This window comes from Schistocerca americana, chromosome 1, assembly GCF_021461395.2.
Source record: "Schistocerca americana isolate TAMUIC-IGC-003095 chromosome 1, iqSchAmer2.1, whole genome shotgun sequence".
Lineage (NCBI taxonomy): Eukaryota > Metazoa > Arthropoda > Insecta > Orthoptera > Acrididae > Schistocerca > Schistocerca americana.
In genome coordinates, this window is record NC_060119.1 from 485504228 (window position 1) to 486657660 (window position 1153433).

The 1153433-nt window shown below is 43.7% G+C and overlaps 1 protein-coding gene, 1 non-coding gene and 1 pseudogene across 3 annotated transcripts; 2 read left to right on the forward strand and 1 right to left on the reverse strand.

The window, feature by feature from the left end:
- Positions 1-131493: 131493 nt before the first annotated feature.
- LOC124604371 (GATA-binding factor C-like) lies at positions 131494-784352 on the forward strand. Of its 2 annotated transcripts, XM_047136473.1 has the most exons (9): positions 131494-131713; positions 351511-351681; positions 351730-352581; positions 402963-403108; positions 667374-667508; positions 774743-775141; positions 780502-780546; positions 781143-781187; positions 782138-784352. In XM_047136473.1, the coding sequence occupies exons 1-9, from the start codon at positions 131686-131688 to the stop codon at positions 782162-782164; spliced, it is 1848 nt and encodes a 615-aa protein (XP_046992429.1). In that variant the 5' UTR covers positions 131494-131685; the 3' UTR covers positions 782165-784352. The 2 variants fall into 2 exon arrangements, with proteins under 2 accessions (XP_046992429.1, XP_046992428.1); XM_047136472.1 differs by lacking the exons at positions 131494-131713; positions 351511-351681 and having other exon boundaries at positions 351788-352581; positions 667383-667508.
- LOC124560635 lies at positions 490819-490936 on the reverse strand (annotated as a pseudogene).
- A 167780-nt stretch (positions 784353-952132) lies between the features above and the next one.
- Trnas-uga lies at positions 952133-952207 on the forward strand. Its single transcript has one exon. It is a non-coding gene; the product is annotated as a tRNA-Ser (tRNA).
- The last annotated feature ends 201226 nt before the right edge of the window (positions 952208-1153433 follow it).

Consider the following 1153433-nt stretch of genomic DNA (forward strand, 5'->3'; position numbering starts at 1 on the left):
TAGAGACCATATTACTTTTAGTCTTATTGATGCCACTACGCTTAAACCCTACGACAGCTTTTTTCACCTTATTACTTTATTTCCTGGCAGCCAGTTTTTAAATAGCAGTTCGTCCATGGAAAAAAAGAAGCTGTGCAGAAGAAATGATTTTAGATTCAATTTAAAACTTGCTTTGCTATATGACAGACCTTTCCTGCTATTGCACAAATGTCTCCATGAGACAATGCAGATTTGTTCACAACCAGGACTCCAACCAGTTATCTCCGAATCGAGACCCTTCACAGAAACGTGCATGAGCGACCTCGGCTACGGAGGAGGGTGCGCTGGTTATTACGCCGTTGATGGTCGTGCGGAATGTTACCAATCAGCACAGTCCATAAAATCTTCTCCAGAAATGTGCGGCTGGTGGGGATACTGCATGCAGCTTTCCTCGTACACTGACAGAATTCCATTCTTATACTTAGAATTTGTTTTGTACACCATAGTTTGAGAACACCGAGACGATTTTAGTAGATTTCAGTGAAGAAAAAGTGCAACTAACCGCCCTTTTTGAGTGAGTTTTTGACTTGGACCCATCGTCAGACGTGAGCGAGGATCTCCGTATAAATTTCGCTTTTTGTCCTATAATATAACAAAATATTAATGATTTTCTTGTTAACAAAAACTCTTATATTATTTGCAAGGTCTTTACATTCTACTTACTACACGAAATGTTTTGCTTCATACATACAGCATACATGTCTGCACGAATGATGTGTGAGATGCTGAACATGAGCGACGCGAAAGGCAAGATTGCTGACACGTGTTTACGTCTGACGTCACGTCAGCTAGCGATTTTATTGGCTGTACCAAATATTTCTTCAACTATGATTGTATATCATGGAAAGATTTTTTTAAATCCTGAATCGGGATGGAAGCAATACATTTAACGTGTTAAAAATGGTGATAACAATCAACAAACCATTTTTCAGCAGTGTTTTCTTTCTGTTTTTGAATAATCAACTAAAATAACTATGACGTAAATATTCCCTCTATCAGTAGAAAATTTGATTTGTATAAGTTTTTATCCTGGGTGCATCCATGAGTGAAACTGGTTTACACTAATCTGTATCTGGCTGTAGAAGTATTCCATTACTGTACTGTCTTGTTCTTTGTTACAGCTAATCAGACCTCTAGCTGATATGACGTCAGATGCGTCTGCCATTCTTTTTCAATGTTCAGGCTATCACACTTCAATAATGCAGGCTCCTGTACTGCAATGGATATGGGAAAAACCTCCCTATAGACCTATATCTCTGACGTCGATCTGTTGTAGAATTTTAGAACATGTTTTTTGCTCGAGTATCATGTCGTTTTTGGAAACCCAGAATCTACTATGTAGGAATCAACATGGATTCCGGAAACAGCGATCGTGTGAGACCCAACTCGCTTTATTTGTTCATGAGCCCCAGAAAATATTAGATACAGGCTCCCAGGTACACTCCTGGAAATTGAAATAAGAACACCGTGAATTCATTGTCCCAGGAAGGGGAAACTTTATTGACACATTCCTGGGGTCAGATACATCACATGATCACACTGACAGAACCACAGGCACATAGACACAGGCAACAGAGCATGCACAATGTCGGCACTAGTACAGTGTATATCCACCTTTCGCAGCAATGCAGGCTGCTATTCTCCCATGGAGACAATCGTAGAGATGGTGGATGTAGTCCTGTGGAACGGCTTGCCATGCCATTTTTACCTGGCGCCTCAGTTGGACCAGCGTTCGTGCTGGACGTGCAGACCGCGTGAGACGACGTTTCATCCAGTCCCAAACATGCTCAATGGGGGACAGATCCGGAGATCTTGCTGGCCAGGGTAGTTGACTTACACCTTCTAGAGCACGTTGGGTGGCACGGGATACATGCGGACGTGCATTGTCCTGTTGGAACAGCAAGTTCCCTTGCCGGTCTAGGAATGGTAGAACGATTGGGTTCGATGACGGTTTGGATGTACCGTGCACTATTCAGTGTCCCCTCGACGATCACCAGTGGTGTACGGCCAGTGTAGGAGATCGCTCCTCACACCATGATGCCGGGTGTTGGCCCTGTGTGCCTCGGTCGTATGCAGTCCTGATTGTGGCGCTCACCTGCACGGCGCCAAACACGCATACGACCATCATTGGCACCAAGGCAGAAGCGACTCTCATCGCTGAAGACGACACGTCTCCATTCGTCCCTCTATTCACGCCTGTCGCGACACCACTGGAGGCGGGCTGCACGATGTTGGGGCGTGAGCGGAAGACGGCCTAACGGTGTGCAGGACCGTAGCCCAGCTTCATGGAGACGGTTGCGAATGGTCCTCGCCGATACCCCAGGAGCAACAGTGTCCCTAATTTGCTGGGAAGTGGCGGTGCGGTCCCCTACGGCACTGCGTAGGATCCTACGGTCTTGGCGTGCATCCGTGCGTCGCTGCGGTCCGGTCCCAGGTCGACGGGCACGTGCACCTTCCGCCGACCACTGGCGACAACATCGATGTACTGTGGAGACCTCACGCCCCACGTGTTGAGCAATTCGGCGGTACGTCCACCCGGCCTCCCGCATGCCCACTATACGCCCTCGCTCAAAGTCCGTCAACTGCACATACGGTTCACGTCCACGCTGTCGCGGCATGCTACCAGTGTTAAAGACTGCGATGGAGCTCCGTATGCCACGGCAAACTGGCTGACACTGACGGCGGCGGTGCACAAATGCTGCGTAGCTAGCGCCATTCGACGGCCAACACCGTGGTTCCTGGTGTGTCCGCTGTGCCGTGCGTGTGATCATTGCTTGTACAGCCCTCTCGCAGTGTCCGGAGCAAGTATGGTGGGTCTGACACACCGGTGTCAATGTGTTCTTTTTTCCATTTCCAGGAGTGTAGATGCTATTTTTCTTGACTTCCGGAAGGCGTTCGATACAGTTCCGCACTGTCGCCTGATAAACAAAGTAAGAGCCTACGGAATATCAGACCAGCTGTGTGGCTGGACTGAAGAGTTTTTAGCAAACAGAACACAGCATGTTGTTATCAGTGGAGAGACGTCTACAGACGTTAAAGTAACCTCTGGCGTGCCACAGGGGAGTGTTATGGGACCATTGCTTTTCACAATACACTCCTGGAAATGGAAAAAAGAACACATTGACACCGGTGTGTCAGACCCACCATACTTGCTCCGGACACTGCGAGAGGGCTGTACAAGCAATGATCACACGCACGGCACAGCGGACACACCAGGAACCGCGGCGTTGGCCGTCGAATGGCGCTAGCTGCGCAGCATTTGTGCACCGCCGCCGTCAGTGTCAGCCAGTTTGCCGTGGCATACGGAGCTCCATCGCAGTCTTTAACACTGGTAGCACGCCGCGACAGCGTGGACATGAACCGAATGTGCAGTTGACGGACTTTGAGCGAGGGCGTATAGTGGGCATGCGGGAGGCCGGGTGGACGTACCGCCGAATTGCTCATCTCGTGGGGCGTGAGGTCTCCACAGTACATCGATGTCGTCGCCAGTGGTCGGCGGAAGGTGCATGCGCCCATCGACCTGGGAGTGGACCGCAGCGACGCACGGATGCACGCCAAGACCGTAGGATCCTACGCAGTGCCGTAGGGGACCGCACCGCCACTTCCCAGCAAATTAGGGACACTGTTGCTCCTGGGGTATCGGCGAGGACCATTCGCAACCGTCTCCATGAAGCTGGGCTACGGTCCCGCACACCGTTAGGCCGTCTTCCGCTCACGCCCCAACATCGTGCAGCCCGCCTCCACTGGTGTCGCGACAGGCGTGAATGGAGGGACGAATGGAGACGTGTCGTCTTCAGCGATGAGATTCGCTTCTGCCTTGGTGCCAATGATGGTCGTATGCGTGTTTGGCGCCGTGCAGGTGAGTGCCACAATCAGGACTGCATACGACCGAGGCACACAGGGCCAACACCCGGCATCATGGTGTGGGGAGCGATCTCCTACACTGGCCGTACACCACTGGTGATCGTCGAGGGGACACTGAATAGTGCACGGTACATCCAAACCGTCATCGAACCCATCGTTCTACCATTCCTAGACCGGCAAGGGAACTTGCTGTTCCAACAGGACAATGCACGTCCGCATGTATCCGGTGCCACCCAACGTGCTCTAGAAGGTGTAAGTCAACTACCCTGGCAATCAAGATCTCCGGATCTGTCCCCCATTGAGCATGTTTGGGACTGGATGAAGCGTCGTCTCACGCGGTCTGCACGCCCAGCACGAACGCTGGTCCAACTGAGGCGCCAGGTGGAAATGGCATGGCAAGCCGTTCCACAGGACTACATCCAGCATCTCTACGATCGTCTCCATGGGAGAATAGCAGCCTGCATTGCTGCGAAAGGTGGATATACACTGTACTAGTGCCGACATTGTGCATGCTTTGTTGCCTGTGTCTATGTGCCTGTGATTCTGTCAGTGTGATCATGTGATGTATCTGACCCCAGGAATGTGTCAATAAAGTTTCCCCTTCCTGGGACAATGAATTCACGGTGTTCTTATTTCAATTTCCAGGAGTGTATATATAAATGACCTAGTAGATAGTGTCGGAAGTTCCATGCGGCTTTTCGCGGATGATGCTGTAGTATACAGAGAAGTTGCAGCATTAGAAAATTGTAGCGAAATGCAGGAAGATCTGCAGCGGATAGGCACTTGGTGCAGGGAGTGGCAACTGTCCCTTAACATAGACAAATGTAATGTATTGCGAATACATAGAAAGAAGGATCCTTTATTGTATGATTATATGATAGCGGAACAAACACTGGTAGCAGTTACTTCTGTAAAATATCTGGGAGTATGCGTGCGGAACGATTTGAAGTGGAATGATCATATAAAATTAATTGTTGGTAGGGCGGGTACCAGGTTGAGATTCATTGGGAGAGTCCTTAGAAAATGTAGTGCATCAACAAAGGAGGTGGCTTACAAAACACTCGTTCGACCTATATTTGAGTATTGCTCATCAGTGTGGGATCCGTACCAGATCGGGTTGACGGAGGAGATAGAGAAGATCCAAAGAAGAGCGGCGCGTTTCGTCACAGGGTTATTTGGTAAGCGTGATAGCGTTACGGAGATGTTTAATAAACTCAAGTGGCAGACTCTGCAAGAGAGGCGCTCTGCATCGCGGTGTAGCTTGCTCGCTAGGTTTCGAGAGGGTGCGTTTCTGGATGAGGTATCGAATATATTGCTTCCCCCTATTTATACCTCCCGAGGAGATCACGAATGTAAAATTAGAGAGATTAGAGCGCGCACGGAGGCTTTCAGACAGTCGTTCTTCCCGCGAACCATACGCGACTGGAACAGGAAAGGGAGGTGATGACAGTGGCACGTAAAGTGCCCTCCACCACACACCGTTGGGTGGCTTGCGGAGTATAAATGTAGATGTAGATGTAAGTGAAATGTGAAGACCTTGTATATAATGTAATAGCTTTTGTAAATAAAATGATAATGAATATTCTGTTATTTTATGCGAGAAAGATGCGTCATTTGTGGGAAAAGTTCTGTTTCATGTTTGACTATGCGCCCAGGCCCTGAACTACACTATTGATTGTGAAAATGTAGAACCCTATGAAATTATCTGAATTACTCCGAAATCAGAGGAAGTGTGGAACCGTAATAAGTGATTAAGATTGCAGCGCTATTCCTTGTGTGACTGGGCAGGTCAATGTTAACGCCACGTTCTATCGGCGCAGAGCCGAAGGGCAATATTAACAAGTCAGTTACATCTAAAAAGTCAGGAAGACTGGTATACGGAAAACGGCTTTTCGGACGGCTGGCACGGTGTATGCTGCTGGAATGTTGATGCGTGTGTAGAACCAGTGAGCAGAAAAGGGTCGTTACACACGACGATCATGACCACAGGGCAAGATGACCGTCATGTTTTTCACATAGCCATAACCGACAGAACAGCTTCCTTCGCAGTTTGACTCGAAGTTAGTGCAACGTAATTGCTGTGGACATTTCTGCATCGGCGGTTCTACGTCGCCTGCTGAGGGCGTCAGCTTATATTGGCCAGAAACCAGCATAGCGTCAGATTACAGACTGCAGTAGATGTGTGAACGGGGTCAGTACCGAGGTGAGTGGCAAATTGTTAGTATTTTCGGAAGAGTTCCGCTTAAGCGTGTCCTACGCTGACGGTTATGTCCATGTTAGCACTGGCGGATTTAAAATTTTTGAGCTTCCTAGGCACCCCGTAATACATGCGCCCCTCCAAAAATATGTTTTAAATAATTACTATATATTTCTTAAATTACAGTTTACTTCTTTCACTATAGCTGTAGTGCTAGACCTATCAACAGTGCTTCTTGAAGTCGAACCAGCAACATTTTTTGTCGAAAATTAGTCTACTCTGCCAAGCGTTTTTAGAAAGTTAGCTTCTCGTTCTCCCTATTCCTTCCCTAATATCCGAAATGCCGTTCCATTTAATGCTGCTCGTTTGGTTTCGTCAATCTTCTTAGAGTTACAGACACACGAAATTGTCAACCAATATCAATGAAACGGAAATACGTTTGTAAATGACAGGTGTTCAGCAGCGCACGCCATACGAACACATAGCTTTTTACTTTAAACACAACGGCGATCAACTGACTACCGAACTGTGCTATGAAATAAAATCTTTAAGACAAGAACGGCAATGCAGAATAATTTAATTTCAGTGCCGCTTCTTTTTCTATTCTTAATAAAACGGAAGTAAGAAATCAACAGCATTCTCGGAATAATGACGTTTGAAAGCTAGTATTGTCGACTGTTGTCCTGCTGGCTTTCTTTAAAACATTATTGAACAATTTTATAAACACCACTTCAGACAGAAATTGACTGTTTCAATTTCCATTCAGTCACCAAGTAAATAACATGTCAAACAAAGCTTGTAAATTGCCGTTCTTATTTAAAGCACCATGTTATTTCACAATATACTCGTAATAATTTTTGTCGTTTGTAAGCGCACTTACTTTAAAACGTAACATGTTAAAACAAATGTTGTGCAAGAAATGCTGCCCTCTAAAGCTTCCTAGGCCCGTGCCTAGTAGGCCCACAGGTGAATGCGCCTCTGAATGTTACAGTCGAGCCGGCTTTAAGTAGATCGCTGACAGCTCGTAACGCTGTTGCCAGCTTTCAACCGCGCAGCGTTAACGGCTATAGGTGAAAACAGTAACCGTCTACGGAGCTGTGTCAACACTGAGGCGCTGTCATAGGGACGTTCGCGAAAGCGCGTTCCATTGTTGGTTGAGGCAGCCCCACGAAACTGCCGCGCCCATCCCACTGCAGCTGCCTGCAATCAACTTACGGCGACTCAACTGTAGACGCTACAGTGGTGAACGCAATCTGACAGACTACATTGTTATGCTACATAGCACACATTGCCAAGTGTGATCTTTCTTCCTACATATCGAGGGCAAAGTGACCAGCAACCGATACGTCAGAGAAGTTTTAGAGCCCCAGGCACTCACTACCTCTCTTGCAGGCAGTTCCCCAGCCCATTTTTCAACAGCGTAATGCCGAATACATGTAGCGTGGAAGCTGCAAGCCTTCTATACAGAGATATTGTCGGTCGCCATCAATTTCGTTCTGTCCGGTTGCATTCATAGTCGATGCTTTGTGGACGCGCCTACAAATCTCATGACAGTGTGTTCCTCAGCAGCACATCTAGGCCATCTTTGGTACCATCCGCGACGTCTTGAGCAGGGGTGACCAAACTGGTCGATCGCGATCGACCTGTCGATCTCGGCTAATAGTATAGTCGATCGTGGCAGGGTAAAACATACATAAGTTTAATATACCTAATAATAATAGTTTATGTAAAAAATTAGTAGAACACACAGCGCAACGTAGTCACCAAGTGCTCTGCACATTATCGCCGTTCCGTCACGTTATTTATCCTCTCTTTCTCGCAGTAGCTTCTTTTGCTTTCGGCACGCCGTGCAAATAGTCGGCAAGCGTGTGGAACGCGGGGTGGAGCTGGTGTCTATGTCAGTCTGTCAGCTGGTGACAGGGACTAGGGGAGTTACGTCAACGACTACCGATGTAAATCGGAATTAGAATCTGCATCGAGTGTTCCATGCTATGGATAAGTCATTGAAGAGAAATGCTCAACGATCTTAAAACGAAGAAAGAAATCCTTCTGGATCCATCAAATACAGGTAGATAATATTTGCCACATTATTTTATTCGGTATATCAGGCGAATTACCCACCTACTAAGTCGGACGGGATTACTTCGGGCTGTTTTGAGATTTTTTCACCATAAACATTCACAGGTTTTGATGGATTGCATTGTCTGTTACAATAGTAGTGGAGTATACGTATCTATAACGAAATCATACCACACAGTACACAGGTTCGTAAAAACCTCCGTTATTTTTACACGAAAATCTTGACAAACTTGCACAGCAATTGTTACAACGCCGTAGGCTACTGATGTAGTTGATAACTGCGGCTATAATACTTTTCAAACGGCGGCAAGAATAGAAAGTTTCCGCTTCATAATACAGCGTGAACTTTCAACAGTCAGACAGTTCTTCGGATAATTACGTAGATAAACAATCGAGCCAACTTAAAACTTGCGGAACACGGGAATTTTCTCGTACTTAAAATAAGCAGCCCGCGGAGGTGACAGCGTCAATTCGTTGCTATGCAGCGGGAGAGAGAAGATAAATCGTCCTGTCCGAAATCCCCCCCCCCCCCCCACCCCCTCCCGCTGCCTGAAACCATCCCGTAAGACCAAAAGCGTAAATAAATAAAAACTTACAAATAATGTTCACGCGCAGACTTTTTGCATTCATTAAGAAAATAAATTTAATGCATATTTAGTAGTAAGATATCCCTACTTTTATTATTATCCATATTATGTTACTGACATTTAATTTTACTTTCGTAGATCCTCGAATAATGTGCTCTAAAGGAATCAAGAAAGTTATTACTTTCACCAAGAACGGGATCTGGACTACTTGTTTACTACGGCGAAGGAAGACTGGTAGCTGCTTTATATTCAATGCATCCTTGATAATATTGAAAAAGGAAATTTACAACGATATTTTAACACAGTTCACAATAAATATCAGACAGACTTAACAGCTAACAGCGAAATAAGAAAGAGTAAACTGCAAGCAGTGAAGTCACAGTTAACAATTTCTATATCTACCTACATCTACATGGATACTCTGCAAATCACATTTAAGTGCCTGGCAGAGGGCTCATCGAACCACCTCCACAACTCTCTATTAATCCAATCTCGTATAGCGCGCGGAAAGAACGAACACCTATATCTTTCCGTACGAGCTCTGATGTCCCTTATTGCATCGTGGTAATCATTTCTCCCTATGTAAGTTGGTATCAACAAAGTATTTTCGCATTCGGAGGAGAAAGCTGATGATTGGAATTTCGTGAGAAGATTCCGGCCCAACGAAAAACTCCTTTCTTTTAATGATGTTCAGCCCAAATCCCGTATCATTTCAATGACACTCTCTCCCATATTTCGTGAAAATACAAAACGCGCTGCCCTTCTTTGAATTTTTTCGATGTACTCTGTCAGTCCTGTCTGGTAAGGATCGCACACCGCGCAGCAGTATTCTAAAAGAGAACGGACAAGTGTAGTGTAGGCAGTCTCCTTAGTAGATACGTTACATTTTCTAAGTGTCCTGCCAATAAAACGCAGTCTTTGGTTAGCCTTCCCCACAACATTTTCTGTGTGTTCCTTCCAATTTAAGTTGTTCGTAATTGTAATTCCTAGGTATTTAATTGAATTTACGGCCTTTATATTTGGCTGATTTATCGTTTTAATCGAAGTTTAACGAATTCCTTTTAGCACTCATGTGGATGACCTCACACTTTTCGTTATTTTGGGTCAACTACCAATTTTCGCACCATTCAGATATCTTTTCTAAGTCGTTTTGCAGTTTGCTTTGATCTTCTGATGACTTAATTAGTCGATAAACGACAGCGTCATCTACAAACAATCGAAGACGGCTGTTCAGATTGTCTCCCAAATCGTTTATATAGATAAAGAACAGCAAAGGACCTATAACACTACCTTGGGGAACGCCAGAAATCACTTCTGTTTTACTCGATGACTTTCCGTCAATTACTGCGAACTGTGACCTCTCTGACAGGAAGTCGATACGGATCTTTCGTCAAGTATGGAGCTAATGTATCAGCATACTCCGAAAGGAACCTAATTGGTATACACACTGGACCAGAAGATTTGCTTTTATTAAGTGATTTAAGTTGGTTCACTACTCCGAGGATATTTACTTCTACGTTACTCTAGGTCAATTGAGCAAAATAAGGCTATAACTCAAGCTTCTCTCCAAGTAAGTTACAGAAGTGCACAAAAGTGCAAACCTTTTTCCGATGGAGAATACGTCAGAGAAATTTTCGAAGTCTCAGATTCGCTGTTCATGAATTTCAAAAATAAAAATGAAATTATGAAAGCTATCATGGTTTACAGCTGTCTCGAAATACTGTGATACGCCATATCGAAACAATAAGTGAAAACATCGAACAACTACAAGGAGACACCGTCCGCTGTGTTGCTTTTACATTACAACTTGACAAGTCAACAGATATCACTGATAGCAGAAAATTACTTATTTTTATTCGGATGGTCTTTGACGATCTGTCGACGAAAGAAGAACTGCTAATTATGATTTCCTTGAAAACAGCTCGTGGCCTTGATATATTCGTGGAATTCAAAGCATATATTTGCAAATTTAAGCCACATTTGTACAAACGCTTATCAGTGACAACTGATGTGGCTCCTGCAATGACCGGTACTCATAATGGTACGAATACTTACTAGACTGCATTAGCTACCACTGCCTAATTCATCAACAAGCAATGGCTAGCAAGGGACTAAACACAAGACATGTAAAGGATATTTGCTTCACGAATTGTTAAATCCATAAAAGGAAAATCTCTCCAAATGCGTCTCATTAAGCGTCAATCAAAATGAGAAGAACCAGATTTGGCATTGCACACAGACATGAGGTGGCTGAGTCAAAGAAAGTTTTTGCAAAGATGTCGAGATCTATTGGACAAAATAATAAAATTTCTTGAAGAGAGAGGTGATGATCACCAACAACTGCGTGATTTAAACTGGCAGTGTGATTTAGAACTTTTAGCAGATTTTACCGTATATCTGAGCACATTTAACTTGGAATTAGAACGCTAGACTAAAACAGTAGCAGAAATGATAAGTTCTATTGCAACATTCCAAAGTCAAACAGCGCCTATGATAGCTGACATCGAGAAGGAAAAATTTCAACTATTCATAAATTTTGAAGTTGGTGGAATTCATCAGTTATCCATTGAATAATTGCATTGATCATAGTGACATCTATGAAATGGCTAAAAATTTGCAGATACGTTTCAAATGAACCACATGATATTGCAAAATGAAATTATTTTTTCTGCGCTGCAATATATTTCTAAAAACAAGGTCATCCATTGGTCTAGCTTTCTGGACACTGGTTTCCAAAGAGGAATATCCAGACTTGAAGAAATGTGTTGAACACCCACATTCGTGTTCCGGTTCAACATATTTATGTGAATCAGCATTTTCCTACTTAAAACCAACAAAAAGTAAACACAGTTATCGCTTGACATACATTGGATTCTTTAACGTAACTACACACCTTACTTTGCTAATCTAGCGGAAGATGCTGACACAGTGCCCACACTAATATGAATAAGTAGTTAGTAAGAATAATTACCAGTTTCATGATTTCCCTCTTAATAAAAGAAAAAGTACTACATAACTGTATACTGAACTATACTGTTTCATTTATAATTTCAAGAAGTGTATATAAGTGGTAGATCGCACAGGGTTTCGTCAGTCAACAGTAGATGATGGGTATAATGTTGGCCAACCCTGCTCCGATTGATGGACGTTGCTGCATCACACCGTACTGAATTCCCAGGGTTAATGCACGCCTACTGTTCCGTAATTTTAATCATTTGTGTATTGTCATGTCCCCAATCTATGGAATAAAATTCATTTTATTCTCACATGTCTCCTTCACAGTGCTAGTGTAGTTACGGCGAAAAAAAAAATCATTCACTCAAGAAGTGTCACTGGTTACAGATTTTTGATCAGAGATACTTGAGACTAGCATTTTTTGCCCAGACAGAAGAATTACTATTTTGCCTCTCTACAACTAACGACAGTGTTTTACCGAGTGAGGTGGCATAGCGGTCGGCACTCTGCATTCACATTCGGTTTAAATCCCGGTCCGGCCAACCAAATTTATGTTTTCTGCGATTTCCCTAATTCGCTCCAGGCAAATGCCGGGACGGTTCCTTTGAAAAGGGCACGGCCGATTTCCTTCCCCAACACTCCCTATCGAAGGGACGTTAAACTGTAGTCTTCTCTCCTTCCTTTTGCTCTGTATTTCACAGAAGCTATACTTCAAAAGATGTTTGCAAATTCTAAACATCTCAGTTTTAAAATCAATGTGGAAAATAATTGTACGTTACTTATAGATTCGCCTTACTAGTGAATTCATGCAACAGTTCTAACTTCACCTCGGCCGGCTTCGTTTCTACGGCAGATTACGATGACTACATTTTTTTCATTGTACGAGAGATATGACCTACATGAATCATTCTTCTACATTGGCTCTTACGTGTCGCCTGCGTATTGCTTTAATTCGTACCGTCGTTGAAGATTCATTAGACACAGGCGATTAAATATTGACAATAATCACAGAATAAATTTCTTCCAGTGCTAGGCGGGAGGGACATTAATTGACAGCAGTGTTCTTCTTCATTCCGTAATTGGTGCCCCGCACAGTTTTCCAGTAATATATGCAGGTGCGGCCGCGGGAGCTGGCGGCAGTCCAATTACGAGGCAGCTGTTTCTGCACTCGCCTGAGTTATTAGCTCTGTCGCGCCGCCGCTGGCGCAAGTACCGGAAGGGAACGGGTTGCCTACTGTCGCCAGCACTCGATAATCACGGAGTGGAGCACTGAAATATTAGCGCGCGGGCCCCGCAGTGCGACGCCACAGCTCGCTGTCATTCCTCACTCTGCCCCCGTGCACGATGCTAGCTGTGCCTGATCCTGTACTGAGGATAAACAGTCGTTATTATTCATTGTCCTTTATGACATTTTCAGGTTTGGCAGGATACATGTGGGCGTTGATGGATGGAGAGCAATAAGCAACTGAAGACTAGAAGAGTCACGACATCTGTTGCAGTAGTACATCAGATGGGCAGTTATCGGACGGAGTCTGTTGTCCGATCCAGTGTACTTTACAGCAGACAAGTCAATGGAGGGGCTATGTGCACCTGACTGGAATTTCACCAAAGTTCCCTCTATTGGCTATTGAAAACAAGACCTTTTTATTTTTACGAAGGACAGTATGTACGTCTGCATCTACCACTCGTAAGCGCGAGAGTAAAAACTGTTGATATCTCTTTTTATGAACCCAAATTTCAGTAACTTTAGCGACGTCGTCATTGCTCGAGATATACGTTGCAGAAAGAACATACACTTTTTTTTCTCCTTTTGAAACGGGAAATCTGCTATTTTCTGAATAAAGTTCTGCACGATGCAGACCTATTTTATTGAACTCCCATAGCAGTCCGTTAACAATCTGTTAAATACCCTCGCACTCATTCAATATACAGGTGTCTAGATACAAGTTTACATCTTTTCTTTGAATCTTTTTTCTCTTCAGTTGATTAATTTGCCAAGGTTCCCTTGCCAATGAACATTACTTAATAACTGACAAAATTCACTCATCAGATTACACAAAAATTTGATGAAAAATGTTGCCAAGTGGTAGCTTAGGTGATGTGTCAAAAGCACTTTATTGTGCAGTTCACGGTATTTTAAAGAAGTTCGAATATTAAGGTATCAGGGATCTTACTGGTAACTGGTATTCATCTCACTAAAAGGATGCAGAGTGTTGCATTCAGAATCTCAGTGTTCGTACTGAACAATACATCACCTTCTGAATCGTGAATAATCATTACAACTGCACTCTTTTTTATGAGTCGTAAGTCTTCTGACTGGTTTGATGCGGCCCGCCACGAATTCCTCACCTACGCTAACCTCGTTATTTCACAGTAGCGCTTGTGCCCTAGTCCTCAGTTATTTGGACTGCAATTGCCTCTAGAACAATGTAGGTTATTCCTAGAGGTCTTGACACATGTTTTTTTCGCACTGACTCTTCTTCAAGTGAGTGGTCTCCATATGCTAGTTTCTCTCCCGATTCTACGGAAGCCCTCCTCATTCCTTATGATAAGTTCACCTAACTTTCAGCTTTCTCCCGTAGCGCATCTCAAAGGCTTCGATTCTCTTCTGTTCTGGTTTTCCCACTCTTCATGATTCACTATCGTACAATGCTGTGTAAGTAGGCTGCTTAGGTTTTTATGTTGGTAACGCCACGTAGCGCTCTACATGAAAGTCACTGACTGTGCTGTGTGAAGTCTCTGGCTGGTTTGCATTGTTCAATATTTGCTATTGTAGTGTTGGGCAGTTGTATGTGAACAGCGCGTAGCGTTGAGCAGTTGGAGGTGAGCCGCCAGCAGTGGTGGATGTGGGGAGAGAGATGGCAGAATTTTGAGCGAGGACGATCTGGACGATCTGGACGTGTGTCCATCAGAAATAGTAAATTTGTAATATTGGATATCGTGAACTGATATACATATGGTGACTTTTGAACATTATTAAGGTAAATACATCGTTTGTTCTCTATCAAAATCTTTGATTTGCTAACTATGCCATCAGTAGTAAGTGCCTTCAGTAGTTAGAATCTTTTATTCAGCTGGCAGTATTGGCGCACGCTGTATTGCAGTAGTTTGAGTAACGAAGGTTTTTGTGAGGTAAGTGATTCATGAAAGGTATAGGTTATTGTTAGTCAGGGCCATTATTTTGTAGGGATTATTGAAAGTCAGATTGCGTTGCGCTAAAAAAATATTGTGTGTCAGTTTAGTGATGATCAGAATAAGTAAAGAAGAGAAATGTCTGAGTACGTTCAGTTTTGCTCAGCTGTTTGAAAATCAAATGACGTAAGAGATTTATCAGCACAGTAATTCATACATTTTTCGAAGGGGATGTTTCAGCTGTCTTCCCAACGTGTTGGGTCTTGCCCTCGTCTCGTATAGAGTGCCTAAGGGATGCTGCGTTCTCGGAATGCTATACAACAATGTAAGTAAATAACCTTAGTAGTTTTATTTCTATAAAACAGATCTGACAATACTTAACTTGGGGATTTTGCAAGGAGTAGTTGCATGTGGTGGGCGATATGAAAACAAGTAATGTTCGTCGCTATAGATAAAGTCCAAACAAGCAATAGATATGGATCGTAGCACTCTCCTCTAGGCCGCGCTAATGCTGTCCAATAATGACCCCTACTGAGCACTAGTGTCCGCGTACGGATCCGATATGAGCGGCCGAGGCGGGCAGGAGCGGCGCTTGTATTTAGTTCTTGCAGATGTCTCTCCCGTCGTGACACGGTCCTTGTCAGCGCACCATTGGCCGACGTCGTTTCACCGCCTTTTCTGGTCTTCCGTTCCTCGCCTTCATTTCGGCGCTTGTGATTACGCCAGAACACAATGTACTCATATATTCTCAGGAATTTCTTCCTTTGCCCCTTAGGGGTCGATACTGGGTCTGCTCTTGTTTTTATTATACAGGTTGTTTCGCAATTCCAGTTGTTGTAAAAGGGACTTAGTACACAAAGCTCTGACAAGGAACCAATGTCAGAAATTGTACTTTTTCTATGTATCATAAGTTTGAAGATCGGACTTCTTTCGAATCTCCCGCTTCACTGCACACACTCACAGCGGAGACAATGTGGTGTTACCTTTGTGCTCTACAGGCGCTGCTCCACTCTCCGATTCTGTTGTTTTCTTCAGAAGGAGTATCTGCGGCGCATTCTTTCATACATGCGGTCCACAAGCCTTCGTGCGCGTCCGTGGAGCACCACAGTAAACTTTCCTAGTTGCGAACATACCAGTTTCCCGCAGCCGTTGTTGTAGTCCGACGAAAATGATATGTGATGGACTGAGACGACCCGGAAAATGTTTGAATACATGCATTGTGCATCTCTACCATTACGTACCGTACCGTGAAGCAGGAGATTTGAGAGTGAAGCAGTTACAGAACTTCTTTAACATCCAAACGACATACTTCTCGGGTTCCTTGAGAAAACTTTCTTTACAAAGATTACCTCTGAAACCCTTGTAGACCCCTGATATACGAATTGTGGATGTTCAGAATATAAATGAGATTCCATCATATATAAAGAAGCAGAAATAGTTCTCTTTGCTGACGATACAGATGGTAAAATCAAGTGCAATGAAGTAAATTCAACACTTGAAAAAGTAGGTAATATTTTCTTGACTCTTAATAACTGGTTCTCCGCAAATGGACTGTCACTGAATTCAGATAAATCGCAACACATACAGTTCAGTACTACACAATACCTTACTATACCACTGGAAATAATGATGAGGGTAAATCAGTAAAACAAAGAGAATGTTCCAAACACTGATGTGTTTATACTTGTAAGAAACCAAACTGGGCGTCACATATTGTAGATCATCTTAAAGGTCTTAGCTCTGAAGTTTTTGCGTTACGGATAACACCACTTCTTGTAGAAGAATGTGTGCAAAAAGTCGACTATCTTTTCCTATTTTCAGTCACTAAAGGCATATGGGGGCATATTCTGGGGTAACTCGTCATTGGGGAAAAAGAGTGTTTTGGACAGAAGCGTTTAATGAGGATAACTTGTGGACTAGAATCTCTTGTCTGCTGCTCCTTAAAACACTTAGGCTTATTGAAAACAGACTCACAGTGCACAAGGTGTCCCAGGAGGAGTGGTCAGTATTCAGGGATATGACAGGAACGATCATTTGAAGCAAACAGCTTCACATAAACATATGCCCTTTTACGAATGGTTTCGAATACAGAACACATTTAATGGTCATTGTTATTCGTATTCTGTATTATAAACTCATATACAACAGTTAATTAACATTACAAAATCCGTACTACAAAGCAGTAATTTTTAGCGCATTATGCATTGCCGTGCACGTCACATTACGACTGTTGTACAATCCACAGTAAATGTTAGAACATTCCACCGTCAATTTCAATACGTTTGTGTACTCTTTGGAGAATATGTATTGCTTGCCGAATGCCACTGCACTTTCCCAAATGAGGGCAGCAGCGTGCCTATCTGTTGTCACGTCAACGTATTGTGCAACACTGATAGCAGTGCTGAGAGTCCGAAATATACCGCACGTAGTCGCTCTGTCCGTATGGATACTTCTCTTGCTGCAGAAAAACACATTTCCTGACAAAAGGTGCGTGACGTAGTCGGATGGTCCTGCACGACTGAGCGAACAATATGTCTGTTTCCAGAATGAGATTTTCGCTCTGCAGCGGAGTGTGCACTGATATGAAACTTCCTGGCATATTAAGACTGTGTGCCGGACCGAGACTCGAACTCGGGATCTTTGCCTTTCGCGGGCAAGTGCTCTACCGCAGGAGAGCTTCTGTAAAGTTTGGAAGGTAGGAGACGAGGTACTGGCAGAAGTAAAGCTGCGAGGACGGGGCGTAGGGCCGTGCTTGGGTAGCTCAGTCGGTAGAGCACTAGCCCGCGAAAGGCAAAGGTCCCGAGTTCAAGTCTCGGTCCGGCGCACAGTTTTAATCTGCCAGGAAGTTTCAATATGTCTGTTCTCTTGGGTGTTAGTTGCGTGGGCCTATTTAAATCCCGTGTGACGTTAAGTATGGTCCCCCTAGCTCCATAGATTATATATTCGCGTGACAATAAGTGGAGACCGACAAAAACGAGCAGCAGTATTGCAGGACGACAAACAGCAGTGTCGATAGGCTTCGAGTCTGCTGCTGTCGAACCCCAGCATGTGTTGGTAGATTTTTCTTCATTTTTCATGAGGCTTAACAGAATCTACTCACAAACAAATAACATTCCAGTAATAGTTCTGAATGATAAACCCCTTGCTTAGTTATGCCGCATACACTGGAGGAGAAAATTGCAACACCTAAAAATAGTTTATGTAGACTAATGAAATTTCTGGAATACATTTATCAAGGTAACATATCTAAGTGATTAACATTGCAAGATCACAGGTTAAAGTAAGCACTAGATGAGCCATTCCAAATGTGAAATGCTGCTACGTTAATAATCGGTATAAACGCCAGACTGTTAAATGCAAGTATGCGAACGTGCATGTATTGTGTTGTAGAGGTGCCAGATGTCAGTTTGTGGGATGGAGTTCCATGCCTGTGCACTTGGTCGGTTAATACAGGGACGGTTAATGCTGTTTGTGGATGATGCTGGAGTTATCATCCGATGATGATGATACGTGCTCGATTGGACACAAATCTGGTGATCGAACAGGCCAAGGCAACATGTCGACACTCTGTAGGGCATGTTAGGTTACAACAGAGGTATGTGGGCGAGCGTCATCTTGTTGGAAATCCCAGTGGAATGCTGTTCATGAATGAGGGCGCAGTAAGTCGAATCACCAGAATGACGTACAAATTTGCAGTCAGGGTGCTTGGAATAACCACGAGAATGCTCCTGCTGTCATATGAAATCGCACCCCAGATCGTAACTCCTGGAGTGAGCCCAGTGTGCCAAGCACGCAGACAGGTTCGTTGCAGGCCCTCAACCGGCCGCCTTCTAACCAACACACGGCCATCATTGGCACCGAGGCAAACCCAGCTGTCTTCAGAAAACACCTCCACCTTCCCCTACAATGAGCTCTCGCTTGCCACCACTGATGCCATAAATGGCGGTGGTTTGGGGTCAGTGGAATGCACAGTACAGAGCATCTAGTTGGAACTGTCCTTGAAGTAATCGATTTGTAACAGTTCATGTGTCACTGCGGGGCCAGTTACTGCTCAAATTGCTGCTGCAGATGCAGTGCGATGCGCCAGAACCATTCGCCGAACACCATGGTCTTTCCTGTCGGTAGTGGCACGCGGCCGTTCGGAGCCTGGTCTTCTTGTGACTGTGCATTCCTGTGACCCCTGCTGTTAGCAATCGTGCACAGTGGCTACATTCATGCCTAGTCTTGTTGCAGTATTGCAGAAGCAACATCCAGATTCTCGTAGCCCTATTACACAAGCTAGTTCAAACTCTATGAAGCGCTGATAATGGCCCTCCACACACCGTCGGGTGGCTTGCGGAGTGTGGATGTAGATGCAGATGTAGATGTAGATGGCGTATTTGTCACCTTAAGGATATTCTTGAGTAGCATCAACTTACCACGTCCGTTCTCTGAGGTAACAACGCTCATGACCGTTACAGTGTGTATTTAATGCAAACCTGATTTGCATATTCATAGAAGCGCTACTAGCACCACTACTCTTATGCAACTGACGCTAAATCTGAACAGACGTCATCTTTTAGATGTAGAAACACACCTACCAATTTTCGTTTATGTCGCCCAAATCCTTGGTGTTGCGATGTTTTTTGTTCGTCAATCTACACTCCTGGAAATGGAAAAAAGAACACATTGACACCGGTGTGTCAGACCCACCATACTTGCTCCGGACACTGCGAGAGGGCTGTACAAGCAATGATCACACGCACGGCACAGCGGACACACCAGGAACCGCGGTGTTGGCCGTCGAATGGCGCTAGCTGCGCAGCATTTGTGCACCGCCGCCGTCAGTGTCAGCCAGTTTGCCGTGGCATACGGAGCTCCATCGCAGTCTTTAACACTGGTAGCATGCCGCGACAGCGTGGACGTGAACCGTATGTGCAGTTGACGGACTTTGAGCGAGGGCGTATAGTGGGCATGCGGGAGGCCGGGTGGACGTACCGCCGAATTGCTCAACACGTGGGGCGTGAGGTCTCCACAGTACATCGATGTTGTCGCCAGTGGTCGGCGGAAGGTGCACGTGCCCGTCGACCTGGGACCGGACCGCAGCGACGCACGGATGCACGCCAAGACCGTAGGATCCTACGCAGTGCCGTAGGGGACCGCACCGCCACTTCCCAGCAAATTAGGGACACTGTTGCTCCTGGGGTATCGGCGAGGACCATTCGCAACCGTCTCCATGAAGCTGGGCTACGGTCCCGCACACCGTTAGGCCGTCTTCCGCTCACGCCCCAACATCGTGCAGCCCGCCTCCAGTGGTGTCGCGACAGGCGTGAATGGAGGGACGAATGGAGACGTGTCGTCTTCAGCGATGAGAGTCGTTTCTGCCTTGGTGCCAATGATGGTCGTATGCGTGTTTGGCGCCGTGCAGGTGAGCGCCACAATCAGGACTGCATACGACCGAGGCACACAGGGCCAACACCCGGCATCATGGTGTGGGGAGCGATCTCCTACACTGGCCGTACACCACTGGTGATCGTCGAAGGGACACTGAATAGTGCACGGTACATCCAAACCGTCATCGAACCCATCGTTCTACCATTCCTAGACCGGCAAGGGAACTTGCTGTTCCATTAGAACAATGCACGTCCGCATGTATCCCGTGCCACCCAACGTGCTCTAGAAGGTGTAAGTCAACTACCCTGGCCAGCAAGATCTCCGGATCTGTCCCCCATTGAGCATGTTTGGGACTGGATGAAGCGTCGTCTCACGGGGTCTGCACGTCCAGCACGAACGCTGGTCCAACTGAGGCGCCAGGTGGAAATGGCATGGCAAGCCGTTCCACAGAACTACATCCAGTATCTCTACGATCGTCTCCATGGGAGAATAGCAGCCTGCATTGCTGCGAAAGATGGATATACACTGTACTAGTGCCGACATTGTGCATGCTCTGTTGCCTGTGTCTATGTGCCTGTGGTTCTGTCAGTGTGATCATGTGATGTATCTGACCCCAGGAATGTGTCAATAAAGTTTCCCCTTCCTGGGACAATGAATTCACGGTGTTCTTATTTCAATTTCCTGGAGTGTATGTACGAGGGGCGTTCAGCAAGTAGTGCAACACATTTTTCTCTCTGCAAGGTTTTGGTTGAAAAAATGTTAAATTTGTTTTGGGACATCATGAAATATTCCCGCTTCAGCCCCTATAGTTTCATGAAGTTCCGACTGTCGGCAGTGCTAGAGGTAGCCTTAAAAATGACGTCTGTAACGGAGTTGCGTTCCAAGCAAAGACTTGCAACTGAGATTCTTGTGGCGGAAAAGCAGAGCATTCCAGATATTCACAGGTGCTTGCCGAATGGCAACGGAGACCTGACACTGAACAAAAGCACGGCGAGTCGTTGGGCGAGGCGTCTGCCATCATCATAACAGGCTCGCGCAAATCTGACCGATATCCCGCTTGCCGGCAGGTCGCACACAGCTGTGACTCCTGGAGTGAAACTGAAGACTTCAGTTTGTTCGTCGCCACAAAAATGCAAACGATCTTCTCCACGACAACGCAAGGCCTCTCACAAGTATGCGCACCTGAGAGCTGCTCACAATACTTCATTAGACTGTTCTTCCTGATCAACCCTGCAGCCCACATCTCGAGCCTTGTGATCTCCATCTGTTTTGCCCAAGAGGAGAAGAATGCTTGCGTGGGAAGCAGTATCTGGATGATGGGAAACTTATTGGTGCAGTGAGAAGTTAGATCCGGCGTCGACCAGTAGAGTGGTACCGTGCGGGCATGCAGGTGGCGGAACGCCGTCGCATTGAACAGACATTATTTTGGAAAAGGTAGTTTTATAGCCAAAAGAGTGGGGAATAATATGTCGCATTCGAGTCCCGAATAAAACCAACCTTCTTTCAGAATAAAATTTGTTGCATTACTTACTGACTGCTCCTCGTGGATTGTAAATCGCGTTGCTCCCGCCCACTTTCGAGCGATTTTGAAATGGAAACCACGTGCATATCGAAGCATGTAGCACATCTCATGCTTATTTAAAGTTTGTGACATACCGCTTTACTGTGCTGCAGTTTTAATAATCAGCTTAGTATAGCTGTCATAGTATGCTGAAAGAGTGTGCAATGTGCGTCTGAATAGTTTGGTGAATGGTCTCGGAATATAAATGTCATAAGAGCTACAAACGAAATACCTCTACTGTTCTACAAAGTACTCGGCATTAGCTACAGAACACTTCCGATATCGGTTGGAAAGCTGTCGCAAATTGTCACGAAACGCTTCTTATGGATTCGCTCGAAGCACGGGGGTCACTCGTTTTTGGTCCCCGCAACGTTTGTGCGTTCAACTTTCTCGCTCAGTGCTAGACTACTGTTCTTCAGACACACTCCTTTTTCTGCATATTTGGACTGTCTGTCTCCTTTTTGCTTCCCCAACTTAAATTAGCCCTGAAAGACTTGGGCTTCAGGGACATTGCGCACGGCCGCAGTGCTTCGAGCGATTCCAAACGAAGCATTTGCTGACTGTTAAAGTCCGCTTTTCAACCGAATTTAGAATTGTTTTGTAGCTAATGGTGATTATTTGAAGGGCAGTATAAGTATTTTGTTTCTGTTTCCGTATTAGATCATTCACCGAACTTCTCAGCGCACCTTGTATTCAGCCGGCCATCTTAACAATCGTTAAAGAGCATTATTCACGTCTTAGCCAAGTCCTTGTCTTGTAGATCCCTCTTCGGAGCCCCCGGGTTACGCATGCTCGCTGAGACGAGATCATTAACCCGGCTGCACACTGCCTGCGACCGGCGTTAATGTTAATGGTGCTCCTAAGCAGCCGTTGGATATGCATCTTGGGACGAGTTTTCGGGGAGCGCACAATCTGGAGAAGTGACGCTGGGTCGGCTGCCCCGCAACCACCTTTTGTCCTCCAGGGCCGGGGCGGGGGAGGAAACAAAAACACGCCGCGCCTATTGACGCTCCAGAGAGCGTAGTCGGTCGCACTGGAAACAGCAGCCGTCACAAGTCAAAGTGTGAACTCTACACGATTCAGTAAAGGATTTCTCAAATCAGTCCGTTAAGCTTGTAATACCCCTGTGTGACTGGCGGCCAGCGTGTTACCCCAGGCTTTTGATCTCATCATCAAGCACACAAATTTTTTCTGCGCCTGTTTCTACGCCTGCTTTACATGCCAGGTGCCGTACGCAGTTTACCTGCTTGTTGATAATGTAGCACGGGAATATTTATGCTCTTGAGCAATTGAATTAGAGATCTCAATCTTTGTCTAAATATATAAATTCGTACATTTACGTATTAATATATCTGTGTCATATCTACAGGGTTGTAGGAAACAGTGTGGAAAGCTTGTAAAGGTGTTGTAGGATAGGTTGTGCTGAGAAATAACTGTTAAGAAAGAAATTCGACACGTTACGCCGTTCCCGAGTTATTTAGCATTGAATTTAGCCAATCAGGTCGTCGTGCGCGCATATTCAAGCAGCCTGCTAGAGGCAGTGTCGCCAGACTTGCTTTCCGTATGGTTTCCTCAAACCGAACAAAGACAGCTTTCGCTCACCTACATTAAATTCTTCACTTCCGAGAAACGCAGATTTTAACTGCTAATGAGCATTTCAGTAAGTGGTAATTTTCGCACCCCAGATTTTTGTGCATTACCGCATTTTAGCGTGTGAAAGTGCTTTAATTTGGGCGCCCAACGACCATATTGATTAACGACAATACGAAATAACTTGGAAACGGCGCAGTGCTTCGAATTTTTTTCTTAACAATTATTTCTCAGCACAACCTCTCCTCCAAATGCCTTACAAGCTTTTCAGAGTGTTTCTGACCACCCTGCATACTCAACAAGCATGGCGGAGGGTACTTCGAATGCTATCGATTTTCTACCCTATTTGATAAGCGTACTGTACAAGGGAAAAATTAACGTCTATATGACTCTGTGCGTGGCATAAACTCACTTATCTGAGTGTCATGTTAGCATAAAGGCCGCGCAGTTTTCTTCAGATACAGGTTCTCTAAATTATGTCAATAAGGTTTCGTGACAACTAGGTCGTCTTTCTTCCAATGATTCCTGTTTACGATTCTGATATACTTTTGTATATCGATCTCTTACTATCCTATTAGCTCGCCTATGAACTGTTTCTATTTCTGTTGTCACGCCTACTTGATAAGAACTCCACACACTCCAGAACGAGTGGCACTGACATCTTGTGTGTCATTTCATTTACAAGCCCTTTACATGTTCCTAGAACCATTTCAATAAACCTGTTTCCCATTCGACACCCCTAATACTGATTTTAGGCGATCATCCCATTTCATATAGCTTCTTAATATTGTCGTTCAATACTAGGGCTGATCCTAAAGGACTGAGACTGATTTGTTTCACGAATGTTTATTTCTCCATTTCAGTGTTTACATGGTCTTTTTCAGAATACTCCCCTCCTACCTGAGTGCACTTTTTATAGCGTTTCTGCAAGTCCTCGAACATATGGAGCAGGCCGTTCTTCGCCAGGCCCTTGACAATCACCTCACTTTTCTTGAGCACTGCTTTGAAGTTCTCGAATGGCTCGAAGCTTTGGCTTTAGTGATGGGACTAAAAAAAATGAATCACAGGTCCCAAGATCAGGACTATGAAGCGGATGTGGTACACTGGTATTCTTGAAGTGGGCAAGAAACTAAATGCCTGATATAAGACGTAAGGCGGTGCATTGTCCTGGTAAAGTCGCCACCCAGTCCGAGAAAGTTCTGGTCGTTTCCTTGCAACGAGCACCCTCAGTTTAGATAACGATGACGTGTAGTATGATACTGCAGTGTGAGGGGTAACTGCATGCTGGTAAATCATTCCATGATAGTCAAAAATATGATCACCGTCACGTCCCCTGCAGGCGGAGCAACTTTCACCTTTATTGGTGTTGGAGAAAATGGTGATTCCACACTATCCTGCCTCGTTTTCCTGTAGGATCATAATGATGTAGCCATAACTCATTATCGGTGATCATAGATTCCTGGAACGTATACCCTCCATCAGCAAAGAGAAGCAGCACTTAGCGGCTAGTCTCCATTCGCACGGCCTTTTGCTCGGAAATTAACGGACGTGTTATCCAACGGGTACTAACAGCGGTCATGTGGAGATGATCACGCATAATCAAAAGATACTGCCGTACGGAATTCTTAACACTTCACTGAGGTTACGTTATGTTATGCGTCGACCCTCACGCACAAGTCGGCCTTCTTTGAAGTCCTTGAACCACGTAAGCACTGTTGCATGAGGTAGTGCATTTTCACCGTACGCTTGCTGCTGGATTTTGGAAGTTCTAATGGCGATGTGGGCCAATGTCCCAGCCGCAGTGGTAACACCGGTTCCCGTCAGATCACCGAAATTAAGCGCTGTCGTGCTGGGCTAGCACTTGGATGGGTGACCATCCGGTCTGCCGAGCACTGTTGACAAGAGGGGTGCACTCAGCCCGTGTGGGGTAAACTGAGGAGCTCCTTGATTGAGATGTAGCGGCTCTGTTCTCTGAAACAGATATACGGCCGGCAGACCGGTGTGGTGACCACATGCCCCTCCATATCCGCATCGGGTGACGCTTGTGGGCTGCGGATGACACGGCGGCCGGTCGGTGCCTTTGGGTCCGCCCGGGCCTGTGGACGGAGTTTACGTTTTACGGTTACAATGGTGGTCTGGTTTAAACGAACACGGTGTCTCTTCCATTGTTTGCTATGCGAAATGGAAAGAGCGTCTACAAAATAAAGCGCTAATACCAACCAACTGATACGACAGTTCTGTCACCTATGGATTTTGTACACAAAAACCGACTCTTTTCAATACTGATAGTACATAAAGGAAACTATCATGGAAGCTACAGTAAAAACATCAGTCTCAGTCTTCGTTGATCAGCCGTCGTACTTACGAGGTAATGTGCTCAAGATGTTCATTGCTAACTTTCTAACTGAACACTTCGTTTTTTTTTCTTTTTATTATAACTATTATTTTTAATTTGTCCACATGTCTAGATTGTTACCGATCACTTCACTGAGTGGACATTGTGCCCAATTTTTTTCTGCATTTCCTTACGATCGTCCGACGACGGTACATACTTGTAGATTGCAGAATCGTCAGCGAACAACGTTTGTGTATTCTGGGAACGTTACACATCCAACCGGGCTCCCTTGCGGCGTATCCGATGCTTCTTACGTTTCTGTGAGACACTGGCCGTGCGGTATGACAGAGTGGGTTCTTTTAGCCAAATAATCACCGACGATGTTGGAGAGAAAGCATTCCTGTCGCCATGGCGAATGAAATAGTTCGGCGCGTCTCATGGGTGGGGTGTCGTTTGTACTTGTACTGGACGTCGGTGAGACAGATTAGACGTGGAAAGGCGGGCGATATGGCCCCATCTGACAGGGGGATATCATGTGCAGCCTCCAGGCTTTCCACTTTCATTCGTCAACCTTCAGAATTTCGATTCGGGAAAAACCGACACAGTAAAATGCTGTACAAAACAACGTCTTTGTGATAGCTAATATACGATTATTCGATATGCCGTCTAAATCACTCGTCAGCTCAGTGCTTTCCAAAAATGAGCAGTAAGTAGCCATACATCTATATCTCTATATCTCTATATCTCTATATCTACATCCGCAGACAGCAAAGTACTGTGAAATTCGTGGAAGATAGTTTTTCCGATAGTAAACCATATCAAAGTTCCACTCGTACATGGGCAGCGGGCAGAACGACTCACATACCTCCGTCCACGTTGTAGTTGGTCTGATGTTGCCTCTGCGGTCTATAGGGGAGTGGTATGTAGAAGGCTGCAGATCGCTAGATTTTTCAGTTAATACTTTTTGTCGAAAGTTTGTGATGAGGTTTTCGAGGGGTAGTTGGCGTCTATCTTTAAGCATCTCTCAATAAGAACCATCTTGTAGCTATGGGATACAGAAACCACGGACGTAAGGCTGCCTGTGTGGTTACAAGAGGACCTGACGCAAATGCTATTGAACACATCTGAGACGCCATGGAGCGACATGTGCAGAACCTGGCCGCAACCGGACCGATTCTCTGTGAGTTGTGAGGGCGGCTGCTAAGCGATCATCGGTAAAGAGAGCTTCCAAACGCTTCCTTACTCTGGTTTAGTTCTCGCCACGGGGCACTGCCATCGTCATCACTGCAAAAGTTGGTGGTTTACCGTAATGGGCAGACTTCATCAGGACTGCGAGCAGTTCATATTTGAAAGAGAAGGTAGACAAGGAGATCCCACAGTAGCGAAAGTATTCTCAGCAGTTCTAGAGTAAATTTTCAGATTCATAAAGAAGGAAAACAAATAGGATTACAGGATAATGTACTAATGAAGCGCACCTGGACCACCTTTGCTTGACTGTTGGCACTGTATTGCTTTCCTTTAACGTAGATAAACTTCAACAGTTGAAAGTTGGCCGTTTCATTCGTAACTTACACTATTTTATTTACAATTCTGACAATTGAGTACCGGCCGAGGTGGCCGAGCGGTTCTAGGCGCTACGGTCTGGAACCGCGCGACCGCTACGGTCGCAGGTTCGAATCCTACCTCGAGCATGGATGTGTGAGATGTCCTTAGGTTAGTTAGGTTTAAGTAGTTCTAAGTTTTATGGGACTGATGACCTCAGAAGTTAAGTCCCATAGTGCTCAGAGCCATTTGAACCATTTTTTGACAATTCAGTTATTTCACGAATCAGTCAACGGAGGTCTACTGAAGAGATGAAGTGTTGAACCTAGTCATCGATCGCGAACGACATAGTTCATCTAAGCGTCAGTCTGTGAGGTGATCAACAAGCATTGTGTGACTTCCAGCTGAGCAGACCAATCAGCTCACAGCCCGCCTAGCGCCAAATTAAGGGCCACCTGCTCAAAGTGACACTTTTTGTACGGGAGAACTGGCGGAATGTCTTGTTTTGAAGTCTGATGGAGCAGTTCCTGCTTACAGTTCTGCGGTGCGGTGGGATGCAACGTGGCAGTGTACTAGCTCAGCACAATTTCAATACAAGGTGATTAATCCCTCACAGAGGTCATGTGGTTCATGCTTAATTATGTAGATGATAGCATATGTCGTCACACTGCCTGCCAATAAATTTTTTCCTATGCTTTGTGCAATGTATAGACTTTGCTTTCTTTCACTTTCTCTCTTGGTGGAGCTCTGTGCCACGTCTTTTCTCAATATTGTTAACGTGCTATCGTGGTTTAGCTCCTTTCGGAGCCAATTATATAGACCTGCATTCAGACGTTGTTTCAAATTAAATTTACTTGCCATTTCGTTCCCTTATCGACTTGCACTTCATTACTGATACACCAGTTTTCGAAGCTGAGCGCACTACTTGCCTTCAGTAATAGTAAAATTATTCCACATTCCTTACTGCAGTTAACACTACAACGTGAGTCTGTGAACGCTGTGCTTCACATTTCTGTGTATGATTTTCAGCATAAAAAGTAGTTGTTGAAGGTGACGCAGCTGGATGAGTCGCAGTTTATTAATCTGATACAGAAAGCGTGCCTATTTTATGTTTTGCATTTGTGTGCTATGATAACATACAGTGTCGACAAGACCATAGCTCAGCACGTGTTGCTGACACATATTCATGGAAAGTGAGATGTTTGTGACGATTAATTATATTCCTGTACATTTGTCTTGATTTTGCTATGCCCACTACAAATCGTCACGCTAAGTAAGGGTTCTCTGCTCCTTGATTGAGATGTAGCGGCTCTGTTCTCTGAAACAGATATACTTTTGTATATCGATCTCTTACTATCCTATTAGCTCGCCTATGAACTGTTTCTATTTCTGTTGTCACGCCTACTTGATAAGAACTCCACACACTCCAGAACGAGTGGCACTGACATCTTGTGTGTCATTTCATTTACAAGCCCTTTACATGTTCCTAGAACCATTTCAATAAACCTGTTTCCCATTCGACACCCCTAATACTGATTTTAGGCGATCATCCCATTTCATATAGCTTCTTAATATTGTCGTTCAATACTAGGGCTGATCCTAAAGGACTGAGACTGATTTGTTTCACGAATGTTTATTTCTCCATTTCAGTGTTTACATGGTCTTTTTCAGAATACTCCCCTCCTACCTGAGTGCACTTTTTATAGCGTTTCTGCAAGTCCTCGAACATATGGAGCAGGCCGTTCTTCGCCAGGCCCTTGACAATCACCTCACTTTTCTTGAGCACTGCTTTGAAGTTCTCGAATGGCTCGAAGCTTTGGCTTTAGTGATGGGACTAAAAAAAATGAATCACAGGTCCCAAGATCAGGACTATGAAGCGGATGTGGTACACTGGTATTCTTGAAGTGGGCAAGAAACTAAATGCCTGATATAAGACGTAAGGCGGTGCATTGTCCTGGTAAAGTCGCCACCCAGTCCGAGAAAGTTCTGGTCGTTTCCTTGCAACGAGCACCCTCAGTTTAGATAACGATGACGTGTAGTATGATACTGCAGTGTGAGGGGTAACTGCATGCTGGTAAATCATTCCATGATAGTCAAAAATATGATCACCGTCACGTCCCCTGCAGGCGGAGCAACTTTCACCTTTATTGGTGTTGGAGAAAATGGTGATTCCACACTATCCTGCCTCGTTTTCCTGTAGGATCATAATGATGTAGCCATAACTCATTATCGGTGATCATAGATTCCTGGAACGTATACCCTCCATCAGCAAAGAGAAGCAGCACTTAGCGGCTAGTCTCCATTCGCACGGCCTTTTGCTCGGAAATTAACGGACGTGTTATCCAACGGGTACTAACAGCGGTCATGTGGAGATGATCACGCATAATCAAAAGATACTGCCGTACGGAATTCTTAACACTTCACTGAGGTTACGTTATGTTATGCGTCGACCCTCACGCACAAGTCGGCCTTCTTTGAAGTCCTTGAACCACGTAAGCACTGTTGCATGAGGTAGTGCATTTTCACCGTACGCTTGCTGCTGGATTTTGGAAGTTCTAATGGCGATGTGGGCCAATGTCCCAGCCGCAGTGGTAACACCGGTTCCCGTCAGATCACCGAAATTAAGCGCTGTCGTGCTGGGCTAGCACTTGGATGGGTGACCATCCGGTCTGCCGAGCACTGTTGACAAGAGGGGTGCACTCAGCCCGTGTGGGGTAAACTGAGGAGCTCCTTGATTGAGATGTAGCGGCTCTGTTCTCTGAAACAGATATACGGCCGGCAGACCGGTGTGGTGACCACATGCCCCTCCATATCCGCATCGGGTGACGCTTGTGGGCTGCGGATGACACGGCGGCCGGTCGGTGCCTTTGGGTCCGCCCGGGCCTGTGGACGGAGTTTACGTTTTACGGTTACAATGGTGGTCTGGTTTAAACGAACACGGTGTCTCTTCCATTGTTTGCTATGCGAAATGGAAAGAGCGTCTACAAAATAAAGCGCTAATACCAACCAACTGATACGACAGTTCTGTCACCTATGGATTTTGTACACAAAAACCGACTCTTTTCAATACTGATAGTACATAAAGGAAACTATCATGGAAGCTACAGTAAAAACATCAGTCTCAGTCTTCGTTGATCAGCCGTCGTACTTACGAGGTAATGTGCTCAAGATGTTCATTGCTAACTTTCTAACTGAACACTTCGTTTTTTTTTCTTTTTATTATAACTATTATTTTTAATTTGTCCACATGTCTAGATTGTTACCGATCACTTCACTGAGTGGACATTGTGCCCAATTTTTTTCTGCATTTCCTTACGATCGTCCGACGACGGTACATACTTGTAGATTGCAGAATCGTCAGCGAACAACGTTTGTGTATTCTGGGAACGTTACACATCCAACCGGGCTCCCTTGCGGCGTATCCGATGCTTCTTACGTTTCTGTGAGACACTGGCCGTGCGGTATGACAGAGTGGGTTCTTTTAGCCAAATAATCACCGACGATGTTGGAGAGAAAGCATTCCTGTCGCCATGGCGAATGAAATAGTTCGGCGCGTCTCATGGGTGGGGTGTCGTTTGTACTTGTACTGGACGTCGGTGAGACAGATTAGACGTGGAAAGGCGGGCGATATGGCCCCATCTGACAGGGGGATATCATGTGCAGCCTCCAGGCTTTCCACTTTCATTCGTCAACCTTCAGAATTTCGATTCGGGAAAAACCGACACAGTAAAATGCTGTACAAAACAACGTCTTTGTGATAGCTAATATACGATTATTCGATATGCCGTCTAAATCACTCGTCAGCTCAGTGCTTTCCAAAAATGAGCAGTAAGTAGCCATACATCTATATCTCTATATCTCTATATCTCTATATCTACATCCGCAGACAGCAAAGTACTGTGAAATTCGTGGAAGATAGTTTTTCCGATAGTAAACCATATCAAAGTTCCACTCGTACATGGGCAGCGGGCAGAACGACTCACATACCTCCGTCCACGTTGTAGTTGGTCTGATGTTGCCTCTGCGGTCTATAGGGGAGTGGTATGTAGAAGGCTGCAGATCGCTAGATTTTTCAGTTAATACTTTTTGTCGAAAGTTTGTGATGAGGTTTTCGAGGGGTAGTTGGCGTCTATCTTTAAGCATCTCTCAATAAGAACCATCTTGTAGCTATGGGATACAGAAACCACGGACGTAAGGCTGCCTGTGTGGTTACAAGAGGACCTGACGCAAATGCTATTGAACACATCTGAGACGCCATGGAGCGACATGTGCAGAACCTGGCCGCAACCGGACCGATTCTCTGTGAGTTGTGAGGGCGGCTGCTAAGCGATCATCGGTAAAGAGAGCTTCCAAACGCTTCCTTACTCTGGTTTAGTTCTCGCCACGGGGCACTGCCATCGTCATCACTGCAAAAGTTGGTGGTTTACCGTAATGGGCAGACTTCATCAGGACTGCGAGCAGTTCATATTTGAAAGAGAAGGTAGACAAGGAGATCCCACAGTAGCGAAAGTATTCTCAGCAGTTCTAGAGTAAATTTTCAGATTCATAAAGAAGGAAAACAAATAGGATTACAGGATAATGTACTAATGAAGCGCACCTGGACCACCTTTGCTTGACTGTTGGCACTGTATTGCTTTCCTTTAACGTAGATAAACTTCAACAGTTGAAAGTTGGCCGTTTCATTCGTAACTTACACTATTTTATTTACAATTCTGACAATTGAGTACCGGCCGAGGTGGCCGAGCGGTTCTAGGCGCTACGGTCTGGAACCGCGCGACCGCTACGGTCGCAGGTTCGAATCCTACCTCGAGCATGGATGTGTGAGATGTCCTTAGGTTAGTTAGGTTTAAGTAGTTCTAAGTTTTATGGGACTGATGACCTCAGAAGTTAAGTCCCATAGTGCTCAGAGCCATTTGAACCATTTTTTGACAATTCAGTTATTTCACGAATCAGTCAACGGAGGTCTACTGAAGAGATGAAGTGTTGAACCTAGTCATCGATCGCGAACGACATAGTTCATCTAAGCGTCAGTCTGTGAGGTGATCAACAAGCATTGTGTGACTTCCAGCTGAGCAGACCAATCAGCTCACAGCCCGCCTAGCGCCAAATTAAGGGCCACCTGCTCAAAGTGACACTTTTTGTACGGGAGAACTGGCGGAATGTCTTGTTTTGAAGTCTGATGGAGCAGTTCCTGCTTACAGTTCTGCGGTGCGGTGGGATGCAACGTGGCAGTGTACTAGCTCAGCACAATTTCAATACAAGGTGATTAATCCCTCACAGAGGTCATGTGGTTCATGCTTAATTATGTAGATGATAGCATATGTCGTCACACTGCCTGCCAATAAATTTTTTCCTATGCTTTGTGCAATGTATAGACTTTGCTTTCTTTCACTTTCTCTCTTGGTGGAGCTCTGTGCCACGTCTTTTCTCAATATTGTTAACGTGCTATCGTGGTTTAGCTCCTTTCGGAGCCAATTATATAGACCTGCATTCAGACGTTGTTTCAAATTAAATTTACTTGCCATTTCGTTCCCTTATCGACTTGCACTTCATTACTGATACACCAGTTTTCGAAGCTGAGCGCACTACTTGCCTTCAGTAATAGTAAAATTATTCCACATTCCTTACTGCAGTTAACACTACAACGTGAGTCTGTGAACGCTGTGCTTCACATTTCTGTGTATGATTTTCAGCATAAAAAGTAGTTGTTGAAGGTGACGCAGCTGGATGAGTCGCAGTTTATTAATCTGATACAGAAAGCGTGCCTATTTTATGTTTTGCATTTGTGTGCTATGATAACATACAGTGTCGACAAGACCATAGCTCAGCACGTGTTGCTGACACATATTCATGGAAAGTGAGATGTTTGTGACGATTAATTATATTCCTGTACATTTGTCTTGATTTTGCTATGCCCACTACAAATCGTCACGCTAAGTAAGGGTTCTCTGCCTAGGTAAAATTTTACTCGTTGAAGCATGGATCTAAACAATGTATATGAAAGCCCACTTATTTTTAATTCGGGGTATATCTGGACTTACTTTCATAAGTAATCCGTGTTTAAGGTGTGTAGTCCTCTTTGAAAATTTCAAAAACCGCTTTATTTATTTTTTCGCTTAAAATGTTCGCTGGGATTTCCTGTTCATCTAAATTGCACCAGAAACGTCGTTACAAGGCGATTTGTGAAAAATTGTATTCGAAAACCATTCACAGTGGGACAAAAGTGGTCGATGTGTAGTCACAACGACGCCTTAACAGAGATCATGAAAGCTATGAACGTGCTCAGATTTGAGATCGGACGAACTTGTTACAGCTTTTGAGCAAGAGCGGAAGAAAAGCGTATCGAGTGAGCAGAGCAGCAGACAGATGCTGCTAAAAGGGTCCGCAGGACCGCCATGGCCACGAAGAAGATGAAGCAGTTCATCCTTTTGTATCTGGAAGAATTGATATATGGTCTAGAGGTCACTGACTAAATATACGTTTAACTCAACTACAAAAAATGTAACCCAAAGCTTTAAACGCTTTTACCTCAAAATCATATTTTTCAAATTGGCGCAAAACATCCTGAGAACGGTACATACGATTTTGATCGGAATTTGACGCTGGAATTTTAAATTGATTTCTCTATCAGCGTAGGTAGCCATTTTGCGATGTATTCAAAAGTCTATTTTTCGGTGCACGCTTTTGTCTCTATTTTCTGCGCTAAGAAAATGACATTTGTTTCAACGTATCACCATTTCCTTAGGAGTTAATACTTTTGAATTATCCTATATAGGCTGACAAAAAAATGGGGTACTGAGAATGACTTATGCAAAATTAGTTTGTTATCGGTCCAATAGGAGAGCTTCGGGGTTTCCCGCCGATGACCAATGTTCCGGCTGCTAGGGATCATTGCGCTTGGTGCAGCGGCTACAGCGTGCGTCTGATGTGGACATAAAAATGATTTCTCTAAGATAAAAGTAAGGAATAAAGCTACGTCTATATCATCAGAGTTCGCATTACTTTTTATTTATGTCACCTATTTTTCATGCGTTCAGATAGGGCTACCGCCCTGTAAATCTTATCAGGAACCTTATTTAATGTATGGAAAAACTTAGTAGTGAAATAAAAAAATAGAACCACATTTAAAAAGACAAAAGTAATGTATCATTATCACATCGAAAAGAAACCTATACAAATTAACAATGAATTTGTAGAACCTATTGTTGATTTCTGGTATTTACAGCAGCTGTAGACAAGTGTTGAGTGGAAAGTAAAGAATATAAGCGTAAGAGTATTATCGCCTGTGAGTACCTCCGTAATATAAAAAGAGTTTACAAAACGAAGTCTCCAACGAACCTAGAATGAAACTGATAAATCGATTTTTTAATTAGGTTAGTTGAAGACTAACAGCCAGTTTGTATTATTAGTTCGTCATAACGACAGTCAAAGATAAACTTTTGATGCGAAAACCGTCCAAACACAGAGAGTTGCTCAGAGAACAATGGTGACATACTTACTGGAAATTATGAGAAACGTCAGGAAAAGAAAAAAATGTGGTAGGGAACAGAGTGGAGCGGAAGAACTGATTACGGTCGTAATGAATAATTTGATTTTTGCAAGACATATAGCTATACGAATGGATAGCAGACAGGCAAGTTCATGACTAGATTCCTTGAAATACGAAAAGACTGAGCCAACGACCTAATATATTGCACTAGAATACATGCAAAAACAACACTAATGCTTGTAAATAAGGACTGTAATATATGGAAAAGTCTAGCGGAGGGCTTAGTCCAGTACTGAATGTAAAATATTATCATACGTGTGCCGGTATATGAAACATATAAGTATTGGCATGAGGGGTATAGTATTAGACATAAACAAGGAAATTAGGCGATGTCAATTACTGAGCGTATTTCACATTTTAAATTCACATTTTAACTCAGAGACATCCACGAGCAATTTTCAAGAGTGGGTATGGCAGTCGACTAATAAGACAAACAGAAATAACATATTCTACATGATGTCAGAATTTAACGAGAAATAAAATATCTCTGAATATAACTGATCATGTAAACTGCCTTTCTAGTATCATCATCTTCATATTGGAGATTGGTTGTTTTAATTATGGATCTTGAACTTCTTAAAGCACCCGCATGGCCTTCTTCACTTCATTCCAATCATTCTGTGTTTACAGTACACAGTGATACAACAGAAGTGATAAACATATCCATACTAACATACAAATGCGAAAGTAACTCTGTTTGTTAGGCGTTGACGACTAAGCCACTGAACCGACTTTGATGAAATTTAGTATGGAGATAGCTTGAACGCTGAGGCAAAACATACGGCTCGTTAGAAAATGTGTAATACAAGATATTCAAATGGTTCAAATGGCTCTGAGCACTATGGGACTTAACATCTGAGGTCATCAGTCCCCTAGGCTTAGAACTACTTAAACCTAACTAACCTAAGGACGTCACACACATCCATGCCCGAGGCAGGATTCGAACCTGCGACCGTAGCAGTCCCACGGTTCCTGACTGCAGCGCCTAGAACCGCACGGCCACAGCGGCCGGCTACAAGATATTTACTGAGCTGAAGAATATAACGTGAAATATGGAAAAACAATTGCTCGTTGAGAAAGCTATTTACCTTTGACTCTTTTATCTTTATGCTTTTAACAGTACTTACACAATCCTCAGTGTGTGTAATCCGTACTTGTAGTATCAGTCACAAGCGCGCAGTTTAGCCGCTGAGAGTCACACGTTTCTTACAGCTTCTGAGACTCTTGAAGACTCACAACAACGACGTCCTTTAATCGCTGTACAAAGAACAAAGATACATCGTGCTTTTCCACGTGGAACGTGGGACTGCGTTTGATTACGATATGCAAGCGCAGCTGCGGGTAACAGGCGGAAACGTGAGGACTGCTGACGTTACTACACTTACGAATGTTATACAATGTGGGCTGCACCGCACTACAAATTATTTTTTTTCGCCAGTTTAACGTTATTTCGTAATTTCAGGAAGTCCACATTTTATTTTAGTACCGTCACCACCACTTATCGTAACTAAACTACCGATAAGCGTCAACAGCTCGTGGTCTTATGGATAGCGTTGCCGACCCTGTTCACGGAGTCCCGGTTCACTTCCCAGCTGGGTCGAATTTTCTCCGTTGGAGACTGGGTATGTGTCTTGCCCTTGTCAACATCAACGCACAACTCGCCGAACTGGCGTCAAATAAAAAAATACTTGCATCAAGCGGCCGATGATCCGGAACGGTGTCACAGCCATAAATATATTTCATTTCATTTAACTGATAAGCGAGCGCTGCTGAGGATAACAGCTAGTAAAGATATAAAGTCATAATTATTTCTATGCTGGCATATTACATGTTCCTGAATAGTGGTCATCTTTTTTGGGACAAAGTAATCGCCGTTAAGACTATAGAGATTTCTCTTTCCCTGATACTGTATCTGTGAAATGTGGAGTTGCTTTAAAAAAAGGAACCAATTTTTAAATGAATGCTCAGCTGCCCTTGTTGATCTTCGAAACTACCGTCCAGTGTCCTTGACATAATTTTTTGTAGAACCTTAGAGCATATTCTGGGCTCAAACGTAATGAGGTATCTGGAACAGAATGACTCCGTTCACATCAGCAAGCAGGGATTCCGAGTACATCAGTCTTATGTACCCGACTCACGCTTTTCTCGCAGGGCATCCTGATAGCAATGGATTCAGGCAGACAGGTAGACGTAGTACTTCTTGATTTCCGAAAACAATCGACTCAGTACCACACCTACGCTTATAATGGAAAGTACGAACTTATGGGGCATCAAGTAACTGAACTGAAGTGGGAAGACGCAGCATGTTATGTTGGCTGAAGAGTAATCAAAAGATGTAGAAGGAACTTCCAGTGTGCCCCAGGAAAATGTTTTAGAACTCTATTAGGTTAGTCACGATCACTGTTATGAAGAATAAGGAACTTCGAGTGTGCCCCATAAAAATGTTTTAGAACTCTATTAGGTTAGTCACGATGACTGTTATGAAGAATACCACCTGAATATTACTCATAACCGCGACTATCGTGCGCATCAACTGAAATCTCAGGTAATGGTAAGCAGTCTTTTCAATGAAAGTAATTATTTACGGTTATTCATGTATTTCATTTGCCAAGGGACATCTAATTGATAAGAAATTTCATCCAGAAAGAAAAATATACTAATAAACATTAGTTCTGATACCTATTGTTTTTAAATTTTCTACAGTGAGTTCTTTCACAAGGATCACAAATAGTTTATGTTACACGCTTTTCGACTCAAAGCATTTGCCCCGTTTAAGGAATTACGCTTACAACTTTATCGAAGGACAGTGAGTAGAGTACACCGATACTTATATTTGGGACACCGATGTCTAGCACCATCTTCTATACAAATTATTATTTATTTTGGGATATCAGTGTTGATGTCAGAACAAACTTTGAATAAGCTCGGAATGGATACGATTGTGGTAAGGAGACTGACCGTGACTTGCCCAGAAGAACCATTATGGCATTCCCCTTAAATGGGCAAGGCAATCGGCGAGAAAACATATCAGAAAAATTGTTCAAATGGCTCTGAGCACTATGGGACTTAACATTTGAGGTCACCAGTCCCCTAGAACTTAGAACTACTTAAACCTAACTAACCTAAAGACATCACACACTTCCATGCCCGAGGCAGGATTCGAACCTGCGACCGTAGCGGTCGCGCGGTTCCGGACTGTAGCGCCTAGAACCGCTCGGCCACTCCGACCGGCCGAAAACATATCGTTGGACGAGTGCTACAACCCAATTCATTCGAGTACAGTGGCTTACCGATTGCATTACTTTACTTTGAATTGCTATGAAGTTTTCCGAGCGCCTCATAGCTATTTCAGGTCTGATAAAAATCGGAAACAGCTATCATGTCTTTGGAGTCTCAGTTTCTGTAATATTGTGAAGGAATGTAGATTCCACACATCACAGAAGTGTTTGTGTTATTTTTTTAGCTAAGAATAAAAACCAGCCGCGGGGAGTTGCCGCATGGTTTGAGGCGCCATGTCACGGAGCGCGCAGCCCCTCCCGCCGGAGGTTCGAATCCTCCCTCGGGCATGGGTGTGTGTGTTGTTCTTAGCATAAGTTAGTTTAAGTAGCGTGTAGGTCTAGGAAGTGATGACCTCAGCAGTTTGATCCCTTAGGAATTCGGACACATTTGAAGAAAAGAAATGGTTCAAATGGCTCTGAGCACTGTGGTCATCTGTCCCCTAGAACTTAGAACTACTTAAACCTAACTAACCTAAGGACGCCACACACATCCATGACCGAGGCAGGATTCGAACCTGCGATCGTAGCGGTCACGCGGTTCCAGACTGAAACGCGTAGAACCGCACGGCCACATCGGCCGGCACATTTGAAGATTTTAGAATTAAAACCAGTGCTCAGCTAATCCTGTTGTCCCTCAAAATTACCGACCAATATTCTTGAGATACATTTTTGTAGAATCTGAGCACATGTTTTGAGTTCAGCCGTAAACAGGTATTTGGAACAGAATGACCTACTCCGTATGAACCTGCATGGATTCCGAAAACATCAGTATGGGAACCCGACTCACACTTGCCTCGCATGACATTCTGATAGCCATTGATCAAACAGACAGGTACGCGCAGTATTTCTTGATTTCCTAACGGAATTTGACTCAATACCACACCTACACTTATTATGGAAAGTACGAACGTAAGGAGCATCAAGTGAAATTTGTGACTGAATTGAGAATTTCTTGGTAGAGAAGACGCAGCATGTTTTTTGTGGAGGAAGAGTCATCAATAGATGTAGAAATAACTTCGAGTGTGCCCCAGGGAAGTGTGCTGGAATCCTTGTAGTTAATGTTGTAAATTAATGACCTTGCAGGCAATATTTTAGTAACCTCAGACTTTTCGCTGATGCTGAAGTAAAATATAATGAGCTACTATCTGGAAAAACTGCACAAATATTCAGCTGATCTTCATAAGATTTTAAAATGAGGAAAAAATTTGCAAATTGCCTTAAATGTTCATTAACCTAAAACCGTGCACATCACAAAACGAAAAAACATAATATCCTATGACTGCAGTACCAACGAGGCACAGCTGGAATCGATCAACTTGTACAAATACCTGGATCTAACACTTCATAGGGACTTGAAATGGAACAATCACGTAGGCTCAGTCGTAGGTGAGGCAGGTCACAGATTTCAGTCCACTGGTAGAATACTACAGAAATTCAATTGATCTACAAAGGAATTTGCTTACAAATGACTTCACCTTGATTATTACACAAGCGTTTAGTTCCTGTACCAAATAACAGTGACAAAGAATACAGAAGATATAAAGAGAAGGGCAGCACCAATGGTCACAGGTCTGTTTGACATGTGAGATCTTAGAGATGCTGGAGGATAAGATAAGATTAGATTAGATTTACTTTCTTTCCAATTGATCCGTAGTGAGGAGGTCCTCCAGGATACAGGACATGACAGAAAAACAATAATACATGACAAATATTTACAACTGAAACAAATAAGCTAATGTACTTTTGTACCTTCCACATGTCCCAAGTGGAATAATCATCATTTTTTAATGAACTTTGATGTGTTGGCAAATGTGCCAACACCTTGTAGATAGAGGAGGCCGAAATGTACGCTATCTAACGCAGACGGGCGTGAATTCTGGAACAGGATAAGCAGTAAATTCTAATAAGAAAGGTATGCAGCTCCTCGAATACTTAACTTTTATTTATCCTTTTTGTTTACAGCATTCTTGATGAAACATTTCATACGATAACTATCAAACTATGTAAGGCTAATGGCGCCTTGCTAGGTCGTAGTCGTGGACTTAGCTGAAGGCTATTCTAACTGTCTCTCGGCAAATGAGAGAAAGCTTCGTCAGTGTAGTCGCTAGCAAAGTCGTCGTACAACTGGGGCGAGTGCTATTCCGTATCTCAAGACCTGCCTTGTGGTGGCGCTCGGTCTGCGATCACACAGTGGCGACACGCGGGTCCGACATGTACTAAATGGACCGCGGCCGATTTAAGCTACCACCTAGCAAGTGTGGTGTCTGGCGGTGACACCGCAAACTTTATACGAAAGAATCATTTTACAAACACTAATGCACTGAATTTTAAATAAAAAAGTTTTTATTTATAAGGTAATAAACATGTAATAGAACTACTACAATGCGTATTTGCAATGAACACATTACTGCACTGAAATGGTGCAGAAATTAGATTGTACTTACACTCTCTCTCTCTCTCTCTCACACACACACACACACATTTATTTACAATGAACACATTACTGCATTGATATGGTGCAGAAGGTTCTACTGAGAAATTCATCAATGGAGTAGCAAGAGTTGGTCACCAATAAATCCTTTAGGCTTCTCTTAAACTGAATTTCATTGATTACATTGATTATAGCGTTTCAACGTGAATGAACAGGAAGAAGCCCTAATAGCTGCTACAATATGCCATTCACATCACAATAATAATGTAGCTGATGTTGACAAGTTGCAGCAGGTAGCCAACAGCATCAAAGTAACTCCCACGCTTCAGAAAGAGTACTTATAGAGTCCTATTTCTCCAGAAATCCATAAAATGTGCTAGTGATTTCATAGATGTAGAGTTTAATATCGAGAAATTGTCAACGAAGACTATCTTACAGGTCTTTTAATTAACTGCACTCATGCGAGCTCCCAACACTATTTTTAACTGTCACCACAGTACTACGAGTTAGAACCTGTTTCGACATATTAGCAGAGCTCTGTTTGGAATTCATGTAAGTAAGACTGCTAGCAACATTATTTCCACGCAATCTGAAACTCTCACAATTTCCACCATAAATGCCTCTCATGATATTGTCCACCTGTGTGTTGTCGCCGCCTGTTACAAGTTCAGTGACTTCCTCAACAGCTAAGACAACAAAGTCCCTGGAATGTAGCACCATCTAACCTCTCCCTGATGTGAGACCTTAACTTTTTCCTTGCACATTGCTTCCTCCTTGCATTTGTGTCTTCAGAATGGCAGGGTGTGCTCCTGTCGAAATATTGGCGGTAGTCGACGACGTCACCCGGCAGCAAACCCGTAAGTTATTTGAACCTTCTCCCTGATGTTCTCTTGTGATTATGTGGTGCATAAACAGCGATAACACTCGCTTCATACCCAGTATTTACTACCATGAATAGATATGGGTTGCTAAAATCATATAAGTGCTTCTGACTTTTTCGTGAGCTTTGTCAGATGGTAACTTTCATCTGGATTATTTGCTTCTACCTACAGTAAGCCCTTAATAAAAATTCGAACTGTGTCGAATTTATCGTATCGCTTTACTGCTATGGGACTTTAAATCCGTCAGCCATGTTCAACGACTAATTTCTCTGGGAATCTGTGTTGTCGTTGCTTATGACGTGTGGAAAACTCTAGACTTGTTCACGATATTATCGGGTGTCAGTGATTTCTTCCTGTGATAGACGCTTAACATCTGAAACTTCAGATGTAAGTTCCTTTTATATCGCTTATATTGTCGCGAACTTTTTCCCGACACAAGAACCTGCCGATTTAAGTAGTGTTAACAGTTGATGTTAATACAACTACTATGAGTGTGAAAGCCTTCATCTCCCGTAGGTCACTGCAATTTCCTTGTACTGATGATGATATTATCCGTATTGCCAACTATTTATCGACTGTTCCGCTATCGAATATACATAGGAAAAATGAAGTACCTATATCTGTGCGAGATCTGTTGTTTCTTATTTTATTACAATAGTCCTATATTCGTCTGTAGTCGGGAGTGAACAAAATATTTTCCTATTTAGCGGAGAAAATTGTTGAATTAAATTTCGTGAAAAGATTTCGTTGGAGCTAAAAACGCTTTTGGTTTAATTATTACCACCCCAACTCGCGTAGCTTATCGGTGACACTCTCTACCCTGTTTTGCTATGTATAAAACGAGGTGTCCTCTTTTGAAATTTTCGATATCCTCCGTCAGTCCTATATGATAAGAATCCCACACGGCGCAGCAGTACTTCAGGAACGGATGGAAAAATGTAAAGAAGGCAATCCCTTCATCAGATTTATTGCACCTTCCAAGCGTTTTACCACTATAACGAAGTCTCTGGCTCGCCTCCCTCACAACATTTTCTGTGTGATGGTCCCAATTTAACAATTTTCGTAATTGTAATGAATAAAAATTTTGCTGAATACGCAGCCTTTAAGTATGTATGATTGAAACGTCCCCTTTGAAAAATTATGAAGGACAGTGGTGATTTTCAAACAGCTGAGCAAGACTGAACGTACTCAGACAGTTGTCTCTTTACTTATTCTGATCATCACTAAACTGGCACACAATATTTTTTAGCGCAACGCAATCTGACTTTCAATCATCCCTACAAAAGAATGGCCCTGACTAACAATAACCTATACCTTCCATGAAACACTTACCTCACAAAAATCTTCGTTACTCGAAATATTGTTATGCAGCGAGCGCCACTACTGCCAGCTAAATAAAAGATTCTAGCAACTGAAGTCACTAACTACTGATAGACATAGTTAGCAAATGAAAGATTTTGCCGGCCGGTGTGGCCGTGCGGTTTTAAGCGCGTCAGTTTGGAACCGCGTGACCGCTACGGTCGCAGGTTCGAATCCAGCCTCGGGCATGGATGTGTGTGATGTCCTTAGGTTAGTTAGGTTTAAGTAGTTCTAAGTTCTAGGGGACTGATGACCTCAGTAGTTAAGTCCCATAGTGCTCAGAGCCATTTTGAAAGATTTTGCTAAAGAACAAACAATGTATTTACCTTAATAGCGTTCAAAAGTCATAATACATATATCAGTTCATGACATCCAGTCTTACAAATTTCCTTTATCTGACGAACACAGGTCCAGTTGGTCCGCTCATAGTAACCTCTCAAAACTCCGCCATCTCTCTCCCCACATCCACCACTGCTGGCGGCTCACCTCCAACTGCCCAACGCTACGCACTGTTCACATGCTACTGCCCAACACTACACAAGCGAATATTCCAACAATGCCAACTAGCCACAGACTGCACACAGCACAGTCAGTGATTTTCATACAGAAAGCTAGATGGCGTTACCAACATAAAAACCTAAACAGCCTACTTACATGATTTATAGCGCAACCGAAATTAAGGGATGTTTTTAAGTGCTCGTATGGAGGACATTCTACTTTTCATTGTTTAGGGTCAAATGCCATTTTTGTTTTATGAAGATACCTTGTCTAAAACATTCTTCACTTCATTTCGATCTTCTGATGACTGTAAACGACGGTACCATCTATGGACAATCTAAGAGGCCTGCTCAGATTGCCTTAAATCGTTTATACATATTGGCTCAAAATACACTAATTTTGATAGCGTTCTACCATTGCCCATTCCAAACCGATAGATAGCTATTTTATTTCTTTTCGCGTAAATAAACCATCTGAAGCCAAATTACAGCAAATGATATTGCTCTTTTGTCACTCATTCCAGGAACGAAATACTTCGTGTTTTGTTAATCGACAACGATGACTACGACACACTACCAGCAGCTCTGCGTTGTCCACCTCGTAAGATTTAAGTCTAAACCTCCCAGACAACCATAGCCCTCGGCATTCGAACCTTCCGCTACGAAATGGGCCGATTATTCGAGAGGACATGCCGACCGCAGGCGCGTCGCTGCGTGGACGGCTCGCTAATGCTCGCTCCCGGGACGAGCGCGGAGGCCTCAGGCGCACGCGGTCGTGTATGCTAATGAGAACCCGTCGGCCGGGGCGCCTCACAGACGGCTCCATTACGATCAGGCGGTCCTAACTGACAGCCACTAGCCTTCGGCAAACACACCTGACACGCCGTCTCCGGAAGGGCTTCCTCGGCCTCAAGGCGGCCAATGACGGAACGCACAGACAGAATTAATCGCCCCTGGCAATACAATATTGACTTCTCTCCTTTGCCGCTGGTTTATCTACATTAACATATTATTACACACACTGAAGCCTACGGACGTCAGTAGCTGCTGTCAGTCACATACAAGAAGCAAATAAGAAATGTGCTGAACAGCGAATTGAAAAAAGGGAACAGAATAGAGAGAAGCAGAAGGCAATGAAGCATAGTTCAGTCGCATTCAAAATAGTGTGCATAGTCCATGACATATTGAAACGTCTTTGTGAAGTCGTTTCATAAGACGCTTGTCGAATTCGGTACAACTTATTCGCTTTACTACCTGATTTTAGCTCAATTCATGAACTCTTCCAGAAAGATTGAGCAATCAAATAAGGCCTATTGAATATTATATGTGTGTTCTAATGTGGGGTTTCGGTTTTGTGTGTGTGTGAGTTGGTCATCGTCTGCTGGGAGCAGACGATGTTGCTTCTCGTTCGAAGGAGAGCACAGGATGACCAACTTAGGTTTCCAATACCTGAACAGAGAGGTTTACCCATCTTAGTCGAAGGCTGTTTTTGTGTGTGAGGTTCAAAGACCTTGTAAAAAATAACTAGACTCACTGATGGCGCTGCAGTCGCGGGATAATTTGAACCTTCGGCTGGACGCCATTATAGTGGTTGTAGTCTGATGTGTTGTGCAGTATTGTTGTTTATGAAGACCCCGATTCAACGTTGTATATTTGTTGGGGCGTACATACAGTATTTGCTACTTGTAATTCTACTCTCTGTACATTCCAATCAAAAGAAGTTCAATGGTGAAGAGTTGTGCAGCAATTAATTGTACAAATAAATTCGAGAAAAGAACGAATATTACATTTCACAGGTATGTGAATATTTTAAGTTGTTTTGTATGTCAGTGCGCTTGCTTAATAAATGTTTTTGTAACACGGTATTAGCATAATGTCTGTGCATCTATTTGCAGGTTTCCTTTCTCAAAACCACACCTGTTACAAAAGTGGTTACACGCTGTCAGGAAGCAAGATTTCCGACCGACAGAATACCATTTTACATGTTCTGATCATTTTGAAGAAAGTTGGCTTATCTGTAGTGTTTTCGTGGTCTAGGTTAGGTTGAAACTTGATAATTTGGTAATGAGTTGCCAAAGCACTATGCCATATATAACGCACTTCTCGTCATAAAATCTAAAGCAAGGTAGAGTCAGAAAATATCTATTAATACAGTGGGCAAATCTTCGAGTATTTTGATGCATTTTGCGTACATCCATCGTAAACGAACTACGAAAAATACTAGGGGTACAGTACATAACTTTTAGCTACAGCAGATTCCATGTAGTACGTAAGATAAATTCATAAACAGTGACTAGTTGCTGTTCGTTCATAAATTAAAAAGTATATTGTAGTAATGTATTTAAATGAGGCATTATGTTTGCGACCTAACTTAAGGGAAGGCATTTTATAACCAAAAGCGATGTATAAACATTCGAACTCCGCGCGTCAGTTTACCATTCTAATGGCCGCCGCCCAGCTATTCAATTTGTCCGCTCTTCACAGTCGACCACTCGTGCGGTTGTGGGGGCCTGGTGAGGTTGGTGACGGAGGGCTACCCCTCTGGTAGCTTCCGCTGCACGGGGGGCTAGGTAATCTGTGAAGAGAAAGGGGCTCTCTTCGGCGAACGCTTGGTGAGTACGGACCGTAGCTTTTAAGGGGGTTTCAGGTGATAGGAAGCAGGTTGAGCCAGGACTTCATTATATTTAACACTTGAAATACTTAAGAACTTCAGCTTGAATGAAGCGTGTGAAGCGAGTTATTTTTCCGAATGTGCAATAATTATATTGCTTTAATTAGGCGATTTTTGGGTGTTTGTGTTAAAAGTGTGGAAGTTGCTTTTGTCTTTGTGTGTCGATTTTGTACCACGTCTTTGGTAATCAATGACCCTTCTGGTCCACAACGGCAGCGCAATAGGCTTTATTTTAACAGTTTGCTTGTTTAATGAGCTATAATTTCTGCAAGAATATGTTCTCTCGTGCGCTTTCTACAAAGCAGCACAACAGTTTGATCCGTAATGCAACACGTGTTCTAGTTCGGCCGTTTGCAAGCAGCAGACGCAGTTAGTATATTAAATAATTATCGCACAGCCTCGTGTATTGTTTAAACCTCTGTCCAGAATAGTGAATGCAAATCTCCCTGAGATACGTTTATGGTATTAATGTAAAGGAGATGATAGTATAATTGTCTCCTACCCCCGTTTACTGTGTTTCTTCTTGCTGTAGTTAAATTGTGCTCTGTTACATTCTCACGTAATTCTTAGCTAAATATTTCTAGTCAGGCACCAGTTACGTGTAGTTAGGATGTGCAACCAAATACTTTGATACAATAAATAATCTTCGAGAAAAATAAATTCTGTGGTGTTGATCTTACCCCTTTACTCCGATTTCCAAACCTGAATTAATCAAGTTGTTTCATGCACGACATGGAGTGCTATTTATCTGGCTACTTAAAGAAATTTGCACACTTGTAATTAAATTATTAAAGTGATTAAACTAATAATTTTCCAGGTCCGTTTTTTTCTAAGTGGTTAGGAAATGCTTTGGCTGGTGGCGACCCTGAATTTCTGAATTTTTATCATTATTGGTGTGAGAGAAGCAGCTCGAAATGTGAGATAACGTATATGGCTCGATGAGAAACGTAAACATAGTAATACGTTACGATATTTTTGCTAAGTTTACATAAGTACCTTGTACTGTCAACGACGGATTATTCTGCAATTCTTCTAACAAGGGAACTTCCCCATCGCACCCCCCTCAGATTTAGTTATAAGTTGGCACAGTGGATAGGCCTTGAAAAACTGAACGCAGATCAATCGAGAAAACAGGAAGAAGTTGTATGGAACTATGAAAAAAATAAGCAAAGTATACGAACTGAGTAGTCTATGCGCATGATAGGCAACATCAAGGAGAATCTATACTCAGGAGCGCCGTGGTCCCGTGGGTTGCGTGAGCAACTGCGCAACGAGAGGTCTTTCCCCCAGTGAAAACTTTAATTTTTTTTTCAGACAATTATTATCTGACGTGTTTTCCTGTGGAGGAATCGGTTGACCTATGACCTTGCGATCAAATGTTTTCGGTTCCCATTGGAGAGGCACGTCCTTTCGTCTACTAATCGCACGGTTTTGCGGTGCGGTCGCAAAACACAGACACTGAACTTATTACATTGAACAGAGACGTCAATGAACGAACGGACAGATCATAACTTTACGAAAATAAAAATAGTAAACTTTTCACTAGAGGGAATGCTTGAACCAAGGACCTCTCGTTCCGCTGCTGCTCACGCTAACCACGGGACCACGGCGCTCCTGAGCTCACACTCTTCTTGATGTTGCCTATCTTACGCATGGACTACTCAGTATGTATATTTTGCTTATTTTTTTCATAGTTTCACACAACTTCTTCCTGTTTTCTCGATTGTTCTGTGTTCAATTTTTCAAGGCCTATCCACTGTGCCAACTTATAACTAATTCTGAGGGGGTCGCGATGGGGAGGTTCCCTTGTAAGGATAGTTATCACACACGTCTGGCTGTCACAAAGTCCTCTTCGTCATCTTTTGCACAGTACACGTATTTCGCAGTCTGTCGTAATAATTAGACGATACTGGGATCACTAGTAGCGCCTAGTTACTTATAAACGGATAATGTTGATGTTTTAACAGACATGCACCGCATTTAATTTTGTGTTCGTATCTATGTTACTGCTCAAGAAAATTCACTTAAAATTGTACAGAGCAATTCCTAATGAATATAGATATTATAGAGGTCTATAACTATTTAGTGCACAGCGATATAGCGATAAGAATGATAGAGAATGCGAAAGAAAGTTCAAAATTTCTGTCGCTGCACGAGCGGAAGTTCGGTTGCGGTGCTAGCACCAAAATGAAAGGTTCACTTTTCTTCATTTGGTCTAGAGTTTCAACAAACATCTACCTGGACGTGGTCGAGCAGTGGCTGACGCCACCCAGCTGGATACGAATCCCATACATTACATCTTTCAGCAACCTACTGCGCTTCCACACTGAGATAGAGAGTTTTGCACATTTTTGAGTCCACGTCTCCGAAGCTGTCTGACAGTCGTATTGCACGTGATGACGCTGTGTTCAGCTCTTGGCCACCTAACCTCCGTAGCTGACACCAGTGTGTTTCCTTTTATGACGTTACGTTAAAGAGCTATAAAGAATGTAAGAAATTTTGAACTTTCTTTTACATTCTCTAGGATCCTTATCGATATGTCGCTAGGCATTGAACAGGTATAGCCGCGTGTAATCGCTATATTCATTTTGAATTGACTTTTATGTTTCCCTGTCCTGCTAGGATTAAAATTTAAACTTCACATTTAGGTTTTCCTACGTCGTTGCTCAATTCGGATTCATCTAGTTATGAAACAGGTAGTATTCCGAGATGGTTAATACGTGTATAAAGACGATTTCTCATACCGTCTGTCTCTTAATGAGTGTACTAGCGGACATACCAAACAACACTATCGTCCCGCAAATCAAACTGCTTATTCTGTCGTTGGTTAGAGAATGATTAATACGCTATCACATGGGGAAAATCGATATTGCAATAACAAGGCATATACCCTAATGGACGAATGAGTATGAAATGAATGAATGTATAAAAGGGTATGTTCAATACAATGTTCGAGGTTGTTGATTTCTCACAGCTTGCGTAGAAATATGATAAAAAGGTCTACACATGGTTGTTCGGACGGCTTCCTATACACAGTGGATCGAAATGGAAGCACCAAGTTTCTCTGTGAAACTGATCTGCGGAAGAGATTTACCCATGTCACACATGTCATTGAAATCACGAGGGGTCTCCATCTGCGGTTTTCCACTCGTCAATCACTTCGCGTGTCTCAAATCTGTAACAGATCTTCCGCTTACCAGATTCTTCGTGAATGATGTCATTAACACTGTCGTCAACGTTAACTCCCCATCTCGCCAGTCTCAGAGACGGTACCCGATTTTGTGCCAACATTTGCTCCACATGCACCTCATCACCTATTTATGTGCTTGTTAATCTGAACGTCGTACTCAAATGACAATTTCCATTCCCTTCTCTGAATCACTCGCAAACATATTTTCTACTTATGTCGTCTTGTTCACTTGCACAAGCACATTTCTTTCCGCTAGCGTTTTTCACAGTTTATATTATTTTATTCCCTCCCATGAACCATGGACCTTGCCGTTGGGGGGGAGGCTTGCGTGCCTCAGCGATACAGATAGCCGTACCGTAGGTGCAACTACAACGGAGGGGTATCTGTTGAGAGGCCAAACAAACGTGTGGTTCCTGAAGAGGGGCAGCAGCCTTTTCAGTAGTTGCAGGGACAACAGTCTGGATGATTGACTGATCTAGCCTTGTATCACTAACCAAAACGGCCTTGCTGTGCTGGTACTGCGAACGGCTGAAAGCAAGGGGAAACTACAGCCGTAATTTTTCCCCAGGGCATCCAGCTTAAATGATGATGGCGTCTTCTTGGGTAAAATATTCAGGAGGTAAAATAGTCCCCCATTCGGATCACCGGGCGGGGACTACTCAAGAGGACGTCGTTATCAGGAGAGAGAAAACTGGCGTTCTACGGATCGGAGCGTGGAATGTCAGATCCCTTAATCGGGCAGGTAGGTTAGAAAATTTAAAAAGGGAAATGGATAGGTTGAAGTTAGATATAGTGGGAATTAGTGACTTTCGGTGGCAGGAGGAACAAGACTTTTGGTCAGGTGAATAGAGGGTTATAAATACAAAATCAAATAGGGGTAATGCAGGAGTAGGTTTAATAATGAATAAAAAAATAGGAGTGCGGGTAAGCTACTACAAACAGCATAGTGAACGCATTATTGTGGCCAAGATAGACACGAAGCCCACGCCTACTACTGTAGTACAAGTTTATATGCGACTATATCTGCAGTTGACGAAGAAATTGATGAAATGTATGATGAAATAGAAGAAATTATTCAGATAGTGAAGGGAGACGAAAATTTAATAGTCATGGGTGACTGGAATTCGATAGAAGGAAAAGGGCAACGTAGTAGGTGAATATGGATTGGTGGTAAGAAATGAAAGAGGAAGCCGCCTGGTAGCATTTTGCACAGAGCGCAACTTAATCATAGCTGACACTTGGTTCAAGAATCATGAAAGAAGGTTGTATACATGGAAGAAGCCTGGAGATACTAGAAGGTGTAAGATAGATTGTATAACGGTAAGACAAAGATTTAGGAACCATGTTTTAAATTGATAAACATTTCCAGGGGCAGATGTGGACTCTGACCACAATCTGTTGATTGTGAACTGTAGGTTAAAACTGAAGAAACTGCAAAAAGGTGGGAATTTAAGGAGATGAGACCTGGATAAACTGACTAAATCAGATGTTGTACAGAGTTTCAGGAAGAGCATAAGGGAACAATTGACAGGAATGTGGGAAAGAAATACAGTAGAAGAAGAATGGGTATCTTTGAGGGATGAAGTAGTGAAGGCAGCAGAGAATCAAGTAGGTAAAAAGACGAGGGCTAGTAGAAATCCTTGGTTAATAAGTCACAGCTGCAAAATACTAACGAGAATTCTTTACAGACGAATGGAAAAACTCGTAGAAGCCGACCTCTCTCTCTCACACACACTCTAATAGGGTGATATAAACACCCACAGAGCTACAGCGGACGTCTCCATAACTATCAAAATAAACAATAGCAAAACAAAACACACAAAATGGCCAGTTATACTTTCCAACACAGAAGTGTAAATGTGTTCGGTGCAGTGAAAGTGCAGTGTGCAAATACTCAACATATACACGTGGAAGACGAAGAAGAATACAATAAACAACAAAAAAAAACCGATGGCAACGAAAAGAATAAAAGCCGTTCATAGTAATAAGTAAAGCACGCCAACTGTTAATGATCATAACAAAGAAAATTCTATTAAAAAAGAACCATATTGTTACAGTGACCACTGAAGATGCTTTAAAATAAAGCGAAACATGTCTGGTGTTAATAAGACTTTTATTGCAGTTGCTAAGGTCGGCAGTTAACCTCTACAACTCGTATACGTGCAACTGCGGAAAAAAAGCGTCCGAAAAACAAAGATGATGACATGTACATAATGTCTATACGTTTCACTAAATTCACGTATCAAATGGTTCAAATGGCACTGAGCGCTGTGGGACTTAACTTCTAAGGTCAACAGTCCCCTAGAACTTAGAACTACTTAAACCTAACTAACCTAACACACATCCATGCCCGAGACAGGATTAGAACCTGCGACCGTAGCGGTCGCGCGGTTCCAGACTGTAGCGCCTAGAACCGCTCGGTCACTCCGGCTGGCAAATTCACGTATCAATTCATCACAATTAAGCTTGTAATACCACAATTTCTCAAGTACAAGTATTGCTGCAGACATATTAATCTCGTCGTCATAAAACGTTAATGCAAGTTCATCGATGCGAGCGTCATTCGGAACCAGGAAGGCCACCCTCAAGACATCAGGGCAATAGCGGATGTGGTCCCAGTTTTGATAAAAGGAAGGCCGCGAACGCAGGCATGTACTGTAAACTAATACTTTATCTAGAATGTTACCCGCCCCTTCCTTTTACAAAAAGACATATACACAATATTTCCTTCTAGAAATGACAAATGCTTAATTTCAATCTGATCTTTAGAATCTTTCTTAGGTTCTAGGCTTGACACCATTCATCCAAAATAGAACAGATTTGCTCCCTGAAACAACTTTTCTGCCTAGCATGCATTTTCTAACGTGGGCCTGTCTTTCATCATATCCAATTCAGCAGATTGCTTAGGTTTACTATACGCGTCATATCTTGGTAGCGTCTGGTTTCCTGTTGGTTCATACGCTCGCCGTGTGCGCCGTCGCGCCCTCCTCGCCCCCCGGCATGTAGACCTATACAGTTCCCTGTGGCCAGGACGTGCTCCGCTGGGGCTCGTAGCGTAAGTGGTGTTTATATTCGCTCTTTGTGTACCATTCTGCATGTCGTGTCCCCGGCTACTCAATGCGTTGTGGTTTTCTGCCCCTTACGTATGGGATGGTGTGAGCTTGCTTTTCTATACTTAATGACCAGACCGCCAAGCACATATGATTATTTTTAGGTGGGTATGACAACTTTCTGTGGATTACTTTATAGCTAGCCTTCCCTTCTTGTCTTGGCATCTGTTAGCAAACGATATTGGAGCTGAAACACTCTGAAAGTGGTCGTGCAGATAATAAATAAATTCTCCTTACAACTGAAGCGGATACTTTGTTGTTGTTGTGGGCTTCAGTCCAGAGACTGGTTTGATGCAGCTCTCCATGCTACTCTATCCTGTGCAAGCTTCTTCATCTCTCAGTACCTACTGCAATCTACATCCTTCTGAATCTGCTTAGTGTATTCATCTCTTGGTCTCCCTCTACGATTTTTACCCTCCACGCTGCCCTCCAATACTAAATTGGCGATCCCTTGATGCCTCACAACATGTCCTACGAACCGATCCCGTCTTCTGGTCAAGTTGTGCCACAAACTTCTCTTCTCCCCAATCCCCAAGCGGATACTTAGCTTACGTATTTTGGTATGCAGTTGGACACTTTTTGCAGCGGGAGTGGGTATTCCGATTCTGTGGGGAAAGTGGCCTGCTCTTCCCGTTTCGTTTCTTCCGGAATGCTAATCTGCTTATTTTGTCACGTACCTAAGTACTTCTGACCTACCTCCACCCAGTTTCTCTGGGAAACAATAACACATTTTTTTTTTTTGGCAAAATGTGAACCTTATATCGCCTGGAAGATGCTGGAAAATGGAAGAAGCGAACTCAACATTATAAATTCAAATGAGAATATGGAGGAAAGTTGTAACTTTCAAAAGAGCTCTGAGAAATGAATATTTTCTCTAAAAGATTTTTTTTATTTTGTGCTGTTTTGTTGATACCTCTTTCTGGAGCTGACAATTTGAACCACTATTAAGAAAAGAAAAGAGGAGATTTTTGGGTGAGGGAAGTGATTTTTAATGTTTCAGTGAAGGGAAATGTTATCTTGTATTTTTAGCTTTCAATAAACTTCGTGTGCAGTTTTAACTCTTGCAACAAATTATTAGAACGTCATGCACTTCTGCTTCGGTCTAAGCCAATAGGAGTTTAAAATTCTTCCGGTCTTGTTCTAAGCACAGTCGTGACCGCCTTTGTGCACTTCGAGCACTCCGAAATATCTGTGCATCTAAGAGCAAGCGCCATGATGAACATGGACGTATAAAACTATCATATAAAAGTCTCTGGATTCTGCTTATGCTCAACCTGGATTCCTTCACACACAAAGATGTGGGGCGAGACACATTGTAGCGTAAATACCTGTTCATATATCATCTTTAACTCGTCTTTTGACTTGTATAGCCAGCCGGGGTGGCCGAGCGGTTCTAGGCGCTACAGTCTGGAACCACGTGACCGCCACGATCGCTGGTTCGAATCCTGCCTCGGGCATGGATGTGTGTGATGTCCTTAGGTTAATTAGGTTTAAGTAGTTCTAAGTTCTAGGTGACTGATGACCTCAGATGTTAAGTCCCATAGGGCTCAGAGCCATTTGAACCATTTGACTTGTTTATATGATGTTGGGTCGGCTGCAAGTGACTGCTGGCCGCTATTGCAAATCCGTGCCTAACAGTAATAAATAACCTATGACCCAAATGTTTGCTCTCACTATCTTTCTGCAAAACCTAGTCTACCTGTTAACAGTACTAGCGACATTTACCGAACATCAGGTAGAACATTCCATTACTGAACGAGTAACATGAAGACCACGTCACGGACTTCCGGCGATCTACCGCCATGCACCCCTTCTTAGAGGCACTAGCAGAGAGGAAATGTAATTTACGCTGTGTAGTTTCATTCGTTCCCACTCGCTTCGACTGCGCATTTTCAGGAAGAGTGTTTTGAATATATATGCTGCTGTTGTGGTCCCCAGACCGAAGACTAGTTGGAGGCAGCTCGTCATCCTGTTCAGGTCTCTTACTCTGTGGATATCGTCATTTCTGAATGTTCTTTGCACTTGTAAGCATCTAATACACCAACTGTTCTTCGTTCAGTGCGCTGTGTATGACGTTAGTACTATTGGAAAAAGAGCATGTGGCCACTGAAAGATATTAATATGTATATTATTATTCATCTATGTAATCAGACATCTACAAAAATTTATACAAAAATCTGTTATAGTCTTTTTCTGTCAGACAATGGCCCAAGGTACCCAAGAAGCCGTACGTAAAGTATATCCATGTCATATCCATGGACGCAGAACTGGTGACGAAGGTAAAACCACCAAAACGTGTATTAGAAAATGTGACTAATAACAGCTATTTGTACTTTCAGATTTTCAGATGAAAATAAATATTGCTATTATTCCCACCCTACCTCCCTCCGTCCACCCCTCCCTCCATCCACACATCCCTCTCTCCCTCCATTCTTCCCTCCCCCTCTCTCCTTCCCCCTCTCTCCCTCTCCCTTCCCCCTCTCTCCTTCTCCCCTCCCTCCCCCCACTCTCTCTCTCTCTCTCTCTCTCTCTCTCTCTCTCTCCCCCTTCCTGTGTGTGTGTGTGTGTGTGTGTGTTTTAACGTCAACCGAGCCACAATACTTCTCAATTTAAGTCACAGAACTTCTCCATCATTTTCTCAGATTGGATTGCTGCTATTGGCGTCTCATGTAGTTCGTACTCATTTTATTGTCGCACTTAAATTGAAAAATCTTCCTATCATCTTATATATGCTGTAAATACTATTAATACAAGATTTTAAACAACCGTGTGATCCCCGTTTCCTTTCTTCCTCCACGGAATTGGGAAGTTCTAACGTATTTCTTACCAGCACCTTCATTAAGTTTCTCTCGCCAATGCATTTACTAATTAACTCCTTATGGCAATTTCAGGAAAAGAAAAATTTTCTATATCATAAGAATCTTTGCTCTTCCTCTCCTTCTAAACACGCAAATCACCCAGTGTGTGAGTGGTAGATGGAAAGTTTTCCTCTTATTTTGAGGTCATAGGGAATTCAAATGCGATTACTGGTATTTTTCCGCAAAAACCACCATAACCTGTTAATTTAGTATGATATTTTGTTTCTAGATTATTTTCGAAGGACTGACCATTTTCTTGTTGAAAAACGTTTAAAAACAATAATAATTTGCATTTTGCCAGAAATGAAACGGTCAAATACTCCATGCTTCAAACATTATATAAGCTTTATCTAAGCGTCCCCCCCCCCCCCCTTACACAGTTCTCGCTGAGGCAGACACCCTATTTCAGTTTCTTTTTCCACCACTGACACATATTTTTACACAGATTGTCTTCCATTCTGTCTCGGTACTAATGTGACTGCACATAACTGAGATTTTAGAGCAGCAAAGCGTCACCAATACAGATGTCGATCCAACCGTTGGGATATAAATCCCATTTGGGCTTTGAAATTCTACTGCTATTATCATGTGGTTTCGGTAAGATCTCCTTTCCGTGCATCGAGTGGGTATTATTACCATTGATGAGAAAGAGTAATTCTTTGGGTTTATTCTAAATGCTCCTGCAATTGACTGACATAAGATTTCCATTTTCCATTTCTGGAAATGTATTCCTCTCGATTAAAAGTGCAGACAACCCACTATTGATAGTGTGGTGCAATGTACCTGATTACTTCTAATTATCTTTCGGCCTACACAGACGACCTCTAAAGCTAAAAAAGCAATGTACAGTCCGTACGTACTGATACCCGAATGCTGTTTGCTGTGCATTGAGCATGCCTCACTGTTAGGGGGACCCTCAGTTCCCAACCTGGTAGCACCAATCTGGAATTCTGCACCCAAGGTCTTGATGGAACTCTCTGAACTTCGGGCTTAAGTCTTCCAGTAGAGGACAGTACAAGGTCATCTTGTCGTCGTCGTCGTCGTCGTTGTTGTTGTTGTTGTTGGTGGTGGTGGTGGTGGCTGGTAGTAGCAATAGTAGTAGTAGTAGTAGTAGTAGTAGTAGTAGTAGGCTCTACTGCGAAGACTGATTTCATGCCTCTCTTGACGCTAGTCTATGCTTTGCAACTACTGAAACTACTTGCTGCAGTCAAGTCTTAATCCCCCTTTACAATTTTTAATGTCTATTACGAAATCATCTATCCTGTAGCCGATCTGAGGGTTGAGGTGTGTGGCTAGGATATCAGAATGACAGACAGAGGAGGATTGAGGCAGGGTAACAGGCCAGTGAAGGCACAGAGAGAAGCTGCTGTGAAAATTTTTATTTTTCGGTGATAGATTAACACTGCGCCGATGTGGCTTGGTGACCACAAACCCACTCCACTGGAACACGGCAGTTAGCTGGGAAGATGAGAGCAGGCGACTTGTCAGCTGGCTGCAAAACACAGCATCCAGCTTTGCTTATGCCTGCACTAGGTGCGTGGCATGCTACTCCATCGCGTGAGCTGCAAACATTAGGTGTCAGTGGCGCATGAAGACGAACAGGAAACTTGTAGAGATAGCCAATTCTGCAATGAGTGACCACATCCAGGTGGCCGCTGCATTAAGTGCAGAGGCACTCCCGCGATGGTGGCAGGAGAGCCACTGCTCCACGGCAGGAATCTGGCTGCCGCTCGAGCGAGTCGGGAAGGCTCGCAATGTTGTGGTAGTAAGCTCGGTGGGCGGACTTAACTGCAGGAAGCAACTGCGACGGAGACCTGTACTCGTGACTGCTGCTGGTAACTCCAGCTTCTTCCTCGTCTGGCGTAGCCCCCATGGCCTAGTGGAACTGCTGGACTGTGAATAAAACAGTAAAAAAATTGACAGCTGTTTATACAAGGTAGCAACGCATCTGCTATGCCAGTGTGCCGCTACTATTCACGTACTCTGCAACACCACTGAAAATCGCTGGTGGAGTAATTCCTTTGCCTGCACTGCAAGAACAATACTGTACCACTGTGCTGGCAGGTTTTACCAAGCAGGCCTGGCCTGTCTCACAGTCATCTAACAACTTGTTTGCAATAACCGAAATGACTCTACCTTGCATTTGATAGCTATCCGCTGATACTACAACACTCCATCAAACATTCCCACAGATACAACCCTAAAATGATATCAGCATTTCTCGTACAGTTTATTCACACCTCAGGATGTGACCTATGTGCTGAACGGTTCTTTTCGTCAAATAATGCCGTAAGTTTTTCTCTTTAAATGCCAACATTTTTCATTAGGCATTATTATGACTGTTATTAATATCGAATGAAACAACTAATTTTGTGTTGTCAGCCACTGTTAGTTTTCCACAACTGGTTTCGAAGGTTTACACCTTCATCAAGTGCATTTATCTTGATTAATATGGGGTGTATGTGTTGTAGTATAAGTTTGAGGTAACCTAGGCCGCCTAGCAAAGAAATAAAAACCACAATTTCAGTACATGGCTCATAGTTTTCGGAGGTCTCTGACTGAAAGGATGGAAACGAAAATATAAATGTGAAAGTAAAATAAATAAAATCAAAATACCGCCACTCATCCTTGGCTCCTTTCCATGTCATGTTACATCACATCTTACTTGTGACTGTCTGCTTGGCTGATCCATGGCGCTGGCTCTTGCAGCGCTACTTCCCTTTCCGTGGTGCAAGTCCATTCTGTTACTATTCTTTTCCCCCTTCCTTTCCATTCGATGGTCTTCTTCATGTCGACTATGCTTGGATTTGGTTTATCCAACATGTTTATCCAACATAGTAACCAACGCATTGTAGGTTGTACCTGCATGTTGGTAGCCCCTGAAAAAACAGGGATTGCACTGTTGGTGCCTGAGCTGGAAACTCACTGCATATGTCAAGGATATGTGGCCATTGTGGTTGGGAATGGGAAATCTGGGCATTCGTTCACCAGCTGTCTCTTGCTGCAGCTGTGTGGCACCAATGGAGAGGGTCCCCATTTGGAGTGTGTGGCATGACTCGGCAAATTAAGTAGCTCCAACTTTGTTCTGCTGGTGACTGTATGGTCCCAGCAGTCTCCTCTGAACAAAAGGATTACTACAGTGTGGATAGATGTGACCCCAAAATGTTTTCTTCCATGTCTATTCTATGGGAGGAATGTACAGCTAAGAGGCCAAGGGAGAAGTACTCCCCATAATACTATTTTTGCTCTAGAACTGATGGGGATTCCTTTCTGGTCAGTAAGCCATTATTGTTTGTAAACATCTTGAGGGTATGTTTGGAAGCTTCGCCTGTGACAAGCTGGGTGACATTCCTATAACTATTACCCCCTTACAAGTCTCAGTACGGTACAGGATATCATCTTCCACCACTACCTCCTTTTACAAACCGAGGACGAGTTAATGCGCCTATTTCGAGTGATGAGGTGTGCATTTTGACCATGGTGTCCAGCTGGGACCAAAGGAGAGTGGGGTTGATAAGGGGCTACCATCTTATCCTTTGAAGGCGATTTGTTGCCTGAAAACGTCCAGGTACTTGTCTATCGATGTGATGTGAAACTATATGAGCTCCCTCCCAGACAGTGCTTCAAATGCATCAGAATCAGACATGTGTCTTCAGGCTGTAATGCCAGCCTCAGCCGTAGGGACTGAGGATGTTAGTTGCACATGGACTCTCCCTGTGCCTCTCCACACAACTGTACCAGCTTTGGTGAGCACTATTTCTCCTGTTCACAGGACTGCATCATCTTCTAAAGAGAAAATAAAATACAAGAATACAAGACTCTTGGCTGACTCAAATATCAGGAGAGTAAGAAGAAATATGATTGTCTGCATTCTGTATATATGACAGTGACGTTTGCTACTACTGTGATTATGTCATCCTCTCCAGTGACAGTACTCTCACCCTTCATCCATTCCATGTCTGAACCTCAGGGCTACGTTACTACACCTGCCCCTCAGCCAGGGAAGCAAAACACTCCTATGGCGACTCTCATGAGGAAGGTGTCCGTCAGGACACTCCCCTCTCAAGATCCTGCTGATCTGCAACCCGATACCAGCCAGTGGCTAACAGAGCCATAGGCTGCTGGTCGTATGCCTTCACATTCCTCCTTTGACCCTGAAGCTAGGGAAGACAGGCCCTTGAGGAAATCAAAATCATCCAAGGTGAAGAGGGACAAAAAGACCTCCAAAATGGAGGAGGTTCCAGTGGTCCCCATGCTACTGGACCCCACATATTCTGCCCAACATATTTCAACTCCTTACTATACCCAATGTCGAGATCCTGTTTGCTGCTGTCCTAACACATTGCCCTAGCATGGCTCCATGGCCAGACTGCTTCCACAGCCAAATGCTCACACACCTATCGAGGGATTGCCAACACCATGTTCTTGCCATTTTCCACCATATCTAGAGTGAGGATGGGTTCTCATTTCAAGGGCGTGAAAGTGTGACTGTCTCAGTACTGACACTGGATAAACACACCCCTTGAGATGACCATCTATCGCCCATTACTATTATTCACGTTCTAAAGTTGTTCAAATGTATGGTAAGCCAGTGACTGTGTTGGTACCTCGAGTCTTGGAGTATTTTGGCTCAATCTCAGGGCAGTTTTCGCAAAAGCCATTATACTACGGACGATTTTGTCTCCCTGGAGTCTATTAACTGGGCATCTTTTGGCTTCCTACACTGAGGTCTGGTGGCCACTGTTCCACAGAATACTGCTGACTAGCGGACTGGCCACGCCCTGGTGTCAAAAATTCCAAAGAACGCACGTGACGTTAGTTCCGCCACTAGTTCGAAATGATTCAAATGGCTCCTAGCACTATGGGTAAAAAAAATGGTTCAAATGGCTCTGAGCACTATGGGACTTAACTTCCGAGGTCATCAGTCCCCTAGAACTTAGAATTACTTAAACCTAACTAACCTAAGGACATCACACACATCCATGCCCAAGGCAGGATTCGAACCTGCGACCCTAGCGGTCGCGCGGCTCCAGATTGTAGCACCTAGAACCGCTCGGCCACTCTGGCCGGCGCCACTAGTTCACAGTAGCTTGTCACATGTGGTTCGCGTTTGCGCTCATACAGCGTAGACTGTAAGTGATACAATGAAGGATGATACGTCATTCTAAAGTAGCGCTGAAGTTTACCGCAAATCAGCAAAGGTTTGATAACTTTTTTATTATTTAATGTACAAATGAGGTCGAGCACTAAAGCTGTAGATCTGTGCGAGACCCTAGGACTGATCTATCCACCTGCTTTGCATTATCATTAATCAATCATACAAAGAAGGCTTCCAACGACTGGATATTATAGCGACTGATGAGTCTTCCGAGCTTTATGGCCCTGTTTGAAGAAACTTTTCGGTGCCTGATGTTTCGTTCAGAGCCGATCTGGGCATCTTCGTAGGTTTTCCTGGCGACGCTGACGAGTCGGACGTCAGAGACAGACATAAATGCTGTGATTATGTGGGCTTTCCCGGCGTAATAAGTCTTGAAAGTCTCTCCGGGTTTTCTGTCGGATCCCAAAATCAACTTGACTCGATATTTCGGCGATCCAAATGGTCGCCATCTTCAGGATCTGTTCTCAGCGGGACTCATCATCAGAAGCAGCATTCTCCTGAAGATGGCGACCAGTTGGATCGCCGAAATATCGAGTCAAGTTAATTTTAGGATCCGGCAGCAAACCCGAAGAGACTTTCAAGACATAAATGCTGTGTACATTGGGTTGGCCGAGTTTACACGTTATCAGCAGAGATAATCTTTTTCAGAGATGAAACTTAACTATCGACTATCGATAAAAACTTATCTATTGATTCTACTAAGTGATAATTTTTGCCTCCGTAGAATCTATAGATAAATTTTTATCCTTTACTGGCGAGAATCGGTAGTTAAGTTTTATCTCTGACAAAGATTATCTTTGCTGATCACTTATAAACTCGACTACGCACACTTTACGCAGCATTTATGTTGCTCTCCGACGTCCAATTCATCTGCCGGCAAGACTCAGCGTCGCCAGGAGCACCTACGACGACGTCCAGCGCAGCTCTGGACGAAACGTCAGGAACCGGAAAGTTTCTTCGACCGCGGCCATACAGCCCTGAAGACTCATAAGCAACTATAATTAATTAAGCTGTGAGATGCACTTTCATGGGATTCTAACTGAAAACTGATAAAAAATCCGACACAAGCCAAGTACACATCCATCAAGGCTTAAGCATTGACGGAAGTCATTATACGCTATATTCATAAAACTTATAATTTTTGTTGTGTGTTTCATTAGTTATATATAAAATTTGTTAGTTTCGCCCATAGCTCGTGAACTGTTGTAGATATCTTAATTTTGAATCGCGAATTAGAAAGAGAAGAAAGATCATTGTTGTAATATTTGACGGCACGAAGGGTATGAACTGTTCTCAAGTACTGCAACGAAGTTTAGCATTTGCTTAAATTTAAATATTGGGCGATCTATTACATGTAGAATTAAATGTAGGATATCGGTTTGGACTAGAATTTGAGAGTGCATCTAATGGCGAAATCAGTATTTCAGCGTTTCTTGTGTATCAAAAGATATAGGTTACACTGGTGAAACTGCGAAACTCGTTTAGTGACGAAGACATGGATTTTCTGTGAAGCGGTAAGCCGAGGCTATCAAACGGGAAAGGCCATCTTCAACGGGGACAGTGTTGAGAACGATCTGCTTGGGGCTAAATGTATATATGAGTCTCAGCTGTGTTCTAGCTGCGCTCGTTTTCGGTCGTCAGTAGCGGGACTTGGAATTATTTCACGGAGGTTCACTGTGGACTTAGAATAATTTGGTATTATTAAGGACTCTGACTATTTTATACTACAAAAGCTGCAGAATTTATGATTTTTTCGCGTGAAGCGGGTTGTGGAATTCTGAATCTGTACAGAGAGGTCTGACTTTGACTCAGTTTGCCTGCGAGATACTTACGTTATTTCATCTACTAATCGACACCTAGGTTATAGCATCATGTGTAGGTTTGACTGTATTTAATTGAGAGTTGGTGTGCTATTTAATTTTCAAATATCGTTTATTTGTGAACAAAGCCTTTCTTTTTCCAGCTGTTTTATTTTATTTTAAATAGTGTTCACTAACTGCTATACTGGGAGCTAGAGTCCCTTTCTAACCACTTAACAGAGTAAATCGTTTCACCAGCTTTCGAATTAATGAGAATAATTTGAAGGCACTAAACTTTATCAGTGAATTATTAAATATTGTGATGCGGCTCCTTGTTTATCGTGTTTTGCCCCTGGGTACAGCTTAGTTACCATTTTTATTGCTGATTAATAGTATCAGGGGCAAATTTACTTCTTTGTTTTAATTATAAAGTGCATTTAAGTGTAAAGTGAGGAACAATCATTCCAAGTTAAGACAACTAGAGCCATCATTTACATAGTCAGTTTTTCAATACGCGTCTTCGACGCCCAGTTCACGTCACTTCCGCACCTTCACCAGCTTAAGCGAACGTGCTGGTCACATTTTAATACTCTTGGCTGCCTCAGTAACATTAGCTGGAGGGCAGACATTCTTGCTGCTTTACAAAACTCTGGTCCTGTTTCATTTAGACTGCGGGAGTCTGGCATATGGCTCGACTTCGTCTTTAGCGTTGTGGATGCTGGACACAGTACACCACTGCGGGGTCTCACTTGTGACAGCTGCCTTTTGGACCAGCCCTGTCAACAGCGGTTGGGTTCCCTCAACTACAGATCGGCGCCAATAACTGCTATTCAGTTATGCAATACGCATTCCCTGCTCCCCTGAGCATCCGAACTACAGCGTCTGTTATACTGGTTGGGAGATCCACCGCCCACAAAAGTGGCCAATGGCTGGAGTCACGAGTGTAGTTCCCATACAGTGTCTCTGCTTTGAACTCCAACGTGCCCCACTGTCGTCTCTTGCCGGCGAGCAATTGTGTACATTTCCATGTTGTATGTCCCGCCCTCAATGCGGTCTCGACCTATCCTTTAGCTCGAAAGACTCTGTTGACTGCTGGGTTTTGCACTGCCTCTTCCTGGCTCTCCCTGACTCATTTGCAATTTCGAAAGTAACATACACTGATGACTCTATGGTCTATGGACAAACAGGTTTTGCCGACACACTTGCAAGATGCAGGGAACAACTCTCGCTGCTGAATAAATGTTATGTATTCACAGCATAATTGGCGACCATCGCTCGAGCCCTCAGTCACATTCGTTCTTGCACCAGCGAAAAGTTCTTGATCAGCAGTGATTCCCTGAGTACCCTTCAGGCTATTGACTACTGCTGCCCTCGGCACCTATTGGTTGTGTCTGTCCAGAATCTCCTTCGCGACCTCCAGTAATCTGGATATTTGATCATTTGATCATCTTTGTCTTGACGCCAAGTCGTATTGAGATCGCAGGGAACATACATGCTGACCAGTTGGCCAAGTTGACTGCCAGAGTGTCAACTTTGGAAATGGGGGTAACAGAACCAGACGTTCGGTCGACGCTGCACCGCCAATTGATGGAAGTTTTGAACACAGATTGGTGTGTCCTGGTTCCTCCGAAAAAACTGTGATAAATGAAGGAGACCACGATAATGTGGCAGTCTTCTCATAATGCTTCTCGCAGAGTATCTTTCGTTCTGCCAGCTTCACATTGGACATATTTGGCTGGTCCATGGCCACAATCTATGATGTGGGGATTTACTCCACTGGTGATGTGGTGCCTGTCTGATGGTAACCCACATCCTACTGCAGTGCCCTAATTCGGCCATCTTATACTGAAACATTAAATGTGCCTGACACGCTACCTCTGGTACTACCGGAGGACGCCAGAGCAGCTGATCTGGTTTTGTTTATCCGTGAAGGGGGTTTCCGTTTCTCTCTGAGAGTCAGGGTACATTGGCCCCGTCGGCTGCTTGAGAGATTGGAATGGTGCCCCATCGCTCCTCAAATCCAGGAAATCCATAGCTGCACATTTTTGGTGGTCCTGCCTGGTTCCTGCCCTTCCCTCCGTTTTAATTCTTATTTTTTATCTTTTATTTGTTTACTGTCTCATCGTCGTTGTTCTCTTTCCTGAGGTTTTATCAACGTCTCTAGGCTGCTAGTTTTCTTGCGATAATGATGAGTAAACACTGACCAGATGCAGAGAGTGTGTGTCCCATTGCCTAACATGTCCCGGGGGCATCGAGCTGCTGTCTAGGCAAAGCAACTACCCACCTTCACCCTCTTACGTTACTCTCTGTTCTACTTCTTTCTTGCCTTATTGAACTCGGTTACAACTGAGTTCATCAGGATTTACCTTGTGTGTCCTCCCTCTCTGAGGATTCTTCACGACCATGTAGTTTGGCCCCTTAACTGCATTAGTGCACCCCACTCCAGTCACATACACAATGACACTTTGTAAACACTGAGGGACCCAAGATGGCTTCTAGGACCCAATAAGTGAAAACAACACACAACAAAACAAAACATTATTTCAGAGGAAATCGCAAACCATTGTGAAGATATTTGATTGCGTAGATGAATAGAATTGTAAGTGTAAATATATCTGGTGCTCGCAGATTCTTTTCTATGAAGTTTACATATCTTAGTACTTTTTATACACTTACACAATCTCGGTGACTTGTTAGAAACACTGTCATAATTGTGTTGCGAAACTGGCAGAATGTATGTGTAAATAACAGTTTACTTCAAAAAGATGGCTCTGAGCACTATGCAACTTAACATCTGAGGTCATCAGTCCCCTAGAACTTAGAACTACTTAAACCTAACTAACCTAAGGACATCACACACATCCATGCCCGAGGCAGGATTCGAACCTGCGACCGTAGCAGTCGCGCGGTTCCGGACTACAGCGCCTAGAACCAACAGTTTACTTATTATTATTATGTTACGTTGGCAGTGTGTTTGTATGTGTGTGTGTGTGTGTGTGTGTGTGTGTGTGTGTGTGTGTGTGTGTGTGTGTGTGTGGCCAGGAATGAGGGGGGGGGGGGGGGGGGAGGGCTGCAAGGAGTGACAGAATTAGTGCAAAGTTTTGATTATGCCAGAGTACCTCCTCATTAGCTATCCAATCTAATCTTCAGCATTCTTCTGTAACATCACATTTTAAAAGCTTCTATTTTTTTCTTGTCTGTCCTGTACATCGTCCACGTTTCACATCAGGGAAAACTTCTCAATATTTAATCAGCCATGAATAAAGTTTTCTTTTTCAAGATAGCTTTTCTTGCGATTGCAAGTTTTCACTTTACATCTTCTTTACTTTTCGCACCGTCAGTTATTCTGATCCACAAATAGCGAGATATGTATAATGCTTCAATTTTCTCTTTCGATAATCTAATTTCCTCAGCATCATACAATTACGGTTGTCTTGCATTTGTTGGTGTTCTTTTTGCAACCTTTTTTCAAAATGCCATCTATATAGACCATCCACATCACGAGCGAGGGCACAGATCCTCACCCCATCGGCCAACCGCAGAAATCAGCTTAGGTTGGCATCGTAAGCCAAGCGACAGTTATCGCAGGTGCAAGACACGCCACGACTTCCAGTTGATAACACCGGACATACTGAGGATCCTTCCTGTCCTAACTGGTCTGTCTCCGAGTGATCCATCACCTGTATATCATTAAAGGCTCCAGTATCGAGCAGTTCGTACTTCGGGCATGGATGTGTGTGATGTCCTCAGGTTAGTTAGGTTTAATTAGTTCTAAGTTCTAGACGACTGATGACCTCAGAAGTTAAGTCGCATAGTGCTCAGAGCCATTTGAACCATTTGAGTTCGTACTTTTTTGCAAGTCTAACCTTGTAGAAAGTGGGTCTCAGTCTCAGCGACAGCTCGACTCGTGCTGATTCAGGCGCCCTGCCAGCAGCAGTGAAGATCTAAAACCTGTTGTTTAGAAGCACAGATGCAGCACCCGAGATGCACGGGCCGTCGCCGAGGTGGCCTCATAGCCGCAGCCCCGGCTGGCGACCTGAAGCATATCGAGAACGGCAAACGCGGCTTGCACGTCTCTATGGAGTGCAGGTAATTCCTCCTGCATCATAGTCCGCAGGCAAAGTTCACTATCCGCTAGAACAGACTAGGCAAGTGAAAGTATCTCAAGATCTGACCTCCCCTAATAAAGCAACTACGGTCATTACAGGCTGCGCAGTAGCAATTTAAAACCTAACAGTCTTACTTATTTGAAATTCTTCTAGTTAACAATAATTCATTACCTCTGTTACCATTGTTTGTTAAACGTCATGCTCATTATCTATCTTCTATTTTTATAATATCCAGACGTTTACAAACGTGCAACTTACATATGAGATAAAAAACCAAATGTATAAAAATTCGTGTTGCGTAGGAACTATTGCTTACGAACTAAAAAACGAAAGCGGTAGTTGACTTTGCTTTCTTAATTGTGTGACGCAGACGCAACACCAATGACTAACTTTGATTTCGCATGCCTGTCCTTCAAACGTTCATGCAACACGTATGCCGTCAACTGCTTCCGATATGACTTTGTTTTCTTATGTAAAAGACGCAGAGATGTTCGTCATTTCTGTTCACTGATGTCCTCCAATTTTAGTTATTTTTCTTTCTTTTGCTATACAGTTCTAAATACCATTTTGAAAACGGCTACTAATGTACAATCATCTTTAATGCCGTTAGTAAATAATCTGTAGCATTTCTGACTTTTAATCGTCGCATAAATGTCAAGTGACAGATAACAGAATAAGTTAGCGTGAAGTTGAGTAACAACTGAATTAACTCTATAGATGGAAAAAAATCGCTGGATGTCATGGGGCACCCGTTAGATTCTCTATAAAATACACTCCTGGAAATGGAAAAAAGAACACATTGACACCGGTGTGTCAGACCCACCATACTTGCTCCGGACACTGCGAGAGGGCTGTACAAGCAATGATCACACGCACGGCACAGCGGACACACCAGGAACCGCGGTGTTGGCCGTCGAATGGCGCTAGCTGCGCAGCATTTGTGCACCGCCGCCGTCAGTGTCAGCCAGTTTGCCGTGGCATACGGAGCTCCATCGCAGTCTTTAACACTGGTAGCATGCCGCGACAGCGTGGACGTGAACCGTATGTGCAGTTGACGGACTTTGAGCGAGGGCGTATAGTGGGCATGCGGGAGGCCGGGTGGACGTACCGCCGAATTGCTCAACACGTGGGGCGTGAGGTCTCCACAGTACATCGATGTTGTCGCCAGTGGTCGGCGGAAGGTGCACGTGCCCGTCGACCTGGGACCGGACCGCAGCGGCGCACGGATGCACGCCAAGACCGTAGGATCCTACGCAGTGCCGTAGGGGACCGCACCGCCACTTCCCAGCAAATTAGGGACACTGTTGCTCCTGGGGTATCGGCGAGGACCATTTGCAACCGTCTCCATGAAGCTGGGCTACGGTCCCGCACACCGTTAGGCCGTCTTCCGCTCACGCCCCAACATCGTGCAGCCCGCCTCCATTGGTGTCGCGACAGGCGTGAATGGAGGGACGAATGGAGACGCGTCGTCTTCAGCGATGAGAGTCGCTTCTGCCTTGGTGCCAATGATGGTCGTATGCGTGTTTGGCGCCGTGCAGGTGAGCGCCACAATCAGGACTGCATACGACCGAGGCACACAGGGCCAACACCCGGCATCATGGTGTGGGGAGCGATCTCCTACACTGGCCGTACACCACTGGTGATCGTCGAGGGGACACTGAATAGTGCACGGTACATCCAAACCGTCATCGAACCCATCGTTCTACCATTCCTAGACCGGCAAGGGAACTTGCTGTTCCAACAGGACAATGCACGTCCGCATGTATCCCGTGCCACCCAACGTGCTCTAGAAGGTGTAAGTCAACTACCCTGGCCAGCAAGATCTCCGGATGTGTCCCCCATTGAGCATGTTTGGGACTGGATGAAGCGTCGTCTCACGCGGTCTGCACGTCCAGCACGAACGCTGGTCCAATTGAGGCGCCAGGTGGAAATGGCATGGCAAGCCGTTCCACAGGACTACATCCAGCATCTCTACGATCGTCTCCATGGGAGAATAGCAGCCTGCATTGCTGCGAAAGGTGGATATACACTGTACTAGTGCCGACATTGTGCATGCTCTGTTGCCTGTGTCTATGTGCCTGTGGTTCTGTCAGTGTGATCATGTGATGTATCTGACCCCAGGAATGTGTCAATAAAGTTTCCCCTTCCTGGGACAATGAATTCACGGTGTTCTTATTTCAATTTCCAGGAGTGTATATGGAAGACGGACACCTCTTTCAGTATCCCTCTATCCTAGATCAATGAAACAGTAGAGAGTACCTTTTGACTGAAGAAGGAGAAAAAGTGCAGAACCTAACAGTTTATAAGAAGTGTTGGAGAGATTGGTCCACAGTATTAATGACCTATTTTAGTTCAGCCAGTTTACCGGAAAATGTTTTGTGTTTTCTGTTATGACTATTTTCCACATAAAATACACACTGATGAGTCAAAACATTATGACCACCTGCCAAATAGCTTGTTTGTCCGTCTCTGGAACGAAATACATCACTGATCGTGCGTATCAAGCATCTGACAGTTTTTTGGTAGGTTTGTGGAGGTATGTGGCATTGGATGTCTACGCACAGGTCATGTAATTCGCGTAAGTAACGGGCCGCTGATTTGCGTACGCAGTGATGGCACCTGATAGTGACCCAGATAGCTTCCAGAGTATTTACATCAGGCGAATTTGATTGCTGAGTCATCGTTGAGTTCACTATAATGCTCCTCAAACCACTGTATTGTATTGTATTGTTTTGTGTTGTATTTTATGGAACTGCGGACCTAGAAACGACGGAGAGGCTTCGTCCCCGCCGTAGTACTCAGTGGTACAAAATCCCCTAATAGACTACAGCAGTCCACTCACCCCACCGCTGCCCCACACCGAACCCAGGGTTATAGTGCGGTTCGGCCCCCTGTGGATAACCCGGGAACGTCTCACAGCAGAGGAGTGTAACCCCAATGCTTGCATGGTAGAGTAATTATGATGTACGCGTACGTGGAGGAAGTGTTTGCTCAGGAATCGCCGACAAAGTGTAACTGCGGCTGAATAAGTGGAACCAGCCCGTATTCGCCCAGGCAGATGGAAAACCGCCTTAAAAGCCATCCACTGACTGCCCGACACACCGGACCTCGACACTAATTGGCCGGACTGATTAGTGCCGGGGACCGGCACGTCTTCCCGCCCGGAAAGCAGTGTTTTAGACGGCAAGGCTATCGGGCGTACCAAACCACTGTAATATGATTCTGGCTCCGAGACACGTACAGGTATAGATGAGATCACCGTCATGGAAGACATCAAGCGTGAAGGGATGTAGGTGGTTCACAGTGTCCACATGTCTTTTTTTCCTACAACAGGACCCATGCAAGCGCACAAGAACGTCTCTCACGGCATAATACTGCTCCCATCAGCGTGCCTTCGTGCCACCGTTCACCTCGATGTCGGTGTTTGTGCAGACGACCATGATCTAGTGAAGCAAAAATGTGATTTACCGAACAGCCGTCACGTTTCCGTTGATGGACCAAAGGGGCTCTGAGCATTATGGGACTTAACATCTGAGGTCATCAGTCCCCTAGAACTTAGAACTACTTAAACCTTACTAACCTAAGGACATCACACACATCCATGCCCGAGGCAGGATTCGAATCTGCGACCGTAGCGGTCGTGGGGTTCCAGACTGAAGCGCCTTGAACCGCTCGGAGTTTCCGTTGATCGACGGTCGAATCCCGATATTCTCTTGCTTAGTGCAATCGTAATTGACCATGTCGTAGGGTCAAAGTGTGAATAAGTATGGGTGCGGAGCTCCAGATTCAACAACGATAAACGGTGTGCTCCGAAACACTTGTACGTGCACCAGTATTGTGCTCTTTCGCCAGAGATGCCACAGATTACCATCTATCCTACTTTACAGAGCAGAAAAGCCTCAGAACCCCTCGTTCTGTGGAAAGTTGTGGACGTCCAACCGTGTAGCACCTAGTGGTAGTTTCACTGTCCTAACACTTTCCGTAAATGCTCACGTGAACATCTGACTAACTTCGCAGTTTTCGAGATACTCGTTCACAGGCTCTGCGTAAAATAATCTGTCCTTCGTCAGAGTCGCTTATCTCAATGGATATCGCAATTTACGGGTGATCCCCCGTCCTTGTCTGCTCCGCTTACGTACTTCTGTTATCGCGTCACGTGCCCGCGGCGCCAAAATGCCGCATCCAACGTCGCAGAGAGCACTGATCATAATGTCTTGGCCGATCTTCAGAAGGATTTAAAACAGGTTCTTCAAGCAGCAGTCCTGGCAGACTTTGCTTGCTCTATTAATTTTCGAGATCGCTGCAACCAACAGGCAGCGAAACTAAGGTTGATGTCGAGTTCGTTCTCTTCCCGAAAGCCTTCGATACAATTTCGCGCAGTAGCCAAGTTAACGAAGTATGTGGTTCCTGGTTTACCGGATGAGATATTTGATTGGACTGACAACGTACGAGTAAAAAGAGCAGAGTATGTCGTTTTTAATAGGGATGGTGTCAGGCGTTGCCAGCATAAATCAGTGAGGTGTGTTATTACCGTTGAAAGCCTGCAGCTGTTGTTTGGTTTAACCCGTGAGTTCCTTAAATACCGTAATTCTGATTTTTATTCACTGAAACGTTACCCTTTTATATGACACCTGACCCTTATGTGAGTAGACGGAATCTCATTAACTGTCAATAAAATTCTTCAAAGTATGAGAAAGCATTCAGTATATAAAATTCTCCAGTGTTTCGGCCTCTATTGCAAATGACATTCGTTACAATAGACACCATGCAGCTATTAACTACACATGTGTAAGACCTTGTAAGTAGGCTGTTTAGGTTTTTATGCTGGAAACGCCACGTAGCACTCTATATCAAAATCACTGGCTATGCTGTGTGCAGTCAGTGGCTGGTTGACATTGTTGGAACATTCGCTATTGTACCGTTGGGCAGTTGGATGTGAACAACGCGTAGCGTTGCGCAGTTGGAGGTGAACCGCCAGCAGTGGTGGATGTGGGGAGAGAGATGGCGGAGTTTTGAGAGCGGATGATCTGGACGTGTATCCATCAGAGACAGTAAATTTGTAAGACTGGATGTCATGAACTGATATATTTTGACTTTTGAACACTATTAAGGTAAATACATTGCTTGTTCTCTATCAAAATCTTTCATTTGCTAACTATGCCTATCAGTAGTTAGTGCCTTCAGTAGTTAGAATTTTTTATTTAGCTGGCAGTATTGGCGCTCGCTGTATTGCAATAATTCCAGTAACGAAGATTTTTGTGAGATAAGTGATTCATGAAAGGTATAGGTTATTGTTAGTCAGGGCCATTCTTTTGTAGGGATTTTTGGAAGTCAGATTGCGTTGCGCTAAAAATATTGTTTGCCAGTTTAGTGTTGATGAGGATACGTAAAGAGAGAAATGTCTGAGTACGTTCAGTTTTGCTCAGCTGTTTGAAAATCAATTCTTTTGAAGTGTACACTCTCGAAATATCAACAGCAAACCCCTCAGTCATGCATACTGGCTGTCTTGTAGCGTATGTCACTAGAGGCTGTAATAACCTCACTTTCAGTACCTATCTCGTGACGAAACACACAGAATTTCGTTGGATTTTCTCGATTTGTTATATTAATACGCCTTTTGAATGGTGGCAGACTTATGATCAGTACTCAGGAATCGGTCGACCAAGTTTGTGGTGTACTATATAGAAGTTATTGTAGCTGTGCAGCGTTTAGATGTATGAAAGAAACATGTTTGTAATGGATATGATGCTGAGTTTTTGCTTAATGGCATCAGGACAACACATTTCATTAAACTGCTCATCACAGACTCACACTTCGACCGCAAAATTTGTGATAGCGACTGGCACTTTCATCTTTTTCACAAGCATCAAAGCAGTGAGTTGTGCGACCTTTACGTTAATAGCCCCGGAAATTGTTCTGCGCGCTGGGAAGTGCGGTCATCGGTAATAACCAGAAGAGCTTCGAAAGCCGCAGGCGGTGACGGAACTGAGGGGAGAAAGTGCAGAGCCCTCGTACAGGGAGATCACGACGCTTTTTAGCGACTGGGATTTGGCAGAAATCGTGATCGGCTGAATCCGGAATCGTTCAGGTTCGGGTCGATAGCATTTTTGTAGCTTAATGGAGCGTAGAAGCGGGTAAAGGTTACTTCGAGGTTACTGATTTGAAGATTGCCCAATACGGATGAAGGTCCGGGTATGTTTTGGGAAGTGTTGTTACCATTTTCGTGGCGGACACGTTTGTGTAAGCAAAATTAAAGCTGATACTTATACACTAAATCTGTGTTTACAAATACTGTACGTGAAAATATTTAAATTACTTTTGAATACATTACGGGAAAGGCAGTGATCAATGTCTTACAAATATTTACTATTAAAACAGTCTTGATCACGATTTATTTATCAAGGTGACCGGTTTCGATCACTACTGTGGTCATCTTCAGACCATTGAGTAGGAACCTCTTTCTGTTGGAGAATCACACAATGATTCTCCAACAGAAAGAGGTTCCTACTCAATGGTCTGAAGATGACCACAGTAGTGGTCGAAACCGGTCACCTTGATAAATAAATCGTGATCAAGACTGTTTTAATAGTAAATATTTGAAAATATTTAGTTTAGAACGAGTATTATATTGCCAAGTCAGTGTGGGCTTGTACCACGCTAATTCTGTGCATGTGAAAGTTGTCTGCATGCTACTGGGTATGCCTTTATAAGACTTTTCATGAGTTATGTGTAGGAATCGTCAGAAGGAGGTTGCCCAAGGTCGCGTAAAAAGAAATGTTAATGGTTTCTGATGTGTTCGACAATGAACTTGAGGAATAATTTGTTATTCACACACTGCAAGAACAGTCATAGCGCCTGAATGAACTAATTCGTAACCAGTCCGTGCCGAGGTGAAGTCTACATGAGCCCGAAATAGAACAATCGTTTGACCACAATCTCCGGGAATTAAACATGTTGTATACAATACTAGGGGTCCGCAGTGAAGTAGCCCGGTAGGTACCAAAGTCCACAGGAACAGCAGTTAACGTCAGCCATTTCTGACTATGTCGCTGTCTGCCTGGTGCCCACATAGGGTGATTTTACTAAATGGGGATAAACTGCAAGAAATGTGAGCTTAGAAGATGAGAAACAAAACAGTCATATGGACAAATGGACAGAAATACGTTCCAATGATGTGCTCTCACTTGACGGAGGAGATAAAACATACCTGACAGCGCCCTGGTTCGAGCACCAGGCAAGTGGCACGCCAGCGAGAGGTGAGCCAGACGATCGTGTGGAACATTCTCCACGACAATTGCCGCTGTCTGCATTACTTACAACGCCTGCGGGCCTTATTACTTGCGGACTTGCGTTCACAGTGTCAGTTTTGTCACTTTAAAATTGAAAACAAAAATACCTTCAATCGTCTATATTATGTATGTAAGTTATTTATGCGATCAGTTTCAGGGTTTCACTACGGTATCTTTAGGCCCCCTGACCAACGTGTAGGAAGAATTCTACCTCACGTGCAGTCGAAATAGGGGCAGCGTTAAGTAATTGGTATCAGTAGACTTCTAGACTCAGCAACACGAGCCTTTCGTCTATCAGTTTCCTGCAGTTTCTCCACACTGAGCAAAATCATCCTGTATTCTGACAATGTGCCTTAGTTTGAGGCCACTGTTTGATGTGGTGGGAGGGTCTCCTAGTGTGGACCACGGTGTAGTGCAGCGATTGCGCGGTGCCTGTATGTGGGTACGAGCGCGAGTTTCCAAAAGTTCAGAGGCAAAAAACGTTTCTTTGGTTAATTTATTTAGTCCCATAGACAGGTTAAAATTTACAGAAACTCGAAATTACTGACTACGGGAATATAGCTGTCAGACTAAGCGGATAACCAGGTGAGCTGAACGTTCTGGTTCCTGAATGCTATTGAATGAATCCTCTACAACGGGAGAAAATGACTGTGTTAATCATTCACATAAGTAAATCTCGTAGTCACTTGCACTGACAGGTGGGAAAGCGCATTATTGAATGAACACAAAAGGAACCCCCATGCCAGGAAGTAATTTTAAAAGGGAAATCAAAATAAACTGAAACCAATTCATAGTCAAATGAGCTCACCATAGTTCCATTACAAATAAGTTAATCTTCATTATCCAGTAACGCGGCGTTTGAGCCAGGTGTGTGCAGATCACGTGTATAAGCACCACCCCTCTAATATACGGTCCGCAAGTACTGTAAGCCTGTCTATATAAATTATTTTTTACCGGTACACAGAAGTTCCGAGTTGTCACGTCCCGTGAGAAAATCATAACTTCGTGAGGACCTCGCATGCGAAGATATCTGTCGATGCCATGACAGTCGAAGTCAGCAGGCAGATAGCCTGACAAAGATATCTTCATGTGTGCATTGGACTAAGAAACTATCGACCTTTGTACGACAAACGAGACGAAAGAGAGATTGTGCAGTGTACAACTGTCTTTCACATACAGTTTATGCATATAACGCTATTATAAGTCTGTGGCTCTCTAACCTTACAGAAAAGGAATTAATTTTGTGATTTACGTATGGAAAAAGTCCATGGCAGTGAGATCCAGCAATCGAACTGGCCATAGAACACGATCTCCACATCCAGTTCAGAGGTAAAGCTTTCTATTATTTAGGTGCTCACAGAAATAAATATCGAAGTTCGATGTTGCATTGTCATGTTAAAACCACATCCTTTCATAAATAACAAGAGATAACGTTCAAACTTTGGCATCACACGACGTATAACCTGTAGCTAACATTAAAGCAAGAGACAGTAAATAAGGTTCTATTAAATGATCTACAACTCGAATCCACAAGTTAACAGAAAATTGCTCTTGGTGACCTGAGAAGAGTGGTGTATGAATTTCCATCACTCCAGACATAGCCAGAGCGACATAGCTAGAGCAGCAGTTGGAATCACCATCACACTGGAAGGACTGTAATGTAGTTTCGTTGGAAATACAACATTCATCATTCATTTCATCCATCTGAGCTGCCACAGAGTCATCTTCACCCTTCAGCTGAGTGCACACTCTCTAGCCTCCGAAGAAACCTCGTATTCCGCTCAGCCACCTGCCTAACCCCATTCCCTGCCCTCTGGGCTAGCCCTCAAAGCACTCATCACTGCTTGTCGCTCCGTGAGATGGCTCCTCATAATGTCATATAGCCCGGTCTCATACTGCACTTACCTGGTTAACTCCAGTATGAAATAGCCCCAGTTTTTGTTGTTATAATTCAGATTGTAGCATAGATGCCTACTTGTACTCGTATCAAAACTAGTGTTTTCTCGTAACGACACCAACGATTGTGACCCATCTCTTATGCCCATGCTTCATCAGTGGTGCTGATACTCGTCCTCCACTTGCCTCTGCATACTACCAACAGTGATTTGCACAACTTCTCGCCAGCCACATCATACCCTATCAAATACTGAACAAACGACCCCAATGAGTGATTCTTTATTCTATTGACCACGTGGATACACGTGATCAGGCCATTTCAACTCTTCCCTGGTTCACTGTGTGTCCATTGTACTTAGTTCTTCGAAGATATTTATGAAGGCAACAAGACAAAATGCAACAGAAATATAAATACAATTGATAAGACAGCTTGTAGTGCAGCGGCGTACCTTCTGTTTTGGGACAGTAGCATATTTAATTATTAGGCAGTTTCTGTCTTATATGTTGCTAATTCCAGACTGAATTTCCCTAAGTGGTTCCAAGGATGGCTGCTGACCTCCGAAAAATTAAACTTGTATGTACTGAAGCAGGACTTTCCACACTAGAGGTCGTATTATGGGCACTAATTCGTATGTAGCTAGTGGGAGGCGCGCATGGTAATTATAACGATAAATAATTACACCCTCGTCACTTCCTATAAATACTTTTATTCTCGCAGGCTATACACAATGAGTGCAGCATAGAGCGCATACTACAGTGAACTGGTCGGGCAAAGACACAGCTGTTCTTGATGCGGTAGGGCAGCGAAATTATTCGCGGGAGGGGGGGGGGGGTATAGCCAGTGGTCCTACGTCCCCACACGTTTCTTCATTAGAGAAGTGTATTCAGTTTGATCACATAACGTGTGGCGATGAATAAGAGCAGTTGATTCGATTACTATGTCAACCACAGATTTCAGAACACTGCCGCGTATTTGTTTGCAATAAGACTCTGTTCGTGAAATATCAGAGTTTGCGTGGATTAAAGCTGCAGTCTTAAATACTAAATTCTGTATTCGCTCATTCGAATCTGTAAATCTGAGCATATTTCTCTGATGGGCAAAGTATAGACTTGACGTTTCATAAAATGCAAATTCCCAGTTAGTAAACTAAGACCGTCGTAACGATAGACGACCAAAACATAATTCCTAACTGCGTGGTATCAATCAGTACACTCACTGATAAAGGGAATACGTGTATCTAGATAACTGCACGTTTTTAAATTTAACCCTGCGTGCAATATAATCACTTAATAGGAAATCTACTTGAGTTACTCTTCACTCTCAAATACTGCCTAGTGGTTAACCTTTTTAACTTCAAAAATACAGAGTCAGTTTCGTGCAGTCTTAAGCCCTTTTTCTGAATGATCAGAGATAATGGTCAGCTAATTTTCGAGTATCACCATTAACAATTATTTTGACTTTGACTTTGAGTATAAGAATGCTCTGATGTATGACCCTCAAAGTAATTTCAGTTGTAACTTGTCATAAAATACCTTCACAAACACGTTTATATTCTTTTAAACACTTTCAACAGTTTTATTACTAAGAACATTATACAATATTTGCCATGAAAACCCTAAAGTCAATATCTAATATATCAAACTATTGGTAGCTCATACAGATACTTACTGATACAAAGCTTAGTCAATAATGCATATAGATCCTCACATCTGGCATTTTTCCACAAGTTTACATTATCGAAACACTGAGCACAGCAGATAGATGTAGCTTGCAGCGCCTTCACCTGTCCCACGGCTCTCAGCTCACTGAAGACTAAATCCTACGACGCCAGCTTCTCGTCGTGTACAGGAGCAGAACACCTCCGGCTGCGCAGTTGCTGCGACCCTCATGAAACAGAAAAGAAGCAGATACATCCGTTGTATAGTTTTCAATAAAATTTGAACATTACTTGAAGAAAAATTTTATTTACTCCTAAAAATTAAAATTTCAAATGCAATTACTGGTACCTACTCTATGTCATTGCTCCGACCAGACTGATAATGATACAACGGAATGACCTATATGATCATGTCAGCCCACATTCAGCACAATGACGTATGTTTCTATCTACTTTAATTCACTATTAAAACTTAACATCGCTAAAGTGATGGTTCATACATTTCTCGTTCGGTCTTGTCAGATATCTGCTTGTGTAATAGCTCTTCTGATACCATGTAATATTTTTAAACTCATTATATTCTTGATATCTTCCATTAGTGAACGCATTTCTCTGGTTCTCTATAAATATGTGCCTCCATGTACAAAGTGAGACGAACTTTGTCGTTCTTTCATTCTTTAATTAGATTATACTTAGGCCTTTATAAATCTACAAACTGCTTTTCGCATTGTATTACTTATTTTCTTTTTTTGCTTCTTTATTTATTTACAATTTAGTACTTTCTCCTGCTATCTACAAAGCACCTATATAGATTTTCAATTTTAATTTAGTCAATTGACAATTACGGAAATTACATTAAGCGTTGTAAGTACTAGCACTGCTTCTGTATAGTTACATTGGTACTTGGGTCTATATTCGTTCCAGTCTCAATGTTCAGCTGTTAGATGTTTGGATATTTACCAAAGTGTTTGTTGGCCTTTTGAATATCGCCTGCTTTACTATTTTCCTGTGTGATTGTAATATTAGATCACATGGCTGAAGTGTATATGATAATTTCCTTCTTAGTACATTTTACAAAATAAGCCATACTCTATTAATTGATATTAAAGTACTATATATATTATTTGGTTTCGCGATTCTACCGCGAACCTAGCTCATGTCTTTGATCTCTAATGACAGCATTTTTTTGTTGTTGCTTTGCTGAGGTTACTAGGTATATTATACTAAACTACGCTTCAAGTAAGTTACCCTCGCAGTCTCTATAAGTAAAAGCAACATGTTTTCCAACTAACTCTTACTTTACGTCTATAACATTATAGACGTTGGCATTTTTTCCCGTTTTAAAATGTATATTTTAGTCACTGCCTTTCATATGTCATTCTCTAAGGTTAGTCGACTGTAATGTATTATATTCTTTCTCTAATATCCATTCACGTAACCTCCTTACTTTTCTCTCCTTAGAGAGTACTAAAAATTTTGTGCTATTATTTTGGATAACGACGCCTGCAGCGTCTACCGACTGCATTGAGCCGCGCGGAGTGGCCGCGCGGTTTGAAGGAGCCATGTCACGGACTGCGCGGCCTCTCCCGCCGGAGGTTCGAGTCCTCAAAAAAATGGCTCCAAGCACTATGGGACATAACACGTGAGTTCATCAGTCCCCTAGACTTAGAACTAATTAAACCTAACTAACCTAAGGGACCAAATTGCTGAGGCCATTGGTTCCTAGACTTACACACTACTTAAAGTAACTTAAACTAACTTATGCTAAGAACAACATACACACCCATGTCCGAGGCAGGATTCGAACCTTCGACCGTAGTAGCAGCGCGGTTCCGGTCTGAAGCGCCTAGAACTGCTCGGCCTCAGCGGCGGGCTTCGAATTCTTCCTCGGGCATGGGTGTGTATGTTGTTCTTAGCATAAGTTAAAGTTACTTTAAGTAGTGTGTAAGTCTAGGGACCAATGACCTCAGCAATTTGGTCCCTTAGGAATCCACACACATTTGAACATTTGACTACTTTGACGGATTTGTATACATATGTTAGAATCTCGTAGTAGAATTACTTTCCAAGAATTAAGTTCTCTAGGCCTCTTCAGTAGTCCTCTAATGGAGCCTATTTCCCTACAAATACCATGCTTCATCAAGAAAGTGCTGACAGAATCTTTTATTTGAGACCTTACTACAATTTATGTGAGTATGCGGCTACAATGAGCAACTTCAGGTCATTTGTGACTAGCGCCATTTTAGTACTTCCTTCACTATTACTACAAGTCTACAAGTTAATGTGTCTTCCATCCCTTTATGACCTGTGTCTATTTCATGATTACCTGAAACTAAACCAATTTCCATTTTACAGTCACTTGAAGTTAAACGACTACTCATTTACTGCAATGCATTTTTTAGTTTCCCATTATTAGTGGAGAACATCTACTTTACAGACTTCATCATGCAGTGATAGTCTGACATTGATACCTAAGTTCTAATGATGATTTACTACATTCACTAAACACTGCATCAAACTGACCACCTACAAAAACTCAACTGCAACTGATAACTAACAATTAATACTATCAATAAAAACGTATAACTTTTATTAATGTAGTCTTCACCACAACAAGCAAATATGATCTCGACAGTCACTCTCTGAATACTTAACAACCGTTCACCAACTGATCTGACTCACTTCGTGTTTTATTATCTGCTGCCTTGTGAGTAACTGCGATAGCTGCTGGCAGTAGTTGACTCTCCAGCAAGATATGGCGGCTTCCCCCACCCCCCCTCTCTCTCTCTCTCTCTCTCTCTCTCTATATATATATATATATATATATATATATATATATATATATATATGGGGGGGGGGGGGGGGGAATTCCTAAGAGGCCAAACTACTGAGGTCATCGGTCCCTAGACTTAAACACAAAATCTCATTCTGGAAACATTTCCCAGGCTGTGGCTAAGCCATGTCTCCGCAATATCCTTTCTTCCAGGAGTGCTATTTCTGCAAGGTTCGCAGAAGAGCTTCTGTGAAATTTCGAAGATAGTAGACGAGGTACTGGCAGAAGTAAAGTTGTGAGAACGGGTCGTGTGTCGTGCTTGGGTAGCTCAGTTGGTAGAGCACTTGACCGCGAAAGGCTTAGGTCCCGTGTTCGATTCTCGGTCCTGCACACAGTTTTAATCTGCCAGGAAGTTCACACACACCGATGTCTGAGGGAGGACTCGAACCTCCGGCGGGAGGGGCCGCGCAATCCGTGACATGCCGCCTCTAACCGCGCGGCTGCCTGAAAGCACTGTAAAGCTACCAACTGTCTCAACACTGCTGGCTGCTATGGAACCAACTCAGAGCGTGGTGATGGCTGGACGTGGAAGGACGCTTTCCCAGTTGATCCTGTAGCGTCACTTGTAAAGAGAAACACCTCTTTGCCCCATTTAAACTGCCACTTCTTCTTTTCGTGTGGCTTCATGGACCACTTCATCTCCATTTCCTCTCTTGCTTCTTCTTCCGTGAAGTTGTCTTCTTTTTCTTTAGTATACCTCTTCTCAGTCCAGACTTTTCGTCTTTTTTAAAATAATTCTCTCTTACTTTTGTGGGTCGTGTCCAAAATTTCCGTCATTTTCACGGTCGCCATGATGTAGTGCAGTGGCGCGATTTTCTATTTTGGAATGTAGAGTAATTAATTGTTTAACAGTGCATGTCATTTCATCAGTTTGAGATTTAATTTAGATACCTGGTTCTGAGGGTCTCACCTAACTGAAGGGTCCCACCCGACTGAAGAATTGCATGTTTATAAATTACAGCGGGATATATCCATTCTAGCAGTCGATTTTTTTGTATTAATTTGTATATTTATTACAGAAGTGCTTTTAGTTTAAGAGTATAACATGTGGCAATTAAGAAGCGCAGTAGATTCGGTTAATATGTCAACCGGAGATAGTAAAATCCTGCTACATATCTGCTTGCAATAAATCTCTGCAGATGCTATATCAGTGTTCACGTAAAATGAAGTTATGGTCTTAAGTCCAGAATTCAATATCGGCTCGTTGGACCCGGTAAATTTCAACACTTTTCGCTGATGGGCAAAGTGTGCAGCTGTCGTTTCATTAAATGGAAATTTTTAATCGGTAAGCTCAGCGTTTCATAACGTTAGACAACCAAACGTAATTCCCAGCTGTTTATCAGTCAGCACACGCACTGATAACGGGAATAATTGTATCTGTCTAACGTCAAAAATTCATTGTTTGTTTCTTGCAGTCATAATTCTGAATGACTAGAGATAGTAGCATGTCAGTTAATTCTTGAGCATCAATTTAATTATTGTTTTGACTTTTTTGCGTCTGATAAATACTCTGTAGAGCCAAAGAAACTGGTGTAGGCGTGCGTATTTAAATACAGAGGTAAAATGGCAGAACATGGCGCTGCGGTGGGCAACTCCTATATAAGACAACAATGTCTGGCGCAGTTGTTAGATCGGTTACTGCTGCTATAATAGCAGGTTATCAAGATTTATAGTGGTCTTATAGTCGGCGCACGAGCTATGGGACACAGCATTTCAGAGGTAGCGATCAAGTGGGGATTTTTCCGTACGACCATTTCACAAGTGTACCGTGAATATCAGGAATCCAGTAAAACATCGAATCTCCGGCATCACTGAGGCCGGAAAAAAATCCTGCAAGAATGGGACCATCGACGACTGGAGAGAAACGTTCAACATGACAGAAGGGCAACCCTTTCGTAAATTGCTGCAAATTTCAATGCTGGGCCATCAACAAGTGTCAGCGTGTGAACCATTCAACAAAACAACATCGATATGGACTTTCGGAGCCGAAGGCTCACTCGTGTACACTTGATGACAGCACGACACAATGTCTTTCGCCTCGCCTGGGCCCGTGGACTGCTGATGACTGGACACGTGTTGCCTGGTCGGACGATTCTCGTTTCAAATTGTATCGAGTGGATGGACGTTTACGTGTATGGAGACAACCTTATGAATCCATTGACCCTGTGTGTCAGCAGGGGACTGTTGAAGATGTTGTAGTCTCTGTAACTGTGTGGGGCGTGTGCAGTTGGGGTGATAATGGACCCCTGATATGTCTAGATATGACTCTGACAGGTGCATCCATTCATGTCCATTGTGCTTTCCGACGGTGTTGGGCAATTCCAGCAGGAAAATGCGACGCCCCACACCTCCAGAATTGCTACAGACTGGCTCCAGTAACGCGCTTCTGAGTGTAAACACTTCCGGTCGCCACAAAACTCTCCAGACATAAACATTATTGAGCATATCTGGGATGCCTTGCAACGTGCTGTTCGGAAGATATCTCCACCCCGTTGTACTCTTACGGATTTAAGGACAGCCCTGTAGGACTCGTGGTGTCTATTCCCACCAGCACGACTTCAGACATTAGTCGAGTCCATGACACGTCGAGTTGCGGCACTTCTGCGTGCTCGCAGGGGCCTTACACGATGTTAAGTAGGGGTATCAGTTTCTTTGGCTCTTCAATCAATAAGAATGCTTTGATACATAAGCCTAAAAGTACTTCCATATGTAACTTTTCATAAAATAGCTTTAAAATCACGATTATATTCATTGAAAAACTTTCAACAGTTTCATTACCGAGAATATTATACGTTCTATTCCACGCAAACTTATTGTAGTGTTTGTGGATGGCATAGATAATGATAGATACAAAGCTCAACCAGTTATGAATATTGATGGTTTCACCTAACTTTCCTTCACTAGTTTACATAATTAAAAACATTGGACATAGCAACTAAATGAAGATTCTGGCATCTTATTCTTCCCCACAGCCATCGTCTCACTGAAGATGAAATCAGACAATGGCAGTGTGTCATGTTTGCCTGCCACTTAATTGAAGCGCCTCTCATGAAATAGGAAACAACCAATTACATGCATTTTGTAGTTTTAATAAAATTTGAATGTTTCTTAGAGAAACATTTCGTTTATAGCCTAACACTTAAGCTTGCTAAGCAATTACCTATAATTACCACATGTCACTGTTGTGATCAGACTCTTAAACAAAACATCTGTATGATGCGAGAAGTCTTTGAATAAGGATACTTGTGAGGTCGTTCACGGTAGTATGAAAATAAATCCGTTAAATTTCTGTTACACGATAAACCACACAAATTTAAAGGCAGTCATTTCAACTAAATACCTAGAAATTACAATTACGAACAACTTTAATTAAGACAGTCACATAGACAATATTATGGGGAAGTCAACCGAAACACTGCGTTTTTTTTTTTTGGCGGAATACTTAGAGGATGCAACCCACCCACTAAAGAGGTTGTGTACACTACACTTGTCCATCCCTTGCTAAAGTACTGCTGCGCCGTATGGGATCCTTACCAGACAGGATTGATGGGGGTATCAAAAAAGTTCAAAGTAGGGCCTCCCGGTTTGTATAACCTGAAGGAGGAAGAGAGAGGAGAGTTTCATGGATTTGATAAGTGAGTTGGAATGACAATCATTGTAACAAAGTCGGTTTTCGTTGTGGCGAGATCTTTTCACGAAATTTTAATCACCCTCTTTCTCCTCTGAATGTGTAGCTGAGTGGTCAGCGTGACGGATTGCCGTCCTCTGGGCCCGGGTTCGATTCCCGGCTGGGTCGGAGATTTTCTCCGCTCAGGGACTGGGTGTTGTGTTGTGTTCATCATCATTTCATCCCCATCCGGCGTGCAGGTCGCCCAATGTGGCGCCGAATGTAATAAGACCTGCGCTATGGCGGCCGGACCTGCCCCGCGAGGGGCCTCCCGGCCAATGACGCCAAACGCTCATTTCCATTTCCTCTGAATGTAAAAATATTTTATTGTCGCCAACTTGCATAGGGAGATATGATCAGTGTAATAAAATAAGAGAAATCAGAGCTTTTACAGAAAGATTTAACTGTTTATTTTTCACTTGCACTGTGAGAGAGTGGAATGGTAGAGAAATTGTGTGAAGATGGTTCGAAGAACCTTCCGCCACGCACTTAAGTGTGAATTGCAAAGTAATCATGTAATCGTACATGCAGCTAATGATACTATGAAATAATATGTATCACCACAGATAGCAGCTTTTAAATTTAAATAAGCTACACACACCTTTGATATTCAAATATGAATACTTCTACCTACTGCGCCTAATTCTGATACTTAGTAACTTGCATTGCACATGTGCTTATCATAATGCATAAATAAAAATTAAAGCAAAGAAATAAATTCGTTATTGACTGATTCCCAGATAAATAAAACAAAAAACTAGTCTAAACACGGGTCATGAGCTAACCCCATATCTGATAAGACACTTTCAATACATTAAATTTACATATTGACATGGGTGCAAGTAATTCAATATCTCATTATTCATTATTAAACTGTCATTAAAATCCCACTACACATCTCGTCCCCACACATAAAATTCTAGCTAGAGATGTCACTCCTCATGTGCCATTTGCTCTTTAGTATCATATTAACAGATCTTATAACCATATGCATCTGTCCATGTGTCAGTAATGAATACCCCCGAAATTTTCACTCATAATCGTAATACACAATATTCTTAATGGAAACTGTACTAGTCAAGTCATTTTCTGTTTACCACTGTAACACCTTTCACATTTACAGCTTTCTAAGTCGTATTACACGACATACACATGCAATCTATCCTATACCATGTGATAACGCCACAAAAAAGAATCAGAACAACAACATTAACACCTGAGACAAAATAAATGTCACACTCTTTGTAGTTGCGCGATCAACTCACCTCCTGTTAACTTCTTTTTTAATATGATCTTTCTTCTTTATACCTAACATCAACTTTTGGAATTCAGTCTTTCATATTACTGTTGCAAGCACATAAATACGAGAAATCCATCCCCAAAATGATGCTCATAGTCAAACCAGGTACCACAAACCAATTAGTAGCAAAACAATTTCCATCAGTCTTAAATTCTGCCGATATTTCATATTTAGCTGCCAGCATACCTCAGCTGATGTTATTATATTTACACTTGCCACAAGTAGTCCCACCAACTCACTGCATCTTATATGTTACCGGAAAGATTGTGATACAACAGACAAACTAATCCCAGACCCTAAAGTATAATATTTTCCACTTCCCCCAATTCCACAGCAACAATAAGTTGAACTTGTACAGCAGAAGCTTTCTTTAACGCAGTTTTCTCCAACGAATTTAATTCAACCGTCTTCCTAACTTTCCTTTTCCTTTCTATAACTCACACGCTCAATCCGTTCATCTCCCTTGGTACTTCCTCCATCCAGTCACTACTGACATTATCCAGAACTATATGAACTCCTCTTTCCAAAAGTACAAGATCCTCTACATATTCTTCAGCCCAAATTTTGTTAACAACATATCTATTACCATTATCAACTCAGATTTCACTAACCAGCTTATCATTTGCACCATTATCATCATGTGCACTCATTGGTAAAGGTACATCATTAATATTTACCTCATTGGCCACTGCATTGTCATTGTTAGCAATACTCTCCAGTTTGAACAGGCTTATACAGATCATCAGCATTACTTCCACTCTTACTCTATTACCCACCGTTGCATATCTAGATAATAGTTCCTTACTAGTAATTTCTTTGCTGTGTACTACATTGCCTCTCAGTTCAATAACAAAATGTATTTCCGCTTCTGGCAACGTCATTACTTCTGTTTCAGAAATCATGTTGCTTGTGATAGATGTCAAACCCACACTGTTTTCATTGTTCTCCGTTTCGATCACATTATTTCTGCTAAACAATTCTCTAACACAATAACTATTTCATTCAATATTTTCATTATTTCTGTTACATTTATTATATTTATATCTTCTGTCCCGTCTGTTGTACCCGTTCCAAGCCTCCCCCTCCTCCACATCTTTTCATTTTCTATAATGGGATCCATATGGCACATACCAATTTCTTTTTTTCCTTGTAATTAGACTGCAATTTATTATAACACTTTCTGGTAGTGTTTCTTGCATAGTTATTAGCCCCCACTGGAGACCCTAACTACCTGTCTTGCTAAATCTTCTCTCTTTTCCCTCCATAATTCCTGTACTCTCCTCCTTGCTCTCTGCTTCTCCAGGCCCACTCCTATGTGCTGTGGCTATTTCTATAATCTCTTCACCAATTACCTGAATTACTGTTATAATAATTAACTATGTGGCGGTTGAGTAAGCAGTGCAACACTTTTTTTCTTGCTCAGTTAAGGTTGAAAATATGCGCAATTTGTTGTGGGACATCACGGAGTATCCCTGCTTCAGCCCCTATAGTTTCATGGAGTCCCAATAGACTGCAACTCTATATGTAGCAATGAAAATGTTTTCTCTGACGGAGGTGCGTTCCAAGCAGAGAGTTGTCGCTGAATTTTTTAGTCGTTGGATGAGATGTCTGTCATCACTGCATCAAGGTCGGACAAACCTGTCCTATCTCTGACGTGGCATCCGGCCGCACACACCTGTCACTCGTGCAATGTTGGAACATGCGGACACTTTCATTCTAGGTAACTGACGGATCGCAATCAAACACTTCGCTGCCCAGCTGGATGTCTATGTTGGTAGTACTGACATACTCGTCCAACAGCTGGGCTACACAAAGGTGTGTATCCACTGGTTTCCTCGCCGCCTAACAAATGCCACAAAGAGTGGTGAAGGACCATCTGTGCGGAACAGCTTGTGTGTTGTGAAACATGGATTCGTCACTTCGACCGGAAACAAGCAGCAATCCATGGAGTGGTGCCACAACACATCTGCTCCGAAGAAAACCTTCAAAGCCACACCCTCAGCCAGTATAATCATTGGCGGTGGTCTTCTGAGACACGAAGGGGTTGTACTGTTTGATATCCTCCCTCCATCATGGCGCAACAATCAGCTCTGAAGTGAATTGTGCTACTATCAGTAAATTGAAGAAGTGTATATAGCTACAAAAATGCAAATAAACATTTCCTTCTCAATGACAACGCAAGGCCTGACACTTGTCTGCGTACAGGACATCATTGGACTGTTCTTCCTCATCCGCCCTACAAGTCAGTTCTCGCACCGTCCGATTTCCTTCTGTCTGGCCTAACGAAGGATGCACTCCGCAGGAAGCAGTACATGGATGACGGGGAGGCTACTGATGAAGAAAGACTTTGGTTCTGGCGTCGACCGGTAGAGAGGTATCATTCAGGTGTACTGGCCCTCCCAAAAGGTGGCGTAATGCCGTCGTATTGAACGGAGATTATGTTGAGAAATAGGGGTTTATAGCAAAACGAGTGGGGAATAATATGGTGTACTGCAATTATGAAATAACCAGCTTGATTTCAGAAAAATGTATTACATCACTAATTGAACACCCGTACTACTGTAATAATTATTATAATTACTACCCCTGTTATAATTTCTGTTATTATTACTATCCCTATGCTCTGTCGACTTTGGACAATACTGCAGAGGCATTTTTACCATTTCAGTAACTTTCAGGAAATCCTCCACAAAATCAATAGCATTGTGAATAATTCTCCATTGCAATGATTCTGGAAGTCTCCTTTTAAAGATAAAAATTTGTGTCAGCACCCCCAGTTGTCCATTTAAATGAATCAATTTATTCAATACTCATGATAATATTCTTTCAGCACTTCTTTCACAATCTGATAATTAGGCTCACCGAAAAAATTGTTTTACTCTTTGAGGTGCTTGGCATGACCCTGGTCTTTGTTTAAAAACATAACGTAAGTTGTATAATTAGTAAATGCCAGAGCTCCTCTTTTCCCTCTCCCTTTACAAAATTTTAACTTAGCAGTATCACACACGAGAGCTATAAAATTATATTTACATCCTTCCAAGAAATCTACTACACAGTACTTATTTTTACCACTGAAACGTTTAGCACTTAGTTTTCTCCCTATGGGATACACCACTAAAATTCCTGCTTTTCCAGCTGGAAGATTGTCTGTAGCTTTTTTTCATTGTATTTATTTTCCTCTCTTTGTTGCTTGTCGTCTCTTATAATTTCTAATTGTTATTTTTACATATACACTCGTAGGCTTTACTTCTGTATTGGTCTCCAATTCATATTTCTTACACCTATGCTCTTGTGCCTCAATTCATCCCTACAAGATTACTTGCATAGCTTACACTTTTGCCAACAGTTCCTTTTCTGCATCCTCAATTCCATTTTCGGTTCTCTCGAATGCTTTAATATTTTCTTCAATTTTATCTCCAATTCCCTTGAACCTACCCTCAAACTGATTGAATTTCCCACTGGCTACATTTATTTTCTCACGGAGCTCTGATGTTTCAAGGCTTCAGTTTCTTTCCTCATAATAGATTTTCATTTCCTCCTTCAACTCATTTGATGCATTTAAGATGCAGGTTCCCTACCGTCCACTGACTTTCCATATCTACTTGTCACTTATACATTTTGGGACTACCTGAATCACTTGCTATACCCTGTAACCCACAATCGCGCAATGTCTTCATAAGCGTCGCTGGCGATTAGAAAAACACAAACCGTAGATGTGACTGTTGTGTGTGCTTTGCTTAATCTTGCCTTCGGTGCACCACCTCTACTGTTCTACATGTAGTGTGATGTGATGCCGCCGTCTGCTGCAGCTACGATGAGAAGCCTATGTCAGTTGCTGTGTCACGATATGCAGCTGCCACTCACGTAATGCTCTCTGGACATGGAACGACATGGTGTATACGCCCGGTGCCTTACGGGTGACGACACACTCTGCTGTCATCCGTCGCGACCATTCGCTGTCTGTGCCAGAGCTGCACTTCTCCGTTCGCGACTTCCCCTTGCTTCTAACTGCCAAAACTACACTGCCAGAACTGCAGCTGCTGCACTACATAAAGCCCTCAAGCTGCCACGCTGCCTATTCCATTACATGTTTGGATTTTTCTTCTATTGAGTCAACCAATCCCGAATTAAAATTCTCAACTAGTCCCAAATACAGTCCTATCCTGGACAGATTCTTGAGTGACAAGGCTCAATACTGACTGAGAACTTTCGTTTGCTGTTCAATCCTGACTGAGGAGTCCAGTTCACGAGCGCTCCTGCCGTTGTATTTGCCATTATCAGTGTGGACAATACCGGACCCAACTTGTTGTCTTAAGATACAATATGGGCCGCCCATGCACTATCGCTTTAAATCTCATACATTGATTACACATCTGATCTTCAAACCCTTTTAAGCGGACAAGTTATGTAATTCTGTATAAATATTTCAAATGACTGAATAAATCCCAGTGGATTAATGATGCTGAAGAACCAGAGTATAATACTCGTAGTTTAAACCAAATAAATGTCTATGTAATCATAAACACATGTGTGAATGATAGCCTAAAATAAATTGCAGATTCAGAACAAAAACAATTAAACAATAATTAATGTATTTGGTGTGAGCAGAGCATGTGGTAGGGGAACAGAACAAGTTTGAGTTGGAACCGATATCATGCCGATTACCATTTCTCCCTCTCTCATCAACCAAATCCTGCGACGAGAGTTATTTCGACTGCTAGTATCCGGTCCAGACTATATACCAGTTAGGTTTCTTTCAGCGTATACTGATACAACCGTTCGCTCGACAAAAGATCAGTATCCAAAGACTTGAAACTTTCGCAGGTCACACCAGTATTCAAGAAAGGTAGTAGGTGTAACCCACTAAATTACGGGCTGATATCATTGACGTCGACATGCAGCAGGATTTTGGAACATATATTGTGTTCGAAAATTATGAATTATCTCGAAGAGAACGGTCTATTGACACACAGTCAACATGAAATTAGAAAACATCGTTCTTGTGAAACACAACTAGCTCTTTACTCAAATAAAGTGTTGAGTGCTATTGACAAGGAATATCAAATTGATTCTGTATTTCTAGATTTCCAGAAGGCTCTGGACACTGTACGAAACAAGCGGCTTGCTGTGAAACTGCGTGCTTATGGAATATCGTCTCAGTTATGGGATTGGATTCGTGATTTCCTGTCCGTAGTAATTGACGGAAAGTCATCGAGGAAACAGGTGTGATTTCTAGCCTTCCCCAGGGCAATGTTATACGCCCTTTGCTGTTCTTTATCTATGTAAAGGTTGTTTGCAGACGGTGCTGTCGTTTTTCGATCAGCAAAGTCATCAGAAGACAAAGAATAATTGCAAAACGATTTAGAAACGATATCTGAATGGTGCGAAAATTGGCAGTTGACCCTAAATAACGATAATGTGTGAGGCCATCCACATAAGTGCTAAAAAAGAATTCGTCAAACTTAGGTTACACGATAAGTCCAGTCAAATCTAAAGGCCGTAAATACAACTAAGTGCCTAGGAATTACAGTTACAAACAACTTGGAAGGAACACATAGAAAATGTTATGGGGGAGGCTAACCAAAGACTGCGTTTTATTGGCAGGACACTTAGAAAATGTAACAGACCTACTAAGGAGACTGCCTACACTACGCTTGTCCATCCACTTTTAGAATACTGTTGCGCGGTGTGGTATCCTTACCAGATAGGATTGACGGAGTACACCGAGAAAGTTCAAAGAAGAGCAGCACGTTCTGTATTATCGCGAAATAAGGGAGAGTGTGTCAGTGAAATTATGCAATATATGGTGTGGACATCATTAAAACAAAGGTGTTTTTCGTTTCGGCAGAATCTTCACACGAAATTTAAATCAACAATTTTCTCCTCCGAATGGGAAAATATTTTATTGACTCCGACCTACAGAGGGAGAAACGATTATCATAAAATAAGGGAAATCAGAGTTCGCAGATATAGGATTTTTCCGCGCGCTGTACGAGATTGGAATAATAGAGAATTATTGTGAAGGTGGTTCGTTGAACCGTCTGCCAGGCACTTAAATGTGATTCGCAGAGTATCGACGTAGAAGTAGAATACATAATTCGCGACCTCTTGGTCGGTAGCTACCGCATTCAGCTATCTTGAGGCACGGAGATGGTCAGTCTTATTGAGATTCACCCGTTATCTGGCAGTGAACAGAATACTAACATCGCATTGTCTGAGCCACGAGAAGAGATAAACCTCACCACTGACATCAGCGCAGACGGAGAGTAATACACTGAAATGAAGGCCACCCCTTTCCAGCCCAACAATGGAGCTCGTGTGTGGCACGGAGAGGTGTTGCTACGAATAAGTACAGAGTGGCCATTGTGGTAAGAGGAGGATTACAGATCTCCGGCGTTCTTCGGCGGCTCTGCATCTATTAGCTCTCGGTTTTAATTCAGCTCGTTAGTACAGGCATAGTGCGCCGGCCGCGTCCGGTTTATCTGGACGCTAATGGCACATTGTTTTTTACAGCCGTCCATCACGAGCGGCGCGCATCTCTGGGCCGAGAGCGAGCGCGTGCGCGTGCCCGTCCTAATGGTTCGGTAAACTCTTTTTGCCCCGCCGCGCCCGCGCCCCGCGGCCGGCGTATGGGTTCTGGGAAGACGATGAAGGCGCGATTGTAGGGACGCGGCAGTCGGCAGATACGGTCTGGAGCGCGGCCGGCCGTCCCCTGATGAACGGCTTGCGGCAGCGGGTCCAGATGATCTGCGCGGCCGCGCCAGATACCGCGCTGCTCGGCTCACCTGCCCGCCACGACCGCCGTATCGGCCCGCGGCTACTGACGTCCCGCGGCGCGAGCCGCCGTCTCGTCTGCTTCTGGCCAGCGCAGCGCAGCGAGGCTCTGCTTGCCGTAACTGATCAATCTCATTCTGCGGTGTGAATCAGCGCCTCCGCGAGAATCAGGGAGGACGGATCCTTCCCCGGCTTCGCACAGGTAGCACTAGGTGGGCAACTTATCTGACTTAGTTATACAGTGTGGTCCATTGATAGTGACCGGGCCAAATATCTCACGAAATAAGCATAAAACGAAAAAACTACAAAGAACGAAACTCGTCTAGCTTGAAGGGGGAAACCAGATGGCGCTATGGTTGGCCCGATAGATGGCCTTGCCATACGTCAAACTGATATCAACTGCGTTTTTTTAAATTAGGAACCCCCATTTTTTACTACATATTCACGTAGTACGTAGGGAAAGAGCAGTTGAACGGAATGGACAGTGTTTTGAAAGGAGGATATGAGATGAACATCAACAAAAGCAAAACGAGGATAATGGAATGTAGTCGAATTAAGTCGGGTGATGCTGAGGGAATTAGATTAGGAAATGAGACTCTTAAAGTAGTAAAGGAGTTTTGCTATTTGGGGAGCAAAATAACTGAAGTTGGTCGAAGTAGAGAGGATATAAAATGTAGACTGGCAATGGCAAGGAAAGCGTTTCTGAGGAAGAGAAATTTGTTAACATCGAGTATATATTCAAGTGTCAGGAAGTCGTTTCTGAAAGTATTTGTATGGAGTGTAGCCATGAATGGAAGTGAAACATGGACGATAAATAGTTTGGACAAGAAGAGAATAGAAGCTTTCGAAATGTGGTGCTACAGAAGAATGCTGCAGATTAGATGGGTAGATCACGTAACTAATGAGAAGGTATTGAATAGGATTGGAGAGAAGAGAAATTTGTGGCACAACTTGACTAGAAGATGGGATCGGTTGGTAGGGCACATTCCGAGGCATCAAGGGATCACAAATTTAGCATTGGAGGGCAGCATGGAGGGTAAACATCGTAGAGGGAGACCAAGAGATGAATACACTAAGCAGATTCAGAAGGATGTAGGTTGCAGTAAGTACTGGGAGATGAAGAAGCTTGCACAGGATAGAGTAGCATGGAGAGCTGCATCAAACCAGTCTCAGGACTGAAGACCACAACAACAAGCAACGTAGGGAAATATGAATGTTTTAGTTGGACCACTCTTTTCGCTTTGTAATAGTCACAAACGTATAAGTACGTGGTATCACGTAACATTCCGCCAGTGCGGACGGTATTTGCTTCGTGATACATTACCCGTGTTAAAATGTACCGTTTACCAATTGCGGAAAAGGTTGATATCGTGTTGATGTATGGCTATTGTGATCAAAATGCCCAACGGCCGTGTGCTATGTATGGTGCTCGGTATCCTGGACGACATCATCCGAGTGTCCAGACCGTTCGCCGGATAGTTATGTTATTTAAGGAAACAGGAAGTGTTCAGCCACATGTGAAACGTCAACCACGACCTGCAACGAATGATGACGCCCAAGTAGGTGTTTTAGCTGCTGTCGCGGCTAATCCGCACATCAGTAGGAACAAATTGCGCGAGAATCGGGAATCTCAAAAACGTCGGTGTTGAGAATGCTACATCAACATCGATTGCACCCGTACTATATTTCTATGCACCCGGAATTGCATGACGACGACTCTGAGCGTCGTGTACAGTGCTGCCACTGGGCACAAGAGAAATTACGGGACGATGACAGATTTTTTGCACGCGTTCTATTTAGCGACGCAGCGTCATTTACCAACAGCGGTAACGTAAACCGGCATAATATGTACTATTGGGCAACGGAAAATCCACGATGGCTACAAGTGGAACATCAGCGACCTTGGTGGGTTAATGTATGGTGCGGCATTATGGGAGGAAGGATAATTGCTGATTTCCTACGTAATGTTCTACCGATGTTACTACAAGATGTTTCACTGCATGACAGAATGGCGATGAGTACTTCCAACATGATGGATGTCCGGCACATAGCTCGCGTGCGGTTGAAGCGGTACTGAGTAGCATATTTCATGACAGGTGGATTGGTCATCGAAGCACCATACCGTGGCCCGCACGTTCACCGGATCTAATGTCCCCGGATTTCTTTCTGTGGGGAAAGTTGAAGAATATTTGTTATCGTGATCCACAGACAACGCCTGACAACACGCGTCAGAGCATTGTCAATGCATGTGCGAACATTAAGGAAGGCGAACTACGCGCTGTGGAGAGGAATGTCGTTGAACGTATTGCCATATGCACTGTGGTTGATGATCATCATTTTGAGCATTTATTGAATTAATGTGGTATTTACAGGTAATAACGCTGTAACAGCATGCTTTCTCAGAAATGATCACAAAGGTACATGTATCACATTGGAACAACCGAAATAAAATGTTCAAACGTACCTACGTTCTGTATTTTAATTAAAAAAAAAAAAAAAAACCTACCTGATACCAACTGTTCGTCTAAAGTTGTGAGCGATATGTTTGTGACTATTACAGCGCCATCTATCACAAAGCGAAAAAAGTGGTCCAACTAAAACATTCATATTTCTTTACGTACTACACGAATATGTAATAAAAATGGGGGTTCCTATTTAAAAGAACGCAGTTGATATCCGTTTGACCTATGGCAGCGGCACCTAGCGGGCCAACCATAGCGCCATCTTGTTTCCCCCTTCAAGGTAGACAAGTTTCGTGCTTTGTAGTTTTTTCTGTGCGGCTGATCCGGCGGAGGTTCGAGTCCTCTCTAGGGCATTGGTGTGTGTGTTTGTCCTTAACGTAATTTAGGTTAAGTAGTGTGTAAGCTTAGGGACTGATGACCTTAGCAGTTAAGTCCCATAAGATTCCACACACATTTGAACATTTTTTTTAGTTTTTCCGTTTGACGATTATTTCGCGAGATATTTGGCCCGGTCACGATCAATGGACCACCCTGTATATACAAACCGTCCTCGTGAATTACACGTTCAAGGTAAAAAAGCCTGCCACAGCTGTAAAATATATTTAATAACCGAAGTATTTCACGATAGGGGTCACAATACACTACCATGGTTAAGCGGTCTTAGCCCCATCATCAGGTATATCTGAAATCTGTAGTAAAAGAAGGTGAACCTACTCCATTAAATAATTAAGAAAATTTAAAAAAGTTAATGATTAACGTTTAGAAATTGAAAAAATCAGATAAAATCATTAGAAAATAGCCTACGTAGCAATAATAACACGTGATGTCCATGCCCAAGCAACTAGTAGGGAGACCTTTACCCGAGGTGGACCGTCGGATAACATCCCAAAGTGTGGCTGCCAAGAACCCCAGTATTCGACTGTGGCCTTGTCCCAAGACTGCCACCGGAATGCGTGTCGTTTATAGAAATAAAGCCACCACAGGACATTATTTTTTATTTATTACCAATTTATAGACCAGTTAAAACAGTTCATACATTTTAGAATTTTCTTTTTTTTATCTTTTTCCAGTTTCCTTTTCTTTTGTTTTATCTACATTTTAAAATAATAATACTTTTCAAAATAACAATAACTTAAGGTTGAAATATAAATAAAATTGTGTTGTTTTTGAAGAAGAATATAATAAGATGATAGGGTAGATGTGAGATTTGTTAGTGCCATCACCGATTGTGACTGACGGTTGTAAGTAGGCTGTTAAGGTTTTTATGTTGGTAACACCACGCAGCGCTCTGTATGAAAATCACTGTGCTGTGTGCAGTCTATAGCTGGTTTGACTCACTGTTGGAATATTCGCTATTGTAGTGTTGGGCAGTTGGATGTGAACAGCGCTTGGCGTTGTGCAGTTGGAGGTGAGCCGCCAGCAGTGGTGGATGTGGAGAGAGAGATGCCAGAGTTTTGAGAACGGACGATCTGGACGTGATGGATGTCATGAATTGATAGATATATATATGACAACTTTTGAACATTATTAAGGTAAATACATTGTTTGTTCTCTATCAAAATCTTTCATTTGCTAACTATGCCTATCGGTAGTTAGTGCCTTCCGTAGTTAGAATCTTTTATTTAGCTGGCAGTATTGGCGCTCGCTGTACTGCAGTAGTTCGAGTAACGAAGATTTTTGTGAGGTGAGTGTTCATGAAAGGTTTAGGTTATTGTTACTCTGGGCCATTCTTTTGTAGGGATTATTGAAACTCAGATTGGGTTGCGGTTAAAAATATTGTGTGTCAGTTTATTGATGATCAGAATAAGTAAAGAGAGAAATGTCTGAGTACGTTCAGTTTTACTCAGCTGTCTCTGTATCAAATAATGTAGAAGTTTACCAACACAGTATTTTATCATTTTTCTAAGGGGACGTTTCACGGTGAATACATCGGAATGGTTTCTTTGAGCTGTTGACCGCTAGTCACACACACACACACACACACACACACACACACACACACACACACAAATTGGTTATTAGTAGTGAAATACTATAGCTAATCCTATGTATTTCTAATCCAATGTATTAATTCTTGGTGCCCATCCGTGTACAGCATTTGGTGATTTCTTGGCTAGATCGCCAGTACCTTACGCTTATTTACTGTCACATCTCGTCTTCCTCCTGTTTCTCTTCACCGTCACTGTTTTCGCTGTCACTGTAACTCCAGGAGATTGTTGTTACATTACATATAGGCACGTCTGTCTTTTTCTGTGGGCAGTACGCGAACAATAGACATACACTACACTTAGACAACACAGAAACAGACATTGATATATTACAATACAGCAATAAGAGACGAAGAACAATGGGCACAGCTAAACGTATTGACAAAGAGTATTTCAAAACCAACGCATGAAGAGTACCAACAGACCGCAGGACATTAGGTAGGAGTCACGCGCTAGCCCAGTGTTAAACTAAGCAACTACATTGCGCTACAAACAGTGCAAATTACCTTACACCTGATATGGTGAAACACAAGAAAACGCTTACATTCGAGGCCAATACTTACCGAACGGTGATACGTCGTGCGTGTACGACCCATGCTGCTGCGGCAAGCAGTCTGAGTGGTAACGCTGCCGTCCGTATTCGTGGTAAACGCCGTGAATGGGGTGCATAACACGGCACGGAGAGGAACCAACCTACAAGCAAGTACGATTACCGAAAAAAATGTGGAAGATATACAGGTGACAACAGAAAGTAATGGCAGTCCAGTACGAGAGAAGTTCGCCTTAACAAGCAAATAAGAAAACACAGCATCACTAATTAGCAAAATACGTGCAGCATAGCAACACACACACCACACGGAATGCTAAAATAAATAATAGCGCAATCCAAAGGGTGAAATACATAAAATTGCCAAAATACTGGTCACTGGCACGAACGTACAGGATGTATCTTACCGATCCAACCTCTCTGACGTTTTATTCTAGTCCAACCTACCTCGTCGCTTTCAGTCTCTTTGCTCGAGATGTCGTTCCATACTAACCCGCTGAGCGCGCAGTTTCCCCTGGTTTGTTATGAGTGAAGTAGCAAAGGGGGGGGGGGGGGGGGGGGGGGCATCACAGAGGGAAGCATTGGTTCAATCTCTTTGTACACCCACTGGATAAAATGTGACTCATGTACATTAATGAATACGCAGAATAGCGTTAACACTTTCCAGCACGTCGAATTCCTGATCGTAGCGTGTGTCGTTGGTTGGTTGATTTAGCGGAGAGGACAAAACAGCGAGGTCATTGGTCCCATCGCATTAGGGTAGGGTGGTCAAGGAAGTTGGCCGCGCCCCTTCAGACGAACCATTCTGGCATTTACCTGAAGCGATTTAGGGAAATCACCGAAAACCTGAATCAGGATGGCCGGCCGAGGGTTTGAACCGTCGTCCTCCCGAATGCGACTCGAGTGAGCTAGCCACTGCGCCACTTCGTTCGGTCTAGCGTGTTTACCAGAGTTTTCGACACGCTGCATGAAACGGGTATTCTTCCAAGTTCTCATTTTTCTTCTGAACGCGTAGTTCAACAACCTGTTCCAGACAAGGCACACATTGTTGAAATGTTGTAGCATAGTCCTACCACCAGCGATCGGCAACTATCTGCGAGTATCAATGTGCCACGAACTCGTGTATGAATATCTTAAAATACATATTTTTTAGCTGATACATTGTACAACACATGCTGTAATGCTTATTGACAGTTCTCCACATGTTTAAACCTGAGAATGTGTTGAATAATACAGATTTAAATAACAATGTAATCAAATGTATCCTGTCTTGGTTACCATTAAAGATAGGATCTAGATCTGTACGAGGTTTTTTTTCTTCAAATGATCATTCTTGTCACATCGCCGAATATTGACCATTCTTTCTGCGACATCCTGTATACAAAACATGACTCATTGTATTTAACATAAGATTATACAACGTAATGAGTGGGTTATGTCAGCGTTTTAAATTTGTAAATTTGATCAATAAGTGTACGAAATAATGAAAACCAAATTTTACATGACTCATTGTATTTAACATAAGATTATACAACGTAATGAGTGGGTTATGTCAGCGTTTTAAATTTGTAAATTTGATCAATAAGTGTACGAAATAATGAAAACCAAATTTTTCTGATCGCTGGAATCATAAGGTGACCAACTTCTAGGAAAGTGCGCCGGTATGCCCATTTCAGACTTTTAGTAATATAAATATGTAACAGATATATACGTAAACGTACCAGTCTACCTGATATGTAGGACAGTTTCTATCACTGGTGTCAGCCGGTGTGCGTCGTTACAACTAGGATCACACAAAAAGTACTGTGCTTATATGTGACAGCGTATTAGAGACTTAGAGTTACTATTAAATTAAATAACTGATTGTGCGGTATCATGTATGTACTGATACGTGTTGTTGTCTTATTGATACGTTTATAGCAAAAGCTTGAATAATAATAAAATTTGTTCTAATACAACAATTTTAAAATTAAACAAATTAAAAAAGGTGTTACTGTTCTGTAGCACAGTAGTTTCATCATTGTGACTTTGTAAATATTAATGAAATGCTTGGTTTGGTTATAATAAAAAAAATTCTAAAGTCAACAATAAAAGACAAGTTTCACACATTTACAATAATGTCACAAAGCTTTCAATTTGATACAACTTTGCACTTTGTCTTTTATTGTACGACGTTACAATCAAGGAAGTTTTGTGTCTTCTTAGATGTAACGGCGGACATCAGCGAACAGTTACTCCTTCCTGTCTTTTAGGTAACATGGTGCATTTACGTATTTATCCGTTTCATATTTTAATTGTAAACAGGTTATGTGATAGAAAATTTTCACTACTAATAAGTATGTAAAACTGTGATGTCTGTCTGACTATCAGGCGAATTTTCATGGGACTTTCGCAGGTAAATTCAGCATAGCGTGGGACACCGGACAGGCTTTAGTTCATCACAAATCAAATCACAAAAAAATATAGTGATTTAAAGTTTTACTGAAAGCGTACGGTCTGCCTGTCTGTTTTCTTGTCTGAACACGCTAATCTATAACATGGGGTTTTCACAAGTAACTTCAGCACAGCTTGGGGCACCGTATAAGCTTTATTTCATCAAAATCGGATCACGAAAAAAGAACCGTAATCGAAAGTTTTATCCACACTAGAATTACGAGGGTCATTCAATAATTAAAGACACAAATTGGTCTGGGGAAGAAATCTGTCACTAGGGCAAGTTTGGTACTTTTATGGCATTAAGTTGGCATCACTGGAATGTGCCCTGATCAGCTGGTGTATCAACATTCTTTTGTTTATAACCTCAAAAATACACTTCAAGATGGCGAGTCCGCTTGAAAGTCCACATTAGTTGAAAAACGTTCTGTTATACGTTTTTTTTTTACTTGCTGAATGCGAGAAACCAGTGAATATATACTGTAGAATGTCTAAAGTTTATAGTGAAGGTTGTATGAATCGAGCAAATTTTTACAAGTGGGTAGAGTAGTTCAAAAATGGTCGCGATTCAGTGACTGACGAACACCGTTCTGGCCGACCAGTTGCAGTTTCAACTCCCTCACTTGAAAGTCGAATTGATGACATTATTCGTGCCGACTGCCGTGTCAGTGTGGAAATGATAGTTGATAAGGTTAAAGTTAGTACTGGTACAGTTCATAACATTATCTGTAACAAGCTGAAGTACTTCAAAATATGTGCAAGATTGGTCCCAAAGGAGACAAGGTTGAGAGTGCGCACAAAGCTAAGGGAACGTTATAAAAGTGAAGGTAAGCACTTCCTCAACAAAATTTTAACTTTTGATGAAACTTGGGTTCACTATTATAAGCTAGAATCAAAAGACAAAGCATGGAGTGGAACCACACCAACTCACCTGTCAAGAAAAAATTCAAAACCCAAGCATCAGCCGGAAAAGTCACGTTCACGGTGTTTTGGGATGCTGAAGGTCCAGCTTTTTGTGATTATCTCGAAGAGCAGCGTACAGTGAACAGCTAATACTATTAGGTTTTGCTTTTAAACAAGGTGAAGCCAGCCATGAGGGAGAGACGTCTTGGATCTCAGAGGAGAGGTGTGATTCTCCAGCAAGACAACGCACGTCCTCATATTGCTTAACTAACCCTTGGAACCATCGACAAAATGGGCTGGGAAGTACTGCCTCATCCCCCTTACAGTCCTGATTCAGCACCTAGTGATTTCCATTTGTTTGGTGCACTGAAGGAGGCATTACGTGGGAAGAGGTTCCAGGACAAAGAGGACATGAAAAAGTTTATGGGAAATTGGTTCAAACAACAAGATAAAGAGTTCTTTGCAGCCGGAATAAAATATCTTGTAGCCCGTTGGAACAAGTGCATAAATGTTCAAGAGGATTATGTTGAAAAATAGAAAAAGTATTGCTTTGTAAAAATAAACGCTCTTTTTTTCTCCAGGCCCATTTGTCTCTTTAATTACTGAACGACCCTCGTATAAATTCGAAAGTAGCTTTATCTGTTACGTTTTCATCACTAACCCGCAGAACTGATTTTGATGAAATTTTGTATGGAGATATCCTAAGCCCTGAGGAAGAATACAAGGTGCTTCAGAAAGTATGCAGTACAAGATACGTATTGATTTGGAGAATAACACGGGAATTACAAAAAGATACTTAGTCTTTGAAAAAGTTATTTACTCTTTGAATTTTGATATTGATCATACACGTGAAAATGCTTCTGTTGGTTAATATGTGCTACGAAGTATGATTCAAAGTAATGAATACAAGGCTTATACAATCTTCAGTGTGTTTGATCCATATTGCGACAGCATTTGTTGCATTATGTAGGTAAATGTTGCGTAGTATATAGTTACTTCAATAGATACGGTCCTGCCCATGTCCCTCTGTGCGCAGTGCTCGGCAGCGATGCTGCACAATGCCGACGCATTGTGCGTTGGGACAGCTTGGGAGAGAGAATGGCGGGTATGCTTACCGGACGGTGGGTAGCTGATGTTACCGCACATACAGTAGCTTACATATTTAGCATCACTCATCACAGCAGAACTACTGATACGCAAGCACAACCGTGCGTAACGTCTAGAAACTAATATTTTTGTTTTTCTTCATCCTACTATTTTAACCTAAAAGAGAGCATAATTCGGCCAAAATCGCCAGTAACAGTTAAGAAAACGCGATATAGACTGCTTCGTTCGTTAAATAATAAAACAGGTCATTGACTTCTCATGCAAAAACTTGCCGCCTTTCTGTTAATTACTTTCTCTGTCTCTTACAAAGTATCCTTCTCCTTCGACGTATGTCCCACTACTGTAGATGCAACTAAGATTCAGATTAATTGCTAAGGAAAAAGGCAAAAATATTTAAATTGCAAACTAAGTATATGACGGACATCTTGGATGCTCTGAAATCTTTAGGAGCAGACTTCAGAAGGATCAACGAAGATTAAAAAATTGAAACATCTTGGAGAAATTATGAAGAAGTAAGTAAATCCTGTACCAAAGGCTAAGACAGTGCGCCAACATTCCAAAGACTTCTACAATTAAAAGCAGTCTTCACAAACGCAAAAAACCACTCATTTCAATAATGTACTCTACGCATCAGACTGCATCGCTGTAGGGCCTACTCGAAGTAGGTGAAACGGACAGAACAGAGAACAAAGTGGAACAAAAGTCCTTCGAAAACTTCTGGAACTGAAAACAGATAAAAAAGGAAAATTTTTACTACTGTTACAAATACTAAAGTAATTCTGTCTGCTACGTTTTCACGGTTAAACTGCTGAACCGATTTTGATGGGATATGAAATGGAGGCACCTTAATGCTGAGGGAGAACTTCGTAGGGATGCAGACAATGCTTATGCGGAGGTCGGAGACTCAGTGTGTTCGCAGAATACTATGTTAGCTGGTGCGCGCGTTTGTGAAATTTTAAAAACAACTGCTACATCACTCGACAAAGCAGGGCAGTTTTGCGGCGAAGTATTGTGGAGATAAAGTAATAAATTCGACGGAAATCCCGAGAAAGTTTTTTAAAACTAACAAATCGGAAAAGCGTTAAAATGTACTAGTAATATTATTTGTTTTACTATGTGTCTCGCGAACGTAAGTCTGGTTTAGCTTGTAGTTCTAAGAGAGCTCGAGCTGCAAAAGTTACTCGAACCCTACAAAAATTGGAACACTCTCACATCCGCGGGAACTTAGATGCAGGACATCATGCGGCCTTGAGAGATTAAGACGCCACCGCGCGAAGTGGCCGCGTGGTTTGAGGCGTCATGCCACGGACTGCGCGGCCCCTCCCGCCGGAGGTTCAAGTCATCCCTCGGGCAGCGGTGTGCGTGTTGTTCTTAGCACAAGTTAGTTTAAGTAGTGTGTCAGTCTAGGAACCGATGACCTAAACAGTTTCGTCCCTTAGGAATTCACATACATTTGAACATTTTTTGAGATTAAGACGCTGAGCGTACTTGTATCTTATAGAACACTCGAAGACTCACAACGACGGCGTCATTTAAACGCTGTACTACAAACAACGAGACATCGTGCTCTTACATGTACAACGTGGGAGACCTTTGGTGAGGCTTTATTTGATTATGATCAATGAACTGTCTACGTTAATCGTCGATTAGTCATCTTAGGGACAATGATGAAACATATAGGCACCGTAATTCGTTGAAATGGACGGAAGAAATGGCTAGTATTTGTTGCTCACGTATTGGACACAGAAATTTTCGCATTTGTAATATCATTGCCGACTAGCCTACTTCATCACCGACACTCATCGTAATGAAACTGTAGATATTCTATCATAGCCGCGGGTAACATCTAGTGTGTAATAAGGAAGAAAAAAGAGCCTTATAAGAAAATCGAAAGACTTCCACACACAATTTTGCAAAAGCAAGCCGCTTTCATTGGACATTAAACAGATGGAGAAAAGCAAACAAACTAAACAAATATTTCAATTATTCAGCAACAAAGCGAATAAAAATAGTTCGATAGTCGAAACAAAATGGTCTCGCGGAATCTTACTCAAACTGTTTCCCTCTGGGAGCCCTTCACGAGCAAATATAGTATGATTCCCCCTTCCAATCCTTTTTATTAATAAAAATAGTCATTTTTATGTTTTCTTTGCCATATTCTCTGTTTTAGAAAATTCAGTTTAGAAGGATTTGACGCAACAGAAACCAATACTACATTAAGTACTATAACTAAAATACGGAACAAATTGTTAACCTTCACCACAGTCTCGCTTATTCAAAATCTATGAGCTGAACAATATTTACAATTCAGCAAACAAGGATTACAACGGCATTAAAAATTTAAATTACTAAGTTCACTGCTATGGATGGGCTTGCTTTTGAGAAGAAAGTTTTTCAATGATGTAATGGCACAAACAGCCATTCGAAGTTCCTTGACTGCGCTTAGCTTTGAACGGTACATCGGCTTCGTAACCGTCAATTATGTTGTTGCCATAGGATCTAAGATCTTCATTGCATTTTGGCTCAACTTTGGGAGTTCCTTGCTGATATATGTGTAGTACTGCGACGAAGACAGTTTATTAAATCTACTCTTCAGTGATGTACCACAAGTAAGATCAGTAAGTTCTTTTTCGTATTTTATGTGTAACCATTATGGTGCAGAAGCATTTTTGGATGTATCGGTAATCCAACTAAAATTTTTCAAAATCACAGCTGAAATACGTTTAGAAATGAAGTTTTAGCGTTGTGAGATGATGCAGAAGGTAGGCTTTTATCTGCATTGGAAGTATCAAGCTTTTATCTCCACTGGAAGTATCGGATTATCTGCGTCCTCTAACAGCGACACTAGAGGAGGGAACTTATCTAGCAAGCAACTTTCCACTCGGTTTTCCCACAGCTCTGATTCCTTTATGAACACTTTCAAATTTTCTTTCCAAGATAGTACTGTTGCCTGATTACTCTGAAGCAAAGCGATAACAATATTTCCGGTCACAAAAGTGTTGGTGAGGTAACCCATTTTCAATAGAAAATCTCCGTTGCTGAAACTGCCAGAGTGTGACTTTTCGCCTTTATGAAACAGGATACAAAACTGATGAGTTCAGACAGGTTTTTTTGGACTTCGCCCCTTGAAAGCCATCGAGAATTACTAAAAAAAAGCACCCATGCCCTAACATAGCACTTTAAAAAGCCTTGAATTTATTGATTTAGTAACGTTATCTATTCCTACAAGCTTTTGCAGCACTTCATGAAGAGGTAGGCTAAATTCTTCAGCGCTCAGAGCCTCTCAATGTATCATACACACGTCCGTACTGCATCAGGAGCTACAGCTTTAACTTTCGCTTACAATCCACCATGAATTCCAGACATTTAGTGAGCTCCATTTCTGCATATTCCAAAGCACTTACCGTATGATATCGCGTTTTGATTTTTAAAAAAATTATTGACCATGTCAAAAAGACTTCGAGCTATTAGATACTCGGCATTATATAAATCTAAATAACGTGTACAATTACCCCCTTCAGTTATAAAGTAGAAGAAACACAACTATAAAAAAAAAATACCAAGTCTTATCAACGAACATATCCATTTAAGCCTATCGCTGTATCTAAATCTCGTTTAAGAATTCGGGTTAAGGGTCGGCACTTCCACTAAAATCTTAAATACCTTGCCATCGGCGGGTTACGGAATACGAAATGCTGTTTGTCGTAATTTGTGACCAATACAGCAATTGTGAATTTATTTGTATCACGTTTTACAAATAGCTCTGAGCACTATAGGACTCAACATCTGAGGTCATAAGTCCCCTAGAACTTAGAACTACTTAAACCTAGCCGGCATGTAGCCATCTACATATCAGAGGCCGGAGTGGCCGTGCGGTTTAGGCGCTTCAGTCTGTAACCGCGAGACCGCTACGGTCGCAAGTTCGAATCCTGCCTCGGGCATGGATGTGTGTGATGTCCTTAGGCTAGTTAGGTTTAATTAGTTCTAAGTTATAGGCGACTGATGACCTCAGAAGTTAAGTTGCATAGTGCTCAGAGCCATTTGAATTTTTTACTTAAACCTAACTAACCTATGGACATCACACACATCCATGCCCGAGGCAGGATTCGAACCTGCAACCGTAGCGGTCGCGCGGTTCCAGACTGAAGCGCTTAGAACTGCTCAGCCACAACGGCCGGCCTTGTTTTACAGTTTTTCACAAACGATATTTCGTTGTTTCATTGCAGTTAGGATTAATTTTGAATCTGTTTTAAGCACCTGACTTTGTGCATTCGGTAGATGTTTACCAGTCGCAGCGCAGCTCGGAAATAATATTGTTTTTGGGTGAGCTGTATTTGTATTGTATTTAGATAATTGCTAGATTTTTTTCTAGGTTTTCTTCACTCCAGTGAAGTAACAATTCTTATCTACTCTCAGAAAAGCATCATTAACAATTTTGTAATAATTTCGTAATGCAACATTTTAAGAAGTTAGCAAATAATTTTGTTTCAGATTTTGCACGTGAAATAGTCTTGCAGTTTCAAATCTAGTGACTATGATTATTCGTACTTCAATTCGTACAAACCTGCCACTGAAGATAATGAGATGAGTTACCTTACGTTTCTGAAAGATGATAATCTTCTCAACATAAAGGCAGTCTTCTCTTGTGTCTAGATTTCCTTGTTCAGACTGCGAAATAGAAGAGAAAGAAGAGAAACTGGAGCTTTTCTAAGTAGATGACTTCAATTTTGTGTGAAATTGCTATCTTGATTATTAACTTGTCAGCTTACAGTATTTCCATTGACCTGCTTATTGACTTTTACATTGTACTAACTAACTTGGTTGATCGCCAAGGGTCGTCTACTCCCGGCTTCTGATGTGCGGTACACGATGCGAAACATCAACTCCGGTCCCGATGGCACACGCCTTCACCACACGAGAGCTGCCGGCCATCTCCCTGGTTTCGCCAGTTCCGGACCGGTCCACGGAATTATTTAACATCAGGTCTTTAGGCCAATCAGACCCAGTTGTCGCCTGCAGCCAGTTTCATTATCCATTTGCCGTTTGCGCTAGTAGCACAGCCGTAAAGCTACTTCCTGCAAGGCCTTTTTCATGTTTCTCTGCAGCGAGTTTTGGAAACACCTCCGTCTTGGGGAAATGACCCGACCTTTAGCTGGCCTATTAGCGCAAGACCATGATCCTTCCCCCATAAAGCGATTCCATCTTAGACATTAGCCAAAGGAAGGGCATACATGTTGCAAGCTTTCTATAAAAAGTCTATAAATGAAAATACTGAACAAACCTTTGTTCAAAAAAAGTTTCTCCTCGTGTAACGTGTGCTTTAGACATAGTATTCAGCTGCTGAGCAATACTGACTGTTGATTGGCCCTGTGTTGCGCGTGTGAACAGTGTCACGGAACAAAACTTTAAACTTAGTGAAGTACTGAATCTGAAATAAGCAAGACTAATCAAATGCCAAAAGTAAATAATTCTGCACTCAGTGAAAACTATTTAACTGAAACTCAATACTGAAGTACATTATGAAAGTTGCGTGGCATGAAATGCTATTTTTGACTAGAAATGTCCACAAAAATGCCGCTCTGCTCAGAAGAGAAACAACTGTCTGAGATGACCTACACTGTTCACTGCAAATTAATCTGCTCGCTTTGTGCAACACTCGATAATTCTAATTACGAACTGTTCCCGCATAAGAATGCGAAGGCGGATCTGCCCTGATGGTCTGCATGTTGTTTTGCATCTGGTGTACTGATGTTCTCGAAAGCAAATAGAAATAAGCAGATGCAGCAGCTAAGGAGAAAATAAACTGCTCACTACAAAATATGTTTTCTGGGTGTCAGAAACAGTCTGTGGCTTCGTGTGGCGTAAGGCGCAAGCCGCGCACGACAAAATATTCAGAATTTTTCTAAGAATGTTGAAGGAGGGTTTTATTTTAAAGGAAATAGTTTCTAAAAAATAAACTCTGATTATTGTCAAAAAAGACTGTATAACATAAGAAGACCCTAACTATTACGAAATTCCCTCAATACACGAATTATAGACATTCCTACCAATTGCGCTATTTATGACTTAATGAAAACAAAGAGATTAAATGTTACTAGTTATCTGAGGGAGAAATATTTCCTTTAATTAACAGTTCTGACAAACAAACATTTCATTCCTACGCATGCGTTGGTTGCCTTGAAAAATTTCTCCAAAATATCTCCTCCCTCAGTAGAATAAACAACGTATGATGAAGAACAAAGTTTTCATTCCCATAGTAAAATATTCTCTATAATTTCTCCCAGATTCACAAACATCAGATCTTCTCTAGAGACTCAGCTGCTCGCTATAAGACACAGTGTCAAGGATCTTATTCACTACTTGTGCAGCGCACTCATCCATCTGTGTCCCAGCACAGTAAAGGTGAATTATTTACAATGGAAGAAAACATACGAAAATCTTAGAAGGCACGGCTAGAAAATGATACGTGACAACATAATTACTCTGGTAAATTAAGGTTTTTGCTAATGCGAAAACCTGTCGCAAGATACAACATGGTAGTGTACCTAGGAATAAATACTCTGTTCATACTTAAAAGTGTTGCAGTTGAGAAAATTTGGTCAGTATTGTATTTAATAATATGTTTGTTCCATTATTACTCTACTTCACACTAATAATAAGAAGACGCACAGGGTGAGTCACAAAGGAATTTACAACTTTGGAATGATTCAGAAATGTACTGAGATAACTTACAGAATCGGTAGATGTGTCATTTTGCTGCAAACAACTTCAATTTTTATTGACATAGTGCATCAGAACCCCATGCTCCCCCCCCCTTCCCCCCCCCCCTCCCCCCCCCCCTTCCTCACCCCCCCCCCCCCCCCTCCCAGGAGTTCCAGCGTATTGCACAGTTAAAATCGCTACTTTTACTTATCCGGAGCGTGTTCGCTTTGTGTTTTGGTTTCATGAAGCGAACTCTGCAACAACTCTTCGGTGTAATTTTCGCACCAAATACGCTAAAGAACCTCCAAGAAGGTCTTGGCGCAAGAACTTTGTTGAGACGGGTTGTTCACTTGACTTGAAGAAGTTCGGTCCTTTCTTCTTCATGGAGAAAACTATCCCTGGTATTATGTCTCTGGATGTGCTTGAAAAAAAATTAATTCTACATATCGATAAAGATGACCGAGACCGAATGGTTTACTACTAATAAGACGGTGCATCATCTCATTTCCTCAGGGAAGTTCGAAGTTTTCTCGTTAATCGCTTCCTAGGTCGGTGGCCAGCTCGCTCCCCAGGCTTGACGTCCCTGGATTTCTTCCTCTCCTCCCCTAACAAACAATTTACCCAACCTGAAAAATCGAATGTACGCTGCCATCGAACAAGTTATGCCAGATTTGCTCCAACGAGTGTGGTAAGGAATTGATTACCGGTGGGATGTTTGCCACACCACAAAAGAGAGTCACATCGAACCCAAATGACGCTTGACATTTTTATGTAAAACTTCGGTTTGTTTGCTACAAAACTACACAGCTACCGATTCTGTAAGTTATGTCAATAAATTTCTCTATCATTCGAAAGTCGTAAAGCCTTTTTTGACTCTCGCTGTATGATCAGAAACCAGTTATAAGTTAAAAACATTTTGAAATTGAAGCCCTTAGCGACCAACACAAATTTCCAATTTCGACATAGCGAAAACTGTTACGACATTGAAGAAGGTAAATTCATTAGCAAATGTCACCTACTCCACGGTAGAAAACCTTTTTCCGCTTCAAGGTACAACAGGGTGCACGACCGCCGAGGTATGGCTTAACTGCCTGTACGTCATGCAACTAGTTTTAAAAATATACAGAATTTTTCTCACCATAAAACTCTGTAACTGAAGAATCGACAATTTCCACCAGATAATTAAAATGTATCATACAGTACTTAGGTATGTATAATTTGTAATATGAAGGCATGCTGCAAAGTAATGCCTTCGAAATTACGTGAAAATTCTTAAGGCTTCCTAAATAAAACAAAGGTTATTAACATTCTACATCTTTATTTTTCATGTTTCTAAGTTTGCAGTCCTCTGTCTCTTGTGGGCTCTGAACTGTATCGTTAACATAGCAATGTGTAACCTATGTCAGTGATTTAGAAATAGCGTGATGAAATCGAGTTTCACGAATTTGAAGAGTTCCTCCACACATGGAGCCCACTACCCTTGCCGGCCAGAGTGGCCGAGCGGTTCTACGCGCTTCAGTCGGGAACCGTGCTGCTGCTACGGTCGCAGGTTCGAATCCTGCCTCGGGTATGGATGTGTGTGACGTCCTTAGGTTAGTTAAGTTTAAGTAGGTCTAAGTTCTAGGGGACTGATGACCTCAGAAGTTAAGTCCCATGGTGCTCAGAGCCATTTTTTGAACCACTACCCTTCAGTGTGACTAGTGGCAGACCACACACGAGCGCTGCAACATACGCAACAATCCGACGCTTCGATTATCCTTCATACTGTCCCAGTATGGCCACATCCGATTTTCATCCGCTTCAAAAACTTAAAGAGCGCCTTCGAGGACTTCACTTTGATAATGATAAGGGGTACAAGCAGAGCTGAAGTTGTAGCCCCGCAACAAAATCAAACATTCTACAGTGACGGTATCAACAAACTGGTCTCTGGTTGGGAGAAATGTGTTCGTCGCCAGAGTGACTATGTTGAGAAACAAAGATGTAGGTATGGAGAATAAAGATGTAGAATGTCAATGACATTTGTTTTATTTAAAAAGCTTCGAGAGTTCTCATATAAAAATATGTATACGTTCCTTTTTAGTATGCCTCATATTTACAAACGCTGCAGAAAACACAGCCTCTTGTGTCACAGCAATAAAAATAGTAAAAAATGCCGGAAACTGCTTATGGTGGTATCCAGTGTGCGTTACTTCATGTGACCCTAACATCAGTTTCTAGTTTGAAGCACGGACCAGAAAACTCCACGAGTTCCTATCTACACAAGCTTCCGGTTACAACACTCACCTCTACCACTGATAACGTATTGGAGTCTCGATTTCGCACTTTGTTCATTTACCTGCATCGACAGACAAAAGCGTGTTGTTGGTCTCAAGAGTGGGATTAATAGCCAGTTTATATAAACCTATAAAAGTAGCGCAGTTCATCAGAAGCTGAATGCTAGTCTTCACGCAGTGTCAGTGTAACCAGTAAGTTCGTTGAAAGGCTGATCTTAAGTTAGGTTTTCTTTCTCGAAGACCACGCATTGTTTTGACGTACCTGTCACTGATTTAATTCTACAGGGTTTTCCCGTAGATAAACTTGACAAATGTTCCTCAAAATTTCTGTAAAATTTTTGATATAAATGACGAACTTTCAGTAGGACCATATGCGTTGGCAAAGCACCGCTATGCTTACTAAACTTCGATCAACAACGCGCACGAGTCAGTGCTATGTGGCGATGTGAGACAGATTTTGAAGAGTAGCTACCGGGGTTAGGACTGAATGCTACTTGCGCGCAGTGCAGTCTTCGGGTTGCTGAAAGCAGGAAACGGAAGAGTGTGAACTGGTGGTACCATCCTGGTCATCGTCGATGTCTGAGTAGAGGATCACAACCAGTAGCGTCACATATTTCTATCATATGCGACGAAGTGGTGTGGTTTGAAAATTAATCAGGGATATTGATGCAAAGTATCTTCGAAAACGACTGTACGCTGCTGCATCGAAGTATTCCAAAGCATAACGAAACTACTCAAACAAACGTTAACTAAGATATTTTTCATTATTTCTGGAGATTGTACGTGTCCTGCAGGACATATGTCAGCCATAAAAATTTATCTTTCGCTGTCTAAGGTTGTTCACGATAGCTGCTGTTACAAAAGGAAAAGTCACAACCCTAGAAAATTGCTATGTAGTGGGGGAAGACCTCTAATGGATCAAAAATTGGTGTGCAAACTGGCAGTTGGCCTCCATCATAATCGAATGTAATGCATTGTGCGTAAACAGACGGGCAGGTCAATTACGCTTCAATTACATGAGAGGCGATCAATCATTGCGAACGAGCACAACTGTAAAATACCTAGAAATATGAGTGTGCGACCGGAGCGATTTAAGATAGAACAACCACGTGAAATTAGGATAAGGAAAAGCAAGTACCAGACGTAGATTCATTGGGAGACCACCAAGGAATTCACTCACTCAGCACAATAGCATCATGGACAAGGTCATAAAACACAAGTGTCAGAGAGGCTGTACGTGTTACAGAGGTTTACAGCTGAAATGTGGACAACGCTTGTTCAAAGAAGAGCCCCCACTGTATCACTCCCTCCCAAACACCTCTAACTAAATGACCCTGGAGACGAAGAATGAGAAATTCGAGCTCATACGACGACTTATCGACAGTCGATTTTCCCGCGCAACTTAGTCGGGAAAGGGGTGAAGCAAAAGTGTTACCTGGGGAATCCTTCGCTACACAACATAGGTGGCTTGCGGGATATCCGTTGTTACTGTGGCTGAACTGAATATCACTACAAACGCGTTTGAGGTTGTATACAAGATCAGTCAAAAAATGTTCAAATGTGTGTGAAATCTTATGGGACTTAACTGCCAAGGTCATCAGTCCCTAAGCGTACACACTACTTAACCTAAATTATCCTAAGGACAAACACACACACCCATGCCCGAGGGAGGACTCGAACCTCCTCCGGGACCAGCCACAAAGATCAGTCAGATTGCAGAGAGTTGCTGTGGTAGAAATACTAGCCTTGTCTGAATTCAGAGTTCTTTTCTTTCCTACCTTAGAAGGGAAATAGCTGTTATGTACTATCAACTCCTAGCTCACATATTTCTGTGCCACGAAAGATCAATTTAGCACCTCCCAGCGTAATTCGAACGAGAACACATTGAAATGTAAAGATATCACCATCCGATCTTGTAGGGGGCATCCTACCAAATAATTTACAACCATCTAAATACTTCCATCATAATCTCCGATAAGATAATAAAGGGTTGATACGTACAGAGTGTTCCAAAAGTAACAATCCATTTTCATGAAACACATGTGTAATATACAAAACGTATCTCTGAAAAACAAGAGCACATACGAGACATTAAAAATCATTGAAGTGGCAACTCTGCATGTCAACACAGACACCATCTCACTCTGTATCCCGGAATACGTTTCGCAGGTTGATCAGGTGTAATGCCGTTTAGCGCCTCCGCAATACGATCACGCTGCTCGTAGAGGGTTCTCATCATATTCGTACACACATGGGACTTGATGTAACCCTACACGAAGAAGTCTAAGGGTGTAAGGTCAGATGACTTCGGAGACAACATATGCGTTGAACCTCTACCCGACCACCGCCCGGGAAATATGCGGTTTAGGTAATATCGAACAATTCAGGGAGCACCGGGACCACGGCTTCGAGGAAGATGGTGCAATGATTACGGCGATGGACTCGCATTCGTGAGATGCTGGCTTCAAATCCTCGTCCGCTCATCCAGATGCAGCCTTTTAGTGGCTCCCTTAAGATCTGTCTAGACGAGTTCCGGCATTATGTCTTCGAAACCGACGCTGCTAATTTCCTTTCCCGTTCCTACCCAACGCGAAATTGTGCCTCTCCTTTAACTGCCACGTCGAAGAGACGTTCAATATTCATCTTTAATGACCAAGGGGCTGTGGGAGTTTCTGTGAAATGGCACTGTTCAGAGAAGGGTCGATACACAGTTTTTTTTAACAGTCACATTTTCCTGCAGGATGTATTAACGATCAAAACAAGAAGAGAGGCTTCTGCAATGTCACGTTCGTAAACCCATCCGTGCTGGGATATGGGCCAGTCTGTCGTATCATTGCCATTTCAGTATAGGATGTGCAGCATGTGGTAACCACATATCCTTCAGCCCTTCTTCGCAGTAAATCACGCACTCTTTCAAATGCACCTGGCAGTATTTGAATTGCGTCACGTGCATTGATCACACGCTACTGTACAGTTTGAACATTGTCACAACCAATAGCAACAGACCTACTGAGTCCCGACACGAATTACTCCGTACACTGGAGTTGTTACTTTCCCAGAAAGACAACGGCTGTTAGTTTGTGCACGATGGGGCACCACCCCGTTTCCTATCGATGGTGCGACAGTACTTCACCTCACCGCGACGTGTCGTAGGTGATTGACTGGCCGTGGAGATTCGGTAGCACAGATTCCACGTGCAAAGGACCTGAATCGGTAGGATTTCTGTCTTTGAGGACGTTTAAAGGCATCAGTTTATTCCAAACTCAACGATAATATACAGACGAAACAGGGTGTGTGCCAGTGCGTGTGACGCAATTTGAATGCAGCCAAGTGCAATTTAAAGGGTGCATCATTCGCTGAGAATAAGGGCTGGACGATGCGTCGTGATGAGTGGTAACCACATACAGCACTGTCTAAAGTATCTGCTTCTAAATAACAGACAGATACGAATGAGGCGACAGATTGGTCCAAATCTCAACAGGGATTGGTTTCCAGACGTGTAATTGTATGAACTTTTCTTCTGGTTTTGACCATCACTATCTCTTGTTGGAAAATATGACACTATTTTTAAAAAAAGCCCTGTAAGCCTACATCCCCTTTTCTCTGAACAGTGCCATTTGGCGGAAGTTTCCATAACTCTTTGGTTAATGTGGATGAGTTTCAACGTCTCATCGACGACGAGGCAATTATAGATGGGACATAATTTTGTACTGCGAAAGAGCGGGAAAGGAAATAAGCAATGTCGTTTTTACATGCTTGAGCTCGGATCTCGTCTAGACAGGTTTTAAGCAAATCATGAAAAATCTGTATTTGGATGACCGGAGTCCCGTTCAGTGCAGTAACTAATGAACCATCTTCATTCGTGCCAAGGTGCCGGACGTTCACTGAAACAGAGGGAATCGTTGGCCTCCTTACACCGCCTAAGAAAAAGCACCGGTCGTCCAGAAAATTACAGAAAGTCATTAGGCAGTAATATTCATTCCGCCAAATTGCTTCTGGGAGCCGTTTTTACTGGTTTAATTAAATTTTATTACTTCTTAGAGAAGCGCCATTAGGACATAATTAGCGAAGCGACGATAAATGGATGCGGCGGTTTTACCTGGTCGTGACTGGATACATTCGCAGTAACGGAAGTTGTCTGCATGGCGTGTCTCGTCGCTGGTCATTTTCGCAATATCTTAACATGAGTAGTAGCATACTTTTTCATCTCTTTCGCTTTGAGAATACAACAAATTTTGCTTCCATAAATTATCCATTATTTTGTAGCAGTTTATTTACAATGAAAGCCAAAACTATTAACAATTTTACCCAACTATAGACTACTACTTTTCACAACTAAACCAAGATTCCGAACTTAATCGAACGAGCTCGTTCATGGTGGAAGCAACTACGCAGATGCTAAGTGCAAAGCCGATGGATGAAATAGAAAGTCGATATTCGGCATTCTTGCTCTTTTTTTACGAAGTCGTATAATTTTCGTGTACAGGATCAGTTTACCACAACAAACATCTAGGAGGAGTAGTACCTTATTTCACACAAGGGACATTAAAGAGCGTATTAACTTGCGAGATTAAGTGCCGTCAACAATGATATTTATTTGGAGAACAAATGATAGCTCCATGAGCTCTTTCGTTTCCATGGTAATGTAAGTTTCTTGGTACATTATTTCTTGTTGAGGATACTACAGGTTTCCCTCGAGGAAGAAAAGTGGTCTGTTATGCGCATCTCGGGAAAACTAACGGGTAAGGGATCCGACAGTAAGCGGTTGAGGCTGAGTACGACTGTCCGCAAGAGACATTGTGGGGGAGTACACCCAATTTACTCACCCCTGGGCTGTTGAATAGTTACATAGGAAGTTACCGGGGAAGCATGAGGCAATCAGTGCCACACGCGTAGTACGTGATTGTTCATCTTTTCAATTGTTATGCAGTGTGTTAGTAAATAAAGGTTAGCTTGGTTGTCACGCTGGTTGCACCCAGCCAAGCCTTACCATTCGGAAGTCTTTAACAATGTAATAGAACTTATTGTGCTCTCCCCTTTATAATATTTTCATTAATTTACCTTCACTACCTTTGCTTTTCTGTTTGACGAATTTTGACTATGGTTTAGCTCAGCCGCTAATAATGATGGTGTCACGTGTTCCAAAATACAGCAATTGTGCTGAGGTTTTCATGTAGAATTACTGTGTTAATGGTTATCCATATGTCAGTGCTCGACCAGCGATAGCATATAAAAAGCTAAATTCCACACGAACAGGCCATGAAGGCCCAACGGTACCGACCGGCCGTCGTGTCATTCTCACCCACAGGCGTCAATGGATGCGGTAATGGAGGGGCGCGTGGTCAGAACACTGCTCTCCCGGCCGTTTTGTCAGTTTACAAGACCGCATCCTCTACTTCTCAATAAAGTAGCTCCTCAGCTTGCCTCACAAGGGCTCAGTGCACTCCGCTTGCCAACAGCGCTCGGCAGACCGGATGGTCACCCATCTTAGTGCTAGCCCAGCCCGACAGCGCTTAACTTCAGTGATCTGACGGGAACCACTGTTACCACTGCGGCAAGGCCGTTGAGAGATAGCCTATAGCCTAACATAATACATATTTGCTGCGGGAACTAGCAATAGAAATTTTCCGTGGCTAGGTGATAGCCTCTCTAGATTGACTTTACGAAGAATGTTGTGAAATAAACACGAAAACTTGACGCACATGAATGTAAGACAAATTTTACATTCTCTCTGACATCATGGTTCAAAAGTGTTACCTTATTGTCTTTCACAGGAGCTTTACTCGAAGAGAACCAAACTCCAGCGATATTTGTGCCGAAGTGTACACCAAACTACGTGTTTGCTTCGTTTTCTTTTTCCATTGAAAGAACACGTTTAAACTTGTTTTTCGACGTCACAGTTTTTACATTCTTATCATCTCAAAATATCCACAGTAATTAAAGTTTTATATGATTTCATGCGTGAGTTATGTTCTTGGAAAAGTTGCAGAGTTTTTTTAGTTATTTTATCTAGACGTCCTATGTGCCGATATCTGCAATAATTATTTTTTTTCGAGTTTCGTGATGTTCATTTCATAAATAACCTGACTTTCCAGAATCTCTTACATACGGTATCACTAGAATTGTCTAACCTCCTCTTGATCCAAATTCGATTTTTCGTTTTCTAATTTTCATTATCCTAAGACGTTGCGCTCCAGTCTGTTCTACTTTCTCCAACTTAACAGTGACCTCTAATGGATTCCATTCCTTATACGGAGTTTCCGGTAAAAGTGCAGTATTACGAAAAAGTGATTTGGCATCGCATTGTGGCGATTATTCCATGTCGTTTAGTGTCTGTGTGTGTGTGTTTTTTTTTTTCATATATATATATATATACTAGCAGAGAAGCCCGGCTGTGCATTCACACCTGTGCCACGTAACGTCTGGCTTTGAGCTTAATGGTCATGACGTCACATCTTCTTGTCGTAAACTGAAGTAATTGTTTACGTACATCCAGCGACATATGCGGATACTGTCTGCGAAATGTGTTGTGAATGAAGTTAGTAGCAAAGAAGTAATAACACTAAACGTCATGCATGATGCGTCAGTTTTTCACGCATCTCAATGCTTATGACGCCATACCTCCTTAAGTACGTGTCGTACAATGATGTAATTTTGCAGTTACATTCAGTGCTATATGTCTATATTTCCCGCAAAATATGTCGCGAATACAGTTAGTAGTAAAGAAGTAATAAAATATAACGTTATATCTCATGTGGCATTTTGCACGAACAGCGGAAAAGCAGTAAGCGATGAACTTTTCTTCCTTTCATCATATAGTAGGGGTTATCAGCGAGAAAAAATTTCGTAAAGGTTTAAAATTATGTGTAACTTTTGTTGCAAGTCGCTATGTGCTGTTATTGGCAAATACTGGATGAATAAAGTCTGCGAATTCACGTGTCACGCGCTACGCTTCTTTTTCATCCCCACCCCTTTGACAGGTAGGCAGATCTTACCCCCAGAGCGATTGTTGCCTGACGGAGAGGTTGGTTAAAGTAGTCTCGTGGTTTAGGGGGCGATGGGAACACACACACACACACACACACACACACACATATATATATATATATATATATATATATATATATATATATATATATATATCCGACCCGGACGTACCTGCCCTGAACAAATTTTTAATCTAAAAACAACGTTGAAATACAGAGCTATTAGACATAGGCCCACCATATGTTCATTCGTCGACTTCAAGAAGGCGTATGACTCAGTCGACCGTAAATCGCTCGTCAACACACTTTTGAGAAAACGGAATTTATGTGTACACTGTTAAACATACAGAATCTCACAACAAAATATGGACGGATAAAAAGAGTTCAACATTTTAAATACCTGGGGGAAATTTTGGAAATCACTGGACTAGAAAAAAAATCTCAAGATACTCGAGCTCAGGAATTAAAGAGAGCCTACGGCCGACACACCAACTTTACAACAAAAAGTGCATGTTTGTGCATGCAAAAATCAGGCACGAAAGCACTGTCATTAAACCCGAGGTGCTACATATTGAGGTGCTACATATTCAGCAGAAACCTTCTCACTCCATAACAAGGTGCTACTACAAAATCTACGAAAAGAAGAAAGAAAGATCATTTGGGAAATCCTTGGACCACGAAAAACTAAAGCTGGATATAGAATGCAAACCAACAAAACTACAGAGCAAGTTTCGAATATTGCTGCTACCATTAGAAAAAGACGCCTTAAATTCTACGGACACATACACAGACTCCCTGAGTATAAACTCTCACGCCAGATATTCACAGCTACTGAAAATCTTAAAGGTATGACATGGGCCGAACAAGTACGAAGAGACCTTACTGATGCTTAACTCACCATTCAGGACCAGCAGACCGTAACATCTACAGAAGAAAAATAAACAAGTGGGAAGTCCAGCCGGAGACAAGAGCCAAAAAGACCGGTACAAAGTGGGCGGATGAAGGAAAGAAAGCCATAAGCGAGAAATTGAAGGCCTCATGGAAAAACGGCAGGAAGAACTGTAGAAGCTCCACGTGACCCAGGAAGGATCTACACCGTATTTATCCTTATTTCACAATTTGGCTAATCATCCGGTAGTAATGTTATAAGGCTTTCCACTGAATAAGTTTTGTGGTGAGATATCTGGGGGCCTGTGATTCAACCCTTTCTACGGCGTATTTAGTTTCTTCTTTAGCTTTAATAAAGAAAGGGAACTAAAGGCGTCATGTTTACACCGAAACTAAAGACAGGGCACCAGCTCAGGCAGGCGAAGGAGAGGAAGGAAATGGTTACTGTACGGTGGTAAAGAATTAAAGAAAGACTCCGACAAAATTTTCATTTAGTGAAATGAGTGACACATCACTTTAAAAGTAGATAAATGGAGAATAATGCCTATAACCAAAAAAAAGAATGCGATAGTAACCAAATATAAGAAGAGTACTTGTGAACATCGTGAGCACGTTACAATGTGTAAGTATTTACGCGTAATAGTAAGATGCGATTTGGAATGGGACGATCACGTAAAATCAGTATTACGAAATAAAAATGGAAGACTTAGATTTATTGGTGGGGTTCTAGGAAAATTCATTCCGTTTGCGAATGAAATTGCGTAAAAGACTCAAGTGCGACTAATTATAGCATAGTGATTGAAATTCTTGCCAAATTGGCATGCCATCAGACATTCAGACACTGGTCGAATTCAGAAACTCGCTGTAAGGAGCGTAACTTTTACGAAGTGTAGCACAAACTGTCAGGGAACTTACAGGGGTATCCTTGGAGAAAAGACGACATATTTCTTGCGAAACCCTGTTGGGTGTGTTCAGAGAATTTGTATTCGACAGAGACAGTGCAATCATTATGTTACCACACCGTATATATTGTGAAAAGGTCATGAGAATAAGGTTAGATAGACTAGGGCACCTAAGAATTATATAGAAATTTAGTTTCTCTCACTCAGTACCTAAATGGAATACGAAACCAAATCGATTATACTGGTGCGATCTACCTTCCGCTATGTCAAGCCTTAACCACTGAGCATTTCCCTCGATTCAGTGAATGCTAGACTACCTGTATCTACATCCACAATCCAAAAGCCACCTAGTGCCACAGTGGCACTATCATTTTCCTACTGTTTTTCTCCAGTCACGAAAGGTGTGGCCGGCCGCAGTGGCCGAGTGGTCCTAGGCGCTTCAGTCTGGAACCACGCGACGGCTACGATCGCAGGTTTGGATCCTGCCTCGAGCATAGATGTCTGTGATGTCCTTAGGTTAGTTAGGTTTAAGTAGTTCTAAGTTCTAGGGGACTGATGACCTCAGATGTTAAGTCCCATAGTACCATTTTTGAACTAAAGGTGTATTGGAAGAAAGATTATCGATAAAATTCTACATTAAGTTCTTCCGATTTTCACACCGTGTGTATTTCACGAGACGTATGTGAGAAGAAGCAATACTGCGTGTTTCTGAATCTTTCCATCGGACATTTAGCAGCGACATATCATGTCGTAGGGGAGCAACTTCTGTTCCAGACAAAATTTTCTCCGAGCGAGGTGGTGCAGTGGTGCATATTGCACCCGCATGCGGGAGGACGGATGGTTCAAACCCGCGTCCGGCCATCCCTATTTAGGTTTTCCGTGATTTCCTTAAATTGCTACAGGTAAATGGCGGGATGGTTCCTTTGAAAGGGCACGGCCGACGCCTTTCTCAAATCGTATGGGACCGATGACCTCGCTGTTTGGTCCCCTCCTCCCTTACCAACCAACCAACAAAATTTTCGCTGAGTCTTCCTGGCTACGCTAATCGTCTTTATGTGTTGCTTACGCTCCTGAGAGGTGGCAGGGCTTAGGCACTCGGCGGCCTAGTAGCCTTGTGTGTTGCCTATTACCCAGTCATCTGCTCCGTGTAAAGCGGAGTAGGCCCTGCAAAAGTAAAGTTCGTTTTTCGCTTCTAAAATATTTTTCGCCGCTTATAGTCATCCTTTATTAATGTACGATTGTTGAAAATCACTGTGTCGATTTACTGGGGTCGATAGTATGCAGCCCATCTGTTTAGCAGACCCTGCTAGTTGGGTGAAATGTTGTCGTCCTAGGACCAATGAATACTAAAGAACGCCTAGCGTCACCAGAAAGCGCCGGCGAAAGCTAAGCTGTTCCCCAACAAGTTATCTGTCACCCCTAGACGTTTGATGCGAAAACTTCGAAACATCCTGTAGTTATCGATTGTTCGAACAGACGATCTTGGCACTGGAGCCGTAATCTTCTCCGTGATGCACAACGTCATTGTTGCAGCGACTGCTACTGGATGTTGTTGAGCATCAGTGTCTTCTAACTCTTGATCTTGATTTTGCATTTTAATCCCTGAAAGTTGAGAAGTAAAAGAGTGAAATAGGTCGTATGTGGCGGAGAGGGTTTAAGAGAGAGATATAACCTCTTTATCACACGCATGTCCCGGTGCGTACTTCCGAAAGCTCGTAGTTCGAGTCAGAGTTTCTTTTTATCTTTCGTTGTTGATAAGTGTCATACCTGCGGTTGACACTTGTTACCGACATTATGTGGTAACAGCTTCACGATGTTGGCGACGTAGATTCGTGCTCGATCTCCTTGCCGGGAGTTAACGGCTGCCCACATCGTCTCTCCCCCCTCCCCACCTCTTTTTTTTATTGCAGGGAGGTCTGTAGGCGTCTCGCTGGCGGAGGCGGCCACCGTTGCGTCCGCTTCCCCCGCTGGTAGGCCGGGCTGGGCGGGCTCGGGCGGCCGCAGGGAGGCGTTGCCCTGGCAACCCGAAGGTGGCCGAAGGCGCGCGGCGGAGGCGGCCGAGCGCGCCGGCTAATGGTCGGGGGGGAGCAGAGCGGCACTCAGTCGTGCGCCATACTCGCTGGTCGCGCGTGGCGTGCGTGCTGTGTGCCCTGCCCTCGCCCAGCGCTCAGCACGGCCAGGGAAAGTGAGACCGCGGCGCAACATCTAGTCACCGGACGCCGTCTCTGCGCCGCGCCGACGTCTGTGAACAGTGCATCTGCATCCCGTGTGTTTGTTCTGTGATCCCCTGTGATAACCGACCAGCGAGCAGTGTCGTGCAACGCCGCTTCTCTCCGGAGAGTTATCGAACACGATAATCGACGTATCCGAGTTCGACGCTTCCGAATTGCCGACTGCGATAAGACATTAATTAACGACCGACGATTACAATGTGCGATAGTGTTGGGACGTGTCATTAATTTATGCTTAAAGGTACGTTTTCTTCAACTACTTTCATGTCTTCCGGTATGTAAATTGCCTTTAGACTTTCACTTGAGACGATGACATTAAAATATGTACAGGATGTGCCCTCCCTCATTTTTTTTTGCTGACTCCTCCCCACCTGTGCGGGCCCCTATTACGTCGAGGCGATGAGCCTATCTGATCGCTGTCGTCTGATTTTACTAACGAAGCTACCCGCGCGCTATCTGGACTCGTTTATCTGTCTCCGTGAGGTCGTCCAACCTGTTTGGTCTGGCCTGCAGACGTAATGAATGACCACCTATTCTCATGGGTGCCTTATGTCCCATGGAAAGAGTTCTCGCGTGCCAGACTTTGCCGTCTTCAGTGAAAATACCACTAGAGACATTCTTCGACAGAGATGACGTACATGGAATTATTTGTTACTTTTCGTATTCAGCGGTCAAACACACGAATGGAAATTCTGCTAATGTCCTGGGGCTTTTAAGTTCATTCTCCAGCTTTGCATTTAGCTGATGTCCAGTTTTTGTCCCGAGAATGAGCTAACGTTCCTATCGTTTGTTCTCTTGACCCACGAAGTCAACTTGCTGAGGAGCACAGTTGTTTGAAACTTGACAGTTAGTTAAGTGCCATAAATTTTACCGAACAATGGTCTTACATCTACATCACTATTCAGATTTGTCTAGTTCGTAATTGTAACCCTTAGGTATTTCGCTGAATCGACAATTTAAAAGTTTGTGTGATTTGTTGTGTGATCGAAACTTAATAGATTTTTTTTAAAATAAGGTGGAGGACCACAGTCTTTATTTTTCAGGGTCAAATGCACTTTCGCACCATACAGATAGCTAGTCTAAATTATTTTGCAATTCGTTTTGATCTTCTGATGACTTTACTAGACGGTAAAAGACAGCATGATCTGCAGATAATCTAAGATTTGTTTTGTTTCAATGCGCTTCAACTTTCCACTGCAAAGCGCGCTGTCTTCTGTAGTTATGCTATTACCTGTACATTGACCTTATGTGCAATGTTTGGAGTCGTCCTCGGGCTACACAGTGGGTACGTAATCACGTACGCGGCGCCGTGGGCGCTGCCTGTAATCTACGGCTATCTGACGGCGTTTATCGCTGGACCACTTGACACCAGATTAACTTGTTTGCCTTCGCGGCTCACCACTGCTTCTGCGGTTACTTCTGCCGCCGCCGAGATTTCCTGCACCGCGTCTCTCGGTAAATATCCTCATGCTTCTTGTAAATGTCTGTTGCGAGTCTTCGCCGCTGCTTTCCTCTTCGCGAAATATATTTCGAGTGTCTTTTGTTAATCGAGTGACATGCTACACAGCAATCTTCACAATGTGTTACGTATCCTGACAAATATTTACACTGCTTCCGTACGGTGCCTGATGGTAGATTTTCGTTAATTTTATGTTCTATCTGTCCTTTAAGTAGACTGAGGTAAAATGATTCACCATTGGTCGAGTGCTGCCTTGACAACGTACAACTTTGGCTTGGCAAATAAAAAAAAGCTACAGACACGTTACAACAATGAGTTGTGTTCGATGTGGTACTTGACGCATCAGAAAGCCAGTATTTCTCAGTATTCGACTGTTCAGAACCACAGGTCTGAGTATTAGCGCCATTCTCGCAAAAATTAATCCCGCTTCTGGTGTACGAGGGGCTTGTGGTACTTGTCGTTATTGCTTTACTGGACAGATATGGCTGTTTGTTCGTCTGAAGTGTTACACTTCGTTGTTGTTGCACATTTCTTGTGATATTGTATGTATTGCACTTCTGTGTTAGTCATCTCCGTAAGCCTAGCGTGTGCGTAGCGAAAACATCGGCTAGTTGCCAACACTTTCACATTCTTTTCGCAGACAGAGTGTTTGCCCAGATAATATCGCCACATCTATTCTTCTCAGATCTACCGCGCTGTCCCACAAACAAATCACAGTATTTTGAAGCTGTTGACAGAATTGGTGGCTTCAGAACTGTTGCACACAGTAATTATGTTGTGTTTAATTGACCACAAATATTTAAATATGATGGAGCTTGCAACTGACTTGGGATTCGTGTTCTAGAATTTAGTACAGTGATATCCAGCCCGTCCCAGTTCAAATAGTTAACTTACAGGTACTTTAACGTCGCCATTTAAGTTAATAAAAATTGAAATGCTTGGTGACAATACATTCAGTCTTCTTCTGGCGTGTATGTGTTTCATTTCAGTTTGAAGTCTCAGGAATATTTTTTACAGAGATCCTTCAAAGAAGGGCGTTCTTTGTGGCGTTCTGTAGGTGTACAAATAGTAAGTCATCGTTTGTGTTGCACGTTGCTTGCTGCCTATGTATCGGTAGATATTTTGATAATCTTCATTAAACATGTGTTGTGTGAAACTTGTCCTTTGTCAGTTGTCTCCGAATTTTTTAAGTTACATGTAAGCATTGAAAACTGCGTTGGGTTCACTTTCTGTATTATTTGCCCCTTGAATGTTATTCTTGTGGTGTTGGTGTCAGAATATAAAATATGAGTGACGGGTGAAAGACGTTCTAGTACTATGAATGTTCTAAATTGACATTATTTGCTTGCTAGAGGATGGAACTTATTGTCGCTAGTGGAATTCATTAGCGTTGTAGACACATACTGGCAGTACTATATATTTAAGTTTTTTTCAATTAATTATACTTTCGGACGACTTCGTTTGAGTACGATAACCGGGCTAGAGCGATGAAGTTGTTAGTGTCCTTCTCAGCATACTTTCTGAATTGAAGGATCGTAAGAGTTTCTGATTTTTAATCCAGTAACTTCCTTGTTGCTGCAATGAGTAAGTTCATGCCACTTCCTTACCACTTAATGAGGCTTATCACTTTAATGTGTGCATAAAGAGAGAGCATAGTTGGTCATGTCTTCTGTTTGAATTTTTTTGCTGTCAAGAGCAGATTATGAGACTTTCGCGAATTTGTTTATTATATTATTCGATAATTTAACCAGCAGAATTATTTGCCACTTGCAGTCCTCGCTGAAGTGACCCACTTGTCGGAATGAAGCAATGATTTACGATAATCGGTATTCGAATACCTGTGTTTCACCTCAGAATAAATCTGTAAACCAAAGTTCAGTAAGTTAATTTAGTCTGGCTCTGCAGTTGATAAACTATTGATACTCCTGCTTCTTAATTTCTCATACGAGTTTTTATACGTGATATGGTAGCAAGTAGCATTTTGGATTTGCATTTTTGCAATTAGGACCACTTCCTTGCCTTGGTATCTCGATGTCTGTTTTTTGATGTTCCACAACATTACGTCTTTGAGGTAAATTTGGTGATTTTTTTGTGCAAATTCATTTGACGGTTTCTCTTCATCCATCCATGTCATTCCAGTTGCAAACTTACGAAATGTCAACTAAATATTTTTTCTCCTTCCAAGGATATGAATGAAGTTTACTGTAGTTTATTCCCTATTTTGTACTTTCGTTGTTTAACATTGCATATCTTGGAGAGCCATAACGTTCATACACGATTTCGAAACAACATAAACTAGACAGATTCAATGTCTATTGTATTATACGAAGGTTTTCTTCCCCCTTCTTTCTAGCTAGAACGTTGTCACAAAATGTTATTTCTTGACATGTGTCCGTGGGGAAGTATTCTACAAATTTTAACTATGGTATCCATCTCCCCCGGTTCTCTTTTTCTCTTCTCGCACTATAAATTGTTTTAGCTGTCCATTGCCTTACTGAACTGTCATTCTGCTCTGGTTGCGTTCCTCTGGACCTCTGGTATTCAGTAGTCTTTCAGTGTAAAGCGTTTTATCATCACTAGATAGATTACCTGTGCGTCATTTACTGTAATGACCTTCTTGGAAAAAAGGTTATATTCCGTTAAAGCAATTTTAGAAAGAATTGCACTATTTATTCGTCTACGCCTAATTTATTTTAAAACATTCAGGCACTATTATTATTCTGTGTATCACCTTTGTTTCTTCCAAAATCACACCGTGACTAAAGCCCTGCATTGATCACTATGGTGAACATTACTTACTGGACAGTGGTCGATACGCCTGTAACTGTTCTGCAGTGTTGTCCACTTCTGACAGTCATGTGGATGCAAGAGTTTTCATGGTACAGGTCGACTTGCATATGGCAGTTCGATCTAATTTTAAGTGTTTAAAAATTATTTACGTTATTTGAATACTTTTCATTTCATCTTCTACTATAACAACGGCTTTTATGCCTGCTTTCTACGTAAAAGTTGACGAATAAGAGACATGCACAGTCACACAAAGCGCAAGTGAAATTCCTTTTATTGAAATATTAAGGCGCCATAAATAGGACGATAAATTAAAAACGCTCCACAATTATTCCAGTGGCAACAAGTTTAACTAAAAAGTGTGATTTATTCTATCTACGGAGTGTTGGGTGGTACCGAAACTGACAAAAACAACACGGTGTAAATAAACTGTTTAAAAAATAAAGATCACTTGAAATAACAGGTGTGCTCCAAAAACAAATATAAAATCTTGATTACATGTTATGTGCGATGGCAGGGATTATGACTTAACATAATGACGGATCTATTCTGATAGTTGACGTTTCTGAGAATTGATGCCACAAAAAATTTTGAACGTATCATCCACAAAAGTAGCATATTTCAGTAATTGCTGCAAACATTCTGCTTGGCACAAGTTGTTATGCTTTAGCAGTCAGATCTCAAACGATGCCTTGTACAACTCGAGAGTATTGCCATTGCAGTAGGCAGATTCGACGTTCGTATGAACTACGATTTTCTGATATTTATTCCATTACTAAGGCAGTCTGGTCCCTTGAAATTTTCTCTACATTATGTCGACATGATCTCAACATTGAAATGATTGTGTGAAAGTACTGTAATTTGGTCTATTTTGTTGCGATTCTTGTATGCAGGAATATTTCACTAAATTAATGGATGTGCGAGAAACAGTAAACGGTACCAGGAGAATTAGCTCTTCAATTTTTTTGAGAAGTCTCTGGTAATACAGGGAATGTTCGGTTTTGTGGAATGGAGCGGTAATAAGAACATGTTTTTGTGTTTTTATTTTGAAAATATTTCTCGTTAATCGTAGTAATGTATGTTCCATTGGATGAGAGAAAATAATATATTTTCTAATTAAAGATTTTGTTGTTGTCACCGGATGCAATTCTGTACGATTCACGCTGAAACTTCGAGCATACGACAGTCAAAATTTTTTTTCTTCCCTCATTGTGTTTCCACAGCACTCTCATAATTAACGTTTTCGTCACAGCTTAGTTCCTAAGCCGCACACGTTAGCAGAAACAGATGAACATCATCGACGTGTCGCAAAATTTATTTAAGATTTCTATCTTGGGTTAAAAATAATGTGACTTCTGCAAAGAAGCCACAGCAAAATACTGTATTTAGCGTAAATTGTTTAATTATTTTCGATATACCCTGATAAACTGTCAAAATTGGAGCTCTGAGCTTATGCCTTTTATGTTACGTTGGTAATCATTTCCTAAAACAATGTTGGAGTAACACCTGCTTTCAAATTATTTGTTGACTAATATTCTGTGTTTCATTTTGTGGTAGAGGAAAAGGCGGGGTACTTGACAGGTAGTATTTGGCGGAATTCTTGAGATACATATTCGATAGTTCCGTCATATTTCCGGTTAAGCGCGTTGGCCGTTTAGGGAATTTAAATAGACTTCACATTGAATACGGGTTTTGCTATATAAGTTTCTAGATTTACAATGAAAGTATTTAAGCATTTCTAAATTTTCAGTGTAGGTTACCAATGCCATAAAAACTCAAGGGAGCCTCGGACAAAGGCGTCCTTACACACGGTACTACTACTAGTAACAATGCAGAACGGGTGCAGATACGTACGTGGTGACCCCTTTCTTGTTTCTAGAATGTTGTGAGCTGTTGTGTGTCTTGCACTATCCCTCCACGGTCTCAAAACACAACAGGAACGACAGACGTGATAATGAAAAAGCAGGAGTCGAATGAAATAGCAACATTCGGAAGAATTTACAGTTCGACTCTGACCGAAGACACTAAATTGATACATTTTGTTTGAGATTTTGTTAAGATTCGATTTCAGTATTCTATTTGCTGGAAGTTTTCGCATTTGTTAAATTACACGCAGGCTGAACGAATATTGTACAGTTTATCATGCAACTGAATCAAACGTTTATTTGAAGCAATGCGTTTCATTTCGAAGCATCAACAGCAATCGAGGTGTCTTGTTACATATAACGTTTGTGTACTATTAGTATTGGGCGTCAGCTTTTTGATACAGCGCAGAATTCGATAGATATAACTAAGTGAAACACGAAAACGATAATTTAGTGACTGGTACCGCTTTGGAATAAAGACTTGAAGCAGTTGTAGAGGATATAGATACACGTTCGTTTGAACTGCCGTGGTAGAGGTAGTAGGATCGCTCGAGAGCATAAGTACATAGTAGTATTCGTGCGCTAAGCCCGGCTGATGACTCCCTTTCGATGCTGTCACCGAGAGACGTAATGATATGGAAGATGATCTTAGGCGTGCTCCCTGCCCAGATTTTAGCCATACAGACCGCTATCTACTTATTTGAAAGCCTCTGTCACCATTTGTGAACACACATTAAAACTGTGCTTAATTGTTTGAATGTTTTCTTCATAATTTCACTTAGTCAGCTCACATACGTTCAATTTAATCCCTCCAAGTACCACAGGTGTCAGTATGACCCCATAAGCACATTGGAAATATATATATCCTTTGTTTTCAAAACTCTTATTTTCATAAAATACGTGACTTCCTCCCTTGAGTCAATTATATCTTTATTCAACTGTACTTTATTCATGATTCATTACACTGAGTACCAGTTGGGGCAATTTAACACCATTCTAAATTTCTTTTTGCTTTTGAATGTGTAATTTACGAAAACAGAATGATGACTGTTGCGATGAACAACTGTAATGTATGTTTTTATGTTAGTTCAGTAAAATAAAGCTTATATATTCCCGGTCAGTTACTCGGGGCTTTATGGCCGCAATGGTACTCAGTGAAACGAAAGAAAATCCTGGTAATAGGAGGGTTGAGAATGTATAAATGATAGTCACAGAAGCGCCATATATGGAAGTCACACTCTTGTCGTAAGCTACTCACAGAAGCGCGACCACCACTTCGCGAGGCAGCTAAGCTAGACCACGAAGGTCAGTTATACCCCACACTTACAGAAACGCGGATCCCGTCACCAACTTCCTCTCTGATGTATATTTGCTTTTCGGCACAAGCGTCGACAAAGCCACTGAAATCACATGTACTTCTCATTCATCGCATTCTTGATATTCAGCCAGTAGTGGATATTTTTAAATGTGGTTTTAACTTTCGAAACAATATGTACCTTCATGTCTGACGGTTCGTTTTTCCATGAGTTTTTATTACAGTTCACGTCATTTGTTTCAGTGGGCGCTTTCCCTCCTACAGTGTTAAACAGCTAGATTTGTTAACCAACCGTGCTGTTTTCCTTTCATGTATTAAACCCGAAAACGCCTATCATTTGATCTATTTATCTGACATGGTTTTACCCTAGTTCATCTTCCAAAGATATATCGCTCTATTACTGTACTTGTAAGTACTGTCCGTAGATGGCCAGAAGTACGCCCTCTTATATGTACAGCACGATTCCACCAACGTCTCGTCACGTGCACGATAACACAAGACAGTCTAGTACGCCACCCCAATGCAGAGCGCGTTAAATGTTCAGGGATATTAATGAACCCTTTTTCTCTTATCTTCCCCATTCTCGATACTGGAAGCAGTGACCGTGATTAAATACACGTACGATTTGTACGTAGACAACCGCCAATAGCTTTACAGTGTCTTTTTCTTGAAATTTATTGGCCCACGGCAAAATTTCGAGCTACTACATGCTCTTCTTCAAATGGCTGGTATTTACAGGCACTTCGCATTACGAAACAAGTGTAGCTAGTCGCCGGGATCGATGCGACACTGTGCACTTCCTGAAGCTGTTAAGTACAGCAGTGTACACCGATCCATTACATACCAATGTCGAAAACAGCAGTTGGGCACACTTGGTTTAACAACATTTTGCGTTTCCTGCAAATTGTACAAAGTTGCAGTCATCCTAGAAATAAGATGTTCCTGTTAAAAAGTAAGTCCGTTTAAATACCTTCGGTGGCTTCAAAGCTATCTGATTGAAGAATAAATAAATCGACGAACCTGTATTTTTGGCACTTTCATTATGCAACAGCCCGTTTCCTTCTAAATGAACGTTTTTGGGTGACCGTGGTGTAGGGGCTAGCGTTGCTGCCTCTGGATCACGGGGTCCCGGATTCGATTCCCGCCCGGGTTGGGAATTTTCTCTGCCCGGGGACTGGGTGTTTGTGTTGTCCTCATCGTTTCATCATCATTTGTGAGAGTGACTAGATTGGATTGTGAAAATAAAAAATTGTCTGTGTAATAATTGTGACTTTGTACGGGCGCTGATGTCCGCGCAGTTGAGCGCCCCACAAACCAATTATCATTATCATCATCATCATCATCATCACCACTGTGCACGTCGTTCTCAGAATGAGCCTTTTAGCGCGGTTTATGGTGATTAGACATTTTCCGGTCATGACACCGGCATATTTCTGTCATTTGTTCCAATTACAAAGACTTGTGCTGAAATTTTCGGTCACCAGACAATGTCCTCTTAGAAAGAAATATAGTGTGACGCACTGAAAGATCGTCCCCCGGTAGCTGAGTGGTCAGCGCGACAGACTGTCAATCCTAAGGGCCCGGGTTCGATTCCCGGCTGGGTCGGAGATTTTCAGTGAGGGACTGGGTGTTGTGTTTTCCTAATCATCATCGTTTCATCCCCATCGACGCGCAAGTAGCCGAAGTGGCGTCAAATCGAAAGACTTGCATCAGGCGAGCGGTTTACCCGACGGGAGGCCCTCGTCACACGACATTATTATTATTTACGTACTAAAAGTACATGAAATATAGCTGTGGTGTTTTTTTTTAATTTAAGAGTTAAGAATAAGATTTTTAAGGAAGACTATATATATATATATATATATATATATATATATATATATATATATATATATATATATATATATATATATAAAGTGGATTAGTTTAAAGCAGCCACTTGGAGTATTATATTTAGAGCATCCTCGAATCCTTTAGAATTATTTATTTGTTAGTCCAGGGGTCATCTCTTTTTCATATAGGATGTGTCTCCTTAATACAACGTAAATAGTTCAGAACATACACACACAGAGAACATAAGTACATTTCCTCCACCAAAACAGTCTTGCCCTGGTTTTTGCGAGTTTATAACTAAAGTATTTCAAACCATTACGTGGCATCATACCCAGAAGAACTTTAATAACTACCACACCGGCTGCGGAAGCGTACGTATATATCTCAATATATACGTATTGTACGAGGGTAGGAGGTCGGTCGAGGCCAAGCTGAAAGAGTTACCACGTCATTTGCTAGAACTGATGTAGGGAGACCTAAATAATGATGTTCGGGCAAGGCAAAGTGCATCCTCCCGAATATGCAGTCAGTGCCTTAACAACTGTACTGCCTCATTCGCCTAGTCCCTGGTTCAGAATGTTACTTCAAATGGTTCAAATGGCTCTGCGCACTATGGGACTTAACTGTTGTGGTCATCAGTCCTCTACAACTTAGAACTACTTAAAGCTAACTAACCTAAGGACATCACACACATCCATGCCGGAGGCAGGATTCGAACCTGCGACCTTAGCGGTCGCGCGGTTCCAGACTGTAGCGCCTAGAACCGCTCTCCGGCGGGCAATGTTACTTCATTCGCCTGTGATTCCTAGACTGCGGATACGTTGCTGTGCCACTTGCATACCTTCCACTCTGTTCCGAAAACTGACTCCAGGCCAGTAAACATGACCCACTGCACGTCTTCATAGTTTCCCTGCAGTCTGTTATAAAAATCATGGGCTACAGAGTTTGTGCAGGATGTAAGGTAGTGTAAAGGTTCGTGTGGCGTGGTTGTGTGCGTGGTGAGTCAGTAGTGGTGCGCGTGCGCTGACGCCGCTCGTGTTCCACAGGTCGGCAGCGGCAGCGGCAGCAGCAACAGCAGCAGCAGAGGGTGGAAGCCGGCAGTCGGCCGCGATGATGCGCGCCTGAGCGCCGAGCAGCGCCGCGCAGCGCCAGGGCTCCGCCATGGACATGACGGCGAGCGAGGCGGGCCACCAGCACCACCGCTGGTACGAGGCGCCGGCGCCGCGCTTCGGCCACCAGGTGTCGCCCGGCGGCGGCGGGGGCGGCGACGACGCGGGGGCGGGCGGCGGGCCGGCGGGCGCCGTGGACGCGGCCGGCAACCTGCTGGGCGGCGCCGAGGACCCCGCCGCCGCCGCGGCCGTCGCCGAGCACGTGTCCTCCTTCCTGCACCACCACCCGGGGCTCGCCGACGGGTCGCACCACCGCAGATACTACCACCAGCAGATGCACTCGCCCTACACCGCCTCCCACGGTGAGTCGCGCCGCCTCTGCCGTCTCCACGCGACAGTGTCAACCTGTGTACTCGCCCAACCACGCACACGTCTCACTCCGAAACTCTTTTTGTGGCTCGGTGTACCCAGGTGACGCTGACCGAATCAGATTAGAAAATTACACACCGAAAATAGTGGAAGAGTTTTGCTACGAGGGCTATCCACAAAGTACATTACGTTTTGGAATTAAAAATAAATAAAGTATTGGAAATTTTTTTTATTATATACAAATGAAAGTCACACTTAAACACTACTTTTCTACATAGTTGCCATTTAAATTAAGGCACTTATCGTAGCGATGGACGAGCTTGGAAATTCCTTCGTCGTAAAATTCGGCCACCTGCGCCTTCAAAAATGGTTCAAATGGCTCTGAGCACTATGGGACTCAACTGCTGAGGTCATTAGTCCCCTAGAACTTAGAACTAGTTAAACCTAACTAACCTAAGGACATCACAAACATCCATGCCCGAGGCAGGATTCGAACCTGCGACCGTAGCGGTCCTGCGGTTCCAGACTGCAGCGCCTTTAACCGCACGGCCACTTCGGCCGGCCCTGCGCCTTCAACCACGTGGTTACCTCTTCTTTTGGGACAGAAAAGGTGTGATTTTTGTGGATTTCCTGGAAAGAGGCACTACAATAAACTCTCAAAGGTACTGCCAAACTCTGCACAACCTCAGAAGAGCAATAAAAAACAAGCGCAGTGGAAAGTTGGGCTCAAGGATCTTGCTGATTCACGACAACGCCCGGGCCCACACGGCAAATGCCACTCGTGAAGTTCTCGAATCTTTTAAGTGGGAGTTGTTTCTTCATCCGCCGTACAGTCCCGACATGGCACCGAGCGACTTCCACTTATTCCCAGCAATGAAGAAGTGGTTGGCTATGCAGCGTTTTGATGACGACGCACGGCTTCAAGAGGAGGTAACCACGTGGTTGAAGGCGCAGGCGGCCGAATTTTACGACGAAGGAATTTCCAAGCTCGTCCATCGCTACGATAAGCGCCTTAATTTAAATGGCAACTATGTAGAAAAGTAGTATTTAAGTGTGGCTTTCATCTGTATATAATAAAAAATTACAATCCTTCATTTATTTTTAATTCCAAAACGTAATGTACTTTGTGGATAGCCCTCCTATTTCAGCAGCAAACTGGCGGCGTTCGAAGTGGAGGTGATACACAACGTACACGGGCAATGAATGACAAGAGCAGCACGATAATTCTTCGTGTTTTGAAATTAGTCTCGCAGAATTTTTTAAATGACATGTGCGCCGTAGAATGCGATATTATAACAGTTACTCCTGTAGCGTTTTCGCCCGCGTCATTCTCAAGCGGTAATCTGCAACCAGTATATGCAGTGAAGTCAGACATTCTACTGACAAAAATCATACGTCCTTCACAGTACATCTACGAAAAATCTGGATTGAGCCTTAAGAGCCGGCCGGAGTGTCCGAGCGGTTCTAGGTGCTACAGTCTCGAACCGCGCGACCGCTACGGTCGCAGGTCGAATCCTGCCTCGGGCATGGATGTGTGTGATCTCCTTAGATTAGTTAGGTTTAAGTAATTCTTAGTTCTAGGGGACTGGTGACCTCAGAAGTTAAGTCTCATAGTGCTCAGAGCCATTTGAACCATTTCTGAGCCTTAAGAATCAACACACGAGTACCTTTTCTTAATTCTGAGTCCAAATATTTCGTGGATGAACTCTGAAACAAGTATGCTTTATGTCAGTGTAATGTCGAACTTTGTATATAGACTGCAGTTTACCCCTTGGAAACGATGTAACGTCCAAATTACAATAGTAAGAAGTACAGTCGATAGCGAACAACATGTCGTTAAAAAATAATAAACAAGAAAACAGTTTCTGAAAAAGATATATTTGTCAACATTGAATATAGATTAAAGTTTTGGGAAGTCTTTTCTGAAAGAATTTTGTTTTTGGAGTGTCGCCTTGTACGGAAGTGAAACGTCGACGATTAGCAGTTCAGACATGGAGGAAACAGAAGTGTTTGAAATGCGACGCTGCACAAGAACGTTGAATATGACATACGTAGATCGAATAACTAATGACGGGGTGCTGAATCGAATTGGGGAAGAAATAAATTTGTGGCGCTAATTGACTAAAAGAAAGGGTCAGTCGGTAGGACACAGCATTACGCACCAAAAAATAGTTTGCTTGCTATTTGAAGGAAGTATGTGAGCTAAAAATGGCAGAGTGTGACCAAAGTTTGAATACAGTAAGTAGCTTCTGATGAATGTAGTTTGCCGTATCTGTGCAGAGATGAAGAGGCCAGCGTAGGGGGGGGGGGGGGGGGGGGCTGCAGAAAAGCCGTCTTCTGGCTGATGACCACAAAAACAACAACAATATACCCAAAAAGGCAACGGCAAAAAATAATTGCGGGCGCAGATTTCCGTGGTCGTCATTTTCAGCAGAGCTTTCCTGTGAATATGACTGCTGCTTTAGGTTATGTACCAACGTTTCGCCCTCTCGTGCAAGTAGTCGAAATGGTATGCTGTATAATACGACGTCGCGAAAGTTTTAATTGTGGATTATTGCTGGAGAACGCAACCAGCCGAAACTACTTTTAAAAATGTTTACTTTAATGCCGTGACCAGATTCTGGCTGTCATGGTCATCTTCAGGACGCTACACTTGTTTAATTAGGGTATTACATTTATCAGAACCATGTCGTCCGCTCAGTTGTTGCATAAGAATATTTGAGAAGTTAGCGGGCCTTTAAATACTGTGGGGATGACTTGGATAATACAGAAAAACATAACAATGCGCATGCAGTTGATTATGCATTGAATGTGAGGGTTATACGTACTAAACTTTGTTGTAGTCAATAGCGTTTTGTTACGTTGGGGTCATTAGGCATTTGTGGGTCGATTTACGAAGTGTTTAATTTTAAACAGAACACACGTACTACACAAACAACTGCCTCACACAGGCACTTCACAGCATTCCTTTTGTCACTTTCCGCCTCACACATGTGCTTTACACGTAAAGTGACGCTAACTTTTCAAACATTGTTATGAAGTACGTTGCTGCTGATGAATTAATGATGTAATTAACCAAGTGTGGCCGTTCGAATATGGGCATGATAGGGCGAAAAGCGGCCATGTATTAAAATAAAACTCTTTAAAAAGTATTTGTGACTGCATTCTCCACTATCAACGCATAATTCAAAAACAGCCAAGGTGGTAAATAGGGTCTAGCATGGGTAAAATAACAAAATTTTACTAACGAAAATGATTGTTTTTGTAGTTTACACTCATCTCTATAAGTAAGTGAGACCTTTCTTACGGTTCGTATAATAAAATAAAATCTTCTCTATAACAACTTGGTTTCTAGGCTGCTGCTTCGGCCTGAATAGCATTTGAGTATTCACAATATTTTGCAATGATGTAGGTAACACGTGTCGTATACAGACTTACATTTATTTAGTGGCGAAACGAGATGGAAATACGAGCGCGCTTCTCTGCTTGACGACGGTCAGAGAACAAAATCTTCTTATGTTTCATGACAAGCGAGAATGACTAATGACTCAGCAGCAGCCGGCCGAAGTGGCCGTGCGGTTAAAGGCGCTGCAGTCTGGAACCGCAAGACCGCTACGGTCGCAGGTTCGAATCCTGCCTCGGGCATGGATGTTTGTGATGTCCTTAGGTTAGTTAGGTTTAACTAGTTCTAAGTTCTAGGGGACTAATGACCTCAGCAGTTGAGTCCCATAGTGCTCAGAGCCATTTTTTTGACTCAGCAGCAGAGATGTATTTTGCTCATGTTAGCGACTAATCGTTTGAAAAATAGACGGGAACGAAAAGGAAGGAAGAAATAGCTCTGTATTACAACCACCAAACCGAATATACTGCGTCATGTCACTCGTAGTGGATGTATCGTATTACATTAGACACACGCTTTTCGTTTCATTTATTTTTAATACACCATAAAAGCCGATTTTTTTACGATCGTTTGTTGGGCGTTCGCAGCAACTGGTGACGTCTAGAATAATAAACAATTATACGTACGACCAAAACGAGACTATTCGGTTGTACTAACTAGTCCTGAACAAATACAGCACTGCACGCACGCAACATTCCAACACAAAAATCCACTACTGACGTTGTTTAATAACTAAGTGGAGTGGAACACTTATGACTAACAGTGAACTGTCACTTGTTTAATCGCGTAGACGAGTCTGACATTCAAGTGCAATCACTACGGATTTTAGCCAACGAGCCGCTGTATACGGAGATACGCATACGCTTCGTAGAACTAGATTTATTTTTTTTAATCATCCGCGACGAATTACGTCTGTATGTGATCTTTGTAGGCAGTACGATAATCGCTATTCATAGAACGCCGGTGTTATTTCCAGCCATTTACATTTTGTTATCAACACAGTGAGTTGCGTTGAAATTACACAAATCCGATAAAATTACGAAGAGACGAGCTATTGTTGTGGCTGTAAATTAGAGATGGTTATAAAATTAATGGTCGAAGAACTGTATGAAATGTATCGCTGATGGCGTTATATGTCCAGTGGTAGCGAATTAAATGCCATTTCTTTTTACCTGGGCGGGTGTGAGTGATGAGCAACTAGATAAAGATGTCTCCAGTTTAACTTTCTTAATGTGGTTTACATTTCTTCAACGTAAAGAGAGTTTTTTGTTCACATTCTATTGTTTTTCATGGAAAATCTTATTTGCTCATATCAGATAGTGCCCTCTGCAGAAAGTGGAACGAGAGTTGTCTAATATACGAGGATCGACGAGAAAAAATGCCGCAAGATACGTATATTGTCACATTGGTCAGAGGTTACAAGTCCGTAAATTTTAGATAGAAATAACTCCAAGGTTGTTTTGTAGCTGTACTGAAATTCCTTCGGTTTATGTGTTACACCAAGTACCATAAACGCGTAGTTAAATGCAAACTCCTGGGCAAGAATGTTCTAAATAAATCATGCATATATCTGTTGCTACTCTAATATATTTGTTTTCGCGCGTTTTGTTTCTCACATCTCGTAGAAAATACAATGATCGTCGTGTAGACCGATACCAATTCTCATACGACAGCTGCTTGTTGGTAGCACTGAGGATAAGCCGATGTACACATTTACACAGTTTGGCGCTGTAGCAAGTGCATCATAGATCTTGCTAACAGGAGTGCTTGTAGTGATATGAGTTTCGAAAATAAATAATTTCTCGCTGTGTCTAATTCTTGGGAGCATTTTAAAGCGCTTCCGTCCAATAATTGTTTCTAACAAAAATTAACTTTACCAGGATACGATATTTTACTTGACAGGGGAGGTGCACTTCAGTGTGATAAGATTAGTTCAAAATTAATGCGGTACATCCACAGTCCCATTTCTGGTAATGGTTTGTAACTTTTGTTGTGGTAGTGCGTGCAGAATGAGGAAAAACCCTTTTTTGGAAACAATATCTGATCACCAACATAGCTCGAAGGAAGCAAACGTTGCTTACGACAACCTGTACATGTTCCTGCAGATTTCTGAATATCTTTTGATGTGATCGAAAATACAGTAATTTTATGTGCGTCGTATGAACTCGGAAAAGGCATTTCGTGTAATGCCTTGGAAATATATTTTTAACAGCTGCAAATAAGGGTAACTTGCTTTTTTTTTGCAGTTTCTACCATTTAGATTCGCACCTTTTTGTAGACTGAAAACTGTTCGACGAACTTAGTAACTCCGGAAGAGAGTTTTACGTAATAAATACAATTCCTTTATGACGTCCGCTGCTACACAGCCGCTGATGTACCTGTGGCAACATTTACACTTCCTCGTTATAAGTGCACTATATTTTCAAATTATCGCTTACCTTATCGGTACGGCATCATTATCTATTTTGGATATTTCTAGTTAAAAGATGTTTTTAATCCGCTAAAGTATCACATACGTCAGCAGTAAAAAGTAGTAGAAATTGTAAAATATTACTCTTCAAGAAACAATGGCTAAAGGCACTATTATTCAACTGCACTTTGAAGTATGTTAAGGAACCGTTGATTTTCAGATGGCCCACCGAGGACAGGTCACATCAAAACATAAAAATTTGTCCGGAAACAAATTTAATTTCGCAGGGTACAATTTCTCCATGAAGTAATACAGGTTTCAGCTGATACCCACTTCACGTTCATCTCTAATGCGAGACGGCGGAGGACTCACCCGTAACCTCTGTAATCAACTCGGCAAATGTCTATTGCATGTCGTGCAGACTTGAGAATAATCAAAGAGGGCCCTGAACATAGTCGTTACTTTTAGTTGTTGCAATCAGTCGAATTGCCTGGTCTGCATGTGCCAGCCTCACCACATATTAAGAGCTGTTCCCGCGGCCTACCGCACGGTGGGAGGCTTTGGTGGGAGAGCTCGCCAAGCAGCATGCAGTGCTATCGCTTGCGAAACTAAAACCACCGGGAATTGTAGATGCAGCACTTCATTGAACGGATTACGCTGCACGTCTCAGTTACGTCACTGGAAAGCATTGCCAACCTAGTGGCGTGGAAAAATGTGTCCTGTACGTACCAAGCATATTTTATTCAGATAATTGTGCCTGTTAGGCGGCTACGTTGATAGAATTGCTTTCTTAATCTTAGTGTGTGACTTTTTGTCGTCATAAAGAGAGCGAGTAACAGGAGATAAAAACACTGTGCGTGTTATGAAAAAGGTGAACGTACTTAGTTCTTTGCGATTGTATAATTACAGTATCAGTCACCATCTGCGAGTGGCTACCGGTGACTGCTTATTACAAGAAACTTCTGTTACGACACACACAGTTTTGGCACCGTGCCAGTATTTATCTTCATTCACAGGTATCGCAAAGTCCGAGGGTCAGCAGCCTTCACCACCAGCTGACTTATCTGCCGCAAACTGCTAACTATACTTCAAATTTACCCAATATCTTACGCCGTGCCCGAAGTGGCACCATAAGAAATCTGTTCTAGTGGTAACTGGCTGCGTTAGGCAAACTGTCTTCAGTAACACGCATCACATGAGGGGGCGAGAATCTGAAACTAGCCAGAATGCATTACGCTGGTAACAAGTGTGAAAAAGATGTGTTTTTACACCGCATTAGACAACAGAAGAGGGACGTGCATAAATGAAATCTGCGAGGAAGCGTTCTATTTGACTCTTCTACGGAAGACGTATTACCGCTGATTGAATATGCCGGTGCGGGGACAGCTTTGCAGTGATGAAAATGGCCCCATGGACACAAACTCCTACCGATCCATTGAACTGCAGTGGATGCCGAAATTGTGTACCGATGTAGATGCTGAGTCCATATTCGAAGAGCGAGATCAAATCCACGTCCAGCGGTTATGGTTCACACACTCACACACACACACACACACACAGACATATATATATATATATATATATATATATATATATACCCGAGGGAGGACCCGAACCTCCGACGGGGGGGAGAGGGGGGGGGGGGGAGGAGCCGTGCGAACTGTGGCAAGGCGCCTAAGATCGCACGGCTACACCCCACGGGGCAGCAACTGCTAAAATTCTATAAGACCGCATGTTATATCTGAATAGAATAGGTCGTTGCAAGTGATTTAAGCTATACTGCTCATTTATGTGATGTTGTGATCTTGTACTGCCACTTCGTAGAAAGCTTGTTTTCAGAGGATTGAGTTAGCAAAATATAAAGTAAAACACGTGTCTCCTGTTTTACCGATTTTGCTTTGATATTTAAATGTTCACGAATAGAAACAACGGTGCTATGTGAGCTGTCGCAGTACAAAGTCCATAGATCTAGTTTAGTATAATAGGAGGAGTCGATGTTATTGCATGCATTAAAACGCACTTTTGGGAACGGCGGCAGTGTATAAGGTGACGTGGAATCCATGTGCTAAGTCAGCACGGACTAAAAGTTGAAGAATGAAAGTGACTGTTCACTACATTATCTAGATCATATATTCAGAAAATTTATCTCCCTCTGAGGAGTATAAAGTCTCCTGCAACAATAACCACAGCTGCCAAATTTTATGATTATCGCGAAGATACGTAGAAGTCTGTTTGAACAGCACTGAAGAGGGTAACAAGCACTTGGAAGACCGAGTCTCTTATAGCGTTTCAGATTACTAAACGTATTTAATACTGTTCAGCTAATTCATTTCTAAAAACTGTCCTCAGATTCTTTTTATCTAGAGATGCTTAAAAGGAAAATTTCGTGTGTCTAAGTCTGCGAATAGCAGGTCTGTACTAAGCTGGCGAATACGACGCCGTGTTAGGAAGTTGCCCTTCCCCTTAGCTGAGGCAGTTGCATTGCACCATGCATTAGTGGTGCAGTTCTCGTTCAGGACTCGTGCTAACAGCTCCACCGGAAAGGAAACGGCCGGTTGGCGTACTGTGCGTCAGCGACCGCGCTCGCGCCTTTGTTCCGACACCTCGACTTTCTTGTAAAAGTGCACTTCACAGCATAGCGTAACCAGCTTGCTGCACGTGGCACTAGCATAACTTACGGCAGTTAACGTAGAACACCTGATTTTCATTAATTTTTTATTTATTTGTATTAATCGACAACGTGTGGCTTTAAAACGAATTAAACTATCGATTTTGTTATGCGGATGAAACCACAAAAATAATTCCGTACACGTATTATGTGCTGAATTTCACTTCGATCGTCGAATTACATTTTTGTTTTTCTGGTGCTATTCATTAATTCTTTTGTAAACAGATTTATTTCATTTTTAAATATGCCGTACGCTATCGTCACGTTGGTTTGATTTATGGCAGAAATTTGCGAGGGCGATTGCCCAATTTAGTCTGTTTGACTAATCGCTGACATTTTGTTTTAGACAACCAAGTCGGGAGCGTTTGTTATGTAGCAGCTGGCAGCAATGTGTGAAGCGTAGGATTAAAAATCTTTACAAATTATAACGCCCAACTGCTGTGTCCTTCACCGCAAAAAAAGAACAGTCCGTCGTTATCGAGGAAGGCTGTTGGTCAACTCACAGAGACGCTCTTGATGCAAGAATCTCTTGATAATCGGTTATCTGAAGTGGCGTCAGCGGCTTGCGCACGTCTTTCGGACTTCAGTTAGATGCAGGTGTTCGTTTTATAATAATTCAGTTTCTGCAGAATCTAGAAGAAAAACGAAAGCGGATGAAAAATCAGGTGGCGATCGATCACTACTCATTCGTTTCTATATAGAATCGTATGGAAATTACTTTAAATTTTGCTATTAGTAATACTGGAACTGTAGGTTGTCTGTGTTTACAGGTAGGGTATTATTCGATTTCCTCCAACAAAACAGGTTAGTTCTCAGTTATGTCAGCGATAGAACACCGTCTTAACTAGGGTTTGTGCTTTGTTGTACAGCAAACTTTGCGAATGGTGCGAGATTAGAGTGTTTTACTAAAATGCAGAATCATGTAACAGGCAGAATGCGACTTCATATATGCCGAACGTAATTTTAAACTGAAACAGACAGGAAGGTGCAGTAGATGTAACGTAAGATAACGATATGATGAAACGTATCATACTGTAACGATTAAGTTCGGACTATGTGGTGGCTCTTCGACCACTAGTGTAGGATGGTCAGGAAAGTATTTTATTGTGATTGCTAGCACCGTCTCTCACACAGTCCGCTCATGGCCGCTTTCTGTTGGTGGGCAAAAAATTGCTTCAACTCGGTTACAAATAATTGTAACAGTATCCTTTGAGTCGAAATACGAGCAACTGTATACTAGCAACAAAGAATTTTATTTAACAATGTTATACCATTCCCACATGTTCGCTCCAGGATTTTCCCGTTTTTGTGTGGCTGTAATGAGATAGTGAAGTATTTTCTTGTATTGTACTCGACATTCGTGCAGATAAATGCCGAAAGATTGGATTACTCAAGCTAAATTGCTCAGATACATGGCGTACCATTTGAGATAGCTTAGTAAGACTTCACATTCACGAGAGAACAAAAACATAGCGTCATAACAGTTCTGTCCATGTTTTTTTCTTATTTTCTTCATTGGTAAAGTGTTTCATTTTGGACTGTTCCTAAGTTTTGTTGTGCCCGCTTACCGTGTGTTTAAATTTAATAGTGGGGTGGAGGTGTGACATTGGAGTATACACTTTCCTCAGCTATTAAGGTGCTAGAGTAAACATATAAAATTCTCTGCGGGTATTCATAATTTCTGTAGGTCTACGAAAAACAATTTTCTATTCCGTTTGTGAAAATCTTTGCTGCCCCACTGGAAAAAAAGATAGATGTTTCCTAGGGGTCAATTTTCCCTTTTATTGTATCTGTTATCCCTCGACAGTAAATGTGAAGCCAAAGTATCGACAGCGGTGATGTACCTCGAGGGGCGGCAGTAATATCTGGAGTTAATTCTTTAGCGCTAATGAGGTCAATGTAAAAGTGATTGACCGTTTCTATTCTGAACATGATTGTATAATAAAAAGTAAATTGAATGGCTAAGAATATCACTCCTTTATAAAATATTCTACCAAGAACTGACGGAACAGCCAGTCAATCAATGGCTAAGTGTTTCAGCAAAGTTAGTACTCTCTCTGACGAACTAATGATTATTGTAATAGAAATTATTAAATCGATGGCAACATCCTGTTTACGCTATCGCATCAAGCACATGAGAATAGGAAGACTCCAATGCTATGCGCAGACTTCCTGCGATCTTTCCTGAGTCTGAATTGTTCAGATTCACACACTCCACGGTTTCAATAGAGATGCCACTGAGATGAATGTGAATTTACCCATGCCAGATAAGCTTATGACATTAGATTAAAGGATGAGGTATGTGGACAGCTTCATATCCGTAAGCTTTCGCCTCAGACTTTCAAACGAATTTCGTATTGTAGTTATTGTGTTGTACTATAAGTTTCTGTGCAACGTACAAGTAAAATTGTGGAAAGAAGCTAGTGGTTCAGAATACCCAATTCTTTACAACGCTTATGTTGATTAAACGTGTCAAATTTGGTATACGATAGTTATTGGAGCAAAGGCGATATACACGGCGTGTATTAATCTGTCGATTATTTATATCTTCGGGAAAGCACAGGACATATTATGACTTTGTAAAGAGTACTCGATGCGCTAGTCTCAGCGTTCGGTTTTTCTTATCATCTCTATTTAATGTTAACAGGAATAATATCTTTCCGCCACTAACCTCTGATCGTTTAAAGCAGATATCCACACTGTGTTCCCTTCTTAGCTGTGGCAATCCCGTACTTTCACTTCACACTGGGGCATTGTGTTCACAGCAAACAGTGCCCCATCTCTGAAATACGGCACCCTGGGAATCCTCACACGAATGATCTGCGAGTCCGTCAACCTTCTCTGATTATGTCGCAGACGGTGGGCATTCTGTCTTGTTTACCGTCCGTCTTTCAATATACGTCACAAGCCCCGATGCCCGTGCGTTGTAGTTGCAGAAGTTCTCCAAAATGATGTTTAGGGGTTGACGCTGCCCATTATCATATCCTAGTCTCATCACGTTCCTGTTTTAGCGGTTGCGGAAGGTCGGCTAGAAAGACAACAAACTGAAATTCAAAAGCTAATTTCTAATGTCTGTTATGACCTTGTTTTCTGTAACTCTTTGTCTTCCGACATCTTTATGTCTAATAGATCGGCTATAAGTGAGGGGGTGAAGTGCAGCACTGCACAAGACACTTGAATGGTATTGGGCACGAGGGAAGATCGAAAAGAACCGTCTCTGGTTGGGTTTTCGTTGGTTACGAAATGTTCTTGCGATAGTCTATATGGGATGATTCGGCTGATTCGCTCTCCTTTCTTCCACTGTTAATATTGTTCCGATTGTATTAACCACTTTGCCGGCAGGACACTAATATTCAAAAAATAATTTCACCTCTCAGATGTTTATTTTACTCCTTAGTTGGCATTTTAGATTATTCCCTGTAGGCAGAAAAACAGCTTGATGTACTCCCCCTCACTAACACTGTTAGGTAGCGCTATCTGAAATAATTAGTTTTACTGCTGCTGTGTCTGATGGGAAGCTGACGTGCTTCCATACAATGCTTTTTCCAATATTTTCGTTTCGGAAGTCACGCAGTAAACAAATTCCAGAGTTTGTGTGGCAGTTTTTGAGATCAATTTTCTGACGGTAATGTCAGAGCATCAAGCGTCGATCGTATTTATTGCACGACGCATTATTTAATTAACAAACAGCTTCCAAAGATCGCCTTAACAATACGTCTTCCACTGTTTCCCATGTAATATATGCGTGTATTAAAGCCGGCCGACGGAGTGGCCGTGCGGTTCTAGTCGCTACAGTCTGGAGCCGAGCGACCGCTACGGTCGCAGGTTCGAATCCTGCCCCGGGCATGGATGTGTGTGATGTCCTTAGGTTAGTTAGGTTTAAGTAGTTCTAAGTTCTAGGGGACTGATGACCTTAAATTTTAAGTCCCATAGTGCTCAGAGCCATTTTTTTGCGTGTATTAAAGTTTATTCAGTGGAAAGAATATATATTAAGCGAAAGACTGCCTTACAGAGTAAACGTGGGCAGAAATTTCCGAAAGAACGTGAAATAATACAATCAATTCTTATAACACGTTGCTTTCTTTCGAAAGTCTGAGCGCATGCCATTACTCATGTAGATCAAATAGTTTGTTCGCAGCTTACTCATTTTATCAGTTGCTGATGGATATTTCCACAGCAGTCAAAGAAATTGTATTAATGGCAACTCCCAAAGTATTTATTTGCAGTTAAACGAGAGGCTAAAAGTGAGCCAAGCGAGAATGTTATCTAAATGCAATAGCAGTTGTTACGTTTTCGTGAGTATCCCCTTGATCAATAAAGGCCGTTAACTGAAGCAGCACTTTTTTTCGACTCCTGGTAGTATGTTCCCTGTGTGTTATACAATATGTGTTTTCGCTTCCTCCATTAAATATGTCATCCGGACGGTTCCGTACGTACATGTTACACACAGTCTGTGAGTTACCCAAGTCCTCTTACTATCCCTAGGACACACACAGACGGAGTTCGTTCTTGAGCTTCAAGCGCAGATGGTATGTTACTCACTCGATAATTTTTCGTCGAAAACATAGCGCTATCGGGCTCGGACAGGTCTGTCTGTCACATCCGATATTCATACACAAATACGTCCGTCCAATCCCTGTCACATACAAAAGTTTCACAAATTACTGCCAGATTAAATTCATAAATTTGTTTATGCTGGTAATTTAAGCTACGTCCCCCTCCTCCTCTCCCCATATTTTTTTTTTTTTTTTTTTTTTTTATCCGCACAGATTCGAAGTCGTGCATTTAGTCAGCTTTCCTCGTTTTTTCACCCCGTCCTGCAAATATGCCTCGTTGCCAAACAAAAGCGAAACACAGTGAGCACAAATATATAAATAAACATACCGAATGTCCTACCGGGGCAGTGTTTCGCAAAGTTCATTGTAGATTCTACCCCTCGACGCGAATTAAAAACATGAAATACAGCCCGGCGCGATCTGGATGTGACACGCGTGGGCGGCAAAAGAGAAGAGCTGCGGCGACAAACATCGCCCAGCTTTATCGTATTTTGCGATATCGGACGCTGTCGCTCTCGGTGTGGTTGTAAACGAGCCGACAATCGTGGCTAATTTCGTTTATTTCTTCTACAAAACGATTAACAGGAGCGTAAAATATCTTGTTGAATACACAGCACTGTTCGCCACTGGATATTTGTGAAAAGTTTGAGAGGGACTGAGACCAACTGCACTGGCGAATAAGAGGGTAAAAAGAGCCATAGGTTAACTTCATTATCGCTGATAACTAATCAACGATTTACGGTAGAGTACCGTCTTCAGTGTCGATGTAACGTGTTAGCGGTCAGAAGCAAACGTGATCTTAGTTATAGGGACGTTAACCTTACTTCATTATTAGTGACCGGAGGAGAAGTGCGAGGATGAAAACTACAATGCGTGTACAAGGGGATGAGTAAATATATAGGGAGACAGTTCACAATAAATCAGTTCCAGCGAAATTTTGTTCTGTTTTTCATAGGTCTAAGTTACATCGGCTGATGGTAGCCCCATGAAAAACAGTGTCTCTTTATACTTGGCGTTACAGTGGTTGGTGATGTAGCCTTTACTAACAAAATGCTCGGAGATGTCGAACAGACTGAGATTTCCCTGTGCTTGGAAGAGTCTCCTTTAGCTGCAGGCCTGGGAGCATTCATTCACTATGACGAAGCCCTGCGAATAATTTAAGACGTTGCGCGTCGTTTATTCATTAGCCACCAGCGCCCTATTGTTTCATTCGTCATATTTTTATAGGAATTTGCCTTTATAACTAAATCTGTAGCTCAAGTGTTGGTCGCAAGCTTTACTAAAATTGCTACACACTCAGTATGAATAAGAGAGGACGTCCAAAAACGTACGCGCGTTTTTGGATAGAAAGTGAAGAATGCAATCAAATCGGCAGAAGGACGTTTGGTAGTTAAGCTAAATCTTTTAAATTATTATTTTTCGGTGCTATAAGTACTCCATTAAGTTATTTTTATACACTGCCATTTTAATGGTGCAATGAAACAGTTTTAGCTCCAGATACATGGCGATTTCCGTGAAATCTTCTCCAGGAGTGCAGGGGGTTGACAGATTAATTATACAAAAGTAACCTTGAAGTGTGAGAAGGTAAGTAACTTATAGAAACGTTTGATACGGCAGTGAATGCAATACATCTTCAAGGTTTATTTCAAATGTTCACCCGGCCGTGGTGACCGAGCGGTTCTAGGCGCTACTGTCTGGAACCGCGCGACCGCTACAGTCGCAGGTTCGAATCCTGCCTCGGGGATGGATGTGTGTGATGTCCTTAGGTTAGTTAGGTTTACGTAGTTCTAAGTTCTAGGGGACTGTTGACCTTAAATTTTAAGTCCCATAGTGCTCAGAGCCATTTGAACCACTCAAATGTTGAGCCGCTATTTCCGTAACACGACAAATGCCTCATCTGTAATCAGTTTCCTACCTGAATAAGCAAGTCTTGATGTGTCGTGACAACTGATTCTGTTATCGGTTGTCGCAGCTCGTCGACGTTTCCCAGCGGCTGTGGAACAAATACTCTGTCCTTAACGTATCCCCGTACACAGAAGTCCACTGCGGTTAAATCAAGTGATCGTGATAGCTAGGATATTGTTGCACCACTTCCAATCCAAATCGGAATAATCCCGCTGAGATGCGCGACAACTTCACGATGATGACGTGATGGCGCGCCATCTTGCTGGGAAATAAATTCTGTGCCCGTATCCTGCTGTAACAGAGGCATTGATGATGTTCAAGCATGTCCAGGTAAGATATTCCATTTACAGTTCGCTCGACTAAAAAGAAAATACAGTAAATCTTGTTACAGCTTACAGCGCAAAAAAACACTTACCTTAGGCGAGTCCTGTATATGTTCGATGATGTGGTGGAGTTTCTGCTCACCTCATATCTGAACATTGTGCCGATCCACTTTACCACATGTATGGAACGTGGCTTCGTCACTGAACACAATTTTATTAAAAAAAATCATCTTCAGTCTGCATTTTCTTAAACATTTCTGTACAAAACTCGGCTCGTTTATCTCTGTCACTTCCTCTTAAAGCTTCCAAAAGAAATAGTAGACGTATTCCTTTGTGAGCTGGCACGTTTAGTTGATTCACTCCGAATGTAGACGACCGAACTTGTTCAAGAGCTGCTCCAGATACTGCAGGCCGACACTGACCAGGCGTCCAATGTGATACACAGTCAGTTTCGGCGAAACGATTGTACCAATTAATATCTGCGAAATTTAGTCCCGAATTGTCTCTGGACTGCAGTAGCGGATTTTGATTCATGAAACCATAAACACAGTGCGAGTGCTCTGCACTTGTTATACGACACCATGATGACTTTTGGAATCACTCATTCGTGCATGCTATCTAGCGGGAACGTAGGGAACTAACAGTTCAGACGGGAATGAGACTTGATGACATACTGCATTCAGCGCTATATCAAACATTTCCGGAAGATGTTTACCATTTTCAGTAAGAAAGGTTACTTCTGTATAACTAATTTATAAACACCATGGGCACGGAATCATATCGACGCGTATATAGAATGCTTCCTATTAAAGCACCTGTAAACTATTAATAATATGGCGGTCTGGCAAACCGCACTCTAATTTTCCAGCAAGACAGCTATACTTACGTTGTTGAGCAATTATTATTATGAGCAGCGTAGACGTTGTGATTGCAGCCATCTCACTGCCTTGTCGTTGCTACCGAAAATGCTAATTTGCACCAAGTAAATTGTTCAAGTAAAAAAAAAAAAAATCTGTAGACTTGATAATTCCATCTCGTCCATTGATAACGACACATAGCACAGACGCCTGCAAACTGGCCGTCATTCATAATGAAAATAATTGCCCATCCTCGGCGAAAGAATAGAAATTGAAGTTCATTACCCTCAAAGTATGATATGAAAATTATTTGTATCTATACAAAGGATCATAACAAAACAAAAACAAAAAGTTTTTATGTACGTATTACTTTTGTCGAGTCGTGTTCTCCGGTATCACTTACTTGGTCCTGCAGAGTATTCACGTATAATGGGGAAGGGTAAAGCAATATCGGAAATACTCCTCGGACGATCCCCGTCCTTCAGAGGCGCTGTCTCCACATGTTGGCGTCTTTCAATAGACTGTTTGTCATACTAATAGCTGAATCTAATTTGCGTCGTCGGAGCAGAAGCGGCGGGCAGCCCGTGTGGTGGCACGGCATCACATTAAGCGGCGCTCGTTGCGTCCTCTCGGAGATTTATGCCCGCCCTCGTCACCGAGCACGCACCGGCTTGTGTCCCGACGGCGCCGATATTAAACCGCTTCCCGTACACCACAATCTGCCTCGTTCGCTTCTCCTCCGTCACGCGAACTGTCTGAATCGTGGCTGATTCCTCTACGGCTCACGCGCCGCAGAAACAGACCTACAGTTCCGTACATTCGTGTTAAAATATATAACTACCGTAATGCTGCCTTCCACTGACTTTTCTTCTCTCATTTCTTTTTTTTTCACTAATAAGAGGCTTCAGCCCGCACTGATTGCTGCTGCTTTTCGTAGAACGTAGGATACTTAAATGAAGGCCATCACAAGTGGAACTAAACTGAGACATTACTTTCAAAGCAAAGCTATAAAAAGAGGTGGTCTGCATGAAACTGTAACACTCCCAATTGTGGGATTCCGACAAGCGTTCGTAGACGGTTCTCTGTCTTGCACGTGGCATAAACTAGTCTTGTCAAAAACCCAGCAACATGCAGATGCGATTACTGAATGAGAAATGCACTGTCTAATCTTTCCTTATGAAACAAAAAAGTAGATGGCGTTACTGCATCCTATGTTGTGCGATTGCACGGAAATGCTTATGATTCGCACATCCTAGCGTGCTGTACACTACATGCCAATCTGACTTTAGTTGCATGCCGCCTTCGTGGTGTTGCGGTTCTGATGGCGAGCACGGTAGGAATACACTAGAGATCCGTACATGTTGCCCTAGAGAGGATCGCGGCAATTAGACTAATAACACTGAGAACAGACGCATATAAGCATTCTTCCAGCGCTCCATACACAAATGGAAAGAGGAAAGTACCCTCTGCCATACGCTTTAAATTGATATTGCGAAATATGGATGTAGGTAGAAGTAGACGTGCAAATAGAGGAAAGGGACGAGCTAAAGAGAAGGCCCTTTGCAAATAAGGCGTCCCATGAGTTTAGAGTAGGCTTCGTGCAAGTACGTAGTAGTATCCGAATAAAATATTCTGTGTACGCCTACTAGAGACTGGACGAGAAGTAGTTAACTAGACAATTTTTTTTTTTTTTTTTTAATTCTGGACACTAGACCGCAAGTATCACGCAATTTTCTTCCGAACACTTATTTGGCAATGGTAGATTAAAACGGGATTTCCAATCGATTGACGTACAGATAACTTACCGACAGTTTTGGAGACTTCCATGAAGCAAAAAAGGGCTGAATAGAGAGAAGGAAACAGGCTTCTAAGAAAAGAGTGCTGAGATTCTGGGTGGATAGGAACATCTTAAACAATGTACAAATCTATAAGTATTATTTATAGTGGTGTCTAATACCAACCGCGCGGAGTGACGGTGCGGTTAGAGGCGCCATGTCACGGATTGCGCGGCCCCTCCCGCCGGAGGTTCGAGTCCTCCCTCGAGCACGGGTGTGTGTGTCGCTCTTAACGTGAGTTATTTTAAGTAGCGTATAAGTGTAGGGACCCATGACCTCAGCAGTTGGGTCCCTTAGGAATTCACATACATTTCTAATGTCTCAACATAAAAGAAATAATATCAAACGGGAGAGCATCGCTAATCAGGATTTTCAGCTCAAATGGAGTGATGCAAGATTAGTTAGACGTAAGCTTCTCACAAACTTCCTGAAGAGAAAAAATAAGGTTTTTCTGTTCTTTATGGTAATTATGTAGCCAAAGAGAAGTAATAGTATGTCACTGACAGGAAAAAGGAGGGGGATAAGGGTTTAAAGTCCCGTTGACAGTGTGGTCATTAGAGACGGTGTACAAGCTCGTCTTGCGAAAGGATGTGGAAGGAAATCGACCGTGCCCTTTGGAAGCGACCACTCCGGTATTTGCCTGGAATGGTTTAGGATCGTGCTACGCGTATCTGAACCTATGTCCTCCGGAATGAGAGTCCAGAGGACTAACCTCTGCGCCACCTCGCTCGGTCACTGAATGAAGCGAACTTCAAATTCTCAGTGCTATTGTAAAACACTGAATCTGTGTTCTGTAATTCATTAAAAGAAAATTCTATTAACTTCATTAGCAGCTTAGTCACTTTCACGCTAACGTATATAAATTTCTGACTTAACATTTCTTGGAATAGTAAAAAATGTAGAGCCGATAACTTCTACTATTCCGGTCATGTTCAAGCTTCCCAATTTTTTTTAAACCGATTTCTTGACTCAGCTACAGGGAGACGGCTTTTCTTTTAAATTGTACATAAATTACAAAGTAAACATATTTCTGTGTCCTTTTTCCCCACTCTCCTGTCTTTGTTTTTTTTTTACTGCCACATTCTGCAGCGCAACTGTAGTAACCAAAAGCAGCGACGCTTGCACGCAGTAAGTAGCCCCCCTGACCTTAACAACAGTCACGGACGTAGGATCTGTCACTTAGATGAGGAGAATTCCAGCACATGCATTCTCTCCCTTTCTTTCTTTCTTTCTTTCTGTGTGCGCGCGCGCGCGCGCACGCGTGTGTGTGTGTGTGTGTGTGTGTGTGTGTGTGTGTGTGTGTATGCGAAAATAGCAGAATATGTATCCATATTAAAATAAGAATATATCGTACGTTGTGAACAATTTAAGGCATCTACCACTGTACTGTTGCCGTGTATGTTATTCCCAAATGGCTCTCAGCTATAACAGGTCCTTTAGAAATTAGAATTCCGATAGAAGATTGAGTTGACAGATGATTCTGGTTTTCGACTCAGGAAAGTTTCTTGCCGAATGCTTAAGAAAGCAATAGGTTACATCTGAAGTCTTCCAAGATATTATACTATTGACGCAATAGTTTCCCTTCCGTCACTTCCTTACGAGGAGCGTGCTCAATAAGCGAGATCACTTATGTATGGAAATAATGTTTAGAATTGCAGTCTCTGGTTCATTTCATTCAATTTTCACTACCGACTGAATTACCTACAAGATACATAAAAGTCTGAAACCAAGGATGAAGTGGAAGAATCATGGATTTCTGGCGAAGAAAACGTGTAAGATCGGGTCCCCGGTCGTTAAATTTTGTCAATTGGTATTCAAAATGACATTTTCCCGTGATTTTTTTTTTTTTTTTTTTTTTTTTTTTTTTTTTTTTTTTTTTTTTTTTTTTTTTTGTAAGGTCACCCTCTCGTCCGTTGTCAATATTAGGGAGATGCTTGGCGGTACGACTTAATCGCACACGCCACTTCTGAATTATGAGACAAGTAAGTTCTATAAGATCCGTCGGCTTTGTAGCTCACATGTTGACTGTCATATTCGTTTTTGTTTGGTTCACTGGTACAGTTGATAATGTCTTACCCATATGGGCGAACTTTACAAATGGCTGAAGACAAAGAATTTTCTAACGCCAATAGGGCGTCTGAGGAAGTATATAAATTATATGAGGCAGAAATATGGAGAAGTGCAAACATGAATATCAAGAAAATAAATACAACGAAAATCTAATACTGGAGATGCATCTTTGGAGTAACGGGAAAGGATCGTGTGAGAAACCAACAAAGAAGAGAGAGAATGGGATCTGAAACTGATGTTACAGAGACAGTTGAAAACTGGGCAAGGTGGTTTGCACAACTCAGAAAAGTGGCTTTGGTGAGTTTACTCCGAACGATTAGTATAGTAGATACCCGCGGGATGAAAAGAAAGAGAACGGTCTATAAACAACTGAAGGGTGGAAGTCTGCGAAGCCATTCTGACACGCCTATGAGCGTGGGACTGGGAAGATCAACAAAGTCATTCTACTGAGAGCACGGCATGGCAGCAGGTGTAACAAACTAGTTTAAACGGTGAGGGGAGTTTGGAGAAAACTAGGTGCGCAGAGTACTCAACTAAGTAAGTAACATCTGTATCTATAATCCAGCTTGTGTTTATTATTTTACGTTAGTAGCAGTTTTGTAGCGGGCAACGGTGATCATGATGTTAGACAGCAGCTGTTCAGTTTCAGCACATTTGCACTGTCCATTTCGCGTTAACAGAGTGCTTTCCTTGTGCCCGGTATTTTACGTAACAGTAGCCGTGCGTCAGTGTGTAATTGTGCCACGGCTCATCTGAGTGGCGAGGTTTCATGTCTGGATCATTGCTGCCGGCTTTCCCGCGCGTTACGATTTGCAGCTGTGCAGGCACTCATACACTATATGCCAGGAGTGCGCTCACGTCATTCGTGAAACAGGCAACTCACATTTCAGAAAACTTTCTTCCTGGTTGCGGTAGATGCAAATCAGCCGTACCAAAAAATCCATTTCAGATAAGTAACAGACGTTCACAAATACTTTAGTCGTGCAAGCGTTTATTTACAGTTAATCACATGGGAAGCGCATAAAATACTGGCATCCATAAATCTGAGAGATGATAATGATTAACTGTATAAAACTTGATGGGTATGGGAAACAGCTCCGTAAGATTTTACTGATATATGATACATTCGCAGGAATGACAGTAAAACATATTTCATGCGTCTCGCGTTAAGGTAGTAAACACTTGCTATTATTTTAACACAATACGTAACTTGGAAAGAGGAATATTATTTTCCGTGCACGGTCTTAGTAAATTAATGATCACTTTGGAACTAATTAATGTTGATGACAACGTGTATTTTTCGACGAAGCTGGATTGCTGCTGATATGATCAATTGTTCTCTCTGACCGAATGAAATCTGACGCTTCTGCTGTGCAATCGAAGTTGCTTTCTGATACACAGCAACAGTGTGATGAGAAGCTTCGCTTCATTCTAAAGTACTCAAATTTCTGAGATCTCCTAGTATATTACTCCCTGTACATAAGTTGCGTAATCGGCGAAACCACAAAACTCTGACTTTTAGAGCTACCTGGAACACTTACGTCTTAATGTATGGAGTTTCAGTTTTATACAAACATTTTGTGGCTGTCTAGATTTGTATGTTCTTTCATGGTTCTAATTTAAGGAATGTGAAAGAAACACAAAGAAACGGGAAATGCGTGAGCGATGTGCAGAGGTTTGCAGCAGTCGAAAGATAGACAGACTCCAGGTGAATATATGAAAGAAGAATCACATACAGTTTAGGTAACGAGACTGCTTCTTGATCCTCTTTGCCAACTAAACTGAAACAAAGCTACAGATTTCTTCCTCTGTCCTTCACCAACTGTACTAGTGTCCCGGTCTCGTATTTTAACCATCTGAGAGATGTTTAAACTGAACGAGAAAACAGTATTTTCTCTCTCCTGTCCTCCCCCCCCCCCCTCTCTCTCTCTCTCTCTCTCTCTCTCTCTCTCTCTCTCTCTCTCTCTCTCTCTCTGTGTGTGTGTGTGTGTGTGTGTGTGTGTGTGTGTGTGTGAAGGTTGAAGCGTTGACCCTATCATTCATTCTGTAATTCACTTATATATATTTTCAAGTAGCCATTTACCTTGGTTATTGATGTGGACCGTTTACTTTTACATAAGACCTGTACAGGCATTAGGTGTGCAATATATTTGTACATTTTTTGGATTTCCTGAAATATTATGTTGCTAACACATTACTTACCCTGCCGCCGCAGCTGTTTATGCCTGTACACAACTGTTTATCTTAACATAAAGTGCAAACTAAGCAATCGTATTAGCAATTGTGCCACTTTTAGCTAACGAACCTAGTACAAAAGAGCACTGTAAATTTAGGACCGCATGTGTACTGTACACCCATAAATGTAACTACGTCCTCGTTGTATAGAGCACTGCCTCTAAAAATGGTCCAAATGGCTCTGAGCACTATGCGACTTTACTGCTGAGGTCATCAGTCACCTAGAACCGAGAACTAATTAAACCTAACTAACCTAAGGACATCACACACATCCATGCCCGAGGCAGGATTCGAACCTGCGACCGTAGCGGTCACTCGGTTCCAGACTGTAGCGCCTAGAACCGCACGCCCACTCCGGCACCGTAAACTCTTGAGAAGAAATGGACAACATAACGGTACAGCCACAGAGGTGTAATAAGGGTAGATGGCGCTAGAGACTTACGCTGTGTATTGTTTTGAAGCCAGTACCACTGTATCGAATGCCTCAAAGAGTACTGTTTACGGCTGCTTTTTATTAATTTCTGTAATGTGCGCGCGACATTTGTTTTGAATAGTAAATGTTACAGCGCTTTGATGAACGGACATGTCAGGAAGGCATTTTAAGACGCTTTCCTGGTCTCAGAGCGTATTTGATTCAGTAATACAATGCAATTAGCCTCGTTAACGTAACTATGTTTTCGTTACATGTTTAGAATAAACAGGAAGAGACTCGTGTAATGTGACAAGACTGATTTCATAATCCAACATTTTCCTGAACACAGAGTGACGAAACTGGTGTTCGGCCTACGGCTCTTCCCGCGAGTATTTAGAGCATATTTCCTATGTTTCTCCGGTCTCCAGTCTTTCTTTCTCAAAGTCCTCAACCAGAGAGCTTTTAATATTTGACTGATAGGAAATCTAAAGCCGAATGACAGAGAGAAAATCACTGTAATAAAAATAATCAGCGCAACTAAAACTCATGTGTATAAAAGAAAATATCGCTTGAACAAGTCAAGTTAAGAATGAAATATGATTCCTTAACACTTAAGACTATAAGCAGAACAATCAGTACACGCATCAATGACGCAAACCAACATTTTTGATCAAACCATGTTTGGGGCTACTGACATGGTGGAAGTTGGCTTTAAGTTTGAGAACTCTTGACAACACTCCATATTATACGACATTATGGGCAGACAGTCTGCCGCTTTTTTCTGTGGTCTTTGGGAAGGGACATTTAGCTAACTACATCGAAAGAGTTCCCTTTTGTGCAGCAGAGGTATACAGACGTCCCTGACAGAAACGCAGCGCATGAATTGAAGTCCATACTGTTTTATGACTAAGAAGTGGACTATGCTTTTAAGTCCAGTCAGGAAGGAAAGGGTTAAAATTTTGTGTTAGTATCGAATATTGTATGACATTGAAGAAGAAAATGAAAGTCCAGAGCAGAAATTTATGTGGAAATATGATGAGCTGCAGGTAAAGTACGAGATAAAGAGACACTGTAAACAACAGCCAAAAAGAAGGCTACAAAAATCTGTTGCTAGAAAAGACAACTTAATGAAACATCTGTTAAGGTACCTAGGAACAGTTAATTGACATTGCCAGAAGTCATAGACGACAAAAACTAGATTTTGTACGATGTCTGAGGGTCACAGATGGTAGAAAAGAATAAAGTAGCAGCAGAGTGGGACGACAGGGTCAAATGATTTAATACGTCGAAAATTTATACACAGCGGTTGCTGAATGAATGATATGAATTCCGGGTCAGTCTCCAACATTTGTCAAAGCAGCAAATCCGTTGAGAAACATACAGCTCCTTCGTCATCGCCGTTGCATTGTGCTATATTTTATGAAGCTTGATACTGTCTGTCACTGATTATGTAATTTGAGTCCGGTAGATGATTATCTTAGCTCCTTTCAGGGGCTTTCGATGTCAGAATCACAGTTACGAAGTTTGGTATAACTTGCCGACAGATTTCGAGTTGCTGCAGGACAATCCGTTACAAAAGACAGTGTGTCTGAATGATATTCAAAATAGGAGAAATTATTGTGTCGTTTCCGTCTGATGCTATTAACTAGCGGTCTCAACTCAGGACGAACTATGTAGATTCCGTAACCAACACATTCCCAGATGTTTATTAGGATCACGCGTTACAACTGAAAACTTTTAAAGATTGCTTCTTTAGCAGGTGTTATGTTTAGTAGTGCAGGCTACAGCGTGAAACAAAAGAAGTTCCTTTGTTGGAGCTGTAGCACTGTCATCATTAGTCGTAGCACATACAAAACGACAAAAAATAGACAACTACTTAGAAAATGTATAAGGTGTAAAGCAAAATTACAAAGCGTATTTTCTTTGTATTTTGGGATAGGCCAATACGTACTGTCTTATAACTCATTTGACAAAAATTCAAGGACTTTCATTACGTAATAGCGCATACTAATTAACCTGCTTGAATGAATGACGTGAGATTCATTGCTTTACAAATGGTAAGGCTTGCACTTTCGTGGTAATATATTTAGTCAAGAGAAAACGGTTAAATACGATTTTTACTTTGAATGTGTAAGACTGGGGTATTCAGCTTTGGTGCAATATTGTATGGAGAGCTCTATAGGACACCTGAAATGAAGTGTCTGATAACGCATAAATTTTACGAGGGACTGAAGTCCACATCGTCTTCTTCCCGCTTTCTCACCTTCGGTATTAGGCCTACAGACCCATTTCCCTTTCGGAGTCACTGAAGTCATTGGTAAAGTAGTATGAGCATTAGTCCTTAATGAATCAATAATAATAATAATAATTATTATTATTATTATTATATAATCGCCAAAATTATTGGCAAATAAATCAGCCAGATGAGTGCTTAATCATTACCGATATGGTACAGCAGACACGTGTGGAAGTGACCATAACAGGCTTATGCTACAACAGAGACTACATTCCACGCACGCAACACACGTAATTTCATTCCAGCCCTTTTATTGATTTATTTGACGCAACTGAAAATTCGTGCTTTTTATTCAACGAAACGCGTTTCTGTTCGGAAAATTTGTGGTAAGCTTCTATGGGACCAAACTGCTGAGGTCATCAGTCCCTAGACTTACACATTACTTAAACTAACATACACTAAGGAACACACACACACACACACACACACACACACACACACACACACACACAAACAAACACACACACACACACACACACACCCATGCCCGAGGGAGGACTCGAATCTCCGACGGGGGGGAGGGGTGGCGGTGGGGGGGGCGCCGCATGTACCATGGGCAAGAGGCCCGGACCGCGCGACTACGCCGCTCGGCTTTCTGTTCGGTTGCGAGAGACTCTCGCAGTACATTCCACAATGGACAACTGCGTTTACATCTAATTAAAAAAAAAAAAGAAAACATGTACCGTTGTTTGTACGGATATGATGGTAGTACTACTATGATCACCTTCTACCGATACATATATACTCGTCAAGCCAATGTACACTGCATGGCGGAGAGTACATCGTACTAATTTTATCGATTTTTTCTCTCATTCTATTTCTCACTGAGCAAAGGGAAAATAATTTTATCGATTTTTTCTCTCATTCTATTTCTCACTGAGCAAAGGGAAAATAACTGCCAAGTTTAGTTCAGTTTTTTCCATGTTCCTTGATCACATTCGCGATGTAGATTAAGTCAATAGGTTTTTACAAATGAGATACCGTATCTCTGAGAAAACAATGCTACATCTGATACTGACCATAAAGTTAACTGTATATTTTTAATCTCTGCATACAACAAAATCTGATAAAAGTAACTCAACCACATACATGGTATGTGCTTATAAATTCATCTGATTTGAAGTAGTTGTCAAATAAACTTGGTTAGCTTTGATTGAAAATGAGGTGGTCATATATGTTTAAAGCTGCGTATTTCCCTCCCTTTCTGTGCAATACTAAGGCTAAATAATGGATGGTGGTGGAAATTTATGTTACCTTTGTGAATGCTACTATTATTTGCAAATAATACTCGATTCTTCAAATTTCGCAAGAGATAAAATGTATTATGAGCGTGTTTTTATCGTGCCAAATTTTTCAAACTGTTACCTTCGTGAAATAAGGGGATGGACAACATATATTACCCTTAAAGCCATCAGTAGCAATGAGATTAGGCCTACTGAGCCTACCAAGTGCTTATTCCTGTGACTGGCTATAGTTTGTTGCTTCTTCCAGTAATGAAGGTTCATGTCATGGTCGTCTACTTTTTGTGTTTCCTGGTACGTCCTTATGGGCATTGCACTACATTTGACGATGTTTTTTTTAGCTGTACACATTTCATTACCATTGCACCTTTAGCAAGAAGTCTGTGATATACCTTCTAGCGATCAAGTGGGAGTTTACAAACTTGATGTTCTTTAGGTTGTAAATTTACTCGAGGTACCATGTGTTATTTCAAGGTTTTCTTGGAAGCAGTCCAGCGCCGAGAAGTTTAGACAGCACTCTTTGTGTAGGCCAGTAGCTTTGTGTACATGGCGGCGAATGATTCACGCCGATGTGTATTATCGATCAGCAGCGCCCACCTCGGACGGACTCGGTAATCCACTCGAAAATTTATGCGGCTCGCGGTACGGCTGGGTACTCTTAACTACGCCGCCCCCGCGCGCGCTCACGGGACAGTAATTTGGAGAGGTGTAATTTAAGTGTCCGCAGAAATCAATAGCGGTGAAAGGGGCGGGGGTGCGAGGCGGCGGGGGCGAGGGTCGGCGCCTGTAATCACACACACACACAAACACACACATACACACACACACACCAAGACGGGAGATAAGCCGTCGTCAAGGTGACACAGGAACATCGCAAGACCGCGGCCGCATGCCCATCAGGCAGCTATCTGTGTGATATCCGCGTGTGGCACTGATAATGCCATAGGCCCTCTACAAGTATCGCATCGCATGCTGCTTGTGTTTCGAAAGCCCGGTCCGGGCTGTTATTAAAGGTCCCTCCCCTCCCCTCCCCACCCCTTCTCCGACCGTCTTAACTGGTCACGACAATTTCAGGCCGATCACGGACGAGACTGTCTGCGTCCTAGTGGCGCACACCGATGCCTTATTTCTAGAACCGTCGACTGAATGTGTTTCCCTGTCGGCCCGACGTGTTCCTTGTCTTTTTAAGTTCGTTCTCTTTTTTAGACTTGTAATACAGGCCTTATTAGGACAGTGTGGCAAGTGTTCTTGAATTTATGACCCATGAGAGTTAGAAAGTCTTAAGTATTTGTTTACGAAGTTATTGTCCTTAGGAAAGAAAGTTACTAAGAAACTTATGTACGATTCTTAGAAGTAAACGTAGGGGTTGGACACCGACATTGTTCAAGGTTTACCTAGAAGGAATAACAAAGAAGTCTACTGCGGAAGACGGAATAATTGCAGTGAATGGAAGGAAAATCATGTCTGTTAGGTTTGTGTAAGATGTAGAATTATTAGCTCAATATTAGAATGTAGTCACTAGCAGATTCAAAGAACTGAAGAAGAGCTCCGAAAACATGGTCTGCTGATGAATGTTGGAAAAACGAAGAAAAGTTGTTTCTCGGCGAAGAAAGGGAGATAATTGCTTTCGGAAAGGAAAAATGTTTGGGATACAGCATAGTAAGCGATACTGGATGAGAAGAACAGGAAGATACTGTAATGGCGACGAGAACATGCTGAAGCAAAAAAAAAAAAAAAAAAAAAAAAAAAAATCTGAGTTGTCCAACACGTAGAAAACGAAAGCGTGTCAATGGTGTTTTGTGGAACAGAGTCTTATACGGTGCTGGAACAGGGAGACATTGAAGAAGCGAAGGCCCACTTTTGGAAACTTCAGAAATGTGAGCGTCTGGTAAGATTGAATGGGTGACTGAGTCACGAGGCTATTAAGATCGCTTCCGATGAACCAGAGTTCCATTTTTAGGAACCGTTGTAGGAAGCTCTGCTGTCCGTCTGTTAAGATCCTTTATTCTCAGGAACAGGTAGGGCGATCAAGTTGAAATTTGTCATACGCTGTCTACTGCCCCCTGGCGGAATAAAAACTGAAGCTTATAATTCAATGGAATCAAAAGACACGGCCATTTCTCTCACTTATTTTGATACTCGCTAATGCTCTCATCCAAAACTACGGATGACCTATCTATATAAATAATTAAATTTGCACGGAACCGGCAGAGCAAGAATTCTACTCGCACTTATTCAGTTTCCTCATCATACAGGAAAAAAGTAAGCAAATAAATAGAAAATATATGTGGAATGATGGCACTAATGATTTACACTTGCAAAACGAAGCCTTTAACTGCTACACTTTCATGGCAAAAGCAGTCCTCCTACCGTGAAATGTTACCCAAACGAGACTAATTCATTAAATAATTGCCGATCAGTACGACAGACGAACACACTGTTGTTACCTCTGTTTGATGTATTTGTGTGTATTTTTGTTCGAGTCGTCTGGGGCACAGCTTTCGGACCTAAACAGCATGTTACCACCCCGTCCTACAAATTACGATTTATCAAGTACTTAATAACTTAAAATTAAATCAAGAATATCCTGTAGACAGCGTTCTCTGTAGTTCCTGTGAGCGCTGCAATGCAGAATTCTTCACGGTGGAAGGGTTAAGTGTCCCGAAAAATGAAAGAGTTTTTTCTTTTTCTTTTAGCGAGGAGCACCGGCTGTTGAAATTGACGGAAGTTTTGTTTCTAAGAGAGGGATCTAATGAATTTATAATGCATTAATTACTTAGCCGACGAAAGACGTCTAGAGGGGAACTTACGGAAGGAAAAACCGGCTTTTGTTCTCAAGCGTTATTGTACATCAAATTATTTATAAAATATTAAAAAGGAGACTTGTTAATAGGTGCTTAATATAGAGGGTAAATGAAAAAGTGTAATAACATTTGTTTTAGAGAGTATTTGTTATCCATAGGAGAGAATTAGAATTCAGCGCTACGTAAGAAGAGCATATGCAGATAATGAAAACACCTTTCAAGCAGGATAAGGTACTAAAAAATCACTCAGGCGCAGGTGATGATAGAACGAAGTAATATAAATTGTCCACCGAAGGACTGAGGCATGAAGTAATGCCAAGATTCTGAGTATAGCATACATGCAGTCCGGAATAACCGCCAAGTCTCACTGCTGCTGCATTCTGGTCCGTATATTTACGCCAAGACCCCTCAGTCATTAGAGGAGATTGCCTCTAACCCGCGGTGCTGTGCGGGGACTTGGAACAGTAATCACCCACAATTCATTCCTAAATACCCTCCCACTAATGGCACAATCGACTAACACCGCTATAGGTCTCGTTACTCGTTCTTCCTTTTTGTTAGACACCGTTCGGCCGTCCCGATGTTTACCCTGAGCTCGTTATGTTCCTCCCTGGTTCGAGGCCCGTAACAATTGTCTTACATCATACGCCCCGCCCGTGACAAGCGAGTAGGCTGGCCAACAGCAGCGCGGCTGTAAAAGCGGATTGCTCCGTAATAGCGTCTCACTGTTATCCGCGTTCCGTGCAGATGCGTATCTGTAGGGTGTATAGGCCGCGTGCCGTATGGCAGCAGCAGTCGCTATGAACAGAGAGCGTAGTGTGTTAAGTCTTCTGGCCCGGTAATTCTTGGGATAAACGAAGCTGGGAGCCAGTAGTCGGTGTAAGTCGATTGCCAGCTGGCCTGCAAGTAAAACCACTCTTTACTTACGAGACGACGGCACGGTCTATGTGCAGTAGCGCATACGTGTTCGCGTTCATGTTACTGAGAAAGTACAACTCCAGCTGCATAACCTTCAGTTGTGTGCGGTTAATTCCGTACACATGTCCTAGCAGCTGTAATCTCAGGAAAGTCGAAGGATATTTTGCTATTGGAATGAAATGCCAGCAATTTCAACTCCGTATTTTGTTAGCATTCCGTCTTATTTTTACACTTCCTTCGAGTTCTACTACTCTAATTTAGATTATACGCGTTTTCCTTGAAGTGCCTTTTTATGCACTGAATAGTCTAACTGGTTTGATGCTGCCTGCCACAACTTCCTCTCCTGTGCAAACCTCTTCATCTCTTTGTACCACTAGCGCTCTACGGCCTCAATTATTTGTTGGATATATTCCAATCTCCGTATTCCTTTAATGTTTTTCCCGCTATAGCTCCCTCTAGTAGCACGGAAGCTACTCTCTTATGACTTAACAATATCCTATCCTCCTGTCCCTGCTTCTCGACGGTGTTTCCTACACGTTCCTCACATCTTCTATTCTGCGGAGGATAACCTCATTTCTTGTGTTTCCGGCCCATCCAGTATTCAATATCTCAGACGCTTCGACTCTGTTCCGGTTTTTTCACTAACAATGATGGACTTCGATACATTGCTGCGCTCCAAACGTACAATCTAAGATTTTTTTTTTTTTCAAATTACGGCCGTTGCTTGATACTAGTAGACCTTTCCCGGCCAGGAACGGCTTGCGATGCTCTGCTTTTAATGTCATCCTTGGTTCGTCCGTCATGATTTATTTTGCTTCCAAGATAGCATAATTCATTCACTTCGTTATTTGATGGTCTCCAGTTCGGATGTTAAATATGTCAGTAAGCAAATTCGTTCTGCTCCTCTTTTCTATTATTCTCTTTTCCTTTTTTTCCCTCATTTCGTATTCTGTACTCACAAGACCCTTGAACTATGCAAGAAAATCGTTGAATGATCTCCTTAGCAGTACCTCGGTCAGCTGGTAATTTACACCTTACTTGTTCAATTATGCGCGCTCCCAAACGATCTACATATTGAAGGGACGCCAAAACTTACCCTCTCCTGCGTTGTTGAAACACAAAGGCCCCCTTGACCCACAAAATATGTATTAATGCAAATGGCGTTTCAAAGCCTGTGCGTTATAACTTCAGGTAGTTCTTGCACTCCTTTCATTAGGTTTCCCTTATTTTTGTACTAGATACAAAATATTCTTTAATTACTACATGTTTCTTGTATCTTCTTACGTAAATTGAAAACGTCTTCTTGAAGACATTTTAATGTAAAATTCTACGTTCACAGAACTAATATTATTTACAGTGACATGCATTTCCACTTGGACAGCACTTTCAGTGAAAATATGGTAACATTTTTCCCTTTTTTGATTTATATGTGTATGTGTTTTTATTGTAAGGAGTCCTACATGTATCTCGAGGAAAGGATATACTTTCATCTTGACAGACTCAGTCCTGAGTGAAGTCGAAAATCTATGGAGATGCTGTACGCACCATTTGCTAAGTGCTAAAAAAACCGTTTTATTAACTGAAAAAAGTAGTGTAAGGAGGGGAGGCGGGGGGGGGGGGGGAGGGGGAGACACTGAGTGATGACGAAGTGTTTATTGTTGTACTGAACAAGGCTGTAGCTAATGAGTAAACTACTATCTCTGACTTACTTTATGACACTAGACGGATAAATTATTGTGCTGGCTGAGAGTGGTAGATATTATGCTATATGTAAAACTGTTTGATAAGCTAAAGCGTAGTATAAGGGGGGGAGGGCAAAAAGTATTCGATTATGTGGCCGATGAAATGAACAGATGTGTCACTGCCTTTGTTACAAATTTATTTTCTGAGTCGGAGCGTATTCTTTCATTAAACGTGGCGAAATACCGATTACCGTCTGGCGTGCAGCTACTCTGGCCAGCTGTAAGCAGTCTCGTGCTGGTAAAGTGCCTATCCACTTCCGAACACTTTTTCGCCGGCGTTCCTGCTTTTTTTCCTGTCTCCAGCTTGTACCCCTTAGTGAGAGACCAGCTCGTTGAAAACCGGTTATTAAAATTAAAGTATATTCTTTCGTGTCTAATTCGTCGGAAGAACGAGAAGGTCGGCCGTCAGGCTGCAGTGGGTAGGTTTCTGGAAGAGGGGTCACGACGAGGGTTGGTCGGAGGCTGGGGGAGGGGCTGGGGGGGGGGTTACTTCCAGTGGCGTCGGCGGCGACGATATCGCGCCACCCATCTCGATGATGACTTTGCGCTAATGGCGGCCTAACTTGGCCGTTCGCCAGCCAAAATTACACGTTCGTTTCACGCTCCGCGCAAATTTGTGTAATTTCCGTGAAGTCCTGCCCGCGATATCACTAAACGCCGGATAGGTCGCAACAGGCCTGTCCCGCGAGATCCGAGCGCGGGTGCAGGCGTGCGATTCCTGCACCGGGCTGACCGTCTGGAACGAGCGTCGCGGTCACCGCGTTAGCTAGCTGCGGTCGGAGCCGACTGACGTCGCTGTGACGCCGTATTTAGCGATTTCGCTCGCCGTAGATACCTGTCCGAAACCAGCGAGCGTAGCCGCGTAATTTACGGCTCAACAACCTCAGGTCCCTAGCCAGGAGATAAAAGATTTGAAGAGTCAGTTCTTGTGTGACGTCTGGCTGCGGCACAGGCGCGGGGGGAGGGGGAGGAGGGAAAAATAGTTAATAAGGCCTCGTTACCGGGCGACTGATGCCGGTTATCAGTTAATGCTCGGCGCGAGCCTCTGGTTCGCCTTGCGCGGCAGCTGCCCGCAACGCACCAATTCTCGCACAAGTCTTCTCCGCGTGACTATCTATTTTTAAATAATTCCTGATCTCAAGAGATCTGGTGTGCATTTCAGTTCTGCAAACCATAATTTCATTCGATACAACGTTATGCTTGTAAATATAAGCGTAACTATTTACATACCAATATTTTACTTGCAATATGATCAGTAGCACAGACAGTTATAGTTGGGATTAAAACATTCTTTCCCTTTGTCCACTATATCATACTTTAGTCTGTGCAGCCATTCTCAAGTTTCTGCAACACGTATCAGATATAATTTAATTACAAAAGCATAAAGCAGGCACTGGTTATTTAGGTGACCGAATAAAAATGAATTTTCGGAGTATTTTAAAAAAAAAAAAAAAAACGGCTCTCAGGACTATGGGACTTAACAGCTGTGGTCATCAGTCCCCTAGAACTTAGAACTACTTAAACCTAACTAACCTAAGGACATCACACACATCCATGCCCGCGGCAGGATTCGAACCTGCGACCGTAGTAGTCGCGCGGGTCCGGACTGCGCGCCTAGAACCGCGAGACCACCGCGGCCGGCGGAGTATTTCCTCTTAAGACATATACTTGGGTTACGATCAGTGTACGACACGAAATTTTAGAAGCAGAATCTTTCTGGCCTGACATACAATAACTTGTGTTTAGTATAAAAAAAAAGAAACTATCTCATACAATAGAATATTGCTACGAAATATGTTAGGCCGACCACTCTCTGCTTTTAAAACGGGGTGATACAGAAAAGTGTGCTAAGTGTAAACCAAGTATGTGCATCTAACAGCTTATACTCCCTTTTTATTCTTTCGACTAAACAACCAATGATTTCTTTATCCTTTTCATGTTAATTTTGTTACATGTCATAATAAAGTCCAGACACTTGAAAATTGCCACAAACCAAAAGTAAATGGTAGTGATAAATATAAAATAAAGAATGATTTAATCCTGACGGTAACGTCGAGTGCGACGAACAGATATCAGCCTTACATATCCTTGCAATCTCAAACATTACCGTTAAACACTGAATTCGTCGATTATTCTAATTGTGTCGTGGGAATTTCTGTTCATTTAACGATCGAGAGTATGAAAGCAAATGTTACCAAAAGCAGAAAAGAAACAAAGAAATTGATAGCTTGATATGTTTTGTTATTTTATTGAAACAACTTATTGCTGAGAAACTTTAATTATTTTATTTTTGCTCCTTTTTAAAAACAATTACGAGAAATTTGGGAGAAATATCGGTATTGATAATATAATGGTTCTCTTCCTAACAGAGTAAAGAAATAACTCATCCCTTCGCTTTTTATTCACGAATGCATCAACTTTGGCGATTTTCGTTTTGTGATATTCAAATTTACGAGGATAGTTCTTTTTTTCTCTACTACAGTAAGTAATCACTGTTCCTTGAGGTCGTAATATCTGTTTATTTACGACCAGTTTTACTTTTTTTTAGGTATTTCAATAAATAAGGGAGAATCTCGTGCCTCATATCAAATTGTAAATAACGCCATGCTGAGGTCGAAAATATTTGTTTGCTAAAGTATAATAAAAAGTAAATATCCTCTTTAAATGTCTAATTAAGGAAATTATGGATGAAAAATAAAAGCGTGACTTGCATTAAAATAATTTACAGCTTTTGTTTTCGATAAAAACTCGACGATTGAGTAAACAGGCAATTGGCGGTCACACAGGCCAGAAACACACTAATATACCAAGCATGGCTGCTAACACCACAGTGATGTACTAAATACGCTACTGTTAGAGATAGTGTGTTCTTCTCTCTCTCCGGTCTGTGACGTGACGTATCCTGAAAATTACAGGGAAAACTATTGTTTGCTGTGGATCCCAAGCTGCTGTGCAGTGTCTCATTATACATATAAATAAAACATTTGCAGGGGTGAAAGAAACATCGTAGTCCAAAAACAAAAAATGTCTTTACAGTGAAGATAATGGTTAATTCGCATTATTCGGAAAAACATCGAGATGGGACAAAGCCGCATGTGATGTCTTAATTAGAACTAGCGATTTTATTGAGAACGACGTTAATTACGGAACAAAAACCTAGAGATGATCATTTGTATCTAGGTGATGGTTATACTTCGACAGTATTAAAACTGCAAAGTACAGAAAGAGACCGATTTCTACATGAGGCAGTATATATATTGGTCCAGTTATTTCGACCATCCCAAATTACTTTTGATCAGAAACAAATTGAAAAATGTATCGAGTAAATATTGTTTAGCTGCCACAGACGCATCAACGACCACGACTGCCATTCGTTTATCTTTGTTCGTTACGAAGATACGAGCAACAATATGTCTATTTTAAATAGGTGTAAAATTTAATCCATTGTAGGATTCACGTAAACATGTCTTTATTAAAGACGTACATGGAACTGACTTCGACTCTTGTATTAGTACGTAATGTAGATACACATCTGACATAATTGGTCCACTTGGTGGAGTTGATAGTAATCAAATGTTAACACTAGAGAAATGCACACCACTCATTCAGTGAACCGTTTAAATTTTCCATCGATAAGTAACATTTATAACTTTTCTTTGCTGACCGGCGGATGTGGCTGAGCGGTTCTAGGCGCTTCAGTTCGGAACCGTGCGACCGCTACGGTCGCAGGTTCGAATCCTGCCTCGGGCATGGATGTGTGTGATGTCCTTAGGTTAGTCAGGTTTAAGTAGTTCTAAGTTCTAGGGGACTGATGACCTCAGATGTTAAGTCCCATAGTGCTCAGAGCCATTTGAACCATTTTTTTCTCTTTGCTCGTGTAAATCGTTCGCACACAAACTCACAACTGAGCACAGTTGACTGAATGGCTCTGAGCACTATGCGTCTTAACTTCTGAGGTCATCAGTCGCCTAGAACTTAGAACTACTTAAACCTAACTAACCTAAGGACATCGCACACATCCATGCCCTAGGCAGGAATCGAACCTGCGACCGTAGCGGTCGCTCGGCTCCAGACTCTTGAACCGCACGGCCACTCCGGCCGCCACAGTTGACTGAATGACCGGTGTTCATTTTCCTTGTGTTTTCATTTGCTTACTATCAGCCTCAGCAAGAGGACGAGTTACGGTACCCCAAGCACGCGGACAGTGTACTGTACTATAGTCTGGAATAATTTCATGTTTACGTGATATCTTTTGAAGAGTTCTTAAGGGGTGGAAATGGATTACCAAATAAAAAAGAGAGGGTGCTATTGAAGAAAGACCTATCTTCGCAACAAATAAAATTAAAAGAATGGCAGTCATTATGATTAATGTGCCCCCCGTAGATAAACAATATTTTCTTGATACTGTTTTTAATTTGCTTCAGGACAGAGTTACCTGAGGCGGTCAAGATAAATGGAATACTCTTTGTTGTCAGAGCGAAACTCGTAGGTTCAGCAGAGGAGTGACGCTGGCCTGTAGCTACTGTGCCAAATCGTGATTTTCACGGAGTAGCTAGTACTTTTGGATACTTCGTTATCGGCGACACCGTGCCCTGCTTTTTCGCTCTGCAACTGCTGCCGTGTTCTGCGAGGCGACTTTGGCGGAGGCGGCGAGCGCCCGCGACCGGAAGCGGCCGTTTACCGGCCCGGGGTGGCGGCCGGAAGGCGCCGGACGCTGCAGCTCGCGGCAGTAACAGCTTCGACAGCTGACGGCCGCCCGGGACAAAGGCCGTTCCAGAATATTGCTAAATAAATTAAATATTGATTAAAGCGCCCTGCACCGTGCGCTGCCCGTCAAAGAGATTAAATTTATATACGGTCGGCCGTCCGGACCGACGTGACTTTCCATCAATTCTTGCTGTCCGTATCGTTGTTCCCTCTTTTTTGCCCCCCATCGCAGAGAGAGCAGGAAAAAACACGTTTTAGAAGTAGCCTTTTTCTTGAGGCGGTACGTCGGAAAATCTTTGCACGTGCTCGCTTCTTTTCACTTGAATGGATTCAACGCTTCGTAGTCGCCCATCACCGAATATCAGATAAGAACGAATAATTCATTGCGGCACACTGAGAAAACTTCGTATTGTAGGTCGTTCAATATTTGCGTAAAATTTCCCACAGGGGATTGTATGTTCACTTCGCTATTTCGTCATTGGAAAGGGCGTTTGTTCCACAGCCGAGAACGAATGCATTGGATCTCTCTACAGTGTTTCGCAGTTTGTCCTCGTAATAATGGATCCAAAACTCTTTTGTTTGTCTAATCAGTTTCCTGTCATTCATTTGTTTTTATATCTCGGAAGCACGAAGGTGAGTGTTAGTTCCCTGAGTAGGCATTGTTCTGGGTATTGAGTTTCTTTTTTGAATTTTATCAGGGAATTGTAAAACATTATAGTAATGTTTTCATTACTTTATATCATAAATTTGCACTCGGCTACAACAAAGTCGTACAAAATCGATTCCATCTCATGTCTTCTCCACATGTATCAGAATTAATTTTTTTATTTAAAATTGCTGCACATTTAAAATACAAACTCGTGGTGGGACGTAAGCCTTTGACCTTCGCTGTACTAGGAATCGATCATACCTTGGCTCCTAGGATTACAGGATTGATACAAACTAGTAAATATTAATTTCACATAGGTCTACATATATCCTTCTCCACTTACATTGTCAATGATAAGTTCTACCCTCATGCTCAGTATAAAAACTAAGGTCAAGACCGTAGCACTAGCGTCCATCAAGATTTTGTTCTGTTGATCGACGAATGGTTAACTTGCTGCTGAAGATATCATTTGACATCAGTATCGGAGAAACGTGGGCCCAGAACACTGCTCTTCCGGCTGTTAATATCGCATTTTGAAACCAGGACTCATACCTATCATTGACTTACCCCCATGATTTGTTATCACGAAACTTTCAAGTCCCAGTTGGAGTTGTTTTTCAAGAACTAATGTTTTATGGTACCTATAATAGAACCTGAGTCTTCCGTATAGCGGTCAGTATGAACAACCTCACAGCATCGTGCCTGATAATTGTAAATATGAACTCGTAATTAATGAAGGGAATACTTGAGTTTATCACATGTTCAGCTGTAATCCAACATACCAGGTGGCTTAGCACTCGTATTAGACAGAAACGGGAGCAGAATCGCAGTCTTGGCATCATGCTTTAGCGAGCACGATCCGTATCTGATAACACTGCTATCGACGGAGCAGCAAACCACATGATAAGGATATGGGGGAGGGTCAATATCCAAATAGTGTAACTTCATAGCTGAGAAGTTTGGTTTGCTTTGTGTACACGTGTGTCTTTGATCACTGTAGATTTGTCACTTGCGTGTGTAGTCGGATGCCCACCACAATGTTATCTCAAACTGGGTGATACACATGCACGCTGTTGGCGTGTGCTGGATTTCTTTGGTGGACTTGAGAAATCAGCGTGGCATTTACCGAAACAGGTGAGCGAAAGCACCTAAATAGTTTATCGCCCAAGCTGATGCTTGTATCAATCCAGCGGTCATTACTTTCGCATGTATTCGATCTGGTTGTGGCCCATAAGATACTAGTACAAGTGAGTGTCAGACTTTACCAGGAGATAACCGCGAAATTACTTTTGTTTAACCATATTCTCTGTCGTGGCGTCTTTGCCTAGCTAAGGGCGACCGTGGAATGGAATGCCCCAGAAAAACGGCAAGCTAGCATTAGGGGAATGAAACTTTGTTGGTGGATGTAGTCGTAAGAGCGTAATTGCAGAGTCGTGACAAAAGGGCGAGTACTCATTTACATAGAACTGTGTGTTGCTGGTGCGATCGATTGAGGCCGCCAGCGGAGGAGCGGAGCGCGGAAACAGTGATTAGGGGCAGTTGTTGTAATGGAGGCTCCAGCGCATGTTTTAGCGACAAGGAGGAAGGGCCTAATTGCGGTCCTCCGCCCGCTCTGGAGAGAGTCCTGGCTACTGCGCAGGATTCTTCATACCGGTGCCGAAATAGGCCGGGAGCACTCGCATCGATGAGGTACACACGTGAAGGACTAATGCGCCTCTCCGTTATTGTAGACAATTCAGACCAGAAATGTCACTTATCTACCCGAGCATAAACCCCAAATAACAAGACTTCGAATCATTTTCTTGTGATAGATCCATCTGCCTTTTGACAATATGTGTTACATATTTACGAACATAGAAAGCTGCTGATACTGCTTAGAAGTAGCAAATGGAGAAAATATCTGCTTTTAGTTTAATCACTGGTTCTTTCGATGCCACTACTGGATGGCTTTTTTTTTCTCAGTATCAGAGCTTTAGAGAGAGTGCCATCAAGAAAACATAAAATTTATCTTTCATTCTACACTTTTCTGAATAATTCTTGTATAGCAAATATATCCCCACTTTAATTTATGAGTTGTATAAAAAATTCGTTTTATCCCAAACTGCCGAGTAAAAAGGGAGCAAAAAGCATAGAGTTTTAGAAAATTATATCCCTGTTACAGTTTTAGAAAATTATATCCGTATACAGGGTAGTCAGAAACAGTCTGAAAAGCCTGTAAGCGTAGAACAGATTGTACTGAGAAATAATTTTAAGAACAAAATTTGATACGTTGCACCGTTACCGAGGTTGTTAGCATTGAAGTTAACCTGTCAGGCAGCTGCGCGCGCAAATTCAAGCGGTCAGCCAGAGACTGAATCGCCAAACGTGTTCTTCGTTTGGTTTCCTAAAACCGAAGACAGCGATACCAAAATTAGACGTGCAACGGTATTAGGAATCGAGCCCGAGCCAAATGCTGAGCAGTCTCGATCGCTGTCATCTACGCTATGAGAACAACTGAGACAAATTATATCTGATGGGACGCTTGAATTCGCGCGCACAACGGCCTGATTGGCTAACTTCTAAGCTACTTAGCACGGAAATGGCGCAATGTATCGGATTTTTTTTCTTATCAATTATTTCCCAGCGCAGCTTACAATGCCATATCCTTACAAAATTTTCACACTATTTCTGACCACCCTACATAATACTTTGACGCACTTTAATTAGCATATTCCCAATTTACTCTATTATCTCGACAGTGTTTTACGAAATTGATGCCGTTACAAATTTCGTTTAGAAACATTTTGCATGTTACTCTGAGGAACACTTACTTGCGTTAAACAAAAAAAAAAATAGGAGAATGGTAAGTCCAACGTCTATCAACAAAGCTAAAAACAATGAAACGGTTTTCTCTAACGCCGTTGCCTGTTGTTCTTTCAGTAATTATCTAAGTATTGAGTCCATAAAGCTGACTGTGGATGAATAAAATGTACTGGTAGCGAGATTATTTCCTTGAAATGTAAATAAAACACGAGCACAGGTACTGATAAGTGTTACGTTATAAGTAGATATGGACTTACCAAGGTTTGGTACATCATTAACGGTCATGCTTACAAAATTAGATTTAAATAACAGAGAATAGCATGTAGCCTGCAATGAAAAGCAGTTGTAAGATTATAAAGAATATGTCATCTTATACCAAAACCACTGTATGTCTGCGGGAAAAAAGCTCAATTCGGCCCTTCCACCTTTGCAAATGACGACAGTGAACTGTCTACAATAACCTCAAATTAGGCAATATAAACAATCTTAAACAGAGAGCCCTATAACTGAAGATTTTAAGGAAACTTTTAATCTGTTTCTTGCGATGAATATAGCTACGCATCTGAAGAAGGTGCGTTAATTTAGTTTTTAATGAAGGAATAATACGAGTAAAACACAGTACCGCTGATACAGCGAATCATGTTGTACATTAAGCGTTCATTTTGAGGTAAACTGTTACTGCAACGCCTTCTCTTGGAACAGTGAGGACAGCGGATAGTGTTGCGGCTAAAGGTGTGGATAAACAAACACGTTGTAGTTGTCACTTGCAAAAGATATGTGGTGAGAAAGCGAGAGTGAGGGGGTGGGGTAGGGATGGAGGGAGGGGAGTAGGTGAACAGAACTGGTGAGGGAAACTGGAGGAGGGATGGTAGGGGACGGAGAAACGGAGGTATATTGAGAAGAAGGAAGGGATTGGTGAAGGTAATAAGAGAGGAGTGGCGCGATGAAGATAAAAGATGTCCATCTGTGATGTCACGATAGATCATTCCTCTGGCACCTCCCTGTAAAAAAGTATTGAACCTGTTTACACATGATAGCACATCACAGCTGTAATGATTACCTTGACTGCAATAGACTTAATTAGGTAACCACATTGGGGACAGCAGCAAGTCGCTGTTTTGTCGTTTCTTTGTGAACTGCAAGATCGTATCTAATGTTATCAGTATGCTGAACACGTAATCCAGCAGGACCTATTTCTAGATGTTGCAGTAGTGGGATCTCTCTAGGAATATAGGCTATATGCACGTCTTTTTTTTTAGCATTTTGACGTGGAAGTAATCGAGTTGAGTCTTCTGCACTAAAGATATACTGCCAGAACCCCATGTCTTGCGATGGGAAAGTTTTCTAAATCCCTCAAAGATGATCAAGATAATGAATTATCTATCAAACCGGCCTACAACCTTGAACCTCAATTGATAGTTGCTCGTTAGTAAAAATGTTTGTCTGAACAGCTTCAGTAACAATTAGTGCATAAGGGCGTGCGACAAACGTATATTTACAAAAAATACACAGTTGGAAAAATAATTTTGCCCCGTTCTATACAGGCTTTTTGTAACTGCACTAAAGTTTGTTTCTGAGGATATAAGTCTTGATCAACGAGTGTTTTTAACTTTTCGGTGTGTTTCTTTTTAGGCCTGGTAATGTTTAAGTAAAACCTTTCATATTTAGTTTTCTTTAATCTTAATTACAGATCTGATGGTGACAGTAACTTTTATATTAAAGACAGCTTTATTCACAAAAATCCTGAATCATAGAGACAGTTAGGAAATTAATATTCCTTATTAGTAACACTATATTTACCATCGACAATAACAGTTGTTTATAAACTCCACGACTTTATTTTCGGCCTTTGGAAATTTTCAAGAGAAATAAAGCAAAAATTTCCTACTCCAGCATATGTCAAAAATGCATAACATTTTCCTAGTGTAACACTTGAAATTGATCGAAGGCCAAAACGTCACTCGTGGTCGATACTTATAAATAATTTTACATTTCGAAATTACAGTTCGATCATCAGTGCTTCAGTGGTGAACTTTTTTGATTTATTTTTCATGTATGTGATAATGAAGAAGCTCACACCATCTATTCACACATATTAACATACAACGTGTCATCTTTGAAAACTGTGCAAGCAGGTACTTGCGTGTTAATATCATAGGAGAATTGCCTTATTGTGATGTTATGTACAAACGAAATCAACAAAATGAGCAAATAATCTCGAAGAAATTTAACATTGACACAGTGAGATAATGTTCAAAATCATTAGATTTAAGAAAGTCTTCGTTCGTAAAAATTTTTATTTTATTTTATAATCGCGTTCGATCTATATCATAAACAGATATGTCTAGAAAAGGAAACATAATATGCAAAGTTAATCAGTGGAAGCATTAATTTAGTGTATGACAGTACTGAAACTGGCATTTACGTGCATAAGATGAGAAGCAGCTAAGAGTCGTCATAGGGCAACATTGCTGTGCTGCTAAACTAGTATATAGAAGGTAAAAACGTGTAGCCCATATAGGTATCCAGAAATCATTAAAAGATATAAATCAAGGTAAAATTCCATAAGAAACGAACGCAAATGCTCCGTATACTGTGCTAGCAGCTGTGGCTTAAGTGACTGAAGAGGGTTGGCCGATAGTTGTTCTCACTGATAATTATGCTGGTACTTTTAGTCTTTCTATACATATCAGACGATGATCATACAGGTAGAAAAAAGTTGAAGAATAAAACATTGTTTTATATTCTACAAATGTTCGCAGATAGGCATCCTTACTAACACTATCTTACCGAAAGTATCCCAAAACCCTAATGTAATGCGGAATTGACGACTAGATGTCACGAGAGGCAGCCCGTCAGTGTAAAAGGAGGCGAGGAATATTGTGTTGTCAGTAGAGAAGCAGGAACAGCAGACTGGACCAGTCAAGATAGCTACTTGGAACGTGGACTACTCATTGGATGTCACCTGAGTGACGAATCCGTGAGGACCGTTCTCAAGTTGTCCAAGTCAAATGTTGATAATGTAATTCTGAAGTGAAAACGCGTAACAAGTGCAGCTAACCCAACAACAAGCAGACGTCTTGTTGCGACAGAGAGGGATAGTAGGGATTTGCGGAGGACGGTCGCAAGTTGCATGAAATCAGGGGAAGGAGTCGCCGTTGAACTCCAAAGCGCTACAAGCATTCCAGCTAGCACAGTGACTGTGCGTGGGAAGTTAAAAAGGAATGGGGTTTAGTGGTCTAGCAGCTCCTCATAAGCCACTCATTTCTGTAGCCGAAGGTAAGCGACGCCTGAAATTGTGAAAAGAGCGACGGCATTGGACAACTGGAAACGATTGATTTGGAGTGATGGTCACACTATAGTCTGTGGCATTTCGATGGAAGGGTTTGGATTTAGCAAATTCCCGGGGAACGCTAGCTGTCATCCTACGTACTGCTAACAGCGAAGTATGGAGGAGGTGGTATTAAGGTATGAGGATGTCTTGTGGTGATGGTGTGGTTTTCTTGTTATGCTTAAGGAAACGCTAGATAAGATAGGATATGGACGCATTTTACAGTATTATGTATTTCGAAAACAAGATAGGAACAATTTGGAGGCGAGGGTTGTTTCTATCAGCATGACAGTTCACTCTGTGATACAGCAGCCGGTCGGGGTGGCCGGGCGGTTCGAGGCGCTACATTCTGGAACCGCGCGACCGCTACGGTCGCAGGTTCGAATCCTGCCTCGGGCATGGATGTGTGTGATGTCCTTAGGTTAGTTAGGTTTAAGTAGTTCTAAGTTCTAGGTGACTGATGACCAGAGAAGTTAAGTTCCATAGTGCTCAGAGCCATTTGAACTTTTTTTTTATACAGCAGCAGTTTATGGACATTAACATTCCTGAAATGTACTGACCTGTGCAGAGTCGCTCCTGACCGCAATGAAACATCTTTGGGATGAGCTAGAACGTGGACTTTGGTCCACATCACAACGTCTAATATTACTACCTTCTCTGGTTGTGGTTCTTGAAGTAGAAAGGGCTGTTGTTCTTCCACAGACATCGACACTTCACTGCAAGTGACTCCAGCAGAGTTCAAGCCGTCATAAAGGCGAAGGGTAGACGCACCTAAAAAATGGTTCAAATGGCTCTGAGGACTATGGGACTAAACATGTGAGGTCATCAGTCCCCTAGAACTTAGAACTGCTTAAACCTAACTAACCTAAGGACACACATCTGTGCCCGAGGCAGGATTCGAACCTGCAACCGTAGCGGTCACGCGGTTCCAGACTGAAGCGCCTAGAACCGCTCGGCCACCAGCGGCCGGCGGACGCACCTCAATGAGTGCCCATTAATAATGTCCAGATACTTTTGATCCAATAGCGCAGTAACTGAAGACCTGATGATGAGACTTCAGAGCGTACATTGGGGTAGTAAAAACGTTATTAAAAAGACAGCAGACGAATTTTATTGTTATGTTTCCACGGATATTTTACAATTCGAATCCTTGCCCGTGCTGCAAAATTTGGGCCCGCCGAGGTGCTGCCGCTTCCCCGCGCATCAAAGGAGGCCCTCTGGCAGCAGTAAACAGGTCGGCCAGCAGCGCAGATAAGGCGTCGCCTGGCCTGAGTAATTATCGCGGATTATTCAGCGCCGCCGGCTGTCCCGCGGCCGCGGGGAGCGCCGGCTTCTTGCAGCGTCGTAGGAAGCGAGAGAGGAAGGAAGAGGGAAGCAGCTAGCGAGCCGCCAGCTGAAATCTAATACGGGCGGCACAGGCACAGGCCGCAGTAGAGCAGCACTCTAGCCAACGCGTGGCCTTTTTTCTTGTCGTCGCGCCGCTATCGGCGACATCTGTGTGCGTCACGCTCATTCATCACACCGCTCCGCATTCCCGGAAGGCGAGTACGTACGCCGTGAGAGCGCCTCTTTGTGTCCCTCCCCCACCAATCCTTGCTGCCACTGCTCGTTCGTTTGTTTGCTCGTCTGTTTGTTTACGCCCGTATTTGCGCGTCTCCTCCGCAGCTGCCTTCGCGCCGCCTGCTGCGCTTTCAGACACAAAATCGTCGTCGTCCTGTGGCGGCTCCCCGCGAGACAGTAGCTGTATACGGTTTCTTCTTTGTGTCAGCTCAGGGCACTCAGTGCCTCGTCTCATGTACAGGTATCAGATACCACGGAACAGAGGTTTCTGTAGAGAAATGGGAGGGGGGGGGGGGGGGGGGGTCAGAAACTGGTGTCCCGTCGGTGTTGTGATATTTACAGTGCAGTAGCTCGTTTGAACTTCGATGATGGGAAGGAATACTGCGAGCCTGTGGAACAGGAATCATCATAGAGTTCCCCTATTGAGGTTTGGAGGAAACTTTATAAAATCTTCATTATTATGGTCACATTGACATGGTGATCTTACGGCATACATACATCTGGGACAACAATTTTCTATATCAGAATAATAAGGCGCTACTGCCTTTGAAGATCGGATTCCCAACTACTATTAAGTATGAAGCATTCCAACCTACTGAAAAAAATGTCTATTAGCTGAGTAGATAAGCGTAAAAGATCTACAAACAGCGAAATTGCTGGTTGGATTCTTCCTAGTGACAACTTGCTTTTCTTTACTTTTCTTTTAATTCAGTATTTATTTTTAAATTGAAATGTTACTCGACACATATTGGATCATAATGTGTTAATAAAATTAAGTATTTTATTTTTATTGCTAGTAGGACGGAAATTCGAGTCTTCACAATATATTAAAATTTTATACAAAATATGAGACATCAAATATAAAATAAAATATTTTTTTTTATTTGTAGAGATTATTGATGAATATATTTTTTCCGTTTTATGGTAAGGCATTTCATTATGTCTGCACTAGGATTTTATTTTCGCTTGATTAGTAACTAAAAATAAATTTATTTTTATTAAAAAATGTGCTTATTATTTTTAATCAACATGTCCATTTGCTAACAAATGTTTAATTTAAATAAATTTAAATAAAGTTGCTACTAACGAGACTAGAAACGGTTCAAATGGCTCTGAGCACTATGGGACTTAACATCTGTGGTCATCAGTCCCCTAGAACTTAGAACTACTTAAACCTAACTAACCTAAGGACATCACACACATCAATGCCCGAGGCAGGATTGGAACCTGCGACCGTAGCGGTCACGCAGTTCCAGACTGAAGCGCCTAGAACCGCACGGCCACACCGGTCGGCAACGAGACTAGAACCAGAGAATTCGTGATTAGTAGACTTTAATGCTACCCATTTTTTAAGCTAGCGACCATTGTGTTGTGTAGTTAGTTAGATACGTAGGTAGTTTGTTTCACGTTCCACGGATAATTTTTCGCGGTAAATCGAACTGATGTGGAGCGAGCCATTTTACATTCACATCCCAAATTAATTTGTAAACGTGGCTACATGCTGAATATTTGTAAGTTTTTTTTATTTTTAATATACAAATGAGAGTTTGTAATTCTTACCCACCACTAATACACACCAAAATATAAAATTCTCTACGGTGTATCAATTCTCAACAACGAACTTTTTCCGTTTGTTTACAAATTTCTGACTTTTTTATCATTAGGTAAGTGATCACACATTATTTGACTGCATTGTACACCACTTCTTGTGCTAAAGACAGTCTTAATGTGGAGTAATGAATGCCACTTCTGCTAATGTTGTTGTAATTATGTACGTTAGTGTTCCTTTGAGCTGTACTGGATTATTTACAACAAATTTCATGAGGCAATAAATATAATATGAAGCAGTAGTCAGAAAGGCCCATTCATTAAACGCATGTCTAGGTGATGCTACTGGGAGCTTGAATTAATTCTCGCTGTTGACGAAGTTAGGGCTTGTAGTCCTACTGCTACAGTATAGCGGACAGCAACAAGAGACCTATTTAACAATAGGACCATTAGTCATTTGGATATGTGCCTGACTTTCGAATGGAATGAAAAGAACATACCTATCCATATTTCGTGCCTTGAACGTGTAGTGTTTTGTTCGTACGAAACACCATTTGCGGGAAAAGTTACTGTATTGCTTTCATATCAAGAAATCTGCTGCGGAAACATATCGTTTGCTTGTGGAAGCGTATGGAGAGCACGCTCTGTAGGAAATAATGCGCAGAGATTGATTTCGACAGTGCAGAGACAAAGATATTGAGGTGACATACGCTCTGGTCGGCGTGCTGTACCAAGCAACCCGATCAAACGGCGAACGCTACGAAAAACGGTTACTCAATTTGAATCACGCACTTTAAGTCAAACGTCAACAACATACTCGCAGACATGATAGTCATTCTGCTTCATGACGATGCCGCACCACATGTTGCAAACAGAGTGAAGGAAATCTTGAACGGACTTCAGAAAGGATGTCTTGCCCCACCGCCATATTCACCAGTTAGTCTTTTCCGATTACCGTTTGTATCGGTCCATGCAGCATGGCCTTTCTGAGCAACACCATATCTTTTAACGATCTCGAAAACTGTCTCCATGAGTGTATCACCTCAAAAGAACCTGATTTTTTTTTTTCGTTGGATACATTTGTTTCACTAAAAGTGGGTAAAGGTTGTAGCTCCCAAAAATACTACTTTCAGTAAATTATCTTGTAACATTCTGTTACAATAAACTTGCGTTTTCTGTACATCAAGCAGCGATAATTAATTAAAGTACCCGATATTTATAGGTTTTGTACTAGAAATCTTACGATTTTTTCGAGTTATTTTGGGACTTACGTCGTACTGCTTTAGCAAGTTAATGTGTGCGCACTGATATCCTTATAGTAAAATGCGCAACTAAAGTGGAAATGAAAGGACTACACGTGTGAAACACGTTCGTGGCAAAATAATACAGTAATAAAAATAATAACAAGTCGCTGGAAACTGTGATTTGAGACAGGTAGTGTCAGTCCAGTCGACGATTTTCTGAATGGTTCGTCGTGATTCTTAATAGTGCACATTACAAGACTAAAAGTGGTGTGACAGTTGGTTAACAGTTGCTTGACTTTTCTTTCCATTTATCACCCAGAATTTGTGGCACATGTGAAAAAAAAGTCGTTGACCAACATATTTCCTTCAATTGTCCTAAGAGATGAAACAATTTCCACGCTCCCCGGTATGTTTAGTGCCAAGATTCTATATTCTTTAGTTTTAGTGAATTAGATGAAAATGTTAACTTTTGCACTGTACAGTAAAAATATTTATTTACTTGCATTAAGATAGGCATCTTGAAGTCGACTTAAGCGAGTCAAAAGATAAGACGGCCTGCATTAAAAAGTTTTTTTTTAATTAAAGCCAGATAGAGCAATTAATTTACTTACGGAACGGATTTATATTTGCAACGTAGAACCTAGCTAACTGCAGGTACCGCGAGAGGAGACGAACGCTGTACGACCCTGAACTTAGTCTGCTGGAGCGTTCGTGACCCGCTAACTGCAGAGTGGAAGTGGACATGCATATGTAAAGAACACAAGCGAGCTCGGACCATTTACATCATGTCGCGCATTGATCGAAAGGATACCGAGGCTCGCGATCTGTTTGCCAATCATGCGGAGGAATGCCGTTCAAACGACCTCAAGGATTTACTTTTGAAGGATGTTCGAATTTCTCTTTTCAAATAGCTAGAGAGGCTGTAAGATCGTTGTATAAATAAATAATTAGCTGTCCTCTAATTTACTGAAACTTGCGACTTTCTCACATACGTACCATATACAATTTAAGAACAAATGTGTTAAGTAGGTGGCCCCTGAAGTAGACGTTATGCAACTTCACATGCCACCAAAAGGAAGCGAACCCTCCACACGTCAGATATCGGTTTCCAAAAAATCTTGAAATGGCTTTAACTCCTTAACTTACCTAATCTGTAGTCACCAAATTATAATTCGAACAATAACTAAACTCTAATTTTTCTATGGCTGCTGAGGTCATTTGTCTTTGGTGTTACATGAGTATACTGTGGGCTAACAAAAATTGCTCTCCTAAAATATATGCAAACACTTTTGCGTAACGTCCGTTGCGCTACAGATTTTTGTATTTTGAAAACAATAAGCGGCTGTTTCTACAATCAGCCGACATAAAAACGGAAAGTAGAAAACCTAAAAGTAGAAATCTATAATACTGTTAGGGAATGTTGCCTTGTAGCGGTAGTGCGGAGTACTACTGCTTTTACATTATGAAGCAAAAAATTCAAAGGTATCCAGAGGAGTACGCTATCATTTTCTAATGTAGAATAAGGCTAGGACAACATTACTTTTTCCTTTGTTCACTCGACTAAAACACACACCAGTTACGTTGACAAATGAGTGAGAGTTGTTGGTATTTAATTCCGTCTCAATCGAGAATTTCTCTTCTTTCTTGGACTGGACTCTTAAGGTAGTCGCACGCCGACATTGAGGGCTCGTTCCGTAAGACTGACTGAAAGAATTTATTAACTCTACTGGATTGTGAAAATCTGCTTCATTCTGGCAACAGACCTATTAGAGAGCAATATCAAACGTAACATTTCTTTAACTTATTCGTAACACTTGTTTAACTTATATAGCGAAATTCTGGCTGTGCAACAATACCCAGGATATCCAAAGGAGTCTCAATCTGAGGGTAATCACGGCATCGTTCTAAACTACCCCTTCAGGATCGTGGATGGCCTATAACCGCTGAGAGGAAATGAAGGAAACAATTGTAGGGATGAGTATCTTTTGTTAGTGTTTTTGCTGACTGCGTTTAATTTTGCATTTAAAAGTATCTTCTGGTCAGCAAATTAATTTGCAGGAAGAAATTTTCCCCGTAAAGTAATTCCAGTGAAAATATCTTTGCATTAAACCCTTATTAAGACTTATGCTACCACAGTTAATTACCAATTGCAATGCGCTTCAAAAACGTTTCATACATTATTCGATGGCGGGTCGTTCTCGACGAGGCAATTTAAGGTTGTAAGAAAAGCAGCAGATCATTGCCCTGAAATATTATTTCATAGTGAAAATAATTGCATCGAAGTAGTAATTTTTTTCGCTGCTGTAATACATGAGCCTCAGATGGTCATTATTTTACACAAATTCAGTACTTTATGCCACACGTGCTATTTATGATCTCTCCTATGCTCCCATTTAGGTCTCGCTAAGGTTTGTAATTCATTACCACACTGCCAGAAGAAGATGAGAAATTAGTCCTCCTACGAAATACGTGAACAAACGGTAATAACAGCTGAAGATAACACAGCAGTCTCTTATTTCAGATTAAATACGTTACATAAATTTTTCTATGTGACTCATAGAACGCGTATTTTACCCTGACATTCATACTTTCTCACGCGTCGTCTTAATACTATTTGAAGCTCCATCCAATACTAAAGGTAGGGCGGAACGTCTGCTCTCTGGTTCTCCATACAGTGTTTAGTCGTAACGCTATTTGATGTTCCGCCGAACGTAAAAAGAGTGTTTGTCTTTTGTTTTTGAGTCCTGTCAAGTAATAGGGAAGCTACTCCGTCTTTTGTGACAGTAACAAATCCACACACACACACGCACACACACACACACACACACACACACACGCACACACACACACGTCACAGCATATCATCTGTCCTTAACCCGCCGCTCCCCTCCCTCCCCCCTCCACCTCCCCCCCCCCTCCACCTCCACCACCTCTTCCAAAGCATTAATATGACCTGGAAACATAGAAATACATGGACATAGAAAGACAGAAAGGAAAATCAGGCGCTTACACAGCCAGAAAAATAATGCAAAAGGCGGTCGCATTCTTCACCATCAACACAAACAACACATAAATAGGGTGAAAGTGAATTTATAGAAACATGCACACGAAAAATATTGTTTGACTGTGCAGTCCGCTGTGGTAATCGTCAAACGCCTGGCTGTAGTAGAACGCGTGGTAATGTCATAGAAGTCAAAAAACGTGAATAATAAAAATAATTTAAATGATGAGAACTATTACTAATCTCTCTAGACCGATTTGTAAGAACAGCCGTAACTGTTAATGTGACCACTGAAGAGGCTTTAAAAGAAAGTGAAAAGCGTCTAGTGCAAATAAGCCACAAAGAAAAACAGAACAACTCAATTAGTTCTCGTTAAAGACAGGGTCTAACGTGTGCAATACGATTGTCTGTTAACGGCGCCTTCCCTGAAACGCTGGCGCCGTGTTTCAGTAAAAGAAGGGGTTTCGTACTGGATTTCACTCTGCTGTTCTTCTGTTTCTTTGTGTTCGACCAGCGCGTACAGCAGTTCGCGCGAGTGGAAGGCGCTCCGCAGAGATCCGCCATGTTGTCGGCGATATTAAGTCGCGCTTTGCCGAGTCTCAGGTGGTGACAGTTGGGCCCTGCCCGATGTCGCGTCGAGACGTCCACAGAGGCGCCTGCGCCGGTGTGGTGTGGAAACAAGTGCGCGGCCAGCGTACAAAGCGGATTATACGGCCGGCCCAGATTAGTGAGCGCTGCGCGGCGCGCGTGTGCCTGCTCGCTGCTGCTGGTGGCCGCTGCGGCGCCATCACTCCCTCATTAGGGCCGCGCTGGATGGCGCCTAATCAGCTGGTACCCGCGACTCTAATACGCGCTCTCGGACGTTCCCACGGGCGTGCGCGAGCACCTCTCACGGCGGGAAAAGCTACGCCCCTGCGTTACACCGCTCGCAACCAACCCGTGCACCACTCCGACAAGCCTACCAAGCCACTGGGGATGGCGGTTATCACTGAAACAACCGGTATTCGGTTTTACCGGTGCCTTTCTCCTCCATTTTTATCTGACTGTTAAAACCGCTGAACAGATCAGGTTTTCGAAAGAACCGATTTTCCGTTTTTTTTCTATTTGCTGTTGAATCCAGTAGTACACGTAGACTTCGAAAAAAAATTAAAATTTTTTTTACTAAGGTGAACAAGTAAGAGATCTCGATAGACACGTGGTTGAAGCTGTGGTAAAATCGCTTTCATTGTCTCCAGCGAAGGTTACGAAGGTGAAGGAGGCAAGCACTGGAACAGCGACAGGGAAAGGTCACAAGCTGATGATTTTGTTACAGCATCACATCAGGTGGTGCCAATTTTTCACACTGAAGCAGCCACAAAATAAAGGGTTCAGTTATTATCACAAGTTTATAGCACACAGGTAAATTTATTACTGTATGATTGACAACTATAATGCCGGCCGGAGTGGCCGTGCGGTTCTAGGCGCTACAGTCTGGAGCCGCGTGACCGCTACGGTCGCAGGCTCGAATCCTGCCTCGGGCATGAATGTGTGTGATGTACTAAGGTTGGTTACGTTTAAGTAGTTCAAAGTTCTAGGGGACTGATGACCTCAGATGTTAAGTCCCATAGTGCTCAGAGCCATTTGATTTTTGACACCTATAATGTCCCATAAGTGACATTTGGGGCCTTTCCTTCTTATATCGTGTCGCAAGTTTGTTGTCATTTCTCCCATTTCTAATCAGTGAATGCCATTGAAGCATAGTGCTTCATTGCTGTCGTACTACGTAAACGAAAATAATAACTACTACTTCCAGGATAGGGATGGCAGCATTCTGCAGTATTATTCATTGTATTTCTTTGTGTTTTGTTTTTTGCGTATTCTTTTCAAGACAGTGCCTGTTCCATCACTAAATGTGCACCACCGTGTGTCGGCATCTTCGACTGAATTTCATGTACAGAAAGATCGTGCGCAAGAGCTGTCATAAACTTTCTTGAATAACGGAAAATCTCATTGTTTGAGATGAAATGTGTCCACCTTGCCTCTCCCAATACATCCTAAAAACTATGACATGTCACTAACATATTTTGTTGTCCACATCGCTGTGTTGAAGAATCTGTGGAGCACTTCCCACGTTAGTGGGGAGCAAAATTTCTACATTTTCAGTAAACTGCACTTCTGTAAAAGGCGGCAACGTCTTTAAGTCTCCAGCAAACATTTATTACTGCCAGGTACTAGCGAGTATCGTTATTCTGACATATAGCATCCTCATTAGAGTGAACACGGAAGTAATTAAATCTTATATGTGTGACTTCTAAGGAAATAACATTGACTTCCTACTTTCAACAAAGTAATTTATTGTTGGAATAAAGTTCTAACAACTTACTGGACATTAACGTGCAGTTTATGTGCATCTCTCTTGGCTATTTACCAGTGTGGGAAATTGATGCGGATGGGTGCTGAATTACTCGCGCATTGCATTGGCTCTCTCTCTGCTAATATGCCGCACTTCGGCGGTTAGATGCGAGAATTATTTTTAACTGTAGTGCTCTGGAAAAATTTTCAGAACCTGTAAAACATGCACCCGAACGAATAAAAACAATTTTTTCAGTATTTTCAGTTGCCGTAAGAATCCTCGGAGATTTCGTGTGGAAAACATCTTTGAGTTTTCATTTTGACGTAGCGATGCAGATACAGGTGAAGGTTATAATGCTGAAACCTTTAACTTCGGAACCAACTGCATTACTTTGTAAACAGTTTTTTAACAATACTACTAAACGTATCCGTCAGCACTGTACGACATCACGAATATGTTAGCGTCTGTGTATCCTGTAATGTTTTTCATGTTTTAAATGCAGTTCGTCATGCGGACGTCATAACTTCCTAACAATGTATAAAAATAGAGCTAGTCTGCGTATCAGATAAACGGGACTTTTATTCGGTACAGAGATTTCGTGCTACCGTATTTCGCAAGGTAACGCTCTGTGCACTGTTCTACGCTAGAAAGCCGTCTATCCATGAGTTGAGAATAAAGTAATCATATCACTCGACAACAGATATATAAGAGTAGGTTACAAGACCAACGTTGGGATTTCGGTGACGTCTGGAGATGAGCCCTACTTGCTGCTGGCTAAATCTGTTTGCAAGTGCAATTCTTAATATTGCTGTGTGACAACGCGGTTTAAGGAGCCTAGCATTCTTTCTCCATGATAAATCGGTTCTAGTAGGTCTACGGAACGTGGAAAACTAGTTATATATGTAAGCAATCCCGCAATTCTAATTACATTACATTAGTAGTTCGTCGTAATGGGTATACTAATTTATTAAACCAGCAACCTGGAAGCTCCGTACATTATTCTACGTAAGCAGGTGGACAAGATAATGTGAATGCTTTTTCTTTAATTTGAACTGGTCTGTAGGACCATGTAGCAATATCATCAGATGTCAGTTACCTTGGAATCTACTTTTCAAACATTCCTATTTCTATACATTTTCTTATCACTCCAACTGCAGTCTTTATAATATTTTGGGAAACTCACAGCAGGACTCAATTTCGTGGAACGAGCGCGAGGTGGCAAATTGGTAAGACACTGGACTCTAAATCGGGAGAATGGTGGACCAAATCGCCGTCTACGTTCTTTATTCAAGTTCTCCGTAATTTCTCTTAATTACCTACGCCGAATGCAGTGACGGCTGTTTGAAAAGAGCTCTGTTGATTTGCCCCCCCCCCCCCCCCTCCTATGTTTGTAACGTCCGCGTCGTGGAAAGAATATCAGGCCCTAATCGTCCTTCTTATTTTCCTTCCAATCCGTGACCTGTTCAGAAGCACAGCTGACCGAAGTGATCCTACGAGCCTGACAGAACTGCTAAAGCGGCCTCCCACAACCTTCCTCTGCAAAACTACTTTTGGGTAATTTTTTCTGCGCAGATTTAGCAAATTTAATAGAAAATTGAATAAAAATGAAGCACTATTAAACACTCATTTCTTGAACTTAGATAATCTATTCTATAAATTAAAAGAGAGTCGAAAGTAGGACATCATCTGTATCTTAATGCTTTAGCAGTTATTTTACATCCCTTTTTGCATCACATATAAAAAAGACTAGATTTTGTCTTTATAATTATTAATAATGAATTAATTACTATTCAAAAACAAAACAAAACTGCTACAATTACGATTTCAGAAAATAAACCACCCAGAAAATTGTTTTTATAACAATTTTATTGGACATTTCCTTGGTTTGAGCGAAGAAATATTTATTGCCACGGGAGCCGAGTTTAGTCACAGTGCTACGTTCTGTCCGCATGACAGCCACGTTCGACTGTCCCTTTCACCAGCATTCGATCTTTATTAGTGTTTTATCTTCCTTAATTTGTGGAAACTGTCTTCACTGGTATTTACAAAATATTTTTAATTTTCGGTGTTTGGATGTGTATCGCTTAACCTATACTTTCAAATTATCCAAATGCTCTTCGGCTTGAAAGCAAGAGTTTCGGTAACTAGTCTGTTGTATCGGCATCGTCTGTATTTTGTTCCAAAACAAGCTGCACGTTTTTCAAGATATGATACAGATGTGTCAGTTGAGTCCTTTCTTGACTGGAAATTAAAAGGTAGATGAAACAGTGTGATACATGCGAGGGTTGCTTTCTATTTGATTAGTCCTATGAAATACTTTCGAGCACTCTGACTGAAACGTTCTCGCCACAGTCTTTATTCGACAGAAGTCGGCAAAAATCTAAAACACAAGATGATCCCTCTCGCTGACGTTTGATGTCCTACAATTCTGTAGCGAAGTAGAAGCAAACTGCTGAAAGGGAGCGATCGGTGAAGGCTGCAGCTGTGTGAACCATGGACACTGTTAACAAATAAACCATGTTATCGATGGATGGCTTTTCGGTAGCTGGGTTGGGTTGTTTTGGGGGAAGAGACCAAACTGCGAGGTCATTATTCTCATCGGTTTAGAGATGGACGGGGAAGGAGATCGGCCGTGCCCTTTCAAAGGAACCATCACGCCATTTACCTGGAGCGATTTAGGGAAATCACGAAAACCTAAATCAGGATGGCCGGACGCGGGGATGAACCGTCGTCCTGCCGAATGCGAGTCCAGTGTGCTAACCACTGCGCCACCTCGCTCGGTTTTCGGTAGTAGTCGCTTCTTTGTGGTGCAGCATTGACGGTATAATACTGTGACAAGATTATTGTGCGGTCCGAGGAGAATTCTTCTTCTCGTAGGTACGAGACAGGAACTGCGACGGGTAGGAGAGCTTGCGTACCTATCTCTGTCAGTTCTTGAACAGTATTTCTTTTTAGAATGAGATTTTCACTCTGCAGCGGAGTGTGCGCTGATACGAAACTTCCTGGCAGATTAAAACTGTGTGCTGGGCCGAGACTCGAACTCGGGACCTTTGCCTTTCGCGGGCAAGTGCTCTACCATCTGAGCTACCTAAGCACGACTCACGCCCCGTCCTCACAGCATTACTTCTGCCAGTACCTCGTCTCCTACATTCCAAACTTTCCAGAAGCTTTCCTACGAATCTTGCACAACCAGCACTCGTGAAAGAAAGGATATTGCGGTGACATAGCTTAGCCACAGCCTGGGAGATGTTTCCAGAATGAGATTTTCACTCTGCAGCGGAGTGTGCGCTGATATGGAACTTCCTGGCAGGAGAGCTCCTGTGAAGTTTGGAAGGTACGAGACGAGGTACTAGCAGAAGTAAAGTTGTGAGGACGGGGCGTGAGTCGTGCTTGGGTAGCTCAGTTGGTAGAGCACTTGCCCGCGAAAGGCAAAGATCCCGAGTTCGAGTCTCGGTCCGGCACACAGTTTTAATCTTCCAGGAAGTTCCAGTATCTCTTTTTCTTTTTTCTTGATCGCCTTTTGCGACCTCTCTGTGCCTGTTCCCCTGGCAGGGGAATATTTCGCCAAACCGTCGGCAGGGCCCTAAGGTGACGATACTACACTGATAGCACACAGGACAGTTGGCAGCAACATATAATCATTGCGTGTTGCTCTACGGTAGAAGATCGACGGAACGAGTTACGCTAGTCGAGTAAATAAACGAACCGAAAGCTCGTTGGACGCCAGTCGTGTAACGGTAGTAAGCAAACTGTTGGCTCCCAGGAGGCACAGAACTTACGCAGTGTGTCTGTGTGTGTGTGTGTGTGTGTGTGTGTGTGTGTGTGTGTGTGTGTGTGTGTGTCCAGCTAGACACACAAACGGAGACGGAAAGTGTGCGCCGGTCCATCGATCGGCCGCTTCTGGTGGCGGCTTCGGCTACCTTGCCAGCGGTTCGGAAAATTGGGATCCGGCCGCAGCCGCGGGCCCTGACAGGGCCGTATCGCGCGCCAGTTTGTCGTGCAATCAGACGGGAGCCGCCAGATAAGCCGACAAACAGCGGCAGCGGTTATAGCGCCGCCCGCGATAAGCATCGGGCCGAATGTGTGCGTATTACCGCTGGGGGTACACAATAATTGGCAGCCGGCTAACGCGGTTATTGAATTCCGCAAGTCAGGTGGGCGAGTGCGGAAGTACTGCTGATAGCGGAAACACCACGAGCGTTGCGCCGACGGCACATTGACGTAAGGAGAGCATTTGTCTAATAACACGTTCTCGCCTTATTTACCGTACCTCGAGCGCTGAAAGGGCTCCGTTGTTTCACGTCTTCAACTCCGAGTAGAATTATCGTAACCTGTCCCTAATTGAAATGTCGATGATGTATGTAAGTTCCGCACAGTACAGTCATGTCTCGCTTGTGCTCGTGTCGTGACAATACAGGCAAATTTTAGGCGGAGCGCCGTTGCTCTTGTATCTGCGCAATAAGCCTCTCCCCGATGTTATTCAATCTGTATATTGAGCAAGCAGTAAAGGAAACAAAAGAAAAATTCGGAGTAGGTATTAAAATCCATGGAGAAGAAATAAAAACTTTGAGGTTCGCCGATGACATTTTAATTCTGTCAGAGACAACAAAGGACTTGGAAGAGCAGTTGAACGGAATGGACAGTGTGTTGAAAGGAAGATATAAGATGAACATCAACAAAAGCAAAATTAGCATCATGGAATGTAGTCGAATTAAGTCGGGTGATGCTGAGGGAATTAGATTAGGAAATGGGGCACTTAAAGTAGTAAAGGAGTTTTGCTATTTGGGGAGCAAAGTAACTGATGATGGTCGAAGTAGAGAGGATACAAAATGTAGACTGGCAATGGCAAGGAAAGCGTTTCTGAAGAAGAGAAATTTGTTAACATCAAGTATAGATTTAAGTCAGGAAATCGTTTCTGAAAGTATTTGTATGGAGTGTAGCCATGTATCGAAGTGAAACATGGACGATAAATAGTCTGGGCAAGAAGACAATAGAAGCTTTCGAAATGTGGTGCTACAGAAGAATGCTGAATATTAGATGGGTAGATCACATAACTAATGAGGAGGTATTGAATAGAATAGGGGAGAAGAGGAGTTTGTGGCACAGCTTGACAAGAAGAAGGGACCGGTTGGTAGGGCATGTTCTGAGGCATCAAGGGATCACAAATTTAGCATTGGAGGGCAGTGTGGAGGGTAAAAATCGTAGAGGGAGACCAATAGATGAATACACTAAGCAGATTCAGAAAGATGTAGGTTGCAGTAAGTACTGAGAGATGAAGAAGCTCGCACAGGATAGACTAGCATGGAGAGCGGCATCAAACCAGTCTCAGGACTGAAGACCACAACAACAACAACAACAACAACAAGCAGCCTATAGGACGAATCAGTCCAAATGAAATTATTCATCATTAGTGTTCCACTTGTATTTCTTACGTTAGTTCACTCCTCTCAACTCTTCAGCAGGACATGGAGAACCGGAAGTCTTTTGTTTCCAAAATATGAGTCGAAATTTCTTAAAAGTATTTCATATTCTATGCGATAACACGTATCGGTTTTCTCCAGGTTCGTGCTAACTGAAGGCAGCAATTACCGGAACTAACCATTTACACATTTAGCACACCACCGAATGTGAAAGTGATCGTAAAAAGGTCTAAGCTTCATTTTTATTAATGCTGCCCTAGCTTCCTCAAGAACCTACTACCTACTATTTTCATTCCGTTACATTTCAGTACCGTAATCTATCCGAATTGAACTTTCTGAAGTCCTCACTTCTGAGTCTAGTAAAATGAATTTAATGTGGTTGTCGCAAACCGTAAAGTTAAATGCGTCTAGTCTTTGAAGGTTCTAGATTGGGTATTTTGTACTCAGGCGACGTCTTCAGACATGTGTAGGAGATACGTGTTTGTGAACTGATTATGTTCCTGTATCAACGCTGACGGCGCTACCCCGGAAAAAAACACATCGTCCTTTCTGACGTCTGTAATGTGGATTTTTCTTCTTATGGAGTTACATGAAACCGGTGGTGTACAGAATCCCAGTGGAAACTGAAGAAGTACACGTTGGTAGCGTCATAACTGCTTGTCACATTGTACAGAATTACGGGGATGTTTGAGTGACGATATTTTATGCGGCATTGTAACGCATTCACGATGACGAGCGTCGCTATAAAGTTGATGTGAGCTTAAGTTGTTGCTGCAAGGCGAATATTGCTTGTGTCAATATAAAACTAAAAATACACACGCCAAAAAATGTTTTGCATCACCTCGGTTCCGAGAGTTCCAGAACCTGTACAGAAAATTGGAATAGAGATCAACATAAACGTCATTTCCGCCCTTTTTATTGCTCATGAAAACCACACATTGCATGTTGTACCACCATACAGCGAGACCTTCAGAGACTGTGATCCAGATTGCTGTACAGACCGGTACCTCTAACACCCAGTAGCACGTCCTCTTGCATTGATGCAGGCCTGTATTCGTCGTTGCATACTATCCACCAGTTCATTAAGGCACTGTTGGTCCAGATTCTCCCACTCCTCAACGGGAATTCGGCGTGGATCACTCAGATTGGTTGGTGGGTCACTTAGTCCATAAACAACTATTTTCAGTATATTCCAGGCATGTTCGATACGGTTCGTGACATGCTGGCCACTCTAGTGGGGCGATGTCGTTATCGTGAATGAAGTCATTCACAAGATGTGCGCGATGGGGGCTCGAATTGTCGTCTATGAAGGCGAATGCCTCGCCAATATGCTGCCGATATGGTTGCACTATCCGTCCGAGGATGGCATTCACGTATCGCACAACCATTACGGTGCCTCCCATGGCCACCAGCGGTGTACGTTGGGCGCACATAATGCCACCCCAAAACATCAGGGAATCTCCACCTTGTTGCACTCGCGGAACAATGTGTCTAAGGCGTTCAGCCTGACCGGGTTGCCTCCAAACACGTCTCCGACGATTGTCTGGTTGAAGGCATATGCGACACTCACCGGTGAAGAGAACGTGATGTTAATGCTGAGCAGTCCATTCGACATGTTCTTGGCCCATCTGCGTAGTGTCGTGGTTAGACCTCGCCATGGACGTCGGGAGTGAAGTTGCGCATCATAGAGCCTATTGGGCACAGTTTGAGTCGTAACACGACGTCCTGTGGCTGCACGAAAAGCATTACTCAACATGGTGGCGTTGCTGTCAGGTTTTCTCCGAGCCATAATCCGTAGGTAGCGGTGATCCACTGCAGTAGCAGCCCTTGGGCGGCCTGAGCGAGCCATGTCATCGACAGTTCCTGTCTCTCTGCATCTCCTCCGAACAACATCGCTTTGGTTCACTCCGAGACGCCCGGCGTTGGGGTGACTCGACATGGCATAGACTCAACAAGTCATTGAAAGTCCCCTGCAGAAATATTGAGCCATGCTCTTTCTACAGCCGTCCACAATTTCGAAAATGGTGCCGGTGCACGATTTTGTGCTCGAACTGGCCTATCGATTATGTCCCACAAATGTTTGACAGGATTCACGTCGGGCGATGTGGGAGGCCAAATCATTGACTCGAATTGTCCAGAATGTTCTTCAAACCAAACACGAAAAATTGTGGTCCGGTGATATGGCGCCTTGTCATTCGTAAAAATTTGATGGTTGTTTGGGTACTCGAAGTCCATGAATGGCTGCAATAGTCTCAAAGTAGCCAAGTAGCCGAACATAACTATTTCCAGTGAATGATCCGTTTGATTGGTGTACCCAGTGCATTCCACATAAACAGAGTAAACACAGCGCACACCATTATGGAGCCACCATCAGCTTGCACAGTGCTCGTTGACAACTTAGGTCCATGGATTGTGTGGTCTCTGCCACACTCGAAACCTACCATCTGCTCTTGCTAACTGAAATGGGGGCTCATCTGACCACGCCACGGTTTTCCAGTCGCATAGGATCTAGCCGATATGGTCACGAGCCCAGACTGCAGGCGATGTCTTGCAGTTAGCAAAGTCACTCGTGTCGGTCGTCTGCTGCAATAGCCCATTAACGCTAAATTTCGTAGCCCTGTCGTACCGGATACGATGGTCGTACGTCCCACATTGATTTCTGCGGTCACTTCACATAGCGTTGCCTGTCCATTAGCACTGACAACTGCTCTCGGTTGTGGTGAGAGGTAATGCACGAAATTTGTTATTTTCGGCACACTATTGAACTGTGGATCTCGAAATATTGAATTCCCTAACGATTTCCATCATGTAATGTCCCATGCGTCTAGCTCCAATTACAAGGGTGAAAAGATCTCTGAACGGAATAGAAAAAAAAGTAATTACATCACTGAAACTTTTTTATTTTTCAATGAAGGCTCCTTTAGATTAATGCAATTGATCCAACGATGTTCCAGTGCCTTGATCCCATCTCGAAGACGAGTTTCTTCCAGGCCTCCAAAATAGTTGTCGACTGCGGCTATCAATTCATCATTTTAATTGAATATTCGTCCACTAAGAATAATTTTCAGTTTTGGGAAGAGACGTAAGTCTGACGGAGCCATACCAGGTGAATAAGACGGGTGTGGCAACAATTCATACCTTATTATTCTATAATTTTGCCATGGCAACGGCACATGTGTGCGGTCGCGCATTGTTTTGATGGAAGATGACTTTCTTCCTTGCTAAACCTGTCCTTTTTTCGCGTATATTTTGTTGCAATTTGTCCAGGAGGTTAACATAGTATTCTCCGGGAACAGTTTGCTCAGTGGGGAGATAATGTACCAACAGAATCCCCTTCGCATCGCAGGACATTGATGTCATGACCTTTCCCGCCGAAGGAATTGTCTTTGATTTCTATGGTGGCGGAGAATCAACATGTTTCCCCAGCATTAAATGTTGGTTTGTCCCTGTAGTATAGTAGTGCACCCAAGTTTCATCTGTGGTCACAAACCGGCGCAAAAAATTTTGTTCGTTTCTGCTAAAATGGGCCAAACATTGTTCCATTATGTCCATTCTCATGCGTTTTTGATCCAGTGTCAATAGTCGTGGCACCCATCTTGCAGATAATTTTTCCATTTCTAATTCTTCAATTAAATGTGATTGCTTTTCAGATGACATCTGGCAAGCATGAGGAATTTCACGCATTTTCAGTCGGCGATCCTCCATGACCATTTTGTGCACTTTTGCAATGTTTCTGGAGTAGTGGCATATCTTGGCCGACCACTGCGCGGATCACCATCTAAGCTCTCCCGACCAAATTTAAATTAATTTGTCCACTTGGCAACTGTTGAATATGAAGGAACAGAGTCTTCCAGTGTATTTTGCAAATCGACATGAATGTCCTTTGCTTTCATACCTTTCTTTACGAAGTACGTAATCACTGCTCGGATCTCGATTTTTTTCCAACGTATCAAATCACTACGCGGGAATCCGCCTCCGTACCGCAGCGGTAGCGTTACCGCCTACTACGCAAGGGGGCCCGGGTTCGATTCCCGGCAGGGGACTGGGTGTTGTGTGTCCTTCATCATCATTAACACGCAAGTCACGAAGTAGCGTCAACTAAAAAGACGTTCAATACGGCGGCTGAACACCGAAGGGATATCCCGGCCAATAAATGCCACACTTTCATTTTCAATACACGAGAACAATAACAGAGCCACATCACCGCCACAACCCTGTTCCAAGAGCACCGACGTGGCACGTGTTTGAAGGCAACAGTCCAATGAATATCACGTGAACAACTCGTTGCGCTAGCGCTGACCTCTCGTGGTGATTCCGGGAACTTTTCAAACCACCCTCCTAGCATTCCGCGATCAAAGTCTGTTAATTCGCGTCGTGCGTCCACAAATACGTCGGAAACCTTTTCGAGCGAATCACTCGAGTACAAATGACAGCTCTGCAACTGCACTGTTCTTTCATACCCCCGTGTTCACGATACTACCACCATCTGTATACAAGCGTATCGCTTTTCACCTCAGTGTGAAATTTTGTGTATATGAACTGCAACACATTTTCGTGGACGAGCTTGGGGAAGCACCCAATAACCTGTCATGATGTGATATCACTGTGGACTTCGTCAGGTTCCGGTTTACTTTCGAACTTCACAAGAGAGTTACATGATCATGTCTTTAGTACAGTTAATTAGTGAATTAATCATCACGTTCTTTATACTCCTGGGAGATATGCTCATTCAGGTCAGTGTCAACTAAGCACGGACCTCTAGCCATATTTAGTTTTAAAAATGAGTAACATGGCTTCTAAGTAGATCGCACAGCATTGTAAACTGGACGGCGGGGACGCGCGTGGCGTTCATTGCGAGCAGGGCTGGCCAGCCATGTTGCCGGCTGATCGATGCGGCGCGCAGCGTCCCGGCGCTACCTGTGGGCGGAGCCAGCGGCCGACGCCGACGCCACGCGGGCCCGCGGCCCCACGTACTCCCACCTCGCACTGCGTTTGCTTTCCCATGCGCGCCAGCGACACCTCTGGAGTGTTAGCTAAGCTTCCGAAAACGCATTGCGTGCAGCCTCAACCTTACTGGTAAGCGGCCAACGGCAGCTCTTGTCCGTAAACGTCGGCGTTTGCACACGACAGCGTCTGAACACAGCGGGAAGTTCTCTGCTAACTGCACGCATTCGCTCCATTACTAGCTTTGTTTATTAACTAATCGCCTGCGCTGTGTATTCCACTAATTCATTATCTGCAGTAGCTTTAGTCTACAAGCCCTCACACTGTGTTATTACGTTTCTGTTTGTTTTAATTTTCAGCATTCCAAATGACGTGATGCAGCCTTCCATATCTTCACATCTCTTACTGATCTTTCCTACTAAACTATAAATATACTGCGTACAACATGCTGATAGCTCGCTTACTCTTCGTCTATTTACAAATAATAATGATAATAATAATTTCGTGTGTCTCAACGGTGGGGTACAAGTGTCTAAATCGAACGCCACTGTAGCGACTCTCATGACCGTAATTTACCCCAGTCATTCAGCCGGGAAAGAGGACCTACTCTGTATTGCAGTATCCGAACCATGTCTCGTTCCAGATGACTCTTCACATCGATGAGAGGTGAGCACTAGACAACGGGGAGATTGAAAATTTCGCTGGTCCTTCCGGGATTCGTCCCGCGACCTCTCGGTTTCAAGCCGCTTCATCTTCTGGTAACCCATTTTTTTTCGTTATTTCATTCTTCGATATACGACACGAACAACAATGGTGATACCTTATGACTCTCTCCTGCATCCTCCATGAAACGAACATCAACTTCTTGATCTTTCACTTTTAATGCTACTGTTATCGACCACGAAAGGGTTTGTGACTTTATTCAGGAGGAACGAAGATCAAATTCTGGTCCTGTCATATGGTTTTCCGTAAATTGTCTCAAACTGAGAAAGTTAGTGCCGATTTTTTTTATGCGGCCGATCGTGTTCCCCATCATAGCCCAATCCCCAATCGCAGCCGGCCGGGGTGGCCTAGCGGTTCTAGGCGCTACAGTCTGGAACCGCGCGACCGCTACGGTCCCAGGTTCCAATCCTGCCTCGGGCATGGATGTGTGTGATGTCCTTAGGTTAGTTAGGTTTAAGTAGTTCTAAGCTCTAGTTAAGTCCCATAGTGCTCAGAGCCATTGGAACCATTTGAACCCAATCGCAGATGTTGTTCCCTCTGATGAGCTTGTCGTGAACGGGACGTCGCACCAGAAACGTCCTTTCTCTTTTTAATAGTTCAGACACTGCTCTTACTCGAGTGTTTGGGGAAATTGATACTCTAATCCCAGCTTGTCTAAGTTGATTTAGTTTTCAAATTATTATTGTACATCAAATTTTCCCAGCTGAAGTAGTTCTTCATCTCCAAGTATCTGCATATTGCCGGGACGTTAAACAGTTACCTACCTTCTTCCCTCCTGCCATCCTTGATTTTTGTTGGCTCTCAGCAGTTCGATGCACCGTGTAATTCTGTCAGAAAGGGTTCCACTAAATTTGATTCATCTTAAATTTCACTCATTTTTGAAGATTACGTATTTCAAGAACTTTGAAATTCTTCGCTTATTAACTGTATGTAGTTTCCGCCGCTGTTTTCAGGAAATTACTTCTACTGTCATAAATTCAAACTGATAAGTAACGGCTTGCTATCGGAATCGAGACCTGTGAACGTTGTTAGCCTTTTCGAAATAGATGTCCACTCTGTTAACATGGCCTCGCCTACATCCCGGCTGGATTCATAATCGCCTTGGCACTCGCGACTCCCTGTCAGCATTTCGCCAAAGCGCGCCCAGATGACTCCCGATCCCCCTCACAAAAGAGCCTCTGCTCGGAGCTTAGCTGGTCGATTAGCAGCGTCAGTCTCTGCTCTTAAGACGGCTGTCTTTTTATTCCATCTGGCGTCGGAATTTCACACGCGCCCGCCTCTCGCTGAAAGCCGCACGCCGACAATGGGACGGCGGGTGGAGGCGTCGCCGTATTGTTACGCGGAGCCGGGTCGCCTGCGATCTGATCGCCCGTCACCGCCTCCTCTGGAATGCCCTCTCGCCTGTCTGCCGGGGCCGGATGCCTTCGCAGACCGCATTCCTTAAGGCTGCTGCGATGTGTCCGAGGATGTCGGGCGATGTCTGTCGGACGTCTTCCCGGCCGGGGTTTGATTATAACAAATATTATGGAAATAATCTTTGCGTATCAGTGGATGAAGGAGCATATGCTTTGATGACCTGGAGCCCGCTGCGTGGTTGTGGCATCTGTGGTGGGTTACGTGAACTGTAATTGTCTAGGGTCCAGGTTGGTCCTGCTGGGGAGGTTAGCGAGAACTGCGTGTTACTGGTCTGCCAGACGCTTTATCCTGTCTGTATGGCAGACTTGAAATATTCAGTATACAACTTCATTTACGAAGAGTGTGGTAGCATTAGCCCACTTAACAGTGTGACGTTCCACTCCATATGACATGGGTGCTGTTCTGGCGTAACCACAAGCGCCGGAACGAAGAGGAAGAACGCAAGACCAGAGATGGAGGTGGGGCGACGTCAGCCAATCGCCCACTGACAAGGACCGCGCCAAGACAGGAGCGACCTTTGCAAGAACTGAATACAAGCGCCGCTCCTGCCAGCCTCGGCCGTACATCTGCGGGAAGTATTCGCCGACTATTAGCACGGCCTAGCAGAGAGTGCTACGAGAACAGTGATCCACAAACTGAGAGAGAGACTTTCCTGAACATTGCATACGTCACAGGACACTGATTTATATTGCCTGTCGCCCATCGCTTGCGACAGCATGTAGTACATTCAAGTTAAGTAGTGTCAACCTGCTTTACTGAAATAAAACTACTAATGTTATTTGATTGAATTGTTGTATAGCATTCCGAGAAGGCAGCATCCCTTCCGCACCCTATACGAGACGAGTGGGCAGGACCCCCCACATCCATACACTGATACTGCCGCGAACGCCTGTCATAAAGTCGCTATATACTCTCCGGAGGAAATCTGGCTCACAATTGTTGTAAGTAGTTCAGGTCCGAGATGGTCCCACATGTGTCCTTCGGGGACAGATCTGGGATCTTTTTAGTCACAATAGTACATCAACATCACGCACACCTTTCATTAATATAAGTGACGAGTGTGCACGAGTATTGCCTTGTGCACCTGAAATCATTCCCTGTGGCTACCCACATCATGGTGCCAGGAGTAACACCGCTGTGCCTCTCTAAAACATTGGAAAAATCGGATCTCTCCCCAGGTCCGGGGTTAGTGCAGAACCATGATTCAACGCTGAACACAACGCGACCTCATTTATCAACAGTCCATGCTTCGTGGTCATCGCACAGCTGCAAACGCAGCCATTGGGACAACAACAGAAACCTATGCATGCAATGGTAATGCTCAAGTCCGGCTGCTGCTAGTCTCCAGCCAGTGATGTGGGATGACACAGAGGTCCAGTAAAAATGGTTCAAATGGCTCTGAGCACTATGGGACTCAACTGCTGAGGTCATTAGTCCCCTAGAACTTAGAACTAGTTAAACCTAACTAACCTAAGGACATCACAAACATCCATGCCCGAGGCAGGATTCGAACCTGCGACCGTAGCGGTCTTGCGGTTCCAGACTGCAGTGCCTTTAACCGCACGGCCACTTCGGCCGGCCAGGGGTCCAGTACTTGCTCTGATTTGCTTGGTGCCCTATACAGCAATACTCTCACGTGACGTTAAGACGTGGGGGGGGGGGGGGGGGGGGGGGTTAGATGGCCGGTTGGCCCTCCGATAGTCCTATCTTGTCTCCTTGAAATGTTTTGTGTATTTGAAAGATGCTCCTCTCCAAAATGATTCCGGTTTCACCTTTAACTTAATTCCTGATAGCCGGCTAAATATGTTACTTACAGGCCGATCGCTACCGACAATAGAGAGGTGCTTATTGAAGGAGTGTAGTGCTGAAATCAACAGCCTGGTTGATGACATTATTTCCATGGCTACTCACAACTTTTAGAATACGTGACAGATTCATTAGTCTCTACAAATAGCCCTTCTGGAGCTAAGTATGTCATGAGTTAACACAGATTTTGTTGTTGACTGAAAGTGGTAATTTTCTTGCAAGTCCTTATTACTGCACCGCATGTAAGACACTTATTGTCTTGCTCTTGTACTATTTAATGCTGTCCATCAGCAAAATTGTGCTTTTATAGCGCTTCTACGTAGTCTTCGTAATCAACGCACGTTTGATGTCCCCGATCAACATAAAATACAGATTAATTTCAGTTGAAAATCACAGTGTTTCACTAATTACAGTCCAACGCATAAAATCTGTTTTTTCCTTTCCAGATATGCCAAATTTGCTCATGCATATGTTAACTTGAAATTCATATCACTTTGCAACGATTAGTACCTCCACATTAATGGAGTTCTGGCCGAGATGATTAATATCCAGAAACACGTAGCAGAATTTAGATCGAAAGCACCCGTGCTATTGTACTCATACTTTTATTACTGAGACAGCGAGCAACGGGTTTGTTTACAAGTAACTCTACAGCCCACAAAAATAATTGTCAAATTTCGTCGCACTCTGACTTTTCATGACGACCCTAGTAGGGAGACGAAAGGTCAACATTTAAAATGCCAGACTGCAATATGTCATTTACAAGTATTTAGCTGTGATTATAGCGATCAAATCAGTTCTTATCTGTATGCTATGATGTAATGCTTATCGATAAGAATGATAAGTTGGTGTTTGTCCTTCAGCTGACGCACAAAGTCCACCGACGGTGACATTTACACAATTTGGTGCAATTGCTGTCGTCAGTATTAAAGATGTACACCTCTCTTTTTTCAAAGGAACAGACACCCTGTCTGTGCGATACGATAAGAAAACTCCTTTACCTTTAACCCCAGCTATTCATTTTGGCTCGCCGTTTCGAGGCTCCGTTGACTCGCCATTTCCTCTTTGAAATTCCGCCTGCCATGCGATTGCGTGCAACAATGATCGCAGCAAAATTTTTGCTTTTTCTCTTAACATATTTTCCGATCTGTTAGATGTGGCGGCCACCTGGGAAAGACGTCAAGATGATTCTTACGTTTAACTGGGTTCCGAAGAATCCCAGAAATATCACTGACACAAAAAGGGGAAAAGCTGAGGTCACCAGTTGTCACTTCTTCTTTGAAGATATGGGTGCCACGTTACTGTGTTTTCGCCTACAGAAAACACACGTTGATTTTATTGTATGGGAAGAGTTTTGAATTGGTTGGCGAGGAAGTTGATTAACTGTATTAGAAGGGAGCGGCAACCATAAAAGAGTAGGAAAACAGATTTTGGCCGTACTGCTCGACAAACGAACGAGTGAACTGGTGAAATAGGCTTCAGCTGGCTAGTAGTCTTATATTACGGTTAAAATAGCACTGCTACTGGCTGACTGCGGTGACAGGGAAGGTGTTGTCGGCGTGCAGCCAGCCACACAAAACTCCACATAGACCTACAGAGAACAGGCCATACAGCGAGCACGTGGCGCTCGGAAAAGAATTATGGTTGGCTGGTGTCTGGACCCTGCAACTCGGCTCTCTCAAATGTCAGTCAGTCACAAGGTTGTTCTTGAGTCTCTGTAATAACAGTAGTTTTGTTTTCGAAAATCAACACTGTGGAATTGTTTTGCCATGGTTTCATTATTCAGCGCATGTAAACATCATTACACGCCTTTTCGATGTTTTTGGTATGTGACAGTGTCTAGATTGACAATCATCTAATCTAAAATATATTAGCTGGGAAGGAGAAAACTATATGAAGATTAGAAGCTGCTAAATTCAAGCATGAAACTGTGAAATCCCCTCAGAGAGTTCGCAAAATACAAATGAAACTTTATTTTTTCCCTGACTGATTCCCATTTTTTTCCGGAACATTATAATAAATGCCGAATACCCTGCATTCCGACACACTATAGTTTACTCCACATTAAATGAGTAGTAGTCCTACACTTAGTAAGAAGCTAGAAATTTTTCTACATCGTGGGTGTCAAATCCATGTCTTGCGAAATTGAACAGGCGACAGTATTTCCGACGCGACTTCTGGTAAAAAAAACTGGCCGCTGTGTATATTATTATCTATGATCTAACGATCATTGGCCACTCCGTCTCTGCTTGGAGGCTCTATGTTACGACAAACACTCCTAAGACATGACAGTAGCCGGCCAGGGTGGCCGGGAGGTTCTAGGCGCTACAGTCTGGAACCGCGCGACCGCTACGGTCGCAGGTTCGAATCCTGCCTCGGGCATGGATGTGTGTGATGTCCTTAGGTTAGTTAGGTTTAAGTAGTTCTAAGTTCTAGGGGACTGATGACCTCAGAAGTTAAGTCCCATAGTGCTTAGAGCCATTTGAACCATTTTTGAACATGACAGTACCACCTGTGGTATAACTATACCTTCCACGCACTGCAGGCTATACATGTTATTGGAACGTCAGTGCACTGGGCGCTATGCATCATCTGGAATAAGGCAAAATTATGTGGTTCGTCGGAGCACATCACACACTTCCAGGCAACTACTGCCCAATTTTTGTTTTGTCTGGCTCGCTGAAGACGTGCAACTTTATATACGACTGTGAGCAATAGCGTTTTACGAGACACCCCACCACAATTGCTCGCTGCACGCTGTTCCCTTCACAATATTTCCTCAGGAACTGTTTGAGATGGAGCTACGTCCACTGACAGCAGCAATTCGTGTCGCGTTTGAAGCTACTTGTCATTTTCAAGACGTGACACTCCGTGCTGGTCCCTGTAGGTTAGGGTCTTTCGACAAACGCTGTTCTTCCGCAGTGTTACATGTCTGTAATTGGGACAAGATTCCTTGAAGACAAGTTGGACAGTCCCCGTTCGTACACCACAATGTGGTCAGGGATGCGTTCAAACACGATAGCTCATTTCTGCCCTTCTGTCACGTCTCCACATCGACCCGCTATCACTGCGCTGATGCCAACAAAACCGGCTGCGATATACACACCATAGTACATGTGGGGACCACATGACCTCTTGACAGCGTTCAAAATTGCTAGTGTGTTCCTTTAAGGAAATGACAAATATTTTGTACTGCAGGATTAATATCGAGAACAGAGGCGGTTATATCACAGTTATAGGGCCACACTGAAAGTCGTAAAGAACGTGTTGTTAAAATTCCAACAGTGTAACAAAAACTACTGCAGGATCGTAATCCACATACCCTGTGTCACATATTGCCACATTGTGACGTTATTAGCGTCTGTCACGTGACCACACGCAGTACATCAAAAATGGCAAACACCAGTGATTAGTTTCGAAAGCGTGCTATCACTGAATTCCTTATTAAAGAGGGGAAATGTGCTATTGGAATTCATCTGAGGTTTCGCTGTATGCTATGTCTGGGGAATCCCCCACTCCTACCTCCTTGACCGGACTACTCTTTCACCCTGTTTTAATCGATTTTAGATTCGGTTTACCTCCTTTCCGCCGCACCCAGCTTTCTATTTTGGGTGTTGCACTTTCTTGACTTGTGAGCAATCTTGACCGTAAGGGATAAGGAGTGGAAAAGCTGTGGGTGGGACGTTTTCTATCGCTTGCAGTGACCCGGGGATACCCAGCTACCGAAGTCCCTATCTCCTTCATCTTGCTTTTGTTACTGATGGTACGAAATATGTCCGTTACGTTTTTTCCCTTCTCGCTTTTACTGTTACGAATCATTACTCTCCCGACTACATCAGAAAACGTTTCGGTGGACGACTCCACTTCCCGATGCACCACTCCTGGATCGAGAGCCCCCTTATCCCCCCTTACTCTCTATCCTTCTCCTTCATTCAACCAACCTCGTGTGAAACTTCAATATGGAGACGTCGGCATGGTCGCTAGCAGTGTTGGGAGATGAGTCAAATATTTCAGAGATCTAAATATGAGTATCCGTGATAGCCTCGTACATGTCACCCTCAAAATGCCTCCGCGGAACGCAGCAAGGAAAGATACTGATTAATTTTCTGCAGGATGGACAAATCATAAACGCCGCCCTCTTTTTGCAGACACTTTTGGAGCGATAAACGGCCTGGGAAGGAGGTCATCCTGCAACAGGATAGCGCGCGTCCTCACACTGTTCGTGTCACTGTGGAGTAGATCAGGACATTTGGGTGGGAGCGTGGGAGCCCCGACTTGGCACTTTGAGAGTGCCATCCTTTCTGTTTTGTTGTGGAACAGATGTAAGGTCAACGCTACGACAGGTCGCAGGATGTTTTGATGGCAATGCGTCGGTGTCTTCGGGAAGTTGGAACAGAGTTAAGTCGTAATAGTACTTTCAAATTTCCATAGTGACCGGGAGAACGGGTGATAGAAAGTACACTGTTCTGCATATCTTAGGGACGAGGTAGATAAAGTGTCATAACATATTAACTACTAGGTGGAAACGAATAGAAGTGCGAGCATATTGCATGAGGTCTCCCAGTCGTGCATAGAAAGCTGGACATATTGGAACACGACCTACTGGTCGTCGGGTCAGCATGCCACAGTCAGCTACAGCTGCAGATGACTGCTACACTGTGCAGCAGTCAAGAAGGGATACATGTGAAACAACGGCTACAGTCTCAGCCACAATTAACGGGACTGCACCGTTTGCGATGGTGCTCAGAGCATAGGGCCTGAACCAATGAAGAGTGGGGTCGCTTGTTCGGATGAGAGCAGACTGATTGATCAGAGATTCAGGACGTACCCCTAAAAAATGGTTCAAATGGCTCTAAGCACCATGGGACTTAACATCTGAGGTCATCAGTCCCCTAGACTTAGAACTACTTAAACCTAACTAACCTAAGGACATCACACACATCTATGCCCGAGGTAGGATTCGAACCTTCCACCGTAGCAGTAGCGTGGTTCCGGACTGAAGCGCCTAGAACCGGTCGACCACAACGACCGGCAGGCCCCCTCCCCACCCCCCATTTACCGATAGGTGGGAAAACCTATTCCACACTGAAACATTGTCGAACAGGACCGTTCCGGTGATCCAAACGTTGCGGTGTGGGTAACATCACATTGTAAGTGCGCACTGGCCTCCAAATCATTGAACACGGCACACTCAAGAGTCAGCATCATTGTGTCACTAAACTCATTTCAAATGTCTTTTCGGCTGTAAATTCAGCTCTGCCTTCATTTTTATGAATGACAACGTACGACCGCATCCAACGGCGGAGTTGGAGGACTTCTTGGAACGAGAGGATAATTGGCGGATGGACTGGTCTACCCGTTCCCCCGACTTGAATCGCATCGAGCACGTGTAGGAAGCGTTGGGGAGCTGTAATGCAGCACGTCGACATGTGCAAACTACCATCCTGCAGTCGTCAGCTGCGCTGATGCGGGAATGGAACGCTCTACCACAAGACCTCCTTGCCAACTTTGCGACCATCATCAGAGCATGCATTGCTCTCCGTGGTGATGACACGCCCTATTAAGAACCATGTTCCACCTTTTTTAATGTCTAAGAGGCCATCATAAACGGCGGCGATTTCATTTGAATTATTGTCTTTCGATAAAAGTGTCGTTACTGTTCGTCACAATGCGTATTTATTTCACTTAGCTTCTGTACAGTACCTTAGAAGTTCTTTTATTTGATGGCCCAAATTTCATCGAGCTGTGTTTCTTGATAATGACACTTCGTGGGAAAACTGCCTTTGTCCTTGAGTTTTGCACACCAGAGTATGTAGAAAAAGAAGATATTCTTAGTTTGTCTAAAAAACAAAAAATTAATATTTTTAAAAATGTTGCCTATTATTTTCGGTGTGGCCCTCGTACAAACTAGTGTGACCTAATAAAAATCGTCCCATTTGTTCCTTTGGTGGATCCAGCGTCGTGGTATCAACAGGGTGACGAACTGAAGTCGCCATACGGCCATTACCTGTACCACGAGGAGGGCTTTCTTTGTGCAGAAGACAGCGCAGTGGGCATAGCGGGGCTGCCGGCGCGACGCCTGCCGATGCTGACTCCCCCTCGTCGGTGCGCGAGCAAGTATGGCGGACAACTGGCCGTCACGGTGCCCCCCACCAGGCCCCCCTTCTTCGTCTTCCTCCTCCTCCTCCTCTTCTTCCTCCCTCCCCCAGCCATCAGCGCGGCAGCGCACGCGGTAAACGAAGGTGAACAAGGATATTGAACACGGCGCATATGCCGGGCTGGGGCTACCCCGACAAGTTCTGGCCCATTACATTAGTGCCTGCAGTACCCGCACACGCGTCCGTCTCTCGCCCACGTCCGCTGAATTACTAATAAGGGTACTTCATTTTAACGACAAGTACCTCACCGCTCAGGGAGCGACACCGAACGACGAAAAAGAGCCCAACAGTTTCTCCTCGCCGCTCAAAAGCAGGTGGGGACGCGGTGCGCGTAATTCTCCGAGGGAATACTCGCCCCTCCCCTTTCACCACTCGTTGTCCGTTTTGTTTTTCCAATACATATTTTTTACTCTTTACCAACCACTCACTTTTTGTATCTCCTTTTTTAGCTTTCCTGTCGTCAATTATCACGACAAACAACCTCTCCAGTTAATATGCGCGAGCCGTTTCCCTTCTATAGCAGCCGAGCTTGCTCGTTCAGAAGCAAGTACATCGGATAAATCCCCCTCTTCGCTGACAAGGCCCGAATGCCAACTTCAGCAGCCGTCAATTGGTCCTGGAAACTACAGAACAATAAACCGATCCCGTGTTTAATTGGTGACACGTCCTTCAGACAGTCACGCCTACTCCTACACGGCACGCGTATTGTTCCCGCACGTGGGTGACAGTGAAGGAGGTAGGATTTAATAGACTCTAACCGCTGGTACACACACAGTGTTAGTAGCTTCTCTCGAGGCCTGAGTTACTGTACTTTCCACTCCCGTGTGGAGCTCCCGTCTGTCGACTGGAGCATAGCTTAGGATAGCTGATCTCTGTCTGGGTTGTGGTATTGTTTCCGACTGGCTAGTTAGTACAGTGAGTCGCCGACTGCTACTCATTCACGTCCCTGTAAATAGGGTCTCCCACTACTCTTCGTAGGACAGACCGTGTGAGCTGGCTTGGTTCACCGCTCAAGAGACAGGGCTTGTATTCAGGCAACAAAGCAGTTTGAATCTCCATTTGGTTATCCTGATTTTCATAAGCGAGAGAGATGGCACAGTGTGAAGACAACAGCGGAGTATTCGGGGCGATGACGATTATACCCCCTTTGGAATCCAGATTCAGGTTTTCCGTAGTTTCCTTGGATGCTTTAAGGCAAATATCGGAGTCTTTCCTTTGAAATGAACACTACTGATTTACTTTCCCATCGTTCTCCAGCTTGGGCTTTTTTCTCCTCATTATCGACTCTGTTGTTGACTTGAAGTTAAACCCTAATCTTCTTCCCTTCCTTTTCTACCGAATCTTATTCTACCCAAAATCACACAGACGTCTGGATGGTGACAGTACCATCATCATTTCATCCACACATTATGTACCTCATTAATTACCGCTCTGTATGTAATATGGATGTATTCTTGACGTTGAAATCATATGGAGTCGATATAGTCCAAAGAAATCATTTAGTACTATGTAGTACATTGAAAGGATAAATCTTTTTCGAAATACCTTTATACTCGTATAAATCGGTACATGGAGCCACTTCTCTCCACTAAAAATTAACGATTCAGCAGCAATTACGCTTTGTAAAAATTTTGGGTCTTCTTTAATCCTTTGCATAAAGGGCAGGCCAGACTGTCTCCTTCTTTCCTTTATTAATGAACAAGCTTCTCGACAGCATTTTTGCGTATACTGTCCTGTTAAAATGTGTCAAATACATTGTCTGTTAACGTAAAAAATTCCAGCAATATCAGGAACACACTATCATTTTATTCTCTTCTTTTCCGAGTCTTAATTTAGTTTGATCATCTTCCTAAGAGACTATGCTTTCAAAAAATCTCTTGCACCATTCAGCTATGTGCAGATGCGACGAACAGCCATCTCCTTCAGCATCTGACTGAGTTTGTTCGTCCGATGCTGATTTGTAAGTTCCAGCTACATGTAAACTCCCCAAGTGCAAGTACATTTCTTCGCGCAGGGTGCTTGATATATTAGCCATTTTCTGTTATCCCGCGTATTGCGTGAGAGGAATATGACTATATGCGTGTATGTTACTATTATGAAGGCTAACTGAGATACAGAACGATGACAGCAGAACAGTTTCATAACGTTAGTTCTCTAAATTTGATCAATGGGTCTCCGCGAGAACGATTTCATCTTTCTTCCACAAATTCCCGTTTAAGTTCCCCGAGCATCTCTCTTACATTTTCGTATGGGTTAGACGGACCAGATTTAATCCTACCGGCTAGATGCTGCTGTCAACTCTACTTGAAAAGCACTCTAAACTCTCCAGCAATACTCTAGACTTGGTCGCGCTGTACACTTGACGTCTTGTATCCAAATTTCTTTACAGATGTGCTGAACGTGCCCCCCCCCCCCCCCCCCCGTCCTTGCATCAAATCTTAATCTTCTATTCGCTAATACTGATTTTTACATGTTCGCTCCGTTTCAAGCTGCTTCTCAGCGTTCCTCCTAAATGTTTAAAGGATAAAACGTGCTCCAGATGTTGGCAAGGAAGTTTTACCTTTGTTTCATGTTCACTCTTAATGGAAAACTTGAAAAAGTGTAACATACAACTCAAGTTTGCAAAGCAACCGCACGCTAATACACTGTCTTATCTGAGGCGTCCAGACACTCATTAGTGGACATTAATATGGAGTCTGTCCATCCTTCGTCTTCATGACGGCTAGAACTCCGTGAGGACACTTACAACAGGTGTCTGAATGCTTGTGTAGGAATGGCAGCCCCTTCTTCCCCAAGAGCCGAAACCAGAGAAGGTAGTGGTGTTAGACGCTGGAGTCTAGAGCAAAGTGAACGTCCTGACTCGTGTCAAAGTCGCCCACTGGGTAGAGGTCGGGACTAAGGGTAGGACATTCCATTTCAGGAATATTATTATCTACAAACCATTGCCTCACAGAGTCTGCTTTATGGCAGGCTGCATTTTCATGCTGATGCAAACGCTCATTATCTTCGAAATGTTCCTCTGCTGTACGCAGTACACAGTCCTGTGAAATATGTTCATATCCTTCCGCATTTCGTGTATCTTAAACTGCATTACCGAGATCATACCATAGCCACGAAAACTATCCGAATAGCGTAACATCACCTCCTCTGTACTTCACTGTCGGCACTATACCTAATGACACCGAGCGAGGTGGCGCAGTGGTTAGACACTGGACTCGCATTCGGGAGGACGACGGTTCAATCCCGCGTCCGGCCATCCTGACTTAGGTTTTCCGTGATTTCCCTAAATTGCTCCAGGCAAATGCCGGCATGGTTCCTTTCAAAGGGCACGGCCGACTTCCTTCCCCGTCCTTCCCTAATCCGATGAGACCGATGACCTCGCTGTCTGGTCTCCTTCCCCAAAACAACCAACCAACCAACCAACCTAATGACAGGTGACGGTCTCCAGGCATTCGCGAAACCCTAATCCTTCCATTTGATTGCCTCAGGGCATACCATTCTTAACCACTCCAAATCAATCATATGTTAGTATCCACTGTCCAGTGGCGTCGCTCTTTGCACCACCTCAAGCGTAGCTCAGCCGCGCGGTCTCAGGCGCCTTGTCACGGTCCGCGCGGCTCCTCTCCGTCGGAGGTTCGAGTCCTCCCTCGGGCATGTGTGTGTGTGTGTGTGTGTGTGTGTGTGTGTGTGTGTGTGTTGTCCTTAGTGTAAGTTAGTTTAAGTTAGATTAAGTAGTGCTTAACCTTGGGGACCGATGACCTCAGCAGTTTGGTCCCATAAGACCTTACAACAAATTTCCAAATTTTTCCGTAGCTCAGCACAGGCTACTGAAATGTGTGGCTTTCAACTGCTCACGCACAGACGTTGTGCTAGTTGGACTGCTGGCAACATTTTGAAACTGATTTCAAGGTACTTTTTATAACTACCCTTTGCAATGCTCGGTAGTCCCTGTCCGTCGGTAGATGAAGTCTACACGGTCTTCATTTGGCTGTGGTTGGCCCTTTGCGTTTCCACGTCACAGTCACATCACCGACTGTAGACTCTGGCAACTGTAGAAGGGTTAAAATATCCCTAATGTGTCCGCCCTGATAGCTGAGTGGTCAGCGTGACGGACTGCCGTCCTACAGGCCCGAGTTCGATGCCCGGCTTGGTCGGAGATCTTCTCCGCTCAGTGCCTGGGCGTTGTCTTCCTCATCATTTCATCCCCATCGAGCGCGCAGGTCACCCAATGTGGCGTCGAATGTAATAAGACCTGCGCCAAGGCGGCCGGACCTGCCCCGCAAGGGGCCTCCCGGCCAATGACGCCAAACGCTCATTTCCATTTTTCCATCCCTAATGGTTTGATTACTCAGGTCTTGCGCACGTTCGAAACCACTGAGCCCTGCTGACCAATCCCTTCTGCTATTACTGCTTCTCCACTGGCAACAAAATACTCCCCATCTCCTTACACACTAATGGGTCCGCCTCTCCTGACATCTAGTGGCGGATTCGCATTTCGATCAGATTATGTACACTACGACAAATACTTCCTTAGTCGTCCGAATTGCTTTGTTTGCATTGTCTCTGTCTTCGTATTTTCCCAAACCATTCTGGAGTTGCCCTACTTGCGGATGACATACCAGACGATTCTAAGAAGCAAAAGATGCAAACTGTAGCAACGAACGAGAGATTGTGTATACTGTTCACCAGGGAACAGAAACTGTCTCAAGTAGTTTCTGAAGCTGCAGATCGCTTTCTGAATCTGATCCCGTGCTGTGGAGATTGATTTCGGTGTACAGGAGTGATTTGATTTACACGGCGGCTTCTGCTTGCAGAAAAAAAGGGGGAGAGAGAGAGAGAGGAGGGGGGGGGGGGGGGGGGAGTACGTGACGAGACAAGAGGCGAGCTGAGGAGTGCGGCCTCGTCGCGAATCCGAGGCGGCGCGCTACCGAATTCCTGCTCCATTCCGACATCCATCTTCCGCTCGCCCGCGCTCTCGCGGAATTAATCCGAATAAATAAGCACTGCCGGCGCTCTCTGCCCGGACATTCCTGCGCCACGGCACCCCCCGTCCCCCTTCCCCTTCTCTCCTCTCCTGCTCACTCACACCCGGCTCCTCCCTCTACAGTGTGAAATGTAAAATATCGCGGAGCGAGCGTCTGCTTCTGTAATCTGTGTATGCGCCCGTGAATAACTGCTGCAAGTATAGGCAGGAAAAATGGGTAACACGGGCTTCCTTACCAGTGTGGCTTTCCGATGTTCATACCACAGGGATGTATCCGCTGTTTCGCTAGAAATTAATGTGAGGTCAGAAATACTACAACAAAAATAGTGAATTAACTTAGCAACTGCATCACGCAATGCACACAGGTACTCATTTTTATTTTCACAATAGATTTCTGCCACAGTCTGACCATTTTCGGACCATTATAGACATATTTAACTACGAGTTTAGCAAATTGTAATGACTAATGAAAATCTTGAAACGCTTAATATTGGTATAATTTGTGGTGTTAAGTATTCATCTGCTTCTGTTTTCCAATATAAACTATCAATACGTTTGAAATCAGGAGAGACGTACACAATCATTGTGACATCCTCCTTCAATAGGGATGGTGTTTACAGATATTTGTCAGTTTGCTCAAAACTAATGATGCCCACAATGAGAAATTACAAATCTTAGCAGGTTTTGTGTTGCCTTCGTTGTCTTTTCGGGTTGTGATTGCTGGAACAGCTTTCGTTAGTTCGAAAAATTATATACAGAGTTTAATTTGGACTGTCCAGACACTCGTGCTCGTAAATAATAAGAGTCCTGAGAAGTTTTTGTATTCTGTACTTCTTTTTCATATTAAACAATCAAACTATTTCGCAACGATAAACCAGCTATCACAGAAATACAACTCCCCACGACTGCAAAAACATGTCTCATTCCCTTATAACAGACTCCACAAAACACACTGTTAAGTCTCTTCCCGCTAAGGGCGAAATAGAACAGAGGCACTGCAATTATAAGCAGAGTGAAAGGAATTAAGTGGGCCGGCCGGAGTGGCCGTGCGGTTCTAGGCGCTACAGTCGCAGGTTCGAATCCTGCCTCGGGCATGGATCATGGATGTGTGTGATGTCCTTAGGTTAGTTAGGTTTAATTAGTTCTAAGTTCTAGGTGACTGATGACCTCAGAAGTTAAGTCGCATTGTGCTCAGAGCCATTTGAACCATTTGAATTAAGTGGTACGCAACGAAAGTATTTAAATTTATTGACACACGTTATTACGTAAATATTACAAAATTTAATGAGAACATTATTGTAAATAACTTCACAAAATTAACGTGGTTATTTTGTTGTTAATTAGCTACAAAATTGTTGAATCCACATAAAACGAAAGCAGTAATTCGCAAAGTATATCGTTTACATAGAGACAGATTTCACAGAGAGCTACTGTTTTATAAATGAAGCGCTCGATACCCACCGGATTCTGACGGTTCTAAATATTCGTTGGACATGATAACATCGTATTAGTTTTATCATTAGGTTATACCAGCATGGAACTTCCGAGATTCTGAACACTTATTGCAGATTCTGAAATGTTGACTTAAATGTGGTCGGATTGTGGGCTAATTCGACTGTCAAAACGAAAATAAATAAATCCATGATGCAATTCCTAACCTTTTTTACAGTTTTTAACATCTCCGACACAAAACATTTCTAAATCAAGTTTCTTAATACTTCTCTTTCTTTCTTACAATAACATTATTTCTTTCATTCACCATAGTTACTACGGAATCTAAACACTACGACTGTAACGTAATAGCGGCTTACGTAGGCAAACGCTCCCCACTCACATAACAGTCGTAAGAAAACGATTTAATAACCCATTAGCAAATTTTCGAGCCAGTAGACGCAAACAGTCAGTTAGGAGGCAATTACAGGATGCTATTTTGCAGACCATGCCACCCCAATGTGTTCTTAAAGTGTAAGGAAACCTTGTGCATCTTGTTGGGTACGATCGCAATGCACATCTCGCACTCTGCTGGACCCTATATCATCGAAACCTCAGTGACAGGATGCATGTCGTCTACGAAGCAGAAGACCTATTTTTGAAATATTCGGACAGATTGAAACTGTAATCTGGACCAGGAGTCGAATTTGAATCCTTGTGTTCAACAGGTCAATGTTTTCATCAAGTGAGCTGTCCAGACTAGTTCCTACTTTCCATACTTCATGGAAGTGCTTCTGCTCACTTTGCTGTAGCAGCACACCTATAAGACAGGATACTCAAGAGAAGGACGCTTTCACTCTGCTACAGAGTGTACACTGTTGTACACTTTCTGGGAGATTAAAGCTATGTACTTGTCACGACTTGTACATGAAACTTTGCCCTTTGCGGGCTGCAAGGAAGTTTTAAAACGGCGCGTACTCCCCTGCAGAGTGAAAATGCTTTCTACAAAACTCTAACACACACGTGTTGCAGGACGTTGAGAATGATGTAAGAAATAAAGAAAACGGCGATTAATGATGATAATTTAACAATGTGTATAGCTGTACGTTAAGCTCGCGAACTGTTCATATTCATCCTTAAGATGAAGAGTAGGAAACGCGCAGAAACGTTGCGACAACATGACACCAGATTCGGTTGATAACCTGCTAAGATTTCCTTAATCAAATTCACCGAAAAGGCCTGCATTCTAATATGTACGTGGTTTCTAAACTGGTGTTTCCTATCTACTGTAATGTACTGTACTGCAACTCAGATCATGCAGAGTACATATGATTACTATAGATTACTGTAAGTATACTGTTTACCCTTTGTCATGAGGAGTAATCGTGCCTTAGTTATAAGTGGATGCCGGACCTGATCTATTAATGGTAAGTGGTATACTTCGTCTATTAAGGCCGTCTAAGACTGAGACCTTATCGAGACTGTCAATAATTTGCGTCGTACGATGAAGACAAAGACAGCAGTTGCGATGGAAATTGCAAACATAGCACCTCATTACCGCTTGCGACAGTCATCTTCAAACTACTGGCAGAAAGTGTAACTTCGAAGCTGAGGGATTTGTTGTACACACACACACACACACACACACACACACACACACACACACACACATTCGACAGAAGGGACAAGCGTCGCTGCACAGTACGCCGCGGTAGGCCCATTACCGTAAATACGTGCCGGTGCCGTTTAATTTTCCGTTTCGATGAATATCGGATTAATACGTGTCTAACAATTGCTCACTTTCCACCAAAGGCGGCAGCAAACAATCAATAGCCATTAAGCGTTACGGGAGAGCTCCCGATGATGGACGGACGGCTAACATGGACTGGAAGCCAGCATTAATCTACTATTCAAGTTGTGCGAACGCAGTGAACAAAACTTAAATCTCACCATCATTTTCTCCGTGAAGCAGAGACATTGAGGGGAAAGTGTAGGAACGGTATTTATTTTGCAGATAAGACCGAAGGGTTTTACAGCGTTACCGATTGGCTTCGATAACGGTAGCTATTCAAAAAGCTTTTATCAAGCTGAGTCTTTAAAAATATTCAGCGCATCGTGGAATCAATACTATCATGAAACTTCTTCGTTCTCACTGTAGAACCATTAGAAATTTATAAAAGACTAATTTCCCTATAAAAGTGAGGCATCTTCTGTTTCAACTTAAATTTTGATTCTTCCACATCCCTCCTGAAGAACGTTCAGAAAATCGATTAGTTCGACAGAACACAGTTACGTTTGATCGACGGAGTGAAGTAGGCAAAGTGGAGAGTGACTTTTTTAAAATATTACTCGGGGAACGAGAGGATTAGAGTAGAACTTCCACCGATCTCAATGCTGTAAGTTGTGGATCAAGGATAGGAAAGGGGGGGAAGAAAAAGATAAGCGTTTAGCGTCCCATCGACAACGTAGTCGCTAGAGACAGCGCACAAGCTCAGATTGTTTAAGGGATGAGAAGGAAATAGGCCGTGCCCTTTCAGAGGTTGAGATCGCTACAACAACTTTCCCGTTTCTACGAGCTTTCGGAGAGAAAATTATGACCCATTGAAGTAGTCCAGGTTTAATTTTATCCCTCTGTAGTTCTGTACCACTACATAAGAATCAATTCTCTTCTTGTAGCCGGCCTGGATGGCCGAGCGGTTCTAGGCGCTACAGTCTGGAACCGCGCGACCGCTACGGTCCCAGGTTCGAATCCTGCCTCGGGCATGGATGTGTGTGATGTCCTTAGGTTAGTTAGGTTTAAGTAGTTCTAAGTTCTAGGGGACTGATGACCTCAGAAGTTAAGTCCCATAGTGCTCAGAGCCATTTGAACCATTTTTTCTTCTTGTAGAAATGTCTGAAACGGCACTTTTGTTAGTAAAGGTCCAACAAAATAATGAATACGAGCTTGCTTCGTTTTGACACAGCGTTGCTAATATTACCGACAGGGAGAAATGCCTGACACGCATACGCCGATAACCAAGAGGCTGTTTTTATATTTAGAGTCACTTTGCGGGAACCAGTATTTGCGGAGGGCAGACCGCCGGCTACCTGGAGTTAAGTCTTCCAGGAATCGGCAGTAAATGTCGAAAGCCCAGGTAAGCCACTGACCGTCGGGAATTTCGTAACGGACGCAGGGAGCGCACGAACACCGTTAGGTTTATTCGCTGGACGCTTTCTCAGAGAGGAATAGATATACGGTGCGTGGCAGTTGTGCCCTGTGTGGAGTGTTCAAGTAAGAAAGGAATAAAATGAGAAATTTTGTCAGTATCGGTAGTTTCAGACAGAGCTCCAATCATACCGCTACATTACATTATGATATGTGTAGCAGATCGTTGTCGGGCTATATTTCAAGGGAATAAAATTAGAGTGAAAGAGCTAATAGCAAACATTAGTGTCGCATGCATCGGTCATCGCACATACTGTGCATGGCGAGAGCAAGCGTAAATACACATCCAGGTACTCGTTGATGTGCGTTAATTCGACTTTAACATTTCCACCGCTCTTCCATACAGCCACAGTAGTTGATGTTGGTTCCTTAGCAGCCTTCCGTCACTGTTCTTCCGCATATCTGCTGCTATATGAAAAACCCTTGTGGCAAAGGACGCGAATGATTTTGTGAAGCATGTTTCGCGTCATCTAACTATTTAAAAAAAAAAATCACCCGATCTTCAGATGGAAGTTGCACGTTATTATATAAATGACTGTACCTGATAATTTCAACATTTACAGTTTTAAAAATTAATTCACATATCAGAGATTAATGTGGAATTGACCTGTTGCTTCTTTTAATGTAAGCATATTAACAAATTATCGATGTTCGAAGAGAATGTTTTTATACGGCTTATCGAATGCTAAGTGTGTAGTTTGAAAATTGTCGGGACTGTCTAACTCATATGTTAAAAGGTCTGCAATAATAATTTATTCTGATTCGTTGGACGCATTTAACTCTGTAATCATATTTTACTCCTGGCTGAGGTTGACGTTTATGTGCTATTTTGTATAAAATTTACATCATTCTACAGGTTCCTAGTTACTAAAAATAACCAGATTTTACTTTCAGTAAGAATTCACATATGTAATCATTGAAACATCATAAACCATCCAGCTATCGTTACAGATATACTTGTTTTTTGCACCTGAGCGGAACGGTTGTTGCGTATTCAGTCCATTTAAAAGGCGTTGATGATAATTCCACTTTTTAGCGAAATACAGTGGTTTTTGCTCATTATTAATTCTGAAATCTGTATATCATAATGAAGAGCGTGGCACAAAACATTTTGTATTCTCCTACACATTGTGTATGCTGTATATTCCATTCAGGGACGCTCTTTAGAAATACGAGTAATGATTATTGTTTACATGATTCAACTCAAGCTGTAGTTAAGCTTACTTTTCCTTCTCAGTTTGTACCGGAGCTAAATGTAGCAAGCTTAAGGAACTACGTAGATGAAACTAAATTTTTTTCTTGTATTTCATAAGAGAATTTCAAAGATGTAACAGGTACCTGTATTCCAAAATATCCTATGTTTTATCAAATAGCGAATTCATTTTTATTTTCGGAAGTAATTAATCTTCAGCTACAAAGAAGTTAGCTAATATTTTTTTAAAAATTGTCATCTTTGACGAAAGTAATTGATGTAATTTAACTTTCGCGTACTTGCTCTGATGTTTGTTAGATACGTCCCAGACGAGTGATTGCATTACCTCGAATATTTCGCCATTGTCGATGTTATGAAATTTGCAGTCTCTGAAAATATGCTGCCTCTAAAATCAGTTCAACAGAAAATGAAGCAGACTAACATATAGATTGGGTCGTAAACAAGCAACGAAGTTGACGCTACTGGCCGTGTGTGTGTGTGTGTGTGTGTGTGTGTGTGTGTGTGTGTGTGTCGCACTATAGCACCCTCGTACAGTGTAGCTCGGTTCTATAAATTTTGCGAGAGTCAGTTTTGCATATGGACCGAGCTGCAGGTAATGCGCTCGCCAGGGCTGCCAAGCTTCGCGAGTGCGGCTCGATAAATATTAGCCGGTGCTATTCCGACTGCCGCACCATATTTTGCACTGCAGCACGCGGAAAAGTTTAACGCGGCCGCGCGTGTATACACGAGGAACACCGTGTTTAAACGTACATCAAACATGTTTAACAACAACAGCTTGCTAATGAGGGTATAAGCATTAACGCCACATTAATAATACTTTGCTGCATCCCAAAGCAATATGGATACCGGTGTTCGTATTTTTTGTTTATTTCGAAACCACGTGAGATCATCACTGGTACTTCCGACATGGATATCTGTCTGCTTTCAGAATGGCCGTAGACGGCGTAAACAAGAAAGAGAACTTTACTGCTTACATTTCTTTCCCCTTGCTGAGCATCATTTCGTGCTACCGAATTGTTTGATACAATGCAAGTGGGACACAAAGATTATGGCCTCGTGTCGTGTTGTAACGGAACATTTTATTTATGTCATTTTGAGAGCTCTCTGTCGTGTCGATTGAGATCTGATCTCTTTGCTCCAGCTGGAAGTAACCTACCTACTATAAGAGGTCGGTACTCAAGACGGAGAGGCTAAAATACACATCGCGGAATAACTTCTATCACATTTAGGTGCTGGACACTAAATTCATGATTTAAAAAAAAAAGAGAGTAGAAAAGACAACCATTGTAACATACGGGCAGGGTATTATTACTAAATAAAATTCTCCTGTCGCATTATTATGTCTGCGTGTAAACACCGACCTGGGGAAACACTATGAGGGTTTTGATAGTTTTCACTAATAGACTGATTCACAAAGAAGATTTGAGTATTTAATGTATTAGCGCTAAGCTAGATAAGTCGTCCGGCTGTAGACACTCATTGGAGATGAAGTTATTTGTAATTGTCTGTACGGTGGTATGTTCATGCTGTTGGCGTACTGTGCATGCAGATCAGGCCATTTCGAACGATAGCTTTATCCAAACGATATTACGCATGCCCCGTAACAGAAACATTTCCATGTGAAGTATAATGTCCTGAAAAATAATCCATATATGTTGCTTCCATGCCGGGGATAGTGACGATTTCGACTGTACATTTTTTTTCTTTTACCGTGGAGCACACGGCTGTTTACATGCTAATTATCCACTGAGCTGTGTTTGTTGTTTACGTCCTCTGAAATCGATTTAAAAGCCTTTTATGGCATTGTTATTGAAATGAATTGCACCCGCAATTATATCTTGTTGTTGTACCACACCATCCTCTAATAAAATAAAGCTAAGACTCAATCTTATATTTTTAAAATGGAGGACCAGCCTCCTTCTGAATCTCTACTAACTTTGGATGAATTTGTATGTATAGGTAGAAGTTTATGGAGGCACGATACTGAAGTTTCTCCACTTCATGTAAACACAGACGAGTGCAACAGGACGTCGACCTGTGCACTGCGTCCAGAAAAGTTTGAGGAAAGGTCCACTTATTCCTTTTCCCAAAATGCTCAACTTGAGTGGTTTAGTAGAAATCCCAACGTCACTTACGTAGTGTTCTACTGCTATCGAAACTTTTGACAGTAGTGTAGCTGTTACCACCGTCAAAACTGTTCCTACTGACAAAACTTTCACTTCCGAAAGTGATCATAATTTGTTTTATTTCATGTCTGACGCAAGCACAATTTCTTTTCCGACCAGCTCTTGAGAAAGTATAATGGAAAATATAAAAACCAACTTATAAACAAGCAATCTAAAAATCAAGTATATTCTACTTGAAAAAGTCTATTTTAAAAATAAGCATAAAGTAAAATATGGTCCATAACTATGGATCAGCATGTGTACATGTAAAGTATGTTGAATGTTTTGTCTCAATAAAGTGCAAGGAGTATGCACGGGTGATCTGTACACAGTTTCTCCTCCCTCCCCTAGAGCTACACGCGTGTGTCCTCCATGTGTAACTTCTACATGTACATCACTACTCTGCATTTCACAATTAACCAGAGGGCTCATGGAACCACCCTCAGAGTATTTCTTTACCGTTAAACTCTCGTAAAGCGCGCAGGAAAAACGAACGGAATATTTCCGCGCGAACTCTGATTTTTCTTCACAACATGAAAACAATTTTCTATACATTTATAATATTGCATTGTCAAGAGGAAGATTCATGAACATTATGAAATTCTATATTAAGTAAGACATACTTCAGAAGGAAAGAGTATGAATCATTAAATAACTCGTGTAATAACAAATAAGAGATTTTGTTTTGATACTGCATATCATGGTTTTTCGTATCAAGACAGAGTACGCATGGTAGAAGAGGGGAAAAACAGAATTTAAACATAAAAATAACAAGAATTAGTCCGCTTTTCTTTCGGCAGCAGGATGTTTACTCTCTTCGTCATTTGGGTGGCGGCGCCGACGCGGCTCGGACAGGGGGGCGCAGCACCTCGCTTCCACCCACGGTCAACTACAGCAGAAATAAATCGCTGAACCTGACTCCTCCGAGCAGATCGCCATACATGTCGATGTAGCCAATTCGTTTTGTTCTGTAAGTGTCAGCCTGGCTCCTTTCATTTTCCAATGTAGATCTCCATTTCATCTAAAACATCGAGTCGCCTGTCTTTCTCTATGTCGTGTATCATTTCCATTTGCTGTTTAAAGATATCTAAGCTAAGTGTCTCATTATCAAAATGAAAACCTAAGTATGTCGTAGCTAGGGTGATCGTTCAAGCTGTTACCCATTATGGATGACGAGTACTTTGAAAGTGGAGGTAGACTGTGCCCGTAGGTAAAGTTCCCGGTTGATTAGGACCTTCGGAGGTGCAAGCAGGCCGCGACTTAATGAACAAGTAGATTCCAGGAATACTGGGCGCAAGTTTCATAGATTTAAATTTATTTTCATTTAGTTTTATTTATTTTTTTTTTTTTTTTACGGGGTGGGGTGGAGGGGGGGGCGGGCAAAATTCACAGTACACAACTTTCAAATGTCCGAACAAGACTACTTTTGGAACATATATAAATGAAAACTACTCCTCATATGAAGTTGACAGCTCAGATACAGCCGGCCGGTGTGGCCGTGCGGCTCTAGGCGCTTCAGTCTGGAACCGCGCGACGGTCGCAGGTTCGAATCCTACCTTGGGCATGGATGTGTGTGATGTCCTTAGGTTAGTTAGGTTTAAGTAGTTCTAAGTTCTAGGGGACTGATGACCACAGATGTTAAGTCCCATAGTGCTCAGAGCCGTTTGAGCCGAGTTCAGATACAGTACTACACATGTAGCAGAAAAATAAGAACAGTACTTCATTGATATCCACACTCTCTGTAGCAGGCCCGTAACTTTTCTTCTCGCACTCGTATAAATCATAACAGATCTATTTCCAAGTTTCGACGCTTTATAAAAGAGGTAGTGCGCAACAATTGAGCCGCTTCTACTCCCACCCCGGCAAGGCTTTCCGGTACCCCCTAGTAACCCCCCATCCATCCCCCCCCCCTCCTCCCACCGCTTTTCGCTCCTTGCCACCGGTAATGTGGCCGTAATTCTGAATCCGAATTAACGACTCCCGGCTCGCACTATTTGCTCGCTTTCGGACCGGCCGGTCCGCAGTTGCTAAATAAATCCGAGCGCCGTCGGGCCTGATGAGCGCCTTAAATTGGTGCCTTAATTACGCGCCCGGCGCGCTATCTGAGTTATCACCTCCACCCCCGACACGGCGCGGCTGGCTATCAGACGGGGCGCCACCCGACCTGTCTCGTGCCGCGTAAATTGCCCGCCGCTATTTTCTTTCCTCGCCGCCCGGGCACGGAAAAGGTCTCCTGCTCCTTGCGTCTCGTCCGTTCTCTCAGCGCCTTAGCGACAACAAATTGAAAAAGACGGGTGTGCGCAGAAAGTGTCCTGACCTGTCCGTTACTCTTTCGTTAAGTTTTTAACATCAAAAGATTTTCTGCTTGCAGTCATGAATTTTCCTGCTTTCGTTTTGGTCATCTGGGGACCACTTCATAGTTTCGGAGTTTTGTAAACTGCGCCCAATGAAATATGCGTCCAGGAATCATTACGCTGTATCAGACGGTCAAGTTAAGACGTTCCAGTGTAATAAAACTGCACTAACAAATGGAAACTTATTCTAGGAGAATCTCTTGCGCAATGTAAGGTACACGGGAAAAAAAAAAAAATCTTGACTGCCAGCAGCAAATCTTATGATATTCAGAAGGAAACAATGCGATTTTTACGCTCGTCGTGATTTTCAGCAAAGTTTTTTTCAGAAATTAGAAAAAATAAAAATCCTATTATAGTTAATTCACCTCTTCTAGACGCGGAATACGTGTATCTCGTCTGTACGAGGGGGAAGTAGCGATTCAGTTTCTTTAAGACCCAGCCAAACTTTCACCGGAGTTACACAACCTAGAGAAAACTTATGCCAGCGTAAAAGGCCAACAATTTTTTATCAGCTCTTCTCGAATAATGTGCTACCTAACGTGATGTCGCATTTTTCTATCATGCCACCATAATACTGCTAAAGTCGATGTACTCATAGCTGATGCTAGTGGAGGAAACAATGAGACGGACACAGGAGTGAAATGAAGAGGGCCTACTAATGCACTATGAATGTATCCGCAAGCAACGCGTAGAACACAAACTAGGTTGGATAGAATGCAGATATGTAACAACCGTAATGTCATATCTCTTGACAATAAATTCAGATAAATATGACGTGTTTGAACTGACGCGTATAGTACATGAAACACTGATCGCTTCTTGGTAAGCTATTCCGTAAATTTTGAAGGACCAGTTTTCACGAGTTCTGTGTTGTTGTAAGTTACGTATGAAGCGTAAACGCAATGTAGTGATAATTAATGAATGACCCTTCTCCTCCTCCTCTTGCTTCTCCGTCCCCCTCCCCACCCACCCCCTCCACATCACCACCCTTTTCCCTCGTATGTCCGTGAAGGGCACATTAATACACGAGTCATTCAGTACTGTAGACGCATTAATGGTCCGCTTCGAAAATTTCCGCCTAGTGTCGAAAGTATACGCTCTACATTGTCGTTTTTGAATATCTCCCGTACAGTTTAGTTCAGTAAGTTTAGAGACGACAGTATTTATTTTCGCTCCTTAACCGGTTCTGTTATATTTAAAACTTACAGGTCATGTAATGGTTTTTCTCTACTAATTTCCCTCCGTCCATTATTCGTAGTTATACCGTATAAGCCCTTTCAACCATTTTGTGAAAAACCTCAATGGCACTGTTTCAACGCTATGTGTTGCAATCGAAGAACAAGTAGTTTCTTATAGGGGAAGACGGACGCGTTAACTTGCTGCTACATCCGAATACCAGTCTCCAATTTTAGCGTAATTTTTTAGGTATATGACAGATAAATATTGTTGGTTTGCGCTAGGATCTGAGTACTCACATATTTCAGCAGCAGTTTGATCATTAGTGCAAATTTGTTTCCTTTTATTAGTAAGATTTTCGTACAGTATGTTGATGCAGCTCAAACGCAGTCACGGTCTATAAAACACACACACACACACACACACACACACACACACACACACACACACACACACACACGGGGGGGGGGAGAGAGAGAGAGAGAGAGAGACGGCGGGGGCGGAGGGGGGGGGAGAAGGGAGAGAGAGGGTAGGTCGGGCGAAAGGCGTGTGATCCGGCCAGTCAAGGACAAATTACTTATACTTGACGGCTGAGAGACGGAATGGCGTAGCGAGTGCATAGCGGCTTGTTATTCCTGACCGTAACCTAGCGGTCTGGATTCACCGGTCAGCGGTCGCTGGCAGTCTTCTGCCCTTGTGTGTACGTACGTTGGCACTCATAGCGAATTCATAGAAGCTGCACCGTCCGGATGCGCGTCTTGAGGTTGTGCAGGCTGCAGCATAACGTTAACTCTGCGGTCACCTCTTGCATGCCCAAATAGAATTTCATAAGGAATTTATGTTTGCTAGATGTTGTTGCTAATTCAAAGAATCAGTCAAAATAAAGACTGGAAACCACAAACGGTTCAAGCAAATAACTGTAACTAGCCTTAATTAATAGGGATGAATGCACTGTGTCACAAGAAACGTTAGGGTGGTCTACTCTCTAAAGATTACTAGTTGTTCACCTGCTAATTAAATGCGATTGCTATACATTCTCATTCTCTCTCTCTCTCTCTCTCTCTCTCTCTCTCTCTCTCTCACACACACACACACACACACACACACACACACACACACACACACTCACACACACAGAGTTACACAAAACGAAAGAAAATCAGGAAAAAGAACACTGTTGATTGATGGATGTGTCAAGAAGTGCTAGCTTCACCTGTAGCATTTTACAGCGCAGTGTATCCCCGAAAGGACAAGAAAAAAACGTGTTTGTGGAAGAACTCGCGCTGCTGTAAATGAAAGTTTGACTAAGAACAGGCGCCTGAGTGTCGGTCTTAGTTATAGTGTCGTAAGAAATATATTACATTTCCTGTATCTTCTTGTACATCAAGTGAAAATTAAATCACTATTAAATCCAGCCATTACGTGTATTTCAAAACAAGGAATCCTAGAACGGACAGTAATCGAGAATGTTGCGTGAAGGCCAAATTCAAGATTTGCGCCCTTGGTATTACGGCCAGCGTATGACACTGTCAATAGCCATGTAAAATGAACTGCACTTTTGTAGTTACTTAATTTACTTAATTTTTTGGCGACAGCCGTTTATAGGAGCCAGTTTGGATCAGAGCGTCCTCAGGTAGAGAGTTTGCTGCATTTCAGTTGCTATAGCAAACAAAAGTTCGAGAAAGTATGATTTGAAGTCTACTTTCGCATCAGTTAAAGTCGATTCTGAGTTCAATATAAACCACGAGCATTACAGAAAAATGTTTTCAAGTATTCTCTATATCACCCCTTTTACTTTGATAAGGACTGTCATGAACCGTTTCCTTCTTCGTGGATTTGGTTTTTACAAACTGTTGCACCTGATGCACTGTTCCGTTGACAGTAGAGATACTGAGGGCTATTCGTGTAGATTTAATCAGAAACTTCCTCGAACTATTGTAGAATAATAGCGTTATTTGTGAAACGTGTGTCAACGTGGATCTCCCTAGGTATGATGTATACATGAACTAAATTTAAGCCCCCGCTCCTTCCTTTTTTCTGCGTGTGAAGGTTAACGTCATGAACTACGTTCACTGCGAAAATATCTTTATTACCACTGGCAGGCAACTCGCTCGGAAGGAGTCTTGTCACGGTCCGCGCGATCTAAGATGTCTTGTCATGGTCCGCGCGGCTCCCCCCGTCTGTGGTTCGAGTCCTCCCTCTGGCATGTGTGTGTGTGTGTGTGTGTGTGTGTGTGTGTGTGTGTGTGTGTGTGTGTGTGTGTGTGTGTGTTGTCTGTAGCGTAAGTTATTTTAAGTTATATTCGGTGATTAAGTAGTGCGTAAGCTTAGGGACCGATAACCTTAGCTGTTTGGTCCCATAAGACCTTACCACAAATTAAAAAAAAAAAGGTTTGGCTGTACCTACTTAGTGTTGCCAGTGCGAAGCCGGGGTAGGTCGGTAGTACCTGTAAATTTGAAAATGACGTACGTATCTCTGTTTACATTAATTTCTATGGATTACAATAAACGGGGAATTTGGTGGTTGGAATATTATTTGTGATCCCTTGATTTTGAGTATACTACTGATGTTCGTATTATTGTTATTGAATATTAATTATAAAAGTCATTATTTATGATTTTCCACGAACAACATGTATTGCGCGCAACGTGAAATTTGTACGTACAGATTTACTTTTAAATTTTTGCCTCTGTTTCCGCTATTTTACTAATTTGACACGGCCAGTGAACAATAAAAAGTAAAATGACAAAGACCAATCAGATCCTTATACAATTTTATCAAATGACATCGTAATAATTATATACGAAGAGCTGTTGTTAAGTGAACATCGACATACCTTTGCGTATCCTGCCCGGACACTTAATCCTTAATATAGTGCACAAGAAAATATATTAGTGACTTATGACTGAGTTTGTCAGATCATCACACGCGAGGAGGTAGCGCAGAAATAGTCGCCGGACAGGCCGTATCTGACAGGGAGGGCAAGGCATCCCGATGCAGATAGTGCTGCAGACCCGTTTACCGTTGAAGAATCCCCGGCGACGTGTGGCAAGGGTATTCCTATTATGATTTCGATTTGGAACAATAAATTTGCTTTTTAGTCGGTCGAGACAGGGCCTTAACAGAGGAGACGGATAAGGAAGAATAATGGAGCTTATCTGCGATCTGTGGGGGCCCGGCCGGCGTGCAGCGAGCGTGGGCCATATATGGCGGCGGGGCGGTAGCGCGGTAGCTACCAGGCTGCCCGGTCCGGCCGCTGCCTCCCTCAGAATAGAACTCTGACGTTTCTGCTATATCTGCGACCTCTCCTATCGGTCGCGGAAACGGAATGAAACATGCACAACCTAAAACACAAAATCGTCCCACGTCCTGATCTCCCGCCAAACCCCAAGGGAAGTTTCGACGTTATTGGACGGATTCTCACCAAACGTAAAGAATTAAGTAGCTGCCTTTGCGATGGAAGTAACGTTGTTTAGATGCCAAGTTCTTTGCAGTGGCTTCCTTCCACGCTGAGTACATAAATACTGGTTTTTAACTTGAAAACCCTTTCACTTGCTGCCGTATAATGTTTATTTACGTTCCAAACGCGCTTAGCCGATTTGCATCAGTGTAGCGGAAGTGCACCCTCTAACGTCTGACCAGAGCAGATGCAGGTTTTGGCAGAACACACGAGTAACTGACAAACCCCTTGAAGATATAAAAGGCGAAAATATTGTACTGCAGTAAGAAAAGGGTATTTCAAGATATAAAACGATCATGTTCTGTATGTTTGTATTCAACTTGCGGTTTGGCGGCTTAGTGCATCTTGTTACGACTTTAGTTAAAAATTTTGTACTTAAAACGCCTTCGTAGCTCTGTCGAAATGGTTCGGACATTGGATTCATATTCTTAAGACTCTATGTCCCAGCCCTGGAAGGTGTCTAACAGTTTCTCTGGACGAACCTCGACTGTTATCGGAACTGTCACGGTCTATATTGTTTCGAAATACACATCGTTACTGTATTCGATATACAGATATTTTAAACATCTAATGAGGTCTAGCAATGCAGTCTGGTTGTAGGGAACGAATAGTAGACCAACAAACAGTAAAATCTGGTTTCAGTGCATTAATAAAAGTGTTCGGCAGGACGTAAAAAAATACGAAGACAGTAATTACGCTGTAAATAGTCGCGAGTACATATCGTGAGTTATCTTGGTGGCAGATAATGGTTAACATCTCGATTACATCAAACCAGTATATATTTAGTGGTAGTACGAACAAACGGTATGAAATGGAACAATCGAGGAAAATCAGTATTAGGGATGGAGAATGGAAGATTTAGAGTTGGTAGAAGCGTTCTGCAAAATAAAATGCATCTGTAAAGGAAATTGCACACAAAATGCTAGTGAGACCAATTCTAAGAGTAGTTCCAATAGTTGAGTACTTACTAAGTAGGCATGACAACCCACAACATAGGACTTCAGAGATGCACTAATAGGATCGTAAGAGGTCGGTTTAGCGGATGCAAAAGTGTAACAGAACTTTTAGGGGAACTTAGACGGGAATCCTTCGAAGAGTGACGTCTCACTGTCGTCTGCTGGCTAAATTCAGAGAACCTACACTCCAACAAGACTGTCCGACCCGTGTGCTGCCGTCATCGCAGATCTCGCATAGGAGTCACGGTATTAGCAATTAGCTTAAAGTCAAAATTCTTGACCACGTATCTAAGGCAGTCTGCTACCTTGCAAGCAAAATACGAGTAACACATGTTGGGCGAAGCAGGGAGGACATAAAAAAGTAGATTATCACATGCAAAGACAGCGTTCCTTGCGGAGAGAAATGTCTAGTATGAAGCATAGGCTTCAGTTTGACGAGGACGCACCTAAGAATGTACATTTCGAGCACAGCATTGTGTGGTAGTGAATTACGGACTGTGGGAACGCAGGGAGAAAGAGAATCTAGGCGTCTGAGATGTGGCACTGTAATTAATGTTAAAAAATACATGGGTTGATAAGAGAAGAAATGAGGTTCTTCGCAGAATCGGCAAGGAAAGGAATATATGGAAAACACTGACAAGAAGAAGGGACAGGCTGATAAGACATCGCTTAAGAAATCAAGGAATGACTTCCATGGTGCTACAGGGAACTACAAAGAGTAGAAGCTGCAAGGGATGACAGAGACTGGAATACATCCAATAAATAATTGAGGATGTAGGGTGCTAGTGCTACTGCGAAATGAAGACGTTGGCACAAGCGAACGAGACGGGCCACATCAAACCAGTCAGTCTGCAGACTGACAACTCTCTACCTCTCCCTCTCTCTCTCCCTCTCTCTCTCCCTCTCTCTCCCCCTCTCTCTCTCCCTCTCTCTCTCCCTCTCTCTCTCCCTCTCTCTCTCCCTCTCCCTCCCTCTCCCTCTCCCCCCTCCCTCCTTTAAAGGATAATACCGGTACAATGTAGGCCTGCTCTTCAGCATGCTCTGAAAAGCTGCGAGTGGATTTTATTGCTAGATGTAGAAGTAAATTCTGCCCCACATGGAGCTAGTGTCACAGAATTTGTGGTAGCTGTGGATCCCGTTGCAACCAAAGTATCTTGGTGGAAGGTGACATTTCAGGGTGTAATAAAAAGCTGCGACTAAACTTTCAGGACGGAATAGCTTTATTTCGGCGTTAGAGCTAATTTCCTACTTTTCTTCATAAACGTATTAATCCGGAAACACACAGAAACAGAACTCAGCACCAATAAAGGATACTTTTTTTACATGAAGTGTTCAAAACGCCTTCTTGGTTACATTTGATTAAAATGTACAGTAAATTGCAATTCTTCGGTTCGCCGCTTAACGTTGACATGTAACTCACTTCATTGCTTGTGTTGACATGTGACTAACTTCGTTACTCTACTAGCATCGATCACTTAGTACCAAATGTTTGGTGTCCATTACGGACACGGTTTCCGCTACCATGCAGCGGAAGCGTACACAGATGCGAAGTTGGCAAATGTCCATTTGCTGTACACATTAGCGAATGGTATTGGAAGTGGTGCTCAGGTTTGTGTCGGTAGACATTTCCAGAAACATAGTGCCCCGACTGGAAGACGTTTTGAAGCAACTGAGCTTTGTGTTATGGATCACAGGACGTTTAAGCCTACTACCCACGGCTGAGGAAGCCTAGAAGGTTGGGGACACCACAACAGGAGGAGGAAATTCTTCATATATTTGACAACAGTCGTAGTGTCACTATAAGACAATTAACTGCAACAAGCCATGTGGACCTCACGACTATCTGGACAGTACTACATGAGGACCTGCTGTAGCTGTAGCAAGTTCGTACAGCTATCAGCAGACGATTTTCCTGCATGGGCACACTTCTGGGAATGGTTCATTCAAAAACGTTTCAACCCTTATTTTAGTGCAAATGTACTATTCACGGGTGAGGCTTCATGGCAAAGTATCTGATTAAAGTATTGAAGAGTTGTACAAACTGAGCTCTAACACTGAAATAAAGCGTTTCCGGACCATTGCCCATACAACGTATTTTCTTTCTTCATGTGTGAGGAATGTTTCCACTCAATGTAGTACTTTCGACACCAAATGTGTAGCAAATAAAAATTTTCAGCGTAAACATTAATGCCTGCCAACGCCAGTGACATACGGAGAGACACCAAACTAGGAATAGTAGTTGAGTATACCTGGCTGGTTGTCACGTCTTGTTAGTGGCTGTCTTGCACCCACCTCCTTAACGTACAGTGGAGTAGAACTGCCGGTGATTTGGAACGCGTTATATGGCTGATTTCTTCGGCAATCGATCTTTCACACCCCTTTAGAATAGTAACCTCGTCCACGACTACATAGTAAACGTTACCCTTTCTTAATAACGCACATCTCTTCAGTCAACGATATGTTGATGACACTGTGCTGAGAGTTAAGTTTCTCCCTATAATAATTCCAGCAATATAACGACCGACCTCGTCGTTACTCTGGCATCCACACCAAATGTTGCCGACTGAATATTTGTGCTATTTGCCAGCCCAGAGAAGGTTTGCTGGGTGTCACCAACGAATTAAAGGCGGTTGTAGTTTGTCCAGTTGGCAAACGGGGTATCAGAAATGAAAGATTAGCTTATTAATGGGCAGAAGTAGAGGAAATTAGTGAGTTTCATCCACGGAAGCACACCGTTCACCAAGAGTTACGTAGGAAAACCGCAAAAAGATGATTCGATGGGGCATTACACCTCCCTCTTACAGCATATGAACTCTGCTTCCCAGTCTCTGTTCTCCGTATGAAATCTCGCCAAAACACCTTTCCAACTCAGGGCGGAGGGAGATCAGAATTGTTTTGCACTCGGCACCGTTTCTTGTAAACGATCTATTGCTGTTAATGACGGCTTCATGCATCACTGTTTTTCCTAAACTAAATTAATTACAAATAGAATAACTACCATTGTCTCTTGAGTAATCTACAGATTGTCTTCGTTGTTCCTTAGCTTCAGTTTTCACAAGTAGCACTGTACAACGAAACTGAAATTAGGGAACCGGTTTTCATTTCATGTGTAACTTCATACGAGTCTTTCTTCTCGCACGTCCCCGCAAGTACAAACTGACTTGCTAGGTCCCGAGTAGTGGCTGTGCTTATTGCATTGATGCAGCAAGTTCTGTGCTTATCGACATCCATTATCTAACAACAGCGTCGCATCACCGTAAAGCGGTGTTCACAAGCGGTCATGGATGGGCAGTTCAAATTGCTGTTACTTTCAGTCCCATATACACTTTAGAAGGTAATTCATAAAGGCAGTGGAATTAAATTAAATCTTCTGTATGCTTGAACTTGAGTTCTTGAAGGCTGGCTGAATGGATGATGTACGGAAACGAAACAAAAAATTTAAAAAACTAGTCTCGAGAATATCAATGATCCGTCCTTAGCGACTTTCATGAGATAATTTTCCGTGGTTATAAATTCCAGAAAATGAATTTCAAGAAATATGGCTCTGTTCTATTTACTACGTGCGGCTTATATTGCTACGCTCGTTTAGGAAGCACATTTTGATCGTCCTTGAGCCGCTTATCTCGAGGAAAATTTATGCTTGTCATTTCTCGTTCGGTAGCTAACTTAATCTCCTCCAAACTTCCAGCAGTTGCTAATCGATAACTCGTAATTTTTTTTTACCGCTTTCTGATCTGTCACTAGATTCTGTGTCGTTTAGTGATGAACACGACATACGATCTGTCGCAGGAGAGCATTTTTCATGTAGGCAGTTACCCCTTTGAGTAAGTATTCATAGCTATGTCACAGGACTATGGAATGTTCACTATATAATTATTATTTATTGTTTGATTTTAATAACATTTTCAAGTTTGATGTAAATGCTTTATTATCTATGAATAACTATATTTTCATCTGTCGGTGTATTTATTTCAGGCACCACCTGCCTGAGACTGAATTTTACAAAGGAGATGACGTTAGGGCACCCTCATGTTCGATATTTTCTCTCTTCAATCCTTCCAGTACCACTGAACATGACTTTTTTTAAACATACTTTGACAGCTGGTTTTACCATTATCGTTCAATCTGACGATGTGGTACGAAGAGAGGTCTATATTTCAGACTGTTCAAAGTGCCTAATATGGACAAAGCAAACAAGACAGCATCATACTCCGATGCTCACATCATTAGCCTTGCTGAATAACGGAACAGTCTGCTTGCAAAACTCAATGAAAAGGCCACTTAAATCTCATGATTAGTGGCCGCCGTAACGCCTAGATGTTCTTACTGTGTGTGGGGGCTTGTATGTGTATATATACACACGAACGTAGGAGCGTGTGCGTAGATATTCGCGTTAGGCGCACAGGCCACGCTGGAAATTGCCCGTATCTTCATTACTCAATTTTCCACTCATTACATTCAGAGTGATATGTATTCGTTAGCACTCCTTGTACGGCGTGGCGTAACGATCTATTGTTGACGCTTGTAACGCCTTGCGCTCACTGATCCTTTCCTCGGCTGGAGGCAGCTCCGAATAGTATCCACGGTGCGATCTAACAGGCTCACTGGCTAACGGCAAGGGACGCAACACAATCCAAATTTGAATCGTACCCGTATGTAGTTGTGTAATCTTATGGAGCCTGCACGATTTTATGACTGCAGACATCTGAAACTAATCGTTCTCAACGTATCGAGAACTATCTGCGTGAGTTTCTTATCAGGATACATAAATAAATAAAGATATATTTCTCAAAATTGTGTTTGGCTATCATTACCATCACCAGAATTTTAAAATGTGTTGTTTGGGCAGAACCTGGTTCACTGACTTTTTTTTAACGGAGTGTTTCATCGTCCTCAGGAGGAACAAATTTGAGATACATTGTGCCAAGACCTGTATAGACTAATAGCGGGATCATCGTACTTTATGCGATTGGCATGCCCACGCTGTTAGAAATTCGTCCCTCACATCTACTTCTGAAGTGTCGCAGGGATCAATTACACCTGTTAGAAGCGACCCGGGTCCAAAGAGGATAATGACGTCTGTAGTGTGTCCGTTAATGTAGCTTCACTTGATTGCATTCTGCAGCTACCGAAACGTGTCATGATACGAATTTGACCCTCCTTTCTGTATGACGACCATCACACTTTACAGATGCCCAAATTTTTCTTTACGAACCTTGAAAAGGCTTATTTTTCACATTAGATTGGCAGCATACCTTTCACGTGCATTGTATCCATATTCACCAGTTTAATATCTGATCGTCACGACGATTTATCTTGCAAGTTAATAATTACACTCGAACGCTGCCTACTTCCGAATACTCTTACATGATAGTAACATTATATTCATTCGCGAGTACTTCGTATCTCTGTCTTCTTCATTAATGTTATTGTCTTGGGAAGATTTTCTTCAGCACCGGATAAATAAGATATAAGTTAAGTAAGAACTGGAACTCAGGGATAAATTTAAGGTATACTTAAATGTTGATTTCGCTATCTCTGCTATTTACGTCATGGGACTGTGGTATAGTCGCTAATACAAACATAACCTGGTGTTTGTCTGAATAATTTACTCATACGTTATGTATCAACCCTGTGAACTACTGCAGTCTAAACAAAGAAGTATGGCATTTGCCGGTTTTTATTCCAGTGGTCAAAAGTAACAATTTTGCCAACTTCGCCTGCCTAGCAGGAGCCCTTGTGCTTATCATCATTCTATAGTAGATGAGATTGGACAGTCTCAGTAAAATTCTTTTATGTAGACTGTCAGGTCACAATGAAAATTTGTGCAGTACGAAGATTAGGTCGGGTTGGAAGAAGGCGCGGAAACCTACTTACTCAACACTGAACAGATTTAGGGAAACAAGTGTTTTGCATTTACGACATTATCTGCTATAAAACATGTCTACTGCTAACGTAAACTCTTGAGGCACACTCAGTGTACCGGCCGGGGTGGCCGAGCGGTTCTAAGCGCTACAGTCTGGAACCGCGCGACCACTACGGTCGCAGGTTCGAATCCTGCATCGGGCATGGATGTGTGTGATGTCCTTAGATTAGTTAGGTTTAAGTAGTTCTAAGTTCTAGGGGACTGATGACCTCAGACGTTAAGTCCCAAAGTGCTCAGAGCCATTTGAACCATTTGAGCACACTCAGTGCGAAACAGGCATTTGATGAGAGTGCAGTGAAATCGCGCCTCTTTGTTATTTAGTCCACCTCTTGCAAATTGAAAATTTGCAACTCTGACATTACTGATACGATAACTTTCAAGAAGCAGTTTAAGAGAAGGGCAAGATCCTGCAGTATCACAGAACGGCTCGTTCTGGGTGAGGGATAAATGGTGCACGTATACATACTGAGGACTGCGACGTTGAGCGAAGTACCTTCTTAACGCTGCGATATTCGGCAACCTAAGCAGCAGACCGAGAAGCAACAAAGCAATCTAAACAGCACACCAGCAAATAGCAGCGGGCAGAGGAAGGCGATAAATTTCGCAGTCGCACATTTCAACGCACTGGGTCGTTGTTCTGCTACTTCTTTTTGGGAGCTACCCCAGTGTCTCTTCTCCGTCTTCTCAATGCCCCAGAAGTCTGGTTTTCCGATTTTGAACGACCGTCCACGGTCGCTGTACCGCTATAATTGGCCGCCATATGTTCACTTCGGAGATCTCGACGACAGCCGACAACTCCGAAAGCGACCAAAGAGCCCAGGCGCGCTGCTCCGCTCTTTATGCAACTGGATCTTTCTGGCGGTCTTCCCTGTTCCATGCTTTTAAACTTGTCAAAACGAAGAGAGGGACACTTTTCCATTATTTCTGTGGCCGGCTCCGCCGCACACGAGTAACTTTTCACCCGTGTACGAGCACCTCTCTTCACTGTGGTACAGGCCTGAATTAAATATCACTTCCCCTCGAAGCGAGTGGTTTGCTGGGAAAATGGGTTAGCCTAGCGTTCACTGCATTGCCTCCATATATCAAGCGCAGCCATTTGCGTTTCTTCTTTTTTACTTGTTTATTTCCTCTGGCTGGCGAGTAGAAAAAAAGAGGCGAAAGAAGTGGTGGGAGAGAAACAAACAAAACGTGGCCGCCTTGTAGGTGTGCTGTTTATTCATGCACCGGAAATGGTATTTGGCTCACGTAGTGCATTATACGGGGCGGGCGAGAACGCGGTCCTAAACGACGCATAACTCACGGCGAGATGGGGACCACAGGGGACTACCGGTGGCGCGGTTACTACCGGCAGAGGCGACCAGAGCAAAATGTCTGGCGAAAAGTGGCCGTGCTAATGTGTCCTCGACACTGCTGCCCGATACAAATACCAGGGGTTCGCCGTGCAATGGTGAACGTCAATAGCAGCGCCTGTTGACTAGCTGCCTCCTTCAGTTGGAAAACGTTACAACAATAACTGCAACGAGGACACTAAAGCGTCCGGGTAGTATACAAATAACTGGGTGGATAAATGAGAGAATTTTGGATCATTGCAATCATGTGACTCGTTCAAAATGACCCATTTTTGCAAGACTACCACGACCTGTAATAGCATTGTTAACTACTTCAGAAGGCGGAACTGCGATGAACAGAGACAACACACAATATTCATTGGCCAAAAGCATAAAGTTGACATTGTTTCGAGAAACTTACAAAACTGTAATGCCCTGGAGAGATAGATGACTAAATTTTCGTGGATACGATAACGAAAAGCAGTCATTGGTAGTATTAAGGAACAGCTACAATGAGAGGAAGCATGTGAAAAGACTATCGTGTATCCCTGTATCTATTAGATTTTTTCATAGGCTATGCAATAGTAAGAAAGAAAATTAGAGCGGAATGGGCGAAAATAATGGAAAAAAATTCCTTCACATTAGGAAATTCATGAACGTAACCTGTATTAAACATTAAGAATCTTGGCTGACGCCCTGGGCAAATATCAACCAGTACACAAGTGACAGTTAAATTTACAAGGCAAGTGAGAGTAAACACGGAGGTAGGAGGGGCAAAAGTAAACCAAGTGAAACAGCACTCCCAGGCGGACAGTACAGTGATAGTTGGCTACGTAACACCGATGTTTATTAAAACAAATAGCGCATACGTCAAAAAAGTATTCAGGAATAAAAATTACTTTTAATGAACACGTTATTTAAAACAGAAACAAGATATAAAGCCATTATGTACTTTTTGATTGATAACGGAAAAATCCGTGGAAACTTGTGTGGAGGTAATTAGAAGGAAGAAAGATTTAGGATTGGAGCAGAGAGACAAAAGCATTTTGCATCTAAAGAAAATCCACTGAGTAAGTACTAAAAGAAATTAATGGAAGAAAAATATTAAGACCACACAGGATAAAAAGTAAAATTATCTGGATGTATAAATAATTACAATGATTTCATTTAGAATACCCTCAAAGGGGAAGTCTTGCAAACAAAATCAAGAAGCGACCCCAGAAAATCCATGCTGTTTAGTGTGAACAGTGGAAGGAATATGGACAGCGACGTTGATGATGAACAGTTCTCATTATAGCTCTTGTTCGCGTCCTAATCCCGTACCATACTGGTATTTTGTGTAATATATACAGTACTGAGATAATTTTCCTAATACTGATAAGTGGAGACGTTGTTTGCCAGGTTGTGCAGTAAAGGTTTCAAGCAGTAATACTGTCTTTTTCGATGGACTGTGATTTAGGAAGTTTGACACATTTTGCCTAAACTTTTCTGTTTGCTCTTCATGTGTTCTGTTTTTCTCATTTGTTGGTGCGTGTGTATTTAGAATAATGTTAACTTTGAAAATTTAAATGTTAGTGTGGAAAGCCATTCATTACTTGATTTAAATTCTGTTATTGAGTTTAATATGGTTTTGTTTACAATAAAATCTGTTCCATTTTCGATACATTTTTCGTAACTCATTTTCCTGTTTTTCAATTAGATATCCTGAATGTCTGAATCGAAGTGATGTTTATGAGTACACCTTGTTTCTTGCAGTGCTGTTATATTTTTCCCCTTTAGAGAACTTGTTAAAGTTTGAAGTTTTCCTGTTCAAAATGGTTCAAATGGCTCTAAGCACTATGGGACTTACCATCTGAGGTCATCAGTCGCCTAGACTTAGAAACTACTTAAACCTAACTAACCTAAGGACATCACACACATCCATGCCCGAGGCAGGATTCGAACCTGCGACAGTAGCAGGCGCGCGGTTCCGGACTGAAGCTCCTAGAACCGATTGTCAATAGCGGCCGGCTTTTCCTGTTTTTAAAAGTGAATTTACATTAAAGGCGTCTAGGTAGCTTATGTTTATGGTTTCATTTTATGAGTTCATTGTTTAAGATAGGTTTCAGAATGTTCCGAGTCATTCCTCGCACAGTGTCATAGACCCGAACGTCTAACTTTTCATTTCCTTGGAAATAGAAGACTGGGTCCTCCCTGGAGTAAATTCTCTTCCAAAATGCATCTCCATTGGTCACACACGCAGCCCGTCACGAATCCCTCTCCTGTGGCAACTTCTCCATGTCAGAATAGCACTCGCAACCTACGTCCACAACTATTTGCAGGATGTATTCCTATCTCTTTCTTGCCCCAAAGGTTTCACGCTCTACAGCTCCATCTAGTACCATGGAGGTTACCGCTTGTGCCTGCCCCTTCTCCACATGTTTCTTTCTTCGCCGATTCTGTGAAGAACTTCATTTCTTATCTTTTTTCGACATTCTTCTGTGGCACCTTATCTCAAGCGGTTCGATTATCTTCTGGTGCGGTTTTCCCACGTTCCATGATTCACTTCCATACAATGCTGTCCTTCAGACGTACATTTTCAGAAATTTATTTCTCAAATTAAGGCCTGCGTTTGATACCAGGAGAATTCTCTTGGCCACGAACGCTATCTTTATCTGTGCTAGTCTGCTTTAACGCCTTCCATTCTTAGCGTGTCATCTCCCTCCTACTTTGCTTCCAAGGTAGCAGAGTTCCGTTACTTCGTGCACATCATGGCCACCGACTCCAAATTTTCATCGCTAATATCATGACGTCTACGTGAGGTATACTCTGTCCGCTCCTCCGTCCTATTTGAGAAGGCCTTGGCAGAACAACGGTGACTCCTTATATCGGGAGCCTTAGGCCGACATTGTTCATTTTTCATTGTGGTTAGGTTCGAACCCGGAAGGCAGGCGGTTTTTAATTGCTTCTCAAAGAAGCTACCTCCTCTTTTTCTGTTCATTTGTTCTTTCGTAGCTTTCTCGTCAGCGGCTCTTTGTGGATGGCGCATGACATTTTTCAAATCCCATCGATGAAAAGCTGACTCAGTTTTTTTTTTTATGACAGAGGATGAAAAGTACCGTGAACGAACACGCTAAGGTATCGTGCAGGCACTCTTACGCCACGAGTACTGTAGAAACCTTCCGTGAAAAATGTCAATGGGATCACCCTGTGGATTCTAGTTTGTTACTCACAGTCTTTCACCGTAGTGAATTGTTTTAGCAAGGCCGCAGTATTCTGCCATTTATATGCACCACTATAACAGATTAGCCTATTTTCAATAAATGACCACTATACCGAGTGGGGTTTTGGGAAAACTGATAACATTTCGACAAAAAGCATCATTACATGTAGGACAAAAATGCAAGCGCACCGGAGTTAAATGTGTTTTCGTCACTTTAATTGGCTCTGAGCACTATGGGACTTAACATTGGAGGTCATCAGTCCCCTAGAACCTAGAACTACTTAAACCTAATTAACCTAATGACATCACACACATCCATGCCCGAGCCAGGATTCGAACCTGCGACCGTAGTGGTCGCGCGGTTCCAAACTGAAGCGCCTAGAACCGCTCGGCCACCAGCGGCCGGCTCACTTTAATTCCGTAAGCAATCGTTGAAAAAGATGCTGTGACCAGGAAGACGGTCCACGTGCTTGCGACGGTAATGCCCGTTAAAAAGTAATCCCGGCTTGGGATGTCGTGGGGATAATCGTGTCCAGCAGTGGACACGAGACACAGCGGCGTGTCAGCGTCCGTCAGCGCACATTACCCTCAGCCGTCGCCGCTGGTTCGGTTTCCCGCTTTTGACGCTGCGGCGTTAATCCGCGAGAGACCGCGCCCCGAGCGGTTTATGTCCCCCGGTCGGGCCGCTTCGCGCTTCAGTGGCCCGCGTTACGGGGTTAATCGTACAGCTTATTGGAGCTGGGCCGGCTCTCGGGGCCTAATGAATTTCACCGACGCGCTTCGATCGCTCTCTTCGCAGCTCTTGCGGCACTCGGGTGCTGGCTCTTCCGCAGACACTAACGCGTTCCCTTTACTAGTACCAGCTGAAATCACGCGTACGCGCTCCACATCAAGTGTGCGTTTGCTGTAAGTCTCGGCCACGAGCGTAATCTTATCTTTCGCCGTTCAGTGTTTTTCCGTATCTCTCAATGCCACGACTGTCGGCAAAGTGACCGTGAGTCTGAAGAGGTTACTTACGAGATAATTTGCAGGTCTTAAAGCCTGCTTTTACTTTGCTATCGATTGTTTTTACTCGTGCCCTTGACTGTGTAATGGAGATAACAGTGGACTCTTAGACAAACTGAACAGAATTTTGATATTTTTTGTCGTAATGTGAATATGTCCACTCGGTCAAAATATCATCACGAGTTTCAAGGATTCAGTTTAACTGGGTCAGCCTTATGCATGCAACTCCTTCTCGTGTCTCCAAGACTTCTGACCCATGTGGCATATATTTCATGGCTCGTGGTGGTAATCGCCGTTCTAATATACTTTTCACATGTATTTCCAATTAACTTCTTAGTCATCTATTACATTGTTTACAGGTTCACCTTTAACTACTTTCTAATATATATACTTGTCTGATTTCAACTGCTTTGTGCATTCTTTCATAACTGTTAGGAATCTCGTTTCTGATGCTGGAATCTTATCCCTCTGTCGTTTTGTAAGTATCTCGGTATCTCGCCTAATTTTTTTGCATAGTTCAGCACGAAGACGATTTCTGAAAGAATGGTTCGTGCATAATTTCCATCAAGAATGTGAAGCTACGAAGCTATGATGGATGTTTTTTTAGAGGTAAATTAATGTTATACGGCTACCCGTGGAGCTTACCGGAAAAGTATAGACCGTAGAGACATCTCATTAGAGTATGTGTTAGTCGTCTGCATGGGGCTCTTACGAAGTCGAAAATGCTGAGATGATAAATACTGACTATGCAAACAGTATTGGGTGTCTGTAGCCAGCAAGGAAGCATTATCGTTAGGTAAAGACTAGTAGAAGACAGGCGTTCCACAAGTTCGCAGGTTTAGGTCACTTGCCGTCTGAGAAGCTCCAAGAAGCAACACAGGGAGGCCGATTTGGGTTTAAACTCTACTCGACGATGTCATTATCGGGATGCTCGTATAGGAAAAAAAGATGAGGAAGGAAAGCGACCGTGTCCATTTCAAAAGAAATATCACACCATTCTTCTTCAGCGTTTCAGAGAAACCACAGGGTAGACGAGGTAGTCAAGGGTCTTAACCCGGCCCATCCCGGAGCGAATTCAGTGTGTTAATCACGACTCCGCTTTGTTCGCCAACTCCGAGAAAATACTACCACTCTGTTTGTATACATTTGCCAAGTGTCGCAAATACAACATTAAATAACCTGCGAAACAAATGTGTAGGTGCCATCAGAGTATTCAGTAGAAAGGAGGACGGAGTGGTTTGTATGCAACTGGTAACCTTTCATTTAATTCTGTGCAAGTATTTGACGATTTAAATGTCGACATTTGAACCGTAGGCAAAACCCTTATTCAAATCAGAACAGTGTGACTCCTAGAGACCAACTGAGTCTTACGACGCAAAACATTGATAGAACGAGAAGTAAAGCTCCAAACATTTACGCAAAAATATTGTAAGTACCGGCGCACTCAGCGTAAGAACGATGCAGGTGGACTAACTGTGGACTGGTAGAGGAATGTGGGGAACAGCAGCAGGCGGCGAGACCCTTAGAAGGTTCCGGTGTATGCCGCTTCTGGTTTCCTTTTTGCCTTCGCGTGGCTATCAATATGACTATAAGAATGGAATTTTTCCTTTTTGTTTAGCGACATTCGTGAACTGTATCAGCAAACCTAGGTCGTTTGGAAAATTAAATTTATAAAAGTATTTACTCGTTTCGACATTGATCAGATGCTTTTCTCGAAATGTTAGCGAGTTACCTACTGCTGTCTGTAATCTAAGGACGACCTGCGGCGTCCTAACCGGTAATATTTTATGTAATAGTGACTACCAAAAATATGTTGAAAACGATTTTATCAGTTACTTTAGTCTCCATACCAAGGGTGAAAAGCCGTTTCTTCCAAAACAAGTCCAGTATGGACTTTCGAGATTTACTAGAGTATAAAAAATGTGTGTATAAAAACAACTAGTTCATTTGCAGCATCTTGTCGCCACTACGTTTTGTTAGGTACGAAACACGGACATTCGATACGGTGGGGTCGAATTTAGCTGTCACCGTAGTAGCTCAGAACCTCAATCTGGAAATCAGTAAATAGGTTCTCGAACTTCGCCAAATTTCAGCTGGTGAGTCACAGACGAGTGTCCTTTACAGACTCAGTATTAACGTGTCTATCCAGTTGGAAATGAGAACACCACCGATCTACGACAGTACAAAAATTGCAAGTTCAGGTCATTTCCAATCCCTTCTTGTTGTTATAATTGGTATCGGCGTCCCATCGAAACTCGCGTGACTTTGTGGGGTTCCTGGCCGTGGCAACGTCTGAAGAAACGGCGGTATATGTTTGCGGTGGAGGAACAGAAGTGTTGCGGGCGTTGTGGTTGAGCGTGAACGAGCTGCCGACCGCAGAGGTAACTCGCCAATCGACCGCACTATTGACACGGTAAGGTGATCCCACTCACTGCCAACACAACACGCAGAGCAAACAGGGCGGCGTTCCGGTGAGCTGCCTCTCCTGCCTGCCCTTGGCGAACGTTGTCTGAAAAAAAGACGTTTCTTTTGACGCGCCAGTGCTTGCACGGTCGTCAGGCTCGAATGCATTCTCCTGATTTATATCGCCCTGACTCCTGCTGCACTTCATGACTTTTTTAGCATCAACACGACAGCGAGAAACAAAATTTACCTGATAGTTACATGATGAAGACGGACCGCAATCCGGCCGGTGTGGCCGAGCGGTTCTAGGCGCTTCAGTCTGGAACCGCCCGACCGCAACGGTCGCAGGTTCGAATCCTGCCTCGGGCATGGATGTGTGTGATGTCCTTAGGTTAGTTAGGTTTAAGTAGTTGTAAGTTCTAGGGGACTGATGACCTCAGATTGTTAAGTCCCATAGTGCTCAGAGCCATTTGAACCATTTGAACGGACCGCAAAATGAACAGGTATATGTTGTGGAGCAGTTCTGTCTTAGCTTACATCTTGAGGAACTTCCACATCGCGAAGATACTGCTACGGTGCTCTCCGCATGAAGTAAATGCCGTGTGTGGGTATTAATTTACTTCAAGAGTCTGTGATACAATACAACATGGTTGAGGAATAAGTTTCTGTTTCGGTAGCCTGCTTTAATTGTTGATACTTGGAGTGTGTCACTATTGTATGCACTTATTTCTTCGGCTACGCAAAATGCGTCGTGAATTAATTTAGTATCAAAGTAGTGATAAATTAAAACGTGATTCGAGCAGCGACAGTTTTACTGCATGAACAGAGAAAATGTAGAAAGCGAAAAACTTGTTTCCTTTCATCATTTTGCGGGAGTTGTCGGCGAGAAAAAGTTTCTTCAAGGTTTGAAATTATGTGTAAAGTGTGTTGCAAGTGATCTCTCTCTCTCAAATAACGTATGCATGAAGTCTGCAGATTCGTACGTCGTCAGCTACGCTACTTTTTCACCACCGTCCCCCGCCCCTTTCATAGGTTCTCAATGATTCTCTCCAGGCGGTAAGTGATATTTGTGCCAAGATGGTTTGCAATAGCTCCAGTGGTTTAGGACATGTGGAACATACATACATATATACGTACATCCATTTTTTTATGTGTGTGGAATATACTGTTACATTTTCGGTCGTAATTTCGTGCCGAAAGACAGGGTGTATAGATCAATGACATCTCTGGTGCTCCATCCCGACTGACGTTGCTCGGGGACTGCAACGTCACCTTCGCTACGGTACCGTTAGGGGGTTGCTTCCACTGTAGAGGAGACCACTGCAGAGGACATCGACTCAGGTCCACCCTGACAGAATGCGGACCTCCAGTGCCGCGAACAAGCTCTCGGGCACTCAGTTGTTATGTGATACCTCACAACGGAAACAGCCTACCAAAACTGTGTAGCCTACGTGTAAAACCGTCAGCAATTGGCTGTAATTATGGAGATGCGACGCCTTCACTCGTTCCCTTTCGCTTGCGTCGATCCTGAGTGATCGTCAAAGGAGACACGAGCACCTGTGACTGGCAGACAATGGGAGGAGGACAGAGTCGAGGGGCAGGTAAAGTGCGGCGGGGTGCGGGGGCGGTAATACCGGCCGGCTCCGGTCAAAGAGGCGACCGGAATGCGGCGCGGCCGGCGCGTGTGTCGGCGGCGACAGCGCTATCGGGTTACAGGGCTCGGATTGCGAGCTACTGTAGCCTGTCGTGGGACCAACTAGCCGGCCGCTCGGATCCACAGCTGCACACTGCGCCGGCGCCCTAGTCCATATGTTTCTACTCGCACTAAACGTTTCGTCACCGTAATGACACTACCCCCGGGTTACGCGTGCAGTTGCTGCGAGGCATTAGAAAACATGTAAATGTATGGAAACCGCCGAAGGGAAGGGCTATCGCACTCCACTATCGAATTGTTAACGCATGCGTTGCGTTGACGCTCGAACATGATACCATTGTATCCTCACTGATTTCATCCCCACTGGTCTACTCTTTTCATTTCCATTCTTTCTTTTTATATTGTCTCTTGTGGCAGGGTTTAAGGGAAGGAGACCACGGGATGTGCTTGGAACATACATAGCCAGCTATTACGCCAAGCTGGAGAGAACAATTTCCGGACATCAGCGCAGTGTATCCCATAGGTCTTTCTCTAAAAAAACTCGATGTTGGCTGGACGGCCGATTCGTCCACGCGCAGCCCTTGAGAGGAAGATCTTCAAATGGACAGCGTCATCGTGAGATCGGATCAAGGCAAGAAATGACGAGCCCTAAATCCAGAAGTAATTAGCACTGTGGGAGATCCAGTTTAATAAATAAAAAATGCGGATAAGTACGAGTAGGGCTGGCGCACAGTGTGTTCCGTACAAACGTAGTTATGTAAAGGATAGTTCATTCATCACGGGAATGGATAATTTCGACAATTTTTGTCTGTTATCGATACTGACAAGTTGTCAAAATAAGTTGCATAAATGCCGGCCCGGGTGGCCGTGCGGTTCTAGGCGCTCCATTCCGGAGCCGCGCTGCTGCTACGGTCGCAGGTTCGAATCCTGCCTCGGGCATGGTTTAAGTAGTTCTAAGTTCTAGGGGACTGATGACCACAGATGTTAAGTCCCATAGTGCTCAGAGCCATGTGAACCATTTTTATATAGGTCCATTTCGAAATCTAGCAATTCATTGCAATACGGACGCCAGCTTGCTAAAAGCCGTGTAACAGGACTTCGCTCTTGGCAGCATTTTTATAGACGACGGACGTGCCTCTGGGACTGCACAACATTGGCTGAGTAACACGTTCCATGGAAGTCCGTTGGTACAACTGGTTAAATAACTAGGCTTGCCGGCCGAAGTGGCCGTGCGGTTAAAGGCGCTGCAGTCTGGAACCGCAAGACCGCTACGGTCGCAGGTTCGAATCCTGCCTCGGGCATGGATGTTCGTGATGTCCTTAGGTTAGTTAGGTTTAACTAGTTCTAAGTTCTCGGGGCCTAATAACCTCAGCAGTTGAGTCCCATAGTGCTCAGAGCCATTTTGAACTAGGCTTGCATACAACCGTCAGCATCGGAATTAATTGTTGGATGTTCTTCTTGCCACAGTTATTTAGTTATAGTAATGAATGAATAAGAATAGTCGTAGCAGGAAACTTTCTTCGCTGATTTGTGGCCTGGAAATAATATAATGAATTTTGTTCACTGATAACAATGTTACACTCTACGCCAAAGCGCAACCATCATCGTAACACGTAACTAGATGTGCAGATTAACTGTTGGAACTTAGATATGTAGACGAGCTGAATTTTTATTCATTGTTTTGTAGATGATAAAGCCTAGTGGTGAGTCTCTTATTCAATAATTAGTTAGCTTATATTATATTCCAAAGTCACCAGTTCCTTGTAACAAGGCCACTAATAATTCACACCCTGTCAAGATGTGGGTTAGTGTGCGAGGGACGTAAAGGAGCTCACACTGTGGAGCAGAATATGTCACAGCGACCCAACCCAGGAAACCCGGCTTACCTCGCAAGGGGTAGCAACGTTGGTCCACCGACTCAGATCCCGCAGTGGTGCTGTTCTCACATACCCCGTGCGAGAATCTCTGGTACAAGTGATCGTACATCACAGTTGAAAAGAACTGTGACAATAAAGGCTTGAGTCAGACCTGGAGGCGTGCTCAAACAGCTTGATGGTTAAGGCGACTGCTCGGGAAAACCAGAAGATCCGCGTTCGAGTCTCGGTCTGCAAAAGATTTTCAGTTCTCACAGTACGTCTATTACAGTACGTTGTACTGTCTGATTGGCTCTGGAGTTACGCGCATGAACATTCCAATTTACTAATATTACCGAAAGTGTCCGTCGTTTTTGATGAAATATCGATATGAGTAGGTATGCTTCCAACTTCATGACTGGTTCTTATTGGCAGAAGACAATTTCGGATTTCTTTGCAGACCCGTATTACAGCCAACTACAGCTCCTCTCTTCACCCAGACATGTTCTTCATCATTTAAATAGTAGAACACTGCATCAGTTACGTTTTCTCATGATTAGCACGACGCGTTTGGAGATTTTATTCCCATTATCAACTGCAAATGTTTATATTGGTGTTTCATACTACGTTTTTGTGTGTGTTGTCCTGTCCTTCCTGTCTTGTAGTGGCCTTTTTATGATTTTACTGCGAAGAGAAAATCTGAAACTGTATTTTGGGTGGGGGACAGTGGGGAAAAGCCATACTGTCGTAATATTTTTGTGCCATATTTTGGTTTCACACGAAGAATTTGGTTTCATATGAGCAAACTGTGAGTATTGGTTGATGTTTGCGTGAGTGTGGATTTCTGCACAGTGAAAAGGGCACAATAATGAGAGAGACAAAAATGCAATTTTCTAACATTAACACGCATAAAAGAATCACAAAACCAAAATTGCAGGGCAAGAGAGGCAGAACACACACGCAAATGTCACATTAGATACCAGGGTAAATATTTACACTTGATAATTAAAAATGTGTTCTCCAGATGCAGCGTGCTATGTATGAAAAAAGAGTAACTGAGGCAGTTATTTATTATTTAAATCATGAACGATACAATTACAGGCCTTCTAAGGACATGTTGTTGATGACATTCCCCCGCCCCCCAACTTCCCGCCATTCCATTAGCAAATTGACGATTATTTTATGCCTGAGGAAGTGTTACATCAGCCGTTCCCTTCTTTCAGTTACGTTGGGCCACATATTCCTCTTCAACACTGTTTATTTTCTGCAAACGCTTGGTTCAAATGGCTCTGAGCACTATGGGACTTAACTGCTGTGGTCATCAGTCCAATAGAACTTAGAACTACTTAAACCTAACTAACCTAAGGACATCACACACATCCATGCCCGAGGCAGGATTCGAACCTGCGACCGTAGCGGTCGCGTGGTTCCAGACTGTAGCGCCTAGAACCGCTCGGCCACTACGGCCGTCTGTAAATGTTTGTATATGGCATTATACCAGCACCGAAAGCTGCTGTAATGAGTATTTATCTATGAACAACCACTTTCGATCAAGTGACCATTTTCAAGTAACGGGTACCATTAAAGAAGTGTTCCTTGACATCATGTATAAAGCTGTAGGTAATGGTACACTCAGGAACATTGAAAATAGCGCACCCATAGGGATGAAAGCTACATACACGAAACTTTGCACATATCTGCTGTGAGATCCGATGAGTAAATGATCCAAGTTTGGTGCCAGTGCGCATGCCCACAGACCCTGCAGTGGCGCTGCAATCGGACAGGGGACTCTGCTTGCCGGCCGAAGTGGCCGTGCGGTTAAAGGCGCTGCAGTCTGGAACCGCAAGACCGCTACGGTCGCAGGTTCGAATCCTGCCTCGGGCATGGATGTTTGTGATGTCCTTAGGTTAGTTAGGTTTAACTAGTTCTAAGTTCTAGGGGACTAATGACCTCAGCAGTTGAGTCCCATAGTGCTCAGAGCCATTTGAACCATTTTTTTGACTCTGCTTAAACGGCTCGTAGTGGACGAAGCATAAATATGAAAATCACATCCCGACTCGGGGAGTACGTCAGTAAGAGCAGAATGCCAGTTAAGTGTGTTAGGCGACAGTTCTCAGAGATGAGCTAGTTTGGAACGGGCCTAACTGTCGGCATGAAAATTGCAGGCTGCTCGACGCACCGTGTGGCTCGCTAGGTCGATCATTCGGAGTGTTCCGTCAGACGATTTTGGGAGCAGTGGACACGGGATGGTACCGAAGTGCGATGTATGGACTCTGAAGAGACCAGGAAGACGATGAGGCGAGAGCATCGAACGATCGTGCGGAAAGCGATCAGCGATTCTACAGTGCCTCTCTCCACGATACAAGCAGATGTGCGGGTGCCAGTTGTTCCGCACACTATTTCCAGACGCCTTGCGGATGCGAATTTGAAGTGCAGGCGCCCTTGTTGTGTGTTGCCGTTAAGACCATCCCATCGGCAGCTTGGTCTACCAAGCCAGCACGACGTAGAGTGTCACTGACTGGGAAAACGTACTGTTTAGTGATGAATCCCGATTCGTTTCGTGGACGGACGATAGCCGGATACGGGTGTAGAGGCAGACTGGTGAACGATTCAGTTCCGTCGACACTGACACACGTCTTACCGCCCGAAGAGTTAATGTAATGATGTGCGTGTTTGTGTGGAGGGAGGGGGGGGGCAGGTTATAGCTTACGAAAGCCGGTCCTCTCTAATTATACGTGGAAACGTTAGCGGCCAACGTTATGTTGATGACTTTCTTCATCCCCAGGCAGGAACTTACGTACACGGTCTACCAGGGGCACTTTTCCAGTAAGATAATGCTCGTCGGCATATAACCCAAGTTGCTGAAGACTTCGCACTTATTCCGACTCTACCACGGCCAGAAGATTTATGGTTCAGTCTGCCTGAGCTCAATGCCGGACCATGCTTCGACAAGTATTGCAGAAAAACGTGTCCAACGCATAATTGATACTGGACTGTGTTCGTCTACTTGTACTTACAATATTTCTTGCTGAAGACTTCGCACTTATTCCGACTCCACCACGGCCAGAAGATTTATGGTTCAGTCTGCCTGAGCTCAATGCCGGACCATGCTTCGACAAGTATTGCAGAAAAACGTGTCCAACGCATAATTGATACTGGACTGTGTTCGTCTACTTGTACTTACAATATTTCTTTAAATGTTGTTTCGATTTTGGGAACAAGTGAATCTCTCGGCTGTGATATTATGTCTAGTAAAATTCATTTTTAAATGATGTTCTCCTCTTGGTGCGTTGTTTTCTGTTTTCAAATGGTTCAAATGGCTCGAACTAGTGAAACCTAACTAACCTAAGGACATTACACACATGCATGCCCGAGGCAGGATTCGAACCTGCGACCTTAGCGGTCTCGCGGTTCCAGACTGCATTTTCTGTGTTCCTCGGTATAATATGTACCTGGCGCAGGCAACCTTCCTTTAAACGTAAGTAGTGGTATGCGTGACTTGAAGGTGGTCAACTGGCCGAAACTGGTTGTTGATAAATGAATATACATTACAGCAGCTTTCGGTACTTTCGTGATGCAGCTGTCTATCTCCTTGGCGTGATTTCCTTCCTCTCCAATTCGATTCAGTATCTCTTCTATAGGAATCCAAATACTTACCTAATCTTCAGCATTGTTCTGTAGCATCATATTTTCCAAGCCCCTCGGCTTAATCCTTACAGTCGTAAATGATGTTTTATTTTCCATAATTTTAAAAAAGCTAGGAGGATGACGTACTGTGAGTGTGTAGTAGTTGGTGATATCTTCCCACGTTGCTACTGATATTGCTACGTCTTAACTACAATCAAGTCAAAATACGAAAAGACCATAGTCAATATAGTAAAACACTAAGCACTGAGCCGGCCGAAGTGGCCGAGCGGTTCTAGGCGCACAGTCTGGAACCACGCGCCCGCTACGGTCGCAGGTTCGTATCCTGCCTCGGGCATGGATGTGTGTGATGTTCTTAGGTTAGTTAGGTTTAAGTAGTTCTAAGTTCTAGGGGACTGATAACCTCAGAATTTAAGTCCCATAGTGCTCAGAGCCATTTGAACTAAGCACTGAACGCGCATTAATTGCGGATCCCAAAGCACAAACAGAACAAAATCCCTCCTGGACGAAGACCCCTGGTATTTACACAAGCATCGACTGTTCTAAAATATGCGAACATTACAAACTTCCGAAATTTCGAGAAAAAAAAATTCTAGAAATAATAATAATAACTAAATAACAAACCTCTGCTGGTGATCGGGTTTGAACTGGCGACCACTAAACGACACTGCGTGCAGCGCAGCTCACGGACATATTTCTGGGGCCAGAATCCCAGTCAATCATAAGACGGCAAAAATATTGGTTCGCAGAAGGCATGCGGTCGGTAAGAAGTGGCCCTGTTCGTGAGGACGTGCTGTGGTGGCCATAGTTTACGATCGGAGCACAACGCGTGCCCGCGAAAACAGCGGGCAGGTCCGCGGCCGCTCGCTAAAAGGACGACTGCGCGCGCTGCAGCTACAGGAACAGGTGTTCGGTAGCCTGCTTTATGGGGACAGCCGCGACACGGCAACAAAGGCGGCCCGGGTAATTTGTCGCGAGGCGAGAGCCGAGCCACGGCAGGCGCGCCGCCTTATGACAGCGCGCGCTTCCATTCCGTCCCGGCCTGCGCCGATCGGCCGCTCCCGATCGGGCTTTGGAATGCGGTATGAGCGCCTCTTTGAATAGCAGAAAGCAGGCGTGCCGTTGCGCCGTCTCGACTCTCACCAGGGGAGGTAGTGCAGCCGCTGAGTCAGCGAACTTGGGTTCAGTGCGAACAGGACACAAATTCCCTATCAAAAGCTGACATTTTGATAACCGTCGGTTAAGGAAAGGCAAACCTACGTTCCTAGCATTTGTAGACTTAGAGAAAGCGCTTGATAATGTTCACTGGAATACTCTCTTTCAAATTCTGAAGGTTCTAATGGTTCTAATGGCTCTCAGCACTATGCGACTTAACTTCTAAGGTCATCAGTCGCCTAGAACTTAGAACTAATTAAACCTAACTAACCTAAGGACATCACACACATCCATGCCCGAGGCAGGATTCGAACCTGCGACCGTAGCGGTCGCTCGGTTCCAGACTGTAGCGCCTAGAACCGCACGGCCACTCCAGCCGGCAAATTCTGAAGGTGGCAGGGGTAAAATACAGGGAGCGAAATGCTATATACAATTTGTACAAAAACCAGATAGCAGTTATAAGAGTCGAGGGACACGAAAGGGAAGCAGTGGTTGGGAAGGGAGTGAGACAGAGTTGCAGCCTCTCCCCGATGTTATTCAATCTGTATACTGAGCAAGCAGTGAAGGAAACAAAAGAAATATTCGGAGTAGGTATTAAAATGCATGGAGAAGAAATAAAAACTTTGAGGTTTGCCGATAACATTACATTTCTGTCAGAGACAGCGAAGGACTTGGAAGAGCAGTTGAACGGAATGGACAGTATCTTGAAAGGAGGGTATAAGATGAACATCAACAAAAGGAAAACGAGGATTATGGAATGTAGTCGAATTAAGTCGGATGATGCTCAGGGAATTAGATTAGGAAATGACAATGTAGTAAAGGAGTTTTGCTATTTGAGGAGCAAAATAACTGATGATGGTCGAAGTAGAGAGGATATAAAATGTAGAGTGGCAATAGCAAGGAAAGTGTTTCTGAAGAAGAGAAATTTGTTAACATCGAGTATTGATTTAAGTGTCAGGAAGTCGTTTCTGAAAGTATTTGTAGGGAGCTTAGCCATTTATGGAAGTGGAACGTGGACGATAAATAGCTTAGACAAGAAGAGAATAGAAGCTTTCGAAATGTGGTGCTACAGAAGAATGCTGAAGATTAGATGGGTAGATCACATAACTAATGAGGAGGTATTGAACAGAATTGGGGAATAGAGGAGTTTGTGGCACAACTTGACTAGAAGAAGGGATCGGTTGGTAGGACATGTTCTGAGGCATCGAGGGATCACCAGTTGTGTACTGGAGGGCAGCGTGGAGGGTAAAAATCGTAGAGGGAGACCAAGAGATGAATACACTAAGCAGATTCAGAATGATGTAGGCTGCAGTAGGTACTGGGAGATGAAGAAACTTGAACATGATAGAGTAGCATGGAGAGCTGCACCAAACCAGTCTCAGGACTGAAGACCACAACATCAACAGCTGTAGTACACTTACGTATAAAGGTTATACCGGGGTATTGTAATTAAAGTGCAGCTGGTGGCGGAATTCCATTACGAACTGTAATTATCATACGGCAGCGAAACTTGTTAGATATGTTAGTTCGTTAATGCGAAACCGATTTGGGCTGGAAAAACAATTAATTCCAACTGTGGCCACCAGTGAAAATCTGGAGCTGTACCGTGTTTGTATGGTAGTGTGACATCCATGCTGTCATTTGACTACCCATAAAGTGAGAGAACATTATGGTGTCGAGAAGACACACAGTGCGCTGTTAGTGAAACTGCTTTATGGGAACGCTAGCAGTTATGGTCCTCTGTTGAATATCGCCGACTGAAAGGGCTGAGGAGGGTTTGAGGAAGTCGGCAATAAAATTTGAAAATACGAATGAATTTGGTGTTGCACCCGTATAAACAATGCGTTCTAACCTGCAATGCGTCGCGCATCGTCACGAGCATTGTCCATCACATGATAACAACACGAAACGTTTTACTGTGTCATCCGTACAAGATCCAGACACTTCAGCAACTCAAACCTCATGAAATGTTGTAAACTTGCTCCTCGATTTCTGGGACGGATCGAAGTTGATGACATGTGGCCAGGCATTATTCTATGGACCGATGAGACACATTTTACACTACAGGGTGCAGCAAATACACAGAACTGCCGAATTTGGGGCACTGTTAAAAAAAGTGTTGTAATCGAAGAGCCATTACACTCTGCGAATGTGACTGTGTGGTGTGAATTCATAAGCACCTTTATTCTCGATCCGTTTCCCTTTGAAAAGAATACATCCAGAAGGCCTGTGTGGTACTTCGAGACGTCTCTGCAAGTAATCGAAACCTCCTTGTACATCATCTTATTCCTGCTTTGCCAGAGCACAACTTTTTTTCATTCAAAATTGTTAATACTAAAATCAACATTATGCTTTTCTCACTTGTTTGAACTTCTCCGGCCAAGTCCCGTTCCTGACCCATTACATTGGAAACATTTGTATACGTCGTTCGTGCGTTCACAGCGCCAGATTTACTCCTGGCGGCAAAACTTGGAACTTTTTTTTTTCAGCGTAGCGTATCTACAGAGTTTCGCTGTCATACGATAATTACACCCCACTCTGGACCTCCATGAGCAGCTGCACTTTAATTATATCCACATACTAATGTAAACAACAACCAGTTGTTTTTTTAATCGTACTTGTGGCTTGTTGCTGATTAAATTATAAAGCTTACAAATCTCTTTTAAGCCGTCTAGATTGAGAGATTCCCTGGGTTCCATAATCAACATAAAGTGAATGTAGGAATGATTTCGTTTGTAAGCCATGGTTGATTTTTTTTTTTTTTGGTTAAATTTTTGTGATAAGTTTCCTTCCTTTGTTTTCCAGTTCTTCTTGTTCACCTCTTTTGATTCGGTGTTAGGTATTCAGATTCGTGAAGTACTTCCGGTTTAATTACTGTTGCGTAGTGTCTAATTTTTGCATGGAACGCTACTGATGCGTTATACATCTGTTTAGGTTGAGTCTGTATGCTAGTTCCATTTTCTTCGAGCTTCCTTTACTTAAGGTGTTACCTAATCCGTTTCATTATATCCATTCTCCATAGTTATGGATTCTCCTGATGTTCCCATGCCGTGTTTGTGTATATTTTTCTCTAATGTGTTTATATTCAATAAATTCCGTCTACTTATACGATATTTGTTTAGTTGCAATTTAGTGAAGTGTTTCTCCTATTAGCTTCGCATCTGTTGTGTCCTTAGAAATTACTGCAGTATTGGCAGTAAAAGCGAGACATTTCACCTCAGATCTTCCTCTTCCTTGTCACAGATGGATTCCTTCATGTTTTTCTCTTGTGGTTTTTTATCCCGTTCTCTGATGACCTTGTCTAGGACCAGACTGAAGAGAATCGGCGACAGTCCATCGTCCTGCCCAACACCTGTGTTCATTCTGAACGTTTCAGAAACTTCTCCTAGAAATTTAACTTTTAAAGTTACGTCTGGAGTGTTTGTTCTACTAATTGCCTGGTGATTTTGTCAAAGCCTGTTTCTTCCAGTGTTAGGAACACTATTTGTCTGCCTACAGAATCGTAGGCTTTTTTGAAAGCAATTAAGGTAACGACTATGTGAAGGTTTCACATGGTTCTGATCCTGGGGATAGCTTTCAAGTTAAAAATTTTCTTTTGGCACGATCTATATATATATATATATATATATATATATTCGGATCACGCGTGGTATTCGCCAGTTGTGTGTTCTGCTAGCTCTTTTGCCTTATTCTGTAGAACAAAAATATTTTGTTAATACAATTTTCAACAAATAATTTCCCTTTTCCCTCTCATGTGCTTTATGTTAAGACTCCATAGCTCATACGTTTTAACACATAATTAGTCCCGTGGCAGAATTATAAGTAATTAGCGATACGTTATGATTTTTTCAACTAGTATTCCATTCGTCGTATGACGTGGGCATAAACCACTAGTGTCACATAGTTCCAGCAGTAGGACGCAGACACACATACTAGGGATATTTCGCGGTCGAACGTTGGCAGGACGCGGTGCCGGGTCGGGGGCCGCCACCGCCGCCTCCACCTGGGCTGCCGGTTCAATTTCCGCACCGGCGGCGCATACATTATAATTACAATAAGACTTTCCTTCTCATTTAGCCGCCTGCATTATTTATACGGCGCGCGGCATATTTTTCACACGTCACGGAGCGGCATTATGCGACCGGTGCGCCGCCTTTTTATACTGTACTATTTTCTGTGTAATTCAGCGCCACCCCCCATACAACGGAGCTTTCTTGCTGCTCTCTTCATTTTGCCCTTCCCTCCGCCCCCCTCCACCTTCCTTTTCACGAATGGTCGCGTAATTGGCACCCCTCCCCGCGCACAGGCGAATGCAGTTGTTACTCTGCGGATAATATCGGGTTGCCGTGAAATTACGCTTCGCTGCGCCTAATTGTGGCAAAAGTGAGACGAAATTTTATACCAGCAAGCTGGCGATTGGCTGCCGGCGGCCGCAAGACAAGAGAGTCCGTTCCGCAGGTGTGAAGCCTATGAGACACAGGCGCTGATGGCGTGTTCCACGCTTTTATCGACGCGGGAGAACATTTTCGTAACTATAGGTCTTCTTCTCTTTTACACTCCAACTTCGTTTTCAACTTCTCTTGTAGCTGTGACTCTTGAATATTATCTCATATGTTTTATTTTCTCGAGGTCAATCATGCAATGGACGTGGCGTAACAAATTACTGTGAAACAGCCACCAGACGCTGCATAGATGAAATATTTAAATCATTTTATTTTCAGTTACTGTTAACAACTTCGAACCCACAGTTCACAGTCAGATGGCTGAGGCAATTTAATGAGAAGGCACCACTCATCGCTTGTTTCGTGCTTTTTCTGCCTAAGGTTAGGTGCCAGGTTTTTTTTCGAAGATTTGAACACAGACGTGGTGCTAAAACATGTGCCGAGTCATTTTTCATTGTAATACGTGTGTTCAGCAGCGTTATGAGTCCAAACAGCTAAATTACGGAGTAACGCACCATGTATGAGCTAGAAACGAAGGATTACCAACAGCCAACGTCTTTGAACATTAAAATTTACTTACAGCAACCTTCAGTTGTCTCTTTCCTTTAATTTATATTAGGCAGAATAGTCACTAATTTTATTTCGTCCATGTAGAGCCGTTTTATGAGATCTGCCGCTGTTTACGATATTGGACAAACCAAAACATTTTTCTGCTGCAGTCATTTGTTACACCTCCGTGTAATACTTCGAGGTTATTCCCATCCTCGTCTTCAGTTGTGTACAGTGCTTTACACGTAGTATATATTTGCTTGCTGCAGCCAGTCGTTTGCCTTGAATGAGGATGAAAATTCCACAAACGCATTATGGAAGGTTAATAAAAAAGGTGACTGAAACAGATCGTTGTTTTAATTTCTTTTGTAACTTAGTTACCTTTTGATAAACAACCGAAATTTTCAAAGAAAATGGCTGCTCAGATTTTTAGCAATACCACGAAATCTCTCAACCATTGAAAGATTTTTGTCGCAGTTTTGGACTGAACAGTGAAAAGTAATCTATTCTCGGCTACCATCAGAGTGATTAGCTTGCTTTTACAGTTTAACCGGCGGATGTTGTTTGACTGGTATAACATTGCGAATTTGCTACTGACATTGAAACGAAAACTTTTAGCTAGATGAACTCCGTAAAACACAGAGACGGATGCCTTTCATTTATCAGCTTAATCACTCTTTTGTGTGATAACTCCACTTGGTCGCTGAAACTAATATTTTAGGTTGTATGATATTCTGAGAATGTACAGTGAATATAGCTCTTGTTCCGTAGGAAATTTAATAGAAGAAATTTACATATGTCAGTCAGTGTTCTTTCTCGTGCAAGTCGATCACCACTCGATTCTCGGCGTAATGAATCGCTCTTTCAGAACAAGGATTCGGCACATCAGTACATCCAGTAATGGTATTAGCCACGCCTGGCCAATAATTCTAAACGCCGCGAGGCAGCAACGTTTGCAAGACCACATTAAGTGACATCTGCTGTCAGCAGCGCTTAGTCGTAACACTCCTCTGATAACGTGTCTCTAAAGACCGTGATTAGATCATCATAATGTTTGTAATCACAGCCGCTGTAGACGCGATCCTCTGGAGATTAGGTATCGCAGTTTTCAGTTTGTAAACACGGAAGGGCGGGTGTGCCACCAACTGCCGTCCCCCCTCACTCACCATTGCGGGTAATGACTGGATACATTGAAAGTGCGTTACGATACTACTTGAGGAATGGCAATTGTTGTTCCACATTTTTTTCTGTCCTCGTTAATTCTATAGAGCAGTACAGACCATAAAATGCTTTGGTTTTTTTTCCGTCTTCAAGAACATCTAGATGCGTCTCTCCTGCAAGAATACCTCCCCTTAACAAAATTCACGCTTGAAGTCTCACACAAAAAGCAAAGTGTCGACCGCTCTCTGGACCGTGCGTTGAGATTTGTCCACAAAGCGAGAGGGACTGACGTCCGCCGCCCTCCACTGGGTTTTACGCCTAACCGATGGCCGTGCTAACGCACAATCGGGGGACCGAATCGACGGCCATTGTGCAAATAGCAGTATTTTTTGGAGCACGCACATCGGCCATAACCTTTTTTTCTTTTTTTATTGGAGAGTGCGTGCACGTTTTTTATTGTTTGTAGCCAGCTAGCGCATTGCTGTTTCAAACAACATTTGGAAGCAGGCGCTATTTCCGAAGTAATAATACTGGGGTCAACTAACATACTTTTTCGACAGTGTAACTATCAAGACGAGCATTTATAAATATGTGCACAGCGAGTATGGCATAAGGAAAGTGACATACTAGCGAAGTGAATGATGTTGATGCATTAAATGCAGTGTTCGTAGCTACATTATTGATCAAAATGTAATATCGATATGAAAGCAAACCTACAAAACACACATACGATTCAGTATTCCGAAGCAAAGTTTCCAACATAGTTAAAAAAAGAGCTGATTATTATGCGGCTTTGTTTATGGTGACGACTTTTTCATCTGGCGGGAAACTGGTGCAATATTTTTTCTAACGAAACTACGCACTTTCTAACGGCGTTGTTGAACGCTAGAATATAATATTGTATATTTGGACACTTGTCAAAGTATACGGTGGAAAATTTCAGAAGTAAGACAGACACATTGGAGTTAATGCGATATTTCCGTTATGGTGTAGGTCAAATTGCACTCTATTGCCCATCTTCGCCTTAATACTCGTACATAGCAGCTTTCTTTTTTTTTTTTTTTTTTAAATTAAATCTGATACTGCATATTTTAACGAGTGTCATAATACTAACTACTGTTTTCCAACATCCTCGACCGAAACTCTTCCGAAGTCTGTAAATACTTTATGAACAGTTACTGATATGCGCGTATGAGACGTGACACGTGTGGGCAACTGCATCTGAAGGATTCACTACGAAAAATATTGTAAATACTCAAGTGTTATCTGCTAATTTGCCCTAGACAGATGAAGTAAAAATGGACGATATGAGTGGCTCTAACAATGCTCACATTTAAACATTTCGTTATTCGACAAGCGAATTTATAACCAGTTCCGTTCTTCAGAACTTCTCTGCAATTACACTTGAAATTGTAAACCATTGTTAACATGAACTACAGAGGATAATTAGTGCCCTCGTTCAATGTACGGGGGCTTTGCATAAGTAATACCATATATTTTTTTCTGAAAGCTGGTGTAACGTATATGCTACCAATATATGCCTATGCTCGTCAGTGAAACTGGACTCGATAAGCAACCTGAGCTATCAGTAATCGAAATCCAACCTGCGTGACACTGTGTGCGTGTTGTATGAGTGTCAGTTTCACTGTCATTGAAGCCCACAACAGATCGTTGCATGATAAAAGTAAAACTAACATCTGGATAATTTATCTGACTGCGTATTTGAATATGAAAAACTACAGGAACAAATCAACCTGTAACAACGAATACCTAAGCTATCTGACTTCGTTTTTGAACAAGAATTTACAAATGATACAGAATCTGGCTTGTGCTACGGAATTTACTGGATTAGAGTAGATGACGTGTTGTGGTGTGTCTGTGTCTCTGTTTTGCACTCACCTCTTCAGACGACTGTCTTTTTCCATGTGGTTTACAGCAATTCGCAGCAGCATCCAGCAGCAGCGCCTAAAGCTTATTCTTACTAAGAATGAATTTAATAAAAAGGAGTTTGCTTGGGTCCTGTTAACTACTACATAACTTGTGAGAAGTGATTTCATAAATTGAGTCTATTTAACACTTCATAAATAACAGACAATGACAATGACATAGGTATCAATAATGGACAAATGTCAGACTAACAAATTATTTCATTTTCAAAGTTACATTAACATTTAACAACCACAGCATTTATATATTAATTAGATGTGGAGAATAATTATTATTATTTGGAGGATAAGGAGGCTTGTTTAACTGGCAAGCAAAACATGGGATTATTGCAGACTCATACTAACAATCACGAGCCTCACCCTGAAATTGCACTTAACGCTATGCTTGCGAATTTTATCTTGAATTCCATCTTCAAGTGTAGTTAAGCCATCCAAGTCTATTCTGGCTATATAAATGAAGTCAGGCCTTGAGTGTGGTAAGATCTGCTATTACCGACTTGAGGGCACCACGTCTTCTGTCTCCGAGCTCTCGACCGACACTATTACTTCCACTCTCGCAGACCGACCTCATCTCAGAATAATGCATAGAATTCGGCTCCCATGTTTCACCCTCAGGTTGTTACTATTGATACCTGAGTGCATACACAATGCAAAGAATAGCATTAAGTTGGCTATATTGTTTTCAATGTAACGGAGAGTTGTGACACACTCCTTACACAGGTTGGCTTCATTCAGGATTCCAGTATATCTTAGTATTCCCCACTCTTCGGCTAAAAACACTACTCTTCACAAAATCAACGTTCAGTGCCATCTTACTGGGAGGAATTACATGCCTGCATGGTACCACTCTACTGGTGGACGTGGGTACCAGCGTTTTGTTGCATCAATGATTTCCCCATCATTCACGTACTGCTTCCCGCGCAATGCATTCTTCATTGGGCAAAACAGAAGGAAGTCGGAAGGTTCGAGATCAGGTTGTAGGGTGGGTGGAAGAAGAGTCCAATGAACGTTTGTGAGCACTACCAAGAGAGACGTCCAGTTGAGCAGCGAAGTGTTTCATGGTGATCCGTTGATCACCTCGAATGAGAGTGTCCGTACGTTCCAACGTTGCAGGCAGCGCAGTTGTGTGCGTTTGGCGGGGACGTGGTAGATACGACTTGTTTGTACACCTTGTTGCGATGGTGAAAGACGCAACACCAAATGAATCACCGTGCTTTTGTTCACTGTCAGGTCTCCGTAGACATTCTGCAGGAGCCTATGAATATCTGCGCTGCCCTGGTTTTCCGCCAAAAGAAACTCAATGGCACTCCTCTGCTTGGAACGCTTGTTCCTTACAGACGCTGTTTTGAAGGCAACGTACGGCGCCGCCACCTATAGGAACTTTATGAAACTATAGGGGCTGAAGCAGGAATGTTCTACGACGACCCATAACAAATTCGACTGAAAAAAAATGTGTTGCATTGTTTACTGAATGCACCTCGTATCATTTTGGTTTCCATTTCAGAAACAACGGTAGCTAATTTTCAGTCACCACTAAATAACAGTTACAGTAAAAGTAAGCTGAGCGGTTTCCCGCCATCGTTTAGACAAATGTCGAGCTAGTCCTCAAATTTCACCTCAGGAAATACCATACACAAACAATTAAAATACTATGACTCACAGAGCAAAGATAACGCTATTCAGAGACAGGTGATACAAATTCCCTTCTTAGGCTAGCTCACGACTTTGGCTACTAGAAGAGCAAACGGTCCCAAGGTCACATCGTGATAAAAGCTGAGAGAGAGACAGAGAGAGAGAAAGAAAGAAAGAAAGAAAGAAAGAAAGAATTTGCATGACGAAATAGACGTAGTAACAGCAGTGATTTTCCACAATCCATTTTTGATGTATTTGATAGCATGTTCACTGTGCGAAACGTGTAATAACCGTCATTGCAGGAACAACGTTAAGTCTGATATCCAGAATTCGTTCCCAAAATATACCTTTTCCTTAAAGATTTTCGAGACTAATGTGCCTTAACCAGTAGCCTCTACCTAATCACAAACACAACTAGCACAAATGATTCAGACGAGCATACAAGGCTATTGGTAGCGGCGGCACAAGAATGCAGATTAATTATATTATTTCTAAAAGCGATAAACGGTGAAGTACTTTCCAAATACGACGATTGCAGTTGTTTTATAACCACTGTTTCACGTGGAACACGTCTGGCTCAAAGCAGAGCGCTAGTGAGTAGGCGCGAACTCGCGCGTGGTCTGCCCCAGGCAGGCATTGGCGCCGCCGCCATTTTGTACGTCAGTCTTGGAGGCGCGCATCGATCTGTGACGGCTGGGGCGTCTTCTGCGGCGGCCACAGGTGGCGGAGCCGCTCCTCCAGCTCTGGGCGTTGCGCGCCCCACCGCATTAGCCAGCGTCGCCAGCAGCGCAAGTTCTGCAGGGAGACACCGAGATGGCTGTCCTCCCTCGGGCATGTGTGTGTGTTGTTGTTTGCATAAGTTAGTTTAAGTAATGTGGAAGTCTAGGAACCGATGACCTCAGCAGTGTGGTCCCTTAGGAATTCATACACATTTGAACAATTTGAACCGAGATAGCTGACGTGTCCGTCTGCAGTGATGTGTGGTGCCACTGCTTTACCGATTGATAAGCAGGCGTAGATAAAGGATTCGGTTCTGGAGGGAGTGAGGAGAAGTGGATAATTTGTTACTGTCCCTGTCCCCATCCCTCCAAAAAATATATCTTGCAGTCCCCTCCACTTTTCAAGGGCTATGGGTGCATAGGACTTCTATAATAAAAATAATCAAATCTATAAAAGCTTCATTCATCTTCTTTTTGCTCAGTTTTATCCCATATCTTGATGGGTTCGTCATGTTGTTCTGCGTTTCACGTTAATAGTAGAGGATGGCCGGATGCCATTCAGTTCCCACCCTTTACCCGATGGGGCTGGATTTACGGCTACAAATGGCCCTGAGCACTATGGGACTTAACATCTGAGGTCATCAGCCCCCTAGACTTAGAACTACTTAAACCTAACTAACCTAAGGACATCACACACATCCATGCGCGAAGCAGGATTCGAACCTGCCACCGTAGCAGCAGCGCGGTTCCGGATTGAAGCGTCTAGAACCGCTCGGCCACAACGGCCAGCGCGGGATTTATATACCACATTTGCTTGCGTCTATTGTTACCACAGGTGCAAGTATGAGAATGTTTTCTAAATGTTGATGATTGTGTAACAGGCTGGACGTGGTTATCAGCGCAGTATCCACTTAGTCAGATGTGGGATACCTCCTAAACACCATATCCGCACTGGCCGGCACACCGACCCTTGTTGTTAATCTGCCGGCCGTATTTAATCGGGGCCCAGTGTGCCTCACCGAATCTGCGTCTCCGTTAATACACCTCAAGTCACCTAATGGTGTGTGGTCGAGGGTACTTCCGATACCACTAACCGATCCCTCCTATCCTGTTCCACTACCGAATGGCGCTTGGGAGGAATGATTGTCGGTAAGCCTATGTATTGATTCTAATTTCTCGAATTTTCTCGTCATAGTCATTACGCGGGATGTATGTGGAAGGAAGTAATATGTTGTCCGACTCTTCCCGAAAAGTTGTCTCTCGAAATTTCAATAGTAAACCTTTCTTGTAACGTCTCCCACTGGAGTTCGTTGGGCGTCTCTGATACATTTTCGCCCCGGCTAAACGATCCCGTGACGAAACCTGTTGCTCTTCGTTCAATCTTCTCCCCTTTTCTATCAGTCTTACCTGGTAACGGTCCCATATTAATGAGCAATACTCATGTGTAGGTTGAACAAGCGCCTTCGTTGACAATGTACATTTCCATAAGATCCTTCCCATGTATCTGTCTGGCGTCTCCTTTTTCTACTACTTGTCTTATAAGGTCATTCCACTTCAGGTCGCTTCCGACAGTAAGTTGCTAACACGTGCAGCTTTCTGGACGGATCAAAATGAATAAAGTGCTTTAATGTAACAGTACTAATTCTCCCATGAAACATTTGACAAAATGCCCTCAAGCCTTCTGTAATTGTGGCCCATTCAGACCAACTCAGATATCTCCTTTGACTCATAATAGTAAAAAAAAAAAAAAAAAAAGTATCTGTGACGTTTATGTTCACATACGTACCCTCAAATTCGTATCCCGACATGGCACAGAGCTCATTCAGTGAGGTATCTGGGGAATTTTGACCACACAGTATATATGTGCCAAGTGTTTGTAGATAAACTTTAGGAGGAGCTCGTTGTCAAATTTAATCTTTCTTGTAAGTAGAACAATTACTAGTTTATACGGTAAGCCTGTGAATAAACGTCATCTCCTTGCTGGAATGTTATCTGCTAGTCAGGTCACAATCTGATAGACGTGGGAATGCCCTCATGCAAGCAAGTGATAAGTATGTTGCATTCAACGTAGCTTGTAGTTTTATATTTACGATTTTAGAGTCTCGAAGTCCTCATGCTCTTTTATTCTCCGAAAGTTAGCCGAGAAATTAAGAAACTGATATATACAAAAGTATAAACGCTTCTCCTATTTTCTCCTCTTCCCTCCATTTTTTCACACCCCTTCCTGTAAGTATTTCGCCTGCAGAGTGTCTGCTGTGCTTGGGAAAGAAAACGACGTCCACGTTAGAAGCAAATTTATTGTGATCAGTACTTTCTCACTGACCCTCAGTCACATGTAACGTTTTCAGGGATTGCTTCAGTATTGCCGACGGAATGCTACAGTATTACCGCAACGATGGGCTTCACTTCTTCTCGAAGCTGAAATTTATGTCGTCGATGAAATTAGAAACGGCCACTAGCTCAGATGAAGGGGAACGAATCATCCGAGCGTTCGCCTGCAGTGATGGCTGAAACATCCGAGCCATCGTCTGCATTGATGGCTGGGAAACAAAGAAAACTTATGTCAATATGTTACAACGGGGATTTTAGAACCTAAGCTGATAAATACGAGGCCAATTCCTTAAAAACAAACTACCTCACTCGAGAGTTTTATTCCATGGATCACTTCCTGCACTGACATACTTAAAATGCTCGCAGACATTGCACCTATAACCAATGTTTATCGGTCTTAATTTTCTTCGTCGATGAAGCTATGCGTATTCTCAGGCAAATGCAGCTAGCTTCGCCGTACGAAGAACGATATATTCTGGTGTCTCTTTTTATCAGTCCTTGCGGACATGGTATGTTCGGAGCAGTAACTGCCCCATCTCCGTTAGCTACACTACACCTCTGTTATGTCCATACCAACTCAAACAAGAAAAGAAAGAAGGAAACACTTTGGTAGCTCGTCTTCCTTCGTTTCACTGACTATGATTGCTGAAAGCTTCTCGGTCCTTTGCAAGATAAATATAGAGATGGCGTATAGAACGGTGATGATCAAATTTCTTCGAAAGAGAAAAAAACAATAGAATTACTATTTCGATGCCTAAAAGACTGATTCGATCTTTCCATGCTGTAAAGTTGAATTGGTGGCCTCTCGAAAGAGCAAAAGGTTTTGTCACGTATTAACTGCAGTTCTCTTTGTTCTTCAGATACGATAATACGGACTATCAAGAGCAAAATGCCTGTTAAGCACTAAGCTATCAAGCGTCCTCGAGATAACGTAACACTGAAGTGGCTCGTAGCCGCGTTCGCTTATCAAGCCGTTATCAGTTTCACAGTGAAACTTTCGTAGACATCGGATTCCGAGCTACATCATTGGTTTCTGATATCAAAATTTTCGGCGTTCATTTTTATGACTAGCAGAAACGACTACTTCACAAGATCAGACTAAAACTCACCTCAACCAGCCAGTACGTCCAACTATACAGAGCAGGATAATTACACACGACGTGATGCAACTCTGCATACTCATGTATAGAGCTTGAAGAAGCAAAGGCGGGTCTAACGAAATTAATGGAATATCGTGATGAACCCGTTGTGGTGAATGTGAATATTTTTACATCACCAATATTCAAGGTACATTTACGGACCCATGCGGAACTCATTAGCAGAATGTAGAATTAATGGCAAGACATAACTTAAAATCACGTAGAATGAACCCGAGACAAGTTTCGTTGCGCAAAATGTTAAAGAACTCTGTTATCACAACACGCGTGGATGTTACTTATCCCCTTCACTTTGTAACAAAGTTGTTGTTGTCCTAAAAAAGTTATTGTTTAAAGTTCCTGGCACGTTGCAACTGACTTAGTGGCTTCCGATCTATGATTGTATGGAGAAATTTTGCTCATTTTGGTTTCCGCTACGTGAACTCGTCCTGTTATTGTGGACACTCTACCATTCGTATTTCATGGGACCCAACAGAAAAATCGAATATTTGAGAGTTACACTTAATGCGAGTTTGGCTGATCAAGGTGGCATAGGAAATAGCTAAATAAGAGTATAAGTTAAGAAATGGTAGTGTAGTTTTATACAAGAAAATAATAGCCAGAAAGCAGATCTGTAACTTTTTATTTTAATACGTCATACAGAATACAGACAGAGCAGTTTCATTCTTTGTTCCATGCTGAAAAAATCGTGTCAACTGTGAAGGTAAAACCTAGGTTGTCAGAAAGTACCGTAGTTTCCTTCAGTTTCTTCTTACAGACTCTACGTTTTGACCTCTCTACTGGGATCTCCTTGAGGATCTTCTGGTGACAACGACCACAAAAATCTGCGGGCTCACGTCATCAACATTTGCAGTTTATTCACAAGTCTTTTTAAAAATGAAGTTACGTGTCTTTGAAAAGTTAATGAGCAATTTCCGACTTGCGTCGGATAATTCAGTGCTGAGACTGACAGCGAATTAATTAATTATGTAATCTGCGAGAGATACGATATGACCTCAGCAATGACGAATCCTCTTCAACAATCGTTCTTCAGCGGGTGGAAACTCACGCTCCCGTATCCGTTTCCTACTTTCTTACGGATATTTTGAGCTATCTCTCTGCTTCTAGATTGCCGACAACGTGGACATCGGAGTACCTAGTCCTTTCGTTAAATCTTTCGTTCTTTCACTCGATATTCCACAAGCTGATTAACCCACTTTTTTTGCTACGAATGTGGAGCAGTTGTACTATTTCGAAAAGATTTTTGCAACTGACTTTGATGTGCTGCGGTAAGTTATGCATTGTTGGGAAAGTAAAAGTGTGACGCCTTGAATGACACAGCAGTTACCTGAACAATTGACGTAAAATTTAGAATTATTGAGTGTCACCGAGCGAGATGGCGCAGTGGTTAGCACACTGGACTCGCATTCGGAAGGACGACGGTTCAATCCCACGTTCGGCCATCCTGATTTAGGTTTTCCGTGAATTCCCTAAATCTCTTCAGGCAAATGCCGGGATGGTTCCTTTGAAAGGGGCACGGCCGACTTCCTGTCCTAATCCGATGAGACCGATGACCTCGCAGTTTGGTCTCCTCCCGCAACCAACCAACCAACCAACCTATTGAGTGTCAGATAGCTCTGACCTCGAATTATGCTGTTTCCTGTGCCCTCTGTAATGGCAGTGGCTTCGACTTATCGAAGATTTATCCAGAAAATTGATTTGTCGGAGCTCGAATTTGCACGGGTCGACTGAACCGGGTGTTTTTGTAATAATAATAATAATAATAATTATTATTATTATTATTATTAGGTTTATAACTGAAGCAGCAACCAGCCACAGGTATGATTTAAAAATATTTCTTTGGATTAAACCATTACTGGTTTCAGAATTTTTACAAAACCATTTTCAGATAGTTGTTTCCTTGCTGGCTACTAGTTTTGTTTCCGTTACTAGTTTGCTGCGGTGCTGTATGCTTCTATGCGACGTAATAGCCCTTTGTTTTTGTTGTGAATTTTGAAATTAACACCATTTGTGGACGAGCACTATGTGAGTGCTGTTCATTTCATTGAAAAACACATTACACTTCACCATTCTTTGTTTAATGGCAGCACACAGGATAAACATCTATAATACGAGGGTCACTGTGTACAGGAGTAACATAAGCAGCGTTTTCAAAGATCTTAACAAAAAACACAGGGCATTTTCGTCTCACATAAGCTTACAGCACTATAATATAATGTCGTGTGATGACGGCCTGCCATCGGGTAGACCGTTCGCCTGGTGCAAGTCTTTAGATTTGACGCCACTTGGGCGACTTGCGCGCCGATGGGGATGAAATGATGATTAGGACAACACAACACTCAGTCCCTGAGCGGAGAAAATCTCCGACCCAGGCGGGAATCGAACCCGGGCCCTTAGGATTGACAGTCTGTCGCGCTGACCACTTTTTTTGTTTTTCTTTTTTTTTCGATCTCATTTTGTTCTATATTGTTCGTTGAATGTGTTCAGGGCGGACGTCCGATGACACCCGTTCAGGTTCTTTGTTGCTCCGTTCTCTAACTTTTTTTGTTACAGAGGGTAGCTAACCCTCTGACCGAGCACGCTGAGCTACCGTGCCGGCTACCAGTCAGCTACCGGGGGCGAACAGCTTACAGCACTGCAGAAAACCAATAATGGATACAAAACGAGACACCAGCAATAAAACAACGAAACATGTAACAAGTACCTGAAAAAAGATTCGTAAAAAAATTCGAAATCGGGCAAGGTTTGATTCAAATAAACATTGTTAGACCGTGCTTGCTGCTGGTTACTGTTTCAATTATAAACCTTGTAGTATTACAGCCACGGTTATCAACATGTCAGATTTCGATAAAAAAAAATTCCTTTTTTTATTGTACGCTTTGCAACGGAGAGTCTATTTATATTTCGAAATTATCAGTGCTGGTTCGACTTACGAAGCGCCTAGGTACTTTTCCAAACACCCCACGCGATCTGATTTACTGTGCCCGACTACGTAACCTCAGCTGAGCATATTCGCCTTGTGATGGATTTGCCTCTAGCGATACCCACGGCACACGAACCGAGGCCTCTGAGGCAGTGGTAGCGTCGTGGACGGGCAGTAAGTTGCGAGCGGCGGCTACCGCGCACGCTGGGCGTTAATGAGAGTGGAATGCACGCGTCCAAGATGGCCGCCGTCCCGTCGCCTCGCGGAATACATTACGGGCGCCGGGCGCGCAGATGCGGCCGGCCGGCGTCCGGAGCCCGCGGCGCCCTTCCGGTGGTCGCCGACGCCGTCTCTTTGGCTGTCGCTGCCACCGCGGCCGCAGCCGCTATAAATAAGGGCGCGCTGCTATTAGGACGCGCCACCCGCCACCCCCCGCCGACGCGTCCCCGCGGTGTAGTTTGCGTATCGTCGCCATCTGAGATGCGGGCTCGCGATAGCCACATGGCCCGGACGCGGCCGACCCCACTGCCGCAACGGCCGGCGGCGCGTCCGTTCCTTTTTCCGCCGTACCGGATCCGACATGTGCACCCCGCCACCGCGCGCTCCGACTTTCGTTAACGGATAAGGCCAATTCTGCCCTCGCCGGGCCGTGAAGCAGGGGTCGCAATAGCGTCTGATTCCTGAAACTGAGCAACGTACGTGCCGACCGTATGATTTTGATCACACAATGTTGGGATACTGTGCTGTTGGAAGGGTGGAAGGCGGAAGAAGGGTGTACATACTGAAGTAGAATCAATGCCCCTTCCTCCCTTCTCTCAACGGTCTTTTATTCTAGGGCGATAAATCGGAAAAAATCTAAATTTCTTCAATTCTGTAAAATTAATATATATTGTAATATCTCTCTACTAATTATCCCTGCACAATTCTATGAGTGAATTACGTTTCCTACTTGACCATCTATATACTCGCAGAATCGATGCGCAAAGTAGTACATTACTATTACTATTCCATGAGCGCATAATTACTCTGTGTGTTGAGAGGACCTCTAGGATCTTCTCCGTGCCGAATAGCCGCATCGAATAATTGTAATTTTGCTATCGAGATTACTGGAAGAAAGAGATTGGAAATATATTGTATGCTAATCAAGAGAATATATACTGAGCATTTCTATCAAAGGTGTGTGTTATATATGTGTTCTCTAATTGGAAATTTGTACGGTGTCGTCGTTTCGTTGGTAATAATAAGGGAACTTCCGATGAATTGGAAACGAACCTGCAATTATTAGATCGAAGAACTCCATTATTTCATCGGTTAATTAAATTCTATCAAAGCAAACTTTCCGCTTGATCTGAGGTTTCCCGACTGACTACGCAACGCAAGAAAACCAAGACATTTTATTTATTCAGGATTACAGATCGCTTCATATCATCGAGACTGCGGACAAGGAGAGTCATCGTCCGATTCTGATTAAACAAGTAAAGCTTAATTATAACTTTCTTGAGCGACTGTGATGACTGTGATATGGCTGCTTATGAATGAGATCATTAAAAAAATAACCGAGCGAGGTGGCGCAGTGGTTAGCACACTGGACTCGCATTCGGGAGGACGACGGTTCAATCCCGTCTCCGGCCATCCTGATTTAGGTTTTCCGTGATTTCCCTAAATCGCTTCACGCAAATGCTGGGATGGTTCCTTTGAAAGGGCACGGCCGATTTCCTTCCCCATCCTTCCCCAACCCGAGCTTGCGCTCCGTCTCTAATGACCTCGTTGTGGACAGGACGTTAAACACTAACCACCACAACCACCACCATTAAAAAATACTCATAACTAAATTTCCTCGTCACCAGAAACCAGTAAAAACACAAAAATTAATTAAAATTATAATATATGAAAAATTAATGTTTTTCCACTTGAGCTTTTTTCTAGCGCCCTTGAATTAACTGAAAAAAATGAGTTTCTTAATCGCGCATACCTTTTTTTGTGTGACGTTCAATGTTAGATTATTAGATGATATTTCTTGTAGCCTTTTCTTCTTTGAAGACAATGTTACGCCGTCCAGCTTACACTTCTTGAACTTCTTGCTTCTCCGAAGTATTACAGGTACCGGTGACATAGATAAAAATAAACAACTAATAAGCGACATTTGCTTATTACTACAAGAATTAATATATTTCACGTAATTAGTGGAACACACAGAAATTCACGTCCTCTCTCTATCAAGGACGGGAAACGACAGACAGTAAAAGTTCGATGAAACATCGGACAGGAGTTTTTCCAAGACATAAGAAAATTAATGTTTATTTTTTTCCCCTCGCCATCTCCACAGGCTTGATTGCTGTGGGCATGCCGCATTTTAATCTTTGCCGTATACTACTTAAGCGAATTAATGGATAAAAATAAAAAGATAAAAATATAGGTTAACCAGCATAAGTCCCAATACAAACTGCGGGACCAACAATAGTACTCTGCTCGAGGATTCGGTGAGGCGCGCCGGTCCTGGGTCGAATCCGCCAGTCCGGCTTGTCTGGACACTCAGGAACTGAATTTCAGGCGGTTCTCCACATCTGATTAGGTGAATATCGGGCCTCAATCCACATCGCTCTTCAGTTACACGACTCGCAAACACTTTCACTTGGGAGAACACTAGACAGACATATGAGAGTACACAAATTTCATCCCGCGAGGTGAGGGGCGAGGCAGTATTGGCGGGGGAGGTGCTGACGAGAGGAAGGACATCGGACCACCTTTTACCACTACCATTGCGAAGTCCAGATTAACATGCAGACCACGTGACGAAACGAGATAAGACGAAGGCAAAGAAGAGGATGATTAAGTCAAATTCAGGAATGATTAGTTTGAACAGTTCCCGGCTGATTTTCTTCCCTATCTGACACGTGTCCCTTCTGTAGTGATCTCGTAATTCGTTTAATAACGTCCACGTTACCACACTTTCTTGAGAAACGCTGTACGCTACGGCTGACATCTCCCGAAGTCAGTGCCACTTACTGGGAACTTTTCAATCCCGTACCTGTATCAGAAGGTCGTAATCATGAATTTCACTTGGCAGCTGTGTGGGGGTGGCCCAGATTATCTGCAGTATTCTGGATCTACTTGACAAGCATTGCAACTAGTCTGTATAATCCAGCTACATTTATATCCGATAATAATATTGTATTAAATGCATATTTATAACCGTTCCAGATCTGTTAACTGTAAAACTATACAGTGATTATATGGGCTAAACTTTATTTCACAGTTTCACACTTTCTTTGAAGTACCGGATGATCAAAAAGTCAGTATAAGTTTGAAAACTGAATAAATCACGGAATAATGTAGATAGATAGGTAAAAATTGACACACATGCTTGGAATGACATGGGGTTTTATTAGAACCAAAAGAAAAGCAAAGTTCACAAAATGTCCGACAGATCACGCTGGACAGCAAAACTGCTACTGTGACGGGTGAGAGGTACGCCGATGTGTTACAGAATCACATCATTCCCAGCCTGGCTGATAAACACCTGCTGGAACGTACGATGTTTATGCAGGATGGCGCTCCACCCCATATTGCTAGAGACGTGAAAGATCTTTTGCGCGCGTCGTTTGGTCATGATCGTGTGCTCAGCCGCCACTTTAGTCATGCTTGGCCTCCCAGGTCCCCAGACCTCAGTCCGTGCGATTATTGGCTTTGGGATTACCTGAAGTCGCAAGTGTATCGTGATGCACCGACATCTCTAGGGATGCTGAAAGACAACATCCGACGCCAATGCCTCACCATAACTCCGGACATGCTTTACAGTGCTGTTCACAACATTATTCTTCGACTACGGTTATTGTTGAGGAATGATGGTGGACATATTGAGAATTTCCTGTAAACAACATCATCTTTGCTTTGTCTTACTTTGTTATGCTAATTATTGCTATTCTGATCAGATGAAGCGCCATCTGTAGGACATTTTTTGAACTTTTGTATGTTTTTGGTTGTAATAAAACCCCATGTCATTACAAGCATGTGTGTCAATTTGTACCTCTCTATCTACATAATTCCATGATTTATTCAGTTTTCAAATTTATACTGACTTTTTGATCACCCGGTATATTTCCGAGCAGCAGGCAACGTATTCGGCAGATACGGGACAATTAATTGGAGATAAATCTTGGTTCGTGGGAGAACCAATTTTGTTGTTTCAGATTGACTACAAAGGAGATTTCTTTAATTTCATTTGACAGTTAACTGTAGATGTCCGTACCTTCTTATATATATTCGGACGCTATTCGAGAGATACCCGCCTCCTAGATTGACCTAACCTCGATAAATCACTCGTATTTGAATACTACATTAGTTTCGTGGTCGAAACATCACATCGGCAACCACAAACGTCCAGTTGGTGAAATTAGTGGAAACCAATGCCCGCGGACGGAGCGCGCGAATTCGCGGTGGGTGAACACGGGGCTCCGTTATTAGCGCTGCCGTGGGGCGGCCCGGTATCTCTGCATCTGCGATGGCCGCCGATAGCTACGGCCGCGGCGGGCTCCCACGCCAGCTGCTGCTACCGTTGCCACAGCTGTGACGTGTGTCCGAGAGCCAGCAGCGCCGCCGCCTCCCTGTGTGCCTTCGTGCACCCTGATTTTACTGTGTCTCGACAGGTTGGTAAGCGCACACAGACTACCTTCTTAACGGCTGGAGAAAAAAACCTGATAATGAGGTCTGAGCAGGGTAGCAGATATCGAATCGAACAAAATTTTCCACAAAACCCTATATCATAAATGCCCCATTGTGGACCTGCGGTCATAAAATGACACCTAATCAGCTTCGAGCGCGTGGAACTTTGTCCGATAAACGAATGTGTGTGGTAATGCGGTTTTGGCTAACTAAGCTGCTGTTGTGTGATGCTGTGGTTATTGCATTGCGCTTGTAAGTAGGCTGTTTATGTTTTCTTATTGGCAACGTTACGTAGTTATTAATAAAAAATAAAAAAAAAACTACGTAACGTTGCCAATAAGAAAACATAAACAGCCTACTTACACGGTTCTTGTAGCATTTGCTTTAATAGCCAAGCTTAATTCAGTAAATAAAACAGATTTCGCGTCCAACGTAACCGGCCATGGATATGACTTCAAAGATTGCCCAGCATTGACAGTTCTAGTGAAGCCGTTCAAAAATGGCTCTGAGCACTATGGGACGTAACATCTATGGTCATCAGTCCCCCCGAATTTAGAACTACTTAAACCTAACTAACCTAAGGACATCACACAACACCCAGCCATCACGAGGCAGAGAAAATCCCTGACCCCGCCGGGAATCGAACCCGGGAACCCGGGCGTGGGAAGCGAGAACGCTACCGCACGACCACGAGCTGCGGGCAAGTGAAGCCGCCATCTTCAGCTAATTTATTACTAAAGGCGTCCTTCAGCATCCGTAGCAGGTATTCATTGCGACCGTGTGAAAATACGAGATTTTCCACATGTTTTGTAGCCTAAGTTTTCGGAAATTAATAATTTCTCTGATTGAGGGCAGAATCTTGTACTAGTTTTGAATGTAAATGAATAAGCTTTATTAGCAGAAGACCTCTTCGCTTGTTATCCAGAAATCACCCAGAACTTAAGAGTTTAATTATTACGTAAGATCATTTATTATTTTATTTTTATTTCTTATATTCTGTTATTTGTCTGAGATATTTCGCGTGGGCTCCGTGCTATCCCAAGCGCGATAAAGCTGTACTTGGCGTCATGACGTTCGAAGTATACAGAGCCGGGAAAGAATCTTCCGCGAGAATCATGGAGTCCAGGAACAATAATGCATATGCTGATGTACTGAAACTCTTTTTTTTTCTTAGTTTGATAAAACTACTTGTAACTAGACGATTAAACTCTGATCACATTTTGTAATTACAAGCACATAAATGGCTTCCTATAAATGAGAGTTAAAGAGTCCAGGTTTCGGTAGAAGTAGAGCTCTTACACAGACAAATGAGGAATTATCAACGGGACGGAGGTTCGCGGACTTCTCTGAGCTGAAGCTTAGCAACGAGGTAATTTATAAATTAACTTAACCTTTGCAAACAGTTGAGTTAAATAAACATACTATCGCTCGTCCACAGCTGACTGGCCTATCGTTTTATGACTGTAAGCTCCGCGAGCAATAGAGGAAATCGTATAAGTGAATGACTCACGATCGAAATTGGAGACCTCGAAGTAGAGTAGCTGAAGGAATTTTGTTATCTTGGAAGCGTAGTAACTCATTACAGACGAAACAAGGCGGACATAAATAGCAGGCTAGCACATTCAAAGAGGGCACTCTTGAACAAAAAAAGCTTACCAGTATCAAAAATCGGCCTTAATTTGAGGAAAAAAAATTGGGAATACACATCTGCAGAACAGCATTGTACGGAAGTGAATCGTAGGCTGTGGGGAACCGGGATAAAGAATGATCTAACAGTTTGAGGAGCGCTGCTAATCAGGTAAGAAATGACGAGGTTGTCCTCAGAATAGGCGAGGAAAGAAATATGTGTAAAATGCTGGCAGGAATAAGGAGCACAGGGATAAGGAACAGGGGTTAGGACATGTATCAAGACGTCGGGGAATCATTTCCGTGATACTGGAGGGAGCTGTAGACGGTAAAAACTGTAGGGGAAGACATTTTGGAATATTTTAACAAATAACTGAAGACGTAATGTGTGTTAGTCTGAGAAGAATAGATTGGCACAGAAGGGCGAGTAGTGCCGGCTGTATCAAACCAGACACAGGACAGAAAAAAAGAAATAACTTCATAACAAAAAAAAAAAAAAAATGGTTCAAATGGCTCTGAGCACTATGGGACTTAACATCTCAGGTCATCAGTCCTCTAGAACTTACAACTACTTAAACCTAACTAACCTAAGGACATCACACACGTCCATGCCCGAGGCGGGATTCGAACCTGCGGCCGTAGCGGTCGCGCGTTTCCAGACTGAAGCGCCTAGAACCGCTCGGCCACCAGCGGCCGGCTAACTTCTTAACACCTTATGGTTATTTGAAATCGTTTGTTCGCTTCGACGTCACTTTTCCGCTCTGTAACTCAATTATCATGCTGTTTTTCCCAAATACAGTCCAGGCACACGGACCAGTAACACTACAATGGATTCGGAATATGTAAAGTTATCAAACCTAAGCTCTGTAGCATTTCTCTTGAGGGGATGCGAGAAAAAGATCTGGTAGTAAGAAGAACGGCTTTTGGACGAATAAAATCCGCTGTGTGTAATCATTCGTCTCCACTTTCTCTCAAATAATAATAATAAAAAAAGGATTAAATATGTGCAGGAACTGCTCCACTCCATTGCTCTACATCGGGTTAAACTTATTTCATATGAACATTTTCGCTTGTCATGAGACACTTGCTGTTCGTTGTGCCATGCAGTTCAACATAGCAGTAAGGTCTGTATTCCGTACATTGTCAGCTGCCAAACACACTTCATGAGCAGTGCTTGAGAAATCCGTGTGGATCCCTCTTTTATATTGAAAATTAGATAACAGTAAATCAGCTATTCTGGCTCAAAATATGTTTTTCACATGAGCGAATTTTACTTTCGAAGTGCCCATTATGCAATCGCATTTATTCAAAATAACTGTTACGTTTAATATATCTGCTGAAAATAATCGCCGTACACCTGTGTCATACACTAAATTAATCAAAATTTTAATGCTGCCTCAGATTCAGTTGATTTATTTTAAGTCTTTTCTTTAACTTTACTTGTCATTCTTATGATTTTTGCAAGTCAGCACTCACAAGCATGACTTACGTTTATTTCTTCTTTATGTTGTCTGAATCTCAGGCAGAATGTTTCTGATTCCTGAAGCCAAGAACCACAGATCTGTTAAAACTAACTATTAATAATCTATTAGCAATGCTGAAAGAAGACACTAAACGAGATATGAATTTAAGATCGGTTATGATTAAATAAATTTTGTAGGCAGGCTGAACGCAGTGATAAGATTTAGCCTACTTTGCTTCCATTTACAGAATTGACGAGTCTTTTTTTTATTATTTTCGGTCTTCGGCTTATGGCACTGACACGTATACGCAACAACCGATTTCAAGTTTCCGTCAGCTCGGTTAAGGATTTTTTCCATTATCTCTTCTGTCCTTGCAGCGATAATTCCTGTGAAATGTTAGTATTACAGGCAATGTCTTTCATTCTCGAGTATTCTTAACAACAGGATTAAAAATTGCCAATCAGCTACGCTTCACTCCCCCCCTCTCCTCCCTTCGTTTTAATAATATTATGTCTAAAATCCAGTTTTTGCACTTTTCGTGTTTTAAATATAAACTACGTTATTGAAAACCCATTAAACAGCGGATATAATTAACTTCCATAACATTTGATGCGAAAGTCCGTGACATTACTTAGAACCGACGTAAGGCGGCAAGTCACTGATTAATTCCTCCATTCAGATATGTATAGTTTGAACGAGTAACCCTGTTTCTAATCAGATCCAGCCTTTCAAAAGTGTAAAACCTCGTCTTTGTTCAACAGTAACTACCTGCAGCTCAGTGCGTCAGTTGTGATGCTTTTAGGCCGCATACATTGATGAAAGACACTGCACATAAGGCGATTCTATTTAACTGTTTTATTTATGTAGCAACCTTGGTAACAAAAGGTGAGATTCTGAAGCCTAGCGATAGCTTAACGAGAAGCTGAAACTTGACACATGTGCTGAAAGTTTAAGATCGTTCCACAAATATTATACCTAATTGATCTTTTCCCTAGTGTACATGAATTCATGAGCTGCATGTATCAGTAATTTCTTATAGCATCAGAGCTCATTCAATTTGTCACAAGATTTTCTCTGCTTTTGGAGCGTCTTCTCTAAAAGCAATAACTGTGTTTTCTTGGAATTAGCGTCCACAAAGGAAAAATTATTCTTTCCCTCAATTTTTTGTTCTGTAGCTGCTATGTAATTTCTGATTTATAACTGGTAAAGTGTCTTCGATCTATCATGTCTAAGCACATAATTATCAGTTCATTTGTACGTGTATGGGACACATTTTGCGTCATATTTTGTGACTTACGTGAATGGGCTATATACTAATGTTTCAAAAGGAAGTCATTGCCATTCTTAAGCGATCAAGTACGGTCATTTTTTAAATTATCGAACAATTCTTAGTGCAATCGATTTGGCGCAGATTCCACACCCTTCCCTCTCCCATCTCTCTCTCTCTCTCTCTCTATCTATCTCTCTCTCTCTCTCTCTCTCTCTCTCTCTCTCTCTCTCTCGTGTTTACGCTTCGGAAAGTACCTCACCTCTTTTTCAGTGTAGTCACATGCTCTCAATCACCTCCAAATATGATGGACTGTAAAAGGCATTTACGCAGTACACTTGAAGGTATACTTCCACAATAATCATAATTCAGCCACCGACAAGACTGGACAATATGCTTATTTTTATTGTGGAATTTGTAGGTAAAGAATAAAGTTTATTGGATTGCCAGGAAGTTTTAATAAAGTTTATTGTATAATATCTAGTTCATTTAATACATTTGACAACTGAAATATCGACAAAATTTGTCACGTTTTTGAAAGCTTTATGTGTTGATATAACAGTGGAAACAACTCTGAGAGTTACTTCATAGTGATGTCATTGTTGTTGTTGTTGTTTGTTGTTGTGGTCTTCAGTCCTGAGACTGGTTTGATGCAGCTCTCCATGCTACTCTATCCTGTGCAAGCTTCTTCATCTCCTAGTACCTACTGCAACCTACATCCTTCTGAATCTGCTTAGTGTATTCATCTCTTAGTCTCCCTCTACGATTTTTACCCTCCACGCTGCCCTCCAATACTAAATTGACGATCCCTTGATGCCTCAGAACGTGTCCTACCAACCGAGCCCTTCTTCTGGTCAAGTTGTGCCACAAACTTCTCTTCTCCCCAATCCTGTTCAATACTTCCTCATTAGTTATGTGATCTACCCATCTAATCTTCAGCATTCTTCTGTAGCACCACATTTCGAAAGCTTCTATTCTCTTCTTGTCCAAACTATTTCTCGTCCATGTTTCACTTCCATACATGGTTACACTCCATACAAATACTTTCAGAAATGACTTCCTGACACTTAAATCTATACTCGATGTTAACAAATTTCTCTTCTTCAGAAACGCTTTCCTTGCCATTGCTAGTCTACATTTTATATCCTCTCTACTTCGACCATCATCAGTTATTTTGCTCCCCAAATAGCAAAACTCCTTTACTACCTTAAGTGTCTCATTTCCTAATCTAATTCCCTCAGCATCACCCGACTTAATTCGACTACATTCCATTATCCTCATTTTGCGTTTGTTGATGTTCATCTTATATCCTCCTTTCAAGACACTGTCCATTCCATTCAACTGCTCTTCCAAGTCCTTTGCTGTCTCTGATAGAATTACAATGTCATCGGCGAACCTCAAAGTTTTTATTTCTTCTCCATGGATTTTGATACCTACTCCGAATTTTTCTTTTGTTTCCTTTACTGCTTGCTCAATATACAGATTGAATAACATCGGGGAGAGGCTACAACCCTGTCTCACTCCCTTCCCAACGACTGCTTCCCTTTCATGTCCCTCGACTGTTATAACTGTCATCTGCTTTCTGTACAAATTGTAAATAGCCTTTCGCTCCCTGTATTTTACCCCTGCCACCTTTAGAATTTGAAACAGAGTATTCCAGTCAACATTGTCAAAAGCTTTCTCTAAGTCTACAAATGCTAGAAATGTAGGTTTGCCTTTCCTTAATCTTTCTTTTAAGATAAGTCGTAAGGTCAGTATTGCCTCACGTGTTCCAGTATTTCTACGGAATCCAAACTGATCTTCCCCGAGGTCGGCTTCTACTAGTTTTTCCATTCGTCTGTAAAGAATTCGTGTTAGTATTTTGCAACTGTGGCTTATTAAACTGATTGTTCGGTAATTTTCGCATCTGTCAACACCTGCTTTCTTTGGGATTGGAATTGTTATATCCTTCTTGAAGTCTGAGGGTATTTCGCCTGTTTCATACATCTTGCTCACCAGATGGTAGAGTTCTGGCAGGACTGGCTCTCCCAAGGCCGTCAGTAGTTCCAATGGAATGTTGTCTACTCCGGGGGCCTTGTTTCGACTCAGTGCTCTGTCAAAGTCTTCACGCAGTATCGTATCTCCCATTTCATCTTCATCTGCATCCTCTTCCATTTCCATAATATTGTCCTCAAGTACATCGCCCTTGTATAGACCCTCTATATACTCCTTCCACCTTTCTGCTTTCCCTTCTTTGCTTAGAACTGGGCTTCCATCTGAGCTCCTGATGTTCATACAAGTGGTTCTCTTATCTCCAAAGGTCTCTTTAATTTTCCTGTAGGCAGTATCTATCTTACCCCTAGGGAGATAAGCCTCTACATCCTTACATGTGTCCTCTAGCCATCCCTGCTTAGCCATTTTGCACTTCCTGTCGATCTCATTTTTGAGACGTTTGTATTCCTTTTTGCCTGCTTCATTTACTGCATTTTTATATTTTCTCCTTTCATCAATTAAATTCAATATTTCTTCTGTTACCCAAGGATTTCTACTAGTCCTCGTCTTTTTACCTACTTGATCCTCTGCTGCCTTCACTACTTCATCCCTCAAAGCTACCCACTCTTCTTCTACTGTATTTCTTTCCCCCATTCCTGTCAATTGTTCCCTTATACTCTCCCTGAAACTCTGTACAACCTCTGGTTCTTTCAGTTTATCCAGATCCCATCTCCTTAAATTCCCACCTTTTTGCAGTTTCTTCAGTTTCAATCTGCAGTTCATAACCAATAGATTGTGGTCAGAGTCCACATCTGCCCCTGGAAATGTCTTACAATTTAAAACCTGGTTTCTAAATCTCTGTCTTACCATTATATAATCTATCTGATACCTTTTAGTATCTCCAGGGTTCTTCCATGTATACAACCTTCTTTCATGATTCTTAAACCAAGTGTTAGCTATGATTAAGTTGTGCTCTGTGCAAAATTCTACCAGGCGGCTTCCTCTTTCATATTCACCTACTATGTTTCCTTCTCTCCCTTTTCCTACACTCGAATTACAGTCACCCATGACTATTAAATTTTCGTCTCCCTTCACTATCTGAATAATTTCTTTTATCTCATCATACATTTCATCAATCTCTTCGTCATCTGCAGAGCTAGTTGGCATATAAACTTGTACTACTGTAGTAGGTGTGGGCTTCGTATCTATCTTGGCCACAATAATGCGTTCACTAAGCTGTTTGTAGTAGCTTACCCGCGTTCCTATTTTCCTATTCATTATTAAACCTACTCCTGCATTACCCCTATTTGACTTTGTGTTTATAACCCTGTAGTCACCTGACCAGAAGTCTTGTTCCTCCTGCCACCGAACTTCACTAATTCCCACTATATCTAACTTTAACCTATCCATTTCCCTTTTCAAATTTTCTAACCTACCTGCCCGATTAAGGGACCTGACATTCCACGCTCCGATCCGTAGAACGCCAGTTTTCTTTCTCCTGATAACGACATCCTCTTGAGTAGTCCCCGCCCGGAGATCCGATTGGGGGACTATTTTAACTCCGGAATATTTTACCCAAGAGGACGCCATCATCATTTAATCATACAGTAAAGCTGCATGCCCTCGGGAAAAATTACGGCCGTAGTTTCCCCTTGCTTTCAGCCGTTCGCAGTACCAGCACAGCAAGGCCGTTTTGGTTTTTGTTACAAGGCCAGATCAGTCAGTCATCCAGACTGTTGCCCTTGCAACTACTGAAAAGGCTGCTGCCCCTCTTCAGGAACCACACGTTTGTCTGGTCTCTCAACAGATACCCCTCCGTTGTGGTTGTACCTACGGTACGGCTATCTGTATCGCTGAGGCACGCAAGCCTCCCCACCAACGGCAAGGTCCATGGTTCATGGGAGGGAGTGACGTCATACTTCAGAACTTTGATAATTTCTTTTTTTAGTGATGTCATACACAAAAGAAATTATCAAAATTCTGAAGTATGCAATATGTTTTAACAAAATTTTTCTTTTATTGAGTGAATTGCAATTACAGATGCAATGTAATTACTACAGATACGCATTTCTCGGGTGCTTAAATAAGAGCTTAAGTGCTGATGACGAAGCTGTGAAATATACATCGCCATAGTAAAAACGCCATTCAAAAGATGTTTGACACATTTTAATATTAAATTTTCAGTTTGTTCCACTGTTTCGATTTTACCAACAATAGCTGCTAAGGCTACCACGAAATGTGTAACATTCACGCTTTCCGCGTAGCTATTATCGGTTTCTCATCAAATCACGAGACGGAAATCGATACGATAGTTCTCTACAAACACGCCGCCTCCGAAACGTGTCGTTACAAAGGATAGGGGGCACGCGCTGTGATTTGGGAAGAGCGTGGCTGCGTCACGCGTCCGCGCCAGACGTGGTACACATTAGGCGAGCGGCCGCTATCTCTCGCTGAGTCGCGCCGACTGTTTGATGATATCTCGGCGTGTAATCGATTTGTAATGACGCGGACGGCGCGTGCTGCCGGCGCTTGCCCACCTGCTTGCTTGCTTGCTTAGCCATTGCGCGGTGAGTCCTTCTCTTCCACCGTTTTTTCCTGCTCTATCCTGCCCGCTCCTCGCTGTTTATTGCTCGTGTGCTTTACTGCCCGCACTTCTTTCTCGTTTTTTATGGCCGCGGCTACACGTTAGCCCTGTATTCCACGCTCGTTTCCTGACTCCAGTTACTTCTGTATGAAATAATCTTCCGCCGCACGCAGGGCGTCGATTGCTTCTGAGTAATTCCAGGGTACGTTAAGTGGTTCGCTACTCTTTCCTGAACATCATGTTGAAAGAGTCTTTTGAATTTACAATTGTTCTTGCGTAACGCGCTTCCTGTTTACTGTCGTGAGTGGTCTGGCAGAAGTGCTGCTTCTTGATGCAAAGTCCCGTCCAACAAGTCCGAGTTTTTCGTGGTTTCTCTAACTAATTTCAGGCGAATGATTGGATTATTGTAACAACTCTTCATCTTTCTTTATCGTTACACAATCTTTTCCGCACCTGTTGTTCTGATCTTGAGTCTGAAGCCTGGTTTGACGCAGCTCTTCGCGCTAGTCTATAATGTGCAATCCTCTTCATCATTACTACTGCAGCCTAGATCCAGTTGAACGTGCTTACTGTATTCATCCCTAGGATTCCCTTTGCAGTTTTTGACCTCCACATTTCCTTCTGATATCCACGTCACGATTTCTTGATGCTAAATGATGTGTCGTTATCAGTCGATGCCTGTTCTAATTATTCTGTGCCACAATGTTTTTTCACGAACACAGGTCACTACCTTATTATTTTGCAGCGCGATCTGAGGCACATTGCCACGGCTCGCGCGACTCCAACCGTCGGAGGTTCGACACTTCGACCATGGGTGTGCGTGGTGTCCTTAGCGTGAGTTAGATTAAGTAATGCGTAAGCCTAGGGACCAATGACCTCAGCAGTTTGGTCCCATAGAAACTTACCAACACCTCATTAGCTACTCGATCTACCCATCTAGTCTTCAGCATTTGTCTGTAGCACTCAATTTCCGAAGCTTATATTCTCCTCTTGTTTGAATTGTTTCACTTCCGCATAAGCTGGGCAAATATCTTCAGAAAAGGCTTTCTAACTATTGACTTTATATATGTGTGGCGACTGTTCTCTCGGAATTAAGGCGAGGACGGCCAATGATCTCTTCGTTGGTGGATGCCTACCACCCTTGAACTCAAGGGAATCGACGAAATGCCGCGAGTAATGAAGGTAATGGGCAAGGGGCACCATACTCGTATTGTGTCGGTAAGTTGAGAAATTGGGTCTGACGGGGGGCGTGCTAAGGTAGTTTCAGCAGCTGTGATGACGACTAAGTCAGGATGGTCAACGCATCTCCCTAGTAAGCCGGAACCTGGCTTCGAAACCTACTCCGGCACAAATTTTCAACCTTCCCCACTGATTTAAATCAGTGCCCACTTGCGGCCAGTGTCTGTAATTTCTTTGTGCCTTATCTTGAATTTATATTGAATGTTAACATAATTCTCTTTTTATGATTTTATTTTCTACATTCTGCGTTTTATATCTTCTCCAGTTCTGCCACGGTACGTTATTTTGCTGGCCACCTATACCAGTATAAACTTTGTGTTCGGAAGAAGGGCGATTCAAATTCCGGCCGGTCTTCCAGATTTAGGTTTTGTGTTGTTTCCCTGAAGGCAAATGACGTAACAGTTCTTTTGAAACGGACGCTTTTCATTTTCTTTCTTGTCCTTCCCGTATCTCTAGCAAGTGTTCTTCTCTAATAAAATCCACGTCACCTTGTAGTTTAACCTATAATCTTCCTCCTTTTTACATTATAAACTTCTTCATTCAGTTTGATATTTCATGCATTCACTTTTCGCCTCATATAATGATACGGTCTATAGTTGAAGAACATTTGTTTCTCTATGACTGTCAAAGTCAGTTTTAGGTGTTATAAATTTATGAAATGGTCTTCAAAATAAGATCAGAATTTAACGCCTTATCTACAGTGAGGCCACTGGAAATTAGGCTCTAACTCATTTAAATCAAGGTGGCGGAAATAACTGGACAAGGAATTCTCGACGGAACCATCCCAGAATTCGCCTATCGCAAAAAGTAAATCTGAATGGTCGGACAGGATTTTCAGTAACCCTTCGTTTGGATGTAGGTCGAATGCATCAACCATTTCGTCTCCTCACTTTGAGACTCTGTCATCGTAGATCGTTCGCTGCTGAGGAGGAAATGATCATGTATATACTCTGCTAGAGTACTGCTGTGTTGTATGGGATCCTTCTCAGATAGGATTGACGGGAGACATCGAGAAAGTTCTAAGAAGCGCAGCTCGTTTTGTACTATCGCGAAACAGGTGAGACATTGTCATACATATGATCAGCTAGTTAGAGTGGCTATTATTAAACTAAACGCGTTTTTTTTTGCTGCGGATAGATCTTTTCACGAAATTTCAATCACTGACTTTCTCCTCTGATTGTGAAAATAGTTTACTCTCGCCAACCTACCTAGGAAGAAATGATCAGCCTAATACAATAAATCACAGCTCTAGCGGAAAGATTTAATTGTTCATTTTTCCCACACACTGTTAGAGAGTGGATCGGTAGAGCAATACTATATAGCTTATTGTAAGAACCATTTTCCAGACACTTAAATGTCAATTGTAGAATAATATGTCAATTGTAGAATGGTATGTCGATGTAGACGTAGATGTAATCATTCTCTACTGGAGCGAGATGTAGAACATTAGAGTGGATGTGGAGATACGAGACAAGGGTCTGAATCTTGGTTTGAAGGAAGATGCTTCAGGCTAACTGGAGTTCAGAGATGCCGAGACGCAGAGGCTATGAAACATTATCGAAAGAAAGTATGACACTCCTATAAAACACAGAATAAGGCATAAAAGATGACTACAGACTACACTTGGTCTGCAGAAGTAATACGGCTCTAATAGATTGGCACGATATAGGTCGCAGGAAATTCCGTACCGTTTCCGCAAAGAATGGATGGTGATAACACGACATGGAACCACATTACAAATCAATCCAAAATTTTTAATCAGAGAAAGCTGATGAAAACTGATGTGGTAGTAACTATGCAGCACCTGAAACGAGTTCTTTCTATGAGAATCACTCCAAAAGCTATCAGAAACATTGCGTAGAGAACCCATTTGATGTGTCGTGCGCACGTGGAGTATGCATCCCGAGTGTTACACAAGTGAATATTAAAACTGGACTCAGCATTTCTACTGATATTTGATTTTACGGCCATTTTTTAATTTTCCGTTGCAAAGCATACTGCGTAACGTGTCACACGCAAACCAAACGTCACGCTATATGTCCGATGTCAGGCGTACAGCAAAGGAAAATAATACTGATGTATGGCCGTTTAGGACTGGGAATCGGAGTGGTTACCTAAGGAGTTAGAAGAAACAGACAAACCTATACTACTTTTATGCCAGCAATGCTTTCGTATATATGCATAAGGGAATGTAATTTTATTGTTTTCGTGCATGTGTGTCCTAAGAAATAGTGTAATTGCATCACCTTTAGCTATACATAGCAAATAATAGACCTACAAATAAATCACACTGCCTAGTAGGGAATACGGTGGAAAAAGCTGCACCTATGCAGAAGTGTAAAAGTGGCGCATGCTACGATTTGAGGCAACACGGAAAAAATATCAAAAAATGGCTCTGAGCACTATGGGACTCAACTGCTGAGGTCATTAGTCCCCTAGAACTCAGAACTAGTTAAACCTAACTAACCTAAGGACATCACAAACATCCATGCCCGAGGCAGGATTCGAACCTGCGACCGTAGCGGTCTTGCGGTTCCAGACTGCAGCGCCTTTAACCGCACGGCCACTTCGGCCGGCGAAAAAATATCCATTAATAGTATTTTGAGTGATGTTCAGTGCTAGCCATAATTTTTTTGCGAACTGCCTTCCGCAAATAAAACTAATCGTCCTAATCTTCATCATGTTTGTCGCCTTTGACCCTGTTTCGCAAACGCAGCAACGCTTACCTTCGTGTTTACGCAGTCCCAAATTTTAAGGTGTGAGCTCTGTGTTTAGAATATTTTCATAATAATTTATTTGTGTTACACAATGAGATGAAATGATTTTTACAACCCAGATGTACGGAAAGGTACAGTTGATTGTGTTTCATGCATGGAAACTGCTTCGTCAGGTAATCCACTTGATTGCTTACTTAGAAATTATACGTTTTTTCCTTGCCTTCCTCACACTGTCACTTCTTCCATTTATAAATTTTGTTTACTTCTGTATTTTAGAAGCGAAGTTTCGAGACAGTTTGAAATTGGGCTCCATCTTTCCAATTTTTGTTTCACGATTCGGCAGTTATCGCGCTTAATACGACAATTTTTGATAAAGAGTATTTGATTCTACTGTTTCTTCAGAATTTCCTCGTCACAAAAAATTCTCGTGAAGGAAAGTTGTCAGTTTGTTTATTGGACGGTGCGTTCGAGATGATGTAGACGAACACTAACGCTGCAGCAGCACTGAACATTAGGTCACGTGTACAATCTTCAAGCTGTTTTTCACACTTCACTTTCGGTAGTTTAATTTAGGTATCAGGCAGTGCCGACGTCAGTGTTCCCTTCTAAAATAACAGAAGAGCTGGACCAGCATTGGAGAAATGCAGGGTTCAACTCCTAATCTGGCTATCCATATCTTTAGTTTCCTTTAGACACTACAGCGGTTGACAAGAATTAGCCTAATAAATAACCTACCTCCATACACTGCTCTATTCCCCTGAATCCGATACACATCTTGGCACAATCAGCCCAGTACGCTGTCAATCTGTCTTCCACTAGATTGGCCCTCTACATACAATCTTCATATTCTTATTTATGTTCCTTTCTAATTCTATTTATTTATTTTGCGTCCTACCACTTATCATCTTCTCCAGTTGTCTTAAATAACATACTCGCTGTGATCCAATGGGATTTTGTGTTTTCTGTTATCTCACTAATGAAAATTGAGTCAAATACCGGGATGGTTCTCTTTGTGAAACCTTATGGCCAACTTCGACCACCATAATTGTCATGACAGCTGTCACTCTATTTATGACGTAACAAGAACGCTTGAGCTCCCTATACAGTTTACCAGACCTCTCAAAGGGGAGTTTGTTCTGCTAGTGCATCACTCTCAGTACTGAGATAAAGACCACTCGTTTGCTCGCTACCCCTGCTATGACAGCTTCTTACAAGACATCAGGATCGTTATCCTCCTCCCATCAACTGGGGAGCCTTGCGTGCCTCGTCGATACATATAGTCATACCGTAGGTGCAACCATAACGGAAGGGTATCTGTTGAGAGGCCAGACAAACGTGTGGTTCTTGAAGAGGGGCAGTAGCCTTTTTAGCAGTTGAAAGGGCAACAGTCTGGGTGATTGACTGATCTGGCCTTGTAACATTAGCCAAAACGGCCTTTCTATGGTTGCACTGTGAAGTGGCGAAAGCAAGGGGAATCTACAAAAAATGGTTCAAATGGCTCTGAGCACTGTGGGACTTAACATCGGAGGTCATCAGTCCCCTAGAACTTAGAACTACTTAAACCTAACTAACCTAAAGACATCACACACATCCATGCCCGAGGCAGGATTCGAACCTGCGACCGTAGCGGTCGCGCGGTTCCAGACTGAAGCGCCTAGAACCGCTCGGCCACTCCGGCTGGCGAGAATCTACAGCCGTAATTTTTGCCGAGGGCATACAGCTTCAACGAGAGCTGCATCAAACCAGTCTCTGGACTGAAGCCCACGACAACAACAACATCATCCTTCGTGTCATTTCAGAGCTGGGAAATTACTCGTTTCCCTTTGTATCACACGGATCACGACACAGACCTCACTCAGGTTCTCTGACGGAGCGTAGCATGTCAGCCGGACTGCAGTGAGAGGTGACCTGATGTCTGTGTTTTCCCGGTGGAACAAGCCCGTAGGGCCCAGGTAGGTTAAGCGGAAAGCCATAAAGGGGCTCCTTCCCCCACTCTGGCACGAACCTCCCTTCTACAACCCCCTACCACAGACAGCAGACTGGAAACGACTGGATTGCAACACTTGCCAGTCGTCCGAAGTCCCGCGCATTCGTGAAATCGGGAAAGCTGCAGCTTCGGTCGCCGTGCTATCTTCAGTCGTCACGACGCTTCTATTGGTCACGAATTAAGGGGGCGTCCCGTTCCACCAGCTCGACACTATAAAGATTGTGCTGATCGATAGCGGCGATCGACATTAAGCTTAACGCGGCGCCGGATCCTGGTGTTCACGGAAAGGTGAGTGAGTGGTGGTAAGCCTGTCAGGTGGTGCAATGTTATTACTCGCGAAAAATGTGTAATAAATAACCAACGTAAAATTAGGGGACAGAGTTTGTCAAGTAGAGATCTCTCGTACTGTCTGGGCCGAGCTTTCGTTCGTACTACTTCTCGCTTGGGGTAAAAAAATTAGATAAAATTGAGAGACACGATTTGATCACAATATTCAGTTTCCTTTTATCATTCTGTTGGTTACATATAATACTTACGTCCTTAACATGAAGAAGCTTGCCTACATCGCTCGGTACATTGTGTTGACGTGACACAAAATTCTAAGGGAATTCTTTCGCGTCAGTTTTTGTGATCCTGTCCCAAAATCTATTTTTTTCATCCATGCTGAGAAATTTCAGTTCGCACGTCTAGGACAGACGTGCTTTCTTGTCGTTAATCTTGTTATTTGTACCCGTGCTTCATCGGCAGAAGGTCACTGAAGAAAAATTAGCATTGCCATCTGTGTGTAATTTGCTGTTCTGAGAGTTTAATATTTTTAACAATTTAAATAATTTGGTTGTGGGGTGTATATGGAGGATCATATCGACACCTGAGTAAGGTACAGTGGTAAGCCTTCAAAAATCACATTTCTACTTCGCACTAGGATGTGGATTAACTTCCCTTGTGACGTTGCATAGTGATACAGAATCTAGCTCATACAGCTGCATGTAACTAAAAACTGTGTACCACAACAACAGACTTACGATCTGTTGAGTGCTGTACGTGTGATAAAAACGTGCCATAAGTCTGCGAGGACGCATCCGCGGACGGTGAGTTAAGGGGACATTAGGTTTGAATATTGTGAAACGTAAGTTAAAGCTATGGGCTGTATTTGGACCTATGTAACCACGTTGAAAGCGAAATTGTAGCAGTTAAAGTATTCACTGATCATTGACATCAAGCGCAACACTATCATTTATCTGCCTTGTCTTTATTTCATAATTCAGTACAGAAATTGAAGTCTCCTTGTAGCATATAGGCGTTACTAAGCGTACCCTCCGTTAGTACGTCGCTACCTGTAGCTTTTCAATTGGTGATGGATCTTACATGAACACATAAAACATATGGATCATGTTCTGTACTTCAGATAAATGACGCGAACAAAAGAAGGCGCGAAGATTAATGGACTCAAAAGTTTAAACGAAATATGTGATAATACGTCAATTTTAGCGATTTTAACTCATACAGTACTTCATGTGCACGAAATGACCACCTTTTTGCTGCTTTTTGTTGATGCAATGAGTGGCATCATCAGCAAACTACTGACCGTTCCGAAATGACAGCACTTAACATCACGTAAGCTGCGGATACACACTAATAACACACGTGCGAGTTGGGAGACTCGAACGTAGTACATCTTTAAATTCTTCATTTATGTGGGTATATTGTCCGTAGTTGCTTCATAATTATTCAATTTAAATTCCGTCTTCACAACGACAAGAAAATTCGCGTTTGTGTCACCAAACTCGCCTCGCTTTATTGAAATAAAATATCATCGGTGGTGGTATTTTTATGAGTGGTTTTCGCTCATATCAGCAAGCGCCGTCTGCTTGGACGTTTTTGAGTTATTCCTTATTTCGGGACTGTTGATTTTTGCCTAATCCCATGTTGCACTATGGTATAAGGCGAAAATAAACAGTGTCAAACATACAAACAGCCGCCGCCCGCTCATCTGAACGGAAACCATGCTATAAAAACAATCACTGACGAGGTTTCATTTCAGTAAAACTAAACGCGTTTGAAGGACAGAAACACGGAAGTTCTTGCAGCTGCAAAGGCGAAATTAAAATACCTTAAGTAACCAGTACGTCGTGTATATTATCTAATCGCTTTAACTAACTTTGATAGTTGCACCTTTGGGAATAATTTTACTGCTGGGACAGCAATAGCCGTTGAAAGACAGACAGAAGGCTGTGCAGAAGCCGGACAAAATAAAAACTCGTCTGCCTGTGACAGAAGGCTAGAGAGTGAGTGACCCTGGGGAACAAAGGAGGACGTTAGGCTGTCCACCCGCGGTGGTAAGCGGCACGGTGAGGGTGGCGGGTAAGGCTGGGAGCTATTGTTAGCCGGCGGTATTTCCCCGAGAGCGCCGAGGGTGAAAGCCAGCAGCCTTCGGGTGAACAGCGACGCCTCTCTGGCGCCAGAACACACCTCTCTGCAGGAAGCTGAGATCTGTTCACAAAGGCACCTACCTGCTGGCGACAAGTCGTCGTGGCAGCGGACGCAACGCGGCCTTAAAGGGGTGTGTCTGCATGCTAGCGACAACCAGCCACGACCACAACCAGTATTCAGTCCGAAAACTAAATATCCTTATTTTCCAGCAGAAGCGAATGCACGAGCGGGGTGTGTGGCGAGGATATGGGGCTGCAGCTCTCCCCAGAACTACACGTGATTTTTCTTAATCTCAGAAGAGTAAGAAAATACAATTTTAAAACTTTCATATAATTGACTTTTATTATCATGGTAGACAACCAATGCAAGAATCAATCGGCAAAAAGTAAACAAGGAGGTAGTTGCACTCTGGAATATTAATGTGTAATTTTTCATAAACTCCATCGTTATTATAGTAAGCAACGAATATAAGATGAAATTTGTAAAAGGTAGACAATCTGTTGCTTTAATTAGGTGGTCTTACTTTGGAACCACTGGAACAGTTTGATATATTTGGAGGCAAATTCGCATTTTTCCTCGGCAAAAATCCGACATCTCGAAACGTTCGCGAACTCATAATCCATTATACAAATTATAGTCCTGAATAACAAGGAAAAATGGCTCTAAAATTTAATCAGTTTCTTATTACAGCTACATACTGCCCCAGTGGCTTTATTTCAATTATATTCACAAAAGCAGTAGTACAAACTCAAATTTACATTACAATACAATAAGTAGATATACTTACTTACACTGTCAACGAACACCTCAATGTGACTATTATTTAATAAAAAAATCAGGTCAGCATCTCCTACAGTCACTTAGCAACATCATCTTACCGGCTGTTGCTTTGAACGCTGTAAATGTCTTCTATAGTGCGCTACATTCGTAGAATTACCTCAGAAGAATTAATGAAAAGGTCGTTTCAGGCAGAAACCACTGGACCTCAGAGGGTTAAGTGACTTGAGATTCACGCACTGCGAAAGTTTATAAACCCAATAATTTTCAGAGCTGTGTGTGATGGTATCTGTCCACAATATTTCTACTAAAATTTGCGAAAGTTCGCGTGGGAAATGTTCCAAGTGATCTCACAGAACGAGTCGTGTAGTAAACAGTACCTCAACATGATAATTAACGTCTCAGTCATAATACAGAGGACGAAAGAGACGAATGTAGTCTATGAAGAGATGGTTAAAATGATAGAGGTGAGGAGAAATGTGAATAGAAGGGCTATGGTAACAAATCTAAACCTCATATCAATACTTAGGACAGAGACATAAGTTGAGAAAGTTGCGGAGGTGCAAAAAAACTAGGATCTTGCCATTTCCGAATATTTTCATTGCCAATGCCTTGTCTGAAAATCTACAGTTCAGGTCTCCAGCCTTTTTTTCAACTTTTTACCTTCCGTTTGTGAGTGAATATTTATGTATATAACAGTGAAAGACGTCCGCGTTTGCTTAAGTTTCGTATGTTTTAATTTTCTTCAAGCTCTGCATTTCTGCAAAATCTTGGAACAAGTTGGGGTTTTTTCACCGATACAAACAGGGACTAGACAGTGGTAGAAAGAAGGTGGTTAACCGGATGCTAAGATGCGATGGGGAAAAATAAGTGGCCCAGAAATGTTTACAATATGATTGATGTAGGATTGACTCTTGTTAATGAATATCACAGATGCTGGTGGGAACGGCTACCGTTGACGACGATGCAGCGCTGTACTATATTTATCAAATTGAGAGACACACGTAGCAGCTCCACCTTAGGGATAGCAGCAATATCGCCTCCAATGTTCTGCTGTAGCTCTAACAATGTGGGAGGATTATTTGGGTATACCTTATATGGGGAGATATAAGGCGATCGATGTGGCCAGGAGGTTGTACTGTCTCTGCTGATCATCCTCTTTTCTCCGAACGCGTCACACATCGTGACAAGTCAATGTGTGCTGTTACTCCGTCTTGCTGAAATATTCAAAAAGTCTTCCACCTTATGTGGGTTGATCCTCATATGATACAAAGAATCTCTCGACATACTGGCTAGCATTAACAGTTTAGTGAAAGTATTGTGTAATGATACGGACAGCAGATTGGTGCACCAAACACTGATCTCGAGATTACGCAATGGCTCTTCAGGATACTCAAAGGGATTATCAGATGCATAATGGCACATGTTTTGTGAGTTCAGATACCTTGATAGGCTGGACCAGGCCTCCTCGGAAGGAATGAAAGATTGAGCACCCAAAAGACCTTCACTCCGAAATCATGGGCTGAAATCTACGAGCGAAAGTTCGTCTGGTCGCTTCAGTTCATGCACAACAGTAAATTTGTAAGAGTAGAGACACAGGTCATTTTTTGATAACTTATCGACACGGCTATCTTCTAATTCCCACTTGCAGAGATAAACGGCACTGAAAAGTTTTCAGAACTGTTCGAGGCTTTCCTTCACTCAGTATTTTCTGGGGTTCGAACTCTTTCCTGATTGGTATCGTCTTGTTATTTTTTCGCTACAGACCCCGTTTCATGCCTTTTGCCACTAAGTCTTGCGTCGTGGATTTTGCTGCAGTTTCTACAAGACTCTTCCAATCTTTAACTTTTACGCAAACAATTTCACACACGTGTTCCACGAATTGTGCTTCACATAAGACTCAACAATGAACATGCGCTGTTTTATACTGAGTACCACTTTGTGTTGTATTCAGATAGTCACTAAGATAATGATACAGCAAAGTACTGCAGACAGAGCATGCGGAAAATGCGCACAAGGCAGACAAGTCACACCCACTGCATCGAAATCAGTTTCCAGCATTTTCTGTGATATGAAGTACCGCTGTTCATTAACAAGGGCCAGTTTCTCATCAGGCTTATAAGTATCTCTCGGGGTAATTTCATTTTTCCATCTCTATATGTAGCTAGAAACGCGAGTTCTAATCGTTGAAAGTGGATTTCAGGTTGAAAACCATTGGATTAACATAAACACACTTATAATAATCTAACCCCAAGGATAATAGTCAAAGTGGGCTACGAATCTAGTCCACTTTTCTTGGAAAATAGCTTCTTGTGAATAAGGTCAAACACTAATGGACTAATATCGTGATCAGATAATTGACACGGACTCTACTATAGGTTTGACCTTATTTTCAGTGCACAACTGTGCACCTACTGCGTCTAGATATACTACTACACTCTTTTTTAATGACCTTGTCGATCAATGTTGATTCTAAGACTTCTTGTGTAAACAATATATGTGGATTGAATTCTATAGTTTGCTTGCGTGGTTTGATTTGTTTTTGGTGCCCTGCCGAATTGGTCCCATTTTTGCGCACAATATTTTGATAACTAGTCGCCTATTTCACATGTTACGAGCGTTGGCATTGTGGGTTCTAGCTGACTAGACTGTGACTCGATGTGCCCGCTACGCTCTATAAAAACACATCTACTTTTCAGTTCCGACGCCTTTGTTAAAAAAAATGGCTCTGAGCACTATGGGACTTAAGATCTAAGGTCATCAGTCCCCTAGAACCTAGAACTACTTAAACCTAATTAACCTATTGACATCACACACATCCATGCCCGAGGCAGGATTCGAACCTGCGACCGTAGCGGTCGCGCGGTTCCAGACTGAAGCGCCTTTAACCGCTTGGCCACACCGGCCGGCCCGCCTTTGTTAAGTACACATCTTGACGGCGGATGCAGATCGACGATTGTTCACGGTGAACTGGACGACAGGAAAGAGCCTATAGGTTCTAACGTTCCACACTGCGTTAATACCCCTGCGGGTGTACTTAGACGGCACCTGTGGGCCGTTAACTAGCGCCCAGACAGTGGTCGACGACCGTCCCTGGATCGGCGGACCATGTTCGACACTTGTTCTCGTTAGCGTGTCGTCCGCTCCGAGGCGCCACTGAGCCGCCAGCCGACGTCTTGATCAGTCCTGCAGCGCTCACTGCTTTTTCTTTCTTTCTTTTGGTCCCTGTTCTTAAAGAGCGTTTTTCTCCGACCGTGTCCGGCGTGTCCGTCGCTTGGAACTCGGGCAGTATATTTCCAGGGACAAAGAGAGAGAGAGAGAGAGAGAGAGAGAGAGAGAGAGAGAGTCGGGAGGGGGGGGGGGGGGGAGGAAGAGGCCCCTGAGAGGCGCTGCGGCAGTACTGAGTCTCTTTTACGTCTGCCCCAAGCTCTTCTTTCTCCTCTCTGAAAGCATGTTCATACATTTTCCCCCTGCTTCTTTGCTATCAGCATTCTCCTTCCCCCTCTCCCGACACTCTCTCCTCTGCCGACCGAGGCAGGACACCGTCCTCATGTTAATTACCGGCGGGTAATTAACAGGGATACCGAGTCATGGCGAACTGTCTCCACGTTCCGGGTCCGCCAGGCGCCGCGGCGAGGGACCAGCTGCCCTGGCCTGAGCATGCGCAGTTCGCAACGCGAAACAAAAAAACAACCCTTCCCCTCTCGGGCGCCTCCCCGTGGTCCCTTCTGCCACCCTTGCCTGCATCCCGCCCTCTGTCTCTTTCCGTCCGTGCGCGAGCCTGCACCTCGCGTCTTCCTCGCTCCGCTTCGCGCATGCTCCTTCTCGACGCAGCATCGATTTCGGCCGGCCGCCGAGACCCACGGGAGAGCAGCGTGCAGGAGGTACGAGCAACGTACACACACACACACGCCGCCGCGCGTACAAACTCTCCCACGCGCACACAAAGAGGTGCGCCGCTGGCGCCCGATGAAAATACACGCGCATTAACATGTCGATACTGGTGACTTAATTTATACGGGTGTGCCGACAGGCCAGCATCGAACCAATATTTAGCTGCGTGGTGTGAGCACCCAGCGTGCGCCGTGCTGTCGCCTGCTTGACAAATATGTCTATCTGGCGGTCACTGAATCGGCGAAATCTATCCAGTTCACAAGCACGGAAAATCTGCTTATTAATTTGACTTGCCGCGGAAACAAGAGGTGGTTGTCATTCTGTTCGCTAGAGCAACCATTACGATTTAGCTCTTCTCTCTCTGTCACAGGTTTGCGCTCGCGTTTCTGTGAGTTTTCGTGTATGTATGCGCGATTTTGGAGGGAGAGGGGATGAGGGGTGAGTGAATAGGTGGAAAGGGAGTACGACTGGGATGTAAGTAGCCAACATGCTGGCAAATAATAATACAATTCTCATTTGGTTTTTAGATTGTGGGCGTGTAAGTAGCCTTTTAATGGAATGAGATTTTCACTCTGCAGCGGAGTGTGCGCTGAAACTAAACGTCCTGGCAGATTAAAACTGTATGCCAGAGCGAGACTCAAACTCGGAACCTTTGCCTTTCGCGGGAAAGTGGTCTGGTAGAGCACTTGCCCGCGAAAGGCAAAGGTCCCGAATTTGAGTCTCGGTCCGGCACACAGTTTTAATCTGCCAGGAAGTTTCAAGTAGCCTGTTAACAGTTGTAGTGAAGGAGGCATAATGTTTCAAAGGAAACTTAGCTACTAGGAAAGATAGACAATGGACTGTAAAAATTATCACCTAGCGAGGCGGTAGGAGACTGAATCAATCTTCTGACTGTCGACATTGAATATAATAGTGGCTATATGACTGCAAGTTTTTGGGTATTCGTTTCCTTTTCGTTCATAACGCGGACGCAAAACCCTTAACTACCTCTCAGGGATAGGATTCGCATTGCTATTCATATTTCACGGAGTACAGTGTGTGACTCACTTTTTTATTTAACATTTGACATTATGCTATTGTTTTTCAGTTAATATCGACTACAATACGTTCTAAGATACACCTGCTGTATTGTATTTGTGTTTAGAGAGGGCAACCACGAGTCGCTATTGCCGTAGAGAGATTTTGTATAATTAAAAGTTTACTTGCGACTCATAAGCTGAAACATAAAGGGTCTGTTTTGCTAGTTCATCAGTGGGAACAGACTATAAAACAGTCTTTGAATGCTCTCCATTCTTGTATTTGTGAAGAAAGTTTTATCTAGTCAAGTGTGCTCAAAAAATTGCCATAACGAAGGATTGACCACTTTCGTAAATTTTTCTCGAACCAAGGATCGAAAGAGTATTTTTTTTCTTTTTAAATCCTTGCAAAACATCAAGGGGCATCAAAGTTCGTAATCTGTTTAGTTAACTATCAGTCTTATTTATAATGATGCTCATTCTGCCCCAGTTTGCACCACCAATCTGTATGTAACGTGATGGAAAGGAGCGTAAGTACAATTTCCTAAATTTCGACTTAAGCCCATATTTGTAATATCCAGACACTGCTACATTTACGAAAGAAGGTATCTACTCTAGCGTTAGCTCATCTTCCACAAATGAAACAGTTTTATTTTATTTTATTTAGCGTATGGCTATACATGCAGCATTAATACATCAAGTGTTAGACATTAAAATCTTATAACAATCATAAATATAATTTATGTTTATATTGGTCAGTTAAAAGGTTATATCGAGGTTTGAGATCCATTCTAGCGCCGATGGGGATGCCTCCAGGAAGTCGGACCAGTTCCCTGCATATGCTCGCAAGGAGCATTCACCATGGATGTGTTGGATCGTCTGTCTAGGGGCACCGCAGTCGCATTCTGGTGACATCGCTCTTCCCCATTTGTGTAGTGAATCCGCACACCTGCCATGTCCAGTACGTATTCGATTTAATGCGGACCATGTTTTCCGTGTTAGTTCCATTCCAGAGATGTTGCAGTTATAGCTCTCAAACCAGGTCTGTAGTTGGTCGTTCGTCTTTTGGTTCCAATTTAGTCTCCATTGTTTCATGTGGTCATAGTTATTATTTTGAAGCTGCTCAGCTGTGCGTATGGGTGGCTTTCTTGATTTCAATCGAGTGTGTCGCAGTTGTGAGAATTCTACGCCCTGCACTTTCCAAGTGCAGATATAGATTTGAATGTTTTCGTTGATCGGTGACACATTGGGGAAATATAGGATTACATATCCCAAGGTTCAGTTTTCAATCACCCATTCAGACTGGGGATTTTTTCTGTCGTTTATCTCTTAATTCATCTATGGCAGTGACTTGTGTACGTGAAAAAATGCCGAATGTCACCCTCGTCTTGTGTCAACTTTAAAATGTGTCTTCCTGTAGTTGACTTTGTACGGAATTTCGAAGGCCGGAGGTAGGCAGAGCATACCATCCACAAAAAGTCCATAACTAGTGAGTTACTGCGGTGTTCAAACAAACCTTCGGACTGTGGAGAGCTTTACCCTTTTAGCTATTGTGAGACTTCTACATCCAATCATAATGTTTCAGGTTGTTTTGTGTGCGAAACTTTTACTCTTCGTCCGCTTCCGCTTCCTCTTCATTCTTCACGTCCTCATCAACATCTTACTATTCTTCTTCTTATTCTTGCTTTTCTTACTGAATTTCAGCAACTCAGCATATCAAGCCCACTGTTGGAATATTTCCTACGAGGCCTTCACAGGGCTGAACACCAGCTCACATCTGCCATATTACTGGCATAGAAGGCCAGCAAGTACACTAGACTGGACTACAGAGGTTGACAGTCAATGTTCACATGTGTTGTTTGTTGTCTAGATTGGTTTTGATGCTTACCATTTTCAATATCCGATATTACGCCATAGCCGATAGCTACATCAGGCATATAATCTGCTGGGGATGATATGTGTCGAAACTTGTCTAGCGGACAAACAATATATATTGCAAATGAAAGTAAATTTCCCTACAGCTCCATTTTAAAATTTTATTTTATTTCTTACTTATTTTTTCCTCATGTAAACTGACTGTACATACACGAGATAAAATCAAAATGAAATTAAAAAAAAAAAAGGTTCAAATGTCTCTGAGCACTATGAGACTTAACTTCGGAGGTCATCAGTCCCCTAGAACTTAGAACTACCTAAACCTAACTAACCTACGGGCATCACACACATCCATGCCCGAGGTAGGATTCGAACCTGCGACCGCAGCGGTCGCGCGGTTCCTGACTGTAGCGCCTAGAGCCGCTCAGCAACTCCGGCCGGTGAAATTTTAAAGAAATGCAGCTATTACGGAACTGTCTTTCGTTAGAATACATAAATAACAGCTGGACCTCTTAAGAATATTGGATACGTAGCCAATATCACGAAAACGAGCAATAAAACTTCTGTCCAAAAAAAGATCCAAGACTGATTTTATTCCCGACGACATTGCTAAGCAGTGGACTTGCGGCCATTAGGTATCAACGTGGTTGCGTCACAAATTGCAATGGACCAAAGAACGGAATATCTCTAAATCAAGTGTTCAAGACAACAGTGGCTGTTTGTCCAATGTAAGAACTTCTGAGGAATATCCCAGCAAGTTGGTGGTGGTGGTGGTGGTGGTGTAGTAGTAGTGCTTGGTGGTGGTGGTGGTGGTGGTGGTGGTGGTGGTGGTGATGATCATCAACAACAACAACAACAACAGCATGACGCCCCCTAGCAGACACGATTTCACTTGGAAACTTCTCATTACTACGCAGATTTCGGTTGACAAATTCTAAAAGTTGTGTCGTTAAGAATAACCATATCAAAGCTTGCAAATGCTGTTAGAAACGAGTAGTGCAGAGTTGGGCAACAGCTGTGGGAGTGGGGAAGCTTTATGTCAGGACTCCCGGCGCGCGCAGGTTCTCGTTAGAACCAAATGACTGGTTCCGAGACGCAGATACAGCAGGACTAACAAGACAGCGGAAAATAATGCACGGCAGCTCTCGCACGTTAGTTGGAGCCCGGGCCGGCCAGTAGCTGGCGACCGGCGGTAAGGCACACCACGGCCCAGCACTGCACACGGTGCTTTGTCTCGGTCCGCTCCGCTCGCAGACTACTTGAACGGTATTCAAATGAGGGGTGGCCGGCGCGCCAGCTATCGGGCGCAGCATCGCTCCTCTGTATTTGTGGAGCCGCCGTGAGTTACCCATTTCCCGCGGCCGCTGCCCGTCGCCATTACTATTATTATCGTTATTACTCCGACCTCTGCAAGTCGCCTCTGCAGCCGCGCATCTCTCCCCTGGGCCGGTGCGCCGCCTCGGAACTCGAGGGCGGGAAAAGAGAACACGAGGAAACCCCAAGAAAGTGTTTATTTTTTTTGCTCTCATTTCTCTAGTATTGCCCCCGCGAGCTTATCGCGGTCCGGCATCTCCGAAAGTGGCGGCCTGAGACGGGAAGTTTTCGAATATTTCTGGCGCGCCCGGACTTCGCCCGTGGCCTGCGTCGCGGGTTGTCCGCCATGCGCCTGACGGCTTGTTACCGCGCTAGTGCGCATGCGCCGACGACGTGTACCCCCGTACAAAATTATGCCCGCTGCTGCTGCTGCTTCTGCCTCTGCTCCTTTGCCCTCCCTTACCGCTCTACGGGACGGGGCGTGGCGAACCGGTGTCGTGGATTCTGATCGTCTGGCCCGATATCGCCGGACGATAATCAGAGGGCACGGGCGCGGGGGTAAAAAAGGAAAAGCTGCGATGGATTTTTCTACTCTTTCCAGCTGTTAACACTTGTATGCGTTATCGCGGCGACGGCGTTTAAGAGATCCCCGGAGTAAAAGGACCGGGTCTTAATTATGACGTCAGCGAAATCGAAGACGCGAGGGCACTCGCTGAAAAACGACTGAGGTAACGTACGGCGTGATCATTAGCGCCCAGCCTATAATCACTTAAAATTAATGCATCGTAAATCAAAGCTTTTCTACCCAGCTGTGGCAGGCGGGAGAAAGAAAAAACATAACGACAGGACGAATACTCGCTGGAATGTGAGTCTGGCATCTGCGCATAGCTCTACGGATATTTTCTGCTATTTTGTATCTGAGTCCGACTGCTCTGAACATAACCTGATACCTTTTCGTTAGATAATTTCCCTTGAAACTTTCGACGCTAGTGGTACTCGATCTGACCCATTCGCTACCCCAGTTCTGAATTCAGTGCGGATATTGCCCTGAATAAAACAGGAGAGAGGTATGAAGAATACAACGTCAGTGATTTGTCGATGCTTCCTTTGGCGTAGTTGTCCTGTGTTTACAACGCTACGTAATTGTCTGCTTCTTGTGAAATGGATGACAACCCTCTTCAAATGTACTGAAATCCTATTACAAGGATGGGGACGCAGACAGATCCAATAATAAGAGCAGTGGTAAGCTTCTAGTGCCTGTGGTATACTTTAAATATCTCAAATTAATATCATGAAGAGATATGAAGCCTGACGAACGTGTGAAGTTGGTAGTAGGGAAGCGAATGAAGACTTAAGTCTGTTGAGATGGTCCGGAAAGTCCGTTGAACCTGTGTATGAAACCAAGCTGTTCTTGAGCAGTGCTCCACGTCTGGACTTCTTTTCAAGCAGACATGAAAGCAGACACTGTTACAAGGATACTGTTTCTGCGTTTAAAAGCGACCAGTTCTCTTGGAGTTGCCGATCATCGATAAATCGATTTGTAGCAGAGTGGCATCTATGGCCGCATGAAATCAAAGTGAATTATTACTAAAAGTAAAAACAGGGCTGATAATTACTATATATACTAAAAATAAAGCGAGTACGGGTCTTGAACCTAGAGGAAACTATACACATCAGTTTTATTAATTTTACACAGTGGAGGGTCATTGGTTTCGAGATATAATATAGTCTTTTGTCATCATGTAAAACTAAAAAAGGTAGAAAAATCAGGTTTATCTTGCTGATAATAAAATGTCTCTTGTGAAAGACCCTCACTGTATTAATTTTACAAAAAAAAAAAAAAAAAAAAAGTCCATAGCTACAGCGGAACTAAATGTAGAAATCATGTCACTGCTATTGCATACAGTTTGCTTAATATATACCGTATTTATTAGTGAACTACTTACAGATCGCAAATTTCCCTTTGGTAATATTAATGTCTTTGTCGTAGCATCTCTGAGGTCAAACTAGGCAACTTGGTACAATTTATAGAGTAGTGATATCGCATTCGGGAGTACCGCGACTCAAAACCACTGTCTGTCTTAATTACTTACGACCGGGATGGTTCCATTGAAAAGGAAACATCCTCTTTCTTTCTCCCATTCTTTCCGATATGGAAGTTAGGCTGGAGCCGTAATGAGATTATCACTGACGGGACATTAAACCTTAATGTTCCTTCCACCCTGATCCACTTTATTAGGCATTTTACATTGAGCGTGTCTGCAGGTACACAAAAGTGTCCAATCTTATTTATTTTTCCGTGCAACGTGAAGCGTTTGTACGGCTAAACGCATGTGTTTCGAAAAAGACTCAGAATTTTTAATGTAAGTAGTTCACTGAAGAAAACGTGTCTCTTCCCAAGCTCTCAGCGGCATTAAGAGATACGGTCACGAACTGTCGACCAACCGCCCTTCTCGTCGCTGCTTTCGTCGTTACATACTAGTCACATTTTGACAGAAGCCTGTCGGTAATAGGCTGAGAGGGTTTATAAAGCAATATCACCAAGATACTATTCAAGAAGACTGTTATTCCGAATTATACATTAACACCTCCCCCCCCCCCCCCCCCATCTCTCCCCCTCTCCCCTCACTCCCTGTGTGTGTGTGTGTGTGTGTGTGTGTGTGTGTGTGTTTGAGTAAAAGAGAAGGACACTCAATCACCATCTTACAGTCAGCATTTTGTTTAGGAAGCAGGACAAACGTGTACAGAGTTGTTCAGATGAACCAGTAGTTTCAGACGCGGAGACGGCTCTTTTTTTAATAAATTGTGTAATTAAAAAGTTGACGTCCCATCTTATGTCCTTCGGTAAGAATTCACCTTACTTTGTTTCCATTTAATAAGGCTTCACAGCAGTCCACTTACAAAATAGTTGTTCTTCAGTTTAGTAATCCTGTCTGGTGCTGAGGACTGGAACTTTTTGAGGATCTTGTCACGTACATGCTGTCGCTGCTGTTTTTGGGACCTCTCTTTCACAGTCGCAGTTTTGCACTAAATATTGGAGATACTCTGTCGTTTGCGACTGTAATAAAACTCTTACTTTGCTGAAACACGTCTCGCTTTATTTTAAAGTGTAACAGTTGTAGCTTTTTACAAAATATGTGCAGTGATATCATAAACAGATCGCACTTCATAAATTACTTTTGCTACTGACTTTTTGATTTCTACGTGAGAAATGAGCTCGCTGAATAGATTTATAAGAAAGACCCTAATTTTTACAGTGATCACTGAAGATTCTTCGAAATAAATCGAAACGACTCTGGCCCAAATACGATTTTCAAAAATGGTTCAAATGCCTCTGAGCACTATGCGACTCAACTTCTGTGGCCATCAGTCGCCTAGAACTTAGAACTAATTAAACCTAACTAACCTAAGGACGTCACACACATCCATGCCCGCGGCAGGATTCGAACCTGCGACCGTAGCGGTCGCTCGGTTCCAGACTGTAGCGCCCAGAACCGCACGGCCACTCCGGCCGGCTAATACGATTTTCATTAGAATCTCAAAAGACGGAACGTCACCAATGTTTCTGGTTCAGTTCTTGTTTACCGTGGCCGCTTTCCTCGGGAGACGTGGACGCACGTGGCCGCGCCCGCACGGCAGCGTGCTCGGTCCCGTTTGATTGGTGGGCGCCGGCCCGTGACACGGCGCTGGCGAAGCAGCGGGGGACGCGCGCTTACTCAGCGCGCGTAATGAAGCGCTGCCCCGCAATGAGCAGGGTTCAACTCGCGCCGCCTCTGATCCGCGCCGCCCGCTGCTACAGCTGCCGCCGGCGAGGTTCGCAGATATGTCGACCGCGCGTCCACTATGCCACCGGCCTACCACTTAAGCCCGCATTGTACTATGCGCGCCCGCCGGCGCAGTCTTGTAGACCGAAAGTGAATATTATACCTGGTGCTTAAACTGCGTTCGTATTGGCAATTTTTAAACGGCAATGGGGAAAAAATGGACTTGAAAAAACGTACGCTATGTGATCATAAGTATCCAGACAACCACTATAATTTATTATTGCCAGATTATAGACTTGTTACCTGATGTACAATCTTCTTTTTTCATCTTTTTACAGTTTTCTTTTCTTTTGTTTTATCTACAACATCTACAAAGAATGATACTTTTCAAAATAACAATAATTTAAGTTTGAAATATAAATAAAATTTTGTTGTTTTTTTAAGAAAAATATAAAAAGAAGATACGATAGATGAGAGATTTGTTAGTACCATCACCGAATGTGACTGACGACGAATAGCTCGGAATGGTTTCTTCGAGCCGTTGTCCGCCAGTCACACACACACACACACACACACACACACACACAAATGGTTATTAGTAGAGAAATGATGTTGCTTATCTTACTTATTACTAATCCTACGTATTAACTACTGTAGGTGCCCATCCATGTACAGTGTTTGGTGTTTTCTTGGCTAGATCGCCAGCACTTTTGCTTATTTACTATCACACCTCAGCTTCCTCCTCCTGTTCATCCTCATTGTCACTATTTTCACTGTCACTGTGGGTATCGCTGTCCATCCTCTGGAGATTGTTGTTACGCTGCACATAGGCATGTCTGTAATGTCATGTCCGCATGTACTCTTCATGTGTTGTTTTAGAAATACTGTTTCTCAGTGCGTTTAATTGTACCCATTGTTCTTCGTCTCTTATTGCTGTGTATGTATCTATGTCTGTATCTCTATAGTGTAGTGCATGTCTATTGTTCGCGTATTGCCCGCAGAAAAAGACAGTGTGTTCTGAGGAACCTTCTTCCCCGCATGTGCATGTAGGTGTCTGCCTCAGACTCACGCGGTTTAAGTGCGTGGAATAAGGTCCGTGTCCGGTTGAGAAACGTACCGTACCGCGACTGGGATCGGGATATCTCATTCTCAACTGCTTCCTTATGTCAGGGAGGAAGTCGTGCAGTCCACGTCCCTTATCACTTACATCCCACTCACCTTGCCATGTATCCAAACGCCAACTTTTAAGGTGACGTATCGTCTCTATCGGCACACCGGTTACTGTGACTACCTTATCTAGTCTCCCCACCTTTAACCAGTACCTTGCAGCTCTGTATTAGATCGTGATATATATGGGGCATATTCCGAGCACCACACACAGTGCATCCGCTTAGGTACAACCACTATAATGCGGCATTGTCCACTAGATGTCACGAGAGGCCCTTCTGTAAAAGTACGCAGGGTGTACTACGCTGTCATTAGAGTACCAGCAGCAGCGTAACAATCACAGCAGAGAAATTTCCAGCCTTTAAACTCCTCACCTCGACTGTTGATGGAAACGCGAGGCCCGCATCTCGTGGTCGTGCGGTAGCGTTCTCGCTTCCCACGCCCGGGTTCCCGGGTTCGATTCCCGGCGGGGTCAGGGATTTTCTCTGCCTCGTGATGGCTGAGTGTTGTGTGCTGTCCTTAGGTTAGTTAGGTTTAAGTAGTTCTAAGTTCTAGGGCACTGATGACCTCAGATGTTAAGTCCCATAGTGCTCAGAGCCATTTTTTTTAAGTCATTGGCACAGCTACGGGATGAGTTAGAACGTCGACTTCGCTACAGACCCTAGCGTCCAACATCACTATCTTCTCTGGTTTCCGCTCTCGAGGAGGAACGGGCAGCGATTCCTCCACAGATATTCGGACCCCTCAAAGAAATGTCCTCATCTGAGTTCAAAGCATCATAAAGGCGAAGGGTAGACACATCTCGCATATTAACGTGCACTAACAAATCTCCAGAAATTTTTTATCAGCTAGTGTATATTATCAACAATCCTAATGTCCAGTGAAGCGCAGTTCGCTTATCCGTCATTATGCAGACGACTGTAAAAGTTAAACTGTAACTTCCTGACAGATAAATCTGCGTGTAGACCAGGATTCGAAGACTGAACCTTGACTCTTACAGGCAGACACAGCTGTTACATCTGCAGTTTCCTCTCTCGCATTAAAACCATTGCCGGTGAGAAACAGAGTTCCGTGTTCGAGTCGCAGTCAGACATACAAGTTAAATCTATTAGGAAGTTTGAATAGAGCACGCACCCCGCAGCAGAGTGAAAATTTCATTCTGAAATTAAAATGAAAAGTTTCGGCAAAGCAAATGCCTACAGAGTGCGGTCTCGAAGCGTGAAATCAGTTTGCTGTAGCCTGAGCTCCTCTATTAGGCAACCTGGATGGGCCATGTGGCCCTCGTGAAAGCATGCTAGGTGCTTACCTTTTTCACTACATTAACTCTCCTTCTACGAATACGGCCGAGAATTACATCTCCTCTTTGTACACTTCGAATGCGTACAGTGGTATTATTAGATACAACCTGATTAAAACCCTGACAGAATTCTGCGTACCAAAGGAATTTGTTAGACATGCAGAGATTTGCTTGCAGGACACGTAAGCTAATTGGGGATAGGCAGTAAAACAACAAAGTTTCCAGGTTAAGACGAGGCGATGTTTTATCACCTGTCCTTTTCAGTTTGGCATTCGGGGAGGAAAGGAGGGGGTCAACCAAGAGAACTTTCGGGGCGTTCAGCTCGACAATGAAAATATTACCTATCTGGCCTCCGCAGACGATATCGGACACAAGAAAAAATTGAAAAGAAGTATTCAGATCCCGGAATTAGTGCTATCGGGGTTTGGGACACAAAATGGCACTTAAAGTACTGGGAACACGTCCACGGAAAGAAAGCTCCATAACTTCCAAAAACTACCAGTGAACTGCATCAGGCATAAGTTGTGAAAGATTCCAAATGTTCCAAATGTCTAGCCTCAGTTTTTACTTAAGTAACACGAATTGAATCAGAGATTAAGGCAAGAGCGCAAGCGGGAAACATTGTTTTGATCTCTAAATCCTCTATTAAAATCTAGAAACATTAGTGAACAAATAAAACTGATGCTGTATAATAACAACATAAGTAATAGCATTGGCATCTATGTAAGTCGTATGCTCTTAGATTGGTTAGTACCTCCAAGCACATATGGAAAGAGCAAGTCATTAATGCTTATTCTCCCCTGAGCAGCAGGTCAGGTGTTGAAGGTTGGACACTTGGATGCAAAACGGTTAGTCTTTACTGACAGGCGTAGTCCATTTAGTGGTGCAGTACGATTACGCCAGAAACATCAGGTCGTAAAGTTTGTGGGAACTCTGTTCCAAGCACAGCAAAGATAAACAACACAATGATGTACGTACGGGTTAAGGCACCTCACACGAAAGTATCTGCATTTACATTCGTTCCACACTGCACATTAAGTTGACTTAAATAATTAACTCATATTGCTCTTCCCAATAGCTGCCGACTAGAGCTTTTGCTTTTTTTCGGTATAATTAGTATGGCACGTTCCATACCTTAACCCCATTTATTTGCACGTCTAATTCTCAATCAGATAAGCGAACCTTCGCGTCGGCACTTGGGAACTGGTTCCATTACGAATGTCGTGCGATATACCAGCGGCCACCTTGTAGGCCACATATCCGGTATTATCAAAGAGAGCTTAAGATGCTTAGATCACAGCTATAATACAAGTTCCATGCGCATCAAACAGTAAGCTTACAGCCATTCTACAGGAACTGAAATGTTAATAAACGTCATTACGTGGCGCATAGGATCACATAGAACCAACCACACTTAACCTAATCCATTTGAGACGTTAGTTGCTAACAATGTTGAATAGAATTCGCGCATACCGCGGTGTCCTTCATTAAAGGCTACAAGTTCTCAAGGATCAATTTCAATATTTACGCTGTCGCTACGTGTTTCGAACACACTCAGTAATTTGATGCTTTGCGTTTTGGTCTGGAACAGTTTGTTGTAAAATGATTCACGTCTGCTCACTGAAGTAAGTGTTACTACACCGAGAATACAGGGTAACACGTTACGAAAATTTTTTATGCCTTTAAGACAGAGAAACTAAGTTCATAGCTCATACAATACGAGTTCGTTAGGCATGGAGCGCTTCGTGAGACGGATAAGGTAGCAACCCGCCGTTGTATTAGAAAGGGAGAATCAGGACATCTTTCGAAACACATTTAGGGAAACCACGTAGAGCCCTAAATCATGTAGCCGGACGCACCGTGACCTAACCGCTGCGCGATCTCGATTAATATAATGATAGCGCCGGCCGCGGTGGTCTCGCGGTTCTAGGCGCGCAGTCCGGAACCGTGCGACTGCTACGGTCGCAGGTTCGAATCCTGCCTCGGGCATGGGTGTGTGTGATGTCCTTAGGTTGGTTAGGATTAAGTAGTTCTCAGTTCTAGGGGACTCATGACCACAGCAGTTGAGTCCCATAGTGCTCAGAGCCATTTTTATAATGATAGCGATGTGAAAACGTGATGATACAATGCAGTCTATGTACGAGGATGAGTGAGGTACTCTCGCTTTCTGTTTAGTTTACAGATGCTTACTCGTAACTAAAACGTCGACGTATGCCTTTCATTCGCTCAGTCCATTCACTGAACTACCTTACAGAATTTCAAGTTTAATTAATTATTATAAGAGAGTCCTCCTCCCCCCCCCCCCCCCCCCCGATCTGCATTTATACACAATGTGATCAAAAGTATCCGGACACTCCCAAAGACATACGTTTTTCATATTAGGTGCATTCTGCACCTACTGCCAGGTACTCCATATCAGCGACCTCAGTAGTCATTAGACATCGCGAGAGAGCTGAAAGGGGCACTCCGTGGAATTCATGGACTTCAAACGTGGTCAGGTGATTGGGCATCACTTGCGTCATACGTCTGTACGCGAGAATTCCACATTGCTAAACATCCGTAGGTCCACTGTATCCGATGTCATAGTGAAATGGAAACGTGAAGGGGTACGGGGGTACGTACAGCACAAAAGCGTACAGGCCGACCTCGTCTGTTGACTGACAGAGACGGCCTACAGTTGAAGAGGGTCGTAATGTGTAATAAGCAGACATCTATCCAGACCATCACACAGGAATTCCAAACTGCATCAGAATATACTGCAAGTACTATGACAGTTAGGCGGGAGGTGAGTAAACTTGGATTTCATGGTCGTGCGGCTGCTCATAAGCCACACATCTCACCGGTAAATGCCAAACGACGCCTCGGCTGGTGTACGGAGCGTTAACATTGGACGATTGAACAGTAGGAAAACGTTGTGTGGAGTAACGAATCTCGGTACACAATGTGGCGATCCAATGGCAGGGTGTGGGTATGGCGGATGCCCGGTGAACGTCATCTGCCAGCGTATGTAGTGCTAACACTAAAATTAGGAGGCAGTGGTGTTATGGTGTGATCGTGTTTTTCATGGAGGGGGCTTGCACCCCTCGTTGTTTTGCGTGTTTTTATCACAACGCAGGCCTACATTGATATTTTAAGCACCTTCTTGCTTCCCACTGCTGAAGATCAATTTGGGGATGACGATTGCATCTTTCAACACGATCGAGCTCCTGTTCATAGTGCACTTCCTGTGGCGGAGTGGTTACACGACAATAGCATCCTTGTAATGGACTGACCTGCAAAGAGTCCTGACCTGAATGCTATAGAACACCTTTGGGATGTTTTTAATGCTGACTTCGTGCCAAGCCTCACCAACCGACATCGATACCTCTGTTCAGTGCAGCACTCCACGATGAATGGGCTGCAATTCTCCAAGAAACCTTCCAGCAGCTGATTGAACATATGCTTGCGGGAGTGCAAGCTGTCATCAAGGCTAAGGGTGAGCCAACACCATATTGAATTCCAGCCATGAACTTGCGATTTTCAGCCAGGTGTCCGGATACTTTTGATCACATAGTATATCTTTATTTGTTTTAACGTCGTTATGGAAAATGGCTTGTAAGCGATAGGCGTCGTTATTTGCAACAGGACGCATACTGAGTTGTGTAAGTTTTGTTGAACTGGATGGGACATGGGTGACCCAGTGGGGAACTCCCAACCGACTGTTGTCTGTATTAGAGCGGACTCCTAACTGCCCCCACCCCGCTTCCCCTGCACTGCGCAGACTCTCCTGAGCGTGCGCTCGTTTGCGTGCGTTTGCCGTCCCGCAGCGGCTGCCACTAAACGGAAACGTCCGTCGATCTCCTCAGGGAAGTCAGATCTGGCGTCATGATAAGCTTGATTGCTACGATTTAGAGCAGCAAGCCCCCCAGAATCGTGTTCCCACGTATGCTCCGACATTGTGCTCTCTTGGCCACCGTGCGGTATGTGTGTCCCACATCTCGCTGTCGTGCTGGTCCTTATTTTTCGCTGAGAGATGAACAGAGAAAGTAGTTGCAGATATCAGATTAAATAAAAGGTAGCTGCGTTTGAATGGCTGTGTGGAAGGAAATTTACCAGACATTAGGAGATTTATGTTTAGCGTAAGTGGCAGTTATGTACGTGCAGAAATCACGAGTGAATTATTAACATGACGTTTAATATGTTTAGAAGTGAAATTGTAACTTTGCTTGTTTCCGCGTACTCTGTAGCGACGAGGCGCAAGGGGCAGTCAAGTGAGACGCGAATACTCGCGACAACCGGCTCATGGAACGGTTCCATTCAAAAGTAATCAGCACACGCGTGAAGACATTTGACCCTGGGAGACGAGACTATCAGTTTCCGTTTTGTAGAACACGGCCGGTCGCTGACGGATCCACAACCGCGTACACTCGCATTTTCTCCTCCGACTGAAACCGATCTCCACACATGTCTTTCTTCAGGCCGCCAGAGTCGTGAAAATCTCACAGTGAAAAGACGGGGCTGTACGGAGGATGTTGCCGTGTTACCCAACCAAAAAGCTGAAGATCAGGCTACGTCAGATTGGCAGTGAGCAGGCGGGCGTTATCGCGCAAAAGGATGATTCCGTCTCACTGCATTCCGACATCCGAGAGCAAACAGAAAAGCCAGCAGTGGAAACGTCCCAGATCTCCTTCATCGAAAAAACCCAAAACTGTTCACAGAAGTTCCGGTAAGGGCACGACGACCTTTTTCGTCGACGACAGGGGCCCTCTGCACGTGCAGACCCTCGAGCTTGGAACCACAATTACAGCACAGTGCTATGAAGACACTTTGCAGAAATTGTGACGCGCCGTAAATTCAAAATGCCGAGGAATGCTGTCGGACAAATCATATTGTTGGACGATAACGCCCTCCTCCACATTGGCAATCGGACGGAGGCTACACTTCAGCGACTTTGCTGGAAAACACTACAGCATCCTCCGTACAGCCCGATTCTATCACCGTGTGATTTTCACGTCTTTGACACCCCGAAGAAAGATATGCGTGGATGTCGCCTTCAGTCGGACGAGGAAGTACAAGAGAGGTACGGTTGTGGATACATCAGTGGCTGATCGCGTTCTATGAAGCAGTAATTGTTCGTCTGGTCTCGTGGTGGAATAAATGTCTTAACGCATATGGTGTGGGTGGAGTGGGTGGGTGTTCTGTTTTCATTTGACTGCCCCTCATACTGAAGCAAAAAAGATACAGGTTTGCATCTAATGGTAAAAATAATACAGGGTGTTACAAAAAGGTACGGCCAAACTTTCAGGACACATTTATTTTCCATGTTAGAGCTCATTTTATTACTTCTCTTCAAATCACATTAATCGTGGAATGTAAACACACAGCAACAGAACGTACCAGCGTGACTTCAAACACTTTGTTACAGGAAATGTTCAAAATGTCCTCCGTTAGCGAGGATACATGCATCCACCCTCCGTCCCATGGAATCCCTGATGCGCTGGTGCAGCCCTGGAGAATGGCGTATTGTATCACAGCCGTCCACAATACGAGCACGAAGAGTCTCTACATTTGGTACCGGGGTTGCGTAGACAAGAACTTTCAAATGCCACCATAAATGAAAGTCAAGAGGGTTGAGGTCAGGAGAGCGTGGAGGCCATGGAATTGGTCCGCCTCTACCATTCCATCGGTCACCAAATCTGTTGTTGAGAAGCGTACGAACACTTCGACTGAAATGTGCAGGAGTTCCATCGTGCGTGAACCACATGTTGTATCGTACTTGTAAAGGTACATGTTCTAGCAGCACAGGTAGAGTATACCGTATGAAATCATGATAACGTGCTCCATTGAGGGTAGGTGGAAGAACATGGGGCCCAATCCAGACATCCAACAATGCCTGCCCAAACGTTCACAGAAAATCTGTGTTGATGACGTGATTGCACAATTGCGTGCGGATTCTCGTCAGCCCACACATGCTGATTGTGAAAATTTACAATTTGATCACGTTGGAGTACATAATGACGAAACTGAAATGAGCTCGAACATGGAAATTAAGCGTTTCCGACACATGTCCACATAACATCTCTTCTTTATTTGTGTGTGAGGAATGTTTCCTGAAAGTTTGGCCGTACCTTTTTGTAACACCCTGTATACGTAACATAACGGCGCCTCCTGAGTTGCTCTTGTGACTTAAAACCGATGTTGAATCTTATTGGCCACTCTCCAGGAGGTAAAAATCTTACTTGGCAGACTCCACCTTCCACCTTTCGCAGTGTAGTGGAACGTGAAATTCCACACCGTGACGGCACTAAACTAGGCAAAATCCTGGGCCATGAATGCTGTCACGTCCCGTTTTGTAAGTAGTAGAAACCCGGAACGCTGGTGCCTCGAAATTCTAGAAGGTGACCTTCGAAGGCGTCGTCGAAGCGTCAGTACAGCTGTGGTACACAATGGCGCTCAGGATAGGTGCCAGTTGGGCAACCGGTGCTTGCCAGTGCGTTCACCACGGAACCTCGGCGCCTGCGTGGCAGGTGGCACGGCTGGGGCGCGAATGAAGCAGTCTGTGTTGGTGTCAGCTCCCGCCCCGTGGGTGGCTGACCGCCCCCCCTGTGGCGCGCGCCCCGCGGGGTGACAAACGGCCTCCCCGGTAGCTCTGAGGGACCGCCGGGGCGTTGCGCCCGATCGCCGAGGGCTGGGGGGCGCCCGGCGCCTCTGGAATTCCGCCCGCGACACCGCCTTTGTCCCGCTGTTACTGATAGAGGGCTGCCAGCCGGTGCCGGAGCACGTCAGTCTTAACGACGCCGGCCGTAAACTGCCGTCTACAGCAGTCTTTCCGAAAGTTTTCATTTGCTATTGAGTTCGTTGTGCCGAAACAATTTCTACAAGCTACTGCTTATATAACTGTGCCGAAACACTGAGATGTCTTCCAAAATAACACTAGTTCTCAGAAGTGAGCAGCTTAGATGATCTAATACAGCTCTTCCCGTCGTATACTGGTGTGCACGTAAGTATCTGCTTGTGGTGTTTCAGTTTCTGGCCGCAACCGACGGCTACTTCTGACTGCTACTGTGAACGCAAAAGATGGTTTCCGGTAGACGAGTATTGTCCAGCCTGGAGATAGTGGGCTGGTCTTCCCTTCATCCGGCTAAATGTGTCGTGGTTTTGCCGACCTTACTGTTTTCAAAAGCGGATGACTTCCACAGGATGGTAGATGGTACCTAATACTCATGAGGAAAGATGCTGCTGACTCTTTAGGAAGCAGTACGATACAGTAAGTACTATGGACGCTAAAAGGAAGTGGCAAGTTGATGTGCCTACATTCTGCTCTGTGGGCTGATTGATCGAAAGGTCTGCATGTTACAATAATTTCGTGGACCGATTCTGGAGCTCGCGTAGTCAGCCGGCAGCCGTCACGAGAGTAGGACTGAGGTGGTCGGGCCTCTGGGGCAGAACTGAGGTTTTGAAAGTGTTACGTGTATTAAGCTGAAAGAGTGAGCAATCCTTAGTGATCAGTAACGTTGTTTCACGGTTCTTTGAGAAATGTAATTAGGCGAACAGACGTCTGTTGTTACACAGTCACATTAATGTAACCACCGCCTATGTTCGACTTCAGCGTGAAATAACCAGTCACAGACGGCCTGTTGCAGCACTTGCAGTGGCGGGTTTACAAAGCGTGTAGAACATATGTGGAAAACAGTGAAGTCGTGGTCGTAATGTGGAAACGGGGAGACTTACCTGTTATCCAAAGGGGCATGATCATCGGCTTTCAGGAAAAAGGATGGAAGCATTTCCGAAACGGCTAAATTTAAAAACTATTCGCCTGCCGTCGTCGGTAAAGGATGCCGTGCATGGAAAAATGATGCAATTCAAAACAGACATCAAGGGAAGTATGGTTCACCATTGGGTGTAGATGACAGATGGAGGGGGGGAGGAGCCCCCCGCCTCTGCCCCTCCAAACCTTGCTCCCCTTCCCTAATGCAACTCTCTTTTAAAGTAATTACTATCCCGTAATCTGTTCCTTTCCCTTCCTACACTACTCCCTCTTCCTCCCTCCCTCCCTCCCTCCCACCCTCCCTTCCTCTGCTCTCTGCTCTCCTCCCTCTCTCGCGAGATACCAACTGGAAGGAAAGGGGATGAACAGAAATCATACAAGCAACTCGCATCTGACCGATTATTAATTTTAACGTATAGATACTTACACCAAAAAGAGAGAATTTCCTTGTAGCTGTATTATTTAATTTTATTACATTGTTTACTTCATGTATGTACTGTCGATATTTGTTTCGACGCAATGAAATGTGTGTGTGTGTGTGTGTGTGTGTGTGTGTGTGTGTGTGTGTGTGTGACGAATTATCCAACTCTGAGGCTTTCGCATTAAAAGTGCCTCCCTTGATGGAAAGATAGTTGCAGTACTTCAGGCATTAGGTTCTTGAAACACGCCCAGCAGGGCCCTGAAGGTGAGTTAGTTTTGCCCTGAAATCGATACTACATACACGACATAAACATAGAAATTAAATAAAAACATACAGTTGCAAGAAAATTGACTTTCATGGGAATAAATATAAAGATGTTTATCGGATCGTAAGTGTTTGAATAGGGGACTATTGCGCTTTTATTGTTGTGGATGACTAGAATAATGGGCAGGAGCTGGATGGAAGCTCTTCTCTCGGATAGCACCAAGCTAGATGTCGAAGCTAATTTCAGTCCAATCATCGACAACGGTGGCATGAACGCGCACTCTCAGACAGTGTCATTTTGGAAATGATTGGTGGACAATGTCGGCCACGTTATATTCACTAGCAGCTTTCCGGAGTCTAGCTCTAACGTTTTACAGAAAGCGTGGAAAGCTAAGTGTTTGTCATCGTAGGGAAGACTGAGCCGCCGTCTGACCGAAGGCGAGCCTTGTGTTGTGGATGGGACAGGAGTTTGACGCGAGAATCGGCACCTGCCTGGTTAATCTCAACTGAAGGTGCGAGACATGTTTCCAACATGAACGTAACACTAATTTTTAAACAAACGTACCAGAGTGCGTCTACTGGGCGTACGCTCTAGGTGATCAGCAAGTACATTTGCGTCATTAGCTAAGACAAAGACGTATTTATGAGCCGACTCACGAACAAAACGATGTGAACAGGAAGAAGGGCGAGTCCGAGTGTGACTCGTAGAGAACATAGAGGTGTTCGTCGTGCTCGTGTCGCCTCGGCCGCTCTGCGTGAGAAGTCCTGGGGGCAGCAGCGCGGCTTAACGTGGCGGCGGCCGGCGCTCCCACGCCCGCATGCATTCGCGATGAGGGCGAGGCTAGCGTTACAAGAGCGTGGCTCTGCTCAGCTGAGACTTCAGCCGACACTATGTCGCCGGCACACGTCGACGCTACACGGCCGCCAGCCGAGTTGCTAACTGCGCTGCCCTGTTGACATCCCTTACAATACAAACCGCCGCAGCGAGTTTCAGCTCCTCCTTTTTATCATCCTGCTACACTTGCGAACTAGTGCCATTTCTCCGTCCCTTCCTATGCTGTCGTGTCCTTTGCCTTTACCTCACGTATTACGTCGCATTTTTATGCTTTCACAGTTCCATAATTAATTTTTGGTTTGTTTCCGGATACATATTGATCTCCCTGAATCACAATGCCGCAGCACGCAGAGAGGGCAGTCGAGATAAAATGATGCACCTCACTGATATAGTGGAGATGCGTTCCGCCATTTTGTTTTGGTTCCTCTGGCGGTGTGCTGCAGTACTGTGACGCGAGAATTTCAGTGCGTACCAGGCCTGTTGATATCTGTTTCGAGATTGTAATTAAAATTTTGTGACTACCTTTCGTAAATGACGTACCGAGGAAGTACGAAGATCTAAGTCGAGCATTTGTCATACGGTAAAACTGTCAGAGAGAATCTTGAACTCAAATCTTCAACATCTTCAACATCTGCAAATGGTTCAAATGGCTCTGAGGGCTATGGGACTTAACATCTGAGGTCAGCAGTCCCCTAGAACTTAGAACTACTTAAACCTAACTAACCTAAGGACAGCACACACATCCATGTCCGAGGCAGGATTTGAACCTGTAGCGCCTAGAACCGCTCGGCCGCTCCGGCCGGCTCAACATCTGCAGTCAGCGCATTGCCAACTGCCCTTTCTGTGTTGGCTCACACACCTTCAGGTTTCAAATTAAAATAAATTGCGAAGACGAGGATTAGAAATACCATTCTCCAATTTATGGCGAGATGATAGAGCAACTAGTGACAAATTTTTTTGGAGAGATGATTTATGTATTTCAATATGTCAAGATCGGTTACTAGCTTATGAGTACTTGCGGTAATTGTCCCTTTGTTTTATTTTACAGGGGGCACAACGCAATGTTCTTAAAATATTGACAACCGCGTTTGCCTGTTAAGACATTTGAATGGACGGCAGCCTAGGCGTTTAACGGCTGCTGTGCCAGGAAGTTTGGTTTTAATATTTCTCTTGGTAGTCCAGAGTTTTACTAGAATGGAGTCATGCCATTTTAAGAAGAGGTTTATTTTCTTTGAAGATCAATCTGAAAATGCCTTAAACAAGGCGAAACGCGTTATTTGCAAAATATAAAATAATAAAGCCTGTTTTGGGGAGAAGACTATCAATCTAATAAAAACAAAAATACCTTGTAATAAGTGGCTGTGGGGATACCAGCAAATGTTCAGTATCACGCAAAATTCAAGAATATTAAAATCCTACCTATTTTATCGCTACTTAGATAGCTACAACAGATTTTACAAATTCGGCAGTGATCCACTGTTACCTCATGTTGCTTCACCTTGCCTTTATCCTGTATCTTCACCAGGTCGGTGTGTTAATTTTTGGATCTGGTAATGTTAGTGACACAGGGCTACTGGAATGTTCTTCCTAGCATCATCTGTCGCTGTCCCACGTGAAAGTGTGCAAACGTTTTGTAAATGTTAACGGATGATGTAACTGAGACGGGACAGGGGTATCAGCCCGGTATTCACCTAGTCGGATGTTGAAAACCGCCTAAAAGCCTCATCCAGGCTGGCAGGCACACAGACCTTCTCATTAATCCGCCAGGACGACTCGACCTACGAGTGGTGGGCTATCGCGAGCGACTATCAGGCCGTGTCCACAGTTCTTCGTTTCCTCTTTATCTATTCATAGTCCGAATATGATCCCTGGCTGGTCGAAATGGGCTACAGCCTGTGAAATGTTCATATAATTGTCATTAAAAAAAAGAAATAAAAGAATATTAGCAGTCAATGACTTAATCTCCATTGACAGTATGTCATCTTTTTCAAAGCTTGTAGGAGGAGCCACAAAGCTTCCTGACAGACATCAGCTACTGTGTGCTGTGAGGAGCGGTACGTCACACGATGTGTCACAAAACTTTTACGGAGACAACTGTCGCACTTCATAACGGTCGCATCCCCTCAAGTTCTGCCTCAGTGAAAATAGCCTTCCCAGTAGGGATTCCGCCCGTACAATAATCTACGCATTCATTTCTAGCTAACGCAGATTCTGTGACTGACGGCTCGTACTGATACGTCCCATGCCAAACGAGTAATGAGCCGCCATCGGTGTGACAATTGCCGGATAACATGTCACTCCGACGCGATAGCCGCTCGGCAGGCGTGAGTGCCCCGCGGGCTAGCCTGCTCGCCAGGGGCGCGCGCGCAGTATGGCCGATGCCCCGCCCGTTATGCAAATCCGGGCCGACAGCGCCGGCAGCGCGCGCGGTACATCCACGGCCAAATTATCGGCCTCGAAATTATTTATCGCCCCTAAATACTGTTATCAAAATTCCTTTTGCCCCCTTCTCGCGAGCGCGGCGTCCGTATGTGCTGCCGGCGCGCGTCCGCGAGATGAGTTATCCGGCCGGGGGTAATGGTCCCCAGGTCTGTGTGTGCCACAATAAACACTTTGCATACGCTACGGGGGCGAGGCCCGCCGCCCGCTTCCACGAACCGCATTTTTTTCGTAACTTCCCCGCGAGCCTCTATGCCTCTCTCTCTGTCGCTCCACTCACACGGAGCAGAGTGCGCTCCGCCCCTCCGAACAATGGGTAAGTGCCCGTGAGGATATTGCGGCCGTTACAGGTTTCCAGGAAATGTCGGAGTGAGAGCGGAGTTCCGCAATCTTCCTGCGACCCTGTGATGTCCGTGTTTGCATACTGATGTCAAAAATTTTTTGGCTCCGCCTAACTAAAGGTTGCATTGTTGGCGTTAACTGCCGATATATTGATAGATTTGTGATCTAGACAAGTCTTGTAACTACATGTTCACACCGATGAAACAATACTGAGTGATTTAATTTTTCTGTTTCCCGGATTTAGGTCAGTCGGCATACTTCACTGCTATTGTCGCAGGAATACCGAATTTTTAGTTTTTCATAACGAAAATGTAGCTGAAACAGTACCGCATAAGTCAGCCATGGTAAGAAGAAAGTGTAAATTCCACGTAAATGCGGAAAAAATAAATAATGCGTAGCTCGAGCGTCAGAACATCCACGAGACACTCTCGAGACGATGTTGTTGTCTATAGGGACTGTAACGAATTGTAGGTCGATCTGCAGATATTTCAAGGATCGATGCAGTGGGTGACAGCTGTCACAGTCATCCTCAAAAACTAATTTCCCCTTTCATACACTACGTAACTATTTCTTTCTCCATGATAAGATATGCTAGTGGTTGAGTGATTGAGAAAGGAGTGAGACAGGGTTGTAGTCTATCCCCGATGTTATTCTGTCTGTACAATGAGCAAGTAGTAAACGAAACCAAAGAAAAATCTGAAGAAGAATTAAAGTCCAGAGGAAGAAATAAAAACTTCGAGATTTGACGATGACTTTAATTCGGGAAGAAACAGTAACGGCAAAGGGGTTGGAAGGGCAGTTGCACGGAATGGACATTGTCGTGAAACGAGGCTATAATATGAACATATCAAAAGCAAAACAAGAATAATATAATTTATTCGAATAAAATCAAGTGCTGCTGAATGAATTGCATAAGGAAACCAGGCACTTAATGTAATAGATGAGTTTTTCTATTTGGGCAGCAAAGTAACTGACGATGGCCGAAATAGAGAGGATATAAAATATAGATAGTCAATGGCAAGAAAAGCGTTTCTGAAGACGAATATAGAAGTCTTCTCTGAAGGTATTTGTATGGAGTGTAGCCATGTATGGAAATTAAACGTGGATGATAAACAGTTTAGACAAGAAGAAAATGGAGGCTTTTGAAATTTGGTGATGCAGAAGAATGCTGAAGATTAGATGGAATAATCTTGTAACTTATCAGAAGGTACTGAGTAGAAGTGGAGTGACTGGAAGAAAGGTATCAGTTCGTAGGACACATTCCGAGATATCAAGGGATCACCAGTTTAGTATATGAGGGAAGAGGGGGGAAGGAGGGGGGGGGGGAATTGTAGAGGAATACCAAGAGAGGAACACAGTAAGCAGGCTCAGAAGGATGTAGGCTGCAGAAATTATTCGGAGATGAAACGGCTTACAGAGGATTGGGAGCTGCATCAAACCAACGTCGCATGTACAGGAGCAGGGATTTCTGCATGCCCATCTGACCATCCTAGTGTAAGTATTCCGAGGTTTCTGTTATCTCTCGGTAAGAACGATGGGATTGTTTCTTCATGAAGATCATAGTTCTATTCCTTTTCACCCGTTTTTGAAATTTGGAAATTTGTGATAAGGTCTTAAAGGGACCAAACTGCTGATGTTATCGGTCCCTAAGCTTACATACTACTTAATCTAACTTAAAGTAACTTACTCTAAGGACAACACACACACGCCCATTCCGGAGGGAGGACTCGAACCTCCGACGGGGGTAGCCGCGTGGACCGTGACAAGGCGCAGTGCCTCAGCCCGCTCGGCTAACCGGCGCGGCCCCAGTTTTGATCTTCCCAGTTACGGCAGTAGGCGCCAGCCATTTTTCTTCCTCTACTGTATACAGACAGTAACATTATTTGTTCCCTCGAACGTATCGCCATCTCAATCACCTTTCCCGCAAGATGTCCATCATGCTCGTCCGAAGGAGGGAGTACTTGCCTCTCTTTCATTAGAAAATTCTCATACGCCTTCGATGATACTGAATTCTATGTGGTAGGCTGTAATAACTTTTTGGGTTACCTATGAAATTCAGTTTCTGTGGCATGATATGTCTCGAAACTGAGGTACTTATTCATATCAGAAATGACAGTTACAGAGTCTTCCACCACCCCTCCGTTACCCACACTCCTTCTTCTTCCTTGGGCAAATTTCTGCGGACGCTAATGATGGTCACATACAGAAATTTTATGATAGGTCATACGTACAAAGTAAATATAGTAAGGTATTGGATCACATGCCACCATTTATTAAGTCTCTGTGTGTAGCTCGATGTCCTGTAACAGGATATTCCAGCCGGTTAAATGATTTTGAAAGTAGCTAACCCTGTGACACTGCTGATCGTGATCCGTCCTTCGGATACGAAGTCACGCACTTTAGATATTGATAATGACCTGTTAACTAAAATAAAAAATTTAAAATATTATCGTAATAAATTGTTCACAACAAAATTAGTAGTAATTCACACTAGCACAACGTCAAAGACATTGTTATTCAAAGAAATGCAGCACTTGAAAAGGATTCATCAGACAATTTGAGCAGTAAACGTATCATTCATGGCATAACAGCAGCAAACTTTACCAACAATGATCACATCGTAATACACACAATATAAAATCGTACTGTGCACTCATCGTTATAAGAATTTCACTTAGCACCACGACTGGGAAAGCAAGTGTGAACAGTGGTAATGCCAGCATGTAAATGATGGGAATGCTGTTGCTTTTTCTGTCTGTCGTTTCCACAAACGTTCTAGAATTTAGCCCCTTTGTATTTCTTTACTTGGTGGAGGGTCTTTCTATCTTTGGTTTACTCGTTCTTTCTTTAGGTTTACGTACCGTGTTTTGGGCAGCAGGTAGGGTCAGGCTGTGGAATATTACCTTTCCTGGGCAGAATGTTATCATCAGCAGGCACATCCACGAGTGCAGTCCCTCACGCAAGAAACCCCAAGGTGTACTGTGTTAAACATACATGGTAATGTCTAGAATTCTCTACCGTTTTAAGAGACTCTTACATCTCATGCTACTTTATTCCTCTATAGTTGACTTAAAAATCTGGAAATTTACATGTGTCAAAATCTAAATCTTATACCTTTATTTTTATTTATTGTTATTTTTTTAATCGCGGTGAGCTCTTGTCCGATAAGTCACCTGTGAACTGATATGCCTTTCAATGAGTCTTTTCCATTGTTGGACGGTTTCGATACCGTGTTTCATTTGCAGATCTGACATAACAGAATAACAACATAATGTTTTGTCATCAATGAAAACAGTCCCGGGTTCAGAATGGCATAAGGAAATTAGAGAAAAATTAACATTCTATATTTGTTTTTTCTTTCGGTGTCGAGAATGAAAGATAGCTTGCTGCCAGCCTACGAAGAAGCCACAGCGACGAGTAAGTCAGGGGGTGGCTTCTCTTGGCTCGGTAATTAGCCGTGAGCCACAAAGTACTCGGTGGTTCGTGACGCTCTCGGCGAAGAACCTGGACGATACTCGTGAAGGGGCGAACGGCGCTCAGTGCACAGGTTAGCGTGCGGCCGACATTGCGTGCTGTCACGCCACCCGAGGCCGCGGCCATTCCCGTGGGCGAGAGGAAGAAATGCGAGCATTCCTAGCCTAAACAGAGGGCAGCGGGAATAAATACGGCGCCGCCACCTGACGTACGGCGAAGCGTCACGTGGGGCGTCGCTCATTACGGGCGCGCAGTGCAATTCCCTGGTCTGCCGTTGCGTCTGGTCTTCCAGTACGTAGCTTTATTCGCGTCTTCCTGGAAGATTGCAGTAGGCTAGAAATGATATACAGATGGAGCAAACAAAAGTGGTCCGGAGAAAAGAGTTCCAGGGTACAAAAAAACACAGCGGGGGAAAGGAAGTACAGTACTAAACCGACAATAGCAAAAGTTGAAATTGACCACCACTCAGTTATTTGCACTTTTGGGCCCAGGCTCAGCAAGTTGCTGAAGGCGGAACTGCTGCAGTCCCATCCGAAATGTTCTGCTGCAGTTCTTGAAGACTGTGATGGTTGTTGCGATACACATTAAGCCCGGTCCACACGCAACGATCTGTCTGCGCAGACATCGGCGCAGATGTCTGTACATGCAAAAGATGGCTGCAAATGTGGTGTGTTCACACGACACAAACCCCAATCTACTACTCGCCCGCCATCTGTCGGTGTAGAAAAGAAATATCAGTGGCAAGCGACTGCACTCCCCGTAAACGTCGAAAATTTAATTCCGTTATTTTGAAATATAGAAATGGAGAAAGTTCTGTTGTGGTCTGTGTTCGTAATTTATATTGCAAAAAACATTCAGACAAACCGCAGGAAACTGAGAAAGCGGTCAAAATGGTGTAGACAGTGGCAGCTAAAGCGAAAGCAGTTTTCTCACGTAAATTTACTGCGAAAGTTGCTGGGCGAACCTAACGACTGGCGAAATTATTTGCGGATGGATGTCGAAACTTACAATTATCTCTTAAAGCTTATAACCCCTCATATTATGTGAAAAATACTTGTATGAGAAGGGCAATTTCTCCTCATGAAAGGCTGGCCATGCAGATCAAAATACCATAACGTTGGCTGGTATACTTGATCTACTCTTACACCTCTACTCCTACACCAGATCTTCTAGATTTCTGAACTTCGGATAACTCTTTTCGGTAAACAGTTCGCAACGATTTTGTTTTTTATATTACTGTTTCTCTGTTTGCCGAGGCGTCAACTGCCCGCAATTTTTCAATTAGAGCATTGTATGCTGCTGTCTTTTTGTCTCGGTCACTATATTATTTACTTTTAATCTTCCACAAACATGGGTGGTTTCTGTATAGTTCAATGAATTCACTTACAAACTCTCGAGAACACTAAAGAGTATCAGCCATTTTAATGCCCTGTGCGCACATATACAAACACTAGACTGAGCAAACAGCTGTTTCGCGCCAGATTTGCGGCGATCTCCTGTCCACACGCTCCAATTTGTCTGCGCAGATGTGGTTTGCACCCACAGATTTGAGAGGTTTCGCTCAAACCTCCAACTCCAACTTCCAGGTTTGCACACACCTCAGGATGGTGCAAATCTTCTGTCCACACGCAACGATCTGTCTGCGCAGATGTGATATATTGCTAAACGATATATTGCTAGCAGAACACTAACTGAAAGAATTCGCTGGTTGAAACGAAGACTGTTGTTGTTTAACATCAGATAAATTAGAGCCACGTCTTACTGAAAGGGAAACTCTTAACCCTATCAATAATATTATCAGATTTCAGTAGGTCCCCTAAAAACATATTCCCAGTAGCGGGAAGCAGAAGCATTCATTTGCGTCTCATTATACATCATCTTAGTCGGTCGGAGTGGCCGAGCGGTTCTAGGCGCTTCAGTCCGGACCCGCGCGACCGCTACGGTCGCAGGTTCGAATCCTGCCTCGGACATGAATGTGTGTGATTCCCTTAGGTTAGTTAGGTTTAAGTAGTTCTAAGTTCTAGGGGACTGATGACCTCAGATTTTAAAGTCCCATAGTGCTCAGAGCCATTTAAACCATTTTATGCATCATCTTATGTCCCTCATTAAGACAGGAATGGTCAGCTGTAAGGATTTTATGACTATCCGTAATAGTTTTGTTGGGTGCCATCAAGGATTGTGCAGCTACTCATAAGGATTTTGTTGGTTCTGCGTAAATATTTTGTTGGGTGTCCGAAAGAATTTTATCACCCTCTTATAAGAAATTTGCTAGCTATTTTTAAGGATTTTAGTTGTCCGTAAGGGTTTTGTTGGCTGTATTCATAAGGACCTTCTTAACTGTATCTGCAAGAATTTTACTGGCTGCGTCTTTAAGGATTAGTTGGGTATTCATAAGGAATTTGTCTAGTATTTGTATGGAATTTTCTTTCCTATCTTTTGAAGGCACGTCCTTACGTCCTCCAGCGAATTTGTCTAGTTGTAGAACAGATTAGGTCTGGATGTTAGAGAGATTTTGTCTGGTCGCAAAAGAGACTTTACTGTCAGATTTAGAAAATAATATGGGGTCATTGAAGACTTTTGTGAGGGTCGCAGAATGGTCTTGCAATTGCTTACTGAGATTTCGTGTTCAGATCCCGAGTGGATTTTGTTGAGCTTCTAAAAGGCATTTCTGCAGCTAAATAAGAAACATAACTGAACGTAAGCCGGTTCAGTAGCAGTAATGGAACTCTGCAGCGCAGCCAGGAACATTGTACAGTGTTTTTGCAAGCTATCTGGAAACATTTTGGAAGGAATGGGTACTATTGCCGATGTATTTTTATTCTTCGCTTATAACTTCGTAGTATTCTGACCAAAATTGTACGAGCTTTCCGCCCACGAGCAATGACGTTACCGCCAAGTTCTTGGTGGCGCCCGTGTGTACTTTCATGACACGTTGCCAATGCAGCTGAATGAAAATCATTGCAGACCGTTTATGCTTTCATTTATGCTTCTAGTGAATCATAATCTCTCCTAATTCTTTTGTAAAGTCATAAGAACTTAATTGGTGATTGGTATATAAAGATCATCGATATAAACGAATTAGCTGTATGTACTACTGAGCGAGATGGCCACTGGTTAAGGAATCGAACTGGCATACGGGAGGTGCGAAATTCATATTCTATTTCTGGCCTTGCAGATATAAAACAGGATAAGTAGAAAGTTGTGATTCTACTACAGTGAAATAATATTATTGACTGATGTATTGACCCTTATTGGTGAAGTGTATACACACCTTTAGAATCTGAACTGCTGAGCACTGATGACACGGCCAGCGTTAGTTGCTGACGAGGTGATGGCGTCAGCGGCTACTGTGACGTGACGAGGCGTCGGCGCCATGGCGCTGCCGGTTATTGAATAATTACACGGAAACGCGAGCAACGGCCGCCTAATGGTAGGCCTGAGCTCATGCTGGTGGTCCCGGCGCCTCTGGAGCAGCACGTGGGAACAGGCGGAAGGAGGGCTGTGGGCGCCGGGCGCCGTCCTTATGGTGCCACGCGACGCTGCGGCCACAACGATCAAAGTGGAGAAGTATTCCGCCTGGCCGACTGCTTCCTCCGTAGTGAAGCAGCCTTCTACCTTTACCATCTTCCGAACTGACTTTCCCAGTCAGTTTTCTAGGAATCATAGCTCAACGTGGACTTTGGACAATAGTGCAGCTGGGAACCATTCGTACATCCTTTTTGCTTCCATAACACTGAATATTGAATAATTCAGCTGTGAACGATTTTGTTACGGAGCACAAAGGCTATTGTCATACAAACTTTCCAGGCAGTGGTGTCTGCTGTGTCCTTTATTTGCAATTGACTTTGAAATGTTTCATGGCTTCATCTTCAGGCACTTGGGCACAGTTATCGAAATGGTATACTCCCGCTAGTGTGTCCTGCTGCTGTACCACGGCATCCTCCAATGTGGCATATATGGGTCTTCTTAGAGGATGCTGGTTCTTGTAATTATTTTACTAATTCTTATAAAAGTTATCCATTTTTTGTTTTTGTTTTTTTCTCCTCCTTCAATGTGCTTCCTATACTTGCGGACACAGTTGATATGAGGTGTATGAGACACATAATCTAGAATAACAGTAGGCCTACTCAAATACATTTTCGATGTACTAATATTTCTGCCGTAGGTGGATAAGACGAATACTAATCTTTCTTCAAAGAAGAATTCTAGCCATAGAAGTGTCTTGTAATGGTCTTACATTTGTATTTTAAAAATTTTACATCTTTAATACAGATAGCACGTTTTACACCCACTTGAAAATCGCTAATGTCTTCATCCTAACCCCTTTGTAATTACGTAAAGCCGGCCAGAGTGGCCGAACGGTTCTAGGCGCTACAGTCTGGAACCGCACGACTGCTACGGTCGCAGGTTCGAATCCTGCCTCGGGCATGGATGTGTGTGATGTCCTTAGGTTAGTTAGGTTTTAAGTAGTTGTAAGTTCTAGGGGACTGATGACCTCAGAAGTTAAGTCCCATAGTGCTCAGAGCCAATTACGTAAACACAGTACATTCCATTGGGACATTACGTTTGTAACAATTAGACACAGTTCCTATACCTGCCATTTTGATTCGGACACAATTTGTTTCATTGTAGTTGGTATACACGTAACAATAACATTCAAAATAACTTTTCTAGGAATTGAGTATGTGGTAAGATCGTAAATGTGTCTCACAGTCACGTTGTCATTCGTTTGAGCGTAATTGAAAAATATTTGTATATTGTCTCCATATACGGATAGGAGGGTTTAACTGCAAAAAAAAATGGCTCTGAGCACTATGGGACTTAACATCTATGGTCATCAGTCCCCTAGAACTTAGAACTACTTAAACCTAACTAACCTAAGGACAGCACACAACACCCAGTCATCACGCTGGTTTAACTGCAGAATATCACCATAGTAATGGCAAATTTTAAAATATTGTAGAGATGTAAAGAACGATAGCATGCAGGGACAGACTGTTATCCTAACAAATAATAATCCGCTTTATAACTAGTACGACTCTACATTTGTTCTTCAGTCTGTGCCAAGAATTTAGTGATCATATTATACCGGTGCTTAGGTAAATCAGAGCGGGGTAGCATAACACTTGAGGGAAGGAAATTTTGAGTTCACTTTCTTATACAATCTTGCTTGTACTTATTAAAGTTTTGTGAGCAGTACTGTACTGATGAAGTCAGTTTGTTTCCTCAATTTTTACTTGATTTAGGTATAAAGAATCAGATTTTTTTATTTTTTGTTTTTTTGTTAATGCCCTGGGCATGCCTGTTCTAACCTTGGCTGCACCTGCCGTCTCCGACACGTTATTCACTTGAGCAGACGTTTCCAAAATTTAACATACTCGAAGCATGTTGTTGAGGGACATTCGACCGCCTAGCAGGAGCTCTTCTTAACTCAGAGGTATTACGTTGTGAAGTGAACAGACTTAATTTGGCCTGGGCTAACGGGCTGGCAATACAGTTGCAAGTGACCAACACTCTTGCTTCTTTATTTAGTCTGGCGCATAGAACATTCGAGTCCTGCGAAACGCCGGGTAGTCTTACTCCGGTTGCGTCCCCCCGAGTCAACGGCCAGCCCACCTTCAACAAGTCCCCCTGCGCTCCACCGGCTGAAGGAGATAATCATCAGCGTCTCAAGAGCGGTACCTGCTAGGCAGAAAGTTTTGTTTTGAGTGAGGTGGCAGCCCTGCGGCGTCTGTCGCGTGCGTCCGCCCGTCCCCTGCACAATGGGCCGCGCGTCTCCAATGGCGGCAACTTTGTGTCCGCCGACGCCGACGCCGACGCTAGGCTTTCCCTCCTCTCCCCACACAACGCCCCCCCCCCCCCACCGCCCCCCTCTTCGTCTTCCCCCAGTTTCCCTCCTTCCCCACCTCGGGCTCCTGACTTCCTCAAAACTCGCCGCCCGGCACTGCGGGACTTTTTTATGGCACTCTTATCGTGCACCTCTTGTATAATCCTCCATAAAGATAGCGTTATATTGTTTCTCGGCCATTACAGCTGTTTGTAGGTTTTAATTCTTTCTGTCAGGACGCCCTGTGTGGGTCGTCTTTTCCCTACGCCGGTTCCACCTTCTCGTTTCTTTCTCTTTGTGGCAAACTAGCAAACGTGAAAATTCTTTGTATTGCTGTCACTGCTGTGCCCATAGCGAAAGAAGTATATATTATAGTGACCGATGGAGAGAAATTCCGCCGACTGCAGGTGCTTTTTTTGGCCCCTTTAGGGAAGCGTCAGCAGGTACAACTGCGTTTAACTTTAATGCCTTTCCGAGGCATTTTCAGTGGGTAGGAATGCTTTTTGCAGCAATAAATACACGACGTGGCATTGATTTATGAATTTTCACGTTTGGTTCTGGAAACAACAGTGATAACTTTTTTTTAAATCACAGATAGGTAAAAGTGAAATAATATCTAACAACTTAATGTACCTGGTGTTCAACGTTTTAAAATTTTCTGTACTGCAGGACATGGGACAAAAATGTAAAATGTTAATTGCCACAAACTTATTTTCAAAATTGATAATGCGGACAGTTCACGAAATGACAGTCCATGAATGAATACTTTTTACGTACTTGCTTTTTGTTAATGCTGATGCTACTTCCGTGTACTAGCACGGAATCTTTTTGCACCTATTAGCAATAAAGCGCCTATTTCAACTCATGTATCACGCGCATGCATGGAAAGTCAAAAACAGTTTTAATCAACGTGTCTACAAGTCGAAAGTCTCGGTAATCACTTCTGCTAGTTACTTCCGGTGCCGACGCTGGAGTTTATGAATGAATCTTTGTTATAACATAGATAGATAGATAGATATTCAGCGATCACAGGCCCTGCAGAACACGCTCTGCTTCCACAAACTGCCTCCTTACTTCCTGTTTCGTGCCCAGTTGCTCCAGGTGTCTTCAGTTCCCGTGGCTCCTAGGTCCTTCACCAGGTCGTCCATCCAGCGCTGCCTTGGTCGTCCAATGGGGAGTTCGGTGTTTTGTTTCCCCGCTAGTGCCGTCTTCGCATGTCTTCTATCTGGCATACGGGCTACATGGTCCACCCATTGTACTGGTTCAAAATGGCTCTGAGCACTATGGGATTTAACTGCGGAGGTCATCAGTCCCCTGGAACTTAGAACTACTGAAACCTAACTAACCTAAGGACATCACACACATCCTTGCCCGAGGCAGGATTCGAACCTGCGACCGTAGCGTTCGCACGGTTCCAGACTGTAGCGCCTATAACCGCTCGGCCACCCCCGGCCGTCCCCAGCAATATACATAACCTGCGCTACTGGTGTTTCCACTTGCCGTCTGTGAGTGGCTATTGCACCTTGACATCGAAAATTGACGGTGGTCACATTAATATGACTAGACCATGTATTATCATTCTCAAAACTCCCTTTCCTTTAACTACAGAGTGAAATGGCTCGGAGCACAGGGTCAACTGCAATGTAACATATCCCTGCTAATATATACTGATAAGCAGAAACCGACCTACAATCGATATAAACCCATCCAAGTGATAGGACCTGGCGAGGAATGACTACTAGTCAGACAAACACATGGTGCACGTAGTATCAGTGAGCGTGCTGTCCGTGTGGAATGGGGAAGGCGTGCAATCTGTCTGAGTTTGTCCGAGGGTAGAGTGTGATGGCACTGGGGCTCGGCACTAGCATTTCGGAAACTGCACGACATGTTGCGCGTTCGAGGTGTACTGTGGTGTCTTCAGCACGTGTCGGAACATAGGCGAAACCACGACCATACGTCATGGGGTTCGGCGGCCACCCCTCACTACAGGTGTCGAACGTCGCAGGCTGAGTAGATTGGTAGAACAGGACAGGCGGGAACTTCGGCGGTGCTACCTTCAGAATTTAATGCTGGGTCGGGTGCAAGTGTGTATGAACACAGATTACACCAAATACACCTAACGATGGACCTCCGCAGCCGACGACCCAAACATGTGCCAATCTTAACACCACAGCATCGGAAATGGACATTAACGCAGTGGCAGAGCGTTGCATGGTCTGATGAATCCCAATACCTTCTTCATCATGCTGATGGGGGGGGGGGGGGGTGGCGAATCCGTCATCTTCCAGGGCAACAGCTCCTTGATACATGTACTGCGGGACGGTTACAAGCTAGCAGAGGTTCCATTGTGCTCTGGGGAACATTCATATGGGCATCGACTGGTCCAGTGTAGCTTGTCAAAGGCACCATGACGGAGAATGAGCATTGTATAGTTGTTACAGACCACGTACACCCCTTTCTTCTGACGATAATGTTTCCCGACGCCAGTGGCATCTGTCGACAAGATAATGCACCATGTATCAGACCGTGAATGAGATGGATTGGTTTGAGGAACACAGTGATAAGCTGTCCTCCCAACTCGCTAGGTCTGAACCAGATCAAACACATCCCGGATGTAACTGAAGGTGGCGTCAGAACTCATCGGCTCCTCCCTGGAATTTACGGGAATCAAGTGAATTTCGTATGCAGATGTGGTTCTAGCTCCATCAAGCGACCTACCAAGACCTTATTGGTTCGATGCGATGACGCATCGCCGCTGTTATCAGTGCCGAAGGTTGACATACCGGCTATTAGGGAAGGTGGTCATAATGTTGTGGCTATGAATGTACATGCAAAAGTCTTTATTTCCTATTAATTACAGGCTTACTGTAATGAGCTGCTGGAAGAGACCTATACTAATCTTATCGTTTACCAAGACAGCCTTCAAAGAACGATTCCAGAGGTTGAAAGCATCATAAATTATCCTTCACAGAGATTTTTGACAAATATTGTGAGAAAAGGGAGAGAGAAGTAGTTACTGTGTGCTGATATCTGTGCATGTTGGACAATTCGAGCAACGAGAAGTGATAAGCGCACGCTTCCAATGTGTTCACAGTGTTCTCGAGAATTGGTATCGAGTATTGGTATGTTCCACGTAGATGTCCACAGTTTTTCACGAATAGGTGTAACGCTTGTGTTTCACTCCGTCTACTCCGACCTACTGCTAGGTATCTTGAGTTCCACTCTCACTTGTCAGTTTCTGTTGTTATCTTGGAGTGCAGGTAGCTGAGCACCCCGCCGTTTATTATGACCGAGCAGAGGACGCGGTAGCTCTGTCCGTCGGCAGCCATTCCCAGCGAACAGGTCGTTACTGGTTCTTGATGACAGCCGCGCAGCCGTCGACACAGGCAGCTCTCGGCTTAATTGGCCGTACTGTAATACTGCGGTCGTTTCCAAACCTTTATACCCGCTGCGGAATGCCGCGCTCTCGGCGGACACACTACCTGCTGGAGCCCTGGTACTAAAATAACAGCTGATTTACGATTCCAACAAACGCCTCAAGAATATTTTAGCTGCATGCAGGTGGAATTTTTCAGAAGATAAATATTGCTATTAGCAAATGAAGTACAGAACGAAACTTTCGGTAGCACATAAACATATGGCTGAAAGCATATTTTAATACTTGATTGCCGTTTTTGTTAGTAACAGAAAAGATAATGTCGTCGTTTGTTGGCCGTAATTCGCAGTTAGTGTTTCTATGCCTGATGTTGAAGGTAAATACATATACATGGTTTTTGTGTGTCTACGCCAGATAATGAAGTCCGCTTTCATTTTATCGGCACGCTGTACATTTTTTTAATGGTACAATTGTGTGACATCTTGCACATTGTACTATACATTTCTCGATGTCCAGTAGTGAACTACACAGCCCGACAAAAAAAAAAAAAAAAAATTGAAGGATCGAAGATGGGAGGAGGAAACCGAATGAAATTTCACTGATTGAGAGGATGTGTGATACTATTTGAGAGAAACTTCCTGGCAGATTAAAACTGTGTGCCGGACCGAGACTCGAACTCGGGACCTTTGCCTTTCGCGGGCAATTGCTCTACCAACTGAGCGACTCAAGCACGACTCTCACCCCGTCCCCACAGCTTTACTTCTGCCAGTACCTCGTGTCCCACCTTCCAAACTTTACAGAAGCTCTCCTGCGAACCTTGCAGAAATGGCCACAGCCCGGGGGATGTTTCTAGAAACTTGGTATTTCGGATACTGGCAAATTGTCTATCGGGGACAGATGTGGTGATCCTGCTGGCCACGGGAGTATATCAAAATCACGCTGACAATTCAGAGAGGCACGTGCCATGTGTGAACGAGAATTGTCCTATTGAAAATTAGAGAGCGACATTGTCGCACGAGAGGTAGCACTGAGGGTTGCAAGATGTCCGTGACGTACCATTGGCCCGTCAAAGTTCCGTCAATCACTACCAGCCGTGACCTGAAATCACTCTTCCCGATGGCTTGCCACACCATGACGCTAGGATCAACGCCCCAGTGCCGCTCCAAAACATTGCAAGAATGGAACCTCGCTTAAAGTCGCCGCCACATCTGGCGAAGATGGTAGTGCAGAACCACGATTCATCGCTGAATACAATGCAACACCACTGATCAGCAACCCGTGTTTCCCGGTCACGGCACAACACGAAACGCAGCCATTTGTGTTGTTATGTTAACAGAGGCCTATGTATTTGACGGTAATCCCCTACTCCGGCTGCTAATCTCGTACAAATGGTGTGAGAAGTCCATTACGAGCTCTCTGGTGGCAGACGTAAATGTGAGGGGTTCCGATGTGTTTGGTGCACAATACGGTGATCCTCCCTTGGGATAGTCAGACGTTGTCGAATGAACCCTGACGACGAATATGTCTACATTCACGTTCCCACGCAGTCCAACTTGGGCCATAGGCAGATCTGAATACCCAACCAATGTGGATTTTGCACGACTGGACCAGGTGGCCAATAGGACTCCCACAATGATGCTCCTATGAAACTCCGCCAGGTGCTGATAACGCGGCATCTTTGTGTCCTTAACATCAACCACGTAAGATCTGCCACTGATCACGCCCGCGATATACGCTACCAGGCCTGGTAACAGCACTAATCGCGAACATTAGCAGTGTTCTCTGATGGCCGTTCTACCGGTCAGAGAGAATTGCAACTTTACTGGGTGTTCGGAAATTTCCGTTACAAGCTTTTAGGAATAGGTTTGATTATAAACAACTCATCTGCAGATAAGTTATTTATAAACAAACCTATTGTTTTCACTGTCGCAGGCTTTCAGAACCATTTATAATGGATCAAATCAGAAGCTCTTAGGACTTGTAGGGGCGAGTGAGTAGATTATGTTTTGAATTTAAACACATGTTCAGAAACGTACCGTATCCGTGCTGCAACCATTTGAAAACACGTTAATACGACAACTTTTGCACGTAACTGATTAGGCGTGACGCCTAACATTACTTGTTCACAGGTTGGTTTGTGGGGATTAAAGGGACCAGACTGCTACGGTCATCGGTCCCACTTGTTTTACAGTTTCTCTGATTAATAACTAAAGAAATTGTTCGTATACTCGTTGACGGGTTCTCTTCAATGTGTTGCAGTACGTCCTCTTCCCATTAGGGTGTGCGGCGTCGCCTTGGAGCACTACAGTCACATCTGCCGACGGCAAAGATACCGTTCCTTGGAGCCGTTGCGTAACTGTGGCGAAAAGGGTATATGATGGGGGGGGGGGACGTTGTCGATAACGATCTTAATGAAGGTGACGAGCAGCTCTTCCACTACCGTGAGCTTCGCCATTCTGAAGGACCAAAATAATACTCAACCATGTTGCTCTAACAATCATGGATATGTGAATACCTACCTAGCAATCACGATTTCAGACGGTAGTAGGACGGAAATGGTAAGTTTCCGGACATAGGTTCCTGTTCAAAATATTATATACTCAATCCCCTCTACAAGTCCTAGAAGTTTGTAACGGGAATTTCCTAACACCATGTAAACTCATTTACGTTCCCTCGGATGGTATGTACGTGTACGAATTTACAGTGCCAACCAACAATATCATCTTGGTGCTTCATGTTTTTGGTCGGGCCGTTTATGTACATAGCCTTGCCGCAGTGGATACACCGGTTCCCGTGAGATCACCGAAGTTAAGCGCTGTCGGGCGTGGACGGCACTTGGATGGGTGCCCATCCAGGCCGCTATGCGCTGTTGCCATTTTTCGGGGTGCACTCAGCCTCGTGATGTCAATTCAGGAACTACTCGACCGAACAGTAGCGGCTTCGGTCAAGAATACCATCATAACGACCGGGAGAGCGGTGTGCTGACCCCACGCCTCTTCTATCCGCATCCTCCACTGAGGATGACACGGCGGTCGAATGGTCCCGGTAGGCCACTGGTGTCCTGAAGACGGAGTATATGTACGTAATCGGTGTTGCTAATGCACACCAGTGGCTACGTGAGGTAATTTAGAGAAACCGCTGGATACGTGAAGTACGATGCTCAAACGAGGATTGTTATTCTGCTTTCTAAGAGAGCAACGTAGGTACCACTGCAACATCTGCGTATACTGCTACGCTGTATCCCTGTACTAAAAGGACCCCGCTATATTTTATCTCGGTTTCGCAGCATTCTAAGGAAATATGTCATCGTAACTGCAAATGATTGGGTCTGTTCACTTTCTTACTGCGAGCAGTTTTATCAAGACGGCGACGATACTGTCAATCGTAGTAGAAGTGTAACCAGGACGACACCTGCGATGGCTGCCTGTTCAGCTTAGAGGTGACCTGAGGCGCTCTAGTGTGGGGGTAGCGGGGCTCCGGCAGTGCAGGCGAGGCAAAGCAAGGCGAGGCGAGGCTGCTGCCAAAAGCGGCGGCGGACCGTCTGCTCGCACCGTATCGATTATTGAAGTTTATTTAGACGCTTGACCTGGCGCGGCTGCCGGGAATATGGGCGCCGCCTGCCCACCTCTCCTCCCGCCTGGCCGGCGCAGCATCCGCGGCTGCAGCCGGTGCCAACGAGGGCCGCACCAGACACTCTTCTCATGTACATCGGCTGTTCTCTCTCCCTCCCTCCCTCCCTCCCTCCCTCCCCCTCTCTCCCCCTCTCTCCCCCTCTCTCCCCATCCCTCCCCCTCCCCCCGCCCCCCTCTCCCTTTACGACTTGTGTAGCTTAACGACGCTGAGAGAGCAGTGTCGAACCAGGAGGATAGGTCTGATGCCTTAGTTGGTGATAGAAGTGCCTGAGACACATAAAAATCCGGGATGGATAATTTTCATTTCGGCTAGAGCCAAAGTCAAGGTAAATGACGCCGCCATTCGACTGTAACAATTTTTACACTACTGGCTATTAAAATTGCTACACCACGAAGATGACGTGCTACAGACGCGAAATTTAACTGACAGGAAGAAGATGCTGTGATATGCAAACGATAAGCTTTTCGGAGCATTCACACAAGGCTGGTGCCGGTGGTGACACCTACAACCAGTGTGCTGATATGAGGAAAGTTTCCAACCGATTTCTCATACACAAACAGCAGTTGACCACCGTTGTCTGGTGAAACGTTGTTGTGATGCCTCGTGTAAGAGGACTTTGATAAAGGTCGGATTGTTGGCTATCGCGATTGCGGTTTACCGTATCGCGATATTGCTGCTCGCGTTGGTCGAGATCCAATGACTGTTAGCAGAATATGGAATCGGTGGGTTCAGAAGGGTAATACGGAACGCCATGCTGGATCCCAATGGCCTCATATCACTATCAGTCGAGATGACAGGCATCTTATCCACATGGCTCTAACGCATCGTGCAGTCGCGTCTCGATCCCTGTGTCAACAGATGGGGAAGTTTGCAAGACAACAATTATCTGCACGAACAGTTCGACGACGCTTGCAGCAGCATAGACGATCAGCTCGGAGACCATGGCTGCCGTTACCCTTGACGCTGTATCACAGACAGGAGCGCCTGCGATGGTGTACTCAACGACGAACCTGGGTGCACGAATGGCAAAACGTCATGTTCGGCGACATTGTGGTGAACGCACATTGGAAGCGTGTATTCGTCATCACCACACTGGCGTATCACCCGGCGTGATGGTATGGGGTGCCATTGGTTACACGCGTCATTCACCTTTTGTTCGTATTGACGGCACTTTGAACAGTGGACGTTACATTTAAAATGTGTTACGACCCGTGGCTCTACCCTTCATTCGATCGCTGCGAAACCTTACATTTGAGCAGAATAATGCATGACCGCATGCTGCAGGTCCTATACGGGCCTTTCTGGATACAGAAAATGTTCGACTGCTGCCCTGGCCAGCACATTCTCCAGATCTCTCACCAACTGAAAACGTCTGGTCAATGGTGGCCGAGCAACTGGCTTGTCACAATACACCAGTCACTACTCTTGGTCAACTGTGGTATCGTGTTGAAGCTGCGTGGGCAGCTGTACCTGTACACGCCATCCAAGCTCTGTTTGACTCAATGCCCAGGCGTATCAAGGCCGTTATTACGGCCAGAGGTGGTTGTTCTGGGTACTGATTTCTCAGGATCTGTGCACCCAAATTGCGTGAAAATGTAATCACATGTCAGTTCTAGTATAATATATTTGTCCAATGTATACCCGTTTATTATCGGCATTTCTTCTTGGTGTAGCAATTTAAATGGCCAGTAGTGTATTTTATTGTTATACTATCCTGATTTCGGCAGTTCCAGTCCTACATCTGTCTTATGCCTTTTTACATTTAAGTAAGTTTCTTTACTCGATAGTGGTCTAAGACCGAAGTCTGGACCGTATAACAATTAAATAAATATGGTTACAGTAAAATGACGGCAGCATCATCCAAAAAATCCAGGATCGTGTTCCTGTGCGACACACAGCTTCTATCTGTCACTCTAGCGTGTCTCTCATCCATTCGAGCGTTCTGATTCAAAGCACCCTGCGTAATGGTCAGTATCAGGGCAGCAACGAATGTAATTGTTCGTGTACAGTATCTTCGTTTCACTTTCTTTCGTTGACAGTAAACGTGTATCGTCTGCGTCTAGTGTCATCCCACGTGGGGGGCTGCATCCGGGCTGCCGTCGTTCCTCTTCCGGACGAGTTCGAACCGGAGTCGGCTCGCCACCTCGAATCCCCGAAGCGGAGTCCTAACACGCGTGGTTATACGGGTAGGTACAGTAAAAGGTATGCGAGTACAGAACAAGAAAGATAAGGGTTCAAAGCACCTTCGACGGCGCTGTCATTAGAGGCAGAGTAGAAGCTTGTATTCCAGAGGGAAGGGGAAAGCAATTGGCCGTGTCATTTTAAAAGGCTCAAGTGGCTCTGAGCACTATGGGACTCAACTGCTGTGGTCATCAGTCCCCTAGAACTTAGAACTACTTAAACCTAACTAACCTAAGGACATCACACACATCCATGCCCGAGGCAGGATTCGAACCTGCGACCGTAGCGGTCACGCGGTTCCAGACTGAAGCGCCTAGAACCGCTCGGCCACTCCGACCGGCGACTCGAATTGCCGTCCTCCCGAGTCCAGTATCGAACCAAAGCTCCACATCACTTGGCGCTTATGGGTCTATTCTTTGCGAGTCTGTACATGTACAAAAAGCACAGCACTCCGTCTTCAGGCCACAAGTGGCCCATCGGGACCATCCGACCGCCGTGTCATCCTCACTACAGCTCTCATTTTATTGGGTGTTTTTGTAATAACAGTTGTAATAACAATGTGTTTAGTAAATTTTTATTTCTTGAATAAATCGGCAACCAGTAGCACAAATGAAATTAAAATTCTTTACCAGCTTCAGGCACATGGTGACCTTCTTCATAAGATCAGAATCATTGCGCTATCAGCGAGTGGTCAAAAATAAGCAGGTGTATGCAGCATATCACCGTAGTCTCCAGTTACAGCTTTCGGCCCCATAACACGCTTCGCACTTCGTTTTCGCCGATAGGTTCCTTTTTAGCACGTTAGCACACTTACTGTTGCTAAAGATGAATGAAGTACAAATTAATTTTTTAACAAAAGAGAGGTTCATTTCCCAGTCAAAATGTTAGAACTGTATATGATAATGTAGTCCGCTTCATAAGCCGCTACGAAATATTATAGAGAAATGACACTGATCTCACTTTAATACAAATGAAGAGATCACATCTGTTGTAAATGAAGATTAGTAACCGTTATTTATACGCAGCTGTTCACGCTTCAGAACTGTTCGTGTAAAAACATGCTGTTATAGCAGGTGCCAATACATAACCTACTCCTCTTGAATAGCATCAAAGCACAACCGTGCTTGCTGTTCCCATGCGCCCATCAAATCTCTACCATCAATATCAGATGCCTCTAGCACTTGTGAAACTGTAGTAGAGTTTAAAATTTTACAGAGGACCTTAGCGTAGAATTTGATCATAAATTGCTCTCATAGGCCAAACTCTCGTAACTACTCGACCTTGCGAATTTCAACCACCTACCTCCGGATGGTTCCTCAATTCTCTTCCGACTGTGCTAGCGTTCCGTCTTTCGGGATTCCAGAAGTCGATGGAAAAAGTCTTAGCAGCCTTAGGAACGTCTTTCGGCAGTGTTGCTGCTGCGAAGCAGCAATTATTATGGCACAGTGTCGTTTGCTCCTTTTGCGGATAACTGCGCCATCCGAGCACTCGTTCCTCTGCATATACTTTTACTCTGCAGGCTGGTATCATGCAGATTTCTCTCCATAATCTAAGATTTGATTTTCATAGGACTGTCTAAGATGTGGCTTAAACGTTTCCCGCCATATACTTTCCTATAATGGAACCGAGCCCGCTAAATGTTCTGAAAATCCTCCATTGAATTTGTAAAACTAGGGGAGTCCTCGCAGACTGAACTTACTTCTACAATACTTTTAGTCATATGATCTAATGAAAGCCGATGGAAAATTAGATTAAGTGTCACCTATCACCTAATCGTAAGTTTTTAATAGACTCGCATGTGGTACAAAGATTTTTTCAAGCATCTGAGAATATACTGATATGTAGGTTACTCAAGTAGGAGCTGTTGGAATAGACACGTGCCACACTCATTGTAAACAGCAGACTCCTGTCAAAAACTTGCAAGCTTCGTGCAGCATAGCTACAATTGAAGTCTCTTTGACATCGAGAACGTAATACGAGTACATGAAGCACTAAATCAGATGGTAAAGCCTGTCAGAAGGAAGACACACTTGTGATGAAATTTTCCGTTATTGATTAACTGTTACGTCGTTTACCGGCAGAAATGTCGATAAACTAAAATCAGCTGATCAGAATACCAGCCCATTGTCTTAGGAACTGGGGAGCCTAATAGTTCTAACGAAAGTGCCCTCCACCACTCAAAGCCGGTTGGCTTGCAGAGTACAAACGTAGATAAATACACACGTATACTTAACCAGCGCGCTAATTTGCATGCTGTCACCCTGAGATTCTAAACTAAATGTTTGGAAAAGTTATATTAGTCAGCCATAGGTCAAAATTAGATCCATGCTGTTTGGTGGTGGTGGTTGTTAGGATGTTTAAGGGGGACTAAACAGCGAAGGTCATCAGTCCCCATGTTGTTTGAGGGACATGCTGTCGCAAATGCAATAAGTACTTCGAAGATTGACTTAAATATGCTCTAAGTGACTGATGCCCAGCGAACATGTTCGTTGCAGTATTCGAGCACTTCTTTACCTTCCACTACGGCCACTAAAATATTTATGTGATTGAAACGTCATCCTAGGCACTAGAATAATGCTGCAGCATAAACTAAACTAAAATCAGAGGATTTATTCTCTACTTGAGTTGTCAGATATTCATTACCATCAGCTTGAAACTTCAGTTATCACCTTCACGTGCTCAAGGCTGCCAAGACCATACGTCAATGTTTCGAGCAAAAATTTTAAGTCGTTCAATACCCAATGCTGCTTTTTTGTGAAAAAAAATTAAACTCAGTTTGTTTTGAAGCCAGTTCCTCTGGTCAATGTATTCGAGCGCTGCCGTGCCGTGCTTTAGCACTGAAGAACGCAGATAACTTTCCTCGCATATTTCTTGCTTGAGATATGAAACGTAGCCGTACCTTGTGGGCTGTGGAGCTGCCTGCGAGTTCAACGGCCGACCAGCACCTCAGCTACGAGACGTGAATGGTCGCTCTACACAGCAGATGCGGAGCCGCGTCGCTTTTCACCCTCGCGTACTCTGCACACAGGAGCAGAACGCTGCTGCATAAAACATGTCGACGTGCCCACGTTTCCCCCGTGGTACTACCTTGCGTCATTTTTAGCCCGCAGAAAGGCCGCCAGCGTACTCCAGGTTACGCATCTGGATATGTGAATGCCAAATTTCTGTTGCTTCCTTCCAGAAAAACCGATTTATACAGAAAAAGTATTGCACCGTAACATCATCATTTTGAATGCAATTTTTTGACTTTAAGTTGGACCATTTCTTTTCTCGACTATAAATAAAGCTTGTTAGCATTGTTTTTATTGTCCTTGTTCTCATGGCACTATACATATTTTGATTGCACAATTTCTGTATATATTTTATGGTCAGTTTGGTCTTTTTTTGTGCGTTCCAGAAAACGGAAGAAACGTTAGTTTCATGAGAGTGGTGATGCCTTAAGCGAAGCGACATGGGATTATCTCTAGGATGTTTAAGTTCAGAAGTCGTCTTGATCGGTCAATATCTTCTACAGTGCTTTTTATTTGTGAGACACGCGAAACTGCACCTAGGTTAGGATTCCTTGTTAAACAGATGATACCCTTAAAACTATCTGAGAGCGGATATTCTCAAGTTGCAGCACTGTGCATATTCAAACCGACTCCGGAACTGGCGACAGCTATACTGCTTATACGAAATGGAAATGAAGATTACTTCATGCTTAAGTGCAGTAGACCATTCTTGAGCCGGCCGCTGTGGCCGAGCCGTTCTAGGCGCTTCAGTCCGGAACCGCGCCACTGCTACGGTCGCAGGTTCGAATCCTGACTCGGACATGGATGTGTATGATGTCCTTAGCTTATTTAGGTTTAAGGGGACTGATGACCTCAGATGTTAAGTCCCATAGTGCTCAGAGCCATTTGAACCATTTTGAACCATTCTTGACGGGTGAGCCAATAAGAGTTGGTTTGTCCAGATCGGCAGTTCGTGAAAGCTAACGGCCCACGAACTACTGATAAATCACTTAACATTGCGTTGCCATATCACAGACATTCGAAGGAACACTGCGAAACTACAGGAAAGTTAGTCGAACGTTATTTTGTAACAGCGATAAATACATTGCGTATCTTGAGTCTAAGTTTTACCTATTCAACTTCTGCTAATATCCATAGATGTAATAGTTGATTTTTTCCTACTTAATTTCTCTTCCGTCCTTCCCTGGAGACTCGTGTAATATAGTTTAGGGTCGCCTTGTGCGGGGGACATCTATCCTGCGAAGTCACAAAGCCGTGTAATCAATCTGGATTGCTGCTCAAGCCGTATCAACTTTTAACGACGACCCAAACCACCCTCGTCCGTTACCCCAGGAGAGAGCGGATCTTTTACGCTTCCAAGACAGTCTTCGCTCATTGTCTGCCGTTAACAATGGTTCCAGCTAAAGCGACGCTTAACTCCAAGGAAGTTTCACCAAACTTGGAAGCAGTAAACCCTTCGCGATACCCTCTCTTAGCTCCTCTCCCCCTCGACCCATTCACCAAAGACATTCGCGAAAGTAATCGTGAAGTCTGTCTTCTGATTTCCTCTGCGGTTCAGAAAGTCGATAAAACGAGCGGAATTAGTTTAAGGCGTGTGCCAACGCCTCTGTTGCTGCAGCGACCTACTGCGGCCAGTACTGTCCGAGGAGCGCAGTAGAGGCACGAATGTGCACTTAGCCTTAAACTTAAGGAAGTCGTGCTAGAAAATATCGTCATTGTGTCATGCCTGTGTATCTGCTCGCTTCGAGCACCTGATAGAACTCCTTCAGACGATGAGCCACTGAAAACTGCATTGTACAGTTTCCTTGTGATTTATTGCTACGTAACTCGACCTTTTTCTTACCAATACGTGCTGTGGGTGTTTCGTTATTCTTTCATGACGCTGCTGCTCTAGAATTTATCGAGTTGCAGTACTGAAGATCTTTCTTCATAGGTGTGTACTTCTTTATAGCAAATGTGATTAATTTAACTGTACGAGGACTCTTTTAATAAGCACTTGTCACCACACTTGACCGTTGAAATGTTCTACTTGATACCAGTAGCTGGACCATTTTTTTCCAACAAGCTTACAACCTTTCATTTAGATTAATGCACATTTCTACTTATTTCCATTCAGTGCTAGGCTGTTTACATTCTCTTGTCACCACTCCATGTCCTCATTAACCTTAACTTCAACAAAAACCAAATCTAAAGCAAAGTTAAGAGGAGAAATATCTTAACCATTTACGATTAAAGCAGAGTTAGGACAGGGAGACTGTTCATCGCCATTACTTCGCAACTGTGCTCTCGAGTACGTGATAAGGGACTGATGCAAGGAAAATGTTAAAAACATAAGAACTGGAATAAAGAAAGACCAAATAAACTTGAATTGTTTGGGATTCGTAAATGACTTAACGTTGCCAGCTAATAGCATTCAAGAAGCCAGAAAGCAAATAACAAGCCTACAAAAGTAACAAAAAATAGGAGTTCAGATATCATTCGAAAATACTGAGATAATGATAGTAGATCCACCAGTAATCAACCAAATAACACTATATAACAGTATAGTAAAAATAGTAAAGCAGTTTAAGTACATACAACTTGAACAAAAAACCTGCGTGGTAGGAAAGAAATAACGAAATGATAAAATCTCAAAAACTAATATGGTCTAATACAACAAAAATGTCTATCATTAAAAACTAAATTAAAACATTACATGACGGTGGCTTAACGGGAAGTAACACGCGAAAGTGAAACTCTCTTAAGAGCCATTCAGAAAAACAAAATCGACAAAATCTTAAGAACTGAGAGAGGAATAGCTACAACATGCATAAATAATGGATATCAAAAGGATGGGTACTGGCGGCTTGTGACAAATGAAGTGGTTTGAAGTGAACTGGAGCTCATTGGAGATACTATACGGAAAAAGCATCTCTTTCTTTGATAACATTATGAAGACACAAGAAACCAGATTGCCAAGTCAAATTGTAGGAAAACTTTGGAACATGAAGCAACTAGTTGGATGGATAAAGGAAATCAGGGAGGACATGAAAGAGCTAGAATTCACCATTGGCGATTTGCAAACCAAAACAGAAAATTTAAAGAAACTGAAAAACATCGAAATAAGAGTCAAACCAAAAATAGACAACCGACAAACAAATATTTTTACAGATGAGGAACGATAGAAAAATCTCAACGAATGAAGAGATACTGAGCAATTCGAAAACAAAACCTGTTGAAGAAGACGACCAGAAAATGATTGACTGAAGTGATCGAATGAGGCATTAGAAGCAGAAGAAGAAAAAGTAAAAACAGTATATGATGAATATATCTAAAGATAACAGAAATGACAACATTTATTGTCTGGATGTATAACCGAGTAGCCAAAAGTTAAATGATAATAATAAAACGTTTGTCAGTTTTTTGTCGGTTGTATGATTTAAACGTACCTACGTTACGGATTGATAAGTCTTTCTTCATGTTTCAGATAAGAGCTCTGACGACATAGAAAAATTTAAAGTAGGCCGACAAACCACAATCCGTTTATCATCACCTACAACAATAGTCATTTTCCCAATTATGCCACTTTTTACGGTGCTTATCACTTAGTAAAGACACAAATAAGTAAGACGTGGAGCACTGCAATCAGTGCACCACAGCCCGGTTGAGAGACGTTCCCAATAAGATCAACGTGGGTAACAGGGTACCAGTGTAGGCTACTCGAAATCATTCTGCTGTAGTTATCTCGTTTGTTTTATTGCGCACTGCTTTTTAAAACCAAAACTAGCCACTCGGTCTCCCTTTTTTGCAGGGCATATCTGAACAACGACAATAAGGCATGTAGAGTAACAGTATAAGGGGGGTCTCCACTACGCTTACATGGCTTCGTGAGCGCAGTTATCTGCTAATTCGTGCCACTAGTTTTCGACATATCCTGCTACCCAGCAGAATGACACATTTTATATTTACTTTGGTGTCGCGCTGAGGATGTTGCCGAGGATGAGACTGGCAAAGCTTGATGTTTCAGTACGATATGCTACTGGTGTGTTCTCCCGCAAGTGGTAATTGCCTCTGTCTTGTCACTGTCAAACCCAGCTGCTTGTTTAAGGAAAATGCGTTAAATTACCTGTCTCGCTATGAAAGCACAAATCATTTGACGGCTTTGTTGCGGAGCATCTCTATCAGATAAGACTGGCACGCACGCGGAGTGAAGGACGTAATTGCTCGTCCCGGGAGCCGAGCGCGACGAGTTTGAGAAAATATTCCGCAATTTTCGTTTACATGTTCATTGTTAGCTTATGAGCAGGGCGGACAGAGAAATCATGGGAATATATTAAACAGGTTTTTAATTGGCCTTTAGAAAGTCTCTCTATCTTGATTGTGTGCCGTGCACGCAGGAGCCAAGTTGTCATAGCGTAAACAGCGACGGCGGTAGCGGGAATAATTTTGCGCACGCCGGTCGAAATTAGGATCATTAGCGGTACCTTCGTAATTGCTTCTGTAATTAAATCTGCAAAAACCAACTCTCGGTGGGTTTCGCAGAGTCCTTGGTTGGAGTATGCGAAACGTTGGCCAAAAATGTGTTCATAACCTTCGGAAACAAGCTTGCTTAATTTTTTTCGTTCCAACTCAGAACATTAAGCAACGTAGACGTTGTGAAATGTAGGCATTTTAAAATACAACCTATTCTTTTTACCATTTTGTGCATTTGTTCCGATAAGACTAACAGGAAACGAGGGAAGTTACTTTCCGCAATATTTTTCAACACTGCACTTTACAAACTACTTGAAGTAAATACACAATTTTATGAATTTAATGAATGATATCGGTATGACGAGAACATATTTTTGTCACCGGACATTCCAGTGGAAGCTGCAATGTTTTTTCTAACACAATTAAGAGAAATGAACCGTAAGACTTCCTTCCGATGTTTAATGACCGTAGTTTACCATCTGAAAACTAAAAGCAGTAGTTATGGCTAAGACTAATAACGATTACACAAACTATCGAGAGTATAAAATTTACGCACATCCTCTACAGTTACTGTTCTCTGTCTGAAAATTTTACTGCCTTTTTCCTTAGATTGGCTATACACTGAATTATGTATTGTCTTTCACGTAATAAACGCACTAATACCTTACCTCCAATTACATGTGAGGTGTACTGCCAAACCTACTGTATGAGACAGCGACACGTGCAACCTACGTTATTCCAAAGCAGGCTCCTGCTAGGATTAAAAACTGTTCCTGTGGAGGCGTGTGAGTGAAATATGAAACATTTCAAATAATCAAAATTATTCACATGACTGAAACGGCAAAATCCGCTAATGATGGAAAATTGCTTCAGTAATAATAGCAATATTTCCTTATTCCTATGCATCACGTTCAAAGATGGTGTTTTAAATCCCTAACCATTCATTCCTATTTAACAGGTACAAATCCCAGTCTGACACACAGTTGTAATCTATAAGAAACTTTCATCCCCCTTCAGGTTTTTTGTAGCTTCCTTAAAGCTCTTAGCGTAAATGCTGGAAGGGTTCCTTACAGGAGACGCAGCCAGTTTCGTCCTTCATACTTCCCTCATCTGAATTTGTGGTCTGTGTCTACTGAATTGCCGGCCGAAGTGGCCGTGCGGTTCTAGGCGCTACAGTCTGGAACCGGGAGACCGCTACGATCGCAGGTTCGAATCCTGCCTCGGGCATGGATATGTGTGATATCCTTAGGTTAGTTAGGTTTAACTAGTTCTAAGTTCTAGGGGCCTAATGACCTCAGCAGTTGAGTCCCATAGTGCTCAGAGCCATTTGAACCATTTGTCTACTGAATTCATTGTCAATAGGACATTAAACCTTCATATTCCTTCTTCTGCCCATTGCCTCCCCCTCTGCCCATTGCCTCCCCCTCTACCCATTGCCTCCCCCTCTACCCATTGCCTCCCCCAGTGGCTACTGCTTCCACCTCTGGCTATTGCTTCCACCTCTCGCAAATGCTATTCTTCTCTTTCCCACTACTACTGTTGTTCTTTCTTGTCCACTGCTATTTTTCTCTTGTCCACTGCTATTTTTCTCTTGTCCACTGCTGCACTTTTTATCTTATTATCTTCTTCTCTTGTCCACTTCTGCTTTTTCCCTCATTTGTTGATGCTGTTCTCTTGTTTGCTGCTGCTGTTCTTATGACAGTTGTAGTTCACTTCTGATTTCCTTCATCCCCTTTGCATTTCAATCCTTCTGTCCCTCTTTTTCTTTTCACCTTTTCCGCTGTCCCCATTGCTGCACCCCTGTCCCCTCTCTTACTTTGTGTGTTTGTGTTTTGTGTGTGTGCGTGTGTGTGTGTGTGTGTGTGTGTGTGTGTCTGTGTGTGTGTCTGTGTCTGTATCTGTGCGCGTGTGTGCGCGCGCTCGCAAGAGTGGTAGAAAGCGTAAAGTGTGGGAGAATAGCTCAGGGGTGTATCTGTGCGGTTGGTCTGTGGGAGCACTGGCAGTATGCGCCACGCTACGTGTCACGTGTCAGAGCAGAGCAGGTGGGCGCCGATGCCGGCGTCTCGAACACGCCCCGATGCTTCAGACTGCTCCTCATTAGCGCCGGTGCCTCGTGGCGTGGGAACACTGCGGTTAACCACGCTCTCCTCGGCCCTCATCTGCTGTCGCCATGCCCGCGGACGCTGCTGCCGTTCTGCCAGGCAGTATCTTTGTGTACTCTGAGGGATCTTGTGCTCCCAGTGTCTTGTGGTTTCGGCGGATACCATCATAGTGGATGATTCGGTCCCCTGCGAGGAGTTTTACGATGTTACGAAGAGGGTGCAAAATGTAACACACCGAGGAGGTACCTGCCTGATATTCTGGAGCTTGTGCTAACGCTAATCTGATTGAGGAGTTTGGCACAAGAGATTAAATGATGGTGAGCTGCATGAAATCAGTCAGAAGACTGACGATGAAAAAAATGCTAATACCTGTCAAAATTCTCCTTGCTTATTACTACCACTACGAATATTCAAGTCCATGTCCTACAGTTCATTGACTCTCTCTTCCCCCCTCCCCCCTTTCCTCCCTACACACACACACACACACACACACACACACACACACACACACACACACACACACACAGTTTTCTTGAATGGAACAGTTCTGAATGACCTATTATCTTCAAAATTTTAGGAAATTTCTGTTGGTTTAAATGAAATTTCTTAGCTGGAGATTAACTATCTGCTGCTCGCTGGAAGATAAGCATACAGCTAAGTTCTGAAACGCCTACAATGGCGTAGGACATGAGGATAACATTAAAATAATTACGTTGTTTTTGACCCAGAAATACAGCACAGACTACAAGTTAGACGAAACCACGAATGTGTTACACGTAGATTTCTAGCATTTGCCGTCGGAAACTCGTCTATGTAGGTGACATGTTAGCTGCGTACCTGAAATATTATCTTAACAATGCGACCACTGAATGGTTCCATTCAAAAGTAATCGCCACACGCGTTAAGACATTTATTCCGCTGGGAGACGAGACTATCAATTTCTGTTTCGTAGAATTAAGTCGGCCGCTAACGAATCAATAACCGCACCCATTCTTGCACTTCCTCGTCCGACTGAAACAGACGTCCACGCACGTCGTGCTTCAGGTCGTAAGAAATGTGAATATAACACTGCGAACCATTCGGACTGTACGGAGGATGTTGCAGTGCTTTCCAACCAAACTGCTGAGCCGTAGTCTTCATCCGACTGGCAGTGGGGAGACGGGCGTTGTCGTGCAACATGATGATTCTGTCCGACAGCATTCCTGGGCGTTCTGACTTTATGGCGCGTCGCAGTTTCTGCAAAGTGTTTTCATTGCACAGCGCATTCATTGTGGTTCCACGATCGAGAAACCCGACGATAAAAGGGCAGTTGGAGTCGAAGGAAGTCGTCACGATCTTACCGGAAAATGTGTGAACAACTTTCGGTTTCTTTGGGGATGTGGGATGTTTCCACTGTTAGCTTCACCGTTTGCCATCGGGCTGTCGGAATGTTGGCGGACGAAATCATTCTGGTGCATCATATTGCCCACCTCCACACTGCCTATCGGACGGAGGCTACTCTTCAGCGATTTTGTTGGGAAACGCCGCAACTTCATCCGTGGCCAGCATCTGTGGCCGAGCGGTTCTAGGCGCTTCAGTCCGGAACAGCGCGACTGCTACGGTCGCAGGTTCGAATCATGCCTCGGGCATGGATGCGTGTGATGTCCTTAGGTTAGTTCGGTTTAAGTAGTACTAAGTTCTAGGAAACTGATGACCTCAGATGTTAAGTCCCATAGTGCTTAGAGCCATTTGAACCATTTGGAACGTCATCCGTACACCCCGGATATCTCACCGTGTGATTTTCACATCTTTGTCGACCTGAAGAAAGACATGGGTGGATCTCGCTTTCTACAGGACGAGGAAGAGAACGAGAGGGTGCTGTGTGGATCGGTCAGCGGGCAACAGCGTTCTATGAAAGAGGAAATGATTGTCTCATCTCTCAGTGAGCTAAATATCTTAAAGAGAGTGGTGATTACTTTTGAAAGGAACTATTGTATGCTCCGATTGTGACAGATGCTCAGTTTTCATTTGACTGCCCCTCATACGTCTTCACTCAGACACGAAGGTAAAACAGAACAGTTCGTTTTTCCTCTCTATACACGATTTGGTGATAAAAAAAGGTAAAACAGATTTTTATGGTGCGAGCAGCAGCAGCAAGAGCAAATCATGAGTTTCCTGGTGTGGTGTGTGACAGTCCAGAGGAAGAGCCAGGGAGCGGAGGAATAACAGTAGTGAGTGGGTCGTGCTGCTGGGATGGACAGGTGGAGCAGCACCTTGCGCTGGCAGGTGCGTCCGCGGAGAGCAAGGTGCACGCCGAGCCCGCGGCGCCGGCCGCAGCACCTGTAGCCGAAACTGCCTGGTCGCTGGAACAACGTCTTCTGAGGCCGCAGACTGTTCCACGTGTCTCATTGTGCCCCACACGTGACTTTTTGCACGTTCTGACCAAGATGCGATGATATCGAGTATCTTCGCAGCTGCGGCCGGAGTGGCCGAGCGGTTCTAGGAGCTTCAGTCTGGACCCGCGCGACCGCTGCGGTCGTAGGTTCGAATCCTGCCTCGGGCATGGATGCGTGTGATGTCCTTACGTTAGTTCGGTTCAAGTAGTACTAAGTTCTAGGGAACTGAGGACCTCAGATGTTAAGTCCCATAGTGCCCAGAGCCATTTGAATAATTTTTTTCTTCGCAGCTATGTCACTGGCTCGAGGAATATTTGAATAACAGAACCCAGTTCGACGGGTTTATACGATGTTATTTAAAAGGGCTACACAAAAATATGAAAAATGATATCGAGTATCTTCGCAGCTATGTCACTAGCTCGACGAATACAGGATGATCAAAAAGTCAGTATAAATTTGAAAACTTAATAAACGACGGAATAATGTAGATAGAGAGATAAGAATTGACACATATGCTTGGAATGACATGGGGTTTTATTAGAACGAAAACAAAACAAAGTTCACAAAATGTCCGACAGATGGCGCGTGAAAGATCTCTTGCCCGCGTCGTTCGGTGATGATCATGTGCTCAGCCGCCACTTTCGTCATGCTTGGCCTCCCATGTCCCCAGACCTCAGTCCGTGCAGTTATTGGATTTGGGGTTACCTGAAGTCGCAAGTGTATCGTGATCGACCGACTTCTCTATGGATGCTGAAAGACAACAGCCGACGGCAATGCTTCACCATAACTCCGGACATGCTCTACAGTGCTGTTCACAACAATATTCCTCGACTACAGCTATTGTTGATGAATGATGGTGGACATATTGAGTATTTTCTGTAGAGAACATCATCTTTGTCTTACTTTGTTATGCTAATTATTGCTATTCTGATCAGCTGAAGCGCCATCTGTCGGTCATTTTTTGAACTTTCATATTTTTTGGTTCTAATAAAACCCCATGTCGTTCCAAGCATAGGTGTCAATTTGTACCTCTCTATCTACATTATTGCGTGATTTATTCAGTTTTCAAATTTATAATGACTTTTTGATCACCCGGTATTTGAATAACAGAACCCGGTTGGACGGGTTTATACGAGATCATTTGAAAGGGCTACACAAAAATATGGAAACATAGCGAGAAATGCATGTTTGAAGGCAAATGCAGATGCTATCCAAGCCTGCAGGTTGTACTGTTGCATTCGAAAACGAACCGCACCTGTGCAATGTCTTCGATACTTTGCAGGTATCAGTCGCGGTCAGAAGAGAATTACGTCGGAGCTAAGTGGTTCGAACGTGGCCATATTATGGGTCCTCGTATGGTGGGTGCTTCGGTAACGAGGGGAGCCGAGTGTTTGGTGTTTCAAGATGCTCCGAATTGAAGATTTATTGCGCATACTGGGAAAGCGGAGAAACGTCACCGCTAAGTCACGACGCCGATGTAAGTGTGTGTTGAGTGATCGCGACGTATGTTCATTGAAGAAGTTTGTCACGAAAATTAAGAGGACAACAGCTGTAAAAGTCACTGTAGAACGGAGCATCGCACTCACGGACCCTGTCAGCACCAAAACAGCACGAAGGACCCTCCTTAAGCACGGAATTTGCAGGGCGATTTGGAATTCCAAAACTACTCATCACCGATGCAAATTCCCGTAAAACGTGGTGTCGAAGCCATGAAACGTGGGTTATGGAGCAATGGAAGCATGTCATTTGGTTGAATGACTCTTATTTCAGACTGTTTTCAACTTCCAGTCGAATTTACTTCACAGGAGCGAATCTTGGCGGAGGTTGGGTGGTGATTTTGGCAGCCACACTATGGCATTCCACTGGCCCCATGCTTTCTCTGCAAAATTGCATTACTCGCAAAGATTATGTGACCATTTTAGCTGATCAGGTCAATTCCGTGGTAGAATGTTAGTTACGAAATGGTGATACTGTGTTCAATGATGAGAGGGCCCGTGTTCGCATATCTCACATCGTCCGGGGGTGGTTTTGTGTACACGAGGATAAACTGTCGCTTCTCCTTTGGCCACCAGTCACCAGGTCTCATTATTATCTGGCCTTTGAGATGTACTTTGGAGAAGAGGGCGCATTATCGCTATCCAGCTTCATCACCATTACCTGGACGTGCCACCATTTTACAGGAAGAATGGTATAACATTACGTTGAAAACTGTATACCATCTGTATTTATCCATGTCGAGACAGCTGGAAGCTAGGGACTGGTGACCTTAGCAGTTAAGTCCCATAAGATTTCACACACATGTGAACATGTGAACAACTGGAAGCAGTTTTGAATGCAAACGGATCGAAGCGTGTACATGCTTTCTCCAGCTCCCGTAAGTAAGCGCCTTAACTTTCGTCCATTCTTTCTTTTGGGTCGAACAACATAGAGTTAGGAAGCGTACCTGCAGGGCACTTCTCATGCCAAGTGTATTTCTGTAATTAGAACTCATCACTCCTCCGCTAATTCGTTCCTCGTTTATTTTGAGACTTCAGATAAGAGCAAGGATGTTCGGGTTTACTGCTCCCTGGACGTCGTGACCACGGCCGCAGTACTAGCTCACCTACAAAGGATGAAGAGAGCTTTGGCCGTGGCTCCGCAGAAGAAATCTTCTTAGTAATCGAATGAACTACTTCCGGGAAGTCTCGCAAAGGGCACATTGATTTCATTGCCTCTAACGCTAGGTCTTTTTTTTTAAATAACTTCTCCTCTGTCATCAAGACACTCAGTGCTCCCCGTTTTAGCCATTCGATAATCGAAGAGCGTTCGAGGAACCCGCTTGACAGTCGGACGCACTGACGACCCGGGCAGGGAAGATCACATTCCTTACTATAAGCATTTTTTATATTTGCAGTAATGCGTGCACTGGTGTAATACCGAAAGCAAGAGCGTACGTTGTACGTTCAGCTCTATGGGCCGTGAGAGCTGTAATTATAGCGCACAGTCGTACAGTTTTCGAAAGAGATGGCGCGGTTATTGGGAGATCGAACTCATATTCGAAAAAAATGGGATCCATATTGTTGCTGTGCGTTTTTCTAAATCACTCTAAGTGAACGTAGGACTGTTGTTTTGAGGCAAACACATTGTTTCCAGTGTGACCTAATACTGAAAGACCGTCAACGCTAAACTGTCTTCCAGCATGTATCAGGTTTATTGCACAGTCTTGGCTTCAGTATTTAAAAGATTTTGTGATGGGTCGCGTTTCTTAATAATCCACCTTCAAAACTTTTGTACAGTACTTAATTCTGCGAAAGGTCGGTCTGCCTATGTTGACTGACATCTTCGTGTACAGCTTCTTGCTGAGGAAAGCGACAACGGATCAAGACTGTTTAATATACTTGATGGGTACAATTTAGAAATTGATTGCTTTTTTCTCGAGTAGGTGGTTGATTGGCTTTATTGTTCTCCTTCTTCTATCCTGGTGTAAGCGCGTTAAATGGATCGAAGCAGGTTACTCAAACTAAGCAAGTAAGTCCATGTTGCACACAGGCTATTAGGTAGAACATATTAATGTGTTTTCAGGATCGATTTCTTGTTCTATCAATTTCTCGGTTACCAACTAGTCACAGTCCCCAAATATTGGGTCGTTGTAACTGAACTCCCCCTACTTGAGCCACTATATACGGAATCCCATTTACTGTACAGATCCCCAATTTTACAGGAATGATGTTCAGACTGTGCACTGCAGGATTTGCGTTGTTAGCAGGGTTAGGTTTAAGTAGTTTTAAGTTATAGGGGACTGATGACCGTAGATGTTAAGTCCCATAGTGCTCAGAGCCATTTGAACCATTTTTAGCAGGGTTAGCGTCATTACTTCCGTTAGGCGCCGGTACCGTAACGGTGATGTAACGTTGAAGCACAAGCATCAGTGCATGTTACATTTTCAGTCAGTCAACATCGGTTTGGACACGGTGAGCAGGGCGTCACTCGCAAAGCTGTTTTTCAAAACGACAGCAATAATGCTGCTGATAGTCGTGAGTATCAAAGCACTGAGTGGATACGGAGAGGTCCTCATTCAAACCGGGGTTCAAGATCGTGACTCGAAATTTATAATTAACTAGCGATTTGGGAATCGCTCCTGGGAGAGGCCGACGGCCAACTGAGCCACTAATTGTCTAAGCAGTTACTGTTGACGTGACTGAGAATGCTGGACACAATGCGTAATCTTTAAGCAGTGAACGAGCATGTCAACAAATCTGAACGATCCATGATCCACCGTTGGAACAGTGCCACGAGCAACAGTCACATGGCATCTGTGCAAACTTCAAATTACTTCCCATCTCAGATGGTCGTTACATTGAACAACGTTTGTAACCCGGTACGTCAACGTGGTAGGCAATTAATGTTATCGTCTGATGTAGAAATTAAAATGTCTTCGATGATTTATTCTTATTTCTCTGATGCTGGTCCTTACAGATGTTCCCACCCCTTTCAAGTAACGAAAGTTTAGTTGTAACCACACTGAACCTTACTTTAGCTTTCGTGTGTTTCATAATGCACATCTTGTGGTACGTCATGAACTTAACTTCTAAAGTATTTGTCAGCCAGAACGGTATTAGGCCCTGTAGCCCGTCAGCAGTAGCACCGACTGTACAAATCTACACCAAATTGACTGTCTGTTAAGTTCAGAGTCTTGATTACAGTTAAAAATTCACATCTCTACCGAACACATTGTCGTATGTCGGTATGCCTGTCGGCTACTGTCAATGCCCGACCATCCGTCTTATCGTTCCTTTTTTGACGACACTCTTGACCGTCAATACGGGTTGTATGTCTCTGCCCTGCTACCCCCTGGAGTTCGCTTTCGTCGCCTCCTTCAACACCTTAATTTTTCACTCCCTGCAACCTTTCGAGTGGGCGAGAGCCGCACGCCACCTTGGCTCCAGGCTCAGGTCCGCGTTCACCTTGACCTCAGCTCGCTCCCTAAAGAGGTCACCCCCGGTTCGGTCTACCACTCCCGTTTTTTGGAACTTCGTTCGAAGTTCATCGACATGACTTTCATTTATACAGATGGCTCTAAGACCAATGACGGGGTTGGTTGTTCCTTTATTGTCGGGGCACAAAGTTTCAAATACCGGCTCCATGGCCTTTGTTCGGTCTTCACAGCTGAGCTCTTTGCCCTCTACCAGGCTGTCCTTTACATCTACCGCCACCGACATTCTGCATATGTCATCTGCTCCGATTCCCTGAGCGCTATCCAGAGCCTCAGTGATCCGTACCCGGTTCACCCTTTCGTGCACCGGATCCAACTCTCTCTTCAGCAGCTGGTGGACGTCGGTTCTCCAGTTAGCTTTATGTGGGTTCCTGGCCATGTCGGTATCCCTGGGAACGAAGCTGCAGATGCCGCGGCCAAGGCTGCGGTCCTCCAGCCTCAGACAGCGTCTTGTTGCGTCCCTTCGTCCGATTTTAGCAGGGTGATTTGTCGGCGCATCTTATCTCTGTGGCATGCCGATTGGGCTGCACTTACCGACAACAAGCTTCGGGCCTTAAAACCTCTTCCCGTGGCTTGGACGTCCTCCTCACGCCCTTCTCGGCGGGAGGAGGTCGTATTAGCCCGGTTACGCATTGGACACTGCCGGTTCAGCCATCGCCATCTGCTGACGGCTGCGCCGGCGCCGTTCTGCCCATGTGGGCACTTGCTGACGGTTAGACACATTTTAATGTCCTGTCCAGATCTTAACACACTGCGCCTCGATCTTAACCTGCCAAATACTTTCGATGCCATTTTAGCGGATGACCCACGAGCAGCTGCTCGTGTTCTTCGTTTTATCAATTTGACAAACCTCGCTAAGGACATTTGATGATGCTGTTTTTTAATCCTATGCCTGTCAGTCTGTCTTTTATCGTGTTTTCCCTTTTAGTTGTTGTGGTCAACTTGTGCCTCGCGGTGCATTCTTAGAGTAGTCAGGGTGCTAATGACCATTGAAGTTGTGCGCCCTAAAACCACAAAAAAAAAAAAAAAACAACATTGTCGTATGGACATATTATAAATGTGAAATGGTAAACGGCCACACGTTCTTGATGAGGATGTTGTTTTCAAGTACACACAAGCTGCGGAGCGCCCAACATAAAATATTTTCGTATGGTGCAGTAAACATTGTGGCTTACGCATTTTGTTCTAGTGTGTAAAACTGTGAGTGGTGGTGGAAGACAGTGGATCGTATTTGTATTTCATATTTTACATTTTGGAACGTAATTTCAAACATTTTAGTCACATTTGTCTCGAATTAAGTTACAAGACCGCTTATACCTTAATGTCGAGCACCCTACACGTACCGGGTGGTTATAATTAAAGTGCAGGCACTCACAAAGGTCCAGTCTGGGCTGCAATTGTCGTATGAAAGCGGAAGTAGGTTGATATTCTAATGCGTTAATGCAAAACCGATACACGCTCAAAAAATATTTACAATTTTAGTGAAGAGGTGTAAATCTAGCGTTGTGAATGCTAGAAAGAAGTATAGAAATTATGCCATTTGTGATGGATTAGGAATGGGACGTGGCCAGCAAAGGTCAATTGCGCGAGAAAAGTATAACGTTGATTTTATTACTAACCGCCACTTACACAACTGGTTCAATAAGAGTACCGGAAACGTCGACGAGATGCCGTACAGCAGCATATTTGCACCTGGTGGCCAAAATTTTTTTTCCTGCGTGAATCCCTTCCTCATTGACGTTTTAGCATGTTCCAAGCTTCGGTACCATACGATAATTACAGCCCACACCCTGAGTAGCTGCACTTTATTTGTAACCACCAGGTAGATAACATCAATCTACGAGACGGCAGCGTTTGTTCATTATATAGTGATCAGGGTTTCCAGAGACATCACGTCTTCAAGTATGATATTAACTTGTGCAGTAATAGCAGCGCTGTTGTGTGCTCAATCGAGCGAGCGCGAAGCCTGCCAGCCGGCCTGAGTTATGCCTTCCGTTGCAGCAGCTGCGGCGCGCATGGGGACGTCGCAGGTGTGCCGGCCGCACTTCCACACGCCGCTGCACCCTTGGCTGTCGGACACGAGTAAGCCGGCCTGGTGCAGCCCGTTCGCAGCGCCTGCGGGGGCCGGCGTCGGTGTCGACGAGAAGCCTCTGTCCCCCGCGCCGGTGGTGGGTGGAGGCGCGGGGGCGGCGGCCGGAGGTGGCGGGGGCGTGGCGGGAGCGGGGGCCGGTGCTGCGGCGGCGGCCGCTGCGGCGGCGGCGCACGCGCCGCACCACCTGTTCAGCTTCCCGCCGACGCCACCCAAGGACGCCACCCCCGACTCGGTGACGGCCGCGTCGTCGACGGCCGCATCCGCCGTCTCGGAGTACCAGCACGCAGCCGCCGCCGTGGCGCACGCCGCCGCCATGGGCGTCGCCTTCATGCAGCAGCAGCAGCACCAGCAGCAACAACAGCAGCAACAGCAGCAGCAACAACAGCAGCAGCAGCAAGAAGACGGCAGCGTGGTCGGCTACGGCGGCGCGGGGTCCGGCGCGCTCGACGTCAAACCGGGCCTCAACATGCTCAACTCGCTCGGGGCCGGCGGGGGCGGAGGCGGCGGCGGCGCCGGCGGCGCCAACTGCGCGGGCGGCAACGGCGCGGCGGCCGCGGCGGCGGCGGCAGCGGCGGCGGCGGTCAAGCAGCGGGAAGGTATGGCGGCCGTCGCGACGTCGTCCTCCTCCTCGTACTCGACGTCCCCAGGGCCCGGCAGCGCCGGCATGCCGACCGCCAACCACGTGTCCACTGTCGGCGAGTACCCCTACCCGCACCCCCACCACGACATGGGGTACGCGGCGCACCACCACCACCACCACCCCCTGAACCACCACCACCACCATCACCACCACGCGAGTACGGCGGCGGCGGCGGCCATGTTCAGCGCCAAGGCCCTGGCGTCGACGGGCCACGCGCACGCCCACGGCCACGGGCACGGGCACGGCCACGGGCACCCGGGCGCCACGCACGCGCACGCGGCGCAGAACGCCGCCTCGGCCAATGCCAAAGCGTCGCGGACGAAATCGCGGTCCAGCGCCGGTAAGCCCGCTCCGCCTGCCTCTGCTCTCCTCTGCCCACGCCTCTCTGCGACTCTCCTTTCTCTCCGCTCTTCGGGAGAAAGCTAACACGTTTGTCTTCCACTGACATGCCTCCACTAACCGCACTTAACAAAAGCAGACATACGGCGGCCCTCCTCATGCCAGTCTCGTCTGTTCAGTTCTCTTCCTGTCGCACTTTCCAGTCATGTCGGCTCGCCACCTCATTGTCCTCGAAGCCTTTCGTGGCAGTATCCTTGTAAGAAAAGACTGCATTCTAGCCACGCCAGTGACGAACGAAAACATATAGTATTTATAACTTCAATTACTCTTACTCGCCGTGCTAGCCAGTAGTAGTTAGACAGTTGGTTTCTGTTGACCCACAGCCATCTTCACTGTAATTTGTATCTCGGACATCAGACAGTGTCATCCACCATGAAACCGTTACTTAGAGTAACTTGGCAAGAAATGTATTTGTAGTGTTTATCTCCTAACAGCCGTCCGACGTATTTTCTCTGTTTCGACAGACATTTTTTATTTCGTTTTTGCAGTATTTAGCTTGAGTCAGCCCTAAGAAACACCGCTCATCAGGCTTGTCATGCGACGTCCACTGTTGACGGAAAGAGTCGGTTTGTTTCCTCTTGTAAACAAAATTAATTTTGAAACGTAATTTTACGGTTTCATTAGATAGAGCGGTCCTTAATTAACCTATTGCGATGTTTGTTTTATCAATATGTATACCGATAGGCACAGTAGGATAGGAAGAATAACCAGTACTCCAGCACCGACAACACCACCCCGGGATTTTTTTTCTTGTAAGATATATGATTTAATTAAATTTTGCATTGGGATACATTTTAGCCAGAGGCCGTAATTTTCTAATTATTCAAGAAAAACACACAAAAGTGGCCTTAAAACGCGTTTTTCTTGAATAACTCGAAAATTGTGGCCTCCAGCGAAAACATATTCCAGTAAAAAATTCGACTACATTAAAATTGCAGCAAAAAGTCCTGTTCACTCTTTCTGTAGGACTACTAAATTGGCCGTAGTGGTGAGGGAATATGAAAATCTTGTGCGTGTTTTAGGAAGATGTGTAATATACATAGATAGGGGAAGATGTATCACGCTATATTACCTTACATAATTGTAAAATACATATGGCCATTTGAAACACTGTGGCGTAAATAAAAATTTTCCGTTACAAACAACAGTAATTTATGATTCTGTCCGAAAAAGAGTATTTAATTCTCCTTGCGTTACCTTTGGTGGGAAATGTCGCACGAAGATTCTGTCCCGTTGCTACAGTTACGAAGTCTTCACAACGTAAGTCACGTCATCCTTCCCACAGTATGTGAAATACCTTCTGGTTGCCACGAGCTTTGTAATTCGGAGGTATAACGTAATTTGCACGTGAACAAAAAACCGAAGTCATTCCAGAGTCCCCTCAATTGTAACGCTCCCACATTTTCTAGCATGTTTAAAAATCAGAAATTCAAGGCAGAACGCATATCAGAAAAAGAATTTAGAAGCCGTTCATTATGAGCTGACAGTATACACATGCAATGATTTTTTTGTCATTGAATATGTGGTCAAGCTCTTCACCCAGTCTTGTTTCCAAAACACGACAATCCTTTTTTTGATAGTCGCGTACTACATTTTCACGTATTCTCAATATTATGAATGGCTCGAAGAGGTGGAGACTTTATCTCTCTTCAACGCCTTGTGAAGATGAATTATTGGCAGTCACTCTTGTGCTATGAACAGACATCCTAGGGATTTGCAATCGCAGATTATCGAGTGTCTTTGCGCCACAAGCACGACATGGCTGGAGCTCACCTGTTTGTTCGCACCTTGCACTGTTTGTCTGTGTGTCGCCTGCGTTTCATTTTATCACTAACTTTTCCCTAACCCATCTACGTGTTTATGATCTATAATAAAGAGGTTATGGGTTTGCTTTTCTATGGGATGCTTTGATGGTGGCGGTTTTTATTTTGTCATTTAAGCAGCTTTATTTTGTGTTATGCATTTGTTTTATTCTATTTTGCGGTGTCCTCATCAGTACTTCAAGAAACATGACATCAAAAGTTTTGTATCCACTTTTTCAGAAATAGGACCATTATAATACCAGACATAAATATCTAATTCGTTTTATTACAGTCGCTGGGTCTGGTTAGTAGTATATAACTATGCTTTAGTTGTTCGATTTGGAGAAACGCAGTCAATGAGAATAATATCTTGTTACTCTGCTGATTACTAGGGAATATGGTTATTGAATAACATCGCTGCTGGGTTGCTGTTACAAAGTACAATGTTTCAAGTATAGGCTGTCGAAAGAATGCAATTACAATAGCGAGAAGAATGATGCTCATAAAGCCGGGTACTGGAATTTGATGAGTTGTTCTGTAGAAGGACAAAGTGATTACTTCGCTTTGTTGTGGAATGAAAAATAATCAAAAATACCTTAAATGGCCATTTTAATGCAGATTATTGTTAACTTAGGCAGTTTCGTTGCAATAACTTTATCCGAAATATACATTACTTATCAATTAACATTTGATTATCAGATGCTAAGATAGGGAAGGAATTCGTGGCGGGCTGCATCAAACCATGACCCCATGACCGGTGGCCATAAAAAGATACAGGAACAATGTGTGGGAACAGAGTGTAATAAACACCACCTCCTATTGTTTGGCCGCCAAGTTTAAAAGGTAGAATATTGAGTGCAGGAAAACTCCTAGATTAATGAGTTTGGAAAAATGAATAGCTAAATAGTTTTACTTTTTAAGCGGTTTATAATAATTTGTTACGTGAATTTCAAAAATTTGCATACAGTCTTTTCTGAAAAGCAAAGCATTACAAGCTATTACTAGCAACTGGAGGTGACATTAGAAACCTGTCGGTCTTACTATTAGCTAAGCTAGTATCGGGAAGTCCACCGTACCGTTTGGAAATGCGTTTTTGACACATTTTGACAACTGATTCGAGAGATATTGGGTGAGAAGTAATCACATCTCGCAGGTATATGGGTAGAGTAGAAAATTATTGTCACAGAATAGATAGAAATGCAATTGACTCGCTACAGAGCGACCGTTTAACTTCAGCATTTTCGTTTCAGTGTATCTTCAGGGAAATTCAACAATAGATACTGCCTGTGTCTGCTAATATATGCATTCGACTTCAATGTAGAACGTCCCTCTAACATTGAGGACTGATTGCTAGGACGATGTACAGAGGAGTAAAGTACAAAAATGCAGTGAACATAAAGGAATGGAATACGTGTCACAGTGTACTGTGAATGCTGAATGCACCAAACAGGTAGAAATGAAACAGATTTGAACATGTGAAGCATGGAGATCATCATCGAACCAGAAAAAAATATCTGGTCGACCATCTGTAAATCATCGAGTGGTATTGTTCAAGGTTCTATATCTCGGTTTAAGGAGGGAATAGTCCGGTGTCCCAACTAGTAACCTACCACATCAGAATTCCCATACAACCCACTCTTGATTAGTATTCAAGCGTGTGGGATGCCTTTCAATACCTAATGACTTGCAAATATGTAAATGTCATATGGCACTGCTGGCTGGAATGTCCTGCAGAGTGGAAAGCGTGTTCTTCCTCCCCGGAAGTTGGCTCTTTTCCTTGTGGATAAGTGAAAGGCGTATTATGTGTGTATTTGTGGAGTGTAGGAGAGCTAATAGATGCACGTATAGTGAACTGTTACGTTTGTGCATGAAATATATTCGCAGTTGTGAATATAGACAGACCTTCAGCTGTGTAATGGATGCCGACACTGAAAATTCGTACCGGTCCGGGTTCGAGTCGCGGTCTGACACAAATATTCAATGTTGTCATTCTACGATACAGCTGAATGTGTCCATATTCACAACTGCGAATAAATTTAATGTATTTCGTGACAACTGTAGTCGCTGCAGTGCATCTTCCATTGGAGATGCATGGACTGCAACATCATGTTATATTTGTGTTGTATGATGAAAGTGGGGGAAGGGAGTCAGTCACGTTGCCGGCACATAACCAACTTCTCTCGAATAACACGAAGGGGGCCACCTCATCATCAACAGTATCACATATTTCACTTCACGATACACCTCGAAGATGTTTGATATTTCATGCAAGGCATTGGCGGAAAAACTGATGACCAAGAACCTCACGCCACCACCTCCCTCGTCCTCTTGTCGGCCAAATACTGGCAGTGAAAATTTCACCCACTACCAGGATTCTCCCTGGTTTACGTCAGTCAAGCGCCAACGCACATTCGTGCATTAGGGACCTTCGCTACGGAAGAGGCTAATATCCACTGTTCCATATGCAGCCTTATGACATCAAATAAAATTATATATTTCCAGATACCTTTTCAGATCTCAAACATCCATGATTTACACTATGAGATCAAAAGTATCGCGACTCCTCACTGAAAATGACTTAAAAGTTCATGGCGCCGTCCATCGGTAATTCTGGAATTCATTGTGGTGCAGGCCCACCCTTAGACTTGATGACAGCTTCCACTCTCTCAGGCATACATTTAGTCAGGTGCTGAAAGGTTTCTAGGCGAAAGGCAGATCATTCTTCACGGAGTGCTGCACTGACGAGAAGTCTCGATTTCGGTCGGTGAGGTCTGGCACGAGGTCGGCGTTCCAAAACATCCCAGAGGTGTTATATAGGATTCAGGTCAGGACTCTGTGCAGGCCAGTCCATTACAAGGATGTTATTGTCGAGTAACCATTCCGCCACAGGCTGTGCATTATGAACAGATGCTCGACCGTTTTGAAAGATGCAATCAGTATCCCCGAATCGCTCTTCAACAGCAGGAAGCAAGAAGGTGCTTAAAACATCAATGTAGGGATCTACTGTGATAGTACGACGCAAAACAATAAGGGATGCAAGCCCCTCTCCGTGAAAAACACGATCACACCATAACATCACTGCCTCCGAATTTTACTGTTGGCACTACATACGCTGACAGATGGCGAGGCGTCGTTTGGCATTTACCGGCGTGATGTGTGGCTTACGAGCAGCCGCTCGACCATGAAATCAAAGTTTTCTCACCTCCTGCCTATCTCTAATAGTACTTGCAGTGGATCCTGATGCAGTTTGGAATTCCTGTGTGATGGTCTGGATAGATGGCTGCCTATTACACATTACTACTGTCTACATATTAATACTGTCGGCGGTCTCTGTTAGTCAACAGACGAGGTGGGCCTGTACGCTTTTGTGCTATAAGTGTCCCTTCACGTTTCCACTTCACTATCACATCGGAAACAGTCGACCTAGGGATGTTTAGGAGTGCGGAAATCTCGCGTACAGATGTATGACGAAAGTGACACCCAGTCACCTGACTACGCTCGAAGTTCGTGAGTTCGGCGGAGCGCCCCATTCTGCTGTCACGATGTCTAGTGATTACTGAGGTCGCTGATATGGAGTACCTGGCAGTATGTGGCAGCACAATGCACCTAATGTAAAAAACGTATGTTTTTGGGGGTGCACGGATACTATTGAACACATAGTGTACATATACAGACTGAATCGCTGAAAGTAAATTTGTACCAAAGATTCGAACACGGTTGCCTACTCAGTAGCGAGATACCGAGCGAGGTGGCGCTGTGGATAGCGCACTAGACTCGCATTCTGGAGGATGACGGTTCAAATCCGCGTCCGGCCATCCTGATTTAGGCTTTCCGTGATTTCCCTAAATCGCATCAGGAAAATGCCGGGATGGTTCCTTTGAAAGAGCACGGCCGTCTTCCTTCTCTGTCCTTCTCTAATCCGATGGGACCGATGATCTCGCTGTTTCGTCCCCTCCCACAATCCAACCAACCAACAAAGAGACGGATGTGCTAACCACTGAGCCACCCTGATACAGTGGCCTTGCACAATTGCACGGGCTACCCTAGCACACCTCCTTCCTCAATCCCAATAATTCCCATTCATGCCTCAGCGCACTTGGTATTTCACATAAACTCTAACATCATTGCAGAGGCTCTCCAGCTGTGTTGGAATAGCATCTGCGCATCAAACGAAACGGGGGATCCATCCTGAAACACAGGTATGCGTGCTTTAATCAAGTGAAACTATATGGCTCGAGAGATCTTTCCGTATGAAACTTCTATGGTGCATATATGCAGACCGAAGCGACCAATAAAAATTTGTACCAAGGCCGAGATTCAAACCCGGATCTCCTGCTCATCAGACCGATACGCTAATCACTACTCTATGCTGTGATATCAGCAGAAGAGACACTCAAGTCAATGGAAAATCTAGCGATTTTTATTTCGCTTTACGGCATTGATGTTAGGTATAGACAGGTGCCACCTTGTTAACGTGCTCTCTCAACATTAGTCGCCTTCTGTTCGAAATGCGATTAGACTGGTCACAGAATGATATTGCCAATTACTCCACAGTCTCACTGATCACTTGGTTCAGAATGTGGTTCTAGACGTACACTATGAGTCAGCAGAAAGCCGTCACCGTAAACGGAATATTACCACTCACATCTCCGCTTCCTGTCGTATTTCAGTTCCATATATGTTATAGCTGGTGAAAATTAAGTAATCGGCGTGGCTTCTTGGTATCCGTGACCTTTTCCGCGGAAAAGTTCACTGGGAACTAGAACAAACATCACGGCACGAGCGGTATCATCAGGTAGTGGAACACAATAAAGGAGCGCGTGCCGGCACTGTTAACTGCTCGATAGTTCTCCGTGTCGGCGCACCGAGCCGCAACAGATTGCACTGCAAAGGCGCATGCCCAAGGAATTCCGCGGGGCCCCGAAACCAGTGTATTCGTTATCTGGCCGCTCTTTTGCAATTTACATAATCACGAGTGCGCCGCTCGACTCGGGTCGGCGTCGGCCGCCGAGCATAAACACGCAATTAATGTGGACATAAAACAATGCTCTCTTGTAGGAGCGCTGTTTACAGGCAAGCTGGTCCGGAGCCGCGCGTCTGGTCTCGTCAGATTTATACCAAAGTCTATATTTATAGAACACGTCGCTGCCGGAAAATGGGTGTGGATGGAGGGAGAGGGTGGGGGGGTGGGGGGAGAGGCGATGCGGGGGTGGGTGTGAGGTGGGCCAGTGCTGCACCTCGGCGCCTGCCCGCTTCGCAGTATTTACTGGACTGATTTGCAATTCAACGTGGCCTCCCGCGTGATATACAAGCCACGGCCGGGACGGAGGAGGCTGCCAAATTAATTTGCCTCTTCGCTTAATAGATAGGAAACAGGCGATTAAAAATGCGGCGGGGGTGGAAGTTGAAGTTGCTTTACCTTTGTAAAAAAATAAAAATAAACAAGCCTGTGTGTGTGTTTGTGTGTGTGTGTGTGTGTGTGTGTGTGTGTGTGTGTGTGTGTGTGCGTGTGTGCGGAGGGAGTGATACAACTTCCGATAAAAGTGGGCAGCGGTTGGTGCACCAGATTCGAGGTGAGAGAGACAGCTGCTCTGGCAGTCGAGAGGCCCACGAATAGCCCGGATAAATGATAGCGGTCATTCCCGAGATACTATCGGCAACGCGAAATTTCCCATGACCGCTTAATTTATACGGCGGAAAGGTTAGCTGCGGCTCGAAGAAGGAAGAGTGCTCGTGCTGGAGAGTCACCAAAGGACGTGGGGTAGAGGGTAGTGGGTCGGAGGGCGGGGATGGGGGGTGGGTGGATTATGGAGAGGAAGTCTGGGGTACGGACAGCAGGGGCAACGAGCTGTCTTTCAAGCTTAGTGAAAGATGTTCCACGAGATTACGTTTCAACCGGTATCGATCATATCGCGCTTTCCATAGAAAGGGAAATACGGGTATGTCAAAGGGTGGACGTTTCTCTATTGTAAGTCCAGCAATGCGAACATCTGCTTTAGTACTCTTGCCTTTATAATCCTTCTTGATCAGCTCCTGTGAAATAATGAGAAATTTTTTTCGACAGGGAACCTATCAGTCTATAACAAATCACAGTTGATGTAGTAAGATCGTACACTGTGCTGAGGCACTCGAAACAAAGATACATAAGACAAGAGGCTTCTACCCGTAAGAGACTGAAATAAATAACGATGAGTTGTAATAATCAATGAATGAGGTCACTGGCAACACCTTGCCATAATTGGGTCCGTAGCTAATGAAGCCGCGACAAAAGAGAGAAAAAAAAAACATCAGTCACGAAATTACCTAATGAAATGTTTCGGATCCTGGGTATGAATTCCCATATTAATTTTCCACGTAATTTCAAAAAGGAACAAAATTTTTGCATTCAACCACAGACTCAAAAAGAACTTAGAACTACTTAAACCTAACTAACCTAAGGACATCACACACATCCATGCCCGAGGCAGGATTCGAACCTGCGACCGTAGCGGTCGCGTGGTTCCAGACTGTAGCGCTAGAACCGCTCGGCCACCACGGTCGGCCCACAGACTCATGATACTAGTATTCGACGAGACAGTTATAACTGTCCATCGGCGAGTGCTTGATCTGTGAGGCAGTAAATGAGACTTGAGTAACGAATCCCACTGCTGAAATACATGTCCATAACCCTTACTTACACTATGTGACCAAACGTATCCGGACACCCCCAAAAACATACGTTTTTTTACATTAGATGCATTGTGCTGCCACATACTGCCAGGTACACCATATCAGCGACGGCGGTAATCATTAGACGTTGTGACAGAGCAGAATGGGGCCCTCCGCGGAACTCACAGACTTCGAATGTGGTCAGGTGATTGGGTACCACTTGCGTCATACGTCTGTACGTGAGATTTCCACACTCCTAAAAATCACTAGGTCGACTGTTTCCGATGTGATAGTGAAGTGGAAACATGAAGGGACAAGTAAAGCACAAAAGCGTACAGGCCGACCTCGTCTGTTGACTGACAGAGACCGCCGACAGTTGAAAAGGGTATCAACGTGTAATAGGCAGCCATCTATCCAGACCATCATACAGGGATTCCAAACTGCGTCAGGATCCACTGCAAGAACTATGATAGTTAGGCGGAAGGTGAGAAAACTTGGATTTCACGGTCGAGCGGCTGCTCATAAGACTCACATCACGCCGGTAAATGCCAAACGACGCCTCGTTTGGTGTAAGGAGCGTAAACATTGGACGATTGAACAGTGGAAAAACGATGTGTGGAGTGACGAATCACGGTACACAATGTGGGGATCCGATGGCAGGGTGTGGGTATGGCGGATGCCGGGTGAGCGTCATCTGCCAGTGCATGTAGTGCTAACAGTAAAATTCAGAGACGGTGGCGTTTTGGTGTGATCGTGTTTTTCATGGAGGGGGTTTGCACCGTTTGTTTTGCGTGGTACTATCACAGCACGGGCCTACATTGATGTTTTAAGCACCTTTTTGCTTTCAACTGTTGAAGAGCAATTCGGGGATGGCGGTTGCATCTTTCAACACCATCGAGCACCTGTTCATAATGCACGGTCTGTGGCGGAGTGGTTACACCACAGTAACATCCCTTAATGGACTGGCCTGCACAGAGTCCTGACCTTAATCCCATAGAACACCTTGGGGATTTTTTGGAACGCCGACTTCGTGGCAGGCCTCGCAGGCCGACATCGATACCTCTCCTCACTGCAGCACTCCGTGAAGAATGGGCTGTAATTTCCCAAGAAACCTTCCAGCACCTGACTGAACGTATGCCTGCGAGAGTGGAAGCTGTCATCAAGGCTAAGGGTGGGCCAACCCGTATTGGATTTCAGCATTACCGATTGAGGGCGCCACGAACTTGTAAGTCACTTTCAGCGAGGTGTCCGGATACTTTTGATCACATAGTGTATTTACAGGTTCTGATGTATATGCATCGTCAGTGATAGCACAGGCTTTGATGAGTTCAGGTATGGAGTGTCTAGGGATTAATGTGCCGTATTTGTTTCTTTTACGACTAATTTTAAGGAAGTAAATTTTACATAAATTTGGCAGAAGAAATTTTAATTTACGTAATAAATACTACAAAATTCCCGTGTGCGTAAATTTTTGTCGCTGTCAGGTATCAGGTGCGAAAGCAGCACCAGTGTTACCACCAACCACATACATGTTTCTTTTGATTTATTATACAGTCAGACCATGCGCTTAACGGTTATAGAAACGTGTTCTAGTAAGTTTCTACTGATAACCTTTACGTAATCACAAGAAAAATAAACAGATCATTTGATTTCTTTAATTTTAAGATTATTACCGTTATCTGTCACGCCTAAAGTGGTCTGTGTCAGATATATGATAACTAGGTACCTCTCTTTCGTGTCCATGTCGTGTTCTGCTATTTTTATTATAACAGAAAATGGATTGGACTCAAAATGGTGTGGAAAATCTAACAAAACGGTGACGTAAAATTAGTAGCAAACGTGCACTCTGGTGTTGAATGTGTTCACCTAAACTGGAAACTGAGTATTAACAATAAATTAAATCAGACTGGCCGGTTACCTGGGTATTTTAAATGTATTAACAATAGTACAATTACAGGGCTTCTGAACCCATTCAGATGTGGAAAAGCCAGTTCTTTAGTGACCGATAAGTCGAAACAACGTGCGTGGATACTTCATTTAGAGTGGAGTGAGTGAAAGAGAACGACAATGGCAAGTGAAGGCAAAATTTTCTGTCGAGGCTCCTTCGTGTACACGTAAAATCTCAAGTAAATCTTATCACACCTGGAGTGTATGTAAGGGCCGATTGAATAAGATTGTCATCTCTAAGCATTCTGTTACTGCGGGCTATAAATGATGGTCGTGAATCAGGTACAATACAAAAAAAAAACAGTATACTATGTAATACATAATTCAGTCGTTAGCGGAATGTGCATTAAACTTCACATTTTTTTCCGCCTTGTCCAATCAACAACTTACACATAGACAAAGCACTAGCTTAATAGACCAAGGATTCAGGAAGCGCGTCGCGAATATGTGCCATTCCAAATTAACAATAATAGTATGGGTTGTTGAAATGTGGAAATATGCAAGTGACACAGTCAAGACCTCCTTACACATGGCTCTAACAAAAATTTGGGTAACAGAACAATTTCCCGAACATTGGACCACAGCTATCATCCACCCACTACACAAAAAGGGAGATAAGAGCAACCCAGACAACTACAGAGGAATCTCTCTCCTAGGTTGCACATATAAAATTCTATCCAAGATCCTATATGAAAGAATCAAGGAGCAATTAGAACAGGAGTTAGGGGAATATCAGGGAGGTTTCAGACCATGGAGAAGCTGTGCAGAGCAGATAATTAGATTAAAATTGATTATGGCATACTACAAGAAACGGAACAAGCCTCTGGCAATAACATTTGTAGATTTTAAGAAGGCATATGACTGTCTCCACAGACCTTCAGTATTAAAAATTTTAAGAAATCTAGGACTCCATCCAAAACTAATTAAAATAATACAACTCTCTAACCAACACCAAATCAAAAGTGAAGTTTAGAGGAGAAATTTCGGAACCATTCCTCATAAAAACAGGCTTAAGACAAGGTGACTGCCTATCACCATTACTTTTCAACTGTGCACTGGAATACATAATGAGAGAATGGTACAAGGACAATCCAAAGAAGATAAGAATTGGAAGTGCAAAAGATGATATTTGCTTAAACTGCTTGGGATTCGCTGATGATCTTGCTCTCCTAGCCAACACCGTTCAAGAAGCCAGGCAACAAGTGAAATCACTACAAGAAATAGCAGAGAAAGTAGGCCTTAGAATATCATTTGAAAAAGTGGAGAGTATGCTAACTGATCCACCACTTGCAAACAAAATTACAATAGGAGAACAGGAAATCAAAATTGTTGATAAATTTATATATTTTGGCGAAATAATAACATACAATCTAAATGAGAAGCCATCATGGCAAAATAGAATAAAAAAACTGAACTATGCAAATTACATTACCAAAACTACATACAACAAAAAGCCTATCTATAGATGCAAAATTAAAACACTATAAAACAGTTACACAACCAGAAATAACGAATGCAGCTGAAACTATCTTCAAAACAACTAATACAGCAGAAATTGACAGAATACTAAAAATAGAAAGAAGAATAATTAGGACATGTATAAATAAACAGTATAAAATAAATGGACATTGGAGAATAGCATCAAATGAAACAGTATATAAGAAAATAGAACCAGTCATGAGCACAATCAGGAAGAAACGCATCTCATTCTTTGGACATCTGATGAGAACTCCAGAAAACAGAATTAGTAAAAAAATAATACAAAAATCGTGGAATAGCAAGAGCGACATTAAATGGATCACAGAAATTAAGGAAGATATAAAAGAACTTCAAATTACAGTAGATGACCTAAAAAACAAGACAGAGAAAACCAGAATACTGCAAGACCCGCAAACCAGACTACAAATGAAAATCAATAACTGGAGTACAGGAAGAGTTGTCTCAGATGAAGAAAGAAAGAAAATATCTGAAAGAATGAAGAAATATTGGGCAGACAGAAGAGCAAAACACCTTTCATATAAGAATAGCCTGGCCGGCCGAAGTGGCCGTGCGGTTAAAGGCGCTGCAGTCTGGAACCGCAAGACCGCTACGGTCGCCGGTTCGAATCCTGCCTCGGGCATGGATGATTGTAATGTCCTTAGGTTAGTTAGGTTTAACTAGTTCTAAGTTCTAGGGGACTAATGACCTCAGCAGTTGAGTCCCATAGTGCTCAGAGCCATTTGAACCATTTTTTATAAGAATAGCCTCTAATAATTATATTACCTAAATATATTAAGTTATTGTCGAATCAAATTGTATCCATGTGTAACAACTTGTTTAGGACTTTGTATTTTTGACTACAGTGGTCCAATGAAGGCCATAAGATAAATAATAATAAGTATGGGTTGAGATTGGGTTGGGTTGTTTGGGGAAGGAGACCAAGCTGCTAGGTCATCGGTCTCATCGGATTAGGGAAGGTCGGGGAAGGAAGTCGGCCGTGCCCTTTGAAGGAACCATCCCAGCATTTGCCTGGAGCGATTTAGGGAAATCACAGAAAACCTAAATCAGGATGGCCAGACGCGGGATTGAACCGTCGTCCTCCCGAATGCGAGTCCAGTGTCTAACAGTAATAGTAATCTGGGTTAAACCTCGAAAGGCTAAATTAGGATGGCCGTGCTAGAATTTGGAATCTGCCTTGAATACTTGGTAGTAGGGACGCGTTCAGGAAAGAGATACTCACTGCAGTGCGTTGCTGGACATCGTAACTTCCAGCCGCATACGCGCGGGAGGACACGTATGACTGATGAAGACATTGTGAAAAGGGAAGGGTGGAGAGGCCTGCCGGGTAGGAAGCAGGAAGGACTGCTCGCGGTATCGCATTTGCATGAATTAATAGCGAATGAATAGTGAATTATGCGACGAAAGTGAACGTCGAAGCGAACGGCAGAATAGACGCCTCGCGTAAGAAATTGTGCATTCAATACAAACACGGCGAATAACTTAGTCCGTTAAATGATGTACGTCGTCTTTATCCTCCCCGGCCTTCAATGGGACGGCGGGCGGTGGGAAGAGGGCGCCTTTGTATTGCTAGACAGGCCTTCCAGGGCCGTAACTCAGGTTGCCGGACGTGTGGCGAGTGTCCCCCGGGCTGCGTGGGCGTGTGCGCGGTAGCTCGGATATTGTCACAGCGGAGTTCAGACGTCAGACGTTGTCCATACAGCGCGCCCGCCGCCCGCTTTCATTCGTCCCCCAGATCAGTTGCTCCGAAAATCACGACCACCGTTTCGTATGCCACCCATCCTTCCCTCCGTCTTCCACGGCAGTTTCTTCGCCATCCGGTTGCTATCGTACGCCGCCCCCCTATGTCGACGCGTTCTGTGGCCTGAGTGTTCTGTTATTTCAGCCAGGTAGCTCTCTGTCCCTCTCTAGAGTACGCTCCTTTTCAGTTTTGTTTCCATTTCCTAGACGTCCTTGTCCGCACAGCCCTCCAGCGGTGTCCGCCAGTGCGTCTTTTCATCTTTTGTGGCATGTTTGTGACGCCGACTCTTATGTCTGCTTTTGTGAGGAGAGCGCACGTGGCAAGGAGAGGTGGACTGATGGAGAGAGGCGGGAGCAGCAGCAGTGGCAGGCGGCTGCTGGCGACTTGGCTCGCGGCAGCGCGTGGCTCCCAAACTACCGACAGCAACTGCTTTTGTCGCAAAACGACTTACGACAGCCTCCCTACCAGCATTTGTTGATGTAATTTTCAGAAAGCTGCACATTTTGGAAAATGGGAGACTAAAACAGGACTTTGCACCTAAAGTGGACGCTCGTAATATTTCGTAATTATAGCCCAAAACACGATATTCCACAAGTACGAGTGTGCATTTCGGTGAGTATTTCATTGATTCCACTTTTTTATCTACGTAGATCTTGAAGTAAAGATGTTCTCTTGTAGGAACTATGCACTTTTGTTTTTACTGCTGCAGTATTTAGTGGCCCTCCTTAAGTAAAATAATAGCGGGGAACACAGACCATAATAATTTCCAGCATTATTTAAGGCTACGCATGCTAAACAATGAAGACAAATTATTAATCTGTAGAGGTAATTGTTGCTTATAAAATAAATGTAGCTACAGAAACAGCCTGTACTTACAAACAACGGCGAAACAAAAGTTTAGGACAGTATATTCAAGAAGAAATAAAAAGAAGTTAAGAATATAGTTCAATGATACTTGCTACAGAACCATTAGATCTTGTCGCAACAAAAGACGAGAAGGAGACCAACAATCTATTTCGTCGGCGATGTGTTGTTTTATGGAAAGAAACGACTGTTTTAAGATACAAAGCGGTGTAAAGTAAAAGTATGTGTTTCAACATCTAGCTGGAACACCCACGCAAAAAACAATTGTATCTACCCGTAGATTAGGGAGAAACATCTTTAAAAATCGTTGATGTAAATGCGAACGCAACAGGCACTAACACTGCCGGAACAGAGCTGCTTATCATCATTTCAACGTAAAAAGTCCACGGTCAGTCTTGGTTTTCATGTTTATCAAACCTCCGGACGTACTTTGTGAAAACATGCACTGCAAATCATAAGAAGCACTGTATCAAAACACTCCTCCAAGCAAAAGCTACCAGATAGTGTAAACGAGTGCTTAGCGCCATATATTCATAATACCACAAGTGCTTCGTATCTAGGTAGATAAAAAATATTACTCATCCTTGCCGAAAAGCCTCCTTTTCGTGTCTCGAAACGTCTGTGAAATATTACGAATCCATATGTAATGCTGCACTAACAAGGACGCTGATTATGTATCCCGTAAGGCCACTCAATGTCTCCTGCGTACCGGGTGGTGTTATTCTCCATCTTTCGAGAACTTGAGGGTGAAATTACAGCACATGAAACTGTAGAATGACATATTTCAAAACGCGAATTGTTGCTTTCATCCTTTAAGCGACACCACAATTGAATATGAGAAATAAGACGGGAAGAATCATGACATAAGGCGAATACCTCATAACACACACACACACACACACACACACACACACACACACACACACACACACAGAGAGAGAGAGAGAGAGAGAGAGAGAGAGAGAGAGAGAGAGAGAGAGAACTACATGAAATGACACAGTTCAAGAAATACTACGAGTACCACTAAATCAATTCCACTACTCAAAAAAGTGACATACATAATTGTGAACTGATTCAATAATACATTTGTCTCATTCCCTTCCCCTTGTAAGCGCATGCACAGCTGAGTGCTAGAATGTGTACTTATGAAACGCTGTAACAAAATTAAATTTCTTTTCCAGATCATTGTAACTATACTGAACAGTCAAGAAGCTGTAGAGGGGAATTTCCTGCCACAATAGCCACGAATGCTGATGATTCAGGTGTTTCGGCTTAGGTGGGCAGTGAACAAAATATTTTAATTCGCCCAACATCAGGCGCTTTGGACAAGTACCTGAATTCTTTCTCTTTCAATATTGTAACAGTCTAGATAGGTGAAGTATTATTATTTACTAACTGACACTATTTTGATGAAATTATTGCGTTTCATGGTTTGCTTGTATTGGCTGCATCAGCTAAGATTTCCTCTTCATACTTTTTTTTTTTTTTTACGTCCTGGAATATATACTTGTGCTTTGAAGCGACTGAATGTAAATCTGGGTTCCATACAGCCAGGCGAGAATTCTGGCTCATGCTTCGAACTATCGGGTCTCTGTGATTAGAGAAGCAGTGGGAATTGAACTATGCAATCTCGTCTTCAATAGATATCGCGTCTACGCACTTAGCAAAAAATGGAACCATGATGCTCTTGACAAAGAAAAGTCAGAGAGGAAGACCTCACAGTTTCCCTCTATTGTTACTGCAGTTCTCACAAAGGGGGCGAGATGGTGCCGGGTAAAGCGCTCTTCAGACAAAGATTGCAAAACTCCGAAAGATGTCTTGAAATACATAAAAACAGATGACAATAGATGATTTATAAAACGTATTGTTGAACAACATTGACGACATTTATAGAAAAAATCTTTACAGATGATTTTACGTTACAGGTAAAATTTAACGCTGTTGATTATGTTACGGTGTACTGGTGATGTTGGTAAGGGACTGAAAATGATGATGGTCATAACGGATGTGGAATGATGGGTGTGAGTATGGGAGCCGGTGGAACCGCGAGCAGGGACAGAAAGACTGTGCGGTGGAGGTGGGGGGGGGGGGGAGAGAAAAACTGGAGGATGGTGTGAGGTGGAGTGTTTTGATTAAGGTTGGAAAGAGGGGTATACGTCGCGACGATTTTATTGTTGGGGAGAGGTAACTGGTTGAAATTCCGGCAGGAAAAGATGGGTAAGGCTAGACGGTGCATGGAAGGTGGAATATGGATGCAGTGGTGCAGCAAGGTACCTGGACTGCTGATCAGTGGGTGGATATTGGGTTTTGTCATTAGATTTTGCCAGTAATACACTACTGGCCATTAAAATTGCTGCACCACGAAGATGACGTGCTACAGACGCGAAATTTAACCGACAGGAAGAAGATGCTGTGATATGCAAATGATTAGCTTTTCACAGCATTCACACAGGGTTGGCGCCGGTGGCGACACCTACAACGTGCTGACATGAGGAAAGTTTCCAACCGATCTCTCATACACAAAAAGCAGTTGACCGTCGTTGCCTGGTGAAACGTTGTTGTGATGCCTCGTGTAAGGAGGGGAAATATGTACCGTCACGTTTCCTACTTTGATAAAGGTCGGATTGTAGCCTATCGCGTTTGCGGTTTATCGTATCGCTACAATGCTGCTCGCGTTGGTCGAGATCCAATGACTTAGCAGAATATGGAATCGGTGGGTTCAGGAGGGTAATAGGGAACGCCGTGCTGGATCCCTAAGGCCTCGTATCACTAGCAGTCGCAATGACAGGCATCTTATCCGCCTGGCTGTAACGGATCGTGCAGCCACGTCTCGATCCCTGAGCCAACAGATGGGGACGTTTGCAAGACAACAACCATCTGCACGAACAGTTCGACGACGTTTGCAGCAGCATGACTATAGGCTCGGAGACCATGGCTGCGGTTGCCCTTGACGCTGCATCGCAGACAGCAGCACCTGCGATGGTGTGCTCAAAGACGAACCTAGGTGCACGAATGGCAAAACGTCATTTTTTCGGATGAATCCAGCTTCTCTTTACAGTATCATGATGATCGCATCCGTGTTGGGCGACATCGCGGTGAACGCACATTGGAAGCGTATATTCGGCATCGCCATACTGGCGTATCACCCGACCTGATGGTATGGAGTGCCATTGGTTACACGTCTCGGTCACCTCTTGTTCGCATTGACGGCACTTTGAACAGTGGACGTTACATTTCAGATGTGTTACGACGCGTGGCTCTACCCTTCATTCGATCCCTGCGAAACCCTACATTTCAGCAGGATAATGCACGACCGCATGTTGCAGGTCCTGTACGGGCCTTTTTGATACTGAACGGCTGTTGCCCTGGCCAGCACATTCTCCAGATCTTTCATTAATTGAAAACGTCTGATCAATGGTGGGCGAGTAACTTGTTTCGTAACAATACGCCAGTCACTATTCTTTATGAACTGTGGTATCGTGTTAAAGCTGCATGGACTGCTGTACCTGTACACGCCATTCAAACTCTGCTTGACCCAATACCCAGGCGTATCAAGGCCGTTATTACGTCCAGAGGATCTATGCACCCAAATTGCGTGAAAATGTAATCACTTGCAGTTCTAGTATAACATATTTGTCCAATGAATACTCGTTTGTCATCTGCATTTCTTCTTGGTGTAGCAAGTTTAATGACCAGTAGTGTATATTAGATCCGAAGCTGTTGTAGGAAGAAAAGAAAGTGCAGGAAGTGGAAGCTTTGGTATACGATACGGGTTGGGAACGGAAGTGGACGCGAAAGGCGAGGTGGGTGCATGTCTTTCCAGGATTTCAGGGGCCTGCGCGTATTTCACCATGTGATACGAGTGGCGGCACTGCAAGTGATGTTGAACAGCGAGCGCAAACGTAATCTATGGGCGCAGAAGGAGCAACCCACACACCTGCCGTCTCCATTATGTCATCACGACGTAATTTAGCCAGTGCCGTGCTATCTTGCGGACATAAAGTGTAAATCTCGCCAGTTTCACGATGGACATTGCCCCTGACTACGAAGATGAAGACAGCCATCGGAAACTCGCGATTTTATCCGAATTTCACGCGAAACGTTAACCCATAACTTTTAATCAATAAAATGAGTCAATGGAATTATGAGCGTGGGATGATCGCAGCTGATAGACAAGCCTTTTCTCACCAAATTTTCCTGATTTGTAGATATACCGAGGGGTAGAGTGTGAGTCGGTCGTGAGAGACACACATTGGTAGGTCGGGCGGCGCCAGGGAGCGGGCAGTCGCTGGTGTCTGCGCCTGTCTCTCCTTTTTTGTCGGCGCAGCGCGGCGGAAGCAGGTGCCCCGGCTGCCGCAAGGCCAGGCGCGTGCTCTTTCTACAATCAACGCGCCTAAATGAGCGCTTATGTAACCCGAGTGCTGGTGCTGGTGCGGGAGGTGGGGGTCTCGTTCGCGCGCCGGCGCACTTACTCAGCGCTGCCGCCTCGGCTCGACCTGTGATCCGAGCTGAGGCGGCGGAGAGGTGTGACCCACACAGCCACGCAAACAGGATACAAGTCTGGGCACCTGCAGTGAGCAGCCGAAAATCTCTCTTTACGGTGCCCTCTCCAGTTAAGTACACCAGGATGAGTTTATGGCCACCAAAGCTCCCGGATTAAAACCCTAACGAGATTATGTGCGACAACCTCCATAGCACTGCTCATGTCATGGATCCTCAAGCATCAAACCTACACCAGTTGGCCACAATACTGGAATACGCCTGGTTTCACAACCTTTTCGGTAAGTTCCGGCATCTCACTGACTTTCTTCCTGCACGTTCACACTGTAAAATGTCCTTATTCAGACACTGGACAGGTGGTCACATTAATGTGAGTGGACCGTGTAGATTTGTTGGATGTGTCCTGGGAAGTTCAACGCGTCTTCAAAAGAAATAGCGTACACGAAGCTGGTATGATCACTTCTAGAGTACCTTTTCAGTATTAGGATTCGTTATCGAATACGCGTGACGAATTCAGAGACGCGCTGTTAGGATTGTAGGAGGCCAGTGTAGCCCATACGATAGTGTGCAGAAATGCTTGTGGAACTTCAGTGGGACTGCTCCGAAGAAAGACAATGTGGTTCTCGCGAAATCGTGTTGGGCATATTTAGGGAACCTGTGTTCGAAGATAACCGTGCCACCATTATGATATCACATTGTACATCACGTTGGGATCATGAGAATAAGATAAAGACATATTAGAGAGGGTACAGAAACTTATAGACAGTAAATTTTGCCTCGTACAATGCGCGAATGGAACAGGAAAGAAAACTGATAATATTGGTACGATGTATCTTCCGCCAGGCACTGTACAGTTTCCTGTGGAGTATTTGTGTACGTATAGGTTTAAAATCGTCAGCCATATCTGCAGAAATAGTTTTACGCGGGCGACATTCTTCGTTACAGGTTTCTCAAATTTCATGCAACGTCAGATTTGTTTGTAGCCGCAAAGTCTTCCCCTAACGTGATGGACAGGGGTGATATCGTACTAATTGACCGTGTGGTACTTTCGTATTTAGTTGGCCGAGTGAAGTCAGGGAGAAGTCACGAACTCGTGGGGCTTTCCAATTCTGCCAGAGAATATGTCGATGCATGCACGTATAATGGAAGTACGCAGCGCGAGATTAGCCGAGCGGTCTTAGGCGCTGCAGTCATGGACTGTGCGGCTGGTCCCGGCTAAGGTTAGAGTTTTCCCTCGGGCATGGGTGTGTGTGTGTGTCTGTCCTTAGGACAATTTAGGTTAAATAGTGTGCAAGCTTAGGGACTGATGACCTTAGCAGTTAAGTCTAAGAAGATTTCACACACATTTCAACATTTTTATAATGGAAGTACATTATTATCCAATCTGCTTCGTTAGATAGTAGATAACTTAGCTTATTTTTCTGTAGCCTTTGAGCATCAAGCGCCCAATTCCAGGCACCGAAAAGTAAATACAGCCACTGTCCTGGTGAAAGCTGTAGCACTTGCTGACCTCAACGGCTTGGCTGAATCGCAGTAGGTCGACGCACGAGATAAGATTTCCGTTTCATCAAAGGTAATCGTGTGTTTGGCGTCGGTGCTCTGTGCAGTGCTCTGAAGTACTACATAGAGACTGACTAATGTAAATGCCGCCGCATTCACAAGGAATATGTTTAACTCCAAGACCACTGAGTCAAAAGTTGTCTTTTGCTGGACGGAGCATCTCTTTAATTTTCTTGGATGGTCGGCAAATGGATTCATTGTTTTATCTGCCCAGGATTTTATTTATTGTAGTTGCGAAGAAAGATAGGAGATCTATAGAGAGTGCTATAGGCTGTGAGTCTCGTAATGTTTATCTTCGTGCGTTCACTTCTTAATGATGGCCGTGCAAGACATCAGAGAAACATTTATCTGCCGCATCTTTTCCACCAAGAGTGTTAATCAGGCGTGCAGGTTATGTGTTAGGACGGCAGCGCTTTGTGCTTCGATAGAGAACTCGATAAGAGCATTTGATATAAAAGCATAAAGTCCGGTTTCGTGTCTCATCCAGGAGTATTATTTTAACCTGTCACAAAATTTCACCATTAAGGGACCTAGAGGTCGGTACCAATCCCTGTTGGACACAATATTTCATCCACAATTAAAGGAGTACATTGCAAATTGGGACTCAAAATAATCATTATTTTGTTATGACAATTTCTCGTGAGTCATCTACTTAACTGACAGTGGGAGGATTTACTACGATTTGTTTTCTTGCAAGAGATTGCTTGTCCTCGATTAAAGAGACCCACCTTGTCAAAATGGGGAATGCGTGTTACACGTATTTGGGGCTCAGGCACATTCTGCTGCTGATGTACGGTGACATCCTATGCGCCAACAGAATATAAGACCGTTAGATCGAAAAGGTCGTGTACAACGTTCTGCGAGAGCACTTCACGTCGGTGAAGTGGGGTCATCCCAATTGTTATGGGTACAGCACTCGCTTTTATACGTTTGAAGTATTGGAGAAGCGAACTGTACATTCTCGTCATATTTACGAGGTAATCCGGGCTGTTTGGAAGAATTAGTAATTCACTGCAGCGACGAATTCAGTATTGCACCCAAATATGGAAACATTCTTTTACAGATTTGAGTGTATAGTAAACTGATGTAACTGACTGAAGTCGTATTATATTTATTGTTAAAGGTAATTTACGAGTGAAATTTGAGTCCGATTATATGGAGACTTAATCGAAAAATTACATTTCAAATGCATTTCTACTAACTGGGACAGTATCTGATACTGAGGCGAGTGGTGGAGCGTAATTATCAGTTTGCCATGTTAATTATGATACACCCTATATGATACTGTAAGGCTGATACGGAAATTCTGCGAATTTTGAACATTGGTTTCCTTCCGGCGTATGTAATAATTCGTTATAGTAGAGAAAATTTTCAGAAGGCTGTCTAAAGAGTAATAATAAGAATAATAATGAAAATGATCCCACAGGTGGGTCACTACAAAGATGCAGATTAATTACGCTGTGCGTGTGTCACTTTATCACTGTGCTATAGCAACGGTCATGACATCCGTGACCTGTTAGATCGCTGGATGAAGTACGGACTGTGTTTGCGGTAGCCTTGGTGAGAAATATGGCGGCTCGTAGATGAAAAATGCCCGAATACACGCATGAGCACAGCACTCGTCGCTAATGAAAAGCACTTCGTACAGGCGACCGAGATGGATGGCGGGTAGTGAACGCAAAGCAGAGAGAGATGGTTGTAACTTGGTGAGCCTGGGAGGGGAAGGGAAGGGGGTGAGGAGAGAGGGTCACTAGGTGCCCATCATTTATCCGCAGATGTGATCAATCAATATAGGGGCGCCGGCGAGGCTGTAATATTTCATTAGCTAATGGAGACCGTTTCAACATTCGGCTGTTGATCTTAATGAGCGCATGGAGTAGTAGAAAAACAAGGCGAAAGAATACGTCGACGTAAGGGGTTGCGACTCTGTATATGCAGGTGAAAACAGGGGAGTCGCAGAAGTTTTTTTGGTAGACTTTGGGTACAGCAGTGGCGTTAGAATATTTCTTTTGAGAACTGGTGTTCCAGCTACCTCCGCGCTGCGTGTTAATTATTTCCAGGCGCAGCTGACAGCTGGAGCCTCCCGTTCTACAGCGGCACGCGAACCTCTCGGGCGGGAAGAAAAAGTATCGTCCGGCGTGCTATCGCCCCGCTTCTCTCTCTCTCTCTCTCTCTCCTCTCTCCCTTCCTCCCTCTCACTCCCTCTCCCTATTGTTTCGCCCCTTCCTTGCCGTCGCTCGCCCTGGCCTCCGGCTGCAGCGCCTCTCGGCGGTTCGCTGGCTCCAGCGATGCCACCCGACTCCAGCTTTTCGGCCGCGTTGTTTACGAGGGCTGCGGTAATTAAGAGCGCCGTGCGGGGGCGGATGGATGCGGGCGGGCGGTCGACTGGGCGCCGGGCGACGCGTCGAGCCCCGCGCAGGCCATTGTTCGCCGCTGCCTGGCCTGGGCTGCCCCGGGCCGGCCCTGAATATTCATGCAGAGCGGCCGTTTCCGCGCATTGCGCGCCCTCCTGCTTCCGCCCCGCTTTCCCACGCAACATATGAGCCCGGCCGGTAGCGGCACAAACTGTCTTCCGTCGCCCCAGGTGCACATTCCCTGCGCTACAAGTCCCCACGTTGTTGTAACCGTGTTTGCTAGTGCTGACAGCAAGTAGTGCGCGTTGCGTGTTGTTGTAACCAGAGGTTCTGTCAGTCACGGTCAGGCGATTGGTAGACACCTGTCTACTGTAAGGTTAACGCTCATACCTGAGGAGGCTGTCTGTCCTACGGCAGAGACACATTCACTGTCTGATAAAAGTATCCAGTAACCCCAGCGTAATGCGTAATTAACCACAACCTGTCACGACAGGCGGACCCGCTACTGTTAAAGGAGATGAGGAGTAATGTTTTGTCAGCAGTCAGTCAGAATGAGTCGATCAGGAGAGCTCAATCACTTCGAACGACAAATCAATCACGCACAGAAAAGTCCTTAAGGTTTTTTTCAAGCAACTTTTTCTCAGCCCAAGATAAACATATAACAGAAAGCGTAGATTTGTTTTGAAAGTCACTTTTCTCTTTGTAAGAAGCTACAACTACGGTGAGCGTACCGTGTAACACGGATTTTATGAATAGTGACGTTTAATACTTGTATGCATGCTGGACCGTGGAAATAACAGTGGGCGCAGTGGCGTTTCAGGTGCTACGTTCCCAGTCTCAGGTAAACCGTTTTCCAACAGCCCGGGGTATCGCGACAGCGATGCATTCGTTTTCACAGCCGTGCGCGCTGTTAATAGCGAGGTCCAGTACGCAAAGACCCAGTCCTAAATATCACTCTTTATAAAATCTGTGTTAAACTGTATGGTCACGGCGGTTGTAGCTTCCTACAATCACAAACGAGATCTTCAAAACAACCCCACGATTTCTGTTTCCTAATTACTTTGGGTTGAGAAAAAGTTTCTTTAAAAAACAAAAAAACTATTTTCTGGGGTATTGAAAAATTCTGTAACTTGAATTTTTACTAGCAATGTCTGTAACCTTTAAAAATTTAGTTAGCATCGGACAAATACACACATCAAAAATGTTTTGCATCACCTCGGTTCCGAGAGTTCCGGAACCTGTACAGAAACATCATTTCAGCTCTTTTTATTGCTCATGAAAACAACACATTCCATGTTGTATCACGATACAGCGAGACCCTCCGAGGTGGTGGTCCAAATTTCTGTACTCACCCAGGTTCGTCGTTGAGTACACCGTCGCAGGCGCTCCTGTCTGCGATGCAGCGTCAAGGGTAACCGCAGCCATGGCCTCCGAGCTGATACTCCATGTTTCTGCAAACGTCGTCGAACTGTTCGTGCAGACAGTTGTTGTCTTACAAACGTCCCTATCTGTTGACTCAGGGATCGAGACGTGGCTGCAGCCGGCCGATGTGGCCGTGCGGTTTTAGGCGCTTCAGTCTGGAACCGCGTGATCGCTACGGTCGCAGGTTCGAATTCTGCCTCGGGCATGGATGTTTGTGGTGTCCTTAGGTTAGTTAGGTTTAAGTAGTTCTAGGGGACTGATGACCTCAGATGTTAAGTCCCATAGTGCTAAGAGCCATTTGAACCATTTTTGAACGTGGCTGCACGATCCTTTCCAGCCATGCAGATAAGATGCCTGTCATCTCAACTGCTAGTGATACGAGGCCGTTGGGATCCAGCACGGCGTTCTGTATTACCCTCCTGAACCCACCGATTCCATATTCTGCTAACAGTCATTGGATCTCGACCAAGCGAGAAGCAATGTCGCGATACGATAAACCGCAATCGCGATAGGCTACAATCCGACCTTTATCAAAGTCGGAAACGTGATGGTACACATTTCTCCTCCTCACACGAGGCATCACAACAACGTTTCACGAGGCAACGCCGGTCAACTGCTGTTTGTGTATGAGAAATCGGTTGGAAAATTTCCTCATGTCAGCACGTTGTAGGTGTCGCCACCGGCGCCAACCTTGTGTGAATGCTCTGAAAAGCTAATCATTTGCATATCACAGCATCTTCTTCCTGTCGGTTAAGTTTCGCGTCTGCAGCACGTCATCTTCGTGATGTAGCAATTTTAATGGCCAGTAGTGTAAAAAGAGTATGATGCAATGATCGGGCTCCTCATAAGCCACACATTTCTGTAGTAAACGTTTGAGGCGCCACTGGACAGTGGATGACAGGAAACAAATGATTTGGATTAATGAATCACACCATACCGCGTGGCATAGCGATGAAAGATTTGGGTCTGGCGAATGCGTAGGAAACGTTGCGTGCAAACATGTATAGGGCCAACAGTGGTGTACGGGGGTGATGGTGTTGTAGTATGGAGGTGTTTTCCGCACTTAGGAGTGACCCCGCCTACTGCACATAAGAAAACGCTATAATATTATGTATTGCATACGTTAGAGAATCACTCCAGACAAGATGACTTTGTCAACGTGACATTGCTCCCTGTCATGAAGCGGCATATGTGAGGCAATGGTGTGTGGGCAGTAACATTCCTGAACTGCACTGGCTGTTCAGAGTCGCAACCGAAAACCAGTGGAGCTCTTGTGGGATGGGTTAGAAAGGTGCCCCTGTTTCAGACCACAGCGTCCAAAATGACTACCTTCTGAGGTTTCGGTTGTTAGGGAGGAAGGGGCCGCCATACTTGCACAGACGTTCAGACACCTCACTGAAAGTCTTCCCAGCAGAGTTCAAACCCTCATAAAGTCGAAGGTTGGACACCACTCATATTACTGTCCTCTAATAGATATCGACATACTTTGGATCATACAGCTCTTGCACATAATTTTTGTTATGCTGTATACACGTTACACAGACTTTCTGTTGATCTGGAGAGCGGATCGCTGTGGTGACTGCTTGGAGACATTACTCGTCACGATAAAGTCGCAACTTTGAACAATAAAACTCAGATGCTTAACAATTTAAATCGGATTATAGCCTTGACCTACATGTCGTTGGCAATACTCTCCGTAAACACCCATCTTCTGATGGTAAGACTAGAAACGGTCGAAAGCTTATAAAAGAGTCACAGTTAGGAGTTATTTCTCCGTAATGCGCCCTCTTTTTACAAGACAGTCACGTGTTCTGAATCAGTGGCTCGCAAGCTGTGTCAGCCCATTTCCCGTAAGCGTAATCAGATATTATCTAGTAACACCCCCCCCCCCCCCCCCCCACACACACACACACCCACCGTCCCCGTCTCGCTATCGCCGACTTTAGCGCCATTTAAACTTAAGAATTTTATTTGAGGAATGTTATTTTTAAAGTAACAAAAGATGAACTATATGTATTTTTCGTAAATCACGGGCTAATGAAAGAATGAGACAGCTAGTACTGCTTATTTCTAACAACTGTTTTTTGTAACCTGAAGAAGCAATTCTCATCACATTGCGAGTGCAACGTACAACTTGCTCTCAGAAAAGAGTGCGAACCATCAGCAATGACCGTAGACACCTGCTACAAAATGTGCTTCTTCTTCGCTCCTGTCCCTAACAACACTTGCTTCACCGTTACCCTGCAGCCCCATCTAGAATCAAATTAAATGGCTCTAAGCACTATGGGACTTAACATCTGGGGTCTTCAGCCCCCTAGACTTAGAGCTAATTAAACCTAACATAAGGACATCACACACATCCATGTCCAGGGCAGGATTCAAACCTGCGACCGTAGCAGCAGCGCGGTTCCGGACTGAAGCGCCTAGAACTGCTGGGCCACTGCGGCCGACCCATCTAGAATCAACCAAGTTAAGATGTGTGCACTATTGTCAGTGTTTATAAATCACATGATTCCTTGAGTCCTTACTTCCGAAATCGGAGAATTACGAATAATTTGTCTCTTCCCACTGGCAATAATGATAATAATAATAATAATAATAATAATAATAATAATTCTGTGTACGCCCTACAGCAATGTAGTAACCATTAAATACTTATCGTTGTGTCACGCTATCAATTTGTTCGTCTTCTGTTACAAAATTTATAGTGAAGCAATTTCTGTTCCATTGCGGGAACGATCTGCAACTCGGACAAAAAATTGTTAACGGATTTTTCAGATCATGTGACGTTTATGTACCAGTTCTACTGTGTTAGATACACGGGACCAAATACAGTGTGTGTCTATTGGGTAAACTACACCATTGCATGATGTTCCAGATGCATATGATTTGATTTTGTATGTCAAGACGAAACTCTGTGTGGATTTATTATCACAACTGAGGATGGCAATAAATTACTGAAACATCAATTACATTATTTTGGCGTAATAAATTATTATGTACTGAAAGCAACATTATCATAAATAATGCAGGTGTGACATAAAATCATGCAGGAGGCTAGCGGCCGTTCTGATAAGTATGTGTAGGATTGTAGTTAACTCGGCTAGTAACGTGAGATGACAGACTTCTACATGTTACGTACACAACTGGTAACGTCCTTGCCCCTGAGCTACCTTTGCACTTGGATGTCTGAAAACTGCAATAATTCCGAAACGCGTCATTCTTCACCTGCTGCATGACTTTTTATGCGACCTGGCCAGCTTAAATGCAGATCTAAGCATAATTATCAGAAATGCTAAACATCACGAAAAGCATCCGCAGTTTTCTAGATGCGCATTAGAGTGGGACAGAATTAAAAAGTTGGCAACATTAATCAGTTTGTAGAAAAAATTTACGCTAAAAAACTGCAAAAAACAAATTATATAGATTATAGTAAAATTTAACGACATTGGTAGTACAGTCTTTCCTTCACTCGGTTCTGTCAATAGGTTTTTTTTTTTTTTTCTTTTAGCGAAACAAATATTCCGGACCTTCGAGTTTCGTGTTAAACTTTTTCAGTGTGTACGATCTTATTTGCCCTTAGCCTCAAGCTGTTAACAGTTAGCACCGAAGCAGTTGTGTAAAATTTAATTAGTACCCGCATGAAGTCTGTGGCGGACTTAGCGGCTCGTGTAGGAGGGAGGGTGACCGCAGAGCGGTTGTCGGAGCTGGCTGGGGCGGCACGGGGGGGCCAGGCGTCGGAGGGTGCATCCGGCACGCGTCAAAAACCTATCGACCGGCGCTGGGGTGGCCGCCCCCGCTGCGCCAGGCACAGCTCCCCGATTATTATTGGGCCGTGAGTGCGGCGCGGCGCGGCGGAGGATTCGCCCAAATCGAATTTTCCCCGCGTAATTACACTCGCCGCGGGGGCAGGTCGTGTTTACACGCACGGCCAAGGACAAAGGCAGTGCCCGCAGACGGATGGCCAGTGCCACCGCTCTTGCGCAAGGGAAATCTCGCAGCTGATAGCGCAAAAACCGGCTCCCGGCCTGTTATTAGCGTCCGCGCGGGACGGCGACCTCTGTCGATATTTCACGGCCGGACCACAGAACACTCGTCTGCTAAATTCAGCGCACCTTCCATTCCCCCCCCCCCTTCCCCCCTCCCAGGAAGGGTCCGAAAAGCGCCAACTATACCACTGACACCTGCGACTAAACAAGAAAATACCTTACCCTAAATATAGTAGATGAGTTTTGTTGTTTGGGCAGCATAATAAATGATGACGGCCGAAGCAGAGAGGATGCAAAATACAAATCGTCAGTAACAACGAAAATATCCGAATAGTGGAAATGTCAAAATTCTAAGTGTCATTTTTCAGAAAACCCGTGGCCAGTGGTTTAGTGTTCTCGCTATTCTGTTGTACGAGCATGTCCATAGACTTGTTCCAGATGCCAAATCATGCAGCAAATGTTTCAAACATTCGTTACGAGATAAATCATGGTCTTTGTACCACGCAGTGCTTTCCTCTGCAGTTCCGAGTGCCCTGCAGTTCCCTGCTATGGCATGTAGAACGTTATTAATGAATTATTTATTTTCTAATTTGTCTCATTATTTTCCGTCGTGATGAGGTAAGCACCATAATTCTGTGATATCAGAATGCCTTCTCAATGTTTTGGAGACTAATCAGTTACGTACGAAGAAAGATATATTGTTTTTTGATTCTCTTGCAAGTGCGAGATTTGGGACTTAGAGAGTTTTACATTTTCATTCGTAATTCCTTTAAAAGACATATTTCCTAGCATCTAATGTAAATCTAAATGTTAGGAAGTCTTTCTGGAAGGTATTTGTTTTGAGTGTAGTGTTGTGTGGACGCGAAACATGGACGTTCAGACAAGAATAAACTGGATGCATTTGGAATGTGATGCGACAGAAGAAGGGTAAAGATTAGGTGGGTGTGTAGGATAACTTATGAGGAAGTAATGAATTGAATTCGGGAGAAAAGAAGTTTGTTGCAAAGGTTGACTAAAACAAAATATCGATTGATTGGTGCACTTTCTGAAACATCAAGTATTCATCAGCTTCGTAATGGAGGGATACGGCGTCAAATACATGGAGGGAAACCAAGGCTCTTCTCTGGTAACCAGGTTCAGATGTATGTAGGTTGCAATAATAACGTATAGTTGAAGAGACTTGCTAAGGATGAAATACTGTAGAGAGCTGCATCAAACCTATTTTCGGACAAAGGAAGACGACAGCGATAACAAAAACAGCAACAGATTCTAGTGGTTCAAATGGCTCTGAGCACTATGGGACTTAACTTCTGAGGTCATCAATCCCCTATAACTTAGAACTAGTTAAACCTAACTAACCTAAGGACATCACACACACCCATGACCGAGGCAGGATTCGAACCTGCGACCGTAGCGGTCGCGCGGTTCCAGACTGTAGCGCCTAGAACCGCTCGGCCACCCCACCGGCCAGATTCTAATGAATGGGCGGCTTGAGAATTTCCTGTCTGTACGATTTTGGCTAAGATGAGCGCAACTTGTCCCTGACATTTCCACCAACAAGCAACCGTCCTCCGGCACACAGGTTTAATCTGCCAGAAAGTTTCAAATCATTGCACATTCCACTGTAGGGTGATAATTTATTCTCAAAATAATACCTTAAGCTTTGGCTAAGCCATATATCCGCAGTATCCTTCCTCCCAAGAGTGCTACGTGCGAAAGTTAGGTTGGAGAACTTCACGAGAGATAGGAAGCACGAAAAGAGGTACCGGCGGAATTGAAGCAGCAAGCGGCGCGGGATGAGGAGGAGGGTGGGGGGGGGGGGGGGGCGAGTCGTGAGTTTTGCTTGGATAGCTCAGTGCGCAGGGTACTTGTCCATGAATTGCAGAGTCATGAAAATAGAGTCTCAAGCCGGCGCACAGTTGTAAGCTGCCAGAAAGTTTCCGATCTATGGCGTTCACTAGGAGCTAGAGCTGAGGATTCCCATTCATTAACTTAAGACACTAACCACATGATAATGCATGTGATCGTCTGCCAGACTATAAGTAGGTATGTCTCGCATTGTGCAGAGGGACAAAACGAGAAGAGTGGTGGAATAGCCATTACAAACAAGAAATCTGCTCATACCTCGTACTTTCACGTCGCCTACAGAGACTTACTCCAGTCAAGCAGCCCACTCGACACAAACGCTGCGTCCAGCTGACCGATGCAGCCTTTAAAAGCACGTGAATAATAGGGGTTCGGCTGGCTGGGCGAGGTATTTGTGCCGCAATGTCCGGCGGAGAGCGCCGCGGGCGGAATGCGGCGGCGTTTGGGGATTCCGGTCTCGCCGCCGTGGACAGGGACAGGGGACGCGCGCCGCCTGTGCTATGCCGCGGCCGCACCAGCCGCAGCTGTGTGGTCCGCCGTGGCAGGACTGGGAAACACCTCGCCGCCGCCGCTATTCCCCGGCTCGGGCATATTTCTTCACGGGGCGCCGCGCCATGAAAAACGGCAGACGTACAAGCTCTTGGCTGGACCGACTTGCCAACCATTCACTGCCGCCAAGCTGTCTCTAGGCTGTTAGTGCACATTCACTATTCCCCTCTTTACGCAGAAGCCGCCTGTTTCACCACCTCTGAAACGTTCCTTTCGTCCGTGGTTTGGTTGCGTCGCGAGAAATCATATACCCGGCCACGGCTAGAATACCCGCAGCCTTGGCAACGTGCGGCGCACGAGACAAATTACGTGATGTACTGCTTCGCAAATTAATCCGGAAAGTTGATTATCAGACCCGGATTAATCCCCTCTGCTGAACTATCAAATCAGTAGCCAGCCTAGCTTTGACCCGCGAGGCACGATTATGCTCCTCACTAATCCAAAGCCAGTAATTAACCCTCGGACTGAGATTTTCACTCTGCAGCGGAGTGTGCGCTGATATGAAACTTCCTGGCAAATTAAAACTGTGTGCCGGGCCGAGACTCGAATTCGGGTCCCGAGTTCGAGTCTCGGTCCGGCACACAGTTTTAATCTGCCAGGAAGTTTCAACCCTCGGACTACTGTTCGCGAGTCATCACCCACTGCTTCCCATGTGCTCTTTTCGAGTTTAAGGGTGGCATCTGGACTTCCCTTCGGCGCTATTGAGGAGTAAACATAGGAGGGACTCTTTCGCGACGTCTGATCGCTGACGAAGAGTACACACGCACCGCCACACCGTTATCTGAGTGCTGTTGGTGAGTTTAAGCGTGCAGTAGAATTTCCGCCCCACATCTCCGAGCTTTCCGCAGTCCTGGCCGCTAAGTTGTCTTTCCTGATATCGTTCTGCCGGATTAGAGTTCGCATTACGTCTTGTTGTTCGTCAGGATTAGCAGCGTTTGTCTCATCCTCTTTTCTACAAACAAAATGACAAGGCGTAGTTGTTGCAGTGAGGAAGAGATCATGGAGGCACCCACGCAGAGCGACAGTGAGGACGATTTAATATCGTCGTAAGTAATAATGCTCCATAGATTCTGAAAGCAGGCCTCCTACATCTGTAGGTGTAACGTTACAGCTTTACGTTTCAACAAAAGTTGTAACAAATATTTCTACGGAATCTGGAAAATGTAAAACTGACCCAGTTTAGAATACTTTACCAAAATCGGATCCGAAACTACTGAAGTAAATACTACTTATGCATCCTTGCGGATTTGCAACGGCCACAAATTTGCGCAAAAGCTTAGTCTGAAACTGATTTATGTAATTAAGGCATGACAACTAATGATCTCTTCAGTGCGGGTGCATCTAGGCTCGAACCACAACAGTAATCGGCAAAATGCCGCGAATAATGAAGATAATGGGCAGCTGGGACTGCGTTAGTAGTGTGAGCAAAAGTTGAGGATTTTAGTCTGACGGAAGTCGTACTAGGGTAGTCCGTGCAGTTGGGATGACCACTGTGTCTAGGTAACGCAGTGGTCGGCGCATCTGTCCAGTAAGCAGGAGACTCTGGTTCGAATCCCGGTCCAGCACAAATTTTCGACTTTTCCCATTGATTTGAATCAATGCCCGCTCGCAGCTAACGCCTGTAGTTCCTTTGTGTCTAAAGCTTTTCATCACAAAAACACTACCCTCCCTCTCGGTAGCGGTTTCATTTATCTGAGGCCGAAACACGCACGGAAGAGGAAGTAACCGTCTGAAATGTGGACCACCTCCTGTGATCGATCTCCACGGTATTCGACAGGTGGCTTGAGCTGTAGTCGCAACTCGCGGTGGTCGGCATTGGTGTCTGCAGTTCAAGACGAATTTGTGTGTCAGTTAACACTGTAAACTCCAATTCTGGGCCTTGATTCATCAATTGCAGGGAATCTATCTTTCACGCCATGCTCTCCGTGTATTGGACTTTCGAGTCTCCTAGCCAGTAAAACATCAAAGATTACCCCTCTAACGGCCGCGCCGGATTAGCTGAGCGGTCTGAGGCGCTGCAATCATGGACTGTGCGGCTGGTCCCGGCGGAGGTTCGAGTCCTCCCGCGTGCATGGGTGTGTGTGTGTGTGTGTGTGTGTGTGTGTGTGTGTGTGTGTGTGTGTGTGTTAGTCCTTAGGATAATTTAGGTTAAGTAGTGTATAAGCTTAGGGACTGATGATGAGCTTAGCAGTTAAGTCCCATAAGATTTAACACACATTGGAAGATTTTGGAACTCCTCTAATGAGTCCTGTAGTTATGAAATGGCAACATATGCTAACATGATGACAAACGCTGAGACATTTCCTTCAACGATTCCACAACTGAATACCTCTCTCCTAAATGTCAAAATTATTTCTCCACGTCTGAAAACATTGGTACCGACTGGATGTTTTTCGCGAAAAACTTAGGAGCTTTACTCACAGAAATGCTTTGTTCCTACTGTGCAATTATCTGAATGTAGCACGTTAGTAATCGTTTCTTGGTTTCTTCTCCGATTTCAGCACCTCGAATAATGAACATTGAAGATTATAAAGCAAATAAATGTGTGCCAGTGCTGCTAAATTCGCCACTACCTAGGTTTTGACATCGAGTGAAGTTTAGCCATGGTTACGTTACTGGCGTCGACTCCTTCACAGTTTCTTTAAAATAACGAAGGCCAATTTCCTACCCCATCTTAGCTCAAATGTCTCTGACAACATCGACATCCTCGAAACGATAATTGTTCTTTGCTCTTTCCAGCTGTGCTGTAGAAACTGTTTAGGACTGTCCGATTTCAGGTCAGACGTGACCGTCGTCATATCCACAAAATTAGTGACACAACACAGACGTATGAAGTTCGGGTGAATGAAATTGAGCAGTTGCCTCACGTGTCTCATAATGATGGCAGTGGGCTTCTCTGGGATGAGTTACAGTACCAGGTGACTTCGAGGAAAGCGCCATGAGCAAAATTACTAGACAATTGATTCGGTAGGAGAGAAAGCTACAACATAGATACGTATAGGAAATTAGGAATAATAATTTCACAATTTTGAAGAGTACGACAGCGCCGTACTGCGTAGTACACATGACACCGTGAGAGCTACTGTTAATTGGTCATTAACAAGATTGTAATGTATTCTCTTAGGAGTGAAGCACTGTTTTGGAATCAGACAGACGAACCAAATCGAAAAGAAAGGGTGGGAGGAAGAATCGAATGGCTTTGTTTGATAATATGTCGCTGTGGATAGATTTAGCAGTAACTGGAAAGCATTTTCTTTCCTCGCACATAACGGCATCTTTTCTTGCAAAAAAAAAAAAAAAAACAGTTGCCTCGTAAGTGTATCTGTTGAGTGTAGGTGACAGAGAAGCTATGTGGAACGCTAGTGTTCAGGTTTGATCACGCCGCGTGGGATTAGCCGAGCGGTCTAAGGCGCTGCAGTCATGGACGGTGCGGCTGGTCCCGGCGGAGGTTCGAGCCCTCCCTTCGGCATGGGTGTGTGTGTTTGTCCTTAGGATAATTTAGGTTAAGTAATGTGTAAGCTTAGGGACTGTCCACCTTGGCAGTTAAGTCCCATAAGATTTCACACACATTTGAACATTTTTTGAACAAAGGTTTAATCTTTCTACATAATGCTAAAAGGCATATTCTGGAACACTACGAGTATAACGAAACATCTCGCCGTTCGCCTGACAGACACAGCCGGCGGTACACGCAGGGCACGTAACAACACGCTGCTCTGTAGTGAGTTCCTGTTATTAAAATACCGTGAGAAAGGAGGGAGAGATCTAAAATCGCTGACGGCGGGTGGCGTACTGCACTCTAACAGCACCAAGGGGAGTCTACCTAGCATCCAAACGAGAGCTATTGAAAGGTTCCTAAGACGGGGGAAATAGCAGGATGTGCCTCGAAGTTTCGCTTCCTTTTTCCGCTCAAGAAATACCTCACAGGAAGTTCCCGCTGCGTGTAACTAGGTAATACCTGGACACTCGAAGTGCAAAGCATGCATTACGCACGCTATCAATCTCGTGGTGCAAAGCACGCATTACGTCCCGTTCCGTTCGTGCCGCTGCCGAAATTGCAGGCGAGGAGCGCGCATCAACAGAGCCGCTATTGAAGCAAATGAAGGGTGTTGTTCTGCGGCAATCGAGACGGGCAGTGCGTACAGCAGGCCGCGCCGGCAATTTGCGGGCACGGCCTGGCGCTGGCGCTGCAGGTGCGGCAGCGTCCGCGAGAGCACGTGTGCCGGGCCGCCTGCAGCTGCCCGCCGACGTCTCAGCTGCTCTCGCGGGCGCGTGCCCACTGCCCACTCTCCAGAGCCGCTGCCCAAGCCACAACAGACAGCCGGACTCCTTATCCTTTTCGAGAGCTCACCTGGAGAACCTGTGGGAGGGTGTCCGCATTATGCCACGCTGGGACCTCTATCGGGGGTACTTTGCCTTGTAGCTTGGAAACAGTGCACCAGCTGATAAAATGGTGCAAGCAGTCACAGAATTGGCCCTGATTTTCTGCTTTTACGACACAGTTGTAATGACGAATTTTGGTGTTTACAGAAAAGTACACGGTGATCAAAAAGTCAGTACAAATTTGAAAACTGAATAAATCACGGAATAATGTAGATAGAGAGGTACAAATTGACACACATGCTTGGAATGTCATGGGGTTTTATTAGAACCAAAAAAATACAAAAGTTCACAAAATGTCCGACAGATGGCTCTTCATCTGATCAGAATAGCAATAATTAGCATAGCAAAGTAAGACAAGGCAAAGATGATGTTCTTTACAGGAAATGCTCAATATGTCCACCACCATTCCTCAACAATAGCTGTAGTCGAGGAATAATGTTGTGAACAGCACTGTAAAGCATGTCCGGAGTTATCGTGAGGGATTGGCGTCGGATGTTGTTTTGAGCACCCCTAGAGATCCAGAATGAGATTTTCACTCTGCAGCGGAGTGTGCGCTGATATGAAACTTCCTGGCAGATTAAAACTCTGTGCCGAACCGAGACTCAGGCAAAGTAGACTAGAAGGCTAAATAATACTGAGATCTGGTGACTGTGGGGACCGGTGGCATCCGACAATTCATCTTCGTGCTAACAAAACCGGTCTTGGGCGGTCCGAACTGTGCCAACGGGACCCTGTCGTGTTGAAACATACCACCACCATTGGGAAACAAACACTGTGCCATGGAATGGACCTGCTCGCCCAAAATGGTCACATAATCCGTGTCAGTGAAGCGACATTGCAGAGTAATCGTGAGCCCACGGAATATCAGGATATGACTGCCCAAATCGTAACCGAACTCCCACCATCCTTCACTCTTGGGACGTAAACTCAGCCAGCAGTTGAAAACAGTGTGCAAGACTCACCCGACATAATGACATTCTTCCACTGCTGCATAGTCTAGGTTTTATGGCTTCGGTACCACGTTTTTACCTTACGGGCATTTGTATCACTGATGAATGGTGTTTAAATTGCATCTCACCATGCAATTTCCTGCTTATGGAACTCTTTTGTTTTGGTGATAGCAGGGTTCGCGACATAAACATTCAGTTCTTTGCAGCTGTCGTCCTGTTCACTGACGGTCTGTCACGATCAATCAGCAAACACTTTCGTCAGCGTTGTGACTTGGCGGATGATGTTTTTTGGCTTATATTGTGTGCGGCATATAGCTTCGATAAGATGCCTAATCAAACACCAAACACATCGGCGACTTTGGTTACGGAAGCATTCACCATACGAGCACCAACAATTTGCCCACATTGAAATTTACTCAGCTCCAACAAAATGCATCCACAACTACTGAGAACACTGTTCTCACGACATACTGAGGAGCTCAGTTGTCGTTCGTAATCAGATACAACAGCGCAGTCTCCAGGCTTGGCTAGCACCGGGATTTGTGTTCAAACACGCCTTTCTCTGGTGTTTCCATATTTTTGCCGAGCCCCTGCATAACAGCGTAAACACAATACACACTGCTCTGAACAAGCATTCACCAAACTCGTCCGGCGACACGCATGCACACGTAACAGTTCATAATACATTTCGGAGGAAAACAAAGGAAAATCACCTGCACTACTGACTTGCCTTCTTTGCTAGGACGGCAGTGTTGAATTGTCGCATCTGTCAAAGAACGCTCGTTTCCTGTAGCAGCTTAACAGTCTCGTTAGTGGTTGATCAATGTTGCTTACCGTGAAGCATTAATCGTACTGTAAAGAGGGCCGGGGACGTTTTCAGATGTTCAGCATTATACGTTTATCTCAAGCTACCGTGTGGACAGTACAAAGTTATCTCCTATTACTTTCCAAAAAAGGCATTATTTTCGTAACCTTGTCAGATTCCACATGACCAATGAAATTTAATAGGCGTACACATTTATGGAATGCCACACCAGGCGTAAAATTCCCTGTTGTTCAGCGTTAGGAGGAATAAAAATCCTCACCTCTTGAAAGTAAACGACCTTCCTCTTCGTACGGCACAACATCTCTATTTTTCCCCCTCCATAAATTACACTGCAGTGTGAACCGCGCATTCGTACCATCTACGAAAGGAGAAGTTGTAACTAAAGCTTGTCATTCGATTTTTAGAAAAGCCAATTAAAACTGTTCTTTTTTATTAGGGTCCATAAGGTGCAAGGACACGGACATCGCGTGTATGTGTGGAGTCAAGTAGCCAAGTCTCTTTTAATTAAAAGGAGTTTTTGAGTTATGGCTCACCGTCCCAAAAGGGGCACGATTTACTTGTCCTCTGCTACTTTATCTTCGCCCCGTTCCCCTCGCGTTCTTCTTAAACCCGTCCCGCGTTGAACAGCCGGGAGAAGAGCGTTGTTTGAAGAAAGGGGGACGGCAAAAAGGTTCAGGTGAGGAAGTACGGGAGGGTAGGGGGAGTGACTCCGAAGTTTACGGTGTGCCGCGGGTGAAGCATGGTGCGCCTCCACGTAACATGATCACGTGCTCCCGTTCTGAGGCTGCACAGTCCGCGCAGCTGAGGGGAGGGATTTTTCATCCTCGTGCACTGTCAGCCTCCTAACAACGGGGAGACTTCGTGGCCGGCGCGGTTGCGTGCGCTGCCAACGGCCCGAGGGGAGGCACAACGTCTCCAGAGCCGGCAACAGTACATGAAAAATCCACACGAGATAAATCTCGCGCGGCCTTCCAAAATATTGTGGCATGCTGACATTCTCCGAAGCCATTGACTAACAAAGAAACGGTTTTAACCACTGTCACAACGCAGTGGACGACTAAAAGGAAATATTTACCTACCGTCTGCTTCATCCTTTTAATACTTTACTACCCTTGTTATCATTCAGCTGGGGAAAAAAATTACTTTTATGTTGTTCTAGATAGCAAAGTAGTGCCTATTTGACAAGTTAAGGACGAGTGAAATCAATTAGAAATGCTAAGTTGGTACAAGGCCGCAACTGCCTGAAGGACGTTAGATTACATCACTGCTCGAGTTATTTTAGAACGACAGGTACGTTGAACTGTTTCACTTATTGGACGTTCCTAAATACATTAACATAAAGCTAAACAACAAATTTCGTCAGCACTGTCATTTATACACCAAAGTAAGCTTCGAAGCACAATCTGATTTTAAGAATTTTGGCTAATTATTGCGGGATATTTGTTGCCGTGTCATTGCCACGGAGTAAAACGATGCTGTACATGAAAAAAGTTATATTATTTCCGAATATCAGAAGATGGAGCTGCTTCTTCAAAAACCTCGGATTTAATTTCATGTATTTCGCTGATGTATCCATTTGACTTCTATCGTTTCTTTCAGTTTCCATTATTTTCCGTTTTCCTCGTTAAGTTCTGTAGGAGGTGACAATGACAATTACCGATTCATTTATATGGTGTGTTATTTGGTACAAGCAATAGTGTTCATTGGTTACGAAGATGACAATTTACTTTGCCGTTAACCAGCATTAGTAAACTTCGTGTTCGAAGTTTCTTATAACCGTCATGAAAAGAAAAGAAAAATAGAGCGCTCGGTAGAAAAATACAGAGATATGTCACGTACGACATGGTTTTGGGAACCTGCAGTTTAGTCTACACAACAGACTGGTTACAGATCCAAAATTCGCCTCTCAGTCTGTGATGATAGCGTTTGTCGCAGAGGCAGAATTCTTCGGGCCAATGGTATAACGACTAATTTTTTTTCAGTTAGCACAAAATAGGATTGCTTACAGCCTAGGCTGACCGGTCTGACCGCCTCCACACTGCACGAGTCTTTGATGTATAGTAGCGACAAAGTATATAAATGCGAAACGGGAAGAACTTTGAAATAATGTGTTAAAGAGAACGAACATCACGTACGTTTAAGACTGAATCGAAATCAGCGGTAGCGGAGCACCAAGAACAATCTCACCATTTTGCAGATTTTAAGAACACACGAGTGCGACCCAGAGGCTAGAAGGTGTATTCCGCAAGCAGTTCAAGCATGAATAAGTGCAATTTCAAGAGAGATCACGTCTACAGCCTTCGTTCTTCGTGGCTACTCGCTGCCAAGAAAATTAAGTCTCAGCCACGGCGAGAGAGGACTGCTGTAAAAACTGCCGGGAAGCAACCGTGGCGACACAACAAGCTCGTATTTTGCATTCCCTTCTCTTCCGACATCTGCTTTCAAAATTTAGGAAGCGACAACGCCTCACCAACGGCAGCCAGAAGATTTTTACCCAATAAATCCACTCACACCAAAAACAGCGGGAAAATAGCCTATACAAGAGACAGTGTTCAGCCATCGAAGGACGCCATTGGAATTCTGAAGAAAATTCCAGAGGAGGGGGGGGGGGGGGGGGGGGGGTGGACTCGTTGAGCATTGAAGAAGTCTTTGCTGAAATATGACACAGCCTGACGACTCAGAATATTTTATCACCAATGGTTACTAAACACTTGCCCCGTCTGTCCTAAACCACTTGCCGAATGTGTTGGTTACGTACCAGGTCAAGGACGTACACAAGTAAAAAAAGCACGAATGGTATCAAGCTCTCTTTTGGTTCGTAGTAGAGTGTAAAGTAAACGTCATAAAGTAACAACTGTCACACAGTCGATCAAAGGCAGCTTAATAGTCTTACCTCCGAGAACCTACTTTGTAAATCGCAAGAACCGATTTTCAGATGCAGAATATTCTTAAGCTCCAGTAGAGACGGTCGATATGACGTTGTTAGTCCAACAGCAAGCACAGGGGCACACAAAAAGTCATTCTGGTCGGATGTAAGAGAGTTCATGAAAGTCCTGACGAGATGAGGTTACATAAAAAATTAAATAAATAAAAATTCTTGTCACGCTACATGCGAGAATGCTATCAATTGAGGCGTGGGAGTTGTGACACGGGCTAATGAAGGTATCGTCTAAATTAAGCACCAACACTAGCATAATTTTTAGCATGTTTTATATTGATTAAACTCAAAGCCAAGGACATAAACAAAATAAGACAGAACAGTTCCCTTAGAAGACAGTTGTTTCTAGCGGTGCAGTTGGGACGTCTTGTTACAGACATGTGGTTCATTCGAAATGATAACAAGTACCTTGATCGAGCTAAATCTTCGCTAAATTTGTAGTCGGCACTGTCTTCCCTTGACTGATAATATTCTGGAACAGCGGTTCAAAAACTCTATAGATATTTAGATAGAGATTTTTGGTGGTTTGGTTTCACTAAATGACTAAAGGCAAATCCCAAAATCACTGTGGCCGTGCGGTTCTAGGCGCTGCTGTTGCTACGGTCGCAGGTTCGAATCCTGCCTCGGGCATGGGTGTATGTGATATCCTTAGGTTAGTTAGGTTTAAGTAGTTCTAAGTTCTAGGGGACTGATGACCACATCAGTTGAGTCCCATAGTGCTCAGAGCCATTTGAACCACTTTGAACCAAAATCACTGTTTCCGACATATCATTCATGAGAGATTTAACAGCAGCTTTGATACTTTAATTTTATCGCTTATTTTACCGTCTCAACTGCGCATTCTCTCCTCTCTCTCTCTCTCTCTCTTTTTGTTCTAATTTCGATGTTCAACTCTCATCGAAACTAGTCATACAGAAAAAGTGCAACCGAGTCAGAAAAAGACATAATAAAATCTAAATGACGAGAATGATCCCTGAAAAGGACACGGTTGGTTTCCCTCACTATGCTTCCCTACTCCAAGTTTGCGCTGTCTGTAATGACCTCGTCGTCGACAGATGTTAAATCCTTCCTTCCACCTTCTTTTCCGGGAGCAGAAGGGAAAAAACTACAATACTGCGTACAAAAAGAACCAACTGACTAATTTCGCCGAGTGACCTTGCGGAATCAGATAATGATTTACAGGCTGGGCTAAGTGACACAGTTAACTCAAGTCTTCGTTTGCTGCCTCGCTGTTGGCCATCTAGTGACGTTTCTCGCTTTCCGCCTCCTCCCATCGCCCGTGACTACAACTCAGCTTCTCCGGTGACCAGCTCATCCCGAGCTGGTCTCTTCCTCATTAGCATAACCAGTAACTTAATTAAGGAATATGCATTCAAACGGCCGTCTAGTCGATCGCATCCTGATGTTATGATACAAATGCGCGCAATGTTAACAAGCCCGGGCGCCGAGTGGCGCGCCACCGCACCGCCCGGCGCCAGTTGGGTACGCACCGCGCGGTGGATTGAGCGTCGCATGTGGGGCTGTGAATGAGCCGGGAGTGCGGGTTTTTGTGGCGGCCTCGTGCGCGCGTTTGTCGCGTCACGACAAGTAAGTCCGCGGCAGGGCGGGGACGATGAGTCAGGCTCAAGGCGGCGCTTTTTGTGCCGTTTGCTGGGTGTTTGTTCCATTTGAGATTCCGGCGGCGCCGCGTCTCAAGAATGCGACCACTTGACCAGACCGGCCAGGAATTGTCTGTGACACGCCGGGGCGGCTGCCTCAGTGCGCAGAGGATGACGTCTCTGCGGGGAATTACCACTCAATTCGCTGCAGAGTGCCAACTTTTAACCACAACAACAGCGAGATGCTTAGTTTTCTTATAGATCTTTCATTTCATTTTTTTTCTATTAATCTTCTTGACGTACAAGAGACCAGAATTGTGATCTTTACCCTAGGACGGTGATAAGACAGGCTATGATGGACACATTAAAACACTTTGCCAAACCAGCACTGTTAGCAAGCTTTACGTAAACGCGTACTAGGCAGCACGGTGAATGATCGATTGTAGAGACAAGTCCTAGGTTGCGGCTAGGCCAGTTTTCTCTGCAGTATCCTCTGCTCAAGGAGTGCTGGTCCAGCAGTGTACGGAGGAGACATTCTGAGAAATGTGCTAAGTTAGATAGAAGTACTGCAGAATTGTAGATTTCAAGGTAGATAGTAGGTCTTGCCTGAATGGCTCGGTGGGCAAGGTAACTGCACCGGTAGTATGAGTTCGACTAGCGGACGAACACATAGTTTCTATCTCTCTGCAAGTTAAGAGGAAACGCGCACATTCCACAGCAGAGTTAGTCATTCTGAAAGGTCGTTTTATTTAGTCTTCGCGTACTAGATAATGGTTTTTGCCAAAAATTAATTATTATAATTATTATTATGTGCTTGACTTGGACCTTTTTCAGACAAACTAAATAATTCCTCGAAGCTTATTTACTATTTTTCCAGTTTACTTTAAATAAATTCAAGTCTTACTCTTTCCTTCAAATTAATTTTTTTTCACTTCATCTCATTATATCCCGATACCGACGGAGCGCTAATTTTGTTACTCCGAACCCAGAAAAACAGATATTCGTATATAAATATGTCATTGCTGAGAATCACTAATCGAAAGGAAAGTAAAACAACGGAAAAAGGCACAAAGAAAACTATCCTAATGACGGCAAGAGGTGGCTTAACTGACGACGACTGTTGATGGTCTCACATGCAGATGAAATTTCGTACACATTTTAGAATTATAAAAATTGGCACCTATTTCACTTCTTAACTTAATAATTTTCGTTTTCTGAATGTGAAACACAAGGTTTCCCTTGTCCTTATGACTGTAAATAGATGCTTTGTTGATCCATTGTGGATAACTAAGGGCAGCGGGCGGTCAGATATTTACCAAAAAAATTGCTAAACAGCTGTATGTTTTCCGAAGGTAGTGTTTTATTTAGACGACAAGTTTCAGCATCTCATTAATGCCATTTTCAGGCCCATATGCACTCCACGTGCACAGAATCATATACATCGATGCATGCATAACTGGAGTCATCGATAACTGGATTCCCTGAATTTCTTGTGAAGAGTATACTTCGAAGACTTGACAACAACTGTTGTTGTCAAATCTTCCACGTACACACTCCACAGAAAATATCCTTCATGTTGTACAAAGCTAAAAGCCACCGTATTACAGAAAGGGTGTAATCTAGTGCAGCCGGCCGCGTTGGTCTATCGGTTCTAGGCGCTCAGTCCGGAACCGCGCGACTGCTACGGTCGCAGGTTCGAATCATGCCTCGGGCATGGATGTGTGTGATGTCCTTAGGTTAGTTAGGTTTAAGTAGTTCTAAGTTCTAGGGGACTGATGACCACAGATGTCAAGTCCCATAGTGCTCAGAGCCATTTGAACCATTTTAATTTAGTGCACAGACTCGTTACTGGTACGGTTCGTCTCCTTGTCTCACAGCCTGAACTTTAATCTGTATGATCAGGTAGAGCAGTTGCATTAGCACGAGAACGATGAGCCACCCGCCGGCTTCGTATTTCTTGATGTACCCATTTCATAACAAATACGTAATATAGGCCGTTCCAGTTATCTTGACGATCGCGAACAACTTTTATCTAAGAAAAAAGAAATGAATCAAATGTTGTATAGGACTAAGGGTACCTCAACCAGCATGGTGCTCTCGCGTATCTTCAACTGAATACGAATGACTGAATGACCGGTGCGCATTTTCCTAGCAGTTACATTTGTTTACTGTCAACTACAGTAAGTGGACAGGTTACGTTGCCCCAGTTACAGTACAGTCAAAGTCAGTTTTACGTTACGTTTTTAGTAACGTAATGTTTACGTGCATAGTACATTGTAATACGATGTTTCTGTGCAGCTCGTGAGGAGAGAAAGTAAAAAATATTGGACGCTGCTTAAAAAAGCTAGTCTTCATACCGAATATAATTACAATAAAGGCAGTTTTGATAGTTAACAAAGGTTGTTTTCTACATTTATTTTCTTTTTCGGTCAAAAATTGTTTCGGCATGTCGAGATCGCACTCCCTGTATGTCATGGAGGCTTCTGCGTGATATTATACAGTAATCGAGTCAGTCATGGATTACGTGCCGAACTGATTAAAATAACGTAACGAGATACTGTGGGGGACAAACATTAACATGTCGACGGCAATTGCCACAGAAGCCAAATTACCACTGTCACAACACAAATAGTACAAAAGCCTTCTGGTGTTGCCTAGCAGACACGTATGACGCGACTGCAGTTCGTTATTTTTTCCCGTGTATAGATACGGAAGCTCTTTGTTTTGGGAAAACAACCACCGAGTAATAGTGTAGAAAAACAGGGGTGAGGAGGGGGGGGGGGCTGGAGAGTCGCTGACAAGAATCGCCACACACAGCTAACTACTGCTAGCAGTTAACGGCGGGTGCCCCGCGCAGATGCGCACACATGGCCGCTCGCGTGCACATATTTTTAATTCCACGTTATTAACTCGGAACTGCACTTTTTGTCACCGCAACGCTTTTCCCCGCTCGTCCTTCCCCCCCCCCCCCCCCCCCCCCCACCTCTGTCCTGACATTTCGCGTCCTCCCTCTAGTGTTTTTTGTACTTCCCCCCATTCTTCTTCCCCTTCTCCATTCGCTCCGACACCTTTCACATTTTGCTCGCGCGCTTTGTCCTAGTGCGGCCCTGTATGCAAACCTGCATCATGTTTGTGTATGCTTTATCCTGTAGATGATTCATCTGTTTGGTTAATGCAGAGCTTTTAGCGTCAAATGGGCCAGTTCTTTAAGGCGTCTGAAACAGCCAACAGACAGCCCATTACGACACAGTTGAGGGACAATTGAGGAGAGACTTACCCGGGTCTTTATTCTGGCCCGCTTTCACTCTGGTACTAGTAGTTTTAGTCAATACCGTATCAGAATTTTGGAATCAACAAATATTTTACAAAAACACTGGTGCTACACCCCAGTATTCTTAACCTATATCTTGGTCCTCAACGATAATTTTACAAATGGTTAGCACTCCACTACAGCGGTGACTCCATTTGTTGGACCGGAACCTATCCTAGCCATAACTAAGGTAATAGCCAAATCATAACTACGTAGCTTGCTTGATTAATAGGCAGCAGACAGAATGTTGGTTTAAGATCCAAAAACAGAAGTATGAAAAGCTAATGATGCCGAAGCCGTGTTTGAAGAGAAGTTCTGTTATTCGGGGCTCGAACAGGAAACAGATTAAAGTCATAGCACGAGTAATGACTAGCCATGGGCGCTATGAGAAACCCCACACACGTTGGACATAAAGAAACCCCTACATGTAGACTATGTGGCTAGAGGGCCGAAACCTCACCACATACAATGCGAAGCGTTGGAGGCCAAAGGACACTGAATATTAAGATTGTTCATTAATGAAGAAATCGTGTCTTATAAAGAACTAGAAGGGATCTTCTACTAGTTTGCAAGGGTACCGGCTGGAAGGAAAGATTATGTCCCGTCAACATCGAGGTCATTGGAGACGGACCACAGGCTCGGATGATGTCAAGGATGGGAAGGAAATCGTCCGTGCTGCTTCAAAAGAATCATTCTCGCATTTGCCTGCAGTGATTTAGAGAAATTACAGGAAACCTAAATCTGGATGGCCGGACGCGAGTTTGAAACGTCGTCTTCCCAAATGCCAACCCTGTGTGCTAACCACTGCGCCACCTCGCCGGGTGATTACCGGCTGGCTTTATTATAATCGCAGGCAGACATACTGCACAATAAACTCAGTTGGACTAAGACCACTGTTATTTTGTCTCTCTGCGCAAATCACTCACTCAGTCAGATTTAACGGTTAAAGCACTAGACTCGTATTTGAAAGAAACATAGTTCAAATCCCAATCCATCCATTTGAAATAAGATTTTCTATAATTGCTCTAAATCACGTCTGGCGACAGGTAGGATGGCTCCATTAACGAAGTTTCTTCTGACTTTTACATGTGTGCTTATCCAGTTAAGGCAGCCGTGGTGAATGTATGGGGTGTGAAAAAACAACGTAGTAATAAAATCAAACCAGCGTCGTTGAACGACCGCTATAAAACAGCCAAAAACTACAGTGGCAGACAGCACCTGTTACGCTTAAGAGCTCAGGCTGCTGATGAAGTTGGCTGAAAGTAGTGGTTTCAGTTAAACAGTCGAAGCTAGATAAACTTTAAATTCCTCTCCGTGGTTGGTTGCGTTAGATGCGACATTTTTGTCATATTTACAGGGTAAAGCTTAATAAATTTTGCTACTAAATCAACAACACTAAAAGTACCGTAATGCTATTAATTTGTTAAGATGACGAACTTTACTGCAGAAAGAGCACTACAGTAAGATAACCGACATGTGACACTGTAAGATGGAACGTTGTTAATAATGATATCTGAAGGCCACAGGTAATGCACAACCGAAATGAAAGAACCAATACTGTAACGAGTACAGCAGCAGCATAGTCAGACAAAACCGCACTGGTTGACACATCCAAACATGTTCGTTTGTCGGAGAAACTTCCGCAAGATGCTTGCTGGTTGGTTGCCGCTCTATGACTGTTGTTGTAAGTTCTCGTTAATACTGCGCATCCTTTGGGTAATATTATGTTCAGTGTTAGAACTGATTAGTGTTTCAGTCGGTAAGTCTGCTATCGTCATGAGACAAATGTTACTGTTTTGTTATAATTTGGCGGACTGATTAGCTGATAATGGCGAATGAATAGCTAGAAAGCCGTGTGTCAGGGATAATTTTTCTCCTCGACAAGCTACGTGTCTGTAAGATGAAGCTCGTTTGTTTGAGACGCCGATGTTATTATTTATAGGAATGAGATGATTTTTCTCCACATTTTGTAACAATTTCTCTCTCAATAGAGGAGAGAAAATGGCATAATTGCTGGAAATACTTGCCCTAACACACCTTGGTTTCCTCGTCAAGCCTTCACATGAGAATACGTGAACACGTGGTTGCGCCTTGGACGTATGCATCTTGCAACGCCGTTCCTTTTTGGTCGTGCCTGCACTTGCCCGGTGCAGATGAAAGCAGTAAAAGCGTCATTTGGAGAACATCTCTCTTCATTTGTTACACAACATTTCTGGAATTTATGTAATCTACAATTTTTATAGAGTCAGCTCCGTAAAACAGCGACTACCTGAACGCTGGTGAAGTTATATCATGAAGCCCGAAAACTTACTTCATTGTTTCGGTTGTGTTGGACTGCCACAAGGTCGTCTGAACAGGAAATCATCTAATTTCCAAATCAATCATGAGAGTTAAATATCACCAACAAAACAACTGAACGTGTTATGTAGTAACAGTATGTTAATAAACCACAACTGAACGCCCCTAATGTTCCTTCTATGACGATGAATCACACAAAAACTTAACATTTCGCTCGAAACTTTTGTCACCTTCTCCGTCAGGACTGTAACACCTTTGTTCTATTCAGTGTTAATAAATTTAATGACATTAATAGCAGGCCGTCGCAGGTGGTCCGGAAGACAGTTTACCGCCATCGTTTTCCGTGTTCGGATCGCGAGATAACAGCGCGCACTGCTCTGAACTGAAATCTGTCAACACGTTCTCACGTTACCCAGTAGTTACTACGTTTTTGTGGAGTAATACGACGCTAATATCTTTTTTCTTTTTTTTTTTCTTCGAGGACCGATCTGTCGCAAAATGGAAGCTACAGTGAGTTTTATTTGCAACATTTAGCTACGCCCTCCAACTACTTTTTTACATAGTCGCCACTCCGACTTAGGCATATGTCGTAACGCGGTACCAACTTTACGGTACCCTCGTCATAGAGGGCAGCCGCCTGTGCGTTCAGCCAGTTCTCTACGCTGATGTGCAGCTCGTATGTGCGAAAATGCTGGTCTCCTAGTCAGGTAAACAGATGAAAATGAGAGGGATGCAATTCCGGGCTGTATGGTGAGTGATCAAACACTTCCCGCCGAAAGCGCTGTAGAAGCATCTTTGTTTCACTTGCTCTGTGGGGCCGAGGCATTGTAGCGAATAAGGACTTTGATGACAATATTCCTCTTCTCTTGTTATAAATTTCCCTTCGTAGACGTTGAAGAGCCACGCTGTATTACGCTGCGGTAATGGTCGTGCCACGTCCCCTGCATTCCACCAACAGAACCCTTCTTTAGTTTATTCGGGGAATGAGATTGCCCTTTGTTTCTTCATTTTCTAAATGAACCGATGTCTCGTCACCTGCGACAGCTACGTTAAAAAACTCTTCTCCTTCATTATGGTAGCGATGGAGAAACGCTAAGGCAGCGACCATTAGGTGTGTTTCGTGATTATAACACTGGATCTTGGGAACCTATCTCGTACAGAATTTGCGGTAATGAGGTCTTTCACTCACGATGTCATAGACAGTAGACCTTGAAATTTCGGGAAAGAAATGATTCAACACAGAAATTGTGAACCAACAATTTTCTCGAACCGCCTGATTTACCCACTGAACGAGGTAATCGGTTAACACACGCTTCCTTTCGTGACGGCCTGCATCACGAACATCTGTACGTCCTGCTTCAAAGTTCCGGCTCAGTTGCTGCACCTTGCTGTCAGTCGTGAAAGCTTCACCATACACATTACCCACTCGTCCATGAATTTCGGCTGCATTTGACCAGTCATCATAACGAAATTTAATGACAGAACGCAATTCAGCCTTGGCGCGGGACTATTTTGCTCTAGGCATGTTTATGTGCTCACTGCGCGCTCAGGGCTGACAATTGTGACATGACGCCATCGTTGTGCATACTTCAGACGCTGCACCACACATCTGCGTAAAGCTTCGTCGGATTTTCGTAACAAATCGAACCTTGAAAAAATAATAGCTCTCGTAGAAGCGAAGACTTGTTGTGACTGTTTTCATTTATTTTCTATAAGAACTGGTCTTTTATTCCTTACCTTGGTTGTGTCTGTGTTGTAATGTGAACCTGAACAATGAAAGTGATGTGCTTACGTAAACGCTATTTCATGGAAAGAGTCGCTAGGTTCATCAGCAACTGTGTAACTGGTTTGCAATTATCTTTTACCAAGAATAATTGCAAACCTGTAACTGCAAATTAAATAAGCTATCCTTCGAAATTCTGTATTTTACAGTGCAATGAACAGTGCTAAAATGCGTGACGTCACAGTACGTGTCTTGCAATTCTAATACACGAAACTAACGGATTAATAATTCTGCTTAAAATTACAAGCTGAACTATGAAAGAACAACTGCCCAAAATGCTTCCATTAAAATGCCCTGTAAATTTACGCAAACAAAGTGACTAAATAAAATTCCAGACATTAAATGATACTCATCCGAATGTATCAGTGCGCTGTAGGAGTAAGAACGTCTGCATCAGAAATGCAATCTGAAACGAACTTCACCTAAACTGACTCTGAAGATAATATTGAAAAGCAACGCTTGAATTTTAATAATCTTACTCTGTCTCAACTGTGACGTTAAATGGGCCCTAACAAATTTGATGACTCATCTTGTGGCAATGAAAATTCGGTACTGCTCGGAAGTGGGGAATATTGAAATACAGCACCGTAGTTAAAGAGAAACCTTCCTGATTGCAACGGAAGGAGGAGCAGCTGCACCATGCACACCATGCATCCTTTACTTTGAATGACTGCGTTCCGCTCAGTGCAATGTGGTAAACAAAATTCTCGTGAGGAGACGGTGACAGAAACTGAATTTACTGAAAGATATAGAAGAGACTAGGATTCAAAAATTATATTGCGTACCATGGAACTCATTAATTAATTATTATAAGAATCTTTACAAAAATTCATTTCCACTTTAAAATAATTACTCTGCCATATAATACGTTACTGAAGGGGTAGGCTTGAGGTGAAAGTACAGGGTGGAGCAAATAAGTGGCCCGGCGAACAGAGTTCAAAGGTATAAAGAAACAAAACAGAGGACTGAAAATACAGTACATACCTGACTATAGGAGATGTTGAAAATAACCATAAATCAACTTGTTGACCGGGGCCCAAAACTGCGAATAAATCATGTCTTTACGAAATCCTCTGCGTTTGCATCTCTGCATCCTGCTAGTTATTTCCAGACCGCTCAGCAACGTGGCCAACATCCGACTCTCTCCCTTACTTCTCACTCAGTGCTACATTGGCGACGACAGTATTACGTACAACCAAAGATAGCATTGCTTGTTCTCAGAACCTCTGTGGTGTAACATAATGTCTACTGGAGACTTCTATTTGAAAAATATCCAGTGTACAAATCTGATGTATGACACATTAAACAGAAACGAAACTCACATCACTTTCATCGAACACAAAAAAAGCTACAAACCTTACACTGTAACCAGAGTGGCATTGTTGTATTGAGTGCACACTGTTGTTGTCTGACTCTTATTGAGAAGAGATGCTGCAGTGCCTGCATATTCCCTGTTGTGCCACGTTTGGAATGAAGCTGTTTGCTCTTTGTTTGCAGAGGGCCGCGAGTGCGTCAACTGCGGAGCGACGTCGACCCCGCTGTGGCGGCGCGACGGCACGGGCCACTACCTGTGCAACGCCTGCGGCCTCTACTACAAGATGAACGGCCAGAACCGACCGCTCATAAAGCCCAAGAGGAGACTGGTGAGTACCATAGTACATAGCCGGCCCGCGCTTCCTCCAGCGCAGCTCTCTCCGCGCCTACCTGTGGTCCCGCCACCACCGCAGCAGTCGACAACTAAGCACGCGGGTCAAAAATTACTCAGCCCCAGGAGACGTCACTCCAATACCGTGTAACACCACTTCTTCCCTAATAATTCCCAAAATTCGGTGAGGGAGTTGTCTTCAGATATTTTCGTGCCCCGAGAGAGAGGAAGGGGGGCACTAGCGGATGACGGGGGTCTTACCTCGATTGACGCAATCGATGACCAAGGATATAGAACTCGGTACGGTTCTCAAGGAAGCCCAGGGTAAATGAAAGTCATAATAATGTCATAACTGGAGAAGTCTATTGCCGGCGACTGTTGACTGACAGCCTCCTCTACCTCGGTGGTTCCTATCATGAACTGTGACAGCGCAGCACTTCCAGTCAGCTATCCGCAAATCTGCGCCTATCTCCTTCGTGGTGGCACTATGCCTGTATCTTTAACTAGTAAGTTCGCAGCCTGGCGACGACGAGTGACACAGGTGTAGCGTCAAAGACGACTGCCGTACTGTCCTTTAACCCTTCCAGACCCGAAATTTTTCTTGAGAAAGGAAAACTTTTCTTTATGTTGTAATGCTCTAATGTGATTTTATTATAATTTCAGATGCAAGATTTATACAAAAAATATACTTTGTACTTTTGGCTTCCTTCTATGCACTAAAATAAATAATTTTGAGGTATTCACTGTTGTAATAAATAAACTGATAATTCAATAATTACCACACGTTGTAATAATAATAATAATAATAATAATAATAATAATATAATTTATAAGTTGGAATACAACTAACCAAGCATTTCTGTCTATTTTGGCAGTCACAAGCTGCTGTGCACTGCTGTATTAACTTGTTGATATTTTTATAGTGAAGCCCAACAGTTGGCAGCACTTCTACATAACAAAAGGATTGAATGTCCATATATGTGTACATGAGGTTTCCACTGGGGAAAAATATTTCTGTGCCAACTAAGAGAGTAAAATTTATTGCAAGCAATTGTAGCCAGTGGGCCTGAAAGGTCTAACTTGGTGGCGGGTGCCACCTCTAATACTCGTCATTCGTGTATTATGCCGTACTAGGGATGCCCTGGAAAACTGAGTTTGACGTACAGGGATCCCCTGCTTGAACCTTACCATATTTGGGCGTATTCTGGGGCACAGCTTCCACCGTCAGGCCACACACTCTCTGCCAGGCACTTAAATGTGATTTGCAGAGTATCGATTTAGATGTAGAGTGTATCCGGATAGTGGGGATAGTGGTGACGCACTCGACGAACACTGGCCTTCTCGTGTGTGCATAGCCTGACTGTCTGCGCAACGCGAGAATGACGCTACTTAAGCACACAAATACGGAGTGCTTCCTCTGCTTTTTGAAAACAGCTTTTCTTTACTACTTGGAATTCATGCTTGCGTTTGATACCTGTTTCATCTCTCGGTATCGTTTCTCGCGACAGTATGCCCTATGCCCCCTCAATACTGCAGCAATTGACTGATGATTACATCGCATAGAGCTACTAAATTAGGGGCTGTTGACTGGTACATTTCACACGTTGCTCCATATTGTCCCAGCATATAAATACGGGATTAAGGTCGCGTTATTTACAGCGCCAGCAGAGATGCGATGGCATGCGGAGTATTCGACACGCATTGGAACGTGTGACGCCATGGTAACACACCTGTTCTCATCTCCGATGGATCGAATGTCTGTAGCATAGTCATCACGAATATGTAAAAGAAAGGACAACCTTGGTCATTGATAATGTTTAAATTTACATCCTGTCTCACGTTGGCGGTATGGAATGGTACGACACTTCACAAAAATGTCATAGAAATACCTCCTTCGCAAACTGTACCATTCACGCACTGTGCTCTAAACGCTTCATTGTGCCGTCAATCCACTTGATGACTAGCATCATTTGGAAAGAGGCAAAATCGCGAGTCCATAAATGTGTACATGAGGTTTCCAGTGGGGAAATATATTTCTGTGCCAACTAGGAGACAGTAAAAGTTAATGTAAATAATTGTAGTCAGTGGGTCTGAAAGGTCTAACTTGGTGGCGGGTGCCATGACAGAAATGACCGAGATAGAGGAGGCTGTTAGTCAGCAGTGCCGGCAGTAGACTTCTCCTTATGAGGTTATTATGACTTTCATTTACCCTGGGCTTCTTTGAGAACTGCACCGAGTTCAGTACGTAGGCGAGTCGCAGTTGGAATTCTGTAAGCTGCCCACGCTATCGTCTCTCATCGATTGCGTCATGTACTGTCCACCTTTGGTGTTGTTTGGCCCACCGAAGACTGGCTGTTTTAGGTACTGCAAATGTCCGTGGCAGGTAGTTCCCTTTGCAGTGTTCGCTCGAAATTTGGTTGAAATGGACCTACATTTTATGACTGCAGCAATTCTTGTTGGGATTAAGCTCGATTGTCGTTGACAACACCTGACGCTAATGTCCATCTCAGTAGATGAGGATCCTTTAACGACCACTGTTCTTACGCCGTGTTATGTGGTTGGAAGTGGTACATCTTTCCTTTAAGACACATTGGGCAGACCACGTTGATACACCAACGAATCGGACAACTTTATTCATTCAAGGTGTGCTAATGGGTACGTCCAAACACGATAAACCCTTTCTGCCATTGGGTCACATACGCACTTCGAACCATGTTACTGTGTTCTTACCGTACCACCGAGAGGCATATACACTCTGCACTAGAGGAGATGGTTACATCAGCGCCTGGTACCAGCTGTAGGCCAGCGCCCCAAAGCGACCAGTAAGTTCTTTCAAGGGCTAATGTTCTATCGGGTAAACCTATCGTTTTTTATCAGAGCGCGTCAATAAAGGTTTCAGTTTGGAAGTGATTTATGTTAGACCCAGACTGATGAAGACGTGCCCCATATCTGACGCAGAGTTCTTTATATTGCAAAATTCTTGTAGATAATTGATCGCCAGTTCAGTAGTTGTTAAAAGACGCTTTCATCAAGTTATGTCATAAACTAGTCGGTGCCGAAAGAGCTCTGTAGTAAGGCTGTTCGCAAACCGAATTTTTGTTTCAGTTAGACTGCCACAAAGACACAGCAGTGCTTTACTAGATGTCGTGCTATTGGAGACGTTTCGCCCTTGCTTTCCTCTAACTTTTCACCACACGTACGGTTTACAGTTTAACTTATTTCCCCCAGATCTTACCATATGTTGACACAGCCCTTGCAAAAATACCTTATTAGGCTCGGCGGTAAACACTGCATTTCTAAGCAAGCAACGCCAACTGGGCCACCACTCGACACTGTGGTAGCAGAACTAGACCAGGAAGGCGTATTCCTCCAGTTCTGTCCACGTCAGCAAATATTCTAATGAAAATTACCATCAAGATACGACCCGAGCTCAGCTCTTCCCCACTTCTGCATCTAATCGCATAACGAGTTTTGTTTGCAGTGGTAGGCGTAGGGAGAAACGTCATTGTATTAAAGCCCAAATGATACCGACAAAGTAGTTCTAACATACCATGGTGAAGGCAAACTGAAATTGTGGCCGAAACGTGTATACAACATGTCGCAGTCAAACACCCAGTCACTTTTATTGGAAGGTGTCTGTAGCTGAGACAGATGCCTAAAGTGTCATATAAATCATGCTGAACTCATATTCTAACATTTGCTTTGAATTTGTCATAGCACTCACTGATGAACCAAAATACTAATCACATGCTGATGATATCATATGACCTTCAAGATTAACAGGTCACCAGATGCTCTGTATTCAAAACACAATTTATTCTGCTTTCTCGATGGAATGATACCTAACACCTTTGGCCAAGAGATGGCGTGAATTAGGTGTTAAACAGAGGAACTCAACATACGGCTTCTTTGTTGATTCTCTTCAATTTAAGTTTTTAAGGACTTGATAAACCACACTGCTGTAGTGCCAGAAAAAGGTCACCACCATGTTTTCTGAGGAGTGAACAAGCAGGACGTTCACAGGTTTTGAGGAATCACTTGCTTTGCAGACCATGCTTAAGCCCATACTACACTGTTCTTTGACAAATATTTTATAAAATCTAGGACGACGATCTAAATTTACAAAAGGAATGAAAAATTATCTCCGTAAAGAGGCAAAGATTTCATGAGACGTCGTTTATAAATGATATTTGGCAAAGATCTTTATCCAGTGTAATAAGGGTTTAAAAGGTTGTGATGGCAAGATCTGCTTTTGACACCAGTAGCAATGGATCAGAGTAATGCCTCTGTTTACTCCAACACAAGCACCTGAATTTCAAAACAAACCTCCAGTCTGCATCAAAAGACGGTAATTAGCAGTCACACCAAAGCATTCACGAGTTACCTAATTTTCGAATGGAAGAAACAGAGGGGTGTAAAAGTTACAGTTTGAAACAAAGACCGGAAAACGAAACTTTAATTTCTGAGCACAAGAGAAGACGACACAACCGTTGTATTTCGAGTATAGTGGATTTTATAAATTACATTCTAATTTATTTAGAAGACACACACAATAACATCATTCATGAGTCCCACACACACGCTCAAGAAAGGACTACAAACGGTGATTTCCGATTTCAGTGGCAGCCACACTAATTGGACAACACAAATCTCAGGAACGTAAAGTATCATGCTGGTTTAAAAAGTGTGATGTGACTGTTTAGTAGCTTTTGATATCTCATGACTAAATGGTACAATGTGAGGAACTGCAGAAATGACGATACTACTTCGCGTGCGAAAACGCTCCTTTTGAGGACTTAGCACCGCGGTTGTACCACCACATATAAGGACACAGGCTGGGCAGCTCCGTCATAGCTGGCTTGTGCGACCCGCCTCGCATTGCTTATTTGTTATTCATTCACACAGGTCGCACTGTCCTGCTTTTTTTCCTCGGCGCTGATTTGCTTACTAATCTGTTTTCTCTGCGCACTAATTACGCCGCGAACGATTTGCAATCAATAAGCGTGACCTCGCTCTCCTTCGACTAGAGAACAATGAGCGTTGTCGACTAGAACATACGAGCGGCTAATATTTCGCTGACGGAGAATGCTTAATGGGCAGTGGGCGCAGTCTGTACGAGCTTCAATCAGGAACGAGACTCACATCAGTAAACACCTGGTTTGGTACAAGCATTTGAAATACGCCTGGACAGCAGCAGCCCCGGAATCCGCGAGCAAAGGTATGAGATTAGTGATTGCGAAAGGTACTAACGTATTCAACATGAATACCGTTACGATAAAAACTGACTGCGACGGTCTGATCCTTGCCTGTTCATTCGTCAAAAGAAAAATTCTTCACTAATGGCTTGTTTTTCTATAGTGGCATACAGAAACTCTACTTCAACGAAAGTTTCAAGAATATTATTCTCTTTATATTTTGAATTTACAACAAGTTCTCGTCTATGAATCGCTAATGTTTACGTTTCATGCAATTTTGTAACCCTCAAAAATCAAAGGTTCTCCAAATGTGATAACAAATTACACGGAAGATTAATGTTTCAAACTCATTTACATTGAAGTAACCCTATCACACTGAAGAGCCGTTAATCCTTCCTTCCGTGACAGACTCCACCTTAAACCAAGTTTGGTACTCGGTCGGCAATATGGTTTCTCGTTTCGTCATCACCATTGTCGTTGGGATAGACATATTTGCATAACTCACCATCTTCTGTTACAAAAATTGTCGATTTTCCTTCGATCAAACTGGAAATAGCTATGTCTTTAATGATCTTTAATATTAGAAGAACCATTAGAGTGAAATTTAGAGACTTTTCTTGATGTTGCGTTTGTTCAGGGTAACCGCATTTCTGGCCACATCCGTTAATATCAGCCAGACTCTAGGCTTTCGCAGTAACTATGTACTTACTTGCAGTTATTTACTACGTGTGACAATTTTAAGTTGTGTGACAGCCTGTATGAGTCTATCGCTTAACCCACGATATCCATAAATGGATCAGTATAATCGCTTTACCTGCTCCCTGGAATAGGCTACGTGTTCGCAACAGTTTGTGGCCACCAGATTGCTTGAGTGTTTCCTATTTCTTCCCTTCAACGACGTTATTAAGTTTTCGAGGAGTACCTCATTTCTGTCCTGTTGCATGTGCCTATATTTCTCCGAGCATATAATTTCATTTTCCTAACATTACAGTCTTCTCTCTTTTCTTTCAACCATGAGTATTCAACTTTTAACTTGGACTAACTTTCGCAATCCGCCATCCGCACCCATTAAACTGTATGTTTTGCAGCTGCTTTCAGAAATCTGTATGCAGTTCTTAGTACTAAACTGTTCCAAAACCAAAATTTCGTCCCTAATCAACGTCTCGTTTTACTTCGTATTGCCAGTCGCCTACTGTGTATTTGATCAGACGTTTCTTTCTTAGATTTTTATTATTGCTACACGATTCGAGCTGAAAATCCGCGTAACAGGCAAATATCGCAACACGAAATTTCTTTTTGAGACAGGCAGGATTAATTAAAATCTAAGCAAGAAAACAACAAATTGTGACATGTAGGGGTTGTTGTAAATCACATTTATTAATTTAGCGTTACGGCCGAAATCGGACCGCATGCTTGTAATTTACTCCACTCAATAGACAACTCTGAAGGAATCGAAGACAAATAATATTTTATATCAGATAACCACATGTACGAATATATGGGCTACTAGGGTTCAACAGATCAATGCATCCTGAAAATAATGTTTCTCGGTGGTTTAATAAATCGTATTCCGGCGGACGACAGAAAACAAAATTTTTAAGGTGCTGACACGAATCTCTTAATTTAAATACAAGAATAGATCACACTTTACAAAATAGATATTTCAAAATTAATAAGGACGAATAGAAATGTTGTACGGAAAACTGGTCTGTTTTCCTAGCTACCTATCCTTTTTCTTTACGTGTTTGACTCGGAAGCTCTTTAAAAAGTTCCCTATAAAGTTCCCTTTTTTGTGTTAATGTTGCTGACCTTTCGATCCGCAGTCGCTAAAGTCACTATGTTGTATTATTAATATTTTTCCATGCTTTTTGCATGAATTAATAATAAAGCATCTTCAACAGAAATTTGTGTTGGTCTTACTGTGTACTTTTACTCGAGCTTTCTTCATTACTAGCAGTCGTCGAGAATTACACAAAATGAGTACATTTTCTCAAAACGTTTTGTTCTTAACCTTTATGCTGATAGATGTCTAATGTTTACGCTGAAATCATATTCGTAGCATAATTACGAGGTGAAAAGTAGTGTATATTGATTATGGCGTGTGGCGACGAATGTCCGTAGAATTTAAAGTACAACTGTAGTTACTTGGTCAGTAAACCAAGCACTCACATACTGCAAGAACAATACGCTTTGCCACAGGAAACGATTTTACAAACTTTGAACGACATTTTTGCTTATGAAATGGAGGAATAACTTGAATGGCAAAATGTGAATGGTGTTCATTCAGTTGCATATAGATGCCCGCTCAAAACCGTGAGTATGGAACCCCCTTTCATGCGTGTGGCTTCCGACATTTGCAATGTATGACACCCATCTACGTATTCTGCGGCGAGGGCGGCACAGCTCTCTCTCCATCGAATGGGAACCCGCGAAATGAAGCCGTCGCTCCGGCTGACGTCAGTGGCAGACCGGCCGCGGGCTAAAACGGGTTTTTGGCACAAAAGATGCGAGCGGTCGCCATGTTGGCGCGCTGTGCCCGCAGCGCGTGCGCGGACGGCTGGCGGCAGTTTGGCGCTGCCCGCAGCCCCCGGGGCAGAGTTGCGTCTTTTTGTCGCGCGATTGTTATCGCCGCCGCGAGTGGAGCGGCAATAATAACAAAAGCCGAGCGCCGCGCTCTGCAGCGGCAGCGCGGATGCGCGGCGCGGAGAGGGGCGCGGCGGGACTTCCCCGGAGCACGGTATCTGCGCGTTCCATCTTCAAAAGTAGGTTTTAAAAAATTCAACTCAGGGAGCAGATGGGGACCATGGGCGGTTCCGAGGGGGGGAAAGGGTCGCCGCAGGGAGAGTGAGTAAGTGAGAGAGAGAGAGAGAGAGAGAGAGAGAGAGAGAGAGAGATTCTGCTATTGTCAGGGAGAAGGACTCCTCCCTTTTGGTACGTGTTCTTTCTCCGCCTTTATTTTTTAAGGGAAAAAGAGGGAATGAATGAAAGATGGGTAGAGGAGGGATGGAGAGGGGGCAGCGCCCCTGGTGTGGCCGTGCTGTGTACGGGTCATTGTGTGCGGGCACAGGACCCTGTTGGTCCCCCCCTAACCAGCCCCACGGACATGCAACTTCCTTTTCACTCGCTGTGCAGAGGGGAAAAGGCTACAGTAACTTAAAGCTTTTCAAATTGTGTATAGCAATGAGGGAGATAAGAAGTGGATGGCACTGCACCTCCCTTCTCTGTCTCTCTCTCTCTCTCTCTCTCTCTCTCTCTCTCTCTCTCTCTCTCTCTCTCTACCCCCCCCCCCCTACCTCACCTTCCGACCTCTACCAGTCGCCCCCCCCCCCCCACCAGTCATCCCAACGTCTCTGCCTGACCTGAAAAGAATAGAAGGACAAAAATGCCCTTTTGATAGTACACAATGCATAATAGCTTAGGGAATGAATATGTTAGGGGCGTGCTGTGGTTTTATTTCTGTGCCGCCGTGTTTGTACGTGTGTAAGCATGTAACGACGTCTCTGTGTGTGTGTGTGTGTGTGTGCCGTTCAACCGGACACGCCCGCCCAGCACCGTTCTTCGTTCCACCAATCGCGACCAAAGGGATTGTTGTTGGTGTGCGGTGCTGAATGGTGGCCCCGTCTCTCTTCCCTCCTCTGCCCCCCCCCCTTCCCCCAACTCACCGGTGATGAGTCCCATAGGGTGCACATGGAGCTGGCAGGGGTCCATTATGGTAGCCGGCCGACTGGTGGGTAATTAGCCTAATGCCGCGCCGGGCCGTGATGAGATGAGATGGCGCGACTAGACGCTCTGAATGGCGCGGGCCCGCGTGACTGTTACAAACGCCGCCCGTCACTCCACAGGCGTCCGGGGCGACGCGAAGTGAAGTAGCAGCGCGCCGTGCAGCTGTCACCAGTGTGTACGCTTGCGCACTGGCGCCAGTGCCTACCCTCACCACATCCGTAATCCTCTTTCTTCCGGTCGATTCTGAAGGAGCAGTATTCAAATCCCCGTCCAGATATTCCATTTAATGATCTTTCGGGATTTCAACCGGATGACTCGACAATCTTTGACACGATATTTCATTTGACAACCATTCAGTCATTTTCCAGTAATGATTCACACTGAAAACTGTTGTTGCAAGCTGCAATCCTTTCTACAAAAATTGGCACGGTGGCGCATGTGCCTAGGCTACCGCTTCACGACCTGCCTCTATCGAGTTCAGCGCCGTCCGTCATATATCGAAATGTAGTATTTCTGCACGCACTTCGCCCAGCGGCGGGCCCACGGAATTAAAATTCGTAGATCAAATTAATAAAACTAATTGTTCGTTGACTTGTCATTAGGCATGAAGTTTTGTCTGTCTGAAGATACGATGCGACTTCGAAAACCAAGTTCCACATCATTATGGCGGGCCAAATAACCTTTATTGAGTGCTCTACTGCACCTGCAAGTGACAGAAATACGTGACACTGCTTTCCAAGGAGGGAAAGCCTATTTACAATTTGTACAGAAAGCAGATGGCAGTTATAAGAGTTGGGGGGTATGAAAGGGAAGCAGTGGTTGGGAAGGGAGCGAGACAGGGTTGTAGCCTATCCCCGATGTTATTCAATCTGTATATTGAGCAAGCAATAAAGGAAACCAAAGAAAAGTTCGCAGCAGGTATTAAAATCCATGGAGAAGAAATAAAAACTTTGACGTTCACTGATGACATTGTAATTCTGTCAGAGACAGCAAAGGACCTGCAAGAGCAGTTGAACGGAATGGACAGTGTCTTGAAAGGAGGGTATAAGACGAACATCAACAAAAGCAAAATGAGGATAACGGAATGTAGTCGAGTTAAGTCGGGTGATGCTGAGGGAATTAGATTAGGAAATGAGACACTTAAAGTAGTAAAGGAGTTTCGGTATTTGGGGAGCAAAATAACTGATGATGGTCGAAGTAGAGAGGATATAAAATGTAGACTGGCAATGGTAAGGAAAGCGTTTCTGAAGAAGAAAACTTTGTTAACATAGAGTATAGATTTAAATGTCAGGAAGTCGTTTCTTAAAGTATTTGTATGGAGTGTAGCCATGTATGGAAGTGAAACATGGACGATAAATAGTTGGGAAATGAAGAGAATAGAAGCTTTCGAAATGCAGTGCTACAGAAGAATGCTGAAGATTAGACGGGTAGATCACATAACTAATGAGGAGGTATTGAATAGAATTGGGGAGAAGAGGCGTTTGTGGCACAATTTGACTAGAAGAAGCGATCGGTTGGTAGGATATGTTCTGAGGCATCAAGGGATCATCAATTTAGTATTGGAGGGCAGCGTGGAGGGTAAAAATTGTAGAGGGAGACCAAAAGATGCACACACTAAACAGATTCAGAAGGATGTAGGTTGCAGTAGGTACTGGGAGATGAAGAAACTTGCGCAGGATAGAGTAGCATGGAGAGCTGCATCAAACCAGTCTCTGGACTGAAGACCACAACAACAACAACAAAACAACAACTTTTCAACATAGTAACTGTAAAGAACGGGTGGAACGTTCTGCCGAGCATTCAGTTCCTCGCCGATACAAATCCACTCCCTGTTACGGAGCCGTCCGAGAACATCTGTGTGAAACTCATCGTCGTAAAATTTCCGATTGCTGCGAATCAGTTCCTCGATTACCTGAACACCGTCGTCTGTGGCCGATAGCTCTCCTTCCAGACCAGCATCACCCCCGTCTGTACAGTACACACCAAAATGTTGGCCTCGTTTCACAGCGACTCGACGCGACACCACATTTGTTGCGAATAAAACACAGTGTACAGTACCCAGCCGCGGTTGACCTGCCGCGCTGCGAGAGACGAACGTGGCGATCATGTTCCACACACCTTTCCTGTATTGTGCATATGGTCTGGCCAATGTAACCTTTGCCATACTGACATAGCATTTTGTACATTCCAGTCGCTATAAACTCAGATCATGCTTTACCGAACGGAGGAGGCCACGGATGTTTCTAGGTTGCCAGAAGATGGCTTCCTTGAGGATTCTGCCTAATTTAGACGAAATCTTGCCCAGATATGGACGGAACTCCACGCACGCGAACGGCTCATTCTCTTCCGTATCTTGTGAGTGGTCACGTTTACTATTCGTTAAAGCTGTGCTAATTTGATGTTAGAATATCCACAGCCTTGAAACACAGACTAAAGGCGTTCCACCTCCTTTGCAAGAATGTCTCTATCAGACAAAACGTGTGCTCCGTGCATAGACGTTCGAAGGACACCTGTAGTTCTTCAAGTATGGTGGCAGCTAGACGCCTGCAAATATACGTCCGTAAATGTGGACTTACAGTAGACGGAATGCACCAGTGACCATCAGTTTTCCGACTGAATAACAAGTCTAGAAACTACCATCGTAAATTAGATATTCTCGTGGATTGCATCTATAAGTTTTAGAAAGAGGGATGGTTCCCCTTCTTCTTGCAACCACACAATAAAGGAATCGTATCTGGATTTACTTCTTTCTCTTTAAGAGAATATCATATGGTTATTTCTACAGGAAACGTATTTTCTTGCACCACTTGCGATAGTTCTCGCTCTCCAGTTACTTCCATTGGGATGAACCGTTAAATTTCAGTCTTTCTTCCGATGGCACGCGAAACGGCATGCTGGTTTTGCCACTGGAACAGCAGCGGGATTCAGTTCGTCGTCCAGCCATTCTGACTGAAGTTTTAATGCTTGTCTACTGCTGACGAACGTCGGGATAGTTCCTTCAACAAATCCAGATTTGTTGAATTGAGCAAGTGCTCTTTGATGATCTACAGGTCGACGACGGATTTAACCCAGACCTTCCTACCTATCAAACGATGTAGCCTGAGGTGCCAAATATTTCCCCCATTTCCTCAGCAAAACGCTGTAAAGGATATAATTTTCACGTTTACAATGATTCTTTCATGAACCGAGAGATTAATCTGAACGCTAAAACTGCAAAACTGTTCATTTGAACATCTTCTTTATAGAGAAATAGTTACTACACCGTCCCTCGTGTAAGGTGAAAAACAAGACAGTAACGAATGTAATGGCGTAATATCCGAATCACGTGTCGACTTTGAATTTTAAAAGCGTGGTACGTTAGGTATGATTGCAAACGAATGTTTTGATACAAAGACCTTATATACATTGCACCCTTGCCGACAAACATAGTCGAACACCGAAAATTTAACACGGCGACTGGTGCAGATATTCAGTGACGTTAGAACCGTCTTGTATCTAACTATGGTTTCGCAAAACGGATTTTCGCCAAGGAGGAGACAACTGTCCACTGCTCACGTAATTACGGTGAAAGCGCGTCTAAAATACCTCGAGGACTGGAATCGATTCTCGTTTGGACTGAACTTACAGCTGAAAGGAAATCGTAGTCATACATTAGTTTTAGCGGATATGCCGACAAAGTGATTTGACGAGAGCATTGCATCGAAGTGGTGGACTAAATCTATAGCATACGTGAAACTTACGATCAGCATCTGCTAACACTTACGAGCTGCAGTTCACAACATTTTTGTCTCAGATGGTTGTTTACCGTCGATAAAGAGAGTGATGTGATTCCACGATGTATGCATAAATCAGTCTCTCTCTCTCTGTCCTTCTCCTTCTCCTTCTTCTTCTCCTTCTCCTTCTTCCTCCTCCTCCTCCTTCTCCCCCCCCCCCCCCTCTCTCTCTCTCTCTCTCTCTCTCTCTCTCTCTCTCTCTCTCTCTCTCTCTCTCTCTCTCTCTCTCTCTATATATATATATATATATATATATATATATATATATATATATGTGTGTGTGTTTGTTTGTTTGTTTGTTGGTTCCTTCTTCCTGTTTTAAGGTTGACACATGCGCAAATAACTGCCCTGGGACTCGCTTACAGTGGTGTACATCCACTAATAAAACCCTTTTAATCGCTGCGTAAATTTGCTCGGATAGTTTGCTCGTGGCGTTTTGCGACCTGTGCACCTCTGTGAAATCAAGTGGACCAATAACGGAAGACAGATTGGTAGCCACTACTAAAGTACGCAGGAGGCCGCAAGTCTCTGCCGCTGCTGCTGCTGCTGCCGCGACAGGGTTCGCCGGCTAATGAAGCGCGGACTGCGGCTCCTTAACGAAGCGGCCGCGGCCTCCTGTTAATGCTGCGGGCACAGGCCGTGTTTGTTTTGTGGCAGCTAGCGTCATTAATCAAGCGATAACGCCGCATTAATAACTCGTCCAATGACAGTACCTGTTGTTCTGGCCCGGCCTATCTGTTGCTGCCGTTCGTTATTAATAGTGCCTCCCCCGGCGCACCGTTGCTTCTCATTCGCCCCACCGTTTTCCCAGATCGCTGCGGTACTCCACCGTGTCCCGTGTCCCTCCACTCCGCCTGCTCCATTCTTCGGATTCCTTTGAAGAGCTCCCTGAGGGATAGAGATCGGTCCGGGTTCGAATTCCGGTCTGGCACGAATTTTCGACTTTCCCCCTTCACTTAAATCAGTACCACTGGCAACTAACGTCATTAATAACTTTGTGTCCTGATTCTTATTTTACTCGATCTGACCCAGCGGACTGCAGACAGCTACACGCCCCCGTTTCCATTCCGTTCTGTTTCCAGCTTTCTGCCGCCGATCACATTCTGTGTCTATCTGCAACAATTCCTCGTAGATTTCGTTCTCCACTTCTGCTCTAGTCCACTTACTGGTTCTTCCGTGGGGAGTAAAACATGGATTTCAAAGACAATCGATGTTTGTACATCCAAGCAATACGACCTGCCCATGCAAGTCGTTTGGCTCTCATAAGTTCTACAATGCCGGATCCTCCGTTCCCCAATTATCTGATCTTTTGGTGGGGTATAGGGAGAAATGTGTCAAGGAAAACATTTGTCGCTCAAAAACGAGAAGTCCTTTTCCTGAACATTCCACATGGCCCTACAGGTTGGGTCTGTGTTTTGTACAGTTTGAATATGAAATATCTTGACAGACTGCTGTGTCTGAAGTACTTTGTACGACCGGTTTCCGACTTATAACCTCGCTTAGATTTCTGCCTCGCGTCCGTTCCCAGATACTCAAAAAGATGAATTCTCTTGTAGTGTAGTACCGGGTTCCCACAACTAGAGAGTGGACTGGATCTCTTGAACAGCCATGTAACCTGTTCATTATAAGATAGTCTGTCGCCGATTCATTCGCCAGGAAACCGATCTTGATCGCCGCAGCTTTTACGCTTTCGCTCGTCCGCATCAGATCTTAGATCCGGAAGTTATTCAACTATCTAGGATTATGTCAGACACAGAGATATTAAGGAAGAAGACGGTTTAAAGCGCCATCGGTGACGAGTGCATTAGAGAACTAGCTAGGGTTGGTGAAGTATGTGTAAAGAAATGGACTGTGTCGTTATCGAAAGGAACCATCTCCAAGTTTAAGTGTCTTCGCGAAACCACAGAAAAACTATACCTGGACGAGGATATGAATCACTAGACCACTGTTACCTCTTTCGATAAGAGATAAGGAAAGACCGAGGTGAAGAGCTTATTAAAGTTGTCGGATGATATTAGAAAACATGCAGTGACGACATATATGTGTGTGCCTGAGGAGTGACATTCGACCAGAATATAACGACAGCATAACAAAAATCAAATTATCAGTGTCTTGACTGTTTGCATAGTAGGAAGTAGTCTGTATCATGCTTTGCTAAGAAAGGATTTGGGCGTCCTCATGCAAACGTACTAAAACATTTTGTTCATGTTTGTTGGCCTTCATCTTGTCCTCTCTACAAGTTTATACAACAAAAGCTTGAAATTTAGCATCCGATCAATTGTATAAAGAAGAACAGAGGGTTGGCATTAAAGTCTTCGAAGCCGAAGGTTCACACCTGAGGTTATCCATCTTTCTGACGACCGGGTGGCAATGAATTAATTGCACCCGTGTTCTGAGAACCTACTGAAAATTCACTTGAAGTTTTATACAAAATCCCCGGGTGATTCAAATCGAAGTAGTGGGATGGGATACTGAGACCACTGGTATTTTTTTCTGACTGTCGCTTTGGGTACGATAAGTTCCACGTCCACCAAATGGCTCGTTATCTTCGGGCGAATAAAAAGTTCAGTATATTTCGTAGTAGGTGTTGAAGTGCAGAAGCACACTCTGCTGTTTGCAACGACAAGTCAACGATGTCAAAATGATCACTGGCTGATTGAAAAGACAGGAACACCGTATAGAAGTTCTAGAAATGAAAATAATGTACGCTGATCAGCCAGAACATTATGACCACCGAACTCATATCGATATAAACCTGTCTAGGTAATAGCAGCGTCACTTGGAGAGGAAAGACCGCTAGTCAGATACACGCACTGTGCGTGTAGTATCAGTGAGCGTGCTATTCGTGTGTAGAATGAGGAAGACGTGCGATCTATCTGAGTTTGACTGAGAGCAGATTGTCATGGCCCGGAGGCTCGGTACGAACATTTCCGAAACTGCACAACTTGCCAGATGTTCAAGGAGTGCTGTGGTGGTTATCTTCAACATGTGGCGAAACCAGTGTGAAACGACGTCAAGACGTCGTGGGGTTGGGTGGCCACCTCTCATTACAGATGTCGGACATCGTAGGCTGTGCAGGCTGGTAAAACAGGACAGGCGGCGAACTGTGGCGAAACTAACATCAAACTTCGATGCTGGGGAGAGTACAAGTGTGCCTGAACACACGTGCACCGAACGCCCCTAAAGACGGGCTACCGGAGCCGACGACTCACGCATGTGCCAATGTTAACTACACGGCATCGGCGACTGCGACTGAAATGAGCAGTTGACTTTTGGCACTGAACATAGGCGCAGTAGCAGAGCGTTACATGGTTCCATGAATTTCTACACCTTCCACATTGTGCCGAATGGAGGGCGTGAATCCGTCGTCTTCCAGGGGAACAGCTCTTCGATACCTGTACTGTGGGATGGAGACAAACTGGTGGCAGCTCCATTATGCTCTGGGGAAAATTCACCTGGGCCTCCATGGGTCCAGTGGAGCTCGTACAACGCACCATGACGACCACGTACATCCCTTCATGATGATCATGTCTCCCGACGGCAGTAGCACATGTCAACAAGATAATGCACTGGTGTGATGGAGTGGTTCGAGGAACACTGTGGGGTGTTCCAGTTGATGTGATGGTCTTCTAGCACGCTAGATCTGAACCCGATCGAACACATATGGGACGTGATTGAACGCCGTGTCAGAGCTCATCAATCCCCGTCCCCGGAATTTACAGGAATTAGAGGGGATCCAACTCCCTCCTACCAACACCCTATTGCTTCCATGCCACGACACATCGCCGCTGTTATACGTGCCAAATGTGGACATACCAGCTATTAGGTAGGTGGTCACAATGCTCTGGCTGATCTGAATATAATATTCTTTTAATAGAAGCTTTTTCTTCGTCCTTTCCTTAAGAAAACACATTGAACCACGGCTAATATGCATTAAGACTACCAGCCTTCGTGGACGAGATCTTTAACGCACGCTTACGTGTTGGTTTCCAGATACAGAAATTAGAAGTAAAGGAAAACAATTTCGTTACCAGTCTTTGACCAGGAGTAGTGGAAGGCCATTTCTTAATCATGAGACCCGCGCCAATGTACTTAGTTAAATTCCATACATCCGCACTACCTCGAGTAGTGAGGCATGCATGTGACGGTTGACGGTGATCCGTGTGAATCGTGTCCAGTCTCTCTCATCACTAACAATGAAAAAACTCCACACACACACACACACACACACACACACACACACACACACACACAGTGGTCACAGGTTCACAGGCAATGACACGTCCGTATAGTGTCTCACACCTGACCCATTGGACACTTAAATCATCGAAATGACTTCCAGCAGAAAGATTTACTTCAGCCAAAATAGCCAATTAGAAATTACTGAAATACTGTGTGTCTCAAAGGACGGCGGTTGCAAAGCAAGAACCAGAAAAGATGTCAGCCGTCGGCAAGTCGGCAGCAGGAAAACAATTGCCCCTGGCGACCGGCAGTGGGCTATCTAGACAGGGCTCTAATTACGCACGCGGCGATCATTTTCGCTTTTTTCGCTCCCTTCCGCTGGCGGAGACGGTGGCGACGTCCGTAATGAAGGCAGTAACGGCGCCGCCCCGGGCCACAATTTCCTTTGTCTCGGCGACGCCGTGCTCTCGCCCTCCCGAAGGAGGATTGCGAGGCCAAAATGGCGGTGCGGAGGGTGGAGGAGAGGAGAAGCCGGCGGTAACGCATGCGCAGAAGGCGCGACTTGTCAGCAAATCAATCGCGCCGCGCCGTCTTCTCGCGTCGCGACGCTTGGCGTCTCCCTCTTATTGGAGGGAAGATATCTGCCAGGCGTACTGCCGCTGGGCACTGGATGTGCAGTATTCTGTCTCCTCAACTACTACACGCGCTCTTGTTTCTTTTTCAGAGCCGCTCTCTACAGTACAAAATGGTCTCTAGCCTCTACATATTGTCCGAATATACCATGTACTGTAAAGTATTTTTCCCATAATTAAAACTTTCATTACGAGATTCACAGTCACAAACAAGCAGATTACTCAATCAGCTTCTTCTTCTTCTTTTTCTTTTTCTCCTTCAGTCTCAACATCCACTTCATCTCCGTGTACACTCCGCAAGTCACTGTCGAGTGCATGGTGGAGAGTATATCGCACTAATATCACCCATCGTCTTTCTTATTTCATTCGTATATTGAGGGAGGGAAAAATTACGGTCTATACGCCTCTGTGCACCTCCGTATCTCTCTTATTTATTCTCATGATTCCTAAGTTAAATACATAATACAGTTGGTTCAGTACAATGGTCACAGAGATTTCTTCAAATACAGGATTTCACGAAAAATGAGTCAAATTTCGTCTATGGTTACCATTTAATTTCACCGACTAATTTCTGTTAGACTTTCACATAGACTATACGACCTGTTAAGACCCTCGTAGAGCATCTCTGAAATCGTTCGGTGTCTGTTGTCATGCGTCCTCGATGAGGACTGAAAACGCCGGCCGGTGTGGCCGTGCGGTTCTAGGCGCTTCGGTCTGGAACTGCGCGACCGCTACGGCCGCAGGTTCGTATCCTGCCTCGGGCATGGATGTGCGTGATGTCCTTAGGTTAGTTAGGTTTAAGTAGTTCTAAGTTCTAGGGGACTGATGACCACAGATGTTAAGTCCCATAGCGCTCAGAGCAATTTGAACCATTTTTAGGACTGGAAACACCGGAACAACAACCTGAAATTGGGCGCCCTAGAGGCTTGAATACGATTTCTTCATAGATACAATGCATTTTTCTAGAATATTTCAAACAAATCAAAGTCTTACATTCGCCTTCTGTAATACTGATTTGACGCGATCGTCCTATTTCAAATCACTTCTTGGTGATACTCCTAAATGATTGCATACGACATGACGTTCTAAACTTCACCACTAGTCTAGCAGTCAGATACTCTACGATTCTTTTATTTGTTATAGGCATTGTCTTACATTTACGAATTTTTTGTCTTCACGTCATTGTACACTGTCCCATCTCTCCTCCATATAGTCTTGCGTGACTTTCCTCTGACTTCTTCTGTTCGCCATTCGTTTAACGTGACGAATTGCCTTAAGTGAGGTCCTTAACAGCCTACAATTATGGTTCTCCTGAAGGTGCAATTGAGAAAATACCGTTTCCTTTCTTCTGTTCTTTTCAGTGTTGACTAATCTCTCCCGTTCGTTTCCGTGTTTGGCTAATCGTCCTCATTACGGTATATTCAGCATTCTCCGTCAGCAGCATAACGTGAAACCTGCTGTCTCTTATTTTCTGTTGTTCTTAAAGCGCAATTTTCGTAGCTTTAGGCATACATGTTCCTTACGAAGTTTTCGAACAAACGTTTTCCAGTGACTATGGACGCACCTTTAGATGTCATTTTTCTCGTCTTGACAAATGCCATCTGCAATTGAGTTATTCTTCCCTTAGTCTTCTGTCCCTCTGCCATTGGATGCAATGCAGCTCTCCAGATATCTCAAACTGACTACTTGAACATATTATCCCCATCTGGAGAGAAATTTTAATTCTCTCCTTCCAGTCTTCCGCAGCTTCGTTGTTTGCTACGTATCCTTACATTACATCTGTCCTCCAGCATTCCGTTCGTTCAGAAAAGCACTTTCATTGTCCTTACACGACATAACTTCCACGTAACGTAGGATTGAGTCGAGATATTACTTTATTGACTGTTTTCTTCAGTTTTAGTTTCCCAACGTAGGCCTACTTTACACCCACATGCGACAGGACAAGGATGACAATGAACAGTCACTGTCTACCAAAGAAATAGACATTGCTCTGAAGAGATACAGGTCACCAGCCGCTACTGAGGTATATAACTCAATCCACTCAGTCTTAGTAATCACATAGGTCTCGGTCACCGAAAGGATGAAACTGTTTTTCATTCATAATGACCCTCATGCTTGTGCTCTAAGGGGTCTCGTAACATCTGAGATGCTTTTAAATACTCTTTTACATACACAATTTTTCTTAAATTGATAACACGACTAAAAGAATGCATAACTGAAATATTTTTAAAAGTTATTACTGTGTACCTGTCGTGTGCTAATTATGTGCGATATCCCTCCAAAATACAGCCGAAATAATACCGATCAGAAATAAGAATTAGACTATCCGCTGCAGGGGTGACTCGGTAATGCAGGCATCATATTGCAAATATATGCGACTAGATACCAAGTGCATCGAAAATCGTACTTCGTTGAGATTGCAACCCCAGAAAATTAACGTGTGGCTATGTAGTGTTCATTTACAGAGGAGGCGAGTCACGTGTTTCCACGGATTACTAAATAGTTTCCATCATCGAACTGGTTCTATTCAGGAACTCAGAAGACAAGTGAAAGTAATGAGGTCGCACCGCCGAGGTGACCTTAAACTTTTCAAAATACCAGGGCGAGCAACGGGAGCAGCTCGTGTTCATAAATTAGTTGTGTTGTCATTGTTCTCCTTTAGTCTCTACGTTCAACATTCCTTAGGTCGTGCCTCGTAAAACTCTAAACAATTAGCTGCACCAGTCTCCTCTGCATTGGGCCCAGGAGCAGAAACTCCGACGACGGCGAGTCTGGACTGTATGGTGAGTGAGTGGCAGAGCCCTACCAAATCCAATTTCAGAACGGTTTTCTTTTTCTTACCGGTGAGCAGCTGCAGTGCTAGGTGCGGCATTACCACAGAATAGACCAATATTTTCATCCTTAATGAAGTGATGCGTCACTTCACCTCATCTTGGCTGAGGTTGATTTCATAGGAAGTTTGCTGTGATTTCATATAGTGTGAATTGAGCACTGTGTTCTTTTGTGTTTTTATTTCTTTTTGATGTGCTGTACTCATAACAGGCGGAAACCAAATATGAACACAAAAACGCACTGCTTTATGCAAATCACGTGTAACCGCAGTAACATTTCTACGAACATAAATGAAGCGAAGTGCGTATATCGTAAATGCAGGAAAAGAAAAAGAGGGTTCCTATAAGCCGGAGAAATCGCGAGGGCTCAATGTGAAACGTAGTTTTTTTTATACTAAAACCTGTCCTGCCAACGAGTGGAAAACGTGTCGACTTCAAAACGTATAAAAATGGAACAATAAACGTCAGCCACTATTGATAACGCTTTGTGAACAAAAGCGAAATGCGTTTGGCGTAAACTATGTGAAACTGCAGTTCGCTTAATACATAAAGAAATGCACAGGCCTCGTAGCCAGTCTGACATTTACTTCGAATTTTTCTTCTTTCATGTTCCCTCGTAATGTTGAAGTATAATTCATTGCGCCCTATATGTGGAATAATATCGTCATCAGATCAGAGGCTGTTCGTTCATATGGTACGTGAGCTGCTGATAACGTACGCAATCAGGCCCCGCGATGCGTAGCCGATACGGAGACGAAGACAGGAGTCACGCTTTGACTGACGGCTGTCGCCACAGAGCGTCGCCTACAAGCCGCCAAGTTCCTCTCCCTGGCGTCAGCCCCTTTGTGGACTATACTAGGTCGCTGGTCGTCTCGAATGACGCCGTCATCGATGTGAACGACGGCGCGTACGCTGGTAAGAGCAGTGTTATGCTTTGGGAGACATGCTCCTGCGCTTGCATGGGATCTGTAGTGGTATCGAAGACACTCTGCGAGCTGCGAACCACCTGCATCCCTTCATGCGTGATGACTTCCGAGACGGCGGTGTCATCTTTCAGCTGTATAATTGTCCATGTCTCGGAGCCAGAACGTTGAAGTCTCGGCGGCCAAAATGGCCTGATGTAAATCCTATGGAACCCATCTGGGTCGCTATCGGGCGCCTTCACCGCGTACGCAAATCGGCGGCCCATTGTTTACGCTAGTTACATGACCTGTGCGTTGACGTCTAATGCCATATACCTCCACAAACCTACCAACTAACTGTTGGATCCCTGATACGCAGGATCAGTGATTTATTTTTTTCCAAAGACGGGCATACAAGCTATAAAGCAGGTGGTCATTGCGTTTCGGCTCATCAATGTGTTTGTTACAGAGCTTCCGCACTGTAACGATCAGCACAATTATTTGACACAAGATCTCACTCTGTTTCTAACACGTTTACATAAGCCACCGGTTCTTATTATTTCGCGTGTACCATAAGTGTGTCAGTACAGAAGTGGACAGCACTCTAGGAGGCTGCTGCGAGAAGCCCCCTCGTGTAATCCCTGTGGGAGCACAATACAGAGTGATGTTAATGCGGAGAGGTGAAAACCGCCGTCCCCGGCCGGCCGGCTTCCCGCGCAAATCCCGCCAGGTGTTTGGGCGGCGGGAGCGATCGAGCGCGACGTGCGGTGACCGATCCGGCGTGCGCGACCGTAATCCGCGGCCGGAGGGTCCCGGCGGTGCCGCCGCTAATGGCACATGCAGTCTTTTGTGGCGGTCCAGGCCCTGATAGCCATCTGCATAGGGCGGGCCGCCGCCGGCTCTTCATTGTGGCGCTATCGGCCGGCCATCGCCGCGAGGAACAGCCGGCCCCATCCGGGTAGCGCCGGCACCGCGGCCAGGGCAGGGGCGCTCCTGTTTGACCGACGCCACCGTCACCGCCGCCGCCCGTCGCGCCGTCGACGATCGCTCCGATAGCCCACACCCATTGCAGCTGGCGTTGGCAGTGAGCGCCACATCTGACACTCACCAGCACTGGCACTTCCGTTGCCTTCTTTCAGGCTTTCATCTAGGGCAGTGTTCTTCAACCTGTGGGTCGTGACCGCCTGGGGGGGGGGGGGGGGGGGGGGGTCGCAAAGCCTTGCTCAGGGGGTCACGGTCGCAGGAGAAAGCAGCTGCACCATGGCAACGTATGTTTCATGACGATCATCTGCTATGGTATAAATGTCACAGGGAAGTGACTAGGTTTTTGAAAGCACCTAGCAAAAAATGGTTCAAATGGCTCTAAGCACTGTGGGACTTAAGATCTGAGGACATCAGTCCCCTAGACTTAGAACTACTTAAACGTAACTAACCTAAGGGCATGAAATACATCCATGCCCGAGGCAGGATTTCAACCTACGACTGTAGCAGCAGCAGCACGGTTTCTGAACGAAGCCCCTACAACCACTCGGCCACAACGGCCGGGTAGAACCTTGAAAATTATCTCAAACGTGTCCATTTTATGCTCGCTACAGCGAAGCGCGAAGACAGTAATCACATACGTACTTGCTGGTCTACTGGGACACCTGATTGTAGTGACCGAAAACGCGCGACTATGCCTCCGCTGACCTCTTCTCACCCCCACGCCTCTCCCGCAGCAAAGAATAAAATTATTTCTCTGCCTGCAGAGCACTGCGACCTCTGTTCACATTGCACTTGATTTTTCGATCAGTATAGGAGCAACAGACAGAAAATTAAATTCATTGCCTTTGAAATCGCTGACATACTTTTATTATGGTTCTGGGGGTTGCCACAATATTTTTACTTGGAGATGGGTCGCGTATTCAAAAAGACTGAGAAACACTGATCTAGGGCAAATCCAGGAGAGACGGCGAACATCCTCAAATTCGTGTATGTCAAGTGTCATGGTCGACGTTTAGGGGGAAAAAATTGTTTACAACGAAGCACACCAGTTGTCTTTGACATACAACTTTTTTTATTTTTTATTGTAACGTTTAAACATAATGTTTGACCATGAAAGCAGATTTACACTGCAGCGTCGATCCCTTATACTAAGTATATGAAGATGGTATCTGTTTTTTCGGACATATCCGAAAGAACAGATACCATCCTCATATAGATAAGGCTTACCAACCAGTGATCTTCTTCAGTGCGAATGTATTCACACTGCTCAACCTCTTACAGCAATCGGTAGGTTGATTGCCACAAGTAATGAGTATAGTGGGCAGAGGAATTACAAATGTAGAGTGTGGACAATTAGTTGGAAATGTGGGTCTCACGGGGAGCGTGTCAGAGATAGGTCCCTGCAGTCGCACTGTCCTCTGTATCCTCGATGGCTCAGTCGGATAGAGCGTCTGTCATGTAAGCAGGAGATCCCAGGTTCGAGTCCCAGTCGTGGCACACATTTCCGTCTGCCGCCGTTCATATTTATCAACGCCTGTAAGCAGCTAAAGGTCTGGATTTCATCGTAATTTCATCCTTATACTAAGGGTAATATGCCGCATCCTGAAAAACAGCAAAACTGTCCTGTTTTCTAATTAAAAACTCGTAGTTTACCCGTTTAGGTAACTAGTTTACTTATTGGTAGTTGAAAACGTTAAAACTGAGACACATCCCCCGCCTGCGTTCTGACAATATCTTCCTTCCATCTTTCTGAGTTCCAAAGGCCGCGAGGTTTGGTCCCTGGTTTTCGTTTGTAAAATGTAGGCATATTAAGCTTAAAATGTACCGCATTGATGATGGTCGAAGTAGAGAGGATATAAAATGTACGCTGGCAATGGTAAGGAAAGCGTTTCTGAAGACGAGAAATTTGTTAACATCGGGTATAGATTTAAGTGTCAGTAAGTCTTTTCTGAATGTATTTGTATGGAGTGTAGCCATGTATGGAAGTGAAACATGGACGAGAAGTAGTTTGGGCAAGAAGAGAATAGAAGCTTTCGAAATGTGGTGCTACAGAAGAATGCTGAAGATTAGATGGGTAAATCACATAACTAATGAGGAGGTATTGAACAGAATTGGGGAGAAGAGGAGTTAGTGGCACAACTTGACAAGAAGAAGGGACCGGTTGGTAGGACATGTTCTGAGGCATCAAGGGATCACAAATTTAGCATTGGAGGGCAGCGTGGAGGGTAAAAATCGTAGAGGGAGACCAAGAGATGAATACACTAAGCAGATTCAGAAGGATGTAGGTTGCAGTAAGTACTGGGAGATGAAGAAGCTTGCACAGGATAGAGTAGCATGAAGAGCTGCATCAAACCAGTCTCAGGACTGAAGACGACAACAACAACAACAACAACAACAACAACATGATCATTTATTCGCTTACGTGTTTCACTACAGAAATTTAAATAAAAGTTACGGATTGGATGTAGTTATTTTGTCAGACGACGAAAAATTTTAAGCATCTTACTAATACGTATATTCGGGAATACTGAATAATAATGTGCACTAATCTCCACGGCTGCGTGAACACCCTAAAATGCATGCTAAGTAATTTGAACGAAAATACAAACAAAACAGAAAACCAGCTGAACATCATCGAACCAAGGCCTAATCAGCGTCGGCAGAATCGTGTTTACGTATTCCACGAGAGGCCAGCACAGTGCTAATACCCCCGTTGCAATAGGACATCTTCAACGCGCAGGTCAAAACTGAGTACTTACGCAAATGGATGAAGAAATTTGCTAAACACCAATATTGGCACTCAAATAATTCCCTTAAAAAGTTTGATGTCTGCAACTATTCGTAATTTAGCACGCTGTTCTTAAGACACAAGTGAAACAATACAAAATTGCAACTGCAGATCTGTTTAGGAGGAGACCGCACCTTTCAAGTGTGCCCGTTCTTCAAGCCAAGAACTGCGTTCCCAGTGGTCTAGAATTCATTGGCGAGAGAGACGCGTTACCAGGAGAGGTCAGATGGTGAGATAACTCGAATCCATTGCTTCTCTGTCATTGACGCTTTGTGTACGACCTGCGCCACTTGGCTCCTTTCTGTGCGTCTGCTGCCTTTTGTGAACGTTTTCGTAGTTGCCGACCAGGGGATCAACTCCTCATTTACAAGTCTGGAGCTTGAGCAGCCAAACTTAGAAAGCATTGAGGTACGAGTTTTTACATTTTCTTCGACAAAGAAGGAAATAACAACAAAACGCAACTTTGAGTGCCATTAGCAAGGTTCCAAGTAAGGAAAGGCATCATCGTCATCGAAATTCTGTATTAGGCATTGTGTCGGTAGATGAAGCCTTCTTTTGCGCGGTTACAAGCGCCATATCACGGATTGCGCGGCCTCTCCCGCCGGAGGTTCGAGTCCTCCATCGGGCATGGGTGTGGGTGTCTTGTTCTTAGCATAGTGTGTAAGTCTAAGGACCGAAGACCAGAGCAGTTTGGTCCCTTAGGAATTCACACACTTTTAAACCTTTGATGAAGCCTTCAGCCTATATGTGAACGAGCTAGATATACGGGAAGCTACAGTATAGTTAAGATTGCGGCCCTCAGTACAAGTTAGAACGTCTTACATAGGCAGAACACTGTCAAGAGACAAAACTCGTGTTCAGCTGCAGAAAGTAGAATTCTGATGCTGGTTGAGCTTCAAACATTAAACCTTCCGAGTTTTTAAATATATTCCCTTCCGTGGAATCAAAATATGCTGCAGCTGCTTCACATGTTTATATTCTGCAGTTAAATGAGAGTATTTTCTTCCAGGAGTTACTCGGTAGCAACAGTTTCTTTGAAAAGTTCTAAAAGCGAAATATCGTTCCCAATTGCCTACAAAATAACATCACTTTGATTATTTTAAATAGTCTTTTTAGCTACTCTTCTCACTCTTTCGTATTGCACTTGTTTTTCGTTTCATGTACGACATACTGACATGCTCACATATATATTCAGATCTGTCTGACAGAGAGAGGACTTTGGACGTTCCAGATGAAGAAACCATTGCCTGTTCTAACCACTATATCCACAAATTTGTAATCTAATCACGCGCTTAGTAGAGAAAACACTCCATGAGTTGAATCTGTTGTTGTGTTGTAGTTCTCAAACAGAAGACTGGTTTGATGCAACTCTCCGCTCTAGTCTATACTGAGGTAACCTGTTCATATCTGCCTAACTACCACAGCCTACGTCCATGTGTACCTGCTTGCTGTAATCAAGTTATGGTCCTCCTCTACCACTTCTACCCCTCACATTCCCTTCCCCCCCACCCATAACCAAAGTAGTGGTTACTTCTTGCCTCAGTATGTGTGCTAGCAACAGGTCCCTTCTTTTAGCCAAAATATGCCATAAATTTCTGTTCGTAGTTCGATACAACAGCTCTTCATTACTTACCCGATCTGCCAACCTACAGCATTCTTTCGTAGCACCACATACCAAAACCTCCTACATCCTTCTTGTGTGTCTTTTTTTGTCCACGTTTCACTACCGTCCAAGACTATTCTCCAAACAAATACCTTCAGAAAAGGCTTCAGGACACTAAAATTTAGATTAGATGTTACAAATGTCTCTTTTTTTTCACACAAGCTTTTACTGCTGTTGGGAGTCCTTGCAAATTCGCCCATCTTCACGTATTTTCTGTCCGAATAGTAAAACTCATCTGCTTCTTTTAGTGTACCACTTCCCGCTCTTTGCCTTCATCATCGCCTGGTTTGATTAGACATTCTGCCAGCCTTCTTTTTTTTACGTTAAATCTACAGTTGTCGTACTATAATCACATGTAGTAAAACAGTACGGGCGATCTTTAGTGTAGCCAATACTTCTGACAACGCCACCTCTGTCGCAGTCAGTGGGACATTATTCGTTTATTTTTCCTAGCGGTGGCACGATGGCGTTCGGCTGGACAGCTGTGTGTGCTGAGGCACGGCGTGGGTCGGCGCCTGCCCGCCGGCGTTAATCACGCAGATTACCACACACACACACACACACGGCTGGTCTGGATTAACTCCCGGCCCTGCTCCAATCTCGACAACAGCCTCCATTACTAGCGCCACCCAGGTCAATCTTTCACGGCTGGCCCGCTCGCGAGAGGCGTGCGGCGTGTGCTGCATTTTCCAAATCACGCCCTCCTGCCACGGGGGGCGACTGCGCAGACGCCCCCGCAGTCGGGGGAGTGCTCGCTCGTACTGATGCTTTGCCTCCCCTACGCAGTCTACATCGCCACTGCAATGGCGTCTGTTCCCTTGTGCCAGTCAACAGGGCGCTGAGTCGACAGGTTTCATTCGGTGCACTACTGCCATACTCGCTAATATCGATCAAATGTGAGCTTAATACGAACTGTTATATGCGTCACTGCAGATAAAATAAACGTCTGGCCTAACGACAGTGATGTAAGATATCATCAGTTCATCCTAATGTTTCACCCACGTTTGTGACAGGCGTCTTTAAAGTCTCCCTGCAGCCTCCTAACTTTACGTCTTGATTCTAAGCAGCTTCGCGTGTATGTGCGTATTGTCACTGTGAGACTCGTGTTTTTTATTAGATTTCCTACTTGCTCATTTTTCTAGATACACATCGGGAGGTTAGAAAAGAAAGAACAGATTTCGTAGACAAACTATAAAAGATAGAGACACATGCGCATGTTACTGAATAAAGGAAGGTTCAAAGTTTCGGCATAGCAGCGCTATTGTTTGCTTGTTTGTAGGAAAATGGCAACTACTGCACGAGAGAAATGATTTTGTGTGTTGGAATTTGCACGAAGTCAATCCGTTATTCAAGTGCAACGTGCGTTCCTCCATTGGATCAGCAAGAAGTCGCCTTTGTGCAAGCAGATTTATGATTGCCATACAAAATTCTTGCAAGCTGCACATGCAAAAGAAACGGCAGTGGTCGGCCACAAACGTCTGGTGAAAACGTGGAGCGTATCAGAGGTGCGTTCACACGGAGCATTTGGAAGTACACAAGATGGGCAGGCCAGGTCGCCAGACGTCACACCTTGCGATCTTTATCTGTGATGGCACATAAAATACAGACTTTGTTCCACGTACGACAACCACTGTTCAAGACCTGAGAAATCGATTTGCTGAAGCTGACGCCTGAATAAACAGCGACCTGTGAATTCATGTGTAGAATGATATGAACTACCGTCTCTCTGTTTCTCAAGTAACGCTTGGTGTTCATGTTGAGTGTATGATGTAGCGTCTGCGCGATCATAAAAGTTTGTATCTTCCTCTGTCCACTGACATGCGCTGTATGTTTCTATCATTTATAAAAATGGTTCAAATGGCTCTGAGCACTATGCGGCTTAACTTCTGAGGTCATCAGTCGCCTAGAACTTAGAACTAATTAAACCTAACTAACCTAAGGACATCTCACACATCCATGCCCGAGGCAGGATTCGAACCTGCGACCGTAGCGGTCTCTCGGCTCCAGACTGTAGTGCCTAGAACTGCACGCCCACTCCGGCCGGCTTTTATCATTTATAGTTTGTGGTAAACAACTCAAATTTGTCCATTCTTTCTGAATCACTCTTATTTATGAACAGTAGTCAGGGTATACATAATTTCTGTTATTGACGCACTGAAGTCATTCCCCCCCCTTCCCGCACCCCCCCCCCCCCCCCTCTCTCTCTCTCTCTCTCTCTCTCTCTCTCTCTCTCTCTCTCTCTCTCTCTCTCTCTCTCTCTCTCTCTCTCTCTCTGTGTGTGTGTGTGTGTGTGTGTGTGTGTGTGTGTGTGTGTGTGTGTGTGTGTGTGTGTGTGTGTGCACGAGCGCGCGCGCGCACCACTCCCCCCCCCCCCCCCCCCCTCGCCACCTCTCGTGCCATGTTACAAGGATTACTTAGATGGCAATCTTCCAATTACTCGAGGAATAAAATACAAATCGGGTTGCTCGGCACTTCCCTATTCCAAGAAATAAAGAAAGTTACATTTAAATAGACATGCTCAGTAAATTGATCATTAGATACACAGCGCTCACTCTACTGGACCAGGACGAGCTGTATCCAAGAAAGAAATAGCCTCCTGGCATTCTCCTGAATGTAGGAAAACTTCAAGAAACCGAGTAAGAGAGATTCTCCCCATTCACCTCTAATGCGACACTATTGCAGTGAAGTCTGTTCTAAACTGCGTGATATTTGAACAGGGGCGATTAAGAAACTGAAAATAACCGGTGCGTTACTCCCATTTTCAGTAGTGGTGATAGTAGTCAATGCTCCAGAGAGTACCGTCTAGAGTGAACCGCACCACAATCGATGAGCGGTGCTCGAAACACTCGTAGCGCAGCAGCTGTGTGGGTTGGACGTATGAATTATACCGAGGTCCGCCAGGGGCACCAGCTGCCAACCCGTGGGCATCACTTTTGTGGATAGTGATTGGTCGATGCCTCGTTATATACCGTAGCGCTGAGCTACGGCGGACAGGTGTCTTCAGTGCGCCGAGCCGTGTACAGTCTCCAATTACCGCCGAGTCTACAAGCTGCAGTGTTCGTCCGTCGTCTCCGAGGCATCGTATGCCAGCTCTGGACTCTACAGTTCACAAGAAGCAGCATCACCGAAGTTGATTATTTCTTCGTATTTAATAAAAGCCATTTTTTTTACTAGTTGTTGGTATTCTTTCTGATGGAAGATAACGTACGCCGTCCTCTTGTATTCCCAGCAGTTTGGCCTGCCCGTGGCTGGAAATCCTGGATTTGGAACTGTTTGTCTTACTCCTGTGGTCGGATACCAAAACAGTCGCTGTAAACGTTAGCTGTTCCTCCTTTTTTTTTCATCAGCTTTCTGACTGATTTGATGTGGCTCACCAGAAATTCCTCTCCTGAGCCAGTCTATTCACTGGCATCCAAGGTCATCAATTATTTGTTGCATAAATTCCAACTTCTTTCTTCCCTGACCCTTTTTGCCCTCTATAGCTCCTTGTACTACATGGAAGTGGTATCCTGATATTCTATCGCATGTACTACCATCCTGTTCTTTCCTCTTGTCCGTACCGCCTCTGTGGGGACCCACCTCATTTCTTACCGGTTCGATTAATTTTCAACACCATACTACAGCACCACACCTCAAATGCTTCGATTCTCTTCGTACCATTGATGAGGGAAGTAGTGTACCATTCTGTCTGGTCGCTGGGTCGGACCATCACACGTTAATCAGGGCACGCGGATCAGAACGTGTCTGCCTCACGACTGCCACCCACCATTCAAGACCACTCCCCTTCTCTCTTCTCGCCCTCCCGACTTTTACAAGTCAGCCCAGAGAGCGTTACGCTACGCGAGCAGGTCAGACCTTTATTTATTTCTGTGCACCAGTACGAAATGAACTGCAGAAATGTATCTACGGAGATCGGCAACGTTTCCGTGCCAAGCAGTTCAACCTGTCATGCACCGGGGCATATTCTACTAAAAGATCTCTCCGCTCATCCACTCGGCGGCAGCAGTACGCGCGCGAGATAGCTCCGCCCCGAGTGGCTATTTAGTCTGGCTACCGCGCGGCGGAGTAACGCCCGGACGCGTCCCCGCGCCGTTAAACGACGGCAGTTAAATGTCGCCGGCCGCCCGCCGCTCGCGAAAGAAAGCAATATCGGAGGCGGCGGCCATCGGGGGCCTGTAAACAGCGCGACGAGCTGCCGCTGCTACGACCGCGGCTGTCTAGCGGCGGGCAGAGTCAATTCCGCCGCCCACGCCAGGCTGCGCGCCCGAACCGTAAATCTCCCTCCGAATCGTTACCGTCCGCCACTTTGTTAGCCACACTGTACGCCTGTTTACGATCCCTGACGCGCCGCGAACCAACTCCTCTCCTGCAACGTCCGCCGACTGTACTATGGAAATTGAGATGCAAATTTTTGCCTCGGCAGTGGAGTGCGCTCCCCCTCGTCTCTCTTTCCTGGTAAAGAGGAGGTGGCTGGCGCGATTTCGCGGTACCGGGCGCCCATATTGGCCCCGAAGCGTGCCGGAGGCGTGGGGCCACGTCGTTAACACGCGGACGTCGCCTCGCGAGGCGCTGATCCGCGCCTCGCTGTAATTCAATTGTGCGCTCCGCCACGCTGAACAATGTGCTGGCGTTTACCCTGGGCGTCTCGTAATTAATAGCGATAAAAGCTTATAAGCGAGGGGCGCGAGCTTTGTCACTTGAAATACCGATGTCATCTCGATAAACAACTAGGAAGCGGTTGTCTAAACTTTTGCTGACTGGTCTAGAGATGTACACACAAATCCTACTAAAGACTATGCGTGTGGGTTAAAAATCATAATTATTATTGAAAACTGACACCAGTGAAAGTATTTTAATTTTGTTGGTTAATAACGCAACCAGCCAAAAATAAATTAAAAGGTTTAACTTTATTCCGGTTTCCAGCCATCATTCCGATTATAATATGCGGTATGCCTCTTCAGTGTTGCATTATCAGTGACTTGTCCTCAGTTAGTACTTCACTTATTATTTTGAACTCGGTTGGCCGGCCGGGGTGGCCGAGCGGTTCTAGGCGCTACAGTCTGGAACCGCGCGACCGCTACGGTCGCAGGTTCGAATCCTGCCTCGGGCATGGATGTGTGTGATGTCCTTAGGTTGGTCAGGTTTAAGTAGTTCTAAGTTCTAGGGGACTGATGACCTTAGAAGTTAAGTCCCATAGTGTTCAGAGCCATTTGAACCATTTGAATTCGGTTGTATTGAAGGTGATATCCACGTACAACGATGTCAAGTTTTCACTTAGCTGTTCGCCTTGATATTTACTTCTTAGCTTTCCTTAGAGGCATGATAACGTCTGCAGGTTTGCCTACTAAGTGGAAAAGAAGGACCGTGAAAATCTGGTAATTCTCAAATTACGAAATGAAACAAAGTATTTGAAACTTTTCACACATTATGATGTCATTTGAACTAACAATTCAAACAGTACAGCTGCTTTCAGCGATCCTAGTAAATGACTTCACCACCGTTCATCACAACCTCCTACCAAGTCCGTACACACTAAAGAATAATCGAGATACTACACAAAGCAAAGAGTGTACATTTTTATCACAGACAACTGCTCGTAAGTATTTAGCAAAATCTTATAGAACTATTTTACAAAAATTTTTTAGAACTCTTTTACAAAATTTCATCCTCAAAATTCAACAAAGTTCTAATCACATGGGATGTAAATATGAAGATATGAATAAGATAATTAATTTTTATGGATACAGTTTATATGAAAACTTTACCCTTTGATAACGATGATATCGATACCCGCTCGTATTGTGGAATTCATTGTGTGTTATGGCTGGATTATATTACACCATCTTAAAGTGGCTAATTTTTCCCAACTACAGTAATTTATTCGTCAACAGCTCCAATACGTTGCAGTCGACGGCGTTCTCTTTATTTCTTTGGTCCTCTGGACTGGAATCAAAAATACCCAATTACAGAAGAACAGGCAAAATAACTACACGCTAAAATCTAGTCTTAATGTAATCACACCATCAATCTAAGCTATCCCAAAATTAAACATACGGCGATACTGGGTCAAAACCCTGTTGTTGGTAACGACAGACTGTTCCGGGTAACCGCAGCAGCAGCCTTCCTTGAAGCGTTGTTACCATCTCTGGCATCTCTGCGCCCATCTGCCACATCATATGTCCGTGTACTGACTGAAAAATTCAAACGTGCCCCGAAATTCTAATTACATGTACCATCACAGGGTATGATTAGATTCCATCACTTACATGTTAATGGAAACGAATTAACTCCATCATAATCTCATAAAATTACAAGTACCACATTATAGCTCCCACAAAAAACAGAATTTAAGTAAATATACGAAATATTACAGCCCGCATCTCGTGGTCGTGCGGTAGCGTTTTCGCTTCCCACGCCCGTGTTTCCGGGTTCGATTCCCGGCGGGGTCAGGGATTTTCCCTGCCTCGTGATGGCTGGGTGTTGTGTGCTGTCCTTAGGTTAGTTAGGTTTAAGTAGTTCTAAGTTCTAGGGGACTGATGACCATCGCTGTTAAGTCCCATAGTGCTCAGAGCCAATTTGAAATATTACAAAGTGTACGACAGTACAAGCAAAAACGTTCCAGTAAACGTGAGTCCACAACAAGCCGTTCGCGAGATAATTTTATCCAACAGAGCTCAGATTTCAACCATGGCCCACGGTTGCTTCAATGAGAGATGCATAATGCGACACCCACACATTCTGCTAATGATCTAATACGATAGCTATCGCACCAAAGTGGTAGAAAAGGATAGGTCGAGGAGGTCCTGTACTTTGGTCTCTAAGGTCATCTGACTTCAGTCCTCTGGATTTTTCTGCCTGAGGTCATCCCAGAAGTGAAAGGTACAGTATTCCCTTGGGTATAGTTGAAGAACTGGAGCAGCGAATTTTATAGCCTTGCCAAGATTTACTAGGCGGTAACTCATTGCACAGACGGTAGCAGTACTGCATCCAAATGCGCAGACGACACATGGAAGACTTTTAAGAGATATGAGCGTACGGTATGTTACAGCTTTTAACGTATTGAAGTAATCCCGTATTTCTTGATAAGACTGATGCTGTGTGATATTTGAGCCCAGTCTGACAGAGACCCGCCCAAAATGCTGAGATATGAAGTATATTTCTATATTTTTACCTATTAGGACAATATTTTCATACATTTACTTGACTGTACGTTATGGTCAGAAATTTTTTGTCATCTGACATCTTCAGATCTGTTCTATGAAAACATGTCCTGATGTTCTGCACCCACGGTGGCATCGTCAAATGTTAAACACAAAATCAGTGGTAGCATTTGATAATGCCACTATGGCTGCAGTACATTAGGACATGTTTTTATAAAAACAGATCTGAATATGGTCATTACAGAACGAAATCGGTAATCTGATGAGAAAAAAATTGTGACAATGGACGTAAAGTAAAGAAAATATATTCTGTATTCGGGTCACTGTTTTATTCGCGACCGTGTCGCAGCTTGTGAATATTTTCATATTAGCAGTCACAATTTACAGTTGTGAGAGGATTACGCTGAGCTTGGTGCACTGTGCGGCGATCCTCCCTTGAAGCGGTCGACCAGAACCTTGACGATGAGTGTGGCTGCCCTCACATTCCCATGCAGTCCAGCATTTGTCTGCTGGCACATCCGAATGTCCCACACATCTGAGTGTTGCTCGACTCGATCGGCCGGCCTTACGGACACCCAGAATGAGAACTCTCTATCAAATGCTGTCACGTTCTGATAACGCTATTCTTCACAGTGGTCTCTCAGTATCTGATACCGTTTTTTTTTTCAGTAACTGAGCAAACAGACAGAATCATCCTAAAGACAGAAAATATTCCTACATCAGCAGAGCCGCTGCTCGATCTCATGCTCCAGGTCTGCCTGCGCAGGTCAGAATCTTTCGACTTGGACAAAATATATATAGATCATGTAAGAGCACACGGACGAACATATTTTGATTACTCACAGACTGGCAGTAAATGTTTTGTACACGTAAAACACCCAGAACACATAGACAAAAAATGAATATCTTACAACATAATACAAAAAACAGTACGACAGTCAGCGCGGAAATCCCTAAAATAGCACAAGACCTGCAGGCAGACATCATGTGCCTGCAAGAACCTTATCATAGAAACGGGCAACTGATATGTCTACCTAAACATGCTACCACAATAACAGGCAGCAATGACTGTAAGGCTGCAATAGTAATTCTAAATAGAACTTATAACATAATTAAGGTAACACAGTTATGCAATCAACACTTGGTTACCATAGAGATAACTAAAGGGAACGTCACATGGGTTCAAATGGTTCAAATGGCTCTGAGCACTATGGGACTTAACATCTGTGGTCGTCAGTCCCCTAGAACTTAGAACTACTTAAACCTAACTAACCTAAGGACATCACACACATCCATGCCCGAGGCAGGATTCGAACCTGCGACCGTAACAGTCGCGCGGTTCCGGACTGAGCGCCTAGAACCGCTAGACCACCGCGGCCGGCTCACATGGGTTATTGCATCCATGTACGTCCAATATAGCCATCAAATACCGCCATATGCAGACTACATCAGAGACCTAGCAATGTATGCCACAGGCAAAAAATTAGTGATAAGTGCTGACATTAATTCCCTCTGGAACTCTGACAGAACAGATGACAGAGGATCTAATACAAGAAACACAATTACATGTAATGAATACGGAAGGACCTATACCAACACATGAAGGGTTCGATGGTACGAGCAGTAATATCGACTTTACGCTAGCAAATAATGCAGCAATGGCATACGTAACAAACTGGACTGTACACGATAACATAACCAGTAGTGATCATAATGTCATAACATACACACTCACACTCAGAACACAATGACCAAATCACACACCAGACACTTGCTGTTGCACAAAGCAGACTGGAACAAATAAACGTAAATTATCCAACGACACGATCTTGAAAACATCAATGGAAGTATCTATTATAGAGCACACAAGTTAACGCAGGTGATACAACATGCACAAAACACTTCAATACCGACAGCAAAGAACACAAATTGCTCACCAGTACCATGGACCAACTAACTTAAGAGACTCAAACAAGACGCAAACGAAAATTATATCAAAGGGCGATAGCAGATAGGGACAGACGAATAAGACTTGAAGCATATAGGCATGCACAAGACGTATATAGACAGACCCTATACAACACGCGTAGACAACAATGGGAGCTATTTGTAACAACACAAACAGAGCAAAATATATGGGGGGAACCATACAAAATACTGATAGAGAAAATAAAAACCCCACTAGTTCTGGGAACGCTAAGGCAGGGTGACTGCACGATGACGAGGGGATGGAGGAATACAGCGGAGTTTCTGCTGTATAAACTGCTCCCTGACGACGTTATCGATACAGACACACAATATCATGCAACACTAAGAGAAAACCTACACACACCATACAACACTGCAACTGTCACCTGTCCTTTTGCGCAAGAAGAGGTTGCGCTAGCAATCTCAGATCTCAAAAACAAAAAAGCACCTGGACCAGATGGTATCCACTCGGAAACACTGAAGAAGCTAGCACCGCAGATCACCCCGTTCCCAACAACGTTACTGAACGATGCCTTACGGCTGGGCAGGGTACCTGCAGTACGGAAAACCTCCAAAGCAGTCATTATTAAGAAATCAGCGGACAGGGGTCCTTCAGATCCAAAGACTTACAGGCCAATATGCCTAATAAACACCCTAGCAAAGATTCAGGAGAAGCTACTGTGTAAGCGCCTGCAAACACACAGAGCTCTCAGGGGTATGAGCCAACACTAGTTCGGCTTCAGATCTGGCAGATCAATAGATGATGCCATCAACCAGGCCCTGCACATAGTTAACAACACAAAACAGAAATACACCATGGCAATAATGATTGACATTGCCGGAGCATTTGATAATCTTTGGTTGCCAGCACTGTTTCAGAGGCTAAGACATCTGGAGGTACAGCAATCACTGTACAACAGTTTTCTAGACTACTGTAAAGACCGAGTAGTCGAATGGCAGATGGACAGCCGGAAAGTAATTAAAAGAATTACCAAAGGCTGTCCTCAAAGGTCGATCTGCGGCCCCATCTTCTGGGACATAACAATCGAACCCCTCCTACAGCTTCTGGATGGGGATGACAGGTCAGACGGAATTGTCGCCTATGCAGATGACCTATTAGTTGTAGTCACTGCAAACAACAGAGCCCAGTTAGAAGAGAAAGCCAGTGGATTACTACAAACAATTACTCAGTGGTGTCTCAACAACAAACTCAGGATAGCCGAATACAAAACAACATACACTTTACTGAAAGGATCACTCCAAAGGAATCCTTCGGTTAAAATTGGGGACACAAACATCAAACGAGCACGCATTACGCGCTATCTTGGGGTACACATAGATGAAAAATTGAATTTCCACGAACACGTAAGGCTAACAACAGACAAAGCAGAAAAAATACTCCACAAACTGGTGAGGCTAAATTCAAAACAGTACAGACTACTTCTACCAGTCATACGTACATACCACTGTGCGCTCTCGAATCAGTACTCAGCTTTGCAGCTAGCACGTGGGCACTTAGACTGAACGTGGTCGCCAACAAAGCATCCGTCAGACGATGGCAGAGAAGTGTCCTGCTTAGGTTATCTGGAACCTTCTGTACCACCTCAGCGGATGCACTGTGTGTGGTGCTCGGTATATGCCCCATAGATATCACGATCAAATACAGAGCTGCAAGGTACTGGTTAAAGGTGGGGAGACTAGATAAGGTACACACAATAACCGGTGTTGCCATAGAGACGATACGTCACCTTAAAAGTTGGCGTTTGGATACATGGCAAGGTGAGTGGGATGTAAGTGATAAGGGACGTAGACTGCACGACTTCCTCCCTGACATAAGGGAGCGGTTGAGAATGAGACATATCGATCCCAGCCGCGGTATGGTACATTTCTTAACCGGGCACGGACCTTATCCCACGCACTTAAACCGCGTGAGTCTGAGGCAGACACCTACATGCACATGCGGGGAATAAGGTTCCCCAGAACACACTGTCTTTTTCTGCGGGCAGTACGCGAACAATAGACATGCACTACACTATAGAGATACAGACATAGATATATACACAGCAATAAGAGACGAAGAACAATGGGCACAATTAAACGCACTGACAAACAGATTTCAAAAACAACACATGAAGAGTATATGCGGACTCGACATCACAGACATGCCTATGTGCAGCGTAACAGAAATCTCCAGAGGATGGACAGCGATACCCACAGTGACAGTGAAAATAGTGACAATGAGGAGGAACAGGAGGAGGAAGCTGAGATGTGCCAGTAAATAAGCAAATTGTTAGCAATCTAGCCAAGAAAACACCAAATGCTGTACATGGATGCGCACCTAAAGTAGTTATTACATAGGATCAGTAACAAATAGGGTAGGCAACATTATTTTTCTATTAATAACCATTTGTGTGTGTGTGTGTGTGTGTGTGTGTGTGTGTGTGTGACTGGCGGTCAACGGCTCGAAGAAACCAATCCGAGGTATTCACCGTCAGTCACATCGGTGATGGTACTAACAAATATCTCATCTATCCTATCTTCTTTCTATATTCTTCTTACAAAACAACAAAATTTTATTTATATTTCAACCTTAAATTATTGTTATTTTGAAAAGTGTCATTCTTTGCAAATTTTGTAGATAAAACAAAAGGAAAGAAAACTGTAAAAAGATGAAAAACGAAAATTGTAAGATGTACGACCTGTTTTAAACATCGGGTAACAGGTCTATAATTTGGCAATAAATAAATTAAATAAAAAATAAATTAAATTAATTAAAAATCTGATACCGTTCGCGCCTCTCGTATACCCTACTGGGTCCGGTAACTATACCGAACACTCTGGTAGCCGTTGTATCTGTCACTGTAGTGGCTCTAATCATTTTCATACCCGCTGAAAGTGTGTACGTGTGCGAAGTTACCTTGACATCCGACCACGTCTGTGGGGCGCTTCACTTTTTTATGACGAGCAGCCTACGCCGTGCAACTGCGTGAGAGTCATACTGTGGGTGCGCTCGCTGCTGGCGGAACCCAGGTGCTAAGTCTGCACGTATATGGGGATTTTACTGCGGCGCGGTGTAGCCGTGCAAGCTGCGGGCGTCACGACCAGGCGCCGAATGCAAGCGTGACGCAAGCCGCGCTCTGCGGGCAGAGCCATGTTCGGGCGTCGATGGTGTCGTCACTAGCGCGTCCCTGATCCCAGCGCTCCTGCACCGTGTTCTCCGTAACTCCCGGACGCCATATGACGTATCGCTGTTGCCGAGTACCAGAGCGAAAGCGGCACAGTTGCAGTAAAGCGTAAATTTAACGTCAAGGTGAAAGGCGAACACTCGAAGAAAAAATAAAAGACGAATGAAATGTTCTCTTGAGGTCGCCTTGAAGCCGAATAGAGCAAACTTTCTCAGTCGCACATTTAAGAGCGTTAATAATACATTTATGTATTTTTTAATGTTACTTGAATTGGTCTTAGAAGATAATTACGTAGTTTTCTTCATTTGTGACTTCAGCTCCGTTACTACACATTCGTTTCCCTTACACATTACATAAACACATACTAACAAAAAAAAAAAAGAAAAAAACTAGGGGTGAAGTTAGTAACGCTACACAAAACACACGAGACATCTATAGCCAACAAACAAAACAGAAATGCATATTTGATCAAAGCAAAGCGATTAAGCCGGAATCAATAGTGGTAAATGAAAGAATAGCTCAAAAACGTGCAAGTAGATAGCGTTTCCTCATGTGCTAGAAAACTGAGGCTTAAATTTTGTAAACGTGTTTGTTTCTTGTTTCACGGTAATTTAACTAGTTTCTCGGTAACAAATAAGTAAACTACCGTAAATAGCGTGTAACTTCATTGTTTTAATACAGATTTCAGAATGAAAATTTGACTCGTTCCACATCATTACGAAATATCGTAGTCATGATCCATGGAACTAGTATTAATCTAATCTAAGCATACTCGTAAAATACCGTAAGCAAAGTCAACATCTTATGTAACGAAGTGTTTTTCGACCCCAGAGAGCAAAGCATTTTGTAAATAGCTATCACTGACGATTTATTTCCATAAAACGAAACGCGTTTGGTGACAAAAACACCAACTTTTTCGAAGTTAAATGGCCTTCAATAACTGCATAGTACTTTGCCTGAATTTGATTTCTTGTCTTCTTCTGCGTTTCGTATGCTCTATTCCTTTTCTCTTTTATCCATTATGATATTAGTGAATAAGGAATAGCTACAAAATGAAAGAACATGCCCACAGTCATACCTCAATTTCGTTCCTTAGTTAGTCTTCACGGACTGATACACAGAAGCAGCACTGACAGTACTCAGTCCATAGACGCAGTGTTCAACGCAGGTGAGACTAAAAATTTCCGCAATAGTCACTAAAACGTAAAAAGCGAGTATCAATGAATATTGAGTCATAAAATATCTGTAGGAGTTTGGAACAATAGGCGACATTCATGGAAATGGAGCTCTGCAAATGATAGTGCTGCCTGCACCTTACACGAGGGAAAACTTCTTCAGCAGTGGGTTGTCTGCCTCTTGAAGTATCACAACTCTTTAAAAGTAAGTGATAATATCAGTAACGTAAAATCGGAGAGCGATATCATCCTTACCGTTATTTCTACAATAACTCTGATATTCCACTGAAATTATTTGTACTCATTACGAGATATTACGCTGATTGTCACTAACTCGTGTTTTCACCTTGATGCTTCCGAATCCGAGTCCATTATTTTGTTTCGACTATGCTGAAGAAGTATCGCTGGGAAGCTCTTACTCGTCCTCCATACAGTCCCTATATCTCCCCACGCTATTTCTATATTTTTGCAGCTCAGAAGAAAGACATTCGTGGCCGTGGATTTTCTTTGGACTGAGAGGTACGCGCATAGGTACAATCATGGTTCATGAGGCAACCACAACATTCCTTCTGTGAAAACACTGGCCATCTCGTCTCGCAGCGGGATAAATGTATTAACAATTATGGGGGCCATTTTTGAAATAATAAACTTTTACTTACTTTTTTCCATCCTTCTCGTCTTGATCTGACCACCCTTACAGGAACTGAGAGCGACGTAATAACAGAATTAGTTTGCGCTAAGATTATGAGAAATCTAGGAATTTCCAGTGAAGTACGATACCTCTTCGTTCTGAGGTGAGGTGATGTAATATGTCAGGGTCGTTTTCAAAAAGATGATCCACGCTGGAAGAAGAGGCACTTAGTGAGATCAATGGAAATAGTACGGATTGTGGGAGTCAGAGGTTCGCCTTTCAGTCCAGATTATAGTAGTTACTCATATAGAGATAAGAGAGTGTCAACTTAATGCAATGGTTTAGATTTCAGGCTACTTTAGTGACTTGTGAATCAGTTTATTTATTATCGTAGCTTCTCATCTGTCATCAAGGAGATGAATGGACTTCTTTCGAAGATTCCTTCGCCCAATACGTCTGTATCAGTAGCCGACGAGATTAACTACTGTAGCATGGAGGTGGTCATTTTAAGTTCTTCATTTCCTACGTGACCTGAGTACATTACAAATGTAAACCAGATTCGTCAATCATTCCTCAGACTTGTTGCTCGTCGGAAGTCATATTTCCTAGAAGGGCGCTTTTGTCGTACAATCCCGGAATCTGCCCTCAGCCATCCACTCTCTATGAAGATTTAGATTTGTGCTGGTGCTACTTTGCGATAGCAGCACCACTGCAGCTCTGGTATAATAACGAAGACCCGTTTCCCCTGCCTCCCGAAGCAGTGACGAAAAACCGACAGCAGTGTTTGACTCTGACACGATGTCGCTTTTGAGCGTTGCCAGAGCAAAACTTGGGAGCTACACACATGGGACAGACTGTAGACCCGGCTCTCTCTCTTTTGAGCCGGAGCGACCATCTCCGCGGAGGGACAACCAATAAACTAAAGCTGATTACCGGGGGCTGGTGGTGTTGGTTGCGGCGCCCAGCGCTGGGGTTGGCGTGCAGTGACGCCAGGGCACTAAGAGGATTAGCGGGGGTGGAAGAGGGGAGGCGCGACCCGCCGTGTGGCGGCTCGTGTGGGCCGACTTGCGTTCTGGCGCCATCCACCCTCCTCCCTGTGTATGCAAAGCAGACGGCGGACAACGGGCAGCGTGTTTTGCGGCGCGCACTGCCAAGGCCCGTAGCGGCATCTAGCTGCAGTACAAACTTTTCTGAGCACTGCGAGGATAGGAAGGCTCTACTTAATATCAGTAAACATAGGAATTTTTCTGTGTAGCGTTGGTTCCATTCATTACAACGGTTTCTGTTTTATTTATTTATTTTTTCTTGTTTTTTTGTTTCCAGTGTAGTGTGACACTAAATTCTTATAACCGCTTCGGGAGAGGAGGAGGTCAACGAGCTCACAGTGAATGGTTCGATCATGCAGTTTACCATTTTATTCAACGACATTAAGTGTCGTAGTTTAGAGGATCATAAGGTCTGTCTTTGTAACTGATAGGTGTATCATAAGGGCTGTTAGATGGATTGCAATCCACTATCGCCAGCTTAACTTGTGAGAACAGACCTCGTCCCCCAGAGAGATTTGCATGCTGACACCCTGTAAGGACCCTGAAGACCGTGCTATTCAGCGCCCCATATCCAAGAGCATCGTCTTACAACGCCCGTATGAACACTTGTTTCTAAGATCAATTAGATGCAATTTAATATAGCATACCATATCTGCGAGCGTCTTTTATCACAGAGAGGTTTACTGTAAAAGTTCCAAGCACGTATGTTCCAAGAGGACTTCAGTAACACGTTACTTTCTTCCACGAACACTTCGCAGAGTGATCACCACGGGAAAGACACTGCAATTCGAGCTCAACCGTAAGGCTTACGGCAGTCGTTCTCCCCGCAAATCATAGTATTCCCCGCCACACACCATACGATGAATCGCGCAATATACGTGTATGACGTAGACAGTTGGAGACGAATTGTTTCCGCTCTGTGAGCACGAAGACGTAGTAGCATTTCTACGCCAGAATGAGTTTGCTGAATGTTACAGCTTTTACCTTTGATCGCAGTATTATGAAAAACGATCAGTGGCAACAGCTATTGTAGTAATTCAACAGAATGTGGAATATGACGAGTCATACACTTGACAGCATCGATTCATGCTCTAGACACGTGAAGCATCCTGTCTGTCGGGATTAATTTGTACGCATGGTTATCTTGAACATTTCTAAGTGTACTTTTTTTTCTTTTTTTTCAGAAATGACAAAAAATATATACTGTTGTTAAGAATTGACAAATCCTATACGCCACCTTTTACAAATCACCGTAATCGAAATTCTTCTATGAAATAGGACTAGTTGTCAAGGAGAAACTTACTGAGTTGAAAACAAACTTTTGTTTGCTGTCAGACATTTTATACCACTGGGAAAGAGATTCAAAATTTTTGTTGCAGTATTGTGCAGCCCTTTTTGTGCTGAAGACATCCGTAATGTGGAGTAATGAATGACATTTCTCATTCTCGTATTGTAATTACATCATTGTTCCATTTGAACTGTAGTGCATTATTTGTAACAAAATTAATGAAGGAACAAATATACTGTGAAGCAATAGTCAGAATGCCCAACGCCTTAAACAGATGGCTACAAGATTACCGTGAGTGGTGACGAGATATTATTCTCACGGCGTGTTTTTGCGCAATGAAGACTTTCTTTCTTAAACGTGAGTTAGCCGAGAACACTATTCAATATGACATTATTGAATGAAATACGAAAAACATGTCAACTTACTGATTTGCCTCTCCCCAATATTTCCAATGATTATAAGTGCACATTTGGTTGAACTAAGATGTTTCAGGAGTTCCAAAACGTGCTTTTGCCAATTTCAATTCTCATCAATATGGACACCTAAGAATTTTGAAGTTTCCATCCTGTTCATTATTAGCTCGCCATGTTTTACACTTATTATTGGTGTAGTACCCGCAGATGTGCAGACCTGAAATTGAGGATGAGAACATTCGCAGAAAAACAGTCAATAATACTTTCAAGAACTTTGTTTACCATTTCTTCTGTTTCTGTATGCGTGCTTGGATTGATTACAGTACAAGTGTCATCTGCTTACTTGAAATTAGAAGGAAAAATCCTTTGCATATATGAGGAACAATATTGGACCGAAGTTTGAGCTTTCGGGACCCCCGTACTTGATTTCTCCCCAGTCAGAATTATGTCCCCAGACTATACTGGTTGAATTCCTGAGAACAACTTTCTGTTGTTTTAACTTTCAGTGAGAATGGGTAAGAGGGGAGGAAGAGACGCAGCGTGTGTGCGATGTGACCCCCGATTACCGAACATTTTGTTCGCTCTGCATTAGTGAGGTAGCACCAAGCGCAGTAATTACCACAGTCACAGGGAGTTACACTTGCTCATCAGAAGCCTGATACTGGAGGATGTAATTTTACTTTGCCTATTCCTTTATCAGGGGCTGATACTAGTTCGGATATGAGTCTATATTCAAAATTATATCTTCCCCGTCCCCATTAGTAATCATAGTCTGAATTTAGGTACACCTTGCAGTGCGGAAGAACCAAGCGAACGGAGTGGTACTGACGTAGTTTTCCTTAATATATCTACTGTTCTTTTCGACAGGTCTGTCTGTGTAATAATACTACTGGAATATCTCTCTCTCTCTCTCTCTCTCTCTCTCTCTCTCTCTCTCTCTCTCTCTCTGTGTGTGTGTGTGTGTGTGTGTGTGTGTGTGTGTGTGTGAGAGAGAGAGAGAGAGAGAGAGAGAGAGAGAGAGAGAGAGAGAGAGAGTAAAGGGGGGGAGGGGGGTGGGCGCTCGCGTTGCTGTGGTTGCTGAGGTTCACTACCGAGCGTTGCAATGCATTCTGGGAAGCGGCTGCAATATAGTGCAGCACGGGCTGTCCTGTAAATCAAGGGGTAGCCATTGTCTCAGCCGGCCCCCGCGCCGCCGGAAATGCAAACGACTCGCATCCGCACTCATTACGCCGGTCTACACAGCCGATAAACGAACGGAGAGTACCGCAGGTACTACAGTGACAGCCGACTTGGTGAACTCAACGCAAGAGAAGCGGCGACGCCGCCTAAAAGGGGGATATGAAAAGTAACTTGATTGACTTACGGAATAAGAGGAGTATGTAATGATCATTGCCAGTAGTAAATCAGCCAAGGCTGCTATCGACGACACCTCTGTAGGATTCACTTCATACATCACCATATCACGTCTGCAGGGAAATCCAAGACGTCAACCACATACACTTTAGGTACCCTAGACACAAAAGAAAATCAGAGTGACTGCTTACAGAGCTGCTGCACTTGAACCAAGAACTTCCCTCTTGTGAACAGTTAATACAGACATCTATAAATTGCTTGCTTGTTGAATACTTATTAAACGTTGGAATTAAATTGGGAACGTTCAGTTTAGGTGTGTGTGTGGGGAAGGGGGGGGGGGGGGTGCTTCATCAGAGACCATTCCGTCAACGTGAAATGCCACTGTAATTAATTGTTTATTATCAGCTACACAAATGTATTTGTGTACTGCATCTGTTAGAAACTGCGGAAAAAGATCGGTGTTTCCAAAGGACAGGCAGCGGTGTTAGTTTGGACTCATGATATTGGTATTCCCTAGAGACCAACAACAATAATATTAAAAAAAGACACACACCAATGAAATCACTGATACCTTCTTCAGAGGTGTAGTTAATACGGATACAAGTGAAATCTCATACCTCCCCCCTCCCCCCCCCCCCCCCCCCCCCGAATGACCATGACATGAGACGTAACCACTATAGTGAGAGCCACCCCCTACATGTCTTATGAGCTCATGAATTCAGGAGTAATAATGAGAGTATAAATTTGCTACAGCACCACAGAAGTTATCTAGCCTGAATTAGGATCTTCATCTTCGCAAGTATCGTCCATAATTTTCTTACAGTGTCTCCCTGTACGTCACCCCTGTTTCTGAAGAATCAGCTGAAAAAAGTGAGCTTAAACATGAATGCTGTCTACTGCCGACCTTCAAGAATGCTGTACCAGTTGCTCGTAGAATATTTTACGACGAAATTTACAGAGCCATTTTTGCTCAGTGTTGGTTTTGTCGAAAAGAGGATCAGATTTAGAATCAAGCAGAGATACGGCGCAGTGGCTCGCACTCGGTATGAGAGGCTTTCAGATGTTTGTGGTACCTTATATATAGCATCGTATTGAAATTTGAAACTCCAGTACAAAGAGAAATATCACCTTCAATAGGAGCATGCGTTGGTTTAAAATCCGGCAAAGATTGTCAATAGACTGCTGCTTTCGATATCACTCTCGCTCGGTAACTTAGAAAAAATCTTTCGTCTCGCACGATGCGAAAGAAAGTGCTTGGTAACGATCAGAGAAGTTCATTCATACGCTCTGCAGCACTTCTACTATACAGCGACTGGAATTGTGCTCAGCACTTGTAGTTTAACGGACGACTTGTTTTCTTTACTGTAATACTTTAATGAAAACTCTCTTCTCCTTTTTTCCGTGTCAACTTTATTACTTCCAATGCTCAAATGATACTACTTGTTGGTTTAAATTTCTTCGTCTTGCGTTTGCTTACATTCTCATTCTTTCGTAATTGATTTATAATCTGATTCCTATCATTGACGTAGAAAGAGCGTTAAAAAGAGAACTCTCCCGTGGCACGATCTCAGTTGCTAGCTAAGCGACAACAGTTAACACAGGTGAAGCTGTTTTATTGTATCAGTCACCGTTTTATTCTTATATTTCGCCTATTTCGTCGACTCTGCGTGTTTCAAGGCCATGTTCTCTTACTTTTACTCCTGAGTTAATTTGATTACACAGTAATTGTTTCTGACTGTGCCATGAGGCGTCAGTAAATAACAGATCCAGAAATAGCTACCTTGTAAACGTAAATAAATGTAAGACAACCAGATCATCTGAGCAAGCCCGCCGGCCGGTGTGGCCGTGCGGTTCTAGGCGCTTCAGTTTGGAACCGCGTGACCGCTATGGTCGCAGGTTGGAATCCTGTCTCGGGCATGGATGTGTGTGATGTCCTTAGGTTAGTTAGGTTTAAGTAGTTCTAAGTTCTAGGGGACTGATGACCACAGATGTTAAGTCCCATAGTGCTCAGAGCCATTTGAACCATTTTTTTTTGATTACTAAATGATCCTGTAACGAAGCGCGCTGCTCTCCGTTGGAACCATTGTCAGTACAAGGAATATCACCCAGGTGGCAAATGCAGTCATCGGTTGAAAATCGACATCTTCTTTTCAGGTACTATTTTTTTCCGGCAGTGTATATTTCAACAAAGGGAGGGCGTTTTAATGTTCTAAAACGAACAGTGTTTCTTAAATCGTCCAGTTACGTCGTTAGTGCTATACGTGGTTAGTAAATGGACCAAGAAGCTCATGCTCAATGGTGTGGTTTTAAGTGTTGACCCGAATTGTTTCCGTTTTATCCACAATATTTCGCCGGCCGGAGTGGCCTAGAGATTCTAGGCGCTACAGTCTGGAACGGCGCGACCGCTACGGTCGCAGGTTCGAATCCCGACTCGGGCATGGATGTGTGTGATGTCCTTAGGTTAGTTAGGTTTAAGTAGTTGTAAGTTCTAGGGGACTGATGACCTTAGAAGTTAAGTCGCATAGTGCTCAGAGCCATTTGAACCACAATATTTCGACGACCAGCCAGCCTTCTTCAGGTGCTCTGTTTAGTGTAATCGCTGCCTGGACTCCAAGCAGTGTGATCTGACTCGTCGGAACATTGTGAATAAAATGGGAGCAATTCGGCTGAACACCTGGAGGCTCACCATAAACCAAACATGCTCAGGAAACTTGAGATACGACAACAGGCTCGTGTGATCATTGGACAGTCACCTGTTCGTTGGCCACGTATTTTGAGCTTAAACTGTGCCAGTGGAGCGTTTCACCGCGTTATTTTACGAGGGAGCACGTACGAGCCATCCGTTTCGTGTGGTAGCTGCGCGTGGCGCCGGATAAGTCGTCAGCTCCCGTGACCTGGCGGGTTGACATTTCATTTAGCGGGGCGCACCAGGAAGCGGCAGGTGCGCGGTGCCCCGTGGACAATGGCGGAGCTCGGCTGCCGCGGACGCCACGCCGGCCATAAATCCAGCGCCGCCGCCAGGCGCAACGGTTCTGCCGCGCTCGGCAGCCGCAGCCGCCAGACGCCAGACCTGGCCAGCCACCGATCGCCACCGCCCCACCCACCCACCCGCCAGGCCAGTGCGCGCTCCTGCTAATTGGACCTCAGGAAGCCGTTCGCCGTGCCCCTCACTGTGAACCCGTGCCCGGTAAATGGGATAAGCCAGCGGGGCGGCTGCTCCGGACTCTTACTTTCATATCGACAAATTTCGAGGCAACTACTCTGTTATTAGCAATACTGGCTATAATGATCGGGCGCTTGTCCCTGAACCGGTGGCACGTGGTGAAATGGTTGTCGCATACTGTATTCCTCTCAAGACTCGCTTATTTAAATATACAAACTGGCAGCATATGGAATCAAATGAACCGTGACACCATGACAAGTAATTATAATGGCAAGTTGACATTTTCCTGAACAAAAGGTGGCTATTCTCAGCCGTCAAAAGTGCGGGGAATGGGTAGGAGGAACTACTTAAATACATACTGAAGAAGTATGATGTAGTCCGGCATATTTAAACATGCACAGGTGAACAATTTTTCTGTCTAAGTGCTGACATATCGTTTTCACTTCTCGCCAGCCGGCCGCTGTGGCCCAGCGGCTCTAGGCACTTCAGTCCGGAACCTCGCGGCTGCTGCGGTCGCAGGTTTGAATCCTGCCTCGGGCATGGATGTGTATGATGTCCTTAGGTTAGTTACGTTTAAGTAGTTCTAAGTCTAGGGGACTGATGATCTCAGATGTTAAGTCCCATAGTGCTTAGAGCCATTTGAAACATTTCTCGCCTGATACAAACATTGGTACTTTTCTGGGAGTGTCCCAGAAATGATTGTGATCGGCCACGTGCGAAAGCAGGCGGTTAGCTTCTCTGGAGACACATCTCACCTCTTCTTGCTCTAGAGATCCGACGCCTTCTTACGGATGAAGGGCGGTAAAGATGTCACACCTCAACGGCGACGAGATCAGCTGCACAAGGATGGTGAAGGAATACTCATCTTTTGGATCTGCAGCTTTTGTCCTTTATTTCCGCATTTGCAGTTAAATTGTAAGATATGGGTTCCGCGTTTTTGCAAACACACTGATTTTTCTTTTTACCCAGTGCTTTTTTATGTACTAAAAACTGTAAAAAGTGAAAATATTTTACATTGTGATTCATTTAACAAACTGAGGCCTAAAGAAAGTTTTTCTTCGTTTTGCTTCTTAGCTTGATTTTACAATATGTGGTTTCGCAGGACCAAATCTATAGTGTCCCGCACTTATAGCTTGTCATCTGCAAAACAAATTATGTAAATGTAAACTTCATCGGAGATTTCACGCATCTCTTGTTTTTAAAAAACCGTGATTTTTGAAGTGACAGAATTTATTGCGTATACATTCGTTACTATTCACGTTTTGTTGTGACTGATCCTCCTCCTTTTGGTTTCTGAGGACACTGTACACACGCATTAATGTAATTTATTTATTTATTTATGAACACCTTTTTACTTCGAAAGATGCGGTGAGCATTAAGTTGTGTTTCCTGACCGCGTCGCTCTTCATTTGTCCCCGACATTGTTTGGTGCCGTATTTGAATTTTGTTTAATTTTTTTCTCTCTTTCTCTTTCTGTGTGTGTGTGTGTGGGTGTGTGTGTGTGTGTGTGTGTGTGTGTGTGTGTGCCTGTACCACAAATTGACAATAGAAGAGAGCTTCCACATACAGAAAGCAAACAAGTTTTAAATAAAAGCACTACACTCTGTAAAGGCACATTATATAACACATTAAAGGGACTTCACGGAAAAGGCAACACAAACAGCTAAAGGAACTTCACACACACACACACACACACACACACACACACGATTTTAACTTGGTACTGTCAGAGATTTTCCCTTTGACAGATGACTGGAACCGGATGCATTCAGCCTCGTGATGCCAATTGAGAAGATGCTTGACCGGGTAGTAGGGACTCCCAAGACACGGGATTTGACGACGGTCGGGGAGAGCCATGTGTTGAACCTATGCCCCTCCCTCCCACTTCAAGTTATGCCATAGGCGGGTGATGACACGGCGGTCGGTCGGTACCGATTTATGCCATAAATGGATGATGACACGGCGGTCGGTCGGTATCGATGAGAGCGCCAGGGCCTGTGGACGGAGCTTACGTTTACTTTTTGCGTTGGACAACATAAAATTTAAATAGTTCCCGTCCCGCAGTCGGACACAATTTTCGGGTGGTTTCCCTTGGTCGTCAGTCGAATACCGCTACTGGAATTTCCCTCCCACACATTCGCAATTGGGATTCCTCTGCCCCACAACCAGCATGTTGAGATATTTCGCTGAAAAGATCGAGATTCTACAGCAGCTCTCCTTGCTAGCACGAGTTGGAAATGAAGAATGTTACATAGGAAATGTTGAAAACAAATACCCTTTTCCTTCATGTCCTTAACTCCTATCCGTTGATGTAGCGAATACTGCAAACCTAATCGGGGCTTCTCAAGAGGTCTCTTTAATGCTGCAGCAATATCGCATTGTCTACCGTGTCTTATTAAAGTGTTCATGATGCCCTCGTCTGTCCAATTATTAAAGTGTTCATGATGCCCTCGTCTGTCCAATTAACAGGTCAAGAATCTCGACGAAGAAAACGACTGATTTTAGAATTTTTATTGCTACAAAGGAAGAAGCTACAACTCCTTTGCTTTGAAGAAATGACACGGTGTGCGTTTGAAAAGTTAACAATGGAACACCAAGAGAAAATAAAGTCATAAGTGCTGTAAATTAACACTCCCCGTCAGATAATTCAATGGAATCACTTTACAGATCAAGAAAATAACAAGGAGAAAAAAAAATTCTAGAGGAAAGAAGTCCACATAGTAAGACAAGCGATATAGAACAACGCTAAGTTGGGTTCTTAGTTATTAGCATTCAATGAGATTATTTGACACTTTTCCGCTGTCGACTGTAAGATCTGGAGCACGTCATTTCAGCCATGAATCTTGCTGTAACATACAGAGTTACTGCTTTTATAGACACAGCTAGTCCCTTTGCATTTGGGCCTCAAACAGCACGCTAGATTTGTTATTTCTGTGGTGCGGGGGGAAGCTTTTATCTCCTCCGTGACTTGTTAAGCTAATTTTTTTCTGACTGAACTTCGATGCATGGCCATAAATGACCGCAATCGGCTACTTGCGAAAGTACTCGAGAACCTGTCTTGGGTAATGACGATCAACGGAGCTCGAAGTACCGGATGGCGAAATAACTGTACACGAATTGAAGACGTTTCCAGACATGCAAATTCGTTCTGATGGCGCAATTTGCTGACTACCCATGAAAAATTGACGAGTTCGGTTTTCAAATTAAAGACTTATTTCGAAGCACTGAGGGTATCATACCATGGCGACTTTACGATCTGATCCATTTGGACATGAGATTTGAACAGAAAAAACGTTCAGAATTTTTCCATTTGGTCGCATGACGACATATTCGTTGAGCTATGGCCATTTCTTGATCGGATCAGTGACAGTTACGCAAGGAAGGCTGCAGAAATGACAGCTTAATTTGTGAGTTTATTTATATTTGACATATATTATCAGATGCAAAGTAAAAATTTGCGGAATGTCACTACAAAAATTATGTTGAACAATGGGCGAGTAGATATTAACAATTTTTGCAGAAGACAAACTGCTCCGTAGTGACATGGCAGTATAGAGCATCCTCCGTGTTACTGGAAAGGTTTCTTGAAAGATTCCATTCTGCAGTGAGCGCGCTGTCTCGGGAATTGCATATGTAAATGCGACGCTTGACGTACGCCCTGCCTCCAAGAGCAGGAAACAGCCAACCACTTGTTGGCCTTGGGCGGTAACATTTCTTGCCCACTGTATCGACATCAAAACGATCGTTGTGCAATGTTTTATGGCTACATAGCTCATACATTTGCGGAATCCGCGGGTGTGGAAAATTATGTAGACACAAGGAAATTCTTCTTCGTATTCATCGGGAACAGAATCCATGTCATGAGAATATTCGAACGACACTTCCTGCTGCAGTGAGTGTGCTGGAGCGGCTAGCTTTGTGGAAGGATAGTCGGTCACATTCACGTGGGGACACTCCGTATCAGCAACCTAAGTTAATGAACATGAAGGTAGTGCTTGCGGTTGTTCGTAACTTGATATCTTGGTGAAGTTCGATGTTACAAAAGATACTGGAATACTTCTGAACTACAGACCCATTTATCACACTATATGAGAATATATTGCATTGTACTCTATGCAGTTCTTCCGTCTGTTGAAACAACTCACTGAACCAGATTTTTCCTTTATCTTCTAACACGTGGGCAAAGCCATTTTCCTTTAGTCGATGTACCTCTGCCTTAGAAAATTACTGACATTTTTGTTGCATCTAACACATGTAGCAATAAGACGAAGTTCCTATATCAGGAACGTGCCTACGTGGAAATGATTCTAAAAATTTGAAGCTTACTGTAGCAAATCATATGTAACTGTTATTGAATGGAACAATTCACATCACACTCCAAGGTACTGGGAAAAGATTAATTTTTTTTTACGCCACTGCAGTCATGAGCCATGAGTAACCTTGCCCATATATCAGTCTTACCACTGAAAGTAGCCCCGAAGGTAAAGTCAGCAATGAAACAATTGAGTGCAATATTTTTTCTTTGTTTTTCCGTACAGCTGACGTCCCTTCTGTTCATCTCTGGTCTTCACATTTCAGTAGTGGCATGAGCACTAACAGGCCAATGGAATTCGCAGACCCCCAAGTTGTCTTATTACTCCAAGACTCTTGAGCAACTACTAATACAATCGTAGAACTCAGTAACTCATATGGAGGCTGTCGCCACGATGAAAAGGCAAATGGATGGTTTTACGGACTTGTGAATATTAAGAACGTATTTTTCAAGTGATTTTTTACAGTAAAGGTAATTAAAGAGTCTGTTTCCGTCAGAACTGGATTAAAAAAAAAGCATCTCCCACACTGATCAGTTTTTTGAGAACTGCAATATTTAATAAATATGAAGATAAGCTTTGTTACCTGTAACAATGCCACTCAGGTAGCAACGCGTTCCGATTTCGAACATTTTCTGCATTTCTTTACTTTACGACACACGATCTCCCATCTACTTGGCTATCAAGAAGTGAAGCAGTTTCAAGGAATAAAGCTACCTGACTTTATATTGATATTACAGGATAGTGTGAACAGCAGGCTCAGATAGACCCAAGCCATTCTATGCCACTCGGACACAGAAGCCTTTTCCTACTAGTTTTCTTACTGCAACAGCTCTCTCTTCTGTAACCGATGAAGAGGATCAAGCCTGAGGTTGAAGTTGCCTCTCTATCAACCTTAAAATTAACTAAATACGTTAATGTATATAATCTTCTCTCCAAACACAGCAGACGTTCCCTGGAAGTCCTACTCCACTGTCAGTGATCGAGACCAATCGTACCTCAAAATTAGTCACCGAATTTCTTTCCTTCAATAGATCTTCTGATCCTGGGTGGTGGAGAACGAGTAAATAAGTGCAGAATTAGACAGTCTGATCACTACTTGCTAGCGTAATAGAGAATATTGTCAGAAATGTGGTGTATCTGAATATAAGTTTTACGCGAAATATGGTGTAAGGATGTATCATGCTGACGAAGTAGCCGTTCCAACGATGCGCTCCAGTTGATGTGTGGGCATTTAACTTGGGCGACTGAAGAATTCATCTTAAGTTTCTTCTTGGAGATGCCGTGTTTTAGACATTCAGAGAGCTCCAGATTGTTGTGGATGATAGTGTACTCCTAAGTACAGAGTATTCGAATAGTATTTGCTGAGGCTGAAAATGTAAGTGAAACATGATTTGGAGTACGTCCAGTTAGTACTGGATATAGTCAGCGTTTATTTAAGATCGTATTAGATGAGGTGTAATTGTAGGGGAAATACCAATTGGATTAATTGGTTCAAATGGCTCTGAGCACTATGGGACTTAACATCTATGGTGATCAGCCCCTAGAACGTAGAACTACTTAAACCTGACTAACCTAAGGACAGCACACAACACCCAGTCATCACGAGGCAGAGAAACTCCATGACTCCACCGGGAATCGAACCCGGGAACCCGGGCGTGGGAAGCGAGAACGCTACCGCACGACCACGAGCTGCGGACAATTGGATTAAAGCGTGAATGGGAATGTAGACTGAGGAGGGAGGTGTGCTAGAGTAGTTCGTGCAGTTGTTGAAGTGTCACTGTGCCAGGGTGGCGTAGTGGTTAGCGCATTTACTTAGTTAGCAGGAGACTCTGGTTCGAGTCCCGGCTTTGATACAAATTTTCATTCGTGGGTGCAGTCTGCACATATACATATTAATTCTTGTGCTTTGATCATAGGAGAGCAGCTGTATCAGTAGCGCGTTCACTCAGTGTCCAGATCAGATGCTGGAACTTAAACTATACTACATGCCTTCTCAAGAAGGAGGACATGAGTACTGACTTGCTGTTTATAAACGTCCCGGGTAGACACACGTCTCAATGGAGTCGGGAGAGACGGGATGCGTGTGGCGCGCTATCAGCCAGCCGACTGCCGGCCCCGGCGCGGGTGGTCGCGTACCGTGCAAAGCGGCTGCTCGTTACGCAAATCGCCAGAACCGGCCGACCCGCCGCTGACGTGGGCTCCGAGCCGTTCTTTCTGCCGCAGCGCCAGCCATACCACCGCTTTGTGTGTCGACACTGCGTGGCTGCCGCCGCCGCCGCCGCTGCTGCTGCTTTATAGCACATTAGTCCACACTGACTCATAAACGGCGCACGATCGCAGAAGGACGTTCACTTTTCCTTCTGCCTTCCACCTCAAGTCCCAGAGCGTCCAATTTTTGGCAGGCCTATTATCATTTACTCGCACGCCGAACTTAGTTTCATTTTCAAATAAACCCAACATCTGCGTTCGTAGCTAACGAACGGTTCACTGCAATCATCACTGGTTTGAAGGAACATCAGCTTGTTCAGTGTTCACGTGCTAAATGCTCCACCGTCATTTTCAGACTGTCATGTGTTAATGTGTTAGACGGCTTTTACATAGCCACATTACCAACCATGACGTCACAAAAGGCTTCTCAAGGCCCACGAGAAAGACAGGCCGTGGGGGTACTTCACAGCACGTGACACTGAATGTCTCAAGAGTGCCAGCAGCCTTCTCTGGCAGGGAGCGAGTAATTATTACACACGAGTTTAATAATTCTTGACTGCGCGTTTAAGTTCATGGAAGCTCTCGATAGCACACGACAAACTTAAGACTCTTAGTGGGTACCTTTTCAGCTACATAGTAATTTCCCCTGGGACCTGCAAGGAGCCGAGCGCACTAGCCGACAAGTGTGATGTCACAAGTTCACTACACTGTCCTTATTTTCCGTGGGTCCCGTGCACACTACACTGAAGAACCAAGGAAACTAGTACACCTGCCTAATACCGTGTAGCGTCACCGCAAGCACAGAAGAGTCGCAACACGAAGTGGCATGGACTCGACTAATGTCTGAAGCAGTGCTGCAGGGAATGGACACCATGAATCCTGCACGGCTGTCCGTGAATCCGTAAGAGTAAGAGGGGATGCAAGTCTCTTCTGAATAGCACGTTGCAAGGCATCCCCAGCCGGCCGAAGTGGCCGTGCGGTTAAAGGCGCTGCAGTCTGGAACCGCAAGACCGCTACGGTCGCAGGTTCGAATCCTGCCTCGGGCATGGATGTTTGTGATGTCCTTAGGTTAGTTAGGTTTAACTAGTTCTAAGTTCTAGGGGACTAATGACCTCAGCAGTTGAGTCCCATAGTGCTCAGAGCCATTTGAGCCAAGGCATCCCAGATATGCTCAATAATATTAATGTCTCGGGAAATTAGTCAGAGGAAGTGTTTAAACTCAGAACAGTGTTCCTGGATCCACCCTGTAGCAATTATGGACGTGTGGGGTGTCGCATTGTCCTGCTGGGATTGTCGGTCGGCATGCACAATGGACATGAACGATGCAAGTGATCAGACGTACGTGTCACCTGTCAGAGTCGTATCTACAAGTATCACTCCAACTGCATACGCCCCACACCATTACAGAGCGTCTACCAACTTGAACAACACCGTGCTGACATGCAGGGTCCATGGATTCATGAGGCTGTCTCCACACCCGTACACGTCCATCCGCTCGATACAATTTGAAACCAGAGTCGTCCGACCAGGCAACGGTTTCCAGGCATCAGCAGTCCAATATCGGTGTTGGCGGGCCTATGCGAGGCATAAAGCTGTGTGTCTTCCAGTCATAAGGGTACAAGAGAGGGCCTTAGGTTCCGAAAGCCCATATCGATGATGTTTCGTAGAATGATTTGCACGCTGACACTTTTTGATGGTCCAGTATTGAAATCTGCAGCTATTTGCGGAAGGGTTGATTCTCTTCAGTTGTAGATCGTCGCGTTTTTGCAGGATGGTTTTCCGGCCGCAGCGGAGATTTGATGTTTTCCGGATTCTTGATATTCACGGTCCACTCGTGAAATGGTCGTACGGGAAAATCTCCTCTTCATCGCTACCTCGGAGATGATGTTTCCCATCGCACTGACTGTTAACACCACGCCCAAACTCACTTAAATCTTGATAACTTGCCATTGTAGCAGTAGTAACCGATCTAACAACTGCGCCAGACACTTGTTGTCTTATATGGGCGTTGCCGACCGCAGCGCCATATTTTGCCTTTTTACATATCTCTGTATTTGAATATGCGTACCTATACCAGTTTCCTTGGCACTTCATTGTATATTGTCGTACAAGATACTGTTTTCACTCAGTGCTCGCTCTACTCGCTGCTAACTCGTGAGGACTGGATTCTATTCTGTGCTCCACAACACTTCTCAGCGCCCGGGCTGCTGTACTGGTCAGTCGTCTGTCGCTACATGATGGATATGCGGCCGAAAGTGCGTAGTGTTTCATTTATTTCTCCTGAATTGGTGCACTGAATGATTTTTTAAAATCTGAATCGCCTCGAGAATGAAATTCGTAAATAATGTAGGGTTCCATCTTATTTCTGCCCGTTCTAGTGGCTTGGGAAATGTAACCGAAGAAACTGAGGGAGGAAAAAAGACACAACGGATATATTAAGTTTACAAAAGAGAAGGTTGAAAATGTGAAAGATATGTGGGCCTAGTTAAAAAGATGAAATTTAGAAGTATTAGACTCCAATATGTTTGATTCAACACCTAGGATATTTCACCAATGTATGTATTTTTTAAATTAAAAACTGGCTTTGGGGATGTCCCTATAAACCATATCAACATTGGAAGACGATACGACAGCGTGATTAGACAATTCAGAACACTCCTGAGGGCTAAGCTGCACTCTGGTACGAAACTAAATGGGCTGGGACGTGTCATGTGACGCAATGCAATCGATTTTCGTGTCAGTTATGACGGTACGACGGTAAGGACAACACAACACCTAATCCCCGAGTGGGAAAAACCTCCGACCCAGCCGTGAATCGAACCCGGACCTCTTTTTATTAGCAATGTATCGCGCTGACCGCACAGCTACCGAGGCGATCCTGTAAGCAACGTAAACGTTCGGTAAATATATGAGGTATGTGTTACGTTTATCGTTGATAAGGAATTTACCAACATGTTCCTTTTGTTTTAGGTAAAGTTGATATTACATCTCTGCATTAACAACAGTCCAAATCCTAGTGTGATTTCTACCAATAACGTCTTACAGTAACTTAAAAATCTATCTATATCGTCAGTTGTGTAACAGTAAAAGGGTACGGTGAGATTTGGTTAGATACGTATGTATGTACAGTTGACAATAACGTGCCTGTTTCAGTGCCTTGCATTTAATTACATAAAACTTCTCAATGTTACGTTCTATGAATGGATGGTCACACGTCACCGTGTTCGGTATTCCTGTTGGTGCCATTCGAGGGAAGCTGACACCCTGCTTGACTCTCTCAGTTCATTTTACTTCTGCAATTTGCCACTCATTGACATCAGATAAACACAGCACTTTTCTACGCAAGCATTAGACACAATCACGGCCACGAGACAGGTGCACACTTACTCTATGCTAAAAAGCGGAGAGGAAACCTGTCTCAGTGTGACACAGTGTCCCACCAACAGCCATGCAAATCGCCCACGACGTCTGGACTCGAACTGATAATTACACAAAAATTAAAAGAAAGTTAAAATGCAGAATCATGTAAATAAATGTTTAGTAGTTACCATACGCCAAATATTCGCCTGACTGTAAATTGAGGCTCAAAATGAGTCACGACTTATTGAACAGAGAAATACTATGTCTGCAGCCCGTAATTCGGCTGTACCAGGGCTTGCTGAAAAGTAATGTCTTCGAATTTTTATGTGAAATCTTTTACAGGTTTTTAAATGAAGCAAACTTTATTAACATTCTATTTCTTTATTTTTCATGTTTACCAATTTGTCGCCCTCTGCTGCTAGAGGACTCCGAATTGTAACGTGTAACATGGCGGTGTGCAACGTAACTACGTTGTTGCGTGAGAAATAACGAGCTGTAATCGAATTTCGAATTCGAAGAGTTCGTCGACACATGGAGTACACTCTACTTCACCATGACAGAGCCAGACCACACACAAGCGCTGCAACATCTGCAACAATCCGACGCCTGGGGACCGTTGTCGTCGATCATCCGCCATACGGTCCTGACTTGACCGCATCCGATTTTTATCTGTTTGCAAAACTTAAATCGAGGACTTCACTTTGATAGTGACGAAGCGCCGAAATCAGAGGTGAGGTTTTGGCCCCGTCAAAAAAAAGTCAAACACTCTACAAAGACGGTATCAACAAACTGGTCTCTCGTGGGAGAATTGTATTTGGTAACAGTATTGAGAAATATATGTGTAAACATAAAGAATGATGCTGTAGGATGTTGATAAAGTTTGATTCATTTAAAAAGATTTAAAATTTTACAAGTAAAAAATTCTCACGCGTCACTTCAAGGCAGTCTCTCATATTTGTAAGTGGTGTGAGTATAAGGGAAACAAAGTCCAGCTCTATTAGGGAAGCAACACGGTTGCGGATGTAAGATAGCTTACCTTTGTGCTTACGTGGAATTCCCATAGTTTATGCTCCTACATACTGTGATACAAACCATCGCCTCGAAATGTTCTCTTCAGATTTTGGACTACCTACAGTTCATATGGTAGGTATGTCAGAAGTATAGAGCTGTAATGATGATTAAATCGATTGTGATACTGAAGTTTTGTTATTAGATCAGATTTTATGTTCACGGAGTGAATATTTCGCTCTGCAGTGTAGTGTGTACTGTTTTACAACTTTGTGACAGATTGAAAGTGTGTGTCGCAGCGACAACTTGCCGTATCGACAGAGCTATCTAGGTACGCCTGAAAACCGGCCCTCAATTCTGCCCATACCTCAAGCACTCCTCATTCCTACGCGAATGGTCGAGTTACCTCTTCGGGCATCCGAGAGCGAATCACAACCAGACTCGGAACTTCCATATGTCTTCAACCATGTGGCTTCAAACTTTTCTTGTATATCCTGTTCATATATTGTCGCACAGGGGAGACATTTAGCTTGAAAGTCACTTGCCCGCTCTTGGGGGATATATACTGTACGATATAGTAGTGTTCTTGTTACTCCGAACGACAATGCAATGTTTCTTCGGACATGCATTTGCGAATAAGGACGACTAGCGGGAAATCCGGCCTCGAGTCCTAGTCTGGCTCAAATTTTCACTGTCGTAGTTCCATCATGTAACTGATGCTTGCCCATATTGTCCATAATATATTTCACGTCCTTCATACCTTGTTGGACTAACACTCAAAGAAGAAAGGATCTCGCGAAGAAACGGCGTAGCCAAAGTCCAAGGACTGTTTCCAGAAAGACCCTCCCATTCTGCAGGGCAGTGTGGATTTATAAGGGTCAGCAGATGTCTAGGCCATACTAATAAGCAAAAGCCTGTAGAGATGTTGAAGGTGGGAGAGGTTAAACACTGTACAAAATAGAGTCAGTGATGCTGGAAACCGGGGTTGGGCGACCGTAGTCTGAAGGTCTCCGTGGTACAGTGTATGCAATACGAAAATAGAAACTGGCTCCACTCGAGGAAGCTGTTATTGTGTAATGAACGCTCCTCTTAAGCAAAGCCACATCGACATAGAAATTATGTGTGAACAAGCCGGTAGAGGGCCCGGTGCGAGGGTGTGGACTACCGCGTACATTATAGAGGCGCCTAGCGGGCCGGACAGCGCACCGCCGCATTCCTCGACGTGCGGCACTCGGGACGGCGCGGGGCTGTGGCTGACCTTCCGCAGGTCGCGCGGCGCCGGGTCACGCCAGACGCCAGACGCCGTGGCTTTAATTAAGACGCCGCTGCCTGCGCTGCGCTTTGTGCGTGGCTGCGCGTGCCATCCTCCGACACGTAATTAACGCGCGCTCCTCGCAGATTCAATTATTGCCGCACGCCGACTCTCCAAGTTCCGTCGTCTGCCGTCTGCGGAGCGTCAAACTGTCCGCTCCTCGACTGACGTGCGCTAGATGAGGGGCTGCTGTGTGTTAGAACACCGCGTGACTCGATTAATTTCGACGGTCTGGAAGCTACAATGCCTCCCGAGAGCTGAAGTTTGGGGTCGGTTGAAAAATTACGAATACGGAACGCACGTCCTGAATCAACACGTACTGATGGTGTACGTGTATATGCAGACATAAAACAGAAAAATATTTATTATGCTGCTACAGGGTGTTAAAAAAGTATACCACATTCTGGGAGGTGCTACTATGGACCAAACCAAGAAAAAATGTCCAATAAACATGTGCTGTGAAATGCATACCTTAACGGCTATAACCCTTTCATCATCTTCACTACTTGAATGAGATTTTCACTCTGCAGCGGAGTGTGCGCTGATATGAAACTTCCTGGCAGATTAAAACTGTGTGCCGGACCGAGACTCGAACTCGGGACCATTGCCTTTCGCGGGCAAGTGCTCTACCATCTGAGTTACCCAAGCAGGACTCACGCTCCGTCCTCACAGCTTTGCTTCTGCCAGTACCTCGTCTCTTACCTTCCAAACTTTACAGAAGCTCTCCTGCGAACCTTGCATAACTAGCACTCCTGAAAGAAAGGATGTTGCGGAGACTGGCCGAAATAAAACTGTGAGGACGGGGCGTTAGTTGTGTTTGGGTATCTCAGATGGTAGAGCACTTGCCCGCGAAAGGCATAGGTCCCGAGTTCGAGTCTCGGTCCGGCACACAGTTTTAATCTGCCAGGAAGTTTCAAATTACGCATTACTGTGGCAGGCCAAGTAACTTTTTTTGAATGCTGCACTGCACTTCGAAGTAATGTTATTTCTCAATTTAGTGACTAAATCCTTGAAAGCAACGTCGGAAATTTCTACCAGTCGTCGTATTTCTCCACGATAGAAATCCGCTCCCTAGTGACATACCCATCCGCGAACCTCTGTATGAATATCCTCACCGTTGGAAAATCTCTTTCCCTCCAGATATTCTTTAAGCTTGTTGAAAAGATGGAAATGGGATTGTGCAACATCTGGTATTCCCGATCAGAATCACCAACGCCCGTGTGGTCTCCGTCAAGTTGTTGGCACCGTTTTACTACGGCTAGATGCGACACTGCATTAAGTCCATACAACTCTAAAACTTCGCAGTGAAACTGCGTAAGATTTAGACGTTTTTCTCACCTGAATCACCTTGACCTGCGTATTTCAACTGCGGGGTATGTTTACAATTGCCGCGCAACTTCACTTGCAACAGTTCCCGGTGCCGTAGCAGAACTGCGTCTGTAGAAAGCCCTGAACATGCTGTTTTCTGAGAACACGAAATAGCAGTGCTTGTGTTATTAAGAAAAAATGGCTCAAATGGCTCTAAGCACTATGAGACTTAACAGCTGAGGTCATGAATCCCCTAAACTTAGAACTACTTAAACCTAACTAACCTAAGAGCATCACACACATCCATGCCCGATGCAGGATTCGAACCTGCGACCGTAGCAGCCGCGTGCTTCCAGACTGAAGCGCCTAGAACCAACCGCTCAGCCACCGCGGCCGGCTTGTTATTAATAAATATAGTGCAGTGTTCCTTGGGGCATGCATGCTGTTTCGTATTTATTCGCTAATACTAGGTCCTCGACCCTCAGTAAATATGTCCTCCTGGACGCGAATATACGTAACGTACGATTGCAGGTTGTGACACGTGGATGACAACATACGAGACTTTGGGTCTGGCCGCGATTCGCCCTCGGATGGCAGAAGCGGTTAAGGCGACCACTTACGTAAAGTGGACAATCCGTGTTCGAGTCCCTGTCAGGCACAAATTTTCAGTGTCGTCATTCCAATATACAGCCAAATGTGGTTGATATTCGCAACTGCGATTACATTTCCTGTATTTCTGACAATGGCTCTGAGCACTATGGGACTTAACATCTGTGGTCATCAGTCCCCTAGAACTTAGAACTACTTAAACCTAACTAACCTAAGAACACCACACACATCCATGCCCGAGGCAGGATTCGAACCTGCGACCGTAGCAGTCGCGCGGTTCCGGACTGAGCGCCTAGAACCGCTAGACCACCGCGGCCGGCTTCTGACAATGCGCCACTTTGGTTGCGTGATGGGCTTAGCGTAGGACGACATGCGTTAAGTACATTCTGAAGTCCCAGCGTTCTGTTACGTAGGCAAGAATGGAACTGTGGTGGACTAATCCTGCACAGATTTTTACCACGCATCTGCACGTGAGGCACTGATTGCGACTGGTTGCCTACGATGGAAGAAAAAGATGCGTTACTAACCCATGGTTGTCTAATATCTCCGTTAGCGTACGTCCGAGACTGGCATGCACACCTGGTGCGTACGATCGAATTTCGGGCGCGTACCAAAAATGAAAGTAAAAAGAGCGGAAAGGCCTCGGCGGCGGCGGCTGCGGCAGCGGCGGCCTAATGGGATTCGGAGAACGTAAATGGCGCGGGGTTCCGAAAGTGTTCTCGCGCCAGGGGGGCGGCCTGCGCCACCAGTCATGAATATTAATTAAAAAACTTTGTGCCGCTCTGCCCGTTCCGATGGCGTTTTAACACCTCATACGTCACGCTAATGCGGCCGCTTGCGCAACGGCGACGGGCGGGGTCGCGGCCCACCTGTGGAAGACGCCGCGTCCTTATCGATAACCACCGGAGTCCTTATCGATAGATGCCTGTGGCGGTCGGCCGACCGAGGCCTGCCTCGCAATTCCGGGACAGGTGGCAGTGTCGGCGGCAGCACTGGGTCACCGGAGCTCCGCCTGCTTAGCCGGCGGCCGTTCCTGCTACCGTCGTAGACTAACCTTGGTCCGAATGTGTTGCGGCCGGAGGGAGTACAGCGGTGAATGGCCCGCGTCGCGCACGTATGTGGTCGGCCGCTTTCTTGCTGCCAAAGCTTTGTTATTTGCGGTATCTAGATCGCTGCGCTGTTCTGTAGCGAGTATGCGGTCGTTACTCCTGAAAGTCGTAATGAGTGCCGTCACAGTCAAATACTCTGAAAATTAACGCACGTTTAGTATACGTTACGAAGGTGCCAAGTAATATAAAACATTACTGACGTAGCAGTGACTTACATCAAGACAGAAAAAAAAAAATAATTAAATGTCTTTTTTACATCGATAGCCTCGTATTATAATAGAGGAGACATATAAACCCTCAGAAGTGGATCAAAGTTATTTACTGGAAGTTTCGGTATAAGAACACTTGGTCTTCAGTCATGCTTTCTGTTTTTTACTCGAACTTCTTTGTGAAATCCTCCACGACATTGCCATCGCGGATAATTCGGAGGTTCTATTGGCTCGTGGCTCTAGCTGCTGGCAACGTAGTACAGTGCTACCGTAATTACTTCATGGTCGTTATCAGCGGCAGTTATCAGCGATCGTACAAATAAGTTAACTACCAATGCTTAGTAACTTACCGCTGACGATGCCAGAGGTACAGTTCACATCTTGATTGGTGTCATACATCGTACGACCGGCAAGATGTTCTAATTTTTTTTGTTTTACGAGGAAGCAGCCTCATTATCTTAACTTCCATAATACTTCCTGTACATCTTGTTACTGTGTGCAGCTAAACAAATTATTACTTTTATTTTTTCGCTGTTCCACCCTCAGGTCCGTATAAAGTAGTCCTGTGTTCCTTTCGCTTTCCAGCTGTGCTATTTATTTCAGCACAACTACTGCATTCCACCTCTGACCTACTCATATATGGGCCTGCCCCTGCCCTTGCTCCTTTTCACCGCTCCATCAACAGTTTTAAGCAACAACTCCTCGATTCGTTATAAATAGCGCGAAGAAACGGAGGCAACTCCGTTTCTCAAAACCACTCCAGGCAACTACGGGCGTGTTCAGTCGCAAGGCCACCATTGACTCCTTTCCCCATTCTTTGAAACTGGCACAGTGCTCCTTTTTTAATGACCTCGCTGTCAGCAGACCATTAAATCATGCGACCTACCGGCTCTGCCTCCCGACCCCAATCCTCATATGTCCTCCAAAAATAAAAAGACCAAATATGTCCATTGACAAATTTGATACCTCTCATCACGTCGATGAAAAGACGTCCTCCACCGACGAGAAGATCGAAACTGGTGTCTGCGAACAGCGTTTAGTTCAAACCACAATTTACTGTGTTTGACTGTAAATCAGAATCACGCGAAGAAATGTTTCCCGGTGATAATCAGCTGTATCTAATGATTTTATGTGCACTTCTAGTAAAATGGTAAGTTTTACAAAATATCATTTTGCGTGGAGGTGGTTTTGAAGGTACGTAGCTCAGTAATTAACTTAATGTACAGTTATTTCAGATACTCTTTTAGAAAGAATCTCTTCATGATTACAGAAAAGGTGTTATACAAATACGCGAAGTATTGGTATTCGATGAAAAGTGAGAATGGGCATTGGACGTAGTCTGTGTGACAGCTGCACATCTCGTGTTAGGACAGTGGCAGTGAAGTAAGAGAGACTTGTGTACTTACGAAGGCAAGTCGACGATAAGTTTTCCCTTGCTCCACAAGCTATTGAAATAATGAAGAAAAGTGACTAACACTGGTACAATGTAAGCTCCACCTTGCACTGTATCTTTGCTTACCGGGAATAAGTGGAGACGTAGATGTTAGAAATGAAGAGATCTGAAATCATGAAATACGCTTGCGACACAGGACCCATCCAGACTTCCACATGTCACTGTGTGTCCAAGTCCTGCTCTCGCATAGTTGCTGTTATTCCCGCACTGGGAGATACTTTCATTAAAATGGTTCAAATGGCTCTGAGCACTATGCGACTTAACTTCTGAGGTCATCAGTCGCCTAGAACTTAGAACTAATTAAAACTAACTAACCTAAGGACATCACACACATCCATGCCCGAGGCAGGATTCGAACCTGCGACCGTAGCGGTCACACGGTTCCAGACTGAAGCGCCTTTAACCGCACGGCCACACCGGCCGGCATACTTTCATTATTATTGTCGCGGCTTTGTCTAGACATGAAATAGTTTATGCAGTGTCTGGTTATACTATGAATGTAGTGTACCTCAGACAGTCATGCATATCTGAAGGACATAGCACAAAACATCGTATAACAGAGAAACTGCAAACACTAAAGCAGTTGTTACTGCTTCCGTCACGTAGTCCGTCTTGTATTCCGCTTACAAAACGTAAAACAGTGAATCCTCTGTTAGGTGTGTGCCGACGTAGTGAAGTCGCAGGCAGACCCGCAAATGCGTACAGATGCCGGTTCACCTTTGCACTCGTCTTGTGCACACGGTTCCCTTGCATGCCGGCCAGAGTAGGTGTGCGGAGCTTTCTTTCCCAGCACCCCACAGAGCTACGGCACGACTCGCGGGGCCGCGTTCTGTTCGCTCGCGCTGACATTTATCGGGAACACGAAGGCGCCGCGGTACATGCAGAGTGTGGCCTTCACAGAAAGCGCACCAGCCTACATTTCTGCACAGTTGCAAAGCTACAGAAAAATTCCCGCCGCTGCACCTGTGAAATCGACGCGGGCCAGACACACAGTCTGGCTAAATCGTCGCTAACTACCCTCGTAATTGCACGCCGTCGGCGTGCTGCGTCCTTGCTGGGTGCAACGCCGAGATAAAATTTATGGGGCACTGCGAATTAGTGTGACTCGCTGTGATCACAGTGTTGCAGGTTTAACGAGCTGTTGATTAGGAAATTTGCTCCGCCATCGGGCGCGAAGGCGTGGCAATCCGACGTAATAGGCGATATTTACGACCCGATTACGATATTCTGATAGCAGCCTCTCGTGAAGTGTAACAAGAGTATTATGTCTCTACAATCGTTGCGCTGTAAGGTGGCCGCCATTTTCTGTCGTGTACTAGGTGAGATACAGAATTCAACTGACAACATTACTATCGTGCTGAAATAACTCTCTAAATTTCTCACCTCAGGGGTCACTAACCTTCAAAATAAGACGCATAAACATCTATTTACGAAACTTTCATTCACATGAAATACAGCGGCTAGGATATTGCACTTTGCAACAGTGAATTTGGCGGATTTCATTGGTACATATTTCCCTATAAGACAGGACAACAGTTGTGTTGTTATTGTATTGTACTAATCGTTGACTACATTTACTCCCGTTATGACATGAGGTTACTCGACTTTACACGCAATGTTTGGTTTTTTCGAGAAACGAATACTGATAGAAATATTCAATTGTTCTTCTTTTTCTACTAGTAAAGTGTTCGGAGTAACCGTTCTTCGGTGCAGTGGACAGCTTAAAATGTCAATTTCCGCCTTCTGGGATAATACCTGCTGCAGCCAGGAACGAAACGATAGGTAAGAAAATCATTGCTAGGGCCTACTTTAAGACTCAAAAACGTGACGTTATCAACTGTCAAAGTTAAGATAGTGGGAAATACTCTCATATCACGTCATTTATCTACTGCTACGTCTCCAAGTCTGTAGTGCTCCCCTGTTTTGGAGATACACCCACTGTTGATAGCATGATTTTTCACAGTACGTGGGGCACAAAGGGCGCACGATTTCCGTTAAAATCATGCACTGTGTTCTTCAAAATACCCTTCTGATGTACGGTTACTCTACTTTAATCACTGAAAGAATATGACAATCTGATGGCATTCTGCCCTTGGGTGATTCCATAAGCAAGTGAAGACTCCGTAATTGAGCAGGAACATAGAGCTGACCAAGAGTTTGTCGAGTGGATGATAACCCATACAATTAATTTCTGTCATTCCATATATCCCTGTGATTCACAGTTCTGCTTCCTTTGTGTCTTATAAACGCTTTTGGCACAGGAGACGCTACCACTCATTTCGATATTTCTTAAACCAGGTGAGTGACAGCCGCCTTTGGCAACAAGGCTGATCAAATTTTTTGTTACAACTTGCTATGTTGTAAAACACCATCAGTGTTTGCTGCTCTCTTGACCATCGTGTGCAGTCGCAAGTTTGGTAGCTTCCGGCTGCTCTGGATGCTGCCTGTCGCTAGCCACGAGGAAGCAGAACAGTCTACTATTTATCGATTGATATGTTACCTCTTTTGTTTAGAACAAGAAACATGTTGTGTTGGAGCATAAGTTCGTAACGTTTATCCATAGTTTTAACAAACGCGACAGATACACATAAGCCGGCCGCTGTGGCCAAGCGGTTCTAGACGCTTCAGTCTGGAACGGCGCGACCGCTACGGTCGCAGGTTGAATCCTGCCTCGGGCATGGATGTGTGTGATGTCCTTAGGTTAGTTAGGTTTAAGTAGTTCCAAGTTCTAGGGGACTAATGACCTCAGAAGTTGAGTCCCATAGTGCTCAGAGCCATTTGAACTATTTTTTGTTACCAAGATACGGATCTACAATGTTTTAACAGTTTGCAAGTGAAGATGCCACACAGTGGCCTGAATCGATCTGTAATTTTTTTTTTTTTTCTGTTCTTTACACCGATGCTGCCATTTATCAGAATGTATTAATATTCACTATTAATCATTTATGACTCGGATAGAATTTTTGAAATGAAAATATAAAATTACATTGGGCTACATGATAAAGGAATACAAACGAACAACTAAGAAATTTTACGAAGATTAAAAGATGGATGGTAAGGCAGACATAGGAAAGAGGAGAGGTGATGTCCCCCACGGAGCCAGGCAGTCCTGTAAGCCTCGGAAACACGTCGCTATCTGCAGTCCTGGGTCGCAACTGTTAGGGACATACAGTGTTACAGATTCTTAAGAACACTGGGCATTTAACACTTAATTAAGTACTGAGTACTACTTTGCGAAAGGCGTTGTCTGGATACCGGATGGTTGGCTCTGGTCGGCGTTGCAGCCGTGTCCGCCACGCGGACCGCTGACCTGGTTGTGCGAGCTGGCCGCCGCCGCCGCCGCCGCCGGTGGGTGGGTGGGCACCACGCCTACCCGCCGCATGACACAGTTGCCATAGATTTATTATTGATTGAGCCACGAGTCGCAGGCGCTCTCTCTCCTCCTCCCCCCCCCTTCTCTCTCTCTCTCTCTCTCTCTCTCTCTCTCAAACACACACACACACACACACACACACACACACACACACACTTTGTTCTCACAGTCGCCACATCCCTTTGTATAGATACATCTACATCCATACTCCGCAAGCCACCTGACGGTGTGTGGCGGAGGGTACCTTGAGTACCTCCATCGGTTCTCCATTCTATTCCAGTCTCGTATTGTTCTTGGAAAGAAAGATTGTCGGTATGCCTCTGTGTGGGCTCTGATCTCTCTGATTTTATCCTCGTGGTCTCTTCGCGAGGTATACGTAGGGGGAGCAATATACTGCTTGACTCCTCGGTGAAGGTATGTTCTCGAAACTTCAACAAAAGTCCGTACCGAGCTACTGAGCGTCTCTCCTGCAGAGTCTTCCACTGGAGTTTATCTATCATCTCCGTAACGCTTTCGCGATTACTAAATGATCCTGTAACGAAGCGCGCTGCTCTCCGTTGGATCTTCTCTATCTCTTCTATCAACCCTATCTGGTACGGATCCCACACTGCTGAGCAGTATTCAAGCAGTGGGCGAACAAGCGTACTGTAACCTACTTCCTTTGTTTTCGGATTGCATTTCCTTAGCATTCTTCCAATGAATATCAGTCTGGCATCTGCTTTACCGACGAACAGAATTATATGATCATTCCATTTTAAATCACTCCTAATGCGTACTCCCAGATAATTTATGGAATTAACTGCTTCCAGTTGCTGACCTGCTATATTGTAGCTAAATGATAAGGGATCTTTCTTTCTGTGTATTCGCACCACATTACACTTGTCTACATTGAGATTCAATTGCCATTCCTTGCACCATGCGCCAATTCGCTGCAGATCCTCCTGCATTTCAGTACAATTTTCCATTGTTACAACCTCTCGATATACCACAGCATCATCCGCAAAAAGCCTCACTGAACATCCGATGTCATCTACAAGGTCATTTATGTATATTGTGAATAGCAACGGTCCTACGACACTCACCTGCGGCACACCTGAAATCACTCTTACTTCGGAAGACTTCTCTCCATTGAGAATGACATGCTGCGTTCTGTTATCTAGGAACTCTTCAATCCAATCACACAATTGGTCTGATAGTCCATATTCTCTTACTTTGTTCATTAAACGACAGTGGGAAACTGTATCGAACGCCTTCCGGAAGTCAAGAAACACGGCATCTACCTGGGAACCCGTGTCTATGGCCCTCTCAGTCTCGTGGCCGATTAGCGCGGGCTGGATTTCACACGATCGTCTTTTTCGAAACCCATGCTGATTCCTACAGAGTAGATTTCTAGTCACCAGAAAAGTCATTATACTCGAACGTCAAACGTGTTCCAAAATTCTACAACTGATCGACGTTAGAGATATAGGCCTGTAGTTCTGCACATCTGTTCGACGTCCCTTCTTGAAAACGGGGATGACCAAATGCCACTCGCCGACACGATCGACATCAGGAGAAATGCAGCACCCTATGTCATCAAACTTCCGAGACCGTAGAGAAAGAATTGCTGCTACGCACTATAGCTTAACTTAAAGTTATCAGGGCAATCGTCATCAGCAGGTCCACGACAGCCCTTTGTAAACCTTTGCTCTCTGCGGAAAATTATTCCCTTCTTTCCTATTTAGTGTCTAAATGCTCAAATACTAAATTTCCCTTATCACCTATCGGACACCTTCCTCCCACTTTACCTATTGTCTTCCAGTCCTCCTCGTTCCTTCGGATACTGCGTTGAATATCTTTTTACTCACTCTGTCATTAGCTTTCATTATATAACCTGCCCATTCCAACTTTGCAACAGATAATGTCTAGTTAATTATATAAATCATATAATTCATAGTTGTATCTCCTCCTACTTCAACTGGGCAAGATTGTCTTTCAAGATCTTTATTCCAAATACGCCAACTTGCTTCCCATCGATTTTCATTAGTGTCCAGGCTTAAGAACACATTATTAGTACCGGCCTCACTAAAACTTGATACATCATACGCTGCATGTTTCCCTGAACTGTAACTTGGAAGTCAGCTGTTCACCGAGCCTATGACGGCATGTCTTCGGGGACAGTATTCGTCCTTGCATTTCAGAACTGACAGTGTTCCTACTATTTACGCATGACATCAAACTTATACGAACCAATTTTCATGAATTTGGTTTATTCCAGGCCAAAAATTCCGACTTTGGTACTCTGCGAGTGCTGCCTTCTTTCCTGAGAGCCAACCACACTCAGCCTAGAGAAAGTCATTATCAGCTAATAGCGTGCCGACAAGAAAGATGTCGTTGACTAGTATTCTTCCTTATCCCGCCCAATCGCGGTTTTAATGGCACTGAAATTACGTCCACACTGCAGTAGCCTAATGTGCAACCCTTAATGTAAATAAAATTTCTCACCAAACTAAAATCATAACTGGACGCGTCAGCACTACGTAAAACGTATGCTATACGAGGGGTAGTCATATAGTTTTAAATATCACATCGAAAAAATGAAGGAACGTCATTTATTTTTGTTCATTGTACGATACTCCTCGGAACCCCTCTAGACAGTACCTCATCAGGCCATTAGAGCAGCCAAAACAGTTAAGTCCAGTTCATGGATAAAGTGGAGATGGGCTGCGCAATTAATTTTTGGCGCCTCTAGCGGTGTGATAGGGCACTACGTCGCGGGAATTTCAAGCTGTACCAGGGCTACATACTTGTACCTTAGAACAAACAAAAATTATTTATGTAACTTTATTTCTTCTAGGTGATATTTAAAACTAACTGTCGGACAGGGTCTGAAGTTATATTTTACAAGTGGATCCACATTCGGGAATGACGGTGTTCAAAATTGCCGTCCAACCGTTTTCAGTCATCACCCTGAACCGTAACTGATGACTGTCGAGATGTTCCCGAACGAGCCAACCTGTAAGCAAGGCGACGGGAGATTCGTTACGCCATCGTCGTCCAGTCCGAGCTGTAGCACCCTGTTTAAAGACTACGATGTTGTCAGGACGTTAAACTCTTAACATGTCTTCCTGCCGAGTGAATAACGTCTCTTCACCCCGAACGAAGGACGCACAAGTTCGCACCACTCAGGCCGCACAGTATGAGACTGCGTATTAGCACAGGTGCAACAGACGTAAACGAAGCGGAACGGGCGCATAGGGCGCGTCGCGGGCGGCGGCGACTTTTTGTGCAGCCCTGGCGAGGCGCGTGATCTCGACATTGGGTGCCCCCATTCCTGGGCGGCGCGGCGCGCATTGGGCCGCGCTGTGAGTCAAACCCAGGTGCAGCCGGCCGGGCCGCACGTGCTTCCGCCCGTCCAGCGCCGCGCCCTCGGCTCTGCTCTGCTCTCTCTTTCACTCGCCTCGCGGTGGTTCTGAGAGCGGGAAACCATCGCCTGAAGAAGCAGCGTGAGGTCTGTGAGGTCTCTTAACGCACTGGCAAAAACGAATACGTCGTGCGGCCATAGTTACTAAAAGATCCCTCAGCTCAGTCTCTGGTCCGTTTCTATGTCAGAATGGTGGAAAACTTGCAAGCTTCCGTGAGTACCACGGTATCCACTCCATCCCAGAGGATACTCACTGTATGGGCAAAAGTCACGAGAAGGCACTGGAATAAGAGTCTGTCTCCAGGTGTTGAAACCTATGCCGCGCAACGGTCTCCATACAGTTCTGGTAAAAATGGGTAATGACGCCGAACAGCGACGATTAGGCTCCCAGAAAATCGTTGATAGCACACATGTCCCTGTGCAGGTGACCGCCAAGTACTTAATGGTCGTCGTTTGCAGAAATTTACCCGTGTGGAGAAATGGCTCGGCGCTATTGAAGATACGCCGTAAGCACTGTTGATCTCCTAAACCAGAATTCTCATGTAGTCACCGTGTGCTAAACCCCTTGCGTACGGTACCGATTATCACCCCACGTTCAGGCTCTGTTATCTCACGACGTGCTGCCATTTTCGCTAGTCATTTCACACGTGTCTGTAGCACACTGCTCAGAAATACTGATGATCCAGAACGCTATCGGCGGAAATTGTCAAAATCTGGATCCTATACAACACGCCTCATCACCTCATTACCCCACCGCAGTCTCCGGACCTCAATCCCATTGAAAACATCTGGAACGGACAGAAAACAATACTACACAATCGCCATGTTAGCAGTTTGACACATCTACGTGCATTGATGGAAGAACAACATCAGTTCCGATATAACGAAAAAGGTTGTTTACTCCATGCCACAAAGACTGAGGGCTGTAATACCTCTAACGGACGCATTATCAAATACTGACTTCTGAGTGTCTGAACATTTTGCCCACTGTATATTTCGATTTTCTTTCTTTATTTTACATAAGCCGTGGTTTGTTACTTGATGTTCTACAATGTTCAGATTGACATATGTATTACACATTTTAAAATTGCTACACCAAGAACAATTGCGGATGATAAACGGGTATTCATTGGATAAATATATTATACTAGAACTGACATGTCATTACATTTTCACGCAGTTTAGGTGCAGAGATCCTGGGAAATCAGTACTCAGAATAACCACCTCTGACCGTAATAACGACCTCGATACGCCTGGGCATTGAGTCAAACAGAGCTTGGATGACGTGTACAGGTACAGCTGCCCATGCAGCTTCAACACGATACCACAGTTCATCAAGAGTAGTGACTGGCGTATTGTGACGAGCCAGTTGCTCGGCCACCATTGACCAGACGTTTTCAATTGGTGAGAGATCTGGAGAGTGTGCTGGCCAGGGCAGCAGTCGAACATTTTCTGTATCCAGAAAGGCTCTTCGAGGACCTGCAACATGCGGTCGTTCATTGTCCTGCTGAAATGTAGGGTTTCGCAGGGATCGAATGAAGAGTAGAGCCACGGGTCGTAACACATCTGAAATGTAACGTCCACTGTTCAAAGTGCCGTCAATGAGAACAAGAGGTGACAGAGACGTGTCACCAATGGCACCCCATACCATCACGCCGGGTGATACGCCAGTATGGCGATGACGAATACACGCTTCCAATGTGCGTTGACCGCGATGTCGCCAAACACGGATGCGACCATCATGATGCTGTAAACAGAACCTGGATTCATCCGAAAAAATGACGTTTTGCCATTCGTGCACCCAGGTTCGTCGTTGAGTACACCATCGCAGGCGCTCCTGTCTGTGATGCAGCGTCAAGGGTAACCGCAGCGATGGTCTCAGAGCTGATAGTCCATACAGCTGCAAACGTCGTCGAACTGTTCGTGCAGATGGTTGTTGTCTTGCAAACGTCCCCATCTGTTGACTCAGGGATCGAGACGTGGCTGCACGATCCGTTATAGCCATGCGGAGAAGATGCTTGTCATCTCGACTGCTAGTGATACGAGGCCGTTGGGATCCAGCACGGCGTTCCGTATTACCGTATTACCCTCATGAACCCACCGATTCCATATTCTGCTAACAGTCATTGGATCCCGACCAACGCGAGCAGCAATGTCGCGATACAATAAACCGCGATCGCGATAGGCTACAATCCGACCTTTATCAAAGTCGGAAACGTAATGGTACGCATTTCTGCTCCTTACACGAGGCATCACAACAACGTTTCAGCAGCAACGCCGGTCAACTGCTGTTTATGTATAAGAAATCGGTTGGGAACTTGCCTCATGTCAGCACGTTGTAGGTGTCGTCATCAGCGCCAACCTTGTGTGAATGCTCTGAAAAGCTAATGATATGCGTATCACAGCATCTTCTTCCTGTTGATTAAATTTCGCGTCTGTAGCACGTTATCTTCGTGGTGCAGCAATTGTAATGGCCAGTAGTGTATGTTTTGAGTTTAAAACAAATTTAAGGTTTACTTCACTGATTATTCCCAGTGTCTGAATACTTTTTTCCATATATATATATATATATATATATATTGTGTGTGTATGTGTGTGTGTGTGTGTGTGTGTGTGTGTGTGTGTGTGTGAGATGACCCGCATGACCTCTCGGCGTCTTGGACCGGCGCCTGGTCGCTCAGACGGAGAGATGGACGAAAAAGTGGGTGAGTAGTGTGATAAGTGGAAGCTGCGTAGCAGGTGCCCCGTTTCTCCGGAGCGCTGCGTACGGTCGTGACCGAGGCCGCAGCCACCGTTCCGAGCCGGCCGGACCGCCGACGACGCCGCGCTGGCCTGCCCACTAACAATGCCCGGCCGTCGCGCAGTCCCGTCACACACGCACTTTACATATATCGCGATATTCCCAGCCGCCGCGTCCCATTTTTCTCCGTCAGCTCGCCTCTCCTCGGGCCGCTCTGCCGACGCCCGCATCCCGGTACGGAGGCTCAAATATGTAGCAGAACCGGTACGTTGCCGGCGCCCGGATGGGCCGGGCCGGGCCGTTCCATAATTTGGATGGAACGAGGACCCCGGCACTCGGGAACGGGTTTTATGCGCAATTTCGCGCTTGAAGTTATTCACGGTTTTCATTAAACACGGCCCGTATAATTACTGGGAAGACTCTGCCGATTAAATTCAAATTTGACATCGAGAAATGGCCGAGCGAGTGCATTGTGATGTGATGTGGTGTGTGTGTGTGTGTGTGTGTGTGTGTGTGTGTGTGTGTGTTGTGCTGGACCCGGTTAACGTTGGGTCGTAACGGTAATCTGCAGTCAAAGACGTGACGGCTTGAATACAGAGAGCGTGTTGCTGGACGGGGCAACGCCCGCTTGCGCCACCGTCCGGGAATGTCCCAGGCCCGAACTGGCTGCCGCTGCTTCGGTATTGACGTTAGTGCCTACCCTATCACCACTGAGGGAGTACAAATGCGAGGTTCTCGTAGGTGATAAATACGTACGTACATCCTCTGCAGGTTCACTCGTCTCCTTCGCCAGTTTCGTTCAGTCACCTGGCCGAGATCACCAAATAACGGCGTTGCTAAGAGCCTGACAAGAGTTCACCCATTTTGTTTGCGATGCTGGAATGGATCGTGATCATTGGGATGTGACTCGGAGCTGTTTCCTGTACGTCGATTTCCCAGTATAAACACGATCCGTCAGTATTCAGACATAATTTGCTGAGATTTACTCTATATTTCTCAGTGGGAAAGAATATTGCACCCCAGCAAGAACAGCGACAGATTGTAGTTTAGTCACTGAAAAATATGGCTTAAGTGCCCCCAAGTGCACGCAAAATAAAAGGTGTGTCAGAAAGAATAATCCAATTATTTTAAAAAAATCGCAACTATTTTATTTGAATTATGTTCGTGAGCAACATTCTGCGGGAAAGAGCAGAGTCTAGAGTTTTACATGGTTCCTGCTAGGTAGCAGCAGTGTGCGTTCACTTCTGTTCTAGTAAAAATAGTGTAGGAACAACAGAAAGCGTTTTGTGTTCTACATTTTGTGTAATAACTGTTCTTCGTGACGTTCGTACTAAGTGTGGTGTGGATCTTCCTACAGCACAGAGCATTAGACGATGACATGAACAATTCCGAGGAACAGGTTGTTCGTGCAAAGGCAGATCGCCGTCCCCGAGTGTTTGACGCAGACGTCGAACGCATCCGTCATAATGTCACTAGGAGTCCGCAGAAATCCGTTCGCCGTGCACCTCAACAGCTCAACATCCCCCGATGTCCGTCTGGCAAGTGTTGCGTCGACGCATACACACGAAACCATATAAAATGCAGCTTCCTTACGCTCTTCGTGAAGGTGACTAACAACAACATGTCTTCTGTAATTTCGTTCTTGCCAATATGGAGGGCGACACTTTTCTTCCACGCATAGTGTTTAGGCACGTTTAGTGACGAGACAACAATCCATTTAAATGGAAATGTGAACCGTCATAATTTGAGAGTACGGGGTACGGAACAACCACAACATGAGAGGGACTCTCCAAAATTTATTGTGTTTTGTGCAGTTTCGCGCTTAAAGGCGTATGGTCCAATTTTCTTTGCCGAGAACGCTGTTACAGGAAGCACATAGCTCGATATGCTTGAAAACTTTCTTTTCCCACAGTTGGAGACTGATTCGAACGACTTCATTTCCGAATGGGATGGGGCACCACCACACACACATCTGGAAGTGCAGCAATTTTTAAATCAAAGGATTACTGAACGATGGATCTGTCGCACTCGATCAAATGATTCAGCCTTATAGTAATGGCCTCCAACGTCACCGGACCTGACTGTATGTTATTATTTCTTGTGGGGTTTTATAAGAGAGTTTGTTTATGTGCCTGCGTTACCAGCGACAATGAATGTACTGAGACATCGCACCACAGCAGCTGTGGAAGCTGTAACTCAAGACATAGCCGCTACAGTGAGGGAACAATTTGAACACCGCATTGATATACACCGTGCATCTCGAGCGGCGCATTTTGAATACATATGAAAAGCTACGAAAAAATTTTTTTTGAGTTTCCCATTCATCAAATAACAAAATTCATTTTATGTGTTCATTAGTTTCAGAATTATAGATTTGCCAAATCGGATGATCCTTGTATAATGGCATATACGGCCAACAACTTACCCGAAATTTAAAGAAAATTGCACTACTTCAGTATATATTTCATAGAGACTACTAGTTGACAAACGCGGCGTTTTTCCGAGAATTTATTTTGCCAGTTTTCTATTAGGAAAGAAACAAAAAAATGAAGTACAGAAAAATTTCATTTCTGTGTATTAGTGAAAGCATTCTGAAATTTTGTAACAGTTGTACACAGAAACATGCACAAAGTAAGAATGTACAAGTACAGTATTCAAATTAAGAAACTTGATCCCGGACAGTTTCTGTACATTGGGTGCAGCTGTTCCGCGAGTCTACAACGCGATTTTGTAAACGTCTGTAAGCCTCTATAGTGTACAGATTCTTTGAGTCGTGGTTTCTGAAGTATTGCATTTTAGAGTTGTCACTGCTCTTCCCGGGGTGCAATATGCACCCATATATAAATTTTCTGACAGAACTGAGTTGCTGCAAATTCAAATGGCTCCAAGCACTATGGGACTTATCATCGGAGGTCATCAGTCCCCTACACTTAGAACTACTTAAACCTAACTAGCCTAAGGACATCACACATATCCATGCCCGAAGCATGATTCGAACGTGCGACGTAGCAGCCGCGTGGTTCCAGACTGAAGCACCTAGAACCGCTCGGCCACTCCGGCCGGCACACATTTTAACATTTCTGAACTAAAATAAATTTTTAAATCTTATAACAAATCCTTCAATGACAACCATGCACTGCGGTTTGGTTGCTCACAAGTAGATGTGTGCTGTGTTTGTGAGGAGTTTAACAATAAAATTAATAACCCCAAACTGAACCGAAGTCAATTGTAGTATGATTCTAAGTTTAATTTGTTTATTCTCATTGTGCATTTCATTACGATTACAAATAACGTAAATTGTAACGATCACATAGATAATGTTGTGGGTAGAGCAAACCAAAGACTGCGATTCATTGGCAGAACACTTAGAACGTGCAACAGGTCTACTAAAGAGACTGCTTACACCACGCTTGTCCGCCATATTCTGGAGTATTGCTGTGCGGTGTGGGATACGCATCAGGTCGGACTGACGGTTGACATCGAGAAAGTACAAAGAAGGGCGGGTCGTTTTGTGTTATCGCGAAATAGGGGACATAGTGCCACAGACATGATACGTGAATTGGAGTGGAAATCATTAGAACAAAGGCGTTTTTTGTTGCGACGGGATCTTCTTATGAAATTTCAATCACCGGTGTTCTCCTTCGATTGCGAAAACATTCTGTTGGCACCCACCTACATAGGGAGAAATGATCATCACGATAAAATAAGAGAAATCAGGGCTCGCACAGAAAAAATTTAAGTGCTCGTTTTTCCCGCGCGCCTTTCGAGAGTGGAACGGTAGAGAGACAGCTTGAAGGTGGTTCATTGAACCCTCTGCCAGGCATTTTATTGTGAATAGCAGAGTAATCAAATGGTTCAAATGGCTCTGAGCACTATGGGACTCAACTGCTGAGGTCATTAGTCCCCTAGAACTTAGAACTAGTTAAACCTAACTAACCTAAGGACATCACAAACATCCATGCCCGAGGCAGGATTCGAACCTGCGACCGTAGCGGTCTCGCGGTTCCAGACTGCAGCGCCTTTAACCGCACGGCCACTTCGGCCGGCAGCAGAGTAATCATGTAGATATATATGTAGATGTAGAACATCCAAATGAGCAGCAGTAGCTGAACTAAAGATTCACAAAACGAGAAATAATAAATTTTACAGTGCTTTAAAGGAAACCAAGGAAATATGTATGAATAATGAAAACACTGTGGCCTTAGTGTTTGACTTCAAGCAAGACCTCTACCTGACAGCAGTACCACTTCAAGATATGTCCTATTTGAGGCAGTTATCCATCAGTACGTTTTCCTTTCACAATTTTAAGAAGAAGAAAGGGAAAAAAAACAAATTTCTGTATGTATGAGGAGGGATAGGGGAGAAAAAGTGCAGATTAAGTGCTGTCATTTTTTAATGATTTTATTGACCAATTTGTCCCAAAGACCACATCGAGAAATACACTTACTTAACCACAGTTTTAGTGGAGAAAATAAGAAAACCACTTTTGCAAGATTTTGTTTAGTTTTAACCGATACGAATCGATTTAATACTGTTATCCATCTCTATCCACTAAGAGAACATTCATTCTTGCCATATGATCGGTGGTTTGGGATAATAAAATGTGCTCTTAAGGAGAGAGAGACGGGATTCACATACCCTATGAATATTGCGAGCTCATTGTTGCATCTCCAAAAACAAGCACATTTACTTTGAAAATAGTTGAAACGAATGATATTAAGGATTTTGTCATATGATGGCCTCTATTTTACAAGACGACGGTATCAGTAGAAACATTAGGCGCTTCTGGAGAGAGAAAACAGCACTTCAGTGTGTCCTAGTTTAGTTATTTTAATTATTCGTCGAAAGCGTTAGGTTGTGTTGTAATAAGCACATGGATTTGTAATTGATGGAAAACACCTTTTACCTTTATCTCAGAAAAAACTGCTCCACACACATTTCAGCGGGCCGGGGTGGCCGAGCGGTTCTAGGTGCTACAATCTGGAACCGCGTGACCGCTACGGTCGCAGGTTCGAATCCTGCCTCGGGCATGGATGTGTGTGATGTCCTTAGGTTAGTTAGGTTTAAGTAGTTCTAAATTCTAGGGGACTGATGACCTCAGACGTTAAGTCCCATAGTGCTCAGAGCCATTTGCACCATTTTGAACACACATTTCTCACTCACGAATTACATCGAGACGATATAGTTCCTATAAAACTGAGTGAGGCAGAAAGCGCTGGGAAAGTCCTACGTTACATCCCTCAAGAATGTACGAATTTTAACGAACAGACTTTATCCTGCCACATGCTGACACAAATATTTTTTAAATAATAAAGCACAGCTGTTAGATTCAGTACAAGCAAAATATTATGAAGAAAATGCTTATCTAAAGTTTCGCTTTTTCGTGCATAGTAAAGTGAAATCATATTTCTCGAAATTGCCATTTACTACCCGTGACGTTATCCTATTAATGTATGTGGATGATAGCAACGTTCTTCAGGTAATAAACTTAATCTGAGAAAATAATTTCATTTGGGAATACCATCGAATGCTTTCAATGCAGAGAAGTACCTAAGTCACCCGATTTTGTGAAGTTATGCACACTAAATTACTTAATTATCGAGCACTTGATTATACAACATCTATTTCATTTTGTCAGAAAACTTAACTAGTATTTTTCTTTGACTGTATGTTCCCTAGTTATTGAGCTGGACTGGTTTTTGTTATTCCTCAAAATTTGCTTCAAATGAATTAGGTACCTTTCTGCAATGTCACATTCAACTGCGTCGTGAATATGTTAAATTTTCGGTAAGTCCATAATGTTTCCTTGTGGTCATGGAGTGTCGTTCTGTTTTGAGCTAAGATTAAAAAATGCGTTCGAGCAATCAGTATTACAACGCTGACAGCGTTACTGTACTACGTTTAATGAATGAAATATTTGAACGTCGTTCAGCATAATAGGTATAGTCCTGCATCGTTAGATTTCATCCACTGATATTGTATAAATATTTCGCTACTACGGGCTTAGAAAAACAGCTCTCATCATCTAATGCTTGTTGACTGCCTCTCGTATATGGCCTTACATCTGCTCCGATCGACCATTAAACGGTTGATTGCAGTCTGTGGACGTAGCCTTTGGAAGAGACGCCCGGAGTTCTTTGACGGTCTGTCTTGAAGGAGACCAATTTTTTGCCCTAGGCCGCTGAAGTTATCGAAATGCATGATCAGCTGTCTGTATTACAAACATATCCGCAAAGTCATTAAGAATTTTCGTTAGCGTTTTTATTGTTGCAAATTGGACCGCAACTGTGATTTGTTATGACATCAGGACCTGGGATGCGCGCCTTAAACGGCCGCTTCCTTGGCAGGTCCGTGCCACGCAGCCTCTGCTGTCGCCGACGCACAATTTTTTCCTTGCACGCAAATGCGGCGGCATCGGCTATGGAAAGCGCGTGGCCGGCCGCTCTGTAACCGAAATCGTCGGTCTTGAATTATTCAGCGGAACCGCTGCGAGGAGCGACCGGGGGCAATGTTGGCGCGTTAGCAGTAGCTGCATCTGGAAGCGGGCGGAGGCTCGGGAGGGTTGTCTGCGGAGCGCGCCACCGAACGTGATGGATGGCGGCGTGAACCCTCGTTATTGATGAAGGTGTATTAATGCCACCGTATATATCTGAACGTAATCACGTGTTACTAATGCAATAATAGCACGAAAATTATCAATTAGGTTATCGGGCGCCGGAATCTGGACTCGGATTTAAATGCGGTGGCATCATGCATATTCAAACAGCAGCGCATAGCCTCCTGGGCGATGGGGCTGCAAGTAGGTAGCGAGATCCTGGCGAGCGTGGTCAAAAGTTCAGGCGAAATGTGCGCATGAATGTTGAAGAGGGTGCGCGATAGTGCTTTCCACTGCTGGCTCCCGTGTTCGACGCTATGAAGCTAATTACGTGTTTCGACATTGCCGCCACAACAGGTTTTATGACCGTTGATGAAGAATGACACGGTGACAGCCTGTGTTTCACAGAATTGACTGCGAGGAGTCGCAAATAGTCCGGAAGATGATCCAGTTGGGCACTTGATGCAAATCGGATTCTGTGTACACTGGCTCTTCTTCAGAGTTTTTCCCCAGATACTGATAATTGCATCTTGACTGTTCCAGTGCAAATAGGTGGTATCATGCCACGATAGAAATTAAGATTGCTGCGAAAGAACCTTTCCGTAGGGGGGAGAGTGTCGAAAACCTGCGAATAAATGTAAATGTATTAAGGAATGTACATCAGCTGTGCGAAAGAGGAAGCCTATGGCAGTACAAAGAATGTCCAAGGAGCGATGCTCAATGTTCAGGGATATGACAGGAACGATGGTTCGAAGCAAAAATGTCTACTAAACATGGGCTTTAAAATTTTTGTCGTAAGAGCTATGATCACTTGTTGAGTAGAACAGATGTGTATCACAGCGTCTGAGATGAAGAAATGCTCCTAGCTCTTAAGGTATGCAATTTAAAGCCCATGTTTACCAGATTCTTTAATTTATGTCATTTCCTTGAACATTGACCATTCCTCCTGGGGCACCCTGTATATATCGTCCAGATTCATCTCTTCACGTCGGTGTACACTTTTTAGAAGAATATCGTTTATTTTAGACTAATTCTGTTGCTGTGTACCTTTTTAATTCATATTTGTCACTACCAATACCAAAACGTCGAACTGTCTTTAAAAAGAACACCTGTTTCGTCATGCATCAACACATTATCCGCTCAGCAAATCACAAACTTTACCTTGCAAAAAAATGGTCCAAATGGCTCTGAGCACTATGGGACCTAAGGTCGTCAGTCCCCTAGAACTTAGAACTACTTAAACCTAACTAACCTAATGACAACACAAACATCCATGCCAGAGGCAGGATTCGAACCTGCGACCGTAGTGGCCGCGCGGTGCCAGACTGTAGCGCCTAGAACCGCTCGGCCAACCCGGCCGGCCTTTAACTTAGAAGTTGTACAAATAGAAGAGAACCGTAAACTCAGTAAGTTCGAATAAGGAACCAGGGATTCACTACTTTCCTATGGCGTAAAAGGATGCCTTTCTAATAAAGAAATACGTGTTTACACGGTAGAATCTGTTTTACTTTCTTTGTGTTATAGGGTTCTCAAACACCTGTATAATTTTGACCCTAAAGCTATGAGGTTCCTTGTGTAGCTAGTCGTAACCAGCCCAGCAATCTCGTCATCCAGTAAGAGACTTTCAAGACATTCAAGTGTTTCCAGCTTGTAAAACTGTCCCGTGGCAATAAGGCTTCTGTGAATCCGGCTAGTGCAACCAAAATCTAAGTCCGTATGGCTGGACAGTAATGTCATAACAACAAAATCAGAGCGCACTGCATTTGGTGTGAAAGTCACCGGACTAAATGACTTTGGTTTCTCCTCCCACACAGTGGGTCCGCGAGTGGGAAATAAGACAAAACAAAACAAGTCGGAGACGGGCGACGGCAGCGGCGCATCGCATGCCGCATTGAGGGCGGTTGACAAGCGCAGAATCGCTGGTCCCGAGTATTCCATTAGGCAGCCACCGCTGGTCGCTCGAGAACCGGCCGCAGCGCCGAGCGTCGTCGTAAAAAACGGGGCCCCGAGTGAGAGGTGAAAATAAGAGCCACGCTTTGGCACACGACAGCCCATTGTCGCAGCAATCTAACAAGTAATCAATCTAGATAAAGCCTACTCCCTGACACTCCAGAACTTGAAGCAGTTCTCCGCGCCGTGGCGGCCTGGCCTTATCTGACCGGCCTGCTTAAAGCAGCGACACGAAGAAAAAGGCCTCGCCGCTGTATCACCACGCCTAATTAAGCCGTTAGATTGTCGCTAAACACGCTGGCCCGGCCGAGTTGTCAAACAGAGGATGTTCCAGCCGCCCTGCGTTATCTCCGTTCTCTAAATATGGAACATTTATCTGGTGGGCACGGCTACGACCGAATTTGAGAAACGCATTTGGCGCGACTGAGAGACAGTATGGTAATGTCGTGCCGCTGTAGTCTCATTTTTCACTTGAACTTACCATTCAGAGAGGGGATGACAAGTAAATTAATGCACTGCAACTCGTCAATGTATTTATCAATATACCCCCTAAGTGCGTTTTCCGCTTGCTGTGATAAGATCTCAGCTCTTCCTTTCCTCCTCCTCCTCAACCTGTAGACGCTGCATTCTTTCGCTACAGAAGGTCCAAAGCAGCTATATTATTTAACCATAAAGTGTTCTTCGTAGAAAGACATATTAGTAAAGAGGAAAAGATTTACCGTTCGTAGCTCCTTATTCTCACAGACGACTTTTCAGCTCATAGCACCAAGGAATTTCTACAGCTTTCTCTTCAAATAGAGACCTGAGTTATTCTCTTTGTATATCAGAAAGAGCAGACAAACTGATGTCACCCACGGGCAGACCAGTAATTTTCTACTTATGAACTTGGAATTTCAAACAGTGTTCAGGCATCTGAAGATGTTGCTGCCTTGATCGTACCCTCTGAAATCCGATTATAATTTTCCATGAAGATGTTAATGTCCTTCAAGGAGATGGCACCGAAGGAAAATGGAGAAGCAGGAGGAGTAGAAGAAGAAAATTTTACAGTTAACACTATGTGCCACTATCTCCGCATCTCTCTTTCATGACTGAACGCGTGTATAATTTTGAGAATGAGAGGCAGTGAATTATTTATGGCTCCTGTCCTTTTCGGATTGATATGTTATTTCTTGGTTCAAACGGCTCTGAGCACTATGGGACTTAACATCTGAGGTCAGCAGATCCCTAGAACCTAGAACTACCTAAACCTAACTAACCTAAGGACATCACACACATCCATGCCCGAGGCAGGATTCGAAACTGCGACCGTAGCGGTCGCGCGGTTCCAGACTGAAGCGCCTAGAACCGCTCGGCCACACCGGCCAACTGTTATTTCTTGCCTACTTCCGCATCTTTCCTTATAACCTTCAGCCGAATCCTGTGACATTTGTCGTGGCTATCTGCGATTCTCTTGGGAAGTTAAGGAAATTTCCAAATTAATACGCTGATAAGGTAAAACATTATGACCAATACCCACCGCGATGTTGGATGCCGCCTAATGGCATTGCGGGCACGTGACAAGGCAACAAAATAATGTAAGCGGAGCAGACACGGACGGGGAATCATCCTAGCAAAGATATGTGCTGCCAATAGGGAAATTCATTGAGATAAGCGACTTTTGCAAAGAGCGGATTATTATTACGCAGAGCCTGTGAACGAGTACCTCGAAAACAGCGAAGCTGGTCCAATGTTCACTTGTTACTGTCGTGAGCATTGCGGAAAGATATAGGACAGTGAAACCACTCCTAGGCGCTAAACGACTGGACGTCCACCATTCTTTACAGAATGTTGAATTCGCACGCTTGTGTGCTATGTAAAGTAGGATAGACGGTGATCTGTGGCATCTCTGCTGAAAGGGCGCAATGCTGGTGCACGCACAAGTGTTTCGGAGCACACGACCATCGTACATTGTTGAACATAGAGTTCCGCAGCCGGCCAACCGAACGTGTTCACATGTTGACCCAACGACATCGTCAGTTACGATTGCAGTGGTCACGGGATCAGCGGGATTCCATCGCCGGTCAATAGAAACGTGTCAGCTCTTCGGGTGAATCACATTTTTGCTGCAATGTGGTGGTTTCCACAAATGCCGTCATCGAGGTGGACGGCGGCTCGAAACGTGCTGCACGCCACGGACGTTGTCTGGTGAGACCAGTGTTCCGCTGTGGGAGACATTCTGCGCTTGCGTGGGACCTGTGGTGGTAATCGAAGGCACGCTGCCAGCTACGAACCACCTACATCCCTTCCTGCTTGATGTCTTCCCCAACAGTATGTCATCTTTCAGCAGTATAATTGACCGTGTGTCGGAGACAGAACCGTGCTACAGTGGTTTGAGGGACATTATAGTGAACTCACGTTGATGTCTCGGCGACCAAATGCGCCTGATGTAAATCCTATGGAATCCGTCTGGGTCGCTATTGGGCGCCATCACCGCGTACACAAAACAGCGGCCCGTTATTTACGCGAATTGCATGACCTGTGGGTAGACAGCTGATGCCATATACATCCACAAACTCACTAACAAACTGTTGGATCTCTGATACGCAGAATCAATGATTAATTTCGTTCCAAAGAGTGAGAAACAAGCTGTTAAGCAGGTGGTCAAAATGTTTTGTATAACTTCTGGGGTCGTTCTGACTTTATTTATTGACTGTTAGTTTTTGGGATATCTGTATAGATTAACGTTTCCAGTAATATGCACAATTTAGCGATAACTAACTTCGTACAGTTCGTCTCTTCTTCTTTAAACCTATTAATGCCCCGATCCTGTATTCTGTCGTGAATTTCAAATTTACTGAGTATTCAGTGTCGTAAGTAACTGTAAGTTGCTCTAAGGATATATGGTTATGATCCGTATTTACAGCATTATACTCTATATTTGTAATGCTGGCAGTTGCTCTTACAAAACGATTCACATTTATTCGTCTTTGACGTTTGGAACGTATAGTCGCCGTATAGAAGCAGAGCAGCGAAAGTGTCGTTCATTCTACGTTATGCAGAGTGGATGTTTCGAGGTTTACATCATCGCAACGCTGAGCAGTCCCTTCAGGTAGTTTGCTCGATGGCTTTTCGACTGAGATTGCGATCAATTATTTTAACGATTTGGACCGTTCAGGAGACAGCGCCAGAAGAGAACCTGTTCCCCGCACCTTCGAAGATGCTATTTGAATATTTCTGACTCGCTGCTCTAGAACCAGAAAATTCTGCCCTGTAGCGTCGGTCATCTGCGCTCTTCTCAAACCGCGCAGCTCGCAGATGAACATGTTCAGCTTATTTCACCGGTGAATCTCAAATACAGAGCTCAAAAATCTGTTGTATGATTCCACTATTAGCAGAAATGACCAATAGGTTGTAGGGTGAAACCGTTCATAGTCTTTACATGAGGAGATGAGTATGAGTAGCTAGGTGCCAGTCTAATTGACAGTTATCATTAATTTTGTCAAGTACGAGCGGGGACGCTAAGATCGTTACACGAAAAAGTGTCATTTCCTAGTTGAATGGTAAATGACCGATTTGTGTTTCTTCTCTCGCTGAGCGGCGCTGAAATCAACTTGTTAGAAATTGGAAACCGTTCTTTCTCCTAGGCACTGAAAAAACTATCTTCGAAATCAGCGTATTTATCACATTGAGTCTAACAGTTGCGATTCGCCTTTCTAAGAAAAGTAAGTCATATTATCTTCCCAATTAGAGGAGGATGTATAGCTGAAGATTGATTTCGATTTACGGCCCCACTCGGCTTAGTGGACAAACACTAACCTCTGTCTAAGGCACTGCGGCGTGGAGTGGCAGAAATTCTCGTTTAACTTAGAGACAACTGAAACCAAACTACATTACGATTCTCGCACCTAAGAACAGAGTCGCTAGCCCTCTGTGTAAACTCAAGGTTTTTCGAACACCGCTTGTAAACATCGAGGGAGGTACTCAAGTTCGCTGTCTATGAAAACGGCAGTGACACAAAACAAAATATTGTGAGCTAAAATATTCATGTTTCAATGCCAATGCTGTGCAACTCTTTGACACATTGTTCACGGAATAGAAACTTGAACGCGAGCGTTAGAAACCGAATAGAGCAGAAATAGCAAACGGAACAAGATTATTGAGACCGATGACCTCGCTGTCTGGTCTCCTTCCCCAAAACAACCCAACCCAACAAAATTATTAGTGTTGTGATGTTCAGTTGAGAGACTATGCAGTCAATAATAAAAGATATATACAGATTAATGATCGGAGAGTTCGACGTTTCCAGGTGTCAAGACGTTAGTACAGCAATACCAGCAAAGTGCAGTTTCCAGAAATTTGTAGTTTAGTGATCTAGTGAAAGTTTTCAGAAACAGACAACACTTATCCACAAATTCAATCGTTGCTCTAAGTCGAAAAAAATATGCTGTCATATCCCTGATGCAGAAATTGAGCTCCACTAGCATGGTTTAGTACTTGTTAAATTCTCATGAAAATGGAGTGTGCACTGCGTCTTCAGGCCACAAGTGGCCCATCTGTACCATCCGACCGCCGTGTCATCCTCAGTGGAGGATGCGGATAGGAGGGGCGTGTGGTGAGCACACCGCTCTCCCGGTCGTTACGATGGTTTTCTTTGACTGGAGCCGCTACTATTCGGTCGAGTAGCTCCTCAGTTGGTATCACGAGGCTGAGTGCACCCCGAAAAATGGCAACAGCGCATGGAGGCTCGGATGGTCACCCATCCAAGTGCCGGCCACGCCCGACAGCGCTTAACTTCGGTGATCTGACGGGAACCGATGTATGCACTGCGGCAAGGCCGTTTCCATATGAAAATGGAGTGGTACCACGTAAATCTGCAGTTCCAGCTTTGTTGTGTATTTCCAGCATGAAGTCTTAGATGAAATGTACTGTTGTGTGTCTTGGTAGAACAACAGGTAATCGACGTCGTCACAGCAGGAGCAGTCGCTGGACATGCACTGCTAGCAAAGGCTACCTGCAGACTTTTCCAAGCATTTCAGTATTCAACCATTCACTTCCATCTTTTCTTGCATCTTTTCAATCGACGTGTCTACCATCAGGCTGATATTAGTAAATGTCACACTAAATATCCATATATTCCCTGGTCTGGAAAGCCAGTCGGTAGGGTGAGTTTCGGAGATGATTCAGTCTTAATTAATGTAAGTTTTACTTCTGATAACTGTTCCGTATGGTGAAAAATCAAGTCGTTCTGTGTTGGGATTATTGGAATTGCAGAATTAATCGCAGATCCCGCCATTACGTTCTGTCTGGTCGTAAGAAGGCGAAGACATACCCCATTCAACACGATCATGCAAAATAAATCCCTGTAATGTTTGTTTTGATTTGCTGAAACAGACCAATAAGGAAGTATCTGCCACGGCCAGCTTACGCAGAAGCGTGTTGCGGACTTCCAGCGTACGCCCCCGATGAAAGAAATTATAGAGGAGTGGCGCTTAATTTGCATACCTAGCTGTCCGGCGAACGATGTCGCGGCAGCTCTGACCAGTCACAGATATCGCGGAAAGACGAGGAGTCCCGAAAAAATAATTACTTACCGCGAAGTGAGCGGGAGCCGAGTGTGTACACACGGTTGCGTGGCTCTTAACGTAGATTAAACACGTCGTTTGGGGCCGTAATACGTGAATTCATTAGCATTCATTTGGCCGCGATTGCCCACCGCGGCCGCGGCCGCGATGTTTATCTGTGTGACAGCTCATCCGAGAGCCGGCGGCTGGCTGGCTGCGGACCGCAGCCGGATTCCGGCAGCCGCCAGCCGCGCCGGCGTCAGCCCACTTCGTTATCCCGGGGCGCCGCGGGAGAGCTCGGCTTGGCAGTGCCGTGCTGTGCTGTGCTGAGCTCGGCGTGCCGCTCCGGGAACGTGGCTCCCGTAGGATGGGGAATAACGTGCCGGTATCTTACGAGGCCGGAGGTGAAGGGGCCTCGTCCTACCACAGAGGTGGACTGTTATTAATTAAATTTTGATTTTGTTACGTTTGTATGAGTTCCGCAGTAACTTGAACAAGGTGTCAACTCGGCTTGTGTAAATAGTTTCGCAAATAGGGTCGCAATTTAAAGTATTCGTGTTGTATGAATCTCTTCCAAATGACCTTGCGAGGGGCGTTCGATAAGCATATATATGGTGAAAAGTATTTAAACCGACGAACGCTGGGAGGTTGTAGGGGACATCAAAACAAATATTTTTCCCTAATATCATTTTTTCCTACGAGGATTATTTAAACCGTTGGAGGCCGTATTACCCTCGTCAGTTGTTAGAGTCTGTATTACGATCTTCAGTTGCAGGCAACTGCTGTCCACCAGTGTAGTAGTGAACTGTCCCTTACTAATGAAGCGATACACATGGAGTGAGTACACTGATACGGTTGGTGCGTACTACGTAGCGCACCACAACGGACGAGCTGCATAGCGGGTTTATCAACAACAATATCCTAATCGCCGTATCCCGCATCATACGACCTTTGCTGCTGTGTACCAACGTGTGCGTGAGACCGGGTCATTTAGCAGATTACCTGGACAGGGACGCCGTCGCACGGTAAGAACGCTGCAATTTGACGAAGCTGTCTTGCAGCATGTGGAGCGGGATCCTTCAATCAGTGCAGTTCTTCGTTAATGTGTGGGTCGGTGTTGTTGGGGACTGTTTAATTGGGCCGTATCTGCTACCTAGGCCATTAAATGGCAGGCACTATTACAATTTTCTCTCCAGAGCATTGCCAGATTTGCTGGAAGGCGTCCAGCTCCCTACAAGACAACGCACGTGGTTCCAACATGACGGGGCGCCGGCACATTTCGGTCGTCGTGTGCGTCGATCCCTGGGCCGACGGTTCCCAGAAACGTGGATTGCCAGAGGTGGTCCTGTACCGTGGCCTGCTCGATCGCCAGATATGTCCCCTCTGGACTTTTTTGTGTGGGGCTAGATACGCAATCCTGTTTACGCAACTCCTGTTGCATCAGAAGAGGATCTGATTGCCCGGATAGTATCAGCAGCAGGAACAATTCAGGATACTCCTGGGGTTTTTGCCTGTGTCAGACAGTTAATAGACTTAAACGAGAACTACGACGAGATTTAAGTAGAAATTCTATCTGAAACACCTGGTGCTTCACTGTAAGGCCGAGAAATATTCACCTTGTCCTGGTATATTAACAGAAATCGAGGAAGACGAACAATAATTTCGGCAACCAGTGGTACAAGCCACTCGATGGGCAACTACAAGATCACAAAGATAGAGTTGTCTCAGATGCTGTTATGTCCAACGACTAATGCTTTGCATAGTGAAGTCATTGCAAGTAAAAAAGATGAATATGGACCTTAATAATACGTGACCGCTAGTCGTATTAAAAATTACGTGCCGACATTAACCTACAGAAAGGGTCTAATAAGACAATGAATGAACCTTTGCTGTAGCTTCCAGTATTGCTCTCCTTAGCAGCTCTGAGAGAGGAAATACTGAACACACACCATAGGTTAAGGTAAGGCGTTATCCGCAGTACTGTTTCTCCCAGGAGTGCTTGTTAGCAAAATACTCAAGAGTGCTTTTGGGAACTTTTTTTCGGTAGTGGAGGGACAGTGGGTAGACGGATGCTGAGATACGGGTCGTTTATCGTGTCTGGGTGTCTTAGTAGGTAACAGGATTACTTACGAAACGCCACCACACGAATTCCAGTCCCAGTCCAAGACACTTTTTTAATCAGTCGGAAAGTTTCAAGCCGTTGTTCTACTTGACATTTATCTCCCGCATTACTTCTTATATGTAAAAATACCAGTTGCTTCTCATTACAAATTAGATTGTACGTTGGACTCGCATTCGGGAGGACGGCCGTTTTCCGTGATTTTCCCTCAGTAGCTCCAGGAAAATGCCGGTATAGTTCCTTCGAAAGTGCACGGCCGATTTCCTTCCCTAACCTTGAAACATTCCGCGTGTGTACTCTGTCTCCGATGACCTCGATGTCGACGGGACTTCAAACGCTAATCTCCCTCCCCTTAGATTGTACATTCTCCTAGCCTGATACTGCGAGGATATTCTAGCTCTAATAGTACTTCTCATTATAAGCGAATACTACAGTAAATTCCTGTTTCGCAGCTGGGTTCAGATCCAGCGCAGGCGTACGCTTTCGTTGTTATTGCTTAGTGACTCTCCTCGTGTCAGCGTTTCAAAGAGTCTGCTTTCGAGTGTAGAGACCAGATAAACAGTTCGGAATCTCCCGTACTGTAGTGTATCAGTTTTATTGCATCCTCTCTTAAAGTTTCATTTATTTACTGACCCATCCACTCCTTGAATAGAGCTTGACAGTCTTGTGACAGGAGTTATTCGTGCTATTCGCAGCAACAAAATGACTAAGTAAAATAGAGACTTTCTGAAGAAAAGTGTGTTTCGCTTTTGCCTTTAAGGACTGAATTTCGGCTTTCTCCGGTAGTATCGTAAGCTCAACTGCAGTTACCTAACTGCGCTCTCAACAGATATTTGAGTCTCGTTGCTCACATTTTTGCTGTGGAGTACACATGGTATATTTATATCACTCACTTTATTTGCAGTCGATTTCGAAGCCTTTTATGGCTTCCTTCTCAGGCTCTCATGAGCATTTATCGAAATCAGTTACACCCACAAATAAATCTTTTTGCTGTACCGCAAACTGATGAAGGCATCGAAAACTGTAAATATTGACTGTAAATAAAGTAGAAAAGAAACGCAACTGAATGGAAGTTTTTTGTGTGCTCTAAAACAAAATACGAGGGGCGTTCAATAATTAATACTTTACTTTTTTTCTGAAAACCCGTTGCTTATATTCAGGATTCCAATACACCATATAATTCCCAACACTTTTGGCTTCAAAGACCCTTTTTTTTCGAGATAATGCGACGGTCTTACGCCACCATACAGGAAGGACCTGTATGCCCGCATGGTACCATTTTGCTGGTCGACGTAGGAGCCAACGTCTTGCTGCCTCAGTAACCGTCCTGTGAAAGGTGTAGTTCCTTTGAAAGTGCACGGCCGATTTCCTTCCCTAACCTTGAAACATTCCGCGTGTGTACTCCGTCTCCGATTACTTGCTTCGCGCGGAGTGCATCCTTCATTGAGCCAAACAGATCGAAATCGGAAGGTACCAGGTCAGACACGCGGGGGATCTGACAGGCTTGTGTGACCTTATTGCGTTGACGATAGACAGCTTGCCCAACGACTTACCTCGCTTTTATTCACTGCCAAGTCTCCGTAGTAGACACTCTGTAAGCTATGAATATCTGCGAAGCTCTGGTTTTCCGCCGAAAAAAGCTCAGTGACAGTTCTCTGCTTAAAACGCATCTCCGTTACAAACGCTATTTTGAAGGCTACGTGTAGCGCCAACACCTATCTGAACTTGATGAGATTATAGGAGCTGAAGCGGAAATATTCCACGATGTTTCACAAAAAATTCCTCATTTTTCTCCAACGAGATTGGCCGAGACAGAAAGGGTTGCATTACTTGTTGGACGCCTCTCGTATAATGGCATTTATAGCCAACGATATTTACTAGAAATTTAAAAGAAGCTCGTAATATTTCAATATAAGTTTTTACAGAGTTTATTATTTAGGTTGTGATTTCTCAAGTTTTGCGTTTTTTAGTCTTGTTCTCTTCTTGCCAAGATGCGATTTGTTTGCACATCCGATTGAGATGTAGACGATGAGAGCCATATAATGGATTTCTGGCGGAATCCGGATGTACACCACCACAGGGTTTCAATTTCTTCTAAATGTTCATCAGTCGTATCGTTTGTCACGTATACCGTTAACGTCTAAGTTTGCCGTGATCTGCAAACTGGCGAAACAAGTGTAGGTGTTTTTGTGTATAACACCGCAGAGCATCTGAAGACTTACGGCTGAAGTCCACATTAGCCAATGTTATCGAAACAAACAAACAGTTTTAGTCTTTACTGATAATCCCATCTGTGTGCCCGTTCCTGCTATACCTTACAATAATTACTGAGCTTTCCGTGGGACTCCATCTATGAAGCGAATTTATGGAACAACTATTTTCACACCAGAATGCACTTTACTGTTTCTTAATGTGTTTTCGCGGAAAAGTGGGGCTAGTACGAGTGCAGGTATCCATTCGCTCGTTCACGTTACATGAGCAGTTTCTATAAGATAGATCAGAAAATGCATTAGTAACGGTTCTCCAGCTCACATGATACAGTGAACTGAAACTGAAATTTTGGCACGCTTGCGAAACTGTTGTTGTTGTTGTGGTCTTCAGTCCTGAGACTGGTTTGATGCAGCTCTCCATGCTACTCTATCCTGTGCAAGCTTCTTCATCTCCCAGTACTAACTGCAACCTACATATCTTCTCAATCTGCTTAGTGTATTCTATTCACCTCTTGGTCTCCCTCAACGATTTTTACCCTCCACGCTGCCCTCCAATGCTAAATTTGTGATCCCTTGATGCCTCAGAACATGTCCTACAAACCGGTCCCTTCTTCTTGTCAAGTTGTGCTACAAACTCCTCTTCTCCCCTATTCTATTCAATACCTCCTCATTAATTATGTGATCTACCCATCTACTTTTCAGCATTCTTCTGTAGCACTACATTTCGAAAGCTTCTATTCTCTTCTTGTCCAAACTATTTATCGTCCATGCTTCACTTCCATAGATGGCTACACTCCTTACAAATACTTTCAGAAACGACTTCATGACACTTAAATCTATACTCGATGTTAACAAATTTCTCTTCTTCAGAAACGCTTTCCTTGCCATTGCCAGTCTACATTTTATATCCTCTCTACTTCGACCATCATCAGTTATTTTGCTCCGCAAATAGCAAAACTCATTTACTACTTCAAGTGTCTCATTTCCTAATCTAATTCCCTGAGCATCACCCGACTTAATTCGACTACATTCCATTATCCTCGCTTTGCTTTTGTTGATGTTCATCTTATACCCTCCTTTCAAGACACTGTCCATTCCGTTCAACTGCTCTTCCAAGTCCTTTGCTGTCTCTGACAGAATTACAATGTCATCGGCGAACCTCAAAGTTTTTATTTCTTCTCCGTGGATTTAAACACCTACTCCGAATTTTTCTTTTGTTTCCGTTGCAAAACTAGTGACTACTAATTTTTTAAATTCCTTTTCTCCGTCTCCACTATGTTGAGAATGAGGATTCAATAGTTTCAACTCTTGTTACAACAGAAGCCGAGGCAAGAGTGCCGATGACTATATCGCAGGCTGTGCACGAAGTTGCGCTAGTCGATTGATATCTTTGGAGCACGGCAAAGGTGATATCAGGCCGCATACCGGTCCTGCAGACAGAGTAATTAATTTGCTGCGCTAATTGGGCGCAGAAAGCAGCGGGGAGCGGCTCAGCTGCCGGCAGCGCGGGCAACGGGGCCGTCTCTGCGTGCCTACCTGCTGGCGTGTGACGCAGCCGGGTCCAGAGAGCTACCAGGAAGCTCACCACACCAACGGCCCGTCAGCATCTGGGCCATTAGAGACGGAGCAATAGCTCAGCTGGGCAAGGGGGACTGTGAAGATGCCGTCTCGTGAAAGGAGCTACTAGCAGTCCACTTTAGGTCGAGCCAACATTTAGCAGACTCTCAGGTGAACAACTCGCGTGGATAAAAAAAAAAAGAAATACATATGTTCAAATGTGTGTGAAATATTATGGGACTTAACTGCTAAGGTCATCAGTCCCTAAGCTTACACACTACTTGACCTAAATTATCCTAAGGACAAACACACACACCCATGCCCGAGGGAGGACACGAACCTCCGTCGGGACCAGCCGCACAGTCCATGAATGCAGCGCCTGAGACCGCTCGGCTAATCCCACGCGGCCGTGGATACGCATTCCTCATTTTGTAGCCAATTTGCTTGGGACTGCAGGTCGACGGTTTCATAGGAGGTGATTTGAATGATTTCATTAACAAGCAGATACGAAAGGTACTGATTGTTTGTTTTGATTTTCCTTCAACACAGAATAAAAACAAATTCCTCCACTTCAGTATAGGCGTCGTCAGTCTTCGTACCATGCTACTTATTACAAACCAAACCGCCACCTGTAGCTCCCGTCTCTCTCCTATAGTCGAGTAGGCGAAGGAAAATACCTGACAGGTACAGCGGGTGCGGGAACATCGCAACCAATAAAGTAAGGCGATTTTGTAAATGTCTCAACGACAACGCCTCAATCATGTCGCACCTTTATAAACGGCTATTGTTTGGCCTACACCAATTCGCGCCTCGCAGTTGAAAGTTGACGACAGTGCTGTTAACTGTCAGGGATGTTCTTACGGCCGGCCGGAGTGGTCGAGCGGTTCTAGGCTTTTCAGTCTGGAAACGCGCGACCGCTACGGTCGCAGGTTCGAATCCTGCCTCGGGCATGGATGTGTGTGATGTCCTTAGGTTAGTTAGGTTTAAGTAGTTCTAAGTTCTAGGGGGCTGATGACCACAGCTTTTAAGTCCGATAGTGCTCAGAGCCATTTGAACCCTTTTGATGTTCTTACGTCGTCTGGACGCCCTAACTCATTGAAAAGCTCTCCAGAACTGTCCTACCTCGTCTTATCACTGTAATTTTAATTTGTAAAGTGACCCGGAAGAGCAGTTCAAAAAATGTTCAAATGTGTATGAAATCTTATGGGACTCAACTACTAAGGTCATCAGTCCCTAAGCTTACACACTACTTAATCTAAATTATCCTAAGGACAAACACACACACCCATGCCCGGGGGAGGACTCGAACCTCGGCCGGGACCAGCCGTACAGTCCATGACTGCAGCGCCTTACCGGAAGGGCAGTTTTAGGAAGATCAAGTACATCAAAGCACTCTTCTGGGTTCCTCACAAATTGCCAATTCCGTTTGCATACAAACCATGCTTATAAAATACTGATTAATCCGGATTTACATGGAGATAGAATACCTAAAAATACACAAAAACTAAAAATCGATACAAATCTGTCAGAACAGAAACTGAACAGAAAGTCGTCATTGAATTTTTAACGATATTTTAATTAATTACTATCAGTTAACATATCAACGTTCAGGGAAAGGTGGATTTTACGGAATTAATGCGGAACGCAGTTAATCCTAGTCTCCTCGTGGTTTATTTTCGTAATATTTCACTCCTTTCTCATTTTACTACGCTTCAGTCACATCCCTTCTTTATCTTCTTCTTCTTGTACCCGCCCCGAATTCGTCCTCCCTTCTCTCGATTTCTTTTCACCTCTAGCAATTTTTTTTCTATCTCACTTGTCCCAAATCTGCATCCCGCACGTGAACAGATCCAAAACACGCACCCATCTGCCATTCCGTACGCCCGACAGTGCATGCCTTCCGCATTGTTCCTAGCGTTCATTGTATAATGTGAAAATCATAGCTTGTATGCTTGACGGGATATCGAAACCTGTGGTATTCAGACTTAGAACATTTAACTGTCAAAACGGATTTACTTACTGCTGCAAGGGCTGTATGATCCACTGTGTAGTTACTACCGCGTGCTGTACGTTCCGTCAATAACAGACTAACTGGTCTGCCTGCATATTACCTGTACTTTGGTTCTGCAATTACTTGTCTTCTACCTGCTAGTACGGAGCAGCTATAAATCACAGCGTATTAATAGAAGTTCTATGTAATTCAGCAGTAAGATATTAACGGTTACTTGCTCCGTAAATGAATGATGTATTGGCGGTGATGTTGCACGCCGTCAATCTTGCACCGTCTCGAGTCACTGCGTTTACGCTAAAACGCCGAGGCGAGTGTGAAGCGCAGCTCGTCGAGTCTGCGACGCGTCGATTTATCGCGCGACCGCCTCCATAAACTCGCCTCGCCGCCCGTGTTCGATTAGGCGGCTGGTAGCGGGCGGAAAAACTGGCTGCCTGATTTAAGGATTTCAGCGCTGCCGGCGAACCGGCCACGCCGGAGCAAAGCGGGCTAAGGCAGGGGCACGCTGTGTCCACGGCGCCGCGCCCGTAATAGAACCCGGCCGCGTAAATTACGGCCTAATAAGGACTGCGTTATTGACAACAAGTAAATGCAAATGAAATTAGCTCCGGGTTGGACGAGCACGAGGAAATGGAGGAGGGGTGGTCCTGCGGCTTTCCCGTTGCGGAGACGAATTTATTAACTCGTCCGCCGTAACTCAGCGCTGCGCCAGCGACGAGGAAAGAGCACGATTTTGGGGCGCGAACGGGGCCACGGCGCGTCCGCCGGCTAAGAACCATATACTAGAAGCTATTTGCCTTTAGCCCAGAAAAGAAGTCCGCCTGTATATTAATGGCCTATTAAGGTGGCGTGTAAATCAGGTTTAGAGCATTTAAATTGGGTGCTCCCTGCCGTGTGTGTATGTGTGTGTGTGTGTGTGTGTGTGTGTGTGTGCGCGCGCTGTTGACCCCGAGCGTACGCGGCAGCTCCGAAGCTCTCTCGGGGCGTGCTTTATTGGCGGCCGACGGGACCCGAACAGGGCGCTGTTGGCGAGTTGTCGGCGCGGCGCGGCTGTGGGTCGACGGGTGACCAGGAAATTGTCTGCTGGCTCGCGGTTACGTCACGCGCGAGCTGGTGGGCGTGTTCGCGCTGGAATTACGATCGGCGGCTCGCCGGGGCCGGTACACGGTGGCAACGGGGTCGACTCTCGAGTTGTTATTAAAGAGGGTTGCGGGAGTCACTACCGGCCGGCGGAGAAAGCCTTCATTAGCACGCAAAGGTGACTTCCAGTACGTGCTACTGTGACTCCACGGCGCAAGTCGGCCGAACAAATTGCGTGCCCTGTGATCAAGATAGCCCAACTGTCGATTTGTGGTGTCTGTGTATGTGTGTAAGACAGTATGGGAACTTTGCGGGAATGGGAAATGGAACATTTACAGTAACCCTCGAAACCTCCCCTTAGAAAAAATTATGAATTACTGTGCTGATAACCTCTTACGTTATTTAATTTCCAAACAGAATAACAAAACTGAACTTGCTCAGACACTTCTCTCTTTACTTATTCTGATCCCGAGCGGTCTAAGGCGCTGCAGTCATGGACTGTGCGGCTGGTCCCGGCGGAGGTTCGAGTCCTCCCTCGGCCATGGGTGTGTGTGTTTGTCCTTAGGATAATTTAGGTTAAGCAGTGTGTAAGCTTAGGGACTGATGACCTTAACAGCTAAGTCCCGTAAGATCTCACACACATTTTTGAACTTATTCTGATCGTCACTAAACTGACACACAATTTTTTTAGCGCAACGCAATCTGACTTTCAAAAATCCCTGCAAAAGAATGGCCGTGACTAACAAAAACCAATAACTTTCATGAATCACTTACCTCACAATAATCTTCGTTACTCGAACTACTGCAATACAGCTAGCGCCAATACTGCCAGCTAAATAAAAGATTCTAACTACTGAAAGCACTAACTACTGTAGGCATAGTTAGCAAATAAATGATTTTGATAGAGAACAAACAATGTATTTACCTTAATAATATTCAAAAGTCGTCATATATATATATCAGTTCATGACATCCAGTCTTACAAATTTCGTTTTTCTGACGGACACACGTCCAGATCGTCCGCTCTCAAAGCTCTGCCATCTCTCTCCCCACATCCACCACTGCTGGCGGCTCACCAACTGCGCAACGCTACGCGCTGCTCACATCCAGCTGCCCACCACTACAGTAGCAAATATTCCTGCAGTGCAAACCAGCCATAGACTGCACACACCACAGTCAGTGATTTTCATACAAAGCGCTATCTGGAGTTACCAACATAAAAACCTAAACAGCCTACTTACACCCTTCGCCGGGCAGGATTAGCCGAGCAGTCTGGGGCGCTGCAGTCATGGACTGTGCGGCTGGTCCCCGTGGGGGAAATTGCAACAAAAATAATTTTATAAACATGTGTTACGACTACTAAATACCTAATGTCCTACAGATCTGTAGCTTTTTCTACGCAATTTTGTCAAAGCCGTCGTCGCGGTGACTGTTAAATAGCTTTCTGTAATATAGTTAACAAACTGCAGTACCTCCTAAACTTTTCACGGTGATTAAGTCCGTAGAAGCATTGTCTTTTCCGAATGCACTTCTGATCAAAAAGCGATTCTGCTTTCATAATGAAATATTTTCATAAAACTTTTCATCCCCTATTTCACTCCCCTTAGGGACTCAATAGGAACTGGAACTCCAAAAACGGTGCATCACTTTTTTTATTTCTAACTGAGAAGTAAAATACCAATTTTCGTAGACGGAGCTTTAAAAATGCTTTGGTAATCCATTAATAACGATTTATTAAAAGAAAAACTTTCACCTCCCCAGGGACTGAATTTCCAAAAGTGGTGAAACACGTTCCTTTTTTCTTTTTTTATTCTAACCGAGAAACCTAGTACCAGTTTTCGTAATTTTAGCTTCAAGATTGCCTTAAGAGGTTCAAATTTTCAAAAAATCTTTTACCCTCTAGGTATTTCACACCCTTAGCAGTGGAATTTCGAAACATAGCTCCCTAAACTATGCCTTTAGTGCAGATCAACCCATTCACCAAATTTCTAGTTACTGTCCTTAGCGATTAGGGCTGGGCTGTGATGAGTCAGTGAATCAGTCAGGACATTGCTTTATAAGTAATTGAGAGTAAACGCTAACGATAACTTATTCCCAGTTGCCGGTTGCCTATGTAACGGCTTCTAGAGGAGACCAAAATTATATTTTTTGTAATTTGTACAATTACTGACCGAATTTACAAACGTAAAATGCTCTCACAAGCCATTCGTTAAAGGTATGATCTTACGAGACCACAAGAAGTTCAGATTTGAAGGTAGAAAATGCGCATGTAAATTCAGGCAGCGTAGCTCATGGCGGGCGAATTACCCAACCTATATTCATACATTATTTGAAAGTGAGAGCACACTCTCTGCTGATTTCAACGAACTTTCTATATAAGTTCAAATATTTTCTAAATTTTTATCACCTAAACCCCCACAAAATAATAAAAGGAAAATCGTTTATCACTTTTTCGATTTATTAATTTCGGTTTTTGACTTTTGCATTAACCTGTGAATAAAAAACCCGAAACAAAAGATAATTAGGATTTTGCGTCTTTGCCGGCCATGGTGGTCGAGTGGCTCTAGGCGCTTCGGTCGGAACCGCGTGACTGCTACGGTTGCAGGTTCGAATCCTGCCACAGGCATGGATGTGTGTGATTTCCTTAGGTTTAAGTAGTTCTAAGTTCTAGGGGAATGATGAAAAAAATGGCTCTGAGCACTATGCGACTTAACTTCTGAGGTCATCAGTCGCCTAGAACTTAGAACTAATTAAACCTAACTAACCTAGGACATCACACACATCCATGCCCGAGGCAGGATTCGAACCTGCGACCGTAGTGGTCGCCCGGTTCCAGACTGTAGCGCCTAGAACCGCACAGCCACTCCGGCCGGCTGGGAATGATGACCTCAGCTGTTAAGTCCCATAGTGCTCAGAGCCATTTGAACCATTTTGCGTCTTTCACCATGAAGGTTTTACTACATGCTTAACGACAAAAATATAACACGTTAACTCATATGTAAACTACGAGGCGTGTGAACACGTTTTAACACATCGGAGTTCGATTCCTGATAGAATCGACGCTGGTGGTTACTGATTCTCTGTCTTCGTTGTCTCAAATTCGGCATTCTTCATATTAAGGAGAAATTCGTTGCTAAATGTAGACGAATAGGAGGCTCTCTTCATCTTACAACTACTTCCTCAAACTCCCCCCGCGCCCCCCCCCCCCCCCCCCCGCCCCTTACGCCCCCGCATAAAGAGACAACCTAGCAAGCTCTGATAGTGAAGTGGATGTAAGTTGCAGTTTCGACCTGTAACTATAATATCTAAGGGTTCCGCAGGGTAGTGCAGGAATAACAAATTTACGAGCATGTAGTTTTTATTATACAAAGCTCCCGAGCGTTCAGACTGAGCGGAACGACGTACTGATCTACATTTATTCGGGATGAATGGGACCTCGTCAACGACCCGCCATACAGAATGGGTATTCTGTGGTGCTTTAATCATGCCAAGGGTACTTCACAATAGTTAACAGAGAAATGCAACAATCGACTATCTACTCCTTCCTTGTACGAACGAGAGTATGCTTAGTCTCTGATTACACAGATGCCAAACAGTGGTTTAGTATTCCTCTTTACCATCTTCTTGGAAGGTGAATGTTACAGTGCACATTTAGCTGCTAATTGGAATAAGCCCAATGGATATCCAGGATGTCTCTTTTTATTTGATCATCTCAAACATATACTTTTATGTTGTTTGCCATGCTTATTACAATTACAATAACCATAAAAAATCATCATTACGTCAGTCTCTGGTGTATCTTGTAGGATGCAGATGCATAAGCAGCCAGAAATCACTATGAACGAAAGAAAAAAATCCAGCAAAGTTACTGCGTAAATAACAATTCAGTTTTACACGTTGCAGTAGCATTTTCATTGTACAATAAGACAGAAACAGAATATGGTACTATATTTCGTAAAAATATCGTACACGGCTTTTATATCGGTTCGTAAAAATAGTTCGGTTGGTGAGATGTTTGACTCCTCCATTAGATGTGCGCTCATAATGCCTCCTCTCTTAACTTTCGTTTAAATTATTGTTGGCGCCCACAGTGTTACGATATTCAGTTACTTACTTCCTGTTTCTTATTTCATTTCCGAGCTACAGTTACTTATCCTATGCCGCTGTGCTTAGAATATGCTGCTGAAACTGTAGGCTAGATAATTACATTAAGCTACATTATCGACGTGCAAGGTTTTAGTACATCAAAAGCAATACAAATTCTTCTCGCATGTATACGATATATTATAAAGGGCCCTTTCTCTGGTGGGCCGGCCGGAGTGGCCGAGCGGTTCTAGGCGCTACAGTCCGGAACCGCGCGACCGCTACGGTCGCAGGTTCGAATCCTGCCTCGGGCATGGATGCGTGTGATGTCCTTAGGTTAGTTAGGTTTAAGTAGTTCTAAGTTCTAGGGAACTGATGACCACAGCAGTTAAGTCCCATAGTGCTCAGATCCATTTGAACCATTTTTCTCTGGTGCGTTATGGAGGCCCGAATCTTTTTTTAGGACTTACTTTAAGGTATAATTTATACCAATCCATTCATGATTTGGCATCAACAAGCAGTAACTGACAACCGCTATCTAGAAAACAGGTTACTCGATCGCGTTCACATATCTTAGCGGACGGCTAATCTGAACCTGAGTAGGGGACAGGTTATCGCAGCGATAAATAAGACGTGTTCTGTTAATGTGGTCTCTGTACCTCAGACTATACCTATTACGGCGACGGGCGACTATCTCGAGACTGCCATTTGCCCTAACCGGTCAGTTTGCAGCCCATTAGAATCAACCGGCTCGACGTGTAGATGGCTGCATATTTGAGGAATGTAATGGGATTTGCGAGTTGGTGGATACGTCCTCCCACATTTTGCGTCTTTTTAAATCCTCCCGAGCAAGATTCCGAGTTCGTGGACCGCGGAGAATTTGCAACCAGTTCAATCTGCGGAAGTCACTTGGCCGCGTACCCAGACAACAAAAAGCAAACCGGGATAGCTAGCGAAATGATTACAGCTACCGTACCGGTTTTTGTCCAATTTTCTCGCTACGTAACAGTGGAAAAGATCACTGGAAGCCTGCGACATACTTTCTACTCCACTGCCGAACTCTAGTTTTCTGGTGGGTCGTAGAAGTAGCCGTGGAATGTTAGAGATTCCGGGTAGACATTCTCTCGTTTTTCAGCAGTTAATTGTTGCATTTTGTAAACTTCAGAGACATTTATGCTCAATGTGGTCAGTGTATCAAAGCCCTTTGTACATTCATCCAGATACAAAGCGTCGTTTCCAAATTACTGTTAATGCCAATTTAATGATCGACGCTTTCTGCTGTCGTAAGCCAATCCGCGGTGTTCCAATTACATGCTTTGTAATTATATTCTTTCCAGCTTTCCATAGCTATTGCAGGCGAATAATACACTGTGTCCTCACATGGAATATTAATTATTTCATTAAATTTTTCTGAGTGTTCATACAAGTCAGAAAATAACCGCTACAACCGTCGACTGGAATAGTCGTTTCACACTTAGTATGCGCCCCTCCACCCCCCCACCCCCCCAGATTGAAAAATACTGAGATGAAATGTTGTTTTTTCTCTACACCTGTATCAACACTGATAATAATACAACCCCAGGAAATAATCGTGATAACGATAAATGTGTCGAAAGATCCATTAACTGAAATATGAAGAAGGGAAACTTGCCATATGATAGATGGGGAGAAATATCTTTTGGTGTAACTAATGTTAGAGCACTGGAAGTTACAAAGGAATGGCCGGCCACTGTGGCTGAGTAGTTCTAGGCGCTTCAGTCCGGAACCGCGCTCCTGCTACGGTCGCTGCTTCGAATCCTGCCTCGGGCATGGATGTGTGTGATTTCCTTAGGTTATTTAGGTTTAAGTAGTTCTAAGTTCTAGGGGACTGTCCCATAGTGCTCAGAGCCATTCGAACCATTTGAACAACGGAATAGAAGTCACTAAACCCCACCTTTCCTTATAGACCGCGTCATGGGAGGCAATCAGCCACGTCGGACGCCAATAATTTCTTCATATTTTGAAGTAAATTCCATGCTACTATCGTTTTAACAAGTATGTCAGTTGCTAAATACAGACCGCGAGAAATCCATACCTGAGCACAAACACAGATGCTAGTCAAAGAAGCAGGTTTTGCTGTTGTGTTTGAGACGAACTGCACCTGTGCATTATCCTTAGTACGTTGCAAGTGTCAATCGAGTTTACGACAGTATTCTGTGTGGGTGTGACTGCGTCATATCGGTGCTAAGTGACTTCGAATGTGGGCAAACTGTTGGTACTCGTTCTGTAAGTAACCAAGGTAACTAAGTAACCAAGGTAACCGACATTTGGGGTTTCGAGAGACATCCACATATGGAAAAAGCGGGAAAACATCATCCACTAAGTCACAATGCGAAGGAAAATGTGTGTTGAGTGATGGTAAAAGACAGTTATTATAGAGGATTGTGACGAAAAATAAGAGGACAAAAGCTACAAAAATCACTGCAGAACGGAATGTTGCCCTTGCGAACCCACTGTGCACCAAAAATAGCCGATGGGAGTTTCATAAGCAGGGAATTGCTGGAGCTCTCCAGAACCCCTCATCAGTAACGCAGATGCTTGTAATAGGGAAACGTAACGCCGAAGCCATAAAACCTGGGCCATGAAGCAATGGAAGAAAGTCATTTGGTCGGACGAGTCTTTTTTTTCACACTGTTTAGACTTTCTGGCCCATTGTATGTCCAAATACTGAAACGTGAAGAGGATTCGGTGAAGATATGGGAAACCACATAATGGCGTTTCATGGGTCCCCGAGGAATTCAGTGAAGTCGCAATACTAAAAGGGATTATGTGGCCATTTTGGTAGATCTGGTCCATCCCAAGGATATGTTTGTTCCCCAATACTGATGCTGTGTTCCAAGACGGCAGGCCCCCTGTTCACAGAGCTCGCATCATTTTGTTAGCACAAGGATGAATTGTTTGATCTCCCCTGCCCACGATATCTCATCATTCAGCTTTTGTGGTCGACTTTGGAGAGAAGGGTGCGTGATTGCTGTCCACCTCCATCATCGTTGCCCAACGTTACCACTATTTTGCAGCAACAGTGGTATAAGACTCCTTTTTAAGTAATACAGGACCTGGATTTAACCATTCCGAGAGGAGTGGAGGCTAGAATGCCAACAGTTTTTTTAAAACCGTATTAGGCATGGTAATGTGATGCGTTTTTGGTGTTTCATACTTTTGTGCACTCACTGTCGCTTAAAAAATTGGCTTTTAAAGTTTAGATCATACAGTATTCGTATATAAGTAGCTGTGGCTGTTTTACACATTATTCGTAATGTTTAATTATATCAGTGCCTTTTTTTAACATTAAGTTGCAAACCTTATACATTCGTTCACTTCCTACGACAATGAAGTGGACAGAGCGGAACTTTAAAACCTACTTCGGTGCCCGAGCCAGAGAACTCCATCAAACAAGACTGATTTTGTAAGTAATTCAAGACTGATCTGTCATCTCAAAATGTATACGTCTATATATATATATATATATATATATATATATATATATATATATATATATATTTTTTTTATTTTTTTTTTTTTTTTTTTTTTGCGAAGAGGGTTGGGGGCTATATGATATTCTCTCTGGTTTATAGAATAGGATGTCGAGTTACAGAAGGTTAATTACTTAAATAAAAGTATTCAATGAACAATCTGAGGGTATGAAAGAGCATTGCGTTCATACTGAAAATCTGAAGCCAGAAAGTACTGTCGTTACCTTTGCTCTCTGCCGTCAGTATCCGTGAGTGGCTATGACACCAGATGTGCAAATCTGCAACGTTGACAGCCTATCCAACTGGTCGTTTAAAAGTTTAGAAACCTCTCTGACCGTTGATGCTAGACGGCAGTAAGATTCCAGTTCCATTCGAACGTCCTGCTGGTGAGGACAAGTTGTGACAGCGAGAGCGGCCAAGCGTCCGAAAAGCCGTTTGTGGAGGCAGCGTTCCAGCAGAGGCGCGTATGTTGTGATGGCTGGGGCGGAGGGGGGGGGGGGGGGCAGCGGTTTCTATATTTAGGTGCAGCGAGGGGCCGTCCCGGAACGCCGGTGTTTACACCGATTTCGCGGCTGTCAAGTTGGTAGCGGTGTTGTCTACTGGTTTGTTGTTGGGTGTGGCGCGGCGCGCCGCCCGGCTCAGCTCGGCTCGGCTCGCCTTAGTGGAGCACCGGCCGGTACACACCGCTCCGCAAAAAAATGGACACCGCCCACATGCTGCAGCACGTGCTCTTGGACCGTGTCGAACAGCCGTATCTAACTGCTAGTCAATTGTCTTTTTCTAGAGGATCGTATGCGCGGAAGAAGACTATCCTGAATAAATCTTTCGCTCTGCAGCGAAGTGTGGGCTATTTTGAAACTCCATGGGCAACTGTGTGCCGGGCCGAGACTCGAAGTCGGACCTTGTTTACCGAGATTCATCCGACCAGGCAACATGTTTCTAGTCGTCAACAGTCCAGTGTCGGTGTTGACGGGCCCAGGCGAGGCGTAAAGCTTTGTGTCGTGCAGTGATCAAGGGTACACGAGTGGGCCTTCGACTCCTAAAACCCATATGGATGATGTTTTGTTGAATAGTTCGCACGGTGACACTTGTTGATGGCCCAGCATTGAAAAGTGAAGCAATTTGCGGAAGAGTTGCACTTCTGTCACGTCGGACGATTCTGTTCAGTCGTCGTTGGTCTCGTTCTTGGAGGATCTTTTTCCGGTCGCAGCGACTTCGGAGATTTGATGTTTTACCAGATGCCTGATAGTCGCGGTACACTCGTGATGTGGTCGTACGGGAAAATCCCAACTTCATCGCTACCTCGGAGATGCTGTGTCCCATCGCCGACTATAAGACCACCTTCAAACTCACTTAAATCTTGATATTTTGCCATTGTAGCAGCAGAAACCTATCTCACAATTGCGCCAGACATTTGTTGTCTTATATAGACGTTGCCGACTGCAGCGACGTATTCTACGTGTTTACATATCTCTGTACTTGACTACGCATGCCTATACCAGTTTCTTCGCAGCTTCAGTGTATATCGCTCATATTCGTCGACGTCCTGCAGTTTTACTATGACGACATCGTCCCATCTCATTTATAGGCCAAGATAAAATCTGATGCAAGTGGACAGGGAAGCGAAGACTGATATCGCTGCATCTGGTTCAAAGAAAGTTTCCAACCGATTTCTCATACACAAACAGCAGTTGACCGGCGTTGCCTGGTGAAACGCTGTAATGATGCCTCGTGTAAGGAGGAGAAATGCGTACCATCACGTTTCCGACTTTGATAAAGGTCGGATTGTAGCCTATCGCGATTGCGGTTTATCGTATCGCGATATTGCTGCTCGCGTTGGTCGAGATCCAATGACTGTTAGCAGAATATGGAATCGGTGGGTTCAGGAGGGTAAGGAGGGTAATACGGAACGCCGTGCTGGATCCCAACGGCCTCGTATCACTAGCAGTCGAGATGACAGGCATCTTATCTGTATGCCTGTAACGGATCGTGCAGCCACGTCTCGATCCCTGAGTCAACAGATGGGTACGTTTGCAAGACAACAACCGTCTGCACGAACAGTTCGATGACGTTTGCAGCAGCATGGACTATCAGCTCGGAGACCATGGCTGCGGTTACCCTTGACGCTGCATCACAGACAGGAGCGCCTGCGATGGTGTACTCAAAGACGAACCTGGGTGCACGAATGGCAAAACGTCATTTTTTTCGGATGAATCCTGTTTCTGTTTACAGCGTCATGATGGTCGCATCCGTGTTTGGTGACATCACGGTGAACGCACATTGCAAGCGTCTATTCGTCATCGCCATACTGGCGTATCATCCGGCGTGGTATGGGGTGCCATTGGTTACACGTCTCGGTCACCTCTTGTTCGCATTGACGGCACTTTGAACAGTGGACGTTAAATTTCAGATGCGTTACGGCCCGTGGCTCTACCCTTCATTCGATGCCAGCGAAACCCTACATTTCAGCAGGATAATGCACGACCGCATGTTGCAGGTCCTGTACGGGCCTTTCTGGATACAGAAAATGTTCGACTGCTGCCCTGGCCAGCACATTCTCCAGTCCTCTCACCAATTGAAAACGTCTGGTCAATGGTGGCCGAGCAACTGGCTCGTCACAATACGCCAGTCACTACTCTTGATGAACTGTGGTATCGTGTTGAAGCTGCATGGGCAGCTGTACCTGTACACGTCATCCGAGCTATGTTTGACTCAATGCCTAGGCGTATCAAGGCCGTTATTAGGCGGAAGTGGTTGTTCTGGGTACTGATTTCTCAGGATCTCTGCACCCAAATTGCGTGCAAATGTAATCACGTGTCAGTTCTAGTATAATATATTTGTCCAATGAATACCCGTTTATCATCTGCAATTCTTCTTGGTGTAGCAATTTTAATGGCCAGTAGTGTACATAAAATATTATTCGGTGGAAGTATGCAAACTATGTCAAGAGGTTGATTCGTTTTGTTCCGAGTCTAGAAATTATACGAAGAGCTGAAGTATCTAAACTTCATTGTTTGAGCAGCTCAGAACAGGTCTCTTCCAATTCAAGTATTCATAGTTATGTACACCCAAAAATGCCAATGTCTCCTCTTCATGTATTTCATGATGAAGCTGTAATGGTGGTCCTGGCTATAAATACTGCTTTCAAAAGCTTTTGTGTGCTTTTTCGGAATGGAGCGACGTACTTCACTTCGTAGACTGACAATTTTCAAGTTCCGCGCGGCCTTTTCTCCGCTCGCATGCGTCAAACTGGCCGTGAGTGAGTCCGCTCCACGTCGTACGGCGGGGCAGGGGGAGGGGATGGAGGAGGAATCTGAGCAGTGGCGACGCCCGGTGCTTGGCGCATCGCGGTAATTGCCCGACATTAAGCGCCAGTTGGACTCGTGGCGAATGCGTCATTAGGATGCGGGTTTACTGCCTCGGCCGAGCGCATCGCGAGTGTAAATCAGGGCCGCCGCTCATCAGCCGGTGCCCGTCCGCCATTACACCATTCAGTCGGCGGAGGCGCGCACGCGCGTAAACACGTCGCGAAACACCGCAGCAGAAGCCGGCGACGGCCGGGGGCACCTGGCAGGCGGCCACGGGTCACCTCTCTCTGACAAACGTGCGTGACGATCTCGTCAAGGTGAAAATAGCCTGCCTTGGCGTTGACTTGTCAGAGGCTTTTGCGCAGAGGTACAGACGTGGAGTTTTCATTAGGTGCAAGTACCTGCTCTAGTTTCGTGGACCAGTTCTAGAGAGACTGTAGGCGATAACATGTTGGATTATGCGGCAGTGCTCAGCGTACACATGACTCTCCGGCCATTTAACGTGATTCTTTTGCTCTTTACGCCAGCGTGTGCTTCTGGGTGCGTGTATAACATTAGCGTTGATATCCATGTCAGGAGTAGTATACTTTTCCACTCTAGTGTTCATTAGTCGTGGCATAATAACTCCCTATTCCATTCCTTCCATTCCACTCCATATACAGTCGGACAGAGAGAGAGAGAGAGAGAGAGAGAGAGAGAGAGAGAGAGAGAGAGAGAGAGAGAGAGAGGGGGGGGGGGTAATTATGTGTATTACTCCGTATGCAACCGAATCTCTCCGATCTTATGCTGCAAGTATGATTTGCTTGCCTTAATTTATGCTCCACTTAAGCAAGAAGTGAAGGAAACGACAGACAAATTCGGAGTAGGAGAAGAAATAAAAACTTTGGTGTTCGCCGATGACATTGTAATTCTGTCAGAGACAGCAAAGGACTCGCAAGAGCAATTGAACGTATTGGACAGTGTCTTGAAAGGAGGGTATAAGATGAACACCAACAAAAGCAAAGCGAGGATAATGGAATGTAGTCCAATTAAGTCGGGTGATGCTGAGGGAATTAGATTAGGAAATGAGACACTTAAAGTAGTAAAGGAGTTTTGCTATTTGGAGAGCAAAATAACTGATGATGGTCGAAGTAGAGAGGATATAAAATGTAGACTGGCAATGGCAAGGAAAGCGTTTCTGAAGAAGAGAAATTTGTTAACATCGAGTATAGATTTAAGTGTCAGGAAGTCGTTTCTGAAAGTATTTGTAAGGAATGTAGCCATGTATGGAAGTGAAACATGGACGATAAATAGTTTGGACAAGAAGAGAATAGAAGCTTTCGAAATGTGGTGCTACAGAAGAATGCTGAAGGTTAGATGGGTAGATCATATAACTAGTGAGGAGGTATTGAACAGGATTGGGGAGGAGTTTGTGGCACAACTTGACCAGAAGAAGGGACCGGTTTGTAGGACATGTTCTGAGGCATCAAGGGATCACCAATTTGGTATTGGAGGGCAGCGTGGAGGGTAAAAATCGTAGAGGGAAACCAAGAGATGAATACACTAAGCAGATTCAGAAGGATGTATGTTGCAGTAGGTACTGGGAGATGAAGAAGCTTGCACAGGATAGAGTAGCATGGAGAGCTGCATCAAACCAGTCTCAGGACTGAAGACCACAACAACAACTCCAGTGGGTTGTTAATGCCTATTCAACGTTGATGGAGCGATCTGGTTTCCCATCATCGTCGACGATGCCAGAATTATTTGCTACAGTAAAGAGAAATAAAAGTGCTATCCATTTCGAGGGAACTGTATTTACGCTCATATTCATCAAAAACGGATCACCTTGAACGACTAGAGATAGAACGTTCAGATTCACATGACATGTACATTCGTATGGTCTGCAGAAATGATTAGCATTTCCGTTACGTCGGTTCAGCATGTGTCCTGTTGTCTAGGAGGCACAGGGTCCGCCTTGGGCCCTAATAACTTGATCCACCCGTGACGGCATCGAGGCGTAAAGGCTCGAATACTGACGTGTGGTACAGCCATCCATGCTGCATTCACCTGGTCCCAAAGTTCATCTGCGGTGTTTGGCATTGGGTCACCGCAATGTAGTCGTCGTTTCACCATATCCCACACAGTTTCGATTGGCTACAAGTCTGGTGATCTAGCGGGCTAAGGCAAACGGTTGACATCATGTGACGCCAAGAAGACACATGTTCGTGCAGCAACATGTCCTGTCTTGCTGAAAAATTGCGTCTGGGGAGTTGATCAGGAAGGTTATGGCTGCAGGTGGCAGGATGTATTGATATAGGTCACACTGGCCACAGTATCCTGGACACGCACCAACAGTAAGTTATTTTTTTATCCAACAGCAACCCACGCATAAGGTCTTTTAGTTGGCGCTATGTCTCGTTCGAATGCAGTCACTGTGTTCCCGCCCTCCCTGTCTGCGGCGGATCAAAATGCGGCCATCATTTTCAAACTAACAGAACCTTAATTCGTTCGAAAACACTATCTGATGCCATTCCTGTTCACAGTGACGTCGTTCCATACGCCATTGCCATCTAGCAAGTTTCTGCACGTGCGTCAAAGGCAGTCGGAGAAGCGGACGACGCGCACGTAACCCATTCCGTAATAAACGGCGACGGGCTGTCACCCCTTATAGTGTACGATGTGTTACACTGTTGCGCCAAAGTCGAACAAAACGCAGATCTGTCCTGAAATGTCATTCCGATGAGGTGTCGGGCTTCTCGGGGCGAGCGGGGCGGGAAAGGGGTGAGGAGGGGGGGAGAGGATCTGCGTGGTACGACCTGACCCATCTCGTCGTATTCTACGACCTTACGCGAACAAAAAAAATGGTTCAAATAGCTCTGAGCACTATGGGACTTAACAGCTGTGGTCATCAGTCCCCTAGAACTTAGAACTACTTAAACCTAACTAACCTAAGGACATCACACACATCCATGCCCGAGGCAGGATTCGAACCTCCGACCGTAGCAGTCGCACGGTTCCGGGCTGCGCGTCTAAAACCATGAGACCACCGCGGGCGGCCTTACGCGAACAACTCGGCACAAACCCGTTCCACTGCCGAAACATCGTCCCACACGAGCAGCAATTTCCCGGATGGATGCATCACATTCTCTCATGCTAATAATGCGCCCTCTTTCAAACTCACTGATTTGACGGTACGGGTACGGTTCACGCATACGTCTGCGAGTCATCCAGCTCGTCTGCTCAAGTCGCACTGATCTATTGCCGTTGGTTTATAGCGACGACGAGAGCTTCAGGTACATTTTATCTGTAGGTGGTGTTGCACCGCGATATCGCTTTTGACCTTGAACCCGCAGGCCGACATGGTTCAAAATGTTCAAATGTGTGTGAAATCTTATGGGACTTAACTGCTAACGTCATCAGTCCCTAAGCTCACACACTATTTAACCTAAATTATCCTAAGGACAAACACACACACCCATGCCCGAGGGAGGACTCGAACCTCCCGTGGGACCAGCCGCACAGTCCATGACTGCAGCGCCTGAGACCGCTCGGCTAATCCCGCGCGGCCGACATGGTTCAAATGCTAATCATTGCTGCAGAACATACTAATGTACACTTCCTGTGAATATGAACGTCCTATCTCTAGGCGTCCAAGGTGTTCTGTTTTTTGTAAACATTAGTGTAGCAACGTCGTTTACCGGTCTAGATAGATGGACAAAGGAGAACGAAAAGACACAGTAACTGTTTACTAATATTATGACATTAAATTATACTGTTGTTGGGGACTTCGTGCATACCACACTACGGAATATTAACTACAGATGAAAAGTTGCTTTTATTACTTTTTGTTTTAGCTCTGTTTCACGGGGTCATGTAGTCGGAGAGACAGTATGTACTTCAGTTTTCTACGTTTATAAACGTAGGCTAGAATTCACCTCTCAACTTGAAAAGCAAGTCATGTATACAATATTAAATTCTGAGTTCGGCTGCCTAAAGGCTTACTGTGTAAGCATTTACGGTATCGGTAACAGCCTTGCTCTTAGGTAATCGTAATAACTTTTTATACTGCGCTCTGCAGTGAAGTAATTTCTTTTATGTCAGATTCCCGCTGCGCTGCTTGCTAGACGCCCAGCAAGCTAACAAAAGGCGACAAGGCGCAATGCAGTGCTCATTTCTAATATACTGACGAGCGGCCGAGCGTGCGTTCTTGAGTGTCACTCACAGGGGAGCTTTGTCAGCTGTGAGCCTGCCCGCCAAGCATTGTCTGGCCGAGTCTTTTCACAAGACGGCGCATAGACGCTCACGCCTTGCCAATACCTCATTCGCCGGCTGCCTGTAGTCTGTACTGTCTGAGAGGCTTGGTAGCCGGGTTATGCAACTCACGGAGAACGAGAGAGAGAGAGAGAGAGAGAGAGAGAGAGAAGCCTTTTCGCTGGGAACAAGATGAGTTATTTTAAATACATTCCCCTCATCGGCTCATTTTATGTGGGTAACGAATTGCGGGGGGAATTTAATATTTAAATTGCCTTGCTTGCCGGAGCGGCCACGAAGCGGTATTCATGACACACTCTTCACTGGCTTGAAGCATTCCAGAAACGGTCTGTTTTCTCTTCATTCTTGTTTAATGATGCGACGTGCTGTCCGTGGCGCAGTAGTGTTAGTACATGAAAGCAGGTAGCTTTCCCACAACACTCATATCATAGTACTGCGGAACTACTGGCAACAGGAGAGGCCCTGCGCAATCGGCGATTGATTCGCCGAGTATTTGAACATTTTAATTGGAAAATCAAAAAGTCCACCATTACTGCACGTTGCTCTGCGAACGGATCTGTGGTAAAGATGTACTGAATGGATTCCGTGCATAAGTATAATTTTATAGATTCATAAGTAAATATATGTCATTTTCCTGTACTAGGTTTTTGAGATCGATAAAAGCTTTGAAAGATTTGAGTATCTTATGTTGTCAAACGTTGTATCTCCCAACGCCTCTAAACAGTACGTAACACGGCATAGACAACGGACATGCAGATGAAAAGGCAACCGCTGTACCCTTGCTGGAACAAGATTCTACTATACCACTGTCACCACTTACAAGGCTCTCATGCAGACGACAGGTAATTTACTTAATGCCTACGTACGGTGTAATATTCGTAATAAGCAGCACCCGATACTCGATCTACATAATTCCCTAGAAAAATTTCCAATGTTATATAGGTCACCTCGACGGAAGTTTACACTTACTAGTTAATTTTTATGCTAAAATTATTACCCGAGCCAGACAACGTAATTTTACGCTGACTCGAGCGGAGCTGAAAAATTACGTGCAGTGACATATCATCGTCTCACAAAAACATGTATGGTTGTCTTTCTCGAAACCTGTTACTAAGCGAAAGGGATAGTTTAATCTCATCCGCATTCTTTTTTCTGATAAATAGTACGAGTAACACTGCTGCAGCGGCGGGTATCACAAATAGGCTTTCTTCACCCTGGCTGCGAATCTGACGGGATTTTGCTAAGTATTTCTTATTTACTACTAAGTTTCAGATGCTTGCATTTTCATAAAAAAACGTGCCATGGTAACACTTTTCTGACATTTTAGTTCATACAAGGATGATGATGATTGCACGTTATCAGCGCCCATACGAAGTCCCAATTTTTACAAAGTCCAATTTTTTCATACTCCAGTGTAGCCACTGTCACGAATGATGACGATGGTGAAATGATGACAACTCAAACACCCAGTCCCCGGGCAGAGCAAATCCGCAACCCGGCCGGGAATCGAACCCGGGACCCGGTGATCTAGACGCAACAACGTTAGCCACTAGACCACGAGCTGCGGACTTTCATAGAAGTAAGGGGTACGTAAAAACTGATGATATATGTAAATTTCTTGATTAAAATTGCGTTACGAGGAAAATGAATCGTGTGGAAGGACTGATTTTTGGTTTCGTTTGAACAATTCCTAAGCGTTGATGGCTCCTGAAATGATAGTTACTAATACATTAGCTGTTCTGCCCACTGGTTGCTGTGCTTCGATATGGTTAAAAATGAAAGAAACAGAGAGAGGCGTAGGTTTTTACTTTTTTAGAGAAATTTTGGAAATTCGTAGTAAGGTCTTATGGGACCAAACTGCTGAAGTCATCGGTCTCTCAGCTTACACACTACTTAAACTAACTACACACACACACACACACACACACACACACACACACACACACACACACACACCCGAGGGAGGACTCGAACCTCCGACGGGGGAAGCCGCGCGGACCGTGACAAGACGCCCTAGACCGCTAGGCTACCCCGCGCCCTTTTTTAGAGCTTTGGTAACAATGTCTCCCCTTTATATATTATACGTATTGAAAATACATAGCCTATGTATATGTGAAAGTTCATTAGAGTATTGTGTAAAAATCTGAAGCAAATTGGTCAAGAACATTTCGAGATTTTTGGTAATAACATTTCCCCACTAAATATTTTGTTGTACATATATTTTAAGAAAGGTATATAAAAACACTTGTGCTTTGAATGCAACGCTGTGTCAAAATATCGTAGCAGTCGGTGAAGAACTTTCTAAAATTTAAGATTTTGAGCAAACGAACGTTTATATTTTTATTGTTGCATTTGTAATTGCTCGTTTGTTTAAAATCTTAAATCTCCAAAAGTTCTTCAGTGGTTTCTTTGAAATTTTGACACAATGTTGCATTCGAATATGCACATGTTTATGTATACCTACGAAAGCGTCATACGGCATGTGTATACACATATTACATTTTTATTTATTCTATGTATAATTTATACAGGGTGATTCAAAAAGAATACCATAACTTTAGGAATTTAAAACTCTGCAACGACAAAAGGCAGAGCTAAGTACTATCTGTCGGCGAATTAAGGGAGCTATAAAGTTTCATTTAGTTGTACATTTGTTCGCTTGAGGCGCTGTTGACTAGGCGTCAGCGTCAGTTGATGCTAAGATGGCGACCGCTCAACAGAAAGCTTTTTGTGTTATTGAGTACGACAGAAGTGAATCGACAACAGTTGTTCAGCGTGCATTTCGAACGAAGTATGGTGTTAAACCTCCTGATAGGTGGTGTATTAAACGTCGGTATAAACAGTTTACAGAGAATGGGTGTTTGTGCAAAGGGAAAAGTTCTGGACGGCCGAGAACGAGTGATGAAAATGTAGCACGCGTCCAGCAAGCATTTGTTCGCAGCCCAGGAAAATCGACTCACAGAGCTAGCAGAGAGCTGCAAATTCCACAATCAACTGTATGGAGAGTCCTACGAAAAAGGTTGGCACTTATCTGTCCGTAACTACCTGAACGTCAACTACCCGAGGCGATGGTTCGGCCGCCAGGCAGCCCGTGACACAGCACTTCATCACTGGCCTCCAAGAAGCCCTGATCTTACCCCCTGCGATTAAGGATATGGTGTTTCGGCCACCTCTCCCAGCCACCATTGATGATTTGAAACGAGAAATAACAGCAGCTATCCAAACTGTTACGCCTGATATGCTACAGAGAGTGTGGAACGAGTTGGAGTATCGGGTTGATATTGCTCGAGTGTCTGGAGGGGGCCATATTGAACATCTCTGAACTTGTTTTTGAATGAAAAAAAAACCTTTTTAAATACTCTTTGTAATGATGTATAACAGAAGGTTATATTATGTTTCTTTCATTAAATAAACATTTTTAAAGTTGTGGTATTCTTTTTGAATCACCCTGTATATTTTACACGCTGTGGCATACCTTTGGGTATATAAAAACACGCGCTTATTCGAATGTAGTGTTCTGTCAACATTTCAAAAGAATCGGTAAAGAACTTTCGGAGATATACGATTTTGGACAAACGAACATTTATCTCTTTAGAAGTAGGTAACGTCAGAATCGGTTTGTATAGCCACGGTTACAAGCTAAGATAGCGCCACGTGCCTAGTACTTGTGAAAAATGGATGACATTTATCCCTGCACCGAATGCACCTCTTCCTGGTATCCCTCGCCTCGGCTTGATGCCCTTCCAGTGGTCCACGCCCATAAATTCGCAGTTCTGCGTGTTCCTCAAACGGGCTATGCCGTGCATAGGCACGGCTTAACTAGGCGCCCATGCCTCGCACGTTGAGCAATGGTCCTCGGTGTGGGGCTAACAACCGGGTCGGAGCTGGTCCCCAGCGCGTAGCCGGCTAACGCCCAGGCGCGCGCCCGCGTCGCCACAACACCGCCCTTGTTGTGCTCGTCGCATTGCTGTTGCCGATAGCGTAGCGGGAGAGCGGCGCGCACCGCGAACCGTTAGCTCAGCCGTTGCAACACGGCTCTCCGTATGCCCACTGCAGGGCGCCGTCTGTGTACCAGCGTGCGCGCTGTGTTCGCCTGGCGGCTCTTCTTCAGCCATCGGTTCGGTCAGCTGTCCCGTCCAAGAAATATACTCTTCGCGCAATAGTTGACTCGGAAATTCCCTCTACCATCCATACTTCAGCCGGCACCGCGGGTCGCCTGCGAAGGTGAAAGTCTTTGGAGTATTAATAGCACTTGTCAGAGATTGGCACTGTAACATTCCGTAAGTATATCGTGGTACAACGTAGCCATTCATAAATTCTACCAGTCACTGGTCAAAATCATGAGCTTAATCTCGTGTTTGCTGTTTCTGCGTGTGTAGCAATTCAGGCGAATGAAAATGCTTCTCCACTTAGAGACACAATTTTATTTTAAACTGTCAATCATGACATTTTGGAACGTGTGAATTCACGTTCAGACGCTTCCGTTTCTACAGCATCTATGTGCATTCTTTTATACGATTTATTGCCCGATGTTAACAACACTGACGTTATACATATTAAGTATAATAAATAATGAAAGCTAATTGTTTATAGAAGGGTTCTTCTCAATATATCGACGTAACATAATCCCGGGCATGTTAAATTATAATAAACGAAAAAACACAGTACAGTTCCTAACTAGAGGACTTGCCCCGTTTGATATATACACATCTGAAGGAAGTCGAGATATTCAACGTTGTGTATCTTTACAGTTAGCAAAGGTGCTCTACTAATGGATTAATATTGTTTCCAGAACTGTTATCTGAATTCGGTCGACAAAGAGAAAAGCCCAACATACTGTGCGTCAATAACTTGAACTGGACGCAGTAGCTCGCACGTTTACCCCAACTCTACCACAATTTTTTTCCTTTATCATTTGGCCTCAAATGGTTCAAATGGCTCTGAACACTATGGGACTTAGCTTCTGGGGTCATCAGTCCCCTAGAACTTAGAACTACTTAAATCTAAATAACCTAAGGACATCACACACATCCATGCCCGAGACAGGATTCGAACCTGCGACCGTAGCGGCCACGCGGTTCCAGACTGTAGCGCCTAGAACCGCACGGCCATTTGACGCTCACTCGTCGCTGTAAATTTCTAGAGTATCCAAGTAAAACGTGATACTTATTAGCATGACGAATCTTTCGTTCGCCATACTCGTTCTATGTTGGCTGTGCCGTCTTTCAGTTCTTCTTGCAAACTCGAACCGATAAAAAATGATTGGAAACTGTAGAGAGAACACACAAGTGTCCTGTCTCATCAGGGGTCATTATGACATTACTTGCGCTGACTCTAGGTCGAGGAGATTTTCTGTGCTTCGCTGACCACGATTCTGCAGTTAAATTTATTCAGTTAGATTTTAATTGTCCGACCTCATGTGCAGATGTGCAGAAACCTCAGTCACCCTCACAGTGAAAGTTGTCTACTCCTTCTGTCTGTTAATCATGTACGCCTAGGCCTGTCTATGTTCGTACTATGAATGCACTCCATTTATGAGATGGGGAACCAGCCAAGCATTTGCCTGGAGACCTGTAGGTTGTTTAAAGTTCAGTCATGTTCAGATTCTCATTTTTCACGTCGATGAGGACAGGTGCGGATCCAGGGTACGCTTCTGGAGGCCACCTCTCTCCCTCTCCCTCCCTCTCTCCCCCTCCCTCTCTCTCTCTTTCCCTTCTTGCTCTTCACTTTCGACCCCTCCGTGCTCCAGACATCTAAGATTTTAATAATATATATATGACAAGAATCTAATTCATGGGGCATTTAGAAAGAATGGACTCAAACAGGTTAACGCACAGAATCCATACATTTTTAAAGAACAAAACTGTATGACCGAACTGGTACAGACAGACGGAAAAAGACCTTAGAGAATTGGGGTCTCCAAATCTACATGACAGAAATGAAATCAGAAAAATCACAAACACACGGGGTTTTGAGGAAGAAGTGAGAAAAGTAACCGACATACGTGGTCTACGCAACGAAAGCTAGCCCATTCGTTGCTTATGGAGGAATATTGGGTGAAAAGGAAGGCCAACAAATGTTGATTACGCGTGGTCCTAAGTGGTCCATCCGCGAAGAAGAAGAAAGATGAAGAAGTATTGTTTACAATTGTCGTTAGTACAGTGCTATTGCTTTGGGGTTCATGACCCCCCCCCCCCCCCCCGCCCATCTGTGTGGATCCGCACACGGATGAGAACCACTGATAAGCCAGTACAGTAAATGAGGAGATAAGCAGTTAGAGGGATACAGTTCTACAGAACTATCACTAAATGTAAAGTGTTACGTATGCTACTTGTAAGCCTAGAGAACATTTTGATAATTTTGGTGGCTACTGGGGAGTGTTGCGTATTTGAATGGATGGGTCGTTTTTAGAGAACGCTACATGGAGGGGGCTGGGAGACGAACTGAGAGGGGCAGACTATACGGCAGGTTTATGAACCTTACTGGAGCGCGCCGCCCAGCAGTACACACACAGAGCAGTCGGGCCTGGCGGGCAGCGAGTCCAGCTGGAACTGGAACAACTGGGCGTCCGCCAGGCGGCGAGATTTACAACGTGCCGACACTCAGCGGGGCTGGTCGCGGCCGCCCTTATATCTCGCCACAAAGCTGAGGACCAGGCCCCGCTCGGGGCAATATCTCCGCGCGTGGCTGACTTGGCAACGGACTCGATATAACGCCCATCAGTCTGGCCTCAGCTGCTAGTGCTGAGTGCGCTACTCTGGAAAACAGAGAGCTAAGGATAATTTACACTTCCAATGTCTATGTCTATAGAAAGCCTTGTTTATTACACTGACTGTAAGCCACGTGGAGCTATACCAGGCTGTAGATAATTAGGTGGACTGGTAAGGTAATAAATGAGATGAGCCTCCACCGAATGGTCGACGGAAGGAATATCTGGACACACTGACAAAGCGAAAGTGCAGGTTGACAAGATCTGTGTAAAGGCACAAGGGAATAATTTTCGTGATATTAGGGGCATCTGAATAGGATAAAAATTGCAGGGAAAGACAGATACCGGAATATCTCCAATAAAAAAAATTGTTGATGTTGTGTGCAACTGCTGCTCTTTGATGAAGCGGTTGGCACAGGTCCGGAAGGCGTGGTGGATCGCATCAAACCCATGAGAAGGTTCAGGGAGGAGTGGTCCTTACCGATAAGTGTTATCCAACTCCCACCACCTCCAAAAACCATGTGCGAGAATTTCACATTTTCTCGCTCACTACACACAAACTGCTAGTCCTACAGAGAAATACACAGGACCTTTTTGTAGGAAATTCAATGTAGTTAAATTTTGCACCGGAATACGCTTTCGCTAGAGGCTCAGTTTTAGAGTTATTCGAGAAAAATGCTTTTGAAGATAGCTTTTATACGTTTATCTTGAATATTCGAAAACTACGGCATCTAGCAGGAACGTATCTCAGTACAAAATTAAACTATATTAAATTCCCTACAGAAAAGTTCTGTTCATAATTCCTGTGGGACTAACAGTTTGAGCGTAGCGAGTGAGACAATATGAAAATCTAGCACGTTATATTAGTAGGCACTCCAAGTTGCATAAAGCCCAAGAGTAGGGGGCAGCTGAATCATCCCGATGGAAAAAGGTTGCAACGCCAAGGAGGAGCTGTGCGACATAAACGGAAGTTGGTAGGCGTGTTACTAGATATAAAAGGTGATGTCTATTCGTTTCACGCCAGTTGCATAAGAGTGGCACTAGTAGTGCTTCTATGAAGATCCAGTCAAGTTTGCTTTTAAATAGACTCTGTAACGGTCGTGAGCGTTGCTTACCTTTGAGGGCGTGATGAGTAGATATTAGTGAAGAATACCTTTGAGGCACAAAGACACCATTATCAACACCTCACTGAGTTTGAATGAGGTCGTGTAATAGCACCAACAGAAGATGGATGCTCCTTCTTGGCAGGAATGTAGCCAATGTACACGATTGCCGGCAGCGGTGGCACTACCGAGAGGGAAGACCATCGTATTCGGCTTGTGGCTCTGGGCGTATCGTGCTGCATCTACAGCACCAATTTCGGCAGCAGTTGCCACCACAATGACACCACCAATCGCTTACTTCAACGACAACTCCGAGCTAGACGCCCTGTAGCATGCATTCCACTGACCCCAAACCACCGCCATTTGCGACTTCAGTGGTGTCATGCGAGAGCTCATTGAAGGGCAGGGTGTAGGTCTTTCATGTTTTGTGATGGAATTCGGTTCTGCCGCGGTGCCGGTGATTGCCCTGTGTTGCTTAGAAGGAGACAAGTTGAGGGCCTGCAAACAACTTCTTTGCATCCTATACACACTGGACCTACATCTGGAGTGCGTTTTCGTATGACAGCAGGAGCACTCTCGTTCCACGCACGCTGACTGAAAATTTGTGCGTCATTCTGGTGATTCGACGTGTTACGCTGCCATTCATGAACAGCATTCTAGGGGGTGTATTCCAACGTTATAGCGCTCGCCCACATACCGCCGTTGTAACCCAGCATGCTCTACACAGTGTCGACATGTTGCCTTGACCTGCTCAACCAACAGATGTCTCCAATCGAACACATGCGAGACATCATTGGACGATAACTCCAGCGTCGCCCACAAACAGCATCAACTGTTCCTATGCTGACCGACCAACGGCAATAGGCGCGGATCTTCAACCCACAAGCTGACATCGAGCATCTGTACAACACAATGAGTGAACGTTTGCTTGCAGGCGTCTACACCAGCTGTCAATGTACCAGTATTTCATATTTTTAATGTCGTATCTCGCGTTTACATTAAACTGCGACTGGGGGACAGTGACACTAAAAGCAAAAAGACAATATAAAGGTATGATATGATGCTAGGGAAAGTCTGGTCTTTCGCTGGTGACGAAATTATCGTAAAGTCTGGTAAAGGTTTTAGTGAGGATAATTTGCTGTTGACTTCCTCAGATTTAGGTAAAAATATGTCACATTTGTATTAGTCCAGTGAAGAGAGCAGTAACGAGTCGTCTTACTTTTATCGAAAGCATCTAAAGGAGTGATTGAAAAATACCTGAAGGAGTGGTCGACTTCAGAGACTTCATCGAAGAGACCCGTCACTGTCAGCAGAATCTTTACATATTTCTCTATGGAACCCTGTAGACAAGTTTGTAATTTAATTCTTAATATTGCCGTCTAGCGTGTTAACCGGAAGTTGTTGGTAACTACGTCTGCTTCGCTCATCGAACAAAAGTGTCGCTGTGAGTTCGAATCAGCTCTTTGTGTGTTTTGCAAGTTAAGGAATTCAAATGAAGAGGCTGATTGGTCACTGACTTTCAAAACAATTCATTTGTCACTTTTACAATAAATGCCAGTACTGTCATATTTTTATAAAAGCTGAACTGTGACCATATCACCTGAATATTTTAATCGAAATCATATGGATTAGAAATGACTAGACTTAGTAAGCACTAGACTTAGTAAGCACTAGACTTAGTAAGCACTAGACTTAGTAAGCACTAGACTTAGTAAGCACTAGACTTAGTAAGCACTAGACTTAGTAAGCACTAGACTTAGTAAGCACTAGACTTAGTAAGCACTAGACTTAGTAAGCACTAGACTTAGTAAGCACTAGACTTAGTAAGCACTAGACTTAGTAAGCACTAGACTTAGTAAGCACTAGACTTAGTAAGCACTAGACTTAGTAAGCACTAGACTTAGTAAGCACTAGATGTGTCGTTGTTAACAACCGAATGTCGTCTCCCCTTCCTCCATTCCACTTCAGCAAGCCGTTAACAGTGTTCCATTTAGAGGCCAAAAATCGTCCACTCAACCGTTCTTTTGTAGATAAGTCATAAAGTGTCGTTGAAGCCAGTACTAGTCATACACCGGGTGTTTGCTTTATGATCCGAGCGCCCAGCCCGAGGCGTGGGTGTGGCACTACCTGGAGTTCCAGAGGAGAGACAGTTAGTTTACCTTTCAGTGCTGCCGCTTTCTAGAGATTTAAATGCCTTTTTAGAGTGATAATAATGTGCAAAACAGTTCGAACGATATCTCGTCGTGGTTTACTTGTTGCACCAAAGATGGCATGATGCAAGATGAGGAATGATTTTGTTTCCTTCGTACAGCGCCAGACATCTTCACAGATTTTTCGACGTCTGCAGTAAGATAATACCTGGAAAGTGATCACAGCTTATAAGTTGGTGTTGTTAATGTTGTTACAGACAAAGAATAATTCAGACCGAAAGAAGTTCCAATGCCGTCGCCCTTAACTTCATGTTTAGATCTGTGTGTGTCATCATATCATAGTGAACACTCTTATTCGAATAGGTTTGCCTTCCTATCGTCTGAAGTCCAGAGCTGATCATACAGCCGGATGCGAGTACATTTTGTCCGCAGTGATGACAGGTGGTGCCAGATGGAGCATCTTCTGCCCACCAACTCATTATCTTCTCAATGCTTACTCTTATTAGTCGTTGATGGTCAACTGTTTCCTTCAAAAAGAAGCACCCGCGATGGGTTGGTGGTCTCCCAGTTGTTAACATGTATTAAATGTGACATTTCTTTATGTCAGCGTTAATTACATCCTTAAACCATTTCTTCAGACCTCTCAATCAGCTTATCATCAGTCTTGACTCACAGTAAAAAACAGCTGTTTGGGAATGCCATTGGGCATGCGGACTGTATGCCTTACCCAATATAACTAGCGTGTTAAAACTATAGCTTTTAAAATGGTCTACTCTAAGAGGGTAGTACTCTGGAGAAAGAAGATATGAACTATGTACATTCTGTGAGAGAGGGTGGCGGTCTTCTAATGAAATATACGAAATTTCTTTATTGTTGTAGGCTGAGAAAGATTGTCATTTATACTGGAATTCGAAACTGTTATGTTACAACAATATTCTCGCTATGTAGAGGACATTCCGGTATAGGTAAAAATGAGGATAGTGTGATATGGGAAACAGCAGGATAATTTCTCCACCAGCTGGAGATGGAGATCTTGGAGAGGAACATAGAACTCCAGCATCTTGGTCGGGCAGCGACGTATACTAGTTTAGCCCACAGTTCCCTACAGTGACGATGATTTTTCTGAATGCCAGGAGTCTCATCCGTACCACAAAGGGCGCGCAGCGTTAGTAATGTATGTGCTGTTCCCGGGTTGCAGTTAATCTCATGTTCCTGTATCAGTCACTTTTTAAAATTAAGAAAGTGTGAGTCGAGGCGTTTCGGTAACTGGCTACCGTCTTCAGTAGAGTACGTGGGGCGTGCCAGTTTTGCATCCGATGTCAGGAGAATTCTGTTTCAGGATACGTAGCACCGATTGATTGAAATTCTTATTCCAGTTCGCACAAGAAGAAACTGCGGGGTTCTGGAGGCCAAATACTCATTCGGAGTGGCCGAGCGGTTCTAGGCGCTACAGTCTGGAACCGCGCGACCGCTACGGTCACAGGTTCGAATCCTGCCTCGGGAATGGATGTGTGTGATGTCCGTAGGTTAGTTAGGTTTAAGTAGTTCTAAGTTCTAGGGGACTGATGACCTCAGAAGCTAAGTCCCATAGTGTTCAGAGCCATTTGAACCATTTGAGGCCAAATGATAAAGAAAAAAAAAAGAAAAAATGTGGTATGGTTGGGGTAAACGTGCGAGCTACTGCGTTCAGTTCAAGTTATTGACGCACCGTGTGTTGAGCCTTTCTCTTTGTCGACCGAATTCAGATAACAGTTTTTTCCTGCTCTCAGGATTCGAAGTGGATACATGTGGGTCGAGCGCCACCACCTTTAGGATTTGGTCCTGGAGCCAAAATATGACCTCCCACATATACGCCTTCAAACAGTTGGAATGATGAAACATCTTGGCAGATTAAAACTACGTTCAGGATCGGTTCGCGAACATGTGACCTTCGCCTTTCGCGGGAAAGTGCTCTAGATTCACCATTGAAGCAGGACTCGCGACCCGCGGAAGTAAAGTTGCGAGGGGTAGGGTTCGGAGAGTTCAGTGTGTAGAGCAATTGCCTGCGAATTTCAATGGTTCCGAGAAAGTTGCGAGGGGTAGGGTTCGGAGAGTTCAGTGTGTAGAGCAATTGCCTGCGAATTTCAATGGTTCCGAGTTCGAGTCTCGGTCTGCCACACAGTTTGAATCTGCCAGGAAGTTTCAAATCGGTGCACACTCCGCTGAAGACGGGGAATTGGTTCTGGATGTGGGAGTGACACTGTACACACACATTATTCACTTCGGGTGCTTGTTTGCTGAAGACGCCCGTGATAAGAGGCAGTGGCGGGTGCGTTATCAGCGCGGCAGATAAGCGGCGGCAGCAGCCGGGGCCAGCAGCAGGCGGCAGCGAGTATCCCGGTGCCGGCCGGCCGGCACTACATCACGGCGTATGACAAGCGCCGCCCCGGGCTGTCCGCCCGGCCTAGCCGCGCCTCGCTCGCTCGCCTTCCTGTTTCAATTCCCGTTGCTGGCCGGCGCGCCGTGTCGCAACACCTGCCCCCGGCGCCCGCTGCCGGCTACCGATACGGGCAGCGCCAGACGCGGCCTCCCCAGGGCGAGATCAATGGACCGCGTGCTCGCGTCCGCCACCGCCTTCGTTGGGCCACGGCCGGAATCCACGAAAGGAACCCGTCCGTGACCTCGCAGGGGGGAGCCAGGCGATTTTTGTCAGACGAGCGCGGCGACTCGGCAGTGCTGGCAAGTGCCTCGGAGACGCTAGGCGAGGGCACGGGTTGCGAGCTCGTGCGGACACTGTAAAGCCGTCGGCACACGAACCGTGCTGTCGAACGTTAACGTTCAGCGTGCCGAGTTCAACCAACACCGACTCAAAGGAAGGCCTCGGCGCTTGTTGGTGACGTCACGTCAGCTAGGCACGGCGTACGCCAGGTCTGTTGGAGGCAGAAACGCCTGGGCGTGCTTATCACTATAAATCTCTTATTTTTGGACAAAATGTTTGGTATCGTTTTGGTTCAAATGGCTCTGAGCACTATGGGACTCAACTGCTGAGGTCATTAGTCCCCTAGAACTTAGAACTAGTTAAACCTAACTAACCTAAGGACATCACAAACATCCATGCCCGAGGCAGGATTCGAACCTGCGACCGTAGCGGTCTTGCGGTTCCAGACTGCAGCGCCTTTAACCGCACGGCCACTTCTATTTAGATGAAAGATTTTCTTACTATCGTAAAGCTACAAATGAAATCATAGTTCTGTATTATTGAATCCTATCGAAACAAACGTAGACCAATATGAGAAAATGCTTTGCCCCATTGCAAGCTTCGGAAATTTTACATTCAAGTAACTATATTTACTTGATCCATTTTGCTATCGAAACTTACCCCAACCCCCTTACAATTAACTCGTTTCTTTTATTTATTTGTTTATTTATTTTCGTTTGACATCGTCACTGGAAATGTGAACTAATTTACATGTGTAAATGTCCAACTGTTGCCAGTCATTAGATTACAGTCGTTTTCAACGAAAGGAATTCTAAACAGGAAACAAGATAGCTTCATACATCGAAAATACTGCTGAGCTTAAACTTTTTTAAACATGCATATTAGAAAAGATAAATATTCCCCTCTTGCAACTGAACGGAGAAACTTCATAAGATACAAAAATTTTATTTGATAAAACAAGTATCTCTCTTTTGCCTCTTCTTCTGTCCCCCACCCCCTCCCCCAACGTGTACAATCGCAAGATATTTCATTAACATTCAGTGCTCCTCACCCCATAGTCAACCAAGATACCTAAAGAAGAGCACCAATGTGTCCACAGTTTCTTGTAGAAGCAACCCAGTACAAACGTAACTTCCTCAGATTTACCAGTAAGGTAAAGAAGCACGATTTCTGTTACTGCTGGACCATGAAGTTGTTTTTCTATGTCAGTCCTTAAAACAGGTGGAAATTTAAGTTCAGGAGTGCACTATTTGTTTTGAAGTGTAATGAATTGCACAATTAATTGATTGCAGAAATCTCTCAGAACATTGTGTGTTGGCCAACTACTGCCAATAGTTTCACATTTTCCTGTGTAAGAGAGGGAGACACCACCATTATGAATATGCCTGAGACAGACCTGGCGTTCGCCGTGCCTAGCTGACGTGACGTCACGAACAAGCGCCGAGGCCTTCCTTTGAGTCGGTGTTGATTCAACGTGCTGCTCAACGCTCAGGAACGATGTGACTTGTGCATACGGTACATGGGCCCCAACGTGGGATACGCGATCGCAACGCACTCCAGCGGCAGTTGAGGGATGTTTCTAGTTCGTAAATCACACTTTTTACTCAACGGGCGAGCGTAAAATTCCCACGTTAGCTCTATTAAAACGCATATTTCCTCCATTGTCCACGAAAAGGGAAAGCACCAGGTCCAATCAGTAAGGACATAGGCTTATAAAAGTTCCATTACAAAACAGTGCGGTACAAATTTGGAATACTTCTCCGCATAAGATAAACATTATTTCATCATTCCCACATTTTAGTAAAACCTCGAGGTCAGTCTTACTTGATCACTGTTCCTGCCCAGTAGCAGAATCTTTGCAACATGTGAATTACGAAGCGTAAAAGAAAAAGGAGCAAAATATCTTTATACAAATAGCGCAAGCTGTCCTTTAAATTAAACCAATCGAACAAAGTCACACCTCACTTGTATTTAAATAACATCAAATATTATAGTATACACTTATATTAAACTAATAATAAAGTATCAGAACCTAATAAAAACGCCAATGTTAGGAAAAAATAGCCATTTCAAGACGCGAACCATCGCCCCAACAAATATTTAATTAAGAGACAGTGACGCTGCTCACTACGCTATACTGACATCAGACCCTTAGTAACTAATCAGAGTATCTCACCCTTGGTGGAAACCTTAATCATAGATATCTTACTGATTGAAATTTAATTATAATAAATTGTACCAAGAACAACGCGTTTGGGTGGATCTTCAGTGTGTGACTGTCTTCAAATAGCCTACTCTCATAATACACAAGTTACAATAATTCTTTTGCCACGAATATGATGTTTCGCATTATTTTATTCGAACGAATCACACAGTTAATAACGGGTTTTCCAGTGATTCTCAATTTGCTGGTGCTCAGAAACAGCATATACAGGGTGTTACAAAAAGGTACGGCCAAACTTTCAGGAAACATTCCTCACACACAAAGAAAGAAAATATGTTATGTGGACATGTGTCCGGAAACGCTTACTTTCCATGTTAGAGCTCATTTTATTACTTCTCTTCAAATCACATTAATCATGGAATGGAAACACACAGCAACAGAACGTACCAGCGTGACTTCAAACACTTTGTTGCAGGAAATGTTCAAAATGTCCTCCGTTAGCGAGGATACATGCATCCACCCTCCGTCGCATGGAATCCCTGATGCAATGATGCAGCCCTGGAGAATGGCGTACTATATCACAGCCGTCCACAATACGAGCACGAAGGGTTTCTACATTTGGTACCGGGGTTGCGTGGACACGAGCTTTCAAATGCCCCCATAAATGAAAGTCAAGAGGGTTGAGATCAGGAGAGCGTGGAGGACATGGAATTGGTCCGCCTCTACCAATCCATCGATCACCGAATCTGTTGTTGAGAAGCGTACGAACACTTCGACTGAAATGTGCAGGAGCTCCATCGTGCATGAACCACATGTTGTGTCGTACTTGTAAAGGCACATGTTCTAGCAGCACAGGTAGAGTATCCCGTATGAAATCATGATAACGTGCTCCACTGAGCGTAGGTGGAAGAACATACTGACGAAACTAAAATGAGCTCTAACATGGAAATTAAGCGTTTCCGGACACATGTCCACATAACATCTTTTCTTTATTTGTGTGTGAGGAATGTTTCCTGAAAGTTTGGCCGTACCTTTCTGTAACACCCTGTATACGTATAAGCTTGGAATGAATGCCAATATGGCGCCTCACGGCTCTATACTGAAAGGAGACGGCGTGCGTGTGGCGTAGGTGGCGTTGTGCCATCTCATTGGTCAACGCTCAGACGCACGCTCAGAATATCTGACATGCCAGATGTTGCTCTGCACGTTCGGAAAGACTCCCGAACGTGCTATTCCACGCTGTGACGTCAGAAACTCGGCACGCTCAACGCTCATCGTTCGGATGCACGGTCCGTGTGCCGACGGCTTAAGCCATCATTTCCTAGCCGCCCAGGCGCTGTAGCCCCGTTTGAGTATGGTAGGCGCCTCAGCGAGTTTCGGTCGCCTAGGGGAAGGGTATTTCTGTTCAGCGTGAAGATGATCGTATCTCTCTCTCTCTCTCTCTCTCTCTCTCTCTCTCTGTTTGTCCACACTAGCAAATCAGTAGATACAGGCGCCCAATAGATGTGTTCCTTTATTCCCGTAAGGCATTCGATTCAGTTGCGCTCTGTTTCTTACTGAACAAAATACGAGCGAATGGGATATCGGACCAAGTGTGTCATTGGACTGAAGTGTTTTTAGCAAATAGAACACATGTCATTCTAAAGTCTTCAGACGTTAAAAGTAACTTCGTTCGTTATCCGGGGGATTGTTACACGACCGCTACTTTCCACATTACACAGGCTGTTTCACAATTCATGTTACACACATCGAGAGGCTGTAGAGGGCAGTTAGCAGATCGAGTTTTACTCACGGACCCATGTACGAAAAATCAATCAACGACGCTACAGAGCGTCAAAGTTACAGATGCCGGCACCTGAAAATGTGTGTATCTACAGGATGATTCCGAAAAATGTTTCTGTTATAAATGGATAAATGTATCAGTTTGAGCAAAGGGTCCGTCTAGCGGGAAAGAACGAGTCGAAAGTTACGAGCGAAAAACATTTAGTGAAATACATGTATCGGTACTATTGTTGCAAAGATTGTAGGGAATGGAATAAAAAAAGGAAAAAAAAAGTGTCAAACACGGGCTCTCAGCTGCATATTTTAAGAGTTGTGAGCATTTGGTCGTCTTTGCTAGTGTGAAACACTTCTCCTCTATACCTCACAACTCTCAAGGTATGCATTTTGCAGCCTATCTTTACTAGACATTTTTTTCCTTTTTGATTTATACTATCACGTCTGAAAGTTTCATAACCCACAACCTTAGCAACAACAGTACCGGTACATATATTCCACTGTCAGAGGTATCAGAACGGTTTTCATAACTTCCGACACAGTCGTTTCTGGTATAGGGACGTTTACCTCCAATTTATACATTTATCTTTCTCCATCGTCCTTGAAAATTTTCACATCACGGACACACGCTGTAGATAACATACATTAGAAATTCTTCCAATCCGTATGTGGCATACAGCAAACCAGTGCTTAACAGTATTGGTTAAAAACAGTCTTGGTTGCAATTTTTAGTTTTTAGTTTTCAACGAAGCGTTTCGCTTTATTTATGCCTCTTCAGGTTATCTTTTCAAGATGGACGCGGGAGGCATCAAGATCTGCATAACGCGTTCCCATTCACAGGAGCGAGTAACAGAGTTAGATGGGGGCTCGTGTATCTGTTTTTAACAAATACTATAGCGTACTTTTACAGACGCTGGAGCCTATAACTTCGACGCTTTGTAGCGTCGTTAGATAACGTCTCCGGACACGGGCTCCTATGTAAAACTTCATGTACTGAGTCCTCTCTACAACTCTTGAAATGTGTAACACGAATTTTGGAACACCCTGCATATAATTGACCTCTTAAATAACGTCTGAAGTTCCATCAGGCTTTTCGCGTATGATCTTGTTGTATGCAGAGAAGTCGGCACGCGACTAAACGAATATATCGTATTGTGAATACGTAGACAGAAAAACCCTTTTTTGTACGACGAGAAAATTGCAGAACGATCACTGATAGCAGTTACTTCCATAAAATGTCTAGGAGTATCCACACGGAGCTGTTTGAAGTGGAATAACCACATAAAGTTAATTGCGAGCAAGGCAGATGGCAGACTGAAATTCACTAGAAGAATGCTCGGGAAATGTAGCCCATCAACCAAGGAAGTAGCTTACAAAACACTCGTTCATACCTGAACATTGCTTGCCAGTATGGGATCCGTTAACATCACTGATTGAGGAAATAGAGAAGATCCAAAGAAGAGCATCACGTTTCGTCCCAGGTTCAATTAGTAAGCGCGAAAGCGTCACAGAGATTTTCAGCCGTGTCCAGTGGCAGACACTGCAAGAGAGGCGTTCTGCATTACGGCGTGGTCTACTGTGAAGTTCCAGGAGCGTACATTCCTAAAAGACTCAACCAACATGTCGCTTCCTCCTGCGCAAAAAGTCCAGCAACTCCGTTGTCCATTAATTCATTTCTAAGGCAAAACAACAATTTCGTGTATGCAGTAAAGATCATTAGTTGTACCTTTATTTTAAACACCGCTACGCGTGACATTATTCATGCCATTAACACCCGGTGGAGTAAAGAATTTTTGCCTCGTGGTATTTCCTTGTCACGTGCGAAGAGCGATGGTTACGCATAAACTTGCATGCAATTCTGGAGGACCTTTTCAATGCTGCCATAGCGCACCACCCGTGTTTGTGTCTACACATTTGAATATTGAAGGACGCAAAGACATCTAAGACCATCTGATGATAATGGTATGAGCTCTGAAACGCTTAGTGGTCGTTAAAATAGAAATGACTGAAGCACTAGACTGATGATCTTTTCTTTGTGTATTACCCAGTCAGTCGCAGTCCTTCACAAACCACCCATTAGTGGCGAGGTATTTGTTGAACGTATGTATTTATACGTAATTGCTCGTTTATACGTTTCAGACTACATGCAGGAAAGAGAGGTCTCAGCACTTAGCGGTATTCACTTATTTCTGCACACACATTGTAGATTGTAAGTACAGCGAGGCGGGGTGGTGCCTCACTTGACACCCAGACCGCGCTAAAAATCACTCTCTATCTTGAATGAAGTAATAGAAACTCGAGAGCCCTCAGTGGCTGGGCACTCACAGCAATGATTAAACACTCCAATCTACTTCTCACCGAGCGAACAATGGCCAGTAACACACGCCGCGGCCGCCCAATAAGTCTTAATTGCACGCCGTCTGTCGTAGCGCGCCGCCTCTCGTCCTTTGAGTAATACCTGCTCTCGGTTCACGGAGCGTTTATTCACGTCACGAGGAGCGGCGGCTACAATATGCTATATTCCGTAATTCCACGGAGGCGTGTTACGAAGCACTGGGAGCCCACTTTGCTTCCCCCCCCCCCCCCCCCCCCCCCTCTCCGCCCCAGCCTCCCTCCCGTCTCTTTGAGTGTGCCCGCGCGCTGTTCCGTCCCGGGCACTCGAGTCGCCGCAACGCGGGACTTGTTGGCAGCGACGTGGAGTTCTCATTACCTGCCGTCACAATTATTCCAGGTCGGCTGTGAAAATATGACGCCGCGTGGCAGCCTTCCAGAGCGTGGCCGCCGTCCCTGGAAGGCGTGGGTTCCCCGCTGTCGCCCCGGACCGCGCGCAGAGTCGCTGACGTCTGCTGGCGCACCGCCGCGCCACCTATCCTTCACCTGCGATAAATCATTACCGTCGGAGCAGAGACAAAGAGGTGGTGGCAGCCAGGAACATACGAGCCAGCTTCGGGACACTGCTGGCCGCGACTTATACTTCGAAATGGGGTTGTCGATGCGTATATGAAAGTAAGAGATTCGTCAGAACTGTTTCGTGGCTTCAGTACTAACTTTTCACGAAATTACAGTTCCTGGCCGTCAGGAGGGATGCATGTTTAATTTCCGCGGATTTCATACGTGATACACACTTTCCAGGTAGTACAAAGCGAAACCCTCTTGCGTCCTTGCCAGTAAAACGGCTTCGATAAATTTTAAAAAAGGCACCGTTCCACAAGGTTGCACTTTGAAGTTGTAACAACTGTTACAAATTATAACACGTTTTATTCCCACAGTAGTATTTTACCTGATTGCATGTGTTCTGCTTAACTGTAGGAGAGTATGGTGAATAATGTCTCCGAATTTTTTATGAGAAAACTCTTAAAGCTTCTTAAACCAAACAAACGTTATTAACATTCAGCGTCTTTGTCCTTCATGGCTCCACATTTGCAGCCCTCTGCCGCTAGAGGGCTCCGAGCTGTGGCGTGTAACATGGTGGTTTGTAACGTAATTACGTCGATGCGCGAGTAACAGCGTGCGTCAATCAGGTTTCATTCGAAAAGTTGGTCTACACGTGGAGACTACACACGGAAGCTGCGACAACAATACGACGCCTTGGGTTCCATATCACCGATTATCTTCCTTACAGTCTCGACTTTGCCCCATCCCATTTTCATCTATTTCCAAAATTTTAAAGCACATCTTCGAGGACTCCACTTTGATAGTCATGAAGCGGTGCAAGCAGAAGTGACGTTATGGCTCCGTCAACGAAGTCAAACATTGTACAGTAGCAGTATCAAAAAACTGGTCTCTCGTTGGGAGAAATGTACTGGTCGTTAGGGTGACTCTGTTGAGAAGTAAATACGTAGAGATGAAGAATAAAGAGGTAGAATTTGAATAAAGTCTGTTTTATTTAAAAAGCTTTAAGTGTTTTTCACATAAAAAGAGGCATTACTTATGACTTCGCCCTCGTACCTAGGTATTCGTCAAGTATGTGTGCAATGGTGACCCATGGCGATATTACCTCACAAACTTGTTTCTTGGTTACACGGTGCCAAGCTAATCTCGTTTATATTTTTTAACAACGTCACTTCGGCTTACTATATATGGATAACATAAATCTTCTGCTTTAATCGGCTGTGTTTCATCACATTTTAAACTCATGTTTTCTGTAATTTGAAAATAGTACTTCTCCATTATTTTATAATGTATTGTTAACAAGATTTAGTGTGTACAGCATTTGCATTTGGTTTCGCTTTTCTTGACGAATCTGAAGACTGTCGTTACGGACTGAAATCGATAGTCTGACAATTTCTTGTGGTCATCGACTGGAATTAAAGAAACACATTCTTTTAAATTTCTGCCTTATTAAGCTTAATAAACCACAATTTTAAAGTACAGTCTGGTGCAATGATACAGGATTCGTATTGCTGAGGGTGATTTCAGCTATATAGTGCGTTGCTGGGCATGTTAGTTGTTGAGACGGTGTGCCTCCCTATAATCTGTGAAACGACTCATCCTAGGCGCGGCTGCGTGCTGTACTGTGCAATGTACGAAATTGTGGTTCTAGGCAGGATTCCTGTTAAAATCGAATAACTGCTATGTAAGAACCTCCACCGATCCCGCACGCACTGAAAGCGCCATACCCCGTTGGTTTCTCTCTTCTATAATGGTGCAGATATATAGAAAGTATTTCTGATATCGCTGCTGTAGACAAAAACACACTAGACGAACTATGCTGTTGCAACGAATGATTCCTAGGAGATCTAACTGATTTATTACGCTGTTCTCGATGAAAAGAAGTCTACAGAAGTGAAAATAACATCCGAAGATCTTCAAAGAAATTGATAGGTCAGTTGCTCTCATTTCAGAGCGTTCTCAGTTGAAGCAGTTGTATGAATTGAGGAATGCCGGCTGAGTTGCAGACAGTTACATATACTGGCCACTGAGTGTCAACTTCAGAAAATGCAACGTAATGTGAGTATATAATCGATAATCTCTGATATTGCTTGATTACGTATCTGGCGTTTTGACCGTGGCGATAAAATTACAGGAAACTGACCCTCAAGAAAGGTGCAGTGATAATCTTACATCATTTGAGAATCGAATACAAAAAGCAGGAAGAGAGGGAAGCATGTACAAATTATACGCGCTTGGTCATACACCGTTTCGTTCCATCTGAAGAATAGCGGGTGTCTTCTAATTACTTTTACAAATGGTAGTTTTCACGCAGAAGCAGCTCGTATATGTACGGAAGTAACGAAAAGTTGAAGGAAAACTACGTAGGAATAACAAAGGATCGACTCGAAAAGCATTGGAATTTTAGTCTGATACGTATTCAGGTGTTTGGTTACTGCGAACATTCTTCGTTCAGAACTTAACTGATATGTTTACGTTGTTGGAGGCTGCTTAATTTCTCATTATAGACAGATACCAGAGATACAGTCTGGTTTAAAATTTAAGAGATCCCTGGAGCATCGTTTGCGCTCCATGCTAGTGCGAAACTATACAACATAGGTGAATCCGAACTCTCATGCAGCAGTGTTGACGCAAATGTGACTTAACCTAAGCTCGCTAGAGCGTTTATTGACATTAGGATGAACAAACGTAAGAATCCTAGTAGTCACGATGGTTACTTCCAACGGTTCACCAAATGCCTCACATCAGCGTTCAATATCGTCAATGCAATGCTCTTACCGCTACTGGCAGAACTCCTTATATTTCACTCAGAATAAACATATAGGAATGGCGTAACAGCAGGTACCTGTCTCGGTCAGCGTACTGTTCTCAACACAATAGCATGACTCACTGCATAAACTGCTGATGAGGAAAGCGTGCTTTCTGTCGCTGCTATATCACTCACAGAGCATTCATATTACATTTGCATACTGTTTCCTTCGTTTGCATGTTAGCCGGCAGGAATGTAGAAATAACTTTTATCTTTCAGAAAAAAGAAAAAGTGTGTAACGAACCTAGACTTACGATAGTTGTCACTGATACCTAATGGTTCAAACTTTGAACCGCGAGTCGTTTCAGTGTGCTGGAATACACATACTGCCAATAGGAGATTTGTAATGAATTTAAGGAAGAATCAGATAATTATCTGTGAACAAAATTTATAATATAGAGCTTACACAAGGAAGTACATTTCACAAAATTTACTGCATGCATAGATAGTTGCTGTATCTTAGCACTTGTCGCTACATCTGCACTACTTTCTCAGTTTCAGAATTAATAACCCGTTCACATTCCCCGTTCTGATGTCTCTTCCCTGCAAATGCAGGAGTTTCACACTGTTCGATACCTTTGAAATCGGTCCTGAGGATGTAGATGGCAGCATTCACCGTGACACTTACACAGTACATGCCGTTAATTGTGAACTTGGACCTAAATGCTCATTTCTGCGAAATAAATTGTTATGCAGCGCTACTCGCACAACTTGCAGGTTTCCGTCCTCGACTAATTTCAGCAAAGGAAGTTATGTACAGATACTTAACGAAGTAGCTAGACGCACAAGTATTTTGCTTTGCCAGTTATATATTAAAAGTACTTCGCGTGGTGTTACTAAATCATGAATAATAATCTTAATAATCATTTCCAGGTACAGGAATCGCTACTGTGTCGAATTAATTTCCATAACAAATTACGAATTAACTTCAGTAACAAATCAGTGGTGTGTAAGTATCGCCTGATCGAGACCTGCGGACGTACAAGGAAAACTATGAACGTAATGATCAAACTGCATTCTCTTTAACGTATAATACAACTATTTATCAGAATCCTTCCGTGTATTCGTGGCTTGAGGTTCAAATTATACATGGCAGCCGGTACAACTTGATGCTCCGTGAACATCCCAACATACGAGTTCCTAAGTAAGCGAAGTTACAAAACATAAGCTATCAGCCACACATTGTGCTCACACACAAGCATATTTTCCGAGTAGTGACTTCTTGAAAGTCAGTTTGTCACGACGACAGATAGTTGAGCTTCTGTGTTAAATGAAACGTTAAGTTATGGAGTCTGTTATCGAACAGTTAACAAGTACAGTATATACTATAGGCAAAAGCAAACTGGCGCTTTTCATTTATGATAATGTTGTTCTACCAAGAATCGAGGGAGGATTCAGGTATCATAATTAAGAACTGTCGTATCCTCGACGATGAAGCGACTAGAACATTTATGTTCTGACGATTCTTCTCAGGGAGCCGCTGTTCAAATGACTTTCCCCACTCTAGTGAACGAAGCGTTGTTGTTCTACTGATATGTTGAAAACGGAGCTGTTCACTTTGGGTGTCGTGAGGATATCGGTCAAAATTCAACAGCGGACTTTCTTACGTTCCTAACTCTGACAACCTCAGTGTAGACGGTTCGTTGAAACTAAGTTCTCTTCCTTTCTTCCCATTGTTCTGATAAGCTACATTCTCTGGGACGGCATTTTGGTCATCCCACTTTACTAAACGTTATAAGTTGCAATCAGTGTCGCTTGTATATCTAGGTCTACATGATTAGGCTGCAGTTTATGATTGGCAGAGGGTTCATTGGAACAGTTTCAGACCATGTTTCACCCGTTCCGCTGTCGAATAGCACCTACTCTTATTTTTACTACGATTTTCATTTTCATCTACTTAGCTGGGAGTCAACAAGAGAGCTTGGCACTCTGAGGAGGAAGTTACAGGTACTGACATTTCTTGGAAAACACCTTGCCGAAACGAAAAACGTCTTTGGGTTGAATACTAACCCATTATGCCCCTGGTTTATAGATAATTTAGTATTAAAAATCGCTATGTATGGCGTTGGTCTTGTTTTCCTTTCAGTTCAGTATTTTAAATGCTTTATCAAGTGTCACATGGTCTTAAATGGATGTTTACGGTGATGTGACACCAGATAAAATACAGGGCGTTTATCAAGTTACTTAGCAATTCCCACTTGAACACTCTGTTGTGTAGTATAAACAAAATGGCTCTAAGCACTATGGACTTAACATCTGAGGTCATCAGTCTCCTATACATAGAACTACTTAAACCTAACTAACCTAAGGACATCACACACATCCATGCCCGAGGCACGATTCGAACTTGCGACAGTAGCAGCAGCGCGGTTCCGGACTGAAGCGCCTAGAACCGCTCGGTCACAACGGCCGGCTGGAATATAAAAAGATGATCGTAGGTTGAGACATTTGTCGATACAGATTTAGTTTATTTCAGTGTATAAGTAAAAGTCCCAACGATCTTGTGTAGCCCGAAACACCCATGCTAACATAGCTTTGTTCCACATCTGCAAAACTGCGGTTTTTCTTTTGTTGAAGATTACTGATTTTCACTGGATAAATTCCCAGATGGTTTAATCCACCGGTGTTGGATCAGGCTGGTGGGGAGCCCCAAATCTTGGCGATGCAAGGCCAATTTATCTCCCAGGGGAAATGGCACTCAGGCAGTCTCGGACGCAGTCGGCCAGGAATAACAGCTCTCCTTTCTATCACTGCGCACATAATGTTAGCAAGAAAGTAAAAATTTTTAACGTTAAGACAGAAATGGTAAGGGACTTTACGAACACCCCGTATTTAAAATTCCAAAGAATCGGTACTGAATTTACACAGTTTTAATCTGCCAGGAAGTTTCATATCAGCGCACACTCCGCTGCAGAGTGAAATTCTCATTCTGGAAACATCGCCCAGGCAGTGGATAAGCCATGTCTCCACAATATCCTTTCATTCAGGAGTGCTAGTTCTGCAGGGTCCGCAGGAGAGCTTCTGTAAAGTTTGGAAGGTAGGAGACGAGGTACTGGCAGAAGTAAAGCTGTGAGGACGGGACGTGAGTCGTGCTTGGGTAGCTCAGTTGGCAGAGCACTTGCCCGCGAAAGACAAAGTTCCGGAGTTCGAGTCTCGGCCTGGCACACAGTTTTCATCTGCCAGGAGGGTTCAATATTGAATTTCTTCTTAAGCTTTCAGTAGTGTATTATTTTCATAAACTGATCCATTAGCAACAGCCAGGCGCCGTTGTGTAATGTAGACAGTAAATACCTAGGTCCTAGCACGCATCCCTGTGGGACACCGCAATTTACATGCTTCTCTACCGAAGACTCGGCTCGCTGGGTAACGTAACGGCCTGCACCGATCCTCTAATAGCTTCCTGATCACTAATGCGGCAGGAGCACACATTAACATTTTGCTGAGGAGCGTTACAACACAAGAGAGAAGGCGAAGGAGGAGGCACGAGCACGAGTGCGAAGGCCACGGCGGTGGTAGCGTGTGCGCGTGACGCCGGGGTCAGGGGGTGTCGCGACGCCAGAGACGCTCTCCACCGGCGGCAGGGCTCGATAAATCGGCGCCCGGCGCACACTAAATCTCGCCCGGTGAAGGGGATCCTCGCGCCGCGCCGCAGCTCCGGGCGCGCCGAACCGAGTATACGAGCACGGTGCAAGCAAGCGACACCCGGATACTGTGCAGGCGCTGCCGAGTCCGTTCCGAATGAGGTGAGCTGCGCTGCGAGGGAATCGGACCGACTGCGAACCACACGTGTGTGCAACTTCAGGGCATGGAGTCGCTAAGAATTCGGACTGATGACGGCGCTTACACTAACGCAAACAGTAGATGGACGCCAGTTGCGTTGTGCTAGTATTTCGAAGGACAATCCCCGTGAACGTACTCCGTTCTCTGGCCTCATTCCAATCTAGGTAGCCTACATTCATCGACACTGTACACGAACACGGCACGCATGTCTCATGTAAATGAGGTTTCTCATTCGCAGTTTCGTTTGTCAGTTGTTGCAACTTGTGAGAACATTTCTTCGATGTAGTCGAATGGTTACACGCAGTAAAACATGTGGAATTCCGGAAGAGGTGGAGTTCTGTTCCAGTAGTTGTGGTTAAAGTAACTAACGCTTTGCATTAAACAATAAGTTTTAATTCTTTCATGGATGTTTATTATTGATTTTCACCTCATTCTTACCACGATAAAATTTGCCTTTCCTCTGACTTTGCTGTTGGTCGAAAGTAAAATTTGGCATATAAAAGAATGAGAGGCAGGAAAGCACTGAAAAACTATTATCAGTGTGCTTAGTCACCTTTCTGATTTATATCGGTCCATGCATTGCACGTGATACCTTAAATTATGCTGTGTGGTAGGTACAGGAATCAGGACTAATATTGATGTTACTCATAACGAGATCACAATGAATATGTGCATGATAATCTGTGCTGTATAACCATTAAAGAGTTGTCAGGATCAAAAACTACACTGTGGGCAGTTACTGTTAATGCTTCAAAAGTACCTTTTGGCACTGCTAACGTTGTCAGTACTGGAGTAGCCCTTAAGAAACAGTGGCATCGACTCACTTGCCATTAATAGTAGTGTCTTCCGCAGCAGCTTCCCCAAGACGGGCTCACCACGCTGATCAACGATACCAGCAATGAAAAGCTGCGGCGTATATCATCAGTTAAGGAAGACGGAGTGTATCGTCAGTCAAGAAAGAGTAGCGATTCATTGGAACATTGTCGGTGTTTCGCAGTTCCGGACGTGACTATAGTTGGCAGCAATATATTGACATTTCGTAAATATTGGTATTGAACAGAAATAATTTTAATACTCAAAGTCAATATTATACAGTTGATACATCCCCGGTATTGTTACATTCCCAAGAAAAATCGATCTTTGATCATTATATATTTGGTAATATCAGCAGGATGAACAAGAACACGCTCGTAAGGCAAATCTTTGACATAGCGGACACTATTAAGAACAAGGCAAAGTTGACCACTGAATCAGAGGAAGACATTAAGGAACTGGGAATCACACAAGACAACATAAAAAATCTAGAGCATACACTTTAAAAAAACACTGAGAAAAGAACAGGGAGTAAACAGTCGGAAGAACGCAAGAGAGAGTACAGCGAAAGTATGAAGAGAATTTGTGAAGAACGAAGGAAGAAGAAGAAATCATGACCACTCAAGTTCAATCGCTCTCTTCTCTCTTAAAAAGAAATTATATGTCGGATGTAAGTAATTATCGTTATTCAGACATCCAATCAAATGTTGTTGTTGTGTTCCTTAGCCTCAAGCCTCACTTGATGCTGCTCTCCATGCACATCCATTCTGTGGAATTCTTTCCATCTCTGGCAACTCCAACAAACTACACCTAAGTAGAATTTGCTACAGTATTCATCATTTGGTCTCCAAGTACATACATTACCCCCACACTTCTCTCTGTTACCAAATAGCTATTTCTTGATACCGTAGGATGTGTCCTAACAGATATCGCTTCTTTTAGTCAAGATCTCCGAAATATTCTCTCACTGGTATTCGTATTAAGATAAGCTTGGCGTATTTAACCAGATCTATAAATTTTACTCGTTCTAAAGCAGATTTTTTTTTACAAAACTTATATACAAATGAACAGTGACAAACCTCCTACAGAAGTAATCTAAATAACAGTTTCTACTTCAAATCGTAATATCTATTTTCAAAAAAGGATCAATCTTTGGAAAAAAATTCTTTGGTCGTGGAGCCAGTGAATGTCATTCTGATTGGGCACTCCATATTTTCCTTGACATAATAACAGAGAGTTGTATATCGCGTTAATCACTATCCGCCGCTGTACTGTACTGTACTGTACTGTAAGCAGTGTCAATTGGTAAACAAAAGACTGCTTTGACAGACTTAAAAGTATTTGTGGTTTCAATTACTCCGATGATGACCAGTGGTGGCCGATACTGGTTAACGAAATGAAACAATTTTCTGTGATTGCGTCAAGGAAATTATTAAGTGTACAAAGAATTTCTTACTGATGTATCAAAGATTTTTTATTTCGATGTATTATGTTCTATTTGACATCTGTATCGATATGAGCCTATTGTATACACGTAGATATGTCAGTACCTCGAGTGCTTGCCGTATAGGGTAGGGACATAATTGATATAATACACGCGATATACCGTCGATATCGAGACAGCGGCTTTTGTGTAAAAGTTGGTACGTCGAACGATACCTCAGAACCAAGCTGTATATAAATGTGAAAATATCGACATATTACTTCTGATATATCATCTGTATCATTCGATTTGTTGAAAAGGTGATATGTCGATGCCACATAAAGTCTTGCCTTCTGTAGATGTGAGGGTCAGCATGTAGACTACTCATAAGGCGCGACACCAATTCAGGCGCTCGGCATACGCTCGGTCGAACCGGCTGTCGCGGAGCTATACAGCTAGAGCGTGGGAGAGTCCCGTCCGCATCTACGGGGCGGGCTCGCCCATGTGTGAAATTAATTTCCAGCGGCGATCGAGTCTGCGCGGGGCCGTGGCGGCGCGCGTCGGCCACTCGGAAGCTCAAATAGGCCGGCGGCGGCGGGGGCGGTGGCGGCGGCAGTGGGGGCGGCGGGGGCAGATGCCACGTGACGATACCGGCGCCGAAATTGCCCGCGCTATCTAGCGCGCCGATCCCGCAGACGTCCTTATTGAAACATTCGAGCGGGTGTGCGTTTACAAGCTCTTACCGCGATGTACACACGGAATTAGCCCGGCCGCGGAGGGGTACACACGCTGCCGCGGCCCCGCTCTGCTCTCGATTCCGCCGGAGAGGCGCCGTTAATTAGAAAGACGCGCGTGGTCATTAGTTTTGCTTGTTCCCGCACGGCCGCGCGTGATGTCCGAATAAACACCGCTCTGATAAATTATTCAGCACTGACAGCGCCGGTCGGCCGGCCGGTCGGCCGGCCGGCTGTCTGGTCCGAGGGAACGCGTCGGTCGGGCCGCGGAGTCTTCCCGTTAGCCGCGATCGATCCGCGGCGGTGCCGGTGGAAGGCGAGGCGAGGCGAGGCGAGGCGCGGAGCCGTGCGTTACTGCTGTCAGGCCTCGTAATGGCCCTGCAATATTGATGAGCCCTAGAATTTCAGGATAGATGTCCCTTCGGCCGGCCCATCGACGTGGAAGTGACAAAAAAATACGCCTCTATCCCGGCGCATCAAATTTTATCGCCACATCTCGCCGGCTGCGGGTTCCCATGCCCGTCCGATATGAAACTCTGCCGTTACAGCATTACGTAGGCAGCGATGGAGTACAATCGAACGTAGGGACTGTAATTTGTCACGAATACCGTGACCATTCGCGGAGTTAAGAGCATTCGAAAAAATTGCAATGAAACCGAGTTACTGCTAGACTACTGACTCAGTGAGATTCATCTACACTAATTTACAATAAACGCAAAAAATTACAGCTAACCCCGTCTGCGGTCTTCAGTCGAAGAAATATTTCTTTGCATCTCCACGCATCTTTTTGAGTTCTATTCGGTTCCGTGCCGATGACGCCTACCTTAATTACCTTTCTTCATCGTCCATCTCCTCCTGACATTATGGTTGTCTGTAGAACCTCTGTGTGTGACATGTACGAGACATCCGTGTCGAAGCAAGGAGCTCATACTTATAACCAAGACTTATCTTAACGATAAGTCACCGATTCTTCGACGTTAATGTCTGTTGTTCACAGCACCTGAAGCATCTAGTTACTCAAAACGCCAAAAAAGCATCCACGTCACCCTGTCCTTCTGCACCAGTTGCTAATAAGACAAGCACTGCAGACAAAAGCAACGCTAACTTACTTTTCTAATACCGGCCGGAGTGGCCGAGCGGTTCTAGGCTCTACAATCTTGGAACCGAGCAACCGCTACGGTCGCAGGTTCGAATCCTGCCTGGGACATGAATGTGTGTGATGTCCTTAGGTTAGTTAGGTATAAGTAGTTCTAAGTTCTAGGGGACTGATGACCTCAGAAGTTAAGTCCCATAGTGCTCAGAGCCATTTATTTTTCTAATTCAAATTCGTGTCGTTTAAGGTGACAGGAATCTCTTTTTTTTATTTTTTATTGACAGCTGCCTTACCATTATTGTTTCTGTACGTAGCCAGTCTGATGTTTGTAGCATCCGATTGACAATAGGCTATAAAAATGAAACAGGAAACCAGGTATAGAGAAGTCCAACCAAAGATTACCTAAGAAATGCTCCGTTTCCTCTCAGAAAGAAGAACAAATGTAAGGGTGGTACTAGCGACGGCGAATGGTTGACTTCGATTTAGTGGGAGATTTTAGGAAAGTGTAGCTCATCTATGGAGGGGACGGCACATAGAAACTAGTGCGACCCTTTCTTGAATACTGTTCGAATGTTCCAGATCGTCACCAGGTCGAATTAAAGGAAGACTTCGAAAATGTGGAATTTGGAGGTTAGATCAACACCCTAGTATTACAGAGATTCTTCTTGCACTCTAATGGGAATAATCCCTGGAGGGTAGACGACATTTTTTTCGCGAACAGCGCCGGCCGCGGTGGTCGAGCGGTTCTACGCGCTTCAGTTCGGAACCGCGGGACTGCTACGGTCGCAGGTTCGAATCCTGCCTCGGGTATCAATGTTGTTGTTGTCATTCGCTTGGTTAGGTTTAAGTAGATCTAAGGTCTAGGGGACTGATGACCTCAGATGTTAAGTCCCATAGGGCTCAGAGCCATTTGAACCAATTGAATCTTTTCGCGAACACCACTGATAAAATTTAGAGAACCGACATTTAAATGTGACTGCTAAACGTTTCAGCTGTCACCAAAGTACATTTCGCGTAAGGACGACAAAAACAAGACATATTAGGGCTCGTACGGGGCCATACAGACGGTCGATTTTCTCTAGGTATGTGCGAGCGGAATAGGAAATTAAATGGCTAGTGGTGGCACATGGCACCCTCCATTATGCACCATGGAGAGTATATAGATGTAGAAATTGTGCGGGAGCGTGAGGGGAGAAAGTGTAAACTATAATATGAAGATACCGTTACTATGAACTGTTATTGCTGTTTTGGTCGCAGACGAATTTGAGTCGTCACTCGATCGTCATATCCACCGATCGACACCAGATTAGTTTTCTGTTGATATTCAGGTGAAATTTCGATTACGAGAGGTTCTCATTTCGCAGCCTGTACCATGTCTAGATGAGTATTTCTACACGGTACGATTTCAATTCCCCCTTTCTCTTCGCAGAGTTTCGCATGAGATATTTTGTGTCCTCACAACTAAATCCTGACGGTGAGGTATGCGGGTTATAACAACTGCCAACTGGATCTCTCTTAAGGAACAAGTCGAGGGCGCAGAAGTTAGTTTGGATTAAAGTTTACTCGGTCACGTAACAACAGACGGTACGCACCACACCTGCGCACAGTGTCGGTAACCTAGACGTGAGTGCGGACAGTGGAGAACAGTATTGATGAGCCAGAGGAGCGTCTTTCGGCGGCAGCAAGATGGCGTCGGCGGCGGTGCCGGTGGCGGCGCCCAGTCGATAGCGGCGCGTCCGTCTCGGCGCCCGGCGTCGGCGTCGGCGTGAGCGCGGGCGCGCGTGCGCAGTGCATTCCTGCCGGCCGCTGTTTGTTTACCGATTGTGCTTACTCACGGCGAGACGCGCGCACAATGCCGCAAACCGCTCCATTAGCTCTCGGCGGGCGCTCGCGCCGTATTGTGCGGCCCTCTTGTTAACGCGCCTCGAGCCAGCGGACAACAAAGACGCGACAGCGGCCCGGGAAAACTTTCCTCGCGACTCCGCCGACCCTAATATTACGCCCCCGCGGGATCCCGTTGGGGTGGGAGAATGGTTTTGACGCCCTGTCAGAGTCCCGGGGTCCTGACGCGGGAGGAGGTGGCTCTTCCCGAACGGCAGGTGTGGCTCTTTCGACAGAGCCATAACAAGTGATTTATTGGAGCAAACGGAGAACTACGACTTCTGGAGGCCGTGTATTACAATCAGTGTAACTGTTTACTCTTCGCAACAAGTGCCAACCTCAAAATTATTCTTTATACAATGAAACAGGATCACATAATTCTTTCGTCTCTTCTTATTTCGCTTTCTTAATGTGTCAGAATGTTCTACCTCGAGACACTGTAATTCGTAAACGACTTCTGCATCTGCCTTGACGCAAAATACTTTCTTTTTAGTGCAGACCCATGTCTCAACAACGTGTTCTATCGACAAAATACGGTCGGAGTCAGTCGCGCTGACGTCCGTCTTATAATGTGATTAAAATACCAAAATAAACCGATGTTTCGTTACAGTTGCAGCAGCTTTCCTAGCTCTTTGACCAAGCGAAGGTCGCTCCAACTCTAAGTAAACGTCGGTTTATTTTAGTGTTTTAAGCGCTTTGTAAGATGACGCGGCTGTGCAACCAGGAAGACGTAAACGAGACACAAAAAATGCCCTTACCGAATTTTGAGATATAAATACCCATTAAAAGCGGCAGAACTTTGCCAAAATATGTGTGGGCAAGACAAACAGTTTCGCATCAAGGCACACTTACAAATTCTGCACTGCTTTTGTGCAGACGTGGACCATACAAGAGATGGTATAGGCACAGTACGCTCTGGAGCTGAGCCTTAAGCGTAGGAAAAGGGTTGCGCAGCAAGTGCAAAAGAAGTATATGTTAATGTGATTAGACGGATACGACTATAATAACTTACGAACTGATTGCGCATTGTTCGTTTTACTCTGTCGCTCACAATTTTACGCAAACAGCACGACTATTTCGCTTTAGCCTGTATCTTAGAACATTCTTACTGGTTTGCAGCTATTATTTTGAAGCGCGAACGACGGACGTTATAGACTGCCGTGTTCACCTTTTCCAAAACGTGACTTTGTCTCTTCTCAGCCATATAAATTTCGCCACTGACGTGGCATTATCAGCGAGACAACTATTTTGTTCTGACATTAACGTTTATATTATAACTATTACTACATAATGATGTTGGATGTATTATGAGTTGCCTACTAAAACGTAAAACGGAACTTAAAAACCACCGGCAGGCCCTGGTGGGCCCAGCAGGACCCACCGACCGCCGTGTCATCCTCCGACAATGGCGTCATTGGATGCGGTGTCCAGCGGTGCGGGATCAGAACAACGCTCTCCCAGTCCTCTGTTTTCGTAACCTGCAGCCAGTACATCTCCGTCAAGCAGCTCCTGGGCTGGCTTCACGAGGCTAAGTGCACATTATTTCAGTCATTCCACCGAGGAAACATCCTTGGCAGTAACAAGAATCCAACCCTGGTCTTCCACATGACACGAGTGCCGAGTTGACTAGGTTTTTTTGTGTAAAAGTAAGGTCCCTGGTTCGAAAGTCATTAAAATAACTATCGTCAAACTGCCACGCTATGTACTATTTTTTCGTTCTGTCTGTATGTTTTCGCCAACGGCTCTGTGGGGATGTCACATGACTTCTCTCAAACACCATCGATGAAGACATCACTCTGTTTTTTTATTATTATTATTGCAGAGGGCGGATAGTCCGTTCACCACAAATGCTGAGCTACCGTGACGGAAATCATGCAGCTATGGAGCCGGACAGCTTACAATAACAGCTTCATCAGATGACTTTATTAGTGCGGCAGCGTTTCGTCAATCCAGGATAATGCGTCAAGTGTTTATATATTTCAATGTGCACCGTCAGTCTGATATGTGTATGTCGCACATAAATTAACAGGAAATGCTCAAAGTTTTCTATCGTCAGACGAATTAAATTCCATTCAAAATTTACAACCTGTAATGATGTACTGCATGCTGTGAAGTAACTAAAGAAATCCTCGCTCATGTTTGGTTGAAGGATCAACATCTTAACTTGACGTACATAAGTAGTATTCAATGTTAATTACTTAATTTTATAGTGACGTGGTTCAAGGAAGAATTTCACAGTGATGAGAAGGCTTTAGTTACCTACACGATTTACGTCTTGGGTGAAGCCGTGGAATCTCCTGCTTACATTAGACGAACACTGGCAATAGCCGAGCTTGCGGCCATGTTTCGCGGTAATTAATGGCATCAGTCAGTGCTGGCGCGCATGTTTCCTTTTGACAGATCTCCCTCGCCCACTAAGCGCGCATTGCCGGAATAAATCTGAATATTACCCGAAGCGACAGGACTGGTCCTGATCGACTGCCACCCTTCACGGCAAATATTAATTAGTGCCTTTGGACTACATGATAGACTCCATTAGACAGAAATGTACCAGTGGGCTCGTCGCGCATAATTTGAAGCGCTCGGCCTGTAATGTTGATACGTCCGTCGCCGTCCCCGTAATCATGGCACCTAGCGGCTGTTAGGCGCTGTCACATTACTGTAATATTTTCGGTCGCTTTCGCACCCTGCCGCTGAGCCGACTACAAATGCTCCTTATTATTCCAGCTCACTGATGATGCCGCTAGTCGGCCCTCTTAACGTGGAAGGCGCTCTTAAGTACAGAGTATTACGCTGAATTACGCGGCGCGTATAATTAACGGCCGGTGTGTTCTATCAGCTGGAGCAGCAGTTAACAAGTCGTAAATCTGAAGCGGGTTGTCGCGGCCATGCTCTGTCTCCTGACTCTTGGCTCCCTCCCCCCCTTCCCTCCTCCCCTGCGCCACGCTTCAACCCTGAGCCGCTGTATGTGCCCTTGGACCTGTACCGTTCGCTGCGGCACTCTCTAGTTCGAGCAATTTAAACGGGACGAAGGACGGCGGCTTTCTAGGGGAACGAATTCCAGTGCTTATGTAGTGTCACGACTTTCTTTCGGGTCATTGGTACATAGGGCATTTCATTCGACAGGAACTGTTTCAACAGGTTATCGTCTTTACCAGCGTCATTGCTCCTGCTAGCCTATTGCTCTAAACAAATGGGACAGTTTGACGCAGACGCAAAGTAAAGTAAAGCAGTTGTCAGCCACAGGACTGAACACTAAAGACAGGGTGGTCTTACTCGCGGCAGTATGCCCTCGCTCCCAACGACCCGAGGAAAGCCGATTTCTCATCGCATTCTAGTCTAGCCTGGAATTCAAACCTCATACGGCCTATCAGTTTTCAGAGACACCAAATTTTGCCTCTGTGGTCACGTGGACACAGTCTTTTGACACGGAGATCATGAGTGACCAACACAGAGTGGAACTGTGCGCCGCCCCCCCCCCCCCCCCCTTCCGTCATTCTCGGAGTTCATATGACAAGCTGTTTGAATAAATAACCGTGGAAGTGGTGTTCTATCGAAACGCTCGCACAAGAATGGATGCCAGACGACAGTAGTGGATGTACATCAGTTCTTCGTGGATTTCTAACAGGCTTATGATAGCGTTAAAAGGAGCCGGCCGGTCTGGCCGAGCGGTTCTAGGCGCTTCAGTCTGGAACGCGCGACCGCTACTGTCGCAGGTTCTAGTCCCGCCTCGGGCGTGGATGTGTGTGATGTCCTTAAGTTAGTTAGGTTTAAGTAGTTCTAAGTTCTAGGGGACTGATGGCCTCCGATGTTAAGTCCCATAGTGCTCAGAGCCATTTGAACCATTGTTTCGTTAAAAGAAAAAAGATGTGTTAGACCCTAGTGGATATGGAATTTCCGTATAAACTAGTCAGATTTCTACAAATGAGTGTCACCAGCACTAAATGCCAACTGAAGGTACAAGGAAACTCAACCAAAGGGTTACGACAGGAGGATGTGTTGTTCACAGTAATTTTCAACATAGTGTTGGAGAGAGTGATGAGGAGGGTGGAGAACAATAAAACATGCGGCACTTTGTTTAACCGTAAGAACCAAATGCTAGTACATTCCGATGGTGCTTCTGTGCGGTGTAGAAGATTGACAGAGGTGGAAGAAGGATTTGGCAGACTAGAAAAGCATGCAGAAGAGTTGGGGCTTCCAGGAAACGACAACAAAACACGACAACTCTTCGCTTCCAGGAGATACGTCGCTGTTAATGAGAAATAAGCCAAGTTCAGTGAAGTCAACTGTGAGAGATGTAAGGGGAACCCTGGTGATCAATGATAAAAGCTTAAGTGCAGAAATGAAGACAATTATTGCTGCAGGAAATGGTGCTTACTGGTCCATGATTAAGATTATTCAGTCCGCGGCCTGAGCAGAAAATCTATGACCCTCTGTCGAATAGTTACAATGCCGGAGGAAATGAGATGCATAGAAAAACGTACAGTGACTGTGGCACACCAGGAGTTTCTGGGAAGATGGAAGAGGAAACTATTAAGAAATATTTCTGGAGCAGTGAGTCAGGGAAGGCAATGGAGAATACGGAAAAACAAGGAACTCGAAGAACTGTACATTTGTGGTGATTTGATGATGATGAATACCTTTCTAGTGTTGCGTTCGCTCTTCATGTAGATGGTCATGGACATAAAAGAAAGGCCGGCCGCGGTGGACGAGCGGTTCTAGGCGCTTCAGTCCGGAACCGCGCTGCTGCTACGGTCCCAGGTTCGAATCCTACCTCGGGCATGGATGTTTGTGATGTCCTTAAGTTAGTTAGGTTTAAGTAGTTCTGAGTTCTAGGGGACTGATGACCTCAGATGTTAATTCCCATAGTGCTCAGAGCTATTTGAACCGTAAAAGAAAGGATGAATGACTCGCAACGCCCTCCTCTAGAACTTTGACTCCAGGTTAGCATTCTCATCCGATGGACGAATCCGTAACACCAATAGTCCCTTCCCCCCCTCTTCGGAGATTTGGGGCTTACCTGAGAATATTTGCGCAGAACCTGGCGATCTCAAATCACGCCTCTCCCTGCGGTCGGCCATATACCGGTGCTGAAGAGATCTTTTAAGTACACGAATCGACCAACCTACCATAGTACGAGCCCTACCTACTCGGTGACGTTTCTGTAAACTAGGACTTATGGAGGCAGGTTGATCTATCAGCTGTGGTCAAGAAACGTTACACTAGCTTCCACGGTGCATAGGCGTTGAAAAGTTTTTACCAGCTACAAGAATGCGATCCCGATAATGGGGTTCCTGTTCATACCAGCTCGTACAACAAGAGTGCCCGCGGCTGTCTGTAATTCCCTGCAGCCAACTACGGCTTTCGTAACCGGCGTAATGACACGGCCGGCCAGCACAGTTTCACTTAGAGCCGTTCTTGACGCACTATGATCACCGAAATCGGGGCAAGGTGGAGCGTGTACTTTTTCTGTTCTCTTCTCGCTCTGAAATTGGAGCCGCGGCGACGGACGGAGGCAGCATTTGGCCGCTGGGCGCCGGCTTGAGTGACAGCGCAACAATGGCGAGCGCCTGCGGGCTCCGACGCCTCCCACGACCTGCCGGCGAAGAGGCGAGGAGGGAAAAAAGACCCGGGGAAGTGACGCGGCCGTTTCTTGATTAGTACTCACTGAATAGGGGGAGGTGTCTTGTTCCTTCAAGTGGGGATACATAAACATCATTGTTGAGGTAACAAGAGATGATGAAGGTAACGGGGATCCTCAATGAAGAAACACTTACGGGGCAATAAGAGTGTGGCGGCATCCAGCAGAACAACGACTTCTCTGGAGAGAACGGTCGCGATGAATGCTTTTAGGCACAGTGCGAAAGGCAACACGGTAAGGAACTTCGTCCGCTGTGAAAGGTAACGCTCCCTACTTCTCTGCTCGAACAACCGAAAAAATTTGTTCCTCTTTTATTTCATAACTCTACTACGAAAACGTCTAACAGTAATGAAATTCGTCCTCTGAGCAGTTTACAGTCTATTCGTAGAGAACATTGTCATCCATCTCAATACATACACTGAGGTGACAACAGTCATGGGATAACTATATGCACATATGCACATGGCGGTAATATCGGTACACAAGGTATAAAACGGCAGTGCATTGGCGGAGCTGTCATTTGTACTCAGGAGCTTCACGTGAAATGGTTTCCGACGTGATTATGGCCGCGCGACGGGAATTAAGAGGCTTTGAACGCGAAATGGTAGTTGGAGCTACGCGCGTGGGACATTCCATTTCGGAAATCGTTGGGGAATTCAGTATTCCGACATCCACAGAACCAGGAGTGTGCCGAGAATATCAAATTTCGGAAATTATCCCTTACCACTGATAACGCAGTGGTCGACGGCCTTGACTTAACCGCCGAAAGCAGCGGCTTTTGCGTAGAGCAGTCAGTGCTAACACATACGCAACACTGCGTGAAGTAACCGCAGAAATCGACGTGGGACGTACTACGAACTTATTCATTAGGACAGAGCAGCGAAATTTGTCGTTAATGGGCTATGGCAGCAGACGACCGACGCAAGTGCCTTTTCTGACAGCACATAGCCTGCAGCGCTACTTCTGGGGTCGTTACGATATGGTTGTATCCTAGGCGACTGAAAAACCGTGACCTGTTGGTAAGAGCTGATGGTAGGGTCTGAGTGCGGCGCACACCCCACGAAGCCGTGGACCCACGTTGTCAACAAGGCCTTGTGTAAGCTGATTGTGGTTCCATAATAGCGTGGGCTTTGCTTACATGGAATGGACTGGGTCTTCTGGTCCAACTAAACCGATCGTTGACTGTAAATGGCTATGTTCGGCTACTTGCAGACTATTTGCAGCCATTCATGGATTTCATGTTCCCAAACAACGATGGAATTTTTATGGATGACAATGCGCCAAGTCACCAGTCCATAATAGTTCGCGAAGAACATTCTGGACAACTTGAGCGAATGATCTGGCCGCCCAAATCGAGCAACACGAGTCCCATCGAACGTTTCTGGGACATAATCGAGAGGTCAGTTTGTGCTCAAAACCCTGCATCGATAACCCTTTCGCAATTATGTTCTGCTATAGGGACAGTATGGCTCAAAATTGCTGTAGGAGACCTCCAACGGCTTTTTGAGTCCGTCACGTCGAGTTACTGCACTATACCGGGAAAGAGGAGGTGCGTCACGTTATTAGGAGGTATCCCAAGAGTTTTTTCACTTCGTTGTGTTATAACAATGGATGTGTGGACGTGTGTACGGCTGTGGCAAATCTCCTCTTAATCCACTGGACCGATTTCAGCCAAATTTGGGAGACACATCCGTTACTGTCAGGCAAAAATCGCTGTTCGGGTAATAACCACCTACCTATCATAGTTCAGTGGATATGACCTCATGAACTCTGAGATGCATGAAAAACTGCCGAATGATCCAAGGCTTCTAAATGTATTATTTCTGTGTTACGAACTCCATTCGCAATATATTTCGCAGACAATATCCAAATAAGCCGCTACATCCACCTACCAAATTATATCATGGTACCAGACATGGTTCAGGAGAGCCGGCAGGTGTGGCCGTGCGGTTCTAGGCGCTTCAGTCTGGAACCGTGTGACCGCTACGGTCGCAGGTTCGAATCCTGCCTCGGGCATGGATATGTGTGATGTCCTTAGGATAGTTAGGTTTAAGTAGTTCTAAGTTCTAGGGGACTGATGACCTGAGATGTTAAGTCCCATAGTGCTCAGAGCCAGTTCAGGAGATACGAAGTCGTAAACACAGAGATCAGTGAAAAAATTCCTCGTAATGCCTGAAACTTTAGTACATTTATTCATTACTACTTAGACACTTCTGCAGTCGTATCTACTGGAAGAAATCCCTGGCACCTGGTAGCGCTTTTGACAGCTTTCAGCTACGAAGCGGAAATGACTGTAGGCGAAAACAATTGCCGTCTATAGACCTATGAAGAGGCGTTACCTTAGAGACGTTTACAAAATCACGAAGCAGCTGTGCACAGCATACGGAAACTGGCAGAGTCTGCTTTAGAAGTACGTATAAGGCTGCGTTTCCAATAGAAAACTGGCAAAAAGAATAACCGGGTAGTATTAGTATAAATTTTATAGCTGTATATGACAAGCTAAAATGATTATCTTCTATTAATTCAAGCGTGGACCGAAGGGGAGGAAGTGTCAAGGTGGCAACGACCTCGATCCCTCCAAAAACCACAAGCACTCTACTGACTGCTGATAGAGACAAATTATTTTATTATATTTTTTGGTTGAGAATAAGCCCACTAGGACAACACAAAGTATTTACTTAGTGGTGGGACTTCCTTTGAGCCCATATTCATTTCACTTTCCTCTTGTCAGCGTTCTTGCACTCCTCAAACCACGTTGTTCCTTTGGTTTCTTTTTTTTTTTTTTCCTCGTGGTCAATTTGCCACAGTCTTAACCTGAGTTTCCTGATGTCACTATGGTATTTGTGTGTTGTTTAACTCCCTGTTTTTACGTGCCCGCATCTCGTGGTCGTGCGGTAGCGTTCTCGCTTCCCACGCCCGGGTTCCCGGGTTCGATTCCCGGCGGGGTCAGGGATTTTCTCTGCCTCGTGATGGCTGGGTGTTGTGTGCTGTCCTTAGGTTAGTTAGGTTTAAGTAGTTCTAAGTTCTAGGGGACTGATGACCTAAGATGTTAAGTCCCATAGTGCTCAGAGCCATTTGAACCATTTTGAAACTCCCTGTTTGTCTCTGAGTTTGTACTGTTGGTCTACCAGTTCTGGGCCAAGAATTTTGTCAGACGATACTGCGTTCCTTTTTCTCTAAGTTTTCAATGTCTGTTTTCATGTGCATAGAGTCATTCTGGTTTAATTACTGTACTGTAATGTATTAGCCTTGTGTGCTAGGAGATATATTTTTTCTTGCAGATACTTTGGATAAAATTGTAGGGAGTTTACATCTTTTGACATCTAATTTCGTTTGAGTGTGTTTCGATTCCAACTCCCTAAATCGTTTGCCACAGATATCTAAGTTTGTAACACATTTGATTTTGGCATATTTCATCTCCGTGAAATTTTGGTGCTTGTTTGTTGCAAGTCATGCATTCTTTTTTTAAATAAAATATCAGGAGACAGGCTTTATCTGCAGTTTCTTTTAAGACTTCATCTGATTTTAGGCTAATTAAATGTCACGAGTTAAGATTGATAAATCATCTGCAAATGCTAAGAAAGCTATAGATAACTTGCTTCTGCCTAAAGTGATTACTTAGTCAATTCTGAGGACTGATTTCTATTTGCGCCAATTTTGTAGTCCTTTCACAAGGGAAAGTAATGGGTACTGCCCATCACCTTGTCTTACTTGGGTATTGATTTCAAAAGGATATTAACCTTGGATTTCGTGTCTGTCAGTTTCTGTTTTATGACTGTAAGTATTTTCAGTTGTAGATCTTGTTCTTCTAATACTTTCACTAATCAAAATATATACTACAACAATATATACTCCTGAAAATACTTAGCCTTTTGTAATAAGCAAACGTGCGGATTAAATACTAATTGCTACACATATCTGATTTCTTAAGAATGGCTTTAGGTTATTTGGCACATTTAATATGGGGGACGGTAAGTTACAGTGGAAGGTGGTAGGAGAAATACAGTAAAAGACTGTGACTTTCTACAAAACCGATCCTCTAATCCGTGTCTGCAAGAATTTACTACCCTTTTGCCACCCGTCTCGATTTGTTAAACGCTAGGGGGCTCTGATCTCACCAGCCATCCTCATTCTGAATCTTAAAATTGTTTGTAAACTAAATCTGGTGAATACTAGTGCTCTCGAAAGGCGATGACGAATTTCTTCCCTGTGCTTGTCCGGCTAAGCTCGTCCTCCGTCTTTACCTGAAATTCGCAACGAGGAATTCGATCGTTATATTACAGTGAGTTTGAAACAAATTTTGTTCATTTCTCACAGGATAACAAAATTGCTTCGTGATTTATAACTGGAGATCCCCGCATAGATAGAAGACAGACGTTCGATGTTCATACAGAGACACTGAAATGCATTGGGATAAACGTAGAAGATAAATTGTTGAAACTGCGTCATTTTAGATAATAGCATACAAGATCATAATTGACATATCGTTGTTATGACAGCAGGCATAATCGTGGACATTCATTGTTAGTTTGTAAAAGGAGAAAACACTTTCAAGTTTTTGCTGCAGTTGAGTAATCTATACGTCCCCTACTTTGCGTAGCAGTTGAGAGTAGATGTGTCAATATATGCTTTCGTAATAGTTTAGCATATCTAGTTTAGCGTACCTAAATGCGACGGCTGTTGTACGATCGGGTTTAGAAACCGAAGTGATTGTATGTATATTGCCCGGCGTTGTCTAGAAAGTTATATCTACATCCTACTTACACTAAGTGTATAACAGCTCTGCAGGCACCAACCAATTACTGACTTCGATAATAACATCGATGGCTTATTAAGTCATGAATATTGCTACTAGTTCCTCCCCAACTCAGTGTTTTCTCACATATTTTCATCTATTCCCACGAATTACTTGAAAGAATCTGTGTAACCTGTCTTGTTGATTCCATTCTTCATCTGTCCTATGATTTTTCTTTTCTATCTGCTGTTCGTTGAGGCTCCTAGTTCGTTACTCGTGAATTCCGTACAGATATCCCACTAACCTGTCCCTAATTTCTGTAAGGGCAATTTTTCATAGACATTCTTTATAGAAACCCATCGTTTCAAACCTACTGTAGACAACTCAGTTTACTTACGTTACTGAATAGCACAACATTTCAAATTCCTCCAATTTCTTCTTATTCACATATCCCATGGTCGCGGCTTCACTAGCATACAGTCACTGGACTTTGCAGAAAACCTGGATGCCTGGTCAGTTTCCCTGCTTTACTTAAACCGAATGTATTGTCGATTTCGATACCATTCCCAAATTCTAGATCATGTATTTCGTCTCTTATGACCTGATCCTAGCCGGAATTATATATTTTCCTCCATTTCCTAACTGCCCATCATGCAGTTTCTCAGTTGGCAATATGAAGCTTGGTGCACCCCATTCCAATCCTTCCAAGCACATATCACTGGAAATACCTGGGATCGAACTCGGGTCCTTCGCGTACGAGCCACTCATTCTGTCTACTATGCGTCGTCAGGCTCATTTTATCTCTTGTTCGGCAGATATTTTCAGTTTAGCTTTTGCAGCTTGTGGCTGGAGTCAGCCCAAACAGCTGCTCCTCATCACGTTCCTCATACGACGCCCAGCGTCGACGGAAAGCATCGGTTTCCTTTCCCTCCCGTTAAAAAATGATTTTTAAATGGGAATTTTATGTGCCCATTCGGCAGAGCGGTCCCAGATTAATCTACTGCGCTATTCGTTTCATCCACGTGTGTTAGCAGGAACAGTAAAACATGAACACAGTACTCCAGCAGTGCCAGAGCAATGCTTCTGACTCGCGGTAGCAGTCAGTGCGGTCCAGGGCGATGGCGTCGCGGCTGGAGTATTAGTTATTCCTCGCATTTTACTGTTCCATTTAATGCAATTCGATAAAACGAAAATCACAGTAGACTAATTTGGGACCGCTCTGTCGAATGGAAGTGAAACATGGACGATAAATAGTTTGGACATGAAGGGAATGGAAGTTTTCGAAATGTGGTGCTACAGAAGAATGCTGAAGATTAGATGGTTAGATCACATAACTAATGAGGAGGTACTGAAAAGAATAGGGGAGAAGAGGAGTTTGTGGCACAGCTTGACAAGAACAATGGACGGGTTGGTAGGACATGTCCTGAGGCATCAAGGGATCACAAATTTAGCACTGGAGGGCAGCATGGAGAGCAAAAATCGTAGAGGGAGACCAAGAGATGAATACACTAAGCAGATTCAGAAGGATGTAGGATGCAGTAAGTACTGGGAGATGAGGAAGCTTGCACAGGATAGGGTAGCATGGAGAGCTGCATTAAATCAGTCTCAGGACAGAAGACCACAACAACAATTGTCGAATGAGCACGTAAAATTCCGCTTTAAAATTCAATTTGTTTGTAAAGCGATACTAACGGACGGTTGTCATTGACACTGGACGTCGCATGAAAAATGTGATGAGGAATATTTGTCTGCGCTGACTCCAGCTACACGTTGCAAAGCGAAACTGCAGGTGCGCGCCGAAGCACCAAAGAAAATGCGGCTGACGACTCTCTGAAGAGAGACCCAGTATATAGGGTCGCCTTAAATTATCCTTACAGATTTAGACTTTAATAATAACTTGAAATTATACTACATAAGACGAACTGGTTTTTGAAAGATGTCAGTTTAACTAATAAAATTTTGTTTCGTTGTTGTTAAATGTCAGTTTGTACACTGCTTTTATTATGTAGTAGAATTTTAAAGTTATTAAAATCTAACGCTGTAAAGGTAGTTCTGGACATGGTGCAATTCTGCATTTTAGCAGAACTCGTCTTTCTTAGTGCAGCTCGCTTTCAAAGCACCTACTCGCAAAGGTGTTAGTGGTCATTGTACGGGATTGCAACCACACACATTGAGAATAGTCCGCAGTCTTCTCACGTGGAAATGTCCCAACTGCCGACGCAGCAGCCCACGACAGCCCCAATTGCGTTCTGCGACGCAAACAAACTGGACGTTGATTGTGAGTAACTCTGACAGTGATCGATACGACATTATGGCCGCACATTAAAAAATAAATAAAATACATATGCCGGCACCGTTGGTCTGGGTAGCGAGGGAGGAGTAGGTATCTCGACTCAGCAAATAAATACTTCCTTCCTTTTCCTTCTTTTTTTTTTTCAGCATCTAGCCAAAGCTCGTTGGACCGGTTGATCCTACTGAAACCGAAGCGGGCCAAATAAAACAAAGTGCGCGCAAAGGGATAAAAAGAAAATTGATAGCGAGCGGTGCGGCGCGGCGGCTGCAGCGAGGCGCGGTCGGAGGCTGCCGGGAGCCCCGCCGCACCGGAGTATAACGGGTTGGGGGCGAGGAGCCTTGCCGGCGCGACTGCGGGTGCGGGGGAAATGTTGTGTCGAAAGTGGAGTAAGGTACAGTCGGCGCGCCGGCCGCTGGAGCACCGGCACCCGCTTCGAGTCTGGGCGCCGGCCGCGGCGCGCCGTACCGGAAGCCCGCCTCCTGCTCCTCTATTTGCCCGTCCCCTGCTTTATTCGTCTGTTGAGGCGAGTCTCGTTACTTCCACGCAACCTGAGGTCAAATTCTCGCAGCCGGCCGGCTTCGCTTCGCCCCGCAGCGTTTGCTTTCGCCAATTATGATAATGGAGCTCTATTTCCATTCATTTCGCTCACTGTGTTTGCATATTCTCGTTTCCTTTCCTTTTTGGATTATGCTGCATGTTGTGCATGTTTATAAGGGGGACCGGTAGCCAGTACTGGGTCCCCTGCACACAACTGTTTGTCGACCGAACTGCTTACGGTAAACCGAGAACATCTCTTGCCACCTTCATTTAGTTGTACCAGGAAATGCGACGCTAAAGGTAGTCCATAAGTTTTACAGTTTGGGCAGCAAAATAAATCACGAAGGCCGAAGTAGAGAGGGTATACAACGAAGGCTGGCACAGGCAAGAAAAGCGTTCCTGAAATCGAATAAAATTTAAGTGTTAGGAGTTCTTTTCTCACACTGAAACGTCCCCTTAGAAAAATCAATGAATTACAGTGCTGATAAACCCCTTACGTTATTTGATTTTCAAACAGCTGAGCAAAACTGAACGTACTCAGACATTTCTCTCTTTACTTATTCTGATCGTCATTAAACTGATACACAATATTTTTAGCGCAACGCAATCGGACTTTCAATAATCCCTACAAAGGATGGCCCTGACTAACAATAACCTATGCCTTTCATAAATCACTTACCTCACACAAATCTTCGTTACTCTAACTACTGCAATACACTGAGCGCCAATACTGCCAGCTAAATAAAAGATTCTAACTACTGAAGGCACCAACTACCGATAGGCATAGTTAGCAAATGAAAGATTTTGATAGAGAACAAACAATGTATTCACCTTAATAGTGTTCAAAAGTCATATCAGTTCATGACATCCAGTCTTACAAATTTACTCTCTCTGATGGACACACGTCCACATCATCCGCTCTCAAAACTCCACCATCTCTCTCCCCACATCCACCACTGCTGGCGGCTCACCACCAACTGCGCAACGCTACGCACTGTTGACATCCAACTGCTCAACACTACAATAGCGAATATTCCAACAATGCCAACCAGCCACAGACTGCACACAGCACAGCCAGTGATTTTCATACAGAGCGCTACGTGGTGTTAACCAATCTAAAAAACTAAACAGCCTACTTACAAAACTATGTGTGTTCAGAGTTTGGCCTTCTACAGAAGTGTAACGTGAGACTAAGCAGTTCAGACAAGAATGGAGTGGAGCTTTTGAAATGTGAGACCACAGAAGAATGTTGAAAAATAAATGAGTAGATCGCACAGCTAATGAGTAAGTGGTGAATCGAACTAACAAATAAATTTACGGCATAAGTTGACCAAAAGGAGGCTCTGGTTGATAGAATATATCGTTTGGCTTCAAAGAATCGCGAGTTTAATAATAGAAAGAAGTGGGGAGGCAGGGCGGGCGTTAAAATTGTAGAGCGAGATCCTGGTTGCACAGGACTGACTAGCATAGCGAGCTGCTTGAAATCTGTGTTCGGCCTGAAAACCACAACAACAACAACGACAGATTCGTTTACTTTAATTTACGTATTCTGCTGGAACGGTCCAGGATTCACTATATGATAATTTCTTCTCACGAATGGTAACTTCAGAATTCAGCAGCTGTTTATTGATCTGCAACAATCTAGTTTAGCGCCTGATTTATTTTCCCGATTTATTTTTCTGTGCAAAGTATATTTCCACGCGCGAGCATGCATTTGTTATACAGAATTTACGAAGTTCACCATTTTAGATAAATAAACACTACCTTCACAAAAAATGGTTCAAATGGCTCTGAGCACCATGGGACTTAACTTCTGAGGTCATCAGTCCCCTAGAACTTCGAACTACTTAAACCTAACTAACCTAAGGACATCACACACATCCATGCCCGAGGTAGGATTCGAACCTGCCACCGTAGCGGTCGCGCGGTTCTAGACTGTATAGCGCCTAGAAACGCTCGGCCACACCGGCCACCCAAATTTCAAAGAAAGCTGAAGTGTTGTCTTCTGGTCAACATCTGCTATTCCCCAAGAATTGTCTTGCGTAGAAACTCGAAGCTTATATGGCGCAAAACAGTCTTGTACTTAGTTTCGTTATGAACTTAAATATGTAAAGCCTGTAGAAAGTTTGTTTAACTGGTTACGCCAATCTTTCCGGCTCAAAACAGTGACGGCCTCATCGTGTGGGAGTGGGCGACGATGACACCAATAAACAGGTGTGAAATTAAATTTTATCCCACATCTTAAGATCTTACGTCGCTTGCATAAATCACTTCAGGAGATGGCTAAGATGGTGCCCACCAAAGATTTACTGCCCCGTCGTTGTCCAGCAATCATCCTCTGATCTTCAGTGGTGTTCATGTCAAAGGAAGGTTTAGATCGAGATTACCACCCACTTTGCCCACGTTTCACATTAGTATATTGGTTATAATGCGTCGAAAAGTATATAGCAGGACGTAACCACGATTGGATATGAAATGGATAATGATGAGCCGGCCGGTGTGGCCGAGCGCTTCTAGGCGCGTCAGTCTGGAACCGCGCGACCGCTACGGTCGCAGGTTCGAATCCTGCCTCGGGCATGGATGTGTGTGATGTCCTTAGGTTAGTTAGGTTTAAGTAGTTCTAGGGGACTGGTGACCTCAGATGTAAAGTCCCATAGTGCTCAGAGCCATTTTTGATAATGATGATGATGGCGGTGATTGGGTAGGGCAGGAGTGCTGAAGCTTCGATAGCGACACTGTCCTGAGGTCGTGGGATGAACAACGAGGTATCACGTATTGGCTTCACCCTGCGCCACACGCCTGACGAGAGCCGCCGCCAGAGTACCCAGTACGGTACACTGCAACTGTGCCAAGAATCCCAGGCGCATTTATGAATTTAAATGAGTCCGTGCGCTCACGAAGGCCGTATCGGTCCGTCATGAGACATCCTTGCCGCGCCGACCGCGTCATGCGACAGCTTGGTGAAGTCATCGGCGATCGGCTGTTGCCGCGTTCCCATACGCAGCGGCATTGCCCGGTGTCAGCAGAGGAGGTGGCGTTAATTCATTTCCCGCGTCACGTGGCAGGCCGGAGTGGGGTCAGCTGGTCTTGTCGCCGTCGATAGGTTGAGTTATGACGCCGCCGCCGCCGCCGCCGCCGCCAGCAGCGCACGCATGCGCTTTCGCCGGCCGCTGCCTGTCTGCCACGCGGGCCGCCGAGTCGCCGCGCTGCCGGAAGTCCGCCGCGGCCGATTTGCATAGAACATGAAATATGTTTTAATGGAGGCGCAGCCAGCTGGCACCGGCCGTTGTTTCAGCGTATGATTTCGCCGCGCCGTAAAGCAGCGTAATTTATGCGACGTCAGGCCGCCAGCGCACTGTCGATATCCCGGTGGCATTAACCAACCGTCTCAATTAGCCATGTTCCGACTAGTTTGGCCCATTAACGATCGCCGTCCCGATATGCGTCCTTCCACAACGCTCATCTCTATTATCCTCGCGGCACTTCGTTATTGATCGTGTGGTTTATTACAAATTTTCATCGCTTAGTTAAACGTTTACTCGGCTAGCTGCTTCGTGCCGTGAGAATTGCTGGAGTGTTAAGCACAAGTGTGGGTCAGTTCTCTTCGCGAAAGATTCCGTCAGGTTCCACGCGAGTTGACTTGCTTCCATTCTTTCACACTGGGTTACTTTCATTCATCAGGTCTGCGGTAGTTTCCCATCCCCCATCTATTTAAAGCTGACATTAATGAGGCTCTTTCAGATGTCCATCGATCAGATTTAAAGAGGACCATTAGGTTTCGCACGGGTAACTGAAAAATTGCAGGCGTCATTAAACAACGATCCGGACGTAGATTCAGTCGAAAAATACGTTCTGGGCTAAGAGCTACAGTGGACTTGATTTACACACCATATTAGGAGCCTTCGCTCAACTAGATATTAAACATCGTCTGAAAAGAGTGGCATTTTGTGAAATATTAGATTACAGAAAGCCACGAGGTGGAACGCGTGCAACAAAAATACCAATAGGCTTCTTGTTCTGATTCACAAGGGAAATAAGAATACATGAAAAATGGCGATAAAACTATTTTAGCCTATAAAATGGAATTATTACATGGTTCGCCGATAACGTTTACTGAGTTATACGGGAAATTAATTCAAATCCTTCGTAATGTAGACATTGTAGACATTGTTATTTCTTCGATAGAACATCTCTCCTGATGAAACTATTTCTCTAAAATCTGTTTCACCACTCGACACAAAAGTCGGAAGAAATGTTATTCTTCCTCACCAATTTTTGCGGTCTTTCCATTAGCGCCGGCCGGGATGACCGAGCGGTTCTAGGCACTACAGCTGGAAGCGCGTGACCGTTACGGTCGCAGGTTCGAATCCTGCCTCGGGCATTGATGTGTGTGATGTCTTTAGGTTACTTACGTTTAAGTAGTTCTAAAGTTCTAGGGGACTGATGACCTCAGAAGTTAAGTCCCATTGTGCTCAGAACCATTTTTCCATTAGCAGAAAACACACTATATGTTGTTCAAAAGAGTTTGTCACAATGTGACTATCTGGAATTAGTTTTTTACGCTCTCCTGCTACTGGAACCCCCTGCACTTTAGTAGTCTGTGAGAAATCCTGTTGCTGCTTTCATGGCCACGGTCTCTCCCTTTTCGACCTGAGAGCATTGCAATGTCGTCATAGCCTGAAGCTGCCACATCTTCCCGGACACGTCGCTGATTCATTCATGGCCATTAAGAAGCGGAAGCACCGACCATGCTGCCAAGTTTCCTCCCATCTCTTCTCGTAAGGTGTTTCCAAATCGCTGCCTCGAGAACGTACGTTGAATCACTGCATTTCAGTATCGTACCTGTTGTTCCAGAGACGAATGGTTAAATTACTGTACGAGTACAAATAACTAACATTTATACGAATGTCTAGAATAAATAAGTGCACAAAGTGTAATTACTTATATCAGGCTACTGTGCGTAATCCATATCCCGCGAATGTGGAGAAGTTTTCATTGTTTTAGCAAGTGCCTGGTGATAAATTATAAACTATGGCTATAAGTCAGTTTTCGCATGTGATAGTTTACTCGTATGGAGTGTGCTCATTAAGACTTCTGCTGCAAGAAAGTTTACGTACGTTTTTCTTTGAACACAATCAATGTGAATGACACAGTCGCGTGTTGAATGTTACGCGCTCGGTCTGTCTCACGACACGCGCTGCCAGGTTTGAGACACTGATTTTAAGAGCGACTTCTATTTTGTTTCATTCTGTGAGTAAATTTGGCGTGATTTTCAACATTCTAAATACTGCGACTTTACTACGTCATCAACCGTCAGTGCCACTCGAATCACGGGAAAGTCAATCACGAAGTTATTTCAGTCGAACTCTTCATTGAATTGTTGGCTGTGACGAGGGAGAAATAGTGTTTACAGAAATGAACGAAGTTGAAGAGAACAACAGATGTGATATTCGGGAGTGGCTGAATTTCTGAAGATTATAAGAGCAGGGTGCGAATGCGTAATTCAGGAAATGAGAGACTGTTGGCGCCGAAATGTGAAGCGGGTAACCGTCAGAAATGACTTACGAACTAATGAAGAGACGTAGGTACACGTCAATAAAAAATAAATGTTTACCAGTACTCCACTTGCGGCGTCATAGCGATGCTGAAAAGTAAGTCACCGTCATTGGTGGTAAATTTCTATGACGAGCATACGCAGATATTTATTCCACGTTGTGATTAATCTGTCACCAAGGGGGTAGGTCGAAAGTTATGTCCTGTGTGATCCTTGTACATCTGTTCTATTTGTGAGTCGACCCCACTGTCGGGATGTTGAAGCAGAAAGCAAAGTTCAATATACGTGTCACACTTTGTGCAAGCACATAAAGGAACTTTTTATTTATTTATTTATGACGTAGGAAGGATGAGAGGAATGAATGGTCCACACGAAGCACCACGATTTGTATCGTAGGTTTTGTAACGCGGCGCGAATTAGCCACATATGCACTTAACGAGCATATATGCTGAGAAAAATGTATTTAGGCAGGACTTAAGATATCAGTACGACGCAATAGGAGGAGGGGGAGGAGACTAGTGTTTAACGTCTCGTCGACAACGAGGTCATTAGAGACGGAGCGCAAGCTCGGGTGAGGGAAGGATGGAGAAGAAAATCGGCCGTGCCCTTTCAAAGGAACCATCCCGGCATTTGCCTGAAGTGATTTAGGGAAATCACGGAAAACCTTAATCAGGATGGCCGGAGACGGGTTGAACCGTCGTCGCCGGCCGGAGTGGCCGAGCGGTTAAAGGCGCTACAGTCTGGAACCGCACGACCGCGACGGTCGCAGGTTCGAATCCTGCCTCGGGCGTGGATGTGTGTGATGTTCTTAGGTTAGTTAGGTTTAAGTAGTTCTAAGTTCTAGGGGACGTATGACCACAGCAGTTGAGTCCCATAGTGCTCAGAGCCATTTGAACCATTTTTTTGAACCGTCGTCCTCCCGAATGCGAGTCCAGTGTGCTACCACTGCGCCACCTCGCTCGGTACGACGCTATAGGCAAAACTGGTTCTGATTTAGAATTTTCTGAGAGTGTATCCAAATCGACGTTGTGACCTTTAGAACAGTATATGTTTGTGATATTTGAAGTAATGTTAAATTATCAGTCATTCACTTTATGCGTAGCATATACTTGCTGCAACACAAACGCCATTATTTTCAGTGGATCGTATGTATAACTGATTTTGTCGCAAAGTAAAGTAGTGGTTAACAAAGAAGTGGAGTTGATCCCAGCAGTTGTTTAGCAGGGCATTTTATGAAATGTGATTTATCCTTGACTTTTTGCGACTCCGATTGACCTAGCAATTGGTTATCTCTAGCAACGACAGGACAGTGTATACACTTATTCCAGTAGCCGTTACGCCACGAGAAAGCTGGTGATTCAGTATCATGAACAAATCTGTCTCAGAGTAAACAAACCGAGCCAGGTTTGGTGCTGAGTATGGAGATGAGCTGAGCTGAAAGAGCGAAATCGGGAACACCGTCCGATTAACTACAATTTAGATTTACTGTGGATTTCATTTAGTGCGAACGCGGAGAAGATTCCGTAAAGGAAGCCACTGGCGATTTTCTTCTTCCAACCTAAGCCTGTGTGTATTCCAGTTATCCACTCTTTTTGCTGTTGCGAATAACTATGTTACGCTGCTGTGTCTTAATGTAGAGTTAAGGGCGAGAAGCACTGCTCTAAAGAGTGGTATTTCAGTAAAGCCTTCGGAGATGAGAGGTAGCAGAAAGTCGCCTCTTCGACCGAAACGCTTGATTAAATTAACTAATTAGAGGTAATTCAGGCATGAAATTGCTTCTGTAGACCTACGTTATAATACTTTTATTCAAATAAGCAATTTACACGGACATACAAGCTCTTCCAGCTTCAGATTTACTCCTGTTAAATATATAATTACTTCATCAGAGAGGCGTTATCTCTCTTTTCCCTACATTATAATCCTCAATTTATCAGGGCGATCAAACTTCAATACTGAAGCGTATTCTATACAGGGAAATTTTTCCTGTTCTATCTTTAGTCAAATTGTGACAGTGATATCTTTACAGGAGCAGGCATTGAATTAAAAAATGGATTCTAAACGATCGGAAGTTAAAGTAATGATCGGAAGTTAAAGTCATCAACTTCGCTTAGTCTGTCTCATCTCATATCACGGATTCGTTACCAGTTAATTTCTTGTCGTCTTTGTTCGGTGGCGATGTTCTTACAGAGAGAGGGCTCCCTCAAGCCGCTCAAAACTGTCTCTGTCGCTTGCGTAGGAATGGTTTCTTTTATAGAGCGATTCAGGTGCAATCTCTAATGGCTACGAGTTTCCATTCTAGAGTGTCGTATGATGATCCTCTCTGGGATTAGCCTCATTTTTGTGATGGGAATACCCTCAAATAAATATGTCGGTTTCGACTGTGATAGTGGTACTAGCGTCAGAGAAATTTCCTTGTTGGAGGGGAGCCAATTCGGCTTTCCTTAGAATGCTTTTGTCTGGATTTAAAGTTCACTTATCGGTTCCAGCGCTTAGTGATTTTTTTCATCGTTGTGGACCACAGTCATGATGCCCTTTCCGAATGAAACTGCCACCATTTGACTGTAAGTTTTTTATTATTCGTTTATTTTACTTTCTCACGAGTTCAGATTTGTAGCCAGGATCGAGTCCAAAAGTGAAAAAAGTCATTAGATATCCGACATGTTTGTACAACTTGTCGTCGGCGAAATATTACGACACGTATGTTATTCGGACATGTCGGATCTTTAACGACTTTCTTTACCCTTTGCTCTTTATAATTGCAATAAAGGTGAAATCGCGATGGTCTGAAATAGATGAATAGAAAAAGATTATAATCAAATGGTGGCAGTCTCATTCAGAAAATTAATGTTTACTGTTTTCTTATTGACTCGAGTTTCATCTAAGTCAGGGGTCTCCAAACTACGGCCCGCGGGCCGAAACCGGCCCGTGTTAGCTGGCCGGACATCCCCGGTATCCGGCCCGCCAAATATTTGAGGTGGCACCTATACTGCCAACAGTTGAGTTTCGAGGCATATCGCGACCAATATACCGCGACATTGGCTCTGCTGCTTGCTACAAGACTACAAAACTAAACTTATTGTTGCGCCGCTTGAAATAACAATACGTTGACATACTCTACATCTGTTACGTCTTGCAGTAATAGTGTTGCTAACAATGATTTTGAGATTTCGTTAACTTTGCAGGACGCTTTCCTGAAGAATGTGCAGTGAAATACTTTTTTGTCGGTGAAATTCGCCAGAATAAAACACATCAGAATTTCGGTCAGGTACGTCCACCAATCAAAATTATGTAATTAAATAAAAATCGTAGTTCGTTTCAGTGCTAGCTATTCCCACAACCTTAGATTTTTGCGACTTCATCTTTCCTTTAGCCTTACATTGCATTACATGATGGCGTGCTAGGGTGCTTTAATTCCACTAGGTAGATCTTGGCCCTTATGACTTCGTGGAGGAGTCAATGTGGCCCGCGGACTAAAAAGTTTGGAGACCCCTGGTCTAAGTTATCGGGTCAACAAAACTTGTAACCAAAAGTGATGGCGAAGAATACGTCTCCTATCGAACTTTTACCTCTTAACGGTCATCAGAATTTGCCTGATGACCTCAGTATTGATTAAATGTTGAACTTCCGTCTTGAATCTTTCCCTCAAAAGCAAGAGTTTTGACAGAATGTTTATTCTCATTCGATTTGTTTCCCAGCTAATGCGGACTCGTATGATTCGTTGGGTCACTAATGCTGGTTTCTTATGGGAGAGAGAGGGAGGGAGGAAGGGCCGCCCGGAGCGGGGCAGGTGCTTCCTCGTCGCTGCCTTCCGTCCCTACATATTCATCAGAGGCCAGCAGTGCGGCCAGCCGTACCGAGAGGCAGCATATCTGCGCAGTAATTATGTTGGCAGCGCCGAATGCGCCGCCACTTCCTACTCGCGCCAATTACGCATTCATGGCGCCCTGAACGCGCCGCGCCCCCTGGTAGCTGGGGTCACGGCGCCCCAGGTCCCTGCTAAGCGGCAATTTTGTGGCCGCCTAACAGGTTTCTGCTCGCCGGCGATCAGCGCGCGGGCCGCATTGACTCAATTCGCCCGACCTTCTTTTTTTTTCCACGCACAACTTTCAGCTTCCGTCGCTAGGAGACCGAATTCTCTTGCCAGCTCTGGACAAAAATCAAAGTTGGCCGCGTTGTGCTTGGTTAACGTTCCTTCACATCATTGATGTTACGACTGTTCCCAATCCATCCTCGGTTCCTTTCTCGACTGTGGCATCCTCTCCATATCTACTATTAGCAAAGACATGAACAGTCTGTGTCACATGAAAGAGTGGCTGTATGTAGTGGTACTATTGTCACCGTTTATGGAATGCCAAGTTTCTCGTATCTATCAGGGTTAACTGCTGCTTCTCTCATTCCTTAATGTTCTGTCCACCGACAGCACTGATGTACTTATTCTCCACCGACGGACGCTCGGAACACTACGGCAATCTACGTACTTTATTTCGCGTACGTGTTGACTCTTCCCGCTGAAACTGCAGTATTTCCCTATTTCCTGCCATTTACTATGCGGCGTCTGTCTCCTGGTTCCACGACCTGTTGCAACTTCCAAACTATGTTTGATACATCACACTTTTATTCTGGCTTGCGTCTAGTGCTGTTTTGGCAAACAGTCACAACGTACACGGGAATAGACACCATTTTATCACCGAAATTATCTACAATACTCTTCTCCTGAGTTTATCTGCGCATGTATCAGACCGAACTGTCTAAAACTGAACGATCCAGTATTATTTCGCTGCTTGGGGATGTCCAAATTCGACTACATTGCGTGCTACATGTAATACCCGCCGCTCCAATGCACTAATTTTAAACTGAGCTTCGTATATCATCTTAAACACTCGTGGTTGGTCGTTTTCAGAACCTATTCCCTCTTACTATTATTAAACTGTATTTATTGTGGATTCATACATCACTATGGCGGCCATTTATGATTACTGTGACTGGTTTCTAAGTTGTGAACTTTACAGTCATGTAGTTACCTGTTTGGGACATGATGCTAGTGCTGTAATACGATCAGCGCTCGTTAATGTCCGAGAACATTCCTGTATGGGTTGTGTGTTTCCCTAGCCGCTGCTGTACAGCATACACTTGTAGCGACAGATCGTCCTGTAAGCGACCTATAAATTACAAACTTGCTTGCCTCTTGTTGCGCACTTCACTCTGTGCAGTAACTTTTAACGAAAATTATCATAAAAGAACGCGTCGTTTCTCATCCTGAGTGAAATTAAATACTTCTCGAATATCCCAAAAAATCTGTCACTTCCTCTGTTCTTCATTACGCATATATATCAGCTTCCTTACAGCAATGCCAGGAAATCGCGAGCCATTTTCGGATCGGCCAGAGGCAAATTAAAACTCAAGTCCTTTGAAAACAAATCGGTCGTCTTAGTAAATCGGTCGTCTTAGTAAGTCGATCGTCTTAGTAAGTCGATCGTCTTAGTAAGTCGATCGTCTTAGTAAGTCGGTCGTCTTAGTAAGTCGGTCGTCTTAGTAAGTCGGTCGTCTTAGTAAATCGGTCGTCTTAGTAAATCGGTCGTCTTAGTAGTAATTTGGTTTTGAGTTTAAGGTAACATCGACATCATCAGATGTAGAGCCCAAGGTATTACCTTGTCTCCAGTGACTATTCTAGCACATTTCTCCAACAACTTCTCGAGATTACATAAAACCTAAGTCTCGCTGTCTGAATGAAGATTAGAATTCTGCATCCTAGCCGGCCAGGATGGACGAGCGGTTCTAGGCGCTACAGTCTGGAACCGCGTGACCGCTACGGTCGCAGGTTCGAATCCTGCCTCGGGCATGGATGTGTGTGATGTCCTTAGGTTAGTTAGGTTTAAGTAGTTATAAGTTCTAGGGGACTGATGACATCGGAAGTTAAGTCCCATAGTGCTCAGAGCCATTTGAACCATTTTTTCTGCATCTTACCATTTAGAGTCCAATGTGTTAACTATAAATCCACAAAGACCATTATCATTCCCAAGATGATGTTTACAAAGTGTCCTATGTAATCTCATTGTATTTCATTGCCCATACTATCTTAAAAAATAAATCTCAAGATAGCAGACTACGCCTTACTGAGTTCCACTATGCGGCGGCTTTGCTTCCAGTAACATCTTATATTTACGAAGGAGCCATTATTTTTCTTAGTAAGTATTCACCAAGTGAACTTGAAACGGTTTGTTGAACTGGCATCTTAGAAAGCTATTTAGCTACTGGATTATTTCGGATTCAGATATGCATAGACGGTTTTAAGAAAGTTCCTGTAAGTTTTTCAGATTAAATGAAGTGAGTGTCTTCTACGGGCTTACTTTGTAGCCGTTAATTATCAGTCAATCTCGTTCCCCTGTAACACCACATTCATTGGACTCCTGTATTCTGGATACGGCCCAGTTATTAGACTTGGGTAGTTCATCATTAACGCGATACTGATGTATTCTAAAAGTGCTAGGTAGTTCCGTTGAATGCATACCATAAATTACTGCCATTTTCAAGAATCTTAATACAAAGCTTTCATTAATGCCGTAGAATGGCGTGTTTTGCAGTTATTCTGTAAAATGACAAAATCTTTCTAAGAGTTAACATTTCCTGCAGATTGTATGATACTTGGACATTGTTGGAATTAAAAAGACTGTTAGAGAACGAAGCAATATATCAAAATAATGATACAATTGCACGTGAATCGAGCAAAGATAGCCACAGCTTTGTGCTTCCTCTAGCGTACATCGAACTCAACGAAATCGGAAGTAATGCACTTCACTAAAACAACATTTTGGGTAATGAAAATGGTTCAAATGGCTCTAAGCACTATGGGACTTAACATCTGAGGTCATCAGTGTCCTAGACTTAGAACTACTTAAACCTAACGAACCTAAGGGCAACACACACATCCATGCCCGAGGCAGGATTCGAACCTGCGACCGTAGCAGCAGCGCGGTTCCGGACTGATGCGCCTAGAACCGCTCGGCCACAGCAGCCGGGTTGGGTAGTGAACTGTCACCCTGCAGTAACGATAGAAAACTGAGTTGTTGCCGGATAGCATAGTCGGTAGAGCATTTGTCCACGAAAGGAAGAGGCTCAGGGTTCGATTTCCCGTCTGGCACACAGATTTATCTGCCAGGAGTTGCGAGAATGCCTGAGATTGGAAGATAGTCTACTGAGTTCCTAATTCAACTTTTCATGTTGTGACATTAGAGGCCTAGGAGAATTGCTGAGTTCTGGAGGGGATAATCGAAAAATTGGCCAACTGTAAACCTTTGTCCACCCAACATGGTTTAGAAAGGAAGGAAGGTTAGCATTTATCGAGCCATCGACAACGCGGTCAGGAGAGTAGAAGTCAAGATCAGTGTAACCAAGGATGTGAATAAAAAAAATCCGTTGTGTCTTTGGTAAAGTCGGTATCACAGCGTTCGCATTGAGCTATTTAGGGAAACTACGACGCTATTTACGTTTTCTTTAGTTTCTCAATATCAATTTCGGAGGGAATACTGGAATGATACTGTAAAACGGAGACTGCTACGTTCTTTCCCCATATTTTTCCCTTCGTCCAGCCGAGGAATTATTCCGTTTCTGACTTGTCGACGTCGAGGTTGTTAAATTCTTATCCACCTTTGTCCATGTAAACTTTTGTTTTACAACAGCGATATTTCGAGATAAGGAGTAATACGGCCTCCGCTCCTGAAATACCCACGAGCATTCTCCACTTCGTCATAAATGCGACGATACTGGAGTTTTGTAGATAAAAACCTACATGCGGCTTCCTAAGAGAGTGAGATTGACTTACGTCTGCCGTCGGCTTCTGTCTACTGCGAACGCGTCCATCCCGAGGAATATCCTCATTAATGGCGATAATGCCCACGGGCCGCCATTAAACAAATGGTGCTGTCCCCTTTAAATGTCGTGCTCTCGCTCGCACAGCACATTAGCCCTTCAGTAAGAGACGACCTGTCGCCTTGTCGCCCCTACTGTATCCCTGAAATCCAGTTTCCGTGAAGGCGGCGCGGGCGACCGGGGTAGGGGGCTAAACAAGCACATTAAAATGCTCTAAAATGTCCGATGAATACGTAATGACAGAGCACTGCCGTCGTTAGGCCGTCTTGCCCATTAGTGGGGACCCTCTGTTTATACTGCACTCGCCTCTAATGAAAATCATGTCAGTTTATTGTGAATATATTATAATTGATCAATCAGCATTATTTAAAGGCGGGCAGAGCGGCAGGTACAGTCGGCGCAGCACTCTAGTGGCTGGCCAGCCGCGTCTGCGGCGTTAGCGCGAATGGTGGGCAGGCACCCGACTGTACACGCGCGTACCTGAAGGCCCGCCATAAATACGCACGCTTTCAATGTCCTGTAGCGACGGCCGATCTCGTTCCTTATACGCGCCCGGCTGCCAAGCCGCGCGGCCGCTCATATTCATAACTCTGCGCAAAACACCGGCTGCGCAGCCTCCCCGCGTAGCAAATCATCTTCGCGCTGGTCGGGCGCCGGCAGTGGCCGCTGCTGCTGGTAGAGGCGTCGTTGAGGGAGGGTTGGGCCGCACCGAGCTACATATCAGCTAGCCCCCTCAGTTCCTCCCTGGAGCAGTACGGTCTCTCCCCTGGAATGTAGCGGCGTAAATATGACCTGTGGTCGGCCGGCGTGGCCGAGCGGTTCTAGGCGCTTCAGTCGCAGGTTCGAATCCTGCCTCGGGCATGGATGTGTGTGATGTCCTTAGGTCAGTTAGGTTTAAGTAGTTCTAGGGGACTGATGACCTTAGATGTTAAGTCCCATAGTGCTCAGACCCATTTCAACCATTTCGGATCTCCTTTTACCTGGCGTAGTTCAGCAGCTCAACGTGGCATGGTGTGAACGAGTCGTTGGAAGTCGCCTGCAGAAATACTGAGCCATGCTGCGTCTATAGCCGTCCATCAATGCCAAAATGTTGCCGGTGCAGGATTTTGTGCACGAACATACCTATCGATTATGTCCCATAATGTTCGATAGGATTCATGTCGGCCGATCTGGGCCACCACATCATTCGCTCCAACTGTCAAGAACGTTCCTCAAACCAGTCGCGAACAGCTGTGGCACGGTGACAATCCCATCGTTGTTTGGGAACATGAAGTCCACAGTGGCTCCAAATGGTCTCCAAGTAGCCCAACGTAACCGTTTCCAGTCAATGATCGGTTCAGATGGGCCAAAGGACTCAGCCCATTCCATATAAACACAGCCCACACTATTGTAGAGTCACCACAAGCTTTCACATTGCCTTGTTGACAACGTGGGCTGATGGTTTCTTGGGATCTGTGTCACACTTGAATACTACCATAAGCTTTTACAAACGTAAATCGGGACTCATCTGAGAAGGCCACCATTTTCCAGTCGTCTATGGTCAAAACGATGTAGCCACGTACCCAGGGAGGCGCTGCAGGTGATATGCTGTAAGCAAAGGACATGGCGTCGGTCGTCTGTTGCCGTTGCCCATTAACGACCCACTGCACCGCACTGTGCTAACGGATACGTTCGTCGTACGCACCACATTGATTTCTGAGGTCATTTCAAACAGTGTTGCTTGTCTGTTAGCACTGGTAACTCTACCAAAAGGCCGCTGCTCTCGGTCGTTAAGTGGATGCCGTTGCCCACTGCGTTATGCGTAGTGAGAGGTAATGTCTGAAATGTGGTATTTTCGGCACTCTCTCGACACTGTTGATTTCGGAATATTGAATTCCCTAACGATTTCCCAAATAGAATCTCTAGCTAATTCCCGTCCTCCTACCATAATCACCTCGGAAAGCTTTTCACATGAATCACCTGAGTACAAATGACTGCTTCGCTGATGCACTGGCCTCTTCTACCTTGTATACGCGATACTACCGCAATCTCTATATGTGCATATCTCTATCCAATGACTTTTGTCACCTCATTGTGGATATACCTTGCAAAATGTGGGGTAGAGGATTTTTTTAAACTCATTTTTATGCTCGAAAAGACTGGAATACCAAGTTTCGACAGCAAAATTTATGTTGGCTAAATTTTCTGGAGTAAAAAATCTTTGAAAATTTCGAATTTTTTCAGTTTTTCAAAAAATTCTTTCTTGTGCTCCTAGCTTTTTGGCAGTCCGATATTTTCGAAGTTTTTGGCTACTGGAAGTTAGCATAAATTTTGTTGGTAAAACAATCTCTCCCACCATATAAACGAGTTAAAAATATAAAAGGTTCTATCTCACTTTTCCAAGATACAGGCTTTTTTTCCCCACAATTTGACTGGACTTTGCGGCGACCTAGCATCTCTCAGCCGTTTCGCATTTTGCTCATGGGAAAACTTCGAAATATTGCAAATACATTTATTGTATTTCCCCGCCCGATAATAATGAATAAATCGCACAATATCTCATCGATACAGCTGAGCGACAGCTTCCGGTGGTGGTAGTTGCTGTTGTCACTGCTGCATGACGCGACTGATGTTGATCGCGCAGCAGCGTCGAAATTTATCAGTCCAGGAGCAGGAAATGCGCATGTGCGAGGAAGCTCTCACAGTTGGATAAAAGCGGAACTTTTTGACTGGCTAGCTTTGAGAAATTCCAGTCTAAAGATCGCATTAAGTATCCTAAATTTAAACACATGCGTCCAGACAAGATAGTGAGAAGTGACATAACGTTCTGAAAACATAATCACAAACGTTACAGTTTCACACCATACTGATACACGGAACATTATTTTGCCTGGGGTAAAATTGTGTGAATGAATAAACAGCCTTGCATGCAAGAATCATCGCAGAATTTGCCTGAAGTAAGGCTAATTAAGGGGTCTAGTTTTCAGTGCCTTGCTTCCCACTACGAGACTAAAGCCTTGCCGAGTACTTTGGATTGCTGCCTGTCTTGCTCCTCCTTTAGAATACAGACACCGAGGTTGGTAATTCATTGATGGTTTTACTAACGAAACATTACTGCCGGTACCGATTTTCAAGGCCTTATGTATGTGGCCATTCCAAACATATGGCTGACATTGCACTGAAGTAGCAGTCATTACAGTAATAAATGATACATAAGGTAGAAAACGAGATACGTGGTACATTAGATAAGTTTAATAAAACGCAGAAAGAGAGTGGAAGTATACACCAGACACAAATGGGACATCGATTTAATGGTCCTATACTTTGTCATCGATGTTTCGTCTCTTTCAAAAATCTATTTTTATCTCGTACAGATCTGGCTACCTGAGTTTTGTGTTACCTATAATAAAGCGTCTGCGCTTGTTTCATGTGACTACTGCTAGTGGCTATGTGCAGTATATATTCTAGTGACCTTCACACCCGCTCTTGCATACAGGTCTGTGAATGCGTAAACTCATTAATAAGACACCACCTAGGACACAACAGACAGAGAACTTTTGAAGAATAACTTCTGAACCAGTGGGAAGAAAGAGCCACTGCAGCGGTATAAATGTCTCGCGTAACAATGTAGAGGGGTAGTAGAGTATTTAATAGACTGCGATTGCCAACATCGCCATTTGATGAAGGATGCAGGAAAATGTTAGTTCTTGAGTTGATGAAATTGTTGTCGGCCTTTGACGACGTCTTCAAAGCCAAATACAGACGTTGTTGTCGGCCTTTGACGATGTCCTCGAAGCCAAGTAAAGCTATCTGGTATCCGCAACATGCCAACATAAAGGTTTATTTGATTGTAATTTGGGGCTCTGAGTGTCATTTGGTATAATGGCTATCTTTTCGTCTGGGTATCATCTGCTTCCCTGTTGTAAATCTGAAAATTCATCTGGCAGTCAGAAATCAGTAATTTGTTCTGAATTTAGTAGATGTAGGGTTGCCAGCAACTTGAGATGGGCCGCTTTTTAATGGGCCGTATTTCCACCTGCAGTTGAGATGTTTTATACCGTCAGATTGCAAATATCGAGGGCTAAAAGTGGAACTTCAAAAAATGGTTCAAATGGTTCTGAGCACTATGGGACTCAACATCTTAGGTCATAAGTCCCCTAGAACTTAGAACTGCTTAAACCTAACTAACCTAAGGACATCACACACACCCATGCCCGATGCGGGATTCGAACCTGCGACCGTAGCAGCCTCGCGGTTCCGGACTGCAGCGCCAGAACCGCACGGCCACCGCGGCCGGCTGTGGAACTTCAATTTAAGCCCATATCTGAAATATATTCGAAACTGATTTTCATGAAGACAAAGGTGCAAACTACACTTAGCCTTTCGACACGTTGACCAAATTTTTCCCGCAGTTCAGCGAAAAGGGAATGCTGAAAGTTTGTTAATAATTGTATCCAAGTGAATTCAAGGAAATGTCAGTACTGTTGGTAGGATGAATAACAGTATTTTCTGACTAAGGCTTTGTTGTATGTATAGTTTATTAATGATTTCATACATCACCAGACATTTAGTGTCTTTGGTTGTACAATTCTTATCACAGGCTTATGTTCGTGAATTGCAGGGTAAGAAATATATCCACAGTATAACGGAATACTTCAGGTTTCTGTTCTATATGCGTTTTAGATAGTTCTACAACGACTAAACGAAAGAACCAGTACTTTGTGCTATCAAAATTATTCACAAATTCTGTTTATAGTGAACTGTACTTTAGCTTTAAGATTATTTACTGCCCCTCTTCCTAGAACTATCTCTCGAGAATGTGCATGCATCTGTCGTTATATTCCCTGCTCTTTTTGGCAGACTCCTTCCCATTAGGCCCGAACGCTTTGTCTCCTTCCTGCAGGTGCCATAGCTCCATCACAAACTGGGAGCGCCGTTCAGCACTCTACCCAGTGTCCGTCTATGACAGGTGTCTGCGGCTTATGTCTGAAAGCCCGCCTTCCAGTTTCCTAGAAGAGCGAAGCGCCTGCCGATGGCATTTCGGAGAGAGCTGCCTTGCTTGCCTGCTGCTCACCTTTGTTCCCAGAGCAGCGCGTGACTCACGAGGGGACGCTTTCCAGTGACGTCAAACATACCGCGAGCGGGACATGGCTCCCAACACTTTGGCGAACTGCGGCGCCGCACTGAGGTTGAGTTCTGAATGCCCCTGTAGGCGATCGAACAGTATTTGTCAATCTTTGGTACTTTGTCGTCCGCAGCTCGTGGTCGTGCGGTAGCGTTCTCGCTTCCCACGCCCGGGTTCCCGGGTTCGATTCCCGGCGGGGTCAGGGATTTTCTCTGCCTCGTGATGACTGGGTGTTGTGTGCTGTCCTTAGGTTAGTTAGGTTTACGTAGTTCTAAGTTCTAGGGGACTGATGACCATAGTAGTTAAGTCCCATAGTGCTCAGAGCCATTTTGGTACTTTGTCGAATTAAATGGCAGTGTGGTATTTTGTTCGACTCGTTTGTCAAACATAGACTGTGTTTGACGTGTTTCAGAAATATTTTGACCGACCCCACGTTGACACGATGTCGGACGTTGTTTACGTTGATGTTTCGTCGCGTATGCTTAGCGAGGTATGTTTTTCTCACTGTATCGTGAGTTTCCACAGTTGTGGAAACTACGATCTAAAGAGTATATGGATGAAAACAAAAGAGCTCCAATAATTACCAAAATGGTAAAGGTGTTCAGGTGTTGCATCTTTCCCAGCCACATATTGCGCGGAAGGGCAAGCGGGAGTGTAATAAAATAAAAGTCGGAGCCCTTCGGTTGTTCAACGTACGAAGTGCATATACCCACATTGTGGGTTTTTAACGTATTTTCATTATATTTTCACGGATATATCTATCTCCATATTTCAAGTATTCCATGTGCTAGAATCTTAGTTTTTTTTATACAAAATGTTAAAGTTGGTGCAAGAAATGCTCCATCTGGCTTGGTAGCCATTACGATTGGCGTCAAAACATGTCGCGACAGCTGCTTCAAAACTGAGAGAGAGTGTTTGATGAACTTTGTAGGTGTGCCTATGAGCTTGATGGACAAACACGTCGATAAAAACTGCGAATTTGATAAACATGTTGATACTTCACAGGACCTTAATGGTCTCGTCTTGGAAGAAATAACCAATCTCTGTTTCCAGCTCGATACCAAAAATGCAACTCTCAGCAAGTGCAAGCGTGTTACTCCTAAGACTAGCGAAAAACTATTGCTGATATTATGGTTTTTCACCGACAGTTATACATTTAGATGTGATGAGAAAGGATCATTGGTATATAAAGTGCCATCAATGCGAGGTTGTTAAACCAAAATAAATAAAACAACTTTGGAAAAGACGTGTCATTAGGGTTAGTGAAACAAACAACTCGACATTCTCCTAGGATGACTCTGCCCAAGCACAGACGAGGTAAATGGGGATGACCAGGCGAGGATAAAAGCCTCTTCTTCCAATAAAGTGCCCAATTTCTTGATGCGCATATAAGAAGAATCACCTTTGGTACTATCTGTTGCTGCACAATGACGTGGTGTAGTGGTTAAGGCACTCGGTTTGTAAGGAGAGAGATTGGTTGAACTGTGTTTCCGACCATCCCTATATAGTATCTCCATAGTTTTCTGTTAACGGTTGCTACGAACTGTGACATGGTTTTTTCGAGAAACACGCGTCCAGTTATCTTCCCCAATCAATTCAAGATTTCGTGGGTAACAACACTATGTGGGCGTCACGTGTCCGAAACAACTGATTAAAAAATTGTGTGTACCTTACTGTAAAAAAAAAAAAAAAAAAAAAAGAAAAAGACCTTTGATTAGTAAGGCAAGAAGAAGTAATAGCGTGCATTCAGCACTGAATCAGTCCCGGGATACATTTCTTTCGCACTAATCACACTGATTTCCTTTTCACTGATCTTCCAGTATCGGAACTGTGCCAATACGATACCTGAAAGTGTACGAAGATAAGGTTGACTCAATGGGACGTACTCACATGTGTACAGTGGCGTATAAGTTAAATCTGAAGAACGATGCTATCGTTGAAACGCGATACTTTGTTTATGAAATATAGAATCACGTAGAAAACTGCCTTTAATGAAAAGCCCGAACAGCCATTAGACATGATAAATTTCTTTCACTTTAGCCATATGGTCTTTAAACACCCCCGCGCTACAGTTATCCGACGACGGATGTGCCAGGTAGTAGCAAATTGTGTAATGAACCCCAGAATCTAGATCAGAACTGATGCCAGTGTAAATGAAGCACTAGCTGAGGTGGATAAGAAAAGAAGCCGACTGCCTGTTGTTGCAAGAGCCGTCTCGGCGTTTGGCAGAATTTGCTTAGCTAACAGCAGAATCGTAAATGTTAGTGATTGTACAGGAAGTTTAACACAATTGCCCCTGAATGAAGGTATATCCTCTACGCAACCTTACTTGGATTTGCGTGTAGATGCAACTCTTTCACAGCGTTAGTGAGAGATTTTTCTTTATTTAAAAAAAAAATAGCCTCACATTGTATATTGTACGTAGACGGTCATCACAAGAGCTGAATACTTCCCACATTAGTCAAAAAGCGTCGGCTGTTACCTGTATAAGCTGTGGTTCGTGAGTTTGAAAAGTCAGCGAGTCCTATAAATAGCAGTGGCTGTCAAGCACTGAGCTGTTAAGAATACAAGGAGCGCCAGAGCTGCTCGCTGAGTGGCCCAACTTAGCGTTAAGTGGCGACAGTGAAGCGAAGCGCTCTCCACGGAGGAGACTGTCCCACTCGACACACAGACCACGCGGGCACCACGCGACCAATCTACCGCCTCGATAGTCGTCACGATTCTCACATGCACGTGGCGTAGTCCCATCCACACCGCGAATTTGTGGCTACACTCTTACAGTTTCTTTTTATCGCCTTTTCCTCTGCCTAGCCTTCACATTTACTGCATAAAGAAACAGGTATACGAGGGATGTTCAAAAAGTTTGAATTACCACCACAAATAATAGTCACATAATTTATCTTTGATTTGTTTTCGTGTGTATATCTGCAGTCATGGTACACACTGAAATTCACGCGCCATAGTTCGGTAGATCACCGCTAGAAGAACCAGATCAAAATGACGCAGTCTACTGATAAAGTGGAAGTTTAGATTACGTTGCAGATCAGTCTTTTACTACAACCATTATATGGCAATCAACGTTCGTTGGCTTCGCGAATAGGTTGGATAGGAACCAAATAATGACCGTTGAACCTAACCTAGACCTCGGGCTACGATACAGCTCAGTCTATCAGCACAACGAAATCGACGAATGTCAGCTATACCGTATTCATTTTAGCGACTGATAGTGGTGGCGGGCTGTGCAGTTTTGATCTGCTGCATTACTACTGCGCGGATTTATCAGTAAATACCAGGATTACAGATACGAAACTGAAAGTCGGGATGGTTCTTTCAACCCTACTACAGGTGATCAATTGGTTTACCCATTATTTTCCAAATAATACACAATTATTGAATCCCATTGTCTTACGTTGGATAGGTCCTACTTTTAAATATGGTTAACGTGAAGCACAGCTCAGTCCGAATGTTGCTTTGAACACCGCAGTTATTTACTGGACGATGCTGTTACCTTCTTCCGAGTTTTAAGCGGATCGAATCATTTAGAAATGTGGAAATTCGTCGGAGTATTACTGTTTCGTGGATGCTGGTTGCACAAGTTGTCAGACGACATAACTATCATCATCGCCCAGTAATTACTCAGATTACCATTCTACGTTGCTACGATTTCAGCATGTAATGGAACACAAGTAATTTTTTAATTTAAATGATGAGGTCCCATACTCCGAGGAGCCTAGGGGACGATGCGGGAGACCCGCACCGCTGTACTAGGCAAGGTCCTAGTGGAGGTGGTTTGCCGTTGCCTTCCTCCAATCGTAATGGGGACGAATGTTGATGATGAAGACGACACAACAACACCCAGTCATCTCGAAGCAGGAAAAAGCCCCAACCCCGCCAGGAATCGAACCCGGGACGCCGTGCGCAGGAAGCGAGAACACTACCGCAAGACCACGAGCTGTGGACTTTGAATTCAAAATATTTTGGTAATGCTAGGCTTATCAATCCACGGTGGTTAACAGATGAAAGTAGCACGCAGCAAGATGAGAACTGAGTACCTACCCACCGTCATAGTTAGCGAGCAGCAGAGAAATGTTACCACAGCTATCATGTACCTTGCTTTCACTCCTTCTCTTACGTTTCCTGTCCTCACATTTCACGGCTCGCACACTTAAATGTGAAGTAAATTAACGGGATGTTGCAGAAACTCTTTAATGTCGCTACCAAGTAATTAGCATCATTATCACTTTCGTGCTGAGCAGCAGTGTTACGTATGCTTTTGCGTAAGACGCATGGGAAAAGCGAGTAATACAAGGAGCGATACTAGAGTGAGACGGTATTTCATTGTTTTACCACTTGACCTATAAAATATCTCTACATCGCTGTTCGTCATTTCCTGCAGAGATCATACGTACACAGACAGCTTAGCCGCCACAAGCAGCTCACAGAAGATTCCTTCAAGTTTCTCTCACTTCTGTCGCTACTTCTCCAGAAATCGAGGAGAAACACGCGGTCCACTTAGCAATGGTGACCTAAAGAAGTGACGTCGATCTTCAGTCATGGAGATTTTTGATGAGAGATTTTGTGAATACGGTATCAGATCAAAGTATCCGGACACCTAGTAGTGGACTTTGATGTAGGTTGTGTCCGCGCTCTTCGCCCTTATGACGCTTGAACTCACTTGGGAACTCTTTCAATGATGTTTCTGGATGCCTGTGGAGGAATGACAGCCCATTCTTCCTCAAGAGCCAAAACCAGAGAAGGTAGTGATTTTGGATGCTGGGTATGGTGTGAAGCAGACGTTCCGATTTATGATAAAGTGCCCCATCCTGTTCTGTTCGGAACTCTGGGCAGGCGAGTCAGTTTCAAGGATGTTACTGTCCACAAATCATTGCCTCACACATGCCACTTCATGGTATGCTGATACAGTCATCGTCTCCGAACTGTTCCTCTATTGTACGCAGTTCAGAATGCTGCAAAATGTGTTCATATCCTTCAGCATTTAGCGTTCTCTTAAACACAGTAAGTGGACGACACCCTTGCCACGAAAAGCACCACTACACCGTTACAGCAGCTCATTTGTTCTTCACTTTGGGTTCAAAAATGGTTCAAATGGCTCTGAGCACTATGGGACTCAACTGCTGCGGTCATAAGTCCCCTAGAACTTAGAACTACGTAAACCTAACTAACCTAAATACATCACACACATCCATGCCCGAGGCAGGATTCGAACCTGCGACCGCAGCGGTCGTGCGGTTCCAGACTGTAGCGCCTTTAACCGCTCGGCCACTTCGGCCGGCTTCACTTTGGGCTCTACAGGCGATAGCAGGTAACTATCTTCATGCTTTCGCCAAACTTAAATCCTTCCATGGGATTGCGATCCTTTCCAGCCATCCGCTATCCAGCAGCGTCGCACTTTACACGACCTCAAGCGCTACCTAGCGTCGACAACAGAAATGTGTGGCTTATGAGTATCTGCTCGATCATTGTACCGCATTCTTCTTGACTCTCTAAGCACAGTCTCCTCGCCGTGCTACTTGTAGTGCTGGTAGCACTCTGCAACTCACGAATGATATCTGTCGTTGATTTCATGTGTGTTTTTTTACAACCTCCGTCCGCAGTGCTCAACGATTCCTGTCTGTACAGGAGAGGTGTCTGGTCCAGGTGTGTTTGTTCCTTCGCGTTTCCGCTTCACAGTCACATCACCAACGGTCGACCTGTGCTCCATTAGAGAGGTTTTAATGGCTTTGATAGATTTGCTACTCGGTGACATCCAATCGGAATCTCACGGACTAAGTTACTTTGCTCTCCTGGCCAGCCCATTCGGCTGTTACTGCTTCGCTACTGACAATGCAATACTACCCGCCTCATACCACCCAGAGGGGCCGAAATCGCGTGATATCTAATGGTCAATACTGCATTACATGGGGGTGTCCGGATGTCTTCGATCAGACAGTGTGTATCTAGAAGCTAAACCAAAGTATTCGAACAGAAGTCTGATACAGTGTCTCAAGCATATTTTGTGCATGAGTTGAGTGTCAGGAATTCTCTATCATATCGTCCCCCCCCCCCCTCCCCCGACTCTTTCACTTCCTCCTCCTCTCCCAACTCCACCTCCCCCCTTCTCCCATTCTGTATGTTCCCACGACAACCATCACCATATGTCACTCGGCCGCGCAGTCCCTACAGGCCGGCCGTAACCCGACGACACCCGCGACGTCACACCACGCGAGATATGACCCTAGACCGCGGGTCGGAATGCCCCGGCCGCCGGTGCTTTATCTGGACTCGCTCGTTGGCTGCCGCGGCGCCTGCTACCTCGCCCCTCCGGGACAGTCAATTGTTTCGGTAGTGAGTTAAAACAAAACCAGCGACACTGGTTTTCCGGCCCCCGGACACGGGCGACATATCCACCATCTCCGCCGAGTCCCGATTTTTATTTCCACTGCCTAGCAGCGGTCCTCCACTCCCTCTCTCTCTCTCTCTCTCTCTCTCTCGTTCTCATCGCCTCGCTCCGCACCGCACCGCCGGCCTCCTGTTCGTTTTCGCTCCTCTCTTTGTGTGTGTGCTCGGTCGCGCGCGTACAGTCTTGGTCTTGTTTTGCGCCGGCTAGAACACCAGTACCACGGCATTCCAGGCGTGGCGGCAGCGGGTACAGTCAGCACAGCGACGCCCGCCGATAAAAAAACGCTGCATGTTAATGTGGTCGGCCGCCGAGAGCCACGCCGCTGCCCCGGGGTCGACACCGGCGCCGGATCCTATGTCCGGCTTCTGACGCCGGTTTGCCCACTGTCCGATCCAAAACTGCGGTCGCTCTTCTTTTCCCTTCAGCAGCTCCCCCCCCCCCTCCCCCCCCCCCTCCACCGGCAAATCCATACGGCACTTTCCCATCTGCAGTTGACTTTCGGTTAACCGACAATCAAAAAAAGGAAGGAACGAAGGGTCGAAATCTAGATTTCCATCCACTACAAGCTCGTGAGACTGATCACTATTCCAGTTAGAAAATAGGGGAGACTAGATAAGGCAAAAAAAAATTGTTGTGCCGATACTGATGAAAAAATCTCCTTAAAGGTTGGCGTTAGGATGCACGCCAAGGTGAATGGGATGTAAGTGTTAGGGGACGTAGACGATACGACTTCCTCACTGACGTAAGGGAGCTGTTGCGAATGAAACATATCGATCCCAGCCGCTGCATGGAACATTTCTTGCACATACAGGGAAGAAGGTTCCCCAGCACACTGCCTTCTTCCGCGGGAATTACGCTAACAATAGACATACACTACACTTAGACAACACAGAAATAGAAATACTTATACGTAGATCAATAAGAAACCAGGAACAACGGGCACAGTTAGATGAATTAACAGACGGTATTTCAAAAACAACACGACAGACGCGACATAACGGACATGCCTATATGGAACGTAACAACAACCTCCAGAGGGTGAACAGCGACACCCACAGTGGCAGAGAAAACATTGAACAGGCTCAGGAGTAGGAGAAAGAGGAGGAGGATGAGATGGCACAATAAATAAGACATATAAAATTATGAACCAGGCACAACATGCCTAAATGCATTGACATCATTGACAGATTCTACATACCAGTCAAATAATAGTTAAGGATTGGGAATAAAATGGTTCAAATGACTCTGAGCACTATGGGACTCAACATCTGCGGTCATCAGTCCCCTAGAACTTAGAACTACTTAAACCTAACTAACCCAAGTACAGAACACACATCCATGCCCGAGGCAGGATTCGAACCTGCGACCGTAGCGGTGGCGCGGTTCCACACTGTAACGCCTAGAACCGATCGGCCACACCTGCCGGCTGACTGGGAATACTAGAGTAAATGTAGTGTAAGGTGCTGGAAATTCAGTCAAGGAAACACACAATGTTGTACACATGCATAAATTCGGGGTACTCACCGCCGGTCACAATCCATGATGGCACTGACAAATGTGTCCTCTGTTTCATCATCTTTTCACATGCTTCTTAAAATAACAAAATTTTATTTATGTTTCAAGCACAATAATGAATTATTTTTACAAAAGTATTTATTCCATGTCAAATGTTGCAGATAAAAACAAAACAAAAAATTACAAAAAGGATGAGAAACGAAAAATGTAATATGTACGACCTGTTTTAAAATATCATGTAGCAGATCTTTAAAATTGCAGTAAATAAATAATGATTTAAATTTTGCGTAGGTTAGGTAAATCTCTCTGGACGAGTGCACGAAGGGCGAGACGGTTTCTTGCCCACACCGTTGCTCAACTGAGCTACTGTTTCTCATGTTTCATGGCATGTGCTGAACACAAAGAGTAAGAATAATTAGGAAAGAAATGGGTATAGAGACGGACGCGGATTAACGCATTATTCTCCGATTAGTTCATGTAGCGACTCGATATGGCTTATCTACTGTTCGAGGACTGGATTCTTAAGTCTTCTGTCTGCCAACACGTTATTGCGCACCGCGTCTTTTCACACATAGATACTAAACGTCACTCTGGTTAACTAAACAGCAAATCTCAGTGTTCACGCGAGAACAGTTTCGTTGGCAGTGTGAACATAAAAAGCCGCACTTTACTCAACAGAGGACAGGTCGGTGCGGGTGACCGCGGAGGTGGCGGGTGCGGGGCTGCTTGCGGAAGGCAGGCTGGCTGTTTCTCTACTTTTTCTGTTTTTTAACGCCGCGCAGGTTAAAATATCGTCACGTCGGTCAGTATTTCAAAGAATACCGCTGCTGTCGTTCCCGCGTAAAAACAGGTTTACACAGCGGAATTTATTTCCGTTCCCAGCGCATTATGTGGACGTGGTGACACGACAATGGCCCGCCGATATGATACACACAGGAACGGCGCTCGCGACCACGGGTTGTATGGACGGGGGGTGGGGAGGAGCAGAACCCAGAACCTCCAGAGCAGTTGCTCTGGGCAAGAACACTGTCTTCTGCAGTGGCGACACATCTCTCTCCGCACCAAGAATGTTCTGCTAGACCGAATCGACGATGCACATTCTAACACGACACTACACTGCCACTCACACCTTAGCCGCTATTGATTTAAACTTTCCTAGGAACTGCTCCTACAGTTTGTTCTTGCTTTTCTAGACCGTTCGTTTCGTACAAGGTTTCAGGAGTCACGGATTTCTGTCGTTGCCTCCTTTTCCTCTTTGAGGCTGTTCTTAAAAACTGAAAGGCAGTGCTTCTGATGGTTGGTAGTAAACTTTACGTACCGAACTCGGACTAAATCTGAAAGCGTAATTCTCCGTCAATTTACGCAGTCGCCATTTGAGAGAAAGTGCAGATGCTACGTGAAAACAGCGCAGTGGAATTTCTTGCATCGATGGAGGTGACGCACTGGGAAGATGTATTCGGTACGACGGCAGTTCAGATCCCGATCCGAGCATTCAGAATTAAGTTTTCTGTGGTTTCCTTAAACCGAGTAAGGCGGATGTCGGGATAGTTCCCTCGAAAGGGCACTCCCGACCTCCCTCCACAACCTGTCCAAATCTAACATTGTCTGCCGTCTCTAATGAGATCATCATCGACGAACAGTTAAACCATAAACTTCTCCACCTACGTCTACTTGATTACCGGTGCTCTGATATTCACAATTAACCGGTTGGCTGAGGGTTCATTGAATCACCTTCACCGGCCGCGGTGGCCGTGCGGTTCTAGGCGCTCCAGTCCGGAGCCGCGCTGCTGCTACGGTCGCAGGTTCGAATCCTGCCTCGGGCATGGATGTGTGTGCTGTCCTTAGGTTGGTTAGGTTTAACTAGTTCTAAGTTCTAGGGGACTGATGACCACAGCAGTTGAGTCCCATAGTGCTCAGAGCCATTTGAACCATTTGAACCACCTTCAAGCTGTTTCTCTACCGTTCCACTCTAGAAAAGCACGCGAGAAAAACGAGCGCTTAAATCTTTCTGTGCGAACTCTGGTTCGTCTTGTTTTTATTATGATTATCATTTCCCTCTATGTAGATTGGCGCCGACAAAATATTTCCGCCAGAGGACAACTTTGGTGACTGAAATTTTGTGAGAAGTTCCTACCGCCACGAAAAACTGATGACTGACACCCAATTCTTATATCATATCCGTGCCACTCTGTCCCCTACTTCGCCATAATACATAATGATCTACCAGTCTTCGAACTTTTTCGATGTCTTCCGTCAATCCTGTCTGATGCCGACTCCATATCGCGCAGCAGTACTCCAGGAGAGGACGGACAAGCGTAGTGTAGGCAGTCTCTTTAGTAAAAAAATGCTTCAAATGGCTCTGAGCACTATGGGACTCAACTGCTGAGGTCATTAGTCCCCTAGAACTAGTTAAACCTAACTAACCTAAGGACATCACAAACATCCATGCCCGAGGCAGGATTCGAACCTGCGACCGTAGCGGTCTTGCGGTTCCAGACTGCAGCGCCTTTAACCGCACGGCCACTTCGGCCGGCAGTCTCTCTAGTAGACCTGCGGCATTTTAATGTTTCCTCCGTGTACGAGACGTGTCCTCTATTAATTCTATAGACAGTTTTTCCATTCTTGAAATCATTTTTATACATTTTTACTGTGGAAACTTGCTGCCTGTGAGTGTAGATATTTCAGTCAAATACACAGTAGCTGGGTGAAAAATGTGCAACCACCAATAATAAGACACATTACCATGTCTAATACAGTACTGGAAAACTGTTGGTATTCATAACAGCTTCCAGTTGTCTCTGAAATGGATAAGTACTGGTCATGAATGGTTTGTAACGAAATCTCACACAATTTTTCCTGTAAAATAGTAACAAGTTCAGGAGACGATGATGGAGATGGAAAGCGCTCACGCATTCTGCTCCCCAAAGCGGACCACAAAGACTCAATAATATTGAGTGTGGTCATTGTGGGGCCTAGCGGAGATGCGACAACACCTCCTTGTGCGTCCAAAACCAATAATGTACCCTGCGAGCTATGCGAACAGGACCGTTGAAGTCTTGGAAGACAGCATTACCACCGGAATACAAACATTGTACCATGGGGTGGACATGATCAGCCAAAATGGTCACGTAATTCTTGGCAGTAATGCGACCCAGCAGGACAACCACGGGGCCAAATGCAAACCAAGATATGTGTGTCCAAATCGTCAACGAATCCCCATATTTCACTCCTGGGACGTGAACTCTGCCAGAAGTTTGCAACAAGACGGAAATGATTTTCTTGAAGTGCTCCGTAGCGTGTGACGGGCATTTTCATCACTGAGTCAGTATGGTTGTGGAATTCGAGCTCGCCTTGCAGTTCCCTGTTTATGGAACTTCCTTCATGTGGTTTTGGTGCTGACAGCGCGGTGTTCAGTTCTGCAGTGATTTTTCCGTCTGTCGTCCCCTTATTTTCCGTCACAGTCCTCTTCTATGACTATCTGTTATGATCACCCTATATACACTTTCGTACACGTTGTGACGTTTTATTGTTGTCCCTGTATGAGGTTTAAAACTTCGGTACGGTGCCTCTTGACACACCAAACACTTCGGCTTCCATGGTTACGTAAGCACCTACCGTACGAACACCAACAATTTGCCGACGTTGGAATTCCCTTAGCTCCAACATCATGTATCACAAATACATAGAACGCTGTTCCAAACACGGGTTATTCTGCTTGGTCGCTGATGTCGTTACGGTATGTATAGCCACAAAGCACAGATTCGAAAACGAGTGGAGTTTTCGAGTTTCTCTGATTGATCAGTAACCATCGTATACGATAACATGCAATATTTTTGTGCCTAATTAAGAAAAATATTACGTTGATAACAGCGAGAGAGACTGTATGCAATTCACCAGAGTGGTGGTGCGATTTTGCTTGTAGCTCTGTCTCCGGAGCCCCGCCCCTGGAAAGATCTCGTTACGGCAAAGGCGCTCTACCGTACACAACAATGCGGCATCTAATGACTGCGACGGCAGATGGAAGTAACTCACGCCGGCATTGCCGCGGCAGTACCTTACGCTTTCCTGATTACAATACTCGCAGAAGGACGAATATTTTATACCTTTTGTTCGGCTGAAGGTCAGCTGCCCCATTGTCTACTCGGATGCAAAACACAGTCTTTAATTAGTCTTAAAATACGAAGGGCTCGTGAAGAGCCGTCTCCCATTCTCCGCTGCGGAGCGACCTTTAAACAGCCGTCGATCTTTCCCCAGAATCCGACGACTACGGGGACGGCGCGGCGAATGACTTCCGTAATTGGATCGCAGTCTGGCCTGGACGTCCCTCCTTCCGACGAACCGACCTGCGGTCGCAGCCGCGCACTTGCGCACGTTCTGGCTGGAAAGGGAAACCATTTGCCTCAGAAGAAATCTGCTGCCCTCGATTACCGAAAATTTGTATTCGTACTGGGGACTGGATCCGGCAGAGCAACACTGAAATTGACTCGTGATAATTCTTTCAAGATATCACGTACAATTTATTTCAGTCGTTTACAAATGACTTTAATATTGCCGTTGTAAAAACGTTAGATGCCGTGTTTCTTGACTTCCTCAAGGCGTTCGATACAGTTTCCCACAGTCGTTTAATGAACAAAGTAAGAGCACATGGACTATCTGACCAACTGTGTGATTGGATTGAAGAGTTCCTAGATAACAGAACGCAACATGTCATTCTCAATGGAGAGAAGTCTTCCGAAGTAAGAGTGATTTCAGGTGTGCCGCAGGGGAGTGTCGTAGGACCGTTGCTATTCACAATATACATAAATGACCTTGTGGATAACGTCGGAAGTTCACTGAGGCTTTTTGCGGATGATGCTGTAGTATATCGAGAGGTTGTAACAAAGGGGGGGGGGGGGCATCTTTCTTGCTCTTATCTAACACAGCTAGGGATACATTTTCAGTTATAACACCCAATGGATTGAAGCTGTGCCAAAAGCGTTGTTGAACGCACAATGTTTTCCTTGATACTACGGGGCTCAGTTACTACTGATATTTAAACCTTCTGCAGCGCTCTACAGTTTTACCTGCTAGAAGAACAGTTTCAGTTTGCGTACGTGGCGATTTTTGTTTTACAGCCCGTAGGGCGTTGTCTAATGCTGGAGACATCACCAAGGGCTATAAGCAATCAGTAGATTCGAACTTACACAGGGTCAGCAAGCTGAAGACCAACCTATATACCGTAAGGCTTCTTTAAGCTTGAAACTGCTATCTCAGTCTTTATTGACACCGCTGTTTCTCCAGGATGAGACAAGGGCCTAATGCACATAAAACAAATAATCGGTAAGAACAGAAATACCACTCGCGAAATCCTGCACTATATGAGGAAATGGTGAAAGCCACAGCTTTCGTTGTAGGTGCATCTGAAACGAAACACATTTTGCGACCAATTGGTAGACTTCTATATTTTTATCAATTGCGATTTTCAGCATGGCAAGTAAGGAAACACGTTAAACTTTATAAGGGGAAATGAAATGAAAACTAGACAGATGGAAAAACGTAAGTACACTGTATATTATTTCAAAAGTAATCGCCATAACCGTTAATACATTTATCTCAGTGACAGACGAGATGGTCGATACCTTCATAGCGAAAATATTTGCTGTTGCCTACGAAACAATGATTGCAACTAGGCGTGCATGTCTTAGTACGAAGAGGTGGCCTACGTGTTCCCAAGATTGTTTCGATTACGATGCAGAAGTGTCACTCCGAAGCTTTTACACATACTCCATACAATCCCGATCTGTCCCCAAGCGATTTCCATATTTTTGGAGTCCTGTAGAAAGACATTGGCGGGCGTAGATTTGCTTCGGACGAAGAGGTGCACGCGTGGGCACAACCCTGGTTTCGTAGGCAACTACAAACATTTTTCGCTGGAGCCACTGATGATCTCATCTCTCAATGGGAAAAATGCATCAACGATTATGCCGGTTACCTTTGAAATAACGAACATTGTACTTACTTTTTATCCATTTGTTTCGTTTTCATTTGTTCAAAAAAATGGTTCAAATGGCTGTGAGCACTATGGGACTCAACTGCTGAGGTTATTAGTCCCCTAGAACTTAGAACTAGTAAAACTAACTAACCTAAGGACCTCACAAACATCCATGCCCGAGGCAGGATTCGAACCTGCGACCGTAGCGGTCTTGCGGTTCCAGACTGCAGCGCCTTTAACCGCACGGCCACTTCGGCCGGCGTTTTCATTTGTCTCGCCTATATATTTATATTCCTTTTTTATGACTGAAAGACATCGACCAGCCGATCACTGTGATCTTGTTTTCAGGATTTTACACATGTAGGTTTAGATGTTTTGTGTTCAGGAATATATAGGATCACTAGCGGACAGAAGTATCAATAAAGGTACCCTCACCTTTGTGGCTAGCTTTCTTACAGCAATTTCGGGATACAGATCATGAATAGTTATTTATAGTTGCAACTAAAATATACTCGCTGGCACTATTTTCCAGCCTGTTACTTTGTCATCTCTCTAACACCCGTGAGACGCGGGAAAAAAGTACACATTGCCTAATCTGGATGCATGGTATAAAGCTACCTGCGCTGCAGACGAGTGTCGCCGTATTAGTTTGTCGTGTACCAATTCCTTTAAGCGACTTTTCCGTTCAGAAACGGTTCAAATGGCTCTAAGCACTATGGGACTTAACATCTGAGGTCATCAGTCCCCTAGACTTAGAACTACTCAAACCTAACTAACCTAAGCACATCACACACATCCATCCGTTGTGCCAGGGTGGTGGAATGGTTAGCGCAAATCTCTAATGAGAGGGAAACCTGGATTCGAATCCTGGTCTTGGTACAGAAGTTCATTCGTCACTTCACTCTGCATATACAGGGTGGTCCATTGATCGTGAGCGGACCAAATATCCCACGAAATAAGGGTCAACTACAAAGAAAGAAACTCGTCTAGCTTGGCGGGGGAAACCAGATGGCGCTATGGTTGGCCCGCTAGATGGCGCTGCCATAGGTCAGACGGATATTCACTGCGTTTTTTAAAATGGGAACCCCCATTTTTTAATGACATATTCGTATAGTACGTAAATTAAAATGAATGTTTTAGTTGGACCACTTTTTTCGCTTTGTGATAGATGGCGCTGTAAAATGTTCAAACGTACCTGCGTTCTGTATTTTAATTTAAAAAACCTACCTGTTACCAACTGTTCGTCTAAAATTGTGAGCGGTATGTTTGTGACTATTTTCTGCGCCATCTATCACAAAGGGAAAAAAGTGGTCCAACTAAAACATCCATATTTCTTTACGTACTACACGAATATGTAGTAAAAATGGGGGTTCCTGTTTTAAAAAAAAACACAGTTGATATCCGTTTGACCTATGGCAGCGCCGTCTAGCTGGCCAACCATAGCGCCATCTGGTTTTCCCCCTTCAAGCTCGACAAGTTTCGTTCTTTGTAGTTTTTTCGTTTGACGCTTATGTCTTGAGATATTGGCCCGGTCACGATCAATGAACCACCCTGTGTAGTAATAGGTGTGCTGAGTAAAATGCAATGTGAGACTTTACAAGAAAGGCGTGATGTATCGCAGAGAGCCTTCCTCACCAAATTCCGAGAGCATAGTTTCCAAAACGAGGCAAGGAGCACAGCATTTCCTCCGAAACAGCGCTCCAGAAATTGGAGAATTTCTTCCCGCGTATCATCTTCGAATGGAAGAGGAAGGTGGAGGGGCAGGTGATACTGGGTGAGATACGATGTTCCATTCGCCGGACAGCATATGGTGGTTCACGTAGCAAGGATGTAGTGCCCCGAGCGAAGGTGGTGTGTCTTTATGTCTGAGTCCTCAGAGATGGGTTCCTTGCCCACTTTCCACTAGTGTAATTTCCAAATAAGAGCGTGCCAGAAGGGCGACGCGGCGGCATGTGTAGGAGGGCGTAATTGATTGGTATAATGGCGGGTGTGTACGGGAAGCAGTAGGAGGCTGGCTGGCTAGCTAGCCCCGGGGCGCGGTGCTGGTCGCGTGCCGCCGGCTTCGCGTGCGGATGAGATGCACCAGAGGCCTGTAGCCGCTGCTCCGACAAGCTAACATCTGGCGGTCGCGGGCCATGCGATACTATCGCCGCACAGCCCTACCCTGCCCTTCTATGCCCTGCGCTGCACATGTCACGGTTTACCTCAGATGCTCCGTGGGAAGACAACCATTAGTCTATGAAAATGAGGTTATTAACTGAAATTTGACATTACACTGGAACACGCAGTCTTTTTTGAAATTTCCTTGATCGCTTTTTATGGATTTATGGTAGCTGACAGGTTTCAAATCGCTGAATCCTCGTCACAGCCATTGCCGTGTTACAACCGTAACACGTCAAGTTCTCATACAGTGCTGATCGCAGTCAACTGCAGCGGGTGCACTGAAAGATGGAAACATAAACACATTACAGAGTCCAATAAGATGCAGAAAGCCCGACCGGTTGGCCGTGCGGTCTAACGCACGGCTTTCCGGGTGGGAAGGAGCGCCTGGTCCCCGGCACGAATCCGCCCGGCGGATTTGTGTCGAGGTCCGGTGAACCGGCCAGTCTGTGGATGGTTTTTAGGCAGTTTTCCATCTGCCTCGGCGAATGCGGGTTGGTTCACCTTATTCCGCCTCAGTTACACTACGTCGGCGATTGCTGCGCAAACAAGTTCTCCACGTACGCGTACACCACCATTACTCTACCACGCAAACATAGGGGTTACAATCGACTGGTGTGAGACATTCCCTGGGGGGGTTCCATGGGGGTGGGGGGGGGGGGGGTCCACCGGGGGCCGAACCGCACAATAACCCTGGGTTCGGTGTGGGGCGGCGGAGGGGTGAAGTGGACTGCGGTAGTCGTCGTGGTGTTGTGGACCACTGCGGCTGCGGCGGGGACGGAGCCTCTCCGTAGTTTCTAGGTCCCCGGTTAACATACAATACAATACATACAAAGGTGCAGAAAAGCCTTTGGCATTCTAAACAGCTTCCACTAGTCTGCGAACGGATAATTACATGTCCTGTAAGTTTTTAAGGGATTCTCGTACCATTCTTCGTGTAAAATAGAGCCAAATTCCGCTAACGATGATGGAGGTGGATAGCGATCTCTCACCGCTCTCTCCACGGTATGCAACGAAGGCTCAATGATATTGACATCTGGTGGCTGTAGTGACCAGGGGAGATGAGTCAATTCATCCTCGTGCTCATAATTACCAGGCCTGGACGATACGATCTCTGTGAACTGGAGTCTTGTAGTCCTGGAACACAGCATTACCGTTGGGGAACAAATATTGACCTGATCTGCCAAAATGGTCACACAACCCTTGGAAATACTGCGTCTTATACAATGTCTTCTACCAAAATCATCACCGACTGCCCCTCCAAGTTTCACTCCTCGGATGCAAATTCGGCTAGAAGCTGGAAACAGTGTGAAATAAGACTCGTCCTATCAAATTACTGTCTTGCATTTCACCACAGTCCAGGCTTTATAGTTTCGGCGCCACGATTTCCTGTCACGGGCATTTGCGTCACTGGATTCTAGAATTCCAATTCGCTTGCAATTCCCTGCTTATGGATCTCCCATCGTATTGAATTGGGGTTCACAGGATTCGCGAGTGCGGCGTTCAGTCATGAAGTGGCTTTTGCAGCTGTCGTTCCCTTATTTTGGTCACACTGTTCTATTACGAAAATCTGTCACGATCATTCAACAGACACTTCCGTCCGCGTTGTGACTTAGCGGATGATATTTTCCCGCTTTCGCTGTGTGTCTCTTGAAACATCAAACACTTCGGCTACCTTGGTTACAAAGGCACCTACCGTACGAGCACCAATAATTTGCCAACGTTAGAATTCACTTAGCTCCGGCTAAATGCGTTCACAACTAGCTTACACGGAACACCGTTGTGGCCAAGACTGACCCTAGCGGCGTATTGAAGACATTACGCTGATGCCCTTATTAGTCAAACACAACAGCTCAATCTGCAGGCTTCGCTCGAATCTGAATTTGTGTTCAAGCATGCAACCGGTGCAGTGATTTTATAATTTTTTCCAGCCCCTGTAGAATGACGTGTACGCAGCGTTCACGACAAATGCTAGATGCTGATTTGACGTGTTACGTCTTTTCAAGATACGATCTCACACGTACGCCCGAGGGAAGACTCGAACTTCCGAAGGGGGGAGCCGCGCGAACCATGGCAAGGAGCCTGAGACCTCGCGGCTATTCCGCGCGACATACTCTTTGTGATGTCAGGCATATATGGGGGTAATCATTCTACATTTCACTTCTCATTTTCAAAGATAGAATTACATGTTGCTGTTAGGAAGTAAGTCTCTGTGGCCCCGATGACCACGGAAAATGTTTAAAACCAAAAGTTTACACGCGTGAGATACTGGTACTTCTGATAACATGATACCGTATTCACAGGCTGGTGAGGTTACCGATGATAGTTTCAGTGGAACAATGTAAATTACACCATAGGAAAACAGAAAATCTTACAGGTGGCAGCTCTACGAGGTGTTTTCCATCTGCCGTTGATCGAACCCTCTATTTCAGTGCTGCGCACTTAGGATCCAGTTGTTGGAACAGCTGAGAGCGATAACAGTGCTATCACGCTGAAGGTACTAACGCCTTAAGGAATTTCTATACTTGTATAGATTTCCTTACTTATGTCACGATTCTGTCCCACCTGTAAGCAATTTAAATAGCAATATAATATCCACAAGTCATTTGACTGGACTCATCGGTAGTGTCTGCCGCTGGAGAACGTAGTTACATGTTCTAAAGCCTTACCGGAGATTCCTTGAGATGAATTTTGAGGTTCATTTGTGTCCTCTCTCGTATATTTCTAGCCACGGCGGTATTAGAAGTGGCAAAGTTTGTGTGTTCTGTTTACGAACTTTTATTATTTTATTGTTCTCGTCTTTGACCTCCTGCTTCGATGAATACTGCAGTGACGCTACATTTCTTGTTTCTGCCAACAAAATTGATGGTAGTTAGCAGCTATTTTTCACTGGCAAGTTTCATACGCAGAGGGCAGGAAGTTGTGCGCTAGAAAGCGTAAAGCCATTAGTGAGCCGAACACGCAGGCATTAATTAAATTGCAAATGAGTGACGGAAATTTATTGCGCGGGCGGAGCCTTGCATCCGTTGTTAACGAGAAGTTCTGGCCACATGAGGTGTTAGTGGCTTGTCTGTTCAATTCCAACATTAACTTCGTTGCCTTGTACTGGGTCTGGCGTAAGCTAGTAATCACGTTAGCGGGATGCTTGTTCGTATATGTTTGTGGACAGGAAACATAACTCCAACAAAAATTTGATCGTAGGCTTAGTGAAAACGTGAAACGCCTTAGCTATGTCAAGTGTAGAAGATAATAGCCACTGACTATCATCGCGAGCTATTAGCGTACGGTGTTTCATATCTTCTGAATAAGAAGCGTGCCTGATTAAGTTAGCTACGAAGAAAAAATATATAAAGGGGGACGCTCGAGGTTTCAGTTCCGATCTCACACGAATACCAGTTATTAGTTATCATTGTTGATACGCACAGTGTCAAAGTCGCTTACACTTCGAAACCAGTCTTCCTCATGGTTGCTAGTTGGTTTTCTCTGCAAGATGGTCTAGAATAATGTAAATTCTCCTCCTCCTCCTCCTTAGATGGGCCAATACCTGTGCGAGAAAGTCCGTATTCCATTGCAAGTTTAATCTTCCCTCGCGTTGCCTTAAGCTGTTCTCTCTTCTGTAACGCACAAGAGTGCAGTTTGCCAAGATCCGTTGCTGTAGTCCAACCAGTTATTGGATTCGTTCTGGATGTATCCTCTGTGTCCCCTTTCTGCATTTGTTGATGTTATGTCATTCGGAACCAGTACGTCGCTCCATCTTTTGCCATTCAGAGAACTACTGAACTCAGGAGCGACACCATAAGTAAAAAATTACACCATTCGGTATATTCCAATGACTCTCATATTATACCTCCATACTGCATACTACGTGATTCCGTTGTACCTACAACATAACATATCAAGAAAATTATTCAGTTCACAACTGTGTATCTAGCTACTTACAGTAGGAGGCAAATATCTGGTTATAAATTCAGCTTGTGTTATGACACACATTCTAGTAGAATAGTGCTAATGATCAGATGTGATACGCTCCGTTTTTATTTTCTTTAGTAAATTTATTAATTCTCATGAGTCACGCGCACACACACACACACACACACATACACACACACACACACACACACACACACACACACACACACACACACACATTCAACACTAGGTGCGACTAGATCCTACCGGATCACGTACAACCCTATGATTCAATACTCCAGTTTCCATGCAACTTTCGTTTGCTTTCCGTGTATTATTTTTCTTTGTTTTGGCCAATTACTTTACGTTCATTCATAATTACATTCTACAACAACACTTCTAAACAAAAACAAAAAAAAAAAATGGTTCAAATGGCTCTGAGCACTAAGGGGCTTAACTTCTGAGGTCATCAGTCCCATAGAACTTAGAACTAGGCTACTTAAATCTAACTAACCTATGGATTTCACACACATCCATGCCCGAGGCAGGTTTCGAACCTGCGACCTTAGCGCCTAGAACCGCTCGGCCACTCCGGCAGGCCACTTCTAAACATTAAGTATTTGGTTTTATTAATTCTGCCTGTGGCTTCCGAGGAATGCATCGGGGGCCATTCAAGATTTATATTGACTTGTTAAATTCAGGATAAAGTTTTTAGTGTGTCCGTGTATGTTAAAACTCGGGGTTAAGTCTTGTTACTGGGAGTCTGTAGACGAGTTCGTTTCAGAACTACATACGACTTATTTAGTGTTTCGTATTAGATATTAATCGTACAGCGTTATTCTGCAGATTCCTGCTTTATGTGACAGTCACGTATGGTGACTGGCGGACGCGGAAAAATTTAAGGAGAGTCAGGGTCACCAACAGTGGCTGGCGTCCGTGAAATAGTGTGGGTCCTAGTGCGGCAGCGCACGAGACGCCGATAAATAAGGGCCCTTGGCGCCCTTGCCAACTGACGCGGCTCGGCGCCCACAAAAACACCTTCCGCCCGCGCCAGTCGATCGCCCTGGAAGGGTGTTGCATAAGTCTTTCAGAAAGGGCTGCCCCGCCAGACGCCCTTTTCTTATTGAGCTCTGGTGCAGGTAAGCGCCGCTGCCGGTGCTGCTCTCGGCCTTCGGCCGGATAACGAGCACGAACTGCTGTTCCCCCCATCAGCGAGACATTCCACAGCCCACGAAGACAGAACATCCCTAATTCAGGATTTTTGTCCAGCAATGAGAAAAGATTATCCTTACGAACATTTTTATCTCAGTCGAAGGAATCAGTGAGGTGTGGTGCGATGGTTAAGGCATTGGAGTCGTGGAAACGGACCTGAAATCCCTGTTTACCCTTCCTAATTTATGTTTCTGGCATTTTCCGTAAGTAACATAATGCGAACGGCGGGCTGGTGGCTGCAACAAGACCACAGTTTCTAGAATGAATGTTTCACTCTGCAGCGGAGTGTGAACTGGTATGAAACTTCCTGGCAGATTAACGCTGTATGCTGGACTGAAACTCGAACTGGGGACCTGCGCTTTCCGCGGGCAAATGCTGTACCAATTGAGCTACCCATGAAGCACGACTAAAGGCACATTTATTCCGGAAGCATCCCCCAGGCCCTTGGTAAGCCGTGCCTCCGCAACATTCTTTCTTTCAGCAGTGCTAGTCTTGCAAGTTTCGCAAGAGAACTTCTGTGAAGTTTGTGAGGTAGCAGCCGAGATACTGCCGGAAGTAAAGCTGTGAGGACGAGTCGGGAGGCGTGTTTGGATAGCTCAGTTGGAAGAGCACTTGCCGGCGAAAGGCACAGGTCCCGAGTTCGAGTCTCAGTCTGGCACACAGCCTTAATCTGCTAGGAAGTTTCAAAACCACGTTGATTGCTTACACCATCGATGTCCAACCCTTGCAAAATTTTCTCATCTAATACGCTCATTATCGGCTATCTTTTTCTTTTTGTTCTTCATGGAGAAGTAATAACGCTAGGAACATGTGAAATAGTAATAAAAATATCAGGACACCTGTATACATGATGTCCCAAAAAATGGTTCAAATGGCTCTGAGCACTATGGGACTCAACTGCTGAGGTCATTAGTCCCCTAGAACTTAGAACTAGTTAAACCTAACTAACCTAAGGACATCACAAACATCCATGCCCGGGGCAGGATTCGAACCTGCGACCGTAGCGGTCTTGCGGTTCCAGACTGCAGCGCCTTTAACCGCACGGCCACTTCGGCCGGCATGATGTCCCAGGAGAAATCTTCAGTATTCAGGGATTTGACAGGAAACATCGGTTGAAGCAAAAATGTTTGATAAACATGGGCTCAAAATTCATATTTTAAGAGAAGAGATGTGTTTCACATTATCGAATATGAAGACGTGCTTATAGTTCTTAAGGTATGCATTTTAGACCCCGTATTTACTGGAACTTTTTGCTCCGAATGATGCTTCGTGTCATGTGCCAGAATATTCACTATTCTTCCTGTAACGTCCAGTATATTTCAAATATTATTAACAGCAAAACTTGAGTAACAGCAGTTTGCATTAGGTATTGGGTACCGGTGTTTCAAGGTGATAGGTTGGGAGATCAGATGGCTGATTAAACGACACTGACCATAGTTTCCAAACTCTTCAGTATCTATTCCAAAAAGTATGGGACCAGCGTGGATTGGATAATGATGCACAGAACAGTTTATCCCAGTAATAGCTCTGTGGAGTTGGGGAGGTAATGTGAGAAGCTAGCAGCTAGTTGGACTACAATGTCTGTCGGCGAGGTATGCGTTTTAGTAACACTGCCTCTAAGTACAAAATGGTTAAAATGACTGTAAGCACTATGGGACTTGACATCTGAGTTCATTAGTCCCCTAGAACTTATAACTACTTAAACCTAACTAACCTAAGGACATCGCACACATCCATGCCCGAGGCAGGATTCGAACCTGCGACCGTAGCAGCAGCGCGGTTCCGGACTGAAGCGCCTAGAACGGCTCGGCCACAGCGGCCGGCCTCTATGTACAAGAATCCGGGTTTCAGTAGAGGTCTGACATACAGTTTCGATTCACCACAAATATACACAATTTTCATAAAATATTTATCTAACTCCATCTGCCTCTACCTCTACCGTTCTCTTCCCCCTTCTCTTCCCGTATTTTAGCAGCAGTATCTTCATTGTTTCTTATTTATATGTGGATAATACGCGGAACAGCCACCTCCATTTCGTCAATTCTGCTACTTTGAAGAAAGTTAGGAAACTGATGTAAGATGTATTTCTTCAAAACAATAATGCTCCTAGAAACTTCGTTCTTCTTATGGATACAGTGATTTCTGCGTGATATTTACGGCCATAAAATAGTGTGTTCAGGAGAAGAAATGTCATGCGTAGTACTTGTGTCACAGTGGGCTATTTCTTCGCTCTGTGAAAAAAGCACCCCAAAAATAAAATAAAAATGTCTTACCGTCACCTAAAGCAATGGGTTTATAACAGTGGAATGAGCATTTGTAGCTACATTGGACATCGAGCGCATATAAGGCTCAAGCGGGAAGTGAGCCTGCAGACAGAGAAACACGCGTAACACTTCATGAAATATTAGAAGAATCAGTTTTATGGACGGAATAAATCAGTATTCTGAGTAATGGAAGTGGGTGCTACGTTTTACAATTGTTGCAGTCAGACCGTCATCTTCAGTAAAGAATAAACGATTTAAAAATGCCCTCTGGCGGCATCCAGTCTTGTCTGAGCACCCCAGTCACCGCAGTGGCTGCCACTGAACAAACACAACATAACAATGCCTCTCATTTACAACAGGAGCACCCAACAACAGAACAGTAATTCTATTAGTGCCTTCCTGAGTTAAAATCTCTAAATTTATTTACAGGTACTGTTCTCGTTCGATATCAGTCGCGACTCACGTTACACAAGCAACACGCGGAGCTTCCATCCGCTCGAATGTTATCTCGTCTAAATCTTTCATCTCCACGATGAGAGGCCAACCTCGCCTTATCGCAACACTGTTTCGACGTTGCCTAATAAAGCAAACTGCCGTTTTTTTCCTGTTTCTTTGTACTGCACGTACAAAAGGTAATTGGAGTTACTCGCAGTGACGGGGAGTGTTCTTTTGAACGCCGGCATGTTCATTGAAAACGGCGTTGCCCGCGGAGATAAGATTCGAGGTGCCAGATTATACAGCACAGTGGCCTTTTCTTAAGAGAATGAGCTTCCTTTGATGCCACCACTGGAGTGCTGTCAGGGAAATTAGTTTCCCGCGACGGATGAGCTGCTATGAGGTGGGAGATTTCTCAGTGCTGCATCACTAACAAACCCGCCGTACGAGCACTTCAGTTCCATCACACGACCCACTATTCAACGGAAGCTTTTCTGTCAGTTGCATAACAGCTGAGACGCTGTACTCGTAAGTACGACGAGCTGGGTTGGGATCCCAGTCCAACCACTCTGGTCAGTATTAATCCGTGGTTTGTCTAAACAACTCCAAGCGAATAGCTGTGTCGTTTCAGAAACAATTTCACCTCCAATTTATTTTCAAGTACTTGTTTTCAGTCTTTGACCTCTTATGCCAAGGAGACACGAAGTTCTGACATAAACTACACTCGTGTGCAAAACTCGAGAGCGAAAGTAACTTTCGCATGATGTCTCATTTATAAGTAACGTAACTCAGTGAAACTTCGACCATAAATAGAAAGAACCGCTGCAGTATAGAATAGAAAGCAACTGAAAGAAATACGCAATGAGACGAACAGAAATGACACTTTTACCCAGAGACTATAATTACACTGAAGTCAGTGCGATTTATGCTCGTCCACTCGTCACGGTTCTTAACCGGGTGTGTTATCATAAATGGCGGCGGTGCATGCTCTGTAAAGTGCTCCCACACTGGCAACAAAGTTGCTGAGGAGTTCTTGTGGTAGAGCATTCCAGTCCTCCAGCGGCTCGACTGAGAAGTGCTGCAAGGTTGTTGGTATATGTGAATGTGCTGCATCAAGTCTTCTCAAAGTAACCCACACTTGCGCGATGGGGTTTCAGTCGCGAGAGTGGTCTGGGAAGTTCATTCGTCGAGTATCCTATCATTCCAAGAGATGCTCCACCTGTGCATTTGGATACGATCGTGCATTATCATCGATAAATATCAAGTCCGGGTCCAATGTACCCCTGAAAAAATACACATGGGGAACTACAGTGCCGCAATAACATTGACCGATATGTTCAAAGATTTGGCGGTCAGTACGACCATGCAACTTTATGCTTCCCCACACCGTAACACCTGGCCACCAAAACGATCAAGTACGACAATGCTGGACATGGCAGTACATGACAGATGGGAACATGTATTGCACTTATCAACAATGTCCCGTCTTCTTGTAATGTCCAGGGCACCATCATAAATCGCGTTGACTTCATTCTGATTATTGCTTCTGAATAAAAGTTCTATTTTTGTTCGTCTCACTGGGTATTTCTTGCAAGTACCTCACGTACGATACCGTAACTGTTGTACGTATGGCGCAAATTTCGTCGAGCTATGTCAGTCGTAAGTGACACATAACGCGAAAGGCACTTTTGTCCCGCGTTTCTCACACCAGTGCATTGAACCACTATGTACACAATCCATAATGATTAGAATTCGCCTATGGATGACTCGTTTCTATTTCAGAGTAGTTTAAGATGTTGCGGCACCAGAAAGGACACCTAGATAAACAACGAATTTGCAAATCAATCAGATCGCCGTGCCACGACTAAATCAAAATCTAATATGATACCGGAGTCATGGTTAGGAAAACCTGCCAAACTACATCCAGCTTATAAGCAGTTTTCTACATCTGTTTAAGAACGTTAAGCCGATTTCGTTCCACACGAATACTTCGACACTGTCAACAGTCCTGGGATACAACAGAGCTTTTAAATACCCCCCCCCCTCCACCACACACACACACACACACACACGCAAAAAAAAGTCAACGGATTCAAGTGGAGGGAACTGAAAGGCCACGGGCGATACACTCGCTGTTGCAGATTCGTGCTACTTATTCCCAAACAGTGCACCATCTTGGATTTACCGCATACTCAACGTTTCACCGCAAGGAACATCATCAAAAAGAAGTCTTAAACATTAACAGTGTTGTGATATTAGCATGGCTGCGTTTGTGGACACGCAGTAACGGCGAAACCATATGTTTATTAGGATTATTTGCTTGTTTCATTGTCCTCTATTAGCTCCTTTCGTTCGTACGCAGTCAAACATCCTCTGTAAAATCCATTACAAATTTTGCCTGTTGTGGCTTCAAAATTCCGCCGCCGCTGGGGTATTTACTGGTTCAAAATGGTTCAAATGGCTCTGAGCACTATGGGACTTAACATCTGTGGTCATCAGTCCCCTAGAACTTAGAACTACTTAAACCTAACTAACCTAAGGACATCACACACATCCATGCCCCAGGCAGGATTCGAACCTGCGACCGTAGCAGTCGCGCGGTTGCGGACTGAGCGCCTTAACCGCGAGACCACCGCGGCCGGCGGTATTTACTGAAGAGTGAAAAGAGTATAACCAGCTGCATTAAGCGTGGGCTATCGCAATGTTCTTATTTCTCATCAGTACAATTAAATATTTTAGGACAGTTGCGGACAGGCACAAAGTAACGGAACACCAATGCAAGACATAAAATTGAATTGGGAAGTAGTGAAATCTGAAATAAAATAAAGCTGTAGACTTCCATTTTACGAAACACTTACACAACATAGAGTCGGCATCAACATCGTTGTTTCTCAAATGGGAAGCTTAATGATAACATCCGTCTACCTTTCAAAAGTTTTTTTACTACGCCAATGTGCATTTCGAAGTTATAGCTGCGAAGCAATGTCAGCACGCCAGAAACATCTGTCTGTGTGAAATACAGTACGTTCTTATTTGAATTTTACGAAACTGTGGTGGAAAATATAAAGAATTAAATAATGTATGTAGATACTTGTGAAAAACTTGTATTATGCCTGGGAGTATTGAGATTTGTTATGTGTATGAGATTGCAATGAACTTTCACTTGTTGTTTGCATTGTGATATCAACATACATAGTTTTCCAGAGATAAGATTACAAGTTTCGAAGCCCTGATAATAAAGCTGTGACGTCAAAACTTGCATTTCTATAATAAATACGCTACTGAAAAAAACAGTCGACAGATTTTGTCAATTTTCCATTCATTTCACTGCCTAGACGCTGCCAAGAAAAGCCACTATGGGTACCATCAAATCGTTGTTCCTCACTTGTAAGGAATGCCAGTCCTTTCCGTCTGATGACTGCGGCTTCACCCTAGTGGCTGTAGCTGCGTAGGTTGCGAACCGCTCGTCACGTGGTCGATAACGGGGGAGTGCGGCCGCCTTTGTGGGGGTGTCCACGAAGGCGCCAAGCAGCGCGGGCGGCGGCGGCGTCAGCGGCGCACGTCGCGACGCCTGTTAGGGGTTGCGAGGACGCTGCTAGTTCGCGGCGTCGCCGCCAGGGCGCCAGCCCTTCGCCAGGTGGCAGCAGAAGCCGGTGATCACTCGGCGCCGTCGCTGAATGCTCTCAAATTCCTCTGTTACTGCTAGCACTGCAGGCCGGAGCAGTGAGAAAGTAAATCTCTACTGTTGGTTTCACAGTGGATCTGTGTAGACAAGATACTCCGTATGGAGACTGTGGGTCTTTATAAATGACACTGGTGAAACCGGAAGCAACCTCTCGCTTACTTCTGAAATCTTTATTAATTTGGAGCTTCACATTTTACAGATGCAGTAATACCTACATTATATATTTGTAATTACGTCTGATATGTTGTGTTGAGCATCTAACATCTTTTACGGAGACTTCTTTCTGCAAGTATTGCGAATGTTACATTTTATCCTCTTCGTTTACCGCTTGTCGTATACGAGAAACGGAACTGATCAGTGTTACTAAACGCGCAGAATTGATACTCCGTCGCGGTGGCTGATGGGAGCGTCCGTAAAGGCATTTCCCATTTACATAGCTCTCATCGACCACCGCATCGAGTGTCAACTTTGTCTGCGCGAATAATATCTCCATACAGAACCCATGTAACACCAAAGAAACAGGCGCCAATACTTTGCTTACCTTCTGCAAAGTGTCATTACCTACTGCAACAAGATTCAGCGCTCTTTGTCGTCAGCTACATGTAATAGAAATATTAGAGAAATCAAAATACTCTTGGTGCTCTGAAACTAAAGAGGGTAAGTCTTTAAGTAGACAAGTGTGGAGAGCTACATCAAACCACCTTTCGAACTGAAGACCACAACATCAAATGAATCATTTGAAGAGCGCCATACTTCTCTTGGTCTGGAAGATTATTACAAAGCTTTGTAAGTTTTACCTATTTGGACTTATTGACTGTATTACTTTCGTACGGCAGTGCTTGAAAAACTTGTTCAAATCTTTCATCAAACGGCCCGCTTTTTTTTCTTTTCTTCCCCCCCCCCCCCCCCTCTAAGTACAGCACAGATGCGCCATTTTGTGTCCTAAGAAGCATCATGTTACGTGGTCTCCTGAAATAGTGAATATCAGCCTGACTGAACGGTTTACTTCAAATTTTCGTCGAGGAAGTAACGTATTATAAACGTGTTTACGAATTTTACCGATGTGCTACGTTACATCAGAGCAAAACATGTGAATAGCTTCCGTAATTACCTAATGGATAGTGCAGTTATATATAATACACCAGCAGCGCAGTAGTGGTTCTCAATATAATGAGGGTATTCATTCCAGCCTCTGGTTTCTGTTATGAAAAGGACTTCGAGAAAGCGGCTGAGTGATGGGGTAAGATAGGTACGATTTTGTTCTCATCGGAACGAATATTTCTGCACTTAGCTACGATAGCTGTATATAAGACAATGAAAGATGATCAAAACGTCGAACGCCACAGAGACATCGAAACCAGGCCTTCATCTCCAGTTACAGGTGGCGTGAGCTTGCTGAGAGAGACCTTGCATGATAACACCACTGTAATCAGCATTATGAAAAATCAACTATCGTTGCTGAGTATGGCTTTAGCCATACCTAAACTCTCTGAGTGACTATGGTTCTTTTTCTAGATTAAAAAGCAGTTCTTTTTCTATTCCCCAAATTTGTCACGAACTACATAGAGAAACCATTGGATTGTTAAGTATTGTCTATTACTTTTGGAACACTCTGTGTAGTCGGGACTGTACTTTCGGAAATGCAATGAGTAAGTTGGGACCTTCGTGGTACAGAAAAATTATCGAGGTTTCGTAGGTTTCTGGATAGGAGAGAACTGCGAGAGCGCCTTTAATGGAAAATACACCCGCGTATAAACTACCTGCCAGTTATTGGTTTAGTCAGACCGCAAAATGAAGCGGGGGCCCAGTTAAAAATAACTGTACGGCCGAGTGTGGGAGAATATTAGAGGCTGGAGCGCGATTGCAGGGAATCACCGAACGATTAGGCGGGGCCACGCGTGATGCCGCGTCCAGGCCATTACTGGCAGGACCATGTCCGGGGAGGGAGGGAACGTGAACGTCGTGGCTAAGCGGCGGGAGGCTGAAAACCCAAGAGCTATAAGTTCCTGGTTATAAGGTAGTTAAGATTGGTACACGCCCCTCTCTTCGGGACTACAATATACTCGCTCTAACAGGAACGGGGAAGAGAGGAGTAAGGCCCGTGAGGAGGCCGGGGCGTGGGAGAGGGGGAGGGGGAAGGTAGGAGGCTGCCGAGTGACGAACCGTAACAAGCTGGCGCAAGAGACAAAGGGCGAGAAAAAAGGGGCCCTTGTAATAAGTTTCAACTAATAATAATGCCGGGGGTAATCATCGAGTGGGTACATTATTAAGCTCACACGTGGTTCAATAAACGCTGAGTTACGACGCGGAGCCCTTCACACGCTGCTAGCTGCCATTTAGCGCTGACTGCTGTTTGGATTGAAACGTCACCGTGGGGGGAGGGTCGCCCTCTCGCAGGGAAAGGACCCCGTTTGGGTCAGTTCAGGAGCGCGCTGGAGGAGCGCTTAACAAACACCCGCGACCCAGTCCCGATTGTCTTAGAAAACTCTGAGCTATGTTAAATCACTACTTTCTTCCCCCACAAGAAACTTCTGTTTCTTCTGGATATCATGTAATCATAAAAATGTGTGTTAAGGTGGTTATATGTGAAGTATGTGTGACATGTGCGTACGCAGAGAAAGCTACGGATAAAAAGATCTTAACCCTCTGGACTGATTTCAACGAAATTTGGTACACGTACTATCTTACAAGAAATACTGTAGGCGTAAGAACGAGCAACATCCTATTATGGTAGGCGTGATGACGTGGAGAGGGAAGGGTGTAGGAGGAGGAGATGGGCAGGCAGAGAGATGGAAGGAAGACATAGACAGGTGGGAAAGGAGCAGATGGACAGAGGGGGAGAGGCAATTGGACAGAGAGATGGGAAAGCAGGAAATGGATATATACGGGGGAGGAGGAGATGGATAGACAGAGGGGGGAACGAGCAGATAGACTAAAACTAAGATAAATATACTGATCAGCCAGGACATTATGACCACCCACATAGTAGCTGGTAAGTCCACATTTGGCACGGACAACAGCGTTGACGCGTCTCGGCATGGAAGCAACGAGACCTTGGTAGGTGTCTGGAGGGACATGGCATCACATCTGCTCACACGAGTCACCCAGTTCCCGTAATTTGCGGTGAGAGGGGGGGGGGGGGCGATGAGCTCTGACGCCACGTTCGGGTTCAGATCTGGTGAGTTGAGGAGACAGCACATCAACCGAAACTCGCCACTGTGTTGCTCGAAGCTCTCCGTCACACTCCTGGCCTTACGACGTGGTGTATTATCTTGTTGAAAAATGCCTCTGCAGTCAGGAAACATGGTCGTTGTGAAGAAGTGTAAGGGGTCTGTAACCACTGCACGATGCCCCTTGAGCGTCATAGTGCCTTTCACGATCTCCGATGGAACCATGGACGCCCCTTTTTAATGTTTCCCAGAGCATAATGGTAGCCACCGCTAGCTTATCTCCGTCCCTCAAGGTGCCAACGAACTTCTCCTCTGGAAGACGAAGAGTTCACGCCCTCCCATCGGCATGATGAAGAAGGTATTGGGATTCATCAGGCCATGGAACGCTTTGCCACGGCGCCCACGTCCAGTGCCGATGGCCACGTTCCCATTTCGTAGTTCCGATGTCGTGGTATTAACATTGGCACAGGCATGGGTAGTCGGCTGTGGAAGCCCAACGTTAGAAATGTTCGGTGCACTGTGTGTTCGGACACTCTTGTACTCTAGCCAACGTTAAAGTGTGACGTTAATTCCTCCACATTTCGCTGGCTGTCCTGTTTTACCAGTCTGACCAGACGTCCGACATCTGTGATGAGGGGTGGCTGCCCAGCCCCACGACGTCTGGACGTGGTTAGACCTAGGTTCCGCCTCGTGTTGAAGACGCCTACTGCAGCACTCCGCGAACACCCGACAAGTTGTGCAGTTTACGAAATGCTCGTGCCGAGTCTCGGGACCGTCACGATCTGCCCTCGGTTACACTCAGATAGATCGCGCGCCTTCCCCAGTCTACACACGGACAGCACGCTCGCTGGTACTACATGCACAGTGCGTTTGTCTGATGAGCAGTCATTCCTCACCAGATGACGCTGCTATCTCCTAGACGGGTTTATATCGACGGTAGGTTGGTGATACTAATTTTCTGACAACGCCGGGTACTCAGCTGGTATGTTGATAAATATCCACATTCGTCAAATAATTTTGGTTTTGTGCCTTTGTTTTCATGTGCCAAACATGTTCCAGTGCAATTATATCAACTTCAGTGTGTTCTCTTTATTTACTGATGTGTTGCTATCATCGAAAACCTTTTTAAGACTAAATTGACCTCCGTAGCCGAGCTCGCTAATTTCCGCCTGTGGGGAGGCGTTCGACTCGGAGGTAAGCTGACTCTGATCTCTGGCAGTATTTGGCTGGCAGGGGGAGGAGTAGGGGCGAAAGCTTCTGACCACTAGCATTTGGCCCATTGTTCTCAATTAAATTCCAAGCCTCTCTACAGAGTCTTATGAAGTTAGGGCATGTGACTCTAAGTGATGGTGATCCGTCCGTCGGATGGGGACGCTAATCTTGGCGGTCACTTTGTGGTATTCGAGAGGAGTTGGCTGTGTGCCTACAGCGGGTTTCACTCTGATTCTTCTCTCATCTTCGATATAATCTTCACCACCACCACCACCACCACCACCACCACCATCATCATCATCAAACACAAACGACATCAACACGCATTCCATTACACTCACCTGCACATTGCAGCTACATATACGACACAATATATCGAGGAAAGGGGTCAATGTACCTGGAGACAGAGCACCATTTCCGACTGAAGCCATCCCGTGGCATACCCCGAAATAATACAGGGCCTTAAAAAATTGAGACAAAACTAGATACATATAGGTACAAGACAAAAATCATTTATTTTGATATTAAAAAGAATAAACCCATATTTAGTTAGTCACGTACCTGCTTTCAGCCTCTCAGGCCACCTTCACGTGTCAAATGACTGTCGCAAACACAGATAAACATGATGTGCGACGTACATATTATTGGTACGTAGGATACAAAAATGACAAAGTGTTTTCGTAGGAAAATATTACAATAATTACATTTAGCTAAAAAGGGGGTGTAAATACAGGTTTTATGTACACCAACATATGAAAATAAGAGAAATAAGATGAATTCACAGTTAGAATCTGGTATTTGCAACGAAAACTTAATTTAAAATGGAAACTGAGTCTGATCATTTAATACTAGGTTGACATTCTGTGTCCTGTATTTGTTGATTTCCATTACTTCCAGTAGGGTCGCCTTTTAGCTTTTTTGACAGAGTGTAAAACTCAACATATTACATCATGTGGATGGTTTTCTACTAATATATGATCAGCAAAGGTCGAATCATTCACCGGCCGCGGTGGCCAAGCGTTTCTAGGCGCTTCAGTCCAGAACCGCGCGACTGCTACGGTCGCAGGTTCGAATCCTGCCTCGGGCATGGATGTGTGTGATGTCCTCAGGTTAGTTAAGTTTAAGTAGTTCTAAGTTCTAGGGGACTGATGACCTCAGATGTTAAATCTCATTGTGCTCAGAGCCATTCGAACCACTTTTTCGAATCATTCTTCCTTAATCGCCAGCTGCATTTACTGTATGACACGACCTACCACCTGCACCTATCGAAAAAAGGCAGAAGCAAAGTTGTAGACCTAACAGTTTCAGTCAGTATCTGATAACCTTCATATGTAGTTGAATAAGCAAGTCGTCGTGTCCATACAAAACTACACATTATAATGCCACACACAATATTTGCTAACTAAGCGCATTCTTAAATCCAGAATATTCTCTTTCTTCTTCTTGAATCCATTCCTGCTTTATATTTACTCTTTATCACTGCATGCAGTCCACATTTCTCCCTTTCTCTCTGAGCCCGCGTCGCCTTCCGTCACTGTTCTTTCTCCACCATCCCCCCCCCCTCTCTCTCTCTCTCTCTCTCTCTCTCTCTCTCTCTCTCTCTGTTTCCAAATATATTGGATTTTCGGAAAAAATCAGAAGAAATTTCGGTGTGCGAAACGTGCCGCGCACCAAACTCGATGCTCCAAGCGTTCACCGAGCAATACCGTGTAATTAACGGAAGAAAAAGATACGGGTGGATGGGGGGAGTGCTGATGGGCGGTGGTCGCGTGGGCGCTAATCAAGGCTGGGGCCGCCAATTAAGGCGAGATTGCGCGCCGCGGGCTGTGCGGCAGAGGACGGCGGCGCCGATCGGGACCGCTCGCGATGCACGGCCGGCCGCCGCCCGACGGAGCCGGCGAGCTCGGTTTCATCTCCGCGGTAATCGATTGCCTTGCCTGTTAATAGCTGAGACAAGATTAACATTTCACTCGGAACCAGCTAGGCCGGCCCGTGTATCGGGGAAAAAGGCGTAAAAGGAGGAAAGGCGGACGGCACGCCATCGTCCCCCGCCTCGCCTCTTAACAGCACTCCGAACGTGTGGTAAACAAGGATGTGGCTTCCGCCGATGGGGTTCCCGAGGCTGAAGAGGCGGTGGACTCCCGCCAGCGGCGGCTGGAATTGTTGCAAGAGGGACTCTAACAGGCTAACAGGAGAGGAGCTATCCTATAGACACAGAATCCGAACCACACTTTTTGCAAATTTCTTTGCAGATTAAGACGGTGCACCAGGCTCGAATCCGAGTCTTTGCTTGCGTTTCGCAGGCAGTGCTCTTAGCGGCTGAGCTATCCCGGTTGAAGTGGTGACGCACCGTCGGAGCTTCGCGTTCATGCGGAAGAAACAGTGTCGGAAGAAAAAAATTGAGGGTCTGTCATCACTATTGCCTAGATATTCAGTCGGCAAAAGCATTGTCCGCTGAACCACAAGCTTCTGGGTTCGATTTTCGGTTCGGCACACCCACGTATATAGTGAAAGACTCTTTCTAGGAATTGTCTTTCGTTTAGCAGAGGTTTTTGATATTCCAAAACTGCTACACAAATTTCCCCTATTTGATTGAGAGAAATATTGGGAGAATGATAACCTTAAGGACAGGGTACGTTAAAATGGAACCATATTATAGTGAGAAAATTTACAAACCGCATACAGACACTGAGGTGACTAAAGTCATGGGATAGCGACATGCACATATATAGATGACGGCAGTATCGCGTACACAGGGTATAAAAGGGCAGTGTATTGGCGGAGCTGTCATTTGTACTGAGGTGATTCGTGTGGAAAGGTTTCCGACGTGTTTATGGAAGACTTTGAGCACGGAATGCTTGAGATATTCCATTTCGGAAGTCATTAAGGAATTCAATATTACAAGTTCCACAGTGTCAAGCGAGTCCCGACATTGCCATATTTCAGATAGTACCTCTCACCACGGATAATGCAGTAGCCTACGACTGCCACTTAACGACCAAGAGCAGTGACGATCACTTAGAGTTGTCAGTGCTAACACACAACCATCACTGCGTGAAATAACGGCAGAAATCAATTTGAGACGTACGAGAAGCATATCCTTTAAGACAGTGTTGCGAAATTTGGCGTTACTGGGCTGTGGGAGCGTACGGTCGACGCGAGTTTCTTTGCTAACAGCAAACACTATATTAGACCTCGTGAAGTGTTCTGTTATCTGTTTTCCCTTTTTTTACGTTGGCGCTATCGTCGTCGTCGTCTTCATTCCGAAGGCTGGTTTGATGCAGCTCTCCATGCTACTCTATCCTGTGCGAGCCTCTTCATATCCGAATAACCACTACAACCTACACCCTTCTAAATCTGCTTACTAGTATTCATCTCTTCGTCTCCCTCTACGATTTGTAGCCCCCCCCCCCCCCCCCATTTCCCTCCTATACCAAATTGGTGATCCCTTGATATCTCAGAATGTTTCCTATCAACCAATCGCTTCTTTTGGTCAAGTTGTGCGACAAATTTCTTTTCTCTCCAATTCCATCCTGTATCTGCGCGTTAGCTACATGATCTGCACATCTAATCTTCATCATTTTTCTGTACCACCATTTCGAAACCTTCTAATCTGTTTTTGTCCAAACTGTATATTGTCCATGTTTCACTTCCATACTTGGCTACACTCCAGACAAATACTTCCAGAAAAGACTTCGTAACAAATGGTTCAAGTGGCTCTGAGTACTATGGGACTTAGTTGCTGTGGTCATCAGTCCCCTAGAACTTAGAACTACTTAAACCTAACTAACCTAAGGACATCACTCACATCCATGCCCGAGGCAGGATTCGAACCTGCGACCGTACCGGTCGCGCGGTTCCAGACTGTAGCGCCTAGAACAGCTCGGCCACTCCGGCCGGCCGACTTTGTAACACTTAAACCTATATTAGATGTTAACAAATTTCTCTTCTTCACAAATACATTTCTTGTCATTGCCAGTCTACATTTCATATCCACTCTACTTCGGCTGTCACCAGTTATTTTGCTGCCCATGTCGCAAAACTCATCCACCACTTTAAGTGTCTCGTTTCCTAACCGAATTTCCTTAGCATCGCCTGATTTAATTCGACTACATTCCGTTATAGTCGTTTTGCTTTTGTTCATATTCATCTTATATCCTCTTTTCAAGACAATGTCAATTCTGCTCAACCTCTCTACCAAGTCCTTTGCTGCCTCTGACAGAACTACAATGTCATCGGCAAACCTCAAAATTTTTATTTCTTCTCCAGTGCTTCAGCTTCTTCTCCAACATTTTCTTCGGTTTCTTTACTGTCTGTTCAAGGTACATATTGAATAACATCGGGAATAGGCTACAACCCCAGCTCCTTTCTAAACCATCGCTCCCTTTCGTGCCCCTCAACTCTTCTAACTGCCATGTGATCTCTGTACAATTTTTAAATAGCCTTTCGCTCCCTGTGTTTTACCGCTGCTGTCTTCAGAATTTAAAAGAGAAGTATTCCAGTCAACATTGTCAAAGGCTTTCTCTACGTCTACCAGAGCTATAAATGTAGATTTGCCTTCCCTTAACCTATCTTCTAAGATAAGTTCTAGGATCGGTATGTCCCTGCGTGTTCCTTCACTTCTTCGGAGTCCGAACTGATCTTCCCTGAGGTCGTCTTCTACCAGTTTTCCTACCCTTCTGTAAACAATTCGTATTAGCATTTTGCAACCATGACATTTTAAACTGATACTCCGGTAATTTCCACACGTGTCAGCCACTGCTTTCTTAAGAACTGGAATTATTAAATTCTACTTGAAGTCTGACAGTATGTCGCCTGCCTCGTACATGATCTTGCTCACCGGATGGAGGAGATTTGAGATGACTAGCTCTCCCAAGGCTATCAGTAGATCTGATGGAATATAGTCTACTCCCGGAACCTTGTTTCGACCCAGGTCTTTTGGAGCTCTGTCAAATTCTTCTGTACACGCCCTGTAAATGAGAATTTTAGACAAGTGGCAGGACAGGTTGATATTTTAGTTCTTTAAGAGATTTCTCGATATACTTTCTTTTATTCGGGATTTCGCCACTCGTCACTGTTCGCACGACGATACTTCAATATCGCACGGGCAGTAGATTGTAGTTCGCGAGCGTTGAGTGCTGAAATCTTGCTGGCGAATGTTTGTGGCTACTACTGCCGGCTTCCAGACGCGCGCTGTTTGCGGGTCGCAGCTGGCCGCAGGTGCAGCGTCCAGGTCGCCCATTACGGTTGCTCGCCATCGCTAATTGGCCGCCGCCAGGGCGCGCGCACGTCGCCTCTAATGGTGCGCAGGAAACTACGGGATCCTCGTTTGCGTAATGGCTGTCGTCCCGAACGCCCCCTTCACAATTGATTCGAGGGACCAGGACCGCGCTAATACCTACCTTGCAGTCAGCGAAATTGCCGGTTTCTGGAAATGGGTTAACTCGTCGCGTCACCTCTGCAAGCGGTTGCCGCGGGCCGTTTAATTTACTGCTGCTGTCGAGGGGGTCTCTCCGTGGTTAGCGATCGCCGTAGCTTTGGCGTTCGTTTCCCCTTCGTTTCTATCCTCGTGATCAGGAGCCGAAGCTGTCTAAGTGTTCTTTCTTTCAGTGCTTAACTTGACAGATGTGCCATGCCTTTTTCTAAAATCACGCCAGTCTAGAAGTCCTTTCGTGTTTTGTACATTAGCTGTTTCGTGAATAGCCGGCCGATGTGGCCGAGCAGTTCTAGGTGCTTCAGTCTGCAACCGCGCGACTGCTACGGTCGCAGATTCGGGCATGGATGTGTGTGATGTCCTTAGGTTAGTTAGGTTTAAGTAGTTCTAAGTTCTAGGTGACTGATGACCTCAGATGTTAAGTCCCATAGTGCTCAGAGCCATTTGAACCATTTTTTGTTACGTGAATAAACACTGACGGGCTTGTTCAGTGTCAGATAATTCCAGATTTCTGCAATTGCCTAAATATCAAAGAATGAACTGAGATGATTAGTCTGATATTTGTATCATTGTCCAATTAGAAAGACAGTCAGTGACTGCCGATTCACATACAACAAATAAGAGCCTACTTCCCTGCATCCCACCCCATCACGCCCTCGCCAACTCCTGTGCACATTTGACGTTTTCGTAAATACAATATTGCAGCGCCTGTATTGCTGAGAAGTACGATGCAGTGTTCTTCGCACAGGGATGCACGCCCGAAGGATCATTGCGTCGTACTTCTCAGCAATACAGGCGCTGCAATAGGCCTGTCACACTTATCCGTTGACAAAGGACAAGTCAATTTATTAGCAACGAGCAACTAATTGTGTTCAAATGGTACGAGCATACACGGACATACACTAACATTAATTAGGGTTGCTTTCCTGATGCTCGGCAAAATTTTGCAAGCAAGGTTTTTCCTATTTCATAATATCCTGTGTCAAGAGCGGAACAAAAATTCTGCTAGAGAGCCTACGTTGTATTAAATACAGGCGTCCTTAGAACATGGAAACAAAAAGCACAGTTTTCAGGGGAAATGTATTTAAGTAATGTATAAATGAAAGTCATTTGACAAAATTTGCCCATTTGCGATGTTTTAATCGCGTCCCTTTATATTAATTACTGTTGTTATAACTGGCGACTGCTTAAGACTTGATAGTGGTCGCATCATCTACTTGTCTTTTGATAAACCCAAGTCTCTCTGACGTACACGCACACACACACACACACACACACACACACACACACACAGACAGAGAGAGAGAGAGAGAGAGAGAGAGAGAGAGAGAGAGAGAGAGAGACGATATTCGATTTATCACTTCATGTTACACGTATAGGTAGGCACAACCTATAATGGTGCATTTAAAACACACCTGCGCCAGAGGATGGACTCGAACCGTGACCTCTACTTCACGAATCGACGGCTACGCAGGACAACTTCATTATAATTCTAACCACTTGCGGGGTTCTCCAGTAACCATCGATGAAATAGAGTTGCCTTTCTTCCAGCGATGACTAACGTTACCTGTGCTACAGTAACAGGCTATTGACATAACTTCACACCCTGTGGAGGCGTTCGTGCCCTTCCAACTGTCAGCACGGTGGAGGCCCCGAGGGGGAATCCATTTAATCTCGGCGGCGATGATTTGTGTCCTTCGGTCTGTGAAATCTCATAGGAGAGGAGTGCTCGGGGTCAGCAACCCGGGGAAAGAGGCCCGGGGCAGCTGGGCGCGGTGTTAACGAAACAGCTGATGAGCTCGGCGCTGGCTTGCTCTTCCTTCCTAGCCCGTCTGCGGCGCGCCGTCCGGTTTCTTAACGAGGTGGAGGTGCAGGGTCCGCGCCGGCGGCGGTGGCTGTGTGTTTAAGGCGGCCGGCCGGCACACTTCCGCCCGTTCGCCCTCCCTCTCCCCCCCCCCCCACCCCCCCCGCGGCCGGCGCTATTTATTTGTGGTTTCCTCTGGGCGCCCCTTCCACCTGTGCGGTTAGCACCTGCCACGTATTAGCCGTAATAATATATCATGCCGCCTACCTGCCAGCACGGGCACCTGGGTTCGCGCCCCGCGTTCCGGACGTCAACGCACCTGCCGCCCTTCTTGCACCCTCCAAATAGGTTGCCGCAGGAAGCGCCAAAGTTGTCTACTCCTGCCAAAGTCGCCGCCGTCGGCAGGACGTTTAGCTCCACCTTCGACTCACTAGGTTTCAGTTCAGTTTAGGGCTGTTGATAAAATATCGATATACCGATGTATCGATTATTCTTCTAAAAATATATATATTGGCCATATTTCTTCGCCAGTATCGAAACGGCAATATCGAGTGCCGATATTTTTACTTTATATTGTAATGTTTTAGCTATTTTCGATAAATATTTGAAGTTGTTCTTTTGAAATTGTGGTAGAAAATAATTTTACTTTCACTGTGTGAAGGAGTCTTGCTACTTTTTGAGTTGTCAACACGTCCAGTCTTTCTCTTTGACTACGTGAAGCAAATATAATGGCACAAAGAAGAAACTCCGATTCCACTGGGGGAGGAGGGGCGCAGTGTGAATGAAATAGTGATACATGCGATGTGAAGAAATAGCATACCAGCTGCGTTAAAAAGCACTTTTTAACGTAACGGGTGTGCTAATTCTTCACACCAGCATTCGTCAAAAACAGCTGCTGAAAGTGACGAGCAAAACTCTAAATGACAAGATTGGTCTTTACTGTGTGCGGAGACGTGTGAGGGGACATGCTGACGTAATGGGCTCTTGGCGCTAGCAACAGAAACTACGACGTTTAACGTCTCATACCAGACGAGTGTAACCCCTCATGTTTGCGTGAAAGAGTAATCATGGTGTACGTGTACGTGGAGACAGTGTTTGCGCAGCAATCGCCTCCATAGTGTAACTGCGGTATAAGGGGAACCAGTCCACATTCGCCGAGGAAGAGGAAAACCACCTTGAAAACCATCCACACGCTGGCCGGCACACCGGACCTCGACACTAATCTGCCGAGCGGATTCGTGCCAAGGACCGCCACGCCTACCCGCTCGGGAAGCAGCGCGTAAGACCGCGCGGCTTGCCGGGTGGACTATGCTCAATTAGTTTTACAGGCCAATATAAACAGGACATTTTTGTAGAAAGCTTAACGCAGTTACATTTTGTATGGGGACACGTTTTCGCTGGAGGCCCGAAGTTATTCAAGAAAAACGCGTTTGAAGGTCACTTTTGTGCGCTTTTCTGGAATAATTGGAAAACTACAGCCTCTAGCGAAAACGTATTCCATTACAAAATTTAACTAGATTAAATTCCCTAAAAAATGTTCCTGTTAATTTTTTCTGTAGCATTAGTAGTTTGCGCATGGCAACCAAGAGAATGTGAAAATATTGCGCGCGGTATTTGAAGGTGTAGCGGGATGCATAAAACACATATGTAGGGGCAGCTGAATCGTCCTTCATGTTGCAAGATCAGCTGTTTCGATACCAAACATGTTCTCTCTGTTTGAGGAAGTTATAAAGCACCAAATAACACCCCCTCCCTCCCTACCTTTCTGGGCACAACTAGCCACCGAGATGGAGCTTTTCTTTCTTCTTTGTCTCTTCCCCTCCTTGAGTCATGGCCGCACTTAGCGGTAAACGCTTTCCTCAGGCGAGGATAATTGCTCCACTTTCGCCGGCGGCCAGTGAGCGATACGGGCGCCGGAGAACGCGGGGGAGAGAAAGAGCGGTACGTCTACGTCACGGGCCGGACAGCCCTCGTTAAACTGTTACGGGCGCGCGGCGGGGGGCGGTCACCGCCGGCTCCCTTTGTTCTTGGCCGTCTGGGCCGGTGCCCGTCCCTGTCCCTGGCTGCGAGAGCCCGCTGCCCGCATTTACATCGCGTCCATTACGGGCCTCCTACGCGGCCGAGGCCCGCAGTGGGCGCGATCTTTATGTGCTATCACAATAGCACAGCAGCAGGTGCTCCAGAATTGATCTGTCCGGGAGCGTGGGCCAGCCGTGACTTGGCAGCGCGTGTTTCTGTGCGCCCAGAGGTCCGCTCCTTTCTGTGCCGCACAACGGGAGGCTGCCCCTAAATAACTGGGGCGGGATGACAGGTGGACGTCTCGGCCACAACCCAGCGTGACGGCAGAAAAGAATTCGTGGCGAAGATTCGTGCTACAAACGCGTAGTTACCAATAAAAGGCACATCACTGTGCTCGGTAGTGTCAGGCGTTTGTTCAGACTGCTTATGAAGTACCTAACGAGATGAGGCAGAGGAGGATGCTCCCACCGTTCAGGCAGTACATTTCCGAGTATGAGCTGCTTCCAGGTAGTGCGACACTGCGCCGCTGTAGCTAGATGCGCTTAGGAACGTCATTACGAAAATATCTGGACCGTGTTTCTTTGCCGATTTCTTTCCCTTTCCTTTTCTTCCCGAATCCGCTCTTGCCCACAATTTACTGTTGGCGTAATGACCCGAATACATGTGCCTTTAGGCAATATGTAATCAACAGATAGCGAATTTCTCAGTGATCGATGTCTACATACGTCATCCGTAAGCCGCCATACGGTGCTTAGTGGAGAGTACCTTGTACCACTTCCTGTAATTCCCTTCACTACTCTACTCGTAAACGGAACGAGTGGAAACCACTGTCAATAAGGTTCCGCATTAGCCCTAATGTCTTTTATCTTTGCGGTCCTTCTGCGAAGTGGGGTCTGGTTGTAGTAGAATCCTCCGTAACATTCACGTGTTGATCGAACCTACCGCTAACAAATCTACCAGCTCACCTCTGAAATGCTTCGATGTCTACTTTTAATTCGACGTGGTGAAGGATGCATCACTCGAGAAAACACACGAGCTTCACTTTCCTAGAATTTTCCCTAAAACCGAAGTGGGCCATTCGCCTTCCCTGCTGCCATCCTTACGTGGTCATTCCATTTCATGTCGCTTGGCAACATTACGCGTATGTATTTAATCGACTTGACTGCGACATGCAGCACACTACTAATGCTGTGTTCGAACACTACTGGTAGGTTTATCCTATTAACCTACATTAACAAACATTTCGCAAATTTAGGGCAAGCTGTCATTCATCATACAAAATCGAAATTCTGTCCAGTTCACCCTCCTACAGTCACTCAACGGCGACGCTCTACCGCACACCTTAGTATCAGCAGCAAATAGTCGCAGATTGCTGCTCACTCTATTTGCCAAATAGTTTATGTAAGTTATCTGCCCTGTGGCACTCCTTTATCATAATAAACTCTTCTTGTAAACGAGATAAACGTAAGCATAGAAGTAGTGAATGGTAATTCACTCCACATGCCTGCTTTACCAGTGTTCACCCACCGTGTTACTCATGAGATACGCTCAGTTCACTCACTTTTAGAATTTGGTCACATGATGTGCGACTGCTGCAAACCTTTCAAACTCAGACTTGCTGATACTTGGCCAAATGCGTGTCAGTTCCACTGCTTATCTACTCAACAGGCTTCAACGTTTCCGAGCAGATAGCAATAACATGAAGCAAATTCCCACAGATTGTCTGATAACCAGTCGTGGGCCACGTGTGTCCCAATGGTAGTGGAAGGGAGAAACCAACCCGCGATAAGTTGCTGGGTCACTCAGTTCGAAAGTCAGATGAGAGCAACGACATACCACCTTTAACCCATTCGCTACTGTGGGCGTATATGGCGATAAGCCGTTCCCGAGGCGCTGTGGACGTGTATATCCGCGGCGCTTGGGTTTTCCTATAATGTATGCGTCCTGAGCTGCCGACTTCTCACTGCTTCTGACGTGTTATTTCCAAATCCCAGTAAAAAAAAAAAAAAAAAAAAAAAGTACAGAAGTTTCGAGTATTTATCATACAATATATGTGTTTCATTGCGTTCTGTTGTTTGCAAAACAGCTGGTTCCGATATCTTAAATCATTCATGAGGCATGATGATTGTTACGACGACATAATTTGGAACACGCGAGGACGTGAAAGGGCACGTCGTAACGCGAGCGTCCTTTGGTTATGGAACTCAATAACTCGAGAACGAAAGTGGATATTGCTCTGCTCCCGATTTCAAATAAAATTTCGATGTCTCATCTATATTTCATTCACTGCAGTGCATGGGCTCAAATCAGCCATCCGTAAAGTTTACACAATGCATCTCTACCTCCGGAAAACCGAGCTAGGTGGCGCAGTGGTAGCACACTGGACTCGCATTCGGGAGGACTACGGTTCAATCCAGCGTCCGGCCATGCTGATTTAGGTTTTCCGTGATTTCCCTAAATCACTCCAGGCAAATGGCGGGATGGTTCCTTTGAAAGGGCACGGCCGACTTCTTTCCCCATCCTTCCCTAATCCGATGAGACCCATGACCTCGCTGTCTGGTTCAAATTGGTTCAAATGGCTCTGAGCACTATGCGACTTAACATCTATGGTCATCAGTCCCCTAGAACGTAGAACTACTTAAACCTAACTAATCTAAGGACATCACACAACACCCAGTCATCACGAGGCAGAAGAAATCCCTGACCCCGCCGGGAATCGAACCCGGGAACCCGGGCGTGGGAAGCGAGAACGCTACCGCACGACCACGAGCTGAGGACCGCTGTCTGGTCTCATCCCTCAATAGAACCCAAGAACTACCTCCGGAAGCTCTTTAAAATTATCTGCAATATTTGACTTACTTTGATGCAGCGCAATAGCTATAGCAATAACGAGGAGAAATGCAGTCCTTTGTCGAGCTAAGACATCAGAGTTCAAAATGTGCAAAAATCAGATTTTTCACCTAATAGTTTCGAAAAATCAGACGACAGGTATTTCGTATGTGCCGGAACGGGCAGGCACCAGCTCATGGTTAGCAGTACAGCAGTGCAACCACAACAAAAGCCGCCTCAGCGCGAAGTGCAGAGAGCGCGTCCGTAGCAGCGAAACGGTTGCGCATTTAATAGCACCGTTCCTGGAAGAGCACTGTGTGTCCAAATTAACCGTCGGGTTGACAACAGCTTTACCTAACAGCAGTTTGGCAAAACAAAGTTTTTACGTGGCAGTAATGCTTTCTGGTGGGCGGTGCACAGACGTAAAGCTTTCCAGAAGGTCAGAATACAGGAGCGGCCGCGGGCGCAGCGCGTGACGCGGCTGGAATGCCAGCCCAGCGCGCGGCCTACCTGCGCTACCTGCTCCGGCCGTCCAGCCGGCCGCTGGAAGACACCCTGCATCGCCTCCCCTATTGTCGCCGGCGTCCGTCTCGCTGCACACGTCGCGCGCCCTCAGCGTCCGGTGCTGCGGCTGCCGCCGGCTCTGGCGTTGCCCAAACGCCACCGAGGCCTGCGAGAGTGGCTTTCCCCGCCGCCGGGGCTTCCCGCTGGGCGGAACAAAGCCACGACCGACTGCGTGAAATACCTTAACTTTTCGTCCCGGGATCGATAACTAACAGAAGCCAAACCCTTGTTCGGCTGAACCAGTGGCAAGGTCGAATTACTGCAATTGATGTACGTTGACGCCGATGCCTCCTGGAACTCAGTGTTCTGACAGGTTGTAACAACGTATTTTCTGACCGAGTCTCTGTGCTGTTCCTCTGCCTATTGTCTGATAAAGCATGGGGTTCTGGGAGAAGAAGACTTTGTTCAGCCTGGAGCAGATGGGTCAATTTTCCCTTATCCTCCTAAGTGGATTATGATCACAGCCTACGTGGCTGGCGTACAGGGCGAGAAATTTCCCCTTTACGGCCTGTCTTTCCAAAATCCATGGCAGGGAACGAAACAAACACCACTTAAGCCTGTCGCGGCAGACAGTACAAAGAGCGATCTACGATCGTGGAATGTGATCAGCTTTCGTCAATTACTGCAGACTTTATTGATATAAGACGAATTCTGACGATGCGGCTGTTTCTTTATTCAAGTAGCTCCTTATTTTGCCTACGAGACTGAGTGAACCCTGTTACCGACCTCCAGACCTAAATAATAGTGAAGAGTTACCATGAATTTAGGGCTCTCTCTGATCGGTAGTGAAATGGACAGTGATTTTTTTCTTTTTTTTCCCAACATTTAACTGCACATCCCAACTCCTTCTCAACATAGTCGCTGCTCCGACACTTTCCAATACCCTCGTCATAGTACGCAGCTAACTGTGATTTCCGCGCCGGCCGCGGTGGTCTCGCGGTTCTAGGCGCGCAGTCCGGGACCGCGCGACTGCTACGGTCGCAGGTTCGAGTCCTGCCTCGGGCATGGATGTGTGTGATGTCTTTAGGTTAGTTAGGTTTAAGTAGTTCTAAGTTCTCGGGGACTGATGACCACAGCTGTTAAGTCCCATAGTGCTCAGAGCCATTTGAACCATTTGTGATTTCCGCCAATTCCCTACGCTGGTAGCCGGTAGGTGTGGCCGAGCGGTTCTAGGCGCTTCAGTCTGGAACCGCGAGACCGTTACGGTCGCAGGTCCGAATCCTGCCTCGGGCATGGATGTATGTGATGTCCTTAGGTTTATGTAGTTCTAAGTTCTAGGGGACTGATGGCCTCAGATGCTAAGTGCCATAGTGCTCAGAGCCATTTGAACCCTACGCTGGTCCGCAGCAATTTGTCTGTGTGAAAATGCTGTCCTCCTATCTAGTTCTTGACGTGAGCGAAGCCATGAAATGAGGAGTAGTCAAGTCCGGTCTCTTTGGTGGGTGATCACAAGCACTTCCGATAGAAAACGCCGCAAGAGTCTGTTCTTTGCACCTCGAGTATGGAGTCAAGAACGGGCATGAAGTAAGAAATACATGACAGTTACGTTCCGTGGGCTGCATTAAATCATGCGTAACACCTCAACAGGCACTTCACTCTGGGCAGAAAGACACTACTTCCTACTCATCTTTGCGTACTCGCTATTTGCTCAGAACGGAAAAGTGCAAAGTGGGGCGATAGATGGGCATGCTAGAGAGACTGTGCAACACATATGTGGAAAGCTTCATCAGATTCTCACTGCGGTTTTAATTCCGCGACCAATCGGAGGTCAGAAAAAAAGCCGTCGTATGTCTCGCGTGCCGCATATCTCCAACAGTCCGTGAGTTTTGGCGGCTGGCGCGAGGGCTCAGAAACTCTCAGACTCGGGCGAAAGAAGCGTTTCAAGGCCTCAGCAGTTTCACATCAGTGCTGAAACCACACGATGAATTTGAAACGTTATAATGTCGACCCTTAAGTGCTACGCTCCTGGAACTCCCTGCTGTGTCGGGTTTTCCTAGGTTGACACGAATGTTGAACCGCACTTTACAATCTAAATCAGCGGCGCAAAATTACAACTGCAATTTACTGTTGTCTGTAACAATTTACTTTGTTTCTATATACGCCTTATTGGCTCTCAGTTGAAGCCCATATTCGGTGAGTTTTATGTTGTAACTTAATTCCTACCAATATGTGCCATTTCAGAGCTCCAGCAAATCCGTCACTCATTGGTACGATTTGCTGTAATGAAATGATGGCGAACATCATATTAGTGGTAAACAACGCGCTTCAGAAATTTGAATCTCCATGATCAACATGATTTATATGAATTAATAAGACATGCTTGTGTTGTGTGGACGACTTCGGATTACCGTATGGCACAATGTAGTAGTAGCAGAGTGTAGTGTCATGAGTAGGAGGGAGATGTCTTATTCTATCCAGAAGTTCTTCACACAGCGTCACGTTTTTAATTGGTTCTGAGATTTCCTTGATAAATTAACGGAAGTGTGTTCTATAATATTTTATAAATATTCTCTCTCTCGCTCAGGAGTGTGTTTGCTCGATTGGCTCAATTTACAGGAGGGCTTGCACTAATTGCAAAAATGGTTCAAATGGCTCTGAGCACTATGGGACTGAACTGCTGTGGTCATAAGTCCCCTGGAACTTAGAACTACTTAAACCTAACTAACCTAAGGACATCACACACAACCGTGCCCGAGGCAGGATTCGAACCTGCGACCGTAGCGGTCGTGCGGTTCCAGACTGTAGCGCCTTTAACCGCTCGGCCACTGCGGCCGGCCACTAATTGCAAAAAGATATTTTACAGTCTCTTGTTTAAAGTTTCATACTTCACATGTTTTTAAGATTCTCCTACTAAACAGAATCAGTGAACAGGTAAGAATGACATTAGGTTACTACTAAAAAGTGAGAATGATGAAATAGTTTTTATCGTAGGGGGAAGACTACTGTAAATTGTGTCGCACTATTTGTAATGGAACTGTTTTAGACTGATGTTCTTACTGACTGGATATAGAACATTCCCTTCTGCCTTATAACATGTATATGGGTGTTGAAGTATTCACTTACGTGCTCTACAGACAGAACAACATGCCTATCATGTGGCTCTGAGCACTATGGGACTTAACATCTATGGTCATCAGTCCCCTAGAACTTAGAACTACTTAAACCTAACTAACCTAAGGACGTCACACAACACCCAGTCATCACGAGGCAGAGAAAATCCCTGACCCCGCCGGGAATCGAACCCGGGAACCCGTGCGTGGGAAGCGAGAACGCTACCGCAGGCTATCATGTGGACATGGGAGTAAATACGCGTTTTAATAGAGCTAACGTAGTCTGTGTTGTAAAGGATCTGTATAGACTTCGAGCCAGATACAGCCGACAACTGCCGCTGAAGCGCGCTGCGATCGTGTATACCATATTGAGGCACATGTACTGTGTGTAAAAGCCGGGTTGTTGCTGAGCTTTCGGAAGCACGGTGGAGATGAAGTCAGAGTGCTGCACCTCGAATGCCACGGGTCATGTGACGTCGGCTGTAGACGGCACGCTACGGTCGCAGGTTCGAATCCTGCCTCGGGCATGTATGTGTGTGATGTCCTTAGGTTAGTTAGGTTTAAGTAGTTCTAAATCCTAGGGGACTGATGACCTCAGATATTAAGTCCCATAGTGCTCAGAGCCATTTGAACCATTTTTTGTAGACGGCATGGCTAGGACGAACATCGACGAAGGAAGTATTTGATCACTATCTTGTTAACTTCACCGACTTCCGAAAGTGCAATAGTGAGAATGGCGAAAACTCGAAATAGGACATGGTGAGGGGGAGATGCCAAATGAAACACTGTTGCGTCACTGCAGGACGTCCCGGGGCTTATTAGATACACAGGTACGGCAGATTGGCGTGCGTCAGAGGACATGACACTTCAGATTTTAGGAGTTCTAGCGACCGTCTCCGGCGGGGTGCGAGTTACTGTTTCTGAACAGTTTGATAATTCCTAAATGTGCGTTTAATCGCACGCAAACTCCCGATGACACACGACGTAGTTAATACTTTCAGTGGGTACCTTTTCATTGGCATAGGGATTTCCTGTCGGCCACGGACGAAGCCAAATATTGACACAGTGCAGTGGGCCCACGAGAAATACGGGCCCCACTACGACGTTACAGTAGTCGAGCCGTCCGTTACGCTTCGCGGAAGTTCGGCTCTGTGTAGGGCCCGCGGAAAGGCGATGTGTAATTGAAAAGGTACCCTCTATAGATCTTAACTTTGTCCTGCACTATTGAGAGCTTGTATGCATTTAAACGCACAGTCAAGAACCATTAAAATCAATCTGTGACGTATGCACCACGGCCTGTCTTTCTGGTGGCCATCGAGGCAACTGGTGTGATCTCAGAGGTTCGTTGCGGGGCCCGTATTTTTGTAGGCCCCGAGGTTGTTGCTGCTGTTGTTCACGGTCAATGACGTCACTGGCGGTCGGACCGTGGCCCCGTTAGCGGTGGCCGCGCATAGGCCACATGCGCCGCGCCGCCCCGGCCTGGGAGACTTCATTAGCGTCGCGGACGTCGACCGTACATCGCGCGCTGGCTGGTTGGCTGGCTGGCTGGCGGCCGCTCTCGCTCAGCGCCGCGCTGTCAGCGGTCCAGCGCGGCCCGCCCTGCTGACCTCCTTGCTCCTGCTCCTCCCGCTTCCGAGGCAGATCGGCAACGCCAGCTGCTGTGCCGTAACGCCTTCCACTCACATCTGTGTCCTCACTAGAACGAACGTAAAGCAGAACATATACCGTATCTTGCACCGACAGGTTCTTTTGGCAATGACGGCAATTGTTTTCTTCAGAATGAATCATTGACCCTGCATCGGAGTGTCCTTCGTTGTAATCCTTCTTCAGAGATGGAAAACAGTATCTCGAACCGCCTCTCACACCCGCACCTTTTTGCCCGTCGCAGCAATTGCTCTTCCCTACTGAGCTATCCAGGCACGACTGACGTCCCGCCCTCATAATTCCATCTCTACTAACACCTCTGCCCCAACTTCCAAACTTCACAGGTTAGGTTCGGGGTTCGAGTCCCGACCTGGCAAACTCTTTTTACCTGCAACAAAGTTGAATTCCAAGATTCGATGGCCGCGTTAAAATTGTCACAACGCCACTGCCAAGGAAATGGTGAAACGCACTGACTATTTTTTGGAGTAATGAGCTCTCTGTTACTACATATGAAAGATTCATTATACCTGCTACCTTAAATACTTTCTAGACACAGTAAATGTTAAATATTTATGTTCACACTGATTACGTAAGTACTTACACTTTCTTTCCTTTTTGAGAAATAGATCTCACGCCTGATGTATACACCGAAGAGGCAAAGAAACAGGTACACCTGCCTTATATCGTGTAGGGCTCCCGTAAGCATGGACTCGACGTTTGTGTTAGCAGAAGAGCCAACACCGTTTTACGAGTAGAGGCCGAAATGCACGCGTTTTAGCTCACGCAGGCTGGCGTGAGGAGAGAAGAACTATACTGACGTGAGGTCTGGAACATGACAAGGAATGAGAATTCAGAAAGCGGACGTAATTAGTTTGATGCTTAACTTTTACCCATTAATGATGAACGTTGCTCTTGACGGTACATGATTCACAATATTATCTGTTCAGAATACATTCTTGAAGATAGTAATTATAGTAACTGAATATGGCGCCTTGCTAGGTCGTAGCAAATGACGTAGCTGAAGGCTATGCTAAACTGTCGTCTCTGCAAATAAGAGCGTATGTAGACAGTGAACCATCGCTAGCAAAAACGGCTGTACAACTGGGCCGAGTGCTAGGGAGTCTCTCTAGACTAGACCTGCCGTGTGGCGGCGCTCCGTCTGCAATCACTGATAGTGGCGACACGCGGGTCCGACGTATACTAACGGACCGCGGCCGATTTAAAGGCTACCACCTAGCAAGTGTGGTGTCTGGCGGTGACACCACACGACTAGTGTTTGAAACAGTGCTGGAGGAAACTGACACCACCAAGTTCGACAGAATCCACAATGGACATGACTGGATGCACATGATCAGACAGGATGCCTACGTACGTGTCACCTATCAGAGTCGTATCTAGACGTATCACAGGTCCGACATCACTCCAAATGCATACGCACCACACCATTACAGAGCCTCCACCAGCTTGGACCGTACCGTGCTGACGTGCAAGGTCCATGAATTCATGAGGTTGTCTTCACACCCGCAGACGTCCTTCCGCTCGATACAATTTGTAACGAGACTCGTCCGACCAGGCAACATGTCTCCAGTCATCAAGAGTCCAGTGTTGGTGTTTACCCCAGCTGAGGCGTAAAGCTTTATGACGTGCAGGTATAAAGACAACACGAGTAGCCTTCGGCTCCGAAAGCTCGTATCGATGTTGTTTCGTTAAATGGTTCGCACGCTAGCACTTATTAAGGGCCATCATTGAAATGTGCAGCAATTTGCGGAAGGGGTTGCAGAGCCACGTTGAACAATTCTCTTCAGTCATCGTTGGTCCCATACTTGGACGATCTTTTTTCCGGCCGCAGCGATCAGAGATTTCATGCTTTATTAGAGATATGATGTTTTACCGGATTCCTGGTATTCATGGTATACACGTGAAATGGTCGTGCTGGAAAATCCCCACTTCATCGGTACCTCGGAGATGCCGCGTCCCATCGCTCGTGTGCCTACTATAACGCCACGTTCAAAATCACTTAAATCTTGATATCTTGCCATTGTAGCAGTAGTAACCTATCTAACAACTGCGCCAGACTCTTGTCTTACATAGGCGTTGCCGACCGCAGCACTGTATTCCGCTTGTTTACATATCTCTGTATTTGAATACGAATGCGTACACCAGTTTCTTCGGCGCTTCAATGTATAAACTGAATTACTCCTAGAGTAATTAATCATGTAAGTACCACAAGCTCTGTTACTATTAATTGATCGTTCCTCATTTTCGACCGCGTTTGCAACATCCGTCAGCATTTCATCAGCCTGTAGCATCTAATCAGCGTAATTGAAACAATATTAATGAATCCTGTTCGATGATGAATGCCTTCTTAACAACACAGCAGAGTTAAAATATGAGTAAAATAAATGCTAACACCATGCTTATTAATCAGTTAATGTCAATAAAATACTTGTAGATAATGTACGCAGTAATTATGGCTGCTGTAGACTTAATAACAGCTGCAGGATTCAATAATCGACATGTTACAGTAGTTACGTGGGTGACCAACGGGAGATTTAAATGGGCAGCACTTATGATGCTGTCAAAAACACATACCACGAGAAATAAATATGAGAAGACAAGCCATGAGATAGAAGGAAACGCAGTTTAAAGACAGTGCACATTGTTCGTTTGGTGGTTTATGGAGATCTTAAGTTGTCTGTCGGAGAGTTCGTCAACAGTATCTGCATCTGTGTAGAATCCTTCAGCACTGTTTTAAGTCGAAAACTCCACTTTGTATCAATGAATAAATCGTCGCTAAGTTGTAGTCGGATAAGAGAAATGCGACACTGATGGTCAGGATTTTCTTGGAAGTACAAATGGGTGATGGATACTTTTCGAGAAACGATATAAAATGAAGTTAGTGCCAGGAAATGAATATATAACTGTCGCAGTGGATTTGTATAAGGAGAAGACAGTTTGCATATGTCAATCCGACGGCATTTCTTGCTGACAGTGTTTTTAGAGTAGAAAGGCTCTATGCATCGGCAATTAGTACCACACGGAACCCGGCCGGTGTGGCCGTGCGGTTCTAGGCGCGTCAATCTGCAACCGCGTGACCGCTACGGTCGCAGGTTCGAATCCTGCCTCGGGCATGGATGTGTGTGATGTCCTTAGGTTAGTTAGGTTTAAATAGTTCTAAGTTCTAGGGGACTGATGACCACAGATGTTGAGTCCCATCGTGCTCAGAGCCATTTGAACCATTTGAACCACACGTAAATACGCTACAAAAAAGTGTAGCAAGAAGATTTTAATTCGTTTACGAGAAGCTATATGCAAGAAGACGTCTGTGAGGAGGGAAAACAAAATAAGAAACGTCTTAACGCACCGAATTACGTAGTTACAATGTGAGCTAATATGAAGAAACTATACCATTCCCACTAGCACTATTTCTTTGACGTTCCAAGACTCCTCAACATCAAACAATGAAAACTGTACGACCGCGTGTAACGCTACGTAAGTCTACTCTTTCGATAATGACAACTATATGAGCACTTCTCGAATGTGTGAATACTTTTAATAACATTATCAGATACGTCCCACTCCTAGCCTCATGCGCTTGAGACTGTGCGCCGTCATTTAGGCTCATACTATATGGTGGACGGGACGTTAAACCACATAGCACCCCTCACCCGTCCGTGGCTAAAGCAATAATTGCGATGGAAATTTTTTTCGCTAGTGTGGTTATAATAGGATACCTCTTGTCCGAGCGCCAGTTCCCTGTGTTGTGCAATCGACCTCATCTGTGTAGGTGGAACGACTTACAATAACGGCTGTTTCTTCGTGTACGAGTAGCCCTTCGTCGAAGATGCATTTCCCAATTGTGTTGGCGGGGCACTCTCATTAATGGACCCACATACCTGGCGATGTTGTGTGTCAACGCTGGGAGACGTTAACGGTACGCATTACGAGGATTCCCACGTCGACGGCGAATATTTGCCCGCGGCCGGCAGGGGTGTCCAGCAGCGGAGACGGCCGGCGCCGTCGCTGGCGCTGACTCAGCGCAGGGCTGTCCAGAGCGCGAGCGGCCTGGGGGAGGGGCGCGCGCCGCCCGCCGATCACCGGCGGGTTCAAGAGGTGCCCTGCCGTGTTATTACACGGCCAGCTCCATATGGCCAGCCCATTGGACCATGACTAGACGATAAAATGTAATCATAGCTCAGAGAAATAATAAAAAAGAAAGGAGTGGCGCGCTGCGGCGCGGAGCGAGGGGTGGGCCGACTGCGGGAGGAAAGGAGCGAGTCAACAATTTGTTACGTAAAGCAGCTGAGTGCGTGGCATCTGCCCGCGCGCTATTCTGAAAGGGGGGAGTGGGGGCAGCAGAGGCAGCGATATATGGTCGCGGCACCACTTGGTGCCTGTCTGTGCTCCTCATTCAATATGCGCCGTAAACCGCTCCGAGTGCCATTGCTGTAGACAGGAATGTGCGTGTCTACGGAAGAAATCGCGGGTACGGTGCAAGCTACTGCGCAAGGCGTGAAACCGGTGCTGGAAGGAGAACAGACACTCTGGACCCACAAGCTGTGACACTCCACTTAATTTAGTAATCTTCTTATTTCGTCATCTAATGTAAACCGTATGAAATCAACTCTGTGGTTGCAAGACCAGTTATTACCCGATCTTAAATCCATTCGAAAGGAAACATCCGTGTACGCATTAGAAACGCTTGTTTTTACTATCGTTCAAAGGAAAAGAAATGACGAAGAAGAAAGGTAAGAAAAATTGTAATGAAGAAATTAGGCAACAGAAGGACAGCTAAAAATGGTTCAAATGGCTCTGAGCACTATGGGACTCAACTTCTGAGGTCATCAGTCCCCTAGAACGTAGAACTACCTAAACCTAACTAAGCTAAGGACATCACACACATCCATGCCCGAGGCAGGATTCGAACTGGCGACCGTAGCGGTCGCGCAGTTCCAGACTGAAGCGCCTAGAACCGCTCGGCCACACCGGCCGGCAGAAGGACAGCATACTCGTATAAACCGTAACAGGAAAGAATACAAACACTTCGACAATAAGTATAAGACGGTTACAGTTAAAGATCAATTGTTTTAAGTTCACGTGCAAAGATTCTCAGCAGACTTACGATGGGGAAGAAATGACACAACGCTTAAAAAAACTAGTGATAAGCCCAATCGTTTTAGAGAATAACATGGTGACCTGGAGAACGCTGCAATTAATGAGAAAGAAACTGATGACAGAACAAAGTACAGAGACATAATTAAATATTAAGAAGGCTTACAACAAAATTCACAAAATGAAATGTGAAAGGAGTAAATTATACATGGTTAGAGAAGGACAAAAGAAACCATAGGGGCCTTAAGGAAATTCTGAAGATAATTCAACTGCTTGAAACCGAACCTCATTAAGCCTGTAAAGTGTGTGTGGGTGACTGGGTGGGCGGGTGTGTGGGTGTGTGCGAGAGAGAGAGAGAGAGAGAGAGAGAGAGAGAGAGAGAGAGAGAGAATATATACGTACAGAAGAAAGCTGGTGCAGTCATTTAATCCAAGAATCCTAGACCACTACGGGTAATATGTTACATTGTTACTAAACCAACCATCGTAAGTTTTACTATTCCATTTTTATTCAAAAGTTGTAATAATTTATAGTTTATGCACTAGTTGATTACAGTTGTAAGGTCTCCTAAGGTATGTGGAATACAAAATGAGTACAAAATTCCCTGTTTTTACACCCTATACTGGCAGTACCAGATAGGCGGGAACCAAGAATTGTTGCCAACTGCAATCGTAAATTTAATGAGAGTTCAATAATGAATAGTTAAATAAAAAAACACACTGCCTGTTCCTCCCTGGTTTTTTGCTCTTGATTTTATTCTGGAGTGGAAAACAAGCATGATTTACAGCTGGCGCTCAAATGAAGGAATGCAACTCATAAGATACATGTTGTGCTCATGACTTTGCAGCATCCATAGTTCTCGAGAAGGGTTGCCGGAAATGATACTACGCGCAATTTGTTGCGCGCAGAGTGCATTGGAACATGTGAAGTGCCTTGTTCTTGTCTACAATAACACTTCACTTGGTTTTTTTCCGCAGCAAATCGTTACCCGTTCAGTGACTAAAATAGCAGCCACGTAACAGTTGGTGCTACTGTTGTACTTCGCGTAAGTAGAGATATCAACTGTGGGAAGCGTTGTGTTAGCTTCAGTCTAATGACTCATGGTTTTTAAGCGATATCATAAAAGTGAGGAACCAAAAGGAAACCTGTCTAGACCAACATTCAAACGTAAACTGTACCACATCAGTTATTAATCAAGGGAAACGTGAACATCACTTACACTGATGTACATTTACTGTAAATAGGGGAAAATCCCACATACGACAAACAGCAGAAAAGAACTTCGCTTTACTTCTCACTTTCTGTACATACCTTAGTGTAAGATCGGTCTTCCTAAAACATTTACCTCCACAGAAATCTAAGTCGGTGAAAGGAAGGCACGAACTGATGGAATACCTAGAGGCGATGCAGTATCTCGCATCAAACATAAACAGAGGGCAGAAACTAAAGTCTGTTTGTTAAAGAGAAAATGCTCGCCATCGTTTGATATACTCGAATTTTGGAGAACTAAATCGGCGTGAACGGATCTCCCGTCGATGAGGAGTGTGATGGAGTCTTAATTCCTGCACCACATCACTTGCAATGTGCGGGAAACAAATTATGTACGATGGAGACCTAAAGCTTTGAGATTACTTCCCCGTTACAATGAGCTGTAGTTCAAATGAAACATTTTCTCAGAACTTCCTGCGCTCATGAGTTACGAGTACCGTTAATCTGTTATAATGCTAATGAGATTTAGCGATGCAACTAGAAACGAAAGGTTGCCTTTGTGCTCAGTGGCGCTTCCGCTGTATAATGGCATGTCTCCCGTCCGTTTCGCCGTGCACACGTGAAGGCACCTCCCTCGGCCCTTTACCATTACCGGCAACTGCGACTCGGTGATGCCTTCCGTGCAAAATAGGCATTAGGGCTGGGCTGGAACGTAACGGCGCCCGCTGGCGCTTGTTCCAAGACGGAGGTAAAACAAAGATATTAATGTCCGGCTGAGGAATGGCACTCGGTTGCACGTGTAATTAGCGCCTATCGATCAGCGCGGCCGCCGACTTTTGGGAGCGTGTCTGGCCCTAATGAGCCGACACCAACGCCGCCGGCGATGGCCGCTCTGATATATTCCCGCCATTAGGTTTCATACGTCCCGGCACAGTGGCGGGTGCTGGTCGACGCTGTCTGCCCAAGGGACTGCACAGGTGCTGGTACCGGCAGTGAATGATTCTCGGGTGGACAACAAAGTGCTTCGTGGCATGTGGCAGATATCTAGTGAGGCACTAACGCTTTGTTTCTCCCTGACACCCGAACTTCGTCGGAGTTCCACTCCATTGCCTAGTAGACAAACTCTGGGCTCATAAAAGACCAGATTAGTTGCGACTGGAGTGCAGACTGCTAAGCAAACAGGACGTAGCTCTTTTCTCTGAATGGAACGATACTGCATAAGTGAGTGTCTGAGTACCTCAAAGAAGTGTAGTAGGACAGAGACGGAACAAATTATACTTTCGGATGAGCATGGGGAAGGAAACCGGCCATGACCTACTGCGAGGAGTTGTCTTAAACGATGTTGCGGAAATACAGCAAACTTAAATCAGGTCAGAGGTTTGACACATCGCTACTTCTGAGTCCAGTGCCTCAGCCGTTGTGCCACTTCTTCGGTCTGTAGCTCTCGCAGAATGTTCACACAGGGTGCAGTTGTGCACAGAGTCACGTCGGTAGAAACTTCTTACGAAACACAAAAAGATTGCAGATGCTCAGCGCAAATCAAATTTATTTTGTTGGCTACAGACTCGCCACTCACTAGAACAGTCACGTAGCGACGAACATTTTCTTTTTTAAAAAGTTACTTCTCATTTCCAACGACGCACTGAAGAGTCAGGAACAAAAACAAATCCGAGAGGAGCTGGTAGTGATTCAGAGCCAGTATTTTCTATTTAATTTTAGGATGATTTGTTACAGACCAGAAATGATAAAGCCAAATCTCAGTGACTGTATATTTGATCATGCGTACACTGGATTCAGTAGACGGCTTGTTCAACATGGCGAGCGCTCCTGGCGTGAGAGAATCCTTTTGCGAGCAGCTGCCCAGAACGGTTTGAGGAGGAGTGGCAGCATAAGTCAAACTGTGAGAAAAACAGATGGCAGACTCGAGTTTGTAGGAAGAATCTCAAGAAAGTGTAAAACACCCACAAAGTTGTTTACGCATAAACATTCATTGAGCTAGTTCCTGGACATTGTTGACCCCCCTTCCCAAGTCGAATTAACGAAAGAGTGAAAGAAGAGCTGGTCATAGACCTCTCGACAACGTCACAGAAATGCTAAAGGAACTCCGAGCGAAGTGACGTGGTGGTAAGACACTGCATTCGCATGCTGTAGGCAGCCGGTTCGGTTCTTCGCCGGTCATTGTCATTAACGTTCTTCGTGATTTCCCTAAATCATTCAAAGCGAGAGACGGGATAGTTGCTTTGAGAGAACACGACCGAATTTCTATTCAGTTCTTCCTCAGTACCAAAACATGCCCCGTCTGCAATCACCTCGTCGTCGGCGGAATGTGAAACCCTACTCTTGCTTCATACCTTCCAGCGCAAGGTGCTACGACAGAGATGACGTGGAGCGCGGTTACCGTTAACCACAGTTTCCCAAGAGCACCGTATCGGCACGAGTCTCGAAACACTTCACATCACGCAACACATATTACGCGTGATTACTATTACAGTACAGTTCCAGGACAGTTGGTGCCATGGTTACGACAATAGTTTCTCCAGCCTTCCATCTTCCATTTCGATTGGAAAGTGAGAGTATACTTCTATTATACTGTGTATGCGCAACAACACACCGAATGTGGATGTAGATGTCAATAAAGTCAAAATATAGGATGTATGTCTGAAGCCTTTTACACGAATTGTCAAATACTATAAAGGCTCTGTGTACTAGTACTGTGACTATAATTACTTTTTTTCCTCGATGTTACAATTCCAATTTTGGAGAGTTCTTTCCAAAATTAATTTCGGTGGACTTGATACAGGCACCCGGAAACCTTTTACGATAGTCAATGATTAGTCTGTTGATTTTATTTTCTCACACTTGACACGTCTTTGACATCTCTCAGTGGTGTGTGTGCTGTAATAGTCCATCTTTCTTTTTTATTGTCGGAGCTTTCATTTGTACTCAGGAGATTCATGTGAAAAGGTTTCCAGCATGCTAATGTCAGCACGATAGATATTAACAGACCTTCTTCGCCGAGTGGCAGTTAGAGCTAGACGCATGGGACGTTCCATTTCGCAAATCGTTAGGGAATTCAATATTCCGAGATGCACAGTGACAAGAGTGTGCCGAGCATATTACATTTCAGGCATTACCTCTCACCATGGGCACTACAGTGACCGACGGTCTTCACTTAAAGAGCGGGAACAACGGCGTTTGCGTAAAGTTGTCAGTGCTAACACACAAGCAACGTTGCGTGAAATACCCGCAGAAATCAGTGTGGGACATACAGCGATTGTATCCGTTATAACAGTGCGGTGGAATTTGGCGTTACGGACGACCGACGCGAGTCCTTTGCTAACAGGAGGACATCGCCTGCAGCGCCTCTCCTAGGCTCGTGGCCATATCGGTTGGACCCTACACGACTGGACAACCTTAGCTTAGTGGGATGAGTCCCACTTCTTTTGCTAAGAGGTGATGGTAAGGTTAGATTGTGACACAAACACTACGAAGCAATGCACTTATGTTGTCAACAAGGCACTATGTAAGCTGATGGTGTCTCCATAGTAGTGTGGGCTGTGTTTACATGGCATGTGGTCCAACTGAACCGGTTATTGATTGTAAGTGCTTATATTCGGCTACTTGGAGACCATTTGCAACAATTCATCGGCTTCATGTTCCCAAATCTGTCTGCGGGCCACAGTTGTTCGCAATTGGTGTGAGGAATATTCTGAATGATTCGAGCAAACGATTCGGCCACCTAGATCGCCCGACACGGATTCGATCGAACATTTATGTGACATAATCGAGAAGTCAGTTCGTGCATAAAAACCCTGCACCGGCAACACTGTCGCAATCATGGACGGCTATAGAGGCAACAGTCGACGGCACGTCGAATAGCAGTACGCCGGGCAAAAGTAGGTCCGACACGATGCTAGGAGTTCTTCCGTGACTTTTGTCACCTCGACGTAGGTCACCAGGTAACTGGCTTGCTGGGCTGGTTCACTGTTTCTGATACGTAACGCCGTAGCACACCCAGCAGAAACATGTCCAGTGTTACAGCAGGCCAACCTCAAATTTAAGAACCTCTTACCTGACCACAGACACGGCGGTGCGAACGCCTTGGCTCGTCTGGTTGGCGTGGAGCGTCGCGGCAGCTGCTTCCTCCGCGCCCGCCAGGCGAGGAGTCGCGTTCTCCGGATTTGGCGGTAGGCGTACCTTTAATGACGCGCTCCCATTCTGCAGGTGCTCGCTGCCGCCTAATTAGGGCAGCTGGCGCCTTCGCCTTCAATTAGGCTCGCCTTTGTTCCTGCCGGTCACCTGCGAGGCCTCCGCTCACTTCCCCGCAGCGACCGCCTATCCCCCAGACTTGCAATAACTGCGAGGACGTCAGCTGAATGACCCGGTGGTTACTGTGGAGTTGTGCTTCAAGCTAAGTGTGAAGCCCCATTCCATTTTTTTTTCTAGGCTGCCGCAAAGAAGAAAAGCTAATAAATCTGGAATGACGACGTCGATTTTGAGCCGATGACGGTATATAACACCTGGGTGGTAGTACATGTAGTCAAATGGTTGAAATAGGTCATCTGAGGTCATCAGTTCCCGCGCCTTAGAACTACTTAAACCTAGGTAACCTAAGGACATCACACACATCCATGCCCGATGCATGATTCGAACTGTTGTGTACATAGTTCCGCGTAGTCAGCGCGTACACAACTTTCCCAATAGAGCGCGCCCCGCTAAGCACAACAGCGCAGGCGCAGCGGTCGTCCGTCTCCGCACTACGAGATGGCGCTGCCTTAGAGACGGACCAAATTCTGCTTCCGCCGATCCGCGTATTAATATGTAACGCAGCCAATGAGATTGCTGCTAACGTAGAACCTTTTCTCCTCGCGGATCACACTCGCGCAGTGATACCTGAACGCTCGAGGTATTATAACGAGTGTACAGACCTCCGATTAGTCAGTCTGCATTTGTCTGTACCAGTCTGCCTTAGTCTGCATTAGTCTGTACCAGTCTGCATTTGTCTGTACCAGTCTATAGTCAAGTTTCAGTCTGCACCTACGAAGATTATCATATTCCTGTAGATAGCCATGAAGATAAATGTATAGACACTTTGTCAAGTATCAGAGATATGTGAGAATAAGATTAACGTACCAAGACCAAAGGAACTTCAGATTGTCTTTTGTAAATAGTATCCAGAATCAAGTTAAGTATGCTTTATGATTTTTATTATTTTAATAAATGTATGTGAAAATTAATCAAGTTCTGTTTAAAGTTGGTCACCGTCAATCTGCTACTCTAAGGCTAGGCGCTAATTGAGAAGCGTATAGCACGTGTAACGTGACACGACACTACAGCGCGACACGCACGCGCCGCACGGGTCACGCGGGTCCAGCGCATATTGCGACGCGTACACCATACTTCGCACGTGCCGACTGGCGACGCTCTGCGCTGACTGAACCGAAGCGCGCGCAACCTGTTATCTTTCTCAAACGATTTTACAGGAACTATTGTCTGAAAATATATGATTTTTGCCTTACTTGTAGCGTTATATGTCAGCTTCGTGTCCATCACCTCGCTAATGACCATTCTTATTGTGATGTACACATTTTAGTAAGACACTACGCAAAACTCAAAAAGTTTGCAACGAAAATTAGAGGTCGCTATGATTTTGCGTTTGGTGCGTATTACACCATATGTTGCTGCGTATGAAATTTAGCTAACATGCTGAATTTTTGTTTAGACTTGGGAGGAGATCTCTATCTGCCTCTGATCTCGAGAAAATGGATCCCATGTAGCGCACTCACTTACGATCTCACGCTCGCGAGAATGAAATACTCGCAACATCTCTTGTATCTCCTAAACCGCTCGAGACATCGAAACGAAAGTTTGGCGAATGATAGGAGAGTGTTTTGCCAATTATTAAACACACGGAACTTTCTTATCTATGGCGATATATCACTACTTATACTTCTTTATTTATTTCACTCCAGTGACTGTAATTTTTTAAGAGTTATTGACAGCTAGCGAAACAAGAACTTCCTAGTATGAAAATAAATATGAAATTTCTTCTTTTATGTTACTGCAAACCGATACTTTGAGGTTGAGCTCTGTAATTGCCAATTACTTGTTTAATGAGGCCCTACGTTTCGGAATTCTGTCTCAATAGCTGCTGTGAGATGAGTTTGGCAAATTACATTGTGACAAAGGAAGTACAATTAACCCAGTCACCAAGAGAAATGTGGCCTTTACTCATAAATGGTGATGCTTCTTCGAATGAGAAAAGGTTAACAACTCACACAAAACAGATTGGCAATTCTGTTGGAATTTTGGTGGAATCCCCGTAACCCATCATATTTTTAACACTTAGCGACGGGAATGGAAACTTACCAAAGGATTTTATTCCTTCTCTTGATCTGAGCAGTATTAAAATAAACTGAAGCCCCTAGAACCGCTCGGCCATAGCGGCCGGCTAGTACATGTACTGATAGTGATTTCAAAGTCGTCCGCCAACAGATAGCGTAGTGACATAACAACATCTACATCTACCCTTTTCTACGGACGCAAAGTTTAACCGACAGGAAGAAGATGCTGTGATATGCAAATGATTTAGCTTTTTAGAGCATTCACACAAGGTTGGCGCCGGTGGCGGCACCTACAACGTGCTGACATGAGGAAAGTTTCCAACCGATTCCTCATACACAAACAGCAGTTGACCGGCCTTGCCTGGTGAAACGTTGTTGTGATGCCTCGTGTAAGGAGCAGAAATGCGTAACATCACGTTTCCGACTTTGATAAAGGTCGATTGTAGCCTATCGCGATTGCGGTTTATCGTATCGCGACATTGCTGCTCGCATTAGTCGAGATCCAATGACTGTTAGCAGAATATGGAACAGGTTGGTTTCAAGAGGGTAATACGGAACGCCGTGCTGGATCCCAACGGCCTCGTATCACTAGCAGTCGAGATGACAGGCATCTTATCTGTATGCCCGTAACGGATCGTGCAGGCACGTCTCGATCCCTGAGTCAACAGATGGGGACGTTTGCAAGACAACAACCATCTGCACGAACAGTTCGACGACGTTTGCAGCAGCATGGACTATCAGCTGGGAGACCATGGCTGCGGTTACCCTTGACGCTGCATCACAGACAGGTGCGCCTGCGATGGTGTACTCAACGGCGAACCTGGGTCCACGAATGGCAAAACGTCGTTTTTTCAGATGAATGCAGGTTCTATTTACAGAATCATGATGGTCGCATCCGTGTCGGGCGACATCGCGGTGAACGCACGTTGGAAGCGTGTATTCGTCATCGCCGTACTGGCGTATCACCCGGTGTGATGTTATGGGGTGCCATTGGTTACACGTCTCGGTCACCTCTTGTTCGCATTGACGGCACTTTGAACAATGGACGTCACATTTCAGATATGTTACGACCCGTGGCTCTGCCCTTCATTCGATCCCTGCGAAACACTACATTTCAGCAGGATAATGCACGACTGCATTTTTGCAGGTCCTGTAAGGGCATTTCTGGATACAGAAAATGTTAGTGCTGCCCTGGCCAGCACACTCTGCAGATCCCTCACCAACTGAAGACGTCTGGTCAATGGTGGCCGAGCAACTGGCTCGTCACAATACGCCAGTCACTACTCTTGATGAACTGTGGTATCGTGTTGAAGCTGCACGGACAGCTGTACCTGTACACGCCATCCAAGCTTTTTGACTCAATGCCCACACGTATCAAAGCCGTTATTACGGCCAGAGGTGGTTGTTCTGGGTACTGATTTCTCAGGATCTAATCACACAAACTGCGTGAAAATTTAATCGCATGTCAATTCTAGTGTGGTTCAAATGGCTCTGAGCACTGTGGGACTCAACTTCTGAGGTCATTAGTCCCCTAGAACTTAGAACTAGTTAAACCTAACTAACCTAAGGACATCACAAACATCCATGCCCGAAGCAGGATTCGAACCTGCGACCGTAGCGGTCTTGCGGTTCCAGACTGCAGCGCCTTTAACCGCACGGCCACTTCGGCCGGCTCAGTTCTAGTATAGTATACTTGCCCAATGAATACCCGTTTATCATCTGTGTTTCTTCTTGGTGTAGCAATTTTAATGGACAATAGTGTAGCTTGTGGACGCGATGCTTCCTCCAACTGTATAAGTGCGTATCTCTATTCCCGTGACGTCTGTCATCTCATTGTATCTCCTACATATGGCGCGCCTGGTGGACAACCGTGTGTCGGGATATTGGCATTCGAGGATGTGGCGATGTGGGAACGGGGCATCGGCACGCGGGCCGGGCTGCTCGTTACACGGCAGCCGCGTCAGGACGAGAAGGACGGCGGGCGGTGGGTGGCGGGTGACGGCCGAGACCACCTAGCCGCCCCGGCCACGTTTTTTGCGCGCCGGCCGCCGGAGATGGATGGCCCGCCCAGGCCTCGCGGACGTGTCGTGCCGTGGCGTGCGTGGCGTGGGCCCCGGGCCCGGCGTCGCTGCCTGCCCGAGGAAGCGGAGTCCCTGCTGTCAGCCCGCGGAGGAGCAGGTGCACCTCACAGTGGCGCAGGGATGTGCAGCCGGAAACGAAAGTATAATGTTTGACACGACTTCCAGTAATATAATTCTGCCGTCTGTGGGGTGCATTCCGGAGTGAATGCCGAATATTTTGACGACATTCGTGCTGAAACTTCGTGATAGATTAAATCCGTGAGCCGGACCGAGTGTCGAACCCAGAACCTTGGGAGGGAGGTATTGGTGAAATCAAAGCTGCACGGGTGAGTTCTGAGTAATGCCTGGCTAGCCCAATCGCTACAGCTAATCTCTGATACAGGAAACGTCCAATGTTTTACCCCACTGCTGCATATGGTATAAATCTGCCAAAGATTATTATATTCACTTGCATGGAAGGAAGAGCCACAGGGAGGGAATCGTGCCAACCGCTACCAATAACACTGCCAAATTCAGAATAACATGTCGACCTCGTGAAGATACTGTACAAGGGCAGGCAAAAGGAGGGGGAGGGGAAGGAGGAGGAGGAAGTTTCACATTAGCATACACTCCGTTGCACAACGAAATTTTATTCTGAAAGCAATACCCCAAGGCTGTGGCTAAGCCATTTCTCCACAATACCCTTTTTTCCAGGGGTGCCTGCCCCGTAAAGTGTCCAGGAGGGCCTCTGTGAAGTATGAAAACTAGCAGAGGGGTTCCGGTGAAAATAAAACTGGGAGGGCAAGTCGGAAGTCGTGTCTGAGTAGCTCAGTCGGCAGAGCACTTGCTAACGAAAGTGAAGGTTCTCAGGTTCCAGTCCTGGTCAGACACACGACCTCAATCTACTATCTTCACCTACTAGGAAGTTTCGAATCAGCGCACACTCCGTTGCAGATTGAAAATGCTTTACGAATAATTCTTTACGGAAAAAACTCCTGTCTTTTTATCGTAAACGTACTTAGCGTTAACAGGGGTATCAACATGTCAACACAGAATATGTTTTCATGCATAATTTTTCGTCATGGAACACCAGCATCAGACACTGGGTCTTGATGTGGAGCATGTCACGTTGCTGATTGCCAAGAAGACTGAATACTGTGATGCGGCACTAAGAAAATAGAGTATCAGGGACCGTACCGCCTTCGTCGCGTCGTATTTGAAGTGCCTCTCTACTGAGGACGTAACAAATCCCACCCTCAGTAAGGGCGCTCCACTACGTGTTCCTGGTTAGCAGAGCAGCATATTTCTGCTGTGAGATCATCGGAACTGCTTAGAACCTGTTGTGTAATCTGCTACATGAATATTGCATCCGGGTTCTACTCTGATTTTGATCGACACGATATCCCTCGATTGTTGCCCATTTATTCTTAAGATTATTTTATCATAGTCAACAGCAGAAAATCGGTGTAGAGTAACTGATAACGCTAACCGCTGTAACGCTGGCTTCGTAATTGTTACACATAGCTTTAGTTCTCACCCAGTTTCTAGTAGGTCGCCAGGGTTATATGGAGTCATGCTGTTGACATTTTGCCTGCAGGCGACGGAGGATTTCGCAGCGGGGACTGTTGCAATGATCCCACATATGTACAATTCGGATATGATCTGGAGAAGTCGGGAGCCATGGAAGTAATATGAGAAAGATCTCACTGTCCCGACGGAACACAATGACGAGTTACTGGCGTAAACTGTATTCGAGAATACGTCTTAAACTAATCAGCCAAAGTGCTTCCCTATCCATGTTATGGTTCCAGAGAATGCTACAAAAACTTGCTACAGACCATAACAACGCTCATCTCGGTTTCTGTTGCGTCGTTTCGTTCTTCTTAATTTTTGTGGAGTACAGGGCCAAATCTATCCATCGAAAGAGGCATTAAACGCTCCTCAGCAACGAAGTATGCTTTATTTGCAAATCGAAGAGACAGTGAAGGAAGGAAAAGACTGTTTCTGCGTGGGGATTGTTTGTCGCGAACAGATCATCATCGTAACACGGTTCACAGACGACACATCAGTAATCGCCGAAAATGATCAAGGATTTAGTTGAATGCTTAATGACGTGGAAAGAGTGTTTGCTGAATGATATAATACGCATATAAAATACACAAAAGTAACGTAATAGTGTATGCAACAGGTGGATATATTGTACGTGTAAGTATTGGATCTTCCAGCTCAAGACTTCCGCCACGTGGTACTTACCACGAGGTCGCTTGTAGTGGACACTGACTACACGACTCGTTCCTTACGTGTTGGCTGTTGCAGGACACATGACGAATGTGAAACTAAGTATTAAAAAAAAAAAAAGGCTCTGAGCACCATGAGACTTCAACACCTGAGGTCATCAGTCCCCTAGAACTTGGAACTACTTAAACCTAACTAACCTATGGACATCACACACATCCATGTCCGAGGCAGGATTCGAACCTCCTGCCGTAGCGGTTGCGCGGTTCCAGACTGAAGCGCCTAGAACCGCTCGGCCACACCGGCCGGCGACTGCATATTCCTTCTGGGCCCTGTATAGAGACTTGCTATTCCTACAGATATCTAGCTCCCTCTTACGAGCGAGCTCTAAAGCAACTCTCTAGATCCGTTGAACTGTCATTACCTGGCTAGCTTACCAGCATTAATTTCCTAGCACTCTTTACATCGTCCTTCTGACGAAAGAATCTATGTAATTATCACCGGCATCTCGGTGAAAATTAATAATTGTTAATTGAAGACTTACCACAAAATTAGAATGATCAAAAATAATCTTTCTTATGTGGTGAATAATACTTCTTATTTTCGCCATTTGTCTCAGGATCACGTAAAAAAATTAAAGAATTTTGATTATTGATTAATAATACATTACCTGAACGAAGTGTCACATTTACATTTAACTGTCATCGAATTTTGGTCAAAAAATTATCTTAAAATCTCCATTGATCAGTATGCTACTCCACGTGATTATCTCATTTTACGACTTGGGTAAATAGCATATGTGACGCTCCTGAAGAGCTGTTTTCTGTGACCGTCGCTTCTGTAGAGGTAATCACAGCAACAGGACTAGACGAGTAAACAGCCGAGTAAGCATCTACACTATGCTGCCTATGCGTACATATTGATGAGTTTACATTCGATGTACGTAATGGACAACCAGTGACGTCTTGCCGTTCTTTTGCTGGCGCCCACCAGGCGTATAACTGGCGACAGGAATTCTGGGTTCGTCTGTACTCTAGGTAATACAAAAATGATCAGCAGCGAAGGAATCTATTGCACGCTAGAGCTGATACGAGCGTGATACTATGTGGAAGCTGCCGAACGTGTCTACGTTACCAGGGACGCGTCACCAGCCGACGTGTACGCCGGGTGCCGTAATTACGCCGCGCCGCAGACGCACTCTGGCGCAAACGCTTTGCACAACGCTCGCCCAGCACGACAGATAGGCCGCGCTGATACTTCCTCCCATTGTTGCTGACCGCTAATGGGAACGCGGCGCTACTTCCTCCCATTGTGGGGATCCTCGGGAACAATCGGACACCCCGCCGTCTCGCCGCGCGGCTCAGTTTCACAAGGAGCTCGCGCCACCGACACAGACACCGCCGCGACACCAAAACACTTTATTTTTTATTTTTGTAAGAACATTCGTGTTTCGTATACAGGCCATTATATCACGGAGAGAGGAAGGAATTCCCTGCCAGTAAAGATGTCGACAGCGGCACGCTGTGAGGTGTCATGCTCGCTGCCTCCGGCGCTTTAAAACCACCAAGTTAGTACTTCCGCAAGCGCCTCTACTACTTTGATAGCAAGCTATGTATCAAACGTTTGTATCCTGCGTAGGCGCGAGCGACTGGACAGTTCAGTATTGTGTGGTTTTAAATACCGTTTCCCGCATTCCCGTCATACCTATATCTACACATATCATCCGGAAGGAACCGCACGGTGCATGGCGGTGGGTACTTTGTACTATTGCTAGTCATTTACTTTCCTGTTCACCTTGCATATGGAGGAAGGGAAAACGACTGTGATATGCTTCCGATCGAGCCTTACTTCCACTCATCTTGTCTTCGCAGTTCTTACGTGTGATGTATCCTGGTGCTGGTGGCAGTAGGATCGTTCTCCAGTCAGCCACAAAGACTTTTTTTGTAAACTTTCCCAGTACTGTATTGAGATGACGAGGATCCCAAACACTCGAGCAGTGCTCAAAAATGTGTGACACGGGTGCTCTCTTTTGTAGATAAACAGCACTTTCCCAGAATTCTCTCATTCTTCCCAACAAGCGAGTTTACGTGCTCGTTCCATTTCATGTCTAGGTATTTAATCGACGTGACTATGTTAAGTAGGACTCTACCGACAGTTGCATGGGGGCTTAATTAAATAAATAATTGATTGAAAATATTTTTTGTTGCTGTACGTCCGATTACGCAGTGTCTCGTAATCGGTTGGCCCTGACTAGTATTATTACGCTATCTGACTGCAACAAACAATGTAAGAAAATTTTCGTAAACACAGTTAATTAATTAAGTCCCCAGCAACTATAAAACCTACAAAATCCAAGCACAAATGTAACTGTTCTGTATGTGGGAGTGTGACTCAACGTACGCATCTGGCACGGTTCTTTTTCAACAAGACAAGAATTTTGATACCAATTATACTGACGTGACAAAAGAAATTTAGAAAAACTATAATTACGCAAGAAAACCAGAATTCACTCTAATACAAGAACACAAGCCAGATGCTTTGTTGACTGAACCTGTAGTGACGCATTATTTCAGACACACAATTAATAAAAGAACATTGTAATTTTTACCTTCATATGTATTGACGAAATGCACTGCTTACAATAACATCTGCTATCTCTCCCATCAAATAACTGCATAAGACATGGAACTATACTCTTTACTACAACATCTTGTTCCAACTTCATAACAACCACGAGCTCTCGACAAAACTGTCCTCTACGATCTCTTCACAAGCACTGACTGCCACGAACTCTAAACAGGCACTGTGGAGGCGGCTTAAAAGTACTCTTTGGCGCACTCTCTGGCGCAGTGGCACAGTGTAGCCACCTTTCATATGCCCCTCCTCCACAGGCCAGAATTTGATGGTATTTTTGCCAGCATTGGTGGTGAAAATACCACCAAATTCGTCCACAAAAATACAGACAAAAATAAAAGATAATATTAATACCTAAACATCACATAATTAGTTAAAAATTTTGGCTTTGCACTGACCTTTTACTAACCTAACATATGAAATACAGAAGGCAATACAAATTATTTTCATACATGTGACTTTACATAATAGTTTACACAATATACAAAAAAAATCAGTTTATACAAATGTTCACATAAAATGCTTGCAATGATTAGTTTATACAAAAAAAAGACACTAACTGGTGACATCTTTTTAGTAGAAGCAGTCCATCAATTGCACCCAGTAAAGTTTAGCAGGTACACCCAGCAACAAGTCACATTAATTCAGTAGAAACAGTTCATCAGTGGCACCCAGCAATGTTAAGCAGGTGCAGACACCAACAAGTGACATCATTTCAGTAGAAGCAGTCCATCAGTTGCACCCAGCAATGTTGAGCAGGTGCAGACAGCAACAAGTGACATTATTTCAGTAGAAGCAGTCCACCAGTTGCACCCAGCAATGTTGAGCAGGTGCAGACAGCAACAAGTGATACCATTTCAGTAGAAGCAGTCCATTAGTGGCATCAGCAATGTTGATCAGGTGCACACAGCAACTAGTGACTTCATTTCAGTAAAAACAGTTCATCAGTTGCACCCAGCAATGTTGAGTGCAGGTGCAGACAGCAACAAGTGACTTCATTTCAGTAAAAACAGTTCATCAGTTGCACCCAGCAATGTTGAGTAGGTGCAGACAGCAACAAGTGACTTCATTTCAGTAAAAACAGTTCATCAGTTGCACCCAGCAATGTTGAGTGCAGGTGCAGACAGCAAAAAGTAACATCATTTCAGTAGGAGTAGTCCATCAGTTGCACCCAGCAATGTTGAGCAGGTGCAGACAGCAACAAGTGACATAATTTCAGCAGAAGCAGTTTATCAGTTGCACCCAGCAATGTTGAGCGCAGGTGCAGACACCAACAAGTGATACCATTTCAGTAGAAGCAGTCCATTAGTGGCATCAGCAATGTTGATCAGGTGCACACAGCAACTAGTGACTTCATTTCAGTAAAAACAGTTCATCAGTTGCACCCAGCAATGTTGAGTGCAGGTGCAGACACCAAAAAGTCACATTTCTCAGCAGAAGCAGTTCCACAAAATTCACTAACACTGATCACACTGTTCATCAGAGTTTATGAGCAGAAATTAAACATGTCCTAATGTCACACATCATGTTGAAAAGTGCAGGTAACAGTTCAGAATATTTATCTTCACTAATCAGACAGTTCAGGCATGAACAATAGTTTGAATGCACATACAGATGCTTTTACAGTAACATACAAATCACAACAAACACACAAATGATATCAGATAATTATCCTATTAACTATTACAATACACAAATACCAGTAAACCTATAATATTCATGGGTGTCAGTGCAAGCCACTACAAACAAATAAAATAATATTTAGGAGATAGGTGGGTAGGATTAGGAAAGGAAAACACACAAAACACACTCACGCATCTCTCATCCACATTAAATACTACTGTGTAATTGAATAGTGTTAATTGTGTAACTGAAATTCTGTCTAAATCTGATGTTCATCATGTGTATCAAGTAGTACTGGCAGCAATGTATAACAGTCAATAATAGTTAAGTCAACGTCATAGTCATCATGTCAAGACCAATGTTTGCCAAGCCAGATCAAAATGTACTGTTGTTGAACAACTGTCAGTGAGCCAAGATATGCAATTACTTCCTCTCTCCAAAAAAAAGTATATACTGCTTAGTTATTTAACAAAGTGTGTGTATAGACCATCTTCCTTCTATTTTAGTGTTCTAGTCTGCTCTCTTCATCCTCCTTGTTCCATAAGACCAACCAAAAAAAAATATGCTCCTCACTTACTTTACCTCTTATACACCAAAACTTCGATAATCATCAGCATCACATAATCTCAATACGTCACTAATACTTCTTCAATACGTCGATACATATAACTCTTATCATCAACATCATTTACCTTACCTCTTGTCCACAAACAACTTCATATACTCTCAATACCTATAATAATACGTCGATAAATATAAACCTCAGCACCAATATCATTTCACTTCCATAACAACTCTTTCCTCTAGTCAGTCTCCTCGAACAAGTACAGATAAAATCCTAATGCAAACCTCAATTCAGCATCCCATACAATCCGAAGACACATTGCCAACACACAACCTCTGTGTAATCCATCTAACCCAAATTTTCTACTCATTATAAATTATAAGATACATTTTGGTTCCTTGTCCATTATTAAATAAAAGAAATGCATACCTGACCTCTAACAGACTTAGTTTGAATAACTCTCAGTAACTAAGTACGATTACGGAGTGTGAATGATCATAATATTTCACAGTGTGTACACCACTTCAAGAATCATAGCAGACAGAAGCAAACATGTGGAGTATTTCTTGTGTCAAGTGTCACTTCCTATTTCAATTGCTCACGAAAAATGCAGTGTAATAACTGTTAATGGTCTAAACCTAGTATTGGTATGTCATGTCGTTAGCTTCCTTCCTATTAGCATAAATTTATACAGCTTCCATAAAACCTCCAGCTCATGTGACCTCAACGAAGTTCTTTGTACCAATGTCGTTCGTCGAATTATAGCAGTTCATTTTCTTATCTTAAAAATATAAGGCACTGAGCGTAAGCGAAACAAGCAATAGCGAGTAAATATACAAGTAGAGAAGACAATGTCAACAAGTGGATGCAGCACAATTCCTACAACGAGGCTCTGCCAAGCGAACAATCTATAATTAATCCAATAGTGTGACCTAAACTCTATGTTTATACACAGTATATCAGCATTTCTACACACCAAATTAACGAGCAGTTATGGCAACAAAACAGAAATGTGTAAATATGTAATCCATGCAAAAAGCAGCAAACATGTATCTTACGTAATAAACAGGTCATTAGCATCATATCAGCATAAGCAAATAAATGTTCATATGTAATCTTAATAAGTAAGCATGGAGGCGCAAGCAGATAAATCACAAAGTATAACTTACATACCTAAACACATCAGCACAATAAATCAGGTTACCATTATAATTTAAATAAATAAGCACAGCAGGCACATAATAAAAAAAAAATATGACATCAGTGAAAAAGCAGTGCAGCCAAGCGATGCATAATATATACAGGTCACAACCCAGTTCATTAATAATCATTGTCAAAATTCAGTTAACGTACGCAAGCGCGTCGCTTCACACGTAAATTCATAGAACATGAAATTAGCACAAAGTGTGAATCACGTAATCGTGAGCAGCAAATTACGTCTAAGTACGTACCTAAGTGGAAATTTGTTACCTGAAAAATAAACTCAATTAATAGTTACCTTTTTAGTTTATTAGTTAATTAGTTTCTTCTTCGAAATTACATTCTTCCTGAAAATTTCTCGATAGCAAGTCGTCTTAACGTCGGAGACACACAGAGTTTACCTGAAGTTCTTAAATATTTTATAGAACCGTATCCTGCAAAATACTGAATGTTAATAACAGAATTCATCAAGTCACTATAGCTTTATACTGAATTTAGTCGGAGAAATTAAACTGTGTGTTTGTTTACGGCTGTCAGTGCATTCGCACTGAGCGCTCGATCAGCTGTGGGCGCGTGACGTATTTTATACAACCGTATCCTGCAAAATACTGAATGATAATAACACAATTCAACAAATCCTTATAGCTTTATACAGAATTTAGTCGGAGAAATTAGACTGTGTATTTGTTTACGTCTGTCAGTGCATTCGCACTGAGCGCTCGATCAGCTGTAGGCGCGTGACGTAGGAAGTCATTGTTCGCGGTCAACGACTGCCTTGTGCGGCGCGCAGACTTGACTGTTGCTTTGAGTATGTGCCGCCGCCAAAACACAGCGCGGTATCCTTGTACTCTCCGCATGTTTACATGTAGCTGTTAGTTCTCCAAAGTATGTCATTCCACAAAAATTTTTACGTTAGATATATGGTGTATTCCTTTAGAGCGTCGAGATTTAAGAGTTTCTACTTCAACAGTGTTATCATGAATAATTTTGCGAATTCTATATGGACCGTTATAAAGCAGAAAAAATTTGCGACACAAGCCTTTTCCTTTGTGCGACAAACGATGAGACTTAATTAATACCTTTTGACCAACTGACAAGATTTTTGAACGACCAGGACGTCTAGCTGATTTCTCTCTCCTAGCAGCCGCAGATGCAATATTTTGTAGAGCCAGGTTGACAACTTCAGAATGCCGCAGTTTCCGTGAAGGCGGAAAAGGAACGATTTCAGATATGCGATTTGTCGGTGCTTTATTTTTTAATGTCAATAGAGGCGGTAAAGAAGTTGAATCATTAGGAAGTTCATTCAGAATGTTTTGAAAAATATGAAGATACTGATCCCAAGTTCTGTGATTCTGATGACAATAAAGACGGCACAATTTATTGATTTCCTTCATCCATCTCTCTGAAGCGTTAGATTGAGGGTGAAAAAGTGAAATGAAAATTGGTTTAATTTTACGACGGTGTAGAGTACGAAGCCAAATTTTAGAACGAAACTGTGATCCATTATCTGATATAACCTTGTCAACATGACCAACTTCTTTAAGAAAATGTTTGATGAAAGCGTTAGATACTGAACGAGCTGTTGCTTTGCGTAACGGTGTAAAACACACATATTTTGATGTCAACTCCACTGCTACGAAAATGTACGCAAAACCATTTGTAGAACGAACCACTGGACCAAACAAATCGACTGCAGCCATCTCCTTTAATTTCGCTGGAATGACAGGAAACAACGGTGCTCTGTGAGAAATCGTTGGAGGCTTAGCCATTTGACATAATTTACATTTGGCAAGAACAGATCGGATACGTTTTTCCATATTACTGAAGTAACAATTTTCTCGTAATTTGTGAAAGCATTTTCTGGGACCAAAGTGTGCATAACTGAGATGCGTATACCAAATCAATTTATTGACCCACTCATCAGGAATACAAACTAGCCAAACAGAGCTGTCGACCGATTTTCGTTTAAAAAGAATGTCATTGCGAACTAAATAATGCTGTCTAATCGCTACGCTTTCCTTTCTCCTCCACTTCTCCTTAATGTCCTTCCAGATTGGATCCTTATTTTGCTCCTTAGCGATATCCTGGAGCGAAGACGAAATAAAGTTCTCAAACGCAACACCTTGAATATACATCAAACAATAATTGTTTTCCTTGCAGTCCTCTTCAGCACTTTGTTTCAAACCCATAGGTGCACGTGATAAAGCATCAGCAACAATATTTGAAGAACCCTGTATGTAAACAATACTAAAGTCAAATTCCTGTAGGTACAACGCCCATCGTGACAATCTGCCGTGAGTTAATTTTGTTGACATAAGAAATTCCAGAGCTCGATGATCGGTGTAAACCTTAGTATGTCTGCCAAACAAAAATGTGCGAAATTTTGTGAAAGCCCATACAACAGCCAAAGCTTCAAGTTCCGTAATCGAATAATTCTTTTCTGATTTAGAGAGAACACGACTTCCAAATGCAATAGTCTTCTGTACTACAACGCCGTTTTCTTCTATCTCTTGAAATAAGTGTGCCCCTAGGCCCTTGTATGATGAGTCCGTCGCCAAACAAAATTCTTTAGATAAATCTGGATGTGAAAGAAGTGGAGCAGCAACTAAAGCATCACGAAGTTGTTCAAATTCTGACTGAGCTTCCTCATCCCAACACCAATTAGATTTCTTTCCAGATAGTTCACATAAACGTGGTGTGGCCAAATCGTCCAATTTAACAAAGCGTCTAAGAAAATTACAGACACCAAGGAAACTACGAACATCACGTTTTGTAGTAGGAACAGCATAATTACGAATAGCATCTAATTTCTCTGGATCAGGGAGAATACCTTCTGTAGAAATAATGTGACCGAGAAATTTCACCTGTGAACGACCAAATTCAGATTTTTCCAAGTTCACTGTCATGCCAACTTTTGCAAAGATACGTAATAATGAGTCCAAAATTTTGTTGTGCTCACTCCAAGAACGTTTAGCAATAAGAATGTCGTCAACATAAGAAGTAATGTTGTCACGAAGATAAACAGGTAAAATTTCATTTAAACTACGAATGAATGCTGCTGAAGATACAGTAAGTCCAAACGGTAATTTCCGAAATTGGTAACAGTTACCAAAGGCTAAAAAAGCAGTGTATTTTCTACAATCAGGGTGGAGTTCTATTTGCCAAAAACTTGCGCGCATATCAATCGTGGATAAAACTTTAATTCCATGGAAATGTTGAAGAAGTTCATCTAAATTTTGTGGGCGGTCAGTTTCAGGAATGATGATGTTATTTATCTGCCTGGAATCCAGAACCAGACGAATTGATCCATCCCTTTTAAGAACAACGTGTAATGGGCTAGTATAAGGACTGACTGCAGGCTCAATAATGCCCTGATCTAACATGTACTGAAGTTCATTCTTAACCTTGTCTCTGTAAGCCAAAGGAATAGCGTACGTTTTCCCGCGAAATGGTGTGTGTTCTTTCACTTTAAATAAATATTGTAAGCCTTGTATAGTTCCTGTGTGATGACTAAACACTGTAGCATGTGAAGTCAAAATGTGGTGCAGCTCTTCTCTTGCAACGTCATCTGGCACTTCAGCTTTCTTAACCTTTTCATTAATTAACTCTTCACTATTAATTATATCATCCATCGCGTCTCTGTATCTATTGTCATTATCATGAATAAACACATTGTCGTCATAATGCTCAACGAAAACATCAGAAGTAAGAAACCTTAAACATTTTGTATCTGACTCAGATCTTGTTAAACACTCGAAAAATTTTAAACATTTCGGCATTCCAGCAACAGTCAAATTTACACTTCCTTCTTTAAAGTTCAAAATTGCCTTATGTGCGTTAAGAAACTCCATACCTAATATAATTTGTGTACTGAGTAATGGAACAATAATAAAATTAGCAGAAAATTCGTATCCTTGACAAATGAAATTTAAATTGGTCTGTTGTTTGACCTCCACACTTTTTCCAGAAATCGCACCTCGAATTGTAGTTTTAGAAATAGGTAACACAGGACAGGCAATAGTTCTTTCACATATACGAAAAACTGATTCACTAATGACATTCAATGGGCTCCCAGAATCTAAAACTGCAGTGAACTTATTCTTACCCACACATACTTCAATAACAGGATGTAAAAATGCGTCTACATTATTTTCCTTTTCGTCTAACAAAATGTCTCTCATGTCTTCCAGGCGTACGTAGTGTAAAGTCGTAGTGTCATTACTTTCTGAGCCGTCTATATTGCTGCCAGAAGCCGAAGCTGCAAGTCATTGTCGATTGTTTGCGTCACGTCTTTGAGTATTCGCGTCATTTCGCGGATCCATTTCTACGATTTGCACTTGTCTCTCTGAAATTCTGTCACGTGGAGGATGCCAATTAGGTCCCTCCTGTCTGTTAGATACAAATTCTTGGTTGTGTCTGTTATTAAAATTTCTGTTTTCCTGTCTGTCTGCATAGCTACTTCTAGTGTAGTTTCGACTGTCACTTCTGAAATTATTGTTGTATCTACTACCCTGATTATTTCTGTAGTAAGAATTTCTATTACTGTTTGAATAATTTCTGTCTCGATAATGCCGATTACTGTTTCCGTATGATTGATCATTCCGGTACGAATTACCGTCACTATAATTGTCTGTGTAATTTCTGTTAGAACGTCTGTTATTGTCATAAGGCTGGTATCTATTGTCCTGTCTGTTACGTCTGTCATTCTCAAAGTTACCCATATAACGCCCTTTCCGATCACTGTCCCTTTTCTCTGAAAATCTATCATAATTACTGTTACTGAAAAAATTACAGGTAGTCCCGTCGTCATTGTCGTACTCGAGTTCTTGTAGCAAAGTCTTAAAAGTCTCAATGTCGTCTTTACATCTTCCGGCCAAAGCAATTTGTCTTATAGATTGTGGCAACTTAGTTAAACAAATGCGAATTAATTCAGTCGGGCTATAAGGGTTGGACAGGAACTGATTCTTTCGAATCATGTCTTCAAAGTACTCTGCCGGCGTGCGGAACTCAGACTGTTTGAAATTACGCTGCATAATAAGACTGTGTTTGACTCTGTCTTGCGTGTTTTCGGACCAATATGCCGATAGAAATGCATGATAAAAATCATTTAAATTATTACAATCTCTAATGAGTGCGCGCATCCGCGTCGCCGGTTCGTTTTCTAAATATCCACACATGAATTCTAGTTTGTGACTTAGTGGCCAATTTGGTGGAAGTGCGTACATAAATTGATCTAGCCATGCACATGGATGTATGTCATTCTTAGAATTGCGGAAGATCTTAAATTTCCGGACAGTCAAAAAGTGTTTATAATCAAAGTTTTCGCCTCGTGGCGACAAAGACCTACCGCGTCTGTCCCGGTCCGAATGTCGATTATTGTAAAGTTCGCGCGCCTGGCGCTCTCTTGTTGCATCCCGTAAATGAAACAAATTATTTTCTTCAAACCCTTCTGCTACCTGTGATTCTAAATTTCTTCTGCTATCTTTTCCTACAATTTCGCCTTCGATCTGCTTGACTTGCTTTCGTAATGCCTCAAATTCCCTTTTCACGCGTTCATTAAATTTTCCCTGATTTTCAACATGCTTATTTATGTTCTGGTATTCTTCGGTTTCTGCAAATGGTAATGGAGCTGTATCATCCGAATCTCTGTCCCCATGTAAACTAAGATTTGTCAGTTTATCTGAAATTTCCTCCACTCTTTCCGATAAGTCACCAAATTGTTCTTTCTGTTTATTTACGTCTTCCGTAAGTGTCGCGACTCGGGTTTCAGTATTGTCACATTTGGTAGGTAGCTGTTCATATTGTTGTGTTAGGTTATTTAATCTGTCATTTGGTACTGATCCTTCGATTCTCTCAAATATTTCTTCCTTATCCTTTGCACGTTGTGAATTTAACTCTGAAAAATTCTGTACTATCACGCGATCTCTTTCTTCCTGTTCTCTATCCTGTTCCCTTTGTCTGATTTCTACTGCAATTAATCTATTATTGTGAGAATTCAGAATCGGTTGTACTTCTTCCCTGATTTCTTTCTTTAATTCATCTTTCATATTTTTGAAACATGTCCCTATTCGTGAATCTATCCGTGTTTCCAAAGTTCCCATCTCTGTTTTAAATTCAGATCCTAACCGAGTTTCCATTGTTCCCATCCGTGTTTCCATTGTTCCCATCTGTGTTTTAATTGTTCCCATCTCAGTTTTAATTGTTCCCATCTCAGTTTTCATTGTTCCCATCTGTGTTACCATTGTTCCCATTTGTGATCCCAGATTTAATATTGCACCCATCAACTGCTCCAAGGTAGCCGGTTCGCAATTCTTTTCGCGCCTAACATTTCCCGCAAAACCAGTTTCCTCCGTCATAGCTGTAAAGCTATCTGTGTTCGATACAATTTCAGAATCTTCTATCGTTAATCTCGGATTCTGTGAATTTTCTGATTGAGAAAAATTTTGAAATGGTTCCGGACTATTTTCCCGACTTATTACATTGTTTTCCACTTCATTATCCATCATACTGTTTTCCTCTGTTGGCGAGTTCGCCATGTTAACAATTTCGTTATTCTCACTATTCATCATTTTTGCCTTTTTCATTGATCGCGTAATCATTTACAAAATATACGAAAGATTCGTCACTGTACGAAAATCACACACAATGACTCCTTATCTCCAACAGTACTATTCACACGAGATGTTTCCCTCAAACACGATTAACGAACAATTGAAATAATTGCACAAAATTGTCAAACGCGTATACAAGGCAATAAAAATTAAATTTTGAAAAATACCATTAGAAGAATGCCAATTACCAAATCTACACACTCAATACTGACTACAATCACTAAACTCAAAATTACTACAACAATACTACAGTCTACAATTTTCACAATCAGAAGAATCCAAGGGACGATCCGAAGCAGCGGTCGCCTCGTGCATGGGGGCTTAATTAAATAAATTATTAATTGAAAATGTTTTTTTTTTTTTTTGTTTTAGTAACTGTATGTCCGATTACGCAGTCTCGTAATCGGTTGGCCCTGACTAGTATTATTACGCTATCTGACTGCAACAAACAATGTAAGAAAATTTTCGTAAACACAGTTAATTAATTAAGTCCCCAGCAACTATAAAACCTACAAAATCCAAGCACAAATGTAACTGTTCTGTATGTGGGAGTGTGACTCAACGTACGCATCTGGCACGGTTCTTTTTCAACAAGACAAGAATTTTGATACCAATTATACTGACGTGACAAAAGAAATTTAGAAAAACTATAATTACGCAAGAAAACCAGAATTCACTCTAATACAAGAACACAAGCCAGATGCTTTGTTGACTGAACCTGTAGTGACGCATTATTTCAGACACACAATTAATAAAAGAACATTGTAATTTTTACCTTCATATGTATTGACGAAATGCACTGCTTACAATAACATCTGCTATCTCTCCCATCAAATAACTGCATAAGACATGGAACTATACTCTTTACTACAACATCTTGTTCCAACTTCATAACAACCACGAGCTCTCGACAAAACTGTCCTCTACGATCTCTTCACAAGCACTGACTGCCACGAACTCTAAACAGGCACTGTGGAGGCGGCTTAAAAGTACTCTTTGGCGCACTCTCTGGCGCAGTGGCACAGTGTAGCCACCTTTCACAGTGTTTTGGAGTACTGTAGGATATGTTTCCTGCTTAGCAGCATTGACCTACATTTTCCCCTCATACATAGCAAGATGCTATTCATTTCGCTAAACAAATATTCTTCCCAAGTCATCCTGCATCCTCCTGCAGTCACTAAAACACGACGCTTCCCCTGACACCGTGGTGTCATCTGAAAGCAGTCACAGACTGCTGCACTCCCTATCCGATAGTTCGTTTGTTTACGATTAAACTTTCGCTACTTTAATCTGTGCAGAGGGAAAACTATTTACTGCGCGGGTATCCATCGTTATAGGAATGTTGTTCCGATAGTGAGCTGCAGTATTTACGTTGTTAGTGGTGTTAGTGTCGTGAGTTACCGTTAGGACACGGTACTGCCACGGCGACATACGGATGAAACACAAGCGTCTGTGAGAATTACAGCTGCAGACAGTCAGTATAGTTTTGAACAAGGTGAGCAGGGCTTTAATCATAAAGTTTTTTTTGTCAAAATGACAGAAATAGTGTTGCTACTCTTCGCGAGCATCGATGCATCGCTCTTAGAGGTCACTCGGCTACTCCGGATTACATTTGGAGAATCCGAATCGTTCCAAATTGGGTGGCAGTCAAGATTACCAGATTTGAATCCGTGCTGTTTCCTGAAGGACAGCATTTATCAAGGGAAAGCTGACACAGTTGCTGGTTGAAGATGAGGGAAGTAGCGGTCTTCCTACCTCAGATGTTACGGACAGCAGTAGAGCAGTATCTAGTGCTGTTCCAGACTGTCGTGGATGCAGAAGGTTATCACATTGAGCCACGTTAGTAACCTGGAACGTAAACATAGCACGCAATTAACAGATGTTACCCTCCCTTGTGGAAATTAAAAGGTGTTTCTTCCAATGTTTTTTTTTTTTCTTTATTTCTCTTCCGCGTGTCGTTACAAAGGCCTTACGATCATTCCTTTTTTACGGAAGCCCCCGTACGTTTAGTTATAACCACCCTGCGCATAGAGGACTCTAGCGGTCCTATGGTACCTCCCTGGGACAATCCAGATGATACCATTGTCACATATCTCAGAACCTGTTCCCTATTCTCGAACTTTCACTAACATTCTGCAACGTAGCAGTGCGGCACTTAAACATATAGTGGTGCTTTAAATCAGAAAAAGCGTTTGATGCCTTTACTTCACCCTCGAAGAGTGGAGTTCCTGCGAACTGTCGTACTGTAATGTCAAGTAGCAAATCTGAGCTGCTCCTAAAAGTTGAGGGCGATCAACGAGAGGATACTGAAAATGAAAATGGCTACGTACCGGAATCTGTGACTTGGAATGACATTACTATTATAGGAAATCAATTAAGCAGATGTTGGCTTATCAGCGTAATGAAACGTGTCCACTGTACGGAGTGCGCAAGAGTACAAGCTTTCGAAAGAGCTAACAAACACTGTCAGCTTTCGAAATGAGAAAAGGGTTCCTAGCAGAATTGAAGCTGTAAAGGCGGTTCATGAGTAGCATACTTCACTGTAGTGTGAATGAGTCATGCTTTGCGAAACATATAAACATTTATAAATTTTCTTGGGTACAATACATCTATAGCTATTTCTAAATACTTTATATAGTTGATTGGGCTCAAGAATCGCAACATAAAAAACTGCCCATTAATCATATAATTAGACAAACATTATATAAGTTAGGCGTTCTTTTTACACGTACCTTCTGTAACTGCAAGAATTTTTGTATGAAGCGTGAAGAATTCTATCAAACAGATGAGGTCCGTAAGATTGCAGTGCCATTCTGATAGAAGGCTTTACCCGGCACTGTGGCAGTCGATCCTGGAAATCATGTGAACGGCATTTACAGGAATCGATACTTCGTCGATATGGGAGAAATAAAGCAGATCTTCAGGCAAATCTTTGTTCCAGGAGAGCTTCCGGAAGCGAAACTTGCTTCGCTTTTGTATGGATGCACACGTCAGTGGATGTCTCAGACGCGGACTGGCGTCTCAATGGGTGAGGCAATAGCGGTGCAGTGGTCTATCTTGTCGTCCATCACTTCTCTGGCTAGCGCCCCATCGATGCCACTAGCATCGTCTGTCACCTGCTTTTCCGGCTGGCGCCACTGCGCTGGCGCCCCGGCTCGCATTGTCCTACCGTTCCCACAACTGTGTCGAATGTTCGGATAACCGTTCGCTGTGCTCTATCGGAGGCTGACGTGACAAAGTTTTACTGACAGATTAGGCAACTGTGACGATGTGATGAAACGCCAAAATGCCGCCAATCATACGTCGCTGGAGTTGCATTTTGAGGCCTGTCCTTCAATGAAGTGTTTGCCTGATGGAGTCACTGTTGCAAGACAAGAATATACTGCCGAAGTGTATCGAAGGGAAACTAGCGCGCGGTAGAAACATACTTCGCCCATCTTTTCTGTTATACCACGTGGGAGAAGTTATTTTTGGATTCTTATCTGGAAGAACGAATGTTCAAATCCTCTTTCGGCCATACAGATTTAAGTTTTCCAAGGTTTTCCTAAACTGCTCGAGGTAGATGTCCCCAAGATCTTTTCGAAAAGGACAAGGTGGATTTCTTTCCCCAATCTAAACTTGCACTCCAACAATCTCATCGTAGACGAGACAGCGAATCCTAGTTTTTCTTCCTTTCTATACCGTAAACATATTTTCAAAGAAAACAACAGAACAGGATGGACTGTTACAATTCGAGGTTATTGCAAACTCATTCCGTACATTTAAAAGAGCGACGTACTCTTCTTGACAATAACAAGAATCTTTCAATTCTGCAGGCTGGGTTCACTGTCAACTAATTTTATTAAAGGGATATCATTGTTGCCTTCGTACGTAAGACTACCAGTATTAATTGATTAAAATCCATTGTCTCAAATTCGCTCTGCGACCTTTATCAACTAGAATACTGCGTATATTGTGCTTCACCACACGTCAAAACATTAAAAAAACATCTGACATGTGCACAGGGTGTCCGAGGAAGAATGTTCAATATTCAGGGATGTGACAGCTTTCGAAACAAAAAACCACAGTAAAGATGGGACCTAAAATGCGTACGTTAAGAGCTAAGAGCACTTCTCATCTTCACTACAGTGTGACACACCTCTTCTGTTGAACAAGTGCTCATAGGTATTAAGGTATGCATTTTAGACATCATGTTTAGCAGAATTGTTTACTTCGAATGATTTTTCCTGTCATATCCCTGAATATTCACCTTTCCTAAAACACGTTCACTGTATTAACGGGTGCCATTAATTTCATTCATCGCCAGGTCTGTTTAAATGGTACTCTATCCTCTTCGCTAACTCACATTGTTTTCCTCTTCTGTTTCTACTGTGTCCTTAATTTTTTTCATTACAGTAATTAACCCCAAGCACGAATTTTCCAGAAATTATTTCACAAGTATGGAATGATTTAGAGACCGATTGACGTGTCGTATTAGGTACAACGGTTTTGACTATCAGCTTTTTGGTTATTCTATAGAATTTTGGTTCCTATGCAACAATTTCCTTTTAGTATAAGCGTCTTTTCTTTCTTAAAAGAAGGTTTGCCCCGTTTCGACTGTCGCTAAATTCTTTTGCTTTTATGTTACCTGCCATTGACAGTTTTGCTACGAGTACCTTGTAGTTTCTTTGACGAGGAAGAGCCTATCACGATAGGCCTTCGGTATGCGAGACATACGCGAGCTAAATTGCGCGTGCGCCGGCTGTGTTTACACGGGCGCGACAGTGGCTGGCTGCTGGCGAGGTGCTAGTTCGCCACGCGGCCACCGCGCGTCGCGGCAGCACCTTCCCCCCCTCGGGAGGGCAGAATTTACTGCGCCTGCGCCCACCCACTTGCCATACTTCACGAGCCAATAACAGCTTGTCGGCCGGCCTGCGAGGCCCCGTTTTAATTACACACCGCGCCGTGTTTTACATTCATCGGAAAACTTTATTAGTGCACAGATTAAATACAGCTAGGCGCGCGTAATTATATAACACCTGGCGCTATCGGCCCGGTGCCCTCTTCTGGCTCTCGGTCTCGGCCGCTGCCAGGCGTGCTGTGGCCGGTCTCGTGTCGGCATTCCGTGGCGAGCAGCGGAGGTTATCTGCTGTGCAGCAAAATCGTTACGGCGTCGGTGCGTCACTTCTTGCCCCCTGTACACGGCTCGGCTGTGGAGCCCATAATTATAACGATGAGATTTCCTTTCCTTTGAGTCATTTTGCCTTACAGTACAAAGAGTAATTATTGACCTGATCGACAGTAAACATCCTGACGTTGCAATGCAACAGCGGTATTGTTTGAACGATTTATCAGCCTAGTAGTTTAGCGTTGGAAGATTTTTGTACTTCACTTCGTTTTGTTCGAAATTATTTTTGTGACAGCGGGAGTTTGTAGATTAACGAGTATCTGTTAATGAATGTATACCAGGAACAGTTGAGTATTTACCGGGTGTCTCTCCTAAGGGTGGTCGGGCGCATTTCCTCTGGCTTTCCAACAGAAATTTGCAATTTAGTTTTTGTAATGTGTAGCTGGAGGCAGCCCAAACAAATACAGCTCGTCATGTCTTTTATACGACGCGCAGTGTCGATGAAAAACGTAGGTTTGTTTCCCCTTTTACAAAAAAAATTATTTTAAAGCGAAATTTTAAGTGCCCATTCGACAGAGCGGTTCCAGATTAGTGTAGTGCTGTATTCGTTTTATCGGTATCTGTTAACAGGTGCAGTAAAACAAGAAGACCAAACAGCAACCCAGCAGCAACTAAGTAGTGTTGCATGCTTAGCGGTAGCAGTCAGCACGGGCCAGGGTGGTATTGTCGTTGCTGGAGTAATGGTTTTTCTTCGTAGTCTACTACTGTCCCTGCTGATATCGCACAAGACTAATTTGGGACTGCTCCATCGAAAGAGCACGAAAAATTCTATTTTATTTGTAAAGGGGAACATACCTGCGCTTTCGTACGACAACGGGTGCACATGAAAGACTTGATCAGTGTTGGTTTGAGCTGATTCTTAACTACACAATGCGAAAATGAAATTGCAGATACCTGCCGAAACACTAGATAAAATGCGTCTGACGATTCTGAGGAGAGACACCCTCTGTAAGGAAGTGTGGCATGCAGCAGTTTACTCAGTTGTCCCCATGTGTTAGCTCAAGAATTAACTTTAAATGCCGCGTATATGAATACATGAACACACGTAAAAATTTCAGATTATAACGATTTAAAAATGTATACAAATAATTTCAAGACGTGTGTAAAAGCTATATTTCACCCTTTTTACAAAAAATTTTACTGCAAACGATGCCGACCATAACTTCACTCCTCTTTTCAAGGGCACAGGTTTTATTGTTTAAAAAATACTGCTTCAGTTTTTGGGTAGATAAACGATTTATGGCCGTAAGCACACAGCATAAGACTCATTACTTCGAACACAATTAGATGTCACCAGTGTTCCGTCAGTTTCTTCATCAGTTTCAGTATAGAGGGTGATTTTCCTAAATGAGGAGAATCTGCAAGGAACGATCCCTGAAGGGTGAGTAGCACAAAAGGCTATAGGAACATGTGTCTGGGAATGTATTCCAAGGGATGTACACCCACTCGAAGTGTAGACAAAAGATCTGCGAGCGTGTTCCCGTTATCAGCACCATTGGGATTGCCCACCAGCTTGGGGTAAGCCAAACGACCGCGTGGAACATAGTCCACAACAGTTGCCCTGTCAATATCACTCACAACGCGTGCAAGCCGAATCACCTGCGGACTTAACCCGTGGGGACGGTTTTGTCGCTGGTTTGTAGCACAGACCCTCACGGTGCTTGCTTGGGGTTTATGTCACCCTTCCTATTCACAGATTGGACTACCTTTACGAGGGGCGGTATCGTCAATCTTCGTAACCCTCAAGTAAGAGGTACGGAGAATCTTCGCGGTATGGTGGGAGGGAACCGTCAACACCGGCTCAGCCTTAGTGTGTGGACAGGTGTTGGTGGCGAACCCTCGTGGGACCAGCCGTCATAACAGAGCGCTTCGCAAGCGAGGCATATCGGCACTTCCAGCGGGTGACCTTGCCTCCCCCGCTGGAAGACGCACCTTTCGTGGTACGAAAGGTAATGTGGCCACTACACGATGGTGCTCAAGTTCACTGCCCTCTTGAGTGTTGAGATAAAACACTACTACAGACAGAATATTCCCACTTGGCAGGTGTGTTCTCGTGTGTGCTTTCAATCATCGAAACCTCCACTGTAGAAGATCTTTTCTCTCCGCCCCTCTTGGAACGCGTTTCCGGCCAATTGTCCATATAACGTTTCTTGTTCACATCGTCTGAGATGTTTCCTCCGCTTTTGCCACAGTTAGCGAAATCACTTTGCATATTTGAGATTAGTAAGATAATCTACTTCGACATTTACACGAGAACCACAGCAGTCTTTGCTTCAATATGTCGGCAGATGAACGAGTTACGAACAGTAGTGGGTGCGTGGAAACCATTAATTTGCTTAGTTTAATGTATGGATTCCTTACGGATAAGATTACGGTATCTGTGGTGGTAACTGTATTATACACCGTGGTTCTAAATTATGTTACTGCTCAAATGGTAGATATGTTTTTGCTCATGAAATGCGTATTTAAATGAAAGTTGCCTTAACACAGTGGTCTCAACTCGTAGACCATCATGCACTAACACACAAAAATTATGCTACGCTACACTTGGATATAGAACATGTCTGGTGCACGTTAATAGATTTAAAGGGCTATCAGATGATAACGAGACAAATGAGAAAAAAATGTTCGTAAACTGTTTATTATTTCGAAAGTAAGTGCCATAACTGCAAAAATGTTGAAATGTGCGTGAAAACTTATGGGACTTAACTGCTAAGGTCATCAGTCCCTAAACTTACACATTACTTAACCTAAATTATCCTAAGGGCAAACACACACACCCATGCCCGAGGGAGGAATCGATCCTCCGCCGGGACCAGCCGCACAGTCCATGACTGCAGCGCCTAGACTGCTCGGCTAATCCCGCGCGGCAAGTGCTGCAGCTGTTAAGACCGAGCGAGGTGGCGCAATGGTTAGCACACTGGACTCGCATTCGGGAGGACGACGGTTCGATCCCGCGTCCGGCCATTGTGATTTAAGTTTTCCGTGATTTCCCTAAATCGCTCCAGGCAAATGCCAGGATGGTTCCTCTGAAAGGGCACGGCCGACTTCCTTCCCCCTTCTTCCCTAATCCGATCAGACTGATGACCTCGATGTTTGGTCTCTTCCTCCAAACAACCCAACCCAACCATAACTGTTAAGACATTTATCCATTGTGGGCCAAGACAGGTAAATGGCCTCATGGAAAAATTTTAGCTTCTGCTTGCGGAACCATGATTGTATCTAGGCCCGCAACTCTTCTTTCCAACCAAATCGACCGCAACGAACATCTCTCTTCACGGTTCCAGACATGTGAAAATCGCATGGGGAGAGATCGGGTCTGTATAAAGGATGTGTAAGGAGTTCCCAGCGGAACTTGTGCAGCGAAGTCGGGACAGTGTTGGCAACATGTGGGCTCGAGAATCAATCTCGTTTTGACTGCTCCCAGTTCGTGTTCGTCCCATTTGAGTTGTGACATAATTTTGAATCGCTCTGCAGTTTCTGAGGCTAGCAATGAATTTCTCTGTTTGTGACTTAATCTTAACACAGAAATTAACAGCATGATCTAATCTTGAGATCTGCTCTCCTGGACTGAATCTTCTCTTCTACTTGCTCGTCTCTCGCCTGCCACCGCTTGCCCTCCCGCTTGCAGCCCCTCCCGCCACTAACCAACTAACCCTGCTCGCAGCTGGTGCAGCCGCTGTGCCCTCGCTTTATCGCAGCGCGGCTAGACGGCGTCTGGCGCGCGCGCTAGCTGCAGACAGCCAGCCTGCTTTCCTGTCCGTGACGGGTATGATATCGTGCCCTTTGTGCCAACTGTCTTTGCAGTCGGCGGCGAGGCGGGCGGGCACGAGCTGCGCCAACTGCAAGACGACCACGACGACGCTGTGGCGCCGCAACCAGAACGGCGAGCCCGTCTGCAACGCCTGCGGCCTCTACTACAAGCTGCACAACGTGAGTAGCGCGCCGAGCCACGCACCTACCTACCACTCTGTCCACGGGAGCGACTAACCACACCCGACTCTGTGTACCTACCAACTGTCCGAAACGGCTGCGCTACAGGGCGATGTATTTAAAATTCTAGTTTAAGACGAGACAGAATTTCCTGTGCAGATATTACCAACTAGGGATCAGCACCGGCTTCTCACAGGTAGCACCAAGTACCTACGCCTGTAAGGCTTGTCTGTAACAGGTAGTGAGGAGCGAGATAATGCATGACGGTCTCGGTCAGGGTTACGTCGCACCCCTCTTTCGGAAAAAGTTTCCAAACAGCCTGTTAAAGCCTGATATAGTCGAGCTGCAGCAAGTCTTGCCTCACAATTTTCATTGGGTTTTTGAGACCACGTACCTCTCAGTGCTATAGCCGTTCTAGTGCACTAAGAAAGACTCAACCGTTTCCTACGAATTTTTTTCATAAACAAAACGAAATCAAAATGTTATAAGTAGGCACCTAAGTAAAAAACTAATACCGTTAAATTCGTTTTTCCTGGTCAAGAAATCAATATAAATGAAGTCTTTCGAAAGAAGTAAAGCAATTTCGTCGAATTTTTAATACACAAAGCGAAATCAATAAATCCATAAATCCTAGCCAAGTAAATTCTATTTTAGTTTTTATTCGTACAGATAAGATTACGACGTTTAATTCTGTCATTGACCTAAACTTCGGCAACGGCCTTGCCTCAGTGGATACGCCTGTTCCTGTGAGATCACCGAAGTCAAGCGCTGTTGGGCTTGGCCGGCACTTGGATGGGTGACCATCCAGGCACCATGCGCTGTTGGCATTTTTCGGGGTGCACTCAACCTCGTGCTGCCAATTGAGTAGCTGCTCGACCGAATAGTAGCGGCTTCGGTCAAGAATACCATCATAACGACCGGGAGAACGGTGTGCTGACCCCCCGCCACTCCTTTTCCGCATTCTCGCCTGAGGATACCACGGCGGTCGGATGGTCCCGGTAGGCCACTTGTCTGAAGACGGAGTGCTTTTTACCTAAACTTCCAAAATTACTTTTTTCAGTGAGGTTAAAGAACTAACAGTGCCATCTGTTGGTACTTTGGTGTACTACATTGTGACGATCACGCCACTGAGGTAAACATCCGAACTACTAAAAACTTTAAATTGTCTTTTTTTCCGTCATCCGATTTTGATGAAATAAAGCCTATATGTTACCCCAGGCTACTCTCAAGTTAACAGTATCTATGAGAACCCCATGAAAATTCCTCTAGTTGGGAATTAACGTATTCAGACAAAGTTTTTAAAAGTAGTCTTATTATGATCTCACACTCCCGACATCACCCACAGTCAGTGCTTGGCAAATATTTTTATTGTACAGGCACAACTGTTTTACAGCTCCTATTATTAGTATAGACACTCTGTTCAACTTTACCTTATGAGTGACAATAAGCACTCCGTCTTCAGGCCACAAGTGGCCCAACGGGACCATCCAACCGCCATGTCATCATCAATGAGGCTGCGGAAAGTAGGGACATGTGGCCAGCACATCGCTCTCCCAGTCGTTATGATGGTTTTCTTTGACCGGAGCCGCTACTATTCGGTCGAGTAGCTCCTCAATTGGCATCACGTGGCTGAGTGCACCCCGAAAAATAGCAACAGAGCATGGCGGCCCGGACGATCACCCATCCAAGTGCCGGCCACGCCCGACAGCGCTTAACGTCGGTGATCTAACGGGAACCGGTGTTTCCACTGCGGCAAGGCCGTTGCCCTTATGAGTGACAAATACAAGAGAAATAGAGCGGCGATGCTTCCTCAGGAGGCACGAAATGCATTCAGTCAATCTCACGAGACCTGTAGAGACAGCAACAACCTTATGTTAAGTTCGTAAGGCGCTAAATGAAAAGTGTAGGTGTGTTATTGGTTGTCTGAAACCACACCACTTGTAAAACTCTACCAGGTCGCAGGCTCATGGCCGCCAGATATTCGTTGTAAGGTAGCTGCCAATGAGGAGAGAACAAATCAGGCTTACCAGGAAATCTATCCATTTCGTGGGAATGTTACAGCAGCTCCAACGTTCATATCCAGTAGAAGCATCATAAGGCTCAATGGATCCCATATCGTACCATCCCCTAGGAAACATCCCTGGCAGTACTGGGAACTGAACCCGGGTCCTCCTCATGCAGCAGCAGTTCGGTTCCAGGCTTGTGCTTTGTGAGCCAAGGATAGCGAACAGGCTTACAAATTCGGCGCTGCAGGCCGACATCGTCAAGCGTGTCCGCGCCTCGTCTGCGTCCGCGATAGTCCTCGAGGGTTCCGTAATTACGGGGGAGAGCAGGGGCTGTAGCTGCCCCCTTTGTGCGAGGAGCGCGCCTCTCACGCTGGCACGATAAACATCGCGGCACGGAGCACTGCCACAATGCGGCCCCGCTGCAGAGACACACGGCCGCCGCCATTCTCCGGCGACAAATTGGCGACATTCTTTATTATTTCTCGCTGAAGGGTTGGACGTGCCCGCCGAGACGTGAGCGCGCCTCTATGGGAGTCGCTGCCCGGAATTAATGGCCCGCCGACAATGGCCGTATTGGGCCTAACGCGTGTCGACGTTTTGAATGTGTATAAAAAGCGGGAAACAGCCGGCGGACGGACAGCCCGCGCACTCCACTCTTATCATCTCGATCGAAACGGGCGCGGACTACCGTGCTGTGCCAGACAGACATGGGACCCAGCGGCCGGCGCTGCAAGTAGGCCGTTGTCTAGCGCCGAGATAAGGCCGCTTTCAGCGAACTGTGAGCACGCCAGGAGGGCGCGTCGTAGACCGGGGGTAGGTGTTCCGTGGCAGGTTGGGCTTTCACGTCATAACTCTCCTGCTACTGACATTCAGAGAATTGATTACGTGATTCTTGTACCGTAATGGACCCTCCTGGAGAACTGTGCTTGTTAAAGCACCGCTCGCGGGACGGTGAGTTGCACCGGCTTCGCGGCGAATCCGCCCAGCAAATTAACGATGAGGATCGGTGTGCTGGCCCTGCTGGATGTGGTTTTTAGGCGGTTCCCCACAGGGTGAACACCGGTCTGGTACCCAAGTCACGCGTCTGTTACCGATTCGCAAACATTTAGAAAACTTTCTCTCGCTTTCACATGTATAACACTAGGTGTAGGCAGTAGGAGAACACATATCCCATCTCGGGAGTACCGGTGATCAGAGTGGCGAGAGGAAGGACATCCGACCACCCCTTGAGTTAGCCATGCTGACACTACAAAGGGACGAGAAAATGATGATGGTCTGACGTGCCACAATGGGCAAACTATGAATGTAGGAAGTTTCATGTGTAATTTAATTGTTACGAAGGAAGAGTCATGGTAAATATGATTGAAGAAGGCAAGAGGCACTGAAAATGTTGGTCTCGGAGGAACTAGAGATACTCAGTTGAGAGCACACGGCGAGGAGCGACGAGGTGTTGTGAAGAAAGGGGAATAACAGAAATCTCTTAGACACCTTAAAATAAAGAAAGAAGAATTGGCTAGGTCACATATTGAGCCACCAGTGCTTACTCGAGATAGGAATTGAAAGGATGGGAAAAAGAGGGAGAAGAAACTCAAGAAGATGCCATCCAAATGGTTCAAATGGCTCTGAGCACTATGAGACTTAACTTCTGAGGTCATCAGTCGCCTAGAACTAATTAAACCTAACTAACCTAAGGACATCACACACATCCATGCCCGAGGCAGGATTCGAACCTGCGACCGTAGCGGTCGCTCGGCTCCAGACTGAAGCGCCTAGAACCGCACGGCCACTCCGGCCGGCTTGCCATCCAAGCAGACAGATTCAACGAGGAAAGCGATGACGACTTGGAGCTAAAGATGGAAGCACAAGACAGGTAGGAGGGGGTGGGGATGGGGAGGGGTGTAGGAAAGAAGAGGAGTACCATGCTTGGACCTGCCCCAAGGCAGAGCAACTGCTGATGAGGATGAATGCTAAGCCATATTTCAGGACATCAGGGGAGGTCAGCGGATAGCCTCCACGGCACTAGAGGGAGCCACAGAGGGCAATAACTGTAGCGAAAAATAGATATTGGGATGGAGGGTGGAGGGAAAAACAGCTTGATAGTAAAGTTAGAGCAGTGTATGAGACACAGTTTTCTAAATAAGCATCCGTCGGAAATGAATGTGGACCTAGGCCATAAAACGACAGCCAAACAGCCACGAGATGGAGTAGTTTGTAATCGTCTAGCAGTGCAGTTTTGTCCGACTAAGTTGCTAATGTGTAATGCGGTGTTTGTTGCGCTCCATAGCACTTGTTGCCGTGTGCTCTCTGTACATTATCAAAGAGTTAGACATGTTGCCGTCAGATTTAAATATTAAAATCTCGTTCTACTGCATGTCGACCATCGTACTGCAGTTCTGTAGTACTGTAATTTTAAAGTAATTGCTTTACTAACCAGGCTTCGCGCAATAAACATCACAGAACGCTGGCGTCTAGCGATGACTGTAAAGCTGAAACATTTATCACCAACTAAGGTAATTAGTAACGGCGTGCTTTACCGTAACAGGTATTAGCTACGATAAGTTAGTTTAAGTGCATTGTACTCTGCTGAGAGCCCATCACTTGTTGGATATCGTTTTACGGCCATAGCTCCACCCGGTGCATTTCGAACCTGCTGATAACTGCAAAATGTTGCTCGGGAGTGCAACGTCCAGTGGAGATCCGGACCGTTACTGGCGCAGTAGTTGTGCGCATTCGACAAGCAGAGAGCGGGAATAGGCCATGGCGTTTCTGAACTCGTCAGTCCGAATTTGACCCGAAATTATTTAAAGAAAATCCTGAGGAGGAAGAAAGATTGTGTTTGACGTTCTGTCGACGACGACGTCATTAGAGGCGGAGCACAAGTTTGGCTGGGGGAACAATGGGAAGGGAAATCGTCCGTGCCAATCTCAGCGTTTGCCTTTAGCGATGCAGCAAAACCTTGAACTAGAGTTGATCTATCGTCCTCCCGAATATGTGTCCAGTGCTCTGCCAAAACGTCACATATCTCGGTACTGCTGAGAATCTCAATGAAAACGGCCAGCCGGGAACCTAAATGCCGATCTTATTCTGCAGAAATCCATGCACTGAGCCTTCCTCGGATACGTAAGTGGATGCGGTCCATGCAACGGTGCTTTTCACAGGTATGATATTTATTTTCCTACCAGCGGAACCAGACGAAGGGGAAAACAATTAGATACAGGCACTTCTGTACAAGAGTTCTCTGCAGTACATTTCGAGAAATTCATTCAGTCTTTTCTCGTGTATAACAAGTAACCATATTGGGCCCAGGCATGGTTGACTGCGGTAGTGTTATTCCAACAGTAAAACAGATCTTATCATTCCATTCGACCAATATTTTCAGTTGGTTTTGGTAGACCCTAAGGCAAATTTCTGAACTAAACTCCTGCTGTAGTAATGTTGCCAAATTATAATATCGAGAAAGATAGGGCGGGGTAGGGGGAAGTGTGGGGTAATCGCAGGTACTGAAGTCCACGGAGTTCGAAAGTCATGCAGGCTGAAGTTTAAGAATACACATTCGAAGTTACGGTCGCCATCTTTTGTCCTGTAAGCTTATATGCTCAAGTTACTTCAGTCAACATTGTGCATCAAGACATTAAACTATCCAGATTTGAAACACGCACAGTTATAAATATAGTGTAATCAGTATTATACCTCGGTTCTTATAGCAACTGGCGATCCCAAAGTTGATAGAATACTAGCTGTAACAGCAACGATAGCCGCACGAACAGCAATAGAAGTACTATGAAGGTACCTCGTTATGTTATCTACGGAAATTAGAGGCGCTACGTAGTTCGTGTTACTAGCGATAATTCTGGTGCATGTGACGGTTTTATTAAAAGTACTACTTGTGCCTGTGGTCAATTTTCAAGCCAGTAATAGCGTGATGCTTTCAGTGGAGAAATATTGTACTCAAAAAGCTTGTGCTTGTGGCCATTAGGAGACAATGACCGCAGTGTTTGCCATCAGCAGTACTCTTTCTCTCTCTCTCTCTCTCTCTCTCTCTCTCTCTCTCTCTCTCCCTCTCCCTCTCCCTCTCCCTCTCCCTCTGTCCCTCCCCTCCCCTCCCCTCGCCACCTCCCTCTGGCGCCAGGAAGCGCGCTCCGTTTGCCTCCGCTAGCCGGACATGATGCCATCCCCTACGCCATCAACGACCCTCTTTGTCCTTAGTGACCAGCCAAGCTGTGGCTCGTTTCCGCGAGACCAAACTGCCAGACATTCACTACACGAGAACGTCCGGAGCTGTGTTACATCCAAGTCACTCTCTTGTCCTGAGCTAACCTACTTACATTTCGCTCAGTTATTGTTAACTGGCACATTTGTGTTTTTAATACCTCAGCATCAGATTAAGCATGAAATCTAAACGTCGTCACTTAACGTCTGTATCTAAGACAGATACTTACTTTTGATCTTCTCGGACCACAGATTTAGTTTTCAAGGTTCATGAAGAACACTCACATCCAGGCCACGTGTATTCGGTTAACTGTGCGGTCTTATCCGGTACATATTATGTGTCACATACAAATGCTCTTGAATGTATCGAGACGTCAGAAAGAAAACGGCTGTTATCCGCTATGTATCAGATAAGGTGTTTTTCTTTATAGCTTACAAAATAATAACTGAAGAGAACTTTTATTCAATAGGTCGTTACTTTAGTTACTTACCAGAGGGTTACAGCAACAAGTTAGAATTGTTTGGGTAGAACACTATTTTCTCGGAGATGTAACAATGATGTATTTAAACCAGCTGTATACAAATCAATTTAAATTAAATTTCTATCAATTTCAAGTAGCGAGCTTTAGGGATGAATGCAACATGCTGTAAATAACTGGCTGTGTTCAGATGGATGTTCTGGTGGCGGTATGTTCATTTAAGCGAGGTTTCAAACGAGTGGCCAGTGTCCTGAAGGCGCAACTCAGCACACCCTCGACTTGTGGATGAAATGTAAAGGTGGTTCTGTCACGAAGCGACGAGCTTCCTCAATGCGCTGTTTGAAGTGTTCGGTTGGATTTCGCCGTCCATCTGAATATAGCCACTATATGTACACCATGTTGCATCCACCCCGAAACCTTTGAAATTTTCTAGTTCCATAACCGAAATTGATAGACTCTTCATTCGAACTGATTTAGAAACAGTTACAAGATGAAAAACTGTTCTACTTCAAAAATTATAAGTTGTTCTGTAACTTCCTGGAGGATAAATCTAAACTGACTTGTTCATAACTCTGGAGAAAAAGTAACTTTTCTTATATTTATGTATGTAAATAAATATTGTCTTCACTTATTATTTTGTAAATTATAAAGGAGAACACCTTCATCTGGTGCACCCAGTATGTATCTCTAACTGTTCGGTTACACCTTCATCATGATCACACCAGTAGATTCAGATTAGTAAAGAATAACAATAATAATAGTAATACACATTGAGGTCACTGTCTTGAGTAGCACAGTTTGTTGTGTTTTATTGACCCCCCTCCCGCCGGTCCCCGTCCCGCGTCTTCTCTCTCTCTCTCTCTCTCTCTCTCTGTCTCTCTCTCTCTCTCTCTCTCTCTCGACACAACTCTGTACCGCTGTTTGATGATAAGAGTATTCTTACTGGGGCATTCATGAGTTTTCGTGAACAGTAATAGGTTACGTAATATTTGCTGGTTTCGTTGCTCTTACTGAGGATCACATTGCGGTAATGGACTACATCATTGTTTACATTTTGATTTCCTTTCAGGATTTTATCCTTCGTAGGTACGTTTTGTGTAATTGTCATAGTGATTAAACCTTAATTAAGTCAATTACTTTTCTAGAAACTGAGGATTAACAGATGAACGATGTCAAAAACGCATCCTGAAATTAGTTCTTCTCCACTGTGTGGTGCTGAAAACTTTTTCCAGTAGTTTCTCTTATAAAGCTGTCATATAAATTCCTTTCGCCTTCTCTGTTGCATCAAATATCTTTCTTTGTAGCCAGAGGTCACTCATCGCAACTGTAGCGTAGAACATAAAACACACTAAACGAGTATCTTGTTTAATAGATTTCGTAATTATACATGAAGGCAATATTTCATCACTAAATTAATAAATTAAAAACATAGTGACATGAATGTGAATAAAGAAGCTCAAAGGGAAATTAAATGATAAAAAGAAAGTTAGAGTACCTCCAGTTAGCAGGATGGAAGGCATTATTAGCTAAAAAATGTTAGTGGAAACCCACATTTTTTACACAGTTACAATAAAATCGCTGTATAAAAGGCAGCGGGTAACTATGATCAGTGAAGATTGAGTCATTCAGCTTCAGACTCAGTTGCTTTCTTGATCCAGGCGGCAGCGATATTTACCAATATTTCAAAAAAATTTTCAAGTGTTTGTGAAATCTTATGGGACTTAACTGCTAAGGTCATTAGTCCCTAAGCTGACACACTAATTAACCTAAATTATTCTAAGGACAAACACACACACCGATGCCCGAGGGAGGACTCGAACCTCCGCCAGGACCAGCCGCACAGTCCATGACTGCAGCGCCTGAGACCGCTCGGCTAATCCCGAGCGGCACCCATATATATAAATATATATATAAAATCAGTAATTGTTAACAGAATTACTAAGTGACGAGTCATTTCCCTACTTCGAATTTGTTAATGGCGTGGCATTTGGATACTTTAAGAGAGTAAACACGTCACGAGGCCTTCGACTTCCTTAAGTGAAATGTTAAGTTACGAGGCACTTCTGTCTTAACCATTGCAACACTAAGAGGGAGAGGAAGGAGACTCTTCGTGTTCACCTTCTGAAAATATTTAATCTAGCCAAACCTCTTATATTTTAAAATTCTGAAAAAATCTGTTTACTGTTTTAATGAAGTCTTCTTCAAGATTTCGGTATTACTTCAAATTTTTCAGTCAAACTTAACCCAAAAATTTTAGGTTTTGGTAGGAGTTCTGATTCAGTTCTTGTTCAAGATTTTCAGGATCAGGACCATATTTACACATCAACATCTTTTTATAAAGTGTGTTGTGAGAAAAAGTCAAGTACAGTTAACGGAATTGGTATTTTTAAAAATTTTCTGTAGTGATCATAAAGTTGTTCCTCCCCTCCCTCCCCCCAAACTTGGTAGTACACATTACTGAAAATGCTTTGGTATAGCTAGACCTTTGCTAAGAGATATTTTGTGGTTGTGGGCTCTAGATATACATAAGTACCTCCTTAAAAAGTATGTTGCTGATATAAGTCAATAGCAGTTAACGAATTTATTTTTTAGAGAATTTTTAGTGTGGGTCTGAAGTATACCCCTCTCGGCAATACAAGTTACTGAAAATGCGTTGGTTGTTTGTTGTTGTGGTCTTCAGTCCAGAGACTGGTTTGATGCAACTCTCCATGCTACTCTATCCTGTGCAAGCCTCTTCATCTCCCAGTACCTACTGCACCCTACATCCATATGACTCTGCTTAGTGTATTCATCTCTTGGTCTCCCTCTACGATTTTTACCCTCCACGCTGCCCTCGAATGCTAAATTTGTGATCCCTTGACGCCTTAGAACTTGTCCTACCTACCGGTCCCTTCTTCTAGTCAAGTTGTGCCACAAACTCCTCTTCTCCCCAATTCTATTCAATACCTCCTCATTAGTTACGTGATCTACCCACCTAATCTTCAACATTCTTCTGTAGCACCACATTTCGAAAGCTTCTATTCTCTTCTTGTCAAAACTATTTATTGTCCATGTTTCACTTCCATACATGGCTACACTCCATACAAATACTTTCAGAAACGACTTCATGACACTTAAATCTATACTCGATGTTAACAAATTTCTCTTCTTCAGAAACGCTTTCCTTGCCATTGCCAGTCTACATTTTATGTCCTCTCTACTTAGACCATAATCAGTTATTTTGCTCCCCAAATAGTAAAACTCCTTTACTACTTTAAGTGTCTCATTTCCTAATCTAATTCCTTCAGCATCATCCGACGTAATTCGACTACACTCCATTATCCTCGTTTTGCTTTTGTTGATGTTCATCTTATATCCTCCTTTCAAGACACTGTCCATTCCGTTTAACTGCTCTTCCAAGTCCTTTGCTGTCTCTGACAGAATTACAATGTCATAGACGAACCTTAAAGTTTTTATTTCTTCTCCCTGGATTTTAATACCTACTCCAAATTTTTCTTTTGTTTCCTTTACTGCTTGCTCAATATACAGATTGAATAACATCGGGGAGAGGCTACAACCCTGTCTCACTCCCTTCCCAACCACTGCTTCCCTTTCATGTCCCCCGACTGTTATAACTGCAATCTGCTTTCTGTACAAATTGTAAATAGCCTTCCGCTCCCTGTATTTTACCCCTGCCACCTTTAGAATTTGAAAGAGAGTATTCTAGTCAACACTGTCAAAAGCTTTCTCTAAGTCTACAAATGCTAGAAACGTAGGTTTGCCTTTCCTTAATCTTTCTTCTAAGATAAGTCGTAAGGTCAGTATTGCCCCAGGTGTTCCAACATTTCTACGGAATCCAAACTGATCTTCCCCGAGGTCGGCTTCTACCAGTTTTTTCCATTCGTCTGTAAATAATTCGCGTTAATATTTTGCAGCTGTGACTTATTAAACTGATAGTTCGGTAATTTTCACATCTGTGAGCACCTGCTTTCCTTGGAATTGGAATTATTATATTCTTCTTGAATGCGTTGGTATTTCTAGGATTAAGTGTTGGCTAAGTGACGAGGCATCTGGCTATTTCAACGAAAGCCCGATGTCCGCTGTGGCAAGGCCCTCTCGGGAACCTAATAGCGTGGCTGTCGGTGTGCGGAGTGCGGCCTACGCGGCAGGGGCGGGCGCGCTGGCTACCCCCCGCTGGGCGGAAGCCGTGTGCGACATTGTGTCGCCTACAAAGCCCCATACAAGTGTCCAAACACTCGATATCCCGGCCCCGCGGAAGCGATTGCCTCGGTTGACTCCATTGTGTGTCCCCTTCTCTTCTGCTCTCGCCAGCGCTTCCGACAGTGCCGCCTCGATTCGCGCTGAGTGGGTCCTCTCCGCCAAAGCTCTGTGCGCCTCTGCCGGCCAGGAATGCGACAGCTGGGGAGGGGGTGGGGGGCACGAGGACCTTCAGTCCTTTGCGCCATCAGTCACTCCGCGCTACTCTGCCGACAATAAATGTTAGCGTTCACGGGCGATACGGATCCTTTTCGACCGACGAGCTTACAACTTTTGAGTGTTTGCAGTCTGGGACTACAACAAACACAATTGCGACTGTTGGCGTAACATTCTCCACTCCAGTATTACCAGAAAAGTAACGACGCAATGGATTATAACAACAAAATAAAAACTTTTATCAATTAAGAATGCTTCAAGGTGGAAATTAATCAGCTACTTGACACCTTTCAACAGCTCGGTCCTGAACCTTTCCGTATTGGAATAATACGAAATGTTCAAATGTGTGTGAAGATTACAGGAAAATTTTTCTCCGTGTTAGGTAGCAAATGCTCTCAGTGGCCTCGTCGCGTAAATTCTCAATAAAAAATCCGATCTTTCTACATTATCCATATTTGTCTTCGGAAGAAATTGACTGTCAAAGAAGTATCAGAATCACAGATTTTCGACCGAAGATTACATTGACGGTAACTATAAATAACATTAACCCTGTCTGTATTTCAATCGCGATGCATAGAAAGAGACATATACTTATGCAGCCTTGGTGAGTGCTTAGCCGGTATCCCTATGGAGTAGCTGACGTTTTATAATTTGCAGATCATATATCGTGATGAAAACAGGGTCGACGAGGAAAATATTTCATCGATGGCGCCAGTGTAAACGCTGGCCGCAGTGCGCACTACTAAGTTACTTGTATCTATGTGATGCCGTTGCATCTTCCACAGTCATTTATTCACCTGACGAATATAATGGTGGACGTTGGTGAAAACTGATATTTTTATGGTGCGTTAACGCGACAAGCGCACTGAGAAAATTTAAAACAACACATCCGTTGCGAATTGTTTCGTGGTTGCATCCCTTCACTGTATTTGTGGAAAACGTAACCGTCGGCTAAAGAGTTATAAAGCCCCTTCATAACCCGGAGTGGCCGAGCGGTTCTAGGCGCTACAGTGGAACCGCGCGACCGCTACGGTCGCAGGTTCGAATCCTGCCTCGGGCATGGATGTGTGTGATGTCTTTATTTAGGTTTAAGTAGTTTAAGTTCTAAGGGACTGATGACCTCAGATGTAAGTCCCATAGTGCTCAGAGCCATTTGAACCATTTTGAACCTTCCCATAACGAGCCAATACTGGCGATGAAAAACTTCCCCAATCACAGTTCGAACTGCGTACCTAAGAGTCGAGCGTCTTCACATATGCGTGCACTTGCTACGTCGGTGGTTTAGGAGAGTGCAGAAGTAGATCATGAAGTGACACGATGTGAATGAATTCAGAGCACTACCCTCAAAACTGTGTGTGCGCCGTATGGATAGTTTATGGACCAGTTTGCTAAGTAGTGAACACGGCAATTGAAACTAAAAGCATGTGAGGAACTAAAAATGTTAATTTTATTTGTTTATTTATGCTAGATTACGATCTCGAGGTTCCGTCTTACATTCATCAGACATACTTAGGGAGCCCGTTTCCACGTAAAACTGCAGTGTGTATAGTACGTGAGGTTTATTCATAATAATAATAATAATAATAATAATAATAATGATGATGATGATGATGATGATGATGATGATGATGACAGAACAACGACTAGCTGATCAGATCCGTGTCATAATCAAAAATAACAGGATACCCCAGTCAGAATTAGAAAACATCAAACAACAAGTACAACAAATACTAGAACAAAATAATGTGCAATCAGAAGAAGAAGAAAATACAGTAATGGACTCAAACATTGCAGAGCAAACAAACAAAGAACAACACGCATCAATTAAACAATCAGAGGAAAACGACATCTTAAGACAGCCACCAGAACAAGCACAAATAGAACACGAAGTGACACACATGTTAGATATAGAAGAAAAATTTCAGCTGACATATATAGAATACAAAGACACAAGTACAGACATTAGACCATTCTTGCATAGACCACCAAATAACCCACAAGTCGAAACAACAATAACAACTATCAACACAATCATACACAACAAAATAAATGAAAATACAACTATGGAAGAGTTACAACTACTGGTTTATGTAGGAGCACTCACTACACTAAATATACACACTAGGCCGAGATCAGAACCAACCAACACACAGAAGAAACCCACAAAACCAGCATGGCAACACAGGCTACAGATCAGAATAGAAAAATTGAGAAAAGGCATCGGACAGCTAACACAATTTATAAGAAATGAAATATCAGACAAAAAACAAAAAAGGTTAGGTAAAATCTCACAACAAGAAGCAATAGAGCAATTAGATGAAAAGAAGCAGAAATTACAAGCATTGGCCTAACGACTTAGAAGATACAAAAAAAGTGAAAATAGAAGGAAACAAAACCAAACATTCAACACAAACCAAAAGAGATTTTACCAAGCAATAGATAACACACACATTAAAATAGACAATCCACCAAACATAACAGACATGGAACACTTCTGGAGCAACATATGGTCAAACCCGGTACAACATAACAGGCATGCACGGTGGATACAAGCAGAAACAGACTCATACAAGATGATACCACAAATGCCTGAAGTGATAATTTTGCAACATGAAAGCCGGCCGCGGTGGTCTCGCGGTTCTAGGCGCTCAGTCCGGAGCCGCGCGACTGCTACGGTCGCAGGTTCGAATCCTGCCTCGGGCATGGATGTTTGTGATGTCCTTAGGTTAGTTAGGTTTAACTAGTTCTAAGTTCTAGGGGACTAATGACCTCAGCTGTTGAGTCCCATAGTGCTCAGAGCCATTTGAACCATTTTTGAACACATTCCCTGATACACTTACACATGGAATAACCTATCTGAAACCTAAAGATCAAGCAGACACAGCAAACCCAGCTAAATATCGCCCCATAACATGCCTACCAACAATCTACAAAATATTAACTTCAGTCATTACACAGAAATTAATGACACATACAACACAGAACAAAATTATAAATGAAGAACAAAAAGGCTGCTGCAAAGGAGCACGAAGATGTAAAGAGCAACTGATAATAGATACAGAAGTGACATATCAAGCTAAAACTAAACAAAGGTCACTACACTACGCATACATTGATTACCAAAAAGCTTTTGATAGTGTACCCCACTCATGGTTACTACAGATATTGGAAATACACAAAGTAGATACAGTTCCTAAACATACTTATGAAAAACTGGAAAACCACACTTAATATCCAAACAAACTCTAATAATATCACATCACAGCCCATACAGATTAAGCGTGGAATATACCAAGGAGACTCATTAAGTCCTTTCTGGTTCTGTCTTGCTCTGAACCCACTATCCAACATGCTAAATAATACAAATTATGGATATAATATTACTGAAACATACCCACACAAAATCACACATTTGCTATACATGGATGATCTAAAACTACTGGCAGCAACAAATCAACAACTCAACCAATTACTAAAGATAACAGAAGTATTCAGCAATGATATAAATATGGCTTTTGGAACAGACAAATGTAAGAAAAATAGCATAGTCAAGGGAAAACACACTAAACAAGAAGATTACGTATTGAATAACCACAGTGACTCCATAGAAGCGATGGAAAAAACAGATGCCTATAAATATCTAGGATACAGAAAAAAGTAGGAATAGATAATACAAATATTAAAGAAGAACTAAAAGAAAAATATAGACAAAGACTAACAAAAATACTGAAAACAGAATTGACAGCAAGAAACAAGACAAAAGCTATAAATACTTATGCTATACAAATATTGACCTACTCATTTGGAGTAGTGAAATGGAGTAACACAGACCTAGAAGCACTCAATACACTTACACGTTCACAATGCCACAAATATAGAATACATCACATACATTCAGCAACAGAAAGATTCACATTAAGCAGAAAGGAAGGAGGAAGGGGATTTATCGACATAAAAAAACCTACATTATGGACAGGTAGACAATTTAAGAAAATTCTTTCTAGAACGAGCAGAAACTAGCAAAATACACAAAGCAATCACTCATATAAATACATCGGCTACACCACTGCAGTTTCATAACCACTTCTACAACCCTTTAGATCACATAACATCAACAGATACGAAGAAAGTAAATTGGAAAAAGAAAACACTACCTGGCAAGCACCCGTATCATCTGACACAGCCACACATCGATCAAGATGCATCCAACACATGGCTAAGAAAAGGCAATATATACAGTGAGACGGAAGGCTTCATGATTGCAATACAGGATCAAACAATAAACACCAGATATTACAGCAAGCATATTATTAAAGATCCCAATACCACAACAGATAAATGCAGACTTTGCAAACAACAAATAGAAACAGTAGATCACATCACAAGTGGATGTACAATACTAGCAAATACAGAATACCCCAGAAGACATGACAATGTAGCAAAAATAATACATCAACAGCTTGCCTTACAACATAAACTTATAAAACAACGCGTTCCCACATACAAGTATGCACCACAAAATGTACTGGAGAATGATGAATACAAATTATACTGGAACAGAACCATTATAACAGATAACACAACACCACATAACAAACCTGACATCATACTCACGAATAAAAAGAAGAAATTAACACAACTAATCGAAATATCCATACCCAATACAACAAATATACAAAAGAAAACAGGAGAAAAAATTGAAAAATACATCCAACTGGCTGAGGAAGTCAAGGACATGTGGCATCAGGATAAAGTTGACATTATACCAATTATACTATCAACCACAGGAGTCATACCACACAATATCCACCAGTACATCAATGCAATACAGCTACATCCAAACTTATATATACAATTACAGAAATCCGTAATTATTGATACACGTTCAGTTACCCGAAAGTTCCTAAATGCAATATAACATATACCGTACAGTTAAAGGGAAGTGACGCTTGATCAAGGTCCGCGTCACTTTCCATTTTTAACCAGACTTAACGTCTGAGAAAGTAAAGAAATAATAATATTAGTAGTAATAGTAGTAACACTAATAGTAATAATTACATAACAGCAAGAAAAATTCCTAAACAGCTTCAACAAACGGGAATTTTATACCACAACACAAAAGAAACAGAGACAGAAAATAAGTACACAGGAGCAGTGAAAGAAACAATGAAGCCAACACATTAAGAGAATTGAGGAGGAATGGGAAAAATGAAATTTTAGGAAGACAAGTTCAAGAGCTCTCTTTAACCGTGAATGACGGTTAAGAGTACTACTACTACTAATAATAATAATTATTATTATTATTTTTATTATTATTGTAATGATGAACGTAGATGTTACAACGACAATCCCATAAGCAAGTGTGAAATAAAATGGCTATCCTGACAGAAATGCATGTCAGCAGTACAAAAGATTCTAAGATAACTGGTCAGAGGAAGTCTGAAAAATAATTTGGTATGTATTGACAGCAGGAATGAGAACAAGAAAAGGAGTAACCAAAGCTGAAGTAGTGTGACACTAGACAGATATTCTCATTGACCAAGGTCCAAGTATGTACGTCAGTCCTTCAAGATTTAATTTCTGTTCTTTTCCCAAATGATTTCAGGTGACTACTGCCATGCTTCCTTTAACAGCTAGTCTCGTCTTCCATCTAAGGTTGGGCCCCATGTTCTCAATGTCAACCAGAAATCATCATTCAACACTCTCTTCCATGAAATGAATACTAATAAAGACAGGGTGAAGTACTGTAGCTCTATTTTAACTTCTAACAGCTCAATTACGTTCCTCGTTTTTCGATGCAGCTAATGCCTGAAGAAACTGGCCAGGAGAGGCTTGATAGGAATGAGATTGATGTCCGCGGAGGACGCTAGCCAACCACGGCCAAAGTACTTCCGGCAGCTCGAGAACTCGTTGCTACGTTGCGCGTCCTATTAGTAGGCAGGAGCGAGAGGTCCCGATGGCACATAAATCGCCGACCGGAGGTGGCGATGACAGGGAGCTGACGCATTACGTATTTACTCAGAATTAAGCGGCGGCCGACCACAGTTTTTACGTGTCCGCCGCCTAAACGCCGCCATCGGTAATTACGAGCGTTCTTTTTGCCGGGTGGCCGTCTTTTGAAGCAGCCGGGCTGGTCCCGCGACCGGCGGCCATCAATCTCTGGCAGGCGAGCGGGCTCCGGGGCCCTTTACACTGAACGCTTGGTAGCGTCCTAAATGAGTTCAAATAGTTGTGGGCTAATTTAATAGCGCCGCGGAGGTTCCGGGAATTATGAATGAAAGGGCGTCGTTGTCGGCGTCTGCCGGGACGGCGCCGGCTCGTCGCGCTCCGTTAGCGGGGGCGTACAGTCGCGGCCGCCGCCGTGTGGGAGGGAAGCCGAACGCTTCCGAGTCAAACCGAGCCAGGACTCGAGTGAACCAGAATACCACGTAATGAAACAAATAGCTGCGTCAGCCTGTAAGGGGTACAACTAACGGCAGTGCTATGACCTAGCCAGTCGAACCCCTTACGCAACGCTGGTTCTCTAGAACATTAGAAACTTCTGCGGCAAGAGCCACTATCGCGCTGTTTCGTGCAACAACGCAGCATCACGCTGCTGTAATTGTAAATATACGGAGCAGGCAAATAAAAACGAGACAAATGCGAAAATTAATAAGTACACTGTTTCTTATTTAAAAAGTAACCGCCACAACTGTTAATACATCTGTCCCACTGTCAGACAAGACGGTCAATGGGAAACGTTTTTGCTGTTCCCTACGTGAACCGTGATTTTACGCAGGCGTGCACTCTACGTCCAAGGGCTCGCTCTTTTCGACTGCGCTGCAGAAGTTTCGTGGGAAGCCCTTACACGTCCTCCATATAACCCCGATCCCTCCCCATGCTATTTCCACAGTTCTGGAGTCCTGAAGAAAGACATTCGTGGTCATCTACACACATAAAAAATATTTTGCATCATTTCGGTTCCAAGAGTTCCGGAACCTGTACAGAAAATTGGAATAGAGATAAAAATAAACATCATTACCGCACTTTTTATTACTCATGGAAACCACACATTGCATGTTGTAACACCATACTGCGAGACCTTGAGAGGTGGTGATTCAGACTGCTGTACACACCGGTATCTCTAATATCCAGTGGCACGTCCTCTTGCATTGATGCATGCATGTATACGTCGTGGCTCAAATGGCTCTGAGCACTATGGGACTTAACATCTGAGGTCATCAGTCCCCTAGAACTTAGAACTACTTAAACCTAACTAACGTAAGGACATCACACACATCCATGCCAGAGGCAGGATTCGAACCTGCGACCGTAGTGGTCGCGCGCTTCTTGACTGAAGCGCCTAGAACCGCTCGGCCACAGCGGCCGGCTACATCGTGGCATACTATTCACAAGTTCAAGACACTGTTGGTCCAGATTGTCCCACTCCTCAACGGCGATTCGGCGCAGATCCCTCTGAGTGGTTGGTGGATCACGTCGTCCATAAACAGCCCTTTCCAATCTATGCAGGGCATGTTCGATAGGGTTTCTGGAGAACATACTGACTACTATAGTCGAGCGACGTCGTTATCCTGAAGGAAGTCATTCACAAGATGTGCAAGATGCGGGCACGAATTGTAGTAATTGAAGACGAATGCCTCGCCAATGTACTGCCGATACGATTGCACTATCGGTCGGAGGATGGCATTTACGTATCGTACAGCCGTTACGGCGCCTTCCATGATCACCAGCGGCGTACGTCGGTCCCACATAATGCCACCCCAAAACAGCAGGGAACCTCCACCTTGCTGCACTCGTTGGACAGTGTGGCTAAGGCGTTCAACCTGACCGGGTTGCCTCCAAACACTTCTCCGACGATTGTCTGGTTGAAGGTATATGCAACTCTCATCGGTGAAGAGAACGTGATGCCAATCCTGAGCGGTCCGTTCGGCATGTTTTTCGGCCCATCTGTACCGCGCTGCATGGACCTCGCCATGGGCGTCGGGAGTGAAGTTGCGCATCATGCAGCCTATTGCGCACAGTTTTGAGTCGTAACGCGATGTCCTGTGGTTACACGGGTATTTTCATTCAGTTAGTAATGAAAAATAAAAATTAAATGAAGCTTTATGGTTTCAGACACCTTTTCAGGTGTCAAGCGTCTACGTGGTATATATGCTGCCTGAAGTGACGAATGAAAATTTGTGCCAGGGCCAGGATTCGAACATGCGCCTCTTGCTTGGTAGTCAAATGTGCTAACCGGTACAGTGGCTTGGTACAGCTGCACAGACTGTGCTACCATGACTCCTCAATCCAAATTACCATTGATGCCTCAGCTCACTTGGTATTTCCTCTGAACTCGAACAGCACTGCTGTTCCAGTCCAGCTGGAGAACCTCTGCAATGGTGTTCGTGTTGAGGGAGGGTGGGGGTGGGGGGAATACCAAGTGAGCTGTGGTGTGATTGCTAATTTGGGTTAAGGAGGAAGTCGTGCTAGGGTAGTCCATGAAGTTATGCAAAACCACTGTGCTAGGAAGGTGTAGTAGTTAGAGCATGTGCCCAATGAGCAAGAGACGCCGGTTCGAATCCCACCCTTGGTTCAAATTTTCATTCGTCGTTTTAGTCTGCATAAGTATAAAATAAAAAAAATAAACGTTATTTTTTATTTAAAAATAGTTTACTATCTGTTGATAGGTACGGAATGTAAATAAAAGTAAAAAATGTTGTTACTAGCTAACGTCACAATTTCTAGATAACCTACTAATGCGCTGCGGTACCGACGACCATGTTGTTAAATTACAAATGTTTTGTGTTTAGCAGCAGTTGCAATGCTGGAATCTTAAAAACAGATTTTTTCGAGTTTGTTTGAGAATTGCGGCTGACTGTATTGTTGTCAGAACACTGTGCTTGAAACCCTATGAGTAAGGTCCTCTGTTAAGACGGACAACTGTTTAACCTTCGACATGAAGAGCTAGAAATGTCGTTTAGAAAGAAGGACCTCGTCTTCACTGGCTAGCGTATTGAGGACTTCATCGAGAACCAGTGCGCTGGCTGGAAGGGCCGCTTCTGTCGCAGCCGTCGTGTCAGGTGCCGAGCGTGCCCTGTTCGCAGCAGGCGACGCCAGCCGCGGTGCGTCGTGGCGCCGGGCGCACTAATCGCTGCCACATGTGACGCCGGCACCCCCGTTCTCCCCCCCACTCGGCTCGACTCGCCCCATCCACTTCGCGTGTTTTTACGCGACTGACGCTGACGCCGGCGTCGGGCGCCACCGAGTCGCTCTGCCGTGCGTGGTGCTTGGGTGGTCGCCGCTGCCGACAGCGCTCGCTCTGTCTGCTACGAGTCGTCTCAGTAGGGGGAGCGGCACAGTCTACCAAAGGGGAGACTCTTCACCCTTCCCTTCCCTTCCATTCCTTCCTTGGAACTGAGCATTTTAGTTCTTAAACTTTTACAATGTATTTGTGAAAAAAGTATTCCGTATATTGGATACCAATTGTATACGCTGAAACGGTAGTCATGGTGGTAGTATCGTGTATGCAAGATATAAAAAGGCAGTGCTTGTCGGAGCTGACATTTCTACTCGGGTGATTCGTGTGAAAATATTGCGCACCATGAAAATTAACAGACTTTCAATGCGGAATGGTAGTTGGAGCGAAAAGCATGGGACATTCCACTATGGAAATAGTTAGGGAATTCAATATTCCTAGGCCTACAGTCTCCGGAGTGTGTCGAGAATATAACATTTCGGGGATTACCTCTCACTACGGACAACGTAGTGGTTGATGTTCTTCAATTAACAACCGATAGCAGCAGCGTTTGCGTAGACCTCCAGTGCTGACGGGCAAGCAACACTGCGTGATATAGCTCCAGAAATCATTGTGGGACGTACGACGAACGTATCCGTTACGACAGACAGGTGAAATTAGGCGTTAATGGCTACGGCCGCAGCCGACCTTTGCTAACAGCACGATATGGTCTGCAGCGCCGCTCCTGGTCCCGTGGCCATATCGGCTGGACCCTAGACGACACGAAAACGGTGGCCTGGTTAGATGGGTCCCGATTTAGTAAGTAAGAGCTCATAGTAACTTTCAATTGTGGCGCAGACCGTACGAAGCCATGGACCAATGTTGTCAACAAGGCACTATGCAGGCTGGTGGTGGCTTAGTAATGTTGTGGGCTGTGTTTACGCGGAATGGACAGGATCCTCTGGATGTTCGGCTACTTGCAAACCATTTGCAGCCATTCATGGATTTCATGTTACCAAGCAGTAATGGAATTTTTATGAATGACAATGCGCCATGCCGTCGGGTCACAGCTGTTCGCGATTGGTTTGAAGAACATTGTGGACATTTCGAGGGTATAATTTGGCCATCCAGATCACCCGACGTGAGACCCATCGAACATTTGTGGGACCTAATCGAGAGGTCAGTTCGTGTACAAAATCCTGCACTGGCAACACTTCCGCAATTATGGACGATTATAAGAGGAACCATGGCTCAATATTTATGGAGGGGGGCCTCCGCGACTTGCCGAGTGCGCGGCACGGCAAGCTGCTCCACTACGCTCGGCAGAAGAACGTCCGACACGATATTACGAGGTAGCCTATGACTTTTCTCACTTTACTGTGTGAAGGCAGTATTATTTCGCATTGATTGTTTACGGGAAAATAATTCTAGCCCAATTTGGGTGCCTCGGTGACTGACGTATGTGTAGAAGTGTCAAAAACACGTGTCTAGCAAAAAGGTGAAAGCGAACTTATAAAGAAAGTGCTTGTTGTCACGGTACGTGTTTGTTGAGAACGCCTTCAGGACTCCTAAATCATTCGTAATAAATGGTCATTGTCAGATACAGCTGTTTCGAACTAGTTTCAAAATAAAGGCAATAAATTAGTTATTCTACGCAACGATAGCTGACGTCCCCATCTCTAAAGCAAAATGGAAGATGAAAGAAGTGAGTAAAGTATTTTAAACGTAATAGACGGAAACACAGTAAAACTGGTTTTAGTCATACGAGTGCATTATCTGACCAAAAGTATCCGGGCACCTCAGTGTATGTTGGTACACTAGACTCGTATTCGATAGGATAACGGTTCAAATCAGCATCCGGTGGTCTAATTTTGTTTTTCCGTGATTTCCTTAAATCGTTTCAGGCAAATGTCGGGGTTCTTCGTTTGAAATGGCACGGCTGATTTCCTTCCTCATCGTTTCGCAATCCGAGCTTCTGCCCCGTGCCTAATGTCCGTGCAGTAGATGTGACACTAAGCTCCAACCTTCCAATCTTCCTTTCACCTCTCTGTAATGCGGAATCGACAACTAGGTATCACGAGAGGCTGACCCGACGGTATATAAGATGGTCAGTATTGTGCTGTTAGTAGAGACGGAGGATGGGTCGGTGAGGAGAGCTCACTGGTTTCAAATGGTTCAAATGGCTCTGATCACTATGGGACTTAACTTCTAAGGTCATCAGTCCCCTAGAACTTAGAACTACTTAAACCCAACTAACCTAAGGACACCACACACATCCATGCTCGAGGCAGGATTCGAACCTGCGACCGCAGCGGCCGCGCGGCTCCAGACTGTAGCGCCTGTAACCGCTTGGCCACCACGGCCGGCTCACTGGACCGAGCGGGGTGGCGCAGTGGTTAGACACTGGACTCGCATTCGGGAGGACGACGGTTCAATCCCGCGTCCGGCCATCCTGATTTAGGTTTTCCGTGATTTCCCTAAATCACTCCAGGCAAATGCCGGGATGGTTCCTCTGAAAGGGCACGGCCGACTTCCTTCCCAATCCTTCCCTAATCCGATGAGACCGATGACCACGCTGTCTGGTCTCCTTCCCCAAACCAACCAACCAACCGGCTCACTGGTTTCAAACGTGGACTGGTGACTGATGTGACCTGAATAACACATTAATAAGGAACGTGTAAACGCTTCCAAAGCTGCCCAAGTTGACTGTGGAGTTGAAAAAGGAAGGAACAACGACAGCTAAAACGGGATCGCGGGACCTCAGGTACTGACGGACAGGGCACTGCAGACTGTGATTGTAAAAAGTCGCGTAAAACTAATGGCAAGAATCAATCGTGAGCTCTAGTTGTCGACCAGCAGTCGAGCTAGCACAATGATTGTACATAGGGAATTACTGTGATAGAGCAGCTTCCCATTAACCACGCATGTCGGTAGTCAGTGCAAAGCGACGCTTGTTGTGGTGTAAAGTGCAACGCCACTGGACAGTGGATGGCTCGAAACGATGGATTTGGCATGACGAATCAAACTGTGCCTTATGGCACTCCCATCAAAGGTTCTGGGTTCGGCGAATGCCTGGAGAACTCCACCTGCCATCATGTGTAATGTCAGAAATGAAATACGCAGGACGTTGTGTTCCAGGTTGAGGTTCTCTCTTGCGGTCAGGGTGTAGTCCCCTTATTCCGCTGAAGAAAACGCGAGAGCCGAAGTTTACGGACAAGTTTTAACTCCACAAGCACAGTCTTCGTGCTGACTCGACTGCCGGTGGAACATTGGAACTTGCGAGTCATTCCTAGCGCTGATTTCCTGCGATTTTACACATTGTAGAGGAACTGTTCTGAGACAATCATTGTTTGTGTCGGTACGGCAACGCCCCCTCTAGTAAAGCAGCATCTGGAAGGCAGTCATTTACGGGCAATAACATTCCTGAAATGGACTGGCCTAATGGGAGCCCCGACCTGAGCCCAGAGGAAGACTTTCCTCGTGATCTCAGTATACAACATAACTATCTTCTCCTGTTTCGGCTCTCGAGGAAGAATGGGCTGAAGTTTCTCCACAGACATCAAAATACCTCCTTCAAAGTACACCCCAACCGAGTTCAAGCTGGCATCACGGTGAAGTGTGGACGCAGCTTATATTAGTGACCACTGGTACGTGTCCACATAGTTACGGTGATTTAGGGTACATTGATCAGCTTCAGCTTCCGTAAGTCATAGGCAGCATAGTGTGTACAATGCGTTCATGTTAACGTGATAGTATTGTGAATAGCCTCCTTGTATACAACGTGTGGACTATGAGGACAAAAGAAATAACAGCTTATCCGTGCTTATTGGAGCAATAAAAATGCAAATAATCAAGTTAAACGTTTCCAGAATGAGATTTTCACTCTGCAGCGGAGTGTGCGCTGATATGAAACTTCCTGGCAGATTAAAACTATGTGCCCGACCGAGACTCGAACTCGGGACCTTTGCCTTTCGCGGGCAAGTGCTCTACCATCTGAGCTACCTGGAAGGTAGGAGACGAGATACTGGCAGAAGTAAAGCTGTCAGGACCGGACGTGAGTCGTGCTTCGGTAGCTCAGATGGTAGAGCACTAGCCCGCGAAAGGCAAAGGTCCCGAGTTCGAGTCTCGGTCGGGCACACAGTTTTAATCTGCCAGGAAGTTTCAAGCTAAACGTTGTCACGACTATCGACATAAACCATATTGAGACTGACAATTTGCGCCTGCTGTATGTGAGCTTAATGTGGGCGTGGTGCCTTTCCGGTGAGTCGGGGTGGAGGGCAGCGGCGCCAGAGAGTCGCGGAAGAGTTGTAGGCGGAAGCGGCCCGGACGTGAGTTGGCGGGGGAGGGGCGAGGGTGGAGCCGGAGGACGTAACAGAGCCACGAGGGTGAGAGGCGCGACAAATTGGCGCAGGCGCCAGCGGCAGGCGGGAACGCGCGCCCAGACGTCGCCACTTCCCTCTTCCCCCTCAGTCCGGAGAGAGAGTGAGAGAGATAGGGATGTAGAGAGAAGAGGGTACCGTGTCTCATCCCCACACGATTGGAGTCGTACATGTAGGATCTGACTGTCTATATGTGAACGGATTGTGGAATCAGGATACTTCGCGTGTCGTACGGATAATTGTCAGTAGTAATGACATAGGGCGCTAATAATAAAACTGTAAGACACGCTTAAAGATTATCAGCTTTAAAAAATCGCTGAAGCCCTGCTGCTAAACAGAATATGACATGTCCGGTTGGAGGACAGAAAGAGTTGATAGCAACGGTGGAAAAATGGGTCCGCCCAGGGTAGCGTCCTAGCCCCTCATCTTTGTATACCAATGGCCAACCAGCACCAGATTACACTACCCATTACCTGTACGCCGACGATCTGGCAAACACAGCTCAAGAAAAGAATTTTGGGGAAGTGGAACTAAACCTGAAAGTGCTCTAAGCACCACGTCAGAATAATAACAGTAAAATGCCTTTAAAGCAAATTCCTCAGACACTATGCATCGCCTTCTGTATTTACTCGAAAAGATGAGATTGAAAGCTGAATGTAACATGGAATGACATTATCTGGGAACACACAGATATGGGTGCCGTAATTGACCGGTTATTGACGTACAGACATCATAAACGACCCATCATAAAGTCGTAGCAATAAATAATTGATAAAACTGACTGAAAGCAGATGGTAGTTAGACGAGAGGTGATGAGAACGCCAGCCGCAATGCTCCTCCGCGACAAGATATGCTTGCCCACTGTAGTCCAGATCTGAACTGGACACAAAGTTCAAGTTAGGCTGAAACGAAACATGGGGACTAATAATTTGCCGCATGGAACCCACAGCGCTAGATAAACTGTACAAGGCGGTCAGATTTATGGGCCCCAACTCCAGAAGAGCGGGTCACGAACACACTAAAAGACTTAAGTATACCGTTGATGAAAGCTGGTCGCTATTTGGAGATTCCTGTAGACCCGGAGGACGTAAATCCCGCTAGATATTCTTGATCAAAGACTCACCGAGCCTCTGGAGATGACCAGCGGAGAGAACGAGGATCTTAGGTAAATATGGGGTACCCTGAACCGTATCAGAACGGACGTAGCACTAGTGAAGGCAGAGATAATCAAGTGCAGCCTTATAGATGAAAATGACGGTATGTATGATTGTGGGGAATATCAGGATCTCGAACACCTCCTGAACTGTTCTGTCACAGTAAATGTACGCTTGGTGAATTACGACAGGGAAGCAAAAAAGCACTGATTGTAGTCCAATTTTGAGCTGAAGACCTTTGATCTACGGACACGAGAAAGCAAAGTTAGCAGCACTTCCACAATAGATTTTTCAGTTAAGAACGAAGCGTGCTCTGTGTAAAGCTTCCAGGCAGATTGAAACTGCATTGGAGACCTTTTCTCGAAGCACCAATTTTGCCTCTGGCTGACGGCACTGTAGGCCTACCAGCCGAACCGTTCGAAAACGCCTCGTGGTTTGACCTACAACTTCTGTTTGTTTCTACTTGTCTCCTACTTCTTCACTCTCCTCATAAGCATTGCTGGCCGGCCGGTGTGGCCAAGCGGTTAAAGGCGCTACAGTCTGGAACCGCGTGACCGCTACGGTCGCAGGTTCGAATCCTGCCTCGGGCATGGATGTGTGTTATGTCCTTAGGTTAGTTAGGTTTAAGCAGTTCTAAGTTCTAGGGGACTGATGACCTTAGAAGTTAAGTCCCATAGTGCTCAGAGCCATTTTTTTAAGCATTGCTGTGCAGTAATAGCTTGCGGACCAGGGCAGAATGTGTGAACACTGGTCACCTATGCTTGCCATGGTACTGTTTACTGCATTAATAGTAATACAGGCTTATTGTTTTTTACTGCACGTCTACGGACGTGTTCGAAAGAACAGACACCATAGAATCTGTTCTTACGGACATGTCCAAAAGAACAGACACCACATACATATAATTAAATCGATGACGGCCAATGATACCTTCAGTGCAGGTGCACATCAAGCTCGAACTCTTGCCGTTATCGGCAAGATGCTGCGAGCAATGAGGTTAATGAACTGCCACACTACATCAATAGTGTGCGGCATAAGTTGAGTATTTGAATCTGAAACGAAGCGAGCAGGGTAGTGGTGACTATTGCATCCGGATGACGTAGTGTTCATCGCATCTGCCTAGTAAGCGGGACACCCTGGTTCGAATCCCGGTCTGGTACAAATTTTCAACTTGTCCGATTGATATAAATTAATGTCCACTGACAGATAATGTCTTTAATTCCTTTGTATATTTCTCTCTGTCTCTATACGTCTCTCAAAATGTCTTTTCGTCAAACGTCTAGGGGTGATAGGTCACGACGTGGCGAACAACTTTTGTTAGAGGCAAAATGTTCGCTGTCGCTTCCCGGTGATGATAGGCGTCTGTCTGTATTGGTTATGTCCCTGAAAGGTGGTAGGGTGTACTAGGGACACCTTTGTGTTCGTATACAATGTGTGTTACCTGTAACACAGTCATCTGTTCCAGCTGAAAGGGACTGGACCAAGCAAAATTAAAGTTCCTGATCCACTAGTAAGGTACCTTCCTCCAGTTAGACACACTCATTCTTATGATTTTCTTGCTGAAAATCCCTGTATCGATTAATTGGGGAAGATAGTGTGGAGTACACCTTGTTTACTAGACCCTGCTACTATGATGAAATCTCACCATCTCTGAGACGACGAATACCAAAGGGCGTCTAGCACTGTTGGAAGGGTCTAGAACGATTGGATTCTAACAAAAGTAGTTCCCAATGACGTGATCGATCACTCCTAGATGTTTAATCTAAAGACTTTTGACACACACTATGTACCTCGCTTCGCCTCCTTCCCTAAGCAGCAGGACACATCAGATTTTCAAACTTGCTCACAATTCTAAAAGTGAGGAAAAAGGGTTCGGTATTAAATTTTCCAGTTTTCAGAGCTACCGCCAACCCTAAACAGAGGTAAAAAAAAATTCTCACCGACTTTCTTCATTTCATTACTGTTATTAGGTCTTGAACGAGCTGCAGGTGCTAACATTTTTCCTCTATCAAAGTAGAGGTAAAAAATGTAGCAACCCTCATGAATCATTGTGGTTACGAAGGGCTTTCGTTAAGGGTGCAGCATGTGTTTTTCACGGCCAGTATCTGCTGAAGAACTGTGGAGTATGTTGCGAGACATCGTGGAATATTCCCCCTTCACCTGTTAACGTTTCATGAAGTTACGGTAGGTGGTGGCGGCATCGTAGCCTTCAAAATGGCTTCTCTAACGGAGGTGCATTCCAGGCAGAGAGCTATCACTGAGTTTCTTTCGGCCGAAAACAAGAGTACCGTACATATTCAGAGGAGCTTGCAGATTGTCTACGGAGACAGTGAACAAAAGCACGGTGAGTTGCTGAACGAGGCGTCTGTCACCACAACAACAAGGTCGCGCAAACCTGGAGCCACGCAGCAGTGACTCCTCAGCGTGTTCGTCGCCACAAAAATGGAAACGACTACTTCTGCATGAGAACACAAGGCTTTGCGCTCCCGAGAGGAGTCGCAAAGCTTCGTTGGACTGGTCTCCTCATTCGCCTTACAAAATGGTTCGAATGGCTCTGAGCACTATGGGACTCAACTGCTGAGGTCATCAGTCCCCTAGAACTTAGAACTACTTAAACCTAACTAACCTAAGGACATCACACACATCCATTCCCGAAGCAGGATTCGAACCTGCGACCGTAGCGGTCTCGCGGTTCCAGACTGTAGCGCCTAGAACCGCTCGGCCACCCCGGCCGACATTCGCCTTACAGCCCGGATCTCGCACCCTGAGACTTCCATCTGTTTGGCCCAATGGAGGATACACTCCGCGATAAGCAGTATGTGGATGAGGGGGAGGTTATTGATGCAGCAAGATTTTGGCTCCGACGTCGATCAGTAGAGTGATACCATGCTGGCATACAGGCCATCTTACGGCGGAGTAAGGCAGTCGAATTGAACAGAGATCATTTTGAAAAATAGTGTTTTGTAGCCAAAAGATTGGCGAATAATATAGTGTGTCGGAACCGCGAATAAAACCAATGTACTTTCATAAAAAATGTGTAGCATTTACTTAATAAACGCCTCTCGTAATGTTAGGTCTTGAAAGCGCTGCAAGGTGCGAAGCCTCAAGTGAAGATTGAGCGCCGTCACTTGTGCTTTGGAGAGCAAACGAAAAGGTTCTTCTGAGATTATCGCCCGATGAACCTTAAGCACTGAGACGAGCCTTAGATACGGTCGGTAGGAAGAGACCGTCGAACCGAACGTGCGCGCACCACAGCACATTGAAGAAGCAGCGCCGATATCGGAGGAGGCGGGCCGGCGTGCTAATTTTAGCGTCGGCTGCGTGGAATGTGGCGGGGACAGACAGGCATCTCATCAGAGCGCTCATCTGGCTATCTGGGCGGCGCATCTCGGCGCGCCGCCGCCGCCGCCGCCGCTGGTAGCCCGCCAACTGCTGATGGCTTATCAGGCGGAGCCACCAGGGCTGCCCCGAGCGCCGGCGCGCCGCCGTCGCGCACTCGTCGCACTCTCGCTGCGCGGCCACGCATCGCGTCGCGCCGCCGTCTGCAGCAGCCGACCGCCCCGGCGCGCGTCTCGCTGCGTCCCTCAGCGACCTGCTCGCCGTTTTCGGACGCCTGTGGAGCCGCGCCGGCAAGCCTCGCGGATGGGTGCTGGCCGGCGGCGTGCTGCCCATCCCTGGGTAATTAACGGTAGTATTCTGGGTCGGTGTCGGCGACCGCACACCTGTCGCGGGCCGGGCTGCGCCTCGCGGACGGTCTACATGGAGAGGAAAACAAGCAGACCTCTGTCTGCTGCAATGAGCGCCCACTATCGCGTCCGGAAATCTGGGAGCGAGACGCGCCCAAAGTAGTTCCACGGGACCTCCGGCGTATTTCTGAGCCCGGCAGCGGTGTACTTCTGCCGTTGTGAGCTCTCTGCACCGCCACCACAACAGCGGCTGAGACTGCTGTACATAACTAAAAGATACATTACACTAAGAAGTCAGTTCCAGGTTTCTGGATTCATATCAATCACATTACCTTTGTAAACAGGCCTCCTTCAGCACTCTAATACCAATACTATTATGTAAATTGAGGGCGGACAGGGGGGAGGGGGGACGAAGAAAGGAAAGGGAAGGGAAGGAACTGATGATATCAGCTACATCGGGACTTTATACGCAATCAGCGGCGGCGAGTGAAAATGTGTGCCGGACCGGGACTCGAAAACGGTATCTCCTGCTTACTAGGCAGGTTCGTTAACCACTGCGCCGTCCGGACACAGTTCTTACATCAAATGCACGGACTATATCGGCACGCTCCAGACCTACTCACATCCACAACTAGCGCCCACTATTCGTAGCCCCATATCACGTCCTCTGTGCTCGCTAATTTTGGATTCCCATTCGACGTCGAACGATATTATGCATCAGCACAGGCCATCGAGGGAAATCAGTTATGTGAATGCATCGTCTCTCTTCCTTCCGACATGTACGTAAGAGAACACAGCGCGGAATCCGAAACTTTGATGCGTATTATGTGAGCTGAGGAAATAGAAGGAATTTCATTAGAAGCATTCCCTCAGTGTTTGTGTGTGTGTGTGTGTGTGTGTGTGGGGGGGGGGGGGGGGGGGGTCAACTTGACACAGTCATGTGTGCTCTGAAAACAAAACAGTTACTGCGAGTATTCGTCTTCAGTCACTATCAGATAGCTCAGTTACTCCTTCCAGTTCTCTTCAGAATGAGAATCGCCTTAATCACTTTTGTTACCACAGTTTCTGCCACCTAAACTTATTATTATTGTTTTATCTATTTCATCGTCGAAAGAGATTTCTTCCTGCATTCATTCATTCTCCCTCAAATTTTTTCATGTGTTGGCACGACGTTAACCAATCTTCTTTAGTCATTGAATTAAATTTCTCTTCATATAAATGTTCCACAGAAGAAATGTTGCAGAGAACTTTTCTAGAATCTAGGGTAAATCTTTCACAACAAATTAAATATTCTCTGTTCGATTTAACATCAGGTGGTAAGGAGGATGGCTTAAATCAATGTGATCAGCAGTTTGTAGCATCTTTATCGACGGAATACTCGATGGTCATCCGGGACTGGGGCAGCCATTTTCTTCAAAAATGGCTCTGAGCACTATGGGACTTAACTGCTGAGGTCATCAGTTCCCTAGAACTTAGAACTACTTAAACCTAACTAACCTAAGGACATCACACAGATCCATGCCCGAGACAGGATTCGAATCTGCGACCGTAGCGGTCGCGCAGTTCCAGATTGTAGCGCCTAGAACCGCTCGGCTACTCCGGCCGGCCAGCTATTTTCTGTTACTGCCTTTAGTACAATTAGACGTTGGAGCTTTGCTTATTTTGACATTGTGATATGGAGCATTGTCGAGAATTAGTACAAATTAGGTTTTAAATAAGGAATAACCTTTCCTGTTGTTTCAGGTGGTTGCAGTAATCTCCTGTTGCCTGATTTGTCTTCCACATGACAGGCGCATTAGGAATAAAGCCAGTCTCCTGTATGAGTTATTATTAGGCGTCTTCCCTTTGATACCGGTTTCTAGGAAACCATGAGTTTTATTACTGTTCCATCATTTACTACTAATGTGTGATGATAAAATGAGTGTTTCATCAACGTAAACAATGTGTCTGTTTCCCTCCATAACTTTTTTAAGTTGCTTCAAGTACACAATTTTTTTTTCGGATGTCGCTTCTCTCTAAAAATATGAGGCCTTTTTTCCAGTTGAAACTAATCGCTTTAATAGCCGCCTTACACTAATGTAGCTAAATTGTAAGTCTATAGTGTCTTTCAACTTCTGTTTAACTTCTTCCACTGTAGAATTCATTCTTATGTCACATAAAAGTTCTAAAACTCATAACAACGGTCTCATCAAAACTATCGATGTCTATAAAAGCTTTTTTTTTTCTTTTTTGGCTGTAGTTACAAATTTCCTTCCTCTGCTAGATTCCGATTGTCTGCCTTCCCTTTTTAATTTTCTGAAAAGTGCTACGCGAAATACCAGTAGCCACAGTTGAAGTTGGTGCACCGGTGTGTTACTCCCTTATGTTGATTCATCTCCCATAAACATTAAAACATTATGTAGAATCATCCGAGACATTCATTATTTCTGCCTTTGAATTCTGAAGTCATAAATTCAATCTTAAGTCACTGCGCATTAGTAATACAAACACGGAAATACACATAACGCACACAAGTTGCAAACTGAAGGCTGCCAAAGTTATTAGCACTGAACATTATACGACGTTCTGTACGGGATGTACAGAAGGTCAATGTTAAGCTATCCTTTGTTCCTAGGGGAGTGGCCTGTTAGGCAGAACGCGGGAGGTACTTCACCTGTCCCTGGTTGCTGGGTGACCGGCGGCCGTGCATCTCGACACGATATAAATACGTGCGGACGATCGCCTCCAACTTCCTCGTCGTAATGGGCGGCTCTGCGCGGCCCATGTGTCGCCACCGTAGCGTCACCCGCGCCCTACCGTGTAATGAAGCAGCGGCGGCGTGCGTTTGATTTCACTTGCCGCGCTGTGGACCGGCAGCCTGTGACCGTCACATAACTGCTCCCCTCTGTGAAGGCGCCGCCGAAAGCACGTGCCGAACCGTTGTAAACTCCGCGCCAGGTATCTGAAAGCTTCTCGATCTCTACAGTGTAACTGCCGGGTGGTCACTGCGCGCGTTTCCACCCTGGCCCGCACTATCGTGCGGTTTTGCCTTTTAATTTACCGCGGCTCAACTACATCTCTTTATTTCCGTCATGCAACGGACTGCAACGATTGTGCAAGTTGCTGGCTTCCGTTTGACAACTCTTTTGTTTCATTTTGTGACGACCAGAACGCAACAGATGACTTCAGACTTAAACGGCTAGATGGGGGAATGCGTTAGCGGGGTAAACGTAATGTATTTCCCTAGATCTTGCCATTCCTGCATAATTTTAGACTAGGAATATTTCATTTAACGTATATAAGGTGTATTAACAAACGCAAGAACTGCCAGTTGCGTGTTACACATGATTCTATTTTAAGTAGTGCCATTATGCTAGACACTTTTTGAACAAACTACCACCATGACAATGTTTTCAATATATTTACCTGATACTACGGGTCATAATGTACGGAAATTTTCTTTCAGGTTCGAAAGGGACAATCAACAGAAGGCAGGAAGGGCGAGAAATAAGTAGGGATGAATAAAAACAGAGGAGCTGAATAATTTTTGGAGTAAAAAAATTCAACAAATTCACAGAGCCATTTGGGGTTGAGATGATTCAGTAGTTGCATGTTCTTGGAATTTTTAGTGTAACTGAAGGGATTTTTCCGCTATGAAAGCCGGCCGCTGTGGCCGAGCGGTTCTAGGCGCTTCAGTCCAGAACCGCGCTGCTGCTATGGTCGCAGGTTCGAATCCTGCTTCGGGCATGGATGTGCGTGATGTCCTTCGGTTAATTAGGTTTAAGCCGTTCTAAGTTCTAGGGGACCAATGACTTCAGATGTTAAGTCCCATAGTGCTCAGAGCCATTTGAACCATTTTTAGATTAACTGACGACTATATCGACAAGAAGAACATCCGGTCACAAAGTTACAGTAATCTCCCGGCGACTGCATAAATGCTACTAAAGAAAGAGTTATAGGTATTGTGACTTAGAAGGTACATGAAATGTATTCACAGTTGCAAATAGGAATAGTCATCAGCAGTATAAGGGAACGATGACAATGAAAATCTGTGCCGGACCGCGACTGGAAGCCCGATTTCTCACTTTACCGTTTGGATATCTGCGCACGAATCGTGGTGAGACCCGAACTTCCATACGTCGTCTTTCATGCGTCATAACCTGTACTCGTAAGTACATTATGTAATTTCCATACAGGGGAGGATATATTATTTGAAAATCGCTGCCCGGTATCGGCGGATAAACACGATATTGCAGCGACCGTATTGCTAAGAAGAACGATGCTATTTTCCTTCGGATTTGCGTGCATTTATTCGCCGATACAAGGTAGCAAGTTTTAATTAAAACCTTTTCCACTGTAAGGGTATTACATACGAGTGCAAGTTGTGACACATGTGGAAGTTATCGTCTGGCCGTAAATCGTGCACGAATAGCCAAAGCATTTACGGCTACCGCTCACAAAATGCGAGTTCGAGTCCCGGTCCGGTACTAATTTTTTTTGTCATCGTTTCCTTATACAGCTGATGGTTGTTCGTATTCGGAACTGGAAACACATTTCACGTAAATCATTACGGCTGCAGTCGCCACAGTACCTCTCCCTTCTGACATGCATCTATGTCGGAGGGAACACTGCATCGTTCTTTTCAACAATACGGGCACTGCAACAGAGCAATTAGAAGATGGGAAGAGTAGTGTTTAACGTCCCGTCTACGACGGGTTCGTCAGAGATGGAGATTCAGCTCGTATCAGACGAGGATGGCGGAATACCCACCGTGCATTTTCCAAAGGAACTGTCCCGCAATTTGTCTTCACAGAGTTGTGAAAACTACGTCAAACCTAAATCTGGGCGACAGGATTGGGATTCATACTGCTTTAACTTGGGTACATTGCTGGCGTGAATTAGTAGCTTATTTTCAGAGACGTGCTCCAAACTGTCAGGGTTCGACCACATTCGCTTCGCCGCGGTTCAAATGATATTCACATCTGTTAATACTTCATGTGTTAACTGGAATGTGTGTTGCCTGCGGACGACGGTTGTTGAAGCAGCGTTGTGATGCTACGTGTTATCCTCTGTGTTGGTGGCTCTCCCACGCGAGAGTGGGGTAGAGCAGCTACAGGGTAGCGGTCATTAGACGCTTTGCTCGCCGCGGCGCCGTTTCTATTCGTGAGCGGCGCCCACTCGCCGCAGACGTCACTCAGCGGGCGTCGCTTATTTCTAGAGCCGCTATCTACGCGGCCCATCTATCTACACGGCCCTGGCTGCTCTAGCCGCTGCAGAAGTCGCAGCAGCAGCAGCAGCAGTGCACGAATCCCAGCGCCCACGCTCCCTGTCGTTGGCCGAGATACTCGGCGTTGCATCGGAATCTGCTTCGCGGATAAACGGGAATTTTCACACAGAGTCAGCTCATCTGATGGGATTCCGTCGCTCTATTCTGAAAAGTAGTGCTCGTCTGTTACAAGAGGATCTCCTGGTTGGTTTGAAGCGGACCTCCATTTCTCTCACGTCACTTCCTCCCTTTGTTCTATACTTCTGCTACACCCCACCTCAGTAATTAACAATAGACATTACAATACGCACACCTCTCCATGCTACAGTTTTCCTCCAGTATGAAATCAGTTTCTTCTGGATGCATTATATATTTACTTGTATTACCAAGCGCTCCTTCTTCTGATACGGTGCTCACAGAAAACCTGTCCTTTCCCAGTAGTTTTTCATTTATTATTTCATCGATACATTCAACATTTTACGTCCTGCTGGCTGTAATATTAAGCACTATTTCAACTTAACTTCAGACTTCAAAAGAACAATTTATGATCACATTTCTCATTACATATACAAACAACACCGTCCCGACAGACATTGAAAGCTCAACGGCACCGCCCGGCTACCGTGTCATCCTCAGAACTTAGGCGTCACCGGATGCGGAGGGGCATGTGGTCAGATCACCGCTGTCCCATCCGTTGTTATTTTTCGCGACCGGTGCGGCTATTTCTCAAAAATGGTTCAAGTGGCTCCGAGCACTATGCGACTTAACTTCTGAGGTCATCAGTCGCCTAGAACTTAGAACTAATTAAAGATAACTAACCTAAGGACATCACAAACATCCATGCCCGAGGCAGGATTCGAACCTGCGACCGTAGCGGTCGTGCAGTTCCAGACTGAAGCGCTTAGAACCGCTCGGCCACACCGGCCGGCTGCTGCTCTCAAATCAGGTGATTGACAAATGAGAGGGACTCGTAGCAGGCAGCATCAAACTAATCCGAAGGCTGATATAAAACCTCTTCCATGGTACAAGTTCCAAGCAACACTTCGTTGCAACTCCCTGATCTTTGACAGCGGTTGTATGACGTCACGGTTGTGGCCTCTGTTTTGTCAGGAATAAGTGGTTCGGCTTGTTGTACTTGTTTGATTTCGAAGTTCAACTAACGACGTCTTTGGAATCTCTCATGACGTGTCCAGAATTCAAACGTGCAGGTGGAGAAACATGCCTTAGACCACACACTGAAGCCCTTAAATAGAAAAGCTCCAAGGATGTAGATACTGCCCGTCAAAGCCTGCACCGTATGACCGGCGATGATTCGTTCTCCCAGCCCTGTCTCTACTGAGCCATTTCACAGTACCAGTCGAACTCCGGTGTTTCTTCCTCTCCTTACCAATGGCTAACAAAGCATCTCGAGACGAAACAAAGGAGATGTGAACACGGCGAGAGCCGTTTACTCCTTAGCGCTGTCACTACTTTTTTTTTACTCGTTTAGGCGTCTGCGCCGCCTCCTCTGGCGTAGAACAACGGAAGCGGCGAGAGTCGGCCCTGCCACGGGGGATGAGCGCAGCGCGCGCATAAAATACTCGCGCGGATTTATCGCCGTGGCGCGAGATTGAAGCGCGGGCAGGACCCCCTGATATATCGTTCCGTGGACGTGTGGACGGATACACCTGCAGCCGGTGCATCCAGGCCGGCCAGACACTTAACTAGTTTACGGCGCGCACCACTTAGAGGCGCAATAAATATCTGGCGGGAGGAGCCCAGTAATATACGCAGACAGCCTTTCAGTGGCTGTCAGGGTCGGCGGTCGAACGCTCGGGAATCGCGTTCTTGCCTCGCTCGACTCCTCCGTACGCCTGCCTCGTGTTCTATGATAGTTATTGCCTCTGGCTTGCGCGAGAGCTTATTTCAGACGTTCGCGGTGCTTCACAATTCTCTTCATAACGGCGTCAGGTTGGAATTGCACACTGACAGGAGTAATGACTGCGAAGTGCTGCATACTAAGAAAGCAACTAGACCTGTGTAGGTGACACGAGGATCCGAAGGGCAACTGCGCAGTTATTTCACATGCGAGCCATTTAGAAAAAGCATTCAATTCTAATGTAATGACGCTGCTGAATTTGAGTTTTCTTGCCCTCAGTGATTGGTGTAAAGAATGGTAGCTAACTCTAAATAAAGATAAATGTAAATTAATGCAGATGAATAGGAAAAAGAATCCCGTAATGTTTGAATACTCCATTAGTAATGTAGCGCTTCACGCAGTCACGTCGATTAAATGTTTGGGCGTAACATTGCAGAGCGATATGAAGTGGGACAAGCATGTAATGGCAGTTGTGGGGAAGGCGGATAGTCGTCATCGGTTCATTGGTAGAATTTTGGGAAACTGTGGTTCATCTGTAAAGGAAACCGCTTATAAAACGCTAATACGACCTATTCTTGAGTACTGCTCGAGCGTTTGGGATCCCTGTCAGGTCGGATTGAGGGAGGACATAGAAGCAATTCAGAGGCGGGCTGCTAGATTTGTTACTGGTAGGTTTGATCATCAAGCGAGTGTTACGGAAATGCTTCAGGAACTCGGGTGGGAGTCTCTGAAGGAAAGGAGGCGTATTTTCGTGAATCACTACTGAGGACATTCAGAGAACCAGCATTTGAGGCTGACTGCAGTACCATTTTACTGCCGCCAACTTATATTTCGTGGAAAGACCACAAAGATAAGATAAGAGAGATTAGGGCTCGTACAGAGGCATATAGGCAGTCATTTTTCTCTCATTCTGTTTGGGAGTGGAACAGGGAGAGAAGATGCTAGTTGTGGTACGAGGTACCCTCCGCTACGCACCGTATGGTGGATTGCGGAGTATGTATGTATATGTAGATGTGGATGTAGGGACGGGAAACACCGACCCGTTAAAACCGATACCGATGTTTTAGTTCTGAATAACCGCTCTTTTTCGATATTTGCTCTCGGTTATGCCAGGAGCTTTCTTTATTTTTTTAGTAATAACAGAGTGAAAAAAACTAAATATCACTTAGCCAAAGCAGCATCGCCAAAATTTTTGGTTTTTAAAGGAACCTTTTTTTAAAAAAAAGAAAAGAGTAATTTTTATTCGAAAAATATTCATTGCTTGGAAATATTACGTTATTATATAAACTGAGAAAAACCACCAGTGCTGTTGCAATATTAGTACCGACAGAACGATCAAGAAACACGTAGCGTAAGGATTTTTAGAGCATTACTTGGGCAATAATGTACCTCTTACCATGTGGCGTGGCCTACTGGATAGCACGCGTGGACGTGCAGTGTGCGAGACTTGTCCTATGTGTAGTTTCACGCCGTCGTCGTGCACCGATGGAGTACGGTGTTCTGCTTCCTTTAAAAGATTAAGAACGGGAGGAGTCACAACAAATTGCGACATCTTATAAAGAGAAAACTTGAACAATTCATTCATAGTTTAGAGTAAAAATTGTGAGTAGGTGCTCTGTTACCCGTGCCTATGTAATGTGCTTTGATTTGTTTGTAACCCTCAGAAATACACAAATTAACACGAAAAAGAGAGTACTTCAACTTCAGTTTTCACCCTTTAGCACTGATTATTCCTAATGACCAAATAGTGGAATGATCCTCGATTATTCATCCACTTATCAGTTTTCGAGAAAAACAGAGAACTGTGGATACAGCAAGTTTTCGTTTTATTCGTCTATTTAATTTAATCTTCTGATTCTGTGTATCTTGAAAACGAGGCAGTCAGAACTGTTTTATCTTTGTTCTATTTCTACGCTCTTTGCACGCAGTGATAGCAACAAGAAACCGATAATCAGTTATTTAATAAACCGGCTATGTTGAGCGGTTTAACACTCAGGTTAAACTCGCATTTGAAGAAACCGATATAACCGAAAACTTGTTGTTTCAGCGATAACCGCTGTCCTTAGCTTTGTGTTGATTTTAATAGGTGATTTTAAAGAAAAGCACGACGAAACCGCCGAAAGTTGCGGTATGTGTAGTTATTAGCAGAGTAGTAGCTTCGGTCAAGCGACCATCTTCAGGCCACTAACACCATTACATCAGGATGATGAAACCTTTTTGTCGTCACGTACATAATTATTATCGGTTGCTGCGTCTGTCACGTACACTCGGATCTTGGTAATAGTCATCGAATGACTAAATGTTCTTGATTATTAAATGGAACCTTCGCAGTATAATTATTTCAAACCAGTGGAAATAACTAATAACAAAATACAGTTATTTTACACTTTACGACTGTATTATTCTTCATTTGGAGTGGGACGAATTTTGAAGCTTTCTTGAAAGGATGCTCCTTCCACTGTACAACACACACGACTGGCGAGTGGTCTATTGTTTATGGAAACCGCGTATAGTTATGTGCTGCTGGACTGTGATTTTAGATTTTCCATACTTTGATAAACCAAAGTGCCGAGGACATTTCATCCTGTTTAAAAAGCCTGTACAGTTTCTTTGTAAAAGATGCAAATGCTGAGTGTACACACTTATTATCATACTCATATGAAGTACATACACTTTTGGTTCAATTATCAGTAGCAGGAAAACTTGCGATGCATCCCATACTTCAATAAAACCCAAGAGAAATTGAGAGTTACGGAGCTGACCCGTCTACAGGTTAAGAGAAAGGAAGGAAATAAAATTAAGTAAAGGTAAAGTTACGCGATCTGGCAAAAGGGGCCAACTGAGCTCGCCCCACCACCGTGTCATCCTCTGTCAATGGCGTCATCGGATGCAGTGTGGGGAGTCACGTGATCAGCACATCGCCCTCCCGATTCTTACTGGGTTTTTTGGCGTTGGAACCGCTATTAATCGGTCGGGTAGCTAGATAGACAAAGATTTTTAGATATATAGACACACACACACACACACACACACACACACACACACACACACACACACACACACACACACACACACACAGAGAGAGAGAGAGAGAGAGAGAGAGAGAGAGAGAGAGAGAGAGAGAGAGAGAGAGAGAGAATATCACAAGAAAAATAGTGGAGGATGAACTTTGGACTTTCCTAGATTTCACTTCCTAAGAGCTTATAAAAACGTGGTTAATAAACATCAGATAAACGAATTCCCCTCTGTCCTCTGCGAGGGTGTGTAGAAGAAATTCTGAAGTCTGGCACTTTCCCTGTTGAGCGAAAAGCGCACCACTCTTACCTAAACCTCTGTGGGACACCAAAGAATATTACTTTCCACTTTATGGCCCGTGTTTTGTCTTTGTTTTTATTATTCTGGAAAAGTTTTCCCTGGATGCGAGCGTAGCGGGATTTATGGCGTAATCGTAGCAGCGCGCGGGGAATTGCCTAGCCGAGAAGATGGCGGCAATTTGTGGGTGCAGGCGGCGTGGCGTTTCGGCGACACAAACACAGCCACAGGGCTTGTGCTGCGAGAGCGAGGAGCTGCTAGCTGCTGCCAGCCGTTGCTGCCGCCGCCACCTCCACCAACAACACACGCCGCCGTTACCTAAATTGAATCTGTCCCGTTTACAGCACTTCCGCCATTACCGCCGTCACACGTCTATCGTTTCGATTAATATTCAATTTTACGGAGCCGTGAGCCACTATTGCTTTTTTCTCTTTTCTCTGCCTATTTCTTTCCTCCTGTAAGCGACACGTCGTTCTAGTTATATTACCTGAAAATATGTCGTTGCTTTCAACGACGATCGTGGCACGTGCTCTCGTCGTAAAATTACGAACGGGCCGGATATGGCTGAATAGCTCACAGGAATAGGGAGACGTTCCGAAGAAAGCTTGAGCTCCTATTTTTATCGTAGACACTCGGGAAGTAAATAAGTTGCGTAAACTGGCTATGTTTGTTGTAAACAAAAAGATCTTGGTGCACTGAAGTAGATTTTATCGGAAATACACTGAAGCGTCGAAGAAACTGGTATAGGCATGCGTATTCAAATACAGAGATATATAAACGGGTAGAATACGGCGCTGGGGTCGACAACGCCTATATGATACAAGTATCTGGCGCAGTTGTTAGATCGGTTATGCCGCTACAGTGGCAGGTTATAAAGTTTAAGTGACTTTCAACGTCGTTTTATAGTAGGCGCATGAGCGATAGTATACAGCATCACCGAGGTAACGATGAAGAGGGGATTTTCCCACACGAACATTTCACGAGCGTACCGTGAATACCAGCAATCCGGTAAAATATCAAATCTCCCACATCGCTGCGGCCGGAAAAAGATCCTTCAAGAACAGGACCAACGACGACTGAAGAGAATCGTCCAACGTGACGGAAGGGCAACCCTTCCGCAAATTGCTGCACATTTCAATGCTGGGCCATCAACAAACGTCAGCGTGCGAATCGTTTAATAGAATATCATCGATATGGGCTTTCGAAGCCGAAGGCCCACTCTCGTACCCTTGATGACTGCTCGACACAAAGCCTTACTCTCCACTTGGGCCCTTCAACTCCGACATTGGATTGTTGATGACTTGAAACGTGTTTCCTGGTCTGACGAGTCTTTCTTCAGATTGTATCGAGTGGGTGGACGTGTAAAGGGTATGGAGACAACCTCAAGAATCCATGGACCCTGCATGTCAGCACGGGACTGTTCAAGCTGGTGGAGGCTCTAAAATGGTGTGGGACGTGTGCAGCTGCAGTGACGTGGGACCTCTGATACGTCTAGATACGACTCTGGCAGGTGACACGTACGTAATCATCCTTGCCTGATCACCTGCATCCATTCATGTCCATTGTGCATTCCGACGAACTTGGGAAATTCTAGCGGGACAGTGCGACACCCCACACGTTCAGAATTATTACAGAGCGGCTCCAGGAACCCTCTTCTGAGGTTAACCAGTTACGCTGGCCACAAAACTCACCAGACATGAACATTATTGAGCATGTCTGGGATGCCTTGCAAGGTGATGTTCGCAAGAAACCTCCACCCCCTCGTACTCTTACAGAACAGACACCATGTCCATAAAAGTATATAGTTCTGACAATACCGGCCATGACCTCCATCTGTGCGGATGCACACATATTACCCGAACTCTTACGGGACTTGGTAAGAATGTCTTCCACGAGTTATGAGTATGTTCGGTTGGGACACTACGAATGTAGTGTGTGGAGACATAAGGTGAGAATGTGGGTCTAGCGGGATGCGTACGCGACATAGTCCCTGCAGTCGAACTATCCTCTGTGCCCCCGGTGGCTCAGGTGGGTAGAGCGTCTGCCATGTAAGCAGGAGATCACGGGTTTTTCACCTGTCCCCGTTGATATATATCAACGCCCGTCAGCAGCTGAAGGTATTAATATATAATTCTAACTTCAGACATTAGTCGAGTCCATGCCATGTCGTGTTGCGGCACTTCTGCATGCTCGCGGGGGCCCTTCACGATATTAGGCTGATGTAACAGTTTTTTTGGCTTTCAGTGTATATGAAAAGTGCGGACTATGGACTTAGAGGAGTCCAAGTGGTACGTAGAAAATAAGTGAGTCAACAAATTTCTTTAAAAAAAGCACTCACGTGTTAATCATAACTATCCTTTGAATGGATAAAAAGTTGCATAGTTCAATGCCTGTGAGTCTTACTGTATTTAGTGGCAAAGGCAACCCTTTGTGCACGTGTAGTTCAAACATTAAACAAAATGGTTCAAATGGCTCTGAGCACTATGGGACTCAACTGCTGAGGTCATTAGTCCCCTAGAACTTAGAACTAGTTAAACCTAACTAACCTAAGGACATCACAAACATCCATGCCCGAGGCAGGATTCGAACCTGCGACCGTAGCGGTCTTGCGGTTCCAGACTGCAGCGCCTTTAACCGCACGGCCACTTCGGCCGGCAAACATTAAACAGTGTTTATCCTTACGGGAGCGGTAGTCATTAATTTTTAATTATGTACTCGAAATTATAACGTAGGTCATGGTTGCAAAATACCAACACAGATTAGTTACAGAAGCATCTAGAAATTGGTATAACCCGAATTCGTGAAGAACAGCTTGGTTCTGGAGAAATATTGGACGCTGGAGGTAAAACTGATCCTTCGACTTGGCTTAAAAAATAGGTTAAGGAAAACAAACCCACATTTATAGCATTTATAGATTTAGAGACAGATTTTGACAGCATTGACTAAAAATTTTTGAACATAACAGAGGCAAAATACAGGAAGCGAAAGGTCATTTACAACTTATGCAAAAACTAGGCTGCAGTTCATGAGGGCAAAGTGGATAAAAGGCAAGCTGTGGTTGGCAAGAGAGTAAAAGAGGTCTTTAGTCTATCCCATGTTATTCAGTCTGTGCTTTGAGTAAGCGGTGGAGGAAAGCAAGGAGAAGAATGGAAATAAAAATTTTGCGGTTTTCTGATGATTTTGTAATTCTATCAGAGACAGCAGAGTACTTGAAAGTGCTGTTGAACGGAATGGATAGTGTCCTGAAAGAAGGGTATAAGGTGAACACCAGCAAAAGCAAAATAAGGGTAATAGAATGTAGGCGAATCAAATTAGGCGATGCTGAAGGAAGTAGATCAGGAAATATGAAACTAAATGTAGTAGATGGTTTTTGCTATATAGGCAGTAAAATAACTGACGATGGCGGAAGTAGAGAGGATATAGACCGCTAATGGCAAGAAAAGGTTTTTTGCAGAAAAGAAATTTATTAACACTGAATGTGAAGTCAGGGGTCAGAAAGCCTTTTCTGAAGTCGTTTGTCTGCAGTGTAGTCTTGTAGGGAAGAAAAACTTGGACGGTAAGCAGTACATACAAGAAGAGAAGTTCTTGAAACGTACTACTACAGGAAACTGCTGAAGATTAGATGGGTTGATTGCGTAGCTAATGAGGAGATAACGATAGAATTGGGAAGACAAGAAATTTGTCGCACAACCTGACTAAAAGAAGGAACCGGTTGAGAGAACACCTTTGGGACATAAAGGAAGCGTACATTTAATAGTGGAGGAAAGTGTAGGAGGTATCAATTGCAGAGGGAGACCCAAAGACGAATACAGTAAGAAGCTTCAAAAGGATGTGAGTTGCAGTTTTGCAGGATAGATTAGCGTAGAGAGCCGTATCAAACTAGTCTTCGGAGAAAAGATAAGAACAATAATTTGTTTTGCGCTTGTGTGCAGGTATATGTCTGAAGTCCTGGTAAACATTGAAATCTGGTTCCACAGTAACAGAGTACACCGCTAGAGCAGCAAAGACAAAACTGACCCAGTCCATCTCTATTTTATCGGTGCGTTGCGCCACTTTGTTTTGGGTCCTCTAGCGGCGTGCTACGGCACTGTGGCAAGAAGGTTTCAACGTTTACCAGGACTGCAGAGATGTACCTACACACACACACACACACACACACACACACACACACACGAGTTTATTTCTTCTGTGTGATAATTAAAACTTTATGACTACTGCTCGCAGTTTGCTACACGGTTAGAACGAGAAAGAACTTCGCCGGATACCGTGAGATACAAGAAGACCGGGGCTGGATAACTATTGCATAGAGAAGGGGGCTAGATGAAATTAGAAAACATCCAGTGCAACTCGGCTTTTGGAGATTGAAGGCCTTAATGCATACTGATATCTAGCAGAGGTCCTTATCCATCAATGGATGTGGAAGAACGATAATGATGATGATGATGATCATATTTTACACGAGCGTGAGCACCATAGTGTCTTAGCAGTTTCTGTGTCACAAAAGAAAGGGTATCAGGACTTTCAAACACGTTGTGGAACTGTGTCTATGTTGGCGCAGTATGGCATTTAATGGTCTGGTCTTCCACCAGGCATCAATGCTGATTCGGATAGTGTTGGCCCGTGCTGGGGGCAGGAATTGACTGGGCGTGTGTGGGAGGCGCGCGGCGACATCCCAGGTGGGGTGCGTCTTGCGCCTGCCCCCTCTGACCCCTGGACTCCGGCGCCGACTGGGCGCCGCCGCCGCCACCCCCGCATTCCTGCCGCCGCAAAAACAGCCGCGCCCGCTGACTCAACAGCGCTGGGCGCCCAACAGTGCCAGCGGGTATCAGAGCTGCGGGCAGTAACAGCACCCCATAGCAACAGCTGGTAACTGGGGGACTCTTAACCCTATAGCACTCGCTACGCTAGGCGCTGTGAAATATTAACGTCACACGTGATTTCATCCACCACGTACGAAGCAGTTTCAGTGATCATTCAATAAAAGACTGTTTTATTCAAACCACGTCCAACCACGAATTTATTTTGAAAATACAGCAGGTTTTGGATGATTAAACTGAATAAAAGCAACCACATTTATTCAGAAGTTTCAGATTTAGTATAGTATAAAATGAAATGATTCGAACATTATACGTCTCACGAAAAGAACATGCTTTGGCCCTTTAGGATTCATGAATAACTTCTCTAGTAATGCTAGTGATCTCTACGTTAACTCACTTGTTTCTGATTTCAGTGCGGATCTTTTCCTCCATGTCAGCCTACCTAGCTCAGTGACAAGCGAGTCTGGTTGCTGTGCGGAGCACCAGAATTAGATTCCCCGTACTTCCAGAGATTTGTCTTTTGTAGGGGGACTGGGACGGGGTGCAGTCAGCCTTGTAGTGCCAAATGAGGAGTCACCTGAAAAAGAAGTAGCGGCTGCAAACTCTAGCAAGCCGGCAGCGGCTGGGGAAGTGGTGTGGGACCCTACGGCGCCCCATACCGTATCCATTCGCATAAAAACAGGAGAGTTAAATTCGAGAAAATTTTGGTGAAGTATTATTTTTCCGAATCCTAAGCGTTCGGAAATCGGAATGAGTCACAGTGACCACCGCAGGAATCAAGTACATAAATGAGAATTAAAATAAGTAATGTCGATACCATTTCTACTGCGAATGGACTGAGTTGATCCGTTTACCGGATATACTGGTAATCAGGTACCAAACTGTTGATGGCAAGCAGAGAAGTTTGGTGACTGTAGACCGTGTTTGTATGGAATGTGAAGGTAAGTTAGATTCGAAAAATTCGACTTTTCTGGGGTGTGCAAATCTGCTAATCGATACGTCACCAAACTGTCCGCAGCTCGTGGTCGTGCGGTAGCGTTCTCGATTCCCGCGCCCGGGTTCCCGGGTTCGATTCCCGGCGGGGTCAGGGATTTTCTCTGCCTCGTGATGACGGTGTTGTGTGATGTCCTTAGGTTAGTTAGGTTTAAGTAGTTCTAGGGGACTGATGACCATAGATGTTAAGTCCCATAGCGCTCAGAGCCATTTTTGTCACCAAACTGGTGTCCGTCCAGCTTCAGTTACACTGTAAAATAGAACTCTTACTATCATTAGTAACAAGGGTCAGCAACCACGCTCTTAAAATGAAACGTAGACATAAGTATCGACTACAGTTATTATATTTCAACTTCCTAAATGCTAGTACAAGGATCCTTACATGCTTGGCTGCTGCGGGCCACAAGCCTAATCAAGAAGAAGTGATGACAAAAGATGGGCGAATAGTATCTGACTTATTTACAGAAGAATGTGGTAATTATCATCGAAGATTGTTGTACAAATGTATAGCAATATTTGTGTTTTATATTTAAGAAAATATACATCACAACTGTCCCTTGAGAATGCCTTTATGCTATGACACGTCTAGCTTCGGCGGCACATTACCGCCATCTTCAGACCCCACCACAGCCAAAATAAAATTAGATTTCCATGGCGCATTTACTGTGGTATCCTTGTTACTAGCACACGTTGGCTAGCTCTCGTCAGAAGTCTGTACTCGACACAGTGTTCTCTCCAATACCAGTTTGATAGAACGTCTTTATTCTCAAGATACAGCTGTGGTGGTACTTCCTCTCATATATAGCGTCAGATGAAGTACCTCATCCATGCAATAAGATGGACATGAATAAATTCGTGTATAACATCGAAATAATTACTTTCATTAGGCAGAGGATGACACTACTGTTCGTCGGTCCCGACTGGCATGTCTGATCCAGAACTAGAACTTTGCATTTCCTCCAGGTCCTCTCAAGGTTAGAATGGGCTACAAGTGTGCGTACTGAATCACGGTTGCGCCTTGAAAAACGGAGGGAGTTTAGAAAACTGGAAGTTTCGCGGTCCGATCCCTGCTGCTGTTACTAGGATTTATGCTGTTAAAGTGGTTTTCTTAATTGGTTATGTGATTCGGCGTATTGGTGGAAAGTAGACAAGGACTTACCATCTCATACAAAGCCATCCTACTACAGCATTTCACTTACTAAATCCGTTCTTCGGTTCAGTGATCAATAGCCTTCACAACTGAACAGCAAAATGGCTGCTTTCACATCCGCTGTAGATAACTCTTTCAGACGGTGTACGCAGGTTCTCTGTTATTTTACACAAAATAAATTTACTTTAAACTCTGTTACGTTAAACAGGTAACTGTGTAACGTATTGCTCTATACTGCGGAAACTGATTATATTTTAAGATGATGTGACATGTGACTGTGACAGACGGAAGCAAGGGCGATTTCGCTGTGGCCAAGTCCTGCCTACCGAGCAGTGGTCAGCTGCAGGAGGCTGTTTAGCTGTTGGCTGCCCGTCCTGTGACGAGGAATGCCCACGGCCTCCACTATAAAGTTATATGGCACGGCGGCGTTGTTTGGAAACCCGCCGCCTTCTACCTGCCCGAGAGCCTTAGCCACAAATGCGGCAAGTCTCCCCATAAACACTCGCTTCCGTAAACCCAACACTGATTTCTCTAATGGTACCGACCTGGCACCGGCGTCCCACATACGACGTTAACTTATGCTGTATCCGAGTATGAGCAAGAATCCTAAAACATATCGATGCAACATCCTGACTCGGGGAACACGTTGCGAGGAATAGTTATTTGTTTGACATTCAAGAGTGCGTGCAAAATTTGGACTTTGTACACAGGTCGAGCATTCTCTACGAATAAGTAAGGCAATTTCGCTTACAGAATCGTTCTGCCAGATATAATTTGTAAGTGGCATCAAGTGTCAAGTTTACATATTTGTTGTGTGGATGAAAGCTTTCTATTCTCGTTCAATGTAAAGTTGTGCTCGTTCTGTTACGAGCAGGCATGGAATAGAGAAGAGTCGTGCAGCTAAATGCGGAGTATGGACGGATCACTATAAATTATGTAGCCTGCTCGCACTCCAAGAGATACTACGGAGCGATTTTATTCATAGCCCAAGGCATTGTTGGTAAACCCTATTATCAGAATCTTGGTTCCATCAGCTTTCGTCTAGTTTGCATCTAATTACCGATCATGAGAATTCCAGTCGTAGAACTGGGTGAACTTGATTTGAGAACAAGGATTCGAGCATTCATTAGTAACGTCATCTAAGATGGCGGGTATAGATGACAGAGTGAGCGTAACAATAATGACCGGATCGAGATTTGCAAAACTGTTTTTGTGATCTTTAGAAGAGCACACGTTCCATTACAAGACTTTCACCGAAAATTTTCATTTGTGAGCGAATATATATTTATAAAGATGTGCGAATGCAAAATGTCTGCGAGCAGCTACACACATCATTTCTCACTGGTCTCTTGTAATTTCTTCAAATGGTCTATAATACAGAGCTTTGTTATAACTGAAACACCAATCAATCCGGAGCTTCAGTAAAATGTCGCAGTACTTTGTCAAACACTACTGTATTGCAGATGAGTCGTACTTGTACCTCCCAGTGCTAGTTATACCGTAATCTACGGCTCCTCAAACCGAAGGCAGGCCACGAAACCGAAGAAGTCTCCCCTCGCCCATCCCCTGTCTCACACACACACACACACACACACACACATACTGAGAGAGGTGGAAGTCTGTTCCTCCAGGGAAGCTAAATCTACATCTACATGGATACTCTGCAAATCACATTTAAGTGCCTGGCAGAGGGTTTATCGAACTACCTTCATAATTTTCTATTATTCCAATATCTATAGCGCGCGGAACGAACGAACACCTGCATCTTTTCGTACGAGCTCTGATGTCCCTTGTTTTATCGTGGTGATCGTTTCTCCCTATGTAGGTCGGTGTCAACAAAATATTTTCGCATTCGGAGGATAAAGCTTGTGATTGGAATTTCGTGAGAAGATTCCGTCGCAAAGAAAAACGCCTTTCTTTTAATGATGTCCAGCCCAAATCCTGTATCATCTCAGTGACATTCTCTCCCATATTCGCGATAATACAAAACGTGCTGGCCGGCGCTTCAGTCCCGAACAGCGCGCCTTCTACGGTCGCAGGTTCGAATCCTGCCTCGGCCATGGATGTGTGTGATGTCCTTATGTTAGTTAGGTTTAAGTAGTTCTAAGTCTAGGGGACTGATGACCTCAGATGTCAAGTCCGATAGTGGTTAGACCCATTTGAACCAATTGAACAAAACGTGCTGCCCTTTTTTGAACTTTTTCGATGTACTCCGTCAGAGCTGTCCGGTAAAGATCCCACACCGCGCAGCAGTATTCTAAAAGAGGATGGACAAGCGTAGTGTAAGCAGTCTCCTTAGCAGGTCTATTACATTTTCTTAGTGTCCTGCTAATAAAACGCAGTCTTTGGTTAGTCTTCCCCACAAATGAGATATAAAGTTTTATTATTATGTTCTGAATGATTTTGATGAAAACTTAATTTGCAGTATCAGTAACGCGTGTCACGTGAATGACATACGTAGGACGGCAAGAGTTCAGAAAGTGGAATTAGATTTATTTTTCGTGCAGTAGATCGATTAAATAAGTGTCCCGTGGCAGTTTCAGTTTACCAGACTCGCTAAGTGAGGAACTTACGACACTCCTCAGGTTGCGGTTAACCTTCACATTTATTCACTGTCAACATACAAAGCAGTAATCGTTGTCAGATGCTGAACCTGTCGCAGCAAGTTTATTGCCACAGGTAAAGTGGAGGGATCTGAATATATAACAGGATCATTAAATCTATCCAACCACGAGATCTTTACGTTCAGATGTAAAGTTTCTTATATTGAAATTTTTTGCTCCATCTAAAGGTTTTATATCTGAAACAGACTTACTCCTAACCGAAATCGGGAACGCTCGCTCGCCCTTGAGTTGGACAGTCCAGCTACTGGTGGGCTGCTCCACACTACTGACCACTGCAAGCTACTGGAGCACACCATCAACTACTAACAGCGTGACGATCATCAGCAAGATGCCGAGTGGTCAGCGCGGCCGAATGCTGTGAAAAGGAGATTTTCTCCGCTCAGGGACTGGGTGTTGCGTTGTCTTCATCATCTTCATAATCCCATCCCCATCGACGCGCAAGTCGCCAGAGTGGCGTCAACTCGAAAGACTACAACTAGGCGACCGGTCTACCCAACGGGAGGCCGTACCCACACGACATTTCATTTTCATTTCATCAGCAAAATACTGTTTCAGTATCTGAACTGCTATGCGACGTGCTATCTGCACAATAGCAAATGAAAGTGTGCTTCGTATACATGAAACAGCCACACACGAACTATAGGAAAAGCATCAGCTGTCAATTTTTGAAACGTACTCATTTAAATTGTTACAGTAGTGACTGAGAAGCAGACATTCATTGCTGATCGAGGTGTACAAATTAGGAGTCTTTCCCTATATTACATTACAGCAGTCATTAGTTTTGTGAGTCAGCTGCCAGATTTCAGGACACTGGTGTCATCTCCAAGTCTGTCTGTATTTCGTAAAAGTTTTCCAGCTACATAATGCCCCTGTAAACCAGAACGTCGTTTGTAAACGGCCTCAGATTTCCTTCTAGGGTAAACCGTACGTTCTCTTCCCTCCTGACAATGTTACTGCATTAAGAAGACCTTAAATATTTCTTTCCGCCAAGAAGTCTGCAATCCAAGCATGTTTACATCTGGCGGAAGTAAGTATGAAAGGCTACTGCTGCTAATACGCAGATTTTGCAGTTCTATAATACGGGGTAGTAATAACCAAACTTTTGATGCTTAAGCCGGTGTAGACGGAAAATTATTTACCTTGTGGGTAGTCAACTTACGGGAACGATGTTCAGGCTTTGCCTTGTTTACAGTGTCAGAGTCGTGACTTGACGTTAGGCGCCGATAATGGTGCGGCGACGCAGGGTTGAAACAGAGGCACCAGTGTGCATTACAGTTGCAGACAGTCAACACGGGTCTGGAGGAGGCGAGCAAGGTTTTAGTAGTAAAGCTATTTTATCAGCAATAGTGCAGCTGGTGTTAGCGAGTAGCGACACATCGCTCGTGAGGCACTCGGCTACTCCGTAACAAATGGTTCAAATGGCTCTGAGCACTATGGGACTTAACTACTGACGTCATCAGTCTCCTAGAACTTAGAACTACTTAAACCTAACTAACCCAAGGACATCACACACATCCATGCCCGAGGCAGGATTCGAACCTGCGACCGTAGCGGCATACTCCTTAACACATTTGGATAAAATAAAATCATTGGTCCATCGTTTTAAACCGTGTAGCCACCAAGATCATCAGATTTGAACCACTGTGATTTCTGGCCGTGGGGTTACCTGAAGGACTGGGTTTATCAACGGGACACTGACACACGTTGGAGGCTGAAGATGAGCATAGCGAGGGAGGTAGCGAACTCCCCACCTGATATGTTTCGGGTAGCGATAGGGCAATCTCTCTTGCGGTTCCAACCAGTCGTGGAAGCGGAGCCACGTCAGCAGATGTTACCTTTCTCATGTGGATATTAAAATGTGTTTCTTCGAGTGGTTTATTCGTTATTCCTCCTTCCGTGTCCTTATAAATATTTCCATAAAGTTTCATCATCCTACGATTGCTCGTTTTTCACGGGGGCTCTTTCAAGGAGCGGAAGTTTAATCATAACTACCCTGTGGATTTGTAATCTGCTTATGTCTATCCTGTCGAGAAAAACAAATATTAGTACTGATGCCTATTATTGTTTTCAGCCAAAGTTGTTTCGCCTATTTGTGTGTTAGACGTCAAGAGTTAAATAAGAGGTAATCGTAAAACTATACATTTTTTGTTATTAGTCGAGCAATATTTCTTGGCAGCACGTTTATCTTATCTTACTATAACGGACAGTCAAATGAAAATGAGACAGGTGTAAAAAATTCAAGTGAACTGTTTATAATTTCAGAAGTAATCGCAATAACTGTTACTACATTTATCCCAGTGTGAGACAAGACGGTCAGCGCCTTCACAGGAAAATGTCTGCGGTTCCCTACGGAAGCGTGATTGTATCCAGGCGTGCACCTCTTCGTAAAAGGCACGTCGACGGCGGGGTATGTCTTTCTGCAGAACTCCAAAAATATGGAAATCGCGTGGGGGCGAGGTCGTGTCTTATATAGGATGTCTAAGCGCTTCCCAGCGAAACTTCTGGAGCGAACTCGGAACTACCTTGGCAATATGTGGACCCGAAGAGGTACACTTCTGGGACAATCATGGTTCCGGTGGACACCGGCAAACATTTTTCCATAAATGCATTGACCGCCTTGCCTCACTGTGGGATAAACATATCAACAGTTATGGCAATAATAAACAGTTTACATACTTCTCCATCTGTCTCGTTTCCATTTGACTGATCCGTATACTTACATTTACTACCGCGTGATGTTATACTTACTTTTAAGTCTCCTTTTCCTCTGCACATCGGCTCTTTTGTAAGCGCTACATCCACACGATCCAAGTTTGCGGTTAATTGTATGTCACAGGTATTTCACTGGACGTATCATTCCTTGCTGTGCACTGCACTTTATGGTTCGTAGAGGAGGGTGCTTTTTTTATCCCAACAATTTTTCATGTTTCCTGTTCTGTTCATGAATGAGTTGTTGTTGTTGTTGTTGTTGTGGTCTTCAGTCCTGAGACTGGTTTGATGCAGCTCTCCATGCTACCCTATCCTGTGCAAGCTTCTTCATCTCCCAGTACTTACTGCAACCTACATCCCTCTGAATCTGCTTAGTGTATTCATCTCTTGGTCTCCCTCTACAATTTTTACCCTCCACGGTGCCCTCCAATGCTAAATTTGTGATCCCTTGATGCCTCAGAACATGTCCTACCAACAGATCCCTTCTTCTTGTCAAGTTGTGCCACAAACTCCTCTTCTCCCCAATTCTGTTCAATACCTCCTCATTAGTTATTTCATCTACCCATCTGATCTTCAGCATTCTTCTGTAGCACCACATTTCGAAAGCTTCTATTCCCTTCTTGTCCAAACTATTTATCGTCCATATTTCACTTCCATACATGGCTACACTCCATACAAATAGTTTCAGAAACGACTTTCTAGCACTTAAATCTATACTCGATGTTAACAAATTTCTCTTCTTCAGAAACGCTTCCTTTGCCATTGCCAGTCTACATTTTATATCTTCTCTACTTCGATCATCATCAGTTATTTTGCTCCTCAAATAGCAAAACTCCTTTACTACTTTAAGTGTCTTATTTCCTAATCTAATTCCCTCAGCATCACCTGACTTAATTCGACTACATTCCATTATCTCTTCATGAATGAAGAGTAGGGACAACGACTGCCGTTACGCCTCCATATGAGCTGTAATCTGATTTTTCCATCATATTCATGTCGCCATATGTGTCCTGTGGGGAATTATTACGTTTCTTGCCTTTAGTGCGAACGTCTGCTGCAGGGATTGTCGGAATAATTCTATAGATAAAACACACAAATAATCTCTTGTCGAGTCTACCGCCGGAGTTGGACGATAATTACCGTAACGCCCTTGCTCTATTTAAACGATGTCTTGGGACGAAACACGCCACTGTTCTTTATTAATCTATATCGTAAGGACCTCAGATTTAAAATCACTACTCAAGAATCAATTGAACGTGTGTGTTCTCCTATCGGCTGTGTTACTGAGTGAAGTGCATTTCTTCAGCATTATTTCGTTATATCATCTTCCCACAACCTGAGGGTCGTTCGGGCGTCGTCCATTGTTTAATATGGTCGTTATTGCGTACAGTGATTTATCACCAATAGTGTAATCGGTTGGTTGATTGGTTGGTTGTTGTGGGGAAGGAGACCAGACAGCGAGGTCATTGGTCTCATCGGATTAGGGAAGGATGGGGAAGGAAGTCGGCCGTGCCCTTTGAAAGGAACCATCCCGGCATTTACCTGGAGCGATTTAGGGAAATCACGGAAAACCTAAATCAGGATGGCCGGACGCGAGATTGAACCGTCGTCCTCCCGAATGCGAGTCCAGTGTCAAACCACTGCGCCACCTCGCTCGGTAGTGTAATCGGACAGCCGGTTGTGGTGGCCGAGCGGTTCTAGGCGCTTCAGCCCGGAACCGCGCGACTGGTACGGTCGCAGGTTCGAATCCTGCCTCAGGCATGGATGTGTGTGATGTCCTTAGGGTAGTTAGGTTCAAGTAGTTCTAAGTTCTAGGGGACTAATGACCTAAGCTGTTAAGTCCCATAGTGCTCAGAGTCATTTGAACCATTTTTTGTAATCGGACAGTGATGTGCCTTTCCTGTTATTTATGCACAATAAAGGTAAAGTAGAGTTCAGTTTGAGGCACTCAACCCAGTATGGGATTCTGTGATTGCAGGCAGCAGCCTTTCGTTCGTCGTGGCAGTAGGAGGGGATGGGCGGCGAGCCCATCGTTCCCGTCGTCTTTTTCCACCGGGAAACTTCACCGGTACTCTATGCGACAGCAAGCTGAGTGGATCTGGGGCCGTCCTGGAGGCGCTGGAGCGAAGACAAGTTTCCGCTCCTACCTGGTACTGATCCGAGATCTCCAGTGCCAGAGTTTAGTGCTCCACGCGCTAGGCCGCTGTTTATGCGCAATACGTGACGCCGAGGGTGAACTGTCATCTGTCCGCGAATATACAGAGTGCTTGGCTATGCGAGGTATGTGGCCCATCGACCTTGGGCAGCTGTCAGCAGGTGACGTCGTCGCGTAGAGAAACGTCACGTTGGAGAAACGTCAGCCATGCAGGCTGTGCCGCCAGGGGCAACGAACGCGGCCGAAGAGCCATCGGCACCCGGGCAGGCGGTGTCTTTGGTGACCGCGTGACCGGATGCGTGTCCTGTCCGCCCAAAGGTGCGACCCCGGGCCACTGCGCCGTGACCTCAGCTCCGCACAGCTGGCCACGGAGGCAGCACAGTGGCTGCCAGCTTGACACCAGGCCACCTCTGAGCAGTACCTCGTTTCAAAGTTATCGATTGAACTCGAAGCGAGGTACTCCTGTTGTGCGGAAAAAGGATTTGTGTACGTTCCTGCTGTATAACGGCTAAACCGACAGAATGCGGAAATAGTCATAAATTCTCTATTAACTTATGAAGGACGTTCAAATTACTCGTGGTGACTCTGGCTTCGTGGAAAGTAGCTAGCCAATGCACTACGTTTTTTTTATGAGTTGAACTAAACGAATGATCTGGGTCTGATATCAGTGAACATGCAGTGACATGTAATTAATATATTGTCACTGTTGGAAGTTAATGCTACACTGGATCTAGAGGATTCAGTTCGTGCTCTTTGCCTTAATCATTACACTATCTGAACATGCTTCAAGACTAGTTCGTCACTTCACGACTGACGTTCCCACATTTCATCCAATAACTAGTAACAGAGAGAGACGCACATTTTAGCGATAGAGTTGTTTTTGCCTGAATTACTGAGTTTATTAGACTGTTCGCAAAGTATTCCTAAGACCTTTTCTATGTTCAAATGTGTAAATTCCTAAGGGACCTGCCGGACGTGGTGGCCGAGCGGTTCTAGGCGCTACAGTCTGCCACCGCGCTACCGCTACGGTCGCAGGTTCGAATCCTGGCTCGGGCATGGATGTGTGTGGTGTCCTTAGGTTGGTTAGGTTTAAGTAGATGTGAGTTCTAGGGGACTGATGACCTCAGAAGTTAAGTCCCATAGTGCTCAGAGCCATTTGAACCATTTTGAACCTAAGGGACCAAACTGCTGAAGTCATCGGTCCCTAGACTTACACACTACTTAAAATACCTTAAACTAATTTATGCTAAGAACAACACACACACACACACACACACACACACACACACACACACACATGCCCGATGCAGGACTCGAACTTCCGGCGGGCGATTTTTCTATACAAAAACATAAATTTCTGCACTATAAGAAGGTCCTAGACCAGCAGGGGAATTCTTAATGAGGTTCACCAGAGTTAAGAAGTTTCTAACTGAGTATGAACTACGTACATAAGCAAGAAAACCCCTGAAGTGTCCGTCACAACTGATGCTAACATTATATTAACATTCTGCTTGAGCTGTCGGACCGGCAAGGTTCCAGAGACCGAATCTACGGGAGGGGGAATCCAAAAACTTAATTTGTCGTCACCACCACTTTTAACAAGCCAACAGACGGACACGGTTATAAGAAAATAACAATAAAATATGTTAATATAGTTATGATTTGTACCCTAGGAACTGTCAAGAAAATTAAAATGTCAAGATACTAGACAGAAGATTCCTAGGATTCAACAGTTAGAAAAAGACTACGGAACAGGTTAGAGACCGTAGAGATATCTAACATAGTGCGTATCATGAATAAACGTCGACTGAAATTTTACGGGTAGTGCCGGACAGCCCACAAGCTACACAGTTTTTGTAGTACAGAGAAAGAATAAGAACAGAACGTGGGTCATCGAAGTCAGAAAAAGAATTTAAAGATGCTGTCATAACAAACAGAGGTAAACAAACCATACAAAAATCCAGCCATAAAATACGAAAGTTGAAAGTGAGCCAAGAGGGCAAAAAATTTCAAATTCGAGGAGTACAAGTCTCACGCAGTTGGTTTAAGAACTACAGCAGTAATAAACTCATAATTTGGTAACATCAAATTTTACACAATATAGATTCAAAGTGTACATTAATCATTCACAGTATTTAACTTAACAATAAAGTTGTAAGTATAGGTCGGCGAAATATGAATATGAAAAGATGAAAAAATGACTTGCAGGCTGTTTCTTTCAATTATTTCTACGTTCCGGAAGCTAGTCTTTCTAAATTTTTTTTTTTTTTCGTAGCTCTTAACGTTTCAGTCTTGATTTGCTGAAATTCCCGTTGTTTACCTACCGTGTCGAATAAGTCGCAGACAGCAGTTACTTTAAGCCTGCGAAAGGTCGTCCTTTTCCGCAGGCGTCCAGGACGCACATCCATGCGCGTGGGTAAGAAGCAGAAAAGTGCGTTGTGATTTCCTAGAATTGATGAGACTCTTAATTTTTATGCTACTTCCCTCTCCGAAAATTATCAGAGATAACTGGTGAACTCGCCACGTCCGTATTCATAGTGTAGCAGTACGATGTATTTGCCGTCATATTCTAACGACAAAAATATCACGCAGGTTCGGGATACAGACCAGCTGCATTCTGTCACTGCTTTATATCATCTCTATAACGTTTGCAGATTAATGTAGGGATTAAGGAACTGAATCATCTTGATTAAGTATGGTACATCGAGAGGGGATTACATAGCGAATTCGGAAATTACCATACGCCCACCGTGATCCATACAGTTCTTTTACATATGTCGTTCCGCGATGAAACTATTTTCACGCGGAAGACATTAAATAAGATATTTTGTAGGAGACGGCGAAACTTATGGCAGAGTTAATGAACACTGTATCTCCCCAGCTGGCTCCCCAGTCGGAAGTGAGATGTGAGCTGACTGGCATCGCTGAGGTATGAAATGGAGAGCACTGGAGCGGCGCTCGCCTCAAATCCGAATATATTGCCGTCGTTCCTCCTGATTAACTGCCCGTGCGACAAGAACGGGGAGCTAAAACGACGAGAAAGAAATATAATCAATTCGTCGTTACCATTTTGTAATCATTAATTCGAACACGAACGGGCATATGTTTTCAGAGCTAGTCAATAAGAACAATGGTGCCGAGACCGTCGCCGTCCGCCTCCAAATACGGAGAGATATCCAGCATAAAAACTTATTATACGGAGCGGCCAATCTCTATACGGGATTACGGTATCTTTGTGTCTAATCTATCGACTGATCTTTATACATGCCGGTCGACGCGGAGAAGCGAGAGCGCGGTGGGGGGGATCTTACAAAGAAAAGTAAACGATAACGTCGTAAGGAATGGGGCCAAATTTTCTTTGTTCCGACAAATGTCTTCTGGCGGAATACAAAACAGAGGTGAGCGCGTGGGGGCGAATTTGTGCACGAGAGGGTGGTGAGGGAGGGGGTGCGGAGTGGAGAAATGCCTCCAGTAATGTGGCGCATTAAAATCTGCGACACGGGCTTGATCATCAGGTGGCGCTTGATCAGATAATCTGGCACGGGAAGGCTGTGCCAGCATCAATCAAAGTACGTGAGGACTGGGGAGGGGCGAGGGAAGAGGGGAGGAGAGATATTTGCAAAGGTTGTGTCTGGAAGGTAGCCGCTTTGCGGTTTGGAGAGGGGGAATGAGGCAGAGGTGGAGTGGGTAGTTAGCTGATGTCCGAGCACGAGAGAGAGAGAGAGACAGAGACAGAGAGAGGTAGAGTGAAAAAAAAGCAAAAAAGAAGATAGCAGGAACGCGCCGACCTCAACACAAAAGAGACAGCGCTACAATTCTCTCGCACACCGGGGCGCGGGCACACATATACACAGGAGGATACGCGGAAAGCCGCAGAGTTTTAAATATCATACGCCGGCTTTCAGCAGTGGCGGTGGCGACTCTCGTGGGTGGAGGGAGCCTGGGGGAGGGGAAAGGTGGGGTAGGTGGGGGGCAGTGGACCAGCCATAAAGAATGCCGCGTTATGTAAAGCGGGCGGACTATCTGGCGCCTGCATCAGTGGGAAACGGCACGGGAGGGGCAGGGAAACATGATTACCCGCAATAAAACCAGATGCGCTTTGTGGCCGCGCGCGGAGAGCCCGCAGAGGCCGCGGCGGCCAGGAAAGTGGGGGAGGGGAGAGGGGGGGAGGGTCGACACACACACACACACACACACACACACACACACACACACACACACGAGCGCGCCAGAGACACGGGATAGATAAATACGGCGGGGCAGACGGACGCACAGATGCACACGCGCGCTCGCGGGAGCGCGCCGAGTATAAATAAATACATGAATAAACAAGGTGGCTACCGCGCACAGAGCAAAAACTGCCGGCCACGGCTGCGCGCGGTGTGCTGTCACGGTCCGTACAGCAATTAATACAGCCTCCCGGTCCGGCTAGCTCCCTGCCGGCCAAACTGCACCACACTCGCAGCCAGGGCTATCTTATTACCCACTCTCGTTTTGTTGTCCACTGAGTTGGTAAGCTCCGCTTTCAAAAGGGAGACAATGTGGCTGTTTGTCAAGTCGGACAACGGCGTAAGGCTGATCACCTTCGTTTTGGTCATAGCGAGGATGAGGGGGAGGGTAGGGGGGAGGAGGAGAAAAGAGGCGAGGAGAAGTGGGATGGAACAGTTCTCTGTATCTCACAGTGGATAAGTCCCCACTAGTACATTGTACAGCTTGCATACCAAGCTCTGCTGTTTCCGAGGTCTTTATTTCAAAGCATTGGTAACACACTGTACTGGAATCCGGGAGGGTGGAATTTCAATTTATCGTAACCTTGCGAAGATATATGTGGTATCTGTTGTTTTGGACAGGTCCGGAAGAACAGACACAAGAAATACAGGGAAAGACACGGAGGATATAACACCCGTTTTATTTCGTGAACGGTAGCAATTAGCGAAAAGCGATTTTCGCATATGTTAATGTGTCGAGGGACACGTATGTTTCTGTTCCGTTAGTGATTTTAGCGCTGGTGTCAACTGGGATATTGAAGTAAGCTCTTGAGAAGGCAATTACAGTGATATAGCGTTTCCCAATGTTGAGGTCGAAACCTGTCCTAACAAAAAAAAAAAAGAGAAATGCCCTAGTATGTGGAACCACGGTGGTCGGGAACGGCATTTCCGGTGCACTGACAAGCAGATGACTCGGATCAGCCCACATAGACATACCGTAAAGTAGGACAGCGCTACGATCATGAAGCTTTATTGCCCCTTGAATCAACTTATGACTTATAGATAAGTTCACATACCATTGCCGGCCGGAGTGGCCGACCGGTTTCGATGCAAATTTTCATCTTGTTCCATTCATATAAATCAGTGCTCAGTGGCAACTAATGTCATTAGTTCCCTCGTTTTTTTGCGAAGGTAGTAGCAGTCACAGACTGACAGCGAAATGACAGGATTTCCAACCCAGGCATCCAACCAAAGGTAGGGAAAGGTTGCTATCAATGGGCCACTCAAGGAAAATATGTAGTGATATGATCGGATATTGTAATAAAAATTTAATTTCAGTGTACCATGAACCTCATCTTTTTTCATTCCAACTAGTATTCACCGCCGGCCGGAGTGGCCGTGCGGTTCTAGGCGCTACAGTCTGGAACCGAGCGACCGCTACGGTCGCAGGTTCGAATCCTGCCTCGGGCATGGATGTGTGTGATGTCCTTAGGTTAGTTAGGTTTAAGTAGTTCTAAGTTCTAGGCGACTGATGACCTCAGAAGTTAAGTCGCATAGTGCTCAGAGCCATAGTATTCACCGTTAATTAAACATTTGAAAAATAAAAACCTGTGTCATTGGCCCATTCAAAGCAACTGGTTTCCTTCATTGGACCAGACAATTTCCGAGAATGGGCTCTAGCGTAAGAACTGTTAAATGCTACATACATCTAAATAAGTGGTTTTTTTTATTTTAGTTTTTATTTCATCTGAAGCGGGGAACATGTATTTGAAACCAACGTGTCTAAAAGTAGAAATGCCACCTTCGAAGGTAAAAAGAAAGACACCTTCGACCGATTATGAAAACACTTAAAAACTGTTAGAAAACATATAATGAGAAAAATTGCTTTCATTCTGTTCGTGGTGGCCTACTTAGGCGTAAGATTAGACAACATTCCAGGCGGATCGTTCAAGGTAACTCGGGTTGGAGGGAGGGAGTGCCAAATTCCTGTAAATGGGCTTGAACTAACAAAGTTGGCAATCGTGACATCAACACCTCGCGATGCTGACAAGTCACCGTGCCATTCTGTGTCAACGTCGCGGGTCGAAGCTGTGTGGAGGGACGATGTTGTCAGCTCATCAGTCTTTAAGCATTTGTCAGCTTTTCCAGTGTCTGATTTTTACTTGTCAGGTACCGGTAGCTGTTAGGGTGGGTGCACTCTACTCCAGTCATCCTGCCGAGAGAATCACTCCAGCTGCACCAGGAAGCGAACCCGGATTCTCCACATCACAATCATGAACGGTAATACATCCTGGGTAGTGATTATACGTCCGTGGGTAGTCTCATTTGCTTCGAGAGCTGCATTCTGCAAAGGTCATAACCACACCACCACAATTTCTGACGTATTTTATATTGTACCATTGCTAGAATCACGTATAGCAGTCCACCATGATATGCCAAATAGCTAAAAAGCTTCTTTAATGAGACTAAACTTGCATATGAATACGGAGCAAGTTGACACAGTGGAAAAGACACTCCTTAGGAGAAGGTTTTGTTGCCATTCGGTCATCCACATCTAGATTCTCCACTATTTCTCTATACTGATTACGTCAAATACCGAGTTGCTTCCTCTGGAAAGGACACGTCCGATTTCTTTCTAGTTCGTTGCCCAAGCTGAGCTCCTGTAGTAAGATTAAAATGACTAAAACATGTACTTCGCTGATATATCCTGTACCTGCCTCTCTAACAGCGACGAGAAAAACTGGCACAAATTGCCTTCAGCCTTATTGGAGTATCGGCGGAAATGGAATTTCCTGTGCCGTCTACAATATCAGTAGTAATGTGTCATTTCCTGGACGCTAGGCCAACTTGTCTTATTGGGTGTCTCTCAGTATCACATACACTATCGTGTTCGGCTGTTGTATGGTCTCTTCGTTAGAGCTGACGGTTTGCGTAGTCCACCTTGCAACGAGTCTCATCGTTACCTAAATATTTTGTCCGCGAACGCAACTTACTGAAAAGAACTCAATTTATTTGAAGCCAACTGTCGCGATACTGGCTTTGTAAGCTCCACTGAAATATGATATCCAAGAAATTAGTTACCAGCTCACTCGTAGATGATGTATTGCTCGTATTACCCGCTCATAATAGCGGGTTTAAATTAACTGGAACTAACTGCAATACAGTTTGAAATTTATGGTCACATTAAAACACATTTTAATAGTAGTCATGTGAGTGTACTAAGTAATTATGTACTTACTTGCGCGCCGCGCGGGATTAGCCGAGCGGCCTAGGGCGCTACAGGCATGGAGTGTGCGGCTGGTCCCGGCGGAGGTTCGAGTCCTCCATCGGGCATGGGTGTCTGTGTTTCTCCTTAGGATAATTTAGGTTAAGTAGTGTGTAAGCTTAGGGACGGATGACCTTAGCAGTTAAGTCCCATAAGATTTCAAACACACACTTACTTGCGGATGTGGAGATTGGAGTAATACTTAATTTAACCCATGTATATAATTGTAGTGTTTCAAATTTCTTAATTAACGATAGTTGTTGTAACGGGTTCAGGTGCAGTTATAAAATGTATTCGGAGCTTCAGTAAAGGACAAACCGAAAATAGTAAAGTGTATGTGATCCCAAACCTTTGTTCATGTCTGGATATTTAAGATCTATATTAGGCTGTGCAGCGCTGCGATGTTAATGTTTTTGACTGGTTTGGATGGAAACTTTTTCAAGATGAAACTGTGTGTATATTTTCCAAGGGTGTTCTTCGTGAGACGTACAGTTCTGCTAGTGTGTTACCTGAAGTGCATATGAGAAGGCAGGAAGATGGCCTTGACTATTAGTCTCAAGAAAATCAGTGACAGGTTGGACCTGGCAGGTGAAAGTTATCGGCACGTATACCTGTTGATGAAACCATATCAACGTTGGCATAACGTCAGTCGGAAAAAAACACGGATAGCGAAAACTCGGAGATGCGAATGGGTTTCACGTATTTTGACGAAATACAAAACGCAACTGAAGAGTTTTCATTCACCTGAGAATAGCTTGTCGGAGCCCGTTGCGTGTCGGGTGCGGTTAGTAATTCCGTAACTCTGCGTAAGAGCGCAGTTTAATAACGGGTTTCACTGACAGATAGACAGGCACCAAGACAGCTCGCGTCAGCTGCTTAAGCACGCCCACAATTGACGTCGCTGCCGGTCACGGACAGAACACTTAGGCGCGAACTGGAGTGTGGCAGGACAACCCGTCACGCTAACACGCTACGACAGGTGGAAAACTATCGGAACCTCTGAATAACTGAACGCACGAATACGTAAATACTGGGATGGAAACCTCGTTTTGCATATCATCCTACATGTAAATTAACTTGGCCAGGAAGCAAGTACGTGATACGTCTCACTGCAATGTTTTTGCGAAAAGGAAATTAACGGGAATGTGGGGTGCAGGTTGGTGCCTGTGAGAGCAGACTTGATGCTCCAGTTTAACATGGCGATACAGAGTCACCAGGTAGAATTAAAAGAATACCAATGCCCAGCATTTTCATAAACGGCAAAAAAGTGTGTTACGTTCTAGAATTGTAATGTGCGAGGGACATTCATATTCTTCAGTAGCCTAAATTATAATATCACTCAATTATCTCTTTTTTCCCATTTCAGAGTAACACTTACAAGCTACATCCTCATTTATTCCAAACCCTGTCTTCCTCTACAGTTTTTACCCTCTACAGCTCCCTCTAGCAACATGCGAGTTATTTCCTGAAGTCTTAACAGGTGTCCTATCATCCTGTCCCTTCTTCTTGTCAGTGTTTTCCATATACTCCTTTCCTCTCCGATTCTAGGCAGAACCTCGTCATTCCTTACATTATGTCCACCTAATTTTCAACATTCGCTTGTAGCACCACATCTCAAATCTTTCTGTTCTCTTCTGTTCCGGCTTTCCTACAGTCCTCTGCCTAGGCAGCAAAATAACCAGTGACGGACGGAGGAAAGAGGACATAAAAGCAGACTGGGTCTGGCAAAAAGGGCATTCCTGGCTAAGGGAAGTCTACTACTGTCAGACGTATGTCTTAGTTTGAAGAAGAAATATTTTGTTAATGTTTTCATATCGCTCATTGCTCAGCAAGCATTCCGACGCGTGGAAGCAAAACAGGACTCTGCGGAGTCGAGCTTAGCCGTATTCGGTAGTATAGTCAGTCGTGATCGTGTTAACAGCAATTATGGTTTTCTTTCTACCTCGTGAGTGTCAGCGAGGAATTAAACAAAGCTTTAGCCACATCATTATAACGGATATCATTTGAGGGTAACCTTAGGGTAGGATCAAATTAGTTGGCTAGAAAATATTATGTATTTAGGTGAATGACTTGCTTGAAAACAAGAAAATAAAAGTACAAGTAATATGCTACTAAAGTGGCTTCAGCCAACGATTAACGTGTTTACCCGTTCTACATTCTCCTCTCCCCCCGCGCCCTGTTCTCGTCCTCTAATTCCCCTCCCCTCTTTCCATCTGTAGTTCAGCGGGATATCTACATAGATATCTTCGTGGATGTTTACCCCAGGATTATAATAATGAGACAGCTGCATATGGCACCTAGACTGACACGCTACTTTGTAACAAAGCTTCAAAGAATATTGTAGAGTGTGTTCCACAATTCCTATGACAGGCTGCTGGGGCTTGTAGAGGGGACTTGGCAGATAAAGTTTTGACAGGGAATCCATGTCCGGAAATGTACTGTTTGGATATAAAATAAGTTTGAAGATCGGATCACTTTCAAATCTCCTACTACACACTACGCTCGGAAATTGAGTAGAGGGAACCGTCGTCAGTCGTTTGTGTAACTATGACATCGCGTACCACTTTCGTCTGCTAGAAAATTTGCACTAGAAGCGCTGGTTGGTGCTCCATTGACGCACCGTACACTCGACGTTGGAGAGGACGTTCTTCGTCAAGTAGAAGAGAACCCGACGACGAGTACTCGAAACATTGGCCATAGCACGGCGTCAAGTAGAGCATACAGGTCACACCTCATTATCTCCACTGCGTGCGTACAGTGAAGCGATAGTTCTGGAAGTGATAACACCTCCGCAGTATTTCAGCCCCAAACGGTACGTTTCCGGACATGCGTTCCTTATGATAACATTACCTACTATGTCCCATCTATAACACCTAGAATCCTGTACTGAGAAATGTGAAACGCCATATAATATATATATATATATATATATATATATATATATATATATATATATATATATATATATATATATATATATAAGTGCAGGTATTTTTATACGCAGTACCTTAATATGTATAAACATATGAGTGTGTTGGTGTTTCACAAACTTTACGAACTGATATTTTTGCATGGCTGTAAGTGCACCACCAAGCGGACTACGTCTGTTAGTATAAACTAATAAACTAACCATTTTGCTTCCACGTGTCCACGCTTCAGCACCTAACTTCATGCCCAGGAAGAAACAAACAAACATTAATGGTTTGCTCTTGCCCCATGTACTTGGAGGTACAAACTGATCTAAACACATACTTCTCCTAATTGCCATAATTATTAGTCTGCAAATGAAGTAAATGCGCCGGCCGGTGTGGACGAGCGGTTCTAGGCGCTACAGTCTGGAACCGCGAGACCGCTACGGTCACATTCGAATCCTGCCTCGGACATGGATGTGTGTGAAGTCCTTAGGTTAGTTAGGTTTAAGTAGTTCTAAGTCCCTAGGGACTGATGACCTCAGAAGTTAAGTCCCATAGTGCCTAGAGCCATTTGAACCATTTTGAAGTAAATGCTAATGTAATGTTGCTCAGTATAACGTTCTCAGTTACAGTCACAAATATCTGCGCAGAAATATCCATTACATCTTATACCGGATATATACTGCATATCTGAAATGGATGTATACACTTAATGAAATAGTAGGATAGTTCGACTGCCGGCCGGAGTGGCCGTGCTGTTCTAGGCGCTACAGTCTGGAGCCGAGCGAACGCTACGGTCGCAGGTCCGAATCCTGCCTCGGGCATGGATGTGTGTGAAGTCCTTAGGTTAGTTAGGTTTAATTAGTTCTAAGTTCTAGGCGACTCATGCCCGCAGATGTTAAGTCGCATAGTGCTCAGAGCCATTTGAACCATTTTTGATAGTTCGACTCTCTCCCTGTATTTGGAATTTTAGTTCCTTTTGCAGATCTGAGGATTGCTGCTAAAGGTCGATATCATTAATTGATTCGATTTTGTCGCTACTGTAACTAAAATAAATAATCGGCTGTAATCATCCACGCGTTGTATTGTTGATAATCTTCCCTACTGGTTTCAATCTTTATAATTTATTCCCTGAGAACGCCAGAAATTTTCAAAGCTTCTTCTGCAAAATCTGCTTACCGGTTGGTTATGGATTCATATTGCAATTGTGTACGTCACTGTTGTGATATCCATCGTTTCTGGCTCATGTTTTTGAGGGCACCGCTAAAGCGGGGGTTAACATACAGACGCGCACATTAAGCTTTACTGAACAGCCGGGTGCCGTAAGAGTCCCATTGGGTCTCGATGCGTGTGAGCGCTCTCTGGAGCGGGTAACGACCTCTTCCCGTGAAGATGCAGCCAACAACAACAACCTGGAGACGCAGCAGGGAAGGTTGCATTCCGCGGTCCACAAAAAGCCTGTAGGCGCCGTGAGCACTCTGGCTGCACTTCCTGTGTCGAATGCGGCCAGGTTCGCCGCTATAGACAGTTCAGAAGTAGTGAGGAGGAGTGGGGCAAAGGGGACAGGGGAAGAGGACGATTACTGAAATCTAATCGAGCGCCTCGTGGCACAGTCCCGTGCTAAGCAACATCCGACTGTTTGCCATTCCAACATGCTTCTGCTTCACCTAGGACTTCTGCGTCGCATTTTAGACTAAACGTTAACGTAAAATTAGTCTAAAAATCAAAATTATCCATAACGTCCGTACGGAAAAAGTAAAGAAAAACTAGAACGAACATCTCGATGGAAAACGTGGGGTAAGAATAGAATTAAAATCACTGTTAGGCTGCGAAATCGATTGGAGTTGATTTTATCTCTGGAGAAATGATAGTGTTACCTGTCGAAAAATATTGACAAAAGAGAGAGTACATGTTTGAGGAGAAATCTATTTATTTTGAAGCGTGTAGAATTAGGTTCATATAGAATAAATACAGGAATTTTACGAACACTTGGCTCAAAAGGTGAGAGAGACGTATAAAACGAGTACTTTTAGTTTGGAAACAAAAATAAGGTGACTATTTCAGGAGTGATAAGGTTGGAGGTGAGAATGAGGGTGCAAGGGTGAGGACAGCGCTCATTGAGGTAACGTACTGCTTTATGTTTCTTCACAAACAGAAGCTCTACAGCGATTTCTATAACTAACGAAACAACTTTTAGTAAAACATCGCAGAAAAAGCCATGACGTCACTGCATCTACTCTTCATATGTCGTATTAGCAAAGGTGCTGTTTCACTTGCTTACATTCAGAAACAACATGGAGCCTAATCCTACTGTTCAAATTGATGTATCTTGTATCATCCTAGAAACAAGTACTAACAGCAAGTGAAATTTTGTCTCTCATAAATAGGCGATGCTCCTGTTTCTCCATGCCTGCTTTTATTTTCGCGATGTCTCTGTAATTACGTTTCATCTATGAAACTGAGAAATCCCAGTATAAAGTTCAGGGAAGTAATATAAATTTGAGATTTGCCTATTATTATTCTTTAATGGAGTACAGCCTGCTATGAACATTTGTGACATTGTGTGCCCCGTCAGGACTCGATCGAGAATGATTGTTGTTCGCGGGCAGTGTGTAACCGATGACACTTTATAACTCAGAGCTACGATTCTCCACTTCTTACCTTCCTGTCTCCTCGCAATACAGCGCATGATACTTCTGGACTGCCAGGGAGAAAGGGTACCGCGTTGTAGAGGGACCCGAGGTGAGTCTGTCAGTGAGACGCACTTAAATAGTATAACTGGTAGCTGGTCGGATTCTACCAGTTTTTCCATTCGTCTGTAAGGAAATTGTGTTAGTATTTTGCATTTTTTATGGGTCGAAAAAGATTCCTTCACGCTTTAGCGGTGTGTGTAATTTCACTTCTTGACAGACTAAAACCCAGCACATGATCGGGACTCAAACTGCGACCTTTCTGATTTCCACAGCCATTGGGTTTTGCAAAATAAGACTGAGACTCCGGGTGATTGAAGCTTTTGCTCGTTCCTTGTAGCGTGTCTTAATATTTTAAAACAGATATATTTCAAAACTACCAAGGGCTGCGGATAAATAATTCTCCATTTGCTACCAGTTCAGAGCTTCCTCCATCATAGAATTATTTACAATAGCCTGTTCTTATTCCGTCACACGTTACCATTTCGACTATTGTACACCTGAATATAATCTATAATGGAAAGGGCTAGTGCAAAATAATTACTTACTAGCAGCTCATGGTGATTTAGAAGTGTTTTATAGTATTTCAGAATAAAATTCAGTCAACTGCAAATATATTTTTATTACATATGTACTTTTATGAATGTTCCTTCCTGCTGGCACAACAGCTTGAAATATATAAAGATGCGACTCAATTACTGTAAATTATCAGTCTGTTAATCTGTGTTTACAAAAATCACGTACAACACGTACATTTTTGGACATATCATGGCATTATGTTCCTATGAAGACGATTTTGACGTATGCTAAACCAGTACTAACTAAATTCCTGCTCTACACTTAATATACTTCACTTAAATGTATAACCAAGGTCTAAAGATTTATAATATCCCTAATTTTGCAGGCTTCTGAAGATCACAGATTAATCTGTCGAAACCGCTACAGGGAAATAAAATTAAACTTGCAAATGAGGACAGAATTTTATTCTGAAATACTCACTACAGTTTCTGAAAAGTAACAAATACAAATAAAATAACATTTTATAATACCTACCAACTATGAGGGTAGCAGCTGCAAAATAAATTAACCGGCAAGGACATCGCCTTAAAGGGGAGCGTTCTGGCTGCAGCTGTCATTCCGATACACAATTTTAATCTGTCACGAATATTCAAGGCTTTCAATTTGGGGCCGATGCATGTCAGACGTATTTTGAGTACAGTAACGTATTTCAGATTGCGCTGAAATATATAGACAAGACAGGCTTTACCTTGATTCCTAGTGGATTGCGGTAGAATCGAGCTAGCCAAAATGGTTCAAATGGCTCTGAGCACTATGGGACTTACCATCTGAGGTCATCAGTCCCCTAGAACTTGGAACTACCTGAACCTAACTAACCTAAGGACATCACACACATCCATGTCCGAGGCAGGATTCGAGCCTGCAACCGTAGCAGTCGCGCGGTTCCAGACTGAAGCGCCTAGAACCGCTCGGCCTCCGCGACCGGCCGAGCTAGTCGGCATCTATGGTCTATAGAAGTGGTTATACGCTGTCGGTCTTATGCGCTCTCAGCGTAGTACGGATGTTGAGTTGTTTCTCAGCGAGGACACCGGAGGAAGAACAGATCGGCGAGTGAGGGTCAGTGGCTCGTGTCGGTAGGTAGGTATCGCGGGCCGTGTCCTGTGCAGAGGAGCGCTGTGTACCTGGAGGCGGTAGCGGACGAGCAGGTGTGCGTCGCGTTGGCGATATAGTGTTACCCGCGGCACGGGCTCTCAAAGCGGCGTCCCCCGTATCTGTCGCACGCCGCGGCGCAGCGCTACGCCGGCTCGCCGGCTCGGGTTACCGATACTGTACCCGCGACCCTCGCCGCCCACCGCCTACCTGAGGACGCTCCCCCGCTGTTACTGCCGTAAGGCGGCCCTGCACCGGCGGCGCGTACACACATGTGACTGGAATCGCGGAAACTACAATTCAGGAGCGACTGCCAACAAAGTTAGAAGGACACAGCTGTAATTGTTGCGGGATCACAGTCTCATATATATTTTTTAAAATGGCTTTGCGTTCGTCATTGAATATACTGTTTATTGCAATATACACGCACACGGTTGCAGTTTCGACCTTATACCATTTTTAGTGGTCACAGCTGCGGTAAATATATACCGGGTGATCAAAAAGTCAGTATAAATTTGAAAACTTAATAAACCACGGAATAATGTAGAGAGAGAGGTAAAAATTGACTCACATGCTTGGAATGACATGGGGTTTTATTAGAACAAAAAAAAACCAAAGTTCACAAAATGTTCGACAGATGCGCGTCGTTTGGTGATGATCGTGTGCTCTGCCGCCACTTTCATTATGCTTGGCCTCCCAGGTCCACAGGCCTCAGTCCGTGCGATTATGGCTTTGGGGTTACCTGAAGTCGCAAGTGTATCGTGATCGACCGACATCTCTAGGGATGATGAAAGACAACATCCGACCCCAACGCCTCACCATAACTCCGGCCATGCTTTACAGTGCTGTTCACAACATTATTCCTCGACTACAGCTATTGTTGAGGAATGATGGTGGACATATTGAGCATTTCCTGCAAAGAACATCATCTTTGCATTGTCTTACTTTGTTATGCTAATTATTGCTGTTCTGATCAGATGAAGCGCCATCTGTCGGACATTTTTTGAACTTTTGTATTTTTTTGGTTCTAATAAAACCCCATGTCATTCCAAGCATATGTGTCAATTTGTACCTCTCTATCTACATTATTCCGTGATTTATTCAGTTTTCAAATTTATACAGACTTTTTGATCACCCGATACATCAAAGTTGACAAAATAAATATATTTTTTTGTAGACAGACTGAAGTGGTCAAAGAAAATTTGTACCAACGCCGGTATCGAACGCGAGTCTGCTGCTTATTAGGCAGGCGTGCTAGCCGCTAAGTTACCTTGGCACAGTAGTTCGCACAACTGCACGAATAGCCCTGCCGCCCTCCCCTCTCGACCCAAATTCTCACTGCTGCTCAAGGCTACATTATATTCCCTTTACAAATGAACATAATTGCCGAGGCTCTTTTTCGTTTGATGCTGAAGTACTGTTCCACCAGAACATTGGGGAGCCTCGGCAGTTCTGTTCACGTGTGAGGAGGAATATAAAGTACACTGGGGTGGCAGTGAGATTTAGATCGAGGAGGGAGGACTGCCAGGGTAATCCATGCAATTGTGCGAACTGCTGTGCCACGGTTGCTAAGTGGTTAGTGCAAGCACCTAGGAAGCAGGAGACCCTAGTTTTATTCCCTGCTTTGGTACAAATTTTCATTTGCCACTTCAGTCTGTATACATACAGTCATATATGTATGAGACCAGTAAGGTCTCAGAAATAGTGTCATTTCATTTACAAAAAAATACATACCTGATTCGGCCACGAGAAGTAACCGTATAAATTGGGGAATACCAAGACGCCAACGTCCTTCATGAGGGCAAATGCCGGTATGGAGCTTTTGAAAGAGCACGGTTGATTTCCTTCCCCGTACTCCAAACAAAACGAGCTGGTGCCTGTCTCTAATGACCTTGCCGTTGTCGGGACCTTAAACCCGAGTGTTCCTTTTGTTCGCCAGTACGAGGGTGTGCGATGCACGTTAGCGGCGGCTCGCCTCGGCAGACGGGACGCGTGACGCCAGACTATGGTGGACGGCGTGTGACAGGCGGGCTGGCACGCCTCCAGGCGCTGCGGCGCGGCCCCGCGCGGGCACGTCGCGCTTCCGCCGGCACCGGCGCGCCGCCGGGGTCACGAAACACTCAGCTGGCAGCAGCCCATCTCACGCCGAGCGCCTCACTGCCGCTCCTCCCCCACCTCCTTCCACTTGCCGTACCAAACGCCAAAAGAAAGCTCCAACTCAGCGATGAAAATGTTTCGGACTTCGTACGAGTGCTCTTTTCCTCGAACTGTTTCACGGATCGAATATACAGGGTGCGTATATATATATATATATATATATATATATATATATATATATATATATACTTTGAAGCGTCATAGAAAATTTATTTCCCGTTCTACAATGTTAAATTTCTGGAAATGGAAAGCTTAAAGTCCGATTGGAAAAATAAATGTACTTTGCAAATGTAATTAATGTTCAAACTGGTGACCTTCAGCATCAATACATTTCTGAGTACCAGTCACCACTGATTCCGTACATCGTACCAAAGTGTCCAATGACATTCCTGCGCACACCGCCTGAATCTCATTCCAAAGTGTGTCCATGTTACGTGGTTTACTTTTGTACACCTCATCTTTTACTGTGCCCCATAAGAAGAAATCCAGCGGAGTGAGGACTGGAGAGCGTGCAGGAAACTCGATTGGTCCCCTGCGACCTATCCACTGACCTGGCACATTGTGATCCAGGTATGCTCGTACGTCCCTATGATAGTGCGGCGAGGCGCCATCTTGTTGGAAATAAAACTCATCATTACCGTATAATGCACGAATGGCAGGGAATATGGAGTCAGCAAGCAGACAAACCACACCACACATTTACACCAGGCAAATTCACAACCTTTTCAACTGTAATGTGAGGATTATCTTCAGCCCAGTACAAGCAACTGTGCCCATTGACAGTTCCATTGAGCTTGAAATGGGCTTCATCCGACCATATTATTCTACCCATAAATCCCGGTTCACGTCTCACCATCTCCTGAACCCATTCACAAAACCCTAACCTTCGATCTGGATCGTCGTCACTTAGCTGTTGCATCAACCTTGGAATGTACACACGAAACTTCCCTTTCTTCAGAATGCGTAGCACACTACTAACACTTACATTACTCTCACGTGCCGCTTGCCTTGAAGATTTTTGAGGCGAACGCTGAAACAGTTTCGAGACCGCAGTTGTGGAATCATCACTTGTAGCTGTACGAGGTCGCCCTGATCGACCTTTATGCACATCACACACTGTTCCATGAATTTCCAATTTGTCTCGTAGACGTGTAATAGTTAACCTTGAAGGTGGTTCTGTACCATATTCACTTCTCCACTGTCTTCGAACCGCAGCTACATTCTCAAACTTCCAGTACCACTTAATTATCTGCTTCCGCGCTTCAAAGCTCAAACGCACGTCCGCCATGTTGCAGTTACTTCCTTGCCACTGCTACCACCTGTTGAAGAAACATAACATTACTTTCTCACAGATATTTAACCTTGTAGAAAGGGAAATAAATTGTCTATGACAGTTAAAAGTGTGTGTACATTTTTTTGACGCACCCTGTACTGTTGTCATCAGCCTAGTAACTGGGTAGTCCTCTACACCAGACGCTCTGTACAACAAACACAACACTGCTTCGCCTTTGGCAACACACGGAGTCTATGATGCGATACCAGCACGAACAATTTTATGGAGCAACAGAAAAAGAGGGCGTCAACACTAAGACTGCAATCGGAATTCCACTGTTAAGTGTAGGGGAGAGAGCGGATAGGTCGAAACAGTACATTGCGGGCGTCTGCGGCGTGGAGGACTTGGGTGATGTAACTGTGGAAGAAATGGGACTCGATATTGAATACAAAGGGGGTACACTATTAGAGCCAGAGTTTAATTGAGCTGATCAGATAAGGCAGAAAGAATAACATCAGAACTTCCCAAATCATTGGGGATAGTCGAAACCAAGAGGCGTGTAGATTCTTTGAGTCCGGAAACATACCATTAGATCTTCGGATAAATCTCTTCCACATAATCTCGAAGACTGCAAGGTCAGACATACCCTTAAACTATAGAACAATTAGCTTAATACCTCATAAATCTAAGTTGCTGACAAGAATAATATACAGAAGAGTGGAAAAAAAATTGCAGAATTCCTAATTGACTATAGGTTAGGCTTACGGAAAGGTAAGCGTACAAGAGAGGCAGTTCTGACGTTGCTGCTAATAATGGAAGCAAGACTTACGAAATACAAAAACACTGTTATAACATTTATCGATCTGCTAAAGCGTTCGAGAATTTAAAATGGTACAAGGTGTTCGGAATCCCAAGAACATAAGAGTAAGCTATCGTGAAAGATGAATAATATGCAACATGTACAGGACCCAAGAGGGATCAGTAAGATATCAAGGCCAAAAACGAACTGCTCGGAATAAAAAGGATGTCATCTCTGGCTCTCCTAACCTAACACATCGAAGAAGCAGTGACGGAAATAAAGCGAGGGTTAAGAGTGGGATTAAAATTTAGGGTGAAATTATATCAGTGGTAAAATTTGCTGATGACATTTATCGTCAGTGAAGGTGAAGACGAAGTACAGCACCTGCTGAATGGAATGAACAGCCTAACGATTACGGAATTTGAATTGAGATTAATATGAAAGAAGACGAAAGTAGTCAGGAGTAGCATAAATCAGATTAGCGATAAACTAAACATCAAAATTGAGTACCACGAAGTACAGGAAGTTAACCCATGATGAACGAAGTAAGGAGGACGTAAAAAAGCAAATAGACATAAGCAGAAATGGTTCAAATGGCTCTGAGCACTATGGGACTTAACATCTGTGGTCATCAGTCCCCTAGAACTTAGAACTACTTAAACTTAGCTAACCTAAGGACATCACACACATCCATGCCCGAGGCCGGATTCGAACCTGCGACCGTAGCGTTCGCGCGGTTCCAGACTGAAACGAGTAGAACCGCTCGGCCACATAGGCCGGCAGACATAGGCAGACATAAGACATCGGCCTTTATCTGAGGGAAAAGTCTTTGAGAATTTGGAGCACGACAGTGTGGTACTGAATCATGAACTGTGGGGAAACGCGAAACGAGCAGAATCGAAGTGTTTGAATAGAGAGCTGTTGAAAATTAGGTGGACTGATACGGTAAGGAATGAGGAGGTTCTCCGCAGAATCGGTGAAAGAAACATACGGAAAACACTGACATGAAAAACGGACAGCATGACAGGACTTGTTAAGACCTCGGGGAATAACTTCCATGACACTAGAGGAAGATGTACTGGGTTAAAACTACCGCGGAGGAGAGAAATTGGAATACATTGTCTAACAATTAATTGAGGAGCTACGGTGGAAGTGCTATTATGAGATGGAGAGGTAGACACAAGAGAGCGATTCGTGATGGGCCGCATCGCACCAATCAGATGGCTGATCTCTCAAAAAGAAGGAAAGAAATGAACGACAGAAACTGTTTTTGCCCCTTAGGGTAATCCTAAATCAAGACAATGTGTGACACGAGCACATCGCCTCGTCTGTATTCCTTGGTGTTCAACCTGTTTTGCTCGAAAAAGTGCCGTCTACGTCATCCGACACCATTTCCAGTTCCGAGGAAGGTAGAAAAATAGCCGTCGGCTGCGTCTTGAGGCAGTCTTCCGCGTGGTCACTAAATATGTGCAGCTCTTGTCGAACTAGAAAGCTATCATGCCATTGATAGATGGGGCAACAGTGTGTGTGTGTGCGGAAAAGCCATTTTTGTGGTTCCGGGAATATGGAGGAGAACAGTGTTTCACGAGACCGAGAAGTAGTGAAAAATAATGTAAAACTAATCACGTTGCGCTAGACAGTCACAATCGTAACAGGTTTATCTATTTTGATGTGACAATGAGTCAGCAAAAAATAGAGCGACAGAAGCCCATTCTAGCTGTTGGGCGATTACAGTGTACCGGCGGGAAAAATAACTTACCTCCACAGCTGACGCCGGAAAATGGCGAGGATGCTTCAACCCATCCCCCAACCCTCCACGCACCATCTCACGGTTATCCCTCTCCACAACCTTCTTACGCACCCCACCTTCCGAATAATGATTCGAATTGCGTTTATAGAAATAAATAATTTCAGGATTTGGAAGGAAAACAGAATATTAGGATTCAACACCCCGTCGACGACGAGGTGATTAGAAACGCAGCAAAATCTCGGGTGGCCAAGAATGAGAAAGGAACTCGGCTGTGTCCGTTGCAAAGGTGTCATCCCAGCATTTGGCATAGCTAGTTTAGGGAAACTACGGTAATCTTTAACCAGCATTGTTGGAATGATGTTTGAACCTGCGAGTACAGTGTGCCGACCAGTACGCCGCCTCGCTCGCTCTAGAAGGAAGGTGTGTCAGATTTTTATCGGTGGAGATTCTCGGGGATTCAGATGCCCTTGTCGCGGCTCAAAGTTTTCTTAGCCGCATCTCATATCCAAAGCTGAGGGAGTCGTGGAGAAGAGTCGTTGAGACTAGGCATTATGTGGATAGATACGGAGCTCACGACGCAATACTTAGCCCCCCCCCCCCCTCCACCTCACTACAGCATTTCACTCCAATTCTGATTCCTCTGCTGAAGTCAGAGCTTATTTCTTCTTGCAATCAAGTCCATATGTTTCAGTAAAAATTTTCTGGTTGTGTAAACACGTAGATTGAATAAAAGCTGCCAGTGTCTTGGCTGCTGTTGCAGGCAGTGCTCATGATGAATGCTGTCTCCAATAGCATCCGAAATGTTGGTAGTTTTAATAAACATTATGCGGTCACACACCGAGAGAAATTTTATTGAAGTATGCTGCGGCTATACAGGCTGTAGGTGTTCTCTTTTTCGAGGCTCTCTCTGTCGGATGCAGCATATGCGCAATGCAGCACGCCAACTATCTGAATAAAGTCGGCGATGTGCACCAACAGTCCCCAGTGTAAAACTCACCAGAACATGGATCAACGATTGTCAGCCGAAATGCGGCAAGATATCAACGTCACCAGGCTGCAGGCCCGAAACCTCGTAGAGTATTCAATACACCGGGAAAACATCAACAATCACAACAGTGAAGTGGCGTGCACTGAAACCCAGGCGCAAAGGCTGGTGCCTCGAGACATAAATCGTCATTTATTGCTTTTTATCGCCACCCAGTTCTGATGAGCGAGCCGTCGTAAACGTTAAAACCTAACAGAATGTTGAGAGGAAGCGAAATTTAAATCCAAGTGGCAGTGTTAAGTCTTCATTCCAAAGCAGCACAGCTTCAACGAGAACGTGACTAGTCATAGAATAGAGCTGAGAAGGAGACCAGGCTGTTCCTCCCACACGCGGGCAACGTTTCACCTAAATGACAGAGAACCTAAGTAAAAACCGTGTTAAAGTAATCTTTCTGCCATCTAGAAGAACTTGTACTCTTCTCGGCTCTGTGAAGGATCACTCGGGTTTATGGGAGCGCTGGGATCTACAAAATACCGTGTCAGAATGGCAAAGCCTACATACCTTACAGGTGACACACTTCATGAAAGGTGCGTGCAAAATGACAATAACACTTGCCTCTCGTGCCCGCAAAGTCAGCCATAGCAGAAAATTCTGTGGATTATTCTGCCACGAAAATCTATGGCACGGCGAGGTCTCTCTGGCATTCAGTTATTAAGCAGTCTGGGAAAATACATTTGACGGGAGATCTTATTAATCGGACGCATCCAGCAACAATTTATTTCATTATTTTGACAACTGAATTTTTAAGTCCGCAGACACGCAGTTCGATGAGGGCGCGCATGCAATACCCTTGCACAGGCGACTACGCGCCTCGGAGCAATACTCCCCAAGATCGTTACATTCGACAGAGGGCACTCACACAGTGACAACCCATGCGCATGGTCCATCACGCCCGTTTTCAGCATGAATTCAGCGACGTGCACGAACAATCTCCAGTGTAAAGTACACCTCAAAATGGCTGTCCACAGAAATATCATGGCAAAGGTGTCCAAGTCATCCGGCTGAAAGCCCGAAACCTCATGGAACACTCCACAGATGATATGAAATGGTGGAAGAAACAATCGAAAAGTCTCCTCACTAACCCCATGCACAGCAAGGCAGAATACGATTACTGTATTACCTTCGAGGCCCAAGGACGAGAACTGAAGTCTCCAGTATTAAGAGCTCTGCTTTACCACTAAAGTCAACACAGGCAGTCTCGTGTTTGGCGGCCGGAGTGAGACATATACTATCCATCCGCCACTGTCGGCGTGCAGTGTTTACGTGACAGTGTGTGGACAGCGTGGTGCGTCTGCGGCCGCAGCCGCCTGCATCTGGATGCACGCCCCGGCGCCACGGCGTCACGCTCCTTAGCTTCCGCCGCAGCCGCAGAATGCCTGATCCGCGAAGATGAGCCTGTCACTTTGCCAGCGCAACAGCCCAAGGACTCCCCAAAAATCTTATGGCTCTGCATGCGCCCGTCGGCGACAAGCTGCCGTCAGTGTCTTCCGAAAGGCAAACGGCACCAAGTAAGTACTTGCCTCGTCTCTTCCGCAACAGTAAAATGTGGTAATGATACTACTTTCTTTCCACGTTGTGTAACAGGACTATGATCTGAAAACGTGACACTATTTTATCGCCTATTTTACGCTGTAGTACACTACTAGGCAGTCAGGGCACCATACAACAGTATGATGCAACAGTGCCCAACTCCACGATCAAGTAAGACTCTTCAGCTGAGTCGCAAGTGATTCGCTTCAGTTACTTTTCAAGCAACTTCACTAATGATGTGTGGAGTATAAAATATAGATGGCCGATGTACAACACGACATGGGGCGTTTGGATTCGTCTAATATCTGCTAACTCGGCTGTGTCACGGGGGAAAGAAAGGAAATTCTCAATTTCCCATAGATATTGTGATCATTAAAGACAGAGTGTCTGCCCGGGTAGAAAATACGTGTCGATTCTAATACGGAACAACTGTGTTCAACGTTGTATCACATCCACTACATGCTGAGTGAGCAAGAGAAATGAATCGGACAAAACATTACCAATTATTATGGCTGGAGAGGGAGCTAGAGTATGACGTATGAGGAACAATACCACCCTGCATACTGTAACTATGGCTGCATGGTGCGTTCTAAGCGCTAGTCTGGAACCGCGCGACCTCTACGGTCGCAGGTTCGAATCCTGCCTCGGGCATGGATGTGTGTGATGTCCTTAGGTTAGTTAGGTTTAAGTAGTTCTAAGTTCTAGGGGACTGATGACCTCAGAAGTTAAGTCCCAAAGTGCTCAGAGCCATTTGAACAATTTTTTGCTGCATGGTGCAGCGCGTTCAAAAATGGTTCTAATGGCTCTGAGCACTATGGGGCATTTAATCCCTTCTAAAGGTCTCAAAGTGTACGGTTGATGATGAGGATGTGAAATGGAAATGCGAAGGGTCAACGGCGGCTAAACCAAGATCCACCAGACCTCATGTACTGGCAACAGGGACCGCCGTGCACAGTGGGGCGCGGTTGCAAAAACTCGCATGAAATCAGCGAAATACGTCATTCTTGAGTTAGAAACTGCCACCAGCAGTCCAGCTAACACAATGACTGTAAATGGGTAGCTAAAAATAATGGGATTCAATAGGCGAGCATCTTTTCATAAGCCACGCATTTCTGTAATCAGTGGTGAGCTTGAGATGGTATAGAGAGCGACAGTGAATGACTAGAAACGAGTAACCTGGAGTGTTGAAGCACATTATACCCTGTGGTAATCCAGTGGACATGGTTCAAATGGCTCTGAGTACTATGGGACTTAACTACTGTGGTCATCAGTCCCCTAGAACGTAGAACTACTTAAACCTAACTATCCTAAGGATATCACACACATCCATGCCCGAGGCAGGATTCGAACCTGCGACCGTAGCGGTCACGCGGTTCCAGACTGTAGCGCCTATAACCGCACGGCCACTCCGGCCGGCCGGTGGACATGGTTGAGTGTAGATAATGCATGTGTGGTGACAACAGTGAAGTACGGAGGATGTGGTGTTACAGTGTAGGGGTGACGTCCTTGGTTAGGGTATGGTTCCCTCATTGTGCTTGAAAAAAGCTATCTATGGAAGGATATCAGTATGTACAATGGAGGACCACCTCGTAGACGATGTTTGTATGAATCAGCACGGCAATACGCCCTGCGACAGAGTAACATTTGAGTGACAACGGTTTGTGTGCGGTAAAATTCCTGAAATGGACTGGCCTTCCCAAAGTCACGACCTGAACCCAGTGAAACACCTTTGGGATGAGTCAGAACGTCGCCGTCGCTCCAAACCGCGGCATCCAACATCCCTACCTTCTCTGGTTTCAGCTCTTGAGAAAGACTGGTCCGTCCTTCCTCCACCGACATTTAGACACCTCACTGAAAGTGACCCCAGAAGAGTTCAAGGTGTCATAGAGGCTTAACACGACCCGTGTTAATATCCACTGACAAGCGTGCGGATCCTTTTGATCAGACAGTTACGCGGCGACAACGAAGGGAGACTGGATTGCGTGCGACGTAGTATTGCGTACCTCGCAAGCCCAGTGCGCAGACAAACGGCTGGGGTTCCCCGAGCAGAGGCGGAACGGGGCTCACTTGGGAATGCGCATCGGCGGCCGGGCAGTCCTTCGCGGGTCTGCTGCGACCGAAACGCGCCGCTTTGTCGGCGCGCGCAGCTGCATGCGGTCTGCGGCGTCGCATTTGTCGTAATGGCGCAGTTGCGGCGACGTGATGTGTGCTGCGCGGCCTGTGCGGCCGTGCGCCGTATAGCAAGGCCCGCCCGCTGCCGCATCTGCCGGCCGCTCACGTGCCGGGAACCTCGCCAGCGCGCTCCTCATTTTCCCTTTCGCTCCCTCTGCAACATGTAAATATCTTTCCCGGGAACGGTGTACACTTGTCTTACACTTGTCTGGCAGTATAGAATTGCTGAGCGTCATTACTTTCATGTCGCAGAAACAATGGAGCGGCTGATGGGAAGTTAAGTAGGACAGTTACACATGGCAAAGACCCTACCTCCGCCGCCAGTAGCAGTAGCGTTCAATAGTGCCTTGCGCTTGACCCACATGTTGTGGTTCGAGTATTGGCGGTAGATAAGTTACGATCTCAAATATTATACTGGTGAGAGGAGAGATGTGTACGAGAATGCCCTGTGTAAGAATAATAATTCTTCAAGTATGTCACGAAGGGAGGTCGTGTGACTTCGTTGATGGTGATACGTTTGCCTGATAGGGATGTAAAGCTCTGCGGCCCCCTTAGCTTTATCCGAGACTATTAGTTTACTACACTGGCCCTAGGTTTCGCGTTCTCTGCTCTTCATCAGCAACACATGACGCTACGAGCAGTGATCAGTCACCGGCATTACACTGTTGCACACGAAGGAAACAGTCTGAGGCGAAATGTGTTTTGCATCAAGCCTACGGAAAGTAGAACAGAACGGAGACATGTGGTCAGATTAACAGCTGCCTCTTGCTTAGAACACGCCTCCGTAGCCGGAGTCGCTAACGCACGCTAGTGCAGTGGCGTTCGATTAGAAGGTCTGCTGGTTCGAATCCCGGTATAAAATTGTCACTGCCACCATTTAGTCGGCAAAAGGAGATGATTTGGTGGCTCATAATAATTCTTCGATTAACACATGTTTCTTGCGCGTTTTTATTACCTTGTGTAAGACACAGCGTTTCACGATGACGGCTAGTCTTACGTCAGACTTTCCTATTGTTTATATACTTTATTTTTAACATCACCAGAAAGCCTTCCATTGCACCTCCATTATCTCATTCCATTCTTGTCACAAAAGCTATTGTACATGTAAACTGAAATGACTGTGTAAGCAGATCTGCCTTGCACCTGTTCGCAAGAAATACTTGCTATTCGTCTATAGAGATAGGAAGTCTGAAATAATTACACCTCTAACAGTTAATTTAACGCCTGTATGTGGCTCCTGCGTTCCGCCGATAATGTACTCAACAAAAGTGAAGAGGCGAAAAGTGACCCACAAACACCATATTCAAATTTCCACGTAAACCATTACAATTTAGTTACTTTACTGCAAGACTTAGTAAATCCATCTCGAGTACTAAAATACCAACCGTCCAATTCGCTTTTCACCACCACATGATGGTTTGAGGACTCTGCCTACTGCCAGTGTCTACACTCGCTAAATGCCGACACTTTCCTACCAAAACGGTAAACTCGTTGAACGTTCCACACCCATACACGGGAGCCACCCTTGTCAGTTCTCTCAGCTTTCCGTACTGGCAGAAAATACTTCATATACAGCTAAGTCTCGGAAACTGCCATCAGTATCACTCCACACTGGACAGAGCCTCCAACACCCGGGAGGGCTACCGATCGATTGCCCAATTTCACTTTCTCCCATACGCTCCGTGAAATTATCTAACGTGCAGTCGTTTAAAACAATCAGAATCAGGAGCAGAATGATGGCATTTTCATTGATCACTTCCTCCTTCCGCTATAATAACTTCCGTCAGTTGCTGCTTCCCCAAAGCAACGCTCCTAAGTTTTTTCGCAGAGGTTGGAAAACGTCGGCCGTCCTGGAGAAATTACTCGCTCTTTCATTAACCTAGTCAGCTCCGACCATCGCTGATTTAGGACGATTTGGGAAAAAGCGGCCCGTCATCTTCAGGATCAAAAGTTTCTTTGTGTACTTCTGTGTGCAACAAAGTGTTCCATTTTAATCTGTAATTTAATTATCAATCTCCTTTCGAAGCGAGCTTTCCTCTGACTTGCTTTTTCTGTAATTTCGAGCATACCTACTGCTCTTGTGAGACGAAATCTTGCATTATTTTGTAATTTTCTATTTAATACTGATTTTCACTTATAATCCGGTGAAAACTTATATTGTTCCATTAAGTTTCCTAGTATTGCTCCGGAAGTATTTCCCAGTGACAGCCGAATCAATGTGTTTAATGAGTTTCCACGCTACACCAATTTATAACTTTACACAGAGTGCATACACTGGTGCGATGACGTCACAGGCAAAACAAACACTGTGCAACAAACGCTAACACACATAATATATCCACTGTGGACGTAACCATCGTTTACGTATTTTAAGTCTAGTAGTTATGCGTGGTTCAAACTTGGCGGTATTTCGTCACGCAAAAAGTTCGACCGACAAGCCAATATTCGTTTTTTACGTCAAAACCCGCTACCACTGCATCCGAAAACAGGGCAACAGGACTATAATAGCCGATAGGGTTACTGCACGTGCCCCCCCTTCGTAGCTGAGGACCCGGGTTCGATTCCCGGTATTGCCTGGGACTTTTCTTTGCTCCACTCAGCCTCGTGATGCCAGTTGAGGAGCTACTTGACTGAGTAGTAGAAGCTTCAGGCTACGAAGACTAATAAGGGCCGGGAGAGTGGTGCGCTGACTCCACGCCCATCCATACCGAATCCAACGACGCCATTGGCGGAGGATGATACGGCGATCGGTGGGTACCGATTAGATCGCCAGAACCAGTGGATGGAGCTACCTAGCTCACACCGACAGCCAGGAAATGATACGGTACACTTGGTTAGCAAGGTATTAATCTGTACATTCAGCCACAACTCCCTGAACAGTCACGAGATTTCCATGTCAACAGTACTCACCGAGCATCGGTGGAGATCCGTCGAACGGAAAATACCGGGGCGGTACTCAGGTATCACACAAGTGTGGTTACGCCGGCCCCTCCCGCGTTTCCAGGTAGTGCGGGCAGTGCTCCTCTACGCGCCCTCGATAGCCGCTCGTTAATCAGCAGCGCCCTTTGTGCGGCGCTCGTCTGCATACGGGCGCCGCCTGGCGGCGACTAATTTCGGCCGCGTCCATCCCCCGGCCGCCAGCCGCAGCCCCGGAGATTGCTAGCGCCGGGGGGTCGCCGCCACCTACTTAGCGGCTAACAATAGCAATCGATTAGTCACAGTCGATTATCGCACAAAGCGGCCGGGTCTCGGGTAATGGCGGCCGCTTGACCCCGGCGTCACGTGACCGCAGTATGTGCCGCGCCAGCGGGACCCGGCCCGCGGCTTATTGAATATTCTTTCCCTCCCTGCATTCCCCGGTGACGCTCTCGTTAAACTCCGCTTGTCCTCCCGCCTGTTGCCGTCCCGTTGGTTCCGCCGCTGCCGCTGCTGCCACCTTTGTGCGTTCGGGTGAAACGGTTTCTCTGACGGGAATCGTGATCGTTGATCTGCGGTGGTAAGCATCTTGGACTGAGACGAATGTCACTCACAGGGGACTTCATCGGTTTGTTCATATTGACAGGATGTGTAGGGCACGACTAGCACTTCAGTGTGTGCAAACAGGAAGGTGCCACTCCACGGTTGGGGAGAAAATAGATTCGGAATTTTTAGGCCCGCTTATTCACTTTGTATGGTCGGTAGCATTCCAAGACTCTGCAGATGATCGCGCGAGATAGTTGGGGCGAATCTGGCTACAGGCATTTTTTTTTTTTTTTTTTTCATTTTCATGTTATTTTGCCAACTTGCAATATTAAAGATGCAACAAGTCCACTAAAGAGACAGCATACACTACACTCGTTCGTCCTCTGTTACAATATTGCTGCGCGGTGTGGGATCCTTACCAGGTGGGATTGACGGAGGGCATCGAAAGGGTGCAAAAAAGGGCAGCTCGTTTTGTATTGTCACGTAATAGGGGAGAGAGTGTGGCAGATATGATACGCGAGTTGGGATGGAAGTCATTAAAGCAAAGACGTTTTTCGTCGCGGCGAGATCTATTTACGAAATTTCAGTCACCAACTTTCTCTTCTGAATGCGAAAATATTTTGTTGAGCCCTACATACATAGGTAGGAATGATCATCAGAATAAAATAAGAGAAATCAGAGCTCGAACAGAAAGGTTTAGGTGTTCGTTTTTCCCGCGCGCTGTTCGGGAGTGGATTGGTAGAGAGACAGTATGATTGTGGTTCGATGAACCCTCTGCCAAGCACTTAAATGTGAATTGCAGAGTAGTCATGCAGATGTAGATGTTCTCCCCAAATTTACTCCGCTCATGCAGTCTTGTGACATTTAGTTTTGCATGCACGCGAAGAACCTTTCAAAACGTCTATAAAATTGCGCGTACATCATCGAACAATATAGAGAGAGAGAGCTTCAAATGAAAACTGCATAAAACTTCGATCTTCGATCAATCATACACGAACAGTTGTCTGTACCAATATTCGGCGATACCATTTGGTGCGAGTGGTACTCCGCTAAATTGTGTGATGACTGAAAACCGTTTGGAATGTAAACTAAGTTTTGTTTTCCAATTGACACTCTGGAAAATCATGCACATGGTAAAATTCGTGGTTAACCGGACCTGGTATATATAGGAATAATTATTATTTCCTATGATCAGCATCACAGACTCGTGCTGTGCTCCATAGGTTCCACATTATACTTGTCAGAAATTTAGATACAAAATGATACATAAATGAAATGACTACTGTGATATGATTGACAGTTCTCCCGTATCCTTTTCTATTTCTAGCCTCCATACGAAAAGAGTTTTTTCTCCCTTTTTCAGAATAACTATTATGTAAATAACAAATGAATAATTACGTGTTGATAATTTGCACAGTCGTAATAAATATGTTGTTAGAATAAATTGGGAACGAAGAAAGACTACCAGCAGCGACGCTCGATCCAGAGACCTCGAGCTAATAAAACTACGCTCATACTCTCTCAGCTGTCAACTGCTTGAATATTTGCGACCATACGAAGTATATAGGCACGCCTAAAATTTTTACATTCCATTTGCTGTGAAACGGTTGAGAGATGCGTTGTGCTGTTTACGTTTGTTGGAGCCCTATTCCTGCTGTACACACCTTGACAATATGGAGTAAATCGGTGAGGCAAAGTTCGTATGGTCCCCTCGTCAGAGCATATCAGTGGCTTGGCCTCTTCTCTATGCTTTAAGCGAACTTTCGCACACTGTTCCTGCTCCCAATTACGGACTAGCCGTGTAAAAGGCAACTGCTTCACCTACCACTAATAAGTCGGTGTTTCGTTTTCTTAAGAGTACAACACGGCAAGTGCCATAACCCGAGTTCCCAGAAACTTCGCCCATTGGAAAGGAATCAAAATAGGTGAACACGTCTCTCAACTTATCCGTAGAGATTCGACCGTTTCTATGAAAATGGAGGTCAAAGTTTTCGTGGTACTTAAAGGAGCCTTTTAGCGAGTACATAGTTCAGCCGAAGCGGCTTTACACTTTTTCGCCTCGCGTTGAAAACCGGATTATTACTTTCCTTTTATTTTTCATGTATGTACCCATGTCCGTAGACGATTAATATACGAATAATTTACTATACAATGAAATAATGTTATCCATATTGTATGTCTGGTGAATTAATAAAAACAAGAATGAGAAAATTATTAGATTTTTTTTTTTCAGTGAAATTCCTGTAGTGTATCTTCAGTCATAATCGATTACAAGCACCAATTTTCGGTAAACTGATCTGTTATGCGTGTTCTGCCGCGGAATTATAGCAGTTCGTGAAATCTTCAGCATTGTTAACGTTTCTTTCCCGGATGAGATTCACATCAAGAGTTGTCACTGTGCCAAACCTGCCTTCGCGCGATGCTCGTGGTTATCGGAATTTCATTTTCAACTATTTCTACGATGGGTATAAAAATTTGTGTAAGAATCAGCTATAAGAAACTGAAAATTTTAAAAACTGCAACCCCTGAAAATAGCATACTAACATATATACTGTATGCCAATCGTTATGAAACCCATTTGTGATGTTACAAGTAACAGAGCACGCTTCTGTGCCCTAATTTGATAAGAAACATTAATGTAGTAACTTTCTACGAACATGGTAGACAAAAAAAAAGGGGTTTGAACACGGAGCGCAATTGTTACAGACTGCGATGCTAGTTACTGTACCACCACTTTGGCTGAGATTATCGCACGCTAAAAGGCGTCCAAATTACGTTAAAAGCTTTGAATGTCATTTTCTGGGAAACAGCCGAGTATCCGCGGATAAGTCGAGACACGTGTTCGCTTATTTTGACTCCTATTGCGCGACGTTTCTATGATTCCTGGTTATGGCCCTTGCCGTGCTCTCCTCGTTAGGAAAACTGGATAGCATTTATGGCCGTTAAGACAGATAAGCCCAATGTCTAGTACTTAAGCCGGCTGCGACAATTCTGCCTTCAACCTGAAGCTTACCCTGCACCTTAGTTTGTCCTATTCAAATCTCATCATCTCTGTATGATTATTACAACGTACAGTTTATTGTTTCGAAGCGTTTGTCTGCTGAATCTACTGTTTTATCCTGTGTGTAATGGTGTACCCGGTGACCACCAGATAAATATTTCGAAGAAAGTTTCTATTGTTTTGCCAATACGGATTTTCTTCTGCTGTAGTCAGTTATTTTACTGCCTAAATAGCAAAGTTAGACTATTATATTGTCTCGTTTCCTAACCCAAATCTCCCTACATCACCTTACTCAATTCTCAGTCTTCAATCCAAAGATTCGTTCGAGAGTCACATTTATGTACTAGGTACGATAATATCGTAGTTGGCACATCTTTGACTTCGTTCGATCTTCAAAGTGGATTACCCAGCCTTTTAAGGAGGGAATATGGTTTAACCTGAACTCTAAGCCACAGTGCGACTCGATGTTTATCACACAACAAATTATTACCAGAGGTGAAAAAAAAACGATGAGTGGCCAAAAATGAATCGTAGCACCGATACTGAGTAGTGAATCCCAAACGTTAGGATCTGTGAAGTGACGTTTATCCACTAGCCTACTAAATATGCCAATTTGCCCTCTGTGGAAATTCAGACATAGGAATGTAGAAATAACGTGATCCCCTTATTCAATTTATGTACTTCTTTTCGCCGGGTATCATAAATTTTTTGGTCTCTTCTTCCCTTCCTCCCAATGCCTCTCATTTTTAAATTTCCATGTCACGATTCTGTATAGCTTATTACGTTATTTTCCATTTATTAGGACTGTTCATTGAAATTGCTGTTTTACAGTGATCTCTAGATCACTGGTTGAAAACAGTCTGAAAAGCTTGTAAGTTTGTTGAAGGACAGGTCGTACTGAGAAACAGCTGTGAAGTAAATTAGCATTCAAGTTAGCCAATCCGGTCGTTGAGCGAGCAACTTTAAGCGGCCCGCCAGATACAATTAGTGTCAGTTGTTCTCGTAGCGTAAATCACAGCGCACGAGACTACTGCCGTCCCATGTCCAGTTGTCTCTGTTCTGTTCAGTTTTAGGAAACCACACTAAACACACGTTTGGCGGAGCCGTCTCTGAATTTACGCACGCAACGGCCTGATGGTCAACCTTCAATGCTCGATATTTTTGTTAACAATAATTACTCAGTACAATCCACCATGCAACACCCTTACAAACATTTCAGGCTGTCCAGACCACCGTGAAATATTCCAATTCTACCGTACGCTTTAATTTTGTTTTGTTTCAATTATGAGGACAAATGGTTCAAATGGCTGTGAGCACTATGGGACTTAACATCTATGGTCATCAGTCCCCTAGACCTTAGAACTACTTAAACCTAACTAACCTAAGGACATTACACAACACCCAGTCATCACGAAGCAGAGAAAATCCCTGACCCCGCTGGGAATCGAACCCGGGCGCGGGAAGCGAGAACGCTACCGCACGACCACGAGCAGCGGACATTATGAGGACACTATCAGTTTATAAGATCTGTCAGTAGTTTTTGAAGGAGTTTTTGAGAATGTAGAGGAGAAATAGGAATATTAAACTCTAAGGACAAAGTGAAAGAATATAGGGATAAATTAAGCCAACAGCTTAAACGTGTAGATGAAGACACAACTCGTCTTCAGAAAAAAAAACGACTTTGGAATGAGGAGACAAGTATGGTCTTAAAATGTGAAGTGAGAACAGGCATAATGCCTAAACCATCTACATCTACACCGTTACTGTGCAAATCACTTTTAAATGCGTGGCAGAGGATTCATCGAACCACTTTAAGATTAATTCACTGTAATTCCAATCGGGAACAGCGCGCGGAAAAAACGAACACCGATATCTTTCCGTTCGAGCTTTGATTTTCCTTGTTTTATTTTGATGATCGTTTCTCGCTGTGTAGATCGGAATCGACAAAATATTTCCGCATTCGGAGGAGAAAGTTGGAGATGGAAATATCGTGAGAAGATCCCGCCGCAACGAGGAACGTCTTTGTTTTAATGACGTCCACTCCAATCCTGTATCACGTCCGTGACACTCTCTCCTCTATTTCGTGATAATGCAAACCGTACTGCCATTCTTTGAACTTTCCATCAATCCTATCTGATAAGGACCTTACACCACACAGCAGTATTCCAAGAGGAGGACGGACAAGCGTAGTTTTGGCAGTCTCTTTAGTAGGTCTGTTTGCTTGTTCTAAGTGTTCTGCCAATAAAATGCAGTCTTCGGTTCGGATTTCCGACAGTATTTTCTGTATGCTCTTTCCAATTTAAGTTGTGTAACGTCCCCTTAGAAAGATTATTGAATGACTGTGCTGATAAACCTCTTACATTATTTGCTTTTCAAACAGCTGAGCAGAACTGAACGTATTCAGACATTTCGTTCTTTGCCTATTCTGATCAACACTAAACTGACACCCAATATTTTTAGCGCAACGCAATCTGACTTTCAAAAATCCCTACAGTGGTCCTGACTAACAATAATCTATACCTTTCATCAATCACGTACCTCACAAAAATCTTCGTTACTCGAACTACTGCAATACAGCAAGCGCCACCACTGCCAGTTGAATAAAAGATTCTAACTACTGAAGGCACTAACAACTGATAGGCATAGTTAGCAAATGAAAGATTTTGATAAATAACAAACAATGTATTTACCTTAATAGTGTTCAAAAGTCATTATATATATATATATATATATATATATATATATATATATATATATATATGTATATGTATATATATATATATATATATAGGGTGTTACAAAAAGGTACGGCCAAACTTTCAGGAAACATTCCTCACACACAAAGAAAGAAAATATGTTATGTGGACCTGTGTCCGGAAACACTTACTTTCCATGTTAGAGCTCATTTTATTACTTCTCTTCAAATCACATTAATCATGGAATGGAAACACACAGCAACAGAACGTACAAGCGTGATTTCAAACACTTTGTTACAGGAAATGTTCAAAATGTCCTCCGTTAGCGAGGATACATGCATCCACCCTCCGTCGCATGGAATTCCTGATGCGCTGATGCAGTCCTGGAGAATGGCGTATTGTATCAGAGCCGTCCACAATACGAGCACGAAGAGTCTCTACATTTGGTACTGGGGTTGCGTAGACAAGAGCTTTCAAATGCCCCCATAAATGAAAGTCAAGAGGGTTGAGGTCAGAAGAGCGTGGAGGCCATGGAATTGGTCCGCCTCTACCAATCCATCGGTCACCGAATCTGTTGTTGACAAGCGTACGAACACTTTGACTGAAATGTGCAGGAGCTCCATCGTGCATGAGCCACATGTTGTGTCGTACTTGTAAAGGCACATGTTCTAGCAGCACAGGTACAGTATCTCATATGAAATCGTGATAACGTGCTCCATTGAGCGTAGGTGGAAGAACATGGGGCCCAATCAAGACATCACCAACAATGCCTGACCAAACGTTCACAGAAAATCTTGTGTTGATGACGTGATTGCACAATTGCGTGCGGATTCTCGTCAGCCCACACATGTGGCGGTGAATCGAGGAAGTACAGTACATACTGACGAAACTAAAATGAGCTCTAACATGGAACTTAAGCGTTTCCGGACACATGTCCACATAACATCTTTTCTTTATTTGTGTGTGAGGGATGTTTCCTGAAAGTTTGGCCGTACCTTTTTGTAACACCCTGTATATCAGTTCATGATATCCAGTATCACAAATTTACTGTCTCTGATGGACAGACGTCCAGATAATGCGCTCTCAAAGTTCCGCCATTTCTTTCCCCACATCCACCACTGCTGGCGGCTCACCTCCAACGGCGCAACGCTTCGCGCTGTTAACAGCCAACTGCCCAACGCTACAATGGCGAATATTCCAACAATGCAAACCAGCAACAGACTGCACACAGCACAGTCAGTGATTTTCATATAGAGCGCTACATGGCGTTACCAACATAAAAACCTAAACAGCCTACTTACAGTTGCTCGTAATTGTAATACCCAGGTAATCAGTTGAATTTACGGCTTTCAGATTTTATTGCTTTATTGTGTAACTGAATTTTAACAGACTGCTTTTAGAGCTAATGTGAATGACCTCAGAATTTTTATTATATAGAGTCAGCTGCCAATTTTCGCACCACACACCTTGAAGAAGAAAAAGTAGAAGAGACAGAGGGCGAAAGGAGATAGAGATACGTATCTATTCAAATATTGCACGATTTGGCCGTCTCCATAACGTGGATGATGTGAAGGATGGGTGCTACGGGCCTTTTAAAAGTGCAGCGCCCCTCGTTTCGACTAGGTACGGTGTACTTCGCGTCTCCCTAGTACGAAGTGGAACAGCGTCCGTGATAAGAGCCCTGGACGGACGAGTCGTCAGCACAAAGGCCAACTCGGACGGCGCGCTGGCCCGCAGTCCCGCTGGGATGACTTGCGCGCCGGACAGAGTGGCTATAATTGATGGTCCCGAGCATTCCGATCCGGTTGTCCGTCGCCCCGCCATTACGCCCGTCGCCGGGCCGTCACACTATGCTAATGCAAGCGCGCGCACTCGGTCCGCGGGCTACCTCTCCCGGGACCGAAGTCGACAGCGCCGGCCGGCGTGTCAGGGACTTCTTTTTTTCCGAATCGAAATCCGCTTTCTGGCTTTCCTCTTATTATTTTCGGGTGGCGGGCACCCCCACACCCTACCTCCCGGCGGCCCCTGGCGCCCTCCGCGGCACTCTCGGCTGCTCTCGGTCCGAATTCCCGGCCGGGTCCACCTGAGGTCTGGGTGTAATCTACTTTCCGGAGATGATGGATGGATTGTTTGCCGCGCGTTCCTTTTTAGACGCGAAGCTTAGTCACCGGCGAGGGGTCCGCCTGTCCAGAGAGTGCATTAGCTTTTGTCAGCGCTAACAGGCCTTAGGATAGCTCTGCGACCGGGCAAAAAGCGTTGCTCTTTTTTTTCTTTGTTTACGATGTCGATCGTGTGAGAAACGCAGGAGGATATGGTACTGGCTTTGTCGTCCAGTTGAGATTGCCTACCGGAGACCGTTCTCTGCTAAAGTAAAAGAAAATGTCATTTCCGCCCCTCTATCTGAAACTCAGACTGGTATTTGTAATTAAGACACTAGCTGCACCACGATAGTCGTGTGCATTACTACTGTTGTTATTAACATGCAAAATTTAATAATAAAACTTGTCTGCTGCTTCTTCTATAATGGTTAGGTTAGGTTAGGTTTGGTTTCAAATGGGTCTGAGCACTATGGGACTTAACTTCTGAGGTCATCAGTCCCCTAGAACTTAGAACTACTTAAACCTAACTGACCTAAGGACATCACACACATCCGTGCCCGAGGCAGGATTCGAACCTGCGACCGTAGCGGTCGTGATATTCCAGACCGTAGCCCGTTTTACTATCTATCTGAGAGCGTCATCATAAGAGCTTCAATTGTTACACAAGGAGCATCACTGCGTTGTCAGTACACCAGAAACGAGCATCTGCGTGAGGTTTGGTGCATTTGCAACTGCCATTGCTGAAACTTTTGTGGAAGGTACAGAATGTTAAAAAAAATTCCATATTTTGAGACGTGATAGCATGGACCAAAACCAGAAAAAAATGCTCAGTAAACATAGGCTTTAAAATGCGATTCTTAAGAGCTATGAGGATTTGTCCATCCTCGCTGCTGTGACACGCATCTCTTCTAATGGAGCCGCTTTGCTACTGCGAACTGATTGCATTGCTCTGTTATCGTTCATGGATGCAGCTTGCAGTAAATATCTGTCAGTTATGTTGCTATAAATCCCATTTCCAGTTCAGCGTAAGTGCAGCGCTTGCTTCAGTTCTAATAGAACCAGGTCGTGTTGTGATAAGTTCGTGAAATCTTTTTACATTGTAGTTCTATCTTTGCATTTATCAGCATAACTGAATCCTATTTTTCCGAATGGGAAACAGAAGACATGATCTTCTGTTACGCCATACCGTAGCACCCCATGTTTACTGGACCACCTCTCCGAATACGGAATGTTTTCTTAGTACCCAATCTGCAGAATACTGTACTATAAGTTTTAACAGAAGTCTACGTATATTATTGTGTAATTCTGTACATATTTCACACAGTTTCGCAAATGACAAATGAGAATACACTGTAACTCCATGTACTTGTTCCTGGCGTTTTATATCACAATGGATGTCCTTTTATACAACGTGGTGAAGTTGTTTGTTGGAAATAACACTGCTACCGTGAGAACTCTATTGTAAAGAGACTAGATATATTTTGTTATTAAGTTTTCCATTTATTTCACTGCCTCAGCTTTGTCTAGATCAGACAGTATGGCTACCATGAAACCAGCAAATAACGCTTATCTAAAACAATCTACTTTGCTGCTGAGCAGTACGCATCTCCGACAGTAACGTGGAGAGCTTACGGTCAGTGTCTGCTACGGCCATGAGCTTTACACTTCGCGAGAGGTTTGAAACATCGTGAACTCAACCCCTAAATCACAACTGAATAGCTGCTAGAAGGTGAGGTAGCGTTTCAAGTTGGGAATAAACGGCATTAGCGACTAGAAGAGTGATGGGCTAATTATATTCTAAATGCGGATGAAATGTAATACAGTAAACTCTCGATTATCTGCTGTAATTGGGTACAAGAAAACTGCGGATGACCGAATACCGCGAATAATCCGCAACAAAAGTTCACTGTAAGATATTAGGGCCATTCAAAAACAAAAGCTAATTACAATGTTATAATTAAAAAACTTAATGTTTACAATAAATTCTACTTTAGTGATCATAGTATGTGTGAAAATTTCCCTTGTTCTTGCTGAACATTAGCACTGTCATTCAAAATCTCATGAGCTGCTTCTATGCCGTTATTTCAGACCACTCAGAAATATTTCCTTTGTCAACAGTTTCACACCCGGGAGTACTTTACAAAATAACAGCCAGCGTTGGTGATGAGAAGTCTTCTTCTCCTCATTGGAATGACTGATTTCGCCAACTTTAGGATTAATATTTTTGCATGACTTGGCTATGGTTGACTACCTTAAGCCACGCCTTTGACACTACATAAGTTGAGTCTGGCACAGTTAACTGTTTCCAAAACGTTTGAAGATTGCTGCCCCTTATCTATAAGTTTTTGTAGCAGATTTCCTCCTCATGGCAACAATGACATACTGATGAGGATGTCCCATTAGGGCGTAAATAGTTTACAAATGTCTTCCAGTCATCCGATTGCAGATCTTCCTCGTTCGAATGCGGTATTGCATTATCCAGTAACAACACAGCCCTTACTGGTAGACACTTCAACATTAAATGTTCTCGCACCAGTGGCACAATGCAAATACAGAATCATGTTTGAAATACTGTATGCCCCTTTCTGATGAAAATAACGGACACGTACACTGTGCATTGCTTTTCCTTCCAAACTGCGCGTTTTTTAGCTTTATCTGTTATACTAGGCTTAACTTTGTGGTCCCGTACCATTAGCACAACGCAACGGAGCTATCCTTCCCCTGCTTGGTTTATGAAGAGGCGCCTTTGCTCGGTCCCTAAAGACACTTCGAAAACAACCTGGTTTCGTCTGAATTGCATATTTGCTCAGGCTCTAAATTTTCTCGTGCAATAAACTCTTGGAAATTATTGCGAAATTCAGAAGCTGCCTTATTATCCCCACTCAATTTTTCTCCTTGGACGGCAGTCTCCTGAGTACCATGATACTGTTTAAATATTGTTAACCAACTGGAAGAAGCACTGAAATCTCCGCCAGTCCCCAAGGTTTCGAAGAGGACCTCGCCCGATGTGCACTTGCTGGGCCGTATACTTGCGTGCCCTCTGCTCTTTTCTGTTGAAACCACTCACACATGGCTTTATCCAGTTCTGCGTACGTAGACATTTTCATAACCTTCCGATCTGACAAATCCTTGGATGAATCAGAACTGATAGCGAATTGAATTATTTTGTCCTTTCATTTGCCGAATATCACTGATAGTAGTTTTATCAACATTGTAAATCAAAGCCAAATTTCGTGCAAACACAACCTTCTTTTGTGTATTGTCTCTAGTTTCTGTTGTTTCGTTACCACAACACGTTTCTGCTTTTCAGGCATTGTTCGGCATTAACAGAAACCAATGACTATCTTCCGCAACAATTAGAGCCCAGTGCATGCAGAGTTTGAGCTGTACATTGTTCAGTACATTCGTACTGTAACGTGAAATTATCTCTCAGCCGTGACCACTACCGTGATATATATAGACAGATATTCAGCGATCACAGGCCCTGCAGACCACGCGCTGCTTCCACAAACTGCCTCCATTCCTTCCTGTTTTGTGCCCGGTTCCTCCAGGCGTCTTAAATTCCCAGGGCTGCTAGGTCCTCTGCCAGGTCGTCCATCAAGCGCCACCTTCGTCGTCCATAGGGGCGTTTGGTGTTTGGTTTCCCCGCTAGTGCCATCTTCGCCTGTCTTCCATCTGGCATACGGGCTACATGGCCCACCCATTGTATTCTTTTGCTCTTTATCTTCTGTAGGATAGTTGGTTGTCGAATCAGAAGGTAGATTTCGTCGTTTTTCCTCCTCCTCCATTCTCCGTTATCTAAAAGTGGTCCCCACATCTTCCTCATTACTCCCGTGTTGAAGAAAAATTTTCAGTAGGAAAAAAAGTTGGGGAAAATAAGCTGCGGATAATCGAGGATTTACTGTAGTCTGTTTGGAGAAATGCAACAGTTCATAATCTTGTGAAAGATAAGTTCTGAATATCTTGAGTTGTAAGAAGTAGAAATGTGTTAAAGTGGCAAACAGTGGTAAATAAGTGAGAGATGGAGGTAGGTTGGAACAAACCGTCGTCTGTACCCAGGCAGCGATGAAAATCGGCCTATCACCGCACCCCATCGCAGTCGGACTGCATCGCTGGCCGGCACAGCACGCGGAGCATTACCGAATCACTTCGTCACGTGCTGACGCGGAAATCGAGGGCCCTACAGTAAAGGGCCGGGCCCTCCGGCCGTCGGAATTCGCCGGAGTGAATACACAATTAAAACATCGGCACAGCGAACGCCGCCCTAATGGCGACCCATTTGTAATCGTTACGGCCGCGAGGCGACCTAATGGATCCGAGATCGTCTTTTGTTACAGTCAATTTGTCGAGTATTCGGCCGCGTTCCCGGGCGGGCCGGGGCGTTAATAGTCGCTCATTAGGCGGCTGTGTGGCCGCGTGCAGGCCACCCCACCCACCCCACAGCGCTCCACGCCACTCCACCCCGGGGCTGAAGCACCCGCGGCCCAACCGTGCCTTCGATGGCAATCGTTGCGATACTTGCCAGGTGCAAAGGATCACTGTGACGAATGTGACGTGACGTCTGGAAGAACCCCGTAAACGAACACTCCACGAACTGCGGACTGTAAACCCAGATGATGCATTGCACTCGCCTCCCCATTCTACCACCCACTCCATATAGCTTCCCTTTCGGATTAACACAATACGCCGAAATATAAAAATAAATGCACAGTATTCGGTTTATTTCTTCTGAGTGAACATCACAGCCTCGATAAATTCGAAGAAAGACATCGTTGCCTGTTGGTTGTTTGGTTGAACAAGTACATCGTTAACCAGAAGTTCCTCCGGGCCTTCGGAGGATGACTTCATGAAAACTACAAGACATGCAGAAACGTGACACATACGGGGAGGCAGAGCATCTTCCCAAGTCAGATTCTTAATATGCGCATTGGTATTAGTACACTAAGGGACAGGCGTGACAGAAGATGGAGACAGATCGTTGACTTTGTAGTGCCTCATTTAATTAATTCGTGCCTGCAGGTAGGCAACCGATTGATCAGATTTCCAAACGGGCTGCTGTCACACGTTTCTGGGCAGCTTCATCGCATTTCGGGCACCTGTTTCACCTATTTGTGTGTCCGCCACGGTACAAACGGCCCTATATTGAGCACCTGTAATTTGAGTCAAACACCAGGAAACATGCTCTACCACTGACATGTTTCTAATAAGTGGATGTCTTCTAGTTTTCACGCAGTCAACTTTTGAAACCCATGCAGTAATTATAAATATCCGCGTACAGCCGGAGAGTTTCGAGCCGTAAGCTTATTTTCAAGAGAACAAATGGATGTGGATACTTCTTCCTAGCTCACTGTCCGGTGAGTTGCTGCGGAGTGTCTTCCCTGGCAGACGGCTGTCAACTCGGTGCCAAAGTGGTCTGGCCATGGTTCCTCGTCTGAGCATGAAGACTGGTCCTTTCACCCCTGCCAAGATCCCACGCGCGGAACATGAAATGTAAGAAGTAAAAAAATGGTTCAAATGGCTCTGAGCACTATGGGACTTCTGAGGTCATCAGTCCCCTAGAACTTAGTACTTAAATCTAACGAACCTAAGGACATCAGACACACCCATGCCCGAGGCAGGATTCGAACCTGCGACCGTAGCAGTCGCGCGGCTCCAGACTGTAGTGCCTAGAACCGCTCGGCCACACTGGCCGGCTAAGAAGTAAAAGACATCCTTAAAGCATCACATATGCCGGGTGATCAAAAAGCCAGTATAAATTTGAAAACTGAATAAATCACGGAATAATGTAGATAGAGAGGTACAAATTGACACACATGCTTGGAATGACATGGGGCTTTATTAGAAGCAAAGAAATACAAAAGTTCAAAAAAATGTCCGACAGATGGCGCTTCATCGGATGAGAATAGCAATAATTAGCATAACAAAGTAAGACAAAGCAAAGATGATGACTGGGTGTTGTGTGATGTCCTTAGGTTAGTTAGGTTTAAGTAGTTCTAAGTTCTAGGGGACTGATGACCTAAGATGTTAAGTCCCATAGTGCTCAGAGCCATTTGAACCATTTTTTGAAAAATGACGATCTTTACAGGAAATGCTCAATATATCCACCATCATTCCTCAACAATAGCTGTAGTAGAGGAATAATGCTGTGAACAGCAGTGTAAAGCATGTCCGGAGTTATGGTGAGGCATTGGCGTCGGATGTTGTCTTACGATCACGATACACTTGCGACTTGAGGTCACCCCAAAGCCAATAACCGCACGGACTGAGGTCTGGGGACCTGGGAGGCCAAGCATGACGAAAGTGGCGCCTGAGCACACGATCATCACCAAACGAAGCGCGCAAGTGATCTTTCACGCGTCTAGCAATATGGGGTAGAGCGCCATCCTACATAAAACATCGTACTTTCCAGCAGGTGTTTATCAGCCAGGCTGTGGATGGTGCGATTCTGTAACATATCGGCGTACCTCTCACCCGTCACGGTAGCAGTTACAAAACCAGAATTACGCTTTTCCTCGTAGAAAAAAGCCCGATAACGGTAGAGGTGGTAAATCCAACCCATACCGTGACTTTCTCGTCGGGCAATGGAGTTTCCACGACAGTTCTAGGATTTTCGGTAGCCCAAATTCTGCAGTTGGCGTTGACAGAGCCTCGGAGCGTGAAATGAACATCGGTCCACAACACGTTACTCAACCAATCGTCATCTTCCGCCGTCTTTTGAAACACCCATACCGCAAATGCCCTCCGCTTCACTAAATCGCCAGGTAACAATTCATGATTGCCGATGGATTTTGTGCGGATAGCATCGGAGGGTACGCCTAAGTGCCAACCAAACAGTAGTGTATGGAATGCCGGTGCGACGTGCGACTGCACGACCGCTGACTTCCCCGTGCATAGAGGAACCCGCTACAGTCTCCATTTCTTCCTGAACTGTCTCAGCAGCATTACGATTTGTGCTCAGTCAGCCACTACGGGGTCTATCGTCTAAACAACCCGTGGCTTCGAACTTCGAAATCATTCTCGCCACAGCTGCATTTGTCAACGGACCTTTACCCGTTCGGATCCCGTTCCTATGGCGATAGGATCGTAACGCTGAACTAGCACATTCCCCATTGTGATAATACAGCTTCACTAAAAGCGCCTTTTCAGGTAACGTCAACATGCTGCGACTGCTGGCGCATCTGATTATCTCTCTCATTACAGCTACTTTTATGCACGATTGTCATGCGCAGTCACTGACGTTTTGCTGTCCAGCGCCATCTGTCGGACATTTTGTGAACCTAATAAAACACCATGTCATTCCAAGCAAGTGTGTCAATTTTTACCTCTCTATCTACGTTATTCCGTGGTTTATTAAGTTTTCAAATTTATACTGACTTTCTGACCACCCGGTACACACTGGAACATACACAAACACTATAAATCCTACAAAATTTATTAATACCTACTTCCCACGTATTGTGTGGCGGAAATTTTTCGATGATACCGCCCATAAACCACCCTTTTACAACAAAACGTAAGAGACGCATGTAACATCTTTTACGTACCATCGCCCGTGTGAAAGCTACAGCCTTCGCTATTCTCCACACGTTATTTGTTGTGATCAACGACGCCCTTACTTCAGTCACCTGAGTTTTCCGTCACACACGGACGCCGTTAATCACGGCTGGGGAGCGCGTCGTGGCGTAAAGCCGACAGGCCAACAGAGCGGAGGCAGGCGGGGTGGAGGAATGGAAAGGATCGACGTTTCCGAGAGGGGCTGCGACAGCCGGCTCTCGAACGTTACTTAGCTTACAATAATAAGCCACTTAGCCGGGCAGCGGGGAGTCCGACTGCGCCGATTCTTCGCCGAGCGAGGGATTTAATGTTTGAGCCGAGGTCGGGAGGGGCTGCCGCAGAGGGCGAGATGAGTAAGGGAATTATGTAAAAAGTCAGCCCGGCCGGTTCGGGCCGGACCCCCGCCGCGGGTTTATGGAGTCCACCAGCCAGGGTGGCCGCTAATGGCATAATCACTTCATACATCACGCCATAACGAGATCACAGGCGGCGCCTGCCCAAGCGCTCTCTGACTTATTTGCTGGATGGCCGCGTAGCAACTGGCTTCATTTCAATTACTCCAGGGAGGGCGCTGTGGCGTACTGGGGGAGGCGGAAGACACTTGACCCCTCGACACCCTCGCGACCGTTCTTCTTTTTCTCCCCTTCACGTGGCGCTATTGTCACGGATGAGGGCGTTTTGGAGACTGCTACGAGTGGAGGTGCCGCGACGCGAAAGAAAAAGTGGCTTCTTTTGTAAGTCTGAGTCAAACGACTTTATCGTCGGATGGTGAACGCCGGATTTCAATGCCTACAGAGGAAAGAGACTACAGTTGCGTCAGATAGTGTCTTACTGTAACGACCGTATAAAACCAGTTGTAGGGAAAGGCTGATGCCAGACCCAGATTCATCGGAAGAAACATAAGGAAATGTAAGAGCAATTCATCAGTGAAGGAGGTAGGTTACAAAACCCTATTTCGAATGATTCTGTTCGTCTGTTTCTTATCCTTAACAAGGGAATTAATAGACGAAGTGCAAAAGGACATAGATGAGCTTTGTGCTTCGTCACGGATTCCTTTCGTAGCTGCGAGAGTTTCACAAGTTAAAACAGAAAATCACCGTTTAGTCTCTAAGGATACTTGTCCCAGCAAGACTTAAACAACATTTTACGCGCTCCTACATGGGTCGTGAAATAATGTCGACCGTGAACGGAGAGAAACTAGACATTGCACGACGGATACACGAAAGTTACACGAAGGTGGACATTATTTATATGTAAACTGCAACCAATCATTTTGTTACGTTTTTAAAATTTCTTCTTAACTATTTATCTCAAAATATTGTAAATCAATTAATCACCAATTCCCACATCACGCACTGATTTAACTCCAGTCGCAATTTTCGACGTCCAAATTGGATAAAATGTGCTTACCGCCTTTATTTCCCCGTACGTACCATTCACGATGGATAGTAGTACACATTCCGACGAATGGTAATTGTTTTCAGTTTCAGTTTTTGTGCCTTCTGCATCAGTTTCCACTCGCACTCACTGATGTTATGGCTGGATACGTATCCGTATGTGTCTGAGTGATATAACGAATAGACAAGTACTCCTTCCCAAACTGATTAGCGTTCTTGTTCGTAACTCGAGACTAGCCTATGAACAGGTCCCGTCTTTGGTTGACACCTCAACCTGCAGTGGAACCAGAATCCTCAACCGAATACAACGCGCTATCAATAAACACCCTTGCTGTAAAATTTGGATCTTTGCCGATTTCGAGCGATTATAAGACGTTAAAAAGGATGGAACATACTTGAAACTGCTACACTTTTCAAAGAGCATTGTTGTGATATGCATATACGGTTTGTGAACTAGTCAACACTACAGTTAGTTTAGCGGGGTGCGATTTATGTGACACTGATTAAAAACGTATAGTCCCATTCGACAAGGTCACTGGTTGTAATCTCGATTTTTCTTAAAGGTATTCAAGGCGAATTGTAGGTTAATTTCAGAGTTCCACAGTTTATGCCCCGTCTCCCAAAGATCCCGATGACGAAAACGTTAGAAGACGAACATGAGATTGAGAGCCGTTGTCCACTTCACAACACTGTGTGTAGACTGGGTTCATGAGAGAGCGTCATAACTGTCATCACGTTCTTCCTCTATCTTCTTCCGGGCGCTGAAGACCTTGCTGTCGTGCGCCCACAAAACCCCTCTACTACTACTACTACTACTCTTCCTTCTTCGGCGACATTGTTATATGGGTTATGTGGCAACGTCAGTGGTAGTTTGTGACCGGATGTCCGTTCCACGGCCACTACTCACACCGAGAAGGAATTCTTGCATCATGTGAGGAGGTTTTCTAAATGTCTGCGTATCTTGTATCCGTGGCGGGACGTGGGTACCATCCCGTATTCACTTAGTGGGGTACGGCCTAAAAACCACATCCTGGCTGGCCGACTCACCACCCGTCATCGTTAATCCGTGACGCCATTTCGATTCAGGGCATGCTCCATTTCCAGTATCACGGACGTGGTGCGTTAAAATGCTCAGGTATACGGGTGTTGGGTTGTTTGCGGGAAGAGACCAAACTGCGAGGTCATCGGTCTCATCGGATTAGGGAAGGACGGGGAAGGAAGGCGGTCGTGCCCTTTCAAACGAACCATCCCGCCATTTGCCTGGAGCGATTTAGGGAAATCATGGAAAACCTAAATCAGGATGGCCGGACGCGGGATTGAACCGTCGTCCTCCCGAATGCGAGTCCAGTGAAGGTATCCGGGCGGGTCGTTCATGAGACGGAATCGACGCAGAGATTTCGTGGGGAGAAAGTGCAATCGTTTGCTTGCGAAACGTCCAGCAGCTACAGTGTGGCAGAAAGGAGAGCATTAACGACATTTAGCTACCTTTGCGAAACGAAACTGAGTGTGCGACCTTTTACGGACAGCGTGCCAATGGCCGTGCGCGGCGCCTGCACGAGTAATGCTTAAGCGCGGTCCCGCCCCCCTGCCTCGCTCGCCGCCCCGTCTCTTTCCTGGAACAGACGCCACCGCCCGACTGGCACGACCAACGGCTCAGCCGAATGCCCTCAGGATTACCGACCGCTCCACCGGCCCACACAAGCACCTGATCCGCAGCGTCCCTAATGAATGATCTCTGGGCGCGGGGCGATTTCCTCAAGTAAAGTACACCAGTCCTATTACCGACTGCTGCTGCTGTCTGTCAGGGGGAGTATTATTAATGGCACTGCCGCCTCTCCACACAACAGCCATTACGACACCAAGTGCTTGAACAGCTGAAACCGATTGTTGAACGCTAGCTACGACACGGAGCAAATCGCACTCCTACACTGGCGGTCTCTGAAAGCTGCAAAATACACGCGTTATCTGAAAGTACAGCCAAATATTATAAAATACGATACATGACCGCCGCCGCTCCGATAGTTTTGTCCTAGTAGTTTGTTAGATGCCAGAATTCGGAAACACACAGGAAACTGTTTCCGATTGTAGACGAACTGAAAAAAGGAATAATTCAGAAGTTCTTCTGTTTGATAAAACTTAAAACTGGATTCTCTTTAGGACGTTTGCATAATGCATCATGTGGAATTACGAGGGTGAGTCAAATGAAAACCTTAAATATATTTTAAATACTCTTTATTGTGCGGAAGTGGTACAAAGCTGTATCACTTTTCAACATAATCTCCTCCACGCTCAATGCAAGACCTCCAGCGCTTAGAAAGTGCATAAATTCCTTTAGAAAAAAATTATTTTGGTAGTCCGCGCAACCACTCATGCACCGCGTGGCATACCTCATCATCAGAACGGAACTTCTTTCCTCCCATTGCGTCTTTGAGTTGGGTCAACGTCTGGTGAGTATGGTGGATGAGGAAGACACTCGAAATGCAGGTCCGTGATTGTTGCAACTTTTGTACGAGCAGTGTGGGGCCTTGCATTGTCATGTTGAAAAAGGACACCTGTTGACAGCAATCCACGTCGTTTTGATTTGATTGCAGGCCGCAGATGATTTTTTCAGGAGATCTGTGTATGATGCACTGATGACAGTGGCCCCTCTAGGCATGTAATGCTCCAAAATGACGCCTTTTTCGTCCCAAAAGAGACTCAGCACAATCTTCCCTGCTGATGGTTCTGTTCGAAACTTCTTTGGTTGTGGTGATGAGGAATGGCGCCATTCCTTGCTCGCTCTCTTCGTTTCCGGTTGGTGGAAGTGAACTCAGGTTTCGTCCCTAGTAACGATTCGTGCAAGGAAGCCATCACCTTCTCGTTCAAAGCGCCAAAGAAGTTTTTCACAAGCATCAACACGTCGTTCTCTCATTCCAGGAGTCAGCTGCCGCCGCACCCACCTTGCAGACACTTTGTGAAACTGGAGCACATCGTGCACAATGTGGTGTCCTGATCAATGACTAATCTGTAAACATGCTGCAATGTCATTCAGTGTCCCTCGGCGGTTTTCCTTCATTATAGCTTCAACTGCTGCAATGTTCTGTGGAGTCACAATTCGTTGTGCCTGACCTGGACGAGGAGCATCTTCCACTGAAGTCACACCATTTGCGAACTTCCTACTCCATTCGTAGACTTGCTGCTGCGACAAACATGCATCACCGTACTGAACCTTCATTCGTCGATGAATTTCCATAGGTTTCGCACCGCAAAAACCGAATAACAGAACGCTGTTCTTCGCTGGTGCAAGTCGCAAGTGGGGCGGGCACCTTTATACTGATACTGTGACGGTATGTGTGCATCTGCACTATGCTGCCACCTGCAGGCCATTCTGCACGCTGTTTGTAGCACGCTTACCAACATACAGGTTAACGGTGCGAAATTTCGATTTGTTATTACAAATTTAAGGTTTTCATTTGACTCACCCTCGTAGAATCTGAAATCTCTTCTGAAAACGCTCGTGCTAAGTTAATGAAAAATTAGCGTTTGCGTACAGATTGGCAGCGGCAAGAAAAATGTTTCAGAAGAAGAGAGATTTGTTGACATCAAATATAAACTTGTTAGGAAGTCTTTTCTGAAGTTATTCGTCTGGAGTGGAAGTGGAACATGGACAATAAAAAGTTTAGGCAAAAATAGAATACAGACCTTTGAAATGTGCTGCTGCAGAAGGATACTGAAGGTAAAATGGGTAGATCGCGGAACTAATGACGAAGTAGTGAATACAATAGGAGGGACGAGAAATTGGCTCAAAACTTGAATAGATGAAGGGATCGGCTAATAGGACACATTCTGGGGCATCAGGTGATCAAAAGTTTAGTATTGGAGGGAGTCGAGACCAACGTATGAGTACAGTAAACAGATTCAGAAGGATGTATGTTGCTGTAGCTATTCGGAAATGTAGAGGCCTGCACAAAATAGTCTAGCACGGAAGGCTGCATGAAACCGGTCTTCAGTTTAAGACCAGAACAACAACAACGTAATTTTTATCTGAACCCGTACAAGCTGACGAGCTACCCTTGTAGTATGTTACTTGATCAGCATTGTAACAGTTATCTCAGCCTCAGGTCTAAAAAATTTCAGTTAGGGTTGAATCATGGAGTAGTTTATGGTTTCGCTTTAGATATGACGCCCAAAGTCTAAAAAACGTCTTATGTGAGACGAACGTCACGCAGATAGGCTCATGTCCCATTAAATTCGTACAATTATTACTTCATACAAACTCCGCTTCACCTTCACACGTCGAGTCTGATATGTTGGAGAGCTGTATCTGAGTGTCGCACCACAAACGTTCAAATGCAGAGAGAGCTGACAACAGTGCTGGTGGTATTATTATCCCGGAATCTATGACAGGTCCAAACTTTACTTTCGTGATCATTCTACCAAGATTGTTTTTTCATTTTTTCGGTGAAGAAGAGAATCTGTGCTCCTTTACGCGCTAATGTTAGATTTCTGTTTCTTGAAAGCACAGTAGACGTATGAACCATAGTGAGTTAGTGATTTCGTGGAGTCGCCATTATATGCAGTTAAATAATGTTTATTTTCACAAACATTTGCCCCATACATCCTTGTTTGATTCTTATTCTTACTACTTAGAAATTCGCTACAAAATTTTTTAGCTATGGTTCTGTTTAATATTACTCTGGTTTAAAGTGTTGGCTGATAATAATTCCGGGATTCGGCAGTGCTGCGTATGTTGTATCTGGTCTCTGTTTATGAAAAGGGAAATGTAGTGCCATTATGACATACTGGTCTCACGGTCACTTTCGCGTTGTCCTTTTATACATTGCTGCACCAACATTCTGCCGTGCCCCCTTCAGGCTAAATGAAGGTGAAAAATTTAATGATTTACGTTTGGTCAGTGTCGAAGTTATTCTTTTACTCATACGTTTGAAGTGTGTTGGGGAAAGAGCAAAACAGGTAATCATCGTGAACGGGGATCTGACGCTTTCAGCGTGCTTCTCTACTATTATTGCAAAGATTTCCACGCCTTAAAGATGTTAGCTTTGCATAGAAGCTAAACTAAAACGTATATAGCGTCGTACCACAGTTAGGGGATTTCGGGGATAGCGAATATCATGCAGGGTGACAATTATTGAGATATATGAAATAAAATCGTGATAACTTCTGAACAGTTGGCGTTAGGACGTTCAAATTCTGTGAGATGTGCAATGTCCTGTCACAGAATAATCGGTGAGATATTCCTTGACAGCACTGTGACTACCGAATTGTACATAAAGGTTTTGGAAGATGATTTCATCCCCAGATTTCGAAAAGATGTGGTTTATGCAAGACGGATGTCGACCCCATCGAAACAGGAGAGTGTTTGATGTCCTGGAGGAGCTATTTGGGGACTGCATTCTGGCTCTGGGGTAAGTAGAGGCCATTGGCATGGGCCTCGATTGGCCATCCTATTCTCCGGATCTGAACACATTTGACTCCTTTCTGTGCGGCTATATTAAAGAAATGGTGTACATCAATAACCACAAAACCATTGCTGAGCTGAAAACAGCCGTTCAGGAGGTCATCGACAACATCGATGTTCCGACACCTTAGCGGGTCATGAAGAATTTCACTATTCGTCCGCGCCACATCACCGCCAATGACGGCAGCCATATGGAGCACGTCATAACCTAAATCCGAATATCTGTAGTGACGTCTACATGTTGAATGAAGTGTATGCACGCCGTAGCTAGTAACAGGTTTACGTTTTTTTTTTCATGTAGTTTCAATAATTTTCACCCTGTATATTCTCCGTACTACCGCGTTCCCAAGTAGTAAGTGGTAATGACGCACTGACTGTGCTAAGATTTCCGATTAGATTCCATACTCTAGCACTGGTCGTAGGATATAATTAGTGTAGACTTGTGGACTCATTCCTGCATTTTTTGACTTCTAATAAAAGGAAATGAGATTGTTACTAAGTAACCTGTTACTTGCAAGGGAGCATTGAAGGAAGTTCATACTTAACATGTTCTCTTTTGAGAATCTGGAAGAAGTTTTGTTCACAAATCATGTCTGAATCCTATCTCAACGAAACATTAACTGCCTTCCTCCATCTTATCGGGAAATACGCCCTGCAATCTACTCATGCTCCTTTCCCTCACCAAGGCACGACTCTTCTTGTGCATCCCTATCCAACAGCTCAGATGGGGGATCGGATTCTCAACATTTTCGTGCAACATGCTTTCCAGTAGTGCATCCTCCATAAACCCGCATACCTACTACTCATTTCTGTCTGATAGCAACATATCCCAGTTTTCGTCACTCCTTATTCCCTAACATTCCCACCACCGTCACCAAGAATCCCGAAAGACAGTAGAAGATATTAATTTCTTATTGTGTTCATTGTGCAGGAGCCACTCTTTGGAGAGGGTAAGGATGAATTACTTTAAAAAATTTTTTATTCAAAAATTGAGTACGTTGCTGTGATGTCTGCGCACAGCCTGCACACAGACCCAGAGCGAGATATTGGTGTGAGTGTAGTTGATACGGCGAGGATCGCTGACTGATGGACGCCTTGGTAGACTTTCGGTCTCAATCTCCGACCAATAGAAGTGTTGGAGGGGATCACGTGTGGTCTGGGACGCGGGAAGCCGAGGCATGTATGCTTCGCTCTCTCGACTTTTGGCTTTGCGATCCGCTAGGAAATTCCTCTCCTGCTATCCTATGTTCCATTCGGGACTTGGGCCATAACCTCCAAAGCGATGGCGGCTTCCTTAGGTGCGCTGTCTGTAGTCCCTACTGACGAATAAGCGACCTTTGGGTTCTTAGCAGATTTTGCTAGCTTCTATTCCATGATGCAACTACACCAGATGTCCGCATGAAGACCCATTCTCGCACCATCCTGAATATCAAAAAATTTTTGCCTTTAGCTTTTAATAAAAACTCAGAGAGTGTCAACATTTATTTAACTTTCGAACCATACTTATTCTAACATCTCCTAACGTTTTCTTTAATTATGTTTGTCTATCTTAAAGTTTACTGGCTTAGGAGCGGATGTAGCATCTCCCTCCGCGCCAGTGACAGGCAAGGGACTGAAATAACCAAATAGGGAGAGAAGGAATCCGGACTAGCCTGGCAACAAGTAACAATGGCCACTGTTCTTTGCCCCCAGGTGAACCGGCCGCTGACGATGAAGAAGGAGGGCATCCAGACGCGCAACCGGAAGCTGTCGTCCAAGTCTAAGAAGAAGAAGGGTGGCGGCGGCGGGTGCCTGTCGCTGGGCGGCGTCATGTCGGATATGATGAAGCCGCTGGACGCGGCCAAGGGCGGCGCGGCCGGCTTCGGGGCGGCGGCGGCGGCTGCGGCGGCGGGCGGCGGCTTCGGCGGCGGGCACCTGCACGCGATGCCGCACTACATGTACCACCACCAGCACCAGCAGGGCTTCATCAACCACCACCACCAGCACGCCGCGCCGCCGGGCCCGCCGCCGGCGCCGCCCCACCCCGCCATGCACCACCACCACATGGCGCCCCTCGGCGGCCTCGGGCTCGCCGCCTCCTCAAACGGCATGGTGAGCGTCTCCTTCACTCCCTCAGTCTCCATTGCTTCTTTCTTTGCCAGGCGCTGCTTAAGATCCGAACCGTTACCTCAGTATTCATACCCCACGGTTAAATCCAGTAATACACCGAGGTGACAAAAGTATACCGCTAATACTGTAATGGACCTCCTTTTGCCCGGAATAGTGCAGCAGACCGACGTGGCATGGACTCAAAAATTCGATGGAAGTCCACTGCAGAAATATGACCCATGCTGCCTCTACAGACGTCCACAACTGCGACAGTGTTGTCGGCGCAGGTTTCTGTGCACGAACTGACCTCTCCATTACGTCCCATGTTCGACGATCAGTGTGGCCGAATTGTCTGGAGTGTCCTTCAAACGATTCGTGAACAAGTGTGTCCCGATGATATGACGCACTGTCATCCGTAAAAATACCATTATTTTTTGGGAACGTCAAGTCCCTGAATGGCTGAAAATGGTCTGCAGGTAGACGAACATTTCCAGTCAATGATCGATTCACGTCTCCAGGTAGCCGAACATAACCATGTTCGGCTCATTTGGACTAGAGGACCCAGTTCATTCAATGTAAATGCAGCCTACGGCATTATGGACCGACTACCAGCTTGCACAGTGTAGTATGAATAATTTAGGTCCGTGGCTTCGCGGTGTCTGTGCCATACTTGAACGGTGCCGTCAGCTCTTACCAACTGAAATCAGGACTCATCTGACTAGATCACGGTTTTTCAGTCATCTAGGGTCCCAAAAATGTGGTCACGTGCCCAGAAGAGGCACTGCAGACGATGTCGTGCTGTCACAGTCCATTAACGGCAGATTTCGCCGTACTGTCCTAAAGGAGACGTTCGTCCTACATCCCACATTGATTTCTGCGGTTATTTCACGCAGTGTTGCTTGCTTGTAAGCACTGACAACTTCCAATGCAAATGCTGCTGCTTTCGGTCGTTGAGTGAAGGCCGTCGGCCACTGCGTTATCCATGGTGAGAGATAATGCCTTAAATTTGGTATTCTCAGCACGCTCTTGACCCTATGGGTCTCGGAATACTGAATTGCCTAACGATTTTCCAGAAGAAATGTACCACGCGACTAGCTTCAGCTACTATTCCACTTTCAAAATCTGTTAATTCTCCCGACCATAGTCACGTTGCAAACCTTTTCGCATGAATCATCTGAGAACAAATGGTAGATACGCCAAAACTGTCCTTTTATACTTTGCGTACTCGATGGTACCGCCATCTGTGTATTTCCGTATCGCTATGCCATGACTTCTGTCACCTCATTGTATAGGCACTGAAGAATTTATAATGAAGGAAATGCTCAAACATTTAGTTGCTGTTTTATTCAGTTTCAATGCGGGGATGCAGTCTTCCTCATATTGTTCTTCTTTTCTTTCTTTTCCGGTGCTTGAACAGCCCGGGCTTTGTCAACCATTAGTTGCTCCAGTCGTGTCTCGACTTCGCCAGCCCTCTCCAGTCCCGTCTTCACATCATCCAGCTTACGCAATATTGGTCCCCCTATTGAGCGGCTACCCTCTGGTTTTGCAGTTAGTACCTTCTCCGGCATTCACCTTTCCCCCATTCTTCGCACATCCTTCAACAAGCGTAGCCTTCGTGCTTCCACAACTACGTTGAGTGGTGGATTTTTCTAGAGATCACATAGTTCTGCATTGGTCCCAATTATCCAGGTACCATTTTCATCTACTTCTCCACGCATCTAAGACATTTCTGTTTTTTTATGTTGTTGTCCACGTTTCGGAGTTTCGAACCCATAACAACTAGTTTTGTACTCATTTTGTAAACTCCCTTCTACAGCTGTTTTGGAATGTCAAGGAAGCTGTTATGGCACCTTTTACCTGCTCATATTCTTGCCTTTATCTCTGTTAATGCCATATTATTCTCCGTAATCATACCTCCAAAATACTCAAACTAGTTTACTCTTTCAAATCCTTCATACAGGTCAGCAACTGTCTACTTTGTTTTGTTTCTGGTGTTGATCATATGTTTAATTTTTTCTTTACTTATGACCAAGCTAAGTGCAGTCACTTCGTTTTCTAATACTACATAGTTTTCCAGCAAGTATTTTCTGTTTCTACAAGCATGGCTATGTCTTTCTCCCTTAATATTTAATCAGTAGCGGAGGGTATTGTACTTCGGAACACTTTTCCGATTTTCCGCCTGCAGCCATTTTAAAATGATAACAATCATTTTGTGTGTTCCCTAGCATTTGTCTGAAATTACAAAAATTACTCTGAAAAAGTAAGGCTTATACAAACTTGAAATGCTGTCCCAAAGAGCAACATTATCATGTACCTAGGAACAAACATTCTATTCAAATTTAAAATGATTGCAGTCGAGAAAAATCTTAATAATACTGTATTTAACAGTCGTTGTATTACATTGTTATTCAGCTACACACCAGTAATTTGTAAGCTAAATGAAATTGAAAATTTTGAAATTATCAAAAATCAATTACAAGTTAGAAACAGTTAGAAACGAAGCCAGTCGGCAAGTAACACAATTTGCCAGCTTCAGGAAAGGCAGAATTGTTAAGACATTAAAGAAACGCTATTCATTTTCAGTGTGATCCATGATACACAACATTCCGCGTACAACACTATCCCCTACGTAAAAGAATCAATGACGCAAAGAGGGTTCAGAAGTCGGCTTAAAATTCAGGGTGAAAGAATATCCATGAAGTGATTAGCTGGTGACATCGCCATCCTCAGTGAAAATGAACAAGAATTACAGGATATGTTGAATGGAATAAACACTCTACTGAGCACAGAATAGGTATTAAAAGTAACCCGGAGAAAGATTAAAGTAATATTGGTTGGCAGAGGTGATGTCAGCAACAGATTTAACATCAGAGTTGGACACCATCAAGTACACAAAGTGAAGGAATTCTGCTATCTTGATAACAAAATATCGTATAACAGATGAAGCGAGGAGGACATAAAAAGCAAAGTAGCACAAGCAAAGAGGGCATTCGCGGTCAGAAGAAGTCTGCTAGTATCAAACATCGACCTTGATTTGAGGAAAACATTACAGAAGAGAAATTCGTGACAAGCCGCACCACATCATCAGAGGACTGACACAAACACAGACATACACATACACTCTCTCTCTCTCTCGCTCGCTCTCTCTCTCTCTCTCTCTCTCTCTCTCTCTCTCTCTCTCTCTCTCTCTCTCTCTCTCTCTCCCCCCCTCCCTCCCTCCCTCCCTCCCTCCCTCCCTCCATCCCTGCTTCCTTCCCTCCCTCCCTCCCTCCCTCCCTCCCTCCCTGCCAACCGGGTTGTAACGATGCGCACCACCTCACACCGACGCTCGTAAACCTCCTTCTGTGTTTTAGGTCTGAAAATTCAGCAGAAACCAGCCACTGTATTTGAATAATAAAAAAAGAAAGTGGTCTAGACTTCTTTTTCAAAAAATTGTATGGCAAGATGACTATTAGCTCCCGTGATACAATGGCGCATGATTGTACAAAGTTCCAGATGTTACAGCGTTGTTATCAACTTATCGCGGTCCGGTTGACTCTTCAGGTGTCATTGCCGTAGGTAATTTGTTTTGATCCATATTAACTAGCTGTTGCTCTATTAACAGGTGTGGAACAGTACTTTGCACTCGAAACTTTTACAGCTTTACTGCAGCCGCTGATATAAACCCAGTATGTCTAATTCCGCATCAGTGCACGTGTTTGATTCCATGGGAGCCGGCATCAGACTAGTTTGTTTTCAAGTGGCATCAGAAGGCCATAAACAAGCGGAATGTTACAAAAATGAAGTCATTGTGTCATCCAATAACCTAGAAACATTATTAGCATACCTGGTTAACCAGCGTCCGCCCTACTCTAATTACTTACTCTACCACTTTGCTACATGCAAAGGCTTTGAAACACGTGCGACGAATAAATAACTGGGTGAGAAAAATAGATTGTTTTACTGGTTGTTCTAGTCTTCATGCAACGGTCACAGGGAAAACTTTCGACAACTATATGTTCTTGCATTGATGTCAACTACAAAACATGGATAAATGATATGGAAATGATCGTATAACTAAAAATGACCATTTAACGAGTTGTCTGTTGCTAGAATAAATACATCCATCACGTTCAAATGTCTAGCCAGCTTCCCAAGTCGCTCACATCTAAATGCTTAGTGATGATATCATCGATGGTCGCTCGATCGGAACATTCTCTAGTCTTGTTGGTAGAATTTATGCCTCGTTGCTACATGGTCGACAACTGTAGTTCTTGCTTCACAGATACGAATGTATGTTTCGCATGAGATACCATGGCATTTTTTTTTTTACGTCGAAATTGTGGTAAGAGAGTTGAAAAGGTACTCTTGCATCACTGGGTCTGATTGAATCCATTTTTCAATACTGTGTGGCGATGCCTATAACTCAACTTATTTTGCCCTTTTAGTTGAATGAGGTGAACTCACAGATCAAGTACGGATATTCAAATAACTTTTTCTGTCTTTGAATGGTGATAGAATATTTGTTTTACTACTGGTTATTCGAATTTTGAGCATTTATCGTCATTTGTGTGTCTTTCTGAACTTAATAATCCTGCGTCCTTAACGGTATGCAACATTCGATTGCTCTTAAGGTTGACTTTCTCATTTGTGTTAGCATAAAATATGTTTTCCCTAATGTTAAATACAGTTTTAGTTTTAAAGAACCGTAAGCGAAAGTAGAGCGATTTTTGTACAGGTTGTCACAAGTATTGGAAAATGCCGGTCTCGCGGCGATGAAAGTTAGACGAAACTTAACACTTAAGCTTGGTTTGTACCGATGACAGCTCATCTTCGTCTTACTCTTTAATAACGCAGTGAACATTCATTGTCTTTTTGGAGCGGTAGCGGTAACTCCAAACAACGACCTTTTCTGCAGATTCTGAATCATAATTTATCTCCATATGTAAAACGGCACGTTAGTTTTCAGTTTTGTAGGAACTGGAAGCACTGTACAAGTAGCTCATCTCCTTAACCGAATCAAAATATCAGTTAGTGAAAATGTGATACATAATTAAAATGTTTAGATATTTTAACAGTGATTTAGAGAGGAAAGGAATGCAAATAAGTGACACGTTGGTTTTGCTGATGAAATGTTCAGTTTCTGATCCATTACCTCTGAACAAAACGCTTGGGCTATGTCTGTTTTCCCTTCACTTCTTTCATATCTGAAGCAAGTGTGTTAGTGCCGCTACTTGCTACTTTGCCTAACGCCGCTTTAACCATCGCTGTGTCTGCTGCGGTTGCATTCTAACATTTCTGCCACCCTTAACAACAATAACGAAGATACTAACCATAGCGCATGGGAATTCATGATTGTGAAGTTCTGCTACCTTTGTTTGCAGATCCAGTGGGATATTCGTAATACGAACAATCTACAGAAAGTCAATGTAAGTAATCACTTTCGAATCTCCTACATTGTTAGCTGTAAAATTATCATGAAACAAATTCTTATTTCGTCCGAATCACGTTTCCAGAGAACTAAACAAGTACTAAATTTCCGTGTGTTTACGTTGCACGAGAGTTGACACTGATACAATGTGCGCTGATGCCTTCTTTTAAAGTGAGGACTAAAAACAACTCGATATAGCCTAAGAAAGCATCCAGTAAATTAAAACCTTTTGCGAAGTCCGTACATTATTTATTCTACGTTGTTATGAACTTTCAGAGAGTTTAAAACTGTTTCCTGGAAGAGCACCTGAACCTTGTCTTTTTCTCTTGCATCTCATTTTCTTACTTTCCCGCACTATAAGCCTACCTTACGACCGACTACATTTAGCTTTCCTGATTTCAGTACGACACTACAGGCCCAACACATTGTTTTAACTTGTCAGAAGAATGGATTACAGCATACACTCTACAGAATGAACAGTTAACACGTCCACACAGAGTCAAATTCAACTAGATGACGAAGTTATGCACATTATCTCTTAGACTAACTGAATCTTTGTAATTGACTAATATTTTTGTTTTTTGTGTTTTGCAGATTCAGTGGGATATTAGGAATGCAAACAGCCTGCAAAGAGACAATGTAAGTATTTAGTCCATTCTCGCGATTCATTTAAGCATAAGATTATTATCAGAATGAATGCATCATATTTACAATTTTCGGGACTCAAATGATCTTAACTAAGAACATAGAACTAAAAATGTAAGACTCTCATACAAATTCAGATAAAATTAAAAGCTTGGCGACTGGTTGCTTAACACAGATCATCGCCTCCAGGAGTAAACGTGTTCACTTATTATCTCGTGTTAAAGCTGTCAGATGATCTGCGACTTCCTTCGGTTTCTCGACTAAAAGTTTCTAGTGACCAGTTAGCTGTGCTCGTTGACTCGGCACAAACAAGCTGTCACGTCTTCTCATCATGCGTTCTCATACACCTTATTTTGTCAGCCATTCTGTCCGGCCTATTCATTTAGTAACATCTTTCTGCTCCTGAATGTACAGGTTCTCAAATCCGCTTTTCTTCCACGTACTGCTGCATTTCTGCCGAGTAGTTTCAGAGATTTCTTCTTGACTTTCATATATTACTTTCTTGGCTGATTATTACTGTTTAACTACCTTCATTCATTCAACCGTATCCTTCAAAAATATGATTCATAAGGGATTGCTACTGAACTTTTGTCACTGGTCACCTACTTCTGTCGTCTCGGGAGTGGTGTCGGCGCTGCAAACCGAGCAGCTCACAGATACTTGTTTCGAGACCCGCGTTTCTTCAAATAGGCAACAAATAAACATAAATAAATAGAGGAAAACGGTAAACTATGACTATGGAACTGCTGTTTACAGAAAAAAAGGAGAGTGAATTATTTCCATTAGTATTATTCGTCAGTTGTTCCCTTCATGTGCTGAAAAACGAGTCGCAATGACTGTAAACAGATACAGAAAATAACCTGTGTAAACTATAACGTCAGCTGCAGTTGAGACTGCGTGCTGAGATGGAGTTGCTAACACGAGCATTTGCCCCTGTGTTGCAGACCAGCTGGCGGGCAGAGTACACGTGATAACTCGGGCCGCAGCCGCCGGACTTCGCCGCTGCCCCCGACGCGGCGCTGTTTCTCGGCGGAGACAACCCCCTATGGCTACCGCCGCCATCGGACCTTCTCCTATGACGAGGATCACCTGTCACCCCGCAACAATGCTGTTGTCGTTTCCTGGAAGCGCTGAAACGAGAGTTTTGCGGGACCCCTTGTGATACCCAATCGTGACTAAAATATCGTCTAGCTCTGGTACTGCGACAATGAAAACACTTGCTGTCCATTGTGCGTAGACAAAGAGACAAAAACGACTGCAGTTCGTCGGTTCTGCCGCGTGCGGCTCTAAAACTAAAAAAGTTAACCAAGTACAAAGAGTTGAGAAAAGAAATGTCTATCAGAGCAAAGAGATTGTGAGTTGCCCCTCTCTGTTCCCGCTCCCTCCCAATGGACGCCGTGGACGTGACTACGTTTTATGTGTGCAATCAACATATTTCTTAATATCTATATATCTAAATATAATAAGCTAGTGTAAAGAGAATTGACTAAGAATTGTGAAACAAGCTAAAAAATGAACGAAATCAAGTATCAGGTTTATTGCAGACGATTTCACGACTTTATATTTTGTATGTGTTGCAGAATTTGTTTTTAAGCAATGTAACAAGCAAAAATGCAGTCAAAACTTTCCTGTTTGTCTTGTTAATTTTGCGAAAAAGAGACGGAAATGGCGATGGTCATTACATAGATTGTTGTAGCGCTTTAAGTAACAATACAAGTGTGTCCTCTTGTTGTTGATAATGGAAATTGAGTCACTGTTTTGAATCAATTGTACGCACTTACCGTTTAAACAATATTCATTACGATAGTATTAAAGTTTCTCTCTTTATACAAATAAAAACCAATCTTCAAGGCGTGTGCGCATGTCTTTCGTCGTTTTCAGTCACCGTTACGTTTCTACGATGTGAAGAAAACTGAAGATAACAAATTTACTTCATATGTACACTAATATTTTTGTGATGAAATATCAAACACACACACACACACACACACACACACACACACACACATATATATACAAATGAAAAGAGAAAAACACTGAAAATGTATCTGCTACATTATGGATCAGCCGAGTTGTTATTTATTGAAATTGATGTATTACACAGTACTATTAATTTTCATTCGTGTAGCATATTCAGGGAGTTGAATCCATTTTGTTTTTCTCAAGGCTATAACTTTCTAGTCTATTCACGTAAGTGCAACCGACCGAAATGACAATATTCTCCCTTTCAGCGATGTGTACTCAGCGCATAAATTTCACACACACAGTTGTTGCAGCAATGCACTTTCCTTTTACTCCTAATTGGTTAAGCATTCATTTTTCGGAACTCACTGTTGTTAGGCCAAGAGTTCCTTAAATTCCTGATGCACATAGACAGAATTAAATCTCAAATTTATCCATTCCCTGATGAACGTGTTATTCTCCATTACTGAAATAATAAACTGGAAATAGATAACACATACATCAAAATCTACAGCATCAGGCTGGGGGTCTCTTTGTTTGATTGTGCAGAAATTAACAAAATATGCATTTATTTATTTACCACTGGTGCCATTTGAGCCTTCATTAAAACAATAATTGAATACAATTTTAACATAATCAGCAGCAAATGCTTCCATATTTTTGTACTTAGTCAAAAATGTTATATTGTTGCCAGTAAACTAAAAATATTGATTGTAGTTTGCTTGCACACGTAACTGGAAGTTTCAACGGATGCTCATTGACCACTAATGCAAAATAACCATTCACAGAGGTTTTTGTTTTCTGCACGTATAAAGAAAAGCTTAATATTGTTGAAAACTGAGAGAAATTAGAAAACTCTTAAGCTAGCATAATGATGTATAAACTGAATTGTAAAAATCAGCTGCAAAAGCCAACTGACAAAACAGCAACATTTAGAAATTGCACTGAGTGAGAGGATAGCCATTCGGACAATGGCACTAATAACCTGTGTCACGTCATGATGTAACTCTACAAGCAAGCAAGAAAGAATGAATGTGAAGACAGAACTAACATCTCTGTAATGATTATGTCTTTCCAGTAGTAGCTCTAACGACTACTTACTCCTGAATATGCTCACTGAGTGAAATGGCCGAAGAGTATTATTTCAAATATTTCGATGTTGTGTTGTTTAAATAAAGTGTCATTTTAGTGTGGAAAGTGTGTACAGTATTTCTGTGCGTGAGATTCGGTGTGGTTGTTGTGCGAGCACTCTCACGGGTTGACCGTGCGTAACATTTGTGTGTCTTATTGTGGACGTTTTAGAACCTATGTATCTATGTATATTTACGCATACGCCTGTCTACATGTCACTGTATACTGGCTTATGTGTGTATGCGTGCATATATGTACATATATGTAATATCCCACCACCATGAATGTCTGAAGAATTGAAATTATGCATTTCCACCACATACTTTTTTTATTTAAAACATCATTCTTTGTAGCAATGTATATATGATTAAATATCGTGTAAAATGGCATAAAGCGAAAACAATCGACGTCCTGTCTTTTTATTAGTAAATCCTTAAATTTAAGTGCAGTCTCCTCTAGAAGCATAAAAATTCTTTGAAACCAGAAAGAAAATGGTTTTGTGATGTACGACAATTATATTCGGGGAAAAAGAAGTCATTCGTGTCTACATCGTATTATTTCAAACGGTTAAAGAGATTCCAGCTTTAGCTCATTTACGAAACTTAAATCGCCTTTATAGGAAAACAAAACAATTTTTTAACCATTACGACTTATCGTGATGCAAAATCCTTTTGACCTTTCTCATACGTTTTCCAGTTCAAATAGTTCGTAAAAGAACAAATCACATAGGAAATTATAAATGAGAAGCGTCCTTCACCATTTCAAAAGTAAACGCAAAAATTAACTACTCTGTACGCTATAGGAAACAGTTTTGTATCTTTCAACGCTTTTCACTCATTTTTCTCTAGCCACCTCCATAACACAAGTTTAATTTATTTTCTGATTTCATTGTTAAATGATGTCATTCACTTCTTTGTGGTTAAATATTTTTCGGAAACTACAAAAACTGCTCCGGAAAAGTAAGCTTTTTCCACATGTGAAAAAATATGTACAACACGATCATGTACTTAGAAACAAATATTCTATCGAAATTCATTAGTGTTGCATTCGATAAAATCTTGTGAAAACTGTGTTTAAATGTCTGTTACATTATTGCTCCACTGCATACCAATAATAAGTAAACGAAATCAAATTAAGTAGAAGTTTTATCAAAAGCCAGTTAAAAGTTGAAAATACTTTTGAACAGAAGGTATTGGAAACTAACACAAATTTACATTTTCAAGACAAGTAGAATTATTAAGACTTTGAGGAAGCTAAGTTCATTTGAAAATATTACGTGTTTCATGGTAGAATACCCACTTCCATTTCAAGGTGCATGATGGCGCACGACCCACAAATTGAGGCGAAACTGTCCACATGTTACATAAATAATTTTAAAAGCATATGGTATTTTATTCACCATAAAATTCTGTTGCTGAAGGATTAACAACACCTTTCAAATAGTTTTAATATATTATGCATCACTTACATATGTAGAACTAAAAATAATTACAAAAGCTACACCCAACACAAGCTGGTATCTCCCAAAAATAAAAACAGCAGAAAATGCCAGATATTGGTTACGATGGCCTCCAGAACATTTTTCAAGCATGTAACTCTAAAATCACCCACTAGTTGGAAATACCGAACAAAAAACAGGGTGTTTCAAGGTACACTATTCTGAAGGTGCAATACTCTCCTTACAGTTTGCTACATACAAATGAGAAAATATTAAAAGCTTTAGCGTTAGAAAATGAACAAAAATGGACTCAAACCTTTTTCAGTTAATTCATCAACCAGACATCATTAATAAACATTGGGTGGTACCAAATACTACGAATGAACTCGTTACTTCTTAAAAGTAAATGGGATATGAAGTTATTAATTAAAATGGATAATTAATGGAACTATCTGGTGAATAAGAAATTAGAAAAGGAATTGGGTCAAATGGTTCTGTCATCAGTCCCCTAGAACTTAGAACTACTTAAACCTAACTAACCTAAGGACATCACACACATCCATGCCCGAGGCAGGATTCGAACCTGCGACCATAGCGGTCGCGCGGTTCCAGACTGAAGTGCCTAGAACCGCTTGGCTGGTCTAGTGGTTCTGGCGCTGCAGTCCGGAACCGCAGGACTGCTACGGTCGCAGGTTCGAATCCTGCCTCGGGCATGGGTGTGTGTGATGTCCTTAGGTTAGTTAGGTTTAAGTCGTTCTAAGTTCTAGGGGAATTATGACCTAAGATGTTGAGTCCCATAGTGCTCAGAGCCATTTGAACCATTTTTTTTTTTTAGAACCGCTTGGCCACCACGGCCGGCGAAAAGGAATTCCGTGATATCCAGACTGTTGAGTTATTAACAGTACCTATGTCGAAACTGCGAGTATATGTATGATGCACTAGATTGAAACAAAAGAGACATCAGTAGTGGGTTGGCGCCCTCACAGAAAGCTTTATTTAACAAACGATGTAAGTACGGAAGTGAAACACAGATTACGGAAATTTCGAAAAAGCAACTATTTGAAATGTACCTGTAAAGGAGAAAATTCAACAAAAAGTAGGTAGATAAATATTCATCTTGAAATTTTGCTTCCGCGTATCGCTCATTATACAGACCTGTATTTCATTAAAAGTGAATCTATGTTTGAGGATTCCACATTTAGCGAAACTCAGTGTCCTTTTATGCACTGTTTCGTAATTATTTCGTCATTCTCAGTGGTTTTATGTATTTTTAGTCAGCAGCACAATAGGTTGCTCGTGTTGCAGTGCGTCACTCACTCAGAAAAACTACAGTAACATACTCAAATATGGACGGCTAAAAATAACTAAAAATAATTCTAATAGTTTGGATGAAGAACCGCGGTCATAACGTGTATTAAATCAACTCCTGCGTTAAATGAGCCAGAAAGCAACAGGAGAAGCCAAATATTGTGCTAACTGAACTAAGGAGACTAAGACTAAGCATACCGCAACGCCATCGAATCGTGGATACAAAATAATGAATAAGAAGCAATTGCGTTTTCCTGAAGGCGGGATCCTCAGAAGATATTCTTTCAATGAACTTGTAGAGTGTAAAACTAAATGGTACAGGAAGGAATGAGGCAGGAGAGAAACTTATGGAGAACTTTAGCAAAATAAGGAACAGATCAGACACTCTTGATACGCCCAGTAGTGGTTAACTCAGAGCTGGAAAAAGCTGAAGGGAGAAGAAATAAAAGCGTTAGAGTTAAGAAAAGGTCGGTCAGTTTGTAGACGACGTGTGTACTTCGTACAGAGACAAGATTTGCGTTGGCCAGGAAGAGAGGAGTACTGCATCACGCCAATCAAATTAATTACACGAAGACCTTCTGAATAATTTTTAGAATTTGTTTATTCCTTATGTTTCAAATTAAGACAAACGTTGACAGGGTTGATGTACCCCATGGTTATAAAGTGTGCGAAAGGCTGAACCAATAATATAACCCTGAGTTGCAAGTAAATGATAAGTTTGTTGTTGTTTTTGTTGTGGTCTTCAATACGAATGCTGGTTTGATGCAGCTCTCCACGCTACTCTGTCCTATGCAAGCCTCTTCGTCTGCGAATGACTCCTACAACCTACATTCATTGGACCCTGCTTGTTGTATTGTTCCTTCGGTCTCCATCTCCAATTCTTAGCCTCCTCCCCCCTTCCTACCCCGTATACTTCCCTCCATTTCTAAAGTGACTAAGACTTTTTGCCAGTTCCGTGACGGCTAGAGAAGGAAATTTTTACGCACTTCATTCATCCTTTTCGATTTCCAGGTAAGTACTCATCGCAGCATGCTCGCTATCTGCTTGGCCTTGAGGTCTATTTTACGATGCCTTTGATGATTAAAACGGGGGGGGGGGGGGGGGGGGCAGTCATGTGGAAAAGGAATGGTACAATTTCTATTTGAAGTGCCGCATATTTGGCATGCACAAATACATCAATCGGGTACTAAGAAGAAATGTATAGAAACTGTGGCTCAGTGATCATTTAAACACTTGGCAATAAAATTTATTTTTGAAAAGAGCAAAGTTCAGACTTAAAAAAAAAGGCTTTTTATGGGTAAGAATACGTTCACTGAATGCAACAGATTCTTCCACTGCCCTTGTTCTTTTGAAAATCATAGTTGGTGTTTTTTTGGTGTTGAGACGGGTATAAGATAAATGTACAACAGCACATTAGTAAACAATATGTATGTATTTATGAACAAAGCGTTTTAATGGTGATTAAACTTTGATATATTTTGTTCCTGAATTTCATTCAACAGTTTAGTTTTATTACTCAATTTTGTCCAGTGCTTTCGTCAAAGTTTTACATTTCATAGCATTAAGAGGTATGCTTGATGAGATACAGAAGGAAAAAGACGACTAACGAAGAGGCTGGAAGAATATGTATCGTCACAAACACAAACATTTGTCGTTTAAGGTAATTTTGGACAACAAATATGTTTTCTTAACTGCCACTATGAAATTAAGTTGCACTGACTCAAAACGCTATTTACGTTGCTCTTACTCAAAACACTGTAGGTAATCAAGTACATGGAAACAAAAACTTGGTGAAGAAGTATTGAGTGGCTGCACTATGAGAGGATTTGTTATGAATGCGAGAGAGAGAGAGAAAGAGAGAGAGAGAGAGAGAGAGAGAGAGAGAGAGCTGTTGCATACAACATTCTCAACAGAGGATACATTGCGTCCTAGAACCTTACTCTTAAGCGTGGACAAAAATAAGTTTCTGTAGGTTGTTATACTGGAACGAGTCAGACTGATACGGTCAGGGTCAAAAACGGCGTCTGTCATTGGTTATTGATACGGTTGAAAAGGTAAATTACAGAATAATTAACAAATTAATGAAATACCAAAGTTGATGATTTTTGCTTTACACCAGTACCGTCCTCTCCTAAGTATGCCTTCCCGCTTGCTGGTGAGTGTGCACGGTAAATGATGTTTACAAAATTGGTTGTGATCATCGGGTATCAGTCTTCCCCTGTACTCTGCGAACCATGGGGTGTGGCGAAGGGCACGTAGTGCAGAAATATTATTTTACCCTCTCCTGACTGTTCTACTCGCTGATACCACGTGGGAGGCCGGAACTCGAATTCCGTGCCCAAATTTCTTCAATCTAGGGGTCTTCGTCATTACAAGAGACTCCTACAACTACCTGGACCAATCCTCACGAGGCTAAGTACATTTCAATGTGTCCATACACATTGTATGAGACGAAATGGGACCGAAATAACGGACCAGTTGTAAGATGTAGTCATAACACAGTTTCATTACGTAGTAATCATAACGATCTGCTGTAGTCAAACACAAACTTTTACCAAGCACGAATCAGCTGCATATGTATACGTGTGAGTATTTAACAAGACTGACGTAAGACAATATCAAAATCTAATATGCACAGGCGTTGAAAGATTTCTTTCAGTTTCAGTGAGGTGGCATACCGAATCATAACTCAAGAATAAGATTGTAAAATTATTATAATGTGTATAGTGTGAAAGTTAAAGAAGCAGGTGGAAACATTAAAAACGTTGTGCCCGGATCAGAATGACAGAGTGATTGACAGCGAGCACTGTTGAGCGTGGAAAGGCGCGATGTCGATTCCCCAGTGCGTGCGGGCGCAGTATGGTTACAGCACTACGTTCTCACGCCGCCTTTGAACGTTATTTTAACGGTATTGAGTTCCCTTTATAGGATCGTAATGTCGTTGTGGCTTAACAGACGCACTCCCGTGTGTAAAATGACATCGTGATCCTGTCATTTTTATATCGAAACAATAATCAGAATAAATCTCGTTCTGTTGTATTCGACACGAGAGGCGTGTGAAAATGGATCTGAATCGTTCATGTAAACTCAATAACTAACAACATTAAAATAATATCAACTGCTTGAGTACTTACCAACCGCTGCAGTGTGCATGTAGAGTTTTATATTTGTGTAGAGGAGTATGCCTTAATAATAAGATTAGATTTATTGTGCAAATGCAGTACACGCCGTTCCGTCAAAAATACGAAACACAAACACAAAAATAAAGACGAATGAAAGCAGAGGGTAAGTGCCACTTCTTTCAGAATCACTTTATTCCTTGACATAGTAAACCTGAACTCTGGTCATTGGACAAGTAACTGGAATTGCCCGAGGACATAATTACATTTTCAATATAACTCTCTCAACTCACTCCACTTTTCCATGCTTCTTTAACAAGCTTTTCTGTATGGCGCACAACATCATTCCAATTCTCTGGCGCTGTCTGTGCCACTGCTTCCTCTAACACTCTTTGAATTTCTGCCGCAGTGAAGCTTTTGTGTTTCGTTGCCACGTAATTTTTAATCTGTATCCAAATCGTTTCGATGGTGTTGAAGTGGCAGTGGTATGGTGGACACCTCAGAAGACTGTGACCACGTTCATTAGCTACCTCGTCCAGAACATACTGTTGAAACTGTCGATTGTTTTTTTTTCCTCTATGTGCTGTGCCTTACAAAGTCTTCCTGAATTTTTACAGTGTGGCGTTTCAGTCATTCAACACTGTCGGCTTTTTTCGTTGGAGCTTTATCTTTAGTAAATGAATGGTAGGGGGTGGGGGCGGGGGGAGGCATTATCCAATACAAAAATAGATTACCGATTTAGGTTTTCCAATAGTTGTCCCATGAACCACTTCAGAAAACTATCTCGCTTGTTCATCTCCTCTTGGCAGTCGCTTGTTTTCCTTGATTTAAAAAGGAGGAGAAAATTAAGCACGATACAGATGCAGATCAATAGTGTAACACAATAGTTCTTGAGCCATTTCCACGGGAACAGCAGAACTTCTACATACGCCGTCATCTATCCAGTGTTTTCTGACAGAATGACCGGTGTATATCCAGGTTTTGAGGAGCCACACAGTGTCTTCAAACGGCACTTTAGCGAAGTTCCTTGAAAATCTAGAACGCTACGCTACAGTTCATCTCTCGCCGTTATAATTTTCCGTCCATTAATTTTTTTTGTAGCGAAAACTGTAGGCTCTAACAACCATTAACAAAGACGCCTTGCTACCACTGAATAACTCTGCCTCTCCAAGAGTAACACACTTTTTTTTTTATAGTTGAATGTGAAACGTCCCCTTAGAAAACTTAATGAATTACTATGCAGATAAACCTCTTACATTATTTGATTTTCAAACAGCTGAGCAGAACTGAACGTACTCAGACATTTCGCTCTTTACCTATTCTGATCAACACTAAACTGACACACAATATTTTTAGCGCAACGCAATCTGACTTTCAATAATCCCTACAAATAATGGCCCTGACTAACATTAACCTATACCTTCCACAAATCACTTACCTCACAAAAATCTTCGTTACTCGAACTACTGCAATACAGCGAGCGCCACTACTGCCAGCTAAATAAAAGATTCAAACTACTGAAGGCACTAACTACTGATAGGCATAGTTAGCAAATGAAAGATTTTGATAGACAACAAACAATGTATTTACCTTAAAGGTGCTCAAAAGTCATAATATATATAGCAGTTCATGACATCCAGTCTCACAAATTTACTGTGTCTCTGAGGGACACACGTCTAGATCATCCGCTCTCAAAACTCCGCCATTTCTCTCCCCACATCCACCACTGCTGGCGGCTCACCTCCAAATGCGCAACGCTACGCGCTGTTAACAGCCAACTGTCCAACACTACAATGGCGAATATTACTCCAACAATGCAAACCAACCACAGCCTTCACACAGCTTAGTCAGTGATTTTCATATAGAGCGCTACATGGCGTTACCAACATAAAAACCTAAACAGCCTACTTACAAATGTTCTTCTCGAAACATACACATATGTGGCGACGAACAGCATATTGTTGAAAAGGGTCCAAGTTTTTATGCGTGGTTTTGTGCTTCTCTTATTACCGCGTGTCCACCATTTGTATGAAACAAAATCTCCCCATTCTGTACAGTATTTCTTCTTAAAATTTTGACGAAAGTATTTTTACATGTCTTAAAAGCGTCTGCATTTCTTTCGACTACCTTCGTTAGAGGCAATATAGTTGCATGATTGTCTCTCTCCTTCTCGAAATATTCTCCCACCGGGAGCACAGAGTCACGTATCGGAGCATGAAAAACATGGGCAAATCGCTGAACTTTCCGTTTAACAGCCATGCTTTTTTGTATACTTCCACTACAAGCTTCAGACATTCTGTAGTACAATATAAATTCGCCGCACAGAGAAATAAAGGACACAGCGAAACGGACAATAACTGTTTATATTACCGGCCTCGAGCGTCATCTGCAACTAACTACAGTAGCCGCTATCTGCAATACCAGAGAGATTTCACAACGGACTCAGGGATCGAGACATGGCTGCACGATCCGTTACAGCCATGCGGATAAGATGCCTGTCATCTCGACTGCTAGTGATACGAGGCCGTTGGGATCCAGAACGGCGTTCCATATTACGCTCCTCAACCCACTGATTCCATATTCTGCTAACAGTTATAGGATCTCGACCAACGCGAGCAGCAATGTCGCGATACGATAAACCACAATCGCGATAGGCTACAATCCGACCTTTATCAAAGTCGGAAACGTTTGTTGTTGTTGTTGTTGTCTTCAGTCCTGAGACTGGTTTGATGCAGCTCTCCATGCTACTCTATCCTGTGCAAGCTTCTTCATCTCCCAGTACCTACTGCAACCTACATCCTTCTGAATCTGCTTAGTGTATTCGTCTCTTGGTCTCCCTCTACGATTTTTACCCTCCACGCTGCCCTCCAATGCTAAATTTGTGATCCCTTGATGCCTCAAAACATGTCCTACCAACCGATCCCTTCTTCTAGTCAAGTTGTGCCACAAACTTCTCTTCTCCCCAATCCTATTCAATACCTCCTCATTAGTTACGTGATCTACCCACCTTATCTTCAGCATTCTTCTGTAGCACCACATTTCGAAAGCTTCTATTCTCTTCTTGTCCAAACTAGTTATCGTCCATGTTTCACTTCCATACATGGCTACACTCCATACAAATACTTTCAGAAACGACTTCTTGACACTTAAATCTATACTCGACGTTAACAAATTTCTCTTCTTCAGAAACGTCGGAAATGTGATGGTACGTATTTCTCCTCCTTACACGAGGCATCACAACAACGTTTCACCAGGCAACGCCGGTCAACTGCTGTTTGTGTATGAGAAATCGGTTGGAAACTTTCCTCATGTCAGCTCGTTGTAGGTGTCGCTACCAGCGCCAACCTTGTGTGAATGCTGTGAAAAGCTATTCATTTGCTTATCACAGCATCTCCTTCCTGTCGGTTAAATTTCGCTTCTGTAGCACGTCATCTTCGTGGTGTAGCAATTTTAATGGCCAGTAGTGTATTTTGCGTAAATAACGGCTCGCTGATCTGCGTACTCGCTGATGGTGCCCGATAGCGACTCGATGGATTCCGTAGGCTAACTTGGTAACCCAGGCATCAACGTGAATTAACTATAACGCTCCTTAAACCACTGTAGCAGGTTCTGGGTCTGAGACACGGACAGTCGTACTGCTGAAAGATGGTATAACCTTCGGGGAGGATATCAAGCATGAAGGGATGCAGGTGGTTGGCAGCTGTCAGCGTGTCTTCGATTACTATCACAGGTCCCATGCAAGCGCCGCAGAATGTCTCCCGATAGCATAATACTGCTCACACCAGCCTGCGTCCGTGACGCGCTGCACGTTTCAAGCCGCCATTCACCTGGATGGCGGCGTTTCTGGAGACGACCATCGACCTAGTGTAGCGAAAACGTGATTCATCCGAAGGGCCGACAGGTTTCCATTGATCGACGGTCGAATCCCGATGATCTCGTGCCCACTGGATTCGTAATTGACGATGCCGTTAGGTCAACAAGAGAACTCGTCGAGTAGTCTGTTGCGGAGAACCATGCTCAAAAATATTCGACGAACGGTGTTCTCTGAAACACTTGTGCGTGCATCAGCATAGTGCTCTTTCTGCGGAGGTGCCAACAGATCATCATCTATCCTACTTTATAGAGCAGAGAAGCCTCCGAACCCCACGTTCTGTGAAGAGTCATGGACGTCCAACCATTTACCAAAAATGGTTCAAATGGCTCTGAGCACTATGGGAGTTAACTTCTGAGATCATCAGTCCCCTAGAACATATAACTACTTAAACCTAACTAACCTAAGGACATCACACACATCCATGCCCGAGACAGGATTCGAACCTGCGACCGTAGTGGTCGCGCGGTTCCAGACTGTAGCGCCTAGAACCGCTTGGCCACTCTGGCCGGCCCGACCATTTACTGCCTAGCGGCTGTTGCACTGTCCGTCTACCTCTTTCCGTAGATGTTCACGACTGTAGTACGTGAAATTTCGACCAACTTCGCAGTTTTCAAGATAATCTTCACAGTGTCTGTGGAATAATAATCTGCCTCTTGTCGCCGTCGATTGTCTCAAGGGCTTTCCCCATTTGTAGTCCATATCTTCTCTAGGGTCATCTCTCGGCCCTGTCTGCTCAGCTAACATACTTTTGTTACCGCGTCACGTGCCCTCAACGCCACCAGGCGGCATCCAAAGTGTCAGTGGGCAGAGCTCATAATTTTTCGGCTTATCAGTGTATTCTTACTCCTGAATGAAACAGGGAGAGATTAAAAACAATAATTCTGAAGTACGTGCCCTCATTGTAGTGCTGGTACTAAGCAGACTAAGGTTTCAATAATCATACCGTTAGCTACACTAAAATTTATTCTTTAAGTATCTCATTTTGTTCAAAATAATTATTCTAAAGTCATACTGGAAACATGTTTGATGATGCTTCCTAGAGACCATAGGACTGTGACTTGAGATTAGGCGACTAACTTTCCCTAATTTATAGTTTGATAAAGGTTAATGTCTTCATACTCGCTGTTTATCTGATACCTTTCACCATTGGGGTTTCACAGGGTGTTGAAGAAGGTAGCGTTAACATGTCCATCTGTGGTTTACATACAATAATTCCGTAAGTGTATACTGCTCAACCGCTTAACTGGAGAGCGACATGATAAGATACTGAGCAAGATCACGTGAATATTTTGCACCGAAACAACGCTACGTTCCCGTTGTCAATGAGACGAGTTTTTCAACAAATGAATTTTGGATTGAGTTCTAACGTCGCTTCACATTGTTATTTAGTCAGAGCACTTAGTAAATGTAGTATTAGATCTTTCCATTCACGGGTCTACTTTACAACTATGCCGGACATGTAACTTATCGTCACACAACAGAAGAAATCTTAGAACGGAATATTTTGATACCACAGTCAAAGTAATAATAGTCTCTTGTCTAACCTAAAACATTATAATTAATAGAATACTGCTTACTTTGTGAGCCTATGCCATGCTTACTTTCATCTTTCTTCACCAGACGTCGTTTCAGATTTCTATATTGGATCCCATATTCTTGGGAAGCTCTAAAACAATTCATTCCACCAGTCCTTGCATCTTCCATAGCCATTTGCAGGGATTCTTCAGGCCACTGACACCTGTTTGATGTTCTAACAAAAGGGTCAGAAACTTTAGTATCTCAGCAGCAATTCAATAAAAAGAAATCCTATGTAATCGATGTCGACTTTCAGCCAACTTGCAGTTCCTGGTACATCAGGTACGATATTAATAAAAGCAAAAAACGTTCCAGTTTTAATAGGATTAAACAGTTATTCAGCTGAATTAATTTACTGTCCTGTGACAAACCTAACAGAAACGTTAAACAAACCAGAAACTTTCATGTCATACTAGAGGAGAGAGTTGTAAAATTTGTAATATAACTTACCAAGGCTACTGCACTGGAACGTAGAGTTCTACTATCCAGAGTGCAGAATGATGTTGAAGACAGAAGTATTTTCCAACATACGAACAAAGCTTTCCTCACCGGAGGAACTCTTCTGCGTTTAGTGAAAAATATTTTAAATACTTACCTAGGACAGAATAAAGTAGGTAACACAGTAACTTTGGGACACGAAACATGGTCAGTTGAAACCATGAAAGCTTGTTGAAAACTAAAAGAGCGCTGATGTACTAGCTAACTAGAAAGCCCTAGACGGAGATCTGTACACGATTAAATGTGAAGTATTAGGTAACATGGCATGAAAACAGACTTTTGAGACTAGACTTGTCATGATTATGCAACACAACACCACAAAAAAAACTAAAATCTGTTACCTCTTTTGTGATTTAATAGTTCTAGACACCATCTTGCATGTTGTCTGAGAAATGTTTGCGGGGATGAGTTATTAAAACTTGAAACACATCATACTAAAGTAATAAGACAATAGGATACTTGAGAAAGAGGTTCGATGAGGGTACTGCATTAATTCGAGTTAGAAACTTCACTGTAACTAAATATACTACGAGAATACAAAGAGTAATGTTCTTGCGGATTGTTTGGCGTATATTTCATTAGAGCATCACATGTGAGCTGGAAGCCGACACAATACGATACCTACTTCCAGTTTGGCCCAAAGTACCGGACATAGAAGGGGCGAACCACACATGTCCCCATTCGTTGCTGCAATCCATTATCAACCCAACACTGTTGACGAAGCGATGTGGCCTGTTATGAGTATGTGGGTAACACAGCAGTTATGTGGGTAACACAGCAGTCATACCATGGGCCAGTTACGCTGCACGGAGCAATAAATATACTTTAACTTCTTGTATGAACCTCCTTTATCCGCTGGTTCCCATCGCGCTCCAGTATGATAGAGTTACAACGACGTAAAAAATGCATTTCCCAGAGACAGATCGAACTGGCAATTCAGACTCACTTACACCTTGATGTTGCGCTCTTTGATGCCATCAGGGCATATTGGCATAGGCTTTTGCGTTTCCGCTGTTATATCTCTTTCCAGAATGCGTTGCTAGACTTATGCTCATAGTTCCCCTGCGCGTTATTAATATGCGCTTGCTGATTAAATTTGCCACACATTTTATGAGTTTGGATAAATTTTAGATGTTAACAGTTTTCAGAAATTTTAGTATATAAGCGAATTAATTTCAGAGACTAATACGATACCATGAGTATAGAAACTCACGTCGAGAAATAGACGTGAAATGATAGAAGAGGACAGAATGATTTAAAATGTCCTTCCCACATTTTGTTTTGGGCACTCGAACAACTTTTTCCACGCCGATGAGTCTGCACTAATACTTTCCAGGAAATGAAGTGTAATTTTACAAGAAAATAATCAGTCTTATGTCACTATTGGCTGGAAACCACCGAGAGGTTTAGCCACATAACTGGAAAGATTCTTCTTCCTCCACGAACAATGGCTGCTTTTCTCGCGGTGTTTGGCGATCGGAGTGGCCGCGTGGTTTGAGGCGCTGTGAAACGGATTGCGCGGCCCCTCCCGAAGGAGGTTCGAGACCTCCCTCGGGCATGGGTGTGTGTGATGTTCTTAGCATAAATTAGTTTAAGTAGTGTGTAAGTCTAGGGACCAGTTAACTCAGCTCTTTGGTCCCTTAGGAATTGACACACATTTTCTCGCGGTGTTTGAAAGCTGTTTCTTAAGCAAATCTGTTGAATGTAGGTAACTGTAATGGATATCCAGAGAGTTGAATATTATATGTTGTATAATGATGACAGGCGGGAGGGAGGGAGTTAAACATGGTGCTGGCACATGGCACACTCCTAACGAAGCACCAAGAGGACCGCCGATTTCTGCTTTCTCATTCGATGGACAGATCACCGTTAACATGTCAAAGAGGCACTGTGCAGAGGTTTGTAATTTGATCCAGGACATTAGTCCAAAGTCTGGTGATCGGGAACTTCGTTTCAAATTTGACAGTCAAAGTTTCCTTCACCCCCAAGATTCAAACAGGTGACTTCCGAATAGAATACGAACGCACAGATGTGTGTTAGCGACCTCTGTCACGGAGGCGCGCATCTGATTTTAAATTTATTTTATAATAAAACCTTAAAATCTAGAACGGTAGTCTGTTAGCAGATATAGGAAGGAGGCCAAATTTTCTGCGGTAATAACAGCAACCACGCTGATAAACAACCTATACAGAAAGAGTTTTGTTGAAGAAGACATTGGTCTTGGAAGTCCATTTTTGCAGCGGTGCAGGAAAAACGGAACAGTGGCACACAGATGTTAAATAATGCATTGACAATATCGATATTCTCTTTTGTAGATTTTTAGAGAAACACGAAATGTGGCTAAAGCAGTTAGTTCTTTGATTACCACGGTAGAGTCAAATATCGATTTGCCCCAGTGACTCACAAATGAGAGATATATTGATATTGATACTGGCTGCACTGAAAAAAAGATTAGATTTTACACTGAATATGTTGCCGATTTAGCTCATTTCGTAAACCATCTCACGTTTATCGAGAATTTCTTTCGCAGAAACAGTTCCGCTTGACTCGAAGAGAGAGCAGTTATTGACGTTCACGCTCAAGTTCGTCAAACAACTCCCGCTTACAGCTCCACTAGATGTACTTTCTGTACTAAAGTATCATAATACTTATTCGTAGTTTAGAGAGTAATAATGGAACTATTAGAATATATCTAAACCACACTTAAAACCATCACAGGCTCACGTCAGGTAATAGGCTACAGTTGAATGGTGCGAAAGCTCTGGTGTCAGAATTCATTGTTGGATTCCAAGAACCTGATAGTCATAGTATTATGGAGTGGAAGAAATGGTGCGAGGTCGTGCGTCGGATGAGACACCGGATTAGCATTTGAAAAGAGATGGATTCAAAACATCGCTTGTTCATCAGATTTCCACGGTTTCCCTACATCTCTTAAGGTGAATGCTGGGACGCTTCTTCGGAAAAGAACTCAGACAGTTTTCTAGCAATTCGAATGTATGTTGCTTCTCTAATAACCACAGATTGATGTGTTGAACACGTATCTTCCTTTAGTAGCTTGCATGATATATAGGGTGACAATTACTGAACCATATAAAAAAACCTAAATCAGTTACAAATTACGACGAGCACACCTTTGTTTGACATGTAAACGCCGCTACAGATATTCGGATTTAGGACATGACGTGCTCGATATGCCCGCCATCACTGGGGATGATGTGCCGCGGACGAATAGTGAAATTCTGCATGACCCGCTGAAGTGTCGGAACATCGATGTTGTCGATGACCTCCTGAATGGCTGTTTTCTGCTCAGCAATGGTTTTGTGGTTATTGCTGTACACCTTGTCTCTAATATAGCCGCACAAAAAGGAGTCGCATGTATTCAGATCCGCCAATCGAGGCCCTTGCTAGTGGCCTCTGAGTACCCCAGAGCCAGAATGCGAGCCCCAAAATGCTCCTCTAGGACATCGAACACTCTCCTGCTGCGATGGGATCGAGCTCCATCTTGCATGAACCACATCTTGTCGAAATCAGGGTACTTTGGATAATGGAGATGAAATCATCATCCAAAACCGTCACGTACCGTTCGATAATCACCGTGCTATCAAGGAAGATGGCACCGATTATTCCTTGACTGGACAGTGCACACCACACAGTCACTCGTTGAGGGTGAAGAGACTTCTCGATCGCGAAATGCGGATTCTGAATCTTCCAAATCCGCCAGTTTTGCTTATTGACGAACCCATCCAAATGAAAGTGGGCTTCGTCGCTAAACCAAACCATGCATGCGCATACTAATTCCCATTATGCCCCGCTGCCAACCGTGCAGTATGTACGTCCTAACCCAAACCGTTCAGAAGTTACGAAGATGTTATTTCGTTTAGTTCAAAAATTGTCACTATGTAAGATTTTATTATAGCTATAACGACTCTAGCCAACTTTCACCACTGCCGATCTGGTTGCATACATGCCAGGTGCATACGAATGCTGCCACACACGCGGATTGTGTAGGTGAAAGAAGCGCGATACTGTGCCAGGAGAAATATGGTACACAACTACGCAAATAAAAATTATTCCTTGTGAGTAAACACTCTTCTTCATCACCAAGAATTCTTCATTAGTAAAATGCATCTCTCGTCTCATATACATACATACACTTTTAGAACTCTCAATCTAAGCCCAGTAATTTGAAATGCGAAATAAAATCAACCAATTACACTGTAGCCCCAGAGCCGCCAACTTGCCCATGTCCAAAAGTATCCAAATGATCTGAATTCTTTATCAAAAGTATGTAATGACGTAGTACTGTAGTACTTCCATGTCTGCAATGCACCAGCTCCATCACCAACGAAAAACACACATACATACACACACACACACACCTCCAGGTTCAAAAGAATTCAGAAGATTTATATAATAGATGAGAATATATCATTACCACCAAAATTTATGAACTGGTTTCGTGTTCAAGAGTATCTAAATGAGCTGATTTTTTTGCACCATGTTCAGAAACGTAAAAATGTTGATAATGGCGGTGCAAAGTACAGTATTTTCACCCCAAAAAATATGCAAGCACACACAGATATCTCATCCCCCCCCCTCTCTCTGTCTCTCTCCGTGTGTAAGTGTGTGTGTGTGTGTGTGTGTGTGTGTGTGTGTGCGTGTATGTGTATATGTTCAAAAATGGTTCAAATGGCTCTGAGCACTATGGGACTCAACTGCTGTGGTCATAAGTCCCCTAGAACTTAGAACTACTTAAACCTAACTAACCTAAGGACAGCACACAACACCCAGCCATCACGAGGCAGAGAAAATCCCTGACCCCGCCGGGAATCGAACCCGGGAACCCGGGCGTGGGAAGCGAGAACGCTACCGCACGACCACGAGATGCGGGCGTGTATATGTTCATATTTCACTATTTCGCTAGAAACATATTTATGTCAAATACTGTACTTTCTCGTCTGCAAATTTCCTTGGAAAGTATAATACTTCCACTATGGAATACGAGAACGAGTATGAAACATACTTGCCAAAAATAGTTAAAAACTAGTATTCGCTATTGCAGTGTATTTAACTGCAGTGGTTGCTGAAGATGAGTTTTGTTTCAACTACTCTTCTGAAAAACTTTGAAATACGAAATAAAGTCGACTGCTGCTTTAGGCTCAAGTTCACTGTCATCAATAGATGGCAGCACTTGTGGATGTCCATAGTTAAATATTTGAACCACACTTACTGTAAGGCTTCCCAGGCACTCAAATTAATTTTTTCCACGTCTATATTACCCCAGAAAACACATGACGATTGTCAAATCTCACAATGTTATTTCAGTTTCTAAAAGTCTGTAAATGTAATGTTTATGTCAAGTGTCACAATCTTGTTTCCCACTCCCCCCCCCCCCCCTCCTACCCACACACATCGATCAACATTGATGTCTGAAACATGACACTGAACTCTGAAATTAAGAGTCCCAATGCTTTTTCCACGTCTAAACTGGTACAAAACACATTTGGCTGAAAATAACATCGTAAGCAGGCACTAGACTTTTAATGTTTAGGCCTACACTTGATGCAAAGAACAATGGACCCTCAAATTACGTATTGCCATATCTAAAGTGTTTTATGATGCTTTCAAAATATCACAGTATTAAGTCAACATCTAAAAATCTGCAAAAATATGCCAGCAACACAAAAATTCAAACACACACACACACACAGATATCAATAAAAACTTATGTCTAATACATGACTATGGACCCTCAAATTAAGTACTCCAATGCTATTTCCGTTTGTAAATTGTTACTATGAACTAGATGAAGCGTATAACTGCAGAAAATAAATTTTGGTTTCAATAGTATGCTAAGCAAGGAAGCTCACAAACACACAGTCAAAAATTATTGACAGCTGCTTGGATAATGCAGTTAATGTCATCTGAGGCCTAAATGAACTATGAGCAAGAACAAACTCGAACAAACGATATTTGAGGGGGGAAGAAGATAAAAACATACACAATATATTTGTTAAGTACCAGAGTGTTACTGCCATGTGTAAAATATTCAGAAGACTAACATTATTGCACTCGAAACAGGCCTACTTGAGGTCACGAACAAAGAAAAACTGTTAAGGAAGGCTACAACATCTACTAGTTGGAACTATGGTGTCAAGGATATCTGAAACGTTTACAGACTGTATTTCCTTAATCAATTAATAAGTAATGTAGAAAATCTAACCGCAAAGCTCCAAAATATGGGTTGTAAAATCATACTACTTATAATGATAAAACTTACCATTGAAACAGCACAGGCGAACAATCAAAATTCGATATACATGCACAACGGACTCTCATGTTAAACCGCTCAACATCTAAGATGTCTGTCTTACTTGTCGCTTACTGGCAATACTGAAATAAATTACAGGTTAGTCATGCAGCTGAATTTGGTCTTAGCAACACCCATTAAAGAAACCAAAATTCATAAAAATTTGATTTGTAACATTACGAAACACACATGGACACTAATGCTGCTCTAATTTACAGCTTAAAGTGCAGTTGTCAATGACAGTTAACAAAGTAAACAATGTTGCTCAGTTTGGCTAAAACTGATGTCAAAATCAGCCAGATATTTAGCGACCCTCAAGCTTTGGCGTTGACTTCATCCTTCAGTCCAAAAAGTTTGTCATGTTCTGCTGATAATGATAAATTATGCTGTTACGCTGTGGAAACTACATGTTACTCAAATCAAACAGCAAACTAAGTGGTAATAATACCCATTCGTACAGGCAAGGAATTAGGGTTGCTTTGGGTTTCAGTCAGTAAAAAATTCACAGTGCTCCCTCATACTAGGGTATTAACTTTATCTTGCTGTACGAAACATTTGTCATCAAATGCATGGTGGATACCATTGGGGCAATAGTGTTCAGTTGATGTGATTGACATTACCGTGGTCAGTGTGACTACCATCACCCTATTGCATTGAGAGTAACGCTTGAGGTGCAATAATGAATAGCTGACGTGGTGACTGCCATTATCTCGGTCATGGTAACTACCATTATCCCAAATCGCTGGTGGTTACTGTAGGGCAGCAATGACGGTCAGTTGACGGGGTGACTGCCATTGCCATAACCGTTCTGACTACCATTACCCAATATGCATGGTGAAGAATATTGAGGGCCAATGATGCTCGGTTAATGTTGTGGCTGCCGTTATCCTGATAATGGTGACTACCATTTCACTGAATGCATGGTAGGTATAACTGTGTAGACAAATGGTTAATTTTGCGAGGTGATTACCATTACTCAAGATATTATTGTAGTTGGAGGACTGTTCGCTATCCATTATGCTTGACTGTCACAATTCAGGGGGAATGCGATGTGGGCTGAGGTGTGAATTGGAATTTGCATTGAGGAGACAGGTGTGCAGCTGTACAAAACCAACGTGCGAGGATGGAATAGTGGCTAGCACATATGCCTAGTGAGCAGGAGACCCGGGTTCGAATCCCAGCCTTATTACATATTTTATATGTCACTTCAGTCTGCATATAGATCTTCGAGACTTGTAAAAGCCTCTGTATCCATTTAGTTCCATTCCACTAAAGCAACTATGCCTGCGTTTCAGGCAAGATTGCCCGTTTTGTTCGATACCGAGGTACTTTTCCAACACAGTTGGAGAACCTCTGCAGTGCTGTTCTAGTTTAGGGGGAATATTAAGTGGGCTGAGGCCTGAATGGGAATTTGGACTGAGGAGCAAGGCGTGCTATAGTACTAAGCATAAATGTGGAAATCCACTGTGCCACGGTGGCATAGTGTTTAGCGGATCTGCCTAGTGAGTTGGAGACCCGGATTGTATACAAATTTCTATTTGTTGCTTCAGTCTGCATATATACTTCAATAAAATATAACCGCTGTTTTCACTGGTTACGAAGCCAACATCTTGTTCATTTTTGGTACGATGTATCTTCTTGTATTCTGAAGCACTGCCTGGCGAACTTTTAGGCTTAAACTTACTTCGTTGCGGTGTAACAGCATCTTCATTTTTAATACGATTTCCTACAACACGCTTTTGTTATTGCTTTAAATTTTACGATTGGAATGAAACTTCTTAGTTTTTGACATTTTTAGGTGCAAAATCGTTGAAATATGCCACAGACAGTCCCAAAAACAAATGGACAACAACTGCGCGGGTGAAAAAGTAAGTGCCGGCCGGTGTGGCTGAGCGGTTCTAGGCGCTTTAACCGGAACTGCGCTGCTGGTACCATCGCAGGTTCGAATCCTGGATGTGTGTGATGTCCTTCGGTTAGTTAGGTTTAAGTAGTTCTAAGTTCTAGGGGACTGATGACCTCAGATGTTAAGTCCCATAGTGCTCAGAGCCATTTGAACAATTTGAAAAAGTAAGTGAATTGAAGTAAACTACCTGTATCGACAGAGAAATCGATTGCAGCAACTCTTTGCTAGCCGAACAGTCGAAATGTTCTTCAAGGGTATTACAAAAAGGAGTCGCTATAGAAATATTGGCACGAAAATTAAGCAACGAGACAATTTAGGCAAGGTTTTGTGTTTGAAAGTCGTGTGACAGCTAGTCATTTTAAAAACACGCTCCGCATCTGCTTTAAAAAGGCAATTAAACGTGGAAATCATGAGGTAATCTACATAAAGTATATATGTTTAGAATCAGGAAGAATAACAGAATTTTATTAAATGAAATGCAAAATTTCGATTTGTCAAGCCTCATGATATCCACGTCCCCGTAGTGATGTATACACACAGTCCATTTACATGCATATTCCACAAGGCATCACACGGTACATGATGACGGCTGCCTTGTACCACTGCTGGTCATTCCGTTTCCTTTCCAACTCGCGAAAGGAGCGAAGGAAAAACCAGTATCTACAGAATTTCGTGCGAGCCCTAACTTCTCTTATCTTGTGTTCGTGGTCCCAACACGAGATGTACGTTGGTGACAATGGATCGTTCGGTAGACTGTCACAAGTGCCAGTTCTCTGCACATTATCAATAGAGTTTCGCAAAAGGAACTTCTTCCCTCCAGGGATTCTCATTTGATATAGTGGAAGAGTTCCGTAATACTCTCATGTTGATTGAAACTAACTTTAACAAATCTAGCCGCACGGCTCTTAATTGTATTTCTATAATCTGTCATGGAGTGGATCCTAAAAACTCTAGCAGTACTGCAAAATGAGTCACACAAATGTTTTTACGCAGTCTCCTTCATAGGTCAGTTTCATTTGCCTATAATTCCTCCAGTACACCCCAATCTGCTATTCACCTTCTCGACAATCGATTTCACATTTTCATTCCTTTTCTTGTCGCTTTGCAACGTTAGGCTTACACATTTAATCGATGTGATTCTGTCTACCAGCATGTCGCATGCCGCGCTAATACTATGTTTGTACAACTTTTCTGCATGAGCTTATATTTTTCCTCATTTAGAGGAAACAGAAATTCTATCCAAGTTATTCTATATCGTCCTACAGTCATCCAAAGACGACATTTTCTGTAGACTACAACGCCATCAGCAAACAGTGATAGACACACTACTCACCCTATATATCAGATCGTTTATGCGTACGGTCCTGTACCTTTTCCCTGGAGCATTGCTGACGATAATTTAGTCTCTCATGAGAACAACGTACTGCCTGTTATTACTTAAAGAGCCTTCGAGCCATTCACGTATACTGGTATGGCGACATATACCATATTACCATATCCTTAGGCGTTCATTACTATCTGCAGTGTGACACTGTGTTCCGCGCTGTCCAGAAATACAGGAACACGGAATATGGAGTACAGCTAGATATACAACTAGGAATAAAACAACTGGAGCGAAGGTTTCGTAACGAAACTAAAAATGACATTCACCGGCGATAGTCAATAACATAGAAATTAATGAGACACATGAAACCAAAAGAGAAAGACACAGCAAAAATAAATGTACTAACTTTAGGGGATATGCTAGTGGAAATGACCAAAAATTTGAAAAAAAAATTCTTAGTCTATAGAAAAGAGCATTTCATGCTGATTTCAAAAATGCATAGTTTGTGGGCATTATCATTTTCCGTTCGTTCTAAAATTGAGGTTGAACGTATTGTTGAACAGCGATTACGCCGATTTGTCAGTTTGAAGTGCGTCAGAATATTTGATGCATTATTTTGTTCTTCCGTTTTTTCCGTCGTTAGTTCAAAAATAGCTCTGAGTACTATGGGACTTAACTTATAAGGTCATCAGACCCCTAGAACTTAGAACTACTTAAACCTAACTAACCTAAGGACAGCACACACATCCATGCCCGAAGCAGGATTCGAACCTGCGACCGTAGCGGTCGCGCGGTTCCAGACTGTAGGGCCTAGAACCCCCGGCCGGCCCGTCGTTAGTTACGGATCGTTAACACCTGTGTATTCTACAGGGTGTTTCAAAAATGACCGGTATATTTGAAACGGCAGTAAAAACTAAACGAGCAGCGATAGAAATACACCGTTTGTTGCAATATGCTTGGGACAACAGTACATTTTCAGGCGGACAAACTTTCGAAATTACAGTAGTTACAATTTTCAACAACAGATGGCGCTGCAAGTGATGTGAAAGAGATAGAAGACAACGCAGTCTGTGGGTGCGCCATTCTGTACGTCGTCTTTCTGCTGTAAGCGTGTGCTGTTCACAACGTGCAAGTGTGCTGTAGACAACATGGTTTATTCCTTAGAACAGAGGATTTTTCTGGTGTTGGAATTCCACCGCCTAGAACACAGTGTTGTTGCAACAAGACGAAGTTTTCAACGGAGGTTTCATGTAACCAAAGGACCGAAAAGCGATACAATAAAGGATCTGTTTGAAAAATTTCAACGGACTGGGAACGTGACGGATGAACGTGCTGGAAAGGTAGGGCGACCGCGTACGGCAACCACAGAGGGCAACGTGCAGCTAGTGCAGCAGGTGATCCAACAGCGGCCTCGGGTTTCCGTTCGCCGTGTTGCAGCTGCGGTCCAAATGACGCCAACGTCCACGTATCGTCTCATGCGCCAGAGTTTACACCTCTATCCATACAAAATTCAAACGCGGCAACCCCTCAGCGCCGCTACCATTGCTGCACGAGAGACATTCGCTAACGATATAGTGCACAGGATTGATGACGGCGATATGCATGTAGGCAGCATTTGGTTTACTGACGAAGCTTATTTTTACCTGGACGGCTTCGTCAATAAACAGAACTGGCGCATATGGGGAACCGAAAAGCCCCATGTTGCAGTCCCATCGTCCCTGCATCCTCAAAAAGTACTGGTCTGGGCCGCCATTTCTTCCAAAGGAATCATTGGCCCATTTTTCAGATTCGAAACGATTACTGCATCACGCTATCTGGACATTCTTCGTGAATTTGTGGCGGTACAAACTGCCTTAGACGACACTGCAAACACCTCGTGGTTTATGCAAGATGGTGCCCGGCCACATCGCACAGCCGACGTCTTTAATTTCCTGAATGAATATTTCGATGATCGTGTGATTGCTTTGGGCTATCCGAAACATACAGGAGGCGGCGTGGATTGGCCTCCCTATTCGCCAGACATGAACCCCTGTGACTTCTTTCTGTGGGGACACTTGAAAGACCAGGTGTACCGCCAGAATCCAGAAACAATTGAACAGCTGAAGCAGTACATCGCATCTGCATGTGAAGCCATTCCGCCAGACACGTTGTCAAGGGTGTCGGGTAATTTCATTCAGAGACTACGCTATATTATTGCCACGCATGGTGGATATGTGGAAAATATCGTACTATAGAGTTTCCCAGACCGCAGCGCCATCTGTTGTTGAAAATTGTAACTACTGTAATTTCGAAAGTTTGTCTGCCTGAAAATGTACTGTTGTCCCAAGCATATTGCAACAAACGGTGTATTTATATCGCTGCTCGTTTAGTTTTTATTGCCGTTTCAAATATACCGGTCATTTTTGAAACACCCTGTAGAAGCCGCTGACTCCCGGAACCAAAGTACAGGCATGTCTAGAAGGCTATGGTTCGAATGTAAACAAAGATCTGAGAATATATGATTTCAGAATTTCATACGAGTGTTGTTCTGTAGTTCTTGTGTGTTGTTTTGTTTGTGTGTGTGTGTTTCCTGTGCTACAAATGTCGAGAGTATAGAAATTTAGCCCCAAACGGAAGTTTTGCGGCAACCAATTCCAAATACAACCGAATAATACACATTAATGGCTTCAAAAGTCGCCCGCGGAAACCGTGTCTACAGGCAGTGCTTCTAGACGTAAACTTTCGCTTGTCTTTTTCACAAATTAGCATCAGGGAAGGAAATTGCAGGCATAAACCACTTATGTGAATGTTGTCTGTACTCTGACTCTTTTTCCAAGCTGTACAGTCAGTGGTTCCACAGAAAACCGGTTTCAGGCTCTGTCTCAGGCTGATACTGATCTTCGGCCTGACATGGCTGCTTGTCCTGTTCCAGAGGTTGCCCCTCAGTCTGCAAGATCCGGGCAGTCGCAGAGGGTGGGCTTACTGGTAGTTGGGAGCTCCAACGTCAGGCGCGTAATGGGGCCCCTTAGGGAAATGGCAGCAAGAGAGGGGAAGAAAACCAATGTGCACTCCGTGTGCATACCGGGGGGAGTCATTCCAGATGTGGAAAGGGTCCTTCCGGATGCCATGTAGGGTACAGGGTGCACCCATCTGCAGGTGGTCGCTCATGTCGGCACCAATGATGTGTGTCGCTATGGATCGGAGGAAATCCTCTCTGGCTTCCGGCGGCTATCTGATTTGGTGAAGACTGCCAGTCTCGCTAGCGGGATGAAAGCAGAGCTCACCATCTGCAGCATCGTCGACAGGACTGACTGCGGACCTTTGGTACAGAGCCGAGTGGAGGGTCTGAATCAGAGGCTGAGACGGTTCTGCGACCGTGTGGGCTGCAGATTCCTCGACTTGCGCCATAGGGTGGTGGGGTTTCGGGTTCCGCTGGATAGGTCAGGAGTCCACTACACGCAACAAGCGGCTACACGGGTAGCAGGGGTTGTGTGGCGTGGGCTGGGCGGTTTTTTAGGTTAGATGGCCTTGGGCAAGTACAGAAAGGGCAACAGCCTCAACGGGTGTGGGGCAAAGTCAGGACATGCGGGGACCAAGCAGCAATCGGTATTGTAATTTTCAACTGTCGAAGCTGCGTTGGTAAAGTACCGGAACTTCAAGCGCTGATAGAAAGCACCGAAGCTGAAATCGTTATAGGTACAGAAAGCTGGCTTAAGCCAGAGATAAATTCTGCCGAAATTTTTACAAAGGTACAGACGGTGTTTAGAAAGGATAGATTGCATGCAACCGGTGGTGGAGTGTTCGTCGCTGTTAGTAGTAGTTTATCCTGTAGTGAAGTAGAAGTGGATAGTTCCTGTGAATTATTATGGGTGGAGGTTACACTAAACAACCGAACTAGGTTAATAATTGGCTTATTTTACCGACCTCCCGAGTCAGCAGCATTAGTGGCAGAACAACTGAGAGAAAATTTGGAATACATTTCACATAAATTTTCTCAGCATGTTATAGTCTTAGGTGGAGATTTCAATTTACCAGATATAGACTGGGACACTCAGATGTTTAGGACGGGTGGTAGGGACAGAGCATCGAGTGACATTATACTGAGTGCACTATCCGAAAATTACCTCGAGCAATTAAACAGAGAACCGACTCGTGGAGATAACATCTTGGACCTACTGATAACAAACAGACCCGAACTTTTCGACTCTGTATGTACAGAACAGGGAATCAGTGATCATAAGGCCGTTGCAGCATCCCTGAATATGGAAGTTAATAGGAATATAAAAAAAGGGAGGAAGGTTTATCTGTTTAGCAAGAGTAATAGAAGGCAGATTTCAGACTACCTAACAGATCAAAACGAAAATTTCTGTTCCGACACTGACAATGTTGAGTGTTTATGGAAAAAGTTCAAGGCAATCGTAAAATGCGTTTTAGACAGGTACGTGCCGAGTAAAACTGTGAGGGACGGGAAAAACCCACCGTGGTACAACAACAAAGTTAGGAAACTACTGCGAAAGCAAAGAGAGCTCCACTCCAAGTTTAAACGCAGCCAAAACCTCTCAGACAGACAGAAGCTAAACGATGTCAAAGTTAGCGTAAGGAGGGCTATGCGTGAAGCGTTCATTGAATTCGAAAGTAAAATTCTATGTACCGACTTGACAGAAAATCCTAGGAAGTTCTGGTCTTACGTTAAATCAGTAAGTGGCTCGAAACAGCATATCCAGACACTACGGGATGATGATGGCATTGAAACAGAGGATGACACGCGTAAAGCTGAAATACTAAACACCTTTTTCGAAAGCTGTTTCACAGAGGAAGACCGCACTGCAGTTCCTTCTCTAAATCCTCGCACAAACGAAAAAATGGCTGACATCGAAATAAGTGTCCAAGGAATAGAAAAGCAACTGGAATCACTCAATAGAGGAAAGTCCACTGGACCTGACGGGATACCAATTCGATTCTACACAGAGTACGCGAAAGAACTTGTCCCCCTTCCAACAGCCGCGTACCGCAAGTCTCTAGAGGAACGGAGGGATCCAAATGATTGGAAAAGAGCACAGATAGTCCCAGTCTTCAAGAAGGGTCGTCGAGCAGATGCGCAAAACTATAGACCTATATCTCTTACGTCGATCTCTTGTAGAATTTTAGAACATGTTTTTTGCTCGCGTATCATGTCATTTCTGGAAACCCAGAATCTACTATGTAGGAATCAACATGGATTCCGGAAACAGCAATCGTGTGAGACCCAAGTCGCTTTATTTGTTCATGAGACCCAGAAAATATTAGATACAGGCTCCCAGGTAGATGCTATTTTTCTTGACTTCCGGAAGGCGTTCGATACAGTTCCGCACTGTCGCCTGATAAACAAAGTAAGAGCCTACGGAATATCAGACCAGCTGTGTGGCTGGATTGAAGAGTTTTTAGCAAACAGAACACAGCATGTTGTTATCAATGGAGAGACGTCTACAGACGTTAAAGTAACCTCTGGCGTGCCACAGGGGAGTGTTATGGGACCATTGCTTTTCACAATATATATAAATGAGTTAGTAGATAGTGTCGGAAGTTCCATGCGGCTTTTCGCGGATGATGCTGTAGTATACAGAGAAGTTGCTGCATTAGAAAATTGTAGCGAAATACAGGAAGATCTGCAGCGGATAGGCATTTGGTGCAGGGAGTGGCAACTGACCCTTAACATAGACAAATGTAATGTATTGCGAATACATAGAAAGAAGGATCCTTTATTGTATGATTATATGATAGCGGAACAAACACTGGTAGCAGTTACTTCTGTAAAATATCTGGGAGTATGGAGTATGCGTACGGAACGATTTGAAGTGGAATGATCATATAAAATTAATTGTTGGTAAGGCGGGTACCAGGTTGAGATTCATTGGGAGAGTGCTTAGAAAATGTAGTCCATCAACAAAGGAGGTGGCTTACAAAACACTCGTTCGACCTATACTTGAGTATTGCTCATCAGTGTGGGATCCGTACCAGGTCAGGTTGACGGAGGAGATAGAAAAGATCCAAAGAAGAGCGGCGCGTTTCGTCACCGGGTTATTTGGTAACCGTGATAGCGTTACGGAGATGTTTAATAAACTCAAGTGGCAGACTCTGCAAGAGAGGCGCTCTGCATCGCGGTGTAGCTTGCTGTCCAGGTTTCGAGAGGGTGCGTTTCTGGATGAGGTATCGAATATATTGCTTCCCCCTACTTATACCTCCTGAGGAGATCACGAATGTAAAATTAGAGAGATTAGACCGCGCACGGAGGCTTTTAGACAGTCGTTCTTCCCGCGAACCATACGCGACTGGAACAGGAAAGGGAGGTAATGACAGTGGCACGTAAGGTGCCCTCCGCCACACACCGTTGGGTGGCTTGCGGAGTATCAATGTAGATGTAGATGTAGATGTAAAATGGTACCGCAGTCAAATAGTGTTCTGTTTTTTGTACTATTATAAATATTGTTGTCAGTACCAAAATACAATAAATATCTCAATGATATTTTGGTAAATGCTTTGCCGAATGACCCTAATTGTGTGTAAGAATTTTGAGCTATCTCTCATTTATAGGTCAGTTGCGCAATGAGGGTTGAGATACTGCTAAGGATGCAGCCCGTTAAGGGGCGCGTCCCCTTTAGGACGATGGAAACAGTATTATAAGAATCTCTGGGCTCAGGAGTCACCAGTATAGGAAATTTTCCCATCAACAGAAAGAGACCTCATCGAAATAAATGAATTACATGTAACAGTGCAAAAATTTGAGGACACCAGCGACAGGGTAGATGCAATAAATGCTGAACTAAATACAAAGGGCTCTTACTGTGGAGACGTGTCGTATACCTCATTAACATAAGGTGGACAGTCAGTAAAGCAACTGAGGAATGGAATCTGGCTAAAATTTTCTCCATATTCAAGAAAGGTAACAGAAGTGATCGAAACAATTAAAGAGGAATTAGCCTTGTTAACAAAGGTTATAAAATCTATATCACTGTGTTAACTAACAGATCACACCCTCTGGTACAATTTTATTAGAACAAGTAGGTTTTATAAAAGAACGATTCTGCACTGATTGCATTTTTAGTCTAAAACTATAGTTAGAGGAAAGAATTTTACGTAGTGATGCACATAGCGTTTGTAGATTATGAAAGAGCTTTGGACAAAGTTGATAGACACTTGCTGGCGAAGATTATGGAAAAAGAAAGCTTCCCAGTGCATCTAATTAACACTGTAGAAGCTAAACAGAGCGTGTAGGCTTTCACGGCCGGCGTCTTCAGTAGTTAAAACTTCCGGGCTAAGAGGCCGTGGTCCAATAGTAGAAATACTTATCCCTGACGTTTCGTTGCCAGCTGCGGGCAACATCATCTGAGGTGAGTCTACGACTGGCTGCTAGGCCGTGGAGGTCCTGTTTATACAGAGCGCGTAGAGGGCGCCACCACTCGTCACGTGTTGTCAACAGTAAAACTATCTCTGGCTGGTGTCATTACTCTCGATCGAAAGTAATCGATTGTCACATCTTTGGTACAAAGTCGATCGCCATATCTTATCTAACTTCAAGCCTTCTTCTTTTCTGTTAAAACTATTGTGGTGTTTAAAAATCTCTACAGCGTCTCTATACATACGTGCATAATAACGCGATGTCTTAGCTAGCACGCTCATCTCACTAAATTTTATTTCATGGTCACCCGTTTCAAAAACATGTTCCGCTACAGCCGATTTGTCCGTGTGTCCCAGTCGACAGTTCCTTTTGTGTTCAGTTAGGCGAGTATTGATATTTCTTTTTGTGGTTCCAATGTAAACCTTCTCACAACTACACGGAATTTTATACACACCAGGAATAGCTAAAGGGTGTCGTGCATCTTTCACCGATCTTAAGCATTCACTAATCATCTTGGTGGGTCTGAAGATTGTTTCAACTCTGAACTTGGCCAGCACTTTCCCGATACGATCCGTAATATTGTGGATGAATGGAAGAAAAACTTTCCACGCCAATGGTTGTTGTTGTTGCACGTTTTCGGACATTTTTCTTCTGGGATGGAGTGCTCGATCTATCTCCTTGCCAGCGTACCCATTTTTCTGGAAAGCGGTTCGCAAGTGGTTTAGTTCCTCTTGCAAATAAGCTGTCTCACAGATTTTATTAGCCCTGTCCACCAATGTCTTGATAATATCTCTCTTCTGCCTGGGATGATGGTTCGAATCCTTATGAAGATAACGATCGGTATGCGTGTCTTTTCTGTAGACTTTGTGACCCAGAGTCCCATCTGCTCGTTTAATTACTGAGACGTCCAAAAAATTAATCTGTCCATTACTCTCTGTCTCCATAGTGAATAGTACTTTTGAATTGATGCTATTCAAATGCCTCAAAAAACGGTTCAGTTCTTCTTCACCGTGATTCCATATGACAAAAGTGTCGTCCACATACCGATACCACTTCAAAGGCCTTTTTATGGCTGACTGCAGTGCTTGCTGTTCAAAAAATTCCATAAAAATATTAGCAACGGCTGGACTTAGAGGGCTACCCATTGCCACTCCATTAATTTGTTCATAGAACTCATTATTGTACTGAAAATAAGTCGTGGAAAGGCAATGTCTAAACAAAGCTACTATATCAGTAGGAAATATGTCAGATATGCAAGCAAGAGCTTCGTTGACAGGAACCATGGTGAACAGAGACACCACATCAAAGCTGACAAGAATATCACTGGGGCTGACGGTAATCTCCTTCAATTTTTCAATGAAGTGCATAGAGTTTTTAATAAGATGATCAGTTTTTCCAATAAACTGTTGTAACAAAGTGGCAAGATGTCTAGCCAGCTCTTGAGTAGGGGTTCCAATAGCACTTACTATCGGTCTCAGTGGGACATTAGGTTTATGCACCTTAGTGGGCCCATATAATCTAGGAGGATAAGCTTCCGTTTTGCAAAGATCTTTTTTATCCTCTGAAGGAGTAGAAGACTTTTTTATTAATTGATTGCTGATGAAGTTAGGATGGAAACAGCCAGGATACTGCGTAAAGCTAAGCCACCTAGCAGTAATCTGTCTCTAGGAGAAAAGATAGCATTACGGGAGATTAATGCGGGCAAGAATATTATTGTACTTTCTGCTGACAAGGGAAATGCTACCGTGGTGATGAAGAGTGAAGACTACCACAAGAAGATCAGTGCCCTTTGGATCTTACCACTTATAAAAAGTTGAAAAAGGATCCTACAACGAAAGTGTTGACAGTTACCAATCAATGTGTAATAAAACAAAGCTTATGGTATTCAAGAGAAAACCGCCTATAAAATCTACAGTTATGACAATGTGATACTTCAACAGGTAGCCTACTGTCAGTATACTGGCTGTGTGTCATGAAATATTGATTCGTGGACAGTTCACGTCGTACCCCACTTGACTGTTGGTGCTAGCGCTTTTGATGCGTTCCTGACACAGCAGATCCATGTGAAACCGAAAAACTGTTGAGCACAGAGCCACATCGAGGCAAGCGTAGGCTGTAAGTGGCAGCGGGGAGAAGTCTGCTGTGGGAAAAGGGAGTGGCGACAATTTGAAGCCGGCACTGGCAGCCGCGGATAGCAGCAGGATGAGAATTTTCTTGCGGTCCGGACAGTGGATGGCGTGTCGCCTGGCCTTGTTTACCTCCTGGAATGGCTGGTTCAAGAAGTTGGTTGCGATCAGCGATGCCCTGGGGGACAGATGGCCGCTAGCTGCTGTCAGTATGTAATAGCGGACACAGGTCAACTATGGTAACATTGGCTCACTTTTCCATTACCTTTGACATTTTAATCTCTAATTAGTTGATATGGTGCTGCAGTATAATATTTTATTTTTAAAAATATGTATATCTCTTTTGTGACTAAATCAATGTGATGTTATTATATTTAAGAAACTGTGTGTACTAACAACATTATTTCGAAAAAATTGGGGCAGTTTTACTTATATTTGGGGTTATTTTATCCCACGCGTTCAAATCTATTCATAATATGCTAAAAACTGAATTGATGTCATGTTAATCCAACCAAAAAGAATCATACTTGTTGAAATCTTCCCGTCTCCTCTATATCTCTTTTGTTACGCAACCTTCCCTTCTACAATAACCTATGAAACATTTCCTTAGGATTTCTATCTCTTGCTTAATAATAACAAATGAAACCTTCCCTTTGAAATTTATTCTCTTTCTCAATCTTCGCATACAAATTTAATTGCTGCTTATTAAAAGTGAATTTCTGATTATTTCGACAAAACATAGAATGTGTCGTCGTCGTGGCCCTCAGTCGTTATCTGCAATAACCCAAAACTGTTCCTTACCACTTTTACTGTTACTGGATCGCCATCTGACTGCTACATCGAACTGCGACATGAATATACTTACTCTGGTTTACTACACTCTATTAACTGCTGGTGGGCTGTCCTAATAAGTAGCTGTATTTATTATCAAAGCTGACGTTATTCTTTAATAGCAAAGCTGACGTTATTCTTTAATTAATTTGACTGAAGTTACGTAATTCATAGTTACACTTTTTCTTGACAACAATAAAAATTTTGCAAAGTTTTACGTTGATGGTTTTTGGGATGGATTATAATCAGTAATGCAAAATTGCTGGCAAAAATTAATTATATTATGAAAACGTTTCCTCAAATATTTACTGCTGGTAATGAAATGATTTTACAAACGTTGAAATGGGACTTACTTTTTACAATAATCTTGCAGCTAGCATTGCGTAAACATACCCTCAGTAGTCTTGAGTTTCGCAAGGAAAATAATTCAATAATATTAGTTCCTCTTATGATAATAGTTAGCTGATGTCTCTGTACATCCGTTTATAATCTCTCGTAAATCATATAGCTGGTGGCTGGCAGGCACACTGCTCCTCTCAACCTCTCGCTTCTGACCTGCTATCAACTCGCTTCACATCTCGCTTACTACTGACTTCCTACGAACGCTAAAGTGCGGTCTCTCCCGCCCTTTTTAAAATTATATCAATTTGCGCTCTCTATTGCCAACAATACTTTGGTGCAGACATTCCCCGCTACCACAATTATTTCCAACATGACAAATATTAATTATTCCTACTTAATCCTATTAATGAAATACAAACATCTTCCATAAATTGTGGTTTGGCAATAGACAATAGAAATATACACGTCTTACATTGTAACAGATTGTTACTAAAGTCCAGTGAATCATTTATTTTCAGAAACAGTTAAATAACTAAAATTTAAAGAGATAAATTGAACCATAAAAATACTAATTCGTTTATTTTTGTTAGGTCAGTCATGTCAAAAGCTCTACACAACATAATGTTAAAAAAACTGAATGCACAAAGCTACCTGGTGAGAAACAGAAAATTGGTTTCTTTTAGAGACTTTGATGGGTTGATGTATTTTGCATATGAAGTCCTCGCAGTAATAAACCATTGAATGTGATCATTCAGGCCACCTCGAATACTATAGTCTTTACTGCATGCTCTCAACAACAGAGCCAGTCTTATTAATCTTTGTAATTTTTCGTAGGTGCATCGCTAAGTCATCACTACCACAACTCCAGGATTTATTTTCCTATTATAGATGAACATTCTTCAGGCTCTGAAAAAGTTTCACTCTCCTCATCTGATTCTTCCAGTGATAGATCATCAGGATTGTGATCTTCTGAACTAACTGACAATCTAATTCTCTTTTGTCTTTTCTTCTTGGTCTTGAACAATGGAGAAGAGACAGTTGCCCCAGACGCAAGCAGTTCGAGTGTTTAATAAAGATGCTTTTTTCAGCAAACACATCTATATTTAGCAAGCGTTGAGGGTGTTAAATAGATACCTCTATTTTGTCTATATGTTCTAAGAATGCTTCTTCTACTTTGTCAACTTCCTTTTTGTTGACTGTTAGGCATTCAAGAAACTTTTTCCTGTTTAGCGGAAAAATTCCAGTCGTTTTGAACCTGGAAGTAAGGTTTAACATATTCATGAGGCCAGTTGGTACCACAGAATACACTCTTTAGCCTGATGGGAAATAATTCTATGTAAAAGAGTATCAAATTTTTAAAATAACTACTGGTACGTAATGAAATAAACAAAATTTGAACTTAAAATTGATCTGGACAAAGCTATTCCAGAAAAAAGGATCGTCTTATCTCAGTGTGAAATATAGTCTTTATTTCGCACAAAAATGAAGAAATTCAAATTTCTTGTTTTACGCCTCAATATAAACAGACCAATCAATAATAGAAACAAATTAGCAACATTATAATGACTTCCATAACAGACAAACACGTGAAAGTTGGAACACCACTATTCTGCCTCAACCAACAGACCATTACTTGACAATTGCTGTCGCAGTTGCGTATTTGTGAAACCTGGAAACAGTGCAAAAGTAAAGTAGCTAGTACAGCAACCGGTCGTTTAAGACAAGGAACATCGATATTTGTTGGTGTATATAGGAGCTATGTGGCAAAATCTCCTTTTTTTTCCTCTGGGCTAATGTTGCCCACAAAGTGTCAGTGGTACTACAGTTGACGCTAGTGTAGGTGCCACAATACATTTAGCATTAATTGAAATTAATTTACGTGTTAAGCCCTTGGAAGACGAGGTGTTCCCCAAATTATAGTTAAAGAGATTACAGGTCACGATAGCGCATTATGTGAATCGATCATATGGCTTAAGATTCATAATCGCTGTGGTGGAGTGGGAGGGAATTCTGGAAGGGCTCTGCAAACAGAGTTGACATTAAATAATATGCTGTCAATAGCTTCAGTAGGAGGCAATGGGGTAGTTTAAATTAGGTGTGGGATGATGATGGTTGTCAATTTAAGAAGTTAGCAGGTCCAAGTGTAGAGGCGGTACAGAGGCGTGAAACGTTTCTAGGTTACCACACCCTCCCCTAGGGCTGAGGAAGGGGCAAGTGTTCTTTCTGGATTCTGTCTCAGATACGGTACAATTTCTGTTCTATTTAGTATCACTCGATGTTTGGGTTTGGGTTTCATCACGTGAAAATGTTACAGAACTTATTTCAAAACGCTGGTGGAAGTTTGGTTCAACGTGCAGCCAGATTAGTAACACTATGAGAAACTGTAACGATCTCCCATTTACAGTGGTGCATACAACTGAGCCCACGTGGGATTATGAAGGAAATTTTGCTAAGATTAACAAGGCGGACATAAAGCTGATAGGAAAGCTTCTGCAGACTTTCCGAATTCCTGAGAAATGTTATTATATGTAATAAGTTTTAGTAGATGAAGATCCTATAGGAATTCAATCCCAAAGATGTTGTTGCGACTTGAGCTTAACTGAATTATCTTCTTGACTGTTTATTGCTGACTTTGTTGAATTACTGGTTTGATTTATCTTGTTCTATGGCGCGCTTTGTGCAGCCTGGCTCCATGAATTTTGTTGATTAGTTGTATTCGTATTTGTTTTTCTACAGGTTGTGTTTTTTCTAGATGTGTTTCGATTAAGTTAGAGCATCGTTAGTGTTCTTTTTCTTTCCTTCTATTAAATTAAAGTAAATTTTCTCTTTACTATCTATACAAAAAGAATTTCAGTTTTTAAGGAAAATATTCATAAATTTAAAACAAAGAATTTTTTTACACCTTCCTTGTTAACTCTTACTGTTTTTTTTGTGGGCTTCTATATTTTGAATTATGCCTGTTTTTCTTTCACAGTTCATCTGTAACCACAAAGCAAGGGTTCCGAAACTTTTTCTCTGATAGAACACTTGAGAATCCCGGCTTTTTTATATTTTGAACGCTAATAAAAATTCTAAATTAAGTATAAGATTAAACAGCCAACCGGTTGCACATAAATGTGTACATTTACCTAAGTTTCGACATCTTCATCCGAATGAACAGTTCCTAAATCATAATCAAATTTTTTGTAAATAATTTCGATAGTCAAATTGTTGAAAAACGCCGTGCGGATCACTTATTCAGTCCCTGCAGCACACCACTATTTGTGGATCACAGTTCGGGAAACCCTGCCGTAGAGGACTTAATGTAGCAAAACTATTTACATCGAAAACTTACGTCTTAGGTGTTTGTGTTTCTTAAAATCTGAAATGCTATGTACACATAAGAGAAAGCAATTTTTCTCCCATTTAATCGAAAGAAAATAAAAATAACCACTGATTATGCTGTAACTTCAGTGAAATGTGACTGGGAAGAGAAGATAAAAACAGTTGTCTTCAGTGGAGATGGAACCTATCGTAAAACACTTGTATTGCAAGCATTGACACAAGGATGACCTTCAAACCTAAGATGAGTATTTCAGCGTCATGCCAGCCGTTTGTAAGCTCTAGAAAAAATTACGAAACACCACAGAAAAACTATATCACACTATTCTAAACATAAAATTCAACACGATGTGTCTTTTATATAATGTAATACATAAATTTACATATATTATTGTCATAAATACGTCACTTGCAGTCCAATACTCCAAGAAGAAAGCCTAAATTGAAACAAGAAATGAAATGACTACATACCAGGAAGCAGGAACTTAATACTGAGCAACTCAAAGTGTATCTGCACATAGGAAATCATATCAGTATCTCTTAAGTATTCAATATCATAAATATGGTCAAACACAGTGCAGAAACATTAACAAAATTAAGAAGGGAATGACAATAATAAAAATAAAACTGTTAAATGCAGAAACGGAAGACAAATGAAACACACATTTTACAGACGCCTGGTCAGCCTTACCGACATAGAAGTACAGCCAAACAGTAGAAAGAAGGATCTAAATACAATATCAAGACAAAAATTACACACAAGACAGTCGTGTGTCAACACTTTGGTAAGAATGGAAAAGGAGGAATACATAAATAAAACCCTAGAATTTCTACAAGATAACAACACAGGAAAAGTAAAACTAACCTGCGACCAACACTAGAGCTATCAGAAAAATGCACATACCGTTCTAACAAAAAAAAAAAAAAAAACAAAAAAAAAAAACAAAAAACAAAAAAAACCTCACACATGTTCAGAAAACAGAAAATGAAATAGCATAGCAAAAAATCCATGAGATACCCACTTTAAAAAGCCTACCAAAAATTCATAAACAGTATATATCGATACAGTCAATTGTAAACTTCAAAATAACATCTACATATCACCTAGTTGGAGAAATATTATACACAAACAACAGAAGCATACACAACACCAAGAGCTGTTACAGAAGATCGAAAACATCAACACACCCACAAGAATCACATTTTTGGCATTCGAAATCGCATCTATATACACCAATATGCCCCAGCACAGGAACCATCTCATTATCAAACAGAAATTAGAACAACACGAAAGCATTCCCAAACCCCACATAAAGCGATAACGAACGATCTAAAATTAATCACAGAGCAGAAGAATTTCTCATTTGACAACCAACTGCTTACGAGAAGATGGGCTTCCCCTGGAGTCACAAGTCAGTGAGCTCCTAGCGAGCATATTCCTGCAACATACTGAGACTAAAATATTTGATTTGAAACCATAGTAAGAACCAAACAATACAGTATAGTATATTGGCATCACTAGGTACCTGACATCGTCCCTCTTCTAGATGAAATACCCAGTTGCATCCAACTGCAGAATGACATAGGAGGGCTGTTTGTAAAGTAAGGTCCGACAGGTCACGAAATGGAGAGGGCGGTGAAAATCTGATGAAGCTTTGCACAGATGAGTAGGGCAGCATATCTAGTATGCCTGTCGATGGCGTCACATTGCTCTTTTCAGTTTTGAGTACACAGTGGGCATGTAAAGATGCCTAGAATAGGAATGTCTCGCGCCGAGTATGGTCGTCCCCTGCCAGATTTCCCCTGATTTCATGCAGCCGCATATAACGTACCTGTCATGCATTTTCTTCTTCGTGACCCTTAAACTACGATAAATCTGCCGGTTCTCCTGGTCTGTACAAGGTAACTTCAAAGTCTTTAAACCTTAATCTGTACAAAGCAAAGAGAACAATATTTTCTTTTTTCCTTGACTCACACTCTGTGACTGTTGCTGATGTTGGTGTCCTGAATCGCTCCTTTCTGTCTCTTATTGGGGCTGAGCTGGAGCACTTGTGACCACCCATTTTTAAGGCTTTCCAGCTAGTGTTTTGTAGACGCAATGAAATAGGTTCAATTACGGTATATTGATAATTTTTACTTATGGACCGTCTGACAGCAACTGAATAAAACACAGTTTTAGTGCCATACGCGTTTCGCCTTTATTTTCTGCAAGGCATCATCAGTGGCAGGTTGCGTGGACAATTTCTTACATATTACGCTCCTGTTGCGTTTTTGGTGTTGTTCTTCTTCTTATGAACGCCAATTTGCGGTTTTTTCCACATTCCACAACAGGAGCGTAATATGTAAGAAATTGTCCACGCAACCTGCCACTGATGATGCCTTGCAGAAAATAAAGGCGAAACGCGTATGGCACTAAAATTGTGTTTTATTCAGTTGCTGTCAGACGGTCCATAAGTAAAAATTATCAATATACCGTAATATTACACGCAACTGAGGAAGACAGGACTATAAAAGTTGAAGATGTAAATAGGTTCAAGATTATTAGATTTCTTACTGAGGGTACAAGTCGTAGAAACGTCTTCTGCGACGCCTCGTGGTTGCATAATCTGGAGAAGAATCTACTGAATCCAACAGCGTATTCAAGGTTGCCGAGGACCTGCATTAGGTCGGAGAGAAAGTCGCTGAACCTGGTTCAAAAATGGTTCAAATGGCTCTGAGCACTATGGGACTTAACTTCTGAGGTCATCAGTCCCCTAGAACTTAGAACTACTTAAACCTAACTAACCTAAGGACATCACACGCATCCATGCCCGAGGCAGGATTCGAACCTACGACCGTAGCGGTCGCGCGGATCCATACTGTAGCGCCTAGAACCGCTCGACTACTCCGACCGGCGCTGAACCTGGGTGCGGCAGTTTGCCGCCCGCTGGCGAGGTAGGCTCGCCATGTCGGTAGTCCTGCTTGGAGGAGGCGGCGACCGGGACATGTGTGTTTTAATGATACGTCGTTTTGAGGAGTACTCGGTCCCTCCCAGATCACTGCCCACATTGACCCACAAGGAGGGCCGCGACGTCGGATGCCTTGATGTTGTGTAAAATGCTGAACGTGGATCGCAAGGCCGTCAGACTTGTGCTATGGCCAGTTTTAGGGCAGCTTCTGCCCTGGACGGGAGCTGTGTTGTTAGACGCCTGGACTACCCATCAGTGCTGGCTGCTGTGGTGACTTCAGGGCTGGATACTTGACTTCAGTGTCCATTGCTATGCATCGCTGATCTTCCTGTAAGTCAGCAAGTGTGGGACCAGCACTAGAACAATCACACACACAAGATTTTACGCAATCATAGCTAGAGAACCGACTGAATGCAATCGATCCTAATGATCCAGTGATAACACTACCGGCTACTACCAAATTAGCAATACAGCGATAATGCTACTCCTGTGAAAAGAGTTTTGTTTTGTGACCGTGAATGTGTGCAAAGGAAAGGTATCGGATTGTTTTTCGTCTCTGGAGAGATTCCTATTGAGAGGACACAATAGCAAAGCAGACAGGAATTGAACCAAGGGTCCACTAGTAATAAAGTAAATTGTAATTACATAAGAGGAAACGGTTTTCAGTCTTATCAGGAGGAGCTGTGGCAAGTGCTAGCATTGCTCATAAAGCAAGTTAACTATTAAGACGGAATTTACTTGATATTGGAATTCTGTTTTGCTGATAACTTACGAGGCAGTAGTGTGATTAGTAAGAAATGTAATAATGGTTTGACATGAACTACACAGGAGGAGTATTAATTCGCTTAGGCTGAACTAGCTCTCAATAACACTTACTATCTGTGCCTTACAGTAGTAAGCTAATGATCGTTGTAGGTAAATGCTTACTAATGGTGGAGCACTACTAACTTGGACAAGAGGTTCTTTTGTCACTTTAATTTCTGGAAATTACAATCACTGAAATAGTTTTCAAGTAATTCTATCATCTGTATTGATAATTATTTGTATTCTCAAGGAGCGTTCACTTCCTTATACTATTTAGCTCAATGGGACCTGCATCTAGTATATTTTGAATATTTGTAGCTATTTACTTACTATAGGCCCGTAAGTTGTAAGAATGAAAGTTGTACATCATGAGTACTGCTAGTATAATATGAAATTTAAATCCGTATCAAGTATTAGCACGGGTACCCGCAAAGTACTCAATCGACAGACTCAGATCAAGGCTGAACATCTTAGGCACAACACAATACGAGAAACACTATTTACTATATACACATAAAACTATAAACACTGTTATTTCCAAACCTGCGCAACAATCAATTCTTATGCTGGTCCTTCAAAGCCTGCTAGCCAGTAACAGACCGAGCGAGGTCGTGAAGTGGTTAGACACTGGACTCGCGTTCGGGAGGACGACGGTTCAATCCCGCGTCCGGCCATCCTGATTTAGGTTTTCCGTGATTTTCCTAAATCACTCCAGGCAAATGCCGGGATGGTTCCTCTGAAAGGGCCCGGCCGACTTCCTTCCCCGTACTTCTCTAATCCGATGAGACCGATGACCTCACTGTCTGGTCTCCTTCCCCAAACAACCCCCCCCCCCCCCCCCCCCCCAGCCAGTAACAGTTATGGATCATCACCGTTTTCGCATGTAACTGTACTGTTGTACAGAGATTTCAACAGGAGTCATGTTTAAGCTGGTGAATGCCGTAATTCTTTTCTGGGCAACTGAACTTGGTGAAACTTTGACTATCCTTATATGAAAAATACGCGAAGTACTCCAAATCTTATGATCATTGAATAACTATGAAATTTACGAGTCCACGAAGTTTATTAACTGTAGCGAAAGTTTAACAGAATGTCTTTTTTAATAAAATAGGATACTCGAATATACCGCAGCACTTAGAGAAGAAGCTGTCTTGGTCAATGACTAGGGGTAAAATACAGATGCTCAACATCAAGTTTACAGAACACAAACTTATTAATGGAAAAGAAAGCACATAACTGGCCCTCGCGTTTATACAGTACTCAAGTGATAATTTGAGATGAAGGTGGCGGCAGTGTCGATCTTCTCTAGCTTTTTATAAATGGAGGCGGAAGTATCCATAGATCTTGTTGTGTAACTAGCTCTGAAAATTCTTTCGCTAGCTTCGGATTTTCGTAATACAGAGCCAGCCAAAGTATGTCATCAATAAAGAGCCAAATTATTCCCACATTCGAGGCTATTTTACATGAACTTGCGGTTCTTCTTGCCTCGTTCGTTTCACAAGATGCGAACACGTTGCCTGCTAGCCACCGATTGACTCACGCCACAAAGGAGTTCTGCATTTCGACTGCCGGATCCACCTTTTCTATTCCTGCCAAGCCAGGTTCGTTGCAGAAGGGATTTCTTCCATGTTTTACATCGTTAGAAACCTACACACTCTATGCATGAACGAGTAGTGTTTTAGCATTTCCATCCTTTCACTGTATAATACTTTTTAAATTATATCCGTAGATTAATTAAAATTGCACAAATGGTCATAAATAATGAATAAAACATTAACAAACGTGTTACATGAAAGAGCATGGCTATACAGCAGTCTCATTAAGTAAAAACAAATAAAGAAGTTAGATAAGATAATTACAGGTAACGACGATAATTGCGTTACAGAGTGCTCTAAGCTAGACGGTTTTGGAGGATTCATGCCATCGAGATGTCATTCGTAACGACCATATCGGTTCTGCTCTTTCCCAGTCGTCAGCGGCATTCAGATCCGCTATATTTGCGCATCGGATTTGTCACATTGTGTATACTGCTTTGTCAAACCTCTGTTAGGTGATGCTGCGTCCTACCTAGTGTCTCTTACATAACGTCACGGGAGATACGAATACGGTTCGGTGTGCGCTCTTCTGACCATTTTCTGCTGAACTCGCTCAGAGTCACAGACAGGAGTATCGAGGTTGCTGTCTTCTATATCAAGTAACGGCGCTGAAGCGTTTATGATTCCCGGCTGGCAGCTGTTGATACTTCAGCGTGACTGAGTAACTCCGGCTGTTGTCGCATAACAATTGACAGACACAACAATCAAGGAATTTTACATCTTCAGGAAACTCACCACTCGGAACCGCGGGACTGCTACGGTCGCAGGTTCGAATCCTGCCTCGGGCATGGGTGTGTGTGATGTCCTTAGGTTAGTTAGGTTTAAGTAGTTCTAAGTTCTAGGGGCCTTATGACCTAAGATGTTGAGTCCCATAGTGCTCAGAGCCATTTGAACCAAACTCACCACTACCAGCACAGCCATACACAAACCACTCTGCTACACACAAACAGGCCGGTATCCAACGCATATTGCAGAGACAGAATACAGCTCCACTTCATGCAGACAAGTATAAAAATGAACTATACAAACTCAGTAATCAGCTGTGAGGAATGGATGTGACACAAATGTTATAGATCTCATTTTTATGGTTGACAATACGAGACAGGAGAACTGTTGGAACCACAGGATGTTCGGTGAAGGCACTGGCGTTACCGTTCCATCGACTTAAATCCCATGGAGAACATGTTGTGAGATCTATTGCTGCACTTCCAGATGCACGTCCGACCATTCAGCAGTTGTCAACGGCACTGGTGAAGGGATCGAGAGCCCTGCCAAAAGGGCTCCTTAGCAGACTTGTGGCCAGCACGGGAGCGCCTTGCAGAGCATGCACTGTCGTCAGTGGTGATCACGGACCTTATTAAGAATCATGTGAAACATCCCCTTAGAAAAATTTATGAAGTACTGTGCTGGTAAACCTAGTACGTTATTTTATTTTCAAACAGCTGAGCAAAACTGAACGTACTCAGACATTTGTCTCTCTTTACTTATTCTGATCAACACTAAACTGACACACAATATTTTTAGCGCAACGCAATCTGACTTTCAATAATCCCTACAAAAGAATGGCCCTGACTAACAATAAGCTATACCTTTCATGAATCACTTTCCTCACAGAAATCTTCGTTACTACTGCAATACAGCGTGCGCCAGTACTGCCAGCTAAATAAAAGATTCAAACTACTGAAGGCACTAACTACTGACAGGCATAGTTAGCAAATGAAAGATTTTGATAGAGAACAAACAATGTATCTACCTTAATAGTATTCAAAAGTCATGATATATATATCAGTTCATGACATCTAGTTTTACAAATTTCGTTTTTCTGAAGGACACGCGTCCAGATCGTCCGCTCTCAAAACTCTGCCATCTCTCTCCCCACATCCGCCACTGCTGGCGGCTCACCTCCAACTGCGCAGCGCTACGCGCTGTTCACATCCAACTGCCCAACACTACAATAGCAAATATTCCAACAATGCAAACCAGCCACAGACTACACACAACACAGTCAGTGATTTTCATACAGAGCGCTACGTGGCCAACATAAAAACCTAAACAGACTACTTACACTGCCTTTTGTAATGTCGAGGGGACCATCACTAGTCGCAATGACTTCAAAATGTTATGCATGTTAGTCTCACTGCGTATGTATTTCAATTACCTTCTGTACTATACCGTAGCAGTTCTTTCTTCGTATCATCCAAGTTTCATCGATCTATGTTACCTGGCTGTACACATCATGCGAAAGTTACTTTCGTCCTTAGGTTTTGCACGCAAATGTATTTTTAATAGATTTTCACCAGTAATGTTGTATGGTTGTTGATTGAGGTGAGGCAGGTACACGTGTAAATCTCAATAAATCGTCGATAGGTTTAAATGCTTCAGAACCAGCAGCTTTCCGGACAAGACCAGTGAGGAAAGCTGCGAGATTGTCGGCGCATATTTTTGCCATTGTTATTTGCGCATGAGTCGGCTGATATTCAGTAAAGCCGGCGCGGCGGCATGTATTATTCATCAGCGTGTCGGACAAGACGGCGCGAGCAGCCGCAGCCGCAGCCGCGGGCCCAGCCCGGACACGCGCCGTATTTCTGGAGCGCGGCGCGGCGCGGCGCGGCCACGCCCGCGGCGCAAGGTGAGAAGCAGAAGGCGAGCTGGCACCGCAGGGCCCTTCACCTGTTGGAGCCGCTGCTGTAGGCGGCTCCCCAAATGCTGACTCCGCCTCTCTGTCGCACTGTTCTTATCGCACAAACCCATTCGCTCGACAGAAACAACGCCCTGGGGCGGAAATGCCAAGATCACACATTAGCCAAAACTGAGCTCACTGGGAAAAATACGACAACCCCCACAGAAGGAACACATTGGTCGCTTTGGAAGGCTGAAGACGGTGTAGAACTGGAACCATGAGGTCACGTGATCCTTGTGATAGCCTTTTTTATAAATTAGTTGGATAACCAACCGCTCCACAGATGAAACAATGTGACACAGCAAGCAAATTATGTAAACGTAATCTGTGACTCGTCAAACGTGGGCTAATGTCTGTTGAAACAAACGATTCCAGTTTTTTCAGCGAGCGATCTTGTTTGTCTTAGCTGTCGATGCAGTGCGTGCGCCTGTGTGCGTCTGGAACTGATGGGCGCTCAACGGCGATGTTATCAGCGTCCTTACTCTCAGTATAAAAAGCCAATGTGGATAAAATCTCTAAAATTGTTGCACACTCTGAGAAGGAAATCTACTAAACGACACCAATTCACTCAGTCCCACCTCAGGCGTTGAGCCACACGGTCATTCTACCTCACACGCCTGAAGACAACTGAGGAAAGGTGGAAGGTCAACATGTGGGATTATAATAGATGTAAAAGCGTAGTAGAGCTAAAAGTAAGACACAGTGAAATGTAACTGGCTGACCACTTACAAAAAACATGGGTGAGCCAGTCACCCTGTAAACACAAAAGAACATCTCCTTAAGATTTTTGGAAACAAGTTGGACAGCCCAGAAAACGTTAGGACCGTAACCACATTCGTTTCAATGTTATTTAAAATAGAGGGTAAATCTGCCGGCAAATCTGCGGCTGCCCTCTCATCCGTAAATAACTCGCACTATAGTAAATATGGACCATAGTGATCAGTATGCCGCAAGCATCACACATTGGAGGGTAGCTTCCGATGTAGACGCTCGCTTTTATAAGGGGTGCTGTATTTTTGATGTTTGCATATTTTATGTCAATATATTTGTTATGTTCTGAAAGTGAATCATTGAATCTACATTGTCCTAGACGTATTTGTGGGTTTCAACATTAATTTGAAACGAGGCGAAGTGGGAATCTTGATAAGGTGGTGCAGCTGATAACCGCCCTTGTAGCAGACTTGCATCGTAGAACCAGTCTTCAGTACCTTTTTATGGCTTACGAAGTCAGATTACAATTTGTTGGACACATTTTTATGCACGCCAGCATTGGCGATCCAAATCTTTGTTACCGATACACGATCTAGCATTACCCTCAAAACCAGCTCGCCGATTGTAAAGCAAAACTTTTATTCATTTCATTATCTTTATCAGAACGTCGTATCTTTTCTTATAATACTGATGTTTTCATCAGTTCCTTTAGTAAATATTTTCAGGAATTACCTCTAAACCGGAGCAGAAGTATTATATCCTGCACTACGGACGTAAGTAAGGCAGTGAAGTAGTGAAGTGTTGTGGGCAGAGTTTATAGAACCTTTTGAACAAATAATAAATAACCTGCCAATTTACACCACACACATAGACACATGCAGAATTACTGAGAAACAACATAGAAGCGAATGACTGGATTAATTCCTTGCTACGTCTGCCGGAACAAGAAATCACTGTACGAAAAAAGGTAAGACACAGACTAATGGGAATGAGAGAAAGCGCTAGGATTCAAAATAAAACACACAATAAAGAGATAGTTCGTTTGCAGTTGTACAGTATTTGAGAAACAGTTGTGCTAAGATCACACCTGAAATCTTTTACACTGCGTAAATGCAATAGTTAATGGCAAGTGCTCTACACTGACCCATATAGGATCATTAATCCTGGCAGTTAGCTTTTGGCTTTTCCAAGATTAGAGAAAATTAAAGTTTTATATGCCCACTAGCATCTCAAGATGTATCTAAATAGCTAGTCACAAAGTTTTAAAGCTGAAAAACATCATAAAACAATATATCTATTTATTGCCAGTAAATTGCGAAATGTCATGAGAGATTTAAGGTTTTGTGCATGTAACTACATTATGTTGAAAGGTCACTAATGTCGGTAGACTGTTTATCCTTGATTGAAGAATTATTTGTATGAAAGACTAAAGAGCAATCTGATATCCAAACATCTATTCTGTTGAGTATTTCTATTATTTTGTTTAGCCTGAAAAGATATGAAATTACGTTCTGAGATAGCAATGTAAATACGGTTGTTTATTTACGTTATACAGAAACTATCTGCCGAGAGATGAAAGATTTCTATGTGAAAAAGTTTTATTGTTTCCATGATACTAATGTATAACCAGTATGAACACTCTGAGCAAGACAAGCAGTTTATCTCAATAATACATGGCTCCTGTGCTCAATGAAAAGTAAAGCGCACAAGCTGTCCTCTCATTAGTGGCTACTATGAATTATTGGATATAGGTTCCGCGTTTTATGCAAAACACTGTTTTTTTTTTCTTGTTGCCCAAACATGTTTCGGAACTTCTGAGCCATCATCAGTGGGTTTTGTTTATCAAAGAACAGTAAAAATTGAACGTATTTTAGGTTATAACTGATCTAAAAAAATGAGGTCTAAAGAGCGTTTTTGTTCGTATTTGGTCTTACCTTGATTTTACATTATATGGTTTTGCACGACCATCTGAATGGTGTCCTGCACTGATAGCTTGTTATCTGCAAACCAAACGATGTAAACGTGAATTTCATCGGCGAGTTAGCACACCCCTTGTCTTGATTTGCAGATGACAAGCTATCACTGCAGGACACCATATAGATAGTCCTGCAAAAACATATAATGTAAAATAAAGATAAGAACAAAAATGAACAAAAACTGTCCTTGGGCCTCATTTTGTTAGATCAGTTGCAACCTAAAATGTGTTCACTTTTAACAGTTGTCGAATAAACAACAGCCACTGATGACGTCACAGAGGTGCCGAAATATGTTTAGCCAGCCAGAAAAAACTGTTTTGCATAAAGGGTGGAACCTATATCCAATAATTTTAACGAAAAAATTCACGAGAGCTGCACTCTAACTACAACTTTGTATTGGGGAGTAACGTGAATATGTATGTATCTAAGAAATTTTCTTTATGTATACGTTTTACGTTAAAGCAGTAGTCTAAATTTATTAACTTCAAAGACTGTTTAAGGCATTATTCTGATAACTTTATGTAGAATAAGAAAATAGTACTGTATAGTGGACGAACGTTTTAGTGAAGCTGATTGTATGTACACTGTCCAGTGATGCTCCATGTTTTAGCTTTTCCTTGCTTTGACTAAGTTCACCTGCGATTTTTTTCTTCGTCCCATGCAGGTGTTTTCTGCGTGATAAAGGGCATGTTTTATGTCTAAATTTTGAAGTAGTATAGCTTCGAGATCATAATGAGTATTTAGAACACCAGATCGGCATGACTGCTATTTACTCACCTATACATGATGTATTGGTATACAAATTAGCCACGTGGAGTGGCCGCGCGGTTAGAGGGGTCATGTCATGGATTGCGCGGCTCCTCCCGCCGGAGGTTCGAGTACTCCCTCGGGCACGGGTGTGCGTGTGTTGTTGTTAGCATAAGTCAGTTTACGTTAGTTTAAGGAGTGTGTAAGTCTAGGGACCTATGACCTCAGCAGTTTGGTCCCTTAGGAATTCACACACACAATTTATACAAAGTAAAATCTTTTGTAACGGAGAAGGTTGGACTCATACACGCAAAAGAGAACTGTTGTCGTTTATAAGTAAAGTGCATAGAATAATTAGAATTATTGCTTGCCGATATCCGTAGGGGCAAATTGGAACTGTATTGGGATATGTAAGAAACTATAACAAGCTACAAAGAGAAGGACTATATGGAAACTACACTGAAATCTATACAAAACTATTTTGCGACTGTCTGCCGATACCTGTTCGTGAAAGTAAGGATTTAAAGATGGACAGGGTGGAGTGATTGGTGTAAGTTGCTACCTGTGAACGGACTATTTCGTTGACACTCAAAGGAACGACTGAACTATGTTCTGTGGCAGTTGACTTCTTGTGGTCTATGGTGTGAGATGCTGGATGTCCATGCTCTCTTCAAAGCGGCGTCATCTTCGCATTTTTCGCGCGGGAACGCGGCTGCACTCCTCTGACTACTTCGGTGCGCGTGCATGTACGGCGACAACCCTAACTACGTACCACAGACTTGCCTGTCGAACCGACTGCCGATCAAGTAGTGTCGTGCATATTTTCAAATCATACTAAGTGCCAGTGATCGTAAAGAGAAGGACGACATGGACGCAAATACGCGGTGCATGTTACGAACATTTACAGTGAACTGGGGTGATGAAGACTGCACTGTCTTGTACCCATATCGCAGAATTTGAGTTATTACACTGTGATTATAAGTATTAAGCAAAATATGACAAAATAAACTTTAAGAAAGATCAAGTGCTTTGTCAAAAACTTAACGTATCTCGAAAAAAAGGAAATTAACTTTATATCCCTATTAATTGATGTCAAGAACGACAATTTTGTAGTTTTATGTCCAATGGCTTTCTTTCAGCACATTCATCGTGCGTTCTGCTAATGCATCACTGATTCTATTGTGTTATGGTTTCATGATTCCCGAACCTGAGTCCTCCTGAATTACATCCTTGTCATCCTGTAAAGCCATGTGCCAGTCCAAGCAGACAACTCCTTGCTTGGGTAATAATCCTTGGCCTTGTAACACTCACCACTCTGTGTTGCCACTCGTCAAACGTGGTCTATTTGTCGACAATGGTCCTACATCTAGCCACATCATACACTGAAGCGCCAAAGAAAGTGCTACAGGCTGAGATATATAAACAGGCAGAATACGGCGCTGCGGTCGGAAACGCCTAAAAGACAAGTGTCGGCGCAGTTGTTAGATCGGTTACTGCTGCTACAATGGCAGGTTATCAAGATTGAATGAGTTTGAACGTGGTGTTATAGTCAGCGCACGAGCGATGGGATACAGCATCTCTGTGGTACGGCCATATCACAAGTGTACCGTGAATATCAGGAATCCGGTAAATCATCAAATCTCCCACATCGCTGCGACTGGAAAAAGATCTTGCAAGAACGAGACCAACAATGACTGAACAGAATCTTTCAGCGTGACAGAAATGCAACCCTTCCTCAAACTGCTGCACATTTCAATGATGGGCCATTCAATGATGCGAGTCATTCAATGAAACATTATTGATATGGGCTTTCGGAGCCGAAGGCCCACTCGTGAACCCTCGATGACCGCACGACATAAAGCTTTACGCCTAGCCTGGACCCGTCAACACCGACTGTTGATGACTGGAAACATTTTGCTTGGTCGGACGAATCTCGTTTCAAATTGTATAGAGTGGATGGACGTGTACGGATATGGAGGCAACGTCATGAATCCATGGATCCTGCATGTCAGCATGGAATTGTTCAATCTGGGGAGGCTTCTAATCGTGTAGGACGTGGGCAGTTGGAGTGATACGGAACCCCTGATACATCTAGATACGACGATGACAGGTGACACGTACGTAAGCATCATGTCTGTTCACATGCATCCATTCATGTCCGTTCTGCATTTCGACGGACTTTGGCAATTCCAGCAGGACAGTGCAACACCCCATATGTGCAGAATTGCTACAGACTGGCTCCAGGAACACTCTTGTGAGTCTAAACACTTCCGCTGGCCACGAAACTTACCAAACATGAACGTTATTGAGCATATCTGGGATACCTTGCAACGTGCTGTTCAGAAGAGATCTCTACCTTCTTTCGCTTTTACGGATTTACGGACAGCCCTGCAGGACTCATGGTGTCAATGCGCTCCAACACTACTTCTGGCATTAGCCGAGTCCATGCCACGCCGTGTTGCGGCACTTCAGCGTGCTCGCGGGGGCCCTATACGATATTAGGTAGGTGTACCAGTTTCTTTGGCTCTTCGGTGTATATTCGAATACAGAATCAGTGAGGAATCTAAAACTGCCACCTTTATTCTTTCTGTAAACCCTTGGGTTTGTTAACAGTGGAACAACTGTTCAGCATCTAATGTCGTCAATAATCGTCAAAAAATCAGTGTGTTAAGAATGCTGTACTCAAAAGAAAACGGCAATGCAACTTCCAAACTTTGCAAAGACAATATCTTTGTGAATAAAATTACCATCTGTTATTTACGAACTCACTTATACGTAAAGCGAAAACTTTGTGTACTGTAACGTAAAATAAGTTATTGAATTATTAGTGTGAATAAGTGTTAATGAGAAATGATTATGAGGGTAATTTAATTTTATTTTTGTTTATTTATTCCCAAATTATAGACCTGTTACCTGATGTTTAAAACAGGTCGTACATCTTACAGTTTTCGTTTTTCATCTTTTTACAGTTTTCCTTTTTTTTGTTTTATCTACAACATTTACAAAGAATGATGCTTTTCTAAATAACAATAATTTAAGGTTGAAATATAAATAAAATTTTAGTGTTTTTAAGAAGAATGTGAGAAGATGATAGGATGGAGGAGAGATTTGTTAGTACCATCACCGAATGTGACTGACGGTGAATACCTCGGAATGGTTTCTTCGAGGCGTTCGTTGACCGCCAGTTGCACACACACAGAAACACATGCACGCACACACACACACACACACACACACACACACACACATACACACAAATTGTTATTAGTAGAGAAATAATATTGCTTATCCTATTTATTACTAATCCTATGTATTAACTACTTTAGGTGCCCATTCACGTACACTATTTGATGATTTCTTGGATAGATCGCCAGCACCTTATGCTTATTTACTGTCACATCTCAGCATCCTCCTCCTGTTCCTCCTCATTGTCACTGTTTTCACTGTCACTGTGGGTATCGCTGTCCATCCTCTGGAGATCGTTGTTACGTTGCACATAGGCATGTCTGTTATGTCGTGTCCGCATGTACTCTTCATGTGTTGTTTTTGAAATACTGTTTGTCAGTGCGTTTAATTGTGTCCATTGTTCTTCGTCTCTGATTGCTGTGTATATATCTATATCTGTATCTGTGTATTCTAAGTGTAGTGTGTGTCTATTGTTCGCGTATTGATCGCAGAAAAAGACAGTGTGTTCTGGGGAACCTTCTTCCCCGCATAGACAGGTAGGTGTCTGCCCCAGACTCATACGGTTTAAGTGCGCGGGTTAAGGTTCGTGTCCGGTTAAGAAATTTGCCATACCGTGGCTGGGATCGATATGACTCATTCTCGCCGCTCCCTTATGTCAGGGAGGAAGTCGTGCACTCTACGTCCCTCATCACTTACATGCCACTCACCTTGCCATGTGTACAAACGCCAACTTTTAAGGTGACGTATCGTCTCTATCGGCACACCGGTTATTGTGTGTACCTTTTCTAGTCTCCCCACCTTTACGAGTATCTTGCAGCTCTGTATTTGATCGTAATATCTGTGGGGCATATTCCGAGCACCACACACAGTATATCCGCTGAGGTGGTACGGAAGGCTCCAGATAGCCTGAGTAGGACACTTCTCTGCCCTCGTCTGACCGATGCTTTGTTGGTGACCACGCTCAGTCTATGTGCCCACGCGCTAGCTGCGAAGCTGAGTACTGATTCGAAGAGGTCACAAGTGGTATGTCCGTATGACTGGTAGAGGTAGTCTGTACTGTTTTGAATTTAGCCTCACTAGTTTGTGTAGTATTTTATCTGCTTTGTCTGTTGTTCGCCTTATGTCTTCGTGGAAATTCAAATTTTCATCTATGTGTACCGCAAGATAGGGCGTAACGTGTGCTCGTTTGATGTTTGTGTCCCCAATTTTAACCGAAGGATTCCTTTGGAGTGATCCTTTCAGTAAAGTCTTCGTTGATCCAATCTGGACCGTGGGACAACAGATGGCATGTATTTCTTGATGCAATAATGCATCATAATACACCCGCATGGATTGTAGAAATTTATTTTATGAACTTCTTACGTGCTACCAGTTTCGGCATTACACTGATGCCATCTTCAGGCCCCACACGTCATAGTCGTATAAGCGCTATACACGGAAGAAGCCATAAGACTGGGTCCGTGAATCAAATCGTTATGCAACAGCTCTTGGTGGCCAAGCGACACAGGATCTGTTAGCGTATTTCGCTAAGACACCATTTGTTACGTAAGGATTGATCGTTTTATATGGAACTATTATATCGAGGGTGAACAGAGGTAGCCACCACTTACAGCGGATGTTCAAGAAGAGACCACTGGAAATAATTTGGAGGGAAGGGTCATCGTAGTTAGAAGCCAACAAATGAAGATGTCCATTTATGTGACACCATGGGTAAGGTTCAGATATAAAGTGGCGGTGGTGACTTAGTGATTTATTTTCCTTCATTTTTTTTAATTAAATGTGATTAGACTTTCGAGTAGGTTTTTCTATGAGGTATGAGTCATTCGTTGCTAGCTGCATACCGTTGACTGTATTCCGGAAGAATTAATAAAGCGCTTGGAAGGTGGGTATGTAAAAATTGAATTCTTGTTAAGAGATTCATTTGATAGTTCGCATTGCAAGTAAGAGAATGAAATAACGCGGAAAGCGCTACTGAGTATCAGAGAGAGTACATGTTAAGAGAATACGAAAGTATGTTGAGTACAAATAAAAGAACTGTAGCTAGTTTCAAAAGTAGTAATTCTAATGACAACGATAATAAATTAATATTTATGAACTTGGTGTGACTTCGGTAGAGAAAGAAGTTTCGGTAACGAAGAAGTCATTATAATTTAAAGTTCCCAGATTTTAGTTATGGGGGTGGGTTTTGCGATAGAGAAACTCTTTAAATAAAAATTACGTTATAAATGAAAAGTGTCCTGAGATGTAGGTATTGACGTTCAAATCTGATGTAATGTCGCAGACGGCTGTTAGTAATGGTCTTTGATTAAACGGAACTTTGTAACTGAGACAAAGAATAAAGCTTGTACAAGCATTTCGTGGTATAAATTTATAAAGAACTCTAATGTAAAATGTGATTCAACGGTTTTGTAATGTCCATTGATACCTGACTGGTGAAATACACTCCTGGAAATGGAAAAAAGAACACATTGACATCGGTGTGTCAGACCCACCATACTTGCTCCGGACACTGCGAGAGGGCTGTACAAGCAATGATCACACGCACGGCACAGCGGACACACCAGGAACCGCGGTGTTGGCCGTCGAATGGCGCTAGCTGCGCAGCATTTGTGCACCGCCGCCGTCAGTGTCAGCCAGTTTGCCGTGGCATACGGAGCTCCATCGCAGTCTTTAACACTGGTAGCATGCCGCGACAGCGTGGACGTGAACCGTATGTGCAGTTGACGGACTTTGAGCGAGGGCGTATAGTGGGCATGCGGGAGGCCGGGTGGACGTACCGCCGAATTGCTCAACACGTGGGGCGTGAGGTCTCCACAGTACATCGATGTTGTCGCCAGTGGTCGGCGGAAGGTGCACGTGCCCGTCGACCTGGGACCGGACCGCAGCGACGCACGGATGCACGCCAAGACCGTAGGATCCTACGCAGTGCCGTAGGGGACCGCACCGTCACTTCCCAGCAAATTAGGGACACTGTTGCTCCTGGGGTATCGGCGAGGACCATTCGCAACCGTCTCCATGAAGCTGGGCTACGGTCCCGCACACCGTTAGGCCGTCTTCCGCTCACGCCCCAACATCGTGCAGCCCGCCTCCAGTGGTGTCGCGACAGGCGTGAATGGAGGGACGAATGGAGACGTGTCGTCTTCAGCGATGAGAGTCGCTTCTGCCTTGGTGCCAATGATGGTCGTATGCGTGTTTGGCGCCGTGCAGGTGAGCGCCACAATCAGGACTGCATACGACCGAGGCACACAGGGCCAACACCCGGCATCATGGTGTGGGGAGCGATCTCCTACACTGGCCGTACACCACTGGTGATCGTCGAGGGGACACTGAATAGTGCACGGTACATCCAAACCGTCATCGAACCCATCGTTCTACCATTCCTAGACCGGCAAGGGAACGTGCTGTTCCAACAGGACAATGCACGTCCGCATGTATCCCGTGCCACCCAACGTGCTCTAGAAGGTGTAAGTCAACTACCCTGGCTAGCAAGATCTCCGGATCTGTCCCCCATTGAGCATGTTTGGGACTGGATGAAGCGTCGTCTCACGCGGTCTGCACGTCCAGCACGAACGCTGGTCCAACTGCGGCGCCAGGTGGAAATGGCATGGCAAGCCGTTCCACAGGACTACACCTAGCATCTCTACGATCGTCTCCATGGGAGAATAGCAGCCTGCATTGCTGCGAAAGGTGGATACACACTGTACTAGTGCCGACATTGTGCATGCTCTGTTGCCTGTGTCTATGTGCCTGTCGTTCTGTCAGTGTGATCATGTGATGTATCTGACCCCAGGAATGTGTCAATAAAGTTTCCCCTTCCTGGGACAATGAATTCACGGTGTTCTTATTTCAATTTCCAGGAGTGTATAAAGTAAAACGACAAGTCATGGAAACAATCACTGCACAAAGACAAGAAGACAAACGTAAAATGTTTGCGAAAGCAAAAACATACGTAGACAACAATATTGCTACAGTGTCCGACAAAATTAATACCATCGAACAGTTGAACGCGAAATTACGTGATGAGATTTCTGACCTTAAATCAAAAACAGATACACACACAGCAGATATTCAGATAGTGACAGACAGATTCGAACAATTAGAACTAACACAGGATTCCGATGTAATTCAAGCAGACGTTAAAAAACTGAACGAAACTACACGTAAGTTGCAAAAACAGATTAATGCCTCTGATCCTAAAACCGATGATCAGGTAAAAATACTGACTGAAAAATGTGATGAATTGGCCAGTCGTATTGACGTTATTGAAAGTAATAATGACAGCAAATCAGACGATACTTCACCGGTTTCATTTAACCAAACACCTGAATTTCAAAATTTACAGCAGACAATTAATGAGATCGATTCGTCTAATAACACGTTGCGTAGAAAGTTATCGAGTTTACAACAAGAAGTAACAGAGATGAAAAGTATTTCACTTAATAACACATCACAGCAGACGCCACTTTGCGAACATCTGTCAGACTCGCGCAACGCGTATAATTTGGGTAATCTACAGAGAGTACGGGACTTAGATTCCGAACAACCACAGTTCAATAGATTTTCTTACAATCCTGAACCTGTTCCATCACAGAGAGACCATAATTTTGATTACAAACATTTTCTGTTAGTGAGAAAGTTTAAAGTGTTTAAAAACGACAAAACACAGATTCACCCACTGGATTGGATACAACAGTTTAGCTTTGCTTTTCCACCGACTTGGCCCGTAACACACAAACTTGAATTTATTTGCAGTTTTTTGGAAGGCGAACCGGCAACTCGTATGAGACTGATCGCGAGACAATGCTATTCGGTAGAAGAATTCCAGAATGCATTTCTGTCAGCGTATTGGTCGAAGACGACACAGCGCGGAATTAAAGACCAGTTAATTAGCTTACCAAATTATGAGAACTCAAATTTTCCCTGTGTGACGCAATTTTTTGAGCACATGGTGCAACAAAACCAGTACCTAAGTGAACCGTACAGTGAATCTGCACTTATACAATTATGCATTTCCAAATTACCACGGTCATTACGAGTGTCACTTCTAACGGGGCAGCAAAAGGAAAACATTTCAGCATTCAGAGATCTTTTACAGCTCTTGGAAGTACAACAATTTGATTATTCTTTTGTAAACAAAAATTTTTCTTATAATAACCAAGGTCAACAAAAGTACAGCAATTATGATCAGACACGTAATTTCAATAGGAAAAGTAACAGACGCTTTAGGAACGACAACTACCAGAACTTAAATGACAGACAAAATTCTGATTATCAATATCGTCAAAATTTTCAGCACCAGGAACCACATTTTAGTAACAATAGACGTTTTCCTCCACAACAGCATGAAAGTCAAGCGGTTAGAATACCTAACCAACAATGGAATGCACAAGGTCAACCAGGCTTTAATGTTTCGCCACGTGCACGTATGGTCCCAGATTCAACAAATAGCAACGCACGGCAGCAAGGAAACAACTACGTACAGAGAAGACAGTATTTCAATTCCTATCGCAATACACCGTATAGGAATGACTATTACGACAGACGTAAAAATAATGAGGACAATTTTCAGCGTACATCTAACAACAGTCGGTCATACCAACAGCAAAATTATACACAAGAACCTATTGTCATGAATGAACCCGACAGTAGGTACCATCCAGAACGTAATACGTCTGGAAGAAGTAATAGAACAGTTCAAATAGTAGAAATACCACAACATCCAGCTGAAAATAGTAACACATAAGATAGAATCTGACTAGATACTGTACACGACGCATCTTCCAATAACACAAGCACTTTAGACACGCAAAATGTTGTTCACGAAAACGTAATTACTTTTGACGATATCAGAGACACTCTCTTGCAGGAAAGACCATTTGTTCAGAAATCTATTTCACATCCTGTTATCGAAATTAAAATTGGTTCATCGAAATTCTCAGCAGCAATTGATTCCGGCTCACCGATATCAGTAATAAATGAAGAAACTTTTAACGAGTGCAACAAAAAGAATACGTATCCTACATTACCATTAGGCAAAATGAAAGTAAAAGGAGCAGTGTCGAGTAAAGGAGTAGACGTCAAATTACAGACGCATTTATCATTTTGTATCGCAGGTCACACTTTTCACTCTAATTTTTGCATTGTTCCTTTATTGGCAACAGACGTTATTTTAGGTACGAATTTTCTGGTACAACACGACGCAGTTATTGATTTTCAAAATTCTTATTTAATTCTAAAGGATGAAAATGTACAACTTGCTTTAGAATTTCAGCACTCACTATCTGCGGAAGAACAAACAATTAACCGCACAGAGGTCATTTCCGCAACACGTAACATAGACTGTAATCCCACATTGTTCACGGATACGTACGTACACAACTATAATACTCCAGACGAAGCTGACTACGACGTAATACAGATGATTTCTGATAAGGTTAAAGAGAGCAGTGCAAATACAGACGACGAACGCACGCAGTTACACAAAATTCTTTTACAGCAAGCTCCAGTTTTCGACAACATTCCTGGTACTATGTCCGGCTTTATGTATGAATTTCAAGTGAAACAGCACGACATATTTAAAGCAAATCATTATCCCATTCCATATATCCACAGAGAACAGGTTAAAAAAGAGTTGCAGGATATGCTTGACCAAGGAATTATAGAACCGGCAGTTAGTCCGTACATAAACCCGTTACATATTGTTAAGAAAAAAGATGGCTCACTTCGCCTTGTACTTGATTCACGTCACATTAATGACATTATTATTAATGAAACAGATCGACCACAGACTTTAGAGGAACTTTTACAGAAATTTCATGGTACTGCTATTTATTCTACACTAGATTTGAAATCGGGATTTTGGCAAATTCAGCTTCATCCGAATTGCAGAAAATATACAGCTTTTCTCTGTTTTGGCGACTGTTATCAATTTTGTAAATTACCATTCGGGTTAATTATTTCTTCTGCAGATTTTATTCGCGGTTTGAACACAATACTTCCGACAGAACTTAAAGACAGAATTACGTCGTACGTAGACGACATTCTTATCGCAGAAGCTAACTGGACTGAACACAATCTGATTCTACAACAACTATTGCAAACTTTTCATGCACAAGGACTTACAGTTAATCTTAGTAAATCGCACTTTGGCAAAACTTCTATAAAATTTCTTGGACACGTAATTTCAGCAGAAGGCATTACGCCTGATCCGGAAAAACTTCAAGCTCTACGTGACATTACTGTTCCTACGACGAAGAAGCAATTACGCAGTTTGTTGGGCTTAATTAACTTTTTTCGTAAATTTATTCATCACTCCGCTTTAGACACACCCAGATTATGCCAATTAACAGGTAAAAACAGTATTTGGTCTTGGGATAAGCAAGCACATTCTGAATTCATGAACCTGAAACATGCTTTGTTGAATGCACCACTTTTATCGCACCCAGATCTTACTAGAAATTTTTCCATTGCCACCGACAGTTCTAACACCGCTTTAGGCGTACACATTTTCCAGGAAATTGAAGAAGATGGTTCAATAGTAATTAAAAACATCGCATTTGCAAGTCGCATTCTGTCACCTGCTGAACGAAATTACTCCGTTACAGAACTGGAAACATTATGTGTTGTATGGGCTTTTACGAGATTTCGGCACTTTCTTTATGGCAGACATACCACCGTTTACACAGACCACAGAGCAATACAATTTTTACTTTCGGCTAAATTCACTCACGACAGATTAAGCAGATGGAAACTTTATTTACAAGAATTTAATTTTACAATAGTTCACATTCCCGGCACACAAAATGTTATAGCAGACGCACTATCGCGTTCTCTAAGCAACAATCAGCAAGACGTAGCAACCAACTTCTGCAAAGCAAATTTCAGTGTCATGTACATTCAGCAAGTTGCATTTGAAAACTTTATTTCATCGTCATTACAGGACATAGCACAAGAACAGAATAAAGACAACGTGTGGAAAGAAATTAAACACCTTTGGCAAGCTAAGAATAATGTTACGATTAGAAACCATTACACTGTACGCAATGACATTCTGTTTCGCCGCTCTCATCCTGACAGCAACAATTGGTTATTATGCATTCCTGACGAACTGGTTAACAAACTAATCTGGTACACTCATTTAAGTTACGCACATTACGGAGCAAGAAAATGTTTTCTTATACTGAGACAGAACTGTTATTTTGGCAACATGGAGAAACGTATACGACGAGTTTTAGCGTCTTGTAAAATTTGCCAGAAAGCTAAATCAGACACCACTTCACATATTCCTCCTTTATATCCCATTGTACCTGTTAAATTAAGACATATGGCCGCAGTAGACATTTTTGGTCCAATTCCGAGAACTAACAGAGGTTTTTGCTACATCTTTGTCGCTGTTGAACTCACTTCAAAATTTGTTACTTTCACTCCATTACGCAAAGCTACTGCTAAAACTGTTTCGAAAGCATTTGTAAAACATTTTCTATTTCATGTAGGGCATGTGATGAAAGTAATTTCTGACAATGGATCACAATTTCGTTCTGGCATATGGACACGTATGTTACGAGCTAGAAACATTTCTCCGATCTATATATCAAAGTACCATGCTTCGTCGAACCCCTGGGAAAGATTAATGAAAGAAATTGGTAAGCTGTGCCGAATATACTGCCACAAAAGACATATTGATTGGGATACACACATACTCTCATTCCAAGATGTAATTAATTCCATTCCAAATGAATCCACTATGCTATCTCCGTCTGTTATACTGAAAAACGTTGAACCACCAAACAAAATCAAAGAATTAGTAAACTTCCCTACCTGTCGTCGACTAAGACACCACGAAATAATTGACATTGCGCTGAACAACATCAAACGTGCCGCAGAGCGCCGGAGAAGACAACAAAAACAGGTTTGTACACGCCGCGACTTTCAAGTCGGACAGAAGATCTTAGTACGTACACACTATTTATCCAGCAAATTAAAAGGTAAGTGCAGTAAATTTGAACTTCTATACGCAGGTCCATATCGGATTCGCAGCATCCCTCACCCCAATGTTGTACACGTCGAAACTTTGAGAACCAGAAAATCGAAAGGCAACCACCATTGGTCAAATATTAAACCCTTTATTGAATGAAGACACTTTATGATTCAACACACTATGATGCCATTTACTAATGCAATTATATTCACATGACTAATTATGGATGATTATCGTATTTTTCTTGGCAAGTGCCCGACAAGGTAAGGTTAGCAGGTCGCTTTTCTTGTCGTTACACATCAGACCGTGCACATTTTCCATTTCTTTGTGTATATGATTGTATTCCAGTTTTGTTTGTATGCACTGTGAAATAGTTAAGATATAACACACACCAGTTGACTTTGACATTTTGTGGCCCTATGATATCTCAACATCGTGACTGTTTTACATTTTTTTTTTTTTTTTTTTTTTTTTTGCTGCTGTATTGTATTATTCTGTGTACATTTTTGCCTCTGAACACTGTCAATGTCTTTGACATATTACGTTTTCTGTCATGTTATGCTGTATGGTTAATTATGTCACCACAAACCAGTCATTATTTAGTGGGTATATGATTTAAATGTAAGACATTAATCTCTGTTCATCAATTTCAGAAAGAAATGATGCGTGTAAGAAATAAATTCAACAGAAATGGGAATTACACCTACGGAATAAACGAAAGAAGATGCAATAACTTTATGAGGAGGAGTAAATGGATCAGGATTAACAAGCATTAACAAGAATATACTATACTCATCGTAGAATAGCAGTCTTAACTAATTTTTTCTTTCAGAATACAAGGTGATTGATGCAGGCTGTCAGACAGAACTACACATCTTAATTTTAGTGATGAAATATGCTAGAGATAAGGAATAGTTGTGTAATGAGTAATGAAGTGATTTTTTGCAGATGATAATGAATGCTGATGAATAATGATGAAGAATATGCTGTTATGAATAATGAAGTTTTTCTTTACAGGTGATGATAATAATGAAGTTATGATAATATGGATAATGAAGTGATGGATAATGAAGTTTTTTTTTCTTTACAGATGAGGATAATGTTGAAGTTATGTATTTATGCTATCTAGTTAATTAAGTATTTGTTGCAGTTTGCTTTGACAGCAGGTGTTATATTGCATAGTAGGATGACGGAAAGTTTTGGAAAGGACAGCTATGGAACACATTTTCATACACATTTCACTACTTGTTAATTCGAAGTTCACTACTTTTCAGCATAGTATGCGTTTCTTCTTTCAGCTCAATAATCGATTTTGTATTTTTTTTCCAGGAGAAGCTTTTCATGATACTTACTAAACCTGTTACTTACTATACCTGTTCTAGTACTTGCATTTTTATTTTTTTTACCCATTTGTGTCTATCACTTATATATGTGATCACATATACTGCCTTGTTACATAACCTTGCTACAGCTGACTCATGACGAATGACGTTACCTATCCTCATTTGCAGCAATAGGTCAAAAGCAAAGAATGTTATGCCTCAGCAATCAATTATCGATCCCAACGCAATGCATTGCTAACAAAAAAATGTATTACCAGTCCCACATAATGTCACTAGTTTATGATAATTCTGAATAATACTGATTAGCTCTGGATAGTATGTCACTTGAGTAATGACTTCTTAATGAGACAAATATATATATATATATATATATATATATATATATATATATATATATATACATATATATATATATATATATAATAATGCTTTGTAACTGGCTAATAACTGCCACTGTTTATTGTAATGAGACTACTTATAATGCCCATGATTATTAATGCTATGATTATAATTAGCTGATTTTTAATAATGACTTCTTAATGATCTGAATAATACTGAATGAGGAACAATGTTTTATACTATTCGATACTTGATGGGCACTGAGTGCCAATAATTAGTGTCACTTAATGAATTACGTTATTAATTATGCCATTAATTAGCTCTTGTTTTCAATGTTGACTTTTCATGTTTTGGTCACTGGCCAATGAGTGCCAATAATTTGTATAACTCAATGTATTATGCTAGGCCAATAATTGATTCTCCTTTTCAATGAAGAGTTCTGATGAACATTATTCTGTCATACTAAATATGCTTGGTATCTGGCCAAGGACTGCCACTGTTTATTGTAATACAATTACCCATGATGCCAATAATTTAATTTTATGAACATTATTCTGTAATATTAAAGACATGGTACAGAAATGTTCAATAACTAGGCTATGAATGCCGCAAACTACTACTGTAATTCTCAATATTATGTGACTTAATGTCCTTCACCTTATGAGCTAACTACCCTGAATTACTGGAATGTCGATTTGTCCTGTCCATCCTCATGATCATGGAGCACTATATTTGGTTTTTGCACTAATTCTACGTTGGTGTGCCTTGTAACAGCGTGGTGTTGACACGACATGCTGTCCACCACCGTGAGCGATGAAGACGTTATTATGGTCGCACTGTTTGGTGTACCTAGTGTACTGCCAAAATGAAAACATGGAATATTACTACGACAGTTCAGTGTCTTGGCTACGCTGATAAATTCTGATGGGAAAAGAACTTCAAATTGTGTCACTTGGTGTTGTACTTCTGTGGAAAGATATGGACTTTCAGAACAGCTGTGTGCAATCTAAAGTGCTACAACCATGATGCAATCCTTCCCTTTCCTATCCTAATAGTGAAAATCATTTTTTGCTAACATCATTTATGTTCATGGGTTATACATTTTTTTTCGATTTGCTGAACTCCAGTGCGAGTACACTTATGTCACTTGTCGACATGATTTTTTGCCATTATGTTTATTTGTTGTGAAAATGCTAAAGACATTTTTCGATTTGTTCTGAAGTACAGTATATGTGCACTCTTGTCTTTTATATTGTATATACATTTTTATTTTGATGATATGTTCTGAACTACAGTGCATGTGCGCTTATGTTATGTGTTAATATGTTTTCTACTGAACTTCAGTGCCTGTGCACTTTTCTCATTTTTCAATATGATTTGTACTCATTCTGTATACCTTTTATGATTTCCTGATATGTTCATTAAGTACACTCATGTCGCTTGTCAACATGATTTTCTGCCATTCTGTTTATTTGTTCTGAAAATGCTAAAGAATTTTTTCAGTGCGTATGCACTCTGTTATCTGTCAAATAATTTGTATATACATTTTTCTGATTTGCTACTATGTTTTGTACTCACATCTTGTCTTTGTCTGATATATTTTGTACTCGGTGCGTGTGCACCACATTTAATTTATGTACTACATATTCTGTAAATTGTAAAAATTTCTTGCGATGGCAAGTCCAAATGACTCACCATCGCTGCCAAATTTTTGCCCCCCCAGTGGAGGGTTATGAAACACGTATGTAACGTAGCAGCGATGGTGAGGCATGATAAAATCTTTGACCAGAGAGCCATTTATCGTGGGTAGTCTGCGCTTGACCGCGCGAGTGTTGCGAGCAGTACTCTGTCAGTAGTAGTTGCGAGCGGGAGTCTGTCAGTTGTAGTCATGCAGTACAGTTGCGAGCAGTGTCAGTGGACAGTCTGTCGGTAGTAGCAGCCCAGTGCAGTTGTGTGTGAGGAGTCGGCGGGCGTCGACATGGCATTCTGGTCAAGATTCAGGATGTATATTATTTTTTAAACAAGGTAATGAATCAGCAATGCTCAGCTAATAATGTAAATCAACTGTAACTAATTTGTGCAATAATGGCCCCAATAATAATTTTGATTTCAAAGCAATTTTTTTTATAAAAAAACCATTTAATTGAACCAACGATTTCCTTCCATTTCCTTCAAACAAAAGTTTCAGTTAAATTTAAAAAAAAAAATATATTGTTTGCAATGCATTTCCTCCAAGCCGTGGCCAACAATAAGAGCAGAAATTTGACATGCAGTTATACTGAGGTAAGAAATTAATTCTGATTTTTGCACAGGGCCAAAGACCGATTGAGTTTACATTGTCACTGAAGTCTCATTAGCACTGAATTGTCTTTCATTATTTTCGTGACAGCTTATACCAGAGTCAGACTGCGAATTTCACATTTTTATTGTCATTAAATTTAATTGCTAGGGAGGTTACGCTTGGCTCCATTTCTATTAAAATAATATCTTTTAAATTTTTGTGGGGAGGTTACATAAGCAATATTAATAAGAGCTTTCCCCCGATGAGTAATAACGTGTAACTTGAATACTTTATCAGAACTTTGTTTTCTTGGAAAGAATTAACTCAAAGTGGTCAGTTTAAGTTCAATACTTGTGGTGTAGTTACGTTGTGTATCGTTTGTTGCGTGTTGTGCAGGGTGACCAAACCGTTCTCTACTACAGAGTAGGAACATTTATTTTATATCTGTTGCCATTTAGGTATATACACTGCGCAACATAGTTAAAGGATAACATTTTCGAAACCTCCTAATTCTCTCCCATTGAAATTCGGCTCAAAGTTGCCTATATCCGGGCCTCTGAAACATATCCCTTCAAGGTCACTCCCCAAGCTCCGTAGAGTTGGTAATATAACTAACAAACAAGTGAGGAACACGAGGCGCTGCGTCTTCTGAACCAATGACAGCACCGAACAAAAGCCGGTTCCGGAGTCGACGCTGTCACGTTGCCGGCTTCGGTGTAAACATTGTATGTTAGTGCGCGAACGCCTACTGTTGTGTTGTGTTACCGTCTGGACTACAGTTTTTGTTTGTTAAACAGTGTCACCAAAACGATATCGTTCACCAAGCGACAATCCGTTGCACCGTGGAGTACCATTAAATAGTCAGGCTGTGGAATTGCTACGGAGGACGCCTGAGTTTTACGAGCAAGAAAAAGAATTTGTCTCTGTTCTTGGACATGCGTCGACTCCTGACGATACAGTTTTAGAGCGTACCTCGAGAACTCTAGGACTCAGTGAAAGAACAGTTATAAGGAAAGGTGTTCTACTTCAAGACTTACAAGACAGTCTAGTAAACCGTGAGGAAGAAAGCCCCTGTGGGGGAAACAGTGTGTTTTTAAGCACTCCGGGAAAGAAGAAAAAGCACCCTCGTCCTGTTAGAGATCTTGATTCTTCAGGAGTGCTAGTCCTGCAAGGTTCGCAGGAGAGCTTCTGTAAAGTATGGAAGGTAGGAGACGAGGTACTGGCAGGAGTAAAGCTGTGAGGACGAGGCGTGAGTCGTGCTTGGGTAGCTCAAATGGTAGAGCACTTGCCCGCGACAGGCAAAGGCCCCGAGTTCGAGTCTCGGTCCGGCACACAGTTTTAATCTGCCAGGTAGTTTCATCTTGATTCTTTCCAGTCCGATGCAATTCGTCGGCACATATACCAATGCTATAAAAGGAAAGAATACCCAAAATAGCCAAGCTGCTAATTTCTTTAAAAGAAAGTGAACTTTTCTCAGGTGGTAAACGTCACTTAAGGTGAAATTAAAAAGTATGGGCTTCCGTTTTAAAAAGTTCGATGGACGAAAACTGTTACTTGCAGTTCGTACCATTTTCTTACACACAATTGTAGGAAAGGACATACATGCAGACATATGGTTAGACGAAACCTGGGCCAACACTGGAGAATCAGTTGAGAAACGCTGGAACGATCAGCGGTCATAAGCCAACAGGAAGAGGATCCCGATTAATTGTGGCCCAGGCTGGATCTGCAAATGACTTTGTGCCTGAAGGACTTTTAGTTTTTCGATCAAAAAAACCGGTGACTATCGTGAGGATATGGACCACCCACGGATTCTACAGTGGTTTAAAAATTTGTTTCTCCAGTTTAGTGTTCCGACAGTGTTTGTGATGGACAATGCACTGTATCATTCCGTAGTTTTAGATAAAATTCCCACGACTAGTGACCGTAAAGAAACTATGGTGCAGTGGTTGCAGGCGAGAGACACTGCTGCGGACGTGAGCATGACAAGGCTGCTGTTATACTCGCTCGTAAAACAAAATAAGCCTGTGACGCCTAAATACGTTGTAGATGAAATCGCAAGCAAAGAGGGACACCTGGTAATTAGGCTACCGCCTAATCACTGCCATTTTGATCCGATTAAATTGGTTTGGATTGAAGTCAAGGCGTACATTTGAAGTAATAATAAGATTTTTACTATAACAGAAGTGGAAAGACTGCTACGTGAAGGTCTTGCTACTGTAGACGCTACCTCATGGAGTTAAAAAGTAAACCATGTTGCTTAACTCATAAGAGATGCACAGACTATATACGGCATTATAAATGAAAACGAACAATTAACGATTTCTCTTAATGATGATGATGATGATGAAGACAGCAGTTTGGCGCCGATTCCGATGATAGTGAAGGAGAACTGGATGGAATTGCGTCACTGCCATCGTAAATTGGTGAATGTAAATGTATACAGAATTAATTCTTTCTCTCTGCAATAGGGTTTTGCTTTATTTCTTTCTATGAGTGTGGATAGCGTGTTCTTTGGTATGCTTAGGTTTACATTATTATACGACGTGCAGCTATTACGGTAACAATTTGGAACGACTTTTCATAGATATTGTCATTAACTTCGGGTGTTTTTATTTCCCAGTTTCGTATACTATCAAACGCTTAGTCTCCGTCGTCGTTCTCTCCACTGTTAGAAGAACGTACTTTGTAGCACTTAACGTATAAACGTTGATTGTAGCTCACATTTACAAAACGTATTTCGGAGTTGTGGGCGTGTGCCGTGGCAGCTATTGCAAACTCGCAACCGCAGTATAGCCAACCACACGGGAGCTGTGAAGTGTCATGTTTCACCGGCCTGGGTATACAACCTTCCTCTTTCTTAGTCCATTAAATTTCGGGCATGCAGCCACGCACATAAAATTTCCTCCACTGATATTTCGCCCGCGTATCGTACGGCCATCCTCAGAGTGAGTCACAAGACTGACGACAAGATGCCAAGCGCGGGCTTATATGCTCCACCGCGGCGGTACTGCGCATGCGGGTCACAGATGCTGGTCAGCGGGAGAGAAATACGCTTACACATGCGCCGCCTGTGGTGAAGGCGTACAGACATTAGATTTGCTTTTCGATGTATGATCGGCGGCGGTGACTCCATGACGACTTCTCTGCAGTTAAATTTCCCCAAGAGCCGGATTCCATGCTTTGTCCAAATTAAAACCATTATCTCTATGTAATAAATTATTAGCTAATCTAATCTCTATTGCTTCCTTGAAGACAGATTCCCAATAAGAAGAGGTGGATGTTAAAAATCTTCACATCACTGTAATTCATGGAATGCCCTGTATCAATACAATGTTCGGCCACAGCTGATTTGTCTGGCTGTAATAAGCGTGTGTATCTTCGATGCTCCACACACCTCTCATAAACGGTGCGTGTTGCTTGACCTATGTACGACTTCTCACAATTTCCACAGGCAATATCATACACACCCGCTTAACGAAGCTGTAACTCGTCCTTCACAGAGCAGAATAAAGCTGAAATCTTCGTGGGGGCCAAAAGATCACCTTAACACAGTGTTTCTCAAGAATACGGCCTATCTTCGAGGAAAGAGCACCCACATAGGGCAAAACCGCACTAGATCAGAAGGAATTACTATCTTCTTCCACATCACATACCTGCATTTTAGGTTTTGCATCGAATGTTCTACGAATTTGTTGCGGAGAAAGTCCATTCGATTTAAAAATGCTCTTGAGGTATGTGAGCTATTCTTGCAAATTGTCTTTATCGGATATACAGTGCGCCCGATGCACTAAGGTTTTAAGAACACCTATGGTCTGTGAAGGGTGATGGCAGCTACTGGCATGAAGATATTAATTTGTGTATGTTGGTTTCCGATATACGGCATGTCCTAATGTGCCATCAACCTTACGGTGAACGACAACATCCAAAAAGGGGAGGCAGCCTCTTTCTTGGTGCAAAAGCATGACGTCCTTCGACCTCGCTCTCCAGCTCGGTGAGGCTTCAAACAGCATGGTGTCTAGATATACGAGGAAAAGGCCGCAGCTCAGAATTCATGTCAGCTGTAAAATAGGTCAGTGATGTCACGTTGGCACCAAAATCCGCCACAATTCTGCTCGACGCCGTTGTGGACGTGTCATACGATGGGAAGGTCGTCAGTTTTCTTCTTACTCACATCTCAATCCTTCTCTTGACGTCCCTGCGAAGAAAGGTAACGCGACGTCCAGTGGTGAAACTACACGGTTTTCTTACAGGTGTCTGAGGGAAACATTTCAGGCAGACCGCCGCTCACAATCAACCAATCAACCCGGTAAGGTCAGTGGATTAGGGATAAAGGACATCAATGAAACCACTCCTCTTGGAGTGTTGATTTCCACAAATTTCGCGGCCGAAAACGACAGTTCGCAGTGCGATGAGCTACAGGACGATGTTCTCGACAAATTTGGCGGCTGCTACTGCCAACCCTTGAGCGTTTCAACCCTACTCTGTGGACGAAATGGCCCTTCAACCTCACTGAACGTGATCTTACCCCTTTTGAGCATCGCGCGACATCAATTTTTGTTGTGGCATACAGGCTTTAACCACTAGCGACCGTTCAAAACCACACGACGAATTGTGAACGTGATCCGAAGCAGAAAACTGTTTTAAGCTTTTTAAGCCCTTCTTGTTCAGAAGAATGTCGAAAATTCCGGTGGACTCATAAGGCAAGAAAAGCGGGGGGTCTCCAGAGAACCGTTGCGCAAAGGAATATATCGAAAACACTGAAAAGAAGAAGGGACAGGATGATAGCACATCTGTTAAGACATCACGGAATAACTTCCACGGTACTAGAAGGAGTTGTAGAGGGTAAAAGCTGTAGAGGAAAACAGAGATTAGAATACGTCCAGCAAATAACTGAAGATATAGGATGCAAGTGCTGCTTTGAGATGAAGAGGTTGGCACAGGAGAGGGCAAAAAGATCGGCGATTGCCTCGGTGCCAACCACGCATCATCCTTGAGCACGTTAAAAATGTACCTGTCAGAAACTTCGATAACAATTCAAACCCGTAGTCGCTCTAGCGCCTGAAGATAGGCAAACTCCATCTAAGGGCGTCGAAAGGACTGGCTAATCTTCAGGCGCCAGAACAGCCGCTAGGCTGAATTGGTGTCGAAGTTTGCGACAGGCACATTTTTAATGTGCTCAAGAAATGTGTATGGGCAGCACAGAGGGTGTTGCCGATCTTTTTCCCCTCTCCGCTCTTGTTGGCCTTAGACGGATACTTTGTAATTTCATTCAGACACGCGTCAATGGCGAACTCTCCTGTGATGACGTCAAAAGATGGCACGACAAAAGAGGGATGAAGAAGCATAAAAATACTTTTCTACTTCGGATCACCTTCTAATTTCATCGAACAGTATTGAGTGGTTTTAGTGGTTCGAGCTGAAAGGCTGCTCATCTTCGAGGGCCTTACGAGATTTTGACTACGCAACTCCAAGGCAGAGCTCCCGTTTGGAGTTTACCAGTGTCAAGAAAATTGCAGAAGGAATTACGTGCAACTTCCACCAGTATAAATACCGAGAAGTAAATCATTAACTGACGTCCTAATCCCCACAATCACTGAGATTACCAGCTGTAAACGTTAGCATTCATCAACTGACATCACTTGAATCCAAACCAAATGAATTTAAATAAAATATGAATATGAAACATGAGATGTGTCAGTCCAGCAATAGACCGCCATGTATGTCGACAATTCTGGGAATCTTACTAGCCATTGTAATGCCTCATGGGAGAAACGTGCCATACGTGGATGAGGTTTGTTGTGTTGGAAAATGGCACCATAATACCGTAGCATGAGAGGTAGCACATGAGGGTGCAGGACGTCCGTTGCATACTGCTATGTAGCCAGAGTTCCCTCAGCCACTACCACCTGTGACATGAAGCCATAAATGACTCCTCACACTATTACGCAATGAGTAATACAGTTCTGCCTCATCAAAACGCTGGATGAAAGGGACTTGGCCCCATGCCGTCGGCATTTTCGCCGAAGTTGGTCATCCGGGACAGTACAGAAATGAGATTCATCGCTGAACACAATGCTACGCCATTCATCTGCATATGCTTATATGGATATGGTACTCGAAAGAACAGACACCATATAAGTATATAGTTCTGGTAATACCTGTCATGACCTTCTTCTTCTGTGCGGATGCACACATATTCCCCCAACAAGAGTAAGAATGTCTTCCATGAGAAATGTCTGTGTTGGATAGGGACACTACGAATGTAATATGTGGACATATAAGGTGATAATGTGGGCCTCGCGGGAGGCGTGCGCGAGATAGTCCCTGCAGTCGCACTATCTTCTGTGCCCTCGGTGGCTAAGATGGATAGAGTGTCTGCCATGTAAGCAGAAGGTCCCGGGTTCTAGTCCCGGTCGGGGGACACAATTTCACCTGTCCCCGTTGATATGTATCAACGCCCGTCAGCAGATGAAGGTATTAATATATTATTCTAATTTCATAAATCTGCAGTCCATCCTCCCACTGACAGAACCACTCCAAATACTACTCTTTGTGTTTCGTTGACGGCAGCCTACACATGGGACGATAATTCCTGTCCAGCTGCTGTTAGTTTCCAACCAATGGTGCGGGATGACACAGAATATTGCAGGATGGCAAGTGTGAGAGGTTCCATGCCCTCTTTTGCATGTCACCTCTCATTTCCATCAATTTTATTAATGTTTTATGTCGTTGCACGGTGGTAACAGGCCGAATAAGGTTATTGTAATGAGAGTATTTGTATTGAGAGCTCAAAATACTTTTCACTTGATTCCTATGCATGATGGGTTACTTCCCTGGGTGGCCTGTGCGAGGTGAGCACTGGAAGATGCGGCACACGCGTTTCCGGTTGGGGACTGCACTTCCGCGAATATACTGAGAGGGTCGTACATCAATGGGCTTCAGCGCCTGGCGGGACGACTGACGCCTGTCGAGTTTCGCCTAATGTACGCAGGGTGAAACGACCTGCGAGACATCTGAGTGTCGCCATAGTTTATGTATTTAGCGTTCTGGCGCATCTAGAACGAAGACGGCTGGCACCGACTGACTGCATTGTCCTCATGATTCTGAGAATACTTGTGGACCGTGTCCTGCTGGGCACGACTGTCTGGCGCTGGATAGCCGGTGGTCTAGGCATGTTGTTTTTGTAGCCGGTCGAGCGGCAAGTTCAGTGCCCTCAACTGAATAGCAGAGGTATGATTGGTCAACTTAAACTGAGGCTAATTGACGTCATAAAGCCCTGTTCGAAATTGGAGGGAACGGTCGCTATTTGCGCGAATGATGTTCTGAGACAGTGGTGGGAAATTTGGAATCAGCACTGAATGCTGATTTGCGGTGTTCGAGGGTAGTGGGGAGTTGAGCAATGTTGGCTTCGCTCTTGCGTCGTGTGGGCACAGGACATTCTGGATCTTATCTTCGTCGGAGTCGGACGGTCTTGCGACTTAGTCGCACTTTCTCGGCAGAAGTTAGAATTCTCGGACAGCCTTCGGGGCCATGGGTTGAAACAAAGCTTCTGCATAGCAGAAGTCGGCGCCTACATCATCAGAAAGCTGCCTACCGACGATCTGCTACAGATTTCAGGATTGGTAAAGTATTTTGCGGCTCCGGCATTGTAGGTTCTATCAGTTTTATACTGAAATCCTCAACAGCAATCCAATATCGGGCCGCTGTCAGATCCAAATGCCCCACAAATCTGGATTTTACACGATTCCACTAGCCATCCACATGGAGATCCACTATAAGGCCCTTTTCAAAGTTTGTCTCCTGCTGATGTCGCTGTCTGTCACGATTAGGAGGAGAAGGTGAGGGAGGGAGAGTGGAGTGTAACGTCCCGTCGACTGCGAGGTCATTAGAGAAGGAGCAGAGGCGCCGATTACAGAAGGCGAAAGAAGGCAATCGGCCGTGCCCTTTTCAAAGGTACCGTCCCGGTATGTGCCTTGAGCGATTTAAGGAAATCACGGGAAACCTATATCCGAGCTACCGGAGGAGATCTTAACCATTGGTCTCCCGAATCCGAGTCCAATGTGCGAACCACTGCGCCGCGTCTCTTAGCCTCTCACACGACTACACGACATCCTTGTCCTTCACGGTCAAGATCTGACAATGTTCACGCCTCTTATATATCCTACCATACCTGGTAACAACACCATGTGCGAACAACACTAACGCATTCTTGTGACCGTTCTACTGTCACAGTGGCTTCCAACTCTAATCATTTACTCACCCATTGAGGGCCGTATCTCAGCAGTCAGCGTGCGTGGCTACTATGTGGATTACTTGGTATCGATTTTAGGTAATGCCTGGGACCTTTCCTTCATGGGAGAACTGGAGCAGGGTGCACTCAGCACCACGAAAACAACTGAAGAGTTATTTGAGTGTGAAGCTCGACTTTATGGTCAAGAAGCCCGACAATGACCAGAAAAGTGGTTTACTGGTCTCCGCCTCCCCATACCGCACCAATGACGCAGGTGGCAGAGGACGACACGTTTATCTGTCGATTTCGACAGAACCCGGAATTTTCCTTTACTTTGCGATGGTGTGTACGCGTATGAAGTCACATTGAAATTCGATCATGTATTCTTGGGGCTTCGTTTTTTTTCTTTTCTTTTTCTTTTTTTATGCAGTTTGCCATTTTGAACGTTGAAATAAACGTCCTGATTTGTGTCGACCTGTTGAAGGAGTTGAAGGAGTCGCGTGCATCTCTCGTTTTCATGCAAAACATCACAAAGAAGGCACTTTCTGCCTGAATTACATCGTCCACAAACTGCTCTCCAATCGCTCCACTGGGCCCTCGGTGCATTCCACACCTTGTATCATTTGAAATCAGACAAAATGAGGACTCGTGGGAAGCCATTACACACGTTCTGTTACCAGCTGTCCACTTTCTGTGTTGTTTGGCCCACTGAAGACATACAACTTGCTGTGCCACTGTGAGCAATGGACTTTTATGAGGTACCAAACTGCAAATGTTAGCTGCATGAAGTTCCATCGCAGTTTCGTTCGAACGTTATTTGAGAATGTCCAATTAGTTTAAAACTAATTGCCACTGACAGGGTGAGACACTCATCTCGGGTCCGTGTCGATTGCGATCTTTAAATGACCACTGCTTTTACGCCATGCTGCATGGCTGTGTGTCATACACCATTCCTTGTAGACATGTTGGACATTACGCGTTAGTATAAAAAAATTGAGCAACTAATTTTACTGTCTGGTCATGGATACGTCCAGGCACGACAGACCCTTTCTGCTGTTCTGTCGTGTGTCAGTGTCGTCCCACCTTACTCTGCTGATTCCTTAAAACTGGCTGGCAAGCGCACTATCTGATCGGAAGTATCCGGACACTTTTCAGTGGGCAATAATATGGCGTGATTATTCACTTAGCAATTATGACGTCTTGAACTCTGCTAGGGACACTTTCAGTCACGCTTCTGAACGTCTTTTGGAGGAATTGCAGCCCACTTTTCCTCTGGAGCCGAAACCAGAAAAGGTTGCTATGTTTAACATTGGAGTCTGGAAAGAAGACGACATTCTAACTCATCCTAGAGCCTTTCCATTTTCTTCAAGTCGTGGTTCTGGACAGACCACTCCATTTCAGGAGAGTTACTGTCCACAAACCACACCCTCACAGATGCTGCTTTGTGACAGGGCGCATTGTCATGCTGAGGGAAACATTCATCGTCTCCGAACCGTGCCTATACTGCATGCAGTGTACAGTGCCGTAAAGTATGTATGTCTTCCGTATTTAGCTTTTTCTTAAGCGCATTAAGTGTACTTCACCCTAACCAAGAACTCCCCACCCCATACACCTCTTCCGTACTTCACTGATGAATTTATTTATTTATTATTTTAAATTTGTGGTAATTCCTTATGGGACTAAACTGCTAAGGTCATCGGTCCCTAAGCTCACACACTACTTAATCTAACTTAAACTAACTTATAATAAGGACAACACACACACACCCATACCCAAGGGAGGACTCGAACCTCCGACCGAGAGAGCCGAGCGGACCGTGACAAGACGCCATAGACCGCGCGGCTACCCCGCGCGGCTCCACTGATGATACTACACATTGTGGGAGATAACGTTTTCCAGGTATTCGCTAAATCCAAATTCTTTCATCGGATTGCCACAGGGTATAAGTGATTCGTTCAGTCCACATCACTCGTTTCTAGTCATCCATTTGCACTGTGCCGGAATTTCCGCCGACAGATATCTACGTATCTAGCCCCTAACCAGTATAAGAGGAAATCGAGAAAGAAATATAAATATAATGCAATTAATTGCTGCTAATTCGTGAAGAGGTGCAATAGATCTCAATCTAACCTCTAAGAAGATAACAGATTCTTTGAAACACAGTGTGAACAATTCTGAAAACAATCAACACTGGTCTCTCTGATTAAATTGATAAATAAACTTTCCAACATTATAACATTATGACGATCTCACGGATCGTTTCGAGTTAAGCTCCTAAATAATTATAGAGGTCATCAACACACCATAGACGAGTGTACCAACAAATTACTGTTAATGAAAATTATACATGAAAGTCATAGCCTACCACGTAATATTGACACCTCTTAACTCGTTCCTCAGATAATAACGTTGTACTTGGGATTAAACCATTTCAGTTAATTAATCTCAATTCTTCATTACGGCACCTACGCTCTCCAAAATGTTTAAAAAGGTTCTGCATTTAATTATGCTTATAAAGCAGTTGACATCTCAGGCCACAGATGTACTTGTTACTATGGAAATAAACAATAGTTATTTATATCTTCTGATTTGCGATACGTCAGCTAATGAAGTTTAAATATAGTCCTTTTTACTAAATCGGGATTCTTTCGTAAGTACATATTTACTTATTGGTTCATAATAGTAAACTAAAATATTTTTAACTGTAATTCTAGTGTAACCTCTCAAGAAATTACGTAAATAGTAAACTTTGCGTCGTTAAACGTTGATAAAATACTTCTCTGCTTTCTTTTCAAAGATTCGTCATTCACTTATTTATATTACACTCCTGGAAATGGAAAAAAGAACACATTGACACCGGTGTGTCAGACCCACCATACTTGCTCCGGACACTGCGAGAGGGCTGTACAAGCAATGATCACACGCACGGCACAGCGGACACACCAGGAACCACGGTGTTGGCCGTCGAATGGCGCTAGCTGCGCAGCATTTGTGCACCGCCGCCGTCAGTGTCAGCCAGTTTGCCGTGGCATACGGAGCTCCATCGCAGTCTTTAACACTGGTAGCATGCCGCGACAGCGTGGACGTGAACCGTATGTGCAGTTGACGGACTTAGAACGAGGGCGTATAGTGGGCATGCGGGAGGCCGGGTGGACGTACCGCCGAATTGCTCAACACGTGGGGCGTGAGGTCTCCACAGTACATCGATGTTGTCGCCAGTGGTCGGCGGAAGGCGCACGTGCCCGTCGACCTGGGACCGGACCGCAGCGACGCACGGATGCACGCCAAGACCGTAGGATCCTACGCAGTGCCGTAGGGGACCGCACCGCCACTTCCCAGCAAATTAGGGACACTGTTGCTCCTGGGGTATCGGCGAGGACCATTCGCAACCGTCTCCATGAAGCTGGGCTACGGTCCCGCACACCGTTAGGCCGTCTTCCGCTCACGCCCCAACATCGTGCAGCCCGCCTCCAGTGGTGTCGCGACAGGCGTGAATGGAGGGACGAATGGAGACGTGTCGTCTTCAGCGATGAGAGTCGCTTCTGCCTTGGTGCCAATGATGGTCGTATGCGTGTTTGGCGCCGTGCAGGTGAGCGCCACAATCAGGACTGCATACGACCGAGGCACACAGGGCCAACACCCGGCATCATGGTGTGGGGAGCGATCTCCTACACTGGCCGCACACCACTGGTGATCGTCGAGGGAACACTGAATAGTGCACGGTACATCCAAACCGTCATCGAACCCATCGTTCTACCATTCCTAGACCGGCAAGGGAACTTGCTGTTCCAACAGGACAATGCACGTCCGCATGTATCCCGTGCCACCCAACGTGCTCTAGAAGGTGTAAGTCAACTACCCTGGCTAGCAAGATCTCCGGATCTGTCCCCCATTGAGCATGTTTGGGACTGGATGAAGCGTCGTCTCACGCGGTCTGCACGTCCAGCACGAACGCTGGTCCAACTGAGGTGCCAGGTGGAAATGGCATGGCAAGCCGTTCCACAGGACTACATCCAGCATCTCTACGATCGTCTCCATGGGAGAATAGCAGCCTGCATTGCTGCGAAAGGTGGATGTACACTGTACTAGTGCCGACATTGTGCATCCTCTGTTGCCTGTGTCTATGTGCCTGTGGTTCTGTCAGTGTGATCATGTGATGTATCTGACCCCAGGAATGTGTCAATAAAGTTTCCCCTTCCTGGGACAATGAATTCACGGTGTTCTTATTTCAATTTCCAGGAGTGTATATCGCTGACTTGAGCGTGCTTGCTTTGCTTGTCGTAAGTCATGTTACTAATCTTTCAACCTTCATTTTCTTTTTTTTTTCTTCCTTTTAAAAGTTCAAAATTGAATTATTGTCTTTCGCTTTGTTTAGAATAGTGGATAAAATGATAGTACGGGGACTTGGTTTTAATTTTAACGAATCAGAGTGTATCTTAGCTCTTTCAATGAATCAGATCTTTACATAGGCCAACGCTGATGTGAGCGAGTGACTACAAATCTAATCCCCACACCGAACGAGATAAAAAAAGAAAAAAAGCACAAAACCTTCGCGCTACCACGACTTCCAAGCTCAACTTGAAATAGATATAAAAAATTCAACCATTTCAGATGTTAGCTTCTCGAATGCCCACTATAAATGTAATTAGATGCCATATCGTCACGCGTTACTAGAGTGATGGTAGCAGTTGGGTTTTCCGTCTTCAAACGGTTCAGCTACGGCAAGGGACTCTCTATAATTGCGATATTAACGATGAGTACGGGCTAAATAGAAAAGCTTACGTACTCTTCTGCTCCGCGATGTTGACTAACTGCTTTTTTCCACAGAATCATAGCTGAACCATTAATCTAGAGAAACATAGGGCGCTACTATTATTCTTTAACAATCAATTGCTTGTGGCTGTCGTTTCGGTGTATGGCGGCCAGCTCGCATAGGACGATCCCTGGCGCGCGTTCTTGCTGTTAGCGACCGTCCCATAGATGGGTCTTTATCGCTTCTAGGTGAACACTCATACAACTGGCTAAAATATTGGTTTTTCTAGGACATATACACGTACACTGACTTTAGTTACAAGAGGTAAAGCATTTTCACATCCTTTATCTGTTTTACAACGTTCTGCTGCTGTCATAATAGATTGAAACGACCACATTATTTGCGTAACGACACGAAACTGTTCAAAATTAATATTCACACGTTACACCCTATCCGGCGGCGTTCCTCTTTACGCTGTCTCAAGCGCCACTTAACAGTGAATACAGAAACGTTGGCTTAAGAGGATCTGCTCGATCATTGTACCCCATTCTCTTTATCTCCCTACCCAAAGTCATTGTCCTAGCTCGACTGTTGATAGTACTTTGGAGCTCACGAGTGACTGCATCCACTGATATCATGCGTTTGCTGAGAGTCACTCTCCACAGTAGTGGACGGTCGCTGTTCATGAGTGCATGACATCTACCTACTTTTCTTTCAGGTGTAGTTTTCCCTTCGAGTTTGTACTTGACAGTCACATCACCAGTAGCCGATCTGGACAGTGCTGAAATGTCCCTGATGGATTTGTTATCCGGGTGACATCCGGTGACTACTTCACGTTCGACGTCAGTGAGCTCCTCTGTTACTGTTTGCCCTCTTACAACGTAATACTGAACGCCGCCTTTTATACCACGGTAAGTCAATTATTATCCGCAAACTTACAAGAACATAATTTTTCGATAGTCTCCTTGCGTTTCAGCGCACTTGGTCCATCGTTGTACATGCGTCCTGATGTCCTCATAAAAGAAGGTTCTCGGTTGAGCTGCGAGCCAGGAATGCACCGCTTCTTTCACTGCTTCGTTCGAGGCAAATCGACGGCCCCTTAATGCCTGTTAGAGTCGACTAAACAAGTGATAGTCAGAAGGGGCAAGATCGGGACTATGTGGAGGACGATCCAGTACTTCAAATTTGAGTTTCTGGAGCGTTTCAGCAGCGTGGGCAGCAGTATGCGGACGGGCATTGTTATGCAACATCACAACACATTTTGACAGCAATCCTCGGCGTTTCCTTCGACTTGCAGGCTTTAGCCTGGCAGTAACCATCTGACTGTAAAGCACACTGTTTATTGTTGTGCCCCTTTCCCCACAATGTTCCAGTACTGGATCTTGTGCGTCCCAGAAAACCTTAAGCATCATTTTTCCTGCGGACGGTCGGGTCTTGAACTTTTCTTTGCACGGCGAATTTGGATGTTTCCATTCCACATGTAAGTAGGCTGTTTAGGTTCTTATATTGGTAACGCCACCGTCACGTAGCGCTCTGTATGAAAATCACTGGCTGTGCTGTGTGCAGTCTGTGGCTGGTTGGCATTGTTGGAATTTGCTATTGTAATGTTGGGCAGTTGTCTGTTAACAGCGCGTAGCGTTGCGCAGTTGGAGATGAGCCGCCAGTAGTGGTGGATGTGGGGAGTGAGATGGCGGAGTTTGGAGAGCGGATGATCTTGACCGAGACAGTAAATTTGTAAGACTGGATGTCATGAACTGATATATACATTATGACTTTTGAACACTATTTAGGTAAATACATTGTTTGTTCTCTATCAAAATCTTTTATTTGCTAACTATGCCTATCAGTAGTTACTGCCTTCAGTAGTATGAATCTGTTATTTTGATGGCAGTATTGGCGCTCGCTGTATTGCAGTAGTTCGAGTAACGAAGATTTGTGAGGTAAGAATTCATGAAAGGTATAAAAACTTAGAGGTTCGCCGATGACATTGTAATTCTGTCAGAGACAGCAAAGGACTTGGAAGAGCAGTTGAACGGAATGGGCAGTGTCATGAAAGGAGGGTATAAGATGAACATCAACAAAAGCAAAACGAGGATGATGGAATGTAGTCGACTTAAGTCAAATCATGCTGAGGGAATTAGATTAGGAAATGAGACACTTAAAGTAGTAAAGGAGTTTTGCTATTTGGGGAGCTATTTTGATGATGGTCGAAGTAGAGAGGATATAAAATGTAGACTGGCAATGGCAAGAAAGCGTTTCTGAAGAAGAGAAATTTGTTAACATGGAGTATAGATTTGTCAGGAAGTCGTTTCTGAAAGTATTTGTATGGAACATAGCCATGTGTGGAAGTGAAACATGGACGATAACTAGTTTGGACAAGAAGAAATTAGAAGCTTTCGAAATGTGGTGCTACAGAAGAATGCTGATGATTAGATGGGTAGATCATATTACTAATGAGGAGGTATTGAATAGGATTGGGGAGAAGAGAAGTTTGTGGCACAGCTTGATTAGAAGAAGGGATCGGTTGGTAGGACATGTTCAGAGGCATCAAGGGAACACCAATTTAGTATTGGAGGGCAGCGTGGAGGGTAAAAATCGTGAAGGGAGACCAAGAGATGAATACACTAAACAGATTCAGAAGGATGTAGATTGCAGTAGGTACTGGGAGATGAAGAAGCTTGCACGGGATAGAGTAGCATGTAGAGCTGCATCAAACCAGTCTCAGGACTGAAGACAACAACAACGTAGGTTATTGTTAGTCAGGGCCATTCTTTTGTAGGGATTACTGAAAGGCAGACGGTGTTGCGCTAAAAATATTGTGTGTCACTTTAGTGAATGTCTGAGTACGTTCAGTTTTGCTCAGCTGTTTGAAAATCAAATAACATAAGATGTTTATCAGCACAGTAATTCACTAATTTTTCTAAGGGGTCGTTGCACATACTCTGCCGTTTACCCTCCGTCTCCTAATAATGGATCCATGTTTCGTCACCAGTAATGATCCTGTCTAAGACGTTATCCCCTTCGTTACCATTGCGATCCAACTGTTTTTTTTTTCCAGGTGTCTAAGAGCGTTTGTTTATGCAACTGCTTGAGCTGTTTTGGTACCCATCTTGCACAAACTTTATGAAACCCAAGTCTGTTGTGGATGATTTCCCAGGCAGAACCGTAACTAATTTGCAGACGATGTGCCACTTCGTCAATAGTTAATCGTCTGTCTAAAAGAATCACTTCACGTGAACGCTGAATGGCTTCTTCATCTGTGGCGGTAAACGATCGTCCGGCTCCTGCATCGTGCGTAACACATTGTGCGACCATTTCGGAGTTTTTCAATCCATTCGTAGACACTCCGTTGTGGCAAAACACTGGTCCCGTACTGTACCGAAAGTCTTCGATGAATTTCGGCCCCTGATACGCCTTCCGACCACAAAAAACGGATCACTGAACGTTGCTCTTCTTTGGTGCAAATACACAGCGGAGCAGCCATGATTAACAGCACGGTAGCGATAACGAAACTAGCCTAGCAGATTGAAAATTGCAAAGGTATAACAACAATTAAAATAAGCATGTGTCAGAAACGGAACACGACAGTACTACCAAAATAAACGAAAATATAATTAAATTGCGGATACTAATTAACTTGCCCTCGCGTTAGCGGACAATTCTCTCATGAAACCTTGTGGTCAGTTCTGCGTCACATAACGCGTCCGGATACTTTTGGTCAGACAGTGTATACAAACCAATTCGCTGCCATGACTTACGTAAGGGGAGGATAGTGTCACATCACCACCTAGTAACAGTTCTATTCAGTCCTCTTCGCTCCATCCCGACTGAAATGTGTATTCTTATAGGACGACTATCCAATGAGTTCCACCCAATAATACCCAAACAGCAGACTTTGTACACAATTTATTAAATTGCCAATACTAAACACCTTTAAATAACAACAAATTCATACAACTTACAAAACTTAACAAATGGCTAAAGAGTGAGCTCTAAAAACAATAACGGCAGCTTGCCACCATAAAATCAAGAACCTTTTACAATAGTGCTTTTAGGGTTTACCCAAAAGACAAAATCCAATAATAAGTTAACTTGGCATTACAATTTAAAATGATTTATATAAAAACTTTGAGACAGATAATGGCGCTTGTCACCATAAAATGAAAGAAACGCAACACACAACCAATAAATATAATAAAATAATAATTTGACACAGCCAAAGGGCGAGGGCAACTCCCAACGCAATCACAGACGAGCGAGCTCTCAACACTTCGGAGCTTTCCCACTAGAAACGGTCCCCGAAATAAACCGCTGAGAGCTCCCCGACATGCCTCCCACAACTGCCCATCACTTATGCACCTTGGTTATGTTCTGTAACACACGACAGATAATATCAACACACGATAAAATTCAAAAATCAGATAACAATATAACATCCCGACAGCACATTGTAACCACGGCGCTGTTAACTCGGGCGCTCTTGACAAGTCCCGGAAGCCAACACACACAAATCTTAATAAACAATTCTCGCTTCTTAAAACTAAACAATAAAAGCCAAGCGCACATGAATAGTCAAACCACAGTCTTAGAAGTGCCTTAACGACACCAAACGCGACTATTCCACCAAGTTAATAATAACACAGTAAAAAAAAAAATAAAAAAATACAGAACATACCACTAAACGCTGTTACACAACCAAATTGACTAGATCGTGTTGTTCAGGTCCCAGAAGACCACATATACCAAGCAGCAGTAATTCACTATGTATGTAATGCACAAAACCGCCCTTCTTAGGCAGACTTTACCTAACACATCGACTGCCAAATGTACCATACATGAACGCAACTCCGGGCAGGACTCCAGTTGAGCAAATAAATTAGTACCAACAAATATCGTAACGAGCCCCACACACAGCAAAATGTTCCAACAACACCGTCCGACCGCTGTTGGAGCTTCCAGGGGAAAATCTGAAGAGCCAACCGAGCCCACACCGTAACCTGGCAGACGACTCCAAAATTCAGCAACTAGTTGCCTCCGGGCCAGAGTATCATCGGACCTCCACATCAGACAGGCAGGAAGAACAACTACGCCGACTCCAATTAATCACCACCGCATGGCCAGCACAGCGGCGAGTCGGCTCCACCCCAGACCACTCTTCACATATTGCGAGGCACAACAACCTTAGCGGTAGTCAGTAGCCGGTCAGGTAGAGCGAACTTCACGTTCCGTGCAATACCCGGAAAACCAACTACCCTCTCGCTTTCCGCCGGCCACCGCAAACACACGCCAGCGACGTCATAGCAAATCGTCACTGGCGCGCCATCCGCACCAGGACAGCGAACTATAATCGATTACTGTGCGCGCTCTGAACAAGATCACAGGTTAGCGGCGGGCGCCATATCACCGACCAGTGTGATCCTGTAAGAAACTCAGCCTCGGTAGGCCCAACGGTACCGAGAAACACCGTGTCATCCTCAGCCGATAGGCGTGGTCGGATGCGGATACGGAGGGGCATATGGTCAGCACACCGCTCTCCCAGCTGCTGTTAGTTATCGCGACTAGAGCCCCTACATCTGGAACAACTAGCTCCTAAGTTGGCCTCACAAGGGCTGAGTGCACCCCGCTTGCCAACAGCGCTCGGAAGACCCGGGCGGTCACCCATCCAAGCACTAGCGAAACCTCATAGCGCTTAACTTCGATGTTCTGACGGGAACGGGTATTACGACTGCGGCAAGGCCTTTGGCGCTCTTGTAAAAGGATAACCAATATTCTGTTCGGTGATGTTATTTCTGTTTTTTATATTTTTTTATATACCGGGTGATCAAAAAGTCAGTATAAATTTGAAAACAGAATAAATTCCGGAATAATGTAGATAGAGAGGTACAAATTAACACACATGCTTGGAATGACATGGGGTTTTATTAGAACCAAAATAATACAAACGTTCAAAAAATGTCCGACAGATAGCGCTTCATCTGAATAGAACAGCAATAATTAGCATAACAAAGTAAGACAAAGCAAAGATGATGTTCTTTACAGGAAATGCTCAATATGTCCACCATTATTCCTCAACATTAGCTATAGTAGACACGATCATCACCAAACGACGCGCGCAAGAGATCTTTCACGCCTCTAGCAATATGGGGTAGAGCGCCATCCTGCATAAACATCGTACGTTCCAGCAGGTGTTTATCAGCTAGGCTGGGGATCATGCGATTCTGTAACATATCGGCGTACCTTTCACCCGTCACGGTAGCAGTTTTGCTGTCCAGCGCCATCTGTCGGACATTTTGTGAACTTTGTGTTTCTTTTTTTCGTTCCAATAAAACCCCATGACATTCCAAGCATGTGTGTCAATTTTTACCCCTTTATCTACATTATTCCGTAATTTATTAAGTTTTCAAATTTATACTGATTTTTTGATCACCCTGTATATTTCAGAAACTGATGGGGAATCGGGTTTGTTATTGCACTCTGCCGGTGTAGTAAAGGACACTCGAGGGTCTATGGCTTCACACCACACAGCTAAAAGTGCTAGGCAGGTGGTTTCCATCGCCGGACATGCTTGTGTTTAGCGGGGACACAATAAGCGTCAGGTAGGCCGCTGACCTCCCTGTCTGTCGCTTACCTCACTTTGGTGGGAAAACTATCCACTTTGCGGCCTTTGTTGGCGGCAGTCGGGACGCAGCAGGGGCGCGGCGCGCTGGCGGGCAGCGGGCGACACGTCCCGCGGTAATCCCCGGCCTGTGGGACGGGGTGGGGCGGGGCCGCTCGTGAGAAGTGGGAGCGGCTGAAGCCGAGCCTGAGGCGGGCGGCTTACGGCAGACATATTGCATCGCTTCAGGACCACCGGCCCGGAAAATAGAGTTTCGGCTTTTGTGCGCGCGCCGCGCCGGGCTGCAGAGGGGTTCGAGGGACGCGGGACGCGCGCCGTTGGGGACACGAGGAGCCGGGCTGCCACCTGCGCAGTACGCACCGCCACCGGCTACCGACCCGCGGTCAAATCTAGTGAGGGTGTCAGGCCTATGAAAACCTGTGTCCAGAGAAATTTACCCCCACACTGAAATCTATGATATTTGCTCCCAGTATTACTGGTCACTAGTCCGCCTGCATAGCTGTGTGGACAGCGAGAGTGACCCGTGCGGGGCCGGCAAATCGAGTTCTGGGTACTGCCAGGGATTTTTTCTTGGTGGGAGAACTGACACGGGTGCACTCAACTTCGTGAGGCTACTCGAAATATTGGTAGCGGTTCCAAGGTCAAGAAACCCAACAATGACCAGGAAAACGACGGTATGCTGACGACATGTCCCTCCATACCGAATGCGATGACGCCTTTGGGATAGTTGTACACGGCAGTCGGCCTGTCCCGATTCGTTCCTCTGGGGCCAGAAGGAGGAACTTTTTTAAATTCTACTCATGCACACTAAACCACGACCTACCTGCACCCCGACAGTTCTCGTCCACTGGGAATACCTCCCATGACTCGCAGACTACTCGCCCTCCGAAAATCCTCGTCCACATACATAAAACTGCTCCCAGTGAATTTGCGCACATATACAAACATATCAGTAATTTGCGCCGAGCATTGCTGGAAACTACACAGTTTTATAATATACAGTTTTATAATGTTTATTTTCCACTTGGCAATAATGACGACAACGATGTTGAAACGTGGTAGTCAAGGGAAGGCAGGATTCGGTTACGATTGTGGACGGGGCTGTAATCAGTTACTATTGCTTCCCTTTTCCAATTACACACATTTATTTTAAAACGATAATTCCAGACTCAACAATAAATAAATATATCACACGTTATTAGTGAAAGAATAAACAACTGTGTAATTAATAGTGCTTTCAGTGCATTACAATTTACCAGATTAGCATAAAATACAGACACAGCAAATAATGTTTTTAAAAACAAACCAATGTGATCCCAGTTAGAATTTTAAGGCAATTAACCACAGTCACGGGTGAACGCCTCTAACGCCAAGAACGGCAATTGTAAAAAAAATTAACAAACGTACTATAAAATAGCAATGCAATAGCAAAGGTTAATTTAAAAAGACAGGCAACTGATCATCAAACGGGTGAGACAAATGATTGTAAACTTGGTATCACAACCATTTAAACCTGCTGTAACGCCAAGAATGACAATTATATAAAAAATAAAAAAATACAGTAAAATAGCAAATACAACACCAAAGGTTAATTTAAAATGACAAGCAACTGATCACCAAACACGTGAAACAAAATGATGGTAAACTTGGAAGCATAATCACTTAAACCTGCTGTAACGCCAAGAATGGGAATTATATAAAAAAAATTAGAAACGTACAATAAAACAGAAAATACAATTATAAAACACAAGGGCCAGTGACATACGGTGCACCAGGAATCGACCTCTCAGTAGGTCCGGCAAAAACACTTTCGCGGGCGATCAGATAGGCAGCCAAGAGTTGCATTCATTTCACAAGATGGTAACTCAGACTAATGGAAATCTAACGAATGACTAATGATAATCTTGCTGAGGCTACCTGACGTCCAATAAACGAAATACAAATCTGTAAAAATACGCTAGAACCGGCGGTCTGGACTCTGTCCACAGAATACTGTGCTTAGAGCGCCTGGAACGAGAATGGAGTCACTACCCCCAGAGTAGAAAAATGGCCAACCAACCTACAATCAAGAAAGCTGTCAGAACTACACGCCTCACTGGACAGCAGCGGCAATGTGAGGAAACGTACACTGCCGTTACATGCACTAACCTGCAGGGCAGGTAACTGGGGCGTTAGAGGCCACCAGGCAAGAAAAATACCGCTGGTTGAACTTAGCAAATAGTAACAAACTGAACGCAATAAATAGTAATTAGAAGTCCAGCAAAGTTAATCAGATCCGGCTTCCGCAAACATTCCTCTCGCTGCTCTTTGCCTCGGCAACACTACGAGCAGCAACTCGAAACCAAGTCACTGGAAAATCGCAAGATCTCACAATGGTGGAGGTTTCTCTACTTGAATCCAAATGCACTAAACTTAAAGCTTGCTGGATCCGGTTTACGACGAGGTCGTACACCCTCGTGACCACAGGCCTTCCATCCGGCAGTCCGTGCGCGCCATCAGCAGTCACGGCGCTTTCTAGCACTGCCCCGACCTGGCTCCTCCTGAGTCCCCAACGGAACTGCTCACTGACTCGACCGGGAAGAACCACGACGTCGCCCCAAAGACAGGGCCACAGTTACTACATATCGATAACCGCCGCTGCTGCCACTAGCGGAGAGGCAACGCTTGCGAAACCAAGTGGCACCAATCAACACGAGAAGAAGACCAACAACCGCAACCATGTCTACTAAACGATACGGTCTGGCCTCCAGCAGAGTACGGAAACTACAAACAGCACCTACGCTCAGATGTGCAGAATTGTAATTATGAATAAAGTAGGAGTAAACTTGTATTATGCTTCCAGTTACTATGGCACAGCATTTATGTACATCACATACGATTATATCATATGCTGATCCACATATTTAAATTCTGTTGTGAGTACGTCCGACAGATAATAAAATAAATTATAATCAGTCCAGGTAGTAAAAACTTTGGCTTTGAATTCTTGTTCAAGTATCTTCAGTTCTCTTCGTCAACAGAGCACCAAAGACCCCTCGGCTCTTGGACCAAACGGCTAGTTGCGTAATTCGGATAGGTGGGGATTTCTCGACCTCTTGTTGCAAAATTTCGCTGGCCGAAGTTCACAGTACACCTCCCAGTCCACCCCAATGCATAATTGGTTGAACAATCACTCTTGCTACTTAGTTCATTATTTCATCCATTAGAAAAGGCTGATGAAAGCCTGCGATTGTAAAAATAATGTGTCTCTTTATGAAGTAACTCCTGCTGTCAGTCACAATTCTCTTGTATTTATTTGTTGCGCAGGCGTTTCGGGAAATGATACAAATTTTCAGTTGCGGGAAATAGATACGATTAACAAACCATTATTACGACTCTAGGGCTATTTGTTTCGTGCACCTTCTTTGTTTGTGTGCTTATAGGTTCATTATGGAAGTGTCAATGACCATCGATAGTCATCATTGTGGTCACTGTGAAGGTTACTGATACATCGTAAAGAGAACTATTGTAGACAGGACTGTGATCTGGCGCCGTTCCAAAAAGATGTTAACGAATTTCCGAGGAAGTGTTCAGCTCTAAGAAGCATCAATGTAGTGATTCGAATGACGCTGAATCAGACGAGGAAGAAGACACAGGAGTAAGATACTTTAATTTATAAAATATATCGTGAAGACTTAGGTGACCTGTATGGTATAGTTACTGGAATGACAGAATAGCAAGTAACGAAGAAGACATACATCCACAGGGCCAAATCACACGGAAATCACAAAGAACCTGAATCACTGCAGGACGGTTATCTTCGAGAAGGGGTTATAACTACGAGTAACGGTAGCAATTCTAGAATGAGATTTTCACTCTGCAGTGGAGTGTGCGCTGATCTGAAACATCCTGGCAGATTAAAACTGTGTGCCAGACCGAGACTCGAACTCGGGACCTTTGACTTTCGCGGGCAAGTGCTCTACCAACTGAGCTCCCCAAGCACGACTCATGCCCCGTCCTCACAGCTTTACTTCTGCCAGTATCTCGTCTCCTACCTTCCAAACTTTACAGAAGCTCTCCTGCGAACCTGGTTCTGTAAAGTTTGGAAGGTAGGAGACGAGGTACTGGCAGAAGTAAAGCTGTGCGGGCGGGGCGTGAGTCGTGCTTGGGGAGCTCAGTTTGTACAGCACTTGCCGGCGGCAGGCAAAGGTCCCGAGTTCGAGTCTCGGTCCGGCACACAGTTTTAATCTGCCAGGAAGTTTCGGTAGCAATTCTCTATTTAACCCTTGCAGACCTGAATTTTTAGTGGAGGCGGGAAAATTTTTCTTTATGTGGTAATGCTCTTTGGTGATTTTTACTGATCTTAGGTACAAGATTTATACAATAATATGTACCCGCTTTCTAAACATACTTTGTACATTTAGCTTCATTTTATGGACTAAAATAACATGAAATATTTTGTGTTGCAACAAACAGCAAAGTGATCACTAATAATTACCATGTAAAGTAACAATAACAACATTCAACTGTAGACTGGAGTATAGCGAAACAACCTCACCCGTGTACTCTGGTGGTCACGAGCTGCTGCACATTGCTACATTGATTTGCCGATATTTTCGTAGTGATGTCCAACGGTTGGTAGCGCTTGCCCATAATGAAAAGGTTGAACATCCACAAATGTGTACCTCAGGTTTCCATCGGAAAAAAATACTTCTGTTGCAACTAAGACACAGTAGAAGTTAACGTACACAATTGTAGCCAGAGGGACTGAAAGGGGATTAAGTGACAACAACATTGGAAATAGGACTATAGTTTATAGTGGAAAAGTGGGTATGGACGCTGAAATGCTGTAATAAGCAGTTTTCTAAGATATATACCATGTACACAAATGTTAAAAATTCAACCTGATGGCCTCTGAATTCTTACCAAACAAAAGAAAAGAGACCTAGATGGGTTGGGAGAAAAAATGAAAACAGCGTGAGAAATTCGTGCTTGAACATAAATGCAGATGCTAGACAAGCCTGGAAGTTTCGCTGTTGTGTTTGGCCATGAGTGGTACCTGTGCAATGTCATACATATGTTGCATACGTCAGTCGTGATCAGAACAGCGTTCTTTGGAATTGCGAGTGCAATATGTCGAAGCTAAGTGATTTCGAACTTGGTCAAATAGTTGGTACACGTATGACGGGCGCTTCTATAACAAAGGTAGCCGAGATGTTTGGCGTTCCAAGAGGCACCGTATTGTATTAATGTAGCATACAGGGAAAGTGGAGAAACATCATCCGCTACGTCTCAACGCGGACGAAAGTGTGTGTTGAGCATTCATAACGGACGGTCACCGAAGATGATTGTGACGAAAAATAAGAGCACGACAGTTACGAAATTCTCTGCAGAACTGAATGTCGCACTCGCGAACCCTAACAGCACCAAAACAACACAAAGGGAGCTCCATAAGCAGGATACTGGAGGGGTATTTGGAGTTTCAAACCTACTCACCAGTGATACAAATGCCCATAAGAGGATAACGTGGGGCCGAAGCCACAAAATCTGGACTATGGTGCAGTAAAAAAATTTCATTTGGTGGAATGAGTCTTGTTTTACACTTTCCAACTTCCGGCCAGGTTGACGTGCTGCGAGTGACAGATGACGGGGGTTCGGTGATGATTTGGTCATCCATAATGGGATTCCTTGTGCTCCAAAGTTACTCTACAAGGTCACGTTACTGCCAAGGATTATGTGACCATTCTGGATCATCAGTGCATGCCATACCACATGTTTGTTCGCTAACTGTGATGCTACATTCTAGGACGACAGGACTCGTGTTCACACGGCTGGCATTGTTCGGGACTGGTTTTTCGGGAACGAGTATGAGTTGTCGCGTCTCCACTGGCCACCACAGTCATCAGATCCCAATATTATTGAGCCTTTGAGGTCTACTTTGAAGAGAAGCACGCGTAATCGCTATCCACCTCCATCATCGTTACCTGAGCTTGCCGCCACTTTGGAGGAAGAATGGTATAAGATTCCCCTGAAAACCATACAGGACTCTGGTGGTTGGTTAGTTGATTTGGGTGAGGGGACCAAACAGTGAGGTCATCGGTCCCTTCGGATTAGTGAAGGATTGGGAAAGAAGTCGGCCGTGTCCTTTCGAAGGAACCATCCAGGCATTTGCCTGAAGCGGTTTTGGAAAATCACAGAAATCTTAAATCAGGATGGCCGCAAGTGGGTTTGAACCGTCGTTCTTCCGAATGCGAGTCCATGTGCTAACCACTGCGCCACCTCACTCGGTACGGGACCTTGTATTTATCCAATTCGAGACGACTTGAATCTGTTTTGAATCCTAACAATTTTCTTCACCATGTAAGGTACGGTAAATGATAGGACACATTTACTGCGTTATATAGACGTCATCGAAGTTCTAGCAGAATCACAGGAAGAGATGGCAGAAAATATAGAGGACCTAGCGCAAAATGCAAGTAATATCGGGTTACGGATTAATGCGGAAAAGACTGAGGTAATGGAGGTATCAAGGAAAAGGCCGTAATGACATCCCATTACAGGTAGGGATATGGAAATTTGCTAAAGTGGAAAATTTTAAATACCTTGGTACTTGGTTCAACAGGCAAAATAATTTAAAACAGAAAATAAACCAACATATTGTGAATGGTTCGAAAACTTATTTCAGTCTTAAGATAATGTCATCCAAGAATCTGTCAATTAAGACGAAACATAAAGCATCCAATGCTGTGATAGTGCCAGTTTTGTTGTATGGGACAGAAACCCTAAGCACAACAAAGAGGGACGAAGAAAACTTGTTGGTCTGCGAAAGAAAAATTATGAGAAAGATAGTTGGGCCTGTCCAGGAAGGGAGCTCGTCGAGACGTAGAAGAAAACCAAGAATTGTATGAGCTGATGAGGCAACCGAACTTTGTTCAGAAATTAAAAGCGCGGAGAATAAGCTTGGCAGGCCACATTGCTAGTAGACCACACACCTCTCGCGTAAATGCCGCACTTATGGGAAGACCTGACGGTACCCGTCCAATCTTCAGAAAGCAATGGGAGTATGAGCTACAGAAAGATCTTTGCCAACTGGGAGTCTGTGACAACTGGATCCAAAGTGCACAAGATCGCCGTCTAGGGAGGAGCATTGTGAGGTCGACGCAAGATCTACAGGTTCCTCGATCGCCGATTTGATTGACTGATTGATTATAAGATACGGTAATGTGTGTTTGGTGTTTCCATATTTTTGCCCACGCTCTGTATATCCGCCGTCTCCGCAATTTGATAGATAATACAGGAGAACGCTGTTTTAAAAACGTTTGTAATTTGGTTTTTATGTTTTCTATTGTACTTTGTGAAGATTTGGTCATGTGCAAAAATTTTGTGATTCCTAGATATGAAGTAAAATAAAGTATCATCGCGTTCGACTGTAGACATTTTGACATTACTGTTATTGTTCGACAGTATCCAGTCCTCTTCATCAGTAGTTATTGTGAATTAAAGTACCACATAAGAGCCTTCAGCTCTTCTACTCACCGGATAAATTGCGGAGTTCATACAGAGGGATCAATAGACCTTTCCTCGACCATTCACTGGTGGAAATTTTACTTGGGCACAGTTTACAGCATGCTGTCTTCTTTGGCTTCAACGATGTTTTGCTATATTATGCCGGAAAGCAACTACAAGAGGCAGTCCTATGGTTCTAATTTCACATCGATAAGATGAAGCTGCTACCATTCTTGGTGATGATGTTTCTCCTGCCCTACATATTCACCCTACAAGTAAACAGCAAAAGTTTCACAATGGTGGGTCACCAGACGGTGGACTTGGTTGTAGAAGTCTGCATTTTGGCTATTCCACCAAGAAAATCAACTAGTCGATGTTCTGGAAATATTTGTCCTGCAGTGGTTTCTTCATCCAATTGCGGGGTCTCGATTGTGGTTGGAGCATATCCCTATGGTGCACAGCGCGAAAATCTGGTGACCAAGAGAACGATGCACCATTTCAAATGATCATGTAATTTGAAACAAGGGTACTGTCTTATTTAAATGAATATTAACAGAGGTGGCCCAATTAAGCATGAAACGAATGAGTACTACACCACTCACGCAGATATATTAATGGAAGGAGAGAGATGTTCTAGCTATGAAGGGAAACAAATGGTGAATAAAAATTAGCTTTATTGTCTTTAAACATGGAAGCTATCCACTGATACATTGGAAAGAACTATTAACAAATCGACAGTGGTTTATATCTCTAAAGCATAACCTTCGTACAGGTGGATTGGGAGGAAGAAACACAGTTACGTTAATAATTTGCGAACATGGCCGCCAAATGCAGAAGTTGTTAGTTAAATTTGAGTAGTACATGGAGAGTTGGAAGCGAACAATGTAAGATTGCCAGAACGCGCACTAAGACAAATAAGGTGGTTGTGTGACTGTAAAACTGCGTACTAGGCACCTGAAGGGAGCGAATCAACCTCGCGTCTGAATGGGATCGGCGAGTGCGATGATGACGCATCTTACCAAACACGTGGAGAGTGAAAGACGAAGGCTGCAGCAGTAGCGGCTGGAGACTACGATTTTATCTCTCTCTTTGCACTTAACGTTCAAGTATAGTCGTACTTCTAGTGGGGCTAAAGCTCGACTCATTAGCCATCTTTTAGCAAGTGTCTTTCCTGTTCTAAATTCCGCAAAGGCCTTATATGAAGTCTGTACCGGAGCCTAACGTGAGGCGTAATTTTCAAAACCCTAACAATAAGCTGCTTACTGTCCGAAAACCTCAAGTCGAGTGTTCCTATCTGAAGACTCTGAAACTCGGCTGTCCTTCCGATTGAGCGGACTGATGCAAAATATGTAACTGAGTCAAGCAATCTCCTATCCTTTTCCAGCTCATCATTCCTAAACCAGTCGACTGGAAGTGGGAAAATGGTGCCAGGAGACTTCTCCCACTCCCTGATATGATTCTGAAACTTACGAATGGCAAACTCGGCTTTTAGGCCGCAAGTCAAAAGCATGTGAAATCTTGGGAAGGAGACGCTAAGCTGAAAGGAATTCTGTGTTCTGATAATTTTGAACAAAACATTAGCTGGCATGGACGCGAGCTCAGCGTGTTTCTCACGGAGGTCTAAGACAAGCAACACCTGTACAGAAGTTTTTTTATCTGTCCGTGAAGTGCTCTTTTCAGAATGCTACGTCTTTCAGAGAAACCTACTCGGCCACCGCCCGTCATCCGCGGTTTGCGGGAAGCCCAGTGAATGCGATTCTGGCCGCATCCTGAAACCCACTCTGTGTATAAACCATGTTACGACTCCTCTGTGGTTTCTAAAGAAGCGCCTTATCTTTCGCTATCCAACCTCGCTCTCAACTTTTGGAAGCCTGCACCGTACTACAGAAAGAAGGGCAGAAATACAGTGAAATGAAAACAATCACTGGCGTTACGGACCGGGATCTGCAGTGTAAGTGAAAGACTAATTGATCAAGGGAATTTGAATATGATCCACAGAAGTATGTTCGTATTAGTGGAGAGTTTCAGAGGGCAACCTAACACAATAAAAGAGTAGGAAATGGCTAGGTGCCACGGTAAGATAGCACGGGGGTTAGGTGGCACTTGCCAAATGGTTCAAATGGTTCTGAGCACTATGGGACGTAACTTCTGAGGTCATCAGTCCCCTAGAACTTAGAACAACTCAAACCTAACTAACCTAAGGACATCACACACATCCATGTCCGAAGCAGGATTCGAACCTGCGATCGTAGCGGTCGCGCGGTTCCAGACTGTAGCGCCTAGAACCGCTCGTCCACCCCGGCCGGCGGCACTTGCCACTGCAAAGAAGCAGGATGTGTCATGGTCTCCTGTTGAGACTGAAGTGGGGCGTTCCTGCAGATTTCCGTATTGAGTGCATCCCGTTTCCTCGTCAGGAGATTTAGGCAGAATGCACGTGTGACAGTTTACACCTGACGAACTTAATCTGTTAGCATAACATAATGAACCCCCAAAGGACACTCAGCTTCACCTGGTCGGGTGTTGGCTTTCCAGGACGCCTCACACGTGCCTGGAGAGGCACTAGTAGCTGTTACTCCATCCTATCCATCGAGAGAGTATAAATTTAATAAATTAATTTAAAATATGATCGCAGATTCAGACATAAACTGAATTTACAAGTTCCAATAACGGAATAACCGGCCAAGTACTTGCATATTAAGTAAGATGATAAACGTAATATGAAAAGTTTTCCTGTCAAATCAATTTTGCTGAAGGTTCCAGACCTGCCGATGTGTTGCAGAAGCTTCAGGCTACCGGATGATAGAATCAGAATTAATTTGTGATATCTGAAAACCATATTATTAAAGAAAGCCCAAGACGGCGTGGCCTGTTAAACAGACGAGAAAAGCCGATTGGTTCAGGTTTATTTCGTGGTCACGCTGTCATTGAAGAACACGGTTCGTACTAAGCACCCTCGAGTTGCCAGCACAATGGAAGAGCTAAGTTAAAGCCTTGAAAGACACGAAACGCTCCACCACAGGGAAGCAGCGGTAGAGATCAGCGGAGACTCCCGTGTAAGGTTGACGGCGACGGCTATTTTTTGACGGTGGCCATCAAAATTGCGACACCACGAAGATGACGTGCAACAGACGCGAAATTTAACCCACAGGAAGAAGATGCTGTGATATGCAAATGAATAGCTTTTCAGAGCAATCACACAAGCTTGGCGCCGGTGGCGACACCTACAACGTGCTGACAAGAGGAAAGTTTCCAACCGATTTCTCATACACAAACAGCAATTGACCGGCGTTGCCTGGTGAAATGTTGTTGTGATGCCTCGTGTAAGGAGGAGAAATCCGTACCATCACGTTTCCGACTTTGATAAAGGTCAGATTGTAGCCTATCGCGATTGTGGTTTATCGTATGGCGACATTGATGCTTACGTTCGTCGAGATCCAATGACTGTTAGCAGAATATGGCATCTGTGGGTTCAGGAGGGTAATACGGAACGCCGTGCTGGATCCAGACGGCCACGTATCATTAGCAGTTGAGATAACAGGCACGTCTCGATTCCTGAGGCAACAGATGGGGACGTTTGCAAGACAAGAACCATCTGCACGAACAGTTCGACGACGTTTGCAGTAGCATGGACTATCAGCTCGGAGAGCATGGCTGCGGTTGCCCTTGACGCTGCATCACAGACAGGAGCGCCTGCAATGGCGTACTCAACGACGAACCTGGTTGCACGAATGGCAAAAATCAGGTTCTGTTTACAGCATCATGATGGTCGCATCCGTGTTTGACGACATCGCGGTGAACGCAAATTGGAAGCGTGTATTCGTCACCGCCATACTGGCGTATCACCCGGCGTGATGGCATGGGTGCCATTCGTTACACGTCTCGGTGACCTCTTGTTCGCATTGACGGCACTTTGAACAGTGGATGTTACATTTCAGATGTGTTACGACTCGTGGCTCTACCCTTCATTCGATCTCTGCAAAACCCTACATTTCAGCAGGATAATGCACGACTGCAGGTTGCAGGTCCTGTAAGGGCCTTTCTGGATACAGAAAATGTTCGACTGCTGCCCTGGCCAGCACATTCGCCAGATCTGTCACAAACTGAAAACGTCTGGTCAATGGTGGCCGAGCAACTGGCTCGTCACAATACGCCAGTCACTACTCTTGATGAGCTGTGGTAACGTGTTGAAGCTGCATGGGCAGCTTTACCTGTACACGCCATGCGAGCTCTGTTTGATCAATGCCCTGGCGTATCAAGGCCGTTATTACGGCCGGAGGTAGTTGTTCTGGATACTGATTTCGCGGGAATTATGCACCCAAATTGCGTGAAAATGTAATCACATGTCAGTTCTAGTATAGTATATTTGTCCAATGGATACCCGTTTATCATCTGCATTTCTTCTTGGTGTAGCAATTTTAATGACCAGTAGTGTAGGTAATCAAACTAGCGGAGACACTGTTTCTTCCCCGCTCTTACGCAGTCTCTCTTCTCGTCCGCTTGATGTTGATTGTTCGTGAAGACTGGTTTTGAAGTATTGCCATCTTAGTCTGCAGCATGTTCTGAACTCTATCACCGTGGAGGCACAAGTGCAGAATTTAAATGTGGGCGCGTCGTGAGCAGACGTGCTCGGTTACTGCTGGCCCAACGACCATGTGCGGCCGCAGTCGGCGTTCGGAGACGACTGCAAACATCACTCTGAGACAGTTTTGGTAAGCTTGTTCGATATGTGGCCTTTGCAACGAGTTCCGATTACTCCTGTGTCCAAGCTGTTTCTTCCCTCTTTTTCTCAGAAAAGTTTTACGCGCTTTGATCAAATGGTTCAAATGGCTCTGAGCACTAAGGGACTTAACATCTGAGATCATCACTCCCCTAGAACTTAGAACTAATTAAATCTAACTAACCTAAGGACAGCACACACATCCATGCCCGAGGCAGGATTCGAACCTGCGACCGTAGCGATCGCGCGGTTCCAGACTGAAGCGCCTACAACCGCTCGACCACCCCGGCCGGCTACGCGCTTTGTGCCCACTTAAAATTATCCATGGTCTGGAACGAACTTCTTCGTTATCAATTAATTTAAAGAGATCCTCTTCAGCTGTATACTTGATTATTCAGACTACGACGGGTTTCGGGATGTTAAAATCCCATCTCCAGGAGTATAAAACTGCAGCATACAAAGAAGAGGAGGGGAGAAATATAAAGCAATATATGTGGAAAAGCCAAAAGACCAGTCTACTGCAACAAGGCGACTTACTTTCAGTATGCGGAGCCTCATAACATGTAGTTGTGCCAGTCAGTGCAAGGGCTCCAGATCACTGCATCTTGGACGTAACTATAAAAAAGGGCAGGGCCCAAGAATCAAACGGACCTAAACATGTAACGTCTGGGTGGGTAAGACGAAGGTAAATGAAACCGAGAGCAAACACTGTACTCACGCTGCTGGCAGCTGACGCTATGAACACCAACCATGACTAAGTGGAGGGTCACGCCGGACGTCTGGAGGTACGGTGTGGCCTATATGTCGCAGGTAAAAGCCTACTTCTCTAAACTCCCATTGGTTTATTAATTGTCTTATCTTGATCGTATTCCCATATTAGTATTATTTTGTCTAATGAAGGGCGCTGAACTTGACCTGTTAATTCGTCATTTCGCTGCTCACATCTCTATACTTACATTTCAGATTTGTATGATGTTTTTTGTCCGGAACTCGTGGTCCCACGGTAGCGTTGTCGCTTCCCGAGCACGGGGCCTGGCTTCGATTCCCGCCGGGATCAGGGATTTTCACCTGCCCCGAGATGACTGGGTGTTGTATCGTGCCGGCCAGGGTGGTCGAGCGGTTCTAGGCGCTTCAGTCTGGAACCGCGCGACCGCTACGATCGCAGGTACGAATCCTGCCTCAGGCAAGGATGTGTCTGATGCCCTTAGGTTAGTTAGGTTTAAGTAGTTCTAAGTTCTAGGGGACAGATGACCTTAGAAGTTAAGTCCCATAATGCTCAGAGCCATTTGAACCATTTGCTGTATCGTCTTCATCATCATCATTCATCCCCATTACGCTCGGAGGAAGTCAATGGCACACCACCTCCATTAGGACCTTGCTTAGTACGGTGGTGCGGGTCTCCCGCATTGTTCCCGTACGCTCTGTCAAGAAGGATCGGACTTCATTTCTATTCCATGATGGTTTTTATGTTTTTATATATTTCATTTTAGTCACTTGAGGACGTAATTTACCCTTCATTTATGATGATCCACTGAGTATAGTTTATCTTTCCATTACTTTTATCATAGGTTTACTGTTTTATCCTGTGTTCACTCATGAGGCCTAGGTACCATTGCCCTGATGGCCATTGTGGCACATATTCCATCACCGCCACGCCACGGTGTCTTATCGTGCGGAGGCGGAAGAAGAGGAAACTGCGAACGCGCCGCATTTAAATGTCACTGTAGGGGCACTGCATATTGCTTGATTCTGAACGTCACACTCCTCAACAATACAGGTCACAAACAAAACAAGTTTTCAGAGTTATTTAATTACTTTTGGCGCTCTGAAGACGTAATATAACTTTTATCACGTACAAACTGCCGGCATGCGTACAGATGAAAACAATGTCACAGAGTTTCACACTCAAGTTGTGACGTAATTGTGAATTACCTTTTTTCGTAATCGGGGAAAGGGTTTCACACAGATATGTCGATCGAAACATTGTAGCAGTTTTGCAACCTCATTATGGAGACTTGGAAACTCTACCTGAGGAAAGCAATATCGACGATCTGGACAATTTTCATTTAAACAGATTTACCATTAAATCTGGAATTACCTTGCAGGTCAATTACTTACATCTTCACAAGCGCAGGACCGATTCAGCTGAAACGACAAACAGTGTCATAAACCTACACAATATAGTTGTGTAAATTATTTTCATTACTCAGAGTATGCACTGATGAGCCAAAACATTATGACCACTTGCTTAATAGCTTATTTGTCCATCTTTGGAACGAATTACACCACTGATTCTGAGTTTCTCGGATCCAAAAGTTTCTTGGTAGGTTTGTGGAGGTATGCAGCACTAGATGTCTAGGCACAGATCATGTAATTCACCTAAATGACGGACCGTTGATTTGCGTGCGCAGTGTTTGTGACCGATAGCAACCCAGATTTACATCAGGGGAATTTGGCAGCTGAGACATCAACATGAATTCGTATAATGCTCCTCAAACAACTGTAGCACAGTTCTGACTCAGAGACACGGACAATTATACAGTGAAAGATGACACATCAAGCGCAAAAGGATGCAGGTGGTTTGCAGCTGTGAACGTGTCTCCGATTATTACCAAAGGTCCCATGCAAGCGCAGGAGAATGTCTCCCCATAGTGTAATACTGCTCCCACCAGCCTGCGACCGTGGCGCACTGCATGTTCCGAATCGATGTTCACCTCAATGACGGCGTTTGTGGAAACGACCATCGACATAGTGCAGCAAAAATGTATTCACTAGAAGAACCGGCACGTTCCCATTAATAGAATCTCGATGATCTCGTGCCCACTACTATCATAGATGACGGTGTCGTTGGGTCGACATGTGAACACGGAAGGGTGGTCTGCTGCAGCACTCCATTTTCAACAACGTATGATGAACGGTGTGGTCCGGAACGCCTATGAGTGCACCAGCATTGTGTTCTTTCCGCAGAGATGTAACAGATTACCATCTAACCTACTTTACAGAGCAGACGAGCCTCCGTACCCCACGTTCTGTGATGAGTCGTGGACGTCCAACCATTTAGCACCCAGTGGTAGTTTCACTATCCTTATATCCCCTTCCTTAGGTGCTCACGACAGTAATATCTGAACGTTCGACAAGTGTTGAGTACATAGTTCCGCGTAGTCAGCGCGTACACAACTTTCCCACTAGAGCGCGCCCCGCTAAGCATAACAGCGCAGGCGCAGCGCTCGTCCGTCTCCGCACTACGAGATGGCGCTGCCTTAGAGACGGACCAAATTCTGCTTCCGCCAATCCACGTATTAATATGTAACGCAGCCAATGAGATTGCTGCTAACGTAGAACCTTTTCTCCTCGCGGATCACACTCACGCAGTGATACCTGAACGCGCGAGGTATTATAACGAGTGTACAGACCTCCGATTAGTCAGTCTGCATTTGTCTGCACCAGTCTGTACCAGCCTGCATTAGTCTGTACCAGTCTATAGTAAAGTTTCAGTCTGCACCTAAGAAGATTATCATATTCCTGTACATAGCCATGAAGAGAAATGTATAGACACTTTGTCAAGTATCAGAGATATGTGAGAATAAGATTAACGTACCCAGACCAAAGGAACTTCAGATTGTCAATTGTAAATGGCATCCAGAATCAAGTGACGTAATGTCTATGCTTTTTATTATTTTAATAAATGTGTGTGAAAATTAATCAAGTTCTGTTTAAAGTTGGTCACCGGCAATCTGCTGCTCTAAGCGTGCAAGTGGCATTTCTATCGTCTGACCTAACGGCAGAAGATGAACACGCCACTATAAGATCACGAGACATATTGCTGACACTCGCATACTTCGTTAGAGCGACAAGTCAAATAATCTGATGGTGTGTGTACCGAAGGTCTTATAGTACGCACACCACAACAAGCTTCGAGATACTCGTTCACAGGCTATGCGTAATAATAATCTGCCCTTTATCAAAGGCGCTTATCTCAATCGATTTCCCCATTTTGAGCCCATGGTTTCGCTAGCGTTAACGTTGAGCGTGCCAAGTTCAACGTGCTGCTGAACGCTCTGGAACGATGCGACTTGTGCATACGGTACGTGGGCCCCAACATGGTATACGCGATCGCAACGCACTCCGGCGGCAGTTGAGGGATGTTTCTAGTTCGTAAATCACACTGTTTACTCAAGGGACGCGCGTAAAATTCCCACGTTAGCTGTATTAAAACGCACATTTCCTCCATTGTCCACGAAAATTAAAGTACCGTGTCCAATCAATAAGGACACAGGCCTATAAAAGTCCCATTGCAAACAGTGCGGTACAAATTTGGAATACTTCTCCGCATAACATAAACATTATTTTAACATTCCCACATTTTAGTAAAACCCCAAGGCCAGTCTTACTTGATCACTGTTCCTACCCAGTAGCAGAATCTTTGCAACATGTGAATTACAAAGCGTAAAGGAAAAAGGAACAAAATACCTTTATACAAGGAGCGCAAGCTGTCCTGTAGATTAAGCCAATCGAACAGTCACCCTTCATAAAAAGGTGAACTTATGTTTACATAACATCAAATATTATAGCATATACTTATATTTAACTATTAATAAAGTATGAGAAAGCGAATGATAGGAAAAAAAAAATTGGGAGTGTTATGACGCAAACCACCGCCCCAACGACAACTCATTTCTAGAGAGACATGCTACTCATTACGCTCCTTCTACTTAATCATTATGTGTTACCCCTTGCTAAAAACGTTAATAGTAGATAATTATCACACTAATTGAAATTTAATTATAACAAATTGTACAAGAACAATGCGTTTTGGGTGGATCTTCAGTGTGTCGCTGCCTTCAAATAGCCTACTCTCATAATACGCATGTTACAATGATTCTCTTGCCACGAATATGATGTTTCTCATTATTTTATTGGAACGAATCACACAACTAACAACGGGTTTTCCAGTGATTCTCAATTTGCTGGTGCTCAGAAACGGCAATTATACATACAGGCTTGAAATGAACGCCAATATGGCGCGTCACAACTCTGTACTGAAGTGAGACGGCGTGCGTAGGACGTAGGTGGCGTTGTGCCATCTCATTGGTCAACGCTCAGACGCATCCTCAGAATATCTGACAAGCTCTGCACGTTCGGAAAGACTCCCGAACGTGCTATTCCACGCTATGCCGTCATAAACTCGGCAGCTCAACGCTCAACGTTCGGATGCACGGTCCGTGTGAGGACGGCTTTACATACGGAGTTAGCTCGCGTCACGTGCCCGCATGGCTACCAGGCGACATCCAATGTCGCGATGGGCATTGGACACCTTGTTCTGGCTTATCCGTCTGTAAAAGTCAAGAACCTTAGGACGATACTATACAGAAGCGAATGCTGTCGGTCGTGGTTACTACCTGTCTGCCGGTGACAACACATCCATTGCTGGTGAACAACTGGCGTACGACAGCAGTAGGGGTGGCTCTGGACGGGATACCCACGGTGCGAAACTGCTTGGTCGGAAGTCCCACAGTACCTGCGGGACCTATAAAAGGGTTGGGAACACTACAGTGGCAAACCCCACATAACGCTGCCTCAATTCGGAGTATTAATAAACTAGTGCCTTACGACTTTTCTTGTTCTGATATAAGAACACCTGCTTCCATGATTTCCAGGTTCAAAGAGTACATATTCAAATCGGCGAGTAATGCGTTGATTGTCGTTGTTACGAAGTAAGTGCTAATCTTAACAAGACATGGTATACTCAAGTGAGTGCTGAAGCTGGTTTTGCATGTTCCAATGTGTGATACCACATGCTTCCATCGTACTTAACAACAGAGATTAATATTCTTAGTGTATGAAACACGGCGATGAATTGACTGATACAATGTGGAAAGTAGCGGCGATCGCGACTACTGGATGGATTACTAGTGCTTCTTTTGGCATCAATTCATGCCGCATTTATAGCTGTGTTTTTTGGGTTTCGACATACAGGTTCGATCGGGATCAAGTGGGGAAATAGAGTTTTATAACGAAACTTAGATGTATCCCTGTGAAATAATCATGTTTTTGAGGTTGAAAACTCCTATTAAAGTTTTTCCGTGTCTGCGAGTTAAATTTGTGTTGTTTAAGCTCCGTCTTCCACAAAACACACTGCGTTTCTTTTTTCTGTTTACCTAGACTTGTTTCGACACTCGTACGCCATCTTATGTGGATTTCGATTTATTTATGAATTACATTAATTGTAAAGTGGATTAGTACAGGTCGGCCTGTATTTAAGCTTTTTTTGTGATTTTACTTTTATTGAATGTCACGCTTTCCATGGTATGTTGCGTCACTGGTGTTTTTTGTTGTTTGATTTTAGACCTAAATACCTATAGATTAGTGTGTTCAAAATCGGATCCCCATTTAGTTTTTTATTAAATAAAGAAAATACTAAAAATTATATTTTATAATACGTAATATTTACCTTATAATGTCAGACACCATTTACATTTCACTCTTATAAAATATAATTCAAAGTTGTTTTGAAAAATAAAAAAATCACAGACCTTAGAAAACGTGAAAAATAGTTGCCAAAATTGAATCTCTTCGACAAACAATCAACATAGCACTAAATAAAAGCGAAAAATGTATAACTCAGAGAAAACATAATTTAGTTTGAAAGCAGGTATACTACGAGTATAACACCTTCGAGAAAGTTATAGAATTTCTCTGTTTTCTTTGCTGAACGCATCTCCCCTGCTGTAGGATGTGTTTGTAGCATTTCTTTCTGGCAGTTGGGTTTTGTGATGATTCAGAAACGGATGAACCCACTTTTTTCCAGCAATGTCGTCTCTGAAAGGCTGTTAGACATTATTTCTCTCTGCCAGTTGCACGGCCATTATTCATAAGTCATTATGAGTAAGCCCAAAGGAATAGGCTTCCATAGCAAGACAATAATAAAGCAGCCCTTCTTCAAGATCTATAGCCAAAATTGTAGGTCTGCCTCTTTTTCTTGCGGTTCCAGACTGCAGTGCCTTTAACCGCACGGCCACTTCGGCCGGCGTGGTATCGTGTTGAAGCTGCATGGGCAGCTGTATCTGTACACGACATCCAAGCTCTGTTTGACTCAAAGCCCAGGCGTATCAAGGCCGTTATTGCGGCCAAAGGTGGTTGTTCTGGGTACTGATTTCTTAGGATCTATGCACCCAAAGTGCGTGAAAATGTAATCACATGTCAGTTCTAGTACAATATTTTTGTCCAATGAATACCCGTTTATCATCTGCATTCCTTCTTGGTGTAGCAATTTTAGTGGTCAGTAGTGTAGTAGCAGAGTACTTGGCCAGAGTTTAGAAACCTACGTTAACGGAGCCTTAAATGTCTTGTCAACCTAAGACCGTCGATCATCAATGGCTTGACGATGTAGAACAAAGTTTTGAAGCCATGAACGGTCGTCTCAGCGCGTTCACGGCTCGCGAGGCAGCTACTTTGTGGAGTTGAGTCGATAAGCGTCTGAAAGCCGGAAGCGGCGAGTCCCCGCTGAGTGTTTGCCTGTTGCGCCAGACTGCAGCGGGCGCAGCGGGGGTTGCGGAGCTGAGTACACACGGGCCGGCCGCTTTGTTGCGCCAAATCCTCTCGGTCGCCAAACTGTCAGAGTAGGCGACCGTTGAGTGGCGACCATTCACCAGGCCTACCTTCCGTCCCCGTCCGTCCTCACTTTGCTCGCGTGGGCGTAATGGCGTCCCCGGCTCAGACGGGGATTTGGGGGTCGACAAACTTCGGGCCGGGGACAGTCAAAAGAGGAAATTACCGGCGGGAAGAGCAAGGTCACTGAACGAGTGGAAATCTGCTTCTGCAAGCATGTTGCCACTGCCGGTATAAGAGTTTCACCCGAAGCGGACCTGCAAGATGAATGCTCAGGTACTGGACATCGTATGAAAATCACTGCTAAATAAGCGAAAAGGTTGGAGCATCTTCTTTCTATGTGCCCCAGCTCCTGTGAGATTGGTCTCCATTGACAAGGTCAAGTAGCCGGGGTAGGAGGCCAGTGTTTCTTTCACTGTAATGGACGCCAATTCACAATCCCCCGATTACAAGTTATTGATGAGGAAACTGTTCTATCAGGAATGAGCAGAGGATTGGCGCCTCTCAGTCTGCCGTAAGTGTCAGTACTACACAGAGATCTAAGTGGTAATTAAAAGTACACCCTCGTTTAGAAAACTATGGGCAAACAGTATGCCGGTAACTACCTTCACTAGAGTGCACACGAACCACGTTTCAAGTTCTTCCCATTTACATCGCATAAGATTCAACGATAATTATTTCTGCGACTCGCAGAAGAAGTAAGAAGGACATGACACTGCTTACTCTTTTCTTGCAGTTTCTTTGAGGCGCAACAGTTATTTATGTGAATAAATAACATTATTTCTGCAAGAAGCACTCTGTATTTTGTACACAAAACGTGTTTGCAGCAAAATGGCACTTTGTACACAAAATGTCAGTTTGCAGCAAAATAGCGCAACAATTCTCTGCAACACCTTGTGAATTTGAAGGTGCCAGTTCCAACAAGAGAGTGCTCCTGTTTCATTACGTATGTAGTGACGAACCTCAAATATACAAAACCCTATTTTGTTCTCTAAGAGACTGTGACGTGCTTTATCTGAAAACTACCTTGAGCAGTTAAACAGAGAACCGACTCGTGGCGATTACATATTAGACCTTCTGGTGACAAACAGACCCGAACTATTTGAAACAGCTAACGCAGAACAGGGAATCAGCGATCATAATGCGGTTACTGCATCGATGATTTCAGCCGTAAATAGAAATATTAAAAAAGGTAGTAAGATTTTTCTGTTTAGCAAAAGGGACAAAAAGCAGATTACAGAGTACCCGACGGCTCAACACAAAAGTTTTGTCTCAAGTACAGATAGCGTTGAGGATCAGTGGACAAAGTTCAAAACCATCGTACAATATGCGTTAGATGGGTATGTGCCAAGCAAAATCGTGAAAGATGGAAAAGAGCCACCGTGGTACAACAACCGAGATAGAAAACTGCTGCGGAAGCAAAGGGAACTTCACAGCAAACATAAACATAGCCAAGGCCTTGCAGACAAACAAAAATTACGCGAAGCGAAATGTAGTGTGAGGAGGGCTATGCGAGAGGCGTTCAATGAATTCGAAAGTAAAGTTCTATGTACTGACTTGGCAGAAAATCCTAGGATATTTTGGTCTTACGTCAAAGTGGTAGGTGGATCAAAACAAAATGTCCAGACACTCTGTGACCAAAATGGTACTGAAACAGAGGATGTCAGACTAAAGCCCGAAGTACTAAATGTCTTTTTCCAAAGCTGTTTCACAGAGGAAGACTGCACTGTAGTTCCTTCTCTAGATCGTCACACAGATGACAAAATGGTAGATATCGAAATAGATGACAGAGGGATAGAGAAACAATTAAAATCGCTCAAAAGAGGAAAGTCCGCTGGACCTGATGGGATACTAGTTCGATTTTACACAGAGTACGCGAAGGAACTTGCCCCCCTTCTTGCAGCGGTGTACCGTAGGTCTCTAGAAAAGCGTAGCGTTCCAAAGGATTGGAAAAGGGCACAGGTCATCCCCGTTTTCAAGAAGGGACGTCGAACAGATGTGCAGAACTATAGACCTATATCTCTAATGTTGATCAGTTGTAAAATTTTGGAACACGTATTATGTTCGAGTATAATGACTTTCCTGGAGACTGGAAATCTACTCTGTAGGAAGCAGCATGGGTTTCGAAAAAGACGGTCGTGTGAAACCCAACTCGCGCTATTCGTCCACGAGACTCAGAGAGCCATAGACACGGGTTCACAGGTAGATGCCGTGTTTCTTGACTTCCGCAAGGCGTTCGATACAGTTCCCCACAGTCGTTTAATGAACAAAGTAAGAGCATATGGACTATCAGGCCAATTGTGTGATTGGATTGAAGAGTTCCTAGATAACAGAACGCAGCATGTCATTCTCAATGGAGAGAAGTCTTCCGAAGTAAGAGTGATTTCAGGTGTGCCGCAGGGGAGTGTCATAGGACCGTTGCTATTCACAATATACATAAATGACCTTGTGGATAACATCGGAAGTTCACTGAGGATTTTTGCAGATGATGCTGTGGTATGTCGAGAGGTTGTAACAATGGAAAATTGTACTGAAGTGCAGGAGGATCTGCAGCGAATTGACCCATGGTACAGGGAATGGCAATTGAATCTCAATGTAGACAAGTGTAATGTGCTGCGAATACATAGGAAGATAGATCCCTTATCATTTAGCTACCAAAATAGCAGGTCAGCAACTGGAAGCAGTTAATTCCATAAATTATCTGGGAGTACGCATTAGGAGTGATTTAAAATGGAATGATCATATAAAGTTGATCGTCGGTAAAGCAGATGCCAGACTAAGATTCATTGGAAGAATCCTAAGGAAATGCAATCCGAAAACAAAGGAAGTAGGTTACAGTACGCTTGTTCGCCCACTGCTTGAATACTGCTCAGCAGTGTGGGATCCGTACCAGATAGGGTTGATAGAAGAGATAGAGAAGATCCAACGGAGAGCAGCGCGCTTCGTTACAGGATCATTTAGTAATCGCGAAAGCGTTACGGAGATGATAGATAAACTCCAGTGGAAGACTCTGCAGGAGAGACGCTCAGTAGCTCGGTATGGGCTTTTGTTGAAGTTTCGAGAACATACCTTCACCGAGGAGTCAAGCAGTATATTGCTCCCTCCTACGTATATCTCGCGAAGAGACCATGAGGATAAAATAAGAGAGATTAGAGCCCACACAGAAGCATACCGACGATCCTTCTTTCCACGAACAACACGAGACTGGAATAGAAGGGAGAACCGATAGAGGTACTCAGGGTACCCTCCGCCACACACCGTCAGGTGGCTTGTGGAGTATGGATGTAGATGTAGATGTAGATGTAGACGTGTATACATGAAATTCTTGTTCTGTCTGTAGTTGCATAAACACTCTAATCTCCAGCAGTATCATTTCCAATCCCTGCTGGACTTCTTTATTTTCTACATTCTCTCAGTCAATAACTCAGGTTTCCTTAGCTTTACGTACTGCAGCTATGCGAACGTTGTGAAGTAATTTTAAATCATTGGTCCAACTTTTCATATTGTAATTTCTTTGTATATATGTTTTATGTTCGTGCCAAGGTGTTAGCAATGTGATTTAACAAACCAAAATGAAGTAAAAAAGCAAAAGTTGGATTTTTTTACTGTCTAAAGAGATTTAAGATCCTGGCTTTCAACATGAGGTATTCTATAGCCCATATTTATGCTGTTTATTGTCCATATTTGGACGCAGGACGTAGAGTGACGCTTTTGTTAGATGCAAAGTGTGGTTCTACATCTGAAGTGCATGCCAGAGTCTGCTACCCATTGTGCCACGTCTCAGGGTTTCTTTCCTTACATTCACGTTTCACATGAGGGAAGAATGCCTGCTTAAATGCCCACTGTAATTGCTCCCCGTACGAAGAAATGTGTAGGAGGTGTAGTATATTCCCAGATTCCTCAATTAATGCTGATTCGTGAAATTTCGTAATCAGACTTTCGTGGAATCCTTACCGTTTATCTTCAACTATATGTCAGCCAGATTTATTTTAGCAATTTTACTGTATTCTCCTAGGTCAAACAAATCCGCAACAACTTGTGGTGCCTTTCTTTGAGTATTTTCGGTATCCCACTTTACTCGTGTTTGGTATAGATTCCACACAATTGAACAGTATTCTAGGTTGGATCTGACGAGTGTTTAGGGGGTGATCTCCTTCATAGACTGACTGTATTTTCTCAGTATTCAACAAAATCGTCTGGGATACTTAACATGTTGAGCAAGTCATCGATTCTATTCAGTACATATACGAAAAAAAAACCTCGTTTACGAAACTAAGCTTACTGTTTTTGGACATATCGATCCAGATTTAAGATCAGTTCCAATCCCTCGGTTCTGAGGTTTTCTGGATGCTTACCTTGCTTCAAGGCTACTTCCGGAATTGGAAATACCCTCCCAAATATTCCCAACTGAGATTTGCCACGCCCCACTACCAGCTCGCCTGGTATTTGGCTGAAGAGTCCCTGACTCTTCGGGGGTCATTACTCCAAGGGAACGCCCCTAAATTTAGAGATAGGGAATGAAAAATATTTTAAAAAATTAGAAAAATCTTAGTAACCTACTAACGTATTGAGGCCTTTCACCTGTATTATCTACAACTGATTCTATGTGACCATCCCGTTTAATACCACCACACATTGTTATATCCTCTTATTCGTATGATTTGACTGGGATCCGATTCACTGATATTTTGTCAGTCGGACTACTTTTTTGGTTTTAGGACGCAACTTGATATTACTAAACTGATAAAGGAAGCTGTCAGAAACTGCACCACTTTGAAACCTTATCGACATCCGACAATATTTGTGTAGCTTTTCCGATTATTCCTTAAGAAAGATGATTTCACGAACTGGAGAAAGTCTGAGGTTACAGTGAAAACTGGTTACCATGTCATTACTGTACAATATGAACAACAGTTTTCCCGTCGCACTTCCTTGCGGCACCCCTCAAGTTACTTCCACATTATTCGATGACTTTGTACCCAAAATAACGTACTGCGTCATTCCTTCCAAGAAATAATTCATTCAACAGCGACTTCTTGTAATACTCCGTATGACTGGACTTTCGTTAAGAAGCGTTGGTGCAGTATTGAACAAAAGGATTTTTGGAACTCACAAATTTTGTATATGTCTAACAACATGTTATTTCACAATAAAGGACAAGTGCAGCGAACTACAAGAAAACTGAAGTAAATTTCTGATATGAAGAAAAGAAATGTGCAACAGAGAAATAAATTGACAGGATGGTGAGAAAAGAGTGAGAAATGAGAAAGTAACTCTTTTTAAGAATTGTATTTCGAGCTTGCTAAATCCTGTAGTCCGGCCAAACGGCGTAGAAAATAAATGTAGTATAACTAAGTGAACTTTAGCAGGACTTTATGATGCATCTGCATGCAATTGAATGGTTATTACGATGGATTTTCTATTATTTTAGACATGCCATGCCAGATGGATCGAGAAGTACTGATAGTGGTGGTATAAGCACGTGCTCCTTATCCTTATTCTGGATGGCAGTGGCAGAGGGATTCACGGCGCATTGGACGAGCAGCTGTGACTGACCACAAGGTGGCTGTAGCACAGACTAATTCCGTATCTCACCTACGGTTCCAGCTTCGTTCATCAGAAGCTACTTGTGGGATGCTTTGCCGTTCTCCTAGCCCGACCCCCCCCCCCCTCTATCTCTCCCTCCCTCTTTCTCTCTCTCTCTCCCTCCCCTCTCCACCGCACACCGCGCAAACCACTTCCGGTAGTATACTGTAAAGCACTAACTGGAAGAATGAATAGAGGGAAGTAATGTTTAACGGAAACTGCAGATTCTGCCTTGGCTACAGTGACGCTCTGACACGACTCCTTTGTCGATGTGGAATACCCCATCTACTGGAGTGAATCAAGCGTCATATAGGACCAACCTCGGGCAGCACGGTGTGGTCAGCGTTTTATTGTGAGCGCAAAAAGAGTGTAGATTTGAGTAAATTTGTACGACTAAAGTACAGAAATTCTTAACTGAACTGAACTGTCTGATTTAGTTTAGTGAATAAGTTATCGATTACTGAATGCTAAAATTTTAATAAAGATTTTCGATGTATTCCTGAGACAAGAATAGGCGGAAGGCGAGTAATATTGTTCGCTAGCTACGGAAGTATAGGTGGTACCATATATTTTAATTCTGATGTAACTCTTCTCAATTCGTAATTATTCACTTCCACCTAGATGGCAGTAAATGCCAAAGAAAGTTCCTTTCTCACGTGTTTTCTTGATGGGACTGTGTCTTTAAATAGAGCTGGCAGGACCATTCAGTCTCACTTTAGTCAGTCTCCTGAAGGAAAGCAACTAACGTCCTTGCCGTGTAGTCAATGTAAACCACAATGGAAATCGTACTAGGCGTCACTTTGCCGAAATTCTTGTTTCTAGAGCCCACGTATTTAGAGGGTTAATCAGAGCCCATGTTGTTAATAGTGACATGTACTATTCAAGAGTTCTATAAAACGCCAGTAATATACGCTATCGGAAGAAAAGCCTCTGATCCCCGATGTGCAGTTACACGCCGAAATGTGTGTTGGATAATACGCCGTGATGTTCCAGTATCACTTCTCACTGTTCGCATATCTCTCTTTCTCGACCCTATAGTGCCCTATAGAGTAAATACATAAGATACATTTCTACCAATCTGTCAAAAATTAATTGAAACAGCCTCACTGGGGTTAACATAATAAATTTCTGGAGGATAAAATGGCTTCAAAATGCCCCAGAAACATGTCAGCTGTTACCCTGTATTATTGAGACTATCCCTAGGTTTGATCAACCTCGCAAGATACAGTCAACTCGTAACCGACTGAGAACTGGACATGGAAGACGTGCAGACTCATCTTCTAAATGGTGAATGCTGTCCTCACCAACTTGCGACTGCAGCGTTCTGAGGCAGGACTGTCCGACAAATCAGGGAAGAATGTAGCAACAAAGCACATAGAAGCGGTTAAGAGGAAGTTCTGATGGCAGTCCCAAATTCTATCGAATATACGAGGTGTGTTCTGTAAGTAATGAAACCCATTTTTTTTCTCAGATAACCTCAGTTGACAAAAATGAAGAAATTTTTTGTAGAACTTCATGGAATATTACCGCTTTAGCACGTATGATTTCACGAAGTTCCTGCGGGACTAAACGTAATCTTCAAAAGGACGTCTGTAACGGGATGTACGTTCCAAGCGGAGAGAAGCCATTGAGTTCATTTTGCCGGAAAACCGGATCATCGCAGATATTCATAGGGGCTTGCAAAATGTGTACGGGGACCTAGTATTGAACAAAAGCATGGTGAGTCGTTGGACGAGATGTCTGTCATCATCGCAACAAGGTCGTGTAAACCTGTCTGTTCTCCCACGCGGCGGCCGAACGCACAAAGCTGAGACTCTTGTCATGCTGGAATGTGCTAACATTCTCGTTCGAGGTGATCGATGGATCATAATCGAACACCTCGCTGCCCAACGGGACGTCTCTGCTGGTAGTGCCAACTCGTCCAACAGTTGAAGTACTCAAAGGTGTGTGCTCGCCGTTTTCCTCACCGCCTTACAGAAGACCATAAAGAACAACGACGGACCGTCTGTGCAGAATTGCTTGCACTTCGTGTGGATCATTGAGACATTTTTTTGTCCAACATCGTCACAGGCGATGAAACATGGTTTCATCACTTCGAACAGGAAATAAATCGGAATCAACCATTTCTCCTCCGAAGAAAAAGTTCGAGGCCGCAGCCTCAGCCGATGAAGATACGGCGACTGTCTGCTGCCACTCTGATATCCTCCCTTGTGTTGCGACGACCAACTCTGATGGTTATTGTCGACCCTCAGGAAACTGAAGACACGACTTCGATGTGTTCGTTGCTACAATAACACAAACGAACTTCTCCTTCCCCACGACAGCTCAAGGCCTCACACGACTCTGCTCACCCGAGGGGAGCTCACAAAACTTCACTGAACTGTTCTTCCTCATCCACCTTGCAGCACGGAGCTCGCACCCTCCAACATCGATTTCATTGTCCCAATGAAGGATGCACTCCGCGTTAAGCAGTATGTAGATGATCTACTACGTGATTACTCTGATACTCACAATAAAGTGCCTGGCAGAGGGTTCAAGCTGTCTCCCTACCGTTTCAATCTCGAACAGCGCGCGTGAAAAACGAGCACCTAAATTTTTCTGAGTGAGTGCTTATTTCTCTTATTTCATCGTGATGAGGATTTCTCCCTATGTATGTGGGTGCCAACAGAATGTTTTCGCAGTCGGAGGAGAAAACTGGTGATTGAAATTTCATGAGAAGATCTTGTCGTAACGAAAAGACCTAGTTTTAATGATTGCCACTTCAAGTCACGTATCATGTCTGTGGCACTATCTCTCATATTTCGTGATAATACAAACGATCAGCTCTTCATTGAACTTTCTCGATGTCATCCGTTAGTCCCACCTGATGCGGATCCCATACCGCACAGCAATACTCCAGAATACGGCGGACAAATGTGGTGTAAGCAGTCTCTTTAGCAGACCTGTTGCACCTCCTAAGTGTGTTAGATGGCTATAATTTCGCACCTTACATGTACTCATTTACATACTTTGCCGTGATTTACATCCGGAAGTAGGTATCATTTGATAGGTTTTACTCTGTATATTTGAATATTCAAAGAAGACTGACATTGTCACTTACACCTTGTAAATAGTTGTTAAATGCTTATTGCATGAAAGGTGATGGATTGTCTTTATTATCAAAATGGCGTAATGAATGATTGCCCATACTAGCAGAGGTTGGAATGCACATGGAAATGAAAAGGCAGGCGTAACTCAGGCCCTGGGTGGAAAAGCCCGCATAGGTGTGTTGGTCCTGCTAAAAACAGGAAGTAGCCCAAGACAGACGTTCGGAGCACATGAGTGCTGGATCACAATACAGCGGCGGATGGACCGTATTGTAGCTAGGCCGGAAGGATAACCGGGAACTCTGAATATCTTGGAGGCAGCAAGGATGCGTTACCTCGCAGGCTGGGTTATTTCTGAGGATTTTTACTCCGAGGAGTGTACCATTGTATGAATTAATAATTAACGTGGATAGGTACAGGGTGTTTCAAAAATGACCGGTATATTTGAAACGGCAATAAAAACTAAACGAGCAGCGATAGAAACACACCGTTTGTTGCAATATGCTTGGGACAACAGTACATTTTCAGGCAGACAAACTTTCGAAATTACAGTAGTTACAATTTTCAACAAGAGATGGCGCTGCGGTCTGGGAAACTCTATAGTACGATATTTTCCACATATCCACCATGCGTAGCAATAATATGGCGTAGTCTCTAAATGAAATTACCCGAAACCTTTGACAACGTGTCTGGCGGAATGGCTTCACATGCAGATGAGATGTACTGCTTCAGCTGTTCAATTGTTTCTGGATTCTGGCGGTACACCTGGTCTTTCAAGTGTCCCCACAGAAAGAAGTCACAGGGGTTCATGTCTGGCGAATAGGGAGGCCAATCCACGCCGCCTCCTGTATGTTTCGGATAGCCCAAAGCAATCACACGATCATCGAAATATTCATTCAGGAAATTAAAGACGTCGGCCGTGCGATGTGGCCGGGCACCATCTTGCATAAACCACGAGGTGTTCGCAGTGTCGTCTAAGGCAGTTTGTACCGCCACAAATTCATGAAGAATGCCCAGATAGCGTGATGCAGTAGTCGTTTCGGATCTGAAAAATGGGCCAATGATTCCTTTGGAAGAAATGGCGGCCCAGACCAGTACTTTTTGAGGATGCAGGGACGATGGGACTGCAACATGGGGCTTTTCAGTTCCCCATATGCGCCAGTTCTGTTTATTGACGAAGCCGTCCAGGTAAAAATAAGCTTCGTCAGTAAACCAAATGCTGCCCACATGCATATCGCCGTCATCAATCCTGTGCACTATATCGTTAGCGAATGTCTCTCGTGCAGCAATGGTAGCGGCGCTGAGGGGTTGCCGCGTTTGAATTTTGTATGGATAGAGGTGTAAACTCTGGCGCATGAGACGATACGTGGACGTTGGCGTCATTTGGACCGCAGCTGCAACACGGCGAACGGAAACCCGAGGCCGCTGTTGGATCACCTGCTGCACTAGCTGCGCGTTGCCCTCTGTGGTTGCCGTACGCGGTCGCCCTACCTTTCCATCACGTTCATCCGTCACGTTCCCAGTCCGTTGAAATTTTTCGAACAGATCCTTTATTGTATCGCTTTTCGGTCCTTTGGTTACATTAAACCTCCGTTGAAAACTTCGTCTTGTTGCAACAACACTGTGTTCTAGGCGTTGGAATTCCAACACCAGAAAAATCCTCTGTTCTAAGGAATAAACCATGTTGTCTACAGCACACTTGCACGTTGTGAACAGCACACGCTTACAGCAGGAAGACGACGTACAGAATGGCGCACCCACAGACTGCATTGTCTTCTATATCTTTCACATCACTTACAGCGCCATCTGTTGTTGAAAATTGTAACTACTGTAATTTCGAAAGTTTGTCCGCCTGAAAAATGTACTGTGGTCCCAAGCATATTGCAACAAACGGTGTATTTCTATCGCTGCTCGTTTAGTTTTTATTGCCGTTTCAAATATACCGGTCATTTTTGAAACACCCTGTATTTCCTCGCAAACTTTCCGTGCTGGACGACAAAAGGCTAAAATGTTCTTGTTCGGAAAAATCTATAAAGAGGGAGAATAGTCTGTCGTTTCAAGAATATGATTCGCCAACTGCAGTTACGAGGGAGGGGAGCAGAGCTTTGCTGGGAAGCCAGCGGTGGAGGGTTAAAGATCTTCCGTTTTTAGCGCCCGTGTTTGACCGTCGCTTGGTATCAGCTTTTGTTGGTACAGACAGACTTGCGGTCTTTGCTCTCAGGACATTTTATAGTTAGAACGGTTAGGCACTGTTCTGTGGCGAACTTATACGATTCGGGATTCGCCTCCGGGTAGGGAGTCGCCGTTGAGTACGAAGCGTTCAGTGATTGAGAGCACTTCCTCTGTCTATACTCACGTAGAGACGTTATCTGAATTCTGTCCTTGTGGCTGGGAGCTCGCGTTTCTTGTCTGTAGAACACAGAGAGGAGAACACAGTATTAGATCACACTAGTCAGAGGACCACCTTCTGCCATCCTAGTGTTTGAAAGAGTTTTTTTATTTTGTGCCTGGAGTTCTTCCATCGTCGCAGATATGTATGAGAACCATCACTCTGACGCACTGGACGCAGTAAGTATGGTGATATTGCTAATTGCTTTGGCTTATTAGGGCTATAAAGCTAAATAGCTGTGATCACGTAAGTTTTATTTCCACTGAGGTTGCACACCACTGTAGATCATCTTTGAAAGTATTGTCTTCTCGTGTTTGGTTATTTATTTATTTATTTATTTATTGTTCCGTGGGACCAAATTAAGGAGAAGTCTCCATGGTCATGGAACGAGTCAATACATGAAACTATAACACGATAGTAGAAACAGATGAAATGAAATACAAGATACGTATTCAGGCGACAATTCGTAAGTTTAAATAAAGAAAATCGACAATGTAGCACTGGAATTTGCTTAATTTTTCAGCTCTTCCAGGAGCTCCTCGACAGAATAGAAGGAGTGAGCCACGAGGAAACTCTTCAGTTTGGACTTAAAAGCGTTTGAGCTACTGCTAAGATTTTTGAGTTCTTGTGGTAGCTTATTGAAAATGGACGCAGCAGAATACTGCACTCCTTTCTGCACAAGAGTCAAGGAAGTGCATTCCACATGCAGATTTGATTTCTGCCTAGTATTAACTGAGTGAAAGCTGCTAACTCTTGGGAATAAGCTAATATTGCTAACAACAAACGACATTAAAGAAAATATATACTGTGAGGGCAATGTCAGAATTACCAGACTATTGAGTAGGGGTCGACAAGAGGTTCTCGAACTTACACGACATATAGCTCGAACAGCCCGTTTTTGAGCCAAAAACATCCTTTTAGAATCAGAAGAATTACCCCAAAAAATAATACCATATGACAAGCGTATGAAAATATGCGAAGTAGACTACTTTTCGTGTTGAACTGTCACTTATTTCAGATACTGTTCTAATAGTAAATAAAGCAGCATTTAATTTCTGAACAAGATCCTGAACATGGGCTTTCCACAACAGCTTACTATCTATCCGAGCGCCTTGGAACTTCAACTGTTCCGTCTCGCTTATAATATGCCCATTCTGTCTGATCAAAATATCAGTTCTTGTTGAATTGTGAGTTAGAAACTGTAAAAACTGAGTCTTACTCTGATTTAGCATCAAATTATTTTCCACAAGCCTAGAACTTATTTCATGAACTACATTATTTGATAATGTTTCAATATTACACACAAGATCCTTCACTACCAAGCTGGTGTCACCAGCAAACAGAAATATTTTTGGATCACCTGTAATACTAGAAGGCATATCATTTATATAAATAAGAAACAGCAGTGGCCCCAGCACCGACCCTTGGGGAACGCCCCACTTAACAGTGCCCCATTGGGACTGAACATCACTTCACTCTCAATATTGCGGAGAATTACCTTCTGCTTTCTGTTCTTAAAGTAAGAGACAAACCAATTGTAAGCTACTCCCCTTACTCCATAATGGTCCAACTTCTGCAGTAATATTTTGTGGCCAACACAGTCAAAAGCCTTCGTTAAATCAAAGAAAACACCTAGTGTTCGCAACCTTCTATTTAATCCGTCCAAAACCTCACAGAGAAAAGAGAATATAGCATTTTCAGGTGTTAAACCAATTCTAAAACCGAACTGTACTTAGATGATGTCTAGATGATGGCCAACTCAAACGGTCTACTGCCATATCTGCATAAGGGTTAGTTTTCACTAGAGTGAGATGTCGCAGGATGTGGGTACTGAGATGTTTGCGTACGTCTGGTTAAGGATAACCATTAATACGCGTTCATCTGTAGATAGATTGAGTCGAAGTCGAACGAAGCGTAGCGGTTTGAAGCCCAGAGCAAAAAAAAGTGCCAGGGTAAGAGCCAAGGGAAAAAACCTCTGCGATAGTTAGGTCGGGTGGTAAGAGCAGTAGCGGATTTCTTGCTGCCTACGATAGGTCATGCAAGGTTAGGCTTTGTTAGTAGTGGGTATCATGCATGTCGATACGTTTGACGTTGTGCGGTGCTGTTGCTCGGCGGCTTCCGCTGGGTGCCGGTGTTGAAGTCACGATCAGTGTCAGCAACCTGCAACCGTTAGGTTTATCATAGTTTTTGTGTCCGATAGGTCATATATCGGATTCATAGTATAGGGTGGTGTTGGCGATTTGTTTGTGAGTCAGTTGGCGAGCTCGTCGGTTTCCCTGCTGTGGCCTGCTGGTCAGTCTAATAGCAACTGGTAATTTCCAGTCAACGTTGCTGATATGCAGGGGCTTGCCAAAGTTTGTCGCTTGTTGGTGTATGTTAGTTTGCCATAGATGGTTATGCCCTAGCTAGTAGTCTCTTTGGCCGCTTATGCTTCCACCTATGGTTGTGATCGTAGTTTCCCAGAGTAAGGATGAAAGGCTTGTGTAACGTATTACTATGTTTACGACGTTGCTCATCGATCGATATACGTTATGGATTTGGTTGCACATCCTAACTACACGTAACTGGTGCCTGACTCGAAATATTTAAGTGAGAATTACGTGAGAATGAAACTGAGCACAATTTAACTACAGCAAGAAGAAATACAGAAGACGGGGGTGGGAGACAATTATAGTATCATCTCCTTTGCATTAATATCATAAAAATATCTAACAAGGGGAGGCCGCCAATTGTGAAATTCAGATTCGATTCATACTACGCACAATAAAAGCTCATGGCCAGAGGTGTAATGTGGCAAAGCACCAAGATGCACTTCTCAGTCGTTGTCGAGAAAATCGACAGTTAAAAGAAACCGTTGCGGTGAAATACTCTCTACGATTAATGATTCTAAACAGGGTCGTGGCGCAGCGGTAAGCGCTCGGGTTCGTACTCCGAAGGTCGCCGGATTTAATCTCGCCCTATGCAACCCATTTCTTTAGTATTTGTTTTTCATAATTCAAATATATATATACATATATATATATATATATATATATATATATATATATATATATATATATATATATAATTCCCGGTAATCAGTTGCAACAATTATGCGTATAATAAGTTGTTGAAAGTCGTTTGTCGTGGAAAAACTGGCGACTTCGAACATCATTATGTTTTCCGCAAACATAGTTGTATTTCACAAATGTTATTAATTGTCTTCATAGTGTTAACCACATATAGTTAACGGAAGACGTAGAAACGATATTCCGAAACGAATACGTATAGCGTAAGTCAAACGTTCGAATTAGAATAGAGACCCCACGAACACAAATTTGCTGTGGCAAGTATGAAATATAAACTCCGTTACTCGCTCGTTACACTTGAATGACAGATGTTGAATGGGCCGAAACGAGCCGCCGCATAACAGCGTAGTTGCCTGCTAACTTCGAAAGAAGGTAGATGCGGTCCCTAGCGCAACTTATAACATTGTCGAAAATCAGTGCGGACGGGAGAGCTTTGGTACACCCTGTTAAAAAAAACGGAAAAATGGAGGCGGTACAATTGGAGACCGATCCGCCTTCACCAACATGCATAAGCAATTCATTAATACTTTATACATATATATATATATATATTTGAATTACAAAAAACTAATAATAAAAAAAATTGCATGGCGCGAGATTCGATCCGGCGATCTTCAGATTACGAACCCGAGAGCTTACCGCTGCGCCACCACGCTGTAGAAAAGTATAAATCGTCGAGAGTATTTCACCGCAACGGTTTCTTTTAACTGTCGATTTTCTCGACAACGACTGAGAAGTGCATCTTGGTGCTTTGCCACATTACACCTCTGGGCATGAGCTTTTATTATGCGCAGTATGAATCGAATCTGAATTTCACAATTGACGGCCTCCCCTTGTAAGTGAGATTTGCATTATGATTCTACGCATGCACTATTCTGGACAGAGGTTTAACCAATACACAAGGCTGTGCGATAATTATTTAACATACTAACTGCGGCTGCTGCTTGCAAACGCTCGAACTACAGCACGTGGTGCATTCTGACTCAAACTGTTGTGCTGCTTTGTAGAAAGCGCACGTAAGAACAGATATTCATGCAGAAATTGTAGCTTATTAAACACGCAAACTGTTAAAATAAAGCCTATTGCGGTGCCGTGGTGGACCAGAAGGGTCATTTATTACCACACGTGGCACGAAATCGCCACACAAAGACAAAAGCAATTTCCACAAAATATAAGATTAAAAATCATTAAAAAAATAACTCGCCTTACATGCTTCAGTTAAGATGAAGTTCTTAAGTATTTCACCAGTTAAACATAACGAAGTCCTAACTCAACCTGATTCCTATCACCTGAAACCCCCCTTAAGAGCTACGATCCGTACTCACCAAGCGTTTACCGAAGAGTGCCCCTTCTCTTTCGAGATTACCTAGCTCCCCGTGCAGCGGAAGCTACCAGAGGGTTAGCCCTCCGTCACCAACCTTACACACAAAAACAGCCTTCGACTAAGATGGGTAAACCTCTCTGTTCAGGTATTGGAAACCTACGTTGGTCATCCTGTGCTCTCCTTCGAACGAGAAGCAACATCGTCTGCTCCCTTGCAGACGATGACCAACTCAGCGTTTCCCACAAAACGAAACCGAAACACCACATTAAAATACACAAATAGGCCTTATTTGATTGCTCAGCCTTTCTGGAAGAGCTCATGAATTGAGCTAAAATCAGGTAGTAAAGTGAATAAGTTGTACAGATTTCGACAAGCGTCTTATGAAACGACTTCACAGAGACGTTTCAATTGTTTGAGTGTCTCGAGTTCCTGTATAGTCAGTCCTGTGGCACGATCTTTGAATACATCCTTATTATATGATGTCAGTCATCTCGTATTATTTATATTAGATCGCGTAGCTATACAAATGGGCAGATTTGTGCAATTGATCAGTAATATTAATTAAGAAATTTATTTGTGTCTCTTTATGTCCATTGGACATTGACATATAAACATTTGTAACATATAAAAGGGGTTTTAATCTATATTAAATGTCTAAGCAGACTCGAAATTTATCATTTTGTAGTTACTAGTTCCCTTAATCATTCATTTATGTAATTTATATGTTAAAGAGCAACAAGAAGCAAATAATATTACCATTAAGAGATCTTAAGATCTGCTCCAGGGGGTAGTCAGACAAGGCCAAATCTTCATTTTCGCGTTCAGTATTTTCCGTCGCGCACGTTCATTTTTACACCCGCCTGGAGTAGCACCTTCGATGTGTTCTGCAAATGAATCGCAGTCTTTGGTTTGCTCCACCCACAACATATTCTATGTGATCGTTCTAATTTATAATATTTGTAATTGTAATCCCTAAGTATTTAGTTGGATTTACAGCCTTCACATTTGTGTGACTTATCGATTAATCGAAATTTAGCGGATTCCTTTTAGTACTCATATGAATAACTTCACACTTTTCCTTATTCAGGGTTTATTGCCACTTTTCACACCATACAGATAGCTTATCTAAATCATTTTGCAATTCGTTTTGGCCATCTGATGACTTGACAAAATGGTAAATGACAGCATCATCAACAAACAATCTAATAGGGCTATTCAGATTGTCTCCTATGTCGTTAATATAGATCAGGAAAAGCAGAGGGCCTTGGGGAGCGCCGGATATTATTTCTGTTTTACTCAATAACTATCCGTCTATTACTACAAACTGTGACCTTTCTGTTACTACAAACTGTGACAGGAAATCACGAATCCTGTCGCACAACTGAGGCGTTATTCCTTAGGCATGCAGTTTGGTTAGAAGACGCTTGTGAGGAACGGTGTCGAAAGCCTTCTGGAAATCTAAAAATATGGAATCAATTTGACACCCCCTGTCAATAGCACTCATTACTTCACGAGTATAAAGAGCTAGTTGTGTTTCACGAGAACGATGTTTCTTGAATCCGTGCTGACTATGTGTCAATAAATCGTTTTCCTCGAGGTAATTCATAATGTTCAAATACACTATATGTTCCAAAATGATGGTGAAGTTATTGTTACAGCAAGACGTTGGCTCTGACCTCGACCAATAGAGTGGTACCATAACAGACGTAGAGGCCCTCCCATTAAAGTGGCGCAAGGCTGTTGCACTGAACGAAGATTATTGGTTTTGTAACCAAAAAAAGTGTGAAATAGTATGGTGTGCTGGAATCGTGAATAAAACCAAGCTGCTTTCAGAAAACGAAAGTGTTACATTACTTTTTGAACGCACCTGATGTACTCGGACCAGATCTTTCTTGTGATTAAATATTAAGTGTACAAAAATAACGAAATGTAATTCAACAGTGAAAAATACTTAGAAGCCATACGCTAAATAAATAAATAAAGGCGTTGCTATTTTGTAATGTAAGGAAGCTATATAAGGTATTGAAGCTAAAACGAAGTCATTTTGTCAGCAAATTTTCCCATCTATAATATGGATAATATGTGACTAAAACGGCGCTCCTGTTGAACATCTCGATGACTGTGCTGCTCAGTTTTTATTCCGATGAGTGAGTCAGGGATGCGTTTTGTTTTGAATAATCTCTGATAAGTAGGGCTATATTACCTAACGAATGAAAATTGAGAAGAAAATATGACAGACAGAAATGTTTGAAATAATAACGTGTTTATGTAACAGTTAGTCAGCCTCTGAAAAACGTCTTGTATTCAAGACTGAAAGCGCCGCCGCAATTGGGGAAAGCCACTGACACAACCTCCCTGCCGCCGTTGGATAAGCAGCTGCCACCAGAAAGTCATATACTCGTAGCTCACTCATTTGTTACATAGTTTAATTCTTAATTTCTTTCCTTGTTTTTGGTACTTGCATTGTTTAATTCATAAATTTCGGGCGTAGTATAGTGTTTGAGAGTTGTAGCATCGCGTTTTAGTGCCTGAATAGTGTAAAATCGCGTAGTCTCCTTCCGCTGCCAAGCAGTGTGTCAGCAGTGCGCAAGTAGCAGCATTACAGCATTTACTAGGCAATCTTGTATTTTAATAACCGTTTAAATTTTGTGTCGATTTGTTTGTGCTCTCTGTAGATTAATTCAGACGTTCTTTGCACAACAGTTTTTAGCATGGATAGGGACTGCAACTGCTGTGTTCGGATGCAGGCTGAGTTGGCATCCCTTCGCTCCCAGCTTCAGGCAGTGTTGGCTTCGGTCACACAGCTTGAGGCTGTTACCAATGGGCATCACTGTGGGGGTCCGGATGGGTATTTGTCAGGGACGGCCAGCTCGTCCCACGCATCCCCCGATCGGACTACGACTGTGGCTGCCTGGGATACTGCCCACATTGAGGCTGATCCCTCACCTGTGGTAGAGTGGGAGGTCGTCTCGAGGTGTGGCAGGGGGCTGAACGGAAGGCCTCTCCAGTTTGTCTGACGAACCGGTTTCAGGCTCTGTCTCCGGCTGATACTGATCTTCGGCCGGAGATGGCTGCTTGTCCTGTTCCAGAGGTTGCCCCTCAGTCTGCAAGATCCGGGCAGTCGCAGAGGGTGGGCTTACTGGTAGTTGGGAGCTCCAACGTCAGGCGCGTAATGGGGCCCCTTAGAGATATGGCAGCAAGAGAGGGGAAGAAAACCAACGTGCACTCCGTGTGCATACCGGGGGGAGTCATTCCAGATGTGGAAAGGGTCCTTCCGGTACAGGGTGCACCCATCTGCAGGTGGTCGCTCATGTCGGCACCAATGATGTGTGTCACTATGGATCGGAGGAAATACTCTATGGCTTCCGGCGGCTATCTGATTTGGTGAAGACTGCCAGTCTCGCTAGCGGGATGAAAGCAGAGCTCACCATCTGCAGCATCGTCGACAGGACTGACTGCGGACCTTTGGTACAGAGCCGAATGGAGGGTCTGAATCAGAGGCTGAGACGGTTCTGCGACCGTGTGGGCTGCAGATTCCTCGACTTGCGCCATAGGGTGGTGGGGTTTCGAGTTCCGCTGGATAGGTCAGGAGTCCACTACACGCAGCAAGCGGCTACACGGGTAGCAGGGGTTGTGTGGCGTGGACTGGGCGTTTTTTTTAGGTTAGATGGCCTTGGGCAAGTACATAAAGGGCAACAGCCTCAAAGGGTGTGGGGCAAAGTCAGGACATGCGGGGACCAAGCAGCAATCGGTATTGTAATTGTAAACTGTCGAAGCTGTGTTGGTAAAGTACCGGAACTTCAAGCGCTGATAGAAAGCACCGAAGCTGAAATCATTATAGGTACAGAAAGCCGGCTGAAGTCAGAGATAAATTGAGCCGAAATTTTTACAAAGGCACAGACGGTGTTTAGAAAGGATAGATTGCATGCAACCGGTGGTGGCGTGTTTGTCGCTGTTAGTAGTAGTTTATCCTGTAGTGAAGTAGAAGTGGATAGTTCCTGTGAAATATTATGGGTGGAGGCTACACTCAACAACCGAGCTAGGTTAATAATTGGCTCCTTTTACCGACCTCCCGACTCAGCAGCATTAGTGGCAGAACAACTGAGAGAACGATGGCTCTGAGCACTATGGGACTTAACTTCTGAGGTCATCAGTCCCCTAGAACTTAGAACTACTTAAATTAACTAACCTGAGGACACCACACACATCCATGCCCGAGGCAGGATTCGAACCTGCGACCGCAGCGGTCTCGCAGTTCCAGGCCGTAGCGCCTAGAACCGCATGGCCACTCCGGCCGGCAACTGAGAAAAAATTTGGAACACATTTCGCATACATTTTCTCAGCATATTATAGTCTTAGGTGGAGATTTCAATTTACCAGATATAGACTGGGATACTCAGATGTTTAGGACGGGTGGTAGGGACAGAGCATCGAGGGACATTATACTGAGTGCACTATCCGAAAATTACCTCGAGCTATTAAACAGAGAACCGACTCGTGGAGATAACATCTTGGACCTACTGATAACAAACAGACCCGAACTTTTCGACTCTGTAAGTGCAGAACAGGGAATCAGTGATCATAAGGCCGTTGCAGCATCCCTGAATATGGAAGTTAATAGGAATATTAAAAAAAAAGGGAGGAAGGTTTATCTGTTTAGCAAGAGTAATAGAAGGCAAATTTCAGACTACCTAACAGATCAAAACGAAAATTTCTGTTCCGACACTGACAATGTTGAGTGTTCATGGAAAAAGTTTAAGACAATTGTAAAATGCAATTTAGACAGGTACGTGCCGAGTAAAACTGTGAGGGACGGGAAAAACCCACCGTGGTTCAACAACAAAGTTAGGAAACTACTGCGAAAGCAAAGAGAGATTCTCTCCAAGTTTAAACGCAGCCAAAACCTCTCAGACAAACAGAAGCTAAACGATGTCAAAGTTAGCGTAAGAAGGGCTATGCGTGAAGCGTTCAGTGAATTCGAAAGTAAAATTCTATGTACCGACTTGACAGAAAATCCTAGGAAGTTCTGGTCTTACGTTAAATCAGTAAGTGGCTCGAAACAGCATATCCAGACACTCCGGGATGATGAGGGCATTGAAACAGAGGATGACACGCGTAAAGCTGAAATACTAAACACTTTTTCCAAAGCTGTTTCACAGAGGAAGACCGCACTGCAGTTCCTTCTCTAAATCATCGCACAAACGAAAAAATGGCTGACATCGAAATAAGTGTCCAAGGAACAGAAAAGCAACTGGAATCACTCAACAGAGGAAAGTCCACTGGACCTGACGGGATACCAATTCGATTCTACACAGAGTACGCGAAAGAACTTGCCCCCCTTCTGACAGCCGTGTACCGCAAGTCTCTAGAGGAACGAAAGGTTCCAAATGATTGGAAAAGAGCACAGGTAGTCCCAGTCTTGAAGAAGGGTCGTCGAGCAGATGCGCAAAACTATTGACCTATATCTCTGACGTCGATCTGTTGCAGAATTTTAGAACATTTTTCTGCTCGCGTACCATGTCGTTTTTGGAATCCCAGAATCTACTCTGTAAGAATCAACATGGATTCCGGAAACAGCAATCGTGTGAGACCCAAGTCGCTTTATTTGTTCATGAGACCCAGAAAGTATTAGATACAGGCTCCCAGGTAGATGCTATTTTCCTTGACTTCCGGAAGGCGTTCGATATAGTTCCGCACTGTCGCCTGATAAACAAAGTAAGAGCCTACGGAATATCAGACCAGCTGTGTGGCTGGATTGAAGAGTTTTTAGCAAACAGAACACACCATGTTGATATCAATGGAAAGACGTCTACAGACGTTAAAGTAACCTCTGGCATGCCACAGGGGAGTGTTATGGGACCATTGCTTTTCACAATATATATTAATGACCTAGTAGATAGTGTCGGAAGTTCCATGCGGCTTTTCGCGGATGATGCTGTAATATACAGAGAAGTTGCAGCATTAGAAAATTGTAGCGAAATGCAGGAAGATCTGCAGCGGATAGGCACTTGATGCAGGGAGTGACAACTGACCCTTAACATAGACAAATGTAATGTATTGCGAATACATAGAAAGAAGGATCCTTTATTGTATGATTATATGATAGCGGAACAAACACTGTTAGCAGTTACTTCCGTAAAATATCTGGGAGTATGCGTGCGGTACGATTTGAAGTGGAATGATCATATAAAATTAATTGTTGGTAAGGCGGGTACCAGGTTGAGAATAATTGGGAGAGTCCTTAGAAAACGTAGTCCATCAACAAAGGAAGTGGGTTACAAAACACTCGTTCGACCTATACTTGAGTATTGCTCATCAGTGTGGGATCCGTACCAGATCGGGTTGACGGAGGAGATAGAGAAGATCCAAAGAAGAGCGGCGCGTTTCGTCACAGGGATATTTGGTAACGGTAATAGCGTTGCGGAGATGTTTAGCAAACTCAAGTGGCAGACTCTGCAAGAGAGGCGCTCTGCATAGCGGTGTAGCTTGCTCGCCGGGTTTCGAGAGGGTGCGTTTCTGGATGAGGTATCGAATATATTGCTTCCCCCTACTTATACCTCCCGAGGAGATCACGAATGTAAAATTAGAGAGATTCGAGCACGCACGGAGGCTTTCAGACAGTCGTTCTTCCCGCGAACCATACGTGACTGGAACAGGAAAGGGAGGTAATGACAGTGGCACGTAAAGTGCCCTCCGCCACACACCGTTGGGTGGCTTGCGGAGAATAAATGTAGATGTAGATGTAGATAAGCGACTTTAGATAAGGGCAGAACGTTGTGGATTGGTGCTTGGGACGGAGCATCTGGGTAAGTGAAGCCACTCGACTTATTACCTGCTATTGATCATCTAGACAAAGTGGTTGAAGGACGATGAAACCACAAGAGAGCGACAAGGTACTGGACGTCCACGTGTCATAGCAGAATGTGGAATTCAGAGACTCCCCGCTGTATGAAGAACGGCCCCGGATCTGCTATACTTCCAAACAGGGGCAAACAATGGATAGTCACGCCTCCCACCCTCCCCATCGAGCGTTTGAGATAGGACGCCAAAAATTTTAAAAAGTAATCGATTTCTCAAAAATACGTTCATTTTGTAGCGTCCCTCGTTCTGAAGAGTTTGATATCCAAACATGTATGTTCGAGAAAATGTAAGACATGTTATTTGGTCTTAAGTGTGCCAAAGTGTAGTCCCACGCCTCTTCACACAGCATTCTTCTATGGCACGTCACAGTGTTTAGCTCTGTCGAATTCAAACGTGTATGTTGTACAATGGAACCCATCAAACGTATATTCAGGACAGTGGTAATCAAAATGTCTTGTGGTGCCTCTCCCGCTTCCAGCCTGCCGGTTTGTTATCCTACCCCATACACCCCACCCCGTAAATAAAACTCACAATTAATACTGGGTGGGATTATTTGTGACCAGGAGAATAAGAACTCTTCAGAAAATCTGCTCTTTTCATTGCCTACTAGCTAATAACTTTCTCTTTAGTGTGACATTAAATTAAATATAGGGAATGTAAAAACAGTAAAGGGAAGACACAAGGAAAACAGTACACATTTCTTCAGCCCTAAGGTCCCAACATTTTTTCTCTCTAATGTTGCTACATCTTTACACTGTGTGCTTCCCGTCGTGCGAAAGAACCTACTACCTCATCGAAGTTCGTCAAACGTTTTGCCACATGAAAAATCAAAATTTCGCTGTCTAATAGTGAAAAATCCTTTAGTACGAAAAGTACCTAAGACTTGTGTAGTTTCCCGATCTGATTAAGTCTAGTTTGTCACTGTCTGCATCGATGAAACGAAATAGGCCTTTCTAATGTTGAAGCTATTGTAACACACGCCAAATAAGGGAGACTGTTTTGGCATGAATGGTTGTTTATAAGTACCACATATTCATAAATAACACAACAGAATTCACGGAGTACCAATGTCAAATGTCTGTTAGACCTATTGCAAGCAAACAACTTTGTAGGGAAATAGTTTCACATATCATTCATGTGCATGAGTTTGTGAAGCATGAAATCGAATTTTTATATAAATTTTGAATCGTCATATTCCATATAATTTGTGCGATTTCCCCGTTTCTTTTCCTTTCTCGTTCTAACAAACGATCTTGTCATCACTAATTCTGTAACTATTCCTACAATCGTCAAAACATTCTCCAGTTAACTTAATTAGCACTGCCAGAATCATCGGTTTACTTAACCCGCGTTTATTCTCCGATTAGGCGTTATTAAGTGTTCGTTCAACGAGTTTTCCGCGCTATTCTGAGAATAGAACTTAATCGACTGCTAACCGGAGACTGTAGAAGTGGCCCTTAGTGGTGTAGCAATGGGGAAAAAATTTTCTGTCAAAATTTCATGTTCACCGAGAAGATAATACGTAATCTTCATTGCCTGTTCTTTCTGTTAGTCTTATATTTCCATTCTGATAGTCTGAATCTATGGATTTCGCTAGTAATTGTAACAATGCTTATCATTCGCATACCCAATCTACCACATAAACAAACAGCAATTGTCATTCAGGGCCAACGGCCTCGCCGCAGTGGTAACACAGTGTCCCGTCAGATCACCGAAGTTAAGCGATGTCGGGCTGTGCTAGCACTTGGATGGGTGACCATCCGGTCTGCCAAGCGCCGTTGGCAAGCGGGATGCACTCAGCCCTTGTGAGGCAAATTGAGGAGCTAGTTGATTGAGAAGTAGCGGCTCCAGTCTCGTAAAGTGACATACGGCCGGGAGAGCGGTGTGCTGACCACATGCCCCTCCATATCCACATCCAGTGACGCTGTGAGATGAGGATGGTTCAGATGGTTCAAATGGCTCTGAGCGCTATGGGACTTAACATCTGAGGTTACCTAAGGACATCACACACATCCACGCCCGAGGCAGGATTCGAACCTGCGACCCTAGCAGTCGCGCGGTTCCGGTCTGAAGCGCCTAGAACCGCTCGGCCACCGCGGCCGGCTGAGATGAGGATATGAGGATGACACGGCGGCCGATACAGTTGGGCCTTCATGGCCTGTTCGGACGGATCAATTATCATTCACCCGTTCGGCTTTATTCAGCTCAGCTCGTGTATCCCCGCTCCATTTCGCCTGCGGGAACTTTTTTTGTTTTTTGATTTTCAGAAGCGACGGGGATTCCCCTGGAAGAACCATCACATACCTATGCAAACATTGAAAAATCAACTTTATTCGTTCAGAAATCAACTTCGAATGCGTTCAAAATTATTTAAAAACCAACGGTGATGCGTTTCAAAATCATGTGAACCGTCGACAGACCAACGTGCTCTGGATGCTAGGCGCTTTGTGATGCAAGGCTTTTTCCTCAAGAACATTATTTTGGCTCCCCCTGAATACCACGGTTTGCCATCCCCCATACATAAGGATAGGCAACTATCTTTGGTAGATCGGAAGACGGAGTGCAATGCTGGTAGAGGCACGAGTGTTTGAGAGGACACCTTTCAGCGCACATTGTGGATCAAGGGCCTCCACGGCAGACGATTTTACGCATTTAGTTGTTAAACCAACGACATCTTCAATTACGATTGCAATGGGCACACGATCATTGAGCTGGTACTATGTATCGATGGAAATGTGTCAGCTGGTCGAACAAATCACGTCCCTTGTTACACTAGGTCCGTAGTCATGTCCTGATACGCCATCATACTGGCGAACGAATGTTCGAGACACGGACAGTGGTCTCTGGTGGCAGTATGACGGCATGAGGGTTTCCATGACATCTGTGGTAGTAACCGAAAGCACCACGACAGCTGTGGACCACGTGAACATTTTCTGCGGATCAATTGCTTCGCTTCATGCTTGATGTCTTCCTTGGTAGTGATGGCCTCCAATTCCTCAGACATGAACCTGGCGGAACACCTCTGAGACACTATCGGGCGACAGGTTCCGGCTCACGTAAAACCGGCCTGTAATTTACAGGAACTGCCTGGCCAATGCGTGAGCCTACCAAGCATTTGACGAATCCATAACACGCAGAGGCGCTGCTGAGTTACTTTCCAAATGTGGACCTATCCTTTCTTATGCGTGAGTCATAATGTTTCGACGCATCTGTTCGCATTCTTAAAATGCAACATGTACTGCTGACTTTATTGGATTGGTAGCTAAGTTCGCAGCGTTTTTGTTTTATATGTTGGTGTTCCGGTTGCTATGGCTTTACTTATCGATTGTCATTTTTTATTTGTAGTTCGCTATTGCTATTTCAGTTTACACATTGTCATTTTGTCAGTTAGAGTTAGTGAGTGGAGCTGTGGATGCTAGAAAATGGATTTCCAAATGGAGAAATCGGAACATTTCCGCCATATTTTTCTGTAACGAGTTCAGTAGACGGGTGACAGCAGCTGAGGCAGCAAGAAGCATTTGCTCCGTTTATGGGGTTAATGCATTGTCAGAGCACGGAAAGAAAATGGTTTTCTCGTTTTAAGAAGGATGATTTTGACATTAGTGACTCTCCACGTTCAAGCAGACCTCCAGGGTTCAATGAAGATTATTTAAACTTATCAATCCGTAATGGTCCGCGTCGTTGTACTCAAGAACTGGAAAATGTGTTGAAATGTGAACATTCCACCATCTTGCGACGTTTGCATGCAGTGGGAAAGGATTAAACATCGAGTGTATGAGTACCGCATGCTCTGAGTCAAAATAAAAAAACTCTGCGGGTGGCCATGTGCGTATGATTGCTTGCTCGACATCAATTGGCTCATGAACAACGCTGACCATTCCCAACCTCTATCGTTATTGGTGACTAGAAGTGCTGGCTTTACACTAATATAAAGAAAAGTAAGGAGAGGTTGCGCACAAACTATGTAGAAACTCCCCGTAAAAATACCTGCTCGTATCCACAAACGTTAATGTTATGCATCTGGCGTAACGGTGACGGTGTAGTGTACTGAGAATTGCTTTCCCGAGATGTAACCATCACTACTGAAATTTTTTGTTAATAACTTCACTTGAAAATGGCATGAAAGGACGAAACCTGGGTCGTATTAAATAAATAGCAATACAGTCAAATATCGGTGTGTTCATTAAAAAAAATTATTCACCTGATCGTGCGCTCTCATATTTTAAGCTTTTCCGCTCTCTGTGGAACAATCTTCAAGGAACTTCCATTCCCGGATGAAAATACGCTCCGAACAAGGCTCGGAGAGTTCTTCGCCTCAAAACCAGGTGATTTCTACAGTCGCGTAATCGAAAAGTCTCCCCAGCGCTGGAAGACTGTTGCGAGCAGTGAAGGGGAATATATTATTGATGACTAATGTCTCTGTCATGTGTTTCCGTTGTCTTTATTAAACTTATAGAAAAGCGCCGCGAACTTGTACACCAACGCAGTAGTATTCTGAACCACAGTTAACACATAAAGCTACAGACTGTCACAGTGTTATGTGAAATCACTACTCGATAAGCAGAAACCAATGGGGAGTGATGGTCACTGAAAGTACACCACTGCAAAGTCTCTATGTCATCCGTACATTCTGCTGTAACAGTGACAAGCTAGTGCATAGAACACCATATTCATTTCTTATATCCGTCTATAGCTTTGATTTCTCAATTGCTAGAAAACAGAAAGTTGTCCTTGTTTGCTATAAATTTCAAGTGAAGTCGCGCTACTATGAAGTATACCCACAGAAATATTTTCGTCACGTTTTTGAACAGGGCAATGATGTGATATTCAGAATTTCGACGGTAGTATTATTTTTAATTTTTCATGTGGTTTACTTGAATCTATCTTGCAATCGAGTTCTGTAATGCTGAGTGCCAAGTAATAAAAGCTTCTGCGATCAATTTTGTTCCTATGTTCTCGTACCGAAAAACCCATTATGGAACCTATAATCATATTACGGTAACATGTATTTGTAGACAAGGTAATTAACATGTGCCTGTGCTATGGCATACGAAAGAAGCCGTCTAAGACACTATCGTACTGTTGGAGCTTAGTATGCTTGCGCTGTGATACGAATCACTTGTTCATTCCTGTTTGTTTCAGTATTGATTCATAGTGATATGCCCCCAATACTCTACGACAAAAGCACCCTACACAAGCACTTCACGTAAGCACATTGGTCACATTACACAGATGAAAGAGAGGGATCATAATTTAGTTCTTTTGTGTAATCCACTAACGTCACAGTTTGTGAGTTTATTTGTTCTCCCCGATGGAAAACTGAGAGAACACTAGCAACCCATGCGTAACGGCATTTTGTAAAGTGGAATGCGTCCTCCACACTGGGGGATTATATTGCCAGTTCTCGAAGTAGGAGGTGTGTGTCCTTACTCACATCATCTTGCATGTAAGTCAGACGTTATTAATGACAAAGAAATAAGAAAATTAAATTTCATGCGAGATATTCCTGCCAGCTATGAAAAATCAGCAGTGGACATGCAATGTAATCCTGGACAACACGCTACTTGGGCATAAATCACACAAATTTTTCGCCAACATTCTGCTTCAGGTGTCTGATGCGGTTGATAAGGAAAAGCCATGGCGTACAGATGAAATGCTTTTCGGAAGTGGCATAAAATTATAAAATAATCCGATTTTAAACAAAATACGTGTAAATCTATTGACTAAGAAAACCGTCTTCAAGAAACAATTTTCAGTTAACACCTTACAAGAAAGTCAATGTGCATATTTACAACGGTTAATCTAGAAAGTGTAACGTTTTATACGTCTAGAGTAACGCTGATTACAAGATTTTTCTCACTTCATTGTGTAGTCTGCTATGCTCAGATGAGCCACGATGTTGATATTTCCTATTTACTTGTATTAATCCCTTGTGACATTTGTTAGCGTTTGACAGGATGGTCTACACATTCGATAATATATTGCTTAATGCGAGAAATGTGTGTACGGATGATTTGCTAACGTGTGTCCTGTTATCAGTGACGTTACAGTTACTAAACGTCATAATTTTCTCTGGTTTCCTGGAACAATTATATACAACAGCAAATCTAGCCTTTTCCATGAAAAGAGCAGATAATGTTAAGGTGAAAATAAAAAGGAGAGTGTGTGGTGGTTCCCCACTTCCAGTATCTTACATTGTAAAGATCGACGCGAGAAATCTTACTGCCGCAATACGTTACTGCAGCATTTTTTTTTCCTCACAGGCACTGCCGGGCTCTTTGGTACTGACTGACTGCAGTGTCATTCTCTTCCAGTGGCGTCCTTGGATGCGAAGTGGAGGGGCGTGTGGTCAGCACACCGCGCTCCTGGCCGTTGTCAGTTAGTTTTCGTGACCTTCAACCGCTACTACTCAGTCAAGCAGCTACTGAGTGGGCATGGCTAGGCTGAGTGTGGAGTCCGTTCGAGTCCTTCTTGACTGTACAGGGAATCGAACAATGGCCTCCGCGTGGTAACCGCATATCAATATACAAAAACATTGAGTTGTGACTTACACAAAGATCCATAAGGAGGACCTATTTTTCTTTTTTTTTTTGTTTTAAGTCGTCAGTCTTCTGACTGGTTTGATGCGGCCCACCACGTATTCCTCTTCTGTGCCACCCTTTTTATATCAGAGTAGCACTTGCACGCGACGTTCTCAATTATTTGTTGGCTGTGTTGTAATCTCTGTCTTCCCCTACATTTTTTACCGCCTGCACATCCTTCTAGTACTGAAAGATACGTATGTGAACCATTTCATAATGTTTCGCTAAAATTTAACTTCATTTGCTATGTCTTTAGCTCCTAATACTCTCGGTGCATTTAATAAACATGTCGGGAGGAAGAGTCAGTAGCTGAGTGTGTCCATATCAGGAACAACGTCATACATTCTCTGAATTCAAGTTTGGCATACATATGTTTTACTCGCAAATAAGTCAATTTATTAAATCTCTGTGATTCTCCTACCTCCCCCACACTTGACTGCGATGTCATAATGTTGTACTGCTAGCCTTCTTTACATCGTCATATATGCAACTCAGTATTATACAGTACATTAATGGTTATCTTTTAATGGTGACCCTGGATTAAACCTGTATCTTGTACATTAAGTTAAAGCTTAATTGAATATATTTATATCAACTGAATAATTCTTGTAATATACAGAGTGATCCAAAGCTCCATTAACATTTGAAAACGCACTAAGTCACGGAATAATGTAGGTTGACCACTCACCATGAACCATGGCCCACGCCGTTAGTGGGGTTGATTGCATACCTCAGCGATACAGATAGCCGATAGTAGGTGCAACCACTTCCGGGGGGTATCTGTTGAGATGCCAGAGAAACGTGTGATTCCTGAAACGGGTGGCAGTCTTTTCTTTAGCTGCAGGCAAGGTCTGGGTGATTGAATGACCTGTTACTGATATAACATCAACCAAAACGGCCTTGCTGTGCTAGTAATGCGACCGGCTGAAAGCAAGGAGAAAATACAGCCGTTATTTTTCCCGAGGACACGCAGCTCTTCTGTACAATTAAATGTTGATGGCATACTCTTGGGTAACAAATTCTGGAGGTAAAATGGTTCACCATTCGGATCTCCGAGCGGGAATTACTCAGAAGGAGGTCGTCAACAGGAAAAACAAACCTGGCGTTCTAAGTATCAGAGCGTGGGATGCCTCATCCCTTAATCACGCAGGTAGGTTAGAAAATTTAAGAAGGGAAATGGATAGATTGAAGCTAGATGCAGTTGGAATTAATGAAGTTCGATGGCAGCAGGAACAACGTTTCTGGCCAGGTGACTTCAGGTTTACAGAAAATAAATCAAATAGGAGTAATACAGGAGTAGGTTTAATAATGAATAAGAAAATAGGAATGCGCTTCAGTTACTATGAGCAACATAGTAAATGTATTATCGTAGCCAAGATAGACAGAAGCCCACATCTGTCGTAGTAATACAAGTTTATACGATGAGGTAAAAGAAATCATTCAGATAGATAAGAGAGGCGACTGGAATTTGGTAGTAGGAAAAGGAAGAGGAGGAAAAATTGTAGATGAAAATGGACTGGAGGAAAGGAATGAAACGGGACGCCGCCTCGTAGAATTTTGCACACAGCATAATTTAATCTGCGCTAACGCGTTGCTTAGGAATCATGACGGGAGCTTGTATACGTGGAAGAGACCTGGAGACACTGGAAGGTTTCAGATTCATTATATAATGGTAAGACAGAGATTTCGAAATCAGGTTTTAAACTGTAAGACATTTCCAGGAGCAGATGTGAACTCTGACTCCTATTTATTGGTTATGAACTTTAAATTAAAACTAAATAAACTGCAAAAAGGTAGGAAATTAAGGAGAGTGGAGTTGAATAAGTTGAAAGAACCAGAGGCTATTGCGACTTTCGGAGGGACCAATGGGCAACGACTGACTAGAACAGTGAAAAGGAATACAATAGAAGGATAAAGAGACAAGGGCAAGCAGAAATCCTTGGATAACACAGGAAATGTTAAATCTGACTGATGAAAGAAAACAATATAAAAATGCACCAAATGAAGCAGGCGAAAGGAAATACAAACGTCTAAAAAATATGATTGACAGGAATGGTTAAGCAGAAATGGCTAGAGGACAAATGTAAGTATACAGAAGCATACTAAGAAGAAAGACAGGCACTGCCTATAGGTAAATTAAAGAGGCCTCTAGAGAAAAAAGAAGCAGTTATATCAATATCCAGAGCTCAGATGGGAAATCAGTCGTAACCAACGAAGATAAAGGTCAAAGAAGGAAGGAATATATAGAGGGTGCATACAAGGGAAATGAAATTGCAGGCAATATTATAGATGCGCGGAGTAGCCGTCCGGTCTGGGGCGCCTTGTTACGGTCCGCACGGCTCCCACCGTTGGAGGTCCGAGTCCTCCCTCTGGGTGTGTGTGTTATCCTTAGCGTAAGTTAGTTTAAGTTAGATTAAGTAGTGTGTAAGCTTAGGGAACGATAACCTCAGCAATTTGGTCCCCTAAGACCTTACCACAAATTTTCAAAGTGCAGCATTATAGAAATAGAAGAGGACGTGGATAAAGAGAAAATAGGAGACACGATACTGCGAGCAGAATTTGACAGAGCACTGAAAGATCTACGTCGATACAAGGCCCCAGGAGTAGACGAAATTCCGTCAGATCTACTGACAGCCTTGGGAGAGCCATCCATGATAAAACTCTTCATCTAGTGTTCAATATATAAGAGACAGGCGAAATAACCTCGGATTTAAAGAAGAATATAGTAATTCCATTTCCAAAGGCAGCAGGTGATGACACTTGTGAATATCCATCTAACTACCAGTTCAGTAAGTTATGGTTGTAAAATACTAACGCGTATTCTCTGGAGAAGAATGGAAAAAGTGATATAAATCGATCTGAAGTGAGATCAGTTTGGATTCCGAAGAAATATGGACGCACACGAAGCAGTACTGACCCTACGACTTATCTTAGAAGATAGGTTAAAGAAAGACAAACCTTCGTTTATAGCCTTTGTAGATTTAGAGAAAGCTTTTGATAATGGTGAATGAGTACTCTCTTGGGAATTCTGAAAGTAGCAAGGGTAAAATACAGGGAGCGAAAGATTATTTACTAACCAGACGGCAATTATAAGAGTCAAGGAGCATGAAAGTGTAGCAGTGACTGAGAAGGGAGTGAGACAGGAGTGTGGCCTATTCTCAATAATATTCAATCTGTACATTGAACAAGCAGTAAAGGAAAATAAAAGAAAAATTTGGAGTAGAAATTAAAGTTCTCGGAGAAGAAATAAAAGCTTCAAGCATTACCGATTACATTATAATTCTCTCAAGAGACAGCAAAGGACTTGAAAGAGCAGTTAAACGGAATGAACAATGTCTTGAAATGTGAAATTACAATGAAAGCCAGACCTTTAGCTGCTTACAGGCGTTGATAAGTATCAACGGGAACAGTTGAAAATGTGTGCCCCGAGCAGGACTCGAAACCAGGATCTCCTGCTTACATGGTAGGCGCTCTATCTGTCTGAGCCACCGAAGACACAGAGGATAGTGCGGCTGCAGGGAATCATCTCTGGCACGCTCCCCGAAAACTCACATTCCCAACTTACTGCCCACACACTACATTTGTAGTGCCCCTTCCCACTATACTCATTACTTGTGGCTGTCAAGCTACTAATTCCCGTACGAGTTCGGGCAATGTGAGTGCACCTGCACTGAAGAAGATCATTGGCCGTAAGCCTTATCTATATGAATATGGTATCTGTTCTTTCGGACATGTCCGGAACAACAGATATCATTTTCATATTCATATAATATTTTGAACGGTGGAAATAAGGTGAACATCAACAGAAGCAAAACAAGGATAAAGGAATGTAGTTGAATAAAACCACGTGATGCTCAGGGAATTAAATTAGGAAACGAGACACTTAAGTAGTAGATGAGTTTTGCTATTTGAGCAGTAATATAACTGATGATGGCCGACGTAGAGAGGATGTAAAATGTAGGCCGGCAATGGCAAGGAAAAGGTTTCTGAAGAAAGTAAATTTGTTAACATGCAGTATAGGTTTAAGTGTCAAGAAGCCTCTTCTGAAAGTTTTTGTATGGAATGTGGAAATGCATGGAAGTGAAACATGAACGACAAACAGCTTAGACAAAAAGAGAACTGAAGCTCTTGAAATGTGGTGCTACAGCAGAATGCCGAAGATTACGCGAGAAGATCACACAACTAATGAGGAAGTACTGTTATGAACTGGGGAAAAAAGAAATTTGTGATACAACCTGACTAGAAGAAGAGACGGCTGATAGAATATATTTTAAGACATCAAGGAATCACCAGTTTAGTACTGAAGGAAAATGTGGAAGGTAAAATCTTGGAGACAAAGACATGAAACAGCAAGCAGGTTCAGAAGGATGTAAGTTGCCGTAGGTATTCTGAGATGACGGGGCTTACTCAGGATAGAGTAGCACAGAGAGTTGCATCAAACCACTCTTTGGACTGATGACCACAACAACAACAAAGTGCGTAGAGAGGTAAAGTTTACACAAATGCCATGTGATTTATTGAAACCAAATACGAGTGCAAGAGCAGGCCAACAGATGGCGATAGATAGCAAAACGCCAGTGAGTCCTAGTAGAACCATGTATAAAATGAGATGTTGTGAGAGAGTCAGATCATCCATAGGCTGTCTGATAAACACCCACTGGAAGGTACGACTGTTATGAAGTATTATGCTCCTCCCCGTGTTGCTACACGTGTGAAAGAAGTTTTGCACACATCGTTTGGTGATGATCGCGTCCTGAGCCTCCACGTCCATCATGCTTGGCCTCCCAGATCCCCTGACCTCAAACAGAATGATTATTGATTGTGGGGTTACTTGAAGTCGCATGTCCACCGCGATCGTCCAACCACATTATAGATACTAAGAGCCAACAGCCGACGGCAGTTGCTGACCATACTTACTGATACGCTATAGGTGCTGTTCACAACATTGTCCCTCGAGTACAGGAATTGTTGATGAATGTCGGCGGGTATTCTGAGCACTTGTTATGAAGAATATCGTCTTTGCTCAGAATCATTTGTTGTAGTAATTATTGCTGCTGTATTATGTGAAAAGCCATCTGTCAGCCATTTTGGTATTTTTTTGTTTTGTTTCAATAGAATCTCGTATTATTTCAAGCATGTGTGTCAACTTTTACCTCTCTAGCTACACAATTCAGTGAAGTATTGAATCTACAACTGATAACGGACTTTTACGTCTCCTTCTACATAATGTTCATCACAAAATCAACATACGCTGTTCACGTGGCGATCGTGCCAGAGGATTTCGCTCATTTTAGAGACTCTTGTGAAAAGTAGTTAATTTTTTTGTAGGATGCATTGATGTACTAAAACAGCAGTGCAAATGAGCACAAAGGCAGGGTTCCAACGATAGTATTAGTACAATCTCTGAAGCATACTTGTATCGAATTTATTATGAAACAAGTAGATACACTATAACAAAAAAAACGGAGCACTACAAAGGAATTATCCAAATGGAATGGAGATCGGTACATGCGATGTACATGTACAGATAAATAAACAGATTACAAATGGTCCGCCTCTGCCCTTATATGCAAGCAGTTAATCGGCTTGGCAATGATTTATGGAGTTGTTGGATATCCTTCTACGAATACCGTGCCAAATGCTATCTAATTGGCAAGGTAGATCGTCAAAATCCCTAGATAATTGGACAGCTTTGCCCACAATACTCCGAATGACCAATGTAGCGTTTGGCAAGCACGGAGATGAGCAGTAGAAACTTATGTCGTGTGTCGGGATGCATTATATTGCTGTAATGTAAGCACAGGATTGCTTGCCATGAAGCGCAACAAAACGGGGCGCAGAATATCATTGACGTACCGCCCTGCTGTAAAGGTGCCGCTGATATGATCCTGCTAAGCACAGAAATTGCACACCTGACGATCTCTTCTGGTTGTATGACCATATGGCAGGCGACAGTCAGGTTGGTATTCCACCACCGTCTTGAGCGTCTCCAGACACGTCTTCAGCCTGGAATCTCATTAACTGGAGTAGAAATTCCAATTAGTCCCGTTCGAACTGAGCCCCAATGACCAGCAAAGACGTCTCTGGAACTGCCCCAGACAGCGATACTACACCCAACTGATCCTCGCCCACCATACAGCCCGACAGCCAGCAGTGATGACCTGGGTTGCCATTTTTTTTTTTTTTTTTTTTTCATAGCAGGACCTCTTTGGTTGTGACTCTCGGCAACCTTAAGGTGTAGGGGTATGTCGATGGTATGCTGCGCCCCATTTGGTTGCCCTTCACGGCAAGCCATCCGTGGCTTACATTTCTGCAGTTTAATGCCCATCCACCCACGGCGTAGGATTCTACTGCTGATCTTTGTGCTTACCGGACTCCATGTTGACCAGCAAGGTCGCCTTATCCTACCCCAATCGACATCGTCTGGAATATTAGGAGGAGGGCCCACCAACCACCTAGGTATTTTGACGATCTAACGCACCAACTGGACACAATTTGGCACGATATCCCTTGAGAACATCCTACAATTCTCTCAATCAATGCCAAGCCGAATAACTGCTTGCATAAGGGCCAGAGGTGAACCAGACTGCTCAGTTTGTGACGCCCTTTCTCTTGAACAAATCGTCCATTTTTTCTGAAATCGTTTGCCTGCACAGATACATATCGCATCTGGGAATTTCCGTCACATTCGGATAATTCCTTCGTGAAGGGTCTGTTTTTCTTCTAAGAGTGTTCGTATAAGAAGTTAACAATCACGACGTACTTACATAGTTTCGTTCACAAAACAATTAACAAAATAAGGCTTTTCCATTTCCTGGATGAGGATTGGCACTACCTGTCCTGTGTTGGTATTGCATTGTTAGTACTGTGTCGAATCTCCGTTCTCCATAATTATCTCAAAAATTCTCTTTGGCATTGACTTCGTTCGGTTTTCTAGTTCCTTTAATGAAATTGTCACTCACTATTCTCTTATCGCTCTTTTCAGCTCCAGTGCAGCCTCAAATTGGCTTCCATTGCAATAAATATGCCCAGTAAGTATTACTCAAATTTTTCACATGGGTTTCAGATCAGGAATACGTGCAGGCCTGGGCAAGATATCGTTGTTTTTATCTTCTGACCTCTTTTTGGTTGTAACAGAAACATGCACAGATGCGATATCTTATTGAACCACTGGATTTTTGTCTCCTAGGTCCTCGTACAGTGTAATTAATTCTGTCTCTAGCATCTCACTGCACATGCTAGAGTTCAGTCTAATGTTCTTCCAAGCAGTGCGTGATTTACCTTTAAAACAGAAGGCTGCCCAAACCATGACACTTCCATCACCAAAATTTCCGCTCATCCTTACCTACCACACTGTCTCAGCTCATGCCAACAATATTGAAATCCATCTGGTCCATAAACAATTAACGTGTTCTGATCACTAGAGATCACTTTATCGCATTCTGTAGTCCGTGACATATGATATTCAGTGAACTACAATGTAACCTGCTTGCTTTTGGCTGTTCAGTTGGTTCCTGCGGTCGATTCTTGTTTGTAAGTTTGTTGCACAGTTCTGGCAGTTAATGGCAACTGTGAATCAGCAACAATTTCTGGAACACTGGAGGTAGGAAGGTCATGTTTCGTGAATCAACAGTCAACATCTACTGAGAGTATGTTACTGTTCAATTTTATTGTCTGTTGACACACTGGACTCTAATAGCTCATGAGTCAGTCCAATTCCCTTTCACTTGCGCACATTCCTGCTAAGGACATTCACACTCTTAATGTGTTTGAAAAAAAATTACTTGCATGTATGTCATTCAAGGTTTAGGATAAAGCTAATAATTATCTGTTTGGTTGGGGTAATACAGTTTTTATATTTGTTCTTAATTGTTTGTGTGATTTTGTAAATGTTTACTTTAGTTCATTTTTTTGTTATAATTCATTTTGGTGGCACTTTTGTTTTTGTCTGTTATATACATAATGCAGAGTCCAGGTGTATCATTATGTCTGGTATCTCCTCCCAATCCCCTGGATCGATTTCAACCAATTTTGGCACAGATACAGCAGGCTTCACATATATCAGCACTGTGAGATTTACAACATCCTTGCCCCAATGAGAGTGGCGATATGAGCAAAGACTTTCTTTTCGAGCCTGTAGTGTATAGGCTACCCTTCACGACAGGCAAATTATGTGAGAACAATATTGGCCTTCCAAATCATCCTGATTAGCAGGGCAGCCTATGTGTCAGGGGCAAGTAATGGTTCTAATGGGCCTCAACATGCAGACTGCCTCACATGACAAGCATTTTGTGTTGCTGCTTTATCGACCTGCTTTGCGAGGCAGCCTGGATGTCAAGCAAAAATAAATGATTTTTAAGCCCCTGATGTGTAGCCTGTTTGCATGACAGTCATGTTGTGTGCATAGTACTGGCCTGCTTTATTGAACTGTGTAACAGGGTATACAAGTGACATTATGTGTAGTTGGGAACAATTTGAGATGAATAAAGGTAGCAATGGACAGAGCAGGAATGAGGAGGCAATGGATGAGAGAGGGACTGAGAGGGGAATGCATCAGACACGTGGAAGGTGTAGGGGGATGGTGGGGAGGTGAAAAGGAAGAGAGGGAGGTGAAGATGGAGAGAGGAAGGGGGAAGAAGTTATGGGCAGAGAGAGGGGTGGAGGAAATAGACAAGGAGTGGAGGAGAAGGGGGTGAAAAAACAGAGAGAGTGAGGAGGTGGAGGTATACAGGTGGAGGAGGGTGGAGGTAGGAGAATGAGGTGGACAGAAAGATGGAGGAGGACGTGGACACAGAAGTGTGTTCAGTTCATGTGTCAAATGCTTACGTGGGCTAGGCTGCAAGAAAAAGGCTAGTTGTCAATATTTGTGAATACTCTTTGGTATTTGACGGTGTGAGTGTTTGCACGCTCTTTCATTGAACTATATGAGGTGAATCCCGTAATGGTAACAGCCTCCTGTTCATTTTAAAAAAGTAGCGCAGTAACCATTTATCTTTTACTTACCTAAATGAAGTACTAGTTAATTATTTAGTTACTGAAGAATTAGTATGTTTCGAATATAAATTGTTATTCTTAGGTGAAATTTAAACCTTTAATGTTAGTGTCTTGTAATCTGTTTTACATATTTTACTCTAAATCTTTCCCCATCAGTTCACTGAAACTCTTACGTGAGTTTATAAAGGCTGCTTGGTAATGTCCTTACAAGGCACAATCTTTCTGTTGGAGCCTGAGGGTGATGAAAGGACTCTATATGAACAATTTCATAATGTTTCACTTTCCATATCTTTATCAGCTCATACTGTCGGTGCATTTAACAAATCATGAGCGAAAAGAGTCAGAGGCTGAGTGTGTCTTTATCAGCCACAACGTCATACATTCTCTGACTTCATGCATGAAATGTTTTCAGTTCTCTTGCCACGTCAAATTCGGATAAAGCTTGGCGCACGCATAGACTCCGTCGCGAAAAACTTTTCGCTTTGGTGAGTGTCTGTTTTTCATGCATATACGTCAATTTTTTTAAAAAATCTCTGTGTTTCTTTTACGTTCGCTACACTTTATTATGATACCTTAATGCAGTACTGCTATCCCTCTTTACCATTCCTCCCCTCTTTGAATGACTGAGTGCTGAATGCGACTGTGTATTGGGTTTTCATAGTGTTTGGTGGCGGGTAAATTGCTCGTCTGTTACTGTGGCAGTTTAGCCAACTCTTGTATAGGCTTAGAGAGAGGCAAAGAAGTTTTCTGTAGCTTCTAATCGAAGCGCTATTGTGTTTAATTTGGCAGCGTGTGGACAGGGTTTCTCTGATCACTTCCGCTAACTGTGTAGACTTCGATTTGGCTTGAGTGCCATTCACCCGTTGCTGAGATTTCGGTGAGTAAGGTTGTTCGTGGGAGGTCGTTTGCAGTAGTCGAGCATGGTAACTGACTTTGTGAAGTTTCAGTCTAGCTGCAGTCTTAACCCACTTATTTTGCAGCTTCAGACCTTAATAATCATACAAAGTATCTAATTCGGCGAAGGAAGTGGTAGAGGTTTTAGTAATTGTTCGACTTTTTAGGTAGTTAGTTTGTTTGGCAGAAACGTAAGAACGTGAGAGAGTGGTGTGGGAGTTTTGTCTCGTCTCAGTAAGAAATAGTGTTTCTTAATGTGAATGTGCGTGTGTTTGAGTTCCTTGTATTGTTTTATTCTTCTGTTTCGTTAATTTCATTTATATTCTGTAATTTCCATCCACTAGTACGTGTGCCTTTGTTCCCTCACACGTGTTCATTGAAATGGTTGGGGGAGCGTTCCGTTTTCGAAATCTGTTTCTTCTTGCAGTTATTTCGCGGTAATTTACTTACGTGAGTAATTTTTCCACAGATTCACCAACTTTTCGGAATATTAATAGTTTTGTTTGGTCTGGCGTTTTGTGTTTTAAAAACGAACAAGCCTTCATCTTACCGCTTTTCAGTTCTTTTTTAGGTGAATCGGTATTCCTGTGCATAATTGAATCACTGTTTCCCATCCCATTTTTGAATGTAATTCTCACTCGATTCTACGGCGTGAATTTTCTGTGTTTTGCTTTAGGCCGATGGAACAAACCTTTGCTACCTATATGTGTTCGTGCTGCACATTTTAATCCTTCTAGTCGCTTTTCTTTCTCGTGCGTGGTGTTTGTGTGGAAGTGAATGGCGTGTGAGTTCCTTTAGACAAAATTATTCGTATTTTACGAATGTGCCACGAAATTCAAGCCCATGAGGCAAGGTATGCGGTAAGTTTTTGCATAACTTGGAAAAGCAGGCACCAGCAACCGTTGTGTTTTTATGTAAATGAGTCATGTTTTTCTAATTGTTTGCATAAAATAAATGTTCAGTGCACATTTGAATTGAATTTCACTGTTATTGCTAGTGATTTAATCCCCTACCCCCCCCCCCCCTCTCACATCCCAGTCTCTGTTTCATACGCTCTAGGAATCAGTACTCCAATGTGCACTATCCTTCGATGATAGAGGGTAATCTTGTACTTGCTAAATTTAAATTATTTATGGTCGATCTAGGAGAATTATGCGGTGCAGGAGATACTTTTAATTAATCTTGAGTTTCAGCCAACCTTTTCACCACTGACCCATTTAATTTATCACTGTTAAATCACTTGACAAGCCGATTATTATTTAATATTATCTCTTAACAAATATCTTTTAATGCTCACACTGAATTAAAACTGTGTATGGTATACTGAGTTAAAGTTTTGTTGAATATTTTCCCCTTTACTGAATATTCTCTAGTATTGTAAATACATTATTGAATGTAGCCCTCAACATGGAGGACGACGGTTCAATCCCGCGTCCGGCCATCCTGATTTAAGTTTTCCGTGATTTCCCTAAATCGCTCTAGACAAATGCCGGGATGGTTCCTCTGAAAGGGCACGGCCGGCTTCCTTCCCCGTCCTTCCCTAATCCGATGAGACCGATGACCTCGCTGTTTGGTCTCTTCCCCCAAACAACCCAACCTCTCAACATGGACGTAAAGTTTATAGCATGTCAATGAGTAAAGTTCGTCATTTCACTACATACACCGTCGACTTCGTTCTGGCAACGGCCTTACAGAAGAGGACTGTGGAGTTTGGGGGTGCCTTCTTGCTCATGGGGTGAGGAACTGCTCTTAAAAGGTGAAAGAATCAACAATGACCAAAGACGTGACTATTAAAGGGCAAAGATACCTCCACTGGCAAAAAATTTCCGATTAGTTCCTCATTCCGATCTTCGGAAAGGGTCTGCCAAGAGGGAGGCAACGATGAGAAAAAGAGATAATAATCCTCGAAAGGGTACCATTCTAGGTGTCGGGGCATGTAATATCAGAAATCTAAATGTGGTATAGAAGCTGAGAAAGGAAATGTAAAAGCTGAGTCTATATACAGTGGGGGGTCAGTGAAATAAAACTGACAGAAGGTAAGCATTTCAGACGTACCAAGTAATATCAGAAGCAGCAGAAAATGCAATTACAGGAGTGGGACCTGGAATAGGGAAGGCATGTCACAGAGTGCATGCTACGTTGAGCAACACAGTGATAAGATTACTCTCATCAGAATCGACAGTAAACTAACATCAATAGTAAAAATTCAGGTATAGAAGCCGACGTCGCAAGAAGAAGAATGGAGAAAGTGTATGAGGATACGGAACTTGAAAATCAGTATGTAAAGGGAGATGAAAATCTAACAATCATGAGTGACTGGAATGCTACATCAAACTATCAGTTTAATAAGTCACAGCTGCAAAATACTAACACGAATTCTTTACAGACGAATGGAAAAACTAGTAGAAGCCAACCTCGGGGAAGATCAGTTTGGATTCCGTAGAAACACTGGAACACGTGAGGCAATACTGACCTTACGACTTATCTTTGAAGAAAGATTAAGGAAAGGCAAACCTACGTTTCTAGCATTTGTAGACTTGGAGAAAGCTTTTGACAATGTTGACTGGAATACTCTCTTTCAAATTCTAAAGGTGGCAGGGGTAAAATACAGGGAGCGAAAGGCTATTTACAATTTGTACAGAAACCAGATGGCAGTTATAAGAGTCGAGGGGCATGAAAGGGAAGCAGTGGTTGGGAAAGGAGTGAGACAGGGTTGTAGCCTCTCCCCGATGTTGTTCAATCTGTATATTGAGCAAGCAGTAAAGGAAACAAAAGAAAAATTCGGAGTAGGTATTAAAATTCATGGAGAAGAAATAAAAACTTTGAGGTTCGCCGATGACATTGTAATTCTGTCAGAGACAGCAAAGGACTTGGAAGAGCAGTTGAATGGAATGGACAGTGTCTTGAAAGGAGGATATAAGATGAACATCAACAATAGCAAAACAAGGATAATGGAATGTAGTCGACTTAAGTCGGGTGATGCTGAGGGAATTAGATTAGGAAATGAGACACTTAAAGTAGTAAAGGAGTTTTGCTATTTGGGGAGCAAAATAACTGATGATGGTCGAAGTAGAAAGGATATAAAATGTAGACTGGCAATGGCAAGGAAAGCGTTTCTGAAGAAGAGAAATTTGTTAACATCGAGTATAGATTTAAGTGTCAGGAAGTCATTTCTGAAAGTATTTGTATGGAGTGTAGCCATGTATGGAAGTGAAACATGGACGATAAATTGTTTGGACAAGAAGAGAATAGAGGCTTTCGAATTGTGGTGCTGCAGAAGAATGCTGAAGATTAGATGGGTAGATCACATAACTAATGAGGAAGTATTGAATTGGATTGGGGAGAAGAGAAGTTTGTGGCACAACTTGACCAGAAGAAGGGATCGGTTGGTGGGACATGTTCTGAGGCATCAAGGGATCACCAATTTAGTATTGGAGGGTAGCGTTGAGGGTAAAAATCGTAGAGGGAGACAAAGAGATGAATACACCAAGCAGATTCAGAAGGATGTAGGTTGCAGTAGGTACTGGGAGATGAAGCAGCTTGCACACGATAGAGTAGCATGGAGTGCTGCATCAAACCAGTCTCAGGACTGAAGACCACAACAACAACATCATTTATCACTGTGAATAAATGTTAGTAACTTTAGGGATAATTCCTGAGCAGGGAAACCAAAACCAAGATCACATTTAGAAGATATAAGTAACGTGATCGGTGTTTATATAAAAGGGATATTTCACACTATTTTTGTGTCCAAACTTTTCAAATGTGAAAATCTAGATTAAATGAAAACATAACTTTTCTTCTGAGCAATGAATCAGACATCGATCGATATTTTTCTTTGATCGTAAAGAGTTATACTTCGTACTGGGTTGAGCTACTTTTTTTCTCTGCACAGTAAAAAGGAGGAAAGTGAAGTGACCTGGCTAGGACTCAATACGCAAGAACAACTTCTCCAGCAGACAAATAACAGTAAACACTCTATTTGCAAAAATATGAAAAATTTTTCTTATGAAACCACAAGAGCTCCAGTTAGTTCCGTCACTGGAACACAAGAAGATTTATTAGGTGAATCATAACTGTCAACTGTTTGGTAATTGTGTTATCACCGACAAGTGTGAATCTGTGATTCGTGATGAAGCACTATCACTGTGAATATAACAGTATAAACTCTGTGTCCAGATGGACCACTGGTCTAAGACAGATACGATTACGTGGTACCTGTATCCGTTTTGTTGTTCTTGCTCCTCAGGAACACGTTCTTTTGATCTATTTGGTTTGCAGAAGGCTCATAAACAAAAAATCTGTACCATGAGTAGTTTGTGCCGTTACTCAGAACAGACTTTCGAGGCAATGGCCTTTCTTATAGGAGACAGCAGTCCTCTTTAATGCCCTACTAAACTGAGTCGAAATGTGGAAAAAAGGAACAGATGGCACAACATGACCAAAAAGTATTAACGGTGTATCGAATCAACTCAAATGACTTAATAAAGGCAAGTCTTTCGACCGAGACCGCATACCGTAAATTCCTATCAGAATATTCTGATCTAAGAGCTCAATATTTAGCAATTATATACAACCGCTCACTCGGCAAAAAATCACTACCTAAGGACTTGATAGTTGCACAGGTCACACCTGTACTAAAGAAAGAAAAAAGAATAATCCTCGCTGAATTACAGATCCATATCAATGGTGTCGATTTTCAGTACGATTTTGGAACATGGTTGGAACGTTATGAATTACCTTGAAGAAAACGATCCTTCGACACATAGTCAGCACGGGTTCAGAAATTATCGTTCTTGTGGAACATAACTGATTGCAATGAGAACTATAGATATGTCTGAAATTTATTCCGTACTTTCAGGTTTCCAGAAGGCTTTTGATGCCGTTCCTCATAAGCGAGTTCTAATCGAACTGCATGCCTTGGGGTAGCGTCACAGTTGTGTTACTGGATTTGTGATCTCCTGTCAGAAAGATCATAGTTCGTAGTAACTGACGGAGAGTTAGCGAGAAAAAGAAAAGTGATAACCGATGTTCCCCAACGAAGTGTTATAGGACCTCTGATATTCGTGCTTTGGATAAATGATTTAGGAGACGATCTGCGCAACCATCTTAGATAGCTGCAGATGATGCTGTCATTTACCTTCCAGTAAAATCCCGGGAAGAACATAAACAACTGAAACACGATTTATACAAAAAATTGTATGGCGCGTAAAGTGGCAATTGACCTTAAATACTGAAAATCTTGAGGTCATCCACATGAGTACTAAAAGGAGTCCGTTGCATTTCTGTTACGCGATAAATCATACAAATCTAAAGGTCGTAAATTCAACTAACTACCTAGGAACCAAAATTATTAACAACTTCAGCAAAACGATCACGTAGTTAATGTTGTGGGGAATGCGAACCAAAGACTGCGTTTTATTGGCAGACCACTTAGAAAATGCACCAGATCTTCTAAAGGGACTGTTTATACGACGCTTGTCCGCCCTCTTCTGGAGTAATGCTGTGCATTGTGGGATCGGCATCAGATTGAGCTGACGTAAGACACCGAAAGAGTTCAAAGAAGGGCAGCTCGTTTATATTGTCGCGAAACAGAGGAGAGAGTGTGATGAACATAATACGCAGCCCCGTATCTACGATATTTCCGATCGTTGCAAAAACTTCATATTGGCGCCCCCCCCTTCCCCCCTCGTCCTCTCCAGCGTTTTTGATAGGACATCAAAAACTTTAAAGATATATTGATTTTCCAAAAATATGTTCATTTTGTAGAGCACATCTTTCTGAAGAATTTGATGTATAAGACATATATGTCCAAGAAAATGTAAGACATGTTATTTAGTCTTACGTGTGCCAAAGTACAATGTAACGCCCGTTCACAAAGCATTCTCCTATCGCACGCCACTGTATTTAGCTCTGTCGAATTCAAACGTGTACATTTTGCAATGGAAGCCATCAAACCTATATTCAGGACAGTGGAAACTAAAATGTGTTGTCGTGCCTCTTCTGCTCCCACTCGGCCGGTTTGACATCCTACCTCCCCCTCCCCCCTCCCCCTTAAAAAGACTCACAATTGATGCTGGGTGGGATTGTTTATGACCGGATGAATCAGAACTCTTCAATAAACTTGCACTCTTTATTGCTTATTACCTAATAACTTTCTCTTTTGTGTGACATGAAATCAAATACAGGAAACGTAAAAGCAATAAAGGGAAGACACAAGCAAGAGAATACACATTTTTTCATTCCGTAGCACCAGCATTTTTTTCTCTCTAATCTTGCTACAGCTTTACACGCCGTGCTTTCCTTTCTGTGAAAGAATCAATTACCTCATCAAAATTCTCATACGTTTCACTACATGAAAAAATCAAAATGTCGTTGTCTAATACTGAAGAACGGTACCTAAGATGGTGCGGTTTCTCGACTTGATTACGTCTACTTTGTTACTGTCTGCTAGTTTTAACGAAAAAGGCTTTCCTAATTTTGAAGCAATTGCAACACACACCAAACAATAGAGACTGTATCGGCACAAGTGGTCAGTTTTACGTTTTTCTTTTGCATAAATAACACAACAGAAATTAATTCACGAATTACTGATATCAAATGCCCATTAGGCCGACTACAAGTAAAAAGTCTTATGTTAGGAGATAGATTCACATTTCGTTCATACGTTCCAGTTTCTCAAACGTGAGATCGAAAAGTAGTAGTACGAAATTTTTATATAAATTTGGATTCGTCATACTCTTTCACATAATTTTTGTGTTACCCCTTTTCCTCTCCTCCCTCGTTCTAACAAAAAATCTTGTAATCACTAAGTCTGTAACTGTTTCTCCCATTGTCAAAATTCATTCTCCATTTAACTCCACTAACCCTGCCAGAATCACAGGTTCAGTTATCCCGCGTTTATTCTCCGGTTAGTCGTTATTACGTGTTCGTACAAGGCGTTTACTGCGCTATTCCAAGAATATAACTTAAAATGACTGCTAAATGGGGAGTGTACAGGTGGTAGTGTGCAACTGGTAGTGTAGTAGATCTGGCAAAAAGTTTCTGTCAAAAATTCATTTTCTTGGATACACTGAGAAGATAATATGTAATCTTTTTTCTCTGTTATTCCCGTTAGTTGTTTATTTCCACTCTGATAGTCTGAATCCATGGACTTCGCTAGTAATTATAACAACGGTGATCATTCGCATTCCTAATCAGCCACATAAACAAACATCGATTGGCATGCACCCGTCCGTGTTTGTACGGCTCAGTTTGTATAGCCCCTTCTCATTTTGTCAGCGGGAAAGTTTTTTTTATTTCTAGATGCGACGAGGATTCACCTGTCAGAGACATCATGTACACTATGCACGCATTCAAAAATCAGCTTACTATTCGTTCAGAAATCAACTTAGACTGTGTTCAAAAATGTTCAAAAACCAACTGGGAAGCGTTTCAAAGTATATGAATTATCGATACACCAACGTACGTGGAACAAAGGCTTTTTCTTCAAGAATATGAATTTGGCCCTCCCCCCATGATCCGGGCCTGATGATAGACGAGTTTGGGTGACAGAAATTAAAACAAGGGCGTTCTTCGTTACGGCAAAGATCTTTTCACGAAATTTCCATCTCCAAATATCTCAAAATATTTTGTTGAGAGACGATACTGGTAATAAAATAAGAGAAATCAGGGCCCTTGCAGAAAGATTTAAGCGTTCGATTTGCTTGCTCAGTGTTCAAGAGTGGAACAGTAGAGAACTAACCATGCCAGATTTGTAAATAACCACGCCGACCCTGAAACCACATGCATTTGTGACACGTTAAAGGTGAAAGTGAAGGTAAATTAATTAAATAACGAACTGTGGCCACCCCCAGAACCAAAACCCTGCATCTCTGTTTACTGCGTTTGGAAGATGAAGTACTTCAATGAACTCTTTACACTCTCGTTTCTGTATGTACATACGAGATCTAGATGCTCCTATAAGATTTAAGTCTGTTGTTATAACCAAAATACGATAAGTTTGTTACAGACAGACTGCAGCGCTGGTGGTCGGCTGTAACAGCTTGCAGACAGCCACACCTGACAAAACAGGCAACGTAGTGAGCATGTGTTTCTCGAGAAAGTACTGCGAGTGGATGGCCGCTGGCCACGATACCCTACTCGCTGAAACCTCAATTAAAAAATAATTGTAATCGGAATACGAGAAATAACTAAGTGCGTGCTGACAATCTAACCTCACTGAAAATTTGGAACGACCCACAAGAGGTGTTACGTAAGTTTAATACCACTATGATCACATACGTAACGGAAGAGCAGAACACTTACAGAGATGTTATCGTACAGGAACATAAGAGGAGTACGGTGCGGTACTGGTAAGTCAAAAAATAAGTTCTGAAAATTATGTTTTTCCTCCTTATCTTGAGCTTAGATCTTACGAATGAAAAGATTATATTGGTCGCCAGTGCACCGTTCTGGCACAAAATAAGACCAAAATAGTGAAACTAAGAAGTTGGTGTGATTCACCAAAATATTAGGACATGCTTAACGTCAGTACTATTTACGTTAGAAAATATTAAGATATGCCAAATACTGAGAGAACTCAAAATTAATCACTTAAAAATTATGAAAATAATGCCGGTGGAAAATCGAAAAAAATGTCGCTGTATTATTATGATGTAATAAACAATACCTTACGTGACAGTATTGGGTATATTAGGATTTTACAGAATATTCTAAATGCATTATACTCGGAAATTACTAGAAATAATCAGAAATTACCTTTATTTCTCGAAGACATGATGACAATGAAATAAAGATCTTCCTTCAAGCACATACTGCCACCTGTTGAGAGCATGAAGCAACGAAAACAAATGATGCACAGAAAGCACGTAGTGTAAAACATATTCCCCAGTCACGGGTTGCCAGTGTAGTTTATTCCCTGAGCTAAAAAAAATAAGGGTTGGATGTAGGATATGTGCTACTTTAAGGATTGAGGAGGCTATACAGGGTGGTAATGAATAAACTTACGGAGGTCCAATGTGGGCTGTAATTATCGTATGGCAGCAAAACTTCGTAGCTGTTCGAATGAGTTAATACAGAACCGATTTAAGGTAGAAAAAATTAATTCCAGTTATGGCCACCAGGTTCAAATCTAGCTTTGTGAATGTAAGACAGACATATATAGGAATGTTTAAGTATGTGACTGTTTAGGAACGCGACATGGCCAGTAAAGATCAAATAAGTGAGAGAGGCATAATGACGACTTTATTGCCGCTTAGAGGATCTGTTTAACACGAGCACCGAGGACGTCGTCGAGATGCTGTACAACGACAGATTAGATAGTGGTGGCCCAGATTATAACTAATTTTTGCCCAGCGTAAATTGGTTTCGCATTGACCCATTAGGATATCTACCAAGTAGCTGCCATATGATAATAAAGCCCACACTGCTCTGTAATTATAACCACCAGGAACAAGGTTGCAAATGTTATCTACTCCTATTCACTTGCATGCAGATCTTGTCGGTTGAGGGTGCAGACTAGTCACACTAAGAATTAGGCGTTCGATACATGCTACTTAACCATTGAGGAAGTGTGACTGTAAAATGTACTGCAAATTGTGTAGACCAGTGGTTTCCAACAGGTGGTCCGCGGACACCCAGGGGTCCGCGAGCTATGCCAGAGGGGTCCGTAAGATCCTACTAAAATAAAAAAGTATGTTAAATATATATCGTATGATAACAGAGTTTTTGTTTTGGCCGCTTCCTACATGAGCAGAGCTTTAGCGAACGCTAACTTCTGCGTCTAGTGTCTTCTAAGAGTGTAAAGAGATCGGCAGTGAGCATGAGCAACTTCTTATTCATACGGAAATAAGATGGCTTTCTCGAGGTTGGATCCTGTCAAGATTTTTTGAACTTTCAGACGAGGTTCGTGTCTTCGTTCTTGGCACAAAGTACGCAAATTTCGTCACTAACTTCTCTTTGTTTTGCTCAGTTACGTACTTAGCTGATGTGTTTGAACACTTCAATGTGTTAAAATTGAGTTTACAAGGAAAAAATGTAGACATGTTCCAAGTTGAGGATAAGATTAGTATTATGGTCAATAAGTGTCAGATCTGGGAGTCAAGGATAGAAAACGAGTCACTAAGTAACTTTTCTACTTTAAAACAATTCTTGGAGTCATCAGAGGAGAGTTTGCCTGACCAGATCAAGATCAATGCAGGCGAGCATCCTCGCAGCCTAGCCGCCACTTTTAGAGAGTATTTCTCTGAACCTGACCCTGACGACAGATGGATTCGAAATCCCTTCGGCTTTGAAGATATAGACAAAAACCAGGGCCTCAATGAAGAAGAGCAAGATCAACTTGTGGATCTGTCCAGCTGTGGTACGATGATAAACATTTTCATCGGTGATAAAATTACAGACTTCTGGTCATCAGCACGCTAGGACTACAAGAAACGTGGAGATAGGGCAATGAAAAAGATCCTTCCATTTGCAACCACATATCGGTGTGAACAAGCATTTTGTTTCATGTGTATCATGAAAAACAAATATAGGAATCGGCTCGACATGCGGTCGGATTTCAGAGTGAAAGTTTCAAGTTTGGAACCTAATATTTCAGAAATAATGGACTCAAAGGTCAGATTCAACTCATCTCATTAAGAACTGAAAATTAAAACTAACTGTATACTGATGGAGTATTCAGTTGTAACTGTATCTTTTCAGATGAATAATGCCTTGGATGAAATTAGTGTTTTCTTATTTTTCACACATGTCTACTCAGTGCAATCTCAGGTGTAGTACACTTGAAAGACCCAGACACTCAGTTTTAATTTTTTCCTGTCATTTTCAGTTCATAGTCAATTTTTATTTTTTTAAGGAGTTTGTTATACTGAACACCCAGATTTGAACACAAAGATTTTGAGCAATAATAAAAAATTTAACAATAACAATGATGGCTAAACTGAAAAATGTTTAAGCTAAATATTTTTTCAATAATGAATATGTCAATGTTTTTGTAAGTACCAAAAATAGAAAACGTATAAAAAGACTCTTAATTTGGCTTTTTTAGGTACTTGATACTGTGATATGACAAGGTACCAATCATGCTCGATGAGGGGGTCCTCGAGAAAATTTTGTTGGGAACACCTGGTGTAGAGCACATGAGTAACAGTGAAAAGTAGTCGTCAGTGGCGCATCGCACGAGTGCCACACAACGCACAGTAGCACACAGAGTGTAGAACAGGCCAGCTGGCCTGGGGTGGGTGGGTGAGTCGAGTCGAGGTCTGGGTACGCTGCACAGGACGAGCACAGTGGTAGAGATGGCGGGAGGGGGGGGGGGGGGGGGAGGGCCGAGTCTCTGCTCCGGGGCGCTTCCTGTTTGCAGGCCGGGACGCAATCTGGATTTGCGGTTGATTCCTGACGGGCGGCCGTAATCCGGGCCGCCATTCACGAGGCGCAGCTTCTAAATCCAATTACAGGGCCGGCCGGGCGCGCCAAATCCCCGCCCGGCTGCGAACAAGCACGGCACGGCAGGGCGGCCGTCACGCCGGGACCCACTGCTCACCGCTCACCGCGCTGGTCTTCCAGAGTACGGCCGCTGCCGGAGACGCCGTGCGACGCGCGCGTGAACAAAATACTGTGTGCCCCCAGTGCTCAACAATAATTATGGACACTCGATCAGACACTTCAGCTCACTGGACATCTCCTGGAGACATTTACCGAAACAGCATTAGTGATAACAGTAGTGCTACAGACTATTGTTAAAAAAGCGAAAAGCTTCTGCTGGAACAGTCATTCTTTAAGAAGAATAAATGCGACACCTGAAAAAAAGTCAAGTACACAGATGGGAAACTTGAAACGAATTTAAAATGCAAGGGGTGAGTGACCTCATGATGTTACTTAATGGAGTCAAATTTACTACGCTCTTGCTAGTATGAGCTCATTTATCACTATGACCTTTCACCCACTCCAGCCTGGATGAATGTAGTGATTCGGTTGAAAAGGATGTCGTAAAGCAGCTGACTCTTCTCCTAAGAAAAATTTGTCTACAAGTGTCGTAACTTGTCCTTTTTATTGCGGATACTACACGGTAACCGAGTTGATGACTAACCCAATCCCACACCTGTTCTGTCAGGTACGCATGTTCAGATCTTTCTGGCCGCGGATTTACCTCAACATTACGTTGAAAATTCGTAGAGACACGTGCTATATGTGTGTGAACTTTGTTCTGTTGAAGAAAGGCACCATGATACATCGCGTAAGAGGTAAACATATGAGGACACAGGATACCCCCAAGTACCGTTGTGCCGCCAGAGTTCCCTAAATCACTACCAGCCGTGACGGATGTTATACCCTAAAGCCGTCGGCACATGGACGGTGCTGTCGAACGTTAACGTTGAGCGTGCCAAGTTCAACGTGCTGCTGAACGCTCAGGAACGATGCGACTTGTGCATACAGTACGTGGGCCCCAACGTGGTATACACGATCGCAATGCACTCCAGCGGCAGTTGAGGGATGTTTCTAGTTCGTAAATCACACTGTTTACTCAAAGGGCGCGCGTAAAATTCCCACGTTATCTCTATTAAAACGCACATTTCCTCCATCGTCCACGAAAAGGAAAGTACCATGTCCAATCAATAAGGACACAGGCTTATAAAAGTTCCGTTACAAACAGTGCGGTACAAATTTGGAATACTTATCTGCATAAGATAAACATTAGTTCATCTTTCCCACATTTTAGTAAAACCCCAAGGTCAGTCTTACTTGATCACTGTTCCTGCCCAGTAGCAGAATCTTTGCAACATGTTAATTGCGAAGCGTAAAAGAAAAAGGAGCAAAATATCTTTATACAAATATCGCAAGCTGTCCTTTAAAGTTAGCCAATCGAACAAAGCCATCCCTCAAAAAGAGGTGAACTTATATTTACATAACATCAAATATTATAGATTATACTTATATTAAACTAATAATAAAGTATCATAAACTAATAAAAACGCCAATGTTAAGAAAAAAATTGGCAATGTCAAGACGCGAACCACCGCCCAAACTGACGTTATTTTTTTTTTTTTCGTTTTTTTTTGTTTTTTTTTTCCCGGGACCTCCTGCACCCAAAGCAGGAATCATACCCCTTTTTTCTTTTTTTTTAACTTAGAACTACTTTTTTTTTGTTTTTTTTTTTTAGATTTTTAAATAATTCCCCGACCCAGCTGGGAATTGAACCCAGATCCAGAGGCTTGACAATCCGTCACGCTGACCATTTTTTTTTTTTTTTTTTTAAGAAGGTGGGGGAGGGCGCGGAAGGCAGAGCGATCAGGGGTCGTAACCCGAGGTCTGGTCGCAGTGTCCCCCTCGTCCGTCAAGGATGGGAAGGGGAAATCTTTTGTGGGAATTATTGTTTATTTATTTATTTGTATCTACTGTTTTAATACATTCTTAATGTGGTTTTACTTTATACCACAACAAAAATAAATGTATCTAGCATCGAATCGTGCTCTGAGAAAAAGAAAACAATATCGCGGCACGTTCCTACACCGAGGTAATGTATATGGGGAAAACGAAAAAAAAAAAAAAAGTGCTTCATACAGGATACAGAAGGGTGTGTCGCTACTCTCCTTACGCTTCATCATCCAGGTACGTCTTCACGTATATCATGTTGTTCCACCGAGAATCGAACTTAGTCATGTCAGCTCACTCAATGGGTATCTTCTCCTACCTGTTGATGATCCAGCTGCGTGGAGGGTCGCGTAGGGCACTCCCTAAGTAATTAGAAAAATACTGTCTGTATTTTGGGTTCCGTACGATCTTGCAATGACGTTCTTGTAGGTAGTTCCAAAAGTCTAATACATCTTTAGGTCCATCGTGAAATAAGTAGTGTACCGCATGCGCACGGATCCACGTGACAGCGTTGGTCTTGGCGCGCGGGAAATACTGTTGATCCGGAAATAGTAGAAACCGAGGTGTAATGTGTTCCGGAGTCACTCGTAGAAAATACGACAAAATTTGTCGCACCAAGCGCCATACGTCTTCTGCCGCGCCACATGTGAGACGGTGTTCGTCCGTGTCTGGTATCCCGCAGTCTACGCAGAGAGGCGATTCCGCCATGTTTATCTTGTGGAGGCGTGATCGGGTGATTTGTTTACCATTGACTGTGATGTACCATGTGGATCGGACGGCTGTGTCCAGTGGAATTGCGTGAATCGTCTTCCACACCACCTTCCAATTAACCTGAGGGCTTTTCGTCTCCACGATGTTTGGTGGGCGCCTCTGCTGTAGGACATGATATATATCCCGCGCCGACGCCTGTTTCGTCGGTGGTACTGCGATACGGAAATTGCTGTGTTCAATGTAAAAGTTCCCGAAGTAGTAGAAGGGTGGGGGTATGTCTTGCGTCGTCAGTGGGGGCATAATGGACGGCGGAGCTAAGGACTCCAACAGCAAACCTGTCAAACTTTCCGGGTGGTGGCGCCACAGCTTGATGTGTGAGCTGACATACAGGGACACAGCTCTGTCGTGGACATGGACTAGGCCAAGACCTCCCCTTTCTGGGGGAAGGGTCAGTGACTCATAACTGACTTTGAAGAGCATGCCTGTACTGACGTAGGCTCCGAATGCTGCTAATAGACGTCGAGCCATCAGTAACGGTATTGGGAGAACACGCGCTATGTGTGGAAGGCGCGATGCGAGGTAAACATTAACGAAGTGTGTCCTTTGGAGAATGTCGAGGGTCCGCAGACGAAGGTTGAAGATCTGGACCCGAATTTGTTGTAATAAGCGGCGGTAGTTAAGAGCCGCGGTGCGCCGTATGTCGTCGTGAAACTCTATCCCGAGACATTTGATAGTGCCACGAAGCTGTAGGGGTTCGGCACACGCTGGGGTCAACCCGTCTCCTATGGCCATGGAGACCGATTTGGCGACGTTGAGACAGCTGCCGGAAGCCACACCGTACGTGGTAATCCATTCTAGTGCTCTGTTGACATCATCGCGATTGCGGAACACGAGAACCAGGTCGTCTGCATATGCTGTACAGCGAAATGTGACGTCACGTAGGGTAAGACCGGTGAGGCGTTGACGGAGACCACAGAGGAGCGGTTCCAGTGCCAGAGCATATAGTATCGTCGACAAGGGGCAGCCTTGACGGACGGAGCGGAAAATCGGGAGGGACTGCGAGAGACGCCCGTTAACGAGCACTTTGGAAGTCGCTCCTCGGAGTAGGCGCATCACGACGGCTGTGAATTGCTGTGGGTACTGCATGTGCTGGAGAACGGACGTTAGGTATGCGTGATCCACTCGATCAAACGCTTGGCTAAAATCTAGTGATGCCAGCGCTCCCGGGACGCGGCGTGCAAAAACATCACAAACATCCATGCCCGAGGCAGGATTCGAACCTGCGACCGTAGCGGTCTTGCGGTTCCAGACTGCAGCGCCTTTAACCGCACGGCCACTTCGGCCGGCTGATTTAAGCGCAGTGACGCTGCTCACTACGCTAAACCAACATCAGAAACTTACCGACTAATCATATTGTTTTACCGTTGCAGGAAACCTTAATCGTGGCTATGTTACTAATAGAAATTTAATTATAACAAATTGCACCAAGAACAATGCGTTTTGGGTGGATCTTCAGTGTGTGGCTGCCTTCAAATAGACTACCTCATAATACGCAAGTTAAAATGATTCTTTTGCCACGAATATGATGTTTCTCATTATTTTACTCGAACGAATCACACTGTTAACTATGGGTTTTTCAGTGATTCTCAATTTGCTGGTGCTCAGAAACGGCATATATACGATAAGCTTGAAATGAATGCCAATATGGCGCACCGAGCGAGGTGGCGCAGTGGTTAGCACACTGGCCTCGCATTCGGGAGGACAACGGTTCAATCCCGCGTTCGGCCATCCTGATTTAGGTTTTCTGTGATTTCCCCAAGTCGCTTGAGGCAAATGCCGGGATGGTTCCTCTGAAAGGGCACGGCCAACTTTCTTCCCCATCCTTCCCTAATCCCATGAGACCGATAACCTCGCTGCTTGGTCTCTTCCCCCAAACAACCCAACCCAATATGGCGCCCCACAACTCTGTACTGAAGGGAGACGGCGTGTGTGTGACGCAGGTGGCGTTGTGCCATCTCATTGGTCAGAATATCGGACATGCCAGATATTGCTCTGCACGTTCGGAAAGACTCCCGAACGTGCTATTCCACGCTATGACGTCAGAAACTCGCCACGCTCAACGTTCGGATGCACGGTCCGTGTGCCGACGGCTTAAGGCTCCCCACCCCGTGACGCCAGGAGTACCACCGCCTCTGTAAAATGTTGGAAGAGTGGGTCCTCTTCCCATTTCGCGCCATTATTGGCAACAATAGTCATCCTGTGTAGTGCAGATTCATCAGTGAACACGATGTGACTCTATTCGTCAGCTTCCCATTCACGGCACCACTCTAAACACAGCTGTCTGTACGATACCGCAGTGCCTGTGTCGTTAAGATCAACGATGCGTGCCGGAAGGAACATTGCGTCATTCATCTTAACGACACAGGCGGTACAGAATCTTATCTACACGTCAACACCAGACAACGACTTTAAATTAAAATTTCCTCCTCTATACAGGAATTACATAATGAGTATACAATAATAAGTTGCGATGCAAGAACGACGACATATGGAAATCTGGGTGTGGCCGTAAATCGTGTACGCATATCCAATGCGGTTAATGCGATAGCTCATGTAAAGTGAGAAATCAGGTTTCGAGTCCCGGTCCAACACAAGTTTTTCCTATCGTTATTCCCTTTTACAACTGATGGTTGTCCGTATTTGCAACTGTGAATACATTTCATGCATTTTTTATACAGCTGGTGGTTGTTCGTCTTCTCAGCTGCGAATAAATTTATTTCATTTCATAGCGGCTATAGTCGCCGCAGTGTCTGATCCTTTGGCCATGCATGCATGTCCCAAGGAACATCGCATCTTTCTTCTTAACAACGCAGGCTATGTAATATCATTTTTATACCGGGCAGTGACTTTCAATTAAAATTTCCTCCACTGTACGAGAATTACACAATGTGTGTACGAAAACAGGTTGTGACACGAGAACGATGATATGTGGAAGTTCAGGTCAGACCATGGGTTGTGCACGGCTAGCTTATGCGGTTAAAGCGATCGCGGGCGTAAAATTGGAAATCCGGTTCGAGTCCCGGCCAGGCACAAAATTTCAGTGTCGTCGTTCCCTTATATAGCTGACGGTTGTTGCGAGTACATTTCATGTACAGCCCTTTGTGTTGTGATAACGGGAACATGTGTGCGGGGTACTAATTCCCTAGTCCTGCTGCTACTTGTCTCCAATCAATGGTGCAGAATCACAAAGAATGCTATTGGAACTCCAATACTTGTTCTCGTGTCCTTGCAATTCTGTCAAGGGATTACGATGTACATGTTGCACGACACAGAGATCCTCGTTACCGCTTTGGTCTACTGCAACCTTGGCGACGAGCACACACACCCTCACCTTCCCACGCAGTGCCATATCTGGCGAATGTCACACGTAATCTACAGTGATGAACCTTTCAATCTACGGTAAGTTCTAACAAGCTGGCTCACACGATTACGTAGTATCTCTGTGTTCTTCACAGTGAACGCTCAACGTCTGACCCTTTTCGCACCTGTTAAATTTCCTATCAGACCCGCTAACAACACTGTTATGAACCACACTACTACTCTGTGATGGCCGTTCTACGTGTCATAGAGAATGACAACTCTATATACACAATCGTCAGCAGTGTGTACGTTTACGAAGTGATATTGACATTCAAACATGTCTTCTGGGAATATCAGTATGCAAACTATATATTCTAGCTATTCTGATGTGGGTAAATCAGAGTCGTTTCAAAAGTGTCGTCATGTATGGAGCTTCGAATTGTGATCACACTAAATAGTTTCGTGGGAACCCAAAGTTTGTGGAACAGGGGAGAGTTCTGCCAACATGGGTAGTAGCCAGTGAGGCGAAACAAAGGTTGAAAACAGGTCATAAGTATTTAAGTTACAAATTCGCGCATTAAAAAATTGTTATTGATTTCTGTACTTAGATTCTATCATTTGTTTTTCTGATTAACTACTGCTATAGCAGTTAATGATGATGTAATTTAATGCGTTAACACTGGGCAGTGCGAAAAAATACAAAGCAAATCGTAGGAACACGACCGCAGTAAAGTTAATGACGCCATCAGTTGTCATGGAGACAGCGTGAAGTATCGACATGATACGTCCGCAATAAGCTGATGATAAACCAAAGAAGTAATTGTGACAGGCGGGCACTGTCTGTGGCTATGGAGACAAAGTTTCGTTGAACCACTGATGTGCCAAAAAGCGGACGTCGTTGGCAGCCTTGGAGATGAATACAATTGATGAGCTGCCAGGAACTGATGAACGAAACAATCGTAGGCCTGTGACGCATCTGCTGTAATGTAGACGTCACGCCGAAGTTTTAGTGGCGACAAGACAACGCCGCTGGACACATTGGAGATGTGAAAATCTGTGAACAAACCAAAGTATGCAGTTTAAAAAGCAGTTGGCTGAGTACCTGAAAGCGGAAAAAATTTACCAAGGGTCAGAAGCAGTCTGCTGAAAATAGTCGTCCTGGAACTTTCCTGTAGAAAATATATATATATATATATATATATATATATATATATATATATCAACAGACAAACAGAATCAATATGACCACTAATTGGAAAATAAGTATAATTTGAAACAATATACTGCGGTGACAAAAGTAGTGGGATACTTCCTAATACCATGTCGGACCTCCAAAGCAGCTGCAGGTGGGAGACACTCAACAAGTCGTTGCAAGTCTCCTGTAGAGATACTTAACAATGTTGCCTCTACAGCCGTCCACGAAGTGCCGGTACACGAAGTGACCTCTCTGTTATGACTCATAAATGATCCACTGGATCTATGTCGGTCGATATGTGTGGAAAAATCATTCTCTCGAATTATTCACAATGTTCTTCAAACAAATCACGAACAATTGTGGTCCGATGACATGGTACATCGTCATCCATACAAATTGAGAACATGAGGTCCTAACATATCTATTTCCAGTCATTGATACGCTCATTTGGAGCAATGAACCGAGTCCATTCCATGTAAACACAGCCCACACCGTTGTGAAGCCACAACCAGCTTCCACAGTACTTTATTGACAGCTTGGGTCCATGGCTTCGTGAGGTCTGCGCCGCATTCGAACTATACCATCAGCTCTTATCAACTGAAATCGGAGCTCATCTGACCAGGCAACAATTTTTCAGTCTTATAGGGGCCAACTGATGTGATCACGAGCCCAGAAGAGGTGCTGCAGGAAATTTCGTCCTGTTAGGAAAGACACGTGGGTTGGTCGTCTGTTGCCATAGCCCACTAATGCCATATTTAGCCACGTCGTCCTAACGGATTCCATCGTAGTGCATCCACATTTATTTCTGCCATTATTTCACGTAGTTTTGTTTGTCTGTTAGCACTGACAGCTCTAAGCAAACACCGCTGCTCTCGGTCATTAAGTGAAGGTCGTCGGCCACTGCGTTGTCCTTGGTGAGAGATAATACCGGAAATTTGGTATTCTGCAGCACCCTCTTGACACTGTGGACATCAGACTATTGAACGTGGAATGGTAGTTGGAGTTATACGTTTGGGACATGGTTGTTGTTGGTGTGGTCTTCAGTCCGGAGACTGGTTTGATGCAGGTCTCCATGCTACTCTATCCTGTGCAAGCTTCTTCATCTCCCAGTACCTACTGCAACCTACATTCTTCTGAATCTTAGTGTATTCATTTCCTGGTCTCCCTCTACAATTTTTACCCTTCACGCTGCCCTCCAATACTAAATTTGTGATCCCTTGATGCCTCAGAACATGTCCTACCAATTGATCCCTTCTTCTAGTCAAGTTATGCCACAAACTCCTCTTCTCCCCAATTCTATTCCATACCTCCTCATTAGTTATGTGACCTACCCATCTAATCTTCAGCATTCTTCTGTAGCACCACATTTCAAAAATTTCTATTCTCTTCTTTCCAAACTATTTATCGTCCATGTTTCACTTCCATTTTCGAGTTTCGAAAAGAAGTGTCCCAAGCGTCTAGATCCGTCTACGATTCCACGTTCAAAGTATGTTAGTTCCCGTCGTGCGGCAATAATCATGCCGGGAACCTTTTCACGTGAATCACCTGAGTACACGTGACAGCTGCGCCAGTGCACTGCCCTTTTGTACTTTTGTGTACGCGATACTACGCCCATCTGTATATGTACAAATCGCTAGCCCCTGTATGGTTCATGGGGCCCAAGAATAAAATGAGACTAAAAAATAAGTAAAAAATACAAGCTTTGCCATAAATATAAAATCTGATAAAAAGGAGAAGACAAAAAAATTTTCCATAACAAGTCGTCGAGAAGATCACAAGAATGTTTTTCTCTGTGGTTCAACTGCTTACTTAGTAAATAAGATGACAGTTTCTTGTAAATTGCATTAATCTCAAATTATTCAAGGATATTCCGAATGTGCCATCTGAGAGCATTACGCTCAAATTTTACATTATTTTGGATAGGGCTTTCGCAAAGACTATTTTGCGTGAAGTGTTGGCAAAACAATTATTTAATACAAGCAATACCTGTAGTGTGTTCTGTAAAACGTATAAGGAAATCGCAGCCATTTTGCCCAATGTATTGTGTATCGCAGTCATCACAAAGAACATCATAAACACCAAAATCGGAGCATTTGTTATCATAACATCCAGTCGTTTGTTTGAGCCAGTTCTGCAAATATAATTAGTACAGAAAGTTATAATGTTGCCAGTATGTTTAAGAATTTTCTTATCTTGTTGGAATTGTTACCAGTATAAGGCTTTTTGGTAAATTTTAAATTAGTTATGTCAAGAGAATCTCTTGATTTTCAAAAAAAATGTCTCTGAGCACTATGGGACTCAACATTTTAGGTCATAAGTCCCCTAGAACTTAGAACTACGTAAACCTAACTAACCTAAGGACATCACACACACCCATGCCCGAGGCAGGATTCGAACCTGCGACCGTAGCAGTCCCGCGGTTCCGGACTGCAGCGCCAGAACCGCACGGCCACCGCGGCCGGCTCTCTTGATTTTCGTGATTTATGATACAAAACATCTACTTTATTAGTACCGATATTTTTGGCCCTGGCAATCTGTTTAAGAATAATTATTTCTTTCCTTATTTCATCTGATTTCAGCAGTAATTTTAATATTCGATGGAGCATTGCTGTTTTATATTTGAGTGGAAAATGGATTTATGATAACATATGTTGCAGGTGGTTTTCCATGAATGGAGAAATATTGCCTTCATGTTTATAAAGCGTACGATCAAGAAAATTGATTCTTCTGTCATTTTCATGTTCTGCACTGAATGAAAGTGAACATTATTTAAAAATTTAACTAATAGCTTCGTTTCAGCCTTTGATCCTTTGTAAAACAACAGAGTAACTTCAACATATATCGTATAATAAATGGATTTGCTGCTAATTTTAAGATGTTTGCGGATTTTCTTTTTAAAAAAATTAATTTCAGCATAGTTGACAAAAATTTCCACTCAACTACCACCTGAAGGATTCCCCAATGCTAATTCAACTTCTTGAAAAAAAATTTGTTATTAAAAGGATAATAATTAAAAGCAAGTGTACTTTCAAGCAGTTCAAAAAATTAATTTTCTTGCTGTCCTCAAGAATTTATATCTTAGTATCTTACTTTTAATGATATCTATAGTTTCTAGAATTAATATGTTGGCTTGTAAATTTGTGGCATCTAATGGGACAAGTCTAACATCTTCAGGGACACTAACGTAACAATTTCTTTTGACAAAGTCATAGCTATTCAAAATACTACGATTTACTTCATAAATATAAATTGATCTTAAGATATCACTAAGTTTTCTTCAATTTGTGAAAAGTACAACTACATTGTTCTTGACTGACATACAGGCACATTTTATTGAGTATCTGAAACTTGGGAGACTGCGGATTCAAAAGTTTCAAAGAAATCTTCTCTCGTGGCAAAAACAAAAATTACTGTTATAGATTGGCTTTTTAATTGTAGTTTCAAATGTAGATGCTGGATTTTTATTAATTTCCATGGAATCATTTCCACAGAAAAACTTTAAAGTTTTGGAAGTAAATTCATCCTCTTTAGCGATTACAGAGGCATTCCCTTTATCTGATTGGGCTATAATTCCGTTACCTGTTGTTAATTTATTACTTACACTTTTTACTAAGTGAAAATGATTATTTCTCTTGTGTTTAATTTTTTTTCTTTTGTAATAAGTGCTTTGGTTTCTACAGCTTTTTTACACCATCAGATTTGCTAAGTTTTGAGGACTTAGTTGTGACTTTGACAGCAGCAATTGTGCACTTGATACTGGTTTGGCTTAAATTGGTGTCAAATTACATTTCACGCCTTTATTTAGCTGGCCAGTTTCAGGTGCAGTGACATTAGCAACATTGGAATAAATACTGTAATATGCACATTATTTGTACAATCCTGAAAAGTTTTATGTTGATGAGAGTCAAAGAGTTGATTTTCTCGAATAGTTTCTCAGCAGTAACGTCACATTAATAGTATTCTTTAAACCTGTAAGTCTGAGAAACTTGGAGAATATTAAAGGTAAAGTTTGATTACTTAAAAGCCAAATCAGTCTACAAATTTCGTAATTTAAAATGTCTTTAAATTTGTAGGCCTCTCTAATTTTGTATTTAATCCATAAAAGGCTGCTCTTTTGTAGCACACAAGAAAAAATGTGAAAAATCTGTATAAAGTTAAGTTTTGCGTATTTCGTAACTATAAGCTGAGCTCCACATTGCTTATTGAAGTTGATTTTAATGTTAAGTTTCATGCTTTTAGTTCTGATCATCTGAACTGACTAGGCAGTAAGTTATAATTTTGGAAAAGATTGTTGGTATTTTTTTTTTTTTAATTTGTTGCTACGTTAGAAATCCATACCTTTTCCCACTAGATTACCACGTGTTGCCAGAATGGAACTGAATATCCCACTATATAGTCGAAACTTATTCGCAAGTGCTTACAGCGATATTCCTTGCTTACTTTTATATGCCGAAATGACCGTGCTTTCCAGCTTGACCAACAAGCATGAACCATAGCCCATGTCTGTCACTTGATAATCATTATGTATATATTACATTTATTCGTCTTAGAGTGTGAGAATCGGAGAATGAATATCTACATGTGCAGGGATTTCCAATGTTTAACTTTTTTGTGAGCAGTCTCCCGCATTTCGTATTCTCTCAAACCCCCTCCGATTGTTTTCCATGTGCTATAATAGCAGAAGTAAATGCTGCCTATTTCCTCCTACTGTGCTTATCCTCTGCACCCTACCGCTGTCCCAAACATGACGCTGATCCTTTTGTATGTAAGCCAATGCTTCCAGTGGATCCCATTTTTACGTTCATTAAGGAACACTATATTTAATTTAATGTCAAGAAGAGGAGCGAAAATGAGCAATGTGTTTCCTACGTAGAGCATGGGTACTTTGTACTATAAATGTTTTGTAAATATGTGTAGCACATCCACCTCCATTTTAAATAAATTTTTATTTTTGACGTAAGCGAATTCGCTCTTTTATAGTTTTTTGTGATTCAGTTACACTACCGATTTCCATCTGCTTACATATATTACACCAAGATCACCGACGGGAGATGAATATGTGTGTCCCAAGAGATAATGAAATCAGTTTAACGGATATTTATTGAAGTGAACCCCCAATTCTAACTTTGTGACGTCACTTTTACCTACATGCTTGTCTCAGTTCGTCCAAGTTACCTGTTGTGCAAGTTACATGGCCATGTTTCACATTGCAGTCTTGTACGATGAAAGCGTGTCTAATAACTACCAAATGTGACGTGAGTGGAATGAGGCTGTCGTATGGGAGGCGGAATTAATGACCACAATCCCAGCTCATGATGGAGGCATTTAAAAGAACCCTATTCTTAATTCTGGCGTCATGCATAGGAGCGATACCAAAAGGTGGTATACTTGCCTTCAAGTGTGTCTGATAATCATTTTTACGTCAACCATTCTGCATGGTATGGCCTCGACAAGCCCTTGGCGAATTTCCCGAGGTATATAGCACCAGATCATACTCAAAGTTCACGCGATTCCCGTAAATTAACGGCCTGGGGCACGCCATGGCGATGTAATTATGTTACATCTGGTTCAGATAGGCGAAACTGCTGGTCAAGGTATCAATGTGAGTTCATTATCATCTTACTGTAATCTGTTCAGCATTACTTTGACGCAAACAGGTATCCTGCTGGAAGATTCCATCGCTATGAGAGAAGACATCACGCTTGATGGGTTTTAAGTGATCCGCAACAATGTTCACGTAATTCACAGCTGTCGTGTTCTTTCGCTTACTAGCGCACATTGCATGGAACTCCAGTCGAATGTCCCCCACAGCATAATGTGGCCACAGCCCTCACTGGCCTACGTCTGTGGTTTGGTGCATGTTTCAAGCATGCGTTTGGCTGGATGATGGCAAATCCGTAGACTACCATCAACTCAATGTGACAATAAAAGTGATTCACTCGACCATCTGACGTACTCTCATTGATCTTTGGTGATCCTGGGCCCACAGAAGTCGTAACTGGTGGTATCCTTGAGTCAACATGCGACAAGTAGGAGTTATCTAAGTTTTCTACTGGAGAGTCCTACGGTCACCAGCATCTGCTGAACAAAACACTTGTGCCTGCACCAGCATTGTAGTCTGTCGTCATACGTGCCACTGATCACCGCCTATATTGTCTTACAAAGCGAACCACAGTTCCGTTTACACGTACTATGAAGAGGCGTGGACGTACACCTTGTCGTGTTTGATTGGTTTCGCCGTCCTAGAGATGCTCAAGACAGTAGCACGAGAACAAGTGGCCAGTGTCTGCTCATTCTCAGACTCTGGGCCATAACTACACATGATTTTTCACAGTCGATGAGTATTGCCGTTGTCCCTGTACGCTTCTGCTACCCTGTACATCCCACTTTCCAGCCTCATCGTCCTCATTTCCCAGCATTCTTAGCCGATGAAGTCTCCTTAAATTTCCTTTCTCCAGAACTCGCCATGCCAGAAAACATCTATTTTGTACACCTATACATTCTTCTTACATTTGACACTATCATTATTGTTGTTATTGCCTTACTACTTTCATCATTATTATTATTATTATTATCACTATCAGTGGCAGTATCTGTAGTAGTACAAGCACCGCCAGTGTTAACTATATCAATTCCTAAGTCGGTATTATTTACACACAGTGCCACTTCAGACACTCAAATCATTTCAATACTATTTTTCATATTGTAATTGTTATTTCTTATGCAACTACGAAGTAAGAAAGGAACTGTATGTGTGAAACCCTGGACCGATGTAAGAGAGTGCCTGATGACCCTAATCGAATCAAGTTAAGTAAATAATAAAGTATATGCTCTTCTTGCTATGTCACAAGGCTGCTCTATCAGTATGTGGCATTTAATCTCGCAATGGCTCACCGGTGTATGTGCTAGCAACACAACATGGACGTCTTCAGTCTCTAAGCTTGCAACAGCCGTCCTAAAATTTACATTGCTGGTATACGTATATTTAGGTAATAATTAAATCACTCATGAGATTATAATATCTAAAATTACCCCGTTATTTTTCCCAAGTCAGTTCAGAGTAAAGACTTCAGCTTTCGCCCATTTCCGTCATCTTTGTCAGTAACAACTGCCTGTCATCATCGGCACGTCTTGTTGTCAGAGGTAGTGTTGACGCCTGTGACGGTGATGGCGCCGCGGTTCCCGTCGTGTAAACTCTGTGAATGTTTTTGAGCTCTCTCAGCGTGGAGATACAGCAAACTGATAATAATTGGCTGCTCATTATAATCACTAGTTCTCAAAACCGAATGTCAACGGGTAATTTTTCTGGGACAGTGGCCATGATTTTAGTGGTGCTTGGAAGTAGGCTTTCGAGGTTGGCCGCAAAGAAATTCGCAGAATTTTTATCTTCCAACGAGAGCGGAAGTGCGACTACTATTGCAAACTCCGCCATATGTGACATCAGGCTGTCGTATCTTGTCCAGGCAGATGCACTTTATTTGTTGCATAAAGTCATAATAAAACTGAAAAAGCAAAAAAAGAGGGAAAAAGATGAAAACAAAGCAAGGAGTTAGAAAGGGGCCCAAGAATTAGTGATAATACTGAGACGCAGTTGTGGTGTATTCCAAACGAGAAGAATAAACATTTTTTGAATAAACCACTGAACTGTGACACAGACCCATGGCATCAAGTCTTTTGTAATCAGCCGTGGATTGGTCTTCCTCAGAAGTGTGTGAAGTTGACTGGAAAGTGACTGGAACCCACTATACATTCATATATGTAAAAAATTAAAATACTTTTGTGAACAAGCGATAAATCTTCTTTTCTAACATGATGTTTTGCAGTCGTTTTTGTATAAACTTAATGCAATTTTGTTAGCAAGTGGCCAAGAATCTTTTGTAACATGTTTTATATTCCAGAATGAAATTTTCACTCTACAGCCGTAGAGAGAAAATTTCATTCTTGAAACATCCCCCAGGCTGTGGCTAAGCCATGTCTCCGCAATATCCTTTATTTCAGGGGTGCTAGTTCTGCAGGGTTCGCGGGAGAGCTTCTGTAAAGTTTGCAAGGTAGGAGACGAGGTACTGGCAGAAGTAAAGCTATGAGGACGGGGCGTGAGTCGTGCTTGGGTAGCTCAGTTGGTAGAGCACTTGCCCGTGAAAGGCAAAGGTCCCGAGTTCGAGTCTCGGTCCGGCACACAGTTTTAATCTGCCAGGAAGTTTCATGTTTTATATTCATTTTTGTATCAAATTGGGGCTGTTTTTTGAACAAGTGTAGTGTTGTTTTACGTAACGGCCGGCCGGAATGGCCAAGCGGTTCTAGGCGCTACAGTCTGGAACGGCGCGATCGCTACGGTCGCAGGTTCGAATCCTGCCTCGGGCATGGATGTTTGTGATGTCCTTATGTTAGTTAGGTTTAAGTCGTTCTGAGTTCTAGAGGACTGATGACCTCAGAAGTTAATTCCCATAGGGCTCAGAGCCATTTGAACCATTTTTTTTAAAGCAACAATGTGTGATGGCGTGTGTAATGTGTGCAGTGAATGGGAGTGAGAAATGAATTAATAGTGTATTACAAGAATTTTACATTGTTAAATACCTCTTTGCAAAACAGTATTCTGCACTAGGTATAAACTGTTTCAAACATACTGGTTAATTACGTGTTCCATAGGGCACTTGAACGATATTTTTTTGAAGTGAGATATAACGAGTTAGTTTACAGAATATTTATACGCAGTTAGCTTTAAAAAATGAAAGTATTATTTTTTAGCCGTATTCGTGTAACGATACTTAAAAAAGAGATAGCCCTTTTTATTTTTTTACAACTAACCATTTTTCGATAAAAATTATTCCATGGAACAGAAGAAGTGGTCCAGAAGAGACGTTATTTTAGATTTAAAACTGCTTTGCTACCTGTTAGAGACTTTGTTATTGGGGAAATGACCAAAAATTTTGTTGCTGCATATTGAACTACTATCTGAGGCACACACAGCTTTAATGTAGCTAAAAAAGATTTTTTTTCCTCTAGTGTTGTTGGTATGGATATCAAGGTTCTTCTCAAACTGTGAAGGTTTATTTATGAAGAAGTTCATTAGTGAACGTTCGTATTGTTATTGTGCCGTTAAAAGGCCCAACTCCTTGAAGAGGTACCTACATGATGAGCGTGGGTGAACGCGGTATATACTGCTCGCTTCTCAGCAGTCACAGTGCTTTCTAAGTGATGAGTCACCCCCAAAAAATTATTCCATTAGACATCATTGTGTGAAAATACGCAAAATAGGAGGCTGATTCCTTTGTTTCCAAGATCAGCAATTGTGTGGAGAGCAAAAGTAGCTGAGCTTAATTATTTCAGCAGTTTAGTAATATGCTTTCCCACTTCAAATTTTCATTAGTATGCGAACTCATAAATTTGGAGTATTCTGCCATATTTAGTGACTCCTGTTCATGTACCACATCAATTGTTGGTATGACTACCTTTGTTGTACAGAACTGAATAAAGAGTGCTTTCTCGAAATTAAAGGTGTCTCAAGTGACGGCAATGTGTCACGCACATGTCCTGAACTGTGCGAATCGAACGGCCGATGTAAGCCTTCCACCACTGAAACAGAATTCTGTACACGCCAGCCTTCCTAAGTCACAAATCATCTTTGACAGATCTAAGTAGTGTCTTATCTTGGAGGGTGAACGGAACACATTCTTAATGTTAAAACTCATTTAACTTTTTTCAGTGTTAAAAATCTGACCCGCACAGGGAATGAAGGTCACAGGTCTAAATGGTTCAAATGGCTCTGAGCACTATGGGACTTAACATCTATGGTCATCAGTCCCCTAGAGCTTAGAACTACTTAAACCTAACTAACCTAAGGACATCACATACATCCATGCCCGAGGCAGGATTCGAACCTGCGACCGTAGCAGTCGCGCGGGGTCACAGGTCTATGCTCCACTTTATGTACCTCCGGGGATTGCGCAAATACACTCCTGGAAATTGAAATAAGAACACCGTGAATTCATTGTCCCAGGAAGGGGAAACTTTATTGACACATTCCTGGGGTCAGATACATCACATGATCACACTGACAGAACCACAGGCACATAGACACAGGCAACAGAGCATGCACAATGTCGGCACTAGTACAGTGTATATCCACCTTTCGCAGCAATGCAGGCTGCTATTCTCCCATGGAGACGATCGTAGAGATGCTGGATATAATCCTGTGGAACGGCTTGCCATGCCATTTCCACCTGGCGCCTCAGTTGGACCAGCGTTCGTGCTGGACGTGCAGACCGCGTGAGACGACGCTTCATCCAGTCCCAAACATGCTCAATGGGGGACAGATCCGGAGATCTTGCTGGCCAGGGTAGTTGACTTACACCTTCTAGAGCACGTTGGGTGGCACGGGATACATGCGGACGTGCATTGTCCTGTTGGAACAGCAAGTTCCCTTGCCGGTCTAGGAATGGTAGAACGATGGGTTCGATGACGGTTTGGATGTACCGTGCACTATTCAGTGTCCCCTCGACGATCACCAGTGGTGTACGGCCAGTGTAGGAGATCGCTCCCCACACCATGATGCCGGGTGTTGGCCCTCTGTGCCTCGGTCGTATGCAGTCCTGATTGTGGCGCTCACCTGCACGGCGCCAAACACGCATACGACCATCATTGGCACCAAGGCAGAAGCGACTCTCATCGCTGAAGACGACACGTCTCCATTCGTCCCTCCATTCACGCCTGTCGCGACACCACTGGAGGCGGGCTGCACGATGTTGGGGCGTGAGCGGAAGACGGCCTAACGGTGTGCGGGACCGTAGCCCAGCTTCATGGAGACGGTTGCGAATGGTCCTCGCCGATACCCCAGGAGCAACAGTGTCCCTAATTTGCTGGGAAGTGGCGGTGCGGTCCCCTACGGCACTGCGTAGGATCCTACGGTCTTGGCGTGCATCCGTGCGTCGCTGCGGTCCGGTCCCAGGTCGACGGGCACGTGCACCTTCCGCCGACCACTGGCGACAACATCGATGTACTGTGGAGACCTCACGCCCCACGTGTTGAGCAATTCGGCGGTACGTCCACCCGGCCTCCCGCATGCCCACTATACGCCCTCGCTCAAAGTCCGTCAACTGCACATACGGTTCACGTCCACGCTGTCGCGGCATGCTACCAGTGTTAAAGACTGCGATGGGGCTCCGTATGCCACGGCAAACTGGCTGACACTGACGGCGGCGGCGCACAAATGCTGCGCAGCTAGCGCCATTCGACGGCCAACACCGCGGTTCCTGGTGTGTCCGCTGTGCCGTGCGTGTGATCATTGCTTGTACAGCCCTCTCGCAGTGTCCGGAGCAAGTATGGTGGGTCTGACACACCGGTGTCAATGTGTTCCTTTTTCCATTTCCAGGAGTGTATCATAGTCAGATGAATCTATTTCTGAGAGCATCTATTTTGCTTAAACACAGTGTTCTAATGTGGAAGTTCCTCGGTTGAACTTTTCGCGTCGGAAGTAGCGTAAACTCTGTGTGCCAGAGTCCTAAGGATGTCATTGCATTGGTATGATGGATGGCAACACTTAACGTGCAGGTACGTATCGGTATGTGTCGTGTTTGGGTGGACACTATGTCCCAGCGTATCTTCATATTTTTTTGTCGCTTCCGACCACCGAGGTAAATTTTCGTAATGAAAACAGCTGAAGTGGTAAAATAAATCGGTTAAGAGCATTACATCCATAAGGCATGACAAAGAACGTATCGTCAACACATCACCAGAAGCACGTCACGGTGGATGAAAAACTGAAGTCCTCAGTGCCCTGTCGTCGACGCCCTCCGTGAATGAAATGGCAACTATGGATGATAAAAGACTGCCCAAAGACACTCCGTCTTTTGTTCAAAAATACTGGCACAAAATAAAAATTCCCGAACTTCGCACCTGACGAAAGAGTTTCACCAATCGTTCATCCAGTTTTTTTATTAATCAGAGTCAAGGACTCTTCCAGAGGGACTCGTGTGAACGGAGATACCATGTCAATACTCACAAGTAAACCCAGAGGGTCCAGCCTTTGACATATCTGCTATAAAATAAAATCGACCGAATTGGAGGGGCGCGGCTTGTGGCCTAGTGGCCAGCGTTGCTGCCTCTGGATCACGAGGTCCCAGGTCAGATTCTTGGCCGTGTTAGGGATTTTATCCGCCTAGGAGCTGGGTGCTCGTGTTGTCCACATCATTTCATGAACAATCGTAGAACGGGCTAGATTGGACTGTGTAAAGATTGGGACTTAGTACGGGCGCTGATGACCGCCCAACTGAGCGCACCAAAAACCAAACATCATCGTAATCGAATTGGAGGAATAGTGTTCGGCACTTGCCAAAGTATGAATTAAGAACAGATGTTAAATACTTTGGCAGGTAGTAAGTGGCTACACACAAATTAATAATTATAGGGCGTAAGGTTACTCCTTATGTATCGTTGTCAGACCATACAACTAGGTGAACAGCATCATCAGGAGATACTGGCGAACAGTGATAGGGAAAATTGGTTTCACTTCTTGAAATTGAAGGTGGTGTCCCACGTTTCATGTCACTTCACTCTTCCCCTCCAAAAAGCAGTTGTGACATACGAAAAGCACATGAACGCTTATATAAATTACACCACCAGGCAGGAGGTACACGGCTCGTGTTGTCTGTAGTTCAACCTTGCCTAGACGGTCAATATCGCGGTTCGATCGCGTCCGCATTATTTCTTTGTGCCAGGAAGGGCTCTCAACAAGGGAAGTATCCAGGCATCTCGGAGTAAACCAAACCGATGCTGTTCGGACATGGAGGACGGCAGGAACAGTCGATGACATGCCTCGCTCAGGCCGCCCAAGGGCTACTACAGCAGTGGATGACCGCTACCTACGGACTGTGGCTCGGAGGCACCCTCACAGCAAGGCCAGCATGTTGAATAATGCTTTTTGTGCAGCCACAGGACGTCGTGTTACGACTCATACTGTGTGCAGTACTCTGCATGATGCGCAACTTACAGACGTCCATGGCGAGGTCCATCTTTGCAACCAACGACACCGTGCAGCGCGGTACAGATGTGCCCAATAACGTGCCGAATGGGCAGCTCAGGACTGGCATCACGTTCTCTTCACCGATGAGAGTCGCATATGCCCTCAACCAGACAATTGACGTGTTTGGAGGCAACCCGGACAGGCTGAACGCCTTCGACACACTGCCCAGTGAGCGTAGCAGGTTGGAGGTTCCCTGCTGTTTTGGGTGGCATTATGTGGGGCCGACGTACGCCGCTGGTGATAATGGAAGGCGCCGTAATGGCTGTATGACACGTGAATGCCATCCTCCGACCGATAGTGCAACCATATTGGCAGCATACTGCGAGGCATTCGTCTTCATGGACGACAATTCGCGCACCATCGTGCGCATCTTGTGAATGACTTCCTTCAGGATAATGACATCGCTCGACTAGAGTGATCAGCATGTTCTCCAGAGATGAACCCTATCAAACATGCCTAGGATAGATTCAAAAGGGCTGTTTATTGACGACGTGAGGTGTGGGACAATCTGAACCAACAGTGCCTCGTTGAATTTGTGGATAGTATGCCACGACGAATGCAGGCATGCTTCAATGCAAGAGGGCGTGCTAGTGGGTATTAGAGGTACCGGTGTGTACAGCAATATGGAGAGTAACATACACACCCGGGTAGTCGAGCTATTCAACAACCACAACAACATTACAAAAAGGTCTGTACTCGATGTATTCTTATTATATATATATATATATATATATATATATATATATATATATATATATATATATATATATATATATATCACTGAATTCAAGTCATCGAGATCTGCTATTCTGGCGGAAAAAAATTTAAGGAAGTAGCAAATTTAAAAAACGTTGATACCTCTATTTCCGTTAGTAATAAATTTGCAAGAATGAACAGCTGTTAGAAAAATGAATCATTATCTTGAGCTGCTGGTAAAATACTTTATTTCCACAGACAGTTTCAGTCGACTGACCATCATCAGGTTCATAAAAGTATTCGCAGCATCATGTTAGCCGAAATTTAAAATAGTTTTCGTCATGTGATAAAACCATGAATAATATTGGTTGGTTGGTTGTTTTGGGGAAGGAGACCAGACAGCGTGGTCATCGGTCTCATCGGATTAGGGAAGGATGGGGAAGGAAGTCGGCCGTGCCCTTTCAGAGGAACCATCCCGGCATTTGCATGGAGTGATTTAGGGAAATCACGGAAAACCTAAATCAGGATGGCCGGACGCGGGATTGAACCGTCGTCCTCCCGAATGCGAGTCCAGTGTCGAACCACTGCGCCACCGCGCTCGGTCATGAATAATACTCTGTTAGCATATAGTGGTATAAATTACGTCATCAATCTATAAAAACTGAGCATGTTTCCATGTGACACAGTGCATTATTCATCTATTTATCACATGACAATAACGATTTTATACTTCACCTAAAATGATGATGTGAAAACTTTTATGAAACTGATAATAATCATACGGCTGAAACTGCTGTTTGTTTCATGATTTCTTGGCCACTTTAGGTATAGATAAAAATACGTCACAAAAGTCTCAATGGGTGAAAACTAATACGAGATGAAAAAGTTAGGCTCTTCTCTTTGTACATAGACATCTACACGAGATTCTTTCGCTTCAGTGAATACTTCAAACAGGAAATATGCCTAGTAAGTACAAATTCACAATGTAGCTGCATCTCTAGTGGACTTGACAGCCAGTAACACTGCATTACATCGATATTTAATGATTTCAGTGTGCAAGCATGTGAACTGCGTTGTATAACACTAAGTGATGAAACGTTCTTAGCTAATCTGGGAACCTGTCATTGCAGCATAGCTTCTGATACCTATTCAGTTGTTCGAATAGGCAATCTAGTGCAGTGCTGCCAGATGAAGCGGGCGACTTGTGTTATGCTCTCGGCGGTCTCAGACGATGACAGTGCAAAACTTCTCACAGTTCGCCGGCCAGCGGCCCGGGGCGGAAAAACGAAGACATTTAACTAACGCACAATGGACTGCTGTGTAGTTACAGAGTGTCAGCTCGGATTGTTTTGCTCTGAGGTGGAGAATGCAAAGCAGGAATGAGAGGAAAGGGGCAAGCGCGGAGAAAGGAACAAGGGAAGCGCAGAGAACAGGACGAACGAATAGGGGCGAAGCAAAGAAGGAAAAAAAAAGAAATAAAGCTTTTAAAAAGCTATCGAAGTGGAAGCGGGCGAGCGGCCGGGGCGGCACCTCCAATTTATTGAAGTCCTGCAGGCGCAGGGCAGGCGGCCATATTTCAATTCGGAGCGCGCGCGGTCCGATTCTCGCTTGTTTTCGTAATTTATCACTCGGGCTCCCAGAATACCCCGCGAGAAAATGAGAACAGAAGAAGGCGGGAAAGCGCCGTCCCGCAGGAAGTTTAGCCTCGCGAGTGTTAATTTATGACAAGTGCGTTATTACTCTTGTTTATTTATTTCTCGTAACAGGAGTTGTTTCGTGAGCGCCGCGGACGGTACAGTCCGTGTGCGCCCGCATCTTGCCCCTCGGCTGCGACCTCTCGCGTCCGCCTGCAATTAGCCAATCGGCTCTGTACACAACAAACGTGGGAATCATTCCGACGTAAATCACCCCGCGAACAGTCCTTCTTCGATTGTCTGCGTCGCGGGGTATTAAACTCAACTAAAATGCAGTCGAGATCTCTGGGTATAATCCACGGCGCACCGCATGCGAGAGGTGAAGTGTTGCGTCGCGACTGTATCGTGGAGCTATAAATTGTGCGAGAGTTCTTCGTGAGTGAGACAAAGAAGGAAGACAAAAAGAGCGGTTAACAGAGGGAAACAAAGGGTTCCGCACACTGCAGTGAGCTAGTAACTATAGAACAAGAACCTCGAGACAATGGCCTTAACAGGTACGGTGCACTCGAAATAAATGTTTATACTACTCAGGTGAATACTGTGGAGTCCGTGTTAATTCACATGTTGATGAGCCTGCATCTAGTAAGTAAATTTAATTAAAAGGATGTTGCAGCAAACGACGTTTCGAGGTTGTGACGAGAAATACATAAATACAGAAAAACCGTTTCTAGAGGAACTCGCAAAATACCGTGACGCTTATGTTGAGCATACGGACTGTTGACCCGCCGCTACGCAGTATTAGTACAATGTCACTACAAATCAATTGTACTTAGTTTAAAATTAGTAGGCGCTTTGCTCTCGTTTGAATCTCACGTTTCTTTGGCTTCTCGGCCTTCGTTTACTCTGTAGTTCGTTAGAGGAGCGCAGCGTCCCTAATTGATGGAAAAAAGCACAGGTCACTCTCGTTTTCCAGAATGGTTGTCAAACAGACAAACAAATCTGTACGCCTCTATCTCTGTCGTCGGTCTGTTGTAGAATTTTTGAAAATCTTTTATGCTCGCGTATTACGAAGTTTCTGGAGACCGAAACTCTCCCTAAAAGTAAATATGGGTTCCGAAATCAACGACCATCTGAATTCACTCCAGCGAAGAATGTTGGAGCTACTTCTAGTTGCTAAAAGTTTTGTGGAATGACAATTTGAATACCTTGTCTTGCTTCTTCAACTGAGCCATTGAATCCAATTTTTTTGCTGCTACTTTCAGAAAGTGACCGTTAACAGTAATTGCAACTTATGTACTATTAGTCACGACGTTGTAATTTGGTTTAATTGTTATGGTATCTTGTACACTACCTGGTTGTACTGTCTCCCGATTCACAGTGTCCCGTACATTTTTAGGCTCATTATCTGCTTTCTGGATAACGTTTTGGGACAGCTGTTTTCAAGTACTGACACAGATGTACTATGGAATATACTGAAATTCACATTAGGATATTTCCCTATATACACACCTCATCCATTATTACCTCTTTCAGCTTATTCTTAGCCCGCATCTCGTGGTCGTGCGGTAGCGTTCTCGCTTCCCACGTCCGGGTTCCCGGGTTCGATTCCCGGCGGGGTCAGGGATTTTCTCTGCCTCGTGATGGCTGGGTGTTGTGTGATGTCTTTAGGTTAGTTAGGTTTACGTAGTTCTAAGTTCTAGGGGACTGATGACCACAGCAGTTGAGTCCCACAGTGCTCAGAGCCATTTGAACCATTTGAACATAGTATTCAGAGAGGAGCAGAACGTGTACCACTCTAAAAATTATAGTGGCTCAGATGGGGCATGGAGGCGGTTGCAGTTGTGAGGATGTTCTCCAGATCTGAGGACCAGTATGGTGTTAGAAATACTAAATATCTTGGTGATGGGAACTCCTCTTCGTTCAAAGTTGTAACAGATAAAAATCCGTACAATACAACAATAAAAATGTTGGAATGTGCTAGCCACATCCAAAAGAGGCTTGGTAGGAGGCTTCGTCTCTTGCTGGAAGAGAAGAAAGGTGAAGTACTTGCGGATGGAAAACCACTAGGAGGAAAAGGCAGGCTTACTCTGAAAGAAATTGATTCTATTCAGTTAATTTATGGTAGAGATATCAGGAAAAACACACATAATTTCGAGGCAATGAGGCGTGCTGTGTGGGCAATTTTTTACCACAATCTATCCAATGACCGAACACCAATGCACAATCTGTGTCCGAAAGACGATTAGTTTAAGTTCAACAACAGAAATGAGACGTATTTACATAAACTCTCATTATCAGAAACTTTTATGAATGCAATTAAGCCCACATTCAGGTTTCTTGCAAACCCTGATTTATTGAGGAAGTGTCTTCACAGGAAGACATAAAATGCGAATGAAAGCCTCAATAACTTAATTTGGATTAGATGCTGAAAAAGGACATTTTGTGGACTTGAAGTATTCAAAATAGGTGTCTATCATACAGTTTTATGTTACAATAATGGAAATAGAGTTGAAGTGCTGAAGAGAGTTGGTATAGATCCTGCTGTATTTACAACAAAAGCATTTTACACCATCGACGAGAGCAGGGTCAAGAAACCTAACAGATCAATGTCTTACCTGCAAATACAGGTCTGGCAGATTCTAAAAGGAGAGAATAGAAACCTGGAGGATGATTTTAAAATTAAGGTAAGCTTATTACATGTAGAAGTATCATAAGAATATCTTTGAACCTCATTTTCTCTGTTTTACATTTTTTGCGTTGTTAGAAGCCTTTTCTTCAAAAATGTATGTACTGGTGCTACGAAATTTTCAGGAACTGTTCAAAACTTACTACTGTCTCCCTGGAACTAAAAAAAATACGAGATCCTGCAATTACATTCTGATTTTTAGATGATTGTATGTAAAAAAAGTTAATTTTGGATGAGCAAAATTAAAAACTCTGTTAAAGATGCCATTTGTACCATAAATTAATAACTACAGTTCAGGGGTGTTATGACTTCCTCAGGACACTACAACAAAATATTCAGATTAATTGCATGTTTAGAATTTGAGTTATGGCTCTTTATAAAAAAGATAATAAAAATAAAAAATTAAAATTTATGGCAAAATATTAATCCGCCATATTTTATTATATTTTTCTGTTAAAACACAGCTCTTTTGCTTTACACATGCGAAATTTTAGATTTCTACATTAATAAATATGGCTATAATGGTTTTTTAAATCCGCGACTTCCTCCCCTTAAGTCGTTCAGTAGAAATCAGTTCAGAGAATGCATTAAGTTAGTCCAGTAAATCCAGAACTATATCTTTCTTTTACAGTCACTACGCGATGGTTCCTAACGCTCGTTACAAAAACTTTTATGCTGACACAGAAAACAGACTTTTTATAAGAATTGTGTTAATGTCAAATGGGAGCATATAATATTACAAACATTCACATAATAATTTATTACGTTAGCACCAACTAATTACTACATACATTGACGTTACTTATTTTAATATATTGTTGCCCTCTCAATATGTGATAACGAGTATGTGTGATAGTTTGACGCTTATTGTACCATCTCATGATGCTCAGCATGCATATAACTGGAGTTTGTACATCATGGCGAAACTGTGTGTGTATTAATTATATCTGAAAATTAATATAATATGTTAAAACCAGTAATGTGAGTGTATGTTGCAATTAGGAGATCTTGACAGGATAAATTGACGTAGGAGGAAAGAGATTGTTACAGATAATTCCCACACTGTCCTGAATGCTTTTGTGTATGTGTGACTCCGTCGACCTATCTGCTCCAGGTATTTCATCACCAAAGTCTTACACCGATTTCTACTGTTGTCACAACACTTTGTCAATTAGGTACACATGTGACAATGTGAGTGTACACTTCAGGTGGAGCTTTTTCTAGTGTTCCACAATTTTGTGACAGTGCTGGTTTTGATCAATCTAAACAACGGTTTTTCTTTTTGCCGAGATCAATAGAACGACCATAGAAATCGAGTTCCTTCATGTCTCTACGTATAACTCTATTCTTGGTTTCTGAATCTGCATCAACTGCAACAGTTTCAAGACAACGTTTTAGAGCTTCATGGTCATTATTAACAGATACCCTCCCGCTGCCCCCACCACATCCCAGCTAAACTGTTGGCGTAATATATCGCCACGACGTTGGGATCACAGATTTACTACAGACTTAGTACGCCTTTAGTAGGCCGCTAAAAAACATAATATGCAAGTTGTAAGGTGCACTACTATGGCAATTCTGTGAAAATCGCAAGAGAAATTTTACGCTAGTATTATATAACTTACTTATTTGCATGGGTGCCAGACGTTTAGAGTTTACAGTGGTCGAGTGGTTTGGCTACTTACTCAGCGTGTTCGGTCGGAGGATTAGTTGCCCTCTGTGATAAACAAAAAAAAAAAAAAAAAACTGAGTGAATGGATCAACGATGACTTTGAGCGGTGGTCATGGAATGTCCGCCCCGAAAAAATGCGACGAACGGCAAAGAACAAAATGAAATTGAAAAAAAAAAATTGTGATTAGCGCTCGAATTTCGCAAGAATTTCGTGTATGAGACGACGGTTCGACTCCCATTCAAACTTATTTGTAATCTATATTTTTTTCATCACTGGTCATATTTAATTTATATCACATCTGAGAGGTAATATAATCAAAAGAACCACGTTTATTTTCATGAAGTTTTAATGAACTTCATGTTATTTGACTACTTACTATTTTTAATTAAAGTTGATTATTAGAAAAAAACGTATTTATAACTATCGGCAATTAAATGAAGAAACGCATAGAGTTTTCTTGAAAATGTATGCCTGTTGTGATTTGCGAATCCCTTGTACATGCAATCTGGTAACGTATCCAAAACTACTTCGCACATCGGCGCTTCGAGCTGGGCCCGTTCGAGTGGCCGAGCGGTTCTAGGCGCTACAGTCTGGAACCGCGCCACCGCTACGGTCGCAGGTTCGAATCCTGCCTCGGGGATGGATGTGTGTGATGTCCTTAGGTTAGTTAGATTTAAGTTGTTCTAAGTTCTAGGGGACTGATGACCACAGCAGTTGAGTCCCATAGTGCTCAGAGCCATTTAGAGCTTCGAGCTGCAGACACAGATGCAGGTGCCATTTGGCAATTAGCGTTCGTAGCGGTGAGACGTTACTAGTGTAGAAAGAAAGAGTAGTTTCTGAATATCACAGTATTTAGACTTGCACTACAAAAACGAAGGTTTGAGCGGGACTCAAACTGTCGGCCATTACACGTTCGTCTTACGAAGTTCGAAGGCTACCCACTTGTTCTTTTTTTCTTTTCGGTTTGTTAGAGCTACAGTCAGGTACAGGTTGGAGGAGGCAAAGTAAGCAGGGTTCGAGTCCCGAGGCCTGACCACGATGCCTCCCCCTTCCCGCCGCCGTGATCCACCCTCACATTGCTCATATTAATCTTACTTATTTGTTTATTTCAATTCTTTTGTGCACATTTATACAGAGGAAAACCAAATTAAAAACCAGCCCACGCATCTGGAATCCCGCAAGGTGATAAAGGATGTCAGGCAGGCCAAATCCAAGTTGTAGCCACGTCATGTATCATTCCAAATCGGCGGGAACCTGTCACGCCGGGAACACACCAACTTAGTGGAGGCGCGGTAAAAACGCTGTTGAGGTAATTGGCAACATACTGGATATAAAGGGAACTGCGAGCAACCTCCGCATGTGCAGTCTGAAAGTATTGCCAAAAATCAAGGTGCGAGTGATGAGTATCTCCATACAGATATGCCAAAGTCTAGCCCTTTTTCCAGAGAACCGCCCGAGACTTTGTTGCAGGACAATATTCCACTGCTGGATGAAGAAAACATTCTAACGTGCAGCGGCACTCGTAGAAAATACGTAACCACTTATCCCCCAACAACCAGACATCCGAAAAGGCTATACAGCTCAATCGGTGATGATCATCGTCGACACTACGAGAGGCGGCGCAGATGGGAGAGTCAGCCAATCTTATAGCATGGAGCCGTTGATTAGTTGGATACTTCCTACAGGTCGCATAATGCCAAGTCGATCTAATATGCGTCGGAAAGATTCTGTGATGAATGTGACGCCAAAGCGCAGACCACCACAACAATGGGAAACTGCGTTCTGCGGCGTTACAAGCGACACCACGCTGGAAAAGGAGGGAGAAATCATTCACACGCGACAGGCGCGTTCATGGGAGTTCGGCGTGAGCGTAACTGGTTTCCACGAAAAAGGCCACGATGTGTGCAAAACGTGGGCCTTATGCTACCGATCGGGACCGACGGGGTGCACAAGCACGGCAAGTAAATGGTGCGTGATGGAGGCCTCGACACTGCGCCTTTTAATGCATTGTGGCGACGTAAAATGCTGCCTCACGATAGCGGACGATCGTAAGACCAAGCCCTCCTGCACGCTGGGGCGAGTGAGTGGTGAGTGTGTCACAGCGTACTTTGAAGATGGGCCCAGCCGTCGGAAAATGTCTGAATGCCGCTCGAATAGAACTTCGTATAATAAACGGCATCGGTATAATCTGCATTCAGGTAGGCAACACCCTTCATCGAGGAGGCGGAAGGAGTTGTGACTGATCGTCGTGTGGGCAATTCTAAAAACTTGACGAAAACTGACTGCGGCTGAACGGGGCGTTGACGGCGTGAGGGTGATCCGAAGATAGCGGAGATTTTGCACAGGACAGCGGCCCCAGAACTTCCGGGGGCAGCCCGCAACCATTATACAGCACCGTGGTCTTGCGCACGTTCATCATACTTCCAGCAGCTCTCCCATGAGCCATGATGATGTCGAGATCCGTGCGACCTCCTTCCGAGGACGAAGCGGCAGCATGAGGTCATCTGCATATGCACGACATCGGAACGTGTAACCGCGTAAGGAGAGAGTACAGACACTTGCGTCATCAGCGGGCTTATGAGCGGCTTCAGCCCCACTGAAAGGTGGTACAGTGACAGCGGGCAGCCTTGTCGGACCGACCGTTGAATCGGTAGCGCACCCGGCACACGCCCATTTACCTGAACCAACCAGCGCGTGCTGCTAAAGAGCCGCCGAAGAACGCTGATGAACCTGGTAGGGAAGCCCATCTGTTCTAAGACAGAAATGGTTCAAATGGCATCTGTGGTCATCAGTCCCCTAGAACTTAGAACTACTTAAACCTAACTAACCTAAGGACTTCACACAACACCCAGTCATCACGAGGCAGTCTAAGACAGAATATAGGAAGAAATGGAGCACCTTGTGAACCGAGCTGTCAAAATCTACGATAATAATCGCCGCACGAAGTCTGCACGCTTCTGCCAGCGCAATCACGTTACCACAGTCTCCGTTCGCTGTCTGGACGTTAACTGTGCCACCTGGCACAGTTTGCGCGGTGGAGTGGACACGTGATAAGAGGGGTCTGCAGCGCGCCGCTTATAAGCGCGCAAATCTCTTGTAATCATTATTTAATAAGGTGATAGTGTGCCAGTAGCCCGTAGCAATTCCAGGCTCCGGTTTATGAACGGGAACTATAATTCCTTCGAAAAAGACTGGCGGAATCACAGCTGCAGACGTGATCAGTTCATTATACATCTTCGTCCATCGTGTAGATATGAGACCATCAAACGTACGATAAAATTCAGTAGTGAGTCTGTCGATGCCTGGTGACTTGCACAGCACATCCCTGAAGATAGCGGTATTGACTTCCTCGTAGTTGAAAGGTTCCATTAACGTAGCCCCCTCCTCAGTCGTCAGGATTCGTGGAACGTCCATGGCAATAGGATCGTAGTCCAGGACGGCTTCTATCATCGGCACGGTAGACTCGGCGATAATGTTCAATAAAGCTGTCGACTATGTCCGCTTGGCAGGTGACCCACTGCGCGCGATGGTCTCGGTTTCGTCTGCGACCGTGCACAATATGGTGCGTGGATGGACTCTCCCGCTACACTCCATCAGTCTGCGGGCACGCATCACAGCCCCCTGTAGATTCCGGCTAGTAACTGCTAGTAGCTTCGCTTTAATCATGCTGCGTTCAGTTTGAACTTCCGGTAAAGGTGGTTGGCCTTCAAGGTCGCGGAGGGCGCTGAAGTAGAAGCGCGTAGTGTGGCTATGCCAAGCGGCCACCTCCATGTTGGTCCTCCCCCGGTAGTTGAATGGCCAGCGTGACGGATTGTCAATCCTCTGGGCCCCGGTTCGAATTCCCGGCTGGGTCGGGGAATTTTCTTCGCCCAGGGAATGGGTGTTGTGCTGTCCTCATCATCATCCTATCATTCTCATCGACTGCAGGTCGCCGAAGTGGCATCAAATTGAAAGACCGGCACCCGGCGAACGGTCTTCCCGACGGGGGGCCCTAGCCATACGAATAAATAAAACCTACCTGTTGTAAGTGATGAATGTGCGCCGGAGCATCGGTTTGGCATATTTCAACCGCCAGTCCACGACGGATGTGTAGGATCGGAGACACCATTCGCATCTTCTCCACGTCATAGTCATACATTGGTGACAGTCACGTTCCTGCAGAAGCTGAGTGTTGGGTTTCCATGGTACTCTACTCCTCAAAATCACCTGGCGGGGAACGTGCAATACACATATGTAGCGTACTCTCTGTAGTCAGAGAACACCAACAGCCAGCGCTCGACATCGAGTACCTCATCAGCCAGTATACGGGAGAGATAGATGCTGTCTAGCCGACTAGCCGAACGGCTCGTGTAAAACGTGAATCCAGGGTCGTCGGTGTGCCGTACCTCCCAGGTATCCCGCACCGCTAGATCAGGAACAGTGAGATGCAGCTCCTGGCAAGGTGTAAAATTCGGCTATTGATCTTTCCGGCTGCAGTTTAAGTCGCCCCCCCCCCCCTTCCAACCCAAAGGGAAGATTTTCATGTCGATCTAAGAACGGTGGGGCAATCTCCTCCGCATAAAATCGTGCTCTTTTACGCCGACGTCCAGTACCAGAAGGAGCATAGACATTAATGATACGAGTCGAGTGAATCGTAAAAGCCATACCCCTGGCCAATGGAAGATGTGGTCAATCAGGAGGCCTTCGTGTACATAGACTGCCATTCCGCGGCCAAGATGATCAAGATGAGAGCCATAGAGAGGTATAGAAGTCGTATACTGCTACCGCGGGTAGCGCAGCTAAATGCACCTCCTGTAACAGTGCAATGTCTAGTTCCGAAGCCCATGTCACTTCTTTCAGAGGACGTAAGATACGTCTTCTGAAAGAAGTGACATGGGCTTTGCGGACGCCGTTGACATTCGGTGTCGCGATATGGTATGCGTGGAGCTGTGCCCTACTAGGGTGGGGGGCTGCGGGTCTCTGCTGTGAAGATGCGGGGGCACTAGGCTGCAGTCGAGCGGAATGGCCAGACTGTTTGAGGCGCCATGTCACGGATTGGGCGGCTGGATGTTCGAGTCCCCCCTTGGACATACTTATGTGTGTTGTTCTTAGCATAATTTAGTTTAAGTAGTGTGTAAGTCTAGGGACCGATGACCTCAGCAGCTTGGTCCCTTAGGAATTCACACACCAGGCAGCAGGACCTGCCGGTGCCACTCGCACGGCGGCGAAGTTGACATCAGCAGGTCGCCCCCCCCCCCTCCCTAACGGTGGAGACTCCTGTACGACACCTGATGTTTCTTCAAACTCGTGCACCCCGGTAGCTAAGTGGTCAGCTCGACGGACTCTCATGCTAAGGGGCCCAGGTTCGATTCCCATCTGGTCGGAGATTTCCTCCGCTCAGGGACTGGGTGTTGTGTTGTCCTAATCATCATCATCTCATCCTCATCGACACGCAAGTCGCCGAAGTGACGTCAACTCAAAAGACTTGCACCGGGCGAACGGTCTACACGACGGGAGGCTCTAGCCACACGAATGGCTGCCGACACTACCAGATCGGCTGGTGTCGTTCCTTCTTCGCTAGCGGTTTCAGAAGTAGGAACATTCCGTTCCGTCAATGCGAGAACCACTGAGGGCCACAGATCCGCAGATGCACTGACGACGCCGTCGTTCACGGTCTCAGACGCTGAAACGTTGATTTCTTCAACAGACAGTGTATCATTTGGAGAGGGCGAAAAGTACGGTTTTGACGTCGTACGGCGCCTCCTTTTGCGTCCTTTAGGCGAGAGTTGTTTACGCAATCGTTCTTCTATGTCCGAAGACGAGAGGGAGTCGCGCCGTCGGGACATCCAGAGTCGACTATGGACACACGTTCGACATCAGCGTCGGGCACGGGCGCAGCCGGAGCAGCCACCGGAACTGAGGACATGGCTGAAGTCACATAGTCGGTCAACTCGTCCGCAACTGGTTCAGGAAGGAGCGTAAGACTATCCATCAGTTGTTCATTTGATTTCGGGAACTGCCGGTCGGCCGGTGGTGGCTTGAGCGTCTTTCTATACGTGATAGGAAGTATCGTAGACGACTAGACAAGTACTACGCCTCCAGTTGGTACCTGCGTTATCGGTCGCTGCAGACATTCAGATCTTCTGTGACCTTCTGTTTCACACCCAGAACAAGTACTCGGCTGTCCGTCGAACATGATTACGGCCCGACATCAGCTGATGGTCAGATAAAACGGAACACGGCTGCGGATATCAATGGTGAACTAATGCATCCCGTTAAGAATAGGGCACGTGCACAAGTGGGCCCAGTGGTCTGCACCAGCCGATGTGGCCGCCTGGTTCTAGACGCTACAGTGTGGAACCGCGCGACCGCTACGGTCGCAGGTTCGAAACCTGCCTCGGGCATGGATGTGTGTGATGTCCTTTGGTTAGTTAGGTTTAAGTAGTTCCAAGTTCTAGGGGACTGATGACCTCAGCAGTTAAGTCCCATAGTGCTCAAAGCCATTTTTGAACCCGTGTTTTGCCTTATGATTATGAACAGCGGCGTATGGCCGGAAAGCCGCTATGACGTCCTCTGCAGGTAGGAATGGCAGTTCGAACACACGAATAGTTCTAACGCCTTACCCTGCATTTTCGACTTTGGCAACGCCTACGTTGCCGTCGGCTTGACGAAAACTGCGTCCCCGTTTGGTGGCGTTCTAAACGAGTTTGCACCGAATGTCATTTATCATTTTAACGTACCCGATGTTACTGAGACCCCCGGGACTCAAACTCGGGACCTTTGCAAAGGTCCCGAGTTCGAGTCTCGGTCCGGCACACAGTTTTAATCTGCGAGGAAGTTTCACATCAGCGCACACTCTGTAAGGTGTCAGGCAAATCCAATACCTTCCATGAATACCCTGACATGATAAGCAAATCCAGTAGTATGTCACATAGCTCCGAATAAATCGTGACATTAAATTAACCAAAGTAATACGAGTAACGAGTGAGCAAATGGAATACCACAGACTAACACAAGAATGCCCAAATGCATCTCATACCTTCCCACCGTGAGACAGACGCAGTTCCGAGGGGAGAAACGAGAATAGAAGCCGAGAGCAGAACTGTGTTAAGCTGGAAGGCCCTACGATAAGGGACGGACGGACACCCACGTCGCCAGCTAACTGCTAGGACCACACCACCCGCAAGTTTTAGCGTGAGACTTTTTCGCGTCTCTGTTACGTTAGGACCACCCCCTAGCCCATGTTAAAAGATAGAGCCCTCCAGAAGAACAGTATAGATCTTACGATAACGCTAAAAGGACCACGCCAGCTGCAAGTTTTATCGTGAGACTTTTTCGCGTCTCTGTTGCAAACTTTAAAAACATTGCCCCACCACGAAAAGTATAACGTTTCTCATTGGATAGACAGAATTTTTGTAGGCGGAGCTTAAGGTTAACACTGAGACCCTGATTGGTCAGATGAAAACACAGCCAGACAGTTTTTTAAACCAACTTCGGTAAATTGTAGTAAGGAGAAGTTAGAGGACAAGAGTTGCTTCCGAGAGGGCGAGCTGGACGGAGCTGCGCCGGCCGCCGCGCCCTGACGAATACCGACAAGATAATGAACGCACGCGATGCCGCATTTTTGAGCGCATAAGGCTTCGCTCAGAACTGCAGAAGTCTCATCTATTATATCCCCTTTACGTAATACTAGTGTCGATCGTCAATTAAAGCTCGTGGTGTTCACATTTGCCACTTGAAGTAAAAATCTGAAACTCGATGATTTTTCTGTTATATAGTTATTGAGAAGCCACATCAGCCACTGTAATTTACAAGTTAGATAAGTAATTAAAGATAATTGAGGGTCACTGTAGACCATTTTGATAGTTTCCTCTCTTGTGAAACTTAATTTGAACCAAGATTATAGATGTGATATGGGATAGGTCATCCTTCGATCCATTGTAGAACTTGGAAACCCATTCAGGGAATATTCGTTCACAATTTTTGTTGAACGCAGTTGGTTTTTATCATCCTGTATTAAAACATTTCCTTTTATCAATAGTGCAATTTATAAACGATGTTTTGTGAGTAGAATAAAATTTCCAATGGTAAACTTAACTGCTTTTTCGACGTTATTTTACCAGCTAACTAAAAAAAGGAAAGCCTTGAACCCCTTCCACTAAATTTAGTTGGTATTAAGATTCCTTTACAGGGAGTGCAGTGGAGCTGACGCTGAAATCATTAAGTATTTGGTTATATCATCGCTAGTCTCACTGAACTCTTCTGAATTCTACATGTCATGTGTGGTCTGACGTCTCCTTACCAGCAACAGGTCCCAGGTTCAAACTAGTCAATTCCCTAAAAAACACGCTCAGAGCGTCGTTGCGCGAAAGTGGTAGGGAGACACGATATAGAAGAAACAGACAGCACGCAGAATGTTTAGAACTCCGCTGCAGACTGAAAATCTCATATTGAATTCCATATCTAAGGCTTTCGGTCTTGCATATTCCGGGCAAAAGTTGAAACGTGATTTCGATTTCCTGAACTTATTTACCATGACGTCAGTGCGCGTGTCCATGCGTAGGCTAAGTCGTGACGTAAACAAACACGAACTTACACGTTCCGCAGACGGAAGGATGGCACGTCAACTCTCAGCAGCCGCTAAATCCAGACTATGCCACTTGGCCACCACCAACTCTAGCGTCCGGCACCCACGGACAGTTACATATTAGACGTGTGAAGTTTCTCTTGCGATTTTCTTGGAATTGTACTTTATTACTTGCACATTATGCGTTTTAATGGCTACGAAAGATGTACAAAGTTTGAAGTAGATCCGTGATCCCAACGCCGTGGCCTGCCTTTGTAAGAGACGGGATACTTTCAGTTTGCAAGTCATAGATGTTATCTACTATTTCTGTTGCTGATTTTTACATAGACATAGGATCAGGAATTGGAAAAAAGTTGTTGGAACTACATCTATGGAATCCTTTAGTCTTCCACGAAAGACGATGATTCTGTGGAAGATTCAGATCTGTTTTGATAATTGATGTTTTATGGATTCTCTGAATGGGGAGCAGAAAAATTACACCATCATCATTTAAAGATTGAAACTATCAGCACCAATGAAGTAAAAATCTGGTAAATTATTGTACAACTCTCTCTCTTCATTTAAAAGTGCATACTGACAAGATCCTTCTCTTGATTGAGAATTATAGTCATTGCTAAATAGCACATAATGCTGGAGAAGATGCTTTCAGAAACGACAGACAGCTTTGTCATAAGTGTTTTCATTTGTAAACAGTTTCATAACTTACGAAGATAGTATAAATCTGATGAAATTTCAACGCAATTCATCTTTAAGCACGAAAGATGTAGAGTCGTACAATTACCAAATGCCCAGTAAATGGAAATCTATTTATAAAAAACCTGTCAGTTGCTCTCTTGGTAAATTGCTCTGTTGGTACATACAGCTATTACCAAAGATCTGTTCGAAGATTACCCAATTTATCATAAGTGTATCTAGATGCACATTTAATACAATTAAACTAACTAGTTGCCCTCAGATTTTGTTGAGTAAAAGTGTCTAAGTCAGTTAAATTCTTAGGGTAGCCTCCCTGCCACATATGGTGTAGCGATCTGGGTGTGTTTATAGCTTCGTAAAAGGACAGTGCTAAATTTATATAAAATGAATCCCCCTTAAATGGAAATGAAATAAAAGTTCAAGGGGCTTCACCTGTCATTTTACTAGCAAAGAGTTTGTTGTGCACAAACTATGTTACTTTGTGAAAACTACTACTGTTCATTTTTGGGATATGATCCTATTGCACTGTAATTTGTTTTGCATTTCATTTTTATAAGAAGTTTCTCTTCTGCAAAATGTATATCTTTCTTACAGCAATATATACAATGTTAGAGTATCTTTCTGGAAATGAAATAAAAGTTCAAGGGGCTTCACCTGTCATTTTAATAGCAAAGAGTTTGTTGTGCACAAACTATGTTACTTTGTGAAAACTACTACTGTTCATTTTTGGGATATGATCCTAATGCACTGTAATTTGTTTTGCATTTCATTTTTATAAGAAGTTTCTCTTCTGCAAAATGTATATCTTTCTTACAGGAATATATACAATGTTAGAGTATCTTTCTGGGTGGTGGAATAATACTTTCAAGCTCCGGAACAAAGAAATACATACAAGGGGTTAGTAACTGGTTCCAGTTAAGCTCAGTATTTTCTATCTTAGACAAATGAAGTTCATGTGTTTGTCTTAATCATAGCTTTTTTTATACTCTGCTACTACTCATTCTTCGTATAATTTAATTTGAATGGTCGTGTAGCCCAAGTCTTTAAATAATTTATTTATTTGCAAACTGTCATACACTTTAATAATGCCTGAAAACTCTTAGCGTTATTTCGCTTTCAAATAGCTTCGAATTTATTGGTTGAAAATAGAAATAAGGTATTATTGTCGCTTGTATCTCTCTTAGTGCTGTATTAATTTTGTGGCAGGTGTTTGTTGCAATCCAGGCACCATTATAGTCCTAGTTTTGTCAATGTTATCAAAATTTCCCCCATGCGAGCTAACAGTGCTATTTGTCTGTACGACTCAACTAAAATCTTTATAGTTATGAGGCAAAAGTATGTACAGTCCCTTCTTGAGGTAGCTCCTACTAGCATCATACATCATTAAATGTTTGGAAAAAGTCTGTGATGATTGTCTCTACCAGAATATTAGTCATTTCATAACGGATATTGTCAATATCTGCAGACATATTCAAAATTAAATTAATAGTTTTGAGTATTCCCCCCTCTGTGGAGAACAGACAAGAAAATGGTAGTTTCTTATATTAATTACTTGGTACAGCTACCTTACCTATGAAAGCTTTTCGTCCTGAATGATCAATTGTTTTTGTAGGCCAAATACGTTTCTTGCAACGAAATTTTCAAATTTATTAGCACCGCTTTGTCCATGTTACATTTTGTTGAAAACAAAATATTTTCCAGAATGACTTCCTTTCTTTTTGTAACCTCAGCAATAAGCTGCATGTTATTCAAGTAACTGCTTAATTTTCATGGTTTTTCTGTCGCTGCTAGACTTCATTAAACTCACAACTCTTCAATGGTCTTCATTCTACCAAATACACTATGTGATCAAAAGTATCCGGACACCCTCAAAAAACGTACGTTTCTCATACTAGGTTCATTGTGCTGCCACCTACTGCCATGTACTCCATATCAGCGACCTCAATAGTCATTAGACATCGTGAGATAGCGGAATGGGGCGCTCAGCAGAACTCACGGGCTTCGAACGTGGTCAGGTGATTGCGTGTTACTTGTGTCATACGTCCGTACGCGAGATTTCCACACTCCTAAACATCCATAGATCCACTGTTTCCGATGTGATAGTGAAATGGAAACGTGAAGGGACACGTACAGTACAAAAGCTTACAGACCGACCCCGTCTGTTGACTGATAGAGACCGCCGGTAATGAGTAACAGGCAGACATCTATCCAGACCATCACACAGGAATTCCAAACTGCATCAGGATCCACTGCAAGTACTATGACAGTTAGGTGGGAGGTGAGTAAACTTGGATTTCATGGTCGAGCGGCTGTTCATAAGCCACACATCACGCTGGTAAATGAAAAAACGACGCCTCGCTTGGTGTAAGGAGCGTAAACATTGGACGTTTGAACAGTGGAAATCGTTGTGTGGAGTGACGGATCACGGTACACAATGTGGCGATCCGATGGCAGGGTGTGGGTGTGGCGAATGCTCGGTGAACGTCATCTGCCAGTGTGTGTAGTTCAACAGTAAAATTCGGAGGCGGTGGTGTTATGGTGTGGTCGTGTTTCTCATGGAGGGGGCTTGCACCCTTTGTTGTTTCGCGTGGCATTATCACAGCACAGGCTTACATTGATGTTTTAAGCAGCCAGGTGTCAGGATACATTTTATTCATTTCTTTCCGCCATGTTTTCTGCGTTCTGCCGTAACGAAATGTTCAGCTTTGCTTATTATATCCAGTAGCAAATAAAAATTTTAATAGTATAAATTTTATGTAGCTACACAATATTTAAGTCCATCTCAACTGAGCTGGCACCAATAGGATTTTTTCGATTTTCTGTTGCTTTCCGTAACACTACTAAATTTTATCTGATAATCAATTGAAAGAAAAACAGCCCTGGTCACTATTTTTAACAAATTAACCTGGTTTCAACACTGCTAGCTTGGAGTGTCTTCCTCAGAATTTAAAACAGAGAATGGTCTCTATTCTATAACATGGTCACAGTGTTGAAACCATGTTAATTTGTTAAAAATAGTGACCGAGGGCTGTTTTTCTTTCAATTGTAACTATTCACGGTCTGAACGTGCAGCCATGTACAAAATTTTGTTATCTGAGAATGTTGTAAGTTTATGTTAGTTGGGAAGTGATCCGATCCGAATGTATCCCTCAGCTCTCACTTGCTTGACCCTTGTGCAGAATGGCTTGCAGTTTACTGCTGCATCCTTTCTCAATAAGCTACCATAACAATTTCAAAATCTTAGCAGTAATCCAAGCGCTTCAAATCTAAAGAGTTTCCTCATGGGTCACGCTTTCTATTCTGTCGAGGAAGTTCTTAAAAATTGATTCCTTTAATGTATCGTTGACTGAGGCTATATAAACTTACGGCTTCTCGTTTTCTTGATTCATTGATATTTTATTTTATCTATTATTACTTTTCTATTGTAATTTAATGTACTGACTCGTTCCATGACCTTGGAGATTTGGTGATCAGTTTAGTTCTATGGAATCAGACGTGTAAAACAGAATTAATAAAAAATCATGCAACCTTACATTATGTGTCATTGTCAACCATTTCCATTCGTTTGACTAATTACTATTTTATTCTGCTTCTGTTTTTCATTTCGTCTGACTTGCTACCACATTATTTCTACTGTCTCTCTTCTTGAGCTTTAACTGCCACCCAATGCCCCTACATTCGCTTCCGCCTTCCCTGCCTTCATCTACAATTTTTCCTAGAAACCTTTGTACGTTCGTAATTTTTGACGCTCCTAGATATCTTTAGGAAAAATTTCCAGTTCTAGTAGATCTTGTTCGACTTCTTTAAACAGATCCCTTTGGTTTTCTGATCTTCAACGCTGGTTAATATCCTTTTAAATTTCCTTCCTAGGCTCAGTCATGTGGCGTGGCCATAAAATTCAATAATTTTTGACTCGTTTCACTTATCATCTCCACGTGTTGATATAAGCCGTACTTGTGATGCTTCCCGTTGACCCACGATTTTTCTCGAAATATTTCTTTCTTTGATCTCAGTCATCTCCATTAGACCTTTCTAATCCACTGTAAGTCGCTGCCGCATATAGAGCCTCCGATATAGTGATGGTGGAGCAGTGTATAAATTTGGGGCTTATTGTAAAGGCCTTTATTTACTTGGTAGGCCATTTCCATTTCATTAATGGGTGCTACGAAGGAGCCTGTTATGTCAGACTCTATCCACCATTCATCTAGTTATTTAATCTTTCTGCCTGCTTAATTTTACGTAGCCTGTCCTCCATTTCACTTAGTCCTGTCTCTTAGTGCTGATTTTATCTTTGTTATAATGTTCGTCTTCTCAAAGGTGATTTAAAGCGTAGCCTCTGCTGACTGTGTCTTCAGTTGGTTACGTTGTCTTGCTGCCCTTTATTTATGGATCTGGCTCATCCACATAGGCTAGACAATCGAGTGTAAAGCTCATATACCAGTATCTTAGCCTTTATCCCATATTTTGCTCTGAATTATTCATTTCTTTCCGCCATTGTCGGATGAGTTTTGGAAAACGCAACTAAAGAGCAGAGGCGAGAGTCTACCTCCTTGTCTCACTCTTATGCTGATTTCAAAGACATCAATCTCTCCTCTGCATCACTTTGGAGGTGGTGCTGGTTAGCTGGTTAGATTTTCTTGAATTATCACTTTTGTTTTGTTATCTAACCAAAACTCTTCGGGGATCTGAAATAGGATGGTTCAGTCAATTGATTCTTACACCATCGACTCAGTTCATCACGAATTGCCTATTCCTGAGTTTCTGGAAAGGACGGACTTATAAACTGCTCAGCAGCTGATCGTCCATTCCTGAAACCCTCTTGGTAATCCCCCAATCTTCTATCCATTGGTTGTTTCGTTGTATTCTGTAGAGATTTTTAAAGGATCTCGTTAAATGTTGACAGGAGAATTACGCCATGGTAGTTGTTCACGTCTGTTACGCCCCATTTCTTATTTAGTGGATATGTTACGGCAGAGATCCATCCACTTGAACGTTTTTCGTTTTCCCAAATCTCTTGAATAATTGCAACAATTTTATCGATTTCCTGATCCCCTGCATGCTTCCACAATTCAGCTGTCATCTGATTTTCACCCTGTACCTTATTGTCCTTCAGTGCTTGGATGATCTCATTGATTTCGCCCTTCGCAGGTGGAGACGAATCTGGATGAATGTTTGGATTGTTTTCATAAACAAATCCTCTCTCTGGGCCCTCACGATTCTGTAAACATTCAACGCAACTTGCTAGAATCTCGCAGTTTTCTTCATCAGTATGTACTAGTGCCCCTTTGGAATCTTGAAATATAGGCTATGGTGTTGTATTTGTTCAGATTGTACTTCACGGTTTTACAGAAGTTCACGTGTTGTTTTTTTTGGAAGCTTTGCTCAATGTCTACCAACAAATTATGAAACGCCTGCATCACCCCGCAGATGGTTTTTGATGTAAATTGTCTCGCTTTTAGGGAGTTAATCTTGGTCGCTTCATTTTTCTGTAAGTTCCATTTCAGCCAAACAACATCTCTTAGCTGTACTGCTGCATCTCATTCTTTGTCCTGCCAAGCACGCTTTCTTCATTTCACAAGTGGAGAGTCTTCTTAGATGCTAAGACAATAGCGTCTTACTGTTGTTCCTAGTTCCTCGGATTTAAAATTTTCAACTTGTGGGTGAATTCTTACTTACTCCCTAGCTTGACTCCGTCGAACTTATTTTTTATGGGAGTAACCCACTACGTAACACTTGGAATTAGTCTAACTTTGGTATTGGAAAGGTAGTAATCCGCGTCTGGGTTGGCATTTCTCAGAACCTTAACATTCTGAATCTGTCGTTCCGCTTTCCGTGAAATGGCGACATGGACATGGTCATTTTCGAACTCACGGAGGTTGGACTTTGGAGACGTCCAGGTATTTTGTTTTGAAGCAAATGACTTTGGAGCCAGACTGAATGCTATGTGTAACTCCATTGCGGTTGGTTCTCCTGTAAGATGGGTACTTTCCAGTAACTTTCTAATATTTTCTTTTCTCGTCAAGCTGGGCATTGAAATCCCTCAGCAGAATGATGGTGTGTTAGTCGGGTATCTACGATAGCATGTCTTATAGCCGCTCCCATGATGCATCTAGCTTGTTTTTATCCGCCTGATTGATTGGCGTATGAAAGTTCACTGTGTGCAAACTATATTTATTCACCGAAAAGACATAGTAAGCCTCTCCTGTTAGGACAGGTGAAGCTCATCATCGAGCTAAACATCTTACTTATTACAAGAAATCCAGTGACTAGCTATGAGATTGTTTTTATTACATGTTTACAAGTCACGGCTTCGAAGATTCTACAACATTGTGACTCAAAACAACGTTCATCGGAGAATGTTTCCTGAATTACCGCGATCAGTGTCTGATATCGGGACAAAACATCAATTACTTACATCATTTTGTCGGCCTTAAGAAGGGAGCTTCTGTTGAAAGTAGCAAAAAAGTTCCGGCATTTGTGTCTGGAGTCCCCGATATCTTCGAGCATGTACCACCTCTCCCCGGCTGCGACAGCTTGGTAGGTTCATTGTGATTTATGTTTTATTGTAGTTCTCCATTCCATATATATTTGAGTTAGTGGCCTACATGTTTATCTTTAGGAGTACGCTGTATTTCTTATTTTCAAGCTGCTAGGTTAGTTTTGTTATCGCTTCCGTACTGTTAATCATGGCTGCTCCGCTGTCTATTTGCACCAAAGAAGAGCAACATTCAGTGATCCGTTTTTTGTGGTCGGAAGGCGTATCAGGAGCCGAAATTTATCGAAGACTTTCAGTACAGTACGGGAACAGTGTTTTGCCACGACGGAGTGTCTAAGAATGAATTGAAAAATTTCGAAAGGGTCGTACAAGTGTTACGCACGATGAAGGAGCCGGACGACCGTTTACCACCACAAATGAAGAAACCATGGAGCGTACACGTGAAATTATTCTCTTAGACAGACGATTAACTATTGACAAAGTGGCACATCGCATGCAAATTAATCATGGTTCTGCCTACGAAATCATCCACAACAGTCTTGTGTTTCATAAAGTTTCTGCAAGACGGGTCCCAAAACAACTCACACAGTTGCAAAAACAAGCGCGCTTGGATTTCCATGATTCGAGTGAAACTATCATCGCCATCTCCACCTGCCACTGTCAATACAATATGTATGGCGGATGTTGATGTTGGATGTATCGGATTAGCTGGTAGATCGATGACTGTATACTGAATAACTACATGCGCTGTCGTGAAGGGTAACCTAACATGGATGCATAATCACACCATTTAAGGGCGAGAGGGTCAAATCAGTAGTGAGTTCCTAGCACTCGGAAGGCGAGTAGAAGTAGATCGGGTACTGGCTGCTAGGTACTACCTCCTGTACAACATCTGTGTTGGTATTCTGTAGATCTAAACTATTTCCTGTCTTCTTAATGCCCTAGTTGTTAATTTTAAGCATTTACATTTCCTAATTACTTTTAAGTGTTCAAGTATTTGACGCTATAATATCGTCGATGATGGAATTTCTGTATGAGGAGCATTTACACTGACCAATTATGATCTCTGGTTCTTCACTGATGAAAATTTAAAGAACCTACATATGGATCAGGTGCTTCTAATTCCTACAGCAGCAACGCCTCGCTGAGCAAGACAGTGCTACATTATTATTTCACACTGTACAGATTCTTTATATTTCCTGAACAGACCTCAAATAACGTGTCAATGGAGGCTGTAAAAAGCTGAGTAACTAAACATCGTATTTTTTCCACAACGCAGCAAATATAGTGACCGAAATACTTATTTGCAGGATAAACGTAATGACGGCAAGCCAAACATCAGCGTAATTTTTTTCGAGACTCACCATGACAATATACTACTGAAAATTGTGTGCAAGGACAAAAGGCCCCACATTTTAGCTCTAAGTATCGGATGTCGTTCTGACGTATGGAGTATGTCGACAAAGATCAACGCTGTTGTGTCTGTGGGCTTCAGTGTGACTACTAAGGCACTGTGACGGTCCGAGGTCGTAGGAGAGCCGACTTCTTGTGACATCTTGTATTGGTGGCACAGAACTATTCTTTCAGGTCAACTTTTCATTTAACTTAGTTGACAAACGATTTGCTGTTATGTGAAAATATCACTCGAAAGCTGAGCTGCAGGAACATGTATGGTCATTGGAAAATGTACTGATTCCACTGCATATGAATTCGAACAGTGCTCACGTTTGACAGTTGCGAAAATACTGCCTTTCATAGCGCCCATCCTTCACTCCATCTTTTGGTCTGAAAACTGTTAATTTCTACTCGGGTCTCTCACTGATTCCTTCCTTTACCCTTTTGAGCAGCGAGTTAAATGTGCACAGCTCTACAGGCTGTCCCGTTATGCTGAACAGTTTCTTCAGTCTCGTTCTCGAAGCTCCCGTGGCTTCGCCTGAAGCTGTACACGCGGCTATGGTCGTAATACACAAACTCTTAGTGCGCGAAACAAACTACTCAACCGAATTCTCCAAACGTTAAAGGAGGAACTTTTACTGGCGGACCTGAATCTGTTTTCTCCGCTGATGCTCTATTAATACATCCAAATAATGGTAGTCAACCACTTTTTGACTCGCAAGACAGGATTAAACTTGTTACCGCTCACAAAGTAATGCACAAATTGTAGCTTTCTAACTGCTTTCAGGAGGGTGACTGAATCTGGCAACTGGACTGAAAAAATAAAAAAAGGAATAAAAAGGCCTCTTGTTAGCGAACACGTGACCGCTCGCAAACTGTAACAGTGGTCTAGAAAACCAGAAACGGATTACACAGAATTCCACTCCCACACATGGGACACACTCTTGACTTTTGAATCCTTGTACAATTTCCGTATTGCAGAAGCCACATTATTGATAAGCACAGTTCACTAACTAACGACTTCCGAACTGTCTTCTTCTGCCCTGACTTTTCCCACTAAATGTTAGTAGTTTTTTTCTTCCAGTAATCTCGGTTTCTCTAGCCAAAACATGTTAATTGCTTCCCATCCATTTGACGATCAATGTACAGGGTATTACAAAACGATAGTGACAAACAACGAGAAGTTCTAGAGGGTCTTCTGAGGAACAAATTGACTATAGGAAGTCTTGTCGGGAAACATCAAGTTATGGGCGCCGGATGTCACGATCGCCATTGGAGAGGATGCTGCTAGCTGCTGCATGCACAGGACTTGTCTCGTGTGAATGAAAAGTTCCATGGCGTTGGTGGATGACGGTTCCGGACACGGTTTTCCATCTACAGTTTAATTTTCTCCTGTATACCGAAAAAACAGGAAATTTAAGAGGGTTCCAGGACAAAAATAACTTCCGATGGAAGCCTGTATCCGAAACAGTTATCCATTGAGACAACAGAATACCGCATTCATAGGAAACAAGACCTGTTTATGCAGCAGCCAGTTACATCTCCTCTAATTGCTATCACGGCATTCAGTTGCGTTAACAGAGCAGCTGACAACAATACCAGACGTTCCGCATGCGGTAAGTCGGCGCACAAAGTAACGTTTGCTGCCGAAAGGGTGGTCTAGCTGCACGTGCCGGCACTTATGTCTTCGACGCCCTGTAGCGAGCGTCTTTGGATGACATTTCGAGACACGGGTACCTATTCTCAATTTATTCCTCAAGACACCCTCAAAATGGTTCAAATGGCTCAGAGCACTACGGGACTTAACTTCTGAGGCCATCAGTCCCCTAGAACTTAGAACTGCTTAAACCTAACTAACCTAAGGACATCACACACATCCATGCCCGAGGCAGGAGTCGAACCTACGACCTTAGCTGTCGGGCGGTTCCAGACTGTAGCGCCTACAACCGCTCGGCCACTCCGGCCGGCCAAGACACCCTCACAACCCCTCCAAGTTTTTCATTATCGTTTTGTAACACCCCCCTATATAATTGCTAAGACAAAGGTGGCCATCCCCTTATGGTTCTCCTCGGGGACTATATTAATACCTTCTTAATTCACTGTGCCCATAATTTTAATACGTGCAAACCACTGAAGTCTCTTATTCTCCAAGAAGCTCGTTATGGACTGTGTACTCACATTTTTTCCCTGTATTTTACATATTTTGATTCTGTCTTCACAGGTGACCTACTGTCATGTCCTCATAAAATCTAATACTATTAACCTTCTTTTTCATACGTGGCTATATTCCTTCACGTAAGTAACTATATTCTCAATAATACCTGAGACTGGTTTGATGCAGCTCTCCAGCTACTCTATCCTGTGCAAGCTCCTTCATCTCCCAGTAACTACTGCAACCCACATCCTTCTGAATCTGCTTAGTGTATTCATTTCTTCATCTCCCTCTACGATTTTTACCCTCCACGCTGCCCTCCAATACTAAATTGGTGAGTCCCTTGATGCCTCAGGACATGTCCTACCAACCGATCCCTTCTTCTTGTCATCTTGTGCCACAAACTCCTCCCCAATTCTATTCAATACCTCCTCATTAGTTATGTGATCTACCCATCTAATCTTCAGCATTCTTCTGTAGCATATTTCGAAAGCTTCTATTCTCTTCTTGTCCAAACTATTTATCGTCCACGTTTCACTTCCATACATGGCTACATTCCATACAAATACTTTCAGAAAGGACTTCCTGACACTTAAATCTATACTCGGTGTTAACAAATTTCTCTTCTTCAGAAACTCTTTCCTTGCCACTGCCAGTCTACATTTTATATCCTCTCTACTTCGACCATCATCAGTTATTTTGCTCCCCAAATAGCAAAACTCCTTTACTACTTTAAGTGTCTCATTTTCTAATCTAATTCCCTCAGCATCACCCGACTTAATTCGAGTATGGAACATCATTATTCTGGTGTGTTGACTACTAATACTGTTCCAGATCAATCACTGCAGGGACTTCGTCGTTTGTTACCCGTCACTACTTTGATCTCAATATAGTTTTCAGGAGTTGTCGTCAATGGATAAAGTAGATACATGAAATGTATTCGCAGTTACGAATACGAACAACCGTCAGCTGTATGAAGGAATTGCTACAGTGCAAATCTGTAGCGGACCGGGACTCGAACCTGAATTTCCCGCCTGATACGAACGGTGGCCTTAATCGATATGACTATCCGTGCACGATTCACGGCCAGAACCAAACTTCCAAATTTCGTTGTTCGTGCGTCACAATCGGTACTCGTACACACATTGTGTATATTTCGTAAAGGCGAGGACATTTTAATTGAAAGCCACTACCTGGTAATGGCGGATAAATGCGACACTGCAGTGGCTGTGCCACTAAGAAGAACGATGCAGTGATCCTTCAGGCGTGCATCCATATCCGAAGGAATTGTGCATCGTTCTAGTTAACAACACCGACACTGAAATATCGGATACAATAAAACCTAAATATTTAAAATTTTCACATTTTGTAATTTTTCATCTTCAAAAACTAAATCCTTCCCTTCTTTACTAACACTTATGTAGTTTGTCTTTCCAAAATTAAGTTTTGGATCCCAATTTGCGTATTGTTTCTGTAGTTTATCAAACGTGAATTCCATATCTTGTCTGCTGCTTGTGAACAGTACTTGGTCATCGACAAGATGTAGTGAAAGCGTTAGTTGAGTTGGGTTGGGTTGATTTGGGGGAAGAGACAAAACAGTGAGGTCATCGCTCTCATCGGATGAGGGAAGGATGGGGAAGGAAGTCGGCTGTGCCCTGTCAAAGGAACCATCCCAGCATTTGCCTGAAGCGATTTAGGGAAATCACGGAAAACCTAAATCAGGATGGCCGGACGCGAGATTGAACCGTCGTTCTCCCGAAAGCGAGTCCAGAGTGCTAGTCACTGCGCCACCTTGCTGAAAGCGTTACATCTGTCCATGTAATGTATACATTTCTGAACACTCTTTGTACCTAGACTCCAACGCTTGGTCTATTATATATGTTAAAATGTAGTGGGGATAGATTGCAACATTGCTTAGGGCCTTTGGAGGTTTTAAAGCTTTCTGTTATTCTGTTTCACGTATTTACTTTTGCTTCTGTATCTTTGTACACAACGCTTATCCCATACTTTTAGTATGGGATACTACAGTATGCTTTTTTCAAAACCACGAAATTCACGTATACTTCACTGTTATTAGCTCTGTTCTTTATTCTGATACTTTAATCCAAAATTGATCTACCAGCCCCAAAGCCACTTATTTTCTCTGAGAAATTAATCTTGCACTTCAGAAATGTTGAACATCTTTTTAAATAACCATCTATGCCACAGAGGCAACGCAGCTTGGCTCTAAGACTCTTGAGGTCAGTCAGCTGATTCCTCAATCAACTCCAGGGGAAGAAAGCAGGCATTTTCTTTGGTGATATCCTGCTGCCACAAATGACAATCCTGAGCGAAGTGTTACTTCTGGCCCGGACTCAGAAGTTTATTTCCAATTGGTGCTAGAAGACACAAGCCGCAACAGAAAGCCATTATTTCTTAAGGAGGCATAGTGTGTTCTAAGCACAAACCGCTTTACGAGGATTACGGAAAGACCAGCCTATCAGCTCCACGCTCCATGAAGTCGTCTTCCACCGGAATACCGGAAACCAACTCTGGTGTCCCAAACTGCCAGTAAAATAACCCAATGCTGAAGCTACATTCTCAGTATGCTTCATTAGTTGCAGTTTTCAGACCTCAAATTCAGGGAGTGTTCATAATGCGGTACAGGTTTATTCGTCAGTACTTAGTTACAATAGTACGAGGGCGTGCTGAAAAGTAATTCTTTCCAATTTTTATGAGAAAACACTTAAAGCATTTAAAAAAAAAGTTTATTAACGTTCTAGATCGTCTATGTGTTTAACTTTCACCATAGTCAACTTGGCAACGAGCACATTTTCCCACAAAGACAGACCGGTTTGTTGATATCGTCACTGTAAAATGTTAGACTTTTTTGACGGAACCACAACTTCACCTCTGCTTGCATATCCTCGTCGCTATCAAAGCGAAGTCCTCGAAGGAATTTTCTAAATTTTGAAAGCAGATGGAAATCCGATAGGACCAGATCGGGAAATTGGGAATGATCGATGACAGTGAACCCAAGGTATCGGATTGTTGCAGATGTCGCAGCGCCGGTGTTTGCTCTGAAATTTCCGTTCTGAAGATGAAGATGCTCCATGTGTGGACAAACCCTTTATATTCGGGATTTCACTTTTCTGAGCTGTTTCTCATACCAAAGAAACTGGTATAGGCATGCGTATTCAAATACAGAGATACATTAACAGGCAGAATACGGCGCTGCGGTCGACATCGCCCACATAAGAGAGCAAGTATCTGGCGCAGTTATTATATCGGTTACTGCAGCTACAATGGCATGTAATCAAGATTTAAATGAGTTTGAACGTGGTGTTACAGACGGAGCACGAGCGATGGGACACAGCATCTCCGAGGTAGCGATGGAGACTTTCCCTTACGACAACTTCACTAGTGTACCGTGGATATCAGACATCGGCTAAAACCTCAAATGTCCGACCTCACTGTTGCCGAAAAAGATCCTGCAAGAACGAGACCAACGACGGCTGAAGAGAATCATTCGACGTGACAGAAGTGAAACCCTTCCACACTCATTGCTGTAGATTTCAATGCTGAGCCATCAACAAGGGTCAGCGGGCGAACCATTCAACGAAACATAATCGATATGGGCTTTCGGACCTGAAGGCCCACTCGTGTACCCTTGACGACTGCACGACACAAGGTTTTACGCCTCGCCTGGGACCGTTAACATTGACGTTCGACTGTTGATGACTGGGAACTTGTTGTCTGGTGGAACGAGTCTCGTTTCAAATTGTACCGAGCGGATGGATGTGTACGGCTATGGGGAGAACCTCATGAATTCAAGAACCCCGTATGTCAGCAGGGGACTGTACAGGATGGTGGAGGCTGTGTAATGATGTGGGGCCTGTGCAGCTGGAGTGATATGGGACCCATGAAACGTCTAGATACGACTCTGACAGATGAGAGATACTTAAGTATCCTGTCTGTTCACCTGCTTCCATTCATTTCCACTGTGCCTTCCGACGGTTTTGGGCAATTCCAGCAGGAGAATGCGACATCCCACACGTCCTGAATTGCTACAGAGTGGCCCCAGAAACTTTCTTCTGAGTTTAAACACTTCCGATGGCCACCACACGCCCCATGAACTTTATGGAGCATATCTGGGATGTCTTGTAACGTGCTATTCAGAAGAGATCTCCACTCTCTCGTAGTCCTACGGATTTATGGACAGCCCTGCAGGATTCATGGTGTCGATTGCCTCCAGCACTACTTCAGACATTAGTCGGGTCCACGCTACATCGTGTTGCGGCACTTCTGTGTGCTCGTGGGGCCCTACGCGATATTACGCAGGTGTATCAGTTTCTTTGGCTCTTCAGTGTAGTTACTTCACGCACCGCCATGTTACAGACCACAATTCAGAGCCCTCTAGTTGCAGAAGTTTTGCAACTTGCGTCAGAGAACCAGAAAAGTCGACTGAATAATATACATCTCATGTAATACCTCAACAGAAACTGAGAACTGAATAAAAAGTTCGGAGTCATTACTTTTCAGAATGCCCTCATAAGTAACACAAGAATTAGCACTCCGTGGAAGGTCTACGTAATATTTGTGTACTACAATCAAAAGTTTTATTTCAATTTTTTTGTTTTCCTGTCAGTAGTCTTTTGACCTATTTGATCCGGCCTGCTACGAATTTCTACTGATTCAGCCTTCCCGTGTCGGAGTAGCAATCGCAACCTACGTCGTCAATTATTTGCTCGGTGTACTCCAGTCTCTGTCTTCCTCTACAGTTCTTACCCTCTAGGACTCCCTCTGGTACCTTGAAAAGTAGTCCCTGATGCCTTAACAGCTATCGTGTCATCCTGTCCCTTCTACTTCTCAGTGTTCTATATGTCTTCCTTTCCTCGCCGTTTCAGCTGACAACCTCGTCAGTTCTTACATCATCACTCCATCTGATTTTCAACATTCTTCGATTTTAAATGCTTCGATTTTCTTCTGCTCCGATTTCATACGGTCTAAGGTTCTTTACTTACAGTCGTGTTATTGTATAACCACATGCTTTAGGTTTTAACAACATTAGAATATTTATATTTTCCGCGTAACGGCATAATTCCACCCACTGTCAGATGCTAAGTACATTCCCGAACATTTACATCACAGTGACGCATTTTACTAACATTACCACGTTTAGGGAACTATTCGTCTCTGAAGGTCAGTGGTCAGCGTTTCTGGATGCTATGTGGAGGACCCGGGTTTGATTGTTGGCACTCCAAGGGATTAATCATTGATGGGTGGACTGGAATGGTGTGCACTCAGTCTCTAGATGCCAAATGAGGAGCTACTGGAATGAAAAGTAGCGGCTTCCAGGTCAAGAGAGCCGAGAACGGCCGGTATGGCGGCTTGCTTACCTCACACTCACCAGTACCACGTGTGACGGAATTGGCAGGTGCTGACATCCAGGTTGGTTGATGGGTAGGTAGTTAGTGTTTAACGTCCCGTCGACAACGAGGTCATTAGAGACGGAGCGCAAGCACGGGTTAGGGAAGGATTGGGAAGGAAATCGGCCGTGCCCTTTCAAAGGAACCATCCCGGCATTTGCCTGAAACGATTTAGGGAAATCACGGAAAACCTAAATCAGGATGGTTGGAGACGGGATTGAACCGTCGTCCTCCCGAATGCGAGTCCAGTGTGCTAACCACTGCGCCACCTCGCTCGGTCAGGTTGGTTGACCTTTTCATCTCATTAGGTCCACCACGCAAAGGTTTGCTTTTTACTAGTACTATAAATTGAAGTTAGATGCGTTTTCTCGTATGTTTTACATCAGCTGTTCTTTCCTTTCAAAGAATAATACAAAATATTTTTAAGATGGCACAGTAGAAAATATTTAAATCACAGACGAAACCGAGTGAGGTGACGCAGTGGATAGCACACTTGACTCTCATTCGGGAGGGCGACGGTTTAAACGCGCTTCCAGGCATCCTGATTTAGGTTTTCCGTAATTTCCCTAAATCGTTTCAGACAAATGCCAGGATGGTTCCTTTGAAAGGACACAGCCGAGATCCTTCCCCATCCTTCCTTAATCCGACGGGACCGATGACCTCGCTGTTTGGTCCCCACCACAAATCAACAACCAACCAATCCAATCACAAACGAAATGTAAACGTGTTACACTGAGATTTTTCGTCTGGTATGTGGTACAAAACCGCTGTTGAACCGACCGCCCCGATAGGTGAATGGTCAGCCGGCACGGTAGCTCAGCGTGTTCGGTCAGAAAGCTGATTGGCCTCTGTAATAAAAAATACTGAGTGGTAGGAACAACAAACGAACTTGAACGGAGCGGATGTCATGTGACGTCCGCAACGACGAACACAGCTATCATCAACGAACAAAACGCAAAAAAATGTCAGCGTGACGAACTGCCGTCCTAAGGTACTCGGGTTCGATTCCCGGCTCGGTCGGGGATTTTTTCCGCTCAGGGACTGGGTGTTGTGCTGTCTCCATCATCGTTTCATCCGATCCGGCGCGCAGGTCGCCCAGTGTGGCGTCGAATGTAATAAGACTTGCACCAAGCGGCCGGACCTGCCCCGTAAGGGGCCTTCCGGCCAATGACCCCAAACGCTAATTTCCATTTTCTATTGTTGAACCGTTTTAACAGGGCTTAGAGAACATAAAATAAAAATAAAAGTCATTTGTACGTCGTGTTTACTAACATCTGGTTACTGATCGTAAACACTGGAAGTGCCTCACGACGAGATATCTGAACCGGAACTGAGATTCCTGACTGTGTTACGAAAAGTATTTTATAGCCTATTGAGTGTGATCATAACGTAAAGGGAAAAGATATACTTACCTGTTGTGAGAAACATAGACTTAATCTGTTATTGGTATGGACCGAATTTGTAAATTCATGAGTGACTGAATCAAATGTATTAGCGGTATCAAATGTAGTAGCAATATTGGAGTGAAAACTCTCCTGTCGCTAAGGCGAATGGAGTGCTTCGATTTATCATATGACTGTAATATCTTCATACCTTGTAACGGCCATCGATGCGAAATACGAACGAAGGATGGACGAGACACACGATGCCTACGCAGGGGATGTTATGCACTTCGAAGGTGCCCAACGCATATGACACGTCTCCATTGTCGAGTAGGCACTGGGCTTTAGAATAGTCACCATGCTAAAAATATTCCATGAATACTCCAATCTGGGGAAAATTACTTTCACCAGAGCCAAGAGCCGTGGCTATCGACATGTTAATGACATGAGTCACGGGCAACTTTCGCGGACTGTAACAGAGAGTATACAGGCCGCAGGCATACAAAATTATTCACCATTTCGTTGTGATACAAGAACTGGTGAACAGGTACAACAACAGAACCACCACTCCTTTCTATGCGGTACAAATTCTAAGACCCTATACACGTATCACTTATCACTGCACGTCTCAGTGTGCAGAAATTAGCATTCCGTATTAAACACCACCACTAGACACTTGAATCATTTAGAAATCAACTGTACATACGAGCAGTATTGGAAATGTCGACGACAGGATACGAGTACTTCAAAAACAGGGGCTATTCTTCCCGCTTGCTAACAAGGCATGGATTATATGGGGGAGAAATTATAGTGAAGGGGGCCAGATATTGACGTGAGATAAAATGAGGACTCTGATTGGTCTACTACGGTATGTTACCAGCCAACAACATGGAAACATACGCTCCCGTTGTGAGCACTCTTTTGTGCATTAGAGCACTTGGTAGGCAGGCTTTACGTCATCAAGACAGTGCACCACACTGTCGCTGCAGAAAAGAGAACAGCCAAACATAGTACGCATGAAGGTGCCTGATGGACCATCTGGTCACGTGACCTCTGTTCTGTACACCACTGAGCAAGATTTGTGTGCTTCGTACCCAGCTCCAGTCACTCTCTACGAGTTACGAGTGGCAATTTCGTTTCGTCGTGGAGTTAATTAACGATACGTCGCTGCTGTCAAAAGAGTGAAAGCGGATGCTGCACACTACTAGTTAGATTTTTCTAATTCAGTTACTCATGCACGTAGATATAGGTTAGTAACTGAAGCCTTCGATAGCACTTTGCCAACCCGCTGTTAACCTGTCACCTTTTTACATTACTTTGGACTACGGTACAAATGCCTGTCACCACAAAGAACGTTCCAATAAATAACAGAGACAGAACCGAGTGAAGTGGCGCAGTGATTAGCACACTGTACTAACATTCGGGAGGACGACGGTTCAGTCCCACGTCCGGCCACCCTGATTTAGGTTTTCCGTGATTTCCGTAAATCGCTCCAGACAAATGCCGGGATGGTTCCTTTGAAAGGACACGGTCGACTTCCTTTCCCATCCTTCCCTAATCCGATGAGGCCGATGACCTCGCTGTTTGGTCTCTTCCACCCCCCCCCCCCCCAAACAACCCCCCCCCCCCAACCCCAACACAGACAGAGGAAATGTATTCGCAGTTGCGAATATTAACTACCATCGGCTGTGTATTATATTTATGAAAATTTGTGTTGGTCCGCTACTCGGACGTGGATCTCCCTCTTTACGCGAGTGGTAGCCTTAACCGCTTAGGCTATCCGTGCACGAATCACGGCCAGACCCATAATTCCATATGCCGTCGTCCATGTACGAAAATCTGCACTCGTACGTTTCGCAGATTTCCGTCCAGGAAGGCAATATTTATTGAGAATCGAGGGCTTGGTATTGGCGAATAAATATGAAACAGCGGTCAGTGACTGGTGATTAAGATGTAGGATGCAGTGTTTCTTCATAGATGCGTGCAAGTGCAAACGAACATCGTATCGAACATCTTAATAACACAGGCACTGCTGTTTCGTAAATAATATAGACCAAAAAAATATTTTCACTGCTCTCTTCTCTTTCTATGTACGGCGCCTCATGCCACAAAATTCTTGCGTCACAGTAGGAAGCCGACAATTGGTATCACTAGATTCACTGATGGATACTAAGGCCCATTAATGAATGTTGCCGCGGGGTACAACAACACAGTGGTAGATGTGTGGGACGAGCACGTGGACATGGACCACAGAGGGCCGGCGGCAGCTGGAGTCGCCAACACGGGACGAATTAGCGGCGGGACGTGCCCGCTGCCGCCCCCGCCCCGAGTCCATAAATCAGAGCGCAGCCGCCGGAGGCGCGGGGTGGACCCGCATCGACACATTCCGGCGTAATTGCGAGCCGCACCACTGTATGGAAATGCGCCGCGTGAACGCCGCCCGCGGGCGCTTCGCACTCTGTAAATAAACACGTCTCCTCCTGCGTGCACGCACTCGCACGCACAAACACACGGGCGAGCCGGCGCGATCGCTGTCTGGCCGGCTAATTATAAGCCCGGCACCCGCCGCCCGGCCCTTTCAGCCCTTGTAATTACTGCGCCAGCCTCCCCCTCTCGCCCTGTTCGCCCTCTTCGCTCCACCTTCCGAGAACAGTGACGTAGCTATCCTGCATCACACCCCTGTTCCGAGCCAGAAGGGCGCTCACCAATACAGAAGTTACTCATAACTCAATGACATTCAGTGTGTTTGTCCTATGTATGCTTCTGTGCATGCATATAACAACTCACTGTGGTTTCCACTATACCCTACGTCTCTGAGTATTGTAATCTTACAACAGTGTTATGGAAGACAAGCTGCAAACACAGAGCAACGAAAGCCCGCAGGGATGCTGCGGATTTCTGTAATTTCAAGAACGACGTGTGACGCAGAGTAAACTACGAGGGCTGTTTAACAAGTAAAGCAACACTTTATTTCTCGGACAATTTCAGTTGAAAAAATGCTGATTTATTGTAGGACACATGGAATATTTCAGCTTCAGGCCCTAGAGGTTCATGAAGTACCGACAGATGACGAAGTTATACATAGCTTTCAAAACGGCGTCTGTAACGGAGGTCCATTCCAAGCAGCGAGCTGTCACTGGGTTCCTTTTGGCGTAAAAACAGATCACCGCAGATATTCATAGGCTCTGGCAAAATGTCTGGGGAGACCTTGTACCGAACAAAGGCACATTTGGTCGTTGGGCAAGGCGTCTGTCATCATCGCAACTAGGTCGCTCACAGCTGTGACTCTTGCACTGCTGGAACATGCGGGCATTATTATTCGAGGTGACCAACGGATGACAATCATCACGTCGCTGCTTAGCTGGGCATCTCTGTTGGTGATCCTGACACGTTCGTCCACCAGCTGGATACTCAAAAGTTTGAGCCTATTGGGTTCCTCCTCGCCTAACACAAGACCATAACGAAGGACTATCTGTGCGGAACCGATTAGGCGTTCCGAGTTTTTGTGGCACATCGTCACAGGCAGTGAAACATGAGAAGCAAAACTGCAACCCATGGACTGGCACCGCACCATCTCTCTCCGAAGAGAAAGTTCAAAACACCCTCAGCCGGTAAGGTCATGCCGCACGGGATTAGCCGAGCGGTCTAGGGCGCTACATTCATCGACTGTGCGGCTGGTCCCGGCGGAGGTTCGAGTCCTCCCTCGGGCTTGGGAGTGTGTGTTTCTCCTTAGGACGATTTAGGTTAAGTAGTGTGTAAGCTTTGGGACTGATGACCTTAGCAGTTAAGTCCCATAAGATTTCACACACGTTTTTTGAACGCTAAGGTCATGCCAACGGTCTTCTGGGACTCTGAAGAGGTTATTCTGTTCGATGTCCTCCCTCATGGTCAACGATCAACTCTGAAATGTGTTCTGCTTCACTCAGGAAACTGAAGAGACGACTTGAACGTGTTTGTCGCCACAAAAAGGGAATCCAACTCATCCTTCTCCACGACAACGCAAGGTTTCATACAAGTCTTCGCATCCGAGGGGAGGGACTGTTTGTACTCATCCACCCCACAGCCCGGATGTCGCACCTAAGGACTTCCATCTGTTTGGCCCAATGAAGATTGCAGTCTGCCCGGAAGCAGTACGTGGATGGTGGGGAGGTTATTGATGTAACAAGGCGTTGGCTCCTACATCGCCCAGCAAAGTGGTGTGATGCGGGCATAGAGATCCTCCCACTAAAGTTGCATAAGGCCGTTGCATTGTACGGAGATTAAGCTGAAAAATAGTGCTTTTTAGCCAGAATAATGAGGATAGTATGGTGTATTGGATTCCTGAATAAAGCCAACCTGCATTCAGAAAAGAAATATGTTGGGTTACTTATTGAACGCATTTCACTTCCAAGCAACATAACAATAATTTCTGGGGACGTCATTCTCATAAAAACCAAACGTTTTAGAGAAACAGGCTCGATGGTGCTATGACAAAGACACCACAGTACTCAGTATAAGGGCCTACACAGAAATTGAACAATTAATCCAATCTATACTATAAATGCGAAAGTTCGTGTTTGAGTATGTTTGTTACAATTTCAAGTTGAAACGGCTGTACGAATTTGGAAGAAATATGGAACGAAATTATCTTATATCATGAATTAACATACAGGCTGCTTTTGAAACTGTGTAATACAAGATATCTAATGATTTCAAAAACATAACGCGAAATTTGGGACAATAATTACTCTCAGAAAAAAGCCTTTTGCTTTTTGACTTTCGAGCTGTATCGTAATTGTGACAATACTTTTACTGTTTAACATGTCCTATACAACGCTATTCAATGTAACCAATATAATGCTTATACAATCCTCTGAGTGTTTAATCCTTACTTCCATAAAAGCCGGTTGAATTTTAGCTGCTGAGTTGCAGGCGTATCTTCTAGCTTCTAAGACGCTCGAAGACTCTCAACGACGGTGTCATTCAAATGATGTACGGCAGAGACATGTCGTTCCTCTACACGGGGAATGTCTCAGGCTTTTAGTGAGGTTGAATTTGATTATGATATGCGTGCGTGTCTTCTGGGAACAGGCACGTACATGAGGGCGGTTGACGTTGTTGCACGAACAAATGTTATACAATTTGCGCAGCAGCGAACCAGGAATAGATCATTTTCTATCTTCGTCGAGTTAATATGTTTGTTACTACTTCACGCTGAGGTGGCTGGACGGATTTGGATGAAGTCTGGAATGGAGATAGCATATACCCTGAATCAACACGTAGGCTACATTTATTTCGAAAAAGAAAAAAAAAAAAAAAAAGAAAATCGCTGATCCCCTGGGACGGTCAACGTGACTTCTGTTCTCGTGGGATAGCTAACGTTACTAAAACGTAATCTGTGAAAGTTAACTATGCGTTATGTTTAGTGTAGAGTTTAGTTTTTATCTCTTTTGACAAATGAAATAATTATGTACACAAATCTAGAACAGCAGAGATTCTGCAATTCTGTAGGATAAAATCTTCACTGAACTCCATACCAACGTAACTGATGCATATCCTGGAAGCACTAAGATTGTGCAGTGGCGCCATGTTACGCAACACAGAGCTGAGAAAGCCTATCGTGCAGGCCACCATCATCACCGGCCACGGAAGCAGAGACAGTACTGATACCACGAATTTCGATCATCCCAACAAAGTTGTCTTTCCAGTTCAAATGCTTGCACTTCTTTACGAAAGTGGCCGCCTCAATCACTATAAATAAGAGTCAAGGACAAATGTTAAAAGTTTCAGGTTTCCATCTGGGCACACCGTGTCTTTCGCACACACAGCTCTCCGTCGGCTGGTCACATGTATCGCGGACCTGAAATCTCTGCGTATACGAAGAGAATAAGAAGCCTCGGAACGTTATTGACATAGACATATTACAGTAGGTCTCTGACTCTCCATACACACCAGGACAATTACGATCTTTTCCGTACTAGGCAAGTCGAAACAGTCATGATGTTGTAAACAGTCTTCACTGGTTTGGCGTCGGATCACGTTGTGCAAATTCCACAATATTTCCTCGGAGCAACTGTCCGACATCTTCAGGTGGTTCAACCTTGCTGGCGGCCAGGTACGACTGACCGTATCCGCACGTCGACGCCTCATTTCTAGAAGACGCGCGCGAAGAATGCACAGGCGGGGAAATCTCACGTGTGCAATGATTTGCAGATATATAATACTATACTCAAACGCCCTCTGCCGAAAATCGCAGAGAGGCTCTCCTGCGCGTGCGCTGTACACTGCGTTTACCAACAGTGCGGCCAGACGTTACTCACCAAAGACCGTACTAGGCCAATGTTATGACAGGTAGCAGCAGCACTCCGTCTTCAGGTCACAAGTGGCCCATCGGGACCATCCGACCGCCGTGTCATCCTTAGTGGAGGATGCGGATAGGAGGGGCGTGTGGTCAGCACACCGCTCTCCCGGTCGTTACAATGGTTTTCTTTGACCGGAGCCACTACTAGTCGGTCGAGTAGCTCCTCAATTGACATCATGAGGCTGAGTGCACCCCGAAAAATGGCAACAGCACATGGCGGCCCGGATGGTCACTCATCAAGTGCCGGCCACGCCCGACAGCGCTTAACTTCAGTGATCTGACGAGAACCAGTGTATCCACTGTGACAAGAGCGTTGCCTTATGACAGATCTGTTATCGAAAAATCTTGATTTTCGCGCCGTGATTTAACAGCAGCCAGTGCTGGGTTTCGGGTTATTCTCAGTTGAAATCCCACATCTCCGTTGATGAGATTATCGGCTGTATAGATATGTACTGCTTCGTTAATGACGCAATCCCAGAATGGTGATGCCGGGGATAAGAGTTCCGTCTTTTCATATATCATGCGATGTCCTGTTTCCGCAGTTGCCAACATTTCCGGTTAACGAAGCCGCGTATGTTCATCGCAGCGTTCTTGTATTGTGCGACATGCCTGTCCTATATATGCTACCCCACACTGGCAAGGAATCTAGTATACATCACATTTCCTCAGGCCAATATCATCCCTAAATGGTCCCAATGGCTCTAAGCACTATGGGACTTAACATCTGAAGTCATCAGTCCCCTAGACTTAGAACTACTTAAACCTAACCAACCTAAGAACATCGCACACATCCATGCCCGAGGCAGGATTCGAACTTGCGACTGTAGCAGCAGCGCGGTTCCGGACTGAAGCGCCTAGAACCTCTCGGCCACAGCGGCCGGCGATCATCCATAATGCTTGACGACGTGCCACCAAAAACGGCAAAAGGGTCAAAGTGGTGGGTGTCTTCGTATCTTCATTCTGCTCCATAGCCTGAATTCGCCTGGGCCTGACTGCATTACGTATCTGCCTCTCAGAATAACCGTTTTAACACTGTCTTCAAATGCTTTAGTTCACTCTACACGTTTTCAGGATCAGATACCACATGTGCTCTATGAGCTAACGTACGTAATCCACTACCGCATTGTGCAGTATGATGATTTTTTTGACAAGAGGTGGAGCCCCTCCACGCTCACGCTGGCATGATGGCCAACTCAAAAGGTCTGCTGCCATCTCTGCATAAGAGTTAGTTTTCACTAAAGTGGGGTGTCGCAGGATGTAGGTACACCGATGTTTGCGTACGTCTGGTTAAGGTTAACCATTAATACGCGCTCATCTGCAGATAGAATGGGTCGAAAGTCGAACGAAGGGTAGAGGTTTCAAGGGCAGAGGAAAAAAAGTGGCAGGGCAAGAGCCAAGTGAAAAAATAAGCCTCTGTGATAGGTCGGGTGGTAAGAGCAGCAGCGGATGTCCTGCTGCCTGCGACAGGTCATGCAAAGGTAGGCTTGGTCAGTAGCGGGTATCATGCATGTCGATACCTTTGACGTTGTGCGGTGCTGTTACTCGGCGGCTGCCGCTGTTGTGCCGGTGTCGATCTCTCGGTCAGCGCCAGAAACCTGTAACAGTTAGGTTTATCATAGTTTTGTTTCCGATAGGTCATATATCAGATGCACAGTGTAGGGTGATGTTGGTGATATGTTTGTGCGTCAGTGGGCAAGCTCGTCGGTTTCCCTGCTGTAGCCTGTTGGTCGGCTTTAGTAACAGTTGGTATTTTCAGTCAACGTAGCCGATATGCGGGGGTTTGCTGACGTTTGTCACTTGTTGGCGTGTTTATCTTGCCATAGGTGGTTATGCCCTAGCTAGCAGTGTCTGGCCGCTTATGCTTCCGCCTATGGTTGTTAGGACGATGATAGCTTGTGGCCTGCTGCGTTGGCTTGCGGTGGACGCTGTGTCGCAAGGTTCCATCTGCTTTCCTTCGTACCAAAACATCAAGAAAAGGTAAAGTACCCTCTTTTACCACTTCAATTGTGAAGTTTACATTCGGATGGAGCGAATTCCGATACTGAAGAAATGTAGGTAGAGTATCAAGACCATGTGGCCACACCACAAATGTATCATTCACATACAGCAGAAAACAAGAGGGTTTGGGAGTGGCTGACTGTAGGGATTTTTGTGAATTCGCTCCATCAGAGACTGTTCAAAAATTATTGAACTGTTATTCATATTTGAAATCCACCTGGCATTGTGCTTCAATGTTAAACCTGGTGAACTCTAAAATGAAACTAGCACAAAAAGTGATGAGCGATACTTATATCTGTAAAGTGCACCGTTAGCTTGGGACGAAGCGAATGATAGTCGGCACGGGACGACTCTTATGAAATGTACAACAAGAATGCTAAGTTACTTGCTCTCAGACCAAATTCTCTTTGAGTGTGGCAGCAAGCTTCTAGCCCATCGGACGAACGTAAATGTGCCTCGAAACCTGAAAATAGGAGGGAACGCTGCCACCGTTTCTCTGATATGGCGTACAAATATGCATAGAAAATATCTAATATTAGTACCGAGCTTGAACAGTCGTTTGCACAGAAGGGGAGGCAATACCGTTGAATTTCTCGTGTTTCATGGGATCGGAGACGCAGCAGTCTTATTGATTTAATTCTGAATAGATACTAGCTACATCACAAGTCGGCACATGGGAGGGGGGGGGGGGGGGGGGGGGTTACACCGTTGCTGTCTTGTGTCAGGGACTACTTCCCGGAAACCACATCTTCAAAACGCGCCTTGCTGTCTTGAGGACGATCCCAGAATGCCACCTATTTGATAATCGTCTGCTGCACTTCATGGTAAACACATGTCCTAAAATTCGCAAATTCGCTTGAAAACCTTTCAGTCACCAGCCAACAGTTTTTTCTAACATTCCTCATTGTACATTATCCATGTATGTTAACTATTAGTGGTAAGTTTTGATAAAATATCTAAAAAAAAAGAAAGGAAGGCGAATGCAAGGCTCTTTCAGATGATTCTGTCAAGCCGGAAAGTTAGCTGTGAACTGTGAAACCTGAAACTGTTGGTAAGAGAACGGGGCTACACCTGGGAGTATGGAGTATTTTTGATATTTTGGAAGATATTTCAGCTCGCAACCTTCTCTCGATAGGCTAGAGTAATTATGTGCGAAAACATCTTTATACTACCAATCTTAGTACTCGTATTAGAATACTGGTGGACAAGTTCGCGTTCTTCAACAAATGTCAAATTTCTTCCATTTACAATACAAATTAAAACAATGTCGGAACATCCACGATATATGTATCGGTATTTTCATTAGTCAATTAGTTTTTATCCTATTTGTTAGTAGCAGAAGCAAGTAGTGTTTTGTTCCATTTGATTCGTTAGAACTAGGACACAAATTTTTCAACTAATGTCAAATGAATACCACTTACAGTCCTTTAAGGAAGAGCGTGATCGTCATTGCACACAGATGCTAAAAGATATTGACTTAGTTCTTTCACAATCCAACAGAGGGAACCTTTGTCCTTTATGCAATGTCCATAAAGAACTAGTTTACTTTGAATTCTTGACTGAGATACACAAGAAGAAACATGAGTGCAGTTTAAGCATCGCTTTTAGCAAAGATTTTTGTTGCCAACTGCCAACCGTTGGTCGTCGATAAAAATCAGGACTGGATACTGCTGGAGGACAATGATACGAAGCACAGCAGCAGTCTTTGCTGCGACTGGGAAAAGGAGAAAAGTGTGCAAATACTGGATTGTACCTAAAAGTCGCCTGATGCTAATCCTGTAGCAATGTACGGTCTTACACCAAAAAGTAGTTGCAAGGAAAAAAATCTTCACTTTTAAACAGATGTCGACGCAAATTCGACACATTTCGTGGTGTTTTTCCACAAGAATAGGCGGAAAATTTAGTTTCACGCATGCCTCGGAGATGTCAAGCTATTATCGACGCTGCGTTTGACTAGATGTATTATTAATTGTAGCTGCATTTTTCTTTTATTCTTGTATGATATATGTATATGTTTTAGTTTGTTGTCAAATACATCTTTCTACTGATTAACCGCACCAGGATCTTACATAACAGACTGTATACGTCATGAGTTGACATATAATTTAGTTTGTCCTTGAAATGGATATTCGACAGCCGATACTTTAGCTTCAAGGCTTGGCAACAGGCCCTTGCGTTATGGGCATCCTACGGTCTACCACGGATCATTCTGCGCATGCAAGCAATAAATAATTCTCTGACAGCAGCTATCTACATATTACGATTGTATTCTGCATCTGTAGCTGAATAAATTACATTCAGTGTCTACGTGAGCTGAGTCGTTAGAAGGCACAGTCACTTAAAGTTACGAAGATGTCAGCTGCAATTCTTCAACTGAGATTTGAGATGCGAGAAGGGAAGTTCTGCATTCGCAACCTATCGATTCATAGGTGCGCAAAAATGGCATACTGGATACGACAAAAGCCGTACACTGAGCTACAGGTTTTCCAAAACATGCCAGCTCCGACATTTCAGTAGTACAACGACATGACTATTTCGCTATATTTGTCCAAAAGAGCCGGTGCTCTTTCCCTAACCTGGGACGCACAGTACCTTTGGGCGTAATATATATTATGTCAATTGTTATTAGCAGTTCTTAGATTTCGTTTTGCCCAGCACAGTCAGTTGTGAACTTCCCTAGTGTGTAGTACCCCTAAGTCCCTTAACACTAACAGTTTGAGGTGATCTTGTTTGTTGTCATCTGAAAAGCAATGAATAGAAACAGAATAGCGTGTATTTGCTTTGCAAAGACTGTAGAAACATGACATAATTGCAGTGATGATTGTGAGTGCCCTGTGAAACACTTCCAATTATTCAACATCCATTTCGACAAGGTTTTTTGCAAATTAAATTTAACATTTGAAGAGACTGTGTCAGTAGCAGAGCTTCCTCGTTCAGGCAGGCTAAAGTCTGTTACTCCAGAAGAGATTCTTAAAGATGTTGTGAAATATTTTGTGCAACCACTGACTAAATCTCAAAGAAAATTGCCCTAGGAGCATGGAACAACAGTAAAAAGTTTATGAAACATTCAGAAAAAGCTGAAACTGAAACTATACACACCAAAAAATAGTTTTGAATTACCTCCGTTCCGAGAGCTCCGGAACCTGTACAGAAAATTGTAATATAAATCAACATAAACATCATTTACGCCCTTTTCATTGCTCATGAAAACCACACATTGCATGTTGTACCACCATATAGCGAGACCCTCAGAGTGCTGTACACACCGGTACCACTAATACCCAGTAGCACGTCCTCTTGCATTGATGCATGCCTGTATTCGTCGTGGCATACTATCCACGAGGTCATCAAGGCACTGTTGGGCCTGATTGTCCCACTCCTCAACAGCAACTCGGCATGGATCCGTAAGAGTGGTTGGTAGATCACGTAGTCCATAAAGAGCCCTATTTAATCTAGCCAGGCATGTTCGATAGGGTTCATGTCTGAAGAACATGCTGGCCACTGTAGTCGAGCGATGTCGTTATCTTGAAAGAAGTCGTCCACAAGATGTGCAGGATGGGGGTGCGCATTGTCGCCCATGAAGACGAATGCCTCGCCAATATGCTGCTGATATGGTTGCACTGTCGGTCGGCAGTTACGGCGTCTTCCATGGCCACCAGTGACGTACGTCAGCCCCACATAATGCCACCCCAAAACATCAGGGAACCTCCACCTTGCTGCTCTCGCTAGACAGTGTGTCTAAGGCGTTCAGCCTGACCAGGTTGCCCCTAAACACGTCTCCGACGATTGTTTGGTTGAAGGCATATGCCACATTCATCGGTGAAGGGAACGTGACACCAATCCTAAGCGGTCCATTCGATATGTTGTTGGGACCACCTGCATGGTGTCGTGGCTGCAAAGATGGACCTGGCCATGGACGTCGGGAGTGAAGTTGCGCACCATGCAGCCTATTGCGCACAGTCTGAGTCGTAACACGAAGTCCTGTTGCTACACGAAAAGCATAGTTCAACATGATGACGTTGCTGTCAGGGTTCCTCAGAGCCATAATCCGTAGGTAGCGGTCATCCAGTGCAGTAGTAGCCGTTGGGCGGCCTGAGCGAGGCATGTCATCGACAGTTCCTGTCTCTCTGTATTTCCTCTATGTCCGAACAACATCGCTTTGGTCACTCCAAGACGCCTGCACACTTCCCTTGTTGAGAGCCCTTCTTGGCACAAGGTAACAATGCGGACGCGATCGAACCGCGATATTGATCGTCTAGGCACGGTTGAACCACAGACAACACGATCCGCGTACCTCCTTCCTGGTGGAATGACTGGAATTGATCGGCTGTCGGACCACTTCCGTCTAATAGGCGCTCCTCATGCATCGTTGTTTACATCTTTGGGTGGGTTTAGTGACATCTCTGAACAGTCAAAAAGAATGTGTCTGTGATACAATATCGACAGTCAACGTCTATCTTCCAGAGTTCTGGGAATCGGGGTGACGCAAAGCTTTTTTTTAATGTGTGTATTAGACCTACTTCACTTCAAGGCCCAAATGAAAGTGATCCGGACAGACGTCTGGAGATCTGTGTGTTGTACAGAACCGAACAAGAATCAGATGCCAGGTTTGGAGCGACGAAGTGACTTTTGAAGCGAAAGGCAGAGTGAACCGAAACTCCTGCCTGTACTGAAATTCCATAAATCTCCATGTGGTGATGTAGACAGAGTTAAACTCTCTTGGTATGAGTGTAAGGCCAAGTACTTTCAGCTAACCATGCCTTATTTTTTTTTTAACAGTACAGTCAATTTAGAAAGCTGTCTTCATATTCTTCAACATGTGCTGTTAGAACTGGGAAACGTTACACTTTTTGAACAACTACAGCCGATTGAGGAGCAGCTGATACGGCAACAAGATGGGGCACCTCTGCATTCTTGAGTTATTGTGAGAGACTTTCAAAATAAAATATGTGATGAATAGTTTGGCGTACGGTGTACTATTTTATGACCTCCGCGATCCCCAGTTGTCACACCCATGGATTTTTCAGTCTGCGGTACGCTAAAAAATGAGGTTGAGTCCGTCAACATTTGTGATATTGAGCATTTGAAGGATCGAATCCAATCAGAATTTGAAATCCTACAGTCCTGGAAGATTTGTGACAAAATTAGTAAATAATTGTTGAAAAGATGCAATGTTTGCTTGGAACAGCAATAGCAGCATAGAAACCAATTTGAGCATCTTTTGCACGTTCAATGGCCTCTACGTGTTATGTCTACGTTGCTAATAAATTTGTATTTTCATTAGTTTAGTATTATAGCACAAAACATATTTTTGACATCTGACTTATAACCCACCCTGTACTACTGAGAAAACTTGCTTAGATTGCAGGCTACAGACTCGAGCAAAATATCATTTGTACTGCAAATAGTAAACAGACAGACAAACAGTACGTGATAGTATCGTTTATATTTTGTTCATAAGGTTATGAATAAAAATATTGTAATCCTAAAATAGTACAGATTATAATATTAACCACTTTATTTGACAGAAAATAAAACGGGAATACTGGCGACAGTGAATTTCACAGAAATACGTATGGGTGTCAAAGAAGAAATTGAGTTTGTTCAACATAGAGCCATTTTTTTATAAATATGTATTTGAAAAAAAAAGCACGGACAAAAAGTGAACTTCAGCCACAAGATAAATATCTGTTCGTATTGCTATTCTGAATACTAGTGTATCTTGCGTTTCGATGAAACGATTAAATTGGAATTCGATGCCTTCACAAAATTATTTCTTTCCCGCCGTTTACTTGATAAAGAATTCTTTTTAAAGTTAGTAACGGTTTGTAAGGATTCTGTTGTTTAAGAACAGGCAATCGTATTCACCGTGTCAGTACATCTCTTGAATGTGATCCAACTAAAGAACGATACAAGAAATAATATAAGATGGTGTTGGACGATGGCTCATAATGCTTTACGCCGTAGAAATAACTACGAGAAAGCCTTATACCAGATGCATGGCCGGCCGCGGTGGCCGATCGGTTCTAGGCGCTTAAGTCCGGAACCGCGCGACTGCCACGGTCGCAGGTTCGAATCCTGCCTCGGGCATGGATGTGTGTGATGTCCTTAGGTTAGTTAGGTTTAAGTAGTTCTAAGTTCTTGGGGACTGATGACCTCAAATGTTAAGTCCCATAGTGCTCAGAGCCATTTGAACCATTTGAACCAGATGCATGTTGCACTTACTGAATGGTTCAGAAGGAATCGGACGTAAGGCTGGATCGAGTAGTATCATCAGTTCAGCGACTTGAATTTGTGCTGACCTGAAAGCGAAGTCGAGTCTTTCGGATGCATAAAGTAGTAGAACAAAAGAAGGGGTAGGCTAAATTTACACTTGTGGAACAACACACTAAAAGACCACTACGAAGGTTATTATTCGAATAGGACGGAAATCGGTAGAAGTACTGTATATGTATACACAACCAGGTGATTAGAATTTAAGAAAAATTGGATGATTTATTCAGGAGAAAGAGCTTCACAAATTCAGCAAGTCAGTAACTCGTTGCTCCACCGTTGACCCTTACGCAAGTACTTACTCGGTTTGGCACTGAGTGATGGAATTGTTGGATGTGTTCCTGAGGGATATCGTGCCAGACGCTATCAGGTTGGAGTGGTAGATAGTCAAAGTGGGGTCCTGGCTGGAGGGCCCCGCCCATAATGCTCCACACGTTCTCAATTGGGGAGAGATCCGGTGATCCTGCTGGCCAAAGTTGTGTTTGGTACGCACGAAGACAAGAAACTCTCGCCATGTGCGGGCGGCCCTTATCTTGCTGCAATGTAAGCCCAGAACAACTTGCCACGAAGGACAACAAAACGGCACGTAGAATATCGTCTATGTGCCGCTCTGCCGTACGGGTGCCGCCGGCGACACGTCTTCGCTTGTCGCCAGGCCTCAGTTCGAAGCTGGACTGATCTCTGAAGACAATATTCTACAACAGACAAAGTGATTCCAGGCCGAAGGACGTGTTTGGAGACGCACAGGACAGTGGTGGGATACCAGCCTATCAGTCGCTCGCCATACGACTCAACAACCAGAAGTGTAATCTCGGGTGCCATTTCTTTTCACAGTAGGACCCCTTTGGTTGTCACACGGGCATCCTTACAGCACAGCGGTACATCAACGATATTATGCTCCCCGTTTCGTTGCCTTCGCAGCAAGCGGTCCTGGGCTTCCATTTCAGCAAGTTCGCTCGCTCTCGCCGAGAATTTCTAATGCTTGTCGTTTTGCTTGCCAAAACTCACCTTGGCCAAAAGGTCGCAGATCTCTCCCCAAGCGAGGCCGTTCGCAGCATTATAGGCACTTTGGTGACCTAACGCGCCAGTTAGAATTTGGCAGGATATCCATTAACGACGACGTCCAGCAACTCTATCAATCAATGCCTAGCCGAATAACTGCTTCCGTAAGGGCCAGAGGTGGAGCAACGCTTGCTCAATTTGTGAAGCTCTTTCTCTTGTTATTTTTTTTTCCTCAGATTTTAATCAATTGTCTATCTGTACAAGTGCATCACATCTACCGATTTCCGTTCCATTAAAATAAGTACTTCCAGGTGCGTTTTCATTCTTTCTTTCTGGTTTTTGTTTGTGTACGTAGCATGATAGGCAACGTATTCTAAGCGCAACAAAGTCGCAGATACAGCGAACATATCCCATTACTGATACGGACCTCACTCACGTCAGAAGCGTGTCTTTATTAGGTTAGTAGATGTAATACACCACTACCCATTAAAATTGCTACCAAGAAGAAGTGTAGATAATGAACGGGTATTAAATGGACAAATATATTATACTAGAACTGACATTTGATTACATTTTCATGCAGTTTGGTTGCATAGATCCTGAGAAATCAGTACCCACAGCACGATACCAAGATCATCAAGAGTAGTGACTGGCGTATTGTGATGAGCCAGTTGCTCGGCCACCATTGACCAGGCGTTTTCAATTGGTGAGAGATCAGGAGAATGTACTGGCCAGGGCATCTTTCGAACATTTTCTGTGTCCAGAAAGGCCCGTACAGGACCTGCAACATGCGGCCGTGCATTATCCTGACGAAATGTGGGGTTTCGCAGGAATCGAATGCAGGGTAGAGCCACGGGTCGTAACACATCTGAAATGTAACGTCTACTGATCAAAGTGCCGTCAGTGCGAACAAGAGGTGACCGAGACGTGTAACCAGTGGCACCCCATACCATCACGCCGGATGATACGCCAGTACGGCGATGACGAATACACGCTTCCAATGTACGTTCACCGCGATGTAGCCAAACACGGATGTGACCATCATGATGCTCTAAACAGAACCTGGATTCATCCGAAAAAATGACGTTTTGCCATTCGTGCACCCAGGTTCGTCGTTGAGTACACCATCGCAGGCGCTCCTGTCTGTGATGCAGCGTCAAGGGTAACCGTAGCCATGGTCTCCGAGCTGATAGTCCATGCTGCTGCAAACGTCGTCGAACTGTTTGTGCAGATGGTTCTTGTCTTGCAAACGTCCCCATCTGTTTACTCATGGATCGAGACGTGGCTGCACGATCCGTTACAGCCATGCGGATAAGATGCGTGTGATCTCTACTGCTAGTGATACCAGGCCGTTGGGATCCAGTACGGCGTTCCGTATTACCCTCCTGAACCCACCGATTCCATATTCTGCTAACAGTCATTGGATCTCGACCAACGCGAGCAGCAATGTCGCGATACGATAAACTGCAATCGCAATAGGCTACAATCCGACCTTTATCGAAGTCGGAAACGTGATGGTACGCATTTCTCCTCTTTACACAAGGCGTCACAACAACGTTTCATTAGGCAACGCCGGTCAACTGCTGTTTGTGCATGAGAAATCGGTTGGAAACTTTCCTCATGTCAGCACGTTGTAGGCGTCACTACCGGCGCCAACCATGTATGAATGATCTGAAAAGCTAATCATTTGCATATCACAGCATCTTCTTCCCGTTGGTTAAATTTCGCGTCTGTAGCACGTCATCTTCGTAGTGTGGGAATTTTAAAGGCCAGTAGTGTAGTATTCTGTTTCACAGGGGAATGAATGTAGACAGAAAACCTTGGCTGTACTGAGTATATGTAGGCTGACTGGATAGAATATAAGATGACACCTTATATGAGCCTACCGGTTACTTTGGAGCACAGCCGTGTGAGTGGCCTCGTGGTTTGAGGCGTCATTTCACGGACTGCGGTGCCACTCCCTCCGGAGGTTCGAGTCCTCCCTCGGGCATGGGTGTGTGTGTTGTTCTTAGCATAAGTTAGTTTAAGTAGTGTGTGAGTCTAGGGACTGATGACATAAGCAGTTTGGGCCCTTAGGAGTTCACACATTTTTTGGGGCACTTTAGGCGTTGGAAAACTGGTGCCAGGCAACCCTATGGCCTCCACTGCTAACCTATTATGGCAGTGAAGTGGTGTGTTTGTGCGAATCCTTTGTATGGCATCGGCTCAGTTAGAAAGATTGACATTAGACGTGACAGAATGGCAAAAAAGAACTATCGTGTTCTGGCGAGTCCATAAACACAACGTGAATCAAGTTGTCCGAATTGTTGATGTATCAGTGCAAACGGCGCAACGTGTCTTAATGGAATGGTGTACCAATCGCAGCCATTGAACACGGGGTAAGAACAGTTGTAAGAACCAGCAGGGGCCATAGACGAAAGTAACACCGTGTCAGTGACAATCGATTTCAAATTGCTGCTGTTAGTGAATGTAGCTCCACCTTTTATTAATCATTTGCGAACAGACACAGAGAAGGGAACAATATTCAACAGACGTTGGTAGTCTAGCGTCCTGCAGAACAGTGTTGCTCACAGCAGCCTGTAAAGTACACGTCTTCAGTGTGACAAACACAGAAATTGGACAGCAGCTGGGTGGAGACACGATTTTGATTATTTTAATATATGCTTTTATAACGAATTAATTGTTATTGCATTATTACTTTTTGTTAGTGTTGCAAACTTTTTGGGTCTCCTTCAAACAAGCTGTCAGGTGATGGACTCTGTGATTGAGTTCATTTAGGAAATCGGCTTCAGGAGAGTGCACAATCATTTAACCACAGACAGCGTACACAAAATGGGTAGAATGTGAGGCATGGTTGAAACAGAAAAGGAATAATGATCGAACTGTTTTTGAACTGCTATAAAAAGAGAACAAATATTGGCGTTACGGTCTAAGGAGAACTATACTCGCCATAGGTACCTGGCTCAGCGTAGTATGGCCTCAGAGGAACCAGCAACTAGCTCTATCAAGACAACAATGACAATTTTCTTAGTTTCGCTGAAAGGCAGGAAAATTTGACATTCTTTTCAAGCTATATTTAAAGCAGGGAAAAGCTCAAGAAATTCATGGCCATTATCTCGGAAAACATTCAAAATGAATTTATAAATTTGCTCGTTAGAAAGTAAAACACAGCATTGTTAATTTTGTTAAACAAAGCAAACATTTTTCAGTCATACTTTATTGTCCTCCTGATAACAAGCCACAGTGAAGAAATACCATTGTTTACACTGTTTGCTTTGTAAACTTATGAGAAGATGCAGTGACTGTAGAACACTTCCTCAGCTTCCTGAATGCTTCAGCAACAGCAGAAAGCCTTTTGTCGAAACTAGCTCAGTTAGGTTTCGATATTCTTTATTACAGAGGCCAGAGTTACAATAACGGCTCAAATATGAGAGGTCATCGAAGTGGTGTTCAAGCCCGAATACTATACGTAATCCAGGAGCATTTTATACACCATACGCTGGCCACAGTCTTAAAGTTGTGTTATCAGACGAGACAAAATCTACAGCAAAAGCAGTCACATTCTTTTGTGTTATCAAAGACTATACATTGTCTCTGTTATTTCCACCCAGAGATGGGAAATCTCATTGAACAAGATACCAACTTTAACAGTGAAGAAACTTTCAGATGCTCGATAGGAAACTAGGGCAGAGTGTGTCAAAACTATAAGGAGCCAGACAAGAGAAGTTAGACGTATCCTTCCTGGTGTGAGCAGGCCGGCCGCTGTGGCAGAGTGGTTCTAGGCGCTTCAGTCAGGAACCGCGCTGCAGCTGAGGTCGCAGGTTAGAATGTTCGGGCATGGATGTGTGTGATGTCCTCAAGTTAATTAGGTTTATGTATTTCTAAGTCTAGGGGATTCATGACCTCAGATGTTAAGTCCCATAGTGCTTACAGCCATTTGAACCATTTGAGATGAGTAACAGCACTGATCAATCTAAAACAAAGAAAGACGCACACTTGCTTGCTGTCAATGAATGAGGAAACTAGGAGTTTATTGTAGACATTGTACACTACCGGCCATTAAAATTGCCACACCACGAAGATGACGTGCTACAGACGCGAAATTTAACCAACGGGAAGAAGATGCTGTGATATGCAAATCATTAGCTTTTCAGATCATTCATACATGGTTGGCGCCGGTAGTGACGCCTACAACGTGCTGACATGAGGAAAGTTTCCAACAGATTTCTCATGCACAAACAGCAGTTGACCGGCGTTGCCTAATGAAACGTTGTTGTGACGCCTTGTGTAAAGAGGAGAAATCACGTTTCCGACTTCGATAAAGGTCGGATTATAGCCTAGCGCGATTGCGGTTTATCGTATCGCGACATAGCTGCTCGCGTTGGTCGAGATCCAATGACTGTTAGCAGAATATGGAATCGGTGGGTTCAGGAGGGTAAACGGAACGCCGTGCTGGATCCCAAGGGCCTCGTATCACTAGAAGTCGAGATTGGCATCTTATCCGCATGGCTGTAACGGATCGTGCAGCCACGTCTCGATCCCTGAGTAAATAGATGGGGACGTTTGCAAGACAAGAACCATCTGCACGAACAGTTCGACTACGTTTGCAGCAGCATGGACTATCAGCTCGGGGACCATGGCTACGGTTACCCTTGACGCTGCATCACAGACAGGAGCGCCTGCGATGGTGTACTCAACGACGAACCTGGGTGCACGAATGGCAAAACGTCATTTTTTCGGATGAATCCAGGTTCTGTTTAGAGCATCATGATGGTCGCATCCGTGTTTGGCTACATCGCGGTGAACGTACATTGGAAGCGTGTATTCGTCATCGCCGTACTGGCGTATCACCCGGCGTGATGGTATGGGGTGCCACTGGTTACACGTCTCGGTCACCTCTTGTTCGCACTGACGGCACTTTGATCAGTAGACGTTACATTTCAGATGTGTTACGACCCGTGGCTCTATCCTTCATTCGATTCCTGCGAAACCCTACATTTCATCAGGATAATGCACGACCGCATGTTGCAGGTCCTGTACGGGCCTTTCTGGATACAGAAAATGTTCAATTGCTGCCCTGGGCAATACAGTCTCCATATCTCTCACCAATTGAAAACGCTTGGTCAATGGTGGCCGAGCAACTGGCTCTTCACAATACGCTAGCCACTAGTCTTGATGAACTGTGGTATCGTGTTGAAGCTGCATGGGCATCTGTACCTGTACACGCCATCCAAGCTCTGTTTGACCGAATGCCCAGGAGTATCAAGGCCGTTATTACGGCCAGAGGTGGTTATTCTGGGTACTGCTTTCTCAAGATCTATGGAGCCAAATTGCGTGAAAATACAATCACATGTCAGTTCTAGTATAACATATTTGTCCAATGAATACCCGTTTATCATCTGCATTTCTTCTTGGTGTAGCAATTTTAATGGCCAGTCGTGTAATATGGTATGATCTTTTCTATGCCATAAACGCAGCAAGTAAGGCACTTCAAGTAGAAGATATGGAGGTTAAAAAGCAGCAACTAAATCCCTGGAAAGCTTGATGCAGTTTGAGAATTTCCGTGAAGAAGGTTTTGTTAATGCACAAATAACTGTGAAAGAGAGCTGAACGTTTGCACATTGAGCCAAACATTTAAGAAAAGAGCATTTGTAAGAAGATGAAGCAATTTCATAATGAACGTGACGTCGCGTGTTGGAGGGCAGAAATTCCAGTGGAAGAATACTAAACTGATTTTTTTTTCTATCCTGTTGTTAGCACAGTACTAAAAAGTATGAAAGAAGGTTTTGGGCAACAGGCTAAGTGTTCCCAAACATTTGGCTTTTTCTTTGTTCGAGAAAGTTTAAGACCCATACAGCACGAATAACTGAAAATGCTATGTAAAAAAAATCGAGAAAGAGCTAAGGGTAAACATAAGCAGCGAATGTTCAAAAGACATTTGTGCATCGGAACTTTTGACAAAAATCGAAGAGTTCAAAGATATGGTGCCCAAGGATATTTAAACTCCAGTGTTAATTCTGAAATACTTAAATGATATTGGAAATCCATTCCCCAACATTCATACTACCTAGACAGTTTTGCTAACCGCGCCAGTGATCGTCGCCTCCGCTGGGAGGAGTTTTCACGTTTGAAGCTGATCAAGAACTATTTCGGGAGGAGCATGTCGCTAGAATGCCTGTCTTCTCTGTCCATGTTGTCAGTAAAATACGACGTGGTTCTAAAATTAAATTTTGATGTTCTTGAAAAAGCACGGAAAACCCGCAGTGTCCATAACTTACAAATCGTTTGGTTTCATTTGAAGATAGAGTGCATTGAACCGATAAATACGTTTGAGAATGTATCCTAAACAATATCTGTGAACGTTATTTGAAGTTGCATTTCATTGAAGTCGTAGAATTCCCACAGCTAAGTTCGTTCTTATTCATAATACTTTGTTAATTATCAGACCTATTAAGATTGTGTAATATTGCTACTTTAATTTTGCTATGCTGATATCGGTGCTAATTGACAATGAAAGTGGGTTAAAAGCCGTGATCTGTCTGGGGACGTTAACCGTGGATTACTGGGCAACTGTTTCATCAGATATTTAGTCTAGGTTTACCAAGCAGACTAACATTAATGATAATCTTTTAATAGTCATACAAAACCGGTAAAATATATATATATATATATATATATATATATATATATATATATATATATATATATATATAAAGAGAATTTAAATAAAAAGAAAGAAATCAGTTTATATTTGGAAATTTATTTTAAGATTGTTCATTGAAATTTCAGCATATTATACGTGAGTTATAACTGAGCTGGTGCCTTATTTACGATTGAAAAATGTGAGATTGAAATCTTACGGAACACATAAAATATGGAGCCAAGATTGGGAGACTGCATACGACACTGCATTCATAAAATAACTCACGAAGAACATTGAAACATAAGCAAGAAGAAATTAACCACAACCAACAGATTCAGTTTTTATACCCAAAGAAATTACGTTCATACCACAATCCTGTCCGTCATGTAATTACCACACACTGGTATACTAAATTCATATTAACTCTTTGTGAAGTCTTCGCAAAAAGAATAGCTGAGGGCTACTTTGATGATTACACCACATGCTCCACGTGGTCAACTTGGTTTACACAAAGCGTACAACTCCACAATAATTTTGATAATTAAAATACATTAGATCGAAAAGCAATTGACAAAAGAAAAACCTTGAACTGGTTACTAACGTCTTACTATTAACCTGATGGGTCAAACAGTTATATAAGCACGTGGTACTGGTCTCGCAAAGTACACTCCACGTGGGTTGAACATAAAGAAAAGCATAAAGAAAAGTTGCTATATTGTAAAACATTGTCAAGACGAGACGTTATAATCACACAAGCATTCACATTTAAGATTGATGAACTTAGTTAGAGTTACTGATCAACACGTGGTTCCACTTTACTCACAAAGTAGTAACAAAGCAACAACCGGAAAATAATATGAACTTCACACGAGAATTACACTACGCTGCAATTTAAGATAACATCGGATATTTTAGACCTAAACCCGAAATAAGGGTGATTAAATTTTCAGTTAGGCTGAACTTAAGAAATCCATTGTCCTACGGGCTTAACAGACACGCGCTTAGCCGGAGATCTTACCACTTCAGACGCTCGCCGCGGCCACACTGCAACTACCTACTGCCGAGCGTGTTTCCTGAGGGTGGCTCACAAAGACAAACGGAAGGGGCCAGAGGGGCAGCTTCCTATACCAACATGACAACGGACGGACAGAACCATACTAAGGATAGAAACCTCTCTGCTTTAAGAAAGCGTAGCTACCTGTTCCGACGTTGGTCCTACTGTTCTCTAGCAGACAGCCTTGTCTGCTACCCTCAAGCATGCAACTACAAATACATTTGCTCATTCATACTCTCACACAGAAGGGAAGGGGGATGACAGTATCTTATCATATACAGTATATAAAAGAAAGCGGATGTAGGTTCCGTATGAGACTGTGTGACATGAATTACATATAAGAATTACATATAAACTGTGCTTTAAAGTGTAGTAGTGTGACAGATCGTTCTTGTTTATGTGTAAAAGTAACACGTTCCACTGCTCAGTCTCCTCCCAGATAGTCAGAAACGCCACAGTACATTTAGAAGAGGAATTTATTCCATAAATGGCAACAGATTTAAGAAATTAAACATGAAAGGAATCCAACAGAGACCTTTCAATTGCTTCTCCCACGAATTATTTTCCTATCACAAACGTAGGTACGGTGTGGTAATAGTCTTTGGACCCGTTCGTAGCAAGTCAACGACGAAACTTACAATTGTTTTAAAGGTGACAAAGCTGTAGAATCTGTATTTATGGAGGGATCGAGTGGGGGAACGGGGTGTGTGTAATTGACAGACGTGGAAGAGCCCCACAGAAAAGAGCCCCGCGCCAGCTAAGGCCGACTCTGGATATATGTCCATTATCAACAACGCCAGTGCTTGTGTGTTGAACAAGTGCCAAACGTGCTCTCCTACAGCAAAGCCAAGTTGCCTAGGAACGTGGAGTGCCTCTCGGATCAGAGCCACCGCGACAATTGAAGCTAGGATGTGAATCCCCGCAACTTAGCAAATCTGGACATGTGCTACCGTTTTATTACGTTGTCGATATTGCTCGGTGTGACGTCGGAATCCAGGGCGGAGCCGGTACGATTTATGGGACCCCATAAGACACGGTGACGGTACACCGCGCCGCCCCTGCACATTCCGCGTCCGGCGCCCTCTAACCCCCATAAAGCCGGGCTGCAGCCGCCCGGGCCGTAAAGCTGTTCTAACTTTTATTTACCAAACGATGTTAAATTGCCAGCATTAAAAAAGGGATGCCTAACCGTAAAGGGGAGGGTAATGAACGTGTAAAGCGCTGTAAGTCCCATGTCTAGGGTTACTCGTTAACGATGCCCTGTAATAATTCTTTACGCATGTTCTTAAGTTGGCAATAGTGCAGACAAAAATTCGTTTCTGGATAATACGACAAAAAAACTAAGCATATTCTTGTTCCCGTTTTACCACGGATAGAGCTCAACAATGAACATCAAAATTAATTTTTGCTTCCCGTTCAGTAAGTTTGGTGAAAATTAAATCTTGCTGCTGATATTTCTTTTCCCTTGATGCTACATCCTCATGTATTAGTTGTAAAAGATGACGTTCTCTATGTCGACTGCTACGGTTATAAATGTAATCCAGTCTGAAGTCGGACAGGATAAGGGAGGGTTACAAGAGCTATTCTAGCAAAGTACGCAGGAAAACTCTTGTGAGGTTTTGAAAGTAGGAGACATGAACTGGGAGGAATGAAACTTTGAGGTCCGGCCGTGAGTCTACATGTACATCCAAATAAACATTACTGATCGGCAGTTCACACGTAAGTGCCTGGAAGAGGGTTCTTCGAAACACCTTCAGACTATTTCACTATCGTTACACTCTGTAACAGCGCGATGAAAAAATGATACTTAAATCTTTCTGTATGCGCCTTGAGTGCTCTGTTTCATTACCACGATCATTTCTCCGTATGTAGGCTGGCGACAACAAAATATTTTCACATCCAGAGGACAAAGTTCATGACTGGTATTTTGCGAAAAGGTCTAGCAATAACGCAAAACGCCTTAGTCACTAAGAACGCAGTCTATTGCGCAATTTAATCTACCAGGAAGTTCCCGTGTGGAGTAGCATCGAATACCTCCCGACATTAATGGAGTCTAATAGTACTTGCATCTGCCCTCCTCTTCCTCTTCATAAAATCTTCGTTGTGATGACACCATTACCATATAGGACTGACGGAGTTCAAAACTGTTCAAATGTGTGTGAAATCTTATGGGACTTAACGGCTAAGGTCATCAGTCCCCAAGCATACACTCTACTTTACCTAAATTATCCTAAGGACAAACACACACATCCATGCCCGAGGCAGGACTCGAACCTCCTCCGGAACCAGCCGCACAGTCCATGACTGCAGCGCCTGAGACCGCTCGGCTAATCCCGCGCAGCTCTGACGGAGTATACCGTGCAAGTTCAAAGAAGGACAGCACGTTTTGTATTATCGCGAAATATGGGAGAGAGTGTTACTAAAGTGATTCAGGAAACAGATGTAAAAAAGCAAGTAAAAATTTTTTTAATACAAAAATAATCGCCATAGCTGTTAATACATTTATTCCACCGTGAGAGAAGACAGTCGATGGTTTCAGAGAAAAATGTTTGCTGTTGCCTGTGGAACCATGATCGTACAGAAGCGTGTACGTCTTCGTCCAAAGCAAATTGATGGCCACGAATGTCTTTCCCAGGGCTCCAAAAATGTTGAAATCGCATGAGGAGACATCGGGACTTTATGGAGATTTGTAAGGGCTTCCCTGTGACTCTTCTGCAAGCTTGGCAGTATGTGAGCCGTCCTTCTACTTTCCAACTTTTCAAATCATCCTTTGGATTGAAATCTGGAGACCCTTGACTTACTCTGTCAGAATGTTCCTCATAGCACCTCCATCTCCCTACTGCCTCCTGGAATATGGGGTCACATGTTAACAAAAAAATCCTTAGTGAAAGTTCACTTCCTATCCGTATGCGAAATTACTCATATTTCTTCCAGGAAGTGAGTATACAACTAGACAGCCCATCACTAACAGAAAACCCACAATTATATAGTGACATAATGTACGAAGTGTACCAGAAGTCGCAGGACTTTGTGGAATATTTGTGGGTGCCTTCAAATCATCGGAGGGAGATAAACAAGGATAAGAAATATTTCGATTGCTGAAAGGAACTTCAGATTTTTCTGTAGGCTCCTTGCCTGTACTGGAAACCTTAATGAATGTAGGTCACCTTCAGCCTCCAGGTTTCCAAGTACCGTATTCTGTCCGATTCGATGTCAATTTTATACCGTCTAAAGCATAAAAAATGGAATTCCAAAACATGCAAGCTAATCGTGGCAGTCATTTACATCAAGGCGTGAAGTTCAATCAGACAATAAAATCTCTGTGGGTTAAATCACACTGCAACAGCACTCATAAAGAAGAATTCAATATTACTGCCGAAAGATAGATCTCAAACTTTCGGCTCCAGAGTTGTACCCTCTGGCTGCACGAAATGGCTTTCAACAATGGCAAGAGAATTGGAATGTATCTCAGTTATTCGGGGAATATAATATGGCTGTGTTCAGGCAATTAATTCTTGTAAAGATGGATTTCTCGACGTTCACCTATCCAGATTCCTCCTAATCGCTGTCTGCCGTAAGCGATTCAACCACGAAATTTTTCCGATGCACCTTCAACACATTGGAATTAATTTAGTTCTGTGCTGTGACTGCGCTTGGATTACACAAGGCCACATCAGCCACATCCTCTTTGCATATGCAAAATCTGAGAAGACAGATAATCTTTTTTACAACAGTTACGTTGTCTGAATGTAGTTTTCCTCGAGAGTAACCGTCCTACGATCTTTCAGTAATTCCGCATATAATACAGAACTTTTCAAATATTTATAGGCTGCAAGACACCCCTCAAGTAATAGTGCAGCGATTGGAGCTGTGTTTAGAACCGGTTCATGTCAATGTGCATTTCAAGTTGTCTCAAGTTTGGTAACCACCATTTGTTTGCTATTGCCCTTATTCTTTTCGATTTATTTCTTAAATTTATAGTGTCAAACTATTTTAGTCAAACTACCCTAATAATTCGATACGTCATGTCAAATACCTCGTATGTTTGTATATTTATATTTGTGCTGTAACACCATGGTTCATTAATCCATGCATACCATAAAAGTCATGTATGTGTGTTTGTACATTCCAATATCTCCTCCTAAACCACTGGTTCGATGTCAATCAAACTTGTTACACGTGTCACTTACTGTCTGGAATCAACCACTGTGGATGTGAGAACCACCTGCCTCTCAAAGCGGCGGTGGTGCGGTAGAAAAAGAAGCGTAGCTCGCGACGCACAAATAGCCAGACTGCATACATCCACTATTTGAGAATGAGAGCACTTGGTGACTTGCAACCAGCTCTGGACGTAATATGAAACCTTTACGAGACTTTTTCTCGTAGACATTCGTCACAAAATGAAGAAAGGAAGAAAGTTGATCCCTTACTACATTTTCGCTGTTCATGCAGTAAAACTGCCACATTTATTACTTCTTTACTACTAAGGCTATTTGCATCACATTTTACAGGCAGTATTCACGTGGATCTCCGAATGCAAGGCACAAAGTTCAGTAGGTATGATGTCCTAAACATTGAGCTACGTGAAAAGGAAACTTCAGGGCGAAATCTATAGAGATACAAGTGAAATATGTATACTAATATCTACGGCAAATGTTAAACTTACACTGAAGAGCCAAGGAAACTGGTGTAGGCATGCGTATTCAAATACAGAGATATGTAAACATGCAGAATACGGCGCTGCGGTCGGCAACACCTATATAAGACAACAAGAGTATGGTACAGTTGTTAGGTCGGTTACTGCTGCTATAATGGTAGGTTATCAAGATTTAAGTGAGTTTGAGCATGGTGTTATGATCGACTCACGAGCAATGGGAGACAGTGTCTCCGAGGTAGCGATGAAGTGGGGATTTTCCCGTCCGACCATTTCACGAGTGTACCGTGAATATCAGGAATCCGGTAAAATATCAAATCTCCGACATCGCTGCGGCTGATAAAAGATCCTGCAAGTACGGATCGACGACGACTCAAGAGAATAGTTCAGACTAACAGAAGTGCAACCCTTCCGCAAATTTCTGCAGATTTAAATGCTGCGCCATCAACAAGCGTCAGGGTGCGAACCATTCAACGAAACCTCATCGATATGGGCTTTCGGAGGCGAAGGCCCACTCGTCTACCCTTGATGACTGCACGACACAAAGCTTTACGCCTCTCCTGGGCCCGTCAACAACAACATTGGGATGTCTGGAAACATGCGGCCTGGAAGGGCGAGTCGCGTTTTAAATTGTAGTCAGCGGATGGAGACAACCTTATGAGTCCATGGACCCTGCATGTCAGCAGGTGTCTGTTCAAGCTGGTCGAAGCTCTGCGATGGTGCGGGGCGGGTGCAGTTCGAGCGTTATGGGACCAGTAATACGTCTGGATACGACTTTGACAAGTGACACGTACGGAAGCATCCTGTCTGATCACCTGCATCCATTCATGTCCATCGTGTATGCCGACGAACTTGGGCAATTCCAGCTGGACAATGCAACACCCCACACGTCCAGAATTGCTACTGGGTGGCGCCAGGAACACTCTTCCGAGTTTAAACACTTCCGCTGTCCACCGAAGTCCCCATACATGGACGTTATTGAGCATATCTGTGATGCCTTGCAACGTGGTTGTTCACCAGAAGAGATCTCTACCCCCTCGTACTCTTACGGCTTAATCGACAGCCCGGCATGATTCATGGTGTCAGTTCCCTCCAGCACTCCATCAAACATTAGTTGAGTCCATGCCACATCGTGTTGCGGCGCTTCTGCGTGCTCGCGGCTGCCCTACGCGATATTAGGCCGATGTATCAGTTTCTTCGGATCTTCAGAGTATGTGACATGTTCGTACACGGTCAAAGCCATGGGTAAAAAGCTCGCTCTAACCCCTGGGTAGATTTCAGCCAAACAGTTTACACATGTTACTTGCTGTCTAGAAGAAATACTGTGCCAAGACAGAGCCAGAAGTCTCCTATTGGGGTGGAAGTGAGGAGGAATGAGCACTTTGACTGAAAGAGGGTTAGGACAAAATGGACGGAGAGGCAGCGCAGAAGGACTTAGTGAGAGCAGGATGAGATACGTAGGGATAAGCTAGACTTTGATAGGTAGGAGGCGATAACAGAGGGGGGAGGAGGAGATGGAAGAGGTAGAAACATATGGAGGGATGGAGAAGGGAAACATGGACTTAGAGAGGGGAAGGAGTAGGTGGACAGGGAGAAGAGTGAGGAGCAGAAAGACAGGGAAAGGGGAGATGGTCAGTGAATGGACTGATAGAGGATCAGGAACAGATGGACATAGAGAGAGGCTGGTGGACGTGTACAGAGAGTTCTGAGAGGAGGAAATGGAAAGAGAGGTGGAGGAGGCGACAGCCATAGAGAGACGTAAGGGGGAGATGCACTAATAGAAGATTGGAGTACGTAGATAGCCAGTCAATACCGGGTACTTGGATAGTGTTATTATATTGTTCATCTACAAGGCGTACAATATTTAAGGCTTTAATGAAACAGATTGGTTACACATGTATAATCCAAAGTATTTTCCATCGCTTGCCACTACTTTCTCCCATCTTTCGGGCAGTGTACGAATCCCACGTCGAAACAGTTGTTCATCTTTTGAAGCGATCCACGAATCGATCCAATTTGTGACTTCCTCTTGAGATCGGAAGTGTTAGTCAGCCAGGCCATGCGCCATTGATCTAAACAGGCGATAGTCAGAGGTAGCAATGTCTGGAGAATACGGCGATTGGGGTAGGAATTCCCATTTTAACGTTTCCAAGTACGTTTTGAAGTCTTTTGCAACGTGGGGTCGAGCGTTGTCGTGCTGTAAAATTACTTTATTTTGCCTCTCGCTGTATTGCTGCCGTTTGTCTTTTAATGCTATGATCAAACGCATTAATTGCGTGCGATAACGACCACCTGTGATTGTTTCGCTTGGTTTTAACACCTCATAGTACACGATACCGGGCTGGTCCCACCAAATGCAGAGCATGTTCTTGGAGCCGCTAATATTCGGTTTGGACGTCGACATGGAAGCATGGCTGGGATATACTCATGATTTTTTGCGTTTGAGGTTATCGTAATGAACCAATTTTTCGTCCCCGGTGACAATGGGATGCAGAAATCCCTTCCGTTTTTGCCTCTGAAGCAACTGTTCACAAACACACAAATGCCGTTCAACGTCTCTTGGTTTCAGCTCACACGGGACCCAAGTTCCTTCTTTCTGAGTCATGCCCATAGCCGTGAGACGTTTTGAAATGGCTTGCCGTGTCAATCCCACTAATGGTGCCAGTTCGTCGTGAGTTTGACGCGAGTAATGTCTCCAATTCTGCATCTTCTAAAACATTCTCTCTTCCACCACTATGCCTATCTACGACATTAAAATCACCGTTCTTGAAGCGTTAAAACCACTCACGACATGTTATTTCACTGTTAGCGTCCTTACCATACGTACTTGAGAGAATTCAATGAGACTCAGCCACTGTTTTTATTCATATTGAAAAGAATTAGTCTCGTAAACTGACATTTTCAATCAAGAACTTTATGATGCAGACACAAGTCGACTAATGTATGAATGAGGTTATATTGAGCGAGGTCCAAGCTAACTGCCTGACGTCTGTTATCCGTTCCTTTCGAGCGCTACTTACCGTTGTCGCCACCTATCGGCAAATGGCGGAAGTAAAATTGTACAGCTTGTATGTTTTCCATTACATTTACCAAACGTATCGTCCAAAATTTTAATTACATGTCATTCAAGACAGACTTAAAAGGCCACTTGTTAAACTCGTATTTGTATGCTCTAATATTAAGTTATCAATTTCTGTTTTGTACTGTATATCAACTGTTTATCTATTAGCTGCATTCATGGCCGTTAGCTGCCGAGGACCAAATAAATAACCTATACTGTTCAGTGTACACACATCGGTCTTGCTTGTGTCACGTTCCCACGGTCATCTCCAAAAAATAGTTGCAGCCAGTAATTGAAATGCTGTGAGTAGCTCTCGCTGTATATGTTTTTCTTTCTGCTGGTTCTTTAATTTACACAACAGACACCAAGCGTTCAACTGAACCACGCTGAAGATGGTGGTTTAATTTTACCTCCATCTTAGATAGTGATTCCATGTGTCAAAGAATGCCAGCAGAAGAGGGCAGAAAAGTGTTAAGGATATTACTGTCGTGCAAAGTAAACCCCGTACTGGACGTTAGCGGACCATTACCATGGCCAGCCTTCAGATGGTACGAGACGAAAAGTGGAGAGATTTCAACAGTCTTAGGTTAGCGCAGCAGCAAGAGATTTGTTTCCATGACTCACTCATATCTTTCTCATTCTGTCTACCTATCGGAATAATCATGCCTGTGAGTCTAGTTCGCTGCCAAAGCTACTACGACCGCCGTTGGAACATTAAACCCGAAATTATCTGACTCCACACTCTCTGAATTTGGCTGTTGAGTACGTACAGACACTAATTGTCCTACTAATTTAACCGATTGAATTCTATGTGGACGAGGGACGAATGAAAGTGTGAAAATACCGTACCAACGTCTCAGTTCTCACGACCCGTATACGATGGTAGAGCTAGGAGTCACCTCATACTTTCCAGAGTTACCAGTCGACGACAAGATGAAAAGGTCGAGCTCTGCCTCGTCACCTCCATATTTGGACATTGCCAAGGTATCCACTGCTGCCGATTGCACAGCCCTTAGGCGTTAACCGGACGTCAGGTGCTTCCCCACTCTCCTGCACTTAGCCTTCTGTCGATAACACTGATTTGCTTGCTTTACGACATCGTATCTCGCACGGCTGCCTCATTCTACCGCTCGCTACGTACAACCATAGTCGTAAAATTTACGACACAATTTCCTGTTTAATTATCTCCATATGGCCCGTACTCCGCGTGGTGTATCTACAAATTAGTTACAGTAATGTGTTCTTGATGAGGGTACCGCTATACGCACATTTTGAATATTTACAAGAGAGTTTAATACTAGTAGAAATTCTATGTGAAAGCGTTGACCGCTTCTCATTAGACACCTCCTAATACTAGATGCTAATCTGTACGCAAAATCACAAAGCTTCAACCGGATACTCTCTCATATTTGGTTGAAATAGGGATCCTAGGGTTCGTTTTAGCCCAATTAATATGTCATAGTTGTACTTCAGTACCTCAGTTGCTATCGTTGGTTAAACGTATGCGCTATCGTTGGCAAGGCTGCATCAGCTGATCTCATGAACTTCATACTGTGTGTGTAATGGAGTAGACGTCCCTACAGCGCTAAAATACCACCTAACCTCAAAGGAGTCCTGCAATTACATCATATGTGAGGTTAAATTTACCTGTCACCTGTTCTTCTCATCATATGTACTGCCCGTTGACATTTCATTGTTCTAGCTTCTCTTCGCGTTTATACGTTGCATTTCACTTCTGATTTATTGTTTTCTACTTACAGTTATAATTATCACTTGTACGCAATCGCTGTTATTTGTTTTCTGACTTCTGCATCCGTGCTGTGCGTCATATATGATTGAAAGTTTGATACATGACTTTGAAAGCTGCTTATCACAATAATAACTATCATATCAGTGATGAAAGTTGAGGTATAATCGGACAACTAAGGATAAATCAAGGTAATAATGACAAATTGCACAGTTGGGACTTCAAATTTATTTCAGCGAAAGATAAACAAGGCTTGAAGAACATATATGAGCTTTGAAGGCTTATTTTTGATAGTTTGAATTATATTTAATGCAACTCAGGACCGTGTAATATCCGGTTATACCCCATAGCTTGGAACACAGACGAGCAATATTATACTTTACCTCTGAGGCGTGGTATTCATTCAAGTCATCTTCAGTCCAGCCTGTACAATCCTCACGTACTCCCTTCTCACAATTTAAAATACTTTGGCATTCCGGTCAGAGCGTCGGGTGGCAGTGGCCAAGTTAGAGTGAAGTGTGCTTGCTTGGATGAATGTGTACCTCCTTGCTGAGGGAAGCTTTGACCGATGGCTGCATGTGTAACAGTCTTTTCCCTGTGCCTGTCTGCAATTCAGCAGGTCATCTTCACGGTGAGCAGCAATCTATCCTACTCCTTATACTGTTGCTATTCCAACCTAGAGTTCCCATTGTTTGATTTTGCCCTTTGCAAATAAGACAAGGCATTTCGTTCTATTCTTCAGAAGAGATGTTCGCCCCACACGTCCTTAGATTCTTCTGAGACTTTTTTGTGGTCTAGACCCAGGATCCCCCAACAAGTTTTTTGACATGTCGGGAAGATACTTTTCTTGCACTGAGCTCATTTTTGCAGGGAGACTTCTTGACCACGGCGAATTTCCCTCTTCATCCAGTTGGTAATAGCCTCTCGTAATAAGGAATCGGCTTTACACTTTCTGTTGATACAGTGAATGAAAACTACGTTCGTACAGCAGTTGGCGGACCAGGATGCGGAGACGAAGCTGTGACGCTGTTGTTCTATATGTAATTATTAAATTGTGGTTGTTAAAATGTGTACGAAGCCAAGGGGTAATATCAGTAGTTCCAGTTTTACTCCATTTGTACCTTACCTGTTAAATTCCTTCTGCAAAAGAAAGAAGGTAAAGAATCGTTCAAGATGGCATATATTCATAAAGCCTGTTAAAAGTGTTATTTATTTGTATTTATCTATTTATTTATTTATTGTTCCGTGGGACCACATTAAGGAGAAGCCTCCATGGTCACGGAACGAGTCAATACATGAAATTATAACACGATTGTAGAAACAGATAAAATGAAATATAAGAAACATATTCAGTTGTAGATTGTAGAAACATATAAAATGAAATACAAGAAACATATTCAGGCGACACGTCGTTAGTTTAAATAAAGAAAATCAAGAATGTAACACTGGAATTTGCTTAATTTTTTAGCTCTTCCAGGAGCTCCTCGACAGAATAGAAGGAGTGAGCCATGAGGAAACTCTTCAGTTTAGACTTAAAAGCGTTTGGGCTACTGCTAAAATTTTTGAGTTCTTGTGGTAGCTTGTTGAAAATGGCTGTAGCAGAATACTGCACTCCTTTCTGCACAAGAGTCAAGGAAGTGCATTCCACATGCAGATTTGATTTCTGCCTAGTATTAACTGAGTGAAAGCTGCTAACTCTTGGGAATAAGCATAGCTCGAACAGCCCGTTTTTGAGCCAAAAATACCCTTTTTGAATCAGAAGAATTACCCCAAAAAATAATACCATATGACATAAGCGTATGAAAATATGCGAAGTAGACTACTTTTCGTATTGAAATGTCACTTATTTCAGATACTGTTCTAATAGTAAATAAAGCGGCATTTAGTTTCTGAACAAGATCCTGAACATGAGCTTTCCACAACAGCTTACTATCTATCCGTATGCCTAGGAACTTGAACTGTTTCGTCTCGCTTATAACATGCCCATTCTGTCTGATTAAAATATCAGTTCTTGTTGAATTGTGAGTTAGAAACTGTAAAAACTGAGTCTTACTGTGATTTAGCATCAAATTATTTTCCACAAGCCACGAACTTATTTCATGAACTACATTATTTGATAATGTTTCAATATTACACACAAGATCCTTCACTACCAAGCTGGTGTCATCAGCAAACAGAAATATTTTTGAATCACCTGTAATACTAGAAGGCATAACATTTATATAAATAAGAAACAGCAGTGGACCCAGCACCGATCCTTGGGAAACGCCCCATTTAACAATGCCCCATTGGGACTGAACATCATTACCACTCTCAATATTGCGGAGAATTACCTTCTGCTTTCTGTTCTTAAAGTAAGAGGCAAACCAACTGTAAGCTACTCCCCTTACTCCATAATGTTCCAACTTCTGCAGTAATATTTTGTGGTCAACACAGTCAAAAGCCTTCGTTAAATCAAAGAAAACACCTAACGTTCGCAACCTTTTATTTAATCCGTCCAAAACCTCACAGAGAAAAGAGACTATAGCATTTTCAGTTGTTAAGCCATTTCTAAAACCAAACTGTACATTTGACAGCAAATTATGTGAATTTAAATGCTGCAGTAACCTTGTATATACAACCCTCTCGATAACTTTAGCAAACACCGATGACATAGAAATAGGTCTATAATTATCAACATTATCCCTGTCTCCCTTTTTATAAAGTGGCTTCACTACCGAGTACTTTAATCGGTCAGGAAACCGACCGCTCCTAAAGGAAAAGTTACAGATATGGCTATTTACTGGGCTAACATACATGGAACAATACTTCAGTATTCTGCTAGATACCCCGTCATATCCATGAGAGTTCTTGGTCTTTAGTGATTTAATTATTAACTCAATCTCCCTCTTGTCAGTATAATGGAGGAGTATTTCAGGTAACAGTCTCGGAACACTTTTTTCTGCGAGCGCTATATGATTCCCTGTTGGGACTAGGTTTCTATTTAGTTCACCTGCTATATTCAGAAAGTGATTATTAAATACTGTACATATATGCGACTTATCAGTAACACGGATATTCCCACTACGCTCTGATTCTATATCCTAGACCTGTCTCTGCAGACCAGCCACTTCCTTTACGACTGACCATATGGTTTTACTTTTATCCTGAGACTTAGCTATTCTATCTGCATACCACATTCTTTTTGCCTTCCTAATAACTTTTTTAAGCACCTTACAATACTGTTTGTAATGAGCTGCTGCATTTAGTGCATTTAGATTGTGACTGTTTCTAACGTTTTGATATAATTGCCACTTTGTTCTACAAGATATTCTTATACCTTTAGTCAGCCACCCAGGCTGCCTGTTTGTGCTAGTACCCTGTATTGAACGTTCTAACGGAAAGCAACTTTCAATGAGCACGAGAAAAGTCTTGAGGAAAGCATTATATTTATCGTCTACTGTATCAGCGTTATAAACATCTTGCCACTCTTGATCCTTGATAAGGTTTACAAAAGTCTCTACAGTAACTGGAACAGCTTTCCTAAAAAGTTGGTAACTATATTTAACATGTGTTGCAGCAAAAAAATCTTTTAGACTTAAAATTTGTGCATCATGATCTGAAAGACCATTCACCATTTTGCTAACATAATGCCCTTCTAGTAATGACGAATGAATAAAAATATTGTCTATGGTTGTTCTACCGTTCCCTTGCACTCTCGTTGGAAAGAATACGGTTTGCATAAGATTATATGAATTAAGGAGGTCTACCAGCATCCTTTTCCTTGCACAATCACTTATACAATTTATATTGAAGTCACCACATATAACTAACTTTTTGTATTTCCTATGAAGTGAACCAAGAAACTCCTCTAGCTTTAGCAAAAATGTTGTGAAATCAGAGTCTGGGGATCTATAAATAACAATAGTAAGAAGTTTAGCTCCACTAAATTTAACCACACCTGCACAACATTCAAACACCTTTTCAGTGCAGTACTTTGAAACATCAATTGACTCAAATGGGATACCGTTTTTCACATACATGGCTACTCCCCCACACGGCAAAGAGCTCCTAGAAAAGCTGCCAGCCAACCTGTATCCTGGTAAAGGAAGCCTCTGAATTATTTCCTTATTTAAGAAGTGTTCAGATATACCAATAATTTCAGAGTCAACATCTATAAGCAGTTCACTAACTTTATCTCTAATGCCTTGTATGTTTTGATGAAATATACCAATTCCCTCATTAATCGGATACCTAAGCTTTGTCGAAAGTGGTTTCTTTGTTAGAGAGACTTCCCTTAAGCAGGAATACCTGTCAGCTGACTTCAATTTAAAAAAGGTACAGCTCTAACACCCACAACTACCGGAATTTTCCCATGAGTGATCCCACCACCCCCACCTATGCTGTCACCTATAAGCTTTGCCAACCTCACCTTTCCATACCTGTTGAGGTGCAGGCCATGTCTAGTGAAACCCGTCCTGCTGATAGACTCCACCGACACCACTGAAATGTGACTCATGTCTTCTGTCATCAGCGCACCCCCAAGTCTGACGGCTGTATTAAGATGAGGCCGATCGTGACGCTGAAACAGTTCCACGAAATGCACATTCGTGTTGCCAGTCTGAGTGGCTATCTTTTCCAGGTCACCATCTATGTCATACTCCCCATCCCTATCAATACTATTACCAGCCCCACCCACGATCACTACCTGATCCTCTTTTGTAAAATCCCTACATAACCCCCCTATGTTAAAAGTCACCTGAGCCAATCCTGCATTAGGCTTCACAATGCTGGTGACCTGGTACTCACTCCCCAAAACTTCCTGCAACTGCTGGCCTACACCTCTACCATGAGAACTACCTAACAGCAGAACCTTCTTCTTTCTCTTAGACTTTGCAACTGTCCTAGCCACCGTAACTGCTGAGGTCTGCTGCATACTTCCTACATCTACAGCTACTAGAGATTCCTCTCCACTAGACTCTGACAGTTGGTCATATCTATTACAAACACCAATAGTAAAACTATCTGAAAATCTCCTTCTCCTAGCAGATCTCCCTCCTCATCCTATCTAGCTCCTCCTGTGCGTTTTTCAACTGCACCTGAAGGGCACAGATCTTAAGCTCCTGCTCCTCTATCAACTTACACTTGCTACATAACCCGCAGTTCCAAGAGAGGATCTCACCAGAATGCCCACTGGCTTCCCACTGCATTTCCCCCAGTGAAAATACTTCGAACAAGTCTCACACCGCAATCCACTACTCACGAACCTACGGCAAAGCCCACACTTCTCACTCATGGTAAAATTTTACAGTTATTGAAACAAGAAAACAACTTTATCTAAGTTCCGCTACTACAATAAGAAGATGTTAAAACTGGCTACAATAATCACAAACTTACTCTACAAGGAAAGTAACTACTATTATTGACAGTATTAATCAACAACAAATGAGAATATAACAAAATACTAACACAGAAAGAAAATCAAACGTCTAATGACAGTAACGAAACTGAAAGCAGTTCGCAAAAATTTCTTCTGAAGTTATTTCACCGGAAAACACCAAGAACACCGGTTGAAGACTACTAAAGTTCCTAAATAAACTACTATACACAAACAATTAATTAGTACTTAGCTTTCGATGCGCCGCTACAGCTGCAACTGGTCAGCGCGGAATGTAAACACGGGTAAGAGGTTAAGTTGCTCGATACGAAACACTCACAAATGTCAGGTCACAACACAAGAAAGGCAGAGGTGAATGAAGAACCACTAATAAGTCACTTATATAGTAAATATTATCACAAAATAGTTAAAATATATATCTGCAACCTAAAAATAGATGAAAACTTAGAGAGCGATCTCACATGAAGTCACGCGCTTATGACGTCACACCAAAGATGTACTGAGTAGTTATTCATCGTATTACTAGTTTCATCTTGTAATACGACGGTGTAAGTCCCTCACTGAACACAAGATACCACAAATTAAGATGAACAGTCACTGTGAATGACGTTCCTTTGTATGGTGAACGTGTCACCGTATGGTATGGCTTCACGGCTACGTTCAACATTGGCCCAGTCTTTTCTTAACAGGTTGGCGCTCAAGGACCAAAGACGTGCAGTGTGACTGGACAGCGTTACTGCGATATGCTTCGCCAGCATGTCATACCCGTCCCACAGGAGCGAGATGTAATGAACTCAACAGTTTTCATGCAGGATGGGGTTCCACCGCATATCTCTCGTGACGTTCACCTGCTTTTCCGAAACACATTTGGAAACGATCGATTTATCAGCCGATCGTTTCCAGATGCTTTGCTGGCACGATCATCTGATCTTACGCCCTGTGATTTCTGGTTGTGCGCCTACTTGAAGGACAAGGTTTGCCACACATGCGCTGATCTGAAGCGCAGCATATCAAGAGAGGTAACCGGGATACCTAGGTACATGCTTCGTTCTGCTGCGCAGAATGCAGTCCTATGCTTTCAGACACTTCTGGACACTGATGGGCGCCATATTGTGTCAATATGGTACCGGTATGTAATGGCATGATGTACCGTAGCCTAAGCACAATAAAAGTGTTTCAATTGAATTGAGTCTGCTTTATTTCTTGTCCCCATGTCCTTGCCATTAATGCTACCAAGTTTGGTACTCGTACGGTAATTAGTTTCCGTGTTATAACGTGTTAAATAGGGAAAGTTTAATTATAACACCCGGTATGTTAAGACTTAACATTCATTGTTCGGCAGGTGGCTAGTTTTCGAAGCATGATACAGCATCGGGTCTTCAGTAATGCATCCAAATAGCGCCTCATCTAGTAAAATGTTTACAGAAATTTCAGGTGCATATGGAAACCATGTTCATTTCTTTTTTTTGTGGTGATCCACTATACGGCATCTGCCATGCAGGGACGATTGTGTGCATCATTGCAGCAATGTTCTAAATGACGTAATAATCACCAGAGTCAAAGTTGTAAGGATTATTCATAATTGTGTGGAAAAGGTAAACTCACGTTTAAAGATTCTGCTATTTTCACGATATTGAGTGCACTTTGCAATCTGCGTCTAACTGCAACACGTAACTTTAGGCGTTATCTGCCTTAAGCAAGAATTCCACCCATAGTGAGCCACTGTTATAATCAGTTATGTATTTCTCATAACTGCAGTCAGTGGAAATTTTGTGCCATTTCTTTGCATGCTTCTCAGGTCAGGAGGTAATTTATCATCTGAGAGCCGGCGGTTCATTACCTCATGTATAAGGTAATTACTGTGTCTTTAGGTTACAGATTTGTGAAGAGAATTGGTTAGGATAATAGACGGAGCCACAAATGCTCTTTGCGCGTAACTTGTCTATAAGGTGGGTCACCTAATAGTTCTTGATATTAGATTATGAACTTATTACGGGTGAGTTGATGGCAAAATTCATTCTGATCTTCAGTAATGCTCCACATTCTTTACTTGATCTAAGTTAGTTGTACCTATTCTACTATATGTTTCTCACTTTTAAAATTGCAATGAGATAAAGTGGTCGGAAAGACTGACTCAGCATATAAGTATATAGGAAAGTCAAAACAACCTTCGGTGGCATTAAAAGCAAGGGTGGTAGCATTAAGAGTGGAACGGGAATTCCACAGTTAAATGCAGAGGAGAGAGCGGATGTGTGGAAAGAGTACATCAACGGCCTCTATGAGGGGCAAGATTTATGTGATGTGACGGAAGAAGGAACAGGAGTCGATTTAGAAGAGATAAGGGATCCAGTATTAGAATCAGAATTTAAGAGAGCTTTGAATGACTTAAAGTCAAATGAGGCAGAAGGAGAGGCCTGGCACGAAGTCGGCGTTCCAAAATATTCCAAAGGTGTTCTATGGGATTCAGGTCAGGACTCTGTGCAGGCCAATCCATTACAGGAATGTAACTGTCGTGTAACCACTCCGCCACAGGCCGTGCATTATGAACAGGTGCTCGATCGTGTTGAAAGATGCAATCGCCATACCCGAATTGCTCTTCGACAGTGGGAAGCAAGAAAGTGCTTAGAACATCAATGTAGGCCTGTTTTGTGATAGTGCCACGCAAAACAACAAGGGGTGAAAGCACCCTCCATGAAAAGCACGAACACGTTTTAACACCACAGCCTCCGAATTTTACTGTTGGCACTACACACGCTGTCAGATGACTTTCACCGAGCATTCGCCATACCCACACTTTGTCATCGGGTCGCCACATTGTGTATCGTGATTCGTCACTCCACACAACGTTTTTCCACTGTTCGATCATCCATTGAGGCGTCGTTTGGCATTTACCGGTGTGATGTGTGGCTTATAAGCAACAACTCGAGCATGAAATCCAAGTTTTCTCACCTCGCGCCTAACTGTCGTAGTACTTGCAATGGATCCTGATGCACTTTGTAATTCCTGTGTGATGATCTGGATAGATGTCTGCCTATTACACATTGCGACCCTCTTCAACAGTGGGCGATCTCTATCAGTCAAAAGACGAGGTCGGCCTGTACGCTTTTGTGCTGTACGTACCCCTTCACGTTTCCACTTCACTATCACGTTGGAAACAGTGGACCTAGGGATGTTTAGGAGTGTGGAAATCTCTCGTACAGACGTGTGACACAAGTGACACCCAATTACCTGACCACTTTCACTCCCTCACGATGTCTAATGACTACTGTGGTCCCTGATATGGAGTACCTGACAGTAGGTGGCTGCGCAATACAGCTAACATGAAAAACGCATGTTTTTGGGTGTGTCTGGATACTTTTGATCACATAGTGTAGGATTTGTAAACCTGAAAAGACCGTTAGTCAGTGTAAATGGTGCAAGGTTTTCGAAATTGTGAGAAATTCGCTGATGACGTTGTTTTTCTCAGTGGAAGTAAAGAAGGACTACAAAATCTGGAATGAACAGTCTAATGAGTACAGAATATGGATTGAGAGCAAATCGAGGAGAAGTAATGAGAAGTAGCAGAAATGAGAACAGCGAGAGACTTGACGTCAGGAATGATGATCACGAAGTAGATTAAGGACTTCCGCTACCTAGCAGCAAAGTAACGAATGACGGACGGAGCCTGGAGGACATCAAAAGCAGACTGGCACTGGCAAAAAGAGCATTCCTCGCCACGATAAGTCTACTAGGCCTTAATTTGAGGAAGAAATTTCTGAGAATGTACCTGTGGAGCACAGCATTGTATGGTATTGAAACACGGAATGTGGGGAAAAACCGGAACAGAAGAGAATCGAAGTATTTGAGATGTGTTGCTGAATACAAATTTTGAAAATTAGGTAGACCCATAAGTTAAGGAGTGAGGAGGTTCTGCGCAGAATCGGAGATGAAAGGAGTATGCGGAAAACACACAAGGAGACGGGACATGATGATAGGACATCTCTTAAGACATCAGGGAATGACTTCCATGGTACTGTAGACGAAGGCAGAGATTGGAATACATCCAGCATCAAACCAGTCACAAGACTGACGTCTCAAAAAAAAAAAAAAAAAAAAAAAAAAAAAAAAAAAAAAAAAAAAAAACTGCTGCTTGCAGACTCATTCACCACAATCTGTAGATGGCTGTGTGTATACATAAGCGTGCACGAAATCCTCAGAGTGCGAGCCCATTTGCACTTGTTTGGTTTTTCTCTTTATATTGTCTTGCATAAAAATGTTCAACCTCGAAGACCTTGTCTAAGTGTTCGTTATTCGATCATCAGTTTCTGTTTCTAGCATATTAAATGTTAAGCTCTGTCTAACGAATATTAATTCCTGTGTGTTATGAAATACAGCACTGTGTCTTTTATCACCTCCGTGGTCGACGTTGCGACGTTTATCTCTGAGCATTTGACGGCAAGAACCGAGAGAGATGGTGACGTATAAAACACTGGGCCTGTATTCTGGAAGACGACCATATCTAGGTTTTCGGTGATTTCTCTAAATTTATTAAGGGGAATGCCGAGATGGTTCTTTGAGAAGGCACGGCCGAATTCCTCCGCCATCCTTCCCGAATAGAGCTTGTGTTGTGTGTGTAACGAACTCGACGTCGGGACGTTAAGCCCTTCTCTTTTCTACGCGGGGAAGGTACGCAGTGTCACATAGTTCCTGGGCCCTCTCCTGTGTTACATTCCTCTCGTCGTCGCAGTGTGTCTTTGAGTGAGTGTCTGCGACGCATTTAATCAGACAAGCAGCGGCTCTCTTCGCCTTTCTGGGAATATGTCCCGCCAACATTTCGGCAAGTTATCTCAAAATGACATAAATTAGATAAAGTACAAGAGGCTCCAGAATAAATAATGTTTGATCTTCCAAACTGGACTAACAGGATTTGGACAGGGGGAACACGGCAGGCGGGGTACGCAGTCTCCTTCCAAACACCAGTGTAAAACTATGGATGAATCACATCAACCTTATTAGAAGTGTTGTTTATTTTATTATGCTCGACACGAAGAATAGCAAAGAGGCCATCAGCATTCTAATTGTGGCAGTTTAGGATGCCTTTAGCTTGTGGCTCTCAGATGCTCTATCCAAGTGGAAGCTACGAAACACGAAACCTATCCAGAGTGAAACATTGATATAATTCTGGTCATACATAAAGCACACCAGTGGCAAGACGCAATCAATACCTTCACTGCGCGATAACAACGATGACGTCACTGACGACAGTGACACTAAAGCAGAGTTATTAAACACGGTTTTCCGGAACTCCTTCACCAAAGAAGACAAAGTAAATATTCCTGAATTCCAATCAAGAACTGCCAAGGGGAGAAACATAGAAGTAGATATCCTCGGTGCAGCAAAGCAGGTTAAATAACTTAATAAAGGCAAGGCCTCTGGTCCAGATTGTATACCAGTCAGGTCATTTCAGAGTATGCTGATAAAATACTCCATATTTAGCAATTATGTACAACCGCTCGCTCACAGTAAGTTCCGGACTTAAAGACTGGAAAATTGCTCAAGTCACACCAATACCCAAAAGGGGAAATAGGAGTAATCCGCTGAATTATAGGCCCATATCATTAACGTCGATTTGCTGTATGGTTTTGGAACATATACTGTGTTGGAACATTATGAATTACCTCGAAGGAAATGGTTTATTGACACAAATTCAGCAATGACTCAGAAAACATCGTTCTTGTGAAACACAGCTAGCTCTTTATACTCAAGAAGTAATGAGTGCAATCGACAGGGAATGTGAAATTGATTCCTTATTTTTAGATTTCCAGAAGGCTTTCGACATCGTTCTCGCAAGCGTCTTCTGACAAACTGTGTGCCTATGGAATATCGCCTCAGTTGTGCTACTGGATTCGTGATTTCCTGTCAGAAAGGTCACAGTTGGTAGCAATAGACGGAAAGTCATCGAGTGAAACAGATGTAATATCCGGTGTTCCCCAAGGAAGTGTTACAGGCTATTGTTCCGGATCAATATTAACGACACAGGAGACAATCTCAGTAGCCCTATTAGATTGTTTGCAGATGATACGGTCATTTACAGTCTTGTAAAGTCATCAGATGACCAAAACGAATTGCAAAATGATTTACATAAGATATCTGTATGGTACGAAAAGTGGCAGTAAACCCTGAATAAAGAAAAGTGTGAACTTATTCACATGAGTGCTAAAAGAAATGTTCAAATGTGTGTGAAATCTTATGGGACTTAACTGCTAAGGTCATCAGTCCCTAAGCTTACACACTACTTAACCTAAATTATCCTAAGGACAAACACACACCCATGCCCGAGGGAGGACTCGAACCTCCGCCGCGACCAGCTGCACAGTTCATGACTGCAGCGCCCTAGACCGCACGGGTAATCCCGCGCGGCACTAAAGGAAATCCTCTAAATTTAGATTACGTGATAAGTCACACAAATCTTAAGGCTGTAAATTCAACTAAATGCATAGGGATTACAATTAAAAATAACGTAAATCGGAACGCTCACATAGATAATATAGATAATATTGTGGGTGGAGCAAACCAAAGACTGCGATTCATTGGCAGAACACTTAGAAGGTGCAGCAGGTCTACTGAGGAGACTGCTTACACCAGGCTTGTCCACCTTATTCTGGAGTATTGCTGTGCGGTGTGGGATCCGCATCAGGTGGTACTGACGGAGGACATCGAAAAAGTTGAAAGACGGGCGACTCGTTTTGTATTATCTTGAAATAAGGGAGATATTGCCACAGCCATGATACATGAATTGGATCATTAAAAGAAAGGAGTTTTTCGTTGCGACGCGATCTTCTCTCGAAATTTCAATCACAAGTTTTGTCCTCCGACTGCGAAAACATTCTGTTGGCACCCACGTACATAGGGAGAAATGATCATCACGACAAAATTAGAGAAATCAAGGCTCGCACAGAAAAACTTAAAGTGCTCGTTTTTCCCGCGCGCTGTTCGAGAGTGGAGCGGTAGAGAGACAGCTTGAAGGTGTTTCATTGAACCCTCTGCCAGCCACTTTATTGAGAATAGCAGGGTAATCTAGTAGATGTAGAATTAAGAATATACGTAAGATTTAGCCGGCAAGGGCAGAACAGGTACTGGCGGGTAGTTCTTGAGAACCAGACAGTTTAAATTACTGAAACTTCTAAGAAGCAACTTTTTTAGGAATGAACTAAGCGAGTATAGAAAAGATATTAACAACTGTGACAGTGACAGGCGTCAGTAGATGTTCCTTGTACCTAAGCGGAGGGAGTCAAGTGTCTGCTGCGGTTTTCTCAATTTAGGTCATTGTTACAGTCAACAGTCTTGGCCATCCGTACCAGATATGTGGATGACAGGGGTCACTGCGGGCCTATCGTGAGTTTTTAACAACGACTTGATTAGTCATAGTACAGAAAATCATTGTCAATTAGAAGCAACACCTGGAGAACAGTTAGTCTATCCAAAACTGTCTTCTCACTATGAAGGCGTTAACTGTATCGTCAAGTGGGTACCTATGTTCGCGGCGTACCACAGGGTGCAGAATGAACACAGTTGCTAGAGTGTTGAAACATGGAGAAACATGGGAAGAAGGTCGTATACAGTTAACTGTAGTCAACTTTTTTTTTATTCGAGTCATCGATCATCTGACTGGTTTGATGCAGCCCGTCACGAATTCCTCTCCTGAGCCATCCTCTTCATCTCAGAGTAACATTTACAGCCTACATCCTCACTCATTTGTTGGATGTGTACTAATCCCTGTCTTCCTCTACAATTTTTACCCTCTATAGCTTCCACTAGTACCATGGATATTAATCCTTGATGTCTTAACACATGTCCTGTCATACTGCCGCTTCATCTTGTCAGTGTTTTCCATATACTCCTTTCCTCGTCGATTCTGCAGAGAACCTCGTCATTTCTTACGCTGTCAGTCCATTTAATTTCCTTTTGGACCACCACATTTCAAATCCTTCTATCCTTTTCCGGTTCAATTTTCCCACAGCTGACGTCTCCACTGCCATACAATACTGTGCTCAAAAAGTATATGGTCAGAATGTTGTTCCTCAAATTAAGACCTACGTATGATGCTACTAGTGGACATCTCTTTGCCGGAATGCCCTCTTTGCCGTCATCGGTTATTTTGATGCCTAGGTAGCAGAATTCTTTAACTTGTTCTACCTTTGTGATCACCAATTATGGTGTTAAGTTTCTCGCTGTTCTCATTTCTGCTACTTTTCATTACTGTCGTCTTTCTTCAATTTATTCTCAGTCGATATGTAGTTATGTACTCCTTATAATTTTCATTCTAATTCAAAAAGTCCTGAAACTCTTCTTCACTGTCACAGAGGATAGCAACATCATCAGTGAATCTTAACTTTTATGTCCTTTTACCTGTAATTTTACTCACATTCCTCAATCTTTCTTTTGTTTCCGTCGTCGCTTCTTCGGCATATAGGTTTAACAGCAGGGCCGAAAGATTACATCCCTGTCTCACATCTTTTCTAATCGGTGCACTTCAAGGTGCACCTACTAAACTTCGTGCAGACTGGTGGAATGGTACGAGTACGTCGGAAGTGGTGACGTATCTCATCTGAGCGCATCGTTCAGGCAGATGGTGGAGGCACTCACGTTTAAAGATGTATACTTGAAGTAAAATGTGACCTCTGAGATGACTGCCGTCGTGTCTAACTGGAGAATGACGCAGCAACCCATAGCCTGATCAAGCGTATCCATTTGTTCTTCTACATTATATGGCTGTCATTTCTACCTTCAGGAAGACAATCCACCACACTATCGTTTATGAAATGTTTTAGAATCCTTTGAGCAACACTGCTTGGATATTGGGTCATCTGGCGTCAATCCCACTGAGATGTCATTGGCAGCCATGAAAAGAGATGGGCGGTGCTTGGACCTAGCTATCTCCAGTCAGTTTTCATAAGACGGGCAGCAGAACGCTTTCTGAGCCAATCAGGGCAAAAGAGGGTGCTGCACGCTCTTAGGAGGTTAATCGTGTTGATGTCTGCCTACGAACTGCTTCTAGTCTAGTAACACACAATCACGAAATTTATTGTGTAAGACTTGTGAAATGACATTAGAGGAAAAATTAATTATGTTAACATTTTTCTTAAATTTACCAAAATATTCAAAGCTTGATAGATCGAAGGTTGTCATTAAAAAATTTGTTTCTAAATTACCGATTAAATTTTTGTAGCTTAAACAGTGAAGAGGATCAGACGGCTACGCTTCGTTTCTCTCCTTCGCCCAGTGTTTCCACTTTATTCAGGGACTCTAACTCACACCCAAGGCTACATTCTGAACGACTGATTTCTTGTCCTACACCCGCCTCGTTTTCTATGTTTAAATGGATAAAAGTTTTAATGACAGTGTTTGTTGCTGCTACCCGCAGCATTCCGAGTCTGAATGACATTGTAGGCTAACACTCATTCATTGTAGTACTTTTGAAAGCTTCTGTGATCTCACGGTCGGCTATCACTGTCATGCGGACAACTTAGAATAGATACTCACGAATTTCCTAAAAGCGTTTGGCATGGTGCCCCCACTGCAGACTGTTAACGAACGCCCGAGCATACGGAATAGATTCCCAGACGTGTGAGTGATTCGGAGACTTCTTAAGTAATAGAATGCAGTACGTTGCCCTCGACGGCGAGTGTTCATGAGAGACAAGGTTATCGTCAGCAGTGTCCCAGGGAAGTGTGATAAAACAGCTAGATACACTTAAATGCTCTGACAGATAGGGTTACCTGCAGTCTGCAACAGTTCGCCGATGACGTTGTAGTATACGGGAAAGTACAGCCGTTAAGTGACTAAAAGGATGCAGGGTGAGTTAGACAGAGTTTCTACTTGCTGTAAATGTAGAAAGATGTAAGATAATACGGGTAAGTAGGGAAAGCAACCCTGTAATATTGGAATACTGTGTGAGTGTTTGGCAAAGTTTTGTTATTAAATATCTAGGCGTAACGTTGCAATGCGATGTGAAATGGAACGAGCGCGTAAAGATGATATTAGGGAAGGCAAAGGGTCGATTTTGGTGTGTGCGGAGAATTTTAGGAGAGCATAGCTTACCTTTTAAGGAGGCCGCGATAGAGCATAAGTGCGACCGATTCTTAAAAATTGTTAGAGTGGTTGGGAAGACATCGGAGTAGCTCAGAGGCAGGATGCTAGATTTATTACCGGTGGCTCCCATTAACACGCGAGTATTACGGAGATGCTTCATGAACTCGAAAGTTATCTCTGGAGAGAACATGACTTTCTTTTCGCGAAATAGTATTGAGAAAATTTAGAGAACCGTCATTTACAACTGACAGCTGAACGCTTTTTTGTCACCAATTTACGTTTCACTTAAGGACTGTTAAGGCATTTGAAGAGAAATGAAGGCTCATACGTAAGGCATACAGACGGTCGATTTTTCTGTAGCTCTATTTACGACTTGAACAGGGAAGGTAATGACCAGTAGTGTTACAAGATACACTCTGCCATGCATCATACGGTGCCTTGTATTGTGGTGTAACAGACGACAAGTGGTCTGTTGCATGCGCCATCTATCGCCCCTGGCCTAGCACAAATTCTAGTTAAACGATAAAATTGAGTTGCGGGTTATGATTTGTTAGTTATGTGCATAAATACTGCGGAAGTATTTGGTTTTTATATGTGCAGATAATTCGAACACCGAGCCAACAACCGGAACGGACTTTCGTTGACGCGGCAAGTAGGGGGCCGCCATGGAGCAAACACAGTGGGGCTGATGACGTCTCTCCATGGAGGTCCAGAGTCGCGGCGGCGGGGTACTCCGAGGCGGTTGTCGGACTTCGGACAAAAAAAAAAAAAGAAACGAAGAATGTATAATGAGGAAATTTGTGTATATAACAGCGAAAGTAGGAAGAAGCAATTTAACGGCCGGTAACGCAGTAGGTGGTACCTCAAGAGCCGACTCTGTTTAGGTATCAGAAATAAATCGCTGTAACTATTGTAAAAAAGGAGTTCTGAATAAGAGTTATTACGAGAAGCAGTCAGACAGCGTCAGTTACTGGTGAATGATCGCCATAGGCGACATTTTCTTCATCAGCTGCGCCGTCCCCTCTTTCACTCGACGAATTTAGTCAACATTAAGACAGAGCCGAACTACGCAAATAATAAAACTCATCAATGGGGCGGGGACAGTGCAGTATGTAAATGTAGATGTAGATACCCGTGTTGCATTCCTGGTAGGTCAATGATAATTTTTTCCTCGTGAATGCATCAACTCATGTTGCTCATGGCTAGTATAACCCTTTTTTGGCTACGACACTGATGGATTACATGACAAATGCCTTAAGTGCAGCTGTCGTGTGTAAGGAATTGTGATGCATTTGTGTATTGTAGGGATAGTCTGTAGCTGATGAGAGAAAGTGCAGGATGAAATCTACTCCCCTTGCAAACGCGCCGCTGTGCTTAACGTGTCGATACGGTTGACAAATCATCAACATGGTCATCCCTCTTAGTCAAAAATGTTCAAATGTGTGTGAAATCTTATGGGACTTAACTGCTAAGGTCATCAGTCCATAAGCGTACACACTACTTAACCTAAATTATCCTAAAGACAAACACACACACCCATGCCCGAGGGAGGACTCGAACCTCCGCCGGGACCAGCCGCACAGTCCATGACTGCAGCGCGTAAGACCGCTCGGCTAAACCCGCGCGGCCCCCTTAGTCCATGAGACACTACGGAGAGGATTGGAATTTAACCTACGACATTGTCGTACACTATGATAATCATAAATTGTAGAAACCATGTGACTCACAACACGTTTTCAAGACTGTTAGACCGGTTAATTGGAAGAGCACAACTGGTACCACATTACAACGGGCGAGGAGGACGTCGAACTACACGGATTCGCGACTTAAAATGTGCGGTGCTTACTAGAGTGGATGGGGCGAATGTATTCAGTACTCGAGCAGTTGCATGTGAAATAAATGTTTCTCAAACAGCTGTGTGGCGAGTAATATAATATATGTAGGTCCACCCTACCATCCACATTAAATGCATGCTTTGACTCCTGCTGTCTTTAGACTTCAGCTAATGGTTCTTGGAGCGCCGCACAAGCTAGCATCACTTTACCGAGCATGCACTCTTCACGGATGAAGCCTGCCCAGCCAGAGGCAGGATGGTAAATAGTCGCAATACTCGTGTTTGCGTCGATGACAATCCCCACTACTGTTGTGAAGAGCCATCAGCTCAGTATGGCAGACAACATGCAGGAAGGCTTAGTCAATGATTACGTACTAGTCCCGATTTTTCTTCCTCCTTGTTTAATTGCACCAGCGTACACAGTGTTTATCTTGGAAAATATTCCACCTGTTGTTCATCAGTGGATGTGATTCCAACACGATGAAGCGCTACCTAACTCTAGACTCTGCGCTCGTGAACACCTGGTTCAGACATTCCCTCAAAAGTTGGTTGGCAGAGGCGGTCATGTTTTGTGGCCAGCATGTTCACCTGCTGGCACCTCACTTGATTTATTTTTGTACAGCCATGTGACAATCTTGTATGGAGTCGTTTGTCATGTCTGAAGGGGATCTCCTGGGAATAATGCTCGCTGCCTGCGACACTTGAAACGTCTCCTTTGGAAATTTTATGAAATGACTGTACTGGTAAACTTCTATGTTATTTGATTTTCAAACAGCTGAGTAAAACTGAAGGTACTCAGACATTTCTCTGTTTACTTATTCTGATCAACACTTAACTGACACACGATATTTTTAGCGCAACGCAATCTGACTTTCAATAATCCCTACAAAAGAATGGCCCTGACTAACAATAACATGTACCTTTCATGAATCACTTACCTCACAAAGATCTTCTTTACTCGAACTACTGCAACACAGCGAGCGCCAATACTGCCAGCTAAATAAAAGATTCTAAATACTGAAGGCAATAACTACTGATAGGCATAGTTAGCAAATGAAAGATTTCGATAGAGAACAAACAATGTATTTGCCTTAATAATGTTCAAAAGTCATCATATCCAATATTACAAATTTACTCTTTCTGATGGAAACACATCCAAATCGTCCGCTCTCAAAATTCTGCCATCTCTCTCCCCATATCCACCACTGCTGGCGGCTCACCTCCAACTGCCCAACGCTACGCGCTATTCACATCCAGCTGCCCTACACTACAATAGCAAATATTCCAACAATGCAGACCAGCCACAGACTGCACACAGCACAGCCAGTGATTTTCATACAGAGCGCTATGTGGCGTTACCAACATGGAAGCCTAAACAGCCTACTTACACCTGTTCAAACGACACAGGAGATGTTAGCATGGGCACGACAGTTCAGCGTTATTAACTCTGTCTACAGGGTACGAATAGGAAGTTACTCGAAACGTTGCCTCCAGACGATGTAACTACTAGGCTAAGAATCAACGAAGATTTCATCAAAGAAAATTGCTGAGAAGACCTACGTTCTCTTATGTCATACTGCGTGAACATCCAATATGTATGAGCTTATGTTTGCTGCAGCGATAGTATTCCTTTTTTTTCGGATATAGGCCCCATCGAACGTCGGTAGCGCCGATCGCTGCAATGGTTGAGGCGGCTCTGGCGTCCGTTGTTTGCTAATATGTTGGTGAGATGTCGTATCACGTTTCAACAGGGGATGAGCGGCAGTTCTCAGGAAGCGGAACCGCAGCCACGCCTAAAAGCCGTGAAACTCATTTAGCGGACGTTTAGGCCGCAGTGGGCGCCGGCCCAGCGTAGACAAAGCCCCCGAACAATGTCCGGCATTAGTCGGGTCTCACTTTTAGGGGCCTAATCTGATTTGGAAAGGCGATTCATTTGAAAAGGTTTTTTCTCTCCCATTCTCGACAGTCATCGACGGTCAATTAATCATCGAAACCGAGTGAGGGGATAATCTCGTATTCCATTATCCTCTCTTCTAATTTGAACTCTGGACGAGGCTTGTCCGCGGGGGAGAGGGCACACGCTGGAGAGTGGGCCGTGGGATCAGTTTCTGTTAAATCACGCACGTCCTGCCGCGACTGCTGGCGCTCGTATGCTCCTACACCATTCTGCTACCGCCTGAATAACATCTTCCATCCTCTGTTGCACATACACAGCACAGATAACATTTGTGGTTTCAAGATCCGCGGTAACTGATTCACGTTTATGTTTCTCGTAATGCTCCACTTTGTAAAAATAATTACTGGCACTTTTCATCAGTTCCCATGTTAAAAGTACTTCGACCAGAACACACTGCTTGTCAAGTGTTGTGGTTGATTAGATAATAAACAACAACCACAAAGAAAAAATATGTTTACCACTTCCGTACTTTTCCATTCAGCTTACGTTGTAGAACGTATATGTGGCATGCGTATGTGATGTCTATTTGGCAGAAAATGATGTGACAAGAAGGTTAAATGTCGCCTTGTACTAGTAAACAAGCGTTTGCGTTAATTACAACAATGTTTGATGTTTTACAAGAGAATCTCAGAGGTTGAACCTCTTCTATTTTCTTGATACATAATAAGTTCTGAAGGTAAGTGATCAAATATCGTTTTTATAAAGCAGCACGACTCCCTTATCAGAAATACTTGAAAAATTGCCTTTAATGATTAAAAGATTCTCGGCCCCTGTTAAGCACAAAATATTCCAAATAAATTAACATAATTCTCGGTAACTCCCGAGACAGGCTAAGAACCGGAAATGACGATGATGGCAGTGACATCTGATGGAACAAGAAAGTTGGGTCAACCACAATAGCTTACAAAGAAAGTGCAGGCTGTATTGAGACAATATATACAATGTTAAAAAAATCCAGTATTTCAGGGGATGATGATATGCATTAAAACAAAACAAAAATGTCTTATGACCATGCGTCCTACAAAGCGTACATTCTGAGATATGACATATGAACAACTGTTCATAGAGGTGTTCTAGTGATGTCATGCATTATTTGTAGACCTACAGACTACTATCCGCTAATTAACGTCAATTTCAACCCCTGGCATGTAATACTGAGAGGCAGGAAGGCATCACGAACATGTGGTGGCGGATATTAGAACCGTTGTTGCACTGGCGCTCCGTGTCATACCAGGGTCAACAGCATGCTGGAATACAGACGTGCAGTATCGATGTAAACATTAGTTGGCTCAATGGTCTGCAGTGAGTTGTTACGTTTACGTTGCGTGATTGAACAGTAGTCTTGTTACATCTGTTTGCGTTCGCATACATGTCTCCGGGTGCGTACTGTGATGTCTGGCCTTCTTACAGGTCAAGTTTAAAGTACCTGTTAGTGTGATGTTTGTGTTGCGGTACTACATGTTTTCTCTCTTGCAGATACTCTGATACAGCCTGGTAATGGAGACCTTTTATGCCACAAGGGAAATGGCAGACACGATTTACTGCTACGGTTTAGCAGATAGAATTAATCTGAGAGCCCTTGACCTGCACACTGAATGATTTTCAGCATGCAGGGTACCATCTTTTAAGCTGTTCAACCGATTGTTCCAACGCGTCGGGGGAAACAGGTTCCGTAGCACCCAACAAAGTAAACAGTGCAAAGCGTCGCTCAGTTCACACACATGAAATGGAGGATCGAATTCTAGGTGCAATGGACGACAAACCTGGAACCAGTGTGCCACGAATAGCAGCAGGTGAAGGTGTTAGTCATCCTCTGATCTGGACGGAACTTCACGAGCAGTCGTTGTGTCCGTACCATGTTCATCGCGCCCAGTTCCTTAGGGCACTAGGTCATCCTGTCAGAGTACAGTTCGGCGAATTGTTCTTGCGGCAGTTTGGTGCAGATCCACAATTTGCCTCCAAGATATTGTTTATTGATGAGGCAGCACTTACACGAGATGGCATTGTAAAATATCCATAATCATCACGTGTAGGGCGATGGAAATCTCCCCGCAGTTCAAGAAACAAGACATCAGAACCGCTCTCAAGCTGGAAGTTTGGAAGGTAGGAGACGAGGTACTGGCAGAATGAAAGCTGTGACGACGGGTCGTGAGTCGTGCTTGGGTTGCTCAGTTGGTAGAGCACTTGCCCGCGAAAGGTACAGGTCTCGACTTCGACTCTCGGTCCGTCACACAGTTTTAATGTGCCAGGAAGTTTCAATGTATAGGTAGGCGTTCTTGGCGATAGATTACTAGAGTCACACATTCTACCACAGAGATTAACTGGGTTGTCACCACTTTCTGGAGAAAGTGCTGCCTATCGTGCTGGAGGATTGCCATGTCAGGACCGACTGCAGATGTTGTTCATGAATGATGGCTCACCAGCGTTTTGAGTCCACACCTGATGAGGATATTTGAAAACTTATGGACTGGTCGGGGGATTCCATACTTTTGCCTGCTCGTTCCCCAGAACTAAACCCGCTAGAGTTGTTTTTATGGAGACACATGAAACAACTGATCTATGCCACTCCAACGAACGGTGTGCAGACACTACACAATTGTGTCTTCAGTGCATCTCAGCACATTCAGAACCCACCTTGGCGTTTTCAGGAGTGTGTGAGTTTACACTTACGGACAAAGTCATGCTTTTATATGAATGGACATCATGTTGAGCACCTCCTCTGAACAAGAGGTCATACGTTAGAATGTATGATGTGTAGAAACCATGGTTGTAAGACTTTTTTTCTTGTTTTGATGTGAACAATAATCCCCTGAATACTGTATAGATTTTTAACTCCATGTATACGAGAGACCAAGTTCTATAGAGAAGAAAATGACATACATCACAGTTCATGACTAATCATTATATGTACAGTTTAAGTAACAAAAATTTGGAGGAGTCAAATTCATCTACAAGAAATCTGAACAAATCATTCATATCAATAACATAAATATCACATGTTTATTTTCTTCTTAGATGCTTCAAATTTTTATTTTAGGGAAAAACTTACATTCTGCGACAACTGACCTAATTGTGCAACTTAATTTCGCTAATTATATTTAAAAACAAGTCAAATATGTCGTGGTTAGAAAAATGAAACGTTATCTTATTCCTGTAATTTTCGGGTTTGCAGACGGATTCCGTCAACATTCTGCCACGATATTTCGGCCCAGAGACGTCCAGCCATCCTCAGGTGAGTTGACGAAGTACTGAAGAGACCTGATGCAGTCATGGTATTTTAGCGAATTCACGCATGTGAGTTGTAATGGCGGTTTACGGTGCGTGCATTAGGAGATGACATGCGCGAGACAGCCAAGTTGTGTGTGCTGCCCCAGTGGTGAAGTGAAAACAATGTAATCGCTGAGTATCGACTGAGCATGTCGATTCCAATTTTTATCCAGCTGAAAGCCGTTATCACGATTTATTAAGTTATCAGCAAGAGTATTTCTACGGATTCTTTAATGACAGAGTCCCAGAAGCTGGAAACCGGTGCTAAAATTTTGGTATTATTGTACTCCGTTGAATGTACCGTGGAAATGTAATGTTCTGCTCCTGCTGATTTTAAAGGTTGCCGCTGACGGGTGTGTCGTTCGTGTTTTACGCAGCGTTCCTGGACCGTTCGTGTCGTCTGACCTATATCTGCAAAGCCACACTCATAGGGAATTTTATAAACACCCGCCTTCCGCAATTGCAGATCGTCTTTAAAGGATCCGACTAAGGCCCTGCTCTTTGCTGGTGGAAGGAAGATGACATTAATATTATTCTTTCTAAGCAATCTGCCTTTTTTAGAAGACACGTTCCCGGCATATGGAAGGAACGCAGGTGATTTATAGCCGTCATCAGTGTCCTCAGAGCGTTGCTTCTTGTAGTTAAATTGTGCATGGCCTTCCGTATTTGACGCGAAGTATAGCCATTCTCTTTAAATACCTTCTCGAGATGCACTAATTCTTCTTGAAGGCTATCACCGTCCGATATTACATGCGCTCGATGAATTAAAGAGCGAAGAACACCAACGGTTTGTGCGGGGTGATGGCAGCTGGACGCCTGAAAATATAGATCTGTATGTGTGGGATTTTCTGTACACCGAATGTCCCAAAGATTCATCATTCTTATGGCGTACTAACACGTCTAGAAAGGTAAAGTCCCTGAAAATACGCCAGGAAAATTTCAGCATTCACATCAAATACCACTACGGGGAGGTAATGGTTCAGGATATCCACAGATTTGATAAATTACTTGAGAAAAGAGTCAGGTTGCTGTACTCACTTAATTTCTTATTGAAATGTGGAGACAGTAACTTGATTCTAGTGTTCCCTAGAGTTGTTTACTTTACTAACAGCGTTGCTGCAAATAAGATTAAGAGCAGGACAAGTGTGGCCTTGGTTAGAGAATTCATCCGATTTACACGTCGAGAGCTAGAGGTGATTTCCAAGCATATATTTTATTTACATCTGAAGATTGCTGCAAGATGCTTCTCCCTTAGTTGGGACTGGATTGATGGTCTGACATGGGCCAGGGCGGACTGGGCTCACAGGGATGGTACAAATAGCGAAGTACTAAGTTTAATCGTCTCGCAACACGTAAACTGCAAGAAGCCCCTTCTGGACGATCCGTTGTGAATCTCATGGAGAAATCGTTTGACGATGCGACGATGTCAGTGCTTGCGAAAGGTTTAAACTTCGCTCCTACACCTTCTTCACCTCCTTTACTGGATTTCATCAGCTCTATTGAGGAGGCTATTAGACCTCTGTCTGCGGATTCTGCAGACGAAGGTCGACGGGAATCGTGTCGTACCTTGCTGAAATGTGCGCCGCAACGGAGTGACGTCTCTCCGGCGGAAAGAGCTGCTCCTCGCAACCTCCGTGAATATAATGACACGGCCGTATTCCCTGCTGATAAGGGTAATGCTACGGTCCTTTTGACAACGGGAAGCCTACAACAAGCAGATATATTATCAACTAAGTGGCTCTATGTACCGCAAAATCGGTAAGGACCCAACGAGTCGTATATCCAGAAAAACTGCTACTCTTTCAAACGATAGTTCTTTGCTACGGTCGCAGGTTCGAATCCCGCCTCGGGCATGAATGTGTGTGATGTCCTTAGGTTAGTTAGGTTTAAGTAGTTCTACGTTCTAGGGGACTGATGATCTCAGAAGTTAAGTCCCATAGTGCTCAGAGAGATTGGACCGTTTTTTTTTTTTTTTTTTTTTTTTTTTTTTTTTTTTTTTTTTTTGATAGTTCTTTACCTAAACAAGTTATCAAGAGGCTCAAGAGGCTGAGACCACACAATGCTGTTCAACCAAGACTGTATGGGCTGCCCAAGATTCACAAGGATGGCGTTCCACTACGGGTGATAGTGAGTAATATTGGTGTTTCTACTTATTCGACTGCAGAACATCTGGCCTACTTACTCAAGCCGTATGTGGGTAAGTGCTACCACCATATAAGTAATTCCAAGGATTTTATCAATCGTTTGGAGACTGTTAACCTGAGCAGCTCGAATTTATTAGTTAGCTTCGATGTGGTCTCACTTTTTACCAAAGTGCTTTTATTTGACTCGTTACATCTTATTGGTAATTTGTTCAGTGATGATCTAATGGCTTTGTTTGAACGTACTCTCTCCTCAACTTACTTTTTATTTAATAACGAAATTTTTGAACAAACTGACGGTGTCGCCATGAGGAATCCCTTGTCCATTTTGGTGGTCAATCTTTTTATGGAGGACTTTGAGGAGGAAGCCCTTGAGTCGGCAGTCTTAAAGCCTACTGTTTTCTGGCGTTACGTAGATGATACTTTCGTTGAATGGCCTCACAGCAGTTAAGAACTGGAAAAATTCCTTTGTCATTTAAACATGAAAACATCAAATTTACTATGGAGATTGAGAAATATGGGACTTTACCCTTTCTAGACGTGTTAGTACGCCGTAAGAATGATGGATCTTTCGGACATTCGGGGTACAGAAAAAAGCACACACACAGATCTATATCTTCAGGCGTCCAGCTGCCATCACCCCGCACAAACCGCCAGTGTTCTTCGCACACTGACACTGATGACGACTATAAATCAATTGAGTTCCTTCCATATGCCGGGAACGTGTCTTCTAAAATAGGCAGATTGCTTAGGAAGAATGATATTAATGTCATCTTCCGTCCACTAGCAAAGAGCAGGGCCTTAGTCGGATCCTTTAAAGACGATCTGCAATTGCGGAAGGCGGGTGTTTATAAAATACCCTGTGAGTGTTGCCCGGCATATACAGCTCAGCCGATACGAACGATCCAGGAACGCTGTGTAGAACACGAAAGACACACCCGTCTGCGGCAACCTTCAAAATCAGCAGTAGCAGAACATTGCATTTCCATGGGACATTCAATGGAGTACAATAATACCAAAATTTTAGCACTGGTTTCCAGCTTCTGGGACTCTGTCATAGAAGAATCCGTGGAAATACGTCTTGCTGATAACTTAATAAATCGTGATGACGGCTTTCAGCTGGATTAAAATTGTAATCCAATTATTAAAATTATGCGGTCAGAACGGAATCGACATGCTCATTCGATACTCAGCGATTAGATTGTTTTTACTTCACCACTGAGGGCATCACACACACATTGGCTGCCTCGCACATGTCACCTCCTAACGCATGCGGCGTAAACTGCCAGTACGATTCGCATGCGCGGAATTCGCTATAAATACCATGACTGTATCAGGTCCCTTCTGTACTTCGTCTACTCTCCCGAGGATGGCCGGACGTCTCTGGGCAGAAATATCGTGGCAGAATGTTGATGGGATCCAGCTGCAAACCCGAAAATCACTCGAAGAAGAAATACGCTGGGAAAATTTCAGAAGTCACAGAAAACTTTACGTTAGAAGAACTTAAAAATAACTTAGCTATTAAGAAAGACAATTATGTTTCGTGCAAACAAAATATAACCTGGTACAACATGTATTTGAAAATACATTGCTTAATGTAAGTAACCTGAAGGATGCATTGATGATGGTTAAGCTACACAGCAATCTTTGTAGAACACTGTAGTTCATTGTATTTCAGTAAAATAAAAGATTTTTGTAAGTAAGTGCCAAGTTCACAAGACTTATGCACGTAAAGCTCATGGTTTGAATGTGTTTAGAAACAACTATCTTACTTATATATAAATTCCCCATATATTAATGGATGAAAACGTTAATTAACAAAAATTGACCATAATTTTTAAATAGGAATTTCTTGTTATTTTATATTTCTAATCAAATGATATTGCTAGTATTAAAAATGAATTAAAATCTTGTACAAAAATGCAAAATATCAAACAGGATATAAAACACTCTTTGGTTTTTAGAGATTGAACAACTTTGTTGATGTATATACGTTTTGAATTTAACAACGAGATATTTTACATGTATTTATCACATTGTAAGTTATTTCTGAAAGTCCAGTAATTAACGTATAACATATAATTTAATCAGAAACATAATTTAATATTTCATAACTAAGATTTATACGTGATATAAAAATGCAATTTAAATGTATCTGAGAAAGTTACTACAAGCAGCTTAACAATTAATGGCATTTACATTATGCCATCAGTTACTGGTGACAGTACTTTACATGTTGTTGTTGTTGTGGTCTTCAGTCCTGAGACTGGTTTGACGCAGCTCTCCATGCTAATCAATCCTGTGCAAGCTCCTTCATCTCCCAGTACCTACTGCAACCTACATCCTTCTGAATCTGCTTAGTGTATTCATCTCTTGGTCTCCCTCTACGATTTTTACCCTCCACGCTGCCCTCCAATGCTAAATTTGTGATCCCTTGATGCCTCAGAACATGGCCTACCAACCGATCCCTTCTTCTAGTCAAGTTGTGCCACAAACTTCTCTTCTCCCCAATACTATTCAATACCTCCACATTAGTTACGTGATCTACAAACCTAATCTTCAACATTCTTCTGTAGCACCACATTTCGAAAGCTTCTATACTCTTCTTGTCCAAACTATTTATTGTCCATGTTTCACTTCCATACATGGCTACACTCCATACAAATACTTTCAGAAACGACTTCCTGACACTTAAATCTATACTCGATGTCAACAAATTTCTCTTCTTCAGAAACGCTTTCCTTGCCATTGCCAATCTACATTTTATATCCTCTCCACTTCGACCAGCATCAGTTATTTTGCTCCCCAAATAGCAAAACTCCTTTACTGCTTTAAGTGTCTCATTTCCTAATCTAATGCCCTCAGCATCACCCGACTTAATGCGACTACATTCAATTATCCTTGTTTTGCTCTTGTTGATGTTCATCTTATATCCTCCTTTCAAGACACTGTCCATTCCATTCAACTGCTCTTCCAAGTCCTTTGCTGTCTCTGACAGAATTACAATGTCATCGGCGAACCTCAAAGTTTTATTTCTTCTCCCAGGATTTTAATACCTACTCCGAATTTTTCTTTTGTTTCCTTTACTGCTTGCTCAATATACAGATTGAATAACATCGGGGAGAGGCTACAACCCTGTCTCACTCCCTTCCCAACCACTGCTCCCCTTTCATGCCCCTCGACTCTTATAATTGCCATCTGGTTTCTGTACAAATTGAAAATAGCCTTTTGCTCCCTGTATTTTACCCCTGCCACCTTTAGAATTGGAAAGAGAGTATTCCAGTCAACATTGTCAAAAGCTTTCTCTAAGCCTACAAATGCTAGAAACGTAGGTTTGCCTTTCCTTAATCTTTCTTCTAACATAAGTCGTAAGGTCAGTATTGCCTCACGTGTTCCAACATTTCTACGGAATCCAAACTGATCTTCCCCGATGTCGGCTTCTACCAGTTTTTCCATTCGTCTGCAAATAATTCGTGTTATAATTTTGCAGCTGTGACTTATTAAACTGATAGTTCGGTAATTTTCACATCTGTCAACACCTGCTTTCTTTGGGATTGGAATTATTACATACTTCTTGAAGTCTGAGGGTATTTCGCCTGTCTCGTACATCTTGCTCACCAGATGGTAGAGTTTTGTTAGGACTGGCTCTCTCAAGGCCGTCAGTAGTTATAATGGAATGTTGTCTACTCCCGGGGCCTTGTTTCGACTCAGGTCTTTCAGTGCTCTGTCAAACTCTTCCCGCGGTATCGTATCTCCCATTTCATCTTCATCTACATCCTCTTCCATTTCCGTAATATTGTCCTCAAGTACATCGTCCTTGTATAGACCCTCCATATACTCCTTCCACCTTTCTACTTTCCCCTCTTTGCTTAGAACTGGGTTTCCATCTGAGCTTTTGACATTCATACAAGTTGCTCTCTTATCTCCAAAGGTTTCTTTAATTTTCCTGTAGGCAGTATCTATCTTACCCCTAGTGAGATAAGCCTCCACATCCTTACATTTGTCCTCTAGCCATGCCTGCTTAGCCATTTTGCACTTCCTGTCGATCTCATTTTCGAGACGTTTATATTCCTTTTTGCCTGCTTCATTTACTGCATTTTTATATTTTCTCCTTTCATCAATTAAATTCAATATTTCTTCTGTTATCCAAGGATTTCTACTAGCCCTCGTCTTTTTACCTACTTGATCCTCTGCTGCCTTCACTACTTCATCCCTCAGAGCTACCCATTCGTCTTCTACTGTATTTATTTCCCCCATTCCTGTCAATTGTTCCCTTATGCTCTCCCTGTAACTCTGTACAACCTCTGGTTTAGTCAGTTTATCCAGGTCCCATCTCCTTATATTCCCACCTTTTCGCAATTTCTTCAGTTTTAATCTACAGTTCATAGTCCAATAGATTGTGGTCAGAGTCCACATCTGCTCCTGGAAACGTCATACAATTTAAAACCTGGTTCCTAAATCTCTGTCTTACCATTATATAATCTATCTGATACCTTTTAGTATCTCCAGGATTCTGCCATGTATACAACCTTCTTTTACATGTCTTTATCAAATTGTAAGTTATTTCTGTATGACCAGTAATTAAAATAGAACATATAATTTACTTTAAAATGTGGTTTCATATTTTACAATTAAGATTTTTATTTGATATAAATCATAATTTACATGTGACTGAAACACATTACTACAAGCAGCTTAATTACATTTGCATAATGCATTCAGCTGCTGGTGACTATATTTTACGTATCTTTATGAAATTTCCAGTTATTACCTTATGACCAGTAATCAAAGTAAAACATTCAATTTAACTAAAGTGTAGTTCAATATTCTATTATTTAGGTTTTTACTTGATATGAAACATATAATTTCAATGTAAATGAAAAACATTACTACAAGCAACTTAACAGTTAATGACATTTACATTATGTATTCAGTTACTAGCAGTTATATTAATAAACACGAGTTTTATTGACCTAAACAGCCGCTGCAAATCATCTCATCTTTAAAGATGGTTCTCTTGGGTAATTTTGAGGAATGCATCTTCTGATTTAGGAAATCGATGCCAGGACGCTCTCCTCCAAACTCTATAAGCATGAAAAATTGAAGAGAGCCATCAGTAAGGTATCCTTGTTGATATATCTAAATATTTGTAGGAGCTGGATATACTACATAGCTAAATAATGACTCCTCCTACATGATGCCATAGTACACCACACAAATTTTGCTCTACAAGTTTGAAAACGGCCAGTTTCCATTGTTACAACGCCAAGAAATCATCTATTACAATGAAGATTATGGTCACTGACAAGACATAGATGAAATGTGCTAGGGTATGTAAATATTATAGAATTCTTAGCTTAACATAATATTAGATTACAATAACAGCAGTTATTATGATTTAAAAAAAATAAAACTGTTATTAATAGCCTGGGTTGTTAATGAACTGGGAATGACGCACAGGCCGAAATCTAGATCCAAAATGAATAAATTTAATAACAGTGTGGTAAATTTATTTATTTAGTTGGTTAGAGGTTGCTGTTAATCTTTCAATAGGCTTAAGCACATTTTCGAAGTAATGGAATGCACAGTTCTTTGTTGGCAGTCGTCTTGAGTGAATGGTGTCTTACTTCCCATAGAAATGCGTCAGTTTGAGTTATGAGCTGCAATACAACACAAGTTGGTTTGTTCAACAATCTGCTGCATTGGTGATCCAAACTACGTTGATACCGAATTCAGGAGGGTTCTGAACGAGCAGTTAAGACCATTTACGAATAGGGAAATGAATTCAAGCTTAGTACTGAACACAAGCTGCAGAAATATGGAATGAAGCTAAACATGAAAAAGATTATGATTATGATTTTTGCAAAATAAACAAGAAAGATGAAGAAAACGTATATGGTGGGTTAGTGAAACAAGTTGAAAACTTCAGGTGCTTATGATGCAAAACAGCCAGTAACATAATATGTATTCAGAACAATCATTTCCAAGGACATTTTTTATACAAGGAGGAATATTATCTGGGATTTGTTAAATAAATAATTAAGCGAAAGTTTAGTGAAGTACTTTGTGTGGAGTGTTGTATGGTATGTCGCTGAAACAAAAACATAACGATGGAGAGGAGAAAAGCATAGAGCCTTTTAAAATGTTGATCTGCAGAAGACTTGAAGGTATCAGATGAACACATAAAATAAGTAATGAGTTTGTGTTACAAAGGGTGTACGAGAAAACAAGAGGAGGAAAAGACGTCCGTCAGGATACGGGATGCGAGGATACTCCATAATAAATTATGCTCTAGGGGAATGATGACTGTGAAGAGGACCAGAGGAAGAAGGAAAAACTAGTGGATTGAAGAAATCAACACAAATGTATCATAAGCAGCTACGAAAAGATTGGTATGGAAACAGAAGGGTTGAAGAATGCGAACTTACAGTCATGGATCTGCCTAAAGAGCAAAACACATCGTCAATACAAGCATCAACATCCATAAACAACGTCATTGTGCCAGGAGTATATTTAGGGTGGCAATGGCGCATTTCCAAAATGTGCGGACTGTACAGTCACTGCTTCGGAACCTTTATTCGTGAAACAGTGTACAGCAACACCGTTAATGTATTCAATTAACTAACGACAACTCATTTTTAATTTTTGGCCTCTGCCTCATATCGATAATCATAATTGAATGTTGATATTCATGCTCTGTTTAAGACGCACACTCACGTCCAAACCGGCAGCTGAACTCTCACGCGCAATTTAGAAGAGGGTAACGCTGCCAAGAATGACTTTGTTCTCTGTACATTTGAATTCGTTCTCTATGTGGGATAATGGTACTGATTATGAGGTTCCTTTTAGTGCTCAGCGTATTTTAGTACTTACATTGATAATAAAAGAAGTATTATACATTGCCTCCACATTCGGTATGGAAGTAAAATCATGAAAAACAAATTATAAATTCAAGCATTTGAATAAGGACCGTCAGGAGGACAGAGGATGACTTGGACAGAATTTCTAATTGGTCTGCTGAACGGCAGTTTGCTCTAAATGTAGAAAAAGTTAAGTTCATCCAGGAAAAACAGAACTATAGTGTTCGAATACAGTATTAATGGTTTGATGCTTGACTTAGTAACGTCGAATATATACGCAGTCGTTTCGTCTCAAAGGAAATGAAGTTCGGCTTATAGGAGGAATTCAAGGAATGCGTAGTTCACATCTACATCTACATCTACATTAATACTCCGCAAGCCACCCAACGGTGTGTGGCGGAGGGCACTTTACGTGCCACTGTCATTACCTCCCTTTCCTGTTCCAGTCGCGTATGGTTCGCGGGAAGAACGACTGTCTGAAAGCCTCCGTGCGCGCTCTAATCTCTCTAATTTTACATTCGTGATCTCCTCGGGAAGTATAAGTAGGGGGAAGCAATATATTCGATACCTCATCCAGAAACGCACCCTCTCGAAACCTGGCGAGCAAGCTACACCGCGATGCAGAGCGCCTCTCTTGCAGAGTCTGCCACTTGAGTTTATTAAACATCTCCGTAACGCTATCACGGTTACCAAATAACCCAGTGACGAAACGCGCCGCTCTCCTTTGGATCTTCTCTATCTCCTCCGTCAACCCGACCTGGTACGGATCCCACACTGATGAGCAATACTCAAGTATAGGTCGAACGAGTGTTTTGTAAGCCACCTCCTTTGTTGATGGACTACATTTTCTAAGCACTCTCCCAATGAATCTCAACCTGGTACCCGCCTTACCAACAATTAGTTTTATATGATCATTCCACTTCAAATCGTTCCGCACGCATACTCCCAGATATTTTACAGAAGTAACTGCTACCAGTGTTTGTTCCGCTATCATATAATCATACAATAAAAGATCCTTCTTTCTATGTATTCGCAATACATTACATTTGTCTATGTTAAGGGTCAGTTGCCACTCCCTGCACCAAGTGCCTATCCGCTGCAGATCTTCCTGTATTTCGCTACAATTTTCTAATGCAGCAACTTCTCTGTATACTACAGCATCATCCGCGAAAAGCCGCATGGAACTTCCGACACTATCTACTAAGTCATTTATATATATTGTGAAAAGCAATGGTCCCATAACACTCCCCTGTGGCACGCCAGAGGTTACTTTAACGTCTGTAGACGTCTCTCCATTGATAACAACATGCTGTGTTCTGTTTGCCAAAAACTCCTCAATCCAGCCACACAGCTGGTCTGATATTCCGTAGGCTCTTACTTTGCTTATCAGGCGACAGTGCGGAACTGTATCGAACGCCTTCCGGAAGTCAAGAAAAATAGCATCTACCTGGGAGCCTGTATCTAATATTTTCTGGGTCTCATGAACAAATAAGGCGAGTTGGGTCTCACACGATCGCTGTTTCCGGAATCCATGTTGATTCCTACATAGTAGATTCTGGGTTTCCAGAAATGACATGATACGCGAGCAAAAAACATGTTCTAAAATTCTACAAGAGATCGACGTAAGAGATATAGGTCTATAGTTTTGCGCATCTGCTCGACGACCCTTCTTGAAGACTGGGACTATCTGTGCTCTTTTCCAATCATTTGGAACCCTCCGTTCCTCTAGAGACTTGCGGTACACGGCTGTTAGAAGGGGGGCAAGTTCTTTCGCGTACTCTGTGTAGAATCGAATTGGTATCCCGTCAGGTCCAGTGGACTTTCCTCTGTTGAGTGATTCCAATTGCTTTTCTATTCCTTGGACACTTATTTCGATGTCAGCCATTTTTTCGTTTGTGCGAGGATTTAGAGAAGGAACTGCAGTGCGGTCTTCCTCTGTGAAACAGCTTTGGAAAAAGGTGTTTAGTATTTCAGCTTTACGCGTGTCATCCTCTGTTTCAATGCCATCATCATCCCGTAGTGTCTGGATATGCTGTTTCGAGCCACTTACTGATTTAACGTAAGACCAGAACTTCCTAGGATTTTCTGTCAAGTCGGTACATAGAATTTTACTTTCGAATTCAATGAACGCTTCACGCATAGCCCTCCTTACGCTAACTTTGACATCGTTTAGCTTCTGTTTGTCTGAGAGGTTTTGGCTGCGTTTAAACTTGGAGTGGAGCTCTCTTTGCTTTCGCAGTAGTTTCCTAACTTTGTTGTTGTACCACGGTGGGTTTTTCCCGTCCCTCACAGTTTTACTCGGCACGTACCTGTCTAAAACGCATTTTACGATTCCCTTGAACTTTTTCCATAAACACTCAACATTGTCAGTGTCGGAACAGAAATTTTCGTTTTGATCTGTTAGGTAGTCTGAAATCTGCCTTCTATTACTCTTGCTAAACAGATAAACCTTCCTCCCTTTTTTTATATTCCTATTAACTTCCATATTCAGGGATGCTGCAACGGCCTTATGGTCACTGATTCCCTGTTCTGTACATACAGATTCGAAAAGTTCGGGTCTGTTTGTTATCAGTAGGTCCAATATGTTATCTCCACGAGTCGGTTCTCTGTTTAATTGCTCGAGGTAATTTTCGGATAGTGCACTCAGTATAATGTCACTCGATGCTCTGTCCCTACCACCCGTCCTAAACATCTGAGTGTCCCAGTCTATATCTGGTAAATTGAAATCTCCACCTAAGACTATAACATGCTGAGAAAATTTATGTGAAATGTATTCCAAATTTTCTCTCAGTTGTTCCGCCACTAATGCTGCTGAGTCGGGAGGTCGGTAAAAGGAGCCAATTATTAACCTAGTTCGGTTGTTTAGTGTAACCTCCACCCATAATAATTCACAGGAACTATCCACTTCTACTTCACTACAGGATAAACTACTACTAACAGCGATGAACACTCCACCACCGGTTGCATGCAATCTATCCTTTCTAAACACCGTCTGTACCTTTGTAAAAATTTCGGCAGAATTTATCTCTGGCTTAAGCCAGCTTTCTGTACCTATAACGATTTCGGCTTCGGTGCTTTCTATCAGCGCTTGAAGTTCCGGTACTTTACCAACGCAGCTTCGACAGTTGACAATTACAATACCGATTGCTGCTTGGTCCCCGCATGTCCTGACTTTGCCCCGCACCCGTTGAGGCTGTTGCCCTTTCTGTACTTGCCCAAGGCCATCTAACCTAAAAAACCGCCCAGCCCACGCCACACAACCCCTGCTACCCGTGTAGCCGCTTGTTGCGTGTAGTGGACTCCTGACCTATCCAGCGGAACCCGAAACCCCACCACCCTATGGCGCAAGTCGAGGAATCTGCAGCCCACACGGTCGCAGAACCGTCTCAGCCTCTGATTCAGACCCTCCACTCGGCTCTGTACCAAAGGTCCGCAGTCAGTCCTGTCGACGATGCTGCAGATGGTGAGCTCTGCTTTCATCCCGCTAGCGAGACTGGCAGTCTTCACCAAATCAGATAGCCGCCGGAAGCCAGAGAGGATTTCCTCCGATCCATAGCGACACACATCATTGGTGCCGACATGAGCGACCACCTGCAGATGGGTGCACCCTGTACCCTTCATGGCATCCGGAAGGACCCTTTCCACATCTGGAATGACTCCCCCCGATATGCACACGGAGTGCACATTGGTTTTCTTCCCCTCTCTTGCTGCCATTTCCCTAAGGGGCCCCATTACGCGCCTAACGTTGGAGCTCCCAACTACCAGTAAGCCCACCCTCTGCGACTGCCCGGATCTTGCAGACCGCGTACAGAACAATTGTGCACCCATTCTCGAATACTGCTCGACTTCTTGTGATCCTCACATAGTCAAATTATAAGAAAACATCGTAGCAATTCAGAGGCGAGCTGCTAGAAATTTTATCAGTAGGTTCGATCAACACTCGACTATTACGGAGATGCTCCAGGAACTCGAACTGGAATAATGGAGGGAAGAAGTCTTTCTTTTCGTGGAACATTATTCACAAATTTCAGGAAACCGAAATTTGAGACAGACTGCAGAACGATCCTAACGGCTCCAAACGTACGGTACATATCACGTAAGAGCTGCGAAAACAAAATCAGTGAAGTCTTGTTCGGAAGCATGCAGTCGTTTTCCCTTGCATCATTTACGACTGAAACAAGAAAGGGAATGATTAGCAGTGGTATGAGGTACCTTATGCAATGAATTGGGTGGTAGTTGTGTTCCCTTTTTTTTTTTTTTTTTTGAATCATCAGTCGTCTGAATGTTTCAATTCATCCACACGCCGTTCCTCTCTTCCGCAAATCTCTTCATCTTAGAGTAACCCTTGCATTCTACGTCCTAAATTATTTGTTGGGTGTATTCCAATTTTTGCCCTCGCCTATAGACCACGCTAGCATGCTTCTCTTGGCCAGGAATGTCGTCTCTGCCGTGCTAATCGGCTTTCTACTTTTTTCGTGCTTCTTCCTTCGACCAGGAGACGGAAAAAAAATTTATGTAGCTGTAGATGTGGATGCAGATCTCAAGTACGGGCTCTGCAGACTTTAAATAAGCCCTGTATGTGTGTATGTGAGTATGTGCGTGTGCATGTGTGCTGTGTGTTTGTACGTAGAGTGAATCTGGAAGAGGAGAGGAATGACATGAAGATGCATTACAGAAAGAACGTTATCAGTGCACGATTTGCCCTGTGGATTCCTCGTTGACAGCAGCAGTTTACTGTGAGCTGTAATTCGAAAGCACTGTTCTCTTCCAGAAGGGTTAGTACTAGTCTGACTGCTCGTCACACATGCGCTCTGCTTGTAAGAGTCTGAAAGGAGTGCTCGTGAGCTGCGTCAACAGGGGATGGGTGATGCACAGTGCTGGTACGACGATGGCCCGCCGGCGGCGCTGGCATCGCGATGGCGCGGCTACTGTGCGCTGGGAGCCCCGCTAGATAGCAGATAGCGCCGCGAGCGCCCCGGCCACGCCGCGCCACAGGCAGCAGGCAGCAGGCAGCCGAATCTGCGCGCCCATCTCGCGCTCCCCATTACCATACGGCGCGGAACGAGACACAGCTTTGTTCCCGCGGCCGAGAGCCTGGGGGCAGGTCAGGACACCGCCTGCCGTGCTCGCCTCACGACTATAAGAGCGAGACATCTGGCGGAACTCCCGGAACTCGACGTCTGCCTCTTATCGTCCCACTCCCTTGAATAGATAGTCTGCACTGTTTTCCTTAAATGAAGGAAAAAAAATCTGTCTAACGTGGTGAAACGTGGTAGACAATTTAATGCATTAATGTGGAATCGATCTACACTGAGGGAAAATGTTCCAATTTCGGGCATTTGGTGCAAATATTTCCATAAATAATGGACTACGAACGGAACGTGGCGGACAACGTAAAACAAGCGAGAAAGGCATAACTCTGATTTTATTATCAACTGCCGCTTAAACAATTTGCTTAACGTTACCAACAGAGACGTCGGTGAGGTACAGTGTCATTTCTGCACATGGTGACCAAAATTGGAACTAATTTGTTTCCAGCTTAAATCTGTTCTGCGTTACCGCATTAGTACACTCCTGGAAATGGAAAAAAGAACACATTGACACCGGTGTGTCAGACCCACCATACTTGCTCCGGACACTGCGAGAGGGCTGTACAAGCAATGATCACACGCACGGCACAGCGGACACACCAGGAACCGCGGTGTTGGCCGTCGAATGGCGCTAGCTGCGCAGCATTTGTGCACCGCCGCCGTCAGTGTCAGCCAGTTTGCCGTGGCATACGGAGCTCCATCGCAGTCTTTCATACTGGTAGCACGCCGCGACAGCGTGGACGTGAACCGTATGTGCAGTTGACGGACTTTGAGCGAGGGCGTATAGTGGGCATGCGGGAGGCCGGGTGGACGTACCGCCGAATTGCTCAACACGTGGGGCGTGAGGTCTCCACATTACATCGATGTTGTCGCCAGTGGTCGGCGGAAGGTGCACGTGCCCGTCGACCTGGGACCGGACCGCAGCGATGCACGGATGCACGCCAAGACCGTGGGGTCCTACGCAGTGCCGTAGGGGACCGCACCGCCACTTCCCAGCAAATTAGGGACACTGTTGCTCCTGGGGTATCGGCGAGGACCATTCGCAACCGTCTCCATGAAGCTGGGCTACGGTCCCGCACACCGTTAGGCCGTCTTCCGCTCACGCCCCAACATCGTGCAGCCCGCCTCCAGTGGTGTTGCGACAGGCGTGAATGGAGGGACGAATGGAGACGTGTCGTCTTCAGCGATGAGAGTCGCTTCTGCCTTGGTGCCAATGATGGTCGTATGCGTGTTTGGCGCCGTGCAGGTGAGCGCCACAATCAGGACTGCATACGACCGAGGCACACAGGGCCAACACCCGGCATCATGGTGCGGGGAGCGATCTCCTACACTGAGCGTACACCACTGGTGATCGTCGAGGGGACACTGAATAGTGCACGGTACATCCAAACCGTCATCGAACCCATCGTTCTACCATTCCTAGACCGGCAAGGGAACTTGCTGTTCCAACAGGACAATGCACGTCCGCATGTATCCCGTGCCACCCAACGTGCTCTAGAAGGTGTAAGTCAACTACCCTGGCCAGCAAGATCTCCGGATCTGTCCCCCATTGAGCATGTTTGGGACTGGATGAAGCGTCGCCTCACGCGGTCTGCACGTCCAGCACGAACGCTGGTCCAACTGAGGCGCCAGGTGGAAATGGCATGGCAAGCCGTTCCACAGGACTACATCCAGCATCTCTACGATCGTCTCCATGGGAGAATAGCAGCCTGCATTGCTGCGAAAGGTGGATGTACACTGTACTAGTGCCGACATTGTGCATGCTCTGTTGCCTGTGTCTATGTGCCTGTGGTTCTGTCAGTGTGATCATGTGATGTATCTGACCCCAGGAATGTGTCAATAAAGTTTCCCCTTCCTGGGACAATGAATTCACGGTGTTCTTATTTCAATTTCCAGGAGTGTATATCTACCAAGTTACGCTGCCATACGATAATTAAGGCCCACACTGGACCTCCGTGAGTACCTGCAGTTTCATTATAGCTGCCCGATATGTACGAGCTATGTAGGAAATGAAATGAAGATAAGAACTAAGGTTAGAGCGGTGTATAGTCGAATCACAAAGTCGTACCGCGAAAGGATCGACAACGATATTGCTAGTGGGTAATGTTATTTGTGAGACCAAGAAAGTACTTTGAATCTCCTTCTCCCAAAACAGATGAAGCTTAGTTCCATAGCAATCTCGAAGAACTGATACCTAAGTGGGTAAGTGTCTGGTGAGGAGTATTAGATGCTTATTCTGGAGATGAGCACATCATTGACAACTACTGTCGTTATATGAAATCTTCACCTCTTGAATCGACATGAGAGCCAACGAGAGTACTTTAGAAAGCGTTACACGGGTCGCGTAAATTGTCAGGAGACAATCCTTGTACCGCGTTTCTTGGATACACAGTCCTGCTGCGGCACACATAACAGATGCATCACAGTGTGGGAGCGAAATGGTACGGCAACTGTAAACGTCCTCCAAAGTAGAAGTACGTGGGACAGAAAGATTCTTTTCGGGAAAACGCCTAAATTTCACACAGATCCACTGGGACGTTGTGGCGGTATGTGGACCAAACGCAATGTCCTGTGCAGCCGTAGTGAAATGTTGTCAACAATTTGACAAGGCCACACAAACCGGGGGGATGCTGACCCGGAAAGAAGGCCTTCGACATTGACCACAGACGATAAGGTCAAGAAAATCAGAAAAGTGATTCACAGTAGTCCCTGATTTTCTGACGTCGAGGACGGTCACACAGCGGTTTTCGAGTGGCTTCGAGACCAAGGAATCGATTTCTATCGCCGAAGAACCGAACGATTGACTGAGAATTCCGACCGTTGTCTACAGAGTATTGATTTGTAATGGTTTAATCGTGTGTCTGTGTCACTGTCCAAGATGATACTCCTGGCGGGTGTAAAATGAATGTGCACAACGGAAAAAAATAAACGCTAAAATGATGAGTTGGCCCTGTCTGACTATCCTCTGAAGCCGATCTTAGGATCTCTTAATTCTATAAATTACAATCTAAACATAAATGAATGATGAAGGCAACTGATACTACTAAATGATAAACGTTATTGTTCAATATATTTTTACTATGGATTAAAATTAACCCTTTAAGTACAGTTGTCTGTATTTCGTAACTAAATTTATTAATCAATTGCCCAACTCTGCCCCTTGTTATGACTGCGCGATCTAATACCAATAACGTGAAATGATTGACATCATCTACGTACCAAACACTTTCAAATATGATCTAACATGATCACAGCTGTTTAGCTTTACAGCCCTAATAAGCCGAAGCAATTTGCGATATCACCATATGTACTGCAGCCGTGGCGTCTAAGTGATGGTTCTCGTACTCGTCTGTGACGATGGAACAACTCCAGCCACAAACACTAGGATGGCAGAAGGTGGTCCTCTGACTAATATACTCTAATACTATCTTCTCCTCTTTGTGTTCTACAGACAAGAAACGCGAACTCCCAGCCACAAGGAACGAGTTCAGATAATGTCTCAAGGTAAGTATAGGCAGAAGAGGTGCTCTCAATTACTTAACGACGACTTCCAACCCGGAGGCGAAGTCCAGAATCGTGTAGTTTCACAACAGTACAGTGCCTAACTGTTCTAACTATAAGCTCTCCTGAGAGCAAAGACAGCAAGTCCTTACCAACAAAGCTGATACCGAGCGACCGTCACACACGGGCGCTCACAACGGAAGCTTTCGTCTCTCCACCGCTGGCTTCCCAGCAAGGCTCGGCTCTCCACCCTCGTAATTCCAAAAAAGAATCATATTCCCGAAACCACGGAATATTCTCCCTTTCTACAGATTCTTCCGAACGCCGACCAACCATATTTTAGTCTTTTATCGTCCAGCGCGGAAAGTTTGCAAGGAAAAACCAATACTCGGACAATAGTATGCTACCGAGTAAAACTCCTTGGAAATAACCCAGCCTGCATGGTTTCCGAGGTGCCGCTTCTTCGTTCCTCTCACCTGAGTCCAAGATTTACAAAGTTGGGAAGTATTAGCCGGTTATCCTTCCGGTCCTACTACAATAGCGGTCGATAGCGGCTGGCCGCCCCTGTAGTGTGTCTTCGCGCTCAGCTGTCCAGACTGTCCATCTTGGCACTTCCCGTGTGAAGCTCGATCACCACACCTGTGTGGGCCTTCCACCCAGGGCTTGAGTTACGCCTGCCGTATCATTTCCACTGTCGTTCCACCCTCTACTAGTATAGGCAATCATTCGTTATGCCGTTCTGATAATAAAGACACTCCGTCACTTTTTATGCAATAAGCGTTAACAATTATTTACAAGGCGTACGTGACAATGTCAGTCTCCTTTATATATTCATATATACGATGTATAACCTATCACGTGATACCTAATTGTGTTTGTAGATCATGGCAAAGTATGTGGATGAGTGCTTGCAAGGTGCAAAATCATAGCCACCTTACAACCGTTAAGTGTAGTGCAGCTTTAAATAAAATTTCTTCGCCTCCCATAATAATGTGAAAACTGCTTTTAGATGTCGCCTTGTATATAGATATCAATGACGCCATATCTGTAGGTTTGTAAAGCCACATTTTCACGAGGAAACACAGGTCGTTCGAAGTGAAGATACATAATTATTCGTACAAACAGTTCTTCTTCCGACTTATTCCCTTTAGCAGGGTCTCCACTGATCTGCAATGTACACATGGCTTTCAGTCCTTCAAATGCTGCCTCCTGTATCGAGCGGTGAGTAGGAAAAGCTAGGATGATAACCTCCCGCCGGATCACGTTCAGGAGGACATGGGCACGGGGGAGCTGGGTGCCAACTGCACCAATTTCTTTGGTAATTAAGTTTCCAACTGTGACGTAAAATATTGTAATTTATTCAATGAAATCCTAGTTTCTTCCCAATTATGAATATCTGTTCAGTATTAATACTTCCAGTGATATTTACCACATTGTAGAAAGATATGCTCAAAATTGTGGTGTGTTAACATTTGTCCCAAGGAGAGATCAGTTGTAAGACACGTCGAGTCAGTTGTAATATATTCATTTTGGATAGATAATTGTATTATAGTGATATCTTCTTCAAATTTTTCATTTTATGTCATTGATTTTGCATCTACTTTCATTTTAATGTTGTTATTTAACACCAGTGGCCAAATTTTCCTATGAATCCTAGGTAGTACTATTTTTACGTTCAGTTTTTGGCTGATGTACGACTGTACGTTCATTCCATGTCATTGCTATTGTATGCTGTAGCTCCTTTTATTTTTACTTTGTTATTTTCCACTAATGGCCAATGTTATCTATGAAGCCTACGTGGTACTATTTGTAGGTAATTATTTCACCCGATGATCCTTACACCACGAGGTTACTTTCTCTACACGAAATTATGGTCACGTTTCTGAAATTATACCTAGATATGCAACTATTTTTAAGTTTTTCTTTATTTCTTTCATTTCTCAATTTCTTAGATTTCCTAGATTTTTGTTATCGGCCAACCATGTATTACAAAAATATTTTCTACTCGTAATGTTATATACAGGCAGTCAACGTACGTATATTTTACTATATCTATTTTAATCACAAATGTTTTGTAAGAAAAAATTATTCCTAGTCCCGACCCTTAGATTGGTCCCTTCCGCCTTTACGTGGCGCTCACCTAATGTCGTCGTCCGCCCCCCCCTCCCCCCTCCCCCACTCTCCCAACAAGACGAGATTTGATTTCGTGTCTAATACAGTTGTTATTTTACAGTTTTTGTTTTGTAATTATAAACGACATCCACATCGTGTTTCCATCATTTTCGTGGGATTACAATAAGCGTATTTAAGTCTCATGTATAAATGCTCACCAGTACTGCAAACTGATGAAGTAGTTACCTTCCTGAACGATGCAACTACCATAATGATTCAGTTTCACATTGTCTTCTGGATAAGATAGATGACTCCATACCTATATATCACATGTTCACCCAAACCCTGGTATGCTTTCACATTGCACTTAGTGTTTTAATAGCAATTAATTACTAGTATACCAATTTGTGGTTCTTTACGGATTATTTTTCAGATTAACCCGATGATGATGTATATCGAAACACTTAACTGCTAAAGTAGTCATCACAGAAGCTATGACTTCCATATATTTTTTTAGCGTCCATAATAACACTGATACTACCATCAGACCATAGATGCTTATCATTGGCATTGAGTATAAATGTGTCACAGGATTCATCGACTGCACAAGCGACTCTGTCATTTTTCGCTCGAAATGATGAACTATTGTTTTCACGAAACCTGAATGATTGGCAGTGTATACAGGTTTTAAAGGATAACAAGAAGCTTCGTGTTCATTTCAGCTACTAATTCCTGCCGGCCACGGTGACCGAGCGGTTCTAGGCGCTTCAGTCCGGAACCGCGCGACTGCTACGTTCGCAGGTTCGAATCCTGCCTCGGGCATGGATGTTTGTGATGTCCTTAGGTTAGTCAGGTTTAAGTAGTTCTAAGTTCTAGGGGACTGATGACCTCAGAAGTTAAGTCCCATAGTGCTCAGGGCCATTTGAACCATTTTACTAATTCCTCTATAGTATCACCTTTAATGACATCTCCTCTACAAGTTTGCTTGAGATAACCTTCGTAATTTTTCGACGTCCTTTTCTGTATAATCTCTTGAATGTGTTTAACCAGGTCGAATGAGGCTGGAAATCAGTACTGTTGATTTCATTTGCAACGCAGATCTCCCTCGGTACTGATGCATTAACTCTCGCGAGCAGTCCTAAATCTTTCGAATAGTTTTTCTTTCACACTTCGTCGAGTTTCATTTTAGCGCATATTTCGCTCTTCACGTAACTACTTCTTCCATTTATACAGTTTACGTTCATATTTTATGAATCGAAACCGCCTTTGCACACTGCTTAAGCTTAAGCATTTCCTCATTCATTCGTTTGGCCAAAAATTGTGTAGACTTTCCTTCGTCATTGGAAGCTGTTAATATACATTCTTTCTTTGGGCTTGGAAGCTACTCCATCCTTGTTTTGGACTTTAATTAGCACAAGAATCATCGTTTGAACCACAATTCACTGAACTGCCGGAGTTCTTTCCTATTACTTCTAAAATTAACACAGTTTCTAACAAAATATCCCCGAAGTTAACTAATAAATAAGACATATGTAGATCCTCAAGAGAGTTAGGTGATGTCGATTCCATACCTCGTTCTTCATATTTTATCTTTGCAAGGTTGAAAACATTAATTGGATTCCACATTGCTGTGACACTCTGGAACCGGCACAAAGACATATCCTATTAGCAAGCATACGCCATTCTTAGCACTTGGCGATACCGCAAAGGCAATAGCTAATTATTATGGATATTAAATGAGTTAGATTCGAAGGAATAGTAATTGTTAACAGCTGTGTCAGAGAAATTATCAACCGAGAGCGAAATTCGCTTTCCTAATTGCGTTCGCATTGCGCTGTGTTACCTGTTTACCGATGTGCCATCAACCAAGGATGGTTCCCGCTGCGTATCACATTTGCTGTCTGCTACAACTACGCCAGGGGTTTATAATTCTCTAAGCGTCTGGCGAGCTAGGAATTTGACAAATTTCAGTTTTTTTTTTTAAATAATGCAACGAAATTTTGACGTTGTTGTTCTTTCGGCGTATTTTCTCTATATAAAAAAAATTGGGGCTGGTTTCGACATTTTGGATTGGACAGTTCCTTTGTAAATAGTGCAGAAGCATCGACGTACCGATATACTCCGCCCACAAGCCATGGGAAACCCATCGATACCGACCGACCGCCGTATCATCTTAATGGCCAATGGCGTCACTGTATATAGTACGGAGAGGCGAGTGGTCAGCGCACACCCAATATGACTGTTTGCGTGGCTATCTCCCGGAGCAGATGTTATAGTAAATTATTATTTGCTTTCACGTCTTAAACATATTAAAATTACTTATAGCATATTTCACAAGACGCATTTCGCTTTTACGTATAAAATACCTAGTGTGGTCAATATGAAAATCTAGATACATTTGGATACAGACCAGTTTGGATACAGCCCAGTGGAAAAAAGTCAAATATGGTCCTTTTTATTAAAACGCTCTGGCTGGAATGTGAGGTTAACAGCTATCTCATTCCACCCTCCTCAGTATCTTTAAAAATCTTAGCAAAAATTTTGACATGCGAACGTACTTACTCTCTTTTTAATTTCCACCTCACTTCTCAGTACCACAAGCTGCCCTAACTGTAACTCACCCACAGTACGCTGTACGTCTCTCATGCTCATCCACTGAGAATTGCCCATTCTCTGTCATTCATTCCTCTGAACTCATTATCATGATCTCTTTGCGTCTCTCGAAATGACATTCTCCCCTATCTCGCAGCCACAGTCCCCCTCGTTCCATCCTATTACTGATGCCCCCTCTTACTCTCAGTGCATTCCTTTTGCTCTCTCTTACTGATACTATATCATTCATTCATTCCCACTGCTGCTGTCTCTTCTCACTGCCATTATCTCTCTCTTCCTTGTTGTCATCGTCTCTCTCTCTCATTATCGTTTCTCCTTCTCTTTATTCCTTTCCTTCTCTCTTTTCAATAGCATTGTGCTCTTCCTGTCTACTATGTTCCTCTGCCACTATGTCCCTCTCTCTCACACTGCCATTGTCTCCTTCGCTCATTCTGTTCCACGACCTCTCTCTACTGTCTTGCAGTACTTATTACTTCTCCGTCTCTTTCCAGCTACCACTGTCTCCTTTTCTCTGAGCATACAAAAGTGCGAATTTGTTCGCAGGCCATTGTTTTTGTGAAATTTTTTCAAGGTGCTGAGGAAGGCAGAATGAGACAGCTGGTACCCCACTTTTCAGTCATAGTCCTTTAATAACGAGGAACATGTTCATCTTTTTTTCCCGCTCGTTTCCGTGTCACTCGCATGAAAAGAGCACACTGCACAGGGCAAAAGCAGCCATATAAACGACCTTTTGCATATAACGTGGTGACAAAATCCATCAGATACCTCCTAACATCGTGTCAGACCTAATTTTGCCAGGCGCAGTGCAGCATCTCGACATGGCATGGACTCAACAAGTCGTTGGAAGTCCCCTATAGATATGCTGCCTCTATACCTGTGACAAATAGGAGCAGCTGAAGGTGTTAGTCATCCCCTAGTCAGGGTGGTACTTCATGAGGAGGTGTTGTATCCGTACCGTGTTGAGGGCGTCCAGGTCTTCAGGGCACAAGAGCATCGTAACATCCACAATTCTAAAAGTGTAGACGGTGCACGACTTTGTGCACGAACTGAAAAAAATTGTTCAAATGGCTCTGAGCACTATGGGACTTAACATCAGAGGTCATCAGTCCCATAGAACGTAGAACTACTTAAACCTAACTAACCTAAGGACATCACACACATCCATGCCCGAGGCAGGATTCGAACCTGCGACCGTAGCGGTCGCGCGGTTCTAGACTGAAGCGCCAAGAACTGCTCGGCCACACTGGCCGGCCTGTACGAACTGACCTTTCGTGGTCAAATCATGAGCCGTAACTATGGAGAATGTTCTTCAAACCAGCTGAGTGTTTATGGAAAAAGTTCAAGGCAATCGTAAAATGCGTTTTAGACAGGTACGTGCCGAGTAAATCTGTGAGGGACGGGAAAAACCCACCGTGGTTCAACAACAAAGTTAGGAAACTACTGCGAAAGCAAAGAGAGCTTCACTGCAAGTTTAAACGCAGCCAAAACCTCTCAGACAAACAGAAGCTAAACGATGTCAAAGTTAGCGTAAGGAGGACTATGCGTGAAGCGTTCAGTGAATTCGAAAGTAAAATTCTATGTACCGACTTGACAGAAAATCCTAGGAAGTTCTGGTCATACGTTTAATCAGTAAGTGGCTCGAAACAGCATATCCAGACACTCCGGGATGATGATGGCATTGAAACAGAGGATGACAGGCGTAAAGCTGAAATACTAAACACCTTTTTCCAAAGCTGTTTCACAGAGGAAGACCGCACTGCAGTTCCTTCTCTAAATCCTCGCACAAACGAAAAAATGGCTGACATCGAGATAAGTGTCCAAGGAATCACTCAACAGAGAAAAATCCACTGGACCTGACGGAATACCAATTCGATTCTACACAGAGTACGTGAAAGAACTTGCCCCACTTCTAACAGCCGTGTACCGCAAGTCTCTAGAGGAACGGAAGGTTCCAAATGATTGGAAAAGAGCGCAGGTAGTCCCAGTCTTCAAGAAAAGTCGTCGAGTAGATGCGCAAGACTATAGACCTATATCTCTGACGACGATCTGTTGTAGAATTTTAGAATATTTTTTTTGATCGCGCATCATGTCGTTTCTGGAAACCCAGAATCTACTCTGTAGAAATCAACATGGATTCCGGAAACAGCGATCGTGTGAGACCCAAGTCGCTTTATTTGTTCATGAGACCCAGAAAATATTAGATACAGGCTCCCAGGTAGATGCCATTTTCCTTGACTTCCGGAAGGCTTTCGATACAGCTCCGCACTGTCGCCTGATAAACAAAGTAAGAGCCTACGGAATAGCAGACTAGCTGTGTGGCTGGATTGAAGAGTTCTTAGCAAACAGAACACAGCATGTTGTTCTCAATGGAGAGGCGTCTACAGATGTTAAAGTAACCTCTGGCGTGCCGCAGGGGAGTGTTATGGGACCATTGCTTTTCACAATATATATAAATGACCTAGTAGATAGTGTGGGAAGTTCCATGCGGCTTTTCGCGGATGATGCTGTAGTATACAGAGAAGTTGCAGCATTAGAAAATTGCAGCGAAATGCGGGAAGATCTGCAGCGGATAGGCACTTGGCGCAGGGAGTGGCAACTGACCCTTAACATAGACAAATGTAATGTATTGCGAATACATAGAAAGAAGAATCCTTTATTGTATGATTATATGATAGCGGAACAAACACTGGTAGCAGTTACTTCTGTGAAATATCTGGGAGTATGCGTACGGAACGATTTGAAGTGGAATGATCATATAAAATTAATTGTTGGTAAGGCGGGTACCAGGTTGAGATTCATTGAGAGAGTCCTTAGAAAATGTAGTCCATTAACAAAGGAGGTGGCTTACAAAACACTCGTTCGACCTATACTTGAGTATTGCTCATCAGTGCGGGATCCGTACCAGGTCGGGTTGACGGAGGACATAGAGAAGATCCAAAGAAGAGCGGCGCGTTTCGTCACAGAGTTATTTGGTAAGCGTGATAGTGTTACGAAGATGTTTAGCAAACCCAAGTGGCAGACTCTGCAAGAGAGGCGCTCTGCATCGCGGTGTAGCTTGCTGTCCAGGTTTTTAGAGGGTGCGTTTCTGGATGAGGTATCGAATATATTGCTTCCCCCTACTTATACCTCCAGAGGAGATCACGAATGTAAAATTAGAGAGATTCGAGCGCGCACGGATTCTTTTCGGCAGTCGTTCTTCCCGTGAACCATTCGCGACTGGAACAGGAAAGGGAGGTAATGACAGTGGCACGGAAAGTGCCCTCCGCCACACACCGTTGGGTGGCTTGCGGAGTATAAATGTGGATCTAGACGTAGAACTGAGGCCCGATGAGATGGCGCATCGCCATCCATAAGAATTCCATCGCTGCTTCGATATATGAAGTCTTCTGCACTGAACTCCAGACAAATACCTTCAGAAATAACTTCAAGGCTGTTAAATTTAAATTCGATGTAAACAAATTTCTGTTTCAGAAATACTTTTCTCACTATTTCCGGACTACACTTTATATTCTTTCTACTTCGAGCATCATCAGTTATTTTGCTGCTGATATAACAAGAGTAATCCACTACTGTTAGTATCTCATTTTCTAATCTCAGCATCTCCTGATTGTATTCGACTACATCCCATCACCCTTGTTTTACTTTCGCTGAGGATCGACTTACAAGACCACCTACTCTACTCAACTGCTGTTCCAAGTGCTTTGACGTCTCTCACAGAATTACAATGTAATCGTGAAACCTCTAGCTTTCTTTTCTTCCCCTCCACTTTAATTCCGTTTCCTGATTTCGACTTGGTTACCGTTACTGCTTGCTCAGTGTAAGTATCGAATGACATAGAGAATAGGCTACAACCATGTCTCACTCCCTTCTCAAGCACTGCTTCCCTTTCCTGCTCTTCGACTCTTATATCTGCAGTCTGGTTACTATCCAAGTTGTAAATGACCTTACGCTCCCTGTATTTTATCTCTAGTTATTTCAAAATTTCAGAGACTGTATTTTGCATTTCTTCAATATACCTTCTGAGACAGCGGTTCCAAAGCTTTCTGGAGACCATTAGCTCTGACTGTATTGAGATACCTCTTCTTTCCATCCACCTCCCTCCTCCGACAAAGTTCCACCCAAGTCAGCATTAGCACCTAAGTGAAATTGAGAATGGAGAAGAGTTTTCTTATTTTTAAAATGACAAAAGATAAATGACATTTTGTGTCTGTGAGTGTTTTATTAAGCCAAAAGCTAATGAGTCAATTAGACAATTCATACTGCTTATTTCTAACAACCTTTTGTTACAGAACGAAGGAGCAATTCTCAGTGCAACCCTAGTACCACCTACAACTCCGTCTCAGAAAAGGAAGCTAACTATCCATATTGAGGGTAGACACTTGTTACAAACCATGCTTCCTCTGCCCCCTTCCTCTCCCTAGCGACACTTGCTTCACCCACATCCTACACCAGCAGTTAGAATCAACCAAGTTAAAACGTGTGCCCTATATTAGGTCTTCTGTTCGTAAATCACGTGATTGCTGGAATCATTCCCTCTGATCTGTAATGGCAGAGAGTACAAGGCTTCACACTGACCATGATTTGTCAGACCACTGCCTCTAATAATAATAATAATAATAATCATAATGATAACAACAGAACCAATGCCGAAACGTCTTAGTGGTCATTTGGATATCACTGGTATTACACTACTGTCCATTAACATTTCTATACCAAGAAGAAATGCAGATGATAACGGGTATTCAATGGACAATTATATTATACTAGAACTAACATGTTATGACATTTTCACGCAATTTGGGTGCATAGATCCTGAGAAATCAATACCCAGAAGAACCACCTCTGGCCGTAATAGCGGCCTTGATACGCCTGGGTATTGAGTCAAACAGAGCTTGGATGGCGTGTACAGGTACAGCTGCCCATGAAGCTTCAACGCGGTACCACAGATCATCAAAAATAGTGACTGGCGTATTGTGACGAGCCAGTTGTTCGGCCACCATTGACCTGACGTTTTCAATTGGTGAGAGATCTGGAGAATGGGCTGGCCAGGGCAGCAGACGAACATTTCCTGTATCCAGAAAGGCCCGTACAGGACCTGCAACATGCGGTCGTGCATTATCCTGCTGCAATGTAGGGTTTCGCAGGGATCGAATGAAGGGTAGAGCCACGGGTCGTAACACATCTGAAATGTCACGTCCAGTGTTCAAAGTGCCGTCAATGCGAACAAGAGGTGACCGAGACGTGTAACCATTGGCACCCCATACCACCACGCCGGGTGATAATCCAGTATGGCGATGGCGAATACACCCTTCCAATACGCGTTCACCGCGATGTCATCAAATACGGATGCGACCATCAAGATGCTGTAAACAGAAACTGGATTCATCTGAAAAAAATGACGTTTTGCCATTCGTGCACCCAGGTTCGTCGATGAGTACACCATCGCAGGCGCTCCTGTGATGCAGCGTCAATGGTAACCGCAGCATTGGTCTCCGAGCTGATAGTCCATGCTTCTGCAAACGTCGTCGAACTGTTGGTGCAGATGGTTGTTGTCTTGCAAACATCCCCATCTGTTGACTCAGGGATCGAGACGTGGCTGCACGATCCGTTACAGCCATGTGGATAAGATGCCTGTCATCTCGACTGCTAGTGATACGAGGGCGTTGGGATCCAGCATGGCGTTCCATCTTACCCTCCTGAACCCACCGATTTCATCATATTCTGCCAACAATCATTGGATCTCGACCAACGCGAGCAGCAGTGTCGCGATACGATAAACCGCAATCGCGATAGGCTACAATCCGACCTTTATCAAAGTCCGAAACGTGATGGTACGCATTTCTACTCCTTACACGATGCATCACAACAACGTTTCACCAGGCAACGCCGGTCAACTGCTGTTTGTGTATGAGAAATCGGGGCCGGCCAGTGTGGCCACGCGGTTAAAGGCGCTTCAGTCTGGAACCGCGCGACCGCTACGGTCGCAGGTTCGAATCCTGCCTCGGGCATGGATGTGTGTGATGTCCTTAGGTTAGTTAGGTTTAAGTAGTTCTAAGTTCTAGGGGACTGATACCTTAGATGTTAAGTCCCATAGTGCTCAGAGCCATTTGAACCATTTTTTTTGAGAAATCGGTTGGAAACTTTCCTGATGTCAGCACGTTGTAGGTGTCGCCACCGGCGCCAACCTTGTGTGAATGCTCTGAAAGCTAATCATTTGCGTATCACAGCATCTTCTTCCTATCTATTAAATTTAGCGTCTGTAGCACGTCATCTTCGTGGTGTAGGGATTTTAATGGCCAGTAGTGTAAGCGATAGGCTACAATCCAACCTTTATCAAAGTCCGAAACGTGATGGTACGCATTTATACTCCTTACACGATGCATCACAACAACGTTTCACCAGGCAACGCCGTCCAACTGCTGTTTGTGTATGAGAAATCGGTTGGAAACTTTCCTGATGTCAGCACGTTGTAGGTGTTGCCACCGGCGCCAACCTTGTGTGAATGCTCTGAAAGCTAATCATTTGCATATCACAGCATCTTCTTCCTATCTATCAAATTTAGCGTCTGTAACACGTCATCTTCGTGGTGTAGGAATTTTAATGGCCACTAGTGTAATAAAATATCCATCTGCCAATTAAAAAACATCCGCTTTACTTGGATATGCACGAATCGCTTGTGGTATATCTGACTAGTGTTACAGTACTACAACACAGTGAACTCATCTGTTGTGTTTAGTATTATAAACAATGTTTACACATTAAAGAAAATAAACAAAATAAATAATGTTTGTAAGTAATATATGTATATCTAAGAAATTTACTCATAGAGTTTCGGTAGGAAAAAAAAACAACGTATAAAATACTTGGAAATGCGCAAGCTTCCGACAGAAGGGTTGAAGCGGAAGGTTGAGTAATAATAATAGTAATAATGCTGTGTTGGGGACAATTAGTTCAATTATTGTTGCAAAGTGAATAATTAAGCAATTTCTGATCCACTACAGGAAATACCAACAACTCGAAGATAGCATTTTCATTAGATAGCCAGCCGGAGTGGCCGAGCGGTTCTAGGCGCTTCAGTCTGGAACCGCGAGACCACTACGGTCGCAGGTTCGAATCCTGCCTTGGGCATGGATGTGTGTGATGTTCTTAGGTTAGTTAGGTTTAAGTAGTTCTAAGTTCTAGGGGACTGATGACCTCAGCAGTTAAGTCCCATAGTGCTCAGAGCCATTTGAGCCATTTCATTAGATATTTAAACTCATGCGACTTCTATATTTCAACTTTATTGTCATAGTTGGATGCTAAAAAGTACAATGTGTGTATTGTGTGTGTGTGTGTGTGTGTGTGTGTGTGTGTGTGTGTGTGTGTGTGTGCGTGTAGCGGGTAGACTATATGAGGGAGATGATGTTTACACTCTCGTTACGCAAGTGTAGCCTCCAGCACATTGTGTCACACAGTATTTGAAGAAAAATGTAGTTATTGGTAACTTACGCAATCAATATTACCATCTTATCAACCAGTTTATCGACCAGTGATACTAGTAAGGATCTTTTGAAAGCCAGTTCTGTAATCGAATCCTTGTGTTTATACCTCTTAGAGAATTTCATTTTACCCCTAGAATGGTCTTGTGAAAACAGTTTAGCTTAGTGACCAAAACGCAGACGAAGCCTTACGCTTTTACTCTCACTCACCCGCCTCCCCCCTCCCCCCACCCCCGCCCCTCCCACCAAGAAAATTTCTTTTTTCCTCTCAGGGAGTAATTAGCATTAGGTTGAAATCCACTTTTCTAAGATAAGTCTCTTATTAAGGGTGTTAGGACGTCAAACGGGTCGACTTGGAGCAGGGGAAGCACCACAGGAGATTTTAATTTCCACTGTCTATAGTTTTACAAATAAAATCATAAAACTTTAACAGCATGACCAGGGAGGATTCAGGATTCATGCTCATAGCAGTGGAAGCTCAAAACCGTAACAAAGCTCATTTTTTTTACGTGTAAAATTTCATCATTTTTTCACTTACTACTGGCTGCATTTGTTGCTATAGGTACACTTTTCTTCCTAAGTAAGAGAGATTCTTCGATGACTTTTGCACAGCAAACAAACCATAGTTACAGGTGTATGAAACACTAGAAGTTATTTAATTTCTGAAAAAATGAATGAACTGTTACATTTTAAACTTTATGTTTAGAAAAAATTCAAGTTTTACAGTTAATTATCTCATTTCTTTCCACAGTTTTTTAATAGATTTGGAAAATTCTAGAGTTTCATACACCTGTAACTACTGTTTGTATGCTATGAAAAATTCATTGAAGAATCTCTCTTCTTAGAAAGGAAAGTGTACCTATAGCAACAAATGCAGCCAGTAATAAGTGAAAAAAATGATGAAATTTCACATGTAACAAAAGGTATTTTGCTACGTTTTTGAACTTCCACTGCGATTAGAGTGAGTTCTCAATCCTTCCTGGTCATGCTGACAAAGTGTTATGAATTTACTTGTAAAGGTATAGACAGTAGAAATTAAAATGTCCTGTGGTGACTCTCTGCTGCAAGTCGTCCCGTTTGACATCCTACCCCCCTTAAGGTGCAGATACTGGATCAAGGATACTCTGGATTGAGATTTTCACTCTGCAGCGGAGTGTGAGCTGATACGACACTTCCTGTCAGATTAAAACTGTGTACCGGACCGAGACACGAACTCGGGACCTTTGCCTTCCGCGGGCAAGTGCTCTACCATCTTTTTTTTTTATCGTTGTGTTCGGTCGTTGCGGACGTCACATTACATCCAGTCATCTTCGTTTGCTGATCCTTCCACTCAGTTATTTATTACAGAGGCCAACCAGCTCTTTGACCGAACACGCTGAGCTACCGTGCCGGCTACCAGTTCTGCAAGGTTCGCAGGAGAGCTTCTGTAAAGTTTGGAAAGTAGAAGGCGAGGTACTGGCAGAAGTAAAGCTGTGAGGACGGGGCGTGAGTTGTGCTTGGGTGGCTCAGATGGTAGAGCACTTGCCCGCGAAAGGCAAAGGTCCCGAGGTCGAGTCTCGGTCCGGCACACAGTTTTAATCGGCCGGGAAGTTTCAAGGATATTCTGTCTTGACTGGTGCAGAACTAGTAGCAGCGTAGCTGCAGAAAGCCTCGGTGGCTGGTAACCACTACAGAGGTCATTCGTGAGCGGCGCTAACTTTTCTCAATATTATTATTTTTCAAATAGCACAGGCAGGCCTGTGTGGGTTGCGAACGACACGCGATTCGGCGTCGTATTAAAGCTAGTGAAAGCGCCGGCCCGTGTCGTTCCGCACTGTGCCGCGACAGAGCCGTGCATAAATTTGCGGCGGTGCTCACGCGAGCTGATGGATACGAGCCGCTGCTGCCACTGTGCGCCGGTAAATCAGCGGCGAGCGTGACCGCGCCGAGTGCGGCAGCGGGCGCAGACCTGGCCGCCGCCATTAGGCGAGTGCGTGGCGTGCGCGCCTCCGCTAATCAGGCCGGCTCTGATGAATTAGGCGCTATCATGCGCCCGCGGCCGCCGCGACAGAAATGGGCCGCCGGGAAACGAATGGCACACCCGCAATTAGCGAGCTATGACGGGGCCGCCTCGTATTCGACCGTCGCCCAGAAACATTCATCTACCTGTTCTTATTACTGCTACTAACTGACTCACTAGCCCCTTGCATTCGGTCATCCAGACCTGAGCTCCCAGTCATGAGCTACGTGCATATGGACACTTAATCGGGAACGCTTGTAAACCAAGACTAAACTGTTTCACTTCGGGTACACCCGCAGTGCTCTGAAAGACTTAACGACGAGATAGACGGCGTAACATAACGTATTAACAACTCGGTGGAAACGATTGAATGCGCAGGAGCATGTGGACAGAGCCTTCCCAGTCGTGCACAGAAAGTTAGATGTCACATGGTCTAATGTCAGCGTTGTTGTTGTTGTGGTCTTCAGTCCAGAGACCTGTTTGATGCAGCTCTCGGTGCTCCTCAATCCTGTGCAAACTTCTTCATCTCCGGATAACCTACATACTTCTGAATCTTGGTCTCTGTCTGCGATTTTTAGCCTCTACGCTTCCGTTCAATACTAAATTAGTGATTCCTTGATGACTCAGAATGTGGCCTACCAACCGATACCTTCTCCTGGTCAAGTTTTGCCACAAATTCCCTGGTCAAGTTTTGCCACAAATTCCTCTTCTCCCCAATTCTATTCAGCACCTCCTCATTACCTATGTGATCTACCCATCTAACCTTCTGCATTCTTCTGTAGCACCACATTTCGAATGCTTCTATTCTCTTCTTGTCTACACTATTGCCGGCCGGAGTGGCCGAGCGGTTCTAGGCGCTACAGTCTGGAACCGCGACTGCTACGGTCGCAGGTTCGACTCCTGCCTCGGGCATGGATGTCCTTAGGTTAGTTAGGTTTAAGTAGTTCTACGTTCTAGGGGACTGATGACCTGGGAAGTTAAGTCCCATAGTGCTCAGAGCGATTTGAACCATTTTCTAAACTATTTATCATCCATGTTTCACTTCCATATATAGCTACAACCCATACGAATATTTTCAGAAATGACTTTCTGACGCCTAAATCTATACTCGATGTTAACAAATTTCTCTTCTTCAGAAACGCTTTCCTTGCCATAGCCAGTCTACATTTTATATTCTCTTTACTTCGATCATGATCAGCTCTTTTGCTTCCTAGATAGCAAACCTCATTTACTACTTTAAGTGTGTCATTTCCTAATATAATTGCAATAGCATCATGTTATTTAATTCGACTACATTCCATTACCCTCGTTTTCCGTCTATTGATGTTTATCTTATACCCTCCTTTCAAGAGACTGTACGTTCCGTTCAATTGCTCTTCCAGGTCCTTTGCTGTCTCTGACAGAATTACAATGTCGTCGGAAAACCTCAAAATTTTTATTTTTTCTCCGTGGATTTTAATTCTTACTCCATATTTTTCTCTTGTTTCCTTTACTGCTCGCTCAATATACAGATTGAATAACATCGGGGATAGGCTACAACCCTGTTTCTCTCCCTTCGCAATCCCTGCTTCCCTTTCGTGCCACTCGATTCTTATAACTGCCATTTGGTTTCTGTAGAAACTGAAAATAGCCTTTCGCTCCCTGTATTTTACCCCTGCCACCTTCAAAATTTGAAAGAGATTACTCCAGTTGACATTGTCAGAAGCTTTCTCTAAGTGTACAAATGCTAGAAACGAAAATTTGCCTTTTTTAAACCTATGTTCTACTCCTAAGATAAGTCGTAGAGTCAGTAATGCCTCGTGTATTCCATCATTTCTACCGAATCTAAACTGATCTTTGCCGAGCTCGGCTTCCACCAGTTTTCCATTCGTCTCTAAGGAATTCGTGTTAGTATTTTGCAACCCTGACTTATTTAACTGATAGTTCGGTAATTTTCACACCTGTAAATACCCGTTTTCTTAGGGGTTGGAATTATTATATTCTTCTTGAAGTCTAAGGGTATTTCGCCTACCTGATACATGTTGCTCACCAAATGGAAGAATTTTGTCATGGCTAGCTCACCCTAGGCTATCAGTAGTTCTAATAGAATGGTGTCTACTCCAGGGGCCCTGTTTCGACTTAAGTCACTCAGTGCTCTGTCAACTTCTTCATGCGTTATCATATCTCCCATTTCATCTTCATCTACGTCTTCTTCCTTTTCCACAATATTGCCCTCTAGTACAACACCCTGGTATAGATTCTCTATAGACTCCTCCCACCCTTCTGCTTTCGCCTCTTTGCTAAGGACAGGTTTTCGATCTGAGCTCTGATATTTATGCAGGTGATTCTGTTTTCTACAAAGGTCTCTTTAATATCCCTGTAGGCAGTGTCTATCCTACCCAAGTAATACATGCTTCTAAATCCTTACATTTGTCCTCTAGCCATCACTGTTTAGCCATTTTGCACTTCCTGTCAATCTCACTTTTGAGACGTTTGTATTTCTTTTCTCCTGCTTCATTTACTACATTTTGATATTTACTCCTTTCATCTGTTAAATTCAATATGTCTTCTGTTATCCAAGGATTTCTACTAGCCCTCGTCTTTTCACCTACTTGATCCTCTGCTGCATTCACTATTTCATCTGTCAAAGCTACCCATTGTTCTTGTATTGTATTTCTTCCCCCCATTCTTGTCAATAGTTCTCTAATGCTCTCTCTGAAACTCTCTTCAGCCTCTGGTTCTTTCAGTTTATCCAAGTCCCATCTCCTTAAATTCCCACCTTTTTCCAGTTTCTCAGTTTTAATCTACAGTTCATAACCAATAACATGTGGTCAGCGTACAGTTGTAAAACTTCTGTAGCTACCGTAACGTAAGTAAGTGTAGACGGCAGTAGTTTTCCTAATAGCTTTGGTCAGTTAAGGTCGAACCCACATTTCCTGTACGTTGGGTCTGTTGCACGTGTAGCGGGTGTTACTTCATAACGATCACTTTCTTTACGTATGCAACCAGTGCCTAACTAGATTTCCTTCAAAACCAGAAGCGGTGAAAAGTCTAGAAACAGTGAGGAACTATAAAGTGCCAGATAACTTACGCAATATTCTTCTTCTACATAGTTATCCTAGGGTCTGTTACTTGAAAATAAACAGTATTTATAGCAAAACTGAAACTATCAATGTTTAATTCATGTTTTATGCAAAAATTGTTGATTTTTAATGCTAATTAGGTGGAACAGAGGGATACTGTAGCAAGAATAAAGAAAACAGTACAGATTTATCACATAGCGCTAGAGAACTCAGTATCCTCTGCAAAAAGGTGAAATACAAAAACAGCAAAACAAAAATATACCACACATCGCTTCAATACTTCGTCAAACTTACATAAAAGATCTTTCTGTTATTCATAAATAACTTTCGCATTGATGAATAAGAACAGGAAACTCTTGCCTTTGATGATGATGAAGAACCTTCTATTGGGTGCAAAATAACAACAATAATTATATATATTTTTATGTTTGTGCATGTAAACTATGCCTGCATCCAAAGTAATTGCTTAGGTTACATAAAAACGAGAAGTTATGCTATAAACTAATTTTTAATTACGTATAAAATGCAATTTATATTCTGTAAGGATATAAAATGCCAACAGTCTTGCTGCAGTGGTAACACTGGTTCCCGTCAGATCATCGAAATTAAGTAGTGTCGGGCTTGGCTAACACTTGGATGTGTCTGTTACTGTCCGGGTCTGCCGAGCTCTACTGTCAAGCAGGATGCCCTCACCACTTGTGACACCAACTGAGCAGCTACCTGAATGGAAAATAGCGGAACCGGCCACTAAAACTGCCAACGGGCAGGAAAGAGCTGAAGTGACCACATGCCCTCCATATCCGCACCCAGTGACGTATATCGGCTGAGGATGAGTTGTTGGACGGTCGATAAAGCTGGGCCTTCCGAGACCTGTCCGGACGGAATTGGATAGTTAAGGATGTACACAAAACATGATGACCACTGCCCACTGCGACGTTGCACGTCACCTGCTGGCGTTCGGGCAGTAACAGAAGTACACGAGGGGAGCAGACACGGACGGGGCATTACTCGAGCCAAGATATGGGCCCCAAATGGGGAAATTCGTTGAAATAGGCGACTTTGATACCGGCCAGATTATTATTACGCAGAGCCTATGAACGAGTATCTCGAATTTTCGCATGCTATTGCTGTGAGCATCTACGGAAGGACAGTGAATTACCACTAGGCGCTAAAATTTTGGACGTCCACGACTCTTCTAAGAACGTGGGGTTTGGAGGCTTGTCTGCTTTGTAAAGTAGGATAGATGGTGATCTGTGGCATCTCTGCCGGAAGAGCACAATACTGGTGCACGCAGAAGCGTTTCGGAGCGTATCGTTCATCGTATATTGTTGAACATGGAGCTGCGTTGCAGATCATCTATACATGTTCACGTGTTGACCCAACGACATCGTCAGTTACGATTTCAGTGGGCACGGGACCATCGGAATTCGACCGCTGATCAGTGGAAACGTGCCGGGTCTTTGGATTAATCACATTTTTTGTACACTAGGACGCTAGTCGTCTCCACAAACGCCGTAATCGAGTTGCACGGCTGCTCGAAACGTGCAGCGCCTGCACTAGCATGGGACCTGTGATAGTAATCGAAGACACGCTGACAGCAGCGAACTACCTGCAACCCTTCATGCTTGATGCCTTCCCTGACGGCGATGTCATCTTTCAGCAGTGTAATAGTCCGTGTCTCGTAGCCTGAACCATGGTTTGAAGAGCATTACAGTGAACTCACGTTGATGTCTCAGCGACCAAAATCACCTGATGTAAATCCTATCGAACCCTTCCGGATCACTATCGGTCACCATGACCGCGTACGGAAACAGCGGCCCGTTATTTAGGCATATTACGTGAGCTGTGCTTATAAATCTAATGCCACATACCTCCAAAAACCACCAACAAACTGTTGGGTAAATGATATACAGAATCAGTGATGTATTTTGTTCCAAAGACTGACAAACAAGCTATTGAGCAGGTGATCGTACTGTTTTGCCTCATTTGCGTAAAATACAGACTGGAGAGAAGTCGTCGGCTAGCAGATTCTCTCTAACATATTACGTTTCTCCCTAACAATTCTGAGCAACGGCCTTACCGCAGTGGATACACTGGTTCCCGTTAGATCACCGAAGTTAGGCGCTGTCGGGCGTGTCCGGCACTTGGATGCGTGACCATCCGGGCCACCATGCGCTGTTGGCATTTTTCGGGTGCACTCAGCCTCGTGATGCCAATTGAGGAGCTACTCGACCGAATAGGCTCTTAAGTCTGGAACCGCGCGACCGCTACAGTCGCAGGCTCTAATCCTGCCTCGGGCATGGATGTGTGTGATGTCCTTAGGTTAGTTAGGTTTAAGTAGTTCTAAGTTCTAGGGGACTGATAACCTCAGATGTTAAGCCCCATAGTGCTCAGAGCCCTTTTTCGACCGAATAGTAGCGGCTCCGGTCACAGAAATCCGTCATAATGACAGGGAGAGCGGTGTTCTGACCAAACGCCCGCCTATCCTCGTCTGCAACTGAGGATGACACGGCGGTCGGATGGTCCCAATGCGTCACTTGTGGCCTGAAGACGGGGTGCTTTTTTTGGTGCTAACAATTCTAACAATACTACTGGTAAACCTACCATTTACCTTGCATTTATGTAGTGTGCCAGAACTACCGAGCCATAGTTTGATAGCGCCACATGAGGCTGGTCCCTCAGCACGAGGTCACTGAAGGAACGGGAAAAGGTTGTATGATTAAATCAGTAAGCATTTACGGAACAATGCGGTGGTATTCTTCATTGCAACGTAGATGACTTCACACGGGGAAGAATCGTCGGGAAATTGTAGGAGGAATGTGAGGATTGTAGCCGAGGCTACCCAGCGCTGTGTTACGTGCGTCCGGATCATTGCGAGCCATGGTCGACCATGGGAAACTACAGAAGCAATGACCTCTACAGTGTGCAACACCCAAGAAATGATCCACATGAAACAGTGGGTGCAATAGCAAATTAATATAACAGGACTGCAATGCACGCAATCTTACGCTCCACAATGGCACGGCAAGTGCATGGGGGTGACCTCCACCAGTCTGTTGTGCTCCGTTGACACCCACACGTCGGCGGGCCGTTTCCGATGGTGCCAAGATCATACCGACTGGAAGAACGGGGAGTGGGATCACGTGCTCGTGTGGGGTGAGTACAGAGTCAGTCTGAGTAGTGATCCTGCACTTACCCACATATGGTGAGAGGTGGGAGCGTGTAATGTCCCCAGAAGCATTGTCGAACAAGGTCGTTTAAATGGTCCAGGTGTTTTGTTTGGGTGGACATAATGTTGCATGGGGCATTGACCTCCAAATCTTTGAACACGGTATATTCACTGGTAAACGTTACTGTGACTATACTCTTTCCCCATTTACCGCATTTCAGAAGTGCATACGGCTATGACTTCAGCTTTCTGGGCTACAGCGCGCGACTGCATCCAGAAGCGCAGGTGGACCGAGACCGTATTTGGTGAATGGAATGGGTTTACATCCCATTGATCACCTGTGGGGTCTGTTGGGGGGGGGGGGGGGGAAGTACTGGAAAACGTCCACATGAGTCAACGACCTTGCAGCACTTGTCAGCAGCGCTAGTGGAGGAATGAGCCGTTCTACCTAAAGAACTCTTTACCAGACTTTTGGCGAGCTTAGAAGCACGTTACAGAGCATGACTTTTCGTCCGCTGTAATCACACACACTATTAAGAACCACACCAAGCCTTTTGTGATGTCCAGGGGACTACCATAAATCGTGATGGCTTCATTGTAGTTACGGTCTTTGAATAAAAGTGTCATTTCTGTTCATCTCATTGTATATTCCTTTCAGTTACCAGTACTTTCTGTACTATACTATAGCAGTTATTACTGTGTATGGCCCAAGTTTCATCGCATTATGTTAACTGGCACTGAAACAAGTGCGGGAGTTACTTTCGTCCGTAAGTTTTGCAGACCTTCGCAGTTAGCTAATTAGTTGCATCCCCCAAATATCACATGAATGATTTTTGTCTCGAAATGATATGGAACGTGTCAGTTCACAGGATAGATAAACAATATTATTTTTAACATCAATAGTTTCGACAGTAATAATCATACTATTTCTCTCAGTCCTACTCATACAACTACACTGTTTTCTCTCTCTCTCACTCTCTATCTCCCTCTCTCTCTCTCTCTCTCTCATTTAACAGCCTACCAGTTCTTAAAAAAAATCGTCTATGGAATAGAACAAGTTGGCCTGGAGAAATGATTTTAGATTACATTTAAAACCACTTTTGCTACATGCCAGACATTTTATTCTATCGGAAAATAATAATAATCATAAACATTTTTAGTGCCTGTTGCACACCACACTGAGCCTCATACAGCTATAATAATGGGCAACAAAGGTAACATTTCTTCTACTGTTTTATGTATGGACATATATATTCTTCTCAAATAGTAGTAGTTTACTCATGATGAACTTCCTCATTGAATGCTACCTGACCATAAAGTGAAGTACGCAGAGGGGAGGAGGAAAGGAAACGAGGCTTCACGCATTATTTAAGTGTTGACTAAATCGAATCAAAATTAGAAATGACTTAGCAGTACAGTTAACATTATGACGTTACACCCCCTCTGGCCTGTATGTATGCACTGATTCGATGGTAAAGGGTGTCATAAAGCCACTGCAGCCCCTCTTGAGGTAATCAGAATCGCAACTGTTGCAACTAATCCTTGATATCCTACGAACTGGCACTGGGACGGCGTTGCAGTCCCAGTTGATTCCAAACACGTTCTTATTTTTTTGGGACAGATCTGGTGATCTAGCTAGCTATCGTTGATCTCAATATTACGAGGACAGTGAACGAGTATTATCCTGTTGAATAATGGCATCACGATAGGATCGCGTAACACGTGACACACGAGGATGTTTGCAACATGCAGAATGTCTGCGACGAATTGTTGTGCCGACACAGCTGCCATAACGTAATCAGAAGTCACACTCGATGGCTGCCCACACTACGACACCTCGTGTACCACCTCACATGTTAGGTCCCATTGTGCTCAGAGGCATTTGAACCATTTTTGAACTACGAACATGAAATTGCGTAAGAAAGAGTTTGAGAAAAGAGACAAGTTAGTGCTTACAACTGCCACTGACTATATAAATGAAAAGATTGGATGAGATACTGTTAAGTAAAGAACGCACTGGAATCTTACAGTTACAGTTGAAATAGCCAGGTATACAAACTTACGAACTTGTAAGAAAACATCACGAAAGAGGTAGGCCAATAAAGGGAGAAAATTTGTTTCAGAAGTACGAAAAGGTGATAACTACCAAGGAGAAGATAAATTATAGGAAGTTTGGATATTACTGTGGAGAATGAGAAGAAAAGAACCTAGCTAACTGGAAACTCGTCCCTTAATAGACGGATGAGTGGAAATCTTACAAAACCTACAAACGAACGAAGATGAATGCAACGATCAAATAACTAGCGGCTACTTGTTTCATGAAGACGTGAAAGATATAATAATTGTTCAGAAGGAATCAGCTCTGAGTAGTATAAACAGCTCAAAAACAACTGAAATGTCAGGCTCGTGTCTTGAATATGTTTACCTCGCACAGCCAAATTGCATGACGTCCAGGGTCGCCGTAGTTTCATTGTTTCTCTCCTCACGTGCTCAGTGATAACCACTAGCTTAGACGCGTAAAAGGATTTGTACACAAAGCTACAAAAGTCAGTCTTATACGCTCACGGCAGTGCTGTGATATTTCTACTAGTGGAAGTAAGATGATACTTCATGAGAATGCAGCCTTCCTTAGCGAATGTTACTGCTTAAATATTTTTGGTTTGTATTCAGGGAAACAGACTGGCCTTTTACGCATCGTTCCTGAATTTTCTGCCGTTTTCATATGGTCCGTCCTCTATTACTTTAGATTCGTCGCTTTCCCGTGATACAAAACTGTAAGGAGGGGTATTTAAAAAGAATATATTGCTTTAAAAAGTTAGCAATTCTGACGCGTGATGTAACGTAAGCTACCTGGAGCTAAAATTAAATGTCTAAACATAGAGACCGTGTGGTTGTAAGTCGACGGTTTTATTGGGTTTTTTTTAGATTTATTTTAAAGAATGACGCTAAACGAAGACTTAAAAAGTGCGACAGTCAATGAAAATATACGAAAATATAATTGATAGAATTTTTCCCCACTGTTATATCCGTCGAGATACGGTATGTCGTTTCGAGTGTTAATCCTAATAGAAAGCTAGCTATGGCCTAAATTGGATGTTTGAATCTTCTGCAGTTTCGGTATCTGTTGATCTCAGCTACCTAGCAACGGCCAGACAATAGAAGCTGTTCTCTTAGTTCTCTGCTAGGATCGCTCTGCTCCTAGTCGAACATACATCGTTCGCGAGCACGGTCACTAGCGCCTTGTTTCCTGTTTGATAGTTTAACTTTCCTGGTGACATTTTTTTACTGTGCTTCGACTTAGCTGTGTATTAAACATCCTTTTGTGTATGTGGTGGATGGTAATTATTTGTTGGAGGCGTAGAACCACCTAACTCCTATAGCCGTGCATCCACGGCACAACGTGATTTGTCGAATTTTATTTACAGCGCTCGTCGGACCCGGGACGTACAAGAACACAGTATGAATCAACGCAACAGCGAAGCCCTTTCAGCCAACAGCTAGCACTCGCCAGTCACGAGCCAAACAACGAAACTCTAACATGGAGAATACGAAGACAAGCAGCTGCTTAACAAGTTAGATAAAGTATTAAACGTATCGACCAATCGATCTGCAAGCGATACATAGATGGCTTTTACACTGGTGCAGTCGAAACACTGCCAGCTGCATCGGCGACCACAGTGAGTACTATCAGCAATGCTCCTCCCACCAACAAGTATACAAGTATGAGGTGCTTAACAGTAGTTCTTTTGTACTCGTTGTGAAGGGCGTAGATAAAAATATCAGCAGACTATAAGTACAGTAGATGCTGTAGCAAAAAGGGTGGTGGATAACATTAGCTTGCGGCTTGCAGAACACGAATTGGCGCTTAATTGTAATGAAACACGGTACATGTAGTTTCCGACATGGCACCCTTATAAAAGAGAAATTACACTGCCAAATGTTGATCAAATAATTAGTGAAGTTCGAACAGTATATTGTGTTACGGCTGAAACTCACTTGGAACTATCACATATAGGGTTTTACGAAGAAACTAAATTTGTAAAACCTCACATCGTCAGCTGAGGGAGACACAAGTATCTGTGTTACTTACTATAAATTTTAATTGTCTTGATCGCAATACTGACCACTAGATTACAGCCCTCATAACTACGTAAACAAATAAAAACATGTCTTTCAATTAATATGAAAATCTCCTAACAATATTTAACGTATGTATTTTAAATATTTCCGGAGGGTACAAGTGGCCTACTCTTTTCGCAACCGGAGTGCCATAGCCAGTAGTATATTTAGACGCTGGTTTTGTGAAACTGTACCTCATAATCAACAATGTCATGACCAGATAATTCGTTTTGTGACGTTGTTTGACTTCGAGAACAGAAAAGAAAGAATCACAGCAACATACACCTACAATTAATCACGCAGTTAGTAACTGTCAGGCATAGTTTGTAAACTAAAAACCAGTCCAAACTATAGTGTACAACTGATCAGTTTATAGCTGAACACAGAGAAATTCAATCTTGACCCTTGCTTGTAATCACAATACTTTAACAAGAAAATGATTAATTGTTGATAACACCGCTCCAGATCGTTTGAATAAAGACATGAGTCGAATGATTGAATTTATATGAGTTAATACGATTTTTTTTCTATCGTTTCGGCCTGCTATGGACCACGAAGATTTTTATTTCTTCCCTGATTGTGTTTTCCTCTTTTGCCAGTAGATTTTCATTTTCGATGACTGTGCTTCTTTTCTCTGTTTTGACCATTTGCAGGCAGGACGTGGAACTGGCGTAATAAGCGAAATAAGGTTTTTAGTAATTTTGACTTTTTCTCTGAAAACTTCTCGATCCTGAATATCATCAAATGAAATTTCAGCTTCCTCTAAATTCTTTTTAACTTCGCTTGCCCATTTTGAATACGATTTTGTTTTTGAAATTGATGAATGTATGCGATGAGTAAGTCTCTGGGGTTCATTCTTTCCAGATGACCAAAAAACATCATTCTCCGCCTCCTCATGCTGGTAACAGTGTCTTCTGTATGTTCGTATAATTCACAGTTGTGTCTTCGGCGGAATTCTCCGTTTTCTTTGATAGGGCCAAGGATTTTCCTCAGAATTTTTCGGTCTTTTATTTCAAGTTTTCGTAGTGGTCTTTTCTTGGTCATGTTTAAACATTCTGATGCATACAAAGCTAATTACGGTGTTATAATGACAAATTTCTAGTTTTATAGATAGGCTTTTGCTTTTGTAAAAGTCTTTGCACAGATGAAAGCATCTTCTAATTTAGAACACCTACTTCCTACAGCTGCATTTTCTGAACCGTCGGGTGTAATTATTTCACCAAGATATTTAAATTTCTTCGACTGCCTGATTTTATCTTGTTGTATTTCAATATGAGGAGGAGCGTGTTTGATGATTGTGATGAATTCAGTTTTGTTACATGCTTTAGGCCAGTCTTAGGAGCAATTGATTGTAGGCTGTACACTTGAACCTTCATCAAATTTATTTGCAGTGAGTGCCAGCTCATCAGCAAAAGCCAAACAGTTTCCACTGAGGCCATTTCTTTTGTGTCCAATTTGAATCCCATAACCTGGCGGTACGGTTGTTTCCCACTCTCTGACTACCTTTTCCAGGGCAATGGAGAGAGCAGGTCACCTTGTCTCACCCCTGTACAGATTTCAATTAGTTCTGATAGTTGGCCTCTGAACTTGACCTTTGACACCGTGTTATCTAAAGTGGCGCTTATCAGATTGATTGTTGTCCTATCTAGACCAAATTCGGCAAGGGTGTTCTTTATTGTTTCTCGATCAATTGAGTCATACGCTTTTTGAAAGTCGACAAAAGTCACAACAAACGTTTTTGATCTTGGTTTGGAGTTTGATACAACAGATTTCAGGTTATGGACCTGCTCTGCATAGGATCTTGATGTCCTGAAACCAGTTTGATATTCGCCCAATTGTTGATCTAAGACTGATTCAGCTCTGTTTAACAACAGTCTGGAAAAGATCTTGTACGTCGTTGGTAGCAAAGAGATTCCTCGGTAATTATTCAGATCACTCTTATCGCCTTTTTTATGAAGTGGGTAAATAATTGCTAGCGTCCAATCTGGAGGTAGAGTTTCAGTTTATTACGAAATACTGAAAGGAACTATACCACGTTCTATGCAAGCTATTTCGAGGAGATAACAGCATACACATACTCTGTAGGAAAAATCTGCCTTGAAGCTCTACATTCAGGAAACATCTTCAGAACCTACCTTTTCTCCTGAAATTTATACTTGCAGAGAATGGGGTATTTTTCACTGTTAATATAGGGAAACTGTCCACGAACTGATTTATTATCTGCACTATTTTTAACCATCGATTCGGCAAAAGAGCCGAGTCAACAAAGATAGAAAAAGGGCGATTTGGGGAAAGAATAGTGTGGTCATAAAATTTTTGTGCAGTGGTAGGAGCGAGTACAAGGACCAGGAACGAGACACTAAAAACTCCTGCGACAGAACTTCGCGAAGGGGCGGGGGTGTGGGGGGGTGGAGGGTGGGAAGGTCACTATCTTGGGTTTTCCTTGAATATCACGAAAACCGGGCATTCCAGCGAAATTATTTCCCGGTACCAAATTAAGCTATATTAAATTTCCTATAAAAAGGTCTTATTAATTTTTTCACTAGGACTACAGGTTTCCGGGCCGCAGAGCATGGAAAAATCGCAGCTTGCTGAAAACAGTGTTTTAACGGTATGAAATTACTGTATACTTTTAAATGAAGTGGATTGAGCACAAATATTCAACGTGTGTATCATGTAAGTGCAAGAGAGCCGTGTTAAAGAATAAATTGTGTTCAGATGTGTAAGACGGTGGCGGGTGTAGAAGTGCTAGTGAAGGTACGTCGGCAGGTTGTGGTCATGCGCTTTCCTCCTTCATAGGTCTGCAAATTGAGGAGTGAGCATGTGCTACTCCAACTGTATCCACCCCACTACGTCACGAGAAGCTACTGCGGGATGTTTCACAAAGTATTACAGACCTTTAACAGCGCGCCTTATGAATCACTGGCAATGCAGTGAGGAAACATGCTCGAGGGTGCACAGAGTGCGTTAAATGTATATGGAATGCAGATATGAATTACTGATAATACTAACGCAAGAAAATCATGTACATAGAATGTACATAAATCTATGGGCATTTTCCTACTCTGATAGAGAGAAAATTTATTCTTAGTCATCCTCTAGGGCGGCTATAGCCCTCCTGAGGTGTTTCGCTTGATTTCATGCATCCCACACGACCTAACTATTACGCGTTTCCTCCTTCATGGCAAAACTCGGCCGCATACCACAGGTGCAACGAATACGCTACTGCAGCCTTTTGGATGGGAAGTGTTTGATCACCCACCAACTGCGCAAACTTGGCTCCCTTTGATTTTCATCTCTTCAATTACATGAACCGCTAGCGATGAGGACAGCATTTTCGCAAGACAACGAAATGTAGAAGAGAGTAAGTCAGCCGGCCGCTGTGGCCGAGCAGTTCTAGGCCCCTCAGTCCGGAACCGCGCTGCTGCTACGGTCGCAGGTTCGAATCCTGCTTCGGGCATGGATGTGTGTGATGTGCTTAGGTTAGTTAGGTTTAAGTAGTTCTAGGTCTAGGGGACTGATGACCTCAGCTGTTAAGTCCCATAGAGCTTAGAGCCATTTGAAGAGTAGGTCATTGGCGGAAATCACAAGCGACCGCCGTCTGTGACGAGGCTCTTGGAAAGTTGGTACCACGCTACGACAAATGTCTAATTGGGAGAGGCGGCTACGTAGAGAAACACTCTAGCCAAGTTACAACCATTGGTATATGCGTAGCTGATCTAAATTTAAATTAAAGGCGGTCATTGTAAAGAAGTAGGGAAAATTATGTTGAGCTTCAAAAGATATTGTGTATTTTTACAATATTTAGATGACTATCGTTTACGTCAATAGCTAGGTTACTATATAAGAAGTGGAGTGAGTCTGCTAAGGCGCGACATGTTTGATGCCAATGAAGAGGTGAGACAGTTGTGACTTGGACTGCAATAGTTCAGACGTAATCGATATTTTTGTATTAAGTTAATCACCAAAGGAATAGTGGATAGTTACGGTGTGTGGGAAATTCACAGAAATATTCAAAATATTTCACAAGAGGAACAAGAGCTCAAAAGTAGAAAATGAAAATTTTTCATCTGAAATTCAAAGGTTAAAAAGGTTTTTTAATAATTTCATCAAATAAATAGTTTGCAAAGTTGCCATATGGAGCTTGGAGGAAAAAGTATTGAATCTTCAACTTCGAAGTGATCGTTGGGGACAGAAACAAATGTATGTGTCCTCGAATGTCTTGGGTAACAACGAATTTGTGTTGCTGAATTGACGCCAGGCGGTGATAGGACGTACAAATATCGTCGAGGGTTCTTGAGAAGGCTACATCCCAAAACTATTACGAATAAGGTTTTAATATCCTATCATGGTTTTATAACCACCCCGTCAGCCACGCCTCCATCAGTTCATTTACTTATCCAATATGTTATAGTAGAGCTAGGATTGTAATAGCACATTTGAACACTGACAATGTTGAAAATTTACATTGTTTTTCATCAATTATGAGTGGTTAAGTGAATATGAATGATACTCAGATTGAGTGATTGTAGTTTCAAGTGAAATTTTGTTTTACGCATTTTTCATTTTTAACCGTTTTAGCCGTAATTTTGACCGTTTTAGCCGTACTCATAAGTTCACTGGTTTTCGTCTTATTCTTCAGCATTTGTCCCGTGATTCAGGAATGTGCGCCCTTTTGGGTCTCTGTCTCCACTTGGCACGATCTTGCGCTTTGTCGCGATGGTCAGACTATGAATCCAATATTTCCTCCGTCTCCCAATACTATTCTTTCCTGATCTGCTCAAAGTACTTGTCCGTAACAGCGCAGGAAACTCCGAATTTTCTGCGAATTTCCTCATTTGTTACGTAATCATCAAGTGTCGGACGCAACGTCCACCGAAGTATTCTCGTTTCATTTACGGCAAGTCGTTGCTCTGCTTCTTTTGTTGCCGAGGCAGTAGCATCACTGCTGAGCGCAGTAAAATCACACACACACACATACACACACACTTTTATAAAGAACGGAATAAAGTACTGGGTTCTATTAGCAAAAATTCCTTCGGTCAGATTTTACATCACGTTCCGAACAGGGACCCTATAAACATAGCCGTCACAGCACGCGTGTTAAAACTGAATGAAATTTACTCTCACTGCTGACTCGTCTGTAAAACGAATTGTTCGGCAACGGTTAGGGTGGGCCAGCGTAACCTCTGAGCTATATGTCAAGGGCGGATCGGGGTAGTGGCTACCTGCGCGCTTCCTCATTTACGAGCGAAATGTATTGGTTAAGCGTCGCGTATTAGGAGAGATTGGATCGGCCCATTAGGGCACGGGCGGGCAGCACGCCGAGCATCCATCACGTGGCAGGCGACAGAATCAATCAGGGCCGCCGCTGGGCGCCGCACGAGCTTCACACGTCCCTGTCTGTGCAGCGGCCCAGCCGGAGCCCGCTGCGGTCTGCGGCAGCCGTGAAACGATAGGCTCGCTTCCCGGAATGGCGCGCTCTACCGGCAGGCGGAAATTAATAACTACCCGCTGCTAGAGTTCCGAACACGTCGCCTTCACAATGGACTCATTCCTGAAGTCCATTGTCAGATATCAATACGAAACCGAGCTAGGCCATGACTCCTAAGTGAAAGGAATGCATCTAGTCGTGACTCCTATTGACTGGCTAGGGATTAGTTTGCTGCTGAAAACGTTTGGAAAGAGATTTTATACTCGTTGTTGTTGATAAACACACACAGCGCGACTGGTCGTACTCCTCAGTCCACATGCTCAAGAGTTTAGAGAAAATATTATTTCTGGCGCGGGTCGGGTGAGAGGGTTAGTTGGGTTGTTTGCGGGAAGAGAAAAAACTGCGAGGTCATCGGTCTCATCGGATTAGGGAGGATGGGGAATGACGTCGGCCGTGCCCCTTCAAAGGAACCATCCCGGCATTTGCCTGGACCGATTTAGGGAAATCACGGAAAACCTAAATCAGGATGGCCGGACGCCGGATTGAACCGTCGTCCTCCCGAATGCGAGTCCAGTGTACTAACCACTGCGTCACATCGCTCGGTGTGTCGGGTGAGAGCTGAGCGATTTACCGGATTATCAAAAAGTCGGTATAAATTTGAAAACTTAATAAACCACGGAATAATGTAGATAGAGCGGTAAAAATTGACACACATGCTTCGAATTACATGGGGTTTTATTAGAAACAAAAAAAAAAAGTTCACAAAATGTCCGACGGATGGCGCTGGACAGCAAAACTGCTACGCCGAGGCCGGCCGCGGTGGTCTAGCGGTTCTAGGCGCGCAGTCCGGAACCGCGCGACTGCCACGGTCGCAGGTTCGAATCCTGCCTCGGGCATGGATGTGTGTGATGTCCTTAGGTTAGTTAGGTTTCAGTAGTTCTAAGTTCTAGGGGACTGATGACCACAGATCTTAAGTCCCATAGTGCTCAGAGCCATTTGAAACATTTTTTTGCTACGCCGATATGTTACAGAATCGCATCATCCCCAGCCTGGCTGATAAACACCTGCTGGAACGTACGATGTTTATGCAGGATGGCGCTCCACCCCATATTGCTAGACGCGTGAAAGATCTCTTCCGCGGGTCGTCTGGTGATGATCTTGTGCTCAGCCGCCACTTTCGTCATGCTTGGCCTCCCATGTCCCCAGACCTCAGTCAGTGCGATTATTGGCTTTGGGGTTACCTGAAGTCGCAAGTGTATCGTGATCGACCGACATCTCTAGGGATGCTGAAAGAGAACATCACACTCCAATGACTCACCGTAACTCCGGACATGCATTACAGTGCTGTTCACAACATTATTCCTCGACTACAGCTACTGTTGAGGAATGATGGTGGACATATTGAGCATTTCCTGTAAAGGGCATCATCTTTGCTTTGTCTTACTTTGTTATGCTAATTATTGCTATTCTGATCAGATGAAGCGCCATCTGTCGGCTATTTTTTGAACTTTTGTATTTTTTGGGTTCTAATAAAACCCCATGTCATTCCAAGCATGTGTGTCATTTTGTACCTCTCTACCTACGTTATTCCGTGATTTATTCAGTTTTCAAATTTATACTGACTTTTTGATCACCCGGTATGTTAGCCTAGTTTTCAGGCAACGGTTGAGCAGAGGAAAGAGTGTAGAACGGTATGTAACTTTCCTTGTATTTAGGCGAGCAAGTCGGCCACATAGTGTTGGTACAAAATAAGATAAATTTGTTGTACAGTTGAACGCTAGCTGGCCCAGGTCTCAGGGCGGGCCGTGGCAGTTCCGGCTTCCAGCTAGGTACGAGCGAGTCCAGGTACAAAGACCAGTAACATGGCCGGAAATGGGAAAAATCCAGTACGGGAAATTTTGACGGCTGTCACTCCCATGGCCTTTTTGCAGGAGACAAGACATGGCTGAGCGCAGACAAGCTGAAAGATAGCTACTTACAGTTCCCTGAGAGTCAATAATAATTCGCATCAAGCACTAAAGCAGATCTGAATACATGAATGAGGCGCATCCAGTTACACAACAATACTTTAATATGTTTAAAATTACAGAAGTTAATAATTCATAGCAAATGACCAATTACACAACGAACCTCTGCATTAACAACTTCTAAACATTTCATGCGATTTCAACAAACGAAATCTCAGATGATATCATTGCACGACAGTTATCACCCCTAAAAGCTACTCATATGTGTTTCATTTATTGACATATGATGTCTTTTATACGTTTTTTTTATTATTCAAACATATGTCAGAATATCAAACTCTCCACACTTACACAACAAATGAATACAATACGAATACCTTACATACTGTTATACTTGTATATTTATTTAATGAACAATTTAATGTTTTGCCTGTAACTTTATTCAAATGTTGATTAAAAGTGCTATTAAAAAACTGTGATAATTTCAAAGTGGCCAATCACATGTGTTAGTGGACACCACTGATGAAAAGAGAAACAAAAGATGCTTCTGTCAAGAAAACATAAACAACTGTTTAAATAATATTGAACGACAATTTATTTTCATTTAACGTTAGTACACTTGCACAAGAACACTAGATTATTTATTTATGAACAATCCTTCGTTTACAATTATTAAGAATAATCTGTGTGTGACCGAATACTTAAAACATTTCCATATTTCAGTATTTTTGCAATATATTAGTTTGGTCCGGGAAGTGGCCATGGTGAGTCAGATCATGTTTGTAGAACGAAAGAACGATGTATTTTTGGTGGGGACGACCTTGGGGCCAACGGAAAAGCAGACAGAAGCGGAACACTACGGTAGACAAATGGAGTCTGGGATTTTTCGAGTGAAGAACTGAAGCGAGCAGTTCTAGCTAGACACTTTTACATGCGTTCTTGAAGAAGGCAGATCTCCGTGCGATATAGTGCTTTAACCGGTCGTGTGGCTGATAGGTTCTTCAGGGTGGCGAATCCCCGCTACGAGACTTTAAATTTTACATTACATAGCGAAGACGGAGAAGATTTTGTGTGTTCTGGAAGTATGCAGAGCTGCCTGCATTAATGAGTGGTATTCGATTGTGGAGTTGATTGATTCTGGACGTGGTATTCGATTGTGGAGGTAACTGATTGTCGACGGCGAACGGCAGCTGCAATACTTTAACTTCTGAAGGGACTTATATTGCGAGAGGTCTGAATGTGCTCCACAGTACGACTCTAACTTTTTTGCTTGATTTACTATTCTTTGTATCACATGTGTTAATATGCACATCTTCATGTTAAGCTCTGAACTGTTTTCAGCTGGGCACTATTTCGTATATTGTGATTACGAAGTAGACTTACTTTACAAGTATCTCCGATGACTAGTTTGTGGATGTTGCTACATTCTCGTAAAGTTCGCAACGTAACTTAACTGCATTTGATAAAGGTATTTCCCGTCTTTAATACAAACGAATATCATACGATCGTTTCCCATTAACTTGAGATGCCCTTTCTATAATAAACATTATTCAGCATAATTCTCTGTCGTCTAAATGAGCTACAGACCTTAGAATAGGACTCTTGTTATTGAATTAATAATTTATCTTTTATTTTATATTTCTGCGTAATTTATTACTTCGCACTTCTAGACAATGCATAGACTATTGAACTGCAGGATCACAGGTACAGGCTATTATTTCCAGTGAATTAGCTGCAGTATATGAAAGCAGAGGTGGACGGCTCGACCCCTATGACTTTATCGAGCCATTCCTTTTAAACAAAGCCGTGCACAGACCAAGCACCTATAAAGTACGAGTAACCTCAGACAAATCGCAAATGGTTTCTTTGTATGGACTGCTCTTCAGAACGTCAAATACTCAACAGTAATCGTTAGATACCGTCGCAGATAGCAGGAGGTTTTGGGGTCGGTCCCCTACGTTACTTCACTTTTCTCATATACAGTAACCGTTTCGCCTAAGCCTCCCTGCAGTTTCTGTTTATATCATCCCTAAGTGTGAAGAAATCGAAAAAGATATCATTGTCGAAAGGTCTGACTCAACATACAGAAAAGTCAAAACAACCTTTGGTGCAATTAATAGCAAGCGCAGCAAAATTAAGAATGCAACGGGAATTGCACTATTAAATGTAAACAAAAGAGCGGGTAGGTAGAAAGAGTACACTGAAGTCCTCTATGAGGGGAAGACTTGTCTGATGACGTGAAGACGTGGCAGCAGTCGATATGGAAGAGATAGGGGATCTAGTATTAGAATCAGTATTTAAAAGAGCTTTCGAAGACTTAAGATCGAAAGAGGCAGAAGGGATAGATAACATATCATCAGAGTGTCAGAATCGTTTGGGCAAGGGCAACAAAATGACTATTCAATTGATGTGTAGAATGTATGAGTTTGGTGATGTACCATCTGACTTTCGGGAAGGCATCGTCCACTCAATTCCAAGGAGAGCAAGACCCAAAAAGTGCAAGTATTATCGCACAAGCAGCTTAACAGCTAATGCTTCCATGTTTATGACGAGAACATTATAAAGAAAGTTGAGGATGTGTTAGATGGCGACCATTTTGGCTTTAGGAAAGGTAAAGGCACCAAAGGGGCATTTCTGACGTTTCGACCGATAATAGGAGCAAGACTAAAGATGGATCAAGACACGATCATAGGATTCGTTGACCTGTAAAAAGTGTTCGACAATGTAAAATGATGCAATATGTTACAAATTCCGAGAAAATTAAGATTAAGATGAACACAGAATATGCACAAGGGCCAGAAGGGAACAAAATGAGCGGAAGAACAAGAACGAAGTGCTGAGATTAAAATATTTGTGGGACAGGGATATAGTCTTTTGCTTATAATATTCCATCTATACATCGAAGAAATTAAAGAAAGGTGCAAGAGTGGAATTAAAATGCATGGTGAAAGGATATCAATGAAACTGAAGAGAACTTACAGGATCTGATGAATGAAATTTACAATATAATGAGTACAGAATATGGATTGAGAGTAAATCGAAGAAAGACGAAAGTAATGAGAAGTAGCAAAAATGAAAACAGCGAGAGACATAACATGAGAATCGGTGATCACGAATAGATGAAGTTAAGGAGTTCTGCCACCAAGGCAGCAAAATAACCCATTTCGGCCGGAGCAGGGAGGAAATAAAACATAAATTATCACTGCCAAAGAGGGCATTCCTGGCCAACAGAAGTCTACTAGTATCAAACATTGGCCTTAATATGAGGAAGAAATTTTTGAGAATATACGTTTGGAGCACAGAATGGTATGGTAGTGAGACGTGGACAGTGGGAAAACCGGAGCAGAAGCGATTCGAAACATATGTGATGTGGTACCACAGAATAAATTACATTGACTGATAAGGTAAGGAATGAGGAGGTTCTCCACAGAATCGGCGAGGAAAGGAATATATGTGATACACTGACAAGGAGAAGGGACAGAACGGTCGGACGTGGAACCAGAGAGAGCTGTAGAGGATAAAAAGTGTAGAGGGAAACAGATTGGAATACATCCAGCAAATAGTTCAGGACTTAGGTTGCAAGTGATACTCTCAGATAAAGGGATAAAGAGGCTGGCACAGGAGAGGAATGCGTGGCGGGCTGCACCAAACCAGTCAGAAGACTGATGTAAAAAAAAGAATTAAAAAAAGTATCTTGTATTTCTGTTCTCCTGAATTTCCCTGAGCATTTTCTTACTTCCTCCTTTCATAGACCAATTATATTTCTTCTGTTATCTCCGGTTTCTTCGCAGTTACGATCTTTGTACTTCTTTTAAAAGATAAGCTACGCATAATGAAGCTTTGACTCTACCTAACAAATATTTTGGCCTTAATGGTGAAACTGAACTGGATGTAATGTAACACATTTTTAACTGCTTTACGTATTTCCACTAAAATTAATTAAAAAAGGTTATAGGGACTGATCCCTACTGAAATGATAGATGTTCAGTATGATTGCACAGATTTATTGTCGAAAGTTACAAGGGTGAAACTCGATGAACAAACATACGAGGGTAAGTCAATTATTATTCGTAAAGTAGTTCTAAAATTTTATTGTAATCAAATAGGAAACTTACAAGAACACCATTCTTCGACATAGTCTCCTTACGTTTCAACGCACTTGGTCCATCGTTGTACAAACTTCCTGATGCCCTCATAAAAGAAGGTTCTCGGTTGAGCTGCGAGCCAGGAATGAAACGCTTGTTTCACTGTTTCGTCCGATGCAAATCAACAGCCCCTTAATGCTCGTTTGAGTGGACCAACAAGTGATAGTCAGAAGGGGCAAGATCGGGACGATATGTAGGATGATACAGTACTTCAAATTTGAGTTTCTGGAGCTTTTCAGCAGTGTGGGCAGCAGTATGCGGACGGGAATTGTCGTGCAACAACACAACACCTTTTGACAGCAATCCTCGGCGTTTGCTTCAAATTGCTGCCTTTAGCGTAGCAGTAAGCATCTAACTGTAATGTACATTGTTTATTGTTGTGGCCCTTTCCTAATAATGTTCCGGTACTGGATCTTGTGCGTCCGAAGAAACCGTAAGTATCAACTTTCCTGCGGACGGTTGTGTCTTGAACTTTTTCTTGCACGGCGAATTTGGATGTTTCCATTCCATACTCTGCCGTTTACTTTTCGGCTCGTAATGATGGATCCATGTTTCGTCACCATTAATGATCCTGTCTAAGAAGTTGTCCCTTTCATTACCGTAGCGATCCAAATGTTTTTTGCAGTTGTCCAAACACATTTGTTTATGCAACTGTGTGAGTTGTTTCGGTACCCGTCTTGCACAAACTATATGAAATCCAAGTCTGTTGTGGATGATTTCGTAGGCAGAACCTTGACTAATTTGCAGACGTTGTGCCACTTCGTCAATAGTTAATCGTCTATCTGAGAGAATAATTTCACGTGAACGCTCAATGGTTTCTTGATTTGTGGCGGTAAACGGTCGTCCGGCTCCTTCATCGTGCGTAACACTTGTGCGACAGTTTCGAAATTTATCAATCCATTCGTAGACACTCCATTGTGGCAAAACACTGTTCCCGTACTGTACCGAGAATCTTCATTGAATTTTGGCCCCTGATACGCCTTCCGACTACAAAAAAAAAAAAAAAAGAAAAAAAAAAGGATCACTGACGTTACTCTTCTTTGGTGCAAACAGACAGCGGAGCAGCCATAATTAACAGCGCGGCAGCGATAACGAAACTAACCTAGCAGCTTGAAAACTGCAAACATATAACAACAAATAAACAAAGCAGGCGTCATCAACTTAAAACGACAGTACTATCAAAATAAACAAAAATATAACTAAATTGCGTAGAACAGTTGACTTACCCTCGTAAATAACTCTTTACTACGACGAATACAAAAAGGGCTATGGTACAGCTGACAGTGTGGAGTCCCTACATCATAGTTCCCACTTACAAAGTGGATAACATCATCTGACTATACTTCACTAGATTGACAGAGATTGTGTTCTGTTAACTCCTCACTAGTGTGTGGTGCTACGGCTGCTGGTGTCTGAAGAGGTGAACATTTTATGCGGTGAGAAATCCACTTCCAATATTCCCGTCAAGCCGGAGCAGCACAGTGCTTACCATGCATGATCGTGAGTCCGCTGTGCGAGGGACTGTAGCCGCTGCAGTGGCTCGACCAAAATACTACAGCCCTCAGTGCTGGATACAGTATCCGGAACTGTGTCTCCAAACCAGACAAGAAACTGTGGTGTCACGTGAACCAAGACTCTCGGTCAGAAAATTCGTTCAGATTTACCTCAAGAGAACTAACACTGAATACATGATGGATTTTGCAAGTACCACACACCACCTTCGTCTGATAACGGCCCTCACTGAGGCAGTATGGACACGACTCTCCTCTCTGTCTCCCCTCAACTCTCTGCCCATGCTCCCTATTACTATATTCAGAAAACAAACACTCCACGTTGAGTTTCTTGAAAAAGCACAATCCACAGACAGCACTGTATGAGAGATGCTTTTCGCTGATTGCGTATTTTTTAATACTTAGTAGTAATATTATCCAACAAACAGACAGATTATTTTCCACCAATCTTCTTTCTACTGCAGCATCAAACAGGTGCTCCCTGGCATCATAGTTAGCTCACTATTCAAGACGCAGATTCACCATTCGCTGCAGAACACTGGCTTGGGAGCCAACGCGACCCTCAAAAACTTGTGGCGTGTCTCGGAGCTCCTGTGTGATGGACGTCAAACCGAGTTTTCTTTTTTGGCTGATATGGCGTTTTCAAGAAGGCCTAGAAAAACAATGTCAAGGCTACCTGCGAAAGCTTAGGCACACTCTCTCCTACCAGCGTTCTGTTTCGTTCTGACTTAGCAAGGAAGTAATGGAAGATGAGGCGCCGGCCTCTGCATGTTAATAGCTCGTGTCCCATTAAATGTGCATCACTTGATGGACACTGACGAACACCCTGCTGCCGAAGGCGTGTGTGCCACTGTTCCTCCCGCAGCAAGGAAGCGATGACCAGGACTCCTGGCTCATCGCCCTGGACACCCCAACTCAGTCCTTGCATTCCCTGAATTGCTAACAATAAAGTGGCTGTTCTGCAATCTACACCTCGCTGAACAGCAGCCTTAGCTGTCTCATGAGGAAGACAGGCCACCAACATGAGCACAATTCCTTCACCTTAAAGGACTGCATGCAAAGTTAGATTACAATTAACATTATGCCTAATCCTCTAAAGTATTCAATGAATTGCTCACTGTGCCTCCTTAAAGCAACACGAGTGCCCTAGACTGCATGAGGTCCGTAATTGTGATTAATTAGATGAAAGAAAGGTGAGCCCAAAGAACTTGCCACATTTCAGCATGTCCTGTCATCCTGTCCTTTCTTCTTTCCAGTGTTTTCCAAATGTACCTTTCTTCGTCGAGTCTGCGGAAAACACCATAACTCGTTATCCTATCAGTCCACCTAAATTTAAACATCCTGCCATAGCATCACGTCTCGGACGTTTTGATTCTCTTTCTTTTGCGTTCTCCTGCAGCCCACCGTTCACTTCCACTCAATGCTGCGCTCCAAATGCAAATGTTCAGAAAATTTTTCTCCAGATTAAGTTCGGCGTTCGATACTAACATGTTAATTTTGACCAGGAATGTCCTTTCTCCCTGAGCTAGTATGCCTTTTTTGTCCTCTTTGCTTCGTCTGCTATGGGTTATTTTGATTCCAAGATAGCAGAGTTCCTTAACTTTCTTTATTTCCCGTTCTTCAATTCTGATGTTACGGTTCTCGATATTGTCTTTTCTGCTAATTCTCAGTACTTCTGTATTTTATCGGTTTACTTGTCAATCCACATTATGTACTCATTAGTCTGTTCATTCCGTTCAAAATGTACTGTAGTTCTTCTTCACTTTCACTTAAGATAACAATATCATCAGCGGATTCTACCTCTGACATCCTTCACCCACGAATTTTAATACCACTCTTGAACCTTTCTTTAGCAAAATTTTAAGCAGCTTAACGCTTTCTTCCAGGTCGACAAATTCTATGAGCATGTCTTGATTTTTTAAAGTCTTGCTTCGGTTATCAGACAAAATGTCAGAACTGCTTCTCTGCTGTGATTGTCTTTCAGAAAACAAACTAATCGTCATCTAACATATCCTGAATTTTGTTTTCCAGTCCTACGTTTATCATTCTAGTAAGCACCTTGGATGCATGATCTGTTAAGATGATTGTGGGAAAGTTTTCGCTCTAATCTGCCCTTGGTATCTCCAGGATTGTGTGAACGATATTCTTCTCAAAGTCTGATTGTGTGCCTTCATATTCCAAGACTTTGCATACCAATCTTGAACAGTTGTTTGATTGCCACTACTCCGATGATTTCAGACCGATGACCTCAGCAGTTTGGTTCCTTAGGAATTCATACACATTTGGACCCCAATGATTTCAGAAATTACGAAGGAATGTTATCTGTTCCTTCTACCTTATTCGATTGTACATCCTACAAAGCTCTATTAAATTACGTCTCTAATATTGGATCCCCTTTGTCTTCCTTATAGACACTCAGTTCTTCCTCAATTAAGTCATCAGACAAGAAGTATACGTCCCTCATCTACTCCTTCTTTTCATGGAGACAGACTTTCAAAATAATCTTTCCACCTACCCGCAGTATCATCTACGCTGAACAGTGGAATTCCCATTGATCCTTTAATCCTGATACGGTCACTTTTAATTTCGTGGAAGGTTGCCTTTCGACAACCAATTTTTTTCGATTTCCTCACGTTCCCTGCAGAAATTTTTTCCTTGAAATCCTCGCACTTTCTATTCGTTTTATTCATACGTAACGAATGGTTCTGTGTTCCTGAACTTCCCTCAGCGTCATTTTAATCCTCCTTTTGTCGATCATTCCGAGTATTTCTTCTGTTATCCACAGTTTCTTCGCTGTTACGTTTCTTGTACCTATACATTTCTGCTTAGTTTCTGGGGTTGCTATTTTAGAGACACTCATTCCTCTTCAACTGAACTGTTTAGTGTGATATTTACTATCACAGGTTGTACAACCTCAAAGAACTTTAAACATATCTCATCAATCCACAGTACTTCAATGTCCCACTTCTTTGCACACTGATTCTTCCAGACATTTCTCATAAACTCCAGCCTACTAAATAGTAATTCAGCTCTATATCTTCTCCTGGGTTTCCTTAAAATCCAAAATCTGATTTTCGAGACTCTCTCTGACGATGGTGGAACCCAGCTGCGGTCTTGCAGACGTTTTCCAAGCATGCCTCGTCCTCTTATAATTTTTGATCAATGTATTCGCTGTTACTAGCTTACGGAAGAAATGAATTACTCTTTCCCTTCTTCCATTCCTACTATCAAGCCCGCGTTGTCCCGTAATTCTTTCTTGTAGCTCTTATGCTTCTACCGCATTCTAATCACCTATTACTATTAGGTTACCATCTCGTTTTACATACTTTATTACCCTTCGATATGGCTATACACTTTTTGTATCTCTTCACATTCTGCTTGTGATGTCGGGATGCATACCTGAACTACTCTTCTTGGCGTTGATTTGTTGTCGATTCTGGTGATAACAGCCCTAACACTGAAACGTTCTCAGTAAATCAGCCTCTACGTACTTTTACTATTCATAACAAATCCTAATGCTGTTATACTATCATCTGCGGCTGTTAATAATACTGTGTATTCTTCTGACAAAATATGCTGACCTTGTTTTCATTTTGCAAGCAAGGAATTTGAGATAGGCGAAATACCCTCAGACTTCAACAAGAGTGTGATAATTCCTGTACCGAAACAGGCAAAAGTTGACAGGTGTGAATATTATCTAGCCATCAGTTTAACAACACATGCCTGCAAAGTAGTGAAACGAATTATTTACAGAATAATGGAGAAAATTATAGAAGCCCAGTTCGGCTTCCAGAAAAACATAGCAACCTATGAGACGATATTGACCATGCGACTAATCTTAGAAGAGAGACTGAAGAAAGGAAAGCCAACATCTATAGCATTTCTTGATTTAGAGAGCTTTCGCCAGTGATGACTGGAATACACTCTTTGAAATTCTGAAGATAGCAGTGATAATGTTATTTACAACTTCTACTGATACCAGATTGCAGTTTTAAGATTCGAAGATCATGAAAGGGAAGCAATAATTTAAAAGCATGTGAGACGCTAACTTAGCATCTCCCCGATATCATTCAATCCGTAAATTGAGCAAGCAGTAAACGAAAACAAGGAGATTATTGGAAAGGAAATTAAATTTCATGGAGAAGAAATAAAACTTTTATCTTCGTTGATCAGATTCTAATACTGTCAGAGACAGAAATGTACTTGAGAAAACAGGAGAACGAATCGTGTATTAAAATAGGTTATGAGTATCAACATAAGTAAAACAAGGGTAGCACAATGCAGTCCAATTAAACCAGTCGATGTCGAGGAAATTAGATTAGGAAATGAGACACTAAAGGCATTAGATGAATTTTCTATTTGGGTAGCAAAGTGGCTGATAATGGTTAAAGTGGGCACTGGCAATTGCAATAAAAGTGTCTCTGAAAAAGAGTAGATCTGTAAACAGAATAACTAATGAGGAGGTACTGAATCTAGATGGGCGAAAAATGTGGCACAGGTTGACTAAAAGAAGGGATTGGTTTATAGGAAACATCCTGAGGCATCAGAGAATAGTCAAGCTGGTAATGGAATGAAGTGTGGTGGGATAAAACGTGTAGATGAGACGCAGGGTGAAGTGGATGTCGGTTTGTTGGTTGCAGTAGTTATTCAGACTTAGGATAGGCTGACGAGGACAGCTGCATCAAACTGTTCGAATAGAAGAGCACAAAAACAACAAAGTTATGAGGGCTTAATGAAAGATAAATTAATTACCTGTGTACGTCATTTTTAATTTACTCCCACATTTTCAGAGCACTTGCACCATCGTCTTGAGGTGAAGCAGCGGATTATATTACATTAGCTAGATGAGGATACTTGCCTGTTTTGAGTTTTATTTAGCGATGTATAAGGCATGACCTTCACTATTTAAAGTGATATGGCATTAAGAAGTGCTGGTTATACCTTATTTGTAGCGAAATGAATTTAAAAACAGGCAAAGGTCTACCTCCAGCAAAGCAAAGTGTAATTAATCCACTGATCCAGCTGAAGATGAGCGAGTAAGCCCTCGAAACGCATCGGGGGAGGAATCAAAAACCGACGGACATAGATAATCGTTTTAATTTATCTTTTATTGTTATAAACAATCGCAGTTCCCTAAACACAGTCCAACATGGACGGCGTACGTGTGCTGGGAAAAAAATATGAAAACCCACGCTTGAACATAAGTGCATGCTTCTACATAAACGCAGATGCTAGCAAAGCCTGCAAGCTGTGCTCTTATATTTGACCACGAACAGCACCTATGTAATGTCCTCAATACTTTGCAAAAGTCCGACATGGTGAGAACAGTGTTGCGAATTCATTATCTAGGAGCCAAGTGAATTCGAATGTGGACAAATTGTAGGTGGTCGTATGGTGGGTGCTTGGTGGTTCAAAACGTACCATATTGAATATTTACACCGCATACAAGGAAAGCGAAAAAATAAAATCCACTAAGTCAGTACGAGCGCTAAAGTTTGTATTACGTAATTATGACAAAAGGTCATTTAAAAAGACTGTGACGAAAATGAAAAGGGCGAATGTTGCAGGAGTCACTGCGGTACTAAATGTTGCATTCGGGAACACTGACAGCATCAAAAGAACACAAAAGGAGTTCCATAAGCAGGTGATTACGAGGCGAGCTGGTATTGCAAAACCTAATCAGTGATGCCAATGGCCGCAACAGGAAAACGTGGCACCGAAGCCATAAAATCTGAACCATGGGGCAATGGAAGAAAGTCATTTGGTCGAGTGACCCTTATTTCACTTTGTTGCGGATTCTGGTCAAGTCTGCGTTCCAGGAGCGAAACATGGAGGGTTTCGATGATGATTTGGGCAGAGATATACACTACTGGCCATTAAAACTGCTACACCAAGAAGAAATGCAGATGATAAACGGGTATTCATTGGAGAAAAACATTATACTACAACTGTCATGTGATTACATTTTTAGGCAATTTGGGTGCATAGATCCTGAGCATTCAGTACCCAGAACAACCACCTCTGGCCGTAATAACGGCGTTGATTCGCCTGGGAATTGAGTCAAAGAGAGCTTGGATGGTGTGTGTACAGGTACGGTTTCCCACGCAACTTCAACACGATACCACAGTTCATCAAGAGTAGCGACTGGCGTATTGTGACGAGCCAGTTGCTCGACCACCATTGACCAGACGTTTTCAATTGGTGAGAGATCTGGATATTGTGCTGGCCAGGGCAGCAGTCGAACATTTTGTGTATCCAGAAAGCCCGTACAGGACCTGCAACATGCGGTCGTGCATTATCCTGCTGAAATGTAGGGTTTCGCAGGGATCGAATGAAGGGTAGAGCCACGGCTCGTAACACATCTGAAATGTAACGTCCACTGTTCAAAGTGCCGTCAATGCGAACAAGAGGTGACCGAGACGTGTAACCAATGGCACCCCATACTATCACGCCGGGTGATAAGCCAGTATGGCGATGACGAATACACGCTTCCAATGTGCGGTTACCGCGATGTCGCCAACCACGGATGCGACCATCATGATGCTGTAAACAGAACCTGGATTCATCCGAAAAAATGATGTTTTGCCATTCATGCAGCCAGGTTCGTCGTTGAGTACACCATCGCAGGCGCTCCTGTCTGTGATGCAGCATCAATGGTAACCGCAGCCATGGTCTCCGAGCTGATAGTCCATGCTGCTGCAAACGTCGTCGAACTGTTCGTGCAGATGGTTGTTGTCTTGCAAACGTCCCCATCTGTTGACTCAGGGATCGAGACGTGGCTGCACGATCCGTTACAGCCAAGCAGGTAAGATGCCTGTCATCTCGACTGCTAGTGATACGAGGCCGTTGGGATCCAGCACGGCTCTCCGTATTACCATCCTGAACCCACCGATTCCATATTCTGCTAACAGTCATTGGATCTCGACCAACGCGAGCAGCAATGTCACGATACGATAAACCGCAATCGCGAAAGGCTACAATCCGACCTTTATCAAAGCGGGAAACGTGGCGGTACGCATTGCTCCTCCTTTCACGAAGCATCACAACAAAGTTTCACCCAAAGTCGGAAACGTGGTGGTACGCATTTCTCCTCCTTACACGAGGCATCACAACAACGTTTCACCAGGCAACGCCGGGCAATTGCTGCTTGTGTATGAGAAATCGGTTGGAAACTTTCCTCATGTCAGCACGTTGTAGGTGTTGCCACCGGGGACAACCTTGTGTGAATCCTCTGAAAAGCTAGTCATTTGCATATCACAGCATCTTCTTCCTGTCGGTTAAATTTCGCGTCTGTTGCACGTCATCTTCCGGGTGTAGCAATTTTAATGGCCAGTAGTGTGGAAGTATTCCATGAGTCCCATGGTTGCATTACTGGCGAGGGTTCTGTGACCATTTTGGCCACTGTGTTGTACAAAGTTTGTTCTCCTATGGTAATGCTGTGTTCCGAAACGACTGGCCCCTGTTCACACAGTTCGCAATCGTCCAGGAGTAGTTTTGTGAGCACGAGGATTGATTGTTGCACTTGTCCTCGCCACCAACGTCACCAGATCTCGATATTATTGAGTCTTTCTGGTCTACTTTGGAGAGAAGTGTGAGTGATCGCTATCCATCTCCATCATCATTTCCTGAAGTAGTCACTTTTATGATGGGAGACTGGTATAAGATTCCCTTGAAAATCATATAGGACCCGTTTTCGTCCATTCTAGTGCGACTAGAAGCTGCTTATATTGTTAAAGTTTTTCCTACGCCGTACTAATCGTGGTAATATGTTGTGTTTTTTGTGTTTCCGTATTCTTATCCTGCCGTCTGCAACTTCACATGAGCTTGTTTCGGTAATAGCTCTTAATTCAAAAGACAAGCGGATTTGGAAAGCTGCGTATTGCTGAACAGCTGTTTCTTTGAAGCTATGCTGAAGTGTTGGACTAACCTTTGATATAAACGATTTATTATTATTATATTAACTATTATTACACATTATACTAAATTATTCATCCATTTTATTGTAGTTAAACAATATGTTATATTTATATTGAAAAGTTTTATGTATTTCGTCGTTATCGTTATTACAATACTGTTGATCAGTGACACACTCAAAGTAGGTGTGACAGCCAGTTATATTTGGAAAGGGGGAGGGGACTGTGCCCCTCCTTCCCTCACTCCACACGACGGAACCCTGGCCCGGCACCTGCACCCGGCTGGTTTCGTCCTGTTTCGGCCCGACAGCCCTCTGAGGTCACGGCACGCCCTCCTAATAGCAACAGACTGCCGGGCGCCCGCCGGTCCTCGGCTCCTTCCGGTAGCAGCGGCCCAGCCGCCGCCAAGACAAATGCAAATCGCGATAAGGCGACGACCCGCGCTTATCGGCGCAGCATCTCGCCGCCGCCGCCGCCGTGTGATTACATTTCTATTTTATGGGCGTTTATCTGGCGCACAATAACAGGGATTATCCGGCCAGATTGGCTGCCGCGGCGGCGGCCTCACCGTGTGTTTAGGGCTCGACCCGTCCCCCGACAGACACACCACTCTGCCCGCCGTAGCCCTGCCGTCTGCGCTGCCTCTCACTCGCTCCGCCGAGTACCGAGATTTATGGGGCCTTGCTCCAACTCTCGCCTTCTGCAACGAGGAATGACCCCGAGCTCCTCTTTCTCTCTCGCCCTGTTACACCCACGAACCTACACACAGGCACACACACACACACACACACACACACACACACACACACACACACACACACACACCGCACTGTCTTCTTCCAAGTCGCGACAGCGGCCAACAGATGAAACCTGATAGCCAATTACCCGTGTGGAGGGGCCCTCAAATATTCCCGAATACAGCAATTACTTGTCCTACATCCTCGGTACGTGACGCTATCGGAACGACCCTTCGTCTTACTAGCGATGTCGGCTCCCGTAATTCCTGACACCCTGCCGTGACAATTAAATTGCTTCCTAATTTTATGTAACGGAGAGAGGGGCGGTAAATCTCGTAGTCACGAGATTGCCTGTAACTCACTGTGGAAAGTGTTGGTGGCTGCACCGTAAGTCAAGACACGTACGGATTCCGAAAATAGAGCTCACGTGTTTCTTGACTCCGTCCGTATGCAGACTGTCTGCTATCACATAACCGATACCTCTTTATCTCTGTGTGACAGGTTCATCTGAAGCCAGATTTACGCCATTAAAAAGAGTAAAGCTCTACAACTCTTATCAAGCCCAATGCGGACTTATCATTTTATTCATCCAGACTACAATCACATGTTGCAAGGGGTGGTTTCTACTGTTGACCATAGTCATCTTCAAAAGTTAAATGTTGCTTTATAATGAGTTTTCGTATCAGGCATGAGTAAAACTGTGATTATCTTCTGGATAAACCAACAATAAATAATAATTACATCAGTAACACTATCTCTCCTGCATAACAGGAATGAAACTCAGCATAGTGTTCTAGATAGAGACATGCTGAATGAAGTACGTTTGGCTGGCAAGAGAGCAATCCGTGCAGCCTGCAATGATTACCCAAGCACAATACTGTCGAAAGATAGAAGTGAAAGAAATACTGTTCTATGGAAAGGCTGTTAGTGACACCAAAGTTAGTCTCTACACATTCACAGACGAGAGAGGAACAGAAATCGAATGTAGCAAAGAAAAAGCAGAAATGTTTAAATCTCTTTTTAAATGTTTCTTTGAAAAGGAAAATCCAAGAATATTACACCAATTTTATTCTCGTTTTACTGAAAAGGCGAGAGAAATAGATATTAGTGTCAGTGGCATCCACAAACAGCCAAAAAGGTTAAAGTTGAACAAGTTCTCAGAAACCGATGGCACACGTGTCATTATATACCCAATTTGATGCTGAGCAGTGGCTCTGTTAACTAAAATCTATCGCACACCCCTCCAACAAGAAACCGTGCCCTGTGGTAGGAAAGAAGCACAGGCCACACCCATCGACAAGAAGGGCTAGCAGAAGCGATCCACAAAACTGACATCCTCTCTCCTTGACCTACATTTGTTGTACAGTCTTAGAACATATTCTGAGTTCCAACATAACGAGGTATCTCCGACAGTACATGAATTATTTCTCGATTTCGAAAAGGATTTGACTCAGTACCATGCATACGCTTATTATCAAATGAACTATCAATGGCGTACGAAGTGAAATTTGTGGTTGCCTTGCAGATTTTCTGGTTGAGAGTGAGCAGCAATTTATCTTGGAAGAAGAGTCATCGACAAATGTAAAAGTAACTTCCGAAGTGCCGTTGGGAAGTGTGTTGGGACCCTTGTTGTTCATGTTGTGTGTTAGCGACCTTGTTAACAGTAACCTCAGACTGTTAGAAGATGATACAATCATCTATAAGAAGTACAGTCTGAAAGAGGCTGCACAAATATTGAGTCAAATCTTGATAAAATGTCAAGGTATTGTGAATTGAATATTGGCAACATCCTTGAAATGTCCAGAAATGTGAAATTGCATACTAAAAAAAAAAAAAAAAATCGTAGTATACTATAATATCAGTGAGTCACAGATGGAATCGCTAAACTCACACAAATATCTGAGTGTAGCGATAAGAAGTGAAACGATCACATTAGCTCAGTAAAACAGGTTGCGGACTCTTGTTCATTGACAGAATACTTGGAAATGCAATCACTCTACGAAAGAGATTACTTGCAAATCACTGGTGCGGCCCATCCTCGAATACCGCTGAAATGTAAGCGATCCACATAAGATAGGATTGATAGAGCATGTTGAATGTATACACGGAAGAGTAGCTCCAGTGGTCACAAGTTTATTGACTAGCAGGAGTGTGTCATAGAGACGTCGGAAGAACTGAACTGTCAGATTCTTGAAGATAGATAGAAATATCCCGAGACAGTCTTCTCATAGCATGGAATGAGGATTCCAGTAATGTATTACAAGCCACTACGTATCGCTCACATAGGTAGATTAGATAAATTACAGCACGCACAGTGACTAAACAGTTATTCTTCCCGCAATCCATACGTGAATGCAACAGTAGAAAGCAGAACAGTGGCACGTTCCCTCTGCCAAGCAATTCATAGATGTTTGCAGATTAAGTATGTAAATGCAATGTAGAAACGACAGTTGCTTCAAATCTGAAGGGCAATTCTTGTCATAACACCATGAGTAAAACTGAAATTATCATGTGCATGCCGGCCGCGGTGGTCTAGCGGTTCTAGGCGCGCAGTCCGGAACCGCGCGACTGCTGCGGTCGCAGGTTCGAATCCTGCCTCGGGCATGGATGTGTGTGATGTCCTTAGGTTGGTTAGGTTTAAGTAGTTCTAAGTTCTAGGGGACTGCTGACCACAGATGTTAAGTCCCATAGTGCTCAGAACCATTTTTTTATCATGTGCATGAACAAACAACAACAAAAAATTACTTCAATAGCGCTGCATCTCCGAAACTTCAATTACAGCAAACTCACGATTATCTGGGTTAACAAAAAACCGAGACCGCAAGGATAGCCAAAAAAACAGATAATTGAAAATAAAATTGGGTGTTGTCGGAAACTATTATTTGGCATATTTAAAAAGAAACCTACTTCTCACATTACTTGTGCGTAACTCGCCGCAATCAGATAACTTATGTACAAAATTTCATTTTGGTTCTCTATTGGGAAGTAACAATCCAGTCTTGTCTACCACACGATGGTTCTTATTTTCCAGAGAGTCATAACGGCGGTATAATTCTCTATGTGATCAAAAGTGTCTGGACACCCCCAAAAAACATACGCTTTTCATATTAGGTGCATTGTGCTGACACCTACTGCCAGGTACTCCATATCAGCGACCTCATTAGTCGCTAGACATCGTGAGAGAGCAGAATGGGGCGCTCCGCGGATGTCACAGACTTTGAACGTGGTCAGGTGATTGGGTGTCACTTATGTCATACATCTGTACGCGACATTTCCACACTCCTAAACATCACTAGGTCCATTGTTTCCGATGTGATAGTGAAGTGGAAACGTGAAGGGACACGCACAACACAAAAACGTACAGGGCGACCTCGTCTGTTGACTGACAGAGACCGCCGACAGTTGAAGAGGGTCGTAATGTGTAATAGGCAGAGATCTATCCAGACCATCACACAGGAATTCCAAACTGCATCAGGATTACCTGCTAGTACTATGACAGTTAGGCGGGAGGAGAGAAAACTTGGATTTCATGGTCAGGCGGCTGCTCACCACACATCACGCCGGTAAACGAGAAACGACGCCTCGTTTGGTGCAAGGAGCCTATACATTGGACGATTGAACAGTGGAAAAACGTTGTGTGGAGTGACAAATCACGATACACAATGTGGCGATCCGATGGCAGGGCATGGATACAGCGAATGCCCGGTGAACGTCATCTGCCAGCGTGTGTAGTGCCAATTAGTAAAATTCGGAGGCGGTAGTGTTATGGTGTGGCTGTGTTTTTCATGGAGGGAGCTTGCACCCCTTGTTGTTTTGTGTGGCACTATCACAGTACAGGCCTACTACACTGATGTTTGGACCTACTTGCTTCCCATTGTTGAAGAGCAATTCGGGGATGGCAGTTGCATCTTTCAACACGATCGAGTACCTGTTCTTTATACACAGCCTTTGTCGGAGTGGTTACACGACGATAACATCCCTATAAAGGACTGGCCTGCACAGAGTCCTGATCTGAATCCTATAATACACCGTTGGGAAGTTTTGGAACGCCGACTTTGTGCCAGGCCTCATTGACCGACATCGATACCTCTCCTTAGCGCAGCACTTCTTGAAGAATGGGCTGCCATTTCCCAAGAAACTTTCCAGCACCTGAAATGAAATTACTCAAGGCATATATGTTACGGTTTTAATGAAAATTAGCACAGTCTAGGCGCAATGGTAAATATGACGAACTGACGATAGCCGCTTCCATCAGGCGTGATATATGTATGGTTTCTGAATTCCAGAGTCTGCTGTAAGAAATTCATGGACGTATTTCAAGGAGGAGGATTGTGACATTAACCAGTAAACTGTAGAAGGGTCAAATGTCGCACCGAGGTAAGAGAGGTTGTTCATACAACCGTGAATATACTGAGAACGATATTCTACTGACAAAGCAACACACAACGTCTATGCCAGGATTAGATCGTTCTGTTATTAAAGTTTATTAAGTAGTGAAATATTGTTCACTTAAGCGTGATCACTGTTGCTTAGAGCTGGTCTTCATGGGCGAGGCATCTTGTTCCTTAATGAGAATTGTATCCAAAATTTAATTACCTGAAAGGACTTCGCCATGTAACCGTTTTTGCAGTACCTAACTGTAGTTATTTGTTTGATCAATTGAAGTTCGTGATTCGTAATTGTCTATTGATGAGCAGCATCATATGGCATTTAATAAATCTTACTGCTACCGTTCCGTATTTAAAATTATTTTGATAAAAAAAGATACGTGATTTTATTTTGGGTCTGCCAACGAACGGCGATCTGATTTTCCTCTCGTTTTCGAAAGAAAAATTGTCGCCTTGCGCCCATGTATTTTAAGGAGTGTCTTTATTGATGGGGTGAGCTTTGGGATTAGCTCTCTTATTTACCAGTCATCAGTGCTCCCATGATTAAATTATGTATTTTACTAATTTAGAGTATTCCGTTGTTTTTTGGTAATAAACTGCTGTTTAAGTAAATGCAGTTTTGCTAACCAGCATCTTCCACTCCCTAATCAGGTCACTCACTATTGGCCTCCTGACTTCTGTGAAACCGCTTCCAGTACCGACCATAGAAGCCTCCCACCGGGGCTTCCATAAGTGGTATCAGAAAATGTCTCTGATATCTGCAGCAGGATCCAGGTCCGCGTCTCCAGTTGCATCGTGCAGTTTAGCTGTACAGTTTGGTGAATAAGTTTCTGTTATTTAGTTTTCTTGTTTTGTACATGGCCATGGCGGGTAGGAGCGCTGTTCATAGGGACTCAAAGATACAATTTGTAGAACCAGCAGAGCCAGTGGATTTATCGCTGTTTAGAGTTTCTTGTAATGAGTACTGTTTACGGCCAGTGAGGTGACTGCATTGCAGTTCGGTGGGTCATGACTTGTCATGTATGCAGGCAGTGCCAGCTAAGTGTTGTACTTCCCGACATTATGGCGAAGCGGCCCATCACTGTCCTGAGACTCAATAGGTTATGGTCTGTTGTAAGGATTAATGTCATTCTTTGTACTAATGTCTGAAAGAGTGTGGTAGCTGTCCGTGCTTCATAAATATGTAGCGTACTTAAGATAACATACTATATTCTTTGTAGACAGGGGTTGAACATATGCAAGAAACACGAGCAATGAAGACAGAGGAAACAGTCGAATCTTCCGTGAAGCTGATGGCCAAATTATTGAACCAGACTGCCACGTTCCAACGGCAAATGGACACTTAAACAACAGTTAATGTGCGTAGCCTCGCACCCTGGGTTAACTAGGCGAGAATAGTTCAAATTTTTAGTCTTCCAGCTATCTGTCCTGAGGGGGATCTACGACGGTCTGTGAGTCCACATGGGGCAACCAGTCATCACCCCAGACTCTAACGCTGCTAGCAGATGCTCTGCTGCTTGCGCCAGTTGGCCATTTGGGGGCCCACTTCAGTTGCTGCCGGCGTCCTACCATGGAGATCTACAGTTCGAGCCTGGGGCCGTGCAGTTGTTCAGCTCCCCGTCACCCGTGCAGGCAAACTTACTGCTTACTCTGCTCATGTGGGCAGCCACCACTGCTGCTGTGAAGCCATCTCATTTAACCAGCGCGCCTTTGCGAGCTGTTGGCTGTGCCACTGGAGAGTCTCTGCTCTGCACTACAAACCGACGCTCTCTGATGCTGTTAGCGTTCTTGCTGAATCGCTGCAGTCATCAGCACCGGTCGCCCGAAACATGCAAGCTGACGGCCGCGCATCCCAGCACGCCATACTCGGCTTACGTCCCTGGGGCGTTGACTTTTCTGAGTATTATCATGACTGCCGTAGTCGATTAACAACAAATGAATATTTAACAACGACGTTTACACAGCACATTGGGCGACTGACAGGACATTCACTCACCGTTCCACTGCTACCCTGCCCAGGATGGTGGTCTGTTGACCTCCTGACCTCTGCCAATCTGCTTCCACCACTCATCATACACATATACCACCGCAGCCTCTTTAATGCAACATTCCGATCGTCTGTGATCTATATTTTGCATGTTTAACCGACCTTTCTTTGTTGCGAATCTGAGTTTCGTGCATCTTCTAGTTTTCAAGCAGCCCGCAATATTCCTCTTTCATATTAGTCATCCAACGAAGTCCTTTGATGTTTTCATTTAGTCGCGAGAGTTAATTTTCTATGATTCACTGTTTGCACTTTGTGACTGTTTGTATGTGGCATTAGACACTGTCCTACGTAGCTCTTCCTGCCGTGCAGGTTCTGCATGACGTACTCAAACTAATTAAACTTAGCATAAATAGTTTCCCGTGCTTTTTCGTCGATTCTTCCAAAATATCTGATGAATTTCCTTTGATAGACAATGCACGTGGAGCACGGTAGTCGCAGTGAGTTTCGTGGAGGATGGGTAGTGTCTTATTATGCTCATTTCAATTCTTAATTTGTTTTACGATTGCACTGATAGCTAGTCGCTAGACGATTGCGATTGATTTCGATGCTTTTCACGTTGTGTTCCTTTTGTCCGCCAAACATGTGGAGAACTATGTAGGTTCAAATGGTTCAAATGGCTCTGAGCACTATGGGACTCAACTGCTGAGGTCATTAGTCCCCTAGAACTTGGAGAACTACTTAAACCTAACTAACCTAAGGACATCACGAACATCCATGCCCGAGGCAGGATTCGAACCTGCGACCGTAGCGGTCTTGCGGTTCCAGACTGCAGCGCCTTTAACCGCACGGCCACTTCGGCCGGCAACTATGTAGGCTGTTAGTCAATCCGTTGCCTGTAGCGCATTATAATTCTTCCTGCACGTTAACTTTACCCACTCATTGTGCTCAGAGCAGTCATTTCTCTATAAATACGTCAAACATTTGGGCCATGCAGATACCCTGGTCTCACAATTTTTTCGTGTTTCATTAAATCACACGATGCATTTCGGACCCTTTGAATCCATCTTTAGATGCAAAAACATCTAATATATAATTTACATTTGCTTTTGAGTGAGGTGAAATGCATTTTCCAGTTATGATGAAGTTACGTGTAACGTTTCGTATTTCACTGAACGAATGCGGAAATATGTGATAACCAGTGGAAGAAGCAGGGAAAAAGCGAATAACTTATCGAACAAACAAGGAAGAGCATTCTTAGCCTTCTGAGGTCAGCAAACGTTGCTTGTTTGTTCCTTGTTTAGGCGATAAATTCTTCAACGTTTCTCTCTTCTTTTCCCACAGTTTCTCACATGTTTCCACATTCGATTCATGAAATACGAAACCTAACGTCTAACTTTCTCATAAATGGAAGATGCACTTCATCTCACTCACGAACGAAGGTGAATTATGTATTCGACATTTGCACCTGAAGATGGATGTACAGGATCCGAAATGCACTGTGTAATTTAATAAAACACGAAAACATTGTGAGTGACGTCATTTTTATTCAAACTTCCCGTGTATTGAACACAGTCAATTTCACACCTGAAAAATATGGTAGTTAGAGATCTTCTGTCCCACATATTAAGTGTTAACTGAAACAGACTAATTACTGTGAAGCTTCCCTGTGTAGTAATCATGGAGTCTCCGTATCGTAATCCTATTTGTGAATCCTTTGAATAAACGTGGAATTCGTTTCTTTCTCAATCTTTTATTGAGAAACTAGAAAAATTGTTCCGTCGTTTCTACAAAGAAATGAACACCGAGGTTGAAACTGAATATACGTAGATGCTGTTACGCTGTTGTGGCAGGGTCCATAATTGAAAACAAAAGCGTTCCACGTGACGGCATCTTCTGACACATACAGCTTTGTGCTGACGAACAAAAATTTTCATATCACTACAGCATGTTCATTTTCGGTGATTTTAGATGATAGTTATCGTCATTTTCCAGGCGTGTGAGAAGGATTCTTACATGTATTAACTAAATTCCTGCTTCTGTGAACGTAGTTTGACCACTGAGGTGGAGAAGTCACTGCTCAGATTTAGCGATAAGTTTAAAATTACTTGGGGAGTTTTCTGCTTTGGTAATGTCTTTTGAGTATTCCTGAGAAATGCAGCCGCTTGGCATCGTCTTGGCACCCAAATTGCCAGCACGTCAGCCTGGAATTACCTCTGGCACGGCCCGTCCTCTTCTGGAGTATTCTTGGAAGACTTTTGAAGCCCAGCCCTGGGGGACGGGCCGCCGCGGGCTGCGTCGTTATGACGCAATCAAAGTGTCTCCTGAGGACGGCCGGACAGAGGCCGCGCCGCCCCGGCTGTCAGGCGGCGTGCGGGGGCGTCCGTCAGAGTGACGTCAGATGCTATCGTGACGTCCCCCTAATGGCCGCGCTGTCGATATCCGGCGGAGCCAGCAATCAGCGCACCCCGCTTCCGTACGCCTCTGAATCGATTACCTCCTCCACATTATGGCTGCCAAGTCTTACTTTTTGTACTACGGGCCAGTGTTGCGTTGCTACCAGAACGCCGTTCGAAACTCTAAGAGACTCACTCACCTTTTTTTTTTATATCAAGGCAAGTGTCAATCGCATGGTATCCTGAGTGGATGAATCTGTTTACACATTTTAAGCGATACTCACAAAAATAGTATTAGCTCAGTTTCACACACAGTCGAGATTGTTATTGCCACTACAGTGCTCTTCACGCTTGTCACGAGCAGATGCCTCACCAATTTGCTTACGGCTTTAGATACAAAGAGGCAACGATGAGAATGATGTAATGCAATCATCAAACTGCGTTAGTGCGCCCCAACAAACAGTTGGACGTTGAACCGATCGTTTCTTTGGTATCCACAGTAAATACGATGGAGATGATATGAAGCCTTCTGCCAATGAAGCAGTTCTATAACTGCAAGTAACCCATTCTCCAGTCTTCCTGGTTTCGCACTATACTTTTTGGATCCGTGTGAGATGTGATTATCTGAAAGTCGCCAGTGAGTGGTATCTTATTCTTCCTCTGGTTCTCTTTCCAGTCGCTATCCATTCTGGTGAACCCTTTATGATGCACTCTCATCTCATCCAGTGTCCCCGGCAATTAATTTCTCTTGTGTCAATTAACATTTGCAGTATTGGTCTTTACTGATTAACCCTTTGCAACACAGCCTCATTCCATATTTAATAGTCCATTTCATTTTATTCATTTACCTCCAAATACAAATATCAAAAGCCGCTAAACATTTCTCCTCTCACCATTGTGGTGCGCTTCACTTTGGAAGTGCGCGATCGCTACGGTCGCAGGTTCGAATTCTGCCTCTATCATGGATGTGTGTGATGTCCTTAGGTTAGTAAGGTTTAAGTAGTTCTACGTTCTAGGGGACTGATGACCTCAGATGTTAAGTCCCATAGTGCTCAGAGCCCTTTGAACCATTTTTTGAACCATTGTAGTGTCCTCGTCATAACAGCAAGCTGGGCAAACCTCCATAAGAAACAATTCAATAATCTTTCAGTTAATCGTTTATTTAAAGGGGTACAGAAAATACTCCTCTCGCTGTAAAATATTTGTTTTCCAACAGCTATGCTTGGTTTTATTTCTTCTTTACATGTCATGGTACTCGTTATTTGTTTCACTAAGTGGGCACAAATTGTCACCTCTGTCATCCTTGCATACCACTGAAAAACTGTTGTCTAAGAGTTTTTGACTTTTATCATACCGTTAATTGTGCTAAAGGACGGTTCCATTGGTTTTCGGTAAAATTTTTCATGTATTGTGAATGAATGAAACACGACGCTCGTGTAATATTTTACAATATTTATTATTTAATTAACCAGTTTTCAGCTGACAGACCATCATCAGGAACAAAGACAAGAATGCGAGGCTGTGGAGTTTGTGGGAGCGGGGATTTTAAACCAGGTGCATCCAAAAACTTCTTCAATCGGCTCTTAACATCGACGGTTGTTAACATTCGATGTAAGACTAAAGTGAGTTAGTTAGTTAGATGCTCCATAGATCATCTCGACTATTCTTTAATGGAAATGAAGTGGAACGAGTCAGTTCACAGGACTTGTACACATGTTTAATGTAAACATTTCTAGGACAGTACACTTACAAATTAATTTTTATTTTTCTTTCTTTCTTTATTTTTTTCACAGACTACCAGTTCTTAAACAGAAATTCGCCCGTGGAATAGGAATTTTCCAGGGGAAATGATTTCAGGTTAGATTTAACTTGCTTTTCTGCCTGACGGATATTTATGGTACTGTCCAAATGATCAAAAATTTTTGTGACTGCATAGAGAAGAGCCACTGACAGCTTTGATAATGGACAATAAAGTGACACATTCCTCCAGTGTTCATCTGAAATTGTGATGGATTCGTTAACTAATATATGTATTGCGATGGTGCAGTTAAAACGTCTTAACTCTTTGTAGACGTACCTACACAACGACTGCGGATGAATGCCACACATTATTCCTACTGTTCCCTTTTTTGCAACTAATACTTCCTTTCTGAGTTATACTTTACCCCATAAAATTATTCCACAAGATATTATTGAGTGGGAATATCCAACTATGTGAGGACGTTGATTCGTTTTTTCCCAAAACTAGGAATAATACGAAGAGAAAAGTAGCTGTACTTTATTGTTTGAGAGGCTCAGTAATATGTTTTTTCTGGATCAAGTCCATCAATACGTACATCCCAAATTTTCGAGTATTCTACCCTGTTCACTGACAACCGTTCAGATTTCACATCAGTTATTGGTATGACTGCTGCACAAAACTGAATATAGTGTGCTTTCTCAGAATTAAGGGAGAGCCCAAGAAAATACTTAATACTTTTGTAAAACATCATTAACGATCTCTTCTGTTGATTTCATTCCAATGGGATTTATTATAACACCAAAGTCGTCTCTAAAAATTACTGAAAATACCTGGTGTGTGTTGAATCTAATGTCATTCATAATATGAGTGAACCCAATCTATTCCATAAAAGTTCAGTTTTTATAGAAGTGTAACATTATCTAGAGGATTAAACGCCTTGCAGATATCACAAAAAATACCAAATGACGATAATTTATTACCTAAGGCTTGTAATATTTTGTGTTGAATGTATAAATAGTGTTCTCAATCGAGCAACCCTTCTAGAATCCAAAGCAACTCATCTGGAATCTGATCATTTCGAATAAAATATTAAGCAAAACTATTTAGCTTAGATAAAACAAGATACACTGAGCTAATGAACTAATAACATATTACATTTGTCAGAGACGTAAAATAAACGTAGAAAGTACAGTTAATTTCGACGACGCATATGAAAAGCTTGAGAGAACACCATAATATTGTCTTAAACTACTATAATATTACAAGTAATACACATTACACTGATAAGTGAAACACGTGTTGTCACTGCTCTGTGATTTTATTCAATGTACCATGTATTTTGTGCAAGTTTAACAGTTTCCTTCGCATTTTAATCGCAATAATTCTGCTCACGTTAGTTTTCATTGGATTTACTTTTCGTTCCACGTTATCCATAGTAGGAGATCCTCTGGAATTTGGAACATGTCAGAAAAGAAGAATGCACAATAAATGTATTCAAAATAAGAACAGATATGCCAATATACTTTCCGTAATATACCTTCTGCACAAACTTGTCACCAAATATTAAATGTTCTATACCCTTAGTTGCATATGATAGTGCTTAGGCGAATTATCATCAGATGAAAGAATAAAATTAAAAGAAAGCTGCACAAAAATCGAACAGAAGCCAGATTGCAGGCAGTATTCACATTGTTATTTTTAATAACGTATACACATCAATCTGTTCTGTTAAGAAGTTCATCATTGGAGCTGAAGGAGTTGGCCACCAATAAATGCTGGGGACTCCTTTCAAACTGAACTTTATTATTAGTTAAACTTTTTATGGCTGCTGACATTTTATTGAAAAGGTGTAGTGCTGAATAGTGGACACCTTTCTGAACCTAAGTATGTGACTTTAGATCTTCATGAAAGTCATTATTATTTCCACTACTGGTTCCATGAAGTAAGCTGTTGATTTGGAAAAGATATACATTTTAAAGACAAATTACATTAAGGACTAAATATATTGGGAAACAGTAGTTAGCATCCCCAGTTCCTTAAACAGCCCTCTGCAGGATGTTCTTCAGTTCACCCCACAAACAATTCATATTGCTCGTTTCTAGGCTCGGAAAACTTTAGCTTGGCTTGATGAGTTACCTCAGAAAATAATCCCATAGGCCATTATGGAATGAAAGTAACCATAGTACTCTACTTTTTTATTTTTACATCACCTATGTCTAAAACATTCGGATAGAAAATAGATATTTGCTTGGGTGCTACAGCAGTTCTGTGATATACTCCTCGCAGTTAAATTTATCAAACTGCAATGTCAAGAATTTAACACTCTCAGCTTCTGCTATCCGTTTCTCATTTTAGACATATACTGGCAGGAAACCATTTACAAGTTCTGAACTGCATATATTTTTTTTGCAAGGTTCAGTGACAGAGAACTGGATAGGAACCATTTATTAATGTCCATGAAAATTTAATTACCCGATCTTACTAAGGCTTTATTTGATGTACTATTTATTGTAATGTTCGTATCATCTGTAAACAAAACAAACTTGACATTTGGTAACGTTACTAATGAAAGGCCATTGATAGACGCAAGGAAATGTAAAACTAAATAGGAACGTTGGGAGACACCACATGTTATTGGTTAGCAGGTGTATGCTGCTAATAGCTTAATACACGCCTGTTTTCTATTGATACCCTTTGTTTTCCGTCAGAGATATAGGATATGAACCATTTTGCAGCAGTTCCTGCTACACTGCAATATTCTAATTTACATGAAAGGATACTGCGATTCACACAGTAAAATGGTTTCGATAGATCACAAAATAATCCAGTAGCTTGTAATTTATTGTCTAATGAATTAAGTACATTCTTCTGACTATATGTGTTGATACCCTTCTCAGTATCGGAACCCTTTAGAAACCCGAATTGTGACTTTGACAATGTTTTATTTGCGGTCAGATGGGCAAGGAGACGACTTATATTATCTTTTACAAAATTTTGGGAATGAGAAATGGGACTGAAATGTGATGGTATTTATTTATCTACTTTCTTATACAGGGTATTACAAAAAGGTACTGACAAACTTTCAGGAAACATTCCTCACACGCAAATAAAGAAAAGATGTTATGTGGACATGTGTCCGGAAACGCTTAATTTCCATGTTAAGAGCTCATTTTAGTTTCGTCAGTATGTACTGTACTTCCTCGATTCACCGCCATGATTTCATACGGGATACTCTTACCTGCGCTGCTAGAACATGTGCCTTTACAAGTACGACACAACATGTGGTTCATGCACGATGGAGCTCCTCCACATTTCAGTCGAAGTGTTCGTACGCTTCTCAACAACATATTCGGTGACCGATGGATTGGTAGAGGCGGACCAATTCCATGGCCTCCACGCTCTCCTGACCTCAACCCTCTTGACTTTCATTTATGGGGGCATTTGAAAGCTCTTGTCTACGCAACCCCGGTACCAAATGCAGAGACTCTTCGTGCTCGTATTGTGGACGGCTGTGATACAATACGCCATTCTCTAGGGCTGCATCAGCGCATCAGGAACTCCATGCGACGGAGGGTGGATGCATGTATCATCGCTAACGGAGGACATTTTGAACATTTCCTGTAACAAAGTGTTTGAAGTCACACTGGTACGTTCTGTTGCTGTGTGTGTTTCCATTCCATGATTAGTGTGATTTAAAAAGAAGTAATAAAATGAGCTCTAACATGGAAAGTAAGAGTTTTCGGACACATGTCCACATAACATATTTTCTTTCTTTGTGTGCGAGGAATGTTTCCTGAAAGTTTGGCCGTACCTTTTTGTAACACCCTGTATAAATGCTTAACTTCTGCATATTTCAACCATTCGGGAAATGTTCCACTGGCAAAAGATTGCTTACACAAATAACTTAAAATGTCACTAAAGTCAGAGGCACACTGTTTAATCAACTTTGTTGATATATTATCACAGCACTAGATTTTTTGACTTTAGGTATTTTATGGTCGACATTACTTCTATTTCTGTTGTGAAGGTCAAACTCATATTATTGTAGTTACTTGTAGTGTCTGGTCTGAGATGTTCCATGGCAACTACTACTGAACCTGACAACCCCATCTGTTCGGTAACAGTTATGACGTGGTCATTGAAGAGTTCAGCAACACTGCAGCTCTCCATATCATTTACTGTTAATGCTATGTGCTCCTCTTCATATCTGGTTCTACCTGTCTCTTCCTTTACTATATCCCATATTGACTTCATTTGGTTATCTGACGTGATTATCCTTTTCTGATAAAGCATTCGCTTTGATTTCCATGTTAATATTTTCAGTATTTTGGGGCATGTTTATTAATGATCTATAGCATTTAAATCAGAGCTGTCTCTGACTGATAGATATAGTTCCCTTTTTGTTTAACTTTATATCGAATGTTAATAACTGTGATCGTAAACCGCGAATTGAAGGACTTTTTGTATGGACCTGTGCCACAATATTTGTTCTCACAACATACATAGCCACAAATATTTGTCTTTGTACCTGATGATGGCCAAACAGCCAAAAAACCGGTGAGTTAAATAATAAATACTGTAGAACACCACACAAGTGGGGTGTGCTTTCATTCATAATATATTGTTAATCGATTTTCGTTTCCTCGATGTACATGGAGCTCGCAGCTATTCTCTTAGTAGCGTTGCGGTTGTCTAGCCGCCGCTCCAATTGCTGCTGCCGCCGCGTCTCGAGAGTCTGAACTGTGGTCGCGGACTTCAAAACAGACGTGATCTGCAGTTTTACCGTGAATCTCATCCGCACCTTCTCGCTACGATAGTTTATTCCACTCTCGTTATGTTCCTGACTGCCCTACAGGTATTCTCGCTCTACACAGTGAAGCTGCTGTCGCCGGTTCAGTGCGCGTTAGACAGTTAAACTGCCGTCGAGAAGGGGCAGTCAAATGAAAAGGAGACAGGTGTTAGACACGTCAGTCAGCTATTTACTATTTCAAAAGTAATCGCAATAATAATTAATATATTTATTCTACCGTGACAGTAGACGGTCAGTGCCTTCATGGAAAAATGTCTGCGATTGCGTAAGTAACCACGACTGTAGCCTGGAGTGAGGCCGCCAACATGTTCCCAAGATTGATTCGACTACGCTGCAGGAGTTAACCTGGGAAGCCCTTGCACAACTTCTATACTGTCCCGATCCCTCCACGTGCGATTTACGTGTATTTGGAGCCACAAAGAAAGATACTCTTGGCCGTCGATTTCCCTCGGACGAAAAGGTGCACCACCTGGGTGCAATCATAAAAGCATCGTCCATCTTATCTCACAGTGGGATAAATGTATTAACAGTTAAGGCGATTACTTCTGTAATAATACACAGTTTACTTACTTCTTTCAGTCTGTCTTATTTTCAGCTTACCGCCTGTTATACAATGTTTGATGTGCTGTAATCCTCGAGAAAATGAACATAATCTCTCGTGGAGTAACTTGTACGATATTTGGTTATTCTTTATTGCAGATGACTCAGGAGACAATGTACGTTTCTATGCCGCCATTTATTCGTGTCTTGTCCTCGGTAATCCTATTCCAGAAATTAAAAGTAAAAAACTTTTAACATAGCTGACTGGAGTAATTTGACCGTTGCAAATTAACGACCTCGCCATGTATTACTAAACAAAAGAAAATTCCGTCCTAAGAAGCCTCGGAAGGCCCGACGGTACCGACCCACCGCCATGTCTTTCTCAGCTCAGAGGTGGCATCGGATGCGGTATGGAGGGGCATGGGATCAGCACACCGCTCTCCCGTCCGTATATCAGTTTACGTTACCTGGAGCCGCTACTTCTCAATCAAATTGTTTCTCAATTGGCCTACAAGGGTTGAATGCATCCCAATTGGCAACACCCGGATGCTAGCCACGCACCACAGTATATCCACCGCGGCAACTCTGTTCGCTCGTCGTCTGTTGGCCACTGCTTACCTAAAATCAGCTACATACGGTAATGCAGTTAATGTTTCTAAGAATGTGAGATTGAGCCTTATGAACCCCCCGTATTTATTCAGCAACATTTTGCTGTGGCCAAAAGCGCAGACAGTGTTCTTGTAACGGACCATTCGGAAAACACTCCTACTCAGACTGCAGCACGTAAAAGCCAACCCACATGAACTTCCCTGATGAATCTACTGATGAATATCAGGCAGAGCAAGATGGGGAACCAGTACCGTTGACAAATGGTGCTCTCATTACGCCAACACGTTGCCGAAGTTTTTCAGATTTCAAACTGTTGCCTAAAGGAAGGCCATTTGCGAAAAACGGCCATGTCACAGTACAAGAAAAGCAAGTGCCTTAATAATTTCGGCTATAAAACCGATATTGGTTGATAAGGAAGCGCAAATCGCGTCACAAGAATATCTAAAACAACAAACAAAACCTTCAAAATAAAGTAAAATGCAGCGTCTTGCATTTAATGAGGATTGTGTTGACCTCCCCCCTGAGGACAGGATAGTGTGTGACAAATGCTAGACACGCCAGGCTGACGATAGCTCTGACTTTGAAGGTATACAATTTATGTCTGATTTTCCTCGATGAAACACGCTGGTCTGTACTTTTGTTAATTTTCAACACGGAATACACGTCATTATATATTTTTCAACAACATAAATTTATTGAACATTGATCACTATGGTCACCTTACTTTGTACTTAAGCTATCGTGCCGCATTAGTTTTTAAAAATGGCAAAGTAATTATGATGCTATTATAATAAACGATTTTGGCACTAGGTACTATACAGTAGAAGGCCAAGCAAAGCAAAGAAACTATCTCAAAAAATTAATTTACTAAAATTTATTAACCGCAAACATCGCTAAACATGTCCCAGTCTCTCATGCTAGTTCAGGCAGATGACCTTGGACATTCCAAATGAATCCATCAGCGCTACATTACAGCAGAGAAGCGAAGGAAATCAGCCTTGAACTTCATGAGAAGCCACCAGTAAGACTGTTGCAGTGCTATCAGGGGAGTCTGCTTTTAGGTTCAGAGAGGAGCTCTCATCAGGAAGCATGGAGCAAGAGGAAGGACAGACGCATAATATGTTCCCCGTGGTCTCAAGCTAAACCAATGTTAAGCAAGCATTAAAGCTTCACTTGTCAACCTGCTATGTCTGAAGCTCTTGTCGAGAGCTTTACCTGTAAGGACGTCCCTAGGGGACGCGTCGCCACGTTTTGTTGAAGCTCCCCGAGATTTTATTGTCCTTACATATTCTCTAAATGATTGAAACAAATAAATAAGTAAATACGAAACATTAATGAAGTTTGGTTAACCTATAAATAATACGCTTTTTTCCTTTGTGAAGATGAGAACCTGATGGCGCCCATGTAAATTAGGAAGAGCGTTGTGTTTAAATCTTCGAACAGGAGTCTAATGGACCCGATTAAAAACTATTGCGAAATACTGCAAATTATTTCATGATATTATAACCGTTAATGAGGTTGAAACATTTCATTGAATCAATATTGCGTTATCCACTTACAGTGAGAATGTGTAAGCGATTCATTCAGCAGTAACAAGGATATACAGGCGTCACACTTAACCGAATGCATACAAATAAACGAGTAGCTGCAGATTAACTGCTCGCCCACAGTCGTAAAACACGAAACAGCAGCAAGAATACTGGAAATCTCGTTTCATGGTGATTCCTTCTCTGTCGTACATTGCTGGATTGGGACTACAATGCAACGAACGAATGAGGTTGTGCGTATTGCATAGAACAGTGGTTCAGATCACCGTCCAGCCACCAAGGCTTAGGTTTTCCATGACTTTCCAAAATCGCTTAGGGCAAGTGCTGGAACTTGTCCTTTAAAGTGCACTCCCGATCTCCTACCGCAATCTTCCCCGTATCTAAGGGTTTAGTCTGACTCTAGCGACCTCGACTTCGACGGGTCGTTGAACCCTAACATTTCGTCCTTCTTCTTTTTTATTGCAAAGTATATATCCAACTACGTCCTGAAGGTGGTCAATGACACATTTAAGGTGGAGATAAACTGAGCATTATTCAAAGGAGAGCCACTCTAGAATCAGTAAATACTGAAGAACCACTGAATGAAACACTTTGGCTGTAATCAATCTCATAAAAAACTTTGAGGGTACGTTCTGAATCGTAATAATTCCATAGAACAGTGGTTTAGATCATCATCCAGTCACCTAGGCTTAGGTTTTCCATGAATTCGTCGCCGTTTTAAACAGACAGTGTATAAAACCATCGAGAACATCGAGTTCGCCACAACAGCAGGCGACAAGAAGAACCGCATACCTGTTAAGAGTGTTGCTGCTACTGCACTTGACGCACCTTGTGTTTTCTGTGGTTGCGGACTTAATTTTAGTATTGACATTAATGATACATTCTCTCATGGTAATGGTTGGCTCACTGAAGCTATAGTACGTGGTGGTACGTACTGTTGCCTCCTTGAGCCTCCGGTTCTAGATGTACCCTTGTCCGGTTAATGGCTGACGCTACAGATCAGTTTGGATAAAAATGAATTTATTTATGAAAATAGAAAGTACAGTCACCAACAAACTTTACATATTCACATACTCCTTTGCCTTTAACCCAAATGAATACAGACTCATTTACAGATATTTTTCTCTTATTACGAGTCTACAATGACAATGCTGAAGGGGACATGTAAGCAGACTTACCAAATTCTGAAGAATCACCTAATAATTCTAGCTAAGGCATTGTATTCCATTTATTCGATTTCTCTTTTAATATAAATATTTCAGTTTTGCAAAGGTGTCATACAGGAGTACTATAAGCTTAATACAGGATGTAACTTGGCATTATCCGTGATTCAAAAGACAAACGTGCATTAAAGCGATTTGACTGGTCACGAACAAGTTGCTTCTCTAGATGAATAATCAGGCATGCAAATGTTATAAATCATCCCAATAGTACGCTAAACCTTCGTCATAACGCGTGAAGGGCTCGACGAGGAGTTGAAGTTCCCAGGAATAGTCCTGTGCTTCAGTCAATGAGTCATCCTGTTCAGTGATACAGAAAAGACTGAAGTCGGTCGCCCGGTTAAACTTCTTTTTGCAGACGAGAGCTCATCCTACGAAACCATCCAGCCTAGACTACTTTTTTCCTTAACGATACTCTCACATTCTTCAATAACATTCGAAAAGGGGCTACAACATCATATTTTAAAATGACACTTGGTAAGGAACTTCTCTTTCCGACATTAGACTGTTACTGTGTATCTAAAATGTATGGAAATTGCGAGGAACACGCTCATAGGAGTTCTATTAGAGCGGAATCAATGGAAAGTTACCTGCAAGGGTAGCCGAGAATGCCAATGCGCTGCTTCCTGGACTCGAGTAGGCGCGCCAGCCTGGATCGAATTCGCCTGGCGGATTAATGACAAGTGCCGCTATGCCAGCCAGCCTGGACGTGGTTTTAGGCCGTTTTCGACATCCCAATAGGTGAATGCCGGGCTGGTCCCCACGTTCCGCCTCAGTTACACAACTCGCAGACATTTGAAAAAGTTCGCAATATTTAATGGCTTACATTTGACGCAGACAGCTGGCGTATGCTACTTACGCCCCAGGGGGTTTGGGTGTGGCGGCAGGAGGAGCATCCGGCCACCCTCTGGAACTAACACTGCCAAATCTGTAATAACACGGCCGACCCCACGTTGAAGCGGGACAAAGGCCCAAAGAAGGAAAGAAAATCAATAGAAAGTTAATTCAGATGTTACGATATTACTCACACAACCCGACTGAAAGGTATACAATAATTCGTTTCAAGGACAGAACACATTTCTTTTTTTATACAATTTCAGAAGTCTTGTTATGGATATTAGTGCAATGAAGCAGAAAAATGAACGTTAGCGTCAAATTCGAAAAGAGAGATATTTTTTTAAGGTTCAACTGAAAGCAAAATCAAGTTCCAATAATCAAGGAGAAAATAAGAAGTAATTTCCAGACAAAGACCCTGTGTTTGTACAAGTGCGCGCAGTATCCCACAGTGAGGAAGGCAATGGAATTGTAAATGTAATGGAAAAATAAATTTCGCACGTCATTGCTTATTTCTTTCGCAATGCTTCTACATCTCCAAACTGAAAACTGGACATGCAAATTATACAAATTGATGAGGGAAAAACTAAAAAATTAAATATAACCCTTGGCACATATTACAAGAAAAGATCACTAATATTTTTTACTCGTTTTATCTAAAGTACGTGCTGTGTAGATGTGCTTGTTGTTCTACTGATGTATATTTTTCATCTTCCATTCTAGTGCCTCTTATCTCAGCTATAGACCACATGGATTTTTTGTCTTTTTTTCCAGAGAGTAATGTAAACTTCCTCCCTACAAACCAAAATCTGTTCACGTGTTAATCTAACCACCTGAAATATTTCACGAAGCAGATGAAGTTAATGACGAAAATTAAATCAATTGGACCGCCTAACTTATAGTACGAGGAATTTCATTTTAAGTGATAGTCATGTATTTTGGCAGTCGTTTGCAAATAGTCATGAACTGAAGGTTTGTGCAGATTGCTATTTAGGAAAGGTTATTTTGGGAAACAAGTTATTGGATGCTGTAAAACATTTGGAAATTGTGATCTCATGGGCCTGGGAAACCGTATTATTCTCTGTCAAAATTGTGACCAAGCAGTTGCTGGTAGCTAGTACTGATTCAATATAAGTGCTTCTTCGGACTTGCTCACTGAAATTCTAACAGGTCTGTAAATCAGAAACAACCCAGTAAAGTCAGTTGCTGTATATAAAGACTTGTAGTGGAAAGCCTGAAGACGGTTCTCAAATATAACCGAAACTGGTCTACACCAACCGTATAACGTAGAGATCTTTATGGACAATATAATTATGTTGTAAACCAAAATATTACAGCAAATGTATACAGAAAATAAACATTGTAGTCGGTGTCGCCTTCACGACTATAGTTGTATTGGGTGAGATAAATTCAATTAATTTTATAATCCATTGTTTTCATTTGTCATTATATCTATTTATTACTCATATTGAACTTTTTCTTTTGCTCACTCGTGTCTAGTCTCTATTAACTCATATCGTGTTGCACACTAAGCACTCGCATCTACATTCCTTGTTGTTGTTGTTGTTGTTGTGGTTTTCAGTCCAAAGACTCATTTGATGCAGCTCTCCAGGCTACTCTATCCTGTGCAAGCCTCTCCGTCTCTGAGTAACTACTGCTACTGACATCCTTCTGAATCTGCTTAGTGTATTCATCTCTTCGTCTCCCTCTACGATTTTTACCCTCCACGATTTCCTCCCACAGTAAATTAGTGATCCCTTGGTGCCTCAGAACGTATCCTACCAGCCGATCCCTTCTCCTCGTCAAGTTGTGCCACAAATTCATCTTCTCCCCAATTCTGTTCAGTACCTCCTCATTAGTTACGTGATACAGACATCTCATCTTCAACGTCGATCTGTAGCAAAATATTTCGAAAGCTTTTTTTCTCTTCTTGTCTAAGCTGTTTATCGTCAATGTTTCACATCCATACATAGCTATACTCCATACAAATACTTTCAGAAAAGAATTTCTGACAGTTAAATCTATACTCGATGTTACCAAATTTCTGTTCTTCAGAAACACTTTCCTTGCCATCGACAGCCTACATTTTATATCCTCTCTGCTTTGAACATCATCAGTTATTTTGCTGCCCTAATAGCAAAACTTATCTATTACTTTAAGTGTCTCGTGTTCTAATCAAATTCCCTCAAGATCAACAGATTTAATTCAACCACATTCTATTGTTCTCATTCTGCTTTTGTTGATGTTTATCTTACACCTTCCTTTTCAGACACAGTGCATTCCGTTCAACTGTTCTTCCAAGTCCTTTGCTGTCTCTGGTAGAATTACAATGTCATTGGCAAGCCTCAAGGTTTTTATTTCTTCTGCCTGGATTTTAATTCCTGCTCCAAATTTTTTTTTTGTTTCCTTCACTGTTTGCTCAGTATACGGATTTAATAATATCGGGGATAGGCTACAAACCTGTCTCACTTGCTTCTCTACCACTGCTTCCCTTTCGTGCCCCTCGACTCTAATAAATGCCATCTGGTTTCTGTAAATAGCCTTCCTCTGTCTGTATATCACCCATGCCACCTTCAGAATTTGGAAGAGATTATTGTGGTCAGTATTGTAAAAAGCTTTCTCTAAGTCTACAAATGCTGTTAACGTAGGTTTACTTTTCCTTACCCTATCTTCTAAGTTAAGTCGTAGGATCATTTCTCCGGAATCCAAATTGTTCTTCCCAATTTTTTCATTTGTCTCTAAAGAGTTCGTGTTAGTATTTTTCAACCGCGACTTATTAAACTGATAGTTCGGCAATTTTCAAACCTGTTAGCACCTGCTTCCTTTGGAATTGGAATTACTATGTTCTTCTTGAAGTCTCAGTATATTTCGCCTGTCTCATCCATCGTGGTCACCAGATGGAAGAGTTTTCTCATGGCTGACTCTCTCAAGGCTATCAGTAGTTCTGACGGAATGTTGTGTTCTCCCGTGACTTTGTTTCGGCTTAGGTCTTTCAGTGCTCTGTCAAATTCTTCACGCAGTATCATGTCTCCCATCTCATCTTCATCCACGTCTTTTCCCATTTCCATAATACTGCTCTCAAGTACGTCGCCCTTTTATAGACCCTCTATATACACCTTCCACCTTTCTACACGTCGCCCTTGTATAGACCCTTTATATACACTTTCCACCTTTCTACTTTCCCTATTTCCCTACTTTGCTGAGCACTGATTTTCCGTCTGAGCTCTTGATATTCATGAAGGTGGTTCTCTTTTCTCCAAAGGCCACCTCGATTTTCCTGTAGGCCGCATCTCTATTACACCTAGAGCTTCTACATCCTCACATTTGTCCTGTAGCCATTCGAGGTCATTTTTAAAAGTTTTTATTCGTTTTCGACTGCCTCATTTAATGCATTTTTATAATTTCTCCTTTCTTAAATTAAATTCAGTATCTCTTGTGTTACACAAGACACGTACTTGATCCTCTGCTGCCGTCACTACTTCATCTCTCGAAGCTACTCATTCTTCTTCTACTTTTCCTTTCCCCTGTTCCTGTCAAACGTTCTCTAATACTCCCTCTGAAACTCTTAACAACCTCTCGTTCTTTCGGTTTATCCAGGACCCATTCTCTTAAACTCCTGCCTTTTAGCAGTTTCCTCAGTTTTAATCTACAGTTCATAACCAATAAATTGTGGACACAGTTCACATCACTCCCTGGAAATGTCTTACAGTTCAACACCTGATTCCTAAATCTCTGACTTACCATTATATAGTCAATCTGAAACCTTCTGGTTTCTCCAGGTCTCTCCCACGTATGTCAATCTCCCAATTACACAAGACACGTACTTGATCCTCTGCTGCCGTCACTATTTCATCTCTCGAAGCTACTCATTCTTCTTCTACTTTTCCTTTCCCCTGTTCCTGTCAAACGTTCTCTAATACTCCCTCTGAAACTCTTAACAACCTCTCGTTCTTTCGGTTTATCCAGGACCCATTCTCTTAAACTCCTGCCTTTTAGCAGTTTCCTCAGTTTTAATCTACAGTTCATAACCAACAAATTGTGGACACAGTTCACATCACTCCCTGGAAATGTCTTACAGTTCAACACCTGATTCCTAAATCTCTGACTTACCATTATATAGTCAATCTGAAACCTTCTGGTTTCTCCAGGTCTCTTCCACGTACACAACTTTTTTTAAAATAATTCTTAAACCAAGTTTTAGCGATGATTAAATTATCTTCCGTTCCCAAATTCTAGCAGATGGCTTCCTCTTTCATTCCTTACCCCCAGTCCCCATTCACCTATTACTTTTCCTTCTCCTCCTTTTCCTAGTACCGAATTCCAGTCCCCCACACAATTAACTTTTCTTATGTCTCATCTATATGAATAATTTCTTTTACCTCATCATACATTTCTTCAACTTCGTCATCATATGCGGAGCTAGTTGCCATATATTTTTTACTACTGTGGTAGGCATGGGCTTTACGTCTCTCTTGGCTACTACACTCCTGGAAATTGAAATAAGAACACCGTGAATTCATTGTCCCAGGAAGGGGAAACTTTATTGACACATTCCTGGGGTCAGATACATCACATGAGCACACTGACAGAACGACAGCCACATAGACACAGGCAACAGAGCATGCACAATGTCGGCACTAGTACAGTGTATATCCACCTTTCGCAGCAATGCAGGCTGCTATTCTCCCATGGAGACGATCGTAGAGATGCTGGATGTAGTCCTGTGGAACGGCTTGCCATGCCATTTCCACCTGGCGCCTCAGTCGGACCAGCGTTCGTGCTGGACGTGCAGACCGCGTGAGACGACGCTTCATCCAGTCCCAAACATGCTCAATGGGGGACAGATCCGGAGATCTTGCTGGCCAGGGTAGTTGACTTACACCTTCTAGAGCACGTTGGGTGGCACGGGATACATGCGGACGTGCATTGTCCTGTTGGAACAGCAAGTTCCCTTGCCGGTCTAGGAATGGTAGAACGATGGGTTCGATGACGGTTTGGATGTACCGTGCACTATTCAGTGTCCCCTCGACGATCACCAGTGGTGTACGGCCAGTGTAGGAGACCGCTCCCCACACCATGATGCCGGGTGTTGGCCCTGTGTGCCTCGGTCGTATGCAGTCCTGATTGTGGCGCTCACCTGCACGGCGCCAAACACGCATACGACCACCATTGGCACCAAGGCAGAAGCGACTCTCATCGCTGAAGACGACACGTCTCCATTCGTCCCTCCATTCACGCCTGTCGCGACACCACTGGAGGCGGGCTGCACGATGTTGGGGCGTGAGCGGAAGACGGCCTAACGGTGTGCGGGACCGTAGCCCAGTTTCATGGAGACGGTTGCGAATGGTCCTCGCCGATACCCCCAGGAGCAACAGTGTCCCTAATTTGCTGGGAAGTGGCGGTGCGGTCCCCTACGGCACTGCGTAGGATCCTACGGTCTTGGCGTGCATCCGTGCGTCGCTGCGGTCCGGTCCCAGGTCGACGGGCACGTGCACCTTCCGCCGACCACTGGCGACAACATCGATGTACTGTGGAGACCTCACGCCCCACGTGTTGAGCAATTCGGCGGTACGTCCACCCGGCCTCCCGCATGCCCACTATACGCCCTCGGTCAAAGTCCGTCAACTGCACATGCGGTTCACGTCCACGCTGTCGCGGCATGCTACCAGTGTTAAAGACTGCGATGAAGCTCCGTATGCCACGGCAAACTGGCTGACACTGACGGCGGCGGTGCACAAATGCTGCGCAGCTAGCGCCATTCGACGGCCAACACCGCGGTTCCTGGTGTGTCCTGGTGTGTCCGCTGTGCGGTGCGTGTGATCATTGCTTGTACAGCCCTCTCGCAGTGTCCGGAGCAAGTATGGTGGGTCTGACACACCGGTGTCAATGTGTTCTTTTTTCCATTTCCAGGAGTGTATAATGCTTTCACTGTGCTGTTCATAATAACTTATCCTCGTTTTCTTTATTCATTATTAAGCCTACTCCTGCATTACCACTGTCTGATTTTGTATTTATAACCCTATATTACAGCTGTTGTTTCCCCTTGCTTTCATCCGTTCGCAGTACCAGAGCAGCAGGGCCATTTTGGCTGATGTTACGAGGCCAGTTCAGTCAATCATCCGAACTGTCGCCCCTGCAACGACTGAAGAGGCTACTACCGCTCTTCAGGAATTAAACTTTGTCTCGTCTCTCACCAAATACCCCTCTGTTGTGGTTGCACCTACGGATCGGCTATTTGTATAGTAGAGCTGTATAGCTGAGCCGCGCAAGCCACCTCACCGACGGCAATGTCCACGGTGCATGGAGGGCGGGAGGGGGCGGGGGGCTATACTCCTTATCGATGAAAATAGGTTTAGAACACACATTTAATGATTCCATTTCTCTTGTCGGATTTGTCTCTTGCTGACTGTCGACATGATTTCACTTCCGTTTAAAGGCGAGTGTCCACATATCGATGTCAACCCACTGCTAGTCGATATCCTGTCGTTCGAAGTTCATGTAACCGACACAGTTCCTTTAATGTTCTTCCTCATTTTACGATAACCGTTCTCTCGCTCCGCAGACAATTCGGACATTTTCTTTACTGTAAATGCAATTTGCAGCTAGTGTATTTAGCATCACAGAGCCTGTCTTGTTCACGCCCTGCATAGGCTTGAATTGAAATATATAAACCGTCGCAAGTTAGTAAATGCTTGACTTTGTTTTGGTGTATCAGCGTGGAATAATCACGCCTTCTTGTATCAAATCGCATGAAGAATACTCAGTTCCTCTTGCAATTTTTAAAATCGAGCAAAAAAGACATTTACTTTAAGCTTTTAACCATAACGTGTTGTAAGAATGCTACATGGTCAAAACCATCCCGACATCTATTAGTGGACGCCTTTATGACAGCTTCATCTCTGCTGTGTTCACTTTCAATGAGGTACCTGAAAGTCTTTGGAGGAATGACAGCTTATTCTTCCCCAAGAATCGAAAACAAGGACGGTAGTCATGTTGGACGCTGATATCCCGAGTGATGTTGACGTTATAACTCATCGCAGTGGTGTACATTGGATGCAGGTCGGAACTGTGGGCAGGCAAATTTATTCTAGGAACTTTAATGTCCAGAGATCATTGTGCTGTTTTACGACAGGTTGCATTTTCAGCATCATGCAATCTTCATCTCCAAACTGTTTTTCTATTGGTACTCAGTACACAATCCTGTAAAACCTGTTCATACCCTTCCATGTTTAATGTTTTCCTAAGCACGATAAAGAGACCCCACACTTATATCGAGAAGCACCCCATACCGTAATACCACCTCATCTGTAATTCACTGTTGGCATTACACATGATGGCAGGTAACAATCTTGAGGCCTTCGCTAAATCCATACTCTCCCATCGGGTTGCCATTGGGTATAGTGTAATCCATCATTCCAAATCATTCGTTTCCAGTTATCCACTACCCACCTCTACCTTTGACTACAGTATTGTGTGGCTTTCTTAATTAGTTTTCTATAGTGATTCTTCAAACAATTTTCTTTAAACATTAAAACTCATGCAATGTGCAGTTGTGTAAGCAACTGCAAAGTTCTTGCCAACAGTTAACAATAATCCAAAGAATTTAAAATGTTTATTTGACAGCACAGACGGTCGTGAAGCCACAGTCACTAGAAGAATGACATCATTAAAAAGTAACATAACTAGCTTCCGACGCACTGTGTCGTCATTTTCAAATGTAATCATAAACCAGGAAAACTGCGTTAATAATTGCAACCACACTTCTTTGAAATATTGCGAAAAATTCCCTAATACCAGTAAATAGAAGTACAGGCAGCAGAAATGGGACACTGGACATCATGTCAATCTTTGGCTGATCAGTTATTTCACATCTCAGTGCACTGTAGTTGAAAACTGCATCGAAATGAAAGATATTATACACTCTTGCATTGCGTCCTGAGCGACGCCACGATAATATTTTTTCACACGTCTGAAACTTAAAAAGAAAAGTGCATTTAGCTAACTTCACGGCAGAAGCTGCCATGAGATAAGTTGTTATCACTGCCTCACCACAACTGTGTAACGTACACTCAGCCCAAAACTAGAACACAGCACGATATCTTACAAAAGGAATGCGCTCTCATTTGGGGCTAACATAGGACTAATCTGAAAGAATGACATCGCTTCAGTTGCCTGGTTGCACATCAAATCACTAGAGGGCAAGAGTATAGCATACAAAAGCAGAAGAAAAAAAGGGATCTTCATATAGTTTACAATAACAAGCGTTTGAAAACGTCACTCTCAAATTTCTATCACTTTATACTGTATTTACAACGATATTTAGGTTGCCATGTGACGAAATGTCACTGCGGCACTGCCATGTGCTTGCTACACTTTTCTCGCAGTTTAGTCAAAGACAGAAACTCAAGTATGACTCACTCTTTTAATTTTCAGACCCCCTCCAAATTTTATAAGTCCCTCCAGATCCTCGAGTGCCATGCACTCCGCCTCGCCCTCCATATACACCTCCTGTCCCCCATGCGGATCCTCTATGACCTGATTCTTTTCCCTCATCTGCTCCTTTTCCTCAAACATATCTGAGTCCTCTACACCTCCCGCTGACTTGATCCACCCCATCATCTGGTTGCTCCTCTCCTCTCCAACCTCCTCCATCTGCCGTGCCTTCACCGTTGTGTCCCTCTACCCTGCACCTCTATGCCTATTCATCTGCTATCCTAAGGTGGCTTCCGTCAACTCACCCTCCCGGATGAAGCCCTCTCTCCCTCCATTTATCCCTCTTATCAACTCTGATCCTCACCTCCCCCTGTCCCCTCTACCCTTTTTTTCCCAGGCTCCCTCTCCCCCTTCCATCCTGTTTTTCCCCCACCTACCCTTTGTTTGACTCCTTTCTCTCCCCTGAGTCCTTTTTCTTTCCCCTAAACTGCCTTTCCCACTCCTTCTTGCATCTGCCCTAAGCCCCCCTTTTTCTGTGTCCTCTCCCTCCATCAGTTCCCCCCTTTCTTTTTGCTTCTCCTCTCCTCCCTCCTTTTTTCCCTCTTATCGGTCCATGTCCTTCCCCCCCCCCCCCCCCCCCCCATATGCTTTTGTACTCTATAGTGCAGTTTTCTGTGAGTGTTCAGTGTTGTGCACCCCATTTTTAAGTGTTACAAACAGCCACCATACTGTCGCTAGGTGTGTTTTTAACAGTTCTGAACAGAAACCAGACTGTTGCCATGTTTATTTAATTGTGCCTGTCTATTTACTATGTGTTTTAATCAACATCATCAACCCTTTGTTTTTCTATTTTCTTCGCCACTTTTTTTTACCGTGTTTCAGTTTTTAACAGTCACCATTTTATCGCCTGTTTTTATTGATATGATTTCTCCCATTTCTGTTTTTAACTTTCCCCGCCTGATCGTGGGGGAATCGAAATCCAATAAAGAAATAAAAATTTCTGACAGGCCTGGCTCTCTATCCTACCCTTCAACGGTCCCAACACAGCCTCCAAATCCATCTTGAGCAGCTCACCACTTAGTGCAACCAGTGGTTCCCTCGTATCAACCCCTCCAAAACCCAGGCAATCATCACAGGCCACACCACCCACTCCTTCTATCTCCATGATTTCTACCTAACCATTTATGGTCATCCCATCCAGCTCATCCACACCCTGAGATACCTTGGCCTCACCCTCGAACGTCACCTCACCTGTACCCCTCATCTCCTGACCATTCAACAGAAAGCCCATTCCCACTTCCACTTCCTGAAACTCCTGTCTAGTCAGACATGAGGATTACATCTTGCCACCATCCACCACACCTACAAATCCCTCATCCGTCCTGTCCTCCATTATGCCAGTGTTGCCTGGATCTCCGCCCCCCCCCCTCAAGCTTTTACAAGGCCATCCAAATCCTAGAACTCCACATCCCTGGCCTTGCCTTCCCCACATCCTCCTTTTCCTCCAACATATCTGCATCCTTTACATTGTCTGCAGGCTTGATCCCCCTCACTCCCTAGTTTCCTCCTTCCTCTCCACCCCCCATCTGTTTCCATGCCTCTATCATTGTCTCTCTCCCTCTCTCCACCTCCACACCTTCCTTCTCCTTCATCAGGGAAATTTCCAGCATCTCCCCCTCCTGGATGTTGAACTTCACCATGAATTCTACCCTTCCTACCAACTGTAGCCTGGCATTGTTTCTCCCCATCCCCAGCCTCCCTATTTTCCTCTCCCCTCCTTCTCCCAGAGAGGATTTTCCTCCTGCCCCCCCTCCTGAGTCTCTGTGCACCCTGCTCGACTGTTTCCCTTCCATGTCCCTCCCTCCCCAGGCCACTTTGGCGCGCCCACGCCCGTATCCCCCCTCCCACCCCCTATCTTCCCTTCTCCCTTGTCTCCATCCTCCTGGCAGATTCTCTCAGTTTGTTCATTGTCATCAGTGTGCTATGTCAGTGTTGTGTTTGGTGCTGTTCTCCTGTGACATCAAGTGCTGTGATTTTAATTGTGTGCTGGACCTGTATGTAATGTTACTGTCAGTGATTGTTATGTGCTACACTGACCATCGCAACTTTTATGGTCTGGCCATACTTCGCCTTGTGTTTCTTTTAATCGTCACCGTGTGCGGTTTTTTGCGCACAGTTTTTAGCTTTTTATTACCATTTTAGCCACCACCTTTTTAAAATTATTTTCCATCATGTTTCCCCTTTTATATGTCCGTTTAACCTATTTCCTCCTTTCTGTTGTTTGTTAAAAGTCTCCATCTTCTGTACTTCCTGTCTGTCTCTCACCTGAAGAGTGGCGCCTATGCTGCTGCCAGCCCACCCTGTACGGGGCATTGAAATAGAATAAAGGAAAAAAAAATCAGATGTTAGAGCCTTGGTTTGCAAAATTATCATTGCATCACTGTAGGGTGTAATGCAAGAGTATATATCTTTCATCCCGATGCAGTTTTCATTTACAGTGCATTAAGATGTATGAAACAGGCGAAGTACCCTCAGACTTCAAGAAGAATATAATAATACCAATCCCAAAGAAAGCAGGTGTTGACAGATGTGAAAATTACCGAACAATCAGTTTAATAAGCCACAGCTGCAAAATACTAACACGAATTCTTTACAGACGAATGGAAAAACTAGTAGAAGCTGACCTCGGGGAAGATCAGTTTGGATTCCGTAGAAATACTGGAACACGTGAGGCAATACTGACCTTACGACTTATCTTACAAGAAAGATTAAGGAAAGGCAAACCTACGTTTCTAGCATTTGTAGACTTAGAGAAAGCTTTTGACAATGTTGATTGGAATACTCTCTTTCAAATTCTAAAGGTGGCAGGGGTAAAATACAGGGAGCGAAAGGCTATTTACAATTTGTACAGAAACCAGATGGCAGTTATAAGAGTCGAGGGACATGAAAGGGAAGCAGTGGTTGGGAAAGGAGTATGACAGGGTTGTAGCCTCTCCCCGGTGTTATTCAATCTGCATATTGAGCAAGCAGTAAAGGAAACAAAAGAGAAATTCGGAGTAGGTATTAAAATCCATGGAGAAGAAATAAAAACTTTGAGATTCGCCGATGACATTGTAATTCTGTCAGAGACAGCAAAGGACTTGGAAGAGCAGTTCAACGGAATGGACAGTGTCTTGAAGGGAGGATATAAGATGAACATCAACAAAAGCAAAACGAGTATAATGGAATGTAGTCGAATTAAGTCGGGTGATGTTGAGAATATTAGATTAGGAAATAAGACACTTAAAATAGTAAAGGAGTTTTGCTATTTGGGGAGCAAAATAACTGATGATGGTCGAAGTAGAGAGGATATAAAATGTAGACTGGCAATGGCAAGGAAAGCGTTTCTGAAGAAGAGAAATTTGTTAACTTCGAGTATAGATTTAAGTGTCAGGAAGTCTTTTCTGAAAGTATTTGTATGGAGTGTAGCCATGTATGGAAGTGAAACATGGACGGTAAATAGTTTGGACAAGAAGAGAATAGAAGCTTTCGAAATGTGGTGCTACAGAAGAATGCTGAAGATTAGATGGGTAGATCACATAACTAATGAGGAAGTATTGAATAGGATTGGGAAGAGGAGAAGCTTGTGGCACAACTTGACCAGTAGAAGGGATCGGTTGGTAGGACATGTTCTGAGGCATCAAGGGATCACCAATTTAGTATTGGAGGGCAGCGTGGAGGGTAAAAATCGTAGGGGGAGACCAAGAGATGAATACACTAAACAGATACAGAAGGATGTAGGTTGCAGTAGGTACTGGGAGATGAAGAAGCTTGCACAGGATAGAGTAGCATGGAGAGCTGCATCAAACCAGTCTCAGGACTGACGACCACAACAACAACAACAAGGTGTGGAATGGCTGGTCAACCAAAAATTGGCATGACGTGTTGTGACCTTTTTCTGTTGCCTTTGCTTACTGGATTTAGTGTATTTTTCCCACCATTTGAAAGAAGTGTGGTTGCAATTATTAATATACTTTTTCTGGTTTGTTTTGCGTTTTCTGGTTAATCATTATGCCAAAACGCATAATTTTCTATTAAAAACAGCGCCCCACCCACATTACACACATAAATTTCTCACATGTAACGTCTTTCTGCTTTGTAAACGTGAAAGAAAGACGTTTAGAGAGAGGACAATTACGTCTAAATAAATTTATCAATGCCTGTAAAAAAATTAGAAAACTTAAGGTAACTCACCTCTATAACAAATTAAAACAGGAAAAGAGCGAAGGAATTCATGGGGTATTTCCTTAGTTCATTCTTCATAATTGACTTCAAGTGGCTGCAAACGCAAAAAAAATTCTCTTCACGGAGTACATGTAACGCCAATCGATGTAGTGAATGTTGCCTTCCACATCCACCTTCCTTCCCCCGCATGACTAGGTCTTTGAATGAAACTATAAAAGTTAACTTCAGTGTCTATTTCGTCTCAGTTTCATTTGTGTTATTCAACCTTATGACATTCATTAACACACATTTACTCTAACTGTGAATAAACATACACAGGAGTAGAGGTAAGTGCTCAGGAATTGATATTTGTGTGATTACCTATTAATGAATGACAGCACCAAATTCCCCTTCTATGTAGAAGTTGCAACATTATCTAAAAAAGGTGATTAGTTTAAGTGAGCCTGTTCATTCAATAGAAAATGTGCTGATAAAACACACCATTTTTTTAAATTTCAAGTACATCCAGTTGAGTGAGCTTTGTCGCTTTTCTCTCTATGTACAGAACGAGTCTATCTATTCCATATTTGTTGTTCTGATTTAAGAAATGTTCAGCAAAAGAAGAAGCTAGCCGCTCTAATTTCCAGCTTCTGTAGTGGTTTCTAAGCCTAGTACGGGCTGATAGTCAATTGTGCCCTATATAAAAGGACTGACTATCACGACAGATGATCCTGTAATCATCTCTTTTCATGATGGCATGTTGTGTATCCTTTGAACTGAAGAAACTTCCTAATGTCTGTGGGACACAGAAAACACAACTAAACCTTTTTCCTTTAAAATTTTGCTTATTGTATCAGACATTTTAACTTTAAAAGGTTAAATGCATCATTTCTTTTTTGGTTACCTGTGTTGTTCACCGGTCACCGGCCGTGCCTCGGTGGATACATTGATTCCTGTCAGATCACTGAAGTTAAGCAACGTGGTTGACACTTTCTTGGATGACCATCCAGCTCGCCGTGCGCTATACACAAATCGGGGTGAGCTGAGCGTCGTGATGCGAAATGAGGAGCTACTAGACTGAGTAATAGCGACTCCACGTCACGAAGGCTGACAACGGTCAGGAGAGCAATGTGCTGACCCCACGACTCTCCAAATCCGCATGTGATGATGCTAGTCGGCTGAGGATAGCACAGCGGTCGGTTCGTACCACTGGGCCTTCTGAGGCCTGTTCGGACTAAACCTACGTTATTCACTGGGTATCATAGCGATTTGGCTTGATGCTACAGTTTTTTTTACTGAAAATGTAAAGGTTTGTGAAACAAGACAAAAATATGTTTCGATTATTTATTACAATTTACAGCTTTTCACCAAGAATCAACTGCTGAATCCTTTAAAGTGACTAATCATAAAATTTTTTGAGTATATAGAATGATTCTTTCACTCTGCACTCATCTGTTCTGAAACTTGCTTGTAAATTAAAAATGCATGGCGGGAGGGAACTCGAACCAGAAACCTTGTCTTTAGTGAGTAATAATCTGACTACCTGAGCTACTTAGGCGCAACTGAGGATCCGTCCTTACAGCTTCACTCCTGTCAGAACCTCTCTCTTACCTTCCGAACAGCCCAAAAAACTCTCCTCTGTATCTTGCAGTACTAGCAATATCAGAAAGCAACTAATGGTTTTTAGAAGGGGATTTCATACTCAAACATGTAACTGGTTGAAAAGTTTACATAAAATTCATCGTCTTGTACATTACTTTTAAGTAGATATGTTTCTAAAGAGGAAGTATGATTTCATAGCAAAACTGTCACTTACTCTATCTGAAAGCAATAAAATAGATTATGAAATCCAAGCAGAGATAGGAATCAGAAATCAAGCTTCGAACCTCATTTAGAACAGCTAGATAAGAATAGAAATGTTTTTAAGTACGGGGATGAGTCTTTCTATCACTCGTCGGAATCATTAATCATTAGAACTATACAATTGGGTACAATGGATACTTGAAAGGTAAAGAATCTGAAGGCTGTAGAAGCAGAAGTCCCTGAAGTAGCAATGCTGTGTAGCAGACAACAGTGAGCAACAGATTTCCTAGAGCATGGCCTTAAAATAAACATTTGCTTGAAATGTTGAGCAGTACATAGAGAAATATTTGCCTAAATAGAAGTTGGTGTGTTCCGGTATGTTCTTCTGTTATTCCTCAGTGCAAACGAGGTGAAGCACAACAGAATGTAACAGTTTGACAGGGGAAGCATGTTGGCATGGAACACAATTATTATATATCCTTGTTGCAATGGACTAATATCGAAAGCCACAGTCTCTACCACGTGCATTTCCAGTAAGCTGTTTTTAATCACTTAATTGAAACTCTACATTCGCATTTCGTTGACGAATAAGGAAACAACGTATGACAGCACAGTAACTTATGTTTTGGGAAATGTCTCCGTAAATGCTGCATGCATTACCAAATATTGTTTGAAACTAATGTTTAGCTTTATCCCAAAAAATACCGCATTTATTGATCTTATGAATTTACTGGTTATATTTGTCTGTTAGGTAGTAACTTTCAAACATCCGTTGTAAGAGCAAACGTAGAATTTTTCGCATAGAAGACCTTAGTGTATGGCAGAAAAGACTCATCTCCGCTCCTTAAAATCAATTTTATACGGTTTTATCCATCCGAACTGAGGCAGTTTCCCTGTAAGAAATATAAATACACTCCTGGAAATGGAAAAAGAACACATTGACACCGGTGTGTCAGACCCACCATACTTGCTCCGGACACTGCGAGAGGGCTGTACAAGCAATGATCACACGCACGGCACAGCGGACACACCAGGAACCGCGGTGTTGGCCGTCGAATGGCGCTAGCTGCGCAGCATTTGTGCACCGCCGCCGTCAGTGTCAGCCAGTTTGCCGTGGCATACGGAGCTCCATCGCAGTCTTTAACACTGGTAGCATGCCGCGACAGCGTGGACGTGAACCGTATGTGATGTTGACGGACTTTGAGCGAGGGCGTATAGTGGGCATGCGGGAGGCCGGGTGGACGTACCGCCGAATTGCTCAACACGTGGGGCGTGAGGCCTCCACAGTACATCGATGTTGTCGCCAGTGGTCGGCGGAAGGTGCACGTGCCCGTCGACCTGGGACCGGACCGCAGCGACGCACGGATGCACGCCAAGACCGTAGGATCCTACGGAGTGCCGTAGGGGACCGCACCGCCACTTCCCAGCAAATTAGGGACACTGTTGCTCCTGGGGTATCGGCGAGGACCATTCGCAACCGTCTCCATGAAGCTGGGCTACGGTCCCGCACACCGTTAGGCCGTCTTCCGCTCACGCCCCAACATCGTGCAGCCCGCCTCCAGTGGTGTCGCGACAGGCGTGAATGGAGGGACGAATGGAGACGTGTCGTCTTCAGCGATGAGAGTCGCTTCTGCCTTGGTGCCAATGATGGTCGTATGCGTGTTTGGCGCCGTGCAGGTGAGCGCCACAATCAGGACTGCATACGACCGAGGCACACAGGGCCAACACCCGGCATCATGGTGTGGGGAGCGATCTCCTACACTGGCCGTACACCACTGGTGATCGTCGAGGGGACACTGAATAGTGCACGGTACATCCAAACCGTCATCGAACCCATCGTTCTACCATTCCTAGACCGGCAAGGGAACTTGCTGTTCCAACAGGACAATGCACGTCCGCATGTATCCCGTGCCACCCAACGTGCTCTAGAAGGTGTAAGTCAACTACCCTGGCCAGCAAGATCTCCGGATCTGTCCCCCATTGAACATGTTTGGGACTGGATGAAGCGTCGTCTCACGCGGTCTGCACGTCCAGCACGAACGCTGGTCCAACTGAGGCGCCAGGTGGAAATGGCATGGCAAGCCGTTCCACAGGACTACATCCAGCATCTCTACGATCGTCTCCATGGGAGAATAGCAGCCTGCATTGCTGCGAAAGGTGGATATACACTGTACTAGTGCCGACATTGTGCATGCTCTGTTGCCTGTGTCTATGTGCCTGTGGTTCTGTCAGTGTGATCATGTGATATATCTGACCCCAGGAATGTGTCAATAAAGTTTCCCCTTCCTGGGACAATGATTTCACGGTGTTCTTATTTCAATTTCCAGGAGTGTATTTCTCCCGTAGTAAGGAAAAGTCTCGTGCATTAAACTGAAGTAGTTGCCTTTTGAAGTGATACTGAGAAGCAGCAGGTCTTCGGCGCGTCCTAGATCCTCGTAAAGGGAGCGACATGTCCGGGTTCATCCGAGGGCATAGCCGTCGGGCGGAGGCGTACCCCGGAGTAAATCTTCCGCTGTCTGCGCCCAGACCGGCAGTAAAACCGAGCGGTCCCCTGCAGGCAGGCTGGCCCGCGCTACAGCCTGCCGATACGCCTAGCTGGCTGCACAGGCTGGGGTCGGCGACTATCGAAATGCACCGATGGTCTTCCTCAGCTGTTTTCACGGTGACTGATATTTCAAGCGAGTCAATGTTTTCTTCTTTATTGTTTTAAATCCGTACCAGTCAAGTCACTGAACAGCGACTGGGGCAAAGCGATATTGAAGTCTAGTGAATATTCGAAGTGAAATAAATGTCGACGAGAGGTAAGATGTGGAAATGCTGTAAGAGTAAGAACATTAATTAAAGAATCCTCGGGAAAAGGTAGTAATAAGAAGTCATTACAGAAGCTGTATTCAGATTTAAATGACTCATGTGTTTAAAGCTGACAGTCCTGTGTACATGATGAGGAACTGTGATTTATTACAGGTATTTCTATCAAATCTTTAACAGTTTTCTCAAGGAAATAACCATAATGGAATTAAGTTGTATGAAATAATTTTTTTAAAGTAATGACGAATGAGATAGCCGGCGTAGTATTATTAGGATGAAATTGTTACCTACTGAACAATGATTATAATAAAAAGCGTCGGTATTCAATTATTGAACATGAACCATGTGCGATTTAACATTTTGGTACTAAAATCGAAACAGAACATGTGACCAGTACTTGTTGCAAAGGCACAATTCTTAACTTTCCCTTGTTTATATGTGTGTTGGAGTCCTTCGACCCTGTCACTCTCCACCTCATCCCACCCTCCTAAATAAAGTCTGATTGCTTTCAACTGGATTTGCGACAGATAATAATCATCAAAATGTAGAGGGAAGGCGTGGAAAGTTACAAACAGAATTACAGTTACTGTGCCGCATCGCGTCACCTCTTTTCAGTTGGATATTGCACGGGATAAGTAGCAGCCTCTGTACAATTCCAAAATTTTCTCATTTTACCCTCTGGCTAATTACACTTCACGGATGTGTGACAGATCAGAACGTTTTTTGACTGCTTTTTTTAACGCTTTTGATATTTAAAGATTAAGTTATCATGTGACGTATGAGGGACAGTCAAATCGAAATCGATCACCTGCCACAACGAGATCATGGAATAGTTACATTCAAAAGAAATTACTATACGCGTTAAGACATTTATCTCACTAGGAGACGATCAATTTCTGTTTCCTAGAATGCGTTCGGCCGCTGACGGATCCACAACTGCACCCCTGTTGCACTTCTTCGTCAGACTGAAACTAACGTGCACGCCTGTCTTTCTTCAGGTCACCAAAGATCTGAAAATCATCCGGTGGAGTATTCGGGCTGTATGAAGAATGTTGCAGTGTTTACCAACGAACTCACTGAAGCGTTGCCTTCTTCCGAATGGCAGTGTGGGGGCGAATGTTACTGTGCAACAAGCTGATTCTGTCCGACAACAGTCTTGAGCGTTTTGACGTGATGGTGCGTTGCAGTTTCTGCCAAGTACGTTCACAGCGGTGCGCACTGATAGTGGTTCCACGCTCAGAAAGCTCGACGAGCAGTGGAAGCATCTTGTTGCAGGATAATCCCCCCGCCCCCACAATGCCAATTGGACGAAGGCTACACTTTAGCTATGTCGTTGGGAAACATTGCGACATCCTCGGTACAGCCCGGATCTTCCACCGAGTGATTTTCACAACTTGATGACCTGTAGAAAGACAACCTTGTAATTCTGTTTCTGTTGGACGATGGAGTGAAGGAGCGTAAGAATGTGGGCAGTTGTGGATCCGCCAGCTGCCCACCGCCTTCTACGAAACAGGAATTGATCGTCTCATCTCCTGGTGGGGTAAATGTCTTAATGCGTGTACTAATTACTTTTGAAAGGCACCGATCCATGGCCCCGATTTTCACTTGACTGTTCCTTACATAACTTTTTCACGGATCGCCTTAAATGAGACTTTATCACCTTTTAATTGACAAAACAAAGGTGCATCGAAAGACGCATATTTGCTCTGATTTTCCTGCATTTCTCCCATAAATTTAACATGGTTAAAATCCTAAACCAATCAACAATATTACAAAATTGCACATTCATTTTCGTAAGCGATTTCGTTAGTGGAAGAACTGAACTTCCTCACTCTTCTTCCAATGTATCTCTGTCTATCATACATTTCGCCTGTACCTACATTTATGTGATATTTCCATTGCATATTACTCTGGATTGTTATCCCTGGACATCTGATCGTTGTGCTAGCTTCAGGAATCGATCAGAAATGCACCTCCTTTGTCTGTTTGTGCGAATGGCAATAAAATTTTTATGCTTTGGGACAGTTGCCAATCACTGCGAAACCGATGATTATGAACAAATCGTAAGCATTTTCGAATATAGTTCTTGCGATTATCTGCTAAGTCTTAAATATGTTTATCACTTATACACATTACTTTTTTCATTGGTGATATCGCCCCTTGTTCATTTAAAAAGTCTTCAGTGCTTTCCTTAACCTGGTGTGATATTTCGTTTGTAAAATTTTGCTCACTACGCGCACGAGGAATTATTCTAAGTACGTTCAAATCATCGTCAGTTGAGAAATGGAGATAAGTTACTGGTACACAATACAGAATCAAAGTCTATACTTGGCATTAGGTGCTGCTAACCTCAACACCAAGTGTCGTAATCCCAAACAAGTAACAAATATACAATTTTAAACTAAAGTCTGATGCAAAGAAATGAAGAGAAAGGAAGCCGGGTACATCCACTACATGCAACTTATTATGAAATCGGAAGCGAAATAATTAATTTTCCTTCTAATTTTATTTTTCATCTAGATAGCAGAAATGTAACTATTGGTAAATAAAGAATGTACTTGCGCCTGAGAATGCACCTATGAGGATCAAAACTGATAAGCGCGCTCTCTCCCTAAAATAACAGGGCTCTATTCTGTCTTAAATTCACTAAAAAAGATCTCTATTTTCATGCGATCACGGCCCCATAATGCTAGTTTCCTGTAACACAGCAGTTGTTTAAAAGTAAGTCGAAAATTTACAGGGTGATTCCGTGATGATGTTACAAATTTTCAGGGTCAATGGAGAAGGGGTCCGGAAACGACCGAGTCGAGAGATGAGTAAAAATCGTTCTGGTTTCTCTGACAGAGGACCTCTTTTATTTTCCATATTTTGGGAGGAGGTAGTACGGTCCAAAACAAAAACAAATTTTCTTGTAAACATGTGCTCTAAAATGATTACCATAATAGCTATCAGTTGTTGTCCAAAAGCAGAGATGTCTTTCACAGTACCAAAGATGAACAAGTGCTTATAGCTGTCTGCATTTTATATCTTCTCCACATCCGCCAGCGTCAGTTATTTGTATATCTAAACAACAAAACTTGCCGGCTATTATAATTGTTTCATTTGTTACTCTAATTTCCGCAACATCACTTGATTTAAACTGACTGTATTCAAATAGCCTCGTTTTACCTAGCCTTGGATTTTCAATTTGTTCTCCATTTTCCTAAGAACTAATCTACTCACTCAAACAAAACTGAACATTGCATCATTAACACCGGGCGAGAGGGAGCGTTGGTTAACACACTGAGCTAGGTTAGGGACCACGACAATTCAAAACCACTTCCAGTCGTCCACATTTAGCTTTCGAATTTTCCCAAAAATCGCTACAGCCAATTTCCGGCGGTTTCTTTCCCCATCGGTCCGTACTAAGAGCTTCTGCTGTGTCTCTAATGAGCGCGATCTCGACAAGATGACAGACTGTTACATTCTTTCCTTCCGTTTTACTTCCAGTCGTTAACGGTGCATGGGAAGAATTACTGCCGGTAGACCTCCGTATATCGGTTTTCTCTTATTTTCATGTTGTGTATATTTCGCGAGAAATATCTGAGACGAGTTAATACACCGAAGAGCCATAGAAGCTGGTACACCTGCTTAATATCGTGTAGGAACCCAGCGAGCACGCAGAAGTGCCGCAAGAAGACGTGGCACGGACTCGACTAATGTCTGAAGTAGTGCTGGAGGGAATTGACACCATGAGTCCTGCATTGCTGTCCTTAAATCCGTGAGAGTACGAGGGCTGGAGATCTCCTCTGAACAGCACGTTGCAAAGCATCCCAGATGTGCTCAATAATGCCTATGTCTGGCGAGTTTGGTAGGCAGCGGAAGTGTTTAAACGCAGAAGAGTGCTCCTGTAGCCACTCGGTAGCAATTCAGCACATGTCGGGTGTCGCACTGTCCTGCTGGAACTGCCAAAGTCTGTCGAAATACACAATGGACATGCATGGATGCAGGTGATCAGACAGGACGCTTACGTCTGTGTCAGCCGTCAGAGGCGTATCTAGATATATCAGGGGTCCCATATCACTCCAACTGCACACGCCTCACACCATTACAGAGCTCCACTAGCTTGAACAGTCCCCTGCTGACATGCAGAGTCCATGGATTCATGAGGTTATCTCCATACCCGAACACGTCCATCAGCCCGATACAATTTGAAACGAGACTCGTCCGACCAGGCAACATGTTTCCAGTCATCAGCAAACCAGTGTCGGTGGTGAGGGGCCCAGGCAAGGCATAAAGCTTTGTGTCATGCAGTCATCAAGGGTACACGAGTGGGCCTTCGGCTCCGAAAGCCCATATCGATGATGTATCGTTGAATGGTTCGCACACTGACACTTGTTGATGGCCCAGCATTGAAACCTGCAGCAATTTGCAGAAGGATTGCACTTTTGTCACGTTGGAAGATTCTCTTCAGTTATCGCTGGTCCCGTTCTTGCAGGATCTTTCTCCAGCCCCAGTGATGTCGGAGATTTGAAGTTTTCCCGGATTCCTGACATTCTCGATACACTCGTGAAATGGTCATAAGGGAAAATCCCCACTTCATCTCTACCTCGGATATGCTGTGTTCCATCGCTCGTGCACCGACTATAACACCACGTTCAAACTCACTTACATCGTGATAACCTGTAGCAGCAGTAAACGATCCAACAAATGCGCCACACACTTGTTGTCTTCTATAGGTGTTGCCCACCGCAGCGCGGAATTCTGTCTGTTTATATATCTCTGTATTTGAATACGCATGCCTATACCAGTTTCTTTGGCGCTTCAGTGTATATTGCGGGAACCTTCAGGAAACGTACATTGTTGGAATTCGAACAGGAAACGACTTTGTGGTGGATAATGCCTCCCTTGTAACTTCCGGTAATGGGGTTTGTGAAGCATCTCCGTAAAGCACTCACATCAACTAAACGATTCTTCTTTCATCGTTGTATCTCTTGTATTAGCTCAAGATGGTAAGGCTTCCAGAGATGGAACAACACTCACAAATGGATCGATCAGGTATTCTGTTAGCCACTCCATACGTGGATGAATGGAATTTCCTTAAGATTCTTCCTATGAATGTCAGCCTTTTATCTGCTTTTCTTACTACTTGTTTTACGTGGTCATTCTACTCAAGAGGAATTCGCAGGCAAAAAAAGAAGAAAGAAGATATTTTACAAAGCAAGTCTTACAATATTCTTCTTTCTATCCTGCACAAAATGGTATGTAAGTTATTTTTTGTGACGTTTGGAAATATTTTATTTTTAATTTTGTTATGTTACTTGCGTATATCCAGTACTACCTAATTTCGAACATGCATCTCTTTAAATGCGATTCTAAGGCCTGCCACTGTGTAGTTGAAACAAATCTATGTAAAAATGTGAAGATAAAGACACCCGAATGCAATGGACATGTACAAAACAGGATGGGCGCACGCCCGAGAAAATTGAAGCGAGCTCTTCGCTTCAACTCAGTGTCAGATGACAAGCCACTAAGGGATCGACTAACTGATAAAACAATAGAACAGCTTTAGCAGTATTATTGGGTGGTCATCAGGAATAACGAAATAATTTAGAAAGTGTGAGAAAAGCAGACCTGCCCTCATAATCACACAGACCCTCTGTTGACAGAAAATCGATACAGTCAGTTGGCCCAGCTGGAACTGAAACATGGTGTAAATTCCGGAAGTCTGAAGTCCTGGAACATATTTTCAATACAAGAACTCTATTCCTGAAGCTGCTATGAAAGAGATCAAGCGCATTTACAGGAGGAAACTAGCTCACATAGGCGGGCACAGAATCTCTGTGAGTCTTTCAACAATACTACGTGAATAAGAGTGCCCCAAAATGAGTTTAAAGGGTTAAATACACCTAAACGGGGAATTAGTGAAGCTATATTAACATTTAATGACGGAAACACGGGAAGAATAAGAATCCTAGTCTGTCTTAACATCAACCCCGGCTGTCATTCTGTAAGGAGGTCGAAATTATTAGACCTGCCGAGACAAAGAAGCACGGTCAACCAGAAGGAAGTAGCTTTTAGTGAAGGATAGTGCTAAAATCTATGTTGCTGTGTGGTCCTGGGACTTAATTTAAAAACATGAGTGGATTTTTAGCATTTTAAATTTAAAACGCGATTTTGCCAAAATGGCCTTTTGTGCTTTACGTCCCGGTATATCAAAAACTACTTGTTATAACAATATGAAACTTTGTGGACGTTGTACTGTAGCACAGTGTACCTACTAAAGCACAATAATGGTAGCGATTTGAATAGGTAGAACCTAGGGACTTTCACGTAGAAATATACAGAAAAATGTGGCATAATATTTTTTAAAACTGTATGTCTCATTCTTTTGTATGTTACCTCTTAATTCTCTCTTGGTAGACAGAAAAAACACGGGTACGTTACCAGTAAAAATTTTAGATTGTTATTTGCGTTAATTCCGCAGATAAATATGCATAAATCTGGCTTATTTAAGATGGACCACATAGGCCCTGCAAATCACCACTTAACATCGCCCTGGGTGGTTACTACTACGTTGTTACAATTTCCAGCGATTAGTCGCCAATAGAGTGATCGAACGTAAAGGATTTATTCGCCTTTCTGTGTAATACGTTACGTTTAGTTACTTTCGGGGTCTACTGCTAGTCCTCGCACCAACCGTTGATCCTCTGCAGGAGTTCCCGCAAATCGCAACAGTCATTTGGCGTTCCTTCCTTATTATTGACAATTGCATCGACTGCTAGCTGCCTCAAGGAGCTTCCGAGGCTGTTCAGGCAGGGAGGGTTGTTATGTAAAGAAATCTACATCTACGTCATATTCCGCAATCCACCTAATAGAGTGTTGTGGAGGGTACTTCTGGTACCACTAACTGATCCACCCTAGGCTATTCCAACCGCGACAAAAGATTCTCGGTAAGCCTCTGTGTTGGCTCCAATTTATGGAATTCTCTCGTTGTGGCCATTTCGCGAGACGTATGTGGGAGGAAGTAATACGTTGTTTGAATTTTACCGAAAAGTACTCCTTCCAAATTTCAATGATAGACCTCTTCATTATGTTTAACGACTCTCTTGTAACGTCTACCAATGTAGTTTGTTGAGCTTCTCGATAAAAATTTCGCGCCGTCCAAACGATCCCGCG

Bases quoted from the DNA above. Each gene is read 5' to 3' on its own strand.
- LOC124604371 (XM_047136473.1), top strand. From the start codon at position 131,686: ATGCACTCGCCCTACACCGCCTCCCACG. The intron at 131,714-351,510 runs GTGAGTCGCGCC...CTTCCGTTGCAG, and splicing joins GCCCTACACCGCCTCCCACG to CAGCTGCGGCGCGCATGGGG. The intron at 351,682-351,729 runs GTGGAGGCGCGG...GCGTGGCGGGAG, and splicing joins GTCCCCCGCGCCGGTGGTGG to CGGGGGCCGGTGCTGCGGCG.